The sequence below is a fragment of the Natator depressus genome, chromosome 13, assembly GCF_965152275.1.
Source record: "Natator depressus isolate rNatDep1 chromosome 13, rNatDep2.hap1, whole genome shotgun sequence".
Lineage (NCBI taxonomy): Eukaryota > Metazoa > Chordata > Testudines > Cheloniidae > Natator > Natator depressus.
In genome coordinates, this window is record NC_134246.1 from 23,135,381 (window position 1) to 24,288,813 (window position 1,153,433).

The window sequence follows — 1,153,433 nt, forward strand, 5'->3', positions numbered from 1 at the left end:
GGCAGGGCAGGGCAGCAAGCAATAAGCCTTAGAAAGGGTGAGCACCCATACACTCCAGGAGCTCACGTCGGGGTGAGCCCCAGCAGAATCCAGGGGCTCAGGTAGGATACCACAGGCCTCCTGGCCTAAGATGGGGGGTGCTGCCAGCCCAAGGGTGGGGTGGCAGGGAGTAGGGGGACACAGGCCCACCCAACTTCACTGCATCTCAGCCCAGGGCCCTAACAGTGGCGGAGTGGCCCGCTACTGCATTAGCAGGGATCTGCCAGCAACATGCTGACCCAGAATCAGGCCAGCTCTTAACCAGACAGTTGTTTATTTAGTCTGGGCTGCTTCCTACATCCCTGGGTTTCGGTACCTCTATAACATGGGGATTCTGTCTTCTTGGGGAGATCTGACCAGTCCTCAGCATGGTGGGGTTCCTCTGCAAGTTCCAGCAGCCAGTAGGATGCATCTGACTCCCTTGGCGGTTCTAGCCCAACTGAGCTGCAGGGCCCGCCTTTTGTACTTCTGATTCCTGTCCCGCCCTTCCACTTCTTGCTGGGCAGGCATGATTTTCCTGGTTCTACTCACCAAGGAGTGTGTTGTGGTTCCTTCCTGTCAACCTCTGAGGGAGGCCACACCTCCTCGCTACACTGCCCCTTCCTCAATTCATGCATAAAATATACCTTGGTAGTAACCTTACAATTCTCATTGTTGTTTGCATATGCAAAAACTTGCCCTTCAGCTGATCAAGTAGCAGAAAAAAGTTGTGTTTGAATAGCTTTTGTTTAACATATTGTTTGATTAATACTAGTGAAATTTACCAAATAGTATAGTCACTGAGTCGTATTCAATCAGTTGTAGAGCTGGAGACATAAAATATAATTAGCTTTCAAATAATGATTCAACAAAGACCTATGAAATTCAGCTGATAGTGTTCACCAGCTGTGACTCAAGTAGCTCCAATATGCACATGTGACTCCAGTGGTTAGTTGTTCAGCCACTACTTTAAATTTTGTCCCCCTGCGTCCTCAAGACTCAAAGCTGCCCAATCCCCAGGTCGGAAGATGCATAGTTTGGAGATCCAGGCATAGTTTTGCTCACTGCGTCACATTCATTTTTTTAATATGTTCTACAAGTATGATGGTCATACCTCAAAGTTCCAAAACTCAATTTACAACTTATATAGTTTTCTATCTCTATGCTCCCCTGTAACCCCATCATAACTCTTAAGCGCATCACATTCAGGGACATAGACTCATTTTAGTCCCACAGTTACCTACATGCTACGCAAATTGGATGTCCCTTCACTTAGTGCTGAAAACTATTTACATCAGAAACCATCCTGAAGCTGAGTTTATAGAAAATTCATACTAATTCCACAGAATTACAAGTTTCCTGCATGACTATTTTTGACTCACAAAAGTGACTCTGCCCCCTTGTTCCTCCTCCAAGATTCTCCAGCTCTGTTACAGGAGAGATTGTGGGCAATTGTATTAGGTGCACTGAAAGACTGTGCAGGAACCTAGCACCCATAATATATTCGTTCCTCAAATGGATGATTTCACGAGGGAGACAAAAAGACTCAAGGAGAAAAGCAGAAAATGTTTGGTTCAGCTCTGCCTGCAGATCAGCCACCTGGACTCTGCGATAAAACCATTACAGGAATCACTGATGGCTGTGGAACAGGGATGTGATCTAATATTGTGCATCCCAACTTCTCCTTGACCTCGACAATAAAGTCATGGGAGAGCTATTCTACATGCTGCAGGATCTGGGATTTGCCCTGCAGCCAGCACAATAATCCTGAATGTTTTGTCTGTCTCGTCTTCTTGGGAGAGAGCCGGAATGAAGCTCAAGTTCTGACCCACTCACTCACCTCTAACAGTCACTAGTATAACTTCCAGATTGCTATGCATATAAAAATACACTTGGCTTTGTGTTACATTTCCACTACACAGTCTATATCCTGCCATATAGGTCCCAACAGAACACTACTGCTTCCTCAGGTGTTCTTTAAGTCCCTATACTGCAAACTCCTTGATGTGCATTTACTCTACAGTACATTTTGTTCCTATTTTCTTTGTCCTGTTTTTTTTGCATTTGCATACAGACAACTTTGAAACTTCTCAACTGACCTATTTTCTACTCAGTTTTTTCCGAGCCTTATTTCCTGAGTTATTTCCCTGATCATTTTTTCCCTCCTTAGGCCTTTTGTTCTCAGTTTATTCTTTCCTCTCTGTCCATCCATATGCTTATTTCATGCACTGTTTCCTTCCCCTCTTGTTGCTTCTAGAAAGACTCCCCCCTAATCTGTTTGCTCTTCCTTCCCATCCATTTATTTTTAAACTCTCCCTGTCAGCTCTGTTTGACAGCCACTGCATGGCATGTCTTCTGGTTATAGGCAGGCCCTACCAACAATTCCAAAGAGACATCCTTTGACGAACATACCTTTCCTCATTCCCAGCCCTTATAAAGCAGCATCCTATGATGCTCAGGATATACAGCTAATCCAAATCTATCTATTTGCAAAGCTTGGAAACATACAGACCCTAACTTTCATCAGAGCAAGTGCAAAATGTGAGCTCAAGTATGCATCCAATTTGCTCATGCAATTACAAAAATTGTGCATACAAAATGTGGACTATTTTTTTGTATACCATTAACCCACAGAAAGATGTCCAAGTGTTCAGACAAACATTGTAAGGTGGAGGGCTCAAAATCCCATTACTGCTGAGCAAGACTGAGGCTGCCTCTTACTAAAAGCTGAGTCCTTAAGGAGTGAGGTTTTGTTGCAGCAGATCATCTAGATTGAGGCATTCCACTGTGGTCCACACTATCCACTGGATCAGAGATGAGCCAAATACCAGGTTCATATCAGGGATGAAGAAGCAGAGCTATAAAGCAAAGAAGTGAAGAATGGCACCAGGAATCTTGCCCCTCTATGTACTGACATCACTGTACATGTAAGACTCATAATATATATTTTAGTGATAAGATATTTTCAATGCATTTGGCTTCAATACGCACCTAAATGTCCAGATATTTCTCTGAACCTCTTCAGCCAGATGGAAGGTTTGTTTTGAGCATGAGGTGATGATCTAGGTCTGGCCTTACAATTTTATCTGTTACTGTTTGTCCATCCCCCATTGTCTTCCAAATCCGATGACTAAAGATATACTTGGACATTTATTCTTCACTGAGCATCCAGAGAACAATTAACAGTTACGGATCAGACCACAATGACTATGAATCTCAGGACCTTCAGGAAAGAGTATAAAAGATATCTCACTTATCTTGTCTCTCTAATATCCTGGGACCAACGCGACGACAATAACACTGCATAGAAGGAGACAGTGGCAGAGATACTGATAAATAAATCTAATGCAATTTGTAAAGCCTAGATAATATGATGATGGGAATCATAGAAGAACACGAAATGATTATGATTATTGTAGTAGCACCCAGGTGTCCCAGTCAATCACAGACCAGGGCCCCACTGTACAAATACATAACAAAAAACCTGTTCTTCCCTTCCTGGGGAGCCAATCTAATCAAGTGGAAAGAAATGAAGGAACATAAGAACATAAGAATGGCCACACTGGGTCAGACCAAAGGTCCATCCAGCCCAGTATCCTGTCTGCTGACAGTGGCCAATGCCAGGTGCCCCAGAGGGAGTGAACCTAACAGGTAATGATCAAGTGATCTCTCTCCTGACATCCATCTCCACCCTCTGACAAACAGAGGCTAGGGACACCATTCCTTACCCAGCCTGGCTAATAGCCATTAATGGACTTAACCTCCATGAATTTATCTAGTTCTCTTTTAAACCCTGTTATAGTCCTAGCCTTCACAACCTCCTCACGCAAGGAGTTCCACAGGTTGACTCTGTGCTGTGTGAAGAAGAACTTCCTTTTATTTGTTTTAAACCTGCTGCCCATTAATTTCATTTGGTGGCCTCTAGTTCTTATATTATGGGAACAAGTAAATAACTTTTCCTTATTCACTTTCTCCACACCACTCATGATTTTATATACCTCTATCATATCCCCCCCTTAGTCTCCTCTTTTCCAAGCTGAAAAGTCCTAGCCTCTTTAATCTCTCCTCATATGGGACCCATTCCAAACCCCTAATCATTTTAGTTGCCCTTCTCTGAACCTTTTCTAATGCCAGTATATCTTTTTTGAGATGAGGAGACCACATCTGTACACAGTATTCAAGATATGGGCGTACCATGGATTTATATAAGGGCAATAAGATATTCTCTGTCTTATTCTCTATCTCTTTTTTAATGATTCCTAACATCCTGTTTGCTTTTTTGACTGCAGCTGCACACTGCATGGATGTCTTTAGAGAACTATCCACGATGACTCCAAGAGCTCTTTCCTGATTAGTTGTAGCTAAATTAGCCCCCATCATATTGTATGTATAGTTGGGGTTATTTTTTCCAATGTGCATTACTTTACATTTATCTACATTAAATTTCATTTGCCATTTTGTTGCCCAATCACTTAGTTTTGTGAGATCTTTTCGAAGTTCTTCACAGTCTGCTTTGGTTTTAACTATCTTGAGCAGTTTAGTATCATCTGCAAACTTTGCCACCTCACTGTTTACCCCTTTTTCCAGATCATTTATGAAAAAGTTGAATAGGATTGGTCCTAGGACTGATCCTTGGGGAACACCTCTACTTATTCATTCTGAAAATTTACCATTTATTCCTACACTTTGTTCCCAGTTTTTTAACCAGTTCTCAGTTGCTGAAAGGATCTTCCCTCTTATCCCATGACAACTTCATTTACATCAGAGCCTTTGGTGAGGGACCTTGTCAAAGGCTTTCTGGAAATCTAAGTACACTATGTCTACTGGATCCCCCCTGTCCACATGTTTGTTGACCCCTTCAGAGAACTCTAATAGATTAGTAAGACATGATTTCCCTTTACAGAAACCATGTTGACTTTTGCCCAACAATTTGTTCTTCTATGTGTCTGACAATTTTATTCTTTACTATTGTTTCAACTAATTTGCCCAGTACTGACGTTAGACTTACTGGTCTGTAATTGCCGGGATCACCTCTAGAGCCCTTTTTAAATATTGGTGTTACATTAGCTATCTTCCAATCATTGGGTACAGAAGCTGAATTAAAGGACAGGTTACAAACCGTAGTTAATAGTTCCGCAATTTCACATTTGAGTTCTTTCAGAACTCTTGGGTGAATGCCATCTGATCCTGGTGATTTGTTACTGTTAAGTTTATCAATTAATTCCAAAACCTCCTCTATTGGAGGAAGGAAAGATAGAGGAAAGACATAAGGAAGAGAAGGAGAAAGAAAAAGGTAGTAAAATAGCAAGCAGCATGGCTACAACTCCTAGATTTCATGGGATGTGACATAGAGGCCTATTGGTGGTTCACTGCTCTGTGTCAGCAACTCTTGCCAGACCTGACATACTCACTACACCTAACACACTGTTGTCATGACATATACCCAAAAGGTGTCCTGTAATATTGTCATTGGAAAACTAATAACTCACTGATCATTAATATTCTTGTGTGACATATGTACAGGATGCATGCAAAGGGCTAGAATGTTCTATGCTGATAAAGTATGTTCTTAAAAATGTGTTTGCCAAGCAATCCATAAGCCCAGTCTGCCCTAGACAAAGGAACATGTATTTGCTTGTTTGACCAGCCTGGTCATCAGGCAGAGACAATGAAGGCACATTTACGCGCCAGATAAACAATGCCATCAGGAGAGCTAGTGGGGAAAGATGACCACCTAACAATTTCAATGGGGGATGGAGACTGCACCCTCAGGAAGCCTTCCTGCCTCTTGAAGCAGGGTCAATGAACTTTGGGAAGACATAAGTGAGAGGAAAAAGCCATTTTGGCATCCATCACTTGAGAAATTCAAAGAGTCAGAACTCGTGATATAACAGAACACTGGTTCCTTCACCCAAGGGGGCTGAAGTCTCTGGGAACTGGGTTTAGGTGAGAAACCTGCTTAGGCAAAGATTGTAATTAGAGTAAACTATTTTTTCATTTTAGAAGCATATTTTTACTTTTGTTTGCTTGTAACCCTTTTTATCTTTATTCCTTATTACTTAGTATCACTTAATCCTATGTCCTTTTGTTAAATAAACTTGTTTTACTTTTACTATAAACCATTTCAATGCTGTGATTGAAATAGGAGTAGTTGTCAAACTCCAGTTAAATTATTAAGCTGTGGTGTATTGTCTCTTTAAAGGAGCAACAAACTTCTGTGAGTGTGACATCTCTGGGGAACTCAGGTTCGCTGTTTGATCCCTGCAAGGCAAGGTTTGGACTGGCAGAGTCTTGAGGAGTTTGCTGGCAGGGCAGACAAGCTGGTGTGTCAGGTTTTTGTCACATGGCTTAGCAATAGCAAAACTCTCAATTGCTGAGGCTGAGGGGGTAACACAGTAACACACAATTCTGGGGCCTCCAGCAGATTGTCACAGAGGGCCACTAAAAATAAATATAGAAGTGAATAGGCAATGCAGTGGGGGAAGAGATATGAATCCCACATGTGCGTCACATCTGTATCCCTTTAAGAGATGCACTTCTCTGGTGGATGATTACCTCCAGCACAGTTTATTTTTAAACTGAACCACCCTTTTTAATTGCCTTAGTCTTTATTTACTTGGCGCACAAATCTGAATCCTTATTGTGCATCAGACATCATTAGGGCATAAACAAGGCCTCGCTAGCTCATGGCTAGTCTGCCCTAGTATGTTGCTCAGAGCTCACCCATGTTGGCTATATTAATGTGCACTAGGGAACTTTCAGTGGTACTAGTAGGGGTCCACACATGCCAGTTAGTGTGCAACATGCTAGTGAGGACTAAAATTTACACCCCTGTGATGCAGATTAAAGTATCATGTAGACAAGCTCTTAGTCTAGGCAAGGCTGCTCTTTGCATGTCCTCTATGCTGTTAAACTCCATAAGATTTCCCTCTCTGAGTTCCATTTGGAGGGACTTCTTGGACTGGCTCCTTTTGCATGTTCCTTCAACTGCCCAGTGGCACCCCTGCTACAGCAGACAGACATTTTGCCTTCATTTTTAATAGAAATATTTGGGACTTACATCTTCTTTTCTGGATAACTTTGGAGGTAAGGGATTGCTGTTGAATCTTGGCATTTGTTACAGATTCTTTCCACTTAATATCTAATATTTGTCTAAGGAATTTGCTTTCTAAGGCATTTAGATGTTAGTCTGTAAATCTGGTGGACTTCCAGCTTTCACATCAGTATGTCAAGGTGGAAATAATATCTGAGTTGAAGATTTGTAGTTTTGTCTTTGAGTTGGAGACTTTCAGTTACACAGTCGCATTTAAGCTAGTAAATGCAGCTACTGCCTTGCAAATTCATGACATTATTTCTTGCTAGATATCCCCATTGGCTTGCACGTTACTGCCAAAGTATGTATTTGGCTCACTTCCTGTATTCCTTTGCCTTCCAGAGTTATGACTTGCTGGGGTTTCCATTAGATTTGTTTTTTCATTACTGATTATTAACCCCATCTTTCTGAATCTTTAACCTTTTTATAGCCTCCTTCACTTCTTTGTTTGTGATGTGAGGTGTTATGATGGTTAGTTCTGGGTGTTTAGTTTCTTTGCCAAAATCAATAGTTCCTTGTGGTGTTGCTCTGCTTAGCACCTCTTGGAAGTGTTCAACCCATCACTCTTTGTTCTTTCTGTTAGTCTTTCCTTGTTTATCCTTGACAGACCTCTGGCTGGTATAAATGTGCAAAGACCTTCTTGAGCCGATTAAGTGTTTTACTATCACCACTTTCAGCAGCCACTTAGGCTTCATTGGTGATCTTATCCCATATTTCTTCATCACTTCACATGCTGCTTGTTTACTGTTTTGTTCTTTGTTTTATACAGATTGTTTGCTGCTTTTTTGTTTGTTTGTTTCTGAGGAGTTAATGTATGCTTTGTTGTTTGCTGTCTTTCACACAGTTCTATATATCCTTTAGATATATAGACTTTAAGTTTGCTTTTCTGGAAACCAGCTACAGTTGTTCTGGTGCCTATGATACTGTCATGCAGCTAATACCATGATGTATCAATGTTGACTTCTTGAGGTGTATCTAAGTCTTGCAGTACCTGAAATCTGTTCTTCAGTTCCTTTTGAAATTGCCTCTGTAATGTCTTATCTTTTGGCCTTTTGCTTCAATTTTCTTGGTGCTTTTGGCAGTTTTGCTTTTCTTGAGTTTAATTTGCCACACAAATTATGGTTGCTTCCAATATCTGCTCCACTTTATGCTCTGACTTCCTGAGAAGCTGATATAAATTTCCATCCAAGTGGTCAATCTGGTTCCTGGTGAGTCCATTGGGAGAAGCTGTAACTTCATGAATATCTTCGTGTGGGAATAGTGTTCCACCAATTATGAGCCCTGACACCAGCCACAGTTCTACCAGCCTTTCACTGTTCTGAGCTTGGAAACCAAGGTGGTGCTTACCCGTTGTTTTCTTTACTCCATTCCCAGTCTTGGCACTGAAATTCCTCATCACTCAGCAGGATTTGTGCTTGGGAATAGCCTCAGAGTTTGTAGGCAGCTGTGGAATTTATCTATGATCTCATCATCGTAGTGTCTCTTGGTGTGTAACTTGGTATAATTGTCATTATTGTCGTGTATCATCTTTGAAACCTAGCTCAGAGCTATGGCTGTTAATTGGGTCCTAGTCTGTGAGCTATTTTTCTGAAATATTGAAGAGTTATCATACTAGAATATTGAGGTTTTAGCAAATTAATCCATACAACAACAAAACGGATTTCAGACTCAGTACAAACTTTGGGGTAAATATTTGTCCTATGAGTGGAGTCTCTCTGGCAAGGAGAGAGGTAAGTGCACCCCCGGAGCAGCAGTATCAGGAGACATCATGCCTTTGTATGTCTCCTGTGTACCAGGGGAGTAACATAAGCAGTAGATCTTGTGATACTTGTGAAAAGGCATAGCCAGTGCTGTGACATTGGGGTAGCAGGGCCATTGCCTCCACCTAAACACATCCCTTCTGAGCTCAAAGCAGAGCTAGCTGACATCCTTCCTGATTGTGCTCCCCTGTCCCTGGTGATGCACTGTGGCCAGTCCAAATCTAGCACAATGGTGTAGGCATAATTTGGCCCTTCAATGTTTACCCAGCCTTAGCAGTTGAATGATTGATACACAGCCCAGTTTCATAAGCCTGTGAAAGTGTTTGCAATAAAATACTTTGTTATAATTTACAGATTGTTGGTGACCTGTTTACTGCCTAAAATAATCTAGTCCCATCCAATCACAATCAAACACTCTGAATCAAATCCCATTGGCTCAAAGTCTTTGTAGTAAAAAGAAACACTTGCATGGAGAAGCAGTGTGCTAAATTCATTGTAAAACACGTTAATAAGAAACTGGGCAGGGTAAATGTATTGGTAACAACATATGAGCCTTTTCAACTTTAAGGATAAAATTCAGCCTTGGAGAGAGGGACAGTACAAGGGTTTAAATGGGCCTTGTGCTGGCCCTATGACTAGGATGAATCTCACTCTACATCACTAGTTCAAATCAAACTCACAGTAGTAGTCAAAGAAAGTGGGTACTCAGCTAACAATTGTTTGTTGGCCTATGTGTAGCAAGTTGTTTGCCTCCATCCAGTTCCAAAGCAGAGAACCTCACTGCATAGCACACTAGTTTGCAGTCTTAGGAGAAGGCCAGATAGCGAACCCTCCACTGACCCTTCAAGATAGCTGCTCCAAATTATAAATTGGTACATTTGGTTGGGCAGCAGGGAAAGGATGTGCATAGTAGGTTCCTGTGCTGCACCTATTCTGCTGATAGAGGATTTCCATTTCTAGTATGGTGAATCTAGCACTTTTCCCCATCACTGAATTATCATTAAAGGAATACACATCAGCTGAAGCTGCTTATGCAGAGTCTACCCTTACTTGGATATTTCCATCCGCATCACATCCACAAAACCTATTTCTAGTGTACAAGGGATAAATTTTATTCCTGTGCATCAGACAGCACAGTGCAAAGCAGAACAGAACAAGAAGCCATCCCACAAGAAGTGCTGATTTAATTCAATTTTTCTGCACAGAGGAGTGGCCGGGGGGAACCACAGAGATGTACTCCAAGAACACAACGTTGATTTGAACAATGCATATTAACGGTTGTCCAATGCTGAAGCACTTTGTGGAAGCCACCACACCATGGTAATGAGCTCCTCTGAATTTAGCCAAGTGTATTTAGTTTTTAGAAGAGTAGCATAAGTCATCTTTATTGAACATAATTTAGTTTTAACATATTGCTCTGTGCTTGAGTTATTATCTTCAGTGTGCTTGGAGAAATAAATTACACGAAAGCCTTTATATTTGACCTGTGACATCAATAACGCACCATGAACAGATTCCAAAATCTTATCTTTGTCAGGGCTATTAAATTATAATAGTGAACAAACCTCTTGAGAAATGAAAAATGCTTTTGGAGCTTTGACCTTTACATTTCAATTCACAAAGAGTCCAGTGAAAATGGGAAATGCTGATCAAAATCCAGTTACTTTTAATCTGTCGGGGTGTCCTTTCTGCAAAAGAAAAGAACAAAATGTATCTTCTTGCCTATGAGCCCTTTGAATCTCAACAGGAGGTTTTCCCTGGGACGTTGAGATTTGGGGTTGGAAAGGGTCTGCTGCTTTCTTTAAAGGGAGGCCATGTGAAATGAGCAAGAATTACAGAATTTGTAAAAAAATCTTGGAAATAAGTGCATAACTTAAAATTGGACAAATCCAAATATCTGTTGTTGTTTTTTGCAAGTGTTCTGTGTTAACAGATATGTAGAGACACATGCACAAGTGTTAAAATGCTGCAGAAAAACATCTATCCCAGCTCTTTCTTCAAAATGAATTGAGGCACTTTCTGTGTGAGCTGGATTTAGCTGAAATTCGCATTTCATACATGTTTAAGCCAGTTCAGCTGCGTGTGATCTGGATTGTTTTCTCACTTCTCCCACCACAGCTTCTGTCTTCACATAATCATTTTTCCTTTTCAAAAAATTGCACATCATCCTCTGTGCAACATGTTGCGATGTTCTGAAGCCTGTGAAGTCACAATGGGAATTAGATGAGGAACAGAGGACAGAGTGTGGAAACTAGATCTCGAGGTTATATATCAGCTGGAGTGGAGGGCATAACGAAAGAGCTATCTAGGAAAATACGCCAGCGTACTGAAAATGGTTTTTGGCACCCAATGATTCTGCATCTATTTTTCTACCCCCCTCCAAACAGGTGTTAAAATGTTTAGCTGCTTGTGCACTAGTAGAAGGGACAAAGCCATTTTCACTCCTTTACAGAAAGCATAACAGACATCACACTCCATGCTGTCTCTATAACACTTTCTGGAATAGGGCTGGAAATGATTTTATCTCTTCAACACTACCAGCTAAGCTTGTTGTCAACATCATTTTCTAACAAAGCAAGACTCTATTGCTGACAATTATGTTCAGCATTAGACAATTTTCCTAGTGTAGATAGACCTAAAAAGCGGAAGTTAAACTTAAGTTCATAAGTGCAACTGGGCGGAGTCACACTCTAACTTCTTCACCCCCTCTTAAGTCTTAGTTATATAGAAACTCGTACAGCAGAGTTTCCCAAACTTTATACTGTGCCTCCTCTGCCCCTTCAGGGATTCATGTTCCATGCATGCCCCCTTTTTTTCTAAGAAACAGTATCTCTGCAGATGCCTGGGAGCCCACCCTGGCCATACCCCACTGCTCTCCGGCTCACAAGTGTGCCCTGCCCGGGACATGTTCTGGTTGGGCAGCCCCAGCAGACTTCTCAGTGCCAGGTTGTGCCCCTCTCCTTGGGCTCCTGCCCCAGGACTCCCCAGAATCACTCACAGGCTGCAGGCTCCTCAGGTCCTGGCACGATCCCCAGCATGCATCTCCTGGAGCCTGTGCAGGCAGTGAGGTACTACCTCTCCAAAGGTTTCAGAGTAACAGCCGTGTTAGTCTGTATTCGCAAAAAGAAAAGGAGTACTTGTGACACCTTAGAGACTAACCAATTTATTTGAGCATGAGCTTTCGTGAGCTTAAGCTCACTTCATTGGATGCATCCGATGAAGTGAGCTTAAGCTCACGAAAGCTCATGCTCAAATAAATTGGTTAGTCTCTAAGGTGCCACAAGTACTCCTTTTCTTTTTACCTCTCCAAAGGGGCACACGCACATCAGCCTCTGGAGAGGCAAGTAAGCTAGACCGGGGCCATCTGCACCTCCTTTGGAGGAAGAGGTCACACTCCCTAGTTCTTTGGCTCTCCCTGCTCATTCTTTCAGCCTAGCTACAGTGGCAGGAGCTGGAGCCAGCGCCTCAGCTAGTGAGAGGAATTTTTATTTTATCAACACTATTTTGAAGAAACAAAAAATTCTTAACCAGTCTGGTCATTGCACCTCTTAATAACCTTGTCACTCCTGCCCCCAGGATGAACGCCACAGTGTGAAAACCAATGACCTGGAGAATGCAGAGGAGTTTCTGGGTAGTGTAAGATGCTTTGGGAGAGTAATGGGAGTGGGGGACACTGAACAACAATGTCCTCCTGTAGCCTAACCTAATCCCATGTTACTTTTTAGTCAGAGGAAGTCCTGACATTTAAAGAAAGGAAATACAATTTAGGTGTTTGCCATTAAAGGCCAAGTTTTCAGCAATCTTCCCTCACTGCAGCACAAAAACTTGGGGTCACAAATATTTTGGATGTGCAAGAGCCCCCATATTTGCATGTGCAGAACAAGTATTGCATGCATTGATGCTTTGACTGGAACTCAGTAGGTATAATAGGTAAGCATGGGCATACATACTGACGTAAGAGCTTGTGTTTATACATTAATGTGTCCTCATATACCACAGATACAACTGAGGAGGCTTCGTATAAATATTTGCCCATAAAATATGGGCAGAAAATGGTTAACAGGTGTACAAGCCTTGTCTGTGAGCCAGACAGACAAAATAAAGCATCCCTGCTGCATGAAAAGTCTAATGTATGTTAATTGAATGCCAATTGATTAAATATATTCATTGAGGTTTCACGGCTAGGTCATAAGTAATATATCTATCACATACTTGTTAAACCTCATTAAATAATTGCCAAGTAGTATTTAACATGCAACAAGTATCCCCTGAAATCCAACTAAAATGTATTCTTACATCCATTTTGGACAGTTCATGTTCTTCAGTTGATTCACTTAGCCTAAGAAATAAAAAGTCAATGAAAATATTAAATGTGAATTTTTTAACAGCTGCTGCATGGACCAGAATACTTCTGTTGCACTGAGTACGAGATACTCCACTAAGTCTGCTCACCAATATATATATACTATCTTCACATTTATCCACCTGACACTATGCTGAGAAAAGGGATTAATCATTAAGAAGCCATGCTCAGAAACATGGGGTCAGAGTTCTAGAGGACTGGAGGGAGAAAATTAGTGCTTGGCCAGAGGGAATAACTAGAAGAGTTTTAGAAGAGGCAGGTTACTGGAGTCTGAAACTTTCCATTTATTTTCAGAGGTGCAAAATGTTTGCTAACCATCTGATCTTGTGCCAACAGGTAGAGAACTCCTTCCCTCTGCTTGTCCATTTTGAATAATTAATAATACTTTGCACTCACAGGGTCTTGAGTGAAAAATGGCAAGGCATCCTATCAACATTAAATAAAGACTGACAGCACCCCTGGGAGGTAGCTACTTGACGATATATATATTTTTCCCATATAAGGAGGAGTGAGTAAAACTGAGGCACAAATAGTTTAAGGGTATGGCTACATGGAAAAAACCCAAAAACCCATACACACACCCTGTGGTGAGTTTCAGAGCCTGGCTCAACTGATTTCGGAGTAGCAGCCATGTTAGTCCATATTTGCAAAAAGAAAAGGAGTACTTGTGGCACCTTAGAGACTAACAAATTTATTTGAGCATAAGCTTTCGTGAGCTACATTTCACTTCATCGGATGACTCAGTCTTGCACTATGGGGCTAAAAATAGTAATGTAGACATTCCCAATCAGGTAGGATCCCAGGGTCTGAGACCCCTCCTCCCCGGGTTTCTCTGCTGAGGAGACTGGGGAGTGCTCAGCAGTGAGTGAACTATACTAATTGACTTTAAGGACATTGTGGGGCTAGACCTCTCCACCCCAGCCCAGAGGAACCTGAGGCCACTGCAAAAAGTCCACAAGTGGGCAGTACTGCAGGTGAGCCACTGCAGACTGTTTGGCCTGTAGGGGTCATGCTGCAAACTGAAGGGTCATAGATAGGAAGTAGCCCAGGGCAGTAGACTTAAACTTTCTGCTGGGAGGACCCTTCCGCTGCTAATTCCCACAGGGCCCTGGGCTGGGACCTGGTGGAGAGGGAGGGCCTGGGTCTCCCTATCCCCTTTAGATGCAGGTGGAGGCCAGAAGATTCCTGGTCTGATGTAAGGAACCAAGCACCTCTGCCACCCGGTCAGGTGGCTGGAAGTCAGGTGTGCTAACCTCTAGGTAGCTGGCTCTTGGAGCACCCTCTCACAGGCTCATTACAACAGCCATTAACTCTGCTTTGTCCTACGACTGTAGATGTGTTAACTGACCACTCCCCCTTGTATGGTCTTTTACAATATGTGTTAACTCCTTATGCTAAACCATCTGTTCCACCTTGCAGCTAGCTGTGAGACTGAATACCTTTCCCAGGTCTGGTCTACACTACAGAGTTAAGTTGAGGTAAGGTAGCTTACATTCACCTCCATGAGTGGCATAGAGTCAAGGTCAATAGAGTTAGGTCGATGCAGTGTCAGCATAGACACTGCATTGCTTATGTCAACTGTTACTGCCCCACACTGACAGTACAATCGATACAAGCACTCCTGGTGAGGACACATTCTGTTGACACAAGGAGCAAAGCCTAGGCACGCACAAGCCATGTAATTGCTGCGGTGGCTGTATACCAATGTAAGTTAGGTTGACCTAATTTGGTAGTGTAGACATGGCCCCAGACCTGCAGAAGAGCTTTGTGTAAGCTCGAAAGCTACTCAGAAGTTGGTCGATAAAATATATTACCTTACACACCTGGTCTCTCTAATATCCTGGACCAACTCAGCAAAAAAACACTGCAAGGAATAATTATTGTATGTCTACAATAGTAATTATTATATGTCCACTCTCCATAAAAAGAGCTGCAGTGAATCCTTAATTCACAGACGTTAGGAACCATCAATTCAGGGATAATGTATCTATTCCTCTGTTAATCCAAGTCACATTTTTACCTGCTGCTTTCAGCATTTCTCTTTTGGTAGTCATTTGCCGTATACCACACAGCTGAGTTTGGGCAGCAAATGCCTTTGCTACAAAGACAGGGGGAGCAGCTCTCTCGTTCTCTTCAGACTTGTCCACAGAAGTTATTGCAGTTTCTCTGCCTCATTTAATAAAGCCCGAGAGGGAGGGTGAAAAAAAAATACAACTTCTTATGAAATAGTAAATAAAACAGGATGGAAATTTGTCTCTGCCACTTTACTGGCACAAGAAATCAGAGATAAATGAAGTTACAGGGATGGGAAGAGGGAGCATGGGTGAGGGAAGGCAAGAATTTCTCTTCTAGACTGAAGAGTGAGTATGGGGCATTTTAAAAAATATGTTAAAATGGTAGCTTCAGTAACACTCCAGAGACGGGCTAAACAGGTACAGCCTAGGTCAAGCAATTTCAGACACCTGGAGCTTTTTGGTGCTCCCTTGTCTTCCCAAGCATTAAGCACTATGGCTCCTAGCCTGCAAGCTGCAACCCATGGGCAGAACCCTGCAATGACACAGAGCCCCACTGACCTCAGGGTGGGGACCTATTTCCTGGTGGAGGTGGTACGAAGGCAAAGGAAGCACCCGTTCTTAGCACTCAAATGGTGAGGAGTCTATTTAGAGGAATAATGATTGTTATCAAAATGATCAGCTGTCATCCTATTGGCAGGCTAAAATGAATGGGTGGCTAGTGCTAGAGCTGGGCAAATATGACAAAAGAAGATTTTACAAACATTCCTTCAGAAGAGGGAGGAGTGGAAATTGTCCGTGAGCTATTCACCATGGCTACCAATAGGCTGAACTATGTTCACCTAAGCCATTACCTAGTGTTGAACAATAGACCCCATTCTCCTCTCACCTCAGAGGGACTCCACTGTAGTCATAGCTCAGAGAGTGGTTAAGTGACAAAACAAAGTGTAGGGAAAAGGTCAATAGTGGGATGCCCACAGGATCGATACTAGAACCAGTGCATTGCTAACCCACTTTTCTAGATTATTAATACATTTTCAAGTGGCCAAAGTAACAGTTATTTAGATTGTTACTGGTAGATTAACACAGTAAAGAACTTAAGTAGCTGTAGAAAATGCTTTTGAAAGGGACAGTATAATGACAGAACAAATCCAATGTAGATAAAGTCAAGGTGATGCACAATGAGAGGAACAAACAAATGATTTGAGAAACTCATACAGATTGTTAGTTTCTAAATTAACTGTAACCACTCAGGAAAAAATCTAGGCATCATTGCCAGCGTGTGTATTCAGTGTGCACTGGTGGTCAAGAAAAAGAGCAAACAAGATGTTAAGTTTTATTAAGAAAGGGTTAGACGTAATTCAGAAAATATTACATCTTATCATGTACATTGTGTTCAGTTCTGATCACCCCCATTTTAAAAACGGATATAGCAGAAATTAAAAAAAGGTCTAGGGAAGGTCAATGAAAATTATTAGAGGCATGAAAAACTGCTGTATAAGGAGAGATTGAAAAGATTAGAACTAGATATCACTGAATGAGAGGAATAAGAGGTGACAGTAGAGAGGTATATAAAATAAGGAACAGTTTAAAGATCATAAATCAACAGCTGCTATTACTAGATCAAGGGACATAACATGAAATTAAAAAGCAACTAGTTTGGAACTGATCTATGGAAATTCTTCTACAACACAACTAACCTGTGGAACTCACTGCACCTCCCTGTCATGAGGTCACCAGCATAGCAATATTCAACAAAAGACTGTACTTTTAGATAGTTGCTGCTAACTCTCAGGATTTTATCCCAAGCGTGGCAATTTTTGGTGCATTTCTTAAAGCCCAGCTCCTGGAATCAAGATATTACATCACAATCTCAGCCTTCATTTAAAAAAAAAAAGTTCATAACCTTCCTTGTTGCAGTTAAAATCTTGAAAATGTGAAGCAAATGCAACCTAAAGGCTCGTAGACCAGAAGGCAAATAAAAAACCCCAAAATTATTTTTAAAAAACACCATTTTTTTGCAAAAAGAAAAGGAGTACTTGTGGCACCTTAGAGACTAACCAATTTATTTGAGCATAAGCTTTCCTGAGCTATAGCTTACTTCATCGGATGCATAAAGTGGAAAATATAGTGAGGATGTTTTTATACACACAGATCATGAAAAAAAGTAACCTATTTCCCCTTGTTTATTCCTTCCCCCCCTCCCCCCCACTGTTCCTCAGACGTTCTTGTTAAACCCTGGATTTGTGCTGGAAATGGCCCACCTTGATTATCATACACATTGTAAGGAGAGTGATCACTTTAGATAAGCTATTACCAGCAGGAGAGTGGGGTGGGGGGAGAGAAAACCTTTTGTAGTGATAAACACCCATTTTTTCATGGTCTGCATGTATAAAAACATCCTCACTTTTTTCATGGTCTGTGTGTATAAAAACATCCTCACTGTATTTTCCACTTTATGCATCTGATGAAGTGAGCTGTAGCTCACAAAAGCTTATGCTCAAATAAATTGGTTAGTCTCTAAGGTGCCACAAGTACTCCTTTTCTTTTTGCGAATACAGACTAACACGGCTGTTACTCTGAAACCTAACATTGTTTTGGAGTCTGCCTCGGGATCTTTGAATACTAGAGGGTGACAATACTGTTTTTATATAAATAACATCCAGAGTTACATTGGGTGTGGTAAAAAAAAAATGGAGACAGGATATAAATCCTCAGTGCTTCATGGCCTGAGCCAATCACTAACTGGCCAAGGTTAGGAAGAGGCTTCCCATAAGGGCACATGAGTATTAGTAGGTTTATTGTCATTTCTTTTGAAGCTGTGGGTACTGGGTACTTTCAGAGACAAGATGACACAAAATGGACTCCAGGTCTGACAACGTGTTTGTTTCTAAGGTGAGGTTGCATTTTCCTCTTTTTCCTTTTCTTTCTTCCAACCAAAGGACCAGTGTAGGCTGCTGGCTGCCCCCTCAGCCCAGGAAGGAGAGCAGGCTGTGGTGAGTAACACCACATTCCAAGTCTGCTTCATGACCCTTTTTCTCAGAGCTTCAGTTTTTATTTCTTCCAAATAATACAAATTTAGCACACCAGTCAACCTGTCCTCAGCGTCCCCTGCAGCTCTTTCCCCAGTCTTTCTACAGGTTATCTCCCTGGGACTCACCCTGCTCCAGAGCCAGTCAGTTTTTTGTAGTTCTGCAGCCTAGCTGAGCTACTTGATAGCTTTCATAAGGACTTGATCCATCAGTGATCCGTCTCAGCTGAGAAGTAGCTAATCCATCACAGGTGAGGCTGGGTCCACCTCCCCTTAAAGGGCCAGCCACCCTGTGACAGCCAGAGCCTTTTCCCAAGAAATGAACAGGAACAGGATCTGGTTCTATTTTTATTTCAAAATACTAGTATTGGATATAACTGCAGTTCTTGCCCTTCTGAGTTTGACTTAAAAAAACCCCAGTGCCATTTTCATCTGTGCTTGGCTTGTTGCCCAAATTCCCCTAAGCCATCCATCCATCGTTGCGCACAAAGGAAAGGATCACTGTCTGGAAGTTACAGCACATGGGCCAAATTCAGAGGGAACATAAGCATGGTTTAAGTTATGTATCTGTAAACCTTTTCTATTCAGTTTCTTATATTGTGCCAAGCAGGTGGAAGAGCAAGAGCTGAGGCAGGAAAAAAAATCAAGAGGAGGGTGAAGGATATGATAGGCCGGTCTTCCATCTGTTTGACCCGTTCTTTGCCTGCACTTTGCAGGTGCAAACATCTGTGAGCACATTGACCCCTAACATTTGCATATACATAGAATTGATACATGCAAAGCCAAAGGAGCCAATATACTCTGAGGCTACAAGTTCTAACTCCTGAATACACTAGGGAGACCAGATGTCCTGATTTTAGAGGGACAGTCCCGATATTTGGGTTTTGTCTTAGATAGGCACCTATTATCACCCAGCTGTCCCCATTTTTCACACTTGCTATCATAGCATGCACACAGTATAGCAATTTCTACAGCAGACTGCAACGTTCATGAGACAGCATAGGTCTCTCAAATTGTGCGTGCTCGCTTAGGGAGAGCAGGTAGAAATACACAGGTCAGCTTTCTGCTGGATCTTAGTCCTCACCCCACAGTGACTTTTTCTGTTCCACTCAGTCATTTCTTCTTCTTAACATGCAAATTACACTCACCAGGACTTATTGATGCATAAACTTTGGTGCTGATACCACAACCAGTGTGGGATAAACAGAACGATGGTGACCTTATAGAAAGCTAAATATATAGATTACATCTGAGTTTGTCTTCATGTTCCCATTATTCCCAGTATTATAGATATACAGACCTGTCCCTGTCCCTATATTTATAAAGTAACTTCTATTGCATTTCAGATTAACAGCCGTGTTAGTCTGTATTAGCAAAAAGAAAAGGAGTACTTGTGGCACCTTAGAGACTAACCAATTTATTTGAGCATAAGCTTTCGTGAGCTACATCCGTGAGCTGTAGCTCACGAAAGCTCATGCTCAAATAAATTGGTTAGTCTCTAAGGTGCCACAAGTACTCCTTTTCTTTTTTCTATTGCATTGTAGCAGCAACACTCCAGGCTGTGCATTTCCAGGGAATTGTTGTGCTTGGATGGGTAATCACTTGGCCTTTGGCCTCCTGCCTTACAACTCCATTTGACATGTCTTATAATTACTACTTGGAGCACTTTATTACTTAACTATGCTACCAGGGACTGTAATTTAACATGCCAGCAGTCTCTCCTGACCACACCCACCCCATACACTCACAACCAAATTCTTCCTTTCAATCAAGTTCTTCAGCAAGTTTACACAGTAAAGCAAAGAACTGCAGAACTTTGTGTTTTGATCAATGTTATAACTGTTGACTGTTTTCAAAAATCATTCCCCTCCCCTCCATCCCATAGTCTTCTCCAATATTCCACTATCAGAGAGTGTAATTTCAGACTTTTCTAAACTACACAGTCACATTTCCCAGTGCTGGCACAAAGCATCCTGCTCGCCTCATCCTTTTTAATGTGTCACCTAAAAACAAATTAGGAGGCAACCAGATAAGCTGTTGGCTTGTTTGAACATCTGCCTGATACTTCTCGGGCTGCTTACAGAACAGTCTGAGCGGCTGAACTGTTTCCTCTGATCGACCAGCCACCAGCCCTCTTTAACCAATGAACATTTGCTCGACCCTTGGAAAGCAATGGGAACATCCCAAAGCTCTTTAAAGAGCAAGGTTTTATGTCACTTTGTCACACAATCTGGATGAAGAAAACATTACAGTGGCATTTGGCAGACTCTGTGCTTGGGGTAGCCTCTCAGCTGTCCCCTATTACTTACAGTATGTCTCTTGGTCTAGGCAAAGTGCAAGGTTCAGACTGAGGGCAAAGCACCAGAGGCACAGCCTAACGGGAAGAGGCAGGCTAAAGGAACTTTAAACCATGTTGGCGCACTCAGGATCCTGAGCTACTCCAGGGGCTGTAACAGCCTCTCGTGTAAGTGAGAGCAGCCCCGAGGGTGCACTGATTTATGGCACCTTCCCAAGAGCTCCATAATGCAGAGAAACCCAGAATCTCAGCCATATGAAGCCCCTGTCTACCTCCAACATGGGGATTGAAAAGATCAACATAAGGCAACTATGCTTCCCCCAATGGAATTGTCCCCCTGACCCTTTGCAGTATTAGGGGCTGAGGCAGGAGACAGAATTAGTTCCCTGATGTTCAGTATTGAGCTCTGTTTGCTGTGTACTCTTTAGGTCTGATTTCCTCCACAGTTTCATTGGTGTAAATCAGAAGTGACACCACCGACATCAGCGATGTTGCATGAATGTAAAACTAGCATAAGAGGGAATCAGACCTTCTATCCTTTATCTCAGCAGCTATCTAAAGGTTTCTATAGTGCTGTAAGACCTAGCATCCATATTGAGGATCAGCTCTTTCAAGAGCAGGATTAAAAGTGACCAGACTCTTTGGTCTGCTAACTTTAGCTGCCTCGTCCAACTGTCGCCTTGAATTTTGGCAGGACATCCTGTCTTTGAATTCTGGCCTTTCCCCTTGAACTATCCAGTAGCAAGTAATCTTTCTCTCCCCGAGTGTCATCTGGTGTTTTAATTAAGTTTTCCTTGTAGACCATTGAAGGGATTTTACTTGTGGGGAGGCGGAAGAGTCCTCTAGAAATTTGGTTATGCAGAGTGTTTCTGAGGAGTGACCGTTTTGCACAGAGCCATGCTGACAAGGACATAAAAGCACGAGATCTGAGTTTTCATGCCCCATTCACCTTGAAATTTTCTTCCCACTGACTTCATTGGCATTGTATATCGGTACTGTAGGGACTGATTTATCCTCAAGATGCTTCCAAGGAACATCAGGGCATCTCTCTTAGTTAGATAGCTCCTTGGGTTCCCCAAAATATCCCTTCATTTCTCCTAAAACCCCTCACTTATGTACTGAACAAATGCTGACTAATGAAAAAAGTAGGAGAAGTGGTCTGTGTGCATTATTTCTCTTCATCAGGGCATCTACACTGAAAGTTTGTTGGTCTGGAGGGATCAAGTTCTATTCTTACAGGGTGGAAGTCCACTCAACTTAATAGAACCAGTGTGAAAAATTTATAAAGGAGAAAGCTTCTGTGCAGTCTCATGGTGATTCTCTGCAGCAATCCATAGATACTCATGTGACTGCTGGAAAAAGTAAATGTGTCTGAACAAAGGCCATGAGTTGAAAAAGTGCTTTGTAGACAAAGTGGGGACCCTTTAATTACTTCTTGTGAATTTTAGCATCTCCGAGAGGCAAGACTGAATGGTAGCCAGATCCAGGGAGAATGCACGCAGACGGCACACCACTTCTCTTCCCCCGTCTGTTCCTAACCCGCACTTCTCTGAGCACTATTCAACAGGATGTGGAAATAGTTTTCAGTGAGACCAGTAGGGGGAAAGAAATCTAATGTCTTTAAAAATCAGCTTCAGGTAATTGTGAAACCAGAAACACAAATATGCATTAACCCTAATTATATGGTTATCCCATTGGTCTCACTATAGCGTAGAGTTAAGGCTGTTTGGGTGCTTAACTGTGCATTTCTGTACCTTAATGTGTTTGTGTTTCTTTGAAGTTTTATTTTAACTCTAAATTACCTAGGGTTGTAATGCTTATTTTGGGAATAACTACATCCCTGTAATGTCTTTTACCTTAAATTACTGATATGTACTCAACCTTAACATTGCATAGACTCCCAGATAACTAAGGAATACAGTGGAAGACATGTATTTGCATGACAGTATATGAGAGAAATATGCCTACCAGTTAGATTATTTTGAAGTTTTGGCTTATTTCATTTGTTTAAAATAAGATACGAGACAGCTGTGTTGTGGGATAGAAACACAGCTTGGGTGAAGGCTCACAAATCACAAGACTGACTCAGGGAAGCTGGCAACACATCAGGAATGGTGTACATGAGCTACACAAGATGGTTTTACAACAAAATATTTTAATCATCCTCGCTCTGTCTAGCAAAAGGTTAGCAGTTAAATCAATGCCTATCCAATTATTCCTGGACACATCACCAGCTCTTTTCTATATCACTATAATCAGTTAATGACAAAAAACCCCCACGAGAGATTAGCTTCTCTCATATGTGTACTGATGCACTTTGTGTGAGCAGCGCATTATGCACACTGCATTGTGCATCTTACTTGAAAGCGCAGGAATGTGTAGTTCCTAACTGTGTTCCATTTCTTAGGGTAAATAACAAGCATGTTTGGTGGAAATCCAAAGAGCTTCTTCAAATTAGTTATAGTCTCTGCTGAGAAACCAATTACTCCAAGGTTTGGAATGCTCTGTTAGATTCCGACACTTGCTAGATTGGGATCATAGTGCACTGCCTGGACAAAAAGGTGTATGTTTTTATTATTCTGTAGTGGAGCAATAGAGTGTATTCAAACAAAAAAGGAAGGATCAAACGGAACAGAAAGAAATACAAGAAAAGGAGACTTGAAGATGAGGTTTGCTCATCACCACAGGATATAGGATAGAACCAGGAATGGCTTTCACTTTGATTTAATGTATTCCCAAGGTCACAAATGCAATGGTAACAGTCAATACCAATCAGAACAGTGTAATGCAGTGGTGAGCTGGAGCCGGTTCGCACTGGTTCGCGTAAACCGGTTGTTAAATTTTGAAGCACTTTTAGAACCGGTTGTTAACCCGCTTCCCTGCAGGGGGCGCTGAGGCTTTGATGGGCTCCGGCCGGGAAGTGATGTAATTCCTCCTCCGGCTGCCGGGGGCGCTGTGCTGTGGGAGCCACGTGGGCTGCCGCCTGGCCCTGGGCACAAGTCCTGTTGCTGCTGCTGCTCCCCTGGCACTGGCCCTGGGGCTCCTGCTGCTGCCTGGTGGGTCCCCGGCTGCTCTGCTGGGCCTGGGCTGTGTCCTGCTGCTCTCCCCAGTACCCACCACCCTGCCCGCAGCCAGCCCCTGCCTCCAGCCACCCCCTGCCATGCCCGCACCAGCCCCTGCCACACGCCCTGCCCTGCCCACAGCCAGCCCCTGCCTCCAGCCACCCCCTGCCCTGCCCGCACCAGCCCCTGCCACACGCCCTGCCCTGCCCGCTGCCAGCCCCTGCCTCACCCCCTGCCCTGCCTGCAGCCAGCCCCTGTCTCCAGCCACCCCCGCACCCGCTGCCTGCAGCCAGCCCCTGCCTCACTCCCTGCCCTGCCTGCAGCCAGCCCCTGCCTCCAGCCACCCCCTGCCCTGCCCGCACCAGCCCCTGCCGCATGCCCTGCCCTGCCCACAGCCAGCCCCTGCCTCCAGCCACCCCCGCACCCCCTGCCTGAAGCCACCCCCGCACCTCCTGCCTGCCGCCAGCCCCTGCCCTGTCTCCAGCCACCCCCTGCCCTGCTCGCCGCCAGCCCCTGCCTCACCCCCTGCCCTACCTGCAGCCAGCCCCTGTCTCCAGCCACCCCCGCACCCCCTGCCTGCAGCCACCCCCGCACCCGCTGCCTGCAGCCAGCACCTGCCTCACTCCCTGCCCTGCCTGCAGCCAGCCCCCATCTCCAGCCACACCCTGCCCTGCCTGCAGCCACCCATGCACCCCCTGCCCGCAGCCAGTCCCTGCCGCACCCCCTGCCCTGCCCGCAGCCAGCCCCCGTCTCCAGCCACCCCCGCACCCCCTGCCTGCAGCCACCCCTGCACCCCCTGCCTGCAGCCAGTCCCTGCCACACCCCCGCCCTGCCCGCAGCCAGCCCCTGTCTCCAGCCACCCCCTGCCCTGCCTGAAGCCAGCCCCTGTCGCACCCCCTTCCCTGCCCGCACCAGCCCCTGCCGCACGCCCTGCCCTGCCCACAGCCAGCCCCTGTATCCAGCCAGTCCTGCACCCCCCTGCCCTGCCTGCAGCCAGCCCCTACCTCCAGTCAGCCCCTGCCCTGTCTCCAGCCAGCCCCACACCCCCCTTGCCTCCAGCCAACCCCGCATCCTCCTGTCTCCAGCCAGCTCCACACCCCCTGCCCTGTCTCCAGCCAGCCCCGCACCCCCTTGCCTCCAGCCAACCCACACCCTCCTGTCTCCAGCCAGCTCCGCACCCCCTGCCCTGCCCGCAGCCAGCCCTGCACCCCCTGCCTCCAGCTAGCCCTGCCCCACGTCCCTGTCTGCAGCTGGCCCCACGTCCACTGGTGCCCTGCAGTTCCCAGGGCAGTAACCCTGCACACCTGCTTCAATGAGGGGGGCAGGGAGCAGCTGGGACTCACACATGTGCACACCCTAGGGTGACCAGACAGCAAGTGTGAAAAATCAGGACAGGGGGTGGGGGGTAATGGGAGCCTATATAAGAAAAAGACCCCAAAATAACCCCCCCTATAAAATCGGGACATCTGGTCACCCTAGCACACCCCCAGGGAGTGGCAGGGACCCACATGTGAAACGGAGCTCATTTCTCTTTCAGACCCATCTTTTTAAAAAAGAACTTTAGGCAGGGTTAACATACATCCGTATTTTCCCGGACAGGTCAAGCTTTTTGGTTCTTATATTGCCGTCCGGGAGGAATTTTAAATACGGATGTATGGTAACCCTGTTGGTACAAAAAATACATACTGGGGCACATCCCTTAAATCAGAACTTTTTATAGGGAACCGGTTGTTAAGATTTTGGCAGCTCATCACTGGTGTAATGTATTATTCAGTGATTATGATGGTGAATTTGTATATCAACTCTGAAACAGCTGTGATCCTCCTGAAATATTCAAACTGCTACTTGGGGTTGACACGCAGCTGAGGCAGTTGTACAAAAGCTCTAGCTAACACTTCCCATGTCACCTATGTATAATTACAGCTTTTTATTCTGTGTACATGGACCCATACTTGAATATAATTTTTCTGCAACTGAATAATCATTCTGGTCGTTTATGCCAAAGCATTTTAAATGGTGATAATAAAAGGTAATGCTTTTTATTTGATGATCCCAAATGCTTTCCAATACTACCTAATTTGGTCTCACTGCAGAATAGCTCATGCCAACGTATAGGTATCACTTTGCCCACTGATGGAAATGGAGCTGTCTGCAGGATGCAACATAGCAGCTGTGTAATGGGTAAAAAAATGCAGAGTTAATATTTTCTTCAATTAACAGCCTTCCCTCTCCTTCAGATAGGGTCCATGACTCCCTTCCATTTCCCCCCCTCACATTTTTTTCATTTTTCAGCGTTATTCAAGAAATTATTGGGTATTCCGTATTTTTTCCCTTGGGCTTTTAGGAAATAAATGGAGGGCTGTATATATTTAAGTATATATGGACAGTCCTTTTAAATAAGCAGTACAATATAGCAGAATGTCTATGGAATAGAAGCCTAGAGATGGGTGCCTGTCAGTAGGGTTGCCAACCTTCCCGGTTTTGCTGGGAGTCTCCTGAAATCGGGCTCTATCTCCTGGAGGCTACCGAACCCAAACCGGGAGATTTTAGCCTGCTAAAAGTCCGGCGGTGCAGCGGAGCTAAGGCAGGCTGCCTACCTGCCCTGGCACCATGCCACTCCCGGAAGAGGCCAGCATGTCCCTGCGGCCCCTGGGGGGGGACGACACAGGGGTCTCTGCGCGCTGCCCCTGCCCCAAGTGCCGTCTCCGCAGCTCCCATGGGCTGGGAACTGTGGCTAATGAGAGCTGTGGGCGTGACGCCTGCAGGCAGGGGGAGTGCGCGGAGCCTCCTGTCCCCCCCACCACCTCCGGGGCCACACGGATGTGTTGCCTGCTTCCAGGAGCGGTGCACAGAGGGGGCAGCGCACGGAGCACCTGGGCCCGGTTTACATCGGGTGGGCCCCAGTCGGAAGTCCCAGTGGGGCTAAGGCAGGCTCCGCCCCCGCAGCTTCAATTGGCCAAAGTTCCCGGCCAATGGGAGCTGCAGAGTTGGTTCTCGGGGAATGGGCAGTGAGCGGAGATCCCTTGACCGACAGGGGTTGCAGAGAGCAGCGTGGAGCCAGGACAAGCAGGCAGCCCGCACCCACACTTGCTTCCAGAGCCCACACCCCTTCCTGCCCCAGCCTGGAGCCCCCTCCCAGAGCCTGCACTCTGCACCCCCTCCCACACCCCAATCCCCTGCCCCAGTCCTGAGCCCTCTCCAGCACCCAAACTCCCTCCCCGAACTTGAACCCCACACCCCCTCCTTTACCCCTGCCCCAGGCTCAGCCTGGAGCCTCCACCAACAAGCTGAACACCTCGGCCACAGTCCAGAGCCCACACCCCCTCCTGCACTCCAACCCCCTGCTCCAGCCCGGTAAAAGTGAGTGAGGGTGGGGGAGAGTGAGCAATGGAGGGAGCGGGGATGGTGTGAGCAGGGCCTCGGGGCAGGGCAGGGAAAGGGTGTCTGGATTTCTGTGATTAGACAGTTGGCAACCCTCGCACCTGTACAAGGTCTAGCCAACTCCTGAGTGCCCCCTTGTGGCCAGAATTCACTCCATAGTGACCTGCTACCAATTTCCCCCCTTTTCTGGGCTCCTTAAGAAATCACAGTCCACAGGTAAAGATATTCTCCTCATGGGGTCCCACTGATTGAGTCATTATATATTGGCCCTTCAGCCCCAAAGCACAGTTCAGTCATCCTTTCCCATTAGTGATGGAATCCCCAGTCCTCTTTCCCTGAGATAGGTCCCAATCCAGAGTTTCTCTGGCTTTACTGGATGGGAACTCAGCCCTCTGGCTTCCAGGCCCCCAAATCCTTTTCCCAGTCAGGGTCTCTAACAGGAGCTGGGCCTGATACTCCCAGGCTTTAGCTGGCTGAAGCTCAGCGTTCTTCAGCTCTCTGGTTCTGGCTTCCAAGCCCAAACCCTTCTGTCAGTCAGGGGTACTTGAAGGAACCGCCTGCTCTCTGCAAGTCTTCTCTGTCACAGCTTCCTTGGTCTCAGAGTCTTCCTACTAGAACCAACCTCCCCTAATTCCTGTACGTCCACCCACTTTCTGGCAGCTTCTTGCGGCTCTTTATAAGGCAATCACCCTAATCTCTCCCAAGTGTAGCTCATTCTGTAATCAGGGTTGGCTAGTCCCAGTCCTCCCATCCTTAAGGGGTAAGCCACCCTGTTACAGTGCCTATCAATATATTTTTTAATGAAATACATACATTGTTAATGGGCAGCTACTGAGTATTCCACATCCAAGCTTCAACCTGTGTGTTTTAGTTTTTATTGGACATATAGGTCACATGGTATTGTTTCCATTTCCTGATTGGATGTCTATGAGCTCAAAATTAACTTTTCATGAATATTGCTGCCAGTAAAATTTGCTAGATTATTCAGAGAAAGTGGATACATGAGGGGTGTGACGATGGCAAAGCAAATTCAATACCTTTTGGTGGACTTTTGTCTTAATTATTTACCCATACTATAGTTTGAGGCCAATGTATAATAGCCTAATCGTAATGCCCTGCAATACCACTTTGGAGGCCTGTATTTAATTATTGATTCTCCAGTTTGTCCGAGGGCTAATGGGACATTAGAATGTTGTAAAAGGAGCAACATGCATTCTGGAGCAGGAGGTAATGCTTTGAATCCCTCAGTGACCTATTCCTGAACATTAAAGAACAGCATTGATTGGCTCTGAAGGGGAGTTCCATCCATCCCTGTTCAGACAAAAGCATGGTGGCTTCAACACAGGACTTGGGGAAGAGAGGGAATGTGATAAGAGGATCCACAGGGCTCTAAAAAGACACAAAGTACTTGAAGATTCTAAGGTGGAATTTAATGTACAACTGACTAACACGTGACATGTATGAATAGATGAGCTGATCTATACAATCTGATGTGGAAGGGTATTATGGTAATGCACATAGAGTGGATGAGAGTTGGGAGGGGGATTAGTATTATTAAAAGGAACTTGCTAGGTTATTGGTTTTATTACATTGAAAAGAGCAGACACATCAAATCTTTATAGCTTCTGGTCCGAGTTTTCTCCATAGTAAATCATTTTATACAGTGACTCACAAAACCTTTCTTGAAACTAACTCAGTTTAACTGGCTTGGATAAAAGCTGTCTCTTATGGATTGAAAAGTGCCAGAAAGACCATAAATATTGGACCATAACAGACATCAATGTACCATATCTTGTTAAGGGAAGCTGTCCACAGGGGTGTTTCTGGGCCTTTTCGGGTCCAGTCTTATTTAACAGCATCATTAATGATCTGGAAAAGAAGGTAAACTGCACATTAGTATCATCTGTGAATGTAATTAAATTGGAAGGTGTTGCAAACATCAATGAGGACAAAGAAATAACTGAGGGGAACTTGAGTGGTTAGAAGTATGGCAAAAATAGCTAAATGAGATTCACCTAGAAAAATATGCATGATGATATATATAAAATCCAGGACAGATACTCAGTGGGAACAGCTGATGTTGAAAGAGCAATCTGATTGATATTGAAAACTCAATCATTTTGCAAGGCAGCATGGCATCAAGCCAATGTGCTTTAGTTTGGAATGTGCAGACAGATTGTCATGGACAGAAGAAGCAAGTCTAGTCCAGAAGATACTGGTGGGGTTCTGCCTAGAATACGGCATTCAGCTCTGAGCATCTCAATACCAGGAATATATAGACAAATTGAAGGGAATTCAGAGAGCAGCAACAGAAATTAAGAGCTTTTCTCATAAACACGGCTAGAAACTACATTGGAATAATTTTGCTATGTCGCAAATGAAATGGGGGAGTGAAAAATATGGTAACTGTCAACTAGTAATTGGACAGTGTAAACATGAAGGCGGGACAGGAATTGTTTGGGGGGAAATCTACAGAATGCTAACTAGCAGTAATGGGAAAACACTGGTTGAACATCAGGATCAGTTTTCCAACAATCAGATCCATTAGTTCTGTGGAATGGGCTCTCAGGAAAAGTGGTGAGTACTTTTAAAAGTGCAAAGACAAAGAACTGGAGAATATATTACACTGTAGAGAACACTGCAGAGGATAAAATTCCTCTAGCTACACTGTTTGTAAGGGCATAGTTTTCCCCAGGAATTTAAATGGGGGGGGGGGGGAGGAGACCAATGAGGGGTGAGACTGTTAGGGTGAAGGTGGGCTGTGTGGCACCATAGTAAAAACTGAAAAAATGTTTCACAACCATTTTATTAGATTTAACTCATGTTTTTAAATCATCACACAAATTAAAGTTGGCTACACAAGCCTAATATGAAGCACTATAGCTACATCCTTCTTGGTTTCTTGTTGTAATTTTGCACAACTCTGTTAATGAACATTCGTTTTTGGTGGCTTCTCATGTGTCCGGTACTTCCAGTCCTTCATGATATGCTCATGGTCAAGCAGAAGGTGACTTCTTTCAGAACACAAAATTCTATTCAATGAGGAAAAAGAATGCTCAACTGTAGCAGTTGTGACTGGGAGTAGAAAGAGATGAATTCCTACTTCTTTCATCCCAGGAAACGGCACAAAAATTGAATCAAACCACTAGTGATGATAAAGAAGTTGAAGTCAAATCTTCTTTCGTTCATCACATGATATTCCACTCTGTGTTCAAATTCTCTATTCTGTCCTGATCACATGGCAGCCCCATTGCTGGTAGTGCCTCACTCCACTCAACGATCAGTGTTTTATAAGACAGGCATCTGTAAAAGCTACGTAGAGGTGGAGTAGAATCCAAAAGTTGCTGTTGTAGAGATGGAGGAATCAAGTTTGTCTACTTTACTTTTTCAGCTGGCTTAACAAACACTTCTTGTCCTCTTCATTTAAGGAGTTAATAAAGTACCCTAATTAGTCAACTTCTGAACTGAAGTGTTTGCTTCTTCCAGTATGTTTTCAATGGATATCTCTCCGATTGATCCAAGTGTAGCTTCCATTGCTGGACAGAGATCTACTGCTCTTGCAGCAGATGCCAGGATGGCATTGTGTAATGACCCAAGTGGTTTCAACGGTAGACTTACAAGAGAGATTGGCGATTGTCTTCTCTGAACTTAGTTGCAAAATTATTCCACCAGTCTCACTACTTTGATCTGTCCCATCTCGGTAGATACTTTCTAAAGCCAATAATAATGCTTGCAGTAATTTTAACACAACAGTCAAGGATCGCTCATGAGAAAGCCAGCGGGTTTTCCCAGGTTGGACTAATCTGAACTTCAGTCCCAGCGTATCTTCTATATTTTTCAAGACGTTCAGTCCTTTTGGACACTTTCTGAAAAAAAAAAAAGAGTATAATGAAGACATTAAATCTATAGCTTTTCAAATGCTTTCTGAAGATTCTGCAGCTTGTACTAGTGCTAGTTGGAGTAGATAGCCCCTGCAGTGTGTATTGGAGAGATTAGAGTTACACTTTCTCTGAGTGAAGCTTGTACTCCACTATGTCTTCCAGAGTGGTTTGCAGCTCCATCAAATGCACAAGCAGCCATCTCTTTGGGGTTCAGTTTACAAGCATTTAACTCTTCTAAGATGTGGGTTGTTAGAGATGCAGCCGATGTGTCTTCTATAACCTGACCATCTAGAAATTCATCTACTGGCCTACCACCGATATCAAGATAATGTATGCAATGACTTAATACTTGACACCCAGTTGCATCGTAGCATTCATCAGCCACGTATACACATTTTCTGAATGTGGTGAGAGAGGTCTTTACTTTTTCAGCTGCTGAGTCTTTCACTGTTGCACTGTATGCTTCTAACCAGTCAGTTGAGTTTCTTGCAGAAAGACAGTGAGCATTTGCTGGTCTTGGTCGGAAAAAATGTCCAACTTCAGGATCAACAAATGACAATGCACTTAACATTGGCCTCCAGTCTGTAGTGTATGGTATCTCTTTCTTAAAGAGAAAGTATGATGTGAGAGCCATGTTTATTTGAATCAACTGTGTTGTGTCTCCAGCATTTTTAACAGCCTCATTAAGTACTTCTAAAATTGGCTTTGACAATGATTGGCTTATAAGGCTTTCTGCACGTCGATGCAGTCCAGAGGATTGGTGTGTTGCAGTCTTTTCACATAGTTTGTCAGCACTGGCTTTGCTGATCTGTCTGGCAAACCAAGCTCTTCCACATTTACTATATAAATCCATGGTATGCGCAAATCTTAAATATTGCATGCAATTCTAGTCACTCCATCTCAAAAAAAGATATATTGGAGTTGGAAAAGGTACAGAGAAGGGCAACTAAAATGATTAGGGGTATGGAACAGCTTCCATATGAGGAGAGATTAAAAAGACTGGGACTTTTCAGCTTGGAAAAGAGATAGCTAAGAGGGGATATGATAGAGCTCTATAAAATCTTGACTGGTGTGGAGAAAGTGAATACACTCCTTCACATAAAACAAGGACTAGGGGTCACCCAATGAAATTAATAGGCAGCACTTTTAAAACAAACAAAAGGAAGTACTTCTTCACACAAAACACAGTCAACCTCTGGAGCTTTTTGCCAGGGGATGTTGTGAAGGCCAAAACCAGAACAGGCTTCAAAAAAGAACTACATAAGTTCATGGAGGATATATCCAACAATGGGTATTGGCCAGGATGGGCAGGGATGCAACACTATGCTCTTTGAGCCTCTGTTTGCCAGAATCTGGGAGTGGACGACAGGGGATGGATCACTCAATAATTGCCATGTTTTGTTAATTCCTTTTGAAGCACCTGGCATTGGCCACTGTTGGAAGACAGAGTACTGGGTTAGATGGCCCATTGGTCTGATCCAATATGGCTGTTCTTACGTAAAAATTAATTATAATAAAAATGTTTTGTACAGAAACTCCCAACACCAGCCAAAACTGATCACTTGGGTAACACAGCTCTGTCTGCTGGATACCTAGGCTAAGTTCATGTAAATACAGTCTGGTCCTCACCCTCTGGCTCATTACTAGCTGTAAGGGGAGAGCTCATTCAGACCTTGCTTACAAATCATAATTTGAAATTAGCAGGTTGGCCAACATTGCCAAAACAATGCGCCAACATTTTCAGAAAAAACAACAGCTGTGTGAAGAAGTTAGTCTTTGTTCATACTTTTTAAACCTATTATACTTTTTCAGTACAAGTATTTTATCATACACGGTAAATGCTTTTAAACTGTGTATTAATGTTTCCATTTCAATTCAAATTGCCAACCAATGACTAAATTGTCAACACTGCATGTAACTAGTTGACCACTGGGGGATACTGGGGAAATTCAAGGGGGTTGGGGGTGTAGGGAATCCTTATGCAGGGGTGACAGTGAAATTGTCCTGGAATAAAATGCCTTGACTGTGTGATGGAGTGTGCTCCCCACACTCATTTGAAGGGATTAATGTAGGCCAGATGGACCAATTAACCTATTAGGCTGCAAGCTGGGGGATATTTAGGCTGAGAGAAGAGCCCTAGTTAAGGGGAGCTCAGGAACAGGTGGGGCTTCTATAAAATCTGGGAGCTGATAGCAGAAAGGCCACTGCAGTGAGTTTTCTGGGGATAAGGGAGAGAATGGGAGTAAGATCCAAGAGGAAGGGTTTGTCTAGCAGACCTGGGAGATAAGGGTTTAACTGGAAGGGTGGAGAATGTGCATTGGTAGGAAGCACTCCAGGGGAGTGACAGGAAGGTTTGTGCTAGTACATACCTTGACTGCTAGAGGTAAGTCCCCTGGATTGTATCCCAGAGTAGAGGATGGGCCTATGTTCCCAGCCAGCCACTGTGTGAGAGCTGCTATCTGAGCAGTGAACTTGGAGGCTGGCCAGGGCTAGGTGTTCTAGTCACTGAGGGAGTGGCCCAGCCAGGGTAGTGGACTAAAGGACTGCCTGGGACAGTGAGGAAGACACGGATAGTACCCCGGAAGGGGAGGACTCTTGTGACTTGGCCAGAGAGCTAAGCCACGAAGATGAGGCAAAGCAATTCCTGTGGAGCAAATGAGGGCTGCAGACTGAGAGAGTGAGATGATGGGCTGAGGAACTCCATGAAGAAGGTGTCTGTGTGAAAGAGCTAATCCCTAGAACGTCCAGGAGGAGACCCCCTCTAGCAGTGAGTAGAGGTCCGTGTGATAGACTGTAAGAAAGCTTCACTATATACTGTTTTTTTACTTCGTACAAATCAGGGCAGCATCTAATCTTCTAGCCCTGCTCCCCTTCCCTCCCCATCCCACCTATGCCTCACCCCATTAGAGGTGAGCTCTGTGCGATGCAGGGTGTGCACTGTCCCCAGATATCAATCCCTGTTTGCTTGTCCAGAGAGACTGCACTGGTTCCCCTGACTGTAGGCTGGACTTGCAGTTCTATCATACAGAAGTGGGCTGGCAGCAGGTAAAATTGCACACACACACACAATGATATGGCTTACACAATTCTTGCATTATGCTGGAGGAGCCTAATAAAAAGGTTCATTAATATCATGTACAGGAGCCAGATTCAATCCCTATTGTATCTCCCCATTCACTTTATTAAGTTTACTTTATTCCTGCTCTGTTGCTGTACCTTTGTGCCCTCTGCTGTGTGTACCAAATCTTATTGACATTTTAATATTAAATTATTATGACAAGAAGATATTCCATTTGCTAAGTAATTTGTTTTATTTGGAGGAAAACTGGAAGCTGCAGAAAAACCATTATAAAAGATTAAGATAGTGGAGTAATACTGACTGATACAATATAAATTATTTTGTCGGCAGCACACCCAGCTCTGCTACTGAAATTTTAAGTGATAAAGCCAACAAGTTAGAAAATTAAATCTTTGCGACTGAAAAGACTATTAACCACAAAAAATAAGACTCGGGCACAGTTAGAATTTGTGGGAAAACTTGTCCCTGGGAAAACATGTGCCAGAGAAACCTGAACAAAGCTCATGTGGGGAATGGCAAAAAATTACAGTGGCCAAATTGTGGTTTCAATTAAACTAGTTTAAAGTTCAGAATGATTCCAGTCAAGACAAGTCACTGGAGTTATTTCTGATTCCCACCTATGTAACTAACAGCTACAGTTGACCTATAGAATCTATAATTTCATGGGCAGAAATTTTGCTGGATTGGTACTGACCAGCAGTTACTGTCCTATAGTGACCTATGATATTACTATTTAATATTTGTAGTGCCGAGGAGCCCTAGTCATAAAATTGTTTTATTGGTTCAACAGAACAAATGTCCACAGAGCAGCACCACAGGATCACACCAGTGGTCCATTTAGTACCAAATCTGGACTAACAGTAGCTAGTACTAGAAGTACTTACCAGGAATGGGTAAGTAACCCTTCAATTAATAGTCTGTAACACTGAACCCAATAGAACAATTTATTCTCCTTAGTCCCCATTAGAAGTTGGCTTATGCCCTGAGACATTGTCTATCAGTGCCACAACTGATATTGACTTGCCCACCTTAGTTATCAGTCTAAGTAGTGAGACCAACAACAGACTAGATCATGCAGATGAACCCACGCTCCCTTTCTCCCCAGTGGTCGCTTAAAAAAAAAAAGTTCAGGCCCCCTAGCAATGTAGCGTGGAGAAACCGATGCTGTCATTAGAGTGTAAGCTCTTTGGGCAAGGGGCCATCTTTTCATGCACTGTTTGTACAGCACATAAGCACAATGAGATCCTGATCCGTGACTGAGGCTGCTAGGTGCTACTGCAATACAAATAATAAATTGCCCATGATGTTCATCAGCACGGACTTCTCATTAGTAAGGATAAACTGGCTATTGCATTTGTTTTCCATTTAATATTGTGAGTAGCAGGCTTGGTAACCCTCACTGAGTCTAAAGACCCACATTGTCTTTATGAGGGTCTGGAGCTTTTTCTATTTAAGATGAGCCTATGCCAGGATAAAAGCTATCCCTTAGTTATCACACATTCCACTAATTAAAGGGGAATAGAAATGACAGACATGAATAACTCTGCAAATGGCTGGTCATAAATACATTTAACTATGAATTCAGGGCCAAATTTTGAGGTCCTTACTCAAAATTCCCACTGGCTTGGGCACTTTACCCAGATTAAAGTGTAAAATTTGACTTCATTTCAAGTTTCAATTTTGATCTCTTGCAACTAGTGACTCAAGTAAGGGCAAACATAACTTTTTAACAAAAAATGACCTGAAATCATATATTTTGCAGGACAGATGTTGCAAAAGATGTTGTGTAATGAACAATTCATAACATAAACGGGTTTTATCCAAAAGTTACCCTTCATTATACCAAAATGGAATTGCCTTAGTCTAGTGATACTGTATAGTTAATCACGCTTAAATACGGTCCTTCCCTACACACACACACACCCTCAGTTATTTAATCCCCTTCACGCTGATTGGTTCTGAGGATCTGCAGTGTATGCAATTATGAAAATGGGATCCCTCTCCAGCGTACTTCAAGTGATCACTTCAATGTAGAGGTTTTCGACCACCTTATATCTTTTGCAGTCACACACAGTTGAAAAAATTCCATTCTGCTTTGAACACCTGTCCATCTGGTGGTGATTCCAACCACTCTGCATCTGTGTAGAGACAGCTGCCATTTTTGTACTCCATTGCTGCAGCTGGGAAGACATTCACACTGTGCACAGTCTGATAAGGACTTGACTTTTGCTCTTGTGTGGGGTTTTTTTCTTACATGTAATCTGAATGATTTGTTTCTGAGGACTCCTAATCTTCAGTAACTTCAAGGGAAGTTTGAGGGAGCTCAGCACTAGAGCTGGTTGGGAATTTTTGTCTCCCCCCCTCCCCAACAGAAAATGTTAGATGTTTCTTCAAAATTCTGGTTTTGATGACTCTTTCCTTGGGAAGGTTGCTCAGGCTCAGGATGGAATTTTGGGAGAGAAGGAGACACCAGAATAGTCAAGATGCAGAGATGGGACTTGAATCTATCTTCCCCACCTGAGCATTCTAACCACTGGGCTATTGGCTATTTTGGGGGAAGATAAGCTCTCTGCATTTCGTGGGTTTTTTTTTCCCCCACACTTTTTTAGAAATCTCTTGTTGTTCATGCCAGTGTGAGGCTTGAAAGTTTGTTTTAATTCCAATTTTTAATGGAACAGAATTCTTGTTTTCTGGCTAGCCCTATTCTAAGAAAAACAGCTTTGCTTTTAGGTACACGAATACGAGTTTAGTTGCTTAACTCTTGATAGTCAAGTTTAAAAATATTGGCCCATATTTTTGTTTTGGTAAAAGATTCAAAGTGTTGATTTGTTTGTAGCCACTACACCCTGCTTATGGGGTGGACATGTAGATGGTTTTGAAGTTCCACTCAAACATGTTGAAGGCAGTAAAAATAATCATTTGTGTATAGTACTTGCATCTGAGGGTCCCAAAACATTTCACAAACATACACTAAGTCTCTGTGCCACCCTGTAAGATGGGTGTTATGATCCCCATTTCACAACTAGGGAAACTAGGTGCAAACCAGAGAAGTGACTTACCCATGCAGTCAGCAAAAGCAGAACCAGGGAAACAACCCAACATCCCTGCCATTGACCCACATTCCGTCCTCCAGCAAAGAAGCATCTGTTAAAGATTATGCTCTAGCAGTAAGTAAAGCTCTTGCTTTTGGTAATGTTTTGCCTGTTTCTAGAGCAAATACAAGCTCATAGCTATTTGAGGAATAAAGAGCTAGTGAACATGGTTGTTAGAGAATGGATTACTTTACATTAAGCTTATGATCCTGCAGTAACTCTGCCAATACCTGGAGCTACAGTTTCCTTTAAAATATACTAACTTTTGTACAAAGAACAATTAGCAAAATATTTCCTTCTGGCACATTAACCTAAAAAAGCTATAAGAATTGCAATTTAAACACATGTAACTCTTTTGCCACAGTGTCTCTTAAGAGACAGGTTTGCTATTGGCTTTCTGGAGTGATGCAAGCAGCAGAATCACTCTTGATTTTACAGCACATTTGTAAGCTTATCTTAGACACAGAATTCTTTGTTCAAATGGACTTGAGGGTGCAGAAGAGAAGGGGCTATTTTATGCTGCTTCTTTTTTTAAACTGGCAGAGGGGTTGCCTTTACAGAGGTCTGATTGGCATGCAAGGCTGGAAATGGAATACTGGAAGTTTTCCATCTCTATCAATGGTGTGAATCCAGGAGAAATTGGCAGAGGCTGAGGGCCAGGTTCTCAGCTGGTGTAATCATCATGGAAATCAATGCTACAACAGCTGAGGATATGGCTCTGAGGTTAGCCATCATTTGATGATTGTTAGCTGGCTCCAATACAGTGAGTTGGTGGTCTGAGCTCAGCTTCTATTCCCATTTTCTTTTTTTTTTTTTTTTTTTTTTTTAAAAAGGCACCCTCGTGACTGATACTCTTATTAGCCGTCTCAGTAAAGTGGCCAAGGACTGAATGAGTCATAGAGGCAAACTAACCTTTCATCTCTGAAGGTAGTTCTACATGGCAGGATTGATGAAGGCAAGGCAGCAAGAGGAAAGCTTGCACTCTGCTGCTTGTCTCCTGGGCTAGCTGGCCATCATAAGCACTAAAAATGTGTAAATATAAAAGCAGATGTTAACTCTCCAGTGTTCGTCTGCTACACCTCTTGGCATCAGGAATTGGTGCACTAATTCACATGAACGGGATACCATTCACAGAGCTGCATACAAAAAGCTTTCTGAAGTGCACACGTGAGAATACATTGGCTTTGCTTCTAGATGTATGTAACTGTACTATTAAACAGCTTACATCTTGTCCTAGTAAATAACTATTTTAAAGCATGCAACTTAACACTTACATTGCAGTAGCATCTAGACCTGAGCCAGGTAAAGGTTTGATAATGCTGGGCATCTATAAACCTATGGTGGATAAGTATCTTAGCTCCAAAGAGCCTACAGTCTAGAAGATAAGACATAGTAAGTGGATGAAACAAACAGGTGGGTGGAGGGTAAGGCTATTTTTGTCATAGAGTGTGCACAACTCATAGCTAATCAGTGGCAGTAATCACAACTTGTCACCTGCTTAGCAGTTATCATATGGCAGTTTTATGTATGCATCATGGTAGGAGAGCTTTAAGGGAGGACGTGGTGGTAGCTTTGCAGGTCTTGTGGAGGTCTTTGCAGGTCTTTGTAGAGCTTTTCACCACCTGTAGGCTGATATATTTTTCTTCTAGTCCTTTTAATACACACTTGCAGAAGCCACCACCATCTTTCTTCCTGAACATGTGGTATAAAGTATGAGACTATTGCATTGTTGCTGCTTGTACTCTGAGCAGTTTGGTTATATGTGATATGTTGCTTTGTGCAAAACCTTTTTTGCAATGTCTACATTTGAACTGGCAGATCCGATTCCCAGCTCATGTAGATGTCTATGTGCTAGCTCTATTCAAGCTAGCATGCTAAAAATAGCAATGTAGCCAGAGTAGCCTGGGTAAGCCACCCATGTACATATTCAAGGGGTCTGGGCGGCAGCTGCCACCTGTCCTATCCTGGCTACACTCCTATTTTTAGTGCACTAGCTTGAGCAGAGCTAGCATGGGTATGTCTATGCGAGCTGGGAATCACACCTCCCAGCTAAAATGTAGACATACCCTTTGTTGCTTTGTCATGAGATTGTAAAGCTTATGTAGCCAATCCATGACGAAGTGAATGTTTTAGCTGATCTGACCCACGTGAAAGATAGATTTCATACTAGAAATTAGCATGAGCTGCAAAGTTCAGAGCCTGATCTGGCCATGAACTTTTCTAACATGAGATGGCGTTCAGGATCTGGAGGCTTGTTAACGATGAGCGCTGTTCTGGATCCGAAAGAATAGGAGTCACTGGGTTGGGCCTAGCTCAGCTAAAACCTTAAAGGAAGTGCTTAATACAAAGCACAAGCTCCACAAGTACAGGAAACAGACTAGCTCAATAACCTACAATGATGAGATGGGTATATTTCCTACAAGGAGTGAGATCTTGCATGGGCCCCAGGAACCTGGTCTTCATCCCACTGAAATCATTCGCAAAGCTTCCATTACTTTAATAAGCACGAGTGGCTAATTATGTGCTTCTTAGTTATCACTTCTGTGTGGCTCTTGATTAGTGACCCTTAATGTATGGCTGTAACAAAACTCATTTCAGAGACTCATGGTGGGTTAGAAATGAGTGCTCATCTGTGGCAGTGTGTGTCTGCTAAGGATATTTTGTTCAAGACTTGGGTGAAATGTTTCTACCACAGTCAACATGAGTCATGCTTGGCTATCTCCAGAATTTATTCTCTCAGGGCTATGAATGGGGTCAGAATGTCCGAACGGCTGAAGTCAGGTTCCAGGCATATGTTAATGTGCTGAAGAATTTTCCGTTTTCTGATTTGTCAGCAAGTAAAAAGTGGCTTCTGTTAAGAGAGTAACTAAATGTTTATCTAGGAAATATGACGTGGTGATAATGACCATTTTGGTAGGTTGCCCTTCCTTCTAGGGTGCCACTTGATGTACTGGGATACCACTGAGCCCACCTGTTTCACCAGCCTGGGCTCCCTTACACTGTCCTGCTGAGCCAGGCCATCAAGCCTCTTCCAGCACACACACACGTAGGGACACACCCAGCTGCAGAAAGACACAGACGTTGACATCAGCTCTCCATGGGAAGACTCAGCTAGGGAATTGCCTAACGCTCAAGTACACATCTCTTCTGGGGTGTAAACCCAAAATTGTATTATCTTATACTATACAGAAAACTGTACATTAAGCTTATGATACTGCTCATGACATTCGCTCCCTCCCTCAATGTTGAGGAAAATATGCACAGCTTTTGCTCCCCTGCCCCCAGTTATAAATTCCACAAACTGGGTTTAGAGAAAACAAAACAAGTTAGATTTTAAGTGATTGATTATAAGGGGTAGCAAACAGATCAAAGCAGATTACTCAACGAATAAAACAAACACGCAAACTAAGCTTAATACATGAAAGAAACTGGTAGTAATTTCTCACCCTAAATGTTGTTGTTTTTAGGCATTTCTTTCACAGGCCAGACAACTTTTCCAGCCTGGCCTCATTCCTTCTCCCGCCCTTTCTCTTTGTTTCTTAGATGTTTCCAGCAGTCATCCTCGGTGGGGATTCAGTGAAGAATGAACCCTGATTAACTCACTTCCCTGCTTTAAATAGGATTTACATAGGGCGGGAATCCCCAGTTTGATCCCCACCTCCTATTAGTGGAAAAATACTAGTAGGCCAAGATGAAGTCCAGTACCAGGTGACATATCACATGACCCTGCAATGTCAAAGCAGCTAGGAATCAAAGGTTGTTTGCAGCATCCGAGGAAGCTTCTCAGGAAGGTGGGAGATTAGCATCTTCAAAGTCCCATTGTTCTCCCTAATGGCCCATCCAGGCTGATTGCATTCTGTCTGGTGAGCATTCCCCAGGTGTACACCCATTTGTAATTGTTATATAGTTAATATTCCTGCCTTTAGATACCAAAATGATACATATTCAGTAAATCATAACCTTTCCAATGATACCTCAGATGACCCATTTTATATAAAACACATCTTAGTTATGCCATATTCATATAACACTATTCATATGAAGAATATGGGGCATGGTGTCACAACCATAAATCCATTTTTTAAGTGGCCTATGGGCAGTGCTTCATGCTACACTTTGAGAGACCTTAGATTTTGGAGAGAAAAAGGAGCACTGCAGAAGTGATGCACTAGGCCCCAGATCCTCAAAGATATTGAGGAAGTTAGAGCCTAAATACTTTTGAGGATCTGGACTTATGCTTAGAGCACTTGTCACTCTTGTTACTCACCAACGGTCCCATCCCTCATGGCCAGACTGAGGACTAGATTCCAGAAGTTATACCCTTAGATGTTAGCTTTTGATCATGGCAGAGGTGCCAGATTCAAACAGATGACCTAGAAAGGCTTTTTTTCCCTTAACAGTAGCCTAAGCCATCATACCCTTTCTACTACACTAAGGTTCCTACTCCTCCCACATCCAATTGCCTAATCAAATGCAACCAAATTACAGTGGAAAAACATAGGGAACATAAACATATGAAAGCTGGGACGTGTAAATACTGAAGGATTCTCATTAAAGGGCCAGATTCTGAATGGTCCTTGCATGATCACAGGAATGCTGCACAAGAATCATACCCATCACTTTCCTGGCGACACAAGAGTCACCCACAATAGCAGTCCTTTGGCTCAGGTATGCAAGGCTGGCTTGCTCCTTTTACACTCAGAGACCAAGGTACCAGAAAGGGGATGGGGTCCTGGCCCTGGACACCTTTGTAGTGGATGGAACAACCAAGTTGGTGGCAGGAGCAGATTGTGCATCCCTGCTTGTACTGTGGGAAGCCCTGTGAGGTATTGTGCCTCAGTCAGGCACAATCTCCACACGCTCTTTTAGGGGTCATGGGGCTGCACCTCATCCCTTACAGAGGGCTGGCACACACCTGTCTGACCCTAACTGAGTCAGCAAGAATGGTGTTCATGTGGAATAAACAAATCTTTACATCTGACAAGTTAATGAGAAGTTACATAGGGTGAAAGGGATTCAACAGGTGACCCAGTTTGGCTGGCAGCAGTGGGGCCCAAGTGCTGAGCGATGGACACATTTAATATGATTGTGAGGTTTGGGACATTATGTGCTGTATTGATAGTTGCTTCATTTCTGTTGATATCTAAAGCCTCATCCCTGGCAAAAAAAAAAAAAAAAGTCTACGGCAGAGTGAACAATATCCTACCAGCCTTATCTTAATTGAACATTAGGGGATGTTCATGCAGCCAGCTCAGGGCTTTGGCTAGTTCAGCATTTTGGATAGTGTAAATCTGCACATTATTGTGATTAGCACTATCCTTAGGGTGGACTTCTTATAATTCGCTCTTTATTTCTTTAACTGTATTTCTCTCTGTATAATTGAGACGCATCAATGCTATTTTCATCTTCTGGACAGATGAGCTAAACTGCCTCAGATTTCTACCTCACCTTCAACAACTACCACCCTGAAACTCTCTTTAGAATACTTCCATACAAGTATCAACTTCATGGGCATCAGCATTAGCAAAGGAACCCTACTGCCAGATATATTCAAAAATGCCTTGGATCCCCACACCTACACAGATCCAGTAACTACCCCAAACACACCAAGAAAGCTGCTATCTACAGCCAGGATCTCATACCACAGAATATGCTGCAAGGAGAAAGTTGGGAACATACACCTTAAATCACTTCAAACTGCCTTCATCAAACAAGAATGCTACATCAGAGAAGTAGATTGCGTCATGGAACAGGCCACCCAAATACCCTACAAAATTGCACTACTAATAATATTTTCATAAGCAACCTTCTGTAGCATTACAGTCACACAGTATATTTATAATTTGGTTTGTATGACAGAACCTGCTTCAAGACAGAAATAACACACCCTACTTTTCACCTACCTCCCCACCCACACTGGAACCCATATACAGTATCCTTAAACAATTGCAACTCACACTGAAAGAAATCTTTTCTGAGCTCCCTCTTGTGGCCTTCAAAGAACATCGCCCCCAACCCCAAAACTCATCATCCAAAGCAAGCGCCTCACACACAGGGACCCACCATCTCAAAGTGGCACCGGCCCCTGCCAGGACAATAGTTATAAAACCTGTAGACGTATCTCCACTCCTATGATGTTCAACACACCTTTCAAGATCCATGGGTCCCACACATGCCTATCACAGCATATATAGTGTACCTCATCCAGTGAACTAAATGCCCCAATAACAAGACAATCTCTACACTCTCTTAAATGAACTCACACAGAAAAATGATTAAAGACAACAACACCCTATCACCTGTGGGTGAACACTTTTCACAAAGCGATCACTCTGTATCTGATCTCTCTAGGGAAACCTGTATAACACCTTCAAAAGCTGAGCCTGGGAGCTTAAATTAATACCTGTTAGACACTAAAAATCATGGACTGAACAAAGACCCTGGATTTATGGCTTATTACAACAATCTGTAACCCACTTAATTGCTTAATACATGAAAGAAACTGGTAGTAATTTCTCACCCTAAATGTTGTTGTTGTTGTTTTTTAGGCATTTCTTTCACAGGCCAGACAACTTTCCCAGCCTGGCCTCATTCCTTCCCCAGCTTTTTTTCTCCTTTCCCCCTATGGCTAGAGAGAGAGTGTAACTGGCCGTTTCACTTTGAATGGTGTCTTGAAATATGTGCTAACTACTTATGCTAAACAAGCTGTTTCATCTTATATTTAGCTGTGACACCAAGTACATGTCCCAGACCTGAAGAAGAGTTGTGTGCAGCTCGAAAGCTTTTCTCTGTCACCAGGAGAAGTTGGTCCAATGGAAGATATTGCCTCACTCACCTTCCTTATAAACATACTCTTATGTGGGTTCTAAAAACTTGAAACTGTCATGGACACTAAGTTACAGCACTATGTACACCCGCACCACATTCTAGTACACTCCCATGTTGCTGCCGCGGTGACTTTCTGTCAGCCATTTCTCGATGCCAGTTACTTAGGCGTAGCAGCTTCCTGGTTTATTAATCTTCCCCTTTCCTCTTGCCAGATCCATTCAGACACCAGAAATCCAGTTTGTCATGTTATAGGTGTCTCTATGGCAGTGATTTGTGACTTGAGCTTCACACAAATATATACTGACAGCAGCATTACTGGAAAAGTCTTTTCTTTTCGTGCTGCATGTTTGCCCAAGGGCAATTTATAGAGCTGTTTTTTGTCCACTTCCTCCCTCCCACACTTGGTGGAAATAGTCTGTCACCTTAGATTGTGCCATTTATAGGTCCAGACCCAAAGACAACAAAGGAATCTTGGAAGTTACATTCCCTTCTGGTTCTTTGGGCCATTCTACAGAGGAGCTACACCAGGAATCTTTTCAGGATGTACGTTGACCAGGATGAAGTTAAAGCCCAATATAATACTCTCCCTGTTGCCATAGATGTTGACTAGCCTCATACTTTTTTAGTGTTTTATCAAAGCACTGGAGGTCATATTTTTCCCAACTTTGTGCTGAAACTGTGCACAATAAATCTTGTATGTTCTTGCACAGGCAAATATATATACAAAATGCATGCGTGCACACAGAGCAGGAAGTAACACAATACTCAGGGTTGCAGAATTGGACTCTAATTATGCAGATGTGGATTTGACATACACTGTTGCCTGTGTGCATGTGAATGGGCATAAGTTGTGGGCACAACTTAGATTGCAAAGGGGGTATTGTGCTCCCAGGATCTGTGCATGAAGAACACCCGCTGCTGCAAAAGGGGGTCGGCAGGGCCAGCTACCCCTTCCTGTAGACCGCATGGAGGCCTCCGCTAGTCTGCGGAGCCATATAAGTATGTGGACTTGTGGGGACTGGGAGTGCACTGACTAGGAAAAGGGAGGGAGCTATGGAGGATGAAAATAGTTTCTCCTGCTATGCCCAGCAAAGGCTATTCATTCTGATGCCTATCATCGTAGATATCTCTGCCTCTACTCCAGGGGTGGGGATTCCTCTTTCAGGGACTTCCAGAGACACCTGGAGCCAGAAGAGGCTTTGGTCTCATGGCTCCATCCAAGCTGCACTGCACAGAGCCTCTGTGTGGATGGCTCTGGCCTTCCAGGGATCCTCCAGATGTGAGGGCAGGCTCATTCATTCTGCATAAGGCAAACTCTACCCCATATCTACTTACCCAATCCACATCCATTACACTCCCGTACTCTTCTTGCATTTCCTTTCCTGTCATTATTGCTAAACACAATAATCTTTCTTTTATCTCATGTCTTTTAAAGCACTTTACATACTATTACACAGAGGAATTGCTGGCAGCTTCCCTCTCCAGCAGTGTAGGAAGTTCTGTCTAAGAACACAGTGAGAAAGCCCTTTTCTTTTTATATCCAGGTAGAGCAGGTGAGTTTTTTTTTTTTAAAGTGAAATTTAGCATTGGTGACTGTCATAATGCCAAAAGGTACAAACCCTTTGAAGCAGGTTATAAATAGAGAGAACTGGTATAACTGCAGGCAGCAATGCCCCAAGCGTCCTCATACTGTTCCAACCCACCCAGTTCTGAAGGGACCATCCTTAGACTACAAAGGCTAGCTCATTATCGATGTCCATTTAATCCTTCTCTACCAACTGTGGACGCCAATGCATGCAGAATTTTAACAGTGGGTTGTGCATTCACAAGAGGTCATTGCACATTAGTAAGATGTCCTTGCACACACACATCACACAAGAGTTTATTCTTCACCTTGGGTGAGCACTGAGTACTCCCACATGGCAGAGCAGAGCTTTATTAGGATGCCCCATGCCATGATTTGTCATTGTATTTTCATTTGGAAAGATGGGGTGGATGAGGGAGGATTGTTTAATTTTTCCTGCATTAAAGCCAGTAAAGGGGAAAAAAGCAGTGGAAACCTCTGAGAAAATTACACTACTAATCATATTTTCATAAGCCACCTTCTGTAGCATTACAGTCACACAGTATATTTATAATTTGGTTTATATGAGCAACAGTTTAAGTTGAAGAAAATTGGTTTCCTTTTCAAAATGTCATGTTTCTCATTTCCTCTCAAATCTCAGGCTGTTTCAAGCTCCTATCAGCCTTTAAATCACTGGAAAACATACTCCATAATTAAAATGCTGTAAATCCTCATGAATCAATTTAAGTTTTTTGATTTGTTCTAAGATGCATTTAAATAAAGCTGAATGCTTGCTAAAATATGAGACGATAAACACAAGTGCAGAGCAAGGAGAAGATGGGGAGGTGGTGCAGATACTGCAGATCTGAGAACCAGGAATCCCTCTAAGTGACATTGTTCTATGCACCCCCACATATGAAGGGTTATTTTCCCTTCTGGTTGGGGATCCTCTGAATTTGAAGGCTTCACTATTATCCTACTGCTTTTAGATCCTTCCTTCTGGGAATCATGCATGGCAGCTTTCTGATTAGAGAAAATTAGATGAGGACTGTTTAGGTATGTCCTCAGAACCAGTTCATGCTTCTTCTCACTTGGCTAAAAGTCATCTGATGACATTATGGCACAGGGGCATGTGGAGTTGTCCATCTACAAGAGGGCTGTGCCTTAGAAAGAGTGTCCATCCTGGAGCTACATGTCCTGGGATGAGGTGGACATAGTGCTCAACCTTCTTGCCTCTCCTCTTGATCCCTTCGGAACAGCTAGGGTTCCAGGGGCTTCCTTCCTGGCATTCAGTGGCGTTCATTTGTTCCTGGTATCTTGCACCCTTCCTCTTCTGCACTCACATGAAGGACAGATACTAACCTCAAGGGTCCCAATTGAGGGGAAAGGCCTGTTTTAGAAAATTGTAAAGCTCCTATTCAGAGGCACAATGTTGTAACCATTACACATTTCTACAGCAGAGGGCTAGGACTTTATGCAATAACCAGTGCACTACTGAGAGGTACCATATAATTTCTTCAGTGACAATCTGATCAGGAAGATAATAGGACTAATGAAATTTTTCAGACACTGAACTGGGAGAAATTGCCAACACCACTGAGTCCAGGAAATTACAAAGTTTGAGAGAGCAGCCGCGTTGCCCAGAAAATACTTGCCAGATCTACAGCATTTTTCATCCATACACCCGAAAATCCTTTAAAAAGGTGGTGGTGCATCATTTTGCCTATTACATTTATGGGATAGCTTCTGTGTATGACAAGAAGTCAGCAGCAGTGCCACAAGTACAATTAATTTCTCTTTGGCTCCCAGTCTGGCGTCCTATCCACTGGGCCATGCTGCTTCAAAAGAAATCTATTTAGAAAATCACCCTCTCAAAACTGGGCAGATTGCAGAAAAGTTAGGGCAGGGCGGCAAAAGTTTCCAACGTGCAACATGGCAGCTAAGTGAGTTTCTACAGTGAGTGAAGGTAGTGGTGGGTTCTGCAAGGATCCCTGCAGCAAAAGAAAACGGGTCACCACTTTAGAGGGGGAACCGAAATGGAGAATACTGAGCGCTAGGCTCTAAGGATCTTCTACCATCAATCCTGAGTGACCTGATTGGAACTTGACAGGTTGGTCCAGAGAGCCAAGCACTGATCAGGAGGCTCATTGCAAAGACACGTTTGCAGTAGTCAGTGAGCCTTCTCATGGCCACATGGGGAGCAAGCGGAAGGCATAATGGAGGTACCCCTTTCCCACAGAAATAAGAGGGAGAGATAGGAAAGACTGCCATTTGGAGGGGAGAGAGGGCCCCTATAAAACAAGAATGAGATAGAATGGATAGATTCACCCTCTTGGTAACCTGGGCAGAATAGGACATGAGGGTGGTATCCCCTGCCATCCCCCAGGGCATAGTATTCACACCCTCCTCCCACAAGCCAGGAAAAGCAATGGGCAGTACATCAGCATCTGAGTAGCTGGGCAAGGATTAGTATCCTACACCACTCTTCCCAGCAGTCAGGAAGGTGGCAGTCAGAATCCCCTGGGAGGGAGGTAATCACATGACTACTCCTTCACACGCTACCCATTATTTTAGGCTGATGACAGCTGAGGCCCATGCAGTACACCTCTTCCCCACCCCCGCCCCCCAGGCTGACACATGGCAGCACCTATGAGAAGGCCTTGGGGACAGAGCTGTAGCAAACTTTCGTAAGATTTGGGTAGTGCTAGAGAAACTCATCTGAGGAGACGAGAGATGAGTCAGTGTTAGTCTGAGCACTCAGAGGTTGAGGTAGTGTGACCAGATGTCCCAATTTTATAGGGACAATCCCGATATTCAGGGCTTTGTCTTATATAGGTGCCTATTACCTCCCACCCCCTGTCCTGATTTTTCACACTTGCTATCTGGTCACTCTAGGTTGAGGGGTTCTTTAAAATCTGACGGAGCTGGGGTCCCTATTCAATCTTAATCCACCCTTGATATTTGTGGGAGGTGTTACAGGTCTCTTGACTAAGGAAGGTACATGCTGTACAAGCAAAAGTTTCATGCAATTTTGCTGCTGTAATGGGGTGGAGGATGATCCAGTGGTTAGGGCCATGGATTGAGGAGAGCTGGGTTCAGGTCCAAGCTCTGCCACAGTTTACTGGTGTGACGTTGGGCAAATCACTTAACCTCTCTGTGCCCAGGTTTCCTGACTTTAAAACGGAGGTAAAAGAACTTCTGAACCTCCATAGGCTGTAGGGAAAATAAATACACTAGGAATTGTGAGGTGCTCAGACCCAGATACTCAAAGGTATTAAGTTAGGACTCTAAATACCTTTGAGGATCTGGGCCCCAGAGACTAATGTGCTAATGGGTGCCATAAGTACCTAACAATTCTCAGATTAAAAAGCTGTGTATTTATAAACATTTATCACCCTGAGAGATGGACCCATGGTGTGCAGGTTCTAAACTTCTCCTAAGCTCGGTGGTATTTGGTCTGGGGTCTGGGTTTGGTCCCATCCATAAATTATAAGGATAGGATGATGATTTCATAGCTTTTGAAAACCATTGCAGACAAATACTGATACTAAGGAGCTCCTCTATGCTGTATTGGTCTACAATCTACCTCCCTTAATCTACAATATGTAACATGAAACAAAGATGATTTTAGAGGTGTTATAGAAGTCCATCACACTGCTTATCCAATTATTGGCAATGATATTTAGATTTATTCATCCTGCGTAACTGCTTTCAGACCTACACATGATGGAATAAGCGAAAATAAATTAAAATTAAGCCAAAGAAAAATAAAATCGAAAGCAACTCAGCCCTCATCCCCAGAAAAAGATTTATTCCATATAATCATAGATGTAGAGAGCTGCCTACGAGGCAGGTATAGTAACAGGAAGGATATGAGGGTCATGCAAGATGCAACAAAAATATAAAGACGCTACCCTAGAGAGAAATGAAACAATATTTCAAAAAGGGTCTCTCCATGAAAAGCCACAGGGCTTTTCACTTATCCCTAGCTCAGCTCTCTCAAATTTTCTGGGTTGGCAGAACCAGAGCCCAGAATAAAACCCCATGGAGATTTTAGTCCTTCTTGGAGGTAGATTTCCTAAAAAACCCAAAACAAAACCAAAAAGCCCACACCTGTAAAAGGGAAATGCAGGATAATGAGGATAAGGGAATATGAAAGCTAAACTTCATATGAGAGAAATGGAACTTTCCTGGAAAGGAATGGAGACCAGGATCCTTTAATGTTTCTATTAAACAGCAATAAAGTCCTGTCCTCCCAGGTTACAGGAAGTTGACAGACTCTCTGCATATGAATTTCTCTTCTCCTGCCAGCACTAGATTGGATGAAAGCCCAACAGTGCATTCCGTTAAGGAGCTTATTCGTACAATTAGGTTTAATTGTCAGCAGTTTGGATACTTCAAATGAAAACAAAACCCGGCTCCATTTCAGACCCTTAGATACACCTGCAGCCCAGGAAGTTTCGGATGGGTTTTAAAATTAGAATCTTGGTGGTGTTAAAATGCCACAATAGCTTGCAAAGACACAACTGCTACAGAAGCACTGAGCACTTTACAAGTAGGTCTAGCAGCCACTCTGTATAGCCTGTTGACTCTCTTAGATAGTAGAAAGGTTCCCAGATATGAGAGTTCAGGAAATGCACCTAATTCCATCTCCCCAGCTGAGAGTAGCAAGATGGTCCTTTTCCAGCTTACCTGAAAATATGCATCTTTGATACTGCATATTGATTGTAGGCTTCATAAAACTTCCTTGGGATAAATACATGTACAATATATATATATGGATAAACATTTTAGACTGAAATATATTAAATTTTGCAAAGATCACCAGATTGTTATATAGATAAGGTGCAATGCAATGCTCATTTCAGTGGTAGTACAGAGAATACTAGAAGTACTGAGCTCCGTAGCAGTTAGCGAAGAGAAAACTAAAAGGTATTTAAAGGGAAATATGTACATGTGTCTATATTACATATACATAGGTTTGGACGGATTAGATTTTCATCAGTAAAAGTTGATAAACGTCAATTTCACCGTACACACACAAACCAAGAAACAAACATTTCCAGTGGTGATGATTGGCATTTACAGATAGCCAGAGTAAGAAAAAAGCTGCTTGAGAACTCATTATAGTATAGAATCCAGCGATTAAGGGTTTTGAATTAGGTTTATTACAAGTGGACTAGTGAATGAATAGAAAAACAAGTAAGATCTGTTGATTTAAGGCTATTTACTTTGTATATTTTGAAATGTGATGTTGACAATTTTTATATATTATATATAACATTATATGTTAATGATTTATAAAGCTTTAGATTTTTTTAATCTCAACCTCTAGTGTCATTAAATAATTGTCTGGTCCCCGTATAATTTCCCTCAACTGTGAAAATTTAAATTGATACACACTGGAAAAATGCCTTAAATAAACATTGATGTTATCTGTCAAAGCTGTTTTTTAAAAATTGAATTCTGCTACACCTAAATAGACAAGAGAAAGTGTGCCCTGGCTGAGATGTGATATAAAGGTGTTTTTGAAATACATTTGGGATGACTGCATTACTCAAGTGGTTTCTCCATTAGTAATTTAATACACATTTCAGACAATCCTGAGTTTTACTGTTGCTTCCTCTGGCACACGTAGTTCTCACACTGAAGTGACTGAACACTTTAGAATTTCAATCCAACATCCCTCAATTCACCTTAGAAAGGCACCAAAACAATTCAATGTTTTCAGTTCTTTTGAAACCATTTTCTCCCCAGGATTTCTAGTGCCTTTGGAAGGTGTTTGACTGACAGCACTGATTACTTAAATCTTTTATCAATAGAGGAGGAAAAGCATGGACAATAACAGTGTCAGCTTCCACCACACACGAACAGCCTTACTTCAAGGTGTCTCAACTCTGATGATAGCATCTCTATAAAAGGAAAGGCAAGTTCAATCTCCACGTTGAGCTATTTGTTTAGGGCTAGATTGTGACCCCCCTTGCTCAGAATTGGTGAGCGTTTACTCACAATCAGTACCACTCACGTCAGTGAAACTACTCATGTAAGCAAGAACCTCAGAGCCTGAGCCTTACCCTTCTATCCTGGGTGCCAAATCGTGGTTTTATAATGTGGACACCTGTGGGACTGAGACTGCTAAATTCATTGCATCTAATAGGAAATGTAGTGTTTAAACATGTGCTGTAACAATCCTTGAATAGGCTTCAGAGTAGCAGCTGTGTTAGTCTGTATCTGTAAAAAGAAAAGGAGTACTTGTGGCACCTTAGAGACTAACAAATTTATTAACACATAAGCTCACTTCATTGGACGAAGTGAGCTATAGCTCACGAAAGCTTATGCTCTAATAAATTTGTTAGTCTCTAAGGTGCCACAAGTACTCCTTTTCTAATCACTGAATAGATTCAGCCCCCTTTTAGAAACAAAATTTCAAGAAAAGGAAAAAATTTCATCTGAGCTTTACCTGCCCATGACTGTACTGCCAGCTCATCGGTAGAGTAATTACTATCCAGCAGAAGTAATTATAATAATTATGGGACATTTGAGATTCCTCTTCATTTGCCTTCATGAAATATGGGTTACATAAATAAATTCCTTTTGCAAGGAAGAGGGCACAGAGTAGTTAGAAAATAGGAAATTCTAGCCATGTTTCTATGAACAGTAATTTTAGTCTGATCACAGAAGTAGTCAGCATAGGGAAATACTGCCGTATTTCCGATGCCACTGTGTGATAAGGTTACTGCTGGAAAAAGGTTGTATTCTGATGGCAACCACTCTTAATTGTAGTGGCATGATACCTAGGTATAAATGGATTTTGGTTTCTTGTTTCCTTCCTCACCATATTCTGACAGCTCAGCAACCTTCCTATTCCTCTAAGACTGTCAGTTCTTCCTCCAGAATAGCCTCCCTGTTTCTTTGTAGGTGCCATGTGTTCTCTGATACATTCCAGAATCTTTGCCGTGGCTTCAGTGGTGCTTGTAAAGAAACATTGTCTAAGCAGATACAAATCCAAACAGCTGTGTGCAGACCACTTACAAATCTGCACTGAGGGCATGATCCTACTCCCACTGAAGTCACTGGGGGTTGCAGAAAGGCTTACATCTAAATATATGGAAAATAACAAGAGGTACTGATGATTCTCTGTACTAGTATACTTCTCTGCTGATAATTATAAGATTGCTTTTTTATCACATGCATTAGAAACATCTAGAAGCTGTCTAGAGGATTTATTAAGCTTAATATGCAAATTCAGTCTTACCCCATACCTGTAGAATTAGAAAAGATGAAAAATGTGCACTACATGGTAGTCTTGGTCACAGACGCTTGCAGTGGAATACTGCTATGAAAGCAGAAGGGGTTATGGGTTGCTTTCAGAAGCTTCGTGAGTTAGTGTAAGGGAGGAGTGTGTGTGTGGGGGGGGTGGGGGAGAGGCAGGGGGAAGGAGATTAACAAATCCTGTAAACAGCAATGACAAGAGCAAACAACATTATTATGTTCATTAGTGAACTCCTCCAGACCAGGAAGATGTCAAACCAGAGGGGATTCAAAGAAAAGCAGTAGAAGTAATTGAGACTGGCGGGACTGATTTATGTGAAAAGTTTTAAAATAAGTAAATTCAATCATGATGAAAGCCCCAAATTCAGCAGTTCGCTTAAGCATTTATGTAAATCCCATTGGCTTCAATGGGACCCCGTGTGCTTGAAGTTAAGCATGCATGTAAGCGCTTGCAGGATTGGAGTTTTAGAAAAGAAATACAACTTTCTGTGAATATTTGGAGAAGGTGAGGTGGATGAGGAAAACAGGCCTTTGACTGTGCTTCAAAGATATTGCCAGGAGTTGTAATGGAAAGAAGCAAAAAGTATAATATAAAGGTATAATGGAACAAAGGAAAAGTTTTTTGATCAGGAAGAGCTTCTTGATGTTGAAATCTACTAGATGGTAGAACAGTGCTCCAAGAGTTAAAAATGAAAACTTATTCATGTGAGTCAGAGCCAAGCACTGGAACAATTCTGAGCTGGGTGGGTGAGTATAGAGAGGAGAGCTAAGGTTACCCCACAGGTAACCTTTTTCTCTTGATCCATGATTCTGTATCATATATGATATATTTTGCTGTGACATAAGCCGACCTGAATCTTCCCTTTCTGGCCATCCCCAGTCACTGCTCAGATTGGCCACGCTACTGAGCAGCTTCAGCTATGACTTGCACCAAGTGCCCTTTCCACTGGAAAGAAGCGAGTATCTCATGCTTCTTGGAGGATTGCATCCTCAAAGCAGAAAACGTGGGCACAGAAGTCTAAACAAGTTGCAAGTCAAGTTGAAACATTGTTAGCCGATGGCCAGGGATGTTTGGTGAGGTGCCAGCTATGCCCGTTTATACCATCCGTGACTTTAACCGCTAGGACGCACTGTCCCTTCGCGGCGGGCAGCCCAGGCTAGGCTGACGGATGCCCCAAGGTCCTAACCACCCGTGACTTTAACTGCTAGAGCTCAGAGCTCCTCCGCAGCGGGCAGTCAACACTGACTGACAGGTGCCCCAATGGCAGCACTAAGAGCCTCTCCACACCCGTGACTTTAACTGCTAGAGCTCAGAGCTCCTTCGCAGCGGGCAGTCAGGATTGACTGACAGGTGCCCCAAGAATTTGCCCCGTGGAGGCGGCACAACTCAACGCTAGGCTCTTAGTACTCTCACCTAATGGCCAGGCTTTATAGCCAAAACGGCTGAGGTTCTTTAATTGTGTTGGCTGCTTCACAGTAAACCAGAGAAACAAGTCAGGCTTATGCACAAATGGTTACCAAAATTTATTAAACTAGATTCTAATCATGTGGTTACAAAATTGCTAGTGCCTACTTATTTAAATGTAGAGATGTTACACACACAAACAAGTTACAAAACTGAAGCTACAATCCCAAAGAAAGAAAACAAAGTATAGAGCTCTATTTCAAAATATGTGTACACTAAAGATAGGAGATCAGGTGTGGGTGCTTCTTACCCTCCTTGCATCTCTCGATTCCAGCGGTGCCAAGCCAGGATCGGTCACTCAATTCCGCGGAAAGACGAATAAGGGACAAGGCTTAGGGACCCTCTTAGCTGCAGAAGCCTTGGGAGGCTGTCACTTATCTGACCAGCAGATAGATAGTGAAAAGCACTCAAAAATCATGGTGCTGTAGGTCCCCTACTTATACCTCTGTACTCCTTTATTCTCTTTCTCCTTTCTATGCCAAATTGGGGCTGGTCTATCTGGGTGACGCCAGCTCTCGCAAGAGTAGTTTACACTTGCAAGGGAGAGAAACAATAAGTGTCAACTACTGGACATTCCTTTTATTAGGGTAAATATTTTCCCACCTAGGATGTTGGTGTGTGTGCATCATGCTGTTTTAGTAGGGGCTAAGAGCCATGTCTGTCACAGCGCCTCTGCCTGCTGTGAGCCCAATTGTTGTATACGTTCCCAGTGGCACATTGTAGCAGCACACCTGTGCTTCTCTCAGCTTCAAAGGCTGTGCTGGAATTCATGTTAAGTGCCCTGTGGTTTTTGGCTCCCGTGTGTTTCCAGCAATGCTGGTCTGGGGGGGGGGGGGGGGGGCTGGCTGGCTGTCTGGCTACAAACATAGAATCCTAGAATATCAGGGTTGGAAGGGACCTCAGGCGGTCATCTAGTCTAACCCCCTGCTCAAAGCAGGACCAAGCCCCAGCTAAATCATCCCAGCCAGGGCTTTGTCCAGCCTGACCTTAAAAACCTCTAAGGAAGGAGATTCCACCACCTCCCTAGGTAACGCATTCCAGTGTTTCACCACCCTCCTAATGAAAAAGTTTTTCCTAACATCCAACCTAAACCTCCCCCACTGCAACTTGAGACCATTACTCCTTGTTCTGTCATCTGCTACCACTGACAACAGTCTAGAGCCATCCTCTTTGGAACCCCCTTTCAGGTAGCTGAAAGCAGCTATCAAATCCCCTCTCATTCTTCTGTTCTGCAGACTAAACAATCCCAGTTCCCTCAGCCTCTCCTCATAAGTCATGTGTTCCAGTCCCCTAATCATTTTTGTTGCCCTCTGCTGGTCATTTTCCAATTTTTCCACATCCTTCTTGTAGTGTGGGCCCCCAAACTGGACACAGTACTCCAGATGAGGCCTCACCAACGTCGAATAGAGGGGAACGATCACGTCCCTCGATCTGCTGGCAATGCCCCTACTTATACATCCCAAAATGCCATTGGCCTTCTTGGCAACAGCGACACACTGTTGACTCATATCCAGCTTCTCGTCCACTGTAACCCCTAGGTCCTTTTCTGCAGAACTGCTGCCTAGCCATTCGGTCCCTAGTCTGTAGTGGTGCATGGGATTCTTCCGTCCTAAGTGCAGGACTCTGCACTTGTCCTTGTTGAACCTCATCAGATTTCTTTTGGCCCAATCCTCTAATTTGTCTAGGTCCCTCTGTATCCTATCCCTACCCTCCAGCATATCTACCTCTCCTCCCAGTTTAGTGTCATCTGCAAACTTGCTGAGGGTGCAATCCACACCATCCTCCAGATCATTAATGAAGATATTGAACGAAACCGGGCCGAGGACTGACCCTTGGGGCACTCCACTTGATACCGGCTGCCAACTAGACATGGAGCCATTGAGCCCAATTCCAAGAGAACAACCTAATAAAGAAAGTGAATAATACCTACCAAGAGGCCAGGACTTGTGTTAATTCACTGACTTGTTTACTTTGCTCCAAGAGAAGCTCCTGGATCCATTATTATGCAAGGGAGGCTCAGGTGGCCTTTTATTTGTTTATTCCCAATAGCCGCCATTATACTGAGGCCTGGTGGTTTTCTGCATATGTCAGGCTAACAGCGCTGCCATTATTCCCTTGAATGTCTGAGTTTATTGAATCCTCCATGGGATTCAGGCAGTGGAGGAGATAACAAAAAGATCCATCTCCTAAAGGTAGAATAATAAATGCATTAAAAATGGGTCTAGCATCACCACAAAAGTATTAACTCTGACAGAATTTATCCCTGCACCAAACGGAATGAAAAAGGAATTAGAAAGCATCAATGAGAAAGCAAATTAAAGCAACCAGCTACAGTTAATATACAAGCTCAGCTGCCCTATTTTTAATGCTTTTTCTCCTATTCAATTTCAAATGCACATAATTAATTATTGCATTTAATCTGTGTTTTCCCTCCAGTCTGCTGCAAGCAGACCAGCATTTAATGGTGCCAGAACTCATGCCAGGAGAAGGGGAAAAAGTATATGGGTTCCTGTCACACAGAATCTCTAGGTGCATGTGCCATAACATAGTTAGTAATTAAGATGTAATTGGAAAGAAATTAATTGCTATAAGTATGTAATTAGCACTGCCATTGATTAGGTATAGTCAAAATCACTGTCTATACATGAGATATTGATTGCTACTCTTTTTTTTTTTGTAAATGTAATTGTAATTATAACTTTTTATTGCCTGTGCATTGCGAGGTATTTTATTTGCTGTAAATTTCCAGTTGAAGCACGAGATTAAACCCTTGTACAAATTTTAAAATGCCTGAAATAAGGAGAAGTGTGACACTGATGCTTTCATTTGTTGCTGTGAAGGTTTTAAATAGAATACTAAGTAATGTCACACTGTTTCCTTGATCAGATCACAACTGCTGTGCTGTAATCCCCAAATCACAATCATAGGAGTATAGCACTTACTGGACTTGAGGAAAATTTTTCCAAAGGACCTCCAGAAACAAGTGTGTATATTAATACAGTGCAGCCCCAATATTGAGACAGCTGTGCTACTGCAAAACAAAAATCCTGCTAGTGAACGATTGTGCCCATTCAAACAAGTGCACATGCAGGTACATTTTTAAAAATCCTTTTGAAAATCTGGCCACGTACGGCTGTAATTTCAGCAGGGGTGCTTGTGGCGTCAGAAAGGGTGACTTACTCCATTTAAGGAAATACTAAAAATTATAGTGTGCGTACAACACACGCGCGCACACCCACCCACGGGTTGCATCATGCTTAATTAAAACAATTTCCCTGTCTGACTCTTCCTCCCCTCTTTTTCCCCCTCGGCCCTTTCCTATTTAGTGCGCACAGTTTTGGTCCTCCTATGACCTTCCCACCCTTTATAACAAACTTAAACACTAAACAATAAGAGCAGTTGGGAATTCGGTGGCTTGGTAATGCGCTATGGAGTCTTACAAGAGGTAACGTGACTTGTCCAAGGTCACATCAAGTCAGTGGTAGGGCTGAGAATAAAATCAAAGGGCCCCATTCTCCAACTGCAGGATAAACCGCAATGGGAGTTACATGGACCCTGCAGTATGAGGAGCAGTCCCTGTGAGTCCTGGGTCCAGTGGTGAGCTGGAGCCGGTTCGCACCGGTTTGCTAGAACCGGTTGTTAAATTTAGAAGCCCTTTTAGAACCAGTTGTCCCGTGAGGTTCTAAAAGGACTTCTAAATTTAACAACCGGCCAAAAGTGGTGCCTTCGGCACCGACTCTGTGGGTGCTCTGGGGCTGGAGCACCCATGGGGAAAATCTGATGGGTGCAGAGCACCCACTGGTAGCTCCTCGCCCGGCCCCGCCCTGCCCCAAGCCCGGCCCCAGCTCACCTCCGCTCCGCCTCCTCCCCTGAATGCGCCGCCCTGCTCTGCTTCTCCCCCCACCCACCCGGCTTCCCGCGAATCAGCTGTTCGCGCGGGAAGCCGGGGGGGCTGAGAAGCAAGGGGCGGCTTCGTGCTCAGGCCCACGGAGGTGGAGGCGAGCTGGGGTGGGGGTGCTCAGGCCCAGGGCTGCTCGCGCCGCAGCAGGTAACCCGGGGGGGGCACGCAGGGGAACTGCTCCCCGCCCCAGCTCACCTCCGCTGCCCTGGTCCTGAGCACGAAGCTGCCGCTTGCTTCACAGCCCTCCCCGGCTTCCCATGCAAACAACTGATTTGCGGGAAGCCGGGGGGCAGGGGGAGAAGCAGAGCAGGGCGTCGTGTTCGGGGAGGAGGCGGAGGCGGAGTGGAGGTGAGCTGGGGCCGGGCTTGGGGCAGGGCAGGGCTGGGCGGGGAGCTGCCAGTGGGTGCGGGGGCGTGGGGGCATGGAGAAGCAGAGCGGGGCAGTGCATTCAGGAGCGGAGGCGGAGGCGGAGGTGAGGTGAGCTGGGGCCGGGCTTGGGGCGGGGAGCTGCCGGTGGGTGCTCTGCACCCGCCAAATTTTCCCCATGGGTGCTCCAGCCCCGGAGCATCCACGGAGTCAGCGCCTAAGGCGCCACTTTTGATGTGATCAGTGGGGGGAGCGGCTGCTCCCCCTGCTCCCCCACAGCTACGCTCTCCCGCCCCTAGGAGCCAGAGGGACCTGCCGGATGCTTCCTGGGAGCTGCCCCAGGTAAGCACCGCTGGGTCTCCCCAGCTCGCCCCCCAGCAGGTCCCTCTGGCTCTTAGGGGTGGGGTGGGCACCCACTACGGTGGCCCACGAGACCCTCCTGCCCAGTTCTGGGGGCAGTCAGGGGACAGGGGAGGGGGGTGGATGGGACAGGAGTCTGGGGGGGCATCAAGGAATGCGGGGGGTTGGATGGGGCAGGAGTCCCTGGGGGCGGGGATGGGCCACGACCCCCTCGTGGGGTGAGGAGGGAACCGGTTGTTAAGATTTTGGCAGCTCATCACTGCCTGGTCACAGACCCTTGCTCTGAACATTAGCTTGGACTTTCTCTCTTGTCACCAGTTATAGCACGAAGGATGAACTTCAAGAACCCTCTTGTCCCTACAGGCCATCTCTCCAGGTCAGAGATGAAGCATATCAGTGGGGCTAGGTGGGGAAGTTTGCACTGACGCTATGTGTGCTGTATCTATTCTGTGGAAAAACAGATTTCAGTCTCCAGGGCTGCTAATCCACAGCTCAATTCCATTTTACCAAAAACTGAAACAGAAAGAATGTCAAAACTTATTTTCTATAAGCATGTTGCAGCTGCCCAGGCATTATAATGGACATCAGTAATTAAACTGGGTAGGTGCTTCTTTCCATCTCCTCCCGCGTAGGACCATGTTTCCATCAACCCAAGCTGGACTGAACTCCAGATACAAATAGGAAGGGAGTTAGAGAGATAAGGTGGGTGGCATAATATATTTTATTGGCCCAGCTTTTGCTGGTGAGAGAGCTGAGCTTTCAAGCTTACACTGAGGCTCCCCTTCAGGTCATCAGTGAGCTCTCCTGCAGGCTACAACAGCGCTGCATAGAACGAATAGGAAGGATGGAGAGTTTCTGGAGCTGTTTCTTCACCCCTCATCAGCAAATTTAGAACAAAGTTTGAACTCATCGCCTTCAGCTCTGTGAGTTGCCATGGTTGCAGCAAAGACATTCTAAATGTGGGCGATTATATAATCAGTCAGAATGACTATTTATACAAAAAGTTTAATTTAAACAAAAAAAAAAATCTGCTGTACAGTACTGTACATGATACTTTGTCACTTTCCATTCCAGCACAGGGAAGCTGCTGTACCACAGCTGGTGTTATATCACAGCACCAGCATATCTGCTCTTCAGATCATATTTACAATACATCCAAAGCCTTAAAAAGCCTTAACAAAGGTAACTGACCTATGCATGCCAATAAGATAGAGGTGTAATACTTTTTTAATTGATGACAATTTTATTTTACCTGGATGAGCAATGTATATGCTAGAACATCGGTATCTCTCTTATGAGCAGCCATGAGACCTTTTCTATACCTTCACCATGCTTTAGACTTTAAAAACTCTACAAAAATGGGTCTCATTCTCTGTATAGATTATCCTATGAATTATATAGAAGGTACTAATTTATCTTCTATACAGTTTAGGAGGAATTAAATTATTTATAGGTGGTGATGCTGTAGTATCTAGTAGATGAGATTATCTATAGGTGATAACTTAATTTCTTCTATAGGATTTCATAGGAGAGTTGAAAAACCCTACAGAAAAGCTCTCATTCTCTGTCAGAGTATAGATCAGAGTCTGTGTTGTGCCTGCAGGAGAACAGCACAGGGCTGGAGTGTAGAGGAAAAGTGGCTTTAAGCCATCTTTGCACCTTCCTGCTTCTGGGCTGCTCGAAGGTGTTCCCAGAACTGCCTATGGCTAGCAATACAAGCCAGAATGTCTCTAGCAGCATGTGCCACAGGCCTGCCTCTCAGGGTATGTCTATCCTGCAGTTAAACACCTGCGGCTGGCCTGTGCCAGCTGACCTGGGCTAACAGGCTCAGGCTAAGGGGCTGTTTAACTGCAGTGTAGCCGTTTGCTGCAGCCCAAGCCCGAGTGGCAACACTTCAATTAAATAGCCCCTTAGCCTGAGCCCTGTGAGCCCCTGTCAGCTAGCAGAGGACAGCCACGGGTGTCCAGTTGCAGTGCAGACATACCTTATGACACCCTGTTCTCACTATGGTACTGCCCCAGCCACAACCCCTCCTCCTATGCCAGGTCTTGAAGGTAACATAGGGCTGACAATGGCAGTTTAATACAGTGAATGCCTTGGTAGAATTCTCTGCTACCCCTTATACTCATCACAGCAACATCGGGGCTGGTGTGAGAAGCCCTCCCTGTAGGTTTTCCCTAGTAATTTGTACAAAATCCTTTTGCTTTCATCCTTATTCCAAGTTCTATAGGGTTTTCCTCCATAAGGGTTAGCTGTTAACCAGTTCCTTGCCAGGGAGCCATAAAAAGTTTTACCTTTGAGCAGTGCAGAGTGCCTAGGTCTTTGCACAAGTGTAATGGGGCTTGTTTTCCTGTAGCTTGTTCCCTCACATGGCCTTATCAGTAACCATCACAGGCGAGAGAGCCCCAAACAAATTGCTTTCATGCTTTTACAGTATAGAACTGGAGTTCCCACATTAACCCCTTAATGCCTATAGTTTGGAGAGCGGGGAGAGTATTCTTCTTGTAAGCATTAGTACGGAATCTTGGGACTTTCTGCCCGGTGGCAACAAGCATTTGGAGCAACTCAACCAAGTTGACATTAATTCTTGGCATCAATCAATGGAATCATTAGTTTGAACAGTGGGGTGTTTTCCTCTCCCCTGCCTTCCAGTTTCTGTAATGATAAACCTTCAGCAGAGCTACAGTTCTGCACTAAGTGACAAAGAGAAATGGGCTGCATAACTGCAGGTAGCAAGGACAGAGGAAAATGTCTATTGCAGGCACAAAAACTATATTAAAAAATGTTAAGGTTGTGCAAGGAAATTCAGTTAGAGGAGAGAGATGTGCAGCACAATACCTCTCTACCCAACAGGCCATGGAGGAGAGAGTGCCTCGTTTCACCCTTTACTGAATTGCCAGTCTTTTATTACCTCATATCACATCCTGACTGCTCGGAGATTGAAGTTAGAGTGTGAATGTTTTTTTCTTTTTGTGGAGTTGGACTAAACAGCTGGCATTTGGACTCTGGTTCCAGTATTGAGAGCAAACGGCGCTGAGATTCAGATGAAGCATTAATGGCAGCACACTGTGATTTCTGCTATCTTGTACAGCTTTTGAAATTTATCTGGGGAACAGACCCTGAGGCTCTTGGATGGTGGAAGGACGGTCAGATTTCCAATTCCAGTTCAGGCCCATTTCTGTTAGGCCCATTCAGGCCCAAACCCGTAACCTCTAGGTTAGTTTTGTAAACAGCAAGCAGCCAGGACAAAATTCTCTGAAGAGAATTAGTACAGCCAATCCTGGATGCTTAAAAATGGAAATTTTGGGTGTGATCAAGATTCAGGTGCATGTCATGACTTTCTTTAGCAAGATTGTGATGGGGTGCATAGGCCCCTTAATTGGTTGGCAGGGAGAGGGTTAACTTTCTCCCAGGGCATGGAAAACATCACAGCTGCCTGGCATTACTGCAGGGATTGCTGGGGCCCCGAGCTACAGGGAATTACTGAATCTCAAGGGAAAAGAGGAGTGAGCGTTGGATGTGGGCTGTTCTAAGGGTTAGGTCCTCCTCATAGACACGGGATACCTGGGGCACAAGGAAACTCCACATAAACAACTCCAAGGACTGTGAAAGCCTGTTGAATTTCATGTTAGAGTTTTGTCCATGGAATGCCCTGTTCCCTTATTTGCACTCAAATCCTGGCATGTTTGTCCCTTAGCTGGGCATAGCTCACCTTATCTGCCATGTGAATCGAAAGAGGCCTGCAATTTTTTTTTCTTTTTTAAATGAAGTCCGTTTTGCCTTTTGTGAACACAAAGGGGAGAAGAGGGTTATATTTAGAATTCCCAAGCCAACTGGGCAGATTCTGTACCAGTTTTCTAAAATAAAAATCCCTTCTGAGCAGAAGCCTTGTTTCTTCCCAAAGCAAGTTTCCACAGCTCTGTTATAAATCTCAGAAAATAGGGAGGATGGCCCCACAGCTATAGTTTCATGTAGGCTATTGGCACTATAATGCAAAAGGTTTTTTTAAAGGTGATTAATGATATGTTTTCCCATATACAGAGCAGCCACATGCTTACTGTCTGAAACAGTGGTTCTCAAACTAGGGGCGCTGCTTGTTCAGGGAAAGCCCCTGGCGGGCTGAGCCGGTTTGTTTACCTGCCGCGTCGCAGCTCCTACTAGCCGTGGTTCAGCACTCCAGACCAATGGGGGCTGCGGGAAGCGGCGCGGGCCGAGGAATGTGCTGGTCGCCCTTCCTGCAGCCCCCATTGGCCTGGAGTGGAGATCCGCGGCCAGTAGGAGCTGCGATCGGCCGAACCTGAACCTCCCTAAAACCAGCAGCCTCTGCTCCCCACATCCAGGAGTTTGTAGCGGGGGTTCCACCCCTGCACCTCCCAAACAACTCCTGTTCCCCTACCATCCTGATTTATGTATTGGGAATGTATTCGCTGCACAACAGATGCATTCCTAACTCAGGTTAGCTAACTTGGGTTAAAATAGCAGTGAAGACACAGCAATTTGGCTTTTAACTCAGGTTAGCATCAACCCCCGGCTCCCCATAGGCTTTAACTCAAGCTGCTGAACTGAGTTAAAGGCCAAGTTGCCGTGTCTTCCCAGCTATTTTAACCCAAGTTGGCTAACCTGAGTTCATTAAGAACACACTTTGTCTTCCAGTGGAGACATACCCATAGAGAGATTTCTCGTCATTTGCCCTGCCCCAGGCATAGTTTCCATTGCTGCCCCTCTAAGCCATCATCCACTATTTAAAATAGCAGCTGCAGACCTAGGAAGGGGAAACAACTTTAAAAACCTAGGTTTAAAAAACAAGGAGGGGAGGGAACTGCCTGCTTTCTAAGAAGCATTACACACATTATCTAACCCTCTCCCAACTGTACTCCGTCCTCCAGCACAGAGAGGCAGAAAAACTAGTTGCCAGATGACTGACAGGTCCACTGCAAATGAGAGCTGGTAGCTGGGTCATACCATGATTTTAGTTAGTTCCTTATTGTGTTATGAACTGGTGCTGTACATGTTAAATTAATCTAGTCTAGATCATTCCTTCCCATGCAGAAGCTCTTGTGTATTCACTTTTGTGCCTAGGTGTTAATTACTCTCTGCAAACCATCATAATTTAAGCATGTTCCCTTTCTGCGGCTCTGCCTGTTTGAGGTATGATGCTTTGGCTCTTTCACATGGCACTCTAAAGCTTACAGTTGTGCTTGGTGGAGCTGCAGCCTCACTCTCCCTCTGTGAAAAGCACAGCCAGAGCAAGCTCAGTCCAGGATCAAAGTAAGATTTTTTTTTTCCTGACTGACAAGGGCTTGCAAATGTCCCAGCATCTGAAAAATCAAGCTGTGCTTGTTCTGCTTAATACATCATCATTAACCTTCACCAACAATAAAACAGAGGCTCCATTTTTGGCTGACATGGTGTCAATTTAGTTGCTGTAATGGATGTGAGCGTCTATGTCCATCCACCAAAAGGTGCCTTCTGTCAACTGAAAAAAAAAATGAAATTCGGGGAGTAGAACCCAGCTGACAGCTAAGTCAGTGATGTATGAGAGAGAAGAGAATGCAGCTTGCTCCTGCGCAGCTCTGTTGATTCTACAGCTTTGACTCCGCGGGCAGTAAAACCAACCAGAAAGGACTTAGAGGAGCTCAGGGGTTCAGTTGTGATTTAAAGCCACAGTCCATACCTAGGGAGTCCTCTAGGGCAGCTAGCAGCAGAGCTCGTGTAGATCAGTCCTTGAGCTCAGAGGACTGCAATACTCCTACAGTGCTCCTCCATGGCACCAGGGTTCAAGGTGGGGAGGGCTCCTTGCACTTTGTCTCCCATGCATAACCATGTAGGGCCAGGCCTGAGCAAATCCCTAGGGAATCAGTAGCTGCAGTTGCTATTGTTATAGCCTCCCTTCACTGGGCATATGAAAGACTTGATCTGGCTCTAGGAACGTGTTGTCCATTATCCTCCCCGGACCGTTTAATTCAGACTCTTCTCTAACTGAGGAATCAGGTTTCAGGAATAAAGTTAGCTATCAGGAGTGCTCTCCGAAGTACTGGCCCCATGCTCAGGAATATAATATGCATCCTATAGTTGTTTCCTTTTGCTTTACAGTACTTATACAATGATGTACAATTAAATCAGTATAAAAACAGTAATTTAGAATGCCAGATTCTAGCTGGCACCTGGAGTAGTCAATGCTATCAGTCCTCCAACAAGCACATGACATGCTGCAGCCTGAATCTGTCCATACTGTCTCAGAGATTAAGATACTACATAGTCTAGCCCAATAATGTCCCTTTCATAGTCTATTTCTGCGTGGAGCAGGGATGGTTGTCAAGGTGAGTACATAAAGGCCATTGACTGGTCAAAGCAACCCTCTATATCAGTGATATTCAGACTCAGGCTCACGAGCCAAAAGTGGCTCTTTAATGTGTCTCCTGCAGCACTTTACAGCACATATTAAAACACTGTGTTATTTAATTATTAAAATGTAATTATAATAATAATTAAATTAATTATTAACTAATCAGGATGCTTTTCCTATGTTATTAACCAATTGTAGTTGATAAAATAACAATAATTGGTTAATCATTTTGCTGTGAGAATAATATATAATATATATAAATAGTAAATGAATCCGTGAATTCACACTACTGTGGCTCTTTTGGGTAATGTTGATCACTAATTTGGCTGCTGACCCACGGAGGTCTGAGTATCACTGTTCTATATAATATTTAGCTTTAGTATAGCACGCTCAGCCAGAGATCTTAGTGTTTTTTAAAATAGGGAAAGGGTTTTTATCCTCTAAGAGTGGGGAAATGAAGGCATGGGACTTACTCAAGATCGCATAGCAGATCAAAGCAAGTGTTGGAGACTGCACCTGCATCCTGGTCTGTTGGCCCTATCTGCCAGTCCATGTTGGCAAACAGTTTGAAATAGGCTGAAATGTGTTGTTATAGACTAGCTATTGAAAGGTGAAGAAATGCTGTCTCTTTGGGAACAAATTGCAAAGAGAAAAAGTGAGATTAATGTAATAGACGGTTTGCTACAAATTCTACACCACGTTCTAGTATTTAATGTGTTCACACTACAGTGGTCATTACCGCAGTCTTAACTGACTAGAAAGCAAATACTTCCAAGAGTAACATTTCAGACCTGTACGAGCACATTTTGTTTTTCGCAGAATAATGATTCATTTAATAACTGTTTCCATAGCGGTCTTCTCCAGAATGATGTTACAAGAAGATATTGGATTCTTGGGTAGATGAGAAACACTTGATGTATCCGCACCCCGCCACCAAAGACATACACGTTTTGGGGGAAAAGGAAAAACTAATTAGTGAAAAGATTTTTGTTTCAAATCTGTCTTGTTGTTTGGGGCCAAGTTTTCAGACCTTAACTCTGGTTTTGCATGATGTTCTTTGCCAGTGCAATCAGCTGCATTTGCAAAAAATGTGGGCATTTGGTTTTGGATATGGTATTCATCAGCCGTGGCCAACTATCTGATCTGTGAGAACAGAACGGATGTAGCACCTGCACGTGCCAGTCACAAAGGTGATCCACAAAAAGTGGGGCCTGGCTTTAAATGTGGCCAATGGTATCATGGAAGATTTCTTGACCACATGCATCCCTTTTGTTGCTTTTTAGTCTCAGGCAGAGTGCCTTCCTCTCTCACACAGTGGGAACTACGGAGCTAAGGGAAAGAGATGCCTGTATTACATACTTCAGACAGGAAGCTGTTTGCAGTGCATAACAACAACTTTATTGAAGTTACTAACAGACAATGCTACATATTCTTACATGCCAGTAGATGGCACTCTTATCTATACAGTAGAATCTCAGAGTTACGAACACCTCAGGAATGGAGGTTGGGAGGAACTCTGAAACGTTTGTAACTGAACAAAACGTTATGGTTGTTCTTTCAAAAGTTTACAATTGAACATTGACTTAATACAGCTTTCAAACTTTACTATGCAGAGGACAAATGCTGCTTTTAACCATCTTAATCTAAATGAAACAAGCACAGAAACAGTTTCCTTACTTTGACGTTTTTTCAAAACTTTCCTGCTATTTTTTAGTAGTTTACATTTAACATGATACTGTACTGTATTTGCTTTTTGTGTGGATGTCTCTGCTGCTGTCTGATGTGTACTTCCGGTTCTAAATGGGGTGTGCGGTGGACCGGTCAGTTCGTAACTCTGGTGTTCGTAACTCTGAGGTTCTACTATATATATAATATATAGGTTTCAGAGTAACAGCCGTGTTAGTCTGTATTCACAAAAAGAAAAGGAGTACTTGTGGCACCTAGTCTCTAAGGTGCCACAAGTACTCCTTTTCTTTTTATATATATACAGACATCTTTCACAGAGCACTTTTTAACACCCTGAACTGTTTACACAGACGGACTCACATTTTATTTTCTTCACCTTTTCTACTGTTCTTTGGTAGCCAAATTTCCTCTTCCATCCCCCTCAGGTTCTTCTTTCTGGTGCAAAAAGCACTTCTGTTGCCTGGAACTCCAGTATCTGACTGCTGTGTTAAAGTCCTAACCTGGCCCGAGTTGCAGGGATTTCACAACATGAAGTAACTGGGGCAAAGATCCTTTTGCAGCCTTGAGGGATTTGGGTGTTTTTTTAAAACCTTTGTTTGTCCACTTTAACATAGATTTCAGGCCGCTTCCTTTAAAAGCCCTCTCAGAAGCTTAAAAGAATTGGATCATATAATAGAAATAATCTTCATTTATTTATAGACCCATTGCTCCTGGGGAAAAAAAGCTCAAAGAAAGTCCAGTTCACATGAGTCTCATAGACTCATAGATATTAAGGTCAGAAGGGACTATTATGATCATCTAGTCTGACCTCCTGCACAATGCAGGCCACCGGATCTCACCCACCCACTCCTGCAATAAACCTCTCACCTATGTCTGAGCTATTGAAGTCCTCAGATCATGGTTTAAAGACTTCAAGGTGCAGAGAATCCTCCAGCAAGTGACCCGTGCCCCATGCTACAGAGGAAGGTGAAAAACCTCCAGGGCCTCTTCCAATCTGCCCTGGAGGAAAATTCCTTCCCAACCCCAAATATGGCAATCAGCTGAACCCTGAGCATGTGGGCAAGATTCACCAGCCAGATACCCAGGAAAGAATTCTCTGTAGTAACTCAGATCCCACCCCATCTAACATCCCATCACAGGCCATTGGGCCTATTTACCATGAATAGTTAAAGATCAATTAATTGCCAAAGTCATGGGGTTACAATTCAAGGAATGCAGAGCTAAAAAGGCAAAATGCACTGGATTAGATAGATATAGATGAGGCATTAACCTTAAAGCAAGGGATCTCTTCCTGTCTCTGGTACAGAAGTGTGAGGGTGGCCCTTAGTCCCTACACTGTCTTGTGTTTTGCTGTGTTTCTCAATTATTTATAAGCTTTCGTGAGCTACAGCTCATTTCATCGGATGCCTGAAGTGAGCTGTAGCTCACGAAAGCTTATGCTCAAATAAATTGGTTAGTCTCTAAGGTGCCACAAGTACTCCTTTTCTTTTTGCGAATACAGACTAACATGGCTGCTACTCTGAAACCTGTCAATTATTTATGTGGATCTAGGCAATAAACTACAACCAAGTCAGGAAATTAACCTGATCACCACTGGTTCTCTAAGCCTTTGTGTGGCTTCGGAATGCCATATTTCAAGTACAAATTCCTAGAGAGACAAGGTGGGTGAGGTATCATCTTTTATTGGACCAACTTCAGTTGGTGAGAGAGACCAGCTTTTGAGCTTGCACAGAGCTCTTCTTCAGGTCTCGAAAGCTGCAAGCTTAAAAGCTGGTCTCTCTTACCCTCAGAAGCTGGTCCAATAAAAGATATTACCTCACCCACCTTGTCTCTCTAATATCCCGGGACTAGCACGGCTACATCAACACTGCATATAAGGACAGGTACTGACATCCTACTGGAATGTCAGACTCTCAAAGGTGAAGTCCCAGGTTTCTGGGGCAGCCTTTTCCCACATACGTGCCAGGTACAATGAGCAGCACAGAAGCTGTTCAGTTGTGTTTCTCAAAGACTATAAGCTAATTTCCAACCCAGAATTGCATCCACTTCCCCACTGCTTGAATTTGGATCCATATTTATTTTGACTTCCCACCACAGACCCTAGATGAACAAAGAGACAACAAAATCACTCACTCCTTTTGGGCACCACCCCTTGTTCAATAGCTGACCCTGATGTCTATTCACATCTAAAGAACCACATTTTCTAAGGGTATGTCTCCACTGTCAAAGTTACATCACCGACAGCTACAGCACCGCTCAGAGAGCGCTGAAGGGAAACCGCTGTTGTGTGTTCACACTGTCAGCTGCCTGCGCAATCGCGTGTTCACACTTGCGGCACCTGCAGCGCTATTCGGAGCGGTGCACTCTGGGCAGCTATCCCACCGAGCACCTCTTCCGCCACTAAGAGTTATGGGAAGGCGGTGGGGATCGCGGGGCATCCTGGGTCCTGTCCCAATGCCCCGTGATGCATTGCTTCGCATCCCAGCAATCCCTGTGCTTCCGTCCGCATTTGGCGCCATCTTTCAACAGTTTGTGTACTCTGCAGTCTGCCTCTTCGGGCTGCAGGAATGCATCCCGCACTGTTGACCAATATGCTGCTTGCTCTGACCAACACGTCATGATTGGCAGTGGAGTTATTCCTTAAGCTACAAAGGCAAGAGGAGTTCGACATTGATCTCGCCATGCGTAGTAGCTATGATATGAGATTGTTTGTGGCATTCACGGAGGTGCTGACCACAGTGGAACGCTGCTTTTGGGCTTGGGAAACAAGCACTGAGTGGTGGGATCACATCGTCATGCACGTCTGGGATGATGAGCAGTGGCTGAACTTTCGGATGTGGAAAGCCACTTTCATGGGACTGTGTGATGAGCTCGCCTCAGCCCTGCGGCGCAAGGACACAAAAATGAGAGCTGCTCTGTCGTTGGAGAAGCGCGGTGATTGCACTGTGGAAGCTGGCTACTCCAGACTGCTACCAATTGGTCACTAACCAGTTTGGAGTGGGAAAGTCGACCATTGGATGCATGTTGACAGAAGTGTGCAGGGCCATTAATCACATCCTGCTCCGAAAGACTGTGATTCTGGGCAACATGCGTGACATTGTGGATGGCTTTGCACAAATGGGCTTCCCGAACTGCGGAGGGACAATAGATGGCATGCATATTCCAATTCTGGCACCAGACCGCCTAGCACATTAATCGGAAGGGGTATTTCTCTATGGTTCTCCAGGCGCTTGTGGATCACCGTGGGCATTTCACGGACATTAACGCAGGCTGGTCCGGAAAGGTGCATGACTCACGCATGTTTTGAAACACTGGCCTGTTCAGGAACTTGCAAGCAGGGACTTCTTCCTGGACCAGACGATCACCATAAGGGGAAGTCAAAATGCCCATTGTGGTCCTGGGAGACCCTATCTACCCCTTAATGTTATCATTTATGAAGCCATACGCGGTGAACCTTGACAGCAGCAAGGAGCAGTTCAACAACAGGTTGAGCAAGTACAGAATGACTGTTGAGTGTGCTTTTGGCCATTTACAGACCTGCTGGCGCTGCCTATATGGGAGGCTGGACCTGGCCGATGACAATTTTCCTATGCTTATAGCCGCATGCTGTGCACTCCATCATAGTTGTGAAGGGAAGGGTGAAAGCTTCACTCAGGGCTGGACCACTGAGGCTCAGCACCTGGAGGCTGAATTTAAACAGCCGGAGACCAGGGGTATTAGAGGGTTGCAGCGTGGGGCCATAAGGATCAGACATGCCTTGAGGCAGCAATTTGCAGCTGAAATCCACTAATATTTGTTGCTATGCTCGGGAGGACAGTGCTTGTAATGCTAGGAGGTGACTGTGATTGGGGCAGACGGTGCACTATGAAGGTTTAAGAAAATTGCCTGTTGCTTTGCAGGGCTCTGTTTGTTTTCACAATTAATGGAATAAAGATCGCTTTCAAACCAAAACAATTCTTTTATTAAAAAAACAACAACTGGAGAAGAGAGACCATCAAAAAAACACATCAGCACTGTGGGGGATGGGGAAAAGGAGGGTCCCTGGAGGAGGTGGGGTCCCAGGACCGTTAAAGATTTGTATATGTCCAGGTATCATATTTCAGAGTAGCAGCCATGTTAGTCTGTATCCGCAAAAAGAACAGGAGTACTTGTGGCACCTGAGAGACTAACAAATTTATTAGAGCATAAGCTTTTATGGGCTACAGCCCACTTCATCGGATGCATAGAATGGAACATATAGTAAGAAGATATATATATCTATATATCTTACTCCACCTTTTATATACATACACACATACAGAGAACATGAAAAGGTGGAGTAAGAGGCTAATTAATTAAGATGAGCTATTATCAGCAGGAGAAAAAAACTGGAGAAAAAAAAACTTTTGTAGCGATAATCAAGATGGCCCATTTAGACAGTTGACAAGAAGGTGTGAGGATACTTAACATGGGGAAATAGATTCAATATGTGTAATGACCCAGCCACTCCCAGTCTCTATTCAAACCCAAGTTAATGGTATCTAGTTTGCATATTAATTCAAGCTCAGCAGTTTCCCGTTGGAGTCTGTTTTTGAAACTTTTCTGTTGCAAAATTGCCACCTTTAAATCTGTTACTGAGTGACCAGAGAGGTTGAAATGTTCTCCTACCGGTTTTTAAATGTTATGATTCCTGATGTCAGATTTGTGTCCATTTATTCTTTTACATAGAGACTGTCCAGTTTGCCCAATGTACATGGCAGAGGGGCATTGCTGGCACATGAGGGCATCTATCACATTGGTAGATGTGCAGGTGAATGAGCCCCTGATGGCGTGGCTGATGTGATTAGGTCCTATGATGGTGTCACTTGAATAAATACATGGACAGAGTTGGCATCGGGCTTTGTTGCAAGGATAGGTTCCTGGGTTAGTGTTTTTGTTGTGTGGTGTGTGGTTGCTGGAGAGTATTTGCTTCAGGTTGGGGGGCTGTCTGTAAGCGAGGACTGGTCTGTCTCCCAAGATCTGTGAGAGTGAGGGATCATTTTTCAGGATAGGTTGTAGATCTTTGATGATGTGCTGGAGAGGTTTTAGTTGGGGGCTGAAGGTGACAGATAGTGGCATTCTGTTATTACCTTTTCCTTTGGAGTACAGTGCAGCAGGTACTGTACTTCAGCAGGGCTAAACTGCAGAGGGATGGGTGTTGAGTGCAGTGGGTACTGGGAGTCCGTAGGGCTGGACTGTGATAGGGCAGGAGTGGAATGCAGCGGGTACAGACTGGAGCCGGAGGTTGATAAGAGTGTGTTGGCGGTGTCTGGGGGGGGGGGGTGCATGGGAAAGAGTTTTGCAACAGTGGCTGCGGAGCAAGGCGGGTGCGGAGCTGCTCGGTTTGCAGTGCTATTAGTGCCTGGAGCGTGTCCACTTGGCGCACCATAACATTTAAGAGCCGCTCAGTGGCTTCGTTCTGGCATGCCACGTTCTCCTTTCGATCCCTCTTCTCACTGTCCCACCACTCCATCAATTCTTGTTTTTCAGCCATGGAGTGCATCATGACATCATGCAGAAAGTTCTCTCTGGTTCTCTGTGGCGGCTTTCTAATTCTGCGGAGCGGTTCAGCTGGCGATAACAAAGAGGGAGGCTGGGCTCCCAAGGTCATATCTGTGAAGCCAAAATGCAGCATTTTACAGAAGTAGTATTGTTGCAACACACAGACCACTGATTCAGTGATTTAAAACACAGCCACTATTCACATACCTGTCACTAACTGGCTGACCCCAGGCAAGCACACATGAGCCACAAGACCCCCGAAATGGTGAGTAGCTGCAGGGGAAATCAGTGTTCCAGGACCATACTGTACACTGGGCATGTGGCTCTTGGGGAGAGCCAGCACTGTAGGGGGGGCCTTATAATCATTACTGTCCCCACATTTTCCACAGGCTGTATTCATTATGGAAGATATCGCGCTGCTGAGAGTGAGCAGGGGATCAAGGGAGGGTCTTCTCCAAGACTGTGGCTTCCACCCTGGCCCTTATGCGGCTCCTCTGTTTGCAGCAATGGTCCCCCCGCCAGTGTCGGCAGAGTGGCGCGGGAAAGTTACCCTTAATGGGGAAAGAAACAAAGCAGCTCTGCCAAAGAGCCTGCAGCAGTGGATTGCCCAATATCTCCATGAGAGTTTCAAGGAGATCTCTGAGGCAGGTTCTTGTGAAGTGAGGGAGTCAATCAATATCCTGTTCCACTGCTCAGACTAGGCATATGGTGGTACGCGCATCATACAGACACAAGCCTGCTTTCTGCAACCCTCCTGCCCCCAACAACTCACTTCAGTGATTCCCAAAATCAAAGCCACTTACCAGGAGCCTTCTCTCCTGTTTGTGCTTAGCCAGGCTCTGACAGCTGTGATTGGCTAGCCTCCTCCAGCTAGAGAAGAGCTCCTAGCTGCATGCATCTCTGACCTCCGAGTCATCCTCTGCCTCTAGGTCTCCCTCCCGCTCCACATCCACATCCAAGATTTCCTCCTCCTGGCTTGGTCCACTCTTGACTGGCACGCAAGCCACCGAAGTATCCACAGTGACCTTCACAGTGGAGGTGGGGTTGCCACCGAATATCGCGTCCAGCTCTTTTTAGAACTGGCAGCTCATGGGCGCAGCACCGGAGCAGTGGTTTGCCTCCCACGCCTTGTGGTAGACATTCCACAGCTCCTTCACTTTGACCCTGCATTGCAGTGTGTCCTGGTCTTGGCCCCTTTCTGTCATGCATCGTGAAATCTGTCCATAGGTATCATAATTCCTATGTCTGCAGCGCAGCTGGGACTGCACAGCCTCCTCTCCCCAAATGCTGATGAGGTCCAGCTGCTCGGCATTGCTCCAATCAGGGAATCGCCTGGTGCATGGAGCAGGTATGGTCACCTGGAAAGATGCGCTGAGACCACTGCATGCATCACTGAGCAAACAGGAAGAGGACTTTCAAAATTCCCAAAGAATTTACGGGGTGGGGCTCACGGTTGGTCACCCGAGGGCAGGGCAGTAGAGTTCAAACCGCTGGCCACAGAGGCGAGAACAGGCATTGTGGGACACCTCCCGGAGGCCAGTCGCAGCGCTGTAATTTACCAGGGTGTCTATACTGGCACCGTGGCGCTGTAGCCCCAGCGCAGAAAGCTGTACGCCTCTCGGGGTGGATTTTTTTTCAGCGCTGCAACGGCGCAGTTTCTGTGTACTAAGTGGCTTGGCAGAGTGTACACCTTGGGAGTTACACTGTGGAAAGATGCTTTACTGCGCAGAATCTTGCCAGTGTAGACAAGGCCTAAGTGTATAAAGAGGCCCCTGCACTCTGTATTTGTGCATAAGTAGTAGGTGTTGCCGTCTCTTGTGATCATGTAACAGGACTTCCAATGTTTTTTAAAGCTCCAACTCTTGGAGTCACTGGATTAGGTGAGAATCTTGACTTTCATTTTAAAAAGTTTCTAGTCTGCAGAGTTGCAGGGAAAGGCTTGTAAATATGACACTTAAAGGCTCAAAAGCCAGGAACAAGGAACCCCCTCCCCCGCCGCAACAGTGTAGTAGTTTTAAAAGTTATGATTTTTAGGACAATCTCATTGCTTTTGGAGCCTGACATGATTTTGGAAGCTGGGGGTTGGCTATACTGCCATGGCACTGTATGTATGCAACCAGGTTATGTTCGCAACTGCGAAATTTTACTTGCAGATTCCTTGCATCCACACATATTGAACACATGAAAAAGGGCCTCTCAGTTGTTTACTCTGCACAAAACCCATTGACAGTTTGCAATGGTACATTCTTGGGCTCAGGGTGCTTAAGTTATGGGAGGGAAAGGAAATCAATAGACCAATTCTCAGCCTCTGAGAACTTGCTAACAAAGTTATCACCTGATGACAACAGATGTAATTAGGCCGTATAACTACATGACCCTATTGACCCACCTGCAGGTTGGACTAATTAAATGAAGGGGAAGTGGGGAAAAAAGGGTAGAAGGCAAGTGATCATTTCAGGCATGTGCAGTATCTCGAATGTAATATTTAATACCTGGTGCTTCTATAGCGCCTTTCATTCGAGGGAAACAATGTACTTGCAAACATTGCTGAAAAACTCCTCTCAACACCCTGTGAGGTATTTAAATTGTGACAAAATGTCCCCCTGCTGGCTTAACTATGCATCAGAGGCTCGATGCTGCCAACAGATAATGCGGCATCTCCTCTAGCTCCAGTAGAACCGGAGGATCCACATTCTGGTCCCACTGGTACTTTTGAATTCCCACAGCATGCAGCTTTAACCTCACATCCATGTGGCCAGAAGTAGCCATGTCATACTTCAAGGGTTAACTGCACCTTTATCCACCCCTCTGTGGTCGGCTCCAAGAATGCCCAGTCAGGTCTTGAGATGCCTGTTGTCACCTGTCTCTGTGTAGGGACCCTTTTCCCACTCTCTTCTGACTGGGGGTTTTATGGCTGCCTAGCTCCCTGCCTTACACTGTGATATCTCCAGCAAGCCAGTCTGCTGTAAGGCGAGCAGCTGTGCTTTGCCTTCTCTCCAAGGGCTTTGAACAGTGTATTGCTAGCAGTTACAAGCTCTTTCTAAGCAAGTACATTTATTCTTAAGGTAAAAGCATTCCAGAGGAAACATATAAAAACAATAAACAGATTTAAACACACTGTAAATGTACCAGGAGTCACCCATTAATCTTACAGGTTGCTAGTAGGCCAAAGTCTTTCCAACCCTTCCATAAGAGTAATGCCCCCCACCACCACCACCACCTTGGACAGAAGGTCCTGTTGAGGTGCTGGATCAGAAAGAAGGCCCTGATTCAGTTTAAAACAAGCTTTTTTTATACCAAATCTCCTTCCATTATCTGCTGGTCTTTGGAAAATCTGATTTGAACCAATACATGCAAGCTTCTTCAGGGGGTGGTACCTCTCTGGAGGTGTTTACAAATTGTACACCATGTTCTATTATTTACTGTGTTCACACACACACAGTTTTTGTTTTCTGGAGGAGTTGTGATAATTCTCCCCTCTAGAGGTGCATACAATCCCTGATACATAAACTTAATACAATATGGTCCTCAAAGCTGTTGAATGGGTTTGCAGTAGCTGTTATAAACCACAGATTTGTTGTAATATTACCCCCGGTTTTATAGCTGTGTTAACTAGCAAAAGATATGCCAGTACTTAAAATTTGAACCCCTAATTCTTAGTACTCTAATGTAACCACTGTTCTCTTACTGTAGGTTATTAAATATTTTGAAGTCCTCAGTACTCCATTTGCAAAGGGTTAAGCCAATATCAGCCCTGTTGTGATAACTGAGCCTATAAATTTATCCTAATTTTCAGCTCAGTTGTAGAAAGTATACAAAAGTTCATAAAATGTTACTTTCCATTAACATTTGCTGCTATTGGATATTGTAAGTCAAGCTGCTTTCAATAATGAATGTTATAAGCAAGTGAAAAAAAACTAGACAAAGATACTAAATTACTCCAAACAAAGAGACTACGATTATATGCTTCAAGGACTACGTTGAAATCATGCTTGGTAAAAACAGATATAGAACTGGAAATTAATGAACCAAAATTGATGTGTCGGTGTGTCGTTATCTGATTAAAATATGACCATGTAGATTGTTGTTGGTACCACAGTGATATAATTGCAACAAATCTTGTACAAAGTATGTGAAGTAAGGTGTCGCTGGAAAGGTTATGATTTGCTGAAGATGATTATCCTATTTTTATGCAAGCATCATTTTAGTATTTGAAGTTGTGAGTATTGGCTCTATACCCGTATTTCAAATGTGTTTGCTTCTGGGTAACACCCACAAGTTATTTAGCCTGCACATCTTGAAGAAACTATTCAGGTTGAATGGCCCATCAAGGAACACTTAACTCACAATGGACAATGGAAGACACCCATCCACACCTGATGGACTTTCATGTGAATGTTCTAACTAGGGTATGAGTGATGGCCCCTGCTATGACTCAACTGAGCATGTAAGGGCATGTGACAAGACCATGTGACACTAAACTGCATTTTTTCCACAAGCCGTGTGGAGGGTTTTGTTTGAAACCCTGAGTTTCCCTTCACTTGATAGAAGCTATAAAAGGCCCTGGAATCATCTCCATTTTGCCTCTTTCCTGCTCAAACCTCTGGACTATGAACTTATACCAATGGGAGGATTCTAACCAAGTGAGCTGTAGCTCACGAAAGCTTATGCTAAAATAAATTGGTTAGTCTCTAAGGTGCCACAAGTACTCCTTTTCTTTTTGCGAATACAGACTAACACGGCTGTTACTCTGAAACCAACCAAGGGACTGAGGACCTCCGAATGATTTGAGAGCAACCAGATACTTAACAAGCCAGCAGTTTATTCCATCACGGCTACAAGCCTGATCCAAGAAGCTTGCAATTACTGTATGTATTTGATTCCTTTCACACGTTTTAACTCTCACCTTTCTTTCTTTTTATAAATAAAAATTTAGAGTTTAGATATGAAAGGACTGGCAACAGCGTGATTAATGGGTAAGATCTGAGTTGCATATTGACCTGGGTATGTGGCTGGTCCTTTGGGATCAGAAGAACCCTTTGGTTGATTAAATTGGTTTTAAATAACCACTTATCATTAAGTTTAGTGTTTTTGGTGGTGATACAAGGACTGGAATACTTAAGGAGGCTGCATTTCTGACTTCTTTTTAGCCAGTGTGGTGAGACAGAAGTTTACTTTTGTTGCTGGATTGGTATATCTTATGGGAGAATAGCCACCAGCTTTGTGGTGTGTCTGCCCTATTTCTCAGCAGTTTGTCCTGAATTTGGTATTCTCAGTTGTGACCCATTGAGGCACGGTGACAGTCAGCTATTAGGTCTGATTGTAGGACAAAATAATGGGGGATGGGCTACTCTACTCATCACTCCCTTTTTGGATCCTTAAAGACACTTGGTGGTGGGAAATATAGAAAGAACAGATAGAGGCTACTGAAGCAAGCTTCACCATCATGGCTGCATCCCCACTATTTCTTGGGAGTCCAGACTTTTGTCACCCTGATCACAAGAGATGTCCTAACCAGATGGGGCCAGAAAGAGGGACCCAAATGGTATCACCATCTCTGCTGGCTCCATCTAAATCCCAAACACCAGCTGGGATGAAATGGGATTGGACTGTAACAACAGCAGCAAAAGTGACAGCTCCAGCCCATTTCAACCAACTTTTTTCTTTTCCCCCCAAAGGACAGTTTTTACCATTTTTGATACCATCTAAAAGACTGTCAAACAAAGGGTGCTCCTTCTCATAGTCTCTCCCTCCCCAGGAAAGGGAACAAGAAATGTTGTTAAAATGATAGCCTTACTTAGCACTTTACATTTCAAAAGCTTTGACAGCTTTTCCTTCTGTTCTTTATCTTTAATAAAAGATTTAAAGGATTTTTAATGGTGTGTTCGCCATGGTACTAGGGAGACTGGGGTCTCCATATACCAAACCTTGGACTTCATTTAACACTGTTTAATACTGGACAGTGACTAGGTTATGTTAACAAATTTGGCCCGTATATTCCATGTAAATTAATACGACAGCCCCCTCCTATGATGCATTGGTTCCATTTTCTTATGCCCCATCTATTACTGAAGCACCAAGTCTGTTACCTTTCTGTTGTCAGCTTCATAAATGACGTATTCCAGAGAAGCACCTTTTTCTTCATCACTGTCAACTGCTGTCCATTCATGTCTCGACGACCGAGTTTCATAATTCTTAACTCCTTTCTCTCATGCCTAGAGCGCTTTCCCTCAAACTTATCTTACGCATTTTGCTGCAGTGTTTTGATTTATTAACATTTCGTGCTTCTAGTGTTTTACCAATTAAAAGCATTTTACAGACACGAGCTAACTGATCCTCACACCACAGTTGTGACTGGCATGACCATCCCCATCTTACAAAGAAGGGGAATGAGGCTAAAATTTGCAGTAGTAGGCTGGAATTTTGGGTGTTTCAATTTCTGGGTTTATAACTTGGAACACCTATAGTCTGATTTTCAGAGGTGCTAAGTACAGACAACTCTATTCAGATCTAGGGGTATTTTGTACCTTCTGGAAAAAAGAGATTTCAAGTTGGGCACCTAGAACTGAGGCACCCAAAATTAATGTATTCTTAGGACTTGACCAAGGCCATAGTTTGTGCCAGAGCCAGGATTTGAACTCCGGTACTCCTGGTTATCAAGCCAAAACACTACCCTCTTTTAATATAACAGTTATTTTGCCATTATAGAATAACTTTATGCAAAAATCTCATTAATTATCACACTTTACTATCTGACTTTCATTTATATTTTCTTCTTACTGTCATGAGTTCTCCATAGAAACTCACTAACATTTCAGCTGAGGTATTCTCATGTGCCCTGAAAAGTTAGATTTTGTTTCTTGGTATTGTCTGTATTGGATTATGGGATCCGGTAGTTCAATTTATAACATCTCATATTTTCCTTCACTACTTTTTCCCAGAAACTCTAAGATAAATTCTACTTCTGATTCATTTTATTAGTAGGTTTATTTCAGTGCAAAATAAGGCTCAGTGTCCCCAGTGAAAAAAAAAATCCTTTGCTTGTAGAGGAACAAGATAGTCCAGATACCTATTAGCCAGGAGATATTAGAAAGGTTGTAAAAGTTTCTTTTTCAGGAGGAAAAATCCTCAAACTTGTTTGTAAAAAACCCAAACAAAATCTCAGCCATTGTACAGCTCACAATGACACTAGTATTTTGGGCTATTATCGTAGAATGTTATTTTAATGAGGCAATAGTTGCGAGGAGAATCAGGGAGTTCTGGGTGAAGGGGTAGTGAGCAGTAGTGGATTGAGAATTTGAGGAAAAGGGAAATATTAGTGAAAGCAGAGAAGCAATGGTAATATTGTGGCATTATCCTGTCAGAAAGGAATTCTGCACCAAATGGAGCCTTGCCCTTCACAATGCCCTCTGCCTTAACTTGGGGCTGCTTTCCCTATTGATTTCTTCCACTTGCCTTTCAAGTGTCTGGTGTGACTGACCATCTTAGATACAACCTCTGCAGCTGTCTGTATTTTTCCTAAGACAGCTGAGCTCTTTTGCACAACTGCGGAGCACGCTCTTCATGTAGCACATTCTCATTCTTACTTCCTGTTCTCACCATTGAGCCCCGCTAGCTCCTCTTCTGAGTCCTGTGTGTTGTCTCTCCACATCAGCTGTGGTTTGACAACTATATTTTGCTTAAATTCAATGCACTTCTTTACAAGCCCACATCTTTGTAAAGCATTCATTGAGCAAACCATGGAAGTTCGAAAGCAACGTGCCCAATCGCTCTCTTCATTTGAGTTAAAGTTGTGATGTTATAGAGTAGATCTCCTTTACAGAGAACTGAATGTAACTTTTGTCTCTGCCTTGGCTCCCAAGAGCTCTTAATACAGTGCAATTTCCTTTCATTCAAAAGCTTTCTCTGAGATGGTGCATGCTTTACCCAGAGTGAGCTTCTGTGCATTCTTCTTCCTCAATACTTCATTAATCACATGGGGGCGGTCTGTTGTGGAAAATCCTGATTGAAAGACTCTGCCTGTTTCTATTCTCATGTTTGATTCAAAATGGGAGTTAATGGCTCAGTACCTTTTTTTTTTTTTGGGGGGGGGGGGGGATCTACTAAATGGAGTAGAGTTTCAGCTCAGATTGCAATTGTTGACTGCAGATTCAGTAGACTAAGAGCTTTAGCCTCTATTTTTCAACTGTTTTATTAATAGTTTTTCATTATCTGCTTCTGGCATCCTTTGCTCTAACTTAAAGAAGTGGCTTAGAGATTTTAAACTCTGACACTTGAACAGTCACTTATTTTATAAACTTCAGGCCCAGATGTTCAAAGTTACAGGTGAGCAACTGCACATACACAGGCCCTGATCCTGCTGACAGCTACATATGCTTAACTTTATTCTTGTGAATAGTTCTACATGAGCAAAATTAAGCATATGCATAACTGTTTGAAGGATTAGGGCCATACTTATAATTAAATGCACAACTGCTGTGATGAGGAAATGGCTAAATAGCTACTTGGCACATCTAATTATCCATATTTTTTAATTGCAGGTACAAATGGTGTACACACAATTGTGTGCATTAGGTTATGTACTTCTGAGGGTTTTTTTTTTGTATTTTTCTGCACTGACAAAGATTGACCTTCTGTACACACAAAAATATTAGAAAGCCAACCAAGGGCTCAAATTCAGACCAGATTTGCTTTGTGTGAAACGTAGGGACCATATATAAAGATTTACACCTTTCATTTCCAAGTATCCAAAAGCAAATTACAAGCCAGATACATCACCTATGAGATGTTTACATTTTCATCCTTGCTTTGGTAGTTTCCTTTTCATGCCACTGAAGATGTTACATCCCAAAGTGAGTAGCACTTTACCATATGTAAGATTTGAATGGAGTAGCACTGTAGCATTTAGTTGTCAGAGATATGGGCCTTCTCCCATTGATGGAAGTGTCATATGTCAGGACAGCGAGAAAGAGAGAATCTGAAGACTCAGGGTGAGGGGAGTTGCATTAAACAGAATAGGGAACAATGTGGAGAGGCAGCCATAGATTAAGAAAGGAATGGGGGCATCAGCTGGAAGAAGGGGACTGGGAGTAAGCCTGAGTGTAGGCCTTGACCCCAAAGCAAGAGATTGTGAACATGCCTACTAGTTAGTCCTGTGCCTACTAGTTATCCCTGTGCCTTCGCCTAATTGATGAGGTAGAGAAACATTAATGCCAAACCCAAGTGTTCAAAAAATCTTGAGTAAGGCCTCAAAAAATAATGAGCTTGATTTAGTCAGGAGACATTTAAAAATACATTTTGTTTTCTTTTTGGTTTTTGAGTTCATAGAGTTCATGTTTTCAAGTTTTTCTCCACAACCTGAGGGCTACAAATTTTACATGAGACCTGAGATTCTCATGTAATCGCATGATTCCAAGAGCTTGGCAATAAAAAACAAACAACCCCTTTCCACCTCCCCCCAACCAAATATTATGACATGGGATCAGATAATAAAAATTACCAATTCGAGAAAGGTGGCCATGGGGTGGGTGTATCACCAATTCTAACGGGGATAACCTACTAGGATTACCATGTTAGTTGGGTACATTTCCTCTATCGATCTGTTTTTATAGTGTATCCATAATATCTGCAGCAGAAGAAGGGCCCTCCCTCCTGAAATCTTATTCACAGATCTGACACCTTTACTTCCAGTGGAGTTGAGTGTTTTTCACATTCTCAGGAGAAGATAAGTTTTGGATACACAGATAGAAGATCTCACACTGGGACCTGGCAGAAAGTCTTAAATACTGCAATAGAACATATGTACACTTTCATTCCTGCTGAGAGAGAAAGAAAAACTGGTTTCTGAACCCAGTCCTCAGAACAACTTAATTTTCTAGCAGTATCCAGTGGTCATAAGCAAAACTGGGGCCACACTGCACTAGGTCCTGTGCAAATGCCTAATAAAACAGTCCCTGTTCTGAACAGGTTACAGTCTAATTTCTTGCAAGCAAACAAAAAAGCACACAACCTACCAAGCAAGAAAGAGCTGTGCACTGGTTGGGGATGCTAACAGAAAGATTGGTTAGTTCTGTACAGATCTTGTACAACATGGAGCAAATCATAATCCGTGTACCAAAGCTCCCCATCTATGACATGGGGATAATATTTTCCCTGCCGCACAGGGCTGTTGGTTAGAGCTGGGTGGGAAACACTTTTCCCACCCTGCGAATGTTTTCAGGAGTTTGGACAGTTTTCCTGTTCTGTAGCTAGAGGAAGCTAGAGGAATTCAGACTGGAAATGAGGTGTACATTTTGAACAGTGAGGGTAATTAACCATTGAAACAATTTACCAAGGGTCATGGTGGATTCTCCATCACTGGAAATTTTTAAATCAAGTTTGAATGTTTTTCTAAAAGATCTTCTCTAAGAATTGTTTTGGGGAAGTTCTCTGGTCTGTGTTGTACAGGAAGTCAGACTAGATGATCACAATGGTCCCCTTCTGGCTTTGGAATCTATCAGGAAATGTGGAGACCTTTTGAAGTAAATTCAGAGCCCGCACGTGTAAAAATAGCCAACTAACTGGTGGTTAGGGCTCTCCTGTAGGATGTAACTGGCTTGGGTTCAAGTCTCTCCTCTGTCTGATTCAATGCAGGAACTACAGCCTGCATGCCTATAACCTTGACCTACAGAATCAGTCTCTCTAGCTCAATGACCATTTAATTATTTATACAAAGTGAAACCCCTCCAACAGGAGCTCTTTCTTCCCCAATCCTGGACCTAAGAAGTCTTGACAAAACTTGGGGTGAACAAGGAACGTTCCCACACAGTTTCAGGTTTGATGCATCAGCATTTTCTGACAAAAAGTTCATTGAAAAAATTCCCTACCAGCTCTAGTGTTGGGGAGAATTAGTATTTGAGAATGAGTATTTGCTCATATTAAGGAGATAAGGGTCACAGAGGCATATATAATGACCAGTCTCATGTCAATTATAGAATGCTCCCATCCAGTGCTTGCTATTTTATCTTGCCACCTTATAACCACAAGTGACTAAAGCAGTCTCATTTGGAAATTATCTACTCATTTTATAAGGCACTGGCAGCAACAATAAGGTGGAGAACACTGCACCATAAAGGCTTTCCCTCAAATTATAGAGACAAACTATGCACAGCCACTTAGTATCCGCATCTATGAAGCAATTGCCAGTGAGCACCCTTCGAACTTGATACATATGGTCACTGTGGTGCCATTGATCCTGATGTAGGGTGGCCAGGTGCCCACTTTTCGACTGGAAAGTCCGGTCAAAAACGGGACCTGACAGTGTCTGGTCAGATCTACTGACCGGACACCTAAAGTCTGGTTACTGTGGGCAGGGAAGGCGAGGAGGTGCTGTGTCATCACCCGCACCTGCGCCTACTCAGCCAGGGCTGCCTCCAATTGGGCGGCTGCAGCTCCTAACGCTGGCAAAGCAGGTGAGTCCCATCTAACCTGGGGAGAGTGGCGTGGGGGAGAGGGGAAGAGCAGTGAGTGATGGGGAGATGGAAGGAAGAGAAGTGAACAGTGGGCGGAGCCTTGGGGGGAAGAGAGAGGGTGTGGGAGATAATGGCATTCCTGCTGGAGTGTCCAGTTTTTAAAATATTACAAAGTGGTCAACCCTAGCCTGAAGTCTGATTCAACACAACTTACTTGACCTTGACTGGTGCATAGTTACCTCACTCTTCAAAATGCTCATTGTCAGACCAAAATTTCCAAAACAAAAGTATCTTTGTCTGAAACCCTGTGCTGAGTGGTTTATAAGTGCAACAGTACTCAGCTCGCACCTGCTATTCCCAGGGCTGTGCACACACACCAGTCAAGGATAAGGATGCACAAACAAAGACGTTTTGGAATGATAGGGCATTTGTACACATTGTGACTTGTTTAAGCAAAAAGAACCTTGCCATTTTGTCTTTGTTCAAAAGGGCAGGGAGAGAACAACTGTTTGCCAAGAGGCAAAAGACAGAATTAGCATAGTGGGAGAAAATATTCTTGCGTCTGAGTGTTAAACACAATGGCAATTACATCCTTGCTTTCATCAGTGGATATAGAGAGAACAATGAAGTGCCACTGAAACGATTAAAGGGCTGAGAAATTTATGAGGAAAGATTGAAAGAGTCAAATATGTACAGTATAGCTGGCTGAAGTGATAACTAAGGGCCTGATCCAATGCCCTTTCAAGACAATGGAAATCTTCCCTTTGAGTGAGGCACAGGGTCAAACCTTAAGGGGGGGAAAATGTGATAGCACTGTCCAAGCTTTTCAAGGAAGTATGCCATGGAGAGGAGTTGTTTAGCATAGTACAAAGGGATATATCTAGGAATAGTAATATTACATTAAAATAGGATTTTCCCCTTACATAAGCCATAAGAGGGTATCAGACAGATAAGAGGCTGCAGCAGACACAGTATAAGTATACACGTTACAAATAAAAGAATTGTATTTTGTTAAATAATTTGTAAAGATTGTCAGTGTACTAGTAACAATTCTGTTTACATATATGCTGGGTTTTTTTAAACTAAAGCAGCACAAATTGTCTCTGAACTAGAAGAGAAGGGGTTGAAGTATGTAGGGAATTTAAAAAGTGCTGAAGTCAATCGTGTCTGGAAGTTTTCAGCTGCATATCAAATTTCAACACCAGCATGTTTTTCCTCTTGGGCTGCAGATTAGCCTCCAGGGAAGCCTCATCACTTGGAATATTTAAGATTGGACAGGTCAAAGAATTAGATGGTAGTGTGGAGAATAACTGTACACAAGGGTATGGATTATTAGATGACTTAATAGAGTTTTCATTGAGGTTGGGGGATTAACTCAGGACCTGTGACAACTTCTGGCAAAGGGTTCCTTGTGGCAGAAAGCCAGAGATACAGAGACGTTTGTGATTTGTCCAGTGTCACAGGCCCTCAGCACTAGGGTGAATTTAACCCTCTGCAACAAGGCATATACGCCACATAAACCCAGTGAAGAAGTGGCAGAACTGGAAAATAACCCCTCTCTTCTTACCACAGTCCAGTGCTCTAGCTACGAAAGATCTCTGGGTGGCAGGGACTGTCTAAATATTTAATATCCTTTTAACTGTTAGCAACATGTAATTTGAATAGCCTGACAATCAGTTTTGGAAGCAGTTATTTGCAAGATCGGAGATAAACTAGTGCCACTCCTGTCTACTCAGCAGGAACTGTTTACGATGTTCCATCCCAGGTCATCAGTTTAGTATCCTGCACTTAGCTACCCTGCAGATAAAGAGACATGCAAATTTGATTTAGCTTCTGGGTGTGGGATACATGTAAGTGTCAAGCTTTCTAATAAAATTCAAAGGTGGTTTGTTTATTTTTGGTAAATGCATTCAACCTCCAGCCTTTGAGATCATGGAATAAGGAAGATGAAGTGGTAAAGCCAGTGAGATGCATATTGGTAAATGCACGAGAAATTTGAAAACTCCATCAATATAGGTTATTTGTGCCAAATCAGGTTTGATACATCAGAAGAGATATTAGAAAAACAGAACTGCAGAGCTTACTGATTTTAAACTCTGCACAGAACTATTTAACCCAAACATCCATCTCAACATGCAAGATAGAGACTGAAGAACTGTCACTATTTCAGCTTTCATTTCTCAATGACACATGTCACTAAATTAGTTAATAAACATAAGCCAAATTCACCCCTGACTCCAATGGCATTATGCTAGAGATTAACCCATGGCTCATACTAAAGAAATTCTGCTGTGGAGGTAGAATACCCCTCTCACTAGCCTCACCCAAGCAAAGTGTATTACAGGTACAGTTAAAAACACGAGGTATGCAAAAGCACCATTATTATGACTCTCTGTTTTTAGCCTCCTGCACAGCTCTCTGTATCCCCACTAAGATTATTTTGGCTGAAGGAGGAAGTGTGACTTTGTGCCTGGTTGTGATGTATAATATATTAACTGGCAAGAACTTTCAGACAGTCATACAGATGACAACAAAGGGGGACCCTACAAGCCCAGTCCTTCATTTCCAGGAACACAGGCCTCTACCACAGAGGGTTAAAGGGAAATTCTTGTGGCTCCTAGTAGATCGTATTTTGTCCGTGCACTCACCATTAAGGGCAACATCTTAGCCATTCATGCACAAGTTAGTAACACCCTTACCAACCTTCCTCCCTCTGCTCCAGCTCTGTCCTGCAATGATCCCCCTACAGAATAGCTTCTTCTATGCATTTGGAGCAATCAGAATCAAGGATGAACACTTATTTCCTGTGTTCTCTTTTTTTGGCTACAGCTGCTGGAGTGCACACTTGCGCTCTGAATTTACTCTGAGCTTTATTAGTATTTGTGTAGGGATTGCTGTGTTAATTTAGATGGAATAAATGGCCCAAAGGTATTAGCATAAACCAGTCACTGTCCAACACTGAACAGTGTTATACATGGTTTGAGGTTTGATATACAGGGACCTCCACCTGCTTGGTACACTATGGCAAACACACCTTTAAAAATCCTTTTTATTAAAGATACAGAAAAGAAGGAAAAACAGTTGAAGTATTTGCAGTGTAACATACTTAATAGGGCATTTATTTTAACTTTCCTTGTTCGCTTTCTTTTTAGCTAGGGAATGTTTTAGAAGGAAAAACCCCTTGTGTGATGGGGTCTTATATGGTATCAAAGACAGTAATAACTGTCCTGTTGTGGGGGGGAGGGGGGGGAGAAGAAGTGAGTTGAGGTGGATAGGAGCAGTTGTTGCTGATGTTAAAGTCTGATCCTGTTTCATGTCAGGTGGTAGTAGGGATTTAGCTGGAGCTGGTACGGTGGTGATGTCATCTGGATCCTCTCTGGTCTGGTCTGATCATCTCTCAGGATTAGGATGATGAAGGCTCAGGGACCAGGAGGCTAGGGGTAGTAGCCATAATGGTGAAGCTTGCTCCAGTACTTTCCATCTGTTCTTTGTTCTGTTTTTCTGTCTGTTCTTTAAGAACCCACAAAGGGAATGATGTGTGGAATAGCCCATTCCCACCTACTTTCCATCAGCAGTTGTTGTTCTAGGTTATTGTAGTGTCTTATGAACCTTCATACACTTTGCACAATTGATCTTAAAATTAGGGTAAATTTGTAGGCCCCGTTATCACAACAGTGTACAGACACTGTGCTCTCACTACAGAAATATCAATGTATGTCCAACACAATATATCACGAAAGGACTTTGGCACAGGGAACTTAGCCAGCATGTTAAGAAACTTGTTCAGCACACGCCTTGTTTATTGTATATAAGACATTACATAGATACACACGTGTTTATTCTACTTTGCAGGGAAGGAGAGCTAATAACTGATGACATCATGAAAGCTGAAGATATTTAATGCCTATTTTGCTTTAGTCTTCATTAAAGAGGTTAAGGGTGGCCAGAAGACTTGACCTATGAGGAAAAGTTAAAAAAATAGGCATATTTAGTCTTGAGAAAAGGAGACTGAGGGGGCATCTGATAACTGTCTTCAAATATGTTAAAGGCAATTACAAAGAGGATGGGGTCCACAGGGATTAATTGTTCTCCATGTCCACTGAAGGTATGACAAGAAGTAATGGGCTTCATCTGCAGCAAGGGAGAGTTAGGTCAGATATTAGGAAAAACTTTCTAACTATAAAGGTAGTTAACAGGCTTCCGATGGAGGTTATGGAATCCCAATAACTGGAGGTTTTTAAGAACAGGTTGGAGTGACATCTCTCAGGAATGGTCTAGGAGTAATTGGTCCCGTTTGAGTGCTGGGAGCTGGACTAGATGACCTCTTGAGTTCCCTTCCAGCCCTATATTTCTATGACTCTATATAGAGCCTCGAGGTTTCCCTTGTGTTTGGCATGCTGTGGTCAGACCTCAGAGCAGTGGGGAATGGATCTTTGTCTCTGTCTTTTGTAAGAGTTCATTAAAATAAGATGCTTTCCATAAATCAGTCTTTACTTTCTGTAAGCCCAGCACCTTTACCACTGTGTAGGGAGAAAGCAGGCATTTTAGAATTTAGAGCCTGGCTAAGGAAAAATTAAAATCCATTTTCTGGGGTGTCATTCTACTAATTCCTACCTTTTTAATTCCCCGTGAACTAGGGTAATACCTAAAGGTGTCCTTCAGCAATTCATCTGCCTAGGAATAACTAAAATGGGATTGTGGAGTGCAATAGATCACAGTACCCAACCACAATTATTAATCAGGCTGCAGCACTGGGGGAGCAGTAGCGCCCTGCAGTACTGAGCTCCATTCGGGACATGTCTGACAGGCCACCAGCCGAAATCATGCCATGGAACACTCTAGACACTTTGAGTCGGTTGGATATCACTATGACAATGGAAGTGAGGGTCTCCAGAGATGTCAAGTTATTTTCTTCCTTGGGTAGTGATTCCACCACAGAGGTGATATTCCTCTTGTCAACAGAAAGGACCATGTTTATTCCAAGAAACAAAACAAGAATTCTCACCTGCAGAATTTCTGATGACATACAAGAGTTGTTTGTTAAGTCCGGCTACGATCCACGCCTTGACACTTGCAAACAGTCATTTTTGCAGACTATTGAGATAGTTTTCACACTAATCAGAAGCCCACAGCCTGTTAGCTTTAGCTCAGTTCCCTCGCATATATATTAATAACATTACTATGTAACAAGATGCACTATCTGGTGCCTGAAGAAGAAAAGGATCATTTCAGATCCACTTCCTCTTCCCCATATATCAGAGAAGGGCTGTTAAAGCATCTGCTGGAGAAAGAGGAGTGGAGAATGACTTTGGGAAGGACAGCCTTCACTAAGGGTCATCGGCCTGGGTAGAATGCCAAGCTGGAAAAATGTGTCTGTTTGCTCCTCATGATCATTTTTCATTTTTGTTATGAACACGATTTCTTTAGGAAGGGGCTTTCCTGATGGCAGCTCTTCTCTGCTGACACTTCATCACCTTAGTCCCATATGATACCGCAGGTGCCTAATTTTTGCGTGCAAATATTATGATTACTGGCAGCGGTTGTATGCAAATGAGGTTTGTGCACTTGTAAAGACACTAATTATGCAGTTTTGAAAGTTAGCACATGAACAGAAAAAGGTTTGTATTATCATAGACCGATATACTTGTGTAGTACTGGATATAATTGGGCAGTAGGGCTGAAAGGGCATGCCAAAGGATTCTAAATAGAACTTGGGAAAGGGAAAAGGGAACTTTGTGTGATTGGAAATGCATCCATGGTTTTGAAAACTAGGACCTAGGCATGTAGCAATATGTAACTGTGATGAGCCCATTTAAATGAAAACTAATCATAAATATCACCAATCCACCTTTTTGCAAATGAAATTATTGCACTCCCTGATCCATAGATCTGACATTTATACATATTTATACTATTGCTTAATGAATACCTGATTAAGGAATACAGCTGCCAAGTGAATGCATTTGTTGTTAATCAAATGGTACTATTAAGACAGATAATCAGACCTATTAGAATTTATTCATTCAGCAGATAAACTTTATACCACAGTCTGTTAATACAATGTATAGTACAAATAAAATTAATCTGAAAAAGCCAAGTCCTGAGTTTGTCAGAGCTTTGCCAGGGTAAATACTTTGCCCAGGGGTAGATTTCACCTCTGGGCAAAATCCTACAGTTCTTACTGAAGATCAGTAAACACTGTCCACTACTTAAGCCCTAGCTTAAAGGTGAATTTCACTCTAAAAGAATGCTCAAGAAAAGAATGTATAAGGCTTTGCAGTGGAGATTTCACTGGGGTATATAATAATTGCCTATATCATTTGCTAGTGTACTTAATTCAGTGTTATATATTACAATGTTAAGTAGGTTTGGGGGGGAGGGGTTGTACATTTTGTGATGTATTAATTCTAGAACTTCTAGTTGGAAGAATTAACAACAGGAATTTACTGTTTATAGGTCACTTTGCCAAAAGAAAATCTAACAGCAAAATTGGTATAATTGCTTTATTAAAGGATTACAGCAGGCTGGAAATGAAAAGGTAGCCTTCTGAGTAACTGCAAAATTGTGGCAGGGTTTTCGAGAGACTGACAAAATACTCACAATAACATTGAAGAGCCTTGAAATGTTATGAGGCTCACTTTGATTTTAATGTTGCAAAAATTTACTTTTTTTCTCTCAAGAACAGGACCATTTGCATGCAAGCCTTAATGTGTAGCATTTTGAAATTCACAGTTGAAATATTGGTCTGATGAAGATTCATTTTCACATCAAGACATGAAGCATTTATGACTTTTGCGTGTCTCAGGCTGCAAACCATCTTTTATGAAAGTTTTACACAGAGCAAATATGGGGGCCATTAAATGGTCTATAATGAAATGGGAAGAATTTTTCTCCAAAAGGCTCTGATTCAGTAAAGTCCATAAGCATGTGCGTAACTAATTGCTTCAGTTGGATTATTCCCATGCTTAAATACCTTGCTGAATCAGGGTAATTTGGTGAAAAATTCAGCATTTGCACACAGCCAAGTGTTAAGAGTTTAAAACTCAACATGTCTCTCTTTATGCAACAATCCCTGTTCCCTTGCATAAACTATTGAATAAGGCAGAGGGGCCACTTTGCCTCCTACTCATCTGTACTCTCTTTCACCTGATACGTATTTGCTGATGGGAATAAAGGGAAATATTTTTGCTTCAGAGTGTATTCACTGAACATGTCAGAGTAAAGCAGCCCCCTGCTGGGTTTATTTGCATCAGTCAAGCAGGACGAAAAACAGAAGGAGAGCAAAAAAAAAAAAAGGGGGGGGGGAAGATATCTGCTTTTGAGAGTTTCAAGTTTGTGACTGATCAGTGATTTGAGTGGCTCTGCTCTTTGCTTTGCGTCCACTTAGCCAGTACTCATTCCACCAACCGAGTGGGTGCCTAGGGGGTGGAGAAGGGCTAGAGTCGATGGAGCCTTGACTTCTCTGTCCTCCACCCGCGAGCCTGTGGAGCTCAGCTGGTGAAAGGGAGGGCAGGAAAATTAAGATGCATCCAGTGAATGCTGCAGTGAATTGCTTACCCCCGGTGTAAATAAGGGAAGGAACCATGACTATCAGTTCTTTCCCATGGCTGCTCCAGGCACTCAACAGCAGGGCCCCACCTGTTCCACACAACAGAATATGAAGGCTTAATCAAGCCCAACCTGAACTGCATTTTATCATGCACTTTGACCCCCTCACCTGCAGTCTGCCTGTTAATCCATCTCTGCTGGATTACTTCTAAGAAACCTCAGAGCAGCTTCACAGACCATTTTTTTAAACAAACCAACCTGTGTGGGAAATTTCTTCTCCCTGTGCCCTCCCCCGGTCGGAATATTTCCCTGAAATTATACTGAGTCTGAAGTGTAGGATGAACTGGTTTTAGACCTAGAACAATGATAGGTTTAATGTCCAACACCACACATCCCAGAAGGGGTGGAAGTGGGAGCTTTATCCCACTGGCAAGTTGAGATTCCAAGGTTCCCAATGGGCCACACTAGTAATTGCCCTGGTATGTCATGATGTATCAGACCTTAAAAATCACAACATGATTCTGTAATGAAAAACTATGTGGGAGGGTTTTTAAAGTGGGATCAAGTTATTTTCCCTCCCCCCAACTGATCTGTGCTATTGGACTCTCAGTAACTAAAGGAATCTGGCTTTTCAGGTAGAGGGATAGGAAATATACTATAACCCCCAGCTGAATATCCAGCCAGCAGAAGGCTCCATAATGCTGAGAGAACAGGAAAAAGGAAGTAATGTCCTGCAGTCATACAGGACCACGCTCAGGAGAGAGCCAGAGGCTGTCTGAGCAACAGGCCAGAAACAGCCACCTGGGAGCTAGTTGCAGAGGGAGGGCTGGAGAGCAGGCAGCCGGGACTGAAAGCCAAGTGGGGAAGCAGCCTTTTTCTGGCAGAAAACAAAGCAGTAGGACACAGAGTAGCAGACCAAGGAGGCCCCGCAGGATGCTCTTACCCTTATACTTTGTACTGGGCTGTCCTTAGGGCTGGATTGGTTATGAATCCTTGGCTTGCTCTTAGCTGTAATTATTGAAGCAACTGTGCCTAGGGCATTTGCACCTTTTATCTCCTGGCCACCCTACTACAGCAATCATGTGTTACTGTAATGTAATGGAATTGTTATCATGAGATTGCCCCTCCTGGCCTTCTGTGGGATTGAATCAGAACTGCTCACTTGTGTGTCATAAGTGCTACCGGGGCCAAGCTAATATGTGGCGTGGTCCTGAATCTCTTGCCTCACTTAGCTGACAGCCTCGAAAGGAAGAAAATGCAAGTTGTTGCCTGGAGAATGTTCAGATTACGCTGTGTTGGCTCCAGCTCCAAGTACAGATGCTCATGTGCTCAGCAGGGGGCTGTGCAGACTGTATGCAGTATTGGTGCCTTGCACACACCGGGAGCCCTATGGCAGCAACACTGAGGGCAGGTCAGCCATCTCTCCTGCGCTCTGGATGTTCTCCGTCCTAGCACCCACCAATGTGAAGCTGCCAAGGAGAGGAGGAGGTGATTGCAGCCAGTGACTTCAGGGCCTTGCCAACTGAGAGGAGAAACAGAATGGGACTCATTGGGGCAGGAGTACAGGCCGGGGGTAGGTTGGCTGGCCTTGATCTTTTACCCCTCAGCCTTCTCACTCTTGGGTGCACATGTGCTCCATACACACACACATTCACTCTCTGATCCCCCTGGAGCTGCTGGGGATATTCAGTGATCACTCCCCTGTTGCAGTTTAGCTCAGTCATTCTATTCCTGGGTAAGCTCTGTGCACAGAAACAAGACACTTTGCAATAAGACAAATGGACAAGATAAGCCTTTAACGTTCTAGCTGTTCATTAATCCCTGTGCCTGTTTCCTGTAGCACACATGAAGGAGGTGCCTACAGCAGGTCAGGACACTCTTCCCCATTAGCAGTAGAAGGCTTATGACACACAAGTGAGCAGTTCGGATTCAATCCTGTAGAAGGCAGGGGTGGGCACTATCATGAGAACAATTCCATTACATAACGGTAACACGTTATTGCTTCCCCCCGATTCTCCCCGGTGAAATATTTCATTTTTCAGGTTTCCACTGAAAACCAAAATGTTGTATCCAGTTGCTGAAAACCAGAGTGTCTGTCCTGACAAACTCCCAGAAGTTTAACAAATATGGATTCCTCTGCCCCCACATTTCATTTTTTTGTCAAAAAGCCATTTTTCATTTTAAAAAAAATGGACCAGCTCTGTTTGGTTTGAGCACAGTGTGGCCTAGTGGGAAGAAGTTTGGGAACCAATGCTTTAGCTCAAGTGTCAGTTGTGAAGCAGGAGGACCTGCCTTCTGAAGGTGTAGGAGTAGGGAGAGGGGCAGAGGTTTTGTTGTTGTTTTTTTAAGAGAAGCTGGCAGAGGTTGAAAGAGAAAACACACAGGAACCAGGAGTGAAAAACAGCACTAAAGAGGTTACAAACAGTTTTTAAATGTCTGAGCAAGCAAGCTGTACTTATACTGTTAGCTTATGTAACACCAAGGTATCATTACCCTCAGCCTCTCTCCTTCCCTTTGGTTATGGCCAGGTGTGCTGTCTTAAACTAAATGCAAGGTCTTTGGGTCAGAGACTGCCTCTTGCCCTGGGTTTGTACAATATGTACTATGATGAAGTTCAGATCCCAAATAGAGTCTCTGGCTGCTACTGTAATACAATTTCAGGCTCCACGTTCCAGTATGCTAGAGTCAATTTTCATATAGATTAGTGTTCTAGTTTTTCACAAGAGTATATGCAATTAGAGAAGGTTAATAGTTTCAGTTCAATTTTCAGTTTCATTTTAACTCAATCATTTGTTATCAGCAGGTCCCATTGTGCAGGATCATTACAACTGTCAGGTTACTAGATGAGCACAGATTTGTAATAACTCTCACACTGCTGGTCTGAGCAAATAGGTGCAGTTTTGCCTCCCTGGAGGCTACAGAGTGTATTTCGATTGGCTGTCTCCCATGGAGGAGAAACATGCAAGACAGGACCTACAAAACTGCATCAGTAGCAACTTTGTGGAAGTTATGATGATCAGCACAGCTTTAGCAAAGTGACTGAAATGAATGCACCATCTAAACAGTCCTCTCTGCTCTGCATTGATGCCCCTAATTTGAAACGAATCTCTCTAGACCTGAAGGCTATTTAGAAACAGCTGATGGTGCCTATAACGAGGCTTCCAATCTTAAAAGTCTCCAAACTGAAATTAGAGATATGTTTTGACATGTTGGCATTAATTTGAACGGTTGTAGCTGCTAAAAGGGTTTATTTTTCAAGCATTTTGAATAGACTTTCATGGGAGATGGTTGAGGAGAGCTAAAGAGGGGCTGCTGAGCAGCCATAATTGCAAAGGTTAATTTGAAATTGCTTGTCTTGTCAGAACTTTTCCTGAATTGCATTGCTACTTGCAGACCAGATACTGCAATAGCTGATAGCACACTTAGAGGTCAGGGGCTGGCTAATGCACTAGCTTTTCATTTTTGGAGACTTGTTCAGCTCAAAAGCAAATGAATGTAATGCTTTCATCCTAGTCCCCACATTACACATTTAGGTTTGTTACAAAAGCCATTGCATAAAGTGCAGTTTCTGCTACAGACATCTTTAAACTCAAGCTAGAATAAAAGTGTTTGGAGTATTAATACAACTGCCCACATTTGTAGTGATTTGTTCTAGCCAGTCCCTGACATAAATGATGGCAAAATTCATCAATATAAAGTAACTAGAATACAGTGCTGGATGCAGCCGCAAGCTCAATACAGTAGCTGCAAACTAAGTCTCTAACTTGCTAACAGCACTACTTACTTGGTTCTACAGTATGCTAGTGGGGAAGATCCTGGATCCAGGGGAACTGAGTAGTAGTAAATGCTCCCGTGTTATCTGAAATTCCACTTTGTGGAATATTTTCCAACCCAATCTCTGCCAGAGTGTTATGACTAGGGGATGGGCACCCCTTCACAGAGCAGACGCCTGCCTCACAGAGGATCCCTGTTTGGCAGCATGAAGAGGGTGGGTGCAGCTAGGTCACGAGACGGGGTCAGCAGATGCTCTGCTGCATAGGTCCTCTGGATCCTCCTCCTGCAGCAGGGCTGCCAAGGGTTACTTCAATCAGGGGGCTAGAGTAACCTCAGTGAAGTGGCTCCACAGCCACTCCATACTCTGGGGAGTTTGCCTCCGCACCCTCAAAAGATGCCCAGCCCACTGCTTGGGATGGAAGAACTAACCAGCACTGTTAGTTAAGCAGTTGCTTGAGAAAGATATGTTTGTCTTATAACCTTTCTTAGGGTTCCTTTAATTTTGATTGCTTAATGAAAGAAATGGGCTCAAGATTTGAAATTAGTTTTATATCAAGCAGCAGAGACCAAAAAAAAAAAGGGGGGGGCAAATACAGTAGAGTACTGTGTTAAATGTAAATTACTTTAAAAAAAAGCAGCATTTTTCTTCAGCACAGTGACGTTTAAAAGATGTTCAAAGTCAATGTTCAGTTGTAAAAACTTTTGAAAGAACAACCATAACATTTTGTTCAGAGTTACAAGCATTTCAGAGTTATGAACAACCTCCATTCCTGAGATCTTTTACCCTGCTCTTACCCTTGGTCCTGACAGCCTGTTTTGGGATCCTGACACTTGTTGAGTTTTAAAGCTACTTTTCAACCATCTTGATTGGAGCCTGTTCCAAAACAGACACTCACAGTAACTCTGTGACAAACTTTATAGTCCATACACAAGAACGTACACTTCCCAATTAGGTACTCAGTTTCAGGAAGTGGTCAGTGTGAGCTTGCACTCCATATGTTTTATGGAAATACACTTATGAGTGTGAATATGATGTACCTGGAATATGCTTTATGCAAAAGGTCTCTTGTAAGGTATCATAACAAAGGTTATAAACTACTGAATATATTCCTCCTGTTTGTATGCATGTATCATTCTTGTATCTGAAGCTAGAAATATGAAGTATAACTCTGAGGTCCTATTGTAATTATGTAAAGTGTGGACCATTAATTGTGGTTTAGAATCTTGATGGCTCCCGTTGACTAGGACAATTGGTTGTAAATAGTTTATTTACCTGCAAGCCTTCCTGTGTACATGTGGGCCAACCCAGGAATAATGGAGACTAGGGGTCTTACAGTGACATGTGACCATGTCACATGATACTGGAATCCATCTTAATCCGTGTACTTTTCCACTGATGAGGTGGGGGTGTGGACAAGCACAGACAAAAGATTCCCACCTCGTGCAAAAGCTAAAAAAGGGGGTCGAGCAGGACAAAAGGCGCGGCCAGTCATGAGAAAACCCCTGCTTATCACCTGAGATATCTGCTGGATCTAACAAAGACTGTACCGGGGAAAGGATTGGGCCCAGAGTAGGAAGGAGTCTAGTCTGTGAAAGAAGTTTATTGGAACATCTTTGAGGGTGAGATAATACCTGTAATCAGTTTCTCAATGTATTAGGCATATACTTGCGCGTTTTGTTTTATTTTGCTTTGTTTCTTACTTCGTCCTGGCTGTTATTACTTGAAACTACTTAAATCCTACTTTTTATGCCTAATAAAATCACTTTTATTTATTAATAAACCCAGAGTAAGTGATTAATACCTAGGGGAGCAAACAGCTGTGCATATCTCTCTATCAGTGATATAGAGGGCAAACAATTTACGAATTTACCCTGTATAAGCTTTATACAGAGTAAAAGGGATTTATTTGGGGTTTGGATCCCACTGGGAGCTGGGTGTCTGGGTGCTGGAGTCAGGTAACCTGCTTTGCTGGTTTTCAGTTAAGTCTGCAGCTTTGGGGGCATGACCCAGACCCTAGGTCTGGGTTGCAGAAGACTAGCATGTCTGGCTCAACAAGGCAGGATTCTGGAGTCCCAAGCTGGCAGAGAAAACAGTCTCAGAGGTAATTTCAGCACATCAGGTGACAGTCCCAAGGGGATCTCTGTGACTGAACCCATCACAGTCAGTTGATTCATTTGGGTCCTCACTGAAGAAAAAGTCTGTAGGCCACTTGTCACCAGATGTTTGCTCAGCTATTGTTCACAGCAGGAGCTGATATTGCAAACACAGGTGGAGCCAATGACAGGTATGACTATAGTCTTTTCTTGGTGCATTATTGGGAACCCAACTTGCTGGTAAATAGAAAGAGACAGTTATCTCAGGCAGACACCTTTAAGTACTTGATGTCACCAGGAGGACTCTCAAGGGGCCAGCCCAGAACCTTAGTCTTCTACCTTCCAGATCTCTTTGTTTCCGGAAGTGATGTGTTGAGGAAGACAGGCTGCTTCATCCTATTCTTGCTGCGTGGTCCAACTTGGTTCCTCTTCTTGGAGGTGCTGTCATGGACCAATCAAATGGTGACTCATACCTTTGAAGTATCCAATCAAAATGGATGGTGAGAGAGGCTAACTCTCAGTCATGGAACAAGACATCAACTTTTGAGTTCTTACAACCGGGACTGGAATTTTCCAGTCTCTGCAAAACATACCTTGTCACACCAGTTTGTGTAAAACAAGTTAGGCCATAACTGTTGGGATAACCATCTTAGGACATACCCTGAACACCATCTGGGTTGGTCTAGTTAGTGACTTACCTCTGCAAGGTGCTTCCATTGGTTCCTTTGTGGCACATACCTTAGCCATCTTTGAAGTGATGCCTGCTTAAGTTGAAGTTTCTCCATCAACACTTTGTCAGTTGCTGAAATTTTCATATAATTTATACAAAGTGTCTCTGTGAGTGAGTAGCCTAAGGTTAACTCACCACTCTGTGCACTTGGCAAGTGTCCCCACATGGGCCAGATTGAGGAGATAATTGCTTAAGGACTGGATGATTAACCAGGTAAAAAGGTGATTCAGCTAATCAGCTGAGGACAGTTAAAAGAGAAAGGAAGAGGAAAAAGAGGGAGGGGGAAGCCAGAGAAGACCAGGATCTTAGGGAAGTAAGATCTTGCATCCTATGCCTATGGAGAAGGTAAAAGCTTTATATGGTGGGACAGATGAGGTGTTTTCTAGCACACAGTATATAGAGCACTTGGTGTATGTGTGGACTGTTTGCAAAGAGGAATGCAGGATGAGGGAGGCTGCTCTGTGCACCCTCCATATTCTTTGATGCTCTTGAAGCTTATTTTAACAGTCCATTAACAAAATGCAAAGTTGCTTCAAGAACTGTTTTCTCCAGCAGGCCAGAACAGCTGTAAAAATCTTCAATTTCTGTTCTTCTTGCTTTAACAACAATCGTGCAACCTTGGTGTGTATGGCTGAGTTGAGTCTGTGTGTTACCCAACACTGACCCTCTTTCCACTCTGTTGTCAAGTGTTCTTAGAAACATGTATTTGGTTTCAGTTCCTTTTATTTACGGCTGCTTTCAGACCAAGCGCATTTCGCTAACTTGATATGATAAGCCTGTTTGACTTTACTACTTCACTTTAGCACTTAGAATAAAAGAAATCAATATGAACAGACCACCTTTCTTTCCTAACAGGATTTCCCATGAGGTGATTAAAGCTGGCGATATTTTGCCCAATGCTGTATCACTGATAGTTTAGTTCCCTTTTATACACATTTTAATTATAATATTGGATTCCATCAATTTATCCATACTACTGAATCTGGAGCATCATATAATACCAATATTTGACATGAAATTAATGATTTTTAATTTGTTTACTTATTCACAGACGGGGTTGGGGGGAGAGAAGTCTCTTTAGGTGAACCAGCAGTACATTCTTGCGAAAGGCTGCAACAGCTGAGTTTCCTCAGACTATTGAAAAAATCTAGTCATTATGGTTTGGGGTTTTTAGTCTCTTAGACCTCTGTTTTATCTCTTCTAAAAGGCCTTGATGACTGGGCAATTCTCAAACACTAACAGTTCACAATTATAGGGCGTTAGTTATTACAATTACGTGAACTCCAAATACCATAGTAAAATCTGCAGTTCAGCTTTGCTTCCAGCAATCAAGCATTTGCAGTTAAAACTCACTTTTCATGAGTATTTGTGCCAGTACATGTCAGTGGGAAGCAAAAATGGTTGCATATGTGGCTGAATTAAATTTCTGTTTTAAACTCTGAATATTTGTGGAACGTTGGTTCAACTATTCTCATGGGTCTAATTATGTCAGATTATTGGGGTGTCTTTTTTTTATTAGCAGTGCGTAGCACCAAAGTTAAAGGGGAAAAGGGACTGAAAAGGAAGAGCACGACCCTAGACCTGCCATCTTACACCCACACAGAGCGCCATTGATTTCAGTCTGAATCTACCCGTGTGCAGGCATCTGTTTATGCAGATCAGATTGCAGATTTGGGGCAAATACTATTTGCCGGGTGAAAACACATGGATTGAAATTTCAGACATGTGGCTCAAAATTCTCCAGCTAGTGTAGCAGCAGATTAGAGACTGCTTAGACCAACGATCTTTTTGCTCAGAGTCATGCAGGATGCTGCTCTGACAGCTCTTAACACAATATAAGAATGGATTTATGTGAATGGGATTTGGCCCTTATTTCTGAAGTGTAAACTTCATCAGGTGAGGATTTTTGATCATATACAGTTCAGCACATGTTCAATAGCTTAACTATTCAGTTCTTTTGATTTTTTTTTTTATAGGTTAGATCACTAGGCATTCTGCACAGGCTAAGCAATATCCCATGCATCAAGTAAAACCAATCACTTATTTATAGGAGTCCCAATACTCCCACAAAACAAGCACGCCAGGTGAAAATAAAACCCTGCATCAAATCCCCTGTGTCTCCATCCCATCAACCTAGCTGATACACCATAATCTGATCATTCTGAAAAAGAAAAACATTTGTCTTGACCAAAGCATAGATGGATGAGCTTTGATCCGCTCCATAGTTGGATGTGATTCACGCCTATACATAAAAATGTAAAACCTAATCCTGATGAACAAGGTTCCCCAAGAAACCATCTCTCTTCATGAGGGAGGGACAGGTCAAACAGACAGCATTTAAGTAATCTGCTGATGCTCCAAAGGACCAATTCTGTAGCAAGGTAAGAAGTATGTCAGGAGATCAAAGCCCACGTAGCATTTTTCCTTGACGCTTTCACTAGACCCATCCCCATTAAGGCTGCTAGGGTTTTCTGGGAGTACTTGTAGCCAGTAGTCCTGTTCCCTTCTGTATAGAGGCAAATGCTTGGGAGGGACTGTTCCTACATAGGCAGGTTGGGTGCTATCTTGTGGGGGAAGGGGTGCCTGGGGCTCCAATCATTCCCTGTAAAGTATCCTTGAGAGAAGAGGGTACCAAGTCTGTATACTTAATACAGAATCTCTGGGATGGGGTGCCTGTCCCCCAGTCTGGCAGTAGGGATCCTCCTGTTCTTCTCTCCTTTGCCCCATAGTTTCCACATAGCTGTAGCCTCCTCCCCATACCATTATTGACTTTGCTTACCTCCTCTTAACAGCAATGCTAGTGCAATTTAGCTCTGTTGGTGCACCATGTTCCTTTTGGGATTGAAGGCTTTCAGATGGCAGATCAATGTGGAGTTCTGTAGCTAGGTGCCAGGTCTGATACTAGCTCTGTTGAAGGGAGACTGCCTCAAACCCCTTCCCTTCTAACCATTGCCTTTCCCTCTCCATCAGCCCCAAGATACCCTCAGAGTTTAACTTCGGGCTAGTAATACAAAGAATGATTTAGATAATATCCTGCATTTCTAGCAGTACTCATTATCCCCAAACACTTTACAAACATCACATACTCCTCTACAGCTATATGCCGGGATCACTTAACCAACTAGTGATATACAGCCACCTCCACATGGAACGGAACAGCTGGTCATTAGTGCACGACAATACTATAAAAGGCCAGAAGGGACCATTATGATCCTCTCATCTGGCCTCCTGCATAACAGGCCATAGGTTTCACCAAGTGAGAGGATGCCAAGAATGCTCTGTCCAATTATCCCTAAACAGGAATTTGTGGAGAGGGAACATGGTTGGCCAAGAGATAATTTAGGCAGGATTTCAGGGTTTATGCCTCTGCTTTGGCAACAAAAACGGTGCCAGCGTCGCTGCTCTTTCATTAAATGCCGCAAGCAACTGAATTGTTTAGCTGTGCTCAGGACAACAGGTCATGCAGCCGCTACCACTTCCTCGGTACTGCTTGGCTCCGGGCTCAGAGCAGCAGCACCTACTGAAACACGTGCACCGCTTGTGATTTTTATGCCAAGTCTCTCAAACTTTAATGTTTTACTAAGTACCGAGCCTGGTGCTGAGGTTCTGATTCCCCTCAGTTTTCATGAGACCGGCTGGGATGGTCCCGGGCAACTAGACTGTGAATTGTTCTGCCCCACCTTACTGCCACACAAGCTGGGTTGTGGCCTTTTCACATGGCATATGTTTCTCTGCCCTTCCCTTTGTTCCCTGCATAACGTTAATACGCTGGGCAGAGTAGACTGCATTACTGCTCGGTGTCCAGCGGTTAGGTCAAACCTGCAACACTACCAGCAGCGAGGTGGGGGAGAAATAACCACTCTTCTCCTGGTTAGGAAATTGAATAAACATGCCTGGGAAGTGATAGGGGGAGAAATTGTCATTTTGCAAAATGACTTTTCACCAGGGGACTGCTCTGAATACATCATGACACTGCAGATGATTCTTGGCCTGTTAAATAACAGTTTTCTTTATATTTATTGCTCTTGAGTTGAGCATGACAGTTTTATTGCATGCAAACTGGCACATTATGAAAAGTAAGTAAATAGGTCTGTGGAATTATGGCCGTTGTCCTCCTCCTTGGGGGGGAAAACAGCCTTTCGGTCTTGCCACGTGTCTGAAAAGAAAAGACAGTTCCCCCTCCCCTCTCCTCCTTAAACAGTCTGGGTTTGTTCTGCTTGTACAATTAGGCAATAGCAGCTGATCAGGTTTGCATCAACTGCATTATATCTTCTAAAAGCTAGCTCAATTGATGGACAAGGGAGGGAACAGCCTGTTTATTTGTAGAAGCTGTAAAATATTTTCCCTATGCCATACACACTGAAAAAGGACAGTAGCTTCAGCTTTTTCTTATAATTTTTTGGGAGTAGATATATGGCTAAGGCACTTGAACTCGATTATGATGTCAAGCTTCTGCTAGTTTCTATTATCCTTGGGACAAAAGCAAACCAAATCCCTTATGGCCTCATGAAAGAATGTATTCCTCTGAAGTAATTGTATGCATTTCTTTTATGTACCCCTCCCGCCCCCGAACCTATACAAATTAGAAGAACAATTGCCAAGGTTTGTACGACCTTTTTTAGACCAAGCCATTTCTTTCTTGACAAATACAGCTAAATGCAATTATGGTCACAGCAGCATTGCAGAGGACCCATGTTGTTTACTTCTTATTTACTTTGTTACAAATCCCTCAAGAATAGATAACACTATCTCCTTTTGTGGTTTGTTGTGATTTGGATTTAATGAGTTGGTTTCCCCCCACTTCCTGTTGGTCAGTTAAGAGCAGAAGCGATTTCCCCCCCCCCCCCCCCCCGATATATATTTGCCCTCAATTTTTTCTTTAATCTCCAGCTGTGAACTTCTTACAGCCAGTATTTCTTGGTAGGCCAATGAGTGCAAACAATATCCCTGTGATGGGAGTAGCCAGTAATGCTGCAAATCCAAAGAAGTGGAATCCCACAAAGCCAATACTTATCCATCATTTTACCAGTGGCTGAGTGGCACAGCTAGTTTGTGGATTAAAAAGCCATTTCTAGTTCTAACGTGCCCTTTTCAACAACATAGTACTTTGAGTCAGTCCTCTGAAAGTCCTATAGAACTAAGATGGAATTACCTGCATGAAATACAGCAACCAAGAGTACGGGGGACTTGCTAAGTAATAATAACAAGACTGTTTTTCCATCTGTGCTACTAATATTCAACAAATTTAACTGATGAAAATCCTATCCTAGCTTTTAAAGCTAGGTGATAGTCTGTAAGAGGTGAGGGCTTTCTCAGTAGCTATCCAGTTATGCAGATATTTGAACATATCCCCTATTCTACACATCTGTATGTTTAAAAACAATTTCTCCTTTTTTCACAGATCATTGCACATGTATACACAGACCACATAACTAGAACTGGTGGGCAGAATGAAGCATGTCTTTGAAAGCAAGCTTCTGTGGGCCAGGTGGCACCATGGGTCGTCATTCTTCTTGTTTTATCTCTGGAGTCCTAGGTTCAAATGCTGCTCCGGTTTCAATTAAAAATGAGTTTGTGGATCTTATCCTCTTCTCTAGTTAGATACATGCTCATGTCCCTGAATAAGCTGGTACAACTGGCAAGCCCTGCAGACCTCTTCCAAGTGCAGGTGTGTGTCTCAGATCACTGACAAAGTGCACTAGGTGAGAGAGAAATGCAGGAAGGCTACATTTCTACAGGTTACATTACCAGCTACACACTGCCCAGTTTGAATGGGGCTCTTTGGACTAGATGACCTCCTGAGGTCCCTTCCAACCCTGATATTCTATGATTCTTGGTCTCATTTTTGTAGATACCAGATCTATTGTGACACTACAGCAAGCATTCGTCTTGCCTCAGAAGAGGAAAAACCAAGCCAAATAGGAAAAACCAAGCAGTCAGCTCAGGGGTCTCTTTCCAGTAGCTTGTGAAAAGGCCATGTTGCCACACTTGTAAATATGAGTGAGAATATTATTTATTTGTATTATGGAAGCCCCTGTCCTGGACCTGGATCCCATTGTTCTAGGTGCTGTACAAACACAGAACAAAAAGACAGTCCCTGCTGCAAATAGCCTATGATCTAAGTATAAAAGACAGGAGGCGACAGGTGGATACGGAGAGTGCAATGAGACAGTTGTGATAAAATGAAGGGGGGGGGGTATCTCCCTTTTATGGACACCCAGCCAGCCAATACCATAAAATCCCTCTTAGTAGCTGCTCTCTAATTGCTCTACCTGTAAAGGATTAAAAAGTCTCACTGCCATGCATAAGTAAAAGGAAGTGAGTGGGCACCTGGCCAAAAGAGCCAATGGGAAGGCTAGAACCTTTTAAAATTGAAAGACTCCCTTTTTGTTTGCCTGTCTGTTGCTCTCCCGGGGAGAGGTGGACAGGGCAGCAGCTATACTGTAAGAAGCTTGGGCCAGGTATGAAAAAATCATCCATATCATACCTAGAAACTACTCATTTAAACCCCCAGATATGTAAGTAGATCAGGGAATGTCTACGAAAGTGCAGTTAGCTTCATCCCTTTTATTTCGTTATGGCTTGTGGATTCCTCTGTGCTAACCCCAGGTGCTTTTGTTTTGCTTGTAACCTTTAAGCTGCATCTCAAGAAAGCTATTCATGGTGCTTACTCCTTGTAGTTGCTCTTTTAAAATCTAGCAATAGCCTGAGTTCCCAGATGTATTTCTTTTTTTTAATCAATATTTACCTTTTTTTAAGAACAGTATTGGATTTTTTGTGTCTTAAGAGGCTTGCGCACATATGGCTTAATTAGCAGGTGGCAACAGCTGACTTTTTTTCCTCTCCGCTCTTTCCTGAAAGGTGGGTAGGTGGGTGGAAGGGGAGAGATGAAAGGGTTTAATGGTACCCCACAGGAAGGAATTCCCAAGTGCCCCTTCCTGGGCTCTCCAAGAGGTTCTGCACGTGGATGCTGCCAGCATCCACCCATCCAAGGTCAGAGAAAAGCTGTAACCTTAGGAGTTTAATACAAGCCTGGAGAGGCCAGTATTTAATTTTTAGAATCCTTGCGGGCCCCCACCTTCTACACTCGAAGTGCCAGCGTGGGGAATTAGCCTTGACGACAATATTGATCAGTAATGGTCTCAGCACACCAGCAGCCCAACCAGGGTCAAATTTTCTGTAGACATCATGGGAGAGGAGAGTTTTAAGGAGGACAATAATTTAGTTTTGAGGCAAGGGGCAGTATATGGTGCTCACCAGCCTGTATCAAAGTGTTGGTGCCTCTCAGTTTGCTGTCTTTCAATAACATTTTAGTTTATTTTCAGTCAAGAAGGAAAGGGAGCTCATTTTCCTTCTCTCCTGACACATTACTTTCAATTATTTAAAACACTGGGCTTGCTTAAAGGATGATGCTGTAGCCAAAGGTATTACCGGTACTTGAATAAGGATTTCTTCCTCTGTTTCACTGCATTAGTTGATTTTAAGGAGTACAGGAAATTTCACCTTGATCTTTGCAGGGGCTAATGCAGGCTCATTTTGTTGCTTTTATGCTATGACTTTTCTAACCTCTATTGCTATTTCTTGGCTTTTAAAAAAATTACAGTATTACCAACCTCAAACACTCAAAAGTCAAGAAACGCCCCCCCAAATAATGAGATTGATGAGATATTTTAGGAAACTTTTTTGGCTTTTATATGCCTCCTCGCTTGAGCCTTTTGAATGCACTTGGGATACATTTCCAAGTGCTCCTCAGCAATCATGAGGGTTAGAATCTTTTAAAATGAAAACTAAGATTCTCATGTAGCCTGTCTCCAGGAACTGGGGATTTAAATCAAATACCCATTATCATGGAGCTCAATAAAATCGAGATGGTTGTACCACAAAATTATTTCCAGCTAGGGGTGAGATTCAGCATAGGTTTACACCAGTGTAGGGCTCCATGAAGAATAGACCATCCATAAAGGGGAGAAGTAAAGCAATTGCAATTCCTTTCTGATGGTGGGGAGATCTTAAGAGTCCAGGGATGCCCAAAGAGTAGGGGGCCTAACCAGTAAGGGCAAGGCCATGCCAGTTGGGGATGTGCCAATTCAGAACATCCTTTCATCAGCCTCTGCTGTGGGCTTCTATGGAGCGGCAGGTGAAAACTAAAGTTTGTACCACATCTGGCAGTAATAGCTTACAGTGACTCTTCTCTAGGTCATTATGGACCTTGCTGCTGCAGAGAGGTGCAATTTACATCTCCCTGAGCGATGACTAGAGAATCTGTTCCCAGATCTGAAGCTGTGTGGTATCAAAATTAGTTAGTCTGTTCCCTTTTATTGTTATCTGTGCAAGCACTTATTGGGGAAAGCACTTCTGTCCCCAGAGAAGGGATCGTCCTGCTCTGCATAGGTAAGGCTGGGCAGGAGCAATTTAGAATTTCAGTCACATTGAAGGAATCACAAGAGATCAAATCCAACAGCTTGCTGAGGGGATGCATGGAAAATGCAAAAGTAACAGAAGAAGGCCTGCTTCAGAATCCTAATCTATTTTCAGACCTACTAGACAGGAAACATTCCAGGATAGAATTCTTCTCCCCTACATACTAGAGCTGCCATGGATTCATGGAGAGAAATTGCAGATGTTAGAAGAAGCCCAAAGAACAGAGCCCTAAAAACCCATCATACTTTCCTGCTGCTAGCTAGTGAATATGTTCTACAGTCTTCTAGATGCTAGCTATCCCTGTTTCAGCATGAGACTCCTTTTTCAGATCTTTTTCAACCACCTGTATTGCTGGATCTTTTTTGTTGTTGATTCAGTGCAATAGTAAGGGTGATATTCTATAAATATTACTTATGGGTAGAGTTGGACCCTGAGCATTCTGACATTTATTTGGAATATTTTACAAAAAAGAAAAGCTGATTAAAGCTATTGGGTGGGAATTTTGCAGGCCTGTACCTCCGCAAAGAGGTAATCTGAAGGGCAGGAAAAGGGAGTGTTGCAATTATACCCTTTGTCCTCCTTACCCATTGCACATCCTGGTTTTGATACAAATGCCCACAGTGTTGCCAACTTACAACTTTCAAAAAAGACACCATGTTATTGTGAGACTTGCCATAAAGAGCCAATCCCCAGAGTTTTGTGACAGTGAGAATTTCAGCTTGTATTTGAAGAAATAAGTTTCTACCCTCTTAGTAATGGAGGAAAAACGGGAAAACATGACTTATGTACCTCCTAAAGGTTCAAAAACCTGAAGGTAAATAAACTCAGTGTTGGTTTTGTGTGTGTGAGTGGGTTTTTTGGTTTTTTTTTTTTTTTTTTTTTTTAAAGTTCTCACGATTTTTGTGAAATCTGACTCCTGATTTTTTTTTTAATGCTTGCAGTTGGCAGAACAGTTGATCTAATCTATGCCAGTAAAAACAAATAACACAATTTGTATCAATTTTATCATTACACTTATTCCAAAACAAGTGTGTAACCCACATGTTTGTATTGCAGCAATTGTCTTGAGGTTTTTAGTCGCACAAGGGGAGAGAAACAGTGGGGAGGAGATGTGGATTTTTGTTGAATCCTGTGCCTCTCCAGGTGTGCAGAGAGCGGGGCAGGACACTTAAAAAGGTCCTGAGACATAGAATGGAGTGGCGGGAAGGAGGAGGGTGATAACTACTGGGCATGCTCAGTTGCTGTTTCTGAAACTGTGTGCAGAGGGTTTCCAGTAAGGGTAAGCAGTCTAGCAGGGATATAAATATAGGAGAAGTTGGAGATCGACCTGTGGATTCAGCTGAACAATTCAAGATGAATGTGTGTCTGCGGTGAGAGCTGTGTCCCAGAGCCTGTGCTAATTTGGATACAGATCACACGCTCCTTATTTTACAGGATGCTGAGGAGATGGCCAAGTATTGACTCTGGGACCAGCACTGATGCTGTCTGTAAGGATCTTCAAACTGCTTTTGCTGAGGAGATTTTAAGGAGTTTGGAGGGGAAACTGTTAAACTGCCATTCTCTTCTGCATCTGAGCAGTCCAGCTGACACACACACACTTTTGATGCCATGCGGCAGAGACTGAAGTCCTATCTGTGAAGATCAGAGAGGGGTGTGAATGTATGGGTGCTAAGATGTACCTTGCATTGAAACCTACGTAACAGCAACCAAATGAGAGAAGCTGTATGGGAAAACGCACAGTATTACCACATGAGAGTTTACAAGAGCTTTTCCCAAGTATTCCAACTTCTGGCTGCAGATGTTTGTGTAATTATAAGATGTTGTTCCATAAAAAATTACATGGTACCTCTCTTGGTGGCTTAACTTTGCGTAATACTATTTTTCAAGTCTGGAAAGGAATGAGCCCTGGGCTTCTCCAATTCAAGCCTGTGCTTCGACAGAGAATAGGCTGAGGTGCATTAAAAAGGGAAGTGTATTAGTTGTACATCATTTACATTACTTTTTCACCCTGCAAACTCATTGTGTGCCAGCTCAGACTTGCCTCAAATTACAATTACAGCCAATTTAGTTACTTGTCTACATGGAAACTGGAAGCAAAGGCCATACTGAAGTGAGAAGTATATTGCTGAGATGTGTAGTATTGGAGCCTATAGCAGTTCTACACCAGCATAACTAAACTGATGTTACTGCTGATTTATGCCAGTGTAAAAGGAAGGAGAATCAGGCTTCCAGTTTACCCAGTAGGATCTGGACAATAAGTTTTCTGTCTGAGCATTGAGTATAGGAATTTATATCCTGACCCTACGAGGAGATGGACTTAGTGATGCAGTAGATGTTCTCCATGTCTGCTATAATTTTATATTCCAAGCTAAGAGCCAAATGCTCCTCCCATGTAGGTAATTGGTATTCCTCTCTAAGACCATGATGTTGCTGTAATTGTATGATTTCAGTACTGCATATAGTGGAGTCTAGAGTGAAAGCTTGGAGAATCACCGGCTAATAGCTATTGCAGATCTGCTACAGATATTGACTTACACCTGCCTGAGAGTGGATTTGCCTTCTGCAGGGCAGTAGATCTGTGGTAAGAATACTGAACCTAAAGGAGGTAAAATTCTCTTGGAACTCACTTTCTGCAAGCGGAGTGTTTCTTCATGGCCAGCTCTGTGATCCAGGAAAGAGGGAAGATATCTCCACAACCCCTATCCCTTGCAATACCCTATGGGATATCTGTGCCCTAGGGAGCACAGTAAAACACAGACCTAGTTGTGCCCTGCTGTTGTGCAGCAGGAAGAGGGAGTCTCCTTACACATGCTCTCTTATGCATCTGTGAAGCAGCTTGATACTGTCAAATCTTAAATGAAGAGTTTCAGAATGGACAGTGCAGTGCCATTTCCAACTATAAAGGTGGCTAGAGGGAAATGTGGGCAACTGTTTGAGAGATTTTAACTTTAACAGCTATTAAGACTGCAGCAACGACTCAGCCAGTCCGTGGCAGGTGCTCAGCACTTCTGAAAATCAGGCCATTTAAAGCTCTTGAAGCTCAGAGGACCTGATCCAAAGCTCACTGAAGTCTGAGTGTTTCCACTGATTTCAATGAGCTTTCGCTCAGACCCAGAATCCTGTAGCAAGAAAGGTACAGAACTTTACAGAAAAGAAGCGCCAATCAGATAACTGTGAGCAAATAAAGATGCAAAGGAAAAAGGTAAACAAAAACCCAATAGACTTGAGGATGCAGCAAATGCCCAGGAGTGTCAGAAACAGACTAAGAAGCTTTTGACGGGTTTTGGATGTGCTTGCTAGTGAGAGACCTAAAAACAAGTCATATTATTGCTACAGTGTGGGTGAAGTGGTAAGTGACATTGAGGATTCATTGACCAACCAAATTCTGGCAGACGTGGTCCCTTTGAGAAAGTCCTTAGTGTTTTGGCTGACCGCTTCTCTCTCAAAAGCAATATATGGAATTTGGATCATTTATCTTCATGCAAGCAAGACAGGCCCCAGATGAGACACTAAATGATTTTTATGCCAAATTAGGCCAAGTAGCACTAGTGTGCAATTTTTCTGACTTGGATCTTGAGAGCAAAACACAAGTTGTGCAGTATTAATCAAATTAGCTCTGCAGAAGAGCTTTTAACAAGCCACATTGGGCAGACTTTTCAGTATTAGGTGGGCGTTGGAGTCTCTGGTTTGCTACGGCCACCCTATTTCAGTGGCAGAAGTTAGAGCAGCAGAAGGCCTATTTTGACATCCAATGGGGAGGGGCTGCCAAAGATCACCAAGACACAGCCAGCTCCTTGCAGCCATCATGAGCCACTATGTCTGAGTGAAGAAGCATGTCCTGAAAGTGACAGAGCCACAGGCCCTATGAGTGGAGAGCCTTATACAGTCTGTGTACTCTAATTGGCACACGACTCTCTCCTAAAATTGCCTCTGACTGGAAGTTTAAGTGTTCTGAGGAAAACCACAACATGGCACAATGCCTAATCTAGAGGACAGAATTCAAACCAAGACAGGAAAACTAACATCCATTCATTGGGAATTAACCAGATGCACAGACAAGGTGCTTGAACTCCAGGTTGGTTAGCTGTAACAGATGGTGATACTCACTCTGAGGAAGCTTTTTGCACCTACAGATTTGGAGGAGCTAGCCTGCAATCAGAACAGTACAGGCAGCAGAAGAGACTTCTATTTCTCTAAGATTACCAGCAGCATTTTTAAAAAAATGTTCATGTCAAAGAATGAATGAGTAGGGCTGGCTGGGAAACAAGATTTCTGTTTCAGATTTTTTTTTTTGGAGATCTTTTGGAAGGTGTGTGTGTGTGTGTGTGTGTGTGTGTGTGTGTGTGTGTGTGTGGTGTTTTTTTTTTTTTTAAGAGAGTGAATTCTTCCCCCCCGCCCCCCCCCCAAAAATCCAATAACCCAAGGATTATGGCACTCTGTTGGGATGTGGGAGACCCAGGTTCAAGTTCTTTACCCTAAATCAAGCAGAATAGGGAGTTGGACCTGGATTTCCCACATCCATGTGAGTGCTCTCTTCAAAAACAGATACATTTCTGCTAAAAGCTTTGATTTTGATGGATCAACATTTTCTGACAATTTTGTCCAAAAAATTCACAGGCTGTCTAGTAGTAAGAAATTGCTGGGGTTGGGGAGAAAGCATACGCAAAACTTTAAGCAGCTGCAAAGAACTGAAAAAAATATAAGGATGCACAAAAGAGCAGAGTAAGAAGATGTTAAAATGTTCACGTATGCAGTGTTGTTTGTAGCCATGTCAGTCGCAGGATATTAGACAGTGAGTTTCCCAGGGTTAACGAAGAGCTCTGTGTAAGCTCAAAAGCTTGCCTCTCTCACCAACAGAAATTGGTCCAATAGAAGACCTTTTCTCACCCACCTTCTCTCTTTAAAACATTTAGACACGCAAGATCTTATCCTGGTGCTAATGAGTATTCACTCTGAGGTCCATGGAATTACACAGGGATAAGTGAGAAGAGATCAGATCCTCAGAATCAAGCAAAGATCTTGTGGCAAACAAAAATGAGGCATCTGCAGGAAGAACTCCGGATGTGCATTATCAAGCACAGCAGAGAAGAAAGAAAGAGGACCAGAAAGATAATATCTGGTCACAAACATTGAAGGACAGAGGTAAACAAAACCAAGTTGTTTTTTTTTTTAAATAAGAAAAGGTTGCGTAAAATGACTGAAAGCCCTGCACATCTGCTGATATTAGAACATAGCAAATGATAGCAGTCCACAGGAAACCTTTTTAAGCGATCTTCTTCATAAGCTGATGAGAATTTTTGAACTCTTTTTTTTTTTTTTTTTTTTTTAAAGCAGAAAACTTAGATTTTTGCTGCTGGTGGTGGTCAATTTCTTGGGGGGTGGGAGGAAAGGAAAGATTTTTTCCAACCAGCTCTATTAAGGTTTTCAGCTAAAAATTCAGTTTGTCATCCAAAACAAAGTATGAGGGAAAGCAGACACTTCCCATGAAAACTTTTGTTTAATCAAAACCTCGGTTTTGGAGGTATTGAATGTTCTAACATTGCCTTTCAGAAAGAAATCAGTCTCTTGATTGTGACAAGCAGTAAGGCAAATAAAACCGCTGAAAGAAAATCTACAGGACTGACATGGTGACAGTGTTTATGGTAAAACTAGCATAAATTAGCCCTTGGTGGGTGTGTGGAGTACTGGCAGAGGGATGCAATGGTTGAGCCTTTTTAAGACCAGTAAATTATTTTAACCTAGAATCCCACCACAGCTGATAGTGGAGTCTTGTGAGAAGACAAAAGAAGACATGGTTGAAAGCCCACCATGTGACCATAAGTTTTGTTACAAGATCAAAATAAAACATGAAAATCTTGATGTCTTCTTGCCTTTCCACACTTTACAAAAAGTTTTGTTTTTGAGTTTCAAGAATAGGTTCATACAGGACACTGGAAGTTTTTCTCAAAACTTGACTGGTGGTTTTGTTTTCATATTCAAATCCAAAACTAAGGTCAGCATGGCTTGGGCTCCCTTGCCCAGAGCTTGTGCAGCACTAGTTGCTTTGAGGAATAGCAAAATATCATGGCGGGATGGCTGTCTATTGTGCAATTGTATGAACCTCATTATTTTATAAGAGTTTTGGATCTCCCTTGATAACTTAGTAAAGCTGGGTTTGTACACAATGGTCTGAAGCTCTCTGTTCTTGGAAATCTCCCACAAACTATCAGTTATTTCTTGGTCCTGGTTAGACTGGAGATGCCAAGAACAAATATCCTTTAAGTATTTGCTCTTCTAGTCATGGCTGAAAAAACATGGAGATTTATGAAGAAAAGATCCAAGGATTGGAGATGCAGGTGGAAAGTCTAATTGAGTTTAGAAGGGGGTTCGAGCGGATTATGGAGCAAAGACATGAGCTGGCTGAAAGGAAAAGTTCAGACTTGCAGATGGAAGCAGGACCGAAGAACTCTGAGGGGAGACTGCTGGGTGCAGAAAATGGACCGTGGAAGCATGTGACTAAGAGAACCAGTCAGAGGAAAAGACGCACTAGTGAAGGAGAAATACAGCTCAAGAACAGGTTTGCAGAGCTGGAAAATGAAGAAGGGGCTCAGCAGGTGGTCACTGAAGTTGGAAGGGCAAGAAGAAAAGAGTGGCTAGTCCTATGGAGACTACACCAAATAGGAGCCCCAGGAGGATACAGGATGGATTGAAGAGGATTACAAGGAAGAATAGGAATGGAAAGAACTTGCAGCCAGAGGGAACAGGGTATAGACCGGAGAATCACACCGTCACCAGGAAAAGGAAGGTCTATGTGATCGGGGACTCCTTACTGAGAAGAATGGACAGGCCTGTAACCAGAGCTGATCCAGAGAATAGAAGGGTGTGCTGTCTTCCAGGTGCTAAGATACGGGATGTGGACCTGAGGTTGAAGAGGATCCTGAAGGGAGCGGGAAAGAATCCACTGATTGCCCTTCATGTGGGAACAAATGATACCGGTAGATTCTCGCTGGAACGTATCAAGGGAGACTATGCCAGGCTGGGAAAGACACTTAAGGAAATCAAGACTGAGGTGATCTTCAGTGGGATTCTGCCTGTTCCTAGAGAAGGGCAACAAAAGTGTGACAAGATTATGACTATCAACAGATGGCTCAGGCAGTGGTGCTATAAGGTGGTCTTTGGGATGTATGGCCACTGGGAGGCATTCATGGACTGAGGACAGTTCTCTCGGGATGGACTTCATCTGAGTAGGGAAGGAAATAGACTTCTAGGATGGAGGCTGGCACAACTGATTAAGAGAGCTTTAAACTAGGAATCTGGGGGAGATGGTTGGGAGATGTCCAGGTAATCTCCATGCTGGATTTTAACATTGAGAGGGAAGAAAACAAAGTAAGAAAGGATACAGCCATGGGTAGGAGGAAGGGCAGTGTGGATACCAGCCTAATAGGTCATACTGACTGTAGAATGTCCATGCCTAATTGGGTAAAGAATGTGAGGGAGGCCAAACAGCAAAAATTAAGATGTTTGTACACCAATGCGAGGAGCCTAGGTAACAAAATGGAGGAACTAGAGCTCTGGTGCAGGAAGTGAAACCAGATATTATAGGGATAACAGAAACCTGGTGGAATAGTAGTGATGACTGGACTACAGGTATTGAAGGGTATGTGCTGTTTAGGAAAGACCGAAATAAAGGTAAAGGTGGTGAAGTAGCACTGTATATCAATGATGAGGTACACTGTAAAGAAATAAGCGATGGAATGGATAAGACAGAGTGCGTCTGGGCACATTGGGGAAGAAAACTACTAGAGCCTCCTCTGTGATAGTGCTTGGGGTGTGCTATAGACCGCCGGGATCTAATTTGGATATGGATAGAGCCCTCTTTAATGTTTTTAATGAAGTAAATACTAATGGAAACTGCGTGATCATGGGAGACTTTAACTTTCCAGATCTAGACTGGAGGACAAGTGCTGGTAATAATAAAAGGGCTCAGATTTTCCTAGATGCGATAGCTGATGGATTCCTTCATCAAGTAGTTGCTGAATCAACAAGAGGGGATGCCATTTTAGGTTTGGTTTTGGTGAGTAGTGAGGACCTCATAGAAGAGATGGTTGTAGGGGATCATGAGCTAATTCAGTTTGAACTGAACGGAAGGATAAACAAAAATAAATCTGCGACTAGGGCTTTTGACTTCAAAAGGGCTGACTTTCAAAAATTAAGGAAATTAGTTAGGGAAGTGGATTGGACTGAAGAACTTATGGATCTAAAGGCAGAGGAGGCCTGGGATTACTTCAAGTCAAAGCTGCAGAAGCTATCGGAAGCCTGCATCACAAGAAAGGGGAAACAATTCATAGGCAGGAGTTGTAGACCAAGCTGGATGAGCAAGCATCTCAGAGAGTTGATTAAGAAAAAGCAGAAAGCATACAGGGAGTGGAAGATGGGAGGGATCAGCAAGGAAAGCTACTGTATTGAGGTCAGAACATGTAGGGATAAAGTGAGACAAGCTAAAAGTCAAGTAGAGTTGGACCTTGCAAAGGGAATTAAAACCAATAGTAAAAGGTTCTATAGCCATATAAATAAGAAGAAAACCAAGAAAGAAGTGGGACCTCTAAACACTGAGGATGGAGTGGAGGTCAAGGATAATCTAGGCATGGCCCAATATCTAAACAAATACTTTGCCTCAGTCTTTTAATAAGGCTAATGAGGATCTTAGGGATAATGGTAGCATGACAAATGAGGATATGGAGGCAGATATGATAATATCTGAGGTAGAAGCAAAACTCAAACAGCTTAATGGGACTAAATCGGGGGGGCCCAGATAACCTTATCCAAGAATATTAAAGGAATTGGCACATGAAATTGCAAGAATTTTTAATGAATCTGTAAACTCAGGGGTTGTACCATATGACTGGAGAATTGCTAACATAGTTTCTATTTTTAAGAAAGGAAGGAAAGGGGGGGAAAAGTGATCTGGGTAACTACAGGCCTGTTAGACATCTGTAGTATGCAAGGTCTTGGAAAAAATTTTGAAGGAGAAAGTAGTTAAGGACATTGAGGTCAATGGTAAATGGGACAAAATACAACATGGTTTTACAAAAGGTAGATCATGCCAAACCAACCTGATCTCCTTCTTTGAGAAAGTAACAGATTTTTTTTTTTTTTTTTTTAAGACAAAGGAAACACAGTGGATCTAATTTACCTAGATTTCAGTAAGGCGTTTGATACCGTGCCACATGGGGAATTATTAGTTAAATTGAAAAAGATGGGGATCAATATGATAATTGAAAGGTGGATAAGGAATTGGTTAAAGGGGAGACAACAGCGGGTCATTCTGAAAGGTGAACTGTCAGGCTGGAGGGAGGTTACCAGTGGAGTTCCTCAGGGATTGGTTTTGGGACCAATCTTATTTAATCTTTTTATTACTGACCTCAGCACAAAAAGTGGGAGTGTGCTAATAAAGTTTGCGGATGATACAAACCTGGGAGGTATTGCCAATTTAGAGAAGGACTGGGATATCATACAGGAGGATCTGGATGACTTTGTAAACTGGAGTAATAGTAATAGGATGAAATTTAATAGTGAGAAGTGTAAGGTCATGCATTTAGGGATTAATAACAAGAATTTTAGTTATAAGCTGGGGATGCATCAATTAGAAGTAACGGAGGAGGAGAAGGACCTTGGAGTATTGGTTGACCACAGGATGACTATGAGCCACTAATGTGATATGGACGTGAAAAAAGCTAATGTGGTCTTGGGATGCATCAGGCGAGGTATTTTCAGTAGAGATAAGGAGGTGTTAGTACCTTTTTTCAAGGCACTGGTGAGACCTCCTCTGGAATACTGTGTGCAGTTCTGGTCTCCCATGTTTAAGAAGGATGAATTCAAACTGGAACAGGTACAGAGAAGGGTTACTAGGATGATCCGAGGAATGGAAAACCTGTCTTATGAAAGGAGACTCAAGGAGCTTGGCTTGTTTAGCCTAACCAAAAGAAGGTTGAGGGGAGATATGATTGCTCACTATAAATATATCAGAGGGATAAATGCCAGAGAGGGAGAGGAATTATTTAAGCTCAGTACCAATGTGGATACAAGAACAAATGGATATAAACTGGCCATCGGGAAGTTCAGACTTGAAATTAGACGAAGGTTTCTAACCATCAGAGGAGTGAAGTTCTGGAACAGCCTTCCAAGGGAAGCGCTAGGGGCAAAAGACTTATCTGGCTTCAAGATTAAACTCGATAAGTTTATGGAGGAGATGATATGATGGGATAACATGATTTTGGCAATTAATTGATCTTTAACTATTCATGGTAAATAGGCCCAATGGCCTGTGATGGAATGTTAGACGGGATAGGATCTGAGTTACTACAGAGAATTCTTTCCTGGATATCTGGCTGGTGAATCTTGTCCACATGCTCAGGGTTCAGCTGATCGTCATATTTAGGGTTGGGAAGGGATTTTCCTCCAGGGCAGATTGGCAGAGGCTCTGGGGGTTTTTCGCCTTCCTTTGCAGCATGGGGCACGGGTCACATGCTGGAGGATTCTCTGCACCTTGAAGTCTTTAAACCATGATTTTGAGGACTTCAATAGCTCAGACATAGGTGAGAGGTTTATTGCAGGAGTGGGTGAGTGAGATTTGGTGACCTGCATTGTGCAGGAGGTCAGACTAGATGATGATAATGGTCCCTTCTGACTTTAATATCTATGAAAATAATGTGCCAAAAAAAAGAGCTCATTATACTTTTTCAAGTTTCAAAAAACCCTAGTGCCTCCCTCTGCTTTATGGGCAAAGTTTGGGCCAGTTCCTAGTGGGATTTGAACCTGAATGTATCTGAGATTAGAGTTTAGCACATAAGGAGCAAAATTGTTAGAAAGAAATTTTAGAGGGGACTCATTGAGTCAAATTCAATCAAGTTGTACTGGAATAATTGAGAGGAAAAAATAGCCTAAGGAGTAAAACAAGGACCCATAGGCCTAAAGTGAAGATATGTTATCTTCCATAAAAATAGCACCATATTGCTGACCTGATTTGCTTCCTAAATTCAAATCTCCTCCCATTCTGTGATGTAAGCAACTCCTGTTGATTTGAGTAAATGTTATTTGCAGCCTGTCTAGCTGTGAGGGTAAGGAAGAGAGAATTGGGTACCTGGTGTGCTCTCCAGATGACACCTACTCACTACAGTGACAAAACTAAGCTGTTCCTCAGTAAAGCTAATACAGTTAGCATGTGGGAACCTTTCAAATAATGGATGCTTATTACCTCACTCTGTTTACTTTTGCAGTATTAGGCATAGATTAATAAAACCTACGAATACAGAGACAAATGCAACTATTAAAAGTGGTAAACGGCTGTTCATTCAAGTCCTCCAAATAGGGTGCCCTTAACAAATAAATGGAGACATTCAGTCAGAGATCATGAAATGTATAGAAACTTCCCTACTTTCTACAGAGTTGATGCTCTGACTCATGAGGCCACTTCCAAGACCAGCTCAACAAATAATTTTCAGTGCATTTCATTCTCCCCTTCTCCCTCCCCACAAGTTGTCTCACAGAATGCAAGTTATTTATTATTATGGTCTCACAGTAGCAAGATCATAAATTGTTAGAATTTTCTGTTTTTACAGAGTCGGTGCCCTTTTTTTCAGAACCCTGTTTTGTAAACGTGATGAATTTGAATGAAATTTCAGCTGCTAATTATTGCATGGAGAGAGAACCCCAGTGTGGTTTTATGTGAAGAAATTTAGGAAAATTAAAATGCTGGAAAAGCCCAATATTTTTTTCCCCAGTGCAATGCACATTTAGTGCTACCTGAGCAGTCGGGTTGGAACATCCCAGACAATCATCCACTCATCATTCACTCCCTCCAGCTCACTTGCATATTTGAGGAGAGTCCCTATTGCCTGGTTGTCATGGCGCTGCCTCCTTTTGATAACCGATTTCCCTCAGACTACCATAACATTAAAACAAAGATTGGGTCATGGGAGGCAATGCAATGAAAACAGACAGAGTTTGGATAAGCTCCTGCTGTACTCCTTTGGGTTTGTCCTGTGGTAAATTACACTGTTTTCCCCCCAAGGATAATTGTTTTACTTTCCTCAAAACAAGATTACATTAAATTAAGATACAAAATTCCAGCTCCTTTTCATGTATAGTTTATATGCTATGGACGGATCAAGGATTATGGCTTTCTGATTATTTACCTTTATAATAGTTTTAATTTCCTGCTTTTATATTAAGTCCCTACTCAGTTTTCTGTTTCACAATTTTTAAAAAAGTCATTTAGAACTTGCAGTAAAAGTGAAGTTACATTTTGAAATGTTTTTGTTTTGAATACAGTTTACTTTAGTACTTGCAATATATTGTTCAACATGACACAGAGTGGTGAAATATGGAGATTCTGCTTCACAAAGATGATAATGGCACTAAAATATACTTTGAAGATAACAATAGCCCATATATAAAATTTTATATATTTAAAAAATCCAAAGGAAATTCACAATAAACTTGGTTTAACGTTAGCTAAGTTTGCTCTCATCTATAAACTAAACAATAAGAAACTAGGAAATACAAAATTAGGGATTTAAAATGTTGCAAAGTCAAGCACTCTCAAGTTAGAAAATGCCAGGATGAACTGAGCCCATTCCATCTGAAGCATCTGGCACTGGCAAGTCAGGAGACAGGATATAGGGCTAGATGTACCATTGGTCTGACCTAATATGGCCATTGTTATGTTAAATTTAAGTAAGACCCCTTCTGTATTATGATACAGTCTTTGATTATATGATCCCATATTCTTTTTTTACTGCAAGACCCTTACCTCATTCAGTGCACAGGGCTGATCTGCTCTTGGGATGAATCAGAGTTGTATACTGAAGGAATTGGTTTGTATGCCTCGTTTATTGCACAAGTTGGATGGCTTGTAGTGGACGAGGCAGGGGATAGTAGGAAGAGAAAGGATGGGTCTTGTAGTCAGGGCATTTGAATGCTGCCCTGGAGCCTTGGATTCAGTCCCTCCCTCTATCATCAAGTTGCTGCTGGGCAAGTCATTTTCACCAAACTTTTCACAGGTAGTCCCTCCATCATAATACATGCACACAAGGGGGCTGAATTAGGTCTGTGAATGGGCAACATTTATTCTGGTATTTCCTAACTTGCGAGTGCTTGGTTGGTTTGTTTTTTTTGCAACTTTTTAATTCTTCAGAATCACTGAATTTGTATTTTCTAATTTATATATAAAGGGTTTCAAGTAGTGTTTTTAGTAGAGCTGTGAGTTATCAGACACGTGGTGGTAGGTAGCTTATTTATTCTTGTGGATTGGGAGTGCTGCTTTTTGGGGCTAGTTTATTGAAGTAGTTTAAATGTAACAATAAATCAGCTGTTTGGCGGGGTTATCAAATTATTCATTTCTTGATCTGATATTTGCTAAATATTGATCTTTGTTGATGTGATGGTGGCAGTAGTTTACATTATCTGCTGTGGAAACAGAAACGATATCAAGTAATTTTATGTAATAGAATACAACAATATGAATAGTGACTTTTAAAATCCAATTCACTTTTTGGTGAATAGCTCAGTAGACTTATGTCTTCTCTCATTCATGCATACTGAAAGTAATCAAAGTTGCCTTTGCACTCACTTTCTTTTTATGTTGAAGTTTAAAAGAGTTTTGGAATGTAATTTACAGCACAGCTCCTATTCTCTATTCCAGTCTGAAATAATTAAGAGATTATTATGGTCAATATGACTGTACTATGATTGAATGCATTTCACTGGCCAGTTGCATTAGTGATTCTTTAAGGATTAGAAGCCTAATGAAATACATAGATCAGGGCTATGATTTAATCTTTTTCTTATAAAAAAAAATTTTAACAAGGTAATAAACCTCAGAAACAAAATCATTTTGACAATCCTGTCTAGCTCTCCATATTGTGTGTAGTTTGAGACAATTATCTATGGGCCACTGCTGTGATACTGGGGATAGTTGAAACGGCACCTTTATAGCTGAAAATTTAAGACTTGGAACTGAGAGAGAAACTTTCCCTCTTTGAGTGCATCACATATGTACTAATTTCATTAAATCTAGTGACACCATCAGAGGACCCAACCATATCAGCCACACCATCAGGGCTCATCCACCTGCACTAATGTTATATATGCCATCCATGTGCCAGCAATGCCCCTCTGCCATGTACATTGGCCAGACCGGACAGTACCTACGTAAAAGAATAAATGGACACAAATCGGACATCAGGAATGGTAACATGCAAAAGCCAGGAGGAGAACACTTCAATCTTCCTGGACATTCTATAACAGATTTTAAAGTAGCTATACTTGAACAAAAACTTCAGAAACAGACTTCAAAGAGAAACCACAGAATTAAAATTCATTTGCAAATTTAACACCATTAATTTGGGCTTGAATAGAGACTGGAGTGGCTGGCTCATTACAAAAGCAGCTTTGCCTCTCCCGAAATTGACACCTCCTCATCAATTATTGGGAGTGGACTACATCCACCCTGATCAAATTGGCCCTGTCAACACTAGTTCTCCACTTGTCAGGAAACACCCTTCTCTTCATGTGTCAGTATATAATGCCTGAATCTGTAATTTTCACTCCATGCATCTGAAGAAGAGGTTTTTTTACCCACAGAAGCTTATGCCCAAATAAATCTGTTAGTCTTTAAGGTGCCATTGGGCTTCTTGTTGTTTTAGTAAATCTATTTGTTAACAAGTCAATTGAATCGTCTGAGAACCTCTTTTATGGAGTCAAGGTACATCTGTCTCAGCCACTGTGCCAAAATGGATTACGTTTGTGACTGTCTTCCAGCTCTCACATGGAATTACAGTATGCATTGGCACTTTTTTTTTTTTCAAAAGAAACCAAAAAGTGGTATTAGCAATAAAACTGAATTTGGGGTAAGGTGTGGGCAGTAGAATCTTATGTCAGTGACTGAGAAAGATCTTTGAAGCCAGTCGTTAACTAGGTCAGAAAAAAAAAAGCCTTATCATTTCCAGGTCTCCGTCTTGAATCTGTCCAAGACTGGTAGCAATTGAAAGTTCTTATCTGATTAGCTTTTTTGGTGGCCCGTGTGAATGAGTTGATGATGTCAGTCCAGTTCCTAATGGATAGGTAGCAGCTACCTACTGATAAAGTCTTATGACCTCCCCTGGTGGCTTGGGAGATAATCAACTCCTAACAGAGTTACCCTTCTAGCTCAGGAGTTAGGGGGTCTGAGCCATGGTGCTGCAAATACAGGTTATCTACCTTGATAATGAGCCATGTGAGCAGTCATTAAATCAGTGTTACAATCTTGCTGTAATGTTTGTTACTAATTCACACTCTTATTGGTAGCCTCTTCGGAGGCTAAGGTAAGGAAACGAAACTGACTTTTCCTACCCAAGAGGATTCCTCTGAGGCATGATGAGGACGCTGGTAATGAGTGGTAGGGAACCTCTTGTAACTCTGCCTATGGTGTCTGCCCACTGGATACTGGGGTTCATTTTCAAGAGCTGTCTGGCAACTTTCATCAGTATTTAACTCGCCAACACTATTAGTCAGGGGAAACTTGCTACCAAAAGAAAAAGTAAGTAGTATCTGTCCCAAAGAACTGAATTTCTAAAAACTCCAAGACCACTTTCTCATGATGGCTTTGATGGTTTGTCTGGGGCTGGAGCCAGACTTACACTTGATTGAGGAAGCTCCTGCCCTCTTGGGAGTTGCAGATGTACCTGTGGGGGAACCCCCCCCTGAATGGCTCCCTTCCTCACTGCCCTGGCTTCTGGGGAAGAGAGCCCATCAGAGCTGCTGCAGGAAACAGGAAGAGATCTCTCCCCATTCCTCACCCCTCAGGAACTGTCAAGGTTCCTCCCCCACTCTGAACTCTAGGGTACAGATGTGGGGACCTGCATGAAAAACCTCCTAAGCTTATCTTTACCAGCTTAGGTCAAAACTTCCCCAAGGTACAAAATATTCCACCCTTTTGTCCTTGGATTGGCCGCTACCACCACCAAACAAATACTGGTTACTGGGGAAGAGCTGTTTGGACACGTCTTTCCCCCCAAAATACTTCCCAAAAACCTTGCACCCCACTTCCTGGACAAGGTTTGGTAAAAAGCCTCACCAATTTGCCTAGGTGACTACAGACCCAGACCCTTGGATCTTAAGAACAATCCTCCCAACACTTGCACCCCCCCCTTTCCAGGGAAATGTTGGATAAAAAGCCTCACCAATTTGCATAGGTGACCACAGACCCAAACCCTTGGATCTGAGAACAATGAAACAGCATTCAGTTTTCTTACAAAAAGACTTTTAATAGAAATAGAAGTAAATAGAAATAAAAAAAAAATCCCCCCTGTAAAGTCAGGATGGTAGATACCTTACAGGGTAATTAGATTCAAAACATAGAGAACCCCTCTAGGCAAAAACCTTAAGTTACAAAAAAGATACACAGACAGAAATAGTTATTCTATTCAGCACAATTCTTTTCTCAGCCATTTAAAGAAATCATAATCTAACACATACCTAGCTAGATTACTTACTAAAAGTTCTAAGGCTTCATTCCTGGTCTATCTCCAGCAAAGACAAAATATAGACAGACCCACATACCCTTTGTTTCTCTCCCTCCTCCCAGCTTTTGAAAGTATCTTGTCTCCTCATTGGTCATTTTGGTCAGGTGCCAGCGAGGTTACCTTTTAGCTTCTTAACCCTTTACAGGTGAGAGGAGATTTCCTCTGGCCAGGAGGGATTTTAAAGGGGTTTACCCTTCCCTTTATATTTATGACAGGAACAGATACCATTGTCACAGGAGGACAGGAAGTAGCAGAAGGAGGCCTGGGAAGGGGCAGAGAGAGGTGAAGAGGCCCTGGAGATGCGCCCCCCCCCCCCCCGCCCCAACCATATCACCAACTGAAAGGGGAAGAAGGTAACCCTCCTGTAGCCCTCTCCTCCTGCTTACTAGGTCTGGGAGAGGAGGGTGAAGAAACCTAGGAGAAACGGAGTGAATCTAGGGGCACAAAATTGATGTGCAGTCAGAATTAATTGCTGGGCAGGGGGACAGTCAGCTGTGGGAATGAGAGTGTCTGCAGCAAGGGCCAAAATCACTTGAATACATTTGGGAGCGCTGGAAAAATGAATTGTCCCACGTACTGGGGGTGGGCCAAAAATCAAGACAAACCAAATATACAGTTTTTAAAATCATGATCAGTATGGGGGTCAATCATGATTTTTGAGGTCCATTTCCTGATATTTGAACCTTTGAGATTGGCAATGCTGCAGACATGTCATTGTACTTATCCATATTGCTAAAGATAGAGTAGGGTTTCAATGAGGAGCTACCTCAAGCCTTGAATATGGAATAGTGCATGGCAGGCCTGCCCCAGAGCAAAGCAAGAGCATTGTGTCTCAGTCACCATTTGTTCCCTGGTTCCCCTCTTGCTCGAAAGAAAAAAATAATCTTCACATGCCCTTTACCTGGCACAGTTTACTTTTCCTTTGTGTTGGTAGTCACAGCTCTGCCCACTCCATATCTTTGCTCCTCCACCTGTGTATGTGTGGTGAGTGAGCATAGCAGCCCCACAGGCCTGCCTCTTTCCCAGGTTGTAACCCATGCTATGGGCACATACAGTAAGCCATGATCTTACCTCATAATAAGGAACACTTATGGAAAAGAAAATAGACATTAGACCCTAATCCAGGGATCGGCAACCTTTGGCACGCAGCCCATCAGGGAAATCCACTGGCAGGCTGGGATGGTTTGTTTACCTGCAGCGTTCGCAGGTTCAGCCGATTGCACCTCCCACTGGCCGCGGTTTGCCGTTCCAGGTCAATGGGGGCTGTAGGAAGTAGCGCAGGCCAAGGGATGTGCTGGCCACCACTTCCTGCAGCCCCCATAGGCCTAGAATGGTGAACTGTGGCTAGTGGGAGCTGCGATCAGCTGAACCTGCGAACGCTGCAGGTAAACAAACCATCCCAGCCTGCCAGTGGATTTCCCTGATGGGCTGCGTGCCAAAGCCTGGGGAAAAAATTGTTTGGGGCTGAATGAACCATTCCATTCAGCCTGAAACAAAATGTTACTTTCAGAATGTCATTTCTAACAGAAAAAGCAATTTTTTTCCCCAAAATATCACACTACAAAGCTTATTTAAAAAAAAAAAACCCATAGGGGTGGATGTGGGGTGGCTTTTTCTTTTCTTTTTTTTTTTCTTTCTTTCTTTTCTTATCTGGAACTAGTCAACAAAAGACACACATTCCTGACATGTTCTGGTGTAAGCCAAATCTGCATTCATTTATTCATTTATTTATTTGCTTGCTTGCTTGCTTGCCAAAAAGTATTCTATGAAAACTTTTTGCCCAGCTCTAGCCAGAATTCATAAATAAAAAATTGTCCAGTCTGCAGAACCTCTATTGAGCCAAAACACAATCAAACATTTAAAACATACACTCACACCAGAGAGAGCACACCAAGCAATTGCTGGATGGTATGATATATCCATGCAGGAAAGCAAATATTGTACTGTGCACAACATAGTGCAACATTAGGAGCTTGCGAGTCTTCTATTTCCAAGAAGCAGAGAGACAGTTAAATTTTACAAACAGAAGTAAAAGAAAAATAAGAGGTGGAATTAGTTTCTCATCAAATCTTCTTCTGAGCCATGCACAGCGTTCTTCTTTCGTCTCTGCCTTTGACTCTCTCCTATTGGCACCAATCCGTTGCTTTGAATGGTTGTAAAAAGAGAAGACAGATTGCCAAAGATAATATGGACACAGCATTTAAGGGGAACATAATTAGTTTTTACAGTTAAGTCTCTTCCTCCGAGTTTTTGTAGCTCTAGAAATATCGGGAAAGACCGGTAGCAGGAGTGTAGGGGAAGGGAGGGAACCTACTCTTTCACTACCTCATTTTCTCATAGTGGCTACTTTTAAAGGGATCTGGACTCTTAGGAGGTAGGTGAGAAGATTGAATAAATCTTCAAGGCAGCTGAAATTTATTTCCTAATGGCAGTAATAAGACTTTTCAGACTTTCCTATGGTGAGACCTGGAAGCTGGTAGCTGTTCTCACGTTTCTGTCTTCACCTTTTATCACTTCACATTTTAAGACTGTGGAGCTACCAAACATAGTCTGTAACATTTGAGTGTCCCTGGGGAATTTCAAATGGTCTTATTCACTATGCATGTCAGAAGTGTGCTTTAAATAAGGCATACAAGGAGCATATGAATCAATTTTTACCACCAGCATCTGGATGGCTTGTAGAACAGACCCCACTTAGATATCCGTGTCCTCAGGGAGCTCTGAAGTTGACTACCCCTTCCAGGGAACTGTGGGAGTATTTGACTATGCCACCATATTATTAACTTGCTGTTGCTACTTTGGCTCTACAGGAGGCTGCTAATGCAGTCTCATCGTATGTTTCTCCTAAGGGTTCAGGCTAATGTGGATATTATGGTAATGAAGTCCATTGAAGTACCTGGACCAGTAGATGACGGGATCAGCTTCTAACAGCTGGCTTTCATAGAGGTACTCCTTTGGAAAGAATAGCACCAGGTGTCAGAAATCCGCCTCAGCAACTCAGAGCTTTATTAATAAATGAAGACAAATCCATTGTTAAGAAAGCACATAGAAGGGGCAACACACAAGAGTGGTAAGCAAACACCAGGTGAGTTGATATAGATAGAGAGAGATTTAAATAGCATCAACCTAAGCAAAAGGAAAAAGAAGCTTGTTTACACAGAGTGGGAGCCTAGCAGTAAAATCAAACAAAAAGGCCAGCTTCCACTAAGCACTGAGGGGCAGATCCTTGGCTCCTCATAAGTCCCCTCTGTGCCATTGCAGTGGTGCAAAGGGGATATGAAACTGCTTTACAACAGATTCCCCAAGCAGGGCACAGGGCTGATGCTAACTGCGCTCAGGCTGCCCCGACTAGCCGCCCTTGTCCCTGATGTAGGGGCATTCCTGTGTGGACTGGAGGGTGGGGGAAATTGTGTTGAGGTGAGAGAGTGCGTGGCCAGAGTGCAAGGGTGGGTAGCAGGGCAGCTCGTCCAAGTCAGGCCAGTATTCCAGCTAAGCTGCTTGATGCACTGATCCCAGAAAAAATACTTCCAGGGAAGTAATTCCTATTTTGTTGCCATCCACTATGGCACCACCTGCTGGTTTGAAATGCAGATTGGTAGTAAGTCACATCATAACTGTGGAAAGTGGAGATGTCATGGGGTGGCCCCACCTAGAGCATCCTCCTACAGCAGGCTGCAGCATGACCGCTACATCTGCCTCAGTTTCCCCTTGAAGAGTCCCCAATAATTCTACCACACGCTTTCTTCCCTCTATAATACCCCTCCTTGGGGTTCATTTATTACCAAAACTTAATGTAAAGGGCTCAAAACATCATCCCCATCGTAAAGTCTATTTATCACCCCTCTGCATATAGTTCTTTAAAATCCCAAGATATCAAGTTACTCAGTGCCCCATGCTCCATTGTTTTCCACTAGCCCTGGCTTTTCACTGGTCCTCTGCCAGGACAGCCTCCCCAGCTCTACCAGCTGGATTACAATCCTGGCGGGAAACCCCTGGTCTCTCTGTTGAGAGATCATCCTCACCAAGGGAGCATCCACCCCTCTATGTGCCCTCTAACTGTTCTCCTGGGTGCAGCTCTCTAGTGTGGAGATGACAGCAGATAAATCCCTCTGCTGTTCCTCTGCCTTCAGCCCTTTCCAGTCCTTGGCTATACCTTAGAAGTCAGACAACCCCCTTTGCTGCTCTCCTGCCTTCCCCAGGAACTTCCTACAGCTTCCTTCAGGAAATTCTCCAGTCTCCTGGCCTCTGGCAGCTCTGACCTGCCAATCTCCTGACTTTCTCCCCTGCCTCTCCTGACTGACCAGACAGCTCTCACCTCCCTTTTTCCTGACCGATTCTGGCAACCCAGAACTGGGTCTCCCTTCCCTCTGGAGCCCAGCCGGAGTGAGCAACTGGCCCTGCTCCCTCTTAAAGGGCCAGTGTCACTTTGTGACAGGAGGGTTATCTTTGCCAGCTGTTTTGAGTCTGTTGTAAGTGTGGTGCATAGTGGCTTCAGTGCACAGTTCAGAGCGGAAAATTGAAGGCATGCTCTGGTGGTATTTTTTTTTTCCTTCTCCAGTGATTGAAAAAGTTTTCTGCATTGATTGATGTCTTTTCTGAAATATTGATTGGATGTGTTTAAAACAGTCAAATAAAATGAAGTAGCATTGGGTTTGGTGAAGATTGAAAAATTTGTCTCTGTGATTGGATCACACTGCATTTTCTTTACTGTTTTGGTTCGACCTGGCATTAAAAACCCCTTAAATTTCTTGGCTAATAGGCCAGCTGTGTTCCTGAAAGTCTTTAAACAAACTGTCACACATGGCAGGAAATAGACACCACAGATACCCTTCCATGATCAGAGGTGAAGCTGTCAGTGGGGAAAGGGATGCTACTTCAAGAAAGTTGGGATCAAATGTTCCTGGAGAATAAAAATGACCGTTTCCTGTTTACAGAGCTCTTAATCTTTACTTTCACCCACACTCCTGAAATAATTTGTATAACTTAAAGAAGGTGCCATTCCTAATGAAAGGGTCCTGGGGAGTTGGGAAAACAATAGTAACACTCCACCATATACCAGGGCTGTGATGTAAAAGCATTTTATAAATATGAGACAAGTAGGCTTCATAACACCCCTGAGATAGGTATTATTCTTGCTCTACAGATGGGCAAATGGAAGCATAAGAAGGTTAAATGACTTGTCCAAGCTGGACTGTTAATGAACAGGTGCCTCATAAATCAGGTTACCACCTTTGAAATGCAACCTGCCTCCAAAAAAACCCAACACCCATCCCTGCACAAGGCAAGCCCACTGTAATCCAACCACAAAGCAACTCCACAACTGCCCCACCCCACCCCTTCAACAGCCATTTATAGTATGTGGCGAGAGAACTCCTATAGATAAGATTGATAACAAATGGGCATTTGTTTTATCAGCACATTTTGCCAGCAAGTCTTTGTAGCCTGTTTCATTTAGCCTGTTGTCATCGAATGTGCAGTTTCTGAGCTGAGGTTTTTGGGGGGGTTTTCCGTAGTGTAGTAGGGCACTTGCACCATCGCCCTGGTCTTCCATTATTTAATATGCTTCACACATCTCCTCACTCTTGAATGACTCAAACCCTCTCTCACACACGCGTGATGCACTTGCATGTTGGTGGGCAGACAGCTGCTGTATTTTCAACAGTTTTGATCTGTTATTGGTTAAAGTGCAGAAGTGGGAACCCTGCAGCCTCTTTAGCGGTACACAGAAACTTTTAATATTAGATATCACAGTGTATTGTGATAATAATGCAAATCTTTTGACCCACATAAAAAAACCCTGTCAGATTAAATTATTTGTCTGGCAACTGGCAAATCCATAAAAAAAACCCAGCCAGGTGGTAACCTTACTCAAAGTCCTGGCCCATGAAGGCAAGGAATTTCTGGGAGATGTGGTCTACAGGTGGGACCGGATGTGGTTTAGATTACATGACCAGGAAGGAACCATGTGACTGGAGTTCAGGACTACATTTATGGCTAGTAAGAATTATGTGCAAGGAATAGGAGGTGAAGCCTAAGGAAGAGAAGTACTGCAGGAAAGGCTTGGGTGGAGGAGAGAGGTTGTAGAATGACCCAAGAGAGGAGTGAAGCAGGAAAAAGAACCTGGGGCAATACCCCCTGGGTGTAGGCTGGAGGTGTACTGTTTGTTTAGTGGCTTCAAGATGGGGCTTGCAGCAAGGTATCCTCCCTTTAGTCCCCATATCAACAAGACTGGGGCAGACCCATATGCTGGTGGGCACCAAAGGACTATCAGCTGACCCTGCTTGGCCCATTGAAAAAACTCTCTAGCTTAGGGAGAGCAAATTGTTTCCCCAGTTGACATGGGGCTGCTCAAACTGTTGCGCTGGGGTACAGCAGATGAGTGCTGCTGAGAGAGGTAGTGTGTGGACACTTCTGCTTCAAGAGGTTCAGAGAGACTTCTGAAATCCAAAGAGAGGAAAGACTGTTAAGCTTCAGACCTCACTGGCCAGCTTTGTTTTTTGTCAAAGGTTTGGATCTGTGCTTGCATTCTGTTGTCCTTGAAAAGGAAGGACACTTACTGAGGTTTGGCTGCAGGGCTAAACCCCAATCACCAAGTCATTGAAAGATACTTCAGACCACTAACCAAAGAAGGGGAAAGTGAGGCAGCAATGCCCGAAAGGTAAGAATCTGATGCAGTCAATCACTGGTATAGAACAATGGAGAACTGATTCCCACTTCATGGCTGTTAATATTTAACTAATGGAAACCTTCTGTGCTAGTGAGGCACTAGATACAGAAATAAGGATCATATAGCAAATTGTCCTCAAGGGACCCTACTTTCTTGATTCAGCTGCTGTTACTTAGTGGGTTGGAATGCATGTTTCTCTTTCTTTTATTCTGGCACACCAGACCACACCCTCTGCAGAAGGCTCACCCTCAGAAGCCCATGTTGATACCCTTTGGTCCTGTGCTAGAAAGAAACAGAAATAAAAATGTGCTTCTTTTTTTTTTTTTTTTTAAATCATGGTGCCTGAACTCTCTGCTTCAATAGCCTCTCTAGTTTAATCAGGCTTGAAACATATAGGCATGGTGGAAAGGCAGGAGCCTGCACTGCTCCTATTCCTCTGCTGTAGCTCAGAGGACTTCTCCAGGGCTGCCAGTCTGGCACCATCTACCATTATTACTAACTCCACTCTGAAAACTCAATGAAATCTTTTTGACAAACATTTCATGTGAACACCAACAGTTGCTAACAGTTACGAATTTTGATAAGGGAGGAATCCAGGGCAGAGGAGTGGGGTGCAGGAATCTGTCTATGCATACATGTAACAAACGGAAAGGTAAAAACTTGTTGATGGAGCACTGCAAATCATGATTCATGCCCAGTGTTTTTTATACTAGATGGGATAGGTACTAGACAGCTAGGTGGCTGGACTGCTGACCTCCATACCCCTCATTTGAGAAATGAGCACAATAGCAGAAATGGTCCAAGGACGCTGAGCTTCTCCTGCTGCATAAATGCTGAGGCAAAGCCATGATTTACTTACAAAAGGAGTAACTGATCCTGTGCCAGTGCAAAATGATTGTGTTGTGTTCAGATTTAACTATAGTGGGGAATTGCAGGTAGGTGAAAAATATGTCAGCTAATCATGGTTAACACTGCTACTCTTGCAAATAGTCCCCTGGAATCTCTTATGGCCAGTGACGTGATCTCTCATTTGAAAGACCGCCAGTGGCACATTGCCTCTTCATGGAATGCTTGTTGACCTGAATTTGATGGGTTAGTTGTTATGGCTCGCCACTGATTGCATCTGACCAGAAGATTTATAGGTTCTTATCCAATTCAGACTACAGAGCTCAAGAACTCAGAGCTCTATATCGGGAGAGGACTCTCAGGGTGCTTGGCAAGAACAGGTACACTGAGGACAATACCAAACAGATAAAAACTTTGAAATTAACATAAGAATAATAAATGCTATGAAATGTGTAACTGCAAAACAGTAGAAGAATTCCAAAACTTCTAGTGGTAACATTCCTATTATAAGTACCTTAACCTAACATACTCACACCCTTCCTTGAGGACCCGATAATAGGAGGTGAAGGACAAGCCTGACTCCTGGCATACCCGACAACATAATGGTGCTGGCTTCCCCAATAGTTAGGAATGTTGAGTAGTTATACTATACTGCACAAGCTGAGCTGATAGCGTGATAGAAGATAGTCTCTAGAATATAGGAAAACTGGAAAAAGCACTCCAAGAAACCGAAGCTTCAGGAGCTAGCAGAGCCTCCTGACTCTTCCTTACAAAGTAATTTATAGGATCTTGAGACTATGTAATTCAGGCCCAACTTACTATACCCAAATCTTATTTCCATACCCTAAGAAATTCATGGGTACCCTTCTCCTATAGGTTAGTGGATTATGACACTTCTATTTTCTAAATATATTAATAAGGATTATCTCACTCCAAAACTGCCAACCTAGGCTCTCTTGGTGACCTCCAAATTGTGGTGTATCCTGCGGTTACCAACTGGTTGTAGATGCCGGATAAACCTGTTGAGTGATGTGGATAGTTCCTCCCTTTGGTTCCCCAAAGTTCAGGGACCATTCTTATCTGTGCCAAAGGTTGCCAGTTTTTATGCTGACATATTCTTAACTGATTATACTTTTTGCTATATAGCAGATCTTACCGGATCTTACAGACCAGTAGGTTTCTTCCATTTCAGCAAAACTTATTATTAGGAAACACATGCCTCAACACATCCTAAATTCCAAGGAATTAATACTGATAAAATATAAGAATGAAATAGATTAATTTCAGGAAAAGAAACATGTTGTTTGATTCAGCTGGCTGGATTAGTAGGATATAATAGCCAGCAAAATAATCCTATGGGTTACACGCTAGGCTATCACTTCACTACTGACTCAATGGGAAGAATATCCAACGCTATGGTAATTCTGATAGCACCTAGGAGTTCCTTTGAGATCTCATCCTAGCCTTGACCTGCCTACCTGTCATTAACCTGTAAATTGAGGGATCACAACATGTGGTGGCATGGCTGCAATTTATGTTAAAGAACAGAATTACTCTTCTCTAGTTACCTAGCGTGTCCTGTAGCTTGACTAATCTTTCTATGGCAGCCAATTCAGTAAATACAGAATTCCATTCTTCAGTGTGTGAAATAAATGAAGATTTGCCTTTAAGATTAGTTTCTTTGCTACAACAACATGTAACGTTTTTCTTTCTGATGGCCAAGATCCTTGGAATGGATCTTCTAGAATAAACAAGGATCTGAAATTAATCAGATGAAAAAAGTAAGATCTCCTTCAAACCTTTTAAAAGGAGCAGTCCATCAGTCCTTGGATTGGGGTGGATTTGTAAGGACAGCAGAGGTTACTATCTGCATCAAGGACATTCATATGTGCAACAGTCCATTATATTCAAAGATAACTTGAAATATGTCTGATGAATGTTGGCACAATAGTGACGATTCCTGATGATAGCTGAATCTATCCCATTGCAGAGCGTGCACTAGGGTCTAAGCTCTCCTTGAGCCCAACCTAAGGGCTTTGAATAGGACAATGATCTCAGGCTTAACACAGCTGTATTTACAGAATGTTCCTGGAAACCATCAGTGGTCAGAACCTTGATTTTATACCACCCGCTCGTTACAGATAAAAAAATAAATTATCAAATACAGCTTCATTTAATCAGCAACTTGGTTGTTCCTAATAGGTAAGTATAGTCAGCAGGCAGCAATGAGTGACTGTCCCTCTTCTGCATTGACAGTCGAATGACTGGCTCTACACTGCTTGTTTGCTCTAACATATTGTCACTGTAATAGGATGTTGTCACTAAAAACTCCTTTAACATAAATAGTTTGCCTTCACTGCAGCATTAACTTCTGATAACTTTGCACTTAAATAGTTGCAATTTTTTATCCAAGGCCCTCAATGCAATTTATAGATACTAAAAATAGTCCTTCAGCATCTGATGGGAGAGTAGTATAAGCATTTGATAGGAGGGTAAACTGAGGCAGGTATTAGCTTCTATTACTTGTCCTGTCTCTGGCTCCCTGTGACTTTAAACAAGTTAAGCATCCTGGCCGACACCTTGACCTCTGTTCACTCCATTTTCCCAGGCTAAATAACAAGGTGGCCCTGTTCTTGACAGTGGGTTGGATTTAATAAAAAAAATATCCATGGGAGTGAGAAGCACCTGAATGGGCTGCGTGCCTTGAAACTTCCCCCAAAGCCCTTGTGACAATGTTTCATGGATATGATCCCTTAAATATGGCGCGTTTAATACACCTACATGAAGAAATTAATAAATATGGATGAGGACTAAAGACTCATAGAAAATTTGCAGAAGTGACTGATCCAGGGACAATGGATTTTCTCAATCCAGTACACACAATACTTTTTCAGTGGTAAGACCAAAGTTCACTGTCTCGGAGTTAACGTTAAACAATGCAGCTACCACTCTATTATTAAGGAGCCTATTTTTATTCAGCAGTATTGTGTAAATACTTGAGCTCCCATGGGCAAAGGGGTGGGGTGGGGAAAGCAGCATAATCCAGATCAAGAGCTTTCTTGTTAAGTGCATTCCTTTACTTTTGTCATAATGAGAGGCAAACTGGCACATGCAGGTATCTTGAGTCCTTTCAGTTACTCTTCAGATTCAAGTTGCCTGGAAAGAAAGAAGTTATTATGGCAGACAGAAATGTTCATCATCAATAACTTTCTGTAGTGTGCAAATCCCCTGTTGGACAATTTGGTTGCGTGGAGTGAAAAGTGTTTAGTTTTCCCCTCAGTCATGCTGCATCAAGTCACACAGGGGCATATAGCTCTATGCTCAGATCAGATGGATGTTATTCCTACTTCTATAGAGTTAGGCTTTGTCTACGCAAGAAAGTCAAGATGACCCAGCTCCATCACTCAGGAGTGTGAAAAATCTGATTTACCCATACCAAAACGTTGGAGGGGAGCACCCGCAAACACCAGGGAAAATGAGTTATGGGTCCACAGTATAGAACAGGCTGCTACCTCTGCAATAGGCTAAACTGACGCTTTGATCAACCCCCACCCCAAAAATTTGGTGTACTTGGTTCTGGATCTAAGTTTTACAGCTTGGTTCCATTTAAAAAAAGTCCTTTTTACTTCCTTTGGGGGTTTATGTATGTTCTGTGTGTTGCAATCATTGAGATTGCACATTTGGTAGCAATTCCCGATAGCGGTAGATAGAGCTGTGCAAAATGGTCACAATGACATTTAAAATCAGGTGAAATTGACCCCACTTCCTCCTTACAGTTAGACCAGGGTCCCACTGTTGAAAACAATAAGCACGTGCTTAACTTTATTTACATTAGTGGTTCTGATCTCAGGGGCACTACTTGGCTCACGTATACAGGAGCAGGAATTAGGTGATAAACTTGTGTCAGAGACTGGAACATGGGTAGTCATGCCTAGTGGTAGTGGTTGGAGCAGGAGTCAGCCAGAATTAGGAGCCCAGGGTCAGAAATGGAGTCAGACCAGAGGTCAAAGTCAGAAATCTGAGCTAAGAATCAGAAGCAGGTAATCTGGAGTGAGGCAAGGCAGGAGCAGAGCAAGAAACAAGCAAACCTAGAAACTAATACAACCATGGGCAAATACTTTGAGCAGCCAGCCCCCTGCTGCTGGTCTTAAGAGCAGGTCTGCGGATCCCCCTCAGCCAGTTGGGTGGTCTGACCAATCAGGTGATACTGCGGGAAGCCAGCTGTGATTCAGGTGCAAGTCTTCAGTTGTGCACTAGGGAGGTGGAAGTAGCTGGTGCCAGGCTTAGCTATAAACCCTAATTCCTGACCCATGGATGTTCTCAATCTTGTGTGCAGTTTAACTTTGTTTACTATTGATGTAATAATCAATTAGATGATTTAGGTTGAAGCACCCATAGTGTGCTATGCCAGACAGACATTGTTCCCTGCCTCAAGGAACACACACAGTCTGAATAAGATCCTACAGGATTTGAAAGAACTCCTCTTGTCCTGGTTGTCAGCTAGCAGCACTGTGTCACACCTCAGACAGACTAGATACACATTCTTCATATGTAGTAATAATGATCTTGTAGTAAGGAGCCTTGTGACAAATTGTATTTATCATGCACTGTTGACTGCCTCACTAGTATTCCACTGCCCAATAATCCATTTCCACCCAAGCCATCTGTAACATTCCGGAATATGTAGTTAGGTATGTATCGTTAGACACCTACAAATTCTGTCAGTGCAAAAATTGCCTATGTCAATTGCTCCCATGAAACAGAGCTTGGTTTCTGAAAATGTAAGCCTGGGAGCATAAAATAAATAATCTGAACACCCCCAGAACTTTTTGAGGGTGGGTTGAAATTCAAATGTACCGAGAGTCCAGGTCTTCTCATTCTAGGGTTCATCTAGGTGGCACTACAGTTACACCACGGGTTTGCATATACTGTAAGTTCCTAAATTTAAAACTAGAGCAATAGTCAGTGCCACGTCTCAGAGATACCCTGTAATTACATTGTGAGTACTTAAGATGGGAATTTTGTTTGCTGGTCGGCAACTTGTCACTAAAAGACTTTTGAAGTTAACACATAGTTAGGATGAATGGAGGAAAGTTATAGCTGTGGTGGTGCTATTGGTTCAGCCTGTCTACCGCCTTACCTCAGGGCAAAGACTTACAGAGAACTATTCTGTGCATCCAGAAGGGGAAACACTATTTAAAAATCAATTGGTAAACAAAAGTGTTGAATCTTGCGCACGAAGACAGCTGGCTGTTGGAAGCTGAAGCACGTCATTGGGCCATGTTCTCGTGTAATGATCTCCTTGCCTTTATTTCCCTGTGGTTATTAGTTTAATTGCAGAGCCTGATCCTATACTCTAGCTTGTGTGTATCTACTACAGCTGGCTGAAACCTGGATTTCTTGTTCACTGGTGATTTCAATATTTCACTGAATTTGGCTTCATTCCAATTGAAACTAAATCAAATGTTTTGAAATTTCCCACAAACCAGAAATTCCTAAAATATTTTGTTTCAGAAACACAGACACAGGGTGTTTCTGAAACAAACTATGCTCCTTGGGGCTCCTAGTAGCTGACCAAAATTGACATGAGTCTTGTCCACTTCATTACTGCAGCTGTGAAATGGACAAGAATCATGTCAATTTCATTCAGCAGCTCCTAAGGGCCTGTGGCTCCAGAGCAGCCCTGTCAGTGGATTACCCTGGAGCTAGGGCTTTCAGGCTCCCGGCTCCATAGCAAGGAGCCTAGACACGTTGGCATGGCACAGCTGCCCCAGAACCATGTAGTCTGGAAGCCTTGGGGTTCCAGGCTCCCCAGCAGCCTGCCAGAAAACCAGACAGGTTTCCAAAGGAACCCTGCCTGCGATCTGACAGCAGTTCAAATCTGAGATGTTGCTGGGAAACATTTTGGGTTAGATGAATCTGCATTTTCCAACAAAACAGGGTTTCAGCAGAAAGTCCCTGACCACCTCTAGGATCTACAGCCTTAGTGTGCTCTGCTTACCCTCCCCTCATCTATGGGCCTCCTCTTTTGTACTGAGCTGTTGCTCTTTCTCAGACATTCCCAAGCTTTAAGTTATGGACTACTGGTGGTCCACGAAATGTTTGCTGATGGGATGTGGAGAGTTGGGTGACCACATGATACTGATTTCTTTCTTCCAGGGGTGATCGGTACCATTGGGAGTGGGAGGGAATGTGACCCCATGAATCTCTATGTTAAATGTCCTCCACTCTATCCAAAGTTTGGGAACCTCAATCGAGCTGTCTTTTGTACAGTAATTGGAACTAAATAACTGAGAGGGTTGTGGGAACTGTGCGTGAGTCTTGTGGGGAATTCTCCAGAATGAAAAATACTTTGACCTGTTGGTGCTTTCTAAAAGGCAAAAAATCTTTTCAGGAGTACATTTATAAGTCAGATACTAATTCTTCTTGGAGGGGAAGTTTCAATTGTACGAAAAAGGGACACATGCTCTAAATTTTGCAGAGATAAATGCATTACAAATGGGGCTAAATGGTTGGTAAGATTATTCTCCCATCCCCCTTCAGTTTGAACTCTGTTAAGTACAAGTCTACTTTTTCACACCAGTTTGTTAGTATGCTGCCTCCTTCTGACTGCTCAGAGTGCAAGGGAACCTGCCATGATTTCTAATGATATCTTGCATGATTAGAAAAAAATTACTTAATTGGGGTACATATGTTAAACGGGAAAATAACACATTAGTGTTTCTAAAGATGTGAAATCACCAGGAAAGATCCAGTGATCAGTCTATCCCTCTCAATCTTTTGTATAGTATATTTTTACATAAAGGGCACTGTAAAGAAATATTAGTACCTCAGTCAGGTTTCACACTGGAGCAAGCAATTGGAAACTCTTATACATTCCATTGCCATTTTCAATGAAAGGTAAGTTTCTTTCTGACTACCTCTGTTCATGGGGGAAAAGAGATTTACTATAACAAGATACTAGGAATCTTGTTTAATCTAATTATACTCCCTTTAAAAAAAAACCCAGCAAGAAAAGGTCTTTCAGTAGCATTAAAAATGAAACTAGAACTATAGACCAAATTCAGCGTTGGTGTAATGACATGTCACTTCACTGATGTCAAAGGAATTTCACCAAGACTAAATTAGTCCCCCTGTCTTGTATACAGCAGTACCTCCAATTAATTATTGAGGAAGCAGTCGCAATTTCCCTACACTACATGAGGCTGCTAAATGTCTAGATCACCAGGCTACCAAAGCTGAGATGAAAGTAGAGGGATTAGAATTGGATTGTCTGGAGTAGGACTGAGTGCCTCCATTAGGGCTGTATTATGGCAGTGTCTAATTCAGGCCCTAATCAGGAGTGGGGTCCTGTAATCCTGGGCACTGTACAAGCAAAGACACTCCTTGATAAGCAGATGTATCTAAGTTTGATTTATTTCTGCATAGGTGTATGGTGTTTGGATCTATATTGAATGACTTTATACAATGTTATGTCTCTTTCTGCTAAGTCTCATCAATAGTGTAATAGAATGCTAAACTGTATTATACTGTTCAGCCACTAGGTTATGCTGTGCATAACATACCTTATTTAATCTAACCTTAGCCTTGCCTGGCAGTACGTTAAAAGATCTTATACTGAACATACATGGTGTATACTTCCCAGGGAATGTAGCTCTGTAATCAGTCCATATCTAGTACAGAAGCCTGACGTGCCAGTAACAGTCCTTCAATTTATCACGTACAAGGTGTACATGGCATGGTGTCAGGAGTAAACTAGTGCCAGAGAAGAACAGAAACTGAAGGAACAAAGCAATAAAGGTTGCAGGGTCTCATCAATATGCCACTCTTCAATGCCCCTATGAAAGTCAGCTTTGACAAACCTTCATAAGCAACAGATTGGAAGCAGTACTTTGCAAGATTTCAAATGGCCACAAAGCTCCATAAGGAAATTGAGATGTTAGATGGGGTGGGATCTGAGTTACTTCAGAGAATTCTTTCCTGTGTATCTGGCTGGTGAATCTTGCCCACATGCTCAGGGTTCAGCTGATTGCCATATTTGGGGTCAGGAAGGAATTTTCCTCCAGGGCAGATTGGAAGAGGCCCTGGGGTTTTTTCACCTTCCTCTGCAGCATGGGACACGGGTCACTTGCTGGAGGATTATCTGCACCTTGAAGTCTTTAAACCATGATTTTGAGGACTTCAATAGCTCAGACATAGGTGAGAGGTTTATTGCAGGAGTGGGTGGGTGAGATTCTGTGACCTGCATTGTGCAGAAGGTCAGACTAGATGATCATAATGGTCCCTTCTGACCTTAATATCTATGAGTCTATATATAGGTATGCACCTTAATTTATGCTATGGGGAACCAGACAGAGCATATCTTTAAATCCTTTGACTTTACTGAAGTCAGTCCCAAAGATGACCATGAAGAGGTTCTGGCTACTTTATATCTCCGAGTAATGTTGTTTTTGAAAATGTGTGTTTTCACCGGAGAATTCCAATGTGAAATATTTCTAAGAGGGAAATGGGAAATATTTCTAAGAGCACTGCATGCATTGCTTAAAACAGATGATTTTTTTTTGAACTGCAAAGCATGAAGATATTAGAGACAGGTTGGTTATTGGGTAATCACATAAAAATCTTTGACAGCAGCTACAATTAAAAACCGATTTACTCCTATACCCAGCTATTCAAGTAGCACCGCAGTCTGATCAGGTGAGACAGCAAAACCAGGAGCAACTTGCCAAACTTGAAAAACAAGCAACTAACTTAGAAGCTGTTAACAGACACAGCATGAATGCTACTAGCCATTACCATAAAACCCCTGAAGCCAAAAGAGAGAACTCCCAGGCTAAAAGGGACAAATTCCAATCAAATACCAAAGTCTTTCAGTCTAAATTCACAAGGTGTGGAAAAACTCATACTGCAAGACATGTGTGTCCAGTCAAAGGTACAAGGTGTAATAAATGCACAAAATATGCACATTGTTTGCATCTGTTTGCCACACCAAAGCAGTCATGGAGTTGACTCATATTACAGATAATCAAGAGCCATTGATTCTGAGATCATCACGTGTGATGAGGCAGAGCCTGCCTGGAGAGAGAAACTGACTATTTATGGAAAGATACATAAACAACTGAGAAAAACAGAAGCTATGTATTTCAGGTGACTGAATCAAAGACCAACAACCTTCTCAGCTGCAGCGTGCTGCACAGTATGCTGAATCATACAGTGTACAAACATCTCTACCAGACAGAACTTGGATGTGATTAGTTGCAGATTTATGCAAACTCAGAAGACATCATTACCTGATCATAATGGACTATTTTTCCAGGAAAATTTTCTAGGAACTTGAAAGACATAACATCTCTGACGAAGTGGGAATATTTTGTAATTTTATTTAGTCCCGGTGGCTCTTGGGGTAGACTAAGAGACAGAGGCGTGGGTGTCACCTAGCTGTCTGGACCTTAATCCCCATGTCAATGGAGCATCTGAGAAGGCAATGGCAAAGCGAATTTCCCAGATGTTGACACCTAGAAACCAACCACCCAGAGAGATATGGAATTCACCACCTCTCCTTAGGGAGACTGAACAGCATTTCCCCAGCTTGAGAACAAAGGACTGGAAAGGTATGGGGTGGGGGAAATAAGAGTTGGCTGCTGCAAGGAGTCGGGGCTCTCACCTGAAGTCAGATGGAGGGATAGACAGAACTTGAACCAAAGGGTTCGCTACAGCTTGGCTGGGCTCTTGGCTAACCAGAATGGACTCTCTTAAATCAGTGGTTTTCAAACGGAGGTATGTGTACCCCTAGGGGGTATGCAAGAAAAATTCTGTAATGGCGAACACGCTTTATTTAGTAAGACTTGGCAATCTAATTATAGCTATATTAGATGGGGGTATGTGGTAGACTACATTATTTGGAAAGGGGTACGCAGCCTAAAAAGTTTGAAAACCACTGCTCTATACTACCCTAAGAAATTCCTATGCTGTGTTCCAGTTAACTAATAAACCTACTGTTTTGACATCGCTGTCGGAGTGTCACTGCAAATGCTTGGAAAGATACATTAATCCCAGAAGGGTAGACAAGTCTCCATTAGGAGTCTGTCTCAGATGGACTTACTGAACAGAGCTCAAGGTGTGAAGCAGGAGTGCTGCAGGCCTAGGGGTCCAGCCTAAGGAGGCGATGAAGCCCTGGAGGCAGAGTGAGACCCTTAGGGCATCCGGCACACTGATGAGGTTTCTCCTAGGGACTGTTTCAAAGCTAGGGCCATAGCACTGATCCTGTGGATCTGTGTTAACATGCTGCAGTGTTATCAAGAAACTGAAGCTCACTTCGGTATTCCAAAACAACTAGTGTTGGACAATGGACCACAATTCATTGCAGCAGAATTTGGCATTCTGAATGAAAAATGATTTTGATCATATTACTAGCATCCCATGTTACGAACAGGTGAATGGAGAGGGTCAGAGAGCTGTGCAGGCAGCTAAGAAAATCTTACAGCAGGAAGATCCATTCCTTTCTCTTCTGAGTTACAGATCCACACCAATAGTAGCTACTGGATATGTCCAGCACAACTCCTGATGGGAAGACCATTAAAAATTACTGTTCTGACTCAGGTTCTTTTCCCATCTCCAAGCGGTCAGACATGAAGAAAGTAGCCAAATTGGCACAAATAAGGCACAAAGAGCTTATGAGCACTTTTACAATAGATGACACTCGGAGAACGGCTGTGTCTAGAACCTGGTAACAGTGTTTGTGTCAAAATGGATCGAGAAAAAGGATGAACAACTCCATCTGTTATAAAGAAGAATTAACCACCCAGATCATATGTGAGCAAGTCATACAGTGGAGAGTTCAACATAAACCATCTACATCTACAGTTTTTTCCTCAGAAAGAACAATCAACAGAGCAAACTCTACAGACGGCAGATGAGGAACAGGAAGAAGACTCAAGGATTCCAGCCACAGCCAGTTGTTGCAACTAATAGTACAATTCAGAGACACTTAAGAGACTGAACTGTACTGAACTTCAAAAATAGCATGATTAGTGTACATTTGTAAATGGTAGGAATGTAGAACTTAAGGGGGGAAATGTAATGAAGTGCTAAATTGTATTATGCTATTTTGCCATTAGGTGGCACTGTGGGTATCAGATTTCAGAGTAACAGCCGTGTTAGTCTGTATTCGTAAAAAGAAAAAAGAAAAGGAGTACTTGTGGCACCTTAGAGACTAACCAGTTTATTTGAGCATGAGCTTTCGTGAGCTACAGCTCACTTCATCGGATGCATAGCATATTGTGGAAACTGCAGAAGACATTATATACACACAGAGACCATGAAACAAAACTTCCTCCCACCCCACTGTCCCGCTCGTAACAGCTTATCTAAAGTGATCATCAAGGAGGGCCATTTCCAGCACAAATCCAGGTTTTCTCATCCTTCCCCCCCCCCCCCCCACAGACACACATACAAACTCACTCTCCTGCTGGTAATAGCCCATCCCTCTTTGAAACCTCTCTTTATAATGCACATGATAATCAAGGTGGGTCATTTCCAGCACTAATCCAGGTTTTCTCACCACCACCACCACCCCCACACACACACACACACACACCCCTCCAAAAACCACACACACAAACTCACTCTCCTGCTGGCAATAGCTCATCTTACAATGTGCACAGCAATAATCCAAGTTTAACCAGAACGTCTTGGGGGGGGGGGTTTGTAGGAAAAAAACAAGGGGAGATAGGCTACCTTGCATAATGACTTAGCCACTCCCAGTCTCTATTCAAGCCCAAATTAATAGTATCCAATTTGCAAATGAATTCCAATTCAGCAGTTTCTCGCTGGAGTCTGGATTTGAAGTTTTTTTGCTTTAAGATAGCGACCCTCATGTCTGTGATTGTGTGACCAGAGAGATTGAAGTGTTCTCCGACTGGTTTATGAATGTTATAATTCTTAACATCTGATTTGTGTCATTTATTCTTTTACGTAGAGACTGTCCAGTTTGACCAATGTACATGGCAGAGGGGCATTGCTGGCACATGATGGCATATATCACATTGGTGGATGTGCAGGTGAACGAGCCTCTGATAGTGTGGCTGATGTTGTTAGGCCCTGGATTAGTGCTGGAAATGACCCACCTTGATTATCATGTGCATTATAAAGAGAGGTTTCAAAGAGGGATGGGCTATTACCAGCAGGAGAGTGAGTTTGTATGTGTGTCTGTGGGGGGGGGGGGGGAAGGGTGAGAAAACCTGGATTTGTGCTGGAAATGGCCCTCCTTGATGATCACTTTAGATAAGCTGTTACGAGCGGGACAATGGGGTGGGAGGAAGTTTTGTTTCATGGTCTCTGTGTGTATATAATGTCTTCTGCAGTTTCCACAATATGCTATGCATCCGATGAAGTGAGCTGTAGCTCACGAAAGCTCATGCTCAAATAAACTGGTTAGTCTCTAAGGTGCCACAAGTACTCCTTTTCTTTTTTCTTTTTACTGTGGGTATCATAACTTATTTAAGCTAACCTCAGCCATACCTGTCAGTACATTAAAGGATCTTATACTGACCACATCGGGTGTGTGTGCGTATATCTCTCTGAGAAAGAAAGTCTGTATTGAGTCTGTGACTACTAGTAGCCGTCCTCCACCTACCATGTACAAGGTGCACATGAGTGTGTGTGGGGAAAATAGTTTTAGTATATTGACAGGTTTCAGAGTAACAGCCATGTTAGTCTGTATTTGCAAAAAGAAAAGGAGTACTTGTGGCACCTTAGAGACTAACCAATTTATTTGAGCATAAGCTTTCGTGAGCTACATCCAATGAAGTGAGCTGTAGCTCACGAAAGCTTATGCTCAAATAAATTGGTTAGTCTCTAAGGTGCCACAAGTACTCCTTTTCTTTTTAGTATATTAACACTGTAAAGATTAAAAAAAAGTAATGATCACTTACCTGGGGCTGACCTAAAGCTCTTTTGAAGTCAAGGAGACTTTCAGCTGACTTTAATGGGATCAGCATCTAGCCCAATATCACAAACTTGGCTGTGAGCTAAAAACTGAGTGACTACCCACATTGCGTTTCCAATGTTAATACACTAAAATAGTAGGAGGCTCTCCTATTTCCGTGTTTGGTCTCTAGAGGGATAACGCTCATGTGATCATCAACGTTTTAATCATAAATGATAAAGTATCGTGTTTCTCTAGTCACGGAATCAGGCTATAATGCCAGTGGTGGCATACATACTCTGAATTATATGGATTGTATTTCAGCATCTCTTGTTTGCAATTATTAGGGCAGCTCAGTGGTGGAGTACACCAATCCCCTAAGATATCAGTAGTGTGTCAGCTGTGCCACAATATGGAGACAAGAACTGTAGCTGCTTCAGCAGCTAGGCCTTTTAGGTGCTAATCCTGCTGGATCCCCTCAGACACATGGCTAAGTGAAAGGGTATTTTATTAGGACTGGCAGGAAAGGGAAAGATTGGGGTTGGTAAGGAATTTTCCCCCAAGTCAGGCTGGCAGTGACCTGGGGCAGGGACGGGAGTCGCCTTTCTCTGCACCATGTGAGTGCGGGTCACTTGCCAGGTTTATCTGCGTATATCTCACTTAATCATTTCCCTGCCATAGCAGAGGCCTTAGGTGCTGGTGTACTGCATCCCCTCCTACTCGCTCTTCCTCTGGCACATGACGAGTTTCCTGTGGGCTGTAATACTTCGGTCTAATTTTGGTTGTTGGATTTAGTGTGCAGGTGCTGGGTAGTGTTGGTGGCCTGTGATACAGGAGGACAGACTGGATGATCTGGTGAGTCCTTCTGGCCTTCAACTCTCTGATAAATACCATAAGTTCAGAGGTTTAAACTATTACAGTGAGAAATAGCGGTTCTTGGACCCCTGGATCAGTCAAGTCGAGGTTTAGGGCTCTTCAGGCCTTGAGCATGAGGTCCCTTCTCCAGTTCAGTCTCTATTCAAGCTAATAGGAGCGTGTGAGTTTCCAGGCTAGGCTCAGTTTGGCTTTCTGTATGTGACTTCTTAGGCTACATCTACACTTGGAGTGTGGTTCCCAGCTTGCACAGACATACTTACACTAGGTCTCATCGAGCTAGCTCTCTAACAATAGCAGTGTAGCTATGATAGCATGGGCAGTGGCGACATGGGCAAGCTGCCCTGAGTATGTACCCACAAGACCAGGCAGGTTTGTACTCAGGGTGGCTAGCTCGTGTCACCATTAGCCACTACTCATGCTACTGTAGCTCACGAAAACTTATGCTCAAATAAATTGGTTAGTCTCTAAGGTGCCACAAGTCCTCCTTATCTTTTTGCGGATACAGACTAACACGGCTGCTACTCTGAAACTACTCTGTTTAGCATTCAAGCTCAATGAGAGCTAGCATGAGTGTGTCTGCTGATGCTCTAAGTGCAGACCTAGCCTTAGTTCATGGCAAGGTGGAGTGTAAATCTACCCCACACTAGAATCATAGAATATCAGGGTTGGAGGGGACCTCAGGAGATCATCTAGTCCAACCCCCTGCTCAAAGCAGGACCAATCCCCAATTAAATCATCCAAGAGATTTTTTCCCCTTATCCCTAAATGGCCCCCTCAAGGATTGAGCTCACAACCATGGGTTTAGCAGGTCACTGCTCAAACCACTGAGCTATCCCTCCCCCCTGCACCAACACACTTTGAAACTGGAATAGATAAAAGTGCACTAGGGAACTTCTAGTGCGTGGCAGCAGGGTCCACACAGACACTTAGTGTAAGGCAGGCTACTGTGGAGAAGACTTATACCTCAGCTTGCGACAAACTAAGTGTTTGTATAGATAAGTACTTATTGCCTCTCATTGATGCGCCTCTGCACTGGCTCCTGGCCCTGTTGCTGCTGGTACCCCATAAACCACACACAAAGCTGCACCCAGCTGTAACATCCATCAGTCGCAGCCAGTTCCACATGTGGCTGTGTATGCCGTTTCTTGGGGTTCCTCTCTGCATCTGGCTTCTCTGCAGTTCCTGGCTAGCTATGTGGCTGCTGCTTTTCCAGAAGTGCTCTAGTCATGCCCTGGTTCAGGACCCTTTTTCCTACTTGGCCAGGGGCAAAGGGAAGAGCAGTGGGGCCTGGCTGACAGGAAAGTTAGTCCCTGCTTAGCAGGCCCATCCCACTCTGATGGACACAAAAGCTCACTCATGGGCAGCAGCAAAGGCTCTTCCAATTTTAACTGCTCAGAGTGGTGGACTGTTTGGGGAATCTGACCTCATTAACTGCTCCAGAGCTGTGTCTTTCTCTGTGGCATTGTCTGTCTTTTCAATTAGAATTCAGGCTGATATGCCCAGTGGAGTTTTTGCATGGTTTCCTGCTAGTTAAGATGGTATAGTTACCTACACTTGAGGATTAATTCCTGGTGATGGACATAAGGAAAATGCTCTTATGGCTAGACTATTTTCAGAAGGCTTTATTGCTCTTGCCTATTATTTTGATGTGTGTGTTTCTTACTCTTAGAATTCCAAGAGGTGTGACTGGCTCTTAGCTATTTACTTGAGCACAATGACATTCTGCTTGGCACCATACAGTAGACAGACAGTTTTTGTGCTGAAGATTTTAAGGTCCAAAGCAGACCCAGAAGATGGAACACCCTGGGAAACTGAAGAGGGAGGGATGATGGGCACTGTGGCTGATCTGTCTTTGAATTAACAATAGACTTTTTTGTGGGCATTGCAAAAGAGATGAGATTTTAAGGACTTAATCAGAGGTTGCTAGTAGAGCTGGGGTAGTTTAAATAGCCTATTCTCTCAAAAATCGTGTTTCAGCTCAACCAAAACTAGTCACAAATGCTGGTCAAATTCAGCAAAAATATGAACAAATATGATTTTTTTTTTAAATCTACAAGCTTAATTTTGACATTTTCATAACAAAATGTTTTGACTGTTCATCTTGAAATAATGTTTCATTTTGAAACTTGGCTAGGTTTATTTAAAAACACCAAAAAGCTACAAAAACACCTGGAAACTAAACAGACGGTTATGTGTGCGTTCAAGCTGGAGGTGTAATTTCCAACTCTGGTAGATGTCCATGTGTTAGCTTTATTCAAGTTAGTGTGCTAAAAATAGAAGTGTAGCTGCCCCAAGTACAATCCACTTGGGAGTCTAGGAACTTACTTGGGCAGATAGCCTATCCTGCCATCTGCACTGCTGCAGCTACCATGCAAAGGTAGTGCACGTATACCTACCCAAGTTGGAAAGTATACTCGCAGCTTGAATGTAGATGGACCCTAACCCAAAAATTCTCTCAGGATTAACCAAAACATTTTGTTTGCCCCTAAATGAAAATTGGGAGGTTTTTGTTTCAGCCACCGAAATGTTGAGTAAACTGTTCACTCAGTTCTAATTGGTAGCTTAATTCATCTGGATGGGGAGTAAATTTTTACTCTTCCATGCTTACAAAGGGGTTTTAATGTTGTTTTAACCTGCTCCTGTCTGTGGCTGAAGCAGGTAGTTAGATGCTCAAGACTTCAGTGTCAGTATGGTAGTGACATGTTGTTCCTTTTACGGAACTTGGGTCACAGATAGTTAGAGGAGGGTGGATTCATTTAGACTCTACACATATCAGACAGAAGTGATGCTGATGGATAGGAATAAAAATCTAAAGCAACAAATGAGGGTTGTGTGCTGCCTCTGTTGTGGCGTCTTAGCCTTGATCTTCCTTCCTAATTTTGCATTTGTGAATTTGTGTGAGTGTTGGGGGGTTGCTGATATCCTGGGGCAGCTTGTGTATGGGTGCTAGGTAGGCAGCTGAGTGGTGTGGGTAGGCAGGTCAGGTGTGCATGTGTTTTTGTGTGACTGAGAAGAAGAGTAAGATATTGAAGACTCAGACAGAAAGAAAGAGAATTTGAGGGAGGAAAGAGAGTTTAAGAGAACATAAGGGAAGAGACAAATGGGCAAACGGAGGTGTGATGCTGTAGGGATTCACCCAGCCCAGTAAGGGGCCGTCTCTCCACCTGCCCTGTAATCCTGGGTGCTTCTGTGCTGTGCAGCTTTGGCTCTCTGGTCCACTTCCCATATTTGGCGTTCACACTCTATCTCACTTTTTGGCTTCCTATTTTTGGTGTTCCTGTGCTGCTTTTGCATCTTCCCATTCTTTATCTTTCTGATCACCCTCCAGTCTGGCCAGTTCTAACTTTGAAGTTGCTTTGCTGTTGCCCATTTTAAAATTCCTTCTGTTCAATTTCCTTGTCCGAAATAAACAAATAGAAAATAATAATACTGTGGCCTTGCTTTGACTGTTCTCAGCCTTCTCCCTTAAAAAGCACTTTAAAAGCTAGTATATCAATGGTTGGAGTCCAAACCCTGGTTAACTAAAAGTGGTGTGTAAATCTTGCCGACTATGCAAATGTGACACTTTGGAGGTTCATCCAGACCAGTGAGGGGTTCTGTCACTGCCTGTCCTGTAATCCTGAGTGCTTGTGTGCTGTGCACCTTTGGCTCAGAGCCCCAAGACCAGCTGCCTGCTCATAGCACAATGGCCTCACCCTGGCTTTCACCAGCCTGGTTACACCTTGCCGGGTGACAACAGCCCCTCCAGTACAAAGTCTCCCAAAACCATCTCCCTTGCAGTGTCCTGTCCTCTTACTGAATACTCACAGAAGTTATTAAATTCACTGCCTCCAAAAAGACAGAGCACACACCAACCTGGTAGCTTAGCTGAGGACTCACGCTTCAGTTTAAAATACAACACTGAGACAGTTTTGTGGTAAAACAAGAATAAGTTGTGTTTACGATAATATTTAAGACTAGAAGCATAGATATGATTACAAGTAAAAAAAAAAAAAAGTACGCTTTCTAGTGACTAAACTTTGACTTCAGCAGGTTACAGTCCTTATATAAGCCAGTTTCTCTTCTATAGTCAGTTACAGCTATTCTTGGTTTTCAGATCAAGTGGATCCACTTTTCATGAGCTTGTAGGGTGCTGCTCAGTCTTTGTCCTCTAGGTGATGGACCCCAAAATGACTTTCTGTTTTTGCTTGTATTTCCCAAAGTCAATTGTTTCTGTTTCAAGAGTAAGGAAGGCTTCCTGGGGGAGAGGGGGCAGCCTGCATCTCCCATCATGATCATTAAGTTGTCTTCTCCCTTGTTCGTCTAGCTTGATGGCTTTGCTTGCCTTCTATGTAGATGTACTTTTCATTGTCCTCTGACATGTTACCTGGCTCAATTTACATTGGAAACACAGGTAAACAAGTGAAACAACATTCCTTTGTCTAGGACAGGCTGAGCATATGCCAAGCAAAAATAATGCAATAGTTTTTTTTAGTTTGTTATAGAATTTAATCACACCTGTAATACTTCCATTAGAGAGTTAAGAATATGAGCGGTCCCAATTGGATGCTTTTTCTGAGGGACCCTAAATTCCAACCCTCAGAAATATGCATTCTTCTAAATATATTGGTTCCAATTCTCTCCTGTGTTAAGGCTGCTGCGTGCCACCCTGTCAGGGTAAATACAGCCCTAAAGCTGGGGAAGCCAGCCACAGTGGAGGGGATCCTTTGATATTGATTGTGGAAAGTCTCCCTCCCTGAAGCTAGAGAAGGTGGTGTGGCTGTGGCCAGACTGAGCCCAGGCTAAACTTGGCTGTCATGATGGTCGTTTGGATCTTAGGGTCTAATTTAAAAAGGCCTTCAGGCTGTGCTAAATTATGCCAGGGGACTAGATCATTTTGCAGCTGGCCTACGATAAAGGTCATGCAGTAGTGGAATCCTTACACCTTTTTGCTGAGTTGAGCAGTGTGTGTCTCTGTGATAGCTGAAGATCTGGGCCATTGCTTGGTTGGCTTACTCCCATTACCCCAGCCCTGTTTCCTGTATCCATTGATGTGAGTACTGAATGCTTCTTTAAAGTGACTCCAGCAACCTTTGTTGTACACTGAAGACAGAAGCCGGGTGTTATCTGAATGGATCTCTATACTTGGTTTGCACTTGGCCTAGCGCTGTTCCTACATCCTGCCGGAGGGCAGTACATGGCCACTGAGATCTTTCTAGTACCCTTGAAACCAGACATGAATGAGATCTCCATTGCTAATATTTATTAGTGTGCTCTATTCCAGAGTACTTTATAGCCTTTCCATCAGATATGTTTCAAATGATTCTGCTTCAGCCAAACAAATTGTCCTGGCTTAATTTCCGAGAAATCATTGTCAAAATTGCTGAACCAGTTTAATTCTAAAGCATATATTTATACTGAGCTGCACAAATCACATCACCAAGAAAGATTACAAATGGGAGGGAGAAAAAATTTAATCAGAAATGAGATTAGATTTGAAAATGTAGTGTTAGTGATTGCTGCCGAGGCTCAGAGAGGCTGTAAAGTCATATATTTTGTTAGCAGGTCTCTGAATAGTTAGCTTGAGGAAGCTCCAAAGAGCACATATGCCCTTGTGCCGAGGGCGGGAGAATGAGGAGGTGGCTGAATACTGAGAAGTTGTTATTTCTAGCAAGATGCTGATAAAATTGTGTCGCGGAGTGAAGCAGAGGCAAGAGTAAGGGAATGACTCAAGGTGTGTGCTGGGGACAAGTGGGAACGTAGGATGGGATGGAGGGGGAGGAGTTGATTCATTTTAAGTTATGTGCCTGCGTCTGGTGCTTTGGGGTGAAGATGGACTCTCCCCTCTTTTTACTCGTGAGTAGACTTCTGGTAAACGTGCCTCCAGGGTGACCAGCAGCAGGCCCTGCTTTCTGCACTGATGACTCTCCTCTGAGGGACAGGCGGCCTGCAGTAATAGAAGGAAAAGGGAGGTCTTAGCAAAAGGGTGTTTCACCCTGCCTTTTTCAAGAAGAGCAGGGATACGTTAGTCCTGGCTAAATTCCAATAATAAATCTGATCTAACTACCTAAAAGTCCCCAGGCAGTTTCAGTTGGACAGAGACTTCTCCTTGACTTCCTGCTCTCAGCTGTTAATAACTTACATTGTGACAGCAGCCTCAGTTGTGCTTTGGAACCCTGCGTGGCTGGGTGTTGTACAAATGCATAGGATCCCAAGGTCTCCTGCACACTGACCAGCCTGTATGGAGGAGGATTGTCAGCCTGATGCAGGAAGTGGGAGGGGACCTGCCCCTACTCTGATGTCAGGTGCTGTGGAGCAGCTAGGAATTAAGGAATTCATATAAATGTGCTGCCCACTCTCACATCCTCCAAGCTTTATGATGCATCATGGAAAGATACAGAAACAGCTCATAATGGACAACCGAGCAGACTCTTTTCCTATATACTTTAAAGCCAATGTCTAATCGATTTAAGCAGCACAGGGGGAAGCAAGGCAGAGTAGCATGTCCTCTTACTATAGACAATTTGTGTGTGCTTGAAATGCACCCAGCCCCAGATCTGGCAGCCCTCTTTTAGAATTACAGGATGGCTAAAAGCACAATCCAGGTGCAGAACTGCCATCACCTCAACGTCTAACAGAGGTTTCACCAGCCATTACCAAACCAGTACTGTAGACTGTAGTCCAGATTGCGATGTGGATCAGGAGGTCAACTCTGAAGCCCTGAGTCTCCTCTTCTTCTACACCAACTTGATTCCACTTAAGCGAATAGAATCATTCCTGCTTTAGCTCTCTCGCATATTCCTGGGTGCCCTAGTGTATTAGCCCTGTTGGGCTTACTTTCTCCTCCTTCTCTTCTATTTTGACGCTCTTTGTTTTTACCTCTCCTCTTGTCCTGAGTCCTTCAAGCTGCTCTGTCATTCTCTCCAATGACTGTTTCCCCCTACAAAATGGACTGTGCAGAGAGAGAGAGGTCTGCACTAAAAAGTCTATGGGCCTAATTTAAGGGGAATCCCATGGTGGCATAGAGCTGCTACAGAGCCAATGTATGAAGCATTCTTTGGAGAAAGGTCCCCGGGTAGGGCATCTTTATTGCTTGTTGATCCCTGCCTGCTGCAATGCCTTTGGGGCAGCTGGGTGCTAGTTAGGAACATGAGAATATGAGTAAGACCTGTGGTCCAACTAGTCAGTATCTTTTTTAAGGTTGTGGCCAGCAGCAGATGACTGGTGGAAAGAGCCAAGAACCTTGTGTAGGTAAGATGTGGGATAATCTGACCCCATGAACTTCTCATCCTAATACTTAATAGTTATTTTATCTTAAATCCTGAAGCATGAGGCTTTAATCCTCCAAAGAGCAGCCCTGAGATAGCCCACACTGTGGGACTGGACTCGCTCCGGGATCAGGGAAATGCAAAAGTGGAGACACCTTTGCCTTATCTTCTCAGTTGAAGCTTGATGATTTAGCACAAGCCTAGATTTCAGCTCCCCCAAAATGTAGGGGTTCATCTTGGGCTAATCTCTAGATAGCATAGCGCTTGATTTAAAAAAAAAAAGTGTTAGCCATGCCAAATGTCTGCAATTGAGCACACAACCTGCTGATGCAGTTGCTGTGATTGTGCATTAAAATAGGTAGTCTGCCACGCAGATGATCAGAGTGCATACCAAGGTAACTGCATGCACAAATGAAGCATGCAATGGCATACTTAATATCTCTGAAAAATCAGGGTCATACTGTACATGATATGACTGTGACAATTTGAGGACTCTGTCTGTGTACGGCTTATGAATTCTATTTAATCCACTGAGTCTCTGTGTCAGACTCTAAACTCCATTTTGAATGTGGGGCTTGTTTGCCTTGTCTGCCACGGGCCTCAAAGCTCCCTCTTATGGACACATGTCATCAGGCTGCTGTATCTGGGCCAATGTGTCCTTTAAGCTTCTTTGCGCTGAGTAGGCTGAAGCACTGTCTCTTTCCCTGGCTTTTCTGGCACATTTCATGGGAACAAGCTCTCTGTTACCAGTTCACAGAAATGGGTTCTTCGGGTCCAGTGACCTCCTTCACCAGTGTTGACTACCCCAGACTTCCCAGTAGCTTAAGCATGCCCTTTCCCAGAACTCCAACCTTGTAAGTGCTCCTCTTCAGGGACATGTGATGATGCAAGCAAACAGACACACAGGCTTTGCAAGGGGTCCAAAAACCAATCATTCATTACTGTAGTTAGCATGAGAAATATACTTATTTGGAGAAAACAATAAAACACCAGCATGCATTTCCCTGCCTCAGTTTCCTCATCGCTCTTAAGTATTCTTTGGGCTTAGGTCAAAGCCCTGTAAGGAGGCCAGGATTCCCCCATCCTGCTTCTCCTGTCAATCATGGAGTGCCTCTTTCTCTGTCCTCTGCAACCAGCTTCCTTCTTCCTCAGCTGGACCTGCAGTTAAACATGACCCCTCTGCTACAAAAATGTGTCCTCCTTTCCCCCTTTTCTGCCCTCCTGCACATGACCTCTCGTTTGGAAGGTGGAGCCTCACTGGTCTCTTCTCCCTGTCTTTCTACCTAAAATAGCTGGGGAGAGATAGTTTCCTTTATAACAGGGGTGACCAAACTTACTGACCCTCTGAAGTTTGAGAACTGGGGAATGTCTGCTGAGGCTCAGGCCTTCAACCCTGTGGGAAGTGCCTGCCGGGGCTCAGGGCTTCAGCCCCACTCTTGCTGAAGCCCTGAGACTCCCACTCCCTGCTGGGCAAAAACCCCTACCCCACCACTCCACTGCAAGGCAGAGATCCCAAGATACCCACTCCCCCCAAGTCTGGTACGTGGAGAATGGGTGAGATGCGGAGGCAAGGGGCCTCCGGGAGCCACACTTTAATGGTAAAAGAGCCGCATGTGGCTTGAGTCACAGTTTGGCCCCCCTGCTTTATAATCTCCAGACCCTTTTGCAGACAACCCTCTGATCAATCTCCTGAGACGATCAGTACTGCACAAAGTGATCTGTTGCTTAGTTACCACCCTCCCCCACCTACAGAGTTCAGATTTGGAAAAACTGGTTTGGCCTGGTCAGTAGCTAGGGTTGCCAGGTGTCTGGTTTTCGACTGGGATGCCCAGGCAAAAAGGGACCCTGGCAGCTCTGGTCGGCACTGTCGACCAGGCCATTAAAAGTTTAGTCACAGCATAGCAGGGGCCCAGGGCTAAGACAGGCTCCCTGCCTGCCCTAGCTCCATGCAGCTCCCAGAAGTGGCTGCCAGGTCCCTGTGTCCCCTAGGTGCATGAGTGGCCAGGGAGGCTCCGTGCACTGCCCCCGCCATGAGGGCTGGCTCCACAGCTCCCATTGGCAGGAACCGCGACCAATGGGAGCTGCGAGAGCGGTGCCTGCAGGCGCAAGGGCTGTGCGCGGAGCTGCCGTGGGCACCCATGTGCCTAGGAGCCACAGGAACCTGGTGGCGAGCTTCCTGGGAGCCACAGTAAGCACCGCCAAGACCCCGAACCCCAACCTGGAGTCCCCTCCCACACCCAAACTCCCTCCCGGAGCCCACATGCCGCATCCCCCAAAACCCCAACCCCCTGCCCCAGCCCTGAGCCCCCTCCTACACCCCAAACCCGCATCCCTGGCCCCACTCTAGAGCCCTCATCCCCAGCTGGAGCCCTCAGCCCCCCTGCACCCCAACTCCCTGCCCCAGCTCAGAGCTCTCTCCTGCCCTGAACCCCTCATTTTTGGCCCCACCCAGAGCCCACACACCCAGCTGGAGCCCATACCCTCTCCCACGCCTCAGCCCCCTGCCCCAGCCTGGTGAAAGTGAGTGAGGGTCGGGAAGAGTGAGCGACGGGGGAAGGGGGGGTGGAACAACCGGGGGGACAGGGCCTCTGAGAAAAGGTGGGGTCTCGGAAGGGGTGGGCGGTTTGTACGATTAGAAAGTTGGCAATCTTAGCAGTAGCCATCATTAGAATAGACAATCATCAAAGTTTAACAACTCTCCTTTGTGAGCACTCTGCCTGGTACAAGAATTTCTCCCATTACCTCCTGTGAGTCTTAGGTCAATATGGAGATGAGACTGCAGAGAAGGCAAACAAGCCCCATATTCAAAGTGGAGTTTGCAGGCTGACACGGATATGGAGCCCCCAATATCAAACAGAATTCAGCTGTACACAAACAAATTCCCCAGATCGTCACAACAATAAATTCAGTTCTTCCTTTGCATCTAACTAACCCTTGCCCTTTTTAAGAAGGCTTTCCCTCTGCTGTAAGCATTTAGTGGGGTGGTATTCCCATTAAAAATGTTCCCCTATTTGCAAACACTTGTGTCTATGTTTTGGTAGGAGGTAGATAAACCAGCTAGTTTGCTGAGCTGCCATTAGGAATAAGCATGTTGCAGTGGGTCTTAGAAAATCCAAACAGGTTTTTAAAAATTATATTTACTGACTTTCAACGTAATAAAGTTAAAATCAATCCAAGGATTATATTGTCACTTGTACTTAACATGGAGTTATTTAGGCATTTAAGGACCAATACATCATGCAATAGACTTTGTGTTCGGCCACCAAAAGAGCGATGCACATGAAGGTCTGGGTAGATTGGTTACAAGTAAACAAACCCAACTCTCAGCTGCAAAAATCAACACTAACAATGAACGATAGCTTCCAATTAACGAGGGCTACAGCTCTTTTTTGAAGCAGAAGGAAACCGGCCAGCAGTAGCAGAGCACAAGCTGTGGGAGGCAAGGAGTATGGTCCAGCAGATAGGAACTTGGAGATGGGGGTAGAACTACATTCATCCCAAAGAGACCTATTAGGCTATAAACACTATTATACAGATGTCTTGCATTGGAAAAGTTGTGTGAGAGAAAATATGGGTTACTCCTCTCCTTGACAGTGCAACTTTAAAGGCAATTATTGCTAAAGTTTTAAGGTAGGGTGCATAACACTGGTTCTGATGTACCGTATATACTTTCTCTGCAGCCGTAAAGAAGCTGTACTGTCCACACACACAGAGGAAGAATTAAAATGTTAAGGAAAATCTGAAGAGCTATTGCTTCTTAGTAAAGTGATGAGCTGTGTGTTGATTGAAAGGGGAGATTTCTTCCATTGCATGAGAATGGAACCTTTCCCAGCTGTTGCCTTTGGCTCCCAAAAATAACACCACAGAAAGGTAGAACCAAATTCATCCCTATTTTCCATAGAGTTATAGCAGGTAGGAATTTGATTTCTAAGTATGCAATATTGTGATGGGGTGTCCACCCCACACAGGACTGAGCAGGGTTAAGGTGCAAGGTAGGCCAGTTAACACCACAGACTGCATCTGGAGCAGGAGCCAGGGAGCAGGAGATTGATTAGGAACAGGTTCACCTGTGCAGAAACTGGCAGGGCCTATAAAGCCAGGTAGCAAGCTAGAGACTGGGCTGCTGGTGAGAAAAGGGCAGTCACTCCTTGGGAAGATGGAGGAGCTTTGGGGGGCTGCTGGGGAAGGCTGAAGGAAGGAAGGAAGGCAGCAGTTGCTCCCTGGGAGGAGGGTTTTGGAGCTAGTGTACCCAGAGAGAGAAGGGGAACCAGGTGTGGTAAGGTGGGGTGAGGGCTAAGAGAGAAAAGCCCAGAACTGCTGAGTTGAGGGTCCCTAGACTGGAACCTGGAATAGAAGGTAGGTCTGGGTTCCCCTGCTAGCCATTGAGAGAGTGGTACGAAGGGGCAGTGGAAGGAAGATTGCCTAGGACTGCAAGGGTGAGGGACTTTTGCTACTTTGGAAGGAGGAACACTGAGTGACCTGGATGGAGGGCTGAGTCACAAAGAGGACACTGTGGTTCCTGGGATGAGGGAGGAGCTGCAGATGAGTCAGAGTGATGGTGTGCAAACCATGGGTGGAGTTGTTGGCTGCGAGAGCTAATCCCCACAGCGACTAGGAGGAGGTACCAGACTGGTGGGGAGTGGAGCACCCCATGACAAATACAATTAAAAATCAGGCAGGAGTGAAATACCTGGCCTACCGGCATTGGACGTGTATACTAACTGGTCATCCAAGCCATTAAAAACTATGGCTTTGTGTCATGCTGCTAATGACTTAATATGAAGGACATTTATCCAGCTGCCTTCTTCCATTCCTCTGTCCCCAGGAATATAGTGATGAAAAGAGGAGGAGTGAGACCAATCTTGTTAAGATGTGCTGGGGCTCTCGCTTTCCTGGATCCTCTGCCTGTTCTGTCTAAACATTTTACCTTTAACAACTACTTTTACCCCAGATCACTTTTTCAATTACGAACAAACAGCACCACTGAGGTGCATCCACCTCTGGAGTAGAGCATGGTAACCCACCAACCAGTACACAGCTGGCTCTGCAGAGGGAAAGGAAATTTTGGCCAAGGATACCAAGATAAACCCTTACTTTTACAAAAATAAAACTAATACTTGGACCTCAAAGAGTTCTACCAAGCAGGGTAAGGATAGTTATCCCTATATTACAGGTAGTCAAACTAAGGCACAGGGAGATGGAAGTGACTTGCCAAAGGTCACACCAAAAATCACTGGTAGTCTGGTCAGGGCTCTTGATTTCCAGATCAGTTCACTGGATCAAGTATCAGGGATCTTCAAAATGCACACAGAACAGATAAGCACTCTTTTAAAACCTCATTAGGCAGACTCCAGCATGTGAAATTATATGGAGCTCTGCTAATCTACTTTACAAGGAAGAAGTGCTGAATTGACCCTGATGGGAATTGAATTTGTGGTTCCCCAGAGACTAGCTATTTGAAAGCTAGATGGCGAGGCCACGCAGCTAACATGACATAGTCTGTTCTGCAGATGAGTCACCACCAGCATCCTGCAAAGAGATGTGCTCTTGTGGCACAGAGTTCCCACTTGTTTTTGTCAGGCAGCCAGAATGAGATTATTTTAAAGGACCAAGAGACTGGGCTCTGGGTTTTGTCATCAGTATCGCTGTTTTTCTGTTTGGCAGCCAGGCACTAGCACTGAAACTACTCTGTTCCTCAGCTGGTGTTCTTCAGATGAATTAAACAGCAGGTGAGGATAGAAAAAGTAGAAGCAGCAATATCAGGTAGGTACCCCTACCGAGCCGTATGACAGTGGAAGTAGCTATGACCAGCTCTGTTGAGACACTGTTTCTCTGCCCCTCCTTCCCCCCTACAACACCGCTGCCCATTATGTTTGAGATGGGAACTGGGCTGTGTTCCAGACCTCTAGCCTGTGGCAATGGGCTGAGGAGATAAGAATTCAGTGAAATATAAACACAACAAAGTGTGTAGGAAAAATTGAAATGACAAACTTCTTAAAGTGGAACTTTCATAATTGGAAACACTTCACAGTGCATCGTCTTTTCAGATAAATCCAGTTACTTTCCACGCTCCTTTCCTATCTTCTCTTGGCATGTCTGCACTTATCAAAGATGTTTGTTTGAAAGCAAAGGTTTTCTTCCTCTGCAGCTCGTCCTCTCATTTTACTTGATTTTTTTCAGGAAAGTCTTAGAGTCAAACTTACAAACACAGTCCCTAAGTATCCAGACTTCTGCATGCTGATGGCACCTGAGTTAGTTACTTAGAGCTCCCTTCTAAAACATTTGCACGTCATATAAGCTGTTTCCATTCCTATTGCACCATACATCTGCATGATGTTTTACAGACAAATGCCTTACTGTCCGTATGTATGGTAACTGTATATGCATACATTAAATATGCAATTGTTCTCATTTAACAAATTGTTTGCAGTGTGGTAGCCATGTTGGTCCCAGCCTGTTAGAGAGACAAGGTGGATGAGGTAATATTTTATTGGACCAACGTCTGCTGGTGAAAAAGACAAGCTTTCAAGCTCCACAGATGTCCCCAAAGTAGAGCTCTGTTTAAGCTTGACAGTTTGTTTCTTTCATCAACAGAAGTTGGTCGAATAAAAGATACTACCTCACCAATCTTGCATTAAAAATTTGGCATTTAGATACCTCACTTGCACATGCAAATACTATTTGCGACTGCAGATTTGGGATTTTGCACATGCCAATTATTTTGCATCTACAACAATATGTTTAAGGTTCAATTGGTTGACCTTCGAAAATTTCAGTGCTGAAAATGTGGTGTCACAACTATTAGGCCAACACTTTCAGATCTATGATGAACAGAGAATGGGCTCGGTAAATGGTGAGCTGAGATCTCTGCTTATTTTATAATGACTTGCTTGCTTTGTGTCTCCCTCCTTCCCCATCCCTCCAATTTGTTTTTCTTCCAGCTGTTTTGTCATAACCTAGATTGTGGGCTCTATGGGACAGAGATTGTCTGCTGCATTGCGTGCAGCATCTTGCACAATGAGGCTCTGATTTTTGACGAGTACTTCCAGCCATGTAATAGCAACAGCAATGGTGACTTCATTGCTAGGTACTGTACTTTGTATTATAGGTATTCCTATGGTGTTCTATAGTGCTAATCAACACAATGAGAGAGGGAATATTATGCCCATTTTACAGATGGGGAAACTGTGTTAAAGGTAAGACTATACCTGAACACGTGCTTGAAACTAGAACCCCATGTGTTAGAGATTTTAAAAGACTCTTCTCCTTCCAGCTGGGACCAGAACTATATGAGTTGACACGACACGAGGCACTGGCCATGGGATAGATCTGGCCAGAACAGAACTGTCTAAAAATCTCACAGGTTCTTCTCCTGAGACTTCCAGCCCAAGTTATATAATTTAAATAAGCTTCAGGTAACACGCCCTACTCTTACAGGCCATGTTGTCCAGTGACTTATGTAGGGGAACTGGAATTCAAGATCTGTGTTCTTCTACTGACCCTGACATTCACTTGTCATGTGGCTATGAGCAAGCCACTTAGGACTAGATTCACAAAGAAACTTCAGTATGGTGACACTTGGCCTAAGTTTTGGGTGCCTAGGAAATGAGTGTGATACACAAAGCCTGAGTCTGGTGTCTAGGCTTCCTATACAATGAATGGGGAGAGAAAGGCGCTGCAGAATGGGAATCACAACCACCAGCACGCTAGGTGGTTCACTGCCTAAGCTAGCCAATGGAAGGTGCCAACTTGCAGAGATAAGTGCTAAGTCCCACCCCTCTCTTGGAGATAGATTCCTAAGTTTGGGCTACATGGAAGGAGATGAGAAGAGCAGATCCCTGTTCAAATCCCTTCTCCCCTCAGATGGCGGGGAGGACTTGAGCTGGAGGTCTCCCACATCCACTACACTAAAAGTTATGAGGGAGGTGGTCCTCTCCCTCTTGCAGCCTTTTATTTAAGATCATCTATAAGGGCCCGAACTGGTAGGCGAGTCTGAACATGCTTACTGGATCCGGTGAGTTAGGCAGAGGAACACCTATCTTTCCCCAGTTCATGAATCAATCTGGGGCTTAGAGGTCTGGGCGTAGGGTTGCAGCACACACGTAGAGGCAGAAACATCAATACCTTGGGAACTTTTACTGCAAATATGGAAGTGCAAAGTGAGTTTTGGCACTTACAGCGTTCAGTGGCACCTGAGCAGGGCTTTTGTGAATCCCAGAGGGGCTTGATTCAGGTGCCTAAAGTGGCAGTGAGGCACCCTAAGCTCTTTTGTGAATCTAGCCCTTAACCTCTCCACGCCTCAAATTTGCAATTATCAAATGGGGTGGGTGGGTGATAATTTATCCACCTTTAACTGGTGGTCTGGTCAGGGCTCTTGATTTCCAGATCAGTTCACTGGATCAAGTATCAGGGATCAATTGAATTCCAAATGCTTTGCAGCTTATCTATACCTACTAAATGCACCTTTTATCCAGGTGGCCTGTACTGGAGAGAGCAAACTTATTCATACCACAGTACCTCTTAAATATATTTTTAAAGTCTGGGAGTAGTTCATGTAGAATCATAGAATATTAAGGTTGGAAGAGACCTCAGGAGGCCATCTAGTCCGATCCCCTGTTCAAAGCAGGACCAACACGAACTAAATCATCCTAGCCAGGGCTTTGTCAAGCTGGGCCTTAAAAAGCTCTAAGGATGGAGATTCCACAACCTCCCTAGGTAACCCATTCCAGTGCTTCACCACCCTCCTAGTGAAATAGTGTTTCCTAATATCCAACCTAGACCTCCCCCGCTGCAACTTGAGACCATTACTTCGTGTTCTGTCATCTGCCACTACTGAGAACAGCCTAGTTCCATCCTCTTTGGAACCCCCCTTCAGGTAGTTGAAGGCTGCTATCAAATCCCCTCTCACACTTCTCTTCTGCAGACTAAATAACCCCAGTTCCCTCAGCCTTTCCTCGTAAATCATGTGCCCCACCCCCTAATCATTTTTGTTGCCCTCCGCTGGACTCTCTCCAATTTGTCCACATCTCTTCTGTAGTGGGGGACCAAAACTGGATGCAATACTCCAGGTGTGGCCTCACCAGTGCCGAATAGAGAGGAATAATCACTTCCCTCGATCTGCTGGCAATGCTCCTACTAATACAGCCCAATATGCCGTTGGCCTTCTTGGCAACAAGGGCACACTGCTGACTCATATCCAGCTTCTCGTCCACTGTAATCCCTAGGTCTTTTTTTGCAGAACTGCCGCTTAGCCAGTCGGTCCCCAGCCTGTAGCGGTGCATTGGATTCTTCCTTCCTAAGTGCAGGAATAATAAATATTCTTTTGTCCCCTCATATGCTTCTCCTTCAGGACTGGTTCAGGTGAGCATCTCTGAAAACTACAGAACTCCATTAGGGTGGTGGGTGCAGCAGGACACAGATAACGGAGTACTTGCCCTAGTCAAACATTGGAGATCCCTACCCCTTAACTGGGATGTAGTCACACTTCAGTAATCTCATTGTTATTCCCTTGCATACCAGCACATAGTGTTCAGTGGGATCAGAGATGGCTGAGGTGATTCACTTGTTCAAGAACATGTATAATACACACCAGCCAATGTTCTATTGCTCGTGGGGGTGAGAAGGGAAGAGGTGTGTGTGTGTGTGTTTGCTTGATTATGATGATTTGATGGAACACCATCAGCCTGACTGAGTTCTTTATGACAAGTCAATAGCTGGAATAGATTCAGCACATGTTCCAAGCCCTGTTGCTGAGAACGGATTGTATACTCATCTATTGTTAGACTCCCAGGGTTGTAAGTATTGCCAATTGTGTAAAGCAGGTGGCCCTGTGTAGTTCTATAATGTCATTCCATGCTGCTGCAATTTACATATACCAGGTGTAAGTTGTAATATCTGTTAGAGATCAAATGCAATTTTTGCTTTTATATCAGAAGAAGAATAAATCTGACATCCATTAAAGGCTCTGTTACATATATACCTTGCCACTGTAGAGCAGGAAGACACCTTATTTAAATTGTACAGAAATCGTACAGCCTAGGTTCAGTAGACATGGCCACACTTTTGCTGGGAGAGAAACGAGAGGGTGAAATAACATTGACATTTTATGAGCAAATAGATGGTTATAAATGTATGTTATAACAAGAGCACACTGATACTCTTCTCCTCTTGCTGACATTCAGTGATGCTTTGAAGACAACAGAAAGCTTTGCTTTGAATCCCAAGCATATCAAAATTAGATAATTTTTTTTTAAAAAGCCTCCAAATATACCTTATCCTCAAGCAGTTTTTATTAAGGATGCTAATTGCCCAGACCTTGACTAATTTGGACTGTGCTTTGCTGCTAGATTATTCTCCTTTGCATCTTCTGAAATCAGGCAAAGCAAAAATTAAAGCAGAAGATGTAAGTACTCCTTTAGTGCTTTATATTGCAAATGCCATTGGAAATCTGATATAGCCCCAAGTCACGGCATAGATGGACATTTACATGTAATAGTGTTTGTAACTGTATGCTCATATTTGTACCTATGTATGTTTGAGTCCATAGACACAATACAAATATTTTATATAAAACATAGATGCATACTGTGATGTTGCACTCCATATGATTCTATGAAAATATGCTAATGAGCGTGAATATAATGTAACTGGAATATGCTTCATGCAAAAGGTCTCTTGTAAGGTATCATTACAAAGCTTATAATCTACGGAGTGTGGTCATCCAATTTGTATAAATGTATCATTCTTGGATCTGAAACTAAAAATATGAAATATAACTCTGAGGTCCTATTGTAATTATGTAAAGTGTGGGCCATTAATGGTGGTTTAGAATCTTGATGGCTCCCATCAACTAGGACAATTGACTGTAAATGGCTCTGTTTACTTGCAAGCCTTCTTGTGAGTCAGGCTGGGAAGAATGAAGGCTTGGGGTCTCACAGGACATGTGACCATGTCACCTGGTACTGGAATCAATCTTAAACCTAGGACTCCTCCATTTAGAAGAAGAGGTGCAGACCCAGAGAGATAAAAGATTCCCACCTTATGCCAAAGCTATATAAGGAGGTGGAACAGAACAAAGGGGGCTGCAGTCATGAGAAATCCCCTAGCTACTGCCTGAGCTGTAACAAGGACTATACCAGGAGAAAGGATTGGGCCCAGACTAGAAAGGAATCTAGTCTGTGAAAGAAGCTTATTGGAACATCTCTGAGGGTGTATTCAGTTTCCTATTGTATTAGGCTTAGACTTGCGTGTTTTATTTTATTTTCCTTGGTAATTTACTTTGTTCTGTCTGTTATTACTTGGAACCACTTAAATCCTACTTTTTATATTTAATAAAATCATGTTTTGCTTATTAATTAACCCAGAACAAGTAATTAATTCCTGGAGGAGCAAACAGCTATGCATATCTCTCTATCAGTGTTATAGAGGGCAGACAATTTGAGTTTACCATGTATAAGCTTTATACAGAGTAAAACTGATTTATTTGGGGTTTAGACCCCATTAGGAACTGAGTATCTCGGTGCTCGAGACAGGAGCACTTGTTAAGCTATTTTCAGTTAAGCCTGCAGCTTTTGGGGGACGTGGTTCAGACCTGGGTCTGTGTTTGCAGCAGGCTAATGTGTCTGGCTCAACAAGACAGGGCACTGAAGTCCCAAGCTGCCAGGGGAAATGGGCTCCGAGGTAGACTCAGCACATCAGATGGCAGTCCCAAGCGGGCCTCTGTGACCCAACCCGTCACATATACAATTTTCCTTTATGCCATATTGCAGTTTTGTATATCTCTCACATACAGATATCCATTATTCATACGTTTATATAAAGTACATAGTTAACATAGGCATCACTGTACCTATCAGTCTTACTACACTATGTACATCTATGTGTATAAGTAAACCAACATAACCATTCTCTGATATATGAATATGCAACATCATCAATATGTACATGATATGTATATACTGGCAATTCTAGAGTACACAAACTGCTTACTTGTGTGTAAAGTATATGTTTGTGAACCTCAGATAAAAGGCACTCTTTGTATATGACTCTTTGCCAGATGTTTTTCTTGCTTTATATCCTTACGGTAGCCTTCAGCCTCTACTTTTAACATCTTTGATTAGTGTCTTGCATTTCTATATCTAATATTTTAATATAGAAGATTCATTTTCAGTTGATATTTCTCAGCCGCAAACCAAACCTAGTCACCATATAACCTTTCATGGAATCCTACATCTTCAATTTTGGATAATTTATTAAATGTTTCTTTGGAGAATAACCCTGACTACCAGACCCTTTTCAATTGCATTAGCCTTTAATGGAGGAGGAAATAGCCTAGAAATCTTCAGCTGAAAACAGTCTCTGATTACCTCATGCAAACAATCCAAACCTGGATTCTGGAAAACCTTACAATCACTGTAATTATAGAGATTATAGGCACTACTAACATATTGCTGTCCATGAGTTTTACCCAGGTTTAGCTCTTCCTTGTTTTTAAATGCTTATTTAAGTAGATGACACGATTCCAGAGAATGTACTATATATTTTAAAGTTTTGTAATTTATATTTCAATTTTAATTCTGCTCTAAGCTCTATCAATTTAACTGGTGGCATATCTTGCTACGTTTTTTTTTTTTAAATGGAGAAGAAACTAATTAAAGATACAGCACAAATTCAATTCATTGTCCACTGATCTGCGCTAACTCTGCTGGGCACCCACAGCATCTAATCTGGATTCCACAGGCAATTTTGTCTCCTCACTGCTTGGATCGATGCCAGCCGTGGCACCTTTTATTTTCTGCAATCCTCAAAGGCATGTTTCTCTTCTCTGACGCTAAGGTATCTCACCCAATTTAGGATCCTGGTGGCTTTGGGGAAGGATCTGCAGGGGAGGAAATTCTACTGTGCGATACGTAATGCTGGGTATAACAGAGGGTAGAGCTGATCTGAAGGTGAAGATGTGAAAGGTCCTTCATATCCTTCCCTTGCAGGAGGATGGATTTGTAGCCCCCTCTTAAGATGAAACTATATATGTCCTCTAATCTAAAAGCTCAGGCATCCACACAAGTTAGGACGCAGGTGAATTATCGAAGAATAATTATCCTTATCCTCCTCCAATTCAGCAGCATCCAGGAGAGTGTCTTACAAGCTTCAGGACATGAAAGGCTGTTTAAAGGAAATATGAGCTCCTTATATTGCTTACTCAGACATAGTGAGAGCACAATAGGTTGATTTATTTTGAAGGGAGTTTGAGGAAGATAAAAACATTAATGTCATGCTTATTTGTACTGTCTCTGTGCATGTGTGCAGAGTGAGTGACTCACGAGAAAGGAGAGATGTCAATCTGACATACTATATTAAGTCCAATGGGACACATTTTCAGCCCAGCCCTAACAGATCACCCATTTATGCAGGTGCAAATTTGCTCCTGCAGCTTGTGTCACTTTAGTCCCTGATTTGCTGATAGACATAAATGATTGAGAGGATATAGAGTATAGAGGAGTCTCAAAGCCATGATGCACCCTGCCTCTAGGGTGCCTATAGAAGGAGGCTCTGGCAAGCCAGAATGGTGACGTTTTGGGGGGAGCTTTTGAGTGAGTTCAGGATCACCACCTCTGCTGGGATGGACTTTTGTGTATAGTTGAGCTCGGTTAGGTTCATATCCATAAGAGGCTGAGTTACTGTGAGGAGACTTCTGCTCTGTATATACTCAGTAATTATACTGTAGTTGGTTCTGTTTGGTATTGCTAGACAATCTCCATGGAGGAATTGTGCTTCAGGACTTTGGTATTTTTGTTTTATGGCTGCAGAAGAACCCTACAGAAATAAACTTGGAATCAAAGCGGCCTCCCTAACTGTTTGTTTCTGCAGCTGTGCATACCCTGGTTCTATCACAGTGACCTAGAGGGTATGAAAATACAGACCGGTATCATTTTTTAGTCAAATAATTTATTTTTATGCGTGCAAATGGTACAGTGTCACCTAGTTCATCTTCAGCTGGAGAGGAAGGTCATGGCTTGTAATATGTATGTGTCATAAATATAAAAGGAAGGGTAAACCCCTTTAAAATCCTCCTGGCCAGAGGAAAAATCCTCTCACCTGTAAAGGGTTAAGAAGCTAAAGGTAACCTCGCTGGCACCTGACCAAAATGACCAATGAGGAGACAAGATACTTTCAAAAGCTGGGAGGAGGGAGAGAAACAAAGGGTCTGTGTCTGTCGATATGCTGCTTTTGCTGGGGATAGACCAGGAATGGAGTCTTAGAACTTTTAGTAAGTAATCTAGCTAGGTATGTGTTAGATTATGATTTCTTTAAATGGCTGAGAAAAGAATTGTGCTGAATAGAATGACTATTTCTGTCTGTGTGTCTTTTTTGTAACTTAAGGTTTTGCCTAGAGGGATTCTCTATGTTTTGAATCTAATTAACCTGTAAGGTATCTACCATCCTGATTTTACAGGGGTGATTCCTTTATTCCTATTTACTTCTATTTCTATTAAAAGTCTTCTTGTAAGAAAACGGAATGCTTTTTCATTGTTCTCAGAGCCAAGCGTTTGGGTCTGTGGTCTCCTATGCAAATTGGTGAGGATTTTTACCAAACCTTTCCCAGGAAGAGGGGTGCAAGGGTTGGGAGGATTTTGGGGGGGAAGGACGTGTCCAAACTACGTTTCCCAGTAAACCCAGTTAGAGTTTGGTGGTGGCAGTGGATATTCCAAGGACAAAGGATAAAATTAATTTGTACCTTGGGGAAGTTTTAACCTAAGCTGGTAAAAGTAAGCTTAGGAGGTTTTGATGCAGGTCCCCACATCTGTACCCTAGAGTTCAGAGTGGGGGAGGAACCTTGACAGTATGTAACCAAAACCATTTTTTCAAGGAATAGCCACCTGCTTTAATTGCCAAAACACACCTCTAAAAAATACCAATCTTAGATCAAACTTACTTCTGCCGCTAAAGAACCATGCATGAAAAGGCCCCATCTTGGAAAAGGCCTCACAGTTCTTGAGCTTGAACACGTATGCGCAAGCGACAGCTTTCTCATCTGCAAACACCATTCATTCATGTAAGCTGACCAGCACACAAAGGACAAAATCCATACGTGTGAACACCCAATGTCATAGGTGCACAAAGGCCACATTTTTATCAACGCGTGTATTTTATCAGCTTCACAAAAAAGATGAGAAGTGATCATTTATCAGCAGCACTGTCTTTTGATGGCAAAAGATTGAAACAACTGCTTGTGTACAAGCTGAGAACATACCTTGTGTAGTATCACAGCTGAGGGATGAAGGGTGAGAGGAGAAGTTGTAGATCTGAGGCAAAATTCCATTAGGAGCACTTTTTTACCTACTGAAATCTACTCCTGTTATAATGATCCTCTTCCTTGATCCTGCTTGGAAAGGGTAAGTGTTGAGGGAACATGAATGGCCATCTCTGAAATAATCCTTTGAGAAATTAATTAGTCAGTGTTTGTAATTCACTTGAGCCACTCTCAGATGAAAGGTGCCATGGAAGAGTAAAATATTATTTTAGGAAATACCCTGCATGGAAAGTATTGTGCATATAAATGACTGATTTACATTCATTTACATATGATTTGTTCCTTGTTTGTTTAGTTTTAAAGGCTGTTTAAACCAAGATTTAAAAATCACTTTACATAATGTGTAAATTAGAGCTGACCAAACTATACACTGAGAATAATTTATCCAATTAATTGAGTCCTTCCACCCTCCCCCATTCATGGGTTATCTGTGAACAGACGTTGACCTTTACAAATTTATCCATTCTTCATAATTAGTTGAACACTTTGGGATAGATCCTCAGTCGGTATAAATGTGTGTGTGATACCAACAGAGCAACACAATTAATACCAGCTCAGGATCAGTCCCTTTGTGCAAATAAATTTCAGCCTCTTGGTTTGAAAACTCTTACCTTCATTTCTTTGCCACTGGTTATTTACAAAGTATGATTAGTTATCTAAGTCACTTGGTATTCTTCTGCCTCATCGAGATTAGCCAATAACTAGAGCTGTTTTCTGGAATGGCTGAGGGTGTCAGATGAGAAGGCCCGTGGACAGGCAGAGGTCCAGAGTCAGGTGCTTCCTGGATTGATCCTCAAGATGGGGAGTGAGCTTTTGAGTTTGGATCCCTGATTACTGCCCTTTTACTTCTGAGAGTCACCCCCCCAGTTTACCCAGGATTAGTTATCTACTTGTGGTAGGTTTCAGAGTAGCAGCCGTGTTAGTCTGTATCCGCAAAAAGAAAAGGAGGACTTGTGGCACCTTAGAGACTAACAAATTTATTTGAGCATAAGCTTTCGTGAGCTACAGCTCACTTCATCGGATGCATTCAGTGGAAAATACAGTGGGGAGGTTTATATACACAGAGAACATGAAACAATGGGTGTTACCATACACACTGTAACGAGAGTGATCAGGTAAGGTGAGCTATTACCAGCAGGAGAGTGGGGGGGGACCTTTTGTAGTGATAATCAAGGTGGGCCATTTCCAGCAGTTGACAAGAACATCTGAGGAACAGCTTGGGGGGGGGGAATAAACATGGGGGAAATAGTTTTACTTTGTGTAATGACCCATCCACTCCCAGTATTTATTCAAGCCTAAGTTAATTGTATCCAGTTTGCAAATTAACTCCGATTCAGCAGTCTCTCCTTGGAGTCTATTTTTGAAGTTTTTTTGTTGAAGAATTGCCACTTTTAGGTCTGTAATCAAGTGACCAAAGAGACTGAAGTGTTCTCCGACTGGTTTTTGAATGTTATAATTCTTGACATCTGATTTGTGTCCATTTACTCTTTAACATAGAGACTGTCCAGTTTGGCCAATGTACATGGCAGAGGGGCATTGCTGGCACATGATGGCATATATCACATTGGTAGATGTGCAGGTAAACGAGCCTCTGATAGCGTGGCTGATGTGATTAGGCCCTATGATGGTGTCCCCTGAATAGATATGTGGACACAGTTGGCAACGGGCTTTGTTGCAAGGATAGGTTCCTGGGTTAGTGGTTCTGTTGTGTGGTGTGTGGTTGCTGGTGAGTATTTGTTTCAGATTGGGGGGCTGTCTTTAAGCAAGGACTGGCCTGTCTCCCAAGATCCGTGAGAGTGATGGGTTGTCCTTCAGGATAGGTTGTAAATCCTTGATGATGCGTTGGAGAGGTTTTACTTGGGGGCTGAAGGTGATGGCTAGTGGCGTTCTGTTATTTTCTTTGTTGGGCCTGTCCTGTAGTAGGTAACTTCTGGGTACTCTTCTGGCTCTGTCAATCTGTTTCTTCACTTCAGCAGGTGGGTATTGTAGTTGTAAGAACGCTTGATAGAGATCTTGTAGGTCTTTGTCTCTGTCTGAGGGGTTGGAGCAAATGCGGTTGTATCATAGAGCTTGGCTGTAGACAATGGATCATGTGGTGTGGTCTGGATGAAAGCTGGAGGCATGTAGGTAGGCACAGCGGTCAGCAGGTTTCCAGTATAGGGTGGTGTTTATGTGACCATTGCTTATTAGCACCGTAGTGTCCAGGAAGTGGATCTCTTGTGTGGACTGGTCCAGGCTGAGGTTGATGGCGGGATGGAAATTGTTGAAATCATGGTAGAATTCCTCAAGGGCTTCTTTTCCATGGGTCCAGATGATGAAGATGTCATCAATGTAGCGCAAGTAGAGTAGGGACATTAGGGGATGACAGCTGAGGAAGCGTTGTTCTAAGTCAGCCATAAAAATGTTGGCGTACCGTGGGGCCATGCGGGTACCCATAGCAGTGCTGCTGATTTGAAGGTATACATTGTCCCCAAATGTGAAATAGTTATGGGTGAGGACAAAGTCACAAAGTTCAGGCACCAGGTTTGCCGTGACATTATCGTGGATAGTGTTCCTGACGGCTTGTAGTCCATCTTTGTGTGGAATGTTGGGGTGTAGAGGGCTTCTACATCCATAGTGGCCAGGATGGTGTTTTCAGGAAGATCACCGATGGACTTTAGTTTCCTCAGGAAGTCAGTGGTGTCTCGAAGATAGCTGGGAGTGCTGGTAGCGTAGGGCCTGAGGAAGGAGTCTACATAGCCATTGTAGTCTTGGTAGGAAGGTCTCTGTGGGTTAGTATGTTGTTCAGAGGTCTGTTGGAAATATTCCTTGAGTCAGAGATGTTGAAAATAGGATTCTAGGTCACCACAGAACTGTATCATGTTCGTGGGGGTGGAGGGGCAGAAGGATAGGCCCCGAGATAGGACAGATTCTTCTGCTGGGCTAAGAGTATAGTTGGATAGATTAACAATATGCTCGAATAAATTTGTTGGTCTCTAAGGTGCCACAAGTCCTCCTTTTCTTTCTACTTGTGGTAGAGGAGCAAGTTTCATTAGAGATAGGAATGAAACAAAAATGACTGTCACTGTGGAGCAGCAGCAATCGTACGTAGTCAAGATTGACGTTACATAAGCCTAACTTTCAAACCCCACTTTCAGCTTTCCTTAATACACATTGCATATCTCATCCCAGGGCATGATACTAAGTTTGAAAAATGTCTAGAAAGCAGTTTTATGACCTCCTTTGGACCGTTCCCCCTCTGCACTGAAAACTGGGTTCCATGTTTCCATATGACAGGTTTCAAAGTAGCAGCCATGTTAGTCTGTATTCGCAAAAAGAAAAGGAGGACTTGTGGCACCTTAGAGACTAACAAATTTATTTGAGCATAAGCTTTCGTGAGCTACAGCTCACTTCATCGGATGCATTCAGTTTCCATATGTTGCTTAAGACTGTTATTAGTATAGTTCAAAATAACAAATTAACAAAACTATTTATACTTAAATAAGCCTACAGCACAATGTAATCAGCACTTTCCATAATACCAAACATATCAATCATTCCAATTCTGTTCATGAAAATACTCACCACCAACACAAGCACACTGAGAAATATGTGCAACTGACACCGACCTCAGTATTCCCAGAGACTATGTTCCTTTCAAAATCTTTAGTACACATTTAACAAGAAATATACAAAATCAACAGTGTACATCCAAAACTATATTTATATTACAGGAGACAATGAAGTGTGAAAGGTGGGTGGATGGTGCAAGTGTGGTGTGGTGATAGTTGGGGATAAAGAATATGCTTACTCCTTAGGGCTTCTCCAATGGGAGAGGAAGGGGAGAAAATACAGAGCCATCCCTTTACTCATTCCTCATCTCTGCAAGATGGCTATTGTCCTTTCAATCTGGTTGTCCCTTTCTGTGCATTAAGACTCCCCTCTTTGGAATTATGCACTTAATCTATGGGGCCATTGCCCACATTTTCTCACACTGTGCTAGTATAAACCCAAGTGCCTTTGAGACAAACATTCGCCCTCCCTAGATGCTAGTAAAACTCAATTGCTTTGGGGTTTTGTAACTTTTCCTTTAAGTGATGGTAGGAGAATTTGGTGAAATACTTTTCACGTGAAGAAAAATGTGAGTAAAATGGCAACATATTAAATGCAATATACAGTTTAGACCTGCAAGATTTTAAAGGGGAAAGTGATCTTTCATAAGAGGTCTGCAAAAAGAAAAGGAGTACTTGTAGCACCTTAGAGACTAACAGATTTATTGGTTAGTCTCTAAGGTGCCACAAGTACTCCTTTTCTTTTTGCGGATACAGACTAACACTGCTGCTACTCTGAAACCTTTCATAAGAGCTCTGTATCACTTTAAAAACTAAAAGTGAACCTGGGTTATGCCAAGAAGAATATAGTGGGGTTTGATCTTCCTTTATACCTGTGTAAATAAGGAGTAGATCCATTGACACTATCCAGGTAAACTTGCATAAGTGAGAAGAAACTGAAGCAGAGTAAGAGGTTGATATATGTGGTGCCAAACAGTAGTCACAATGTTCAGAACCTGATCCAGGAGCAGAACTTTTTCAAAGTTTGGAGCTGTTCTGAGCTAAACCAAAATCAGATCCCCACAGATAGACTCAGCTGTGAATTCTGGATCTGAATCTCCCTAGTGTTTTGAAGCATATTTAGATCCAGGGTTCTGTTCCACTGCTACTAAACCATGTTTCTCTCTAATCAATAGAATCATAGTGTTTAAGGACAGAAGGGACCCTTAGATTCTCTAATTTGATCTCCTTTATATCACAGACCATTACATTTCACTCAGTTGCCCCTATTTTGAGCCCCATAACTTGGATATGGCTAGAGCATATCTTCCAGAAAGGCATCCAATATTGATGAGCTCATTCCAGAGGTTAATCATTCTCACTGTTAAAAATTTGTGCCTTTATTTCTAACTTGAATCAGCTTTCAGTTTCCAGGCATTGGTTTGTGTTATGCTTTTCTGCACTACGAGCCCTTTAGTACTGGTATTTTTCTCCCTGTGTAGGTACTTATACCACATAATAAAGTAACCACTCAATCTTCTTTTTATAAGGTAAACAGATTGAGCTATTTAAGTCTCCCGCTATATAAGGCATTTTCTCCATCCCTCAAATCATATTTGTTGCTCCTTTCCTGCACTCCCTCCATTTTTTTTCAACATCCTTTTTTAAATGTGCAGACCAGACATGGATGCAGTATTCCAGTCTCTGTCTCACCAACGCTGTATACAGAGATGAAATCCTCTCCCTGCTTTACTCACTCCTCCCCTGTCTATGTCCAACAATTCCATTAGTTCTTTTTGGCACGGCATTGGTGTGTATTCACATTCAGTTGCTTGTCCACTATGACCCCTAGATCCTTTGCCATAATTGCTTTCCAGGACACAGTCCCCCATTTTGGAGGTATGGCCTGCATTTCTTCTACCTCATTGTATAACTTTGCATTTGATGGCATTTGGTTGCATTTAGTTGGAGTGCGCCCAGCTTACCAAGTGATCCCTCTGATGACTGCCCTGTCCTCATCATGATTTATCACTCCACCAGTCTTTGTGCCACCCATGAATTTTCTCAGCAGTGTATTTAAATTTACTTCCAAATCACTAATGAAAATGTTGAATAGCATTGGACCTAATATCCATCCCTGCAGAACCCCACCAAGAAAAAAAACCCTTTGATGATGATTCCCAATTAATGATTACTTTTTTATGATCTGTCAGTTAGTCACTTCTTAATCCACTTAATGTCTGATTTACTGATACTGTGTAGTGCCATTTTTTAAATCAATGTTGTTCAATACTAAGTCAAATGCCTTACAAAATTCTAAGTATATTACATCTACCCAATTACCTTTATCAACCAAACTTGTAATCTCCTCAAAGAATGAAATCAGGTTTGTTTCACAAGACGTATTTTTCATAAAGCCACATTAACTGACATTAATTATATTCTTATCCTTTAATTCTGTTTTCAATTGAATCCCATATCAGCTTTTCCATTATCTTGCTTAGGATTGACGTCAGTCTGACCAGCCTGTAGTTACCCGGATCATCTTGCTTTCCCTTTTTGAATATTGGCACAACATTAACACTGTTTCAGTCTTCTGGAATTTCCCTTTGTCGTGGCTACAGGGAAACCTGCACCATAGACACCTTATAATCCCTCTTGAGTGCACCCCTTAGATGATCAGACTGGCTTCCTGCACCTCATTCTGTGTGGAATCATGTAATCTTAGACTGGATCTCTGACCTCATTCTGGGTGGAATCATGTGGTCCAACCACTCTTAGACTGGATCTCCGAGCACCCGCCACACCGTTTCCCAACAATGTTATCACAACAGGTCCAAATTTGTTGCATACCTGCAAGCCCTTTCGCTCCAGGGTTCTGTGACCAAAGTGACTCCAAAAACCAGCATTTTCAAAACAACACATTATTTATTTGTAAGCAGAGTCAGGATGGGACTAGTGAGGAGCCAATACATTTAGCACACAGGATTGTGGAAGCCAAAGTGGGCTTTCTGAGGCCCTTTGGAGGAAACCAATGAGTTGGTATAAAGGGAGTATGATTTGTCGGGACGCCAAATTCTCGGCTGGGGGGAGGATGTAAGCAGAGTCAGGATGGGCTCCACCCTGACATCTGGTGGTGAGGTGTGGCAAGTAGTGGAAAAGAACTTCAGGGGCTGATCTCAATTTGCATAGGCACACCCACCCCCCCTAGAATGAGGCCATAACTGCCCAAATGGTCACTTTGGCTGTTGTGGGATCCCCAGTGTCTTTGTTATTGGGGCGGGAAGAGTAAATTGTTATTACCCTGATTATGGGAACTGTGCTTGGAACTGTACTTGGCCTTTTGTTACGATGGAGGGACTCACCATCAACTGAGTAGCACTCGCTAGGCAAGGGACATGGGTTCCAAAACTCTGTGAAGGGAGAGAGACTTGAGACAGGTATTAGTACCTGGTGGTGTGGGCCCCTTTGTGAGGGCCTGAAGCACCAATTGCACCTCTGTCTCTCTCCACTGTGGAATGTCAGAGCTAATTTTGGGTCTATTAAGAGTCTTGCTCCAGGTACTATGCTGCATTCACTTCGGCCTTATGGTGCACCAGCACTAAGGCCCCTACTACTATGAGCTGAAATCACTGAGAGCTGAAATCACTGAGCACTGTGTCAAGTAGTGGGGAGCCGGAAGATCTAGAGTGCAGTGGTGCTGTTCGTGGATAGGCTGGCAGAGCGGAGCTGTTCGTGAGACAGCGGTGTGTTCGTGAGACGGCGAGCTGTGCAGAGCGGAGCCGTTCGTGAGACGGCGAGCTGAGCAGAGCTGTTCGTGGGACGGCGAGCTGTGCAGAGTGGAGCCGGTCGTGGTGGAGCGGAGCCGTTCGTGAGACAGTGGCGTGTTCGTGAGACGGCGAGTTGAGCAGAGCGGAGCCGTTCGTGAGACGGCGAGCTGAGCAGAGCGGAGCCGTTCGTGAGACGGCGAGCTGAGACGGCGAGCTGAGCAGAGCGGAGCCGTTCGTGAGACGGCGAGCTGAGCAGAGCGGAGCCGTTTTTGTGAGACAGCGGTGTGTTCGTGAGACGGCGAGCTGAGCAGAGCGGAGCCGTTCGAGAGACGGCGAGCTGAGCAGAGCGGAGCCGGTCGTGGTGGAGCAGAGCCGTTCGTGAGACAGCGTAGCAGAGCAGAGCCCTATTGCGCAGTCAGCTTCAGGACATGTAAGCTACCCCTTACCTCTTTCCCCCACACACAGGCACATTTTAGCCAGACTGGGGAGTAACACTATGCAGATGAACTTTTGAACTCTGGGGCTGGACTTTTTGGATTTTGGGTGATTTGAGGATTGCTGGACTCAAGAGACGTTTGGGTTCTGGGACTCAAGAACCCGAGGGAAAGGATGTGGCCCAATTTTCTGGGGTGGGTCTTTGCTCATGGTTTGGTTAATGAACACTAGTTGTGATGTTTCCCCAATTTAATGCTGATGTCGTTTACCTCATGTCATTAAAGATTCTCTACTACACCGAGACTCTGTGCTTGCGAGAGGGGAAGTATTGCCTCTTTGAGGCGCCCAGGGGGTGTGTAAGATTTTCCCAGGTCACTGGGTGGGGGCTCGAGCCAGTTTTGTATTTGCTTTGATGAGAGGGAACCCCTGTGTACTGAACCCGGCCCTTGCTGCTATCAACTTGGCCTGGCAGAAGGGTTACATATTCATTTCCCCAAAGATGCAAAGCCCATATAGCAAAGGGTAAAAACAATAAAAGGCCTAGATGCATAGATCTAACTCTTTCTTGCCAGCTCTTGTAAGTTCCCCTTAGCAGGCCAACCCCCATCTCTGTCTGGGATAAGTAGAGTGTCATGCTCAGAGCATGCTGTGTCTGTCTCTGTGTATCGCTGCATGCCCCATGTTCATAAAAATAAGACAGATATTTCCCAGTTTGTCACATCCTGGTATTATAAGGTTTATTGATTCAGATCAGCAGACCAGATATCTCCTCTGCCAACTGATTATCTCTAGTCGATGTTTAGCATTCTGGCAGGGTGATAAAGTCTGGAAGCCCCCTGCTGGAGGCCTCATGGCCCTGCATCACCCTGCCCAGAATAGAGTAGAGAGAAGTCCTCCAGGCAGCCTAGAGTGGCTGCAGAGAGGCAGCCAATCAGAGGGGCTGCTGGAACGATCCATAAGGAGCCAGAAGTGCCAAATAAAAGGCAAGCAGCAGAGCAGAGCCTTCAGTCGATGTGTGGAGCTCAAGACGCGAAGACTGGGTGACTGACTGGCTGGAAGAGCAGCAATACCACAGGCAGCTCGTTGCAGGCAGGACTGAAGCCCAGGGAAGGCTGCTGAAGACCCACGGAAGGGGAGGCAGAGGCCAAAGGAGGGCCAGAGCCAGCAGTTGGGGGTGGAGAGGCGCTCACAACAGGTGGGGCTGACCCCATTACAAGCATCCTATTCGGGTATTAATGGACTGGAAAGGACTTCATCATCCTCCTGTGATAAGAGTACATCATCCTGCTTCTTTCCAAATACAAAAAACAAATATTCATTGAACACTGCTGCCTCTTTTACATCATCATTAAAAATTTTACCATTTTCATCTCATAATGGGCCTGTACCACTGCTAGGATTTATTTTGTTCCTAATATACTTTTTAAAAAGTCCTTATTCCTGCCAGCCATGTCTTTTTTGCTTCCCTTACCAATTTTTTATACCTAAGGAATATAAAGTAGATGTTATCAGTTTTTTATAATTTTTTTCACTTCTTCCTTTGCTTTTTTAGTTCTAATTTCTGTCTCCTCTGAAGAAAGGTGGACTTGTATGCAAAGTTCTCCTCTTTCTTGATTAATTTATGGTATAACCATGTGAAGGAAGCTAATGAAGTCACTCGTATGGGAGGGCAAGCAGGATATGACCCAGTATCTATTAAGTATCTCGTACACTTAGGATCTAAATATTGATAGGCACCATTGAAAATTTTACCCAAGGGTAATTTAAGTGACTTAGTATCAGAGGGGTAGCCGTCTTAGTCTGGATCTGTAAAAGCGGCAAAGAGTCCTGTGGCACCTTATAGACTAAAAGGCATATTGGAGCATAAGCTTTGGTGGGTGAAGTGGCTTATGCTCCAATATGTCTGTTCGTCTGTAAGGTGCCACAGGACTCTTTGTCCCTTTAAGTGACTTAGGAACTTAAGGCTGGGATTTTGAAAGGAGACTAAGGGAGTTAGATGCTCAACTCCCACTGGAATTCTTAACTCCTTTGAAAATCTTGTCCTAAGTCCTATTTCTCAAAAAGCCTTGGCTACTTGAGCCAAAGTCCTATCGTCTTTCAGTGAGACTTTGGCTCATAAGTCACTTTGGTAGTTTTGAAAATTGCATCTCTCTACTTTTGCAAGTAGACATGACATTGCAAGTGTATGACAGGCATGCTGCCCTGAAGTTTAGAGAGAGGGTTGCCTAGTGGTCAGGGTGGACTAGGAGTCAGGAGTTCTGGGTTCTATTTTCAGTTCTGCCACTGACTCCTAGTGTGATCTGGGACAAGAAACTTAATCTCTGACTGTCTCAGTTGTAGAGGAAGTACAATATACCTGCCCTACAAGGAGGTTGTGCAGCTTATTTCATTAATATTCCTAAAGTGCTTTGAGATCTTTGAATTTGGGGTGCTACACAAATACAAAATATTGCCCTAGATAACTGGGATTTTTGCCCTCCATAGGAAGCAGCTCTATAAATGGACTAGCAGGAAGGAATCTCTCCCACTGGTGAGGTAGTGGGAACTGTGTGAAATATTCCTCAGCTGGAAGCCACTCTTTACACCTATTACTGTAAGTTTGCAATGTTCCCAGCTGGGAGAGCCCTGATTATTCAGCTTTTGGATGTTGTGCTTTTACAACTTCACTTGCCGAGCTATCGATTTTTACCACAGAGACATAAGAACAAGTTTATTTTTGGCTTTAACTAAAAACAATTACTGCAGCTACCAAAACACTGTGCACTGAATTCAAACATTCTGCTTCAGCATTTGTGGGCCAAAGTCATCCCTGGTGTAGCTGAAGTCAGTAGAGTTACACCACGGGTGAGTTTGACTATGTACAGTGGATGCCCAGCACCTACGTGTTTGAGAGAAGGGATGGAATCTTCTGCCTCAGGTGTGCACTGTAGCTCATGCTTATTGCTTAGGAAATTCCAGTGACTGCAGGTTTCTCTCATCCAGGGTGTCACAGTTACAGGGCTAGCTGCTTCTTTGTCCCCTTCCTGCTCTCTTCGAATGTACCTACTCAGATGCTGGTCTTTGTACCTTTACCTATCCTGAGATGGAATTCTGCCGATCTCCCACTCTTGAACCAGGCCCCGGGTTACAGAACCTTGCGTACCAACGCTGCTTACCCAGCAGGTCCAGCTGCGTTCTGGCACTTGTGGTTCTTCCCTTTGGGAGTCTGTGAGCAGTGGCACACAGTGACAAAGCAGTCTTCCTAACCAGTGTATCGTTTCCTTTAACAGTAGGAACAAAACATTTAGAAAGAGAAGGATTTTAAAACAGTCCCCATGCACGTTTATCTTGCCTAAAGGGTTATCGTCACCTGATGGTCATTTAGGTAGGCCTAACTTCTTCAGAGCCCTCCAGTGGGGTGTGATGTGTATAAGTGTGTTTCCTGAACAACAAGAGAGAGAAACACCTTTTTTACCCCTGATGGAGTGCTTTTGATCTTGCGTTCCCAGGCCTTTTCCTGTCCTTTCTCTGTCTCTTAACAACTTATCTCTTTACGGAGAAATAACTTATCTGGAGCCATTCTCTTTCCGTCCTGCTTGTTTTTCCTTACAGCCCCCTCTTAAACTATCCCAATATATTCATACAGCAAACTATCTCAATAATGAGGTCAATGTCCACTATTAATAAATGATAACTGAGCAGCTCCAATTCCCAAGGATTCTTAAACGTCTTCATAATGTGGGCCACCTCTTAAAAGAGAAATTGGACACTTATGGACACTTCTCCTCCCATTAGCAATCACATGGACAAATTATTCATAGTACTCTATGATTTCTGTGGCAACTACAGCAGTCACTTACATGGAAAACTGTTGCTACATATTTTTATCTGTCTTAATTAAATTTAGCTGTTTTGGAAGCAAGGATGAGAGCCAGCACCCTGTGACCAGCTGGCCCTCCGTGGAAAGCCAACAAGTGCTGTGGGCCTCAGGTACTAAAATTATCTTCTGTAGGTCTCACACTGCACCTGTCACTATAGCATCTGCATTCTTCTCTGGTGCACTACGGACAGTTTGCTCATGAAGTAAACGCATGAGAAGATAAGCATACCCAACATGCATTTGTGCCCCTTCCTTTTTCCTTCGGCATCCAGTATGCAAGCATGAGCTTGCTCTGCTAGCACTGTGTAGGCAGATCCATGTATTTTCCACAGGGAGTTTTACTTCTCAAATGACCACCCAGGATATTCATGGTATAAACTTCCTTTAATTGCAGGGTTCCCCACGCACACACACTTTGTTTAATCCCATCCTTTCTTATCCTAAAGCAGCTGTGGGTGCTGCACTTACCCTGTAGCCTTGAAGGAGGCTATTCCAGATTCATCTAAGCGAGCAGTCTTCTGCACAAGTTATGGTCTCTTCTGGTATCTCTGTAACACTAGCTACTGTCTCCAACTTTCCCAGCCCTCTCGAATCCAAAACGTAAGAACTCGGAGATCTCCCTTATCAAGATGGCATCATGTGAGGAAGACCCTGATTCTTTCCCCCCTCCCCATCTCACTGTTGGTATATCTGAGGTGGGAGTGCTTCTAGAAAATACAGCAAGTAAAAGGAATTACCCCTATTCCCCACCTTCTGTTGCTGCTCTTATGCTTGCCTGGATGTTCACAGGCAATACTTGCATCGTTTTGTAAAGGAGATGAAACTGTGACCTAGGTAGTTCTCGGTTTTTTTGATGATGGCACTGGTTTATGGTACCCCATTGGCAACTCTCATGACTTTATTGTGACTCTTTGCACTGTTTGGTATCTTGGTTAAAGCTCCAGCTCCTGGAATCATATCATGACACCCGGATCTGAGCTTGTGTGCTTGCTTTCTGTACACTTCTAGCTCAATCCAGAAGAAATCAAATTGATCTTAAAATCATTTTAATAATAATCTCATGATTTGGAGGCCTGCCATGATTTCTGAAGCCTTGGAATTGGAAATACTGAGGTATGTGTTTTTTGGCGTGTGTGTGTGTGTGTGTAAATGTCTGATACACTAATAGAAAAGGAGTACTTGTGGCACCTTAGAGACTAACAAATTTATTTGAGCATAAGCTTTTGTGAGCTACAGCTCACTTCATCAGATGCATTCAGTGGAAAATACAGTGGGGAGATTTATATACATAGAGAACATGAAACAATGGATGTTACCATGCACACTGTAACCAGAGTGATCACTTAGGTGAGCTATTACCAGCAGGAGAATGGGGGTGGGGGGGACCTTTTGTAGTGATAATCAAGGTGGGCCATTTCCAGCAGTTGACAAGAACGTGTGAGAAACAGTGGGGGGGGGAAACATGTATGGTAACACCCATTGTTTCATGTTCTCTATGTATATAAATCTCCCCACTGTATTTTCCACTGAATGCATCCGATGAAGTGAGCTGTAGTTCACGAAAGCTTATGCTCAAATAAATTTGTTAGTCTCTAAGGTGCCACAAGTACTCCTTTTCTTTTTGCGAATACAGACTGCTGTAACACGGCTGCTACTCTGAAACCTGATACACTAATGTGTAGTGTTCTTGCCCACTATGGCAGGAAGCCTGAAAGGATCTATCATTTTTTCTATTTCTGATGGCTACTTCTGGAGTTTCAATGGTAGCACATCACTTTTTGGATCAAAGTATCAGTGGTCAAATCCAAGGTGGGGACACATTCTGTATCCTGGAGTCCCATTAGGACTCCATTCCATACTCATTGGTATCAATGGCAACACTCCCATTAACTTGTCTAGTGCAGGCTCAAGCCCTTTGTGGTTTGAAGAGCAGAGTAGCCTGAGGCTACACACAGGAATATACATATTGCTAACGTTTATTGGAAGTCTTGAGAATTCATCCAACTTTATTTGCTGACATTTTTAAACAAACTGATAAAGACTGCAATTGTGGTGTGACTGTTCTATCTTATTGTTTCATTAAATATTCTAGGTTGCTGGCAGTTGTCTGAGAAATAGCAAATTTTAAGCAACTGTTTATTTGCAGGAACCAAATTTTGAACTTGGCAGCAAGTATTCATACCTGTTGTGTGATTCAAATTATGTCCATCCGATCCAGGAACAAACACACTCTGTGACCTATATGCAATTAAAACTAACCAACGGAGTTGAACTTCAGATATCCAAGACTCACGACAAGCTGCTCTCAAACAACCTGCAGAACTGTTATTGACAGGAATCACTCACTGAATAATTTAAAAGAACAAAATCCTGAAAATGGTCAGTTGCTTGTGGACAATTCAAACCGAGGCAGAATATTTCAAATTAGCTTGGATCTGCTGGTCTTTATGTCTTTAGAAAAAGGGAGAACTATAAGTGTGGTCAGTGGTTTGTGTGGGATTGGGGAAGAATTAATAGCACTGTAATAACTGCAGTTGTCATGCTTTCATTATAACCACAATCTCATGGAATGGGACACTGAGAGATCTTGGGAATATTTTCAGCCCCGCCACATACTTCATTGGTGACCATGGACAAGTCACTTAACCTCTTTCTCTCTGTTTCCCCATCTTTGAGAAGGAGATAACAGTACTTATAGTCTCCCAGGTAGGGTTATTGTGAGCATAAGGGCATTAATGTATGTCAATGGCTTTAAGTTCAGAGGGAAGGTGCTATATTAGTGCAAAGGACAGGTAGGTGGGTATGCAAGGTAGAGTGCTGAAAGAGAATGTGAGTGCTTCGTTTAAAAAGGGGAAAGTATGATGGTCACACCGTCAAGTGGCTGGAGGCCTGAGAGACTTCCAACTGCTTAATTTCATTTTTTAAAAATGACCCTATGCAAATGATACAGAAATTTCACCAGTAGCTGTGATTCACATCAAATTCCTGTGGCTAATTACATAGGCTTTTTGCTAAAAGTACTGATTAGGAATCATTCATATGTCCTTAGAGGTCTCAGAAACATTTAGTATTCATGGTAAATATATCAGTGTGCATCATGAAAGAATCATTTTAAAACAAAGCCTGATCAGCTGTTTAATAATTTACTGATAGTGATAGCAAGGAGAATAGCTAATAACAAGCGAGTCTGGCTTTCAAATAGAAAATGAATTCAGGTAAGAGGAGTTTGGGTTTTTTAAATGAATCACAATTAAAATTAGAGAAACATTTGGTTATTACGGCAGTTCTGGATTGCTTTACAAGTAGTTCCAAAGCCAAAAACCTGTTGTGTGATTATTTAGGAAACTGTATTGCCCAACTCACTTATTACACAGCTCAGACCTAATATGAGCAATTCTCTATCAATATTTTTATGGAATCAGCCCTAAACCAAGTATATTTTATAACCATTTCTTGGCCAAGTGAAGTGAGGTCTAACATGAAACGCTGTGGCATTTATCTGTGTGTCTCTAATGAAATAACTTTTGAAAACTGTCTGATCAATTCCAAATTTCAGGGCATGTTCCATGCATTGGTGGGAAGAACCCAATTGATTATGGTAATAATCGGGAAAACTGAAGAGGCTGGATTTCCACACAGTGACTATTTGATGCTGCAGGAACATTGTGACGTCAGAGGTAATTCAGCCAGTCATCACTCCCTCCCTCTGCTTTATTTGCATACTTCAATTCCATTGGTTGAAATGAGTCAGCAAATGAAACTGCAGGTCAGGATTGAGGTGCTTTGACAGAATTGGTGGAGAGGCCCTCAGGCGTTCAGTGCTGGAATAGCAGTGGTTGCCTTAGATCAGGCGCTATATTGGCTGAGTGGGGGTGAGGAGCAAGAAGATTTGCTCTGTGGTTCCCTCCTTACTATGTCTGGTTGAGGCAATATCACTTTACCTTTGCCCAGTCAAAACCATCAACTCATCTAAACAGCGCCTCTCTGGCGCTGCAGGTAGAAAGATTCATCTGCAGCACAAATGGATACTATTGGTCTGGGAGATGACCAAGTGTAAGAGGGCGACTGCCCCTTTAAGGGGTGTAGAGGTCTGTCAACCCCGTTCCATGGTGTGTCTCTTTAAGGTTCCCAGGACTTTTAGAGCGGACAAAGGTCTAGGGAAGGTATTTGCCCTTTTGATCCAAGCAGCTAACCAAAAATTCCAATCTAGTAAGTTGTTCCCATTAAGAAGAGAAATTGGTGACAGGCATTTCTTTGTTTTGTTTATTTACAAAGAATATACAAAGTTCTGTGTCTCTGAACACAGAAGTACTCAAATAGTGGGAAACAGCTTCTTTTGCTGACAGGCCCAAGCTGCTTGTCAGCCAGCATCCTTAACCCAAAAACCTCTCCCTGGGTTCTTCCCGGATCATACACTGTGCTTTCAGCTGCTCCTTCAAGCTGTCTGTGTGGCTTTCTTGCTGTGCCCCTGAGTGTCTGTCTGTCTGTCTCTCTCTGTTTCTGTGTGTTTTCCCTACATGCACACCCCTCAGCAAACCCTTCCCCCCACCCACTCAGTCCAAAACTCCTGGGTGGGTTCACAACCCCTTTTGTCTTAGCTGGGGGTCTTAGAATGAACTTAGCCTGACAGTTGTTATGGTAATTGAAGGGTGTGTTCACATCCAGTGTCAGAAGTTTGTGGACCCATGCAGTCACCAGTTCCTCTTGGCATAACACAAGGGTAGAGTCAGGGGTTAGAGCGGCTCAGGAGCGTGAGTATCAACGACTGGGCAGACTGCTACAAACCAGGGCAAAAAACCCAAACTGTTTGTGAGTTCTGTACTGAGACTTCACCAACCAAGTAGCAAGTGTGAACTCCTCAAGCTCTATTGCAGCCTTTACATGGAGTCACAGATAGTCCTCTTGGGCATTCTGGACTATCTTGCCACCCAGGCTAGCCTGTCTTTGTGATAGACGGTCCCTGACCCCCAAAATCACAATATTCAGGTTACTTCCTGACCCAAAGGGCCAATCACTTACCCAAAGTCAATTGCACCTTAGATCCTATACCAAAGACAATGCTTGTAAACAATCCTATAATAAATTAACTAAGATTTATTAAGATTAATTAAGCTTTATTAACTAAGAAAAAGAAATATGAGGTGTTTACAAGATTAAGCAGGTAAACACACACTCATCTTTATAACATGAGTTATAATCTTAGGTTCCAAAAGGCAATAGAGGCTGATATATTGAGCTTGTTTATTACATCCTGTAGGGATAAGCCAGTTTAAGCAGCTGGGGATCCCTTGCTTATGCTTAGAAATTCTGCCCTCCTAAAGTCCAAGCAGGACAGAGATACAGTTTCTTCCGGTCCTGGATTTTTATTCCCTTCCTCCAGAGTTCAGGCTGATGGGACGAATCCACATGCACTCCTCTTCATGGGTATGGGGGAAACAATTAACAAAATCTTTGTTCTTTGATGTTTCACAATGGTTCGTTTGGTTTCAGTGGGCCTTCTTGGTGGGCAGGACCTAATCCCTTCTGTAGGAGGCCAGCATTTTACATCAATTAATACTCCTTTCTTGTTTGTTTGACTTAAACATTTACAGAGGTTTATGATGCAAACACTCAATATAACCTTATATCATGGGTTACAGATGTTATAAGTGAGATTACTACATGCAGCATCCTACATGCATTTCATAAAGTCTGAATATATTCTTATAAACCTAACGTCTATTTTAACAATGCTTACGCACAGGTGAGCCAGGCTGGTTTCCAGCTATGAATTTTTCAGTGTTCAGTTGAGGTCTAGGGGCCTTGGCATGAGCTGGCACCTGGTCTGCTAGCATCACACCCACAAAACGGGGAATTTTGTCTTTAGTATTCTGGTATGAGAGTAAGCCATTGCAACAAAGTCAGAAGGAACAGAGAGCAAGCTGCCTGCAGAGCTACCTCAAGCCACAGGGAAGCAGCCAGAGTTGCTCTGGGACAGCACCCATTGACACTAAGGCAGGCAGAAGGCTTAGGGCTTAAGGTTAGGGTTGTTGGAGGGAGTAAATGATGACTGGCTGAGGGGCCTCTGATGTCAAAATGCTACTACTCAAGCTCCTCTGTCTGTAGCACCAAATGAGCACTGTTGAGGGGAAGTTTTTGATAAGAAACTGATAAAACAACAAAGAGAAGAAGAAAAGTGGGTTAGATGACTTGACAGTAATGTAGTAGGAAGAGGGCCTGAAACACAAGCACACAAATCAGAGGCCTGGTATGAGGCCTGGCTAAACTAGTCAAAAATTTGCTGATATAAAGCAAAGTTAAGTTGTGAGGAAGAGGCAGGCCCTGCTCACAGAATTTGGCAAGCATAGGGCTGATACTGCAAAAACACATATTCCTAAGAGGTGCTAGGCATAAAGCACTCACGCAAGCACATTTCGGAAGGGTGGTACCAGAACACCCCGATAAACACATTCCCCAAAGATAGCAGGAACATTCTGACCCATCTTAAGGATAAGGTCAGGATGACCGCATGATGAGTAAAGATGTTTTGATTGAACCTATAGGTACAAGGCAATGGGTGGCGCCCTAATACGTTTGAGGGTGGCACCCTGATACGTCGAGGGTGATACGTAACTTGTTTGTATCGGTGTATAAAGATGTATCTGAGAGGGAGTGTCTTTGTCCAGCTGAGGGGGCAGTGGAAAGTCCCACCACTGACTGAGCTGCATCCATTGTCACGGGCATACATGTGTTAGTGTATCTGTAACCATTGAGCCAGGGCATTAGCACTGTGCTTCGTCAGCAATAAACCTGTGTGGGTGCCTTCGCGACTAAACCAAGTCTGGTGGTCTTATTGGGCAGTTTGATCAGAGCCTGCTCTACAGGCTGTCTGACCAGAGCCAGTGCAGCACGTAGAGACAACACACGCCCGCAGCCGACCACCTAACCACAAGTAACAATGCCAGTATCCTGCAAAATTGCTGCAGGTTTTGCTACAGGGGACTGAGTTACTGCCCCTCCCACCACCTGCCAACTCTGCCTGCATAAGCAATAAAATGTCTGATTCTCTAGCCTTCATAGGAAAATATGTCCCTGTTGGAATTTCAGAACGCTGCTGTATCTTGTGAGCATATCGCTAAATCTTAAAAGGGCTGGGGAAGAGGGTGCATATGGTACTCTACAATTGCAAAGTGCTATATAAGTACCAGGCTCACCTGAGGTCCTGTACTAATATATAATAAGAAAAACAAATATTTCATACCATGATGTCCACTTACAATAGAGTCTATAGAGAAATTTACATCAGCTTCAGGAGTCTTCCATGAAAAATGGATCTCCTGGGATCCGGCAAGTCCCTTACAAGCATTCCCATATGCTCCTGCACTTTCTTGAATGTGTATATAATGTATATGATACATTAGTCATAATTAAGTGGCAAACCATCATTCTGGGGTTGGTATTTAGCATGCTGTATAGTGGAGAAGTCTTGAATCTCCTGTGAAGAGTCAACTATGCCTGCCTTATGTAAATCCAAAAAGACAAGTATAAGGGCTGTTTTAGAAATAGGTGAATCACCTAGAATAAAATAAAAGCTGACATGGGCCTTCAAAATAAATTTGAACAAGAATGTTTTAGGTTTAAAAGGGGTTTTTTTTTCCCATTTCACTAAAGTCCTGGGGCTTGCACTTTCCCACTGCATTTCTTTTTTCCAGGCAAACCTAAAAAGCAGTAACACAAAAATATTGAGAATCTTGTTTACCTGGTATTTTCAGATTGTCTGGAAACTGGAAGAGAGCCTGCTCTTGTGTCTGAAAAATTGATTTCAAAAACTTGCAAGAGGATTGGACACTTTAAGGTACGATTCAGGAGAGCATCCAAAATCTGTCTGGTGCTTCTCTGAAACATTCCAGTAAACCTTGATTTTGTGAATTTGGTAACTTATGAATGTTAACACAATTTTTTGTGACCTGCAATGTGCAGATATTACAATTTATCTTGAATACCATCTACTGGTAGTTTTAATTCTTATCAGAACTGGAAATGTGTGAACTATGCCACACAGATGCCTTATCTGGAAGTTAGATATGTGTGCTCACAGAATGAAAAATAAACCGTTGATCATAGTTAGCTGAAAACCTCAAGGCTTTTGTCTTTCTTGTCCTTATATGAATGAAAATATCATCTTCAACTACACTAGCTAGGACTAAAATTACCAGGATTCTTAATTCTCTTGCCTCAAAGCATAAAAAGGGGGGTAAGGTGGAAAATCCCCAATGACATAGAGTTGACAATGAGATTCCCTACAGGGGTCTGGTTGACAATCCCTAGGTCCTTGTGATCCTATATTTCTCCTGCTTCCTAGTAAACATCTGCCATACACAAATATGTTCTGATGTTGTCCTCCTAGTGCTTGGCTTGTAGGAATGAGGACTTTGAGGAAATTTTGCTGGTGCAATGGAGTGCAAGTTGTAAGCACTGCACTAATGTGCAGCTGGCACCAGGTAGGAAGGATTCATCTTAGAAAAGTCTGGTGCTCCTGCTTCTACTGTCTTACAGTGTTCTGCCAGATCCTGCAGGTTTGAGCAGCTCTTTCCTATTTTGGATCCTTATTGCCCCCTTCACCATAGTATCTGAGTGCATCACATTGTTTAATGTACTTGTCCTCACAGCCAGTCTTTGTGATAGGGGAACACCATTCCCATTTTACAGATGGGGAAACCGAGGCAGAGAGATTAATGTGATGCTACACCCCATATTTTCCATAGAAATATTGTTATGATATGAATATGGCATAATTAAGATGTATTTTATGCAAGATGGGTCATGTAAGGTATCATTGGAAAGGTTATGATTTGCTGAATGTGATTATCCAATTTGTATACACATATCATTTCTGTATCTGCAGTTGGGAATATTGACTATGTAACAATTACAATTATGTGTGTACTTGCGGGAACGCCCACCAGACAGTAGGCAACCAGCCTAAATGAGCCATTTAAGAAGGACAAGAGAACTTTGAAGATGCTAATCTCCCACCTTCCTGAGAAGCTTCCTGGGTTGTTGCTTTGACAATGTAGGGTCATCTGATGATGTCACCTGTTATGGAGTACCACCTTGGACACTGCTGGTATTTTTCCACTGGAAACAAAGGATTCCTGTTTTATGTAAATCCTACTTAAGGCTGGGAAATGAGTCAATCAGGGCTCTTCTCCATTGCCTCCCTGCCCAAGAATGAAGACTGCTGAAAGCACCTGAAGAGACAAAGGAACTAATCTGGGGAAAGGCAAGGGCTGAGTCCAGGCTGAGACAGAGGTCTAGTCTGTAAAGAGAAATAACTGGAACTCTAAACTGCAGAAACTCTGCAACCTGCCTAAAACAACATTTAGGGTGAGAAATTACATGTTGTAACCTGTTTCTTTAGTAAATTAAGCTTAAATTGCATGTTTTGTTTTATTTTCTCAAATCTGCTTTGTTCTGTTTGCTATCCTTTATAATCACTTAAAATTTACCTTTTGTAGTTAATAAACTTATTTCTTATTTATATCAAAACTCAGTTTGTGCAATTCATATGGGGGGGGCAAAAAGCTGTGTATATCTCTCTCCACATTGAGGGATTGAGGGGCAATTTTTATGAGCTTACACTGTACATATATCTCTGTATTCATTGTGAGACCATATAATTTGGGGTTTACACCCCAAAGGAGGTGTGCACATGAGTGCTGGCTAAAGTCCCAAGATGAATCCTCCCACACAGAATTGATTTCAGTCTGTTTCTGCAGCTGGGTGTGGCCCTACCTCTGTGTGCGCTAGAGAAGAAGGCTTGAGGGCTGGCACAGCAAGGACAGGGTGAGGAAGCCCAGGCTGATGGAACGGATGGGCTCAGTGGAACCCCAGACCATCTGGTGGCACCCCAAAAGGCCAACCCATCACAACTAAGACCCAGATCAGAAAGTTAGGAGCCTAAATACCTTTGAGGAGATGGGCCTCAATGACTTGCTAAAGGTCAGTCTGTGGTACAGCAGACAACCTAAACTTGGTCTTTCAAGTCCCTGGTTAGCATCCTAAATGCTGTATCATCCTTATGTGGATGACCTCTGCCTATGGGCGTGTCCTCTGGCTGCACACCTGGGGTCACCACAAACCCTGTGTCGAAGGTGGCATAACCCTGTACTAAACCAACCCATTCTGAGTTCTTGATGTTTGCTTGACATTGCTATGGCGTAGATTGATATCAGTTCAGTCTGTGCTCTACATAAAGCATTCAGATCAATAATTTGGGGCAGACAGAATTACTCTGAACTTTTTGGGCTCACAAAATTATTTTGAGCGGCTGCAGTCTAGTACAATTTTGAGAATTTCTCCCAATTATTCCACTGCCTGCAGAATGTTGTGATGGTTCATGTCCAGAAATTTCAAGGATGGCTTACAAGGAAATGCATCTTTCTAAGAGTTTTTGTGACTGATAGAGAAGCTGCTAAAAGCCCATGCTGTCTTGGGATTGTGTCTTGGCTGTACTAAGCCTTTGGCAGCAGTTGATCAGGCTGAAGCATGGAGATGTATTTCTCCTTAGGATTCCTGATGCAACAATTGACTGAGGAGGAACCAGATCCTATCATGTTTGCTGAGCATTCCCCTGAGCAAATAGCATTGTGCTGCCCATCTATTGCCTCACAGGTGCAATGGCAGGAAGACCAGAGAGGGGACAGCATGAATTATTCCTATATGAAGAACACAGGCACAAAGGAGTGCTTGGGCTGATGAGGAAGATAAAATATTCAAGAGAGAGTCTCATCTACAGATATGAAAACTGTTCTACTCCTAAACAGGTGACTTCAGCGTCCTGAGCTGCCACTGAATGTAAAAGTCCATCACCTGTTTTAGTGAAAGCCATTTGACGATGAGTTGAAACGAAAAAATGAATGGCTGACATATTCAGTACCATATGGTGTGATAAAGCTGGATAATTTTATCACTGCCAATAACATTTGTAGTTACATGAGGTGAGATAAGGATAATCAAATCACGTGTAAGGGCATAAACTGATCACCTGAGAGGCTTGGAGAATTTATTCCATTTACCCATCTACAGCATAGCACATTAGATGTTGTAGGTGCATTATGGAGAGTTTCTACCTTCCTCTAAAGCAGTTAGCGGTTGCCAAGGGTAGATACTGAACTAGATGGGACAAATGGTCTGACCCAGTCATGCTAATCCTATTGCCCTAGTATGGGCCTAAGCTTTCTAATAGTAGAGTAAGCCTGGGCCTTAGATGGAACACAGGTGCCAAGACACAAATGTTGAATCTGAACAATAGACCCTTTTAATGATGGAAAAATGAGACTAAGGTATCTCATCCATATACATCTAGAAGTGTGCATTAACCGATATATCTACCAATAGGGACCCACACAGGAATTCTGCTTTAGCTCCTAGGTAGCTAGGTCAGAATTCCCAGGTTTAGGATTGCCATTCATACATGTGATGAAATCCATGTATGAAGGATTAGAAACATGCCTTATAGTGACAGACTCAAGGAGCTCAGTCTAGATAGTTTAACAAAGAGAAGGTTGAGTGACTTGGTTACAGTCTATATGTATCTACATAGGGAAAAAATATTTAATAATGGGCTCTTCAATCTATCAGAGAAAGGTATAACACAATCCAGTGACTGGAAGTTGAAGTAGACAAATTCAGACTGGAAATAAGGCATAAAATTTTAACAGTGAGAATAATTAACCAGGGTGGATTTTCCATCACTGATCATTTTAAAATCAAGAGTGGATGTTCTTCTAAAAGATCTGGTCTAGGAATTATGTTGGAGAAGTTCTATGGCCTGTGTTATACAGGTCAGCCTAGTTGATAACCATTGGTCTTCCGGCCTTGGAACCCATGAATATTTCCTTAGCTACCTGTTCTATTACACTAATATCAATACAGGTAAAGTTATTGTCAAACGTCTCTCTGTGGTCTCAGTGATTCAATTTTGGGGGCAGTAGTGGTGTGAGGCAGACAATGAGCAAACCAGCTGCATTACCTACGGCTCCCCATGCCTTTTGGTTAAGGTCAAAGTTACCAAACATCCCAGTTTAACCCAGATAGTCCCTATTTTACATATGGTGACCCAGAAGCTTCTTTCAGAACATCTGAAATGTCCTGAACTTACATTCTATTAATCTACATTTTTTTATAACTACAAAATATGTTCAGAAACTGCTATATTGAGCAGAACTTGCTCGGCAGTCACCATAAACCTAGAGTCCAGTGGGATGAAGTTCAGTGATGAACAGTGCTTGGAGTAAAACATCAGACGAGAAGAAGTTGCTGACTTTCTCAACTCTTGCTCGGTGTTTTGTAAGGAATGCAATCTGAACTGTAAGAATGTCTCCATGGCAAATGAAGGTGAGATTGTAGCATGGATAGGCATACCCACATTAGTTTACTCTAGCTAGCATGGGTAACAATAGTAATGAAGAGGTGGTGATATGGATTTTAGTGCAGGCTAGCAACTTGAGTACATACCTGGGGTCCCCAGCAGGCTTGAATTGAACCAGCTAGCTCATGCTGTCATGAGTAGTCTTCACTACTATTTTTACCTGCCCAACTAAATTAAATCTAGCGTGGGTGTGCCTATCACACTATGATCTCACCTTTACCCTAAGTTCCTGGGAAAAAATCCTCCATGCAAAGAAATATGCACGCGGTGGTGGTGGTGAGTCAGAAGATGGTAGCAATGATACCAACACGCATTTTTTAGAAGTGTTTTTAAATGAATACTTTATGTCATGGCTTTTAGTTTGAAAATATGCTCTTCTGAGTTAATTTTCTGATCTTAGCTTAAGTGGAACACTTATGGAGTGGTGCATTTTTTCCCTTTGCTTTTGCTAGTGTCACAGAAGCACAAAGCTATGCAAGAGTAGATTGTTTTGTGCATCATCAAAAACATTAACCAAATTCCAGATGCAGAATCTTTATTATTTGTTAAGATGCAGGTACAATAATGAACCTAATGTAACATTCTGATCCCAGGATAAGTTTGTATGTGTCTGTGTATGGGATACCTGAACAATATTTCTCTACTTAGATCAAATTTTATCTGGAAATACTTGAGGGGCAATCATAGAACCCCACAATGCTGTATTCACAGAACCAGTATGCAAGACCCTCTTTAAAGTCTTGAATTCACCACTAGAAGAGAAGTTAGATTCTGACACTTTGATTACTGCCACTGAATATTTTGCAACTAGCTACCTTAATTCTGGCTTGCCATACATTCCTATTTATCTGTCCCTGCATACAGTATTAATCTATTGCTATTTCTGCTACACAGCATTGTCCAAGACTAATTACTAGTTCTGAGATATTTGGCATTCCAGGTAAAGAGACACTGTGTTACTCTAAAGGTGAACTTGTATTTCTGAATTATTGATGGTTGATTATTAACTCCACCCTCCCCAAAAAGAAGGAACTTATTAATGAAAATGATACATAAAAGACCAATGCAATACGTCTGACATCTATTAATGATTTCATCTCAGATTAAAAGAGACAGCTGGTATCTGTATTTATGCATATAGCTGCAAATATGCTGACAACTGTGTGGGAGTGGAAGACAGAGAAGCAACGACTAGAAGGGTGGTGGGTGCAGGCAGCTGGTCAGAGGTCTTCTCCCTGTTGATAGTCACACTGTTGGCTTCCTATCAACTGTGTAATAGTTAAGATGCCAAGCAGCTCTGAGCTTTTCCTTTATATGGTGTGCGTATGCGTGCATATGAACAGCTTAGCCTTTGAGATGCCTTAGAAAGTCTGAAGCCAATACTACATAGGGACCAGGATTTTCTGAATTTTTAAGTTTTTTTTTTTTTAAAAAATGGGAAAATAACTGTAAGGAAAGCAAGTAGGAGTTTGGAATGTTACAACTGATGCAGGGAATATGGTGCCAGGTTTAAACTCCCCAAAGAATCTGCACAGGTAACATGCTAAACATAAGTGTGAACAGAATCAACTTACAATTTATAGGAGGGGCCCATGTCAGAAATTTTAGAGTGCTCTGACCTCTTGTAGTGTGAGGGGAAGTCTGCCTACAACTCCTCCCCCCCCCCCAAAAAAAAAATAATCTAGTGATCTAGTTAAAAAGGAGACGTTGGATGCAATACAGTGCAAAAATGAAAAATAAAAGCTGTATATATGTAAATAGGATGATACAGAGAATTTGACATCCTGAATCAGACAATGGTTAGAGGTCCAGTATACTGCCTTTGAATGAATGCCAACTACATCAGTAGAAAATGAAAACCTCTCTTCAAATGCCTGATCCGTTTTGCATTGTAAAGGTGGGACAGGATTCCTTTTTGGCATCTGGAGTTTTGCCATGAGATCTGATTATCCTCTTACTAGGCAAAACCCAACCCTGTGATGTACTAGTTAAGGAACAGATAGGGAAGTCTTTCCCCCTTCTCTAAGCTATATAAAGTAATCAGCAGTGTGTCTCTCTAATGCTGAAAATTTATTAGGAAAAGGAACCATGTCCTGTTGTGGGTGGGCAACAAGTGTCCAGTCCCCTCCGCCAGCCAGTTTGCACACATGTTGGTGCTGCATATCTGTTTGTAACAAACAATATTTTGGATGAGATGAATCTAATAACGTTTGAACAGACTTAGATTTTTGCAGACTCTTTAAAAAAATATTAAATGTTTCATGCAAACACGTTTCAGGTCCTCGTACCTGCCATGGATATTTTCTGTTACTGCCACTGTGTAATAGTCCCTTCAATCACCTGGCATTGTTTCTGTTCCCTAAGTATGTGCATAGTGTGAGTGAGTAAGTTTTAAAAAGAAGAGTGCCATCACATCACAGGGACATAGCTTCACATGGAAAAGGCAGGAGCCATTTGTGGACTCAAGGGGGGTTAAGTCAACAGGATCAGGAATATTTTAAGGACTTATTTTTAATCTTTTCCTTTCGGAGCTACTTGAGTAATCTCTTGCCTGAGCCATTGCTGCTAGAAAAGTTAGGCCAATGTAATACATTATGGCACGATAGGGTCAGATTTAAAACTACTATTTTGGGGGTCATAGTCACAAAATAATTGCATTTGGCATGTGTGATCTCAGCTGTGAAGGGTGAAGCCAGAGCATCGCCTGGCTTATTTAATTTCCTGTATGGTAAGTCATGACCCTAACTGCAAAGGATACCCTTGTCTGTCTCAATGTTTTAGTCAGCATTAGGGGCAGGACTCTGCCCTGGGGCTTGGTAATGTGACCTTTCACCTTGCGCTTTAGTGGTAAGCACTGAGGTAGATCATCAGCTGGTGTAAACTGCTGCGGCTCCATTAACTCTAATGGAGCTATGCCACTTTGCACTAGCTTTTGATCAGCCCTTATGTTCCATTACATGGTAGATGTCGGTATGCAAATACATTTACTTACCTCCAATTTCCTTTCACATGTTACTGTGGAACGTAACTTCCAGAATATTTGCCCCCCGAAAAGAGGGAAGTGAAAGCGGAGGATAACATGGAAGGGCTCCTTGAATTAATATATAAACCCTATAACATGCCCTCTGTGTGGTTTTCCCAGTGCGACAGCTATCCTGAATCAGTGAGGAGGCTACTTCTGCTGCTGTCGGAGTTCATAAATATTAATTTATGGACCTTAATTTGTGTATGAAGACTTGGTCGTATAAAATTCAATCATTGCCCAGGTGCAGGGCAGATGTCAATCAATTGTACTTTGTATTGCTATAGAACAGACACAAAGGGGCCCTGTGGAGCAGATTGGAGAAAGGATGGGGAATGTGTCCTCACCATTTCAGTGTGGGGAGAGGAAATAAAGACATTTCGAGTGACTTCTTCTCATTCATCTCTTTACAAGTTTCATGGATCAAGACACTCAAAGGAAAAGCGAATGAGAGGAAGAAAGGTCTTCTACCGACCTGGAACTTGTGAAAGTTGAGTTCCAATCCTCATTCTCCTCCAAACTTCCTCTGTGACTTGGAACAAACTATTTATGCACCATTCAAGGACTTCAATGGCACTAACCACATGGTTAGTTAAACACTTGTTCATGGAATTGCGGCCTTAATCTCTCTCTGGGTCTCAGTGCCCCATCTGGAAAATGGAAATAATGCTTCCTTTGTTTTGTCATGTTAGACTGTAAGATCTCTGGGACAGGAATGCTCTCTTACTGGGCATATCTACAGCACCTACGACAATAGGAACCTGATCTTGGTTTCAGCCTTTGGCTGCTACTACAATACAAACAATTTGGATCTGTCAATAAACTGCCTATTTCTTCAGCCTATGAGCCTTCTTTAACTTTTAAAACAATTCTCTGAAAAGGTGGCATTACTGAAATGTAGTAAATACTGTTTTTAACCATAAAGTCTGGATGTCTTTAATGAAACACTGTCAAGTTTAGCAAAATGAAGGGTTTTTTTTCTTTTTCAATTCTAAAACATAAGACCAATAAAAATGTAACCTATTAAAAAATTCCAATGAGCATAATGAACAAATGTTCCCTTGCAGCACTAATGAACCTAACAGTTAAACTGACATCATGGAGTGGTTTCTTCAAAATGAGGAAAATGCAGAAAGTACACAGCCTAAGCAATAACAAGAAAATTGGCGTTTTAAAATTTTCCTACTTAATCTAAAGCTGCATTAGTGCTGGACAAATATGCCTGACAATATCTGACATGGTCTCTGTAAAAACATTTTCTAAATGATGTGGACGTTTTGCATTTATTCAGCTATAACTGTACATAGACATTCACTACAACTATTTCAGCATCAACTTTACTTGCTTCATGTAGGGGTTTTGCAGCCTCAGAATAGTGGCATGTAGAATCACAGTGCTTCTTTAGCAGGTCTTTACTAAGGAAAATAGCTGTAGCTATAGGCAAACAGGTTTCCACACAACTTGACTTCCAGCTTTGTCTTCCTTGCTTACTAAGCACCACACTCTGTTTTGAGCTCTGTGCAGCTGATAGTGGCCGAATAATATATGGCAAGTAAACAATCATTACAAGGAGGAAGAGTTGGAGGTGAAGTTTGAGCTAGAGGGGGCTGGCTGCATCTCTTATTATGCAAAGAGGTATAGTAATAGGAGACGAGATGGCCTGGGAGAGGAAGAAAATTACTGTCTATGTCCCAGGGAACTCCCCATGTCTCTTCCTCATTTAAAGCCAGGCTCTGGGCCAAGAAGCAGTGTTTACGTGACTGGTTCCTCTTCACCTGATGCTGCTGCTCTGGCTCTTCTTGATGCTTTCCATCCTCCCATTACTGCTCTTAGGGCAGATGCTGCTTCCTCTCAGACTGGGAGGCTTTCCCCATCAGCCTCTCCAGTTTGTGTGGTGCTGAGGTGTCCACTCTATCCTCATCAGGAAGGTGGCTCACCTGCCTCTCACAGTAGTTCTGGCCCCTACCCTTCAGCATCTATCTGTCTGTTAAAGCCATGAGTTTGGAAACTAAATGATGGGGTGTCTTAGTTAGCACATACATATGCATGCACTTCACTTACATAAAGCATGCTAGCAAATCCTTTAGTCCCTTGCTCCTCCTCCTTCCCAAAACCCCACTACTCCTCCCCTTGAATCTAGCCCCCCTTCTGCTCCCAGTACTCTTTGAACTGGCTCCCCCAGGGACCTTCCCCTTCAACCACCTCCCCTATCTCTGTTCCCCATGTTCTCCGTTCAGATTCTCCCCTTTGCTTTATGTACACCTTTGAGTTCCAAGTCAAGGGCAGCGTACCATTCTCCTGGATCCAGGGAAGGGATAATCATAGCCTGGTGTGCCATGCAGAACTTCATCTCCTTGAGCTATTTGTTGAGGGTCTGAAGGTGGAGGATGGTTCTGAGACTTGTCCTGGCTTTGGTATCTGAAAGTATCAGGAATAAAACGTGCACCAACTAGTGGAGGGGGAATAGGGGAGGATTCTGCCAATAAGTTTACATTTGCAAATGTTCCCTGCCTGCCATCTTGCTTTGCAGCAGTGGAGGGCTCCCTACTTCACTCCCACTGCGAAGCCTTCTTCAATGAGGGCAGGATTTTCCCCTTCCTGTGCACACAGCTTCCGGTATGAGTCCTCATGTAATTGTGCAGAAGCCGTTTAAACCCCAGAGCCAGTATGTGACTCTCTCAGCCACCTGCCCTGAGTTCCTTGCTATACCCTGTGGTAGGTATGTCCTTTGAGTTGTTTAAAAGTTTACTGGTATCAATTTAATTATGTGCTCTCTTTGTTCTCTTTTGGGATGGGACAAAAAAGGACCGCTCAGTGCTAGCTGTGCTCACCTGGGAAGATCCTAAAGCTATTGTGCCCTCTGTGCGTTAATGTTTGCTGTTAATCCAGGTCCCTGGCTAAATGTCTGCAACCCACCCAGAGAGGTGGCATGCAAGTGAATGGGGGTGAGGAGGGAGGCTATATAGAAATGTCACTCCTGATGCAATTCTACCCCCTACTGGTTATCCATGGAGTGGTACAGCCTCTTGGCTGCTTGCCTGGGTATTTGATGAAAAGAGCTGTGTAAGAATAAAGAGAAAACAGGTTGTTCAGTAGGGGGGAAAAAACGGAGAGGGGGATAAAGGACCTGGGGAGGGGGTAAGGCTGAGCAGTTAACAGCATTATTAGAATCAGCTTGGAAGCGGAGCTCTATTGAACCTGGAGCGTCTTGACAAAACGCGCACACACAGGCCCCCGCAAAGCAAAACACTTTGGAGTTTCTTTTGAAAGTTCAGTGACCGTCAAAAAGAATCGCCTGTCACGTTCGTGATAAAACAGTCACTTCATTGCCGGGGAGGGACGGACGGTCGGTCACCGCTTTCCTTTGCTTTGCCAATCCGGCATCAGATGGAGGATCTATAGCCCCATGTCTTTTCGGTCCCCCCTCCCGCCGATGCAGGGTATCGAGAAGGGGGGGACGGGGACCTCCTACTTATTTCATTTAACAAAATGAAAGCAGACGCGGGTGGGGGGGGGGTGTAATTTGCAGAGTCATGTGGAAGCAGAGTCACCGTTTTAATTGCGTGCGTGTGTGTTTGTGTAAAGCTCGTGTGTGCAGCAGTACGTGGTGTGATTAGGGATTTAGCAGCCAAGTCTACCCCAAGTTAAGTGAATAACGATGAAAATTACTGTTTTCAGCTGAAAATGCCTGTGAGCCATTCATAAGAGCTGATCGAATAATGGACCCCCTGAAACCTGCAGTTTTGCTCACTCTTCTCGTCCTAGCAGGGGGTCTCTTCTTCACTTCCCATCTCAGTGCTGGCTTCACGGTGAACCACAGTCCCAGTTCTTTTGCTCATGGGAGATATTTTGCATTGACGCCCCCGCCCCCCGAAACAATGCACGAGCAGGAAACGTAATTTGCTTGCAACATGTTGTCCCCAAGTCCCTGCAGATAGGACACAGCTGAGCAGTAAAATGGATCAAACGGTTGGATTCAAGAAAATACCCTCCGATGTCTCCTGCTCTGTATTTATTTTTGTAAATCCCCAACCCCGGTTTGGTGCAGGAGTTTTGCTGCTCCTTCAGTGCAGAAGGGTCTTAATTACACTGATTCCCCTGTGGGCAACCCTCTGTCAGAACAAAAGCCAGGAGTGCAGAATGGGGTCGGTAGCCGAGGTCGGCTGAAGTCTGGTTAGTGACGGTGTGGAGCTGTCTGAGAAAAGGAGAGGAAAAGGCAGGCGTTAGGACTCAGGGGAAATCTCTCGTCTCTGTCTCTCTCCCCCTCCCCCTGCTTTCCCTCCCCCTTCTTCAATCAGTTTGTGCTACTCATCAGATCAGGATAGCAGCTCCAGCTCGGAGATACATCTCCAACTCTCTGATGTACCAATGCAGGGGATATTTGCCAGGCACACAGAGAGACAGCTGCACTGCTATAGCGGGGAGGGAATGTGAACTCCAATAAAGAATGAATCGGATTGCCACAATTGTCTTTCTGGTGCAGCTGTTGCAAAAAGCAGAGGGGCAGGTCTTCCCAGGTGAGTTCATCCATTCTTCACTTGTTCTGTAGGCAGCCCTCGCGAAGGCTTTCAACTTAACCGGGGGCAGAGAGTGAGCCAGCGATAAGGGGGTGGCAATACACCGCAACGTGTCTGTTTGGGGCTGGATTGTGTGGACGTTCTGTGTGGGGTTAAGTTTGCCTTTTTGCAGTGATTTGCTTGCTTTGCTCTTCGCGTGCATCTCTTCGGCGTGGTGGGTTAAATACAAAAGCCAGGGGAGAGCTGGATGCAATGTATTGAATTATGTGGGATCTGCCCTACTCTTTCTTCTACCCTTTTCCACCTCGAGCTTTTTCTGAAGGATCATGGGCTGGAAAGAATAGATTTGTCTCATCAAAGCCCAGCGGATGGCAAGGAAAAGAGCAATCCTATTAAAAGTCCTTTAGAATGATGTTTGTCTTCAAAGTCGTAATAGTGCCTCAACACTAACTCCCTTTTTAATGGGTTTGTTTTGTTTGCTTGCCTCCACAAGAGATATGGGTTTTATAAACATACATATTTTCTCTCTCTGAGGAGGGGTATGTCTCTTTAAAAGTTGTGGCTTGTGTGAAATGAAAGCGTCCCTTTCATTCTTGGGGTCAAGACAGTTGGGTCCTTTTTATAGTAAACAGTTGTTCTGAATCAAAGGCAGGGGTGAGCCTTGGGGAAAACGTGCCACCGCGCTGCAAGTCACTAGACGGTACCTTTAAACCAAAGTTAGGCAACACTTTTTAGAAGTTCACTGGCAGCTTTTGCTCCCTGCCCTCCGGGGATCCCAGAGTTTGATTAACTTTCTCTGGATGGCTGAGATACTTGGACTTCTCAGGATCTCGGTTATTTTAATCTGTAAGGAGACTGTTTTAGAGCAGAGAGAGACTGTATGTAACCTAATAGTAGCCGTCTCTCTCTCTTCCCCCCTCCCCCCCCCCCAAGTTCCTTAAGTATAGCTGGAATTCCTTCAAGATGATAGGTGTCCATTGAGCTAGTTTTCTGCCTCTTTCCCCATTTTGCAGGTGGATCAAAAGTGGGGGAGTGATTTCTGCTTTCCCTGGTGGTGTGGAATCAATTTTCTTGTGCTTCAGTTAGCAAATCTTTAAAACACACACACACACACACTGCCCCTCACCCTGTATTTACCCCTTTCCCAGCTTTCTTTTGCCTGAATGTTTAAGATGAGTAAAGGCGACTTCCCTGCTCCTAACTGCGTTTGTGGACTGGAGATGATAAATCTCACCCACTGAGGCTCGGCCATTTACATTCCATACCTTCAGCGGGGGTGCCCAGCACGCCGGGGTTTAGTGCTCCTGACATGGTGAGGAATGAAGATGCTAAGAGAGATCAAATGACTTTTATCCGGCTTCTTTAAGATATAGATGTTGGGCAGCTCAGCAAATGGGGACCAGGCAATCAGACCCATGTGTAAAGCTGAAAGACATTTTTTTCCATTGCGAAATCGTTTTAAAGAAAGTTTGGCGTGAGGCTGGCTGAGTCGGTAGGAGAGCTCCCATTCAGCTCTGTGAGGTACAGGCGCAAATCACTCCAATGCTGTTTAATAACAAATTTATATTTAGATTGCTAAGCAACGGCACATGTTATCAGATTTATTAAAAACCACTGGGAAATGTAACCTTGCTAAATAGCTCCTTTCATGAGTAAAACTATCTATGGAGCTTATGGTATTTTTTTAAAAAAAAATACCCCTTTTTAATGACTGTTCTGAATGTGATTTCAGGATATATAGGACTGAGGTTGACCTAAACTGGGGCTAGACCCTAGGCTCGTGTTCCCCTTTGATGAATCACTTAGCTCGCATGCTTAGAAAAAAAATCCATTTTTAAGTAAAATTGAAAACTTTTTCGTGGAAGGGGGACGTAGGTGTGGGAGAGAATAAACGGTACCATAAAAGGCGCAGAGCAAATGCAGGTGCACTGGAAGCAAATGGCTAATCCTTTCCAAACCAGGATGGAAATATTCCATTATCATCGTTAGCTAAGTGGGAAAGCTAGTGTTTGATCTGCCTGATTGTGAATGTCAACTTTCACCTCCCACTCTAATGCCTGCCTTGTTGTTCAGAATGATGAAATGATCTTATTTATACATATAAATATGACTGCTGAGCCACTTCCACGGATGAGGTTATATGGAAAGTGTTGCCTCTTTTTAGATTACATTTAAAGGCTGAGTTCTTAATGCCCTGTAACCAATTCGCCCAGCTAAGATTCTGACAATAAAAGCAAATGGGCAGAATGTCCCCGCACCCTGCCCCTCGGTTGGATTTCAATTAAGGATCAAGTTGTGGGATCGATTCCGTCCGTTGTATCCCATGCACGTTTGCTGTCTTCCATCAGATGGTGCTGTCTTCATAACTATTCGGATGCAAATACCTCTTGACTACATGCGGATGGAACGATTTTTTTAATGCTTAATGTGTTTATTCAGCAGCCTTTTGTTAAACATTCTGAAAAGTCACTGTGCAAGAAATGGGTTGCTTTTGTTTGTTTGTTCTGTATGGTAACGCATGTAAAAAGGGGGAAGCCAAGAGTTCAGTGTTCAAGGCAGAACAACACTGAATCCCTTCCTGTCGTGCCCACTTACTTTCCAATGCTGCACCATAAAACTTAGTATCAGAAATACTGGTGGAAATGTAACAAATGGATACTGGTTTCCTGCTTGTACTACTTGTTTAATACCCGGGGACCTTTTAAATCCCTTTGTTGGCCGTTCTCCTTAATACAACTGTTGCCTTGCGCTATTTGTAACATTTTTCCTCCTCTTCTCTCACCAATTACTTTTAGTTGCACACAATTTCGAACACCTCTTTTTATTTATAACACTGCAGATCTGCTCTTGAGGTTTTAAACTCTTCTTGCTGTAGGTTCCAAATCTAATTAATTCTAACTACTTTTCACTAGAATACACAGCAGTAAAATCTCAAGTGCATCTAGCAACTGATGATTCTCATTTCAGAAGATAAGGGACTTTCCTTATGGGGAAATACTTTCTCTTAAAATACCTGTGTGTGTACGGCAATTTTCTTCTTCCTTTTGACATATGGAGTTATCCCTACAACTGTCTTGTGCTCTTTGATATGCTCTTCTTATTGCTTGTGGAAATCCTGCAGATTTACAACCTTGACATAACATTCAGGGGAAAACTGGGACAGTAGGTTGCACGGGGATTGTTCCCCTGAACACAGTGGCCACATTACTTTGACACTATTGTTTCTCTTGATGGCAGTGTTGATTATATCACAGATGCCCTTCTTTTTACCTTGCTTTGCTGTAGTGGAGCTCTTGAGCATTTGGGCATGTATGTTTTCAAAGATTGATGTCTGACCATAAAACCAAAACCACAAATGATGTGTTAGAACATGGTGTATGTGGGAAAGTGAAAAGCGGGGAGGCTGGAGAGAGATTTAGGGGTGATTAATTCATTTACTAGCAGATATGTAAACAGATTAGCAAATTGGCAGCGAAAAATGGATTTTACAGCATAAGCTACTCTATGTGGCAATTGTTAACAATGTAGCCATTTAACTCACTAATCACTTCCCACTCCCTCTGGGGAACTGTTAGCAGCACAGTTCAACTTTATTTTTCTTCCTGGCTGGCTTGATTCCCTTCCCCCCCCCCAAATAAATGAACAATTAATATTAAACAAGGTGCTTTTTCCACAGCCACAATAAAAAGTCTTTGTGTGGTAAAGCCCAGCTAGTTCTCAACCTCCAGGTCAGAACCCATTGTTTCTTTTGCAAAATGCCCAACCTCATGTATGCCCCACTCCAGCCTGTTTCTTTCATTTTAAATTTTAATTGTGGAATCCTGCAGTGTCCTCCCTGTATAGTCCCAAATCCCTACACTTTACAGTAATGTTATGGGAATGGTTTTGGATGATTACTATAGAATACTGTGGTATCTTCTTTAAATAAGGCATCGTGATCTGCTACTCTCGAAACAATGGTGGTGCCAGAGATGTAGATATGAGGCTTTGTGGAATTTATAGAATGGGGTTAGGACAAGAATTGTTTCTTATGGGAACAAGTATTCATGTTGTGTATAAAACCTATTAACCAAAGAGAAGAAAATAAAATAAATTGATATGTTCAGTCTACTGAGCTTTGAAGGATTAATCCCTACATCAATGTCTCTTCATAATTTCCCCTGTATTGTCTTTCAATGCTCATCATTATTATTTTGATTATTTATGATAATTATTAGGAGTGTAATGAGCTGATCTGACTGGTATCTGCTTTGCTGCTGTGGTTATTTTATTATCTCATTAACAAAGAGATAATAGAACAATTGGTAAGTGTTGCTTTTGGGCTGAATGGGATGCACCGAATATAGGGAAGAATGTTGTCTTATATGGCTTTGGATACTGATGTTTGAACATTTTAAGTCTATGGGCTAAGTAAACACCTTTAACTCCATTTGAAGTCAACATAACTTGGCATTTCTGAATATCAGGCGAGAGGCATCTAAAATCAAGCACCCAACATTTGAGGTGATTTGAATTAATTATCTCTGGGCTTATTCACTCATCTGAAAGAATAAGAATAATACTTGCCTACGGTACTTGTTCTGAGATCTGATCAATATTTGCAATGCTTTCTGTGATCTGTGGCTGAAAGGAGACTGGGAGTGTGTATGCTTATGCAAAGTATTTGTATTATCTATAACAGGAAGCAAGGTGATGGATTTCCTTGTAATTCTTTGGATGCAAGCGGCTCCAAACCTGCTGCCTCCATTTTCTGTAATCAGGTGGTTTGAAATCTTGCATCTCAGTGTAACTGAAGATGAGGACTTTTTTACTGAAACTCCAAAGAAGAGGTTCTCAGCCCTTGGAAATCAGCACCCAACTGAAGGTTTGGTCTGGATTGCCCAATGTGAGATTCCCTTCATACTTTTCATGCTGGCTTGGAAGTTGTGAATTTCACTTCCGTGATGTGTGCAGCTCTTATATTGAATATGTTTGGCATTAGCCAGCCTTAGGTTGTAATTCCGGAGTTGACTGCAGTGTGTCCTGATTTTACTGTACACCATAACATTGATGCTGGACAGCACAGATTGGCTCATTTCATAGAATATCAGGGTTGGAAGGGACCTCAGGAGGTCATCTAGTCCAACCCCCTGCTCAAAGCAGGACCATCCCCAACTAAATCACCCCAGCCAGGGCTTTGTCAAGCCTGACCTTAAAAACCTCAAAGGAAGGAGATTCCACCAGCTCCCTAGGTAATGCATTCCAGTGCTTCACCACCCTCCTAGTGAAAAAGTTTTTCCTAACATCCAACCTAAACCTCCGCCAATGCAACTTGAGACCATTACTCCTTGTTCTGTCATCAGCTACCACTGAGAACAGTCTAGATCCATCTTCTTTGGAACCCCCTTTCAGGTAGTTGAAAGCAGCTATCAAATGCCCCCTCATTCTTTTCTTCTGCAGACTAAACAGTCCCAGTTCCATCAGCCTCTTCTCATAAGTCATGTGTTCCAGTCCCCTAATCATTTTTGTTGCCCTCTGCTGGACATTTTCCAATTTTTCCACATCCTTCTTGTAGTGTAGGGCCCCAAACTGGACACAGTACTCCAGATGAGGCCTCACCAGTGTCGAATAGATGGGAACAATGACGTCCCTCAATCTGCTGGCAATGCCCCTACTTATACAGCCCAAAATGCCATTGGCCTTCTTGGCAACAAGGGCTCACTGTTGACTCATATCCAGCTTCTCATCCACTGTAACCCCTACGTCCTTTCCTGCAGAACTGCTGCCTGGCCATTCGGTCCCTAGTCTGTAGTGGTGCATGTCCTTGTTGAACCTCATCAGATTTCTTTTGGCCCAATCCTCTAATCTGTCTAGGTCCCTCTGTATCCTAGCCCTACCCTCCAGCGTATCTACCACTCCTCCCAGTTTAGTGTCATCTGCAAACTTGCTGAGGGTGCAGTCCACGCCATCCTCCAGATCATTAATGAAGATATTGAAGAAAACCAGCCCCAGGACCAACCTTAGGGGCACTCCGCTTGATACCGGCTGCCAACTAGACATGGAGCCATTGATCACTACCCATGGAGCCCGACGATTTAGCCAGCTTTCTATCCACCTTATAGTCCATTCACCCAGCCCATACTACTTTAACTTGCTGGCAAGAATGCTGTGGGAGACTGTATCAAAAGCTTTGCTAAAGTCAAGGAATAGCACGTACACTGCTTTCCCCTCATCCACAGAGCCAGTTATCTCATCATAAAAGGCAATTAGGTTAGTCAGGCATGACTTGCCCTTGATGAATCCATGCTGACTGTTTCTGGTCACTTTCCTCTCCTCTAAGTGCTTCAGAATTGATTCCCTGAGGACCTGCTCCATGATTTTTCCAGGGACTGAGGTGAGGCTGACTGGCCTGTAGTTCCCCAGATCTTACTCCTTCCCTTTTTAAAAGATGGGCACTACATTAGCCTTTTTCCAGTCTTCCAGGACCTCCCCTGATCGCCATGAGTTTTCAAAGATAATGGCCAATGGCTCTGCAATCACATCAGCCAACTCCTTTAGCACTCTCGGATGCAGCGCATCCAGCCCCAGGGACTTGTGCTTGTCCAACTTTTCTAAATAGTCCTGAACTACTACTTTCTCCACAGAGGACTGGTCACCTCCTCCCCATGCTGTGCTGCCCAGTGCAGTAGTCTGGGAGCTGACCTTGTTCGTGAAGACAGAGGCAAAAAAAGCATTGAGTACATTAGCTTTTTCCACATCCTCTGTCCCTAGATTGTGGGCCCCTTACTGAATGAGGGAAGCACTTTCCTTGACTTTCTTCTTGTCGCTAACATACCTGAAGAAACCCTTCTTGTTACTCTTAACATCTCTTGCTAGCTGCAACTCCAAGTATGATTTGGCCTTCCTGATTTCACTCCTGCATGCCTGAGCAATATTTTTATACTCATCCCTGGTCATTTGTCCAGTCTTCCACTTCTTGTAAGCTTCTTTTTTGTGTTTAAGATCAGCAAGGATTTCACTGTTAAGCCAAGCTGGTCGCCTGCCATATTTACTATTCTTTCTACACATCAGGATGGTTTGTCCCTGTAACCTCAATAAGGATTCTTTAAAATACAGCCATTTAAACTGGAGGACTTGAACCACAGAATTGTTTTTCCCATTGAAGCATTCTTCTCCTCCAGTTCTATAGCTTTTGCTAAACTTTTCGTGTGGTAGCTTCTGACAGCACATCCCATCACCATGTAAATGCTACTTGGGTAGAATTTCACCTGGTTGGCACCTGCTCCTTTCAATAAGGCATTACTTTTCTGTTTATGCATCCTCAGCCTTTCTGGATATAGGCCTTGCATCGCCATGACTAGCCTCCATTTTCTAAATGCCATTCACCCTCCACCTTCTTGGTCGCTCCTTTGAAACATTGTAGAGCCCATACTCTCACTGGTGAAGACTTACCTAAGTGGTGAATGGGTCTGTGCCCATGAGTAAGGGCATCACAATCTGTCCGTGTGTCATGGTGTAATTCTATCATAAGCTGCTGCTGCTTATTATTGCAAAATCTCAAGATTGTTTCTTCATGGTAGTGAGACAATTCCTCTGTCTTAATCAGACCCTACATCTTTTAATCAGGCCCGCTTGTTTTTTAATGTCTGATCAAATGCATGCCATCTATCATATTGTCATTCTGAAATATTGGATAGACTGCGGTCTGGCTCTCGGGGCATTTATACATTTTAGAAGAGAGATTATGATGAATCAGTTAAGGTATTTAAAGTCCTTTTGAAGATCTGAGGCACTAAATAAGTAAAGTGTTATTTATTATCTAGCATAGCACTGGGGAAACGGAAAAGGGAGGGCAGCATGGACCTTATGCACCTGTGAGGAAGGTTTAGCAAGCAGAGAGGAAGAAAACCCCAATAAGAACGAGCCTATTTGACACTCAGTCTCCTCTGCGTTTCTCTTTTTTTTTAATTAGTCCCTATAAATTAATTCAGGGCCAGCCACTTGATTTCTTGTTTCCTGCTGGGACTGTGGGCTTGGGACTTCAAGCAGAATCCAAATGAATTCCGTCTCACAGTTCAGAGTGGTGCAGTGGTTATAAAATGACTGAGCTTCTGAAGCAGTGCATGGATTTTAAGGAGGTGGAGCCTGGCTCTATCCCTTGGTATTTTGAGTCCCATCTTCCAGAAAGGCTGTGGAATTTGATGGCTGATGATGTGTGTGGTATACGCTGTCCAATGAGGCTGCTTGAACAGCCTACAGCTCCTGGCTGAAAAAAGATGTTAGCAGAAGTTACTTTGAGCCTTCTCTTTACGAAAAGTATCCCATGCTTTGTACTTTGCTGTCAGATGAAATTTCTTCATATCTGACCTCTCAAAGGAAAGGGTGAGTTTACCATGGCTGCTTCTCATTCACAGCCTTGTCATGATCCTGAATTCAAGCCAAGATAGTGACAGTATGTAAAACCTCAGGGAAGAGCTCCTGGCTGCAAGTGAGTTGGTGGCTGCAAGTGAGTTGGCTGCAACCTAGGCTTTTAAAGGTGTACATGGAACAAAGACGAATTGCTAGCCTGCCTGCTCTCCATAACGTTGTAAAGCAACACTTACTGTAGTGTTATCTTGGGCTCTGATCCTTCTCTCTCCTCTCCTTGAAGTCAGTGGCGGGAGAAAAAATTCCATTGATTTCAAGGGGAGCAGGCTTCTGCCTGGTACTTTGGATATCTTTGCTGGGATTTCATGCTTTTGACTCTTGCAATCCCACAGGGTTAGGCTTTGTTGTTATTTAATAGCCCCATGTCCCAATCCACTAGAATTAAAGCCAGGCGCTCTGGTAATGCCGGCAGAAGACCCACAGATGAAAAGAGGCCCACAGATGTGCAAACAGGGCGACTATATTTTGCACATTCATGTTCAGGGTTTTCCCTTATTAGTCAAAGCGGTGGGGCTGGGAGTGGCAGTACTAACATTTTTTTTTCTTAATTAAAGGGAAAGATGAAAGGGGTGAATTCTCACAGGGAGCGTGTGAATGGTAAGAACCAACTAGGGGAGGCAGGAGGAGAGGGGATGGAAGAAACTGACATCCCGTAGACATATGTTAGATTGGAATCACAGCAGCACTCAGTATGTGAGCAAAGAGAACATTCCCATCAGCCAGATGGGAAACTGTTCTCCATGACACTTCATTTCTTCAGGACACGGATTTTCTGTCAACATTCACCCACTTACATGGTAACAGCATAGAGTTTATTTTGTGTTTCCAATATAATTTGAGGTGAGTTAAATGCTTTGATGGGAGTAATTATTACTTTCAAAGTTGTTTTGGAGGCCCTGTGACAGAGAGTCTTGTACACCTGACACATCTTGATTTAAAAAAAAAAATCACTTCTTACTTTGAATTAAGGTATACAACCATCACTAAAGCCTAAAATATGTTCTGTAGTTAATCCATTCACATACCATCTAATCTAGCAAGTGGAGTTGCTACCCTCCTCTCAACACAGCATGTGTACATGCATATCCCCATGCCATCCACAATAAGTTAGTGTCCAAAAGTTTCCTTGCTGTGGATTTTATTTTGTTCCTTAAGAACAATGGAGCACAAACATTACCTTCAACTGGCTATTTTTAGGTTTTGTATGAAAGACTTCCTGTCTTGTACCCTGTACCCAGTATCCTGTCTTCTGACAGTGGCCAATGCCAGGTGCCCCAGAGAGAATGAACAGAACAGGTCGTCATCATCAAGTGATCCATCCCCTATCACCCATTCCCAGCTTCTGGCAAACAGAGGCTACACTTCAGAGCAGGGTTTTGCATCCCTGCCCATCTTGGCTAATAGCCATTGATGGACCTATCCTCCATGAACTTATCAAGTTCTTTTTTGAACCCTGCTATAGTCTTGGCCTTCAAGGGGAGTCAGAACAGACAGAAAATAATGTCCAGGGTTCAAACTGCAAAACACAACTGGGATACTGTTCCTGGGGCCCAAGGATTTTGAGACTGACTTCTGCCTCTGCCCCAGCTTCTGATTTCTTCCAGCTTATCTGCTATCCAAAATTACTTGAAAAATGACATCTTTGAATAATTTTTTGACCTTTAGGCTGAAAGCCAAGATGTGGTGATAACTTTGAACATACCAGTCACATCGTAGAATTTCTGTTCTCTAATTGGATGAGTTTATCTCCTGGAATCAGGTCTTCACTATAAATATTCATGTTTACAGATTCATAATTCACTTTGCATGAACGGCCTTCATTATTTGCTGAATAAAGGCTGCCAGCGAACTTGTTTGCTAGAATATCCATGACAAGCAAAGAAAAGAGCATCTCGAGCACAACCAGAGTGAATTCACTTCCTGTTTTTGTTTTGGTGTTTACTCAGCTCTGTTGATACTCCTATATTTACTCTGTAGTTGCGTGATATTTATTTTCCAGTAATGATTAAGCGTGAACATGTAAACAGCAAGGAGTTGATTCAGTATTTTCACTCTTTTGAAATTCGGTATTATCCAGTGCATTTCTGTACCCTAGTAGGTCATTGTAATAGTAGCAGAATTGAAAACCTCAGTGGATCCTTCTGCTCTATTCTCTGAGGTCAATGCCAGGCAGCCCAGGTGTGAGCATATAGCATCAGATGGCAGCCCAATAAAATTAAGCATCTAGAAGGCAATCTGTCTGTCAGCGAGCTGAAGGGGACTGCTTTTTTCCTCCTCCCTAACCCCAGCCCCCACAAAAAAGCAAAATATTAAGTTTGAGAGAGAGACTTTTGTTCCCTCCAGGCCTTGGCTAAACAAGGCATAACATTCTGATCAGAAACACCCCTTGGTCAGTGGTTTCTAGTTTTCTGCCCTCTGCCTCTGTGTCCTGACTGCTTGTTGCCAGCACTGACTCATTCCCTTTAGGGGAAATGGATGTTGCTGAAGCAGTGCTAAGCCCATTGCTTGGGTCCAGCTTGTGAAAGCATGGAAGGTAAACAGGCAGCCATGGTTGTTTTGCTTGCCAGAAATCCAGACATATTGCATATGACACACACAGAGTTATTGCCAGAGACGCTGCCTACTTGGACGCTTCCTAGTTAAAATGGACCCAACGTTAAACTTTTGTGAAAACAAGCTTTTATAAAACCTAAGACGAATAGAAATGTTTCCAGAAATGAAATAGTTTTCTTTTCACTGACATTTTCCCTGCAATGACTAAAATCAAAACATTACAGCACTAAGAATCTGACCCTTATGGAAAACCCCCCTGTAGAATCTAGTAGGAAAACCCCCTGTAGAATCCTATAGGTTTTATTTTAAGCTAGCCTATAGCGAGTCTTGGAAGAATTTGATTTTGTATTTTTTATAATTCTGATGGATAATATCAATGTTTATTGTTAAGTATTTTTTTATTTTTATCTATTTACATTTTCACAGTTGTGGGAAATTATGGGGGTCAGATAATTATTTAATGACAGTATATGTTGAGATTAAAAAAGTGAAGCCTTCATAATTGTTAAGACACAAATTGTCAATATCACATGTCAAAGTCTACAAGGTAAATATCCTTAAATCAAACTCTAATAAATTCTCAAGCAGCATTTTTTCTTACTTTGCCTAGCTGTAAATTTTGATGATGATCACAAAAAATATTTTTCTTGAGGTTGTGTGTGAATGGTGAAATCATCATTTACCAACAAAAATCTAATCCTTCCAAGCCTACTTATAGAACTTATTAAGCAATTTCATCCTGCTATGAAACTCTGTGTTGGCTCAAAACTTACACAAATGACATTTCTCTTCATGTTGTTTCTACAACAGAAACGTATTAATTTTCTATAGAACCTTCTTGGGGTCACCACTACTAAACTCTGCAGGATTTAGTCCCATAAAAGGAACTTGAAACTGATTATAAATTGTGCCATTACTATTTAACATTTTTATATGCAACTATGTTGAAGCCCTATTGGATTGTCATTTTCTAGGACAGTGCCTAGCCCAAGTCTTAGAGTCCAAGCTGAAAGAGATGCTAAGAGTAATCAAAGTGTATAAATGTTGACAATTAGATTGGATTTTAGATTATTTAGAAAATAAGGTCTTACAAATAACATAAGCTTTGTGTTTTACAACACCTGATTTTAAGCTGAAAATGTCTCTTTAAAGCAAATGTACCATTTTATTAATTTATTTTTTTTTCCTGGTCAGTACGATTCCTTAACGCAACTCTGTCAGCTCGTTGACAGGATTTTTCCTTGTTACTGGTTCAGGTTTTGAACACTCTGGTTTGGATTCTGTGATTGCTGTGTCTATTAACAACTGTCTCTCCTAAACTCCTTGCAAGGGCTCAGATGGCATTTGTATCTGGGGGTCACTGTGCATATTAGCAGAGGTCAGCACATGGTAGAAATCAGCAAAGGGGTGGCAAGCTCACAAATAAGGAAACATGCTGTCCCTACTGGCACAGATTAACCCTAGAGCCTGAGAAAATCAGACATTATGGAGAGGAGAGGGAAATAGACTCTGCATAATTAATTGCCCCTAAATGAACTTACAAAGCAAAAAATATCCCTCCTAGAAGAATGTGTTGGGTTTTTTTAATATAACATATCTACATATGTTGTTTTATGTGTGAAGTAATATACCTAGTCTGGAATTACATGCACATTTAGTAGAACTACAAGTGTGAACAATGGGTACTGGGCTAGATGGACAATTGGTCTGACCCAGCATGGCCGTTGTTATGTTCCTGTTCGTTGATGCAGTTCTAGTAAATATACAAAATGTTTAGATGCATGCTTACAAACAATACTATGGGACACAGTATTGATGCTGTTCCGAGGTTTGTCCGCATCTAAACAAGATCTCCCACATTTTTTTGAGGTCTACATAACTCAGAGGCTGTCTGTGCTGATGAGTCACTGAAAGACTAGAGAAAAGCAAACATGGTGCCAATTTTCAAAAATGAAAGAAGATAGCTTTATGGGATGTTAATTCCCAGCATCAAACTTCTATCTCTAGCAGAATAAGTACTGAAGGAAAAAAACATTTCAGTGCTTTATTGTGCAAGGTACCAAGTTCTGCTGTGAAACGCTGACTGTATCCTCAGCTCTCACTGACTTCAATATACGTCTGGGGTACCTGACACTTTGCAAGATTGAGCCCCTTGAGAGTATTAGCAATAAGTAGTGTGGGTTTTGAATAAATCTTGCAAGGCAAGCCTGATTGTACAAAAAAAAAAAAAAGAAGTGGACAAAGGGAGCGCAGTAGGTGTATTTAGATTTTAGTGAAGAATTTGATTCTTTTCCCCGTAACAATATTTTCAGTTGAGTGAAGCTGTCTGTTTGGATGCTGCAAGCAATACACATAGATCCCGGTCCTATTTATCATCTTCCTTAATGTTCTGGAGAAGTAAACAGCATATTTCATAAATTTTGCCAGATACCTAATTGGGAGGATTGCAAATACTGATGAGGATGGAGAAATAATAACAAGGTGCCTAGAGAGGTTACAATCATAGGCAGAAAAAACTAAATTAGCTGCAGCTGGGGAAAATGAAAGCTACTGTAATATATCCATGGGAAATAAACACACACTTATATTCGGTGGGTGGGTGGGAACCTGAAAGGTGTTAATGCTGGGACTTAGATGTGAGAGTGCACAGCAATTTAGATATGACTATGGAATTAAATCTAGAGGCAAAAAGCAGCCTATACAGTGTTAAGCTGCATACCCAAGAGGGAAAAATAGCCCTTCTCTACATGGTGGTTGTATCACTGCACCTGAAAACATTGCCTTCAGCACTGGGAACTATATTACCATAATTGACAGATTAGAAGCTCAGAGTATGTCAAAATGATCAGGGGGCTAGACTTGTGAGGAGAGATTAAAAGAGCTAACTATGTTTAGCCTGGCTAAGTAATGGCTGAGGGTGGGATGGACGGGGGATAACTTGACAAATATTTGAAAGATCTGAACACTAAAGAGAGAGAGGAATTATTTAGTAGGCATGTAGAGTGATGGGATAACGTTAAACAAGGGAAATTTTAGGTGAAGCATCAGGAAAATCTTGACACTGAGGTGGGTAAGGCTGTGGAATAGTCTCCCAGGGATGTGGTGGAAACCCCATTGCTTGGGCCATTTAACTTTAGACTGCTTGAAAGAGTAGAATATGTAATACAGGGAACAATTCTGCACTTACTGGGGAATTGGACTGAAATATCTAATGAGTCTTTGTTTCTAACCTTATGCCTCTCTAATAATACTAGCAGGCCCCAATGCTAACATGTCTTTTAGTCATATGTTTGCATGATCTATCGATGTTATTTTGGGGGGCCAGCATTTGAAGAATGACAACCACTCACCCTTCTTATTAAAAAAGCAAAACAAAATATAAATATGAAGGCACTCCTGCCTTCTTAATAATAACCGTGCAATAACAAACTAGCATGGTTGAATCATGAATAGAGAAGACAAATTTAGCGAAGAACTCTTCAGTGTCATTCTTATGATTAAGGGGGATTAGGAGCAGCAATAAAACAAAATTGTCATATAACAAATATGACGATGAACAATACCTTACTGCTGTCATTTCAGCTGTTTTAATTCATCTGAACTGAAGTCCACAGAGGACAGTGGGAGTATGTCCTTTGACATCAATAGACTTTGCATCAGACCAACAATTTCCTCTGTTTATCCACTCATGCAATATGTGTCCTACATACACAGACTATGTTAAGAGAACATGTACACCCTTAAATCAGCCCCCTTCTGCATATGCATTATTACGATATCCTCTTAATTATATGAGTACATAGTATTTTTTCCCCACTAGCTCCCTGCCTCATTCAGTGCATTGAATGGACCTGCTGTAGAGATGAATCAGGGTTGTATATTGAAGGAGGCTATTGTCTGTAAGACCCCCTATTTCATTTGTTGCAAAACTTGGAAGCTGTGTAGTGAATGCAGCAATGATGGCAGGAAGAGAATGGAGAGTTCTTGTGTGATGACTGGCAAGTCACTTAAACTAAACTTTCCATGGGTGGTCACTAATTGTGTGTTCCTCATTTTCTGGGTGCTTGGTTTGATACCTTGGGAGCTGATTTGCAGAAGTGATGAGCGATCACAGCTGAAACTGAAGTCAATGGGAGCTGGGCTTTGTACACTCAAATGCTGTATAATGCAAAGTACTCTGAGGAAACCTAGGTGCCTCAAATTGGGGATCCAAAATTAGTGGACAGTTTTGACTTCCATCTCTTTGTGCCTCAGTTCCCAGTCTGTAAAATGGGGATGGTAATGCCCCTCTCCTCAGAGGAGTGTCATGCAAATGTATTAGTTAATGCTTGTGAAGCAAGCACCCAAGATAAACCCAGGAGGAAACTAATTATTCTATCCTCAGAGCAGGGTTTGAAATGGTTTGCGGCATATAAGGCATAGAACCACATGTTAAATGATGAGGATAAAACAGGATATTGAATAGCTGCTCTTTCAATGAGAACAGTCCATCCTGTATAGTGAATGAGCAGGGCTTCTGTGGAAAAAGTAGCAAGTGAGCATGTAATTAAGTACTGTATTAAGCACCTGGTGGGGGTGTGGCTGGTGGTTTAATTAAGATTACATAGGTAATCTTAATTCTGGCATTTCCTAATTTTTGAGTGCTCAGCTCTGCAGCCTTAGCTTTCTTTTAACATAGTGTTTTTATTTATTTATACATATAATTATTTATAATATGATACAGAAAGATCCTGTTTGTTCTTTAACTAAGAATTTTCTACATGACACCTCATGGTGTGACCGTTTTATACCCTTTGCCAACATCTTGCATGCAATTAATGTCATCCTGTGTTTTGTTCACCTTCGCTGCAATTGTAGAAAGCTGTAGGGAGAAACCAGGGCTATTGCAATTAAATTGAGTAATTGATTATTCAAATCCCATTTAAAGAACAAAAAAGAGGCAAGAAAACGGATTGTGTTGTTTCATCAACTAATTCAAGGGGACTCAGGTCTTCAGAAAATTAACTCGAATTCCATTCCTTATCTGTTATTGTTTTGAGCATTTAAATTATTGCCACAGTAAGAAGTACAAATAATGAGCTCTTTCCAAACTTGTTCGTTTTTTTAAAATTATTATTTATATCCTCAGGCTTCCAATCTATTTCCTTTGTTGTCTTATTCCCTTTTATGACCAATATGTAATATCCATCCCTTCCTCCCGCGTCCAGTGTGTTTCATGTAATGCCCGTTGATTGCTACCATGTTATATTCTAGAAATGAGCTGTGTTTATAGCAGCAGTGGGGTGTGCCTGGTACTCTTATAAAATGTACCTACTAACTATGCAAATCAGTCCATGTCCTAGGGCCATAAAGGTGGTTGAATTTATTTAGTATCCCTTCAAATTCTCCTATTTGCTGCAACAATAGTATGTGGGGGAGGAGGGTGCGTTGGGGGAGGGAAGAGGAGAACGGATCTGAATTCAACATTTAAAGCATTTGTCTGTAACTTTTTTTTTTTTTTCAAGCAAGATCTACTGCTCATAGGAAAGAGAATTTCTAGTGACTCCTTCACTAAAATCATATTTGTTCGGATGCTGGGCTGTGCTGTACCTCCTTTGTGCCACGCTGTCAGTTCAAAGTTGCATTAAAGCTGGCATGACTAGCCATGGGAGGATCATTCCAGTGTAGGGGGAACCTCTGATGTCGTAGAATTGCTGTAGCAGCTCTTACACTGCTTCACTCCTCCTGGCTGGACCTTAGCTGCCACAGTTGCTTCTTGGGATTTTGGGAAGTTTTTGTTACAAGTTAGAGAACTCTTGTGAAGATGTGGGTCAGTCATTTTGGTAGCTTGTCTGATGCTTGCAATAGAGTAGATCACTAAGGGTATGTCTACACTGCACTAAAACACCTGTAGTTGGCCTGTGTCAGCTGACTCAGGCTGTGATGCTTTAAAATTGCAGTGTAGATGTTCAGGTGTGGGCAGAAGCCTGGGCTCTGGGACCCTGACAGGCAGTGGTGCAAGTAGATTTTAACTCTTACCTGTATGGTACCACTTGTGCCCCCCCCGCCCCCCCCCCAACCTCCCCTCACAAAAAAATGTTCCCTGTCCTCTGACAGGGCCATACAGACTCCAGACACAGGGCCGGCTGCAGTCACCAGCGAAGGAAGCAGGTGCCTGGGGCGGCCAATGGAAAGGGGCGGCACGTCCAGGTCTTCGGCAGAAATTCAGCGGCGAGGCCTTTATTCCCTCCCTTCCACTTTGGCGGCAGCTCAATCGTTTTTTTTTTTCTTTTCTTTTTCGCCGCTTGGGGCACCAAAAAAGCTGGAGCCAGCCCTGTCCGGAGATGCAGCTGCGTGGAAGGGCTGGGGGCGGTGCAGCTGTGTCAGAGGAGCTGCCGGCACGGGGCGCTGGTTCCTGGGAGCAGCGGCCCAATGCTCTGCTCCTTTCGCCACTGTGGTTCCCGGGAGAGCCCTGCGGTTCAGTGGATACCGATTTCTTTCCGTGGATATCTGCATCCGCATGTATAAATTTGTATCTGTGCAGGGCTCTACAATTAATTCTTGAAAATGTGTCTTTCCAGTATGGTGTACTGGTAATAAATGTCTTAATGGTGCAGAGTACCTGACAGGACCAGCTTACTTGCACCACTACTGCCAGGTGGGAGTGTCCCAGAGCCCAGGCTCCAGCTTGAGTCTGAATGTCTATGCTGCAACTGTATAGCCTTGTCGACTGACTGCCCATGAGCCTGGGTCAGCTAGCACAGGCCAGCTGCCAGGTCTGTTGTGATGCAGACATCCTAAGGGACTGAAGGAATTGCAGTGGGTTAATGCAGTCTCACCTCTGCAGATCTGGATTCAACTGAGATTTAGGTTACAACAGAAATAAAGGTTGTGGTGTTCTGGAGAACTGTCCACGTCAGAAAAATGACAATGCAACAACACCCATTCCTCTGTGCTTGATTGTCTTTCCCTTCTGGAGGCCCACGATTGGAACAGAGATGGTGGTGACTGAGAGGTACTGGTAGTCTGTGCCCTTGAGAGACGAAGGAATGGAATAGCATGGGGAAATGCAAGTTAGGATAGGTGAAATTTGAGGCATTTATATGGTGCTTGACCCTGACACTCCCCCCCCCCCCTTTAGTCTCATTATGAATACCTTTACTTTAAATTTTAACAGAGAATAAATATTGAATTGCTTCTGCTGTATTAAAATATTGTGCACCATGAATGCATCCCTCTTTTAGACAAATTGCCTTAATTCCAAAGAGATCCTGGGGGAAGAAGGTAGTGTTTACACCAATATTATATATCGCAACTAATCAAGTTCAAGCACATTATCTATAATACATGTAATTACATGGGGGACAACGATTTAAGAGTAATACATTCCGGATGAACATGAATCAAGATTTTCCGCCCCCCCCCCCCCCCTTGCTTTTCCCAAGTCTCACTTTATCGTACTTCACCATTTATTAGTCTTTCAGAATTAAGTCCATTACATCCCTCTCTGTGTTCCCAGTTTACCTAGGAGGATCAAAGATTTCTCTGATTTATAGTGCTTCGGTTTTGCAATCTCACGGGTACAAATGAAACCTTGTGTTTTTTAGCTGACCTTTTTAGGTTTTGAAAAAGCAGCCTATTGAACATAGCATATACAAACTGGGTGAGAAGCATGCTTCTTCATAAGACTTCCTGTTTACAAGAATTTACACAGTGTGAAGCAAACCCCAGTTGCATATAGGTAAGCAATGTTTAGATCAGGGCACTGGGAATTGGAAGCCCAGGTTTCTGACAGTCTCACTACCTTCAGCAAGTAAATCTTATGGCACCTTGGTTTAGCCTTTTGTAAATAGTCTATACATTGCTTTTCTATCTCGCAGCGCTATTGGGAGGCTTAATTAGCTAGCATTGATAAAGCACTTCGAGATCTCCTGATGGAAGGCACTACAGGAGTGTGAAGTATTTTCAGAGTCTGCGACTTGTTTTTATTCTCCAACAGTGGTAAATGCTGGTTCTTCAGAAGGAGGGTCTCTGCTGATGTCAGTGGGCACAGATCCAGTGAAATCAACGGCGCTGAATCCATTGATACTAGAAAATAATTTGGCTCATGAAGCCCAAGTAATGCACCTAATTGTGCCATATTTTGAGGTGATGTGGATTTTTTTGCCTCATCTCAGGTGGTGATCCACTTATACGTTGAAGCATGAAGGCCGTGTAATTCTGTCTTGGTACTAGCATGGGCTGGAAGTTGTCTGCCCCAAATATGGTACCTGTAAACCTACAGAGAACTGGGAGGGATGTTTGGGGCTGGTCCTGGAATTTGAGGGTGGTCTGTGTGTTTACAGAGCTTACTTTAGGAACATACCAATAGTGCACGCACACATGGATCTTCCTTGTCTCTGTGGCCCTCAGAAGGCCAAAGCATCTGAGGTCAGAGAGGCAATGATGTCTGTCGGCTCTTGCCTTTCAGACAAGTGGAACATGGAAGGGAGGAGAACCGCAATAGCCACAGTGGGAGCCACTGGGGGAGTAGTGGCAACTTCACAAAGACCCTCATGGAGTGGAGCACAGTGGAAACCTGTTAAAGAGGGGGTAAGCACAGGAGGTTCACTGAGGAAACTTTATGGGATGGGGGAGTTGAGCACAAGAGTGTTTTGGTTGGGAAAGTGGAGGAGGGGGACTGAAGGAAATGAAGCTCTCCCATCCCCAAGAGAGGATTCTTGCACTTCCTCTAACAATGTTAGACTGAGCGGTCTTATGCGTAGGACCTTGAACTGAATGTTTTGCCTAGATGCATTCCCTCCCTCCCTTGGTGCAGAACTGTAATTCGCTCTGTAGGTCTGGGCTGTGTATGTATGTGTATGCAGGAACAGATTGAGTACAGGCTCATGCTGCTTTTGCAACATAGATATATGCCCATGCTGGGGACACAGTTCCAGTGAGCCAGAATGTGTTTGGGTAGGTGCTGGAGCCCACCTCATCCCAAGGATGATGTATAGCAGGCAGCAGATGTGTGTAGGCAGGGCAGATTTTGACTTTCAATAGGTTGGCAAGATGTCCTTTTAAGAAGGACGCTGTGACTGAAAGCACACAAATGCTGGTAAATGGAAGTTTTGAAAGGCTGTTGAGAATGGATTGTGAGGTGAGACCATGCTTTTAATTTCTGCCTAACATACTTCTACACTGCAGCCGAGAAAAAGGTTAATGCATTTCTTCCAGACATTGGGGGCACTTACAATGGACCAAGGTTATTCTTCTCTATTTTGTCACAAAATAAACAGAAATTTATTTGCTTCACCGTCTACCACTTTATTCAGAGACACTCCCCTTCAACTTGATGTATAAATGAAGTGTTAGTCTATCTGAGCTGCCTCCTTTCCCCTCCTCCTGCAAAGGACTAGGTGGCTCCTGTTATCTCTATATTTCCATCATCTATATTTTATGTGGAGCGATAGAGATGCCTATAATTAAAGTTGGCTAGTACTTTCCACTTTCTATAAGTACGGATAGCTATTTCTCTCAGGGTTATTGGTAATAGAATATTTATATTTTATCTACACACACATACACACAGAGCACATTTTTTTTCCTGTAGATCGATTGATCATGTATATTTAGTCGATATAAAATACAGTTTTTTTTCTCCTGGATTGTAGTTGGAGACAGTCGATGTGTAGGCCACTAATTCCCAGATGTTTCTTGTCTTGCTAGATTTCAGTGTGTTTTGTCAAATATTTGGCTTTGCTGAGCAAGTTGGCATATTCTATTAGCTCAAACTGATTTACTGTTCCAGTGCCGTCCGCTTGGCACGGAAAGGTAATATTCAGTGTGTCTGTGGGGATTATGTTAAAATCTTAGGAAAAACATGTTCAGTTTTTTGGTGGTGGTGGAAATAAAGAGGAGGGGAAAAAACATTTTTACTGAAATTTCTAGTCAATGTTAGTTCAGAGACCACAGGACAGATTTTCAAGAGAGCTCGGCACCCCCAGTCTGGGTGAGATTTTCAAAAGAGTTGAGTTATGGATCATCAGTTATGGATGTGCAACTCTTTTACCAGTCTAGAGCTTAGTGTCCAGGTGGCTTTCGTTGGTGGAATCACATTGCAGATATGTATGTGGAAATTCTTCAAACAGAAAAATGTAATCAGTGATCTCTGCTGGTTTATGGAATGGTGAATTACTGAGTGCTGGCTGCCGTTCAGTTTCTTCGCCACACTCTTTTATTGCAAGTGCTACTACGAGGCAGGGGAGGTTATTTGCTACATACAAGGGGAAAATTGTAGAGAGAAAGTTTTTTGCTACAATATTGCTGGGTTTGCCTTTTTTATTTTTTATTTTATTTGCTCATGACCTAGAAACAGTGGAGGATCTTTTAAAGGGGAAGAGGAGCATGTTCTTTCAGTCCCAGATTTAGAACTAATGAGGGGAAAACTTAGAAAGTGTAAATTACTCCATATTACCTATTGGCTGTCAATCCAGAACCATCTCTCCTCATCCCAGATCCAGCTTCCATATAGCTGCATTTGACTGCACCTCTTTCTATACATGCGTGGCTTTGTTTGTACTTTTGGTTCCCAGTACTTTGTTTCTATGACATATTGTCTTTAATTGAAACCAGCTTTATTCTCTAAAACATCTATGGTATCTTCTGTCTCTTGGCTGCTTCCCCTGCTTGATGATACTATTTTATTAAATTGTGATTTGCTAAACTACAATCCTGTGACTGCTTGCGAGCAGTGGTCTGCACAGGACACATTTCGTAATACTTTTGCTATGCACATTGAACAATGGGAAGGGAATCTATTTGAAGACTGGCAGGCATCGGGCTAACTTCGCTGCTGCTACTGTGGCAAGCATTTGGATCTGTACCGGTGATTCTTCTCTTTTGTTGAAGAGTGGGTTTGGGTGCCTCTGTGCAGGTCTGAATTTATAGGCGCTGTCATATAATATAACATCAGCGGTCCATCCAGTCCAGAATCCTGCCTGTGAGAGTGGCTAGTATCAGATGCTTCAGAGCAGTGTTTCTCAACCTTTTTTGATACCCGGGATCGGCTTGCTGCCTTCCTAAACTGTGTCAGGGAAATCTCAGGGACACGGACCAGTCATTGAGAAACACTGCTTTAGAGGAAGGTGCAAGAATACTGGAGTCTACAGAATATTCTAGCTACGGTGCTACTCCTTCACCTCTGTAGCCTACCACACATTTTATGAGTGTTCTTGAGCGGTTTGCATTGCCACTTTTCCCTATATGTGATCAAGGACACTGGCTAACCTCCTTCCAGTACTCTGTGTATTTAGCACAATATCACAAGCTTTGTTCCTCACCCAAGTCTGAAGCATTGTCAAACCAGAGCTAAGCAAACTAGTCACTGTCAATAATTTATGCAATGAGCTTTGCCCTTTTTTCTGTTCCCTATTCATCCCCAAACAGACTTTTAATATTTTTTACAAAATAATTTCTATTTGTAATTGTTCGCCAAAGAGTTTATGCAAACAAATTTCCATCTGTGGGTTGCTTCCAAGCAGTTAACTCTGATCCTTTGGGGTACTGTAGTCACCTTAGCCACATGCTATTTTTTCTGTTCTCTAATAGGATGACTAAGAACTATTAAACAAAGCTCTTACTTGTGGCAAATACCCTTGTTCATCTGTGAATATGGATACTTGTAGAAGTAATAGCCATTCTGAAAAACTTGCTGTAGGCCAGCAAGTGGAAGTAGGTCTGGACATGGACAAAACCAACTGCAGTTTGAAATCTGAATGAATGTTTGTGATCACCATGTCACAGCTTGCACCCAGCTCTAGCCCAGACGTTGGATACTATCCATTTGTAATGCTCTCCCCTTTTTACCACTCACAGAAAAGGAAAACCTTATCTGTGTTTCCCAAACTTGGGGAGCTCCAGATTAGTCTAGGGGAAGCGCAAAGCAGAAGAGAACATTGCATGGCCCTGGGTCTGCCCTCTTCAGTGCAAGTATATGATCTTGGACCGGGGTAAAGCAGGAGGTGGCTCTCTAAACACCATCCACCTGATGTCCCTGATTGCATTGGAGCCCCTAATGAAGCTGGCCACAGGAGTATTTCATGTGTTCAAGGCCGCAGGATCAGGTAGCAACCCTCAGGCCCAAGCTGCTTTAGTTTTCTTTCACTGCTCTCTGCTCACCTGGAAGAGCATTTGTTTGCTTCTCCAGGCAGCCACCAGTGGTGAGTGGCTTGTAGCTTCTTCCTGCATCGGCAAAATGGACAGGGCAATCACAAAACAATGGAATAAATATTAGGAAGAGACAGGAAATTGAGAAAAGAAGGGCAAAAATGAGCAGAGGTAGAAAAGCACAGGAGAGAGTAAATGGACAGGAAAATAATGATGGCAGCAGCTGAGGTGGGGCATAAGACGGGGAGATACTGACCCACTAGTCCGTCTCAAAGGTTGGAAACCACTGCCTTACACTCTGGGCTGTGTGTTTTCATAAAGGGCCATGTTCCAATCAATAAGGGTTTAGGAAAGGAAGGGACTTTATATCCCTAGGAAATTGGAAGAGGGCTGGGACCAGCATTACTTAACTGTGCTGCTTGGTGACTTGCTGCTCCATAGCTAATTTAAGACCTCCTCTTTCAAAGATTTAGTGCTGCAAGCAGCGCTTGTACAGACTTTAAAGGAAATGCTTTTCCTCAGTTGAAGACTGCTCTGCTGAGCATCTCACTTTTCCCTAAATGAGCTTTGAAAGCTTCCCCGGTTTTGCACCTCTTGTCCAAGCGGCGTGTCTGGGTGGGAGGCAGACATCTTCCTTGTTGATGAATGGACTGAGACTGAATTTATCTGTAAAGCCACTGCAGCGAATCCTTAAATCTGGTGATTGGTGGAGAGGGAGGAGGTAGCAGGGAAACAGGAAAGGTTGCAAAAATGGGAGAGAGAGAAGGGAAAGAGCCAGAGGGAAACTAAATGTATCAGATGCCATGGATTGGATAACTGAGAACTGGAGAGCTACTAATTTGTGGTCTTCCCATTTTACTATGTGGTTCTGGTTGTTACTAGGAAGGGACATGAGTTGTGATTACCATTATATTACGAGGAGGATAGTGCATGTCTTGCATCCAATCCAAACATAAATTTGAGGTGTCTCCAGATTTTAAGAAAATAGAGGTAGAGCGTCAGCGCAAAGAATACACCTGGGGTGAAATTTTGACCCCATTGTGGTCAATAGGAGTTTTGGCATAGACTTCAATAGGGACAGGATTTCACCCCAATGCGGGTTGGTGCTGTATAAAGCACTCAGAGAGAGAACCACCTCCAAGGGATATCTTTCCAAAGTGTGGTGGTAGCTAATTCACCAGCTTTTTAAAAGAGAGCTGTACCACAGATTTTTGTCTTTTCCTCTTTCTGTTAGGTTTATTTCCTGTGGGTGTTGCATAAGGTACAGGAAAGTCTGTCTTGTGTTTTATCCACACAAGGTGTTGCAGTCTTAATATGGCAGCGTTCTTGAAAGCCAAATTCTGTAAGAATTATGTAGCAGTGTGATACCAGGTGATTATAATGGGCTATAACTTATTTGCTTATAGGTCAGTGTGTCTGAGATTCCAGTTGCAAAGTCCCTTTTAAATTCTTTTTGTCATTTTTTAATAAGAAGCCCAGAGATGCAGAACTTTGTTTAATGACCCCTGCTCTCTGGTAATGCCCCTTTCCTGATGTTAATTAGGGGCTCGTGTATGTTCCCTGCAGTTCAGACTATGGGAATATGAACAGAAATGCGCATCAACGTACTGTGCTGTAACTCCTCCCTCTGGATGCTGCGGGTGCAAACTAAAAGATTCCTAGTTTGCATTAGCATAGTCCTTTTCTAACAGGGTAGTCCTGTTCAGACAGTAGCCTGAACTCAGGGGCAGTGTAGACATACAGCAACTCCCACTTAACGTCCTGTCGCTTAACGTTGTTTCGATCTTACGTCCCTGCTCCATTACAGAACATGCTCGTTTAAAGTTGTGCAATGCTCTCCTATAATGTCATTTGGCTGCCTGCTTTGTCCAAATTTCCCTGGAACCTAACTCCCCCTATTTACATTAATTCTTATGGGGAAATTGAATTCGCTTAACATCGTTTCGCTTAAAGTCGCATTTTTTAGGAACATAACTACAACATTAAGTGAGGAGTTACTGTACCCTAAATTGATATAAATTGCTGCAACAACCTTGTGTGCACATGATTATTTTAGTTGGAGTGACTTATATCTAGGGCCAGTTGAAGAAATGTTGTCTGAACCATATTCTTTCAACTGCAAAGCTTAGTGAAATCAAATTGACTTAGCTGGAATTTCATTTTGGAAGAAAACAAGAGGAGGGAGGAAGGAAGGAGGGGCGTTCCAGTGATGTTGAAGCATCTCATTGAAATGTCTTCATTAAAAAAAAAATGAGCTTTTTAACTTTGAAATGGCTTTTGTCTTATTTTGTCAAAATGAAATGACTTGATTGACCCAAAACAATTTTTCTTTTCCAGAATTTTCCTTTGCACAGAGTTTTGAAATTTTGGTGTATTATTCTGATTTGGAACAAAGCCAGATTTTGAAATATCAAAATCCTTTGCAAAGGGGAACTTCTGTCCTCTGCACAGCTGTACTTATCTCGGGTTACTGTAACTTGATAAGGAATTCAAAACAGAATGCCCACAGAAGGGCTTGCACTGTTTTAATTATATCAGTGTCTACACCAATTGAGTTAAATTGGTACAATTTTCACATGCAGCTAAGGCATTAGATTTCTAGGGCTAAATTTTCAAAAGGACTGCTTAATTTTGTCCCCGATATTTTCAAGTGCATCTACTGCATGCCCAAAGCCTGAGAATGGGTAACTGGGCATCCAGATCGTTAAGCTGGGTGGTGTCACAGGTAACCGCTTTATGCATGCGAAATAGCTGTATTTGCATAAGCAAACAGACATGTTAAGTATGGCAGGTGCAGATAAAAGGACCCTTTGAAAGTGCACCCTTGGAAGGGGGGAGGTAGCCCCACAACAATAATAACAATAAAGAGCAGCACCTGATTTTGCAGATTCCTTAGTGGGTTTGGGGGCAGGGAGATTGAACTGGACACAAACTGGGCTTTAAAAGCAATCTGGTTGGTAATTTTGGGTTGTTCCCTGAGACCTCTCTCATCCCCCTCATGCATTCTCATCTCTTACCCAAAAAGGAAAAATTTTCACATTCTGTGTAGAAAATCAAAAGTAGCAACTTTTAGTTTCTTTTCGTTGCTTGAGAATAGTAGTCCACGCTAATGAGCTCCTACATAAAAATGATCAATCCCCTTGTTCAGAAAACAAGGCCACAATTTAAAAGAAACACCCTGTAGCCAGTTCTGCACTTCGTCTCTCTCATTCCCCTCCTTTCCCAAAAGCCAGAAGTGATTTGAACCAAATTTTCATTTTATTTTAATGTAATGAAATTTAAAATGCTTGAGCTGTTCAGGATCCCCAGAATCATCTGTATTTACTTTCTTTGGCTTTTTAATTTAAAAAAAATCCCCTTTGTCTTTGTTAATTTAGGAAAGAGAAAGCAAAGCTGTGATTTTTGTGTGTACATAGTATAATGCAGAACTGATTGTTGTGTTGAATGGGGGTGAAAGGGAGGGAAGGAGTTGAAGCCCCTGGGAGGCTCTTAAGAGGTCATTTTAATTCTAATGGAGTTTTTTAATTGATTAAAGACCTCTTAAGTAAGCTCAATGACTGCATTTTGAATTCCTTTATTATTAATTATTAAAGGTAAATTACAGTGCTTAAAAGAGAGGCTGTGGAGAGATGGTAATTTAATGAAATAGACCAGAGAGTCATTTTGGGCAAGGTAATTATTTAAGGAGGCTGGGATGCTTGGTCAGAGTATTCATTTAAAGTGGATTAATTAGACTGAAATCTGCCTTGGCCTATCTTGCCCTTTTGGTATTGCTTGAAAATAAAACAGAAGTGGAATTTTGGGTAGGGTCAGCTAGTCGCATAGTCGGTGCTGGCCTGTCTTAGTCTGACTCATTTAAAGGTCTTACCTTTTTAGTGGCTGGGATGTTCAAGGGTTTGATCCAAAGCTCCTTTTGACTTGCATGAGCACAATCCGTGAGGATGCTACAACACCATTTGCAGCTTCGGTTAACATAGTTGAGTCCTAGCAGATTTTTTTTACCAATCACTCTTTCAGGGGCTTCTATCATGAGCCTGATGTCTTTGTTTACAGACAGCGGCTGGAATTGTTATTAACAGCTCAACAGGTAGCCCACCTGCTTCTCAATGTAAAGGTCCCCAGTTCAACTCCCAGCCAAGGATGCCTTGTAGTGTGTTGATTGTGATTCCTCATGCTCTGTCAATATTTGGTTTTTGTTTTATATTTGTTGGATTATCGGCTTTCTAAAAAAAATAAAGATTTGTTCTTCCACATGTGTGTTTTGAGAGAGGCTGTGATTGTTTTTTCAACCAAGCACCCTAAATGCATCCAACTGTGCTTTTCAATTCAATTTATAGAACTTTTTGTATATTAAATACCAACTTATTACTAAGTGTTTTGATTTTGACAAGAGGGTATGGATTAAAGTGTGGGTGTTTCTGCAATGTGTCTGTAATATATACTGATTTAGGCCCTGATTCTGCAAAGATTTAAGCACATGCTTAACTCTAACCATAAGAGCAGTTTCATGGGTGTCAGTGTGTCTTCTGCTGGTTGTAAAGTTGTGCATGTGCTTAAGTATTTGAAGGCCCTGAGGTTTATTTGGCACCCACGATAGTCCTATTTAGGCTATATTGGTATTCATTGCAAAAATGAAAAACTGTCAATATCTCTTTCTAACTACTATGGCAAAGAACTGATTATCCTGCACTGCTTCCATCTCCACATGTGCGCAACAACAAACACCCACTTAGCTATGACCCTATTCAACTCAAACCTAGATGAAACAGATGTGTCCTAAAGACTGCCAGACTTGGACTGTAGTGGGCCTCATGATGACTTTGTTTATTTGGCTCTGTTAAAGTGCCTATCCAAGGCTATAGGCATTTTACCACATTTAAAATATATAATACACTGCATGAGTTATTGTGAATTGTTCTGACTGCCCAAACCTTAACATGTTGTTTACTCACTTCATAAATAAGCCCTAAATTGACCACTGTAATAATCCTTAATCCTTTCTCTCCCCAAATTGCTGGGTGTTGGTGGTGATGACAGAGACTGAATTCCAGAGCTGTGAGGCGCATGTATGTGCATATCCAACCTCTGCTACATGAAGCTCCGTATCCAAAACAGTGTCAGCCCTTCAGGACCAGTATTAGGTTTCCCGGCTGTGTGGTGGTCCAGCAGTGTGTGTGTGGAGGGAGACAAAAGGAGCCCTCGTTTCCATTTGTAACCCCTATAATACTCAGGATCTGGCAAAATCACAGACCCCATGGGCTGCTGAGCACATGGACTACTCTATTCTAGTTGCCTCCTTGAGTGTCAGTCACCACAAAGCAGTTGTGGACATGGAGAAGAGAGCCAATACTACCAAAGGGATGGCGGTGCATGAACACGCCTCTTGTCTGCCTGGGAGCTCCATGATGGATTCTTGCCCCTCTGAGGCACAACCCTTCTCATGGCTTCCCTAGGGGTATTCTATTTTTGCTCAGCTCCAAATACAGGCCACTGTCTGTCTCCAAGGCCCAGTCAGGCTCTCAGTGTCTATTAACTGATGAAGTTTTCAATAGAATTATCAGAACATGTCCCCTGTGTCATTTGAATACCCTAGGCCATGCTGTATAGAATATTGCTGTATATTGGCTGTTGGGGCTTGTCTTCACTACTGCGCTACATATAGTGTGTCTGATGAAGACGTGCTATGTCGACAGGAGACCGCTTTCCCGTCAACATAATCGCTCCACCCTGAACGAGAGGCGAAAGCTATGTCAGGGACAGAGCGCAGTGTAAACAGCACTTTAAGTCGATGTAACTTGAATCGCTCAGGGGTGGGGGTTTTTTCACAGCCCTGAGCATCGTAAGTTACATCGACCTAGGCGGTAGTGTAGACAAGCTCTTAGGGACACAGATTCAGCAGTTGGTTAGTGTGGGTATGTTTGTGTGGGCGTTTGTATATATCACATTTAAATAAAGAATTAATGTCGGGTAATAACTTATCTTACTGATTCTGAGGATGCTAGATCTACTTTATGTGGAGCCCATCATCATGTCTCTGGGCACTTTACAAATGACAATGATGTCAATTATGCCGGGCCCAAAGGCCCAAAAGGGAGCAGCTGCTCCAGTAACAGAAAGGAAAAGAGAGAATCCAACATGGATGATTTGTCAGGACAAGCGTAGTGACAATGAACTAACACAGACTGAGAGGCCATATCTTGGCAGCTACAAACAGTCTTCTCCCAACGTTAAGCAGAATTTCCCTGGAATGAATATGAGAAATTGGGGGTTGCTCTGGGGCTTTGGGTCATGTGTGTCCTGAGGAATGCTAGGTGATCTTAATATAAATATCACAAAAGGGAATGGGAACTAAGCAGCCAGGACCCAAGCAGGCATTGCCTCCCTCAACAGGTTGCCCCTTACCTGCAGTTGTCTTCTTTTGAGTTTAGGGGGCAGTGGAGGTATACATAGGTACACTTCATGTTTTGGAAGGGCATGCTGTGTCATAAGTCATTGAGAGTTTGAATCAATTGTGCAGCTGTACAAAATCAGAACTTGAATCAAGTAACTCTTTTTCTCCTATTTGCTAGAGGGTATATTACCAATACTTCTGCTTGCAGATTACCAGTCTTCCCCCTTAGAAAATAGGGCCAAGATTAAAAGAAGCATGCAGTAGCCAGCGGAAAATATCTTTTAGTAGTCAATGGATACAAGTGAGCTCCAGGACTACTTGTTTTTTAAATGGTGCAAGTGCTCAAGATGCTTCTACTATCCCACAGCTATTTTGCCCACAGCGGACTTCTCAGTTTGTACCTCTGGAGTAGCCACTACCGTGTAGTTCTTGAGGATGATGTTCACCAAGTGGAGAGTTGCTTTTCAGTCCAGGACAAGACCATGGCCTGGAGGGACACAATTGTTCTCCAGAATTGGGATGAACAGTTGTGGCTACATAACTTCAGAATGGAGAAAGCATTTCTGTATGTCTGCCTTGGAGTACAGCACAAGAATAGATGCAGTGAAAATTACAGCCCAAACACCGTGGCATAGTGGGAGACACAGCACCGTTGGTACTTTCACTGCTGCTAATCCTAGCGTTTCCATTCTCTAGTGTAAACATAGCTTTAAATCCAGTAGTATGAGGGTACCACACGTCATCCCCTTCTGGGCATCGGTTATTTGCTCCATGCCTCCGTGGATCACAACTGAGAATACCAAATTCAGGACAAATTGCTAAGAAATAGGGCAGGCACACCTCACAGCTGGTGGTTATTCTTCCATGAGATATACCAATCCAGCAAAAGTAAACTTCTGTCTCACCACCCTGGCCAACAAGAAGTCAGAAATGCAGCCTCCTTAAGTATTCCAGTCCTGGATTCCACACCCAGAACTAGACTTAATGATAAGTGGTTATTTAAAACCAATTTCATCAAACAAAAGGTTCTTCTGATCCCAAAGGACCAGCCACATACCCAGGTCAATATATAACTCGGATCTTACGCAATAATCACACTGTTGCCAATCCTTTAGTATCTAAAATCCAACAGTTTATTCAAAAAAGAAAAAAAGATGAGAGTTAAAATTGGTTAGGGAATCAAATACATACAATAAATGCAAAGTTCTTGGATCAGGCTTGTAGCAGTGATGGAATACACTGCTGGCTTGTTAAGTCTCTGGGTACTTCCAAATCACTGGAAGGTCCTCAGTCCTTTGGTTAGAATGTTTCTGTTAATATAAATTCATAGTCCAGAGATTTGAGCAGGAAAGAGGCAAAACGGAGATGTTTCCAGGATCTTTTATAGTTTTTGCGAAGTGAAGGAAAACCCATTGTTCTCACTGTGGAAAATTACAGGTAACAAGACCCATCCCCCGTACTCTAGGTAGAACATTCACAGGAAAGTCCATTAAGTGTAGATGGCCATCTTCTACTGTAAATTAAGTGTCTGTTGATGGGCCATTCAACTTAAATAGTTCCTTTACAATATGCTGGCTAAACACCTTGATGGTGTTACCACGAGAACAAACATTTGAAAGACAGGTACAGGGTTAATATTCATAACTTCAGATACAAAACTGTTGTATGCATACAAATAGCATAATCCTATTCAGCAAATCATAACCTCTCCATAGACCCCTTACCTGACATACTTTGCACAAGATTTGTTGCACAGTGGTAGCAACAATGATGTACATGGTCATATTTTAATCCGATAACATCACAGCAGTCAAGAACAGGCATGCCCTTGTTTTGTATTTAGCATGTATAGATGTTAAAGGGAGTGGTGCAGGAGTCTCTGCTGGAATAGGAAAGTGAGGCCTTGGAAGCAGAAAAGGCAGCTTCCCAGAGGCAAAGTTGGAGATGTTAATACAGATGATGGTCTCCAGTTTTACCCATGTGAATTTGGGCTGCTGCTGAGATGGAGGGGTTTTAATTCACTCCCCAATACAGAGAATCCATTGCTACAGAAAACAGAATTTGTTTAGAGAACATAGCAAATCTTGTTAGACACATTTTGCTTCAAGTAGCAGATGAGAGAACTTTCTTTTTGTAGTTTTGGATGAAACTTTAGTGCTTCTAAAAGACTGAGAGCTCTCAATAGAGCCAAGGAGAAGGTGAAAAAGGGCAGTACAGTGCTGTTGCTGGCACCCAGTGCCAGAGGCGAACAGCAGGGGTTCGTTATCCGGTGTGTGTCACTCCATAATCACAACGGGGTGGAGAAGCAGAAAAGTTTATTTGCAGCTGCAAACAAGGTACAGGGAGAATAGAATCTCAAATCCTGCACACCAGAGCAGGTCATTACACACACTTTTATATTCCTTAATGCTACTGCACTACACATCAGCCAATTAAAACTTTCCACAAATACTCTGCCTTCCTTATATGGGTTACAACAATGTTTATTTCCTGCAACCTCTAACAAGCATTCCTAGCAACTTAAACAACCAGCACATTCTGTCTGGCCTTGTAGCTGTCTCTCCTATTATCTTTAACTTGGCGTCAGCAAACCTTACACTATGAGGCATTATCTGCGGCTGCAACATTGTTTTAAGAGCAAAAGAGCTTACTCAAACCAGCCAGGCCTGAATTCTGTTAAGGGGGGTTGAGAAGAAGCCCTTAGGCCTTCAGCAGGGAGACTTCTTTGACCCTTATGGCCTTCCATCCCCTCAACTTAACTAGTGGCCATGCCCTGGGGTCTCTAACAGTGCTCTATTTATTCACCCTAATGCAGCCCTGTGTTTCATGAAGAGCTGGATTCAAATCTATGTCTCTTGGCCTGCATTAGTTAGCTAATGAATATGTAAAAACTCCACAGGCTAACCTAAGGCTGGCGATCCTCCTCCAAACAATATCACCAGCCTTATTTTGGCATGTGGGGTAGTTTTTACACATCCATTAGGCAAGTGGTGCAGGGCAAGAGAAGCATTACACTTAAAAATTAATGTAGATTTTAACCTCAGCTCTCCACAGAAGAAAAAAATAGTGGTTTAACAATCTGACTCCAGTAGGCACCTATATCTTTGGCATCCCAGCCGAAATCTAGTTTGTATAACCACATTCTGCCTGCATGCATTCTGGTTCTTGATCAGGTATGGTATTCTTCCTCAATCACAGCCCTACATTGTTGTTGTGCACTGTTAACTGCTGCTTTCCTCCCTAGATGTAGCTGCATTTTAGTAGAGGCTGAAGTGACTCTATCGTGGTATAAGTTTTGTAAAATGCTTTGAGAGATTTTGAGATGAAGGGCAATTTTAAAAATAGGTATCACCTTTGCGTTTAATAACATCACAGGGCTATTCAACCGCATAACTGCAGCGCCAAAACTCCAAAACCTTGGATCAATTTGACACGTTTGTTTCAAGACATGTAGTGAAGGCCCAACATTTTTATTTATATATCTATTTAAGGTTTTGTAAAAACCCAAAACTGATAAAAATGGGTTTCCATGATTTTAAAAATACAGTCGATGGTAATATTTCTCTCCACCCCCCAATTTAAGCGTTAGCCCAAACACTGCACCTTTTTTGTGAGCATTTGAAAGATGACTTGCTTCAGGTTTGTAGTAAGGGCTTATATTTGACTTAATATCTTGACTTCATGATGATTTGGCTGTTGTGGGATTAGCCTGCTCTTGCTTCCATTGGACTCAATAAGCCTTTTGCCACTGACTTTAATGGGAACTAGGCCAGTGCATAAATACAGAATACCTGTTCCCTGATGAGTATCTAGACTTATGAGAATATCGGTTTCTTAAGGACTGCCTTCCTTTTGCTCCCCACTCTCCTCATTATCGTGAACAGAAGGCACAGTAATAACTAAAATTAGCAAGATTTAGTGAAAGGATTTTATCCTTTCACGAAAAGATTTGCAGCCCCCTGGTCATACCCAGCAATCTCACAAAGATCTGTCTTATTAGGGAAAAAGCAAAATGTTCTCTCTGTCCCAGCTGGACTCTTACAAAACAATGAAAGAGGTGAGGATATGCCCCCAACTCTCTCTGCTTCTCAAATCTACTGCTTTTAAAGGTTCACTCTGTCTTGTATTGTACCTTCTGGGACACTGTAGGTATATTTCACAACTTCGATTGTAAGGTCCTTGGGCTGGGGCAAAGTCTGGCTCTGTGCTTATCTTCAGTGTGCCATGCTCGCCAGAGTGCAGAAATATCAGGAAGTATTGTAAGTGTTGATTGCTTCCTTTAAGTTTTCAGAGCAACAGTGTGACGAGTGCTCTTGGTTTGTGATGTGGTTACCTAATTTCATTTCAGTTTGGTAGGAAGTAGTGGCCACCTCCTTTTGTATAAAATGTTACTGGGTTTATTTCTTTATCAGGTGGCCTTTTTAAAAAAGCTTTTAAATTGTACTACTTCCCTGAAGGCCCCATTCTTCAGGGTGCCATGTACCCTCAACTTCTACTGACTTCTACCCTTGAATTGACTTCCATGAGAGTTTTGGAAGTACCCAAGATTTCCCAGGGGTTGCTCAGCACCTAATAGAATCAGGCTGCAGTTAAATCTAGTAAAAACAAATTGCTTTAAAAGGGAAGATTTTCTCAGGCTGCAGTGTGAAAATTGACAGGGCTGAGAGTACTTGTCACTATTTTTTTTTTTTTTTTAAGTGAGATCTTGATATAGTCAGAGAAGTCAGTCTGTCCTCAAGAACCTTGGTACCTAGAGATCGGTGTTCCAATCTCACTTGCTGTCTTGGTTCTTGAAGGAGCAGGACAGCATTTCTTGGTAAAGCTTATCTGTGCAGGGATGAAGATTTCTCATGGGTAGATAGGGGAGGGGTGGTGCTGGCCAGAGGACTGGGGAACAAACTCCCACAGGAACTGAGGAACATCACAAACCTCACTATCTTCTGCGACAAGTGGAAGGCTGGCTTCTTCAATCTACCTTCTCTAATATAAACATCCTTAAAAAAATCCCCCCAAATGAAACCCTACCAAAACAGAGCACTCTGCTGCACGCACAATTCTCTCCCTGGGGAGAAGCTGAGCGAGAACAAATCTTGCAGAAGCCATTAGTCACATCACTTAATGCACTACTGGAGGGTACTCAGACACTACACTGTTGCAGGCAGGGCGTTATAAGAACCTATATAGAATAGAATTGCTCGGGGGGGGGGACGTACAGTGATTAAATATTTATATTTATAAACCTGTTGAAAGATCTCTTCTAGCCTGTGGGGAATGGCCTTATTTGGGCTCCGAAAGGACCTTTGCTCAAGTGTCCCGGCTTTGCGAGGTTTGTGGATGAAGATGGTTCGTAAGACATTGGGAGGTGGACAGAGGTATATGAAAGAAGGGGGGAAGCATCCCTCCTCCCTACATGTGCTGCTTAGGATCCTGGATTTTACAGTCTAACTAGTCTTGCGGGGTATAGGATAGAGCTGCAAGGAAACTATACAAAGTCTGGTGACATCTTTTAACCTTCAGTACACTGACCAAAAATAAGGCAGGGATGGCTGCGCTAGGAGTGGTTCAGCTATATGCATGTATGTATACAGCTGAGCACGAAAGGGATTCAGATAGGTGAGCTCTGATTGTTCTGACTGTTTATATTGTAGTCTCTTTCTTAAACACTGTAAACTAATGTAATCTGCACATCTTTTGCACTGAGGGACACTTTATGGCACCACAGACACCTTGGTCAACAGAACAAGAAATGTGAACAGATCAATAACTGTAGATGATTCTTCTGATCCAGGCAGAGGCAAAGCATCGATTGTTTGTTTAAGAAGAAAAATATGGACACAGCAGTCGAGAGATGCTCTGCTTATGCACATTACTTTATTATCTAATGGGAAATGTCCTCGGCCTCAATCAAAGGCAAACAGTAAATCAACAAACTGTAGCATGAATCCCCTCTGAAAGAGGAGGCTGTGAAGCATACAAATGAATACCGGAGACATGCAACATAAGCTGTCTGCACAGGACAGAATAAAACCAGTGATCTTAATCAATCAAAAAAAAATGTCCCCTCAATCTCCATTGTGTACTTGGTTTGCAAGAGATCACATAGGAACCAGGAATGCCAGAGTATGACAGTGAGATAGGGAAAAAAAATGTCTCAGCTAGTGCTGGGGCCATCTCAGAAGCATTGGCAGTTGAATGCAGATAAGCACCTTAAATTTTGGATGTTTATCAGGGCTATTTGGGCCTCTGATGTCTGCAAAATTCCATAAGAAGAGGCTTTCTCCTGATGTTTGTGGTACATGGTGCTTCTTGTCAGGCTAGAGATACAAGAGGCTATATTCATAGGCTATCACCCTGCCACTAAGTCTGAGAATTTTGTAGTTGACTTAAGCGGAAGCAAGATCAAGTCCAATATTGTGACATTTCCATTTCCATTTCCAGCCGGAAGTGGAGCAGGATGGAAGAGGACAGGAAGTTGACAGGGCAAATGCAGCTAACTGAAATAGTATGTGCACATCTTAAAAATGTTGGTGTTTTGGTTTAGTTTTGCAGTTTGTTCTAGTCATCTTATATCAAAATTAGTTTGCCGGTCGCTGGTCTCAGTTCTCAGAAAGGTGGCAGTGGGTACAGGAGTGGTAACCACACAGAGCACAAATGCTTTGCCCCAGCCAAACCAACATGTCAAAGTCTACTCTCACTGGGGATGTGAAGGAGAGGGACTCTCAAAACAGACAGATATTACAGGATCCAAACACCTGCCTTTAAAAATAAAGCAGGCAAGGACAATATGGATGAAGTTGATGCTTATGAAAGAAGTAACACTGAGTAAAAGTAGGTGATGCGAAGGCACCACCTATGCCAGAGCGGCCAGTCCTGTGCTCTCATGCCCGTGCAACTAAATTCTGACCTGCTGCATCCTCTGGGCCTCTACTCAGTTAAACCTGCATGGCACATTTTGTGCTGTGGACTGACATCCAGGAGGGGTTAGAATAAGCCCAACCTACTTATTTCCCTTTTTCGGGAAACAGAATTTGAACCCAGGTCTCTGGGCATCCGTATTGATCACTGTTGGATCTTGGCCATAACTTTATCCGACTGCACCCATTCTAGTTAGATGTTGATGGTTAACAGTCAAGTTCCATGTATAAATTTGTGACTTTTAATGCTAATATTCTGGTTTAGTTTAATTTGGAGGGCGTTTTGGAGGCGGGGTCTGGTAATCCCATCATGCCTACCTAAATTCCCCCTGCAGCTTGAGTTGAATATGGTATTTTTACTTCCATATCTGTATAGTCATCGGTAGCGTTGCCGGGCACTAAAACCAGCAGGTTTCCACTCCAGAGGCAGCTGTGCTTCTGTGATGGGCAAAGTGATTCTTATGTATGTGGCATATTTCTAGAGCTCTTCATTATCCTCTGAAATGAAAAACACTATTCAAATATATTACTGTACTGTTATGTAGGTATGTTACACAGGCACTGTGTGTGTCTAATAGTATGACGGTATGACCCACCCAACCATGTACCGCAGATCTGGGGGGAAAGATTCTAATTGCCCATTTGCCCATAGGCTAATGCGTTATTTTAAATAAATCAAGAAAATCGGTATTTTCATTATCATTAACACCTATGGAAAAGACATAGATTTTGTTTTGTGTTGACAATTTTTTTGACATTTTTGCATGGCTGATAGATGGCCCACTCCTGAAATCTTTACTCAACAAAACTTGAATAAGTAGAAGGCTTGTCTGAGTAGAAGTCTGTACAGACTTGAGTATTTGGTCCACAATATATAAGCATGTGCAGTTTTGTGTATTTACGGACATGAATGTGCATACTAGTGTGCAGAAAAAAACAGTTCCCAGATAGGGAAGTTTTAGAACTATATGATCTCACTCTGCATCTAAATGATTAGCTGTCAAAATTGATGATGTAGGGACAGGCTGCAGTGTAATAAAAATGTTGTTGAATTAAAACACAAGCAGGATTCAGCATGAGTCATTCTATAAATAACTTATTATGAAAGGTGCAAAGATGTTTCTCTTAGCAAATTTAAAATAATCATTAGAATCCTCCAACAGATTGCTGTTAATTGGATTGAGAATTAAACAGCTTTGTATGAGTGCAAAGTTAATTAATAGCTCATTACTTTTTTAATAAGGCAAATTCATTTGGAAATAAAGGAGATGCCATGGTGTTTATCACAGATTAGATGTTAGATTGGGAATATTACTCGTTTTGTCATGGGGTGAAAGTAGCATTTAATTAAAAGTCATAAGGAGCGGTCAGTGTCAAGGGAAACTAAAATAACCCCATCCCATCCAAACCCTCAAGGACACAGAAATCCTAACTCCCTTCACTGGCCTTGCTTGGTGATGGGGGAGCTCAAGCTCCTTAACGCCATCTTTTGTTGGTGGTGAATTTAGCATTTATGAAAGTGAGACGCTGAAGAAGGCTGTGTGCATCTCAGAAAGCCGGAAGTTTTGTGGCAGGTAAACTCCTGAAAAAACAGATGCTTTCTCAAAACCCTCTCCTGTTTGTTCAGTGCAAGTTCTTCTTCTTTTTCCTTCCTTGACCAGTTGTTGTGCTCCTTCCCTATATTTCAAATACAGAAAATTCATTGTTGTCCCAACTATCCTACCAAACAGGTCCTCTTATTGCCTACTTCCTCTCCCCATTCCCAGGCAGACACTTTGCACTTAATTCCTCCTTGGACCTAAATTGCTGGTTCCTTTAGCAGTATGTCTTCTGGTAGTTAGAGGTGCTGGGTATTAAGCCTGGGCTTGTCTCTCTGTTGATCTACTTATGGTTGGTTTGCTTGTGTTTGTGAGATGCACCCAAGAATGTATTGCATCCCCAGAACCTGAAGACAGCTCAAAGCTTGCTAGGTCTGAAAACAGTAGGCATCTCAGCACGCATTTTCAAATTTGTTGAGACTCTGAGATGGACATAAGCAAAGGTTGGGGGTGCCTGATGGGAGATTTGGGAAGAGAGAAATGGGGATGTAGTTTGGTTTGAGATTTGGACTAAGCTTCAGATCTTGATTGGCATTTTTGCTCAGTTGACCCACTCCTAAAGCTTCTGGCATTAGTTGATGTCAAGCAGGCTGCAAGGGGAGGCTCTGTGCAAGCATATCCAATGCAACTTTGTAAATGAACTTCTGTCCTAACCTGTGCAGTTCCTACTAATCCAGTTCTGGATTTCTCTAGAGAGGAATTGATCAAATTGTGAAGTGGGAAGCAGTCTTGTGACATAGAGAGAAGCCATCAATGGCCTAGGTATCCAAAAGTGAATGATTGTTGTGTTAACCGATTGCACTTCCTACCTACTATAGATCAGACTTACGCTCAGTATTATATGGACTATGAGTCTTATTCAAGACACACAACCAACCCATACTCCCTAAAAGATGGGCATTTGCTTTGTGATGCAGAGATCTTAGTTTGCATGTAATGTCTATTAACTGGAGATGAGTGTCACAGTTACAGGGAACTTCACGTTTTCCCCCTCTCCATGGTCCACTCCAGGACGGTTCAGTGAGCTCTCCCCGTCTCTGGGTAAGGACCATTGTTCCTCTCCCTTCTGACCAGGGTTTAAGGCTGCATGGCTCCCTGCCTTACACTGGGATATCCCCAGCAAGGCCGTCTATCGAAAGGCGAGCACCTGTCCTTTGCTTTCTCTCCAAGAAAAAGTGTATTGCCAGCAGTTACATGTTACCACACAGCTCTTAGTATCGTCGGTGATCCCTCGAGGTTCAGGGTGATCTCTTTCACAGGTTTTATTTTTCATGGGTCCTTTGACTGAGGAGTGCGATCCTTGACACAGGCTGGTTGATCGACATTGCAGGTGGTATTGGAAGACAGGGTTGGGTCACAATTGCTGCATGACCATTATCTTTCCTGTCTTTTCTGGCATTTTTTTGCGACCAAGGCAAGGTGATTTTCCTCAAAAGTGGATGTTCCCTCTCTGACAAGTCTTTGCCAGTTACCCCTATCCTGGGCTGCTGTCTCCCTGTGTGTGTTGTCAATGCCACATCTCTTGATGTTTATCTTGAGCGTGTCTTTAAAGCGTTTCTTTTGGCCTCCCCGTTTCCTTTCTCCTTTGGTGAGTTGGGCATACAGCAATTGTTTTGGTAAGTGTACATCAGGCATGCGCATACAGCGTCTGCCCCCCTCAGCTGATGCTGGATAATCAGGGCCTCAACACTGAAGATGTTGGGCTCTGTGAGGACACTGATATAGTGCGATGCTCCTCCCTCTTTATGTTGAGGCTATTCCGAAGAAAGTGCTGGTGCTGGTGTTCCAGGTTTTTGAGGTGTTTTCTATAGGTCCCCCAAGTCTCACAGGTATAGAGGAGAGTTGGGATTACCACTGCTTTATAAACGAAAAGTCTAGTATGTGTTCTGATGTTGTGATTGTTGAACTCCCCGTGAGACAGTCTGCCAAAGGCTCAGTTTAGACTCAGCCTTTTCATACCAAAAGACTTTTCTTTGTTTGAGCCTTTGGAAAACCCAGTTTGGGAATATTGTATGCAAATACCTGCAGGGGGTGGTACCTCTCTAGAATTTAGTCTGTTACCTTAATTTTCCCCGCCATCCTACTCCATCACACTTTGTTTTCAGTTCCTGGAGAAGCTGTAGTAACCCTTCCCCATGGAGTACAAAACAGTTGTACCTAAACCGTTCATAAATGTAGTACAATGGCCCCCAAAGATACTACATGGGGTTACAATATTTTTTCAATGACTCCATCCCAGAATCCTGGATCTGACCAACTCCAAACTGTGGGTTGTTTTGCACCATCTAGTTTTTAAGGCAACTAATAATAACTAGTGCATTTTAACTACTTTTTTAATTCTGCCATAGCAGAGATGAGTATATACTATCTAGCCTGGTGCCAAATGTCTTTCCATATGGGCAAAGTATTTGGGGGTGGGGGAGAAGGTTTTAGATATACACCAGATCCAGAAACATTGCACCTGGATATTTCATTTCATGAGTTTCTTTGTTTTCTTCTCTGGTTGTAGTTAGCAAAGCCTTTTTCCAGTCATGTTGAAAGATGAGTAGTGCTTTGTATAATTTATTAATATTGTTTGTTTTTAAAATCCATTTTAAATCTCTTTTTTCCCTAGTGAGGTCACCAGATACAATTACCATCTGCTTTCTTCTTCCTATTTTTTGCAGATTCTAAGAAATACAATAAACACAAAACCTGACCAAGTCAAAACTCCATTATGATGGTCATAAAGAAACTTCTATTACCTCATGTCATCCTTGAGAGAAAGGAAATCCCCTTACGTCATCTTAACATAGACTGCCCTACTGTCTCTTACTTCATGGGTTCCATCTACATAGCAGGAGCAACCAGTCAGTTATAAAATTGCTCTTCGCAAATAATAAGTAGAAGTGGGCCAAGAGAGAGTGGCTATGGGTGCCCTGTTGGAGGATAGCACATATTTGGGTTCCAGGTTGATTGGGGTGGGAGAAGGGTTCTTGATTGTTGCATTTTGAGCATTCCTCTTGATGGCCAGTATACAGAATGGCACTGGAATCTGCCTTTGAGAGCACCATCCCCGGCTTTCCAGGATAAAGCAAGGCCACGGGCTATGGTTTTTGGAAGGAGTGAGGAGATTCAGTGGTGGTGAATTAGAAATGTTGGTGAAGGGTTGCAGGCCTGACATCTTTAAAAAGCACTAGGAGTTTAGGTGATGAATAAGAAGCATTGGCCAAAGAAACAAATATCCTATTTTCATGCAAAAGTCACTAATAAAAACAAGAAAAGACACGCACAAACAGAAAGAGATGCAGCTTTGTCCCGTATCGAATCACGCCTCATTGAAATCTCTAGAAAGGCCATGGACCGTTCATTCTTGGAGTCCTATCAGGTGATAAACATGACACACTATATGTTTAAAATGCTTCTGTCATCTGTACCGCCATGGATTTACTGCCTCACAGAGTGAACAAATTTGTCCAGTGACTTCATAGCTCCCTAGTGACCAGGAGTTTGAAATTCAAACCTTGGCACTCAAAAACCCCTCAGACAGAACATTTTCAAAAGAAACATACAAATAAGACTTTATTTCCCTCAGTGTTGATAATTTTTAGAGGATCTTTTAAAGAATAGTTTGGTTACTGTTCAAATAGAAATACCACCTGAAATCTGGAGTTTTGTAGGTTAAAAATGCTTAAAACTCCCCAAGACCTTTTCTTATAAAAAAAAGTGCCTGAAGCAAGGGTCAGCCACATGGAATATAGTTTTAAGTACTTTTCTTTCCCAAGGAGAATGTCCATGCCTTTGGACTTTCCTACACTGGTCTGAAGCCTGTAGCACAAACCAGTCAGTATTAGAGGTAACCCTGACTGGGACTCTGAGTGTAGCCCTGCGTCAGAACTCTTAGCTGGATTTGCATCCCAGTTTGATCCAGTATCATCACAGGCTACTAACCAACATCGATTTCAATGGCAGAAGGGTCAGGGTTCTAGGGAGGGTGATATGGCTTGAAGATCCAGATCCCTCCAGACTGGTGTTCAATCCCTCATAGTTTAAACCACCCCTGCAAGCACGGATTGTCCTTAACATCTTTCACTCTCTATGGAACCCTGTGTGACTCATCACCCGCCACACAGTGGCCTGAGGAGCTGTGTTCTATCCTGATATGATAATCCACAGGACTAATTTACACTCTAATATGGCCCCATTTTTACCCATTAATTTGTTGTTTTACTCCACGGGTAGAGAAAGAAAATAGTTCAAAGATTTGAGACGCACCTTCAGGTATGACTGTCCAATTAGAGCAGGAAAGAGCAGAGAGGACTGCAGCTTGGAATTAAAAGTGAATGTATCCCTGATTGGTGCTGGAGGCAATGGCAAAGCGAGCACCAAGGAGCTGGGTAGTGCATTTCTTACTGCTTTAAGAGAGACAGTAAGGGGATTGAGATCATTTGCAGGTTCTCTGAAGATTCAGCTCTGGGCTTCAGTTAAACAATTTGCTTATTTCCATGAGACTTACAAACAAAACAGAATAAATCCTTTTGATTGGATGGTCCCATTCCAAGGTGCAGGGGTGGGATTTAAAGGAGTTTAAGCTGAAAGTATTGGTTTGTGTTAAAGATGTGAATGAAATCATTTGGGGGTGGAATCTTTGGTCTGGGAAAAAGGTGGCCTTAAAATGGCTGGGGATAGCCACTGGAGAATTTGCCTTGTGTGGGGAAACTCTACTGGTAGAAAGCTGGTGAAGGAAGGTCTACCGTTTCCTATGCCAGCTGTACTCCCTGCCCTAGTGCCAAGAGTGGGTAGGGATTTGTCAGGTGTTCTGGAGGTGGGCCATACATGGTGGTATGGAGTTCTACTATGCCTGAGCCTCCTTTGGCATAAGATCAATGGACTGTACACCAGTGATGGACGTTAGATTAGGCCTCTGCTGCTGTGATGTCTGCCAGGGCCAGGTGGCTAAGGAAATGCAACAGGAAATTTCTGGTCCATTGGCTCCCAGCTGGCATAGCACTCAAGAGCATGCAGCATCCTCTCAGGGCATGCTTGGCGTGCCATGGGAACCACCCTTTTCCTCCTAGGAAACCACTGGCTGCTTTAAGCAGAAATGAAAGTGACCTTTGTCCTGTTTCACTTTCTGATCTGAGGCCTTGAAGGGAAGAAGGAAGCTAGACTCTGCCTAGGCAAGCTAAAGGGTAAAGTAACTCTCATTGGCAGGAAAGTTGGAAAATACCTATACAGGGGTGAGCAGTCTGCTTCTGTGAAGTCTCTCATTACTGACTCATCATTGGAGAAGCAGCCTGAAATGAAAATCTGAGTTGCAATCCAAGTAGCCTGTCAATTTAGGGTCCAAGAGAGAGATTCCCTCATGGCATCTTAAAGGGCAAGATGATTACCTAAATAAGCAAAATATCATGACATCAACCCTCATGAATGAAATATTTGCAGTAAGAATAGCACATTTTAGTGAGGGTTTTTTTGTTTCTCTTGCATTTTGTAATTAAGAGGTAAAACTGTGTTCTAAGAGCAATATATTGGGTTCAATCCATCAATCCCTACATATGCAAAACTCCCATGGGTTTCAATAGGGCTAGCGACTGAAAAAATTAATGTGTGAAAATGTCATCCTGTAAGTGTAAATCACTTTAGTTGCACGTGCTGTTTTTAAATGGGAAAATTGATGTATCCTATTTGAAAGTAGCATCTAGTGTTTCCATTCTATGCCAGCTGTACCCCAAGTAACCTGTTGGAAGGGAGAAGATCTAAGCTGGGAGCATGTGTGTGTGTTTTTTGAAAAGCCGCTATAATTTATTTATTTATTGCACACCAACTATATGACGTGTGTGCAGGCTCATGCTCATAATACACATTTTGTGTTGGTGGAGATATTGCAATATCTATTTCATTCCTTTTTATTTGAGAGAATTTCATTTTCCAAATGTTGTTGCAACTTTTCAAGAGAAATTGGTAAAGAATTTGTAAGATGTCTCTCTGTGCCCAAAGCAAGCATCTTTTAAGATGATGAATAACTGGGAAGATGAAATTTGCACCCTCTACAGACTCTTCCGCCCACGTATCTCCAACTGCACATAAATCTAAGCATATCTTCTCCCCCTCCAGCCTTGCTTCAAGACTTGGTCGTTTAGCTGGCATCTTTACCCTTTTGTAGAAATGCTTTAAAGCAATCCTATTTTATATCCATGAAAGTAGACAAAACATGGTTTGGTCATTAGGTAAAAGTTTTGCCCTCTCTGTCTCTCTGAATAGTTTTTTCACACACCGTCAAGGTTCATTCACAACTCCAGGGATTTATAATCTACCATTGAGAAAGAAAATTGTTCTTTTTTGAGCTGCACAGACCTAAAACTGTTGCTACAGTTGTCACATACACAGACAAAAACTCAGTGAATTTAAACTAGGACACTGTCCTTACTTCAGATCACAGGGAGAGGTACAGGGGATGGGATCAAGTGTCGCTTTAACTTTGATTTCTCTAGTTTGTTATTTTGTGTCACAAAGTGAATGCTATTTAAATGTACATTTTATTTATGGCAATTTTCTTTCTTTTTTTTAAAAAAGCAATAGTTTACAAAGAAAGTAAATAATAATAATTAGTGACGGATAATAATAGTGATCAGAGTTTCAATTGGATAAGCAACCAAAAGTTCAAAGTTTAGATGCTTTTCTGAAGGTTACCCCAATCTCTCAGGACTGCAAAATAGGTCTGAATCAGTAGGAGTAAGTAACATTGGAAGTTGCCCCATGGCCCTCTTACAGACAGTATTACAAATTCTAGCGAATGGACTATATAGGCCATTAAATGTTGGAAATGTTTATCATCGGTTATGATATTGTTTTAGAAGAGGAATATATTGCCAGTAAAGATGCCCTCTGTCTGAGCTGCCATCTTCTTCAGGTTATCACTGTGCAAGCAAACTAAAATGATACATAGTATCCAAACATTCCAGGGTAGACATGATAGTCAGCAGAATGTCTGTGAGTGCTTGCAGGATTGAGCCATAAGGTGACAATGGAGGGTGAAGGTTGTAGAATGGCACGCAAGCAAAAGTAAACTGTCCAATTCCATAATATGTATTTTAAGATCTATTTTGGTCACGCTTGGTTGTGAGGAGGGTGAGGGTTGATAGGCCTCATGGAAGATTAAAAAAGTAGTATTTTCAAAGGGAATTAAAATGGCTTAGAAGAGGGAGAGAGGCACTTTGCCTCAAGTAAATTTTTTAGGTTTGGTTAGATATCGGCGTAAATATTTTTAAAAGATAAATGATTCAGCTGCTTAGCATACATACTTTGGTATGTTTCAGATGCACATTTTAGTCTATATATTATTTACCGGATAAGTTGCAACAATTTAATAAGCATTTCAAAACCATGTGCTATGGCTCCTTGTCCTGCACACACGAGACTGTTTATGCTCCTTGAAAACCCTTCCATTTTTGTCTAATGCATATTTATTAGTTAGGCTCTTTTTTTAAAGTGTGGATTTTTTTAAAAAGGGAAAACATTCCATTGGTACCATGCACACAGTCTGGACAGCGAAGTCTTTGATTGACATGTATGGCCTGGGCACTTCTCGCTGCCTTGCAAATATTTCTCCGACATGAACTGGAGAAACCATTTACATGGCTGAATGGGGAGTTAAGTCTGTCATATCCTTGGCCTCCCTTCTGAGGCCTACCAGCAAGAGTGGTGGATTTTCTGCTGTGGACCCTTGTCCACTAGAAACTCAGTTGAGACCATCAACATTTCTCATGTAGGTCACCCATGAGCCCTTGGATGGCAGTAACTAATGACCTGAGTTGGATTTGAGCCGGAGATGAAAGGCTACAAAACCATTGCTAATCTTCGGACCATATCTACCTATTTATGGTACTTACATGGCACCATCCCTGTAGTAGTTGAGCAACTCACAATCTTTTCAATGTATTTATCCTCACAGCACCCTGTGACATGAGAATTATTATCCCTAACCACAGAGAAACTAAGTGACTTGCCCAGGCTCTCACAGGAAGCCTGATGCAGAGCAGGGACTTGAACCCAGGTCTCTCAAGCCCGAGGCTAATGCCCTAACCACTGGACCATCCTTCCTCAAGCTGTCTAAATCATGCATCTTTGATCTGAGAAACCACTGTATAAAGACTTCCTTGTTTATGGAGTATTCGCCATTGTCAGGTTTCTACTTTCTGTCCGCATAGAACAGCAGACGTGCATGTGTGAGAGCCCTCACAGTTCTTGTGGGGGAAGCAGAGGGGCCTTCTATTTGTACTTTTTGTAAGTCACATTTTACAATGAAATACTCCAGTCATTTTCACTTCTATTTTGCGGGGGAAGGAGGAATATGGCAGTTCAGCTGTTTCTCCTCCTAAACACCTGCAAGCAAATTTCTAGTTTGTGTTTCCATTCTTTTAGCTGAAAGGTAAATGTCTGTTTCCACCTCCTAGGTGTATTGTCACTTGATCTGTTTCTCAGCTATAACCATCTACTGGAAAGTCAGCTTCGAAATGAGGCTTCTTCCAGGAAGATTTCCCTGTGCCCAAGGCACAGAATGAATACAGGCACAAATGATGACACAAATTAGTCCCTGTGCAGAGGGCTAGCGCAAAGCGTTTGCACCACCCAAGACTGCAAGCCATGGCGTAAGTAGGACAGTAGTGATGCACAGGTTGGGAGCTGGTCCTTTGCATAGGGTGAATTTCATGCAACTAGAAGAATTGTTCATGATATTATTCATGTTTGGCATTAGCACATCTTCAGTATCAAAAAGGCATTATGGTTTCCATTATGGACAGTGGCAGCTCTTGGTGAAAACGGTAGGTGGACACTGTAACTTTGCAAATGCTCGTTACCTTGTGCACTTTCAGAAGTGCCCCTCGGTGCTTGCAGTTGCTGTCAGGCCTTTCAATTAAGTCCTGCTGCTGTTGCTACTTCAGAGTTGCTTATTGAACGTGAACCTTTTAACACTGTGCAATGAGGGCCACTGGACTAGCTGCTGTACATGGATGCTTAATAAGGAAGAGCTATTGTGTTCAGTTCTTATTTTTCTGAATGGGGCAGTGCCCAAGTGATGACAGAGCCTTAATGATTGTGGGCCAAACCCTGGAAACATTGGAATTTAATATAATGGATAAGAGAATTGCTTGATACATGTTTTATTTTGCTCCCTTAGTAGGGGGAAAAATGCTTCTCCTCCTTAAGAAAGTCACTCTGGAGGAAAACCGAGCCAAGCTCTTGCATGATAGGGTACAGCAAATTTGCATAACTGAGTTATAAAACTTCTGTAAAATAGGGGGCTTTATTGGAAAACCTGGCACAAAGTTGGCCATAGCAAAGCAAGTGGTCTTGTCCAGGCATTGAGGGTGCTTGTAAAGAATTACTAATCCTTTCACAGGCTTTCCCTTTTCAATTTATTCTCAAAAATGTTTGCCATTTGGTGTATCAGGCCCTTATGCCTTCAGTCGTACAACCCTTCTCCTGTGTGATTTTTTTTTTTAAATGCATTTGGGCGTTCAAAGCTGAGAACAAAACAGATGCTAATTTATCCCGTCTGGAAGGGGAACTGCCTGCCTCCCTCCCTCTTCTTCCACATTGAATTCCCTACACTGCTGTCTGTGCCTGAGTGAACGTGTGCATTTATACCTATTTAGTGCCACTGACAAGATGGCTATCCTGTGTTTGATGAATCTTTGACATTCTTTCTGCCCTCCGCAGGCATCTGTTTCCTTCTGGAGCATCGGATGATTTAGGGATTTGAGCTACCTTGTCTCTGCATCTGGAGTAGCTCCATTGCAATTCAGGGCAGGTGCAGCCAAGGCTCCCTGCATTTTTACAAATGGGAACTATATAGCTGAGTGGCACAAACAGGCCAATTGATATAAGGCAGCACACAGCAGGGCGGTGGTGGTGAGGAGTGCTTAATGGTGTCGTCTTATGGAAACACCATTTATTTCTGCACAGAGCAGGTGTGATCACTTCGTTATAGGAGGGCTGATTTATTTATTTATTTTTCACATGGACTTTCTCAGGGTGGCTGCTGCAAACCTTGTTTCAGCTTTGTGTCTAGTTTCCGAAGGTAATCTCTTGCAGCAACTTGACCACCCGCTGTGATCTTGTTCTGGAAAACACCAGCTCGCTTTATATGTTACTGAACAGTGATGGTATCCTAAGAAAGCTTGCAGCCCTCGCTGTTCCAATAATTGGAGCAGTAAAAGGGAAATGTGTGTGTGCAGAGTCAGGGTTCCTGGGGGAGGTTCAGTTCTATGGAGTGTGTGTCTGAGGCAGGCATACAGGCGCTAAGTGGATCCTGAATCCAGAGCTGCATTTCTGAGAAAACCCAGCTCCCCTCTGACGAGGCCCAGACCCCTTGGTTCTCTCCTGTAACCTTTGAGAAGGCAGGAACTAACTAACTAACTAACTACAGAAGCAAATGCTGTGCTCAGCAGTGAAACAAAACTTTGATGCGATCAGAGACAAACCTTTCAATCAGTAACCGGGGTGATTTCAGGGGGGCCCTATGGGGAGTCACTCCTACCTAGTACAATGCACCCAGCGCCAGACATATAAACATATAGGTGAATATTCTCTAAACCAGTCGGAGTCCCAAACAAGGCAGCTTCTGCCCCTTGTACCAGATGCCTGGCGCTTGAGTGTGGTGCAAGCTCAGTGGGGGAATCAGTTTCTGCTGTATTATTTGGCAACTGTCACTGGGCTCGTGAGGGCTCCTCTGCTCCATCAAGGATGCTCCTGTAGCCTGGCTGAGGCTGTGCCCCTGGGTTGCTCCACGAACCCCAGATTCCTGCTGCCCTTGGGCCTGCTCCTTCCAGCCATAGCAATATTCAGGCTTCACCATGTGTGTCCTTTGCCTCGCCTTGCCCCAGTCAGTGAGGGCCAGCTTTCATTTCTGCACCATTCCCTCATTGGTCATGGCTCCTGTGGGGTGAGCTGATCCTTCCACACTGTGGCTACTCCACATATGTAAGGAGGATATTTTTTCAGGCAAATGCTAGACCCTTTTAAACAGAAGTCTCATCAAGATGGACTGGTGTGCTTTGGCCATCTTGATCAGCTTGGCTCACGTTTCGTTGTGCAGGGGAGGAAGGGATGGTTTTGTAATTAAGGCTCAGGGCAGAGAGACAGAAGGTTTAGATTCTACAACTGGTTCTGACACTGACTTGCCATGTGCCTTTTGGGTAAGTCACGCATGCCCTAATTTTCAGCTGTGGCCTCTAATGTTAGTGTGTCTCTTCTCAATGCTCAGCTTAAGTCACAGGTAGCCTGATTCAGAGGCTTATCTAGAACTAATGTAAGAAAACAACTGGCTTTTTTTTTTTTTTGTTCTATCTGCTGTTAAAATTCAGAGGTTTTTATACATTTTCAGACAGGCTTTAGGGTTTTCTGCTGACTTAACCTGACGCTGTAGGGGCTCAGCACCTCTGAAGCTCAGGCTCTAAGGCCAACATTTTCGGATTTGCTTTTGCTTCTGCATTTGGATGCCCAAGTGGAAACTCCCTATTTTAATAGGGAAAAGAAGAAACATTCCTGAAGCCAAACGTTACACACTGGGGGGCAGTGACCAAACATGGACAATTTCAGCCCAAAGTATGAATATTTAGGACAGTTCAAGCACATGGAAATGGGTTTCCAACTAAATTCTTTTGCAACCTGAACTATAGCAGATGTTCAGAAGCCTACTCAGTAGAAGATCAATCTGTAGTGTGATGTTTGCTGTAGTAGTAATAAGAAATATTAGTAATGCCATCTTCTACAATTATGGAGTGAATACACATTCTCAATCTGATGAAAAATCTCTACTAAAAAAGGCCTCAGTAAAGTGCAATTCTCTTCTATATAGATTTATTTCACATAGGCCCCAATCCTGCAAATACTTGTGTACTTTAGTACTGAGAGTGGTCCCATGAAATTAACGGGGCTGCTTATGATAGCAAAATTAAGTGTCATAAGTGTTTATAGGACATTGGACATCCCCAGGTCCTAAGACCAATCAACCACAGCTTTTGTCCTTCAGCAGAATTTGTAGCGTAGTAAATAGACTAAAGTCTGGGACGTTAGAGAGACTAATTGAGTCAGTTGCTGGGGATGCTGTGTCTTCTCTCTTGCACGGGAGTGTGCTCCTGCTTTCTTTTGTTTGCCTTTTTTTTTGGCTTCCAAAATGTAAATAAATTAAAGATTATACTTGTTTTAACAATGCTACGTATCTTTTCCCATCTATTGCTGTCTTAGAGTTAACTAAATTTATGAGGTTTATGGCCTTGCAGTTATAAAGCATCAATAATATTTCCTTTGCCAGACAAAAGTAGGGCAGAGCTTACCATGTGTGTGGGGGTGTGTGTGTGTGTGCGTGCGCGTGCATGTGCCTCATGGATAGAGGGAAATGTAATCTTCACATTTTCAAACTGTTCTGTTGTGTTCTTCTGAACTGAGAAAAATCCAAGGGAATATTTATGCCCCTCCAACACCTTATTACTGCAAAATTATATGTATATTTTGTAGCTGAGGAAATAAGTTGTACTTTCTGTGTAATAAACAAAATAGAAATGTGACAACTTATAATGACTTTTGGGCTTGCTTCATCTGTATAGTTCTTTGACGTGCTTTCCCCTCTTTTGCCATGTTCCTGACACTGGTACTGCTTAAACGTTTCTTTAGGTCAATCTCTTTGTTTTTCTTCAGCGGCAGCATTGTGTAATTTGGATGCACCTGTTCAGTTCCTTTGTGACCTCCTCAGAGCTGTTGCTACAGCTGTGGAAGTGTGTGAAAATAGATAGACCCTTAAAGGAAATATGTGTGTTAAGACAGAAAGAGAGCCAAGTGCACTTTAATTTAATTAACAAATTTGGGGCCTGATTCGACAAAGTACCGATCTCCTTCAAATCCCATAGACTTCACTGGGAATTGAAAGTGCTTACCATATCCTAGAGTCAAGCCCGTAAACATCCAATGCCTTGGATTCTTTTTTGCCAGGCTTTTCCTTCCTAAATCTCTATATTTTCTCTTTGTGTGTGGGTTTGTGTCTATCTGTCTGTATATGGAAGGATGACCTAATAAGTAGGTTGCTAGCCTTGGACTTATGGGAGCTGAGATCAGTTCCCTGTTCTGTCATAGATTCCTTGTGTGATCTTGGGCAAGTCACTTAGTGTTTCTGTGCCTCAGTTTCCCCACCTAAAAATCACTTCCCTACCTTAGCAGGAGTGTGGTGACGATAAGTATAGTAAAGATTATGAAGCACTCCGACACTACAGTAATGCAGGACCATACAAGTTCCTTAGATAGATGCTTTATTCCATATGCAGGGCACTGGCTAGCACCATGAGGGACAGGACTCGGAGGGACTGAGTATGTTATCTTTCACTTGTGATGTACACCAGAGTAAGTGAGATCAGGACCATGCTCTCTGAGACTGGGATGTTGCCAGCCTAGAAGCTTCAGCTCAGCGTCAGCTCCACAAGTCTGTGCCTGAAATGGGCAACTCTATGCCAGTGGAAAGAGACATGAGCAGCTGATAGAGGTGTATAAATACACAGGCTCCCCTCTTCTTATTGGAGTGTCACTGTTTTGAAGTTAAGTGTGTTATAAAATGAGAGAGTGCAATGGCAGGGAAAAGCTATTTATTTATTAAGGCAGACCCCAGTGTTCACTTTCCCAGGTTTTATAAAATATTCCTGCACCCAAAGGCACAGTCATGGTTAATTGCATTTTTGTACTTGTGCAGGCGAGAGAAAATAAACACACTCTACACTACAAAGTGAATGCAAGAGCCCTTCCCTTTGTGAGAAGCCATCAGCCATACTGACAGCCAGATCCTAGTGGTGTTCCGCTGGGAAGTGCCTTTTTCCAGGGTCCTGGAAAACTGATACAATAGGAGTCTCTAGCACTTCGGACTATTTCTTCCTTCATTGAGAAAACAGCAAGACACGGAACTGAGGCTGACTGTAAGTTTCACAGGGCCTCATGCAAAATAACAGAAGGTATTTATTCCCCACCTATGACTGGGTTCCCCCAACTTGTGTGAATGCATCGCATTGCCGCTTACCAACAACACTCTTACTTGCCTCTGCCTCTGCTCAGGCTGTTGTGATTGCCCAGCAATGCCTGTCCGAGGTGAGGGGCAAGTGGCAGAACTGAATTATAACTTCCCAAATTGGGGAAGTCACTTTCTGCACTGGCCGGCTGGCGCTGGAGTCTAGACACTATGCCTGGATATTACAGTGACTGGTACTGTGGAAACATTTGGTAGGTCCTCAGCTGTGGCCCAGATGAGCACCTGAGAGAGTGGGCAAGGTGGTTTTAAATTACCTTTGTGAGCTCTTGATCTAGGGGGCTTGTAAGCCAACTGCCTAGCAACTGGTGTAAAGTAGAGCAGCTCTAAATTATGCCCAGCTCTCTATGGCCCTCATGAGTTGCTCTAGCAGTGAGAGATTACCTCCATTTTCCCCCAGGAACACGCACCACCCACTAGCTAAGACTCTCTACAAACCTTATTTTAAGCACCTTTTATCCAAAAGAATCCCGAATCACTTTATAAACTGCTGCATATATTTGTGAAGCTCACTTCTCTGAGCATCACTGAGCCATCTCTGGGTGAAACATAGCTCCTGTTTTGACTGCCTAGAGTAGCACCACCCAACTAACTAGGACAAGCAGATATGAACAAGATAGCATAACTGAAACCACGGGGGAAAGGAGGAGGAGGAGAGGCAGGGGGATTTGAGGGGGTTGCATGTAGCGTTGTCACTGTCTGGGTTTAACCCGGACAGGCCGACTTTTGGCTTTTGTGTCAGGGTGCTATTTAGGGTGGCCAGGGGCCCAGTTTTCAACTGGAAAGCCCAGTAAAAAAGGGGATCTGGCAACCCTAATGAACCAAAAATCTAGTTACCTCAGGGCAGGAGGAGGCATCAGGTCATTAACTTGTGCCAACGCCTGCTCAGTCAAGGCCACTTCCTACCTGCAGGCAGGCTCCTTGAGATGATCCAGCGAGTGACAGGGGAGAGAAGAAGAGAAGCGATTAACAGGGGTGGGGCCTTCGGGGCAGGGGAAGGTGAGGCGGGGCCTTGGGGCAAAGATGCAGGGCAAGGGGCGGGGCCTCAAGAGTCTGGTTACTAGCAGTTAGAAAGGTGGCAACCCTAGCTGTATGTAACTATTCAAACTGGAATTCAGCAAGGACTGACGCTGTGGCTAACATCATTACTTTCCTAAAAAGTGAAATAGAGGATCTTTTAATGTCATCAAGTGATTAGGACCCCTGCCTTGCCTCTCATCCGAAGCATGATGGTTTGGTCGTTTTAATTATGTGTTCCCTTCCGATTGCCTTTTGCAATCTGCTTTCAAACTGCCTGCCCCAGCCATTGTCTTGGCTAAACGTATCCTTCCATATTCCCTTCTGTCCCGGGGCCTTCATTCCCACAGGCTGCATGTCTATGCAGTTGTGTTAGCTGGGTAGCCTACACTTACTGCGTAGTGTGGAGGATGGTGGATGCGAGTTCCAGAATTAAGTACTAATTAAGTTCCTGGACACGAATCACTTCACAAACTCCACGTAGAGGATTTGTCTAATTGACTGAGGAAATAGTTTGAAACGGAAGAACATTTCTTTTCATTAGTGTTCAAATGAAGTGCAAATTATAGAACTTTGAAGAGTCCATATTTGCTAATGATAAAAGCTTTTTTTAAAAAAAATTGGGAGCTGAACTTTGTTTTAAATCGGAAACAAATGCATTTTTATGTGGGGAAAAAAGTTTGGGTAATTTTCTGCATGGCTAATTTGAAAGCGGCCGACAACTGGTTTAGTGAAGCCGGGCTTTCACAATTCAAAGTCTCAGCCTGGGAGTTTTTCTTTTTTCTTATTTTCTTTATAGAGATGGGCCTGACTGGGGAATGGGGAAAAGAAATTCCCTGGACTCAGTAGATGTCTTGGGAACTGAGCTGAGACTTGCAGCCCTCGGACTCTGCCAGCTCTGCTCTCCTCTCCATGGTTGTGGGAGGGCCCCTTTGCAGGGGATCTGTTTTGATACCAGTGTGTGGTGGTGGGTTTACTGTGCAGGGCCACTAGTGATGGGCCAGTATAAGAACTAAAGAGAATAGATGATGGGTGTGTACCCCGTGCGTGGCAACACGTCATACATGCTGAAGAGTGGCAGGATACGGGTGGCTGCAGAAAGGGTGTTCCTGCCCCCCCCCATTATCTTTCCCTCTCAGACATTGGAGAAGCATAGAAGACCCTCCAAAAGCTACTCATGTCATGGGGTTAAAGTAGTCTCCTTAGAGTTGCCTTGTAGCCACTCTGCTACCTGGAATATGGGTGGTTTTTTTTCCCCCTTTCATGCGTCTTACATGTCTTCCCAGTCCCCATCCTAGTTATGTGGGTTGGGGTACTGGGTTCTGGACTTGAACCCTTATATAAATTCAGGGTTGCCCTGGGCAGCTCTGTTGTGTAGTGCTATCTGCCCTGTGCTTTGTGGCAAGTGTGTGCACACTTTTCCTTCCATGTGGGCAACTTGCCAAGAATCAGAGAACCATATCTAAATTTCATATACGTTCCCTTAGAATTCTAGTCAGAGGGAGAGTATTTATCTGTGTGCTTTTATATTATTCGAGCACCATCAGTGTGCTCTACAAGTATCTTGCCTCATATATCTTGCAATGTACACGTTCCATAATGCAGTGGACATCAGGTAAGAAAAAGACACCACACGCAATGGGTTGTCTTGTTAAGTTGTGTAATGTACTGTCTTGTACACTATTCAAATGGTAATTGACCTTGTGCTAATATATTCAGTACTATACCTGTTAATAATAAAGCACTTTCGATTAAAGGTGCTGTACAAACAAATGGAACGCGTCATAAAGCACTACAGAACCACCATACTGAGGTTTATAAATGAATCCTATTTGTATGAAACGAATGAGCAAACGGGTGCATTTTTAAGCTTCCTACAGTATTTACCTTTTGTCTCACATTTTGGCCATTGGACATTGAAGGATCTCATGAAACTGTTCGACCACAAAAGTATAATCGAGATATGCTGTGTGCAGGACTGAGCCTTTTTCCATGATGCTGTTTCTTAGCCCCAGGGATGAGATTAACGGTCCTGATCACAGCAGTAAAACCATAAAACCTTTAAATGAAAACCTGAGACCGAGGAGTGTGGTGAGGGAAGATACAGAGACCTCCTCTTGGAAGAATGAACTTTGAAGAGGAGTGAGTACCCTAAAAACTATTAATCCTTCTGATGAAAGATATCCAATAATCTATATTAAGACATTTTGGGTCAAAGTATCAGTCGGTGTAACTCGGCTGATTTTAGTGGAGTGACTTCAGGGCTTAATTTGGCCTTATACCTCCATCTCCCCACCATGTGCACTGTAATAGGGTGGCTTGCCTGTGAGCTGGAGAGGCTGGGGCTAAGCCAGCCCTGATCACAGGATGACCCCCCACCTGAATGGGATCAGGTGATGCCTATATGAAAAGAGCAGGAAGTTCCAGTGCAAGGGGGAAGCCCAGGAGAGTACAGCTATTTCTGTAGATACTTCAGGGAGCAAGAAGGCTCCTGAGTCAGCAGGGAAAAGGCTGAAGAAGCAGGGGAGATTGGAAGAAAGCTCCCAAAGCAGGGAGACCTGGGAGAGACTGTAAAGGCTGGCTGGGACAAAGATTGTGTGAGTTTGTGTTTTATGCTTTGGGTTAATCAGGAGAGACACTGATCTGGGCTTGAGGCACAGAGTGCCTGAGTGTACCAGAGGATTCAATAAAGTAGACCCCAAGAAGGGATTTGTTTGAACTACCTGTGGAAAATGAGTTCTTAAAGGGTCCAGGGGGGAGGGAAACGGAGCCAGGGTACCATAGAGTGACCTCTGGCTATGAGGGGGCACTGAGGTGGATGGCCAGCTGTATTACGTGCACACACAGCTCTAGTACATACCTTAATAACAGGTTTCAGAGTAACAGCCGTGTTAGTCTGTATTTGCAAAAAGAAAAGGAGTACTTGTGGCACCTTAGAGACTAACCAATTTATTTGAGTATAAGCTTTCGTGAGCTACAGCTCACTTCATTGGATGCATTCAGTGGAAAATACAGTGAGGAGATTTATATACACACAGAACATGAAAAAATGGGTGTTTACCACTACAAAAGGTTTTCTCTCCCCCCACCCCAGCAGCATTTTTTTATGGTTTGTGTGTATAAAAAGATCTTCTGTACTTTCCACTCTATGCATCCGATGAAGTGAGCTGTAGCTCATGAAAGCTTATGCTCAAATAAATTGGTTAGTCTCTAAGGTGCCACAAGTCCTCCTTTTCTTTTTGCAAATACCTTAATAATTTATTTTGAAAATACCATTCTTTGTGGTAACCTCTCTTTCCCCCCGTGCCCTCCCCCTTGTGGTATGCTCACAAAGAGGGAACTCAAACAAGAGAAGTCTAACATATAAGCTTTGATCCATACAACAGGAGATGATCTGTGCTGGTGGGCGGGGGTATTTGCTTTCCCTTTCCAAGACCTTACTGCACAAGTGACTGAGTGAAGCTTGGAGAGCACTGTGAAAATAACAAGTATTTCGCCACCTTCTGACTATCCCATTCCTTTTAAGCCAGGCTTGAGATGCCATGTGCAAAGCATCCCAGGTACAAACATTGTTTTTTCACCTAAAGTGGGTATGTTACTTGGAAAAAAAGAACGAGGTGTACTTGTGGCACCTTAGAGACTAACACATTTATTTGGGCATAAGCTTTTGTGGGCTAAAACCCACTTCATCAGATGCGTGCAGTGGAAAATACAGTAGGAAGATTTTATATATATATATATATATATATATATATATATATATATATATATATAGTGTTACTCACACTTTCTTGTCAACTAACAGTAGGGGGAAAATAGAAGGTGTGAGTACGAGTAGGGGAAAAATTATTTTCCCCCTACTGTTACTCACACTTTCTTGTCAACTGTTTGAAATGGGCCATCCTGATTATCACTATAAAAGTTTTTTTCCTCCTGCTAACAGCCCACCTTAATTGATTAGTCTGATTAGCATTGGTATGGCAACCCCCATTTTTCATGTTCTCTGTGTATGTGTGTATATATATCCCTACTGTATTTTCCACTGCATGCATCTGATGAAGTGGGTTTTAGCCCACGAAAGCATATGCTCAAATACATTTGTTAGTCTCTAAGGTGCTACAAGTACTCCTCATTCTTTTTGCTGATACAGACTAACATTGCTACCTCTCTGAAGTATGCTATTTGTGTAACTGTAAAGATAATGATTTTTTGCACTTTTAAATTTCCACAAGGAACAGTATGTTTGTTTGATTAAATCCCCCAGACTCTGGAAAATCTGGATCCACCTTGGTAAAAGCCAGAATAGTTATGTATTTATGCATCCATTCCACACAAGTTATATTTATGTCCAGTGCCATAGTATGGTGCTGCATATGGAGTAGTTTTGTAACCTATAGCTAAACCTCTTGGGGGGTGGAGGGCACTGTTCCCTCTAAGCTGGTGCGTGTGTGCATGTGCACACAGACCCTAAACCCCGTGCACATGGCAAAACACCGTGTGCACAAAAATTTGCACAGAAGTATAATTAGCACAGAAGAAATTTTCTGCGCACATGGCCTGTCAAAAATTAGAGGGAACATTGGTGGAGGGGTGGGAGAAGGGGGCGGGGGAGAGGAGGGAATATAAGTCCTGTGGGTTTTTCTCCAGAAAATATCAATTGGCACACTAATCATCTTTAACTTGCTACTTTCAGCAGCTGGAAACCTCAGCTGGTCTGCCTTCAGTGAACAATGCCAATATGACAAGCACAGGTGACGGGGGAAGCCTTCTGAGTGTCACTGGTATTTTATGGAGGGAGGATCCCTTTGAAGTAGACTTGAACTTGGGGCTGGGAGGTGAGTCTGGTAATGGGCTTACGGAACCCCCCAGGGCCTCCTAACAAGTAAGTGCAGAAGCTGAAGGTGGAGTATCATACTGCTCTTTCCAGCAACATTTGTTATCCTCTAAAGAGTGTAGAGCCCTCCTCCTGACTCTGGGCCCCATAATGTAAAATGTTCGTGGGCACCCAGCATTGCACCAGCTCTCATGTATTGCCTTAAACCAGAGATGAAAGGTACGTCCCATGGAGAACAGGGTTGCAATATTTGACTTGGCACAGATAAAAGGGAACACTTTTTGTTCTTTCCCCACACTGTATGGTGCTGCTTTTTCTTGAAGAAATGGTCAAGGAACCTAGCTGTTCAAACAAGATCTTGGTAAAGGAAAAGCAATGGGGACTGACTCACACTGCTTTTATATTGGTTTCACACCATTGCTACTCCTTTGATTTCAATGGAGTTGCTGCTTCTGATTTACACTAGTAGCAATGGAGATCAGAATTAGGCCAATAGGTTGTAAATCTAAAGTACATACTCAGTATGCGTATCGGGATTTATTGTAAATTCAGTTGAGACCAAACATGATTTCAGTACTTTGATTCTAGGACTTCTCTTTTGTGATCATGACTTGCATTTATTTACTGCCTTGTATCCAAAAACTGGGTATGCCCATTCACAACCTGTGGGTGAACTTCATTTCTGGTGTCGGCTGGTGCAACTCTTTCGGTTCAGTGGAGTTAATCTGTTTGCATCAGCGCTGATTTAGTGCATGTGTGAGTATAAAAATATACACATCTATAATATAAAAATATACACCATATCTATGCAGGTGATATCCATTTGATACATTTAACACATGCCTGTGCAATGTGGCACATAGCTTGTGATGAATTGCGCTACTATGTGACCTACTCCCTGGGACATATTCTAATATTCCAAATCCCTGAGCAGCTCTAGGCAGCTGCCATTTAACAGCAACAAAATTCCTCCTTCTTCAGTCCCCCCACAGAATGGAATCTCCCTCGAATTACACCTAGCCCAGGACAGGTAAGATTCAGTCCTGGGCCAATAACAGCTTTGGTAGAGATAATGTTACCCAGATTTGATATCCACATTTTAGGATGCTGTAGAAGTAGAAACAGGACAAGGGAGAGTCCTAGCTTCCTAACAGAAGACAGCACTACATTCTAGCTCTGAAAGGGTCTGAGACACTGGATTTGAAAGTTTGGTCACCACTTCACCCGTCAGTGAAATGAAGTCACCCTGGGATGTAACATGGCAGCTATTCACCGATGTCTAGTAATACTAGTGCTAGAAGCTTTGTCATATGTTTTACAAGTCCCTTTGAACCCATTCCAAAATGGGAAAGAGGACCTCCAACTTTTCACTTCTAGAGACTTTAGATTATGATCTGGTCTGGGTCACAAGTGAGGCCTTGGATTAATGTTGCCACATTTCTCTAGCTGCATTGCTGGGTTACTCCTCAGACTAGGTGTGACATAGCTGCTATAGGAGATTGTGGGTGCTCTGTAGGGAGAGGCAAGCGAGTAGCCTTTTGGTGTGCACATCTCAAATTGCAAGTAACATGTCTTGTCTGGAGCAGGTTGCATATTGCATGTTGAGATGAAGGTCTGTGGGCAGTTTTGTGCTTATAACAAGAAAATATGATAGGCTAACAATCTAAAAACCAACAGGGGAAAAAGTCCATAGCTTGGGGATCAGCTTAATGCTATGACCCTGCGCATTATCCTTCCTCTGTCTCCTATCCAGCTACTCATGTAATCCTTCCCCATAGCAGCTGAGGACAAAGCTGTGTTGGACTTGACTTAACTCATTCACCAGGAACCAGATAGTGTCCCTGCATCCTGTCCTAGGGGTTTAATTAGGTATAGTGAAATAAAATGGAGAAAAGGAACATTAAGGCTGAATATCAAGGGAAGATCTGTCTGTGTTGAGACCTAGAGATGGTGGACTAGTCTTCCAAGGGAAGTCTTATAGCCTGAGTCATTTAACACTGAAGAAGTCAAAACACTGCAATATATTTTGTAGGGGAAACCCTGAGTGTGTACAGAGATTGATTCTCAATCTCCTGCATGTATAATGTCTTTGGTTCATCCATCTCTCAAAGTGAAATGGATACCCCAGATCCAGATATGTTTGAGAGTCTTTGCTTAGTCCCTGCACAAGTACAAAACCCCCTGCTGTTACAGCAGGGCTGTGGAAGAGAAGCCCAAATTATAAACCTGTGAAGAAACTGTGAAGAGAGACTGATTGTCTTTTGGAGCTGTAACTTTTTATTTAAACAGTTGATGTTCAGATTGAATTTTTATTTATTTTTTTACGTGAATTTAACTGGCTCCAAACTCTTCTGTGTTTCTGAGAAGTAACAGATGATATGAAATGCCTGGGTCTTTCAATTCTATCCAATAAATATGCTATGGGTGTCTTAGGGCCTGTTCCAGCCTTGTGAGAGCAGCTGTTAGTCCTCTCTAGTGCCATGAAAATGTAACATGGTATATGAGTGCTAAGTGTTTGTTTATTTTATTCACAATTGGGCAAAAATTAGGAAGTTTTCATTCTGTGGTGATGCTATTCAGAGAGGGGAAACTACTCTCAGAGGAACTCTTAAAGAAATAACTACTCCATGCATTTTTGTTTCTCCTCTCATCTTGCAGTCTTTAAAATATATGATCATATAACTCTGCGTAATGTGACATTTCACTGAACCACTAACATACTGTAATAAGGGAAAGTAAGTACCATTTTTAAATCCTTGGATGCCTATATGCAATATTGTATACGTATGTTGTGAGACTTTGAATGAAAAATCTTAACAGAGTGTGAATGCAGAGGAGGGACAGAGTGAAGTTGGGGCATCTGGAGAATTTCTTCTTGATCCAAAGTGTATATTTCAGCATTGTGACATTACCCAGGGTACAGTCTTGACTGATGAACAGCTGTGTCCCCTCAATTCTCCAACCTAGGGTGCCTCTAACACTGCTTCCTTGTCAGAGCTGCCACTCTGGTCTGCTTACACTCAGCCTCCATCATGCAAGTTACTCCTAGTTATATTGTGTGAGTACTATAGCCAGCCACCCTTGAATTACACTGCAGAGCAACACCAACAAAATCTCAGTTCCTGACTTTCCCCCAGAAATATACATCTTATACTGCACAGCTCTCTCCTGGACAATACAAGCTCATACAAAGACTGTCATTTTTATTAATAGAAAATGATATGCACAAATCCTGTGATCCCAAATGGAGTTTCCCAAACACTTCAATCCAAACACACTGATATAGATAAAACAATAAAACAAGTTTATTAATGTCAAAAGATAGATTTTAAGTGACTACAAGTAATGAGGCATAAAAGTCAGAACTGGTTACAAGAAAAAAAAATAAAATGCAACTAATACCTAACTTAACAAGATAAGTGAAGTCAAAGCAAAGGTCTCTCTCACCACATGTTTCAGCAATCTTACTGACTGAACTTCTTTCAGTCAGGATCCCTCCCCGCATCCAATGCTGGGTTTTTGTTTTGTTTTGTTTTGTTTTTTGGTTCTTCTGGTGTTGTGGATGCCCTGGGTAGAGAGAAGGGAGGAATAATTTGGGGTATCTCCCCTCTCCTCTTCTCTTCTTTGAGAATCCTCTCCAGCTGAACTTCAGGAGACTAAAAGTTATGTGCATGGGAACCCTCAGATGTTTTTGTCAAGATGTAGATTTTCACCCACATCCTCCCTCCTGCCGAAGAATGGCCACCATGACCAGGTGATGGTCCATTTGATTTTGTTGACAGCTGGCTGAGGCAATGGCTAGCCTTTTGTCTCTGGGGAAATAGTTTGTGGCTGCTCCCCCACACCCCCCAGAGTTGGAACACATCTTAGTAATGACATATACAGAGGAATCTCGTAACTGTACATGCAGTGTTGGCACGCACATTTTACCAGGAAATTAAGGATCAGCAAATTATGAGTTTTCAAATGAAACCTCACAAGGCATACTTTGAACAAATTGATCATAGTCCTGTAAGAAGAGATGAATATAGGAGTACAGACTGTCACAAGCATACAAAAGGCCCACAGTGGTGCCAGCTCATGTGACTTTATTGTAAGTTGCATGATATTTCATAGTTTTTTCTTTGTCATATGACTCCAAGAGCCATGGTTTTATTTGAGAATATCAGCTTTCATAGTGGTTTTTTTTAATATGCAAGTTTCTATACCCCATGGTTGTGGAGAACAAAGCTTGAAAACATTACTCCCAAAGGTTTTCAAAACAGAAGACATATAGACATTTAAAAATAAAATACAGTCTAAAAGATTTTTTTATTTTAAGTTCTTTGGGGGCAGGAATTATGCTCTCTGGACAGTGCTCAGCCCCATGGGGCCTGACCAGGTGGATTCCTCTGGGTTCTACCATGGTATAACTGTTAAGCATTAAATTTTAAAATGTGTTGTTGTTTAAGAGAATCTCATTATTTGGAGTGGGCTGGCTCATGCTGTTTGAACACCTGAGGTTGGGAATACAGGGGTCTGTCTCAGCATAATAGATAATAGGTGCCTTAAATTCAGTGACCTTTGCTCATTCAGTTGTAGGCAATGTGGAAAAATTAGGCCTTTAGACTGACTGTGATAGGAGTTCTGGAATCCTCTAGTGCCCATTTCTCCCTCACTCTCCTTGCATCTAGGGTTGCCAACTGTCTAATTGCACAAACCCAAACTCCCTTGCCCTGTCCCCTCTCCTGCTCTGCCCCTTCTTCAAGGCCCTGTCCCTGCTTACTCCAGCCCCCCTCCCTCCATTGCTCACTCTCCCCCACCCTCACTCACTTTCACTGGGCAGGGGGTTAGAGAGCAGGCTCTGGGAGGGAGTTTTGGTGCAGGAGGGGGCTCTGGGATGAGCCTGGGGCAGGGGATTGGGGTGTGGGGGTGTGTGATGGTTACGGGCTCCAGGAGGGAGTTTGGATGCGGGAGGGGGCTCAGGGCTGGGGCAATGGGTTGGGGTGCAGGAGGGGATGCAGGCTCTGTGAGGGAGTTTGGGTGCATGAGGGGGCTCAGGGATGGGGCAGGGAGTTAGGGTGTGGGGTGCAGGCTCTGGGAGGGAGTTTGGGTGCAGGAGGGGGCTGGGGCAAGGGGTTGGGGTGCAGGAGGGGGTTTGGGGTGCAGGCTCCAGCTATGTGGCACTTACCTTGGGTGGCTCCCGGAAGTGGCAGCATGTCTGGCAACAGCTCCTAGACTCGGGGCAGCCAGGTGCCTCTGCAGGGTAGGCGCTGCCCCCGCCTGCAGGCGCTGCCCCCGCAGCTCCCATTGGCCACGGTTCCCCGTTCCCGGCTGTCAAGGTTCCTTCCCCACTCTGAACTCTAGGGTACAGATGTGGGGATCTGCATGAAAACCCCCTAAGCTTATTTTTACCAGCTTAGGTAAAACTTCCCCAAAGTACAAACTATTTTACCTTTTGCCCTTGGACTTTATTGCTGCCACAAATATATAACAGGGAAAGAGCCCACTTGGAAATGTATTTCACCTCAAAATCCTCCCCAAACCCTACACCCCCTTTCCTGGGGAAGGCTTGATAAAAATCGTCACCAATTTGCATAGGTGAATAGAGACCCAAACCTTTGGATCTTAAGAACAATATGAAAGCAATCAGGTTCTTAAAAGAAGAATTTTAATTAAAGAAAAGGTAAAAGAATCACCTCTGTAAAAGCAGGATGGTAAATACCTTGCAGGGTAATCAGATTCAAAACATAGAGAATCCCTCTAGGCAAAACCTTAAGTCACAAAAAAGACACACAGACAGGCATAGTCATTGTATTCAGCACAGCTTATTTTCTCAGCCATTTAAACAAAACAGAATCTAACACATATCGAGCTTGATTACTTACTAAGTTCTAAGACTCCATTCCTTTTCTGTTCCCGGCAAAAGCATCACACACACAGAGAGAGCCTTCGTTTCTCCCCCCCCTCCAGCTTTGAACGTATCTTGTCTCCTCATTGGTCATTTTGGTCAGGTGCCAGCGAGGTTATCCTAGCTTCTTAACCCTTTACAGCTGAAAGGGTTTTTCCTCTGGCCAGGGATTTTTAAAGGTGTTTACCCTTCCCTTTATATTTACGACACCGGCCAATAGGTGCTACGGGGGCAGTGCGCAGAGATCCCACGTGGTCACGCCTCTGCCTAGGAGCCACTGCTGTGGGAGCAGCTTGTGGGAGCAGCGCAGAGCCAGGGAAGGTAGGGAGCCTGCCTTAGTCCTGCTGCACTGCCGGACTTTTAGCATCCTAAAATATCCCAGATTGGCTTCAGTAGTCACCAGGAGATTGAGCCCGATTCTGGGAGACTCCTGGCCAAAACAGGAGGGTTGGCAAACCTACTTGTGTCGGCTTCAATGGGAGTTAATGTATTTTGTAAGTGGGAAGAATCAGGCACCAGAAGTGCAAATAATCATAAAAATTAGATTGTAGGGGTGTGTGTGTGTGTGTGTGTGTGCGTGCACCTATAATTATATAATAGTCAAAGACAAAATGCATAAAGATGGAGTTCAGGTTGAATGCATGTATCAGTAACTTAGGGGTAAAAACCCCATAAGGATATAATTACCCTGACAGCATGTATTATAAACCCAGGAAATTTAGAGATAAGGTTGCACTTGAAAGAAATCCAGAAACGTTAAGGTGAAGAAATGCACAATTGCTGCAGTGTAATGTTAAGTTCCTGTTGCAGTGTGTCTCATCAGTACAAGGCGAGATGAGAGAGACACCCGTGTTCCTTTACTGAAATGCTCAACAGTTACTGTGTTCCAGCTTCTTCCCACTGAATGGCTAGATGGTTGCAAACAAACACTGTTTGTCTCCAAGCCATATTTTAAAGGGTAGCGCTGGAAGCTCTCCTGACTTCTTGTAGCTGTGAGGAAATTGCAGTGAATTGCCTTTACTTCCATTCGGACAGAAGTAGGTTCCATCGGTGGTGCTTCACGCTCTGCCCTGAGGGCTCTGTGTATGCAATTGCAGCAGGGTATGAATGGCCTTTGTTGATGTTAAAATCTGCTTACATGGAGTCTGTCCTGTTAACAAGACATAATTACACACTTTGTTCTTGTATGGCTTTGTGGCAGAAACTCCGTCCTTATTCAACACATTTCCTTTTTGTTTCCTTGGAAGCTCAAATCTTGTTTTTTCTTATTTCTTGTAATACAGAGCATCTCTCCCTTTCTTTGGATCTACAACCAGAATGAAGGAACTATAATGCAAAAGCTATTGTGGGGTTGGAAATGGGTATGTTGATGCAAGGATTGGGTTAATTACAAATATTTTTAAAGGATTTTTTTTTCTTGTACTTACAGTATGCACTACAGCACTTACATTTTGCAGTAGCATAAAAATGTGACCATAATCATTCCCACAGAGAAGCTGTGATGTTTACTGTACATACAGTCAGAACATACAATGTATGTGGCCGTATACCTACACAGACGCAATCGTTAATCAGCTAACCCACATACAGGAACATTAACATGACACCTTCTGCTTTAGAAACACAGGCCTCTGCAATGTGGACTAAAGGAGACTCTCCATTAGTTGCTAATAGTTTTAAAGTTTATGATGTTGTCTTTGTATGTCTGTAGCCACTGACAATCTCATTGATCAGACCTGATTCAGTGTGTGGAGTTAACACCATAAAGTTTGTGGCCCTCTGTAGGAATTGGAGGACCAATAAGTGTAGCAAGATGCACTTAATTAAAGTTTCAAGTTTAGAGGCTCTTTCTAGAAGTCTGGAGCCTGTCTATTGTTCTCTGCCTCCCAGCATAACATCAGAAGTGCTTCAGATCCCTTTCTGCAACATGTGAGTACAGAAAAAAAAATAAAAACAAACAAAACCCACTCCACCATACTGTTAAGAGAGGTAAGTTAGTGGGAGCTTTGAAAATAAAGAGAGATTTCACTGATGGTAAAAACAAACAAAATATGAGAGGTGAATCCAAGAAGCTTCCCAGGATTCGGAAGTTTATAGGGGAGTTACAAAATAAGACTGTTGACATCAACAACTCCTTTTGCACTCCTAGCTCCATGAAGTCAAAGAAGAATAGAAGATGAGGGGATTATTTCTGACTGGTGTGCAGTAATGATTGTGATACCCAAGCCCAGTAGCAAAATCCTCATTGGTATGAACTACACACAACTTAATTAAAAAAAACGTGGCGAAAGACACATGCTTCCTGTAGTCGATAAGATGTTAGTTTTACGATTTGGAGGCCAGAATATTCTCAAAGTTGGATGCCAAAGCAGGTTTCCAGCTGACTTCACCCTGAATGAGAGGAAAAAAATTGCGAAGGAACTGATAATAGTTGTAAGGAATAGACTTAGCAACAGCGAATTCAGGCTGATCCAGATGAACTGAAGGGGCTGCTTGCTGTACTTGGGCACCAGAACATTTCCAGTTGAACACCATTCATTTAACAAAGTTAAAAGCATTGGGAGATCTTTTAAATGGTCATAATAAGTGCATCCCGTGGAGTCCACAACAGAAAATCTTTAAGAAGAAAGAACTGGTGTCTCCACCTGTTTTGACTCAGCATTCAGTACGCTTTCCAACAACAGTGGCAACTGTTGGATCTTCGTTTTGGCTTAGGAGCATTGTTTGTTTGTTTGTTTGTACAGAAGCAACCAGTAGGAAACCAGACGCCTGTTGCTTTTATATCAAGACTTACAGAACAGAGTGTTGTAGCAATCAGGCAAGGTACTAACAAACTTCAACAGGACTTTATTTTTAAAGTGGAAACCTCTTTACTAAGCTGCTGCTGCACCCTCGGTAGCTCTCGCTCAGTCTCCTCAACTCCCCCCCCCTTCCTGTTTCCTGTCCTTTCAGACCCCCAACAGCCAGTGCTCCCAGTTCTAATAATTACAAGCAGCATCTAAACACCACATGCTCTTAAGAAACTCTCCAAATTAAAATAAACAGTGTTGTTCTAACCACAGGAACAAATATGAAACAAGACACTATACTGTTGGCAGAAATATTACACTGAAAACACTGTAGATACTACATAATAGTGTCTAGTCCAGACAGGTGGCCGTCTGGGTCTGACAGTCCGTCTCTCAAGGCCCGGTTCCACTGCAATGTCTTGTTGTGTTGATACTATGGTGAAGTCATCCAATGCAGCCTGAGTGTTGGCAAAATCTCCTCTTGGTGCATAGGCAGGTGCAAGATAAGAAGCATTCCATATCCACCCATCAGAAAGTCGATAGGTGTAAGGTCCCTTCTTCTTTATGATTTTAAGAGGAGCTGTGAATTTATGGTCCCTTTTGTGTAAAATTCCAGGTTTTCATATCCTAACGAAGGAACCACACTCAGATTCTGGTTCCTTAGCTCCCCACCACTTGTCTGTGAAAGCCTTATACTTCGCTTGGTTCTGTTCAACTGTTTTTCTCACATCCTTGGTTGGGGCATCAGGTCGTGCCTTTAACAATCCAGCAATGTTCAGTTTAGTATTCATCTGTTTCCCATGCAGTAACTCTGCGGGTGATCTTTGCGTTGTGGCATGTCGTGTAGCCTGGTATGCTTGCAAGAAATCAGTAGTGAAGATTATCCACAATCGCCCTTCCAGTTTAGCCATTTGCAAACTCTCTTTCAAACTGCTGTTAAACAGTTCGATTTCCCCATTGGCTTGAGGGTAATATAGGGATGACCTTCTGTGTAAAATGTTCCTCTCTGCTAGAAAAGTTTCAACTCCAGGGAAGTAAACTGACTACCATTATCTGAAACCAGTTCTTTTGGGTTACCTTCCCTGCTAAAAACTGAAGAGAGGAACTTAATTACTGTAGCAGAAGAGATTTGCGATGTAAACGCTACCTCAGGGCATTTACTGAAATAGTCTATTAAAGTGATGGCATAACGGCAGTCACTTGGAGCAGTATCAAAGGGTCCTACAATGTCAGTTGCCACTTTTTCCCATGCAGATTCAGGAAGAGGAACAGGCTGTAATGGAGGGGTACATGTCACTGCTGTCTTACGCATTTGGCAAGTGACACAGGATTTTATGAGTGCTTCAGTTTGAGAGTCCATCCCTGGCCACCAATACAGATCTCTTAGTCGTTGTTTGGTTCTGACAATTCCTTGATGAGTATCGTGTGTCAGGTGTATGAGTTTGAACTGTAATTCTTCTGGCACAAGTACCCAGTGTGTAACAAACAGCCATTAAGCAAAGAAAGTTCATCCCAAACTCTAAAATAAGGCAGCAAAACTGGGTCAAGGTTTTTAGGGTTAGTGGCCCATCTCTTTGTCAGAAATTCCCATAGTTTTTGTTGAATTGGACACACTGAACAAGCAGCTTGAAATAGTTCTTTTGTAACTGCAGTAAGAGTGATTTGTAATAAGCACAACTACTACACCCTCATCCTCCGGTGGGCCATCTGGTGCAGGCAAAGGCAGGCGAGAAAGGCAATCAGCTACCACATTTTGGTTTCCAGGCTTATATTCCAGTTCATAATCAAAAGAGAGTAGTCTTGCAGACCATCTAGCAATACGATATCCTGCTCTTCCCAGTCCTTTCGTGGTGAGCAACATCGTCAAAGGGCTGTGGTCTGTGCGCAACTTGAACATGAGGTCCCACAGGTAAGTTCTCCATTTTTCAGTAGCCCAGACACAAGCAAGTGCTTCTTTTTCAACTGTAGAATATTTTCTCTCAGCATTACTTAGTGTCCTTGAAGCAAATGCAACAGTCCTCTCTTTGTTGTGCTCATGAAGTTGTGTGAGGACAGCCCCAAGTCCATAATCAGTAGTTACAATTAGTAGTAATTAATAGTTACAATTGTGGGAAATGCAGGACTGAATAGTGCAAGTAGTGGACTATGTACAATCAAGCCTTTCACCGTTTCAAAACTAGCTTGTGCATCCGTTGTCCACACTAAGGTTGAACTTCTCCGTAGTAATTCTCGTAACGGTTCAATGACAGAAGCATAATTGGGAATGAATTTTGCATACCAGGAGGTAAGACCCAAGAAGGAACGTAATGTTTGCAAATCTGTTGGAGGAGCAGCATTTGAAATTGTCAGGTTATGATCTGGATCAGGTTTCAGTCCAGCCTGTGAAATTGTATGCCCCAGAAAGGAGAGTTCAGTTTGTCTAAAATTGCATTTGGACCTATTGAGCTTGAGGCCTGCTTTGCTGATGCAGTTTAGTACAGACCTCAGGTTATTGTCATGCTCCTCAGAAGTATTTCCAAACATGATAATATCATCCAGATAGCACTGAACTCCATGTTGATTCTTCATAATCAATGACATCATTTTTTGAAAGACACTTGGGGCAGATGTGAGACGGTATGGAACACGTTTAAAACGAAATAGTCCCTCATGTAATAAATGCTGTGAGGTCTCTGCTATCTTCATGCAATATAACCTGGTAGTATGCGCTCTGCAAATCAAGAGTAGAAAAGATCTTTGTTCCACGGAGTTCTGCAAATACTACTTCTATGTGAGAAAGAGGATGGCTGTCAATCACAATAGCTTTATTTGGCTCCCTTAAATCCACACAAAGGCGAATGCCTCCACCCTTCTTCTACGTCACTACTATAGGTGAAACCCATTCCGAGGAGTCAGTCTCTTCAATAATGTCCTTTTGAACAAGTTTTCTAAAACAAGCCTCTGAAACAGCTTCCCTGACTGAAAATGGCAAGTGCCATAACTTCTGTCATACATGCATCACATTATTCCACATTTTAACTTTATGCAGAAACCCATAAGCACAGCCGAGTTTCTCCTCAACCTGGTGTTGGTTCCCAGCTGAAACTGGTGTGTATAGCGCACGAGTGCTTTGCTGAGGAAGGTCAATTCATCCATTGACTATCCTGAGATTTAAAGCAGCCAATAAATCTCTGCCAAGGATAGGAGTGCCTTTGTGGACAATGTAGAACTCTGCAACTACACAGCAATCACCAAAAGTAACTATTGCTGGCAGGCAGCCATGTACTGGAATATGGTGTTTCAAATAGCACACCAAGTGAAGTTTGGGTTCAGTAAGAGGCACATCTTTAAAGTAATGCAAATAGATGGAATCAGGTAGTATAGCTGCTGCTGAGCCAGCGTCCAACATCAGCTGAATAGAGTGTGATTTGCCTGAGGGTATGGCGGAAACGTTTACAGTGCACTTTATTTGGTCTGGAATATGTGCAGTAGTGATTTTGTCCACGCTCGGCACAGTAACATCTGGTATTGTAACTGCATGCACCTGTTGATTGAACTGGCTACTGCCACATACTTTAGCAAAATGCCCAATCTTTTTGCAATGATTGCACTGACCTAATTTTGCCAGACATCCTGTGTAGCTTGCAAGGTGTTGTGGGGATCCACAGCGAAAGCATGCTTTTACTGTATTTTGAATTTGCTGATTTGGTGTTTTTTCATTAGTTTTCCTCTTGTAATTGTTTGTCTGCAGCGATAGTGAACTTTTCTGCAAAGGAGTCACAGCCTGGACTGTGCCTCCTGTATCCATGCTCATTATTTTGGCTTCAGCTGTAGCTGACTCAATCTGAGTAGCAAAGGTTATTGCTTTTTCTAGTGTAAGTTGTGGTTCTAGAAGTAAGCATTCTCTTACATGAAGCATGGTTGTTTTCTCAATGAGCTGGTCTCTAATCATCTCATCTGCCATATTCCCAAAGTCACAAGTTACAATCAGACTCTCAGGGAAGCAATATACTGCATTATAGTCTCCCCTGTTTTCTGCTCACGCTGGTGAAATCTGTAGCGATTAGTGACTACATTCACTTTTGGCACAAAAAAGTTCTTTAATGCAGTTAGTGCAGTCTCATATTTATCATCTGCAAGGGGAAAAGTGTAAAATATACACTGCTCTTCTGCTCCAAGGCAGTGGATTAGCAGAGCACGCTTTCTTACTTCAGAAACCTCTGTAGCACTGATTGCAAGCAGATAAGTCTCAAACATATGGATCCAGGCAGTAAAAGCAATTGGAGGCTCACCTGGGCTTTGCAGAAAGGGTGCAGGTGGTTTCAGAGGCAGAAGATCCATCCTTGTCACCAAAATGTTGTAGCAACCAGGCAAGGTACTAAGAAAATTCAACAGGACTTTATTTTTAAAGTGGAAACCTCTTTACCAAGCTGCTGCTGCACTCTCGGTAGCTCTCACTCATCCTCCTCAACTCCCCCCCCCTTCCTGTTTCCTGTCCTTTCAGACTCCCAACAGCCAGTGCTCCCAGTTCTAATAATTGCAAGCAGCATCTAAACACCACACAGAGCTATGGCAAAGAAGAAGTTATAGCAATGAGTTGGGCCTGTGAATGGCTTAGGGCTTTTAGTTTAGGCTTCTTTAAAATAGAAACAGACCATAAACATATAGTGAATGGCCCTCTTGGGTTCATATCCAGCAAATGGTGGCCTTTCCCCCTGCCACTCCCTCCTGAGAGACAAAGGTTCTAATTGTCTGTTGCAATTTTCTTTCAAAGTCAAACACATCCCAGGAAAGGCACTTATAGCAACAGCAGGCATTGGATACAGAGCCCTGAATAAACTTTTCATTATCCTATCTCTATCTCTATATCGAGCGAGAGAGAGAGAGTGTGTATCAAGGTTTACAATGACTTTGTGTAGACAGCAATTTCAGTATCAGCCAGACAACTTCAGCAAATTAGAGATGCACAGCTAAAGAGCCTTGCCTGAAATCTGCCTGACTCTGCCAAACTGGATAGAGTCAAAAGAAGAAACCTCCAATGTGTCTGCTACGTGGTGACAAGACCACAGTGACCTTCCTATGGCTGATGGCCTGCTTATGAAAGTACAGCAGATTGTTATGCCTATGTTACTTTGGAAAGAGATGCTTTCCAGAACTCTCAGAGGACATGTGGCTAGGACCGAACAGATAAATTCATGCCATAGGAGAAGATTGAGCTTGTATGCAACATGGAAAAAAACAACCACTGGAACCATTGCTCTCTGCAGAGTTACCTGACCGACATTGGTAATGAGTAGCAACAGATTTGTTTCTCTGGAATGGAGACACAGGCATTATCGTAGAGGACTTTCTTCAGATGTAGTGAGTTAGCAAAGCTTGCAGAGATGTCCTCTGCACAAGTCATACAGAAACTAAAATCCATTTTTGCAAGATATTGCATTCCTGAAATCCTGATGTGCATTCCTGAAATCCTGAAGTCCTCAGTTTATACCATCAAGATTTCATAGCATTTGCACAGGATTTTTGATTTTGGATATCACCCTAGTAGCCCACTTTAAAAAGGCAGCAAGGGGCTCATGCAAAACACACCTTTTTGGAGGTGGAAGGGTGTTCATTTTGATATTTCCTCTGGCAGAATTTCTGCTGAGATGATGAGTTAGGACACCTCTCTTCCTGGTACTGATTCAGCTTTAATCTAAGAGGTCCAATGTGGAGGGACTCCAAAGGAAAAGTGCTGCAATAAAGACTTAGCCGTCTTCAGTGTTCACACAGTACAAAATATCACCAGAGCTCAGCTCAGGATGGAAGATATGGCTCAAGATGTAGGAAACACTTCTGAAATCAAAGGCAATTCCCATGTCTCATAGAGTAGTGATTTCAAAAGGATTTCTCCTCCATAATCAGATATATTCCCACACAGCAAAGGGGCTCTTGAGCCTTGCAAGTACCATGGTGGTAGAAAGTGAGGCTGTTGTGCAGGAAACTCTCTGCAAGGAAGCTCTTCAGAAGTGAAGGTAACCCACAGATCTGTGTGTGTTCCGTATCCCCCTCTCTGCCTGATCCATAGAGGACGTGAATCTGTTACAGCTCTTGGCTGTAGTATTTAGTTTTCATATACAGCTGAAATTGCTGTTCAAACCTTTTCCAGGCATATTCAGCATGTCAGCTAATTCTTGGGGTGCGGTTGTACAGACTCTGTAGCAGCCATTGCAATATGACCACCCACTGGGTTTTCTTGCATGCTATGCCTTCTGCTCCTGGTACCATATAGTATTCTGGTGGTGATCAGATCAGTGTCATGACAAACACTCCTCTTATGAACTGGAACTATGTTCAGAAATATAGTAACAACACTTCCTACTGCTCCATGTAGCTGCAGCCTGTGACTGCTCTGTCCTGGGCTTCCTTGTTTTTTTTTCCCCCCAGCAGTAAGTGTGTCCCAGGAAACCGAAGATTGCATCTAGAGTGCACAGGAAGTGTCATCTCTACACATCCTAACTTATTCTGTAGAATGGCAACTACAGAGCCTGTCAGTTGAGCTCAAGCTGTAGAGACTTATGCTTCTATCAGTTCGATCACTTTGTCAGCCAAGATACAGCCGTCACAAGAATGCCGCATGGAAGACTGGTAATTCCAATTAAAATACTTGATATTTAGAAAAGGGCTATCTATATTCAAGCATCGAAGATATATCAGTTTAAATAGTTTTGAGAGTAAGACTTCACTGAAGCTGAAAATATCCATAAAGCCTTCGATCCTCCACCTGCTAGAGAAATTCAAGAAGCATTGTAATGACGACTTGAACAAAGTCTAGAGGGGAATGCCGGATTCAGGAGGGTTCTTTCCTAGGAGCCTGGTGCTGAGCCCACCAAGGGAAGGGATAGCAATAGTACACAGGCCAGCAGAGCTGGGCTGCACTGTATGAGATGAGGACTTGGATGTGTGCAGTCTCATCTCTCTTACTACCAGGATGAAGCAGCTTGCCAAGCTGATCCTTGTGACTTTCATAAGACAGGACATTAACCCTGAGGCCTCACATTATTGTTAACAAAGACAAGGAGCCAATGTAATTGAAATACATTCCCAAGAGCAGTGTGTTCAAATAAATGGCATCTAATAACGTGTAATGCACTTCAGCATAGCATGACCTTTATCTTCACTCCAAGCAAGCTTGCCTGCCCTATTGTTGTTCACTGTATTCGTTATTAGCCTCTCTTTCAGTCTCTCTTCCTATTGGCTTTCTTTTTGATATCCTGTCTAATTAGCATACAGAATAACATTCTCATTATAGTGCTGTAGCTGTGCATAGCACCTTATACACAGAAAAAGACATGCTGCTACCCAGAGCAGCTTACAATCCAAGTGACCATTAACAATGAACACTTGGACACATTTTTGCACAAGATGACCTACAGATCAGCAGTCAATGGAAAAATGACATTGCTCAGAATAGATTAACGGAGAGAGCACGGTAGGATCAGCCTTTACATGGGGCTAAGTTGAGCAAAAGAGCCCATATAGTATACCCACATCAGGTAGATTGCTAATTATGGTACTAAAGTAGGTGTGTGTGTGTCACATACCCACCCATACAATCAAATCTGCCAAAATGAATCCATTCTTCCAAAGTGATCTCTTGTATTGCCTTGATTAGGGCTGTGAGATTTCGTAGTTGACTGGGAGCTCATTGGTTTTTTAAAAGGGAACTGAAAAAATATTTTACCCAAGCAGACATGACAGCCAGGCAGTGCGTTATTGAAGCATTTAGACAGCCACAGCAAAAAAGATGTGATCTCCCTGTCTGACACAGAGAAATGGCACAGCATGGTTTGAAAGCAACTTGGCAACGTATAAAGACTTAAAACCCTTGGTGTCAATGATCTCAGTTTAGAGAACTAGTGCTGGCTTTTCCAGATCTTAGAAATCACTAGTAGAAGCAGTTTTTCAGAAGGCCTTTGTCAGGGGACTATAAAGCAGTAATCTGTTTTAAATAAGCAGTTTTTGGATGGTCTCATAACGACTGCACACCTGGGAAATGTTCTCTTTCTGCATATTGGAAGCTGGTCTGCCAATGCTTTTTACAGCAAATGATTCAACAATGTTAGGAACTATCAGGAAAGGGATAGAAAATAAGACGTTTAATGCTACTCTCTAAATCCCTGGTGCACCCACATCTTGAATACTGTGTCCAGTTCTGGTTGCCCCTCTCAAAAAGGATATATTGGCATTGGAAAAGGTTCAGAGAAGGGCAACAAAGATGATCAAGTGTATGGAATGAGGAGAGACTCTACGACGAGAGACTAAAATGACTAGGGCTGATCAGCTTAGAAAAGAGACGACTAAGGGGTGGATGAGAGAGTCTATAAAATCGTGAATGGTGTGGAAAAGATGAATAGAGCACTGTTACTTAGCTTTCCCCACAATACAAAAACCATGGATCTCCCAATGAAATTAATTGGCAGCAGGTTTAATACAAACAAGAGCAAGTACTTTTTCCTCACAGTTGCACAATTAACTGATGTAACTTATTTACATGGGATTTGGTGATGGCCAAAAGTGTAACTGCGTTCAAAAAAGAACTGGATAAATTCATGGAGGATAGGTCCATCAATGGTTATTAGCCAGGATGGTCGGGGATATAACACCGTGCTTGAGGTGATCCTAAATGCCGGGCTACCAGAAGCTGTGTGCGAAGACCAAGGTGGATCACTCCAAGTGCCCTGTTGTGTACCCTCTCCCTGAAGCTCTAGTATTGGCCACTGTAGGAGACAGGTTGCTGGGCTAGATGGACTATTGGTCTGGTTTAGTATGGCAGTTCGTATGCTCTCTCTTTGGAGGTGATTGTGGAAAAGGGGGAAATCTCATTTTAAGAATAGCTTTATGATCTTTTAGTGTTCTGGGCCAAGGGGCTGTAGGCCTGGCAAACGGGACTTTAATGTCTATCAGCTCTAGAACAGTATCTACAGAAATAAAGGTATATTAGGTTTCCTTTCCTATAACTGTGTATGTATCATGGGAAATAATCCTTCGTGGTCAGGTGAATGGATTAAATCACCTAATAATACTTTCCCATCTCTAATAGTTATCATCCCACAATGTTTTGTAAACACTTTTTGTTTACAGTGGTTACCATTTTAAAAAAAATCAACAATTAGCACATTATATTGTAAGCTCTTCAGGACAAAGACAGTTTCTTAATATGTTTTTGTACATTCTAGCATAATGTGCTCCAATCTTGGTTGGGGTTTTAGATACTACCGTAATGCAAATAAATAATAATGATAGTCACACACTTGTCTACACTCAAGTGGGTAATAATTAGGGGTATCTCATGAACTTTGTTGCAGAGATTATCAGTTAATTTATTTCTTCTTCCTGCTTAAATATGCAAAGCTGCTAAAGACTATCTTTGCCTTAAATATCCCTGGGCTTCTTTTGTCCTAATTTATTCCATATTTCCAATTAGGCTGCAGGTTGTCAGAAGAGAAAGTTACATCTCTCTTTCTGCTCTGTTTAGGAGTAAAACAGACTCCTTCCCCAGATCAGATACAATCCTCTATGGTGGCATGGCAAATCCCTTGGAAGCCACACACACTTCTTATAGGTTCTCATCTCACAGCTCTTACTGAGGCAAAACTTCCACTGACTTTAGCAGGATCAGCCTCTCAGTAATGGGATGCATGATGGGGCCCAGAGGGGTTAGCCGCAGATGATCATGGGTATTTGGAATCCTGGGTTGCGTTTTAGATTTTTCAAGCAACAGAAAATACAATACCGAATCTGAAGGGGCAAAATGAAAGAAGGAAGAGAAGAATAGAATACTGGGGCTTGATTCCACTTGCTCATGCCAGTAACTCCACTGGAATCGATGCAGTTAAATTGAGATAAGTAAGCACAGAATCAGGCCCTTGCTATTGAGAGATCCCTTCAGCTCCCAGAAAGCCTGCTAAGAAACTCCAGTACAAGGAAACTGTTTTACATTTTGGGAACTGAAGGAAGGATCAGTTTAAGGCAATAAGCCTGTCTTGGCCTTCAGATGTAACCCTACTGTGCATTATTTCAGGTTAACAACTCATTCGTTATTGCTTAGTCTTCTGTTTGTGTTGTAACTCTGGGAGATGAGGATTCATTCGGATTCTTGAAAAATCCTCATGGCTGATTCACTGTCACCCACACCAGCTATTGATGAATTAATTATAAGCTGAGATAATGGATAAGAACAGTGTGACATGCAGGGATAGAGTCCCTAAGGGGAGGGGAGGAGGAAAGGGAAGAAAGGGGACAGGAAGTAAATGAAGAATGATGTAAGATCTAGTCAGAACTACAGGCCTATGTTCATTCCTGGATAGATATATTATTTCTTAAATTGAGTAGACCCCTAGTTCCTGATCCTACATGGTGCTAAGTGCTCCCTTCAAGGCATGGAGTGTCCTCAGTTCTCAGTGACTTCCAGGTGATGCTCAGCCCTTAGCTGTTGATAAATGTCCAGTCAAATGTCCATTGGAGAGCCAAGAAACTGCCTCTTCATAAGAGGCTGAATTTTTTTTTCACTCTGCAGACTGACTCTCCTGATGTCTCTCCTGATCTCTCTGTGCAGTTGCAGATATTCCCCTAATTTATATAGGTAAAGCATTCCTTTGAGATGGTAAGCCACCTGAACTCTCAATGAGATGAGCAGGATTTGAGGGTACTCAGCACTGCACAGATGTACTCGGCATCTTGCAGAAGCAGGCCTGTAGGGAGCACAGAACAGACGCTAAGGCCAACATTTTCCAGCGGGGCCACTGATTCCAAATGCCTCCCTTTTCGGGCACCCAACTTGAGACTTTTTAGATTTTTAGAAAGGCTGAGTGCTTTCTACTCCAGCTGAAGTCAGAGGGAGTATCAGGTCCTTGGAAAATCAGGCATGCAGTCTAAAAACTGGGCACTTGAAATTAGCTGCTGTTTTTGGAAAATTTGTTCACAAGAGATCTGTGGAGAGGAGAATTTAGCCTTAAATTTAGTAGGCTTAACGTTTTTGTACTTTTTGTGTTTTTTTGTTTTTTGTTTCGTCTTGTTCAAGAGTGACTGTGAATGTCTTTTGTTTATATAGGCAGTGAGTGGGGTTTCAGATCCTGGTGGTTCATGTGTTATAACAAACTACCAAACATCTATATTCAGCCTTTAAAAATTAATTACCGCACATAGTATTTGCCATGTGAAGGAAGGGTACTTGCATGGTAATCACAATATCATTGCAGAGAAATAGATCGGTCTTCGGTGTGCAGTAAATTAATAACACCTGTTGAGCTGGCTGCCTTCTGTACTGAGTTATTGTTGCAGAGACTGGTGTATTTAGAGGTGCTAGCAGCAGGATATCCCGTGACTGCAGCTGGAGTTGTGGGGACTCAACACCTCTGAAAATTAGGCCTGCAGTATCTAGAATTTAATACACTATATATATTTTCCCTCCTCACTGAGGTGGTGTTGAATTCAGGAAGTTGGGATTGGAGCAAACTCCCTTTTGCAACCGCCTGCTCCATCAGACGAGGAAAGAAGCAGAGAACACAAATCTCCAGCTTGGGCTTTTGGTGCCAGGTTTTTTGACAGTTTAGTCATGACTCATAAATTCAATCATTCTGATAAATAATTTAACTTTGAGGACTCAGAGTCTAGCCTTGCTGCTCTGAAAGGGCGTGCTGCTTGGATTAAATTCTGAACATGTCAGCGGAGGAACAAATAATCTCTCCCCTCTCTTCCTCCCTCCTGCCATCCTATTTTGAATGCTGCAGACATCCGGTTTTCCAGATATCAGAGCATGAACCTTTACCATCTCTCTGTCCAGTCAGTGGTCACACTACATCTTTGTCTGTCAAAGTGGCAGCAAGAGGCAGCTAGTGTGAGGAGCTTGCTGATTGCTACTGTTCTTAGATCTTGAGAAGAGGAGGAAAAAACCTTGCTTCTGTCTTTTCAGCGGTTTATATTTCTCTGTGCTGTTGTCTTCACTGACAGGGCCTGCAAGAGGATTGGACAAACTACTATGGTCCACAAACAAGGACCTGTATTTCCTTTATTTTGCAATTTCTTTTTCCCCTCCAACCATTTCCTCCCCCTTCCCCCGTCCCACACTTCTGCTCCTAAATATCGACAGTGGTGCTGTTGAGAATGCCTTTAATGCTTTGCTGGCCAGGCTTGCATGGGACTGTGAAACTTTAATGGTATTAATTAATATCATTAAGATGATATTGCCTCATTACTTTTAATGTTAAGCCTAAGGTAATAGTTAATGGTGCTGCACTGTATTTTCATAAAATTACTTGTAGTAATTAAGGAAGAAATGTGGGGTATGTGGGGAGTTCAGATGTGGAAAGCTACAAAGAAATCCAAACCTAGCTTGAGTGCAATGACTTTGGGTTTTTGGGGTTTTTTTTTGATCATCCTCGGTCATGTGGTTTGATAAGTCTGTGCGTTAGTGTTCTCTAGCTCTTACACCTTAGCCCAAGAGACCAATTCTGCACTTTAAGTACACAGGTGTCGCTCTCATCAACTCTGAGGCAGTAGCATTGATGTAACTGAGCACAGAATGGGTCTGTAGGTGTTAAAGAAGAACAGAATGAGTCTGATTCCCCCTTCTCAAAGGAGAATTAATCTAACTTGTTTGCAGTATTTTGTTGTGGTGGTGAACAACATAAAGATCTGAGGATTGGTTTTCCATTCCCATCCCTCTTTTCCAGGAACTTTATTTGCCTACAGATGCTAATACAAGTGTGTGTGTGTGTGTGTGTGTGGGGGATGTCCCTCAGACTTGCCAGAGATATTCCTTTTTGGATCCATAATGAGAATAGAAACTCGCATATGAGCTGTGGCATGGGATGGGAAGGAGCGGGCAAATGTTTGGTCTTAAGCATATTTGAAATTATTTATGGAGCTATTTGGTTCCGGTCTTCCTCTCGCTATTCCTGTGATTCAAAATCGGGTCATTAGGGTTTCTGCTGACCTTGTAAAGATTGGATCATCCCTTACTCTTTGTCACACTGATCCCCATTCCTTCTAGCAGGCATTTGCTGAGATTTTGCAGACTCCTAGACTGATCAGAGGGTGAATGGCTTTGTGACACTCTACACATTGGCCAGCAGGCAGCATATTTTCCTTTCCATATCCTTTTCCTTCCAACAAGGCCAAGGCATCCATGTTAGCAGCCATGCACACATCACTGCCTTATCTATCTAGGTCGGATGTTACTATGCCCATGATTTCTTGTGCCACCTGCTCTGCGTGGTGAATATTGGCTTCACTTTGGGCAGCATTGTACTAGAAAACCAGAAAGCATTTTTCTGAAGCCCTTGTTTATCCTGGGTCTGATCCTTCTCTTGCTTAAGATGGATAAATCAGGAATAACTCAAGTCAATGGCATTAAACTGGTATACGTGCATATCTGACTCATGTATTTCTCTGCTGTGAAGCCTCTTTTTCTGCACTGGAAAGATCTCTATGAAGTGGAGGAAGATGGGTAGAAAAAAGAAGATTCTCCAGTTTGAATCAGGATAGTTAACACCAAGCAACAAGGTCAGTGGAGACGGAAAGAGTCATATTCCCCTTCATTTCTGTCCACACCCCAAATATTAATGCAAGTACCACCACCTACTCCTTATCGCAAAGCTGGAGCGCTAACCCTCCTGCTTCATTTCAGTGCTGGTGTCTCATTACAGAAGATGCACCTCTGTCTGTTCATTTGTGGGCACGTAAGTTTAGAAAAGGAACATAAGGTCTCCCATGCCAGATCAAACCATTGCTTTCTCCAGTCCAATATCTTGACAGAGTGTGGCTAATATTTGAGGACATGAAGACAGGCAAACAAACCTTAGTAAAAATTAATCAGTTGTATAATATTGTATGTGCTTGGTATATGTTGTCCTGACTCCTCTTATAATCACTGTGCCCTAAATGATGTCTCTGTTAGTATTTAATTGGAGGATATGGCACAGTCTCCATTGGTAGACACCACTCAGAGTTGCTCAGGCGTTTAGCTTAATTTGGGAAGGGTGAGATACTACTGGGTAAGGAAGGGGTAGTTGAGCCTTTGGATCTCTCCTCTTTTTAAAGTAGGATGTCTGCTTCAGAAAAACAAACCCTGAGAGCTAGTAGATAAGGTCCTTGGGAAGAAAAATCTAAGGGAAAAATATTTTCAGGAGAACTTGCAGTGTCTCAAGGACACAATATTAAAGGTGCAACTGCAAACTATTCTGATGCAAAGGAAAGATAAGAATAGTAAGAGGCTAATATGGTTCCATAAAGAGGTCTTTAATGACCTGAAAATCAAAAATTAATCCTACAAAAGCATAAATGTGGACGAATTGCTAAAGATGAGTACAAACAAATAGTACATGCATGTGTGGGGACAAAATCAGAAAGGCTAAGGCACAAAATGAGTTACGCATAGCAAGGGACATGAAAGGTAATAAGACAAGGGTCTATAAGTATAATAAAAGCTTTTATTAGTTGGCATGTTGGGGGAATGGAGGCTGCCGGTAAGTGAAAAATTCTGGTTAACTAAGAGGGAGGACGTTTGGATGTGGGAGGGGTGCAGGGTTGGGGCACAGGAGGAGATGTGGGGAGCAGGCTCTGGGAGGGAGTTTGCGGGTGGGAGGGGGCTTGAGGCAGGGGCTTGGGGTGTGGGAGGGGTTTTGGAGTGCCGGATCCCGGGGGCACTCACCTCATGGGGTTCCCCGCAAGTGGTGACCTGTCCCTGCTGCTCCTATGCGGAGGCGCAGCAGGCAGCTCTGCGTGCTGCCTCCACCTGCAGACGCTGCCCCCGCAGCTCCCATTGGACATGGTTCCCGGCCAATGGGAGCTGTGGAGCCAGCGGTCGGGGTGGGGGCAGTGCGCGGAGTTGCTTGCTGCATGTCCACCTAGGAGCAGCGGGGACAGGTTGCCACTTGTGGGGGAGCTGCCTGAGATGAGTGCCCCCTAGGTCTGGCACCCCGAACCCACTCCTGCACCCAAACTCCCTCCCAGAGACTGCGCCCTGCAGCCCCTCCCGTCCCTCAGCTGCCAGCCCCGTGTTCCCTCCTGCTCCCCGAACCCCTCATGGCTGTTCCTCCGCCTAGGAGCAGCAGGGACATGTTGCCACCTAGGGAGCCATGCGGAGCCACGTAGGGAACCTGCCGGCCCCACACCAACCAGACTATAAACTGGACTCCTATGAAGATTAGAAATGCTGGTTTATAGAGCTTTCTGGTTGGTACAGGGCTGGATAACACAGCTTTTACTGTACATTAGGACTAACAGGAAGATGAAGGAAAGTGTAGAGGTTCTTTATTTAGTGAGGAAGAAGAGACCATAACAGATATCTAGAAGGCTGACATGCATAATGCCTATTTTGCTTCAGTCTTCACTAAAAAAGGTAAATTGTGACCACATACTTACCCCAGTTAAGGTTAACAACAAGGAAGAAGGCCAAAGGCAAGCCAAAATAGGGAAAACAGGTAAAAGAATATTTTGATAAGTTAAATGTATTCAAGTTGGCAAGGTCTGATAAAATTCATTGAAAGGTGTGGGCGCAATCTTGAAAGCATTATCAATTATCTTTGAGAATTTATGAAGGATTTGTGAGGTTCCAGAAGACTGGAAAAGGGCCAACATAGTTCCTATCTTTAAAAAAGGGGAACGAAGAGGACCCGGGGAGTTGTAAACTAGTCTGTTTAACTTCAATCCTGGAAAGATAGTGGAGCAAATGATTAAACAATCAGTTTTTAAGCACCTCGAGGATAATAGAGTGGTAAGTAATAGCCAACATGGATTTGTCAAGAGCAAGTCATGTCACATCAACTTAAGTTCCTTCTTTGACAGGGTTACTGGCCTAAGGGATTGGGGGAAGCTGTAGAAGTAATATATATCTTGATTTTTATAAGGCTAGTGACATTCTCATAAGCAACCATGGGAAATGTGATCTGGGTGGAATTACTGTAAGGTAGGTGCAAAACTACACTTAAGAAGGAAAAATCAAATGCACAAGTACAAAATGGGGAATAACTGGCGAGGCAGTCATACTGCTGGGAAGGAGTTGAAGGTTAAAGTGGATCACAACTTGAAAGTGTCAACAATGTGATGTTGTTCTATGAGTGTTGTGTGTAAGACACAGGAGGTAATTGTCCCACTCTACTCGGCACGAGTGAGGCCTCAGCTGGAGTATTGTGTCCAGTTTGGGGCACCAGACATTAAGAAACATGTGGACAAATTTGAGAGAGTCCAGAGGAGAGTAACAAAAATGATAAACGGTTTGGGAAACCTGACCTATGGGGAAAGGTTAAAAAAACAAAACCCAACACTGGGCAAGTTTAGTCATGAGAAGAGATGATTGAAGAGGGACCTGATGATATTAAAATATGCTAAGAGCTGTTATAAAGAGGATGGTGATCAATTGTTCTCCATATCCACTGAAGGTAGGACAAGAAATAATAGGTTTAATCTTTAGCAAAAGAGATTCATATTAGAGATTAGGCAAAAATTGTCTAATTATAAGGATAGTTGAGCACTGAAATAGACTTCCAAGGGATGTTGTGGAATCCATCTCTTTGGAAGTTTTAAGAACAGGTTACACAAACACCTGTCAGGAATGATCTAAATATATTTGGTCCTGCCTTAGTGGAGGAGGCTAGACTAGCTCTCTTATAGCCGTAAATTTTTATGATCCTGTGCCCTGGATTCAATGGGAATTATAAGCCTGCAATGTTGTATATCTCCTGTCCTCATTTTCCTTTCAGCTTCCATTGTTCTCCATAATACATCACTGTGTACAGTAATAACTTTGAAAACTGCAACTGTTAAACAATATATTTTACTCCTGGAAGTTTCTGGGTCAAGAATTTTCAGTGCTCTGGAATGAGATTGATCTTTATCCTTCTGTAACAGGAAGGAGAAACAGGATGCCCCTGCCCAACCTTGAGAGAAACCGCACTTGCTGAATATTCAAACCTTGTCTCTTTGTTTTGGAATCACTTATTGGTATTTACAGATTCATCAGATGTTCTCACTGGCTGCTTCAGCACTGACAGTTTTTTGGAAGAGATGGTAAAGAAGACAATGAAAGGCTTCATGTTGTCCTGTTTGGTACACATCAACCAAAACATGAACCAATATAATCACTAGAAAGGACATGGTCATTCAAAAGCAGCTTCCAAAATACAAGTTGTGACTGAGTGCCTGGGATAGACCACACTGATAATGCCACACTCAGGGCAGACCACAAGAACTTGAGCAGACAATCCCCAGATCTGGTGTTTTACTCTATAATTAGATTCACCAAACCAGTAACAAAAGAGCCTCTACTGTACCACACTGGGTGAACCACAAGCCAGACACAGTCCCCTTTAAGTATTCCAGCCCTTGGCTCCCATCCAGGCAACCCAATCTAATATAGCAAGAGGCTATTGAAAATCCATTTAACCATATAGGAGGTTTTTTCTAATCCTAAAGGATCAGACACATATCCCCAGGTCACTATGAATCTCAGATATTACCCAAATATTACGCTGTCAGCCAATCCTTAATAACTGACTAAAGATTTCTTAATGAAAGAAAAGAAGAGTTATAAATGGTTAATAGATCATATACCTACAAATGATTGTAAAGTCATTGTATCAGGTTTGTAGCAGTGATGGAATAGACTGCTGGCTTGTAATAGACTCTCTGGTAATGTCCAAAAGATTGGAAGGTCTTCAGTCCATAGTTCAAGATGCTCCTTTTAGCTGTAAATCCACAGTCCAGAGCAGGAAAAGAGGCAAAATGGAGATGTTTCAGGTGTCACTTTACATCCTCTGCCACGTGCATAGAAATTTATGGTCCCAAACAAAGCCCGCAGCTCCTGTCTGTGGAAAGTTACTGGCCAAGAGAGAGTCCAGAGTCACATGAGTATATCACATGCCCCAACATGTTTTGCTGAATCACAGGGGATGGCCATTGGTTCCTTGCTGGCTGAGGCATCTGCAGGAAGACATACTGGGTGGGATGAGTTTCTTCAATCGTCCATTGATAGGCCGTCAGCACATAGCTGTCTAGCCCTAATGTAAATTCTCTCTGGTGGGTGTCACTCAGGGATACAACACAGGTTTAAGATACAAGTACATAGCTAATATTCATAACTTCAGATACAAAGATGATCCATAGATTTAACCAGGATAATGATATTTGATAGATTGTAACTTTTCCATTGACACCTTATATGATATACTTTGCACAAGATTTACAGTAATTGTATAACAGTGGTGTCATTTTTAATCAAATAGCATCACACAAGTTACTTTACAATTGTTATAATTAGAGCTGGTCAGGGATTTTCTGTTAGAATGTTTTCTGGTGGAAAATGCAGTTTTTTGGTAAATCAAATTGTTGGGGAAAATCTTAATTTTGCTAAAATCTTAAAATTAAATTTAGGTTTGTTAAACTCATATTGGAATATTTCATTGTGTTGAACTGACATGAAACATTTAGTTTTCAATCAGTTAAATAAGGCAATTAAATTGTATTTATCTAACAGCTTGCTGCATTATGGGAGTTGTAATTCAGGCCCTCATTACATCTTCCATAATGCAATGCATATTTCCCTGTGATCAAGCTCTTCATAGTGCATCATAGAAGTCACACGAGTGTCGGTCATTATGGGAGATGTCCGACCAGGGAGCCTAACCAATAGAGGAGAATGGGGCATCAAGCTCCAAAACTACCAGTCCCATGGGGTCATGTGCCACAATGGGAAAATGCAGTTTTAATGTTGAATTGATGTGAAACAAAGCATTCTGAGTCAGTTTAACAAACCAAAATCAAGCATTTTGATTTTGGGAATGTTGAAATGTTTCCTTTTCAAAATGTCAAATGTCAAAACATTTTGATTTTTGGAAATTCAGTTTTTCATCCTGGCTTGGGATGAAAACAAAATTTGAAATATTTTAATTTCCCATGGGATGGAAATTTCAAATTTTGTTCAGTCCTAGTTATAACCTGGCAGAAAATGCCCTCATCTGTGTCTGTTATAAATAAACCCACATGGTTAGTGAGAAAAGTAAACTAGAGCTGAAAGTGGCCCCTTATCAAATGTTGGTCCCAAATAAATAATTAGGTGACAAACTCCAGCTTTGAATTTTTTTTTTAAAGAGCCTCTTCCTTTTCAAATAGAAACCAAGTCTGAACATTTATCTGCATTTTTTTCAGAGCTCACTAACTTCCCCTTTATTATCAGGAGTAATATGAGGAGCATTGTGGTCCAACAGAGAAGGCACCAGATTGAGAGGCACAAGAAGTGGGTTCTGTTACTAGCTCTGCTAGTGTGTGCTGTTTGACTTTGGTCAGACTACTACTTCATTTCCCTCTTCTATGAAATAGGATGATAGTACTTACCTCAGAGGAGTGCTAATTTGTTAATCTTTCTAAAGTGCTTTGAAATCTTGAAAAGGAGATGCCGTTGAAGTAGAAGTAGAATGCTAGTGCAGTGTATCAGTTTAGGGTGGGATTTTCAGAAAGATTTAGCAGTGGCTTATTTCTGTTTCATTTTAAGAAGATAGAAAAACTCCCATTGACTTTAATGGGACTGAAATTGGATGTATTTTGAGCATTAAAAAAGAAATCCAACCCCTAATGTCTATTAGATACACAATAAAATGTAATCTTTAACAAATAAGACAAGTGGAAGGGAAAAGCATTTTCATCTCAAGTTTCTAAGAGTATTTCACACAGTAGAGGGTAAGGAATAATTGACAGTGTCCCTTTAGTTATTGAGTTGGCATAGACATCAACAACACAGATGGGTCAGACTGGGTCAGGAAAATGCTCTCTAGGCATATTGGGAACGGTTTTAACATTCCTTGCACTGATCGCAAAGTCACATCTCCTGAAATTAACATAAAGGGGGAACGCTGTCCCAGACAGCCTCTCCTCACAGTCGGTGAGTCAATAGCAATGTGTCTGACACACAACCTCTGGCAGGTTTAAGCGTGGCGATGGGATCTGTGAAGAGACAGATATGGCTAATAATGCCATACTCCCTGCTCCACATCTTGTCACACCCCCAGTTGCCTGGCATAATAAGGGAATGGCCAAAGCCTTTGCCACGAGGTCAGGAAAAGTTCTGATTAGATTTCCCCCCCCCCCCCCCAGAAATGAATGATGCAGATGGCATAGGATGTAAATTAAGAGAACATTGCTATCTTCCTGATTATTGCAGTTGGGAATGAGATATGGAGACTTGTGTCTTTAAATTCAAAGTCTCTGTCTTGAATCTAGACTAGTTTGGTAACATCTGAAAGTCATTACAATCTGACAGCTCTCTGGTGGCCCATGCAAGGATTATTTATCGACTCATTTATTTTGATTTTAAAAAATGCATCTGTTCAATGCTCTGTTCTTCTGGCCTGCATTCTGTTCATAGTGACCTGTGGTGCGTTTAGCCATGTAACTGTGAATTCTTTGCTTGTGCGCATATTGTGTGCTAAGAACTCTGCTGTTTGTGGAAACAGGCAACTGTTTTGAGAGGCAGAGTATCTGCCTCGTATTACAGGGGGAAAGAGGAGTACTGGTGCTCTTGTAACCCGCTGGACAATGTGCATTGCAGGTCTCCTGCTGGGCCCAATCAGCAGAGGATGCGAGTCTGTTACAGCCCTAACTAGGGAGCTGTGGTTCTTCAGCTCCAGTTGTAGCAGTCCATGCTCTTAGCTCTGGAGGTCTCCAATTCAAATCCTGGTGTTTCATCCACGATGGTGACCCTTTTATGGAGAATTTACTTCATTTATTTGTGTTGCTTCTCCTTTCATCTGAAATGTGTTATTTTATATTGAAAGTAAGCTTTGTTCCTTGCGTGTGTTAACCTAACACAGACAAGTGGCCATATCATATCAGCTGGCACTAATTGGCAGTGTCAAGCGAGATGTCATAGACTGAATACGCCAGGGAGACTGAACGACAATGTACATTTAGCCCTAGCTGCAGGTCACAGTTGAGACACATTGGTGAAGCACCATAGGACAGCTTGTACGGCCTTTACAGTCTGTGCCTTTTCAGCACGTAAGTAGAGGACGTTAGTGTTTAGATTTGTCAGTGTCACCACAGCACCTTCCATCAGCACTAATTCACCTTGAGCAAAAATAACCTGATATAGTTTTGTGTGTTTGCCTGTTGGAAACATCATAAGTATGGGTCATGTATAGTGAATAAGTTTGGACAGGCCTGGATGATACTTACGCTAAACTGGCTGGCTTTGCTCATCATGGGTGTTGCCTTGCTGACTTCTCCTTATGTGAACGCGCTTAATATCATTTACAGCTGTTGTGTAAGACCCAGGAGAAGAATTATTCATGGAATGTACTGAGTTGAAGGCTATTACATAGATAACTTCCTTTTATCATTACAGTGGACACACACAAGATATTGCCAAAAAGTCTCTCCGGGGGAAAAACAGGAAAGCCCCTGCATTGAGTAAGGGATGAAAGGCCTGCTCAATCATTATAAACAATTTATGAAAAAGATGGGATGTGCAAATAGAGTGGGCAGCAAAAGTTAAGTAAACTGAAGCATGTGCATGCATACTGTATGGATTAGGGACAACTTAATGTTTAATGTTGATTGGATGGTTATATAATGTGGAAAGTGTGTGTATGTCAGAGTGTAAGGGGATAGTTGGACCCTTGTACGAGAAATCTGTTGTGACCTGCCTATGCATCAGAAGAAGGTAACTGATCACTATGTCTGCATATATCATTCATTCATTGCTTTTATAGTAATATTAACTGCAAGGCCATGTTTTTAGTTCAAATAAAGGTTTAAATTAATAACCTAAATATCTCACCCCCGAGCGTATGGTAAATCTCACCCAACATGCTTGAGAGGCCTGAAGTACACAATGCTCATTTCATTGGTAGCACATCACAGAATGCCATGATGAATTCCTTAATACAAAATAAAGATGATGGGCCAAATCCTGGGGTGATTGTATAAGATGGCTTTAAAAGTAATACAATGGTAAGTGGGGGCAAGGGAATCTAAACAGCTGCAATGGACACACTAAGTTGTTAAATGAATGTGTCTCAAGGTCATGGTCATGTTAAAAGTTAGCATGGATATCCGTTCCATAGACACCTAGCTCATGATTTTCATCTAATACTATAAGAGATCAGTGTCATTCATTTATTCCACATTTTTGTTTTTGGAAGGAGGGTAGGGGGAGGAGCTCTACAGAACTAGTGAAAAACCGTCTTCCAAGTTCAGGAAAATCTTCCCCAGAAGCTTTGTAAGGAATTCTATAAATAGATTAAATATGTTTAAAATATTCAAATCAAAAGTAAAAGCTCTTTCTCTTCTCTAAAAGTACTGTATAAATAAACCCAGAGTGTTGCAGAGCTGTGACATTGCTAAGAGATTTTAATGTATTATCTTCGTAACCTTTACGAGCTGTCATCAACTGAGGAGCACATATTCCCAAGACATTATCTGTACAGTTCTTGAGGGCAGAAAAAGAAAATGAGGGGAAAAATACAAAAAAAGAAAAAAAGAAAAAAAAAGCCTAATCAGAATGAAGAGGAATACGTTTAGATGAGTTATTGAATAACAGTGCTAGAGCTGCCAGAAGTTTACTATTAAGGGGAAAAAACCCAAATGTAATTCATGTTTATTTTTAAGGAACCTGCAACCTGTTTTCTTCTACAGTGCTGTACATACGGTACAGTACATATGCAGCATCTTGCTCTTCATCAAAAGTAGTCCATAACGGAACCTCCTTTTAAAACTTTGACTTTTTTCACATTAATTTCTGATATGGTCCTAAAGTTGAAATTTCCCCTCTGCTGAGTTGTCAGTTTTTCAAATGAATTCAGTGCTCATTAAATGTGGTAGACTGAAGCCCTGGAGACAGAAAGACTGAAGGCTCTGTTTGTCTGCATAACAGGGACAGAAGCAGTGTTCTTCCCCACCAGACCTGTGAGACATCCACCCTCACCTGGGTCACGCAATGCTGACCTGCTGCAATTGTGTTTAGTTGATTGTGCTATCTAGTGATTCGCATGATGGCACAGAACAGGCGAAGTGTTCGTAACCTTCAGAACTGAACGAGGAACATTCTAAGAGCTTCTCTTTTTGTTTGCATGTACAGCTTGCAGGCTCAAAGCTAGCATTTGGGTGTGGAAATGGACAGTTGCATGTGCAGTTAGGTAACACCAGAGTATCCAGTTTACTCGAACAAATGCTGCTTGTCATGCACAAATGTCAGTTATTCCCACTGGATAAATGCAGCCATATTTGGTGCTTGGAAAAAAGAGAGGCCCTTTAAACTATGTCCATGTATGTTATGTCACTTCACGGATCAACAGGTTACTGTTTTATTTATATCTCAGTGTCTTGTCAATTGTATCTTAACCCAAGGGTTCCCAAACTGTGGGCCACAGCCCAAAGGTGGGCTGTGACACAGTCCCGGGTGGTCCGCCAGCACAGTCATGGGTGGAGTTTTGGGGGGAAGATAAGGGGAGACATTGCAAAGCATACAGCAATGGAGTGTCAGCTGGCAGTGGCCCTGCCCAGGGCTGGAGGAGCCCAGCACCCCTGGCAGGTGCCAGAGGGTGAAGCAGAGCCACTGGGTGGGTGGAGGGCGAGGGGAAGGTGGTGGCTCCCAGGGTGGCTGGAAGGTTCGCAACTGTTCCTGCTACAAGCTGCTGCACCCCACAATCCATGGCTGTCGGGCTCTGTGACACTCCCCCGCCCCACTCCCCCAGGTGCTGCTCTGTTTCCGCCTGGACAATGCCATGATCAGCACCATCATAAGTAACGGCCGGGCCCAGACCAAGCGCCTGCCTCTGCCCAGCATTGGGTGGCCCCTGAGCTCTTCCCTTATTACTGGGCAGTGTGTGCTTGGGTGATTGGGACAGGGCTGCCGGGTGATGAGCTCAAGGCACTCAGTGGGCTGCTGAGGTGGAGAGGGTCAGCAGGGACTGGCTGTAGCACCTGCCTGGTCCCTTCACCCTCTTGCTGTCCCTGATCCCTGCTGAGGTGAGGGGCCATGCATGCCCGAATACCCTGACAGATGTATTGCAGCTTGCAGAGGCCAGGCTGCATGCTTGGTAGCAACTTGCCTGATTTCCCATTTGATCAGCCTGAGGGGACAATAGCTCACCTGCCTGGTGGGCAAGGTGGGAGGGGACATTATGAAACTGTATATATTTTAGGGGTTTGGCTGCCCCCCAAACAACTCAAGTGATGCCCCCCTTCACCCCCCCCCCAGGCAGACCCCTCTCTCTTACCCTCAGTCTCCCCTCCCGGAAAGTAGTGGAAAGTGTTAATAGTGGGCTGGAGTGCCTAGTGCAGCTGCACAGGTGGGCCTCAGGGGAAAAAATTTGGGAACCCTTGTATTAACCTCTAAGTTCCAGGAGCCAAGAACAGCAACATCAGTAGCATCTAGCTGTGGGAAAAATAGACCCAAAGCAGAAACACAGTATTTGCCACAATGGGTCATAGCATTGCTTTGTCATCTCTTCCATCCGGTTTCCAACAGAGTCCGACACCTGATTCTTCAGAGAAAGATGAAAATACTTCTAATATACTAGAGGTCAGTTGTGCAAAATAAGTCTCCCCTAACCCTTCAGTGATCACTTTCTTCCCAAAATCATGAATATACTTTTCTGAGTATATAGAACTATAAAATTTGATGGCCATAAAATTATCCAACCCAGCCAAGGTATTAGACACAACCAATTATTTCACTTGATGGATTCACTTATTCTCTAGAAGGTACAGCTACTACTTTGATATCTTATAAAAGTACTTAGCACTTACAGCACTTTACATCTTCAAAGCACTGTATAAACGTTAATATGAAAGCCACTAAGGATGGAAAATAAATGAAGTACATACAAACTTTTACTTACAAGGGTAAAAAGCCTTTCATGGGCTGATGGAAAGTTAGGCTTATTTACTCAGTGCATCTTTTATGACAGCACAAGTTTGTCCCACACAGACAATTTGTAAGAAAGTCTTTTCGAATAAGCAGAGATCCATGGATCAAACCTCTTCTCTCTCCCCCCTCCCCCCCCCCGGGCAGTATTTACAGGCTCTCTTTTCTGATTGATCATGCTATACATGCTAACTCATTGTCCGTACCACCAAAATTTAATCTGAAGGGGCAGGTGCCTATTTTGGAGAGAGCCAGCTGTAACTAACAGAAACCAGAACTCAAGTCTCATCAAAGGCCTTTGTTACTGAAGAAGAAAGGATAAGAATTGTGAGGCTGCTTGCTTTTCTAGCGTTGAATGTCAAAGGAGGAGGCAGATGATGTTTCTCAATTACTCACAGATTATCCATCACAGTGGCCTGGCAGAGAGTTACAAAATCTCCTTCTGGAGCACTCTGTCATGCATCAGTTACTTCAGAGACCTTTGCCTTGGCATCATGCCAGAAAGTGAAAGAGACTGAGCTAGAGACCTCAGAATAAGTCTGGAACTTCACTTCATTCCAGTGAACTACAAGTGCTGAGCCAGTATCCTCACAAAGGTCCTCCTTGAAGAGGAAAACACCTCACAGAAGTCTTGGACTTTGCAAGCACCTAACAGGTCATAAATGCTGATCCAATGAAGTCCTGGTGGCCTGTACCTTGACATATGACAAGAAAGCTAAGGAGTTGAGCTAGTCCTCTCACAAAGACACATGCCATGACATAAGCCCAGTCAGCAAGCTAGAGGTGCTGATCCAGTGAATTCACAAAGGACTGCCCATTGACATTGGCCAAGCAAGCTAGAGATGCTGATGTCATTCCCTTAAATGACCTCTTAGGTGCATTGCACTAGGTGTGATTTGTGAAGTAAGCAATTTTGAACTGAGAGAAAGCTAAGCTCATATTGGCTCTGCCAAAAAGAGGCTACCCTTTGCCACCATTGAGAGATCTGCTTACTGCACATTATCAAGGCTCTTGTTTGAGTCTTGATGAGTGTGGCATTTAGCAGGTTGTGTGAACTGTGCATACAGCTGCAGGATCCAAGAAGACATCACTAGCCAGCTAAATCTAGGGGTGCTACTTATAGCAGTCTCCATGACCAGTAGTCTCCATCAGCTAGTTTATTTGCTTCTTGCCTGTTTGCAGGTCTCCCCATTGTCTTATGGAATGGCAGTTCTATGAATTCTTCACAGCACTAAAGGCTAATCTACCCATGTAGGTGTTTTTTTACCTTGGACACCAGATAGATCATAAGTTCTCTGCCTTGACCATGAATCGTACGTGGGCCAGTTTTCTAATTCTTGCGGGTACAGGGTTTAGTTTGGAGGATGGAGGCTAAGTTCATGTGTGGTACTAGGTTCCATTTGTATTGCAGCTTAACCAGCACTATAGGCAGATAGTCCCTGCCCCATCAACCTTCTCTACCTATCTTCCATGGAGTTTTGAGCCATACCAAGTGTGACTTGGTTGCCTTGTGTGGGATACATCTGAGAATGCCAGACTCAGAATAGACTGATAAAGACAGGGCAGATACACCCCAAACCGGTGATTATTTTGACATTAGATTCACCAAAGCAGTAGCAAAAGTGAGCTCTTGTGTCACCACACTGGTAAAAAAGCAGTCACAACATAGTCCCCCTTCGGCAATCTAGCCCTTCTCACCACCCAGACACCTGGTCTTTATGATGAGAGGTTACTGAAAATCAGAGTAGTCGTATGTAAAGTTCTTCCAATCCCAAAGGATCAGCCACTTCCCTAAGTCAATGTATAACTCGGATCTTACCCCAAAATCATGCTTGTAACTAAAAACTAAAGGTCTAATTATATATGTGTGTGTGTGTATGAATATATAAAAGAAGATAGTTATTAAATGGTTAAGGAATCCTATACATTGCAACTGATTTTTAGAGTTTTCAGGTCAGGAGCATAGCAGTGATGTTAAATCTGCTAGCTTTCAAAAAGTCTCTCTGGAAACTTCCCAAGATTGGAAGGTCCACAGTCCATTGTTCAAAATACTCCGTTTAGTTAGAAATCCACAGTCCAGAGAATTGAAGCAGTAATGAGGCAAAGCAGTGATATCGCAGCTTGCAATTTATAGCTCAACTCGTGTGTGTGGAAAGTTACTGGCCAAGATGGAATTTTAGGTTGCATGTCATCATCATATATCCTTACATGTTTTGCTGAATTACAGGGGTAGCCATTGGCTGCATGTTGTCTGAGGCATCTGTAGGAAGAGCTCACTGTGTGTGTGTGTGTGTGTGTAGGACAGTGTTTGAGGTACAAATACATAGCTAATATTCATAACTTTAGATTCAAAGGTGATATATGCATGTAAACAGGATTATCATACTTAGCAGGGTACAACTTTTCCATTGATATCTTACAAGACATACTTTTGTATCTGATTTAGTAAAACTTTGTAACATTGGTGATACATTAATATATATCTGGTTATGATTCCTTCTATACAGGGTCACACCAAGTGCACTGTCAACACTTTAACTAATAGACCTTATTTAGTAAGAAACATAAGCTTTTCCCTAACAGCACTCATAAGTTAATCATCGCAGACTAAATCTGGTTGTTCCTTCATCCTCCCACACACACTCTCGTTCACAGAAATAGCTTCCGACACTGTCTTGGGAATTCTAGAATGGCCAGAGCTATCCAATGCAGTGCTAAGTAAAAAGACAAAAGGGGGTAGAGAGGATGTGGAGAGAGACCCAGGCTGTGCAAAGCCTATAACGTGGGGCTCTGTAAACTCTGTCCATCTCTGGCCACACCGCTTTTGTTAACAGCAAGTCACAGAGAATGAAAGTGTTACACCAACGAGATTAATTTAACTTACATCAATGGGATCTCGCCACCTGTGCAAACTTTTAAGGGGAGGAACCCTGTATTTTTAGCCAATTCCTTATCACTTTTTACCTTGTGTCCATCCAAAGATGTTACCTAATCCAAAGCATTTTGCAGGAGTTAAAGGAATGCCAACAAATCCTCCTGTGGATGACCCCTGTTCATGAATGCTGTCAGTCATTTTGTTTCACACCAACTGATTTCCTGAGCCATTTTACACTGCTAAAGGTCATGGTGTTCAAAAGTGAATCAAGGAGGTCGAGACATGCAGCTTTGAATCCATGGCCTGTGAACCTGATGGCACCAACACTTCACACTTTTACCACCAATACACCCTGCTTTGCCGCCATTCTTCCTATCCTACTTAAGGTGTTCAGATGCTCTTGGCCCAGAAAGGAATGGAAATGTCTCTCTTCCCTTTCCAAATGCTACATATGCTGAATTCCTCAGAGGTTTGTTAGTAAAAAACAAACAAACAAACAAAAAAACAAAATACAAATTAATTTATTAATCTTTCTTTAGTAAATACCACTGTAAAAGAAGCAAATTTCATATTCACACATAGTTTCATTATTATGGTAATGACTTTCAATGTATAACTAATTAATGCTGCTCAGTACCTAACATACCCTTTATTAGCAGTAGCAAGAGGGGAATTGCTGAGTGTATGAATGGTGGTTGCTGGGCATGGTATTGACAGATGAACTACTTGGCAGCAGCTGCTTTGGTGGTGGGGGAAATGGGGGGTATTGTCACATTTAGGGCTCTTCTAAGCTGTGATGGATATAGCAAGTCTCATGTTGCTGTGATTTGTAGGGATGAATGTGGGTAGCACTAATGTCTGGTAGTAATTAAGAGTAACAATATCTAACAGAGTGATCTGAAATGGAAACGGGGATTGTGGAATGAAGAGGTTGAAAGGAAGGTGGGTGGGAGGGAGGAGGAAATATGATAATACCATGCATAGACGCTCTTTGATCTTGGGTATAATTCAAAGCAGCCTAGTCCCACTGCAGGTGGCATTAGATAAGAGCATTATATTCCCAGGGTGGATTTTACTGGCACTACAAAGTAATTAGCTTTTGCCTGTTTGTAATGTGAACATAAACAGGTACCCATAAATTAATTAATTAATTAAATGATCCCTGTCTTCCTCCTGGATTAATTAGGGATTCATCTCCCTCCTGGATCAATTACAGACTCATCTGCCACTGGATTAGCTGTGGGGGAGGGGTTCTTTTCTTCTTCTTTTTCCATCATTGAGATGTACTTGAACTGAAATGTCTGGCATTGGGTGTAGCTCAAAAGGCTTTGAGGCCCACTTTCATTTAAATGAGAATCAGATATTTGGAAGATTATTGTTTAAGGGCCGAATGGTTCCTTTGAGGCACCAGCTGGTGTTGAAGGGCCTTCACGCTGCCCTACGGAGAGATGTAGGAGACATTTGCATCAGGGACATGCAGTCGCTCCCCGGAGAGCAGAAAGTGGACATGCTTTGTCAACACTTGGAGGGTGAATGCCCATCTCTACTGGCTGGTGTAGAATGGGAATCCAGACTATAGCCACATTGGCATGGCTTGTGTCTCTGCAAGGCCCCAAGCAGGGAGCAATCAGTGCTCTCAGGAGAGCACAGGGACTGTAATTGTACCTGTGTGCTGGGTGACAGGACAGGAAGACTTCATAAACTCGTTTTTCCACCCTGCACACCTGGACAAAGGTTGGGCAAACTTGGCTCTAAAGGTCCCTGGGCCCCACTAAACTGGGTCAGAAATCTCCCATGAACAGACTTGTTCCTGAGATATTTTTCACTACTTGCTAATCATTTTTCAGCTGGGCAATCAAGGCTGTACATGCTTCTGCAGATATGGCTTGTCGAGAAGCGTCATGATTTCATTTGATTTGACGCACTTTGCTTTACTTACTTGCCAGCACCTTGTTGGCTGTCTTTGCTGTAGCCAATTGCTGCACTTCTAATATTCTTTACTGATACATTTTGTTAGAGTTCCTAACTGTGACTGTCCCTGAACAGTTTTGTGGCTGGAAAAACAACTTTAATCTTACACTAGTGGTTCGTGTCATCTTGAATGTTTTCAAATCTCAGTTGTTGTTACTAATTTGGGGAGGTGGCTGGGAGGGGATTTGTCCCAGACAACGAGGGGGAATAAAAAAGATGAGGGAAGGGGAGGGGAGGTGGATTAAATGATCTACTAAAGGCCTTTCTGGATAGAACATAGGTCTTAACCCCCTGTGACTACTTTTGATAAGTGGAGACAAAGGAGGAAACATTGAGGGCAAAGCAGAGGGGAGAGAGAGGTAGAAAATGCATCAAATCGTTGTTCTGCAGCAAAATGGCTATTTGTGCACATGGTGTGTTGAGAACCACTTGCTGTTGGCCACCTCTTGGGGTAAATGGAAATTCATCAGGGGGAACCGATTGCTGTATTGATGTGCCTTGGCCATTTGTTTGCTGGTGGCTGCTCTTGCTCTGTTATTTCAAGGGCTGTAATAATAGGCTAGTGGCCATTAAAACACTCAGTGGACTACACGCTATCTTGGTAATAATTCACTAGAAGGAGCAAGCATGGCTTGGAGAGAATTGATGGATAGGTGAGGTGCTTAGTGTGATTTCCTGGCATGTACCTTGTTTTGAACTGTCAAAGCCTGACAGTAAGACTACAGAATGGGGCTCCCCTAACGGCTTTCTGAAATGCTTCTCTCTCGCATGCACACTTTCCCAACCAGTCACAAGCTGGGGGATTATGGAATTACAGGGAAGTGGTGTGATTAGAGAATCTGGCTGGAAGGACGGCTAGTGAACTGATATAATCCCTGGTGTTTGATGTGGGGGATGCATGGATTAGAGGCCTTTGGAGAAAACAGAAAGGGAATCAGAGTGGATGGCTCATTGGCCCTCTTAATTCCCCCCACTCTTGACCTCAAATGCACAGTCCTTGATTTTTAGTTGCTCCTTCAATCAAAATGATGATGCTTGATAGTGATGTATGTTACTCTTAAATTTACAGTTTGTGTCATGTAACACTCATGTGAAGTATATGTTGTGTTCCCCTCTAGAGGCTGGTCTACACAGAGAATTATAGCTTATTAATAGATTTACTCTTTTAGCACAAATAGTAGAAGTCTGTGCTGTGATGCTGAAGGTCCTGTATTCAAATTAGAGCTGTCAATGAATCGCAGTTAACTTAAGTGATTTAACACAAAATGAATTAACTAGATTAAAAAAATAGTCACAATTAATCACAGTTTTAATCCCACTGTTAATAATAGAATACCAATTTAAATTTATTATAAACATTTTGGGATTTTTTTTCTATGTTTTCAAATATACTGATTTTAATTACAACACAGCATATGAAGTGAACAATGCTCCCTTTACATTACATGCCATGCGAACACCTGTTCTCACTTTCAAGTGACATTGTAAGTAAGAAGCGGGCAGCATTATCTCCCGCAAATGTAAACAAACGTATTTGTTTGTCCTACCGATTTTGGCTGAAATGGAAGTAGGACTGAGTGGACTTTTTGACTCTAAAGTTTTCCATTGTTTTGTTTTTGAGTGCAGTTCTGTAAAAGTAAATAAATAAATTCTACATTTGTAAGTTTCACTTTCACAATAAAAACATTTCACTACAGTACTTGTATGAGGTGAATTGAAAAATACTATTTCTTTTCTTTTTCAGAGTGCAAATATTTATAATAAAAATAATATAAAGTAAGCACTGTACACTTTGTATTCTGTGTTGTAATTGAAATCAATATATTTGAAAAAATAGAAAAACATCCAAAAATTAATAATACGTTTAATCTATTATTGTTTTACAGTTTCAATTGCACTGTTATCCCAACTATTTTTTATTTCACAATTTATTGTGATTATTTTTTTTTAATCATCAGACACGCCTAATTCAAATCCTACTGATGACCTCTAGCGGGGGGAGATTTAAATTTGAACTGAAAAAGGTACATCCATGCAACACTTCCTAAACTCCCATAGTGCTGTCCCAGCAAGCCCCTAGGCTGACGGCAAAACATGGTGAATCAGAGAAATATGGGACTGGAAGGGACCTTGAGAAGTCAGCAACTCCAGCCCCCTGTGCTGAGGCAGGACCAAATAAACCTAGACTATCCTTGACATGTGTTGGTCCAACCGGTTTTTAAAAAAACAAAAAAATTTCAAGTGACTGGGATTTCAGAATCTTCCTTGGAAGCCTATTCCAGAGCTTAACTATCTTTATAACTCAGTTTTTCCTAATATGTAACCTAAATCTATCTTGTTGCAGATTAAGCTCATTACTACTTGTTCTACCTTCAGTGGACATGGAGAACAATCAATCACCATCCTCTTTTGTAATAGCCCTTATCATAGGCTCAAAGAAGTGTAGGACTGGAAGAGACCTCAGTAGGTCATCTAGTCCAGTTCCCTGCACTGAGGCAAGACTAAGTAGTAACTAGACCATTCCTCAGGTGTTTGTCTAATCTGTTATTAAAAACCTCCAATGACTGAGATTCCACAGCCTCCCTAGGCAATTTGTTCCAGAGCTTAACTACGCTGACAGGAAGTTTTTCCTAATGTCCAGCCTAAACCTCCCTTGCTGCAATTTAAGCCCATTGCTTCTCGTCCTGTTCTCAGAGGTTAACGAGAACAATTTTTCACCTTCCTCCTTGTAACAACCTTTTACATACTTGAAAACTGTTATCAGGTCCACCCCTTAGTCAATTTTTCTCAAGAATAAATATGCCCGGTTTATAACCTTTCTTCCTAGCTCAGGGTTCTGGCAGCCAGGAAGCCAGAGTTGTAATCTCAGATCTGACAGGTGACTCTGGGCAAGTCTTTTTACCCTCTCTGCCTGAACTTCGAGAGTCTGACTTTGATTTGATTCAAGATGGGGTGCATCCATCAGATTGCTCCCCCTCTTTCGTCTTTGGGTTTGATTTGGGCTTGATCATTTTGGGCTGATTCACAAAAGATCTGATGCCTGGTGACGCTCAGTATCACTGTGCCTCACTTTTAGGCATCTAGAAAATCACAGTGGTTCACAAAGCCTGAGTTTGGTGCTTAGGCTTCCTATCCAACGAAGGGGGAGAGAGACAGGTGCCCCAGAATGGGAATCCCAAAAGCCAGCATGTGACCCAGCTCTTTGCCTAAGCTGGACAATGGGATGCCAAGATGCAATGTCTGCCCAAGGTGCCTATCCTAAGTAGAGGCTCCAGGGAGGTACCTCCCTTTGCTTGGGATACCCAGCTCTAAATCCTCTCTTGGGGTTAGGCACTATGCTATTCTAGCAGCAGCAGCTCTTGTTCCCTCACAGCTTTTAGCCCAGTGGCTAGAGTGCACACGTGGGATGTAGGAACCCCCTGGTTCAAGTCCTTTCTGCACCTCAGTGGGAGAAGGCATTTGGACAGGGATCTGCTCCATGTCAGTTGAATGTCCTAACCACTGGGCTATGGCATATTCTGACCTGGGGTTCCCTTGGCCTCTCCTTTCAAAGCAAATCCACTGAGAAATAATCACAACAACAAGGAGTCCGGTGGCACCTTTAAAGACTAAAAGATTTATTTGGGCCTAAGCTTTCATGGGTAAAAAACCCACTTCTTCAGATGGATTTTTTTACCCATGAAAGCTTATGCCCAAATAAATCTTAGTCTTTAAGGTGTCACCGGACTCCTTGTTGTTTTTGTGGATACAGACTAACACGGCTACCCCGTGATAAGTAATGAAAGAATCAATGGGCCGGAGCAAATGAGTTGGAGAATCTCTCTGTAGCCTGGTGGTTGGAGCACTCACCTGGGAGGCGGGAGACCCAGGAGCCAGCCCCCCTCCTCCCATGATTTTTGAAAAATGTTTATCCACAGGGCAACAGCTTCAACAGGAGAGACTGCAGAAACCCACATTGGAATAGCCCAGTGGTTAGAGCACTCCCCTGAGAGGTGGCAAATCCCTGTTCCAATCCCTTCTCCCCCTCAGGTGGAGGGGGGACAGGAATCAGGCACCTCCCACATCCCAGGGGCATACCCTATCTTCCTGGCTAAATGCTGAGGGAGATCCTCTCCCCACCCCGACACAGCCATTTTGTGTTAGTTTGTCTATAGGGGATTGATCTGATAGGCAATTTCTGAGCATGCTTAATTGGATCAGATCCTGTGGGTGAGTTAGATGGAGGGACATCTACCTTTCCTGGTTTGTGCAACACTCTGGGGCTTGGGTATTTGGACCCTGGCCTGGGTCTGCAGTGAGCATGCATGGAGACACAAACATAGGCACCAAGGGCACTCTTCCTGCCAAAATTTAGGCACCAAGTGAGTTTTGGCTCCTACACATTTCGGTGCCAGCTGAAGCCGAGTGGGGCCTGATTTGGGGATTTAGGCATTTAAAGTGAGAGTGAACATAGCCCATTGTCACTGTTTTTCACTTGCTATTGAGGAGGGGGGGAAGGGGGAATGACTCTAAGCTGCAGGCTGAAAACTTTTGACTGTCCTAAAGGAAGGCCAGATTCCAGGACTACTGACCTTGGATGTGGTGTGTGTCTTTAAGGCACTGTGTTTCAACTGAAAGAGGTTTCTTTTTCACACAATAAGATACAGAATTGGATGCCTTGAAGTGGACACAATTAACATGGCTCCCCAGACGAAAGGGCTGCCTCCTGATCCAATCTGAGAAATCTGTTCTTACTGCAGTGTGTAGATCCAACTATCTGCTCCTTTATGCTCTCTTCTGATGGAAAATCACAACGCCTGCACTTGTGCACGTCAGAGATTCTGGAACAAGTTCAGTTGTTGAAATGAAAGTGCTAATTGAGTGAACTTACTGGAAGCCATCTCTGAAGAGTCTGCAATTATACTCAGCAAAGGAATCCTACTTAGAAGGGACACGGCCAGCCTTGGGTAGGCCAGAAATTTGACTTATTTTACAGGGAGAGTGGTCCCATTATAATCTTTTTTTTTTTTCCTTAACCTTGAAGAGAGTTTCACTAGTTACATCTTAAAAATAGATTTCTTAATGAAAGTTGTATATTAGGATAAATGTCAGTGCAGCTGAAGTGCTAGTGTAGTCTGAGTGCTGGTGTTCTTATCAAGGTGTCATTTAACCCAGCTTAGAGGCAGTCTTGACTGCATTGTGGTAGAAATGAATGTGCCCTCTCTCTCTGTGGGACTGCTACCACTAGTATAATAGCGAGAATGGGAGAATTTCACAAAAGCTGGGTGTGAGCCAGGCTCGAGATTGTGGGGCCAGGCACAACCTTGCAGTAAGGAAATGAGAAGTCAATGAGGTGGCTGCTGCTTCTCTTTTGTTGAGAAACCCCAAATGTTCATTTTTTGCTTGTGACCTGCTGTAATGAAGACGTGAACCTAGGTATCCCAAGGTATAATGGCTACTGGGTTTAGGCCACTGTGTCACCCAGTCCCACTGTGACTGTATCTTGCAACATTTTTATCTTCTTTGTCACAAGGTATGTGAACAGGACCTTCTAGATCCCTGCGCACGTACGAAGTGGTACTGTCCTGGATTGACCTCTGGGAGTCTGAGTTCACATTTGGAGTCACATTTGGAGCCTGGCCAAGTTCTTATCTCCACGAATTAGTCTAACAAATCAGTTTTTGCAGGCTCCTTAGCCATTTGCTGCCTCACAGTGTAATTGTGCATGACTCTCCCTCATTAGACAGCAATATTTACCTCTGGGAAATGGGGCTTTGAAGCACAAGATGAATTAAATTGAAACTTTGGCAAATGTCACTGCGTTTAGCAGCTCTGAAATAAGAGCTCTTTTCTCCGCAACTAGGAGTGCATGTAAGTAATGGGCAACATCTGGGCTTTGTGTCATAGGCTTGATGCTGTGAATTACATCAGGAGGAAATGGCAGATTTGGTTGCAAGGATTTGAGGAAGGAAAGAGTTTGTTTCAATAAGAATTAAATAGCGTTTAATAATTGAGTTGCAGTGTACCATGCAGGAGCTGCATAGCCCTGGCTGAGTGCTTTTGAGATGAAAAGAAGGTACTTTGGTAGGAAGATATAATAATGCCTGTTTGCAGGTCCAGGCAGGCACCTGAGGTTGTGTTTTAGGGTGTACACATCTGTGATTCTGACTCGTACGTGACCAATTTGCTCATCTATGCATGAACCCAGGAAGAAATCTTCAATTTTAAACCTTCAGGACGTGGTTATAGTCCTTTTCTCTACCCCAGCATTGGAATAATAAAACCTTAGTATTTGGAGGGGAAGGAAGGGAATTCCCTCTCCTCTAAAGTTTTGGAAAAGTCCTTGCTCTGCTCACCTCATGGCCTATACATTTTTTTTGCTGTCTCTGTATATTTCTCCTGCTCGACATGCTGGGTTCCCATCTCCAGAATCCAAGCCTGACAAGTTAATGAACCGTTTGAGCTCCAGTAACCAACTATCTCCGTTTAAGCTGAATAATGCAGGCCACAGCTGTCTGTGTTCCTATAATCAGCACAGATTGGGTGGGGGACTAGAGAAGTTAAATTTATAGAAATGAACGGGCCTAGCTTGTCAGCAGAAGGCTTGTAAGACTGATGGGTTTATGTACAAGAGTGTGACTGATAGTTCTTATATTCCAATCTCTTAATACCTCTCTTCACCCTGAGCTGTTGCTTGTAACAGTGATGGGGTTGGGGGCACCAGGTGCAGGAGGGAGAATGGGACATGGAAAGAAGAAGAAATTTCTTCTGCAAGTCTAACAGCTGCTCTATGTCAGCGCTTCTTATGCAGCTCTTGGGATATTGGTTTTTATTTTATTTTTCCAACCCTGATATTTTTTTCTTGTCATCACATTTATCTAGGTGGGGAGAAATAAAAGCAGATGGGCCATGGGTGTGCTCCTTCACAACTTGCAAAAGAACTTACTGCTATAGGGGTGGGTGGATGTGGGGGGAAATATACTTTAAAAAAAGCAAGGATACATGGAGAAAGGAGGTTTGAAGTGCAGCCTCAAAATTGGGGAGGTGCGAATATTCCATTTTGACTATCAGCAGCGTGGTGTCTGTTCTCTGCCTCACAACTGTGTGTTGTGGGACAGGTGCATGGGGATGTCCTGTCTAGTGGAAGCTGAACTTCACTACAAGCTTAATACTGTTTATTAGCAGAGTTAGAGTATCAAATATGGGCATCCAGCGTACCATACTGTACTCTCATTGCTGGGAATCTCAGCATGGTTGTGGTCATAGAGTGGCACCCCATTACAGAGGACTGGCCTTAAGGACTTATGAATAACGCCTAACCGGTGCAAAAGTCTTCCTGATGGACGATGCATTCATTGATATGCAAGTCTTCTGTCCGCTTGGAGTGCTCTTTTTTTTTTTTTTTTTTAAGCCACTGGTACTAAATCTTTCAGTTTGATCAAGGCAAAGATTTAGCTTCTGATTCCTATGGCTGGATGTTTAATCACATGTCTACTTCCCAGTTGGAGAACTGCAACAGGATGTACAGGCCACTGTCTCTGATGACCCTATCCCCAAAGGTGGGGAGGGGGAAAGAAGCCACCAGCAGAGGTTAACTGGACTCAGCTGCTTCCCTCCCTCTGCTCTGATTATGTGAGAAGGGAAGGCAATTGGGCTTGTGGCTTTCTTGAGAAGGAGTATTGGGGAGAGAGACTGAGGAAGAAGACAGGTTTGTGTAACTAGGTAACTTACTACTGGGGCAAATAATTCTGGTTCCTTGTGTCTTATTCTTTATTTAGAGTAGAGGAAAACTGGGAATAGATTCTGAGCCTTGCTCCAGTATCTGTGGGACCTTATTATTGTTTTGTTTGCAAAGTTGAGGTTGCTGTAAAGTATCTAAATAAAACCCAACCATGGAAAGGGATGTTTTACCTCTTATTCATGGTAACATTCATCTCATTGATCCATTCTCTATCTTTACTCTGATCAGAACACTTCTAATTTGGGCAGTCAAAGAACTGAAAGCTGCACTAACGAAACTTTCAGCTTTAGGTGCAATAGCTCGTCTGTCGGCCTAGAGATAAGTTATCTCAAGTCTTGTCATCTCACCTTTGCTTTCAAGTATAGTACATAAAATTAATCAGGCAAATACTGTATTATAATGACAGCATTAGTCACTGAACTGCCCTTGTGGGTCAACAGACATCTCCTTTTTATTTTCAGTCTCTCCAAAACTCACTCTATCGGTATCAGCCACTCTCACTACCCTGCTAAGTTGAAGCCTAAGTGTGGTGCAAGGAGGTACTGTATAGTGGAAGAGGTTGGATTTTGGATGGATATAAAACCAAGGCTCTGACGACAACGTCTACCAATTGACATGGTTTCATTGACTTCAATGAAACCATGTTGGTTTATAACAGCTGGTCTTTAAAGAACAATGACAGTTTTCCTGGTGACTGAGTTGATGGATCCAATGCTTTGGCCAAATTTCAGTGTGGGTAAATAGATTTTGATACCGTAGGGTCCTGATCCCTGAGATGCCTGATCCTAAATGCCCTCAATTCTCATTGAAGTCATTGGGATTCAAAGCACTCACCTTTTTGCAGGGACTGCTCAGCACTTCACAGGATCAAGCTTGAAATCCCCACTGTGGATATGACAGTCTTCTTCACTTCTTATTCTAATTTGCTGCGGACTGTTAACAGATCGTGTTATAAAGCACTCTGGGATCCTTTCAGGTTGTCAGGGTTCCCTCGCAACTCTGAACGCTGGGGTACAGATGTGGAGACCCACATGAAAGACCCCCTCAGCTTAGTTCTACGAGCTTAGGTTAAAAACTTCCCCAAGGCACAAATTCTTCCTTGTCCTTGAACAGTATGCAACCACCAAGTGAGTTAGACAAAGATTCAGGAAAAGGACCACTTGGAGTTCCTGTTTCCCCAAAATATCCCCCCAAACCCCTTCACTCCCTTTCCTGGGAAGGCTTGAGAATAATATACCAACCAAACAGATAAACAAGGTGAGCACAGACCAGACCCTTGGTTTTTAGTGTCCTAAAAACCCAATCAGGTTCTTAAAAGCAGAACTTTATCATAAAGAAAAAAGTAAAAGAAGCACCTCTGCAAAATCAGGATGGAAGGTAATTTTACAGGGTAGTAAGATTTAAAGCGCAGAGGATTCCCCTCTAGGCAAAACTTTAAGGTTACAAAAACAGGACTAAACCTCCCTCTAGCATAGGGAAAATTCACAAGCTAATACAAAAGATAATCTAACACATTTCCTTGTTTTACTTACATTTTTTATAATCTTAGATGCTTATTTCAGGTATGGTTTTAGGAGAGGGTTTTTTCCTGCCTGGTCCCTCTCTCTGTCTCAAGAGCACAAACAAAGAGAGCACAAGCAAAACTTCCCCCCACAGATATGAAAGTATCTTCTTCCCTTATTGGTCCTTTTGGTCAGGTGCCAACCAGGTTATTTGAGCTTCTTAACCCCTTACAGGTAAAGGAGGGATTTTATGCTACCCTTAGCTGTATGTTTATGACACAGGTGAAAAGCATTATCAGTGTGTACCACAATTGTAATGTAATATTTTACTGACGCAAGAAGGAAGCATGACTTTAAATTGAGATTTGAAATGAGCCAGTGTCCATGAGGGATCCAGAATGCTTCAGTAAATCAGCTTAAATATCTGAATATACTCACAAATTTCTGAAGCTCTCACTTTGTTTGTTATACTCATTTTAATGCTCTTCCAGGGCAATGTGTATTATTCTGTTTCTTGCATTTCAGATGCAGAGCATCCTGTTTAAATACAAATTTATTGTATTTAAATACAAACACAATCCTCTTTTACCCTTTTTAAAATTTTTAAGGCCCGGATTTGGAATTTAGGCTCATTAATATTCACAAACACTGCTTAGTTAAGCCTGCTTTAATTTCTCTGTGTGCTTTGTAAACAGGGATTACAGTGATGTTTGAATTTGCATGCCAGATTTTTGAGTATTGTGTAAATTTTGGTCATTATCATGGAAAAATAAATAACTAAAAAATGCTTAATACCTATCTCACTCCCCCCACCCCCCCAGCCTTTCCCCAAGCTCCTAGGCTTGGTTATGGCATTGTGGGAATGTTTAATCCCATTTTAGCAGGTGGGATTTCTGATTTCACTGTGCAGATATATTTATTGATCTTGGAATCCCAAAGGAGGAGGAGGCCTTTTGGTCTCCAGGTATGCCTCTGGCTGGTTTTAATGATGGAGGAATGAAACCTTTTCAATTTTGAAAGTGAAGCCAGCCTTGGAAAAGTCCCACAGTTGTTGAATCTTCCACTAAACTGTGACACTTCTAGGTGTTCGTTACCAACCTCAGTTACCCTGGCCAAAAGCGTAGCAGCCTTTTTGAATTACATTCTGGTACCAGAAGTAGTCTTTCAGCAAAACACCTTTAGTCACCGCCAGTATCTGGATGCAGACTCAGGTAAGCGTTACAGATGGATAATCTGTAGTTCTTTTTCTGTTTAATTTTCAGTGAGTTGAGCGTTCCTGACAAGTGGCAGATTAAACAGTCCTGGAGACTGCAGTCCACTATTCATCCTTGGAAAATGAACAGCGTGGGCAGCTGAAACACTAAGTCTGGGAGCTGCCCTGATGATGTGCCTCAGACCAGGCCTGCTAAGCAAATCACCATGAAATAACTCTTCGGTCTTTGATTTCTCTCTTATGCTGCCAGCTGTGAAGTTGGGCACTTGCCTGCTAGGAGAGGGACTGAGACTGCTGGCTCATTTCAGATAGGCACCACCTCCAGATAGTGACCAAAAGCCATTACTATTGATAAGGAGACCATACATCCCGTTTTGGCTGGGAGAGTCCCTTTTTTTTAAAGCCTTGTCCTGGCCATAATAACTTTTGGCAAAGGTGGTCATTTGTCCTGTTTGCTGTTGCCCACATGATCAGTAGGGAAGCACAAATGGGACAAATGCCCACTTTTATTTAAAAAAAAAAAAGAGGGGGTGAGGAGGAACATGTGGGGGATGAGCAGAGATGCCAGCCCTAAACAGGGAGGGAGACAGAGCTCTGGGGTGGGGGGCCTCAGGCCAGCCCCGCACGGTGTGCAGTTTTCCCTTTGGGAAATATGGTCACCCTAACTATTGATCTAGGCTGATTTGAACTCCTGATTGAAAGGTGTGAGGCTCTGAATCCATTTTTTACTCCATATAACCATCTGGGCTCCCAAGCCATAGCTTCAAGGAAGAACCATTTGTTTTTGACACTGACTCACACATTGACCTGCAGAATTTCTCCCAAGTCAGATGTGTATATGGCTTTAGTAATTCTGGCTTTTAGGCTTATGTTTAGTTTCCCATGCTCTGTCTCCTCTTCGCTAAAGATGTGGAGGCCCTAATATTGTGCTTTTATTCTTGGCCGGAAAGACAGTCCATGCCATTGGTAGTTTCTACAGGACTGGTCAGGAGACAGCTCTGTAAGGTTGAGCCACTCAATAAACAGCCTTGCATCCTCTGGGATAGCAAATATTTGTGATATACTCCCAAGATATAGAAGTCTAGCATCTAGGAGACTCCCTTAACCTGGTCAGCTGATAATGTTGAATAAACAGCAGAATTGGAACAGTTAATTTGGCTGGGACCAGTCCAGATTGGTACCTTCTTGAGTCCTTCATCCCTATGCATGTCTTCCAGCATGATGATTGTTCCATTCAATAGTTCCCCAGCTGCATCGCCACCCATGACCTACTAATAGACTCTCTACCCTCTCTGTGACCTTCTAACAAACTTGTAGCACTCTCTGCTGCTGACTCTTCAGTAGGTACCATCTCCCTCTCTTGCCTCTTCATGACCTACCTGACTGTAAAAGTCAAATCATGGGGTATATCCAAAGAACATCGTAAATGTTAGTCCCTCTCTTGGGTACTACCACTGTAGAATTATCGGCACTGCTTGCCCTTGAAATGAGATCTTCATGGAGAATTTGGGAGGACAGTGACAGGAGAGCCATGGCATCATGAAGAGTGAGCAGCAGGGAACTACTTATACTCCAGCTCGAGAGAGGTTTGGATAAGCCCTTAGGGCCACATCCTGGCATGGCATAAGCTGATGTACCTCCATTAATGTCATTGGAGCTGTGTGGATTTGCAGCAGAGGAGAAATCTGGCTTTGAAATTTCTGGATGCTTATGTAAACCTCTGTGCCCTTTAGAATTCACTTCTGTGAGTCGTCAAAAACACTAAGCCAGCTACTGGACAGAATGCTGTACATTAAAAAATAACTTTCAGCCAGTCCTAGGAGAGGATTCTTGGTCCTTCTGACTGGATGTCTCAGATGTATAAAATTGCACATTCCCCTACAGCTTTGACAAGGCAGCTCCTGTATCCCATAATTTCATCAGGAATCATTTCCTGATTTATCTCTCAGCTGCATTTCAATTTAGCTAGCAGGGGTAAGGAACAAACCTATAAAACAAGCCTACCATCTTCACTGACAATATTATTATGCCAGCATAATATGAAGCATCCATGTTTGTTTTGTAATATGCTGTCAGAAAATAGTTGTCCATAGATATCTATATATAGATATATGTGCACAGGTAATGTGTAATTTTTCTAGCAATCAAGTATGGCAGTTGGTGCATTTAGACAATAGAAAATGATTCATAAGAACATATGAATTGCGGACCAGTAGTTCTAGTGCAGTATCCTGTCACTGAGATTGACCAGTCTTTGTCTCTTTGTTGCCACTAGGCAGCACCGGAAAGTCGTTTTTGTTTTTGTCCTGGCATTTTAGGCCTCTAACCACTGGCACCGATGCGACACTGAAATTACAGTACACACAAGTAATCGTGATTCCTTATTTAATTAATCAATAATCGTTAACGTTTACACATTTACGCACGTTCACATTGAGTGACCGTGTCATGATGTGACACAATATTTTTCACGTCACGCTCCTATTGCACTACTGGAGATTTTTTTGATCTTCATGGGTTTTTTTGGTTTTTTTGGTACATTGGTGGATTTTTCTGAAAAAAAAAAAAAAAAAAAGGGATGTCCGGAACGCTGCCCCTGGAAATGTGCCACCCCAAGCACATGCTTGCTTTGCTGGTGCCTAGAGCCAGTCCTGGGGGTGAACCATTGTGTGTTGATCACCCATTACATGAGGTCAAGACCAATGACTCAAGGTGTATAAAGGAAAGACTGAACTATTCATGGTGGTTCTGGTTCTTCATCTTAGTCAGTTATGAACTTATAACCATGGGGAAAACCCAGTAATGGGTTTTGTAGGGTTGACACCTACCAGAGCCTGAGGGTAGAGTTGGGGTGACCTTGGGCCAGCTTTTTAGTATGTGTGCAGGTTCTTTTATTGGTTTTTAATTAGATTTTCCCTGTAATGCTTTCACTGAAATATAAATGTGCTTGCTCATAAAAAGCTATGTGGTAACTTGTAACTGCAGGCCATTATGGGTTTGTAACCTCCGGAGTGAAAGCAAAGGGCAGGTGCAGTCTGGCTTGCTGGCGATATCACAGTGTAGGCAGAGCTGTGCAGCCTGAAAAATCCCTGATCAGGAGGGAGAGATCTGTGGGTCTCTGCCTAAGAAAGGTGATGGCTGGGGAGCCAGGACTGTAGAGTGGATGTCCTTGTGGGACCACAGAAGGAGAATTCAGGTGCAGTTTCAATGAACTGCAACAGTTACAATCTAAGGTCCCAGTCCTACAAACATGTAAGCATATGCTTAACTTTAAACGTGTGAGTAACCCCATTGCCTTTGTGATGGGTTGGATCACAGAAACCCCCTTGGGAGCTGCCACCCGATGTGTCAAGACTACTTCTGCCCCTGCTTTCCTGCCCTGGCAGCTTAGGACTTCAGCGCCCTGCCTGGTTTGAGCCAGATCTGCTAGTCTGCTGCAAACCCAGACCCAGGTCTGAACCACGTCCCCTAACAGCTGTAGGCTTAACTGAAAGCAGCTTACAAAAGCGTGCCTATCTTTAACACTCAGATGCCCAACTCCCAGTGGGGTCCAAACCCTAAATAAATCCGTTTTACCCTTTATAAAGCTTATACAAGGTAAACTCATAAATTGTTCACCCTCTATAACACTGATAGAGAGAGATACATAGCTGTTTGCCCCCCCCCATCAAGTATTAATACATACTCTGGGTCGATTAATAAGTAAAAAGTGATTTTTATTAAATACAGAAAGTAGGATTTAAGTGGTTCCAAGTAATAACAGACAGAACAAAGTGAATTACCAAGCAAAATAAAATAAAACAAGCAAGTCTATGTCTAATCAAACTGAATACAAATAAAAACCTCACCAGTTCCAGTGAGCTCTCTTTTACAGACTAGCCTCCTTCTAGTCTGGGTCCAGCAAGCACTCACACCCCCTGTAGTTACTGTCCTTTGTTCCAGTTTCTTTTAGGTATCCAAGAGGATGGAGAGGCTATCGCCTTAGCTAGCTGAAGACAAAATGGAGGGGTCTCCCACAGGCTTAAATAGACTTTCTCTTGTGGGTGGAGACCTCCCTCCTCTCTCCTATGCAAAGTCCAGCTCCAAGACGGAGTTCTGGAGTCTCCTGGGCCAGTCACATGTCCATGCATGACTCACAGTTTTTACAGGCAGCAGCCATTGCCCACGTGGTATCTTGAATGTCTGCAGGAAGACTTCTTGTGTGGATTGGAGCATTCCAAGATGCATTGTTCCTTAAGTGCTTCTTGATTGGGCACTTAACTTTGCGAATTCCTTTCTCCAGGAACTGACCAAATGCTCGACTAAGGTTATTTAGAAATCAAGCCAGTACATGGGCAATATTCATAACCTCGAACAGAAAAATGATACATGCATACAGATAGGATTAATAGATTCAGTAGATCATAACCTTTACATAGACATGTTACATGGCATATGTAGCATAGAACATATTCCAGTTGTCATATATATTCATAAGCATATTTCCATAAAGCATTATGGGGGGCACCGTCACAGCCTTCAATAAGCTTACTTACATGCTTAAACTTGAGTGTCAATAAGTGTTTGCAGGCCAGGGGTGCACTCCTGCCCCTGCTTGTTGAACTCTTCGGCTTTGAGGCTTTAATGCTGCATTCTCACGTGAGTGATTTCTGACGATATATTAATTGAATATTGTGAAAGAGAAAATAAAGTTCAAGGAAAATGATTCCTATGGTTCTTATGGGATCATTGGCCATTCAGTTGCTCAGATGAGTAGGCTTTAATGCTGAATGCAGTTTGCTTTTGAAACAACAATAGATCCTCCATATCCTCCCTCAGCTAAAGAAGATAAGAACTGCTCCATGAAGAAACGCTTTTAACAGCGTTCTGCCAGGGCTTTTCTGGCAAAGTAGGACAGTAATTTCAGAACCAGCCATTTGAAAGAACCCATTTTATTGATGACAAACCCTCCTGTGAGCTTAAGAACCTCTCTTTGCCTTGGACCTACTCATATGTATGTATGCAAACCTCTTACTCTGAAAGTTTTAGTCTCCAGCCATCCTGATCCAGTCTGCTTGATTCACATCTTGCAGCTTTAAACTAATGATGTCCCTTAAGGTGGTCAGACTTCCTAAATGCTGTCATCGGAGCAGTATTTCTGCTCATGAATTAGCCTTATCGAGGACTATCAAACCCTGACCAGGCCTCATTGGAGATGAGAATGTTGCCTGGATGGAAGGGAAGCTGGGAGGTGGGAGACTGAAGTGATTAATTTTTTAACGAACCAGTCACAGAATCGAAGACTGGAAGGGCCCTTGAGAGGTAATCTAGTCCAGGCCCCTGCACTCAGGGCAGGACTAAGTATTATCTAAACCATCCCTGACAGGTGTTTGTCTAACCTGCTCTTAAAAATCTTCAATAATGGAGATTCCACAATCTCCCTAGGCAATTTATTCCAGTGCTTAACCACCCTGACAAGAAGTTTTTCCTAATGTCCAACCTTAACTGCCCTGCTGCAATTTAAGCCCATTGCTTCTTATCCTATCCTCAGAAATTAACAAGAATAATTTTCCTCCTTCCTCTTTGTACCAACCTTTTATGTACTTGAAAACTGTTATGTCCCCTCTCAATCTTCTTGTCTCCAGACTAAACAAACCCCGCTTTTTCAATCTTCCCTTATAGGTCACATTTTCTAGACCTTTAATCATTTTTGTTGATCTCCTCTGGACTTTCTCCAATTTGTCCACATCTTTCCTGAAATGTGGCACCCAGAACTGGACACAATACTCCAACTGCGACCATATGAGTGCAGAGTAAAGTGGACGAATTACTTCTCGTGTCTTGCTTACAATTGCTTCTCGTGTCTGCGAATACATCCCAGAATGATGTTTTTGTTTTGTTTTTGTTTTGGGTTTTTTTTGGCAACAGTGTTACACTGTTGACTCATATTTATCTTGTGATCCACTATGACCCCCAGATCCCTTTCTGCAGTACTCCTTCCTAGGCAGTCATTTCCCATTTTGTAAGTGTGCAACTGATTGTTCCTTCCTAAGTGGAGTATTTTGCATTTATCCTTATTGAATTTTATCCTATTTACTTCAGACCATTTCTCCAACTTCAACAGAAGTTGGTCCAATAAAAGATATTACCTCACTCACCATGTCTCTCTAATATCCTGTTACCAACATGTATACAACAATATTAGTAGAGTTATTCCTAGTCAATATTTTCCTAGTTATCAGTGTCATTCTAGTCAGTCAGTTGAGCCCAGTTATTTCTTCATTAACGTTCCCTTTTCAAATGACAGTCTTTCTCCTCCCAAGTTTTCTCACTAATACTCAACTCCCAAGGAATCACTTATTTCTTTTTCTTTTCCTCTTCCCTCTACCCTTCTACTTACCCATCATTTCTGTTAGCTATGAACCTTTTTCTCAGGCTTTTAAAACTCCCCCTGCCCTTCTCTCTACCTGTTCAAGACTCCAAGAAATTTCTTATTTTCTAGGTTTTACCATACTCTGAGTATTTGCACTGGTGGTCATTGAAACAGTCTTTCCAAGTCCCTATGGCTTTCCTAATATTTCTATCAAGATAACTGATTTATGACTTTCCCCCAGCTTGTTGTTTTTAAACCTCAATATTTTGTTTTACGATTTCATGTTGATTCACACAAGGCATTGTGCTCAGCGGATTGTCCCTTTTTTTTCTTTTTAATGCACAGAAAGTTCATAAACTGACAAATGGATTTGGGCACCAGAATAGTCACTATGAATTCACAGTTTAAGGCCAGAAGGGATGATTAGATCTATCCAGACCTCCTGCATATCACAGGCCTTGGTCCTACTTACATGTACTTCACAGACATCTTGTTTTCACCCAGTTTACCCCTCCGTTGAGCCCAATAACTTGTTTGACTAAAACATAATCTGTGTTGGGCTAAAGCCTATCTTTCAGAAAGGCATCCAGTTTTGATCTGAAGTTATCGAAAAATGGAGAATCCGACGCTTCCCCTGGTAGTTTGTTCCAGTAATCACTCTCACGGTTTAAAAAAAAAAATTGTGTTTTATTTCTAATTTGAAATTGTCTTTCATTCCAGTGAGCAGCAGCTGTGGACTTGACAGAATAGTGTTTCATGAGGTTTCCCTGAGGTGTTGTAATAGCATTTAACATCTGTGGACCACTCCAGGTTGCCAAGATCTTACATGCACACAATGAGAGAGTGTGCATGTAACGCATTCGCCATTTTTGTACCAGAGTTGCATGATGATGGGTTTTTTTAATAACATGGAAGTTTTGGTGTCCCAGTAGTCTTAGAAAATAAGAATGAACACTTGTTATGGTCCCCCGTCTCTGATCCTTCTTTGCCCAGGCATCCAGTTGTGTATGCGTGTAACCATACTGATGTTGTTTGTTGCACCTTTTGCCACCTTTTCCATTCTGACTGACTGAAGCAGCATCAGGCCACCATTCTGTGCTATGACCTGGAAAAAGCAACTCGGAGAAGTAGGCACTAGCCTCAGGCAAATGCTATGTGCACCTGTGGGTCCGAGAATGGAGGGACGTAATTGAGCACTGATGGAATGTTAATTTAAAAGCTTGTTACAGAATTATTGACTTAATAAATGCAAAATCTGCAGTCGAGTGGCTTTGGGGGATCCTTTGGATTGTGCGTTCATTGTGTTGGAAACTAAAGCTGGTAAAATACTGGAAAAACTTCTGTGATAACAAAGCTGTTCATTTCAAACATGTTTGTGCTACTTTTTAAAGTCATGCACAGTTTGTTTTTTCTTGTGCCGTTTGAGGGAAGGGTTGCTATTCCTACAACTGCCAAAATTTGGAGGCAGTCAAGGGGATTTTTTCAAGATTATTCACCTATCCTTTTTCCATATGGTGGGGCTGGGAAATGCCCTGCAGAGCTACTGAGGAAAGTCTGTTAGTGCTGAAGGAAGGCAGCGAAGTGTTCACAACTCCTGAATTCTTTTTTGTAAGTGGCATCAGAAGTTGCAGGGGACCCAGCAAGCTGGAGAAAAGAGCACCCTGAGCCGAGTCCTGGGGGAGATGAGTCAGCAGGCCAGATGAGTGAAAAATGGTGCAAAAAAAAAATTAATCCAAAAATGTTTTTTAATTGAAATATTAGGGAAAATATTTCAATTAGTTCAGACAGCAGTGCCGGGGAGAAAGACAGGTCTGAACAGAGTGAGGGGGAGTATGTATAATTATATGTCACAGAGTGATGTTTTGTTTTTACTTTCACAAAGTACAATAAGCACCTTATTCGTGGGTGGCAGAACAGATTGATTCATAACATCATGATTATTGAAGAGCATGTCTACACTGCAGTCAGGAGGTGTGATTGCAGCAGGTATGGCCAGACCCAAGCTAGATTTGATCAGGCTAGCTTGGGTACCATAGTAGGGAAGCTGCAGCAACATGGATATCAGCACAAACTAGCCACCTGAGTAAATTCCCAAGGTCCTGGGTGCGGCCGTACAGCCCGATCTGAGGCCTGTGCTGCCGTGGATTCAATGCTGTTAGTACTCATGCTTGTTTGTTTAACACTAGCTCAGGTATGCTGTCCCATGCTACCCATACATGCCTTTGCAGCGTAGATCTACCCTAAGAGGAAAAGGCAAGTCCTATGCCTACCTGTGTGGTTGAACACTGACTAAGGTATTGGGGCCACAGCCCTGGTTGGGGCATTTGCATGCTGCTGCAATACAAATAATATCCAGAGATAGGAGAGGGTAATGTTTCCCAAAACCTTTGACAGCTGAGCCCACACTTCACAGTGAGCGTTTGCTCGAGTTACCTACGTCCTTCTAGAGAGAGCCTACCTCAAGTGAGAGCGGCCACACTGCACAACAGTATTTGAGCTGCAGAGCATTTGTATTAGCAGCCCAGAGTAGGTGCGCCTCCCTTGCATTACCAGCTTCCGTTTCAGCAGCATTCAAGCTTCACCTTCTACCCCCTGACATGCCAGGAAACTTGAGTTTAAAGCATTACTTAATTTGACTTGTGTGTGAATGGAGGTCAGGTTAGAGGCAACACACGTTCTACCTTGAGCAAACACTGCAGTGAAGACAAACCTGATGGTGCCCCCCCACAAATCTGCCATGTTCTACTAGGGTATACCGACAATGCATTGTAAACCTGGGTCTGCAGGGCATGGGCTTGTGGACTGTCCACATTGCATTGTAATCCTGGGCTCACCGTTGCGTGACCCAGGTCTCACAGCTGTGTTAACGAGTCCCATACTGCACTACATAGATCTTCTGACTCAGATCTATGGCTTGACGTGCATCTACACTGCAAAATGACAGCACTTTGGTTCAGGATCACAGCGGAATTCAGGCTTTGACCCACTCCCCTAGCAGGGTTGTAGGATCTGGACCCTGAGTGCTTGCTGACTTGAGTCAGACTCATTTGTATGTGAATGGAAGAGGGGCTTTGGCTCAAACCTGATTTAGAGCCCAGGATTTATGTGCAGTGTAGACGTACCCTGAAAGGCTAAACTGAAGTGAGTAGTCTCTCAGATTTCAGAGTGGTAGCCGTGTTAGTCTGAATCAGCAAAAAGAATGAGGAGTATTTGTGGCACCTTAGGGACTAACAAATTTATCTGAGCATAAGCTTTCATGGGCTAAAACCCACTTCATCAGATGCATGCAGTGGAAAATACAGTAGTAGATCGAATAGAGGTTCACAGAATTTAAGGCCAGAAGGGGCCACTGATTTCAATGAGAGTTAGGCACCTAGGTTCTTTTGAAAATCCCACTAGGTGCCTATCTGTATTTTTAGACAACTAGTTCCCTGTAAAAATCTGACCCTTAAGCCTTTCTGTGCTTCAGTTCCTCATTTGTAAATAGGGATAATGGCACTTCCTTACCTCACAGAGGTGTTGGTAGGATAAATAAATTGTGAGATGGTCAAATACTACTGTAATGGGGGGGTGGGACACTTGTTGATGTTGATGGAGAAGTTTACAATTCAGAGCTATTGTTTCAGGCTCTCTGCAGACTTAAGCAGTCATCACTTCATTGGTCATACTTGGGCCATATTTTCAAGATTTTTTTCTGCAACCCTCACAGCTAGAATCTTATTCATTTTTTAAAATGAGAGTTGAGATTCTGGAGAGAAATTGAGAGGTCTGTTTTCACCACTCCTGGGGGGGTGGGCATGCCTCCCATTTTGTGAAACACTGATGTAGAGAATGTTTTTGAGGGATGAAGTTGGCATAGGAAAATACCCACAGGGCATAGAACAGTTGGTCTTATTTTGTCTCACGGGAATATATCTGTCACCATACCCTGCCCCACTTAAGTCACTGAGGGTCACAGACCAATCCTGTCCCCAGTAAAGTCATAGACTTTACTGGGGACAGGATTGGAGGAATAGTAAGTAAAATCACCCTGTCCATTGAATAGTTGCACGTCTGTATATGTCAACATTGTATTGTGCTAGTATCTGGCTGTATCTGTATCCTGAGATGGGCTTCTTACTGTCCCACTAAAATAACTGGGAGCCACAGGGAGGTTCCCTCAATATCACAGACAAACTCAGTAATGGTCATTAGCTGCCTCTGTCTGTCATTTTGTTTGTGCAGGAGACAGAATCTCTCTGTATTTTGTGTATGGGTGACCGCTGTATTTCTTATGCTATTGGCCTTCTCAGGAAATATTCTGGTCCATTCCTACTTTATATCCTTCTTGGTATTACCTGAAGCAGAAGTATATTTTTCAGACATTTGAAAGCACTTCTTTTTGTTGGATATCAGCCCATAATGTGTTTAAGCTGAAGTTATGTTGAAGCTATCATCTCTATTTATATTTCACCTGTCAGTCAAATCAACATCCTTAATCTACTTGCCCATAGGAGGCAAAAAAAGAATCAAATTGCTTGTGCGTAGGTGTTACTGACTTGATTGGCACGTATAATGGAAACAGACAGGTGGAGTTCTTTTTCTGATAAAGAACTTTGCCAGTATGATCCCAGGTAGTTCACAGAACGATGTAATTTCCTCTTTCAGAGGCACACACCCCATCAGATTGTATTTATTTTGTCGTTGTTGTTGTCAGAAACCAGAAGAAGGTTGGATCTTTTTAAAATACTTCAGGAGCAGATGCTGCTGTTGCTATTTCAGTTGTCAGTCTTCCCAGTACTATCATTGTAATGACACGGTTGACTTCTCTGGGAACTAAAATGACGAGGTCTTTTCCGGAAAAGAAAATGTTTGTGTGGCCTAGTGGTTAGATCATATTACAGATATGAAAGAACGAATGCTTGTTTGTTAGTAATCTTAAGAAACAAAATTAAACTTCTTTTTTAAATCTTTATCTCCCTGTTGACTCAGTTTAAGACTTAAATGTGACAGTGATGTGTGCTATTGAAAACACTAAAATAGAGTGGAAACTAGGAAAAGACAACAGAGTGAAAATTGAAAGTCTGGAGAATACAGTTATGGTATGCCTTTCAACAGCCCTTCTTGCGCACCGAATGGAAACAGTAACCAGGGGTAGGATTTTCAAAGGCACCTAACACTGCTCCTACTGAAATCAGGGTGTCACAGGGTGGGACTCACCCCTGCGGCGGCGCCTCCTGCTCCTCTCAAGGAATTAGCTCTTCCAGCCTCTGGAGCATTCCCTGCAGGCCGGTGTCCCGCTTGCTGCTGGCCCCGTGTCCCTCTCTGACCCCGGTGCCCCTTTTACCCAGGGTGCTGCCCCCTGGCAGCACCCCCACAGTCTCTGGGTCTCCCCTCCCCGGGGAACCCCCACCCACTATCCCCACCTCGCCTCAGTCTTTGGCTACTTCCCAGTCACCATCTAGCTCCCATTCACTAGGGCGGACTGCAGTGTATAAGCCACTCATCACAGGCAAGGGGGGTTTGGACCTGCTGCCTCTGCCTACCCGTGGGCTGCCCCCTGCAACCCCAGTACCCTTTTTGGCCTTACACTAGGCCTGCAGCCTGGGGGGGTTTCCAGGCTGGAGCGCCCCAGCTCCTCCTGCCTTCCCCCAGCCCTGTTCCACCTTAGGTACCCAGGTACACTCCCCAGCAGCCAGGCCCTTCTCCCTCTAAAGGCAGAGAGAAAGTCTCTGCTCCTGGCCCACTGCCCTCTTATAAGGGCCAGCTGAGCCCTGAGTGGGGTGTGGCCACAGCTGAGGCTGCTTCCCCCAGTCAGCCTGGGAGCTGCTTGCCCCCAGCCACAGCCCTCTCCTGGGCTGTTTTAAGTCCTTTAAGGCTGGAGCGGGTGACCACCCCGCTACACAGGGATAAAACTCCCACTGAGAGTAGAGTCAGGCCAGTGATGAGCACTTGGAAAATCCCAGCCTAAAGGTCCTTGGGTATGTGGAGAAAGGAGACTTAAGCCCCTCATTTTTATAGTGGTTCACTTTATTTAAAGGCATAGCATCCGTTTCTCAATCCATCATATAGGCAACCAATTCTACAGCGTTCTTCCTCTCTCTGAAATCAATACCTGGCACAGATTCCTTATGCAAAAGGTTCATTCTGAACTTCATTATTCTTATTATTACATTTTTAAAAGGTCACTGTTATTCCTTATGTATCCAATATTATACCATAGGATAGACACACAAATACAGAGAGTTGATCAGAAAACAGAACATTTTTGAGTAGTGAAACCTAGGCTGCCAGTTCTCAAAGTGTGGTCAATGGAGAGCAGTCTGTTCACATGGCATGATCTCTCTTCTTGTTTTCATCTGCTAAACTACATTAACCAATAGGTGAGTATTCAGTGGATTTTTCACTAACACTGCCTTTCTGGTCCAGTGGTTAAGGCACTAGCATTGGACTGGCTGACTGGGGTTCAGTTCCTGGTTTCCTGTGTAGTCTTGGGGGAGTCAGGCCCAGATTTTGAAAGGTATGTAAGCTTTGCTGCACTCAGTGTTGCAATGCCTAGCAGATTTAGGAGCCTAAATCTAATTTTCAAAAGGGATTTAAGCACTTGAGTCTAAATTCTATCCACAGCTGAAGTGCTGTCTTAGGGGAGTTAGGTGCCTAGGTGCTTCTGAAAATCCCACTAGATGCTTATCTGCATCTTTAGACACCTAAATACCTTTAAAATCTGGCCCTTATTCTCTCTTTGCCCCAGTCCCCCATCTGTAAAATGAGGATAATAGCACTTCCTCTGCCCCTCAAGGGGCGTTGTGATGATAAATATATAGTGTAAGGCACCCAGGTACTAAGGCGAGGGGGGCCATATAAATACCTACATATTATCGATCGATTCTGTGTATGCGATTGCTGCAAGCTGCCGGAAAATGTGACTGGGTCATGAATGAGAAGAGGTGGTCTTCACAATCAGGAATGGGAGGGGAAGTGTCCATGAGACAAGCTGTCATTAGAATATGGTCCATGCGGTGGAAAAAATTGATGATCCTCTGCTCTAGGCAATCTTGTGTTTGTCCAGCTTCTGCTGCCTCCACTGTCTTGAGTAGAAAGACTTAAGGCCCTGATCCTGCACTGAGAACTGCATGTGGCTAGTGTGCTTGTGTGGATCCAATTAGAGGATCTGTCCTTATAGTAACAGAGGTAGAGGTAGATATGACTCCGATCATATCCTTTATGAAGCTGCAATCCTTTCAGTGATGTCCAGTGGTGTAAACTGACCTGTTAAGATGCAGTTTCTAACTTTACATTCCCCCCAAAAAATCCTTTACAAAATTGTTGTTTCTATGATGAAGTTGCAGAATGTTAAAAATATCAGCAACACAATAAACATGAATGTCCTCTTCCACAGGCCTCCAGTCAGTCAATCTCCATGAGTGCTTTGAAAGTAGGAAGAGGTTGACTTATTCAGACTGTGAAAATGGAGAACAAGAATTAGGAGACAGAAGCTGGGGAACCCAGCTGCAAATGCGCAGGAGAATGAAGATTGTGTAGTTGGGGCCCAATCCAATTCCCATTGAAGTCGGTGGGAATCTTCATGCTGACTTGAGTGGAATTTTTGAATCAAGTCTTTACACAAGCGGTTATTTTCAACAAGATCCTATAAAATTCCAGTTAACATAGGGTCAGATTTATTGTTCAGATTGCTCCAAGCGAGTAGTTCCATGCGCATTCCTGGGGCTACTTGCGTAGGTGAGATGAGCAGAATGAGTCTTCTAATCTTTTGAGTGTATTCCCACTCCTAGGCTGTTTTACTACACTAGGATGATTCCCGTAAATGTGAAGCTGGAAAAAAGATATCCGTCTTTGATGTCTTGGGCTGTTTGTGGACCCCACCTGATTATACTTCTCCATCTGCTTATTTTAAGTTTTTAATGGCTTGGTTTTGTTTCCGCAAATTTTACATGAATGTCTTAGAAGGTAAACCACAAAATTGTTTCATAATTTTATGGAATTTTTTACAAGTTAGAGGATGTGTATCAGAAATCAAAGATGATCATGAGCACAATTATTGCAGGGATAATTCCCAAGAGACTATTTAAACGTTGGGTTGAGAGGATTTATATATGTACTCAACGTATATCCGTTCAATCAGATATGACTAACTTTGATAACTGTTTCCTAGCAATGAGTGATTTTTGAATGAAAACTTCCTAATGATTTTCTTCCTTCTCCACATTTGAAACACACCAGTATTTGTTAGCAGTTTATTAGTATGGGTATGTACAGTGCCTAGAACAATAGGGCCATGATCTCAGTTTGGCCATCTAGGTGCTCCGTGATACACAATGTATTTGACAAAAGTGAAAATCTAGTAAAAACTGGAGTAACTAGACTATCATCAGCCCTTTTACAATCTTTCTATGTTGGTAAATTTCTTCTATCAATCCATAATGCCTTTACTATAGTGTGTCCTCTAGTATGTTCTTAATATAAACCCACACTTTAGATTTCTTCCATTATTCCTGCATTTTCATTTTTACAGGCTTCCTGATCATCACAAATCCCTCTTATCCTAGTGAATTGTGAATATAGAAAACTTTTTTTCATGCTTCTGGATCAGTATGAACATAAATGTGTTTATCTATTTCAAGCAAAACCAGCTTTAACACCCCATTAAATAGGAGAAATCAAACATTTAGAAAATGCAATATTAAGGCGGAACAGTTAATCCAAACTCTGCCCTTAGTGATACTCCAGTAGTCACCTACTGCTGACAGTCCCTCCCCCACCCTCCCTTGTTATCTGATCAGCTCAGCCCAAGTGACTTTTCTTTGAACACTGCTACAAGCAGTCCTACTTTATTTCCTTCCCATATTACTGTTCTGACTATGAGTCTGACCCTGTAGTGAACTCTGCATCAGCAGATCCCTGCACCTCGGTGGGGTCTCATTGGTGTGAACAGGGATTCATTCATTGTGGGATCATGGCCTCTGCTGGGAACTTTCTTTGCTGGGACACTCTCTCATACTCCAGGTTCGAGGAGACTTTGGAAATACAAGCAATCTATCGGCACAGATTGGATTCACCTACCATATCCAATCAGAAATGGAAAAAATTAACCTTACACAACACTTTCCCTTCTTTTTGAATAAACTCTCAGATAAAACCAGACACACCAGCTGCTGCTCAGCAATGAACTTTTCAGTGGATTTTTTTAAGAGAAACTGACTTAAGATGACTGTTGCCATCCCATAAATTTTAATCTAGACCAGCATTTCTCAAACTGGGGTCTGCGAAGGTACTTCAGGGGGTCCATGGGCACTGCTGATCAACTCCTCCCCCTCCCAACTCCTCCCGCTCCCTCCCAGCGTCTGGCACTGGGAGGGAAAGGGAGGAGCGGGGATGGGGTGCGCTCAGGGGAGGGGGCAGAATCATGTCTGGAGCTGCCAGCCTCGCTGATCAACTCTTCCCCCACCCTCCCAGTTCCTCCTGCCTGCCAGAAAACAGTTGTTCAGTGGCATGCAGGAAGCGCTGGGAGGGAGAGGAGAGCAGGGATGGGGCAGACTTGGGGGAGAGGGTAGGAAGAGGAAGGGTAGGGGTGGAGCGGGGGCGGGAAGAGGTGGAGTGGGGTTGGGGCCTTGGGGGAAGTGGTGGAGTCGGGGTGGGGCCTGGGGTTGAGCGGGGGGGCTTTGAGGTGTGAAAACATTTAAATCAAAATGGGGCTCCTCAGCTTGCTCAAATTTGAGAATGGCTGATCTAGATCGTTAAGTGGATCATTTTATACTCTGAAAAGCCAAATAGAATCTCAATACTTAACAGGGTTGAACTGAATATATAGCTCTCATATTGGCTTTAGAAAGTTGGTGAATACCCAAACAGAGTTAAAAAATAATTGCAAAAATAATAGACAGATATTTTGCAGACAGACTCACAAAATCCTAACCAGCCACTGCTGATTCATAAATGCATGTGCTCTCAAGCGTTGAGTTGAATGCTTGGTACAGCTGTGTATATGTATATAGTCTAAAATATGTGTCAAGGATCAGAGAGGTCTTACGATATGTTACTGGGAACTTGTGTTCCAGATTTTGGTCATAAAATTTCCTCAGCTATTCTGGGAATGGGAAAAGGGAGACTGCCAGGAAGAAGACTATTGTCCAACCCCAGGGCTGCGCATATGGGTGAGAAACTCTGCATGGTAGAATATTTTGGTGGTGGTGGTGAGTTTGTGTTGCAGTACTGCCCAGGACTCCATTATGCAAGGCGCTGTACGAAGACAAAACAAAAAGAGGGCCATTGCCCCAAGGAGCTTACAACCTAAGTAGAAGACAACAGGTAGATGCAGACAAATGGATGACACAAGGAAACAATAAGAACTATTCGTCAATATTACATCTTAGTGTTTTTTTTCTTTGACTGAGATAACAAGTTCTCCCTATCCCAGAGGATCTTGCAGGAGTCTGTCCTTATCCTTTTTCTGCTGAACTGCTTAAGCAATTTATAATACATATGTGTGAATGAGTTTAAGATGCAGTGAGTGATGGGAAAAGTGCATGAAATTCTGTAGATGTTCCCTGTGAAATTCCTATTTCATTTATCTGACTTCTCTCTGTGTGTGTGTCTCTCTCTCTCTCGCTCTCTCGACCATGAATTTTATCTTTCCCGAAAACCATGTGTTTCTGTACAGGTTTCAGGAAAACTATAGGCTGTACCTGACCCATAATGTTTGTCTGGAAAGCTGTCCCTTTAACTGCAGATGCTTGTCTCTTCAGGCTTACAGTCAAGGTTAAGCAGCCACTGAAAATTCCAGGGCTTCCCTGGCCATGAATGAATGTGTCCATACTTTCTGCATGGGGTATATATTTTCCCTTGCTGTCACAGGCATGTCATTTCCTGCTTGACATATAGCAAAGCTGCGGGTGCTTATAGTGGGAGAAGGAGAGCATAGGGAGGACAGAAAACCAAAAGCAGCTAGCGTTCTCCTATTTCACAGACCAGTTCTTTTTCTTTGGGGAGACCAGCACATTTTAAAATGTGCAATGTGATCTTCTTCTTCTAACCATGTGAGCAGAATGCCATGCCACTGGGTCAGCTGCCATTTGACTGGTCTCACCCCATCCTCAAAATGGAATTCTATTTTGTTGTCATAATTAACAAGGTATTAGTTAGAGATGGATGAAGTGGCTTTGAGGGGTAAAATAACCCTGTTCCCTCTACATATATAGTCACTCTACCCTGGATCTGTTCTGCATTGTTTAAACAAACCTTTATGAAGTCAATAAGCTGTTTTGGTATCTGCTGTGACCTATTTCCCTCCTGCAATTATTTAAATTTTCTTGGCTCTGCCTTTGCCCACTTCTGTGCCCCAAGGCCAAAATGCTTCAAGGCAAATTCACAAATAATACAAAAATGTCTGTGGTGAAACTGTTTTCTGGATGTGGGAGAACCTATTTCATAAAATTACCAGCTAAACTTTTGACTCAATAAATAGGTTTGCCAGATTCAGACACTTAACGAATGACAGTCCCCTCAGGGATGCTGGACTCAATTGTGTTTATTTCCAGAAGGTCACCTCAGTTTGACATGCTACCCTCTTGTTTTTGTTTCAGTAGCTTTACAAGGTGGGGGTACTTCTGTCTTGTGGGTCTTGTGAAGACAAATGCATTAGACATCGTGAGGCACTTAAATACTATGGGAACAGGGGCCAGATAAGTACTTCAGATGAAGAATGACACAAAGGGGCGTCTCCAGCTTGTGGAGCAGTTGTCTCAGCAGAAAATCCTCCTTTCCATATATTACAGGTGATGGACGATTGCTCTTAACAGTGTCTTGGAGCCAAATTCTGCTCTTTAGGTACACTGAGTGCAAGATCCAGAGTTACTCTAGAAAAATGGATGGTTTCAGAGTAACAGCCGTGTTAGTCTGTATCCGCAAAAAGAAAAGGAGTACTTGTGGCACCTTAGAAACTAACCAGTTTATTTGAGCATAAGCTTTCGTGAGCTACAGCTCACTTCATCGGATGCATACTGTGGAAACTGCAGAAGACATTATATACACAGAGACCATGAAACAATACCTCCTCCCACCCCACTCTCCTGCTGGTAATAGCTTATCTAAAGTGATCAGCAGGAGAGTGAGTTTGTGTGTGGGAGGGCGGAGGGTGAGAAAACCTGGATTTGTGCTGGAAATGGCCCAACTTGATTATCAGACACATTGTAAGGAGAGTGATCACTTTAGATAAGCTATTACCAGCAGGAGAGTGGGGTGGGAGGAGGTATTGTTTCATGGTCTCTGTGTATATAATGTCTTCTGCAGTTTCCACAGTATGCATCCGATGAAGTGAGCTGTAGCTCACGAAAGCTTATGCTCAAATAAACTGGTTAGTCTCTAAGGTGCCACAAGTACTCCTTTTCTTTTTAGAAAAATGGAGTTATTCTGGAGTTATTCTGCTGTAACAAAGAGCAGGGTTGATCCCTCCCCATGCAACTTCCACGTGTACAAGAAACTTACACATTTTAGACTTATTGTTGAAGTTTTATGATTTTGTTTTAAAGCATCCATTTAACATAAGCCAACCATGAGGAAATGAGAGAGTGGCTGCTGTTTTGTTTTGTTCCTAGGGAAAGAGTCCATTGACATGCAGGGATAGCACTCAATATCTCACCTAGAGACTTAGGAGCTCTCTAGCGCAGCATGTCTATAAAACCCCGAACGACTATCGCACAGCTATCAAAAACGACTTTCCCTCTTCTGGCTGCATTTTTGTCACTCATACTCTTTGAATCAAAGGCCTAAGGACTGAGAGCTGTCTGTGCTGCTGCGATCTCACTCTACATTTCGGTTTGATCTGATGCACTTACGCGGATTTCACGTCTGTTAGGGACATATGGATAAGTGGAATAGAGTTTGCACAATATTGTGTTCTGATTCTTTGTGGTAAAGTTTGGATGTATTAGTGTTTAGAATAATAAATTGTGTATTAAAATAACAATGATAAACGTTGATACAGCAGCTCCCCTTTTAATTTCTTGTGCTTTTCTAGCAACCGTCGTGTCAAAGAATGCTTTTCCCCTTTGCCACACTGGTTCTTGACCTGAAGACAATTCTCAATTACATTCTCTGCACCCTGGATGTTAATTATTTTCCCCTTGGTATTCCACACACACTGACAATGTTTCTTTCCAGTATTCAACCTCGTTGCATTCTCCCACCTTGGCTAGGGTATGTACTGATGTACTCCCAGGAGCACGATCCCAGGCTTGCTTTGAGATTCAGCTAGCAAGAGGCTCTAACAAAGTGAATGCCTTCCATTTGCACACTCAGTGTAGATGTCCATAGATCCTATGCAAAGCAGGCTGAATTAAAATATTCCTCTGCAATATGAGAAGAGCCTTCCTTTTTCTAATCCCCTGGCTCATTTATTCTCTTCTGTGGAGGTGTCCTAGTTCTCAGTGAGACTCTCTCTAGAACTCCTGTACATTGTGCCTCAAGGGTCAGGGACAGCTAGGATTATGTTAGAACTGAAGTTGGCAAGTTCTGTTGCTTTGGAGAGCACGGTCCCTTCCCTTACCTCTTCAGAACTCGTGTCTTCTATATGTCCAGAATGCTCTGTTGCTCTGAGGAAGTCTTGAGGAGCAACCAGTCCTGGGATTTTCTTTATTTCATCTCATATAAACAAAAAAGTACAGCAGAAGACCACTGGAGACACAGGTAGCTAATGAAACTGTGACAATTCTCCACCAACATCACTCTGTGTCTCTGGGACTCAAACCCACTGCCAAATGGATCATGTGTGCTGTTCGTGCCTGGAATCCAGGCCACAAATAATTAATAAACAAAAATGCATGACCTTTCTGAAATTTTGGAACTGCCAATTCTTTTTATATTGTAACTCCATAGCTGTGGGCTAGAGTGGAGACTAATGTTGCTGAGGACTAGTTACTTTAAACAGCTGCTCAGCAGATTGTTCAAAACTAACTTTCCTCATGACCGGAATCACTTTTTTTTACATCAGAATGACCAGACACACCTCCTGTCCCCAGTGTATTATCTCATAATGTCAAACAGCAGGTGAGACAGTAACTTCATGCATTTAATTATGTGCCTTTGACATGTGATGGTATCTTTGACACTTTCCAAGCTCTAAGTATCCCTCAAGTGATGTAACTAGTGTTGCTATTGTCCTTAACCATGTCCTTCCATTTAATTCTGAATGCCCAGAAATACTGGTTTGCTTTTTATTTTCCCTCTACCCATCCTTTTTTCGGGTGTGGTATAGGGTCTTGAGAAAATGAGGGCTCGATAATAGCAGACTAGAGCAAAGTATAATACAGGCTGAGGGGCCACATACGCAGATCTGTCAGTACATCTCGGTCACCACCTGCAACACACCAGTTTCTACTCTCATTCTGGGCTTGATTTTCAAAAATGCTAAGCTCTGATTAAAGTCAATAAGAGCTTCAGGAGCTGATTTCCTTAGGAAATGAAGCTACCTGTGGCTGTTGACTGTCCATGGTGCTGAATTGTCTTGGAGTTTTAGACTGCAGACACACACACACATCCAGCAAAACTGGGAACATCCAACTTGTTCTACTTGTGACTTATCTCAGACCTGTAGGTGAGAGATTAATCCGTTAATAATTTTCTTAGCCTTTTAGCCCTCAGTAAATATGGTTATTTATGCGACTTATGTAAACTGACTGGAGAAATTTTGCTTAAAGAAGATGCAGCAGGCTTTTTGATTTCTGCTATTTTAAATCCTCCTTTGAGATGAAGCAGCTCAATGTATTGTGCCCTGGAACATAGCAAATATTATGAAGTAGCCATTGGGACATATTTGGGTGAAGACTTTCTGGCTTCAGTAACTGTGTAAGTTTTTTTCTTTTCTATTTTCGTCTATTTCAAGGCTTACTGAGTTTTTTCAGTCAGTTTTGCCTAAAGCAGAAAATCTATTAATTTAAATTACTCAGTTTGGAAATAGAAGCTTGAATAATAATGTTACCATTTGGAATTGCTTTGATTAACTACATCACCATTTTGCAGTCTGGGATATAAAAAAAAGTAACTTCTTTTGTGATGAGAATTTTAATTATTTTCTATCTCCTTTGGGGAAAATCCCATAAGTATTGGAGATTTCCAGTTACATGTACCTGGAAATACCCTGACAAAAGGCATAAGTGGGAGTTAAATATGTTTTTTGGGGGAACGTTTGTTTACACATAACCCATAAACAACTTTTCAACCCTGAAAAAAAATCCAGTTTGAGGTTTCTTTTGGACTGTAGGACAGTAGGGTTTAAAATTTTTGTTCTTTAGATTGTTGTATATTTTATATCAAACCGTCCTTCCCAAAGTGTCCTACAAAAATGTATTACATATAAAAGTTCTTTCACCCCCTACTGTGCTGCAGGCACACCTAGTGTGGAAAGCCGTATCCGAACAACAACTAGCAAGTGAGCTCGGGTTAAAGTTGGCCAGGGACACTGGAACAAAGCTGTACTCTTTCGAGATATACAATGCCGACATGCAAGGACAAACTTGAGTCCTTGGCTCAGATTTTCTTTATGCCCATCTTTTTGTATTGGTTATGAAAAAGTTTATGTGCAGTTGAATGCATGTGCATCTTTTTATTTGGAAATCAGGTGGTAGGATGCCCGATTCCCTGATGGCCGCACAGATGAAGATATCACATGTAAAAATGGGCACATGGCCATTTCTACATGCATAGAATCTAATGCAGGCTAAAAACAATATGTTAATATCAATGTAGAACAAGCAGGATGGCTTTAAGGTCTGAACTGGAAGTCGCCCATGTAGTGAACGTGGGGACTCTCTTTATCTATTTCAGAAGGTTCAGCACTTAAGCTGAATTAGACAAAACTTAAACTTCCAGTTTCTGGAATCTTAGTCATTTCTTATTTGATGCTTAGACTCTAAAGCCATTCCCTCCAGTTTAATGAGATCTTTGATAATTAAAAGTAAAGAACTCATTCACTAAGTGGATTTAATTTTCTTGTATGAATTGGTGGCATTACACTAAGCTAAGACAGAAATTTTGCTACGTGCATCTGATGCCCAGTGTGTTACATTTTGGTCCTCATTTCCATGAGGTCACTTCCTGTCATTTATATGCAGTTTCTGAAGTCGGGGACCAGACTATTCTTTTTTGCCAAGTTTTTTTCTTTTCAATTTTTCTTTTGCTCCCTCTATTGACATTTACAAACTGATGTCACTATCATGATTTTTTTTTCAATTTGTCAGTATATGTGACTCTGGTAGCAATTCAACAAAGCTGTAAATTTTCAATATCTTTAAACATTTGGAGCAGACTTTTTCTCTGTCTTTCTGTGTTGTCCATTTCCTCTATTTACGTGTGTCAATGTGTTTGATCTTTTTCCTTACCTCTCAGTTCCCATGTGTTACGCCTTTTTATTTAGGTAACTACATTGGCTACCTGTTTTCATCTGAAGATGATATTTAAACTCTAATCATATGTTGAAATATTCCTTATTCTTCACCTCCCTCTTACCCATGCAGTTTGAGCTCACTCATACCTGACTTTGGATCAGACTCTCTTCAGTCTATGCCATCTGTGTTCTGTGCTATTTCCAGAAGAGGGCCTTTTTGCATCTGGCACCAAGCTGGTTGAATTGGATCTTCATATATTCTTGGTATTTTTAGGGTCAGATCTCTAACTTTTCAGGAATCCATGTTAGGTTGTTGTCGAACAAGCCGAACAGCAAATCTGTTACATGTATAAGTCCCTGGTCTTGCAAGGACTTGAGCATGTGCATAACTTAACTTCAGTGGGAATATACACATGAATAAAGTCACATAAAAGATTGTGTTTGCAGGATCAGGCCTACTGCCAATGAATAATTTCCATTGGTAATAGTTTTTGTGTGTGATGGGTCAGGTTATTTTTATTTGGATTACTGCAGCACCTGTAATGCCCCAACCAAGATCAAGGCCCCAATGTGCTCCCTCTCAACAAACATATAATGAGAAACAGTCCGTCTCCTGAAGAGCTTCCAGTTTAAGTAGACAAAACAGATAAAGGGTCAGAGGGGAAACAGAGGTAAAATGTCTTGCCAAAGGACACAGAGAAGGTCTGGAATAGAACCCAAGTCTCCTTTGACCCAGTTGAGTCCCCTATCCCCTGGACCACACTGCCTTCTGTGAGAGTTCCAGGTGAAACTAGAACAGGATTGGTTATGTTTCTCTCAAACAGTTCAGGTAATGGTCCTGGACTCCTGTGGGGACACTGGCAGGAATAACCATTTGTGACATGCCGTTGTTCTGAGGCGACCAACATAATGAAAGGTAGAAAGGATTTCCTCATTTCTGTGGATTGTGGAGCCTGGAGTAAGGCAGCAGGATTGGAAAAGGGGAATCATTTTGGACTAAGTGTTACTTCTGGAGTCTACCTAGCACTTAGAGAAAATCTAAAAGAAATCTTAAGTGGCAGTCATAGCATCTGCCAGAAAATAACACTTTTCATGAGGCACTTGAGGAAATGAAAATATACTCCATGCTGCATTGTATTGGTGTGGAGTGAAAAGAACGGCAGGAGACTTGTGGATGTATCTTTCTGTAGAGTGAATAAGGATCTTTGATAAAAGGAAGGGGTGTGTGTGTGTGTATAGAAATGTTACAGAATAAAATATCACTTCTGGAAGAGAACTTCTCCATTCTTTTTACAAAGGATTGCAACTTGGGAGATGGATAGCAGCTCAGGCACTGAGGCATGGTTTGGAAGGCTTCAGATACAGCCTTATTTGCCTCCAGCTGTATAACAGCCTGCTGACCAAAGAAGAGTTCAGGGTTACCTTCCACTGAGGGTAGCATACGTGCCGGTTATACAAGTCAGCTGGCTCTTACTATAATGAGCATTCTTCTCTTTAGACTCATAATGATCTCCAGCTTACACAAACCTTGATTTTATCCTACTTTCATTGCCATAACTTATTTACGAGAGAAATGCTGAGACATTAAATTAAATTCTTGGAAAGTGCTATATATTCCAAAGAGAAATTCATCCCACCTTTGTTTTTAGTGTCGAGCACTGTTATTGCTTTTCCTCGTTTTGGGTCATAGGTAGTAAAGAGAGAGTGCCCCTATTGCTGTGGGTGATCATCTCCATCCTATGGCCAATACAGGATTGCTCTTTATGTATTCTTCAGTGCTTTATCCAGTCTAGTTTTGAACAACTTGAGCAATGGGGCTTCTACTACTTTCCTTTGGCAATCATCTGCAAGGTGCTGAGTCATCTCTTAACTAAAGCCTGATTAAGCCACGTGTGTTGATGAGCTACTCTTGTGCTAGACTCCAGCCAATCCACAAGCCAGGATCTGGTCTGGTGACTCTGAGAGCAGGTATGTAAGCCTCACAGGAGTCTCAGCAGCTCAGTCTGCTCAATGTCACTTTGTGGCTTGGAACTCTCCCCTGCTTGATAGTGGTATCAGATGCCACAAGCCTTAGCCTGCTCCAGCCATGTTCCTAGTTCTTGTTCCAACTCCACTCTGAACTCTTGATTCTGGCTCTAGCAGCTGGCTCCGACCACTACACCTGACCATCCCCATCACGGTTTCTGACACTATTCCACAATCTAACAGAACACTCCTCTCCCTCCATAGGGTTCACACCTTTCCACACTTGTGTTGCAAACCAAAACTGTGCTGTGGGAGAGGATGACAGAAAGAGCAAAGCTCACGTGGCAGATGTCAGTCACATCACTTAAGACACTACTGGGAGGTGCTCACGTACTATGGTGACGAGAACAGTATAAGGACCTGTATAGAACAGAACATACTCTCCTCTGTGGACATCAGTGTGATTCATTGATCTCAGTGGGGTGATTCCTGATTTACACTGATGTAACCAAGTAGAAAATCACACCCATTGTCACATTTAAAGCTTGGTAGGTTGAAAACCCCAATGTGACTATAACAGGGTTCAAAAAAGACCTAGATAGGTTCATGGAGGATAGGTCCATCAATGCCTATTAGCTAGGATGGGCAAGGATAGTGTCCCAAGCCTCTGTTTGCCAGAAGCTGAGAATGGGTGACAAGGAATGGATCACTGGATGATGACCTGTTCTGTTCATTCCCTCTGGGGCACCTGGCATAGGCCACTGTCAGAAGACAGGATACTGGGCTAGATGGACCTTTGGTCTGACCCTCTATGGCCGTTCTTATGTCTCACTGTAATCAGCAGCTACAGCACCAAAGGGGAATCCTGAAGCTTCATTGCCACTTCTTTGTCTCCTCCCCCTCCCTTTTGAATGCACAGGAGTCTGTGAGGGGCCCTTTTGTCCTCTAATTGAAGCAAGAAAGCACTTTTTTGTTCTGAATTATCTATCTTTGCTGTCTTCGTCTTCTGCTCCGGGCAAAAGTCTGTGTTATGCTCCATTAACGACAAGCAACATTTCCTTCCTCCCTCCTTTCCCCCTCCCCCCACCCACATTCAGGAGAAATCAGCAAAAAACTTAAACTAGCCTGTTTTGCAAAGCTCTACAAGTGGCGCCCAAACTCCGTTAGGTTCTGTAGAAAATCTCCCCCTTTGGTTGTTGAAATTTAGCTACGTGACAGGAGGATACAGACTGTACTCTATGGCCTCGCCAGGATAAATTGTCTTCTGCTATAAGCTTGTCTGCCTTGTAAAATGTTACCGTATCTGAAATGTCTGTTAGCTGATATGATGCTGACCACAACTTACTGATCAGTGCAGATCAGGACAAATTGTGTTTAGCATCGTCTCGGTCAATAAGGGTTAGACCCAGTTTAAACATGGAAATGTTTTGTAATGTAGACCAGGCCTAAAGCATCACAAATTTTCTCCATGGTTTTTGCATTGGGGGGGTGGGAAGGGAGGGAGAAATAAATTATTTAAAGGACCAGTGGAGGTTGGTGTCCACCCCCATGGATAGCAACAGACTCAAAGTGATCTCATCATGCTCACACTGATAGGGTTGGGCTGGTTGCATCAGACCCTTCTTTAAGGGAAATTTCATCACTCTCAGCCATCAGAGCTGTGAAGTTCTGCCAGATCTAAAAACCACCACTCGCATGTAATTCAGCTGGGAGGAAAGCAGTCCTGTTTTGGCTGACTGCTGAGAAGGCTTAATTAGTGCAATTTCTTTGTCAAGGCCGTTACTGCTGTCTGCATAACACATGCTCTATGCTCTCACAAATCAGATTTGCAACAGCAGCATTTGCAGAGCTGGAATTCTACTTCTGATGTCACATAGCAGAAAATTCTCCCAAGACGGGTTTCTTCTGCCAAACCTGTAAATAACCACAGTACAGGAGGACCAGATTTTCAGGCCCTGCTCCTTCCTTTCACTGAGGTCCAGGAGGCGGTGATGGGCAATCACTAGTCCTTCCCAAGAGTCATCATGTGCAGTATCCTGCATGGTTCTTTCTGGGAGGAGAGTGGGAGTAGTAAGCAGAAAATACCAGTAGAACTGTGTCTACACCAGGGGAATATACCACTTTAATCATATGGTATAGCTAAAGTGGTACAACTTGTATATTTAGACAAAGCCTAATTATAGCACTCTGTTCAAGCAAACATGGCTTTAAGAGCCTACCTTTAGGGATCCTAGCCAGGTTTGAAAATGTTTTGCTATGATTTGTGTGCCATATATAGCCCAGTGTCTAGTTCCAGTGATCGTTTCATTTGCGGGCATGTATGTGATGTTTTTGGCACCCTCATACTATGCATCCATCTCAATCTCTAGGCACATATGCAATTTGAAAACCACAACCAGTCCTGAAATATGAACCCTAATTAAAGGCTCCCTCCTCACCTGTCCACACACGTAAGCTTCACAAAAGCAAACCCTCCCTCCTCAGTTCTGCCCACCCAGGAAAAGGTGCAGCAAATGGATAGGCCTTGCAGTCTTGAAGGCAAGCCACTTCAGGGGCAGCTGAACCACAGGTGATGTGAGATTCTCGGGAGAATGCTCGGCCCTGTGCCCCGATGTATGCATCCATGGATTGTCAGTTTGATCGCCTAAGGAAAAAGGCACCCCAGGCGAACTTGTATTTTGTCGCCTCTGGTCCCCATGGGTACAGCACCTCCCCCGCCCATTGCCCCTGGCACTTGTGGGTGCCCCTCGTTGCCCCTGGCCCCTGTGAGGTCATAGAATCTCAGGGTTGGAAGGGACCTCAGGGGGTCATCTAGTCCAACCCACTACTCAAAGCAGGACCAATCCCCAATTTTTGCCCCAGATCCCTAAATGGCCCCCTCAAGGATTGAACTCACAACCCTGGGTTTAGGAGGCCAATGATCAAATCACTGAGCTATCCCTCCCCCGGCTCCCCACCCCTTTTGCCCCAGTTCTGCACTGTGCCCCCTTTGCCCCTAACCCCTGCACCACCCCTTCTGTGCCCTTGTGGGGAAACTGACCTGGATGCATGGAGCAGCTGGCATTGTTGCTTGCCCCCTCCTTGAAAGCTGCTCCTTTGTTCACGCATAGTGGGCTGTGGGATGGGGAGCAAGGAGTGATGTCAGGGCTCCCTACATCTAGGTCACTTTCCCCTCCTGGGCTGCATGAGGGGAGGACAGGAGAGCAGCAGCCCAGGTAGGGAAAGTGACCTGAATGCATGGAGTGCTTCATATAGCTCCTCGCTCTCCCCACTCACAGCCTTCCTTGTAACAACCTTTTATGTACTTTAAAACTGTTATCATGTCCCCCCTCAGTCATCAGTGGGCTTCAAATCAGGCCTCAGTTGCCATGTGTGGTATCAAGTTGAGTTTTTGTTGTTTATTTTTCTGTTTGTTTTACCCCCCTTTAATTCTTAAGAATCACTGGAATGGTGCAGTATACGTATGGCTTTGAAAGGTTCAAAAATGACTCGGTTGCCTGGCTTTCTGTAAGCATTGAGAGAGGTTTTCTTTGTCCTGACTGGTGGTTGTGAGGAGCGGAGACTTGTTTTGCTTAGCTGGTTTGTGAGAACCTCCGGTGTTTCAGCTAGCAGTTATAAACTCCCTGCAGACACAGAAACACTATTTATAAAGGACGGAAACAGACATAAAATAAGACAATAGTATCATACTCCAGGATTGGGGGAAGCAAGGAATGAAAAATGTATGTAGTTAAGCCAAGTGCCATCATTCACCTGTTCCATGATATCTGCCTTTGCCTATGAAATACTAATGAGTGACCTTTTCTAATTTATAAACTTTTACTATTTTAATAATAATAAACCCATAAATGGAGAGCTATCTATCCCATGAGTGTACTGAATTGTTCTGTACTATCTCAATAGATGGGTGCCTGTCTACCAGTAGATCCTGGTAGACAGGCACCCCATCTCTGCCTTACAGAAGAGGAACATGGTATTATTGAGAAATGAAGTGAGTTTTTATTAGTGTGAGGAATTCAGAGTACTCCATAAGGATTCTCCAGTAGTGGAGTTGGCCCTTTGTCTTTGCTAGCAGGACACTTTCCTGAAGGTGATGGTTCTAGTCCTGTCCCAAATGTATCCCTGTAAATTAGATGGATACTGTCAGGGCTTTTATTTATAGCTTTAATTTTCAATAAAATCCCTCTCTCCTGACCAATTTAGCCCATTTCCATTTGGATGGTATTAATTTACCTCCCCCCCCCTTCCCGCTCTTATTATGTGACTTACAGAGCACAAGAAAATGTGTCTGAGTTGTTTACTTTATCTTTGTGTACCAGCTTCCTCAAGGAGAGAGCCTTACCCAGGAATGAGTGTACCAGTACCCCTCTAACAGTATTTTTGAAAGATATTTATAATGTATAGAATTGAGAGGATAGCAGCTCTATGATGAGCAGTGTGTGTCTTTTTCGGACTCCTGTAGTCATGCCCCTTCTCCATTGTGCTGATATAATGAAATAGCATCAAATTAAACAGTGGGACAGAAGGGGCACCAGGGTCCAAGAAAATTGAGAGAAGGTAGAAGGATCCCACTGGAACTTGATTTGCTGATGGGAACTGCACTTAGTAGCTAATGAAAGAGTCCATAGAAAGATGGCAGCCTGTGAGAGGAGAGGGTGCTGGGGAAACTGTTCTCCCTTTCTCCTGAAATTTGTGGTGGGAGGGGAGTTCTCCTTGAGCAGTCTGTGGAAATCAGATCTCAGACATTGTTGTCTGTTTGGCTACTGTTTGGTTTACATTGGGTAGCCAGCACTGGGTTTGAATTCTGATAACTGGGTTTTAGTTTGCTTTGTGGATTTCCTGCACAATAAAAGGGGATTTTCATTTTGGCTCATTGGAACCTCTGCTGACCTGTGGGAGGGAACTGGATCCAGGAACTGGAACCTCCGGCATGTCTTCCCGATAACCTCTTCCTCTATGGCGTTCCTGGCTCTCACCTCAGTCCCCATCCAGTCTATTCAGATTGCTACCACAAACGATGACATCATCTCCCACTATTCTGACCAGATCAGACCTCTCTTCAAAATCCTTCTTATATATCTCAATTGCCTCCTGCTTCAAACACAAATTGCCAGGCCTATACCCCAGCTGATATCTTTGCATTCATTTCTCTTCCTTTCTTGTTACCTATACTATTCTCAAGCTTCCTGCCAACCCCTTAGCCCTTTTCCTGCTTCCAGCATCACACTTTTTCTGTATTATCCCATTTGCTTACAACTCTCTCCCTAACCCTGTTAACCACGCATCGTCCCTTGCCTCATCCATGTCCCTTCTTCAAACTCCTTTCTTCTGTGCGCTCTCGTTACTGATTACACATTGATAAACCAATCCAGTACGAAAAAGCAAGCAACTGATCTTCTATTCTTTGTTCTACATATCTGAGTTGGAATACACAATGCAACATTGCAAATGGAACGCACCATCTGTGCACTGTTTAGTTCTTCATGAGCTGCTATTTACCACTACTCACTACAAGAACAAAGAGACAGCCACAAAAATTAGAAGGCAATGCATTTAGCACTGATGAAAGAAACAGAGCATACAATTAGCTTGTGTAGTGTCACAAGATATATTTGGGAAAGAGTTTACTAGGACTGAATGGATTTGACATTTATATGAATATACACAGTTAAAATATCTAGGATGAAATTCTATATGGAATATAAACCCTTTGTTCTTTAGGACATCAGCCAATCATTTTCTACTTAGGGTTAGGAACAGACTTCTTCCCCATGGACCTGTTATTGCATAATATTCATTTGTAAGGTTTCCTACACTCTCCTCTGAAGCTGATTCCTGCTGGAGGCAGGACAGTGGACTAACTGGTTCACTGGTCTGACACCCTCATTTTAGTTTACTTAAGTACATTACATTAATTGGTCATAAAATTACCCTTTCATCAGTAGGGAAACATGAGTGATTTATAACCCATTGGAATAATACATCAGATGTACTATGGAATTTGATCTAGTTTCTCGCTTTCTGAATGACTCTCTCTGTGGTTACGTCACTTGCATAGCAAAGAGCCCCCAGGGTAGCCTTTGCTATTCAGGGAGCACTATCCAAAGGGAATTTTTTAAACTAATTATGACATGTTTTCCTCTTTGGTCAGCAGCTGGGCCTCTTCCTGATTTTGATGAGGACACATGCCTATATATATATATATAATAAAAACCCATTCTCACCTCACTCTCGCTTATTGTCATGGCAGCAAAGGGAGGCTGCTGCTAAGAAGGGGTGAAGGTTACTAGATCACAGTGCTTATAAATATCAGATGAGACCAGAAGGGTAGGAATTGAAGCCGAGACTAAATAACACAAGGCCCTGCGTATGTGCTACGTGCACACAAACCCCAAACATCAATCTTTGTACGCTGACAGAATTTAATTTTTTTTTTCCGCTTTTTACTACAGTATTTCTGTTTCTATAGAAACCAGGGATTATGCAGGCCAATAAACTACTCTGGAGGGAATTGGAGACAGAACGAAGCTGGCACTGACGGCACCATACAACAAATTTGCATATGATTCTCTAGGTCTGCACTCTAAACTAGGATATTAGGCCTCAGTTCTACAGGTTACTCCATGCGGGTGGTTCCCTGCGATTGAGTAGGATGTTTTTAAGGTGTGGTTATTTCACTGTCTGGCTAACAAGTTCCATTGACTGATAACTCTGTGGCTTGGGATCTAAAGTAAGGTAATTGGTGCTTCTGCCTCAGAGTAAGCTGAGTACATGGAGGGGGCCAAGAAGAAATGTCCTGTTAACCCATACAATATTGCACAAATGGTTAGATCACTGGGGGGAAAGAGAGTGGGTGATATCTGCTGAAGCATTAGCTATTACATACTATGGATGCAGACTTGGTCACAATTGTCTGATCACTTATAGTAAATCTTATGTTCTTCAGACTGATCCTTTGATCAAAATCTAACAAATTATGTAAGGGCTTCCGTTCCCTGCTAATGTTGCATCTTAACATTGTCCTCCGGCCTTAACAAGAGTAGAAACAGGCTAAACCTAAAAATTTGTGGTCCCCGTTCCACCACTACAGTCAGCAGGATCCATGCCATGGACGTCAGAGCTTCACCCTCCCAGACCAATGGATTCTTGTGTTTTCTGTTGAGCTGGGGAAGGGAAATGGCCACACGTTTTTCCTTCTGATGGTCACTGTAGACAGCCAATGAGGTGCTTTGCTGCTGATGTTGTTGAGGGGAAAACTTTCCATGGGAATGACTTTCAGCATTCAGACTGGGTATCACAACTGCCCCAGCAGATCTGGGCTGTCAGCATTGAGATATATTTTCAGATTGTTTCTCTCTCTCTCTTTTTTTTTTTTTTTTTTGTTCTTCATTGCATGTCTCCCTAGCGGTCTTAGCATTTCTTTCCAGAATCTCCTCATCTTCCTGACAGCTCCTCTCAACAAGAGACTGGAAGAAAGGGAGAGGAATTTTAGAATATGAAATCTACAAATTTTACTCTTGGCTCTCAAATATTATCCTGGAAAGAACGTACAGCTCTGCTGTTTGTTTATAGAGTGAAGGAGTGGCTGGGATTTTGCAAGTGGTGTGTTTGTTTACAGATTGTAGTTTCCCCATGCGATTGGACATGGCATCAAAAGTGGGATTTTCTTGTTTGGCTTGTGTTTTTATTGTCTGTGCATTGTGAATGCAGTACCTGGCAGATTAGTCTGTCTGTAGAAAGGAGATTGTGGTTGTGGTAGAAAATGAAAAACATGTCACGTGGCCAGGCTTTCCTGCTGGGGAAAGGAGGAAAAGAACCCCATTAGAGAGTGAGATGCAAAGATATGCTCCCAGAAGCAAGATTCAGTACTAGGTCTGAGTAGATGAGCTCACAGCTTCACTAGAACACAGCTGGCTACATAGCAGCACAGTCTCGCCATGCCTCTGTATGTTATGTAGCCCTAATCTTTCATTTTTAGTGATCGGTGAACCTTATAAAGTTTTATTCTTGCTAAGCACCTGAAGCATCAGTGTAGTACCTGAACTTCTTCGAAGCTGGGGTACAAATTTCATGAGATCAGACTTCCTGGCTCTGGTGGAGCTGCAGATATCTTGAGAACCAAATTCAGCAGGTAGAATCAGTTTGTCCATTTCCAGTGCCAGACAGATTTTGAAGGCACAGAGACCAGTATGAAATGTCTCTAAGTAACACTACCAAATGAATAGAGGTGGAGTGGTCGTGGGCAGTGGGGACCAGGGCAAACATCTCCTTACCCAACACTTGTGCAGACTTCATGTGTGAACATTTCTCTACTACTGTTTCATTGTCCTGGCCCGGACTAGATTTTTGGGTTCCTTCCAAAACCAGCTAGAGCAGTAGCCTCTAGCCTTCTGCTCATTTCTCCCTCACAGGTGTGGGGGGCGGGGAAACCTTATTAGACTCCATATTCTGGCCTAGGAACATGTTCTTCTAAGGCTACATCTGCACTACAAGCTATGGGTAAGATTCCCAGCTTGCATATGTGTATTATCACTAGCTCCGTGAGAACTAGCGCAAGTATAAATAATAGCGTAGCCGCGGTAGCACGGGCAGCAAAGGTGCGGCTTACCTGTGCTGAGTACAAACCCTCCTGAACACCGGGGGGACACACGCAGCATGGGTAAGCCCTGCTGCTGCCCACGCTGTTGTGGCTGCCCTGCTGTCAATACTTGCACTAGCTCTTATCGAGGTAGTGCATATCTGTGCATGCAAGCAGGGAATCACACCTTCAGTTTATGCTGCTTCCTTACATAAGGTTAGTATAACGTGGTGATTGACTTGAGCAAATGGCGTCAAACTTTGTGGTGAAGAAAAGAAATGGGAACCTGATACTTTTCTAATTAGTGCAGGATCAGTTGATCAGATAACCCAGATGTGGGCAAACTACGGCCCGTGGGCCACATCTGGCCCGCGGGACCCTCCTGCCTGACCCCTGAGCTCCTGGCCTGGGAGGCGAGCCCCCGGCCCCTCCGCCGCTGCCCCCTCGCCCGCAGCCTCAGCTCACTGCACTGCCAGTGCAATGCTCTGGGCGGCGCGGCCACGAACTCTTGCCAGGCAGCGCAGCTGCAGAGCTGTGGCGTGACCCAGTGCTCTGAGCTGCGCTGGAGGGGGCTGGCTCCAGCCGGGCGACATGGCTGCCTGTCCTGTCCTGGTGCAGCCACGCCGCCAGCCACCAGTGCTCCAGGCAGCGCGGTAAGGGGCCAGGGAGCTGGGGGGGGGGGGGCGGGGGAGGGTTGATGGATAGAGGGCAGGGGAGTTCGGGTGATGGTCAAGGTGTGCGGGTGTGGATGGGGTCAGGGTGGTCAGAGGGCGGGGAACAGGGGGGTTGAATGGGGGCAGGGGTCCCAGGGGGGCAATCAGGAAGGAGGGGGAGGTTGGGGGGTAGTGGGGGGCAGTTAGGGGTGGGGGATCTGGGGCTTGTCAGGGGACAGAGAGCGGGGGGGGTGGATGGGGCAGGGGTCCCGGGGGGAGGCGTCAGGGGGTGAGAAGCGGGGGGGGTCAGATAGGGGTCAGGGGCCATGCCACGCCTGGCTGTTTGGGGAGGCACAGCCTCCCCTAACCGGCCCTCCATATGATTTTGGAAACTCGATGCGGCTCTCAGGCCAAAAAATTTGCCCACCCCTGAAATAACCCCTTTCACTGCCCCCAATGCATGCCAAAGATGCTGTTCAGGCCTTGTGTATGGGTAAAGCTGACTATCATTGCTCTCAAGAGCCAGAGGTCACTGATCCAACAGAAGAGAGACATGCAGAGAAGTTACAGTTAAGTGAGTAAAAGGTGAAACAGTGTCTTAAATATTCACCTACATCTCCACTCTGACTTTACTTGACAGTTCTCATGTGCTCTTTGACCCGTACTCAACCAGGAAGCCCCCTTTGCTGCCGGTTGAAAGTGACATGGTGTTGAAATGACTGGAATGCCTTTGCGAGCATTAGCTGTCCATGTGAATTATGAACAGCAAGTTTGGGAAAACTTGTCTAATAAAAGGTCTTAAACTGTGCAGATTTTTTCAAGGTGCGGTATGTACCTTCAATCTCTTGCAAATTACACGGTGACAGTGACAGGCTAGGAGTGGACCAGATTGCTAAAATAGTGTGCCGAGATGAAATCCTAAATGCCTTCTTTATCACTAGCCTCTCGAAAAGCCTTCTCTTTAAGCTGCTGGGAGATAAGTGCAGGTTGTACCTGGGAAGCTATGATAAACGCTAATTAGGCTTTTTTAAAATTTGCTGCTCTATTTCTAATGAAAGAAGAGGAAAGCAGATTTGTGCTTGTTTTATAGAGGAGACTACTTTGCATGGCAATGGAGCCAGTCAGCAAAATGCAATATTAGTCTGCCTACAAGAGGGGGAGAAGTCTTTCCTTGCTCCTTAAAGGAACCGTCTAAAATGTGCATCTCTCATTAACACAAAAAAGCTCTGTGTAGCCCCAGTTAAGGTTGCATCAGGATGCACTTTGCTCACCCACCTTCTGTAAGGCATGGAAATAACATGGAAAAGTCTCTGGCATTTTTTGCCACCTCCATGTTGCCTCCAACACTAAATTAACTCACCCTAGGAGGTGCATTCACCTCTGTCTCCAGCACATACCAAAAAGCAGCGACTGACACCAACTTCATCCAATTCACTTCTCTATGTAAATCCTTGGTGACCTCTGGCACAGTTCAGGATGGGCTGTGCCAATGCCCTCTGTCTGGGTCTCTGCATTCCCACAGTGGACAAGTACCCAAGCGTTTGACTTCTTTTGGAGCAAAATCCTGTGATTCTCTGACTCTTAGACCAGGCCTTGGATTACAGACCCCTTTGTACCTCAGCCAGCCCAATTTAGGTTCAGTGCAGGTTTGCCCTCTGAGAGCTGTGACCAGCGGCATATACAGAGTGACCAAGCATCCTGTTCAAAACACGGTATTCTTTGCTCATAACAGTAGAAACACTGTATAGTTAGGGAATAAGGATTTTAAAATAAATCCACATGCAGGGCTATCTACCTAGAGCTTCCAGCCCAGCTTCTTCAGACTCCTCCTGCAGTTTTTCCTCTCTCTCTCTGTATTCACCTGTTCCGCTGAATTATCCTTGACAACTGATCCCTCTTTCTCTCCAAAGAGAGACTTTAACTGTTATGTCCTTTGATTTTAGACTCCCAGCCCTGGCAGAATAAGCCTTTCAGTGTTGACATGGCAGGTGGGCCCAACCCACCTGCCGTGGGTTGGGCCCAACCCAATTAACAGTGCTGACATCTTGGGCGGTTCTCCTCCCCTTCCTCCCCCCCCCCCTTGTCCCAGGGAAGCATCTTATCTCCCGTCATTGTTTCATTTCCTGCTGGTTTTTCTTAACAGTCCCTTTTGGCTTAATGCCATAGTCAGGAAATATCCCTTACAGCAATCAATCATATAGGAATCCTAAATTAATACAGAGCAGGCCCACATCCTCCACATCTCCACCCTTCCGGATGTAATTAATCCTTTTTTGTGGTCTAGTGGCTTCAGTGGGGCAAACAGCATCACTGTTTTAACGTTGATTACAATTGTGTCTTCTGAAATCCTGTCTTGCAGCCTTAAGTAGTGTCTGATACATTGTCAAGATAATTCCGTCACTACCCTTAGTTTGTCTTCAGCAACATTGTGTTGACCTAACTCTTAGGCAACATTATACTTTGTGATCAGTAACAATATCAACCTTCTCAGGAACAGTGCAACAATATTATTCAAAACTAACATCTTAAATCTCAAATAACTGTTTTTGTAAGCAGAGTTGCAACTTTTAACAAAAAATCTTTGCAAGGAGTAGACTGGAAGAATCACATATTTAATTTCATGCCTCAGACTGTCACGATGCTTTATGAAGAGATCCAAAGAAAAAGCATGAGACAATAGAAAAATTCTAGTCAAAAGGCATGTTGAAATAGTCAAAACTGACTCATTTTATCATCACAAACTGCCACAGAAAACCACAGTAGGCATTTGCAGTTGATCTTCTAAATCTAATTCAAAATACCTTTTATAGACCTTTTATACCCCATTAAATGGAAATCCTGCTCAGCATCAATTATGGCAGTGCTACCACCCACTATCATAAGGGAAGATTTTGTACAAACTATCCCATCAAATGGTTTACGTTATTGGAAAGTTTGCCCTTGACGGCAAGAGAACTGGATCGGGGCACAAGCTAACAGAGGAGTATTTGGAAAATCTTCACTGTGTTGTAATTGACAAGATTGAAACTTTGGAATCTCCCTCGCACACACCCCAACTAAAAATGGGAACAGGAATGACTCATAAGAATTTTATATTGCCCTAGAATTCTAGGATGGTGCACATGTTCTGTTGCTCAGAAAACAAACTGAGATGGTTTTAAAAGCAGCCCCAGGAGCTGACACGTAACATCAACTATTGTTTATTATTATTATAGCAGATGCTGAATACTTTTAATTTTTTTTCACACAAAATTGAGATATGAACATAGTTCTATAGCTTGGTTCCCAAAATCCAAATTACCCACTAATTTCACACTTTTCAATTCTATACACTCAAAATCTCATGCAAAAAGACAAGGAGCCATCTTTATATATTATGCTTTTAGAGAACCTATTGGTACTCCAACATGCATTTATAAGGTAGTCTATGCACCTCAGGTTAGGCATCGAGAAGCCAGGGATAATATGCACTCTGAGTCCACCTAGTGAAAGTTAATGGAGAACTACACCAGCTCCTGCGCTCAAATCTACCTCCATGTGGTGCAATCAGGGTACATGGCCAGCTAAAGGTGTCAAAGCAGTGACAACTGCAGTTGTTTTGCATCCAGGAAGAACTGCCATATCTTTATTAGAGCAGTAGTTGCTCTCCTTAAGCATAAGTGGATATCGGGAGGAGGGAAGCGTGAGCTGGCCCATGATGACTGGGCTCTGGCTGCTCATTGGGAGACAGGTTCATCTAGCTGATGTCCTGCATATGGTTGGGCTGCCTGTAGGCACAGAGGAAGCTAATGTTGGAATTTCTGCTGCTCCATAACAAGTGAGCACCCACTCTGGCTTTACTGTTGATCTTCCCACTGTGAGCTCATCTTGCCATGTTCTAGCATAACATTTCTGTGCAATTTCACATGTAAACTAGCTTAGATATCGCAAACTACAACAGGCTCTGTAGCCGGATATTTAGGTGACCTACTAGAGATTAGAGACCGCCTCTATTCCATGCAGCCTTCAGGCCCCATACACTCAGCCACCCAACAATCACCTCATAGAGGTACCTCATGTTGTCTACTTATGGACAAGAGACTGTTAGATTGCTCCCTCCCTACAGTAAATGGTAGTGCTCGGTCTATGCTGGCATTTCCGTCATTGCTACTGCTGATGGAGCATGACTGGTGTGATGCTGTGGAGGTTCACCCAGACCAGTAAGGGTTTGTCACCATCTGCCCTGTAACACTGGGTGCTTCTGTGCTGATCTTTGTCTCAGAGGCCTGATACCAGTTGCACACTTTCACAGCACAACAGCTTCTCCCTGGCTTTCACCAGCCTAGTCACTCCTAGCAGGGTGTCACCAACAGTCTCTTGTAGTGCCTAGCCCCACTCACTGGACCCTCACAGAAGTTATCTAGTTTGCTGCTTCCAAGGAGACAATACACACCAGCCTGCTAGATTAGGTGAGGATTTTACCCTTTAATATACAGCACTGAGCTGGTTTTATAAAAGTAAAACATATTTAATAACAATAGAACCTCAGTTTACGTGATAGGGAGGAGAAGGAACAGGGATAAAAATAGTTACAAACACAAAGAAGTAAAAATATCCTTCTAAGACTAAAATCAAATTTAGCAAACTAGAGTCTTTTATTCAAAGTAGTTTTCTCAACACAGTCATTACTCCAGCGTGGCTGGTCAGGCTTTAGCTAGGATCCAACTCAGAGCCCAGAGTTTGGTTTCTTTGTCTCCTCAGGTAAAGGATGACAAAATTGGCTTTTTCCTCCCCTCCACTTATATTTTCCCAAAGTTCATTGGCCCCATTTCAAGAGGCAGGAAGGCTTCCTGGGGGTGCAGTTTCCATCCCCCCCCCCCCATGGAGATTAAGTGGTCATCTTCCCCCACTTGCTTGCCGGATGACTTTGTTTACCTTGAATGTAAATGTGCTTGTTATTGTCTTAGATCCACCATACTTAATTTACACTGGAGAGATAGTCAAGCCTGCAAAACAATAGTCCTTTGTCTAGGACAGACTGTGCTTAGACACTGGCTGCCAAACACATTTGAGGAACATATTTCCAGCACAAAGCTATACTTCTTTATACACCACCTGTACATACCCCACACTGGTCATGAGGAGTATTGCATGTTACCAGTTTGCATGAGAGACACCTTACACAACACCTGTTGGATACAGATTATGACGGCAGCAAGTTGTGGCAAATGAATGTGTCAGGCCTGATGAGAGTTATGGTGTGGTGCGCCCTCTGCCCGTTGGCATTCAGGGGCTCCCTGGGTCACAACTAGTAATGTAGGGAATCTTTTGCTAGTGACTGCTGGCCTAAAGGTGCTGTAAATTTGTTAGGCTGGAGCTAAGTGCTCTGCTGTCCGTAAGCTACAGCACCCTTTTCATTTCACTTGTGCTCCTTGAGTTTGAGAAACCACCTCCTGCTTCAACAGCTGAGATTGTTGCTTCTTGCAATCCTTTTTAGCTGCATGGTTGTCCCTCTACACAGGTGCAATGTATCCTAATGTTTTCCAATGTACATGCTCCCTCTCACATTTTTATATGGTTGTGAGTTTGCTTTTAAAACCATTTTTTTCTCTCAAGTTTAACTGCATATTTACATGCTGAGATTGTTTCAAAATTCAGCTGTTTGGGGGAGGAAGAAAAGGCTTTTAAGAACACCCTCCAACTGGATGGATTTTTGTACAAACTTTCCAACAGAGTTCACCTTTTGCTAGAACACAACTAGTAATAAGTTTAGGCTAAAAAGTGACTGTTCTGAGTGCATGAAACTGTCATTTCAGAACTGAAAATGTTTTGAAATCTTAGTATTTAAAAACCAATGTGACCTCCAGTATACTTGTGTTACTGGTAAAGCACTTCTCTTTAAGGGCCTGATCCAAAATGCACTGAAGGCAATGGCAAATCAATGGAATTTAAATCAGATTCTTGAATAAGATGTCTAACCTCTAGTACATCATTGTTTTTTCCCCTTGAATTACATGATCCACAACCCACTGAAATCAGTGGCAGTCCGACAGATGCTGTCTTTCCACTGACATCAACATCAATAGATTTGTTGTTTAGTCCTTAAAACTGATTGAGGAGGGTTTCTGTAGCTCTGCTTTTCCTCTGCTGCATCTGCTGTTCCCTGGTGCTTCTGCTTTTCTGTTCTCCTTTCTTAGCGTGCTGGGCAGCTGCTGCTTTTGTTTTTGGTATATGGCTAAGACAATCTCTTGCATTCGTGCTATGATCTATATCTAGGCTTTGTGCATACAATAGTACCATGGATATGAATAATTTTCTGTAAAACTCAACAAATTCAAACAATAAATATGCAGAGAATATCCGCTTTGTCAGAATGTTATTGTTTGCAAGAGAGTGACCTTGATAGTCTTCACTCATACAACTCCTGAATGATGCCAGTGATTGGGGGGAGAGAGAGAGACTTTTAAAATTACAAGAAAAGTACTCGACTGACAACCTTGGAATAGGTCTGAGCATATGCTTTTTTGCAACAAAAGTAGTTGGTGAATTTTGACTTTTTCTCTGAGTTGTCTGCAAAGAGATCACAACATTCTCAGTGTTTTTGCTTGAGAATTGGCGTCTTTGTTCAGCTAAAAATGGTTGCCTGGCCTATATTTCACAAAAGAAGTTTGTATTTGCAATCTTAAATTTTCACCAAGTTGATTAGTGACATGGTGGTATTTCCCTGACTGAATGAAAACCAATACTGCCAGTATTGTAAATTGAATTCTTATTTCAACTGAAAATACATTCCGAAAAATCCTTTCAGCAAATATTTGTGAATTAGAACTTCACATTTTCTTTTAATGAACAAAGTATGCCAGTGATAAAGTATGAGGAAAGTATGCCATTGCATGCATCTGATGAAGTGAACTGTAGCTCACGAAAGCTTATGCTCAAATAAATTTGTTAGTCTCTAAGGTGCCACAAGTCCTTCTTTTCTTTTTTCAGTGATAATAGGGTTAGACAATACCATGCCTGGTATCAGTGAAATTAGAATCAATATTGCTGCCAAGATTTTACATGGTATATGACGCTGTTTGCTTACTCGTTATAGTGGAGAACTCAGAAATATTTTATTTATTTTAAATAACATATGCCCCTCATTATATCTGTGGGATATTACCGTGCCTGAATGCATAGAGCTAGACCAAAATGGGTTGTTAAAGGAGCCAGGAAAGGCAAAACTATGGCCTAGATAAGGAAGTCAAACAAGAGCCAGGTTTATAACCATGAAAAGGGATTGCTCAGCCCTGACTCTGGGGACAAAGCTGTTTGCAAAAGCTGAGACTCTGGAGATCAAAAAGACATTGATCTGTTAAAGGTGCCCCTGGTGGAACAGGAGGGGGGAAGTTGTCAGCTCAGGTGGAAGCTGACATAGACATATGCACAGAGAGTAGGCTTCAGTCTGACCCAGAGACTGAGAAACATGGTCTGCAGGAATCAGTTTACGACTTGGTCCAAGAGAGAACAGGGGCAGACATCAAGGCTAAGCCATGTCTACTTTGCGTTTGAGAGGAATGCCAGGCATAGGCAAGACAATATGTGTGTAGGACTGTTACTTTTAATTGGAGGTGGACTGTGGGGCCCTGTGCCAAAGAGAAGTGGGGACACAGGTCTGCCACTTGAAAGGGGTACACTTGGGGTTCTGGAAAAGGGATGTCAGAAGGGGCAGCCTACCCAGGGACCATGACAGTTACCATGGTGGTAACAGTTTTGCTTTATTAAATTTAAGTTTTAGTCTTAGTCCCTACCAGTCCTGATGAGCTGCTCTGGGAGGGTGCAGATTTGCCTGGGTTCTCATTTCTCAATCGGGCAAGTCTAAATGTGCTGTTGAAATAATTAGCAGACAAATATAGAACATGCTGGTTTAACAACAAAAATTGTTCAAACAGTCCTCAGAGAATCCCGGCAATGAAGTCCACAACCATAACATAAGCTCATAGTCAGCCCTGGTCCTTCTGCCACACACGGAGCTCTCCTTCTGTCCCCGTCTGTCCATCCAAAGCCACCAGACCCAGCCCTTTCTGGCTGGAGCTCGGAACCGGTCTTTTTTCTCCTATCACTGACAACAGTTCCCTGCAGCTCTTTAAAAGGAATCTCCTGATCCAACACAGGTTCCAGAATTTGGGGCAGCTTTCCTTACCTTGATTATTCTTTACCTTGATTATTGGCTCCAAGTCCTGTACTCCTTTCCATCTCCCCAGTCCCTGTAGAGATGAAGGTAGATGGTTGCAACTGCAGATTCTCATCCTCTCCTAGCAGAGGGGATGTGGAGAGTTGGTTGGTGTATGCTCTCTTTTCACTCCCAAAGATGTAGTATGCATTAAAGCCTTTATTCCCATCCATCCTCATGCCATCAGGAGCTGGCCCATTGGACTGAGTGATAGCATCCGTTTGCAGATAGTAACTCTGCTAGTTTTTGCTACTCAGAACTGATGTCGGGCACCTCTCCGAACACATTATGGTGGAGCATTCAGAAAGTATATTTTGGAGGGAATAAAGCAGAACTGAGTCATGGTAGCACTGACCAAACCTACCAGTGTCACTAGAAATATTTCAAGGGTTGCCATTAGCAGTGAAACCCATCTCAGTGGCTTTATGCAAACACTTAAAAAAAATGTGTTGATTTAACTTCATTTGGGATGCATCAACCATAGTAATGCATGTCAATTTTTACCTCAGTGAGGTACCAAGTTGTGATACTTACTACTAGGATTTGCTCCAGATTTCTGTGGATAATAGTAAAGTGGGACCAAAGATCATTTTGGGTTGCTTATATTTCCTGCACTACTGGAAGAGACTTCCCCTGTAAGCTACCCACAGACCATGCTCAGCCTTGCCTCTGGTTCTGTTTATGCTTAATGAGCTTGAAGCTTTTGCAAAACAGATGAGAGAAAAGTTGTTTTCAAAACAGATGAGAGCAAAGCTGCTGATGTGTTCAGTTTTTCTTTCTTTTATGCAGACTGGGAAGGTTTCTAGTAGCATTTGGGTATTTGTAAAGAGCCCTCTGCTGCAGTGGAGGATTGCCAGAAACAATGCAATTCAGCTGAAAAACAAATTGGAGAATTTCCCCTTAACTTGTGTTTTTCTTTTGCATACAGGCAGAATACACCTGTGCAAACTGCTAAATCCTGAGCAGCACTTTACGATTCTCACAAAGCCAGAAATGAGTGTACTTGGTGCTTTCAGAGATCCTCAGAGCATTTTTCAAACTCTCATGTATTAAGTCTCAAAGTACCCCTTTTACAGGTGGGAAACAGAGGCAGAGAGGTCTTAAGTGATTTAACTGCAAGATTATCCTTCTTCTCAATAACTTGCAATTTAATCTCTGGTATTAGCAAGTCTATGTGGGTAGTCCTGAGATCTAAAGCCAAACCAAACCATGCTAGAGATGTTGGGTTGCTAGTTGAGGTGGTCTTTAGAATGCACAGAATATTTTAGTGAGAGTCTTCCCATACCAAGTGTTGTAGGAATCGTCAATTCTCTTTCAAGACTTACTCGTAGTCACTCTGCACTCAGCAACGGACCCAGTCGTGCAAACCTTTGCTGACTTGAGCATTTGCTACTCATGTGCATAAAGATTTGTGGATTGGGAAAACGCCGTCTACAGCCACACTGCAGCTTGGGACACTTTTTCCGTTGCAACTTTTTGCAAAAAGATTGTGTGAAGAAAAAAAAACGTTGGGGCATGCAGTGGTGCTTGTTTTCTATTTGGCAGTAGCTTGTTGACTTTTTTATTCCTTGCATAACATAGCAGATGAAACCCCACGTGTTCTACCTTTCACAAACAAATAAGCTTCTCAACCATCCCCTGGGGTAGGTAAGTATCCTATTTTACACATGATAACCTAAAGGCCCAGAAAGGTTAAGTGACTTGACCAGCGTTGTACAGCAAGTTAGTGGCAGAACCACTCTCTCCATTCTGGAGGCAGACCATGGCATGGTATTGTTTGCACATGCAGTGTTGTGACATTTTGTTTTCTGGGGGAGGAGGGGAAGAAATGTGTACTTTTTACTCTTTGCATTAACCCTGCATCGTACTTCCTGTGCCTTGGGCCTGAGAGACATTGGCTGTACAATAATTCTCTGTAACACTCTGGATCAATTTCTTTCAGCTCACTGGGGAAAACTGATGCTATTTAATTTGGAAGACGGTTGTTTAAGGTCACTTGTTTTCCTTCAGAACAATAAAGTTCCTCCTCAGAGAAATTAATGAATTACAGGATCAACTCCTCGCTCGAGTGCCTCAAGCGTAAGGGAAGATTTCTATAGATGCAAAGCCTTCATGTAGCCCAGGAATATAGGGAGGAGGAGTACTAACTTGTTTCCATATTGCAGCGGGAGTAATTGGGGGGAGATGATATGATATTCCTGAGAACTGCAGCTTTCTTAATTTCATGCTGGGGCTGGGAACGGTGCACCGGGTGTGAATGGATGGTGATTATTTCCCAGCATCTCTCTCTCCCCCCTCTTTTTTTTCCAACTGACGCTAAGAATTGTAGATGCCAGTGGCATGAAGTGAGCTCCCCTAGTAACTGCAACAATCCAGATCAATGTTTTACACTCATTCTGTGTCTTCCCATCCCAGTTCCACATGATGGATGTCTCCAGTGGGGTACTCACTGACAGCAGCTGTTGGTTGAAATTTTTATTGGGCCTTTGGTAATTAAAACTCAAGGATCTTCAGATATTTAAGATCCATTAAAATGAAGTAACAGATGTTTAGGTTGGCGCAAGACAGGGATGAGGGAGTGTGAGAACTGTAAGTGAGCCAGTGTTGCAATAGGAGCAGAGGATGGTTCTGTTTGAGACAGTGGTATGAATTACCTTCATGAAATTCACACTTGCATAGGGTCTTCTCATTAGAGCCTCAAATCTGGCCACAGTCAGTCCTCCTCAGATGCACTACAAGAACCCTTTGTGCTGGTTCCCACAGCACTTCCAAAGAGGTGCCAGTGGAATTGGTACAGTGGTATTCTGGGCACTCTTGCAACCAGCTCCTCTGCATATGCCAAGTCACTGGGCAAATCCACTTCAGAAGAACAGAGTTCATTCTCCAGCAGCTATCTTCTAAGGGCGGCTCTACATTTCAAGTTTTACTGGCATAACTACATGTATTGGGGTGTGAGTTTTTGCCAACAAGTTATGCCCCTAAAAGCTGAATGTAGTCACAGTTAGCAGTATAGCTTATTTCAGTTTCTGAAGTCAATTAAGCTACGCTGGTATAATTGCCTACACAAGAGGATGTTGCTATTTTAACTGAAGTAGCAAAATGTCCAAGTGTTTATAAGACCTAGGTGTTTTTAGTGTATGTAACACGGTGAGGACCAGATTCAGACTGGTGCTTCTGGACTCTAAGTTACTAAGATAAACTAAGTTACCGTAGAAGCTAGCACTGCATTGTCCTAGCGACCAAGTGTTGGAAACTCCCTTAATACTTTGCTAGCATTTATCTGATGTGCCTAAAGTACTTTACCAATATCTTTAAGCATCATTAGCCCCATTTTATGGGCAGGATACTAAGGATATGCAGGAAGTCTTAAGCAGAGCTGGAATAGAACCCAAGTCACCTGAGTCTCAGTTCAGTGCCCTGTATCCTCTGTACTGTGCTTGAAGCTGGAACACTTCCTCTACAACTTTGTGTAGAAATAGTTGATATTTCTGATTATTTTGCACCCCTCGAATAGGAATATCCAAAAGTCTTGCTGTTCAGCACTGAAATACAGTGGGGGAATGGGGGGGAGAAGGGGTGGCATACAGACAGCATGTGCGGTTGAAGGTTAGGATTCATGTCCATTGACTAAGCTGTTTGGTCCAGGACTGGAATAGGGGGTTGGTGCTGCAGTTGAAGCTCTGAGGTGCTTAGACAGCTCTGTGTGGGAAACTCACAACACAGTGTGTGCCTGGCTTTCTACTACTAAACCACACTTTCCCAGGCATTGAAAAATCAAATTGAAACACCCCACCCCTGATTTTAAAGCAATAGCTCACAGAGTAGAAAAAATGCAATTAAACACCAATTTTTAGTAGGGCATGTGCACAACGGGAACATTTGTTCATTTACAGCAGTGACAAAGCCACTGGCCTCAAACTCACTGCAATCTAATTTCTTCCACTATTAACTGTTTCTACAGTTGACTCTTTAGCCAGGGGTGAAAGTAAGTTAGAGGACTTTCCGGTACGCCGGAGTCCTGAGCAGGGGGCATGGCCTCAATCGGAAGAGGCAGGGCCTTAAACCCCCAGGCCCTTTAAATCTTGATTTAAAGGGCCAGGGCTCCAGCTGCGGTAGTGGTGGCTGGGAGCCCGGGGCCCTTTAAATCACCTCCGAGCTACCAGCTGCAGAGGCGGCTGGGATCCCCTGGGCTCGGGGGTGATTTAAAGGGCCCAGGGCTCCAGCTGCTGCTACCGCAGCGGAGCCCTGGGCCCTTTAAATCACTGAAGAGCCCTGGGGGCTCCTGGCTGCCACCGCTACCCCAGGGCTCTGGCAGAGCTTTAAAGGGCCTGGGGCTCCGCTGTGGTAGCAGCTGCCGGAGCCCCGAGCCCTTTAAATCCCCGCCTGAGCGCTGCTGCCCTAGCCCTGGGGTAGCGGTGGCCGGGCTCCATTGGGATTTAAAGGGCCCCGGGGCTCCAGCCGCCGCTACCGCCCCGGCCCTTTAAATGCCCGCCGGAGCCCCACCACTGCTACCCCAGGGCTTTGGCAGCAGGGCTCCGGCAGGGATTTAAAGGGCCGGGGCAGTAGGGGTGGCTGGAGCTCTGGGGCTCTTTAAATCCCCGCCAGAGGGCCCCCCCCCAGACCCTTACCCCAGGGCTCGGGCAGCAGGGCTCTGACAGGGATTTAAAGGGCTTGGGGCTCCAGCCGCCGCTACCGCCCCAGCCCTTTAAATCCCCTCCGGAGCCCCGCCGCCGCTACCCTGGGGCTTCGGCAGCAGAGCTCAGGCGGGGATTTAAAGGGCCCCAGGGTGGGGGGGGGGTAGCAGCAGCTGGAGCTCTGGGACCCTTTAAATCCCCGCCGCCACTACCCCAGGGCTTTAAATTGCCCTCTCTGAAAGCTGGTCCTGGTACGGCGCACCGGCTCTTACCGGTACACCGTACCAGGGCATCCCGACTTACTTTCACCTCTGTCTTTAGCTGAACTTTTCAGCTCCTTTCAATTAAATTAAATTCATGGTTGTGATTTTGCAGCTGAGAAATGCCCGTTAGAAAATTGCAGCACACCCAAATGTGGCAGTTCACTGAAGCCCCACAGCTTGGCTTCTGCACTGCATAGGGGTATTTGAGACAGACCAGATGGCGCATGGAAAGCCAGGCCTTGGAGAGTGAGGAGTGGTGCACTGCCCCAAGAGCTCCCTGTCAGTGTAGATGTAGCAGGGGAGATAGTGGTTGTATGCTCTTGGGACTAACAAAGAGAATAAAGGATGATGAAATCATTGTCACTTTAAATTTCAGCTGCAAGGGATCCCATCAAAAGTACATTAATTTAACTCAAAGTTCCAATAAGTCATGTTAGTCACCCCTTCAGAAAATCCACCTAAAGAGTAAAAAGTCATCTGGCTGAAACCCTGGGGTTGAGATCTAAACAAACCACTCAGTTATGAATGGGACTGACCACTATAGCTGTCCTTCAGTTCTATGATCATTGCGTTACCCCTCTTCCTGCCAGATTTAAACAAAGGGAGGAAGACTACTCTTTCCACTTCACTTCCTCTGGCCAGTAGCAAGTGAGAAGCCACCAAAAAACCCCATATTAAAAACCAACCAGTATTTTGTGGTTTCCCACGCGTTAATGGAAAGCTCCCTTGCTACCTGTGTTGCAGTAATATGTTCCTGATGCCAGATAATGCTATACGAATGTATAAAAAAACCCACACTTTTATATAAGCTCCTTTCATGTGACCTAAAATGGAGCCTGATAACTGCCAGGGTCCTGGGACACTTCTGATTTCAGAGAAAGTTCTTCCAGAAAACCTGACCTGAGTTTAGAATAACCAACCTTCCACTCTGAAACCAGGGAAACTGAAAGGGGGGAAGTAAGAAGTTAATTCTTCAGTGTGCAGCGTCTGGCTGGGTGTTTGTTTCTTTTGAGGTTTTGTATTAAAATACCGTATTCATTTACATGTAAGTTTGCCTTCAAACACGTCTATGTAACATTACATACAAACATACTTCTTGGGTTCTCACATTGTGGTAGCTTGCCCCATTCTTCCTGTCTCTACCCCCTTCCTTTGAGGAATTTAATGTAAGACACTAATCAGAGTTTTGTAGGTGCAAGCTCTAAAAGCTTGCTCACCTAGACAGACATTGGACTTTGAAGTGCGTGCATTTGTTTGCATCTGTATAATGCAGGTGCATGTATGTACATCTGAAACTTTGTTTGCGGCCAGGCTGGATGCTGCACATGTACTCCTGTACACATTAGATGTGTGCAAATAGCTGCACGTTATGTAGAAGCAAAGTTAGACCCTATGTCTCACTCAGGTGAGAATGACAGAAGCAGTAAGACAGCTTTACTATTTTGGCACCTATTGGTGGGATGCTTTGGAGTAGTCTGAAGAAACCAGTGGTATATTCATAAAAATGCACAGTTGAGCCTCATGAAGACAGAAAGTGATACATCTTTCTATAAGACAGGTGATGTTTCCTAAGAAAGAGTTGGGAAGCCAACCAATGTTGTATGTATGAACATGGGGTTAGAGTTCCTTTGACAGAAGGTGGATGTTTGCTACTTGGAAGAGGGGAAACAACATCTATGACCTCTGAGGTGTCCCCATTCCCGCCCCCGCTCCTCCTGGAATGTCTGTTCAGTGCAGCACATTAAACATTTGGGACATAAAGGGAAGGCAGTTTATCCATTAGCTCCTGATTTTTCGTCAATAAAACAAGACCCCCCCTATTACTGTTGTTTTAGCTCACGTTTAGTGGCATTATGGACCTTATGGCCAGCCTACTATTCAACAAGCCTTTTTAAAATCAAGTTTGGGTTGTAACAATTATTTGCTTAGTTATTAGGGGGCACAATGTCATTCTGACATCTGGATGTCTATTTTGAAGAGGTATTAAAATTCTTAGAGGCTTAAATGACATGTATTTTACCCAGTTCTCTGTTCGGGGAAAAGAGACGCCAGTCCGAAGGCCCTGTAGCAAAGCTGCCACTCCAGCACGCCCTCTTGTGTCCAGATGTAGTGCTGCAACAACTTTTCCTTCAGTTTTCCCCACTGTCCTTTGGCCTTCTCTGGTCATAGTAGTGACTTGGGCTCTCTGGCTGGGCCACTTCAGAAAGTCCAGCCTCTTTCCAGGGCCATAGAGCCATTCACCAAAGTCTAACAAACGTATAAAAAAAGATCCCCAATCTTCAACCTGGGTAGGCTCAGCTGACAGCCACTTTGTGGCAAGCCTGCCTCCACTGCTCTCGGCTGCCCTCCTGTCTAACCCCAGACTGCCATGCCTCGATCAATCCCACAGTGCAGGACTAGCACACTCCTTGCCTCGCTCAGCGGTCCAGGCAGGCTCCCGCACATCAGGACTCCTGTCTCTGATCAGGCTTCCAACTCACCACTGGAGAAGCAGCTCTCCTCTGCTTTGTTCTCCTTCCTCCTTCTCAGCCTTCTTTCAAGCTTCTTCTCAGAGAGAGGGAATTCCCCGGCTCCTCTCTTCTGGTGTGCCCCCTCCAAGTGGGTTCGCCCTCCTCTTTATGGAACACCCAGCTCCTCCCCAGCAGGGGTTTGTCTATAATAAGGCCTGGCCCAGATTCCAGGTGCCATCAGGCAGGTTAATTGACCTCTCAACCTCATATTAACCCTTTCATGAAGTGTGTAGGATAAGCACCCCATCTCAGGTCCCTTAGTAGCTTATTTATCTAGGAAGGGTGATACTGCCCTTTATTGCATCCATGTGCTATGCAATGGACAGAGTGCAAGGAACTGGGGACAGCAGTTAGATCCATGCATTCAAGATTGCTGTGACATTATTGGGTAACTGGGTGTGACACAGCTGATGGACAGTAAGTTAAGAATGGGTGCACACTTGACAGCAATTTTCTATGTATTTAGGAAACTGGCTTGGTTTGCAGCTAATTCTAACTTGGTTGTTCAACATTCTAAAATGATGGAGCTAATGTACCCGTCATGGACTTCACTGTAAAAATTACATTTCATGTTAGATTTTCTTTTAAGTGGATTCCATCAACGTGCTACATAACTTTAATAAGGCAGCCACAGGGGGCCATTGTTGGGAATGTAATTGCAGAGCAGCTTTCAGAGTGGCAGCCGTGTTAGTCTGTATTCGCAAAAAGAAAAGGAGTACTTGTGGCACCTTAGAGACTAGCCAATTTATTTGAGCATAAGCTCAGGAAAGCTCATGCTCAAATAAATTGGTTAGTCTCTAAGGTGCCACAAGTCCTCCTTTTCTTTTTGCAGAGCAGAGGCACTCTCGTATTTGTGCATAACCTCTGGCGGTTATCAGTGATCTCATGCCCCGTGGTGTACTATTGCTTTGCATAGAGCTGGCACAGAAACCTAACACATTGACATGGGTAGATTTGCTTCTCTGTATTTTGGCCTGTATAAGTCATTCAAGTATAGTTTCAAACACTTAGGCATATGAAGCCATTTGATGCACGAAGACAGATATTTTGCCTTTCTTTGCTCCTTTTGAAAGGGGGTTTATTTCCATTTCACAGGGAGTGCCATGAGTAATGTTCCAAAATGTGTGGGGCAAGGGTGGTTGTTCTGAAAAGTTGATAAATCCATAGCAATTCTCATAATTTCTCCTCTCCTTTTTGTCTAGCTGGTCTAAAGACGTCTATGTGAAATGCTAAGAAAATATGTGCTATAAGGAACAATCCTAGATAAATCCTAATAAACAAGAAGGGGGCTAGATTAGATGATCTTCCAGGGCTAATTTCCAAGGTCCAGATTTTCAAAAGGGCAGAAGGCCAGAGTCACGTATTGAAACTGAAGTTTTTGCACAAGACGTGTCTAGGTGTCTATCTGGCCATTTGTGCTTATAAATATCCCATTTGCAAATGGTTTCAGTATTTATGCAGGTGCTCCCAGGGAGACCTAGGATAAGATTGCTCTGACCTAGGATAAGATTTCCCACAGATGTAGGTGCAAACTTGGGGGAAGGCAAAGGTGGCTTTAAGTAACTTGTGTGCTCTCTCTCCTGGATGGGTGCAGATCCAAGGATAATTTACAACTGATACTGATCTGTAGCCCTGAAGGCTTTCCCCATCCCACTCTCAGCACTTCCCCACACCAGGGCTTGCGAGCATGGGCATCTGGACAGCATATGTGCAATTCTTCCTCTGCTGACTCCAAGGGCTTGTATAATTTCCATATGCTGCACCTGGTTACCTTTATATAGTGCTCTTTATCTCAGTCAGTCTATAGCTCTCAGCCCTAGCAATAGCTTTTCATTTGTGCAGAGTATATGTAGTTGTGTAAATATGGGAGGAATTTGGAGATACTCCTCTGAAAATCATAAAGTCAGCCTTTGAGGGAGTTCCATGGGGAATTGCCCGTCCTAGGGTTCCCTTAAGAAACCAATTATCTTAAGTACACTTCAGAGAACTTTTCCTGAGAAGTGAAGTGTGCCTTTGTTTATTTAGGGATAAATTTTACAGCCACACCTTCTCACACACTTAACTCCAGAGGATTCCTTCTGTCTCAGAAGGATGAAGGGCTAAGTCAACATTGTTGGCATGCAAAGGTGTAGGTCCAAGGAGCATAGTCTGGGAGAGAAAAGAGAGTTTTCAGTGCAAAGTGGATTTTATCCTGAAAATTTCTAAACACATTTGGGAAAATACAGAAGGTCTTAACCCTTTTGTAAAAAGAGAAATCAATCTTAGATTAGCAACAAAATTCAGTTTAAAGGCTCTTTAAACTGGGATGCAGTCAATCTGCTGACAAGTTACTAAGATTGAAGGAACATAGTCTAATCCTCAGTATAGTCACTAATGCTGCACTGGTATCTTTCATTATGAATTTTGCATTTCAAGGAAATGCATGTTTTAAGCACAACAACGTAAACTGTTTAAGGAATGCTCCCTATTTTGGGGCTTCCATTGCAGGTGTCTGTGCTACTCTCAGTTTCTCTGTCTGTTACCATAGCTCTGGGCTTCTCTCAGCCAGAGAGACCTGTCTCCTCTGCTGTCTCTCCACAACTGAGTTCCTTCATTCCACTTATTGTGGCTAAGCTTTGACCCCTCTCACCAGGTGCCAGTTAGCTACTCACCTCACAACGTGCAGCGCATGACTAACTAGGTGCATTTGCTACCCTTGCATGTGATAGGGCTTAAGCCTCATTGCAATCAGACATAGGATTTTTGCTAAAGGTTTGTAAATCCTGTTCAGTCTATCATAGATACCTCTGTCCATTTCTACATGGGTTATGTGACTCTAGCTAGTTTCTAGGAAATTCACTAACTATGTAATGATTGATTCTAAAAAGGTCCAAGCAAGCTTATTTTCTCTGCGAAGATCTCTGCTTTCAGATAAAGCCATAATTAAATTAAAGGTAGTAGTAGAAATCTTTCAAATTTACTAATGGAAAATATGTAATAGTTAGAAACAAGATAGGTTACTTATACAGAAATGTAGTCCTGGAATGCCAGAGTATCACAGTTGGGAAGGTGTTATCTAAAGCACCAACATTGTTAAACATTGTGCCTGTCAAAAGAGATTTCCTACAAATTTAAATAGCTTTCCCTTTTTTGAAAACAGCAAGCCCAAGCATGTGAGCCAGCATGATCTTGAGCTTAACGTACATGAACAGGATTGTAAAAATCTCTCAAGATGCAGTGGAGGTAAAGACAAGCTTGTAATAACCCATCATTAATTAGTTTTATTAGTAACTCATGTCTTCATCACCGAGGTTTCATGTCCACAATAAGTTATTTTAAATCTGATCAAGTCAGTAGGAAACTTGCCTAAGGAAAGACTTTAGAGCCAGTCAGGTTATCCTGACTATATTTTTCTCATCCTTTCTTCTCTCTCTGTAAACACCATTTCTGTCTGCAAACACATTGGAGATCAAATCCAGTTTAATGATTGCTTGGTTTAATTAAACGGTCCTGATCTTATACATTATCAGTGTCATACTGCAGTGATTGGTGCCCTTGTTTGGAAATTAATATCAAAGTGCACTTTCTAGGAGATAGATGTGTTTAAAAAAAAAAAACACACCAGGAAGAGAAAATTGATGCCTATTTCAAATACACCCCCTTTTTAATTACCCTAACCTTGAAGTCCAGGACCAAGAGCTATAGCTGGCTTTCAGAAGAGTCCCTGCTATGTGGCACTGTGTGCTAGATAGGAGGGGATGAGCTCTAGACCCAAGTTACTGTAGAATATTTGCATCCACACTATGGAGTAATGTAGGATTAGTAGTTGGGGCTATAGAAGGGCTATAGAAGGGATTAGATACAGATGGTTTTAATACATACAGAAGTGGGCCCTGAGGGGAAGGGCCTCCGAGAGAACAATGAATTTAGATGTGTTGTCAAATACATGTAAATTACTGGAAAACAAGTTGAGTGATTAAGGGATAGAAGACTCGGAATATGTTTTCACCTGGGCCAAAGCCCAAACTCTTAATTTGGCCAACAGATTCCTGATAATCAGCCTCACCTAACATGAGCTGTGTAGAATCCTAGAGTTAGAAGGTACCGCAAGGGTCATCTAGTCTAACCCTCTGCCCACTTTCAGATTCTTATAGCTTTTGGTGTAGAGCTAGGGAATAGTAGGGAGGGGAAGAACCGGAGCAGTGAGGAGAAGTTGCAGCAGGGCAGGAGTTGGCAGAGTACTCTGCACCCTATGCCAACCTTTGCCCCTTAGGGCTGTATTCCCGGTGGGGAGGGTCTGGGCAGGGACGACTAGGCTGTGCTGGACAGACTGGGAGAGGATGCAGCGGTAGGGAAGGGACTAACATGCAGCCAGCGCTGCCTCTGGCTGGTTAAATGATTGTCAAGGAGCCAGAGGCGGTGGAAGGGGGTGGGGGAGAGCTGGGCTGTAGAACCTGGCTGCTGTGAGAAATTATTTTAAGAGAGGAAATAAACTGCATCAAAACCACAGAGTTCAGGTTGCTCAGTGGTGTCTCGTGCCTTTCCAGAATGTAGAGTTCAGCTACACTCAAACCTCTGAAAACCAGGAAATGAAGAATTAAGGTACACACTAGCCCTGCAATGCCACCTTAACATTGTCCTCTTGGAGCAATGGTCCAACTTGGCAATAACACGCCTGCTACCGCTGTACCCTTACAGATGCTACAAACCAGTCTGGGAACAGATCACATGAGCATGGTAGGACGAAGTCTGTCCTCCTCTTAGCTATGGCTAAACTAAGGTTTAGGTCCAGGTATAGAAAACAGAAGATGCCCTACACCCCAACCCTGAGTGTGCTCCACACAAATCACCTAAGACTTGTAAAATGCTACCACCCCTATTAGCCTTGCCCGGAGGCTTCTTCCTGAGACATTGCCTTCTCTACCTCACTGACTCCAGACACCTCGCTGACAATTCCATGACAAGATGATCCCTGTATGCTGCTACTGACACAACTCACTTGCCACTGACACAACCTACTTGCCACTGAAGCGAAGCCTTGATGGTACGAGTGTATCCTTTGTCATATGAGGGTCCCAGGTCTGCCAAGCTGCTCCAACTGATCCCTCCCCCATTCAGTACAGCTACACTAACACAGCAAATACAGCTGGAGTTCATGCAGATAAATGCTGCAGCTCAGATCTGTGGGGCAACACAAACAATGGCATCTTCTCATAGTCCATCGTGTCTATTTATGAAAGCAGCAGAACTGGTTTCCCAGTGGCTATTGCCAACTCCAGGGGAAGAGTTGAGGTTGTGTTACTGGGGTGGCATATACCTTTATTTTCATTTTCTAGCGTTCAGAGGTTTCAGTGTAGCAGAAGTAAATGGGCTTCTAACCTCAGAACTAAATGGGCTTTAATGACTTTGTTAACCTAGAAAGGGGACCATTCCAAAAGAATGATTACTGAGATATATTTGGCCTGGTTTTTGTTCTAGAGGTTAGAATAACTAATGTATTCACTAAATCAATGTGCATACTTTTCCTGCATTTGAGTACAGATGAGTTGCTGTCTGCATATATTTTCTTCTTTCTCCTCCCTATCCTGAGAACAACTGAAATGGAAAGGAAAAATGTACCACTGAAGCAAAACCCGGGCTGCACAGCCATCTCCGGGCTAAACATAACAAAGTACAACTCCCTTACAGTTTTCCAGGTCTCTGTGTTTATTCTCTTTACTCCTTATGCTAACAGGATCAGAATTCCCAGTTAAGTATAGCTTTTCCTTAGTCCATATTAGTCTTATTCACAATTCTGAGAAATATGAATTCTTGTCAGAGAGGAGTGTTTCCACAGGCAATTAAATTAAAATTGTAACCCAACTGGGACCTGATCTTCAGGTTTCTGTTCAATTATCCTACTTATCTAATCTTAATATAATCCTAAATGACTCTATTATCATCATGTGTACCACACTCATCTCTTTGGTATCAGATAAAAGAATGCTCATGTCTCCCACCCCCCTCAAATGAAATCCTAAAGAGCGTGGGGTTTCCTCACTAACATTAGGCCATTCAGCATTCTTGGATGTGGTATTTCAGTCATTTAGCTTTTAGATTCTTCCCCCATTTCCCTTCAAACCTACCACAGACACTAATGCCTTGCTACACTAGAGGGCTAAGCAAATGTAAGTTACGCAATTTACATAACTAAAGTCAAAGTAGTTTACATCGACTTAATGCCGTGTCTACACGGCGCTATGTCAGCGGGAGTTGCTGTCCCGTCAACATAGCTTCTGCCTCTCATTGAGGTGGAGTACTGAAGTCAATGGGAGAGCGTTCTCCCATTGACTTATCGCATCTTCACAAGACCCACTAAATCGATGCTGCTGTGTCGATCGCAGCAGCGCCGATGTAGCCCGTAGTGAGGACAAACCCTGAGGCCCAGCTCCTCAAAGGTATTGAGGCTCCTAACTTCCATGAATTTCAGTTAGGCCTGCAGATTTCAGTGAAAGTTAGGAGCCTCAATACCTTTGAGGAGCTGGACCTAATTCTACCAGTATGGATAATTTACATGCAAAGTTTCAAAGCTGACATTTTAAATTAGGATTAAAAATGGTGATTGGAAGATGTATTAAAAATTGTAGCATCCTAAAATCTTCCTTCAAAAGTCACTTTATGGACTGAAATTTAGCACTGGAAGTTTGAGGCCCAAAGGAAAAAAATGCCCTAAATTTAGGAAGCATCTAAAACTAGGGAACTTCAAAATGGGAAACTTTTTGCAAGCTCAGCTATAGGTTTCCCTGTCTAGTGTGTGTTGTAATACACATGCAGCATGGACAGAAGAATCATGATCAGCTTCTAAGTGAGGTCTGTGCTGAACATGAATTGTAAACAAACAAATATGTTTAAAAATTTGAATGACTTACTGTAAATTAAAAACCTGAGCAAATAGTGTCAAGTTGTGCAAAACACGCCCATTGATGGTTGCTTCTTGTCTGCATAAATGGATGCAGGCAAACAGCCTCAAACGTCTTAATGAACTGAATGAACAGCAGGATTGCAGCTGTGAAACAGCTGGAATTAGCCTGATGGTCATGGTTGTACATTACCTGTGATTTGTCACTGGCCAGAGCCAGCTGAGGGCATTTCAAATAGATGGATGGAAGGGTTAGGGGAACAGAGGAAGCATTATCAAGACTATCTGGGTTTAAGCATGTTTCAGCAAACTGGGCAGAGGTGTAAATTGTTGCATCTTGCTCTGTCCATTGACAATACAAATGTTCCCTCTTCGGTTATTGGATTTTTTTTTCTCCCCATTGTAAATTTTGAGGTGTCTCTATAGAGGTAATTGAATTTTTCTTAATGTTATGGTATGTTTTTTTTCTTTTTTCCTCCCAGCTGCTGCCATGCTTTAATATAAAATTTAGGGGAAAATAGCAGCCGGGTCTCTTCTGAACATGTGCCATGGATCAATCATACCTTTCAGTGGGAGCTCCGTGGTTGGTTGTACTTAAACACACTCTGTTGCCTATGTGAGCTCACTTGCATACTGCAGCCAGGGAAGTTTGTTCAACAGGAAAGAAGCTCTCTCTATTTTGAAGAGTTCATATCTACTGTTAGACAAGGATCTTTTTGTTTGCTCTTGGCATATACTGTAGTTTTTGCTTGTTTGTTTTGCTACTTTGCCCCAAGAATTTACAAACACTCACAACATACAAGTCTGGAGGCCAAAAGTGAGCAGAGCTTTCTATTATTCCCATGTTCATGCCATGCTGTGGAAGAGACCTGGGCTCTCAGCTCACCCTTCTTCTGCTGGGATTCCCAAAAAGCATTCTAGGTAGTGCTATGCAACTGTATGTTATGGGTGGGGGAGGCACAAATAATGCAAATCTGATGGAACAAATGAGGTAAAAAAATCAGAATTCCAAGATAGCAGAGCTTGTCTCTGGCATCTTTTTGGCTCCTCACTGTCTGACCTGCTGTAACCAGGTGGCATTCTATCTCCCGTAAGCTTTGCAACGTTTGCTGCAGAGCCTAGCCCTTGACCTACTGCCAGTCCAAATTAGCCAGTGCGTGCCCAGAGTCCCTGAAAACAAAACAGCTGGTAAACCATAATCATTTCAGAGTCAACTTGTTCTTTGCACATTGAATAAGGATCCTAGCTTACTTGAAAACACTTAAAAATGTGTCTTTAAATACCCTTCAGGGTGAACTTAATGTAAATTCAATAGTAAATGTTAGATAAGTACCAGCAATGAGTACAGGAATATTTACAGAGGTTTAACAGCCCTGTAATAAATAAATGTACAAACCTGTAGCTATAACAGTTGTTAAACGTCAATAAATACATTTTATACAGCCACCCACTAGGATTAGCTTGCAATAACCACTATATTAAATCGAACAAGATGCAATAAACATCACAACTCAGTGTGTATTATTAAAAACTAATTGACTAATAAAATCATATTGTTGATATTCAACAATGGATGCTGGTTATATTTTTAAACAGACTTCAGACATTCGACTGGTACGTAGCTAATATTTGATATTTGCATTACAGCTAAAACTCAGTCTGTTGAGACTCATACAGTGCTGGAGCCCTAATCACACCTGCTCTTCTGAATTCAATTATTTATTTTTTAAACCGTCAATATTATTCAGTGGAGTTCAATTTGCGGCATGGAAGTCTTCATCAGGAAGAATTTAAGGCATTAGGATCTCAGGTTAAGTGTGGCCGAGTTGTTGGCTGTGTTGCAAGCTGCCATTCACCCAGAGCAATTCAGTCAAGTTCGAGAGAGACTAGGTGGATTTTAACCTTTCATTGAAAACTACAAGAGAATCCAAACATGAGCTACAGTACAGCAAAGTAAATAAACTCAGTCCCTTCTCACTCCATGCTGGGTGGTCCAGCAAGACATACCAGTTGCAGGCAGACAAACCTTTCTTCCTGTTCAGAGTCTGTCTGCACTCCACCACACAGAGAAGCTCTTAACACCCTCTTATATATGCTAGGCTATTCATGCACCCTGTGACATGCATGTACACAGCATGTCCAGACAGACCGAAACAATGGCTCCACCTATTGCCAGAAAATATGAAACACAAGCTAAAAAGATAAAGAATGAAAACAAGATGCCTCACCCTGGGGACACAGGAACATCTAAGGCTGTTGGCCTCTATCGGGGCTCTCCAGTAGGAGCAGGTGACAAGGATCATCTACCATCTTACGTTTTTACTTCCCTTCTGCAAACCTCTGGATCTTTTTGTGAGCAAAAGTACAGAATTGTGTCGCTAGCATGGGGAACAGCCATGTTAGTATGGATTTAACTATGCTAATACCATTGTTTAATCTTCAGGGAATGCCCAGTCTAAGCTAGAGGTTTCCAAAAACCTGAGCAGACAAAGGTTGAGTGGAAACCTGAAATAAATGGGTGGCTTTTTCTAAAAGCCTCATCGTGTTGGACTAACTCTGCTCATATTGACATTACTGGGAGCAGAGTTAAGCCCACACTGCGCACTGCTGCTACTCTGAAACAAAGCACTGTGCTTCTGTGCAAAGAAACCTAACTAGATCCCTTGTGACGCTTGCATGTCAAAAGATAAGACCTCAAAAGAGGAGAATTTGTTTCCACCATGTCTACTGGATTTCCGGAAATGCCCCTATTTTAAGCAACCATCTACATACTCTTCTCTGAAGCCCCCATGGTAAAGCACCACTAATACAAGAAAGACTGTTTTCCATGTGGCAGCCCTGGCTGCATTGCAAGAATATTGCTTTTAAAGGTGAGGAGAAAGAAGCTAGAGATGTGACAGGTTTATGCATATGTTTTGGAATCACTGAAAGTGTTCCTTATGGGAGAATTTATTTTATTCATAATCAAGGGTAATATGAATAAATCAACACCAGCGTGGCTTGCTTAAAGTTGAACCAGGTAACTCCTGTGTTGCTCCTAACTAAAAAAAGATATTATGTATAGAAGCTTCAGAGAGGTACATATAGCTATGGGAAGTTGGTTTAACAGCAACCCAACTCAAGGAAATTAGCAAGATTTGGAGTTGGGATTTAAATGACAGTGCAGAATGGGCAGCTAGTTCATGTAGCATCATTACAAAAAGGAAAAATGAAGAATTACGATAGGAAACATTGGCAAAGATCCCGGATGCTGTCAAAAAGTCCTTCTGCATTTGGTCGAAAACACAAGTGTAATGTGGCAAAATAATCCTTTCTAGAATATGTTGCACAGTTAAACCCAAGAGTTTCCACATGTTTAGAGAAGAGCAAAGCTCGGATGCAGACCTTGTAGTTACAGTGACTGTGCAGCAAACTGCTTTGCCAGTACAGTCAAATATTAATTGGCAACTATATCTAAACATGAATACTATAAACTGGATACTGGAGCACAATAAGCAAGAAAAATATGTAATATTATAACTAAGGAAAGGATACAGAAATATAAGGAAAGCAAGAACTCTTCTCAGAGTTAGGCCATAAGAATAGTAGTAAGCAACTGGTGTAAAGTTTTTAAAAACCACCATCATTTGACTATCCAGTTAGTAAATGCAGAAGTACCACCTCTTTTAGAGAACAAGTTTGTTAGCTGTAAAATGTTACAGAATCAAATGGAGACTGTTAGGAGACTTCTTGGATGTTTTCCAAGACCCAAGGGGGCTGGATGGAGGCCACCAGATTGGGATAGACAAGCCTGTAACTTTAGTTGTCCATCTACCAACAAAATTCCATTTGCTTTAACAGTTAAAGTGAAAACTGAACTTAATATGAAAACATAGGATTACTGAAAAGGTAGAACCTACACACTGGGTTATATTGAAAAAGCAATGCAATCGTGGATGTGATTTAAATAAAGTAATAAGATGTTATCATTGAACTACTAAGGTAGTGACAGCTAAGCTGTCAGAAGCAAAGACATTCTTAGTATTAGAAGCAGGACGTGCATTCTGGCAAGTGAAGTTAGATGAGTCGTGCTTTAAGTTTGTCACTTGGACATTATACATTTAAACAAATGACATTTAGCATTATGCTCCTGAGGTATTTGAAAGTAATTTGATAGATTCTTGATGGATTACTAGGTACTGAAGTTGTAATGGATGATGATTCAATTTGAACTAGGACATGATTTCTTCAGAATGGCAGTTTAGGCAAGGATATACATACAGCTGTGTTGGTGGTTGCATGTTGTGTGTGTGTGTGGGGATGTGTGTGTGAATGAAGAAGCATGTAGACAAGCTACTTCAAAGCCTGTATGGAAATGGATGTATAGTGCAAAAGCTGAAAGACACACATTTCATGTTGAATATGAATCTGAAATGAAAATAATACAGATGTGTATGAAGTTCATCTAACGAATCATGTGCCTATTTCTACTTCATGACTTCCAGAGTTTTATATTGAAATAGATACCATTTTACATAAGCTGAAATGATCAGTTTTGCAAGGATGAGCCAGATAAAAGAGCAAATTTATGTCCCCAGCTGAAGCCATTGTTGTCATTTTCAGTTTAAAAAAAAAAAAAAAAAGTGAACAACATTTTGCCAGAAGGAGAGACTGTTCCCCACCTCCCACCCCCTAGTTTTGCTTAAATATAAGCACCTTCTATGGATTTAGGTACTGAAAACAAAAGGGAGGCCACAATAACTTGTTCTTGATGGCATAAATTCCTCTAATATGGAAGCTCAGTGGATGGAAAGTCCAAACAGAAGAGCTGATTCAGGGTCATGAAATCCTATAGATAGAGGATGTGTCTCAAACTAGGAGGGATTTGTTTGAATTTGACTAGGGGACATGAATATTAGAAACTTCACCCAAAACTGAGGCTTTCAAAGGGGCTTAAGGGAGATGGGTGCTTAAGTCCCCTAGTTCCCTTCTGAAAATTTCAGCCTAAATTTATGGATGGCTTCTGTCATAAATATAAAGGGAAGGCTAACCATCTTTAAATCTCTCCTGGCCAGAGGAAAAACCTTTTCACCTGTAAAGGGTTAAGAAGCTAAAGATAACCTCGCTGGCACCTGACCAAAATGACCAATTAGGAGACAAGATACTTTCAAAGCTGGAGGGGGGAGAAACAAAGGGTTCTCTCAGTCTGTGTGTGTCTTTTGCTGGGACCAGAGCAGGAATGCAGGTCCGAACTCCTGTAAAGGGTTAATAAGCAATCTAGTTAGATATGCATTAGATTCTGTTTTGTTTAAATGGCTGATAAAATAAGTTGTGCTGAATGGAATGTATATTCCTGTTTTTGTGTCTTTTTGTAACTTAAGGTTTTGCCTAGAGGGATTCTCTCTATGTTTTGAATCTGATTACCCTGTAAGGTATTTACCATCCTGATTTTACAGAGGTGATTCTTTTACTTTTTCTTCAATTAAAATTCTTCTTTTAAGAACCTGATTGCTTTTCATTGTTCTTAAGATCCAAGGGTTTGGGTCTGTGTTCACCTATGCAAATTGGTGAGGATTTTTATCAAGCCTTCCCTAGGAAAGGGAGTGTAGGGCTTGGGGGGATTTTGCGGGGAAAGACGTTTCCAAGTGGGCTCTTTCCCGGTTATATTTGTTAGATGCTTGGTGGTGGCAGCAATAAAGTCCAGGGACAAAAGGTAAAATAGTTTGTACCTTGGGGAAGTTTTAACCTAAGCTGGTAAAAATAAGCTTAGGAGGTTTTTCATGCAGGTCCCCTCATCTGTACCCTAGAGTTCAGAGTGGGGAAGGAACCTTGACAGCTTCCTATTAATAAACCATGCAATAAATGGGTGATTATGACCAATATCAAATTGCTGGGCGTGGAAGACCAGATTTCTGATTGTTGACATTAAACCCTTGTTTGTAAGTGTGGAATGTCATGAATATGCCAATACCTGCGGTATGAGTTTGAGCACATCATTTCCTCATCAAAATAGTCTGAGCAATGTAATGGCCAAAAGAGCTCTTCAGACAGAAAAAAAACCCAAACCTATTAAATTAAGCTAACTATGAAAATAAAATACATATCTAGCCTGGTGGTAGTTCTAGAAACACACCAGGAGGACTGCCTTATCACTGACTCTGGACAGTTGAAGAGTTTTACTTCTTACACTCCCTCAGTCACACAAATCTACACTAAATGTCTGGCTTAAAAAAACAAATGAAAGAGAGGTAAACAAAACAAAGTTTACTAAGGCAGAAAGGCAAACCCTGACTAGACTGACAGCTGGGCAACCAGTCCCCCTGAGAACTGGTGATCACAGCCAGGAGCCAGCAAGAGTCATCACTGCCAAAGAAGAGCCATGATCAGACTTTATCATAAGTGGATGGTCAGAGGTCAAGTAGTGAGGGAGGCAACAGATATCTGTTTCATTGAGACGATTGCAGACTCCAGGATTGTTGAGATCAACAAGTGCAGAGAGATTGGAGACTCCAGCAATACTTAATTTGACAAGCTCAAATAACCCAGCCAAAGCTTCAGTATAATTAGCCTAAAATGAGCCATGAATGTGGCCAGAAAACCAGCTAGATACCTACAGCACTTAAATAGACTGATCTTGAAACAGAGTTCAAAGTACATCAGAGGATGTAAGAATACATTTCTGATTACTACAAGGGAATTGATTGCTGATATCTGTGTTAAGCCTGTGAGCATGCATCTGAACAGACTCTCATCTGAGTGCTTTTTGCAGCCCACCTGCAGCCCATGTGCTTTCTGAATAGCTTTGCCTGGAATTTTCAGAACAGATTAAGAGCGGTTAGGTGCCCGGCTCTCATTACGTCTCAATGGGAATTGGATATCTAACTGCTTTAGGCCCCCTTGAAAATCCCAACCCCTGGTGTCAAGCTGAAGAGGGCTGGATAGAACACATCAATTCTGTATTTAGAGCCCTATTTGAGAATGATAAGCCCTGTCTCCCCCTACCTAGGTGCTCAGTGTATTCACTGTAGTACCATGATCATCAAGAGCTGAGCCTAAACCTATATGAACTGGTCCAGCAACAACAACAACAAAAACAAGTTAGAACCATTTTGAACCAACCTTTGGAAATTTGCATTGCTTTTGAAATTCTTTTTGCAGAAATTACTGTATAAAATACATGGTTTCCTGAAGCTGCTTTGATACCATACAAAAACACGAAGTGCTCCTACTTAGGGTATCTTTCTAGTGCCAATTTAAAATAAATTTAAAAACAAAACTGCCATTATTAATGGCCTTAATATTAACCTATTGCTACCTGGATTGTTCTCCCATTTGATAGCTCTTGAGTTGAATTCCCCTTATAAAACTTTCGATTTTTGGGAAATCACTGCTACTACAAATGGCTGCTGCTTCTCTAGCTTGTCTAGCTACCTTTTTATCCTCTCCCGGAAGTTGGCAGACCTTGTCCCTACCTTGTCCCTGCCTCTACTGAAACCTATATTGATGTCTCAGTAACTTCTATTCTTGATTATGGTTCCCATTTTAAAATGAAGAGTAGAGACGATGGAACTAGAAAGAAAAGAATAAAATGTAGTCAGATTATTATGTTGCTTTGAGAACTGGGACCACTTAAGACCCATCCTCTTATAACTGCTGGCTTCTATAGCTAGTCAAACTTTTACAACCAAAAATATTGTCAACAATGCTGGTTTGATGAAATTGCAATGTTTTTGCAAAGCATTTTTGAAGTTGTCCTTCGAAATGTTTACACAAAATTGGGAAAAAGTGATACCAGAATTTTTGTTTTTGAGGGAAAATTCCCACACACTCCTCCTTATGCCCTTCAAAATAGGAGGCAAGAGAAAATGTTTCACTAAAACAAAATGTTCCTGTTCCATCTCTACAGAACTCCTCATGCCCCATTCTCAGATAGTTGCTCATTCATTTCTTTAAACTTCTTCCCTTAAAAGCCTTGCTGTTTGTTTTAAGCTATGACTTTGAATCCAACTCCCCCACTATTGCCAACTTTCGTTCTCCTTTGAAGACTTCCTTTCGGCATCAGCTCAGTACATGTTTGGCAATCGGTGCATGAAGATAAACTTACTAACAATACTTTATTTACCTGCCCCAAAAAAGTCCCTCAGCTGTGATTAAGTAAACAAGTAGAATTAGGCAAGAATGAGTTGCCAGCCTATTTTAAAATCTTAGCACTGTTTGCAGGAACAAAGTCCTCTCTGACTTTGGTCACTGGTCCATCAAATCTCATATTTTGTCCTTGCAGTGGCCATGATGTGACCTTTTAGAATGAGATGAATGCCTGCTCCTGCCCTATAACACACTTGAGGCCTGAACCAAACCCTTTTAAATTCAGTGGAAATCTTTCTATTGACTTCAATGGGCTTTGCATCTAGCACTTAGCCTATCAGTCTGACTCTGTACATCAAAGGGAGAAAAAACATTCATCCGCGCCAGCAGTCATAGGTACACTCTGGTTTTCTTTTTCTCCCTGAATGGCAGGAGAGGATAATAAGGTCAATTTTCCCATCCTTGGTGGAATCCATCCCCCTTTCTGGATATGGTAAGTCATCTGTGCTCAAGAAAGATATTACCAGAAAGAATACTTTGTTTGGGAACTGGAGATGCAAGTCAGATCTACATTCTGAACATGCCCAAACTTTAGGTATGTTTAGATGTAGGTTTCTGGTTCAGGTCCATCTCTTTGTGGAGTGCCCTAGAATGCATATGCAGTATTCATTACTCTTCCTAGGGGAGGATACGCTGGGCTCCCCTCCAGGGATTAGTCCTGTGTACACTCTAAGTGAGTTAGGTCAACACTGCATGCATAGTTCCAAATTCAGCTCTTCAAAGCCTCTTCTTTATTCTACAGCCCTATGGCTGTCTATTTTGCATGAAGGATGCTGTATCAAATATAAGTTGTCTAAAGCCTCTGAAGTGAGTCATGGAATAAATTTGTATATATTAAAAACAACAAAAATCTCTTCCAATAGACGTTATTGCTCTAATAGCCCAAGTGCATCTCTTCTGGCTCTGTGAACATGAGCATGCTGAGAGGAGAAAAGAATTCATGGTCAAAGAGAACAGTCCTGTTCTTGTTCTAAGAGTCCTACGGGACATCCCTGCTGCAGGATTCGCCCCTTCCTCTAGCCTCATCCTCTACGCTCTTGCAAAGCTGTGGAGAGCCAAAATCCCATTTTCCTCTAGAGAAAGCTTAACAACTTGTGCTCCAGGTAAATTTTTCCCTTCTAGATCTGCTCTATGCATTCATATACTCTTAATATTTTTTTAAAAGGGGGAAAAAATAAAGTAAATAAGTGTTTATCCCCAAGAGGAAAGACCTGAAGCAGGAAGAATGAGACTGCTGATGCTCTTTCTTTCTCTTCTGGGGATGCTACAAGCCCTTGATGAAGAGATGCCTGAGTCCATGTTGTTCCTGTGGGCGTTAAGATACTCTGTAAATCCAATGAGCCTTCCCATCAATTTTTAAAATCTCTTTTATAGGTATTGTTTCTATCTGGTGAGTCCATGACTGACATTAGATGACTTTATAAAACATTCCACTAATTGGATTTGTTAAAATAAATAAATCAAACACTAATTGGAATGTGCCCTGCCATTATTTTTGCTTACTGAATTAGATATAATGGCGTGAAGTCCTTTTTTATCGTATTTGTGCACTTATTTAAACACCCCCCTGGCACACACTTCTGCAAATTCAATTATATATTCAAAGAAAGCATTCAATTTGTGCAAGGCTGGTTTACATTTAATCTGGGGGAAAGACTCAGTAACTGATGATAGGTCTGCTCAAAATTAATTAGCATCACTCAGATGAGCAGTGGCATTGTTACACGCCTGCAGTGTAAAACAAGGGGTTATTTTATCCTTCCTGTATGTGCCATTATTTGCTTCAGTATGACCCCTTTTGAATCAAGGAAGGCTGTTTCGTTGCTTGTTTGGGTTTCTATTTATTCTAGCAAGAGGTCACTCATTGCGCATGTTGCATCTGGCCAAGTTGAAATCATCTCAGTTTCCTTTTCCCCGATCCCACTTTTCAGCCACAACCTCCAGAGTTTCTTTTTAGCTGATTGGAAGAAGGGACAGGTAGAACCAAAAGCTGCTTTTGCTCTTCCTGAAAGCCTCACCTTTTTTAACACTTGACATGAGCTTTCTGGCCGCATGTGGATATTTTCACCTTGCATGAAATTGCTTTGTGGGGTTTAGCCCTGTATCATAGTTAAATTCTAACTTGGGTAAGTCTGACTTTCTAAATTCCTCTTTCAGTGTGGTGAATCTAATATTCTTCACTTCTGCTCTTCACTTGTGTGATTAATTTCACTGTGACTGTTAGGGAGATGCTATGTTTCACCTCTGAGCTAATTACACTTCAGTGAAGGGTGAACAGTGTGTCTATAGAGGCATTATGCCTGTATGTGGTCTTATAGACCAATGTATTTAGACGTGGCCAGGGCCGGTGGAAGGATATTTTGCGCCCTAGGCGAAACTTCCACCTTGCGCCCTCCTCCCCCCGGAGCATCGCTTATTATAAACTTTCAAAAATGAATACTGCATGATGTGGCATTGTTCATTAGAATTATGAACTTGAAAATTCGGCTTGAAAATTTATTAATTTCATTATTTAGTCTACATATTTAATGAAACTAAATGGCCTTGGGTCTCCTGCACGTGGTTAGAGTCCCTCCCCACCCTCCCCCCAATGGATCTGGAAAGGGCTGTTTTGGGGATCACAGAGTTGGGAGTCGGACTCTTGACTTCTATTCTCCACCCTGGCACCAACTCACTAGATGACTTTAGGCAAGTTACTTCCCTGTTCAAGGCTTCAGCTCTCCCCAGCGCTAAGGTGTGAAATGATTCCTTGCTCCTGGGCTGGAAAGTGCAATGCAGGCGGAAGGGGGTGTCTGAAGGCCTGTCTTCCCACAGGTGTGAGGCGAGGACAGAGTTCCAGCCTCCGTCATGACCATCCTGGTTGCTTTACTCTGCCCCCCACCAATCGCTGCTGAAGCCCCTTACTCAGAGAGCTCTGGCCCAGGGCAGTGTCATTCTGGGCCTGATTTTCAGAGATGCTGAGCACCTGCGGTTCCCCCGATGTCTGTGGGAACTCCAGGGTTCTCAGTATTTCTGAAACTCAGGGCAATTTATTTCGAATACTGGGCCAGGACTGAGCCTGCAAAGGCAGGTCCATATACACCCCTCAATCCACAGCAGATCTCCCATCAATAACAATACAAGGAATCAGGAGAATGATGAGGGGTGGTTGGCCCAATTTTGGGAGTGGGGAGGATATGGCCCTAATGTGGTCACTAAACTTCTACCTAGTAAAGTTACTGGTGCATCTGCTGTCATTCAGTGGGAGAACAAAGATCTCTTGGGTGCTGCAGCCTGCCCAGAGTTCAGTTGCACTTAACCTGAGTTGCTCGCACATTTGCAGTGGTTGTGCACCACGCAACTGGTCACCCATGTTACATGAAAATCTGGCTCTGACGGTGTCGTAATTAGACTTAACCGTTACTGCCGCATTTCCTAGAGCTGTTGTCCCAGACTGGCTGCAGACTCAGGCAGACAGAACTGTGTCAGCTAGATGCCCATCACCTTTGGAAGATTTTCCTTGTAGCCATAAGGGCTCGAGACAGCCATGTTTCTTCACTGAAAACTTGCAGTGTGCTGCCCCTGAATCCCAGATTAATACCTTGTGTGGGCAGGTGCAGAGCTCAGGGCTTGAAGGCCTCTGGTCTAATGGTCCGAGCCAGCACAGAACTAGGAGCCCCGATCTCCTGTGTTCAAAGCAGGACTCCGACAACGACTCCCCGGGTGACCTTGGGCAAGTCACGTCCCTGTTCTCTGCGTCAGTTTCCCCCTAATAGGGGCTCTATTTACCTGATCCACAGGACTGCAGGGATGGATGGGGATGAAGCCTTGGAAGGTGGCATGTGCTGAGGACAGTTACACTTTTGCAGCTCTTTAACCCTGTATCCTCTGGCAGGGCCATGATCTACACCCGCAGGTCTCCTCTTCCTTTTCCCCCACCCCCCTCCCGCTGCTGCACTGCTGTCAATAGGGCCAGCTGCAGGCGGGCTGATGTCACCCGCTCCAATCTGCAGCCAGCAGTCCTTGAGCAGCAGCCACTGCTGTGGCAGGGGGTCCGGGACTGCCAGAGCCAGAGGGAGCAGGCTAGGGAGCAATGCGGTGGCTCGGGGAGGCGGCGGCTCTGGGCTGGCGGGGGGGTGCGGGTGGGCAGTGATGTGGGGTGAGGCGGAGGGGCCCGCAGTTGCAGAGGATGCCAGCAGAGGTAGGCGCTAACATGGCTGCAAGCGGCCCGTCCCTCCGCGGGGAGCAATAGTGTAAAAAAAAAAATTGGGGGACACTGCTTTTTGGCACCCCCAAATCTTGGCGCCCTAGGCAGCTGCCTAGTTTGTCTAGTGGTTACACCGGCCCTGGACGTGGCTAGCTTGGTGCTTACACAAATGGCCTGGTTTTCAGAAGTGCTGAGTGTTCAGAACTCCCACTGACACCTGTATGAATCAGGGCTGAATTTGGTCTGCAGCCTGCATTTCCATGGAAGAGTCCTAATCTGTTACTTTCTCTCCCCTCCTTCCCCCTGCACCACCCCTATTGTCTGGGATACCCGAACATATTATTTCTTCTGTGGTATAATGCTGAAACCCACCAGGAGGCGGGTTTGTCTGTTGCCAAGTGATTTAACCTGCAGATAGTGGGTTGGCGTATGCTGTGGCAACTCCATGAACCACTCATGTCAGCACCATGTTTGTCATGCTCATCTACCAGGACTTTTAAAAAAATTGTCTTATTCTCAATTATTTTAAATAATGGAAACGTACTGTATAACAGGTTTATTTCCTTTGCTTACACACACATATTCACGACCACTTGCATCTATTGGGGAAGTAAACAAAACTTCACAACATAATAATAAGAATAAAATGCTTTTATATAGCACTTTTCACCAGTAAACTTAGTGTTTTAACAATGGAAGTAAGCATCATTATCCCCGTTTTACAGGTGTGTTAACTGAGGCAAAGAAACAGGAAGTGACTCACCCAAAGTCACCCAGCAGGCCAACGGCTAAGCCAGGAATAGATCCCAGTCAACTGTTCTTTCCACTAGGCCACCTGCCTCCACTCTCCCAGTGCATTATTCCAAGCCTCCCTCCTTCCCCACGACCCAAGAGGTCTTTTCCCTTTAGGACGGGTATTTTGAGGGTCTGATTCTATTCTGAGGATTGACCACATGAAAATTCTTACTCAGAGCTGCTTCCTGCCTGTAATATCCACCACTGTAGTTACAAAAGTTAATTTACTGATTGTTGGGACTATAAAGCCAACACCAGTAGGAGAGTGTGAGCTGGACTGTTTTGTCAAATGCAATGCAGTTACAGAGCTGTCACTGGGGGCATAAATTGAATGCTCTGAGGTTGTATTGGCATAATTGAGGATATCATTCAGCGTGTGGAATTTTTATTTCAAGTGATTGCATGGGAAATGAAAGCCAGTTAGATTCCAATCCCAGGTTGAATGTGCAGGGCTGGCAGTTAGAAAAAGACATTTGTACTTGTAAAGAACATATTGAATCTGGAATTACTGAGCTGCAATAAACATCATACCACTTTCCAGTCATGGATCAGAGACCTGAGTTGCACGTAGTGCCACATCTCTCTTTCAAAGAAGTAAGCCCAACCTCCCCTCCACCCCCACCCCGCCCACCTCTAACTTGCAGATCTAAACTAGGCCGGCTGCAACTATTAAATACTGCAGTATTCTATGGTGACTGGCCATTCTAGCACCCATCTCCTCATTCTCTGGCTGTTGGATTTCTCCCTCACCCTTTCATTCAATGGAGTCTCCTTTCCTCCCTTTGTTTCAGTGGGGGTACCAGAAGGCTCTGTTCTTGCTTTCCTCCTCTTCTCCCTTTACAAGCCATATCTGCGTAGTTTAGTCACAGAAACAGTTCTATCAACTTTGTGCTGATCACTCAAAGCTTCTTTTTTTTTTTTTACCTGAAATCTGCCTTCCTCCTTCCAAACCAAAACCACAACTTGTTTTTCTGACTTCTTTTGGATGTTTAACTGAAATTTAAACTTAAACGGCCAAAGTGGAACCTTGTGATCTCTTGCCCGACAGTCCTCTACTCTCTCTTCTCTAACATACTGGACGCCACCAACCTCCGTCACTCAGATCCATAGTCTTTGCTCTATCTTTGACCTTGCCCTGTTTTGACGGACACATTCAGGCTGTCTCTGTCTTGCCGTTTCTTCCTGTGGAAGTTCTCCAAGATCCAATCTATCTTCTCTACCCATACTGCCAATCTCTTGTCCAAGCCCTGATCTTGTACATTGATTACCGTAATATCTCCTCTGGCTTCATTGCCTGGAAATTCACCCTGTGAAGTCCATTCAAGATGCTGCTACTGCTAAATTAATCTTCCTAGCTCATTGCTTTAACTATGTTATCCCATCTTTTCGAATCCTTGCAGGAGCATCCACCTCTTCAAACACAAATGTCTTATCACCCTTACCTATTCAACAAGCACTTTCAAGCTTCGTCTCACACTGCTGTTTGAGTGGAAAAGTTCCCAGGTAATTTCTGAGAAGTCATCACCTTATCCTCCTTGGAGTTCCTCCTCAAAATTCACCTCTTCCACAATGCATACAGTCAGATACAACCTGGTCATGACAAGGCAGGTAGGCAAGTTGGAACTATTGCTTCTATTGAGTAAAACTTGCACGCCTCCTGTTTTGCACCTTCTCCCATCCTCCTTCCCTCACCTCTCTCATTTGTCTCATCTCCATGCCGTCTTTTTGGATTTTGGGAGAGGAACTGTCTTTTTTTTTGGTATATATTTGTACAGCACCTGATGAAATAGGGTCTATGCTGATTGAGGGATCTACGCAAAATTGAAATAATAGTCTAGCAACACCACTGCTCTTTTAACATTTCACTCAGCTTGGACAGTGAAATGAGACTGGTAAGTTTCTCCTTGTGCTCCTCTTTCGCTAGCCCGGTGCTGCTGTGTTTGAGGTGTCCTATGTTATAGAAGAATTTTAATTACTCCCCCTCCCCCATAAAAAAAGTAATTGGTTCATGTTAGATTTTGTAGATTGTTTTTTTTTATTTACAAAACATTTTGCCCCTTAAAACACTTTTGTCCTTAAACAGGATAATGAAATAATAAAAAATAATGGATTGATGCTTGTTTTAGTCTGTCATCAAGATCAACAAATATGAAAATCAACAAGATGAAATGCAGGAAAGACAAGTGCAAAGTACTATGCTTAGGAAGGAAAAATCAAGGAAGGAAGGAGTCAGGGAACATCTCTATGCAACTAATTCTCCCAGATGAGGTAGGGTACAACTGGCAGGTTGTCTTGCAGAACAAGTGAATATGGTTCTGAATAGCACTGGGTTGCTCTACACATCCTCTGAAATACAGAGGTGTCAGAGGAGCACAGCTGACTGGAAGACCAAAGTGAGCATAGCAACAGAGCTAGCCTGGCTTGCCTGTGTGATAGAGAGAGCCAAACAGTGCAGAGTCAATGTTACCATGAGTAAGGCCTAGAATCCATGGGGTGTTCTAATGGATTCATTGCTAATGCATATTTGGCAGGCCAAGTAGGGCGTGGGTTCCGAGAAGGGGATGTATGTGGGGGCAATGTAACTGAGACAAGTTAAGTATCCTCACACCTTCTTGTCAACTGTCTAAGTGGGCCATCTTGATTATCACTACAAAAGTTTTTTTTCTCCTGCTGATAATAGCTCATCTTAACTAATTAGCCTCTCACAATTTGTATGGCAACTTCCAACTTATCTGTATGTGTGTGTGTATATATATGAGCATAAGCTTTCATGGGCTACAGCCCACTTCATCGGATACATAGAATGGAACATATAGTAAGAAGATTTATATATATAAAAATCCTCTTACTGTATGTTCCATTCTGTGCATCCGATGAAGTGGGCTGTAGCCCACGAAAGCTTATGCTCTAATAAATTTGTTAGTCTCTAAGGTGCCACAGGTACTCCTGTTCTTCTTGAGACAAAATAGTGATTCTCTAATAAAGTGGGAATTCTCCATCAGGACCTCATCAGGGCTGGCCTCTGCTTGACCCTTCTGCAGCTGACAGCTGTCAGGTAGATGCTGCACCACTGTAGCCTTTCCTAAAATTCAAATCTGTTCCTCTTGCATACCTATATGCAGATGGGAAATATGGCTCTTTGTTTACTCATCATTAAATAGTTAATTTTGCAGCTACATCTAAGTTATTTTTTCCATTATTCTTTCTTGTTGAAGGGTTCACATGTTTTCCTATTTTCATGTTACCTTTTCAGTGGGAGAATGGTTGGTTTCTAAAATGCCTGCCCACCTCTTCTGGTATATAGAAAGAGAAGAAGTTCAATTGAGGGAGATCTGGGAATTGCTGTAGTGAACCAGAACAGATGTAGCATTCCCAGAGAGAGAACCTTGATGAGTAGAAAGATAATATTCTGTTGAATGTGGAGTCCTTGTATGAACAAATTGCCTATTTGTTCATAGAAATCTAAGGAATGAATACACTTTTTGCCTAAATAGAATATAATATATATAAAAATAGAATATATGCTTTATTGTGAGTCATGATCTGTAGGCCAGCTAGAAGCCTCCTCTTCATAAATTCATTCCCAGCGTTTCATTTTGCAATGCTGGCTAGTGCTGGTCAAATACCACACACGTTATTTGTGTTCAGGCATGGCAAGGTCATTCCCTTATTCCTGGGGGTCTCTTTATTCACAAGTGTTCAGACAGTTGCCCATTTATTTATGGCAGTTAGCCAATTCCAAGAATTTTATAGATTGCATTATAAATGATCATTCAGCCAAATGTTTGCACTGGATCATCTGCTATTTGCTTTTTGTTTTTGTTTACTATTTCCTGTTTGTTGTTCCCTCATTTTTAAAAAGTTTCAGTCCATCAGGAAGCAGAAATACTTGTGACTTAAATGATGAGTAACAACATGCCACAAACAACAGAATGCAAATAATCCAAGTGAACAGTTTGGAACTGTTCAAAGAGGAAGGCTGGACTTGCGTACGTGGCACCAGACTGAGGTTTTGGAGATCTGGGTTCTGTTCCTGGCACTGCCACCTAGGGGTGAGCATTAAGAGAAGCCAGTTTGCTGAAGCTGTGAGCATGCCATGTGCCAACAGCTTCATAAGTGAATGGAGAGATCAAGGATGGCATAAAGACACAATATGATAAGAAAACTATATTTTCTATAAAAGGTAGAGAAACCGGAAATCTATAACTTACATTATTTTTTATTGACAGGTTTCAGAGTAGCAGCCATGTTAGTCTGTATCCATAAAAAGAAAAGGAGTAATTGTGGCACCTTAGAGACTAACAAATGTATTAGAGCATAAGCTTTCGTGAGCTACAGCTCACTTCATCGGATGCATACAGTGGAAAATGTAGTGGGGAGATTTTATAAACACAGAGAACATGAAACAATGGGTGTTAACATACAGACTGTTACAAGAGTGATCAGGAAAGGTGAGCTATTACCAGCAGGAGAGCGGGGGTGAGGGGGAACCTTTTGTAGTGATAATCAAGGTGGGCCATTTCCAGCACTTTACAAGAACAATAGGAGGGGAAATAAACAAGGGGAAATAGTTTTACTTTGTGTAATGACACATCCACTCCCAGTCTTTATTCAAGCCTACATTAATTGTATCCAGTTTGCAAATGAATTCCAATTCAGCAGTCTCTCATTGGAGTCTGTTTCTGAAGTTTTTTTGTTGAAGAATTGCCACTTGTAGGTCTGTAATCGAGTGACCAAAGAGAGAAGTGTTCTCCAACTGGTTTTTGAATGTTATAATTCTTGACGTCTGATTCGTGTCCATGTATTCTTTTACGTAGAGACTGTCCAGTTTGGCCAATGTACATGGCAGAAGGGCATTGCTGGCACATGATGGCATATATCACATTGGTAGATGTGCAGGTGAATGAGCCTCTGATAGTGTGGCTGATGTGATTAGGCCCTATGATGGTGTCCCCAAATAGATACGTGGACACAGTTGGCATTGGGCTTTGTTGCAAGGATAGGTTCCTGGGTTAGTGTTTTTGTTGTGTGGTGTATGGCTGCTGGTGAGTATTTGCTTCAGGTTGGGAAGCTGTCTGTAGGCAAGGACTGGCCTGTCTCCCAAGATCTGTGAGAGTGATGGGTCGTCCTTCAGCATAGGTTGTAGATCCTTAATGATGCGCTGGAGAGGTTTTAGTTGGGGCTGAAGGTGATGGCTAGTGGCATTCTGTTATTTTCTTTGTTGGGCCTGTGCTGTAGTAGGTAACTTCTGGGAACTCTTCTGGCTCTGTCAATCTGTTTCTTCACTTCAGCAGGTGGGTATTGTAGTTGTAAGAACGCTTGATAGAGATCTTGTAGGTGTTTGCCTCTGTCTGAGGGGTTGGAGCAAATGCGGTTGTATCGTAGAGCTTGGCTGTAGACAATGGATCGTGTGGTGTGGTCTGGATGAAAGCTGGAGGCATGTAGGTAAGTATAGCGGTCAGTAGGTTTCCGGTATATGGTGGTGTTATGTGACCATCGCTTATTAGCACTGTAGTGTCCCAGAAGTGGATCTCTTGTGCTCTAATAAATTTGTTAGTCTCTAAGGTGCCACAAGTACTCCTTTTATTATTTTTATTCAAATGCAAAATTTGAAATGGATTCTTCTGAAGGTTACCCCCCAAAGAAAAGTTAATTCATGCTGTGAGGATGGTGTCATGAAGTTTTCTGGTGAAGGAAGATTCATGCTGGTTTATTCCCCTGCTGGTGTTTGTTTAAATGCAAATTGATCTGTTTCCTGTAATGTCTTCCCCTTGCCATGATGCTGAGTAATTATCTCCTCCCCTTGTTGGCCTTATACTCCTATTTACCTTCTGTATAAATTGCATTCCCATTGTCTCTTAATGTACCTCCAAAATACCTTCCAGAAACCACATTCCTTTGTCTTGGGTGGGGTAACTTTAGCCCTGCGTGGCAGACACACTTTGATAACATAATGTCGAATATGTTTGTAATTTTGAATTTGTCCTCCATACGTGATGCAATAATTAAGGCTGCGACTTTATCACAGAAGTCATGGATTCTGGATTCCTGCGCCAGGCACACAGGCCGCTGCTGGGGCAGTCTTGGGCTCCCGCACCACCACTACATGACCCCACTGAGCAGCAGAGTTTGGTGTGGGAGGGGGTTGGGGCACGGGATGGGGTGAGGCGGGCTTTGGGCAGCGCTTACCTGGGGGGCTCCCCAGAAGCAACAACATCCCCCTTGCTCAGCTGCTAGGTAGAGGGTTGGCCAGGCACCTCTGTGTGCTGCCTCGACCCAGAGCACTTGTTTTGCAGCTCCCATTGGCCAGGAACCATGGAGCCTACAGGCTGAGGCAGCATGCAGAGCTGCCTGGCCATGCCTCCGCCTAGCAGCTGAGCGAGGGGGATGTTGCCGCTTCTGAGGAGCGTCCCCCCCCCCCAGGTAAGTGCCATCCAGAGCCCGCCTCACCCCGTCCTGTGCCCTAACCCCCTGCCCCTCCCACACCCAAACTCTGCTGCTGCTGTGGGGGGAGGCGCGGAGCCAGGTAGGGAGCCTGCTGGTCACTGCCCACCCCTCCCCCAGCACCAGCGGGGGTCCTGGGCCACCCGCTGCTGTCCTCCTCGAGCAGCTGAGACATCCTCCCCCAGCACCCACAGGGCCCCCGGGCAGCCTCCGCCCCACCCCCAAGTTTTATTCACTGGTATTTTAGTAAAAGTCATGGACAGGTCACAGGCCGTGAATTTTTGTTTACTGCCTGTGACCTGTCCATGACTTTTACTAAAAATATCCATGACTAAAATGTAGCCTTAACAATAATATCAATGATCAGTATGTTGTTCGCTTTCTGCTGATGTCTTACATGACACCTTCTAGATACAGCTTATGACAGTAGTGAGCTGGGATAAATTGAATGGGTCGGACCAGCTGAAACTCACTACCAGATAACAGTGAGTCCCTTGCTCTCTTGCACTGGGATGCTGTTAAGGTCACAGTATGCTGCAACAACTGTCCCCTCTATGCTGCAGCAAGGTATTATACTGTGCCATGGTAAGGGTTGACTTTAATGGGCCCCACTATACGAGTTGTCACTTCTGGTATTGGATTAAACAATTGGCTCATCACATCCTTACCTATGGTACTAGAAAGTTAAAAGGTAAGTAAATGTGAGAGATGTGGTCTTGAAATCATCTATTAACCTTGCACTACTGAATGTTTAAAATTGTAAATGAAGGGAGGGCATGACAGTTTGCACAATGAAGCGATGGTTAACATTTGCTATATGAATTTCTACTCTTCCCTCCCATCTGAACATCTGGTTTTCAAGCTCTGTAGCTAGGAAACAGTTACTGTGGTTCAGACCTGAATCCTCATGCTCATGCCTGAAATGCCAGTCTGCTGTTTAAATTCTTAAGTCATGAGGCTGAATCTAAGGTAACAGGCCTAACTAACAGCAGCACAATCAGAGAGAGAGAAAATAAGATTTACCACCCCCCCACACCAAAAAAAAAAAAAAGAGTGGGTGTTTGATATCCAGAAGTCATTCCTGGATACCCTAAAGCAAATACAGAAATCTAATGTGCCAGACATTCATTTTGTTTTTTGTTTTTCTTTCCAGAGTTTATATAAAAAGCACTGATGTAAATGAAATAACATAATAAGACAGAAGTATTTATTCGGCTCTCTTGCCCTCAGGTGGTTGTTCCTTTGATGAACACTACAGTAACTGTGGTTATAGCGTGGCACTGGGGACCAATGGATTTACCTGGGAGCAGCTCAACACATGGGAAAAGCCAACTATGGATCCAGCTGTCCCGACTGGTAAGTATGGAGCAGGCAGGACAGGAAAGGCCATTGACTGAATGTTTGTATTTGGATGGGATTCCCTGTGAGAATTTTTCTACATGTGAGCTCTGTGCTGACTTGTATGGGTTGGAATTCATCGATTTATATGCAACTGGCTTTTGTGTTAAAAATAACCAAGTAGAGGAATGCATAACAATTAGAAATGGGAAAAAAACTGGGGCAATTTGGCACAACAGAGACATTTGGCATTTTTTTGTCAGACCATGAATAAAGTGTGTTGGATCCATTTTATTTCAACCCTCAGTTGTGGAGAGAGGTGAGTTTCAGAAAAAAATGGTCCAGGGTTTGGTCAGTCTTTGGACCTGATCCGGAGAGAAGCAAAGTGCTTTTTTCCCCAATTGAAGCCAGGGGAGATGAAAGTGCTGAGCATGTCACTGGAGGTGCTCAACACCTTGTAGGATCAGTCTCTTTGGGAAGTTCAGGGATGTCAGACTTTCTAACAGCTCATTACACTTTAACTTCAGTGCTGTGAATTAGCAATCCGTGGTGTTTGGGTATACAGTATAAAGGTGACAAATGCTGGGTCCCTGTGAAGGATGAGAGTATTCTAATGGGATAAACTGGACCTGGACCCACCTGACTAGTCTTGGGTTCCAGGAGACAAATTATGTTCCAGTATTTGAGAATGTCAGCAGAGATAGAGACTAATAACATAAGTTAATGATTTATCAATGGGTACAGGCATCCAAGTCCTCTGTTTTCGAGGACATCTAAACTGGAAGTTCTTCTCTGGAAAGTGGTCTGATGCTTCAGCATCACTCCCAGAAGTACTGCTTCCTCTTGGCAGTTAGAATTTGGTAAGCTGGACTGTCAAATAAATTATTTCCCAGGGAATAGTGATTTTTGGGTGTTCAAGTTGACACTTTAAAGGTACCTGATTTTCAGGGAGTGTTCTGCAGCCACCTTCTGAAAATCAGCCATGTTAGATGTGTAACATTTGTCAACCAAAATCACTGATCACTTTTGATGATTTTGGTCTCTGATCCATTTTGCCGACACAAGAAGTCATTGTTTCCACTTACTGCATTGTATTTTGACAAGGTAAGCATGAGAAAAATGGGAAAACTAATCCAGAATGTTGTCCAATTGAGGGATTTTTATCCCTGCAGTGATTAGAATGAGGGGGACCACAGCTCCCAGTCCTCTGCTAGAGGAAGAATAAGGTCCCCAACAGCTCCTTCTTTGGCTGGTACAGTCATAGCTCCTCATCGTGTTTTAGTCTACCTCAGTCACTGGTGTTGAGGCCAATTCTCATCTCTGTACACAGTTGTTGCCATTAGAAAGTAAACATGCCACAGCAACCACAATGACGGAGCAACTCCTCCATTGCTTCCAGTTTTCAGTTATGCCCTGGTTGTGCCTTGTTTTCAGTTTAGATTGGAAGCTGTCTTTTAGTGTCTGTACAGCACTCACCACACCTGATCTTGGCATGCTACTGTAGTACAAATAAATTGTGATACCAGATACAGCAGTTTTCCCATTCCAAATGCAAGGAAATATTGCTTTATTTTGGATATGACTGTGCATAATTGTTAGTAAAAGTAGTTAGTAACTTTCTCCTGGTAAGCGTGCTATGCAATCATGCAAGACCTATTTTCAATCTCAGACACTTAGGCTTTGGCACCCTAAGTGGGACATCTTGCTCTGTACTCATGCTGAAAAAGTGGGGCCAAGTATCTCTCTACGTATAGACTTACACACATTGGGGACCTATATCAGTCCATTTATAGATAACATAACCCTGAATGGTGCGTGCATGTCCATGTACACAAACAAACTAACCTGTACTACACCATGGTATTTTGAATAGCAGAAGAAAAATTAGTATTATACCATTGTATTTTTTGTTACCATGATGGTATCTTGGGCCATGTCCTAGCTTTACAGCAGGAGGTACCACATTGTGTAATCTTTGGAGGCATCCAGAATCCATGGAAAGAGTGACTTTTACCAGATGGGTACAAGATTTGTTCGTCAATAGTACTTTTTATGTCTGCTCTCATGCGGTGGCAAGGTGTAGCGCCACTCTAGTTGAGCCTGCAGCAACATTGCCGTGATTAATACTGTTTTTATGTACATTCTGTGTCTGGTTTCCCGACCACCAGCAGGCCTCACTGATTTCAGCTGGAGCTGTGAGTGCTCTTCTGAAACAGATGCTTAATCTATTGTGCTTTTTATTTCCATGCTGACACTCTGCTACAAGGGTCTCCATCCAAAGACAACTTTCTGCTCTTTATTCTTTGAATCAAAATGCCCCAAAAGATTCAAATGCTCCATCATCAACGTTAAAGATTTTTGACATTTTATTTTTGATCATTACTAGCAAATAATATTGTTTGCCATGAATTCTGTAAATTGCCCAAGACTGGAAACAAAGGGCTAAGTTAATTTGAGAATTAAGACCCCAGATGTTGGTTGTTTTATTAAGTAAATAAATATTATCTTTTAAAAATCTGACTGAGATAAGTCATGGGCTACCCATCCTCAGATTTAGGTAGGACTTCTAGTCCACCTCCTTGTATTGTAGCAGGAGAGATTATAACAAAATCTTCCTTAACTGATGGATGTCTAATAAAGCCTTAATATCCCCAGTGAGGGGGATTTTGCTGCCTTTTTGCAACTTGTTCCACTGACTATCTGCGTTATAAAATTTTTCCGACTACTTACCCTGAATTTTCAATTTTGTGGCTCCATCACATTATTTCTTGTTCTGTTCTTGTTGACTAGTGCGAACAATCCGTTTACAACCTTCCTTTATGTTCTATAGACAGTTAAGCCTCCATTTCTCAGGACTCAATGTGACCCAGTCCTTTTAATCTTTCCTCACACAGTATGTCTTATTTCCCTCCCTATGCCCCCAAGCCTGTTTCCATTGCTCTTGCTTTCCTCTCCGCTCTCTCCAGTGTATGCAATGTCTTTTTGGAATTGTTGCCCAAAACTGAACCTTGTTTACCGTGCATTGATTCAATACTTCATAGGGGAGCACTGGCAGGACAATGGTTTCAACTCTATTCTACATGCACTGGCCACAGAAAACAAGCCTATTCTATCGCTTCTCCTTCTCTTCCAGTGCAGGGTGACATGCAGTCTCTGCCCCCTCCAACCTCCCTCTCCCTCTTAAGCACTAGTATTAGATGGTGCAGGAGGAATACAGTCCTTGAGCTTATGAGATGCATGCGTACACCTCTCTGTGTGTGTTTCTTAGAGGCAAACATTTCTGTAAAAAAAAAAAAGTGTCCTGCATTATGGTCAGCCAGGCAAAAATAAAAGCCTTTTACCAGACTGCGACACTTGCAGCATTCCCAGCACCTTGGACATGTCTGGCCCAGTAGCTGCTGAATCATAATAATAATGAAAGTATTTAACATTTTGTGGGTTCAAAGCGCTTTACAAGCATTAACTAATTAACTCCAGTGAAAACCTAACCAGGGCTTATTAGAGTGTGGTAATTACTTTAATTGTATTACGTATGATTCCACCAAGAATACAAAATCAATATGGCATGCACTTCTTGCAGCAGTGTCACATTGTTGACACTGATTAAGTGTTAGATTTGCTATTACCCCCGGTTCATTCTGTGGAGCTATTACGTTCTCCTTTGAGTGATTATGCACATATACATTCCAGTACTGGTGTGTGTGCATCCAATGCCCATGAGTCAGAGACTTTTGCCAGCAGTACCACTAGGCGGCAAGTGCCCCATATCTCTTTGTGTGCCCATCTGAGGGCATAAATGGGACAAGTCTGTCACCTTCCTCTCAGTTCCTTCTCACTGTCTGTTACAAAAGCTGGAGTTCCGCATGGTGTTTCCTTCAATTAGCCAGCGTTTCAGAATTTCCCCACCAGGACTAAAAATCAGAGGGATTTATGCCTGAAAGTTCGCCTTCTGAAAGAGGCGTTGCATCCCATGTCAGAACTGAGTCCCGACCATGATGTAGCGGATTCTGAATCCATGACAAGCACTCCTCCAGCTCCCCACAATTCAAAGTGAAGGTTTGATGCTGACAAGCACTTAAAGCCTTGGTCTTCTCCTAAAAGGACTTTCAGTAAGTCCTCTGGTACCTTTTCAAGGCACCACAGACAGCATTCACCGGGCCCATCTGAGGTTTCACTGTAGACTCAGGCTCCTTCGGGGCTATCGAGACCAGTGTCTTCACCTTTACCAGATCCTCCTCCTTCATTCCAGTCAATCCAGTCTATTTCAGCACCGCCAGATGAACACTTACCTTTTTTGGTGTTCTCCACTCTGTGGGCTTTCTTGCTTGCAAAAGATCTTTTTTGTCTCCTCCTACCAGACTCTCCATTGCTACAATCAACTCTGGTTAAGGGAACTTGAGTGTCCGCAGCACCGCCTGCATGAGCAGCACCTTTGGTGCACTTGCGTTGCTGGCACCTTTGGCATCATCAGCAGACAGCAGCATGCCTCTGCACCAGCATGCCAGCAGCGCTCACCTCATTGGCATGCTGACTGCTTCGACCTTTGCTTTTTTTGGATCCCTGGGTGTCTCCCCTACTCAGATCACCTCAAAACAATAAGGGACCTCTCCTCCCTTTTCTGAAGAAACTTATATTTCTTCTTTGGACTCTGAAATGGAGGAATCTGCATCACCTTCAAGATCTTTTAAATCCTTTTATAGATCTTGTACCAAGGTTACAGGTCCTAAGGATGAGGAGTGGTTTTCTAATAAAGACGCACCAGTATGGTGTCCCTCACTATGGGTGTCTCAGACATTGCAGTATCTCCCATGGCCTTATTGGTCTTGGGTTGCTCTGAGGCTATCTAGAACACCATCACAATCACAGTCTAGGAGGTGGTCTCCCCCTCAGGTTCAGGATTCTGTCATCATTCCTCCACCCACTGAATTGGACCCTGTGGAGGAAGGAGAAATAATGGAGGAACCCCTAGATGTTGCCCCCTGTAATTTCATCATCTTGTCCAAGTGAAGCCATCACCCCAGAATTGACATCTGCCCTCCAGGGGACTTCAGTGTCTTTCAGGACCTGATTAGGAGAATGGCCACTTCTCAGCCTGCGCTCTTAGGGCTTGTGCAAGAAACCCTGCACAGCTTCTGTGTTGTTGTACAGATCCCTGGCCTGGGAAGGGTTGTCCACCCCATTAATGAAGCTTTGCTAGAGCTGGTGAAAAGTCTTTGACCTACCCCGACCTCTGTACCACCTATGGCCAAGTTATCAAGTCCCTCAGCAGCACTTTGATTTTTAACCAACAGTTTCTGATATCTTGGTGGTTACGGTCACTAATGAGCAATCTGAACAGTTCTATCCTAAAGCTGCTCCCAAAGACCAGGCTTACAACAGACTGGATTTACATGGCCAAAAGGCGTATTCCACCACTGCTTTTCAAAGAAGAGTGGCCAACATCAAGTAGTCCTGTTGAAATATACCTTTATTAATTTTTTTGCAATTTCTCAACATGCTGAGACATTGCCAGAAGAATGAAGGGAACAATTCCTGGCTCTGGTTTCGGAAGGGCACCTGACAGCCTGAACATCCCTTCAGGCAGCTGTTGACACCACTGATACGGCTTTGCATTCAAAGGCCACCACCATCTCCATGAGTTGCTCTTCCTGGCTGCAGGCTTCTAGCATTCTGAAGGAGCTGCAAAAATGATTAAAGATATTTGCCCTTCGCAGGGTCTGAACTATTTTTTTTCAAAAAAAGACGATGTATTCACCCTGAAAGATTATGCCATCACTCAAACCTCTCATGATGATACCAACTGCAGCATGTTGGCATTACAGTTTCTCTTCAGATGATCCAAAGTCCCTCCACCTTTCAAGGGAACTGCTAAGTCATCACCTGCAGTGGAATGTATGTGAACACAGTCAGTCAAGGGAGAAAACATCGTTACTTACTTGTACAGTAACTGTTCTGATTTTTCTACCTTCCCTGCTACTTTAGACCTAAGCTACACAGCAGTGCGAAGGAATGAAGAGAGGAGAGGCTCATGCTCCGCCTAGTGGTTCTGCTGGCAAAAGTCTCTGACTCGAGTGCATTGGGCACAAACAAACCTGCAGTTGAATGTGTATGTGCCCAACACACCTCGAAAAACTAGTGTTACAGTACAAGTAAATAACTCAAACAGATTCCCCCATGGGTGTCAATCAGCATCACTCCATTAAGTCCAGTGGACACTATCTCAGGATCTGCTCCTGTGTTCCTATTTATCCACTTCCTGTAGGTAAGTTGGCACAGAAGAATGGATCTCCTTTTGTCTCTACACGCATGCTAATTTCCTATAAATATAAATATTTGCCCATTATCACAACTATTCCTGGTTGATCTGCTTTTGGATTTTAAGAAGTAGGAATCCTATTTATCTAGGAAATAGAAGTCTAGTTTTATTTTCTAAAGAAGTTAGGAGAAATATTTGCACCAAAATTTAAGTGCTCAGAGTTGAAGCATTTTCACGTTTTGTTGCAATGTCAAAATTGGTCTGAGTATTTTTTCACAATAAATAGCCTATTGTCTCTGAAAATGGGACTCACTGTTGAGCAACATTGTCTTCATAGTGAAAATGGGCATTCTGTTTTCTTTCTTTAAGCCCAATTTCCGCTTGTAATTTGACCAAAAAAAAAAAAACAACAAATTTTGGGATGTGCAGAAAAGAAGGAAGCAAAATTGCAGGAACCAGTACTGTTCTGCATTTTTCTATAGTTTTTGTTGTTGTTTGGCAAAACCTTAATATTGGGCCATATTTTAAAAGTTTGGGTTTGGAGCTGCACCTGCAAAAACGTTTTCATTTCTTTTTGTCACACTGCAAAAATAGCGAGCTGTTTTGTTGTCTGTTGCTTCTCCTCCAAACTGGGCTTCATTCATCACACTAGTGCAGTTTGTGTCCCCCTACAGCAGTGGCAGCTGCTTCACCCAAGGGGCAGATTCATCCCCATAGAAAGGCACACAGTGTTTGCTGTACCACCTTCCCCTTTGGATCCTGATGCAAAAGGTAGCTTTAACGTGAGACTAGGTCTCTGTAGAAATACTATTATTGGGAGCTGCCTGGAGGATACTCTGATTCGCTGCAGGGCTAGCTTAAAGCAAGCTAGGGTATGGCTACACTGCAATAAAAAACCTGCCGCACTGAGTCTCAGAGCCCAGGTCAGCTGTCTCAAGTTTATGGAGTTTGGGCAACAGGGCTAAAACTTGCAGTGAAGATGTTGCAAGGTGTCAGAGCCAGGGCTTCAGCCCAAGCCCGAACGTCTACACTGCCATTTTAGAGCCCTGCAGCCTGAGCCCTGAGAGCCAGAGTCAGCTGACTTGGGCCAGCTACAGCCGTGCCGCAAGTCTTTTATTGCCATGTAGATGTATCTCTCGGTACATCCTCACATGAGTCCCCTGTGCCTCACCCCTCATTGGAGTCGCAGAGGCCTCCCAAACAAGCTGCTATGTGGCACAGCCTGCCACTGCTCCTCTTTGTTCTGATTGGGCCTCTCTTCTTCTGTGAGAGGAAGAGACCGGAGAAAAAGCTTCCTCCCCTCAGGTGTGGCAAAGGTAGGGCAGGGGTACCTCTCTCCTCCCAGAAGGGCAGTTCTCCTGTTTGAGTGACAGTACATGACTTTCTGGGCTTCCACAGGGAAAGCACACATCAAGGCGATTGTCCATCAAGGCTGCTCGAGTAATCACCCAGTCGGAACACTCAAATGTGCAATTCACACATGTGATTACATACCATCACATGCACGATTTAGAGCCAGCAGAGAAAATTTTCCTTTTGATTTAAACCCCACTGGCTTCATTAGCATTGAGTGAGGTTTAATTTAGGAGAGCGTTTGGCCCATTAAGTCATCTTGCCTATCCCCATATAGAGAGTCCATTCCATTGAATTCTAGTGGGATATACCATATCTTTTGAAAGCTCCCACCAGCCCTTCCTGCTGGGGTTATCACTTCTCACTGGTGTCCACTGGCAGATGAGGAGGAGGTTCTTCACTGGATGGGAAACTGGTGCTAGGCAAACTACATACATTGTACATCTAAGCACAGTTCATTCATTTGTTTTTGCCTTTTTTCTTCATGCTGGATTGGATGCCAACAGGAGTTCAACACAACATTTGTACTTTTCAAAAGTAATGCAATATAAATTAACATTTTCTCATGTCTGAGTATTAATTCTTGCTTACAAGGAATTCCACAAACAAACTTGTTAAAAGAAAAAAGTTAGAATCCTACTGTATATATGATGAATCATGATGCAATTTCTCATCTGCGATGGGGAAAGAAATCTACCTCAGCTGTCTGTATGTGGTGTGGTTTTTATTATTATTTATCTTTTTCAAGGGAAATTACTCAGGATGAATCAATTTTTCCCCTACCAAGTAAATACATTAGTTCACAATTTTGATATTGAAATAAAAATTCTCAGCCTTGAATTCCAAGCTGAATGGGATTTCTCTGGAAGCACACAGCATTCACTAATACAGGGACAAATTCTCTGCTGAAGTAATTTGGCACAGCTCCAGCTAAATGGATGGAATTGTGGCAATTTACTCCAACAGATAATTTGCATTTTACTCTCTGTTACTAGAGTCCCATCGCTCTCCCTGTAAACCTTGTTTGTTTTCTCTTAGTGCCCCACCTCCCTTTACTTCCAGCTGGGAATAAAGACAAGTGGCATTTAATTCACAGACATCTTCATTAGCTAACATTAATGGGCTGACTTAAAATTTCAGAAGAAAAATCCTCTTGTCTCTTCATCCTGTTGTGTTTAAGTATTACAGGCATTCCCAATGAATGTTTGCTGAGCCCTTTGCCTTTCATACTGTGTGCTGCAGTCGGTACAAAGGGCCAAATTCACAGCTGGCATTTAAGTCATTGGCAGTGTGCATGTTCTTGCCAGCAGTGAGTTTAGTTCAGTGGGTGTCTGAGAGAATGAGCAAACATGATTGTGTGCGGTGTTAAAGGCTTTACTGGCATGGATTTCAGACGACCAAAGGAGTTTCAATAAAAATTTGTGTGCCAGTTTACCATGTATTCTACAGAAAAGATATCTTTATGGTGTTTTTAGGTCTCTCCCCCTAAATACTGGTACTTTATGTATTCTTCACTCTCTAAAGCCAGGTTCTTCTAATACATAGAGTTCAGAAGTGCAGATCCTAGAGGAAAGGGGGGAAAAAAGTACAATATATTGTAGAAACAATATTGTTTGATTAACCCTCAACCACATTAATGGGATAATATTATACCCAGTGAGCATTTATATGTTACCATAACTCATGAATGAGTGGCCTTCCAACTATGCTGTTTTAGGACATTGTCACTGAAGCATGTGTACACAATTCAGAGAAAAAAATTTGCACGAAAGACATTTCTGTATCAAAAAAACGTATGTGGGGTACATTTGTACAAATGTGTTGTACTGTTATCTAATATATTTAGTAGTTCTGTATACACATTTGCTTCTAGTGAGAGTATCTTGTACAAGAATTGTGGTAACTATGTCTCCTTCCCTAAGCAAAAGCTGTTTTTTTACATAAATGTAATTTGCATATGCTAATGCATTTGTGGGGGTAATCCTCAGGAGCATATATGTTACAATAAATCATGGATTAATGGCCATCCAACTCGCTGTCTTAGGACATTGCATATACTAATTGATAATGCATTGCAGTGACAGCGGTTGCTGCATACAGTCACCCTAAGATACAAGGTATTCAGAGAGCTTGGTACCTTAAAATCCAGGCTTTTTAGGTCTCCTCAACACAGAGTGGACAAATGCTGCATCTCTTGCCTAATATCCTTGAAGGGATTTTCTGTCTAGACATTGTGCTCCAAACACTGCAGATGCAGGAGACTCTTGAGGGGATTTGCAGTGTTGCACAATTCAAGATGACGAACAAACAGACACAATATTCTGCTTCTGACCTTATAAAAATGATTTGAAGTTCTGAAAGTGAGTCATGCTGTAATGACAACATATTGGATGATCGTGACTTTGTGCTAGATCATGTTGAGAGTTGCTCTGAGAGGTAAGACCACGTTTCCATTGATTGTTCATCAAGTTCATCCCCAATAATGAGGAGCTCCATGTTACCAACACAGCAGCTACGTGCAGTAAATGTATCCTGCAGCCTTCATAGAGTAGGGAGGACATGTGTGGGCAGGAAGTGCAGCACTGTGGTATTGGGTGAACCAAGCCAACTTGCCACTGTCCCCAGCATGGACTGTGTTTCCATGAGAGGCAAGAATGGTAGAATGTGGTGTTTGTCTCTGCGAGTGGTTCATTGCAGACCATGCCAGGACGTTATCCATGAACAGTCAGGAGCAAGAGGTGATGCTCAAAAAGATACATTGGTAAAAAACATTGGCGCTTTTCCTCACAGAAGACATTTTCCACATTGTGATAAGAGATACATTTAAAGAGGCAGATTGCATATGCTGAGAATGGAATGACAGCAATTCAGACAAAAACAAGGAATGGAAACTGCTCGACCAAACCAAGGTGAAAGCATACTCTGACCTCCTAATTCTGGCTGATGTGTATCAGGGAATCATAAAGGCCTGGAGGGATTATGGAATCCACACTCAGGACATCACTTTTTTCTGGGCAACAATGAGCCTGTAGCGATTCAGACTATCGCTTGGCACCTGCGATTTGACAACAAAAACTTGAGAGAAGAATGGAGAGCATCAGACAATCTGGCTACATTTTGTGATGTATAGAGAGTGTCTGTACAGCAATTGTTAAAAGTTTTATTCTCCTGGAGCAGACATAACTGTTGATGAGCACCTGGTGCCAAAAAGGGACATTGATGTCTAACACACAGTATATTCCAAAATACCACAAAATATGATATCAAAATCTGGTGGTGGTGTGATACTGTGACATCATATCCTCTGAATGGAGAGGTATTCCTTGGATCCACAAACCTGGAAATCCTGGATGCCCCATCATCTCGGGCATTGGCACTCTCACTGAAGGACTGTCCGGATATGTGGACTCTCTACTCAGACCCTATGCCACCAGCACTCCCAGCTATCTCCATGACACCACTGATTTCCTGAGAAAACTACAATGCATTGGTGATCTTTCAGAAAACACCATCCTAGCCACCGTGGATGTAGAGGCTCTCTACACAAACATCCCACACACAGATGGAATACAAGCGGTCAGGAACAGTATCCCTGATGATGCCACAGCACAACTGGTCGCTGAGCTCTGTGACTTTATCCTCACGCACAATTATTTCAAATTTGGTGACTATATATACCTGCAGACCAGTGGCACCACTATGGACACCCACATGGCCCCACAATATGTCAACAACGCTTCCTCAGCTCTCGTCCACTCACGCCCCTTCTCTACCTACGCTAGATTGATGACATCTTCATCATCTGGACCCATGGGAAGGAAACCCTAGAAGAATTCCACCATGATTTCAATAGCTGCCACCCCACCATCAACCTCCGCCTGGACCAATCTACATGGGAGGTCTGCTTCCTAGACACCATGGTGCAAATAAGTGATGGTCACAACACCACCCTATACCGAAAACCCACCGACTGCTATGCCTACCTTCATGCCTCCAGCGTCCCTCCCGGACATGCCACACGATCCATTGTCTACAGCCAAGCGCTGAGGTACAACCGCATTTGCTCCAACCACTCAGACAGAGACCAACACCTACAAGATCTTCACCAAGCATTCTCAAAACTACGATACCCACACAAGGAAATAAGGAAACGGATCAAGAGAGCCAGATGTGTGCCCAGAAGCCTCCTGCTGCAAGACAAGCCCAAGAAAGAAACCAACAGAACTCCACTGGCCATCACATACAGTCCTCAGCTAAAATCTCTCCAACGCATCATCAGTGATCTACAACCCATCCTGGATAATGATCCCTCACGTTCACAGGCCTTGGGAAGCAGGCCAGTCCTCGCCCACAGACAACCCACCAACCTGAAGCATATTCTTACTAGCAACTACACACCGCACCATAGTAACTCTAACTCAGGAACCAATCCATGCAACAAACCTCGATGCCAGCTCTGCCCACCTATCTACACCAGCAACACCATCACAGGACCTAACCAGATCAACCACACCATCACCGGTTCATTCACCTGCACGTCCACCAATGTAATCTACGCCATCATGTGCCAGCAATGCCCCTCTGCTATGTACATCGGCCAAACTGGACAGTCCCTACGTAAAAGGATAAATGGACACAAATCAGATATTAGGAATGGCAATATACAAAAACCTGTAGGAGAACACTTCAACCTCCCTGGACACACAATAGCAGATTTAAAGGTAGCCATCCTGCGGCAAAAAAAACTTCAGGACCAGACTTCAAAGAGAAACTGCTGAGCTTCAGTTCATTTGCAAATTTCACACCATCAGCTCAGGATTAAACAAAGACTGTGAATGGCTAGCCAACTACAAAAGCACTTTCTCCTCCCTTGGTGTTCACACCTCAACTGCTAGAAGAGGGCCTCATATTACCTGATTGAACTAATCTCGTTATCCCTAGCCTGATTCTTGCTTGCATATTAATACCTGCCTCTGGAAATTTCCACTACATGTATCCGACGAAGTGGGTATTCACCCATGAAGGCTTATGCTCCAATACGTCTGTTAGTCTATAAGGTGCCACAGGACTCTTTGCCACTTGGAAACAACCTACATCACAAAGAGAAATGACCAAGGTGACTGCATTGTGAAGGAGATTGTTTAGCCCTGGTTTACGACTGGAAGAAACATGGTTGGGGATACCTTCTTCACCACTATTTAGCTTGCTAAAGATCTACTCAGCAAAAAATGTGACCAATGTTGGAATACTGTGATGGAAGAAGCCAGTATACTCAGTGAGATGCAGCCACATGGAAGCTGAGAAGAAATGTCATCAGTGTTTGGGTATGGTAGGCCATTCACCTGGTTTCCTATGTTCCAAAGAAGGGGAAGTCAGCGGTAATGCTATTGATGATGCATCATGACAAGATTGTAGAAGGATATAAAAAGAAAACCCACGTAATCCTCCACTATAGTTACACTAAAAGTGGTGTCAATAATATGTACCATCTTGCAAGAATGTACTCCTGCAGGGCAAAATGAGTAGATGCCCAATGGCTTTTTCCTTCAACATATTTAATGTTGCTGGCATTGCAAGTTGTATTGTTTGAGTCAGCAACAATCCTGCTTGGCACCATGTTGACCAAGACAAACAAGGCTCTTGTTCCTTGTCAATCTAGGAGAAAGACTTATAGATGCACATAATACGAGAAGAATCCTTGATACCCATCATCTCACCAAGCCATCAAAGCAGCACTCAAATCCTTCGGCTACCATCGAAAACCAGCTACCATGGGACCATGATGCCAATTTGACAGTGGATATTGCTACATTTGCCCAAGGTCAGCTGACTGGAAGGAGCCACAAACAATGTGGAGAATGTAATGAATCAGCATGTAGTGACCATTTCACACTGATACTGGTGTACAAAAATTGAATATAGGCTCTCATTGAATGATACTTCTGCTAGTTCTTTCAATTTGCTAGTCAATGCTTTTTTTTCCATCTAAAAACATGAAATAATTTTTCTTGGTTTCTTAATGAATTTGGGATACAAACTTCCCCCACAACACAGTTAATGCAATTTTTTTCTTGACACTGGATGAAGGTTAAGGTATTTTATCTCCTATATGTGTTAAAAAGCCTTATACCAATGGAAGAGGCAATTCCTCATTTTGTTTCTAGAGTGATAGTTTGAGAAATTAGATCCTATATTTTTTACTGGCCAGGATTGAATATTTTTTCTGGGACTTGGGCCAGTGTAACTTTAGAGTGAAATTCCACAGTTTGGGAAAGGTGAGAAGTAGTAAATAATTCACTGGTAGTTTGCAGCTGCCAGGCACTTTCTTATCTGTATTACCTTCACTCTGCTCAGTGAGCAGTCTCATTAGGACTGTTCCAAAACTCTGTGCAGATCTCAGCAACCTGTTTTTTTTTTTAAATGTCACCTAGGACATGGACATCCCCCTCTACTTATGTGATGTGATCTGGTCTTTCTGTAGAGAGTCCAGTGTCCTCTACCCCACACAAGTGAAGGTCTTTTCTGCTCTAGTCATAACCCTCCCCTTTGCTTTTTGTGTATAATTAAAAATGTTTCAGTTTAGTGTTTGTTTTTAACTTTACAGATTCATGAGTGAGTGTAGTGCTACACAGGGAACATGAGAGGTTTTTTAGTGTTATGTCAGGCATTACCAGGTGGCACTCTTACACACACACTTCCAAGCTTTTTGTAATGTGTGAGCAAGTTTTGACTGTTGGGAAGACAAGCTGTGTTAGTTTTGGATTATGCAGTGTTGTGTGTCAAAGCAGCTTTGGGAGAGAGGCTGCTTTGTGAGCCACAAGAGAGTTTGCTGTCTTCCGTAGGCTCTGATTGCCTCAGCTGACTCGAGTTGCTCATGGGAAACCCAGCTTTAGTGTTAGGCTGATATTCTTTGAAGAATAGATTGTCCTGTATGCTGTTCGAACATCTCTTGTCAGAACTGGTGTATCCATCAATAAAACAAATTACATGCTGAGCATTCCCAGACTCTGTCACTGATTTCCCTTGAACTAAAAAGCCAACATGCAAATCCCCAAACATCTACTACTGCCCTGAAGAGCAACACTGGTGTCAGAACTGAACAGTGGTGTTAGAGGAAGGGAAACATCTTCATATGGACCACTCTTAGATTTATATAGGAGCTAACTTTGCCAAGCCCCCTCACTCCCACCAAGTAATACCTTATTCTGCAAATAAGCCAGTTGATATTAAAGGAACTACCCACAAAGTAATATAAGACTTGACATGAGTGACTCAGACCCTTTAGGGTACATCTACACTGCAATATAAACCTGCAACATTGAGTCACAGAGCTTGGGTCAGCTGACTCAGGCTCACGGGACTCTGGCTGTGGGGCTAAAAGTTGCAGTGTAGACATTTTGGGCTCGGACTGGCGCCTAGGCTCTGAGACCCTCCTCCCTCAAGGGTCTTACAGCCTGGGCTCCAGCCGAGCCCAGACATCTACACTACAACTTTTAGCCCCATGTGCCCACTCAGCTTTCCCAGGCCAGCCACAGGTCTTCTATTGTAGTGTAGACATATCCTTAGATTTTTTTTGAGAGTGTCTCATAGGAGCTTCCAGTATTAAAGGCAACCATTCCTTACAGAAGATGAGGTATCAGAAGAGCTGGCCATTAATATTTCAGTGCATTTAAGATGCGTTCTGGTGAAGAAGGGGAACTACATTTGAATTTTCACTAATTTGCAGTTCTCACACTGACTGTAAAATTAAAATGTCCTCTTACGGTCCCTGAAGAGAGGTCAAGGTCAATACATGTCCTGTGTATACTTCAATGGCACTTTTGTAATTAAGTCACACTTCACCCACAGCACTGTGCAGACTCTCAATCAGTCTGCCCACTGATAATCTCCCAGAATGTGTGGGAGATAGAGATGTATTGTCAAAGGAGTCTGAAAGAGAGATTTCTGGGGAGGTTTTAATGGCCCAGAATGAATTGCTGTCCTCAGAGGTCCATACAAGCACCATACCCTAGCTGTGCTAAATGGTGCATTTGAACTATTGCCAGTCTGTTTCTTCCCTCTTCCTCTGTGAATGCTATCAGGAACCCAGCACCCCTGGCTGTGAACATTAGCACCTTACCTTTATCACTATTAGCCAGACTCTAGCACTCTCAGGGGCACTGCTGTACTGACATGACAGGGCTGGGAAAGAAGACATGAAAGCCACCCCTCTCCCCCTGTATATTCTTCCTTATGGGCCCAGTCCTGTAAGGTGCCAGTTTCCCTCAGTGTCCATTGTCTCCAGTGGGAGCTGAGGGCTTTCAGCACCTCACAGGCTACCCTCTGTACCTCTCTGAAGCAAGCTCCATGAATCTAATAGCAGCTATTTCACTGTCCCCATCCCAATGGTCCTTTGAAACTGCTTGAGTTTGGTGTATATATACAGCCAAGAAATGGTATCATTCAGCCATATAGAGATGTGTGAACACTCTGGGTTTCTAATTAAATTCTCCATAAATGATTTGGGGGTAGGGTGGGGCTGGAATGGGAGAAGCCAGGAAGCAAGGAAGGCCAGGGAGAGGAGATGGTTACAGTAGTTCATGCAAGTAATGACTAAGAGAAGGATAAGGTTTTAGCAATGAGGAACAGGCCGATTCTGGTGATATTGAAGAGGAGGAGTCAACAAGAAGAAAGAGAGAGGGTCAAAGGTAACCAGAGGCTGTAGCCTCAGAAAATAGAGAAGAAGTGGATTTGGATAGAGCATACAAGTAGGAGGAGAGAGCAGCTGAATTTTGGAGTAGATGTCAGCATTGGAGATACATACCTGACAGAAGGCATGGCTGAAAATAGGGGTCTGGGGGATATCTGTACAGTGGTGGTTGCTAAAAGAAAAGCAGCAGATCAGGTTTTTGATAAAGTAAAGTGAAGAGAGAATCCTGGGGGACACTACCAGATAAAGGGGGAGAGGAGGAGGAGGAGCTGTTAAAGGAGATGCTGAAGAAACAGTCAGCGGGGTGAGAACCACCAGGAACAGTTGTGGAATGCCAGGGAAGAGAGCATCTGAGAAGGATAGAGTATTGAACAGCATTGAAAGCAGTGGTTGGACAGAAGTGCAAGGTCAGCAAAGTGCCCCTTGGCTATAGCTAGGCACCCCATTAATTTCATTAGCTAATGACAACACTTGAAGTATCAACATTAGCCACTTCATTACTTATCATTTTAGCAGTTAGGCTGTGGAACGGAATGAGTATGGAAACAACAGGGATGAGTTGGGAGTTGCTGTGGGGAATGAAATGTAAAAGGGGGAAAGAGGAGAGAAAAAAGTCAACAGTACAGGGAGAGTAACAGGCCAGGAACGACATTTTTTAAAAAAGAGGAGCACATTTTGCCCACTGAGAGATGCTGAATGTGACAATAGGTACGTGCATAGCTACGTTTAGTTACTGCATTATTCTATCCTGGGCCTCATAAAAGGTTCACATTGACATGTGGGAGATGAGTTTTGGATTACATAATCTTCAGTCAGAATTATTTGCTGTAGACCACATGCAAAAGTGGAATTTAGGCCTCTCAAAAAAGAGTTTGACACCCCTGTACAAGTGTCTGACATTGTGGACCAGAAGACAATGCAAGTATCTGTTTCGTATCATACATGATCTTGAGAAGTTACTAAGTATGCTTTAACGCATCACATGAAGCTATAAATGGCACTTTACTATAAAGGAAGGTAATGTTTTCATGTAGTCTGTATGAGATCTTCTCTGCTTTGAATCTCCGGTCCATTGGAGAAAAACTTAGCTGCATGAGAGAGCCCTATGCTCAGGATATGCTGTGTTATTTTTACTTTTCCACCGATGCCTTGTGGTTGTCGGTAGTCTCTGCAACACAAGCTTCATGATGTGAGGCTTACATGGCATCTTAATGGGGTTTCATGAGAGCTATCCAGGAGCAGGGCTTATAGGAAGGAGCAAGGAAGACCACTGCTTTGCAAATTGCCACCCATGTGACTTTGGGGCCAGTGTGCTGTGGTTTAGATTCACATTTCTCTTGGCATTGGAGAAAGTGGTGGTGCTGCTTGACTGGCCGTGACAGGATTATTGCCTTCCCAAAGACCCAGGGATTCTGGGATAACAGTGCAGGCTGAACAGCACCAGGGAACAGGAATCCGCATCCCAGGTCTTGTGGGAGAAACTGGGATTCTTTCAGTGTCCACAATACTAAATTCATTGCAGTACCTCAAGTCTGTTTATATCTGTAGTGTTTACAGCATAACTTGCACCGATTAAGTAATACACCTCACCAGATAAGAGTGAAATCTTTCTAGTATGTTGGGGCAAATTTCAACACCCTTAACAGATAGCGTTTATATTTAGGAAGTCCATGAAAGTCACTGGAAGCCGACAGAAACCCTTTGACTTCAGTGGGAGCTGGATCTGGCCTCCAACACAAACTCTTTCCTGCAGTGGATTGGTTTGGTTAATACTGTAGATCTTTTCCCCTCCGGAGATGAGAGATCATCCTGTGACCTGCATCAAAACCACCACTCAATTTGGCAGCATGATGCCAATTAGGACTGGTGTAGTGGCAAGTGCTGTGGGGTACCTAACTGAGATGCAAGCTTTACACAATATTTATCCTGGCACTGTAACTTCCTCACTGTAGAATTGATTCAACGACAACTGAAGTCAATGGGAGTCTTCGTTGACTTCAAAATGCATTGGATTGGGGTCTGTAACAAGCACTAGATGCAGTCCAAACTTTTCAAACACTCCATTATTTATATAAAAGGATTCATTTTGGCCTGATTTCAGTGGTACTGAGCACTCTCAGCTCTTTGATTCCACCAGGAAACTTCTCAGAACCTCTAAAAAATCAGGTCAGTTGCGAATAGCAAACTAAAATATTTCTTATGCTAGATACTTAGTTTACAAGTCTTCGTTGTATTTGTGCACGTTTCTTTTGGGCATATGGAAGATGCATTGTTTTAACAAGACTGTTTTCCAGGAGTTATTGGTATGTGTAGAAAAAAGAGCTGATAGTAACAATGCTCCTATTTCCTCAAGGGAAAAAAATTGTATGAGTTTCCTGAAGTAGGCAACCCACCCATTCCTTAGCTGTGCACCCCTTTCATGAGTGTACTGGAACTATTGTGGCTATAATTCTTGGAGATGGAGGTTGTAATATAGTAAATTATCACTTATTTTGCAGTCTTGACTAGAAAAATAAATGCAGTTATGTTTATGAATGTTGAAAAATGAAGCCAAGTAAAGCAATTCTGTATATTTGAGGGGAGCTTTCAAATGAAAAGCTGTATTCAATGAATTCTAATGGACTCTTTCTCTAGCATATGTTTCATTATGTGATCTTTCTGAATTAAGTGAACAGCTGTAGCAAATGGCACTAGCCAAATGAGAGATGGAATTTAAAGGCAAGGCACATTTTCAGGCTGTGCGCATAGTCCCATGCGGAGCTGCTGGCTGTGTTTAATTTTCACTGGTTGAGTGTTCTGGAGTCTTGTAGCAGTTTGTGTAGAATGTGACTCAGGCAGAGGGGTGATGTCACAGACCACCGTTATTAATTATTTATTTGTATTAGCGAAGCACCTAGATGCCCTAATTATGGCCTCTGACCCCATTGTGCTAGGCACTGTACAAACACAGAACAAAAAGACTGTCCCTTCCCCAGAGCGGTTACAGTTTAAATCCATGGAAGCAGCATTTTCTCCAGGTCACTTCAACATTACTTGCAGCTTTGGTATAGATCTGGTGTAGTCTCTCATATATTCCTTTTGCAAGGGATGCTGTGATTAAATGCTTTACATCCTGCCTGAGTTAGACTAAACAAAACAAACTATTCAACATCTTTTAAAAGCCAACTTTATATTTTTGTGAAGTTTGCTCAGAAAAATTATGAACTTCTACTCCTGAAACAACACCTGGTGACAGTTTATTAGTATTTTCCTTGCCTTTTGCATGCAGGGGATTAAATCATTTTAGCAGAACCAACTTTAAATATGAGCCTGGTAAGCAGTGTTTTATCCCTGTCTGAACCATTTGAAAGTAGCATAGGTTTAACACTTTATGCAATGTAATCTTAAAACTGTTTGATTCAGTTTCTGTTAACACAGTTTAATCCCCAATGTAGACAATTCAGGATTCTGGGTAATACATGTAAAAGTTTCATATAAAGTTTTGTCTCATATTTCTTATGTGCTATTACTATTTGTTCACTCTATGCATTTTTGTAATTATGATAGAGAATGTTTTTTAATTAATTATAGCTGATAGGGCTGCTTTGAAATGTTTGTACATATGCAGTATGGAGAAAGCTTGGTGTGAACATGAGAGTTCTGGTAAAAGCTTACTTGCAGCTTTGTATTTTTTATGTTTCCTCGTCCTCTACTTCACAGCTGTGACTGTGGGAAAACTCATCCTCCACTCTGTGCCTGAGATTACCCTTCATCCTCCACAACACGTGGTGTACCTGTTTTGGGAGTCAGTGGTTTCTGCACTCAGAGCTGCTGGAAATACCCCTCCACCCCCCACCCCCCCCCGGGCCCTCAGGAATCCCCACACACTCTTCCTCACTTTTCAAAATGTGCAGGTCACTCTGAGTGTAACAGGTCTGTGCCAGCACAATCAGAAGGTTATCATGGAGCTACTGGAGTAAATGCCAGCATTGTCCTTAATCTGCAGCATATACCATGAAGAATATACAATGGAGAGAAAGGACCTCCTGGTTCATCCAGGTCTTGTTGCTGTAATGCAGGATTATCCTTGCACTGACAGCCTAACTCTTGGATCACTGAAATTCCCCTTGGATCACTGAAAAGACTCTCATTGACTTCTATTGGTGTAGGTTTGGGCCCTGAGCCCATTTGGTGTTTTATCTAGTCAGCTCTTAAACACCTGTAGTATGGACACAGCAATGAAAAAAACATTCTGGCAGAGCCTATCGAGGGGAACAAAATGAAAGGCAGCTTGAGCAGGTGCCCCTCCTGGAAAGTCTGGATTTAACAGATGTAATTCTTGCACTTCAGTGTATTTTAAGATGTATCAGAACAAGTGCTTTATACACTGAACATTAGCGTGTTTGGAATTCTTCTACACTGTCCTATATGTGTTCTTTTACCACGTTTCAGAGTGGTAGCTGGGTTAATCTGTATCAGCAAAAACAACTAGGAGTCCTTATGGCACCTTAGAGACTAACAACTTTATTTGGGCATAAGCTTTCGTGGGCTAAGACCCACTTCATCAGATGCATGGAACATACAGTAGGGAGGTATAAATACACAGCATATGAAAAGATGGGAGTTGCCTTACCAAGTGGGGGGGTCAGTGCTAACAAGCCAATTCAATTAAGGTGGAAGTGGGCTATTCTCAACAGTTGACAAGAACGGGTGGAAATCACTTTTGTAGTGCTAATAAGGCCAATATAAACAAGGTGGCCCATTTCAAACAGTTGACAAGAAGATGTGAGTATCAGCAGGGGGAAATTAGTTTTTGTAGTGACCCATCCACTCCCAGTCTTTATTCAGGCCTAATTTAATGGTGTCCAGTTTGCAAATTAATTCCAGTTCTGCAGTTTCTCATTGGAGTCTTTTTTTGAAGTTTTTTTGTTGAAGAATTGTCACTTTTAAGTCTGTTACTGAGTGTCCAGGGAGATTGAAGTGTTCTCCTACTGGTTTTTGAATGTTATAATTCCTGATGTCAGATTTGTATCCTTTTATTCTTTTACGTAGAGACTGTCCGGTTTGGCCAATGTACATGGCAGAGGGGCATTGCTGGCACATGATGGCATATATCACATTGGTAGATGTGCAGGTGAACAAGCCTCTGATGGTGTGGCTGATGTGGTTAGGTCCTATGATGGTGTCCCTTGAATAGATATGTGGACAGAGCTGGCACCGGGAATTGTTCCAGGGTTTGGTTCCTGGGTGAATGTTTTTGTTGTGTGGAGTGTAGGTGCTGGTAAGTATTTGCTTCAGGTTGAGGGGCTGTCTGTAAGCGAGGACTGGCCTGTCTCCCAAGGTCTGTGAGAGTGAGGGATCATCCTTCAGGATAGGTTGTAGATCCTTGATGATGTGCTGGAGAGGTTTTAGTTGGGGGCTGTAGGTGACGTCTAGTGGCATTCTGTTACTTTCTTTGTTGGGCCTGTCTTGTAGTAGCTGACTTCTGGGTACCCTTCTGCCTCTGTCAGTCTGTTTCTTCACTTCACCAGGTGGGTATTGTAGTTTTAAGAATGCTTGATACCACGTTCATCACCATGGTATCTGAGGCCCAGATCCTCAAAGGTAGAGTCACACAACTCTCTGATTTCCATGGGATTTAGGTGCCTAAATACTGTTTAGGGTGTGGGCCTGAGTGCCTTCCAGAGTTGCATTAAGCAAAGTGACTAACATTTCCACTGAGATAGTTGCCAAAGGCAAGTTGCCTTCCCTTTAAAGTAAACAAGTGTCCCCCATAACCCAAAGGACTTGCACGTGTTTGTAGATTCCCTCTTCCGTCACATGAGAAAACTGTGACATTGTTTTTATTTTTCTGTTTCCAATGTCCTGCTCACCCTTTTCTCCTTTCTTTCTAAAGTATATCTTGATATCTTTCATTCTTGTGTTTTCCATTCCTCTAGTTTTTGTCTCTTAATCTGTGCCAGTGATCTGTGCCAGTAACCAGGCCTCAGACTATAAGCATTGAGAGTCTACACCTAAAACTTAAATCAACTTACCTACACTGTTCAGAGGTGTGAAAAATTCATGCACACCCCCACCAAGAGACATAGTTAAGCCAACCTAAGTCCTAGTGTAGACACCGCTGGGTCCACAGAAGAACCCATTCCTTTGCAGTAATAGAGTGTCTGTACTACAGCAACTCAGCTGCACCTGTGCCTCTATAATGTTTCTAGTGTAGACATAACCTGATAAATGAAACTTGATTGCCCCACTAGCCAGATTGGAGTGTGGGCAGCAGACGTTAGTTTACAATAGTTTTAAAAAGCGACTGTTTCCACTAAATCCCTTTGTGGATTCTAGGATTGTTGAAGACACCTCAGAATTCAGATCATAGAATCATAGGACAGGAAGGGACCTCAAGAGGTCATCTAGTCCAGTGCCCAGCAGTCATGGCAGGACTAAGTATTATCTATACCATCCCTGACAGGTGTTTGTCTAACCTGCTCTTAAAATTCTTCAATGATGGAGACTCCACAACCTCCCTGGGCAATTTATCTCAGTGCTTAACCATCCTGACAGTTAGGAAGTTTTTCCTAATGTCCAATCTAAACCGCCCTGGGTGCAATTTAAACCCATTGCTTCTTGTACTATCCTCAGAGGTTAATGATAACGCTTTTTCTCCCTCCTCCTTGTAATAACTTTTTATGTACTTGTAAACTGTTATCATGTCCCCTCTGTCTTTTCTTCTTCAGACTAAACAAACCCAATTTTTTCAATCTTCCCTCATAGGTCATGTTTTCTAGATCTTTAATCATTTTTGTTGCTCTTTTCTAGACTTTTTCTCCAATTTTTCCACATCTGAAATGTGGCACCCAGAACTGGACACAATACTCAAGTTGAGGCCTAAGCAGTGCAGAGTAAAGCAGAAAAATTCTCATGTCTTGCTTACAACATTCCTCCTATACATCCCACAATTATGTTTGCTTTTTTTGTAACAGTGTCACACTGTTCATTCATATTTAGCTTGTGATCCACTATAACTCCCAGATCTCTTTCTGCAGTACTCCTTCCCAGGCAGTTATTTCCTATTTGTATGTGTGAAACTGATCGCTCCTTCCTAAAAGTGGAGTACTCTGTATTTGTCCTTATTGAATTTCATCTTATTTTCTTCAGACCATTTCTCCAGTTTGTTCAGATCATTTTGAATTTTAATCCTATCCTCCAAAACAGTTGCAACCCCTCCCAGCTTGGTATTATCCACAAACTTTATAAGCATACCCTCTATGCCATTATCTAAATCATTGATGAAGACATTGAACAGAACTGGACCAGAACCGATCCCTGTGGGACCCCACTCAATATGCCCTTCCAGCTTGACTCTGAACCACTGATAATTACTCTCTGGGAACAGTTTTCCAACTAGTTATGCACCCACCTTATAGTAACTCCGACTAGGTTGTATTTCCCTAGTTTGTTTATAAGAAGCTCATGTGAGGCAGTATCAAAAGCCTTACTAAAGACAAGATATACCACATCTACTGCTTCCCCCCATCCACAAGGCTTGTTATCCTGTCAGTGATTTGTTCTGGACAAATCCATGCTGGTGGTTACTTATCGTCTTGTTATCTTCCAGGTGTTTACAAATTGTTTGTTTAATTATTTGCTCCATTATCTTTCCAGGTACTGAAGTTAAGCTGACTGGTCTGTAATTCCCCATGTTGTCCTTATTTCCCTTTATATAGGTGGGCACTATATTTGCCCTTTTCCAATCCTGTGGAATCTCTCCCGTCTTCCATGACTTTTTGAAGATAATTGCTAATGGCTCAAATATCTCCTCAGTCTGCTCCTTGAGTATTCTAGGATGTATTTCATCAGGCCCTGGTGACTTGAAGATATTTAACTTGTCTAAGTAATTTTTAACTAGTTAGATGTCTACCTGCAATATTGAAATCCATATCAGACATTCCTGACTTCCCCCACTGCCACGTCTATTTTGTTGGTTTAAATTTGTTCTTGTTTAAATGTATAACCTTATGGGATATTTGAAAAAGGCACCACCATCAGAAAAAGTGTTCTATGTAAGCCCTTATGAATCAGAATGCCTCATTTTGGAGAACATATAGTTACCCCAGCAAGGAGACTGATGGGGGACAGATTTTTTTATAAGGGTGTTTAAATTAATCTGTGCTGACTGGCTACACAGCCTGGTGAGTGGGGCTTGAGCTCTTATGCCCGCAGTCCTCAGTTTCTAAGGGTATGGCTACACTTGCAGATGTAGAGCGCTTTGAGTTAAACCAGCCTTTGGAGAGCGCAGTAGGGAAAGCGCTGCAGTCTGTCTACACTGACAGCTTCAAGCGCACTGGCGTGGCCACATTTGCGGCACTTGCAGTGGCATTGGGAGCAGTGCATTATGGGCAGCTATCCCAGCATGCAAGTCACTGCAACGTGCTTTTCAAATGGCGGGGGTGGAGTGTGACAGGGAGTGTGTTGTGTGTATGTGGGGGGAGAGAGAGTGGGTTTTTGGGGGGCTGAAAGCATGTCAGTGTGCTGTCTTGTAAGTTCACACAACAGCAGACCTCCCCCTCATCCCCACCTCTCTCTCTCACACACAGCATTCCACAGTAATGGCTTGCTTTGTCTCGGAGCCGGCTGTCAGAAGCGGAGCTTTCAAAGGGCATATCCTCATTCCTAGGCAAGTTCAAAACAATGACAAGAGTGGCCACTTGACTTAAGGGGATTATAGGATGTTTCCGGAGGCAGATCAGAGCACAGTAATGCAACACCTCATTCACACTGACACCTGGGCATTTCAGCCAAGGCACAACAAGCGTTAATCTTCTCGCCGAGGTGGAGTACACCAGGAGCGCTCTAGCCCTGGAGTCAGAGCACTCTACATGCCTTGCCAGTGTGGACGGGCAGTGAGCTAGGGTGCCCGGGGCTGCTTTAATGCACTGTAACTTTCAAGTGTAGCCAAGCCCTAAGTCACCTTTTAAGTGTCTCGTGCTGCTCTTAGTCCATTTTATGATTTTATATGGCAGCTGCTATCATCGTGGTATCTAAGCCTAGCACCCTTCCCACTCTCCCGTTCATGTCTGTGTGTTCTCCTTCAGTCAGCTTTTCCTTTCCTATTCAGCCCTGTTCGCTCCCTCCTGCCCTTTTCCCTATGCCCTCTCCTTCTCATTCCACTCTCCCTGTCACCTTTTGCCTCAGCTGCTGCCTCTTATTTACTGTGCACATCTTTTTTCCTACTTCTTCTGTACATCAGGAACGCAGTTTCTTCCCCTAGTCCACAGGAACCAACAGCTAGCAACCAATGGCCAGATTTTCAAGAGAGCTCAGGACCTGTAAGCCCCATCAGCTCCCATTGGGAAGCCCCATCTCTCTCCTTCCTTCCTCAGACCTCAAGATCCTTTCTGCCTCCATTTCCTCTAACCCCTCACTCCCCTCACCTTCACTAGTTCCATCCCTCATGAATCTCTTTCCCACTCATTGCCAAGTCTTTGCTCCCCAGTCTCAGGAGGGACATTAAGAGGCGGGTAATCATATTTATCTCAAGTTTCCAAGAAATCATAATCATTCCATTATAGAGCAGCTGCATTGGTGCAGAAGGCATCCTTTACATAAATAATAGAACCAGGATTTCAAAAGTCAGTTTGCTTGTTTTCATAACACGATCTTAATTCTACAAGGGGGAAGAAAAGATGATTTAATCTAATTTAATTTTGCTCTTTGAGAGAAAAAAAGAGAGATCACTTGGCCAGCTGCTGCTCTGAGCAAACATTGGAACGTGCAGGCTACAAGATAAGCTTTGAACTTTATCAAATCTCTTGGCGGTGTATGCTAATGAGTGCTGCTGGGAGACTTCTGAAACTTTTGCCTCTGATTGTATTAATTAGTATGCGGCTTCCCAACTAGCAAAGCCATTTGACTGAGCTGTACCTACAAAATTAAATAGGTATAATTACACAGAGGGCCTCCTGCAACCTCACTGCTATTGTTTTATTATAGAGCAATGTGGACTCCTAGGTTATGAGTCTGGTGTAGCTGAGGCTTTGTGCAAATGGAAGTAGTTCCAAGGTTTTCTAAAAATCTTGTAGCAGTGGGTAATCTCTTCTGTTCAGTCTGCTTATTTGTAATAGGAGGAGAAAGCTCACACTCCAGTATGTTCTGCCTTTGAAAAGAGGGCTTCTACTCAGTATACTGAAGTCTCTCTCATGAAAGAGAGGTCGCCAGTCTTGGGGATTCCCTGAGAGCATCAGTCTTCATGAGACTTCCTCTTGTTGCAATTTATTTTTGTTTTACAGAGGTTCTGCCAAAACCTGGCCCAATGCCCCTCTTGGGGAAAAAGAGAGCAGTATGTTGTAATTGAATCCCACTGGATGCCAGGGGCTCTTAAGCCAACCACATCTAGGCCGAGGTAGGTCACTTGGGCATACTCCCAGGCCCAGGTACAGGCCCTCCCTACATCTGACCCCCTTTGGGGGCAGTGGAATCCTGCAGTCTGGCCATGTCTACCCTGGTATCAGTGCCTCAGCCCTCCTGAGCCCCAGTTTTTTAGTCATCAGAGTCCACCTGCCTGTGGGAGCTCTGGTTTCTAGTTAACTCCTTCAGGGACAATGGCAGGAAAGCAATGAGCACAGGCTTAGCAAAATAATTTATTAATAAGGCACACTGAAGTGTCTGATTCAGAGTAGCATTACAAATCTATGGAAAACAACAAACTCTTGAATGCACCCCTCTGAGTCTGATCTCACCCCCTCTGGGAGTCCTGGGTTTGGTCAGCATCCTTAGACTAGGCCCTTCCTGCCTTCTCTCTCCTTAGCCTGGAGTTCTGGCACGTGAAGGTGATCGAGCCCATTTCTCAGACAAGCACCCACCTTTTAAACCAGTGTGTTCCTTTTGTGCCTATTTGCTTCAGCTGGGAATTCCAGACTCTAGCCCATGTGACAGGCTTCAAGAGGGTCATTCAGAGTCAATGATCCTATCAGTAGAAAAACCATTGGTCAGCAGGGAAGAGTCATTCTACCTTGATGCCTTTCATTGTTTGCCCTCTTCAAGCTGTCTCATACCGCAGCATGAGCAGGACAGTGTCCAGAATAGATTGCCCTTGTCATGGCCAGCCTAGTTTACACACAAACTCATTGTCTTAATCCAATTTGGAGGTTACAATACATAGTCAAGGTTGCGATGAAAGTTACAACCAAAATGGCATTCACAATTTGGCATGGACGTACCCTCAATATGTTACACTTCCCAGACTTACTCTATTCAGTCTTTACAGCCAGTTTCCCAGCTTTCTATTTGATATTTGCTGGGGCAACAGCCCTGCAAGGATCAATACAATCACAAAGGGCATGTGACACACAAGATTTAGACTAAACGTTTTATCTTTTCTACTGCGGTCTTTGGGCTTATGGTATATTTGTCCAGTTACAATCCAGTTTGGTCTCAGTAATACTAATATTTAAAAAACTGACTTGTAAGTGTTTTATGACAAAGTAAAAGTACATATAGGGCCAAACTAGAATCTCAAATCTGACCTGTCTCATACTTGAACTTGAGATAGGTGAAGTTATGGAGAGAGATCACTTTTTTGGAAGCATATCAGATTTGATTTAAAAAAAATATCCAGTTGCTTTGGATTAAAAAGTCAAGCTTGTTGTTATGGGTTAAATGGAAATCAATAGAGAGAGAAGTTTAAACTCTGCTTTTTTTTTTTTTTTTTGGCTTTGGGAACTAAAGAGAGAAAACTACCTACTTTCATGTAACTTGGGAAAACCCAGATCTTGTGTTCTTTGAACAAAATATCAGATTGTTAGTGTTGGTATTTAAAATTCCACTTTTAATCATTTGGAAAAGACCTTCCCAATAAGGTTCCCTAACAGTTGCCTTCTGGACATTGGGAATAGACTCTTTTTTATTCTGATACAGAATTTGAACCAGAGAAAAGGAGAAAAACCTTCCTATCAAGGTGAAAAAATACCATCTTTGTTGGACATTTTGTGCAAATTCATTCATAGATTCCAGGGCTAGAAGGGGCCATTGTGATCATCTAGTCTGGCCTCCTGTATAACACAGGCCATAGAACTTTCCCCAAATAATTCCTAGAACAGATCTTGAATAAAAATCAGTCTTGATATAAAACTTGCCAGTGATGGGGAACCACCATGATCCTTGGTAAATTGTTGTAATAATTAATTACTCTCACTGTTAAAAATATACACCTTATTTCCAGTCTGAATTTGTCTAGCTTCTGCTTCTAGCCACTGGATCATGTTATACCATTTTCTATTACATTGAAGAGCCAATTATTAAATATTTGTTCTGCATGTAGGAGATACTTAAACTGTAATCATGTCACCCCTTAAACTTTTCTTAAGCTAAATAGATTGAGTCTATCACTATAAGGAATGGGTTTTTTTCGAATCCTTTAATCATTCTCATGCCTTTTCTCTGAACCCTCTCTAATTTATCAACATCCTTCTTGAATTGTGGACACCAGAACTGGACACACTAGTCCAGTAGTGGTTGCACCAGTGCCAAATATAGGTAAAATAACCTCTCTACTCCTACTTGAGATTCCCCATTTTATGCATCCAAGGGCATTAGCCCTTTTGGCCATAGCATCACACTGGGAACCTGTGTTCAGCTGATTATTCAACACAACCCCCAAATCTTTTTTCAACATCACAGCTTCACAGGAGAGAGTCCTCCATCATGTAAGTATGCTCTACATTCTTTGTTCCTAGAGGTATACATTTACATTTAGCCATGTTAAAATGCATATTGATTGGTTGCACTGAGTTTGAGCGCAGTCTAGATTGCTTGGTAATCCGTGACCTGTGCTCTCCCTTATTTACCAATCCCTGGATTTTGTGTCATTTGCAAACTTCAGTGATTATTTTATGATTTCTTCCAAGTCATTAATAAAAGTGTTCTATAGCAAAGGGCCAAGAACCGATCATTGCTGGACCGCACTACAAATACACCCAGTCAGTGATGATTCCTCATTTACAGTTGCATTTAAACCTGTCAGTTAGTCATCTTTTAATCCATTTAATGTGTGTCATGCTAATTTTATATCTTTCTAGGTTTTTTAATCAAAATGACATGTGGTAATAAGTCAAATGACTTACAGAAGTCTAAGTATATTACATCAATATTATTACCTTGCTCAACCAAACTTGTAATTTCAGCAAAAGAAATACTGTTAATTTGACAGGATCTATTTTGCATAAACTCAGGTTGACTGGCATTAATTATATTACCCTCCTTTTAATTCTTTATTAATTGAGTCCCACATCAGCTGCTGCATTATCTCACCTGAGACTGATGTCAAACTGACAGGCCTATAATTGTCCAAGTCACCCTGCTTGTCCTTTTAAATATTGGCACAACATTAGCTTTCTTCCAGTCTTCTGGAACTTCCCCAGGGTTCCAAGACTTCTTGAAAATCAAAAGTAATGGTCCCACAAGTTCCTCTGCCAACTTTTAAAACTCTTGGATGCAAGTTATCTGGACCTGCTGGTTTTAAAATGTCTAACTTTGCTGTTTCTTCTACGAGTGTGTGCTCATGTGTATTCCATTCTAGGTGTGTGCACGCCCATGTGCGTGGCCGTCAGAGATTTTTGCCTGAGCAGTATCCGTGGGGTCGGCTGTGGTGCCCTCTTGAGTGCCGCGCTCATGCGACGGTATATTAGGCTCCGCCAGCTTTACACCCTATCAATTCCTTCATACCACCTGTCATAAATATAAAGGGAAGGGTAACCACCTTTCTGTATACAGAACTATAAAATCCCTCCTGGCCAGAGGCAAAACCTTTTCACCTGTAAAGGGTTAAGAAGCTAAGATAACCGCGCTGGCACCTGACCAAAATGACCAATGAGGAGACAAGTTACTTTCAAAGCTGGATAGGGGGGAACAAAGGTTCTGTCTGTGTGTGTGATGCTTTTTCCGGGACCAGAGCAGGAATGCAGGTCAGAACCCCTGTAAAGAGTTAGTAAGCAATCTAGTTAGATATGTGTTAGATTCTGTTTTGTTTAAATGGCTGATAAAATAAGTTGTGCTGAATGGGATGTATATTCCTGTTTTTGTGTCTTTTTGTAACTTAAGGTTTTGCCTAGAGGGATTCTCTATGTTTTGAATCTGATTACCCTGTAAGGTAGTTACCATCCTGATTTTACAGAGGTTTTTCTTTTACTTTTTCTTTAATTAAAATTCTCTTTTAAGAACCTGATTGCTTTTTCATTGTTCTTAAGATCCAAGGGTTTGGGTCTGTGTTCACCTATGCAAATTGGTGAGGATTTTTATCAAGCCTTCCCCAGGAAAGGGGGTGTAGGGGTTGGGGGGATATTTTGGGGGGAAGAAGTCTCCAAGTGGGCTCTTTCCCTGTTCTTTGTTTAACACGCTTGGTGGTAGCAGCATAATGTCCAAGGACAAAAGGTATAAGTTTGTACCTTGGGGAAGTTTTAACCTCAGCTGGTAAGAATAAGCTTAGGGGGTCTTTCATGCAGGTCCCCACATCTGTACTCTAGAGTTCAGAGTTGGGAAGGAACCTTGACACCACCCATGGTGGTTAGTCGGAGTGCCTTTCCCTTGCGTTGTAAGGGATAGCAGCTCTTCTACTTTGGTCTTCGTTTGAGAGCCCTGCTCATGGAGGCTGCTTGCCGCCTGGCGTCCAAGCCTTCCCAGCCAGACTCTGCCCCTAGAACCTCAGTGGTCAGTGCACCCCCGGCACCAGGCTCCACCCGGCACCCTTTGCTGGTGCCTAAGAAGAGGTCAAAGAAGAGTGACTCCCCGGCGCCGAGCAAGAAAGGCAAAGGACCCAGTTTGGGCTGACCGCCCACACCAGAGCCACATGGGAACGCCCCCCACCATGGGGCCCTGTTGCCCCCCAAGGTCTGCCACCAATTCCGGGAAGTGGTAGGGGTCCCAGACTGGTGGCAGTGCTTATGCCTTCCCAGGCTCTCCTGGTGCCCAGAGAGCAGAGGCCTCTGCTGGCACCATTTGTGTTGCAGGTCACAGCAAAGGTTCCCGGTGAGGGCAAGCCAGCCATGAAGTCATCATTACTATAGTATGATCCTACTGTACTTCTGTCAGGAACATGGATGAGAATAAAACACCTTTTTCCTTTTAAAAGTTCCAGCTCATTTAATTCATTGAATTAATCTTCAAGGTACTGTCTTGATCCATTTCAGGAATAAGCAATGGGAGAGGAAAAAAATAAAATCTGTAAATTGCATCAGCAGTCACAAGAGATAGTGGCTTACTAATTGCCCTTTGCTGCTTCCTGACAGTTTGCATCACTTATTAGCAACACAATCTGTCTCAAGACACTAGCGCTGTTTGTATGTAGAGAGGTTGGAATAAGAAGGCAATGACAGCAAATAAATTGTCAATAATAAAGTTGTTTCCTATGACACCTGGAACTTCTGAATATCTTTTTGTCATCAAGCAGACCTTGTGTTCCTGCCTCCCTTCCTCACCACATTTTGGGTTAAAATGTATACTGAGAAAGGAGATTTTAAGTACTAATCCATTAGAATAAAATGCAATGTGGAAAAAAGTCTGTCGTGCTGCTGGATGGAACAGAATACAATAGTGCCACAGGGTAGCTAGTGCCTGAAGATACACTGGGCCCAGTGCCCCTGGGCCTGAGCAGGTGAGTCCAGTCCAGGCATTTGAAAAGGGCTTGGCTACATCTGGAACTACAAAGGTCTGCTGGGGTTAGTTGGAAGGTGTGATTGATTGAGACAGGGCGTGCTTGGGGAAATAAAGCAACAGTGGAGTGGAGGTTACTCATGTGGCGTCTCCCTTGTAGCCAGGTGATAGCCCTGAGGCTGCTACAGAGCTGGCCAGAACTGGGAACCTGGCAGAAGCCCCTGTTGTGGGGTGGAGATGAAACCTGAAAGTAAGGACTGAGTTAAAAGACTGGGGCTCTTTGTTTGTTTTCTGGCTTCTGTCAAGAAAATAAATCTCCTTGAAAGACTGGCTATGGTAGCTTCTATTTTGGAGCTGCAGAGAAGCTAGGCCCGGTGACCAGTAGTGTTGGGTTTTCTTTCTGTCACGTTTCTAGCTCCAGAATATTGTTTTTACACGCACGCAGGCAGGCAGGCGTAAAGGCCAGTCATGCCGTGAGTTTGTAGGCAGCAGCTGCAGGCTCAGTATTTATTTATACAGTTTAAGATATTAGAACCTGTGTGGTTGCCTTTAGTTAGGGTTTCTGCTCCTAGCATAGCCTGTGTAAAGGTTGATTGTAATTGCTGCAGCCCTTGTGCTTGGGGGAGAACAAGGGTTGCTTCTAACTTGCAGCCCATAGGATATATCCGCTCCAAACAGGAAGGGAAGAGCGTATGATACCTGGAAAGATACTGGAACAGATTATTAAATAATCAGTTTGTAAGCATCTAGAGGATAATAAGGTTAAACAGAATAGCTAGCATGGATTTCTCAAAAATAAATCATGCTAAACCAGCGGTTTTCAAACTGTGGGTCAGCAACCCCAAAGTGGGTCGTGACTCTGTTTTAATGGACTCACCAGGGCTGGTGTTAGACTTGCTGGGGCCCAGTGTCCAAGCTGAAGCCCAAGTCCCACCATCCAGGGCCGAAGCTGGTGGTATGATACAATCATGATTCCCTGGTGTTCCAGGGTGGCGAGGCTCAGGCGGGGTCAGGCTTCGGTCCCCCCTCCTGGCATCATGTAGTAATTTTTGTTGTCAGAAAAGGGTCGTGATGCAATGAAATTTGAGAACACTTTTGCTAAACCAACCTAATGAGAGGGTTACTGGCTAGTGGGTTGGGGAAAAGAGTAGATATGATAAGAGATTTCAGTAAGACTATTGACAGTCCCACATGACATTCTCATAAGCAAATGAGGGAAATGAGGTCTAGATGAAATTACTGGAAGGTGGGTGCACAACTGGGTGAAAGATGGTATTCAAAGAGTAGTTATCAATGGTTTGCTGTCAAACTAGGAGGCCAAACCTAGTGGGGTGCTGCAGAGGTCAGTCCTGGCACTGGTATTGTTCCATATTTCCATTAATGATTTGGATAATGGAGTGGAGAGTATGCTTATAAAAATTGTGGATGACACCAACCTGGGAGGGGTTGCACGGACTTTGGAGGGTGGGATTAGAATTCAAAACTATCTTGACAAATTGGAAAATTGCTCTGAATTCAACAAGATGAAATTCAATAAAGACAAGTGCAAAATACCACAGTTATGAAGGAAAAATCGAATTCACAACTACAAAATGGGGAATGGCAGGCTAGGTGACAGTATTGCTGAAGATGGTCTGGGAGTTATAAGGGCTCACAAACTGAATGTGAGTCAACCACGTGAAGCAGCTGCAAAAAGGGCAAGTATCATTCTGAGGCGTGCTAACAGGAGTGTTGTATATAAGACGTGGGAGGTAATTGTCCTGCTCTATTTGTTACTGGTGAGGCCTCAGCTGGAATGCTCTGACCAATTCTGGGCGTCATACTTTAGGAAAGTGTGTGTAAATTGGGGGGAGTCCAGAGGAGAGCAACAAAAATGATAGGTTTAGAAAATTTGACCTATGAGGAAAGGGTAAGAAAACTGGGAATGGTTAGGCTGGAGAAAAGAAGACTGAGGTGGAACCTGGTAAGTATTCAAATATGTTTAAGGGCTGTTATAAAGAGGATGGTGGTCAATTATTCTTCATATCCACGGAAGGTAGGACAAGAAATCACAGGCTTAATCGGCAGCAAGGGAGATTTAGGGTTAGGTATTAGGAAAACCCTTCTAAATATAAGGGCAGTTTAAACTCTGGAATAGGCTTCCAAGGGAGTTTTTGGAATCCGCATAGGTTGGACAAACACCTGTCAGGGATGGTCTAGGTTTACTGAGTCCTGCCACAATGCACAGGGCTGGACTTGATGGTTTCTCAAGATCGTGTCCAGTCTGACATTTCTTTGACTATGCACCACTCCTGCATTGACTAATGGAGAGGAAACAACACTCAGGGTAGCACCTATCTCCTTTGTGGATGCAGCAGAGTGCTCTGTGTGCAAGCTGGGAAGCGCCAGCACAATTTCTGGATTCTTGACGTAGAATTCTTCCCAATCCTCATCCCCCTCAGGACAGCCATGTCACCCATACTCTGAGCTGTGGTGTGACTAGAACACTAGTTTAAACACACAATACTGTGGGATTTATAACTTCCACTCTGTCACCCCTCTTCTTTCCAGAGACAAATGGACAAGATCTTAGCTAAGAATATAACATGTAGTGCTTGATTTTCTCATACTGTGTAGGAGGAGGAGCACTGGGCTCCCATCCTGCAATGGAATTTAACTCCCAGAGGCTGTAGTGTCGGAATCAAATGACTGTACTGCTGGCAGAGGCACCCTGATGTAGCCAAGATTTTTTAGACATAGGTGCCTAAAGGTCAGCTTCTCAATGAGTTGCTTGATTTTCAAGAATGCTGAGCACCCAACAATGTCAGAGTCAATGGGAGCCTCTGGGTGCTCAGCATTTTGTAAAACAGGCCACTTATGTAAATCGTAAATGTGGCTTGAGGCTTCTGTTTTTGCCAGTCTTTGCCTAAAGCTCAGGCTTCAGGGGGGCAAGCAAGATTGACAGAGAGGAGAGAGAAGATGAAGCTAACTATCACAGAACGCTGAGAATATTTGCAGCTGGAGTTCTAAGAACAGTCTCTGGATTTTGGACACCATGCCACTTTTGGTGCCCAGAGCCAGTAAGGCAAATATGGTATATTTCTTTGTCTCTGCACAGAGCCATAGTAGAATGAAATAAATGAAGAAAAAATGTTATCTCTTTATGGCTACGTGGTAAGCCACAATATGAGTCAGGATGCCAGCCCTACCCAGTACCTAACTGAGAAGAGCGGAGCAAATTTGTTCTTTGTTATGCAGGTGTGCTTATTACACAAGTAGACACTGTTACTCTATCTCCAAGTGCTTAGCAGTAAAATCATTATTGGTTTTCCTCCCTTTTTTTGTCCCTTAAGAGTCTATGCACATTTTCAAACAGAGAAGCTTTTACCTGAAATTCTCCAATACACTACCTTATTCAAGGCTCTAAGGACAGCACCCCCTGTTCTGTAGCTATTTTCTCCACTACTAGCGGAGAGGCAGAAGAGCCTGTATTTTGTAGCTCCCCACCCCCCAGACTCCAACCATTCCCAGCATGGCCTGCTAAAAGGTAATTAAGAGCCCTGCTTTCCTTCATTTAATTTTTTCAGTGGGACAGGTTTGCTTTACCCCATGTAATAGCCCCTGTTTTTCTTTGAAGTAAAGACGAACTTTCTAAAGTCTCTTTTTGTTTTTCTTCTGGTTTTAGTTTTCTTGAAAGAAATTTTATGTGAAATTAAAGATGACAGGAGTTGTGATTTTTCCTGATGGTTGGTTGGCTGGTGTGTGTGGGTTTTTTGTTTTGGTTGTTTGGGGCATTCTAGCCTTGCAACCTTAACAATTAGGGTGAATAAATCCAGCTCTTCAAAGTATGTGAGCTTTCTTTCCCTAAGGCTCTTTCCTTTCCCCCCCCCCCCGCCCCCGTGACTACTTACTCTCTCACAAAGTAGTCGGGAAGGTGCATACAACTGGCCCATTTAGCCTAATAGTCATCATGGTGGCCATAATTCACTTGTGGGTATAGAAAACTGCACCAGACACCTTTGTGTGTGTGTGTACGCGCACGCGCCTCTTGTAAGAGCTTTTCATTTTAAAGAGATTCTGTTCGGTGCATTGGAACCTAGCATTTTATCAGTTTATTTTCCATTAAAAACCACTGAACGAATTGATTGCAAGCAAGTGCAGAGAGTTCTGGCTGTCCTGGTTGTTAATGGCTGAAAGGTGTTACCATAGGGTTGTTTGACTATGTGTCGGTTGTCGTACTCTAATTCCTAGGAGGTAAGTGTTGTCCTTGTATTTTCGCATGTAAGCAGTTGTAACTTGATCCAGAGTTGAGATGTATCTCTGGGATAATGAGGGAGAAACTTTGCTCTACGGCTGACTGTGCTATGATTAAGCAGAGAACTTTAGTATTCCAGGCTCTCAGTTCAGCAGCTTTCACTAGTTCATAAGAGACCACTAAAATATAGATGGCAAAGGGATGCCATCTAGTTTTCCAGGTTTCTTTACCATGATCTCCATTTGTTGTTGCCTGTGATTGCCCACTATCAGTTGTTTTTTACAGAAGGATTGGGTTATTCATTTTATTTTTTTACAGGCTAAAAAAGTTTTTAGATCTTCCACTGAAACAGCAAGTAGAAGTGACCTTTTCTTTTCTTTTCTTTTCTTTTCTTTTCTTTTCTTTTCTTTTCTTTTCTTTTCTTTTTAAAACTGGTCGCAGCTGTAAATAACCTTAGCTGCCAACCAACATTCAATAAATGCTGGAGGAGGCGATACCCTACACGGAGACTTTAATCCAATCTAAGCTTTTACAGTCTGTGTGGATGCCTTATTTAAGCGACACTCACTGCCTGAACTTAAGGTCATAAAAACAAGTTATAAAAATCCAAATCTGCAGAGACTGATTTTATTACGGCTAACCTTGTATTTTTGAAAAGTTCCACCTCTGAGTTTATAAGGTTTTCAAAAGCACCTTTAGCAACCAGAGAAATTCTGAGAGCTCATCTTATAGCAAGATTTTTGACGTGTTCGCTTTTCTGTATCTTAATACAACCAGGCTGGCCCAGCTACGAAAGGGGACCTGGAACATAACTGACAGTTCCCCACTTCCTTGCACCTTTCTGTATCCACTTGCACTTGTGCAAAGTCAGTGTAAAACACCAGCATCGTAGTCCTGTGAATACATTTTGCACAGGGATAAATGACAACACAAAATGCGAAGGCGGGGGGAATTTGGGTCTATACGTACAACACGAGATCCTCCTTTTGGGAATGATCCTGAGCTATTACAGGCAATAGGAGTTTTGTTATCAATTCCATTGAGCATAGGATCAGGCACCTAAAGAGTAGCCATTGTGATTAAGCTGCATGAGGTGTAAGGACATAATGCTCAGATCCTCAAAAGTAGTTAGGTTCCTAACTTTCATTGATTTCAGTGGAAGTTAGGAGCCTATATACCTATGAGGATCGGGGTCTATAGTCTCTTGCCAGTAAAGTTCTATTCTGTGGCCATTTCAATTTTAACATAGTTTAAATATATATATATATTTGATGTTTAACCTTTGCAAAGAAACACGTTGAGAATTAGTAATAGTGCTTTGCAATTCTATGTTTCCCATCAAAGGAGTACAAAGGAATTTACATACAAGAATTTTGCAACAGAAGAATTTCATTTTACATAGTCCCCTTCCATCAAAGCACTCAGGTGGCCATGCAAGAAAATAACAGGAAATCCATTACAATAAAATACATCCCTGTTCAGTAGAAATACACAAACCAGGGAGGGCATCGAGTTAAAAAGGTAAAGGAACTGAATAGAAAGAGAAGCTAGTAAACATAGGGTCAGCAATGGCTGAGAAAGGAATAAATGGTGAATAAAGGAGTTTAAAAAATAATTAAACGATTTGGATTTTAAGGGGCAGGCGTAGTTCCACGCTTAAAAATCACAAACAAAATACTTATAGTTCCTGTTAGTATGCAAGCTTTTTGGGACAGGGCCAGTCTTTTTGTTCTGTGCTTGTTCAGTGCCTAGCACAATATGGTCCTGGTCTGTGACTAGGGCTCCTAGCTGCTACAATAATACAAATAATAAATAACTGGTTTCACATATGCAAGTAATAACAGTATTGTTCCTATTACAGATGAAGAGACTGAGGAAGGAGAGGTTAAATAACTTGCCTAAGACCCTCACATCTCCTAACTCCTATTACTGTGGCTAAACATGAAGACCATCCTTCCTAGCATTTATTTTACTGAAAATAAAAGATTAAAATCTTTCTCATTATTTATTGATGGGAAATTAATAAGGTCATAGAGAGACTGACCATAGCATCAGAGTGCCAATCGGGGAACTCAAATGATACAAAAATTAAAGACAGGAAAAAGCTATGCGGTGAGGATAATTTTACTTAGCACGTGTATTTCGGGTTAAGGATTAGCCGACCGTGTGTGTCTAATTTTCCAGGTTAAGCTGTTGGAGTAACAGCAGGTTTTAGTTTGGGGAAGAACTAAATTTGAGTTTGGAATGAGATGAGCTGAGTAACTAAGGGACAGCTGAGATGTACGAGTGAGTCTCCAACTTCAATGCCCTCTGGCGACTCTAAGTTTCACACGCACATGGAAAATGTGTGGTTGGCCTAGCGACCTGAATGCATTGGCAGCTTTGGATCTGTGATCTGATGGAGTCACTGAGGCAGAGACACCCTGCTAGTGTCAGCAGCAACCCAATTCCAGGGCGCTTGACAAAGCACAACAGGTGCATCTAGGAAACATCCGTAGATAAACAGAATATATCAAATACTGAATTGAGAACGAGGGGACGGACAGTGTGAGGGAAAAGATCACAAGCTGCACTAGTCGGCCTACTGAGGCTTAAATCATTCCCTCAATCTGACCCCGCTCCGGGCTCTCGGAGACAATACTGCGTACTGCAGGACTGGTTATTTCTGCAGTAAAAAACCCATTCTCTCTGTTTGTTCCTTAACGATTTTTTAAACTAAGATCAATACAAACAGGCAAACAAGCATAGCAGTAACAGCCATTAAATGAGGGAGCATTGGGTAACAGTAAAAAGATCTGTGCAGATGTCAAATCTGCCTCTGTATACCTAGAATAATGGTAATAACACTACATTTCTATAGTGACTTTCATCTCAAGTTATCCCACAATGCTTTGGAAATGGTACAGTAATAAATACTGAGGATTTCTAAACATCAGAGTGTTTTCACAACAATCCTTATAGCAACCTTGTAGCTTACCTAAGTATTTTCATTCCCATTTAGAGAAGGGAAACTGAGGCAGGAGAGGCTAAAGGATTTGCCCAAGGATATAGTGTGAGATGGGTGGTAATATACTTAGATAAGTTTGGTTTCAGAGTAGCAGCCATGTTAGTCTGTATTCCTAAAAAGAAAAGGAGTACTTGTGGCACCTTAGAGACTAACCAATTTATTTGAGCATAAGCTTTTGTGAGCTCACGAAAGCTTATGCTCAAATAAATTGGTTAGTCTCTAAGGTGCCACAAGTCCTCCTTTTCTTTTTAGATAAGTTTGACTCCTCCACTTGCTCTTCATGTGCCAGTGATTGCTCCTAGCATTCCAATCTTCTAAATGCAGTGGCTATTAAACTAAGACACCAAACAACCAAGAAGCAGCCTCCAAAATAAAGTATATCCCCTGAAATTAACACTAATCTGAGCTGTAGGATGCGCAGGACTCAAATGTTAAAATAGGTGGCCATTATCCTGAATTAGTCCCTTCTTTGCTTCTATCCTTTATATTTTCAGAAATGTGTGGCTAGACATGTAGTCTCATTTAGTTGTAACTGGTACCATGAGTCACATATTTCTTCTACCCGACAGAGGGGGAAAATCAGGTCGTCCTTTTTAGTGTATTTGAGTGACTTGGGGGTCAATGGGATGTATGTATAGAGTGGACATGGTTCGTTTCTGGTCTGTATGTGGGGCATGGAGGGGTCTCTTACCAAGGGTGAATGGGAGTATTCAGCTCATAGTGGGCATGGCCATTGTGCTGCCTTCCGCCACCCCTCCTCCCCACCCCCCCCGTTGAAACAACAATCCACATTGGCATTTCAGCTCAAGTGCACATTGGTTATATACCATACCCCTTTGCTTTTCAAACTCTTTTCTGTTTGAATTTTAGTTTCCAGAGCCATAAAACAGAGTGTTTATGTGAGGGGCAGGGAAGTTCTCTGTTAGCCTTTTTAATTCCAAATTGACGGGGCCTAGAGATGGAGTGTGAAGCCTGCGGGCTCTGAAGTTGTCTTCTTTGGAGTCTTTGACCCTCCTCCTCCTCCCCACACCTTCAAACAGGAGAGAGAATGTCCCCCTAGTAAATCTGAAGATACTGAGTTTGTTTTATTTTCATGTTTACAGTCAGTGCACCTCAAACTAGAGAAATTGGAGGAAAAAATGGATTATTTTGATGGGAATATAAATTCCAGGAAGCAGAGGATAGGGGACCTGAATATTAAAATCCAAGGGACTGTATAGCCACCTTCCTCTGTGGGCAAAAGGGAAAGGAATCTAGTGGATCTGGATTAGGAGATCAGGGAAAGAAGTGAGACCCAGAGCCTCAAAAGTATTTAGGCACCTCACTCCCGTTGGGAATTACTTCCTGCCTCTGCAATATCGTTTCCCCACTTACCAGCTCCTTCATGTTGACTCTGTGGGATTTGAAATGCACAAAGAGGGTGGGGAGGAGAGTAGTTACACTCTGACATCTATCAGAGTTTCTCCAGCTTGTGGGACTTTGGTAGGTAAATTAATGATGACGCCTGTAGTATTAACTTACCCATTTCACCACCCATTCCCTGGACTCCCCCCTGGGTGGCTGTCCCAAGGGCAGCATTTCCTAGGGGATCTTTTCTGTAAAGGGGTAAGGCAAGCTAGGAGCTATTGCAGAGGTCTGGGGCCTCTGTACAGATGACTCTGCTTTCACAGATACCTAGGGAAAGCTCCTTGCTCTCAGAGCTGATAACCCTATTAATTCTTCATGTGGTCAAACTTGCGGTGCTTCCTGTCCTCTCCATGTGAATGGCCTGTGCCAGTGCTGGGACACATGGCACACAATTGGGACGCATGCGCTCAATTAATTCAAGCAAATATGAGACCTTATTCTGTAAGGTTCTGAACACCTTCCAGTTCCATTCAAGTCAATAGCAGCAAAGGGCCCTCTACATCCCCGAAGAGAGGTAGTCCCGTATTAAGCACTAGTACTGTGCACTCTAAATGGGAGTTTCTGAGAAATGAGTATAGCAGCAGTGTGAGTGCTCTGGACTATCAAGCTACAGCTGAAGGGGTTATTTTGCCACTGACTTGTTGAGAGAAACCCTGGGAAAGAGCTCTGCAATAACCGTGCTTTGCATTCACTACTAAAAGGGAGACTGGCAAGCAAGGGAAAAGGTATAGATGCTAAAGCATGAAAATTGGCTGCATTCATGGGGTTGTTTCTGCTCCCTTGAAAGACTAAGGCAAAACTTTCATTGACTTAAGTGGGTGAAAGATTAAGCCCATAATCTCTCCAGCTATCAGTTCATAGAGATTTTGCTAACTCCGAGGTAGAGCAGATTTTGAAAAAAAAGTGATTTATCAAGGGTATAGAAGACATTAATTCCTTGATCTAGTTCAGATCACTCAATTGTGTCAAAGATTTATGCATTTGAAAAGGGAATTCAAAGGATGAAAGTGGTGTTGCTTCTACTCTTCACCCTGCTTAATTGTGGCTTCAGATTTTTCTTGTCGTGATTGTGATGAGGCAGAGGTCAGGGAGCTATCTGCTCCAGTTCACAGAGAATGAGACTGATCATGAATCCCTTTCAGTTGATATGGATGCAATAAAGTCTGTCTAATCCTCTGGTAGTTGTTTAGACTCTGGGTTAGAATTTTTTTCTCCCCAGTCTTGTTCTCAACATAGAACTCAAGGATTTCACAAGAAGTCTGTTTATAATCTGATATCAATTGAGTCTTCATTTTTGAATGGCTGTATTGTAACATTGAATTTGTCAGTAGCTTTGCTTTAGCACCTTTGAGGAAGTTTCGAAGGAGGTCAAAATTAGACTTGCCTGTTAAAATTTCCAACAGTGCTTAAGTGATGTGGGCTCTTAAATCCCATTTTCAAAGGTCACTTAGGTCCTTAAGAATTTAAGGCTCTTTGACTATCAGTCTGCCTTAGGAGCCAAAATCATTTAGGTACTCTTGAAAAATCTTACCCATAAAGTGGAGATTTACAACCCTATGGAATCTGTGTTGAGGGGCTGAGCACATCCAGCGAGGTGTGGGCATTACAGCAAGAGGACACTAAAGGTGTTCACCACGTCACAGGACTAGGCTAACAGACAGCAACCCTGGGACTGAGCTCTGCAAGTTGATTTCAGTAGTTTGATGTAGAAGAGAACAGTAGATACAAAAGCAAAATATTTGTGTGTAACAATAATGAGTAGATATTTTCTCCGTCATTAAGTGGATGAGTAAATCAAGCATAAAGTTTGGCTTTAAATCTAGATGGATTCGTTAGGTAACAGAAAATAGAGAAGGAAAATAGCATGATTGAGTAACAGAGCATGTGATGGAACACGTAGACGTTAGCGAGCAACTAAGCTATTGCATAGCGGTGACCACAATCTAACTAGGTGCAGCCTTTTTATTTAAATTGAATTTAGTGATTTTGTATTAAACTACAATGGGTTTAGCTCCTGTTGCTACAGTTTCAAGCTCGATAGAGTGAAAATCACATTTATTGCTTTTCTCAAATTTGGAGACTCCAGGAACACAGGAAGACCAAGGATAGAGACCACAGACACAATCGCAAGTACAAAGTCTTATCTGTACTACATAGTTTATTGTAAGTAAAATAAGTAAAGTTACAATCACCCATACATATATAAATCCTACAATAAATGATGCAATGACTAATACTGTAGTCATAGTCACATCCTCAAAGATATTTTAGGATAGATCTCTCAACAGTTGATCGTTGATAGAAGGGTGGTTCCTGCTGGGGTTTCCTGTGGGTCTTCCTTTGGGGCAATGGTCCCCAAACTTTTCAAGGTTGCATCCTCCCTTACCCTTGGGGCTAGGAGTGGGGCCATGGCTGGGGGTGGGTTTGGAGCCAGGAATGGGGCCATGGCCGGGGGTTGAGGCTGGGACCAGGGCCGGGAGTGTAGCTGCAGCCAGGCTGTGGTCAGGGGCCGGGGCTGAGGGCAGGGACAGAGCAGACTTGGGAGTGGAGCAGGGCTAGTTGGTGCTCTCTCCCTGCCCCCTGTGGGGACTGGCCCAGGCCTTGCTGTGCCTCCCACAATGTTCCTCTGTGCCCCGCTAGGGAGGCGCACCCCACAGTTTGGAGATCTCTGCCTTGGGGTCTTCTCACTTTATCCAAACAGGGAACCTCTTTTATATTGTTGTTCTGACCACACCTAATGCCTTGTGCAAATACATGAGGGATTCAACCCTCTTTTCCTTATCTGTACTTCCGTGCCCCATGGGGTGCCCCATTTTTTTCATAAGTTGTTTTCTTAGTTCCCCTTCTCATTAGCATGAGTGCACAACACGTGTCCATGGTAACTTGTGGTCAAAGCAGAACTTTCCATGATGTTACAATCAGGTGCTTTATGGTCCATTGCAGTCCATTTTTCCGTAACATCACCTACTGGCACATTCTTTCCAGTAGTATTCCAACCTTAATGGCATAGAGTTATTCCTAGGTCACCCATTCATGTCACACATTTTTAAGCCTATGGCCTAACATGGCTAAAAGCTAAAATCTTATAGGCCTCAGACGGTAGGCCTTGTATTACATTCTGTGCTTTACTTATATGCCTAATAAACACTCATCAGTCCTACATATTTGTCAGCCTTATGCTGCTATATATGAAATAGCATGTGAGTTGACCATAACACTAAATAACACAATGATAAATGGATGATAAAATGAACTAATTGGCTACATAGGAGAACCAAGGATACTACCCCCTGAGAACAGAGGTGGTATCTGCATTGCTATGAAGAGCTATTTTAACATCTACATTTATGAAGGGATCCATATGAAGTCTTTAAAATACAGACCTGTAAAACAAATCTGCAGGGTACAGAGATGATTGTTAGGTGAACTAGTAAAGAACTGACTTTAATATCGAAGATAGTGTCTAAATATACATAGAAGCAGTTTGGGATGAAAGGAGGTGATTACTGTGGTGCCACAAGAAACATTCTGAGGACTGATTGTCCAATTTTTTGTAAAGCAGTGACTCAGATGAGAAAAAATCTGTAACTAGATGATGCAAATACAGAATTCAGATTTCAGAGGAGAGGCAGTAAAATCAGAGGAGGAAAAACAAATAAAATAACTTGTGTAGATGAGCAAATGACTTGGACAATTCTAGAGAAAGAAATGTAAGAGAGTAAGGCTCTAACAAACAAAAAAGCAAACAAGAGGATACAATCTTAGCTGTACAGTTAAAAAAAAAATTAATGGAAGGGAGTTTATGGAACACAAAGCTGAGGCCTTCAGTGAATTGCTTGGCACCATTAAAACACAATACAAAGCAAACCTTCTGGAATGAATAAGCAGATGTAGTGAAAATAAGCTGAAGGATATTATTCTAGGTCTGTCTACAGGGCTGTTGAGGTCACTGTGCTCAGTTGTGCTCACTCAAATGCAGAAGTGGGGAGAGAATGGAATCATTTAGGGCCTTGAGGATCTAAGGTTAGAGAACTTCTTCATAGTGGCTTAGGTGGAAGCCTAGAGGACAACCAAAAACATAGGGAAAGTATTCTAAAGAGAGAGTAGAAGTGGTAGCATTTGCACCAGAAAACCAGAACTTGCAATGGAAGAATCCCAGTGACCAAGGACTAATTGTGAGCCCCTGCTCCAAGGTGTGAAGATTTGTTTGGGAGACAGGTGAGATTCTCTCTCAGCTCCACCACTTCTGTGCAGGGTAAGAGGGCAACAGGCTCTAAAATCCTTGGATCCAGCGGGGGGAGGGAGGAGGGGGGGAGATTCCTCCCAGCTCAGGCATTAAGGAAGACTTGAGGACCCCTTGCAAGCCCTGGTGTGGTGGTGCTGCTACCCACAGGTGGGTGGGGAGAGACTGCTGTGATTTACACAGCCCTGAGGGGTTATCCAAGGCTGTGTCTGCACTTTGAACTGAGATTGCAATTCCCAGATTGAGGAAACATACTCATGGAGTCAGCGCTTGGGGTGGGGGTAGCATGCAAAGACCCCCTGGCCGCACCTCCTCCTGGGAGCCGCTGCCGGACATGTTGGCGCTTCCGGGAGCGGCATGGGGCCAGGACAGGTAGGGAGCCTGCCTTTGCCCCGCTGTGCTGCTGGACTTTTAGTGGCCCAAAATCTTCTGTAGCCTCCGGGAGATAGAGCCTGATTCTGGGAGACTCACAGCCAAACCGGGAGGGTTGGCAACCCTACCCTGCAGCCAAAGGGGTGGACTTAATCCAGGGTGGGGTATGAACTGGTAGCAACCCCTGTGGTACTGGGAAACTTGGGGAGGGTTGAAGATTCTTGTTTGAGACTCTTTTACCCTAGAAGGCCCAGGGGAGACCGTCTTTTAGGGTAACAAAGGCAGTGACTACATCCTGGTTGCGGATCAGTTAAATGTCGTTTAGACCATGCAGACTTATTTCTTGTTATAAGTGGTAGGCCAGATCCTCAGCTGGTGTTAATTGGTATAGCTCCACTGACTCTTTTAGATCCATGGCAGCTTACATAAACTGAGGATTCGTTCTGTTGTTCTTTAAGGGCATGATTTTGCTGACTGCAACTGTATTTTAAACCCCAGGGAAGCTGTTTCCCCAGCTTTGCACCCCTTTGTCCATCTTGCTGTTCAGAGGCCATCACTTTCTAAAATACAAGCAAATAACTTAAATAATGATACCACTTCAACATATAGTACATAACAAACAAGTGTTCTAAACATATAAACAACTGTAAACCAACTGTGTGACATGATCATGCCAAAAAGTAAATAAGGAAAAATAGTTTATTTAAAAAGTGGAGTTAGTGAAATAGTAAGATGAGGAAAGCAAATGCAGTTTAAATATTTGTATCAAGTGATTTGACTGTTTCCATTGCCCAAGAGAAATTAATGACTTTAGTGGTCAGCATATGTCCCAGATTTATTTAGCTTTGTGTAATCTGCTGGTTTGTTATGTATGTTCATGTTTAATATCTACATATACTATATGTAACATACAGTGATATGTAACATACAGTGATCTTTCTATAATTAATTAAAATGAAATTGGTAGCACCATGTGAGCATTCGGAAGACAACCCATGACTCAGTTGTTTGTGGTCAAAGAACCTTTCTAGACAGAGGGGGAAAGAGAGTTTCCTTTCCTTTACCCAGAATACTTTTACTCTAAACAGAAGGGATTATTCATTAAGCACTCAAACATAAGAGTGAATTACTTGGGGTTAGTTTGTGCAACTCATTCTCTTCAGTGGGGCTATTTTTGTTAGAATGTCTAATCCTTACTCAGTTTGGTAAGCAGTATTTAGCCCTTACATTGTTGTCATTTATTAAATAAATGAAAAAAAATCTTTACAATTTCTACTTTTATTATGATTTGAGGGGCCAATATTTCAAATTACCTTCCTGAACTGTGCCCTGAGAATTTGACTGCAAAAATCCACATGGCACAAATGCTCCCTGGAATGTGCCACAGAGACCTGGGATTTGTGAGCACAACTGAGGTCTCTTGCACATTTGCCATGGATAGTTTAAGAGGTTGCTATGGAAATTTGTCCCAGGTGTGAAAAAGTCTCAAAGGAGTACTGGGATTGTGTTTAAGCAACCTGTGGAGATGAAGGAGTATGTTATAGGGTGAGACCACCACATTCCCTTTTGCTTGCAATTCACTGCAGGTGTGTGGAGTTAAATAAGCCACTGACTTTATATTTTCAGTGGAAAATATTTCATTATTTGGAGCTTTTTGTCCTCCAAATCTGTGTTGCACCAGAAAGTGCACAATAATATGTCCAAGATAATGGCTTGGATGTGTGCTGTACTGGATTTGTATATTCAGCTGAATGTACTTTTACTTAACTTGTGACTTTTTATTGCTCCAATCAGAGCAGTATTCACTTGCTTGCAATTCTGCACAAAAGGTAGAAATGCGGTGTGTAGTTCCTCTTAATCATCTCATCCGTTCAGCCTGTTGAAGCAAGCTATCAAAGGCTGAATTCCATTTCCAACAGCAGGAATTAAGTCTCTTTAGGGGTTACGATTTACCGCACACAAGTATGCTATATTGCTTCATTCAGATTAGATTTACATAGATTTAATTGAACTATGTTTCTCTTGGGGTTTTCCTGTGCTGCTTGGTATCACATGTTATTGGGAACCCAAGCTACAATAAAAAATACCCTCCAAACTTTGAGGGGAAAAACAGTTCCATCAGAAAAACAAAATGTTACTTATGAGATGATACATTCTATGAGTTTTTCCAAAAGAGGGATTGGAATTTACTAATTAACCCTTTAGAGCCAGGCATGGAGGCATTGGTTGTATCTCTACCAATGGAAATAAGGTGGAAACTTAACAGTGATTACAATTTACCATTGGAACAACTTACCAAGGGTTGTGGTGAATTCTCCACCACTGGCAATTTTTAAATTAAGGTTGGATGTTTTTCTAAAACATATTCTCTAGGAATTGTTTTTGGGATGTCCTGTGTTATCCAGGAGATCAGACTAGATGATCATAGTAGTCCCTTCTGACCTTGGAATCTCTGATCTATAGCTAAAGTTGAATTCAGTTTTTCACTTAAAATAGACATGAAATCAAAATTCTACCATTGTCTCTAAGGGTAGAGATTTAGGCCTGGAGTGAGCCATTTGGCTTAGAATTTAAGTAGCATGTACAGTACCTGTGCTACCCTAGGAAAGAATTGTCACCAAGAGGTAAAGCCCTGCTGTAGCAGATAGTGTTCAAAGTTAACAGAAAATAATCTCCCCTTCAGCATATATCCTAAAATGAGCAGGAGAGGAGCTAATGCAGGATCAAAGAGACATTGAACGGTTACTCACCCTAGGCTGGAGAGGAAGAGGGTGAGCAGACAGCAGTGACTGGACACCGTGAATGCTTCAAGGGCTGTCTGTTTCTTCGAGGCCAGGAGCAGGGGTGTCTGGGTTGAGTACAATTTACAAGGTCTTGCAAGGAAATAACAAAGTTTAGGTAAGACCTAGGTGAACAGGTCTGTAGTGGGGTGCTGCCCCAAAGCATGTCCTCTTGTGTCCCAGCAGGTGCATTTTGCTCAGCATCCACTCAGGTTCTTTCAATCAATTACCCATACCAGATTAGTTCAAAACACAGATGTCCTTTGTTGGGGGCCTGGTTCATAAACTCTTTCCACAGAGTGTAAACTAACCTCTTTAGCTGCTCAAGTTTATGCCCAGTGTGGGTCAGTATTAAGACTCTTGGTAGGCTTTCCTTGCACCAGCCCTCCTCCCAGAGCTGAGTTTTACTTCAGAGAATCCCTGTCTCTTAAAACAAGAATCTTCAGTTTTCTTCCTTGGAGCTAGAGTTGTAACTTAGGCTAGCTGTAGAGCCTCAGCCAGCTCTTCCTACAGCTGTCTCTCTTCCTCAGTAAGGGCTTTTGCCCTCCATCTAGGAGAATGCAGCAAACAGACCTTCTGCAGCCAGTTCTCCCTGGTATGAATGAGGAAGCAACATATATGCTAGTCCCCTTCTCAAAGCTCATTCCAGTTGGCTGGGAGAGAGAGGAACATTGTCCCATCCATTCTGTAAGGATCCTGATCATGAGCCTTTAAAGAAACCATACTGGGTTTTCCTTCCAAGCACTACATATTCCTGGGACCGCTTCCGCTCTACCAATGCCTCCTATTTCCTAGGTCCTTCCTTACTCCCAAACTCTTGAAAGGGCCACATTAAGGACAGTAAAGGACTGACCCATGGGCTGCAGTATCCTAAAGGGAACAGACTACACTGTAACTAGGCCTTCTGTTGTTTCATACCTCTACTCTGCTTGCTTTGGGTGAAAAAATAACTTGTGTTTTGAAGAGGCTGTTTGTGAATCACTTTAATCAGCTACTGGTCATAGGCTCCTGGAGGGAAAATTGTTTACAGGTGCCAGGCAGAGTTGGGCCTATCATGTTATTGAGGTTGGTAAATGGGGGGACTGCAGCCCAAAGATCCGGTCAGAGTGGTAGGACCACCTGGTTCCATGCAGAGAGGGGTGAGGTAGCAAAACTGGTCACCAGAGGGGTGTACTGAGAGAGATTAAAAGGAGTCTAAAGCTTTTGAGCTTACACAGAGCTCTTCTACAGGTGCCCTGAAGCTTGTCTCTCTCACCAGCAGAAGTTGATCAGAAGAATAAAAGAAATGACCTCACCCACCTTGTCTCTCTAAGTCATGTTAGTGGCAGACAGTACGATTTCAACATGCTATGGGCCAAACTCTCAAAAGGGACCCAACGTGCTCTCCAGTTTTACAGGTACAGTGACTTGCAGGTATGAATGTTAGTTTTCAAAACGTTAGCTGCCTGCTTCAGTGACTTGCAAATGCACTTGTAGTCGGTCATGTTTTGAATTTAAGCTGTTAAACATAGTTTCAGTGATACCAAGTAATATTTTTATTTACTTCTGCAGGCACCATTGCCATATACTATCAGCTTCCAGGCATTCTAGTGAGTAATATGAACAGGTCTTCTGCCAAGAAGACCTTAGCAGCTCATTGGGTGCACCAGTGCAAAGAGGACAGTATGGAAAGGTTTAAAGGGGTTCCGCAAAGTAGGTTTTAGACTCAACATGTTAACCTATGTTAAGGTAGTGGGGAATATTCTCCAGATATGACATTTTTAAAAAGTCAGTCAAAGCACCAGTCTGATCCAGAATTTTTAGTTTAAAAAAAAAAATCCTTAAAGGCAACTTTGTATGTGATGTCCAGGAGATATATTTGATGCACCTTTCTTTTCTGTGCAGCACCAGTTAACTACCTGTACATATTAGTTCTAGAGCAGGGCCAGTATCTATGGTGGTGCAGATATACAGTCCAAGAAAGAAAGCAAGCCATGCCTGCTTCACACATGGATGCATACTCCTAACTCCTGTGAGCATCTGTTGCAGTTATGGTACACATGTATAGAAAGAAAAAAATATCTAGAGTGTCCACTGTCCAAATATTTCTGTGGTCACTCTTGTGTCAGTAACCCTGCATTTGACCTGTCTACAGTTTCTGTAATGTTAATCACTTTTCGTGTATTTGGGACATCATCAAATTGGGGTGCTGTCAAATTATAAATATCAGAACCAGAGATGGGTAGATAGTGGGAATTTATTCACAGCCATTTTTCTGGAGTACGAATAGCTTTTTTTTATTTGGGCCTGATCAAGCAAATAAGGTGCATATCCGTGGATATTTGCAACCATGAGTTTATCTTTGCCTGAAGGCTGTATAATGGCTTTTTTTTTTTTAAAGAATGTCTATACTTGTATGTGAATATCAGTATTTGCTATTCATCCTGGAAGTAATGGTCCCTTGCTCGTAAAGGTTGCATCATCCAATCAGAGCAGGAACTCTATTTTGTTACTTAGGTAACCAGACCCTCACCACCATGACTAGCAGAAACAAAGAGTTAGCAAGCAACCCCTGGGCTGAAACACGTACACATACAGGATTCAAACTACTACAAACGCCAAATAAATTCACAAACGTCAGTCTGTCATAGCGGATAATTCACAAATGGGGAAAGCCTGCATTTGTTGGATAAATGGTTGGCTATGAGGAGCTTGACCAGTTCTAGTCACAACACTGACTCACAATCTTGTATTATTATTTCTTTTTAAAATTTTAAAACAAATGACCTTTTTTGTTTTCATTTAATTGAACAGACAAGTCAGGAATTCAGCTGGCAGTGGCATTTCTCTGCCAGTATTTCACAAGGAATTGAAACATTGACCCCTGCTCTGTTTTGTTCAACAGATGGTGTAACATCAACAACAAAAAAGGAGATAGTTAATGTCACTGTAGCCATTTACATTGGTTCACCAAGATCCTGCCTCCATATGTGCAGATGAAAAGGAATGCAAAGCATTTGCAAACCAATTCATTACAAGAGCCTGTGGAGCAATATGGCATGGAAAGCCAATCTGGCATGGATAACCGGGGGAGACTGCAGACTTTTTAATGCTTAAATGCTTTTCTGTGCAAGTTGTTTCTCTCAGGAGAGATCAATACAGACTGTTCCGACCAGGAAAGATACACATAATTTATTCATCTTTCCAGGTGTGGGCGCCTTCTAGCCAAGGACATCAATGCCTCTCTAAAATCTGAAGTGGCTAAGAGCATGTTTGTTCTTTGCACTCATTGTGATAAGCAGAAGGATGGAAGCCTGGAGGAAGAAGAAAAGCAGCTGTCAGCAGAGAGCATAGAACTACCAGGAGTATTCAGGTGGCTGAAGCATTTCTAAGGCCTTACCACCTGCTTTATGTTACTATATCAGAGTGTTCATCAAGATAGGAGGGCCCAGTTTCTTTTATCTAAGTCCCCTTTGAGCTGCATCTGTGGTGCACACCAGACTTGCATTCCATACCAGCAGAGGGGGCATGAAGGCACAGGGCTGGAGGACAGTGTGTTCAGAAGTCTCTGGGGTATGGCTCCAGCCGGTGTAAATTAGAGCAGCCACACAGCTGTTCTAATTTACAACAGGGGCCAGTTTGAGCCCAGGATCGAGCATGGTGGAAAAGCTGTTTTTGGAAATGTCTTTACCTCTCCACATTCACCAAGGCTGAACACAGTGCAAGTGAAGATGTAGCCCTATTGGGATCCAGGAAGCGGGAGGGCGAAGCCCATCCACTGCTAAAGGATCCCCCCCTCCCCCCAGCCTAAGAGGGGGATCCTCAGGACCTGGATACCAAATAAATCTGGGGCACAACTAATGAAATAACAGGGACAGGAGTGCGGTCAAAGGGTCAAACGAAGGGAACCGGATGGGGACATGGAGCAGAGAACCCCGGATAGCGCCCACTGCTCCTCAAAGGCGTCAAGGGAGTCAGTGGATGCCGCCCAGAGGAACTCTGCCCGGATACGTGAACGGACCAAGGATCGGAAATAGGCCCCACAGTCACAGGAGACTCCATCGGCCAACCTCCTCACTCTGGTTTTATAGATGGCCACTTTAGCTAGGGCCGGGAGGAGGTTGACCAGGAGATCCCGTGACTTTGTGGGGCCACGGATAGGGAGTGCATAAATAAGAAGGTGAGGGGAGAAGTGCAACCAAAAACATAATAAAATATTGGCAAGGAGCCGGAATAGGGGCTGCAGCCTGGCACACTCCAGATATTCATGTGCCAGGGTTTCCCTCATGCTGCAAAAGGGGCAGGTGTCTGGGATAGAGGTGAACCGCGCCAAGAACTCCGTGAAGGAGCCTCCAACTGATATCCCTGGCGGGCCTCGGGACCAAGGTGGAATATAGGCTGGCCCACCGGGGCTCCTCACCCTCCAAAGGTGGCAGGAGGTCCTGCCATTTTGTATTGGGGCGGGACACGAGGGTGAGGGCGTGAAGAGTGTGGAGCATGAGCGTGTATAGATGTTTCCTTGGCGTGGTTTGGAAGCAGATCAGCTGCATCTCGTGCAGCCTGCTCACGATGAAGGGCTGAGGGGGGCGGTTGGGTCCACGGGGCAGGGGCCCAATTAAAAGGTCCGGTGGGCCTGGGGTAGAGGGTGGGCAGGGCGCGCCCTCGTGCAGGACCGGTCGAGATAAACCCGAGCAGCGGGCGGCAAAGCGGCCTTCACCTCCTGAAGTACGCGCCGGGGAGTACAAGGTCTGGAGAGCCCCATGCGCTGAGCGAGCATCAGGGGATCCAGCCAGTCTCCCCAGTCGTAGTTCAGGAGGTCTCCGACTCTTGTGACTTCTGCCAGGACCAATCTCTGGCGCACCAAGGGGGACTCCGCCACCTGCATGCGAAGCTGGGGGTTGTGTATCAGGGGCTCCATGAGGAGATCTGCCCGCTCAGTGGCCGCCACAGACCTGGTCATTGAAAACAGTTTCCAGGTCCGGAGGAGGTCCTGGTAGAAGACTGGCAGCCCAGAGAGGTCTTGCGGAAGACCCCTCGGATGGAGATAAAGGAGCTGCCAGTCATATCGGAGCCCTCGGAAACGGCGCAGGAAGGCGTGTGCCAGTATGCTCCATGTCAGGCTACCTGCACCACAAAGGAGCCTCTGCAGGGCCTGGAGGCAGAAGACATGGACCTGAGTACGCAGACATTTCAGGCCCTGCCCTCCCTCCTCCAGGGGTAGATGGAGAACCCCTGCAGGGACCCAGTGCAGTCCTGACCAAAAGAACTCCAGAATTGATGTCCGGAGGGTGGCCAGGAAACCTGGGGCTGGGACCAGGGTGTTGAGCCGGTACCAGAACATGGACAGGACTAGTTGATTAAGCACCAACGCTCTCCCTCAAAGGGAGAGGCACTGGAGTAGTCCTGTCCATTTCCGGAGCCGCTCTATCACCCCGCCCTCTAAATTTTGCCAGTTCTCTGGCGGAGAGGGACGCATGGCAGAAAGGTAAACGCCAAGATAGAGCAACGGACCCGCACTCCACCGGATGGCCTGAAGCACAGGTGGGAGGGAGCTCGCCTGTGAGCCGTCCCCAACCACCAGGCCAGAGCTCTTGACCCAGTTGACCCGGGCAGAGGAGGCTGCCTAATAGAGGGCCTGGCAAGCCTCCACCTGCGCCAAGTCGCCCGGGTCCTGGACCAGGAGGAGCACGTCATCAGCGTACGCCGACAGGACCAGCCGTAGCTCTGGCTCCCGCAGCACCAATCCTGTCAACCTCCTAAGGAGGAGACAGAGGAAGGGCTCGATCGCCAGAGCGTACAGCTGGCCCGAGAGGGAGCACCCCTGCCGTACTCCTCGCCCGAAGCTGAGCGGTTCGGTCAGGGTCCAGTTGAGCCTGACCAGACACTCTGCGGAGGCGTACGGCACCCGGAGAAAAACCACAAACTGGGGTCAGAAGCCAAACGCCTGCAGAGTGTTCAGGAGATACCCGTGATCCACCCTGTCGAACGCCTTCTCCTGGTCCAAGGACAGGAGGGCGAACGACAGACCATCCCTACACCCGAGTTCCAAAAGGTCCCAGACCAGATATATGTTGTCAAAAATACTGCACCCCGGGACGGTGTAGGTCTGGTCTGGGTGGACCACGTCCGCCAGCACGGACCCTAGCCGCAGTGAGATTGCTTTTGCCACGATTTTGTAGTCCGTGCTGAGGAGCGAGACGGGATGCCAATTTTGTAAATCGCGGAGGTCCCCCTTCTTCGGCAATAAGGCAAGCACAGCTAGTCTGCATGAAAGAGGGAGGACCCCGCTCTGCAGAGACTCGGCTCAGACGGTGACTAGGTCTGGGCCGAGGAGTCCCAGAACACGCGGTAGAACTCCACAGTCAGCCTGTCCATGCCCGGAGATTAATTGGTGGGCCTGCGACGGAGGGCTTCCGAGAACTCAGCCAGAGTGAGAGGCAGCTCTAGCCGGTCCCGGTTGCCTGCGCTGACCATAGGGAGCTCCTCCCAGAGCACTCTGCAAGCGTTAGGATCAGTCAGATCTGGGGAGAAAAGGCTTGCGTAGAAGGCTCTCTCCCTCCCACATATCGCCACCGGATCCGTGAGGGGGGTGCCGTCTTCTGCCAGAAGGCAGGTGACGTGTTTCTTGGCCCCCCTCCTTTTCTCCAGGGCATAGAAGAAGCGGGAGCCGCGATCCATCTCCCGAAGGAGGCAAATGCGGGATCGAACAAAGGCACCCCGGGCCCGGTGGTCCTCGAGTGACCGGAGCTTCTCCCGCTTCTCCCGGCACGCTCCACAGAGGGGCGGATTCTCGGGGCTGGCAGCCAGACATCTCTCCAGCTCTAAGACCTCCCGTTCCAACTGCTCTATCGCCGCATCCCTCTGTCAGCTGGCGCCCTGGGTGTAGTCACGGCAGAAGAGCCGAGCGCACACCTTCCCCGGGTCCCACCACCGTCGCGCCGAGGGAAAGGCACGCTGCTGCCCTCACCAGGCCAGCCAGAACTCCCGGAAGGACGTCACGAAGCCCACATCCTCCAACAGGCTGTTGTTAAAATGCCAATAGGCCGGCCCCGGCCTCTCCACGCAGAGGGAGTGAAGATGTAGCCCTAGGTATTGGAGAGGGACCACATTAACTTATCACTTTTGTGTGGGGCAAAATGCTGAGGAACAATTTGGTGTATTAATGTGGTTGGAATAAATGGGCCCATAGAGCAAAAGGTGTTAACATGACCCTATCACTGTACAGGACTACACAGTTCAACATGGTTGGGATTTTGAGTACAGAGACCTTGACCGGCTTAGCCCCATAACAATTGCCATTAATTTTTTTTATTAAAGATACCTTTTAATAAAGATACACCAAAGAAGAAAACCTGTTAGAGCATTTAAAAAGTAAAGTATTAAGTAAGTTTTTTCTTTTAACAATATTCCTTATCCCTTTAGCTGTAGAATTATGAGAAGGGGAAATCCTCCGTTTGACAGTCTTTTAGATGGTATTAACTGAGATTTTTGGTAAAAAAAAAGAAAGTAAGTTGAGATGGTCAGGAGCTATTATAGATTTGCCTTCAAGAAAATGGGATTGGACTTTAACAACAAGAAGACAAACACACACAAGGGGACAAAAAAGTTAGCAAAGAGAGAAAATGTAGATTCTGTGTTTGGTGCTGACCCTTACTTGTAGCTTGCTGCTGGAGAAACTTTGCAACCTGGCAAACTTGTACCAGCATCAGGTAGTTTAGGGCATTGCTTTTAGTAGCCTTTTTGATCAAGGACTCATAGCAGTGTTGCAAAATATGCAGTCTTGGATGGCTAGCCAGACCGTTTATTGAACAAGGGAAAAAAGAGAGAGCAGGTGAAGTGGGGGAGGGGGTGACCGCATGAACCCAAGTCTCGCATTCTGGGTGCTGTGTGAGACCTAGCCTGAGCCAGTGAAGGTGGTGGTTTCACTGGTTTCCTCTTTCTGATCCAGTGTGGTCAGGATGCCTTTCAATATCAGGATGGATGAAGGATGGATGGTGTTATGGTGGATCCTGAAGTCTCAGAAGATGGTGGCAGACATGATGGTGAAGCTCACTCCTCCCACTCAACTCATCTCTACCGTTTTGACCCCCCCGTCCCCAGCAACTTTTTTAAAGACCCCAGAAGGGGCCGTCCCTTCATTGCTCACTCTAATTTCTGACACATCAATTTTGATCCTTTAATTTTTGTTTCTGTTCTCCTTTTAATTTACTAGACATGATTTTAGTACAGTCCTTGGGATGTACTAATTAACCTTTTACTTTGGACTAATTCCGGTTTTTTGTCTTTAACTTTTGCTGATTTTTATAAACAATTCTACATAACTGCTAAATTGGACTTTTGTTACTTTGGACAACTTGGAGCCCAGGCCCCTGTGTAACAAATCCCACATATGATGTTGGAATTGGTGTATTGATATTACAGTGGCATCCTTGACCAGGATATTCTATTGCTAATCTAAAGCAGCTTTGTTACCACTATTCCTAACAGCCCTGTTCCCCAAATATGTAAAACTCCACATAAACACAGCAAGACCAGCATCTCTTCCTTCACAAACCTTCACTGCAGCACATACTTGAAAAAAACCCAATACCAATACTTATACTAATTATACCTGTAAATTCAATCCTGGGGTAATATGCTTGGGCAATTCTGTTTCTTGAACACTGGTCCTGCCACACAGTCTCCGTTATTTAGGACACCAGAAATGTACACTGGGTGTAAATGTACGTTTAGGGTGAGTGTACACTCCGTCACCTAGCTTACAGTCAGTGAAGTTCCTGTGTAATTGTTGGATGATTTTAGGTGGAAGAGACAGTGTTTTGTGGTGAACGTGTTCTCTGTTTGCTTGTTGTTTTTAGGGCACGTACTGATAGGGGAAAGGGTATCCCCCTAAATGATGTACCAGCACAATAAACCACCAGGGAAACATCTCTAACTGCATATCAGAGGAAAGGAAATGCTGAAGTTTATGGGGATCCAGGTGGCCTTCAGACTCTCAGCTCATTTAAAACATGTTGCAGCAACAAATTGTCCAGTGCTGCATCTTCAAAAAGGTGGCAAATCTATGCTGAATACTCAGTAACTACTCAGTTTCTCTCTCTTAGGAATACCACTCTCTAATTACACATAAGGGATATAAATCCTCATGTTTCAGATAGTACCATTAACCACCTGGCTTCAGGAAGAAACATCTTCCTAAGAGCAGTTTATTCTATGTTTGTTATGAAGTTTCTTGTACTTTCTTTGGAAGTCTCGGGGATTGGTCATTTCCATTGGTCTAATCTGGTATGCCAATTCCTGTGTTACCGCATTAATGTAGGTAGAATGTGACTTTAGCAGCTTTAAATGGAGTAAAAATAATTTCACCTAGTCTTAATACTCACCCAGTCTTTCTCTCAGATACATTGCATTTAAACCTTTGCAGCTTACAGAAGAATAAAGTTATCAGACGACTTCCATGAATGGACACCAATGGTGTGTCCTTCAGCTTTGTAATTTATACATTGTAATCTGTGGGACTTGCACTGCTAAAATGACAAGCTTTGTTCCTAATGCAGAAAATAGGTTGAGCATTTCAGGTAGCTAAAAGCTCTGTATCTCAGCTTTCCATGTTGGGATAAGCCCACATCCCCCCAGATGGGGGTACACACTATTACCACGTTTAGGAGGTAAGAGTGGAGATTAGGAAGAGAACAGTAGGCTCTGTTTTTTTCTGCATGAAAACCTGAACACACTTCAGTTTCCCCCTAGAAACAGACAGACGTTTAGTTCACTAGAATGCATTGAATCAGAAATATACATTGCGGAATGCACTCTTTCAGAGTGTCTTTGTGCAATTTATGTCATACATAGTGTCTATCTTTCAACGTCTTTATTACTTTCTTTTTTGAATATTTTGTGGTCCAATTCTGTTTTGATACCAGATAGTTAAGTTAAGAAACTGGATATTTTTAGGTGTGTGAGCCCTGTAGCTAGAATTTTATAAATCCTTTTTGATTCCCTCTACATTGTATCCTTACTTGCCTATAGAGCACCAGGAATATCAGTGGTATTAAATATTAATAACAGCACAGTTGGGTGTAGATTTAGGATTTGATTTTGAAAAATACCCTCTGATTTTCCAAGTGCAAATATGCACTTACAAATAATTGTGCCGTTTTTGCACATATTTTGAGCACAATTGGTGGGATTTTTGGCCATCTAATTATCTGATTCTGTGTACTAATTGGGCACATGGCTGAACCCTATCCTGCTCTATGTGTCCCCCGATTAGCTGAAGGAGCAGAAATGTGGAGACAACTGACCACAGCCTCTTTTTTTTGTGCTTCCAAAACGAGAGATGGGTTGAAGACCTCTACATAATTTCAATAGAATAGAAGCCATATTTAAAGATCATTCTTATCCTGCTCTAAATAGCATTTATCAAAGCCTTTAGGTCAATGTTGCTAGTATCACAGGAAGTACACCCCTGCAATCAGTTCTGAGTTCCTTCCCAGCATCAGTGCATGTGCGTTGTCTGTCTGGCACAGCAGCATCGTTATCCAGGAAAATAACTACCAGGGCTATTATATTGATAGCCTACCTGACTGCCTCAATATTTATTCTACCTCTTTGTGAAATGTGGTGGAGCTTTCCAATTAGTGGTACCTGTGTTTTTCAGGCTTCCTGAATGTTTGATCTCTAACACTGATATATTTATGAAGCGGACCTGTCATCTTTTTGGGTTCCTAAAGCAGATAAACAGCAGTTGGGTTGAGGAAATGCATTTTACATGGAACAAATACTAAGTGGAAGTATGTAGGAGAAACTAATTACTCTAATGACCCAGATAATTCAGATAAGATTGAGGATATACCACTTGGTAGAAACCTGGGTCTTGCATAGTAATTTGATGGGCAAACTGCTGCATTCTGCAAACAATATATCTGAACTCTGCTGTTCCTCCAAATTAGTCCCCCCTGATATTAGCTGTGAGACTGGAGAATAAAAACAGTTTAAAAGGGGGGAAATTCCTCCGTCTTTGTTCAGTTCCTGTACATTGTGCTGAATGTTCCCAGCTAAAAAATCGGCATGGCTGCTTAAAATAAAATTGTTCGAATGCTGGATCTGAAATTCGTAAGAAGAGATTAGAATATCATAGAAAGTCTGGAGAGATCTGGGGAAATCTTTTTTGGTGTTGTATTTAGAGTGTACAACACTGAAGACCAAGTCTAATAAGGAAGTCCATGTTGAAAATACAACCCCAGTAAATGTTACCAGCTCTTTTAGTGGAATGGTCTGAGCCTTTGCCATACCAAGAAGAAGTCGCAATATTACAACAAAAAGACTTTAAAAACAGACTCCAACGAGAGACTGCTGAATTGGAATTAATTTGCAAACTGGATACAATTAACTTAGGCTTGAATAGAGACTGGGAGTGGATGGGTCATTACACAAAATAAAACTATTTCCCCATGTTTATTCCCTCCCACCCCCACTGTTCCTCAGACATTCCTGTTAACTGCTGGAAATGGCCCACCTTGATTATCACTACGAAAGGTTTTCTCCCCCCCCCCCCGGTTCTCCTGCTGGTAATAGCTCATCTTAAGTGATCACTCTCCTTACAGTGTGTACGATAACACCCATTTTTTCATGTTCTGTGTGTATGTAAATCTCCTCACTGTATTTTCCACTGAATGCATCCGATGAAGTGAGCTGTAGCTCACGAAAGCTTATGCTCAAATAAATTGGTTAGTCTCTAAGGTGCCACAAGTCCTCCTTTTCTTTTTGCAAATACAGACTAACACGGCTGCTACTCTGAAACCCATAACTGGATGTGCTCTAAGCACAAGCCGCAAGCAGCGAGTGTTTAAAATGGAACGATGCATTTTAAATGGACTGCCTGTAGGTTTGGAAATTGGATTCTTCCTCACAGTAAAAGGAGGCAAATTTACAAAGTAAATTGTGAAAAGAAGCCTGCTCAAATTCCATCCCTCCAGTGGTTTGTATCATGATGCCCCATATGGCAAAAGTAATAAACGAAATGAAGGGAGAAAAGCTTTGGTATTTTAGATGTAAAAATTACATTTATATCTACAACCAACAGTGATCCACCCTGGGTAAATCCCCTACCCAACCACTGATAATGTTGTGTTTTTATAGAGCCATTCAGAGGTTATGTTTTAGAACATTAATGTTTCAATTATACTGGACAAAGCGTCTCTCAACATGTTGTGTATAATATTTCTGAGTGTATTCTGAACAATGTAGCTGATTGCTCACAGGAAGGGAATTGTTCATTCATATACAGAACATCATTGCATGCTTAGCTATGGGCATTATATTTGGTTTATTTTATCCACCTTCCTGTGAAGCACCAAGGATCAATGACCTGGTTCAGGGTGCAGGTTTCTTGTTCCTATGTACGGCAGTGCAGCCTCCCACTTCATAAAATAACTCTATTAATTGAAGATAGCATATGTTGTCTTTGTAGGAAGCATTTGAAACATCCCAAACGCTGGATTGTGTCACCACTGAATCTGACAGGCTGATTGTTAAGGTGGATGTGATACAGCATCCTATTATTATTATCCACTGACATTCATTTAGGGACTGTGTGATGGCTGAGGTGGAATAAAGGCATTCTCACAATCAGTCTGGAATGATTGCATTCCTCAAGGGCCATAGCCATGAATGAGCTATGCAGGATAGCCCAAACCAGTGCCTATAAAGCTTCTAAGGGCATGGCTACACTTGCAGATGTAGAGCGCTTTGAGTTAAACCGGCCCTCGGAGAGCACAGTAGGGAAAGTGCTGCAGTCTGTCCACACTGACAGCTTCAAGCGCACTGGTGTGGCCACATTTGCGGCACTTGCAGTGGCATTGGGAGCTGTGCATAATGGGCAGCTATCCCAGCATGCAAGTGACTGCAACATGCTTTTCAAATGGTGGGGGTGGAGTGTGACAGGGAGTGTGTTGTGTGTATGTGGGGGGAGAGAGAGTGGGTTTTTGGGGGGCTGAAAGCATGTCAGCGTGCTGTCTTGTAAGTTCAGACAGCAACAGACCCCCCCCTCCTCCCCACCTCTCTCTCTCTCTCACACACACATAGCATTCCACACTAATGGCTTGATTTGTCTCGGAGCAGCTAAGCAGCTGGCTGTCAGAAACAGAGCTTTCAAAGGGCATATCCGCATTCCTGCAGCGACTCAAAAACAATGACAAGAGTGGCCACTTGACTTAAGGGGATTATGGGACGTTTCTGGAGGCTGATCAGAGTGCAGTAATGCAACACCTCGTTCACACTGGCGCCACGGTGCTCCAGCGGGGGCGCAGCAAACATTATTCCACTCATCGAGATGCAGTACCAGCAGAGCCGTAGCCACAGAGTGAGAGCGCTCTATGTGCCTTGCGAGTGTGGACGCGTAGTGAGCTCATGTGCCTGGGGCTCCTTTATTGCGCTGTAACTCGCAAGGGTAGCCAAGCCCTAAGAAACAACACTTTTCCATATTCTCAATGTGCCATAGATGCTGCAAGGAGGTGGGGGGAACAATAAAACAAAACAAATCACCACCTTTAGGAATTGTTTCAGTTTAAATTTTCTAATTTGGGGTTTATTATACATTCCTCCACCTGTTAGACCAGGTTCCTTATTCCCACCAGAGATTCTGGTGCTGACAGCAAGGATCTTGGCCCTAATGTGATGATGTAGCTGGAGTTCTGTTATTAGCAATTAACAAACATGATAAACTGGCCATCATTTAAAAGGTCAACACCAGTCTTTTTAGAGTCCTCAGTTCTCTAAATTGTGTGGATAACAGGAAACACTTGGGTGGACAATCTATGGTTATACAATGGCTAACTCTTTACTGGTGACCAGTCTATATGTATCTCTAACCAATTGCTGGTCAATAAAATGATTTGAAATGAATGTATTTAATTGACAGACACTAGCTACATCATGAAATCTAATTGTCTCAAATATGCATTCAGTTGTCATCATTTCCTCTGACTTCTTGTCTCCAAGGCTGCCTTGTTGCATGTGATCAGAAAATGAAAGCAGTGCTCAGTCTGGCTTATGATATGGATGTGGGACATTCTGAGCTCCTTTCCCCCGGCAAAGGTGGTTCAGGTTAGGTAACACTAGCATCAGCAGGTTACTTTATCTTCTGTGGAGAGCAGGAAATATTGCTGAACAGAGATATTTGACAAATGCTTTAAAGATTTTGGGTTTTTTTAATCTGAATTTTGCTGGATTGCTTTTGCATGAAGTCTCAAGGCTATAATTACTCTGGGGAAATACCAGCAAATCCATCTGTATGATTTACATTTTTTAATAAAAAAGCTCTATTTGTGCTACATTATACTTGCAAGTTGGGTATCTTTTTGTTTAATATTTGGTGTGAAATGGAGAGGACAACTTCGAAATGGTAAAGGAACTAATGTCAGCAATTTATAGAGTCCATCAGCAACAGTAGAGGTAGGATATTAAAGAAACCCAGCCTCCCTTCACATGTAGAGAGAATGTGATCTCAGTGTAAATCTGGAGTAACTCCACTGAGGTCCAGTGATTCCAGAACTCTTGCATCTCCAGAACTGGACTGGAAATCTTGTAAACAGAATACCCAATTTTCTTCTTCCACTTCTAGCTGGGACCCAAAATGAAAAGCCAAACAAAATCTTTCCCAACTTGTCAGAGCCCCGATCAGTTGTTTGAATAGGGTTCCAGAAGTGGACACATATTCAAGATTGGGGAGGTGGGACTTAATTGGGACTAATGATAGATCATTTGTTCCCCTGATGTCAGATTTACAATAATATGTTACACGAGGGCCTAACTCCAAAATCTGGGTGAGAATATCTCTGACCATGGGAGCTGTCTACAATGCAGATGTGGATTTCACAGGTAGCTTCTGCTTTTTTTATAACAGGATAACAAAGCCCTAGATTTGAAAACTTTAAGGGGAGTTGAAATCTGAATCCCAGCCTAGACTTTACCAGTAAGGCTTATCTGTAACACACGTGTATGCGTAAATGGGAAGATTGCTGCCAGAGATTCAGAAAGTTAGTCATGGTCTACATTAATTATTAATGTTTTCTAATTAATCAGAAACAAAACACATGTACCAGGAACACTAGTTTATATGAAGAATGTAAAGGATGTGTGTTACTCAAATATAGTTAATCCTGGTGGGGAGCACTTGCATTTCTCTCATTTGGTACCGTCCTGATCACGCTGGAACTAATGGGAGCTTTATCAGTTGATTTCAATAAGAGCAGGAGCAGGGTCCAAGAAAGCCATTCCCTGTAAGTATTTTAGTTTGAGCTCATTCTACTCAAACTGTTTATGAACTTGTCTCAAATGCAGCATCTCATAAAATAGTAGGGAGAAGTCTGACTAAATGATTGCTTCCCTTGGGAAACCCCCCTGCCCATTCCTTTTTGAATCTATAGTCATTCTGATTCGAAAAACACGACTGAAGTTCTTGAGTTTACCCATTAGACATCTTTCATTCTTATCTTTAATTATCTCAAAACCCCACTCAAGTATTCTGTATTTAAATTGTTACTAAACATCATAGTTGGGATTACAATGTTTATGCCTGAGCATACAATAAATATGCATCATTAAATATTCCTTATCTGATTGTGATTAAAATGTATAACCTCCAAAAGATGTCTAATAACTTTGTTTGTTAAACTACCATGGATTTTAATGCAGATAATGAGTGGATTAAAAATGAGGTAAGGGTTCAGACAGGGCGTTTCTTATCACTGGCTTCAGTGGAAGTGGAATTAGGCCTGTACAATAACTGTGACGAGAGTTCCAGGGGGTCCACACTGAGATTGTTCAATTAGGACAAACTGCAAAGAATGGGGCAGACAATCCCCAGAGCTGGTGGTTATTCTAATCGTTAGATCCACCAAGTTAGTGACAAAACAGCTTCTACAATACCTTACTGGTTACACAGAAGCCAAAACACAGTTCCCTTAAAGCAACCCAGCCTATGGGCTCCCACTCAGACAGCCAAGTCAAATATAATGAGGATTATTGAAAATCTTGTTTATCATATAAAAGGTTCTACCAACCCCAGAAGATTGGACACATTACCCACCAAGTTAATGAATATTCCAGATTTTACCCAAATACACGCTTACAGCCAATCCTTTAGTATCTAATATCTAAAGGTTTATTTATAAAAAGGAAGAGGTGAGAGTTAAAATTGGTTAAAGGAATCAAATACATACAATAATTGCAAAGTTCTTGGATCTGGTTTGAAGCAGTGACGGCATAAATTGCTAACTGGTTACATGTCTGGTTGCTCCCAATTAGTTGGAAGGTCCTAAGTCCCTTGGTTAGAATGCGCCCATTAGTATAAGTCCATAGTACAGAGATCAGAGCAGGAAAGAGACAAAATAGAGATGTTTCCAGGGCCATTTATAGCTTCTGCCATGTGGAGGGAAACTTATTGTCCCAAACAAAGCCCTTAGCATAGTTTATGGACAAGTACAGGCACATAAGATGGAGTTTAGTGTCACATGGTCTAATTACATGCCCTTACATGCTTTGAGGAGTCAGGGCAGCCATTACCCATACTCTGGCTAGAACATCATCAGGAAAGTCCATCAGGTGTGGATAGGCTTCTTTCATGTTCCATTGTGAGTTAGGTGTTCTTTGATGGGCCATTCAACTTGAACAGTCCCTTCACAATGTGCTGGCTAGACTAGAAGCAAGCTGCCTTGTGGGTGTGACCACGAGCAAACACATTTGAAATACAGGTACGTAGCCAATATTCATAACTCCAAATACAAAAATGATACATGCATACAAATAGGATAATCATATTCAGCAAATCATAACTTTTCCAAAGACACCTTACATGACATACTTTGTACAAGATTTGTTGCAATTATATAACCGTGGTAGCAACAGTGACTTACATGGTCCTATTTTAACTAGGTAATGTGATGGCAATAACAAGGGAATCTACTCTATGATATGAGATTGAGGCCAGGATTAGATGCCTTGTGTGGCTGATCTAGGCAGCACAAGCTTTTTATCCATCTGTGCGCTGGAGAGCCAGAGCTGCATTAGCTGCTTATGTCCTGAAGCTTCATTGAAGGCTGTAGAGAGATCTGCCCCGGAAGAGGGACCTCTTGGGAAAGATTTCATGGCCCATAAAGGGTGACTAATGGGAGTACATTTTGGGGAGAGAGAACTCTATTCTAGCCAAATAAGTGTCATTTGAAATATGGAAATTCAGTCCAAGTGAAGTGGATACAAGGGGATGTAAGGTGAGCTTGAAACTGGGGCTAAGAGGTAATATGAGACCCAAACATAAGGCACTCCTAAGTATATCGGAAACATAAAACCCTCAAGAGAATTGGTGGGTGTGACGATCTGAACCTTGGAGGAACATCCTACACCCCCATGTTCATCTTTGTAAAATGATTGTGTGGTATCCAATGCAAAGTTTGTCATGTTGGGTGTCTTTGGAAGGCTCACAATGCACTGAGCGTGGTTGTTATAGTAATGTTATAGTAATTGTTACAGTAACGTTATAGTAAGGTTATAGGTTATAATTTCATGTATACAGTTATGAGGCTGAAAATGTATCCTCGTGGCTTAAAGCAAGCCCATGCAAAAACTCTCCAAGAACAGAGAGGCAATTCACACCTTGTCAGGACATGGGTGGGACAAGTCCAGCCCAGCCTCACAAGAACAATGGATACTGGCTTAGGCAGTAACAAAAGAATCTGTTAGACCCTTGAGGGAGTCGCCCCCTTCCTTTGGGCAGTTTGGGACTGCAATGAGGTAATGCTCACCTGACTCTGAAGGTAGGGGAGGGCAAAGCCAAGAGGAAAGAAAGGACATGATAAAAGGGAGAGACATTTTGCCATGCTCTCTCTTCCGCCTACATCTACAGACACCACCATCACCAAACAACTGAACCACTGATCAAAGGGGAGAGCCTGGCTGAAGAGCCAGCCTGTGGTGAGAAGCATCTAAGTTTGTAAGGACATTGCAAGTGTTAAGATCAGCTTAGAATGCATTTTGCTTTTGTTTCATTTGACCAAATCTGACTTGTTATTCTTTGACTTATAATCACGTAAATCTACCTTTATAATTAATAAATCTGTTTATTCTGCCTGAAGCAGTGCATTTGGTTTGCAGTGTGTCAGAGACTCCCCTTGGGAGAACAAGCCTGGTACACATCAATTTCTTTGTTAAATTGATGAACTTATATAGGCTTGCAGCATCTAGCGGGCATAACTGAACACTGCAAGATGGAGGTTCCCAGAGTTGTGTCTGGGACCAGAGATATTGGCTAGTGTCATTTGCTTGCAAGTAGCTGGGAACAGCTTACGTGCCAGAAGCTGTGCATGATCAGCCCAGGAGTGGGGGTTCTCATAGCAGAGTTGGGGGGAGGGATAGCTCAGTGGTTTGAGCATTGGCCTGCTAAACCCAGGGTTGTGAGTTCAATCCTTGAGGGGTCCATTTAGGGATCCGGGGCAAAAATTGGGATTGGTTCTGCTTTGAGCAGGGGGTTGGACTAGATGAGCTCCTGAGGTCCCTTCCAACCCTCATATTCTGTGAAGGCTGGCTCCCAGAGTCAAGGACTGGGGTGACCTAGCAGATCACTGGTCCAGATAACATCAGAAGGGAACGTCACAGTGGGTCAACAGGACCATTAGGGAGTAAGGATCCGTGGACGAGAATATGGATACTAAAGGAAAGTGAAATGATTTATTTACATGGTTATTCATCCTCGAGAGTGTTAGTCCTACCCTGGACCTACTCTTTTAAGGCTGTCAGGGGGAGGCACTGTCAGTCTGAGGTCTCAGGATGTTCTTTAATACAATGGTAAAGAACAGCAAGTCACTGGAACCAGATGTTGCATATGCATGAGTTCTGAAAGAACTTTAAAAGAAGTGGCTGAGCTGCTAACTGAGATAAATCATTAATCTGCTGCTGATGAGAGGATTTGTTGGTAGTAAATGTTGGCCCTAACTTAAAAAAAAGAAAAAAAAAAGTGTGGTCCTGGGAGTTGTAAATCTTACTTCAGGAGCAGGTAAATTGGGTGAAACACTGTAGTGCCATACAATGATATGAAAGACTAACCAGCACAGCTTCTGTAAAAGGAAAATCATGCTTCACTAATCTACTAAAACTACTTGTATGTCAGTAACATAGTGGATAGAGAACTGCTAGATTTATTTGGACTTCTAGAAAGGCTTAGAAGTCCTTCGCAAGAAGCTATTAAACAAAGTAGTCATGGGGTGATAGGTAAAACTCTGTTCAGGATGAGAAACTGGTTAAGAGACAGCAAACAGTAAGACGGCAAATAGTCTAATTTTAACCTGGCAAAAGATTAACAATTGGTGCCAGGAAACACCAGCTCCGTACTAGAGCTGATGTTTCATATGTTAAACAATGATGTGGAAAAGATAATGAGTGGTGAGGTGGCAAATTTTGCAGCTGATGCCAAATTACTTAAGAGTTTCTCTCAAGTTCCTTAAAGACTAACATCTAGTGCAATAAACAGCATAAAGGTGTTGATATTGGAAGGAATATGTTGAGCTGCTCATACACACTGCTAGATTCTAAATTAACTGCAGCCATTCAGGAAAAAAGATTTATGTGGACAGCTGAGTGAACACCTCTGTTCAGTGCCCAGTGATTTTCAAAAAACAAACAAAATATTAGGATTTCTTATAGAGATTGAAAAAATTGGAGCTACTTAATTTGAAAAAGTCTGAGGGAACATGATAAAAATAGGCAAAATTAACAGTATAGAGAAGGCAAATTGGGTACACCTGTTTAGGTATCATACCAAAACAAGGGGATAGACTATGGATCTGAAAGGCTACAAATTTAAAACTAGCTAAAGAAAATACTTTTTCATGGCACATACATAACTTTTGGATTTTATTGCTCCCAGTTTTCACTGACTAAATGTAGGTAGCAGGATTCAAGACAGTAATAGACATATATGTAGATAGCAATTGGATATATGAATGATGATGGATTCATATGATCACTTACAACTGAATAGATTTTAAAAAATGATTAAAAAATTAAGGGATATAAATCTGTATTTTTAAGGGCTTAAGCCTATTGCTAAATGACTGTGGTTAACGGGGAAAAAACAAACACGATGGCAACATTGGCTTAGTTTCTTATTTTTAAAAAAGTGATTTTCCTTATCGGGATGAGGAATTGTTAGCACTGATCAGGGCTGGTACATATGTGAGCAGGTACAATGGAAGCTTATTCCTCTCATGATTTTTCAATGCAAGTAGCCGTGGCCTGCTTCAGCCTCTGCTTTTGCAACCCTGGGTTGCTCCTCTGAAGAAATTGCTAGTCATGTCATGTTGTGAGGTGGCTTGTTCCGCAGATGACTAAAGGTGATGGATGAGAGCTCTATCTTCCTGGAGCCAAATGCTGTTCTCTGTTATGCTGTTGTAAATCCAGAAAACACCATTGACTTCAAGGGTGACTGAAATAATGCTTTGGCCCATTTTCACTTTAACGAAGCTCGGCAGAGTTGAGACCCTGGTTCGGACACTTTGACATACAACCCTCTCTTCATTTTGAATTTTGGGCTTTTGTGCTGTTCTGTTAAATGTGGTAAAATATCAGTGACCCACAACTGCAAAATCTGAATCAGATTTAAGAGGTAAAACCTGTTTCCTTTTATGAGACTTGGCCTGCTATAGTTTCCTTTTGCCATGTTTAATATGCTTTCCTGTCACAAACATAAAAGGTAAGAATCCATTGAGTATTTTGTATAAAGCATATAAAGTGCTCCAGTATAAGACAGATTTGAGCATTTTGCAAGGGTAAGTGGACTCATAAAGGTAACTTCTCAAAATAGCATTGTGCCAACAAGTGTGTAAAAATACCTGAGAAGTGTGCAATTTTATCATTGAATTACTCATTCCATTGTAGTTTGACTTTCTAAAGTCAAGCAAACCAAGGAGGTCCAATATATTGACAAAAAAATATAAGGTAAAATTTGCACCACTATCCACCACTGGTAGGCATCCCCCTATTGCTAATGACTACTTCTGAGGTATTCCTGTACTTCAGAGTACAAATTAGTTCAACCTTTAGGGACAATGTCAGGTTTAATCTAGCTGCACAACTTCAGTTTTGAATTTGTTTTTATTAAATGTAAGGGCAGTAATAAGGCAACCATGTTTTCCTGGAACTTTGGGAGGAGTGAGAAATTCCAAGAAACACAGTTTGCTCAACAGCTAAACATTCCAGTGCACTATTTGACCCAAGCATAATAGAATTCTACCAGTGAACAAGAACCTAAAACTGAATTTGAGTACGAATTGCCTATAAACAGTGAATTTTAATAGCCTTATTTTTATTGTTTAAGTTGGGGAAAACGAGAAAGGGAAGCTCAACAAAACAGTGAACGTAGATTTTTAAAATCGACTTTAACGTCAAGAGGTATTAAAATAGGTCAAGTAATTTGTTTCTGAAACAAAATTAACAGTGCCTTTAAAGGCCACTTCTGATAAACTAATTTTTTATAGTTAATGACTGGTCATATAAACTGGATGTTACTATAGCATCTTGTCTTTTATATTGCGCTCACCACAGCGCTATTTGAGTATTTTGATCCCAAATGTCCTAAAATGTTCACAATCTGTATTCTGCTGGGTATATACAAAAAGCAATCACTTCACCAACCACTGAAATGCTGCCACTTCTGCTGTCAGCTGGTGTTTTACACCATGGCACTACACAACAGGTTAGGGCAGGTAATACAGATAACCAAAGGAAGTAAGAAAAGGAGTACTTGTGGCACCTTAGAGACTAACCAATTTATTTGAGCATGAGCTTTCGTGAGCTACAGCTCACTTCATCGGTATGCATCCGATGAAGTGAGCTGTAGCTCACGAAAGCTCATGCTCAAATAAATTGGTTAGTCTCTAAGGTGCCACAAGTATTCCTTTTCTTTTTGCGAATACAGACTAACACGGCTGTTACTCTGAAACCTGTCAAAGGAAATAAGTCAATCTTTTGAATCATCTTTCCAATTAAACATCAAAAAATTACACACAATTATTGTGTAGCTATGGATTGTCAGAAACTGTGAAAGGAGACTAAGGGCTTGGCTGCACTTGCAAGTTAGAGCGCATTAAAGCAGCCCCGGCACCCTAACTCCCGATGTGTCCACGCTGGCAAGGCATGTAGAAACAGCTGTTTTGCGCAGCAAGTGCTGGGAGGAAGCTGGGAGGAGGGGGAATGCGGCATTCTCAGGGGAGGAGGCGGAGTCGGGGCGGGGATTTGGGGAGGGGTCCAATAGGGGCAGGGAGGGGGCGGAGTTGGGGCGGGGACTTTGGAGGAAGGGGTTGGAATGGGGGTGGGGCCAGGGGGCGCAAGCTCCCACCAGGGCCATGAGAAGTTGGCGCCTATGCTCCACCCACCCCCAATTTGAAAAGCATGTTGCAGCCACTTGCACACTGGAATAGCTACCACAATGCACTGCTCTTTGTGGCGTTGCAACAGCTGCTAATGCGGCCACGCCAGTGCGCTTGCAGCTGACAGTGTAAACACACGGCAGCATTTTCCCTGCTACGGTCTCCGAAGGCTGGTTTAAGTCCCAGCTCTCTACATCTGCAGGTGTAACCATGCCCTGAGTCAATACTTATCCATCTCACTTGTGTCAGCCTTCCCTTTATGGCCCAAGTTCAACAAAGCACTTTAATGTGCTAAGCATGTGAGTAGCCCATTGACTTTAATGGGACTTGTAATGTCTCTAAAGTTAAGTGTGTGTTTATACGTGTAAGCTCTTCCCAGGATGAGGGCCACAGTTCCAATATTTTGTTTGCTTGATGGTTTCATCACCTGAACAATACTTAAATGTAGTTTTTGTTGTGTGAATTAAAATAAAACCCTATTTAGGCAGCATAAAATATTAAGAAAGTGATTGATAGGGCAAATAACTGTTTATCTACTGGAATCAAATAGCAACAGAACTGTTCAGGACTTTCATGGTTCAGTGTGCACTTTATCCTTTTTTAAAGCACCAGTAAGCTATAATTAAAGCTACAGAGCCTTTCTGGTCTATTGGGTAGAAATAAACTATGTTGTTTTATAATAAGGATACTTTACCTGATAGATTGGAATAGGTCCTTGGGTAATGAAGACATTAGTCTATTATGCAAGCCTCTCTTTAGCACTGTATTAATCAGTCTGAAGTAAGGACAGTCAAAGTACAGTTCCTTCGTGATCAGGGTGTCATTAACTGCACTTAGTGAGCACAGTACAGCTTTATTTAAAAGTTCTTTGTTGCTGAGATTGGTAGAATTATTGGTCACTACAGCGAGTCATTAGAGCTCTTTCAGTGAAACCCATTCTTATTGCTGTGGTATAGAGGAGAGACCTGCAGTGAAGAGAGAGGGAGAGAGTAAGGTCTAGCTGTGGAAACCTTAGCATATGCTGAGTGGTAGCCAGCACTATTAGCTATTTGAATATTGGAAGCTATTCAGAGAATCAGAGAATCGTAGGACTGGAAGGGGCCTCGAGAGGTCTTCTGATTCAGGCCCCTGCACTCAAGGCAGGACTAAAGTATTATTGAGCCCTCTTCTGAGACTTGTTGGGCTGTAAACTTTGTTTTGCAAATCAAGGAATGCGTGTGAGGTGGTTAGTGGGAGGAAGTGGAGGGGGGACTGGCCATTAGTATTGTCCGAACAAATATTATTCTCAGACATGCTCAGATGCATTAGATCATTTATATGGACAAAGAGGGCAATACTGTACATGGGCATGCATTCCTATCATGGGACAGGGTGGTATGTGTTGATCAGTGACTCACATTGGGTCTGAACTTGCACTGCTGAAGTCAGGGTGGAATTTTTTCATTGACTTTGAATCAGATATTGCTCAGATTGAAGTCTGGCATTCTTGCAGAAACTGAGCACCCGTCAGAATTTTGTGTGGTGTGAGTGACATTCACCCCTCGAGAAAGGGCCATCACAAGCCATTTTGGGGCTTTAAGTGAGTTATGGATAGTTGTGGGCTGGCCCTGTCTTCAGCGATGAACTAAACCTTATATGAAGAGATCATCTGCACAAACCCTAATGGAAGCTACACCTGTACATTGAGATGAGGCCATTGGTGACATCCTAGGGTATTCACTGAATGGTAGCACACATCTGAGGGCAAGCTCTTCCTGTAGTGAACATCCTAGCTACTTTGCTTCTCTCATCTTTAACTGGACACCAGAGCTTGCCCTACTGCTTCCTGTTGATATTTCTGTAGGGGATCTGCCTTTAAACTTCACTTTTATTTTCATTAGACCTATCCTTCAATGTCATTGATAAAATTATTACTAAGTTAGACCTTGATACTACACATTTGCCTTACACTGCGAATGTCAACCAATAGTGCTGTCTATCCTAGGTGAACACTACTGGAAACACAACCTCTAGCATTGCCTGGATGTTGTAACAATAAAAGATAAATACTTTTCACTTGAGGATTTCAACACAACTTACATTTTATTTTAGTAAGGCTCAGAGCTCTCTCCGTGTGAGGTAGAGCCACACCTCCATTGTATAGATAAGAAAACTAGGCTATAGAAATGCAGGGGCTGATCAGACAGACCCATGTGTGTGCCTGTTTTGCAGGCCCTCACGTTGTCATGTGTTAAATCTGTGTGTGTGTGTGTGTGTGAGAGAGAGAGAGAGAGAGAGAGCAAGCAGGGAAATGTTTTGGGTCACACATCGCAAAAAATCTGTCAATCAAAAACTGAGCCCAAGTCTCCAGGCTGCAAGTCCTGTGCCACAACCAGACCATTCTGTCATTAAGAATGCCCATGATTTTGCTCTTTTGGAATGGATAATATCTACCTTGTACTGTCACTAACAATGCTTGGCATTCCCTTTGGTCACAGTAAGTCATTCCCATCTGTGGAAAGCCTCTGAGAACAGCCACATGCTGGATCACAGGAAATCTGTCAAACTGACTCATCTGAATACACATCCTCTTTTGTGTCCCATTGTACACTTCTAGCCAGTGACTGTAATGCTTGTTCTTTCTGTTTGGTTATTCTTGCCCATGGTGCAGATAGACCCCCTGCACTAGACATTATTTAGTTCAAGACTTAGTGAAGGGAAACTATCAGTTGCGTGGAAACCATTGAAAGATGCTGATAATCTAACAGTATCTGTGGGCCACCATTATCCAAACCTCGGAAACCATTTAAAAAAGGAGTATAGCTTAATAATACCTGCGATTTACCACTGTCTAGTCCGGGGATGCCATTGAAAATTTCTGCAGTCAGCTATTGCACAAGCAGCAGAATCTACTGAAAAAGTCTATGGCTCACAATTAGGAAACTGTGGGGAAATCTTCATTCCCAGTTCTGGGTATTACATCCCATAATTCTTTGGGTTTATATAACGCAAGAGAGCTGCAGACATTTTTTTCCCCCAAAGGGCACTGCCAAGTGTACTAACTGGAACTGGTACAAATAGTTGTTACAAATTTTGTCTTTTTTTATTTTTTGGCTAACAAATTAATGAAATAATCCTTACTTTTTTCAAACACTTAATTCAGATATCTGGTATTTGTATCATGGGGTTGGTAACTTAAGTAATATGGTATCAATTCCTGCTTCCTGATAGAATTTCTGGACCAGGAGAAAAATGAATAACACTCTTCATGGTATAAATTTACACAAGAATAATTGTTTTCTAAAATTATGATACTCCTTAAATTTCTCGTGTGAATACCTGGCAGTCATCCAAATGAATGAATATGACCCTATGAATCCAAATGAACTGAAGTTGCTGTTTATATGCATGGAAATGTTAATGACTCTAGCTTTTTTACAGTTTGACTAGTTCCATAAAATGCATGCTTGTCAAATAAAACACATTGGCCTGTTTTTGCCCTAACAATTGACAAGGGAATAGTAACTGTAAGAAATGTCTCAAATAACTGATGGGTCATTACACAAAGTAAAACTATTTCCCTATGTTTATTCCCCCCTCCCGCCCCCAACTGTTCCTCAGACGTTCTTGTCAGCTGCTGGAAATGGCCAACTTGATTATTACTACAAAAGGTTTCCCCCGCCCCCGCTCTCCTGCTGGTAATAGCTTACCTTACCTGATCACTCTCCTTACAGTGTGTATGGTAACACCCATTGTTTCATGTTTTCTGTGTATATAAATCTCCCCGTTGTGTTTTCCACTGAATGCATCCGATGAAGTGAGCTGTAGCTGTAGCTCACGAAAGCTTATGCTCAAATAAATTGGTTAGTCTCTAAGGTGCCACAAGTCCTCCTTTTCTTTTTGTGGATACAGACTAACACGGCTGCTACTCTGAAACCTGTCAAATAACTTTGAATTTCTATATGCACACCTGTCTTCAGTCCCCTCAGCCAGAGGTACGCAAGTTCTAAGCTGCTTTTTTACTACACCGTATGGATTATTTTCATTATCCAATGCCATGTGTCATCATGCTCACCATAGACTGTTTCTTAAATGATGATATTGTAACTGTGTGCCCTACTAAGATATGTGCAAACAATATGGCATTTGGGGCACATACCTAAAAAGGTACGAGTATTTGCCTCAATAACCAGGGCAGGTTAAAATACCTGTTTGGTTTGCTCTACTTTGGTGTAGAAGAAATTTACTGCAGTTCCATACTTTCCATCACTAGTGTTGACCTCCAGCTCATGTCACAAGGTCAATTTGTTCTTCCTGTCTTTTGTTAGAGGGAAAGAGTGGCTTGGTTTGGATGGTGGGAGAATTTTGATGGGAGGAGGCACAGGTGAAATTTGAGTCCATACTGTTTTTCAGGTGTATTGAGAGAAATTCGGGGCCCTACTCCTCCTATTTCACTTTATTTACACAGATGTGACAGCTGTTTTGAGCTCAGGGCCCCAGTACAATTGTTCCCCTTTCTCCTCCCCTCTCGTCGTGGATGTTGGCCCAAGTTGTTGCTGTTCAATATTTTTGCATATGCCCACACGTTGGGACTAATGTTTTTTCAAATAACAACCTATAACCCTATTCCCCTTAATCTTACTCTATTGTTCACATTACCCTCAGCCCCTACACTACAAGCCTGCCCCACTTTCTTGTGCAAAATTACCATCAAACTTTAGAACACCTTTTCTCCTATACATATTCCCTTGAAAACCCCACATATGCATATTCATTCTCATCTGTTGATTGTGTTGTAATTCCCTATTAGAATATTTAAAATAACGATCTTTCCAAAAATATTTAACTTCCTTATCCAGTTGGACAAACAGAGCTTTCCCACCATACTTTCTGATCAGATTTGAAATTAGCATAGCTCTTTTTATACCCTACTTGCACATCATTGATGCTAGTGCTGCGGACCTGTTGGCTACTGATGCAGGACAAAACTTTGTACATGTGTAGGTTCTATTTCAAGTGTTTTGTCTTTTAATTTCACATTGTGATGTGCTTTTTATTTTCTCTTTGAAATGGTTTGGGGCAAAATTCTGCCCAGGAACGTGTGCATAGAGCTTCTGCTGGTGCTACTGGAAGGTACATTCATGTGTTCTGGGTCTGAACCTGGTCTTAAGAAGAACATTACGCATTGGATTAAAACAACTTTAAGGTCAGACTTTGCAGTCAAGCAGTTTGACAGTGTTCTGTTTATTTTGCACTCATATTTTAATGACGGCAATATTTTTCACTTCTAAACAGCGTGATTGTACAAAGCCAGCAGTGAAATGGCATCAATGGAGGTCTTACTCTGGTGATCACGAGGGGCTGTCAGTGGTTCATTTCTTCAGCTGTCATTTGTCAGAACACACTCATGTAATCTTAATGAACAGTGTGCAAAGCCATTAAAAACTCAATTACTGCTTTCTTTTTACTGCAGACGTGAGAAAATGCAATCATAAAGTGCTGATGTATAAACACAATAGCCACCATCTGCTACATAGTAGCATTTCAGCTTTGCAAAGAGGATATACGTTGCAGATGCATCGATAATAGGAGTCTTATCAAGGCATCATTATGCACCAAGGGGGGAATTTTTTTTAAATTTTATGGCCAGCTAGAGAGCACTTCATTGTTTAATTCACCAATTTTCAGTGGTATAGTTAATAACTATGAAATAGTGTTCAGTGTTTATGTTCACTGTCACTCTAGTGGATTTTTTAAAAATCATTTCATTTACCACCTTCCCTTCCTACTTGTTCCTGACTGATCTGAACATAACAGGTTCATTTTGTGATTTTTCAGGACATTAGCAATAATAAGATATTGTGTAAACTAACCTGTTGATCAAAGCATACTAAATTAAGTTCAAGCTGGTTTAACAAACACTCTTGTGTCCGATAAGTATGAAGACGTTCTTTTGCACCACACAGAAAACTTTTTCTTGATCTCTTGGTGTATAGTTCACTACATGTTTTTTTCAGAGTAGCAGCCATGTTAGTCTGTATTCGCAAAAAGAAAAGGAGTACTAGTGGCACTGTAGAGACTAACCAATTTATTTGAGCATAAGCTTTCGTGCGCTACAGTTCACTTCATTGGATGCATTCAGTGGAAAATACAGTGAGGAGATTTATATACACACAGAACATGAAAAAATGGGTGTTATCATACACACTGTAAGGAGAGTGATCACTTAAGATGAGCTATTACCAGCAGGAAAGTGGTGGGGGGGAAGAAAACCTTTTGTAGTAATAATCAAGGTGGGCCATTTCCAGCAGTTAACAGGAACGTCCGAGGAGCAGTGGGGCGTGGGGGAAATAAACATGGGGAAATCAGATGTCAAGAATTATAACATTCATAAACCAGTCGGAGAACACTTCAATCTCTCTGGTCACTCAATTTCAGACCTAAAGGTCGCAATATTACAACAGAAAACTTCAAAAACAGACTCCAACGAGAGACTGCTGAATTGGAATTAATTTGCAAACTGGATACAATTAACTTAGGCTTGAATAGAGACTGGAAGTGGATGGGTCATTACACAAAGTAAAACTATTTCCCCATGTTTATTTCCCCCACCCCTCACTGCTCCTCGGACGTTTCTGTTAACTGCTGGAAATGGCCCACCTTGATGATCACTAGAAAAGGTTTTCTCCCTCCCTCCTCCCCCCCCCCCCCCGCTGGTAATAACTCATCTTAAGTGATCACTCTCCCTACAGTGTGTATGATAACACTCATTTTTTCATGTTCTGTGTGTATATAAATCTCCTCACTGTATTTTCCACGGTATGCATCCGATGAAGTGAGCTGTAGCTCACGAAAGCTTATGCTCAAATAAATTGGTTAGTCTCTACGGTGCCACTAGTACTCCTTTTCTTTTTACATATTTTTTGTTGCTGTCTTAAGATGTTTAATTTCCCACAAGAAAGTAGCAAATTGTAAGTGTGGGTGGGTATGATTTTTATTTTTCACAACCAAAGATACAGTGGTCTAGTTAAAAAACAAAACAAACACTTGCCCGTTTTACCTAATATTAATACTGTTTTTAGTTATGGTTTTTATACCACTGTAACTGTATGTCTTTCAATGATGTGTTGAACAATGTGGCTTGTATGTCCTACATGTTAGTTCCTTCTATGTTTCTCTGACCAAGGGGAAAGATGAAGGGTTTGTGATACAGGGCCAGATTGTAACTCCATTAGCTTGGTGAACAGTTACTTACACAAGTAATCCAATTCAGAAAAAATCCCATTAATTTCAATGTGCCATTCAGTGTGAATAAAGATACTGGAATTTGGCCCACAATTATTAGGAAAGACCAGGTCATAATGCACTTTCCACTTGAAATGGAAATTGATAACTTTTGAAATGCTACTTAATTCTGGTGGCAGTGAGTTGCATGGTTTTGGACCAGCATCTGAGTGCTGCACCCTGCACAAACAAGCTTCATCCTTGCAGTGGGTAATTCCCTTGTGGCAGAGAACACAACTGATGATTTTGTGGTCCTGATTCCAGAGTGCAGGGTAAACTTCCAGAGATATTGGGGGTCCAAATGATTAAAATAAGAAAGAATGGCTTGAGTCTGATGTGAGTTACTGGAAATGAGCGCAGTGAGTCGAAGACAGGGTTTGACGTGTTTTGTGATAACCCATGTTGCTGAGCAGACATGCTGCTGTATTCTATTCCAAATGTGATCTCTTTGGAGCTACAGCCGTCATGCCCAGATAGGTGGCATTATTATATTCCAAGCAGGATGTAATGAAGACATGAATTATTGAGGACAGCTCATGTCCCTCAAGAATGGGACACAGTCCCCTAGCCAGTCAGAATGTGTGTGTGTTTTGGAAGCTACTACATGAGAGTTCAGTAGCAATGAGGAGGCCAGCAAAGCTCCTAAACTGTGGAGTGACTTAACTGACTGTGGGTGTGTCAATTTGCCATGGAGATGGTACTGTGGTACTGTGCAAGCTCTTCTATGTTTTCATCAGTTAACAAGCATAAACTGTCTTGCTAGGGTTTAACTTCAGCCAGGTAATCTTAATTTCTACAGTATTCCCTTGTACATCCCTGTGTTTACTGTAGGGCATACCTTGTATATGGCAAATAAGAGATTATCTAGCTGCAAATTGTCCCATAAAACCTGCCTGTTGTCTTCAGTAACTAAATATCTAAGACTGTAACTGTGTAGTTTGGGATGGATAAAAGGTTTTGCTTTTCCACTGACATTATGGCACTCCCTGTACATATACTTGTGAATTAGTTCTAGAATTCTCAGCACTAGCTGCACAACAGTCCATTGCCATTCTGTTGAATAACAATGTTTTGTGTGTGTGGTGAAATGGATTTGAACTTTGTTTAAAAAACAACCACCAAGCAAAACAATCAAACCAACCCCCGAAAGGCATTCATGTTCAGCAGAAAACTCTTATTTTAACATGGGAATCTGTAATATTGAAATAAATCTTAATTAGTATTATAGGAGCACCTAGACATCCCCGTATAGATCACAGCCTCTGGGGCAGGGATCATCTTACCATCTAAGCAGACATGTCAGATAAAGGGTGGGAGGGGCATAGAGAAGTGAAGTGAATTTCTCAAGGTCACAAAAGGTCAGTGGTTGAGCAGAAGTAGAACCCAGGAGTCCAGAGTCCCAACCCAGTGCCCTAACTGCTAGACCACACAGCCTGGCCTTCTCCAGAAGCTCTGTTTTGTCTCTATTGAAGTATTTTTATTGGCTGTTTGCTCGATCATACCCAAGTCTGACACCTGGCAAATGAAGTCATTCGGATGTGAACTATCTCCAATTCAACAGGTTAATCATTAATATTTGGAGGATTTTCTTGCCATGCTGTATTTGGAGGAGAACATCACCAGACAGACATTTAAATTGTTTTATTTAACTAAAACAACAATGTTAGGTATTCTGGATTTTTTTTCTTCAACAGCAAACATATAGTATTTGAACAAAACAAGCATATTAATTTTTGAATTTAGTTAAACATTCAAGTTTTTAAAATCAGATTTGTCTTTGTTAAAATTGTTTTTAACTAAAATAGTTAAATGAAATATTAAAAAAATAAATCAACTATGTCAGCCAGGTTAACATGGGAAACTTAAAATATTGGCTTCTGCAGCTGAGTCATCTTCACCTTCATTTTCCTGTTTGTTCATAATCTGGAAAAGAAAAACAAGCTTTCCTGCTTTTTCAGGTCCCAAACGATTTCTCAATTTGGAATGAATTAGTCCAAAGGAAGAAAATATTCTTTCTACACCGGCAGAAGAAGCTACTGCTGTTAAAAGTGAGATTATCACTTCAACAGTCTCTGAATCCAAGTGCTTAAGTGACTTCCACCAGTTCACTGGTGTGACTTTCTTTGAAACATCATCAGCAAACATATATTTCTTGAATGGTTCACCCTTAGCTCTGAAGTTTATTATAGTTGGCATTATGGAGGGATGATTGCTGGATGTCCGTGTCAGAGCCAACTCCTCTTCTTCGGCAGTTAAGGTTTGACCCTGGTACTGAGTATTGAGAATATTTGCAAGAAAATGAGCTTGAGATAGTGCTTGTCCCATTCATTTTTTTTAATGCTTGTAATTTAACTCTGTCATTGCATATTTCTCTTTTTAAGATCTCCCTCAGTTCCTTCCAAATTTCAACAGTGTCAGCAATAAAACAGCGATTTCCCTGCATTTTGTTCAAGGCTACAGAAATAGGCTTCAGGGTACTCCGCATTGTTCAACGTTTCTCTTAAGCCCAATGTTGAGAGCTTTGGCTGTGACAGTGCCATCTATTTTTTCATGATTTTGTTCACAAACTGTCATCCGATTAGGCCAGTTCTTGATACAGTGCTCAAAACAGTCCACTGCTGAGTTCCATCGCACCTCTTGTGGGAGGGTTAGCTTGGTTTCTCCCACTTTTTTCAGAGCAGCTGCTGTAAAGCGGTTGTTATGGAAGTATTTTGCAATTTCAACAACATTAGCCTTTATTTCTGGAACACTGAAGTCTTTGGCTAGGAGGTGCATCAAATGAGCACTGCAACTGTATGTTATTAGCTTGGGACCCTTTGCACTCTCTTCTAAATTTCCTCTCACCTTGGATACATTTGCAGCATTGTCTGTGACCAAGCTGTGTACTAGACATTTGAATTCTTTTTCAGTTTGTTATAGCTTTTACTGCTACTTCTTGTAAGTATTCCGCTGTGCATGCATTTCCTGATTTATCAATAGTTTCTGTAAGGAAGACATTCCCTTCTTCGGCTGTCACACAAGCACATACAACGGGATCATTGTGAATATTGCTCCACCCATCAAGACTCAGGTTAACAATTTTACCCTCTAGACCTTTTGCACACTGTTAAATTTCTCTTTCATACACTTCATCCAGGAATTTGCCTGCGACATCTGCTCTGTTGGGTGGACTGTATCCTGGTCTTGATGACTGAACCATATTAATGAAGCATGAGTTCTCAATCATACGGAAAGGAGAGTTTGTTGCATAAACAAACCAGGCAATTTTTTCATCAATTACCTCTTTTTATAATCTGATGATTCTTATCACAAACTTATCTATGGTTGTTTCTGGATGATGGAGATTTTTTTTTCTTTTTGCTACTGTGGCTATGTGACATACATGATGTGACTGAAACATTATAATTGGCAGGTAACTCTGAAACTATAGAAAATAATGGTGATCTTGATGGTGGAAAGTCTTCAGAATCCTGTATGTTGAGGATGGATTCTCCTAAACAAAATAAGTCAATGCAGTTATTTAATTATTATTTCCATACTGTTCATTTAGTATTACTCATTGCATTCACTGACACTCAGTACTACTTTAAAGGTGAAATTGTAAAAGGAAGATCTGCCTATTTCAGCTATTTATTTTTTATCACAACTGCATCTAAAATGATAGTACCATAGAGTAACAACTATGTTTTTTGCTCAAACATGAGAATTCAAGAATAGTCCAGAAGAAAGACGGGCAGTCCTTAAGAAAGAAGTATGAAATAAAAAAGTTTACCATCCTGAAGATCATAGAATCATAGAGTATCAGGGTTGGAAGCGACCTCAGGAGGTCATCTAGTCCAACCCCCTGCTCAAAGCAGGACCATTCCCCAATTAAATCATCCCAGCCAGGGCTTTGTCAAGCCTGACCTTAAAAACTTCTAAGGAAGGAGATTCTACCACCTCCCTAGGTAACGCATTCCAGTGTTTCACCACCTGCATGTTCAGACATGTTCCTTTCATCATCTTCAACGCAGCTTCCTCCTGAGAAGGAACACTTCTCATGATGTTGTTTCATTTGGGCAACCAGGCCTTGCATTTCTTTGTTGCACTGTTTGCATTTTGCATGCATGCCTCTCTTACCCACAGGTAGAGAAACTTCATTAAAATATTCCCAAAATAGGTCTCTTTTACGGCTTCCTGCCATTATAGGTTTTCCCTTCTAGTGAGAGAATGGTATGGTAGATCTCAAATCAATGAAGGCTACACGCAGAAAGACCTCAAGACTTCCAGAATGTGCTGCTCAAACAGTTTCACTTTTGTTTCTACTGCCTGTCCCTCCCATCTCACATTTATCTCCAGACTTCTTTTTCTTGTTCAGATCTACTCCATCCCCAACAATCTTCTATCCTTTGAACTTTTTGAAACTTTGCACTTTTAGAGAGAGGTAAGGGATTCACTCTGTATACACAAATTTGCAGAGGGACAATAGGGTTGAGGTCTGTTATTTCTCACCTCTCTATATTTATTTATTTATTTTATTTTAGAACATTTTTTGCTGTTAACAAGCATGTTATCTCTGGAGACACAAATCCACAGTTTGAGAACTGCAAAACTAAGCATCTCTGATGGTATCTTCTAGACCAGTGGTTCCCAAACTAGGGGCGCAGCTTGTTCAGGGAAAGCCCCTGGCGTGCCGGGCTGGTTTGTTTACCTGCTGCATCCGCAGGTTCGGCCGATCGCTCCCACTGGCAGCTCCAGGCCAATGGGGGCTGCGGGAAGGGCGGCCAGCATGTCCCTCAGCCCGCGCCGCTTTCTGCAGCCTCCATTGGCCTGAGCTACAATGTATCTTAATTAAAACTATCTTTAGCATTTTATCAAAAAAATCTGATTTAAATTGAAAAAATCTGATTTTTTGAATTTTTTTTTTAAATCATTGATTTCTATCCAGTCTGTTTGTTATTATATTTGGTGGGAGCAGAACTGGATCAACAATGAACGCTTTTTAAAATCCCAGCATTTGACCTTGTGCTGTGCTTTGGCATGGTCTTCCTATTACAGAGAGGAATCAACTGCAAAGTTTGGATTCAGATCTAAGGTTTCTGAAAGTCCAAGGGTGCTTGAATTTCAGGTTTCTTGGGTAACATCCATGCCTATTTCTACCACCTTGAGATGTAGGTTAGAATGGCCCAGAAAGGCTCTGCCTGTCACTTTTCTTGTTGCTCAGTGCAATCGTTTTCTCATCTTTACTTACATTGTGGTTGAATTTCATAAAGTCCCAAGAGATGTTTTTTCCCCTTTAGTATAAAAGACTTACTTCCTTCTGCATCCTTGCCTCTCTTGATTCTTTATTGAGAGAGAGAGACATTGAGTATGAACATGGCGGTAGGAAAGGATTTCGTGGGGGAAAGCTGCCGGTGTCCGTTGATATAAATTTATAGCATATGGCTGTTCACTGAGCAGACTTGATCAAAATGTTTATCTGGCTCTTCTGGGTGTCTGTCACACTGCTGCAGCGTGGATTAGAAAGGAAAAGGGAACTTCTATAGGTTAGAACTGAAGTGAGCCTTTCCAAACTCAATCTTCTGTGAACTGCAAGAGGCCAGCAGAGAAATACATTTGTGGCATGACTTGGCAGCAGTATCGGAACTGAGAATGTCAAGAGGGTTGCGTTTGATTAAAAATGATCATGCCTGGCTGCTGAAACACAGAGATTTTTTCCCCTCCTCTCAATACTTTTTTTCCCAGTTTTCCTGCATGTGCCCACACCAAAAGCCGATTCTTTAAATAGAATCAAACCAAATAACTCCCTTAACGGCTTTCTCATTGCTAATGTGTTTTGTCACCTTGATGCGTCTGTGAAGAGACAAGTTTAAAACCAACGTGTCTCAAAATAAAATGCTTGGTGTAGCAAGCTGTGTGTTCCTCAACACCCACTGCTGTGGTTTATATAAGGTAAGCTCCAGGGTAAACAAACTCATGAATCCCTTCTAATCTTATACCACCTCCCACTCCAGCGTTTTCACTCTGAATGCCACTTGTGTCCAGTTCTTCCTACCAGTGGTTTAACTGTCCTTGTTGCATTGTTTCTAGCTGGCATGTCACTGTGACCCTCATGCGTTTAATTCTTCTGGACTTTGGCAGCTAGGGGTGCTGTTAATGCAGGGCAGTGTTCGGAGGTTTACTATGCAGCGATGTTGGCTTGGATCTTGTGCTGACGTAAGCTGGCACAGCTCTGCAATGGTGCTACGCTGACTTATGGCAACTGGGGGCCTCACCCACTGCATCCTTTTATGTTGGGTATTCCATAGGGGGAGCCAGGTATGCAAGGGTGTACACACATTGTGGAGGGCTGGTTACTACATGAATATGGTATTACCAAATTCATGGTCCATTTCATGTTCATAGGATTTAAAAAAATCTTAAATTTCACAGTTTCAAATATTTAAATCTGAAATTTCACAGTTATGTAACAGTGGGGGTCCCGACCCAAAAGGAGGTTGTGGGGGGTTCTCAGGGCTATTGTAGGAGGGTTGCAGGATTGTTACCCTTATTTCTGCACTGCTGCTGGTGGTGGCGCTGCTTTCAGAGCTGGGTGCCCAGCCTGCAGCGGCCGCTCTCCAGCTCTGAAGACAGCACAGAAGTAAAGTTGGCAATACCATGACCTGCCCAGATTTCCTGGGGGAGTCCATATTTCCCCGTCCATGATGAGTTTTTCATGGCCATGAATTTGGTAAGTCCCTATATATGAAACCTGGACCAAAAAGATGTATGTTAATTTTAATTCAGAAGAAATATTTTCCTGCCCCATTATATAAAATGAGATTGACAGAAGAAAATTCAAAACTAAGAACTCTTATAATACTCTGGTGGGTTAGCAGGCCCTGCATCTGCTTGTATCTCTACCTGGTAAGTTTTATATCCATAAAATAGGAGGCTTCCGCTCCGTGAAATGAAAATTCTTTGTTTTCTGACTGCTGCAGATGAGGTAGAATCATTTACTTTTCTGATACAATTGCTCTGAAAAACCAAAATCAAACCCCCTCTTCTCTTCCCTTCCCCTTTTCCCTTCTTTCTCTCTAGGTTCCTTCATGATGGTGAATAGCTCTGGACGGGCATCTGGGCAGAAGGCTCACTTGCTGTTGCCCACCTTGAAGGAAAATGACACTCACTGCATCGACTTCCATTACTACCTATCTAGCAGAGACCGCTCCAGCCCTGGCTCGTTGAATGTCTACGTGAAGGTTAACGGTGGACCACAGGGAAACCCCATCTGGAATGTGTCAGGGATTGTTACTGAAGGTTGGGTGAAGGCCGAGCTTGCCATCAGTACATTCTGGCCACACTTTTATCAGGTATGCGTTTGTAATATTTCCTCCACCAAAGATTTGCTCTGAGTTCGGGGCTGGGCTATTGTTAGCCAAGGAGGTCATGAATGTTAGTTCTGAAATAACAATACTTACGTTTTTTTTTCCCTGTACAATATTGGAGCAATTGTTACAATATGTCATGAGCTCTCACCCCATCACAGGCAAGAAAGGGTTAAAGTTCCAGTTAGTCATTCGCTTCACCTGGGTGGTAGTAATGAGGTAGTTCCTTGTCAGCCAGGGGAGGTGGGACTAAGGAAGGATCAGGTAATAACAGGCAGCTGGGCCTTACAAATAGATTGAGAGTCAAGCTGCTGGCTGACTGTCTTGCTCGCTCCCATGAAGGGGTAAGATGCTAGAGGCCTCAGGAAGACTTGAGCTGAGCAGAACAATACTCAGTAGCAGAGCTGGAGAAAGGCAAGGGGATGATCACAGGAGCCAGAGGATAGTTACTGTGTCTTTGGGACTACAACTGGACATTTTGTCACCTTGGAAAGGGAGCTGAAATAACCACATTTCAGCCAGAGAGCTGACTGGCATGTAAAGGCAGATGGCCTAAAGGGGGCACTAGGGGAGAAGAAACTCTGCAACATTGCATGCAGACATGAGGGGAGGGATTGATGGACCTGCTGACAAGAGGCAGTTTATTCTAGCTGTCTGACTGAGCAGCAGGATTCCAGGTTTCTGGTCCTGCCTCTGCTCCTTGGTCTCTTTGTGAATCTCTTCGGGGCAACCTCCCTGCCTCAGTTTCCCCATCTGTAAAATGGGGTAAACGCTTACCTACCCAATTAGTGCTGTGAGGCTTCCTTTGCTGATGGCTGACATGCTTTGATATCCTCTTACGAGTGATGTTTATACAAGTAAAGAGTCTTAGTTTTAGAACTGGACTTGTGTATGGTGATTCTGTATGGTGGGAGCCTCCAGGCATCTTGAAGCATGCTGCTTTCTTAAGAACATAAGAATGGTCCTACTGGGTCAGACCAAAGGTCCATCTAGCCCAGTATCCTGTCTGCTGACAGTGGCCAGTGCCAGGTGCCCCAGAGGGAATGAACAGAACAGGTCATCATCAAGTGATCCATCCCCTGTTGCTCATTCCCAGCTTCTGGCAAACAGAGGCTAGAGACACCATCCCTGCCCATCCTAGCTAATAGCTATTGATGGACCTATCCTCCATGAATTTCAACACACTTGCTTCTGGAAGGCTTTCAGCTCCTGGAGAGAGGGCTTTATTGAGCCAGTTATTGGTCAGCACTGATGTGTTCTGAGAATAAGGATGTGTAAACCCTTCCACCTGCATTTACCATGGCTCTGCATAAAATTGGATAAATATATATGCAAATTTAACTAGACATTTAACTATCTGCACATACTTAACCCAGTTTGCGCATGCACCCCAACTGATTGCATGAGCAAGAGTGCTTGACATTTGTTCACTCACCTTTGCATTTGGGCGGTTGCTATTTTTGAAAGCTTGGCCCAGATTCCGAATCTGAGTGGGCTCTTCGTCTGTTTCCTTTTTCTCCTGAGTCCTCCCTTCCCCTCTTGGAGTTTCTGAGTTGAACTTAACACCAGCAGCCTGGCATCTAATAGGGCATCTTTGGATCAATTTTTGCCATCTTGTAAACTTGCTGAATAAAGTGGAATACGTTTAGAGTAAGGGCTGCTTGTGGCAGTTTTGCCTCTGCTGCTTAGCTGACTCCTTCCCTGAGTCTTAGAGTAACTTCCTCTCTGGTGTCTCAAGCTCTTCTTCCTTTCCCCAAGAGCAGGAGGTAGGTCAGAACTACATCTGCTGGAACTGTGCCAGCTCCCACCAAGATTGATAGTCCTGCTAGTTTAAAAACCCAGGCCCCTTTCAGATTGGAGGGCATGCTGAATGAAAGTTAGCCCATCTGAAATCCAGTGAGTGCCGATGACGGTGATTTCTGTGGTATGGACACAGAACTGTGGTATGTCCGCTGGGAACAGGACTAAGAGCAGCAAACCCGTTGCATCCTATCCCAGTCCTGGTTTCTGAAAAGAGTAAGAACAGACCCTTCCCAGAAGTCAGCCTCAAATGGGCAGGGAATTAGAGTTAGAGAAGAATAGACAAGTTTTGTAAACCTTAGCCTGTGAGGTGCTTTATATACCAATCCTGAACTGAAACTACATGCTTTGACCTTCCAGCATTCCATGCAGACTGTGGACAGTGTGGACATAACAGTGGGCACCCCTAGCACAAGGAGCAAGTGGACAGTCTCATTCTGCTGCTGCGCAAGTTCCTGCATCAATTTCAGTCAAGCAGGAGCACATGACAGTAGTCTAATCTGGGCTATGGCCCTTTCATATAGGGCTGAGCACTCATTCTAGAGTATCCCCACCTGAGTGTATCCAGGGCTACTGGGGGATTTAATGCAGTCCGCCATGATTTTTTGTTTGCTGCCAGCAAGACATCATCAGTTGTTAATCAGGGGTTTTTCAGTGGCATCAGAGAGTTGCCTGGGTGAAAGATGTTAGAAATGCTGATCAAGTCCAGATGTGGCTGGAATTTCATAGTTGCTGTCTCATTATTAGTCTTCCCCAAACAGAGACGGGGCTTCAGTTAGCTAAGCCGGTTTTCACACCAACAGCACTATTTGTAAGCAGCAGATAAATTCTATATACTTAAGTGCAGGTAGCACTCTACTCTTCTGGAATGGTTCCCTAGAGGAAGAAGGGAGGTGGGTGGTTCAGGACTATTTAGCCCAAAGAAACCGTTCGCCCAAAGAAGGGAGGCAGATGTAGAGAGCAGCTGCAGTGCTGTCTGGTGGGGATTTGGGAGTCAGCTGGCTTTGTGAGATCAGGGACTAGCTGTGCTGTGCAAAGGGACCACTGCAATTTTATTTACACAGAAGCACTAATATGCCATTTTATGGGCTAAGTGAAGTGAAACTTTATTAGGAATGTGCAAGCCACGCTTTGGGCTCTTGCTGACTTTTCCAGGAGAAACTCATTATAGTGGAAGGTTTCAATTATATTTTACTACATTAATTTTGCAGCCACCTGTTTACTGCACCATCATGTGGCCTGTTCCAAACTCCTTTCTATGCACGTTCTTGGTCTTAAATCAGCACTTTCTTTTCATGCAGGATACTTTTACTGTTCTATCAGAGACAAAAAGGAATGGCAAGGAACTGCCCACCTATGCATTGTAGGAGAGGTACATAAATTGCTGATCAGAGGTACAAATGGGTAGGAATTACTGTAGATGAGATTATGCAAAAGGCAGATAACATTCCACAGCTGAGTGGACTGACAACAGCAGATGGTACTTTCTTTTCCCCCTTGCTTTTAGTAATTGGATGCGATGTTGTTGTTTTTTAAATCTGAGCCATGGTGGCTTCTTCCCTTCCAGCCAAAAAGCACTTTGGTTCTTGTCCTTTTTTTTTTTTTTTTTTTTTTTTTGTGGTTGGTCCTTCCAGTCATTCCCACTCCGCTCAAACTTCCAGTCTTCTCAGGGTGGCTGTTAAACCTCACAGATTCACCAGTCTCTAACTGTACAAACTGTCTCCATCTGATGGCCTATAAACCAATGGTCATCCCAGGTCTTGCTACATTCAACCAAGACAATGGAGAATAGACTGAGGGAAATTTGTTTACTTAAAAGGAGGAAGCGAGAAACTTTGTCCCCATTCACTCTTGTTGGTGACCTCATGCAATACCTGAGGCTATGGGCAGACTGAGCTCAAAGATGGCTGTAATCTGGGTACCTAGCTGCCTGGTGGGCTCCTCATCTCCCAGTTGTCAGGAAGTGGCACATCTTGATCCTGAGCCTTAGAAATATTCCTTGTTTTAAAAGCCTTTCCACCCTACTGTCAGTTTTAATCTAGTAGTGCATGCCCGGGAAATGCAGATTGATTCACTGAGGCTTGAAAGCATGTCCAGTGTTTCACAATGAACTCTTAAGATAGTGTTTCAAAAGTAACGGACAACCAGGAAAATTTGTCTCCATATTAAAACACGGAATTTGTGTCAGACAAAATGTGGAGGATGCTCTTGATGCACAGATGCGCCTCTGGAGTCATCAGAAGGAACAGTGGTGTGTTAGTAGGCTGAGAATTAGGCATCTAACTCCTCTAGGTGCTTTTCAAAATCCCACCATTAAGAAATAAATTTCCAAAAACATCTGCCTTGTGCCTGACCCTCCCAGGAAGCTTCAGCTACTACTCAAAGCTATAGAGTCTGGCTATCTGAATACTGGTAACCAAGCCAATTTCCTGAGGTCACGTTTTCAGTGCTGGCAATCCTGCACAAGATTTACACGAGTTATCCAGTTATAAAGGCATTCTGTTGAGACATATATATGAGGATGGTGGAGATTTATAATGGCTACCCCAGATTTTGTCACACTTGGATTCCCAGCCTGAACAGGTGTTTAGCATAGTGAGGAAAAGCCATAAAAGGACTGGGAGAGAGTTTATACGTGTAATCACTGAATTATTGTGTGCCATAAAGATGAGCTAAGCTCCAGAATGCACCAAGTGCAGTACTGGAGTCTGCCAGTAAAAGCTAGTGAGATGTACAGCAAAGAACATTATTGATCTGTGCCTTAAGAAAACAGTTGTTGTACAACAGATGAACCAGGCTACTTTGCTAACACAGGCACTGTTTGTATAAAGTAGCAGTGACATGTAAGGGTTGTTTATTGGGAAAGAAACACGAAGTGGCTTGGATTTTACTATCCTCAAAGGCATTTAAGAAGGTTCCAAAAGTGTAAAGCTTTGCATTTTGTCTGTTTCTATGTTAAGCTTTGAGAGGTTTGTTAAAATACAAAATACTGTTAAGGGCCGAAATCTGCAACTGTTAGAATGAGTAAGGAATCCCATTGGAGTAAGAAATAAAAGTGTCACATATAGCATTGGGCCTTTAAATTACCATGCATCTCAGCTTCCTCCAGGCCCCCTGGGCCCCAATTCTCTGCCTCCCATAAAATCTGGTCTGCTGTCATGGTGCTGGGGTCTAGGTTGGTGTAATGCAAAGGGAGAAGGAAGTTCTTTGAGCTTGGATTGATGGAAGAAATTAGAGCATGAAGAGTTCAGGGTGGCAGGCAGGCAGAGAGTGAGACATCTTCTGAAGCAGGCTTGCCTACTATTGTTCTGCAGATTCAGATCATTGAGAGGGGTGGAAAACATGGGGCTGAGGACAGAATGTGTGGGGCTGATTCTCATCTACTAACTCAGTAAGCAGTGGTTGCCCTGAGCCATCTGTCTCAGTCCAGTGTCAGTCCAGTATGCCATAAAGGACATTACACACTGGATAGTCAACAGTAGTGAACAGAAGCTTCTGTGGTCTAGCATTTGCTTTTGCCAGCTACTGATAGCGAAGGGCAATGCCTAACCCTTCTCAGAAGAGTTCTCTTGAAGGTGAGCTGTCTGGGCTCTGAAGAAATTTCCTTGTGTGGAAGGTAGGGAAGCTGATAACATGGTTTAAGGTGCTTTTTGGGCAGACTATTTTCCAGATGAACCTTCCTTTCTCATGTATTCAAAAATTAAAACAATATTAAGGTTACAGTTTGCAACCTAAGTTTGAAAGGAGCTGCAGCAGTAATTTCTCGAGTCATCTTCCTGATCACTGTAATATGTTTCTTGAACAACGCGCTCATTTTAAAGAGCTTAAGCAAGAGGTCCCATATTGTGGGTTTACATGACACCATAGCACTAGAATGCAAGTAGGTGGCTCATCAAGAACCCTTTCCTTTTTCAAAGCTGCATGTGTAACCCCAACATGTGGTTTTCTCTCTCAGGTATTTGCCTAACTCTTCAGTAACTGGTGTTACCAATTTATCCTGTTGCTGCTGTACCTTGGGTAATGTGTTCCTTAACTACTCTCCTATGTATTTAAATTCCATTCCTGACTTTATTCAGTACTTGACCTTTCCTTATCTTAAATCCTTTGCCCCCTTTGTTCTTATATTTCATACAATTTCTAATGCTTTTGCTGAATCTGTCTTTTCAGGACTTTTATTTCAAAAGGTCTAATTTTTGTGTGTTCTTGGTATACTAGGAGTAGTACAATCTTAGTGTTTTCTTCCATAAAAAAAGGGAGATAGGCAAACTTGAGAAGAAATAAAGTTTTGGAAGCCCAGATGCAAAACAAACCAACCCTATTTGATTACAGAAAGCCCATTGACTATTTGCTTTCATTGACTATCTTGGGTGTTGCCAGTGCAAAGAGACCAAGTATTGACCAAATGGGGCAGTTTATCTTTCTATCAATAAAAATGTTCTCTGTGGGTGAAATTTAGCTCTGTGCAGAGAGCCAGCTGAATGGCCACTGATATTCAGCCTGCAATTTCCTTTATCTTTATTTCAGTCATACCATGCTAAATTTCTCCTTACCTTTGTTGTTTACACCATCCAAATATTTGCAAGCAGTTCTGTTCTGCCCACCCCCATCCTTTAGCTTTTTATTACACGAATTGCACATATTCAGTTCTTCTTCCTAAAACATTGCATTGGCTTGTTTTTCTTTTCTTGAGCTTTTCTCTGAGCTTCTAGGCTGTCTATCCTTGTCTGATAATGAGGTGCCCCAAACTGAGAACAATATTGCAGGAGCATTCTCCGGGTTACAGCAAAAGACCATTTTGCTCTGCTGTGTGACTTGATGTCTTTGTGTGTGCAGCCCCAAAGTTTGGGCATGTTCACTGCCATATGGTATGGTACTCTTAAACAGCTCTTCTGAATACATTCTCTCCTCCATGAGGATAGATTTTTTTTTAAAAATTAACATACAGCATGTGTAGAGATACTACATATCATATTTTTAGAACAATATTTCATTCTCCATTTCTGTTGGTTTGATTCAGGAAGGGTAGAAACTACCCTGTATAGAAGACTCTTCTTGCAATCCAGCTACTGGAGACCCCAGTTAACATTGCTGTGATTTTACAGCTGTTTTGCTTGCACAGGGATTGTATGTAAGCCAAACCAATTTCTTCCTCCAAAACAATCCATGCAGGGCTTGTGGTTACATGGGGATCTGGCTCCTGAGAAACCCCTGAATTCCCCAGCTATGGGGCATCTGAAAGACAAGGTGTTAACTGTGTCCTGTGTCTTAACTGGGACTCTGTACAATTTATGAATTCTGGTTGAAATGGTGATATTGTATTTTGAAAAAAAATGCTGTATCATGAATGCCTCTGTGTTGGTGGCTCTACCATTGCAGACGGGTCCCATAGCAGGTAGATATCAGACAGAGACAGGGAAACTTGCCAGGACAAAAGAGGCCCAGTGACCAGGAAGGGTTTAAATTGAGAAACACACAGGACCAGGGAAGTCAGACAGGAAGAGGAAGCATGGGGCAGGAGAGAGCAAGGTCCTGCAAGCTGGGTGATGGAATCCATGAGGGAGAGAGGCCAGTCAGAATGGAACAGCCTGAATAAGGCATGGGATGCTCTGTCTATCTGCCTTCCTGGACCCAGATGGTCCCCCAAGGGCTTACAAGGGAAGGGTAAGCTAGTGAGGGACCATGTGGTTTAAGAGGCTTGTTGTTGTGTATGATCTGTGCTCTTGTGCTTTACAGGATGAAGTATAAAAGAGCAAATGTGTTAGACTCTGTACAAGGAATAAGAGTGTTGACTGCTTCAGAGCTGCTGCATACCCACATAATCCAGAAGTTTCACAGCTTTGGGGTGGAGTTCTGGGAGAGGGTGTGTTTTAAGTATGGGGGAGCCTGAGAGGTCACTTCTGTTCCCAGGTGAGCTAGGCAGCTGGACAGCAGGTTCCAGTTCTCAGGGTGGGCTTCTAGACAGCAGATCTGTGCCCTGAGAGAATGTCTAGGGACCCCGAGATTGGGGAAGTGGCTGGACTCTGTTCAGGATCCAGGGGCTTAAAACACCCCTGGGAATCCAGACCACAGAGGGCTGGATTCCCCTCACATCAGTCCTAGTGAGTAGTCACGAGGGGCCACTTGCTAGGATCTATAACCTTCCACTTCTATTGACTTCCCAGAGTGGGCCTCAGATTGGCACAGAATCTCAGCTCAGGTGGGTCTTTATTCCAAATAAAAGACTGGCCAAAGGGTTCTCTGTTCCTGGTAATGAGATAAATTAGGTTATCATAAATCTCTAGAAATTTCTGTATACCAAATGGAGTTGAAATTCAATGCAAAACCTCGTTGAGAGTACATCTTGATATGCGTGCACACACTGAACAGGTCTTTATTCCCCACCAAGAATGACAGAATCGGAGAATCCTAGATGATTCAGGCACTTGGGTTGGGTGGGAGGGGGCAAAAGTTAAAATGACTACTGCAGCTAGTGTTTATAAGAAAGGCTTTTCTCACTGTGTTTCAGGTGATATTTGAATCCGTGTCTTTGAAGGGACATCCGGGGTACATAGCTGTGGATGAAGTCAGAGTCCTTGCCCATCCATGCAGTAAGCTCTCTTTCTTTCTCTAGCCATGTTAATGTGTTCTACCAGGCTTTGCAGCCTGAAGGAGCAATTCACCCAATTCAATCAGCTCTAAAACATCATCTTTTATCCTTCCAAAATGCTTAGAGAGTGAAGGCAATCAGCCTGGAATAAATACCTAATTTTGCAAGTTGTGCAACAGGTAGCAAAGCTCTGGATCTACAGCCAGTGCCAAAATGTCTGTTTAAATCTTTCTCTATTATTAAAACAATATAAAGCTCTGATTGTTTATTAGCTCGTATTTAGACCATTCAAGGAGGAAGAATGAAAGGTTTTTTGATAGTACAGTTAACTTTAAAAAGTGCATTTGCACACATCAGTGCAACATTCCCAAATACCCCAAAGCTATCTTTTTTAATGGAGTGTAAACCCACTCAGCAGTTCCATTGAGGTATTTAAATAATATGTATCATTTTTCAAAGCGTTCAACTTACTGTGGACTGGAGACAAGGTGGGTGAGGTAATATCTTTTATTGGACCAGCTTCTGTTGGTGAGAGAGACCAGCTTACGCAGAGAGCTTAATACAAGTCCATTTTGTTGTGCAAGCTGGTTAGTGCTGTATTTGCCCCCCTAATTTTATCTATATGTGATGTGTCCTATTTGGGTTTTTTGACTGGATCTGAACTTTTGCCATGTTTGTTTAGGTCTGGGGTTTTGGTTTGGCCATTTAAGTGAAATACAATTTTTAAAAATCCCTTTTTTAAACATTGTAAGAGACTTCATGCCCTTTAATGAGTCTAGCCATGCCTCATGTGCTCTTCCCCTTCAAACAACTTAGTTAACTGAGCTGAGACTCATGCTCTCCTGAGCAATCCTCAACTGCTCCCAGGCCCTTTAGAGTTTCAATAAATGCAGAGTATGGGGTTGAATTGCACCATTGGGTGACACCTCAGTTCTGTTAGTCATGATCTAATGTTGCATATACAGCTCCTACAATAGTGTCTTCTATCTGCCTGGTGATACTTGGAAAGGCAGCAAACCATCCATTCCATTTACTGTGCTTTACATCTCTCCTCTCACCAATTCACAGCTCTAGATATATTAGTACAGCTGCTACACTTCCTGAAATCACATTGATCATGTATCTATTTACTGTAACCTCAGTGAGCTGCATACAACAGGGATTAATTACAATTTACAAACAGTAGCTTCCTACAGTTAACATTTAATGTGATAGATGTCAGGGGACATGATCCAGTTTAATATAATAGGGCAGTTCTGATAACTGAGGTATGGATAATCGCCATTATTACTTTATTATATGTATATTTATGACATGTGCCCATTGTCTATGCCTTTGGGTGCATTTACCTCATTAAGATATAATTACAATCAATATTAACCACATGCTGCAGCTGATTGGCAGCATCCAAACAAATCCCCCAAATGGTGTGCTTACATGGAGTGACATGTTGGCTGGTACCTTTCAGTAGCAAGGAATGTGCTTACTCAGTCATGAGCCAGCGACTGGGCAAGAAAGTTATTGGCCATAAAAAGGAAAAAAGAGGACACCGGCTCTGGCCCAAATTCAGGAAAGCATTTAAAGTGGTGCCTAATCCCATTTATTGAGTATGTGTGCAAGTCCCAATTTGAAGTTCAGCACATGCCTAAGTATTTTACTGAATAGGGATGATTTCCTGATTTGACACCATTGTGTATGAAATCTATGTAGAGAAACAGCAATGCTGCTAATATCACACTTCACTGATCTGACTTGTGTATTAAGCATCAGATCTTTGAAAACGCACAGCTCCTATTCTCCGTGGAATTGCTGCCTGCTGAGCAGCTTGGAGAATCTGGCCCTAAAAGCGTAATCACTATTCTGAGCCTTCTGTTTCCCTCATATTCTGGAAGCTTATTTATTGTCCACAACTGACTGCTAAAGCATTTTATGATTTGAGAAATGCCGAAGGAAAAAAAAATTCCTTGTAAATATTCAGAAAGAATTGGACTTGAGCTGCCCCCTTAATTTTAACTTTAAACAGAGCAGTATAGTTAACAAGCATCACAACTTGGCCGGTATCAGTTGACAAATCCTGGGTTCTTAACTGGAGAGCTCCCATTCCTTTCAGTGACCGTAGGCTCTGACTGCTAGAATTGTATTGATGGAGTTGAGCTTGTGTGGCAACCCCGTTCTCTGGGTTTCCCTAAACCTCTAACTGTAAAAAGCTGGGACTAGATGATGTGGGATGGATCACTCGAAATTGCCCTGTTCTGTTCATTCTCACTGAAACATCTTGCATTGTCGAAGGTCAGAAGACAGGGTACTGGACTAGATGGACCATTGGTCTGACCCAATATGGCTGTCCTTGTGTTTTTAAGTTTTCCACACACCTCAAGCTTAAAAAGGAGACTGATAACAGTATAAAGTGGCCCAAACCATGCACATCATACCCTGTTTTGGGGGACTTTTTCAACCTGTGTGGTATAGTGTTCCATATAAACCATAAATCCCCTGCAATCTTTCCTAATGCTTCACCCCTCTACTGATCAGGGTCACATGCAGAGGTCCAGGAATGAAAGCCACCTTGGAATATGAGTGACACGTTCTGTGAACGTTTATGGCTTTTGCCCCTCACATTCATTTTACAATAGTTATTACTCAGAACACTGCTGGGAAACTTGTGCTGAGGAGGAGTTTGACATTATTAGCCCTTATTTTCACCCAATTTTTGCTTTTTTCATAGTTTGTGTGGCAGACACAAGCTTAAAAATCAGCAGACATGCAAAGAAGTGGCCCCTACTGATGCACTAAAGGGGAAAACTAGATGTCTCAGTTCTCCAGCCACTTCAGCTGTTATAACTTCTGCTGCAGCACATTGTTCACTTGTGCTAAGGCCTCTGTGTCAGGTAACAGGGCTGCATAACCCACCTTCAGCCAAAGGCTGGTCTCTCAATAGACTTTGCTACAACTACTGACCAGCTATAAAGATCATAGTATAGGGATACTTTAGGTCAGCTGGTTGGGCTATTTGCAATCCAAGTGAATGGCAAACGCTATACTATATGGTACAGACATGTATATACAATGCATCAACTTTTCAGCTGGCCTCTGTTAATGTCTGCCAAACTTGTTTGCACCAGCATATGTGCTTGTAAATAGGTGTCTAGATGCTGTTACCTGGTCTGCATATATAAAGGCTTGTAGACGCCCACACCCTTTTCCAGGCACTTAATGGAGGTTGTCTGGGAATATAGTTGGATATGGTCTCTGAAATGACATAGCCCATTGAAGGTCTAGTCATAATAATGTGCACTGATGTATCAGGTTTTTTTAAATGATCCTAAATCTAGTAATAAACTCAGAATAAAATTCAGAACAGCACAAGGCCTAGGTATAGAAGTAGTATATACACCTTGTGCTGGTGACATGCACAGGTGAATTTCATTTAAAAATGGTCAGCTGGAATATTATAAAGTTCATAGCCTTGTATGCTCATCTTGTAATGCTTTATTTTCCTCTCAGTTAATTCTTGGACATGAAACCGCCTGGCTTTGTTGCTTAGTTCTAAAAGTCAACGGTCTGTTGTGGTATGTGTGTGCATGGTGTGTTTTTGTTTTGTTTTTGGTGAATGAGGGAATGGACATTTAAAATCTAACAGCGAAATGATATAGATCTGAAACTCCCGGGTTTTGCTTCACAATCAGTGAACCTGAAAAAGCCTTAGGAAAACTTGCTTGTGTCTATCACTCACTGCAAATTCACTATTTGAATGTTTGACCCTTTAAATTGTGACATTTTCCCATTTCACAGAAGAAATTGTTCTTTGCTTATAGCAAACAGTAATGAAACTGGCTGGTTAGAAATAATTGTGAACTTCTATTGTAGAGCTGATACTTAGTGCACTTTCTTATTGTGCCAAAGGGGTACATGAGCCATCTGGCCTTACCGCATAAGATCAATCTCCCCACGTTAAATAATTAAACAGTACTGCTCGGCTTTGCTTTTTGAAGACACTGTGCCAATGGGGAAACCCGGCATTCCCCTCTGATCTGCTGAGCCTGGATTTTCCCGTGGCTGCATGACACCGTCAATTACTGTCATGCTCTACTGGGTAATACTTTGAATTTTTTTTGTTAGGAAAAGCGCCTCACTTCTTGCGGCTGCAGAATGTGGAAGTTAACGTGGGACAGAATGCAACATTCCAGTGCATCGCCGGGGGGAAGTGGTCTCAGCATGACAAACTCTGGCTCCAGGTAAAGTGCCATGAAGCTTGGGCTGGTGGTCTTTCCTTCTAACCATCCATAGTCAAAATGAGTAGAGGCGGGGAAGAACTGAGGGGTAGGGGCAAAATTCCAAACTACTTTGTTGAAGAAGCTGTTTAAAGTTGCAATTCAGAGTTCAAGGTAATGCTGTGTGGGGCCACCACAGAAAATGTAACAAATCTGAGTCATGCATAGAAAACCTATAGCCTGATCCTGCAACCTTTATTCGTATAGGTAGTACTTATTCACATTAGTCAAAGATTGCATGACTGAGCCCTAATACTAACCTTATTGCTGCCTCTAGGCATTGCCACAAGGCTAAGACTAAATAATAATCATGCACCTCTGATCATCTCACTCACCCTTTGCCCCCTACCAGGCTCCCCTGAGAGTTATCCTACCAGATCAAATGCCCAAGCAGCTTCAAACACCTGCCATTGTAATAAATCAATTTTAAAAATCAAGACTGTGTCCACCTTGTGTGGAATCATCTCTTCCCTCCCAATCCCCCAAAGCACATTGATCCCAGGCTCAGGACCAGCAGACAAAGCAGTTGGAAAAATGCCCTAAAGGGGCAGCTAGGGATTTCCCTTAGGTTGAATACCCAGGTGGTACAAAGCTGGCTATTCCTTTTGCTCCAACCCCTCCCCCAACCTGGATTGCTCTGTGTTACTTTGGGGTTGAGCCAGCCCACAACTGGCTCCAGAATCGATCAGGGGAGCAAAAGGTCTTATCCCTCCATATGTCCTGTACCATAGCACAGCTTGGCTGCACCAGAAGTCTGGGTACAGTAACAGACTTAAGATCTGAGCTTCACAGTCTTATAGGGTTAGAAATGGAAGCTTTAGCGAACTGGAAAAGGGAGACTCCCAGCTTCTCAGTGGAGGACACTAATTATTTCTAGCTCTCAAAGTGCTCCAGATATTAAAATTACAACTTTTTTGTACGTAGAGGCTGTAAATACTATAATTCTTCTCTTCCTCTAAAGTTTGTATTGTTAAACTAGGAAGATCCCAGTGAAGTCAATAAGACTTTCTTTTGCTCTATGTACTTCAAATGCAGACAAGGTCAAAATCTGCTCTTGTACTTATGTTAAGTCTGAGCAAGGCAACGGTACTTAAAAATAAGTTGTACACTGGTGCAACTGAGGTCTGGATTCAGCAAAGCACATGTGTAAGGTCCATCAATTGCTATTAGACAGAATGGGCAGGGATGGTGTCCCTAGCCTCTGTTTGTCGGAAGCTGGGAAAGGGTGAGGGGATGGATCACTTGATCATTACCTGTTCTGTTCATTCCCTCTGAAGCATCTGGCATTGTCCACTGTTGGAAGACAGGGTACTGGGCTAGACGGGCCTTTGGTCTGACCCAGTATGTCCGTTTTTGTGTTCTTATGCAAGGCTCATTTAAGACAATTGAACATACGCTTTCCTGAATTAGGGTTTTAAGAGCAAAATTTAGTCCCTATTCTTTATTATGATGATGATTATTATAGAGCCTACAGAGAACAATATTTCTAGAACCTTCTGCTTCTGCAGACATATACGCACCATTGCCAGAACTGCTGTGATATTCCTGATTTATTAACAAAGGGGTTTTGGTAGCCTAAGGAATTAAGTTAAAACTTTTAAAACAAATTTAAGTACTAATTTCATTCTAAACATGAGAAAGAGATGGGGTAGAAATTAGTTTGTCTAGTGCTGAAAAGATGAAAATCAGTATGGGAGAAACATTTGAGTCCGTAAGAAATGTAATCTGTTTTATACAAAATAACGTACGTCTCTTTAACTGTGCTGCCGTCACACACCTTCATATCCTAGCAGTTCCATTTTATCTGAATTTTTGTTATGTTGTAATCTTGCCACCCTCTGAGATGTGTAATTGCTTAAGCATTAGCTTGCTTGGATTCTTGCTGCCCAATGCATCTGCCATTATGATTAGAGGTGTAGAAAAATGTTTCTAACCTAAAGTAATGTGAAAACATGTCTACTCACCCCAGATTCAGGGGTTTGGGGGGCGGGGGATGCATTTTTGTTGCTAGCAAGAAATTGTTTACCACTCTTCAAACTTGGAGCATTTCATGAAAGTGACATCACCCAGAATGACTGATTGCTGGAAATTGGCAAAATGACACTACATTTTCACAGCCTTACTCACATATCTGCCTAGTTCTTTCCCCTACCTCAGTTCCAATTGTTGTGGAGAATAGGTAATCCAGATTAGCCAAAATGAATGTGAACCAAAATCCTGGAAGGTCTGAACATCTTCAAAAATTGGGAATGTTCGAAAGCTAAACGTGGATCTCAATCCAAATTCTGCAAATGGTCTGTCTTCAAATTAGTCTGAAACCAATTGCCACATCTGAACATCCACAAAGAAAAAGCGGTGCAAAATCTTTTCGGTTGTGGTAGTTGCACATGCTAGTTAAGCGTGCACATGCATTGCATATGAGCATCTCTGGAAGTCTGAATCATCTTCCTACCTAGACATTGCTGTATGTATGATGAGTCAAACTTAAATGCAATCCAAAAATACACCCGCAAAACTTGAAAGCATATGCAAACTCCCACATCAGTATGCAAGGGTTCTAGTTCATGTGAGTGCATACAAACAGGTATCCAGTACATTTTGTGGGTGCACATTTGGAGGTCTTTTGGAAACTTGCACCCATGTAAATTCTAACATGGTAGATTCAGGTAAATAAAAAAGTGTAACTGAGCTACTATAAAATATAATAGCAAAAATGGGTCAGTAGGTTTAAAAAACCCCATGTGTTACAGCCACATCCTCATCACTTGTTTTATTCTTGGTTTCCCTGGCAGCAGTGGAACGGAAGGGACACCGCGTTAATGGTCACCAGGGTGGTCAACCACAGACGGTTTTCTGCTACAGTCAGCGTAGCAGACACGTCTCAGCGCAGCATCAGCAAATATCGGTGTGTCATTCGCTCGGATGGTGGCTCTGGCGTTTCAAACTATGCAGAATTAATTGTGAAAGGTAGGTGACAAGAACCCAACACACATATATCATGCCTATTGTGTGTGGGTGTGTATAACACTTTTTTTCTCCCAAATGGCAGCTGTTCTGTGTGTAATATTTACAGCCCTAAAGATCTGCCTCCTTCATTAGTTTATAGCACTTGAAGCAAAATATAGGGTGTAAGCTACAGAAGAGTTTCAGTCCTCTTTTTAAAAACTGAATGAAGAAGGGGAACTTTCTCTGGCTACCACCCCATTTATCATCCCTTTAATTATGTCTGTTATACACATTTATAAGCATTTTTAACAATACTTTATTTTTTTCCACGAAACAGTTTGACCACCTCTAGATTTCAGCTTTGTTCCCTCACAGTATTTTATAAGGCACAAATAATCCTGTAAAGATGCCATAGTGTGTCCTACGCTGCTATGTAAATGGTGTCAGGGTGGGCTCATCTGCTGCCCTGAAGTGCACAGCGACGATACTAATGGAGGAGGACTGCAGCCATGTCTTTGTTCCAGTGCTATCTAGTATCACTCCTGTGCCCGTGTGCCTGAAACTGCCCAAGAATTTTTTTTGCAGCTACCAAAAAAATACAGTCAGACGTTGCTCAAAGAGCTAGGAAAAGGGCAGGTTCAGAGCGCACAGGATGCACTGGGTGAACTGTCATTTATCATGCAGACTTATTTTTTTAACAAAATCCCAAAACATTAATTGTATATTTGATTTTAATGTACCTCGATGAGGGAAAGGGGGTTTCTACTTGGGCGCAGATCTTGAGCTGCACCTGAGGGGAGATCAGGTGGGGGGAGTTCAAAGGTGTCTTTAAGTCACCTTTATTGTCCCCTGAATCTGGGTTGATTGTACTGTTCTGGCCACAGCTACAATATACTACAGTCTTGGAATCCCTTAAAAGGGCGGTGCTCAAGAATGATTCACAACCACAGTTATTCCTGAAAGAAATTTGGGTAACTGCCAGGAGGCTGGGAGCCAAAAGTGAATGTTTTAAGACTACTTGATTTTACATTTTTAATAAAAAGAGGGAATATTTAAATACATTCAATAAAGGTAGCTGTTGTCTGAACAAAAAGTATTCTAGTTGTTAGGGTTGGACTTCGAGATGCAGCCCTTTGTGGAAAACTGTCGTGGCTAATATATATCAAAGGGTATTGGGACTGAATTTGCTTACCATGAGACTTGCCCATATGTTGATACACGTCCTTTGTACCATGGAGTATTTGTGGGGAAGCATCCCAGAGATCGACACGTGTCTTCAGTCTTTGGCAGTGTGATGTGTAGGAATGAGCACAAGGCTGGGAGTCTGGAGGGCCCGAGTTCCAGTCTTGGTTCTGCTGCTGGATTCTCAAACTACAAGTGACGAAGGGACTGATCCCGCAAAGTGCTGAGTTTTTACAATTCCCACTGAGGTCAATGGGAGTGGGTGCTTGACACATTGCAGGATCAAACTTGTAAAATAAGAAGTCATTCTTGTCTGAAATGGACATAGAAAGCAGTAGGCAGGTGTATCTAGAAGCGCACTGTATTCACAAAGGAGTAAGGCAAGCCTCCAGAGGAGAAAAAAAATATTAGGTGCAACCTTAGTTAGGGAGGTGCCTGACAGTCTCCTGATCAAAAACCATTGAAGGCAAGATGATTGGAAAAGCAAGTTGTAAATACCGGTGGATGAAGTATCCAGCAGTAGAACTGTTGATAAATTTGTTGCTGGGGTTACACCGGTACCAGACACCTAGATCAAGAGGTGGTAGAAGAACTGAAAAGGAGAGATAATTAAGGGTTGATAAAGTATTATTTTGCCAAGTCTTGCTCCTTTTTTCTAAGCAGGTATATTTTTCCGTGGTTGATTTGAGGTTAGTCCCATGCACCAGTGGTGTCACTTTGGGATTGCATGGATCAGTGCTTCTGAAAGAATCTGACTAATTTTGGTGTGGATAATAACAAATTCTAAATGCGTGCACACAGCTGAAATGAAAGCAAATTGGAATCGCTTAATTCTAAAGAGATGTTTATTGAATTGCAATAATGTACTTGGGTCTACATTAAATTAGTCTGTAATTGAAGTTTTGCTCAATTGACCGTCATGTCCCTAAACTCGCTAGATTTGGGCTAATGCTCTGTCTCTTGTTCTTTCTCTTTCACACACAATCATGTGGTGTTGCTTGAACAAAGAGCAAGATTTAAAAGTTGTTTTTTCTTCTGGCAGGACTCAATTTACTTCCCTATGAATAAGATTTGTTAGAGTGTTTTGGAAAGGAAAAGAAGAACTCACGTTTCTCTGCACCATATTCATGTAGTCTGATAAATACAGAAGGACAGATTCTGTTTTTGAATACATTTACTAATCACATTGATTTAAATGGAAATGGCAGGCTTTCATCTAAGGAAGTAAGTTGGCCAATGACATTAAATAAAATACAGTCTGTGTGATATAAGAACTCCTGCAATCCCAGGTGTCTAACAAAATTAAAGCAACAGTAAAACAGTGGCAATCCTTAGTGATAATCTTATGAAACAAATGTCTGAGTTTAAGATTATGGTAATAATTTTATACACAGATGATACCTTGCTTTTACTCATAAAAAACCCTTTCTGCAATCCCATCGATGATTATGCTAATACTTGTAGAGATATCCTAGGCTTCTGTATCAGTTGTCATAAGTCTTGGGTAATTGATAAAACACATACTTGCTCTCTTCACACATTCCAGAAACAAAACAATTGAAGAAGGCTAACATATATCATTCCATTATACACCTTTTATGGAGTTTTGGCATTTCCATGGGATTAGGGTGCTCTTCTCGTTCTTAACTCTCATTACACATGTAATAAACTGCTAGAGTTTAATTGCCTTGTATATTTACTTTGAATGAAATAGAAGCAAAACTACAGAAAGGAGAATGACTGGTGACACTGTTTCAGAGTAGCAGCTGTGTTAGTCTGTATCCGCAAAAAGAAAAGGAGTACTTGTTGACAGTAGGTGAAATCCTGAAGTCAGTGGGAGTTTTGCTTGAGTAAGGCAAATTTGGTGGTGATGTGATTATTTTTCCTTGGGTCTTGTACATCATGATATGAATAATTTTATAACACACAAAACACACATGACAGAACAGTTAGATACAGATTTATCCTAAAATCTAAGAATCTACAAAATTTTGCATAAACTGGTAGCTATGTTCAAAAGACGCTTAAACTACATTGTTAGCACTTACCTTAAATACTGTTTCAGAGTGATAGCCGTGTTAGTCTGTATTAGCAAAAACAACGAGGAGTCCTTGTGGCACCTTAGAGACTAACAAATTTATTTGGACATAAGCTTTCGAGGGCTAAAACCCACTTCATCAGATGCATGGAGTGAAAAATTCAGTAAGCAGAATATATATTATAGCACATGAAAAGACGGGGTCAATGCTAATGGGCCAATTCAATCAAGGTGGAAGTGACCTATTCTCAACAGTTGACAAGAAGGGGTGAATATCAACAGAGGGAAAATTACTTTTTGTAGTGACTCATCCACTCCCAGTCTTTATTCAGGCCTAATTTGATTGTGTCCAGTTTGCAAATTAATTCCAGTTCTGCAGTTTCTCATTGGAGTCTGCTTTTGAATATTTTTTGTTTAAGAATTGCCACTTTTAAGTCTGTTATTGAGTGTCCAAGGAGATTGAAGTGTTCTCCTACTGGTTTTTGAAAGTTACAATTCTTAATGTCTGATTTGTGTCTATTTATTCTTTTGCGTAGAGACTGTCCAGTTTGGCCAATGTACATGGCAGAGGGGCATTGCTGACATATGATGGAATATATCATGTTGGTAGATGTGCAGGTGAACGAGCCCCTAATGGTGTGGCTGATGTGGTTAGGTCCTATGATGGTGTCCCTTGAATAGATTCATAGGTCAGAAGGGACCATTATGATCATGTAGTGTGACCTCCTGCACAACGCCCACCCACCCACTCCTGTGAAAAACCTCTCACCATGTCTGAGCTATTGAAGTTCTCAAATCGTGGTTTAAAGACTTCAAGAAGCAGAGAATCCTCCAGCAAGTGACCCGTGCCCCATGCTACAGAGGAAGGCGAAAAACCTCCAGGGACTCTTCCAATCTGCCCTGGAGGAAAATTCCTTCCCAACCCCAAATATAGCAATCAGCTAAACCCTGAGCATATGGACAAGATTCACCAGCCAGATATGAACACAAAGTTGGCAACAGGGTTTGTTGCAGGGATTGGTTCCTGGGTTAGTGTTTTTGTTGTGTGGTGTGTAGTTGCTGGTGAGTATTTGCTTCAGGGGATGAGAGAACAACTCTTCCTCAGCTCTTGTCCCCAAGCACGCCTACTCTACTTGTGCTACATTGATGACATCTGTGATGGGTTGCATTACAGAAACCCCCTGGGAGCTGCCACCTGATGTGCCAAGACTACTTTTGCTTTTGCTTTTTTGCTGAGTCAGCTGAGGACTTTAGTGCCCTGCCTGGTTTGAGCCAGACCCGCTAACCTGCTGCAAACCCAGATCCAGGTTTGAACCATGTCCCCTAACAGCTGTAGGCTTAACTGAAAGCAGCTTACAGAAGTGTTCCTGTCCTTGACACTCAGATGCCCAACTCCCAATTGGGCCCAAACCCCAAATACATTTGTTTTACCCTGTATAAAGTTTATACAGTATAAACTCATAAATTGTTTGCCCTCTATAACACTGATAGAGATGCACAGCTGTTTTGCTCCCCCCCCCGCCCCGCAAGCATTAATACATACTTTGGGTTAATTAATAAGTAAAAAATGATTTTATTAAATACAGAAAGTAGGATTTCAGTGGTTCCAAGTAGTAACAGACAGAACAAAATGAATTACCAAGCAAAACAAAATAAAACCCACAAATCTATGCTAATACAATAAGAAGCTGAATACAGATAAAATCTCACCCTTAGAGATGTTTCAATAAGTTTCTTTTACAGACTGGATGCCTTCCTAGTCTGGGCACAATCCTTTCCCCTGGTAAAGCTCTTGTTCCAGCTTAGGTGGTAGTTAGGGAATTTCTCGTGATGGTGGTAGCTAGGGAATTCCTTGTTCTGTTCCACCTTGTTCTGTTCCACCCACTTATATTTCTTTTGCATAAGGTGGAAATCCTTTGTCCCTCTGGGTTCCTACCCCTCCTTCTCAGTAAAAAAGCACCAGGTTAAATATAAATTTTGATTTAGGTAACATAATCAATATCCTGTGAAACCCCAAGCCATCATTCTTCCCAGCCTAACTCACAGAAAGGCCTGCCTGCAAACAGAGCCATCCACAGTCAATTGTCCTGGTTAATGGAAGCCATCAAAATTTTAAACCACCGTTAATGGCCCACACTTTGTATAACTACAATAGTCCCTCAAAGTTATATTTTATATTTTTAGTTTTAGATACAAAAGTAATACATTTATACAAATAAAATAACCACACTCAGTAAATTATAAGCTTTGTAATGATATCTTACAAGAAACCTTTTGCATACAGCATATTTTAGTTACATTATTTTTACACTCTATATATAGAGTGCATCACAACATCTTCATCATCTGGACCCATGGGAAGGAGGCCCTTGAATAATTCCACCAGGATTTCAACAATTTCCACCTCACCATCAACCTCAGCCTGGATCAGTCCACACACGAGATCCACTTCCTGGACACTACAATGCAAATAAGCAATGGTCACATAAACACCACCCTATACTGGAAACCTACTGACCGCTATACTTACCTACATGCCTCCAGCTTTCATCCAGACCACACCACACGATCCATTGTCTACAGCCAAGCTCTACGATACAACCACATTTTCTCCAACCTCTCAGACAGAGACAAACACCTACAGGATCTCTATCAAGCATTTTTAAAACTACAGTACCCACCTGGTGAAGTGAAGAAACATGTTGACAGAGCCAGAAGGGTACCCAGAAGTCGTCTACTGTAGGACAGGCCCAACAAAGAAAGTAACAGAATGCCACTTGCCATCACCTACAGTCCCCAACTAAAACCTCTCCAGTGCATCATCAAGGATCTACAATCTATCCTGAAGGACGACCCCTCACTCTCACAGACCTTGGGAGACAGGCCAGTCCTCGCTTACAGACAGCCCCCTAACCTGAAGCAAACACTCACCAGCAACTACACACCACACAACAAAAACACTAACCCAGGAACCAAGCCCTGTCCAGCACCAGGAAGACAACCTTCAGTCTTTGAACTTGATCCTGTTTTAAGCACTAAGCAGACGCATGGAGCACTAAGCAGAGGTATCACACATGTTCTTAAAGTTAGGCATGTGCTTAGGTGTTTTGCTGAGCTGGGCACTTTAGTTCCACAGATCTATACTTAAGGAGCTAAAGAAGCAGCTCTTTTGATAAAGGGAGCCTCTGCACGTGAACAAACCAAGACTATTCCATCCAGTAGAGGATGTTAATACATAACATAATGCATTTTATAAACAGCTGTCACCACTATATGGAAAATACATTGCTTTTTTCTTTGGTTGACTGATTGCTATCTGAATGCTATTGAGTGTGTGCAGTCTAGAAATGACTTGAGAGGTTCAGGATAAGTATCTTGTTGTTTTGGTTTTTCTTCAGATTGGTAATGTTTGTTAGAACAAGGAATGAGAAATCAGCACTTGTGGTTCTATTTTCAGCTCTGTCTGACAAGCGGCGTGGCCTTGTTAACCACCCCATTAATTTTACTTAGCCTCTCTGTGCCTCAGCTTTAGAGCTGTGTGAAAGCTGGAAGTTTTGCTTTCCGTGGATTTAGACAAGCATATTTTTCAGGTTTGCTCTGACTTTACCTGGGTTTGCAGACTTGCTATTTACCTGGGTTTGCAGACTTGCTATTAATTGTGTCAGTACCACATTTTAAGTAATTCTGCTGCAAAACCAGAGATCACTATAGGTTTGCTCAAGTCACAAACTACATGGAAGATTATTGTGAAAAAACATGACAAACCTACAGTCAAACCTCTCCAAAAAGTCAGATTAGGGGTTATTGGTTACTGTATAAAGCACCTTTCAGATCCATTCCAGACTCCTGTATGCAGCTGCAAGTCACTGTACCAAAAGATAGCTTTTACTGCTTTGGTTAGGGTACAGTGTAGAGTAAATAAGAGTCCCTGGGGAGAAATCTCTAGGCTTTGAGGAAAAGTTGATGGAGTAGGGCTTATTCTCAGTTCAAAAATGAGTGTTTCTGAATTGTAACACCCTCCCCTCCTGCACTCCCACAAAGTCTCATGACTACTTCTCTGGCTATGGTTCATCTGCTTATCCCATTTGTGAAACAGCCTGTCTAAGAAGAGGACTGGAATAACTTGGTATGAGGGGCTCAGAAATCTGATAACGGATAATCAGGAAATACTGCAGTGAATATAGATTAGCTTGCTCTAGCCAATTCTCCTTTCAGTGTTGCTCTCCATAAAGTTCCCTCATTATATTGCCTATGTTTGATGTTAATTGCTCAATTCACAGGGCGTTAATTTCTCCTAAGATCTCTATTCCACATCTACTAGAACACGTGTAGAGAGGTTTGACAAAGCCCTTTACATACATGCGTAGAGAGGTTTGACAAAGCCCTTTACATACATTTCTGGTTCTCTTCCTACTTCCTTTAGTTGCTTTTCCAAGGGTTTGGTTAGTCAACACAGATATAAAGTCTGTAATCTCTGATGTGATATTTGGGACAGCTCTACATTTATCATTCAGTTATATTTTGAATTCTTCAGGCACTCAAGGCTGATGTCTTCAGTATAGCAAGAAGCTGAGGTGGTTTCTTTTAAGGAGATTTGCTTGCTGTTTCCTCTCATGCCCTCGTCAGTGGTGCTGCTTGTTGGAGTCTTTAATTCATCCCATCTTTATTAACTCATCGTCAACCTGTCAGAGAAGACTGTACTGGTGACCAGAACCAGTAAGTCTTCTCCGTACAGTACGTGCAGGGGAAAAAAAATAGAGGCAGAATCAAGAGCTTCTATTGTGAAAAGCATGGCACTTATTTAAACACTTTAAAAGAAACCTGTTCTTTTATGAAGAGCTGGTTATAGACCTGAAATGCACACACAGGGCCACATGACAGAGGAAACTGTCACTGGGGAAAAAAGCAAGGGAAAACCCAAAATAGTTAAGAAGCTAGATTTACCAAGAAGTAGCTGTACAAAGTTTGATTACTCCAGGAAATAGAACTAGGGTGTGTCCAGATGGCTCCAATTAACTACTGATCCTTAGCTAAGCCTGCCTGGGGGTGGGAGGGGTCTAGGGTGCTGATATAATACAGGCCCAGCTTATTCCAGATGCGGCAGGAGGAGAGGGAACTCCAAAGTAGGGTGCACTCCTGGAGGAAGAGAAACTGCTCCAGAGAACAGACCCAGTTTCAGAATATGGGCAGAGAGGAAAAGCAGGTGCTGAATTTGGGAGAGTTTGGGCATAGGCTGGGTCTGTCTCCTATAAGTACTTTGATCACACTTGGGGGACATTGAGAACTTTTAGGAAAGTGGGACTTTTACTCATAAAGTAAATCTGTGTAGATGCTGGTAAAATAATGATGCACTTTTTTAAAAAACTGACCAGTCTCTGGGCTTCCTTCCCACCTCCCATTTCTGTGGTGGTCGAGTCATCCTGGCCATCAGGGAGTAACTGGTAACATGCCAGATCCTCAGGTGTGGTTGAGCTGTATTTGGAATAGGAACTGAATTGAGGCGGTAGTGGGAGATGGCTGTACATCACCTTTGCACTGCCCTGATTCATGGAGCTGTCCAGTTAGAGCATTCTAAGCATCCAGGAGCTTGGAATTGGTGTAGCACAAGGATGCTGTCCATTCTCCATACCTAACCCTGCCCTGCTAAGCCTCTGATACTGGGGCAGAGAGGGTGGTAGTCATTTGTCAGCTGTATGCCAGCCAGGGAATTCCTAGGAAGGTGGATTAAGCTGCCTTTTTATGATCCCCTTGCACTGCCACAGCTGTTCAAAGTCACCATACCGGGAGCCATAAGTATGATTTCTTTTTAAAGAATATCACTCCTCTCTATTATAGAGATCTTATTTGTCCTATACCTGAACCTACAAACGTATCATATATAATCTTCCTCAAAGATCTTCTTGAGATATGCAGACAAACTCTAAGCACAACATGCAAGGGTATATGGTCTAGAACAATGCACACACATGACAGCAGGGCATGCATGTCCTGGAGGCCAACATGGGTAAATTGTGTAGCACAAAGAAGAAGGCTTAGTGTCCTTGATAAATACAGCAAGTGCCATCATCTAAGTTGCCCACAAATTTCCAATCATTTTATATGTAATAAAAGGCTTAGGTGGAGATAATGGAATTGAAAATAACTCTTCCAAGCACCTATGTTTTCATTTCTTTGGTGAAAAGATAGTTCTGCACCCTGGATATTCAGGTTTAAGATATTCATTACAACGGGCTTCCTATCGCCATGTTTGCACAATAGTACAACAGATTAAGAGCTGCAAGTGCACCAAGAAAATGAGATTGGAATCCTTGTATCTCAACGATGACTACGGGAGTGAATTGATGTATTGAAACATTTTATAGCAATGTATTGCACCACTTCTATAGTCCGGAAAACCCAAACCAGTCACTTATAAACCATTCAGGTGATGAGGTCAGCCCTGCTCAGGAATACATGCATTTTAAGTTTTAATATTATTCCTCAAATATTTTTTTCTATGAGGCATAATAAAGTTCAGTTAAGTAAGGGAAATACAAGAAAATTCCTATCTGAGCCACCCAGACTGCAAAAGCTGCTGGATAGATTTGGATTCATCTGCCTGAGTAAAACATATTAATCAAGATCTTAAAAATTACCACCTTGGGAAAAGGAAAAAGTCTCTTGCGCCAGCACTACCTGCAGTATCAGTTGAGCTGTGATAATGAGGGTTCCCCCTAGGGTTGGCTGCTATCTCGCTGTGTATATTTTCCTGTATGTGAAATTAGATTCAGTCTTAGAATTTGCATGCTCGGCACCATGAGAAGTGTAGATTTGATACAGTTTGTAATGAGATTGCTTCATCTAACTTCCTCGCGCAGACACAGGTAACGTGTTTTGTGTGAACGGTCTGTAAAGGTTTTGCTGTGTCAGATTTTACTCTCACAAGTGAGAAGAGCTCTGCTTCTGCTGACTGGCTGAAGAAAGCCACTTCAGCCCATTTATCAGCTTCCTCAACGGATTTGGGGAAATACAGCACTCACTTCCTTGAGGTCTGGGTCTGACTGCTAATTGCTTAGATTCCTCATTTCCCAGACTGTTTTAATGGCCTAGTTAATGGAGTGCACAATTTTACTCATTAGGTGGGTGTGCGATGGTGTGAAGGGGGAGAAGAGATTTCAGCCTCTCACCAGTCTGCCACACCTGAACTTTCTTATACATGGTTTTTCCTTTCTTTCATTCCAGCTAATGATTCTACAAACGGGCCTGGGAGGAGAGAATCCACCATTCAAAATACCTTAGCAGTTAGTGTGATGTGAAGGAATGGGGAGAATGATGTAGATTAGTTCAAGGAGACCCTTTTTTTTTTTACTTCCTTCCATTTAGCCCTCCAGATGCTTGGACAAGAAATCATTTTCTTTAAGGTGTGGCTGAGGCATCCTTTACACACACAGCCAAATTGTCAAGTGTACATGCAACACTAAGTGGACTTGTGCTCACATATCCGTGTGTGTGCTTATTAGGTATTGTGGGTGTCTGAGTTGTGCATGTGCAAATTTGAACTGCAATATGCAAGATTAGTATATGCGGTTTGCAAAGGGGGCTCATAGCCGGCAGTGTACTGACAGCTTCTCTTTCAATATTGCCCAACCTCTCTTTCTTTTTTTTTATGCTTTCTTAATGCGACCTCTATCTTCTATGCAGAAGCAGCAGGGAATATTTTCTAGTGACTGGTGCTCAGTTTAGCTGCCTGTGAAACGAGTTTACTACTACTACTTTCTGTAGCACGCGTAAGTGTTGAGTGTTAATCTTTACTGTGAATTCCTCAGTTGAAAAGTGCTACGTAAATGCAAAGTGGCGTTCTCCATTCCTGAGGCAAGCCTGAGTCAAGAAGTTTGGATCTGGATTCAAATGTCATCATCTAAATTCAGGGTGGGGTGATTTGGGCTCCTCTTTAAGGTATATATTACTATTGCCTATTACTGTGTCTAAAATATTGGACCAAGTGGGAGGAATAAATGTCAGTTAATTTAATACAATAGGGCAGGAAGATCTGAAACTATGGAGAATGGGGTCATGGAAACTCCAGGAGATCCCCAACAGCTTCTTCGTGCCCAGGTGAAGAGATTCATCCCCTTATCCCCAGGCAACCCCTTGCTAAGCCTGGCTACTCAGGCTTGGGGCAAAGCAGGAATCATGGTATTTCTGATCTGATGCGAAGTAGAAATGTCATGAGCCTGTTCTTGGGAGATCTTTGTGCCCAACTCCATTGTTCCAAATAGTGCATGTTGCTCAAAGAAAGCTCAGATGAGTGCCTGCAATTCAGGGTGCTTTACCATACAGAACCACAACTTTTTCTATCTACCTTTTACAGCCCTCGTCATCATAGGATGAGCTGCCTTTAAGTATTTAAAATTAACAATCTGTGTCTTCCTTCACAGCCTTTAGTAGAAATAACATGATTACTTTATATGGCTGTTTGTGCATGTGTAATCTGAGGGAAAGCTAAATCAAATGAGTTTTGTGTTTAGTTATGAATGCAGCGACGTCTCTGGTCGGTGTCTCTTGCAGGAATGAGTTCCATAGTTTAGTTCCAGCTCTTGAGAGCTATTTCCCACACATCTGAGCTATCCCTTATTGGGTGAGTTTTGTTATTTGTGTGGAAATCATGGCAGCTGTTTGGGAAATCATGGTCATGGAGGGAGGGGTGTTTTCATGTAGCTCGGCCATCCTTGTGCAGGGTTTTGAATATCAGCGTGTCCCTGGTGTGATGTATTCACAATGTCCTGTGCCACTAAGAAAACAAGTGGTGTGTTTTGTACCCACTGGCACTCTTTCAAGGTGTGGCTTCATTCCTAGGTAGGAGTTGCAATAAAGCCTAGAGGTGATGGATTTGTGGGATTATTGTGGCAAGGTCTGTCGAATGGGGTGGGGCTCAATCTTTTGCCAAGTCAGACATGGAAGTGAGATTCTTGGCCACTGTGGCTATTTGGACATCTGATAGCACTGAGTGCAAAAGGGCTCCAAAGATACAGACAGACTTAATAAACCTCTTTATGCCTCCAATAGCAGGGGATGTTATAGAGAGGCAAGTTCTTCCATGCATTTCCTTTGTCCTATCAGCATCACCTTCATCTTGTCCGTACTGAGCTAGGCAGCTGATTTCGATTAGACATTGAGAAAGCTGGGAGAGGATGCAGGTCATATGATATAAATCCCTAGTTTATGCATTCATGGAAATAGCTGCTAAACTTTGAGCAAAATAAACGGTAAAAAGTCATAAACCTTTTGCTCTGACTAAACTGAGCAAAGATGCCGGTAGGCATGGCAGGACAAGAGAACTTCTGTCAGTCTGGCAAGGCAATTGGTATTTCCAGTCCTCACCCCTGGTTTTTGTTTTTTTGTTTTTTCAATTAAAGCTTTGCATTTTAAGGATATCTTGAGCAGAGCTCAAACAAGATCAGTGGAAACCAGACTTTGTCATGTGGAAGATTTCATATTTCCAGATTTTTTCTGTTACAAAATGTGACTTTATCTGTAGAATGGAACTGTTTGGAAAATACTCTGCTTGGTTTCCATTGAAACTTTGCTCGGACACTGACATATTCCTATGAAAATTTAGGTTCTGTTGAATCAGCATTTTTCGCAGAAAATTGTTCCTTTGGAAAAGTTTTGATCAACTTTAAAGTAGAGTCTCTCTGCCAACTGAAAACCTTCCTGGAGTGTGTTGCTCAGAAATGAATTTCAGCAGTATTGTCATTCTTTAAAATAAGTCAGGCAGCTTGTTTTAATTGCACCTTTCTAATTATTTTGCATTATTTCATGTGGTGGCTTGTTTGCTTCTGATACTGGCAGGGGTGTTGAAAAGACACCAATTGTGGTGTTTTTGTCTTTGGGCTTTAACTAAAAGGAAGAAGACACAGCATGAAAATTAAAATTGCATACATTATTAAATCATTTAGTCTCATTCTTGTCTGCCTCACTAGTGCTTTTCTAGTCTTGTGAGAATATACCAAAGTATATGACAGCATCTTCCAGGCAGGTATAGAATAGGTGGCAGGTATAGAACAGACCCTGTTCTCAAGATTGCCAGCACAGGGCTGCAGTCCTGTGAAGTTTAGATAATTAGGGACAGATTCTTTGAGTTTTGTCTGTCACTAATATTGGTATCATTGAAGGTTCTGCTCTGATGTTAAGACTCTGAGACTTAAAAGATCCCTGCTCTCTGAATGCTGCATTCTGTAGCTGCCTGCTCGCAAAAACAGATCAAGCAGACAAAGCAGGGCAAAAGCGCTAGAACTGGTGTGTGTGTGTGTGTGTGTGTGTGTGTGTGTGTGTGTGTGTGTGTGTGTGTGTGTGTGTGTGTGTGTGTGTGTGTGTGTGTGTGTGTGTGTGTGTGACAGCTCAGAATTTTTGGGCAGCCCTCCGTGCTGCTGTTCCTCCCACGTCAGCACAACTTCTTGCTCTTGAATATCTTGGTTCGATCCCTGGTTTATCCTGAATTACAGAGGGGGAGCAGCAGGTTTCTAAAGTGTACATAAGAAAAATCAATAATAAGAGAGACTGGCATAAGAATAAACCAGCTAAGCTAAGAATGAATTGACTGTGTAGTGAGCTCTGCGGATTTCATCCGTATGGAGAAAACAAATGACATTCCAATCAAATGAATACATTTGTTTTTATGAATACAAATCCCACAGACCTATATGATTATTGGGGCTTTTAAGAATCCTGCCGCGCTAGACAAAGTGGGTAAAGAGACAATTACTTATACCTCTCAGAAGTACACAAGCCACTTCAGCTAGTGGACTTTCTCCAAAGGCATGTAATTGATTTCAGGAGAACTGAAGTAAGGAGTTTAAAAATAGCTCCTGAAAGGTGGACAGCCTGTTGACTTGAGGAAGGTGCTAATGAGTTCCCTAGATATCTTAGATCTGACCTAAGTGTTTTGAGCTAAAAGACCTAAGCTTCCCTCTCTGCTGGCAGTGTGTGTGTGTGGAATGGAGCTGATGAATGCACATTTGCAGTTCTTTAGGGGAATAAGCTATTTACCCAACTCTATTTTCCCTTAGGTGTGTAAACCACAATACAGGATGGCCAAGAGCCATGTGCTCGTTCTTGGAAAGCAATGGGTCCATGCTCATTCAGTTGTTGCCTTTTCTAATGCATCTTGGCCCACCTAGGATACTCTGGTAGCCTTCTGTTTAAATGCTGTTTTAGGCAACCCTCCCTCCTTTGTATGCCCAGCCTTGCATAGTGAATTTTGCATCTATCAAGGCGACTAACTGGATTCAGCTGGATTTGTGCAGATAACTTTGATTTTTTTTTAAAGATAACCCTAGCGATGACAACTTCATAGTTGCTGTAATTCCATTGCAATAGGTGTCTATCTGCCAGATATTCAGATAATGTAAAACATATATCAATCCATTGACTTCAGTAGAGCTATGTTGATGCACACAGCTGAGAATATAGCTCATAGAATTGCACCTTTTAAAATGAGCTTAAAAAGACAATGGGAGGGACTGATCCATCTCTGACCCTTTGATAAATCCAGGCCTTGTCAGGAGAAATTCTACAGCGATACAAAGATTTGAAAAGATGTTTTGCTTCCTGGCACCTTTGAAAGAGGTTGTCTTATGTTCTCCTTCTCTTCCCATCCTGCAGCATTGTGGTTTGAAAGATGACATCCGTTTAGTGATGGCTGGAACTCAAGACATTTAGTTTAAAAAATGCTCAGAAGTTTGGATGTTTCTCTGTTATCCAACCTATTTTATACTGCAAAACTGAACTGGCAATTGGATGAGAACAGACATCTGTAAGATGTAAGATTTTCTGTTCTTGTTCCAGATGGATTCAAAATATCACAGGGTGAGCCTTTCCCTTGATACTTGAGCCTGTCTTTGGAACAGATTTTTTTTTAAAGACTTTGCAGTTTAACAAGAGGCTGTCAAAGACTTTCAGAAACGACGGTTTTCTAGAAATGTGGAGATGCTGCTTACGTGACTCAGAATTAGACCTGGGAAAAGATGGAGTTGTGTGACCATTTCTTGTAATAAAATAAACTGCATTCTATAGTACCTTTCAGCCAACCATCTCGAAGGGCTTTCAGATAGGTAAGCATTACAGAGGTTAAGGCCAACATTTTTTAAAATGGACTCTGATTTTGATGCTTCAATTTCTAAATGCCCAATTTGAGACAACTTTGGCCTGATTTTCTGAGGTACAGAGTATGTACAGCTTTCATTGGCTTAACTGAAGGTAGTGTTCTGAGTGTGAGACACCCACACGAGAGCTAGTTGGAGAAATTTTGGGGGGAAATTCTCTCCTGTTTTTTTTTTTTACTCAGTTTTTTTAAAACCCCTTTTTGATGCACTGCGACCTAAAATTGGGGGCCACGCTTGCCAAAGTCATACAGGTAGGGTGACCAGATAGAAAGTGTGAAAGTCGGGACGGGGATGGGGGGTAATAGGTGCCTATATAAGAAAAAAGCCCTGGATATCGGGACTTTCCCTATAAAATCGGGACATCTGGTCACCCTACATAAAATTTAGGTATCTGGGGCAAAAATTGGGGATTGGTCCTGCTTTGAGCAAGGGAGTTGGACTAGATGACCTGCTAAGGTCCCTTCCAACCCTGATATTCTATGATTCTAAATTAGTGACAGAATTTGGGATTAGCACCCAGATGTCCCCTCTGCTAGGTCCCTTGTTCTAACTTCTAGAAAATGTGTATCCCTTCATACCACCTGGGACTCTGTGTGTGTTTAATAGTAATAATATTACTATGGTTAATGTGGCTATAGTTTGTTTTGACGGAAGAGAGTGACTTCCACTTGTTGAACACAGAGTTATGACACTTGAACAAGTTGTGGTAAGGTGGCTGTTCATTAGTCCTTATGAACTCTGCTACAGTATATTTGGTAACATGTAGTGAGTCTCAAAAGAAACTTAGTTTGCAGCTGCTTGGCATGAGAAATTCCCAGTGTCTTCAATTAACACTTTCTTATGCACTGACTGCAGTAACCTGCCTAAATGCATAGTGCGTACTCTGCTGACTCCTTTTTCTTCTGGCATCCTACAATTCAGTTTCCCTGTTGCTTTGTGTTTAAGAGTTTGCACACAGCCCATAAAAGAAGAACTTTCACGACAAGTAGATCTCTCCATAACCTCTACTTAGCTGAATGATGTGCTGTAGAAGGCTCAAATAAAATTAGGCACAATTAAACTCCATTGAAAAGAATGGTGGTAGGGCCTGATTGTGACATATCAGGCCTACTTGCCGTTATGCGCTCTGTGAAATGGAGATTTGAAGTGAAACGCAGTGTATGTGAACACTTTCCAAAAGTGCCAGTAGGAGGCATTTGCTTTTTCTTTACTGGTTAGAAACAACATATGGCCATTTGAAAGTAAATTTTGGCCACCAAAAGATTTAATTTTTGATAGGAATTGGAAATGAGAGTTGTTTGAGTTTTGGGGTGTGTATGAACAGACATCTTACATTGACCCACTGATATATGAGAAGTTATTAAACTGAACTGCTGTTTGGTTACAGGAACCTAAATGCTGAGGCTGCACTCCTAAGCTCAAGAGCTGGCAAGCTTTGGTCAAACGATGGTGTAGCTTGTTAACTTCACAAACTAGTCACTATGCTCAAAACTAAGGAGATTAGCACTGGAAGCTCCAGAATCCCATTAGTTTCAAAGTAAGGAATTGAGAAGATCTGTTGGAGCCTGTCAGATGCGCCACCTAATAGCTGTACAAGAAGCTATTGTTAGATGCAGATCAAAGTCAGAAGACAGGAATTGGAGCTGAGGATCAGAGATGGATTACGTGGAGTGAGGGAAGGAAGGAGCAGGGCTGGGTTCAAGGCTGGAAACCAGGTGGGGGCCAGGCTGGGAACAAGCAGGTGCAGGAGCTATCACACTCATGGACAAACGCTTTGAGCAACTGCCAAACTGGTGGTGGTGCTGCAGCTGGGCTTAAGAGCTGGTCTGCTGACTCTTCACGCTAGTCAGGTGGTATAGCCAGCCAGGTAGCTTACTACAAGTCAACTGTGCTCATAAGGTTTCCCGGAGACTGGCTCTGTTGCAAGCCCTGACTCCTGGCAGAATTTACTTTTAATTTTTAAATAATTTCTATGGATATTATCCTGGTTTATTTTTAAGCTTTTGTTCTCTTTATCAATTTACATGTTCATAATTGCAGGAAATTGGTGATGGTGGTGGTGGGGTATCAGACAATAACTATTTCATGATTCCAAAAAGTTAGAGCTTTTTAACCATTAAAACACAAATTGTCAACATCGCATGTCAAAATATGCAAAATAAATATCCTTAAATCAATCTCTAAGTTCTCAAGCAATGTTTTTCTTATTTTGCCAAGCTGTAAATTTATATTATTAATGGCAATTTTATTTTTGCTGGTGTGTGTATGTACAATGAATTTGATTTTTACTGATAAAAATCTAATACTGCCAAGTCTGAGTATAGAATCATACAAATGTTGGGGCTGGAAAGGACGCTGAGAGGTCATCAAGCCCAGACCCCTCATTCTGAGGCAAGACCAAGTAAACCTAGACCATCTGTGATAGGTGTTTGTCCAACCTGCTCTTAACAACCTCCAATGACTGGGGATTCCGCAGCCTCCCTTGGTAACCTGTTCCATTGCTTAACTGTACTTATAGTTAGAAAGATTTTCCAAATATCTAAACTAATTCTTCCTTGCTGCAGGTTAAGCCCATTGATCACCATCTTCTTTGAAACAGCTCTTAGCATATTTGAAGACTCTCCCTATGTTCATTTGTTCATTGATTTCCCTCCCTTTATTATGACTCTGTGGTTTTCCACCTGTGGTCCGTGCATCCCTGGGGCTCTGCAGACTATGTCTAAGATTTCCAAAGAGGTCCGCACCTCCGTTCGCAATTTTGTAGGGGTCCATAAATGAAAAAAGGATGAAAACTGCTGTTATGAATAATGACTATAGCATAGCACCCGGGGACCCCAATCCTAGTCCAGTACCCCACTGTGCTAGGCAACAAACACAGCAGTCCCTGCCTCAAGGAGCTGTACCAATCCACCCACTCCTCTTTCTCTCCTCTCCTTTTTACCTTTTCTCAAGACTTCCTCCCACCCAGCTCTTACCTCTCTTTTCTGTTTCCCTTGCACAGCAAGTTCACAGCAGGAACCTTTCCATCAGATGGGATTGTGTATGTGAGGGAGATGCAAATTGCTGCAGGATCTTAGGTATTCTCTTTTTGGATCCCATAACTCAGTGTTAGCATGTGCTTTACCATCCTATTTGCTGGCCTGTAGCTAATATTGAGTCCCATGACAGAACACAATTTGCGAATTGTTTGTTGCTCAGTAAGAAGGTCCACAAGCTCAACCCACCCTCCATGAAATGGTTTTAAACAGGATCTGAATTTTCACTAGACTTCAGCAGAGATACACTTATAAGCAAGATAGCACATTGCTTTACATATGACTACTCCGATTAAAAGATTTTTTTAAGGCCAGAAATGACAGTTGTGATCAGCTAATGTGACCATCTGCATAATACAGACCACAGAATTTCAACCAGTCTTTCCTGCACTAAGATCAATAACTTGTGAATGCAATGGTGGAGAACCCACTGCACCCTGAGGCAACTTGTTCCAATGGTTAATTACCCTCAATTAAATATATGTACCTTATTTCCAGTCCAAATGTTTCTAACTTCTACATCCAACTATTGGATCTTGTTATATCTCTGACTGCTAGATTAAACTACCTTCTAGTACTTGATGTCTTCTCCTTGTGTATGGACTTATATAGACCATGATCTTAATTTTCTCTTTTTTCTTAGATTGTGAACTCTTTGGGGCAGATGTATAGAGATTGATTGTGGAGTACAAAGAAACAGTGAGACAACATTGTTTATATAAATGAGACAGACAGGTGGGTGAAGGAGTAGGATGCATAAGCAGAGCAAACAATGTAATGGCAGGAAATGTCATGTTAGTACAATAAGGTGGTTTTTTTGTTTGTTTTTGTTTTTGTTTTTGAGGGGATCTGCTAAATGGAAAGGGAAAGAAAAGGGATGGGGGAGGACAGGGTAGATGAGCCAGGTGTGGAGAGACTGTGCGGGAGACGGAGGGCTGGAGCAGAGCCAAGCATCACAGGTCTCTTAGCAAACATTCTGCAGTTTTGACGGAATTGCCAGAGGTCCCTGTTTAGGCTGCTTCTGCTCCAACCTGCCAGAGTCTGGCTGGCTGCTCTCTGCCGTTCTCCCCCAAGGCCACATGGCAGGAGGGAGGGGAGGCACCACCTAGGTGCCCCAAAATGTAGATAGGGGGTCTGCCCTACACAGTTCTGGGTCTGGGGGTAAGCTGGGGGATGGGTAGACTTGGCGGGGCCCCATTTTACCTCCTCCCCCAGTGCAGGAATCCTTGCCTTGGCTACTTCTGATCCTACTGGCTGGTTTGACTAACTAGGGAGCTCCTTTTAAGATTCTGATGTTGAAACACTGTTGTCTCTCCTGTGGAAAGTATCTCAGACTGAACTCTCCAGGGCTCTGTGACACTCTTCTGTCTATGATTGCCAGGTCTGGTTTTGCCATCCAAGTTATAAGGAGGCTGAAGATACTTTGTTAGGTTCTGTTCCTTTTCCTATTAGAAGAAAGGAATTTTGTAGGCAAGCATGGATACATTTTCCAGGTTTCAGAGTAACAGCCGTGTTAGTCTGTATTCGCAAAAAGAAAAGGAGTACTTGTGGCACCTTAGAGACTAACCAATTTATTTGAGCATAAGCTTTCGTGAGCTACAGCTCACTTCATCGGATGCATTTTCCAGGTTTCACCTTTCAGCAGTGACTAATGCACAAAGGAAGGAAAGAAAGGGCATGCAGCATATATCCAAAAGAAACAGCTTTGTTGCCAAACAGAACCTTTCCAACTTTTCCGTGCAGCACTAACTCCATCTTACTTTATGGCACTTTTCTGCAGAGAGACTTTCTTTGCCTGTGTGACAGCTTATCTGGAGTCAATACAGTGTCAGCACACATGACTTAAAAGTTTTTACTGTTCAATAAAAAAGTGTTTAGGCTGCAAGTTGAGGAGCCTTTCTCTGTTAGCTTGCCTAAGGTTTACATTCAGCCACAGCGGTAGTAAGTGAATGTGTATGTCAGATAGCTGTTCGGGGTCCCTTGCAAAATTAGCTGGTCTCTCTAGTCCATAAAAGGAGAACCTCATCACAATTCACATGAGACATCAGGAATTAATTGGCCATGGAGACTGAACCCTCTTTACATTGCTAGAGGGTGGTCCCCCACCAGGTCAGATTGGAAACATCTTTACAATGCGTGGAAGCTTGTGCAACTGCTGCCCCTGCTAAACCTGAGAATAAATGGGAGTCTGCTTCTGGAGCCATCTAACGCCTTTCACCAGCAGTAAGCTCTCTAACGAATGTAAATGAAACAACATGAATGGAGTGCTGCAGCTTGGGTCTAGCTAAATTCCCAACAAAGTCAGAACTTCTGCCACTCTCATAGTTCCCTAGAACTGCAGCTTGTAGCTCAGCATCTCATCCAATAGCCTCCGCAGTACCTGTATGCCAGGGAAGAAAATTAGTAGTGGCATACAGGTTTAACTTATTGCTCAGAATGTCTTGAGTTTACATAGGTTTAAAATTAGGCCTGGAGGTGGCGGGGAGGGGGTGTTGCTTCATTTGAAGTTCTGTGTGCTGGGATTTAGCTGCAGCAGTTCAAAATTCCTTGAAATATTATTCCCTCCAGACCTGCACACATCAAACTCTGGAGAAATACAGGCACTGAGGGGATTTTATTTTATTTTTTAACATTGGCAACAGCTTAGTCACCAGCAACCAGCAGAATTGATAGGTTGGGCTTAACGTAAAGCAAAGAAATACTGTATGCTTTCAGAATAAATATAACCAGGATGTAACTTGGTGCCAGCTCTCCCCACTCCTTTCTTGTTTTTGGCCATAGTGTGTGTGGTAAATTCAACTTCCCCTTCTTGCCTCCAAGTCTCTAGAATCCCATTTGTGAAATACCAAGACCTATCACTTACCATTACAGCTATCATTACACACACGCACACCATAAAGGATATTTGACTTTCGAGCATTTATGACTGCTTCAGTATGCATTCCAAGAGGAAACTCAAAAAAAATTGATCTTTTGCTGTAGTGCTTTGGATTCTCTTGTGGCTGGGGCACAGTGTAAATTAAGAAGCATGTTTTAAGGCTTAGTTTTAAACTGAAAATAAGCACTTGTACAACCCAGCCAAGGAGGGAGATGGAGAAAGGGCTTTGTGCTCTGAAACGATCTGCAGCACATTCTGAAATACTGTGTATGTATTTAAAAAAAATCCACCTAGGTTTCAGATACTTCAAGTAGGTTAGAAACCCTTTTGGTAACAATTTCACCATGCTGAGCTCATTGTTACATTAGTTTAACTGCTATTTTATCAGCAGGCTGTTGAGTCTAAGAAAATAGCAGTATCTTTTGGGGCATTTTGCAGAGCTGCAACCTGCAGTATGCTCCTCAGCCATCATTTATCAGTGGCAGACTGACAGAAATTAGGAGTTCCCTAGACATCACAGGTTTCAGAGTAGCAGCTATGTTAGTCTGTATCTGCAAAAAGAACAGGAGCATAAGCTTTCGTGGGCTACAGCCCACTTCATCAGGTGCATAGAATGGAACATATGGTTATCACTACAAACTTTTTTTTCCTCCTGCTGGTAATAGCTCATCTTAATTAATTAGCCTCTTAGAGTTGGTATGGCAACTTCCACCTTTTCATGTTCTCTGTATGTACATATATCGTCTTACTATCTGTTCCATTCTGTACATCTGATGAAGTGGACTGTAGCCCACGAAAGCTTATGCTCAAATAAATTTGTTAGTCTCTAAGGTGCCACAAGTACTCCTGTTCTTCTAGACATCACAGAGGACCTTAGTGTCTGCTTCAGTTTATAAAAAGCTGTTTGCTTACAGCCAGGCAAGCTTTAAAAGATATGGTTTACCCAAATTCCACTGCTGTCAGACTCTTACTGCATTCCTTGTCCTACTACTAATCACCAAAGCATCAATGTGTGCTGTTAACTGAAACATTTGGCTTTATGATTAATATGTTTATGATGTTGTTGTCCAGTATTTCATAGAGTCATAGAAATGAAGGACTGGAAAAGGCCTTGAGAGGTCATATAGATCAGTGTTTCTCAATCTTTTTGATGCCTGGGACCGGCTTGCTACCTTCCTAAACAGCGTCAGGGAAATCTCAGGGACCAGTGCCAGTCCACAGATGGGTCGTTGGGAAACACTGATACAAACCAGCCCCCTGCGCTGAGGCAGGACGAAGCATACTTAGACCATCTGTGATCAGTGCTGTCTAACCTGTTATTTTAAACCTCCCTTGGAAGCTCACTCCAGTACTTAACTTCCTTATAGTTAGAAAGATTTTCCTAATACCTAACCTAAATCTCCCTTCTTGCAGATTAAGCTGATTACTTCTTATCCTACCTTCATTGGACATGAAGAACAATTGATCACCATCCTCTTTGTGACAGCCCTTAACGTATTTGAAGATTGTTTTCAGGGCCTCTGGCAGAATCAGGTGCTGAGTATTTCTAAACCACTTTAAAGAGGTTAGCAGAATATTTAAGAGACTCCTTACCATCTAAATGGTGGTTATTGGTTGAGGTTTTGGTATCTAATGTTTGTCAGGGCATAGCAGGCATTCTGATTTTAATGTTTGCCTCATGGAAGCAAACTTCAATAGGTTAGCCAACCTTTCAGTTACTTCAACTGTCTCCCCTCCTTCCCCCCCAAACTTTGTTTGCAAATTTCAGATAACTCAGATTTGAAAAATTGGCCTGAAATCTTGAGAGAACAGGCTCTCTCACAGGATTTATAGTATTTACTAATGTTAGTTGAGTTAGAAATACTGCCGTTCATAGCGGTTCTCCCCACACACCTCATCCAGAGAAAGTGCTCAAATGAGAAAGTGAGAAAGTGCTCAAAACTGAACAAAATGGGGAAAAGGCATTAGCCAGTATTTATCCTCACTTCTGAAACTGGGCTAAAGAATAAAAGTTTTGTTTTGGTGCATACTGTCTGAACTGGTTTGCCTAGCAAATGCCTTGAATTTCCTATGGAAACTACACATGCAAAACACTGTGGTGGAATGGTGTTTTGCATGACCTTTGAAATGTGGACATACAAAGTATTATCCAGAGCATGGTTTCCCACTATATACTACTTGCTCAGATCTACAATGCGCGAAGGACCCTCAGCACCCATTGAGCTCAATCAGAATTCAGTCCTTTGTTTTCTGTAGGATCCTAGTCCTTTATGAGCACTCCCTGGAAGGGAGGAGGGAGGGGCCCTTCTGAGGTATAGTATGTGGGGAATATCAGTGTCACTGAACAAATGTTTTCAGTTCATGAAAATGCATTAACATCTTCAGCACTGGGTCATGGCTTCAAAAGCAGTTTAGCAATAAGATGTGGTTATGATGGCGCGGATGTCTCTAAGGTACCAGCATGACAAATAACAGATATTATTGAGGCAAGTAGCTTAGCAATGGATTAGGCACTTGTATGCATAAGAATAGCTTCTGCAGTAACACTACCAGCAGCTAACAAAAAAAGAGAATGGCTTACAATCCTCCCACTTCTGGGCATAAACTGAATATCACCTGAGACCATGAAAAATATCCCTCTAAGGTATAACATTACACAGTTGGTGAGGTACATTATAATTAAATTCTTTTTGGCCTACTTCTAGAGTATCATGTGTAGGCTGCTCTTTACTGGTCTTATTCCTCAACCATGGTCTTAAACACTATAGAATACACTAGTGTGATGTTGGTTGGATCAATGTTGCCCATTTTAATAAGGGAGGTATGACCATTCTGGGGTACAACCCAGACTAGTGAGGGGTTGGGTCACCACCTGCCCTGAGCCTGGGGTGCCTCTCAATGCTTTGCTGCTGTAGCTCTCAACTTGGGCCCCTCACAAACAGCATGCAAGTACACCCTGAGTGTCTGTGTATAGCTGCGGTCTGCCAGCACGCTCCAGACACACTCTGGTTTCCACCAGCCTTGGTTACCACTTGCAGGGGGACCCCAACACACTCCCAGTCCCAAATTTTCCTCCAAAACATGTGTTTGGCACTGCCCAGTCCTCTCTTGGACAGTTCAGATATTTTAGGCCCATTGCTCTTCTAAAGGGACAAATATTCAACAGTTTTGTTACTTTAAATGGAATTATCCACACAATTCCGTTTAAGCACAACACTGGATAAGTTTTGATTCAAGAATAAAACAAGTTTATTTAAATACAAAGAGAGACGTTTAAGTGAGTACAAGTATAAGGCATTTAAGTCAGAAATGATTACAAGGGAAATAAAGATAAAACACTTTCTAGTAACTAAAACTTAACAAACTAGACTTGGTTCAAGGTAAAATCCTTTACCATATGTTCCCAGTAACATTGACGACCAAATTCTCAGGCCAGGATCTGTTCCCAAAGGCTGTTTCTTGTGTCTTCTTAGATGAAAGACAGAGAGATTGATAGGGAGGGAGAACTTGGAGTGATTTTGCCCCTGACTTTTTATAGTCCATTCTCTCTTTAAAATGCATTTTCTTGAGGGTTACTTCTAGGTAAATGTATTCTCGCAGTGAGGATGATGACAAGGAGTCTTGTGGTAAAAGAAGCTTCATACTGTTTGCCAAGGTTCCTTCCCCACTCTGAATTCTTGGGTATAGATGTGGGGACCTGCATGAAAGACCCCCTAAGCTTATTCCACCAGCTTAGGTTAAACGCTGCCACCACCAAAGTGTCTAATAATAACAACAGGGGAAGTGCCCACTTGGAAACGTCCCCCCCCTCCAAAATCCCCCCAAGTACTACACCCCCTTTCCTAGGGAAGGCTTGATAAAAATCCTCACCAATTTGCATAGGTGAACACAGACCCAAACCCTTGGATCTTAAGAACAATGAAAAGCAATCAGGTTCTTAAAAGAAGAATTTTAATTAAAGAAAAAGTAAAAGAATCACCTCTGTAAAATCAGGATGGTAAATACCTTACAGGGTAATCAGATTCAAAACATAGAGAATCCCTCTTGGCAAAACGTTAAGTTACAAAGACACAAAAACAGGAATATACATTCCATCAGCACAACTTATTTTATCAGCCATTTAAACAAAACAGAATCTAACGCATATCTAACTAGATTGCTTACTGACTTTTTACAGGAGTTTTGACCTGCATTCCTGCTCTGTTCCCGGCAAAAGCATCACACAGACAGAGAGAACCTTTGTTTCTCCTCCCCCCCACCCCCCAGCTTTGAAAGTATCTTGTCTCCTCATTGGTCATTTTGGTCAGGTGCCAGCGAGGTTATCTTAGCTACTTAACCCTTTACAGGTGAAAGGGTTTTTCCTCTGGCCAGGAGGGATTTAAAGGTGTTTACCCTTCCCTTTATATTTATGACGCTGTTGTTTGCTATGATGCAGATCTGTTTGTTCCTGCCCCTCTTTCTTGACAAAGAATGGCCTCCTGATGGGTGATGGCCCATCAACTTTGATTACACCTGACTAGAGGCATCAGCTTGTCCTTTGTCTTTGAGAAACTGGTTTATTCAGACTTGTCTGGTAAACACATTTCAGACCTAGTTTCAGCTTAAGTTTATAACTTTACAAATAATATTGCTACACACCTTTTATCATGATATTAGTGAGTTGTTATTTTTCAGATCATACCTCACAAGGCACATTTTGTACAAAAATTATTACAACAATATGTGGGGTGTGAATATAGAGGTGCATTTAGGCACAAGTGGACTCTGCTTTAGTTGAATCCCTGATACATCTCTGTTGTATAGAAATTTAGGAACTGCTACATGTCTGCTCATTCTCTTCTCCATCAGCTGCTCTTTAGAGCAGCCACTTGAGTGACAGGCCATAATGTTATCCACTCCTCAGCAGGTCTGTCCACATCTAAGTGTTTTGCCACAGATAAGGTGATAATTTTCCTTGCTTCTCTTAAGACATTGTGGCTCTTTGGTTTCTGCAAGGCACACTTGATCTTCTTTCCAGTTTAAACAAACAAAAATGCTGTGCACCTTCCTTGTAGAGCTGGAAAATAACCCTAGTTGGATAAAGGAAAGATTGAGAGGCTAGTATGACTCAGAATAGCAGTAGTTTATTTTCAAATATGACCATGCTGGTGCTTCCATGGGACTGCATTGCTGACAGCTGTTGCTTTTGGTTTGTGTATGCGTATGTGAACACCTTTCAAAGAGGTAAAGCAGGAGAGCCAATTTATTTAAAGGGACTAAAGGAGGCTATAAAAACTAAATTCTGCTCTTACACCCTGTGCACTTCTATGGAGGTGCAGTTGCATAGGTATAAGAGAGAAGAATTTGACATTAACTCTGTACCAAATCTATTTCTTTGGTATGATCTACCCTGAAGTTAGGTCAACATAGCTGTAGCACGTACGGATGTGAAATATCCATGCCTCATGGGTACCGTAGCTATACTGACCTAACCCATAGTGTAAATAGAGCTAGGTTGACAGAGGAATGTTTTTGTTGACTTAGTTATCAATGCTCAGGGAGGTGGAGTTTCTAAAGTGACAGGAAAACGCCTTCCGTCATTGTAGGAAGCATCCACCACTCTGGCACTACAAGGCCGTAGTTGTGCTGCTGCAGTGGCTGTATTGTAAGCACGGTCGTATCTCTTCCTCCTCTGGCCTCCTGTCTGCTGAACATGTGAGTATCCTGGGCAGCTCTTTCTGTTATGAAGTTAGGATGAAAGTCTGACTTGTTACTGTATGTGTGTTGTTGGGGGTAGGGGGAAGGCTGGATGTACATTTGTGCCCAAAGGAGCTTTGCATCAGTGCTACTTTTGAGAAGATACAAAAGAACCCAGGAAGCAATGAGTGAATTAGTCTCTCTGATGTAATAATCACCCATACTGGATGCATTTCCCTCACCCTCTTCCACCTTTATGGACCTAAATGAATCAGTGGCCACTCAGCCTGGAAATTGCTCCAGTAAATTTTCTTATCACATGATGTACATGTAGACAGTCTGGTCTTATACAGCTTCTGTCCGAAGGCAGAGTTCAACTTGTCCCCTTTCCTACCATCACCTGTAGCTACTGGGCAGTGGGTACCAGATTTGTATATCTTTTGTCCTTGTTTGTAGATGTCTCTGGCCTAACTATTCCTTTTTTTAAAATGGGATCTGTCCATAGTATTTCACATGAGTTAAGTCCAGAGGCAAATTGGAAAGTTATTAAACCTTGTAATGAATACAATTAATTCAACTCAGTTGATGCTGCATGGGGAGATAAGAATTCCAGGTTTGAGTCCACAGAAATCTCACTTCTAATGTATTAAAACTTTCAACAACTTGTCAAGATGTAGGCATGGTGTCATTAGAACTAACTTCCACTGACCCTATTTTAATGAAAACATGACACAGTTACTATCTGTTTGATTAGTGTCCCATTAGGTCACATCCAGTCACTACTCTGAGCCAAATCTAGCAGTCTTTAATCAGCAGTCAGCCCTTAGTCTTGTAGATCTCCCACAGTAGAGTGATCATGCATCCCGTTTATAAGCTCTGTCCCAGCCATCCCAACTCCCCCCCGCCACACACACACAAAATGGGCATTTGTCCCATTTGCTCTTTCCAACTGATCAGTTGACAAGAACAAACAAACAGATGTTCAGTTTATGAAAAAAGCCGGGTGCACCCCCCCCCAGGGAGGGCACAGAGGAATGTTGGGGGGGGCGGCAGCATGAGGCGCCAGGCAGCAGGGTTCAGGGACAGCCCCAGCCCTAGGTGGCACAGATCTTGGGGGGTGAGCCCCAGCCATGGGGGTGGGGGGTGGATCAGCCCCAGCTTTGGGTGGCATTGAGGTTGGGGTGGGGGGGTCAGCCAGAGGTGGCATGGGGCATGGAGCTCGAGGAGCCACCCCCAGCCGCGGGAGGCACAGGGCTCGGGTGGTCAGCTCCAGCTTCAGGCAGCACAGGGTTCAGGTGCTCAGCCCCAGCCATGGTTGGTGGGGGAGGGGAGTGGTTCTGGTGAGCCCTGCAGGCAGGGGGCAGGGTGAGGCTCAGGCGAGCCCCAGCCATCCTGTTTTTACTTTAGGAAATATGGTCACCCTATCCCACAGAAAGGTGGAACTGTCTCTGAAATACTTGAGAAATGTTGAGTTGTGTCTGAGGAAGGACTACAGATGAACTACATAAGGGCTTCAGATCATGGCCTTACATATTTTGAAAAATAAAACTAGCATGGACAAAATCCATTTGATTTATGCTGGTGTTTTGATTACTCAGTCCAAAAATTGAGGCTGTTCTTTGTATTCAGGTCCCAATCTGGATTAGTAATGGTTTGGAATTTTGGATTGGTTCAGCTAGGCGTACAGAAGTTTGCATGCTGATATGAACATCTTGTATTTGCAGATTGGAAATGGGGTGTGTGTGTTGGGGGTGGGAGGGGGAGCGGCATGGGAGTTCTTATAGTAGTTTGGCAATTCTGCTTTCAATCCTGGCTGGACCAAGGAAATGTAGACATGTAAAAATGAGGAGGGGGCTTAATGACAGTTGGTATTTTCAGCACACCTTTGAAGTGATTGTTCTTTTGCAACGGTTTCACAGAGCCCTAATGTGACCACACACAAACATTTCCAGCAGGGATTTCTAAAATAGCTGTTGGGCCTGATCCACATCCATATCCAGCTGAGATTCAAATTAGACTGTAGAAATGGAAGATTTGTTGTTGTGAAAGAATTTCTTTTTGCCTGACCAAAAAAAGTACCCACGCCTGGTAAATCTAGGAAGAGGCAGGCATGTGAAACTTCCTTAGGAGCAGTGTGCCCTTTTGCACACCTTGCTTAGTCTAGTGATAGATGTTCATCTGCTAATGGCTACTTAGGAAGGAGCTCAGAACAGTGCCCAGGCAGCCATGTTATTTTAAGAAATAAAGACTGAGTTTTTTTCCCTCTAATCCCTTGAGATTATTTTTTTTAAGGTTCTCGTCATCAAAGGAGAAACGAACTATACATGGGAAATGACGACATTGACTGCAGTAGGCATTTGACAGTCCTGTGTATAAACAGACTGGGAGAAGGAGGGAATTTGGTGGGATTAATCCTGGATTACTTGTAACTATACCAGGCCTGCAATTTTCATACAAAAGATAACCAGTTGATAACGTCTTTTTCAAGAGCCTACACAGCATTACGCTCAGGGGGCTAGAATACTTCACACCGTACCACCATAGTACTAGTAAATCCTGCCATCCAAGGGTTAAAGCATAGACCATATAATTGCATTTGTATGTATTCCATGTGTAAAACAAAACATTTATTCCGTTACGCCACCCTCTAAGCTGATATTTGTTAATTTTCATGAAAAAGTGAACCCAGGGGCCTTTTATACATTGTCTAATGAAATGATTGTATTTGGGACCCTGAGGCTCATGGTATAAAAGGCTGAGTTGCATTAGGAATGCTCACCTGACATAGATTTCAAACAACTGATATGTAAAATGAATTTTTGTGTATTTAGCTCATTTCTGCAGAAATGAAGCCTGGTTTTCATTATATAAATTATTAGACTCCTGTTTGAAATCATCAGTAAACTAAACAGCAGCAAAAACCCTGCAGGGTTCAATTTTCAGGAAAATTAACAAATGCAAACTTAATTAGAGTACTAAAATTGGGGAGGGGCTGGGGGAGTTAATATTGCAGGAAATATTCATCCAAGAAGGAAAGCAAAAATATTTTTTAGATAGGGGTCTGATAATGTATTGCAAAGTTATGTCAGGTATGTTTTCTGGTCCTTAGACTGCCGGGATGTATTGTAGAGCAGTTGCAATCTAGTCTTCCTTGTCTAACTCTTTCCTTTCTTTGTGTGACTCTGACTGCTGATGTAAGTCCCCATATTAATGAACCATACTAATATGAGCTGGGATAGTGCAAACACTCTATTCAGATTTTACCCTTGTGCTGTCCTACCAGTGCACTACAGTCCATTTGATCTGGGTGTCTGAAGGAGAAGATGCTAATTTTATGAATTAAAGCTGCTTTTGGGTAAGATCTGGACAAATGTCAAAGGACTAAGACAACCTGCCTGACTTTCACATGTGATCTGGGTGAGGATCTGAACCACCACCCTTCAATCCTTAGAGGTGAAAGGCAAGCAAATCATTAACACACTGCTACTGAGATCTGTTGTGTGTGCATCACTTTTGACCAATTAGCATTTCATTTCCTGACTGCAGAAGGAGTTGCAGATTCAATTAGTCAACAAACGCCTCTTCTGTTCTTTCAAGGGAGCCTTAGTGGGGAGCTGTTTTCACTTCAGTTAAAATTAGATTAAATTCTTTAATAAGGTCAGCTTGATTGTTGAAGCAAGGTTTATTTTAATGGAAGACATTATTCTGAATGGTTTAAAAAAGGTAACTCATTGAAATTATAGCTTTTCATTGCTAGATTTTGGGGGGGGCGGGGGCAGGGGCAGGGGCAGGGAGATTTAAAAGTTACAGTAAACACCATCACCATCTGTTCTCTATTTTGGAAACTTTGGGTTGAGAGTATCTTTAGGAAAACTCAAATACCCATCAAGGGTTTTTTAGTAATTAAAAATCATGAAACGTGTGGAGTTTTTGTCTAATTTTTGGACGATTTGATTGCAGTTAACCAGACGTTTAAAAAACAATAACAATAAATCACAAAGCCTGTAACAAATTATATTATGCATATAACATACAGTTTGACAAAATATTGGGCTAGAGCTGGTGAATATACATGAGCTGGAGGCATGACAGCACAGAAAGACAGATCTTAGCACTTTGAAGACATGCAGACTTTCTATAGTACCTAAAATGAATGAACGTGTTCATCAGACAGGTTTTATGTTGACATTTCAGGCAATTTGTGCATCCATCCCCTATCTTACTCAACGTATTCATTGTGTATGTACACATAGCAACAGCCTTGATCCCACAAGTCCTTGCACACTGTGCACTAGCGTGTTCAGGATTTTTGTGCTCCAGCATGAGTGGGATTGAAGCATAGTCCTCAGTGCTGAATGGAAGTTGCAGATCTAATCACAAATGATTTTACACAGGTGGAAATTGGGTGGCCTCTAAAAGCTTGCTAACATTACCTTAAGTAGGTAACTTGAGCATCAGAGGTATTCTCTGCACTTCTCCTGCACCTCTGTAGGAAACACTGCCTTTTCAGTAATCAAGGCATCCAACTGCAAATACTTACTTGGTTATCTAAAGCAATTGCTATACCGGTAAGGAGCACCACTGTCTGCTGAACGGCACTCCAAGGCATATTAGTGTGGGAATACACCAATAATCATCTGTCATGGAGTCTTTACACCCCATGCTGGTTCAGCAGCCAAAGGGTTAAAGAAGCAACTGCCTGTCTGCTCAGCCAGAGCTGATGGGCAGGCCCCACAGCAGCTGTGAGGATAAAAAGACTACAAGACTGGAGGCAGAGGGACTGCAGAGAGAGGACCTCACCAGCAGACTAGTGAGAAGCTTCTGGACAAACCAAAGTTGCAAAGAGGGAGAAGCAGGATGGGAAAGCGCATAGTGGCAGAGAGGTGGGAAGTAGCTCAGGGACTGAATGAGAAGGATGGGATCTGACTTTTCCAAACAAGGGCCTCGAGCTGGACCCCAGTGGTGTGGGCAGCCCTGGTTTTCCTTAGCTACTCTGTCATGGGCTTTTGGAGAAGAAAGTCTTAAACCTAGGAGACCTAGATCTGATTAGCTCACACTAGAGCCACAGAATGTCTCACTCCACACCATCCTGAAGGGAACAGAGACTACTGAGGACCAGCCAGGAGGGCTCAGGTCATCATAATGCAGAATTGGGTGTGGCAACGTAAGAGAATGGAGCCAGGTTGGTAAAGCTCCCCATCTCGCTAATGGGGTGCTAACAGCCAAAGGGTTCCCATATTACCACATGTTTTATGTATTTTATTGTAGGCTGATGCAGTCATCCACTATGACTCTATAATCTGCCAAGTTCACAGGCAAAGCACATCATCTTTCGTGATTCCATTACAAAATATAAATGGAAAATAATAATAAAATTAAGGTTTTGAAAAAAAAATTAAAATTGTACCTAAGCACTAGCCTAACTCTTGGGGGGAGGAAATAAAATACATGCTGACAGCTCTTTTCTTAATGAGGTGCGTGCTTCTATCAAAACATCATCACCAGACACCCCATCATTTCCATTGGCATTGGCAAATCTCTCTGAAGGGATGCAAGGACAGGTAGAAATTTTTTTTTTTTAAGTCAGCCTCCCTCTAGTTATCCACTGTTCCACTTGAAAAGAGTCAGTTCAGCAATCCCTGCTAGGAGCAGCCAGTGAGTCAGGCCTGGCCTACGTTGAAAACGTAGGTTGGCCTAGCTATGTCATGCAGGGTATGAAAAATTTAAACTGATGAAGGCGTGGTGTAGACACCACTAGATCAACAGGAGAATTCTTCCATTGACCTAGCTACCACATCATGGGACATGGGGGTGGGGAGAGGAAGGTGTGAATTTACTACAGTGGCAGAAAACCCCCTTCCATTGCTGTAGCAAATATCTACACTATGGTACTATGGCAGCATATCTGCTTTACCACAGCTATGCCACTGTAGCATGTAGTGTAGCTGTATCCTTAGTAAGAAGAGAAATATGGGAGCAAGAGGGTATGAAAGGTAACAGATATAAAATGCATAAAAGGAAACATTTAAATGTAGCATAATTAACATGGAAATCACTGCTGCAGGATATTATCGAAGCACACAGCTATGTAGCAGTAAACATTACATTTTTAAAAACAGAGGCGGACTGGTCCAGGGGACCTGGGATGATACATGCATCTCAGACAATCACATAAATGACTTGCAGTTTTGCTTGCCATTTAGTACTTACTCATTACCAAGCAATGCCCTTCAGCTCCATTGAAGAATAGGTGTCTACTTGGTGTCAGCATAGAGGCAAAGTAGTGGGAAGAGGGTATATGGGACCATTTTTCATTAAACTGTCTCCTCCTTCCCAGCCTCTGGGCCAGTCCTAGCTCCTCCAATCCTAGCACTCCTTGCAAGCACCACCATCCCCACTTTAGCATGGGCACTGTCTCCTTCCAGTACCCATAACCACCATACCCATCTCCCTCAACAGACCAGAAACAGCATCTCCCCTCTGCTCACGTCATGAAACCATTACCACCAGCACATAGCACCATCCAGGGCCAGTGCTTATGATTTATTAACTGTGATTCCACAGCACCCAAAGTGTGCATGACATTTACAAGCAAACGGAAGACTAGGTTCTTGCCCTCAAAGAACTTAGATCTAAATTCCAACCATGTGCAAACAAAGGCATGACCATAAGAGCACCTCAAGGCCAGAGGGCAAGGGGCTTCCCAGTACCTAGCAGTGAGCCTCAGCTGGCCTGACCAGCTGAGCATACCCCAACTCACTGTTGTCGTAATCTGTATCTAAAATATATCATGTGAGGTAATGTATGTGAACTGGTAACATGCTGGCCATTAATATAATTGCACGGTGTCTGTGTGACTGATATATGAAGAAATATAAATATGTGCTGGAAATGTATCTTTAAAATATATTGGGCAAGTAAGTTTGCCTTAGACCAAAAAATGTGGTTCCCCCACCTTGAATGTGTCTCCAGGGTAAACTGAGCAAGGAGAGACAATGAAAGTACATTTACACAAAAGGTCAAGGTAAACAAAGCCATCAGATTAGCAAATGGGGGAGATAGTTGAGGCCACCTCCACGGCGGGAGGAGGCTGCAAAAATTCATATGACGTCAGCTCCCCTGGGGGACGCAGCAAGCTGAGCCCCCAGGAGGGCTTCCTGAGTTTGAAAACAAAGATAAAATTCTGAGGACCTAAGCACAGAGAGAGAGCCATTTTGTCATCCTTCACCAGAGGAGTCAAAGAAACCAAGCGCTTTGAGCACCGTATGTTGGGTCCTGGCTAAAGAACAGACCAGACGAGCTGGAAGAATGACTGTGGTGAGAAAAACTTCTTTGAACAAAAATTCTAGTTTGTTACATTGAGTTTTAGCCTTAGAAGCATATTTTTACTTTTCTTTCCTTGTAACCATTTCTATCCTTATTCCCTCTACTTGGTATCACTTAATGTCCTTTAATAAATTAGACTGCTTTACGTTTACCATAAACCAGTTCAGTGCTTTGACTAAAGCAGAGGGTTTGTCAACACCAGTTAAGTATATAAACTGCAGTATGCTGTCTCTTGAAAGGAGCAGTAAACTTGATAAGGTTTTGTGGGTGCAGAGAAAGATGTTTTGCGGGGAGAGCTCAGGGCTGGAATGGGTGTTGAGGTTCCCCTGCAAAGAGTAACAGGGCAGTGGAAGCCAGGGTGTGAGAGCTGCAAGATTGTATGTTGGCTGTTGGTGTCCTGGCTGTGAGCCACAGCAGCATAGCATTTAAGGCACCCAGAGTTGCAAGGCAGGTGTTGAACGAACCCTTCACTGGCCTAGGTGAACCCCAAAGCATCACACAAGGAGACTGAGATTGATTAATAAGGTGGGGGCAGTAAGAGAAGTATCCACCTGCACAGTGGCAAAAGGAGGAGGAGGTTGACTGTCTGCTCTGGGGGAGTAGATGGGGGGCCAGAGGGCTGAGAAAGAAGGTGGTTGGGGATCAGGGACCTGATCTCATATCCACTGAAGTCAATGGAAAGGTTGTCATTGACTTAAATAGGTTTGGATTCAGTGTTGCCAGTTCTCATGATTTTATTGTGAGTCTCACAGTATTTGGTGTTTGTGATGCTTCCCTGGAATACACAGGGCTTTGAGGCACCTCACTACCACCTGCCCTTTGCATGAGGAAGCCTGGTCTGTGTCTGCCATGGATCAGCTCCCCAGCTTGAAAGCCACAGACAGCACAAGCCATCCCCTGTAGGCCTTGCAGGGCCCGCTATCACTCTGCAGGTTAGTGATTGGCACACCCCAACTCTCCAGCCCTCCAAGCATTCCCTGGTCCATCCTCTCTGGTTCACTGGTCACTCGCAGCATTCACTCATTTCCTACTTCCAAAGAAACATCCCAGCTTATCAGCTACACCTCAGTTCACCACTCCGCTTAACACAACAGAAATATGTTTATAGTGAAGTCAGGTATAAGTGTATTTAACAAAGCAAAGAGATTCAAGTAGTAGCAAATAGAAGGATTGCAAACAAGTGGTTATTTTACATGTATTCTATAGCCTAGACTTCATTAACAAGATACTCTCATGTCTTTTACACAAAGTCTTGCTCACAAAAAATCTGTGCAGTACTTTTCAGGCAGGCTGTCTGTGACTCTCCTTTCATGAGAAAAGCACACTGTCAATTTGCCTTTTAGGGGAAGTATTCAGTGTGTCTCTTTGCATTCCCAGGTATGCCAGACTAATCCCCTGTAATTCATAAACAAGACACTCCCCTGACTATTTCTTCTTGTAGATTTCCTCTTTTGTAGATTTTGCAGTCTCTTAATTTGCATCTGACTCAGTATGAAACTAGGCCTGTGTTTTGAGACATATAGTACACAATGGCCCAAACAGGGAGGTAGGTGTCAGTTACCTCCTGATGACCTGCCTTGAGAAAATACGTTTCAGTATAGATATGTAACTCCTTATGTATTATCCATACATACATTTCACAATGATTATGATAACCAGTGGGCTGCTGGCTCTCTGTAGAGACCTCAGATGCCACCCTCTGATTGACTTTTCTGCTGATATCCAGCCCAGGAGATCCCAGTGAACCCCTGTGCCCTCTGTCAATTGGCACCATAGGATTCCTGGGTTACAGTGTTTTCTTTTTTAAAGTTCCAGCTGCTGGAAACAAGAGATTACATGAGAATCTCAGCTTTCATTTTGTAAAAAGGTAGATTTCTGTCTCTCATAGTTTGAGATTAGTGTTCACTCACTTCACTTTTTCAAGCTTAAGACTCAACCCAGAAGGGTAAAGAAACCCCCAAATGTATTTTAAACCAATTGCCTGTATGTTGGGGAGTCTGACTTATGATTTTTGAACACTTAGGAAGTTGGCAATACTGTGGCTCAGAGCCCTGGAGGGGGATATCTGCAACTGGGAGGAGGCTTTTCTGCTGGGGCATATCCTTGTCATGTCCTAGCCAAGGCACCACTTTTGAAGCCTTCTCTAGAGCCCACCTCCAATAGGAAAAAACATCCCCTGCAGTTACCAGCATGTTTCGTGCAATGTTTATTTTAAATGCTCCTCTCCTAGGCTTCTATACTTGCTTGGTAGAGGGGTTAACTTGATGGGCTCCATTGTGTACGAACAGCAACAATATCTGCAGTTACAAGAACATGATATCAAATAAAATAAAAAAGGCCATCTATCCTCCTGCTGAAGGAGTGAGCTGCTCAAATAGGGTCAGGTAAAATCCCCTCTCCTGCTCACCCCATATCACACTGTGGTCGCACAACTAGGAAGGGGACTATGTTGTCTTCTTATGCATCTAGCCACCTGCCAAAGTTGGAGGCAGGATCCCAGAATGGATATGCAGCTGGACAATTCCTATTTTACTATATGCTGAGTATTGGCTGAAAGAAAAGTAGAGTATGTATGAAGAGCAATGTGTTTCACTTCATACACACTGTCAGTAGCGAGTTCCGAGGATACCGGTCCTTTTTGTCCATGTCTACTTACAAAGGAGACAGAGATGCAAACAGAGAGAAATAGACATCATCAGAACCTCAGCAATGAAGATAGGAAAGTGATTCCCTGTCCAATTACCCTTTATCCAGACAGTTATATTTGTTTCCTACCTCTCCACCTGGCAGTGACATGCCGACTGGCAGGGAGATGCAGACAATATAAAAATGAAATTGTCAGTAATGCACATCATTTTCTCTCGTAGTGTCCACTGAACAGTGAAGATCTTTGCTTCTTCCAAAGCCCAGTCAACCTGTTGTCTGTTCCCACCTGCTCTTTCCTTCAACAACCACTGACCTGAGCTGGTATTTACTTTTGTAGAGTTTACCTCTCTGCCTGTAACTGTCCCTTCCTAATCCCCTGAAGAATGCTTCAGCTACCTGAATCTTTTTGAACAGATGCATAGGCAGGAACACATATGAGATTTTTATCCTACAGAGAAGGGGAATTCTGATTTTTCTGAATGCCCTCCACTGTTTGTGCTGCCCTCCTACATGTAGTGCCCCTGAAGCTCATTCTTGAGTTTTTTCTCCCTTAAGGCACTCTGGACCTTGCCCTGTGAAATGCTAAGCCCTTACAAAGCTAAGAAGTCAATGGGACTGAAAGGAGCTCAGTTCCTGGGAGGATTGGGCCATGGCTGTAGGAATAGTAACTTCCCTAGCTGCCAGGTATCTAGTCATAAGTTACAGATCACAAGATTAGTACAGATAAGCAGAAAATGGTGTTGATATTTAAAGTAGTTTGTGCTCTCATCATATATGACATACGGTATGATATAAGGGGCAGTAACTTTGGTTCATTGTATTATTATTTTTTTTAAATGAGATCTTAAAAGGGGGCATTTCTGATGCTTTAGCTCTTTGGTCTTTTCTCCCACTTCATTCCTTTAGCCTATTTTCCTGATAGATTGCACAGGAGGTGAGCTCCTGCAGGGAGCTTAGAGGGAGTATTACCTCATGGGAAGTTTGTGGCTGTAATCTGCACTGCCCAGCTCAGACTTGGAAATGCATTGTTATAAAGGTTGTGTGGTTTGCTCTGTGTTCTCCTTCCCCAGAAGCTTTGTTCCCCATTTCACAACTCCACAGGGCAGTAATCATCTCTCCTTCCATCATTCTACTTGAAGAATTGATATGGTGGGGGGGTTAAAAATTCACAGGTTTGTGAAATGAGCCCTCCATGTCACTTTGTCTGCTCATAGACAAAAATGTCTAAAACAAATTTTGAATAAAGTCAGGGGTGAAAGTAGGCCGGCATGGGCCGGTATGGCATACTGATAAGAAGTGGCTGCTGGGACCGGCCTGTACGCTGACCTCCCAGCCCCACCTCCTTCTGCCCAAGGCCCTGCCCCTTCCAGGGGCCCAGAGCTGGGCGCCCATACTGGTAAGTCTTCTATGTTACTTTCACCCCTGAATAAAGGGGAAACAAAAAGGTTTCTAACCCTCAGAGGATGGAGGTTATGGAACAGCTTCCCAATAGCAGTAGTAGGAGCAAACAACCTAACTGATTTTAAGTTGGAGCTTGATAAATTTGTGAACAGGATTATATGATGGGGTTGCCTGCTATAGCAGGGGAATGGACTCAATGATCCAGAAAGACCCTTCCAGTCCTATATCAGTATATAATTTTACAGAATTTCTCACCATCCCAAAGTATTTCAGACAGTTACCCCACTTAGGCAAAAGCTCAAGAGAATAACAGGACCTCATACTGAGTCTTGAAGGTTAATGGGCAAGGGCGCCTCAGGCTACTCTTTGTATAAATATCTGTATAGTGCATTTCTATGGTGTCCATCGCTATAGAGTCTGGGTCCTTCATATTAAATTGAACAGAGCAGCTATTTCCAGTACCTGTTGTTTTGTTGTCCAATGGCTATATCTAATGGGTGCTTGCATTCACTGCCATTCTGGGAATTCAACTGAAAGCCTTCCTAAACCATGTTTTTTCCACTGTGGTATGAAGATCATAAAACTCTGGATAACTACCACAAGAAGTAACTTTATTGAATAATGACAGGTTTCAGAGTAGCAGCCGTGTTAGTCTGTATCCGCAAAAAGAAAAGGAGTACTTGTGGCACCTTCGAGACTAACAAATTTATTTGAGCATAAGCTTTCTTGAGCTACAGCTCACTTCATCGGATGCATCCAATGAAGTGAACTGTAGCTCATGAAAGCTTATGCTCAAATAAATTTGTTAGTCTCTAAGGTGCCACAAGTCCTCCTTTTCTTTTTAATGAATAAGGATCTTCTAACAATCCCGCTGTATTGCTGGTCCTAGGAAATACTATCCAAGGCACAGACAGCAGAGTGCCCCAACCAGTCTTAACTTCCACATAAGGACAGAAAGGGAGAAGGACACAGATCATTCAGGATGGCCTTAAATATATCACAGTGGGTAGCATTCTATTCTGAAGTAGAATATGGAGGTATTGTTAATGAGACATGTCCAGTCTGCAGCTCTCTGCTGATCCATGCCTGCCTCTTGAGCCATCATATATGGAGAAAGCAACTATGGACATTTCCCAGGGTCACTACCCTGATATCAGCAGATCTTTGATTGCGTTGGCTACTTGCATCACAGCAGCCCCCACAGTAGATTTGCCCACTCCAAATTGATTCCCGACTGACCGGTAGCTGTCTGGCATTGCAAGCTTCCGCAGGGCTATTGCCACTCGCTTCTCAACTGTGAGGGCTGCTCTCATCTTGGTATTCTTGTGCCTCAGGGCAGGGGAAAGCAAGTCACAAAGTTCCATGAAAGTGCCCTTACGCATGCGAAAGTTTTGCAGCCACTGGGAATCGTTGCAGACCTGCAACACTATGCGGTCCCACCAGTCTGTGCTTGTTTCCCGAGCCCAGAATTGGCATTCCACTGCATGAACCTTCCCCATTAGCACCATGATGCCCTCATTGCCAGGGCCCGTGCTTTGAGAGAAGTCTGTGTCCATGTCCTCATCACTCTCGTCACCGCGCTGTCTTCGCCTACTCTCCCGGTATCGCTTTGCCAGGTTCTGGTGCTGCATATACTGCTGGGTAATGCGCGTTGTGTTTAATGTGCTCCTAATTGCCAAAGTGATCTGAGCGGGCTCCATGCTTGCCATGGTATGGCATCTGCACAGAAAAAAGGTGTGGAACGATTGTCTGCCGTTGCTCTGACGGAGGGAGGAGCGACTGACGACATGGCTTTCAGGGAATTAAAATCAACAAAGGGGGTGGCTTTACATCAAGGAGAAACAAAAACAACTATCACACAGAATGGCCCCCTCAAGGATTGAACTCAAAACCCTGGGTTTAGCAGGCCAATGCTCAACCCACTAAGCTATCCCTCCCTCTGCTATTTCAGGCAGGACTGAATCTCCATTAAAGTTTTCAAGGTGCCCCTGACAGACCTCACCAAAATGATTGTCGGCCATTGATTTCATGGAGAGAGGGAGGGAGGGGGGAGCAAATGAATACAAAACAAATCTGGTCTATTTCTTGTTTTTATCCACTTCATCTATCTTTTACATCTTTGGCTGGCAGCAGATGGTGCAGTAGGACTGCAAGCCATCCACATCTCCTGGCTGCTCGGCAGAAGATGGTGCAATAGGACTGCTAGCCATCCTCATCTCCTGCCTGCTCACCATAAGATGGTACAATAGGACTGCCTGCAGGACTAAAGAGAATGACCTGGTTGAGTCACTCCTAATTTAGTCCCTGCGCCCATGTCTGCTCAGGCTCTCCTGACCGACTTTACCGAGGCGGCCAGGAGCACCTTGGACACGATGAGGAAGGTTTTCAGGCCTATTGCACTGTCTGCTGCCACAAGGCAATGGGTTGCTGCTGCTGTGTCGCAATGCAGTACCACGTCTGCCAGCACCCAGGAGACATACGGTGACACTGAGCTGAGGGGGCTCCATGCTTGCTGTGGTATGGTGTCTGCACAGGTAACTCAGGAAAAAAGGCGCGAAACGATTGTCTGCCGTTGCTTTCACAGAGGGAGGGAGGGCGGGCCTGATGACATGTACCCAGAACCACCCGCGACAATGTTTTTTGCCCCATTAGGCATTGGGATCTCAACTCAGAATTCCAATGGGCAGCGGAGACTGCAGGAACTGTGGGATAGCTACCCACAGTGCAACACTCCAGAAGTCGACGCTAGCCTTGGTACTGTGGAAGCGCTCCGCCGAGTTAATGCACTTAGAGCATTTTGTGTGGGGCACACACAATCGACTATATAAAGGCAATTTCTAAAAAAGCGACTTCTATAAATTCGACCTAATTTCGTAGTGTAGACATACCCATAGGAACGTTCTGAAAGGTAGTTAATGTAACAGAGCGCATAGGGATGTCAGTGGGCACAGGATCACCAACTGATTTCCACCCTGTACACGGCTACTAAATACCCCAGTTCATATTTTAATCAAAGTAACAGTGCAAATGGAAATCATTCACTATTGCATGCAGGATGCACATACTGTTACTGTCTGTATAAATCACTGGCTAACTGATCAGTCTCGAAATGTAACTGTAAATGGGGGATTGTCATTGAGCCAGTCCTGCATGGATCAGTTCTTGTCCTGATGCTATTTAACATCTTTATCAGAGACCTGGAAGAAAATACTATAATATCACTGAAAAAGTTTGAAGATGATAGAAAGATTGGGGGTGTGATAAATAATGAAGTGGATGGGTCAACTGCGTGCAAGCAAATAATGCATTTTAATACAGCTAAGTATACACCTGGAAAGAAAGAATGTTGGCCATACTTACTGTATGTGGGACTCTATCCTGGGAAGCAGTGACTCTGAAAAAACATTTAGGGGTCATGATGGATTATCAACTGAACATGAGCTCCCAGTGTGATGCTTTGGCCAAAAGAGCTAATATGATTCTGGGATCCATAAAAGGGGGATTCTTGAATAGGAGTAGAGAGATTATTTTACCTCTGTATTTGGCACTGGTACAATCACTACTGGAATACCCTGTCCAGTTCTGGTGCCCACAGTTCAAGAAAAATGTTGATACATTGGAGAAGATTCAGAGAAGAGCCATGGGTATGATTAAAGGATTAGAAAACATGCCTTCTAATGATAGACTCAGTCTAGCTCAGGCGGGGCAAACTTTTTGGCCTGAGGGCCACATCTGGGTATGGAAACTGTATGGCGGGCCATGAATGCTCACAAAATTAACAATTCAGAGCTATTCAGAGGGGGGCTCTATAAGGGATGTTACTGAGGTAGGTGGAGAGGGACTCATGGGGTGTGGCGTGTTTAGGGGAGGCTCTACAGCGGCAGTACTAGGGTCTCCTAAGAGTCCTGCCAGCAGTGAGACCCAGGCAGCCATACCAGGCACTGCCATGGGCGGAGGCACCCTCGCTGCGTCAGCTGCGCCCCCTGGGTGGTTTCAAGAGTCTCGAGGGTGGTATCCTGCGTTGCTGCTGGCCTTGCTCATTGGCTAGTGTGGGCGGAGGCTGGCGTGAGGAAGCTGATGCTTCGGGGATTGGGCGCACTGCTGCTTAGGGGCGGGGTTCCGATCCCGGAAACAGTGTGTTGAAGTCTGGGGAAGCTGTGCCGGTCACGCCTGCGCAGTGTGGCTCTGCCTGTGGGAAGATGGTGCTCATCAAGGAATTGTGAGTCGTGGGCTAGGGAGCGTCAGACCGGCAAAGCGGGACAAACCCCCGACCCTGCTCCCCGGCGGGAGTTTGAGGGCCAAATTAAAAGGTCTGACAGGCTGGATGTTGCCCACAGGCCGTAGTTTTCCCACCACTGATTTAGCTCAAGAAAGAGAAGGTTAATGGGTGACTCAGTTATAGTTTGTAAGTATATACATGGGGAATAAATATTCTGTTTGATCTAGCAGATAAAGGTATAACATGATCCAATGGTTCAAAGTTGAAGATAGACAAATTGAAATTGGAAGTAATGCATAATTTTTTTACTGTGAGAGTAATTAATCATTGAAAAAAATTACCAAGTGTTGTGGTGGATTCTCAATCACTGACCATTTTTAAATCAAGATTGTAAGTTTCCCTAAAAGATCTGCTCTTAGGAATTATTTTGGGGAAGTTCTCTGGCCAGTGCTACACAGGAGGAGAGACTAGGTGATCACAGTGGTCATAAGAACATAAGAATGGCCATACTGGGTCAGACCAAAGGTCCATCCAGCCCAGTATTCTGTCTACCGACAGTGGCCAATGCCACGTGCCCCAGAGGGAGTGAACCTAACAAGTAATGATCTAGTGATCTCTCTCCTGCCATCCATCTCCACCCTCTGACAAACAGAGGCTAGGGACACCATTTCTTACCCATCCTGGCTAATAGCCATTAATGGACTTAACCTCTATGAATTTATCCAGTTCTCTTTTAGACACTATTATAGTCCTAGCCTTCACAACCTCCTCAGGCAAGGAGTTCCACAGGTTGACTGTGCGCTGAGTGAAGAAGAACTTCCTTTTATTTGTTTTAAACCTTCTGCCCATTAATTTCAATTGGTGGCCCCTAGTTCTTATATTATGGGAACAAGTAAATAACTTTTCCTTATTCACTGTCTCCACACCACTCATGATTTTATAATGACTCATGGTCCCTTCTGGCCTTAGAATCTATGAACAACTGAGTCTCAGTTCACAGGCACCTTAAGCTGGACTATGAAAGCTGATAAATTTGCTTGGAGATAATGCCTCACTGAGACCACTCTCAGTCCTGATGAATTTGAAAGCAATATATGCTTCCCAGAGACAAGTGAAACTTGCTCTGAGCAGATAGAGCTGCTGCTGTTTTACCTTAGCCCAATTAGAGGAGTTCTTTTTTTTAATAAGGTATTAGGTGTATAGATTTTTATTACTCTATGCCTTTGATGTCCAGTTAATACTTTTCATCTGGATGATGCTGATGCACCAGCTTAGCATCATAGCTCTGTGCGCTATGATTTCAGAGGGAAAGAACTGTTTGCAATTCAGTGATGAATTAATCTAGCCAAGTAATTAACTTTCTCAGATGGAATTTCATAAAACTGATGTTTTCATGAAGCTATTTCCCTTTCATGTGGCTACTGTAGGTCTCTTGAGGTTGTGTTGATTGAAGAGCTAGATGCTGCTGCTGTTAAATGTCTAGAGGTGGCATTGAACTTCACAAATCAAACAGAAGTGTATAGGTTCATAACTTGGAATTCAAGTAAAAACACTTCAAAGGCCATTTGGGTCAAGTTGGCTACTATAAATGTTAGCTGATGGAGTGTGTTCTGACCAATGAACAAAGGTATTGACTTGGATATCTGTGGGGGTGTGCCACACCGATCTTCTGCTCTCTTCATTCCATGGTGTATTCTGTCAGCAGTCGGATTGTCCCTTTGTTTCAAGGCTGGCAAAAACCTTTCTGCGGACTAGAGTGGGAAAATGAACTTTGTGTGCCGAGACATGTTAAATTCCATCAGAACACTTGTTGCTTGGATTTCAAGAGGTTGAACTAGGAAACCTAATCGGTCTTTTTGTCCTGATTGTTCAGGCAACCTGAGGCCCAAATTTACTTTTTTTGTCAAGTTCAGACTTCTTCCATAGAGTGAATTGCAGGCACAAATCCAAGTCCTGACAACTCAAGCTTCCTGGTTTGTGCCTCTGATTAAAATAGAGGAAGTTGTAAAATTTGGAGGTACGCATTACACTTGCAAAAACAAGGCTATCCTTCTGAAAAGTGTAGCCTTTGAGTCCAAATCTCAGTGATCCTTTTCCTGTGAGCAAACTGAAAGCAGAGAACTGTGTTTTGTGCTGGAACTAAAGATGAATAGTTACAATTAAATTGACTCCATTGAGACCACTTTTAGACATGCTCGAATTGTATTTTGCCTACCTAATTCCCTGACGTTTCAACGGGCCGTATTCTTCACTTGTCATGTAATACAGTATACTGTTGGGGTATATTCTGTCATTGACCTAGTACGTATATTGCACATATGACTGGGGTATCTAAGCATGCACTAATAGTATTATAATATACAGTAGCCTGAGGACTGTAATCCCCCCCTTTGCCTACTGGTGTGTCAAAACTGTTCTGCCATTTTCAGAAGGTATTGGGGGAAGGCTAATGTTAGAAGAAGAATCTTGCTTCTGACAGTAAGATCCATGGTTATTCTAATATCTAGTGGAAGGCAGGTCCATAGCTATGAGCCTGCTGTTCAGAAAATGGAATCTGCGTTCACTTTATAACTCACGTGTCCACAGTGGGTGAATTGAATTGTGTATATTGATCTCCGTATTATGCCCTCAGAAGAAAGTGTGCAAAAATCCAAGACCATGATGAAGTCTTCAGTTTGGAAACCATTGTGGAAGTTTTGGGGAGGCAAGATTGAAAGTGGTGCATGAATGTGAGAGCATTAAACACATTTCACACAGCTAATACTTTGGCCTGACTCAACTGCTGTCCCCAGAATATGTTGAAAAATAGAGACCCTCTAATTGCTTTACCACCCAGACTGCAAGTGAGAGTCTAGGTAGGGCAGAAACCCTCCTTTGTGATGGAATAGTGCCTATTTGCTACTGTTTGTGTGTTCTCTGTGTCATCCATCATGCTGACATTATAAAATACCAGGCATTCTTCCATTGTAAATACACATTTACTTACAAGATAGTGTGAAGAATTAATGCTGTGTTTGCTACATGGTCACCAAATGGCCTTAGTACGTGTTATCTTGGACTATAAGGACTGTGAACGAAAATGATGCACTGGTGCCACAGGCAGTCGTGAGTGATAAGCTAACCTTGCAAATGATAGTATAATGTGTCTTTAGTTAAAATTCTACATGCAGTTTCTTGGAGTTTACATGCACAATAAATTTCAAAGCAGTTCGTACGCACCCCTTAAAAAAAAGGGAAAATGTGTGTGCACCTGTTGTTGCTACGTCTGTCCTTTCTAGTCATGTGTATAACCTCTATTTATATTAATAGGGGATATTTTAATGCGCATAAAGAGGTGAGACTCCAGGGTGAATTACAGGCATTTTAGTCAGGACATCAGATTAGATGGACCACTGGTCTGTTCTGGTATTGTAGCTTCTAAGTTCCTATGTACAGTATATGCACCTGTTGCTGATTTGTACTGGATGGAAGGCAACCCATGTCATTTACTCATTTACATGGAAATATAGTGATACTTTGTGTTAAAAATAAAGCAAGAGCATGATAATTCCATGGCAGATCATGTTCCAACTAGTAGTTTATCACAAATGTGTATGTAATGGTTTTAAATCATGTGGGTTCACCGTACTTTGTGTTTTACTCAAACAACTTTCAATAAAAGTTATACAGCGGTCAGAGGCCAAAATGATCACAGGAGGAAATTCCGATACAGAAACATGACATGTTAAACAGCTGCTGATGCCTCTTGGAAAACTTTGATTTTTAAATGGAATGAATATATTTCAGTCTGCTGCTTTCTTCAGTGTTATGTATTTCTCTTCACTTGTTAATTATCAAGAACACTTGTAATCAAGCTGACTCTTGGCTTCTGAAGAGTTCTGTTATAGTTACAGGGCTAGCTTTCACCTCTATTCCCTTTCTGGTCTCTCTGAGGGTACCCCTTCAGGTGTCGAGTCTCATGACTTTGTCTCAGGGGGGTGGGGTGGAGAGGGGACATGGAATCACGCAATTCTTCCACTCTTAGACCAGCCCTAGGCTATAGTATGTTGTGGATCAACCATGCTTACCCAACAAGTTTGGCACCCGCAGTTCAGCCCTTCAGCAGTCTTTGACCAGTGGTGAATAAAGTGACCAGACACCCTTTGTAAAACCAAAGTATTGTTTAGTCTTAATGGTAGAAATAAAACAATTAGAGAAAAGAATTTTAAAACAGTCTGCTGGCATGTCTGTCTTGCCTAAAGCCCTATCGTCGTGGGCTCGTGATCCAGGCAGGCCTACCTTCTTCAGACATCCCCAGGGGTGCCTGTGTCAATCTGACCAACTCCACAGCAACCCATCCCCTCCTAGAGACAGTGATTTTCTATCCAGCTCTTTGGTGTCTGATCTCAGCCGTTGGACCTGCTTACCCAAACCAGTTTGGTGGGCTCAGCGAGTAGTCATGCCAGATCTCTTTGAGACATGGCTTTCCCATTGTCCTGTCACAACACTCAAGTATTTGCTAAGGGGTGTCTTATTTTGAGCCATTATTTTGTCTTCCTGTTTGTTTCTCAGGATTTGCCCAAATATAGTCACATTATTCATAAATGTATTACATAGAAGCTCCATGTCCCTCATCAGTTCATCTGTTCATGCCCCACCTGCACTCCTGGTCATTGCAGTATTGCCACAGCAACAATTTACAGTAACGCTCATGACTGGGGTGCATGGAATCTGTTCACACTAGAGTCCAGAGAACCATGCTTTCTGCAGAAGTTTAAACATGGCTTTTGCTAGCAGGTTTCTAGCACAACTACCTGGTAGACAGGGAATGATTTTCCTCTTGAGAACACTGATAGCTAAGTTATTCTGTAGCCTAAATTCTTCAAGTTTCTTTTTAATCCTGTCTGGTAGACTGGTAGACTGGGGAGCTCTGCTAGGGTCTTACTCAGCAGGAAATGCTTTCAAAGCAAGCATAATTCACTGTCTGTGAATTATTTCTCTCTCGAGTTGGTTCCTATCAATTAGTTCATGTGGGAAAAGAAGTTATTGCTATTTCAGGTTACTCAAGAATTGAGGAACAGACTCATTTGCCTTAGTATTATCTTCATTTACTCTGCTGGAATTGATCTGGATTTTGAGCAGTATTTGGTAGAGCAGAAGAAGGCACAGAGTTAACTGTTCTTTGGGTGTTCATGAATAAACAAATCACCAGGACCACAATGAATCAGTCAGCATTGTCTGAAATGTCGAGATCCATTTGAAATCTGAGTGCTTCAGTAGGAATATATCAAGGTTAGAGGTGAGTTTTGACCTCCATGTCTGATACATTATGTGGCAATGAAGCAACTAACTCATTTTTTGCATAAAGTGTATGTGAGTGTAAAATAGGAAAAAAAAATGTTTTGTGGACTCTGTTTTCAAATCTCTACCAGTCTGTAGCGGCGGGAGTTCCACATATACACAACAGTGGGAAAATAGACCCTTATGTGTTTTAATATCTCCAGAGTATGTGCTAAATGTAAAGCTAATACATGTTGCTTTTGGTATTTGTTTTAGTGGATTCAAAAGGCACAAATGTTCAGGGTTCCAAGCCAGATCTTCAGTTTAGTAACCCAGCCGCTGCTGGTTCTGTCACTACTGACCTTCTTCACCCAGAGGCTCCCCAGACACAAGCACAGGAAAATGGAATCTAAGGGAATAGCTGGTACATTGAGTTGGGAAGCTGAATCCTCACACATCGTGATAATCCTTCTTGCAGGGCATGATTCGAAACTTCTCTGCAACCTGATTCAGGGAGACAGTTTGTTCATCTTGTCATTTTTGACGTGTCCCTAACCACCAATACGAACAGCATGTGCTGGATCTCCGGTAGATGCTCAACATATAACACAAAGGGACCCAAACTATTTAGGGAACTTTCAGTCCATTAAGTCAGCACATTAACTGCAATCTGAACATGCATTAAAAAGCCATGGGCAAGAGTCACACCTCTAGATGGAGTAATAACACGCTCAACATTAACCTGTAGGGTGGGCAGAGAAGAATGCTTTGGCAGAGAAACTGCAGGTACCAGATCAAAAGTATGCATGTTGACTGGGCATCTGCACATTCATCTTTCAAAATAAGAGTGTTCAAAGCTGTAGTTCCTTTTCCCCTTCCCAATAGTCTACTTTTCTCTTTCCACTCAGCTCATATCTCTGCATTTCCCTCCCAAACTGGTCTCCCTGTGGGCTGTTTCCATGTGTAAGGGTCAATAGACAAGTTCCCTTTAAAGATAAAGGAGAGGAAAAGCTTCCTCTAAGGCAAGCTTGTCCACCAGTCAAACTTCCTGTGATTCCTTACCCCACTTCTGTGGTGGAGAAATGATCATATATCAAAACTAGTTTCTCCAAGTTTGGGATGGTGTATTCCCTCTGCACACTTTCTTAAAATTGCACATTTGTTCTTTGCTTTTACAATATTATTGTTTAATCTTAAAATGCTGTTAGTGAATGGGTTCCAGATCCAGGGCTATCACCTCACTGAAAGCTCTACGGGTGTTTATTAAAGGGGATCTGACTTGTATAGGGATGAAGGAGATGACCATCTATCAAGCTCTGTTCTCACAAATAATTCTCCCTCCTGCAGAATCCTCTTCGGAATAAGAAACAGTTCACAAAGCAGTGACATGATTTGGTCTTAACTACTTTGAGCCACTTTCATATTTGATGTAATGCCATGGAAGTAGTTATATCAAAGTGCAATCTGGGCCCCTGGTGTTGAATTTGGACCCCAAGTTAGGCTAAGGTTTGGGAACATGTTTGGCAAAGTGTGCCATCCATTGGCTGCTCTGCTAGAAGAGACTAGTCTACTATTGTTACCAGTTGATGTAATTACTCTTTCAGCTCCGGTGGTAGCTGTCTGTTCTGTGGTACTGAAGATTCTGGGTTCTAATCCTGTGGCTGACTATGCAGGAGGCTTATTACCCATGATAGTTGTTAGTAAGCATTAACTGACCAAACCAGTCTATCTCATGCACTATTGTAACCAGTCTGTCTCACACACTATCTTATCTACCCAATTGCATGATTTCAGTGTGATTGTGTGGAACTGGATGTAGTTCCATGGCTAGACTAAAACATGATGGAAGAAATGGGCTGTTGTTTTTATATGAATGTGCTTAGCGTGAACAGAGAAAAAGGAGTGGGACGTTACAGAAAACAGCTGATACATAAGATGAGTTGTTAAAGCAAGCAGACTTTTGCAGCTATCTGGGCAGTGTCAGATGTTTTTAAAGCAATGCGTTAGTGTGAGGAAATTCAGGGACTGCAGGCCTATTCAAGGTATGTCTACATAAACCAAAATGGACAGAAAAAGCATTTTTTGAAAAATGCTTCCTGGACCTGGAGCATGGTGAGAGCTAACAGGGCTGATGCTCAGATATTCTCCAAATGGCACTTGGAAGCAGAAGTTGTGGAAAGTTTTTGTTTTTCATCAGGGGGTGGGGGTAAGTTGGGGAATTCATGACCATCAGTGTAAAAATGCAAGTTAAAGAATAGTCTGGTGTCCTGGCACATTATGGAGCATATTCTCCTATTTTTTTCCATACACAGAGCTCTCATTTACATTATATTGGAAGAGCATGCATGTCATGAGGGGAAACTAGACCCCTGTATATTGGTAAAGTCACCATGTAATTTCAAGTATCAGAGGGGTAGCCAAGTTAGTCTGGATCTGTAAAAGCCGTGTAATTTCAAGACACTCAGCTAGAAAATGTAATTCCATTTGCAGAAGTAACAATCCTAACATTCACTATGCTCTGCTCTTATCAGCTTGCTGATTGTTTACACTGACGTATAAATTATTGGCTAAAGAATAGGCATCTGGAATGATTCAGCTACATTTCTGGCTGTGCCGCTTATTTGCTGTCTGCATAATGGGGAAACATAATTAACTGCTGTAAAGTGCTTTGAGATTCCTGGATGAAAGGCACTCCATAGATGTAAATTATAATGCAAGTAATGTCATTCTGAGAGAAAATGGGGATGTTCTGGTACATAAGGAATATTAAATGGCCTGGATATTGTACTACTCAGAAACTTTCTTGAGAACTGCTAGCATTTGGGTCCATCTCCACATCCAAGCTTGCTGCAAACTTCAGAGGTTTTCCCCAGGGCTCTGTCATTTCCCCCTCCCATAATATCCTACCTCTAAGAGAAGTTCATTAAGAAGGTCCTTCCGTTTCTCAGGGTCTGGAAGTGGTCAGCCTCTCTTACGTATGTCTGCTCCTGGAGCTTCCCACTTGGTGTGCAGTGCCCTTTGGTGACGCACCAAATAAAACATGATAGGAATAGCTTTGATGAATAGTAAGTGCTTGAAAGGAGCTTTGGAGCCCCTTGGTTTAAGCATGGGTTTGGGGTGAGTGGAAGAGCAATGGTAGATAAAACTGGACTGCAAATCTGCTGGAGACCCAGGTTAGCAAAGGTTTATTGGGTTTTCAGTTTTTGTTTTATCCATTCTAATTTAAACGGAAGAAGAATAAGACAGGCAGGGACCTGGCCATACTCTCAATGCTTTAAATTCCAGTGTCATTTAAGAATGGCTTTTGGAAGGCATTCTCCAGGCTTCTAGGCAGGCAGCCTTGTCTCTTGCTTTTTGTTTCCCTCCACCCCACCACTTCAAGGTTTTGAGCCTAATTAGACTCAGCTGCACTTGATTAAGGAATAAATATGGTAGGATTCCAAGGTCTCTCACCCCACCCGCCAGTTACCCTCAATTAAGGGAAGTACTCCCAGGCAGGAATAGGAAATCTCAGGAGTCCTTGCTGAAGCTTAACATCCCAACCCCCCGTACTACTGTCTGTTTTGGTGGAGCTCATCGTAAGGACACAGGTGTGGAGTGTATTGTTTGTGCCACCACCCGAAGGGCCTATGTGCCCCCTTATGAGTCTGAGGACCACTTCTGAGGTCATGGAGAGAAGACCAAGACAAAGGAACCTTCAATTCCAACCTCCCCCCTCCCCCTGCATCAAGCAAATCTTAATTGTAAACACTGTGAATCATAGAAGGTGAATGAAATGGAGCTGTGATAAGTATCAAAGCCTGTTCTTGCCTTCTGCATTGAGCACATTCCTCAGCCTCCCCTCCCCCCCCCCGTAAATATTAGTGTAAGATCTGCAGAGTGACTTCCAGCAGAGACAAGCTCAGCCCAACTCCTGCCAGAAAGGCTCCCTTCTGACTCAGCTGGCAGAGCTGCTTCGTACAAATGGAGCGATCCCAACTGGATTCTTGCCCATGACAATGTGAGGGATGCATATGCATGGGGTATCCTGTCACAGCAAAGTTCTGCTAAGTGGTTACAACTTTGCTGCTGCCTCTTGCAGTGTAGATATATCAGTTAAATCCCTTTGGTGCTGACCCGATGTTCTAGGTACATCATGCTGTCATGTTGTTACTTCAGTGGGCAACCAGAACATCAAAAGATGTTTGCTATGCATCACTATGGCATTAGCACCAAACACCATTACTACTGCTCTTCTCTGTCCTTCAGTGGCTAAATGTGACAAAAAGGGTCTTCTGCAAAAGGCGTTTCCCTCCTTGCTGGGGAAAAGTCCCATTGGCTGAAACTTGAGTTTCATCCTTTTACAAACTAAAAAATCCCTAAACCTGTAACACCATCCCCATGACCCCCTTTTGCTAAGGTGGCGGTACAGTCTAGTAGGGGAGGCTGGATTCTACTCCCAGCTCTGCCACTGGCCTGGCTGGGTGACCTTGTGCAAGTCACATCACTGCTCTGTGCTTCAGTTTCCCCATCTGTAAAATGGGGATAATGATACCAACCCCCTTTGTAAAGCGTTTTGCGATTTAATTTTGAAAAGTGCCATATAAGAGTTAAGTGGTGGCATTATAATTTATTATTACTTTATTAGTGATGAGAGCAGGGGGCCAGAGTCCTCCTTTATGACCCTAAGGCCATCCCTTAATCTCTACCTGTTTTCACATCTCTCAGATGGGATTATAATACTTGCCTCACCAGGGTGTTGGGAGCATGGGCGGCAGGTATAATAGCACAGAAAAGGCTAAGCCTTCCCGGGCAGAGCCACTGCTGGGGGACACCCCGGTTGTGGGTTTTTGCTTATTATTATGCGCTATGCAGGTTCCGGGGTGGCTGAGGAGGCAGTATCTGCTATTCAGCTTTCTGGGTTCATCAGTCATCTCCCTGGACTCCAGAGAGATGACTGATGAACCTGGAAAGCTGAGCAGCAGATCATGCCTCCTCAGCCACCCCCGGAACCTGCATGGCGCATATCAAAAGCACAGCGTTCTTCTGCTGGGCATCTGTGGGTCTTGGGAGGTGAGGTGCATTGCCTTTCCCATTCTCTGGCCTGGGGCTAGGACCGGCCCGGGGCTTGGGTCGGCCAGCCCCAGGCTCAGGTTGGTAGACCAGCCAGGTGGAGCTCCTGGGGTGGCTAGGGCTGGCCTGGGGCTGGGGTCACTCAGCCAGCACAGCTGGGGCCAGCCCAGGGCTCCTCCAGTGGCGGGGTGGGGGCAGCTTGGGGTTCAGCCAGCCCGGGACTTCTCCAGCCATGGGAGTGGGTGGGGGGGGCTCAGGGCTCCTGCTGTGGGGGAGCGAGGCCTCGTCTGGAAGGGGTGGGGCTGTGGGGCTAGCCTCCCCGAAGGGGGGGGTCCTCCCGCCGCCCATGGTTGTGAGGATTAACTAGTTAGTGCATACAGAGTGCATTGAAAACACTGCACGTGTGTATGGTAGTCCTGTGTACTGGTACTGTGATACCAGGATGATGGGTATGTTAGAAAATACTGAGGTTAGAGGTGAGAGCAGAACCAGCAGTGAAATGGTAGGCCTGACACCGTTGTGTCTGGAATTTCTTCTGCATTGTTGGCCTTTCATTTTCAAACCCCGTTCTAATCGTTATGTCTGTCCCACTGATTTCTCTGCATCTGTTCCCTGTACCTTAGATGGCTGGTTGTGGGGAGGCGGATGGTAGTGGATGTTTAATTCTGCATTTTTCCTTAAAATGAAATGAAGAATCCTGCCTTAGGCTCTCACTGCAAACCTAGCAGGTTGCTATGGATTAAGTTACTTAATCAATCCAGACAAACCATTCCACACTGCTCATAGTAGCTGGTACCTCCAGTCGCTTGCCATTTCAGCAGTTTACAGACTAGCAATCCTTTTTTCTGCAGATAGGGATGTGCCACAAAGCAAAAGTTGCTAAATAGCCTCTATAGGCGAAGCTATAAAACCTCGTTGCCTTCATCCTTTCCCAATTCATAAACTGGTAGCATAGCAACTGATGAAGCTGCTTGAACTTGAGTTGACCCAAAATTACATGTTTCACAGCTTCTGCGTTTCCTTTCCTTTTTTTTTCTTTTTTACCCCCCTTTTCTTTTTTCCGATGCTTGTTGAGTTTAAGTCATCCATCCCTGTGGGAGATTAGCAGCTTGCTCATGCAGAAAGCTGAAATGGATTTAATAACACATGATAGATGAGCCCGAGCAGTTCTTGGAGTTAAGAACATGAGCCATAACTAAAGCTGGGGCAGACTACTTTTAGGAGGACCTGCCTTTTTGATGGACAACAAGTGTAGTTGGCATTATAAATGTGCACTATTATGTACCAGGTACAGCCTCACAGAGTAACAGGCTTCCCTAGCCTTAGGCTGACGTAAAGTCTTAGTTGGATATTGCAGACTGATATAATAGATCATTAAAGGAGAAAAAATGTATAGTGTAGAAGATCATAAACTACAATAATCTCCAGTATTCTGAAAGAACCAATTTAGAATTCCAAGGGACCAGTTCTAAAGCAGGCAACTTAGAGTAAAGGGGAAACTTCTGGTTTGTGTACACTGTTGCAATAGTTTCCAGTGAAAAGACAGCATTTGCTCACTGTGGCATACAGGACACTGCCATTATGTGTATGTTCTTAGATGAAGAAAAAACTGGGCTTTCTATGTTTTCTCCCAGTTGGGCTTTTGTAGCAATTATCTCAAGTCTAATAAGGAGTTTAAACTGACAATATGCCTTGTTTGACATATCAGAAAGCATCAGTGTCATCACTAAGGATGAAACACAAAATAATGAAAAATGACCGTCCAGTTCAGGGAAGAAAAGGAAGGAAAAAAAGCATAAGGATTTAGGTTGCCCTGCAGAAGGGCGAATCTTTTGCCAAGTGCAGTGGGCCTGGTTGGTTGAGCCAGCTTTGCTGAATGTAGCCGAGTGTTGTGAAATTTTAAGATCCCATAAGGCATGGGGCTCACAAGTAGTTTGATCAGTGAGACAGCAGATGGCACATTCATGACCCCATTATTTGACGGATGAAAACTTCTTTCCTGCCACTATGCTCCTTTGAAAAGGCCAGGTTCAATTACATTAAGTTAGGCAGCGTGGGCTCAATTCACAAAGGTACTTAGGCAGCTCAGGTCCAAGTTTTAGCCTTCATAGACATCCACAAAGCTCCTACTTAACTCTGTAGGTGCCCAAACTCATTCTGGGCTTAAACTTTCAGGGTAAAAGTACCCCAAGCCTCTATATTTCTGCCTCTAGTCATGTGCATTGCTGCCTCACTCTAGGTATCCAGACACCTCTTTGTCCCTTAGGCCCCAGACTAATGAACTGGGGAAGGTAGGTGGTCGCCCGTTTATTTTGTGCAGGGCCCAATCCAATAGGCAAGCTCAAAGGCCACCTATTGGATTGGGTTGCATTCAAAAACCATGACGAGATGGCGGTGGTGCCCATCGTAGAACTTTTCACCCAGTGGTTAGAGCACTCACCTGGGACGTGGAGATCCACGTTCAACTCCCCCTTCTGTTGGAGCGGGTGAAGGGACCTCTGTTCAAATCCTACCCTGCAGATGTGTGCTCAGACTACAGAACTATGGGATACTCTGTTGTGGAGCTCTATTTCTCCAGTTGAAGCTATTCCATTGTTGATAAATACTTAGTCATTGGGCCAGAGACAGAATGGCTCTGTAGCCTGGTGCTTAGGGCATCCACATGGGAGGTGGGATACCCAAGGTTCAATCTCCCGGTCCCATGACTCTTTAATATTTATATACAGTGGAACAGCTTCAAGAGGAGAGATTGAGGGAGACCCACATCAGAATATCCCATAACCCAGTGGTTAGGTCTTGTTCAAGTCTTTTCTCTCCCTATAGCAGAGGAGGAAATTGAATCTGGGTCCGTGCATCCCGGCTGAGTTTTCTAACCACTTGGCTAAAAGTTGTATAAGGTAGACACCATCACCTCTCTTCTCCTTCCCGACTCTCCCCCACGTTTTGTGTGTTGTTAGGTGCCTGCCTAAGTCATTCTTACAAAAAGCGTCTTAGTTGCGTAAGCGGCCTGACTCCAGAAGAGGGGTTCCTGTCTGTGGATCGCTAAACAGAGGTAGACTGCTCCCTGCTGCCTGGATTTAGGCACCCATCTCCATGAGAGTGGTGGGGATCAGAACACCCACCTCCTGTCAGCATCTCCCATTGACTAGCTTAGGCATCTCCTCCCCTAGTTTGTTGGCTTTTGTGAATTGCATTCTTAGAATCATAGAATCATAGAATATCAGGGTTGGAAGGGACCCCAGAAGGTCATCTAGTCCAACCCCCTGCTCAAAGCAGGACCAATTCCCAGTTAAATCATCCCAGCCAGGGCTTTGTCAAGCCTGACCTTAAAAACCTCTAAGGAAGGAGATTCTACCACCTCCCTAGGTAACGCATTCCAGTGTTTCACCACCCTCTTAGTGAAAAAGTTTTTCCTAATATCCAATCTAAACCTCCCCCATTGCAACTTGAGACCATTACTCCTCGTTCTGTCATCTGCTACCATTGAGAACAGTCTAGAGCCATCCTCTTTGGAACCCCCTTTCAGGTAGTTGAAAGCAGCTATCAAATCCCCCCTCATTCTTCTCTTCTGCAGACTAAACAATCCCAGCTCCCTCAGCCTCTCTTCATAAGTCATGTGCTCTAGACCCCTAATCATTTTTGTTGCCCTCCGCTGGACGTTTTCCAATTTTTCCACATCCTTCTTGTAGTGTGGGGCCCAAAACTGGACGCAGTACTCCAGATGAGGCCTCACCAGTGTCGAATAGAGGGGAACGATCACATCCCTCGATCTGCTCGCTATGCCCCTACTTATACATCCCAAAATGCCATTGGCATTCTTGGGCATGTATCTCTTCCTGCGTGTTGTACAGGGATCCTCGGGGTCTAACCCGGACTTTGTGACTCATTGTTGTTCCTGCGCTTTTTGAAGGCACCTAAAAGTTAGGCACTGCAAGACTGAGGCTATGGCTACACAACAGCACTTACAGTGGTGCACCGATGCAGCTGCGCTGCTGTAGCACTTCTGGTGAAAATGCTCTTAGCTGGCGGGAGAGAGCTCTCCCATTGGCTGAATAACTTCTACATCTGTGAGAAGCTCTCCCGCCGACATAGTGCTGTCCACACCAGCACTTAGGTCGGTGTAACTTATGTCACTCCGGGGGGTGGATTATTCACACCCTGAGTAACATAAATTATACCAAAGTAATTTGTTGTGTAGACACAGCCTCAGTGTCACAGCAAATGAGGTTATGTTGCTCCCATTTGCAGTGTGTTTTGCAGTCAAAGGTGTTTGTGTCTGCATTTTTGTGCATATATATTAATGTGTCTGCTTTTACCCAATATGTACATCTGGTTATCATTTGCACTCACGGATTGTACATGCATTGCATAGGCCAGCCCTCCCTCACAGGCAAAGAATGGTCATTGTGCAGTGCGTCCAGCCTCAGAGTCCAAGGAATGAGATTTCTTCAGGATTAGAGGCTCCTGTGTGGTAACATTTCACGCCAACAGTGAGCAATTGGGAGACTCTGCAATTTTCTTCTTTTAAAGTACAAATCAAGACTCAAAGAAGAGCATTCAGTTCTAATCTGTGTGAGCTCTTGTAATAAGCTTCACAATTAGAGCACAGAATCTTCCATCTAATTCACTTAATTTACACTGGGAAATGAGATACAATTCTACTAATCCAATTCTATTTCATTTTTATTAAAGAATGAAAGCATCCTCTGACGCTCTGGTGGGATTCATACTAAAGCTTCTGAGCACAAATAGTATGAAAAGCTAATGAAATAGAATGCCACGGTAATTCCCTCTTTTGCTGTTTGATGCCCTTAGATTTTAACCTATAAGACAATTAAAGCAAGAGTTGGCAGGAGCTAATGGGTCTGTATTGACTCTTTTTGGTGTCAGGGTGGCTTTGTCAATTTTTGTTTGATAAAATGTTATGAATATAGATGAACTTTCTGCACTTGGTAGTTGTTTCTTCTATATAACATGGGGACTGCATGTGCTTCCAGAACTGGGTCAATAAGTTTTCTGCTTTGTTGCAGCTTTTGTAAGCATTGCTGTATTGTCTACTTTCAGCATGACCTGACTGGTGCCTAAATGAAACCATGCTCCTTGGTGATTTGGAATAGGCATTCCATCTCAGAGGGGAAATACTGAGTGGAATGAATGTATTGTTCGTTTTACTCCAATAGTGGAAATACACAAATTTCTCATAGGGCCATGCTGAGAGTTTGACCTCTTCAGCGTTGACATTCAATAGATTTACAGTTAGGGCTAAAGTTTCAAACTACTCTACATGCTGGAGGTGTAATTCCCAGATCGAGGAGACAAATCCGCACTAGCTCTGATCCAATAAGTATGTTTAATAGAGTGTAGCAGCTGTGGTAGAAGCGGAGGGAGGGGCTAGCTGTCCCTAATATGTACCCATCGGAGATGGTAGGCACATGCTTGGGGAGGCTAGCTCCTCCCACCAATGTTGCCACTGCTCATACCACTGCGGCTGCATGCTATTTTTAGGGTGCTAACGCGATCAGAGCTCGTGCAGGTGCTTCTCCTCGAGCCGTGAATTACTACACCAGCTTGAAGGATAGTCATATTCTCGGGGTAAGGTGGGTCAACACAATTCCTTTGTGCTCTCAATCCCTTGTTTGTAAGCACAGAAGGTAACTGCAAGTGAGATCAACTGGTATGTATGTATGTACATGACACACAAGTACAGGATTCTGGAGTGCAAAGGGGATGCCCAGATTCAACATGCACAGTGGACCCTGAATTTTTGAAATTTGAGGCTTTAGGCATGAATAGCTGAACAAAGGTTACCTGTTATATATAGGGGCCTTGCTCCATCCTTACTGATCTCTGGACTTCCTATGACAAAGATGATCAGTCTTCCTTGAAATCTTCTCCTTCTTTGCTTTTCACAACTGTCTTCTACTGGCTCTTGTCCTACCTCCCTAATTGTTCCTTATGCATCTATTTGGCTGGGTCATCTTCTCTGTCCCTGTGGGAGTTCCACTGGGCTTTCGTTGAACCATTCTTCCCCCTCTGTCCCTTTTCTCTAGGTGATCTCATTTGCTAGTGCCACCTCAGCCACCCTTTCTATCCCAGTGACTCACAAATCTACCTCTCCTCAGCTGTCTCCCTGCATTCAATTCTGCATCTCGATCTAACAAATCCTCTTTGGAGGTCTTGCAACAAACTAAAACTGAACATGACCAAAACTCAAACCACTTGTCTTTCCTCTCTCTCCCCCACTTTTCCATCATTAGAGACCCCAACACTCCCTGCCATGCCTGGGGTCATCTTGACTGTATCCTCTCAAGACCCCTCTCATCCAGCCCATGTTCAGTTACTGATTTTTTTTTACTCTATAACATCTCTAAGTCCAGCCTTTTTTCTGGAAGTACTGCTAAAACTCTCATCTAGAGCCTCGTTATTTCCTATCTTACCTCCTTCAGCTCCTTCATTTGTCACATACCCTAATGCAAGGACCTTCATCCTGGTCAGTCGTTTAGCCTGCTCCCCCGTTTTCCCTCTGCATCAAATACAGTCTTCTACTCCTTAAATTTTAAAGGCCTTTCTCAACTTAGCCTACAATCTGCTCTTTTGTCTTATCACCTTTCCCGCTGTCTTCTCCATTCCACCAGTACAAGTTTCCATTGCCTGTACTTTAAACCATTATTGCACAGCTGAATCAACTAAAACTTCTATTTTCAAAACCATTGGGTAGAAAATGCTATCCCTATAAAGCATCAGAACTAGCGATATTATGCAATTTCTTTTTGTTTTGCTTTTAAAATGTTAAGGGAGGGTTGGTAAAATTAGACATCTGGCAAGCTTCTAGTAGAGGCAGGTGTAAGCTATGAAGGAAAGATTGAGAAGAAAAAGCAAACAAGACAGGATGGCAGATTTTGGATCTTGTATATCAGCAAGTCACCTGCGCTTCAGAGAACTGTGCTAGTCAGTTTAGTGCGGGTGAAGAATGTCAGACTCAGAATGTTGGAGGGTCACATTGTTCATTCATAGAGCAGGCACAGCGTGGGGCCCTTTAGCACAAGCTTCTCACACTGCTCATATGTCACAGCTCTGATCTGTTGCAACCATGTCTAAGGGCAGAAAAGGCATTTTAGTCTCCTTGCCCTTTGAATCTTTGGCCCCTCTGCTGAGACTGCTATTGAGGCTCAGCGGGGCAATTCTGGTGGCTTGTGAAGTGGTGATACTTCTCCAGTAAGACCAGCGCATTTCACGTAGGTCACTAAAACCATCCTATGTTGCTGGCTTTGTAGCCCTACCTATGAACAGGCATCTTCCCTATCTGTTCTCCAAATGCAGTCCATTCGCTAGGTAAAGTCCAGCCCTTCCTCATTGTCCCTTCCTGGGGGTTGGCTTTAACCAAGAAATCAACAATAAAAAAGCTTAGTTCAAAATTTCTTCCTCAGCAGAGCTGTTCCCCAGGTTCCTTCCTTGGGATTGTTCAGCAGACACCCTAGATTTTCTCCCAGAGGCATTCCCCATTACTTGCATGGCCAGATGGGTTGAGGAGGCACTTGCAGTAGTGAGTTGGCAGAACCTTCTTAAATTTTTCCCAGAACAATCAACGCTCTCCTTCTGGGTAGGACATTTCAGGCAAATGCTGTCAGATTTACAAATATACTCTTAGGCCAGATTTGAACTCCTGATTTTGAGGCAAAAGATCCTATAGCACTCTATTGCTACCTTAGTGACCCAGCCCTTTACTGGATGTTGTAAAATTCTTATACCATTTTTTGGGAGACTAAAAGAATTGTAGGCTTAGGCAATCATCCACTAACAAACCACCTCATATTTATAATGCACACTGCAGAATAGTCTTGTAAGCAACGTCAGTACAGTATAAATACTATGATTCAGAATTCAGGCTGCTCTTTACTGAGGTGTAAAACCAGGAGCAATAACTTACGTGAATACAGTTCAGACAGCAGTGTGAAACATTAACAGCAGGTTATAGTCATAAACAGAATGAATAAAATAGTAAGTGAAATGGTGACAAACTGTTTAAATGGGGGGAAAAATCAGAACACAGGAGCTTTAACACATTCTCATTCTTCTTTGAAAAGCAGTTGGCTTCTAAAATCCAAATTAAAGTACATGTGTTCATTGCAGTTCTTAATTTGTAATACACCCTGCAGCTATTGGGCAGGAGGCCATGCAAACATGCTTTGTTCTTTATTATTTATAATACCCTCTGAGAAGCCTGAAATTAAGTTTCCTTACCTCCCAACTCCATCCTTATCCATTTGGCAAACACTGATCAATTCTACGGTCTTAAACTAGATGTCACAAGCAGAGACTTGCGATTCCCATTAGCTGGGGAATGCGCACCAGTGGGTGACGTCTTTGGAAACACAGATCTTGTTTTTCATGTAAATACCATTGATTGTAAAGAAAACAGGGAACTTTATTGGTGGAACTTTATCTGACTTTATTGGTGGAAACTATGCTGTATACTGTGTGCATGAGGCAGAGCAGTGTTGGCTGTGTGCTTGTTGTAGGTGTAGAATTTGCTGACTGGCCATGCATGGGGCATGCAGAGCGGATGCTTTTATAAGTGTAGAGCCTCGAAGCTAGTTCAGGGATATGAGCTAGATAACTTAGCTGGGAGCGATCTGGTGTTCTCAAGTGCTAGGTTGCTTTCTTGTCTTGCTGCTGCAAAGAGGGATGTTGAGAAGCTTCTCTTGCTTGCATGATTGCACAGCACAGAATGAGGGCGTGATCCCACTCTTTGGTGGCAGATTTGTATAATCTGGAGTAGTTTCCAAAGTTTTCCATTCGGCATCGGTGGCTCTTTATGGGTGGACATCTTCAACTAAAAAATTTAAAGGCAGCAAGAGTTCATCTTTTTGTGCATTATCTGAGATGGACCCGTTACGAACTAGTAATGAACACTGAAAAGATTCAGAAGCTTAATTCAGATAAGCACCTGTCATTCAGAATGCTTATCCAGAGATCTTGGGCTAGAAATCTCATGAGTAGCTTTTTCTCCTGGACTCTCTGGCAGGATATTTCCTCCTGGTGATCAGGCAAGAAACACACCGAGAACAGATTTTTTTTAATATTCCGGGGCTTCTGGTCATAGATGAAAATGTAGAAGCAAAAAAACTCCTGAAAAATGCTGGTGGTGGCAGGATGTGGGGGAAGTTATGTGAGCTTCTGGTCTCAGATGTTCGAGTTCATGTTGTTTTTGAAGGTTCAAGTGGATTCTTTTATCTGCACCAGTCCATCCATCTCAAAGGATGGGGCAAGCTGAGAAATTGCCGTGCATATTAGTTGTCCCCAGAAGACTGAACAAGCGTCTCTTTTCTTTTGGAGGGGACATTTTCTCTCCCCACTGATAGTAGAATTTCATTTTTCATATTTTCTGATCTTGTTGCTTTAATCTTTTTTTTTTTTTTTTTTTTTTTATAAAAGACAGTCACACAAACCACAGACCAGCTGTTCTTCCCCTGCCTTTTGCCACCCTTGGGGCATTTCATGAAAGCTTAAAAAACAAACAAAAAACCTCTATAAAAACGGTTTGACAGGTATCATTTTTCACCATATTGTGAGAGTGTCAGAAGTATCGAGAGCAGGAAGCTATTGCTGCCAAGACTAATTTTCAAGACCTGAGTAGTGCACTGACCATTAAAGTCACTTCCCTCCATTCCCATGCAGCCGTCTTAACCAGTTAGTGCTCACGAGAGTTTGACGGGTTGAGTGCCAGAATATTGATTACTGAACTGGGACAAAGGCGCTCTTGGATGGTAGCATGGTGCAATACTCTCAGGGCCCTGTACTGAAAGTCAAGAGATCTGGATTATCTTCTCAGCTCTGCCTTCGTGACCTTGGGAAAGTCATTTAACCTATTTACGCCTTAGTTTCTCGATCTATAGAATGATAATGGATCTACTCAACTTTGTAAAGCACTTTGAGATCTATCAGTGAGGGGGAAGTTGGAGCGAAGGGCCTGTTCTGATGATTCACCTTCCCAAAGGAAACCAGAGTGCCTCCAGAAACATCTCAAGGACAAACTTGTGTTCTGACAGACCACTCTGACCCATCCACTCTGTGGATGGATTGTCGGACTTCACAATCTTTTTCACAATTGATATGGTGACCTCCCAGTTGTCTCCTTCCACCGCTTTGTCCTCACATGTCACCTTGGTTTACTGATGATGAGCAACAGATAAAGTGAGAGGGGAGATAGCTGGAGTGCCAGGTTTGGGGCTCCAGGTTGCAGATGGTTGACAAAGGTTTCTTTAGATCCGACACCATGGGGCTACCAAAGGTATTTGAAGCAGGTGAGATCAACATACTCCTTTAGTATGTAAGAGAATGAAGCTGGCAGAGTTCTCCATGGGGGTGCCTTAGTTTTGGAATTCAGTGCCCAACATCTCCTGCTGCTCTGTGTAAATGGGCCAGCCACCTTCTGATCATCCACTTGTGGCCTGAGGTCATTCTGCAGGTACCCTGCCACAGTTTCCCTCTTCTTCAGCTCAGGGCCCCTTAAATCAAACTATCAAAACAACTCTGTTTTGGTGCAGCATGCCCCTCCTTTGGGGCTGGATTTATTAATATTAAAGTCAGTTCCAAAATAAAGTCTCAAAAAGCCTTATCAAGTCCATATTCCCAGTTTCTTTCTCACTTGGGGTCTCTCAGGCCTTCCTTGCATTCCCTGAAGACTCAGGGTTCACTGCTGGAGCCTATTCACTCCTAGTGGACTTGTCTGTCCCTCCCCCTAAGCATCCCCCCTTTCCTGGAGCTTCCTGCTGCTTTTTGTAGAAGAATCGGATCCTCTATCCCATACCCAGCTGGGCTAATTGTATGGGACTGACTGCTCCAGGCCACTGACCCTTAATGGTGCAGGTCATCCCATTACAGTTTGCAATAGTCCATTTTTTGTTTGTTTACTTATAGGTCATGCTGCAAACCCCATCTATTTGAGACACACCTTTGGGGAAAATATAGTGGTGTGGATTTTCAGGAATCTATAATGGGGAAAGTTCCAGTTTTCTGCCTTGATTCTTTTGAGAAGAAAAATTGTTTGCATTTTTAATTTTGTCATATGTGCCCAGTCTCTTGAATTAGGTGTTCTTTCATGTTTCATACTTTGAAATAAATATAAACATCAGAGCAATCACTGTTGCATCTAATTGGGCATGTTAGTCTCTGTCGGTGTAGACATGTGGTAGCTACTGCAAAAAATGATATTGTCTAATGCAAAAAATGCATGGGAGAGAGAATGGTGGATCATTGAACACTTTATGGTGAGCATAACAAAAACCGAGGTAAGAACTGTTAACCAGATCTAACATATAATGCTTTCCTGTAGTAACTGATTGCTGCATCTTATCATTGTACAAAGATGAAGGGAAACAACTGACATTACTTTCGGTGTCACAGTAGTACTTCAAGACCTCATTGTGACGGGCATTGTTCATAGATAGAGTATCTGCAGCAAAGAGCTTAATGTAAATTGGCAAGACAGAGAGAGGGAAGTATTATCCCCATTCCACAGACGAGGAACCAGGGACACAGAGTGAGTTATCCAAGGTCATATAAGAAGACTATAGTAGAGCTGGGGCTTCAAACCAGATCTGAGTTACAGTCAATACTTCAACCATAATGCCATCCTTCATCATCCATTGGAAAGAAATGGTCTCTAATGTGTGAACATTATGTACAAATGTTCATTAAAACTGAAGGGCCTTTTCTCACTTGGCTCCCCTTCTGTCCTAGGTTTCCCCAGCCATTTTCAACTTCAGATGAAAGCTGCTAATATAGTGGCTGCTCTTAAAAATTCACTGGCTTGGAAGATTCAACCATTTCTATTAAATTACCTATTTTAAAGCTTTGAGATGTTTCTGAAACTGATAGTCTTTTAATCCGGTGAAATTTTAAAGTAGGCATGCTCAAAAAGTTAATCTAGGGTCAAATTAATGCAAGTGATATCATCTGAGGCATTTCAGTACCAAGTTAGTTCTTCCAGTGAAAAGAGTTTTGATGTCCTAGTCTCTCAAACAGCTACTGATCTCAAGCAACGGACTCTGTTTGTATAGTCGATAATCTAAGAATAAAAATTCACAGCTAACTTTCCAGTTAAATTAGGGTTGAAATAGATTTGATGTCTACCACCAGGCTGTGTCCATAGCCCATTATATGACTGTAGACACTAACATGCAAGTATTTTTCACCCTGGTTGATCCTTCACTGTATTACCGGCTGCCTACAGGGAAATTCATCGCAGTCCCATGACTCTGTAATTTTTTGAGCAATCATAGTCCATTGTAATCACATTTTAGTGTTCGCAGCACTGACAGGAGCTCCAGATATGGGCAGATATGTTGGATTAAAGCTGCAAAAACATAAGGTCCCTGTAGAGAATTGGTACCTGCTAGGATGATATTGTTATAGCTATGTATTTCTAGTATGAAGCCTATTGCTCATGGGACTAGTATTAGGGGAAAATGTACCATACAGATTATCTCAGTTTGGGAAGTAGTTTAGTCTAATCCATTTTTGCAATTTTATAAATGCTTAGGGTTTACTGATCTATTCACAGGATTACCCAGAACTTCTTTAAAAGACAATCGCATTTGCTATTTTCCAGCCTTCCCACAGAGTTTTAAAGTGAAATTGTGTGTTTATCAGGAGCTTGGCTATTTGATTTTAAAATTCCTTTGGAACTCTGGTGTGAATACCATCTGGTCGTAGGGACTTAAACTGACTAGTTAAACAGAATAATCCCAAACTACCTCTCTCTCTCTCTCTTCTTTTTTTTTTTGACACCTCAATTTCTGAAAGTGCATCATCCTTACCTACCCTGAACCTGTTCTCTTCCAAATATCTCCCCAGCAATGTTGTAATGAAGACTGATGCAAAGAAAAAATTTAGCCTCTACAATGCACTTATCCTCTTCAGAACTTCTTTACTCTGGGAGTCAGCAGATCTACTGATTTCTCACAAGCTTCCTGCTTTTGATATATGTAATATCTTGTTTTGTTTGTCTCTTTGGCTACTTCTCTTCAGAAGCTCTCAATTCCATTCTTCTCTTGGCTTCACTTAGGTGGGGTTTCCATTTTCTTAATACATTTTTGGGTCCCTCCTTCACGTTTCTTCCTTCTTTGCCTGCCTTTCTCAATCAGTTGGTTAGATTTTGGCTGATTCCCTTACTGGCAGGTTTGATGGTCCTCAAGGGTTTGTCACTGCGCTTCCCCTGTGCTGTATTGCCCCATACATGAATGCTTTTTCAGGCTATGTGGTTTTGTTTGGTTTCTATTTGAAAGTATTTGGTTTTAAAAAATCCTGTATAGAGAGCTGGGTCTGAATCCCTCACTGTGGGAGAGTTGAGATTCTGATACAAATTAGGTTTAATTCTAGAATAGATTTAGATCTAATGGGTCTGGGCCCATTAAAATAGATGGATGGACAAAGGGTTAAAGTACCAGACTGAGAATTAAGAGATCTGGATGGTACTCACAGCTTGGCCATAAGAATCCTCTGATTTTGGATGAGTCAGTTAAATGTTCTGTGCCTCAGTTTCCCCATCGGTGTAAAATGGGCATACTGATATCTGTTTGTATAAAATATATTGACATCTTTGTTTGAAAAGCTCTCTGGAAGTGCAGCGTTATCCTCAAGCCTGCACTTTTGAATTGTACAACCCTTAGATGCTTTGTGATAGTCTCCCTACACAAAGGTTAAATGTTCCTTTTATTTTCTATGCCCTTTGTTTAGTGTCCTTCCACTTCTCTTTTTAAAGTCTATTAGTCGCTATGGAAACGATGTCACTGGTATAGGTGGGGCCTAAATTGCATTCTCCAGAGCAGTATACAGGCAGTTAACATAATAGCATGAAATTCATACAATGCTGTGTGAGTTAAAGGAGTTGGATGGATTTTTTTTTGATGACCTGGTCAAATTAGTTGTCACATTGCTGGGGGGTAACATCTGTCGCAACTTGGCCCAGTCCCCATCTCCAAACAGGTGCCCATCTGTTGTGAATGGACCCAACCTTTGGATCCCACTTGCTTCTAAGTAATCTGGGCCTGGGTGTAACTGGACACTGTTCCTAGCTCTGGGGGGGTCTCATGCACATTCCCAGGTGCAGACCTCATGTCTGACACTCTTCTTGAGCAGAAGGATCTTGCAGTCTGGCTGACTTACATTCTAGAGCCACAAGCCTTTCTGAACCCCTGGTTGCTTCTGCATGTTCGCTCAGTTCCACCTTTCTGTAAACATGCTGAGCTTCTGATTAACCCATTGAAGGACAACATGGCAGGCAAATAAGGAACACAGGCTTAGCAAAGTAATTTTGTAGACATAGATTCTATGGCCCAGATTTTGAAGGTACAGTAACTCCTCGCTTAACATTGTAGTTATGTTCCTGAAAAATGTGACTCTAAGTGAAACAATGTTGAGCAAATCCAATTTCCCCATAAGAATTAATGGAAATGGGGGGGTTAGGTTCCAGGGAAATGTTTTTCACCAGACGAAAGAATATATACACACACACACACACACACACACACACACACACACACACACACACAGTATAAGTTTTAAACAAACAATTTAATACTGGTACACAGCAATGATGATTGTGAAGCTTGGTTGAGGTGGTGAAGTCAGAGGTTGGGATATTTCCCAGAGAATGCCTTACTGGTAAATGATGAAGTAGCAATCAGCTGAGCCCTCAAGGATTAACCCATTGTTGTTAATGTAGCCTCGCACACCACAAGGCAGCACGAATGGAGGGAGGGGAGACAGCATGGCAGTCAGAGACAGAGACACATGCCGTGTGTGTGAGAGAGAGAGATGTGCATTGCCCCTTTAAGTACATTGACCCCACTCTAAATACACTGCCTTTTTAAGTAGATCAGCAAGTTGAGTCAGAAGCTGCTGCCAGGAAGCTCCCTCCATCCTGAGCCCTGTCGTGTGTCCCCCTGCTCTATGGAAATGGGGTAAGCGGGGTTCAGGAGCAGGGGGAGGGGGACACCATGACATTAGCCCCTGTCAGGGTTCCTTCCCCACTCTGAACTCTAGGGTACAGATTCCACCCCCCCCCCCAAGATTTGAAAGTATCTTCCCCTTTTATTGGTCCTTTGGGTCAGGTGCCAGCCAGGTTAGCTGAGCTTCTTAACCCTTTACAGGTAACAGGATGTTGCCTCTGGCCAGGAGGGATTTTATAGCACTGTATATAGAAAGGTGGTTACCCTTCCCTTTATATTTATGACAGCCCCCCTCTTCTCTCCACCCCCCCCCCCCCCGCGAAGCAGCAGCTCTAAGGCAGAGGGCAGGAGCAGCACACGGCAGCGGGGGGAGGGACAGCTGAACTGTCCAGCAATTGATAGCCTGCTGGGCGGCTGCCGCACAGGGAACTTAGGGGAGCAGGGAGCTGATGGGGGCTGCCCGTCCACCCCGGCTCCAAACCCCAACCAGCTCACTCCAACGGGCTGCTCTTCCTGCAAGCAGTGGACAAAGCAGGCAGCTGCCAAAAGATGTTTAAGGGAGCATTGCGCAACTTTAAATGAGCATGTTCTCTAATTGATCAGCACCGTAACAACGAAACAATGTTAACCGTGATCACTTTAAGTGAGGAGTTACTGTATGCAGGCGTTGCAGCACTCAGCATCTCAACACCCAACTTATTTGGGAGCTTAAATCTAATTTTTTACAGAGATTTAGGAGTTTGGGGCTTAATATTTCATTTGTCTCCTAACTTGAGATGTAACTTAACTTGTAAGATGCCGTCTTCTTTCTTTTTTCTTTTTTCTTTTTTTTTTGGCATGAAAAAATAAATCTGTAAGATCTTCTTTTAATTATAGTGCAGAGGGGAAAAATCAATTTTAAGCAGTTTGTGATGCTCATATTTTTAATGAAGTTCTAGCTACCCATGCTTGAATTTTTTGAAAATAGATTTGTTGGGGACATCCCTAATGTAAACCACTAGCTTTTTGACACTAAAAAGTTTCTGCCTGGAGTTTGGAGAAAGGGGCAAAAACTAAGTTTGCAAACATTTGTTTGAATTTTAAACAAACTGTATTTCTCACACTGTTTTGTTTGCTTATGGGAGATATCTATTACTCCAATTATAATTGTGATGATAAGAGTTGCTCATTCTTCCAGGGAACTAACAGCATAATTTCTGTGGTTGATCCCAATGAAGCAACTCAGCTCAGATTTTGAATAGCAAGCCACCGAGTAAATAACATTCACCATAAATTTTGAGTAACTTTGAATAATAGATTAATCAGAGAAAATTATCCTACACTAATAAACCACAAATAGGGCTGGAATTTACTGAATTACTTATTCATTAGATTATTTGTTCAGCTCTTTATTACTTATTTATGTATCACCATGCTAGTTCTATTTGCTTTACAGACAAGGGCCTGGATGCACAAAAGGAGTTCAATACCTAGAAAATCACTGTGCTTCACAAAGCCAAAGTTAGGTGCCTAGGTTCCTCTCCAATGAATGGAGAGAGACAGGTGCCTTAGTCTGCAAATCACAAAAGCCAGTATGCTTCTAGGGGGCTTATTCCTTCACCCGCTTACTTCCCTGGTCCTTCTCGCATGAACAGAGAGCAACAATACCCGAAGTCCAAAGGTGCAAACAATTCGATGTTTATTGGGGTGAACTTCCAGCAACCATGATTCCAGTTTCCTTCCTTAGTGTCCCCCTTCCCAGCTCTGACCCCACAGAGACTTACCTGTGTCCCTGTTCCCATTCCCCCTCTTAGCAAAACATGATTCCAATTCCCCACCCCCATTCCCTGTTCCCATTCCCCCCTCACTTCCTGACTGACTGCAGACTACATAGTAAAACTTGAGTTCTGCTTAGCTATACCTTAACCAATCATTTTACTGAAATTTAACTAACCAATCCTAACATATTGTAACATGATTATGTAACCAATTATATCCCACCACCTTAATTAGTTTACACCCAGCAAAATTAATTATACAGCAGACAGAAACAATCACAGAACCAGACAGAGATTATACAGACAAACAATAGGGAAATCGGGGGACTACAGTGATAGAACAACAAAAAAACGAGGAGTTCACGTCCCAGCTATTGATAAGTGAGTTCTTGTCAGACAGGATGCTATCAAACTAAGTTTCCTTTTACATCTTCTAGGCACTTCCCTTTCTCTGGAGGCGTTAGGCATTATCAGGACAGGATTGTATTCCTAACAGCCCAATAGCACCTTATTTCAATGTGTCTAGTTTGGAATGTAAAGATGTGACCGGTCGCTTCCCAGCTTATGGCTGCCTCTGCTGCTTAGCCAAAGGCCTTAGCCTTAGAACAGGGCCTCAGACTGTCACAGTAAGAGAAGGCCCTTACACCGGCAGACAGTGATTTTGATTCTTTCTTTTATACCTCTATAACTAGCTAAATGATAAGAATACACCTAAATTAGAGTATAGGCCTTTACAGACAGGCCTGAATATCTATATCCTAACACACGCTAGGCAGGGAGCCTGCCTAGGTTAGCTAACGGGAGCTGCTGACCAGAAGGGGAGAATGCTAAGTCTATCTCTGCAATGCTGTTAGCGATTCTCAGCTGTGACTGCTCTCCTGCTGTCAGGTGCTTACACCAGTGGTTTTCAATCTGGGACCACAGACTACATCTCAGGGGTCTGTGAAAGGTTGTTGTTACCATAGAACAGTTGTTTTCTACCTGTGGTCCACGGACCCCTGGGGGGTCCACAGACTATGTCTAAGATTTTCAAAGGGTCTGCCCCTCCATTTGAAATTTTTAGCGGTCCCCAAATGAAAAAAGGTTAAAAACCACTGATCTACACCATTTTAACAAGAAGCCAGGAGGAAGGAGAGGGACCTCCCTCATAACTTTCAGCCCAGTGGTCAGGGTGCCCATATGTGCTAAACGTTTCGAGGGATGTCCTCCTTCTCCCTTCCCTCAGCTGTTTTGTGTGAACTCACCTGAAGGGCCCTACCCGGTAGCCGTGCCCAGAGGGCACCTACAGGATTGGGCCCTGCACATGACTTAGGTGGTCAAATGCCTGTCTTCTCCTGATTTGTGAATCACTTTGTGGCTTAAGTGGGAGATAAGTGTCTGGGTGCCTAGAGGGAGGCAGCAGCGTGCATGTCCAGAGGCAGAAACATAGGCGCCGAGGGAACTTATACCCTGAAAAGCTAGGTGTTGAGTGAGTCTAGGTGCCAGCAGAATTCACCAGGAGTTTTGTGCAGTACAGTGGTCCCCAAACTGGGATTTAGGGTATGTCTACGCTGCAATAAAACACCCATGGCTGGCCCGTGTCAGCTCACTCAGGCTTGCGGGGCTATAGAAAATTACAGTGTTGATGTTTGGGCTCGGGCTGGAGCCCAGAATCTGGGCCCTTCCTCCTTCATGATGTAGACATACCCTTAGGTGCCTAAAACAGAGACTTAAGCACCTAACTCCTCTTGTGCATCCAGGCCCTGGTGTCTTGCTAGAGGGCTTTTAATCTAAGGCCCTGATTTTCTACAGAATTTAAGCTCAGAGTAAAACCTCCTTGGCTGGGAAGGCTTGTCAATGGAGTTGGGTTTTTTTCTCTGTCAAAATTTGCAAGTTGCGAACTGCGGGATCTGCTGTGACTTTGGGTAACCTCCATGCCCCTACAATGAACCGTGTAAGTTATGGAATGGGGGACTAAGGCGCTTCCTAAGGTTCAGTGGGGCATTTCCACACTTTCAGGAATGTTCTGCACATATAAATGCATATCTCTTGAGCTCCTCTGTGGTTTGCAGCCAAGGCATTCATTCCTTTAACTAATCACAGGAGGAAAGCTTATCATTCTATTCAATTCAAAAGGGTTTTTAGAGTAACTCTTGCAGAAATCTATTTCTAAAACTTAAAAGGCTCTGTGTCATTAACTTCTGTAGGACTTCTTTCCTTAAGAAAAAGGGTGTCTGCTGTGTCTGTCTCCTTAGTTTCACAAGCAAAGAGAATTTCTGTGTCCTCTGGGCTGAGGGCAAACCAAATTAGAGGTGTGGAAAACAGACCAGATGTGATTAAAGAAATCGCTCAGAATCTTGCACATTTCAGTTCAGGTTTTCAAAACCACAAGGCATATGGTATTCATGTGGCTTCCAATATGCCAGTGTTATGTGTACAGGGATAATACCAAAAAATGAGGCAGGATGCCAGGCCCCTGTAGACTTTTTGAGGATTTCATCAGAGGGTGCTGGAGAGCCATCTTGCTGACTTGCTCTCCTTTTTATCACAGAGGTATCTTCACCCGTCTGGTTCCTGCCTCCTGATAATGCTTCTCAAACTTCTTCGAGGCAGTCTTCAAGTCTGACGCAGACTTGGCTTTAGTGCCATCACTCATGAAGTTAAACATATTTTGCTCTTGAACACCATGGAGTGTGTTAATTCACTGTCTTAGTTTCTCTTTTAGCCCCACCATAGCAGTAATGTAGTTACATTGAACTTCATCAGCATTCTGTTTGTGTTACTATTAAACAAGCAAAGACCCTTCAGGCATTTAAATACATTTTCAATTGTATTTTTAGAGACACTGTCAACTAATTTGGTCTAAAAATGTATCCTATTTTAAAACTACAGCCTCTTATTAAAATGGCATTTTGAATTCCCTAAATACAGTGGTCACCAATAAAAACATGGTCTTTGCTCACAGCTAGACAGTGCCCTTTGCTACACTGCATTTCCTCCTCTTAAAGTAGGAAGTAACTGTGGGAACAGCGTTGACCTTTTCAAGTTACTGTATTTTATTTTAATAATCACTTTATGGTAAATTACTCAGGAGATGGGTGAGGATAAAGTTATCTATTTTGTGATGAGTACGTGGGATGGGCTAAGGTGAGGAGCTTATTTCGTGACGGTATTTCTAAATAGATAAAACTTATTTTTCTTTCATATTATGTGGCTCCTCATTTTCCATAAAGAGTCGGACTTTCTACCTCCTGGAGTCTGTTATAGCACCCAGTTAGAAATAAATATATTAAGCCAAATTATCCTCAATTCCATGGAATTCAGTCTCATGTAAGGTACTGTCCGGTACATATCCATGAGAAGTGCACCTGTGTAACAGAGCAGAGTTTGGACCAGCCTTTCTGCTGAACATGCTGTTAAGTTACCAATGCAAGTTAAATGTGCTATTAACACATTTCACAAGCATCTTCTAACTTTTTGTTGCTTGCAGAACCTCCGACGCCCATTGCGCCCCCTGAACTGCTGGCTGTCGGCGCCACCTATCTGTGGATCAAACCCAACGCCAATTCTATCATTGGAGATGGGCCTATAATACTGAAGGAGGTGGAGTACCGGACAACCACTGGGAACTGGGCAGAAACACACATCGTAGACTCCCCAAATTACAAGCTGTGGCACCTGGACCCCGATGTGGAGTATGAGATCAGAGTGCTCCTCACCCGCCCTGGTGAAGGGGGCACAGGGCCACCTGGGCCTCCACTCACAACAAGAACAAAATGTGCAGGTAGGGTATATTCTGCTTTATAAACAGCACCGTGGTTTTGGTTTAAATGTTTTGTGATTGGAAGCTGAACAAGGCTGCATTACAGTGCAAGCAGTATCTAGCTCTATTCTTATTTCTATGCACCAATGAGTTACTGACCCAATAACAGCCAGTACTCCCACCCCTCTTTTGATGTAGCTGTATTGTATGGAGCGCTCTTTGAATTCAGGATATGGATTGTGGCATGTTTGTTTTCTTACATTCATTCTTCTGTTCAGGTGGCATGCTTTTAAAAGGCATAGGCAGCTGTTTAGACATCTACAGTGCATTCCCACTCACTACAGAAGTGGGAAACCCAAGAAGATAAGAACACGACAAGCCAATGATAATCTTTCAAACTAGTTCTCTGATGGTCACATTGACCCTAACACAAGCCCTTTATCAATATTTCCTTCTCTTACGCGCATAGTAAATACATACTTTTCCTCTTAGGTAACTTTTGCAGTCAGCCACAAAACAGAAAGCTTTGTACAAACTTCAGAAATATTTTTGCAATATATAATTCTGTGATTGTTTCAAAATGTCTTGTTTTGTTTTGTTTCAATTTCCTCCCCAGACTTATTTTTTCTTCAAAACAGTGCAAATATTCACCCACTGATACCCATATGGCTAGTTTTGCTCTGCCTGAAATTTTATGCACAGCTGAATTTATCAACCAGGGCTTTTGACTTACAGAATGAAATCAGACCTTAAATTCATGGGGACTCCACCGTAAAACTTCCTGATGTGCACAGATCTGAATGAATATACAACTAATTTCTTTGTTTATAGTTAGCAGCTAGACTTTATATTGCACATTATTGGAAAAATCTGACCTTTCCTCGTATGGAATTGTGCTATCAGAAAATATGGACTGTCCATGTAATTGAAAAGCTTTCTCACCAACTACCCAGCCAGCAAGTCAGAATCTTTAGCCAGGTTCTTTGACTATTAACCTGATCCTGAATAAACAGTGTACGATGAAGTATGTTATAATGTTTTGTTGTAACTTTGCCTTAATAAAAAGTTCCAACAAATCAATAGCATGAATGGCAAGTGTTAGAAAGTGTGGGACAGGTATGTTTTTGTCCTCCATTCAAGGAGGCTGAATAACTCTCCTCTTTACCTGCTGCAGCATTTATTGCTCACTGAATGTTGCAGGATATCTTGTTTTGTTCCTTCATATTTGCATGGAGGAATTTTGAAGAAAGGGGTGGAGGAGACCAGTTCTGCAATCACTTTTAACTTTCCTGGTGAAAGATGAACCCGTTCTTGGTATTCTGAATATGTTGTGTATTTGTCACATGCCAAGGGAAATCAGGCTTCTTGCCCGACAATGGAGTGGGTTAGGCATCCCACTGTAAGATCCTTCCTTCCATACTGCTTTCTTCTCAAGGTATGGATCACATTTCATCTGCAGATTTCTAGATGTCACTTGCCACAGTTAAAACAAAGGAAATAAGTTGATTAGAGGATGTATCTCTCTTCCTTCCACTAGGGTAATATAGCAAGTGGACTTTAGTGAGTTCGTGCACAATATCTGATTCCAAATATCCATGTTTATGAATTAAACCAACCAACCTGATGTCTGCAAGGGGTTTTAAAGTATTTTCAGCAGTAACTACGTTTGGCCAAATGTTTTCCTATGGTTGGATTAAGTCTTGATGCATTAGTATTCACCACACACTGCCACAGCATGAGAACCCACATCAACCCTCCTTCCCTCTCCAAATGGGGAAGAGTAGGGAGTTGCGTGCAGCATGAAGAAAAAGGAAGCTTCCTAACTACATTCTGTTCTCTTTGAAATGGGCAAGGAAAGCACTTGGCATGCAGTGTTTTCTTGAGACAAATCAGCAGTGACATTCATACAAACTGTGCGGATCTGGCATACAGGTGTTTGATGTTGCATGATATCTGTCAGATAGGCAGGAGCTGGCAGATGGTTGGAGGGTTTTCCACATTTGTTGCACACAGAGGGAAAGAACAAGGATACTGATGCCAGCATGCCAACACACTCAGTATTTCAGCAAGTGCCACTGTGCTCATCCTCTTGCCTTCCTGTAACTCTCCGAACACTAGAATCACTGTCAGATTCTCTAGCCTTCAGCACAAATCACTGTCTGATTGATTGTCTTAAGGGGCTAAGATGGGAACTAGTGTTAAACCTGTAATGCTGAAGGTCAAAGTTTGAGATTTGGAGCCTGATTGGGACCTGGTGAACCCAGATTTCTGCATACAGATAACTGTACGCTTAGGGCTCAGTTCTTGTTTTCAGTCACAGCCCTGAAAATTACTGTGGAACTGCAACACTCCCAAGGAGGCATAATTCCTCAAGCTCCTGAGCCTCACAGAGGGAGTGCACATACTACACCAGTCCTTACAAGGTACAGCATGAGCCCCTGTGTCCAGCCAACTCCACATGATGGTGGAGAGAGGGAAATGGACAACTCAGTCCTGCTTCCTCACTGCTCCCTTTTGCAGTAGTTTATGCCTTCCAGGGGCTACTGAAGGAAACATTCTCTATAACTCTCCAATGCAGGACCTGCAATTGTGCCATGGCAGGGCTTGGTTTGCCCTGTAATTTCCTGATTTGCATTTGCAAATAAAACTTGCACAAATTAGGTGTCTTAAACAATGGGTGCAATCACACTTTTGCAGGAGCAACAAAAACCAGAATCTGCAAACTTGTGCATGTCATCTCTGTAAAGAACACTTGCTTTAAATTAAAGCTTACTTCACTGGAGGAGGAGGAAGGGGCACTAGTGCTGCTCCTAATGATCTCTTGTACTGTGCCCCAGATAACTTGGTTTTCCTTTACTTCATATGGCATTGACTAAAATCATGAATGATGATGTAGATAATCATTTGGCTAACCAATGTTGCTCTATTTTTTTTTCAGTTGTAATTTACTAATGAAATCTACCGGTGGAGAAGGTCACTGGTTAATGTTAATTGTCATACAGAGGTTGTTGAGATTGATAGTGATGACATTTATACTTTGTTGAAAGCACCAGGTTGGAGAGATTCTAATGAACTAAATGTTGCCTCTAAGGAGGGAGGAAAGATGCTTAGCCAATATCTGAAGATTTTATATAATATCCTCATAATGGTAATTTAGATAATAGACTGGAAAATTTAAATCGTTATCCCGATTTTCATACAGGGTGGTGCAGCCTCTTTAAATATCTTATGACGAGGATAATCACATCCGACTTACACAGTAACAATCCTTCAAGACTGTTCTGAACAAAGAAGAAAGTGACGCCATTAATCTGATTTCTTTTTTTAAACTGGCTAATGAAAGATGGTGCATCTTTTTAGTCGATACTGATTTGTGTGAGTGTGTGTTCTGCTCCCCTGTTTGCAAGGCTATTTCAACAACGGAAAAACAGCACACGTTTACATATGTATGTGGCTTTGTTCCTGTAAATAGCTCTTTTGTGGTCCGGTCCTAAATGGCTATACAGCACAAACAGCAAAACTGACGACAGAACTGGTTTCCAAGCGCACCATGCAAACCAAAAAACGATCACTAATATATTTGTTGCAGAAACCACAGGTGGTGGTTGTAAGTATAGTCGATCCACAATTTTCAGAAAGGTGCCTTGGTTCGATGGTATCCTGTGAAATAATCTCCAGTACCCCTTTGATATAGGCATTCTTCTACAAAGATAGGGAAACTGAGACACAAGATTTTTCAGAGTTACCCAGAAGTCCTGCCGAAGCCAACAGGAGCTGCGGGTGCTTATTGCCTCTGGTTTGGGCAATATCTTATAGCCTGATTTTCAGTGTCCTGCTCAGAGCCAGCTTTAGAACTCAGGCTCCCAGTCTTGTATCTAGACCACTGAATCACTCTTCCCTCCCTCTTCATGTGCAGCTATGGAAAATAACTTTCAAAGTTACAATTATCTAACTTTCTTTACCGCAGGCCTTGCATCCAACTGAAGCGTGACTGAGACTATCTTAGCACGAGTTTAGAAAGTTACTGCACCATAAAACAATTCTTATCAAAATCATCCATGGTTTGTCACATTATTGATCAGAATGAGGGAAAGCTGTTTTCATGGACTTCAGAAAGGTTTTTGATTAAATAAATCCCCTATCAAAAACTGATTATGAAATGTCCTGCTTTAAATAACCATAAAGGGATTTTATTAAAGTGGATAATATCTTATCTAAACTTTCCCAATCAGTATGTACCCGTACAAAAAGGTTTCTTATACCACTGATATGATGGCTGGTTTTCTGCAGGGCACCATTTTTAGGCCTGCAGCTGCATTTGATCAGTCTAAATTATATTCAAAATAAATTAAGTCCCTGCATGGTTTTTTACTGACTCTTTACAGGCTGGAAAAAGCCATATGCCTCAAACTCATGGCAAGCACTATCTTGGCAAGTGAGTGATGGTGGTTTTTGGCCTTTATGGCGGTGACAACAGGTGAAGTGGGGACAGCTGAGTAGGGAGCTCAGGCTTAGCAGGAGAAAGCTGTCAGCCAGAGGGAAGGGTTACTTGAGAGTGGAGAGAAGGGAGCTGAGCTGCCCCTGTGTAGGAGCAGAGCCATAGCCCAGAGCTGCAATTAGAGGAGAACAGGATGGGTGTCATTGATGTCAGCCCCAGAAGCAATGGTTTAGGAGAGAAGTATGGGATCAGGGATAGGTCTGTCAGATCATGTACGTGTTAGTGCTCTGATCAAAGACCTCTGGGCACTAGGGTGCGCTTTTCAGCAATCCTTGGGGAGCTAGAAGTGGAGCCAGGTAAATATTTCAAAGTTTTTGTTCCATGGGTTTCAAAAGAATGTTTTTTGTTTGAATTTTTTCACCCAAATTTTGCAAACTGAGAATGTGTGGTTTTAATTTTCCCTGTTTAGCCACTGAAAAGGGGGTAATAGAGAAGAGACGCTTCTTTTAAATTTTACTGGGGGGTGGGGTGGGGGAATGGAAACTTATGCCTTTTTAGTTTTCCAGCCAAGAGAGCTATTACAGATGGAGTGGATTTTAAATTCAGTTTAATATGAAGACAATGCTAAATTTATAAGACCAAGTGAGATTCAGATGCTAAAATCAAGAGAGGGAAGAAGAAAAAGCCCCAAGCCCCAAAATGAGTAGGGCCCTAGCAAATTCACGGTCCATTTTGGTCAATTTCACGGTCGTAGGATTTAAAAAATCATAAATTTCATGATTTCAGCTTTTTAAATCTGAAATTTCATGGTGTTGTAATTGTAGGGGTCTTGACCCAAAAAGGAGTCATGGGGATGGGGAGATTGCAAGATTATTATAGAGGTGGGTGTGGTACTGCTACCCTTACTTCTGCGCTGCTGCCGGCGACGGCGCTGCCTCCAGAGCTGGGCAGGTAGAGAGCAGTGGCTGCTGGCCGGGATCCCAGCTCTGAAGGCAGAGCGGCTGCCAGCAGCTGTGCAGAAGTAAAGATAGCATGGTACGGTATTGCCACCCTTACTTCTGTGCGCTGCTACCTGCAGAGCTGGGCCCTCAGTCAGTAGCCGCCACACTCCAGCTGCCCATCTCTGAAGGCAGACGCACAGAAGTAAGGGTGGCATGGTATGGTATTGCCACTCTTACTTCTGCACTGCTGCTGGCAAGGCGCTGCCTTCAGAGCTGGGCACCTGGCCAACAGCTGTCGCCCTCTGGCCACCCAGCTCTGAAGGCAGCACAGAAGTAAGGGTGGCAATACTGCAACCCCTCCTGAAACTCCTTGTGGGGACAGGACCCCCAGTTTGAAAAAATTCTGGTCTCTCCTGTGAAATCTGTATAGTATAGGGTAAAAGTACACAAAAAACAGATTTCATGGGGGGAGACGAGATTTCACAGTCCATGATGCATTTTTCATGGCCATTAATGTGGTAGGGCCCTCAAAATGAGACACTCTGCTGTTGTGATCCTTCACAGGGTCAGTCTGTGAAACAGGATATAGGGGCTTTCAATTCTTTTGATAAGATAAATTAATAAAAGAAATGTTAAAGGGGTCACATCCAAATTCCTCTGTATTCAGCAGATATGGAGACTGGGTATATCCAGCTGGAGGATGTGAGGGGTTAGCTCCTGGAGACTGGAACAATGGCATAGATCAAGAGTCTAAGGAAATGGCAGTTAGTCTTGACCTATTACTGTTGAAATATTACTTCAAAAAAAGTGGTCAAGTTTGGTATGTGTGTGTATTGTACACAGAGGGAAGGGGCGGGGGGATACTTCACCTGTGTGTATGGGCAGGTGGAATTTAAAGGCAAACTATTGCCACGAAATAGTGATGTTCAAAAGTTAGAAGTAGTGTCAGATACTGCTCATGCCTCTGAATCTCAGAAATTAAAGCCAGAAGGGACCATCACATCACCTAGTCTGATCTCTTGTGTATCCCAGGCCACCAACACCACCCAACACCTGCAAACTAAACCCAGCAACTTATATTAGACCAACATGTTACAGCCTTCAGGAGACTAAACTATTGTGGTTCCACAGGCAGAGAATAAGAGGGACTGAGGTGCACCAGTGCCTGAGGCCACTGTAATGGCAGTGACATGATTAAGTGAGATAGACCCAGATGATTCTGGAAAGTGACCCTGCACCCCTTGCCCCAGAGGAAGGTGAAACCTGCCCCCCAAGGTCACTGTCAATCTGATATGGGGTAAAATTCCTTCCTGACTCCACATGTGGTGATAAAGTGGAGCCTGAGCATGTGAGCATATACCAGCCAGCCAGCACTGGGAGACAGAATGCTCGGGAACACCTCAGAGCCCTGGCCCTCCCCATCCAGTGTCCCATCTCCAGCTATGGACATCTCTGATGCTTCAGAAGGAGGGAGGGAAAAAAACCACCAGAATACACTGGGGTGGGGGGTCCCTTGCTGACTCCTGCAGAGTCACTTTGCCAACTTTTGAGAGTTTGGAACTACATTTTCATATTTTATAAAAATATTTTTCTTTTCCATGGTTGCTGTCACACACAAGTAAAAATGACTGTAATGAATTCATGGAACTGGCTGTAGAGAGAACTAGCAAGTGCACAAAAAAGGAACAAACTGGGAAAACAGAATTATTTTTCTCTAAACTCTGTAACTCATTAGGCATGAATTGTAACAATAATGGGTTTAAAAAGAGCTTCGGATAGGAGAATTATCTTTGAAGTGGATGGTGTCTCTTTAAAATTTAATGGAAAAAACATTTGATATGTAGAGTTGGTGCTAAAATATAAGATTTAGGATCCCTATATTGATATAATTAATATTTGATTTTTCACACATGCACATAAAAGCCTGAAGTATTTGCTGTAAATAACCACTAGTCAAAAGAGATTATAAGTATCATATTAAATGATTTTAGATGGAACTCTCTGCAGCTGAGACATAAGTGTATTAGCCTAAAATCTCCTTTTGAACATTATACTGTAATCAGAATTAATGGGGCTACTTACTGCAGTTACCTGTTCCCCATCTTGCTTGCTCGCTCTCTCACTATATACACACCCTTAAGAGTAGATAATTGTAAAATAGGCTCCTATTCAACAGAATCTGATTTTTTTTCAAACCTCATTTTTTTTAATGCATGCTAGTGAGTGGAACTTATTATCTGGGTTTCTTTTTCTTTCCGATTTGTTGATAAATGTTGGGGTAAGGGAGCGTTATTTCTTTAATTTACATAAGATTAGGGGCCTCAGAACATCTTTTGTTTGTGCTTAGGCTTGCCCTCTTGCTGAAACACTTGAAGTAGAAGACTGCGCAGTATAATGACACAAAACTGTTCTTTGCAGGTATTCTTTTGACAGCAAGAGGCCCCCAGAGAGAGCGGGCATAGCAGGTGACCTGTTATGTATGGCAGGATGTTGTCTGAGCATTATCTGATGCCTTGGATTGTGCTAAGCCTGTGGGGATGGCAACCACTCTAGTGACTGTCCATTAACTTCTGCATTTTGTTGGTGCTTGAGACTCTGCTTTTGTTCCAGCCCAGTAGCTTCTGGCAAGTGAACTGGAGAGATAAGGCTAAGTTACAGAAATGCTATGCTCCTCATTTTGGTCTTTTATCCTTGAATTCTGTCTGGGAATTGACAGCTACACTTACCAAAGCAAGGGGCTTCAACCATAACATATCCGTGGGGCTTAGTCCCTTTAAATATCAGAGGATGCTTTTCCCCATCAGTGACAAAATTGACCAAACAGGTAATAAACTTTTCCTGATCCTCATATCTTCTCTTTGCCTTGTTACAAGTGGGAAGCAGCGTGCATTCTATTACCAAGCAGGTGACACATCCTCTGGAAGTAAAGTGGCAGCTTTGATGATCAGATATGCTATGTGCCCTGGAGCATGTTCTGATGGAATCTTGACAATTGTGCATTTGATCTGGTGTTCTCTTCTTCTCTCTTTCCCTCTATCTTTTCACCTCTCTCAGCTCATAAAATTCACATATCCAAACTACTACGAAAAAATACAAGAGCCTGCTGCAATTTATGGCCAGTTAAACTTTTCAGTTTAATAGTTCGATTCTGATTTTTAAAAGGACACTGCCAAATATCTGTCCAGTTTCTCTGCAAGGGAACAAGTGGTAGTCAGTTGTCACATCTAGCTGCATTTCAGGGGAAAAACTACCTCTTTCAGTAACTATTTATTGTGAATTAGATAGTGCTGTAAGTGTTTGCTACAGAAGTCTGCTTGGTGCCAAGTGGAGAGATCTAGCAGAGAGAACAAATGGTGTATTATGTGCAACTGTGAACTCCAAGGAGAATGAAAAGGGAATGAACAAAGAAGTTAATTTGCCAGTGGGCTGGTTCAGTCACAAGAAGTGGTGATATATGGAACAGAATGAGTTTAGGAGCAGAGAGGGACACAAGTGAAAGATGGAAATGCAAGCTGAAAGTTCTGTGTAGGATCTGTCTGAGACCAGAACATGTTAAAGAGCCATCCAATCCTGCAAATTGTGACTCCCTTCAACTCAAGGGAAGTTGAAAGAGCACAGCACATCCTAGGATCAGTCCCTAATTGTGGTGCCATGGAAAGGCCTTCACTCTTTTGTGTATAGAATAAAACCATAGAATTTGCTATACTGAAGCAGATCATTGCTCCATAAAGTCTGATATTTGTTTCCAACAGTGGTCAGTACCAGCTAACTCCAGAGTAAGGCATAGCATGAGCAGAATGCCTCTAACCAATTGAGCAGTGAGATGCATATGGCAAGAAAATTCCTTTATCCTGACCCTAGCAGGAGATCAGCTCATGCCCTGAAGCATGAGATTTGATCTCTTATCTTAGCCTGCATAAATACAGTTATTTTTAATGTTAGAGTGAGGCTGTCATGATAGCTTTTTGGTCTGGTTGTTTTCTCGAGGAATTTTGTTAACATTGAATTTAAGTCCTAGGAATTTTTCTACCAGGATAAGCAGTTTCTAGTTTTCCTCACACACAGGGTTTGATTTTTATTTATTAGCATGAGATCTATTTATTCATTTCCACATCAAGCTGTTTCTATTTATTTTGTTAAAATGTTTAATTATATGGCTTTCTGTAGCATGGTTCGAATTTAGCATTATGTGCTGAGCAGCAAGCTGGTAAGTAATTAGCAGGACACCTTTCATGAAGGCACTGGGGGCTCTCACTGTGGAAATAAACAATGTGTTCCTAACTATTGGCTTTTGTGAACTCCTTTGGGAGAGGAGAACCTGCCTAGTCTCTGCTTTTATACTGTCTGGACAGAAAATGATTGTCCTTTTTGATCTTTCTTTACATTCATTGGCTATTAGCTCCCGAGTGCTGTCTTCAATTTGCATTCCAGAAAGCTGAACATATGGGTGACCTTTTCTGTGCCTATTCAAGGCTGTTAGCCCTGTATTCTTATGGCTTGTCTACACTACCCGCCGGATCAGCGGGCAGCGATCGATCCAGCGGGGGTCAATCTATCGCGTCTAGTATAGACGTGATAAATTGATCGCTGAGCGCTCTCCCGTCAACTCTGGTACTCCACCAGAGCGAGGAGTGCAAGAGGAGTCGACAGGAGAGCGTCAACTGTCGACTTACCATAGTGAAGACACCGCGGTAAGTAGATCTAAGTACGTCGACTTCAGCTAGGCTGTTCACGTAGCTGAAGTTGCGCATCTTAGATCAACCCTGTGCAGTAGTGTAGACAAGCCCTCAGTGTGAGGAAAACTAGCTGGAACGTAGTATCTGAGGATGCGCGCCTTCCTTCCACACCTCCCCCAACACTCCTTTGTGGTATTTCATAAACTAGTAAAAGAAAATCCTGCAGTCTGGCTCTAGTTCCTCATCTTGTGCAAATTAGCATCGTTCCATTCACTTCCGTGACGTTACGCAGATTTACACCAGCTGAGAATTGGGCCAATGAACTGTAATTCTTAAATTAGGAAGGGGTTTGTACCAAAGCCACAGATACAAATACTGCAAAAAATTTGAATTCATGTCTGGATCTAAGGGCTTGTCTACACTGGTACTTTACAGTGCTGCAACTTTCTTGCTCAGGGGTGTGAAAAAACACCCCCTGCGCGCAGCAAGTTTCAGCGCTGTAAAGCACCAGTGTAGACAGTGCCCCAGCGCTGGGAGCCGTGCTCCTCATGGAGGTGGGTTTTTTAGAGCGCTGGACGAGCTCTCTCCCAGCACTGTGCCGCGACTACATAAGCCACGTTAAAGTTGCCAGTGTAGACTAGCCCTAAAAAGGGCCTGATTCTCCTCTTCCTTCCACTAGCTGTCATGCCCTTGACTCCAAGGGAGTGTGTTTACTCCTTGTTTACATGGATGCCAGTGATAAGAGAATCAGGCCCAAGTTTCTGCAATGGGCTCAATTCTAACTTGAATCTGTGACTTAATGGGGAAATTTTGCATATGTGGCACTTTAAATTATATAGGTTGTTCCATGTGTAAACAGACAGGAATTCTAATTAGGGATCTGATTTCCCTTTCTCGTTAAGTAGTGAAATATGCATCATGATTGTTATCTGGAGTTTCTTGCACACATCCAGGTGGTAATCAGACAAACTCTTTGTGTTTTGTGGCTCTCATGCAAAACCCTTTTTTATTTTTTTTGGGTGGGGGGGAGAAGGGGGCATTGAACAGGCAATGGCACCAGTTTGAAGGCAGAATTTCTCACTTTGTATATGCAGCACTCTTTTGTAGTTCTCAACCTAGTATATGTTCTCATTAATGTGGCCCTGAAAATAAAATGTATATAGGACCGGATCCTCAGCTGTTGAAAATTGGCACAACTGAAGTCAACAGTTTATGCTGGCTGAAGATATGGCTCATAATTTATATAATAGTCTTTTTATTTATCTATTTTTAAACAGAAGGAGTCCAGATGCTTCTTCTCAATTGTCACGCAGTCCCCTGCTAAAAACAATTTACTCAAATTGCATGGTGTCTGTTTAGTCTTCAGTTAAGTGGCATCTTTCGTAAAACTTCATCCTTTATTACCATATTATTATTATTGCTTCTGTTCTTTTTTTGGGAGTGTCAGATGAGATGATCTTCCAAGATGATGTTGCTTTATGCTACCATGAAAAGCTTAACTAGCAGTAGGAGACTGGAGAGGATAATGCTAGGTATGTGTTTTGCTAAGCATGAGTTAAGCATTGAACTTTCACCCGGGAGCAACTCAAGGAAGAGTTTCTTTCTCTATTTTCTATAAATTACAAGGCACAAACATACTTATGGACCCAATCCTTTAGGATTTACACAGGAAAAGCTCTCACTGAGCTCAATGGAGCTGCATAAACAGGATCTTGTCTCTCCCAGGCCCATCACTTCATTCCCCTGCCCCTAATGCCCTCTCCCTTTGTTCCCTATGTTCTGCCTCCTTCCCCAGTGTAATAGAACTACACAGGCTAAGGAAACAGTATCTCTTGTTTGCCGACCAATCATAAATACCTAACTCAGTAGTTCTTAAAATGGGAGTTCTACCTAAGGAGTTGACATGGAAATAATTACTACAGATTATTTGAAAATTACACTTCAATCCAAGTATGCCTAAAATACTATACACTTCGGCTTGAATGATAGAGACAATCAAGTTTTTTCCTCCTTTACTTACAGTGGTCCTGCCCTTATGGAAAAGCCCTATAGAATTTAATATAGCAAAATAGCCTGATGGGCTTTATATTAGGAGACTCAGGTGTATTGTGAGGCACATGGCTTGGGGGGATTTATTCCACACATCCTTCCAGTACAAGAGGTAGTTTTTACTAAGAGGATAAAAGAAAATGTAGAGAAGTTAATAAAAAAAAAAGGCATATTCTGTGGCTTCTGACTTTGAATGTCCAATGGATCTTTACTAACTGTCTAGGTTTTCTGTTGTGTTTTGGTGCTTTTAGGATTACTTTCTTTCAGGTACTACTTTAAAAGGACTTTGTATTGTAGATGTCTTGGTTTTGTTCATGGGCAAAAATAATTCCAAGTGGTCTGCTCTGCTAGCTGTCTCTATGGTATAACCTGTTTCAAAGAGTAAGTATGAAAGGGCTTTCCTGTGTTTAGTTCTCCTTGGCCCAACCTCAGCTGGTGTAAATCGATGTAGTTCTATTGTCGGAATGAGAACTACACCAGTTTACACCAGCTGAGACTCTCCCCCTGTGTGTGCTCAGCATTAACGATAAATACGTTACTATGAATAAATCGGAAGGATAAATAAATTTGAAATGAGACATGTGCTCCTAGGAGTACTTGAGAACCTCTGAACATATGTTGCCCCTGATCCATAAGCATGGGGAGAGAACATCCCTATCATGGCAAGAAAAAGCGGTGTGGCTAACTTAATGTTTGACTTGTGCTTTGAGATCCTTGGATGGAAGGCACAATGCAAAGTATTATTTAGGAAGTGATATTTCAGAAGTGACATTTACTTCAGTGACAGGTAAGTTGATTTGTTGCTGATGAAAGACTTTCCTGAATGCCTCTGTTTGGAGGTAATGAGTGATGCATCCAAGTCCTTTGTATCAGTGCAGATGATGGATAGGAGGTTAGGGTTTGAAAGGAGAGGGCCACGTAGAAGTTTCTAGCTCTGCTTTTTCATGGATACATTTGTCATTTATAATTAAAGAAAAAATGAGTAAGAAAGTCAACTTTTACTGGTTATCACACTACACTGGAAAGCAAATCCACTAATATTAGACATCACAGTCTCCTTTACACACTGTGCTGACCACGTCTGTCTTATCAGAATTTTCACTTTGGTCACCTTTATTTAAAAACAAAAACAAACAAACCAAGAACCCCAGGACCCAACCCCCCCTCAAAAAAAAAAACCAAAAACCCTGTAGGATTGTCCAACAAATGTCAGAATTTTTAAGCAAAATCATTAACTTCTTTTCAAAGTGTCACTGCTGAGTTGATAAAGAATATGCCAGTGCTACCACTGCCTCAAAGTTTTGTTAAAGATCAATTGATCTAATCCAGAGGTGGGCAAACTACGGCCCATGGGCCACATCCGGCCCACGGAATCGTTCTGCCTGGCCCCTGAGCTCCTGGTCCGGGAGGCTAGCCCCTGACCCCTCCCCTGCTGTTTCCCCTCCCCCACAGCCTCCTCTCACTGTGCCACCAGCACAATGCTGTGGGCGGCAGGGCTATGAGCTCCTGGGGCAGCGCAGCCGCAGAGCCCGGCCTGACCCGGTGCTCTGCGCTGTGCGGTGCGTGGCTGCTCCAGCTGGGCGGCATGGCTGCCTGTCCTGGTGCAGCCGTGCCGCCAGTCACCAGTGCTCCAGGCAGCGCGGTAAGGGGGCAGGGAGCAGGAGAAGGGGGTTGGATAGAGGGCAGAGGAGTTTGGGGGGTGGTCAGGGGCCAGGGGTGTGGATAGAGGTTGGGGCGGTCAGAGGGCGGGAAACAGGGGGATTGAATGGGGCAGGGGTTCCTGGGGCGGTCAGGGAGAAGGGGTGGTTGGATGGGGCAGGGGTCCCGGGGGGGGGCAATCAGGAAGGAGAGGAGGGGTTGGATGGGGCGGCAGGGGGCAGTTAGGGGCGGGGGTTCTGGGAGTGGTCAGGGACCGGGGGGCGTGGATGGGGCAGGGGTCCTGGGGGGGGCAGTTGGGAAGCAGAGGGGGGTTGGATGGGACGATGGGGGGCAATTAGGGGCGGGGGGGCAGTTAGGGGCAGGAGGTCCGGGCGCGGTCAGGGAGAAGGGGTGGTTGGATGGGGCAGGGGTCCCCAGGGGGGCAGTCAGGAAGGAGGGGGGGTTGGATGGGGCGGTGAGGGGCAGTTAGGGGCGGGAGGTCCGGGGGCGGTCAGGGGACAGAGAGTAGGGGGTGGGGGCCAGGCCACTGGCTGTTTGGGGTGACACAGCCTCCCCTAACCGGCCCTCCATACAATTTCTGAAACCCGATGCAGCCCTCAGGCCAAAAAGTATGCCCGCCCCTGATCTAATCTAACTGGGTAGGCACCATTATAATGTTAAAACCTGAGATACTGTTTGAATTGGTTTGTCACCACTTTCTCAGTAACATTTCCCAGGAATGGAAGTCAGGTGGATAAATAGCAAGAAATACTTCAAGTCCCTGCCTTGTCTGATAGATGAGTTGACCTGGCCATCAGGAGTGTATCTTCAACACAAGGGGATGCAGTCTGACTCGCATGCGGCAGTAGGTTTTCGTGTCCTTTTCCTGCATGACAGCTGCAGTGTTGGGCGTAGGTGCTTATGTCTCTTCTGTTACACTGCCGCTGAAGTGAGACCATTCCAAATTGAGTTTTTGGGGGAGGAGGGGCCATGAAGTATGATGATGATTATTCAGAGTGAGTGGTGTCTGAGTTTGGTCATCGATTATCTGGACTCACTACCCAAGGCAGTTTAATGGTGGATTTGCTGTGGATGAAGGGGAAGAAGTTTTTCATGGCAGCTTTCTCCTGCTGCCCCTCCCCACTCCACACTGTTGTAGGTTTTTATGAACTCAAAGGAATACACAGGATAATTCCTGTTGCCCTGCTCTTCATGTGTCCGTATATTTATGCCTGCATCTGTAATTTTCACTCCATGCATCTGAAGAAGTGGAGTTTTTTACCCACGAAAGCTTATACCCGAATAAATCTGCTAGTCTTTAAGGTGCCACCGGACTCCTCATTGCTTTTGTGGTTACAGATTAACACGGCAATCCCTCTGATACTTGGCCCCTACTTTAGTCACCTGCCCTCATGTTTTATCTGGCAAAGAACCCAGTGAGCCCTGAGTATCTCTTTACATGGTGTTCTGGAAGGAGTGTTTCTGAACTACTGGCTGTGTTTATACTAGGTGAAGGATGTAACCCTGGTGAACAAATTACCACTTTAGGGGTGAAATTAATCCCAGGGGTGCAGTCGAGGAGCCGTGACTTCAGAGGTGGGGGAGTAGAGAGGGGAGTGATGTGATGTGAAAGAGACATTCTGTAGACACCCTCCCCTCACCCCCACATCCTGAAGAGTTGGAATTGGAGGAGGTGGAGTGTGCCAGGAAAGTCGTGGTGGTAGTAGCGATGGGGTCCATGAACTGTATGGATCATTGATGCTAATCTCTGCATACAGAAGATACTATGCACTTTGGTTTCCTCTGCTTACAGGCTGCAGTAGAGGAGTGGAATGGCTGCACAGATGATCCGCACTACAGTGTGTTCCAGTTTTCTCAGGCAATGTATGGTGGGCTAGGAATTCAGGTGTAGCCTTTGGGAAGCTTCTGAATTTTTTTAAACTAATTTATCTGCAAGATGGTTCAAAATAAAACCACCTTTAATGATGAATTTGAGGATGAATTAAAGGGATTCTGTCTGGTCATTAAAAACACAAATTTAAATTTACTTTAAAATTGTTATATACTGATTACACTTTGGTTTTTTTTCTGTGTGTAAAAATACCTCCTGTTAATAATGAATAAATAAGTTAGAATGAAATAGAAGTTTAATAAAATAAGTTAGAAATTAAAGATTGCTCTTAAAGTCCTACTTCTAGGAATTTTTGCAACTAATTAAAAAAAAAGGGTGAAGGGGAAAATCACATGATTTTTAAAATGCGGATTTTGTGAATTTGTTTTTCAGGCAACACACTTACCTGGAGGAAAGTGACAAACACCGCTGTCCAATTTCCTGCTTATGTGTTTGTTTCTTTCATTTTTCCAAAGACAGCTGAAATCTAAATGCCTCTTTCATTTTCAAATGTATTTTTAATGCGCACAACTCTGCATTAAAAAGCACTCAAATAATAAGAGGCATTTAGGTTTACACACTTAAAGTGCCCAATTTTAAACATTACAAAGAATAAAGTACACTTTAATTAGCTTTTTGGAAGCTCTAACATGTAATACAGAAGGCAAGGCATGAGCCAAATTTAAAGGGACACTGTTAAATGCATTTTTTATCGCTTTATGTTTTAACCCTCCAATGTTCATAAGACATTTAGGACCAATTTCTTCTCTTAAGACTTGCGTTGTTTTACATTTTGTCAAATGAATACTTCCGCCCATCCTCCCTTTAGATACTGAAATGAACATGGCCTTTTGTTTAATGCCTTTCCCCCAAACCCCGAGACACTCACTGCTTGGGGAACACTATGGTGTTGATTTTAAAATGCTGCCACAGAAACAGCAGATGGAGCATGAGAGCACAAAACACCAAATACTATTTTTTGTGGAGGCCTTAAATAAATAGTGTCTGTTTCTTTCATTTTACAGCAACAGGGAGAGCTTTTTTCTCTTTTGTAATATCGTCCCTATTTCGTCTCCAGCCAGTTAGCAGTCCACCAGAGTCCATAAGTTCCTGACGCACTTGGATATTTTGAGTACCATCTTGCAAAGCTCTCCATATACTGTAGTGGCTTTTCTGTGTGCATGGTGTTGCCCTCCAGTGGCTGGGCCATAGAGAAGACTAGAAACCTAGCAGCGCTAGTTCTCCTTTAATGTGAGTGTTGTACTTCTTAGGCCTGGTCAATGCTTAAAATTTGGATTGACCTAGCTACAGCATTTAGGGTGTGAAAAAATTACACCCCTGAGTGCTATAGTTAAGTCATTAGTCATTTAACCCTCAGTGTAGATGCAGCTAGGTCAGTGCTTGGGCAGTGGATTACCTACAGGACAGAAAACCCCCTTCTGTTTATATGGGAAGTGTCTACGCTATGGTCTACAGCAACATGGCTGCAGAGTTGCAGATTCCCCTCGTCCCTCTTCAATGAGCTAACGAGCTAATAACATCTTGCTCTTCATTATTACGGAAAGAGTTTTGCATCCCTGTGTGAGTTCTGCCTTCTTGTCTGTACAGCTCTTTATTCAAAAAAATCTTATTTGTAGAAAGGAGTTTTTCACAATGGGGTAATTTGAAAATGGAGAAAGTTTTACGAAAGGCAATCTACTAGTTCTTTCTGTATTCCTCAAGCTGGTTGTAAGCATCTCTGTGGCCCACATCTCTGTCATATCCAAAAACTTCATAATATTGATGAATTAAGCCTCATAATCCCTCTTTGAGGAATCCCAACTCCCATTTCATAGATGGAGAAATTGAGGCACAGAGATTAAGGGCTTGAGCTACCACGGTCGATTGGCTTCAATGGGCCTTCAATCAGGCCCCAAGTAGCTCAGAGTGATCACAAAGTTGATGCCAGAGCTGGGAAAATAAACTTGATCACACTCTTTCTTACACTGGTGTAAATCAGTAGTTATCCCACTGAAGACAATGGAGTTCCATTGATATAAATGAGAGGAGAGTCACACTCCAGGAATCTTTGACTTTCCTTCCCTATGCGCTACTATTGAAGGGATTTGCCTCTGGATGATTTCTCCCTTGCACTCTGCAGTTGTCCCTTCCTGCGTCATTTGAAGCCCCAAGCTGGTGTTTGTGGCCTCCCCAGCCTGTTGCCACAGAACGGATTACAATGTCACTGACAAATCATCCTGATGTCCCTGAAGGATCAAGGTGGAAGAAAAGATGAGATCTAGATGACAATCATTCATCTAAATGTAGTTGCCTGAGAGAGAGTGTTGGTGGAATAGTTATTTAATAATGTATCTGCAAACAATGTTTCAAACGTGTCTAGAGATGGTCAAAAATGAAATTTATTATTCACAAATTATTGTTATCATTATTCACAAGGAAATATACCTGATTTCGATAGAAGAGCTATTTATGAAGTATTTCCACATCTATTAGGAAGTGTGCTGAGCAGACTTGTTTATAAACAAGGTTTTTAGCGTTTTCTGAAATTCGTTGTTATTCCAGTGGTAAGATGTATATTTCATTGTTTTATTATCTAATAAAACAATAATAATTTCTAAAACCTTTTAGTCTAAATTTTAGTTCTTGCCAGAATAACACAGAAAAAGCTATGCAATACAAGACTGCATTTTCAGCTCGTTGGATCTGTAGATGTACAGTATTATTTAACATTCTGAGCAGATGAAGATGCACTTGGCTCATGTGAATAGCTCCACTGACATAAGGTTAGGTACATAGGCAAGTCTTTGCAGAATCAGGGCCTAACTTCTCATAACTGTTTTGGTGATGTCCAACAGAAGTTGTAAAAACAACAAATGAAATTTCAAGATAGCTAAATACTCCTCATTTTTAAAAGAAGGAAACAGTGAAAATGATAGTGTGTATTTTTTTAACGTGTTACAATCTTAAAGTGGAAATCCTAATTAAACCAGCTTTTCGCATTGTGAAATCTCCTGTAACTATTTCTGCATGCTAAGGCATATTTAGGTTTCATTAGTCAGTATATTATTGGAAAGGGCAGCACAAGTCATTTATGGTGGACCTTTTCAAGATGGGAGGAGAGTTATGGTATGCCTTATGGAACTAACATAGCAGTCAACTAGACTCCGGCTCTTATCATATTAAAGTACTTTAAATATTATTAAAGGCACACAGACTTGAACTGCAGAAACTGACAGATGTTTTACTAATACAAAGGATTTCACTTCAGATCCATAAATCCTCAATTTAGCTGCCAATAATCCTTGAAATTATTAGACTAGTCATCATGGTATACAGAGCACTGGGGAGAGGTTTACAGTAAGCCCATCCCCCCAAGTTAATGAAAGCCTCTGAAAGTCCTGACTTCCCTGTTTTCTGTCTGTGGCTCCCACAAAGATTTCCCCGGTTTTAATGGAGAACAAGGTGGAGGCAAGAGCGCAGAAGTGTGTCTCAACTATATCCCCATCTAATTAAAAATCAGTGAGCATCATTAAAATGTTCCACTTGTTTGAAAGATTTTATCATTGTCCAAGCGAGTACCTCGTTTGAAAAATTAAAAAGTTTGAAATTGGTAGAATTTTCTATTTGGAATTTTTAAAATGCACGCACTCTGGTTACCTTTAAAAATGAAGATAGCTTAACTAATTTTATCTTCTTACATAACTGGGGGAAAGATGTCAAATTCAAGAGAAGGAAATTCAGCAGAACTGTCATTTATGGGCTGGAATGTATGTATAAGGTTATATCAGTTTATTTTTAACCAGTTCATCCGACTAGTAATTTAGGAAGATGTTAAACAGTGATTATTAAAGTTAGACATTTTTAAGTCAGTGGGTCCAAATACCTTGCATCCAAGAATTTAAAAGAGCTGGACAAGGAGCTTTCTAGACTCTTAGTGTTTTGATTTTTAATAACTCTTGGAACATTAGGGAAGTTTGAGAAGACTGGAAGATAGTGAATGTTGTGCTAGTATTTTAAAAGCGTAAACGAGATGATCGGGTTAGTAATAGGCCTGCCAGCCTGACGTTGATTCCGGGCTAAATAATGGAACACACGATAAAGAACTTGATAAATGAAGAATTAAACGAGGGTAATGTAATTAATGCCAGTAAATGTGATTTATGAAAAATAGATCCTATCAAACTAACTTGATATCTTTTTTTTTAATGAGATTACAAGTTTGGCTGATAAAGGTAATAGTGTTGATGCAATATACTTAGACTTCTGTAAGGCATTTGATATGGTACCACATGACATTTTGATTAAAAAGAACTGGACCAATATAAAGTTAACATGACACACATTAAATGGATTAAAAACTGGCTAACTGACTGGCCTTAAAATGTAATTGTAAATGGAGGATCATCATCGAGATGGTGTTTTTTCTAGTAGGGTTACACCGAGATCCGTTCGTGGTCTGCGCTATTTAACATTTTTATCAACCACCTGGCAGAAAATATAAAATCGTCGCTGATAAATTTTTCAGTTGACACAAAGGTTGAAGGAGTGGTAAATGATGAAGAGGACAAGTCACTGTTACAGAGCGATCGGGGTCTCTGGGTAAACTGGGTGGAAGCAAACAGTATGTGTTTCAGTATAGTCAAACATACTGTTTGCTTCCACCCAGTTTACCCAGAGACCCTGATCGCTCTGTAACAGTGACTTGTCCTCTTCATTATTTACCACTCCTCTAGCATGGAATGCAGGGACTCTGGAAAATGATTTGGGTTTCATGTGGGATAATCAGCTGAACATGAGCTTCCGGTTCAATGCTGTGACCAAGAGGGCTAATGTGATCCTGGGGTGTATAAACAGGGAAATCGTGAGGAGGTTCTATTACCTCTGTATTTGGCACTTGTGTGACCAGTACTGGAATACAGTGTCCAATTCTGGTGTCCACAATTGAAGAAAGATGTTGATAAATTGGAGAGGATTCAGAGAAGAACCACGAGAATGATTAAAGGACTGGAAAACTTGCCCTTACAATGTCAGACTCAAGGAGCACAATCTGTTTAGTTTAACAAAGAGAAAGTGAAGGGGAAACTTGATCACAGTTTATAAGTATCTACTTGAGTAATGAAAAATTCATAATTGAGGACTCTTTAATCTACCAGAAAAAGATATACCAAGATCCAGTGGCTGGAAGTTGAAGCTAGACAAATTCAAACTGGAAATAAGGTGCAAATTCTTAACAGGCAGGGTAATTAACCATTGGAACAATTTACCGAGGATTGTGGTGGATTCTCCTTCAATGGCAATGTTTAAATCAAGATTGGATGTTTTTAGAACAGATATGCTGTAGTTCAAAAAGAAATTATTTCAGGGAAGTCCTATGTGCTGCGTTATACAGGTCAGACTAGGTGATCAGAGTGGTCCCTTCTGGTTTTATAATCTATGAAACATTTGGTTCAGTCTTCTTCAGACTGATCATTTGTTAACCTAGTACATGCAGTAGGTCTTTCCAGTTCTGTTATGTTGTTCTTACTGGTCTCATTTCTATAGTGCATGTTGATTTTTGCACTTATAACATGCTCTCCTGCAAAAGAATCCACAAGCATGGATTCTTGTTCCTGGGCAAAATCCATCCCACGGCAGCTAACAGAACTCTGCCTGGGAGTCAGAGTCTAGGTTTATGGATTTTTTTTTTTTTGGTGGGATTGAAGCCATAGTATGGCAGTTCAGATAATACTGCTGACCCTCTGTCATATGGGACCCCAATGTCATTAGGGCCCTACCCAATGTGGGATATATTGAAATGCTGGTATATATTTCTTAAACATACTCCAGAGTTGCATGTAGTGATGTATGATTTACTTTGTGTTGATTGAGAGTTTCACACATACACACATGAGATTCCATCCATTATTCTAATTCACTCCACAAACATTCTCTCACATTATGTCTGCATGCAAGACCTTTTCCTTCCTTCACGTTTCCCCCTACCCCTGTACACTCACTCATTTTCTCTCCCCTGCTACTGAACAAACAGTGGTTCCCTTTCCCCACCTCCAAATAAATCAGGAATGGGGGAGTTAAATATGTGAACTTCGCAACACCTGGTGCAAATCACATATGGTAAAAGATGGTTTTGCATCTAGTGTATGCTGTATTCTTATTTCTCTCCTGATGCTGTTTCCAAGTAGGTGTTGGTTCTAATTAGTGCTGTGCATTTGAACCGCTGATATGCACCTTCTGCCAGTCTTCTCAGTTGTTGTCTATGTAAGGCTCAGCCAGGCAATTTGTAGCTTTCTCCTGATCCAGCTGGCAATACGGAGCAAATATTTACTTATTCTCACAGAGGAGCAAATTTCTTACTGTAAAAGAGTTGGAATGACATTGTATGCAAACAGGTGTTTCCTATATTATCAGTACTTTAAGCTGTAGTTAGTCAGGAACTCATCCGAACCCTCTATACTCATTACACTCATTAGTCCCAGGTTTACAATTCCAGCATGGCAGCCTGTCCTATGTGACTAGAGATGGTTCTTTAGTATAAACAACTGTCCATCTTTGTTCATCTGTGTGTGTGTATGTGTCTAAACTCAACAGATATGTTCAATCGTACCAAAATAGTCTCCAAATCAGATCATGGAGACCCATGCTGAAAGGAATATCATCTTGGTAAATTACACTTTAGCTTGTGCACATACGCCTGCATGCTGAAGACATAATCAATAGCTTTTTTTTTTCTGCTTTCCTTCCACAGCAACGATGTCCCCTTGCCACTAAAACACTTCAGAATCTTGCTGTAAATTCTGCTGATAAGAAGGAAATAGAGCATTGCCTGTTTAATAAAGCTGACAGTGCATGCTAAAAGCAGAGTCTGACACGAGAATTTAGTCTCAATGGCCCAGATTCACAAAGGTACTTAAGAGCCTAAACCTCAGATTTAGGCACTTCAATCCCAGTTTTAGGCTACACTGCAGTTTACAAAACTCCCGCCAAATCCTGTAGGTGCCTAAACCTGTTTAGTACCTAAATTTTCAGGATAAAAGTTCCCTCATTGCTTATGTTTCTGCCTCTGGGTATGCGCACTGCTGCCTTACTCTTGGGGTCCAGATGGTTAGCTCCAATCTAAGCCCCAGAGCTATTCATGAACCAGAGGAGGATATGTGTTCCTCTGCGTAAGTCACACCAAGACCTGATGTGGTAGGTGTGCTCAGAGGTTGCCTCCCAGATAGGTCCCATTCAAAATCTGGCTGTCAGAGGAGGCAGTCACCTTAAAACCTGGATGGTGCTGCCCAGTCTCTAGCTTTTAGCCAAGTGGTTGGAGCACTTGTAGGATGTGGGTGACTCAAGTTCAATTCTCCCCTCAGGAAGAGTGGGGGAGAGGATTGATCAGGGGTCTCCCACCTCTCAGGAGAGGGCTCTGACCACAGAGCTATAGGATGTTCTGATGTAGGCTTCCTTTTGTCTCTCCTATTGAAGCTGGGCCACTTTGGGTACACAGGGCCCTAACCACCTGGCAGAGAGCGGGGGAATGGAACCAGGGTCTCATGTATCTCAGTTAAGTGCTGTAACCACTACAAATTATGACATGGGCATCATCACTAACATCTCCTACTCCTATTTTGTGGTGTTAGGAGCTTGCCTAACTCTCTCTCAAAAGAGCCACCTGATCTCTGGAGGAGGGGTCCTGGTCTTGAATCATTAGCAGAGATAGAATCATAGAAGTGTAGGACTGGATGGGACCTCAAGAAGTCTTCTAGTCTAGTCCCCTGCACTCAAGGCACTAGACCATCCCTTACAAGTGTTTGTCTAACCTGATCTTAAAAATCTCCAATGACAGAGATGCCACAACCTCCCTGGGGCAATTTATTCCAGTGCTTAATCACCCTGGCAGTTAGGAAGTTTTCCCTACTTTAAGCCATTGCTTCTTGTCCTATCCTCAGAGTTAACATGAACAATTTTTCTCCCTCCTCCTTGTAACAACCTGTTATGTACTTGAAAACTGTTATCATGTCCCACCTCAGTCTTCTCTTCTCCAGACTAAACAAACACAGTTGTTTCAGTCTTTCCTCACAGGTTATGTTTTTTAGACCTTTAATAATTTTTGTTGCTCTCTTCTGGACATTCTCCAATTTGTCCACATCTTTCCTGAAATGTGGCACACAAAAGTGGAAACAATACTCCAGTTGAGGCCATATCAGCACGAAGTAGAGCAAAAGAATTACGTCTTGTGTCTTGCTTACCACACTCCTGCTAATACATCCCAGAATGATGTTTGGGTTTTTTGCAACAGTGTTACACTATTGACTCATATTTAGGTTGTGATCCACTATGACCCCCAGATCCCTTTCTGCAGTACTCCTCTTTAGGCAGTCATTTCCCATTTTGTATGTGTACAACTGATTGTTCCTTCCTAAACGGAGTACTTGGCATTTGTCCATATTGAATTTCATTCTGTTTATTTCAGACCATTTCTCCAGTTTATCCAGATCAGTTTGAATTTTAATCCTATCCTCCAAAGCAGTTGTAACCTCTCCCAGCTTGGTATCGTCCACAAACTTTATAAGTGTACTCTCTATGCCATTATCTAAATATCTGATGAAGATATTGAACAGAACTGGACCCAGAACCAATCCCTGCGGGACCCCACTTGATACGCCCTTCCAGCTTGACTGTGAACCACTGATAACTACTCTCTGGGAATGATTTCCCAACTAGTTATGCACCCTCCTTATAGTAGCTCCATCTAGGTTGTATTTCCTTAGTTTGTTTATGAGACAGTCAGGTGAGACAGTATCAAAAGCCTTACTAAAGTCAAGATATACCACATCTACTGCTTTCCCCCATCCACAACGCTTGTTACCCTGTCAAAGAAAGCTATTAAGTTGGTTTGACATGATTTGCTCCTGAGAAATCCATGCTGACTGTTACTTATCACCTTAATATCTTCTAGGTGTTTGCAAATTATTTGGTCCATTCTTTCCAGATACTGAAGTTAAGATGACTGGTCTGTAATTCCTCAGGTTGTCTTTTCCCCCCTTTTTATAGCTTGATACTATATTTGCCTTTTTCCAGTCCTTTGGAATCTCTCCCGTCTTCCATGAGAGGGGATATGAAGATAACTGCTAATGGCTCAGATATCTCTTCAGATAGGTGCCTATTCCTGTGACAGGGATGGTGTAGTGCAGTGGTTCTCAAACTAGGGGCACCACTTGTTCAGGGAAAGCGGCGCGGGCCGAGGGACGTGCTGGCTGCCCTTCCCGCAGCCCCCATTGGCCTGGAGCAGCGAACCGCTGCCAGTGGGAGCCACGATTGGCCAAACCTGTGGACGCGGCAGGTAAACAAACTGGCCCGGCCCACCAGGGGCTTTCCCTGAACAAGCAGCACCCCTAGTTTGAGAACCACTGGTGTAGCACATATTTCTCTGGTCTACATCTCCCATTGGCTAGCTTAGGTGGCTCCCTGCCTAGTATGCTGGTTTTTGTGAATCCCATTCTGAGGCTTCTGTGCCTTCCCATTCACTATATAGGGAGCTTAGGCTACTAACTTAGGGTTTGGAATGACTGTGTGTTCCTGTGATTTTTCTACGTGTCTAAAAGTCAGGCATTGCGATGCTCAGCATCATGATGCTCAAGTATCTTTGTGAATCCAGGCCAATGAACCTACCTTACCCCAAAATTCTCTCAAGGTCTTCTAAATAAAATCGTGTTTTATTTGGGGAATGTTTTTCCCACTCTGAAGTGGTTTGGAGCTGTGTACTTTCTTTGCACGTGAGAAAGCTGTGTTTCCTAAGATAATTTCTTATGCAAAAAGAGTCATTGACTTAAAGCTAAGGCCATTCCAGTACATTTACCTTTTGTAGTCATGTAAAATGAAGGAAAGTCTGATAACATGCTCACTAATATCAGTTCACGTGTTGTAATATTCCTGTGTGCTCAGACTCCACTCCGTCATTTCCAACAGACAGCTATACAGAAAGAGGTTTATAAGTCACAACTCTCTCTCCCTTTGTCTCTGCATATTGCCTAGTCAAATTGGTCCCTGATTTTCATTTCGGACATTTAGGTGCTACCGTAATATAAATAACCAACCACAGAGTTCCTGAGAGTTGCCCTCAAAAACACAGCCTGAATTTTGAGCTTATGCTTTTTTAATCTACAAATAGGCAAACATTTTCAGTGGATGGTGCCTAGAGTTCGGCATCTAAATCCATATTCTGGCATCCATTTCCCTCCTTGATGCTGATCCAGGAAGATACCGGGCACCCCTTTCAGGACACCAAGTGTATCCTCCCACGTGCAGAATGCCCTCAAATCCCTTTGAAATCAGTGGGGGTTGAGTGCACTCAGCACGTGTCTGGATCTGACCCCTATTACTCTCTAAAGGTGATGACATAATCCATTAACAGAGAAATGATTGGTTTCAGAGAGGTAGCTGTGTTAGTCTGTATCAGCAAAAAGAACGAGGAGTACTTGTGGCACCTTAGAGAAACGATTGTGATGCATGCTGTAAAATGTCATGTTCGTTTCAAAGTTAGCTCTGCACAATATCTGATCTTGTGCACAATAACCAGTTTGCAAGCTCATAAAATAGGTGCACACAGCTGCATGTGCCAGCCTGAAAATCTGTCCAGGAGTCTTTTGCATTTAAAAGGATCAACAACTAATAGACTGAATAAAGAATAATCTTAATTGTAAATATCATACAGAACTACGTAGCTATTTTCATCATTGAAATCTACTCAAATCTGCAAATATTTTACAAAGTCACTAGTGATTTTGCGTGTGCAAGGTTTTTTCCTGCATGCCATAGTTGTGGCCCCTTGAAGGACCTTGATTGTAAGAAAAGATTGAGTACTTGCTCTCTGAAATTTAGGCCTCTTAAAGGTGTCTTAAGCTGGGCAACCCAAGACTGAGTTGCACAAAATCACTAATCAGTTCTGAAAATCTTGTCCATTAGCTAATTCATCTTCACAGCACCCCTCTCAGGCAGATTCAGCCCCATTTTACAAAGATGGGGAACCTCTGGCTTGATATTGCTGTCGTCCTTGGCAGAGCAGAAATTGGCAACTTGTCCTACACTAAAACGATTTTACTATGCCTGATTTTCAGTAGCACTGTAACTGTGCCTGACTCATTAATTAGAACTATAAGACTGGTTCATTAACTTCTCGTTTGACTTTTGAAAGAGTCCTTTCCTCATCCTTACTTTAAAAGCCATATTTTACCCAAAGTCCATGGACTCTGCCGTCTAAGTCTGTATCTTCTTTCCTTTAATTGCCACTGTTTGTTGAAAGCAAAAGACACCTCCATCATTAGCTGACTCCAACTCTGACCCAACTGCTTCATTGCCATTCCAAGCAAGTGCATGTGAAGCCGCAGTCCAAAGCACCAGCATGGGAAGTATCAGGTCCCATGCTCTGAGTTATATGGAAGGAAACTATTACTTACTTGCAGATGTGTTGGTCAAGAACAGCGACGGAGAAGGAAGGACAAAACTTCACGTTGTATATGATGCTTAAATAGGAGTAGTCAAATATGATCGCTTCAGACAATGGCTTTGAATGTGCTGAAAGGAGAAAGGGATGCTTTTTAAATACCAAATACAAGCAGCTTCTAAGAGTTTATGAAACAAATCTTACTTTGTCAGAGCCATGTGATACTCTCCCAGGGTAAGGACACAGGTTACTGGTGGCATATCACTGGCTTTATCCCCTTTAAATGTCTTCCTGAAAGGAATCAGAACTGAAATAGCAACATGTTGCCTGCAGCACTCCATCTGTTCCCATCTGAGAGTGTGAGGACAAGTGTGAGATGTGCAGTATGCCCCTTCCAACACTCCCCTTCGGGTTGCCTAATTAATTGTGTATTCAGAGCACCCGGGCTCTGTCCCTGAAGAATGCATGGGGCAAACCCTGTCCTGCAGGCAGCTGCTACAGTTGCTGCCTGCTGAACAAGTGACGCTGTAGCATCTCGTGGGCAAAATAGGTAACTGCAGGTGGCTCAGACAAAACTGCTGAGCTGCTGGTTGTTTTTGCAAGGGATCTCCAAAAAAAATTGCAGCACTTCCAGTAAGGTCCTTAGTGTGGGCAGCACTGCAAATAGCACAGACTACCTAGAGAGCCTGCCTTTGTAATTGACTGTGTGCGGGAGGTGGGGAGGGGGGGAGAAGGAATGGGCATTTGGATAGATTTGTTACCTTAGTTCTGAAACATTTAGTTTTCCTTCATTAATATGTCCATAAAACATTCAAGAGTATCTATTTGCATGATCAAAAATCTGTTTCCCCGTGTGCCAACAGACAGTTGCAGACATCTGGGTATTTGCAAACTCACCTACCTGTTAGGTATGCACAAATACAGATGTTTGGGTACTGCAAATTGATCTTTAGATCAATAGCCATATTTAATGGTTTCCTTTCTATTTTGATCTTTTCCAGCACATAACTTGGTTTCAAAGTTGTGATATCTTAAGATGCATTGAAATGTGGCAAGGTTTTATGTGACATTTTGTGGCATCCCAGAAGCAAAGCCACATGAATCATGCCAGTCAATGTGGTTTGAAAAGCGGTATATTTCACGGATAGTTGACACAGTATATAGGTGCCAAGATGTACCATACTAAGGAAACATTTATAAGTGGAGATTTGACATCATGTTTCAGAAAAGCACAGCTCTTTGGCAGCCTTCATGCTATAGTGTATCATCCGTCTTGTACGAAGGCATTATGATATTAATATGCAGCACTAAATGTAGGAGTTAAAAAAGAGGAATCTTCTGTAATGCTATTGAGCTCATTGTGGATATGGTGAAGTTGGAACGAGTGCTGTTGAGAACATGTGGGTCACACCTTCAAATTGATTGCTCTCATTCCTGTTTTCTTTCATAATGTATATTTTTAAACTTGTATTATTTATTTTTGTTGTCCTATTTTATTTCTTGTTCAAGTGAAAAAGAAACCTTTGAATTCCAGAGCCATGCTGTTACTTAATTCCTGCTGGAATAATATGTGCTCAGCTCCTGCTCCATCTAAGCGTAGTTTCAAATCTCAGATCCCTTTAAGTTCTGTTCCCGAATTCTGCTATGGAGTGTCAGGTCAGTTTGACTGGTATAAGATGGGTGTTTAAGCCTTAAAATTCTCCCCATCATTCTAGCAGTGTTAGTACCTGTTAGTAAATAGTAATACCTTTAGTTCTTTCTTTCAGTATATTTCATTTATATATATTAACTATTCTTTAGAATCCTTATCTTCAACAAAGAGTATGTCTGAATTCTAAGGCCTAGAACACTGGTCTTGACCAAGAATAAATTCCTAAATAGGGTTTGTTAATTATGTTGTATTTAATAACCCTAGGGTGTCTACTTGTCTATAAAACTCTAGATATTCTTGGAAACTATCTCCTTGTCATATATATAAAATGCTGACGTAAGCGTATCTAGACTTGGGAAATTAATAAGAGATTATTGTTATAGCAGATATTTTCTGTTGGGGAAATCAACATGGAAGAATGATTGTGGGGTAAGAAAGACACACTGAGAGATATTAACTTAAAGAATTGTTAGTCCTCTCAGCTGTAAATAATCATGCCTTCTCACATGAGTCAGGTATACTGAGACTGTATAGAAATGATACCACAACATACGTTTCTGGGATAATATTCTTGGCAACTAGGTTTCCTTTGTCTGAAACCCTATATAATGATAGTGATATGAAAACTTAGGTTGGGGGAATGAAAACTATACACGTTCCTTCCAGATGCAGGAAAGACACATATCCAGCTCTTAGCCCTGGTCTACATTGGGGGGCGGCGGATCGATCTAAGTTACGCAACTTCAGCTACGTGAATAACGTAGCTGAAGTCGACGTACTTAGATCGACTTACCGTGGTGAGGTGACTGCTGCCGCTCTCCCATCGACTCTGCCTGTGCCTATCACGGCGCAGGAGTACAGGAGTCAATGGGAAAGCGCTCAGGGGTCAATTTATCACATCTAGACTAGACGCAATAAATCGATCCCTGCTGGATTGATCGCTGCCCGCTGATCCGGCGGGTAGTGAAGATATACCCTTCGTCTGACAACAAAGGATGGTAATGTATCTATTTATTTCTGTATTCTATATAGTGCTGTACTAATCTCTGATTAATAATCTTAGTTTAAATAATTTCAGTTGAGCCTGTTATTTTGACAATCTTGAGTCATTAACTCAGACACGCAACAGCAGGGTGTGTCATCATTAAATGTTATTCAGTGTCCATCATCCGCTAAGGTGGGATTGTGGGGCTCCTGGGTTGTAATTACATTTCCTTTTAAAAACCTGTATGATGTGGTGTTTGCAACTGTCTTCAAATATTAATTGAGAAACTTCAGAGGAGGGGGAGAAATGCTACCTGGGATTTAATTCCAAAAGGAAAAAATGTCTGCAAAACTTGAACTTTAAACAAATGTAACATCCTCTTAGTTAAAAGTTTCTGAGCTAAATGTCTGATTAGTGTCACCTGCTTAGAAGCAGGCGGGGAGAAAATCCCCTCCAGCATCTAGACACTCTGATACCACAATAGTGGTTGCAGTATAAAAGCCTAAATTGGAGACAAGTCGTACCTCCAGTTTATCACTTGGAAATCCCCTCCACATGGGGTGGGGATGGGGATAGGGATAGGGTGTGTATACAGTGTAAGCACTTTGGGCCAGGAACAGTCTTTTTATATATATTTATACAGTGCCTAGCACAATGGGGAGCTGATTCCTGATTGAGGCCCATAGGCACTATCTGTGATGAAGTGGGAATTTGTTTGTAACTGTGTTATGAATATTTTGTGTGCCTCAGTTTCCCCCTGTACTTTGGACTGCTACCCTGAGGGGGAAACAGGATTAAGTCTGCTCTCATGGCAGACCAAGAGACATAGGTGTGTTTTTGTCACCTGGCTCTCAGCGGACTGAATGGGTCTTTAAAAGGATTGGCTGAGGTCCACCTATATCAGTGGAAAACCTGAGAAAACAGTGGAAAGCCTGGATCACCAGAACATTGACAGCTAGCAATCAACAACCCAGAGGTAGGAGCTTTTCCTGCCTTTCAGCAGGGGTTGTGAATTCAGCATGGTACTGCCTAGAGAACAAAGGACTGGGAGGTGATCAGCGGAAAGTAAACAATTGGTTTCTAGCAGAGGCAAGCTGCTCTCTACTGGGATGAACTAAGGAAGTCAGAAACAGAACCTGAAAATAGAGTTCACTGCGGCTTGGCTGGTGAATTGCTCTGGCTTGACGGGAATGGACAATGTTTTAACCTTTAACCAATGTGTTCCTGTTGACTAATAGATCCTACTCTGGTTTGAAAACACTGTTCGGGCGTCACTGCAAATACTTGCTGAGGTACATTAGTCCCTAAAGAACGTACATGTCTCCACTAGGAGTCTCTCTCAGGTGGAGTCACTGGGCAGAGCTCACAGGGTGAAGCAGGAGTGCTGGAGACCAGACACTCAGTCTAGGAGGCAATGAGGCTGTGTGGGTTACCCTAAAGCACAAGTGGGACCCTATAGGGGTCTGCCACACTAGAGGGGCCCTGCAGGAGACTGTTTAAAAATTGGGGTGTAGCACAGATTCTGTGGATCTGTGACACTATCACAATGCAAATAATAAATACACAAACACAGGGGAATAAACACCAAGAATTAAGGGCCTGATCATGCCCCTACACAGTAACACCAGCATAGTGGCCAGGACAGTTATTGAGCCTCCCTTCCTGGAGTTTGCTTAAATCCTTTCTTCCACTGGGGTTAGCACACCCAGACCCAAGGAAGAAAGCAAGGGTCTGCCCCCCAAATGTCATGGCTCTCCAAAGCTGCTGGCATCTCTCCATTGCCCACTGCCTATTATCAAGGCAAAAGTAGTCTTATCCACCACAAAGTTAGTATTCACTTACACTAAATGAGAAGGCAGGGTGAGATTTTCAAAGGTCTTGGTGCTGGCTTAACTCTGCTCAGGGCCGGCTCCAGGCACCAGCGTTCCAAGCAGGTGCTTGGGGTGGCGGTTAGAAAGGGGTGGCCGTGTTTCCGCTCTGGCGGCAATTTGGCGGCAGCTTCTCTCTTTTGCCATCCGCGGCAGCAGGTTTTTTCACTGAAGCCAGTAGTATCACTCCGATTCAGCCTAAACATTGGTCCTTTGTAGTATTGTTAAACAAAAATGTTGTTGGAGGTATGATTATGACTACAGTTGGTGACATTTTATAGACTAGAGATGCAGAACGAAATTAAATAGTGGGGAAATCTGTTACTGGCATATTGATGATGTTACCCAGGGAGCTGTTGGTGGAATGGTTGAAACAGAAAATAGCTTGTGAAGAACGGAAGTTGCCGTTAAACTCTGTAGAAATGTTGTTTAAATTTGTAGATGCATTATGGGGAAAAATGAATAAAGACAGTACGGATTGTTTGTGCAGCATGTTTTAGTGGACTGTAATATCGGGAATCAATATTGAGCTGCAAACTTCTATTTGGACTATACTTACCAACTTCTTTGTGATATTGATATGCATATTGCTTTGAATCAAATTACAGGGGAAAGCTAAAATTAGGCTGAGTGGGGTGAGGACTAATGGTGAATGAAGAAGGATATTGTAGCAGTGAGGAATATGATGGATACGTGACTTTTCATTGCCACGCTGCTTGAAGTGTAGTTCAGATTTTTGGTTTTGTTTTTTTTTTTAAATGTGGGTTTTGGTTTTTGTGTGTGGGTGCATGTTTTTTTATATAAGTGGCTGTGGCAAAGGTTTAAAACTACTTGTCTCTGGTATTAGCAACATTGACACTGTCTATTTTTTCCACCTTAGGTTTCCTAGCACAGGGTTTTATGTGAGTTAGGTAGCTAGTAGTTTCATTTTAAAAGCAGAAGAACCAATTATTACAGAGCTAATATAAAAAGAAAAGGAGGACTTGTGGCACCTTAGAGACAAACAAATTAGTTAGTCTCTAAGTTGGAATGCATTAGATGCATCCGATGAAGTGAGCTGTAGCTCATGAAAGCTTATGCTCAAATAAATTTGTTTGTCTCTAAGGTGCCACAAGTCCTCCTTTTCTTTTTGCGGATACAGACTAACACGGCTGCTACTCCAGAGCTAATATATTTAACAGTTGTCCCTTAGCTGAGGCTTCTTGTGCAATTTTATGCTGCAGGTAATGTTTGTGTCTGGGTAATATCCTTCTGTTCATTAAGATAACATGGAAATGTGACTGGTGTATTGTCTGTAGTGTTCACACTATAACCAGTGCTCTGCATTCTGGGTCATTCTAGTCACTGTGGTGGTTCAGATCTATTGCTGTGGGGGCTAAAGCAATGTTGGCAGCAGCAGGCTGCAGTGGCTTGTCCCCAAAGTGGATGAGCTAAGAATGGATAGGTCAGGTTCTTCTGTCTCATTAGGTGGGGACATGGGTTTAGAGCAATGATTTGCAACCTATTTTCATTTGCGGACCCCTAACAAAATTCTGAACGGAGGTGTGGACCCGTTTGGGAATTTTAGATGTAGTTTGCAGCCCCACAGTGGTCTGCATATCACAGGTTAAAAACCACTCTTCTATGGTCACAACAACCTTTTGTTGACTCCTTAGACATAGTCTGCAGACCCCCGGGGGTCCCTGGACCACAGGTTGAAAAGCACTGGTTTAGAGAGATGGTAATGACAGAAAGGGTGGGAAGGGAATCCCTTTCATCTAATCTAATCCACTTCAGCCAGGTAAATCCTTCTCCTGAGATGTATCGATTTTCATAGCACCCCAGTGAGGCAGGTACAATGAGGTCTGGCGTTTACAGATATTTGTTGTGGATTTACACTAGTGTAAATGAGCTCAGAATCTGGCCCCATAGCTGAAAAACAGAGTCTTCCTGGTTAGAGATCAAATGTAGTCCTGAAAACATTGGTGGTGCTTCTGGGCCAGGCTTGGGCTCAGCAAGGGTGTCTTGAACACTTAGCCAGAGTGAGCAACAGCTTGTTGAAACTGCCCATAGTACACACAGATAGCAGTAGGTGGCACCAGAGAGTGACATGCTTGCATCCTTGCCAGATGGCTTGTGTGTCTCCTTCCCTAGGCTCCTTTCCTCTTGCCAGCACATGGAGGTCTACTGACTGTATGTAGCCTAAGATAGAGGCTGAAGCTGCCATCCAGTTCCTGTCTCTTGAGCTGAGATGTGAACCCCAGGCTCCAGTGTCTGACTAGTAGTAAAAGGGTTTATTACCTTGTCGCACTGAAATGTCAACAGTCATCCTGGAAGGAAGATCCATTTGTACAGAATGTCTGTGCCCCAGCTGGAGGAGAATATCATGGAGTGGTGGTAGCTACAGCACTGCCATGCTCCCTGAGGAGGAGGAGGGTGCACGTGAAGAGAGACTGAAAGAGGAGGAGGGAAGGGGAGGAGAGAAAGGGAGCAGGAGGCAGTGTAGATGGAAATAGAAAGAGGTTGTCTATGATATGGTTGTAGGGGGGAGATGTGTGAAAGAAGAGGAGTGGGGACAGGTGTGAGGGGAAACCCACTTTAACACTCTCGCAGGCCCCTTAATTCCAGAGTCTGTCCCTGGGGTGGATGGATTATCTCTTCCAGATCCTTTGGCCTCTCTAATCCATGCAATGGACCTTACTAGTTGTATAGTACTGAGCTACTGGCCACTGGAATCACTCTGGATTTCAGACGCTTTCCTCCTCTTTTGGACAGAGAAGGAAGTTCTGGGACGTGCTGAGCACAAGCACCCAGTGCCAGGGCAGGGTTCAGCCCAGAGAGGACAGGGGAAAGTACCATGCAGCCCCACTCCTTGCTGCTGCCCTACCCAGGGAAGGGGGTTCAGGCGAGTACCGCTGACTACAGCTCACTCAGTGTTAAATGGAGGGAATGCAGAATGGAGGGTTATTAAGTGCACTGTATTTCATTTGTGTTTAAAGCCGGATGCTAATAGAGAAGGTTAAATGAATTGAAGGAACCTCTTTTTTTATTTCCTCCTCGATTGTGCCTATAATTGTATATTGCTTATTAAGTAGCCAAAGGCCTTTGAAAACTCTCTTCATTTGAGAAAGATGTTAGGCAGCGCTCTTCCTGAAATAATTATAGAAAATGAGTGTTGTTGCATGTTTTGACTTTGCTGCAAAAGTAATTCTGTCTCTTTTAGTTGAAGTAATTACATTTGTTTCTAAATAGAGCAAAAGAAACGGTAATTGTAAAAAAATAAAAAACCCCGCATAGATCTGACTTGTACATTTACATAGTGGCAGATAGATGGGAAGCGAAAACTAATTATTATATTAGTATAGTCATTATGGCATGTTGTACATTCATTCAAGGGAAATCAGACTGTTAAACACATTATGAATCATGAAAGATTTGCAGAGTTTACAGAACAGTTTGCCTGCTATGTACTTTCTTAAGCATTGTGATGAACGTGGATATTGCAGCATGTCTTGTTTATATTGGGTTTGATGAAGGAGGTTAATGTGTGAATTCACCAGCCTTTTGTTACTTTTACTTTTTTAATTCAGTGTTTATAGAAGGAGACATTTTTACCAGTGGAAACTAACCTCATCTCACTTTTTTTTTCTTTTTTAGTCCTTATTTGAGATGACCAAGAAGGGTAAACCTGTGCTGACAGTAATTTGGTGGTATAGGTACTGGTTGACTGTGAAGAGGACTGAAACCACTATGTTGTTTGACCTGGGTTCATTGGGTAGCCTTCACATAGCAATAACTTTCAACCACCACCATCCAGGGCTGAATTTGGGAAGGCAAGCTAGAGCTGACAGACCTCAGAACCCCGTCCACTCAGCCATTAATTTCCCCAAGTGACAATGATTTTATTGAAACAACGAGGAATCTGGTGGCACCTTAAAGACTAACAGATTTATTCGGGCATAAGCTTTCATGGGTAAAAAAACCCACTTCTTCAGATGCATTGAGTGAAAATTAGAGATGCAGGCATTATTATGCCATCAGACCCCTCATTGTTTTGGGGGATACAGACTAACACAGCTACCCCCGATAAATGATTTTATTGGTCTGCCTAATCTCCCACAGGTTTAGTTGCGCCGTGTCACATATTTGGGCACAATTTGATTCTAGTGGCCACCTTACAAGACCAGGATACTATGTTGTTGACAGTGCTCTGTGTGGGAAAATTTACTATGTGCCTTACTGCTCAAACTTGCTCTTGTCAGTATTATTAGTTCCTCTGTATCATGATATTCACATGGTCATACGAGATGATCTGGAGGTCCCTTCTGGCCTTAAACTTTGGCTGTGAGCATTGAAAATCCACAGATTCACCTGTATTCTAGTCTTTAAAATATGCTGAGACTCCATATGTTCCCTGGGAATGTATGTGAAGCTACAGTGAACTTGCCAGCTATATTCTTCTCCAGCTAGCAGGGTTGCTATCTGTTCACTAAGGCAGAAAAACATGTCTATCAAAATGCAGTGGTCACATAAATTATTTTGTGCAGTCATGCATGCCTGAATTAGTAGATCACAGCACTTTAGGAGATCCATGTGTCCTCCCAACAATCTGCTGGAACTACCTGTAAAGCAATGATGGCTAACGTCATGTGTTCAGCACTGGCTCCCTCATTCCAAAATACTTCTGCCAACCATGGTGTTTAGCAAAGCCTTGATGAGCACAGTGCTGATGGCTCTCTGATGTGCTGGCTACTGAATTTTCCCTTCCTTGCTTCACTGTAATACCTATTCTTTCTGATTTTACCTAGTATCTTGCAATAATGTAGAGACATAGGATAGAAGTCTGCCCTCTGCTACATTCCATGCAATTCCAGTGACTTCACTGTGGTTGCATTAGGATGTGAGTGAGGGCAAAATTTGGGCTCTAGCATTTTTGATTCCCCTGTGACTAATTAACAATTATCTGGTCTTGCATTATCTAGGGCCAGTCTCCGGAGAAGAAAAGATATCTTGAACCCTATGTAAGCTTGTGGCAAGTATTGTCCAGCTCAAAGAAGAAGTAAACAAATAAATGGGCAGTTCCCTTGACACTAAAGCAATGATTCTACCATCTTCCGGTTCATCTTTTCCTTTTGGAAAGTCTTCGAGGCCTATATTTAATAGTTTTGAAGTCTTTCCCAAAGCATAGGCTTTTAGGGCCAAATTTTTGAAGAGTGGAAAAATGGTTACACTCACAAAAATGTGGATGTACCTGTGAGATCCAAAGCTGGCCCTCAAACAGGGGAAGCAAAAGGTGGGGTGAAGCCATATTTGCCCCATCTTATTGGGTGACCTGTCAAGTGGTGCTTAAATACAGAAATTGGACCCATGAAATCTGCACATGTAGATTGTTCACCTGCTATTGTGTGTGCAGTTATTGCAAATGTGTGTACAAACTGGGTAACTTTAGGGGTATGTACCTGATTTGTGCACATAACTGTAGTAACTATGGGTGTGCTTCTGCAGGAGGATGTTCCTTTGGAAATGTGGTGGTTATTGTTTAGCGCATCCTCCTGACCTTATAAAATTCGGTGATTCCTGCTAGAGAGCTTTGAGAAACATTCTTGATAGAAACAATCGTGCTGATGCATCATGTTGTCTTGCCTTACTTTCTGTTGCCTCTGCTATGTGAATGACAACAGAAGCTTTGTATGATCAAAGTTAATCCTCTCCTGTTCTTTAGTCCCTCCATGAAGTGATCCACTGTTAATGGGTATGTCAACACAGCAAAGAAAAACCCGCAGCTGGCCTGTGCCAACTGATTCGAGCTTGGGGTGCAGGGCTGTTTCATTTCTGTGTGGACTTCTGGACTCTGGCTGCTGCCCAGGCTCTAGGACCCTAATTTGCTGCGTAGACATACCCAGGGACTCCAAACATCAGTCATTTCCATATCAACCAGCTGTGGTGCTACAAATGGAGAGTTAAACTTGGCTGCTGGTGGGAATAAACAATGGGATTAGTTAGTTTCTTTGGGCCAAACTCTACCTTGGGATAAACATATACAGCTCACATCAATACATGACAGATAGCAGAGTTGCCGTCTAAAACACAGATTTTGTGTTCCTGAAAATGTTGTTACAAATGTAGACATTAGAGGGAAAGAAAAATACACAACAGAATATCGTCCTAAATTCATCATGATACAGCTCGGCTTTTTTTCTAATCTTAGCTAACTTTCCAATTTTCTACAAAGGTCACTTAATCTCCTTGTCTTTCTACTGTGTTTTATTCAATCACCAGGAACTGAGGGGTGACATTAGGAAAAACTTCCTAACTGTCAGGGTGGTTAAGCACTGGAACAAATTGCCAAGGGAGTTTGTGGAATCTCCATTATTGGAGATTTTTAAGAGCAGGTTAGACAAACATCTGTCAGGAATGGTCTAGATAATACTTAGTCCTGCCGTGAGTGCAGGGGAGTGGATTAGATGACCTCTCAAGGTCCCTTCCAGTCCTATGATTCTATGATTCTTAACTGGTGTAAACCAATGTGACTCCATTGACTTCAATAGATCTATCCAGTGATGAGCTGCCAAAATCTTAACAACGGGTTCCCTCCTCACCCCACAAGGGGGTCGTTGCCCAACCCGGTTCCCGGGACTCCTGCCCCATCCACCCCCCTCCCCTGTCCCCTGACTGCCCCCAGAATGGGGCAGGAGGGTCTCGTGGGCCACTGTAGTGGGTGCCCACACCACCCCTAAGAGCCAGAGGGACCTGCGGGGGGGCGAGGTGGGGAGTCCCGGTGGTGCTTACCTGGGGCAGCTCCCAGGAAGCATCCGGCAGGTCCCTCTGGCTCCTAGGGGCAGGGGAGTGTAGCTAGGGAGGGAGCAGGGGGAGCGGCTGCTCCCCTCCACTGATCACATCAAAAGTGGTGCATTAGGCGCCGACTCCGTGGGTGCTCTGCCTCCGCCCGTGAACGCACCGCCCCGCTCTGCTTCTCTGTGCCCCCACCCCCAGCTTCCCACAAATCAGCTGTTCGGTGGGAAGCCTGGGAGGGCTGACAAGCGGGCGGCAGCTTCCTGCTCAGGCCGAGGGTGGCGGAGGTGAGCTGCGGTGGGGAGCAGTTCCTCTGCGTGCCCACCCCCCCGGGTTACCTGCTGCGGCGCGGGCCGCCCTCCTCGCACCCCCTCCGCCCCAGCTCACCTCCTCCTCCGTGGGCCTGAGTGTGAAGCCGCTGCCTGCTTCTCAGCCCGCCCTGGCTTCCCGTGCGAACAGCTGATTCACGGGAAGACTGTGGGGGGCGGAGAAGCAGAGCGGGGCAGCGCGTTCAGGGGAGGAGGCGGAGCGGAGGTGAGCTGGGGCTGGGGGTGGGGCGGGGAGCTGCCGGTGGGTGCTCTGCACCCACCAAATTTTCCCCCTTGGGTGCTCCAGGGCTGGAGCACCCATGGAGTCGGCGCCTAAGGTGCCACTTTTGGCCAGTTAAATTTAGAAGCCCTTTTAGAACCGGTTATCCCTCATGGAACAATTGGTTCTAAAAGGGCTTCTAAATTTAACAACCGGTTCTAGCGAACCAGTGCGAACCGGCTCCAGCTCACCACTGGATCTATCCAGACTTATGGCTGTTGTGCATCTGGGTCTTTCACCCTCTAGTTTCTGACAGAATTGTGATGTTTGGAGGCCACTGCAGCAGCCAGGCCCTCTCAGAGGTCCAGAGAGGCCCAAGCCACTTCCAGCTTTTGAGGCCCCTAGACATAATAAAAATAAAAAATAAAACAACACATGAAAACAAAATAAGGCACCAAAAAAAGAGTGAGACATGATCTGAATATTTTATTATTTAACAAATGCTTTTCTAGCCTTTTTCTGTGCAAATGAACTAATTATTGAGGAAAAATCTAGCTTTCATGCAATGTCACAGTTGATATTAAGTATGGCGAGCCCATTCAAATGCTGTCGTCCCATCGCTGAACGGTGATAGTTCTTTACCTGCTTCAACACACTGAAGGTGCATTCACCTGAAACCACTGATGCAGGCAAACTGACAAAAATATGCAATGCAATTGTGATATTAGGAAACACCCCAGAGAGTCCAAGTTCGAATATTTCTTGAAGCAGATTCCTTTGGCTTGCAATCCAATTTAAAGTTCGTGGAATATATTCGTTTGAGGAAGATGACCTCATCACTGAGAACTTTTGAGATTTCTATGTTGTACTGTTGCCGAAATTGTTCAGCTGCAGAAAGTAGATCTTCATTACTCAGTCTGTTGAACTGCCAAAGAAACTCCAAAAGGGTACAAATTGGTTGCGGTGACTCAAATCGACGTGTAAGACCTGATTGAATAGAGTCAATGATGACAAGGAAGTCATTGACCCTATAATGCTGCTTCGCCTCAGATTCAGTAGGTAAGTTGCAATTGGTGGAGAACTCAGATGAAATGCCAATATTCTGTGCTACTAATTTGGACTCAGTCAGGATCGCGTCCCATTGTTCACAAATCTGTTGAATGTCATTGATAAGACTGTCAATGTTATCTCTCTCAACGTCAAGTGTAGCATTGCATGCTTCAATTACCAGATTAGTTTGGTGGATCATTGTAAGTAGCTTCATCCACAAAGATGACATTAGAATGCATTCAAATTTGGACATGTGCTTCTGAATAGACTGAAATTCAGTTCAAGCTTGTGCAGTGAGATTGAGAGATTCAAGCTCATTTAAAGCTTTTCTCACTGAATTCAAAAGCTGTGCAACCAGTTGAACACCATCAATCCATGCAGACCATCTAGTTTTGGGTATCCCATGCAGTGAAACAGGAAGATATTGCTTCAGAATTTCCCACCTTTGTGGACTGCTACTGAAGAGATTGTACATTTGCTGAACAGTTCCAAAGTAAATAATTGCCTCCTTGCATGATTTAGTGCAGTCAACACCTACAAGGTTTAGTGTGTGGTTTCCACAGCTGGAGAAAATATAGTTTGAATTATGCTCAAGCAGAACTGCTTGTACGCCTTTGTACTTCCCAGCCATATTAGATCCATTTTCGTAGGCTTGGCCAATGCAGACTTGAAAATCTAACTTAAAATCTTCTAGAATTGCTAGTACTCGAGCAGCAATTTGTTTTACAGTTTTTCTCATCAAATTATCAAACAAAATAAACCTTTCTTTAATTGAAAATTTTGAGCTGTCTACAATCTTAACATATCGAATAACCATAGTAGTCTGTTCCTTGTGAGAACAATCTGGAGTGGCATCAACAATGATTGAAAAATACTTGGCATTTCGAATCTCATCAAGAATTGTTGTTTGTACAAATGACCCACATAACTCAATAAACGAGTTTTGTATGCATGTGGAGAGATAATGGACTTGCATGCACTTTTGATTCTCTTGCAATTCTCGAAAATGTTTAACATGCTCTGATAAAAGTGGGTATTATTTGCTGAGGAGCTCAACTATGCCTAGAAAGTTTCCATTTGCATGATCACCAATACATTGACTGGAACCAAGGAAAGCCAATCCCCGCTCAGAAAGAAAAAGGATGACATTCAGGATGCGCTCAAGAAGTTTTTTCTAGTGATCAGTTTCTGTAGAAAGTTCAGTCAAGAGTAAATTCTCAACTGAACTTTCAGCTGATGCTGCCCTACTGGCTGATTTCTATGCAACATAGTTTTCTTTGTGTGACATTGAACTCTCATGCGATGGTATTCGGTCTTTCAACTTCCTGCAACCTCTATTGATGCTCCATCCTGATTGATCAGAGAGAACTGCTGCATTTGCAGCACTTTTATTCAAAATGAAGCAGGGTTCACAGTACAGAGATTGTTTTTCCGTACTCCAGCATAACCAGTCTCTTGTGCAGGTTTCACCATTTGGAAGAGTTTTTTTTCAGCAGATGAGTAGGGAAAGCATGATTATCAGCATCTCATGGAATGTTACTTGGAATTTCAAAACAACTAATTTGAAGAAAAGATTGCATTTGGGCAGCATTGCTCTTGTCAATAATTCCAATGGCAGTCGCAGTCAAACCTGTAGTACTTATGAATTGCTCTTGCTGCGTAAGATCTACATCTTCCTGTTGCTGTTGAATTTCTTGATCGTACACAGGATCTTTGGCTACATCTGTTACTGTTGGTACATCTCCTTCTTGACTACTGTCATGTTCAGATATTGGCATTGAAATATCACCTGTTGCAGTTGTGGAGTTTTCATTATCTGTAGCATTGTTTGTTGGGTAAGGTGTGTTTTCCAGTGGTTTGAGAAATGAAGTTATTGACTTTGAGCTCTTAGCTGCTGCTTCACTCAGTTGTTTTTGCCGTCTCTTGCTTGCACCACTTTCAAATCTCCTCTACGTAGTGATCTATCTGGTCAATATGTAGCCTATCCACACTTGAAATATTCTGTTGTAAATAAGTAGCTTATCTACACTTGAAATCTTCTACTGTAAACATGTACACAAATGCTGAATGGTACACAAATGCTGAAAAGACTTAAAACAAAGAAATACTAATTAAGAACACAAAATGAAACGGTCAGACAGGTTATTATCCTTATCACTGAATCAAAACTCAAGGTACAATATAACGGGCTGAGCTTTGAAGACAAAGGGATGACATATATATAGTAAACACAGACATGGATACAGACAGAGGGATAATGTCCAAAAATTTCAAATGTGTGTCCTCACGAAATTCACTGTACAAGATTGTCCTCACACATTGTCACCTTGAATCTGGGCCTATAGACTATGAAAGCCTATGATGATGGCCAAGCTACCAAGCTTGGGCTCAACCAACCAACCAGTCACCTCTTTTAGCCACCATATGAAGATGATAATGAGGAATTCTCACACACAAATAATTCCTTAGTCAACTAGATGTAAAACTATAAAGACAGTAAATCGTAACGATTCTCTACCTTTCAACACGCACTTGATCCAGCACCAGCCACTAGTAGTGGTTTGTTTATATAAGCAACTGATCTGAGAGCACACGTTCATCACAGTCTAATCTTGTGCCATCAGAACTGATATATTTTTATTAATATTTATGAATATTTTAAACTCTTTAATATGACAAAATCTACATCAGTTAACCAAAAAATTCTGTCTTTTACCAAATCACATCTCTTATTTGCTTAAATTTTCAGCTCAAAGCTGAGAGATTGTGTCACATTTTGGTCCGATAGGGATGCGCATAAAAACAAGTTGTGAAACTTATCAAATGCTAAAAAATTAACAAGTGTCTAAATTTGAGCCCCCCTTTGAGCTTGAGGCCCAGGCCAAATGGCCCTCCTGGGCCCCCCTCTGATTGGCCCTGGCACCAGCCTCTTGTCACAGATCATATAACCACCAGCGTGGTCATATAAAATTACTCAGATTAGTCCCAGGATCAATGTTGTGAGGTAGCTTTGTGATTTAATATGCTCTCCAAAGGGCACCATGTTTGTTTCCTGGCTGTTCTTCACATGAACTGAGCATCCAAGTAGCCAACAAATCTCTCTACTCCAGAATACCTGCCACCCTTGGGTGGGCTTTTAAACAGACGTCTTTGTTCATTTCCAGTGGCATTTTATCCCTCTCAAAGGATTGATCTGTTTTATAAGGAGGACACTGTGGAGTTTTCCTCCCTTTGTTTTTTGAGAGGTAGAACTATGCTTAAAAAGACACAAGCAACCTTCCTACTGTGGGAGAGAGCAAAAGGACAGAGGGGAATTAGTCATTATGGTTTTGGTTCAGCATCACTTTTTCATGAATTAACCAAACATTGTGCAGATTTGCACACAGATTGTCCCTCAGTGATTCATGAGGATATTCAATTTCCTTTTTCTTCTTGCTTGTGCTGAGGGCTTAAGAAGCCACTTCATGTTGTAGTTGGCTCCAAGTCATGGTGACCCCACTTAGCTAGGGCCTGGCTGAAATCCCAGTGAGAAATGTACTAGTAATGCTTCAATGGGGTGTCATACTGGCTTAGAGCGATAACTTTAGCCCCCTGGAAAAATAGGTTGTTTCATCCTCCCTTGTCATTACCGACACTGGGGCATGTCACAGATTCCCCCCACCTCCCACCTTTCTCATTTTAACAGTACATCCTGGCTCTGGACAGTTGTCTTCTCCCCTAACTCCTTGGGACTGTTACCCTCATTCATCCATGCCAGCTGAGATGGTGGAGGTGAGAAGTTGTTGTGCGAAGAGAAAGTTGTAATCTGATTCTAGCCTTTACAGACAATATGGCTCAATCAAATGGCTTGAGGGGGGACCTCAAATATACTCCGCCTAGAGCTATTGGCCCCTTTGCCTCTCCTCCACCCCTGAGCTCCAGACACACCGATCGCTCACTCCCCTGTGGGTGCTAGAAAAGGGAAGGGGCTTTGTGATGCCAATACACTGTTGCAAAGGTGACCATTAAATAATTTCTCCATGCTGTTCTTCTTTAATATTTCTCCATAAAGCTTTGTGTTGTGCTTTTAACTCTGAGAGAGTGGCGCTTCATCTTAATGCCATAAACTCCATTAAGGCACCTTTATAAATCACCTGAGCCATTGCATGGGTCCTGTAATGCAGGGTTGTTGCCCAAAAGCAGCCGTATGAGCAGGAGTGCAGTGATTTTGCTCAGAGGGTAGTTGCTTACACCAGACTTTCTAAAAAAAAAAAAACTCCATTTAGGTGAAAAAGGGATCTTCAAAGCTGGCATTTTTCAAGTAAATAACTCTTTAGCTTTGATATGCCTGTTTCATGTTGCCTTGTCAGGCTTGAGGGAAGACGAATCTTAAATCAAAGTGGACAACTGAGAATAAAAGCACATAAAAGATTACAGTAAAAGAAAGGAATCATTGTCATAAAAAACCCGCAAGACATGGTTTTATATCCGTCACAGCAAGCACCCTTAGGAGTGAATTTCTAACGTACAGTCTAGACTCAGACGCTTTTGTGAACTTTTATCATTGTTTATTTAAAACTCTGCAGGGCAACATGAAAAAATCCCCAACCACAGGGTTTCTGTCCCCCTGAGTATCAGGCTTTAGAACGTGGCCATTATGAAAGGAGGAATCTAATTGGTTGCTGATAGTTCTGCCGACTGGGCAGGTGCCATCCTGCATAAACACATGGGACAGGATTCCTTAGCCAAATGCTTTAACCGTGAAATCGACGAGATTAATGTTGAAGCAGCACAATAGGTCATTTGAACTAATTCAGTTCTGGAGGCAGCATGAAGGGGTCGATCATGCAAGGGGCTGGTCAAGTTCAATTTCCAGTGACTTAATTGGGAGTTGAGGGCATTCAGCACTTTGCAGAAGAGGAGCTTAGATCAGCCCCTTAGGCACTTGGCTTCCAGACCACAACTAGAAATAAGTAAAACCAGGACTGTCTTTGTAGATCATCTGTTTATCAAAACCCATAGCAAATGTGGTTTGGAGCCTGGTCCCATTTAATATTCAGAGTCGATAGGTGTGTTTGGATAAATGTTTCTAGAATTGGCCCATCTCTAGGATAGTCACTGTCTCAGTGGTGTGTTTGAGGCAATTGTTTTGACCTGTTATATGCAGATGCTGCTGCATTGGGCAGCAATGGTGCGAAACAATGTTTGATCAGCCCCAAAACCATCATTGCTTAGTAGTTGTTCTCTGCTGGAGTCTCTGCGCGGGGAGAATCTCAGAGGCTTCTCCGAGGCAGCTTTCCGTGCACCCAAGGCAGCAGAGGAGTTGTGTGTTTTGCCTAACATGCCTGGGTATAGTGAGAACAACTGTGTGTCAATTTCATAACTGAAGAATGTGTGTGTGGCAAGGGGGGTGATGGGAGCTAACAGAGCTGGGTGAGCGCAGAGATCTGTAAACTAAATAGAGAAACCTTGGAATGACGTCCCCATGCACCAGTCTTTCTAGCGCATGTGCTGGAACTACTAGGGTATGCTGTTTCTCCCTCATGAATAGAACAAGGGGCAGTATATATGTCCCTTCCCATGTTTTTTGGCTTTGTTTCTTTTGCTACTGAGTTATTCTGAAAACGGCAGGTCTGCACCAAACCATAATGCCCATTGCCTGGTTCAGGGCAATTTGCACTCTAGTGCAGTAGTAACTGTGTGTGTATGAGAGAGAGTGTGGGGTTGGAGGGAGGGCTGCTAGCTATTGCAGAGGAAGGATGGTCTGGTCTGGTCTGGTGGTTAGGGACTAACCTATAACTTGGGAGACCATGGTTCAATTCCCACCTCCATGACAGAGTTCCTGTGTGACCTTGGCCCCTCTGTGCCTTAGTTCCCTGCCTGTTTGTAATGTGGGGAGAATACCATTGCCCTGCTGTGGAGTGGTATTGCACTAAAGACTGTGAGGTGCCAGATTCTGTAGTGATGGGGGAGAAAGGGCTGTATAAGTACCTGGGATGAGTAATTAGCTTTTACCCTGTGCTCTTTATCCAGGGGTCTAGAGCAATTTCCAAAGGTGGGCAAGTATCCTCATCCCCATTTTACAGCTAGGGCAACAGTGACAGAGGGAATAAGTGACACACAGAGATCACACTGAGTCTGTGGCAGACCTGTGGATAGACCCTCAGGGATCTCTGTCAGCTGCTTCCCCAGGCTGGCCCAGGGGCGAGGGATAGACATCGCTGAGGCTTTTTCTTCCCCACTCATCCAAGTCCCTGGGGCTAGGACTGGAGCTCTAGATCATAACCCTTCACAGCAGACACCGAACAATAATAATGTGGTACATGCAATATGCCCTAATGTCTCATACCATGTTACCCCGTTCCATGTGCTGATTCTGGCAGTGACCAATACCTTATGCTTCAGAAGAAGTAGAACTCCCATGCTCTACCCTACGCACTTGTGTATGGTTGGTTGTTAGAAGGGGAGGGGAGGAGGAATTCATTACTGACACCTTTTCTGTTACAGGAATCCCTGTTAATCTGATATCCAGGTACAGTGGTAACAGCGGTTAGATATGTCCTCATCAGGAAATAGTGGCAAAATCCCCTGCATTATCTTTTGGGAGCAATTGTTTGCGGTAATGCAGCCTATTGCAAGGTCTCATAGAAATCACGTGGGATAACTTGTCACTGACATTGTCTCCAGCATACACTAACAATTGAACCTGGGTTTGCAATGCATGAAATGTTTCTTCTGAGACTTGGGATAATTTTAGTGGCATTTTAGATGTGTAGCATGTATTTAAAATATAATTTTCTCGGCCTGTAACAATCTTTAAATTGAAATATATACACTGTCCTGCAGCATACAGTGCACTAAAGATTGCCTGGGCTAGGGAGCCTTTAAACAGTTGGTCAATTTTAGAAGTAACATTAAGAACCAAAACAGACACATGGGAGAGGTAGACTAACAATACAATAACTTTAAATAAAAAGTTTGCATTTTTTAATGTCTTGGCAATAGCACTTATTAATTCCTGATGCTCAGCTAGTGCTTTTTTACTGGAAGGATCCTGAAATGTTTTACATACTGTAAATACAGTATACGGTTAAACCGGGTATCACTGAAATGCAGCCACCACTGAAGTTGGCACAGCAGCCACATTACACCATTATGAGATATGCCAACATCATACAAGAAAAACAAAAAACCTCCAGCTGAAACTACAGATGGAAATTAGTTTTAGGTAATTTAGTCCTGACTTTAGTACCCTCACTCACGTGAAAGATACTACAGCTTCTTTAATATCTTCAGGTGGTTAGGAATTTGGTTTTAAGTCTCTTCCAGAAGGCTGATATGTGTATATATCAATTATATATTGAATGTGCAATTGAATTTTATGAATCACAATATATTTTGCCAAATGAGAACTATTCAGAACTTTAGTCAGGTAGCCTGGATGATATATTTTAATCCTGGAAAAACCAGTGGCTCATGTGATGCTGGGGCATCTCACTTGACCTCTTTGTACCATAGCCAACGTGCCAAAAAACTACATACAGTATGCCTCCGCCCCACCCAAACGGTAGCTGCTGTGTTGTAACTGAATTTTCCTGGATAGATAGATTACAAAGGAATATAAATGCTTCACTGCCCAGGGCCCTATGGCATGTGCTCAGAGTAGGAGAGTTTGTCAGCAAACAATGCAGCATATTCCAAGAGAGCAGTAAAAGCAATTATCTTCCTTGGCACCCTCACCTTGAAAAACAGCAGTGTTGTGGGGCAGGGAGCTAATTGCTCCATCTGTTGCTTTGGGTCTCGCTGAGGAAGAAAAGTGCTTTCTGCCACATTGTGTAACACACGACATGCCCAACATGGAGGGATCTATTTAGGCAGGCTTTGGCTTTGAAGCAGGCAAGACTGGATGCAAAGTATAAGGTTGGGGAAAGCTAGCTGGATTCTCTAGGTGCATTTACTATTATTTCATTGGAACTTTAATATTCTTAATGGTTTTTGGAAATTGTGCCTGTAATCAAAATTGCATCTACAAGTAAAGAGTGTCTGTTACATTGAAGGCAGTGATGGCTAGTGGTACCTCAAGTATGTGTCCTTAAGAGTGCTCCACCGTAGGAGGTACATGCATGCCTGTGTGCGCTCGGTCAGAGATTTTAACTAGCGGTGTCCACTGGTCCGTGCGTGCACACTATACAACTTTGTGTTTTAGTGTGAGGGTACTTAGAGAGACAACAACTGACTGCCACCCCAGTTCCTTCTCAACTGATCTCAGCTCAAGACCATTCAGAGTAGTGCCTGTTGCTTTCATAGCTCTGTTGTTGTTTTTCTTACTTATTTCTATTTTTTTTCATATTCTCTGTTTCATTTGCTTATTTTTTTCTTTTTAAGCACATTTGCGGTTCTGGGGGGTTTCCCCCATTGAATTTCTCCTTTTTCTGCAGCCAGGGACTCCAGCCCTCTACCATTTTCTCTGGAGTTTTCCTACTCAGGGTATACAAGGACTCTGGACTTCAAGGCTTGTCAGACCTGCTGCAGGACTTTCCCCTGCAGTGACAGGCATTCCAGCTGCCTCTGCTGCCTTCAAGAGTCCCACTTCCCATCTAAGTGCAAGGGCTGCACCAGCTTTAAAAGCTGATCTTGCAAGCTGAAGAAGGAAAGGCTGAAGCGTCTTCTCATAGAGCACTTTTGGAATCAAAGCTGTCCTAGAGAAAGAGACCTCATACTCTGGAGAAAGAATCCAAGAAGAATGGGAAGTCACCTTCAAGGTCAGGACTTAGGGAGAGCTCGCCTGCCTGGCACAGGTGCTCTTGAGGCTTCTGTGGGCCTTGGTACCGATGCACTGGCTTCCAATTAAGAAAACTCCCAGATCATGCACCGAAGGGTCATCTAGCAAGCACTGACTGGCTCTGAAGTTGGTACTGGAATATGAGCCCTCCACAGGTAAAAGGACGCTAGAGCTTGGGACTCCTCTAAAATGTCCACATCAACCTCAGTATCACATCAACCTCTTCAGGTTGCAGCCGCAAGGATCACGTTGATCATACACTGGAACTGTCGTCCTCAGCCTGCATCCCCAGGGGCCACATGGACTGCACCTCTGTACTGTGCCAAGGCTATGATGGAGCATCCCCCAAAGCTCTCTGGTACCAACTATGTTCTTCTCCCTTGAGGACCTTTTCATCTCTTCTAAGGGGCACTGAGAGGACTCCTTCCCTGGTACCATCCCACTGGTCAGAGCTGAAGCCTCCAGCTGTTGTGTTACACCCCAGCACAAAATCTTGTCCATCATCATGCCTCTCCTCAGGCTCCAGGACCATATATGAGTTCCAATACTGATGCCAGGGACGACTCCTCTGGATATGGGGGAGGATACATCCTTGGATTTGGATATCTCTGTCCAGGGCTCTGCCTCTTTGACCCTCCCTACATTCTCTGTATGTATCTGGATGACAAGACCTGATCTATAACCAGCAAATGTTCTGACTGTCCCTGGCCAGGAACAACTGTGGAGTCCTGTGCCTTTCCCTTGTGCACCACCACAGTGGTCAAGTAGAGTTGGACCTGGCAAAGAGAATTAAAACCAATAATAAAAGGTTCTATAGCCATATAAATAAGAAGAAAACAAAGAAAGAAAAAGTGGGACCGCTAAACACTGAGGATGGAGTGGAGGTCAAGGATAATCTAGGCATGGCCCAATATCTAAACAAATACTTTGCCTCAGTCTTTAATAAGGCTAAAGAGGATCTTAGGGATAATGGTAGCATGACAAATGGGAATGAGGATATGGAGGTAGATATTACCATATCTGAGGTAGAAGCGAAACTCGAACAGCTTAATGGGACTAAATCGGGGGGCCCAGATAATCTTCATCCAAGAATATTAAAGGAATTGGCACATGAAATTGCAAGCCCATTAGCAAGAATGTTTAATGAATCTGTAAACTCAGGTGTTGTACCGTATGATTCGAGAATTGCTAACATAGTTCCTATTTTTAAGAAAGGAAAAAAAAGTGATCTGGGTAACTACAGGCCTGTTAGTTTGACATCTGTAGTATGCAAGGTCTTGGAAAAAATTTTGAAGGAGAAAGTAGTTAAGGACATTGAGGTCAACGGTAAATGTGACAAAATACAACATGGTTTTACAAAAGGTAGATCGTGCCAACCCAACCTGATCTCCTTCTTTGAGAAAGTAACAGATTTTTTTTAGACAAAGGAAATGCAGTGGATCTAATTTACCTAGATTTCAGTAAGGCGTTTGATACCGTACCACATGGGGAATTATTAGTTAAATTGGAAAAGATGGGGATCAATATGAAAATTGAAAGGTGGATAAGGAATTGGTTAACAGGAAGACTACAGCAGGTCCTACTGAAAGGTGAACTGTCAGGCTGGAGGGAGGTTACCAGTGGAGTTCCTCAGGGATCAGTTTTGGGACCAATCTTATTTAATCTTTTTCTTACTGACCTCGGCACAAAAAGTGGGAGTGTGCTAATAAAGTTTGCGGATGATTCAAAGCTGGGAGGTATTGCCAATTTAGAGAAGGACTGGGAAATCATACAGGAAGATTTGGATGACCTTGTAAACTGGAGTAATAGTAATAGGATGACAGGTTTCAGAGTAGCAGCCGTGTTAGTCTGTATTCGCAAAAAGAAAAGGAGTACTTGTGGCACCTTAGAGACTAACAAATTTATTTGAGCATAAGCTTTCGTGAGCTACAGCTCACTTCATCGGATGCATTCAGTGGAAAATACAGTGGGGAGATTTATATACATAGAGAACATGAAACAATGGGTGTTACCATACACACTGTAACCAGAGTGATCACTTAAGGTGAGCTATTACCAGCAGGAGAGCGGGGAGGGGCGGGGGAGACCCTTTTGTAGTGATAATCAAGGTGGGCCAATTCCAGCAGTTGATAAGAACGTCTGAGGAACAGTGAGGGGTGGGTGGGGGGATAAACATGGGGAAATAGAAACAACTCTGACAGCATAATCAAAAAGGCTGACAAAGGAGGTGCTGTCGTCATCATGAATAGGTCGGAATATGAACAAGAGGCTGCTCGGCAGCTCTCCAACACCACTTTCTACAAGCCATTACCCTCTGATCCCACTGAGGGTTACCAAAAGAAACTACAGAATTTGCTCAAGAAACTCCCTGAAAAAGCACAAGAACAAATCCGCAGAGACACACCCCTGGAACCCCGACCTGGGGTATTCTATCTGCTACCCAAGATCCATAAACTTGGAAATCCTGGACGCCCCATCATCTCGGGCTTTGGCACCCTGACAGCAGGATTGTCTGGCTATGTAGACTCCCTCCTCAGGCCCTACGCTACCAGCACTCCCAGCTATCTTCGAGACACCACTGACTTCCTGAGGAAACTACAATCCATCGGTCATCTTCCTGAAAACACCCTCCTGGCCACTATGGATGTAGAAGCCCTCTACACCAACATTCTACACAAAGATGGACTACAAGCCATCAGGAACAGTATCGCCGATAATGTCACGGCAAACCTGGTGGCTGAACTTTGTGACTTTGTCCTCACCCATAACTATTTCACATTTGGGGACAATGCATACCTTCAAATCAGCGGCATTGCTATGGGTACCCGCATGGCCCCACAGTACGCCAACATTTTTATGGCTGACTTAGAACAATGCTTCCTCAGCTCTCATCCCCTAATGCCCCTACTCTACTTGCGCTACATTGATGACATCTTCATCATCTGGACCCATGGAAAAGAAGCCCTTGAGGAATTCCACCATGATTTCAACAATTTCCATCCCAGCATCAACCTCAGCCTGGACCAGTCCACACAAGAGATCCACTTCCTGGACACTACGGTGCTAATAGGTGATGGTCACATAAACAACACCCTATACCGGAAACCTGCTGACCACTATGCCTACCTACATGCCTCCAGCTTTCATCCAGACCACACCACATGATCCATTGTCTACAGTCAAGCTCTGCGATACAACCGCATTTGCTCCAACCCCTCAGACAGAGACAAACACCTACAAGATCTCTATCAAGAATTTTAAAACTACAATGCCCACCTGCTGAAGTGAAGGAACAGATTGACAGAGCCAGAAGAGTACCCAGAAGTCACCTACTACAGGACAGGCCCAACAAAGAAAATAACAGAACTCCACTAGCCGTCACCTTCAGCCCCCAACTAAAACCTGTCCAACGCATCATCAAGGATCTACAACCTATCCTGAAGGACGACCCATCACTCTCACAGATCTTGGGAGACAGGCCAGTCCTTGCTTACAGACAGCCCCCCAACCTTACTCACCAGCAACAACACAACAGAACCACTAACCCAGGAACCTATCCTTGCAACAAAGCCCGTTGCCAACTGTGTCCACATATCTATTCAGGGGACACCATCATAGGGCCTAATCACATCAATCACACCATCAGAGGCTCGTTCACCTGCACATCTACCAATGTGATATATGCCATCGTGTGCCAGCAATGCCCCTCTGCCATGTACATTGGTGAAACTGGACAGTCTCTACATAAAAGAATAAATGGACACAAATCAGACGTCAAGAATTATAACATTCAAAAACTAGTTGGAGAACACTTCAGTCTCTCTGGTCGCTCGATTACAGACCTAAAAGTGGCAATACTTCAACAAAAAAACTTCAAAAACAGACTCCAATGAGAGACTGCTGAATTGGAATTAATTTGCAAACTGGTTACAATTAACTTAGGCTTGAATAGAGACTGGGAGTGGATGGGTCATTACACAAAGTAAAACTATTTCCCCATGTTTATCCCCCCACCCACCCTCCACTGTTCCTCAGACATTCTTGTCAACTGCTGGAAATGGCCCACCTTGATTATCACTACAAAAGGTTCTCCCCCCCGCCGGCTCTCCTGCTGGTAATAGCTCACCTTAAGTGATCACTCTGGTTACAGCGTGTATGGTAACACCCATTGTTTCATGTTCTCTATGTATATAAATCTCCCCACTGTATTTTCCACTGAATGCATCCGATGAAGTGAGCTGTAGCTCACGAAAGCTTATGCTCAAATAAATTTGTTAGTCTCTAAGGTGCCACAGGTACTCCTAGTAATAGGATGAAATTTAATAGTGAGAAGTGTAAGGTTATGCATTTAGGGATTAATAACAAGAATTTTAGTTATAAGCTGGGGACGCATCAATTAGAAGTAACGGAGGAGGAGAAGGACCTTGGAGTATTGGTTGATCATAGGATGACTATGAGCCGCCAATGTGATATGGCCGTGAAAAAAGCTGATGCGGTCTTGGGATGCATCAGGCGAGGTATTTCCAGTAGAGATAAGGAGGTTTTAGTGCCGTTATACAAGGCACTGGTGAGACCTCACCTGGAATACTGTGTGCAGTTCTGGTCTCCTATGTTTAAGAAGGATGAATTCAAACTGGAACAGGTACAGAGAAGGGTTACTAGGATGATCCGAGGAATGGAAAACCTGTCTTATGAAAGGAGACTCAAGCAGCTTGGCTTGTTTAGCTTAACTAAAAGAAGGTTTAGGGGAGATATGATTGCTCTCTATAAATATATCAGAGGGATAAATACCGGAGAGGGAGAGGAATTATTTAAGCTCAGTACCAATGTGGATACAAGATCAAATGGATATAAACTGGTCATTGGGAAGTTTAGACTTGAAATTAGACGAAGGTTTCTAACCATCAGAGGAGTGAAGTTTTGGAATAGCCTTCCAAGGGAAGCAGTGGGGGCAAAAGACCTATCTGGCTTTAAGATTAAACTCGGTAAGTTTATGAAGGAGATGGTATGATGGGATAACATGATTTTGGTAATTAATTGATCTTTAACTATTCATGGTAAATAGGCCGATGGCCTGTGATGGGATGTTAGATGGGATGGGATCTGAGTTACTACAGAAAATTCTTTCCTGGCTATCTGGCTGGTGAATCTTGCCCATATGCTCAGGGTTTAGCTGATCGCCATATTTGGGGGTTGGGAAGGAATTTTCCTGCAGGGCAGATTCAAGTAGGCCTTGGAGGTTTTTCGCCTTCCTCTGTAGCATGGGGCACGGGTCACTTGCTGGAGGATTCTCTACTCCTTGAAGTCTTTAAACCACAATTTGAGGACTTCAATAGCTCAGACATCAGTGAGAGGCTTTTCGCAGGAGTGGGTGGGTGAGATTCCGTGGCCTGCGTTGTGCAGGAGGTCGGACTAGATGATCGTAATGGTCCCTTCTGACCTTAGTATCTATGAAAAATCACAGTGGGCTTATTGGAACCCTTGGGCCCTAGAAAATGATTACTACAGACTGCCGCCCACAAAAAACGTGTACCAAAAATCACCTCCAGTACTGCAGTAGCTGTCAGTATGTCAATAACTTCTGATACAGCAGGACCCACCACCTCAGGCGGAGACTCCTGGGGACCAAGAGCAGGTCGCTGAGGAGAAGATGCTGCCATCTTCCTCCTCTCCCAAGGAGGCCATCCTATCTCCCCTGCCAACTTATGCCAACAACTTCTGATCCTTTCAGGACCTGATAAAGAGAATTACAGAGTCACCCCAGATTTCCATATAATAAAACCAGGAAATTCAGCATTCTGTAGCCGACACTTTACACTTTCCCCCGGGTAAAATTGCTCTGTGTATCAGTGAGACACTGCTGTCTCCATACTGTATGGTAGATGCCTGCCTCCATCTTGCCAACCTGCAACAGGGCAGACAAACCTAGTATATACCAGCTAAGGGCCTAGAGTACTTTTTTTCCCTCCCTCATTTCCTTAACTCTTTGGTGGGCGATGCCCTCAATGAAAGATTGTGACAAGTCCATGGTAAATTGACCTCTCCCCCTGACCAGGGAGAAAGAGCTACTTTTCCATTGCTCTACGGTTTAGGCTTGCTAACTCTCAAGCCCTGACGGCTAAATACGGGTTTAAAAATTATGCCGAATTCACATGCTTTATTGTCCCGTCCCCCATTCCCGTTCCCCCCCGCCCTCCAGGACCAAAGGAAACAATTTCAGGCCCTCATTTTACAAGGGCAGATCGTTGCCAAGGTTTCTCTGCCAGCTCAGTGTAGCTGATACAGCCTCTTGCTCAGTGGCAACTACAGTCTTTATGTACAGAACCTCCTGGCTCCGAACATTCAGTCTTCCGAGGGAGGTTCAGAACACTGTTGAGGATCTCCATTTTGAAGGGCCAAAGCTCTTTGGTAGTGACGCTGACACTTCTCTCTGCAGCCTGGAGGACTCTAGGGCGACTCTGTGATCCCTCAGGATACGCATGCCTGCAATGAAAAGGCAGTTTAGTAAATTTTTGATAGCTCCGCGTTCCAGGCCTAGTCAGTGTCATGCTTACACAAGGCCTTCAGAACCCCCTTAAAGAGGACCAGACCTCACAAGAAAGGGCCCTCCTTGGCTGTCACATCGCAGTTAGCAAATTCAAGCAGACGGCAGTTTTGATGTCCTAGTTGAGGGTCAAGAACCAATCCCCTCCCTGCTCAGGAAAGGATGCAGGTCTGGGATGGGTTGTGTACCCCACACCAGCCCTGACAGGCTTAATGTGGGCCTGAAATGCCAGTTAGGTTACCTGGTATCACCTGTGAGAGGGAAGACCAGGGTTAATTGAGAGTCAAGTCCAGCTGGGCCAGCTCTACAAAGCCAGGAAACTGAGAATTGTGGGGTGCTGCAGGGGAAGGAGACTGCAGTTACCCCCTGAAATGAGGGAGGTCAGCAGGGACTTGGAGCACATCCAGGGGGAAAGTAAGCCCTGAGAACCTTCGAGGAGTAAGGCGCCTGGCAAGGGTCTAGGAAGGGTGAAGTAGATATGGGGAGCAGAATAAGTTCAAGTGGTAAATGCAGAAAATAGAGGGGCTGGGTAGAAAGGAGCCCAAGGAACAACAGGGGCTGGGGCTGAGCAAACCTGGATTGTTGGTTGTAGGGTCTGTGGGCTGGAGTCTGGTATAATGAGCAGCCACTCTGCCAGCCACTAGTGCTAGTGGTGAGTGGGAACCCTGTGACAAGGTCATATTCCCATTCAGACCCCTTTCCATCAGCTTCCATATGTGTGTTATTGCAGGCATTAAGTGACTGCTTTAGCTGTCTGTTGTGGAGAATAAACAGTGCCGAGAGTGCATGGGGAATAAGTGTTAAATTGTGAGTTTTGTCATCAATCAAAGAACAATAGAGGAAGTGTTAAACTGATAACCAATTTTCATATGGCATTTATCTTTAGTTATCTTGTGAGATGGGACAACTCAGAAAGATAAATGACATAACAGAGATCTGTCCCAATATACTTTATTTATCAACAAAAGAATAAGCAAACATCTAATAAAACAAGGCTGCTCTGTATGCCAAAGGAAGGAAAGAAATACTTGTTAATTTTATTAGACTTTCTATAAATAACCTTTTTTAGAAAAAAGATGTCATATAGCTATCTGAGGTTTGTTCTATGTAAAATCATTTAAAATATTTCAGCTGTGCATATCAATTTTAAAACTACAGAGCCATCTAGAAATCAGCCCAAGTCCCCAGGACGCAAATATCTGTAAAAGTTGGGTAAGTGAAACACAAACGTTACTCATGGCCCTTATCATTGTGCTAGACTGACAAATCAAAGTCTGTATTGGAATATTCCTGGTCTTCACAAAGTTCAGATTTGGACTTAGAGTTTGCATCTCTCACCCTTCTCTAACACCATTTACCTGAAAACATTATATATGGAGTTTATAACCAGAATCTGGAGATAATTTTATCCTCTATCTGTTGGTGTAAACTTGTGCAGCTTCGTTGACTTTAGTGGAGTGGCGCCAATTTACACCAGCAGAAAATTGGGCCCATCATCGTCACATGTTTTATTACTGAAGTTAATTGTAACTCCAGTGAAATTCACCTGGTTTGGATTTCAAGTTTGGATAGAATGCCAAATCCTGGGCCGGTTCTGTGGATTAGCTCATCAAATGTATATATTTGTCAGGAATTCTGGACCAATTTTCAAGTGACCCTTGCTGACTTACCCAGACAAGACTTCACTCAGATTCATATAGAGATTCTGAGGAACCTGAAACTCTGATTAAAACCTAAGTGGACATCTTCCCCCCACCCCAAAAGGTTCCCATGAGCCCCAGGTTCTATTTATGATTATATTTACTTTTAATGTGCTGTAGGGTTGAATATTTCCATTTGAAACATTGCCTGTTTATATTATTTATTCCAACCAAACTTACATTAATATCAAATGGAACTGAAGTAGGGGTGGGGGGTGGTTTGATTGGGAATCTATGCCCAAACCTTAACCCATCACACTTGCACTAAAGGGACCTTTGTGAGGTTCAAAATGTTTGTATTAAAGACATTCCCAATATAGTTTCTGTGGCTCTCTTCTGTCTCTCCCATATGATGGGATGTCTGCTCCTGGGTGGAGAATTCATTGGTTTGCTGTTCTCCTCCAGCATCAGGATCTCATCTCACTGGGGACAGTTTGGTCCCTGTGTCAGTCTCTACAGAGAAAAATCCAGATCCTGTTATTACTCATGCAACTACTGCTATTGAAGTCAATGGGAATGCTTGGCCGAGTAGGGTAACCTCTAATGAAAAATACTATGTGATTGTACTTTGAGGATGAAAGCAACAGGGCTTTACAGAAATTTGTTCTCTTATATTCTGTAGATTTTAAGAACAGAGTTTCCATCGGTTGTGTTTTTAATTGTCCTATAAAGTTTAAATGCAAGGATATAGTTTTCTTTTCAATTCCGTAGCACATAATGGGATATACCCTAACGTGTCAACTGTTAACAAGTGTTAAATAAGTGTTCTTTGTTGATTTGGTCTATGAGAATTGCCTGACATGACAAGCTGGTGGCATTGTGCATGTCTGTGAACTGAACATGCACATAGAGAGAAATCAAAACCCAATGTAGGTAAACCCCAGTTATCTGGAATTCTACATTTTATCCAAGTTTCATATAGAAACTGAAATTTATTTTTATGAAACTTTCTTTATCCCTAGGATGTCCCCTGAGACATTTGGACCACCAGGGTTTATCTGTACTGCCAAATGGACTGCATCCCAAAAGCTTTCAGTATCATCATTTTAAACAAATTTCTAAAAACAAAAAATCAACTCACAATATTTGCTGTAAAATCAGACTTGCTGCATGTAATCACTATCTGAATAGATGTAAAATGTACACTTAGAAATTCTAATGCATGTGAATACCCACACAAGCCTATGTGATCTTTGTGAACGTTTGTCTCCCTATCTTAGATCATTGCTTAGCCATATCTTACATAACCTAACTTATCCAATCTCACAAACTGCCTTAAAGAGTAAAAACAAAAAGAACAACAAGAAAACCCCCATCATAATTACAAACTCCTAGGCTTCCAAGAGAAGGAGAGGGCTACCTCAGATCTGTGCTTCTCAAGTGCATGTTTGTGGAAAATCAAAGATTGTATTTTTATTGTATTTGATGGTTGTCTCCTACTTTTTTGTGGGGTGACATAGGTATGTCTGAAGGAATATAATGCCCATACCAGATTGTCAGCCCCATAAACCAATGTCCTTAATTTAGCCACAGAATAAGAACCTCATGAGCAATGGTAGGGCAAGTTCTTCCCCCTCCCCCGCCCCCTTGTTAATGTTCTTTGGCTTTGCTCTGGGAGGCATCTTTGCTTGAGGTTACAGGGGAGTTTGGTCTCCAGGATCTATTCCTCTTTGGCCTCCCTGTGATATTGTCAGTAAGAATGCCAAAATAGGCATGGTGGTAGTGTGGGATTTTAATTGTTGTTGTTCTATGTTTGTTTTGTTTTGTTTTTGTTTGTTTCTAGCAGGACCTAGTGGAAACCACCAAATTCACATTATGTAGGGAAAAACCATTAGATGGTAACAACTTTCAGTCCCTACTGACTTGGACTAGACTTGAAATGGAGACCTCCAGGTAAAAGGTACTTTATCCAAACCCTTGAGCCATCAAATACCAATATTGACTGGCTTCGAGAGGAGGGACAGCAAAGTATTGCGCAAGAGTTAAATCCACTCCTGATATTGAAAGGCAATTATTTTGTGGATGAGAGAACACCCTGGCATTGCACTCTGTGTGGTTTGGCTGTGCAAAGCAGTGGGTACACTAGATCCACAGTTCTTTTCATCCTGTGGAGGTGGCAAATTGGGACTGGTGGGGAGACCAGGGATGGGGTTATTACATCCTCAGGACTTTTCTGCCGGGGGAAGGGGATTCTTTCCTTCTTCGCCAGTCCCCATGAAAGTACCCAGCATGCAACCAGATATTTGGGCTTTGTATTGGGGAAGAGAATTTGCACCCAACTGCACGAAGCTTGAAGGATTAGGCCATTCTTGTACCACTGAGGTCATTGTATGCAAGCCAAGGGGAACACGTTACCATTTTACAGGCAAACCTACGGCACAGTAATACGAATACAGTGCAGTGATGGAGCCGTCAATAACTAGAATGCACAGGGGAACATGACTAGGAAACAGAAAAGTATTTTTCCCTATTACACCTATAAACCTTTAAACTATTGCATTTTAAGGTTAGAATATAAAACATTCTCAGATATTGCATTTTGTGGCAGTGATAATGGCAATATAGTGAAACTGTGGGCTGAGTTTTATAGGGACATATGCAAGTGTGTAAAATACGCTGGTAAAGGTTGAAAATTCTAGGGCTTACCCTCAGACCACCAGTTAATGCTGGGGCTAACTGTTCCCCCCCCCCCCCCCCCGCAATCCCCCTTACCTTTCTTTTTCCTGTGTACTTGGTCTCATGGCAGTCCTCCCTCCAAATCTCCAATGTAGAGAACCAAAGTGTCAGCTGTGGAGGGTTTGTTGCAATGTGGATATATGTTCACTAGGAACTGGATGGTGACCATCACACTTTTCACTAACTGAAGGGCACTACTAATGTGTGATACAGAAACATATTTTGGTAACTACTGATTGTGGGTAATGTTCAACATACTAGTTTGGTGGCAAAAAGCCCATTACCAATCATCTTCAGCCATCCTGTTTCCCAGAAAAGGGAACAAAAAACAATAATTCATTTTTGGTGTTGTTGAAATAGCCAGTATACCAACTGTCCCTGCAGGTTAGCATTAGAGGCTGATTTACTTTCCCATCCATTCCTTACAGATCTGCAGTTTTAAGCAAAGGTTGTTGCTTTTTTCCAGTATTACACAGTAAATTACCAATTACAGTTAGGTTAGAGATTTTTTTCTGTAAAGCTTCTCCTAGCAGTCACATTTCAAACTGAATTCTGATGAGAAAAGGCACATCTCTCAATTTCAGAAGAATTACTGACAGGTGGGAAGAGGAAATGAGAATTGGAGAAGGCTGAATTATTCGAAGTGACTAAATTGTCTAATGAATTTAGCCCTTTTTTTCTGTTGGTAAACTGTCTGCCAACAAACCCTGACTCCTGAAAATCCTGTTGTTTATAAATATTCACTGAAAAGTTTGGATGGACTATTTTCAGTTCATGTGTATCTCAATTCCTAAGCAAATATCAAGCCCCTGCTATGTTTGTCGTTTTGATAATCCTATGACAAAGGCACTAGGAAGAAATAGAAATCATGTTTCTTTGAAGGATGGTGCCTGCAGTTCAATCCATGCAAATTACCACACACTTTTCTTGAGTGGTAGTGATTGTTTTAATCTGTCTTTCACCATGATGGATAACTCATTTTAACCAAATCTTAGTACATCAAAAAGCGCAACACATAAAACAGAAATAGCTGTTCTTAATGCAATAAAAATAAATAACATTCAGTATGCTATACATCAAAATAATGTGAAATGAAAGCATTACTGAAATGCTTGTGAACTCCCATCCTTAGAAACATTTTCTGGTTGGTGCAGGGGACACTCAGCCTCTCATTTGAGTCCTTAGATTGTATTCAGTGCACATCAGCTGTGAGTGAATGATTTAACCATGTGATTTCTGTTCAGTTTCCAGCGTGGCATAAGTTAGTGGTTTCGCTGCTTTTCCTGGTGGATGGGAAGTCACTTCAGAGATAACACTAATTGGGTTCTTTTGATAGCCTCAGCAGACAGGCCAGGAAATGAATGAGCATGGATATATAAAGTGGACACCTGTAAAGGCTGCCCTTCTACTTCAGAGTTGTGGCACACTGGAGAGCTCCTCCCTGTGCTGTAACTAGTCTGTGGATCTTTGTGGAATAGGCCTATATAATTCAATAGGGATACAACCAGTAATGCTATACAGGAATTAATGTAAAAATCTGTAGAATTTAAGAAAGATTTATGCCCATCATAAAGGATTTTTAAGACCATCCAAAAATGTTCTACAGCAGGAATAAAAATTCTCCATTAAATTCTATAGGATAATATAAAAATCCTACAGAAAGCATTTAATTTTCAATAGGACTTTTCCCATAAAGGAATAAGTGGAGAAATTTCTGATTATCTGGACCTTTAATCAATACTAAACTTGGTTTTAGAGAGAATAGCCGTTAACAGATGTTCTGCAGAGAGAAAATGGCAATATACAAAGCGTACATCACCGTCCAGGAAGCATTCACAGTTTGAAAGTATAGAAGAAAATAAATGTGTCAGTAGCAGAAAACTGTAGGGAAAAACACTCACTAAAATTGCGTTTGGGCACAAGAAAAAAACTGTAGGCAGTGTACTGAAGTTTTTGACGGAGATGGTGAAGACATCAAGCATTTGGAATGTGAAATGAAGGAAGGCCAGCCTCTATTATTTCTAGCATCAAATAATATGTGACTTCATTTTTTTTCTAAATGGCCTCAATAAGTTTTACTGGTGTTCCTTATTCAGTAGTAATACAATGACTAGCATTCCACATGGCTGCACTCAGACAGATCTAGAATGGGGAATAATTCAAAGCATCAGTAACACAATCAGAGACTGCAAAGAGGTAAAGGACAGTTTAAATGCCATCATTGTTCTTTTATGGAAGAGAAAATCTTCTCATTATATTCCAAAGACTGCTGATCACATTCCCTACTTATTAGGGGGTGAGGGGGGGGGAGGTCTGAGATCTGAGCTATTTTTATCTTTTTCTCCCCCACCGTGAAAGATCTCACCTTAAAAATAAAAACCTGAAACTGCAATATAAGCTATACTCAAATATGAGCCCTATATATGTGTATGTGGTTAGGTGAAAATGTCACTGTTGGGGAAACACCAACCCTGTGTCTAATTATATCCCAGTGATCTCTATATTGTGACAGTGCAGTACCTTGCACGCTAAGAATTTAAACAATGATAGCAGATAATTTCAGTTTGTTATATTTTAGTTGTTCAGTGTATGCCATCAAAACATTTCTACTGTCTGAAAGTTTTACTGATTGTAGCAGTATTCCCCACTAATGTAAAAAAAAAATTGTCAAACAATGAAAACTCTTTCAATTGTGCTCAATGAAAATGCAATTAAAAATAGTCAAGATTCCTTCCAGCTTCAAAATGAAGACATCTTCACTTATGACCTGCAACAAGTTTTTCTGATTGATAAAGTGTGACCCTAAAAGGCCCATATGTGGATGGAAGATACATGGGTAAACAGTAGGTGGAGCTGTAGAAAACCGATGTCTAGATGTCTGAAGACTGAACAGATGGACCTCCAAAAAATGCACTTATGCCCGTAGCAACATGTCTTTGCATGTCTAAAAGAACATTTATGCCACACAACAGGTAATCATATGAGCAAGTGGGTACTTTCCACACAATTATCCCTTTGTAGTATAGACATGACATTTTAGCATACTTGAACATGGGGTTTTGGATGTGCTATGGTGTGCATGTACGCTATTGCAGATGCAGTGGATGAGCATGTATTTTGGCCTAGAAGTTATACTTATTTGAAAACTAGGTTCTAAAGTTTGCCTGCTCCTGCTAAAATTCATAACCAGGGATGGATTAACACAGGGTTCTCAGATTTTTTTTCATAGTGAGGACCACATCATAATAATATTGTATAGAAACCTCACGTCCCATTCATGATCACATAGACCATTTCTGCCCCCTGCTCCTCCTCTGTATTCACAGTCTGACATTCCTGTGGCAACTGCTGTAATTGCTTCCATGGCGATACAACAGGACAGCATTCAATAGCCAAGATTTTCAGAAGGGACAAATGATTTTGTTGGCCCCTCACTTTTAAGCTACCCAGCTTGAGACGTCTTCAAATGGGGTCTGATTTTCCTCTCAAGGGCCCAGGGATCTGATTTTCAGCTCAAGTTGGGCACCCAGAATGGCTGAACGCTTTTGAAAATCTTGACCGTATAGTTTTTTAGCTGCTTCTTTCAGTTTGAGCTTAGCAAAGCTGTTTTTGAGCAAAACTCGGACTTTGATTTTAGCTGTAAACCTTTCAATATTTCCTGTAAATATTTCACACAACCGTCGTTAGCCCATCAGATACTCATGCTGTCCATTGCTGCTGCTTAGCAGATAGCTGAGCTTTATACAGACATGCTAAGGCCATAGCTATCTTCAAACGTAGATGGCCAGCAAAGTAGTAATGAAGTACTCCTTATTGTCACACAATGTTTATATCTCTGCATTTGTGCTGCACTGTAAAAGGACTATGTAGGTTGGCTGTTTTCTCAAGCAGAAATCTAATTGAAGTTTCGGATCCAATGCAGTGTTCCAACTATATAGAATAGATGGACTGACATTGTAAAAGTTTTTCTTCATCCTAATATAAGTTTAAAAAAAAATTAACCAAACAATACTGAAGAAACAGAGGGGGAAAATCTATCTATTTTATAGCTGTAGCCTTTGGCAAGAACATGTCTGCTTCTATAAATTATGTTTGAAACTGTGGAACCTTTCATGTGGTAGCAGTGTTTTAAATTAAACAGTATTATGCCAGAGAATCCAAGCACAAATATCATGTTCAACATCCCAGAGCAGTGGGGTGCAATGGGAAGGAGATAGGAAGGTAGCCAGAAAATGGGAAAGCAAGCTTCCTACATCCTCCCCACGCCTGCACTCCACTCCCTACTAGCATCCTGGGAGAGATAAATTAGCAGGCTGCCCAGGATCACCATGTAATTTGGACATTTGTGTAGCCTTCATTGTGTTTTTGTCTTCTTTGGTTTCTTTTTTTTCCCTCCAAACTGCAAGGGGAAAACCAGGCAGGAGAAGCTGTGTTTTTAGATATCTTTGAAGAAATAACAATAGACAATGGAACCTGTAGTGGTATAAACATCAGAAAACAAGCCAAGAAAATCAAAAGATTTTTTTGCTAAGCATATCATACAAGTATTGTAGACTCTCACTATAACTTTGATGTTATCCAAACATTAAAGACTCTGCAGTACAAAACTAATGTTTTCCAGTAGAGTTCTATGCCCCAATCCCACAATACAGTCCTGGCAATCCCGGTCATTTTTTTTCTTTTTTTTCTTTTTTTAGTCCCCATTTTGTGAGATTTAGTGCTGCAGCCAGCAAACTCTCTGGCTCCAAAGGACTGAAACAAGTTGAGGGAGTCATTGCTGTACCTGAATTGCGCAATAGATGTGGTTCCCAAGCAATGAGTCTCTACTGGCAGGTTAACTGGATAGTTCTGTAGGTCTCCCAGGTCCAGCTAGACTGGACAGTGGGGGGCGAAGGGGGAAGTATGAAGATTCAGGCCTTGTCTACACTAAAGGGAAAAGTTGATCTAAGCTATGCAATTTGAGTTACGTGTCTAGCGTAACTCAAATCGACGTAGCTTAGATCTACTTACCGTGGGGTCCACACTACGGGATGTTGATGGGATGTTGTCTCATTGACTCCCCTTACTCTTCTCGATCAGGTGGAGTACAGGAGTCGACGGAAGAGCGATCAGCAGTCGATTTAGCGGGTCTAGAAGTCCCGCTAAATCGACTGCTGATGCATTGATTGCCACCTTTTTGATTCTCCGGTAAGTGTAGACAAACCCTCAGTGCTGGAATAGCAGCAGCTGCTTCAGATCAGGAGCTGTATTGGTTGAGGAGAAGTCAGGCTGGAGATTTACACTGCAGTTCCCTTCATACTACGACTGGCTCAGGGAAGATAACTTACCTTTGCCCAGTCAAAATAGTTTCAGTTTATCTAAAAAATGCCTATTTAGTGCTGCAGGTAGAGAAGTTCTTCTCTCCATGGCACTAAATTGGCACTTTTAAGAGGAAGTTGTGGTTGATACAAAACAGCAAAGGGAAGAAGGGCAGCTTAGAAGGTGTAACAATAACAGGTTTAACGTCTACAAGTTCAGTGATGGAGACTGTTTCTGCCCCTCCTATAACCGCAGACTGCTTAAGCAATGAATGGTGGGAGCAGCTATTTCTAATTCTTTTATAAATTAGACAGTTCTCATTTTTTTCCCCTTCACCTCACCCTGAAGTCACTCAATCCACTGAACACCTCTGAAATGGCATTAATGGAGTCAGGAAGGCGTGATAAACGGAAAGCATAAATTTGTTAATTCCTTTCTACTCTTGCTGTCACCCAGGAATGGCCTGTTACTGTGGTTCCTTTTGTCTAGCAGCAGCCATGTGAGTGCTAGCAGATTTGTTAGGCCCTTAATCTAGCTATGTTTCTCATTGTCTGAACTGGAAAAATCCCATTTCCTCATTCTCCCCAGAAGCTTTTCTCTGTTCCTCGAAAGATTTCATCACTTCCAGCCAAGGCAGAGAAGTAATAGCCTTTTCCGTGGGGTCAGAAGTAGTGGAGAGTATTTAAAAGTGGTTGATTTGGGGAAAGAGAATAGATTGCTCAAGACTGGCTGCCTCTGGCCAGGCAGAATAATTGGAAATATCTTTCCAAATGAGTTGGTGCAGGCTGTAGGATTACCTCACTGGGCTCCCACTGCACCTTGCGGTGCTTGTGCTGTTTTACAAGTTTTTTGATGCTTTTCCTTGCCTGTCTTAAGAGAGTTAGTGAGGAGTAGCCTCATACCAACAGATGGTAGGGCAGGTATGTCATTTAAGATAGTGCCGTCCACAGATGAGAATGGCCAACAAACCAACCTGCACTGAATCTTAATAAGAAGTGCTCATATTACCCATGGAGCAAACTAGGACAGTGGCTCTCAACCTTTCCAGACTGCTATACTCCTTTCCGGAGTCTGATTTGTCTTGTGTACCCCAAGTTTCACTTCACTTAAAAACAACTTGCTTACAAAACCAGACATAAAAATATAAAAGTTTCACCGCACACCGTTACAGAGAAGTGGCTGACTTTCTCATTTGTACCAAATTATTATAAAATAAATCAAGTGGAATATAAATATTGTACTTACATTTCAGTGTGTAGTCTATAGAATAGTACAAACAAGTCATTACATGAAATTTTAGTTTGTACTGACTTCACTAGTGCTGTTTATGTAGCCAGTTGTACAACTATGCAAATATCTGGATGAGTTGATGTACCCCCTGGAAGAGTGCTGTGTACCAACAGGGGTACATGTACCCCTCATTGAGAACCACTGGATAAGGGCACCAAGGTGTGAGAGGTGTAAAATGTTGAAGTTCCGTGCTCTCAAGTACTCTATTCAGTCCTGTGTAGTCTTGTCAGGAGGCTGCCTCCACAATCCTTTAGTCTAAGAATCCCCAGTCTCGCTTCATGCTGCCCAGTATCCCCACCCCTGAAGTTCCTTTCAGCCATCCCAGTGAAGATCTTAAACTCCTCCAATGAACCTCCATGAGATTCCTTTCTCCCAGAACTCAATTCACTTTCTATGGTAATAACCCCACATGGGTATATCTTCCCACAGTGCTGAAACTCGCTATAGCTAGCTCTGCTGTAACCTACTCTTGCCCCTCTGACCATCTGTGTGTCAAATCAGGGGTGGCCATTTGTAAAGCTGGAGGTGAGGAATAAGACACTTAATGTTTCTAAGTTGAAATGTGAATCTGCCATTGATCAAAGGTGCCATATAAAGAAGCACCTGGCTGAGGAATCACTTTGGCTTTTCAGAGTATGTCAGTCATGTCCTTTCCTTGATAAGACCAGTGGGTATATTTAAAAGAAAATAGCTATTAAAGGTGTGTGACAAATGTAAGGAACTCCTTGGTGTGATGTGTGACATAGGAGGCAGTTGCCTCGTGATCTCAATAAACGTACACTTAGATGGAAGTTTGCCTACCATTCCATTTCCAGAGTCTTTGCAGTAGGTCATTGTTTGCTGATGTCACCCACCTTGCTGAAAACACTCATTCCACGATACTAAAACCTGCGCTGTGACTCTGAAGAGCCCCTTACTAACATGCTGACCTATTATGTAGTTAAAACGATATTTGATTATGATGATTACATTGTGTATAGCAGCATAAACATGCTTGGTGCTAAAAGGTGTGTAGAGAAAAGGGCATACTCTGAATGAAGGCATGATATGAAGATCATGGTAAAATCTGAGATCATGCAAATCTAAGGCAAATTGCTTTGCTTTTCTTTTTTATGGTATGAGACATGAACTGAAACACCTAATAATTGAGTTCACATCCATCTGTATGCACTCACTGAGAATCTCCAAATTTATAGCTGTATTAGTCTGTAACACACTCTTCTTTCTAAACATACACACCGATGGGGTGTGTGTGTGTGTGTATGTATGTATGTATATAAAGGGAGGAGCAGGCAGGATATATGAATGTTGAACTAAAACCAAATCTTTCCAAACTTATAATTTACACACTATTACTTGGTGAGTTTGGGGGATGTGTATTCATTTTACAAACAAAACAATTTTTGCTGACTGTCATTCATGATATATGCAGTGTTCGTGATATAGTCAGCAATCACCCCTCTGGAGAGAATTCAGTGATGGATAGCAGCGGGGCTGCTTTTGAGATGGAAAAAAGTCACAGGACCCAGAAGAAACTTATTTCTTTTGGAATATTTGTGTGTTTTATCTCTGCCCTGGAGGAGATTCTATTTACTTTTTCTATTGCCAAGTCCCTGTGAGCGTTCTTCTTTCAGCAAGCAGGCAGAAAGGACAATTTTGCAAGTTAAATTGTGCTGCACAAAATTAGAAGAGCAAATTCCCACTAACAGTCATGAACATGATGCATCTATTTCAGGCACTTCTTGTTAAAAATATACAGTGCATCCATGAGAGCATCCGAGGAGTGCTTTAACGGATGCCTGCTGGGTCATAAACAATGGAGCATGCATCCTAAAGCAATCCAAGAATTACATGTGTAATTGTTGAAAGATCAAACTCTGTGTTGTTCATGTCTAACTGCAATAATTTGAGCCATTCCAAGAATGAAGTTTTCTTTACACTTACTGCAGTTCATTTAATGAAAACCTTTTAAAAATTCCTTGGCCAAAATCTTATAATACCTTTTCATTGCTTGAGATAAAATTAAAAATATATAAGTTAAAAAGACATTTCAAATTTTTGACTCCTAGGTCTTAATTTACTCCAGTTTGAATACAGTAATTTTCTGCACTCTCTTAAGCAGTGCATCTAAAGGTGCTTTATAGCCCATAAAGCAAACCCCTTTGGACCAAACAAGGCAGAGTTGCAAATTCAAGAGTTTCTACAGCTAAAACTCATGACCCAGAGATCTTGAGCTTATCTCTGACACTCTGCACGGCTAGTCTTTGGAGACCTGACTGATGTATAAAAATGTCAAGAGGTCACTGAGATTCACAGGGCCAGAATGATGAAGAGCTGTAAATATCAACAATGCCCTTTTGTTAAGAGATGACATATTTATGGGGTGAGTGCAAAAAACTGCAATTCTAGAAAACTCTGAGTAATCCAAGTGTGTAAAAGAATCTTGATGATAGAATGTGCTAAAAATTAGCGTGTTGCATCTCCTGTTGCATGAAACAGTCCGCAGTAATCAATCTTTGCCATTAGTTTGCATTACAGGAAGTTAAGAAATACACAAAATAGCAACTCTACTTAAGGCAGAGATAACATGAGCTAAAGACTACTCCTGTGAAAACTCCCTTCTGGTAGAAGTTGTGGCCTATTCGAATTAAAGTAGCACATTATGTTTATTTTTAGTAGGTAAGGATCTACTTAACAAAAAATAACCCCTGTTTTTTCCCTATATATATTTGATACCATGTTGTGCAATTGTTATGGGTAAAAGACACAAAGCGACAAACTTCAAACATACTCCACAATTCCACAGCCCAAATACGATCATTCAAGATGAGAGCTGTTGCCTCCAAAATAAAATAACAGCATCCCCATACTGAACACTGCAATTCAATGTATCAAAAGCCTTGAGGGGCAAATAGCTTTGCCTCATGGATAATCAGTTTGGGCTATGGCACACCGGGCATGAGGGGCAGGGGTAAATGAGTTCAGCTGAGGACGCTTCAAGCAGCCCACCCCTCTTAAAACTGGAAGCGTGAAAGGGGAGTTTAGAGCATGTGTTTTTACTAATTGCAACCAACTGCAGCACCATGGCATGGGCAGAGCCTTAATTGGCACCTGTGACGATTTGGGGAACCTGTTTATGTAGAGGTTATGAATTCTGTTGCGAATTGTTGGGAGTCCTTTACGTGTATCTGTATCGGATTGCATGGTCTTTTTTAATATGGGGTTTGGTTGCCTTCATGGTTGTCCCTTTACCTCCAGGTTGGATTGGAATTCCAAGGGGTGGTTGTACAGGGCTAACAAAGGGTCTTTAATGTCAGTGCCCTTCCATTAAAATGGAACCACCCTAGACAACTGGCTTGCTCCTATCTAGAAGAAGAGGCTTATCAGGGGAGAGATCTCCTGGCAATGAAGCCACCTGGTGGCAGGTGTGTGTTCATTTGTTGAGGCTGATCAAGAGGCCCCATGACAGGACACTGGTAGGTTATAAAAGAGCAAGGGCTACTCTACTCTCTCCCCCACTGTTTTCACCAGCTCAAGCTGAATGCAGCTGGTGCAGGAGACTGATAAGGCAGGGAGGAAACTCTTCCTACCTGAACACACCAAACCCTCTCCCCCAGCCCCGCTTCCCCCCACCCAAAAAAAAAGGTGAGCTAGAGCAAAGGGCATTGTTCTCATGGACTGTGTTGTTTCCTAAATGATCTATGCTCTTGTGTGCTTATTTCCTGAGTAATTGAGTTAAAGCATTTGCTACGCCTGTGGTTGTTTGCTTTTGCTGCCTGTCCTGGACAGGGATGTGGGCAGTCAGGTCTACTGGTCAGAGCTGGAGTCAGCGACTGAGCAGGGCTGGAGCAAGGCTGGGAACAAGGCAGGCACAGCAGTGATCGCAGTTGCAGCTAAGGGTTGAGCAGCTCTTGCCTTGATGATGCTGCTGGGCTTAAGAGCGTGTCTGCTGATTCCTCCAGACAACTGGGTGGTCTGGCCAATTAGGTGATTCTGTTGCAAGCCACCAGTGATTCATCTGTGAGTCCTCTGTAGCTCACCAGGGAGGTGGAACAAGCTGGTCCCAGGTGCAGTTTAACTCTTGTTGCTGCCATGTGCCCCTGAAGTGGTAAATGGTAAAACTAGAAGGCTCACAACTTTGGTGGGATTCTGGGCAATGTGCCAGAGCTTCTAATGAGGCTTAGCGGAAACAGCACGTGTGTCAGGGCCTAGGTCATTGGACTACTGGACCCCCACTGTCAAGGGGGAGTGTCAGGCATGAGGTGTACACATGGAGTCATGCCTGGAATCCCAAAGCCAAAGATAGTGGCTCAACTCTGCCCAGCCCCAGCAAGCTAAGGCCACATGGGATGCAGTGATTGGATCCCTCACAGCAGCCTGAGTGTCTGGTAGGGGGAGCTCTGCCAGATCTGTGGCAGCAACCTTGTTAGGAGTTTCAGTAGATAAGTGAAGGATAGAACAGCATGGAGACAGAACTTCCTTTTCTCCTCTAGAGGTTCACATTGGCAAAGATCCATTCACTTCAGTGGGCATTTCAGTGCTCCTCTGATGTGTACATTGGCCAAACTGGACAGTCTCTACGCAAAAGAATAAATGGACACAAATCTGACATCAGGAGTCATAACATTCAAAACTTCAACCTCTCTGGCCACTAAGTAAAAGATTTAAGGGTGGCAATTTTGCAACAGAAAAGCTTCAGAAACAGACTCCAATGAGAAACTGCTGAGCTTGAATTAACATGCAAACTAGATACCATTAGCTTGGGTTTGAATAGAGACTGGGAGTGGCTGGGTCATTACACATATTGAATCTATTTGCCTAAGTTAAGTATCCTCACACCTTCTTGTCAATTGTCTAAATGGGCCATCTTGATTATCACTGCAAAAGTTTTTTTCTCCTGCTGATAATAGTGCATCTTAACTAATTAGCCTCTCACAGGTTGTATGGCAACTTCCAAATATATGTTCCATTCTATGCATCTGATGAAGTGAGCTGTAGCTGATGAAAGCTTATGCTCAAATAAATTGGTTAGTCTCTAAGGTGCCACAAGTCCTCCTGTTCTTTTTGCGGATTCAGACTAACACGGCTGCTACCCTGAAACCTGATCTCAGAATTTGGCATAGTAGAAACAGGTGGAAACATAACATGACTTTTTTTTTCTCCTCTATGAGATCCATGAAGCAAGGTTAACTACAGTACACTGAAGTATAATTTAATAGCATGAAGAACAAAGTAATAAAAAAGACAAAGGATATTATTTAGTTAAGTAAACTTTTTTGTAGTAATGCTTAGAGAAGTGTGTGTTTATGATTAAACACCTAATTAAATATGAGCATCTCACCTTGATAATTAAGCAATAAAGACACATCAGGCAATGAATTTCTGGGTGATTATAGCCTGCCTTAGGTGTTACTATAAGGCATGGGGCCAAAGATTAAATGGTTTAAACCATGTGAGAAATTCATAATTGCCCTGAAATTTGCTTCCTGGAGGGTTTAAGAAATAGAACTCATACATAAAGAAACAAGAAAAACAGTCAGACCCTGTTAATAGGCATTTTGGTAAGATCGCTAGAACAGCACTGGAAGCTCCAGCTGTGCTCCAACTTGTAAAGGCTTGTATATACCTGACACTGTCAGAAGATTATGCCAAGCTCTGGGCTCCTCGTATCATATCACTCGGCTGGGGAGACATCCCAAGGGAACTGTGCTGTTTCTAAGGGTGATTAAGGAAGGTGACTGGCTCAGCAGATGGCACAAGACAGAGTAGCGCAAAGCCCGGTGGTCTTAAATTGCAAGCTGTGAGGGTCTGGGGGGTTTTTAACCCTTTTCCTGTGGATTCACGCTCCGTGGATTTCCTTTGGAGATTTTTGGAAACTCAGCTGAAACCAATGAGTTATGTAGGGGATCCACCAAAAGTATCGCTCTCCTTGTATAGACTATGAAAATGTATGTACAAATTATATATGTGTTTATTGCATCCCTGTCTCTAACTCTTCCTATTGCTCTCATCTTCATATATTGTAAGCTTTTGGGCAGGCACCATATCTTCCAATGGGTTTAATCCCTATTGAGGTCTCTGGATGCTACCACAACATAAATATTAAACAACAATAAAATACTGCAGTTGCTGTTAAATAGTGGGAAAAAATGTGTTTTTAATAGCTCCCTCTGTAATTTTATGCATTTCCATCTCAGAAAACATCTTATGCCTGATTCTCTTCTGTCTCACTCCAATGCACTGGTATGAAACTGGATGCCCATGGAGTTACTTTGGATATATAGCCATACAAGTGACAGGAGAATTTGGGCCATTTAATATAATTCGCTTTTGAGTTTTTCCTTGTGGTCACGTTTCAAGGTGTTTGCTTTCCTGATTCTTTTTCATATGGAATGAGCTACTTTAGAAGTCTGAATTCTGATTATTCCTCCGTAACACCTTTCTTTTCCTCTCTCAAGTACAGATGCCCATGCACAATCCCACCTCAATGGGGACTTAATGAGAACTGATGTATCAACACAGAAGATAGTTTTGCCTGTCATCTAAGATATGATGCCTGTCATCTGTTTCTTTTTGGTTGGATGAAATATAATTGCTCCTGTAGTTGACATTGATGAATGGTGTTGACTGGAGTGTGCTACTCTGATTGCTTTGATGAATGACATGCATCCCATGTTGATTTCTGTCTGATGTTAAAAAAATTCATTCCTTAGAAGCAAGCAGACGATTAACCTCTAAACAATGGTGTAACGATGCTGGTTCTGGCAGGACCCAACTGATAGTGCCAATTCAGGACAAATTGCTTAAAGCAGGGCAGTTACAGCCCAAGGCTGGGGTTTCTATGCACACCAAGGCAAACCAAACCAGCCAGACAGAGAGGACTTTGGTTTTACCCCACTGGCTAGCCACAAGTCACACAGGCAATTCCCTTAGACACTCCAGTTTCCTAGTATCACCACCAGTGCCACTCGTTATGGGGACAAATGGTTATGAAAACCAATATCCCCGTAAAAGAAAAAAGGTTCTCTTGATCCCAAAGGACCAAGCCCCAGACCCAGGTCAATATACAAATCAGATCTTACCCACAAATACGCTGTTGCCAATCCTTTAGAATCTAAAATCTAAAGCTTTATTCATAATAGGAAAAAGATATAGATGAGAGCTAGAATTGGTTAAATGGAATCAATTACATACAGTAATGGCAAAGTTCTTGGTTCAGGCTTATAGCAGTGATGGAATAAACTGCAGTTTCAAATCATGACTCTGGAGTACATCCACAGCTGGGATGGATCATCAGTCCTTTGTTCAAAGCTTCAGTGTAGCAAAGTTCCTCCAGAGGTAAGAAGCAGGATTGAAGACAAGATGGAGATGAGACATCAGCCTTTTATAGTCTTTTCCATGTGTAAGAACACCTCTTTGTTCTAACTGTGGAAAATTACAGAAAAGTGGAGTTTGGAGTCACAAAGGGGAAGTCCCTCCATACTTTGCTGAGTCACAAGGCATATCTGCCTTCTCTCAATGGGTCAGTTGTATAGCTGATGGCCCTTAATGGGCCATCAAGCAGGCTAGGCAGTGCTGACACCAACTTGTCTGGGGTGTCACCCAGAAGCATAGCATAAGTTTGAAATACAGACAGTATAGAGCCAATATTCATAACTTTAACTACAAAAAATTATACATATAGATAGCATAATCATAATCAGCAAACCATAACCTTGTCTTAGACACCTCATTTGACCCCCTTTATATAAGATTTGATGCCACTACAGGACCTTGGTTGCAACAATGATCTATACGGTCCCAGCTTATGTCAATAACATCACAAATGGTAATTAGGCTATTGAAAGTATAGGGGTTCTCTGGTGTGTACCTGTGTCCACAGTTCTGATGTCCCTTGGTTTAGCAGGGGTAAAGCTTCATGAATTCTTAGGTTCTTATTAGCTGGGTATGGGCACAATACAGACCCATCACGCTGGATGATACTTACGAAAACTTTATGGGACAAAGAACAGTGGGCAAAGATATTAGAGATGAGCCAAAACTAGACTCTTTTATGCAAAACTGGCTGAACTTTGGTGGGTCAGATAAAATGGAACCTGAATCCACCCAGAGTTTTGATTTTGTAAAAACAAAACTTGAACAATGAAGTTTTGCAAAACCAAAGCCGTGCTACCTCAGCCCACATGTACTTCTTAGAATCATAGAAATTTAGGGCTGGAAGGGAACTTAAGGTGTCATCTAGTCCATCATCCTGAGCTATTGCAGGATTAAGTATATGTAGACCGTCCCTGGCAGGTATTTGTCTAACCTTCTTGATGTAACTTGTTTTGGTGCTTAAGTATCCTTATAGTTAGAAAGTTTTCCCAACTATCTAACCTGAACTTCCTTTCTACAAATTAGGCTGATTACTCCTTGTCCTACCCTCAGTGGACATGAAGAACAACTGATCACTGATAACTGCCTTTTATATATTTGAAGCCTGCTATTATGTCCCCCATCAGCCTTCTCTTCTGTAGATTAAACATGCCCAATTTTTTCAACCTTTCTGCATAGGGTGTATTTTCTAACTCTTATAATTTTTGTTGCTCTGCTCTGGACTTTGTCCACAACCTTCTCACAGTGTGGTACTCAGACATCTACACTACAATTAAACAGCCCCGCAGCTCGAGCCTCACGAGCCTGAGTCAGCAGGCATGGGCCAGCTGCAAGTGTCTAATTGCAGTGTAGACATACCCTAAGTGTCCTTTGCGTCTTTGAAAAAGCTCCCTCTCACGGATGCACCCTCACCCATATGTGCCTACTCCATAGGTGTTCGGGGGCTGGAGCACATAGGGACAAAAAATAGCAGGTGCTCAGCACCCACCAGCAGCCCTGCTATCAGCTCCTTCCCCTCGCTGTCCCGCCCACTGGCTGGCCCTGCTAAACAGCTCCTCCCCCTCCCTCCCAGCGCCTCCCACCTGCCGCGATCAGCTGTTCAGCAGCATTCAGGTGGTGCTGGAAGGGGAGGGGGAAGAGCAGGGGGGTGGGAAGGGGTGAGGGTAGGAAGGGGCAGGGTGGGAACTTGGGGGAAGAGGTGGAGTAGGGGCAGGGTCTGGGGCGTAGTCTGGGTTGAGCACCCCCTAAGAACCTGGGAAGAAGCAAGTCTTCTACTGTGAATCCCATTTAAATAGCTTTCCAGTTTTGCTTCAATGGCATTGCTTCATTTGGAATGTTCTCTTTACTAGCATGGAAGGTACCCTGGGGATACTGACATAGCATGTTACTTATGTGTTGGTGCTCAACAAATGATCATTTATTTTTTAGGATTGTATTTGTTGCTCATTTTCACATTCCACTCTTGGTATGTTTCTTTCATTTTGAATTTTTCTTCATGTCTGCTCATGAGTCACTCGAGGTACAATTTCTGGCCCTCTCAAAGCCCCGGTGTGAGAGGCTGAGTCTGTAGAAATGTCTAAGATTCTGGTTCAAGGTTGATTCAGGAAATAGATATATGTTCTCCACCTCACTATGTTGAATCAGTATCTCTCTTTCTTCAAGATACTGACAAACTGGAGGGAATTTGGAGGCAAAAAATAGATTGAGTCTAAATGACCTCACTTCCAGGATGTTTGTCTGCCACATTTCCTGGGACACTTAAATCTAGATAGTTTGCTACTATGTATTTTTCAGTCTTTCAAAGACAGAAAGGATGGTCTTCATGCCTTAATACTGTAGATTATTTGATATCAAACTTCTAGGAACATATGATTAACAGGGCCTTTTTATATCTCAATAAAGGCATATTCTGCAATACTACTTACTTGATGCCCAGCAGTAAATTTTGAAATCAGGTTTTGTGCTTGCAGATGAGGTGGTTGATAGACCAAATCCTGCAGCTACCAATTTAGTGGCAAAGCTCCTATTGACATCAGTGGTTGCAGGATTGAACCCAGGATGCACTAGCATACTAAGTAAGGAGGACAATCTGAGGAGCATGGTCGTAGGTGACTAAGTTTATTGTCAGGTTTCAGAGTAGCAGCCGTGTTAGTCTGTATTTGCAAAAAGAAAAGGAGTACTAGTGGCACCTTAGAGACTAACCAATTTATTTGAGCATAAGCTTTCGTGAGCTACAGCTCACTTCATCAGATGCATTCGATGAAGTGAGCTGTAGCTCACGAAAGCTTATGCTCAAATAAATTGGTTAGTCTCTAAGGTGCCACTAGTACTCCTTTTCTTTTTAAGTTTATTGTGTAGGAGACCCTGCAGGTTCACCAGTACGGTTCTGTGTGGTTGTTGTTGGATTAAAAGGTTAAGGGAAATGGGTGGCCAAAAAGGGAAAGAAAAGCAAGCTTTAAAGAGATGGAAGTTTTACAGCAGACTGAGGTTTGGGGGCTACTGATCATGATGTGTGATTGATTTCATTGGTAACTTCAGTGGCATTCAGAACATTTCTGCTTGAACTATTTGACAGTGCCTGGAAAGACTTTTGAAATTTCCCTTTATCTCTCCTGCCAAGAATTTACCATCTTAATTCTCTGGTACTATCTACTCTGTCATTGATCACTAAGTGAAGGCCAATCACAGGTCAGCAGTTACTAATTTACAAATCCCATTTCTGTCGCTAGAACTGTTCAAATTCTTTTGGATGAATTAGACAATGATCAAAGATCAATGCCTATACTTGGATTAAAATAGGGAGATCACCAGAATGTGTGCACCAGGATCATCTAAATGGACACATCCACATGCTGTAAGGGAAGAGGCTATGTGAGAGATCATGCTTTACATTAACCACTTTTCTTATATTACAATGGTGAGCTGCTTGTATAGGAGGTGTTTTTAAATTTCAGGCCCGTTCAGAGAATAAATAGACTGAATGTCTTATTTCCCAATACATAGTTTTCTGGTATGTCTGTTTAGTCTTACACTCATTTCCAGTGCAACCATCTCAGCACTATCTGTGTAGTATATATCTGGCCGTGGAACTTTTTATACACCTAAAGAGAGAGAGAGCTGTCGCAAACCTATTTCTTGATTTAGACATCATATGATATATTCAAGCATACACTTCATTTGCATTGTTTAGTCTTTAGCATAATATGTTTACAAGTTTCTGTTATTTGAATACAAAATAACTCATGAAAGTAGATGGACATAATTGTATTCAGTTTGTATTCAAGTACAAAAAAAAAAACCTATTCAAAGACAAACTCTGTACCACAAATTTCATACAAACAAACCAAACATATTCTTGTCTGGTTAGGAAGATTTCAGTGTTTGTGTAACTCTGCCTACCATAGCACGGCAATTACACAGCAGCTAACAACCCAGCCTTGAGTTTTTGTTCTGATCCTAAGCATGTAATTGAAAAAGCCACAAGTATACCTAAGAGCCAGCTGTTTCCTCTTGGGCTTATGTAAGGATGTAAATATCTCATCACTAGCAATCATAAGGACACAGGTAAGTGTTTGCTTATTCAAGAACGGTTCATCTCCAAGGTTACCTACCCCAGAAAAAATGTAGCACTAACACTAAAATACAGTTTGAAATATTGTGTAGGCAGACTGGATACCTCAGAAAATTGATCATGGCAAATGCTCCCATTTCTGCCTCCTGTGCCCCCTTCAGTCCCCTGCACTCACTTGTGTGCATGTGTACTCTCCATCCATCCCCTGACCCCCCCCTTTACCCCCCCCCAAAAAAACCCCTTCCTTCTCATCCTCCCTGCTCCCATGCAGTGAATCTTTCTGTCTCCTGTTTCCATATGGGCAGCCATCTTCCCTGCGGGTAGCTTGGTTTCACTCCAGCTGGGAAAAATGGGAGAGGCTGGCCATTGTTGCTAAGGTCATCCTAAACTTCCTCTTGCACAAGCCAAAGGAAAATGACAGCCATCTTAACTGGGGACGGCCAGTGTCCTCATTCCTACTGAGAAAAGTGGAAGAGTGCAGACGTTTTGAAAGAAGGCAATTTTCCTGGAGTTTCTCTGAAAAAACTTTTATAAGAATAAATTTGTTTATGAAGAATGGGGTAAAAATGGCCCTTATTGTCTTTCAGAATGACCCACTGAACTAGAGCTACTCTAGATTATTCACCTCTCTGCCAATTTTTATATAGACAGACAATGCTGTTTTAAAGTTATCAAGTTGACAGAAATCTGCCCCGGACAAACTCCAGCCACAGCCTAATTTCAGATTCTTCCTATTAAAAATTATAAAGAGAAACCATAGAAAAAGTGTGTAGAAAATTCAGAGGCCATAAAAATGATGTGAAATGTCACACTAAAAGGCCACCTCCATGGCCCCAGGAATTTATGCTCTATTTAAAGCCTGTTTCAGAGCACAGCAGTAACTATGGAGCACCTCCATATTGAGGGAAAATTTGACTAATTAAGAATAAAATACCTTCTCAGCTTTAGAGTTAGTACCTTCCAGGATGTGGTTGAGGCAAAACACTGCCTTTCTCTTTACGGTACATGCCTTTGTGTGAGTAGAGGTGTTCACTTACCTGCTCAGTAATTCAGTCGCTTTCCATCAGCCTGATATTCACATAAAAGGAAACCTCTTTTATTCCCATTTGATTAATAATCGAATTCTGCACTTCCAGTTTCAGAAGAAAAGAATATTGCTGATGGATGAGTTTTCATCCCTTCATTTTGGTTGACTGTCAGTGATGATCTCCTTGAGCCCTGGTGCTTTAGTGGCTGACTTTACTTGTTTACTGGACCTCTTCTGCCTCGTGCCCCTAGATGGGCTCCCAGAGTACAGGTTATTTTATAGTAGCTTCTTCCCAGTGCCAGCCACAACTTTCCTGTCATCAGTTTTAATGACCTCTTGCTTTTGCTCATCTTTGTGACCTGAAGCCAGAACCTTCATTGATACAACCGTGAGTTACTACTCCATCAGCTGGTAGCTGAGGCAGAATCTTTGCCTGTCATGTGGACCAGCCACTAGAAGGGGGAAATACCCACAACTGGTCACTGTAGATTATATAGGATTCTGGATGGGCTCTAAGAGAACAGGTCTCTGTGTAGTAGCTGCTTTCCCATACTGGCCAACCATTACTGTCATCCGTACTTCTACTTGGGCCCATGCACTCTAGGTTGTTCTGAGTTGCCATAAGATAATTTTGGTCACAGTGTCATTAACTTGAAACAGATGTCATCAAATTGCAACACTGCTCATGGCCAGGTTGAGTTAGGGGCTTAACTGTGACTAGAATGATTATCATCTCTAGAAGGTATTTGGATTCTCTCAACCCTACATTTATCATACTGAGAGAGTACAACCTGTTCCCATTACTTTTTAAAAATACTTTTTTTTTTTACTGTTCTTCTCTTGGGTGACATTTTAAACCATTTGTATTTTCCTTCTTTGCATTCCATGCTCACACTGTTTTGTTATCTTAGGTCCACTAGTAAATGGTGGGCTTCTGTTATTTGTTATTGTACTTCAATGTATTACATTTTAAAACTGATTTTAAAAAGATAACTTCTGGGAAAAAATATCAAATTTCATGCATCAGAGCATCACACACTGGCCCAATGAGACCTGGTATCTACCTCCCCCATATACGATATCTCACAACTAGCCCAAGATACTGAATTTTTCACCTTCCTTTCAAACATTAAACAAATGCCACTCCCAGAAAGAAGTTATTGGAAAAATCCAATCTAGTGTGTTGGATGTTACATCCTGTTGTTCAAATTCCAAGCCTACGAAATTTGATAGTCCCTTTTATTATAGGTGCTTGATTTTAAGCAGAGTCTTAATGAATTCAAGGCACACACATGTGGGTAGTGTTTTTCAGGGCATAATTATTATTTCACCCCAAATTTCTTCCCTGGGAAACTCTATTTGTCTACTAATGTATTATATAGTATGCATCACTGTAGTACTTAGATCCTGATCGTGCAGCCACTTATACACATGTAAAAGTTTAGTCATATGAGTAGTTCCATTGAAAGCATGTTCATGGGATCAGGCCCTAAGTGCTAAGCAGGTAAATCAGCTCTGCCTTGGGATTGTCCATAGCTGACTTCCTATAGGATGGGGCTCTTTATCTTTCCTGGGTTCTGGGACAGGGACAAATATACACATACATTTAAAGTAGAACTCTTTCCCAAAGTGTTGTTTCTAAAATGTGAACAGTTGGATGCAAGCCCCCACTTCTCGAATTCCCATCTATCCCCAATTAGCAAACCTGGATTAGCTGGCAGGGCTGGCTTTATATCATAACAAAGTATAAGCTTGGAAATGCCAAAAATGTGTTCTATAAAGGCTGGTATTTCAGCTGATGGGCTAAGTAAGACTGACTTGTGGTTATTTCTATGTTGGTATTAATTTCCATTTATAATATAAGCACCAGACGTGTTCTGTCCACTGCTGCCAAATGCAGCTTTATTTCACTTCTCAAAGCCATTTCCTAGGAAGCTGGCTTTGTCACATCTTGGGTAGGAGGATTAGCTTCAGGAGAATATTAACCCTGTAGCTAATGATTTCTCATGCTGCTCTGTTACTTAGGATTTTTTCCTTCCCTGTGTACTGAAAAAGTACTGCTTACAATACAATATTCACATTGTTGGACTCTGTCCATATAAGACATGCATACTGCTTCATCCCCTTACTGCTGAAGATCAAAAGCTTTTCCCTTTGAGAGAGGAGGGGAAGACTCAGTCCTCTTCATTAGCGTGCCATCAGATTTGCATATTTTGATAATATCTTTGTACTGACAATGTGGCCACTGTACAAGAGGAGGGTCTTCCCTGCTTTGTAGTTTTTCCCAGGGATTCTGACAGGAGGCTGTTGCAGTGTAGCAATACTTCCCTTTTATGCCACATTGGTTTTGGTATAAATTAAACGATAACATGAATTGAAATGTTCTACTCAGAGAATGTTATGCAGTCAGAGAAATATTTGTGAATCTCTGGTAGCATAATTACCCCTTGTGCCTGTGATGCAGTAGGTTTGACTCTTGGACAAACTTGCTCTGGTACTGGTAACAGACTGGTTTATTTAAGGTGAAGGAGGAGTGTCTGCAGACCGTACCATTTTTAAGGAGTCCAGCTAGCGAGAATACTCTTCTAAGTAAAGAGGTTATGTTTCCACTGCAGTTTCCATCTGGAAGGAGTACTAGATGGATGGGTTCCCACTGTAATGTGCTATTATTGAGACTGACTCTTAAGAATATACTTCTAACAACCATAGCCTTGTAGGTGGAGCTAGCAGGGCTGGCAGTTGGCCAAAAACAAATGTTTGTTTTGACTTGTAAGCAATGTGCAGAAGGCTTTTAGTGGAGACTAAATACTGAACAAGAAAATGTCATTTCCATAGTCTCTTTCCTGACCACAACCACACTTTAGCCCTGGTCTACACTTGGAGTTGAGGTTGAATTTAGCAGTGTTAAATCGATTTAACCCTGCACCCGTCCACATGATGAAGCCCTTTTTTTTTTTACTTAAAAGGCTCTTAAAATCGATTTCCTTACTCCACCCCCGACAAGGGGATTAGCGCTGAAATCGGCCTTGCTGGGTCGAATTTGGGGTACTGTGGATGCAATTGGACGGTATTGGCCTCCGGGAGCTATCCCAGAGTACTCCATTGTGACCACTCTGGACAGCACTCTCAAGTCAGATGCACTGGCCAGGTAGACAGGAAAAGGCCCGCAAACTTTTGAATTTCAATTTCCTGTTTGGCCAGCGTGGCAAGCTGCAGGTGACCATGCAGAGTTCATCAGCAAAGGTGACCATGCAGAGCTCATCAGCAGAGGTGACCATGATGGAGTCCCAGAATTGCAAAAGAGCTCCAGCATGGACCGAACGGGAGGTAGGGGATCTGATCGCTGTATGGGGAGCGGAATCCGTGCTATCAGAACTCCGTTCCAGTTTTCGAAATGCCAAAACATTTGTCAAAATCTCCCAGGGCATGAAGGACAGAGGCCATAACAGGGACCCGAAGCAGTGCCCTGTGAAACTTAAGGAGCTGAGGCAAGCCTACCAGAAAACCAGAGAGGCGAACGGCCACTCCGGGTCAGAGCCCCAAACATGCCGCTTCTATGATGAGCTGCATGCCATTTTAGGGGGTTCAGCCACCACTACCCCACCTGTGTTGTTTGACTCCTTCAATGGAGATGGAGGGAACACGGAAGCAGGTTTTGGGGACGAGGAAGATGATGATGATGAGGTTGTAGATAGTTCACAGCAAGCAAGCAGAGAAACCGGTTTTCCCGACAGCCAGGAACTGTTTCTCACCCTGGACCTGGAGCCAGTACCCCCCGAACCCACCCAAGGCTGCCTCCCGGACCCGCCAGGTGGAGAAGGGACCTCCGGTGAGTGTACCTTTTAAAATACTATACATGGTTTAAAAGCAAGCATATTTAATGATTAATTTGCCCTGGCATTCATGGCTCTCCTGTATATACTCCCAAAGCCTTTGCAAAAGGTTTCTGGGGAGGGCAGCCTTATTGCGTCCTTCATGGTAGGACACTTTACCACTCCAGGCCAGTAGCGCGTACTCGGGAATCATTGTAAAACAAAGCATTGCAGTGTATGTTTGCTGGCGTTCAAACAACATCCGTTCTTTATCTCTCTGTGTTATCCTCAGGAGAGTGATATCATTCATGGTCACCTGGTTGAAATAGGGTGCTCTTCTTAAGGGGACATTCAGAGGTGCCCGTTCCTGCTGGGCTGTTTGTCTGTGGCTGAACAGAAATGTTCCCCGCTTTTAGCTATGGGGAGGGGGGAGGGGCTAACCACATGCTGGGGGGAGGCAAAATGCGACCTTGGAACGAAAGCACGTGTGCTATGTATGTAACGTTAACAGCAAGGTTTACCATGAAAGAGTGTACCCATTGTTCTATAAAATGTGTCTTTTTAAATACCACTGTCCCTTTTTTTTTCTCCACCAGCTGCATGTGTCTCAAGGATCACAGGATCTTCTCCTTCCCAGAGGCTAGCGAAGATTAGAAGATGAAAAAAACGCACTCGCAATGAAATGTTCTCTGAGCTCATGCTGTCCTCCCACACTGACAGAGTACAGACGAATGCGTGGAGGCAGACAATGTCAGAGTGCAGGAAAGCACAAAATGACTGGGAGGAGAGGTGGCGGGCTGAAGAGAGGGCTGAAGCTGAAAGGTGGTGGCAGCATGATGAGAGGAGGCAGGATACAATGCTGAGGCTGCATTACTGCAAACTAATATGCTCCAGCATATGGTTGAGCTGCAGGAAAGGCAGCAGGAGCACAGACAGCCGCTACAGCCCCTGTGTAACCAACCACCCTCCTCCCCAAGTTCCATAGCCTCCTCACTCAGACGCCCAAGAACGCGGTGGGGGGGCCTCTGGCCACCCAGCCACTCCACCCCAGAGGATTGCCCAAGCAACAGAAGGCTGGCATTCAATAAGTTTTAAAGTTTTAAACTTTTAAAGTGCTCTGTGGCCTTGTCCTTCCCTCCTCCACTACTCCTCCTGGAGCTTTTCTCCTACACCATTCCTCCTGGGCTACCTTGGTAGTTATCCCCCTATTTGTGTGATAAATTAATAAAGAATGCATGAATGTAAAGCAACAATGACTTTATTGCCTCTGCAAGCAGTGATCAAAGGGAGGAGAAGAGGGTAGTTAGCTTACAGGGAAGTAGAGTGAACCAAGGGGCGGGGGGTTTCATCAAGGAGAAACAAACAGAACTTTCACACCGTAGCCTGTCCAGTCATGAAACTGGTTTTCATAGCTTCTCTGATGCGTACCGTGCCCTCCTGTGCTCTTCTAACCGCCCTGGTGTCTGGCTGTGCGTAACCAGCAGCCAGGCGATTTGCCTCCACCTCCCACCCCACCATAAACATCTCCCCCTTACTCTCACAGATATTGTGGAGCGCACAGCAAGCAGTAATAACAGTGGGAATATTGGTTTCGCTGAGGTCTAAGCGAGTCAGTAAACTGCACCAGCGTGCTTTTAAACGTCCAAATGCACATTCGACCACCATTCTGCACTTGGTCAGCCTGTAGTTGAACAGCTCCTGACTACTGTCCAGGCTGCCTGTGCATGGCTTCATAAGCCAGGGCATTAAGGGGTAGGCTGGGTCCCCAAGGATAACTATAGGCATTTCAACATCCCCAACGGTTATTTTCTGGTCTGGGAATAAAGTCCCTTCCTGCAGCTTTTGAAACAGACCAGAGTTCCTGAAGATGCGAGCGTCATGTACCTTTCCCGGCCATCCCATGTTGATATTGGTGAAACGTCCCTTGTGATCCACCAGTGCTTGTAGCACTATTGAAAAGTACCCCTTGCGGTTTATGTACTCGCCGGCTTGGTGCTCCGGTGCCAAGATAGGGATATGGGTTCCATCTATGGCCCCCCCACAGTTAGGGAATCCCATTGCAGCAAAGCCATCCACTATGACCTGCACATTTCCCAGGGTCACTACCCTTGATATCAGCAGATCTTTGATTGCATTGGTACTTGCATCACAGCAGCCCCCACAGTAGATTTGCCCACTCCAAATTGATTCGCGACTGACCAGTAGCTGTCTGGCATTGCAAGCTTCCACAGGGCTATTGCCACTCACTTCTCAACTGTGAGGGCTGCTCTCATCTTGGTATTCTTGCGCCTCAGGGCAGGGGAAAGCAAGTCACAAAGTTCCATGAAAGTGCCCTTACGCATGCAAAAGTTTTGCAGCCACTGGGAATCGTCCCAGACCTGCAACACTATGCAGTCCCACCAGTCTGTGCTTGTTTCCCGGGCTCAGAATCAGGTTTCCACCGCATGAGCCTGCCCCATTAGCACCCTGATGCCCACATTGCCAGGGCCCGTGCTTTGAGAGAAGTCTGTGTCCATGTCCTCATCACTCTCGTCACCGCGCTGACGTCGCCTACTCTCCCGGTATCGCTTTGCCAGGTTCTGGTGCTGCATATACTGCTGGATAATGCGTGTGGTGTTTAATGTGCTCCTAATTGCCAAAGTGATCTGAGCGGGCTCCATGCTTGCCGTGGTATGGCGTCTGCACAGAAAAAAGGCGCGGAACGATTGTCTGCCGTTGCCCTGATGGAGGGAGGGGTGACTGACGACATGGCTTTCAGGGTTGGCTTACAGGGAATTAAAATCAACAAAGGGGGTGACTTTGTGAGAAACTGAATGGCCCCCTCAAGGATAGAACTCAAAACCTCAAGGATAGAACTCAAAACTGGGTTTAGCAGGCCGTTGATTTCACAGAGGGAGGGAGGGAGGAGAAAATGAATACAAAACAAATCTGGTCTATTTCTTGTTTTGAGCCACTTTATCTATCTTTATACATCTTGCTGGCAGCAGACTGTGCAGTACGACCGCTAGCCATCATTATCTCCTGGGTGCTCGGCAGAAGACGGTGCAGTCTGACTACTGGCCATCGTCTTCTGCTAGCTGCAGATTAAAAGACAGTGCAGTGCCGGGGGGACTCAATTGCCATGAGACGAAACAAGGGAAATGACCTGGCTGAGTCACTCCCATGTTTGCCCAGGCGCCCGGTTAAAAGAGCACCCAGGACTACGTCGATGATGGCGATACCAGTGACGATACCAGTCATACTGCACTGTCTGCTGCCAAAAGGCAATAAACTGCTGCTGTGTAGCAATGCAGTACCACGTCTGCCAGCACCCAGGAGACATACGGTGACGGTTAGCTGAGCAGGCTCCATGGCATGGCATGGCTCCATGGTGCATGGCATGGCGTCTGCACAGGTAACTCAAGAAAAAAGGCGCAAAACGATTGTTTGCCCTTGCTTTCACGGAGGGAGGGAGGGAACGGGGGCCTGACGACATGTACCCAGAATCACCCGCGACAATGTTTTAGCCCCATCAGGCACTGGGATTTCTACCCAGAATTCAAATGGGCGGCAGAGACTGCGGGAACTGTGGGATAGCCACCCACAGTGCAAGGCTCTGGAAGTCGACGGTTGCCTCGGTACTGTGGACACACTCCGCCGACTACATGCACTTAGAGCATTTGTGTGGGGACACACACAATCGACTGTATAAGAACACTTTCTACAAAACCGACTTCTATAAATTCGACCTAATTTCGTAGTGTAGACATACCCTTATAGACTCTCTAATGGGGCTGTAGGCTAGTACTGTGAATGATACACTGTGTAAAATGTTATCAAGTGGTATATTAATTGACTAATTGAATCAACAATTAGCAAGTGCTCACCTGATTAAAGAGGCTGTGGTCGAGTGGTTCTTGCACATTGTCATTTGCTCAGGAATAAATCTATGCTTTGTTGAGAAGATGTTAATTTGAGCCAGAGGAGTAGGAGAGAGGTAGATTAGCAATGTGGCTGATGAAGTTTACCCTCTGCTGTTGCTCTCATGCTGCTCTCTTGAAAATCGGATCTGTAAAGGATATTACGCAGATTTGAAAGAAAAATTGAAACATGCAACTGTTTATCTGCTTGTGATGTCACATTCAGCTACTTTCATCTCAGAGGATAAAAGTAATTGAACAATAATCCCAAAGAGAGTGAAATATACAAATCAATAAACTGCTCTCACAGGAGAATTTTATTTTGCTATGACTACTGGTACCTAACTCTTCCCAAAGCTTTTGGGATTTTCTTAGATGCTCTTGTGCTATTTCACATGGCTGGTGACGTCTAGGTGAGAGAAAAGGCTATTATACCCTCTGAATGTCTCAAAACAAGAACAGCTCTTTCCCACTTTGATCGACATCCTACACTCTGGTTGGGTACTGAAAGCCAGTCAGTGGTGTGGTGTGTGGGTTTGTATAATATATATATATTAGTTCCTGTACGTGTGAATGTGACGTATATAAAAATGAAGGGTTAGTACTCCCATTGGAACTAGGGATAATGTAATCCATTATTATGCAAGCTTTGCCATATAGCTTCATTATACCACAGTTCTGACATGCAGTGGCACTTGTGTCTTACAATGCTGGGCAAGGGGGCTGGGGTGAGACGCCGGGGTGGGGAAGAGATAGGACTGGAACAGGGACAGCTTGGAGTGGATGTGGTAGACTTTGGCACCCTTGGGTAGGGAATGGGCAGAAAAGTCTGTGGCCACTAGAGCACACTACCCTTCACAGCCTAGAATGGACCGTAAGGTTCATGAGTCTCTCTCTTTCTCTGCTGTCAGCAAATGTCTATGAAACCACTAGCAGTATCTGATCTCCCTCTCGTGCTGCTCTGCATAGAGGATGACAACCTACTACCGCTATCTTGTATTCCATTAATTTAAGTGGCAATCTCCTTCACTATACATATCTTATTCTATCCAAGAGCAGGTCCATCTTGTACATTGTATGAGAAAGAGGACCTGTTGAAACAGTGACATTTGATCACTCTGCCAGCATTTGAAACTTCCAGCTGCAGAGAGTCCCCACATTTCAAACCTTATTCTACTGCTTGAGAGAAATTGCAGCCATCTATGGAACAAACGCTGAAGCACCTCTTGTGGGATATTGTTATTTTAATCCGCTAAGCCTTTTCTCTGCCCTCCTTCTCCATCACAGTCTGCTCTGAACACAATGAAATCACAAGCAGCTGGAGGACAACCAGCCTTCAAATTGACCCTTTGCTCTTTTTCCAAGTGAATAATTGGGAGGAAAAAGAAGTAACTAGGGCCAGATTATTCTTTGTATTAATTAATTGATATTTGGAATCATAACAAAAAAAGGAAGAAGTATAAGTCTCTCGGCGCAGGCTGCTTGGACTGCAAGTGAAGGAAGTAAGCTGTGGGGGTAGTCGCTGAAACATTGGGTCATCATGTCATTTCTCAGAGACCATAAGCTTTCCTCACACCTTTTGACCAAAGGGGTTCCTAATCAGAATCTGCTCCTTCCTTCTCTCCCTACAACTTTCAAGACATAGTCATCCATTGGTGCATCTGTGTGAAAATGGCCTTCTTGAGAAATGTAAAGGCAATATTTGGATCAGTTCCCTGCACAAGTTTTGCAATATCCCTGGAAATTGTCACAATCTGGACTTGGAGCCCAGAGCATCGCTTAAGCCACTAAGGGGAAAACTAATTTCTTATGTTTTCATTGGTAGGCCTGTCTCATTGACTGATCCTAATGAGGTGGAAATGAGCTCAGCTGCCTAATTCTATTAAAAACATTTGCTGTTTTTGTACATGGATGCTCATCTGCTTCCTTGTAGCCTCATTGCTAAAGTCATGGTAGAACAGAAGCAGGCCACAGTTGCCCAAAACAAACCATGCTACTTTTCTCCAGATTTAATTTCTTTTTATCCAGTAAGAAATGGCCCAGCACCAGAGGCAGTGTTCATCCAGAAAAGCTACACAGACTATAAAGCCCTTGATGTGGAGGAATGGAATCTCCATAGCTTACAACTCACAAGTAACTGTCTTACTGCTCTCTGGTCGCATGATAATATGCTAGCTACTGCACTCAAATGTAATGGGTCAGGCTCTCTTCTATGGTTAAGATCAATTCAGTGCTGGGTTGTGTGTGTGTGCGCGCACGTAGCAGCTATGGCTCCCTAATTCTCTGCCCAGCTTTGTCCCAATTTCAACCAGTGGTTCCAAAGAGACCTTCTGCCAGCTGGAGATAGCCAGTGTGCAGTCCATTTAAGCTATGTCTTTCCTGCTTCTCCCTGGCCCCTGGGCAAGGTCACTGGGTGGTTAGTAGCTTAGGAACTGGCTCTCTGGCTGCTGGGGAATGAATCCCTAGATGGGGAGGTAAGCGCATTTTCCAGTTCTTTTGCGCCGCTCGTATAGGTTGCAGGGAGTGGAGCAGGGCTGCAAATCTGCCTCTGTAATGGCATGTGTCTGCGAATAAGGACAGCTCTATTTCCCGATGGCTCAGTTGGTTAAGCATTAGGTTGGAAACCCCAAGAACCATTAGAACCACAGGCTAAAATCCTAGCAGTTAGTTCCAAGATACATAAAATATCTTGTGATTTTCTCTCTGTCACATTGGCTGCCCCTTTAAGGGCTGTCAGGGACCAGCCTACCTGTGACAACCTGCTGGTTGGTAGAAGGAGCCAACTCAGGCCCACCTAGAAGTAATTAAATCTCTAGGTGACTGGTTGGCAGCCAATTAGCTAATGAGCCTGATAAAGGGCTACCAGGACTCAGCTGGAGGCCTTCCTAGAGACAGGAATTTCCAGAGGAGAGGAGTTTCTGGGGGAAGCTGAGCAGGGAACACTTGAGAGCACGGGGCCTGGAAGATGTGCTCCACGGGATGGGAAACTCCCAAACAGTGGCAGGAAGCCCAGCCTGTGAGGACCTACTGCTGCCCTGGAGAAGAGCTGCAGCTGAGACAGCTCCATAGACCCCTGGCTCCATGGAAAGATTCTTCCCAGTGGCAACAGGCTTTTGGCTCCAGGGAAGGGACCCAAGCCGAGAGAGCACTGCTGAAGGGGAGCGTTGAACCCAGGTGGGAATAAACTGAGACTAACTCTGTCTCCCAGCTACGATGCTAGGGTGATGGCTTGCTTGTATTTTCATTGGGTCTTTGGTTAATAAACTAGACCCCTCAGAAGGGTCATTGTTCCCTATATAAAGCCTCATTAAACTGATTGATGATATTAGGGGAAACTAAGGCAGGGTGTACCACACTTGGCCAGAAGAGGGTGCTGTAGTTGAGGTACACAACCTGTGATGCTCTCTGTAGGACTTGTGTATAAGAACATAAAAACTGAGCTCCAGTCTACTTTTTACGGACAATAAACCTCCTATGACTCTTCCCTCATCCTCCTCCCCAAAAAAATCTATAGAGATTTTCCTTATGGTTGTCTCAATTTCCTTTCTCGGCAACATGCTGACAACTGACTGGTTGCTATACTCCTCCACAAAAGTGGTTGCATTTCAGTTGTGTGCAAGTAAGTGTGTGTGTGTGTGTGTGTGTGTACAGGTGTGTAAATGTCTCCCATTTGGTGTCCTTCGCTTGTCATCACTGCTTTTGTGGCCACCAGGTAAAATGTTACATGCCTTTAGTAAGTCAAAAAGAAAAGGAGTACTTGTGGCACCTTAGAGACTAACCAATTTATTTGAGCATACGCTTTCGTGAGCTACAGCTCACTTCATCAGAGGATGCTGCTGGTGTCTGCTTTGCCAACCAAATGAGCAGCATAACACATCTGGAGGATGGCCACAGGCATGACACAGCAGACAGAGGTTAAGAAATGATAAACAGTTACAGCTCCGTATTGTAACAGAGAAGCAGTTGAAATCAGGCAAAAGAAAACAGTTTGATGGAATAATCCTGTTTAAAAACAAACAAAAAAAACCCACCTCTGAGTTTGTGAAGCAGGCAATGCAGAATTCATCTGCTCGCTCGCCTGAGATGAAATCAACTCAACAGTGAGCCTGGTGGAGACTTCATCAGTTTTTCAGCCTTCCTTTAGGAGCAGCACCTGATGCATTCAGCATGAGTCATGCACAGATTTGTGCCTCCTACGATGCTGAGTGTTACAATGTGAACGAACCCAGAGCATGCCCTGATAATAGAAACCTTCAATAATACATGTGGTGCCACGTGACTGTGGAAAGATTACAGGTATTAAAGGCAATTTAGAATAATTTAGAATCAAGCCATTTTCTGAGCAGGCAATTAATCCAGTTGTATTTTTTTAAAAAAGCTGCTGCGTTTGAACAAAATATACTTGGGTTAAAAGAAAGACTTGGAATTAAGTGAGACTTTTAAAAAAAATAAAGGATTTTAGCAAGGCTGTTGTAATCCTGCCACTCTTGCCTGCATATTCAGATTATATTATGAATATTATGTGCTGGAAGCTGTGCTTTTTTCCCCACTCAGGGGGCTCAATATACTTGAAGGAAGACAAATTAAAAATCTGTATTCTTTCTCTTACAAAATCACTGTAAATTGTGTTTAATACCCGATAAGTGAGTATTTTTTGAGGGGGGAGGATTAATGGGGTAAAAGAAGGATGGTTAGACACAAGGTGCTGTCTGGTGGTACCTGTTACAGCAGGATGACTGGGGTGTCAGAACTCCTGGGTTTATTCCCATTTCTGCTGGTGATTTGTTTTGAAACTTTGTCCAATTCACTTAATCTTCTCGTTTCTCAATTTACCCATTTGTAAAATGGGTAGAAACAAGGCTTACCTATTTCCAAGGGATTTTGTTCATCTTAACTGCTGAACATTCATTGATTTGTTTTAAAGTACTTTGAGACCCTTGGATAAAAGGAGCTGCTTAAGTAGTATGTTTGGACATGAAGTAAGGTATATCAGCAAGCTGCTTGCTCAGATATACCAAGAGAGAAATCTGTTCCAAGTAGCTAAGAATTTATACACCAATGTTAGCCAAGTAGGAGACTTTTAAGTTGGTTGGAATACAATCTTTGGCTCTGATTTTGACAATAGTCTGGCAAAAATTGGCTCTTTCCGAGGTACAAGAACATGTATACAATGCATATCGTAGCCACATGTTCCAAAGGCTGTACAGGTATCTGAGCTGTGCACACAGATGCCGTGATTTGGGTAAGTGCAGTGGGTGATTTTTATGCTCACATCTGGGTCTACAGACACACATTGGCTTTGCTTGTATGCAGGGTGAGCTGGCTCAAAAGTATGTATTTAGTTCTGTGCTCAGTTTTCTGCAGACTGCCTACTCAAATAAATGCAGCACTAGGAGCACAGTACGATGTAAATGGTCTCAAAGAAGTGCCAAGTCTGGCATTACAACACTCTCCCAGCATTTTCATTCTCTGTCATTCTTTTACATTTTCTTTCCTTTCCAATCACTGATCTATTGTTCCCCCTCCCTGATATTAGAGACAGGACTGACTGCTGCGCTCACTGTATTGAGTAACAGTCATGGCACATTCAGCAACAGTTATGACCTCCACCAATTACTGGCCTAGCTATGAGGTCTTAAGAGTGAGTGTGCGTGCGCACATGCTTGGCCTGGTCTAAGGCACAGTGCCAACTGTCCTGTTCTAAGTTTATACTCTATCAGGTGCATCCAGCTGCACAATCAGATCTGCTATGCTGTCAGCAATTAGATAGTGAAGATACATATTGATGTTCGAGACTGACGATATTTCAAAGCAAGTAGGCAAAGCTGACCGATGAAGGTGCTTACAGCCAATCTACAGTAACGGGGAAATGTCACAATAGCTTCTGACTCAACACTGGCTAAACAGCATCTACAGTAACAGGTTAGCAGGGCTCTTCTGTTGTCCCACCCTGTTAGCAAGTGTTGAAAGGCTGCAGGGGAGATGATGCTGGATTCTTGCTGACTTTCTGTAGCAAATGTGGTTCATTAACTCAGCCAGAGAAAAAGGGGGGTGGCAGTGGCTCTTTAGTCATGGACAGACAGGTCTCTGCGGGGAAACCCGAGGAGCAGCCAAGCTTAGGGAGAAAACTTAATCTGAGGTTTACGTTTTTGTTTGTTACCCACTTCCTGGGACTTTGCTGTATTGGTAAGTAGGGGACTTACTGCACTGTGTGTAGACTCTGTACAGAGTAGAAACTCCACTTGCCTTATACATATCCTGAGGAGTGTCCATGGCATATTGAAATTCATACTCATTGAAATATATATATGCACACTCATTAAATAATATATTCCTTTCCAATGAAGTATTATGTTTCAGTGTTCTGTTACACAATAAGCTTTTCTTTAAAATGATGCATTATTTTCTATCACTGCTAACTGAAAATAACTGACAATAACTGACTTCATTTTTTCCTTTAGAAGTGTTTATATTTGTGATGAAGGAGCCACATAAGTAATTCATGCAAGAATCTTTGTATATTTGTAAAGAGTTGAAATGAAAATCATTTAAAAACAATTCCATATCCTATTACTAATAACACTGCTATGAAAATTGAAATGATGTAATATAAAACCAGAAATTCCAAACAGCCTGTGAAAATGTGCATTCCGATTTGCACAACTAATTTATGAACATAATTGTGACCATGTGCAATTGCAGCAATTCTGAATGCAAATGTCCTTTTCTGTGTCCAACTGGTCACTTATGTGCGCATTTATAATTTGTGCAAGTAATTGTGTCTATGACATTAAGAAAAATCTGGGCTATACTTTTGGTTACTGTGTCTGCTTTCTTTATATTCTTTTCATTGCTTTTTGTTTACATGATGAAACGAGATTGGCAGTAACACTTCAAATCTAATCTTACTCATCTCTGTTAGCCTGAACTCAAGATAAAATCATTGGTCTTTAGGACTCTGTATGTCCACCTCGGTAGCAAAACCAAATATAAATTTATCATCCACTTGCCATCCTTCCCAGCTCACTTCTTCGAAGGGTAATAAGATGGAAATGATAAACATTTAAGTAAATTGAATGGTCACACAATAGAGCTGATTCTCCCTTCACATTACACCAATGTAAATATGGAATAAATCTACTGAACATGGTGACATAAAACTTGTGTAAGTGAGATCAGAATCCAGTCCAATAAGTGCATGCCTTACTAAGGCTGATTTTAATCTAAACAAAGAAATAGCAGTGGGTTTTTTCCTAGGGATTTGAGGAAAAAATCCTTTATTTTCTAAAATATGTTCTTATTGAGTTTCAGAGTAACAGCCGTGTTAGTCTGTATTCGCAAAAAGAAAAGGAGTACTTGTGGCACCTTAGAGACTAACCAAATGGCCCACCTTGATTATCATACACATTGTAAGGAGAGTGATCACTTTAGATAAGCTATTACCAACAGGAGAGTTGGTTTGTGGGGGGGGTGGGGAGAAAACCTGGATTTGTGCTGGAAATGGCCCAATTTGATTATCATACACATTGTAAGGAGAGTGATCACTTTAGATAAGCTATTACCAGCAGGAGAGTGGGGTGGGGGGAGAGAAAACCTTTTGTAGTGGTAAACACCCATTTTTTCATGGTTTGTATGTATAAGAACATCTGTATTTTCCACAGTATGCATCCGATGAAGTGAGCTGTAGCTCACGAAAGCTTATGCTCAAATAAATTGGTTAGTCTCTAAGGTGCCACAAGTACTCCTTTTCTTCTTATTGAGTGTTAGACTTATAGAAGAACAAGTGTTTTCTCCTTGCAGATTTCACGACTTCAAAGAACAAAGCCATAGCAATAACAGAGAGAGCCTACCTTAAAAAAAAAGCTTTTCTTTGTTTTTTCCAGAGTAATTAAACAGAACAATGATTATGGGGAAGAAATTCCACCACTTACACTGTTTCCACAGCTACCATTTTGATACCTCATTTATTTTTATACATGTAGAATGTCTTTAACAAAATCTGCAGGTTTTTTATGTCTGAATCCAATCTTGTCCACCCAGTCCATTAGAAGGAGATGGACTAACCTGTCCCCAAACAATGATACATCCAGGGAGAGATTGTAAAGATAAAATGTGTTGTAAACAAACACATTCTGCCTTTGCTTGCTAGAAATCTACAGGTTTACCTGCAATGTAGTTCCACTTTCATTAACCTCTTTAATCATGTACTTGTATTTAATCATCAAAATGCTTAATAATGTACATTCTGTTCTCAGCCCTGGAATAACACCCAGTTATACGAATCCATGATAGATTATTTTAATAAAATCAGTAATTACCTTTTATTGTTTTAAATTATGATCTTGACATTTGTTGAGTAACAATAGTGTCTTAGGTATAGCAGGACTAAAGCTCTTTTTATTATTACATAATATAACATAAAGTGGATTTAGCAAATGCTAATGCATATGCTTTTTTTTTTTAATATAGTGCTTAATTATCTTGAAGCTTGTTTATGAGCTAAGATTCAGCAGCTTGGCTAAAAATATAAGTGAGAGTAGGGATGGTCTTGTGTGCAAGCCCAGGCCTGGCAGTCTGTACACACTGGATTCTTCTCCTGCCTCACCTGTAGGCTTTGCTTGCTGTGTGAGTTTGGTAGGGCGAGCACTTACATGTGGCTTTTCAGCCAGTGCTTGTGGTAGATGGCGGCAGATGCCCACTGCCTCAGTGGGAGATCTCTGCTGCTGGGAGCTGACTCAAGCACAATGGCTTCAGGAACACTGTCCCTGCTACTCCCTATGAAAGGGGCTGAGGGAGCTCTCCCTGTGCAAGTGCTGTTCTACTTGTTGGTCATGACCCTGCCTTCATCCTCCTCACCTATTAAAGGTTAGCCCAGCTGTCAGATCTGGCTTCATCCAGCATTTGTACTTGGGCAGGGTGAGGGCTGGGGTTGAGACTACCTGGGGAGGGATGCTGAAAGTGGATGTTCATTGCACACCCTCTCCATCCTGCAGAGGAGTCAAAATTCAGGTCTTAATCAGTCTGTCCATCTCCCTGTGATGTATTTTTGTTGACAGGCTTAAACCATTGTAAAGCTTTTGAGATCCCAGGATGGAAGACACCACAGTATTGATAGCAGGGTACATGTGGGCTCCCTTTCAGTTGAACACTGAAATCCATTTGAGGTGTTAACTAGCCTAAAAGGGAAGGAAATGTGTAGAGCTTCTTAAAATGTTTGACAGAGCCTAAATCCACAGAAAGTTCACCTGGTTCCAGGGTTTGTTATAAATTCATTTAATTAAAACACTTGCTGAGGTTCACAAAAGTCTAACAAATCTGGGCCAGGTTTCAAACGAATTTGCATTGATTTTTGGTTTTGCTTCCAGATCGTGCAAGAGTTGGGGTTTAACATGCTTTTGGCAAGGAATCAGGGGATGTTTGATGGCTTCCACAGAATTTTGGTTTGGGTTGTGTTTTGAATGCAGAAATCAAAGTAAAACTTGAGGAATGGGAATAAACCCAGAGAAACCAAAATTTAAGGAATGTATTTATGAACTGTCAAGTTAACAATCCAAGGAGCTCAATCCCATGCTGACCCAAATGCACACTTGTTAACTCATGTATTTCAGCTGTAGGTATTCATAGTGGAAATCACATGGCAGGATTCTTCCCTAAAAATACCCTAATAAAGGTCCCATTTTAGTTTTGAGACCTATTCAGACATTATCATAATACAGAGGTGGGCAAACTACGGCCTGCAGGCCACCTCTGGCCCGCGGGACCATCTTGCCCAGCCCCTGAGCTCCGGGCCCAGGAGGCTAGCCCCCGGCCCCTCTCCTACTGTCCCCTCTCCCCCACAGCCACGCCACCATGCAGGCAGCGCTCTGGGCAGTGGGGCTGCGTGCTCATGCAGGGTAGTGCGGCAGCATGTTTGGCTCTGGCTGGGTGGCGCGGCAGCCAGACATGCTGCTCTGAGCGCCATGATAAGGGGGCCCGGGCCGGGCAGTTGGACGGGGCAGAGGTTCTGGGGGGGGGAGTCAGGGGACGGGAGGTGGGAGGTTAGATAGGAGGTGGAGTCCTGGGGGGCGGTTAGCGGTGGGGGTCCTGGGAGGGGGTGATCAGGGAACAAGGAGCAGGGGGGGGTTGGATGGGTGGGAGGTTCTGAGGGGGGCAGTCAGGGGGTGGATGGGGGCAGGAGCCAGGCTGTTTTGGGAGGCACAGCCTTCCCGGGCCTCCATACAGTTTTGCACCCCAGTGTGGCCCTCGGGCCAAAAAGTTTGCCCACCCCTGTCATAATAGCTAACTTCTTTTGTGTTTGGTGAGAGGTCTAGCTAAGTATAGGGGGCTCATTCTCAGTAACAAATTGTTTGATCAGTAATCAGTTGCCTATCTTTTGGTCTTCTTTATAAAACCTGCTTTCCACTCTACTCTCCTTCCTTCAGCCTTTTCCATGATCTAGGTTAAGAGCAGCGACAGCCAAACTGGCTTAAAATACTTTTTAAACACAAAATAGTACAGTGATATATTGTATCTTGGGGGAGTACCCTGGAACCGCCATATCCTCATCTGTATATAATTGTGATATTGCACAAAAAGCATGCCATGTGAGGTATCAGGGAAAAGATTGATTGGCTGAAAGTCACTGTTTTATCTAAATATGTATATCTTTAGTGCATAGGAAGTTATGAGATGGTGTTGTATGGTTGTCACTAAAACATGCTGTAAGTTGAAGAATCAGCCAGATATTAGCTCCCCAGAGACAACATCAAGGAAAGTAACCAATGCCCGGGCAGGGTGTCAAACAACCCATCAACACCCATTGTCCAGCAAGGAAGCTACAATTTGATGACTCACCTTCATAAGGCCACACCAGGGGAATTGTTCAACCTTGCCTGGGGACTCAGCAATGCCCACCAGACATGTCTGGACTTGTGTTCTCTGAGCACATGGGACTGAGAGTATAAAATAGAACATAAGGGCCCCATGCTTGGCCTTTCTCCTGCCCCACTTATGCTGCAGGCAACAAGGACACTTAGGACTCCCAACGGAGGAGACTGGCCCAGGTTTCAAGGGTGAAATCTGTGTACTATGAACTGCAATATCCAGTGGAGTGAGAAAAACTGCTTAATCTAGATGTTGCGCAGTATAATAGTCTAACATTCCCAGGCTGCAGTCTCATAAGGTTGAGAGTTTAGACTGCCAGCTTATATTTTATATTGGTAACTAACTGTGACTTTTTTGCCTATCACTTATAATCACTTAAAATCTATCTTTTATAGTCAATACATTTGTTTAACTGTTTCTCTTTACCAGTGAGTTTGCCAGATGTGTTTGTTAAAGCTGCTTGCTCTGGTTTGCAAAGGCTGGCATATATCCACTTTCCATTAATGGAGTGATGAAACAATAAATTTGCACTTCTTCTTCGAGTGTTCTCCCTGTGGGTGCTCCACTTTAGGTGTTCGTGCACCTCTGCGCTCGTTGTTGGACACTTTTAGTAGCAGAGCCTGGTTGGGTCACGCATGCGTGGTCCCTGCCTCGCACTGCAGCAGGCCATTAACAGATGCTGTGAGACCAACCCCCCCTCCGTTCCTTCTCTACAGCCCTTGGCTAGGAGTCGGAGCAATCAGCAGTGCCTCTCTACTGTGTAGTTAATTAGTTACAGTCAGTTACTTAGTTTTCTTTTTAGCAGCTACTTAGCTTGTTTCCCTTTTCTTTTCTCCTTGGTTTAAAAAACAAAAACAAACAAAAAACCCTGTCACGGCCAGGAACTGCGGAAAAACAGCCGTTTTGAGGGCAAAAGCCTCCCCCCCACTCCCCCCGCAATGGGAATGTCTGGTTTCCCGGGCTCTCAGCGCCTTGCCTCCAGGCTCGGACTGCCTGTCCCTGACAGCCACGCTCAGTGTGTTTGCTGCCTGTGTGTTAGTGCCTCCAACGCAGGCACTAACAAAGTGCTGCCTTGCCTCAGGCTCACAGAAAGGCAGGGAGTGGAGAGGTCTCTCGGACCTGCCTCGGGGCATGAGGCTTGGGACCCCCCCACACACTTTGCCAGCCACAGCTTCAGACAGGAGTGCTTTCTCCAAACACACATCGGAGTGCCCGGCCGGGCATCACTCAAGGAAGCACCTGGGTCCCCACTGCAGGAATAAAACAAAAACAAACCACAGCCGTCCCGCGGATAATAATAGCACCGGCTGCGCTGTCAGCGCCGGGAGCTAAGGTGGCTGAGAGCTCTGGCACCGCTGCAGACAGAGACTTCGGGGAACGGCTCCGGTGCAGGCACTGAGGGGAGACTGGAGCCCTGTGCCTCTACAGCCGCTCCGTGGGCAGGCATCCAGTGCCGGCACCACCTGTGCTCTCAGCGCCGGGAGCCAAAGTGGTGGAAAACCCCAGTACTGCTAGAGCCAGAGACTCTACAGGAGCAGGCTCTGATGCAGGCACTATGGGGAAATCAAAACCCTGTGCCTCCGCACTGCATTTTATATTCATTCCGCTGGCAGGCATCCAGTACCGGCACCGGCTGCGCTGTCAGCACCGGGAGCCAAAGTAGTGGAAAATCCCGGCACCGCCGGCACCACTAGAGCCAGAGACTCTACAAGAGCCGGCTCCGACCCAGGCAGTAAGGGGAAACCAAAACCTCCATGCCTCCGCACCGCGATCTACAAACGGCGCAGCTACAAAAGGCGGCTTCTTCAGAGGCGCACCCAACACGCACAGAGGCGCAGCCAGCAGCGCCACCTTCCCCTCTGCAGCCCTGGCACTGACCAGGAGGTAGCCCCAGGGGCCAATCAAACCAGCACATCAGCAGTTCCTCAGAGAGAGGGTTCTGGTATTCGGCTCTGCCCTGATCCCCCTAGCTGTGGTACCGATATGAGAGTGATACCCTCGGCACCAAGTCTCCCTGCGTCCCCAACATCACTCACTGTCTCACTCCTTATTTGAAGGAGGAAGATGAGGAAGAACAGGGAGCTATTCCCCCATCGGCTCCTATCCATCAGGAATCAGTCAACCCAGGAGTCTCTCCTGGGGCATATTATGCTGTCCCCAGGTACTTACAGTGGTATGGGAGACCCTCTATGCTGCTCCCATCCCAATGGGCATACTGGACTCCATGGGTCATATGTCCCACACGAGGGGGCACTGCCCGCCAAGGCCAGACCCAGCACACAGTAATTCCCCACAGCTTCAGTACCAGCTCCCTCTGTGGTACCAGGGGAAGAGGAGGAAGAACCTCTGCCCCTGCAGGGGACATCACCTACCCACTTGCCATCATTGTCCACAGAGGACACCTTTATACCTCCTCCCCCTAATATAGGGGATGATTTCAAACTATTCCATTGCTTATTTGAGAGGGTGGCCCTCTCTGGACATCTCCCTTGAGGAGGTCCCTGTGATACAGCGTGGGCTAGTGGATTTTATGCATACATCCGCTTCGTTTATAAAAATAAATAAATAAATAAATTTGCCCTTCACGTGAATGAGGCACTGATAGACCCTGTAAGGGTCATTCTGTGGACCCGTGAGACTGCGCCTCCAGCCGGCGGAAGGTCCAACAGGAGGAGTGTACTAACAAAGGCTTGGACTTTGCATCCAGAGCCTAATTTCTTAGTGATAGATGCAGTCCAGTGACGTGGCATGCAACAATAGCCCTGAAACACGACTCATGATAAGGACTGGAAAAGACTTGATCAGTGTTGGCAATAAGGCTTACTTCTTGGCTACCCCTCACCTCCGCATGGCCAACTATGCAACATTACTAACAAAATACAACTATAGAAACTACACAAAAATGTCCGAATTGATTAATTTTATTGCCAAGGACAAGGGAGAACAATTCACAGCACTTGATTCTGAGGACAGGGCTGCAGCATGTGTGTCGATGGTGGTTGTAATGAGAAGGGCCTCATGGCTCTATCTTTCTGGCTTCCCCGAAGAGGTGTAATTCATGGTGGAAGATTTGCCAGCCCAAATTATTCGCCAAAAAGTCAGACGACTCACTCCACTCACTCACGGACTCACGAGCGACTTTCTGGTCCTTGGGAACCTATAACCCCAAACCAAAGAGGAAACAGAGAAATTACTTTACATCCCAATGATACCACTGGCCAGTGTATTCACAACAACAGCGGTGACTTGATTCACAGGGTCACAGACACAGGCCCTGAGGGGACAACAATCTACTTCTCAAGTTGCTGCATCCCAACCATCAACTTCCCCTGAGAAGAACTCTGGTGGATGGAGACCAATGCTCGACCTCTGATAATTCAACGAGTTCGTCAGAAACACAACGATTCAAGATGGTCACACTATACACTATAAGCGACTGCCCGCTAAAAGCGTCAACCCAGCAGACAGCATTGTAAGCCACCGAAGAGGTGCTAACTCTCTTCACGAATCTGGGCTTCCTAATAAATACTGACCAGCCCACTCTCACAACGGTGCAAGAGCTGGACTTCATTGGGACCCACCTCAACTCTATTGAGGCTATAGCCTCACTACCGAGACAACATTCTTTCACTCTCACCATCCTCATACCCATTGTGTGAAATAGCCCACAGGTATCTGCCAGGACTTGCCCCCAACTCCTTGACCACATGGCAGCCACAGCATTTGCTATCAGACACACCAGATTAAACATCCGTTGCCTACAAGGAAGGCTATGTACAACTTTGTTCCACATAGGCACAGCATAAACAAGCACCCCACAATATTGGGCAAAATAAAGGACCCCCTTCTCTGGTGGGCAAAACCGACCATCGTATGCACGGGGGCATCCTTCATTCAGACCACAAATGCCTCATTCCTGGGATGCAGCGCACACCTGCACGCACATTCTATCTAGGGCCGCTGGTCCCCTGCAGAATCTCTTTCACATATAAACCTATTGGGACTTCAAGCTGTCTGCAATGCTTGCTCCCAATTCCTACCACTCATCAAGGACAAGGCTATTAGAAGCCTTAGCTTGTATGTATTATGTATATAGACAAGAGGGAGCACACTCACAGTACCTCTGTGTGCAAGCCATAAAACCAGGACGATGGTGCATCAGACAGAATATCCACACCACAACAGCAGATACCCTCAGCAGACAAGTTTCTCAGGAACATGAAGGGAGCTTGACAACACAGTACTCCTGCATGTATTTCAACACTGGGGGTTCCCCACAGTAGACCTTTTATTAATTGCACCAAATACCAAACACCCTCGTTTTTGTTCCAGTGCAGGTCTCGGTGTGCAGTTGTTAGGCAATGCATTCCTCCTTGAGTGGATGCCTTCTATATGCCTTCCCTCCTATTCCTCTCTTGAACCGAGTGATCTACAAGATCAGGCTGGATGGGCCACAGTAATTCTACTATCATGGTTTCGCCAAACCATGGTATCCTTACCCCCTCAGCATGTCGGTGCATCCATGAATCGCACTCCCACTTCTGTCTCACCTGCTGTCCCAGGAGTCAGGCCGTGATCTGCATCCACAGACACTCCATCTCAGAGCATGGCTCCTCCATGGCTCACGGAACCTGAGCTGACCTGTTCAGAGAAGGTACAAAATATAGTTACACAGTTGAACAGAAATGAACTGTTGCCCATACACCCTGAAGGGGAGATGAGTTAAGGCCTGGTGCCAACTAAAACGGATGACTTCCATCCCAGGGACATTACCCTCTATACTGCTATACTATTAGAACTCAAATGGTCAGACCTATCCATGAGCTCAATAAAAGTCCACCTACCTACCATCACAACATTCCACCCCAAGGTGGATTGCCATTCCATCTTTACCCATCTACTGACCCAGTGTTTCCTCAGGGGACTCAGTAATGCCTACCCTGAACTATGTGAGCGTACTACACCATGGGACTTGAACCTGGTCCTTCGGATCATCACCTCTTCCCCATGTGAACCCAGGATGACATAATCACTGCTACACTGTACTATGAAAGTAGCATTTCTTGTGGCAATAACATCTGTCAGACGTGTGGGAGCAATGTGGGCTTTCATGGTGTTACCCCCATACATGATCTTCTTTGAGGATAAAGCCTCCCTCAGACCACACCCCTAAACCCCACACAGATAGAACACATTACACACTTCATAATTTTGATGTTCGGAGGGCATTGGCTTCTTACATAGACAGGACTAAACCATCCTATAAATCACCCAGACTGTTTCTATCCATCACCGAATGCTTCAAAAGGAGCACCATCTCTAAGCAAAGACTTTCCACGTAGATCCATAATCGCACAAAACTCTGCAATCATCAGTGCGACTGCCAGTCCCTCATGGGGATTCGCTCACATCCCACTCGAGCCTTATCAGCCTCCACGGCTTCCCTGCATAATGTACCTATCACGGACGTTTGTAGAGTTGCTGCCTGGGCCTCGGCCCATACCTTTAGACAGCACTATGCCTTAGAGCAACAGGCAACATCTGATACCTCCTTCGGATGGTCTCTACTATCAGAGGTCACGACTTCAACTCCGAAGCCCCTCCTCCCATAGGAGGGCACTGCTCTGAAGTCACCTAAAGTGGAGCACCCACAGGGGCAGCACTCAAAGAAGAAGAGAAGATTACTCACCTTGTGCAGTAAGTGAGGTTCTTTGAGATGTGTGTCCCTGTGGGTGTTCCACTACCCTCCCTCCTCCCCTCTACTTTGGAGTCTCCTTATTAGCCTCTGCACTAGAGAAGGAAGTGAGTGGGGGTTGGTCACACAGCGTCAGTTAACTGCCTGCAGCAGCGCGAGGCAGGGACCACGCATGTGCGACCCAACCAGGCTCTGCTACTAAAAGTCTCCAACTATGAGCGCAGGGGTGCACAAACACCTAAAGTGGAGCACCCACAGGGACACACATCTCGAAGAACCTCAGTTACTGCACAAGGTGAGTAACCTTCTCTTCTCATCTTGAGCAGTGCATACAGTATATTCCTGAGGTATAGTGCTGGGAGCTGGGGGGGATTCGGCTGGTACCTTTCTCTGTGTGATTCATGAGTGGCTCTGGGAGCATTCGTGCAATCTAGCTTGCTGTGGGGCTCCACGTGCGGTTGTGCTGAGTGATAACAGCACCTGGAGCGGTTTGCTGCTTGTCACTAGCAAAGCATAGTCCCACAGTCCCAGGCTGCACCCCGAGGATCCCGTCACAAGGGCTAAATCCTATTCCAGTCAAATTCTCTTCCTATGCCTTCGTACTCTCAGAAAAGGACAGAGCCAAGAGACTACAGTACTATTTAAATGTTATCTATCTCCTTCTGTTTAATATCAGTTTTGTCCATCTAATTTATCAAGGCATTTATACTTCATTTTTGCTGTCTAGGCATTAAAATGTGATGGGCATCACGGTGTTTCTTGGGTGAGTCAGCAATGGTGCTTTGTCACAGACAGACATACTGAGCTTCAGGGATGAACACAGTTGTCTGTAAGACTGACACGTCCACATTGTCAGAGAGAGAGAGACCGCTGTCAGTTAGAACAAGCTGTCTATGATGATTTGTCTTATTGGCTAAAAGATGAAATGTGGAGTTGAGTGAACAACCCCCCACCAAATTGTACATATAGGCCATGTTACTTAAATGCTCTTGGTCTTTGTTTCTTCAGTAGTTTTCTGAGTAGTGGTTGGGGTCCCTCTTCCATCAGCCCAGGAATGTGCCAAAGGGGGTTTTCACTGTCTTAAGGATGTTTGATCTGTTGGAATAGGAATAACTGAAGACAGTGTGGTCTAGTGCATAGGCATGACGTCCAGGAGACCTTTCCTCAGGCACTAACTCACTGTGACCTTGGGCAAATCACTTTACCTCTGTCAGTTTTCCCATCTGTAAAACAAGAATAATGATACCTTCCTTTGTAAAACATTTTGAGATCTATAAATGAACAGCTTTTTACAAGTTAACTCTTCCATTGTTCACTTTGAAATGTTGTACTATCTCTATTTGGTAACAGAGATATATATTTCATGCAGTTCTGTGTATCAGGTTTTGCAAAGCGTTCTATGTTTAGGGATGAATGAGACTGGTCACGGTATAGTGCCACCAAATCAGTGTTTGGAAGGTGGGAAAACAAAACCAGATATCTGTAGTATAGTGGAAGTGGATCTCCTGACTTCCAACTTGAGTTCTTCTCTTACCACTGACTGCTATTTTATGTCTGTGCACCTCCTAGTTCTTATTACTGATCAAGCCCTCATACAGAATCATAGAAGGCAGTTAATTATTAGGGCCGCCAGTCAAGGAGCTGCTTAGCTTATGTATGGGACCACTGCAGTCCCCACTTGCTTCCAGAATCTGAGTGATGCAAACCGCCCAACATTCATTTCTGTTGACCTCTGGTAAGGGGCTATAGAGCCCTACTGATTTCATCCTTTTCACATTTTGTAGGACATCTCTGTAAGGGATATCCATCAAGAAGGTAAAACTACACTGTTCATTAGATTGCTTAATATAAGTTGATGACTCTCAAGTTCAGACTTGCAGTGTGTCTGCAAGTGAAATCCAGGAAACTTAACAGCTAGCACTAAATTTTGCAGCGAGAACTCATTGTTCCTAATAGAAAACAGACTCTGAGGTTAACTGACTCACGCAAGGCCACATTTAAGTTTATGTCAGTATCCAAGATACTGGATGTAAAATCAGCTCTGCCATATAGACTGAAGAGTCGAGCTGCTTATGACCGCAAAAATGTTTTCTGATCATCAACCTTGGGGTTACCGCCAGGCTGGGAAGGGCAGACGTTTTCCAATTTGCTAAGTCAGCAACAGTATTTAGACTGGCATCATTCTGATGCTTATCTGAAGCTACTTAAATTTCCAGCCTCTAAAGGTTTGGAGGTGAGGTTTGCTTTGGGTTGGCTAAACACAGTAAAGCCTCCTTGATGCTTACACAAAGCTCATCTGAACTCTCTTAACTGGACAATGAAAAATATACTGCTCTTGAACGCCTGGGGCTCAACAATGCCAATACAGCTTCTCTCTTGCTTTGGTTTCAATCTAGCTGACTAACAAGCTATTTTTCATGCGCCCTATGTAATACTACCCATTCACCTCTGGAGAGCTGTATTAAGTTACTGACTACACAGGTGAATTTAGTGGCCTACCTGTGGAATTGTAACAGGGTGCTGGTCCTGGGCCCCGTGTTCTTGAGTCATTCCTGCATCCTACTCCCATGCTTGCCCCTTTAAGATTGAGAAACATGAGTGAAGGAGCAAGTTGACAAGCATCCTGTGATTGCAAGCTGCAAGTAGTGTCTCATACATGGAAACTGCTTGCTCTAAAGGAAACTGCCTACCCTTAATAGGAAGAGATCTGGCCTCCAAGGGGCTCTCTATAGTAGCAAGGAAGGGCTACCTAGTGGGGGAAGGAGGTGACCTCTCAATTTCCCAGCTGACAGGAGACGGGCATTTTGTATTATTTTACACCATTTATACCATCTATTATTTATTATAAACTACCCAGAAGACAGGGATATGGAATCTGATTTAAGTGCTTTGATGTTCTCTGGGCTTCTTTGGCTTACATGAATCTATCCAGAGCAGAAAGCCAGTGACATGCTGTGGGCACAAGTCAGTGTGCTTGGGCTGTTCAGCCTAGTCTGGAATAACAGGGAATGTGAAAGAAGCAAGGGCATTAATCTCCATCCCTCTCTAACACACGTACACATAAGTTTTCCTTACTCTTTTTGTTTTTTGGAGAACTTAAACAAAACTCTTGGAAAGCTGCTGCACCTCTCACACTAATTTTTCTTCCCTTTGTTCTCTGTGTCTATGTAACCTTCCGCTGGGAAACAGAATTTAATCAGTGGACATCTGCACTGTTAATAAACTCTGCTTCACGTCCTTTGTCGGGTCAGGAGACATAGGCAACGGTGCCTCAGAGCAATACGGACACCTTCTGCTTGATGCCGCTTCATTACTGACAGCACCAATTTCTTGCAATTAGGCTCCTGTAGCAGGTAGTTAACCTGAAGGGCAACAACTGATTGTCTCAATTTAGCTTTGCTGCTCAGCTCTAGCTTCATATTCAGAACATAGTGTTTTATTTTAAGCTTCCCCTCCCCCTCTTCTTCCTGGGGAGGGGAATAAAGCAGACATCTGCTATTAACAACCTACATCAACCTTCCTATTCCTATGGCTCACCTTGAGCCACTGAAGAGTGAAAGAAATCATATCATCTGCACCACTCAAGAAGGAATGAAAACCAGCCACCAAAATGGACCATCTATTCATGGTGGCAGCATGAGATACATACTGTGAACATGTCAGATGACACTTACGAGTAGAGAGTAGCTTGCTGTCTGTTCCTGGGACCAAGACCACATCTGAAGATTTGTGGACAAAGCTGTTTTCTTTTCTGGCCACTTGTCCAGCACTAGTTCTTAGAAAAGGTTACTAGTCTGGAAAGCATTCACAGCAGTCTACCAAAGCATAGGTGACACCTAACTTATTAAAATATTTTTTCAATCCTTTGTTATTGAATGAATCATTCATTAGCATTTAATAGTTCCACAGAAAGTAAATAAAAGTTAGCATTCATAACTCTGCTGTGGTTCCCCCTCCTAGTGAATCCCAAAGACTGGATTCCTTTGTTTGGGTTTAAGAGCAGTTACAATAGCCCGATTGTACTTGTTTCTTTGGTATTTTCTTCCTTAAATTTCACAGAGCCATTTGAAGTCCATGTGAGCATGAAAGCTTCAGTTCATGGAGGTTGTATAAATATATTAATAAATTAGGTAACACCCAGATAGTCAAATTAGATTATTCTGATTACTATCTTTCTGTATTTGTTTTTTTTCCCCCTCTGCTCCAATTCAAACATACGGTTAGCAGCCTCTCTTTCAAACACCAAGTGCTAGGTTAATGCTTTATAGGCTTGACATGCTTCATTTGAAAGCTAAAATTTAGGCTTTTACATGGCATGAATCATTTTGCTTTGAGCTGTGGTGATTTTTGTGATAGCGGCCACTCAACCAATGTTGAAAAATTAAAGCAAGATATAATCAGTGTGGCATCATTTTAAGGACTGATATCTTGCAAACACTATGCTAGAAACAAGTGCCCTATGCCAATGAAATGCAAAGGTTACTCAAAGGAATTAAAGAGAAGCAAGGAGAGAAATCTCAGCCTCCCAGTAGTTCAAAGCACATGTACAAGCTCAGGTGGCTTGCGAGATCAGACATTAAAACCGTCTCTAGTCCCTAGGATCAGGAGGGATTTTTAGCACTGGCCCAGAACACAATATATAGCAGGTCTCAGACCTTGAACTACTGTACTTCTCTATGCCATGAAAGGGCTCACAAAACATTTGGCATTCCTTTCAGTAGCAAGACAGAGAAGTACAACAGTATGGAGCCATCTCATTTCAAATTTTGCATTAACATCACTTTGTTCTTCTATGGCCCTTTTCATCTGAGGATTAAGTCACCTCACATACAAACATTAACTAATTAAAACTTGAACATCCCTGTGAGGTAGGTACTTTGTCTTGAAAAGGGCCAGCTTTTTAAAAAGTGACACTGCACCTCATGTTCTTCACAGTGATATTATGATAGGATTATGGCACAATTATGATGCATTTTGCACAAGGTAAGTCATGTGAGATGTTTTGGAAAAGTCATGATTTGCTGAATCTGATTATTCTATCTGTATGCAGATATAATTTTTGTATCTGAAGTTATGAATATTGACAATGTATCTGTATTTCAAATGCAGTTACACCTAGGTAACGCCCATTAGACAAGGCACTTTCAGTCTAGATAGCTGGTTGGAAAGGGCCTATTCAGGATAATGGGCCATTAGGAAAAACAATAGTCCTTAGGAGAAACTTATCTCCCAGCTGGTGAGCCTTCCTGAGAACACTACAGGCAGCCTGTGAGTGATGGCTGTTATGACTCTGCAAGGACATGTGACCAGGCCACATGATGCTGGACTCCATCTTGGGATGTCAGTATTTTTCCACAAACTGGTCTGGGAACAAGCTTTGAAACAAAGTGTTCCTGCTGTGATACTACGCCTCATAGTCTTCATAGAGATAGTGTTATGATATGAATATGGCATAACTAAGATATGTTTTATGCAAGATGGGTCATGTGAGACATCATTGGAAAGGTTATGCTTTACTGAATGTGATTATCCTGTTTGTATGCATATATCATTTCTGTATCTGAAGTTAGGAATATTGACTATGTATCAATTGCAAAAGCGTTTGCACCTGGGGAACGCCCACCAGCCAAAACCAGCAACCAGTCCAGCTGGTTAGTCAATAAACCACTAGGGAGAACAATAGGTCTTTGAAGGTGCTAATCTCCCACCAACCTGAGAAGCTTCCTGGGGTGCTGTTTTGACACTGCAGGGTCATGTGATCATGTCACCTGGTACTGGACACCATCTTGGACTGCTGGTATTTTTCCACTTGTAGGGGGTGGGGATCAAACTGGGAAACAAAGGATTCCCGCTGTATGTAAATCCTATTTAAGGCTGGGGAGTGAGTTAATCAGGGTTGGTTCTTCACTGAATCCCTGCCCAAGATGATGGCTAAAAACACCTAAGACTGAACTGGGTAAGAACTGGACCTAGGATAGAAGGTGTCTGGCCTGTGAAAAATATATCTGGAATTCTAAGCTGCGGGCAAAATAATTTTGTCTCTGCAACCTGCTTAAAACAACATTTAGGTTAAGAAATTACTACTTGTAGCCAGTTTCTTTAGTGTATTAAGTTTAGTTTACGTGTTTGCTTTATTTGCTCAGTAATCTACCTTGATCTGTTTGCTATCCCTTATAATCACTTAAATATATCCTTTGTAGTTAATAAACTTGTTTTGTTTTCTAAAACCCAGTTTGTGCAATTCATAACTGGGGTGGGGTGGGAGGGCGGGGAGCTGTGCATATCTTCCTCCACATTGAGGGCGATTTTATGAGCTTAACACTGTACAGATTTCTGTGCAGTGCAAGACAATACAATTTTGGGTTTATGCTCCAGAGGGAGTGTGCACTTGAGCACTGGGCAATCCCCAAATGGAGTCTTCCCACAAAGGGCTGATTTCAGTGTCTGTCTTTTTGTGGAGCTGGGTGTGGCCGTGTGTGTGTGTGTGTGTGTGTGGGCTGGAGGAGACTTGAGGACAGGGTGAGGAGGACAGGACAGGGTGAGGGAGCCCAGGCTGGTGGAACCAGCGGGCTCAGTGGGACTCCAGTATATCCGTTGGCATCCCAGAGTGGGGGGTAACCCATCACATCCGCCATATGCAACAGCTATATAAGGCAGGGAGTGACATCATCTGTGGTTCTTCATTCCCCACACAAGAGGACTCCTGGAAACACCTGAGGAACAAAGCCTGAACTGGGGGAAGTGCTGGACCCAGGCCCAAGGGATTTCTATCCTGTGTATGAAACACCTGGGGTTCCAAGCTATAAAGCAAGTGCAGCTTGCTCCTTAAGGATCTGCAGCCTGCTTGTATCATTTCTCAGGGTGAGAATCTAATTCATATCCAATCTATCTAGTATATTAAGCTTAGTTTGCATTTTTGTTTATTTGCTAGGTAATCTGCTTTGATCTGTTTGCTGTCCTTTATAATCACTTAAAATCTATCTTTTGTAGTTAATAAACTTGTTTTGTTTTTAATCTAAATCAGTGAGCCTTGATTGGAGTGGTTGGGGAAAATCTGCTTGGTTATCCACAAGTGTGCATTGTTCTCTTCACATTGAGGGAGAGGCAGACCAGGTATTAAACCCATATACTGGCCAGAATTGACCAGGGCAGGACTGTCCTGCTCTGGGGTCCCAGGCTGGGAAGCTGGTGGTTAGAGAGCCTCTGTGTAACTGCAGCTGGATGTGTCCCTACCTGTGTGAATGCTGGTGAAAGTGAAGGCTGGAGGGGTTTGCAGCTTGTCATAGCAGTACAGTGTGAGAGGGAGCCCAGGCCATTACAATGGGTCAGGGGGCTCAGTGGTACCCCAGTTCCAGGTGGCATACTGGGGGGAATCCATCACCAGTACTTTGTTTTAAAAAGGATCAGCTTTTTAAAACTGAGCAGAAGCTCAGGGCTGTACACAAAAATGCTTGTGTAGTCAAACGCTTAATTTGTGTGCAATAACCATGCGCTGATCCAGGTTGTGGCCATCTGCCCTTTTGGAAATCAGGACTTAATAGAGTCGACTAAGGTCATACAGGAAATTCCCAGGTGAGCTTGGAATGAACTCAGATTTCCCAACTTCTAGTCACATGACTTCACTGCCAGACCACCCTTCCGCTATGTTACAAACCGCCCCCAGATCAAGTCGGTGAGGGAAGTCTATCAGTGGTAGCCCTGCAAGAGACCTGGTGATGTCCTTCGCTCCAAGCCTTCCAGAATTGATGGGCAGGGAACATTTGAGAGGCTACTCACTGTCGTGAAGGGGGACAAAGACGAAGCAGGTGCTTGCTGTCAGCTAGTAGGGACCATGTCAACTAAATATGTAGCAGAATTATTGGGTCAGAGCCTAAATCCACCACCTCTGCTTCCTCCCCTCTTCTTTCTTCCTTAAATGCTGGGAGGGTGAACAGCATGAATATGAAGCCACCCAGAACACGCCAATATCGTTGATGGCTTATGGGCAATTGTATCATGCATTATCTAATAGACTGTGGGTCACGGGATGTATTAGGATTTGATATCTCCATTCCAATACTCTAGAAATTAAACTGATTGACTTATCCTCAGAAGTTTACTGGCGGTAAATCGACTACCGATGGATTAGAAACACTATCATTTTTCTTGTTTGTTCTCAGCTTGTTCTTGGGGGGGAAATAATTCATTACCACATTACAAAAAGTGAATGGAGGTGATGCAATAGATTCCGCTGTGCATGGATACCACTGAACATCTGGTAATAAGACTGCAGAATCGAGAAGTATATTTAAGAAACCAAAACTGCTGAAGGAATAAATAGACAAGAGAGTGGGATCGCTGTCCTTTAAGAACAACTAACCATTCCTGGCTTTAAAATGTGTAAAAAAATGGTTTGTGCTGCAGAGGAAATGAGACTGGAAACAGAGGAGCATTTTCTAAATTATATGGTTTTGGTTCTCAGAGAAATTGAGATTGAGAGTGAGAGAAGAGGGTGAGAGAGAGAGAATATAAAACCTTCAGTGTTTACTTCAATTCACTGAGTTAATTCCAGGCAGGTTTCCTGTTCTCCAAACCTAGAGCTTGAATAGTTGTATTTGTTTTCCCTTCCCCCAGAAACTAAAAGGCCATTTGATGGCCATTACCTGCCCCCTAGCCAGGCTGCAGATAAATCTGAAAGCTGCAGCCTATTCCCAAGTTTTCACCGTCACTACAGTATCCTCATTTCCTCTTGCTGGACTCAGAAAGTAGTAGACAGATCAACTGGAGATGGGTACCCTAAAAATAGTTGTTAGAAGGACACTGTATCACGTAGTGCAGATTGTTAGTAGAGAGGTCTTTAAATTTGGGTTACAGATTTAGCCTAAACACTTTATTTTGTGACTCGGACTCGCATCTGTAGTTAATAGGCAGATTACACTCATGAAAGATTAAGGAAAGACCTCAAGGCTGCATCTCAGACAATCTACAGAAAATTGTTAAGTATCCGTTGGAAACTGGGATGGAGATCTCACAGAAGTGGGTTTCTGACATTTCTGGTCCTGGTAGAACTACAAAGTGCAGAGGTGAGCAAGGAAATTAGGGGAAAGTTAAAGTCAAACTTCAGAATATTTTGTTTAACTCAGGTTTGGGGTGAAAGTCTGGATGAGGTTACATTAAAATCAGAACCAGTCCTTACCCATGGCACCGATGCATTGGCCAAGTCTGACACCGATATACCAGGCACCCCCAAGTTAATTATTCATTCCATAACCTGAATAATGTAAAGACAATAACTATAATTAAATGACCATTTTAAATTTTATTGTGTTTTTAATTGCCATCTGCAGCTTCCTGGGTGTCTCCTAGCATGAATGTTTTTGCTTTCGCCTTGCTATGTTCTGAGGCCTCGAGTCTCCTGGTGATTATGTGGGGTTTGACTAAAGGGGGGCACTGAAGGAAGAACCTTCTTTATCTTTTGTTATTTCAATATCCTTTCCCTTTGATGCAACCTGAAAGACGTGTGCCTGTCTTTGCACTTCTAGAGGCTGATGGTTTTCACAGGTGCATTCTTTTGGTTCCTTTAATTGCCTACAGTGGTGGTCCGCTGTAGAAAAGTTCATTGTTCATATTCTGTAAACCCCTGTTGACAAAACATCTGTGATAAAAGTAGGGGTAGGGAGCGATCACTAATGCTGACTAGGAAGGAAGATAGATTTTTTTTTCTCCTCACATCTGTTCTATTCCAGAAATTTCAGATTAATTCTTGTGTCCCAAATACAGTTTGATTGTTTTATATGCTGCATCCATTTCTGCCTGTGGCAACGTATCCCATCTGAAAATCAGGATTACGATGTTGGAAGTAAAAAAAGTTTGGTTAACATCATACCAATATCAACTAGGAATAGAATTAATTGGCTGTGTTCCCATCTCTAAACACTGGAGCACCCTTCCTCACATCGAAAGGGGAAGGCAATTGCCTGCCCTGATTTTTTTTTAACTTGTGTCTTAAATATTCCCAATGTTTCGCCATTACAAAGCCACACAGTAGTGAGATATTCCAGTGATGGAGGTTCTGTATATAGATATCCTAGCCTGTTAGGAGCTCATCATTATCGTCAGAACCCCATAACATTTGAACTGTATAGTTATGGCAGGACCATACACACACAGTCCATTCTCCGCTGCCTGCCCCTGTGTCAAAACACTAATATCACTGATGTAAAGGGAAACAACATTTTCTCACGAACAAAAATAACCCAGAAACTTGAGCGAGGATGCTGTTTTTAGACATAACTCCTTCTAAAATCCTGGCTGCTAGACAATATCCTTCAGTTAATGAGGTAGCATATCCTAAATGATTATGCATGGAATCTGGAGTTGGGAACATTTGATTCTAATCTTGTCGCTAACGCTTGCCGTATGTCCTTAGGCAGGTCAAGAATATCTACATTTTCCCAAGTTTTCTCTGACTTTTAGGGTGCTTCAGTTTTTTGGTGCTCCACTGGTGTCCCTAACAGCCTGGTTTTTCAGAGGTACTAAAGGAGAAAAGGGGCACATAGAAAGAGATGAATTACTACAGGGTGGCAAGTGGCAAAGACCCGCAGAAAGTCTGGTAATAAGGAGGCTAAGCTGTGAAGAGCTGGAACTAGAAATAAGTCTCTCTAAATGTAGAAGCATAGATGCTGGAACTAAAGGTGCTGGGGGTGCTGCTACACCCCCTGGTTTGAAGTGGTTTCCATTATATACAGGATTTACAGTTTGGTTCAATGACTCTCAGCACCCCCACTATACAAATTGTTCCAGCACCCCTCCATAGAAGCCTTCATTTAAAACTAACTGCAGTGGCAGGGGCAGCAAATGTATTCATTCACTTTTCTTATGCAAATCAGTGATTGGCTACTAGTAGGCACAAAGCGTGAACGTTCAGGTGAGATTTCTCCACACAGTGCTCAGCTAGTATGCCCAAACCCTTCCTGCCCCTTCTGAGAGTAAAAATAGTCTCTCTTCCTGCACATGCTCACTTTTTCTACCTCTCTCTCCACCCCGCCCCCGCCCTTTAAATGTAAAAGAAAGGAGGTATGGTTGTATCCCATGTGGCTCTTCAGAAGTAAAGATGCTCCATTTACCAATATCATTTGGAGTAATCTCAGCTTTTCAGGGATCCATCTCAGGGGAAATGTGTGGCGTTCTCAGCTCACTACTAATGGCTTTCAAGCTCCTGTGGTTTCATATCCAGTTTAGTAAAGCACTTGGGTGAGTGGTGAGACTTCCATCTCCCATGTCTCAACATCCTCTTCACTTTCCTGACAGGTCTCCATGAACATGAGACTGCTTGGTTACACAGCAGAATTGTCTACCTTCCCATTTCCCAGTCTATCCACCTGGAGAGGCCAGCAGCACTTGTCAACTTAAAAAATAGGAATTGTACCAAATACCTTGGTAAATAGTAACTGAATAGAATAGAGATCACAGATTGGAGGGAAGGGTGGAGGAGATTGGTGCAAAGACAGTTCAGGATGAGACCACACTGAACCTAAACCCCATCAGTGTGATAGGTGGTGCTGTGCTGGGAAAGGCATCATCTTTTGAGTGAGAAATTCTGTTGAGGGCCTGGCAATTTGTCATTTTAAAATTTTGTACTCCCTTCTGCGTAGTGGCTTTTAGATCCCAGTGGCCTCACTACATTCCAATCTAGGTAATTGTTTTGCCTGCCTGTATCTCCCATGGTAGTTTCAGCTGGGTATAAGATTTTTTCACACACACCCCCCCCACATCGCACTCTCTGTTGTGTTGCCGTATCCTGGTGACTAGTTACCAGCTTTCACCTCAGAAATAGCTGTTGTTATTCAACGTAAAGTGTTAAATGTGTATTTCTCGGGAAAGTGTTATCTAATGGCTGGAGCAGGAAACTAGGTGTTAGTTCTAAAGTTCTGCGGTGGACTGTGTGTGTTCCTGCACAAGCCACCTCTCTGTGCCTCCATTTATCCCTCTTTAAAATGAGGATAAAGCCTTCCTCACAATGTGGGGATTGAGGCTTCAATGTTTGTAAAGAGCTCTGCAAGCAGTCATTGAATATGCTATGGAAGTGCCAAGAATGATTATAAAAAACGGAATACAATAGCAATTACTGTATGAGAGATTTGAAATTCTAAACCATAGTTTTCAGAGCAGCAACCATGTTAGTCTGTATCCGCAAAAAGAAAAGGAGTACTTGTGGCACAAGTACTCCTTTTCTTTAAACCATACTTGCATGCTTTAAATCACCTAGTTTTAGTGTCCTATTTTTAAAGTGCACATGTGTGTTTTAATATATATGAAATGTTCATTTCTGAAGTAGTTATTAATTGCCCCATTGTTAATTGTTACAGATTTTGCAGAGAGACGTGTCTCACCGACCATTAGTATGTTCTCTGCTCATACATTAGCAGAAGAGGAGATGCTTTGTTTGTTGTTCTTCACTTCATAACAAATTCTAGAGGGCATTTCCCCCCTTTTATTTCTCTCTCTCTTTCTAAAACTATTTTGTTTTCCTTATGACTGTTTTTGTTTGTTTGTTTTTTAAAAGAAGTAGTAGTCTTTCTGTGGTTTGAAAATGAGAGAGGGCAGAATTTGTGGGTAAAACATTTTAAATAGTGCTCTAATATTAAGAAGCTGCAGATGAAAATTATATGTATTTCACTAATTTCCTCTCCCGCACTCGTACATGTGCACTCTTGAAGCACTGATTGAGGGATGATTAATTAAAACTTTAAAATACCATACAATTTTGAGAAATACCCGCTCAAAAATGTGTGTGTGTGTATATACCTATTATACTTACCACCTAATGCATCTCAATCATTCACTCAATCATCCCTCAATCTTTGTGTAAAATACAACTTTACACTCTCACACTCACTTTTTAAAGAGCAGGTTTAGTGGTCAAAGCTATGCTGTAAACATAAATAGGCAACACCTGGTGAAAATTATTCTTACACCTGCATCTTTACCTCAAGCTGAGTGTGTAAAAAGAATAATGAACTTCATTAGGACTTTAGATTACTTCTGTCTTGTGGTATTCGTCTCATAAGTGGTACTTATATGACCACTTCTCCTGCCCTTCAACCAATAATTAACCTCTGCTGCAGCTTCTATTAATGTTTCAGGTCCATGGGTCCTTTCAAATAGCCACCATTTAAAAAGAAAAAAATTGCCAGAGGAATGTTTCCTATATTCACACCAAACTTGCACTGGCCTAAGGTACAGAAATATACAGTTCTATACCCATGACATGTTTAAGGTGTGATAACATGTGACCCATTAGGGCTAGAAATGTCTGAAAGGGAGATTCCTAACTGTTACACAGCAGTTCCTAACTGATGCACAGCAGTTCATTTATTGTATGGTATCTATTATAATTTTATCGCATGTATCCTTAGCATTAGGTGCTAGTACTGGTTCTGGAAGGTCCTGTTATATTGGACATTAAAATAATGATATTAATGTGTATTTGAAAAAAAAAAGTACGAGATTCTAAAACATTACTTTCAATATTTATCCTCTTTCTCTGAGAAATTTCCCAGTAGTGTGGGATTTAGGAATTAAAGTAGCCTGGTTTTACAGATGGAGGAACACAAAAAAATAGTCTCACCCAGTCAAGCTGTATTTCTAAAATAGCTGTTCTTATAAACATGTAGTGCATGAAGAATGTGTGGTGGTATGGTGAGATGTTACCCTAATAACTCATTCAAGGCTTTGGCAATAGGGCATAGGAGTAGACTAGACCAAGGGTCTAAGTGCCTCCCAAGCATTTAAAAAGAGAGAACAGTAGCACTGGTGAAGTGCAGTGGTGTTTCCAAACTCATTTTCATAAACCTCCATACTGTACCCTCATGTTCTCATTCCCTGTGCAGGGAGGATGTGCACTGGTTAGGGCATTAGCTTAGGACGTGAGAGAACTGGGTTCAGTTACTGCCCCACCTCAGATCTCTTGGGCAGGACATTTAGTCTCTCTGTGCCTCAGTTCCCCGTCTGCAGAACAGCAAGAATAGCACTTTTTCCTACCTCACGGGGGTGTTGTGAGGACAAATTCATTAAAGATAGCCAGGTGCTCAGCTACTATAGCAAGTTGGGCCATAAGTACTATAGATAATGCACACTGAGAAATCCACAGTTGCCTGCCTCCTTTAAAGCCCTTTCATTTCTTTCATTTGTTGCACAGATCCAGTCCATGGACCGCAGAGTGTGGAAGTTGTTGACATTCGCTCCCGGCAGCTGACCTTGCAATGGGAGCCCTTTGGTTACGTGGTGACCCGTTGCCACAGCTACAACCTAACAGTCCAGTACCAGTATGTGTTTAACCAGCAGAAGTACGAGGCAGAGGAACTCATCCAGACATCCTCACATTATACCTTGCGAGGCCTTCGGCCCTTCATGACCATCCGGTTGAGGCTAGCACTTTCTAATCCAGAGGGCAAAATGGAAAGCGAGGAGCTGGTGGTACAGACTGAAGAGGATGGTAAGAAAAAAAAAATTCCCCCCATGGTTCAAAGTTCTAAGTAACTGTTCGGGGGTGTGGGGGGGAAATGACTTCGTAAAAATGGCATTGTGGGCTTGGAGGTGGTGTCTCACGAACTCCGTATCGTATTTCCTTGGGCTGCAATTAAAATAGGGATTATATATACTTACCTATTTTTCGCAGCATGGATAATGTCTGTAAAGCACTGTGAAGCCACAAGTAACATTCATGTCTGTCAGTCCACAGCAAAGGACCCAGTTCTGGGGAGTGTTGGGTGCTAAACTCCCAGTGCTGCACCCCCCCTGTTCCCCCTCAACCCCCTGAGACAAACTTCTCCAGTCCCATAGCTTATTTTATTTATTGTAGGGGAAGCTGGTTAATCTAATAGCTCCAATTAGAAATGTGTGCTGCAGTGCCAAAGACTCAGTGTTCAAACCCTGCTGATACCTGTTCTTGTTATGAGTTTACATAACAGAATTTTACTGTCTTCCCTTAAAAAAACAAACAAACAAACAAACAAAAAAACACCCTAGGAAATTACATACCAAATGTGATAAAGAACGTTATTTAGGTTGTAGAGTCAGGCACTCAAGGTAGCAAATTTGAGATTTATGGTTGCATGTCCAACCTTAATTCTGCCACATGGTGGATATGCATTATAATGCAGCCGTTAATTAGAGGAGCACATGCTGTCTTTTCGACAGGGGTCTGCCCTCATTCAGTGCACAGGCTGGCGGCGTAGGGGACCAGAATGAAGTTTGCATAGGCAACTGCAATTCTGACACTTGCAAACTTTTGAGTGTTTAACTTTCCAACCTAAATAACATTTTAATATGGCTTTTTGTACATAAATTAATTTCCAGAATGAACCTTTTTCCATAATTCTGGACATTCCAGGTCACAGAGTGTCCTAACATATCATGTACACATATTATGCTAAATTAATGAGGCCAGATTCTGCCACTCTTGTTCCATAAGAAGTGCTTTGAGGATGTATTATTATTTATTAATATTTGTATTATCGTGTCGCTTAGGTAGAATGACCAGATGTCCCCATTTTATAGAGACAGTCCAGATATTCACGACTTTTACTTATATAGGTGCCTATTACCCCTCCCCCCATCCCGATTTTTCACACTTGCTATCTGGTCACCCTACGCTTAGGTGTCCCAGGACCCTAATGTGTGAGGCTCTCTACAAACACAGAACAAAAAAGGCAAGAAGCAAGATACAAGAAAACAATGAGACAGTATTGGTCAGCATGGGAAGCAGTGTTCTCAGCACACCAGCAACCAGTCATTGTCTAGCCTTTTTGTAGGCCTCAGAGCAAAAGAGAATTTGAAAGTGGATAATGTTGTAGTGTTGTGGTTGTTTACAGGGAGCTTCTTCCAAGCATGAGGGGCAGCATGGGAGAAAACACAAAGGTGCTTGTTTTGAACATTTAATGTGGGCAACGGAGACTGACATCATGGGCCAATCAGAGGCAGGAGTAGGGTTGCCAGGTGACCAGTTTTTGACTGGAACACCTGATTGAAAAAGGACCCTCGTGACTCCGGTCAGCACCGCTGACCGGGCCATTAAAAGTCCAGTCGATGGCACAGCAGGGCTAAGGCAGGTTTCCTACCTCTCATGGCTCCACGCAGCTCCTGGAAGCAGCAGCGTGCCCCCCTTCTGCTCGTAAACATAGGGGAAGCCAGGGGGCTCTGCATGCTGCCCTCACCCCAAGCGCCAGCTCCGCTGCTCCCAATGGCCAGGAACCACAGCCAATGGGAGTTGCGGGGGTGATACATGCAGACGGGGAAGTGTGCAGAGCCACTTGGCCATGCCTCCACGTAGAGCCAGAGTGGGGACATGCTGCTGCTTCCAGGAGCTGCTTGAGGTAAGCGCCACCCAGAGCCTGCACTGCTGACCCCCTCCTGTGCCCCGACCCCCTGGCACAGCCCTGATCCCCCTCCTACCCTCTAAACCCTTCGATCCCAGTCCGGAGCACCCTCCTACACCCCAAATCCCTCATCCCAGGCCCCACGCCACAGCTCAATCCCATGCCGGGGCACTCACTCCCCTGCACTCTAAGCCCCTGCCCCCAGCCCAGAGCCCCCTCCTGCGCCCTGAACCCCTCATTTCTGGCCCCACCCCGGAACCTGTATCCCCAGCCCAGAGCCCATACTCTCTGCCTCAGCCCGGAACCCTCTCCCATACTTCGAACTCCTTGGCTCCACCCCACAGCCCACAGACCCCTCCTGTACCTCAGACCCATCATTTACTCTTAGGTTAAAAGCGTCACAGAGAAAACAATAAAATAACCTACCCACATGCTAATAAGCTTATCAGGGATCATCCTCAAATCTACTATGGGGTCTGGCAGGTGATTAGTCCTTTCAAACCCTACACAGGGGTCTCCGTTGTGGTACAACTTCAGAAGAGCCTGAGTTCAGAACTTGCATACTCATGAAAAGTTTAGTCTCTCCTTTGTACAGTGGTAGATGTTCTTTGATCTGGAGTTTCCAGGAACAAGTGATCAGTAGGCAATGGGTTTTCCGGGCATTGCTTCAAAAGGCCTCCCAAGGACCTCCTAGGAAACCCACTTAACACATTGTCCCAAACAGTTCTTTAAAGTTCCTAGCATTTCCCCAAGCTTTCCATTAATCAGTCTCCTTGAAAAGTTATACACAATTCTACAGTGCCATGTAAACAACTGTATTTTTACTGCAGTGGATCCCAAAGATATTAAACAATTCAATAAGGTTTAACTTAATTCAGTAAGATTTGTCCAGGATATTGCAGAAAATTGCTCTCTGTCACAAAGCCACCTTAGCTGAGACTCAAACTAAGAGTCCTTATGGGCTGCAGGCATCCACTCTGTCTAATGGGATATAAGGAAGCATCTTTCCCTTGCCTGAGCCATTAGGTACCGCTGAGCTAAATTTCTCTGTGATGAAAGTGGCTCTGGCATTACAGTATATCACAAAGGGAAGTCCAGGAGATGGCGGATCTTTCTATTCATTCAGGGAAATGATCAGAGTTTTTATCAGACAGGGCTGGGAGTGCATTTGGTTAGTTATCTTTCACAGCATTAGAGTTTTGCTTGAGTAGGTGGATTTTTAGTGGCTTTGTAATCGTAATGAAAGATAAATCTTAAATTGTTACTCTGCTGGGGAAATCAGCCTTTCATATTGATAAAGGTGAACAGCCCTGGAGCAGTTCTATGCCAGGGTGCAGTATAGCTATCTGTGTAGATAGAGTTTTACTGTTGTGTGGGGGAAAAAGGAGGGTACATTAAATTCTCCACTGGATTTTATTATTCGTTGATGTTATAACCAGAATGTTAGAGCACTGGTGCTATTTAACTCATTCCTCTCCTCCTTTTCCTTGTAGGGTTCTATATAGGGTACATTTCCCTGCACAGACTTGTTAATTCACCATATTTGATGGCACAGTGGTAAATGCACAAGACCTACACTAAAGGAAAATATAAACACCCTGTACTGCAGGGTAACCTTAGGGAGAGAATATAGCGGGCCCCTAAAAATGAGGGTCTGGTGCCTCTGCCATTGTTTTCTGCAGTGTCTGTGCTAGCCATTTCATGTAGCACCCTAAGATATTGTTCATTCCATCTCTATTGCTCCTGGACAGAGGTTATGGGCTGTGGGGTTGGTCAGTAGGTCTGGGAGATCAGTGGATCTTTGAAAAGGTATTGGGAGAAGGGGAGGTTACATGTTGAAAACAATTTCTGATGAAGACCATGCAAGACTATCTTCTCTAATTCTTCCAGGCCCCCCTTCCCCGGGTGAAATAGTCTTTTTTTCCAAAAAGGGAAAACCCTGCTCCCTCCTCTGAATGTGGCACTCATCAAATGCATTGGAACCAGCATTGTTCTGCTGCACAGGCAGGAAGAGTTACTGAAACCAGACAGGGCTATATACCTCCTGGATGGAGCACAATTCTGTGAGTCTGATCTCTGTCCTGTCCTACAAGGATTTTGAGGTATGGGGCAGAAGCAGGGGAAGCATTGGAGCAGGTGTGATAGATCCATCACTGTGCAATTGCACTAGTCATTGCCTCGTACGATAAAGAGGTATAGCTACTGTGGAAGCTATCACAACCTCAGAGCTTCAGTGGGAACTGTGGAGTGGTTTGGCATAGCTGGTCTATGATACCAAAGAGTGTTTCTTGGGCTGTGCGCTGATCTCCAGGAATTTAACGAAAGTGCACAAATGAAGAATCCAAGGGGCTACGCTTGTGTCTTATTGGTGTCTGAGCCATAATCCTATCTAATATGTGGTAAACTCTGGACATAATATGTAGTCTCACGCTGCATACTCTTACAGCTGTATGTCAGAACAGAACTTGGCCCTAAATGTCTTCAGTTTACCACCTCATTTCTGGAGACCAACTCTCCTCAATCTCCTGACCATTTGTGCCCACTGAACACTTTGTAATCTTGAGGAGACAATCCTTTCTCCTATAAGTCCTGTATTTTTGCCTATCTACTGTTTATGCAAGATACTAACACTGTTTTGTGTCTGTTAGCCTCAAGCATGCTGAACCAACTTGTCCAGAGATGGCACACTTATTTCAAAGTTCCTTGTTCGAGGTTTTCAGGAGAACTTGCAATATTCCTTCATACTTTCTTCCATTTAGTAAAATGGAGCTCTTGTGAGGTTCTTTCCATCAGTCAATGTTGACTCAGATAGTACTTTTTTAAAAAATGTTCATGTCCCCTGCTCTCCCTTCCACTGAGTGTTAGTAAAATATCTGGTCTAGGGGAGTCTAATCTCTCAAACACATGCCAACCCCCCTCCACCAATATGCCCACTTAAATGAGCCAAAATGTGATAAAACTAAACTGGAGGTGTCATAGCCTTTCATGTGATACTGCCTAGAGAGAAGTGTGGTGTGAGCAACCTTGAGGCCAGATACTAGAGTGGATTTCCTCAGTTGTACGTCTCCCACCAGTTGGTTGGACAAACTGTACAGCTTTTCAACCTGAGCAGCTTAATAGAAAGTTACTTCTCACATTTGGATGCTGTTATTGCTACTTCGGTGTGTAATGCAGGAACTCATGTGCTTGCATACCTAGTTGAGTCGCCAGGTTTGGGATCTGGACATACTACTGAAGTGGCCATGGCTGCCAATTGGCCTTACTTTGTTTACCCTCTTTAGCAGGGTCATGATTTAAGTATAAGATGTCATAATCAATAGGCTGCAGCTTTGCAATGTGAGCCAAATGGGAATCTCTCTCCTGGCAAATCTTACTCTTGAATACGGCAAATCTTAATCTTCCTTCTGGGGAATCTTCACCACAGAAGAAAAGAGTGACTCTTGAATGTGTTCTGCATTGCGTGGCTGTCATTGGTAGATGCATTACTTATGCATCAAGCTGAAGACAGTTTAATTTTTCTGAAGCCAGAGCTGATCCTTAAATACTGACTGTAGCAAAAAATAAAACAAAATGAAAACACTTCCTGTTGCTGATTCGCAAACAAAGATGTCCATCAGTTAAAGAAGAGAAAGATACAGCTGTGCAATACCAGTCCTTCATACTGGGCATTTCCTTCCATCATAGCTTCACTCAGTGATTGGAAAGTGCCTAGTTTAATTATACGTCAATGTCCAAAAGACAAGGAAGATTGTAATAGTTAGCAGTCTGCCTGTAAATACATTTTAAGAATAAAATTATGAAGCGAATAACTTTATTCCTAGAACTCAACCAGAAAGTGCACACAGAGCAAAAGGGGAAGAAAAGGAACCCATTAAAGAATTGTTTGTGACAATGATGGAAGATTACCTAAGACAGGAAACAGGAGATAAGATAGGGAATAAAATTATCCAAAAGGCTGGGAAGAAAAGAAAAATATTTGGCTTAGCTTATTTACATACATCTTAAAGGAGGTCTTCATGGCTCAATCTCTAGTTCTTTTATGTTGGTTTTGCTTGTACACAAAACAGAACTCTTATGCTATTTTAAACTCAGTGTCATACCAAAACAAAGCATGAATCCTGTTATACCTGATGCTTTAAACACAAATCCATTACACTTTTGAGACAAATAACTTAGGCAAATCTTACATAAAAAATATTTTCTGACACTGTCATCTAAGGTTTAAGACAATGCGCTGTTGAAGTAAAGCTTACAAGGTTAGATCAGTATGTGTTGACCCAGCAACAACAGTAGACGTGTTTATTGGTGTGCTTCCTGAATTATGGGTCACCTAGTCCAGTAAGTAGAGTACCAGACTGTGTTTTCTTCTCAGCTCCATCACTGATTTTCCGTGTGACTCAAAGCAAGTCATTCAGCTTCCAATTCTGCAATGGACCCATGTGAGCAGTATTGAGATCTAAGCATATTTGTTTCTCAGTTACCACTTCTGTGAAGTGGGGATAATACTTTTTAATCACTTCTGTAGAGAGGGGTTTGGTGAAAGTACTTTGTAAGAGCAAAATATTACTACAATAGAACCTCAGAGTTACAAACACCAGTTACAAACTGACAAGTCAACCACATACCTCATTGGAACCAGAAGTACTACACAATCAGGAAGCAGCAGAGACAAACAAAAAAACAAACAAACAAAAAAACAAACACAGTACAGTACTGTGTTAAAAGTAAACTACTACAAAAATAAAGGGAAAGCAGCATTTTTATTCCACATAGTAAAGTTTCAAAGCTATATTAAATCAATGTTCAGTTGTAAACTTTTGAAAGAACCATAACATTTTGTTGAGAGTTATGAACATTTCAGAGTTTCGAACAACCTCTGAGGTGTTTGTAACTCCGAGGTTCTATGTATTTTGACTGTATGACACAAGTTGCTATATTTGAGGCTATGTTAAATCATGCACACTTGTTCACTTTCTTTTTATTTAAGGAATGTATTTTTATTATCTTAATATGTAAAAGGAATGTGATAAGTTGGAAAATAAAAAATACACATTTTATAACAAAATGAAATATCTATAGATACCTGAATATGTGATAAATGGTAAAATTATAAATGCATAATTGCTTGGTAATAGAAGTAGGCAATTTCTTGCATGATCATGTTGGGGATGGGGAAATCTGGGGTGTGTGCAGATATACAAACAGAGCACTAGCTGGTAATACATTAAGTAGCTTTTTGTATCTTCTATAATCTCTGATTCTGTAATAAATACTCTCAATAAATTGCCTTTGTCATGTGGGTGGAGCTAGGTATGGTGGATCACTGAAACATTGGAAGATAGCAGTGTCTTTACATGAGTGTGTGTTTGTTGTTAATATTCAGTACTTGAGTTTTCATGTGTGGATCCCCAGGTCAAGAATGGACCAATAGTAATGGGTACTAATACTTTTTAAATGTTCCCGTTTGGCCCAGAGTGTATGTTTTCTCAGCTCTAGAGCACCAGCCATTGCTGGAAGACTTCAGCCTCTCTGGCGGTACACATGTGACTGTTGTGGAGAGTTACTGACTTTCCACTCTTTTCCTTTACAGTTCCTGGGCCTGTTCCCCTAGAATCTATCCAAGGAGGACCCTTCGAAGAAAAAATCTATGTTCAGTGGAAGCCTCCAAATGAGACCAATGGTATCATTACACTCTATGAGGTAAGGAGAACAGATTGCTGTGAAAGAGTATCTATCAGAGGACCTGTTCCATATGTGTGCAAGTGTAATGGTCAGCATAGCCATGATGTTTAAGAGATTTCAGTAGGTGTTTAAAGGAGGCCTAAATAAAATAGGTGAGAATCTTCATGGTACCTTGATGCTGCCACTGAAATCTCGTAAATACTCCACTTTAAATCACATCCAAATGTGACCCTTAACTATCTCCATTGCCCCACATCCAGGTCATCACAAATTCTGCCATTTGTTGCTCTACACCATTTCCAAGATATACTTTCCTTCCTTTCTGTCCCTAGAGCTATAATGCTTTCAGGCTTTCCTTATCTCCCATCTTGAATACTGCAGCCACTTCTTTTCTCTGCCATATAGTTTCCTTCCGGTTTTCACAAAAGGCAGCCAATAAGCACCTTCCTTATTAAGTACTCACCCTGTCAGCCCCCTCATGGAATTTGGTTTAATCCATATGTCTAAAAAAATGTGTTATCCAAAGCTTTAGCTTTGTCTTCATAAGACAATCTTCACCCTGATAGCTTCACTTGTGTGCTATACCTCTATCCTTTGTCTTCAGGAGGTAAACCTGTTGGGGGAGGGGATATGCGTCTTTTGTTTGTGCTGTGCCTAGCATAATGGGTGGGAACAAATAATCTGAGGACAGAACCTATTGAAGGATGTATGCCATTAGTCTGAAATATGGTGCCTCATCTGTTAAGTAGTGGGACAACCTATGACAGAAATAACAATATTCTTCAATATCTTGGACAAACCTTACTGAAATCTTACTGAATTGATTTAGACCTTACTGAAATGAGTTTCATGCCTTTGGGACTCATTTTATTAAAAATTCAATTGTTTATTATGGTGAGATTGTATGTAACTTCTCTAGGAGGAGTAGGTATGCTAATGTAATTCCTCTGGTTATCAGCCTTTTGAAACCACCTCTGGAGAGTTTTGCATATACTAGTTCAAACTGGATTCTCCAAGGACCAACAGACAAAGAGAGGATTTTTTGATAAACAGCCTGGTTTTCAACAGGCTCAGGGCTTTTTTTTTTTTTCCTGATCCAGCAAATCATCAGGAGGTCCACAGAGGACCCCAATCCTTAAGGAAGGGTTAGAAGGACCTATACTGACCTTGTGGAGATTGGGTAGCAGGTGGGGATTACTCTCTGGTAAGATTATTAGCATAATTGTAGGTTCCTTTTATTGTTTTAAATATGTTTTTTTTTCCTGTAGTTTGTTTACCTTAAGAATAAAATATGCTTCCTGAGAGAGAACTGTGCGCTAAGTTATAACTGAGGGAAGTTATACTATTATTAGAGTCTTTTGCTGGGAATAACATGATGAAGGCAGGGAACTGTTCAACCTGGAAATATCTCAGTCAGAAGGGGGAGAGACATGATTTTCCACCCAAGAGAGATGATGACGTGGGGTGGGGTGGATCCTGAGAATGGGTGCCCTTGGTGACGTGAAGGGGAAATCTAGGTGCAGTTTTCTTGGACAGTGACATATCTTTTCTGGAAGTTCTGTGAAAGATGCACTTAGAGTATGGATTTTAAAAGTTAGGCACACAGATGGAGTAAATGTGCAAATGATCAGAATTGTCCATTTGTACATGCAATTGCTCAGTTTGTGCATTCATTCCTATTAATCACATGTGCAAATTAAGGGACAAATTCCTGAATCTTGTTGAGCTTCAGTAGGCCATCTTTCCATTTTACCAGACCTGGAACCAGCCAGGGACTGTTGCAGCCTTTAGCATTATTTAGAGCTGCATATAAACTGCTCTGTGTTATAAAGGCTGGACTGAACCCTTAGTGACTATACTGCACTGTTGCTATACCACTTCCTATCCAGGAATGCCCTGTTAGAGCAGATCTCTATGACCTTTGCACTGCCTGAGAGAGCAGGCTTTGATCTTCTTTGGCATGAGGTTGTGCACCTAACCTATTTGAAAGGAGGCAACTGTGTAACAGACTCTGAACTGACAATCTCATGACTTAAAAGGCTAACCTGTGAGCAGACGCTGCACTGGAATGTATGAATGTACTGACTGTCACCTTTTGGAGCCCACAAGGCAAGAGACAGAAACAATTTCCAAAATAGTCTCAGTAAATCAATTCAGTACTCAGTAAAAAGGAGGTACTAATAGCATTTGGCTTGTTAAGGCACAATCCAGAGCTCACTTGCAAGCCCTGTGACATCCCCTGCTGCAATCCCACCTGCTTTTGGGAAACTAGAAGTGTAGGGTGGGATCCTAGCTCTCACTTTAAAAAAGAGCGTAAAGCCTCTTTCCTTGCAAAGGTAGCTTTTGAAGGCCTAAACGGATGTAAAACCATTGGTAGGATTGCAAAGAACAACGGTGGTCTCCATTTCTGAGGCAGGATGCTGAGTGAGCTAAAGGTTGAGCACATAGTTTATATAAATAAATCTGTTATGTCGGGGTGTATCACAAAGAACTGTCCTGCTTATTACTCTAAAATCTTGCTGGCTCTCTTCAGAGTGGAGTGAGATGGAGGGACGGGAACCATTTACAGTTTGGTTTCTTTTTTTGCAGTGGAAGAGCGCACACAATTATTTTGGGGGCAAGCATGCAGGTGGTAAACTGTGACACAGCCCAATGGAGTCTGTGCAGATTTCCCTTCCATAACATTCCCACTTCCCCTCAGTTCTGACCAGCAGACCACCTGCTCTCTCGTCCTAATGGACCCCTTGGGAGGCAGTGCCAGTGATGTCAAACAGGATGTTTTCAGAGTGAACAAATGAAGACTAGTTTGAGACCACCGAACTCTTATACATTGCAGCCAAAGCAAGTTCTGTAGTCTGCTGTCCAGAGGTTAAATGTGATTTCATAAACTATTATGTCATCTTGCCTCGCATCTATTAAAAATGTAGGTTGAGTTGATACGGTAAAAAGACTGCATATGAAAGAAGTTCCTCTTGATAAATGTGTGCCATTTCAGCCAGGTCCACAACTATAGCAATGCTACATATATATATACATATAATCTGCTCTATAATAAAAGCAGATTTCAGACGTCTGGGTGTTACAGTGAGGTTAATGCACTAAGCCTTTCACATCTGGAAACCTGATTTTTAGAAGTAACTTGGGTCAAAAAAATAAATTGAGTTTGGTGGCTTTAGCCTAATCTCTGGCGGGGGTTGTGTATATTGCCAAACTCCTTCACAATTCTCTATGACTAACAATCTCCATTCAGGGAAAGTTATGGACTAAAATAAGCAATAGGGTTGTAGATCACAACTGAGACACATTGGCCAAACTGTGGGGGCTGGGCAAGATTTCACCTCACCTGTCTAGACTGTAGCTCTATGCACCTTACCTGTGTAGACTCTAGCCAGTACTATTGTCCCCTTTTTATGAGCTCCAAGTGCACATGTTTTGAAAGGTCTTACATGCACACAGGTCTTTACAAGGTCTTACATGCACACAGATAACATATTATATAACAGCCCTTGTTTATGCTGCTTAGTAACTGGCCTGGATGGTATAAATTGCAAATTAATTGTTTTCTGAGAACACAAATGACCTATAGGAAAGTGAATATAAAAATAAATTGGGGAGTGTAAATGATTTAAAAAAACCCCTCCTTTTAATTCTTAAAGAGACTTGCTGCTAAACATTACCTGTGGGCACAGCTCATTGAAAGGACCTTATTAATCTGAGTTGCTTTTCTGACTGAGCGACTGCGTAGAGAGCAGTGATGCATCATAACAGTGACTTTGCATCTTAAGTCAGATCATTTCTTGAATCTCATTGGAGGTGTGCATACACAAATTTCCCTTCCTGATTGTGACTCAATGCACATTTGATGGCTGCACCAGTAGGGGGGTCAAGGTGAATTCCAACTGTTCCCCTTCCTCTATACACTTCAATAAAGAGGAAACTTCAGCACTAAAACATCCAGAGAATTAAAATGGAACACACAAACATCTCTCTCAGCAGAGATGCTTCCTACTGGGTATGGGGGAATTTCCAAACTGACATGGAGGTATTACCTCAGATAGCCTCATCCTACACAGCCCTCCAAGACAAGTAATCTCAGCATGAATGATGCAGTTGGAGCCAGCGTGGTATAGATATTTGTTTAGTGAGGCGGTCAGAGTATTCTCAATGGTAGATTTCAAGTCGTGGAATTCCATAACACAAGAGATCAATCTAAACCCAGGGCTCTCTGTGTTTAGAGTGAAAGTGGAGATACATCCTTTTGATAATGCCCATTTAAATAAAGCACAGTTCTTTGCACATATAGATATATGCCTCGCCTTGCTGCCTGAGGAAATTGGATAGCAATTGAACTCTATGTTCCCTAATTGTTTAGTGCCTTTGTGCAAAGGTACCTCCCACCTATGCATTATCTAAAATGGATAGATCTGCTTAATCTCAAATTCAGCTATATGGGTAGTTATTACCCATCAGTTTTGTCTATGCTGGTATTTATCTTTCAAATTTCACATGACTGTAGCACTCGTGTAGTTCCATCAATAGTAGCAACAGATGAAGTTTTATTGTAGGCAGAGTTCAGGCATCTTTACCAAAACGTTGTCTTGACCTGTTCTCAGTGGATTCTGCTGACGCCTTGGTTAAAATGTCAGTGGCTGGTCTGTGATGCCACTTCTATTGTTTCCTGTCACCAGTGGCTTGCACTAGCAGTATTGCAGTGGTGGGAGGTTTTAAAGAAATACTGCCAATAAAGAAAATATGAATAATCTATGAACCAGAGTGGTAGTGTTTTTAAGAACAAGAAGCACCTTTCCTAAAAATTGCATCTTCGGAAGTGATGTTACTGTATCAGCTGATGTGGATTTGAGATTCAATAACGATCTAACCTATTTGCAGGAGTCTAGCAACTTCACATTTGTTACTTGGTTTGTCAATGGGGATACAACTACTCCTAAAGCAGAGGCATCTACCAGTTTTGTTAAAAGAAAACTCCTGCAGAGTTAGGGTCCAGGAAATGCATTTTATGAATGAGTCAATGAAGTCAAAGTCAGCTTCACTTCTGGAAATAACGGACCAAATACACAGGTATTGTGTAAGGTATTGTAACTTAGATTCTCTTATGCTTAGTTAGAGCCTGCCTTACACACCATTAAAGTTACTTTTGCCTACTCTACTTACCCATTATCTGTGGTTTTGGCCTATTGTGTTTACATCTTTCATTAAATTTGCTGTTCCTAGGTGCCCAAACTACCTCTACATAAATAAGCTGGGTAGCCCACTAACATTCCATTTACTTTACCTCCAGGCAGATTTTCACATTAAGCCTCTCTATTATTCTCACAATTGTCTGGCAGACAGGAGTCCACATCTCACAAATTGCCATCGCAATTTGCACATGCAGATTTCACATAAAGAATTGGGTTAAAATTCAGCAGCAAAATCTTCAGTAAGCAATTTGTTTAGCAGTCAAAAATCACAAAGTTTGTAATGACTATGTATAACTCGAAAGAGCTTAAACAGAATGAAAGGACCATAATGAGCCTCTTTGACTATTCAAGTCGCAACTGATTGACATTTATCCTTCATATTGCTCTTGGGGTCTGGCATTGAATGTTAAATAACACACAGCTACAGCCTTGCTTTTAAGACTGACTTTAGAAAAAAATACAATAGGTTTGAGAATTGTTTCACTGGATACAGGCACAGCCGGATTTTAAAGAAAGAACCCTACAGATCTACAAATCAGAATGCAACTAGATTCTATTCTCAGGAAGCAGAAAGCTCCTGTCCAAGACAGTAGGGATAGCTCAGGATTGAAATTATGATCAACAGGATGCTGAAAATATTAAGACACCAGTTATGTGGAGAGAGAGGCAGAGACATTATAGTATATCTTACACAAGTTAGTGAAGGGTGGTAATGGGTGAATGGGTGAGCAAGTAGGCAATTAATATAATGAGCATATGAATAATGGTAGGTGCTGATATATGATAAACCATAGGGGAAATGCACAGATTGATATAAAAGTAAGTAACAGAATGGAGATTAAGATCAACAGCTCTATAGCTGGGTTAACGGGTAGCTAGGTATGCAGGTGCACATAACAAACAGGCAGATGGATAGGTTTTCAAGCAAGTGTTCAGGCAAACAAGAAGAATCATGGATTCTGCTGGTATATTGGTTAGGTAAGAACAACTTTATAGAGAGGTGTGTGAATGTGACATTAATAAAAGAGGTCACATTACAGCTGTCTCTCTTAACTTCTTGTGATGGGCAAGATCTAATACAACTGCTTTAAGGACTCCTTCCCTCCCTCCCTCCCCCTGTTTAAAAGCAGCACAGCTGTTCAGTAATTTTACCAGTCCCATGAAAGCTGCTATACTATATATTGGAAGCTTAAAATGCATGTTAAGAATCAAACTCATTGTGATTAAGCCAATAATATAATAGTTTCTGTACAGCGTGGAAACATCACTGCAAAGATTGTGTAGGAATTTGTATATAAACATCACTGTTGCCCTAAATAAGTGACAACATCCATCCAGCATTACACAATACAAAGGCTTATGCTGTTGTGGATCACAGAGACATAAGATCTGAATCAAGTTCACTGATCAGTTTTGCGCTAGAGTTTTTTTTTTTTTAGGCACCTTTATCTCAGCCACTTGTTAGACAGTCCAAGTTGTAATAAATAGTGCACACACACGGACCCAAGTGTTTTTTACAGGCTTGAGTCCAATTTCTGAACTTTGGTACCCTAAAATCAAGCACCTATGCATCCAGTTATTCTTTTTAGGCTATCTAAATGCCTATTGAAACTTCCAAGTACAGCAATTTTGGCACCCAACTTTGAAAAGTGTTCCCTTTGTGTATAATGGTCTTCTGGGAATTGTTGATTTTAGAGGTTCACAGTACTTCCTAGGTGGTCAAGGAGGGAAAGAAGAAGAAACACCCAGCAATCCTCTGTGTGAAATACTCCTCGTGTTACTTGACTGAAGATGGAAGGCATTTTTATGAGGCATTTAAATCCTAGAAGCATTTAAACAGTATCTACAGTATATTCATCTGCTCAGCTCTCATATTGGAAAGGTCCATCCACTGAGCCATACCTAGACACATTGTCTAAGTAACAAACTGTCTCTTAAAACACTACAAGGTGTATTCTTTTCATGACATATGTTCTTAATTTATTATCAAGTCCTCTAGAGATAGTGTATCTTAGGGAAAAAATGAATGTGTAGCTTCTAACTATTCAGCTTTCTTAGTCACAGTTTTCAAATGCATCAAATCTTTTGTATTAGGATGCCTGGAATAAAAGTGTAAGGGGCTTTCAGACTATTTGAAACGCTTTAATGGGATGTGTGGAGTCTAGTTTCTCTAATCCCAGTGGATTTGAGTTCAAATTGCACTTCAGAGGTTACAGATCTTTTTGTTTGTCTTGTAAAATTGTGATCTGCCTTCCATCATCTCTTAAATTGTCAATGCTCCATTTCTCCTCAGTCACTTTGCTCAGTTTTTCTCTGCAGGAGAGGTAGTTACATGAAAAAAGCCACTGAATTATAAGGTCATATATCAGGCCAATGGTTGTGGGATGTATTTCCTGGATTTAAAATAGGGTAGGACTAAATTCCTCCCAAGTTGAGCCCTTGAAACCACAACGCATTATAATACAAAGCATGAGAGCAGTAGAATAAGAACAATGGGATTTTAAAAAGCAGACTTTACCTACCCATTCTTTGAGTTTGTTAAAGTCCCATAGAAAGAAAATTTAGGGGAAAAGGGAATGCAGGAGATCTGGCAATTTCTCAAGGAGACAATATTAAAGGCACAACTGGAAACTATCCCGATGTGAAGGAAAGATAGGAAGAATAGTAAGAGGTCAATATGGCTCTGTCAGGAGCTCTTTAATGACCTGAAAATCAAAAAGGAATCCTACAAAAAGGGGGAAACATGGATGAATTGCTAATGAGGAATACAAAAGAATAACCTAAGCTTGTAGGGACAAAAAGGCTAAGGCACAAAATGAGTTCCACCTTACAAGGTACATAAAAGGCAATAAGAAAGAGGTTCTTTAATTACATTATGAGCAAGAGAAAGATGAAGGAAAGTATAGGTTCTCTACTTAACAGGGAAGGAGAGCTAATAACAGACAATATCAAGAAGATTGGGGCAATTAATGCCTATTTTTGAAGGTTAATGGTGTCCAGATACTCAACACAATTAATATTAACAAGGGGGAAAGAACTCAAACTAAAACAAGGAAGCAACAGGTTAAAGACTATTTAGATAAGTTAGATGTATTCAAGTTGGCAGGGCCTAATGAAATTCATCCTTAAGAAACTAGCTGAAGCAATCTTGGAACTATTAGCAATTATCTTCAACAGCTCATGGAGGATCGATGAGGTCCCAGAGGATTGGAGAAGGGCAAACATAGTATCTGTCTTTAAAAAGGGGAAGAAAGAGGACCCAGAGTATTATACACAGGTCAGCCTAATTTCAAGACCTGGAAAGATAATGGAACAAATTTATTAAACAATCAGTTTGTAAGCATCTATAGGATACTTGGGCTATAAGAAATAGCCAGCAGGGATTTGTCAAGAACAAATCATGCCAAACCAACCTAATTTCCTTTTTTGACAGGGTTATTGGCCTAGTGGATGCAGGGAAGCAGTAGACATATATCTTGATTTTTTGGTAAGGCTTTTGACACAGTCCCATGTGATATTCTCATAAGCAAATGAGGGAAATGTGATCTAGATAAAATTACTATAGGGTCAGTGCACAACTGGTTGAAAGACCATTCTCAAAGATTAGTTCTCACACATTGTCAAATTGGGAGAAAGTACCTAGTGAGGTCCAGCAGGGGTCAGTCCTGGGTCCAACACTCTTCAATATTTTCATTAATTACTTGGGTAATGGAGTAGAGAGTATGTTTATAAAATTTGTGGATGAAACCAAGCTGGGTGGGGAGGTGCAAGCAGTTTGGAGGACAGGATTCTAATTGAAAATGACCTTGACAAATTGGAGAATTGGTCTGAATTCAACAAGATGAAATTCAATAAAGATAAATGTAAAATACTTCACTTAGGAAGGAAAAATCAAATGCACAATCTAAATTGGAGAATAACTGGCTAGGTGGTAGTACTGTAGAAAAAGATCTGGGGGTTATAGTGAATCACAAATTGAATAAGAGTCAGCAATGTGATGCAGTTGCAAAATAGGCTAATGTCATCCTGGGGTGTATTAACAGAAGTGTTGTATATAAGATGGGGGAACTAATTTTCTCGCTCTACTTGGCACTGGTGAGACCTCAGTAGGTGTACTGTATCCAGTTCTGGGGGCCATACTTTAGGACACACAGACAAATTGGAGTCCAGAGGACAGCAACAAAAATGATGAGAGGTTTAGAAAACCTGATCTGTGAAGAAAGGTTAAAAAATACTCTGGGTATGTTTAATCTTGAGAAAAGAAGACTGAGGGGGTACCTGATAGCAGTCTTCAAATAAGTTGATGTCTGTTAATAAAAGAGGACCGTGGTAAACTGTTCTCCATGTCTACTAAAGGTAGGGCAGCAAATCCTGGAATACTTGTTTTTCCCTGGAAAACTTGGGGGGGGGGGGGAAATAGTTTCATCATTTTTGGTTGAGGAAAGCAATTATTTCTCATTCCCCCCATAAAATAAAATCAAATAATAAATTGCAATCATTTTGTGTGCTGCTCTATAGTTGAAATTGTAGAAAGATTAAAGGTGTCAGAAATAGAACCTCAGTGGGGAAGTGTTTTTGGATGTTCCCATGAAAATCTGCAGCAAGAGAGATTTAGGTTAAATATTAGGAAAAACTTTCTAACTATAATGGTAGTTAAGCACTTCGGATTCGAAGATGACCATGACATTACTTGATGTCATGACTAGTGCATGAATTGTATTGAAGTGAGGGAAAGTTATGCAGAGTCACCTTCAGTCAGTCGTCCAGGCCTGTCTAAATCCAGTGGCATGACAATGTTGAGATGCCTGGAGACAAGTCTGGATGCAGTGGATGGGCCATCAGGTCCTACTGGACCCAAACTGATTTCCTAGGCTATTCACACAGCTCTTACCATCCATCTTCACAGCCGGGGAGATGAGCATATCTGCTTGGTCACCTGGTCTGCCACAGAGGACTTTCCGGTGGGAGCCAGGTGTAGCTATCCACTCTTGCAAGAGTCGCAGGTAGCGTCGTCTACTGTTACTTATGATAGCCTGTCTTGTAAAATTTGGACCGTGCTTCGTCTGGAACCTCACCTCAGACCTGTTCGCCAAAGGTGGTCCTACCAAGAGTACAAGACTCCAGACGACATGGTTCTGAGTGTCAGTGGGACACACAATCCTCTCCACCACAAGGTAAATGGTCCAAGGAGAGGAAGCACTGGAATAGACTGTCAAGGGGGGTTGTGGAATCCCCATCTTTAGAGGTTTTTAAAAACAGGTTGGACAAACACCTACCAGGGATGGTCTAGGTTTACTTGATCCTGCCTCAGTGCAGGAGGGCTTGACTTGATGACTTCTCAAGATCCCTTCCAGCCCTACATTTCTGTTATTAGCTGGTATTTTAGCCACAACCAGGGGATCAAATTCATGATTATGCATGCATTTCTGTTTCCTGATTTTCAACCATTCATCACTTTTTGGAACGTCATCATTTCAGGCTGACATTTTTCCAGGCCAAGTTTTGTAAGACGTTTTTTCCCTGGAAAATTTGAGGGGGAAATTAGTTTCATCATTTTTGGTTGAGGAAAGCAATTAATGTTCATTCCCCTCATAAAATAAAATAAAACTTTGCAACTATTTTGTGTGCTGCTCTACAGTCGAAATTGTAGAAAGATAAAAATGGTCAGAAATAAAACCTCAGTAGGGAAGTGGTTTTGGATGTTCCCGTGAAAATCTCTTTTAATTTGATCAAGTTATGGTCTCTGTTATATTCTGTGCATGTGAGATACACTTTGTATAAAACTTTCTCACTGAACATACTGAGTGTTCATTGAAGGAAGTTTATGCTGTACGTACCTGGGTGGCTAACTTAGCTTAGCAGCAAGAGCATGAAGGATACATGGTTCAGCATTGGAAATCCACAGGAAATCAGTTAAAGATAGTATGTACAACCTTAAATCTAACCACTTGTATTTATGTATTACAATGCAGTCTTCGTATGCCAACATACTATTCCTCTAATACATACAATGGTTTTGCTTTGACATTAGATATGTATGTGTCGCATCTTGGACTGCGATATATTATTCTGTTTGAGTCCATGAAATTCAGTTATATGAAGAGTATGTTATACTTAATCTTGCTATGAAGGCCTTAATAATACAGACTAGCTGTGAAAATTTGCAGACGTGTAGTCTACTTACATTTGCAGCTATGTCAGCTCCAAAGGTGACTGCTTTATCCTCTGAATTGCACTTAAGGTAAGCTTTGTGAATATGTGCATGTAAATTTGCCTTGTAGTTAACTGTTTCACCTGCAGAATTGCATCAAGGAAGGGCTGGGCTGTTGAAAATAAATTATTTACTGTCTGGCTGCTGAATGTAATGGTTAGTGAGCTCTCAGGAATCAGATTGGTTAGACACTGCCAATATCCTAGACCCCTCCTAGTCAGGCTTCAGGCCAGAACTTGGAAAATAGATGGTGCTGGTGGCACTGATGAATTATCTTTTCTTGGCAATCGACAAGGGCAATAAATCCACACAAATTTCTGGACCTCTCTACAGCATGTGTTGCTATTGGCCATAGAATCCTACTGTCCTGTCCCCAAGATATGGCAGGGGTTAATGAGATTGCTTTCTGGGTGCAGCCTGAGAGCAACACTTAGACATGATAAACACCTGCTCTTGCAATTTAATGTCCCTTGCCAGCAGAATCCCACAGGGGTCCCAACTCTCGCCCATTATGTTCATTATGTTATCTCGATGAAGCTCATATAATTCCTAGAAACGCCAGTGCCTAAATGAAAAAGACTCTTTTGTCACACAGTGGGGACCTTGATCAGTTTCTCTGCTGCTGCAAAAAGAAGGCTAATGAGTGTGGGCTTGTGTTTTGTTATTTCTTTCCTCTGAAGCAGGGACACAGGGCTCTGAGGCGACACCAAGCAGTCTCTCTCTCAGGTGCTTGGGCTGGCTCGTTCTTGCTCAAATCTTTTGGGTCTAACTGATTGCCATATGTGGGATTGGAAGGAACTTTCCCCTGGGCAAGATTGGCAGTAGGGGGTGGGGGGGAGTTTGCCATCCTCTGAAGCATGGGGTGCAGGTCACCTGCTAGGCTTACCTTAATCATTACCCTGCCATTGCCTGGTTCAGGAAAGCGTTTAAGCACATACTTAATGCTGAGGGTGTACTTCTTTCCTGAGAGGGGGTGTAGACCTTTAGGGACTCAGGGCATGTGTGTAAATCCAACTGACTTCAGTGGGGTTTAGCACATGCTTAAAATTAAGCCAGTGTTTAATGATGCCCTAATTAGGGGGTGGTTTCCTGAATAGGAGCTTTAAAAAACTTCTGAGCAAACTTCACTGCAGTGTATAGAATTCTTAATCACGCTCCCCTCATTGCTACTTGAAGATGTTCATAACTCGGAAGCAAAGAAATGCAGTTTTGCTCACCTCATCAATCATTTGTTAATTATGCTCTTTTAAATCTGAAATGCCCAACTGATTGATTTGAAAAACTAACTTAAATCAGTGCAATTGTTTAAAATATGACAACCCGGTAAACTGCACAGACTGGCTATAAATGGCGTGTAGTGTTTAAAAACAAAATTAAAAATTTTAAAATTATTAAACTTAAAAAAAAAAAGTTCAACATGAGCCACTGAGCCCAAGCATCTTTCTGAATTTCTCTTGCTATTATTCTGTAGAAGCCAGTGGATTTACAGTGATGTACATTCAGTGTAAGAGAAAAGATTTAGCCCAGGGTCTGCAACGGAAAAGAATATTTTTAGTGAAATGATTTTGGGTGCTTAATTTTATATTGTGCTCATATGTTTCTTTCTGAGCCAAAGAGAATTTTAAGACGATGTTTGAAAGCTCTATATTCTTCATTTATGTGCTAGTGTGCAGTTTTAAAAATATCTTTGGCAGCATCTAATATGTTCATTCATAAACTGATGTACTTCTACCTGCCAGTGATTTATTCCCTATGGTGGATAGAATATGGTTTTGGTCAGTTCTTGTTCCTCTTTTGTGTATCTGTTTCTCTCTTCCTGGTTCCTAATTCCATTTCTTCTATCTAATCTTTTTTAAGCACCAGTCTGCTCGTGCAGCTGTGGTAATATTGATAAACCTGCTGAGCAGCTTCATATTTGGGCCTTGCTCTATGACATCATCATCAAAAATAAAGCAGTTGAGTAACTTGAAAATAAGCTACACACACACACACACACACATATATATATATATATATATATATATATCCTTTCCAGATCGTTATTTTCACTCCATGTAGACTTCAAGGGAAAGCAAAGGAATGATTAAAAAGTGAAAGAAAGGTAGCTACTCCGAGCCAAGTATAAAAATGGTAAGCATCTACTTTTGAGGACCATGTTCTACAGCTGTGTCAGGGTCAGTGGAAGTGCAGTCAGAGGGCCCATGTTCTGGAGCGGTGGTTATTAACAAGACATCAAAGGAACAGGGTGGAGCTGGGCTGGAAGGAACTCAGCCAGATGGCCAGAGCAGTGCATAGGGTTTAATGAAGTTCCACTTGTTCACCTCAGCCGGCATTCAGTTTCACTCAGAGGTGTGAGTTCTCTGAATGACAGCAGCTAGCAGAGGGAGCCATAGAACTCTGTGTGAAGCCTCTCCCCCACCAAGCCCTGGATTTTACAGTCACATACCTAGCTCCTCAGTGGACTCAGTGGAAGGAGGAGTTTGAGCTGTTCACGGACCTGTCCATGCAGGAGGAGAAGGAAAATGACAACTAGCGGAAAAGTAAAACTGTTCTTTTACCTGAGAGCTCTATAGTACTCTGAATCTCACCACTGCCTCACACCTCACAGAAGTCCTAGGAGCCCTGGGAACCTATTGCTTCACAAAGCAAATGAAACTGTGGAGTGACACTGGCTTTTCACTAGAGACCAATCCAAAGGGAAGGGGATTGATCCATATATTACAGCAATGGGCAGTGGGTGAACCATCCCCTTCGGGGAGGCTAGCCCACCGGCCCCGCCCCTTCCACCTGAGGCACTCGCCCTCTGCAACCAGAGGAGCCCCAAGATCCTCATTCCCCGTGGCTGGAGGAGCCCCAGCCTGCCCACCGCAGCTGTGCTGGCTGGTTCCCTCAAGTGCTGGGCTGGCCCCAGCACTGGGCCAAGCCGCTGGCTCCCACTTGTGGCCAGAGTAGCCCCAGCCGGCTTCAGGATAGAGGGAAAGGGAGGGAGAGGCCACCTGGGGGAACGTAGGTGCGACCACGGCCTTGGTCAGGGGAGGCTTAGCCTGCCCTGGCTTTTAGTACCTGCCCCCCATGGGTTTTGCCTTCTACGCACAGGTAGTACATGCAGTCTGGGGACTACATGCAGCAGAAGCTCAAGAGGGAGGATGAAAGCCTTAGGAAGCACAGCACCCGAGAAGTATGTGCTGTGAGACAACAGGAAAGAAGAGCGGGTGGCCATGGTTCCATACCCACAGTGAGATGGATTTACTGCAAAGATAGCATGAGTGGGTAAGGGAGTGGTGCCCCTCACTAGCAGAGCATTGCAAGGAAAGTGGAAAGGTTCACTATTTTAGAAAAGTGTGCAAGAGCAGAGGAAGTTTCCAGAAAGAGTCATCCAGACTTTTACAAGAGGGGGATGACACATCAGACAGCAGCGATGACATCATAACTCTCACCTTGAGCCTGAGAACAATCAGGTTCAGGCTGTTGGAACAGAAAATTAATGAAGGACAATACCAACCTTCAGCCATGCAACAATATAAATAAGGAAACATCCTCTGCAATTTTAGCTGGATAGTGGGGTCTCCTGCAGTGTGATTCCTTGGGGTGAATTGGGCTTGTGCATACCCATTACAAAAAGCAGGCACACACTAATAATGTACAATAAGAGCATAATGTAGCCCATAGGAAAAAGTGACTTCATAGTAATGAACCCCAAAATTAACAAGACAGTACCAGCTAAAGTTGGTGGTGATGGATGGTAGCTCCACAGATCCCGTTTGGGGAATACAGCCATACAAGCCAGGGATCTGTGAAAGATGCAGCATCAGGATGTTATAGCTGCAGTGCAAGAAGCATAAGAGGGAGTTTCATGGACAATGAAGACAATCTTAAAAGCATATGGGAGTGTTTTCAAAGGCGATGGGTGACTCAAAAGAAAGTTGTGGCTGCGAGTAGACCCTACCATGGATCCTGTGTGCTTACCAGGAAGGAAAATTCCAGTTGCACTATACAATCAGCACACAAGGAGCCTGAAAGTTTGCAGAACTGGGATATCATAGCACTTGTAGAGGCCAGTACATTCTGGGTAAGTAGCATAGTGGCGGTACAGAAGTCATCCAGCATATTATACATCTGCATAGACCCAAAGCCACTGAACTGGGCGTTGATAAGATGTCATCAAATGCAGGCAGTACATAGTGGAACCTTGCCAGAAGTTTTCAGATCAAGAATTGGGAGGAATGGGTTTTGGCACACAAACTTGGATAAGGAGTCCAGCATACTGACAATTTTTGCAACACCGTTTGGTTGCTACCGGTGGCCGCACATGCCAATGGACATAAACCCAGCACCAGAGGTGTTCCAGAGAAGACTAAAAGTGCTGCCTGGGATGACAATAACTATAGATGATATCCTCATTGTAGGGAAAGGGAGCAATGATACAGAAGCTGAAGGAGACCACGAAGCTTTTCTGACAGAAAGCTACAAGGTTTTCTACAGCAATGCTGGGACCAGAACATAAAGCCGAATCAAGGAAAAATGCAACTCAAACAGCAGTGAAATACATTGGACATCTACTCTCAGTAGAGGGAATGAAAGCAGATCCCAACAGATCAAGGCAGTCAGAGGCATGCCAGCTCCCATGGATTGATACATTTTCTGTCAACTTCTGTCCACACCTGCCTGCAGTAGTGGAATCCATACATCAGCTCACAAGGCAAGATGTTGAGTGGGACTGGGCAGGTCCCCAACGGCAAACATTTGACATGCTGAAATAAATGATAATGAATGTCCCTGTCCTGAAGTACTACCAGCCAGGAGAACCACTGACACTCCAGTGTGAGGCATCAGAGAAGTATTGGGTGCTGCTTTTCTGCAGGAACAGCTGGTTGCTTATGCCAGCAGAGCCCTGTCAGAGACTGAACAAGGGTATACCCAAATAGAAAAAGAGTTTCTGTCTGTGGTATTTGGAATGGAGTGACTCCATCAAGTACACCTATGGCCACTCAATAACAGATCAAGCAGCCCACAAACCCCTAGAAACAATCACGGCTACCAGGAAGAGATCAGATATTGTCCAAGATTATTACTGGTGTTAGCTGACACCATGAGCAGGGCATATAGACCCATCATCACTGAGTTCGTGGAAGGGGATCAGGACAAAGTGCAGCATGTTAATAGATTCAATCTCCCAGTTTCAATAGCAAAGCTAATGGAAATCAGAAAGGCTACAAAAAAGGACACTCAACTGCAGGGTGGTCAGAAGACAAAACCGGTAGGAGCAGAATGATGTTTTCAAATTAAAGATGAGCTAAGTGTGCAGGATGGAATAACATTTCAAGGACAGAGAGCTGTGGTCCTTGCCTTATTAGGTAAGAATGTCATGCAAAAAATACATGCCTCATTGACAGCTGTCTTAGGCTCAAGAGTGTGTTTACTGGCTGGGAATAAATACACAACTCCACTCCCTGATAGAAGGGTGTGACATCTGCTAGTTGTGTGAAACCACCAGCAGAAGGAGACTCAGCTACCAAACAAACTGCTCACCCAATCATAGGAAAAGGTGGGAATAGGCTTATTTACCTTCAAGGAAAAGTAGTACTTGATTACAGTGGACTACTGTTCAAACTTTTGGGAGGTCACTGCCCTGCCTAATACAAGAAGCAAGTCACTGCAAACTCACTTTGTGAGATAAGGCATTCCAGGCACAGTATTTACACACAATGAACCCCAGTTTGTCTTGGAAGAATTCAAAGAATGTGTATGCAAATGGCAGTTTGACCACTATACCTCCTCCCCAGCATGCCCACAAAGTAATAGTCAGGTGGAGTCAGCTGTGAAAACAGCCAAGAGAGTGTTACACAAGGCTGTTTCTTCTGCTTTCAGAACTCTTGTTAGCATAGCTCATCACAGTGGTGCCAAAACCTTCCACTGTAGGCACTGATGGGACAAAGGACCAAAACTCTACTACCAGTGAGGGGAAGGCCTGTTGCATCCAGATGGATGGGGACACTGGGAAGAGGAGAGAGAGGCAGCAATCAGAAAAAGCAGGCAGGTCCACCAAGGAACTACCAGCTCTGAAGGCAGACATCCCTGTGAGGGTTCAGCCATTAAAGAAACACTAGAAAGAATGGACTAATGGAGTCTTGTCATACAACACTACTGCATTAAAAGAACATTATTATGGTTGCAAAGTAAAAACTCAGTTCAGGAACTGCCAGAATTGAGTTTCCTTAATTTTATTGATCCTCTTATATGTGTATATTATGGTACATGCAGTGTATCCGTGTCAGTCCCAAGATATTAGACACACGGGGTGGGTGAAGTAATATCTTTTATTGGACCAATTTCACTGGTGAGAGAGACAAGCTTTCAAGCACACAGAGCTCTTCTTCAGGTCTGTGTGGCTCGAAAGCTTGTCTCTCTCACCAACAGAAGTTCGTCCTATAAAGATATTGCCTCAGCCACCGTGTGTCTCCACATTGTGGCACAGTCTTTAATTACATAACATACTATTTTTTCCCATGGGACTCCTGCCTCATTCAGTGCATGAGACTGACATGCTTGAAGTCCCAGTTTCCTCCACCCCCGCCTTCCATTTCCAGTCTCTTTGCCCAGCCGTTCCCAGTCTGCACCCCCCATCTCCCTTAGGGTATGTCTACACTACGAAATTAGGTCAAATTTATAGAAGTCGTTTTTTTAGAAATCGTTTTTATATATTCGAGTGTGTGTGTCCCCACAGAAAATGCTCTAAGTGCATTAAGTGCATTAACTCAGCGGAGTGCTTCCACAGTACCAAGGCAAGCATCGACTTCCGGAGTGTTGCACAGTGGGTAGCTATCCCACAGTTCCCGCAGTCTCCGCTGCCCATTGGAATTCTGGGTTGAGATCCCAATGCCTAATGGGGCAAAAACATTGTCGCGGGTGGTTCTGGGTACATGTCATCAGGCCCCCGTTCCCTCCCTCCCTCCGTGAAAGCAGCAGCAGACAAGCGTTTCGCGCCTTTTTTCTTGAGTTACCTATGCAGACGCCATACCACGGCAAGCATGGAGCCCTCTCAGGTAACCGTCACCGTATGTCTCCTGGGTGCTGGCAGACGTGGTACTGCATTGCTACACAGCAGCAGCAACCCATTGCCTTGTGGCAGCAAACAGTACAGTAGGACTGGTAGCCATCATCATCATGTCCGAGGTGCTCCTGGCCAGACATGGGTGCAGGGACTACATTAGAAGTGACTTGACCAGGTCATTCTCTTTAGTCCTGCAGTCAGTCCTATTGAACCATCTTACGGTGAGCAGGCAGGCGATACGGATTGCTAGCAGTCCTATTGTACCATCTTCTGCCAGGCAGGCAAGAGATGAGGATGGCTAGCAGTCCTATTGTACCATCTTCTGACGAGCAGCCACTGCAGTCACTCACAGAGAAGGTGCAGCGGATTGCTAGCAGTCCTATTGTACCATCTTCTGCTGGGCAGGCAAGAGATGAGGATGGCTAGCAGTCCTATTGTACCATCTTCTGCCGAGCAGCCACTGCAGTCACTCACAGAGAAGGTGCAGCGAGGTAAATCTAGCCATGTATCAATCAGAGGCCAGACCAACCTGCTTGTTCCAATAAGAACAATTACTTAGGTGCACCATTTCTTATTGGAACCCTCCGTGAAGTCCTGCCTGAAATACTCCTTGATGTAAAGCCACCCCCTTTGTTGATTTCAATTCCCTGTAAGCCAACCCTGTAAGCCATGTCGTCAGTCGCCCCTCCCTCCGTCAGAGCAATGGCAGACAATCGTTCTGCGCCTTTTTTCTGTGCGGATGCCATACCAAGGCAAGCACGGAGGCCGCTCAGCTCACTTTGGCAATTAGGAGCACATTAAACACCACACGCATTATCCAGCAGTATATGCAGCACCAGAACCTGACAGAGCAATACCGGGTGAGGAGGCGACGTCAGCGTGGTCACGTGAGTGATCAGGACATGGACACAGATTTCTCTGAAAGCATGGGCCCTGCCAATGCATGCATCATGGTGCTAATGGGGCAGGTTCATGCGGTGGAATGCTGATTCTGGGCTCAGGAAACAAGCACAGACTGGTGGGACCGCATAGTGTTGCGGGTCTGGGACGATTCCCAGTGGCTGCGAAACTTTCGCATGCGTAAGGGCACTTTCATGGAACTTTGTGACTTGCTTTCCCCTGCCCTGAAGTGCATGAATACCGAGATGAGAGCAGCCCTCACAGTTGAGAAGCAAGTGGCGATAGCCCTCTGGAAGCTTGCAATGCCAGACAGCTACCGGTCAGTCGGGAATCAATTTGGAGTGGGCAACTCTACCGTGGGGGCTGCTGTGATGCAAGTAGCCCACACAATCAAAGATCTGCTGATATCAAGGGTAGTGACCCTGGGAAATGTGCAGGTCATAGTGGATGGCTTTGCTGCAATGGGATTCCCTAACTGTGGTGGGGCCATAGACGGAACCCATATCCCTATCTTGGCACCGAAGCACCAAGCCGGCGAGTACATAAACCTCAAGGGGTACTTTTCAATAGTGCTGCAAGCTCTGGTGGATCACAAGGGACGTTTCACCAACATCAACGTGGGATGGCCGGGCAAGGTACATGACACTCGCATCTTCAGGAACTCTGGTCTGTTTCAAAAGCTGCAGGAAGGGACTTTATTCCCAGACCAGAAAATAACCGTTGGGGATGTTGAAATGCCTATAGTTATCCTTGGGGACCCAGCCTACCCCTTAATGCCATGGCTCATGAAGCCATACACAGGCAGCCTGGACAGTAGTCAGGAGCTGTTCAACTACAGACTGAGCAAGTGCAGAATGGTGGTAGAATGTGCATTTGGACATTTAAAGGCGCGCTGGCGCAGTTTACTGACTTGCTTAGACCTCAGCGAAACCAATATTCCCACTGTTATTACTGCTTGCTGTGCACTCCACAATATCTGTGAAAGTAAGGGGGAGGCGTTTATGGTGGGGTGGGAGGTTGAGGCAAATCGCCTGGCTGCTGGTTACGCACAGCCAGACACCTGGGCGGTTAGAAGAGCACAGGAGGGCACGGTACGCATCAGAGAAGCTTTGAAAACCAGTTTCATGACTGGCCAGGCTACGGTGTGAAAATTCTGTTTGTTTCTCCTTGATGAAACCCCCCACCCCTTGGTTCACTCTACTTCCCTGTAAGCTAACCACCCTCCTCTCCTCCCTTCAATCACCGCTTGCAGAGGCAATAAAGTCATTGTTGCTTCACATTCATGCATTCTTTATTCATTCATCACACAAATAGGGGGATGACTACCAAGGTAGCCCAGGGGGGGTGGTGGAGGAGGGAAGGAAAATGCCACACAGCACTTAAAAAGTTTACCACTTTAAAATTTATTGAATGCCAGCCTTCTGTTTTTTGGGCAATCCTCTGTGGTGGAGTGGCTGGTTGGCCGGAGGCCCCCCCACCGCGTTCTTGGGCATCTGGGTGAGGAGGCTATGGAACTTGGGGAGGAGAGTGGTTGGTTACACAGGGGCTGTAGTGGCAGTCTGTGCTCCAGCTGCCTTTGCTGCAGCTCAACCATACACTGGAGCATATTGATTTGATCCTCCAGCAGCCTCAGCATTGAATCCTGCCTCCTCTCATCACACTGCCGCCACATATGAGCTTCAGCCCTGTGTTCAGCCCACCACTTACTCTCTTCAGCCCGCCACCTCTCCTCCCAGTCATTTTGTGCTTTCCTGCACTCTGACATTATTTGCCTCCACTCATTCGTTTGTGCTCTGTCAGTGTGGGAGGATAGCATGAGCTCAGAGAACATTTCATCACGAGTGTGTTTTTTTTTCTTTCTAATCTTCACTAGCCTCTGGGAAGGAGAAGATCCTGTGATCATTGAAACACATGGAGCTGGTGGAGAAAAAAAAAGAGACAGCGGTATTTAAAAAGACACATTTTATAAAACAATGGCTACACTCTTTCAGGGTAAACCTTGCTGTTAACATTACATACATAGCACATGTGCTTTCGTTCTAAGGTCGCATTTTGCCTCCCCCCAGCACGTGGCTAGCCCCTCCCCCCTCCCCATAGCTAACAGCGGGGAACATTTCTGTTCAGCCACAGGCAAACAGCCCAGCAGGAACAGGCACCTCTGAATGTCCCCTTAAGAAAAGCACCCTATTTCAACCAGGTGACCATGAATGATATCACTCTCCTGAGGATAACACAGAGAGATAAAGAACGGATGTTGTTTGAACGCCAGCAAACATACACTGCAATGCTTTGTTTTACAATGATTCCCGAGTACGCGCTACTGGCCTGGTGTGGTAAAGTGTCCTACCATGGTGGATGGAATAAGGCTGCCCTCCCCAGAAACCTTTTGCAAAGGCTTTGGGAGTATATACAGGAGAGCCACGAATGCCAGGGCAAATTAATTATGAAATATGCTTGCTTTTAAACCATGTATAGTATTTTAAAAGGTACACGCACCAGAGGTCCCTTCTCCGTCTGGCTGGTCTGGGAGGCAGCCTTGGGTGGGTTCGGGGGGTACTGGCTCCAGGTCCAGGGTGAGAAACAGTTCCTGGCTGTCGGGAAAACCGGTTTCTCCGCTTGCTTGCTGTGAACTATCTACAACCTCATCATCATCATCATCTTCCTCGTCCCCAAAACCTGCTTCCGTGTTCCCTCCATCTCCATTGAAGCAGTCAAACAACACGGCTGGGGTAGTGGTGGCTGAACCCCCTAAAATGGCATGCAGCTCATCATAGAAGCGGCATGTTTGGGGCTCTGACCCGGAGCGTCCGTTCGCCTCTCTGGTTTTCTGGTAGGCTTGCCTCAGCTCCTTAAGTTTCACGCGGCACTGCTTTGGGTCCCTGTTATGGCCTCTGTCCTTCATGCCCTGGGAGATTTTGACAAAGGTTTTGGCATTTCGAAAACTGGAACGGAGTTCTGATAGCACGGATTCCTCTCCCCATACAGCGATCAGATCCCGTACCTCCCGCTCAGTCCATGCTGGAGCTCTTTTGCGATTCTGGGACTCCATCATGGTCACCTCTGCTGATGAGCTCTGCGTGGTCACCTGCAGCTTGCCACGCTGGCCAAACAGGAAATGAGATTCAAAAGTTCACGGTTCTTTTCCTGTCTACCTGGCCAGTGCATCTGAGTTGAGAGTGCTGTCCAGAGCAGTCACAATGGAGCACTCTGGGATAGCTCCCAGAGGCCAATACTGTCGAATTGTGTCCACAGTACCCCAAATTCGACCCGGCAAGGCCGATTTAAGCGCTAATCCACTTGTCAGGGTGGAGTAAGGAAATCGATGTTAAGAGCCCTTTTAGATGAAAAAAAGGGCTTCATCGTGTGGACAGGTGCAGGTTTACATTGATCTAACGCTGCTAAATTCAACCTAAAGTCCTAGTGTAGACCAGGGCTTAGACTCTTTGTTCAATTCTAATGTCCATGTCCTTCCTGCCTCAACCCCAGGTCTGGCATTTGTCTCCTCTGTATTCAATTTAGGCAGCTTCCTCCACCACACTGCCTGCCCCAGCAAGGGGACTCATTGTGAGCACAGGAGAGAGAGGTTCCCTGCTCTTAGTTCTGATGCCCATCCCTGGCACAGCCTGGAGAAGCTGGGAATTGCAGTTTTAGGGAACGTCCTGTTCAGCACCAGGCTTGAGCATACTCCATGTGGAAGGACTCTTCAGAGAATTAAGCTGAGAAGCTCTAGCAAGTCTCTAATCACGTGTGAACTGCATTTTCTTTTTAGGGTTGATAATTTGGCCAAATTTGCATAGATGTTTATATAGACAGCAAAAGGCACATCCCTGACACAAAGCCTAAAAGGCCACCCCTTCCAAAATTTCCTGATCCAAAACTTAGGGGCACTAGAGCTTCTGAAAACAGAGTCATAAAATGGGACGTGTCAAACTACCTTAATACGTGTGGATGAAACTATACCTATAAATGTGACACATACATATTATATATACTCATAAGCCATATTTCTCCATTTGTTTTGTGGATCATAGCAGAGAGCAGTTTACATTCTTAGGGTACAACTACTCTGCAGCTGGGAGCGTGGTTCCCAGCTCAGGTAGACAGACACTCACTAGCTTTGCTTGAGTTAGCAGTGTAGTCAGAGGTAGCCGAGTACATATTCAGAGGGTCCAGGCAGGTTTGTACTCAGCCAGTTAGTCAGAGCTGCACCCCCTTGTTCTCCTGACTACATTGCTATTTTTAACATGCTAGCTTGAGCAGTGCTAGTTCATCTGACTACCTGAGATGAGAAGCACTCTCCCAGCTGCAGTGAGTGTAGTCCCTTATGTGGACACAGCTAGTGCCCCTTTGGTTTTGTTTTTTTAATCCTAACAACCATTGCTACTTCCAAGGATGAAATGACAAGGCAGCTACCCTGTATACTGAGGAGTATTCTCAGCATCAAGGACTGACTAGGGTACAGTACTGGAGACTGAGTAACCCACTCAGTGCTTGTGTCTTATCAAAGCAATTTCTATAGTTGTCATTTTATGTGCTATTAAACTGAACAATGCTGCTCTCCAATAAAATCATTTGAAATAACAGCTCATTAAAAGCACTCTTTAATATATGGCATGCTATTTAATGTCAATGTAGGTGCAGAGCTTGCTTAGCAGAATTGACTATAATATTTGGAAAGTAGATAAAATGAAAAAAGAATATTTTATCATTAACAACCTATTAGTAAACCTAATGAAATCCTTAATGGCCTGAATGCATTACAGAGGAACTCTCAATTGTTTTACCTGCTTTATTTCCCTTCCCCCGCTTCTCTTACATGTTACATTTAGTGTCATGTACAGGAAATGAAAAGAGTAAAATTCCCAGGGAAGCATCAATGGGAAAATTATGACCAAGAATTGAGAAAAAAGAGACTGCTGGTGGTTCTTTTTGGTCTAGGGTCCCTATTCCTGAGCATAGGAAATACTGGGCATAGGACCATGTAGTACTTTCAGTCTCTAGGGGTACATCTCCACAGCAAAAATAAAACCTATGGCAAAAGTCTCAGAGCATGAGTCAGCTGACTTGAAATTGCTGGGCTTGTGCTGTGGGGCTAAAAATAACTGTGTTAACGTGCAGGCTTGGGCTGGAGCCCAGGCTCTGAGACCCTGCCCACCCCCACCAGTTTCAGAGCCCGGGCTGCAGCCCGAGTCCAAATGTCTACACTGCTGTTTCTAACCCTGCAGCATGAGCCAGAGTAGGTTGACCCAGGCTCTGAGACTTGCTGCCACTGGCCCCCTCTCCTACCCCCCGTGTTATGTCAGGTATTAAGTGTTAATGAGTTCTGTATTTATTATTCTCAGTAGATAGGTCAGGAAGTGAATGGAGCTCCCTAGTCTTGAAGTGGTTTCAGAAGGTTAATCTTGAGATGCATTTTTGGGGGGGCAGGGGAGAGAGCATGAAGGCAGGTTGCGGTTACCCATGCTGTACCAGTTCTGTAGCTTAAATAAAGGAATTCACTCTGCAGCGCTGTCAATCTGGCACCTGTTCTTAGCATTAAATGTACTTGCAACAAATTCAGTTAAGAAAAGAATATGATGGTGAGAACACCAGATAAAAATCTCTTGTCTCCCTGCCCTCTGGATATCAGTTATTGGCCGGAGAAAATGTAGGAATAGCCATAACTCTAGCCCCGACTGATCTCCCAGGCCACAAATGCTCTCACTTTTCAGACCATAAAACATTCTTTTTAGCTCTGAACTCAGGTCCAGTGCTGGTGGGAGGGGATTCACTGTCCCGCCATGTCCTGTTCATTAGAAGATAACTCTTTCAAACAACTCTCTTTGTGTAACACTTGGTGCAATTAACTTCTGTCTTGTACCCGAAAATGTCTGAAACTCTCTGATAAGATTGAAAGTTACATCCATCCCAGCTCCACTTTGAATTCACCTATAGTAGCAATTGTTCCTGGGAAACTCAGGCAGCCAGCAAGCCTTAGAAAAAAGATCCCTTGGCTTGCTGTGTAATCATGTTTCAATCAGCTTTATAGAATTGTGAAATTGATTGTCCCCCTGACATTCTGTACACTTTGGAGCAGATACAGTGCTAGACTGGTTAATTCCCTATTTGGCTCCAAGCACACACAATAAAAGAGCTTTCTGCTTTCCCTCCCACTGTCAAGAACCAAGGAGGAAGGGAGCTCAAATCACCTTGAAATCACAATTTGGGAGCCTAGCAGCATCAACCGGCTGTATGCTGTCTTCCTAATCATCCAGCGAAAGTCAGAATGATTGAGAAGAGGATGCCCAGTCAGCTGGCTGTGCTCTAGGGAGTGTAGATGAATGACAAAATCACTGGAGATGATGACCAGCTAATCAAGGGCCATAGAAAATTGTAAGGTCTGACAAGAGGGAGAGGCAGCCCAAATGTCTTGGTGATAGTGACCTGTCCTTTGAAACCACCTGTTTGATTCCCATGTTTTTTCTCCTAAGCTGGAAACAGTTGGCAGTTCTGTGGAAACAGTGTATGTAGACAGAGGGATATTGCTCAACGGGGACATCTGAAGAGGAGCTTATCTTGTCCGCATGGAACTGCCTAAGTTCCCTTAATTTTCTAAGTAGTTTAGCCTTCCAGCAAACCAAAAACTCCACCCCCATGTGAGATAAACAAAAGTCGAAAATAAATTTGCCAACAGTCATTCCAACAGCTGTTTGTTTTCGCCGTCTGCTCAGGTCTTGTATCAAACTCGTCCACCCACTGCATCCAAATGCTTCTGTTCTGGGTCACAGTTTAATCTGAAGCCTTTCTTCTTTGCTACAAGTTCCATCCACCTTTCTACTGTTTCTTAGGACCACAACCTTCTTTCATGGGTTAGTTCTTGTCCCTTTTTCAAAGTCTGACATCAGTGCCCCTCAATGGTCCCCTAAAGCCATTGGTGAGTTCAGTTGTCCCGTCTTTCATGAGTTCTAGCCCAGGGACCCTAAACATGACAACTGTCTGTTCCAACCACTGATGATCCTTGCTTCACTTCCCCTGGGATATTTCCTGCCTTCTGCCTTCTCTTTGAAAAGGTCCAGGAAGCCCTCCTCTTAGCAGCCATTCAGGTATCTCTTTGAGGATTTGTCAACAGGGAAAATCACCACAGTTCTTGCCATCTGTCTGGTCAACACAGATTAATGGGCTCAAGGTTTGGACAGTTGCCTTTAGAGGTTGTCTATACCCTCAGGTTTTCATGAAGCCCAGATTCTCCTCAGATTAAGGTGTACCACAGAATTAGTTGGATTCTGTAGAACACTTACGATGACCCCTGCCTTATTTTCCTATCATTAATAAGCAGGTAAAGCCCTGACCAGAACCACGCATGGTGTTCTCCAAGGCATATAGGGAATGCACGCTTTGGCAGGGTATTAACTCCCCATTTTTTGATTGTGTAGGAGTGTGTGCATTATATCACCTCATACGTTTCAAGCTACCTGCTTTTTTCCTCCCTCCGTAGTTCTGGATGGCATCAAGTACAATGAATGCCCATAAAATATGAATGTTCTCTAATTTTCATTACTGCCCAAATGGCATGTTCTTTAGACCTTGGAGAAAAAAATTTCACAAGTGGTGGTCATTTTCCAGCGGGAGGTTATGGTCTGCCAGCCACTGACCAGACAGTCTGAGCAGGGTTAGTGAATTCCCTTCTTCCATAGATATCACACAAGCTGTGAGCCATAAACACCGCTCATTATGGCTCAGATGATACTGGACACAGGCAGCAGAGCATTTTAATATAGTTCTTCCTTTGGGGAAATCCCACAGAATTATGTGGTTCCAGAATGAGTTAGATTTTAGGGGAAGAGAGTGATATGAATACAGCTAATGTTTCGTGCCTTTCTCCCTAATTTTACCTTCTATGCTCAGGTGGTTAATTCTCTACTAGTTTAATTAAAAAGGAAACCTTTCTTTGTCCAGGCAGTTTAACCTAGATGCTACTCTAAATCTGGCGTCCATTTTAGGAGACTCCCACTTTTCAAATTGTCACAGTCTCGTACAAAGTCCTTCACATTTCTGAAAATATATGGCTACCATTATTAACCCAATAAACTTTTACAAAAGCCACCATGATGATGTGTAGGTACCGTACAAATTACCCAAGCAGCATTTTGCATCCTAGCCCATCTCATTCATGCTTTGCATGACCTTGCTGAGGCTCACTGTGCCCTAACTAAGCAAATAGTGTTGCTTGCTACATCCAAGATGATCATTTTCCTTGATAATGTGATCAACAGATATATGTCTGCTTTTTACCACTTCACTTTGCTCTTTCCCAATCTCCATGGACAGTAAACCAGATTTTCAGCTAAATAAAACTTCTGGCTACTGCACCAGAGCAACAGAGGCAAGAGGCAAGTCCGTCACCCAGCTAATGTGCAATGTTCTATCAGCCTTGGCTTGGTCAGGAATAATAAGACATAGCCCTGGGCTATAAATCACACTGACTTGGGAACTATGGGAACTCATTCTGCTTCGCCTGAGGCAAAGGTCTGCTCTGCTGTCAGCCAAGTTTCTTAGACTCCTGGCTTCCTCTGTGATGGTAATCAAGCACCAAGAAAGCTGCTTATGAAAGAGTTTTGAGGAAGTCCCTGGTTGCCTGCTACTAGTTTAACTCCTATAATTCCAGCAGCAACACGCTTGCAGCAGCAGGGAAGGTGAATCTATTCTTAGCTGTTTTATTGAGAGATTTATACCAAGAAAGGAAGGCATTATAAACCTTTGCAAAAGCCTGCCTCAACTAAGAGAAGTCCCCTACAGGTAGAGTGGGTTGCTAATAGTCTTCAAATGAAGAAGTTGTATTGATGAACTGCAGTCTCTCCTTGTAAATGGATAGCTCAGTGTTTGCTTTGGTTACTCTGCATTCTTTGGTGGAATAGGAGGGATAATGAGATAATGATGTAAAGACATTTGAAACATCTAATAGGGAAAGCATGGTATTGATACTTTCTTAAAATATAAAGTCTGAGATAAAAGGAATCCTCGGAGAAGTCTCTTTCCCTAAGAAGCAGGAGAGAGATATGCAATTGTCGCCACTACTCTTCTATGTCGTTCACATTTGTGTATTAGAAGCTGTGCTCCACACTGAAGGGACCTCTGCAGGTCTCCAAGACCAGACTATTTGCTGAGGCTTAATCTGCAATTCTGTCAAAATCAAGTATCCGTGAATGCATTCCTTGATAACATACTTGGGGTACCTAGTCCTCTGCCTGTGATCAGCCATCTGCCTGTGTGATAAGGACAAAAGTATTTTTCATTTCAGTGGGTGATTCACACTATATTTTCCACTCTATGTATCCGATGAAGTGAGCTGTAGCTCACGAAAGCTTATGCTCTAATAAATTTGTTAGTCTCTAAGGTGCCACAAGTACGCCTTTTCTTTTTACGGATACAGACTAACACGGCTGCTACTCTGAAACCAAACATATATGTGTAGTTGCATGTGTCACAGTCCCTGGAAAACCATTCTTTTCCCCTCACCTCGGGAATTTTGCATTTCAGCCAATGTAATAGATGGCTGCTTTTTTTCCTCTATATTTAACAATGTACCATCCTCTGAATTTACTGCTTATAAATATTTCTGCTTATAAATAGTACTGCTTATAAATATTGCTAACAGCTAAACACATTGCAATCTGCTGCAGCCCATTCTGCCTCTGATGCCCCTCAAAGAGCTGTCATTTTGTTGCGGAAGGTAACAGCTGATGTAGCAGAGCTCTTCTCTAAGGTGGCAATTGTTTTCTCCACCCCTTGCCACCAAAGCAGACATGCCCCCAGACTGATGTGTAGATGAAGACATGTTGCCTTCTGTTCAATAGCATTTCCTCTCCACACTCAAGTCCCTGGAGTGCACTGTGCTTTTACTATGTGAGATGGCATTAATATGTAATAACAATCTTCTGCTTTGAAATGGAGCTTAGCATTTCTGCCGAGAAGACTTAATGTTAACAAACCATTCTCCTAGTGGAGAGAGAAAGAGAAGACCCGTGAGATGACTAGCTAACCCCAAAAGATTTGGAGGGTCAGTTGGATTCAGATTTTTATGCAAACGTCTTGAATCTCTGTGGATTTTAAATTATGCTCTTTCTGAGATTTCTGGGTTTGTCAGGCTCCATTCAGATTAGATGTACGGTAGGAACACTCTTTGCCATGGTAGTTTTGTTACATCCTGGTTTTGAGCTAAAGAGAAATATATGGGGCATTGGCAAAAACAGCAGTTTACCCAAATGTTTTCAGTCATGGTGCAGAGGGGAAGGATGGTCTAGTAGTTAGGGTGCTAACCTGGAATTCGGGTTCCATTCCATGCTCTGCCGCAAACGTCCTGTGTGACTCTGAGCAACTCCATTAATCTTTCTGCGCTTCGCTTCCCTATCTGTAAAATGGGGCTAAAAGCACTTTTCTACCTCACAGGGATGTTGTGAGGATAAATTCATTAAAGACTGTGAGGCACTCAGATACTATGGTAATAGGGCTATGTAAGTACCCAAGAGAGACTTGGTCATAGGTTTTGATTGGCTTTTAATTTAAATGAGAAACCTCTGTTTTCCTCACTTAACTCCTTCATTACTAATTTCCTACTATGGCCACTGTACAGTACTTATCCCTTTTGAGCATTAACACTCCATTACAGAGACAAGGTGGGCGAGGTGGGCAATATCTTTTATTGGACCAACTTCTGCTGGTGACAGAGCTTATACAGAGCTGCTCTTTAGGTGTAGGAAATGTACTGAGAGAGAGAGAAAGAGGAGAAAGTCTGGGATATGCACATTAACACACTTAAAACCACCTTCACCACACAAGGACATGTTACCAGCGAAAGAAATCACATCATGGAGTGAGCCACCCAAATACCCCAAGAGGACCTGCTTCAATACAGAAATAAAACCCCCTCTGACTGCACACCCTTAGTTTTCACTATCACCCCATGCTGGAACCCATACTCAATGGGGATCACCTACTGAAAAAAATAAACTTTCCTGAACCCCCTCTTCTGGCCTTCAAACAATCCCCCAGCTGTCCAAGCTCTTCATCAGAAACAAAGTCCCCCACAGACCAGGACGCACCAACTCAAAGCGACACCAGACCGTGCCAGAACAATATGTGCAAAACCTGTAGACATAACTCTGCTGCTACAAACACCTCACCCGCAACAAAACACCTTTCAAGATCCATGGATCCTGCACAGGCCTATCACAGCATGTGGCGTACCACACCAGAACATTTTTTAAGAAAATACCCCGATAACAACTATGTGGGTGAAACTCACACAGAAAAATGATAAAAGATGACATCACCTTATCACCTGTGGGTGAACACTTTTCACAAAGTGATAATGCTGTATCTGAACTCTCCATCCTCATCCTCAAGAAAACCTGTACAACACCTTCAAAAGATGAGCCTAGGGGCTTAAATTCATAACTTTCCTTGACAGTAAAATTATAGACAGAATAGAGACATTGGATTTATGGCTTATTACAGCAATCTATAACCCACTAACCCACCCCAGCTTTTTTTATATGCTCTTTCCCTCTATGACGGGTGAGGTGTTAACTGGCCACTTCAAGTTGAATGATTCCTTGAAATATGTGTATTCTAAACAATCTGTTCCACCTTTAGCTGTCAGAGGGGTAGCCGTGTGAGTCTGTATCAGTAAAAATAACGAGGAGTCCTTGTGGCACCTTAGATAAATTTGTTAGTCTCTAAGGTGCCACAAGGACTCCTCGTTATTTTTACCTTTAGCTGTGACACTCTGAGTGCATGCTCCAGACCTAAAGAAGAGCCCTGTGTATGCTCAAAAGTTTTTTTCTCTCTCCAACAGAATTTGGCTCGATAAAAGATTTTACCTTACCCATTTTGTCTTTCTAGTATCCTGGCACCAGCATGGCTACAACAACACTGCATATAACATTCCCCTGGAACTTTTTAGTGCTGTAGTAAATACAGAAGGCAGCATCTGCGGTGCATCTTATCTCAAGCTCCAAGTACAGTCAACAGCTGTCAGGTCATTGATCTGTGTTGATATTTGTAGCACAGTCAATAAATGATTGGGAATGGGGAAAAAAGGATAAAAGCAAAACAGAGACAAAGCAAAGCAGGCTAGAGAGACCTAAACTAAGCAGTAGAGATGAGTGATTTTTTTTTAATGAATAATAATTTGCCCAAAGATTGCATTTTTCAGGACACCAAAACTATTTGTGAATTCAGGTCAAATTTAATAAACAGTTTTGGCAAATAAATAAATAAATAAATAAATTCAGAAATATCTGAATGGATTGTTTAGAAAATGTTGAAATGAACCAATCTGGCATTTCATTTCAAATCAACTTTTTGTTTCAGAAATGTCATTTCGATGTGACCGCACCAAAGAATCAATTATTCACTCCGCTATACTAAGCAATTTATTGTTGTAAGAGCACTCTCTCTCCAGACTTCTCTGCTCCCCCCCCTTTTCTTTTTTGAGTAGCCAAAAAATAATGATTTCATGGCAGATTGTTGTTTTATGCTTTGGCACTCAGATTCCCCTCCTACTCTTCCCCCTCCTTCAACATACAGAGTACTCTTTGTACCATACTCCTAATAACGAAATGAACATCCTCATAATGGGAACATTTAGCTACATGTTATGTTAGCCTAATTACAGGTACTCAGTCTCTTATTTTGGGAAGCTTGAGGATATGATGACACAGTAAATTAATGTAAAAATCCTTTACCTTTAAAGCGTTGGGTTAAAATTCTAATGTAGGTCATAATCGTCAATGATTTGGTTTCATTCTAGTTCCATCATGGGCACTTTTCCACATCACGCTAACCATCATGTAACCTGGTACACCTGGCTCAGGGCAGGAAATAGCACAGGAATGTAGCCCATCAGGATTCAGGTCCATAGGCAGGGTTGTGAAACAATGTGAATAGCTCCTACCTGCCCAATGTCTGACTTTGTTGAGTGCATTCTTTCTCCTACTTCCAAAAGCATAGGGAAATCTCCAGATTTGGAAAGGAGGAGAAGAAAAAAACTTACTCTGATTGTGAGGGCTTGGTACAACTTGGTTTCAAAAAAGAATTAGATACGTTCCTGGAGATATCCATCAACAGTTATTAGCCAAGATGGTCAGTGCCGAAACTCCATATTTTGGGGGTCCCTAAACTTCCAACTGCCAGAAGCTAGGACTGGACAACAGAGGATGGATCACTTGATAATTGCTATGTTCTGTTCATTCGCTCTGAAGCATCTGGCACCAGCCACTGTTGCAAGAATGGATACTGGTTTAGATGGACTATTTGTCTGACCCAGTATGGCCATTTCTATGTTCTTATATTTTTACTAATGAAAAATGAGAGTGAAGCTTAAAATATCAGGTATCCAAATACTCCTGTGGATATCATTTATCAAGCTTTATGTTCTCATGACTTGAAACCTTGAAAAGCAAGTTAACAAGCTTTTGCTCTATTGGCTGCTCTTCCTTTTGCTCTAAACTGCATATACTTCTGTCCTAGATGTGACTATTTGTTCTGCTTCATTCATATCCTACACTAAGGAAAGTGGACTGATTATGAATTTGTGCCATAGCCAGAATGATGATATAGGAAGCTGGGAATAAGATTCCAGTTGTGTGCGACTCCCGGGCAAGTGTTTACACAAGGATTTTATAGCAACCCAAGTGTGTTGCAGTTGAAAGTCATTTCAAAGCAGATTGTGGTTGAGATCAGGAGAATAGAGAATTGACTCCACTTTCTGACTCTAAAAGGCTCTGAATACCTAGTTCTGCAAAGCACTGGGCATAGATGATAGATGGCTTCAGGTAGGCCACACTTGGCAGCATTGTGTGACTAAACCCATGTATAATGAATGGACATGAACTGAAAAGTCTGGTGTGACTCTGGAAAAATGACTGTGTAAAAATAGCACCTTCACAGAGAGCAGATCAACTCCCAAAGCAGAAGTGTCTCATCTACTTCCTATAGATATAAGGAGCAAAAACTTATCTTCTTAGCCCTGCAGAGTTAACAAAAATAGAATTCAGCTCATTTTCTCCTTGATATCTTGTGCTTCCTCAACTATTTGCTATGTATCAATCACTTCTGTCTGGGAAACGTAATTGAAAGCAATGGTACCTGCACAGGAGCACTTGGGCAGAATTTAGCCTGCAGAACAATTATTGATATATGAGAAGAAAGATACCCATCTTGGACCCAGATGAGTTTGTAAGGCTGGCAGTTTGGTGGGAAAAACAAAACAAAACACAAACATTTAGCAGATAATCATCTGGAATAAATGGCATCGCTCCTCTGACTTCCATGGTGCTGTGTCCATTTACATCAACTCAGTGGCTGGCCCATCTTGTATTTATCAGCTGTAAAATGATATTATGGAAATTTCATATGGAAATTCTCAAGCCACTAAATATGGAACCACACAATGCCATTTTTTTTTTTACAATTGCTTATTGGAGTAGAACCATGCTCCAATCAGCAGGAGGCAAAAGTGCTTTGAATTTGTTAAAAATAGTAAGAATGAATAGAAAGTTGGTGCAGTAATTGAACTGCACAGCAGGTCTGTTTAGCCATGCCACTCCTCATGAGAAACGTCCTCCTGGTTGACATTTCCTTCTGGTTGCTTACATTATTCCCCTAGAGCTTGCAGTTTAAAACGTTGCAGCTACAATACAACACAATGTTGGGGCTGGGGGAGCAATATAAATGTTTATTCCAATTCTGGGTTGTTTGTACAGTGAATTGTATCCTTCATCAAGACCAAGGGAATACATTTTCTTCCTGCCTTTTGATCCAGGGGATTATCATTTACTAACAAAAATTTTGGATTTTGTTCTCTATTCTGGAGCCTGTTGCCCCATATTATTAAATTGACTCCCCCCACACACATTTCAGTTCTTCATTATATTTTACATCTTCTCTATCCCTATTGATCACAGTTTCCTTGCAAATTGGGAATACAAATTACTACCTGGTTTTATGTAACCTGTTGTACTATTTTGCTATATGTGAGATTCTTAATCTCTGGCATTTCAGGCTATTTTCCTAATCTTCTCAGAGCAGTTGTATTATAGGTTTATTTAATTAATTATAAATTATATGCGGTCATGCATTCTCATAAGGTATCCATAAAAGGAATTTCTTTTTTAAAAAAAATACAGCAATTTTTCAAAAAGTGGCCTCACATTTGTGGTTACTCTTCTAGCATTAACAGTAGTGCACGCAGATGATAGATGATGTATACATGCAAGCCCCTTGAATTGCCTTTTTTTTTTTTTAGTAGGAGACAGAATTTTATGAACCACATGAATGTTCAAAACGTGTGTGGGCAATGAAGTCCAGCTTGAGGCTCCGTTTAAAAGTTTGGCCCATGGAGAGTAATAATTTATTTGGAGATGCTTTTCCCATGTTACATGAGAAGCAACTGGTGTCTGAATGCTAATAGAAGTTCAATCTCAGATGTAATTTTGCTGGATGAGGAGAGCTACAAAAATACCTCATTGCCATTCACTTTATCATTATTACTTAGTTACTCATTCTGTTTGGATCAAATCTTCTGATAAGCCAAAAACCCACATAGATCTCCCGGTGATAAGTAATTGAAGAAATTGTATCAGTCGGAAGGCTAAGGGAATGCCAACCTCTGCAATAGGTTGGTCAGCAGAACAATAGTGCCAGATTTGAATGAATGAGAGTAGGAACAAATTGTGAAGCTCCTCTCTTGGAATGGCTGAATGCCAGAGCAGAATGGAGGCAGTACTCTTGTTCTCCATACCTAGGGTTGGCTTGCATTACTTGTACAGGAAGTGACTCTTAGTAGCTGCAGCCTGATGCCATATTCCAAAGACTACAGCTGTAGTAGACACAGAATGGAAAGGAGGACAGGGAATTTTAGGCTAGAAAACGTTGGCATCCCAGAATGATGGAGTATATGGGTGCCTTAAAACCTTTCTGAAGGTAATCTGTCTCTGGGGTAGTGAGAATTGTCTAGTTCTATTGCCTGGGTCCATGTGTAGTAGTCAGCGAGAGAACACCCAGCCTGAAAGACCTATAACAGTACAGAAAAGGCTCTTATCAATCCATGCCTATATCAGTCATTGGTAGTGTTTTATATGGGGAAATACCATTTTAGGGCTCAGATGCATACCAGAACCCTTTCAGTGGTAGCCATGACACTTCAGTCATTCCATTAACCAGTGCTAAGAATTCTGAGACAAGGACCCACTAACTAGTTCATGGAACTTCCCATTAGGCACGGGGGCAGCTGACCAGGAAAATTCCATGACACAATGAATCCCCAAATGCACTTGCTTTCATTGCCCAAGAAGTGTGCAATAGCTGAGAAGTAGGGTCAGCTTTTGCCACTAATTTTAAAATGCTAGAAGAGAATGACACTTCTTGGGTTATGTTTATACTACAAGTGAGCAGCGTGATTCCCGTGCTCGTGGGCATATCCTCATGCTAGCTCTCATCAAGCTAGTGTGAGTACAAATAGCAGTGTAGCTGCTGTAGCACGGTGAGTGGCAATGGAGACACAGCTGAGCTGTGCCAGGTACAAATGAGCTAGCGGAAGCATGTGCACGTGAGCAGGGGAATCACAGCCCAGCTCGTACTGTAGACATAGCCGGAGCGAGTAACAGTTCAGCTGCCTGCAAGTGAGGTCCTGTGACTCTGTTTAGATTATTGTGCCGGTCAGTAATCATATAAAGAAACGATTGCAGGGCAATAACGCTAAATTATTTAAAGTCAATCAACTGGATTGCATCTGACAGCATAAGAGTGTATGTATATATAAAAAAATATATCAAAGCTTGTTTCTACTGCTATGTCTTTAGGCAATGTCTTTCATGCAACTCATGATTTTTTCAATAAATTACCCTTAATTTGAATCAATAAAATTCTGCCTTTTCCATTACTGTGTGATTACTCTTTTCAGTTCCTCTGTGAATTCATAAATCTGTTTCGCTTTCAAAGCCTCCAAATTATTTTAATAAGAGATAAGGAGAAGATGTACAAATCAAGTTCCCAGCATGACTTTTCAGCACCTGGGCAAGTGATTTATTATTACCATCTGGCCACCCCTGAATGGTTTGCTATGGACCAATAGCAATTTGGCATGTGAAAATCCTGGGGCCATTGTCATGCATGGTGTGAGACCCTGGAAAAGGAAATGTTGCACTGGGTGATAAAGCTTGCTAATGTTCAGAAGGTTATTGTGAATTTGCATGCATGGGATTTCCAAATTGTATTGGGCCCCATGTGCCTGTGATTCACACCCTCCCCAGAAGGGCTCAGAATTTATAAACAAAACGGGGTATTTCTCCATTGTGCTCCAAGGGCTTGTTGACCACTGGGATACAGATTTACAGACATAAATGCAAGACTGTTCTGGGAGGGTCTACAATGCTAGGATCTTTCAGAACTCAGCTCTATTTAATTTAGTGGAAAATGAACTGTTTTCCCAGAAGCACTGTGAACAGCAATGGTGCGGACATTGCTTTGGTTATCCTGGGACACTCATCTTACTCTCTGCTTTTCTAGCTAAAGAAGCCATTCACAGCTGTTGGACAGAAGGAAGGAACCGTTTAACTACCCTGTAGTGGTTGCAGAGTGACAGTGGAGTGTGTGTGGCCATTCAAAAGGAAGGTGGAGCTGTTTGTGAATTAAGTTGGAAGCAGAGGGAAAAAAGTCCTGAACATTATAGCAATATGTTGTGTTCTGCACAATATTTGTGAGAGTTAAGGGATAAAACCTTTGTGATGGGTGGGAGGCTGAGTCATTTGAGCAGGCAGAAAGGCATCCAATACAAAATACAAATAACCAGGGCAAAATTGTTAGAGATGCCTTGTGACACTGGCAGACCAGGTGCCAGCTCATGCCAAGGTCGCTGTGCCTCAAAGGAGCCCTGACAAATGCATAGCTGGAATCAGTCTGGCTCACTTGTGCTAGAATTGTTAAAATTGGTATTTGATTATAAGAATTTAAATGGGTTTAGTGTTTAGATGTTGTTAAATGCTTGTGAGTTACTGCATGCATTAATCTCACTTATAATATCTGCATGGGGGGGAGGGATAGCTCAGTGGTTTGAGCTTTGGCCTGCTAAACCCAGGGTTGCGAGTTCAATCCTTGAGGGGGCCATTTAGGGATATGGGGCAAAAATTGGGAATTGGTCCTGCTTTGAGCAGGGGGTTGGACTAGATGATCTCCTGAGGTCCCTTCCAACCCTGATATTCTATGATTCTATGATCCCATATTGTAAGGTAATAGCTGAGCGGTTGTATTGTAAGCCTCTCTGAGTGTGTAAGTCACCAGAAAGAAAAGAGACATTAACTAGTGTGAAGTTTTGTCTCCAACAAAAGGTGTTACGTCCCGCCCAACAGGAAAAGGTCCATCAATACCAAACGGACTATTGTGGAATCATAAAGAGGACAAAAGATGTTTGTTGTCTACCCCCCACCCTGTGAAGCTAAGTCATACAAATGGATTCTTCCCAACCACTGAGTCTGCAGCTCTGAGCACAAGGGAGGAGGGGGATAAAATCCCCTAACGAGAAGGATCTGTATCCCTGTGCTGCTTAGACTCTGGGAGGCAAGGTTTCCTGGCATAAGCAAGAGGTCCCCAGCCGCTTAGCCTTGGTTAACCCTAAAGGACATATAAAGCTTGCTTATTAGAGAAGCTTTGATTACCTTTTGAAACTTAAGATTGCAACTCGTTTGTGTATCTATGTTTTCTTGCTTTAATCTCGTGAATAACTCATTTCCTTTTCCTGTTTAATACATCTTTGTATAGTTTATTATGGTATTAGCTATAAGCATTGCCTTTGGTGTGAGATTTAAGGTGCAATTGACCTAGGGTAAGTGACTGGTCCTTTGGGACTGGGAGCAACCTGAATATTGCTGTGATTCTTGATGTAAGAGACCATCTATCTCAAAGGTATGCTCGCCTGGGTGGCGAGATAGATCGGAGTACCCAAGGGGACGCTCTGTGACTCCATGTTTAGGCTGTTATAGTTAATGAGGAGTTTACATTTGATAATTGGTTGGTGAAATCTAAGTCTAGAACTCAGCCAATTTGAGGGTTTTGCCCTGTTTCCTAACAATCTGCCCGGAGGTTGGTACTCTCACTTTTGAGTCACTGTAGGCAGCTTTACCATGCCAACCCTCTAATTTTGAGTCTCAGGCATGAAATTGTGCAGCTGTACATCCAGCTGCTAGCCTGTGGGTGGGGAGGGGGTGTGGAATTATTTTTGCAGTTGGGTGTTGTTTGTGGGCAGTAGAAGTGGAATGTTATGGCAAGCCCCTTGACACTGTGTGTCTTTGCCTGCATGTATTTGTAAAACCTCATCAATTAGTGCAAACACAATTATTTTCTGTGTAAAGTGCACCTTTGACTCCTCATGAATGATGTTTTAAAAGTTTTTGTTATTAAATAATCTATTGTGTAACAAACAGAAGTGAACGTTCAACTAAAATGAAACAATGGCTTTTAATTATGACACAGTATATTTTAAAAATCAATCTGTTCTCTAATTACAAAGAACTTTTTCATTGAACCAGCAGAGAAGTGCACCAGTGTAGCTCAGGGCACAACACAAGGGGTGGGGGGCTTAAAGTCATAGGTGAGTGTACCTCTGCCTCTTCTGATTTGTGGGTCTTCTGTTGTGGAGTGCCAAAGCTTGAAGTTACCAGAGACAATAGAGGGCTCAAAAGAGCTGGGTTTCCAGGTGCTGCAATTCTCTGACCTGGGGTCTGGGAAGGGTGCAGCCTCTGGGATCAGTACTTCATTTCATGATGCCCTAGTAGTAATATGCTCTGCAGCAGGGCATTTTGGCTTTGTATTTCTTCCAAAAGTTGCTTCTGCATCACCCTGCCTCTTTGCATATTCTGGCCATGGCAATGCTTTCCCTGGCAACTGCCACACTGTCCTTTGCCACTGAAATGATCCCCCTGGAAAATTCTTTGTCGGCTTCCCTCTAAGTGCTCAGATGCTGCTGCCAGCTCTCTGCATTTTTCAGATGGTTTGGGGGGCACTTTGTGATGATGTCCACCAACATTTCTTCAGGAGTTTTCTAGGTTCTCCCCCTCAGGTTTGTCATCCATTCTGCCGTTGCTAAGAGCCCCGTCCTTGAGGGTCTGTCCAGTGCAGGTGCCATAGCTGTTGGGTTATTTAAAAAAAATTACAAGTGGTTATTGTTCATATTCTAGGGAGGCTGTGATAGTTTTTTTTTTAACATACATTTCTGCTTTTACCTCCCCAAGTGTCTTCCCAGTCTTGGGGAACCTGGGAGATGGAAAGTGGTGTGTGCATTTGGATTTTTGTCTGCTGTGCAACTTTGCCGTGGTGCCTTGGAGGTTAGGAGTGGGGATGTGGTTGTGAATTATGTTCTGGGTCTGGCTTTGTAGTTTTTCTGTGGCTTGGAGGTGCTTATGTGGTGTCAGAGGGGTTAGCAGGGTGAATATGGGGAGTGAGCTGGAAGGTAAATCACCTTTACATCCCACTTAGTTGTCCTGACTTTGAATGACGTTACACTGAGGTGGGTGATAGGAAGCAGAAAATGGCCTTATTCAAAAAAACAAAGGGCAGATAAGTGAGATACCCTGTGAAGTTATTCACGAAGATGGTGACCCCCTTTCCCTCCCCCCCCCCCAAAAAAAAAGTTTTGCAGGAGTGGAAGGGAGCTGTGAGCTGGGTGTATGTGTGTGGCAGAAAAGAATATTTTCCTTATTTGACTGGCACATGAGGGGGTGTGGTACAGGTGGATGTGCCACACTGCTGGCCATCATCTTGTGGTGGCGAGCAATGTTTTGATGGGTGGGGGGAGGCAGTGACAGTGTTCACCAGGCAGGACAGCTGAGGAAAGGGGAAAGGAAAGTAGGTAGATGGGCACATGCTTTCCTTGGTGTGGGCCTAAAAATGGGGTCAGTATTCATGGCTTTAGCATGAGACACAGGCTGATTTCCCAGCCAAAGTAGCTGCCATGTTGGAAAGGTGTACAGGGCAGGAGGGCAAACAGGCAGGGTGCATTCTAGGGTGCAATCCAGACCAGTGAGGGGTTGTTTCATGCCAGCTCTGTAACCCTGGGTGCCTCACAATGCTTCGGTGTTGTAGCTCACAATCTGGGCTGCTCGCAACGAGCCCACCAACATACGGGCGACACCATGAGTATCTGTGTGCTAGACAGCCTTGGTTGAGCAGCTCTGACTCCGGCAGACTGTCTGCAGCCCCATTCTGGCTTCCACCAACCTTAGTTACTATTTGTAGGGTGACCCTAACATGCTCCCTGTCCAAAATTCTCCCCAAACTGTGTGCTCTGCAATGTCCAGCCCTCTCCTGTACAATTCCCAGAAATAATATGGGTCGTTTGTTCCTCTAAAGACGCAAAAACAGATCACAGCTTATTAACTTAACTGTGGGTAAATACACCCTTCCCTTTAAATACAGAACTAAGTTGGTTTATGGTAAAAAAATAAATAAATTTATCAACAAAAATATATGTAGCATTAAGTGAGTTCAAGTGTAAGGAATGAAGATAAAAAGAATTACAAGTAAAATACAACAAAATACATTTCTGAAAGTCTAAAACTTAATCTAGCAAGTTTTGGTTCAAGACTTTTGTGCAAGATAGCTTTACTCACCCATTGTCTTCTAGCAACATAGTGACTGACCCTTTCCTCGGTCAGGATCTCTCCCTTGGGCCCAAAGGTGCTGGTGCCTTTGTCTTCATAAGTGCAAGAGATCTTTGCCTAAGCAGGCTTCTCACCTGTATTCAGTCCAGAGACTGCAATCCCCACACCCCCACCCTTCTTGGTTGAAGGACCCATCTTTCTCAGCTTCCCAGATGTCTGGCTTCTTGTCGTCTAGTGATAGATGCCAAAGATAGCTTCTGTTCTTGCTTATATCTCCCAAAGTTCAGTGACCTTGCTTCAGGAGGCAGGAAGCCCTCCTGTGTGCTCACCTTGCTGTGCCCACCAGGAAGCTAAGCTAATGCTGTTCTTCCCTTCCTGTGGACTTCCCATCCCCCTGTATGTAAATTGGACTTCCATTGTTTGATTCTGCCATGCTTAATTTACATAGGAAACAGGTAAATAGCTGACCCCCTCCTCTCTGAGTGGGAATTATTCCTTCCTTTGTTTGCTCACGCACTTTAAAACACAATATCAACAAGTATTCATAATTCCTCCTATAACATTAATACAGACATTTCACAGTGAAATTAACCACCAGTGTGTCATTTAGCTTTCAGAAACAACCTCACTCTGTACACTTTTATAATACAGTAATATTGTATACAAGCAGTTGATTCAGTTTCTTATCACTTGAGGTTCAGCCTCCCTGTCTGTATAGATGAGGAAGCCTTTGAAATGCATTCTTCTGAAAAGTAAAACCCAGCCTAAGCCTCTCTCTCCTGCTGGGTGTAGATGTCATGCGGTTTTCTCCCCCAGTTCTTAGAGCGAGGTTTGCCTCCACCCCTTGTTAACTTGATGGGTCTGTTTACTGCTTATATGTAAATTGAGGTAAATACACATTCGTTTGTTTAGGATAGACCCGTTAAACAAGTCTCCCTGACACAGCTGGTTTACAGACCCTTTAGTTACAAGTCCAGCATATATTCACAACGCTTAATACCCACTGTGTACATACGTCACACAAGAATGCTAATGGTCAGTGAGTTATTAGCTTTCAAATGATACCTCTCAAGGCATATTTTGTACAAAGATTATTACAATAGTGTGTAGAGTGTGAATACAGCTTTGCTTAGTGTCACAGTGGGTCAATGGAGGGAGGCAGGGACCCCAGCCTTGGAAAGGCTTCTAGCTTACATCTGCCCACAATGGCTGCAGCCATGGGGCACCCGGAACAGTAGCTAGCACGGCAACATAGCATAATAACAACACAATGCATGTTAAAGGGTAAACTATTTTTAAAAGTACTTACTGAGGTGCCCTCCATAGGATAAGCCTCAGATCCAGTCTGGGTTTTTGCTGGAGATTTGGGGTTGGTTGCTGTAGGGCAGGAAATAGGCTTGCCTTCTACCTGTCTGGCTTCAGAATCCTGAGTCCTGAACAGATCCTGGCTTTCTGGGGAGATGTCTTCATCAGCCTTCTTGAACTCATCCCCAATGAATCTTGCAGGTCATCCTTGGTGAATAGAGGGGAGAAGGCGTCCAGCCAGCTCCACAAGTGTCTTGGACTGGGTGGTTGTATAGTTATGTGCAATGCTGTCCAGCTCCTCAAAAAAAAGGAACAGGTGACATGTGCCCTGCTGGATTTCTTTCCTGTTGTCCCTCCTTTTAATGTAGGTACTCCTGAGCTGTTTGCTCTTTATCCAGCACTGTGCGGCATCCCAGTCATAGCCCTTCACATACATCTGCCTAGATTTGTCTATAAAAAGATCTTTATTAAGGGGGCTGGCCACAAGAGTGTCCTGAACAGATGCTTCTCCTCAGATGATGATGAGAGCTCAGGTCTTGTTGCGGCTCCAAGTGGCTGTTCGAAGTAGTGAACATAACTATAGGACTTCTGGGACATCATCACAGGTATTTGCCGTAAAGTTAATTCGCTTTGAAACAGGACTCCAGAGTTTGCGATAAACGTGGAGTCAGTGTGCTACAATGAATTGTGTTGTGTGTATGCAAGCATTTTCAAAGTGGATTAACTCAAAAGCTGTGGCTTAGTACCCACAACCCATGATAGACAAGTGCTTAGAAGAATCCAAAAATGTCTACCATTTATTAGCTATTGAATGGTCAATTTGAATGGAGTCGTTCATATCACAAAAGCTAACACAAAAGTTGGGGCTAATTGGAAACCTCTGAGCAGGGGGTAACTGGGTCCTGGAAACTGAACTACCTTATTTCCAGTAGAGTTTGGTCTCTTCAGGTTGTGGCTGATGCACGTTGTTGGGGCAGAGAGAGGGAGTGTTTGCACTACTGCTGCCTTAATTCTATCAGAAATGTGGATAAATAAGAGGACTCTACTCTACAGACCTGTGTAATTCAATAGGACAAAAGGCATGACACCATCCCAGAGTAGATTCCAGGTTTGAACACAATCCTAATTTGAACTGTGAGAAATTTTGGTTTCCAGAGGTACCTGTGTATCTTATTTATTTAAGGTCAAATGGATTTGTATCCCCTGAGTTTCACATTGAATGAAACCAAAAATTTAAAGCAAAACTCAAATGAAACTCCCATTTTTGATCTAGTTTAGGGTTGAGCCTCCATATGCTTTCAGGTTTAAGATATAATCAAGGCAGGTTTGCTGAAGATTCAGCTTATGCTGGCTGAAAGTTTTCCAAAATCTTAGAGAACTTTGCAGCGAAGCCACTATAGCTCAAGTTCTGGGTCTGAATGTGACATTGAACATATTTTAGGCCTGATGAGACTGGGTCCTTGACACCGAGGACATAAGAACAGCAGTACTGGATCAGACCAATAGTCCATGTAGCCCAATAGCCTGTCTTACCATAGTGGCCAGTGCCACGTGCTTCGGAGAGAATGAATACGACAGGCAATCACTGAGTGATCAATCCTCTGTCGTCCACTCCCAGCTTCTGGAAATCAGAAGCTAGGGACACCCTGCGCCCCGACCATCTTGGATAATAGCCATTGTCATAAGACCTTTGTCATTACTCCCAGAAGCACCTTCCATTGGACCATGGCAGCCATTCTGCACCAGCGTGGGGTAGTTTAGAATTGGGATCAAGCTTTTGGAAGACACGCTTTAGTATGGGGGACAAAAAGAACCAGAAACAAATCCTGACCCAGCAAGAGAGGGAGAGAACAAATTCATCAAAGAAAGAGAAAATATTTTTACCTTTAGGGAAGGAAACACACCAGTGCTTCCTTCTCTTGGCGCTCCTATTTTGCTTTGCCATTGAATCCTAATGAGGTAGAACTTTCAAAGAACTGCCTAAGCCTTTCAAAATGAGTATAATTCTGCGATTCCCAGCACGGAAAGCTTAAGCCTACATCCTCAGCAATTAACTTTGTTCACCTCTTTGCCACTCGAAGTTCAAAACAGGTTCCTCTGGGTTACTCATCATGGTGGTTCTGCTGCTGCTATGACTCTGCCACCCACTTCAGACTGTGTCCAGGCCTCTGTTGCTGTGAACAGCATCATATAAGTGCCCCTGAGAAGCCAATTTGTTTTCTCCCCCTTTATTTCTTCTCCTCCCTCTTCCCCACTTCCCACCCCCCACCAAAAAAGGTACAGGATATGGTGGAGAAGAGTTAATTTCAGATATCAGTTTAGTGGAACTTCTCTCTGGTGTTAATGGAGGCCAGGAAATATGCTTGACAGCGTGGGTAGCTGCTACATGATGTGAGACTGAACCATCAAAGGGCAATTTATTAAGATTTTGCTTTTCGTTTGTAGGGAAAGAGAGAGCCAATTTGGCATTCGATTTTCCTGCCGATTAAAGAAGGGGCTGAGGGAAAGATTCACAATGGGGAGTTAAAAGCATAAAGATTAAGATTATTTTTAACTTTGTTTACGTTTGTGCATCCCAATCAGTGTGATGTCTTTTTAATACATTTAAACCAACCTGAAGATCCATAGGAGGAGCATATCAGGAGAACTCAGCTAAAAGGAGGAGGGATAAGGGTCCTCCACTGAAGATTCCCTGCAATATTCTGAGTTACATGGAGAAAGATAAAGCAAGGGAAATCTGCAGTATGTGTTGGTGCGTATTGAACTCACTGAATGTGAGTTAAGGATCTTGGCTGGTGGGAAGTCTTACCACTAGAGATGAGATTAAATAAACCAGTAATTAATTAAAAATGGAATAGAAAACTTATCTTTTCCTTTTCTTTCTTTTTGATTTGAAGTACCAAGGTTAACAGGTGGAATGGGAGTGCAGTAGTCATACTATACCTGGAATTTAGCAAAACTTTTGAAGTAGTTGGGAAAATTAATTTTAATTGATCTGGTTGTAAGCACTCTTATGTGGGCTAAAAATTGTCTGTAGAATCATAAAGATAAAATGTGAATTGAGAGAGGTGTCTTGTGAGGCACTACACAGAATAGTTATAGGTCTGTGCTAGGAAGACAAGATGATACAGCCTCAAAAAGCATACTGTGTAAGATATACAACATATGTTGGGTAGGCGAGAGGCATACAATCAAAATGTCATTTTTTAATGTATGTGACATATGCTCTAGATCTTTTCAGTAAAAAGAAAATAAAAAAAAATACGAAGACTGTACCCAGTTGCTTCTCTCCATGTAGCATCCTTGCTTAATATTTTGATTGAAAGAGAGGGTAAAAAGCAAATGAACTGAATTTTGTAAATGATCTTCAGGCCAGATTCCTCCACTGATACTGCTGTTTAATAGTCTCTTGCTCCATGACTAGTCCCAGTGGCTTCAGCGGGGCTATTGCTAAAGTGAAGTACTGCTCAGTATTGGTAAGGGTGACAGAACTCATCCCTCAGCTGGGAGATAGTATAGAATGTAGTGAAGGCAAAGACTGTTAATACAAAGATCAGAAGTGTTAGGAAGTGAAATTAAAGCTTGCAAAATAGACCTGGCTTCCATGGCACACTGCATTGTCTAGTGTGTGTATATGTGTATAGAATGAAGACAACTTGCTCTTCATGTGTGGGTAAACAAATCAAGAAAGACTTTATATGCAAAACTCAGGAAATATTGCAGACGAAATGTATAGATAATCTTTTCTGCATGACTCAATAATGCTTACAACATAATACAGTCATCTCTATTCAAATTACAGACAAACTCTTGTATATTCATACCTTGGGATAGTAAATAGAGCACATTATGGGAAAAATATCCCAGCCTGGCTTCAGAGTTTGTTCACCCATTGTGACACATGCAGCTGCTTGCATGAGCAAAAGTAAGCAAACATCCATTTTGAGTGTTTCGCACCGGGCTGTTGGTCACCCAGCTGCCTGACTTCCCTACCCAAATGTTGGTTGTACACCTGAAAAATGGTGACCTTCCACTGTGGGAGGATACAGGCTGTTGTACTTGAAGAAAACAGGACAGGACCATTGAACCATAGGTGAAAATGACATTGATTGTGTTCCCACCTCCTGCAGGCTCATTAGAACCATGTGTCTGTACAACAGCCAATCCATTGCATGAGGCCCCTCTTGATTCAAAATTGTCATGGTCCTAAATCTGATAACTGAGCAATCTTCCCAGTAGGAAGAAGAATGGTTCAGACTTCCTGTATGACCCTGGGCAAATCACTTCATGTCTCTGTGCCTCAGTTCCCTATCTGTAAAATGGAAATAATAGCACTACCCTGCCTCACAGGGGTGTTGAGGATAAATACATTAAAGGTTGTGAGGTGCTTAGTTACTATGGTGATGGGGTAGCATACGAATACCCAAAATAGATAGAAAGTGGGCAGCTCTCTAAAATAAACAATGTAGGAGACTACCAGGGAATCCAAAACCAAAACAAGGCTGCAAGACAGAATCTAGGTATTTCTTAGTTTAGAATACTACCAGCCAGCAAAGGCCGCTGTTAGATGTGCAGGGTACAATCCTTGTATTAGGATATGATTGTCGGGGGCGGGGGGGGGGGGGTAAAGTTGTTTCAATCAGCTTCAGACCAGCTTTGATGTATGTTTTCTTTACTGACATTACTGCAAGATTTTCCCCTCTACATGAAGTATTTAGCTCTCTGAAGGAATATATCTCATTTTCAGACAATAAATATCTAGACAATTTCTCAGTGCAGGAAGTCTTGAAAAAAAATGTTTGAAACATTGATTTTTCCAGGAAAGAAGGAATTTAAAATTCACTTTATACTCAGTACATTTTTCAGCCTGGAGTCTGAATGAAAATGAAGTTTGGGGAAGTAATCCAGAAGTTTTTTTTTTTTTACTGCAGCTACTCAGATTGGGGCAGACCACCTCTGTAATAGTAATAGGATTTTATGTATATATCACCTACTATAGCTATAGAAATAGCCTACTATTTACACTAAAACAATTAATGTGCAACAGAGCCTGATCTTCACAGGTGTTGAGCATCTCCAGCTGCCTTTGATGTCAAATGGAGTTTGGGGTTCTCAGCAACTTTGAAAATTAGGCCCAAAATACATTCAAGAGGAAACCAGTCACAGTAACTTTCAATCTTCTTCTTTGCCTTCACCTTGTCCTGTTAGTCATGGTCGGTGGCTCTTGTTTTGAGTCTCCAAGAATGCCTGTCAAGTGTGCCTTCGAAGCTGACTCTGACTCTCTTTATGTCTTCCTTCAGCATCTTGAATCACAGTTTTTCTGGGTCTTCCTCATAGTCTTTGTCCCATGACTACTAGGTCTTTTACTCTCTGGCCAACGTATCCCACATCACATCATCTCAAATGATCCAACCATCTCAATTGATACTCCCTCATCTTTTCCATGATGGGGGCTACCTGCATCATGGCTTATACAGTTTCATTGGCTAGCCTATAAACTCTTGTCTTACCCAGCGTTCACCTGAGCATTCTGATTTTGGCAGCGTGAAGTATTAATTGTTCTCTCTTCCTCATTGGCTTGCATTCTAAACTGTATATCATGGCTGACCTAATCATGGTCTTACACACTTTATTCTTTAGTTTACTTGGAATATTCTTATTGCAAAGAATTCCATCAATTCCATCCATTTGCACCAAGTTTTCTTCATGCAATTCCTAACATCTGCATGCACATTCATGGCCTAGCACCAAACTGAGGTGTTTGAATTGTTGCACAGACTTTAACTCTAACCATCTAGTTTTACTGGCTTCTCATTGTCCTGGTCAACAAAGCATTGCATGTATTCCATTTGTTATTGGCTCATTCATAAACGAATTTCTTCTAATGCAGCCTTCTGTCATTCTAGATCCCTTTCCAGTTCATATTTGTCTTCACAGCACAGCATAATATTGTTGGTAGGAAAATGTTCCATGGAGACTCTCCCCTAATTCCCTTTGTCAAAGGATCCATTACAACCACAAATAGGAATGGGTTTACGACTGAAGTAGACCTACCCTCACAGTCAATGGCTCACTGAAGTTGCAGCTGCTTCTTAGTACTGTTGTACTAGCCTCCATGTGTGTCCATGATAGTTGAAACATGTGTCTCTGGCTGGTTGCATGACTGAAGACAGCATCATATCAGTTCTCTAGGTATTCTGTCATGAGCCTTCTCTAAGTCCACAAATACTAAATGTAATAACTGATGTTTCTCCCTTTACTTCTTCAATATTCAGGCTGCAAACGCTGCATGCATTGTTGACCTTCCTGGCATAAAACCAAACTGGTCGTTGCCTACTTGGCACTTAAGTTCCTCAGAAAGTCTTTCCCTGATAATTCTTTCCCGCTGTTTCATCATGTGACTCATTAACTTGATGGGTCAGTAATGATTATGTTCTTGCACTTCTCCTTTATCCTAGAAGATCATTCAAGTCAGTCATTTTTCCAATTCAGAGGATTAATTCGAAGAAATTTGTCATCATCATCGGTCCCTCAGTTGGAACACCATAGGGTTCTACTGCCTTCCCATTTTTCATCATCTCTAATGCTGTCTGAGTCTCCACCATGGGGATAGGTCTTTTGGTGTTGTTGCTTGAACATACTTCTCTCAGTGGTTTCCCAGGATTTTCTTCATTGAGCAGTTTTTTATAAGAACACTGGCATCTCTTAATGATTTATCCACCTGCCACAAATACTCTCCGTTTTCATTTCTGACCCAAGTCCTCAGTGCTTCTTTGCCTGATCTTGGCTAATCTGCGTATTTCTTTTTTCCTCTTCCTTCATAAATAATTCTGCACATAAGACTTCAAGTGCCTAACACTTGGCTTCCACAACTGTTCTTTTTGCCTTTTTCTTTACCAGCTTGTACTCCTCATAACTTTCCAACATTCTGACTTTCTGCCATTGTTTAAGCATTTCCTCCTCATTCTCTTTTATTGTTGGACCACCACCATGACTTCTTGCCATGGAATTTTCCTCCTTTCATTTCGCCAAAGGCAGCTCTTGTGCTTTCTGTAACATGTTTGGCTATTTTCCCCCAAGCCTCATTGGTGGTGTCATCATGGTTGGTTTTGTCATTGTCCGACCTCCACAGAATCTCACCCTTAAATCTCAGAATAACGTCCCTGTCTGCAAACCTCCTTCACTTTATCCTTTGTTCCTCTACTAATCTTTTCACACAAGTCCATTACTAGCAATCTGAGTTGCTCTGCAGTCTGCTCTCCCGGAATCACTTTACTGTCTCTTATGTTTTTTTAGATTTCGTCATGTCGGGTAGTAGTCAGTCTGGGACCTGTTGGCACTGCTGTTGTATGTAATTAAATGCTCCCCCTCTTTCCAAAGTATGAACCATCAACAATCAGGGCACAGGCTCTGTCTAACTCGAAGGTATCCTCACCAGCTTCATTTCTGGTTCCAAAGCTTCATCCTCCATGACAATTGTCAAAGCCCTTACTATTTTATCCAACATGTCTAGTGAGATCTGCTCCGATAATCAGTACTTAGCTTGTGATACTTCACGTATCACTTTGTCTATGGCTAGCTGAAATTCCTCTTTCTTCTCTGTCTTACAGCCAGCCTTTGGTGTCTATCCACATATAATAGTAAATATTTAGTCTCTGCTCAGTACTATTCTAACTTTCATCAGCCAGTCACATTTCCGATTGATAACCACTATCTTATCAAGTAATATTTCTGCTATGATTATTTCTATCTAGTTCATCTTTACTACTGAGCCATGGCACATCATCTTATAGACCTCCCCAAAGTTCATAGATTTCGACCCCTTCCAATTTGTCTCTTGTATTCAGGCAGAGTGCTCTCTCCTTCTCTTCAGCGTCTCAGCTATGCTATTGTTCTTTGTTTCCCATTGTCCCCACCCTAAAGGAAGCCAGACATAGTTCTTGCACTTGCTGCTTTAGCTGCATGTGCCCAGAATGCGGTAGTCTTTGTCCATTTTCTGCAGCTGTGCGGTGGAGCAGTTACACGTTGCTTCTGGGAGACGCCCCAGTATTGTGCTGATACACTCCCTGAAGACAAAGACCCATACAGTGTGTGTGACTGGCGTAACTTTTACAAGCCAGCTGGCCAGGCCTGACATTCTTGGTCAGTTGTTGGCCTTTCTGTAACAATCATAAATAGTCTAAGAGTTGGGATGAAAGCCTTCTGGAGAAAAACACCACTTTTAAAAGAGGGTCTCTGAAATATGATGCACAAAAATCATTTCTTTCTGCTGAAATATTTCTATTATATTAGTGTAGAAGGGGGAAGACTAAGTGGAAAAAGTATGTCCTTGACTGAGGAGAAAACAGCAGCCTCGTAGCAGAGGGTGAGAGGTTGTCCTGGGGTTAGGGTCTGAGGGGTGTAGGTTGAACAGATTTTCAACTGAAAAACCAGACCACACATCTCAGGGCTTGGAGGATGTGAGAGTATGTGGAGGAGGTTTAGACAGAGAGTCAGGGACAGTTTGGGTTGGGTAAAGAGTTGTTGGCACATCCCCTTCCACAGCAGCACAGCTCCGAACCAGGTTTGTGGGGGAAAAGTTTTGTTTAATAAGAAACATGACTAGGAAGCTGGAATGGCTCTCAGAGTGGGATTCCTGTTTTTCCAGAGTATCTAGTAAACCTGCTAATGGGGAAATTGGAAGTGTGTTACTGGCCTGCCTAGGGATTGTCCCTGTGGTACACCTACACCCAGTTTACTATGTTTCCTTTGCTCAGTTGATTGGCAGCTCCTGTAGGTATCCACTCTGACAGTTACAAATTGTTTCTTAAACATCCTTAAAAGGGGTGTCACGTCCGGATTTCCGGAGCACCCCAGCAGGGACTCCTGGCTCCACTGTTGTGGATTTCAGATAATCCACACAGACTATCCTTTTCTCAAGCTTCTAGGAGTTCCCCTTTCCAATCAGCATAACCAACTGACTGGTTGTGGTGCCATGGGTGCCCTGACCTATGCATTGGTCTCCAGTTTCTGCTGAGTTCTCCACTAGTTTCTGAGGGAGCACAGACTGCCTGGATGAGCCGGGGCCTATATATTTTCATGACGGTTTTGCATGGCTGATATAAAGTGTTTTTCCCCCCTCCTAGTTTCTCCTACAGTGAAGCTGTTGTACCAAGACGGGGCCAGCAGGAGTATTCTTATTCGAATTAAAACCATGTGAACAGCTAAATAATATTCATGGCTACAGCCTTGTCTCCCTTCATGTAACTACTCAGGAAAATGTGTTCCATCTTGCTATAAATACCAATATGTGAGACAGCTCTTAACCACTAAATCCCAAAAATTTACATATAAAGATTTATTTTCTTCACTCCACATTATCTAGTTGCCAAGGCTGACCATTTCTCTGCTAGAGTTGAGCAGAAACAAACCTGGCTTGCTTGCTGGGAGAGGCAGGTTGGGAGGATTTATTTGCTATTCATAGAACAATAAAATAGGGATTTTTACTGTGGCATGAGAAGGAAGTTCTTGTCCTCCTATTTATGACAAGGGTGCATTTGTGGGTTTTGTTTTGTTTTCTTTGTCTTCCCTTCTGTTACTTAAAGCTGAATTTGAATGGATTGGCTTGCAGCAGTTTTCAAACCCTTTACAACCAGCAAGCCTATACTTCAGGGAATTACCCTTAGATGGGAAGTATGTGGGTATACATTTTTTTAAAATTGAAAAATGGGGTTGGGAAATTACATAGTCTATTTCAATCCTTCACTTGCTCTGAACAGCTTCTTCTCAATCTTTTTTATGGCAAGGAGAACCCAAATATGGAACAGCTTGATGGTATAACTTGAGAGACGGCTGTACAAACAGCAAACAGAGTTATTGTTTTGAGCAGACAGTGCCAGGAAATGATCACTTTTATGCACTTGACCACTCCATCATCCGGGACAAACTCAGTCAGCATCAGAACATAATTGTACATGAAGCATGTGTATATGTTCAACCAGTCAGATTACTTGACGATTAGCAAAATATGCCTAATCTTGCATATTTCAGTCATGGATGCTAGAGATGCCAGTGTTTCATTTTCAGCCTGTGCATCTGGAAAGGGAAATCTCATTGATCTGAAAGAAATTAGAGCAAGACAAAAGGTTAATGTGAAAATGAGGTTTGGGATAACAGACATCAGCATGGCAGGCAGTATATGGTCCAAAGGATGGAGTTCCAGACTGAGTCAGGAAAACTGGGCTCTATTTCTAGCTCTACCATGGACTTGCTGTGTGAATTTTGGATGAAGGTTGGCTTTTTACATCAGTTTCCACACGTGCAAAATGGGGATAGTGGTGTTTATCAACCTCAGCAAAGTCCTTTGTCTACTGATGAAAGATGCTATATGGCCCTGATTCAGTCATCTGTCCCTGTTGAGCAAAGTACTTAATCATGAGCTTAAAATCTCTTGGCTTCAATGAGGCTTAAATAGATATGTTTAAATGCTTTTCTGGATAACAATGGACTTATGCTTAAATGCTTTGTTTAGTTGGGGTCTCCTGCAGATTATATTTATTGCTAGCAGGGGGAGTTGTGATACATTTAATCAGATGAGGTATGACCAAACTCCACACAATTTGTGTTCATTAAAGATCTCCATAGCACTTTTTGGGGAAAAATAAGGGATTAACCTGTGACCTGGCCAAATTCTAATGAGGGATAGTTGTGTTCTTCCTTTTGAAAAATCCATTGTAGTTGTAACTTGTATGTGATATACCGCTTCTGAACAAATCTGTTGTGTGGTCTTGCTGTACTGTGCTGGGCTTGATTCTGTGAGGTACTGAGTGGTGATGAAGGTGCTCTGTACCTTGCAGAGTTGTGCTGTTAAACAAATTCCACTTTCTGCCTCATGAGGGGTCTGCATTTCAGTGATGGGTAGAGGAATTCCTATGTCATTTTTAAACCAGTTTGTAAAGTTCACTGGGATCCCTCTAGGAATGAGATGTTCTTTTTCTGACTCAACATTTGTCACTCTCGGGGATCCTCTCTTAGAGGCCATGAGTGGGACATGGGGATTGCCTCACCTGACCATTTTGTATGACAGCCTGTTTCAGTACAAGTAAGGGGAACTCTGGCAACATGGGCTGATATTTTAATCCATTTTATAAACTATGCACTACGGGCTGGACGGACTGTGGTTTTACCAGCCACTGCTGTATCATGGGACGTCTAGAGGGACACCTGCCTAGGGGCAATAGCTGGAGTGAGGCTGCCTACTGTGATCGGCTCTAAGCAGAATGTGTCCAGGGACTATGGGGGAATGGAGGCAGGAGGCCTCTGCCCACTTAAAAGAGGCACAGTCTATGTGTCAGCCCCCTGCTTTTGCAGGGAAAGGGGGGGTGCCTCTGCTTCAGCCCTTTTGGAGTGACTAGCATTTCTTACAGAGCACAAGAGGAGGGGGGAGGGCTCCCTTCCACTTCTTCCCATGCTGTGAACCCATGTAAAAGAGGTCAGAATATAATTCTATGAATGGAGGTAAAGGAAATAAGGGCTTGTCTACATGAACATTGAGTGCATGGCAAGTTGGGGTGTTAGTCTACCCTGCTCTAGCCTTCCAGGGACTAACTGTCCAAGTTCACCCTGCTGACACTCGTTAACAGTTTGTTAATGCGCTTTGAGCCAGTCCTTTTTGAAATGGCACTAGATCAGTGGTTCTGAACCCACGGCCCAATCAGCAAACAGCAGCGGCCCATGTGACATCCATGGACTAGATCAAAGACCACAAATAACTGTTGGTGCATGTCAGCAGGGTGCACATGAACAGTTAGGGCATGGCAGGCTAGAGTGGGGTAGATTCACACCCCACCTTGCTGTGGACTAATTGTTCATGTAGACAAGCACTCGATATTTGTCTGCCTTAGAAGAAAATAGGGCTGAGCCCTACCACTACAATTCCAGGAATGGAACCTGTGGTGACAGGAACTTGATGTTTGTTAAATCTGATGTGTCGTCCACACCCAGACCCTTTTGATAACTTATTGGTTATTTATAATCACCTCCCTCCCTCAGTGGGTACACTTCACTCATTATGATACTAGCCATGAGGACCTGAGTGTTAAATGTTAGGAGGTGGTGTTATGGTGAAGAGAGTGATGCTACGGGGAGCACAGGGGCAGAAGTTATATATAGGAAGAGGTGAGAGCCCAACAAAGAAAATGACACTTATAGCAAAGTGGTGTTAAAATACAATATGTATGAAGTGTGTTTGCATGAGTGTGTGCTCGATAGAAAGTGAGGAGGAGAGCTATAATTATCTGCTGATACTATTACTTTGCCAAGACGAGATGTGGAATTTATAGCCAAAAGATGTAAAATTCATACAACAAATCAGTATAATAAAAGTTGTGGATCTGTCTCATTAGTTTGTAATCGTTCTTTACCGTTGAGTTGCAGATGGCAATTACATTACTTTGTATGCCTAAATCTACTTGATTTTCCTCTCTGTATTACTTTAATCTCCTCCAAAGAGTTTAATCGTCTGTGCCGTGGTGTTTCACCAAGAAAGTGAAGTTTGGAGAAGAGCCATGAGTGAGAATCTGTCTAGTAGATGTGGGTGGGTTTTCATTTCTTAATTAAATGTCAGACTGATGGAGGGTGTTGGAAACAGAAGCTTTCTCTTTTAATCTGGAGAATAGGTAGTGCACAGGCATTGCTGGGTAAATTTTCCTCATTCTACTGTGTTAATGTGCTTCAATCCCTGCCTTTAGGGGGGTGTCACTAGGGAAGGAAGGGTAAGTCAGACTCCAGGGCCTAGTCCAGTCTCCTGAGATCAGCTAGGGACCAGCTAGTGTTAATTGTGGTGGTGGTCTTTGGGGTGTGGATACCTGTGGATTTGGAACTGATCTAAATCTCCTGGGGTGTGTTCAGTTTTATCTAGCATCTTGTGATTGCACCCCTGCCAAGCCTACTGCTACCCACTGTGCTGAGGGTCCAGCCTGTAAGAGGAAAGGGAAGGCAGTCCTTTGGGAAATACCTAGTGCTTTTGCGTGGTTTGCCATGAAACCTGAAGTTCATTTTGTTCTTAGGAATGCTTTTCACTGTTGCAAACTCATCTCAGGTTCTCCAAAAGTGTTCCTAAGGTTCTTGAGTCTTGTGAAGGGACCCAGCCTGGTTCATATGTCAGTGTTAACTCTATGGCAAAACATATGGATTCATCTGGTTTCACTGGGAAACTAGCTGAAGCTCTGAAGTTTTGCCCGCCTCCCACACTTGAGTTTATGGGTTCATTGGAACCTGAAGCTTAGGTTGAGGGGGGATGTTCAGACAAACTGAATTCACAGGAAATTCCCCACAAAAGTGATGCCACAGAGTTTCACTCAGCTGCAGAAGAGTCACTTACGTTAGAGCCACACATTAGAGTTCGCCCAGGAAACGCTGCATTCCCAATGCAGTGACACATCCAACTTCATGCAAAACAAAGGAACTATATTTTGTCACCTTCAAGTTCCAGGATTTTTCTCTGAGGCTTCCAAAACTCAATTTATTTTTATTAATTTATATTTGGGGGGATGTCACGTAGGGATTGGTTTATAGGATTTATTACAGCATGGAGTGGAATATGTGAAGCAAGAATAAAAATTAGTCGCCTTATTGTTGCCTAAGGTCTTCTCAGTTAAGAGGTTCTGCAGAACTTAGGTGAGTTGGCAAGGTACAGGTTGTCCTATGTAGAGGGCTGGGTTAGTTTTTGCAGTTCCTGTGCAACATAGCACATGAGGATCCATGCAGTTTTCCACCACTGATACCCAGGTCCCCAAATCTACATGCCTATGACATATGTACCCTAAAGAGTCTCCTACCTACATGAACCCAGGCTTAGGCTGTGAAAACCTTCCTGCTCACCTGCTTCTAAAACTTTGTGGACTCTGACCCCATTGCATGGAGTGAGAAGCCATGGAGAGGCACTGAGGCATGTAGCGTAGGAAAGGGCTTGGGGAAATTATTGATGGTTGTAGTCTGTGGACAGGAGTCAGGTGGGACCACAAGCTTGGAAGTGAGGGGAGTGCTCTGCCTGGCAGAGTATAGCTGTGTTGGTGCTGGGCCCCTGGAGGGCCCTGCACCTTCATAGTTCACATAGCTAAGGTCGCCAGTTATCCTTCTGGCTAGATAGAGTTGATTCCAATAGGGAAAGAATTGCACCTGCAGTTGGAAGCAGCAGCAACATGCAGTTCTCTGGTCAGCAGGGTCTCATACTGAGAGACACCTTTATTTAAAAAAAAGAGAACGAGAGAGAGAAAAGCTATCACTGATGTGCAGTTCACTTTGGGCTTGTCTACACTGTGGTTTTAAACTGGATCAGAATTTGAAAACACTTGCATACACACGACGCAATCCATCACTGTCTGCCAACTCCATGTTAATTATGAACTCTGGAATCCTCTTCCAAAGTGGACTACATATGCTCGGAATTGAATTAGTTTGATCTATTGTTTATGTGGACACAATTGCTGCGCACCCCTTTTTTGCATGCTTCCAATTGCTATCCCACAGTCCTTGCAGCTTGACCTGTTGCTGGCCTGTCTGTTTACCTGTGGGCCCTCTCAGCTCTGGTGTTGAGTTCCCAGGATGACCCTTCTCCCGCTTTAAAAGCTGGCACAGAGCCAGATTTTGTCTGTTTGCTTCTGGATCCCAGTGTATTGGCATTCTTGAAATACAAGCACAACCCCATAACATGATTTGCATAGATGCTTGGAGCAGTGCTGAAACCCTGGATCTCATCGCTATATAGAGAGAAGCATTGGTTCAGGAAGCTTCTGTGGCCAGCCACTGAAATAAAGACCTCTTTGTGGACATTGCAAAGCAGATGCCTGCAAGGTATCATGACTGGGACGCTGACCAATGCCCAATAAAGAGCAAGCAGCTCAGGGGAAAGTACATTGAAATAAGGGACAAAAGAAGACAATCTGGCTGAGGACGTGTGACCTGTCTATTTTTTGATAAACTGGACAAGATTCTACACAATTATAGCACTCTCCAGCCGAGACACGAGTCAGAGCCTGCACACAACAAAGCAAAGTATTCTGGGATACCCCCCGAGAATTCTGTGCCCGCAGTTCTCAGCAAACTGCTGCCATGTGTTCACACAATGCAAACTGAAAATAGAGCAGGTGTTCCGTGCACATCCTTTTGGGGTGAGTTGTGTACGGCAAGTTACCCAGCGCATATCAAAAAGCTTTGGATTACGTGCCCCCCTCATGAAGATTGTACTCTTCATATGATGTCATTAGTGATTTCCTTCGTCTCATCTTCATGTTTCAATGTTTCTGCTTCCATCAGCTAATGGCAGGCTACCTGCAGGTGTGTCAGTTTCTATGTGTGTTGGAGGTATCCGATTTCCGGGCGGGGGGGACTGTGGAGGTGAGTCCAGTATGTGAATGTGTGAGCTAACAAACTGTTCCATCTGAATTAAAAGGTTGCCTTCTTCCTGTCTGATGCTAGCAGTGTATGAGAGTGAAAGAACTGACACCGATGACAGTCATCAGGGGATCCTTATACCCTATGCCCCTTTTATAGGGAGTCCATCACCACAACTATTCCACCAGTGACTCTGCACGTACAATGTTATGAAAAAAAAATGTATAAACTAGTCCTGTTTCCAGTGTCTTGACTCTAGGTACACATGAGAGGAGTGTTTTCAAAAACAGCTACAAGTCAGGAATTGGTTTATTTTCCCCGCAACGCAGTAAAGTGAAAGGCAGTCCCTGGAGATTTGAGTTCGGATCCTGGCAAGGTCATGAATAGTAGTTTCCCTAGTCCCAACCCCTCAATTGTCCATATCACAAGATGATGTCAGTCTTGGGGCATTAATAAAAATTTGCTCCTTACTTTCAGCTCAAAGGTGTTCTCAGAAGTCAAGGAGTCTGTTGTTTTAGTGGGGAACAGGATGGTTGGCTGGGCTGTATTTAAAAAAAAGATGCACATAAAACTTTCAGGAGACATGGGGCATAGTCAATGGATTTACATGGTTCAGATGTGCTACAGCTTCTCAGAATTTGTTACACTGGGTGACAGTTAAACAGCAAAACGATTTTAAAATTGTACTATGGATTTACAAAGCAATGTTTCATTTAAAGCAACGATATTTAACAGCTCTGCTATCTGGTTTGCATTTCTGTGTTCAGAAACCGCACTTTGGGGGCGGGAGTTTAAGATCCTAATATTTGATATTTAATATGTTTTGAGAGAATATGTGCCTTGTAAAATTCTGTTTTCTGGGTTTGTTTAATGTTGTTTAACAAAGGAGTTGAAATATAGCACTGGTAATTTTTAGTAAAGGATAGGTGAGTAGAATTTGTGACTGGGCAGGTAAATTTTCATGATAGTTTTTGTAGAGCTTGTTTGAAAGAGTTTGCTGTGTTTTGGTTTTCAGGTAGACTACTCTCATTTTTACATACAGGTTAGAAATGCATTTTGTTTAAGTTTACCTTAGTATGTTATGGTCAAATATATTAATCAACGCTGTTGATTTGAACCAGATTATTTATTAGATATATTATTGTTATTTATTTATACAGTACAAACAAGCACAAGTCCAAGGCTCTCAAATTGTTTTGATGACTAGATTTTAAGGGCAAAAGGCACCACTATGATCATCTAGATATTGCAACAGCCACTTCGTGTATATTGCATGTTGATACCAACCATTATTTCCAATGCAAGTAATTTGTGCCACCCATGATCTGCTGTGATATATCTTGCTGAGTATGTGAAACTCATTTCACAACTACCATTGTGAAAGAGTTAATGTTAACCCCTTGCATGGTATGTCTCAGTTGGTATGTCTGCACTGCAATGTAAGCACAGGGTTAGCAGATCCTTGGTTTGTTAACCTAGGGTTTGAGTATCTACACTCATTTGCAACCCCAGGTTAAGAATTGTTGAACCCTGGGCCCCAACCTGGGGCTCCAGCATCTATGCTGCATGATGTGGGCCCAAGTCCAACCACCCATATTAAAGACTTCCTGGTGCCCTTCCAAAATGTGGCCACTCTATCCCTTTGTTTGTGGTTCAGCGTGGGGGGAAGTTAACTGTTCACCAATCCTGACTGTACAGAGGACAAAGAAAGCTGGCTTGTGAAATTCTTTTGGCATACAACCAGAGCACGAATCTAGTGGGGCTGTGTCTGCGCTTCAGACCAATAGGGCTTGAACCTTGTGTGACGGGTTCTGTCACAGAGACCCCCTTGGGACTGTCACCTGATGTGCTGAAATTACCTCTAAGCCCATTTTCCTTGCCAGCCTGGAATTCAGAACCCTGCCATGTTGGGCCAGACACGCTAGCCTGCTGCAACACAGACCCAGGTCTGGTCCACGCCCCCAAAGCTGCAGATTTAAACCAAAAACTGCTCAGCAGGTCACCTATCTCCAGCACCCAGACACCCAGTTCCCAGTGGGATCCAAACCCCAAATAAATCCATTTTACTCTGTATAAAGCTTATACAGGGTAAACTCATAAATTTTCCGCCCTCTATAACACTGATAGAGAGATATGCACAACTGTTTGCTCCCCCAGTTGTTAATCACTTACTCTGGGTTTACTAATAAACAAAAGTGATTTTATTAAGTACAAAAAGTAGAATTTAAGTGGTTTCATGTAATAACAGACAGAACAAAGTAAGTTACCAAGCAAAATAGAACAAAACACGCAAGTCTAAGCTTAATACATTTAAGAAACTGAATACAGGTAAATCTCACCCTCAGAGATGTTCCAATAAGCTTCTTTCACAGACTAGATTTCTTCCTAGTCTCGGCCCAATCCTTTCCCTGGTACAGTCCTTGTTAGTTCCAGCAGACATCTTAGGTGGAAAGCAGGGGTGTTCTCATGACTGGCAGCCCCTTTGTCTGTTCCACCCCCTTGTATAGCTTTGGCACAAGATGGGAATCTTTTGTCTCTCTGGGTCCCCACCCCTCCTTCTAAATGGAAAAGCATCATGTTTCAGATGGATTCCAGTATCAGGTGACATGTTCACATGTCCTTTGAGACCCCAGCCTCCATTCTTCCAGGACTGGCCTGCATGTACCCAGGAAGGTTTGCAAGTAAACAGAGCCATTTTACAGGTCACTGATTCTGAAGCACCGTTAATGGCTTCCACTTAATATGTTTACATCAGTAATACAAGTTTGTACCTTATTCTCCTGTCTCCGGACATAGACATAATGCATGCAAACAAATGGGATGAACACACTCAGTAGGTCATAAGCTTTGTAATGATACGTTACAAGAGACCTTTTGCATAAAGCATATTCCAGTTACATCATATTCACACTCATAAGCATATTTCCATAAAACATTATGGAGTGCAGTGGCACACTTGGGTCATGGCTTAACTCTGGCTTGTACCTTCCATCCGTGGGGGTTCCTGGGTCTGAGCCCCAGGTTACTAAGATTTGTGTTTGAACCCTGGGCTTGCATTGCAGTGTAGACATACACAGTGTGTGTTCTAAGATTTGTATGTGATAAAATGGATTTGTTTGTTTAGATAAATAGAAGTGTACATGTACAGGGAGCTACTTCCTGGTTCAAAGGGACAGCACTAAGGTTCTAAGGCAATGGGGAGATGGATTATAAGGAATAACGCACAATAGTATCGAATTTGATTGTACTATACAGAGGAAAACCTTGAACTTTAATTGAAAGCCTACAGATATATAAAGAAAGCACACCACTCATGGGGTCACTGATGGTGAAGTCGGATTGCAAGAAAGCATCAAATGTTCCATCATAAGTCAGCATGTTATGTTTTAAAGCTAGGAATAATAATACTTGCTGGTTTTGTAGCACTTAGTGTTAGAAGGATGGTGCAGACTTTAACTAATCTTCACAAAAGTTGTGTGTGCTAAGTGGAATAAAAGCGCAAATGCCTTGTAATGCTAAGACTTTAATAAGCTATTGTCTAGGTGTTGGGTAAGATTCTTACCACACACTTCTTCCAGCAAGATGGCTGACCACCCCTCTTGTTAAAGTCTCTCCCCAAAGACAAAGGCTCGGTTTCTTTGTCATCTTAAGTGGGGTTCTTTGCCCCTCTCTTTATAGTGCAGTGAGCCTTTGAAATAGATTCCTCCAAACATTCCCACCCCCTCCTTCCCCGAATAAAATAAAGTTCATTCAAATGTGAAGAACGGGACGTGGAGTCTGGTGGTGAAGGATGTTCCATGGTGGTTTCTTCCCTGCTGGTGTTTGCTATACTGTAAATTGATCTGTTTCTGTTGTCTCTGATGGGAATGAATGGCCACTTGACATGAGATGGCCAATTGAATGATTACACCTGGCTGGAGGTGTCAACTTACCCACTCCCCAGACTTGTCTGGTAAACACATTTTAGCCCAATATTTCCTTCATATTTGTATGGTCCCTTGGGTGTTTATTAAACATGTGTCCTGCAAGAATATTAATGATCAGTGTGGTGTTATTTTTCCAAGGCTACCTTACATGACACATATCAAATATAGTTTATCTGAAACTCTCTACCAGATATCATGGAGCCACTTGCCCTCTGGCATTGGGATGCTCTTTGGTCGCATACATTGTGCACAGTGTAGCCCTACGCTAAATTCAACAGAACCTTGACACTCCTCAGCACACACCCAGAATAAATAATTTTTGGCCAGTCAGTTGAGTACCTGATTCAGTATTCCATTCCTCATATTGTGGTGGGAACATGACTGTTACTTATCTGTGTGTCTTCTCTTATTCCATCTGATTTATTACTTCTCATTGATACACTTCTAAACTATTAGGGTTGGTTCAACGTATAAAACATATTTATTAGCTCAGTGAAAGGGAACCCAAGAATTACTTAGGTTTCCTTTGTATGTTGCCCTTGGCTATACTGTGTTTCAGCTGAATTGATGATAACTGTGGTTAGAACCACAGCAGTCAGGGCCATGGAATTCTTCACCCAAGACCACAAGTGGCAGCAGAGTCACTCCACAGCCTAGGGCTGCCACCACAACCCCAAATGTTCTCTTGTTGAGGTGAGGAAAGAACTTCTCGGAATCACAGCTTTCGGGTGTGCGGAGGGTGTGGAGCCCCTGCAAAGATTCCCTATGTAGTAGCCTCTCCCCACATGTGCTGTAGGTAGAGTAAGATGACACTTGTTCTGCTGCTTCTGATCCTTTCCTTGTTTGCAGAGGAATGAGAGGAGATGGATTTGACCCCACAGTTATTAGAGATTGGACAGAGCTATCCAGTCCATCCCTGGACCAGCGCAGGGTTGTTACCTATAGTGTGATCTCCATGTGTCAGTTTGTCTGTAAATGATTCATGGGCGGAGCAACCCCCACTTCCCTTAAGAAACTACTCCATAGTCTAACTCAATGGTGCCCAAACTTTTCCTGTTGCATTCTCCCCTCTCCCTCCCCCCCCATCCCCATTACTGCACAGTTGGCTCAGCAGAGTAGCTTGGGCAGAAGGTAGATCTGGGGGCTGAACTGGGGATGGAGGAGGAGCTGGGGTTAGAGGTGGAGCTGACTTGTGAGTGGAGAGTGAATGAGGGCAGAGCTGGGCTTGGGGTGAAGGAGGGGCTGGACAGGAGCTGTGGCTGGGGCCAGAGCTTGGCTGGGGCCAGAGCTGGGCTGGGTTGGGCTCCCTCTCCACTCCTCCCCACACCCTGCCCCCCATGGGGGCTGACCTGGGCCCTGCCATATGCTCTCCCAAACATTCCTCTGCAACCCCCACCCACCCCTGGGGGGCATGCTCCACAGTTTAGGGACCACTGGTCTAACTGGTCACACTGTTAGGCAGTTTTCTTATTCAGACTACATTTTTCCATTTCTTGATTCCATGTGATTATTCCCAGTTCGGCACTTCCAGATTGCACACAAGTGCTGTCTCTTTTGTCAACCTGACTTGGCATGGTCTAAAATCCAGTAACCCAGCTTCTGGTACATCAGTGGCATTGCAAACAGTCTAGATTCAGCACGGAAATAAACATGTGTTGTTCCCTTCCTACCTGTGAAGGGGAATGCTAAGGGGAAAGGGATGGGAGGATGTAGTCAGTCACTGCAGGAGCCTTTCACATTATGAAGCTTTGCCCAGAAATGAAGTCATTTTGGTGGTCTGCATTCAGTAATGGGTTCATGTAGATTCTAAGCGGCTTGTACAGTTTGTAAAGAGATTTGGGGTTGTTTGCATGAAACGCTCTATAGAAAAGTAAGATGACATTATAGACTATCTTCTGTTTGCAACACGAACCCATTTGAAGTCACACACTTTGAAGTCTCCGATCAGGAAACACTCATGACTGCAATCGCAGGAAGCTGCATGTCATCAATGAGGTATGCTTCTGAGTTGTATGTGGATAGCCTAGTACTGGAGTAGAAGGGTAGGCTGCTGGTCAGGACTGAGGTATGCTGGCAGAGCAGTGTAGACCAGGACTGGAACAGAAACTACAAGCAAGATGGAAGCTGCTTTGGCATAGCAGTGTAGACAGCTGAGACTCCAGTTGCAGATTTGAGGTGCAGTAGGAGAGCCATGTGGGAAGGTGTTGTGCAGTGCCTTCCAGCATTATGTCGGGCTCTGCCTTAGTGCTAGCATTCTGTCGCTTACTTTAAAAGGCAGAAGTCGCATTTCCGAGGAATGAAAACGTTGCTGATCTGCCTGAGCTGGGAGAGGAGTTGTGTCTCATTCAAATCAAACAGAGCCTTGTTTTCAGTGTTACATTTGCCTCACTGCTCACCGTTGAGTTTGCTGATTAAATATCAATATTTAGCCATGAAATAATCCTATTCATCCATCTATCTCAAACATTTTAAAAGGTGTGGATATCATAACTCCCATTTTACGGATGACAAAATTGAAGTCTAGAGAGAAGTGACTTGCCCAGGGTCCCACAATAAGTCTGTGGCAGAACTGTGAGTAGAAACTGGGCCCTCTGGTTCTCAGTTTGGTGCCCTATATGCATTCCTAACCCACTCCCATAGTTCAAGGTTTTTAGTGTAGACAGCAGAGAAGGGTTTAAACCTAAACCAACTGACAATAGGTAGGCAGATGTCGAGCCATATCTACTGATGCTATTATATTTACTTAACATTAAAATAATGCTACCTATAAACTGTGCCCACAGCTCACCTGTGCAGAAACATATATGTATTACTATTACCCTGTACTCCCTCTCTGTCTTCAATTTGTTGGGGCAGGGATTGGTTCCTCTTTATGTTTCTACAGTGCTTTGTAGAGTGTGACCTTTATCCTTTAGGTCCTGTGGGTCCTACAGTAATACCAAAAATAATCCCCTTTCCCCACCCCACCCCAGAAAGCCCACGCCTCTGGGAAACAACAGATTCTGATCTGGATCAAAACTTTTGTTGGTAGGGCTTCTCTTTCTAATTTGCCTAAACTGCAACCCTGAATCTGAAACAGGCCCTCCCTCTTGAATGCTGCTTACTCCCTACCAAAACTGTGGTGAATCTTGGATTCAACTCTGAATCAGGTTCTAGGCTTCACAAGTTGAGTTCCTCTGTAGTTTGTGTGCCCCCCATGGAAGTCTTCTGTGCAGACTCTAATGAGCAGAATCTGACTTGTAAAGCTCCATCACTTATGTTTTATTGAAAATATTGCTGGAGTTTCATTTGCCTTAAGTATCTGATTTCTTTTTTGTTTTCTTTGTTTGTTAATTGTAAAAAATGAAGATCGATGGATTATTGATGAGTAGCCTCTTCTATTTATCCACAGATGAAGGACAGGTGTAGTGCAAGATTCCTCCACTTCTCCTCTGTGGTCTCCCTGCTAATGTTATCAAAAGTCAATACCATCTGATGGAAATGTGATGGTCTGTGTGAATTGAATTGTTGCACTCAGGCAGTCTGTTAAGACCTGTACTGAGCCCACTAACTGAATTCACAAAGGATACTGGCTGGCCATCATATGGGCATGATTTTCAGTGACCTAGAGCTGGAAATTTCCTTATCCTATTCCCAATTTCCTGATCCCCGAACTCCTACTCAGCCCTTGAAGACCATTCTAAAAATGCTGTTTCTACATTTTATTAGTGTAAACACAGCATGCAGGTTCCAAGAGGTTAACAGTCTCTCCTGCTTGTGACTCAAAACTAAACACTGAATGAATACATTTTATTTTTTAAATTTGCCACTTCTGTAGCAGAGCCAGGGCTATGATCTTTTCCTCAGAACCTAACAGTGTTTTACTTAACGTTCTCTTCCTCTCCCTCTTTGAAAATGTTTTGTTAAGGCAGCTGCAATTGTTCCCTCTGCACCACCCCCAAAGGTGAATAAAGTGTTCTGCTTCCAGTGTTTGTTTTCTTTTAAATGACCTTTGTCCTGAGACCTGACTCTGTATAGCCAACTGCTGGTAAGTAGCCAGAAATTAAATGGCAATGTATAGCTCCTTGGGAAAATAGTGACTTTAAATTGAAAATACTGACAAGCTGATTTAATAATGCTGCTTTTGAGGGTGCCACTCTCCTCAGTTCTTGCTGCTCTGTATCATTATGGACCCTGGTGGAATTCACTCTTCTTCCCTGTAATCCAACCTAGTCTTTGGGTGTCAGCTCTCCCTTTTGTGATCTGCCTCTGTCTAAATAACAGTGTTATTTGCTGCTTCTGCATGGTGCTGATAAGAATCAGCCTGTCTGCTTTCCAGCCCGTTATGAGATACTCCTTTTTTTAACATTATATATTTGTTTTTTCTTCAGAATACAACATTTTGCTCCTGCCATAGTACAAGGGACTTAGAATTTTCAAAACCTAATTTCTAATTCTGGCAAAGACAGGAATTAGATTCTCATGAAGACCTTTATAAAAATTTGAAGACTTGCTATATTAACATACATTGATTTATTCATAGTGTTTCATTACAAATAAGCAAGGATCTTGTAATATCAGGAAAGGTTAGGGGAGCACTAGAGTACAGTATATTATATTGACAGCTCAGTTGAAACTGAGCCACTGTTGGATTGAATTTGAAACATAAGGAAGGAATTGGCTGGTAAATAAGTCATGAGTTTTACCTCGAATGTCTGTATATCCACAGAGTTGCCACTGGTAGGCATAATGGAACTCAGACAGAATTTCAAAGGTGTGCTTTGGGCCTGTATTTCTCTAAAAATGCGTTATCACTAGCAATATATGTACCCATGAATATCTGTCTGGATCCATACCTTGCTGCCAACACTCTGAGGTGGAAATCAGGGACAGCACTCATACACAAACCATGAAAACCAAGGATAAAGCCAGTAAAAAAATCAGCCTGAAACAGTCTCAAAAACACAGGCAAGGAGAGGGGGAATTTGTGTAATGCCTTCACAGTATTTCATGTTCTTAAAAGAATGTTCTCTCTGGATCAGGAATTCTTTCTGTTTTAGAACCGGATCCAAAGCCAACTGAAGTCAATAGAAGGACTCCCATTACCTTCAACTGGCTTTCGATCAGGCCACCAGCTGGCAGGAAAAATACTTGATGGGAAATTTGCCCACGAGTCCTTTCACATCACAGGGGGAAGGGGGAGGGGAGGGAATTACACTAGAAATATTAGTAAAATTCCTGAGGTTGACTAATTTGGCTGAAGAAATTAAGAGATTTCTTTTAAAAAAAATTGTTCTTAAATCAGTTTATGCTGCACTCTGAGCCTCTTGGTAATGGAAGTGAAAAATCAGGCCCTCTATTAAGTGAGCTTTGATGAAACATCATGCTTGGATCTCCAGCTTCCAAGTAAAAACCGATTCACAGAAGATAATGAAACTGCGTCTGTTTTTTTGCCTGACAATCCTGATATCAACACAATCACCATGACTCTATCTGTTCTTTATTTGCAGATTACATACAAGGCTGTTGGGTCCTTGGATCCCAGTGCTGACTTGTCCAGCCAGAGGGGAAAGATCTTCAAACTAAGGAATGAAACTCACCACCTCTTTGTAGGATTATATCCAGGGACTACCTATTCGTTCACCATCAAAGCCAGCACAGTGAAGGGCTTCGGACCTCCCATCACAACACGGATCGCAACTAAGATTTCAGGTATGGCACTGGGGGAGAAGGGAAGAGGCCTGGCCTTGGTTCGTCCTTTGTAGATCCAAAGTGAGCAAACTAATAAAGCAAGAAAAAATGACTTGGCGTAGTATCTCTGTCTGCAAGATAAGATAGGTCCATAAAGGGTTAAGTTAGCTTGGCTGAAGAATATATATGATCTGAAGTCTGTGTAAATACAGGATGGAAATCTTTGAAGAAAAGCCCCAGTGATCAAAGGTGGTTCTAACGAGTTTCAGCAAAGACAGGAATTCGAGAAGCAGTGACTATAGTCACACAGGTTCCGATAGATAAGTTATAAAAGGGTGGACTCTTTAAGGGTTCATTGCTGCTTACTTGCCTATCCAGCTGCACCCGGGCAACATGGCTTTGGGCATTCCAGGGCTAGTCCTGTTGTAAGTGCCTGATCAATGCCTATAACTGCATATTACTGTACGGGTGTGTTGAGTGCTTAGGCATTTTAAAGCAAGTTTGGAGCAACTGTGTAAATACCATTTGTCTTTTGGATTTAATAAGGGAATTTATAGTTGTATCCCATATTAATAATGACGATGATAATTTCAACACCATACAAACTCTGTGGGGCAAATTTTAAAAGTGGGCTCCCCCCAGCATCCACATTTGATGGGGGTGTGAAAATAGTACCTAATAATAAATATCTGATTTGTGGATGCAGACAATATGTTAGATGACATCATTCATTTTTCCAGCAACTGGCTATGAGTGTACATTTACACTGGGTGCCTAGTTTTAGAGAATCCTTTGAAAATGTGGTCTTATATCTTCAAAACACTTCACAGAGAGTGATAATAGAGCTAGTTAAGTAATATCAGAAGGAGAGGGTAATGGAGAGGTATGAACAAGGAGAAAGGTAATTTTTTTTCTAAATGGGACTGGAGAAAAGATGGAGAGTCCAAGGCAGGTGTACCCAGGAAGGCTGTTAAAGACAGCAGGAGCTTCAGAGGAGAAGGCTCTTGGTAACTATTAAGGGCCCAATTCTGCTCCTGCTGAAGTCAGTGACAAAACTCCTGTTGACTTCAATGGTCCCTAAAGTAGTCAACACCAAGCAGTTGTGTAGTAATTATGTTACTATTCAGTGGTTGCCAAAAAGCCAACATTTGCTGAGCTATTTCATATTTTACGTGTAAGGGAAAACTGGTATGTCCCATACACATGCATGGTAACTAATGCAAATACTGATCACTGAATTACACTCCCTGTTATTGTTACCCAGTCCTTCCACAGTGTGTGTTTTTTTCACCAATTTTTTCTTGTCTTAAAATATGATTGTAAACTCTCTGAGGCCAGCACAGGTTTTTTCTATGCCTGTAAAGCATCTGGCACAATAGGCTGTGCATCTCTAGAAAATATTGAAATACAAATAATACTTCATAGTTAAGGCAATTGTTCTATAACAAGCTTTTTATTTAAATGCTTCCTTAATATAGAGTTTCTTATATAAAAATTTCGGAGATTCATTTCCCCCATAAAATCATCATCATTTTATAGATGGGAGAAAGTCAAAGGAATAGGGAAGTTAGTGACTTGCACAAGGCCTCAAAATAAGTCAGTGGCAGAACTACTAATAGAAACCAGGATCTTGACAGTTTTCAGTTTCTGAGACATCATCACCTTGTAAGCACACTGATCTGACCTGGAGGTCACCGTAGAGAAATATAGGACCTCCCACAATGCAGTTTTACCAAGTCACTTTTCTGAGTTATAGCAGCACTAAGTGGAACTAGGCTATTCATAGAACATACTTTCTGCATTTAATCCCTCCATGTTCTTTTTAGCTAGAGGCACTTGCATGAACCCTGGATCTTTGCGCCTTATGGGATTCATCTGCTGCTGCTGCTGGTTCCCCACCCGAAATCCTAATGCTGTTTGTGGTATCTACACCTCTTCCACAGCAAAAAATGGTGTTGTCCCAAACAGGAGTCTGATTTCAAGTGGGGAAGTAAGAAGGAGAGATAAGTAGCAGAAAAAGTAACTCATAAGAAAGCCAATATCTTGTTTTCCTGAAAATGTCCCCAGTGCGAATTAATGGGGTAGACTTAATACCACAAATACAGACTATGTAGTTTTGTGTGTGTGTGTGTGTGTGTGTGTGTGTGTGTGTGTGTGTGTGTGTGTGTGTGTGAGAGAGAGAGAGTGAGTACTATGGAGCTGAGTGTGAGAGAACCTGGCTAATTCCCTCACCTCCCTAAGCATCTTCTCCTGGTCCAAAATTTATCTCACAATTTTACAGCTCAAAAAGGCTCATCTTAGCTCAACCCTAAACAGTGAAAGTTGCATCTCAGGTGTAGGAGGTGTAATCAAGTGATAAATGCTGGAGAACAGGAGTTGGGACTCCTGGCTTCTATCTCAGCTCTGGTGTTGACACACTGTGTGACCTTAAGCCAAGTCACTTAACCTCTGTGTGGCTCTCCATGTGAAAATGTATAAAACTATGCCATTTTCACAGGAGTGCTGAGGCTTAACTAATTAGAGAGAGATTTTCAAAGCCATCTAGGAGATTTTGAGTCCAATTCCCATTGTTTTTTTAAAGGGAAGTGGGTGTCCAAATCTTTTAAATAGCTGTGAAAATGCCATCCTTAATGCTTGTAAAGTATTTCAGCATCTCAGATGAAAAATGCTACCCAGGCTCCGAGAGTGATTTGTGTTTTTTGCCATAGCTCTCGAAAACAAAAACTAGTGGATAATTTACACTTTGGTCTCTGTTCCGCCACAGCACCATCTATGCCTGAATACGACACAGACTCCCCCTTGAATGAAACTGACACAACCATCACAGTCATGTTGAAGCCTGCTCAGTCCCGTGGAGCACCTGTCAGGTAAAAGGTTCCCTCTTTTCATTTCTCTCTGCTTTTTCTTTCCATGTCCCAAGCCACATGCATAGCTGTCATTCATGTCTGATAATGTGGCTGCTCTGGATGTATACTCAATAAAAGGCAGCTGTGCTGTAGATTCTACCTCTTAGAATGCTTTACAAATACCCTCACCTATTTGCATTCTGAAGTTAACCTTAGGAAGAGATTGATGATACAGTGGCACTGGTTATTGACCTTACCGTATCCCCTCCAGGTGTATTTGCAGAGTTGGAGTAACCATACGTAGAATCATGTACTGGGAAGCTGGGTCTTTAGCATTGCCTTGCCAAGGTTAGCAGGGCTTCAGGCCTTCCATAACTAGTAAAAGTGTAGTTGTAGAAAAGGTCTTTCTATATATTATGATTTGTAAATAATGCTAGAAATACCGCAAGGACCCTGTGACAAAGCTCTGTCTTTGCCTCCATGGGTCCCGCGTTTCCTGGTGGATTTTGATAGCCTCAGAGGTTCACTGTGACCCTCCACATAACCCTTCTCTCTCTAGAGACAAGGGTCACAGTCTACTGAGCCATTTTCATCATAAGCCAGCAAGGGAGGTGAGGAGAAGTTATCCTTCTGCACAGTCTCTGTTGTCTCCCAGTCTCAGTGATTAATTAGGGGGCAAAGGTGGGGGGGAGCCCGGGCCCACCCTCTACTCAAGGCTCCAGCTCAGGGACCCTAATAGTATCAGCTATGGTAGCTGACCTTTTAGAAACATGACATGTACAATTCCCTTGGCTACTTCCCCCACAGCAGCCCTCACTTCCTCAAGCTCCACTTCACCCTTACCTCAGGCCTCCTTCCTTGTGCCCGATATGGTGTGTACTACTCAGTCTCTCCAACAGCACAACTTCCTCCCACAGGTCCTGAAATTCACACACACCTGACTAACTGGGAGGCTTTTAACTAGTTTCAGCCAGCCCCTGATTGGCTTCAGGTGTCCCAATCAACCTAGCATTCTCCCTGCCTTCTGGAAAGTTCTTAATTGGCCCCAGATGTCTTAATTGACCTGGAGCAGCTGCCATTTCACTTATCCTGGTACCAGGGATTTGTTTAGCCTGGAGCTAATATATCTATCTCCCACTACTTTTCTATAGCCATCTGGCCTTGCCCCGTCACAACCCTTAAAACTCGTCTATGTCCTTGTTCAGCATCTGGACCCAACTAGATTCCTCATGCCTTTATGTTATAATCTCAGCCACTGCTCCCAATCCACCAGCTGAGGTGAGCACAGATTCTGACCCCAACAGCAGAGTGAGGTCAGACTGCAGTGAGGCTCGGCTTATACTCCTGGTCTGCTGTTTTAGGCAAACTGGGATTCTGCTCACAAAGGTATTTGTAGGCAGGAAACCACACTCATGCCCTTGTACTGGAGCTGTGGCTTTGCAGACCATGTTTCCAGGAGTCCCTGAGAAGGAGGAAATGTGCATTGGTGAGATGGGCAATGTTGGAATTGGGTGTGAGTGTGTGTGCGTGCGTGAGTGCGTGCATGCAGATGGCATATTGCCTTTTAAAAAGTGTGTTCTTTAAATGAATTTCATGCTGATGAAAGGTGTCAGCACAGAAGTCTAAAGTTTTCTATTTAGCCTTAACTGATGGCAGTAAGATAAGCTTCTCTAATTCCCCCACTGCATCATATTCTGGAGAAATTTCATTTAGTTCATTCTCCATGTCTACTTAGTCCTTGCCACGGTTGCCTAAGATGTGAGTTAGTGCTGCGTGTGATGGTGGCTTTTGTGATATTTGTCCACAAAGAACTGAGATAAACCTACCAAAACACTTATCTAAGCCACCCTACATCCATTAGCTTCCCCTCTCCTCTTGTAACTGCCTTTGATCTGGAGCTCTCATATGCCTGTCATTATACTACTGAAAATAGACTCTGGGATTAAAATTTCAAAAATGCCAAAGTCCCACTTTCTCAAGTGAAAAAGATTTGAGTTATGACAGCGAGTCCTTCCCAGGGGTGAAAGTAAATTAAAGGACTTACCGGTACGCTGGAGTCCTGAGCAGGGGCGTGGCCTCAACCGGAAGAGGCAGGGCCTTAAATCCCCGAGTCCTTTAAATCCCCGCCTGAGCCCTGCTGCCCGAGCCCTGGGGTAGCAGCGACCGGGCTCCGTCGAGAATTTAAAGGGACCCGGGGCTCCAGCTGCCGCTACTGCCCTGGCCCTTTAAATCCCCTCCGGAGCCCCGCCACCACTACCCTCGGGCTTCGGCAGCAGGGCTCCGGCAGGGATTTAAAGGGCCGGGGCGGTAGCGGCGGCTGGAGCTCCGGGGCCCTTTAAATCCCCGCCGGAGCCCCACCGCCGCTACCCCAGGGCTTTAAATTGCCGTCTGGGAAAGCCAATCCAGGTACGGTGCACCGGCTCTTGCCGGTACACCGTAACGGGGCGTACTGGCTTACTTTCACCTCTGGTCCTTCCTGAGCTGGGAAACAGGCCAGCAGCCTACACTACCCCTAGGAGTTGGAGGGTCCTTCCACCTTTATTCTTATTTGAACCTCTGCTGAGTAAAGCTGAGTCAATAACTCTTACTGAATTATCTAGCTTACATATTTAGAATTTCTACTGGTGAATTTTCCAGGAGCAGCCTATGAATATCTGGATTTCATTCTCTCCTTGCAATTATTCCTAGGATCAATTCTATGTCTTTGAAATGTCCAAAAGAAGTTTCTTACGAGAGTTGGATGTTTGAAAGTCAAGTGGGGTTGTTAACTTTTGGCTGGAGGCATAGATCACTTAATGGTATTTCCCTTCCGTGACTGGGGAACTTGAAATCCTCTCTCAGGCCATATTCCTCTTTCCCTCCATTCACCTCTGTCTTTTCTTTGATTCTTGGAGGACCATAACTCCCCATCACTACTTTTCTAATACTTTCTCTTTCCAACCATTATTTTCTCTCCTTTTCTCAATCCACTCTCTTCTCTCTATCTCACAGGCTCTTGAGAACAGAGGTCTTCAGGTGCTGGTTGGCAAGTGTTGGTGTTATGATCTTGTTCTGGTAGCTGCTCCCTTTCTCTGTTGTTTTTGTCACTGGCGTTCTTTTTCATATACCTGTGTTTCTAACGCACCGTATGTATTTCTGTTTTCATGGAACACTGTTTGCAAGCCTGATCAGCTTGATTCTGGCATGGAGGAAGAATGAAATGAATAAACAAAGAGGTATAAAGCTATGAGCTTTACTGGGGTTTTTTTTTTTTGTCCCAGTTGGTGGTTTTGGTGCATACAACATGGCAGCTGCACAGCGAACTGTGCTATTCAGCTCACTGCCTTGAGACTTCTTAATGGATTTTATTGGCTACACGTGAACTTGTCTGTCCTTTATGTTGATAATGAATTCATTATTTCATGCAAAAGGTTACAATTTATTGTTCTTAAAATGACAGAGCCCTTGCATGGCATAAACACATTACACCGCTTGTAAATGCTTGAAAATAAATAAGAGAATCAAAGATAATTGACACAGCAAAAAGGATCTGATGTTTAAATCATGCTCCTAGTAGTCGTGATGGCTCAGTTGTGGTACAGCAATAGGCACTGTATAAATGCCTTGTCTTATCAATTTTGTCTGTATTAATTAACATCTTCCATAATACACCTTAGGGCATGTATTCTGAACTCATCTGAGCTGGGTTTCTCCTACATGGTGTTCTGCTTAATTTAGGAAGCGTTTGAGGGTAAACTAACAGGAGGTGTTTTCTGCTAAACACAGGCAAGATTTGTTTGTTTGCTTTTTCTTTAATGTTTTTGTGAAGTTGAGCACTGGTGAAAAGTGTCAGCTGCAGAGACTGATGTCATCTTTGTAACACCAGAAAAGATACCGCACAGGCAGAAGCATTGCAAGCTTCCCTGAGCCATCCCATTAATGTGCCTTAACCCTGACGAGTAGAGCTGCAAGCCTTGGTCATATGCTCCTATCTCTGCTATTGTCATAATGGGGCTGTTTTTTAAAATAATACCGGATGATTTTATCACCAGTAATAAGATATGTAATTATCAGAATAATGAAATGCCATGCTTCAGGGCACAAGGTGATCACTGTAAGGGTCAGGAAGAAATATTTAATCCTTTGTGTATATATAGGCTTGGCAGAACTTGATTTTTATTTTATATCAGTTGGATGGATAATATTGATGTTTATTTTTAATCAGTTTAATTATTTTTCTATTCAATTTTTCACAGTTGTGCAAAATTATGGATTGTAACCATTTTTTCCAATTTTTCTTGAGTCAAATGTTCACAATGGTGGGGAATTATGGGGGACAGACAATGATTTATTTAATGACAATAGACATGATTCAAAAAGGTAAGGATAGATAATAATGAAAACACAAATTGTCAACATCACATGTCAAAATATACAAAGTAAATATCCTTAAATCAAATTCTGATAAGTTCACAAGCAGCATTTTTCTTAATTTGCCTATCTGTAAATTGTGATTGTTATCAATAGAAATATTTCTCATTGGCTTGTGTGAGAATGGTGAAATCAACATTTACCAAATAAATCTAATGCTCCCAAGTCTACACGTACAGTATTGCATAATTTAGTAGGTTCATTGTGGGGTTTTTAACTTCCTCGGAAGCATTACATTTTGGCAACAGAAAGGCTAGATACTGGGTGTGATGGATCAAAACTCTGATCTGGTACAACAAATCATTTTTTTCTTACAGCATTTGCATACTCTTCATCTGAGTACATTGTCCCTTAACAAGTCATATAACTGCCTTACCTTATTTACTAGTCTTCATAAATATAGCTGCTTTGACACTGCATGACCTGCTGTACCATACCATCTCTTCCATAGGGAGCTTTGAATGTGGTTAGAAAATCAGAGGGGGAAGTCAAGAATTTTTACATATGTATATGTAGAAAGATAGATAGGTATTACAATATTTTAACAATTAAATCAGTGGTTCTCAACCAGGAGTACATGTACCCCTGAGGCTATGCAGAGGTCTTCCAGGGGGTACATCAACTCCTCTGGATATTTGTCTAGTTTTACAACAGGCTACATAAAAACAACAAATGAAGTCAGTATAAATTAAAATTTCATACAGACAATGCTGTATATACTGCTGTATATACTGTACGCTGAAATGTAAGTACAATATTTATATTCCAATTGTAAGCTAGTAGTTTTTGAGTGAGGTGTAACTTGGGGGTACGCAAGACAAATCACTCCCAGTATTCTGGGAAGGTTGAGAGCCACTGAATTAAATCACACAGAAGTGATCTTATATGTCAAAATCTGTTTTATTCACTGCACACTGAAGCTTTGTTAGCCTAGGGTTTTGTAGTATCTTTTATAAAGGCTGGAGAATGATATGAGGTGAGTTTTTGGCATAAATCTTTCATGTTGCCCAGGTGAGCTGTCAGGTTAAATTCCAGCAATCAAAAGGTTAATGGAATCTGAACTTTAAGATGAGAATCACAGATTGGTTGTCATTTTCTCATGTTCAGTTGTCAATTGGTTAAAACAAGGAGGGTATAGTGAAAAGAACTACAACTGCCAATTTGAGAAGCTTCTCTTTAAAAGCAGTTTCTACAGTTGTTTCATGATTCCTAGCTCAAATAAACTCTCCATTATCCCAAACGGGGCTAATTGTGAGCTGCACAACCTGAGTTAAAATTTCACATCAATGACAAGTGAAATAATTGTGATGCTCTCAAGCCTGGAGGCAAAGCTCATTGCAAACAATGGAAGGATCCCATTGTCTATTGTGGTCCTTTAGCCCTTGACAGATGTTTCCATCTCAGAAATGGTGCATAGGTTTGGTGCAGCTGGCAGATTCTGCTTTGAATCAAGAGACAGGGCTACAACTAGGGATGGGGTGTGGGCTTTATTCTGAGCTACCTTGAGTTCCTCTGACCCTAGGCAGGTGGGAGTAGACACTGTGATAACAGCAGGTGCCCCCTCGATATTTGTTAGTAGCACACAAATGCAAATGAAAGGGAAGATGAGTAAGCTCTGCTCTGCTCTGCTCTGCTCCGTTGTAGATTTTAAAATTTCAGGACTTAATTATGCCACAGGTCTATAAATTACAGAAACACGTTAATGCTCCCGTGATTAAAATTATAGAGGGCCTAATTGAAAAAGCATAAACACAATTGAAGAATTCCTAATTCTAGATTGCTTTGAGATGTTAATTTCCTCCACAATGAATGTGTAATTTTTTGGAACCAGAAGAAGGGGGCTGTTCTACCGGCACATGGCTGGAGGTAGAATGAGGGGATTATCATAAACACACTCAAACAATACAAAAGGAAGCCTCGGCAGCCATGACACCATTTCAGATGCCTGTCCTCCCACTGCCGCACGTCTTGAGAGCAAAGGGGAGGGTTGGCAGAAAGATGACGAAGGAGAAAGGGCTGATTTAATTAAAAGGAGATATGGTACCAGTGAGAAAGGAAGGAGGGGAGAAGAGAGGGCAATGCGCAGAGGGTGCAAGCACAGAAGGCAATATCATGAGTGCTGAAGAAAGAGAACAAAAGGCAATGGATGGGTGGGGAGGGCCACTGGATCAGCCAGGAATGAAGCTGGGTGTGACTTCCCGCAGTGCCAGCCAGCACACATTGCTGAGCAGCTGGAAAAGTTGATATTGGTGCAAGAGGCTGTTTCCTTCAAAAGGGTGAATATTATGTCCTGAGTCCTCTCCCTTGTTCCAAAATACGCTGGGCATGGAGGAGCCACGATCAAGCACTGGGAGCCAAGTACGGCTTCCTGATTTTGAAGTTCCCCTAGCCTTGGTGCATGTTAGACCAGACCACAAATGCCTACATGCCAGTTAAGAATTGACAGAGTGCAGGCATGCACTCTCCTGCCTCCAGCACTCCTTCTCTGACCCCTGACACACCCACTCCTGCCAGACTGGGGAATAGTTGTTGTGTAGGAGCCAACTACACCAATTGAGAGCTCCCCTACTGCAGGAGAATTCATAGCTGGCCAGCTGGAGCGAGACGGCGTGGTAATTTTGCACTGTCTGGACAGTGCAAAGTGGCTCGATCGGGGTAGGTAATCTATAGCTTGTTGTTCTCAACACTCCTAGCCCCCGCACATCCTGGGAGAAAGTGACTGGGATCAGGAAGCCTATAGGATATTTTACCATGGCCTGCCAGGGGATTATGCAATTACAGGGCTTTGACGTCATCTGCCTGCTCCTGGTCCGGTTACCAAATGGTGAGAGTCCATATCTCCTTTATACCTCTGTCCTTTTCAGTAACGTGGCTTATGCTGAGCGGTGTCGATAGAGGGGCCTGGAATTCAGTGGGCTGTGGAGACAGAACTCCTGCCCCTCCCACAGGTGGTCCCTGCAGTTCAGTTTTGAAGCATGTTGATGGGACAATTGTGGACAGTAGCTTACAATATATCTGGCCATGATGTACCTGTTCTGTGGGTAGAAACCTTCATTGTATTATGTTATCAATCTCATGCTCTTCTCGAGCATTAAGTTAATTAAACGCTTGTAAAGTAGTAAATGCTTTTTCATGCAGCTCCAACTCTGTACAGTGAAGAGGGGAAGGAGGAGTGGGAGTTCTTAAATACAGACTAGATTCTCTGCTGGTATAAACCTGCATAGCTTAACTGAAGCCAACAGAGCTACTCCAGTTTACGCTGGCTGAGGATACGGCCGTATGTATCCATACCCCTGCCTACCCACTGCTTTTATGAAGAGGATTGAAGAGCTTAGGTGGAGCAGCCCCAGAATGGTGCCCCCTCTCTCAGAATACAACCAGAGCCCCTTCTTCTCCTGTGCCTTGCTTAAAGAACAACATGGCTCCTCTTGTCCTTGAAACTTACTTCTTGTCTTGAAAGAAACCACTGAGCATGCCAACGAGACCACAGTCAGTGACACCTGCCTAATGCTAAGTGACATTAACAATTTTTCTTTGCTTTGTTTTTTATTTGTTTTTGCAGATTAAACAGATGGCAGGTGGTTCAGGAGGGAAAACACACCTCTGAAGCCACTAACATTAGCTCCTGTCACAGTGAAAGCCATATCTGTCTGCAGTCATTATCTTTAATCTGCCATCTTAGAACAACATTGAACTGGAGAGAGAGGGACCAAACTATTCCACTGGGAAATATCAGCTATTATATCTAATTTGTGTTGCAAGCCAGGTCAGGCTTATGAATATGGCTAAGACAAGGGAGTGTACAATTTTGAAATGCCCTCTGTTGGTTTCTTTCCAGGCAGATTAGAGACAGACGAGTAAGCAATTTAAATAACGATGCATATATAATCCAAGTAACATAAATATGTTCATAGCTTCCTGCTCAGTCTTCCACCCAGGTTCCTTTCTGGAACAGCTGATGTTTTCTGGATTTAGATTTTTCTTTGCAGTCCACAGATATTACCCTAGTTACAAGGTCTTCCAAATGCTATTTGGAAATGTTGCAGTTGTAAAGTTCTGGCTATAACTATCCACCCTGGTGAGAGCTCAATCACCAGCTATTGTAAAAATTAGTGATGAGTAAAACACAAGAGATTTGGAGGATTGGTTTAAGAACCCAAATACATGAATGTTTGTTCAGACCCTCAGAGTCTGCCAAACGACACGGGGAATGCCATGAAGAGGGGGATGCTTTCCTTGTGAGGTTTCCCATGCTTTTTGCTTCCGTTTGGGATGGGGATGCAGCCTTTCCCACGTTGGGTCACTAGCTCCACTGCCTGTCCTCACTGGAACCTGAGGGTGCCAATTTGTTGTAGCTCTCACAAGAGAAAGAAAAAAAGGAGAATCTGAACTTCCTTAAATCACAAAAAATGTTCAGGGTTTGGGATTTAGCTTTAGCTTCGTGCCCTTCTTTTTTTTTTTTTTAATCCGAACTCATCTCTGAAAACAGTGGAACAATAAAATAGCCCTTAAAAGCAACAAACCATGTCAGGAAGTGAAGCTCGATCAAATGCACACACTTCATGGAACAATTTTGAAGGTCATTGACCCTGCTGCTCATGATGCACATGAGGCATCTATCTGCTACATTTATGTATGATTACTCACATAATGCAGTTAATGGAGTTTGGAGGAAAATACCAGTCGGCTGTTGCTTGTGTAGAGAGACAATTTAAGAAAGAGACCAAGCCCTGGATTGTTTTAACTGTGATATTGGGCAAATTCTGCCATAAGTAGCTACTGCTAGTTATTTTGCCAGGGTTCTAAGGAGAGTTGTCTTCATAGTGGTGTGGTGGATGAGCAACACGTAGGAAGATGGTTCCAGGTGGATTTTGTGGAAGTCACCGTTGTGCTCTGGAACGTCTCCAGAACGCTTGTCTCCCCCTACCTGTGAAAGACTATGCAGTCATCATCTGCCCTCCCTTCATCTCCTTGTGGAATATACCATTGGATAATGTCCAGAAGAAGTTGCACAGTCCCACTATATCCCAGCATTTACTTGCTGGTTTTATTGTTAGTGAGTATTGCTCGGTGTACTCAGTCTAGAAGACTCCCAGCTGCATTAGATAGGCAGTGTTCTCTGGTAGTTGGGGCCGAGGATACTGGGTTCCTTTTCAAGTTCCATCAGTGATATACTGTATGATCTTAGGTAAATCACTCGTTGTAATTTTCCTGTGCCTGACTTTACCCATCCATAAAATGGGGATAATATCTACTGTGCCTGACAGGGGTGTGAGGATTAATTAATGTGTGTTCTCTTTTATTTTGGGTTCTCATACTGTACTCATGACCCTGGTATGCGAACACCTTGAGATCACTGATGAAGGGTAAATTATCATTTTTATTGTAAACAAAGAACAGCTAGTTTTTAACAACTTGGGCATTTTAGAGAGACAAGGTGGGTGAGATAATATCTTTTATTGGAGCAACTTGTGTTGGTGAAAGAGACAAGGTTTCAAGCTTACACAGCGCTCTTCTTCAGGTCTGGGAAAGGTACTCTGAGTGTCACTGCTAAATACAAGGGTGGAACAGATAAGGAGTTAACACAATGATACTCAGACCTCAGTGGTTCAGGAGCCAAATTAGTGATCAACATTATCCAAAAATGCCACAGTCATGTGAATTCATTGTTTCATTTACTCTAATCTAATCTAAATTATTCTTACAGCAGAATGACTGACCAAATATTCTGCAATTGGTTAATATACTAAATGCATCCCAACTGGTTAATAATTTAGATTGATTAATAATTAAATCACACAGTGTTTTAATATAATGTGCTGCAAAGAGCTGCAAGAGACACAATGAAGAGTTACTTGGGGCTCCGAGTATCACTGAGTTTATATGTTGGAAGAGACCATTCAAGATGAAGTGGACAGTTAATACCTAGTTGTAGGAAAAAGGTGGGTCAGTGGCTTACAAATTGTAGTAATGAGCCATAAATCCAGTGTCTTTATTAAGTCAGTGGTTTTTGATGTCTAGCAAAGTTATGAATTTAAGTTCCCAAACTCGTCTTTTCAAAGTGTTGTGGAGGTTTCCATTAAGGATGGGGACTGAAAGGTCAGATATCTAAGTCTTCTGTTTGGGCAAAATGTTTCCTTTTACACCCCCTGGCCCTACACCACCCCCTGTAATGACCTGCTGCCACAGTCTGTACTTTGGTGCCAAAGGCAAATTAATGCTGCTGTATTTTTCACATGGAAATGTTTTCTGAGGGTAAACTTTACTAGAACACAATATATACTCTATGGCTTTATCCAAAACCCATCATGTAATCTATAGGAGTCTTTCCATTGATTTTAATGGCCTGAAGATCAGGTCTTAAATCACCAAAGATATCATCAGGGCAGGATGCTAGCACCCAGCATCCATCTCCCAGGAGGGTTGTGAAGTTTAATTTATTAATATATGTACATCTATCTGAGATCCTTGCATTAAAGGTACTGTAGAAGGGCAACATATTATGGGTCAAATTTTAAAATATATGAAACTACTACCCTTTAGAAAAAAGAAAAGGAGTACTTGTGGCACCTTAGAGACTAACAAGGTGCCACAAGTACTCCTTTTCTTTTTGCGGATACAGACTAACACGGCTGCTACTCTGAATATTACCCTTTAGAGACATAAATGACACCTCCACAATGTGCAGGCATATTATGTATCCACAAACTGACTGCAAGTGGAAATCTGAATGCTTGAGCCTCTAGCTATCGGATTATAGATATAGCTAGAGAAGCAAGTACTTGGGAGTTGCACCCACAGTTTCATTGTAGGTTTACATTTTGCAGATGCGATTTATGCTCAGAAAATTGAGTTCTTGCTTCCAGCTTTTTGACTCTTATGCATTTAATTCATGTAGGTTTTTAACTGAAAAATGCTAACCTTTCTATAGGTTTATTAGCCCTCCTATAAAATGTATTATTATTCTGTGAAGTTGGATGGGATGGTTAAAAAGCACACTGTAGGATGGATTTAATTTGTTATTGAAATCTGTAGGATTTTAGAATAATTTTTATAAACCCCTGCCACATTCTTACAGAATCCAGTTGGTTTCATCACTATTACATTCCATCAGACTTTCCATAAGGGGAAAATTAACACCTATGTATTAAGTTGTTAATGGCTATGCGATGAAATTTCCATTGCCTGGATTCCATTGCATGTCCCTAACCTTTGTTTTAGTACAAGGCTGCCACAAGGTTTGCTTTTTGCGGGCTCAGTTATTTATTTTCCCCCCTCCCCTGTGCCAGAACCCAGGATTTTGGGTGTGCTTTAGAAAACCAAAATAAACATAAAGGGCAGAATTTTCAAATGCTGGGGCCTTAATCTCCTGTTCAAATCAATACTTAATCAGAAAATAGGCATGTATATGTTCAAATGCCAGGCTAAGTATTTACATGCGAGTTTGGACATCACATAAAAGCCACCCTATTTTGAAAGTTGGGCCACAGTGTCAGAGTAAAAAAGGCTCAACCAAATTTAATGTCAGGAGTTAAATGGAAAACAAAGCATCAGTAATAAGATTGGTGCAAGCTAATACACAAATAGCTGCTGCCTAGACACCTTGATTTCTCTGTCAGACTGCAGCAGGGGCGCTTTTTTTTTTTTTTTTTTTTGGCTACTGTAGCTACTGCAGAGTTTGGAATCTGAGCTGATATATTTAAGCAGTAGCAGGGCAAAATGATCTGAAGGTACGGTTATCTGGTGGGCAGGCTTGTTATTGATGATCTATGTTCCATGTCTTTCTATGGCCACTTTAACTACACTTTACCATGTGAAACCAACAGTAGATGTTGAATCATTTCACCATGCTTCCTGTAGATACCTATGAGTAAAGCATAAGTTCTAAGCATACCACAAAACAAAATGCCTTTTCAGTTCCCTTAACCTTAAGAAGAAAAGGAGGACTTGTGGCACCTGAGAGACTAACCAATTTATTTGAGCATAAGCTTTCGTGAGCTACAGCTCACTTCATCGGATGCATTCAGTCATCCGATGAAGTGAGCTGTAGCTCACGAAAGCTTATACTCAAATAAATTGGTTAGTCTCTCAGGTTCCACAAGTCCTCCTTTTCTTTTTGGAAATACAGACTAACATGGCTGCTACTCTGAAACTTAACCTTAAGGAAACCTTAAGAGTAAGGTTCACAAAAAGTTTGTATATTTCAAACAAAAGGACAGAGTTTAGTTCCTGGCCCTTTGTGTGCAATCTCATGAATATTTGATGCCTTCCCCACAAAAGCAGCTCTTCTGTGAGTGCTACTGCTGTTTCAGTGCTACCAGCTGGATGAGTCTTTCATTTCTGATAGCATTCCCAGGAGTACCATACTTGTGATGTCCACAGAATGGATACAGCAAGGATGAAGGCAATGCAAGTTTCCCGCATGGGCATTTCAGTTGGCCCTAATGATGCCACTGTCCATTAGTACCTGATGAAATTTGGGGATGGGGAGAAGGAGTGTAGTGACGTGGGGATCTGTCTACTGTGAGATGACTGACACTATCATCCTCTTTCTCCTAGCCCACTAAACAGCTGTTTGGATGGTAATGACTTCTGCATACTGGTAATTTGGACCACAGCTAAAGGTGAAAGTTTCCAGATTCTCTTGCCAATCCTGGGTTCATTCTATCCATCCCAGAATAATAATAATAATAATTAATAATAAAAAACCCAAGTGAAGTCAGGACTGCAGAATCAGCTATGTCTACGGCAAGCTTTCTTGTCCCCTATGGGGAAAAATGTTGTTAGGGATAGAATAGAATAGAATACCAGGGTTGGAAGGGACCTCAGGAGGTCATCTAGTCCAACCCCCTGCTCAAAGCAGGTAATAAACACATTTGTATTATTTAAGGAAAAGTAGATACTAAAATGTTGCTTGTTCTAAACATTAGTAAGTCAGGCAAGGGCATCAGTGTAGGGTCAGGAAGGAATAACTCTCTGTGATGGGTATACAAACCCTAAGCTGGAGAGCAAGGTGTTCAGGAGCAGCCCTGGGCCCAGGTGGCCCCATCCTGTTGCATCTGCAAAGCTTGCACATGCTGGAGATGGAGTTTAAAAAGAGAAGCAGACATGCTCATAGGAGGCAGTCAGTGGAAGGGAGCAACCTCGGCTCTGAGCTCTGGGGAAGTGCTGCCTAGGAGTTCTCGCTACCTGAGGCCTGACAGCACAGACCTGATGAAGCCTGCGAAGGAGAGACTGGTGACTGATTGTGAAGGTCAGAAACTTTATTTGTGATTCTTTAATTTATCCCGTGGGGGAAAAGGCAACTTAGGTAGGAAGTGATCCAGAGAAGCAGCTGCTTAGCGCCCTAAGGTGCAGAATTTAGCTGCCCAGCATCAGGCCCTGGATAGAAGCCTGCTGGAGAGGATGGCCTGGGCTCCCCTATTAGCTCCAAAAGACGTGACAGCAATATGCGGCTTTACCTTGGTGGAGAGTCCAGTTGGGGAAAACCATGATTGTTAAGGGGCCCAGACCTGAAACTTGCTGCCCCCTGACGTTGGCCACTTGATGGTTACCAGGTGCATTCTGGGGATTTTTACCTTTCAGGGAAGCAGTAAGAGCCAGGACATCAGAGTGGATGGCCGAATGGTCTGATGCAGTATGGCAGGTGTTCTGTGACAGCCATTTCCCTTCACCCGTTGCCCATCAAAATCTATCAAAGCCAGACTCAAGCCCATGCAAATGGCTATCTTTCTGGACAGCTGCTTCCCCAGCTCATCTCCCCAGTTGTTCTGCATACAGTGTGAAAGGAAAGCTAGAGCAGGGAAAGAAGCTTGCCAGAGTCCAGAGATCTCACTGTAGTGGGGAAACAAGGCTGTGACTTGGAATGATGATCATCCATTCTCATGCTTGCACATCGACTGGAGAACACATTGTTTAAAAGATTACCTTGTAGATGATGATAAGAGCACATTTTCTCCCTCTGCACACAGTGTTTATATTGTGGCGATCATAATGGCTGGTGCTTTTATCGGTGATTTAGAACAGAGCTGTCAAAAACTTTAAATCGCTTCTATTAAAGTAAAGTAATGTGATTTTATCTGTATAAAACCTGTAAAATTTATCAAGGAATCCAATTTTGCCCCCCCCCCCTTTTTTTTAAATGAAAGACCTTGCAGTGACACAGCAGAGCAGTTTCTCCGCTGAAAAAGTCAGACCCTTGACTAATGTGCCATATCTGACAAGCCTCAGAGAGCTCGTTTTGGAGAGCAGAGCTTTTTCGGTATTTGGAAGACCATGTTTTCTCATTGCTTGTTGGGCTCATGAAGCTGCCTGGTGGGTGAGAATTGGTTGCTATATGGACAGTGTTGGTTGACACTGATGGAGAGCAAAAACTATGGTGTGTGTTACTGTCCACCTGGTAACCTGACTAAGAGCCAGTAAATTACCTGGGAGAGATTTCCTTATGGACTCCTCACCTTCCTTCCCTGTAGTCTGCTTTCTAAGAGAAACACTCCTTCCTTCCTTATCCTGTAGTCTTCATACAGTATGTGAACTTGTGAGATCTGACAGGCTGCAAACGTTTGGCCCTGCTCAGTCCTTGGACGGGGGGACCTCCAAGGAATAATCTGATGCTGCAATGTTTTTTGTGAGTCAGCAGGGGCAGCTCTTTCCATGAGTCAGTTCTGCAATAGTGCCATTACTTAGGGCATGGCTACACTAGAAACTTCAAAGCGCTGTCACGGGAGTGCTCCCATGGCAGCGCTTTGAAGTGCGAGTGTGGTCGCGCACGAGCGCTGGGAGAGAGCTCTCCCAGTGCTCCTGGTCATCCACCTCCATGAGGGGATTAGCTCCGAGCACTGGGAGCCTGGCTCCCTGCGCGTGGAGCCTGTTTACACTAGCGCTTTAAAGCGCTCAGACTTGCTGCACTCAGGGGGGGTGATTTTTCACACCCCAGCCAGCAAGTTAGAGCGCTATAAAAAGTAAGTGTAGCCAAGCCCTTAGTGTTTGTACAACACTTTCTATCAGTAGACCTCCAAGCACTTCACAAAGCAAGTCAGGTTTATCACCTGCATTTTACAGGTGGGTAAACTGAGGCAAGAGAGAAGCAATGTTACTTTCCCAAGGTCACCCAGGAGGCCAGTGGCAGAGCCAGGAATAGAATCCAAGAAATAAGTCTCCCAAGTGCCAGTCCTTTGCTTTCTCGGCTAGGCCACACTACTTGCTGTGGACCAGTGCCTCGCCACAGAGCTGGCAGGGCACTGTGCAGCTTGGAGGTGTCATCTACATCTCCTGAGTGAAGCGAAGTGGCATAACTGTGTGCTTGAATTGTGGTATAAATCTGGATGTGCTGACCAGATTCCAGTGTGGGTGGTTACATAGTCAACCTAAAATTCTTACAGCAGTTTCATTTGGATAGAGGATACCTATTTACGTCCTCTCATTCTGTACCAGCAGTGATTGCATTTGAGTGGTAGTTGAAGTGATTTGCAAAGAGCCTTTGAATCATTGGGGATTAAAGGTGCTGCGGTGAACCTACTGGCTCATTACCTTCCACTCACTCCAAAAGGTAGGGAGAGGACTGAGCCAGTAGACAGAGCTAGCTAGTGCTCTAGAAATAGCTGTGTAGACAGCTCTTTGAAGTGGCAGCTCAGGCTCTGAAGTCTAGGGTGGGGGGTTGGCTTCAGAGCCTGAGCCGCTACTTCAATACACTTTCTACACAACTATTTTTAGATAGGTAGCACAAGCCCTGCTGGCCTGGGTGTCTCGAGATGGGCTAAGAGGCTTGCTGCCGTGGGCTGTGTAGATGCATTCTCAGAGGCTAGAGGGAATCGAGCTCTGTGGGAAGCCAGAGGCTATGTATGAGCAGGAGCAGCAGGCTCGGAGCTGGCTGTGGAAGGAAGACCAGGCAACATGCAGTCTGATAGCGAGGCAAGGCAGGAGCCTGCTTCTGACAGGGGATCAGCAGGCATGAGGCACAGGACAATGGCACGGGGCATAAGGACAACGCAGAGGAACTCCACCATGGTCTTGGATAAAATAAATAGGGGATGGCTGAGACAGAAGTTTGGTCTGCAGGCTGGGACATGCTTTGCCTCCAGGATGGGGTGGACTGAAGGGAGTTTAAGACACTAACCCGTGGAGCCCCGTAACACACAGGTACCTTTATATCCCACTACTGGACTCTGCCACCATGGTCTGGTTAGGAACTATTGAGTTGATCTCTTATTGTAAACGTTCAAGCTATTGTGCACCCTTTATGTGTCACCCTTTATTTCTGCTCTTTGTAGGGGAATTATCCTGTATTGCTCATTCAGAATGGGAATGTGTTGACGGGTTCTTGGAGTATGTCTGGCATGTGGCTCTGAGCAGAGACGACAGCACCTGCCAATACTGGGGGAGGGAGGCAGAGTGAGGGCAGCGGCTTCAGCAGATGTTACTGAGCATGCTCAGTTGTTTGACCATGCTCAGTACAAGCCAAGCAGCAAAGCTGACCCTTTGTGCCCCCGCCCCCCCCCCGGCCCCCCCCCGGCCCCCACAGGTTGCCTCTGAGTTGTTGTGCACCTGGAGTGCTACTGAACACTGGGTTGGTGTACCACAGCATTCACACTGATAACTGCGGTGCTATATACATGTGTCATTCATATTGTCTGTGATCATCTCCTACCAAGTCCATCATTCTGAGCCTTTTCCATAGCTTGTCAGCATTTATCTGACTGCTTTCTTTCCTGTGGGAGTGTGCTAGGTAGCCCCAGAAATTAGTTGGTGATTAATCCAAATGTGCAGGTTAGCTGTTTGGTCTCTCTGGCCTGCTTTAGTTGTCCCGCCCATGTGTCCTGTGGAAGTGCTGATGAGATGTTGGTGCGTTAAAAGTTTTTCAGACCAATCTTTCTGCAACAATAAGCCTCTGAAAGCCACTAGAATGATGCACTGCTGGCTGTTTCCAATCTTTGCATCGATTTCTCCTAACTAGACAAAGAACTAGCCTCATGTAGACAGGTGAGGGCAGCATATGTGAATACTCTGAAAAAAAGTGAAATGACTGCAGTGGTATCTCTTTCTTTGTCAAATGGGTGAGCAGTGTTAAGCAGTCAGGATGCCTGTCACAATTGTAGCAGTGCTGAACTTAAGGCTTTGTTAACTGTTTGTGACAGAAAACAAAGCCAAGCGTATCTGGATGCTGTGCAACCCTACTTGGGTCTACAAAATTGTGCTAGAAGCATCAGGAATTGCTACAAGGTATCACTGAGATCAAGAGCTTAATGGGATACAAATTGGGATTAAACTTTTATATAGATAGAAAGAATATCCAGAATTGCTTTAATTTTCAAACAAAGTGTTGGAAAGGACAGAAACCCACGTGCTTCAATGCAGATGCCAATTTTAGCTATAGGGATGGTTAGGACGAGACTCTTCATGGAGGAATTAACGTGAGAGCCTTTCTCCTATTGTTTCAGTAGTTCTGCTCCAGGAGAGAACCCAAAAGAGCAGAGGTAGCAGCAAGTATATAATACGCACAAGTACATATTATGCCAAACTATGAATCTGTTATTTTATTCAAACTAGTTCATACAGCCTTAGCATAAATTGTTTCAAAAGCCATTCATCATCACCACTTTCAACCACCATTTCATTTGGTGCATGGTGGGATGAAAGCCATGGGTACCTCCTTACAGTACAATTCTATCTTGTGAATTCCCCTAATGCATCTCTCTACCTTTGTTACTGGAGCCTGTTTCTGTAATTACTGCAATTCATTGTTCATAGTAATTTCGCCATATACATGTAACATTTCGTGAGATAATGTTACACACTTGTGGCACTTTTTGTCCTAAAAGAATCCCAGAATGCTTTACGAACAGCATACGCAAAACTGAAATCTGTTCTCATTTTCACCAGGCCATATCTGGAGTAAATCCACTGAATTCAGTGGAATTACTGCAGACTAAATGATCAGAATCTGGTCCACAGAGCACCAGTGGAATGCAGCCATTAGTGAGGAGAAGGGCCTATATACTGCATAACTGTGAAGGGGGCCCCAGTGAACGGCATTTGTTTTCAGTGCTAAATTTTCCTGTCTCACTATTACTTTAGCTTTGCCTTTTTTCTTTCCTTGTTGGTGAGCTTCTTGTTATTCTAACCTTGTCTTATCTCTCTCTTTCTCCCTCCCCACCTTCGTCTCCCTCCTAGTGTCTATCAGCTTGTTGTCAAGGAAGAGAGGCTGCAGAAAGCACGGAGGGCTGCAGACATCATTGAGTGCTTCTCTGTTCCAGTGAGCTACAAGAATGCTTCCAGCCTTGACTCACCCCATTACTTTGCGGCCGAGCTGAAGCCCGTCAATCTGCCCGTCACGCAGCCGTTTACGGTGGGCGACAACAAGACCTACAATGGCTATTGGAATGCTCCACTCTCACCACTGAAAAGCTACAGCATCTACTTCCAGGCTCTCAGCAAAGCGAACGGAGTAAGTGCAGTAAGAACTGAGACTGGATTTGTGCACATATGGCCACCTCCATCCCTCCACCTCCTAAAAATGCACACTTTTTTTCCTTAGAAAGCCAGAGGAAAATTAAACAGTTCACTACTAGTCCTCTGCTTTGGCCTCTGGTGCATTGTTCCTTTGAAAACTGCAGGAGAACATTATGTTGTACATGGTGCGTCTGGCGTTACCAGAGATGTGTTTTACTGAAATACCCCGAACAAAGGGGGCTGGTTATATTTTACTGCAATTTGCTTCTTTCCCTGGTTCATTCTTTTCCTTTTAGTTGCACTAACGCCAGGGAAGGGGCTTATAGGACAGACCTACTACTTCCAGATAATCTTCACTTTCAAATTTGTCATTACTGGGGAAGAAATTATGAAACAAGAGAAATGCAAAAAGCTATGAAGGAGGATTAGCCTCTAGTCCTGAATCTGGCTATATCCTAGTTCAGCAGTTAAAGCTGGGATTTTCAGCTGAAGCGAAATTTAAGAGGTACCTCTCTCTTTCAATGGGAAATGTGTGTCTTACTCCCCTGCAGCCTTTTGAAAAGCCCATCCTATATGGCTAGAACTATTTATCCTGTGTTGGGGAAAGAGGTTGAGAATGGAGACAACACAGGTACAAAACATTCCTTGCTATTTCCAGCTGCCAAGTACTACCCTTGCCATGCTGAAATATCATTCATATCACAGGAACACGAGATGGAAAAGGCCATCTAGTTTATCTTCCAGCTTATTAGCATTTTTACTGCATTCAGCCATTGTCCAGTACTTTTACCAGTGCTCTCTATTCAGTCCTCTTTTCCATTAATAAATTCATGCAAGTTTTTCCTATGAAAGAGCAAGACAATACTGTATCCCAAACCGTATTGCAAAGGTAAACTACCTACTTAGGCTTTAGAAGCCACTTTAAGTATCCATACAGTGTCTTCCCCATGACACGGAAAACACACCCACAGCCACACAAAGTGTTGGGCTTGATTTAATAGACTAGCAAGGCTAATGAGCATTTATAACGTTCCAGTTTTACTGCCAGCATTTATCACCATTCCTGTTGCAAGGTATCTGCAGCATCACTTATGAGCAGCAAAACTCTTTAATGTGATGTTTCCTCGCCTTGGCTTTCTCACCAGCTGATATCTTCTCCTTCCAGCATTATTCATGTAATTCAGCATTAGATTTGCCTTTATAAAGAAAAGAGTAAAATATATGTACATGTTTGTCTGTGTCTAGTTAGTTACCCCTTGCATGATAGTTGATTGCTTGTGAATGGGTCCCCAGGGAAGGAAAAGCTTTATTTGCTCAAGTGCAAACTAATATGCCATAAATAGATAATATGAATGTAAATGTAGGCTTCACCTGGCGTGCTGGATTAATACAGCAGTGTATGGTTTGTGTTTTTTTCTGAAACCCTGCAGCTGGAAGGCTTCATATGCTCGGTGCACTGTACAAGCTAGTGCAGGGACGTGAGGGGTCTGACTTGACTGTACAGTATTAATGCATATCACTGTATCACCAGTATTATTCTGCACCTTTTAGTTACAGGCAGAAATATATGGGCTGCAGATGGTGCTTACTCACTTAATGAATCTGGACTTTTAGGTCCAAATATTCAAAAGGTCTTTCTTCAAATACATGTAGGACCATTCTGCATGTGTAAAATACATTTGCACGCACAGCAAGTAATTTTGATGCAAATTCCCCTTGGAGCATGCAGTTAGTTGCCTCTTGCATGCATACATTTTATTGGCACAGCAGGTGTGTGTGTGTGTTTTCAGGGTGCAACTTAAGGGCTGAGCGTAGAAAAAAGTGCCCAATAAGTATAAAGTGTAATAGGCTGCCCTCTGCTGTGTGCAGCTCCAAAAGCAGAATTTGGATTTTCAGGTGAATATGCATATTCTTCCTTGTTTCAGGACAAAGTAATTTGGGCCAGTTTTTCAAACATTTGGCCTGTGTTTTGCAGACACCATTTTTCAAACACCAGTAATTACAGGTTCACTGTTGTTCCCAGAACTGTTTGCAGGCATGATTTGTTGTTTACAGTTTTTAGTGCCCAAATGCATCCACAAATCAAGCAGTTCTTTGACTAAGATGTTAACAGAGCCTGCAAATAATTGTGGGTGAAAAATTACAGCCTCAGTTATTTAGGCCTGCAAAATTTCAGATGCAATAACAAAAATGTCCCATTTAAGGCAGGGCAAAAATTTGGCCATATGTCACACCAGGATGTGTAAATCTCCCAGTGGGGTATTTGCCATTCATGTTAAACCAAGGTGTTCTATAACCCCATTAATCACTCACAATTTTGAAATGACAAAACATCTTTCCGTACCTGGAACCTTGAATGAGAAATCACCTTTGCTTACTGAACCATACCATCTCCCTCTGGAAACTCAGTAGGAGTTTAATTTGAAGAAACTTTCTGAATAGAGTCAAAAAGCAGCTTTAGCACAGGGGGGTGGCAATAGAATGGCATTGTTTCAGCTTCTCACTCCGTGGCGAGCTGTGCTCAGTCGAAGTTCTTGTCTGCTCTGTTACTATTAGCCATGATTGTTATGTTGAAAAGAACATAATTAACAGCTGGATACAAAACAAGTGTGGCAAATTGCAGCAAAATCAGATCATGAGTTTTCCTGCCTTCTGTTGTGTAATGCTGTATTTGTTTTTACAGAGTTTGAATAAGATCGCCGTTGTTCATTGAATTCCTTTCTCTGGACTGTCACAGGAGATTTGGTCTATGTGATGCTGCTGCCAGACAAGGGTGTCAATAGAACACGTGTGAAACAGAATAGACTTTGGCTTTGTTGTACCAAACACCTGCTTCCAAACTGTGTGAATTTCCCTCCAAGTGATTGTCAAAAGCAAGATGTTGAACTGAAATGTGTTGAAGAGCTTTAAGTTTAAAAAAAAAAAAACAAGCTAGGCTTTTGTGTTCATGGGAGTGTGAGCGCGAGAAGTACAATTAACAACTCTTTGTTCCACGGAAATGGTAGCATACATGATATGACACAAGGAGCTGTGGGCAATAAAAAGGAAACTCCCGTGGTTGGATCAAGCAGAGCAGCTTCTTTAACACATCGTGTAGCGCCTTCCTCTGAAGATCAGAGTTTTATTTTCACCTCTGGCTTCAGTGTGTCATTCATGTAGTTAATTGTTACGTACTGCGTAACATTGTGCCACTGGCTCCGAAGCATGTTCCTTTTTCTCTATGAAGCATGAGGGAATTTGCCATATGAAGCCGTTCTTTATCTAGCCAGATCATCTGTTCTCACCCTTGAGAAGACACAGGACCTTTCAGTGTTACCTCTGTCAAAAGGTGAGGCCAGTGCAAGTGGGCAATATTGTGCTATTGTGACTCTGGTCTGTCTCCCCACTAACTCCTTCACAGAAGGGAACTGCTTTGTCAGAGTTGTCGCTGACTGTCTCCAGCATCTGAGACAGCTAATGCATCCAAAGGTGGAGACTTTCCTGGCTGCAATCAATCCTGCCTGACAAGTTTTTATCCAGCATAGAAACTAGGGCTTCTTAGAATGATTTCATGCAGTCGCTGGTTTCACATAGAGTTCAATATTCTGGGCCATTCTTCCTGTGAATAGGAGGCTTCATAACTCAATCACAGATAATACAGGAGACAGTGTTGGCTTGTTACTGCAACCTGGTGGTCCAACAAGTGAATGATGTTTTTAGGTCATGAGTGTGAAAAGTAGCACCTCAGCAATCAATGGGAATATTATTTTTGAAGGAATGATGGACTCCGCAGAGTTTCTTATTGATTTTTTTTTTTTTGCCTCTAATGATTTGTACTACATGCATGTTCATGCAATTCTTAATGCTGGATTTCCAGCTACTGACAGTTCTGATCACAGTATAACATGTTTTTTACTCCTCTTGGAAGATTTTGGGGGTGCAGGCAGAGCTGCCAGCGCTTAATGTGAGAGTAAATCCATAAAAGGCTAATGAACTACTTAAGTCCGATTTTGAGAACTGAAGTGGTATCTAGGCCGGAAGTGACTCCTCTTCTCAGGGGTTAATTTCAATTTTAAAAAGCTCTACATGCCGTAAATAAATAATTCCGTTGGCAATATTACTGTATAAAAGGCTTTTCACAACTTGGAATAATTGTGTGAAAAACGACACGACCCTACTCCAACATATGCCTGTGGGATTTTCAGTACATATTTGTGTCTAATCATGTTTGCTGCTTGCAAATGTTGTGCCAACCTTGCCTTGGAATATTAGGGTGAGTGCTGGTCAGCCCTGCAGTACAGAGACTGTTTTGCAGCCTTGGTAGTCCCTTGTTTTCACACATGGATAACTTTCTGAAATATTTGGGGCTGAATCTTTCCTTGGTAGCTTTTTGCCTGAGGATTTTTTTTATTTATTTATTTAGGTTGAGCAAGATGCCTTAATCTGTGTTCGAGTTATGGGAGAGTGGGAGAAAATACATTTTTCCAATTGTAAATAACAATAATAAAATAAAATTCCAAGTACTGTTTTATTTACGTTACACCAAAATAGCTGAAGTTGGAAAGCTGCAATCTGGGGTGGACCTAATCCTCCTTGAGGACTAGAACTTTGTCTGGGTTGGTGAGGGGAATTAAAAATCAATGCCCTGACCTTCCAAAGACTTGTGCACATGGTTAATTTTACACACAAGTGGTTCAGTTGGCTTCAATTGCAGGTTAAAGTTAAGCACATGTGTAAATCTTTCCAAGATCAGGGCATAAACTGTAAGGATTTGAAAGTCAATTCTCAACCTGCTCAGTTTGTACCTACTAGTGTTTTAGTAGTCTAAGGAAGCTCCACCCATTTCCCCCCTCTACCTTACTTGACAGGCCCAAGGGCAGCTGCTCTCAGGCTGCTGATAGGGCATTCTACATGAGAGAGATGGTAAATGCCTTATAGATCCAGAGCAAAAACTCATAATATTAAAAGGATGGAAAATATGAGGTTGTCGGGGGGGGGGACGACCCTAGTCAAAGCTGTTTGAAGAGGTCTCCTTATTTTTTACTGCATCTGTAGTCTGTCAATTCTCAGGTGTTAGTTTTTCCTTTTTAAATAAATTTTTGTCTCTTACTGTTGCAGATAAAACTGCCAAATTAAATATATATGTTGTGTCCTGGTGCCCTTTTCTGCAGAATTGTCCCCATCCAAACAGGAGCAGCCAACGGAGGCAGAAGTTGCCTCTTCATCACCCAGTGCACTTCAGAGAGATGTGAACTTGAAAACCTAAATGGAATCATTTAAAAGTGCATAGTATTAAGCCAGGCCAATTCTCTTTATCTTTAAAGGGGCGGTGGGGGGAGGAGAGAGAGAAAAAGAAAATGATAAAGCCAAGAAATTCAGAACAATGTAAACTTAATCCAGTTGCTATGTGCTATAGTATTTTCTTCTTCTTGGTTTTCTGGTTAAAATATGTGTACCTTAATACATCACTGCTTGCATTATAAAATGTCTAAAGTAAAATAAACAGCCAAATTAATCCTGCTGTTGGAACCTCAGTTTTGGCACCTCCTGAGTTCGTGACTAATTTTCCAATCATAATCTTTTCACATTTAAAATAATAAAACTGTACTCTACATATAATATATAGGATCTTGCATGTGGAGATCACTAAGATCTTTACAAGCATTGATTAAGTTTCACAGCACTTCTGTGAGTCTGGAAAGTAGAACTTAACTCCAGTTATCTCTGCAGCTCAAAGAATTGTATCCAGAATTCAGAAAACTGAAATTTTAGAAGATGGTTGTCATTTTTCTGAAACACTTAAATTTTTTCTGATGTTTCTATTTTGTGATTTTGTGTGTGTGTGCATGCGTATGTCCCTTGAGCTTTCTGGATAACTGGGGTTTACCTCTATCTATTCCCATTTTACTGGTGTGTAAACTGAGGGACAGAGTTCTACAACTATCTGTGGTCACATACATAATTTGGCTGACTACGTTATAGAGCTGATCAGAATTTCTTTTATTAAACAAGGAAAAAATAACTTTTTGTTGGAAAAAACATTTTGGGGGTTTTGGCAGGAAAGTTTTTGACAAACTCTCAATTATTGATGGGTAACAGACACTTTTCAGAAAGAAATAGTTTTCTTGAAAATCCAATTTTCTGTCAGAAAGCAACCTCGATGGAAATTTTTTGACCAGTCCTAATCAGGAATACGACCAGACCTTCCACTTCAACCATTAAATCCCTGAGACTGTCTGTGGGTTGTCCTCCCTGGCTGAGGATGCACTTGGTTCCTTGAATGAAGTATTTTGGAGTGTAGTTCCAAAGTCCAGATGTCTTGTTTCTGGAGTGATTGCCCTTGCTTTTGGCAGTACCAAAGCGTTGTCTTTTAATAAGTGCAATTTGTCTGTGTTAAATATAGCAATTAGCAGATGTAAACGCAAACAGAATACACTGTTTCTTAAATTCCTGTCTTCTTAAATTACGCTGTGCAAGGGATATGCACATGCTCAGATGAGATCAGTTTCGGCATCATTAACAAGCTTTCCTTTTTGGTTTCTCACCTATTCTTTCTCTTAACGTTGATTAATTTTTCCAGCTGGCTGTTGTACTTGATAGCAAACAAGGAGCTACAGAAACATACGAAAACATTTTCCAAGACCAAATTTGGGACTTTGTATATTAAAGTGTCTTGCTAATTGTGGACTGCCACAATGCTACTTTGATATTCCATGTCTACCCTCCGTCAATGACTTTTCCAGTCCCATTTGCTCAACTTATAAGTCACAACAAGATTTCATTTTTTATTGTGCCCATTGTTGCAGGCTGAGGCTAGTCTCTGAAAATAAAGCTGTGTTCATTCTACTTCATATTTCATCGCTGACCATAAAGATTCTGGAATTGCTCAGTAGTTTGCCATTCTAGGTGATGATGAATGAGGCATAAATGAATACCACTCTCCTTTCTGCAGCTATATTGGTTCTGCAGTGCTGACAGTTGTACTGTTTTTTGTGGGGTCAGTGAACCAAGCAGATATGACTCAGGGATAAACTCGGGCACAAGCTTGCATGGCGGGGTGGAGGTAGGGGTAGGCGCAGTGTGTATCCACAATGGGAGTTTTGGTGAGGGTTATCCCTCAGAAAGCACAAGTGTTTCCCGCGCAGGTCAACAAGCTGCACCACCCCACAAGACTGTTTCATGGGGAGGTGCTATGGCTACGGGTGAATCACCACCTTCCTTGCTCTTTGCAGAGCACAAGAACTGTGGTGGTCCCTTGTCTTTGTGCAAAGTATGTACGGAGGCAAAGGCACTTTGTCCCCTTCCCACTCTATGGCCATGCACCTATGCTAGGGCCAAGGATGGTCTGTCCCATGCTTTTCTGTAAGAAAGTTCCATTTGAACAAAGTTACTCTTTGCAAATGTATGTATTGTTGCTGTAGGAAGGAGCAAGATACATACTGGCACTTCCAGAACACACATGGCATACATATTAATGCAGCATTGTTGCATACGATAATTTATGCAATATTCATTACACTTGAGACATGCACAAGATTGTTTAAAGACATAGGTGCTAAGAAAACCCAGCAGCAGATTACTGCCTCACAAAATCACTCTTCTGACCAGAGCAACATGTTAGGATATGAAAGGCAGTCGTGGGTACAAGCATAATTTGCCAGTAATGACTGTAGCGTAGAGTGAGGTATTTGGAATGCTGGTGATGGTATGTTTTCAGTGGACATGGGTTAAAAAGGTGGCTTGGTTTGGGTTTTAGAAAAAACAAACACAGAACTAGGGTTAGTTCAGATCTGGACTCCCCCTCCCCTATCCCCCCACCAACCAACCTTTAGAATCCAAGAGGAATCAGATAAAAGGTGTGGGTTTTGTCCCAGCTCTGTACTGAGTGACCTTGGATGGTTTGGATTGTGGGTCAACCTGGTTAGTAGAGCTGATCATTTAGCATGCCATTTGTTTCACACACACATCGGATATTTGCATGTGCAACTAGCTAGTTAGGTGTCTCTGTAGCCATGTGTGTATGTAAATGCCCAATTTATGGGAACTGTAGCAATTATTATTATTACATCTTTTTCATGCCAATGTTGATGCATTAGCCCTATCATTTCATTAGCTGCTTCTTCCATCTGCTCTGTGGTGTTGAGTTTGGCTGTTCCACCCTCCCTTCCAAAGGTTCTTCAGGTTTTCCTTGGGCTCCCTCATTTCCTCACTCCTGTTGGTTTTCACTTGACAGCTCTACATGTGAGAGTGAGTCTGTGTGTTGGCATCCAGAGCCCATGTCTCATACGTCAAGCACTTCCTTCTGATTCTAGTGGAAATAAGCTGCTGGTTGATGTTTTTTCAGATCTCTTTTTTTGGTGATAAAGTCTCTGTCCAATGCCCAGAATCTTTCATAGGCATTTATTTTCAAAGGCATCTAGTTTTCTATCTATGTTTAAATAACTCTCCAGTTCTTGTGGCCACTGCTACCACTGAGGTTACATTGGAGTTGAAAATTCTCAGTTTTGTTTTGTTACTGTATATCTTTGATTTCCATGATGGAGTTTAGTGAATGCTAGGATGCCTTTCCTATCCTTGAGGTCTCTGTTGACTAATACGGTGCTGCCCGGGTAAATGAACAGTTCTACTTTTTTGATATCTTTACCTTCTAATATTATGCTATTCTTGATGTATAGGTTTCAGGGATGTTTGTTTTGGCGTAACTGATTTGGGGCTCTTTTTGGCCTGCTGTTTTTGCCAAGGTGTCTGTTTTGTTTGTAGTTTTTTGCTCAACAGCACGATATCATAGCAAAGACTAGGTCTTCTAGGCATTTGCCAACTACCCATACTGTGCCAGTATTTGTGTTGCTAATACACTTCTTCATTATCCGGTCGATGGCAGTGTCAAACAACTGTAGAGATAGAATGCAGCCTTGATTCATTCCAGTGTTCACATTGAATCACCTCAATGTCTTGTTCACTCTTACAGCTCACATTACATTGCTATATATAGGCTTGATGATGAAGACTTCAGCTGGAATTCCATGAGATGGAGTATTCCACAATGTATGCTTATGCAGGCTGTCAAATGGGTTTGAAAATCCATGGAATTGATAATAAGGGAAGCCTGGCATGCTACACATTCTTCTATGATGATCCTTAGTGTGAATATCTGATCAACACAGGAACTCTTGGGCCTGAATCCAGCCTGTTTTTCCCTGGGCGTTGCATCCCCTGCCTCTCTCATCCTGTGTAGTATCACACTACAGGTGACTTTCACTGCAACCAAGAATAGTGTGACACCTATCCAGTTGCTGCAGTTAGTAAGATCACCCTTTTGGGGTATTCTGACATTTATTCCAGGTGTCCAGGGGTTACAATAGGTTCTCTCTTTCCCAGACTTCATTGAACAGCTCTTCCAGTTTCATTAGGATGGTAGTGTCAAGAGCTTTTAGCATTTCTGCTCTGATTTGATCATCTCTTGCCATTTTGTTTTTTTCAGCTTCTTGACTGCAGCCTGTACTTCTGACATCTCTGTTCGAGCGATGTTGATATCAAGTTGGTCAGGTTCGCGTATTTCATCAAACTCTGGTGCTGAGGTAGGGCTGGGTCTGTTGAGGACTTCTTTCAAATGCTCTGCCCATCTATTGTTCTGTTCTACCTCAGTTGTAAGCATTTTTCCATCTTTACTTTTTATTGGCCCATTTCCTGTTTTGAAGTTTCCACACGGGATTTTAGTCACATGGTAAACAGCTCTGTGATTTCCTATCATAGCAGCAGCTTCAGCCGCTGGGTCTTCAACATATCTCTGTATATCTTTCCTTGCTTTTCACGGCTTTGTCTGTTTTCTTGTACTCTTCCTTTGCATTTTTCAAAATTTCATTGGTCTTAGCATTCAGGAGTTTTCCGTTCAACGCTTGTCTTTTCTCAATAAGACACCACATCTCTTGGCTTATCCAATTCTTGCTCTGTTTACGTTAATATCCAACTATGACTGCTGCAGCTTGAATCTCATTGTCTCTGAGCACTGCCTATTTTTCTTCAGGTCCAGTCAGTGTCACACGTTCTTCTGCCTCTGGCAGTACCTCAGCTCTGTCCTTAGTTCAAGGTGGAATTTCTCATGGTACTCTTTTGTTTTCAGCTCTGTGCTGTTGATTTTCTTGGCTGCTTTCTGTTTAAAGTTGATCTGTCTCCCTTTGAATTTCATTTTCGCAATGCAAAGATTCTAGTTGCTGCTGACATCTGCTTCTCGATAAGCCTTTGCCTCTTGGACAGATGACCTGTCTCTTGAGCTGATGCGGATGTGATCAGTCGGTTTTTTGTTTTGCTATCTGGTGAATTCCATGTTTCTTTATGTATGTCTTTATGAGAGAACAGGGCGCTTGCAAGAGCTAGGTCGGACACCAAATACAATTCAATGAGACTCTTGCCATTTTGGTTAATGATCTCTAACGAGGGCTTCCGCACTGCTCTTTCCCTTTTGTGGTTATCGCATTCTACATTAGCATGAAAATCACCTATCACAAGGAGTAAATCCTGTTTTGGTATTCTGTCAATCATACTTTGTAGGCAGGTGTAGAACCTACCTTTATCCTCAACACTGTGTTCCTCTGTCAGCACATATCACTGTATGATTCACATCATTACGACTCTGGTTTGGAATGTGGCGCATATAGTGGTTAGCTGATCGGTGTTTTTTCCACAGAATACGTCATGGTGAGCATTACTCCCTTTGAGTGTGTGTTGTCACTGAGACTTGAATAAAATGAGATCTTTGAAGTGCTTCTTATTCTCGTCTGTCAGTCTGCTGTCACTGATCCCCAGGATTTCAAGTCCATAGTTGTCTATCTGCCTCATGACCTGCAAGATCTTTGCTGTTTGAAACATTGTTCTCACATTCCTGTACCAACTTTGAAATGTTTTCTTGCTCCTGACATTAAATTTTTTGGGGTCTTGGCTTCCAGAGACTGATTTTTGCTAGGAACCTTCATGTGACATGTGGAGTTGGCAGTACTCTGCTGAGCAGCCATTTTTACCAGAATGGTAGCCTGGTTCCATTTTTATAATGAAAATGAGAGAGGGTTTTTGTGTTTTATAAGGTTACATAGTTAGCCTTGTGCTCCATCCTCCCCACTTTACCTGGCTTGGGACCAGCAGCCACATCAAAGTGCAGCAGGTGGGGTTAATTGTAGCAATGGTGCATGAAAATTAGGTATATAATTGCATACGTTTTTGTGTGTGACTGTAGGGCTTCTCTGCCTGTTATCGAATTAGGTTGTTACACCGGTAAATGCCATTAGTCAATCAACCTGCTATGTTCCCTCACACATGCAGCAGAAGAAAAATTGCAAATGTGTTGTCCCTGTAACTTCCTAACAGTTACTTAGTGGAGCAACTGTCCACAAGTTGATTAGTAAGAAGTGTTTAATAGAAAAGGAAGAAGGTGCAAAATTTTCAGAGGTGACATGTAAGGAAAAAGTGACTTTATTTTATTATTTTATTCTAAAAATTTGTTCTAAATGGACAAATAACAAAACACCCTGACGATCTTCTGTATTTTATTATTTTCAGGAGACCAAAATCAACTGTGTCCGACTGGCGACAAAAGGTATGTGAGACTCTTCCTCCCGGTTGCACGCTTATGCCGATATGGTGAAAGCTACAATGGTGACACCACTTAATTACTGTCATCACTCAAACGGTGGGCCTCATTTAAAGCAGGTGTGGATTGCCCAGGCCAAAAGCCAGTTTCCAAACCCACTCTCCTGTCGGATCGAGTTAGCCTCCTCAAGTAGGAGTGTAGCTGCAGCAGCACAGGCAGTGGCTTGGGCTAGCTGCCTGAGTGCGAAGGTCCTTTGGTAGGTACTGAGGTGGTTCGCCCCAGCTGCCCCTGTGATGCTGCGACCACACTGCTATTTTTAGTGCGCTAACTCGATCAGAGCTAGCACGTGTAGGTCTACCCAAGCTGGGATTTACTCCTCCCGCCTGTTTGTTAGACGTACCCACAGAGTCACTTTGGGGTGGGGGGGGGGTGTTCTCTGCCAACATCTGATGTGGTAAACAGCTTGTGTCACCATTGTACACCCAAAGAGGATGAGCCATTTCCCCCTCCTTTGCTTGTGGCTCTGCTGTTGTGTAATGTCCCCTACCCCTTCCTGTTGCTTTCCTCTGTAGAGCTTCCTCATCAAACCATCATCTTAATTCCTATCTCTGGGTTCCAAACATTCTGTGTGTCTCAAAATCTCCCTCCTCCCTACCCCGTCACTTTATCTAAACCTTGACTTAGACGTCCATTTCAGATCATTCTCTTGGCTTTCTGGTGGTAGAAGGAGGTTCGGATGAGAGAGGGAGATAGGGACAGGTGAAAGAAGTTTGGGTAGAACAAGAAACTACACGTACGTTTTGCCCAAAAAGTGACTGGGGTGTCTTCTGAGGTTTAGAAAAGTCTAGATAACTTCATTTTCAAAAGCCATAATTACATTCTTTCATCTCTATAGTTCCTAGTGCTGGACTGGATGTGGAAGTGCTGCATTACTGTGTTTATGGTCCAGCCAAAAGCAGGGAGTAGCACATACCTGGCAAGGAAGCAAGAATTCCTGTTCTTATAACTTCTCCTGGTTAGGATGGTCTGATTAGGTTTGGATAGTTTGCAGTAGGTTTAAATAAGCATTTGAACGTTGAGATAATTTTCCAAATGGATCGTGTTTTATTAGCCAGCGGGCTATCGAAAGAACCACCAGCTTATTTATTCTTGAGTGTTCATACCCTTTTTGGTCGAGAACTCTCGGATCAGCTACATTAGTGATCGATATAATAGGGATGGGTAGAGCCTAAGACTCTAAGAGTCATTGTCTCATGGTAATCACTGTCCTCAGCACTGTTCTTGGTTAGCATGAATGGAAAAGAGTAGGAATTTATGAAAGTAATGTAAAAGGCAAGTGCGCATTTTCTCACTCGTGTGCGCGCATGCTCATTCACTCTCAGGGGGCATTACTTTTGATTTACAGGAAAGTGTCTTGTGTTGTCATATCTTGAGGGTTGGGTTTTTGGGGGGGGAGGGTTGGTGTTTTTCTTGTTTTTCTTTTTTGTTACATGTACTTTTCCATATGTGCTTCTTTCTTTCCTTTTTTTTTTTTCTTTTTCTTTTGGCATGAAATGCAACTGTACATGTTTGAATGTCTGATCATGAGCTAGGGCACTGGAATAAATGTACCTAAGGGGTAACTGTATGCCATACTACTTTGGCATATCCAAAGATACGACGGTGACTAGAACACTCGGGGATTATGTTGCAGCATGATGAGTATTCCCAATGATACAACATTTGTTCATGTCTAGAAATGGCACCTCTGCAAATAGCAGGAGAAAAGGGGGATGCTCAGTGCGGGGGAGTTGAGCATACAGCAAAATATTCCCTGTCTGTGATTTTGAATCTCTCTAGTTTTAAGGTACCCAAATGTCATGAGGCTGTTTCTCCTCCTGGTAGTAACTTTTTACAAGTCAATAGAACCATGCCACTGTACAGCCAGGTGTAAAAAAGGAGTCACGCCCCATGTCTATAAACATATTGCACGTCTCTACTGTTAGAGCTATAGCCAGGTGTATTTCCATAACTATAATTACATTGTGATTATGGTCCAAAAATTATGCTCTTAGAATGGCATCATCTTACCCAACGTATCCCATCTTATCTTGAGCATCATCAGCAAAGCTATCTGCTAATGTGTGACTACAGTGTCTTTATAAGAAGTGCTGTCAGAGGCAGAAAGAGTAAAACTTTCAGATTCCTGCCTGGTCTGGCAGCATTGGCAATTAGAAAGTCCACTTTTGACTTGTGCAATAGAATGACCACGCTTTGTTTGGGACAATAAATGTGGGACTCTTTAATGTCCTTTTATAGACTCCCTTTTTAGTTTACGGGCCTGATCTTATTTACATATGTTTTACCTCAGAGTAATCCCATTGGCTTCAGTTCAGTTACTCCTGATTTACACTGGTGAAAGTGAGGTTAGAATCAAGACCATTAACTGTGCTTAAGTCTGGCAGATATTCTCTTAAACTGTCATTAACATGGGCAGTAAACTTGAATGTCAAAATAATTAAGCAATATGACTTGACAGGTAGTGTGTTACTGGGAGATTATAGCATATTATAGCTGTGAGGCACCAGACAAAAAGCCGAGTAACTTTAATTACTTGAGAAGTTCGACAAACCGTTCCATTGTCACTGTTCCAGCCGGATGGGAAGGGCATTTGCCTTTAAATTCAATTCTCTCAGAAAATTAGACAACCCCTATTAAATGGTTTTAGTTTAATAAATAAATAAATAAATAGAGGCAGTCAAGATGCTTCACAGCAGACTAGTTTTGCCTAATTCTATTATGGTGTCATTGGAATCTCTTGTTTAGCATAAAGGTGTTCAGATTGACCCTTCATTTTCATTTCAGCTAAGCTCTGTTCATGGATTCTTTACTCGGAAAGAAGGAATTCTCTAGAGCACTAGCTACTAAAGGGCAAAGGCAGCTTGCAAATGGGGGGGTCCACCCCCTCAACGTCTCACTCACATGCTGTGTTCTGCAGTATGCTCTTCCTGAGTGTGCACAGTGCTCCTTGTTGGGTGAAATTGACCGCAAACAGAGGTCCAATACAAGGCCTGTGCACCCATAATGTCCCAAATGGCTTAAGTGGGACTTAAGTGGTACAAAGGTTTCATGCAAACGCACTGCATAGGGATCAGTTTCACCAGTTAGTGCAATCAGCAGCACATTCTCCAAGATACAACCAGTGGAATTCTACTGTGGAAGGCACAATTTCTAGAGTGCATCTGCCACCATCCCGTCTCTTACTTACAGCACCATCCGGGGCAAGATTTGGCCCATCAGAATAAGTAGTGGAACAGGGGAGGTTAGACTCTCACTGGGCATTACTGTCAGCTTTTGCCATGATATTGATGATCCATCAGAAAGCTTGGTGCATCTGTCTCATCTCCTGTAGCCATTTCATAATTCACTAATATGTTTTAGCTCACTAATTAACACCATTACCCTTATATATGCATTTATTTGCTTTCAGTGGCGTTGGCCTCAAATCTCTTACCTCAACCATCCATAAATGTCTCTCCACAGACAGGCTACTCCTCTTTTTTAATTGCTGTGCAAAAAAAAAAAAAAGGAGAGAGAGAGAGAGAGAGAAAATTATAAAAGTGTTAGTCACCTTGGATGATTATTATTAGCATTTAAAAATAAGCTTGAAATTAACCCCCAATTTACCAGCTCTCTGCCAAACAGTTTTAATTCACAGTTTATTTATTTACTTTGCCAGTTAGTTTCCTTGATGGCATTCATTTTATTTTATTTATTTTAATTTGATCCATTCTTTTGGAATTAACTGATCTCCCTCCTCCCCAGCACCCAGTGCATATTTATATTGACACTTTCTTTGAGAAAACGGCCACCTCTTCCTGAGAGGAAATGATTACCTCTTTTACTCTCAGAATGCAATAAATACATTTCAACACCTAATTGAAACCAAGGCAAAGGGCTTGTTAATGGCTCCTTATCTCTTGATATTAATTTCTTATTTCTTTTAAATGTGAGTTCTTGCAAATTAAAAAAAAATGCAATTTTAATCATTAAGTGGTACATTTTTATTTTTATTTTCCTTTTTTTTTTCTTGTGCATGCTGCCTGGGAACTGTTTTCCTTGTTCTTAGCAGTACTAGATAGGCAACAGGTGACCACACGAAACCCGTCCAGCCTCTTGAGCACAGGTGATTATCAGTTCAGGACAAGGAAGGTCATTAAAAACTTCAAGGAGTTGAGCAGTTTCTTGATCTGTTGTTTTGTATTTTCCATGCATGGGGAGCCAATTTTGAAGTTACTCTGTCATTTAAAGGAGGGTTTTCTCTTACATGCCACTCTTTTACACAGAGGGTGAAATTCACCACTGTGCAGAGGGCCAGCAGAAGGCCAAAGCAACACTTGTCCTCAAAATAACACTCAAGTAGCATGTAAGTGGCGCATTGACTTCATGTTGGCCCTCTCCAGCTGGTGAATGTCACCCTGAGTGCACCTGGAGATGTTCTCACACTGCTGCCTGCAATACACTCAAAGTGACCGTGGCACTTCCTGGTGCTGGGTTAATGCACTCACTTTTTACTTCGGTGACCTGAGTTCCATTACTAGGTAGTGGGCAAGAAAAAATCAAAGACCAGATCCTACAAGCGGTGTGCCAAACTTCCATTGAAATCAGTGGGAGTTTCAGAGCATAGAGCTTTGCAGAATCAAACCCTCAATCTGGTGGTCTTAAACTAGTTCATGTCACAAAAATCACCACAGACAGCCACAGGAGAAGCTCAGAACTTGTCATGTGTTTGGCAGCCTGATTCTGAATGCATTTTCAGAGCTGCATGTAATAAACTTGTACCCTCATGCCAGTGCTGTGTCCAGTGCTATCAGTGGTTTTTTTTTTTTGCACCCAGCAACATTTAATTTTATCCAGAAAGTTTAAATGTGTGTGTGGGGGGGGAGTTTCCTTCAACTTAACTTAAAAGATGTGGGATGCAATATACTGGGGTGTGACTCGGAGTTGTTTGAGTTGAATGAAATCATTGTAGGGATGTGTCCCACTTTCAGTGCTGTAAGGTCATTCCTAAATTGGCTTCATTCCCTTTCCCAAATTAATATTGACTGCAAGATGGCAGCTCTGAAAAGATTGAACAGGCAGGGTACCAGATTTGGTACCTGAATGCCACCCAGGCTCAGAAGCATCAAGTCCAGAGTGAGTCTCTTCAGTCCTTTTCTAGTGTATCATCAAGCAAAAGGTATTTTGTCATTCAACAGAAGGAGCTGCCTGGGAGAGTTGAGTGCGTATCAGTCATGAGAGCTCAGAAATGAACCCAAGTCTAAAACGTGACCAATGGAATATTGCAGAAGAAAAATATTTATGTTACAAAAATAATGCCAGTAAAAATGGCAATAGAAAGTCAGGGGAAATAAATCCTTCTACCCACATAATCTTGTTTCATGAGAAAACTGTTCCTCTAATAGGTCTTGTTCCTTCAACTTCATTTCAGAGAGTCCCATTGTTTTCTTAAATATATTCTGGTTTGGTAGACAGATAATGTATTCTTTAAACAAATCTAATCCCACATCAAGTCTGTTTGTTATTGCATTTTATCTTTTGATGCACTTGAATGTTATTCTTTTGACAGGTTTATTCCATTCTGTGCTATTTATTTGAAAAAGCTTCATTGCATTGCTTAGGTTAGATACACGAAAATGTTTTTCCTTAACATGTCTCTCCCTTCCAAAAGTTATTTTAAGTATAGGTTCCTGTAGCACCATAATTAAATGTTAATAACAGCAACACTTAAGTCACTCTTTATGAAAAGTATTCCCCACTGGGAAAACAAATCAAGCCTTCTAATATTCAGAGGTCCATCTGGCTGGTGAGCATCCTTATTTTCCTCAAATTTGGTAGCTTGATATAACTAAATGGATTCAAAATGTGTATTGTGGAGGGTTCCTGACTCAGTGAGATAATGCACTAACCTTTATTTGTTGGAGAACTCAGTTCAAATGTGGATCAGGCTAGAAATGAAATGAATTAGTGACCTCAGCCCAGTTCTTAGAGGACATCGGTCTGCCCCCTGGCACTCCTACACTGCTTGGTGTTATTGTTGGTCTCTAATCAATAAAGGCCCCAAGCTGAAACTGTAGGAACGATGTTGAAGGTCAGGACTGAGATGAATTGGTAGAGTTCTGTTAAGGAACCTAACTTCCAGCAACATGACAGAATCCCGCTCACAGCCAGTGCTGTGACTCTGTGGCAGGCATTTCTTGCACCACTGGCTAAAGGCCACCACTTGGCCCCAAGTATGGGAGTCACTCCACAGAAGAACAGAGAAGGAAGCTGAGAGGCAGCAGGGTATGACTGATTATCATCATGGAAGCTGAAGTCTCCTAAAAGGAAAGTTAGCAGGATGAGTAAGGAAAAAGGTGTGACAGTCAGGCATCAAAGCCAGAGAGGAAGATGCAAGCAGAACCAGGGAAGAGTATGCAGGAGGAAGTGGATGCCAGCTACCTGGAGAAAACCAGATTGCTGGTTTTTCAAAGGTAGGATAGGAAGAAAGGGATTGGAAGAGAGACGAGCAGTCTAATGCCACTCAGCAGCCTCCTGGTTTTGGCAGAGGAGATGTAATGCAAGCCAAAGGCAGAGCAGCTGCAGATGAAGAGCAGCAGGAAGATAATTTGTGAATAGAGGTCATAGTGATGTCCCGTGTTCATAATTTACATATTGTGCCATCAATACATGGGGTTATCAATATTCCTTGGCCTTTTCACTATAGATGAAGATTCTTCAGTGGATGTTCATGAATTACCATTGCTCCTCTACCGTGGATTGCTTAAAAAGGTTATCATGAATATATTATCATTGTCAATGTCCTGAAATAGAGCTTCCAAAGGCATGACAAACCCAAAGCTGCTATTAATACATTATGCCTCTGTTTCCTTAAATAGGTTTCTCAACTAGCCCACAGAGAGAAACAGATTATTATTAATGCATTAAGGTTCTCAGTTTCCCTCAGGGACACTGTCTTAAAAAAACCAATAATGGCAGTAGAATGTTTAAGACAGTTACAAGAGAGCCAGATGTGGAGTGGGCCATTACGTAATACCACAGCACATGTGAATTAAAAGCCTTCAGTTCAGTAGTGTCTGAAAGTGTGACTTGAAAGGCCTGGAAATCTTTCACACTATCATGAACCCCATTCTGCCCGAGTAATACAGCCTGTACAGTGTGAGTAGATAGACTCCCTAAAGCAGTTTGTACTGTGGACTCTATGTGTCCCCCTCATGTTGCCCATGCTGTAGGGTGGTCTGCATCCTGCCTTCTGATGCTCCTCTTTCAGTGGGTTATGACGAAGAAGAATTCTTATTGGTTCATTGTGTCTCTACTCTCACATGTAACCTGTAAACCCTTTGAATGGTCAGATTGAAAGTTAGCCTTGTTTCACTGTTGTACCAGCCTCTGGCCTTTGCTGAATATTTTGTAGTTTCCTCTGCTAAGCCAGTCAATGGGAGTTTTGACAGTAATTGCAATGAGAGTAAAAGCAAGTGCTTAAAAAGGACTAATCTTCATTAAGACATCAATCCTTCAGCTCTGAAACCACAACTCCTGCACATAGGGTATCAGATCTGAAAAAGGAAGAAAAGAGAACTGTTGCTGAATCAAAGGCTCCATTGAGCCTAATATGATGGTTAGTGTACCCCAAAAGCTGTGATTTTAGGGTTAGACTTAAATGTCCAGTGATGAATGCAATGAGTATACTAACAAAAGCCCACGTTAGTGCAATATAGCATTTTGCTGCATGCACAAATATGGACTTTTACAGACTTAAGGTATGTATGGACATTTTTAGGAACGCAGGCATTGAGTCTCGTATATATATCAAATGTGAGTGCTACTCAATAGTGTACATTCCCGGCTCCAGCTGTCGTAGCTTTATACTTAAACATACAAAATGTATTTTTTCAGAAAATTCCATGTAGGTCTAGGTTGTGTGCGGTGAAGGCGAGCTGCAGTAACAACTGGGAGAGCCACGGTGAATTTTGTGAATTAGCAAATACGTGCTGGATTCTGATGCCTTACTCATGTTCAGCACCAGCTTAGGGGAAATTGATGGGAATGCTCAAAGCATAAGGCATTGCTGAGTGGCTGAAATTCAACTCTGTACAGTGGGCCAACACAAGGCCTGTGTTAAGTCCCACTTAAGAACTATTTTGAAGGTTTCATTGGACTTAAACAGTGCTTAGGATTGTGCTACCCTCTTTACAGGGGTGAATTCCATGCAGTATGTATAAGGATATCAAAATCTGTCCCTTACAGGTGAACAAAGAAAGAGCAGAAAGCCAAGTATGAGACATCCCAAATAGGCTGGCTGTTAGACAGTCCTAATTAGCGCTTGAGCAGGTGAGTTTTGGTGGATTGTTCCACTTTAAAAAAGCCTCCCTGAAAAGTGTGCTCCATTTTCTCCAATAATACAGAGAGAGGGGATGGGGAAATAAAACACACATATCTTACCTTTTACTTTGGTTATATACTCCCAGCTTCTGCCATTACCTTGAACACAGCTGCTCTTCTTCAGTTCTCATTTGCAAAATAAGGATATTATTTACTTGCCTCATGGGTTGTCATGAAGGTTAATTAGTTGCTATTTGTATAACATATGATGTGTTTATTTTATTATGATAAGTGTATAATGTTTTCTCATTCATGCTACAAGTACGAGTGGTTCTCACATCCACACCACTCGAAAGCTTGACGCTCTTTATAATATACAAAGAGGAATATAGAAAAGGTTAGTATAAGTTTCTACATAAGAGCCCTGATCTGGGCTGTGCTATTTTGGATCCAGGATATCAAAGGCATAGATAAAAATCCTTGAGAGAGATGGAGCTCAAGCAAGCTTGGACACTTGAAAATTCACCTTCTTGTATTTACCTGCATGCTCACACAAATTAAGACCTCTTTGTAAATTTGGCCTTGTGACTGTGTGGCCTCCTTCTTATAATTTACAAGTAACCTATTAATCCCTCCACATAAGCAAGGAATTATAATGGGGAAATGCTGTCACCATCTTAACTGCAGCATCGCTTGCACTCATCCCCATAGGACCCTTTAATAATATCACTATTACCTGTGATTCGTCTGTCCAAGTGAACACAATAACCTTTCCGATCCTTGGGCCAAAAGATCTGCTGCTAGCAGAAATTAAATGTTTCTGTTTTGATGGAAGGGGTGAGAACAAAGTGAAGAGAAGAAAAGCTTCCATGGTAGATTTGGCTGGAATCTCAAGAATCATTGATTCTCTTATTGCTTTTTTTCATTATTCTTGCTCAGTTTAGTAACACTAATCATACTTCCTCACTGTGTGTTTATCTCATCCACCCACTGATTCCATATGCATCCCTGATCATTCTTTTTACAGAGGCCCGTCTTTCTCCCCTGCCTCCCCCTCCAGACACTACCACACCTACAATGTGCTGCTACTTTCTCTGCATTTATCGTTTGGCTGAAAGTTGTTGGCTCCTGGCAACTGGTTGCTCTCTTTTTCCCTTTTAAACCTTTTGTTTAGATGAAATTGTACCATTGAGTCCCCATTTATGAGGCATTAGGCCTCTGGTATTTACGTTCTTCAATAACTGTGGACAGAAAAGACACTATATTTTTACCTCAAGGAAAGGGTGGGTTTTTTTGTTTGTTTTTTTAATGAGTAGTTCCAGTTCTGGAAATGACCTCTGTGAAATCTCTCTTTCTGGTTTTAATATATTGTTTTATTTGGTTTCTACTGTAGATAAATCTCTGCATTAAGCATCTTCACATAACTTTCATATGACTTTGTATTATGCCTCTATTTTCATACAACTTTGTATCAGATCCTTATATAGCAAACTTTGTACTGAGCCTTGGTATAATGTTAAAAAAATGTATTTTTGCTCGGAGTAGAATAATCAATTGCCCTGTTGAATGAATGAAAGGTCTGAATGAGTAAGGCGTGGAAGGCAAGCACCTCCAGACAGCTGCAACAGTTGGAGAGGGAATGGAAGCCACACCCAAGAACAATAAAACTTATCAAGTGGGCTCACTAAAGAAGAGCAGACATACTGACGGCCTTGGGGATTAGAAGCAAGCACCTTCTTTTGGGAACACCCTCTTTGCAGCATTGGGACAACACCCAGAGGGAAACAGCACAAAGGACCAACAGACACAGATTTTGAATCTGGTATAGATTTGCATGAGAGGGAAGCTGCTATAAAAGTGAGGTGTCTTGCAGAGGACCCCGGGTCTCGTCTTGTCAACATCGGAGCATCGATCCAGATTGGCAGAAGCCCGGCTCCACCCCTCCCCAATCTAACTCACCTGGCCAGTGAAGTTAAGGGGAGCAACTAGTTGGTAACAACAACAAGACGGAGTGTGCTTGTATGTGTGAGTGCATGAGTGTAATATATATCATATGCATATGATACAGTGTTGGTTGATACATGTATTACCAATAAATGTGGTGCTTTGCATTATTCCCCCGATAAGATCCTGTGCAGTACTTTACGTACAACACTACTTCGTGGAAGGAAAGATCAGCATTTTATGTGCCTTGCTGAAGTCCTCATACTCTGGTACATTGTTGAGGGTTATATTTTTATATTTGCAATCCAGTCTTCTCTAACACAACCAGTAAATTCAAACCTACTAAAACAATGCTTGTGTGTGCTTTCTTATTGATAAACAAATAGGTCTTTAGTCTAACATGGTTGTTGATAGTCTGTTTCAAGGTAGCCAGAGAAGCTATTCTTTGCAGGATCTTACTGTTATCATCTTCATTTATAACTAACTATAGATACCTTCTGAGTAAATTGCATGGCCAAATTTTCAGAGGTGCTAAGCAGGTGCACCTCCATTAGAGCTTTAAACTTCAGGATATTAATCCATAGGATAACTTTGGAAACTCTCTTCCTAAAACTCAGAGGCCTTACTCACTTGTTGGCCAGTAGCATAACAAACAGTACATAAACTTATTAAGTTAAGGGTAAAATGTTCAAGTGATTCGGGAGCCTATGTCTCTTTTGAAAGTGGGTCTTATGTACTTTTGGAAGTGTCATACTCTGTGTATGGTCTATCCATTACTTGCAGCAAATAAAAATATAGCTCTACTTAACAGACTAAGGGCTTGTCTACACTGGCAAGTTTTGTCTCCCAAAACTGCCTTTTGGCAACAAAACAGTGATAGCATACACACTGCAACGGAACTTTCGTCGGAAAAAACACCCAGTTTTGGCGACAAAAAACTTCCACCCCTGCGAGAGACGTTTGTCTTTTCTCCTCCCTTTATTGTCGACAAACAGCCAGGGTAGACACCACGCCTTATTTTTTCAATTTTATTGGCCTCCAGAAAGTGTCCCACAATTCCCATGCTGCTGCTCTGGTCAGTGGTTTGAACTCCGCTGCCCTGCAACTCCCCCCGCCCCACAAGCCCCAGGAATTTTAAATTCCATTTCCTGCTTGCTGGCTTCCCAGGTGAGCCTGGAGAGCTATCGCACCAAACGTGCTACTGCTTGGACCACCGCTGAGCTCTTGGATTTGATCAGTATATGGGGAGAGGAGTCTGTTCAGTCGCAGCTGCAGTTGACCCTAGGAATCGGGACACATATGGGCAGGTTTCTCAAGGCTTGTGCGAAAAGGGCTATGATCAAGATACGCAGCAGTGCAGAGTGAAGGTAAAGGAGCTGAGGCAGGTGTACCATAAGGCACGGGAGGCAAACCATCACTCCGGGGGTGCACCTAAGACCTGCCACTTCTATAAGGAGCTGAATGCTATCCTCAGTGGTGACCCCACCTCGTCGCCGATAGCCCCGTGGATACTTCAGAGGCAGCAGAAAGAGGGGGTAACCTGGAGGCTGAAATTCTGGATGAAGAAGTGGAGCTGGAAGAGGATGTGGAGCTCCCAGTGGGACAGGCAGCCAGGAACTTTTCTCCACTCAAGAAGTGCTCTATGGGGAGCAGGAGGCAGATGAGATGCCGGGTAAGCTGCTGTGGCATGTGTAGGGAATTGAAAAGTGGGAGGCAGGTAGTATTTTATGTGAGCGGGACATTGCCCTGTGTAGCTAATCTGCATGGCCAAGCAGGGTGTCGATGGACATCAAGACCTGTAGGGAATCCTCCAGAGAGAGGCTCTGGAAACTTTCAAAGAGGTACTTGTTAATCTGCAGCCTTGTTAGTTCCCCCATTGTAAGAAACTGTACCATGTCATTTAGCAATCACTGGAGCTGGGACCAAAGCGTCACATAGCTGAGCTGCATATACACCGGGGTGAAAGCTGCAAGCATTCAGTAGTTGTGCTCTGGTTTCCCTGCTTACCCGCAGCAGTGAGATGTCAGCGAGCAGGTTGGTTGCCTGTGAAAAAGTGTGTGATAATTTTAGAATGAGTTCCCTGCAGATCTGCCCTGCAAGCCATGAACGTTTTGTCCGTATGCACAACCACCTTCTTCCCACTCTCGACACTCACCATGATTGGGGTGCTCGCAGAGCTGCATGCCTGCCTAGAGTCAGTGAGAAAGTGATTGCTGCTAGTTGCAAAAGGCCCTTGTTACTGAAATATTTCAATCGTTTTCTGGAATGTACCAATCCCTCTTCTGTGCATTGTCCACAGCAGCCTAGTCCTTGAGGAACACGGAGTGATGATGACAGATCCTCCATATGCTATATTCCATGAGGATAAAATTTCTTTATGTGTACTCTGCAAATTCACCCTTAAAGAAGTTTTGGAATTTCACCTTAACCAATGAATTTGCTTACCTGTGTTGTTCCCAAAACTGCACGCTTCTGCAGAGGAACAAAGACTCCACTCCCTCGATGTTCAGCTGTCCATGGCTTTCTACCTACAGAGAACAAAACCAATCAGGAAACCCCTGATCTCTGGCTGCATTCTACTCTGCTGTCAGCTTTCAAACCTCTCCCTGTTCCATGGGGTAAGAGCTTATTCCACCAGAGTGCAAATAGCAACTATGGCATCACTTCAGGCAGTACCCCTTCTGGACATCTGTAAAGCGGACATGTGGGGCTCCTTTCACACATTTACAAGACATTATGCCCTGGTGCAGTACTCTTCTGCTGATTCCTTCTTTGGAATGGCGGTACTCTGCTCAGTCATACCATCTACATCCTCACACCCTCCTCCTGCTTAGGTACTGCTTGTCAGTCACCCACAGTGGAATACAATAGGGACCATCACTTGAAGAAGAAAAGGAGGATACTTATCTGTAGCTGGAGGTTCTTTGAGATGTACGGTCCCTATCAATTCCACTACTCACCCTCCTTCACCTTTGCTTCAGATCTTATCTGATTCACAGTAGGGAAGGAACTGGAGAGACGGTCAGTCTACCCCAACCTTTATCCCCTCAGTCAGAGGCAAGAGACGAGCCAGGGAGCATGCATGAACCAGTGGATGCTGATTTCAAATTCTCCACCTCTGGGTGCATGATTCGCGTGCATAACCCACAGTGGAATACAGAAATGCTGGAATGGCCCACCTTGATTATCACTACAAAAGGTTTTTCCCCCCCGCTCTCCTGCTGGTAATAGCTCACCTTACCTGATCACTCTTGTTACAGTGTGTATGATAAAACCCATTGTTTCATGTTCATTGTGTATATAAATCTCCCCACTGTATTTTCCACTGAATGCATCCGATGAAGTGAGCTGTAGCTCACGAAAGCTTATGCTCAAATAAATTTGTTAGTCTCTAAGGTGCCACAAGTCCTCCTTTTCTTTTTGAAGAACTTTCAGTTACAGGTAAGTAAACCTCCTCTTCTCTTTTGTCTATGGCTCTTCATATCTTTCCCTCCAATTTCACTTTGTAGTTCAACTTCGTAACCAGTATTTTAAATATGGAGCATTTAAATGTGGAGCACGGTTTTTGTGACAGGCCCTACAAAGAGCAAACTTGTAGTTTAAATTATATCAACACGCCTTTTCAGGTCCATCCCTTCAATCACCTATCTTTTAAGAGTGTTTTTCTTGTCAACCTCACTTTTTTTTACTGGCTGGCTTCTCATTCTCAGTTTTTATTGCTGCCCTTAAATTTTCCAAGTGAAAATTTTACTTAGTGTTGTCTTGTCATGTGACCAGGACGTGGGTGGTAGTTCTTAGAGATCAGGAGTCAGGCCTAGTGGTCTGATCAGGAATCAAGCATAGTGGTTGCAACAGGAGTCAGTAGCCAGGAATCTGAGCCCAGTGTCATAGCTAGAGGGGTCAGAGCCCAGGATTAGAAGTGAAGTCAAAGGTCAGAAATGGGAGCAGAGGGTCAGAACCAGGTTACCTGGAGTGGGGCAAGGCTGGGTCCAAAACAGTAGCAAGACTGCGAACAAGCAAGATGCTACTTTCAATTCAGGTCTTTCAGCCTCTAGCAAGTTGGTGACCCATCTGCAGTTCCTCTACCTAGCTTACAACTCCTTCCTTTCTGCGAACTGCTCAAGTTTTTACTAGCATTCCTTGACAGGACTCAGGAAATCTGGAGTTTAGGTCCTCGTGTCAAATAGTTGTGTGGTCCTGGGCAAGTCTCTGAATGCCTGTGAACCCTGTTTTCTGATCTGTAAAATGAGGATAAGAATAATTAACTATCTATCTTGCATGGGAGTTATGATGATTTAATCAATGTATGAACTGTACTTTGAACTGATAAAGTACTAAGTATTAATGATTAGAAGGATTTGGGGTATCTCAGGGGTACCATTTAAGTTCATACTATTCTGATTCAGTAGCATAGATAAAAATCAGTGTTTTAAGACAGCAGTTCAGATTGGAGCCATCTGCATTGTATAACAAGAGGTCCATTAAATCTTTTCTGATGCAACTTCCTGTTCTATGAATCCAAGCAGTCCAATTACTGTTCCTTGTGGACAGAAACCTCTTCAACTCAGAGGCCCAAGAGAAATCTTCTGAAAGATTTAGTTTATTGGAATAAACAATGCAGCTCATATACAGTAAAACTCATTTTGGATTTTAAAGTTCCTTTTCCCAAAGAATGGATTGTTAATTTACCAGTCGCCACAGTGCCAGCTTTGTTCATGTTATGAAGCAGGGGAGGATTGAATTAGAAAGGTCGGATGCTCCCGTGAGCCTTAGGAAACTAACATTCTGTCACAATTTAGGACCAGTTTTCCAATAGTTGCACATTACAGAAAAGCAGAGTCTGATGGGACATAGCTCTTCATGAATTGCAGTCACAATCAAGGATAGATGGATTAGAACCTTCGGCACCTGTGGGTACATTAATAAAGACAGCACTGATTGATGACTCACAAACCTGACTTTTGTGGGTTGGTCAGGTTCGTGGCTTTGGAGAAGAACTCATTCCCCCACTCTGCGTTCTTTACATCTCTGCAGTGTGACGTAAGTTGTATCTTCTCCTGTTAATGAGCTCCTGGGACCATGCATTTTCTGCACTGCAGATTGCCTATATGCACACCAGTGAGAGGTGGGGTCATCTCATGGGGATAATGAATGAGACTGGGAGTCAGGAGACCTGGTTTCTATTTTTGACTCTGCCACTGATCTATAAGAGCTTGGGAAAGGCCCTTCACTTTGTGCCTCTGTTTCCTCCTCTCCTTTGTCTTGTCTATTTAGAAAATAAACTCAGGGCAGACAACTATCTTACCAATATTTGTACACTGCCCTTCAAGATGGGTACTTGATCTCAGCTGTGGCCTTTCAAGACTATTGTAATATAAAAAATAAAATGGTAACCCCCTTGTGCTCCCCAAACACATACCTTACTATTCCAAGTATCAGGTTTTATTTAAGGGAAATAAATTTCTTCTACCAAACATGGTGGAAATCTCCACTAGGAGCTAGAAGGATAGTAACTACTAAACTCATTCTTTCTTGTGATCACCACACAATGCAGCTCTCCAGAAGGGAAAGTGTGGTCATTAAATAGAGTTGTACAAAGTCTTTCAGCTGTGTTTGGTGATATTTCTGTGAAACATCCCATTTGAACTATTTTACAAGCTTCCAAACCCATTGATCTTGAAAGGAGAGAAACAAAACCTAACTCAGAAAAGGGGTGGAGTAGAATGCTGAAGTCAAGGAGATGCATGCACCCATGGCTGAAAGGCACATGTGACAGCAGCAACAGTTGTCTTATGCATATACAATATTATTTGCCTTATGGACCACATGCTGCTAGAATAAAGATGTCGCCAGGCACTAAGAGGTGGTTGAATTCCAGCTGGCAGTACTAGTGATCATGAGGAATGCCGCCAATAGGAAAACACACACGACTTCTGATGCATTAAGAGAACTCTGGTCTGTTTCAAGTGACTGTTCCCTTGCAACGTTATAACAATGTGAGGCTTAGGAATTATTAATACTGTAAAATTATCAATTCCAAGACAGTTAGCTGAGGCAGATTACGCTCTTAAGATGGCTTGGAGAATTTGCGAAATGCAGCCTCTTCTTCTGAAAACCCAAGTGAAAAACAGCTTTTGCTGTATCTCCTGAGAGCTTGGAGTGAACTCAACCAATCAGGTAACTAAAATAAATAGTATGAGACTCAAACTGTGTAATCTCCATCATGCGACCTGTCTCAGCCAAGCGCTGAAATTTGATGAGTGAAATTTGTAATACCAGTGTCAGAAACTGTCTCAAAATATTTGAGGACATCGGATGGGGCAAAAACTGTTGTGTCCAATTTCAAACATGTGGCAGATGTTCTAACACCGTTTTTGAACACGACTATGTGTTCATGGATACAGTTTGCACTTAAATTAAAACAGATTAGGAGGACTTTTGAGTTTCAAGTCAAACACTTTGGACAGCTCAAGTATTAACCCGCCACAGCAAGAAAGCTGCACTATTAGCATACATTCTGCTCTGTCAGGGAGTCAGGATTGTCCAGCTGGGATGTTCTGTGACTCTTAAACAACCTCACTCCAAGTCCTGAAGAGACAAAATGCAAATGGATATTATGTAAACCCTACTATGCACGTTTTATTTTCAATTCCTTGTATTTCTAGGTTACTTTTCATACTGAAGGATCCCAAAATGTTTTTCAGCTGTATGTACACAGGAATTATTTCTTACACACTAATCAACTCTGCTGGAAAGCGCTATAGGGTGGTGAGGCCCTTAGATTTAATTCTCATCTGAAATATGGACACTTCTAAGCACAATATTCCCTGACAACATGCCAGACTGAAAGTGAAGAATGCCATCTCCTGAGTATGCTTCACGGCTTCCTGTAATGGCATAGGTTTTCCTTTAGATAACTGCTGTTAAGCCTGTTAGAGAAGATGTGGTTACAGCCTCAAAGGTGTATTATAGCATATAACTGATTGATTGATTTATACAGATATATAGGTGGGTCTATGATGACTGCAAAGACTGTCAAAAGACTTCAAAGCAGCCTCATAATCTCACCTTGAATCTTCAGCACTTCTCTTGCAGAGGGCACTATATTTGGCAATTTGATATGGCAATACATAAGCTATGTTCAAAATATTAACAGGTTTCAGAGTAACAGCCGTGTTAGTCTGTATTCGCAAAAAGAAAAGGAGTACTTGTGGCACCTTAGAGACTAACCAATTTATTTGAGCATGAGCTTTCGTGAGCTACAGCTCACTTCATCGGATGCTTCCACAGTATGCATCCGATGAAGCGAGCTGTAGCTCACGAAAGCTCATGCTCAAATAAATTGGTTAGTCTCTAAGGTGCCACAAGTACTCCTTTTCTTTTTGTTCAAAATATTACTACTGTAAATGGATAGCTATTATAAATGTTTGTTTTCAGACATCAAAGGATTTTGAACTCCTGACATAATATAAGGTATTTTAAATAAAAAGGAATAGTATGAGACTCCAACTTTGTAACATCCATCATGCAACTAGTCTCAGCCAAGTGCTGAAATTTGATTAATGAAATTTGAAATACCAGCATCCAAAACTGTCTCATAATATTTGAGGACACCCAAATGAGGCAAAAAGAGGAGAAGTAATTCTTCCACTCTACTCCGCACTGGCAAGGCCTCAGCTGAACTATTGTGTCCAGTTCTGGGTGCCACGTTTCAGGAAGGATGTTGACAAACTGGAGAAAGTCCGGAGGAGAACAACAAAAATTATTAAAGATCTGGAAAATATGACTTATGAGGAAAGATTGAAAAAAAAATGGGTTTGTTGAGTATGGAGAAGAGAAGACTGAGGGGGGACATGATGACCGTTTTCAAGTACATAAAAGGTTGTTACAAGAAGGAGGGTGAAAAATTGTTCTCGTTAACCTCTGAGGATAGGACAAAAAGCAACGGGCTTAAATTGCAGCAAGGAAGGTTTAGGTTGGACAGTAGGAAAACCTTCCTAACTGTCAGGGTAGTTAAGCATTGGAACAAATTGCCGAGAGAGCTTGTGTACTCTCCACCATTGGAGGTTTTTAAGTACAGGTTAAACAAACACCTGTCAGGAATGCTCTAGTTAGTACACAGTCCTGCCTTGAATACAGGGGACTGGACTAGACCAGGTCCCTTCCAGTCCTATGCATCTATCATTCTATGAAAAGTCAACATCACCCATTGTAATTAGGAAGAGCCTGTAGGGGAAAAGACACCTGTTTCTATAAGTGATTCACAGAAACATTCTCAACCTTACCTGGTAGGATGTGTGTGATGGGGTGTATCAATGTGACACTACAACTAAAAGGGTTAATTAAGGAGCAACTCTGGGACAAGGTGACCCCACCCAGCTGCACCTGCTTAATAGTGAGCCAGACAGCTCTGAATGGGCCTGACAAGCCAGGGAGAAGGACCTACCCTGAGAGCTCCAGAGAAAGGGCAATGCAGAAACCTCTTCCTGGAGAGGAAGAACCTGTTGGTTGAGCCCAGTCGGTCTGAAGGTTCAACTAGTATCTCGTCTCTCACTACTGTGAGACAGACTGCAAGACTTTGACAAGAGAGCGGGTGGTAGGAAGGAGCCCAGGGAGGCAACCGTAAGGCACTCCTGTGTACTGGACATTTGGTAACCCTTACAGGGTCCTTCGAGGAGATAAGACTGAGTAATAACCTGACCAGAGAGTCAAGTTAATCCCCAATAAAAGACAGACCTCCACCAGGTGTGAAAGTGTCCCGGTGGAAAGACTAGAGGCATGGCAAACAGAGGTCTAAGCCCCTAACCACCAGGCAGTACCACCAGCAAACTCCATCCATCACAATGTGTCACTTGTCATGTGGACTGTCTCTAGTGAGTGGCCAGTTCACATTATAAAGGCAGTGTGGGGATGAATTTTAAAGGAGAACTTTCAAACTTAAAAGAAAAAAAGCCCCTCCAGTCTACCACGGTGTGGAGTAAAGAGAGTTTCACATCAGAACTCTGGTTCTAAGCACCCTTGATCTTTGAGGACCAGTCTGGCTCTCTCTAGCCTCTCATCAAATTTTAGACTATTCGCCCATTTGTGTGGAATTTCCATGTGTGTCTGAAAACAAAATGTCTGGAAATTAGTTTTTTCCTTTATTTACTTGTCATTGGTCCATGTTTGTCCTTCAACAGCTAACGAGAACAAAATACCCTCTTGAAACAGCATGTCCTGTTTGTTTTAGGGACAGATCCTCGTCCCATTGAAGTTCATCAGTTTGGACAGGTTTGAGCAGTAGGAACTTATCTACATCCTGTGTATTCTTTACTTGTTTTGTTTATGCAGATGTATTGTGATTCATATTGGCCAGTACAATCTTTTAAATCACATGACAAAATAATGACAAAAATGAATCAATGAGACTCCTGACTGTGTCTCAGAAAGTTGACTCAACACTAACTAGTCTTGGTGAACAGAGAATCCATACAACTTTCCTTAAAGATCAGCACACTTGGGCTTTGTCAGACTAATCAGAGAAGCAAGCTTCAGAGCCTTCTAATGAGAACAGTTTGCTTTCCACCCTTGGTCCCACTTCCCAACCTATAAGTGTTCAACTTTGAGGGCTGCAAGTAAGAGGACCCAGCTAACTTCAACAGACAAGGTGGCTCATGCAGTCAGGTTCTGATCTTGGTTGTAAATTCAAGTAATCACAAGGAAGTCAGATATTGTATCAGTAGCTAAATAAATAATAGCAACAATGCAATTGACATCAGCATTTGTCCCATAGTCTCTAAGGCAACCACAATTCAAAATGTGACATTACCCAGGATACAATCTGGACTGCTGAACAGCAATGTCCTTAATTCTCTAGCCTGGGGTGTCTTTTATGCTGCTATGCTGTCAGAACACCCACTCCTGGCCTGTTCACACAGCCATCAGCATGCAAATTCACTCCCAGAGCACTCTGCCCAGTCACTCATTAATTATGTACAGGGCAATACTTGCAAGCTCTTAGTCCCAACCTTGTTCCCCCGGTAATATGTGTCTTGTACTGTCCAGCAAACCATTGAGCAATGCAAGCTCATAGAAAGTCCATCATTTCATCAAAGGAAAATGATATATGCACCAGCATTGTTATCCCAAATGGAGTTTCCTACACACTGATTAATCCAAACACACTGGTTAAGATAAAACAATAAGATATGTTTATTAACTGCAGAAAGATAGATTTTAAATTATTACAAGTGTTGATCCATAAAAGTCAGGATTGGTTACAAAAGAAAATAAAAGAGTAATATGCAAGCTAATATCTAACTTAACAAGCTAAGTGAATGTAAAAGCAAAGGTTTTGTCTCACCATACGCTGTTGTAAATTTTGCAGGCTGGATCTCATTTCAGCCTGGGACCACTCTGTCTTAGTTTAGTTCTTTGAGAGTTGATGCCATGAGCAGAGAGATGGGAGTAGGACAGGTGAAGTCAAATGTTTCCTCCCTCTTTATAATTCAGTCTCATGTGCTAGAAACATCTGTGCTGTGTCATGGTGACATGCCGTCCATTGTGGATGTGAGGTTTGAATAGTTCCTGTGATGAAGTATAAATTTCTTGTTTACACCTCCCATCAGCTGAAGGATGGCTGCTTAAGTAGGTGATGGCCGTTTAACACGTGTCTGGGGTGCTAGCGTATCTTTGTCTCTGAAAAATTGGTTTGTAGGACCCAGAATTACTATGTATTTCAGTTACAATCATACAGTAGAATCTTATACCCTCACATATAGTGTTGCTACACATATTTTAACAGAATAATGATATTCAGCAAATTATGACTTTTCAAATGATACCTCACAAGGCATACTTTGTACAAAATGAATCATAGTCTTGTAAAAGTGGTAACCATAATAGTATAGACTGTCACACAAAACCTTTAGGCTTTCTGAATCAAACTCAACCCATTTAAATTGTATCTGGAAGGAAATCAATGCAGGAGCTAGTGAAGTCTACATGGCATAGGTGTAGTAGGCTTCCCATGAGTAGCACCGCTAAATAATTGGGCAGCCACATTCTACAAAGTGATCAACTATTGAAGGGGAAACAGAACCTTGAAGTCAGACCTTGGCAAGTAAGTGAAAGAGGAAATGCTTTTCAAAGAGTAAGTTTATAAATATATTTGATATTTAAATGCACATGGTGTACATTTTCTGTTGAGGTGAAAATTGCGTTGCCTTGCCAAAGACAGAAGAACTCATACGTGGAACAAAGGAAATGATTTGAGGGGCAAGAGGGTTGTTTTGTGTGTTTGGATTAATGTTTGTTGATGTGTAATCAGTGTAGTGGCAAATACATATTTTTTCCTACTGCAGAAGAAAAAATGTTGCTACAAAACTATTATGGGGCTGCTTCACTGTAAACTTTCTGCTGTTTGCTATTTCTGTCCGTAAGATTAGCACCTGCAGCTAAACTTAAATTAAATTCGTAACTGCTATTAATTCTCCTGTTTCTGGGTATAAGCTGATTACTATCTGAAGAAGACATTTTCCCCGATAGTATAATATTGTAAAATTAATCATGTGTATTATATTGGGGCTTTACACCTCCCTCTGAAATATCTGGTACTAGCCACTGCTGAAAGCAGTAGATCAGGCTAGATGGACAATTTGTTTGTTGCAATTTGTTGATATGTGTATCATTAGGTTTTAACTATTCAAATCTGATCACTATGGGATATTTTCTACAGGTTCTAATTTTTATTTCCTTCCTCCCTTCACCTTTTAAGGAGCTTCCACCCAGAATTCCAATGCAGTGGAGCCCGAAAAGCAAGCTGACAACACAGTGAAAATGGCTGGGGTTATAGCTGGCCTTCTGATGTTTGTTATTATCCTCTTAGGAGCAATGCTCACCATCAAAAGGAGGTAAGTCTCTGCTTTGCTTCTATTGTAGAGCTACTGACTGGGATTCCTTGTATTTTATTGAAGCTGTTACCTCAGTAGAGATAAAATGTTTCACTTGTGTTCATGTGGTGGAAAGGATTTGGGTGGTGGTGGTGGTTGTTATTTATTTGTATCAACGTAGCACCTACAAGCCAGGGCCCCGTTGTGCTGGGCACTATACAAACCCAGAACAAAAAGACAGTCCATGTCCCAAAAAGCTTACAATCAAAGACAAGGGACAACAGATGGAGACAGACATTTGGAAGAATACAAAGAAACAATGATACAGTATTGGCCGGCCTGACGGACAGTGATTTCAGCCCATCAGCAGCTTAAACATTGTCAAGTGTTTTGGAGGCATCATGGGGAAAGAGTTTTGAGGAGGGTGTTGAAGGAGGATAGTGTGTCAGTTTTGTGGATATTTACTGGGAGCTCCTCCCAAATGAGGAGCAGCATGGGAGAAAGCACAAAGGGCCTTGTTTGAAAAATTAACAACTGGGCAATGGAAGCTGGCATCATGAGGCAGGAATCAAGATCTCCAAAGTGACTGAGAGATGATAGGTAGGGCAGGAGTAGGCCATGAAAGGCCTTGAAAGTGAATACAAGTAGCTTATGTTTGATGTGGTAGAAAATGGGAAGCCAGTGGAAGGATATAAAAAGAGGAGTGACGTGGTCAAAGTGACAAGCTAGGAAAATCTTTGCAGCACCATACTGAATGGATACCAGTGGAGCAAGGTTGCATTTTCAAAGCCACAGAGAAGGATGCTGCAATAATCAAAAGGCAAGATGATGAGAGCATGGACAAAGAGTTTTAGCTGTGTGTGTGGATAGGAAAGGCCCTATCATAGAGATGTTATGCAGAAAGAATGAGCAAGATGTAGACATAGTCTAGATGTGTGGACCTAGAGAGAGGGCCAAGCTGAAGAAGGCAGGTAGAATGGGGATACTGTCCACAGGGATTGAGAAAGGAGGTAGCAGGGAGGAGCAGCAGGGAGATTAGAAGGAAACAGGTCTGGAGGGGGAGATCTGTGAGTTGTCAAAATGGATGTGGTAGTTGAATTTGCATTTGTGGATGACATTATCCAGAGATAAGGCATGGAGAAAAAAGAGAAGGGGACCAAGGACAAAGTCCTGTGGAATCCCCCACAGAAAACTGGTGGGAGGATGAGGACTCTCCAGAGGACACACTGGAGCGATTATAGAGGTAGGGGAGACGACTGAGTCCTGGAAACCAGTGGAGGACAGGATTTCAAGAAGAGGAGCATGGGCAAGTGTGTTGAAGATGGCTGACAGGTAAAGGAGTATGGGGACTCTAAGTTTTGGCAAAGAAGATATCATTAGAAACTGGTGAGAGTGGTTTCAGTGGAGTGCTAGGGGTGGAGGCTGGATTGGGAAGGTCTGGGACAGAACTGAAGGTGACTATCGACAGCACGTTCAATGATCTTAGAGATGAAAAGAGAGATGGGGCAAGTGGGGGTCAATGGTGGGTTTTTGTAAGATGGGAGAGAGTAAAGCATGTTTGTAGTGTGAGCTAGAGAGAGTGAGAAGTTAAAAAGAAGAGTAAGAGCTGAAACGAGAATGGGCCCGGGGCAGTGGGACAAGTAGAGAAGTTAGAGGAGGAAAGCAGAGAAGAAATGTTCTAGCTTTGAGATTTTGTCCAGGGGAATTAGAGGACTATGTGAACCAGACTACAATAGTAAATCTGGTTGAATTATCTGGTTTTGACTTGTATGTATGAAGGAGGCACTTGTGGTTAGAGCATGGACCTAAAATCTGGAGTGCTGAGTTCTAGACTAGATTCTGCAAGTCACTGCATAACCTTGGGAAAGTCACTTTGCCTGTCTGAAAAAAGGGTAACAATACCTCAAAGATGTGTTGAGAACTTATTTTGTAAAGCATTTTCATATCCTCAGATGAATGATGCTATATATGTGCAAAGTAGTGTTGTTAAAATGAAATTTGAGCTGTTTTGCAGTTTGGAATTTTACTCTGTTTTGCACATTTCTTAAACTTGTCATTATTTTACAATTATCCTTCATTGTGCCTTTGGAGAGAGAGAGAAGATGCAATTTTGCAGATGCATGCAGCATTCCCATGTGATTTCTAAATGACTGGCTGTGAAATATGGCAGAGATTTCAGCAGAAAATTGCTTTATTTTATTATTATTTTTTTAATTTATTTTTTTTATGTGAGAGGGTGAGGATGCTGGAGTGGCTTATTCTAGGGTGATTATTACCCTGCCAAGCATGGTGTGTTTGTGCTTGCTTAGAAACAGCCATTTCCTTTGGAATATGAGTTCAGCTGGACAGAGCATTAAAATCTTTCAGTGGGGATAAGTGATTTCTGAGAATTTGGTTTTGTTCATGTTTGGTTGAAACTGTCTGAAATTGTTGCTGCTGTGGATAGAAGCAAAGTTTTCAAGCAGTTCGTCTTTGTGTGACGGTGTGCTACTCTGAAATCTGTGCTTTCTTTGTGAACCATTGGTTCTCAAACTTTGAAATAGAGCATAACTTGTAGCTGGCTTTTCTGTTATCATTGTAAGAGCTGTTACCATGTAACATACAGATATGGACACAGATATGTTTCGTACCAAGGACGGATTTTCTGTGTGTTGGGGGTTTTTTGTGAGTTACTTTTCTAATGATCTCTCTACTTTTCAACATGATTGTTGTGGTCAGTTGTTGGCTGCGTATGTGTTTATTCAGTGTGTGCTGTCCCAGCTCTGCGCAGATGGCGGAGATATCAGACCTTAATTAAACTGCCCAATAAATTTACAGACTTGGTTTTTAGCAAAGGCACCCAGCTAGGTTTATTGTTAATGAAGCATGGTAACAGCACCTGGCAGACTCTACGAGGATACGAAGACATGTATGCTTGTGACAATGGACGCAGCTTAGTTAGTAGTGGGACTTTCCACTGCTCCCTAGGCTGGCCAAAGATACTCCCTTTGAGATACATTTTTGTACCCCAATACAAACAAGTTAGTACTGCCCATTTGACATAGTTAGTTACTGCCCCCTGATGTCACTAGTTATTACCCAGTATTTTGTACATGTTGGTTTAGTTCAGGGGTCGGCAACCTTTCAGAAGTGGCATCCCGAGTCTTCATTTATTCACTCTAATTTAAGGTTTTGCATGCCAATAATACATTTTAAAGTCTTTAGAAGTTCTCTTTTTCTAAGTCTATAATATATAACTCAACTCTTGTTGTATTTAAAGTAAACAAGGTTTTTAAAATGTTTAAGAAGCTTCATTTAAAATTAAATTAAAATGCAGAGTCCCCCAGACCGGTGGCCAGGACCCGGGCAGTGTGAGTGCCACTGAAAATCAGCACGCATGCCATAGGTTGCCTACCCTTGGTTTAGTTAAAACATCTTTATTACGTACTGTCATCCTAACCTTATCTTTAAAAGGGGTCAGTGTGTTCCTGTTATCCTTAGGAAATATTTTTGTACCCTCCTTAATATCAAAATGTTCTGGTACCTTAATATTGGGATGTGTTTGCGTAAGCGCTCTGTAACTAGCACTTCTTAGGAATGTGTATTTCTGTAATATCAGCCCTGTTCTTGCCAAATTCTGTAAGCAGGCCCTGTCTCATACCAGGTCTCTAATACAAGGGCTTATGTCTCAGGCTCTCTTCCTACTACATTTCTGATCCTAGATGAAATCTGAGCTGCCTGATCGCACGCCGCCTTAGTTAGACAGCTACTACTGTTTACACATGTGAGTAGCCCCATTGACTTTGGTGGGTCTACTAGCATAAGTACGAACTACTCATGTGACTGAGGGGTTGCAGGGTAAGACACTCGTTCCTAGACAGTATTAAAACTTTCCTTCAGCTTATTTGCCCCTGCTCGTAGTGCACGCTGCTGACATTTCAAAGAAGGGCACACAAGATATGCCCTCAAAAATGCATGTTCATTCATTGCGCCCATTGACACATGCAAATAAAATAATACTTGAGGATGTAAATTGTCCGTTAATTACATCGCTACTGAGTGCCTTAAAAACCAATTAGAGAGACAAAGTGGATGAGGTAATATTTTTATTGGACCAACTTCTGTTGGGGAGAGAGACAAGCTTTTGAGCCACACAGAGCTCTTTTTCAGGTCTGGGAAAGATGCTCCCAGCATCACAGCAAAATGCAAGGTGGGGCATATTGCTTAGCATAAGTAATTAGCACATATTCGAAGGGACCATTTAAGGTAAAGTGGCCCGTTAACTCCTCTGTACTCATAGGACAAAAAGAGGGAGTCGGTGGGTTATAGATTATTGTAAGAAGCCATAAATCCAGTGTGTCTGTTCAGTCCATGCTTTTTAGTGTCCAGCAGAGTAATGAATTTAAGCTCCCAGGCTCATCTTTAAGCTCCCAGGCTCATCTTTTGAAAGTGTTGTGCCGGTTTCCTTTGAAGATGAGGACTGATAAGTCAGATATAGCGTGATCGCTTTATGAACAGCATTCGCCCACCGGTGATAGGGTTGAGGGGGAGAAGGGATTTGAACAGGGATCTGCCACAACTCAAGTGAGTGCCCTAACCACTGGGCTATGGGATATTCTGATGTGAGGCTCCCTCAATCTCTTCTATTGAAGCTGTTGCGCTTTGGATAAATAATTAGAGTCACTGGAACAGGGGGACTGGATCCCGGGCCTCCCCATCTTGGGTGAGTGCTCTAACCACCAGGCTACAGAGTCATGCTCATGCTTGTGTGCGCACATGTGCTCTCTCTCACACTGAGTCATTCACCCCACCCCATACCTTCTTGCTAAAACAGGATAAGGCACGTAAGTATAAAGAGGATTCCTAGCTCTGAATCACAACAGGACATAGACACCTTGCTGCAGCCCACGCTTAGGTGTCAATATTTGTGAGAGGGGTGGGTCTTAGCGCATACCCCTCTAGATGGCATCTTCCACTGGTTAGCTTAGACAACTCCCCGCCTAGCACACTAGCTTATGTTAATTGTGGTATAAGGTGCTTATCTCTCCCCATTCGTTGTACAGGAGGTTAGGTGCCTAACTCAGACTTTGTGTATCACCATGATTTTACCAAACGCGTAAAAGTTAGGCAGTATGACATAGTAGCGTCACAATGCCTAATTCTTTTTGTGCATCCCGGCCCTGGTTCCTTTCAGCATTGATAGCCTCTCTCATAATTCTGTTGGCCTGTGGTGTCTTGTTATAAATCATATATATTGCTGTGAAGAAAACAAACAGCACCTTTCTGATGGTGATCAGAAATCCAGTATCAAGGGATACAGTTTTTCTTTAGCTTAGCTTAGTCCAGTCAGAGACTTAAGGATACTCTTATGAAGTAATATACTGTAAATACTTGGGAGATACTCATTTTCTGTAAGTATCTTTTCTTAATTTGGGGTTAAAAGCACAAATGAGCAAAGTTTGCATAAGCAGACATGTTTTGCTTGGACCTGTATAGTAGTACTGTAAATGTTTCAGTGACAGTACCTGGAGATGTTAAAATGCATCGAGTTCGTCTTAGTATGTGGGGTGTTTGTAATAAATTCTGATCAGAAAAGGAGTTTGAGTTCCAAATTTTGCCATAGACCATGTGCTAATTTTCAGGATTTGCAGTACATGGAAGTGAACTCCTGCACAGAATCATAGAAATGTAGGACTGAAAGGGACCTCAATGGTCATTTAGTCCAGTACCTTGCATTAAGGAAGGACTAAGTACCTGAGAGGTGTTAACCTCTTCTTAAACACCTCCAGTGATGGGGATTCCACAACCTCCCTTGATAATTTGTTCCAGTCCTTAACTACCCTTACAGATAGGAATTTTTTCCTAATGTCTAACCTAAATCTCGGGTGCCTCAGTTTAAGCCCATTACTTTTTGTTCTGTCCTCAGTGGTTAAGGAGAACAATTTATCATCTTCCTTTTTATAACAGCCTGTTACATACTTGAATACTTTTATCATGTCCCCCTTTAGTCTTTTCCAGACTAAACAAACTCAGTTTTTTCAATCTTTCCTTGTAGGTCATATTTTCTAGAGTAGACCTTTTGCTGCTCTCCTTAGGACTTTCTCCAATTTGTCCACATCTTTCCCAAAGTGTGGTGCCCAGAACTGGACATGATACTCCAAATGAGGTCTCATCCGTGCTAAGTAGAGTGGAAGAATTAATTCTTGTGTTTTGCTTACCATGTTTGTGCTAATACATCCCAGAATGACGTTTGCTTTTTTAGCAACAGTATTCCATTATTAACTCTTATTTAGTTTGTGATTCACTATAAACCCCAGATTCTTTTCTGCAGTATTCCATCCTAGGCAATCATTTCCCATTTTGAATACTTGCAATTGATTATTCCTTCCTAAGAGTAGTACTTTGCATTTGTCCTTATTGAATTTCATCCTATTTATGTCAGATCATTTCTCCAGTTTGTCAAGATCATATTGAATTCTAATACTTTCCTTCAAAGTGCTTGCCATCCCCCTCAGCTTGATATTGTCCACAAACTTTGTAAGTGTACTCCCTATGCCATTATCCAAATAATTTATGAAGATATTGAATAGAACTGGACCCAGGTCTGATCCTTCCAGGACCCCATCCAATATGCCCTTCCAGCTTGACTGTGAACCACTGATAACTACTCTCTGAGTATGGTTTTCCAACCAGTTGTGCACCCACCTTGTCATAGGTTCATCTAGGCCAGTGGTTCTTAACCTTTACTGCAGCCTGCACCCCTTTGGTTCTCAAAATATAGTATATTCTTGCACCCCTTATCAAAAATCGTTGAAGTAGGTCAGTTCTTTAAACCTAGATATATCATAACTATAGAACGAAGGAGAGAGAATTATATATTTATTTTAATTTTGCAGTAAAATTAAGAATACATGAAAAATTACACACTTTTTTTTAAGTTTACCGGCTCAGTGACTCTTCTGCTGTTGCTTTTGTTCAATGATGTTTGAGAAACGAGGAACTTTTTTTGAAATAGCCACACACATGTCATCACTCGCATTTAGGCGGTTTCTGGCCTTCGTTTTGATGTGTAAGAGTGATGAAAATCCTCTCTCACACCAGTATTTAGTCACAAATGGCACAAGGATCTCCAGCGCTGTCTTCGCCAGTTGGGGAAACAGTGCTAGTTGAGCACACCAGAAATTCTCAAGCTTCATTGTCTCAACCTCCATTTGTCCAAAGTAGTCGTACTTACGTGCCTGTGCTTAATTTGTTTTTCGATGATTTACCTTGTAAAAAAATTTGGCGCATCTCGCACCCCCAGAAAGGGCATCTCGCACCCTCAGAGGGCACATCCACCCCAAGTTAGGCTATATTTCCCTAGTTTACTTATGAGAAGGTCATGTGATACAGTCTCAGAAGCCTTACTAAAGTCAAGATATATCACATCTATTGCTCCCCCCATCCACAAGACTTGTTACCTTGTCAAAGAAGGATATTAGGTTGGCGTGACATGATTTGTTCTTGACAAATCCATGTTGACTGTTCCTATTATCACCTTATTATCTTCTAGGTGCTTACAAATTGACTGTTTATTTGTTCCATGTTAGATGGGGTGGGATCTGAGTTACTACAGAGAATTCTTTCCTGGGTATCTGGCTGGTGAATCTTGCCCACATGCTCAGGGTTCAGCTGATCACCATATTTGGGGTCAGGAAGGAATTTCCCTCCAGGGCAGATTGGAAGAGGCCCTGGGGGGTTTTTGCCTTCCTCTGCAGCATGGGGCATGGGTCACTTGCTGGAGGATTCTCTGCTCGTTGAACCCTTTAAACCACGATTTGAGGACTTCAATAGCTCAGACATAGGTGAGAGGTTTTTCGCAGGAGTGGGTGTGTGAGATTCTGTGGCCTGCGTTGTGCAGGAGGTCAGACTAGATGATGGTCCCTTCTGATCTTAATATCTATGAATCTTCCCAAGGACTGAAGTTAAGATGACTGATCTATAATTCCCTGGGTTGTCTTTGTTCCCTTTGTTATAGATAGGTGCTATATCTGACCTTTTCCAGTCCTCTGGGATCTCGTCCATCCTCCACGAGTTCTCAAAGATAATCGTTAATGGCTCAGAGATTTCTTCAGTCTGTTCCTTAAGGATTCTAGGATTTATTTCATCAGGCCTGCAAGCATGCTCACAAATAGGTTCCACAGATTAGGATCTCTCCATCATTAATCCTTCAGTCTTTTCCCTGGTTCCTTTCTTGGTCCCAACTTTGTGCCATTTCTTATGCTGTTCCCTGTAATTGGTAGAGACTCACGTATCTTTGTTTTCCAACCCCCCCCCTCTCTTCTGTCAACTTCCTCTATAAAATCCACTCGTTCCATGAAGATTTCCTGCGCTGGTCCACTCCTTGGTCTGCATATCTTTAAAAATATCTGCTGGATTCTTACTCACTGCTGATCTGGCCCGTCACTGCTTCTCCAGCTCCCAACACAAGAGTTTGAAAATATCATCATAGAGGAGTCTCGGAAGTGGAATTGCAGGCAGGTAATTTTATTTCTTCAAAGATGGTGAGCCAGATCCTCAGCTGGTGTAAATCAGATTGCGTCCATTGACATCACTGATCGCAGTGGAGCTGTGCTGATCTACGCCATCTCAGGATTTGGTCCATCATCACTGCGTAATCCTCACTCTTGCATTGTAAGCTGGAGAGCCAGCAAAAGGCTAGGTGACCAATGAGTAAGAATCCTAAGAAGCAGAGGTAAATAACTGGTTGTGTCCAAGTTGGATTTTAAGCTTTTTCGAAGCAGAAATTGTCATCAACTTTGTTTGGTAAAGTGCTTATGCGTGGTTACTGCACCATATAAATAGTCATTCTTTAGTGACCAGGAGGAAACTCAGAGGCTACTTTATAGAGTTAACAGGTTGTTTATGTTGTATGTATATACAGTCACTAGATTTATTGTACTTTTTCACATCCTTTTGGTTGAGGTGGGAAGAGTAGACAATGTTCGGACCCATACCTGTGTGACAGGTTGGACCCTTTGGGAAGCCACCTGAGGCGCTGAAGATACCACTGAGTCTACCTGTTTTGCCAGCATGGGCCCCCTTTACTCTCTTGCTGAGCCAGGCTCTTAAAACCTCCTCTAACACACACACACAGATAGGGCCACACCCAGCTGCAGATCAGCTCTGGGAAGATTCAGCTTAAGGGACTTGCTCCATCACTCAGAAGTCCACCTCCCTTGGAGTACAGACCCAAAGATATATTATGAAATTTGCCTCTTCCCTCAATGTGGAAGAGAGATGTGCACACTTCTTGCCCCCACCCCCCAGTTAGAAATTGTATAAACTAGGTTATATTGTAAACCAGAAATAAATTTATTAACTATAATAGGTGTATTTTAAGTGGTTACGGAGGAAGCGGACAGAACAAGGCAGGTTCCTAAGAAAATGAAACAGAGCATGCAAACTAAGCTTAAAACACTAAAGAAACTGGTTACATGCAAGTTCTCATCCTAAATTTGGTTCTAATAATATTCTTCACAGGCCTGACGCTCTTCCAGCCTGGGCCCAGTTCTTTCCCTCAGTTCAGTCTTAGTTGTTTCCAGCAGTCATCTTTGGTGGGGTAGCAAGGGGGAACTAACAAACAAGATTACCTCACTTTCCACCCTTAAATAGGATTTGCATAAGGCAGGAGTCCCTTGTTTCCTAGTTTGACCTCCCCCACTCCGCCTGCCAGCTTCTCCTGGAAAAGTACAGAATTCATGATGGGGTCCAGTATCAGGTGACATGGTTACATGCCTCTGTAGGGCCCTTGTAGCCATTCTTCACAGGATGACCCACACGTTCACAGGAAGACTAAGCTCTTTTACAGTCCATTGTCCTTGCTGATGGGCCATCCGCCCTGTCTGGCTTTTCCATTGTTGTACCTGAAGTGTTAGCAGTGGGCGTCACCCAAAGTAGCATGGTTGAAATACAAATAAATAGTTAATATTCCTAATTTCAGATACAGAAATGGCACAGGCATACAAATAGGATAATCACATTCAGTAAATCATAACCTTTCTAATGATATCTCACATGAGCCATCTTGCATAAAGGATATCTCAGTTATGTCATATTCCTATCATAAGCATATTTTCATAAGGAATATGGAATGACATATCACAACCTGGTCCATACCTAGAGCCCAGTGCAGATACAAAATTTGTATCTGAATCCAATCTGCAAAAATGGTCTGAGGATGCAGATAGCCACGGATATAAAGAGGATAGCCACAGATTTTCAGGGCTCTATCTATACCCTGCTGAGATCCGATTTGGTGATATTTCAGCTATCATGAATGGTGAAATTCTTGCAAGGTGAGCTGTTCTTGTGAGATTTCCACCATTTCATGCTGAAACTTTGCAAGAACAGTGACCACAGTCAAATTAGATGCAGAGCCAAAAAACTACCCACGGTATAGGAACAGACGGGATTAGAATCTGGAGCTTCTGGAAACTTAAAGGGAGTTGCAATTGAAGTTTCACTTTCGGGTCAGCTCTACTTCCTAGAGCTTGGAAATGAAACTTCTTTCTCTACTCATTTCCCCCTTTTTGTCTGCATGCAAGTGAAATCATTGTGTTCTGTTTTCCTCTGTGTACCTCTTTGGCTGTGCACCATCAACAATGTTGTGAGCCAGCCAGGGTGGGCATAATTCTCTGAGAACAATTGGCTAGTTTATAGGTGACTCTTTTTCCCCCTTTAGAGGCAAGAAGAGTGTACAAACGTGTTTTGATGCTTGCTTTACCTCAATCTGCTAGTGTACTTTGATCTTCATTCAAACACACCTATTGTATTAGTTCTGGACTTCTTTTGAATGGACACAGCCAGTCATGTCAAATTGAGGTTGAGGGTGGCAGTTCATGTGGACAAGTGTCCATTAGAGATGGGATTGAGCCTACCAAACAAATTTCACTTGTAAACTAAGGCAGATTGGGACCAGATCTTGTTATGGGAAACACCATCCAGGGCCACAGATTGATATGAATATCCTGTGATGTGTGGCTTAAAAAAACAACAGCAGCATACCACACACACACACCACTGGCTGCATAAATCATTTCGCATAAGCATAAGTTTTCGTGAGCTATGCTCAAATAAATTGGTTAGTCTCTAAGGTGCCACAAGTACTCCTTTTCTTTTTGCGAATACAGACTAACACGGCTGCTACTCTGAAATAAATCATTTTGTAACAGATTTGTTCTCTCGTTGTACAAACAAAAACACAAGCAGCTTAACCTCTTTGAATTCAAACCTACTTAAAGCAATCATCTCTCAGCCTGCAGAGGCACTTGTGCAAGATAGTCTTGTCTTTCTAGGCAATGATGCAGAAAATATGTTATTTAATTAGACAAACTTGAGGCACTGCCTTCATGTGGAGCTGGAAGATACGACAGTGACATCTGTTCATGGCTTAGGGCATTATAGCTAATCAGTAATAGACACAATCGATTTGATTTTTTCTCAGTGCAGTTTTTTGTTAACCAGTGTACAGAATTGAAGGATGGAGAGAGATTGAGAACCCTGTACTGCCAAAACAAGGACCGATGAGTGAGATTAGGAAAGGCTGAATTGTCAAAAGTTACTCCTGGTTCTTATAAACACCCCCAAATGAGGATGCTTCTCTGAACCTTATCTACATAGACTTAGACAAACACCCTAGCCTTCAGTTTGGTTTGGATGTGTTCAAACCCTTTTAGTTCAGCAAATGTGTGAAGCTACCAGACTTGTCTGTATGACTCAGTCATATATCCGTAACCCTACCAGACCAGCTTGAGTTTTTTTCTGTCGGGGAAAAGTGAATGGTGGGCTTACGTGGGTCAATTCTGCAGTCACCCAGGACCAGCTAACATGTTTTTAAATAGGACTGTCTTTGCCTACACTAGATACTAAGGGCTTGTCTATACAGACATTTAATTTGCAGCAAGTTGGGGTGTGAATATACCGCACAGTTGCCTTCTGCATACACACTGTCCATGTGGATCCTGCTCACGCACATAAACAGTTAGTTAATACGCTTTTATCTCATCCTCCTTGAAACCAGAGTAGATCTTTGTGTTTGTCTCCACAAGTACTTAAAAACATACTCATTTAAGCCCATTCATTTTCCCAATTTTGACAAATATCTAGTGGGGGCGGGGGGCGAACTTCAAAATACGGAATGCCAACATCTGATGCTTCCCCAATATTCTATAGAAGATGGTTTGTTCACTTGTAATATTAGTTGAATATTGCCTAACATAAAAAGTATAATAAAATAATATGGTTAGTTACTAAATGCTTCTTGAAGCCAAAAGACATTTGTGTAACTTTTTATTGTGCAAATACTTTTTGACTGTTTGGACCCCTTAAGAGTTTGGATGTTGGTCAGTTCTTTATTTTATATTAATAGTTTTAACTCCTCCAAAATTGTGACTTATGTTTCCCTAGAGGGTCAAAGAATGTGATGCTCTTCAGTGTTACATGTTTGACAAGACAGAGCCTCTAGTGACCCCTGGAAGTGTGAGACTGAATAAACAGGATCAGACAGCCTGTCACGGTCTACTGTAAATAAGTTCCTCAAAGACCTCTTGTGGCAAAATGAAGGTGGGGTGGGGGGCAGGGCTGATATAAGTCAAGAAAACCAAGTCCTTTTAAGAAAACTAGCTCTTTATTCTGGATTAAGGTTGAAATCTGAACCTAATTAATTAAAACCCAACTGCCTGTTACAATGTGACAAAGACTTGGGTCATGGGAAGGGGCTGCTTAATGGGTACTTGTACATTCAGTGGTGAAACACCCACCTCCCCTTCTGTATCGGTGTTTAAGAAAGACATTCTGTGTATATTATAGGCGAGGCTGGTAAGATTGCCTGAAACTTCCCATTATAAGACCCTGTTACCAGTTGCTTATAACTTTGCCAAACTTTAACCATGTGGCTGAAATTTTCCATGTCTGCTATCTGGCTCAGGCTGAATTTTTTGGGACAATTTAAGACAAAACAATACAGCCATTTCCGAGGATTATAGGGGGGAAATATGTTGTTTTGCCAATGTTAAATTCTGGTGACCCTTTCTTTGTAAATGTCTAGCACCCCTATGCTTGACATCCCCGTGAAAATCCACACAAATTTGGCCAAGTTAGAATTCCTTGGAAAATCATTTTACCCATGCCCAGCAGAGATTTTCTAGGGCAGGCGTTCCCAAACTTGTTCCGCCGCTTGTGCAGGGAAAGCCCCTGGCGGGCCGGGCCGGGCCGGGCTGGTTTGTTTACCTGCCGCGTCTGCAGGTTCGGCCAATCGCGGCTCCCAGTGGCTGCAGTTCGCTGCTCCAGGCCAATGGGAGCTGCTGGAAGCAGCGCGGGCCGAGGGATGTACTGGCGCTGCTTCCAGCAGCTCCCATTGGCCTGGAGCAGTGAACTGCAGCCACTGGGAGCCGCGATTGGCCGAACCTGCAGACGCGGCAGGTAAACAAACTGGCCGGCCCGCCAGGGGCTTTCCCTGCATAAGCGGCGGAACAAGTTTGGGAACCATTTTCGAGGGCTTTTCAGTTTAAAAATTCCATCCACACTGAGCATACTCCAGTCTGGATGAGCATAACTGGCCTTGCAATTACTGCTGTGAGCTACTGAATGCCTTGCTGGGTCTGGGTTCAGGCACCAGAACTGAAAGCAGAGCTACTATCTCTCCTGAGCTCTAAATGACCCCCCCACTGCACCCCCCCTTCCCCCCTCCCCCCCACACTTATCTCAGGCAGCATGGAGGAGAAATTTCTCTGATTTGGATGCAGATGGGACAGGAAATGGACCACTCAGGGTGGGGAGTAGATTGAAACAAGAAGCCCGGGTAGTGGGTTGCGGGGAAGGAGACTGGGAATGCTAGCTGCCACTAGGAGGAAAACGGACTGGGAATTGTGGTGGGGGAGATTGGAAGTGTCTGGCCAAGAAGACTGAGACTAGGAGACAGAGACAGGAGGCACCATTCACTCTATGAATATATATCTCTTTCTCTGTGATACTACTTATATAGAGATGGTAGATATGGCTATATCTAGTCCCAAAGAAACACAGAGAAAGGTATATGCTCAGTTTCAGCTGTCTGATTTTCACTATCAAATGGTTAGGCCAGTCAAACAGCATAACTAGACGTCTGACCTGACTCCTACCACTTCCATCTCTGGAGCCAGATGTTCTGCAGTAGGAAGCAGGGATTTAGTATTGCAAAGAGCCCCGAAACCCCGTTCAAGTTAGTCACCATTATTTCAATGACTGGATTTATGTAGTTAACAGATCAGCTATATTGGATGTTTAAAAGGAAATCCTTGACTGCATTAGATTGGGCTTTACAGAAAATTATTCTGGTTACATCGTCGGTAGGTAAGAAGAAGAGACTGAGCAAATTACAAATGGAGAATCTTCTGCACATGAATAAAAATGAAAGGCACCTCCTTGGATTCCAGCGCTTTTTTTTTTTTGGTAATCTTTGGGAACTTTAAGTTATTCTCCACCTTTCCTAGACCCTGGCTTTTCGAGATTCACTATGGTGATATTAAAAGAAAAGAGAGTTTGGGAGTCCTAGAGCTGTGTGTGTAACGTAGCCAGCCCCAGGCATGCAAAAATAATGAATCAGGCCCTCAAAAAATATTAGGTTGACTTAAAACTAATGGGCCTTTTAAAAAAAAAATTTTGCCTTCTGGTTTTCCCTGCAACCTTGAGGGCTGGAAACTTTTTTTTTTTTAATGAAAGATGAAATTCTCATGAAATCACACAACTTCAGAAGCTGGGACTTAAAGAAAAACATAAAATATGGTGAGAGTCACAATTAAAATCACTAGAGTTAGCAACACTGTGAGAACCCAAAGAGGATGGATCTATACTGTCCTCAATGGTAGCAGATGACAGAACAAGGAGTAATGGTCTCAAGTTGCAGTGGGGGAGGTTTAGGTTGGATTTTAGGAAAAACCTTTTCACTAGGAGGGTGGTGAAGCACTGGAACGGGTTACCGAGGGATGTGGTGGAATCTCCTTCCGTAGCGGTTTTTAAGGTCAGGCTTGACAAAGCCCTGGCTGGGATGATTTAGTTGGGGATTGGTCCTGCTTTGAGCAGGGGGTTGGACTTGATGACCTCCTGAGGTCCCTTCCAACACTGATATTCTATGATTCTAATTGTAGTACTTGCACTTCACTTTTTGTAATATTGCTTTTGGCTTTCGTCTACATGGGCTCTCACTTCCCAAATCCCTCCTCATAAGGACATAATGTCCATACTGGGTCAGACTCTAATGATCCATCTTGCCCAGTATCCTGTCTCTGACAGTAGCCCAGAGCTTCAAGGGGAGTTTACAGAACAGGGAAATTATGGAGTGATCCATCCCTGTCTTCCCTCCTGGCTTCTGGCAGTCAGAGGTTTGGAGTTGCCCTGAGCAGGGGTTGCATCCCTGACCATCTTGGTGAACCTATCCTCCATGAACTTATCTAGTTCTTTCTTGAACCCAGTTATACTTTTAGCCATTACAACATCTCATGGCAATGAGTTCCACAGGTTAGTTGTGCATTATGTGAAAAAGTATTTCCTCTTGTTTGTATTAAACCTGTTGCCTATTCATTTCATTGGGTAACACCTGGGTTTTGCATTGTGGTAAAGGGTAAATAAACCTTCTTTATTCACTTTTTCCACATTATTCATGATTTTATAGACTTCTAACATATCACCTTTTGTCATCTCTCTTCTAAACTGAACAACCCTAATCTTTTTACTCCTTTTTTTAGCCGTTCCATACCCTTGATTATCTTTGTTGCCCTCCTCTGAACTTTTTCCAGTTCACTATATCCTTTCAGAGATGGGTAGGGCCCTACCAAATTAATGGTGCATTTTGGTCAATTTCACAGGCAGAGGGTTTTAAAATTGGCCAGTTTCACATTTTCAGCTGTTTACATCTGAAATTTTACAGTCTTCTAACCATGGGGGTCCCAACCCAAAATGTACCCGGAAGTGGGTCTGATCTCACCACCCCCGACCAGCTGCCATCGAAGGGAAGGACAAGTCCTGTCCTTTCCCAGCCCAGCAGGGGCCTCCCTAGCTGGGACACTCCCAGGAGCAGGGGGATATCAGACCCACCTCCACAAATCTCCTCCAGCTGCAGAAACCTTGGGGGCTGGAGTTTTCTGCAGCCGAAGGAGGCACTGTGAGTGGGTCTGATCTCCCCCTAAGAGTGAGAGCGAGGGTGCAGCGGAAGGACAAGTCCTCTCCCTCCCCGGCTCAGCTGGGACTTTCAGCTAGGAGCCCCCTGACTGGGGCACTCCTAGCCCATGGGGGAGATCAGATTTCATAGGGAAGGGCTTATTTCATGGTCCGTGACACATTTTTCACAGCCGTGAAATTGGTACGGTCCTAGAGACGGGGCAACCAGAACAGGACACAGTATTCAAGGTGAGGGCACACCATGGATTAATGTAGTGGTATTGTGATATTTTCAGTCCTATTTTCTTCCCTTTCCGAATAGTTCCTAACATTCTGGTAGCATTTTTGACTTCTGCTTCCCACGGAGCTGAAGTTTTCAGAGAACTATCCACAGTGACTCCAAGAACTCTTTCTTGTGTGGTAACAACTAATTTAGATCCCTTCATTATATATGTGTAGTTGGGATTATTTTTTCCAGTGTGCATTATTTTGCACTTATCAATCTTGAATTTCATCTGACATTTTGTTGTCCAGTCATCCACTTTTGTGAGATCTCCCGTAACTCTCCTTAGTCAGCTTTGGATTTAACTATCTTGAATAATTTTGTATCATCTGCAAACTTTCCTACTTCACTGTATCTTTTAAACAGGACCTTCCCTGTTATCCCATGTCTTCTTAGTTTCTTCCAGAGCCCTTGCTAAGGGATCTTCTCAAAGGCTTTCTAAAAATCCAAGTACACTATATCACCTAGTCGACAACCTCAAAGAATTCTAATAGCTTGGTGAGGCATGACTTCCCTTTACAAAAGCCATGCTGACTTTTCCCCAACAAATCATGTTTGTGTCTCTCAAGTTTCTCTCTGATGTTAGGTTCAAGTAAACTCAGAATCTCATAATGAAACTCAGTGAAAATGGCTACATTTAATTTGATTTATTGTCAAAATCATGTGGAACCCTGAATTTCATGTGATCTCATTATGAAACCATAAATGAGGCCAGATGCGCTTAGCTATGCATTCCAGAGTCACTCAAAAGGTTTGGAAAACGTTGGGATTTTGGCCTGCATTTGAAGTTTTTAATGAGACCTGTTATGAGGCAAAACATGTAGTTTCAATGTAATCATTTTGCACCTCTGTAATCAGCTGTACTTCCCCTGAGGAAATCTCTTTGTAGGCAGCAAATTGTACATGAGTGAGAAAATGAAGCAGGTCATATTTGCAACAAGAAAAGGAATACCAAATGCATGTGTGGTGGTATGCCCAATCTCTGAGCACCAATTACTGTGACTGCATACGCAAAATGGGTAATTGTGTATGCAAATGTGACTAATTAACCATGTATATGCCCAGCTACTAGGTTTCCATGTGAAGTCATGGCAATTGTATGTGCAGATTAAACATACAATTGTACTTTAATGTCACGTGTCTACATTTGGAAACCTGTCCCAGTATTTGTAGTGGCCGAAACAGCAAAGGTAAAGTTGTATAGTAAGTTGAAGTTTGTGTTCTTTCATCATTCCTTTTCTGTCGTGACTCAGCTTGTCACCTGTGATGATCAACGTTTCATGTTTGTCAAGATGCAGTACAGTACTTTGTGTTGCAGCACATTGTGCCATATCTTGTGGCGTAACCTATGATAAGAAGCTCTCTGCTTCTTCAGTGGGGAAATCCCCTTGTGCTATGCTATACATGTTTGCCATAACATATTTCCTTGTGATACAATGTATCAAAATCTTCTGAAGCCTGTCACAGAGAATTTGTAATAGGAAATCCTTAACAATTATCCATGGTTAATTAGTGACATAGAACATGAATGAGCAACCATCTACCCACCGTCCTTTTGTGCTACCTGAATTAAACAATTTAGAGTTTCATGAGACTTGATTATTCAGTGCTTTGTTTATTCAGACATGTAGATATTCAAAAGATGCACAATCATCATCATCATTTACTCATCATCCCATTCTGTTTCATATAATAATATTTAGCTTTTATAAAATGGCTTTCATCCAAAGATCTAAAAGTACTTTACAGAGAAAGGTAAGTATCTTCATCCACATTTTTCAGATGGGGAAATTGAGTTACAGAAAGGTGAACTGAGTTGTCCAAGGGGACATAGCAAGTTAGGGGCAGAACTGGGAACAGAGTCCAAATCTCCTAACCCCAAATCCAACATGCTATCCAGTGGGCCATGCTGTTTCTCAGGAAAAACTTGGGAAAAGAAGCAAGTAACTCAGTATGAGTGATGGCACTGAAATACTGTGTACATTTCAAATAAAGAAGATCTCATATAAGTCTAATTATGGTTTTTTTTTCTTCTTCCCCTCTTTTGGACATTTTCTTCATCTGACTGCCCATCAATGTTTAGAAGAAATGCATATTCCTACTCCTATTACTTGTAAGTACCTAGCTGGAGATGACTTTTCTTGAGCATGCTCATTATAGTGGTACTGAGGGGGTGGGGTGTTGTATGTGGTTTTCTCCTTTATCAGTTGCTTTTTTTTTTTTTACCATTTCACTGATCTTTATTCTGCAAACAGCCTGCATTTTTATTTCTTCATTTTCATACTATTTTTTTCATTGTTTCACGCATTGTACCCACACATGTCTCTTCAGAACAAGTAAGTATTCACAGAAGTGTCAGTGTACAATTACAACTCTCCAAATGCAGGAGTGCAAGTGGAGAAGATCTACATTGTCTCCTTTTTGATAGTTCAGTCCTCTGTATCCAGATTCTTGGAAATTCACATCTAAGAACTATTGGTTGGATTTGCTTTGTCTTGGGCACAAACTACTTTAAAATATAATCAATTTCCCACCTGGCCTACCCTGGTCTTTGTATACATTTCTGATTTAGGGTACCAGGGCCAGACTTTAACTCAGAAAATATTCCAATCTTAAGCCAGACCTGTAACATGCTGGGTTTCAGTCGAGATCATTTGATGTTTACATGGTTCAGAGTTTTAATCCAAACTTGCTGCCCAGCCCCAGCAACTACAGTACACATTGAAGTCAGTTTTTAATGCTAGTGAAAATGGTTCATGCACAGGTGCCATACATCCAGGGCATGCCTGTGTGGCAGTTATTGCGTATGCCAAAGGAGTCTCACTTACACAAACTATTTGCCTTCTTTGACTTCAGGGAGAGTTAGTTTCTTTGATAGATGAGCTGAATTTGACCCCCCAGGAGCTATATTCTGCTCTTGGATATTTAGGTGTAAATCCAGAGTAACGACATAGATTTTAGAGCTAATTCAGATGCACACAGGTGTAACTGAGAATAGAATTTGATCCAAAGCACTGAGAATTATGGACATAAATTAAAGTGGGATGGAGGCTGCTTTATCTTACAACTTCCAGCTAGTTTTAGTCCTTGCTACAGCCCCTCCTCCTCACCAGGTAAGTTACTCACTTAGCACACCTTTGGAATGTCAGAAAAGCTCAGGTTGCCTTATTTTGCTGCTTTCACCTATTTATACCCAATTTATGATCAACAGTCTATGAATTTGGCCCATGGTCTTCTTTGAAAACTGTACCCTCTTACTCCAGACTACATATGACAGAAATTTGTCCATTTCATAAACTGAGTTTTACATATTCAGAAATCTGTGGGCCTAACTCTAGGCTCTCCTATGACTTTTTTCATGGCTGGTCCATAATGTTGGTTTAAACAGCCAATTGAAGATTACTTCACCACAGGAACAGTGTGGGGGTGACAACACAATCTCTTTGCCATCCTTTCACAACCTCTGAAAAAGGGACATGTCAGGGGTGTTTTCAGAAACGGGACGTTTCAAGAACAGCTTCTGGAACAGCCCCTTGGGCCCATGGTAGCTGGCACAATTTAGAGCAACTTCAAGGTTGCCCTAACTTGCAGCAAAGGCAGAAACAGGCATCAGGAAGCCGCAAAGGTGGCTTAGTCCTTGCACCTCCGCTCCCAATTTTCAGCTCCACTAAACAGAGCTTGATGACATCTGAGGATTAAACCTCACATATTAATGTATGGTTGACAGTGTGGCACACAGGAAGTGGGGAGAGAAGTTAGGCTTCTCTCATCCACAACTCAAATCTGAGAACAGTAGGAATGTCTTGAAGCATCATAGACTATCAAGTCAGCATAGACAGCTGTGTATAGCCTTCTTTTGGGGGGCTTCAACCCCCCTGAATTTCACTTTTGGTTCAAAATGAAACTTGGTCAAAACAAGGTCTTGTTGTTGTTAGTCACCATCATTATTTGAACAGTGCAAAGGGCATGGAAGATACTTTATAGAAAAAGGAAAAAGGTGAGCCTTTCTGTGCCTCAAGGCTCATACAGTTAAGTTTTACCTGGTTTCAGATTTCAAGTTAAAGCCACATGAAAGGGTGAGCTTTGCATGGGTACAGAATAGGATCAAAAATCAACCAAGTTTTGCTCAATACTGAGCTCAGCCTCATACAAATCACAACACGTTTTCACAAATTTAGTATGAATTTTGTATCTGGATCCCAAACTGACCAAGTTTCACCTGTTGTGGGGTTTCATTGCCAATATCCTGCACAGCTCTAGTGAGTTGTGCGGGTTCCAAATAATGGCCTTGTTTTGTGAATTTGAAAAAAAGGGTAGCCCCGCTACTGGATAATCCCTAAACTCACTTCCCCGGATATAGAAGCTGTTGTACTGATAGCACTTTCCAGACTCCAGTAAACCAGAGTTAAGCCCTGGGGATCTTCTTTCTTCCAGTAAAATTCTGCAGAATATCTTGGTGCCACAAACATGCACATTTCTCATGGAAATCCATAGCTCCTTTTTAAAGTGAATACAGTTGTTACGGTACATTTTAATTTTTCTTTTTGGCAAAGTATCCAGAAGCATGAAAGCAAGTCTTTGGAGGAATAGGTATGGGCTCCAGGTGGACAAGGACTGCCTGAAAGGACTGCATTTAATTTGACTGACTATTTTACCTCTTGGACAGCTTACAAAGAAAATAGTTTATTTTCAAGTTTAGAGAAAACAAACAATCAACAGCCATAATTTTTTAAAAATGAAACTGGTTCCTAGTCAAGACCTTGTGTGCCAAGTTTTAAACCTGAAGCAAATGTGAACTGGATGAAAACAGGTTTTCAAATAAATCTGCTGACAGATCCTTAAATACAACTGCATTGACTGGGCTTCTGAAACATACATTATTTGTGGTTTCCATTTCTCAAATTCACCTCTGTACTTCTTGGAATAATTCTTTTCTTTTTCTTTTAAATCATTGTTTTAACCCTTCCTCAGCTACTTGCCTGAAGTTTCTTTTCGTTAAGGGCCCAAATCCACAGCCCACCTCATGCTGGGTAGTACTTCCTCACCAGTGTAGTCTCATTGAAGTCACTGAATAACTGCAACTTACTGTGAACTTTTGCAGAATTGGGCCATAAGTGTTGCAATAGCTCTTAAAGTCCAGTCTCTGGCCTTGGATTCTAACAGATCTTATTGCAAACAGCTAAAGCACCTGATTCTGCAAGATGGCCAAATACCTTCTCAATTCCCATTGAAGCCAATGATAGTTGCAGGTACTCATTCCTTTGCAGGAGGAGCTTTACATGTCATGGAATAGGGTCGTAGTGAGCTGGGGGGAAAGAGTAACAATAAGGAGAATCAGAAACGACACATTTTTTAGGTGTCCTCTTTATGCATCTGAACATTATTACTCGTTATCTGTTGAGTGCTGACTCTGTGCTCAAATGGGCACCCTGTGGTAAATTGGGATTTTTGTATGGCAACACCTCATTGAAAGATCAGACAGAAAAAGTTGAGTGGGATACTGTATTGTTCTGAAGGGGAGGCCACCTGAGCTAGTGCTTAAACAGAGGTCTCAAAGCAGGAGACCGGGGTCTGTTCTACATTCCGCTACTCTGGGTGATCTTGGAAGATTCACTTAATTTCTCTGTATCTCAATTTTCCCTTCTGTCAAATAGTTAGTTATTGCAGATGCTTTGAGGTCATTGGACACATTGTGCTCTACGAATGGAAAGCAGTATTAATATGATCTCACCTTTTCGTTAGGGGAAGGGAAAGATAAAGGGTTGTGAACCCCTGCCTCCTGATGATTGAACCACTGAATACATCATTGCTACCCACATGATCCATGCAATATTTCAAAGGAGTTACTCTGGATTTATATTCATATAAATTAGAAGAATTTGTCTCAAGTTTCTTATACCATTGCTAGCTCTGTCACACTGCATATATGTAGTATTTTTTCTGGTCTTGTTAAATATATAATGTACTGTTGTGCTGTTTGTTTTTGAATATATACCATAACATACTGAAGGGTGTCATGTGGCTTAGTTAACATTGCAGTAGAAGCCCTACATTTTTCATTTCTTTACTTTCTACCGTTTTAGCTAAACAGTCTTAATATTGCATTAATATCGGTTTTGCATTTAATACCAGGCACCTGCTTTAATCATTTATTCATCATTCAGTAGTTTTCATTTCACAAACATTCATAAAGGTTTTATTTATACCCAAACTAGTGAAAAGAATAAAGGTGTTGATTTTGTTGTGTCTCCTTTCCAGTGATTGTATGTAGTGTGTTACCTAGGTAAGAGCTGCAGGGTGAAATTTGATTGGCAGTGATGTCAGACTTAATGGGAAGTATTTCTTGTGATAGATGCATGCATGTGATAATATCATCCAGATAGCGTACTTTGTTGTTTTCTGCAGTTAAAGAGAAACTCAGCAGCAGATAAGTAGCTTTCATTTACTCCTGGTTCAGAAAAAGCGCTGAGCACCTTCTGCTGGGGGCTGAGCCCTTTAAACTCCCATTGTAATTTGATATGTAGGGTAATAGTTGCAGTAATTGAGCTAGGAGTGTGGGGGTTTATTTAAAGTCATGATTCCACTGAAGGTGTTAGGATAAATTTTTACCAACAATTTTGAAAATAGCAGTGTTTATGTGCTGAATTTATTTCCAACTTCTGTGGGGCATGTGGAAAGAATTAAAACAGCAATTGCATTTTTGCATGTATTTGTCTATAACACATGCTCCCACACACATGTATCTCCATGGATTCAGGGATCTGCCTGCACAGGCCAAACTGCAGGATCAGAGTCTTCAGAGAGTAAACCGATTTCCCATTAGTTGCAGGAAGACTGAGGTCATGATTATGCCATCCTAATGAGGGTAAATAAAATGTTTTCCCAGTCAACAGGTGCCCTATTTTATTCATTGCATGTTTGTGGGATGTTGGTTTTACACCAGCATTTTGTTCTTTCCAATATTGCTCATGCACTTGACTGTTTTATAAAGTGGATGCCGTTCTGTTTGTAAATACTTTCAGGGAGCCCAGTGACTAAAGAAGTCACTAGGAAATTTGGGCAAGAATCTGATGCAGCATTTGCAAATGACTAATGAATATATTTTTAAAAAAGAGCTAAACCCTGAGATTGTTCTGACTTAGGGCTACATTCTGCCGCCCTTCCTCATGTTGAGTAGTTGAGTAACACTTTATTGTAAGAGTAAAGGTGGCAGAATTGGGCCTGCAGTTTTTATGCAGTCTTTACTCAGGAAAATTCCCAGTCGTATTATTTCACATTTATATTGTGGTAGCACCTAAAGCCAGCATTGGGGTTGAGGCCCACTGTGGTAAGCACTATGCTGTGTGGACTCTGTGCAAACACATAATAATGACAGTCCCTTCTCTGGGGAACTTATGAGCAAGTGGGAGTTTTGCCTGAGTAAAGACTAAGTGAGCTTTGAGTAATGTAGGACCCCCAAAAGTGCATAATAGAAGAATACTGCATATACAAGAACAACTTCTATATATGCTCTAGGGCAGGTATTATCTCTATTCTGTTTGTACAGCACCTTATACAATAGAGTTCTAGACTCGATTTAGGCCCTGGGTCAATACTGTAATATTATTTTTTGTAAATATTTATAATTTAATAACTGCATTTGTGTAAGTACTGCAATAAATGATGTATGTCCTGCTTATAGTGTAGTGCACACACATATCTATGTTTAATTCACATTATGTGACCTGTTGATGTGTTATCTATTAGACATCAGGACTTTTACATTTCTAATATCCAATGTTTTGCACTTAGGCATTTGGGAGGCAATTTGTTTTTTAGAACGTGTTTTTTTTTTCCCGGTGGCGAGAGGGTTGAGTGTCCTGGATTTACGTGCATAGATTGAGTAGTTAGATGTTGAGTGCAAATCATGTAAACGAGGCATCTATCTACATGTGAAAGTTCTGTTCTTATATGAAGACTCCACCTTTAAGGTGCATAAATAATCCTCCATGCAAAATTGCAGCAAAAACTTAGAGAAGAGTTTGAGGCTTGTAGTAGGTGGTGACCCCTTGAGACCACCTTTTGGGTTGCTTCCCTTCTCTGGTTCTTGCAAAGTCCTACCCCTCCTCAGGGTATGTCTGAGTCTCTCCAAACAAAACAAAAAAAATTCTTTCGCCTCCTCGAGGTCAGGGAGGATCAAAGGAAAAAGAAGGCACTCAGACTCCTGGGCATTCTCTTGGTCACCCTTTTGGGGCCTGTCTTGTCTGTAGGCCTTTTAGGGTCCTGATCAGGGTTGGAGTCCATCTTTAGACCTCCACCACCCCTTTTTTTTAACCTCCATTCTGTGCCTGGTTCGGCAGTCTCTGGGACAGCAGAGTCCATGACTGACTCTCTCTTCATTGATCCCACCTTGCAAACAGTTGTCTTGTGGCAGGCTCTCTTTTTTAAAGCTTCTTTCCTCCAGGCAGAGCAAGCCCTGCAGTTCTGTCTGGTGTGTGTTAGCTGAGCCCAAAAGAGCTCATTCGCTTCCTCCTTAAGAGGGTGAGGGCATGCCTCCTCACAAAGCTCTGCAAAATTGGGATTTGATCCCACAAACATTGATCACTGGGCATGGTGCTTGACTTCAGTGGGGTTACTCATGGTAATAAGCAGAGCGTACCCCTACTTCCATGATCTGGCTTTTAAGCTGGAAATCCTGTGACAAAAATTTTCCTGTGGTATTTCAGCATTTACACTTCTAATCTCCACTAGAAGCTCAAAACGATGGTGAAACCAAACTAACCCCACTTTTCAAATTTCAAAGTTCAGTTTGAGTCTGGATCAAGACTAACAGGGAAGTTCTCGGTTTACTATAACCATGTTATACCGTTATATATAACCATGTTATATATACTATAACCGTTATACCAAGTTAGACCGTCCCCAGTGTCCATCCATTTTGTTCAGGGCAGATAATTTCATTCTGCCTGGTTGTTCCACCTTTGAGCGTTATTCCTGTCTTGCCTCCCCACCATGTAGAGTGCCCACGCACAAGTTTTGTCCCATATTTTTTAAACAAATCCTCTCTCCTGAACCTGAAAGAGCAGCCTAATAAACTGCCTCTGTGGTTTCTTGTTTTCTTCTTGGCACATTTTCCTTGCACTTAAAAGTAAAGCAGCCATTAATTCCTCCTTATTGACACTTTGACATTTCAATCACTTCATCACATGTTGATTGTATCAGTCTTTTCCTCCAAGTATCTGTCCAGTTATTTTTTTTTCCTTTTTCAGCTGCATAATGCATGAGACAAAAAGCTTCTTCTCAATGCCTAGTGACAGACTGTGCAGTTTGATGCTGGTTACACATTCTCGACAGCCCGCGGTCCAACCGTGATTGACACTAATGCGCTGATAGAATTTCATCTGGATGTTCCAGCGGTTGCGCGGATGGGAAGCTGGTCAGTGAGGAGAGCAGGCGCTCTGTCACTGATAGGACCTGTCAGTGGTTCAGGGAGATCATTTCAAGAGCTCTGTATTTGGAATCAGAGCATTTTCAGATAAACACTTTTACAGTTGCAAAGACATCTCGACATGTTGGCAGATAAATCACTACCCAGCTGTTGGTTAAGTTACATCCCTCACACTTTAGCGTGTGCTAAAATCATTTGATGTTTTGTAATTCTTGTATTCATTGACTTTGGAGGTTAGAGCTAACACTCAAAAGGAGCTTGAGAAATTGGAGAACTGGGCTATAGACAACAAAATGAAATCCAACAGAGACAAATGTAAGGTACTACGCTTCGGGAAGACAAACCAAATGAACAAATACAGAATGGGAGATAACTGGCTTGGCAGCAGCACTCCTGAGAAGGATCTTGGAGTTGTGGTGGATCACATCCTCCACATGAGTCGACAACGCGATGCTGTTGCAAAAAAAGCAAATGCATTAATAGAGGCATAGCGTGTAAGTCACAGGAGGCTCTGGGTAGTCCTCAGCCAGAGAACTGTGTCCAATTTTGGTCACCAACATATAAAAAGAATGTAGAAAAACTGGAAAGGATCCAGAGGTGAGTGACAAAGATGATCAGAGGGATGCAATGCCAGGCCTATGAGCAAAGGCTGAAGGAACAGGGTATCTTTAGTTTGGAAAAGAGGAGATTAATGGGGGACATGACAGCAGTCCTCAAATACTTGAAAGGCTGCCATAAAAAATGGAGAAAAATTGTTTTCTCTTGCCACAGAGGGCAGGACAAGAGGCAATGGGTTCATGCTACAGCAGAGCAAATTTAGATTAAATCTCAGGAAAAACTTCCTAACTGTAAGAACAGTAGGACAATGGAACAAATTGCCTCAGGAAGTCATGGAAGCTCTTTCACTGGAGGTTTTCAAAAGGAGGTTGGGTAGCCATCTGTCTTGGATGCTTTAGACACAACAAATCCTGCATCTTGGCAGAGGGTTAGACTAGATGACCCTTGTGGGCCCCTCTAACCCTATATGATTCTCTTGTTCTAATTGCAGTGATAGTGAGGACTGACTAGGTCTATTCCCGAGCTGCTATTCTGTCCAGACACACAACTGAGAAAGAAGGGGAGGTGGCAACAAGGAGCCCCTCGAAAGCTTAGCTCCAAAATCCTCAAAAGAGAACATCTCTCTCTCCTTCCCCTCTCTTCATTTGTTCTGTGAATTTTGTGCTCTTGATTGGGGGGGGAGGCTATGATCCCCTTGTAAGAGCAATACCCCGCAATACGATGGTAATATGCAATGGGCTTCCTACGAGGAGAGGCTGCCATTTCCTTGTTCTGCTTCTGTGACTTAAGCTAGGTTGGGAACACTAAATATATACCATCCTTTTCTTTCAACTGCTCAAGCCATTGTTTTAGGGCCTTCTGTGTCTCCTACACGACAGTGTAGAATTGCTTTACATAGGGCTTCCATCAGCGTTCCTTGGGGACCCTAGTTTCCTTTCTGCACAGACCATTCAGAAACACTATTGTTCATTCACTGAAAAGGAAAACAAGTTTGCCAGTTCCAACTCTTTGTAGCTTATTGGTCTGTCTCAAAAGACATCTAGCACTGGGACTTCTAGGCAATTATTGCCAGGAATAATTTAATCTGGAATTAATAAGGAATTCTTGCCCTTGTTGACTCACCATTTTTAAGCTTCAATAATGGGAATTGGTAATGGTTCGCCCCAGTAGTCCAGAGTGCTTGTTATTAAAGACTTATGTATTTGGGATTAGTGTTTCCCACTGAGAAATCATCGTTCCTGTTGCCAAACAACTCTCATAGCCACACACTATAATTAGCAAATCCAAAGGATTAACATAACTCCATACTAGGGTTAATAAATCATAAGGTTAATGTTGCTACAGATAGGGTATAGCAGAGTATAGGGTAACATGGTAAATAAAAACAGAGGGTTCACATGCCCACATACTACAATTAGTAAATCCAGCTGTGTGTTAGCATTGACCTATATCACAATAGGCACAGCTTTTAATTTCATTAATTATCAAGATATGAGCTTCCTCATAACAGAGCACTGTATTACTATTTTTCAAGTTACTGTAGAGTGCTTACTGTAAGTGAGAGACTTTACTGAAAGAGCTTGATAGAGCTGGGAAGATAGGCAACCTGGGTTGTTCTGGTTCTGCCACAGGCTTGTTGAGTGACGTTGGGCAAGTCATGCAACCTCTGTGCCTCAGTTTCTCACTTCTATAAAATGAAGATCTATGCATCACACAGGTGCTGTGAGGCTTTATTTTAGTAAGTGCTTTGCCACTGTGCAGATGACCCAACCAGGCATATCATTAAAGTTTGAACCCAGGACCTCTAAATGGAAAAGGCTTGATTCTCTACTGCCTGAGCTAAAGGAGGAAGTATTAGCTTGTAGCCATAGTAGCAAAGTCTTTGATGTGGTCCAACCACTGGAGGAAGACAAACACAGTTTTCCCTTGTGTAATCTAAGAACATACTAAATTGCATTATTCTATGATTGAGCAAAAGTGAAACAAATGATTATGTGATGTACACATTTAAAGAAAGAAAAATATATTTTTTTCTCGCTAAGAGGGAGCGATGCTCTTTGTCTAAAACTAGACCTCAACTGGGGAAAAAATCTGTAAATAAAACCCCCCACATCTTGATTATTTTATTGTATTGAAAGAGTTACAGGGGTCAGATTGAAGTTTTTCACTACAACCAACATTGCCAATGGTTTGTTGTTTTGATTGTACACCACGTGAATAATTACAAAAAAAATCCAAGGAGCTGGCTTGAATTTCACAATCCAAAATTTATTCAAAAGTTTGCATTGACCTTTTTCACATAAATGCAGCTATCCTGGATTGGGCTGCACATATGTCATGAGGGTTATAGTTTCACAGATCTAGGTTTTAATGTCACTCCCATCCTCTCCCTGCACATGAGTTTATTAACTGGTCTACACAGCATAGACTCATGTGAGAGTCTTGAGCATTTGTGATCTCTTAGTGCAGTAAATGCCACTCAAACTTTATTCCCTGTGAAGTAAACACGGCTAATTGAAACATGTAGCAGAAGATATGGTTCTAGGAGTCAAATGAATGCCCACATCTTGAATATTGTGTGCAGATGTGGTTGCCCCATCTCAAAAAAGATATATTGGAATTGGAAAAGGTTCAGAAAAGGGCACCAAAAATTATTAGGGATATGGAACGGCTTCCGTATGAGGAGAGATTAATAAGACTGGGACTTTTCAGCTTGGAAAATAGATGGCTAAGGGGAGATATGATTGAGGTCTATAAAATCATGACTGGTGTGGAGAAAGTAGATAAGGAAGTGTTGTTTACTCCTTCTCATATCACAAGAACTAGGGGTCACCAAATGAAATTAATAGGCAGCAGGTTTAAAAACAAATAAAAGGAAGTATTTCTTCACACAACGCACAGTCAACCTGTGGAACTCCTTGCCAGAGGATGTTGTGAAGGCCAAGATCATAACAGGGTTCAAAAAAGAGCTAGATAAATTCATGGAGGATAGGTCCATCAGTGGCTATTAGCCAGGATGGGCAGGAATGGTGTCCCTAGCCTCTGTTTGCCAGAAGCTGGGAATGAGCGACAGGGGATGGATCACTAGATGATTACCTGTTCTGTTCATTGCCTCTGGGGCACCTGGCACTGGCCACTGTCGGAAGACAGGATACTGGGCTAGATGGACCTTTGGTCTGATCCAGTAGGGCCATTCTTATATTCTTATGGGTTTGTCACTGAGTGTTCAGAGCTGGCGCTAGTTCACTTTATGCCAGTGGCTTGGTCATCTCCTTGGACTTAGAAAAGATACAGACACTATGGTACGATAGACATAGCTGGAGACAGTGATTTTTAAAATGTCTTCTACCTCTCACAGGTCACATTATTTAATGTCTGTCTTGTCCCGAGCCCATTTCAGGTGGGTACTTAAGTCCAGTTCAGGTTCCTTTCCTCACTATTCTACCTGCACAAAGAAACTCCTCCTCTGCCTATTGGACACTAATGTGGACTTCATGTTAAGTCCCACTTTTCAGTGGGGACAGTCAAAGGGAAATTCCAGACTGGATTTAGGTGCCCACCTAATATGGATTCTGGCAACCCCCTGTCCCCATATGGAACTGCACAAACCCCCATTGCCCCATTTTGATGCCTTCTGTTCTTCCTTGAATGACTGACATCAGTTCCAGAGGTGGTATTAGATTGCCCTTGTAACTATATTGTTGGTTTGAGTAAGATCAGTCTCTCCTTTGCTAATGTTTACTATGGGATGTATAGTATGTAGTTTCAAAGGCTTAGGTCTCTGCATTTATCACACTCCCTTCAGCTATTTTAAAGCTGAATCTTTCACTTTCTTGCCCTTTGCAATGAGTCCTGTATGTCAGCCCAAGAAGAAAAGGTAAAAAGGATATTTTTTCTCTTTTGCTTTTATGTTAATGAAAGAAACTGACCATGATTTCTCCCCTCTTCAAAACACCTTAAAGGAAACTAGCGAAGAAGCAGAAGGAGACTCAAAGCAGCACTCAGAGAGAGATGGGTCCCGTTGCTACTTCAGACAAGAACACCACCAAACTCAGTGCAGTTCACAACGAAGAAGCTTTTTCTTCCAGCTGTCAAGATGTTAATGGATTCAGTAAGTTTAACTTGCTTGCAATGGATACCTCCCTTTTTGAGAGCTGTAGATACTTAAAAGGATCTATTTCCATGGACACAAGATGTAAGTATTAGAAATGAAAAGGGTACAGTTAATGGCAGGAGTGCTGCTAGAAAGAGGTCTGACACTCCAATCTGAGATTTCTCTGTGACTGCCCCAAGTTAAATGTCAGACAGGTGGAGAGGACTCCTTCCAACTCTAAATCTACTTGGAAGAATTTACAAGAGATGTTTAAATAATTATATCGCATGATGGATAAGGGGAATGGCTGTTTGGTCTAGTGGAATAATTCTTGCTCATGTTGGGATATTGAGATCAAATCCCCAAATAGACCTCTGAAAGTGAAACAGTTTTTGCTGCACTAAATTGTTATTGGAGAAAGGCTGATCTTGAAGTTAAGGAAAAGAGTTGGGACTAAGGAGGTCTGGGTTTTGCTCTCTTTTCCTCATTCCATTCCTCATAAGTGTGCAGTAAACTTTAGTTAGTTGATGTTAGTAAACCATGCTGAGCCATTTAGATGGAAAGCTCTATATAGATGCAAAGCATGATAAGCGAACACTTTTCAGAAGCAATGGTTGCAGGTGAAACCATAGCATGTCCAAAAACTCTTATTCTTAAATTGGTTTTCAAGTTTTGTGTTAGGAATGTCATTTAAAATCTTTGACCTTTGGCCTATTAGTTTGAATAGGGTCCAATTTGGGTACCAACCAGCCACTGAAACTGTCTGATAATTTTTCAGTAACCTTAGTGCAATGTTTTAGTGGTCTCCCTCTAGTTCTTACAGAACAAGTGACCACATTACCAACAACAACAAAAAGTCTATGTTTGACACTCTTTTTTGCAGTCTCAGACTGAACAGGCCGGAGAGACAATTACTCTTTCACCCACAACTGTGGTCTCTCCAGGTCAGGTCATATTTGCCTGCACTACCACTGTTTGCAATATACCTGCAATAAATAGAGGACTTCAGACTCCAAAGCTGGCAATGCAGTGCTTCTCCAATATTAATATTCACTTGAGTATATGACCTGATTTCTCAAAGAAGATGACTACCTCTATCTTACACTGAAGTCAAAGGGTCCTGATGGAGCTGAGCATCTTTGTAAATCAGGCAAGGAGAGGATATCTTGGTGATAGCCATCTTAGTAAGATGGATAGTAGGGTTGTCAATTGCAGTTAACTGACATGATTAACTCAAAAATTAATCGTGATTTAAAAAATTAATTGTAATTAATTGCAGTTTTAATCACACTGTTAAACAATAGACTACCAATTGAAATTTATTAAATATTATGGATGTTTTTCTACGTTAAATATATATTGTATTCTATGTTGTAGTTGAAATAAAAGTGTATATTTTTATGACAAATATTTGCACTGTAAAAATGATAAACAAAAGAAATAGCATTTTTCAATTCACCTCATACAAGTACCGTAGTGCATTCTCTTTGTTGTGAAAGTGAAACTTACAAATGTAGATTTTTTTTTTAACATAACTGCACTAAAAAACAAAACAATGTAAAATTTCAGAATCTACAAGTCCACCCAGTTCTAATTCTTGTTCGGCCAATCGCTAAGACAAACAAGTTTGTTTACATTTACAGGAGATAATGCTACCCTCTTCTTATTTACAATGTCACCAGAAAGTGAGAACAGGCATTTGCATGGCACTTTTGTAGCTGGCATTGAAAGGTATTCAAGTGCCAGATATGCTAAACATTTGTATGCCCCTTCATGCTTCAGCCATCATTCCAGAGGACATGCTTCCATGCTGATGACGCTCGTGAAAAAATAATGTGTTATTTAAGTTTGTGACTGGACTCCTTGGGGGAGAATTGTATGTCCCCTACTCTGTTTTACCGGCATTCTGCCATACAGTTCATGTTATAGCAGTCTCGGATGATGACCCAGCACATGTTCATTTTAAGAACACATTCACTGTATGTCTGACAAAATGTAAAGAAGGCACCAATGTGAGATTTCTAAAGATAGCTACAGCACTCGACCCAAGGTTTAAGAATCTGAAGTGCCTTCCAAAATCTGAGAGGGATGAGGGGTGGAGCACGCTTTCAGAAGTCTTAAAAGAGCAACACTCCAATGCGGAAACTAGAGAACCCGAACCACCAAAAAAGAAAATCAACTTTGTGCTGGTGGCATCTGACTCAGATGATGAAAATGAACATCCATTGGTCCGCATTTGCTTTGGATTGTTATTGAGCAGAACCCGTCATCAGCATGGACGCATGTCCCCTGGAATGATGGTTGAAGCATGAAGGCTACAACATTGCCATGAGAACGCCTGTTCTCACATTCAGGTGACATTGTAAATAAGAAGCGGGCAGCATTATCTCCTGTAAATGTAAATAAATTTGTTTGAGTGATTGGCTGAACAAGAAATAGGACTGAGTGCACTTGCAGTCTCTAAATTTTACATTGTTTTATTTTTGAATGCAGTTTTTTTGGTACATAATTCTACATTTGTAAGTTAAACGTTCATGGTAAAGAGATTGCACTACAGGACATGTATTAGGTGAATTGGAAAATACAGTTTCTTTTGTTTTTTTACAGTGCAAAACTTGTAATAAAAAACACTGTAAACTATAAAGTATACTTTATTATAATTGAAATCAATTATATTTGAAAATATAGAAAACATCCACAAATATTTAAATAAATGGTCTTCTGTTATTATTTAATCGTGCAATTAATCATGATCAGTTTTTTAAATCGTGTGATTAATCACGATTAATTTTTTAATTGCTAGACAACCCTAATGGATAGTATACAAATATTGGAAATTTACCAGTTTTTAGTGCTCTCCCCTCCGTTGTGAATCGTAAAACCTATTTCTGGCCAGCAAATGAAATATGGTAAGAATTGAGTCTGTAATATGGTCTCATCACTTTTGGGTATTTTGAAAAAAACAATTAAAACTGCAGAATCATTCATCTGTAGAAGTGGCTATAGAGAATGCACTGTGACTAATTTTGCAAAGAGCGTTCTTAAAGATTTTTATCACTTACAATCACTGAATCCTCGACTTGTCTGACATCATTGCAAGTTTAGCCAATACCTATTCTTTGGCACAGTTCCATGTAAATATTGAGCTGGATTTTTTCAGAACCATCAGAAATAATTATCAGTAAGGGTTCATAATCTCTCAACACTCTTTTTCGCCAAGTTCAGAATGCTGAGGCATCCTGGCTGGTTGATACAGACGTAATTTGTGTCCTGTGTAGTTGAGTACCCATGTTAAAATAGGTAATTTATGGTTCTGGCTCGGATAACATGGATGAGAAAAAAAATCCTCCTTTCAAAAATTGACGTAGTAGAAGTTAATACTTAAAGACACCTGTAGAGGCCTGTACTAAATCATGCTATTTTGAAGCAGCACAAATAGGATTATGTTGCCACCCTTCCAATAACTAATAGGTTTCAAAACATTGCATGTCTGAAATTTGAGAGCTTCAGTCTTTTGTACCCACTCTCTCATGCCCCCAAAGACATTTTCCCCCTCTTTTGCCTAACACAAAAAGGAGTGGCTACTAATACTCTATGGTAGGTAGCCACCCAGCTTGTTTGGGTCAGCCCTGCCCAACAGTGTACGTTCAAAATGAAAGGTAGGGGACTTGATTTGCTGAAGAGGAAACAAAAGCTTCCACCCCATAGACTGTGAAGCCGGGGGGCCCCCCAGGGCCCTGGCCCAACATTTTATGGCCTGCCACAGCCCAGATGGAGGCAGGTGATCTGGCAGCAACAGGAAGGGGTGGGACAGGGCAAGGCATTGTTGGGGAAGGGCCTCACCTGCACACTGAAGCAACAGCTGACAGGCCAGAGAGAGAAGACAGGCTAGCTCCACAGGACAGGAGCTGCTGTAGGGTGAGTACAGGCTTGCTGTACAGGCTTGCTATCCAACCCCCTGTGAGCCAAGTACAGGCTTGCTATCCAACCCCCTGTGAGGCAACACCTGACCCCTTCTTGGGGATGGGGCCTCCCAACCCATGGAGACAGCACCCAACCAACCCCGAGGGCAAGAGCTGGCACCCCCCCATATCAGAGCCTTGGGGGGCAGGACCCTTCCCCATGTGGCCCTCCCACTTTAAATGGCACTCCCTTGGTTCACCCACCAATATGTTCCTTCACCTTTTGCCTCTGGGAGGAAGAACATTTCTATGCACAGTTCCACTAATTAAGCATGTAAATGGGTAGTTAGCTTTGCAATTGTCCCATCTGTGCCTGCAAATGTAGGGTTTTGTAGATTTGGGGAATGGTGGAGACAGCTGGGCGAGTGTTTCTGCTCTTTTCTCCTCCTACCTTTAGCCCCAAGTGTCCACCTGAACTTTGCTTTTGCTTTTGTCAGTTTAAACCTGGTCCTTAATATTCTTTTGATGATCATAGAGAAAAAAAAGTCTTAGATTAAATCCATCCCTACCCAACAGCAGGATAGCAACCCACTGGACGTGTCCAATATTAAACTGATACAATACTGTAACTTAGCCAGCTGCGCCTCCACTCCAGCATCTGTGCCGCCACACTCTTTTGCCATTACATAGACGTCACAGTGGATTGTCACAACATATCCTGATGCATTTTCCTTAGCAACCCTGGCATTTCACACAGCAGCAAAGCAGCTACTTGCTTTTTGAATGCAAATTTGTATTCGAGGTGGTGCCACCTGATTCAGCCGAACATAGCCGTGCTCCTCAGCAAAGGTACATTTGGCGTAACTTCATTTCTTGGGCTCATCTTCCATCATTCTGTAGAAATGCACATCTCCCAACACCAAGTCTCAGTGCTCTAGATACAAGTGTTTTTAAAGCTCCCAGATGATACGTAGGAAAGTGGGTTCTACCTTTAAAGTATCAGCTTCATACATGAGCGAGAAAGTGGATTTCCTTAAGTTTATATCTTCTTGGGGTGAAACTTAGCCCTGTGCAGGAGGCCAACATAAGCCCTATGCACTGGTTAGTAGCACATGGTCCCCAAGCGAGGAGACAGGTCAGCTCCACAGGACAGGTGCTGGCCGTCTGGACAGGGCTGAATTTTGCCTTGGACAGGGATGTTTTATGTACCCTTGTTATCAAGAATATTTATGTTTCAGTAAGGTGGACTGGACTGGTGGACTGGAAGAGACAGTGCAGGATCTGATGAAAGAGCAGCAGAAGATGGGCTATTATTAGATTGCTTACTCCTTTTAGTGTTGTTGTTTAACCATACAACCCTTATGTGGGTGTAACCCCTGTTGAAATTAATGGGATGTTTAACTAGGTAAGGGCTTAGAGAATTGACCTGTTTACTCAGCCCCATAGGAGAGCATTAATAAACCTTTGTTGAAAGAAAAAACACAACAGGCTGGGCTGACTGTAGTATTATTCCAGCTGTTCCAGGTTTATATTGGAATAATACAGAGTTGATTCAGGCCATTCATCTTCTATTTATTGTCCAAATGTGTAAAGGAAAGTTTTATGCTAATCCCAGGGAAAGTAACTGATTGAGTCTGTTTATTTTGAGACTGCTCCTTAGTATGAAAGATCATCTTGAAAGTGCCATTTCCCCCTGTGAGACACAGCACAAGGTATCAGCTCAGTGCAAGAGTCCTGCTGAAAAGAAGTGACAAGGAAGAACAGACATGGTGGGAGCTAAAATTATCCCCTAGCATCTGTGAAGTGTCCAACAAGGTGCACGCTGGGTTATTACTGAGGGGGTATCTCATATAGTCTGGCAGTCCCATCAACGTGACAGGGCAGGCAGCACATCATCTGAACAATGAGACACTAATAATATGTCCTTCACAAAGGCACCACTTTTCTGACACCACAATGAAGGAATGTCACAGTAGCATAGATAATGCAGGGCTGGTCCAGAGGTGAATGCTACATCACCAGGGCAACCAGCTGGGCCTAGACATAGAAGGATTAGATGACTAAAAAATGAGGTATTTGTGTAAAGGCTAACAGTTTGTTAAGGTTTGTTTAACTATTCAAGCATCTAATTTAGGGAGCAAAGTGGCATTCAGTTGAATATCCAGGTTTTGAAACCTATACATCACCCACAAGGAGCATGTAGAAGTACAAAGTGAGAAGCAGTGAGCAGGATGGGAAGCACAGTGGAACCCTGTCTTGCGTTAATGAGCTCTGGTGCGGTCATAAAATTATCCTAATAGCAAGAGCAAGGCCATGAAAGGAGCATATAGGTAAGTGCCCCAGAGGATGTTAAGGGTTATCTTTCATCCCATGTCTAGTCAGACATGCTTATTCTCTGCTCACACCCCACTTATGTTTTTCCTTTGTGCACTTATAAGGAAGCACACCCAAGGGGACTTGAGACTTACTGGCACTTGAAGTAGATTACAACATCAAGATCTAATTCTTATTTGTGCCCATGTGCAACTTCTACTTCCGGTTGGGTGCATCCTGCTGCACATAACACAGTGACTTATAGGATAATGGAAATTATTTAAAATAAATAAATAAAGCTATGTGTCATCAAAACCATCAAGTAAACAGAGAAGAATATCCAGAATGAAGGGGTGCTGGCAAGTTTGATTAAGCCACAATATCAGCTGCCTTTGAATTATTCCTAAACAGTCTCTGCAAAATTCATGTCATATTTTGGGACAAGATTAACAAAGATCTCTAAAGTGGATGTGAAACTGACCCCTGTGTAATGACCCAGTACAAGGTACATGCACCACCTTAGAGGGCTTAAACAGGATGTAGGTGGTGCATATGCTTTGTGCTGACCCTCTGCATTGGGTTGAAATTCATCTGGATGAGCGTCATGCAATACATACATATCAGTTGTGCCTGTAAAACCCTGTTTCACTGAACATAAATGAGTAAAAGTATTTGTTAAATTTACTTAAAATATTTATACGGCTTCTATCTGTAGGTATCTAAGTACCTTATGCTGAACTAATGCAAAGGCAGTGTGATCCAGTGATTTCATGTAGGCTCCTGGATCTTAGAAAACTTGCATTCCACTCCCCAGTTTGCTACTGACTTGCTGTGTGGTCTTAAGAAAATCACATAACCTTTCTACACCTCAGTTTCCCTTCTGTAGAAGTGAATGCTTCCCAGTTAACACAACACATGAGGATGAATAGGGGTAGCAAAATACAACAGCCAGACAGCAGGGAAGGAGTCCCAAAAAAGAGGCATGCATTATATCCTAAAGGCGGCTGGTGAAGAACTTCAGGAGACCAATCTGTGAGACAGTTCACTTACTCCCCATTATGTCAGCTGGTATGTTATAAGCTGCAGATGTTGATGAACAACACAGCAACAGAAAAGTGTTATATTGAGAGAACTGCAGATGCTTTCACGGGTGATGTAATCTGTTTAGTAGGCAATTCTGCAGACTTCATGAAATTCCACTTGAAATTCTCTAGACTAGTGAATACTTATATTCACCCCATGGAAAAATTTTGATCAGTGTTCATAAATTTGTCAGTAATGTTTACTCTAGAGATGTAGAAATTGCATCTGAAATTTACTTTGATGCATATTGAATTATATCTACTTTTATTGTATTATGGAATAGTTATTTCTGTTTAATCTATTGGCATCTTTTTGATGTACTGAGATTTTGTATTTGTTTGTTTCCCTTCACAGCAAAAATGAGGTCATTATTTGTCACTATAGGAATAAATGACAAAGGATTACAAAAAAATGCCCTTAGAAATGATTTGTTGCCATAAATATTCACATTAAAGATGACCCATTTATAAGCCAGCACCATAAATTGACTATCTAAAAAGTGAGTGCCCCACATGAATGCTGATCCCTGCCCCCTTCCTTGATCTGTTTTGATTAGCCAAGAAATGATTTGTTGATTCTTGCCCAGAGAAACTCGTCCCTTGAGTGGGAGAAGATAGGCGCCCCTTGTCGTATCCAAGGAGCCCATCCTCCAGCTGCAGCTAACACCATTTGTGTGCTATTAGATCTACAGCAGGCATGTGTGACACAGTTACCATGCTTGCTGGGCTTGTTAGTCTCAAAAGCACATACTCTGGAAGATGCACGCTTAGGATAGCTGCCTCTTTTGTCACCAATCTGAGGTGCCACTTTAGGGATCTGATGCCATACCAGCAGCCCCTAGCTTTCCTGTCCTGTTCTACTCCTGGAGAGAGTTCATCTCCTTCCAAAATGTCTCATGTAAAAACTACCCATCCCTCCATTCTTCTACAGAAAGATTGCCTTCAAATTGTGTCTTCCTGTCTTAGTTGATAAGTGAATGTACATATCACATTTAGTGAGCAGGCTTATTTTACTACTGGTAGTCCACTCAACTTTGAGTGGCTTATATTTCTGGGAGTTGTTTTTAGGAATCCATCTCTTTGAGACAAAAACACAAATTTAGTTCTTGTGTAACAACAAATACAACTCCTATTCAAAAAATAGAATAGTAGTCTACAGTGTTCCCAAATATTATATGTTACAATAGCAGTACTTCAATGTTTGGGGCCTGTAGTAGTATAGTAGTGAAATAAAGTTAATATGCATGCGCAGATGAACAATTTATTTAATTTTGATAAGCCCTATGTATTCAATATTGCCATGTTCTTTGAGGAACTTTCTCCCTGTTCTCTCGCTCTAAATATATATGTTTCTAAAGTCTTTTCCTTGTGTCTTTCCTACCTAGCATCATCCTCTCCTTGTTCATTTTCTGTCCAAAGCAAAACCCTTCAGAGCAAATCTTTGTTGAATTCCTACTACTCAGGTACTAGTGCCAGATTTTTTTTTTTTTTTTTTTTTTAGTTTTCTTTGTTTTGTTTTGTTTTACATTTCCTGATATGACATATAGACTGAGCCTTCTGAATGTTGGATACGGCTAACCTTGTTTTCATTTTTTTTAATTTGTTTTCCTCGTTGATCTTCTGTTGATTTCCATTGATCCGTGTCGTGTGGGTGACCGGAATTCCATCTCAAAGTATCATCAGACACTGTTCCATCGACTGCCCTGCTAGGTAAGAAGACAGGTATAGTGCACTGTATTCCAGTGGAGGGAAAACATTTATTGCATCTGAAAATGACTCTAAGGGACACAGTCAAATGGTTTAGGCTTCAATATTACAACCCTCCTTTGGATTGACCACCACTTTGTTATTGAGGAAACTGAAGCAACTCTAAGGTTAAGTGTAGTCCTACAACCAAATCAGAAATGTGACTTCCCCTTAGAGCTGCTGTTTGCTGTTATGCTGGAATAACGTGTTATGGATTCTTAAATAAAAAGTAGGCCAAAATAATTGTGTATTTCAGTTCCATTCAAAATGCACACAAAAATAAAAATTAGTGAAATCTTGGAAAGTGGACAAAATAGATCAGGAAAAAAAATTACACTATCTTCCTTATTAAAAGGAAAATAAGACAAAATTTGAGAACCTGAGGGGTGTGAGGTACCTCTTTCATGTGTACTGTGTGACGTGCTGGGCCAAATTTCCATCCATTCTCCAATTTTGGAAACCATTTTCACTCATGTAAGTGATTGTGCCTACAAAGCTGACACACACACTTTGTATGTGAAGATCAGATCTGAGATCCCCAGCTCATGTGCATAAATGAGTGTTTGCATATTCAGAATTGGTCGGAGCCTGCTTCTTTGGATGCAATCAGTTATGAGAGCAACAAGTTCCATGCAGAAATCAGAGGCTGAGCTTGGGAAAGGGAGACTTTCATACTGAGTACATTGAGAACTGTAAAAGCAAAGAAAAAAATGTCTCCACTTGTAGTACATAGCCCTACTCTATCTGTCATGCACAAAACTCCCATTGATCAGCACTTGGATACCATGGTGCTAGGTGCTATGCATAAACCTGAAGAAAACAGAGATTAATGTCAATGGGAATTTGGTACAGAATGAGTACTGAATATGCAGTAGAAAGTACAGATCACAGAGGAGAATTTTGCCTGAGTTAAGAGAGTTTGCACTGAGTTAAAGCCAAGGGAAAATGCATAATGGTAACTTTATTTTATGAAAGGAGACTCTCTAGGCCAACGTTTTCAAAATTGGATGTTAGATATTACCCTTCAAATCCCTGTTTCAGCACCTGAATGAAAGTGACCTTGTAAATGTCAGAGTAGTTAAGTGTGCCATGACTCCCTTTGACTTTAATAGAAATCATCAGTGCTCAGCGCCTGTGAAAATCAAGCCACTTTTATTTGGGTACCTAAATACCAATCTAAGTAGTCTAGCTTCAGGTATCCAACTGTGAAACTTTTATTCTTTGGAGTTTTAAAAAGAATATGCTGCCCCATCAAATTAACAAAGAGACAGCAGAATGGGCAGAAGAAACTTTTAAGCTGGAGAAAGGAGAAAGAGCTATTCAGAAACGTATTACAGGTGTACCCTTGAATACAAGAGTAATAATAGCTTACCAGTTTTGGATCTCCCTTGAGGACGTCTGTGCTTACTGTCTGTGGAATTTGAAAAAGGCAATTCCCCTGCTATGAATCAGAAAACAGATATGGGGAAGATCAAATCTACCCAGTGGTATTTATCAGACCTGTCATTTTGGATTATCTGCAGTAACTTTTCTCTTCCAGACACAGTAATCTACTTCAGCTGCCTTAAACATTACCCTGAGCAGGTAGCAGCCCAGTAATTAGACCAGGAAAAAATTACATGCAAGCACGAGTGCACTGTATTACAAAGTACAGCAAAGGAACAGAGTGAGGCTGGAAGAGACTGTCGCAGAACGTAAATTTATCATGCTATCTGTTGCAATACTGACTTTGGGAAGAGAGGATTCTTTTTTCAGGGGGAGAATGTGTCCATTTTCCAGTTGGGTTGTATTTCATAGTTTCCCAAAGACGAAATGTTGTCTAAGAGAAATCTAAATGTAGATTCATATTACAGACGTGGTCCCTACACAATGCAATTACTGCAGTATATTGGGCAGGTGCTGTCCACCCTCAGCTCTGCACTTAGTATCTGTCAAAACAAAGGCCCCTATTTTGCTGGAGCTTTTTTCACACCTGTATTCTGGGTAGTGAGCACAGTGGTCTTGTTAGGACAGCTAAATCGTTGTGCAAACTGCACACTTCTTAATTTGAGGCTAAAGGGAAGATTATGTATGACTTGATCCAAGCTTCCTCCAGGGGAAAAAAAAAGGCTTTAAAAATCCCAATGTTTAGAGAAAAGCAGTAATAATTACTAAGAATCAAATTGTTCTTGTATTTTACTTTAAAACTTTAAACTCTTTAAACTACTTTAAACCACTTTAAAACTCTTAACTAGCTAATGTTTATAGCCCACCGACATGGTGGATATGGATTACCATTTCCGTTTTACAGATGGGAAACTGAGGCACAAAGGTTAAAGCCATGATTTTCAGAGATGCTGTGGACCCACAGTTCCATCTGAAATTAAGAGTCACAGGTACTTAACCCCTCTGAAAAGAAGGTCTTTAGCAACTTGCTCAAGGCTGCCTGGTGAGTTGCGGACAAAACCAGAATCACAACCCAGTAGTTCTTCAAGTATGTGTCAGTGTATATGTGCCCCAGCCACATGAGACCAGATATTTTTGAATAGCAGTGTCAGGTCTATGCATGCACCCAGTGCTTCCTCATGCTCCTCTATGAGGGCACAAAGGGTGGGGTGACCATGACCCACTCACAGTTCCCTTTTACTGCCCATGGCAGCAAGAAGGAAGCTAGTGAGTATCCAGTTTGCTGTATGATTGCTTTGGCTAAATTTCCCAAAAGCTTATTCCACTCCTCTGAGATACCTCTGAACTACCTTCATTCATTTATTCTTCCTACCCAGGTCTGTTCTAATGTTTGTCAAACTAAAAACTGCTTGCAAACCGCCCTGTATAGCTCCCCCTGTACAGGTTGTTAGAATGGTACACTCAAACCCTACAAATTTTAAGCCTTCGCCATCCTGTGATGAGCTAATTGCACTGAAAGAGAGGCACAGCAGATGCGTATTCTTCTTGGGAGAATCTCACATTCCAAGCAGTTGTTCGATCTGCCTCTTCTTCTCTGCAAGAACCTGCAACTTGAGGGATGCGAGGCTGTACCTCCATCTTCTGAAGTAGTGTGTGCGAATGGCTTTGGAGCCAGGAGATTTGAGCTCAAAGACGTGTCTAACAATCAAGCCCACACGTTGCAGCATTCCGTCTAGCAGGCAGGTGACTCCGAAGACATCTGTAGAGAAAGAGGCACAGAAGCCATCATCACCCCCCAATTTGACATCTCACATGTTGGATGCAGTAGACTGAAAAGGGCTGCCCTGAGGAGTCGGGGAGGGGCTTGAGAAGGAACTTGGTCTCCTCTCATAAAGAAAGACTCTGGGAGACAAGCCAAATAAGTCTCACCGCATCAAAGATGAGCAGAAGGGAGCAGACTGCACCACAGAAGACTTCACCGGTGACAGCATCAATGCCAGCATCATCTCTTGGCACTGACATATGCATTAGAAACACTCAGTCCTTGGCACTGATAGCACCTTACCAGACCACACCACCTATGGAAGAGGTGTATTCCTTATACCCATCCCCAGGAGAAAACCATTGCTACTGAGGTCTACGAGTCGTGCCACTGAGAGACCAGGGGATCTCTACAAACCTCAACAGCCAGCGCACCAAGATTGGCTCTGGTTCAGCCAGCAACCCACCAGCCCTACATATGCATACAGAATGCCACCATGCCCCTAGTGATAGGGCTCACTCTCTCAGAGATAATCCCTGCCTTCACAAAAGAGGAGTAGGGGTCCCCCTCTCCTAAGGTTTCTGTAGTTGTCAGAGGCCACAGAGGAACAAGATCCGGACACTGAATGACTCCACTCGCTGCCTAAACACCTCTCATTATCATCACTGCAGGATGAAGCAATAGCCTTGGTAATGATAGTGGCACTGGACAATTTCAAGGCTTTTCAGAAGTTTCTGGTGCAGATCATGGACACGTTGGAGACAGAGATTTTTATCATCTCTGAGAAGTCTCATAAAGTATTTGACATTTTGTTGGCTGCTGGTCCTGCCAGAATTGCCCTCCTTATAAATGAGTCATCCTAGACCCAGCAAGAACCTCTTGACAAACGCCAGATGCTATTCCAGCAATAGCTAAATGTGCCAGAATCTGGTACCAGGAACCCCCCCCCCCCCCGTTGTGATTACTTTGACTCCCACCCCAACCCTGACACCCTGGTGGTCTCAGCTGCTCAGCAGAAGTCAAGATCCACCAAAAACATGCTGAAGGACAAAGATCCCAAATGCTACAATCCATCTGGAAGAAAGGCCTACTCATCAGCCTAGCTCCAATTGAGAGTGGCCAGGTGTCAGTCATTGCTGGCCAAATATGACTTTTTGACATGGGATAGGGTGACACCCTTCTTGGCCAAACGCCTTCACAAAAACAGAGAAGCTGAAACACAATATAAAAGAAGACCAGCTCAGAGCCATCTACAGGAAGTGATGGAGGCCTCTGACACTGAGACCAAGTCTGTGACCACTGTAGTAGCCATTTGTAGAGTGTCATGGTGCCAAGCTTCAGGTATCTCTCATAAGGTACGAGCCAGGATTAAAGACTTGCCCTTTGAGGGGTCAGAGCAGTTAAATGAATGCACTGGTAGGGCCCTACATGCATGGAAATATTCCAAAGCAGCCCAGTGCATTCCTACATTCCTCCACCCTATCAAAGGGCATACCATCCTCAGACATTGTGTTATCAGAGAGCACACACCACAGGGTACCATGGACAAATGGAGGTACATGGCCAGGAAATGCCCTGGGTAAAATAAAGGGCATCAAGCCTCCTCCACCTTCTGGGATGACCCATCAGCAAATTTGATGGGATAGTGGAAAGCTGTATAGAAACCTTTCCACAGAGCATGACCTTGGGAAGCCGTCTCATGCCATACCACTGGGCATTGTCTGTTATAACATCAGAATGATGGCTTCCCAATGAATGTAATGAAAGAGGTCTCAGTCTCTTCCCCAACAATGACACTGGTCACATCAGGGGCAGGGTGGAGCCACTTCCAAATGCAAGGTTTGTGATCTCAGGACAATCTATAATTGCATATGAGCATCTCAGTACTGAGAGCCATCAAACTGGCTTGCATGGCATTCCTACCCATCTTTTAAAATGCCACAATGCAGATCCTGATGGTCAACGCATCAGCAAAACACTGTGTAGGCAAGCAGGGAGGCACTCAATCATCTCTCTGCCTGGAGGCAATCAATTTCTGGGAATGGCGCCATCAGCATGGAGTCATTCCAATAACTCTGCACCTACCAGGGGCCAGCAATTACCCGATAGACTTCCTAAGCAGGAATGTGATAACCAGCCACAAGTGGTCACTGTGGAAATCCATTCTAGAACTGATATTCTGCTGGAGGGGAACTCCCACCGTAGATCTGTTCTCCAGGCTGGACAATGCCAGTGCAAGGACTTCTGTTCCAGGGAAGGTGTGAACCCCACCTCCCTTCTGGACACCTTTGTGCTTTGTTGGTCTTGAGGACTACTCTGTGCCTTCTAAGCAATCCCCCTGAGCCCCAGGATCATATCCAACATTAGACAGGACAAAGCTATAGTCAGTACGATAGCCTCTTAATAGCAGAGGCAATTTTGGCTGTTGGATCTCCTACAGGTATCCAGCCTGTTCTTGATATACCTTCCCACCTGTCCAGGCATGCTCTCACAAAACCAGGGTCAAATATTGCACCAGGACCCTCAGTTGTTGCATCTAACAGCCTGGATATTTACTATGCACAAGCCCAACAGAGATTGATCCCTACAAGTCTATTAGATCCTTCAATAGGATTGGAAACCCTCCACCAGGAAGACTTACTCCTTGAAGTGGAAAAAAAAATCCATATGGGAAATAAAAAACATTGTGAACCCAGTTGAGATCGCAATACCAAAGATTCTGGATTACATGCTGCTCCTGAAGCAGGAGGGTTAGCCTTAAGGTCCATCTGGCAGTAATATCTGCATGCCATGCTCCAATGTGGTCACATACGGCCTTTTTACACCTCGCAGTATCAAGATTATTCAAGGGCTTTCTGCGTACTTCCCCTTCAGCCAGAGACCCTACTCCCATATGGGACCTTAATGTCGTTCTCCTGTTGCTTAAGGAGCCTTCATTGAAAGCGTTGGTGGAATGCTTGTGTTTTAATCTCACCCTCAAGATGGTCTTTCCCATAGCCATCATGAAGAGTCAAGAAAACTACAAGCTCGCATGGTTGGATCATCAGATACATCCTTCCACAGGGACAAAGTGGTGATGAAACCACACGCTAAATTCATCACTAAAGTGGTCTCAGAATTCCACCTGAACCAGTCTGTCACCTTACTAGTCTTCTTTCTGAAGCCCCATATGTTACCAAAAGAAACAAAACTTTGTACTATGAATGTTGTCCAGGGCCCTGGTTTATTACATCACCAGGACCAAACCTTTCAGATTTTCTCCCTACCTCTTCATGGCCATTTCTGACATCAAAAGGCCAATCTGTCTCATCCCAGAGAATCTCAGTGGGTTACACAATTCACTGCTATAAATTGGCTGGCAAACCTCCAAATATTAAGGCACGCTCTAATAGGCTTCAGGAAATGTCTTTGGACTGCTTCGGATTTATAGCCATCTCTAAGATTGGTAAGGCAGCCACATGGAGCAATCCACTGAGCTTTGTGAAATCTGTGCACTTGACATGGATGCCAGGTTTGGAAGAGCAGTACTTCAATCTCCATTTGACTGATATAGCTGAATCTCCTCACTCCCACCTTCTGGGGACGATACTGTTTGCCAGTCACCTAGAGTGGGATCCATACTCAAAGTATGGTTACTTATCCTACAGTAACTTTGGTTCTTTGAGAAGTTATAGTCAGTGAGGATCCCACAACCTGCCCTCCATCCCCACTGTTTGGGCTTTGAGTTTCAAGGGAACTGAAGGAGAGTCATGCCTATCCTACCCTTCATGCCCTTGTCTGGGAGCTGAAAGAGGACAGGACACATGTGTGGCCCGAATGGACACTGTTACTCAAAAAAATAAAAACCCAACAACAACAGTGATGCATGCCTACCTGGAGTGAGATCCACACTGATGACACCATCTCAAAGAACTACACTTACTGTAGGGTAAGTAACCGTATTTTCCTGACTTCCCAATCCCATTCTCCAGACACTGAACAAAGCTGCATCTGCAAAATAGTTTGATGGTAAAACTGGTTTATGTAAAAATATGGGAGAAAGAGCATCAGCCACCCCAGAAACCAATATCCATCACACGGTGCTACCTGCAGCTTGGCATATTTGTTCCCATCTGTTATGCCTTCTGCTAATAAAAGTGCAGTGTTTGTAATACTAGATGACTCACCAGACTCAGCTGTGACATGATCTGTTGATAGAAAGACACAGGGGATGCTTCTTTTTTTTTTTTTTGGCTTCCATCCCACCCTTTGCTTGATTAATACTTTTGTAATGCATTTCTTTAGCTGCTTAACTTTCTGGTATGAAACATCCCTGGATTCAGGCACTATGCTTGCAAGTGTCTGTGCTGGGAAAATTAATACTTAGTTGAAAGCAAGAGAGGCGGGAGAGGTTTGCGTCCTCGCAGTTTCATTATGGCCCAGCTTGGACCATGAAGGTGCAGCCCTGATCAGGGCTGGTTTAGAACTGTATTGCTTCAGGGACTATTTTGAGAGGCATTATGCATTGCTGCTATCTTCCAGCCGTCCGCAGTGGATGGAGGTGGAGGGGACTCGTCAAAGGGTGCAGCATGTTGTTCCCGTTGCACCTAGCTAGCTGCCATTCCTACTGTGTAGAATGAACACTGGCCATGGCTCCAATTCCCCCCACTCTTGTCCACACTGCACCCACCCAAGAGGGTGCTAGCCCGAAGCAAGCGCAGCCCTCAGGGGAACACAGGAACTTTAACTCTGTCTCAGCCCTAACAGGAGGAACAAGACAGTGAAAGGTTCCTTGCACCCTTCCTTTCTTCTGTGCACTTATGCAGAAACCACACACAATCTGTCCTGTATTTACACACGTAGAGAAATTTGCCTTAGATTTATCCATTTCTTGGTTGGTGCTGTGCAATTACACACATGCAGTGCATCTGCCCTGGGTTTATCTACAGTATATCTCTAGTTTCAGAGTAACAGCCGTGTTAGTCTGTATTCGCAAAAAGAAAAGGAGTACTTGTGGCACCTTAGAGACTAACCAATTTATTTGAGCATGAGCTTTCGTGAGCTACAGCTCACTTCATGCATCCGATGAAGTGAGCTGTAGCTCACGAAAGCTCATGCTCAAATAAATTGGTTAGTCTCTAAGGTGCCACAAGTACTCCTTTTCTTTTTGAGTATATCTCTGAGCATTTTAAAGGTGAAGATTATGATATTGTTTCATTAGTGAGCTGCATCGTCATTGACTTCTTAATCTGAAGCAGTTAGAGGTTTAAAAATTGGTGGCTCACATACTCTTTGTGGCCTCCCAGGGCATGCCAGCCCCAAGGCAATGGTGGGTGCTGCCTCTGCAGCTGCCCAATTTGCTCAATGTCACTTGCCATGGAATAAGCAGCTGTGAAATAACCTGAATTAGGCAGATGAAGGTTGTTGCTTGATGAATCTCTCTGATGACATTCCTGTGAGACTGACTGACTCGATGGCCGCATGCAGTCAATGCAGAAGATTTCCTGCTTCAGTCTTCCGTGGCTGATGAGGCATTTCAAGGCGGGGGCAAAGTTGTCCTTGGAAATATCGGACAGTTGGGCATGGGGAGATGCAGGTGTGTATGGTATTCTGAGGTTCTCAGTGCAATCTACTAACTAGCTGAACTAATTAATTAAACTGCTTAACACCCTAAGCTAGGTGTGTTTAGCCTCGTTTTACACATGAGGCACAGAAAGACTGACTTGGTCAGGGCCATGCAGTTAATCAGTGGCAGAGCTGGGGCGTGAACTGAAGAGTGCCAGGTCCAAGTCCACTGTAGCAGTGCATCCTCCCTCCTTATTTAAGCATGTATCCCATTTGTTAGTGAAGCTGGGAAAGGAAATGCACACAAACTTCTGTCAAGGTTAGTATATGCAGTATTAAATGTTTGCCAGAATGTGGCAGTGGTGTTTTTAAGACCAAGGAGAATTGATTTTCTCCAGCCTTGTTTTTTACCCATCATGGCTAACACATGAGCTGCTGCTTATTGTCTTTCCCACAAAAGAAAGATGAATGAAGGATGCACTCTCCAGACTGCCTCTAACATGGCTAGGAAATCAAACCATGCTTCCAGTTGGCTCGTCTCTAATTAATGTGCCCAGTTTGGCTAAATCAATATCATCAGTCAAATGATAATTTTTACTCATGTTTGTCATAGCACCATGCATATAGCATACCACCTTTGAGTTGAGTATTTGTCATATAATAAACCCTATGCACATAAAAAAGTGAGCTAATTTTACTAAGTGCCACTGTGTCACTAGCATAATGGAGAGAGATATTAGCCATGTCACACCCGTCCTTAAGAGATGTCAAGTAATTGACAACCCTAACTGTAGTAGACAGAGATTGGATATGTGTGTAATTAAATCCATCACAAACACCACTCAGAATATAATTTATTTTGTGCAAAGGAAGTCTTATCATGTTACACACTTGCCAACATTAAGAGAAAAAAATATAAACAGAGATGATTACATTTATGTAGCCTGTCATTTCAGAAGCAGAAAGAGCTGGTGGATATTAAAGGAAAAGATTCTAAACAAACTTCTCTGTGTATTCAGGACACACATCAGTGCAGTAGGGCTGGAGTCATTTGAAGCTTAGTTAGGTTTTCTTGTCTGCAGACACCATCAGTGTATTTGTTCTTCCTGTATGTGTTATCTCACAGTAACAAAACTAAGTTTGTGAACCAAGATAACATTAAAAAAAGAGGAATCTGAGGTTTCTATGGTATAAACTGTTCTGGGTGGACAGGGCTTCTGCCTGTAGCCCTACTGGAATACTTGTCCAGGGATTTGCTCATGGTGAGCAGCTTGTAGGATTGGGGAGCTAATTTTTCAGGTGCTTCCTATAATGTACGTGACATCTGCCAAAGAATTTACCAGTTGTCATGAGGATGACAATTATTTATGTATTTTATTTGTTTAGTTATATAGCAACAAAAGTATGCTACAGTAAGTGTTTTAGTAGCAATCAGGCAATTATTTCCTGCCTTTGGGATTACTCATCAGACACTGGAAGATACTTTTATCTTGCGTTTCATTGGTAGAGGGATTTTCGTCACATAATATCCTGTTGCAATAACTTGGTTTGAACCACATAGAGCTGGAACTCACTAATACTCCAGCTCACATAGGGAAGTTATACTATGTTACTCCCAGTGCAGTACGTTTTATTTCTGCAACCTGCAGGAAAAGGAAAGCCTGTCTATAGTGCGCTTCAAAGACCCTTTTGGTTGATTGCCCTCGTTAGAGATGAGAGTTTGCTGCTACCTCTCCTCCATTCCAGGGCATATTGAATTGTTCATAAAATTGCTGCAAGCAGCACATCTTGAGAGATGGTGTAGTGCCTTGCTTGAGTGCTTCATTAACCGTGCTTAGGCTCAGATTGAAGGGGCGATGAGACAGAGTGGGAACAATATGTTTCATAAGGCATTATTAGCAGAACATCTGAACATTCGGCTCACCTCATACACAGCAATTCACGTACGTGAAGAAGATTCAAGTGTTTTTTTTTCCCCCTTGGTACAAAACAAAATGTCTGTGGATACAGCCATGGACCATTCTGAGTTCACACAAATAACCAGGTCAGCTTCTCCTCCCAGTGGTGGACACGGAATCCACTCAAAGTACTGCAGACACAGAAAACCCAAGTTAGGCCGTCGTCACCTCAGTTAGTTCCCACAGCTTGTTCTGAGTGAGCATGGAAAGCTCATCATTGCCTGATGCTAGGAGTATATTGAAGTGCACTAGGGAACTTTCTGTGTCCAGTAGCAGGATCCCCATGGCTAGTTAGTGCACGGTGCTCTGGTATGCTGTAGATTTACAGCCCTACTTGTTGCCCACTAACTCTCCAGCTAGACAAGCCCTTAGGAAATGCATTTCAGTTGGGACAAACACATAAAAACCTTGTAATGTAGTTGTCCACATCACAGAAACCTCTAGTTTAAGATTTCAGCACATTGGTGGCCCAGTGTGGAGGAGGTGATTTAAAAGAGAAGTGGGTAAAAATTATTAATAGAACTGCACATTAGTTTTAAGACTGCCTCTCAAAGAGGGACATAATAATGTTTTCTAATTGGGGCTGATAAAAATGTAGCATTACTTGTTGGTTCCTCAGAGAAGCCAGTTGTGAAATTGGGTTTGTATTATACCTCATAATGGAAAATTAAGCATAGTATGTCTGTAGGAAATGGCCTGTCATAAAAATAGTCTCCTCTCCATTATGGGAGGTTAATAGGGAATAGGTAAGGAAAGATGCATTGAGGAAACAAAGCCAACTAGGAGAATTAATAAGCCTTGAAATTCCCTCTGTTCAGAGTTCTCACACTGTAATTAGTAACAGTATTAGAATTATTATACAAATGCTTAGATGTTACTCTTCCTTAAATTCCACATTTATTAATGTTATATGTGTTGGTGGTTTTGCTAAAGCCAAATTCATATTTATTTTTGTGTGTCGCATGCATGTTGCTTTATTGAAGAGCCCGAGGAGATCCCTAATGAAGTGCCAAGACAAAGACTCACTTGAGCAAATGCCTGAATTCAGTTGGCTCATTGGGAAAGATACAAGACCTAGCAACTAAATGTTGCATCTAAGCAGAGCTTCCGTGGTTAAATAGAAGAATTCTGGTTGGTGACCATGTGTTGATAGAAGTGCTTTCTGTTGTATTGTCTATTAGGAGTATTGTGCCATACAGTTAGGGTTCTGCCTGAATATATGAAGCTACAGTCTTCATTCGCCTAGTACTGGAGATGTTTTCTCAATCCATTTCTTTTGAAAAGGTACATTTTTTCTGATATTTAGTTTTCTGAAATATAAGTGCGAGGTAGCCATATTTCTGTGCAGTTTTGTTGTTCCTTCAGATGACATTACATTTCTTAAACTGAAATATATACGTTAGGCCTAAACTTTACGTCATAAGTGACTAACAATTTGGGGTTCCCAAATTTCTGGGTGCCCCACTTGAGATGCTGAGTACTCAGTCTCTGAAAATCAGGCCTCTTTAAGCTATCTAAGATTGAGCACCCAAAAATCACTAGTCACTTTTGAAAACCTTGTTCTTTCCTATGTGCAGGGCAGTCATGCTTTGTGAACAGAAGTATATCATTCCAGTGGAGTTGCCATGCAGATTTCATGATTTTGTAAGAGGGATTATTTCTTGAGATATGCCATTTACTTCTGTCACTCTTGTGCCTGTTTGGCTATCCACCTCTGTTCCTGTCTCCTTCTGATTGCCTCACTGACTGATTATACTACAAATATTTGAGTGTGCCTTAGTCTTTCTGGATGGCTTTGGGCATGTGTGGTTTTCCACTTGCTTCTGTTCTTTATTTCACCTGTGCTGATCTATGTGGGGTCGGGGGGAACAAACAGCACAGGAATGAGACCGGAAATAATGGCTAGGTAAAAGCTTGTTTTGCCTCCCTGTCTTTAAAACAGAGAGCAGCCATGTGGAGATGACCCAGCCAACTCTGACCATCCAGACCCATCCGTACAGGAGCTGTGAGCCAGTGGAAATGTCCTATCCCAGGGGGCAGTTCCAGCCAGCCATCCGAGTGGCCGACTTGCTACAGCATATCACCCAGATGAAACGAGGACAGGGCTATGGATTTAAAGAGGAGTATGAGGTGAGAGGAACATTTGTTCACATAAGTAAATAGAGAAGTTGCAGCAACTCTCAAGTCAGGATGGAGGCTCAGGAGTAGAGAATTATCATTTTAAGAGGCTTTTTTTGTTTGTTGAATTAACTGTAATCATTTTCCCCTTTTTGTGTTTCTGTGGCTAGGATTATAACCATATCCCTTTACTTTCTATAGTGGCTCCAAGCCCACTTCTTCTGTAGTGACAGTGATTATTGGGGGCTATCTGCTTCCTAGGTCCATATAACAGGATTATAGCATTGTAAGAGGAGATGGAGACCATTTACAAGACCATTGGGTCCATTCCTTTGCGAGTGTGGATTATAATTTAGAGTCCAAGGCTACTCTTTCCCCAAAAAAGCGTGTATAGCAGAGACTGAACAGGTGAAACAGTGAAAGAATCAGAGCTCCCTTCTCCTGTTATCATTGGTGTAGTATAACTAAAGTAATGCAAGCCGAGACTGGATAAGCAAAGTAAGCTTTTTCTTTTGATTTCTACTCCGTTGCAGTCCCAAATGCTTTGTAGCAATTGATCAAATTAAAGTACAAATTCACGAGCTGCATGTGGAACAGTAAACTCAAAGCAAGAGATATCCTTAAAGAATTACTGACTTTTCCATTGTGCTAGAACCTCTGGCTCAGAATATGTCATGGCTGATCTACTGTACCTACATATCTACTGTATGTGAAGTGAGAGATAAGAAGCTAGTTATTAAAAAAGAGGGCAAAAAAACCCAAGGGGTAGTGAGAATTAGAGAACATCAGAGAAAAGGATGGTAGAAAGAAAGATAACAAGAGACCAAGGAGGATATGAAAGAGAACGATGCAGTACCTATATGGTGAGGGGTAGGAATGAGGAAGAGAAGGAACCAGCACAATCAATCAATGAAATTCAGTTCTGGCAAGCTGTAATGGTAATGAGTGAAATAAACTTTGTGGGGTGGCCATAAGGTGATATGTTACAGCTTCTTTAAAATGATTCATAAATAGCAGCAGCTGTGAGAAATGTGCAACTTAATGAAAGCAGTTTATTTTTAAATACTGTGAGTTAGAGTCCATTGGGCATGTAGCACTTGTGCTGGCTTATATTGTTATAAAAAGAGTATGGGAATTACCTTTCTGGGCAAGCCAAGTAGCTCTGTTTTGATCTGATGACATTATAGACTCATAAGGGTGAACAGAACAGGAGTACTTGTGGCACCTTAGAAACTAGCAAATTTATCTGAGCATAAACTCCTGTTCTTTTTGCAGATACAGACTAACGCAGCTGCTACTCTGAAACCTGTCATAAGGGTGAATGTTTCTAGTTACTATAGGACAGCAGAGAGAAAATAGGGCCCAATAACTAGCATCTCCACTATCCTGCATGCTAGGTTGACCGTTAATTGATGGGCTTTGCTTAATATTGAAACAATGGGGTCCATTTTCTTATAGGTCCAAAGGGGATTTACTCAAGTAACCCCTTGCCCCCAGGAACAGTAATAAACAGTTTCTAGAGTGCACGTGACTCTTCGCACCAGGGTTGGTAATTCTCAAAATAACCTATTAGCATAAAATACATTAATGCAACTCCAGCTCCATGAGATAGGCCTCTCCCCAGAAAGTGCCAGCCCTGTGTATATGTAATGATAATGATATCCTGTAGATTTATATAACCCATTTCACTCCAAGAGATACCACTAGGTTTTCTGCAGGTTCACAAATCACATGCAGAATCCTGCCCTTGATTGAAGGGCCACAACTGCTCTGAAGTCATTTAGATTTGCTTGATCGGATGTGAGAGAATAGAATTTGGCTTTCAGTACACAGCATGTAGGAAACGCTTCACCCACTGCCAAAATGCAGCCACAGCCACCACCACCACCACTACAAAGTTAGGGAGGGTGACCATATCCTGTTGAAACTACTAAGGGTAATTTCAAATTGACAGAATATATTGTCCTGAATTGGCATTTGGCTGAACAGAAGACTAACAACTTTATTTTGAAAAAAGCACTACAGGATCTTTCATCACAAATGGGCTAGACCTCTGTTTTATGCCTCTTCCACAATATGTTGTGTTTTTATATATTGTATAGTTTAGTACCTGTGTCACCTACATATACATTTGTCCTTTAAAGAGCTGATTTTCTACCTTACTTTGCCAGCGGGTCTCATAAATTACAATCTATTTAGTGATGTGATATCAAATAATTTTACGCTAATGAAACACCTATTTGAGCCAGGATCATCCCTCATCCATGGCAGTCTCTTATCTCTGCAAATTTTCTCCCCATGCTACTGCTGGGAAATTGATTTATCTCAAAAGTACCTCTCTCCCCCATAAGTTTATAATAATGGCAAAGTTTTAAGCCAAGTGCGCAAGCTAAAACATACATGCCTGTTAGGTGTGCAGAACTCTGCATTGGTGTGTACAAAGCAGGATCTGTGTGTGCCTTTGGTGTTGTGTGAGCACTCGGTTTACACTTTGAATGCAGGGATTTGTCAGCAAACAAGGAGCAGGTGCATTTTTTTGCGCATCTGATATACCTATGGCTCAGTGTTTGACCTGGTCCTTCACGAGTGCTGTTGTTGTTTAATAAATCTGTATACATATGAATAAAATGTGACACTAACAACAGGGATTGATAACATTGGTAAAAAAAGACATAATGTGGGCATGGCTTCTTTAAATGTTACTCTTTCAACCTTCAGTACACTTTAGTTCTGACTGCAGCACCCCGATCGTAGTCTAAGCTTCCTATGAGCAAAGACTGCCAGTGTGGAAGGTGAGGTAGACAGATGCCCAAATTCATTTTCACTTCTGATTGAGGACAGGATTGGTACAGCCCCCCAGAAATGAAGAGCTTACTGTATACCCATGCTGCACTACTGGGGTATTTTATTTATTTTGGACTTTGTGGCTGGTACCTAAGGCATTTCAGGATGGACTTCTTGCTGCCTATTATTGAGTGTGAAGTCTGGCTTTTATCCCATTCATAAAATCATAGAAGATTAGGGTTGGAAGAGACTTCAGGAGGTCATCTAGTCCAACCCCCTGCGCAAAGCAGGACCAACCCCAACTAAATCATCCCAGCCAGGGCTTTGTCAAGCCATACCTCAACAACCTCTAAGGATGGAGATTCCACCACCTCCCTAGGTAACCCATTCCAGTGCTTCACCACCCACCTAGTGAAATAGTTTTTCCTAATATCCAACCTAGACCTCCCCCACTGCAACTTGAGACCATTGCTCCTTGTTCTGTCATCTGCAACCACTGAGAACAGCCTAGCGCCATCCTCTTTGGAAGCCTCTCCCATTCAGGAAGATGAAGACTGCTATCAAATCCCCCCTCACTCTTCTCTTCTGCAGACTAAATAAGCCCAGTTCCCTCAGCCTCTCCTCATAAGTCATGTGCCCCAGCCCCCTAATCATTTTCATTGCCCTCTGCTGGACTCTCTCCAATTTGTTCACAGCCTTTCTGTAGTGGGGGCCCAAAACTGGACGCAGTACTCCAGATGAGGCCTCACCTGTGCCAAATAGAGGGGAATAATCACTTCCCTCGATCTGCTGGCAATGCTCCTACTAATACAGCCCAATATGCCATTAGCCTTCTTGGCAACCAGGGCACACTGTTGACTCATATCCAATTTCTCGTCCACTGTAATCCCCAGGTCCTTTTCTGCAGAACTGCCGCTTAGCCAGTCAGCCCCCAGCCTGTAGCAGTGCAAGGAATTCTTCCATCCTAAGTGCAGGACTCTTCACTTGTCCTTGTTGAACCTCATCAGATTTCTTTTGGCCCAATCCTCCAATTTGTCTAGGTCACTCTGCACCCTATCCCTACCCTCCAGCATATCTACCACTCCCCCCAGTTTAGTGTCATCCATGAACTTGCTGATGGTGCAATTAATCCCATCATCCAGATCACTGATAAAGATGTTGAACAAAACCGGCCCCAGGACCGACCTCTGGGGCACTCCACTTGATACCAGATGCCAACTAGACATCGAGCCATTGATCACTACCTGTTGAGCCTGACAATCTAGCCAGCTTTCTATCCACCTTATAGTCCATTCATCCAATCCATACTTTAACTTGCTGGCAAAAATACTGTGGGAGACCTTATCAAAAGCTCTGCTAAAGTCAAGGTATATCACGTCCACCACTTTCCCCATATCCACAGAACCAGTTATCTCATCATAGAAAGCAATCAGGTGAATCCATGTTGACTGTTTCTGATCACCTTCCTCTCCTCCAAGTGCTTCAAAATGGATTCCTTTAGGACCTGCTCCATGATTTTTCCAGGGACTGAGGTGATGCTGACTGGTCTGTAGTTCCCCAGATTCTCCTTCTTCCCTTTTTAAAAGATGGGCACTATATTTGCCTTTTTCCAGTAGTCTGGGACCTCCCCCAATCACCACGAGTTTTCAAAGATAATGGCTCTGCAATCACATTAGCCAACTGCCTCAGCACCCTCGGATGCATTGCATCTGGCCTCTTGGACTTGTGTATGTCCAGCTTTTCTAAATAGTCCTTAACCTGGTCTTTCACCACTGAGAGCTGCTCACCTCCTCCCCATACTGATCATACAAATCTGATGAGGTTCAATAAGGATAAGTGCAGGGTCCTGCACTTAGGATGGAAGAATCCAATGCACCGCTACAGACTAGGGACCGAATGGCTAGGCAGCAGTTCTGCGGAAAAGGACCTAGGGGTGACAGTGGACGAGAAGCTGGATATGAGTCAACAGTGTGCCCTTGTTGCCAAGAAGGCCAATGGCATTTTGGGATGTATAAGTAGGGGCATAGCGAGCAGATCGAGGGATGTGATCGTTCCCCTCTATTCGACACTGGTGAGGCCTCATCTGGAGTACTGTGTCCAGTTTTGGGCCCCACACTACAAGAAGGATGTGGATAAATTGGAGAGAGTCCAGCGAAGGGCAACAAAAATGATTAGGGGTCTAGAACACATGACTTATGAAGAGAGGCTGAGGGAGCTGGGATTGTTTAGTCTGCAGAAGAGAAGAATGAGGGGGGATTTGATAGCTGCTTTCAACTACCTGAAAGGGGGTTCCAAAGAGGATGGCTCTAGACTGTTCTCAATGGTAGCAGATGACAGAACGAGGAGTAATGGTCTCAAGTTGCAATGGGGGAGGTTTAGATTGGATATTAGGAAAAACTTTTTCACTAAGAGGGTGGTGAAACACTGGAATGCGTTACCTAGGGAGGTGGTAGAATCTCCTTCCTTAGAGGTTTTTAAGGTCAGGCTTGACAAAGCCCTGGCTGGGATGATTTAACTGGGAATTGGTCCTGCTTCGAGCAGGGGGTTGGACTAGATGACCTTCTGGGGTCCCTTCCAACCCTGATATTCTATGATTCTATGATTCTATACTGTGCTGCCCAGTGCAGCAGTCTGGGACCTGACCTTCTCTGTGAAGACCGAGGAAAAAAGTCATTGAGTACTTCAGCTTTTTCCACATCATCTGTCACTAGGTTGCTTCCCCCATTCAGTGAAGGTCCCACATTTTCCCTGACCTTCTTTTTGTTGCTAACATACCTGTAGAAACCCTTTTTATTACCCTTCACATGCCTTGCTAGCCACAGCTCCAATTGTGCTTTGGCCTTCCTGATTACACCCCTGCATGCTCTAGAAATATTTTTATATGCCTCCCTACTCATCTGTCCAAGTTTCCACTTCTTGGAAGCTTCCTTTTTGTGTTTAAGCTCACTGAAGATTTCTCTGTTAAGCCAAGCTGGTTGCCTGCCATATTTGCTATTCTTTTTGCACATCAGGATAGTTTGTTCCTGCTCCTTCAATAAGGCTTCTTTAAAATACAGCCAGCTCTCTTGGAGTCCTTTCCCCCTCATATTAGCCTCCCAGTGGATTCTGCCCATCAGTTCCCTGAGGGAGTCAAAGTCTGCTTTTCTGAAGTCCAGAATCCATATTCTGCTGCTCTCCTTTCTTCCTTTTGTCAGGATCCTGAACTCAACCATTTCATGGTCACTGCTGCCCAGGTTGCCATCCCCTACCAATTCTTCCCTGCTTGTGAGCAGCAGGTCAAAAGGAGCATGGCCCCTAGTTGGTTCCTCCAGCACTTGCACCAGGAAGTTGTCCCCAACACTCTCCAAAAACTTCCTGGATTGTCTGTGCACTGCTGTATTGCTGTCCCAGCAGATGTCAGGGTGATTGAAGTCCCCCATTAGAATCAGGGCGTGTGATATGGAAACTTCAGTTAGGTGTCCGAAGAATGCCTTGTCTACCTCATCCTCCTGGTCTGGTGATCTATAACAGACGCCCACTACGACATCACCCTTGTTGCTCTCACCTGTAAACTTAACCCAAAGACACTCAACAGGGTTTTCTACAGTTTCATACTGGAACTCTGAGCAATCATACTGCTCTCTTACATATGGTGTAACTCCTCCACCTTTTCTCCCCCGCCTGTCCTTCCTGAACAGTTTATACCCATCCATGACAGTGCTCCAGTCATGTAAGTTACCCAAACAAGTCTCTGTTATTCCAATCACATCATAGTTCCTTGACTGTTCCAATTCTTCCTGCTTGTTTCCCAGGCTTCTTGCATTTGTGTACAGGCACCTAAGATAACTAGCCAATGGCCCTACTTTCTCAGTATAAATCAGGAGGCGTCCCCTGTTGCACCCTTCTCCTTGTGTTTCCTACCGGTATCCCACTTCCCCACTTACCTCCAGGCTTAGGTCTCCATCCCCTGGAGAACCTAGTTTAAAGCCCTCCTCACTAGGTTAGCAAGCCTGCCTGCGAAGATGCTTTTCCCTCTCTTTGTTAGGTGGATCCCATCTCTTCCTAGCAATCCTTCTTCCCAGAACAGCATCCCATGGTCGAAGAATCCAAAGCCTTCTTTCCGACACCACCTGCGCATCCACGCATTTTCCTCCACAATCTGATGGTCCCTACCTGGGCCTTTTCCTTCAACAGGGAGGATGGATGAGAACATGACTTGCACCTCAAACTCCTTTATCCTTCTTCCCAGAGCCACGTAGTCTGCAGTGACCCACTCAAGTTCATTCTTGGCACTCACATGAAGTATCACTGGTGCCCACATGGAGAAGTAAGAAGGGGTAGCCGTCCAAGGGCTTGATCAGTCTCAGCAGACACTCCATCACATCCTGAATTCTAGCTCCAGGCAAGCAGCACACTTCATGAGTTTCCAGGTCTGGATGGCAGATGGATGACTCTGTCCCCCTTACGAGGGAGTCCCCGACCACCACCACCCATCTGCTCCTCTTGGGAGTGGTGGTCATGGAACCCCCATCCCTAGGACAATGCATCCCGTGCCTTCTGGTCGATGGGGTCTCCTTCTTATCCCTTCCCTCAGATGACTCTTCCAAACTATTCTCCACCCTAGTACTTGTGCAGAGAGCCTGATAACTGTTTCTTACCTCTATCTGCATTGGGGTACATGAGTTCTCCTCTTTCTTCTTCTGGAGGTCACATGCCGCAAATTTTCTTCCCCGTTCTGCACTGCCCTCTCTGATTCTTCAGCATGCTGTGCCTGCAGTACCAAACACTGACTTCTATCCAGAAAGTCTTCATTCTCTCTGATGCAGTGCAGGGTTGATACTTGGGTCTCTAGCCCTTAAACTTCTCTTCCAATATGGAGACCAGCTTGCACTTCATACAGACGAAGTCGCTTCTATCCTCTGGGAGAAAAACAAACATGGCACATCCTGTGCAGCTCACAACAGCTGATCGCTCACTGTCCATATTGTCTTCCTTCTAAGAGCCAAGGCAAACTCTTAGGCAAACTACCTCTGTTGGCTTCTCTTCTGTTTGCCGCTCACTCAGTTTGCATTCCTTACTTCCAGCTACAAATTCCAGGTACATCTGAGGCAATAGAATCCTTTTGTTATCTATAAATTATATAATAAATTATAAATACTGTTTGTCTTCTTACTGGTAGGGATCTTATTTACATTTTACAAAAACTGCTGTATAAAAAGAGCATAGAAAATTAAAGTCCAGATCTTCTGAACACTGAAATTCTACAAATGACTAGAAAGAGCTTACTAAATAAACAAGTGCAGAATATTCACTGTTGAGCATAAAATGAGAAAAAAGTAAAGAACTAGCAACACATAAATAAAACATCTGATTTAAATTTGAACAATTGTTTTGATTTTTTTTTAAATCATGACTTTTATCCACCCTGCTTTAAATAGTAATAAAATTATTTTGATTTTCAAACTAGCAGAATGAAAACTAGTTACAAGTTTTTTATAATGATCGGTAACAGAAATCCTGTCCCATCTCAGTGGTGCAGAAATGCTTGTTATATAAAGAAAACTTCCAGGGTAGAATTTCAGATGTGGTCTCCCTTTTGTGGATGCAGTTTAACTTGTGCCCAGTGTTTTTCAACTTCCATTTCAGCTGTCCACACCTCTATCTACCTTATTGCTGAACACAAATCCGGTGGTTAGTGATGCAGTTACTCCAATTAGTTCATCTTGCTAATGGAAAAGCATTTGCACAAATGGTACCCTCAAACATGGAATCTGTTCCCCAGGAAAGCTGGAAATATACCCCTTCCATTCAAAGGGAGATTGATATCTTAGTATAGTGTAAAATGTCTCAGTGTTCAGTGAGAAGAACAATCATTAGCTTCCTCCTGAATCTTCTGAGGTCATATCAGTCCTGTGGTTTGTTTCAGTAGAAATCCTCATCAGTTTCAATGGGAAGTTTCATGGTCAAATCAATGGCAGGATAGGGTTATTTTAACATAAGAACAGCCATGACGGGCCAGACCAATGGTCCATCTAGCCCAGTATCCTATCTTCCGACAGTGGCCACTGTCGGTGCTTCAGAGGGAATGAACAGAACAGGTAATCATCAAGTGATCCATCCCCCGTCACCCATTCCCACCTTCTGGCAAACAGAAGCTAGGGACACTTCAGAGCATGGTTTTCAATCCTTGCCCATCATGGCCACTGGTGGACCTATCCTCCATGAACTTATCCAATTCTTTTTTGAACCCTGTTATAGTCTTGGCCTTCACAACATCTTCTAGCAAAGAGTTCCACAGGTTGACTATGCATTGTATGAAGAAATACTTCCTTCTGTTTGTTTTAAACCTGCTGCCTATTAATTTCATTTGGTGACTCATAGTCCTTGTGTGATATGAATAAGTAAATAACACTTCCTTATTTACTTTTTCCACACTCGTCATGATTTTATAGACCTCTATCATATCCTCCCTTAGTTGTCTCTTTTCCAAGCTGAAAAGTTCCAATCTTATTAATCTCTCCTCATATGGAAGCTGTTCCATACCCCTAATCATTTGTGTTGCCTTTTTCTGTACCTTTTCCAATTCCAATATATCTTTTTTGAGATGGGGCAACTAGAACTGCACACAGTATTCAAGATGTGGGAGTACCATGAATTTATATAAAAGCAATATGATATTTTCTTTCTTATTATCAATCCCTTTCCAATGATATGGTATATATTGGATCTGACTGCATCCCCTTTTGTTGGACAAGACAGCATCCCTTGGTATAAATATGATGAGGTGGGATTTTTTTTTCTTCTCAAAAGCTTATGATTAGATTGCTAATGACTGTTGCCATGCTCTGGTCAATCTACTGTAACTAGATCGTAATGTAAAAATAAGGCACCTTTCCCCCTTCTCTTTGAAGATGAAAATGAGCCTCCCACACCCTCTTAGTTATGCTTATTTTTTTGCCCAGGAAATTAGCTGCTATTATGTAGCAGCTGTCCATAAAAGGAAATAGAAGTGTGATCAAAGCCCTCACCAGTTACTGTTATCACCTCTTGCTCCTGGGCATTCAAATTGGGTCTTGCGTTCCCTGTTCTCAACAGCACTCACAGATGTGCCTGACATTATCTGTCCTGGAACTCTGTGAGAGGAAATTCAAGATCTGCCAGGGAGTCGTTCATATCACGGTTTATTGCAATGTCAGGTTTGTCGAGCCTAGTTATTATGTCTCTCTTCCATCCCAGATCAGACACAATAATAGACCTGGATGGCTTGTGAAGATGCATGTGAGTTCATTTTCAAATCTGGGCTATTGCAAACCACCTGCTGCTAGTGAAGGCAAAATAAAGTCTCCAAGGATTAAATTAAAAGAACCATTATTTCCTAAGAATCCTAAATAATAGTTTGTAACACTGCTATTATTCTCTTGGAACACTGCATTTGCTTACAAGTAGTGCTTGGGAATGGCAAAGTGACAGAAAATCTCAGGAGAAGATACGTAGGAGCTGCCATTTACATTCTCAACACTGAGCACGGCCAGGATGGAGCTACAGTTGAGAATTCACAATTGTGGTTTTCTGTCTCAGCGGCAAGAAGCTATGTGCAAGTGGCACTAACAGAAGGTTAGTGCCATCTGTGGCCCAAAAGAGAACGCTGCTCCTGCTTCTCTGAACTGCCCATGCTGAAGTTTCCCTGGCTATGTCCTGAGTGATCATCCCAATTTACAGACACTTCAAGCCCTGTTGCAAAGAGGGGAAAGTCTGCCTCCCTGGCTATGTCCCATGAGATGTGCCTTTTTCCTGGCTATTTCCATAAAAACCTTCATTTTGGAAAATGGTCCATATTATCATATCTAAAGGGAGTCATGTGACCAAGTCAGAGGGTGGTTGAAATGCTAGCAGTGGGACGTGGAACCTCCCGCTCCAAGAAACAAATCCCAGGTTTATAACTGTGGCCATGTCCTTTAGCTGTGTGTCTGTGTGTACATTTTATGCAGCATCTGATGCTCAGTTCCTGTGTAATACAAAGGCAATGGCTATAATATCCTTCTGTGTGGGTGATGTGGTAAAGCCTTGCAGGAATTCCTTTAAGAAAACCACGAGAAGGTTTGTATGGTGTAGTTACTGAAGACTGGCATCACACTGTTATTAATCCAGCAATAGGAGAAACCACCCTATATACTTTCCATTTAAATATCCTACAAGACTGAGTTCTGCATTTCAACCATCTGGTCTTTCTCAGGGGCGTGTCTGTGTGAAATCCTCACAGACCCTGCACTGCAGGGGAACATTGCTTTCCCTATAAATATGCCGCCAGAAGCAAATGCACTTCCCCATCCCTTTTACGTCCATACTTGCACGAGGAAAATGATTCTTAGCCAGCATAAACCAAAGAGTGCTAATGGTCTCTGCAGAGCTGTGCCTTTTGCATAATCCGATGTGCCTTTTCCTCCTTGAGAACAGCTGTTTGGTTGGTTGAGTACTGAATTATGCATCGCCTTTATTTTTGCCCAGCTTTGTCATGTTAAACCACCTGAAGGCATTGGCCACTCTTTTTATAAACACTCTACCACTGTTTATTTTTCAGGCTCTACCCGAGGGGCAGACGGCATCTTGGGATACGGCCAAGGAAGATGAAAACCGCAATAAGAATAGATATGGGAACATCATTTCCTGTAGGTCCAAATTCAAATTAAACTGAGCATACTGTGTGTGTTTGTAAGCATCTGGGTGGATGTTTGAGAGCCTAAATAAAGAAAAATGGCTGAAAATGCCCAGCCTTTGAACAGTTTGATTAGTTAGTTGCAGGCTAAGCTTCTTGTTGTGATATCTCTCCGTCCCCACCCCCCGCAGCATGTTTCAGATTTTGTACTTAAGGGCAAAATCCTGCTGTCAGATTTTCACAATGGACTGTGATGCCAATAGCCTGTTCTATCTCTACATACACAGAGCTTTCAATACCACGAATGGGAGTTCAATGGGAGACCAGGAACATTAGAGCCGAGATGTGGATCAGAGAACAGAATTTTCCCCTTAGAACAGAGGTTGATAGACTGTAGTCTGTAGAGCACTCACTGGTGGTCTCCAGAGACCTGGTTGCTCACATGAGGTGAGCTCTATTCCTGTTTCCTCCTGAATCACATTGACAGCTAAAATGATGTTAAACACTTCCCGATCTTACCTGCTCAAGTAAGCAATTGGTGTAGTTGCTACAGGGATGTTATGGGATTGTAAATGAGATGGGAGGTGTCTGAGACTCTCTCTCTCTCTCTCTCTCTTAAGATTTGTTCAGCAGCATGGAAGCTATTTTAGAACCCTGTATTCGATTATTGATATAATAAACCGATCCAGGAACAGAAACGGACACTTTTTGACTGTCCCATTGAAGTCAGTTGAGTCATGCTAGCATAAATAAGGGCAAAATTAGGCCCCATGCATTCATACATTCTGCATTGACCAGGGAAAAAATATCTTTCTTGCAAATATAAATAATGGCCTTATAGTTAAGCCACTTGACTCTGACTCATCAGATTTAGAATTCGTTCTTGATCTGGCACAGATTTCTGGGTGACCTGGGAGAAGTCACTGTCTGTCTGTCTGTCTGCCTTAGATCCCCGTTCATAAAATGGGGCTAATAATACTGCTTATTTCACATCTTTTCTCTGTTTTGACAGTTTAGATTGAGTTCCTACTCTGGAGAATTTACAGTATTTTACTGTGTGTTCATAGGGTGCCTAGCACAATGTGATGTATATAATAATAATAATAATTAATTAATTAGTCAGGATGGGCAAACTGTGCTGGATAAAATAAGCTCTTCCTCTGCCCCAGACACTTGGTCAATACCCAAACCAAATCTTTTAATTTATTTTTAGTTTCAAAAACTTTGACACATTTTGGTTGGTTTGGTTGGAATTTTTTGCTTTTGTATTTTTGTTTGGTTTGTCTGTGTTTCAGCTGGACATGGTTTAACCTGCATAATTTGATGCAGCAACAGAATTAAACAATGGGTCTGAGCCAAAACCCTGGAACTAGATAGTTTCCATCTGCCTGTAGGGAAGATCTAGATTTGGATCCTAAGTTTATGGCTGAGGCTCATGTCTCAACAGAATGAAATCACTATAACAAACAGAAGAAATGAAAACAGAAACTGAACTAATACTGTAGCATTAGGAGCCTACCTAATTGTGAACTGAGATTCACTAATACATTTTGAATATACAGAAACTCCTTGGTTAATGTTTTAGTTATGTTCCTGAAAAATGTGATGTTAAATGAATCCAATTTTCCCATAAGAATTAATGTAAATGGGGTGGGGGGGGGTTAGGTTCCAGGGAAATTTTTTTCACCAGACAAAAAGCTATATTATATATATATATATATATATATATACACACACACACACACACACACACAGAGTATAAGTTTTAAACAAACAATTTAATACTGTACACAGCAATGAAGATTGTGAAGCTTGGTTGAGGTGGTGGAGTCAGAGGGTGGGATATTTCCCAGGGAATGCCTTACTGCTAAATGATGAACTGGCATTCGTCTGAGCCCTCAAGGGTTAACACACTGTTGTTAATGTAGCCTCAGACTCTACAAGACAGCACGAATGGAGGGAGGGGAGACAGCATGGCAGACAGAGACACACACCCTGTGTGTGGGAGGGAGAGAGAGAGATGTGCATTGCCCCTTTAAGTACACTGACCCCATTCTAGTGCATTGCCTTTAAAAAAATCAGGAAGGTGAGACAGCAGTTGTGCCCGCAAGCTCTCTCCATCCTGAGCCTTGTCGTGTCCCCCCCTTGCTCTATGGAGAAGGGGTAAGCCAGGTGCAGGAGCAGGGGGGACAGCCCCTTCTTCTCCCCCCTTCTCCCCCGCACAGCAAGCAGGAGGCTCCCAGGAGCAGCCCCAAGGCAGAGGGCAGGAGCAGCACATGGCAGTGGGGGGAGGGACAGCTGAACTGCCAGCAATTGGTAGCCTGCTGGGTGGCTGCCGCAGAGGGAACTTAGGGGAGCGGGGAGCTGATGGGGGGCTGCCCGTCCACCCTGGTTCCAAGCCCACGCCCCCCCAGCTCACTCCAACAGGCTGCTCTTCCTGCAAGCAGTGGACAAAGCAGGCGGCTGCCAAACGACGTTCTAAGGGAGCATTGCGCAAATTGAAACGAGCGTGTTCCCTAATTGATCAGCACCGTAACAATGAAACAACGTTAACTGGGACGACTTTAAGTGAGGGGTTACTGTAATTTATTTTCCAGCTTCCATATCTGTGGCACCAATGATATAAAAACAACAACTCAAGCCACAGGCTGTTGGGCATGGTGTAGAATGGTTTAGAAACTTCTTGATGTAGAGGAATAATTATGGGATTGAAAGTAAATCAGGAATTCCTTATTTTAAATCCCAGTTTTGCAACTGATTTACTCTGTGGCATTGGGCAGGTCACTTAACCTCCTTGCTTCTGTTTCTCCATGTGTAAAATGGAGATGGTAGTACTAGAGTAAATATTTGTCCAGTGTTTTTGAAGAAGAAAGTGCCACTGTATTTATGAGTGGTGTATGTAATGAGGAAAATATGTAAGGCAATTTTCTCAGGTAGTTTTGAGTAAGCAGAGGACATGCCTGAAGATGGAAGACAGAGGCTGTAGTTACTGTCCAATTTAGGACTCGAGAGATCAGCAACAAGTGCAGCACATGGGAAAAATACACATAGTGAAATCAAACAAGGTGAATGGGAAATGACACAGTGGGGAACTGTTCATAATGCTGCATGCTTGAAGTTAATTACTTGAGATTGTTAAATAGATTCAAATGGAATTAGTTAATCAAAGATTAACTATCCGAGATTAGTAGAGCACTATACAGAATACAGAAATAATAGATACATTCTGACCCTTTGATATACGGTAAAAACCTGGCCTCTGTGTCTCTCTCCTCTGTAAATGGTGAGACTCAAGCAGTTAGCACTCGCCGATCTAACTTTCAAATCCCTTGTCTTTTATAGAGCGTGAGACAGAGAAACTCCTTTTTGTAAGGGAAAATTGCTTTCCCGCAATTAATTTCACTGTGTGTCTTGTTTTGACATTTTTGTTTTACCTAATTACTTATGAAATTTCTTTTATGGAATTTTTAGGTTAGATTATCAATAAACTAAATGGAATTCTAATCTGATCATTATTACTGACAGCTGTTACAACCAGAAGTTTTACTGAGCTAAAAACATTTTTCAATAGGTCATTGTTTCATCCATTACAGAACCCATCTGTAATAACAATTATTCCTTATCAATCACACAGTCCATTACAGAAAACATCTGCCATAAGATGAATCCCTTATCAGACACACTGTTTTGTTTATAACTTACTTCTGTAGATACTTTTTTAACAGTTTGATGGGTCCTGTCCCTAGACATGTATAATCCCACACATTTGGAGGCACCAACCATAATGAAGTACAGCTCAATACTTGATAACATGAAGTTCCTGAATCCAGGTCTTTTACAGGTCAAGAACCATCACTCTGGCCTTAGAATTCAAACACACACTTTTCTAATATCATAAAGAGTCTGGAAGAATAGTTAACATGTGAAAGAGTTTAATCTGCAATAAAAAGAGGATTTAAGGGGTTAATATTTATTAACAGGTACTAACAACTAGGATGAATTTTTGTCTGACAAAGTGTTATGCTGCCTTTTGGCTACCAATATAAATAGAGTAGGAATCAAGAGAGAGGAGCTGATGTTCTTGAATATGGAAATGCAAAATGTAATCAAAGCTAAGAAAGAGGTGTTTGCAAGGTCTAAAACACCGTAATACAAGTTCAGGTCCAGAGGCAGATAGGAAAGATGAGGCAGAGAGGGTGAAAAGGTATAGATAAGAAAAGTGGAGGTAGAGAAGGAGAGGAAGGATGCACACGAGCTTAAGATAAATAACAAGATTGAGTTTTTTCCCCTCAAATACATATTGAATCAAGAGTGCAGAGGAGGAGACAATAGACCTTCTAAGAGACAGAAAGGAGAGTTTAGTAACAGAAGAGATAGGAACAGATAAATGGAATGAAATTCTTTGCCTCACAATTTCCTAGGTGTCTCAGGATGGATAGCATTAAAGGGAAAGAAAGTGCCCAGGGAAGAAAGGAGATATCTGAAGAGCCTATGGGCCTGTTCCAACATCCATTGAAATCAGTGGAAGTCTTTGCAGTGACTTGAAGGACTGAACATTGGATCAGGCCTTATACTTGTCCCTCCTTTGCAAAAATGCCTGGAGAGGAACCAAAAAAAAATCAAAATTTTGACTCCAGTGGTGTCTACATAATTTCCCATCAGGGACATGGGACCAGGAGAGTATGCACTAGCCAGGAGGCCATACCAGAAATAAAGCAGAATTCAGGTATCAAAAGGTATCTTTTCTCCCAGACTCAGGGGTCCTGGGCAGCAGTGTAGCATCCCCTTCCTTACTCTTCTTGAGCCCACACCAGGAGTCATGGTGCTATTAGCTGGACTCTGTGATCTCTCTCAGTGGGACTCTCAAAGCACATAGCAAGAGTTAATGATGCTTCCAACAGTTCCAACTCCAGTATCTGCTGGGGCTTTATTCTCCAGCCACAGAAAATGAGTAGTTCTCATTGATGTCAGTGGGAGTTATCCATATGCTGGTTTGGGAGAATCAGGCCCCTGGGAGAGAAGGAAAGGGATGTTCACCACATAGTGTGGCTTCTCTGTTGGTCTTGTCAGCCTGACTGATTATTGATTTCATTGGGAATTATGCCTAAGTGAAGGCAAGAGGATCAGGCTCAGAGAAATGACAGCAGACCTGGAAATAGAACCCAGGAGTCCAAGGGTCAGTCCTAGGACCAATTCTATTCAACTTATTCATAAATGATCTGGAGAAAGGGGTAAACAGCGAGGTGGCAAAGTTTGCAGATGATACTAAACTCCTCAAGATAGTTAAGACCAAAGCAGACTGTGAAGAACTTCAAAAAGATCTCACAAAACTAAGTGATTGGGGGACAAAATGGCAAATGAAATGTAATGTGGATAAATGTAAAGTAATGCACATTGGAAAAAATAACCCTAACTATACATACAATATGATGGGGGCTAATTTAGCTACAACTAATCAGGAGAAAGATCTTGGAGTCATCATGGATAGTTCTCTGAAGACGTTCATGCAGTGTGCAGCGGCAGTCAAAAAAGCAAACGGGATGTTAGGGATAAAAAAGGGATAAAGAATAAGACGGAGAATATCTTATTGCCCTTATATAAATCCATGGTACACCCACATCTTGAATACTGTGTACAGATGTGGTCCCCTCATCTCAAAAAAGATATACTGGCATTAGAAAAGGTTCAGAAAAGGGCAACTAAAATGATTAGGGGTTTGGAACAGGTCCCATATGAGGAGAGATTAAAGAGGCTAGGACTTTTCAGCTTGGAAAAGAGGAGACTAAGGGGGGATAGGATAGAGGTATATAAAATCATGAGTGGTGTGTAGAAAGTAATAAGGAAAAGTTATTTACTTGTTCCCATAATATAAGAACTAGGGGCCACCAAATGAAAATAATGGGCAGCAGGTTTAAAACAAATAAAAGGAAGCTCTTCTTCACTCAGTGCACAGTCAACCTGTGGAACTCCTTGCCTGAGGAAGTTGTGAAGACTAGGACTATAACAGGGTTTAACAGAGAACTGGATAAATTCATGGAGGTTAAGTCCATTAATGGCTATTAGCAAGGATGGGTAAGGAATGGTGTCCCTAGCCTCTGTTTGTCAGAGGGTGGAGATGGATGGCAGGAGAGAGATCACTAGATCATTACCTGTTCGGTTCACTGCCACTGGGGCACCTGGCATTGGCCACTGTCGGTAGACAGGATACGGGGCTGGATGGTCCTTTGGTCTGACCCAGTATTGTCATTCTTATGGTCTTATGACTCCCTAAAGGCCAATCATGAGAAGGAGATATGTCCTTATTGGGTACATGCCACAAAATTCTGAGCAGGCAAGATATCTTGGGAAATGGTGAATAAAACCACTGCACCTTTAACAAACTGCGTAATTGTGGTTCAAATGCAATTGCTGGCAAGAGCCAGAGTCTGCACTGATTAGTTTTACCATTTTATTTATTAAAAGGCTACAGCTGCCAATTAACATGCTTTGCTAAATATTTCTATTACTGTTTCACCACTCCTGAAACAGGAACCACAAGTCCCCATGAGAAGGGCATTGAAGGGCTTTCTGATTTTGCTGTAATTTCTGTAAGTGCCTCTCTTGTAACCTCTCACAGTAGCACCACTCCATGAATCACAGAACATCTTATCCTTGTGCCCCTTTGGGTAACGATACAGTACAAGGACTATCTTTCCCGGCTCACTCCTCCTTCTCAGCATTGTGTTAAAACAGGGCACTAACCTCTCTGTGCAGATACCAGTAGGTCTTTCTCCCAATCCCAACTCTTGCAGCTGCAAACAGCCCAAACTGCAGTGGAAGAGGTCAAGTTTCACTGCACATGGGGGAAGGATACAGGGATTCAGCACAGTGGGTCCTAATTCCCTTGAGTGTTGTGAAGCTCTGCTTTGTGGGGCTCCCTGCAACCCAGTACACAGAGGTGTTTTGTGGGGAGCTGCGGGCGTTGAGTGGAGTTGGGGTCATGTCTTCAAAACCACACAGATCCTTCAGTTTTCCTGCTGGGGAGGTGGTATGTGTCGTCTGTGTGGGAATTACTTCAGCCTTGAGGTTTCCCCAGTGCTGGGGGAGGTATCCTAGCAGAACTCAGGACAGTGCCAAGATACGTGGGCTGTGTGTCTGGGTTTAGGATTTAGGCTTTAATGTAAAGATCTGAAAAATAAAGCAAGGATTGGGGGACAAATGAAGAGTCCTCTTTGTAGACCAGGGACCAGTGAGGAAGGAGGAATCTGTTTGCCTGAATATGGACAAATAAAAATGTGCTTTGGGTGAAACTATTTGGAATCATTTTGAGGCCTGGATTTTTAGTCCTCCAAAATGTTTGGGGGTGTCTGGTGTTGAGGTTTTGGTTTATCCCATTATATAGATAAGAAATCACAGCAACTGTTATTGGACTTTTGGTCCAGATTTTCACTGCATCTCCCCCCAGCCATTCAAAGTCAGGGATGCTGAGATCTGAGACCACCCCTGGGTGGTGGGGATAGTCTGACGAGACTGCCTACAATGGCATGTAGCCAATCTGCCACTGCTAGCAGCAAATATCTCCAACGCTTGGTGATGGGATCCGAGATGGGGAGGGCTCTGAATTACTACAGCAAATTTTCTCCAATGTTTCTGTCTGGTGTGTCTTGCCCACATGCTCAGGGTCAACTGATTGCCATATTTGGGGTTGTGAAGGAATTTCCCCCTGGGTCAGATTGGCAGAGAGACTGGGGCTTTTTTTTTTTTTGCCTTTCTGTGCAGCCTGGGGCATAGGTCACTTGCAGGTTTAAACTACTGTACAGGTGGATTCTCTGTAACTTGAAATCTTTAAATCATGATCTGAGGACTTCGGTAACTCAGCCAGAGATTAGGAGTCTATTACAGGAGTGGGAGGGTGAGGTTCTGTGGCCTGCAAGTGCAGGAGGTCAGACTAGATGATCATGATGGTGCCTTCTGGCCTGATAGTCTACGACAGCACAACAAGTCTTTCTCTCTCCTTTTCCCCTGGGCTGAACACTGTCCCCACTTGATATAACCCAGCATGGAGTGGGATGCCTTCTGTCAAAGGGAAGTGCTATTCCTGGTACCCAGGGAGTAATTACAGCTGAGTCAGCCAGAATTCTCCCAGGGCTCCTGCTGCAGTGCAGTCCCTCCAGCCTCCAAAACAGACCAGGACTTCAAAGTCACAATTTGGTCCATAGAAATAGAAAATACAGAACAGAAGGCAAAGAGAATCCTACAGGGAAACTAATTTAAAAAAAAAGAGATGTCTTGAAAAAGCCTTTGGGACGGAGAAGATTGTGAGGGAACATCATTGAAATATATAAAATTATGGAAAGTGCAGAAAGGACAGCTTCTGCAAAGGCATTTGAGCTACTGTCAAAGAGCACAAATGAAGCATAAATAATTCAGTCAGAATTTTCTTACGTGGAGAAAAATATAGACTTGAGTCGGTACCATGGACAGCAACACAGCTCATAAAAATAAAAAGTATGTGTCAGGGATGGGTACAGAATAAAAACCCTTCTAAATCCAAGAAGGGGTGAGCTTAGTTTATGTTCCTGACTTCCTCATTGAACAATATCCTGTTCCTAGCTGCTGTCTTCACCTCATTGAAAATATTGCCCCATGCCTCTGTACAGCTTCCACTTCAGCGGGATAACTCTAGTGTCAAAACAAGATGTGGAAATAATCACACTGACAGTCACAATTATTCAAAAATGGGAATTTTGACACGAGTTTGAAATGATGAATTTGGTGTTCCAGAATGGAACTATTTTCTGTGAAATCCTTCTCAGTTTGGACTTGGTAGTAAAACTGGTTTACAGCCAATTTTTTGTAATTTTTTCTAGTTATGTTAATTCACAAGGGTAGAAGATGATATGGCAAAATCAAATGATAAAAAATGTCATTACAATGTTTCAGCAGTTTCTCACAGCCCTGGATTTTGTAGGCATGAGCTTGCTCTTAAGCAGATGCTCCCACTCATGCTAAAATGTGTGGTGATTTTGTGATGTGAAATGAATTCACCCACACTCTTTAACTTCTGATTTGAACTTGAGCTTAGCTTGCCAGAGATTAGAGGCTTCTGAGATAGTGTGGTCCAGTAATGGAAAGTTCTAAGAATCAGGAGACCCAGGTTCTAATACTCATCTCTAGTACAGACCTGTTGTGTGACCTTGGGCAGGTTACCTCATCTCTGTGTGTCTGAGTTTCCCCATTTAAAAGAAAGGATATTTGCTTTCCTTTGTAAAGCATTTTAAAATCTATAGATGCTTTATGAGAACACTAGTATTACTCTTAGTGCATTAATGTACTGTGTACCTTCCCCCATAAGGTACATTCCTAACAGCTTTGCAAAGCATTGGGAAAATGTGATTTAAAAGATAAGTTATTTCATTAACTTTTTATCTAGCCAGTTCCCCTAAAAATATGAACTAGGTTAAAGGCCCCACTCCCTCCTGAAAGGTAAGACATCATTAATACCATTCACCCTATGAGCAAAATATTTCTCCCATGAGAAATAAAATCTCATTTCTATAAAAAGTGCAATGAGATATTACGCCTCCGATCCCACAGAAGAAAAATTGAGCTGCCAGCATGTTTCAGTTGGTCCAAAAACAGAATTGGACCTCAGCCTAAATGCCTCCTCTGTTTTTAAGTTTTCTTTATTTCATTTCAAATGATTGTTTCTTCATAGCTTATTTTGCATTACAGATAAAGCAGCAATTTTTTCCTTTAAAGATAAAATTTTATTCTTTATGTCAACAAAAGTGCTGCCTTCCTCAGTCCTTCCCCATGTATAAATGTCTACAAGTGATATTCTTCTCCTGCTGCCACCTTCTTAGACATATTTTTAGGATAGTCCCTTAGAGATTCAAATTGTGATTCTTTATAGCTGTGGCAGGAACGTTTGTTGTTTCTTTTCAATTACATTGTTGCGATAAACTAGACATTCTTAAGGTTCTGATCTCCTTGTGACATCACTATAGAGGAATGTTATCTTTTCCCCCGTTACGTCTAAGATCGTTTTAATTTCTGTTCTGTATGATTGTCACTAGCTTGGCTCCATGCCTTGTGAGCAATTGTCTGCAGTACATTTTGTGTGTTGCTTCCATACATACAATCTAATCAGCTCTCTAGCTGTCTTTGTAAATTACTCTTAGCATAAATTCTTTTGTCTATCTAACCATGTGGTTAAGTAAAATTCAAAATGTACTGGTTTAAGTACAGCTAACTTTCTAAAAGTGGGAGCAATGTGTGCATCTGCAGAAATACACATGTACTCACTACATCCACAAAACCCATATTTGTGAACCCAAATCATATAACAGAACTCCAGTCTGCCTGACCTGCATAACCATTTTTAGCACAATTATGGGGTTTTGCAGCCATGACAGTGTGTCTGTATTTGCAGGTTTATCCATTGCATTTGTGTTAAAACACCTGACCCATAAAGTCAAGACACTATTGTGCCTCTCCCATAAGAAAATTAATTGCAATACATGTCCATATGCATCTGGGCCCTGGTTTCCAGAACTGATGCACATAAATCTGCCCACTTATAACCTGATCCCTTTTCCATTAAATTCAGTGGCAAAGCATCTCTTGACTTCAGTGGTATGGGATCAGGCCTCTAGTTTGCATGTGCAATTACTATGATTGTGTGTTTAATCATGATGATAGTGTTTAAATGACCGGTTAGATGTTTGGGGCCAAATTTTCATAAGTGCCTCTAAATTCTCAGTGCCTTACTCCTTGGGTGCTGATTTCTAGATAGTTAGTTCATAGGAATTAAAGTCAATGGAAACTCTGGATCCTCAGCACCTCTTCAAAAAATCAGACCCAAGGTGTCTAGTGTTGAGCACCCAAAATAGAAGCTATTTTTCAGCAGTTGATCCTTACCGAGGCATTTCTGTACATAAACATTGGAGATGCCAGACCAGATCAGATCAGTGGTCCAGGTAGCCCAGTATCTTGTCTCTGACAGTGGCCAGCACCAGTTGCTCCAGAGAAAGGTGGAAGAATCCTCAAGTGCAAAATTTGGGAATAATCTGCCCATGGAGAAGTTTGTTTGTAACTTCAGGCAGAGATTGGTTTATGCAGTTTTTTACCCTATCTAAAGTAACTGAATACTGCTAAACTCTTGGCCTCAGTGTGGTCTTGTTGCAATGAGTTATATAGGTTCATTGTGCTGTGTACATTCCCATGTAAACAGAATGTTCCTTGGTATCAGTTTTAAATTTTGTATTCTTCAGTTCTATTGAAAACTGAAAAAATTGTTTCTTGAGAGAGACAAGGTGGGTGAGGTAAAAAAATTGGTTTCTTGAGAGAGACAAGGTGGGTGAAGTAAGATCAACTTCTCCTGGTGGAAGGGACAAGCTTTCAAGCTTCACAGAGCTCTTCTCCATGTGATGAATGAGGTAAATAGGAGTGACTGTTTTACCATCTTTATATTCAGTATTTTGAATACCTCTGTTGTGACCTCATTTATTTTTCTCTTCTGTAACAATCCTAATCTCAACTCTCACCTCAGTTTCCCTAGTCCTGTCAATCCTTGGCCCCTCTTCTGAGCAGACCAGGAAAGCTACCACTTAGTTCTAAGCGTGGTGTTGGCTTTTGTGATCTGGACACTTCCCTATGGCCTGGGCTACGCTGGTGGGGGGGGGGAAGAGTGTTCGAACAAAGATACGCAACTTCCGCTATGCTATTCGCATAGCTGAAGTCAAAGTATCTTAGTTCAAGTTACCCGGCCATCCTCACGGCAGTGAGTTGACTGCGGCGGCTCCCCCATCAACTCCACTTACTCCTTCTGCCAAGATGGAGTACAGGCGTTGATTCGGGGATCGATTTATCACGTCTAGATGAGACACAATAAATTGATCCCCGATAGATCGATCACTACCCGGTAAGTAGTGAAGACATACCCTAAGAGGATGAAGGTTGAGATCCAGAAAATGAAGAATGTTCATGTTATGTGTAAATCTCATAACAGATTATATTAACTTCAGTGAATAATAAATGCCTACTATAGATAAAAGGTAACCGCAGGATGTAGAGGTAACACCTTAAATACCAAAAGGAAATCACGGACAAATTTATGGATAGCACCATGATGGTCTTTGATACAGCTGTATGTGTTCAATTAACCAAAAAGCAGCAAATGGAAAGCTCAGTTATAGTACATCTGCCCACTTGTGTTTTCCACTGCCTTAGGACAGCCATATTCTTCTCCACTTAACCACACATGAAACACTTAGTACTTTTATTCATCTTTAACTTTACTCTTTTTCTTTTCATCTTTCAGATGATCATTCAAGAGTGAGACTGCAGCTGTTGGATGGAGACCCTCACTCAGACTACATAAACGCCAACTACATAGATGTAAGGGCTGGGTCCATACCTTGTGTGACAGAGAACCATATCAGCATATCTGCTTGTGGGTGTGGTACCTCTTTAGGCTATCGCTACACTAGGAGCTGGGGGGAGATTCACATCTTGAGGAGACATACTGACATTAGCTCTCATTGAGCTAGTGTGCTAAAAAGTCAATGAAGCCATGCCAGTGCGAGCAGCGGGATGGGCTAACTGCCCTGAGCACACGTCTGGGGTCTCTGGCGGGCACGTACTTGGGGCAGCTAGCGCCTCCCATCACTCACACTGCCATGACTATGTTCTGTTTTTAGTGCACCAACTTGATGAGAGCTAGTGGGGGTACGTCTCCTTGGGCTGGGGGTCACACCTCTCAGCTCCAAGTGTAGAGATACCCTTAGAGAGAGATTAACTGCCTCATTCTTGTTTTCTCTCTGGTACCATCAAATCCATGCTATGAAAACTCCAAACATTTCATGGTAGTTGAATTATTAAAGAGGACTAAAGCAGTTCCTGCCATTTGTAATTCCTCAAGGGGACCGTGTGACTCATGTAGGGTTTCTATGTACCCATTAGTGCTCGTGCCTCATTCACAGCACAACAGCTGATTCTACCCGGAAGAAGTAAAATTCATGCCAGTTTGCTCACTCCGACGTGTGATTTTTATGGACCTTCCTGATTTGTTTTCCCTTCTCTTATATTTTCCCAGGGATACCACCGGCCTCGTCACTACGTTGCAACTCAAGGCAAGTGACAGTCTCCTGCATCTAACTATTTCTCTAAAGACAATGATGTGCTAAGCTAATCCAAGAGCCATTCCCAGAGTAAATCTCCTGTGTTTTAATATCTGTAAGCTTAGAGTGGTATTCAAGCACAGAAAATAAAATCAGACACATTCCAGTACACTGCTTGTGAGGATATTTGAAACATACTCAAATGCACAACCAGAGCTAGATTAACATAAAGAACATCTAAACCTATGGGTAGTAGTCAAGCCAATAATGAGTCATTTGTCCAGGAAGAATGAGGTCAGAGTAAGTTGTGCACTGGAATGTGATTGAGGAATTGGCTGTGTATTAAGGTGGGTCAGAATTGAAAGGGAGTTTGTTATGGAGCTGAAGAACCTGAGAGGGTGTTTGTTTGCATGGTCAGGCCTGTGGGAGGAGGTTGGTGTGTTTATGACTACATCCATAACTGGTGTCTTCCTGGATTTGCAGTGGACTAAGTAGATAGAAAATGTAATTGAGCAGCCTCACCTGTAAGTTGGTGAAGATTTTGTGAGGGACTTTCCCACCACTTAAAAATACCAGCAACGTGAAGATTCACGTTGCTAGCTATGAACATTGATATCTATTTCTCCATGCTTCCCCTCTACACAGCCCTCCATGCTCCCCTACTGCCTTCCCATTCCCTCCTACACCATTACCAGCCATACCCCTTTGCCAGGACCCCTTCCCTCACCACCAGTTATGCCCACTCCCTCCTACCTTGCACCTATGCCACCCCTTGAACTAGCCTGCTCCCAGGCCCCTTCCATGTCTATGCAATGGTAGATTTTAATACGTACAAGCAGACTAGAGATGAGGACTGAGGTCACACGGGTACAGGGAGTACAGCAGTTCAGGGAATCTGGAGGGTGGAGCATAGAGACAGTGATAGTAGACACAGGTTTGGGGTAGGAAACAGGCTTTCATCTGCAATGTACGGGAGGAGGGAGAAGCAAGCTCAGAGAAGCTCTGCCCTAATAAACCTCCTGTGGTGACTTAACCCCAGAGCCATGGGGGCACATCCATAATGTATTGGATTGATCATATGTATCTATTTGCATACTGTATCTCTCTCTAGTACTTATAATGCATCCATCACCACAGTTTCTGCAGTCCTGGAGCCTTAAAATCGCACCTGTCCTGCTGGAGAGAGTATCTGTTTTATTAAACAAGTCAGTATTGTTCAGTGGATGTCACCTTGAAGATCAAGGAAATACCCTGTAAGAAGGGCATGAGCTTTCGTGAGCTACAGCTCACTTCATTGAGCTGTAGCTCACGAAAGCTCATGCTCAAATAAACTGGTTAGTCTCTAAGGTGCCACAAGTACTCCTTTTCTTTTTTCTTTTTACGAATACAGACTAACACGGCTGTTACTCTGAAACCTGTAAGAAGGGTGAGATTTAAGGTGAACAGGGCTGTAGGCAGAGAAAAGCTGAAAAGGATTGCTGGCATTAAACCTACCCTTTTAAGATGTCCTTTTTTCTCCCTTCTCCTGCCCCAGGTCCCATGCAAGAGACGGTTAAGGATTTCTGGAGAATGATTTGGCAGGAGAATTCTGCAAGTGTTGTCATGGTCACCAACCTGGTGGAAGTTGGCAGGGTAAGGAGGCTGTATTCCCAGTGCTCTCCATCACTTCCTCACCAGATGCAGCCAAAATAGTAGCAGACGTAGTAACTTTCTACTGTTCTGAGTATCTTGTAAATGCCTTTCAGTGACTGCACTTTGAAGAACAAGATAATAGAATAAACCACTCAGGTTTCTTCTTTAAAACTGCACTCTAACTTTCTTATTTCCTAGCTGCTTCCCCTCATCTCTGTTAAGCACCTTTCCCCATTGTGTTTTTATTTCCTCTAGATGGAAATATATTGGGCCAGATCCTCAGCTGGTATAAATCAGTTTAACTCTTGAATTCAGTGGAGTTACACCAATTTGTACCAGCTGAGAAACTGACCCTTTTACTACAGAAACAAAGTAGAGTTCTGTGTAATTTATGTGACTTATTCTTTATCCGCAAAGTTCACATGAGCAAGAATATGGGATATTTCTTTAATCTGGTCTCAGTGACTGTTGAAGGATCACTGTATCAATGGTGAATAGCAGAGGTGCTAGGTTTTGAAGGTTTGGATCTGCTCCCCCACCCCTGCCAATTAGGCGCCATGTATAAAGAGAATGGTGGAAACAAGGGCCAGGGGTATAAAGAGTCAGGATAGGACAACTTATAATGGCAAATCTATGCTTTTAAAGATAACCAAGATGCTTGTGGCTCCAGGGAATGGGTTTGGAAGGGGCCAAGTAGCTATGCCAGTCAGGTAGGCCTAATTGTTTTTGAGGATCCTAGCAAGCCTAACTAAGGCTAGGGTTTGCTCTTCCCCAGCAATTCAAAGGGAATAATCCCTATTCAAATTGCATGGCCTTGAAATGGCCTTTACTTCCTCATTTTCTTAACCCATTACAATGTCTTCTATCCCATATTTCCCCATCTCTTTTATCCCACCCTTGTTTCCTACCCTGCTCCCCTATGTTCCCCACTTCCTAGCTCCTCTCGCCTCAATGTCCAGTTCTCTCTCCCCACCCCCCTTTTTAAATAATTTTACTTGTTTGAGGTTTCAGAAATCCTTCCTTCAAAAATTTATTTGGGCCACAATGTTTAGAGAATTATCCCCATATCCCACTTACTCTGGATACTGGTTCCTTGCATGCTGAAGTAATCTCTTCAGAAATGCCAATTACTACATGGGGAGCTCCTTTCTAGAAACTGCTCATTTACTGACACTGAGGGGCAGACGGCTGACACAGGAGGGGTTGACCAGATTGAGGTTACCACTGGCATGAGGGTGGTATTTGAGCTGTTAGTTTCTCCGCTGTACTATAGATGCTTTGTGATTAGGACACACAACAGATGTAGCCATGTGAGTCAGAGCAGCTGCTGTCAGACTTGTTCAGTGTTTCTGTTTCAAGTAGCCACCAAGCTACTGAAATGTGTTGGTACCGATGGGCAAAACTGAAAAGGTTGGGTCCTTTTTCTGATGAGTACTCAGAAATGTGGATGCTGCTCTGAATTGGTCAAAACAATTACGTCTGCAAAACTGGGCTGAGAAATTTGTGAGAACAGACTCACTTACAGTATGTCAGGGCTCCAGATTTCAGTCCCAGTCACAATGTTAGAAATAATTACAAATGTAAAAACATTTTTATGCAGTTAAGTGAACTTCTTTGAACATTAACTAAAGATCCAGTTTTTGGATTGGACTTGAATTACACAATCCATTACCCCACCCATCCCTACAGTCTATTTTTTCTTCTTGTAGGTGAAATGTGTTAGATACTGGCCAGATGACACAGAGGTCTATGGAGATATTAAAGTCACATTAATTGAGACAGAGCCATTGGCAGAGTACGTCATACGCACATTTACTGTACAAAAGGTAAGGAAGTCCCCAGTCAATTTTACTTCAGACATAAAACCTCACTTAGGATCTGAAGCATGGTTCCACACAGACATAACCAGGAAGCTTGTGGATATGGGAGTGTTAAATTTTGACTTGTTTTCTACCTTAGTAATCCGATTTTTATGAAGCATCTTCCAAGTTCATATCAGCAATTAGATGGAAGCATAAATAACTGTGTGTACAATTCATAGCACTCAAATGTCTAAATGCATCTATGAATCCAGTAGGTAGATGTCTACATGCCATGAATAGTGATTATAGTTATTCACACTGGCAAATTGCGGGTGGGGGGCGGGAAAGCACCAGTAAAATTAGATCCGAGCCAGAGGCCCTTTTAAAAACAAATAAAAAATAACATTCAGGGTCTAAATATGGATATTCTTCCAAAATCTGCAGTTTAGTGGAAGGTTTTTGTGAAGCATCGGTGGAAATTGGAAGCCTAAATAACAGACCATTGCAGGTCTGCCCAAATCACACCTCACACCCTTGATAAGCAATTTTAAAGCTTTCTAAGACAACTCACACCATTCATTAAACCTCATCACAGCTACACTGGAATATGTTCCAGTTTCTAGTGCCCTGATTTCATATTTTGTTGAACCACTGAACTGTTAGGCAAGAAATAACCAAAGACAGATCTGGCAGATCAAAGGGCTTGGTAATGGAATATGGAACCCTGTAATCTCTGTGCCACAGCCCAAAATGTCAGCGACAAAATGGTGTAATTAAGTGGAAGCTCTTTGGCAGCATGTGTGTGGAGTAAACTGGTGGTGATGGTCCAGTTCCTAGAGAACAGGTACCTGTATCAGAACAGACAGTGACTGATGTCCTTGTCTGTAGCCTCACCAGAGGCCAAGTATGGAAACAACATACCTACCCTCTCAGCACTAGATGCAATCCCTCCTTCTCAGGGTTGAAATGCATTGATGGGTGATTTTTGGGAAGCTTTCTCTTTTGCAGCCTGTGCCTTAACTGCTCTATGGCCTTCAGTCTCCAGGCCTGTCCGTCATTAGCACCACATTCACTTCATCGGGAAAAAAATTAATGGAACAGACGGGATACTAGAGTGGAAATGAGCTGGGAATTTGTACCACTAGTAGTTTCTCTTTGCAGGTGTGGTTGAGCAAAGGTGCCCTGGCACTGAAGTTACCCCATAATGTTACTGATTAGCTAATTTTAAATTGCATTTAAGACAATGCACTGTGAATGGGTAGCGGGTAACCACTTTCATAATCCTCAGGCTTATGTGATACACTTCAGTTGTAGTGGAAGGTGAAATCTCTTGATCTTTCACCTTGAAATCTCCAGAAGTGAGAAGTGGTATATGAAATGTGGCTTTATATAATTATGTTTAAATGGTAGTTCAGCCCTCTGAATGAGTAAAGAATGCAGTGAAATATGGTGATTGTGACATGAAGGAAGAAAAATAGAGGTTGCATTGTCTCCTCAGAAAGGCTACCATGAGATCCGAGAGATTCGGCAGTTCCACTTTACCAGCTGGCCAGACCACGGGGTTCCTTGCTATGCCACAGGCCTCTTGGGCTTTGTTCGGCAGGTGAAGTTCCTCAATCCGCCTGAGGCGGGGCCTATAGTTGTGCACTGCAGGTATGCAATCTGTCTGTCTATTTGTCTGTCATTGCTCATTTCTGTCCCAGTCCCCTTAAGTTTTTCCTGTTTCTTTCAACCTAGTGATCACCTCGCTACTTTTTGCTGTTAATGGTACAGCTTGCTGGCCTTACAGGTGAACTTGTGCACAGTGGAACAGGTTCTCCATTGTGCAGTGGCTGCTTTATGCTTCATTGCTGGTGTAAACTGGCCATGGAACTGGCATCATTGGCCCAGGGAGGATCACTCCAATGAAGAGGATCCTCTGGTGCCATAGGGGCTCTTTGCCCAGTGCCCTCCATGCTGCTGGTTTAGCAGGGGAAATGGTGCATGGCTGGGATACCCATCCTTGGCTGCAATTTCACCCTTCTGTGACAATTGGCATAACTTAGAGCAGCATCAAGTGAAGGAACTTTCAACCACCTTTGCATGTACACACTCGCACCCCAGCTTCTACTTTTGCTCTTCAGCCACTGGCAAGATCGAGTCCAGGATATCGGTCTTCCTGCTCCCCTGCCTAGTGGGAGATGCCAACTATTGTATATAGTTTTTAGCCTTCACTTAGCCCAGAGCCTGGGAGTTTAATTTCATTCCGGAAATCTGCCATGTAGCTTCCTAAGAGCAACTTAGACCAAAGTGTACCAGGAAGACCTGCTTGTTTAAGAAGAGGGAAGACTCAAAATATTGGACTACATGCTCACTAACTCTGAGCATTATACAGGTTATTGTTATAATTATGATTTACAGTAGCCACTAGAGTCCCCAGCTGAGACTGGAGCACCCTAGAGCTAGGCGCTGTACAAACATTTGAGAAAACAGTCCCTGACTGGAAGAGTGAACAAGCTAAAATGTGTGAGACAGACAAAGGGCAGGGGTAACAGAGAGGTAATGCGAGTTGGGCAAGGTCATACAGCCGGTCAGTGGCAAAGCCAGATCCCAGATTTCCTGACTGACTCCAGTGCCCTATCCACTCACCCATGCTGCCTTTCAGGTACAGCCTCCTGCTGACAGACTTGACAGTCCTTACCCTTGCCAATGTTAGAAAATGACTCCAGGTAAGTATTTGTATTGGGGAACATAGTGAAGTCCTTGCAGCATAGGAACGCTGTTTTTGTTAGTTTGGATCAGACTAGTGGGCCATCAAATCCAGTATGAGGCCAGTGCCAAATGCATTAAAGAGAGTCACCAGACCTCCAAAATTCACATAACCAGTTATGTAATGTCTGATGGGGTGAAAAGTCCCTTCTTCAACAGTGTGACGATGAGCTGATGTCTTGGTAACCCCGCATAGTGAGGACAGATACAAGTGGTAGTCACAAAATTATCCATTCTTTTTTTTTAAAAATTGAGCTGCATTTGATTTTGTATTTGCATTAATATATGCATATAATAGCACTGTGGCCTCCAACCACTGAACAAGAGTTGCCAATATCCCATTGCAAGAAAGACATTACCAGAACAGAGAAATAGTATATAGCAGCTGTTTCCCCAATGCTTCCACCCGAACAAAACACGCAAACATATCTGTTTATGGAAGAGGAATAGATGGAACTTCAAGCTAGCAAGGTCTGAGGACACAATTGCTGTTCCATGCTTTCCCCTCCAAACCAAATCAATCATAAGCCAGTTACAACTGTTGTCCCATACCTCCTAGGGAGTGCGTGTATGAGGCGAGGGGGAAGAGAGAATGAATTCCAAGACCACCCCAAAAAGGGAAATAAATGAATCCCTCTGTTTTTAGCAGGCAGACAGATTTATAATAAAATACAACTGAAACCCCAGGAGCTGGCAGGTGGTAGCTCTGGGTTTCTATCTGCTCTTTCAGAGCGGTGACCCATGCCTGGCCTTTGAAAGAGACTGGTCCTGATTCAGCAATGCTGAGAAAGAGGGGAGAGATTTTTCATCCTTCACATTTTAATGAATAAATGCCATTCGCTCTCTGTTATTTATCTGCTTTTGAATTTTAATGACTAGCTCTAAGTGATAATTACCAAATTCTCCCTACCAATGCCTTGCTGGATAATGTCACCGCTCGATATTTATGGACTGCCAGTGACCTCTAAATATAGAAATGTTATAACTATTTGTTAAAATTTTGAAAAGTAGAGAGATAAAGAGAGAGGAAATGCCACTTATTCATTAAAATTCTGCAAATGAAAAATATCTTCCCCCGTTCAGCTCTTGATTAATCTGGCACATTAATTCATGTTCATTCATATCTCCCTGCTTTACAGCACTGTTTGGAGTTTCATACATCAAAAATTTTCTTGGCTTTAGCTGAGTTTGCCCCTTTCCTCTAGGATAATGGGGAGAAACTTCCTCCTCTCTTTATCCGACACACCTAGACAACTCAGATGACTTCCCCAGTGGGAGAGGGGGCTCATTGACAACACCATTCATGTGAGATGTTTCAAGTCTCACAAGCAGTGGGGGTTCTAAATTTAAGCACTTGAGTAACCCCAAAGCTCCCTTCTCTACAGTCTCACAACTCCCACCCTGGACTCTCCCCACCCCAGGTCCAGTTCTCCATGTACCGAATGTAACTCCTACCAACTAAAATGGGAGAAGGATCTTGCAGGTAGAGAACTGGCCCCTCCTTTCCAACATGTGCACCTGAGTATGACAGAGTGCTTTTAAAAGTCACATGGGAGAACCCCTTCCAAAATATATTTTCTGAAGCTGCCTCTAATTACAAGAGCATGAGTTTCCTCTCTGTCTCAGTTTACAACAGAGTCAGATGTTCTGTAGCTCGGGTGCTTATGGAAGTATTGCTGGACAGGGCTAGAATATTGTTTTTCATTGATCTTCCTATTAGTATCCGAGAAACAATTTTTCTTCTTACCCCTCTCTCTTTTCCCCTTCCCAAGAAAACCACCTAGCCTTGCTCTCCCTATGTCTCATGCTATTTCAGCAACACAGAAGACCAGTCTTTCAGTACAGAGGGGCAGCTAATGAAGGAAGACAACTGTGCCTCTAACACACAGATTTTTTTTCTCCTCTTGACAGCCCTGCCTCTTCATGGTCTATTGATCAGGGCTTCATTCTTTTTTGCAGCGCTGGTGCTGGAAGGACAGGGTGCTTTATTGCCATTGACATCATGCTTGACATGGCAGAGAATGAAGGTGTCGTAGACATATTTAACTGCGTGCGAGAGCTACGATCCCAGAGGGTCAATTTGGTACAGACAGAGGTAGGTGCCAGCAGCTATTTTCTCTTGTTTTACAGCCCTCCTGTCAGCCTCTGCTCAAGAGGAGCCCATCAGTGAGTTAAATCAATGCCTGTTTCCACCACCAGGTTGTTACATGGAATTCTTTGTAGCTAAACTTGAGTAGGCATGTATTAAATGTTCCCATGTACAGGCACATATTGAGTGTACCCAAGGCATGAGGATAAATCGTGCACCTTGTTACCCATCTGTTGGTGCCTTGTTCAGTTTTTGTCTTGCATTGTATCAAATTATCTCATGAGTCCTGCTGAGTGTCATTGTACCAGGTTTCCACATGTTGCAGCATGCATTGACCCATCAGAATCCCCATGCCTTATGCTCTTCTATTATACTGCACTTATCATGGTAATATCTGAACCCTTACCCCTGGTCTACACTACAAGTTTAGGTCGAATTTAGCAGTGTTAGGTCGATTTAACCCTGCACCTCTAGACACGACGAAGCCATTTTGGTCAACTTAAAGGGCTCTTAAAATTTATTTTTGTACTCCTCCCCGACGAGGGGATTAGCGCTAAAATCTACATTGCTGGGTCGAATTTGGGGTAGTGTGGACGCAATTCGATGGTATTGGCCTCCGGGAGCTATCCCAGAATGCTCCACTGTGACCGCTCTGGACAGCACTTTCAACTCAGATGTACTAGTCAGGTACACAGGAAAAGCCACGGGAGCTTTTGAATTTCATTTCCTGCTTGGCCAATGTGGCAAGCTCATCAGCGCAGGGGACCATGCAGTCCCAGAATCGCAAAAGAGCTCCAGCATGGACCGAAAGGGAGGAACTGGATCTGATCGCTGTATGGGGAGATGAATTCGTGCTATCAGAATTCCATTCCAAAAGATGTAATGCCAATATATATGCCAAAATCTCCAAGCATAAATGCGAGGTGTTTACAATGCTCACAGCTGCAGCGATGATCAGGGTGGGCTCCCGCTTGCAGTGCTATGGCATATGAGCAGGCAATCCAGGCAAAAGGGCAAGAAATGATTGTCTGTCGTTGCTTTCATGGAGGGAGGGAGGGGTCACTGACGACAAGTACCCAAAACCACCAGCGGCTACCTTGTCCATTATCTCAATTTTTTTAAATTAATAAAAAAAAAGAATGCATGGTTTCAAAACAATAGTTACTTTATTTCAAAGGGGGGAGGGTGGTTGGCTTACAGGGAATTAAAATCAACAAAGTGGGCGGGTTTGCATCAAATAGAAACACACAACTGTCACTCCGTAGTCTGGCCAGTCATGAAACTGGTTTTCAGAGTCTCTGTGATGTGCAGTGCGCCTTGCTGTGCTCTTCTAATTGCCCTGGTGTCTGGCTGCTCAAAATCGGACGCCAGGCGATTTGCCTCAACCTCCCACCCCACCATAAACGTCTCCCCGTTACTCTCACAGATATTGTGGAGCACACAGCAAGCAGCAATAACAATGACCAACTGCGCCAGCGAGCTTTTAAACATCCAAAGGCACATTATACCACCATTTTGCACTTGCTCAGCCTATAGTTGAATGGCTCCTTACTACTGTCCAGGCTTCATGAACCATGGGAGCAAGGGGTAGGTGCGACCACGCAGTGCTGCCAGCTGGGAGAGCAGCCTGAGGCAGAAGCCTCCAGCTTGCAGGGTTACAGCAGAAGCGGTAGAGCGAGCAAAACACCATTGATGAGGACGGCTAGCAGTGCTATGGCATTTGCATGGTTAACCCAGGAAAAAAGCCACAAAACAATTATCTGCCATTTCACGGAGGGATGGAGGGGTGACTGACGATATGTACCCAAAACCACCGGCAACAATGTTTTTGCCCCATCAGATATTGGGAGCTCAACCCAGAATTCCAATGGGCAGCGAAGACTGCGGGAACTAGCTACCCACAGTCCACCGCTCCGAAAGTCAACGCTAGCCACTGTACTGTGGACACACTCTGCCGACTTAATGTGCTTAGTGGGGATACGCACAATCGACTGTATAAAATAGCTTCTGAAAAATCGACTTCTATAAAATTGACCTAATTTTGTAGTGTAGACATACCCTTACATTATGCTCATTTGGTATCAATTAATTACATGTAGCTAAACAAATAAGTGAAATATGCCACAAAATACATTTCCCTAATCAATCCAAAGTATTAAAGAGTCTGATTCAGCCAGCTTCCTAAGTACATGCACATACTTGAAGCACGTACATGGACCTATTGACTTCAGTGGAACTAGTCACTTGATTGAAGCTGGATATGTACTTAATTACCTTGCTGAATCAGGACGATAGAGCATAGAAAAGAGGGGAACAATTATAATTCTGCTGGACTCCATTCCCAGGATATAGTCTCTGTAAAGAACACTCTGTTTACCATGTGGAAAACCATGCATCTTTCAAATGACCAGTAATCCGAAGTCCATTACAGAAGAGAGAGATGGAATAGAGCCGTTAGTGCATCTATTGTTGTTTTTACTGCAATAGTACCACCAGGGTATAATTGCTCCTAACCTATTTGTGGGATCCTTGTCCTAGACTAAGTGTTTACACTGATTTTTTCCCTCCATTATGTCTCTGGGGTCCAGAGGCTTCGCATTTTATGTTTAAATTTGAAAGGGGTTGTACAAGCCACATTTTTAATGGTGGGCAAAACAGGTTGCCTCCCAAAATGCTGTTGTGCTTGCAAAAACCTGTAACTGCGCATCTTGTGACCCATCTGCAAGCAGAATTTCCCCGTTTGAATCAGCGAACTGCCCATTTACATGCACAAATGTAGAATTTTCTGGGCATAATGAGTGCACTTGAATTTTGTCCTGCTTGAACATTTGTGCTGATGAGACACATTCTGCACAAATCTATGGCACAGGGAGTGTATATATGGATCTCGGGCTTTTGTTGCTCACTGGAAACATTGCTGGAGTAGTGTCATCTACTCCTGTGTTGCAGGTTATTATAACTGAATTAAGGGATGCAGTCACCCCTAAGGAGTAGAGAACTGGTTCCAACTATAAGATCCAAGTTTTCTTTTTTAAATTATCTGGTAAAATTATTTTGTAAAAAGAACAATACTAACCAGGCCATCTTGGCAGAAGGAATTCAGGGCTAAGACCAGCCTCTCATCAGCAGTAACTATGCACTCAGCAACTGGTGGAGGGAGCTCATCAAGTTGTATCTTCCACAACATGCATGCATGTGCGTGCACACACACGCTCACATTTAAAAATCTGTAGTGAGCACAATTTAAACAGAATCAGCATTTACAATTCCCTGGTATTTAAGTTTACTGTGAAATTTTGTGATATTTATTTAGAATGGGGTTAATTTGCAACATCTTGTCCCTGTGCTCTGTGCAGGAGCAGTACGTCTTTGTACATGATGCCATTCTAGAGGCATGTCTTTGTGGCAACACAGCAATTCCGGTTTGTGAGTTCCGATCTATATATTACAATATCAGCCGACTGGATCCACAGACAAATTCCAGCCAGATAAAAGATGAATTTCAGGTAAGAGCACCTGGCCCTTTTCATGTCTGCACCAATAGCAGTTGGTGTTTTGCGTATGTGTTTTATCAGTTGTTTTATCTTATTTCATGATTGCCAGTAGTCCAAAAGTGGGTATAATATTCACTGCTAATATTGCACTTTGCTCCATTCGTGGCCCAATCCTAATTTCAACAAATATTTTTGTTCTTACTTTCACTACATAGTTTATGTGAAAAAATGTCAGTTTGTGGGTCATTTATTAACGGTTGACTTTGACTGTGCTGTTGATGACTGATTGTCCAAGTTGCATGGGATTCTTTCTCCACCCTGATTGGATGACTGAAATTTTGTATAAAGGAGAATCACAAGCCAGGAGTAATGCACTTTCCAGTGCAGATTTTCAGGTGCAGAATCATTTGTGCTAAAATGGAATAAACTTTGAGGCTGCACAAACATTTTCACAAATACCTGGTGGCTGCTCAGCAACAATGAACAATGACCCCACAAATAATGGTGGGCTGAACACACTGCACTTATTCCCTGGAATATTTCTGAATCACTTTTTGTGTTTTCAGCCAACTCTAGTTCATGGGAAAGGCAAGTCTTTGAAAAGCGTTTTTGAAAGAAAAGAGGGAGGGAGGGACTTTGGCATTCATTAATTCAGAAGTTATCCAGACTAGCCATTAACAGCAAAGTGCAGAACTCTCTACCTGCAGCAAATCTCCACTGCAATGTAGTGTCTCGACCAGCACCAACCTACAGTAATAATATTCTGCAGTTTTAAGTGATGGCTACTCTGGTGCCAGATTGGAATTAGATGGTTTTCTCCCTTCCCATCTCTCAACCCTCCATACACAAAGTGAGATCGTATCCTTTCTGTTAATACATGGCATATATTTACCAAGATTTGGGTACAGCAAAACTGTAATTTGAATCCCAATGACTGGCAATGCCATTAATGCATCTGCTTTTCACAAGTGGCCCGTGTTTTGTACAGGATTTCTGGTTCTGGACACCTTACCTGTCAAATGAACCAAAGCCCAGTTTCCTGAAATGTAGTGCTTTTAAACAATGACACCGCTGTTTATGCTTATTTTGCCAGGATCTGAGTGAGACAAATTTGTGTCCTGCTCACTTGCTTTACAAGCTGTGGGAGACTGGCAGCTCTTGTGGGAAGGGAATTCTTTAGTTTGCTTAAGAGCGTCCTTCTCCATCTATTTGTAGAAAGCTGTTTACAGGACATCACTTACACACAGCATTCTTCTCACCCCTAATCATGTGTACTTAGTAAGAACAGGGAGGGATGCAAAAAAATATAAGTAGCTGCCATCTTTATGAACCAGTTGAGATAGCTATAGATTTATTATTAATTATTATTATTATTAGATCATAATAATTGTTGTTTCAATAGCACCAAGAGTTTTCTGGATGGGTGGAACCTCATTGTCTGAGCATTGCATAAACATATCAGAAACATCAGGCCGTGCCTCAAGTAGCTTTTATTATCTGAATGGGAGTAAGATGTAATGGGCGGGGGGAGAGGGCTCGAACACAACGGTGGGGGGACAGCAGGGGAAGACCATACTATTAACAGGAATACAGGGTTGCAGATATCCTTAGCTGAGTGTACAGTTTGGAGGCTTAAACATGTATATTTGTTTATTGGACAAGTGGAAAAGATACTGATGAATTGCTAAGCGGGCTCCTGCGTTGGCATTTTCATTACTCAGCTTACCATGGGCATCCTGGCAGAGGTGTGTTTTCATAAGGGATTTGAGATACATTGTTCTTTCTGCCAGACCGTCTAGAAATGGAACTCCATCGTGGACAGGCCTGAGTGAACTTTTGAATTTAGGGACAAACAGTAATGTTTTATCTAAGGTACTGATGGAATCACAGATTCAGACATCTCTGCATTTTCAGATGGTTTGAAGTTCATGGTCTAGATCCTAAGTTTGCTGCAGTAATGTCCCACTGTGGCATTCGTGCAGCTCCTCTGCAATAATTTATCAATTCTATGTCTTCTGGAAGTTTGTTTGATAGTCAGAAGGGAGTTTAACTGTGTGAATCAGGCTAATTCAAGAAAAGGTTGTCTGCATGCAAGCAGGAAAAAGAACTATAGCTTCACATAGCCATCCACCTACCAACACTTAAGAAAATAGTGCAAGAGGCATCCACTTTGGTGTTCTCCCTTCAACCCCCTACTGAGCTCACGGGACTAGTTTGACAGCAGAGGGGAAGGTTGTGAACACCGGAGAATAAAGACCTTGTCTAGGTTTAAAAGGAGATACTCCCTCCAGCAGGGTGAGAGACAGCTAAGAGGAAAAGACTGACCCCCAGACCCAGACATTAGGGGTGCCTAGGAAAGAGAGACCTGCTTCGGGTCTGTACCAGAGGATGGCCAGACCCTAGCTAATATCAACATGCATGTAGACTTTTTGTTGCTTTATAATCCTTGTTCACTTATGTTACACTTTATTGCTACTGTTAAGATAAAACAATATTCTGATTTAAGAAGGCTGTCTACTCACTATATTCACCACTGGTCATTGACTGCCCAGGCAAAGAACCACGGTTCCAAACCCATTTGGACCTGCAGGGAAGACTTGCAGGTTCTGAACCTAGCTGGACCTGTTGGGTAAGCACTAACAGAATACCATAGTCCAGGATGACAGATAGGTGTGAGAATCACGGTTCCAGCCCCAGGGATGGTAAAGGCACAAGGCCTGACACCAGTGGGGGTACACTCAGGCAGTGGGTCAGAAGTGTGTCCAGCCCTGTAACCGTGACAGCAACTGTAATCTAAATGAGAGAACAGAAAAGTGCCATTAAACCTGATCTGGTGTCTTAGAATTGGATGGTTAATTGTGAAGATGAACATCAGAAGCAGGAAACCTGCCAAACACACAGTGGAGCCACTAGATGACAAAGGCGTTAAAAGGACACTCAAGGAAGACAAAGCCATTGCAGAGAATTCTTTGTATCAGTCCTCACTGCAGGGGATGTTGGGGAGATACCCATGTCAGAACTAGTCTTTTTTTGCCAGGGGGACGGGGGAGCGGGGAATCTGAAGTACTGCCCCAAATTGATGTGTCTGTGGAGGAGATTTTAGAACAAATTGATCAATTAAAAAGTAATAAGTCACCAGGACCAGATGGTATTCACCCAAGGGTGAATCTAAAGTCCTGCATCCAAACAGCTCCATACTTGGGAAAGCTTCACATCCGAATCTCAGCTTTGTGAGTCTTTTCAAAATTGAAAGTAAAGGCTACAGAGCATGTTGAGTATCTTTACTCGATGTTTAAGGGCGTCCCTTTTGGAACTCTAAGAGGCTTTGCCTGTACCTCTCTGTCCTCCAATTACAGACCCTCAACATTGTGACGCCGCGTGTTCGGCCAGAAGACTGCAGCATTGGCCTCTTGCCAAGAAACCATGACAAAAATCGCTGCATGGATGTGCTGCCCTTGGACCGGTGCCTCCCTTTCCTTATCTCTGTGGATGGCGAATCAAGCAACTACATCAACGCTGCACTCATGGATGTAAGCACAACCTACAGGCACTGTTAGCAATGGCACCAGTCTCAATTTGTGTCAGGTTTGTTAGGCATCAGTTCGTTTCCATGCTTGTGAGAAATCGGTCATACACAAGCTATGCTTGTTTTTCGGGGTTCCTTTTGCTGATATCTTGCAACTAGAGCAGCACCATGCTGATTGTCCCATGGAAAAAAAATTATTGGGTGCTGAGCACCCACCGGCAGCCTGCTCCTCCCCTCCCACCCAGTGCCTCCTGTATGCTGCCGGCCTTACCGATCAATTCCTCCCCCACCCTCCCAGTGCCTCCCGCCCACTCCAGTGCCTCCCGGCATGCAGGAGGTGCTGGGAGGAAGGCACTGAAGAGGGGATGGGACGCGCTTGGGGAAGGGGGCCGAACTGGGTGGGAAGAGGTGGGGCAGTAAAAGGCTGGGCAAGGGTGGGGGCTTGGGAGAAGGAGTGGGATGGGATGGGGGGAAGAGGCAGGGAGGGGGTGGAGGCTTGAGGGAAGGCATTGGGTGGGGTCGGGGCCTGGGGCGGAGCAGGGGATTGAGCACCCCCGGGGCCCGGAGGAAGCCAGCGCCTCTGCACGTTCATACATGTGCAGGAATGCATCAGTGGTGTTCTGAGGAAATTTTTGATGCCTTCACGTTTCCTTTATTGGCAGAGATCTTTCTTGACCGATGGGCTCAGGGGAGAAAAGCCTGGGGTGCTCTCACGAAGGGGTAGGCAGGCGGGTGGAGAAGCTGCATAGGCAACAGTATTTAAAAAAAAAAAGTTGCAATACACTGGGAACCCAACAACCCTTTGATCTGAGCTTATAGAGGGAAGAGTGTTGGCAGAGGAATCAGATGTGCCCCATGTGTCAGAGCCTAAGGGCCTGCGTGAGGTTGTTGTAAACCTGTGTCTGGGGCTGTTTTCCCTCTCCCCCTCACTTTCTTTGCCCGGTAGAATCTAGTTGGGCAGGTCACTTCTTTATTGTAAATAATAGTGATGGTTTCCATTTGCTAAGTTACCCAGAGACCTTTGGGCAGGGGTGCCTGGAAAGGACATTGCTATCGGAGTATTTGTATATCTGACACAAGGTGAGGACTTACCATTTCTTCCAACCAACATAGGGAGTTGGTTTGGGGGGTTGTTTTTGTTTTGGATAGTGATGTTCCTGTCTTTTAAGGGGTTAAGTTGAGAATTTGGCAAATCTGCAGAACCACAATGGGTTTTTCTCTGGTTTCGCAGTTGTCTGATGTCAAGGACCCCCCATGCCAACACCTAAAACATAACAACATCTTGCATTTCTGTGCCACCTTTTGTGCCAATGCACTGTTTCATGTAAACAAAGTGTTTCATCTGCCATTGAAATCAATCCATTCAGCTGATGTTTTTTCCCTTTCTTTATTTACCACTTTACAGAGAGAGCAAGTCAGTGCTCTTGGGATAAACGCAGCCTGAAACATCCAGAATCCCTTATCACTAACGTTTTTCCTGGGGGAGATGGACCCTTGGGGTGGAATTCCTTCCTTTCTCCACTAGACTATTGTATGCAGTCTTAAACACATCATGGATCCTAGTGTCACTGTCTGGAGTGGTTCTGTCAGAATCCAAACAGCAAAAAAGAAATGAAAAATGTTCTTGTTCTCCAGCCTTTATTTCCTTCTTCTAGAATTCAGGCTGATGGGATGAGCCTTTTTGCATGTAACCTCTTCATCGATGTCAAGGGGCAATTAACAGTCTTTGTGATGTCTCACAATGGCCCATTTAGTTGATAGCCTTCTTAATGAGCAGGAGATGATCCCTTCTGAAAGTTGACAGTTTCAGGGCAAACATTTTTTTGATAGTTGTAAGGCAAAAAACTTAAATATTACCTTATAGCATGTGATAAAGATATTATAGGTGAGATTAACACATGCAGCAATTTACAAGCATTTCATAAAGTCTAAACACATTATTATAAATCCAATCCCCATCTTAACCATACCAACACACAGGGGAAACAGACTGGTTTCCAGCAATGAATTTGTCAGTGCTCAGCTGAGGCCTAAAGCCTTGGCAGAAGCTGGCTCCTGGTTTGCCAATGTCGCACCTAGAATAGCCAGTCCATCCCATCTTGCCTTTATATGAGTCACTAGTTCTTTCCATGTGTTGTGAAGCCTGGCAGGCTGCCTGCCTTGCTCTAAGAGAGGTCACATGATCTCAGTGCTGCTCATTTTTACTTCTCCCATCAGTCATTTCCCATGGGTATCTGTTGCAAGTGCCTCCATTATTATTTTCCCTCTCATCTGAGTTTCAGCATGCTCTGTGTATTATCACAAGGTGGCAGCAACTTTCCTCCAATTGGGGGAGAAAAAAAATCCAATCGCTGGGGTAATGTTGAATGTTTATCTTGGTAGAAGGGGTGACGTTATCCTTGGAATGGATTGCTGATTGAGTTCTGGAGGCACGAACCTCCAACTTCTTTGAAAATAAGGATCTATCAGACATGCCACTGTGTTAGAGAATGGGCCCAAATCTGGCCTAGTACAGAAGCAAGGGACCATGCCCAAGTCTCAAACTCAGACCTCTAAGAAGTTGTCACAGTCTTGTGGTTCAGGCAGAGGACTTGGAATCAATAGACCTTCGTCCTACTCCCTGCTCTGCCCCAGGCTTCCTGAATAACTACTTAATGTCTCTGTGCTTTGGCTTCCTCAACTGTGAAATGGGGCTAACACTGACTCCCCATCTCTACCCAGGATGGGTGGGGGGGTGCAATTTATTAATTTGCCCCACCAGCACCACAGTTTCCCATCTTCAAACCTCCATCAAATGGACCTGTCTTCTAACAGCTGTTAAATTGAATGGATTGTACAACCGGTGGTACAATCTATGGGCTTGCTCTGGCACAAAACAAGCCTAGAAATGGGATCAGACACAATATCCAGTTTTGTCCAAGTGAATTGGAGACACTGTCATCGAAAGCACATCTCCATTATCTAATAGCAGAGAGTGAGAGAATGAGGGGCTTGCTTCTTCACTAAGCAGAAGCTGTTTTGTGTCCAGCATGCAGTTCTAGCAGCAGCCTCCACAAAAGAGAGAATGGAAGGGATCTGTGCTATTTAGGATAGCAGAATGTGAAACTGTTGCATCATTTTTAGACTTAGTTAGCATACAAATAAATTCCCACACTCTATCCCCTGCTTTTTTGACTGCTCTCGCCTCTGGTGGTCTGGTCTCTCCAATACCATAAGCTGCAAACTGGCTTTACAACCCCTACCCAAATCAACAAGGCATAGGCTTGCCCCGGCCCATGTTCCTGGGTCATGAAATGTAGACACTGAGAAAGAAGAGGATCCATTCCATGTCTGTAACTTCAGGAAAGCTCTCTCTTCTTTTACTCTTCTCTCTACCTCCTCCCCTGCCCTCCCCCCCACCCCCACACTTGGTGGAACTATGGCTCATCCAGCCCCCACAAGAGACTGAGGGCTTGTCTACACTTACACCGCAGCTGTGCCACTATAGCACTTAGTGAAGACGCTGCCTACTCCAAGGGGAGACCATCTCTCCATCTCCCTGAGAGGCAGTAGGCAAAATCCTATAGTTTATGGATTCACCTAAGCACTGTCTGCTGCGCCCAAAGAGGAATAGTAGTTTGCATTTGTAATCGCCTTTCATCCTGTGATCTCAAAGTACTTAACGAACATCCATTAAGCCTCTCAACACTCTTCAGAGGGAGGGAAGTATCATTCTAACCATTTTACACATGCTGAGGTCAAGTGACTTGCACAAAAGTCCCAGAACAGAGTCAGGAAGAGCGCTCCAGAGCCTAGTGCTCAGAACAGTCCCCACATTCCGTCCCTGAGTGGATGCTCTCAAATCTGAATGTGCCAACTCTAGTTTTCTGCTCCCAGGAAACAAAATCCATGAGGGAGAGTGCCCGGACTGGTCCTTAGAGTCTACTGCCGCAAAAAGAAGAAACGTTCTGCTTCCAGCAGTTATCTTTCTTCATTTTAATTAATATTATTGTTACTTGCTGACTCCCAAAACATAAATAATTTATTTGCACAATTCCTGTTCTTGTGCCACTTCTCTAATGAAATGTCTTTGTTGGGAGCAAAAGGATCCCATTATCAGGGCTTCATTCATGGCACAGTGTTAACAAGGAGAGGGTGTCTGATTTGTATAATCTAGTTAAATAGCTCAGATTGCATAGCCTTAGCCTCCCAGGTTTAATAATCAGCTGAATAAAAGTGGATTGATTTTTTTAACTAATCTTCTTCTTTTGTTAGAGCCACAAGCAACCTGCTGCCTTTATTGTTACCCAGCACCCTTTACCCAACACTGTACCAGATTTCTGGAGGCTGGTGTTTGATTACAACTGCTCCTCCATAGTGATGCTGAACGAGATGGATGCGGCACAGGTAGGTGGATTTCTAATAGCTCAGTCAAGCAGCCTTATTCACAGATCAAAGGAGCTTCGGGTATCCCCAGTTGCTATTCAAAACAGGCAGAAAAGTTGTGAGGCAAAAGGGAAACTGCATAGGAATGGGTGAACAACTGTAAGTACAATCCAGAGTGAATCTTCACCCAAAACCAGGAGTGCCAGAAGAGGAGGGTGAGGGTGAGAGGGAGGCCATGCCCCCCTCACCCCACACACACTTTTTAAAGTGGGAGGGCACGTTTTACCAGCCAGAAGGACGAACAACAGGGAGAGGGGGTAGAGAGGAGCAAACGGGGGCAGGGTCTTTGGGGGAAGAGGCAACATGGGAGCAGGGCCTCAGGGGCAGAGGGGGCAGGGGCTCGGGGAGATGGGGCAGTGAGAAGGGAGCCTCAGGGGGCAGCACAGCACTGGGGGGCGGGGCCACGGTTCGGGCACCTGTGGGCCCCCCCACACACACACACTTTTAAGGTGCTTCCGCCACTCCTGCCAAAACTCAAGCTAAACTTTGTGGTTCAGAAGAGCCTAGTTCAATACTTGTACACATTGTTCTTCATCTTTGCCCATTGCTTTCCACCCGCGACCAGACCTGTAAATGCTAAAACACTCTCAACAAGCCTGTTCTTGTGGTGTTGCGAGGTGACTGGCAGTAGGACATTTGGGAAATCATATGACAGATCCTTGTTTCTTGAGATCTCCAGTCCAGTTTTGCAGAGTTGGGAAGTTTGGATAATTTGCATGAGATTGTGGAGAAGCACCTGATGTTTTGGGTGCTTTAATCAAAGTAAAACACCAAAGCTTTTGAACGATGACTCATTATGAGAAACTGATTTACGGTCAGCAAAAAGGGAGGAGGGAAGTGGATACTTACTGCACAATTTTTTTTTTTTTCCTTTTTGTATACATTGTTTAGTTGGTTGGCAGGCCGAAAATAATTTTCAGTACTAGAGCTTGCAAGGTGAAGAGTGGTTACTCTTGCTACTGCACTGGCATTTGCAGTCAGTCTCATGATGGGTAGCATCAGAAAGGGATGAGAGATCACACATTGTGCAGGAAATTTGCTGTATGACATTGCTACTTCACCCATTGTAGTTCTTGTTAAACAGCAGAAGTGGCCTCGGGCACTTTGCACTTTATAACTTAATTCTTCATCTGCTCCTCACTCTTTGCAAAATATTTCCCCCTTGAAGGCAGCAGTTATGATGCTGCCTTTATTAGTGCTAATGGAAAAACCAATCACATGCTCATCGGGGGATTCTCCAGGCAGAATGAATGATGTGGGATCTGATTCACTTCTGCTCCTCTCTACATTAAAGTGCCCCCAGTTCAGCCTTTCTAAAGACCAAGCTGTTGGTTTGACCAGTTTTCCGAGTCCTAAATGTCTGAAATCTCAAATACGATTTTTCTAGGATCCCTGGTCCCTCAGGACTCATTATGTTCTATCTGACTCATCAAACATGCTTTTATGTCCTGGGAATGAATCCATAGTAGTTTTTAATCTTGTTGGTTGCCCAACAAACTGGAAAGAAACAGTCCTGCACATTCTCTGGAAATACGAAACCTCTTTTCATGGTTATTTTACATTTAGAGTCTGAAAAAATGAAATCCTCCAGCATTAGAACTCCAGTATTTTTGCTGACCACCTTTCACCAGCAATGCTATATCATGCTTTGCTTTTCCTTGAAGTACTTTAAGGGAAAGGGGGGGAGATTTGGTGATTAATTATAAACTGAAAATTACACTGTCCTGAGGTCTGGTGTCTGCCAAACTAAGTCCTGGACCAGTGCCAAAAGAACACTGCTAGACCAAGGAAACAATGATGGTTTTAAAGTTACATATCTTGTAAGCCATCAGCACAAGGAATTAGTTTTATATCACTTAAGAGAGTGAAATTTCTGCAAGGAAAAATCAATTGTATCAGGATGTTGCGCTCACCACACTATCTTTGTAAATCATTGTACTTATCTATCTGTCCATAGTTATCTAATCTAAGCATTTATGCTACAATCATCACCATTTTATCAGAGAGACTAGTACTTTTAAAATGTAATTATGAAGACCAGCATGTGGTGTGATGATGACATTACAACATCCCAGAACCATTCTGCAGAAGCTTCAACAATTCTATGGCCATCCTGGCAAGACAGAAACGCTCTTCGCTGGTTGGGTTGATAATGCAGGATCCCAGATGGGTGGCAACTCTCACAGCTCCTATATGTTGAAATGAGGACGTCCAATAGTCAATCATTATATATTAATAATTTATATATTGACATAGTGCAAAACTATACAGGTGTGATCTTCAAAAAGTGAAAGCTGTAATTCCATCCATAGTTTTGTCCATGCATTTGTATGCCTACCTTTGCTTGTGCAGTTGCACACAGATCCAGTATTGGTGTGTATGAATGGGGTATCATACTCAATGTGGATGTAAATGGCTAGTCTGAGAACACAAATGGAAAAAGTGCACAAATGTGAATGTATTGACTTCTGAGGCCTTGCTTTATGGAAACCAAGTTTGTAACATGGCAGTAGGGGAGTACTTTTTCACTTCATCTTCTGTTGAGCCCTGAGTTTTGCTCCCTGAACCATTTGTTCAGCCCAGATCTGACTGTCTTACTAGAACAAATGCTTTGGGAGAAGAACTCAGAACCCATTTGAAAGTATGGAGGTGGAGTAAAGCCAGCCTTCAGATGATGAATGGCTTATCAAAATCCTGGCTTGCTTTTTCCTCTCACAGAAAACAGCAAGACATGTAAAGGTGGCCCCATCAGTTTCAGGTCCCTATGCATGAAGATACAGAGAGAGCTCAACTCTGATGCAACAGGCATGCACTCATGCCAGGGTGGCTGGTAGTGATGACTGATCCTGAAGAGGTTGAGTTCCAATTCAGATGAGCCTCCAGAAGTTCTAAGACTTATCACAGATTTTCAAACTTTCCTAGTTTAAACCCGTAGCTAAATATCTTCACAATAAAGGCTTTCTAATGAGATTTCTAACAAGATTTTTGGAACTACCTAGTTCCAGCCAGGTTGCAGATATCCTGATCGTAGTCTGTCTTGCAGTATTTTGGGACTTCTGAATTCAGCCAAAACCATCAAGTACAAAGGTGTGTGATTTTTTAAAGGTATCCTAGCTTTAAAAAGAAAACAAAAACACAACACATAAAAGGTTCAGCTGTGATTTAATTTGAGGTGTGAGATGTGTGAGTTTTTAAACCAATCTGGCTTGCCCCCTCCCTAATTGCTAGTAAACTCAGAATATAAAAAAGTTGGCTGCACAGAGACATAAAAGTTCCACTTGGGTTGAGGTGGTGGAATCTCCTTCTTTTGAGGTTTTTAAGGTCAGGCTTGACAAAGCCCTGGCTGGGATGATTTAGTTGTGGATTGGTCCTGCTTTGAGCAGGGGGTTGGACGAGATGACCTCCTGAGGTCCCTTCCAACTCTGATATTCTATGATTCTATGAACTAAGATTAATCTTCTTGGTATTGAGTGTTTTCTCATTAACTCACAATACAAAACCTCTGTGCTTCATATTAAATTCACTCACAGACACTACTCTCTTAACACTCCTTTTAAATCTATACTCCTGTAGAAACTTTATCTGCCAGCCACTTTAAAGGCCAGGGCTTCCATACCTTCTGAAATGCTGTGTCTAGAGTACAGTTCCTGAACTGGGTGTGGGGTTAGAAGAAGAGAGGATTGATAGTTTCCTAGCCTGTACGTGATCTGCTTTCTATTTCTCTTGCACCTTGACTAGCTCTGCATGCAGTACTGGCCAGAGAAAACGTCCTGTTGTTATGGTCCAATCCAGGTGGAGTTTGTTTCAGCAGACATTGATGAGGATATTATCAATAGGATATTCCGTATCTGCAACATGGCCAGGGTAAGATCAGTGACATTCCGGATGATCCATTTATTCATTCATTGGTCATGTTCTGTCAAATACTTGCTCAAAGAGACAAGGGGCAGGGATGCCACCAAATCCCAAGGCCAGGTAGAAATTCCGTTGCAGGATTTTCTTGCTGCTGCCACAGGTGGAATATTATAGCTGCACCCCTTTCCAGGAGGTAGAAGACTTCTCAGTAAAATCACAAGGTGAATAATGTGAACTGGATTTCTGTCCTTAACTGGAAAGTGTTCTCTGTATGTCCTGAAGGGCATGTTACCTGCACGTTACCTTAATCAACTAGCAGTCAATGTAAAATCATCATTAATTCTGTTAGCTAAACTAGGATATTGTTATCTCCACTCCTCTGCCAGCCATTTATGCTGAAGGGTATAGTTGCTCCTATCTCTGAAGTTAGATGCAGTGCCTCTTGGCTAAACTTTTGGGGTTCCCAGTTGCCACTGTGCCCCTATTAATAAGGAACTGTCATCTTTGTAAAATCTTTTCACTCAGCGTCCATTAGCCCCAACCCTACAGGTGGGGGAAAACATCCCCAACAGTGCTCACAAACCAGGGTTATTTGTACAATGGACTGAAGCACGGTTATTTCACTGCTACAGTGGATGACCTTGGTATTTGTTTTGTTGTTTCAGAACAGATTTCCCACTCAGTTAGGTGCTATCCCCATATTTCCTGTTCCTCTCGCTGTTAGAAATGGAGATGCCAACTGGCCTTTGTAAATGATCCCTGTGCCCCATGTATCCGCCTCTGAGTCTGAGCTTACGGAACAACTTGGTTATGCCATTAAAGAGGCAGTTGTGGGCTGGTCTGTGCTACTGGTAAAATCACCATGAGGATGTTATACCAGCTCTTTTCCCCCATTGGTTTTTTTGAATGACTGCTTTGTCTCCTCTCCGTATGGTATCACCAACCTCCGAAACAGGCGGGAGGGAAAGAGACTAGATATGTTATTCATTCTTCCACCATGAGATGACTGTGTTCCCAAATAAAAACAGTTATTTTCAGAGCCTCATTCCCTCCTTGGCCTTTTAGTAGTCTCAACTAAAGCCTCTCCACAAAAATCTTCCTTTTCCTCAAAACCTGAAACCACCCTAATTCTCTGGATATATTTTTCTTTCTTTGGAAAGAGATGAAGGCCTTGCACCTAGCTGCAATGTGCTTCCTTCTGGCCTGTAGCTTAGTTGTACTCATGTTGTTGTTATTAACTTATATGCTGATTAGTAGGAATAATTATATATTTTGGTGATGTTAAACAATGCATATGTAACCTGTGACCACTACCCCCTCGCATACCCCTGCTCTTCCTCATGACCTTTCTGATTGTATCATGGAAGTGGATAATGATTTGTTTTAGCCCCAGGATGGATATCGTATAGTACAGCATTTGCAGTACATTGGCTGGCCAGCATATCGGGACACCCCTCCGTCCAAACGCTCGCTCCTGAAGGTGGTCAGACGGCTAGAGAAATGGCAGGAGCAGTACGATGGGAGAGATGGACGCACTGTTGTCCACTGCCTGTAAGTATGGCTGGGAATACTTCCTATCCTATGATGCAGGGCAAAAAGAATTACTTACAGATGTGGAAATCAGATGGCCAGCCCATACCTGAGCTGGGAAAATTAGGTTAAATTGCAATCAAGACACAAGTGAAGTTAAGTACTGTGATGAATTGTGGTCCCATGTGCCACTATTTCCACCATAAACAGGGAGTGGTCACAAAACCACTGCTGCTTGTAGCACTGGGATCTCCACTTGAAGCCCTCTATTGATCCTTTGAACAGGGATTTGTACTTTTGTCTGTTCGGGGCCCCAATCCTGATTGGGGTCTCAATGCACTATTGTAATACAAATAATGATTGGTTACAATTAATTGATTAGATACTGAATAGTTTTGAGCATACATCATAAAGGTGGCAAGACTGGTCCATGATGGTCAGTGCAATGTTTATTAGTTAATTCTTGTATAACCCTTTCCATTCGAGTGTCTAAAAAACCCATGTAGAGACTTTAATGAATAAAGCCTCACAAGATTACAAGTGACTTCTGTATTATTATGGTTTTATACATGAGAAAACTGAGGCACAGGGAGGTGAAGTGACTTGCCCACGGTCACTAAGTTTGACAGTGTCTTTCAAGTCACATTCCTATATTCTAATCTCTAGACTGTTGTCTTGCTCATCTTAAAACCCTCTGAAGCTTCCTGCCTGCAGGGGGCCTGCACGTGGTACCTCCAGCGATGCATGCTTTTGCATCTGGGAAAGCACTGCCCTTTGCAGGGTGCTTGCCTCCATGCGCCAGTCCCCTGCATCCCTTTATAAACTGCCTCTTTTCTTCCATGCCTAGGAATGGCGGTGGCCGCAGTGGCACCTTCTGTGCCATCTGCAGCGTGTGCGAAATGATTCAGCAGCAAAATATCATTGACGTGTTCCACATAGTGAAGACATTACGAAATAACAAATCCAATATGGTGGAGTCACTGGTAAGTGTCCCTCCCTTACACACCTCTGTAGGGTGCAGTGAGTAAAGAATTAGGTTTTTTTTTAAAAAAGTACTTTTGGGTACTGCCCAATATGAATTAAATTAGATCAGTCAATTAGAGTGAATGATTTCCCTCAGGTGTGTGTGAGTTGCAGTAAGGACAAGCATGAAATGATGAATATTCAGTGTCGTGACTGTATGGGTGTGTCTTTTTCTTCCAGTGACTTTGCACCCTTTTTCTGCTCTTGCCAGTGCTAGAGACGTGCAATTGGGTCTACAAGTTATTAAACGTTCTACTCTTGGAGCCCGATCGTGCCAAGTGGAGTGGAAAAGGGAACAAAAGATTCTTGGCACCTTGCAGAATCAGGCTGTTAAGAGCTCATTGCTACCATTTTACCACTGGCTTTTTCTTTCTCTTTCAGGAACAATATAAATTTGTATACGAGGTTGCACTGGAATACTTGTGTTCGTTTTAGCCTAGCAGAGAGGGGGGCCTACTGGATTCCAGACCCCCAAGGCTGAAGAACACTTTTTTTCCCTCACTAAAAGGCAGTAATGGGTGTGGGGAGGGCCAGACTCTCCACATTGAAGCAAGGGACAGAGTGTACTGACCTCAATGCCATTGGGAGGACGAGGTGATCCCTGTGTTTGCTGCTGCCTGCTTTCTATCGGAGCATCTACCGCTTCTTAAATAACCTAGCATACAAATTGGCTAAACAGGAGACGGGCTGGAAGACTCTGCTTTCTAATCCGCTCCAACCTCTTCTCTACCACTTTGGATGTGTATTTTTGCTCTCCTTGATACAAAGGAAAAAAATACTGGATGTTCTGTCTTTTAAACAGCTCCTTTTTCTGTTCTCAAATCCCACCCTTTAATTTTTGAATTTCATTAATCAGCCATTTGGAAAAATGAGAGAACCACAGGGAACATGTGAGACTTTGGGTTACAATTAATCCACCTGACCTATTTTTTGCCAGCGAAAATGCTATCAACAAGAAGTTGACATTCTCTTCCCCTGCCTCCTGTTCTCCCGAGACATAAGACTAGGTGGTGGAACTGGGAAGCTGTTCATGGATTCGCTGCACCAACTACTGCTACACAAGCTTTTCCTTCCAGATCCTGCTTGACGTCCAAGACTGTGCGTGAACTGGTTCCATCTCTCTGATTTATGTTAGTGTCCCGGCTGGTGAAGAAAATCATTTTAAAAAAAAACAGGGTTTCACAGCCATTTGATCAAACAAACCCTCCACCAAACCAATTGCATTTGGTTTGTAAGTCCGGTGATTTTTTACCACATTTTTCAAGCATTTGCTGGGGTGAAGTGTCTCTTTACAAAGAAGAGCATAGAGTAGATATGTTGATGATGATGATATACTCTAGATAATTATTATTTATATTTCTGTAGGACCTAGGAGACCTAGTCATGGACCAGGCTCTCATTGTGCCAGGTACAGACACAGAACAGAAAGATAATCCCTTCCTCCGAGTTTACAGTCTAAGCGTATGTCTCCAATGCAGCGTTATTCTGCGTTTTTACCTGAGTTTTAGCCCAGCCCCTCTCCCCACCATCCACACAGGAAAACCTCTGATCTGATTATGGAAAGGCTTTAAATCCAGGCTAGCTGACCCAGCTGGGGATGTGGATTAGAGTGCAGGGTCCTCTCTAACTCTATCCAGAACCTGATCACTTTGCAGTGAGGATGAAGGTTAAATCACTTACGTGCTGATAGCCCTCCAATGCCCTGCCCACAGTTCCTCCCTAAGGACAGGAAGATCTTCCGCAGTTGACTGGGAAAGAATCTTAGAGCATCTCAAAACAAATAACATGGGATATGCCTCCAGGCACACCTGGGCGAGTGCAGAAGCAGCGAGGACACACTAGCATGGGTAGATCTTTGTAGTGGGGATGCTCGCACCTGGGTTCACTGTGCATTGTAGACATAGCCACCGTATGATTTTAATTTGGGGATTGACTAAGCTCTCTATGCTGTCTGTTCCCAAACTGTTGTACAATCAGACCTAATTGCGTGATTATCCAACTCTCCAGGCCATGAGATTTCTAAATGGTAACCCATTCAGGCTGTATGAAAGGTTATGCACATTAAACACAAAACTAGTTTGTTGTTTGCTGGGTTTGTGAAAAGGTAAGAAAAATGTTTCAGCAGCGCAGGAAACTTTACATCACAAGCAAAAAGGTATTTGCTTTGCTCTGCAAAAATTTCTGCATTAAAATTTCCATTAATTCTTTGAAACAAGCCCTGGGAATGTGTTGCCTTAGCCTGAAGCCCAGTCTTATCTCTTTGTAGCTAAAGAAAAGTGTGTTAACTGGTTAATCAGAAAAAGGTTGGATTTTAATCTCAGAGTGTAAATTGATTTTGATGAACCAGATCTTTCAGTATTCAGGATTTTTATTTATTTAGCTATCTATCTTAAGACAGCAGAGATAAGGTGGCTGTCTGCATTTGGCTAGATTCTGGGAAATGCAGGCTTTTTAAAATCTAGACTTTCCATCAAAGCTTGACTGAAGAAAAGAGTTTAACAAAACTGTAACTCCTCATCCTTCCACATAGTTTTCCCACCCTTTTGTCAGTACCCAGATCCTTCAGCCCCAGAGCCTGTGGTTTGACCCTCTGTCGCATTGATTTTCCACATGTGGAAAGCAGTGTAACTATGTCTAGCTTCAGCTTTCAGTCACTGGATTGCATTATACCTTTGTCAATCAAGCAGACAAAGGTATAATACAGTCCAATGGCTGGAAGGTGATGTTAGACAAATTCAGACTGGAAATAAAGTGTAAATTTTTAAGAGTGAAGGTAATTAACCATTAGAACGATTTACCCAAGGTATGGTGGGTTTTCCATCGCTGGCCATTTTTAAATCATGGTTGGATTTGCTGTAGTTCAAAGAGAATTATTTTGGGGGAAGTTCTGTGTCCAGACTCGATGATCACCAGGGCTCTTTCTGGCCTCAGAATCTATGAATCAGTATTAGTTTTCTTTAAAAATATATTACCATGTATCTTAGTTCAGAAGGCACCCTTACGTAGTTGCCACTCTTTAGATCTCCCACGTTATCAAGAGACTTTGGATTTTAGGCTTGTCTTTACAAGTGAGTGTCCTGAAATAAGGTAGCAAGTAAGTCCAATTTTGTCCCTGATGTATCCTGCATGCTGTACAATACCTGTGTCCACCCACACCCATTCCCTTGTGCCCTTTTTGGGCTGGTTCCATCTATTGTTTGCAACAAAAACCCAAGATGATGTTGTGTAACTGTAGAGGAGTGTTTCGTGCGTGTGTGCCATTTGATGAAAACAGAACTTCTCTTTTTGCCACCCTCCATGCACAGAATCCTGAAAGACACTAAGAAGAGTGGAGAAACTGCTGTGCAGGGACTGAAAAGGCAGGTATAAAAATGAGTGGTTAGATGACAGGTAGCATGTTGTAACTATGTGGTGCAACAAGTGTGCTGCTAACTTCTACGTGCACGGAGGAGGAAAGGAAGCACCACACAGCAGGCCAGGATTTTTCTCCAATTGCCAAAATTAAGTTAGGCTTTGTCTAAATTGGCACCTTCACCGCTAAAACTTTTGTCGCTCAGGGGCGTGAAAAAACACCCCTCTGAACGACCAAAGTTTTAGCGACGAAAAGCGCCAGTGTGGCCAGCGCTTCGTCAGTGGGAGACGTGCTCCTGTTGACGAAGTACTGCCCCTCATTGGGGGTGGTTTTATTTTGTCTCCAGGAGAGCTCTCTCCTGGCAATAAAGAGCTGCAAAACAGCACACCTTATGGTGGCATGACTGCAGCGGCACAGCCGCACCATTGTAAGAGTCGCAGCGTAGACGTTGCCTTAGTGTCGGTTCATTCAGTCCGGAAAGTTAAAGGGAATCAAATCCCTTGCAAAGAAAAAGTGCTGTGTGTTTGAACACAGTTCACTCATCTTCAGCCAGGCTATTTAAAAAGAATTGCTTTCTCTTCCTTGAATTATTCCTGTTCGGGGGCCTTGGTTGTGTGTTTGTTGGTTTGGTTTTATTATTATTATTATTTTGTTAATCCTTTCGTAACGTAAGTTTTCTTAAGACCCCATCACTGCTTACAATGAAGTTATGATCTTGAAAATGTCACCTAGTATTCAGTGTGTGTGCGCTATAGTTGTACGTGGAAATTCACAAGAACATACTAGCAATTAAGGTCTCTGTCTGAATCAGAAATAGGACACACTGGATAATAGTTCAAACAAAAAGGGGCAGAAAGGTGGGCAATGAGATCTGTCAGTGGCAGAAAGGAAGATAAACTGGAATGTGAGAAGCGGGGGCAGCTCCAGGCGTAGGGGTAGCATGAAAGAAAGTGGATAAATAGACAAAAGTAGCAGCTACAAAGGAGGCTTGGGTGGAGAGAAGTAGGTGTCAGACTTGAGAACAGAGCATAGGTGGGAGTAGAGTTGTGTAAGGCCTCAAAGGTACAGGTTGGAGTTCATTGACTTGGTACTCAACACATGACTCAATCTAAATAGATAAAAGAGGTGACGGGAATTGTGTAGAGGGACAGGGGGAGGAAACAGTACCAGCCAAGGTACAGCATAAAGTTGCTTATTAAATCCTATTTGAAATAGTGTATGCAGTCCTGGTCACCATACCATAGGAAGCTATTGCTGCCTTAGAGAGTGCAGCACACAGCAAAAAAAAGATACCACCAGGTTAGAAGAATGTAAATATGAGTTAAGGTTATCGGAGTTGGGTTTATTCTTCTTGGAGAAAAATAGAAGCTTTGAACTGAGCTCACAGAGGCTTTATCAATCCTGAAAAGGATTGCCTTTAGTAAGGCTTTTGATATAGTCCCCAATGACATTCTCATAAGCAAGCAAGGGAAACATGGACTAAATATAACTACTATAGGATGGGTGCATAACTGGTTGAAAGACCGTTCTCAAGGAGTAGTCCTCAGTGGTTCGCTGTGAAACTCTAGTGGGGTGCTGCAAGGATCTGTCCTGGGTACAGTACTATTCAGTACTTTCACTGATGACTTGGATGATGGAGTGGAGGGTATCCTTATAAAATTTGCAGATGTCACCAACCTTGGAGGGGTTACTAGCACTTTGGAGACAAGGATAAGAATTCAAAATTATTTTGACAAATTGGAGAATTGGGCTGAAATCAGCAAGATAAAATTCAATAAAGACAAGTGTAAAGTACTGTAATTAGCAAGGAAAAATCAAATGCACACATACAAAACTGGGGAATAACTAGCAAGGCAACAGTAGCGCAGAACAGGATCTGGGGGGTGTAGTGGACTGTGTGACAATAGTGTGATGCTGTTGTGAAAAAGGCAAATCCTATTCTGGGATGTATTGGTGTAATATATAAGATACAGGTGGTAATTCTGCTCTGTGTGGCACTGGTGAAGCCCCAGCAGGAGTACTGTTCACGTTTTGGGCACCATATTCAAGAAAAATGTGGAGAAAGGGGAGATAGTCCAAAGTAAAGCAACAAACTGATAGGACATTTAGAAAGCATGACTTAAAAGGTTGAAAGAATTGGGCATGTTCACTTTAGAGAACAGAAGGTTGCGGGGGGGCTTCATAAGTCTTCAAATGTGTAAAAGAGGGATGGTGATCGATTGGTTTCCATGTTCACTGAGGGTAGGACAAGAAGTAATTGGCTTTGCAGCAAGGGAGATTCAGGTTAGAGATCAGGAAAATCTTTTTAACTCTAGGGACAGTTAAGCACTGGAACACATTACTAGGGAGGCTGTGGAATCTCCATCACTGGAGATTTTAAGAACCGGTTAGACACATACCTGTCAAGGATGGTGTAGGCATACTTAATCCTGCCTCCATGCAGGGGTATGGACCAGATGGCCTCCTGAGGTCCATTCCAGTCCTACATTTCTATGATTCTTTGAAAAACACTAGAGGAATTTATTTGAGGAATCCATTTTTTCATTTGAAAAATAGGAAAATTTAGTATTGACAATATCTGACCAATTCTAATGATGAGTCTTTATCCTAGTTTACAACCGCTCCTCAATGTCCATAGCGTGCTGCTTATGGATGGCACAATACTGCCCTGGTGATAATCTAAACTTCTAGAAACTAGGAACAATTAAGGATACAGGAAGAACTCATGCAAAGGCTAATTAATATGTGGGATAAATTGCTCAGAAGATAACTGAAGCAAAGAATCCAAGGGATAACTAGATGAGTTGCTGTAGATGAAAGAGACTAAGGGTTTATTTAGATGAACAGTTAGTGCACAGCAAGCTGGGGTTTGAATCTACTGTGTAATAGCATGCTGTGTGCTAGGTGTGTGTGGCGACCCTGCTACCACACACTAAAAGTTCCCTAGTGCACTTTGATCTACCCTGCTTTGAAACAGGAGGAGATGAAAGTACAGTAGGGAACATTTAGTGTGAGGTAGCAGGGTCCACATGGACAGTTAATGCATGACACGCTCGTAAGCTGTAGCTTTAGGTCTTAGCTTGCCATGCATTAACTGTTAGTATAGACAAACCCAGAGCGGTTCGATCTAATTGCCTTCTATGACGAGATAACGTGTTGTTCCTTGACTTTAGCAAAGCTTTTGACATGGTCTCCCACAGTATTCTTGCCAGCAAGTTAAAGAAGTATGGGCTGGATGAATGGACTATAAGGTGGATAGAAAGCTGGCTAGATTGTCGAGCTCAACGGGTAGTGATCAATTGCTCCATGTCTAGTTGGCAGCCGGTATCAAGTGGAGTGCCCCAAGGGTCAGTCCTGGGGCCGGTTTTGTTCAATATCTTCATAAATGATCTGGAGGATGGTGTGGATTGCACCCTCAGCAAGTTTGCAGATGACACTGAACTGGGAGGAGAGGTAGATACGCTGGAGGGTAGGGCTAGGATACAGAGGGACCTAGACAAATTGGAGGATTGGGCCAAAAGAAATCTGATGAGGTTCAAGGACAAGTGCAGAGTCCTGCACTTAGGATGGAAGAATCCAATGCACCGCTACAGACTAGGGACCGAATGGCTAGGCAGCAGTTCTGCAGAAAAGGACCTAGGGGTTACAGTGGACAAGAAGTTGGATATGAGTCAACAGTGTGCCCTTGTTGCCAAGAAGGCCAGTGGCATTTTGGGATGTATAAGTAGGGGCATTGCCAGCAGATCAAGGGACATGATTGTTCCTCTCTATTCGACACTGGTGAGGCCTCATCTGGAGTACTGTGTCCAGTTTTGGGCCCCACACTACCAGAAGGATGTGGAAAAATTGGAAAGAGTCCAGCGGAGGGCAACAAAAATGATTAGGGGACTGGAACACATGAGTTATGAGGAGAGGCTGAGGGAACTGGGGATGTTTAGTCTGCGGAAGAGAAGAATGAGGGGGGATTTGATAGCTGCTTTCAACTACCTGAAAGGGGGTTCCAAAGAGGATGGCTCTAGACTGTTCTCAGTGGTAGCAGATGACAGAACAAGGAGTAATGGTCTCAAGTTGCAGTGAGGGAGATTTAGGTTGGATATTAGGAAAAACTTTTTCACTAGGAGGGTGGTGAAACACTGGAATGCGTTACCTAGGGAGGTGGTGGAATCTCCTTCCTTAGAAGTTTTTAAGGTCAGGCTTGACAAAGCCCTGGCTGGGATGATTTAATTGGGGATCGGTCCTGCTTTGAGCAGGGGGTTGGACTAGATGACCTCCTGAGGTCCCTTCCAACCCTGATATTCTATGATTCTATGGGGATTGGGGCGGGGGGGGCCTTAAAAAAAAGAAGCAGGTATATTAGAGCAGCAGGTCTTCTCATAATTCTTTTTTACCTTCACATAATATCTTCAAAATTAGATCATGGGCCAATTATTTATTATTTTCAAATTTCTTTTGGTGTGGAACAGCGCACGTTATATAGTGTATATGGACCTGCAGTGCTAAATGCATGGCAAATCATGAACAGTTTCTCCATTCGTGGGTGCATTGTCACATCCATGTCATTTGTGGGATTCAGCCAAATAACGAGTGTCATCAGGCTGCCACCGCAATGAGTAGACACAAGTAGTCCCATTGAACTCACTTTGGAGACCCCTGGACAAATTCTGCCTTCAGGTACACTAGTGCAAGCCCAGTGGAGTGTAAATGAGGCCAAAATATGGCCCTTGGCGTCTAATTCTAACTTAAGGCCCAACTCCTCCACCTTCACTCACATTCAATGCTACCGCTCACAGGTGAGTAGTCCTGTTGAAGTCTGCAGGACTACTTACAGGAGTAACATATGTAAATAAGCATGACAGAACTGAGTCTTGGGTAGTAAATAAAGGTGATTTTGGTGATCTCGTTCTTGTCCACAATTTGACATGACCAGTTGTCCCTGCTCAAGAGAAACTTTGGACTGGAATAACAAGAAGTGCTTTAGTTCATGACTGAAGTGCTTTGACAGAGTTGTATAGAACAACTATATGGAACATAGTGTCTCCTTGCACCATGCCTTGTTCCAGCCAGTTTTCAGTGCTCTGCTGGGTATCACTCTAATCAAGTTTTAAGCATTTAAGTTTGTAATATTTACCCCTTGTTCTGTGTGCATGAGCCATTCGGCCAAATAAAAGATTTTCGCATCTATAGAAAAGCTGTAGTCTCTGGCTGTTCCCAGTACTCTAAGCCATTCTTACATATCCCATAACATCAGCACTCAACGTATCTTAGTTCTTTGAGCCATGTATTGTGTGTACATTTGTACGCACACAAATGTACACCCGTATTGATACAGGGAGATGTGATTTACAAACCAACATCTAATATCTAATGACAACTAGAAGTGATCATTTATATCTTCAGAGATATAACTGAACCGAAAATAGCAAATGCTGTCACTGTTCCTCACACACAAATACTCAAAGAGAATGACCAAATGAAACACAAAATGTTACATAGAAATTTTGGGGACCACCCAGGCCCCTATAAATCTGGTATTTTGAACCCTTCCCAAACATTGATGTTTCATGCTTTTGGAACAGAAGGGGTGGCCTATTATTATTTCTATTCCAGGAGATTGGGTGGGAGAAACAGACAACACTGGAAAGAGATGTTTAACTGGAAACTCTCACTGTGTTCTTTCTCTGTGTTATTCTCCTACACAACCCTTTACATTATGTGCTGCTGTGTTCATGCTAAAATCAGAAGAATGCAGGTAATACCAAATCCCAATGTTTGAAGCCCCACCCCCACCCCAGGGCCCAAATGGAGAGGTCATGGCATAGCAGAAGGAAGAGAAGGTTTGGGAGATAGTACACCGCAAAACAAATAAAAGAAGGGGTGCTCAAGCTGAGGTCTTTGAAATTTGAAGTATCCTTGTTTGTAAAACTGAGAACATGATCAAGGGCTCTTCCAGGCATGCATGTTACCACTGTATTCATATATGGGATACGGGTATGGGAGGGTGGAGACAAGTGAGTTGTTTCCCAGGAAAATTTAATTGCCTTGCAATTAATTTAAAGAGGTCAGCATTATCCGGTGGTAAAATTCCTGTGGTACAATTACTATTGATATGTCCCTGTGCTGTATCCACAGACAGTAGTTCAAACACTGCCAGGGTCATCTCAGAAGCCTGCTGGGGGCCTGCTGTACTTCCAAGGGTTCTTTCAGTCTCTTTAGTTTGGAACAGATGTGCTGTGTGTGAGGGTGTGTGGATGGGAATGACAAGGCGGCAGATGGGCCATCTGATGAATGGTACTTTGCATAGATGCAAATCTCAGAATGGCTATTGGCTGTGCATTAGCCCACTAATGGCTGCCAGAGGGCTTTGGATATTGTGTCTCCTAGAAGATCCTGGAGCATGTGGTAGAATAAAATGCTGTCAGCCTCTCTTCTCCTCCCCCTCGCCCCCGCAATTCATTAGCCAAGATTGCGTGCTCAGCTCATCAAAAGGTAAACTTTAGGCATTCAATACATCAGTGACAGTGATCCTGTTAATTCCCATGTGTGTTATTTATTTAGATGTTGGTCTTCTACAAATTCCTGACATACATTTAACAAGACAAAAGTATCACCTCTTCCTTGAAGTTTTATCTCCAAAAGAACCTGGTACTTCTTTCTCCAGGTACAGGGCCAGGTTTATAAGCCAGCAGCATCAATGGTGGGCTGCTTCAGTTATTGGGGGTGCCACTGGAAACAACCACCATGCTCTATTTATTAACCTAGCATATCAAAATTTGCCCTGCTGTTCCAGGGTTTTACCAGTTTATACATATATACTAGAAGAATGTAACATTTTCCATGATTTAAAACAGGAATGTGGGGTAGGTCTATGTTAGATCACAGCACGTTTCAACAGAGGAGCTGCTCTTATATGTCAGAATTTGGACCTCTCAGATGTGAAAACCCATTGAGGCCAGAAAGCAAGTTAAGCAAAATAATGTTCTTACCATAAGGCCAAATGTTGCTGCCATTGAAGTTAATGACAAAACCCTTGCTGACATCAAAGGGCCCCTAGTCTTGAGACTTTCTTTGCTGAGTTAGAAGATTTGCCTCTCTCTGTAAAAAACCTCCATTGTACTGTGTAAACTACAAAGATTAACCCACAATTTCACATCAAGCTGAAACTTTTGGCAGCACCTTCAGTTTGTAAAAGCCTTGCAATTCTCAGTACCCCCTCCTCTGCACCATCTCAAAGCATCTAGCAGATTCTCTGATTCACATTACCCTTAATGATCCTCTGGAAACAGAAAACTATGCACTAGAATGAAAGACCTGGATTTACCATTAGGCACAGGGAATTCCAGATGGCTGCATTTGTAATGTAAACTATTAATGTGCGAGGGAATAGGAAGATTCTGCACTAAAATGAATGATAAATGTTTGTGATTGTAGGGGCTTTCCTGACAGAACAAATGGTTGATATGGAGAAAAGAATCAAATGCACCAAAATGGGAACCACATGGCCTCTATAAATCTGGTATTTATAACCATTACCCAACCCCAGCTGTATCATGCTTTTGGAACAGAAGGGGAGGTCCAAATAGAAGTGTGTACTCGCTAGGACCAATTCTGATCTCATGTACACTGGATTTCCATCAGCGTAGTGGTTAATGGAAGTTACCAGTGTGAGATCAGAATCAGGGCCTAAGACTATACCAAATATTTGTTTATATTATAGCAGATATACCTCTAATGTGTAGCACTATGGAGGACTATTTGCTGGTTATATCCATCAGCCAGTGTTTTCTGACTGGAGGTCTCATGTTTTTCATGTGGAGTTGCTGAAGGGGCTGTGTTTGCAGAATGGAGAGTTAAGCATATGGGAGCCCTGCCATCACTCAGCATACTTTTATGAGTTTAGCTACTCTAAAAATCATCCCAAGGCAAATGGTGACGTTAAAAGCTTTGAACAATATCAAGTGATATCTATAGTGTATGCAAAACAGAACTGGCATTACCCTCTCATCTTTCTCAGCCATTCTTACTTCTCCAGCACTGCTGCTCTCCTTTATGCCAAATGATTTAGCTGCAATCTCACTGTGTTCAACTCATGCAAACTATATCCACCTCCCCATTGACCTGTTCACCGTCCTGCTGAAACTGAAATGTATGGGCCTCACTCAAAGGTTCTTTACCAGAGTTGTTGCCACTTGACCCAGTTTCAGTGCCCCCGATGCAACTATTTTGCTGGCTGGGAGTAGTGTTGCATGAGAGCTAAAATCTCTTTGCTGTTGCGGTTTCCCCCAGTCCTCATGATTACCAGTAAAGCTCACTTGTACAGTTTGGATGTTTGATAGATAAAGCACGGTACAATAAAAATGAAAAAAAAAACACTAAAAAACTCAGCACTGTGCATTCAGTGTTTTTTTCCTTTCTGGCTTAAAAGAAGGAAGGTAAATAATGTCAAGTCAATGAATATCAGATATATTTTTTGACTGTACATTATAGTGAAGTGTAATTTTTTTTTATGACTGCGAGTCCATCTTATTTATTCTTGTAAATGTTCCCAGACAATGTTTGTAATATGGGCTGTGTTGCAAATCCATACAATAAATCTGTGATCCAAGATGAATGGTTTACTAAGAGACTCTTGCCTTGGTGCCTTTTTTGGGGGGAGTGTGGGAGGGGGGAAGGCCTGGAGTTCCTCCAGAGTATGTGGTAGAAAGATTGTGAAGAAAAGCTAGGAAGGATGTTGAGAGACCTGCTTGTTGTAGTGCGGATGGGCACATGACTTTACATGATTGTTAAGGCTCACAACAGAAGCAAAGAGAAGGGTTAACATACCAGCCACCCTATTCTGGTTAAGATGTTTACGGCTGCTGTTTGTTTTGGATCTTGCTTTATAGAAGAACTAAGTATTTATGAAAGTTAGGGACTTGATAAACACCTCCTGAAGCCAATCAAAGTTTTCCAAAGCTTTCCCATCATTAGCTTACTATTTGCTATACCTCCCTGCTACTCAAGTTTTGGATCTCTCCTGAATAGCAATTGCTAATACTGTGGTGGATTTTTTTTTCTGGCATCTGCTATGGAATAGCAAGACACCACAAGAGAACTTTTGAAATAAATAAGACAATGCTTTCAACCATTCACCAACCAGGTGCAGGCTTATTGTTTTCCCCGCCTGTAAACCAACAAAACTTAGGGGCTTGCACCTCACTGTATGATTCAGTTAGTCAAAATGGAGGGCGCAGACTATCACTCCCAGACTAGGAAGGACCCACTGTTCTCCAGAATACAAACAGAACAGTTCATCATGCATAGAGTTTTTGTATTTCATGCTGCAACACTATAGATTGTCAATATCTTGACCTATATAAACTTGCTACAATTATACAGGGAGGGTTCATGTTAAAATGACTATCACAATAGACTGGAAGAAGGAAGCCAAAGAAATCCATTTGCCACAACTCTGGCTTGAGTTTGTGGGAGGAAGCCTTGCTGAAACAGGCCACTCTGTGCTTGGTGAAGACATCTATATGATCATAATGACTGACATTTCATTTAACTCATCCTGTATCTAAGGATCTCAAAATATTTTACAAGAACTGATTATTAACAAATCTTTGTATTTACATTTAATTAGCCAATAAGGCTATTGAAGGTTCTAGGCGTTCTAACATGCTGTTAGTAATAGAACAAATATCCCATGAGTATTAAAGGAAATCATTCAGACACTCAGCCAGTCATCTCCCAAGAAAACACACCTCCTTTCCACCCCTGCATTGTCCACCTACCACCTTTCACCTGGAGTTATTGGTGCTTTTAAATGATGATCTCATTGTACAGATGCGGAAACCGACACACACAAAGGTGAAGCAATTTCCCCCGTATACTGGAGGTATTCCTGAGATTAGAACCCACGAATCCTAGCTCCCAGTCAAATGCTCTAAACATTAAGCATGCTGCTGCTTGACATCTGTGTCTGTAGCAGGTGGTGAGATGTCTAACACAAGAGCTAAAAGGTTACAATGACTTTCCAGATTGCTCATTGTCTTCCCATTCAGCCATCAGCTGTAGACCTTCCCCCCAGTAGTAGTGCGTATGATAACCTATATGTTTATATGGTAACATTTAAAGGTCTGTTACATATGGCAGGTACTTGATTCTGAGTTGGGGCTATCATCTTCACAAGAGAAAACAAAGCCTTGAATCTTTTATATAGCTGGAGGAGTGCTGTTTGAGTTTTTTTCTAATACTAGACAACTTGACATTGTGTGTGTACGTACAAGGTCAACGGTCTCAGTATTCTACTTACCAATTGTTACATGCAGCAGCTGCTGCTCATGAATTCTTGGGAGTTCCCCATTTGAAGAATCTAATTCTGACAGTTTCAAATGATAAATGCCAAACTCTAGATTGCAATACATTTTTCATGCACACCAACTTTCTATAGGACATATTAGGTAAAAGGTATGTTATGAGGTATTGGGTAATATGGTGTTAACACCCAGGTGGCTTGTACCCAACTCTTTTGGGAAAGCCCATTGTGCACTTTTTCAGCCCTCAGGGTATTGATAGCTTCCTGTGTGTTTGGGCATTGTGGGTGTTGCAATTCATATGAAAAGTATATTTATAAATAGCTTACATATTTAATTATTAATAGGTGCTTTAATATATGGTGAATTAATTGTTGTAAATCATTTGTGCCACAGTTCAATAGGTTGCTGACCAGTCTCAAACACCTACTGATGTGCTTATAAGCATCTATAACATGTTCCATGTCTGAAACATGCTTAACACCTAGTAATCCTTTATTAACCTGTTGTAAATGTACCTTTAATATAACATGTAACATTGTGGTGCTTTCCTTCAAGTAGTGAAAGAGCCTCTCCAATATAGATCTCAGGGTTCTCTAAAATGGTGGTGAGAGAAGGCCCAGGGTGTAAAGAAGACTGACTAACCACACAGAATATTGGTTTGAAACCGGACCAACATAGGAGCTTCTGTTGCCCCAAGAGAAACTCGTTGACTTCAGTGTGCTCACACCAGGGATGGATTCGGTCCATGGTATTTTATGTGGAGTCAGAATAGCGTCAGAGTTTGCACTAAATGGCCCCTCTGTTTTGACTCTCAAGTTTACATGAGTAGTTCTTCAATCCAGATTCAGGCTCCGATCAAGTCTCTATATGCCCTCTCAAAGAAATCTCAGCTCGGGTCTCCATTCCCCCACTAGACCCACAGCTGGCTCACATAGAATCACCACCTGTGAAATTAATGAGGATAGTCCTGGGGTAAGGTAGCACTCAACATGAGTAAAAATGGAAGAATCCTAGAAAATGGAACAATTAACCATAGCACTCTTCAGAAGCTGGCAACTAGACTTTCAGTAGCATTATGGTTTTAATTACATCACAAGCCACAGGGACCATAACCTAGCACTGTTGAACAATAAGGGTAAGTACGATAATGATCTACCCGCATCTCTGTATAATGAGACAGCATAATTTCTCTCGTTCAGCTAAAGTATTAACAGCCTTATGTTGAGGAGGATACATCCATTGCACATGACTGCACCAACCAAGTTTGTTTTCTTTTGCCAAATCCTCCTCCTAACAACTGCAGACATGACAAAATGTCCTTTAAAGACCCAAGCTACTGGATGGTTTTGTGTGTCAAGGTTTATACAACCCACGGCACTGACAATGAAAAAAAGGGGCTGTCTAGCAAAACGCTGCTGACATGCAAAGAACTGAAATTATTGTTTATTTTGGTGCTATGGAGCTATCTAGTGAGAAAAATAGGCTTTGACAGAGGAGGTAATGAACCACCCATAGGTTTGTGTGCGTGTGTCATAAATATCAAGGGAAGGGTAACCACCTTTCTGTATACAGTGCTATAAAATCCCTCCTGGCCAGAGGCAAAACTCTTTCACCTGTAAAGGGTTCAGAAGCTAAGGTAACCCCCTGGCACCTGACCCAAAATGGCCAATGAGGGGACAAGATTCTTTAAAATCTGGAGGGCAGGGAACAAAGGATTTGGTCTGTCTGTGTGATGCTTTTGTCAGGAACAGATCAGAAATGCAAGCCTTCCAACTCCTGTTAAGTTAGTAAGTAATCTAGCTAGAAAATGCGTTAGATTTTCTTTTGTTTAATGGCTGGTAAAATAAGCTGTGCTGGAGGGAATGTATATTCCTGTTTTTGTGTCTTTTTGTAACTAAAGGTTTTGCCTAGAGGGATTCTCTATGTTTTGAATCTGATTACCCTGTAAGGTATTTACCATCCTGATTTTACAGAGGTGATTCTTTTACTTTTTCTTCTATTAAAATTCTTCTTTTAAGAACCTGATTGATTTTCCATTGTTCTTAAGATCCAAGGGTTTGGGTTTGTGTTCACCTGTACCAACTGGTGAGGATTATTAACAAGCCTTCCCCAGGAAAGGGGGTGTAGGGCTTGGGGGGATATTTTGGGGGAAGATGTCTCCAAGTGGGCTCTTTCCCTGTTCTTTGTTTAAAACACTTGGTGGTGGCAGCATACTGTTCAAGGACAAGGCAAAGTTTGTACCTTGGGGAAGTTTTTAACCTAACCTGGTAAGAATAAGCTTAGGGGGTCTACCCTAGAGTTCAGAGTGGGGAAGTAACCTTGTCAGTGTGCGTCCCTGTATATAATTATCCTGCTCTGATAAAAATGCTAATATACCTATTATAATACATAAACAGCCTAGTTTACACATGTTTGTACGACATATGTACTATCATAATAAGCAGCACAAATTCCTATCTTCCTCGTGGTATAAATTTCAGACTAGAGATAGGCCCCCATCAAAACTAATAACACAAAAAACCCAAACAGCTTTGGTTCCAGATCTAACTGATGTGGCTCATTCTCACTTGCTTTTATCCTTTCCAGACATGACTAAGCTTGTTCCAAACCAATGGTGATAATATTTGCATAGTAATTAATACATTTCAAAGCAGAGACAAATTGTTTTAAACTCATATACTTAAAAAAAAATTCTTCCATGGTTTATTTTTGACCCCAGCTCTCTGTGGGTCTCTCCCTACACACCTCCCACTGCAATCTGCTGTCTATGAAAAGAAGCTATGGGCCTGATTCACCACTGCCTCATGCTACTTGTAGTCATTTGTACCAGAGCAAAAATCAGTATAAACTGCATCCTTCCTGGTTTGATAGCACTTTGCACCAAGGCTCTGCACCTGTAAGCATTTGCACACTTGCTTGGCTTTGAGCACGTGAGTAGTCTTAGTCATGTCGATGGGACCTGCTCATGCTTAAAGTTAAGTATTTGCTTCAGAATTTGCAGGACTAGGACCTAACTTTGCACATGTGCAAATGACTAAGCAAGGTGCAACAGAGTGGACAATCAGGCTGTGTGTGACTATGCTAGTACATGCAAGCTACTAATTGAATACCTACAAATGACACACTGATCATACCAGACAGAACAACTTTTGGACAGAATGTTTCACACAGAAGTGTGTTTAGTAATAGGTCAGAATTTTACTCTCTCAGGTCCGGGGAAGGCAGTGTTAACTTTTTTTTCCCAGTGTTATGTTTATTTTGTTGCTTTGGCTGCTGCTAATTCTTGCTTTTAAAATAACAATCCCATTGTGGAGCCAAACTGGGACCCTGAATGCAACTTGGTGAGTAGTGGCTTGGGATGTAATTTTCTCTACTAACTGGGGAGCACAACTTCATCTGAGAGCAGCATGTATTCCTAGGAATCTAATCATATTTTCATGGTGATAACTCCATCACCGCAGGATGCAATTATTTTCAATTTGCTTCTCCTTCCCTCTCTCACATAGCCCGTAGTAAGAGGAGGCCCTGAAACATAAATTCTTGTATCAGAAGCCCGGCCTGAAGCCTGAACCAAAGTAAAGCCTGAAGCAAAGTACTTCCAGGCAGAGTTAAGCAAAGCTGGGCTGTGAGCCAGAGGCAGGTCCCACTCACAGAAGTTGGCAAGAAAAGGTTAGAAGCACATGCACACACGCACATAAGTGCTAATGAGAGGAACCTGCGCCAAGACAGCATCAGAACACTCCACAGACATAACAAGGAACAGGCAGGTGCATCTTAAAGACAGGGTCAAAAAGACAACATGATGGATAGATTTGTTTAAACTATGATAAGTAATCTGTCCTGCAACTGTATAAAAGCAGGTCCAGGAGCGCACATCTTTGTCCAGCCTAGGGGGCAGTGAATTGTCCCGCCACTGACTGAACTGTGTCCATTGCCAGGGAGCACAAATTCGTAGTATGCCCAGTAGAGTCTATAGGGAACTGTCAAGGTTCCTTCCCCACTCTGAACTCTAGGGTACAGATGTGGGGACCTGCATGAAAACCCCCTAAGCTTATTTTTACCAGCTTAGGTTAAAACTTCCCCAAGGTACAAACTATTTTTCTTTTTCCCTTGGACTTCATTGCTGCCACCACCAAGCGTCTAACAGATATATAACCGGGAAAGAGCCCACTTGGAAACGTCTTCCCCCCCCAAATCCTCCCCAAACCCTACACCCCCTTTCCTGGGGAAGGCTTGATAAAAATCCTCACCAATTTGCATAGGTGAACACAGACCCAAACCCTTGGATCTTAAAAACAATATGAAAGCAATCAGGTTCTTAAAAGAAGAATTTTAATAGAAGAAAAAGTAAAAGAATCACCTCTGTAAAATCAGGATGGTAAATACCTTACAGGGTAATCAGATTCAAAACATAGAGAATCCCTTTAGGCAAAACCTTAAGTTACAAAAAGACACAAAAAGAGGAATCTACATTCCGTTCAGCACAGCTTATTTTCTCAGCCATTTAAAGAAATCAGAATCTAACGCATATCTAGTTAGATTACTTACTAAGTTCTAAGACTCCATTCCTGTTCTGTTCCCGGCAAAAGCATCACACAGACAGAGAGAACCTTTGTTTCTCCCCCCCACACACTCCAGCTTTGAAAGTATCTTGTCTCCTCATTGGTCATTTTGGTCAGGTGCCAGCGAGGTTATCCTAGCTTCTTAACCCTTTACAGGTGAAAGGGTTTTTCCTCTGGCCAGGAGGGATTTTAAAGGTGTTTACGCTTCCCTTTCTATTTATGACAGGAACTATCACTGTGCTTCGTTTGACAATAAACCTGGCTTGGGTTCCTTCGTACCTTACTAGAGTCTGTGGTCTTTGGGGGTTCTCTCGGGGTCTGCTGTGTTAGCGATCTGCGCAGAGCTGAGGCAGCACACAGAGGGAACACGCGCGCAGCCAACTGTTATCATCATCGAACAAGAGCAGAGCACCATACCGGTGGCTACCGACAACACTGGTGACCCCAACTGCTGATCTGGTGAGTAAGCGAGCTGTCCGTTGTAGGAATCATGATCTAACATGGTGCACACAGAGGGAACACACACGCAGCCGACTGTTATCATCGTCGAACAAGGGCAGAGCAGCACACCGGTACCTACCGACAACATAGCCCTGTGAAACAGGGTAGCTTGAAGAGTTATCAGTCCCAGAACTCTGAGGGACTGAGAAGAGCATGCTCTGCCATCTGAACTAAGAGAGAACATTAAACATTTTTTTAAATGAAGACACACAGCATGGAGAGATCATAATTAAGCATTTGGGTAAAACATTCCATCCAGTCGTAAAAAACATGCACTAAAACAACTTTTTTCAGCAGTTTTGCTGTAATATTGAGTGATCTTTGTTTAAAGGTTTCCTCTTTTGGTCACCTATACCAGGGCACTCCTAGCCTACACAGCCCGCTCCCTGATTCCTTAACTTACAGTCTCTGCATATTGGTATCCACCAATCTGTTGTTCTGGCAAAGGGGCCTATGTCACTCAACTGGATTACAGTCTTCTTCAGTCTTGCTAGCAGTTGTGCTCTCCCCTTTGTGGACGGCAAATTTAAATATTTCTTAGGAAATTTGCTTTGATTTGTGTGTCTATGACGGGACGCACATTTGTGTAGCATGTCTAGTTTGTTCTGTGGTATCAGCGATGTTGGAGGAGCTCAGGAGCATGTATGTTGGTGCCAGGGAAGGAGCATTTATGATGGGTTTAGGAACATTGAAATGGGTACGGGGGTGGGATCTGAACAGGGGTGTGTGTGGTATTACACAGTTAGTAAAGTATGAACAGCTTTAATTTCTCAGGAATAACTTTATTCTTTGTAACTCAACCGAAAACTTGCTCTTTATTTTAACACAATTATGGGCGAATGCGATGTGTCTCCTCCCCAGGCTCTGTTAGGACACAGCAGCTCCAGCTGCCAACCCCTCCCCTTCATTTTCTCACTTCATTTACTCACAGTTTAACTCAGTTTCTTTTGTGCTCAACACAGGAAGTTACAGAGACCTAAAACCATTTCTTAATCCTATTAGATTAATCCATTTGAAGAAGAGAAGTTCTGAAATCAGCTAATGCATCAGCCAAACCCGCACCATTTCCCTGGTTAACACCCTTCTCCTTAATTTAGCTGGCTGAGGTCAACCTTAGAGTCTATCTCAGCCAGCTAAATTGCAGTAGACAGCGTGGACCTGAAGCTACACTAGGAAAAGGTCATGTTAATCCCAACCTCATCTCAACCTCTCTTCCTAATCTAGACAAACCCTCAGTGACATTTCATCATGTCTAATAGGCAAAAGAGATTACCCTTGGCTTTGTTTGCACTGGTTGACCGCAGCCATGTCCAGCTGGACACATTTTATCAATACATGTGCAAGTGCAAAGAAGACATCCACTATGGAATGATTATCGGGGAACTCAGCTCCCTGCAGCAAAGCACTCCCTGCTCACCACAGCTGTACTTACCAGGTTGGAACAAGAGTGTTTTACCCACTGTTCTATATATAGGGTTGTAAGGATTTGATTTTTATTGGTAAAAGTTGATAAATGTCAGTTTCATCGTACATACTCAAACCTATGAAAAAATATTTCCATTGATGCTCACTGAAATTTACATGTAGACAAAGTTAGAAAAATACTGCTTGAGAACTTATTAAAGTTTGCTTGAAGGCTAAAATGTTGATGATATGTTGACAGTTTGTGTTTTAACAGTTATAAAGCTTTAACTTTTTGAATCTCAGCATCTACTGTCATCTACTGTCTGACTCTCCATAATTTCCCACAACTGTGAAAATTTAAATTGATAATAATCTAAATAAGTGCTTAAATCCCATAATTTTGCACAACTGTGAAAATTTAAATCAATAAAAATAAAAAAATGCTTACACATAAAAATTGACATCCATTGAAACTTTAAAAAATAAAATAAAAATTGAATTCTGCCAAGCCTGTCTATCTCTAACAAATATCTATCAAAAGGCTGCATGGAAGCTGAAATATTGCAGTGCTATAGTGCTATACTTTCACTCCAATTCTTCTTTCTCCTAACTCTGAATTGCTTATTTTTTTTCCTTTGCTTTAAATATCCTGCCTTCATTTATAATTTCAATTTAAAGAGACAGTCCCATCTCTGGAGTAAACCAGGTTACATTTACATCCAGTTAATGAAACTCATTAAGTTCAATCATTTCAAATGTTTGTATTTTGTAGTAGTTTGTATTTTCCCAGAGCAATCCACTGGGTTGTGAAAGAGGAGCATTAGAGTAGGAGTGTGATGGGAGTGAGGTGTGTTTGTGAATGTTGAGGGGAGTCTGTGTGTGGTGAGGAGAGGGTGTGCGTTGGGGGAACATGTATGTCAGATTACATAGAACATGTCGGGAAAGGATGTTAAATAAAGAAGTCCACTTTTGAATTTCTGTAAGCCTTTTTAAACCCCTTCAAATCTCTGTGCTGTGTAGATAAGGCAGTGCTGTTGTATGAGCTGCCATTCTAGGAGCAAACTTTTGGCATGCACACAGCGGTGGAGCATTAGAATTGTAAAGCTCTGTTTCTTCATCAAGGTGGGATGAAAACTGAAAGGACGAGTTGTGTTGTGTGAGTTTTTAGTTACTTATGGAAAAAGTCAAGAGGCCGTAGAGAGCAAGCAAAGAGACTAAGCTAACAGGGCCAGCCCTCTCTAAGCAACCTGGCTAGGCTACCTAAGATGCCATCATTAGTTTCCCTCAAATACCCCTCCATTTCAGGACATTGCAATTTTTTAGTGCCCTTAAGATGTGTAAGACTACTCTTTGACAGAATGCTTTCTTCTAGGAAGTGTTAACCTAAACTCTGGGCCTAAAATGACCTTTTCCAACCAACTTGGGGATAAGAATTTACAATAAGCACAAGTTTGGTGGATTTGTCTTTCTGTTTGGAGGGTTTTTCCCCCCCCTTATTGGCTTGAGCAAGTGACAAGAAGTAATTGGCTTAATCTGTAGCAAGGAAGATTTTGGTTAGGTATTAGGAAAACTTTCTAACTTTGGGGCAGTTAAGCATTGGACTAGGCTTCCAAGGGAAGTTGTGGAATCCCCATGATACAGGTTTTTAAGAACAGGTTGGACAAACACCTGTCAGGGATGATCTTAGTCCTGCTTCAGCATAGATGGCTGGACTTGGTGACTTCTCAATGTTCCTTCCAATCCTACATGTCAATGACCTTCTGATAGAATACTGGGAAATAAATAGGTAGCAAGAATGACTTTCCAACTAAATTCTTTGTTTTTACTGCAAGTTTCCAATGCATTTGAAATGACTGTTTTGTTTTGAAATTACATTTCCCCTGGAAAAATACTAGCCTAATCTATAGGGGACGAGGAGAGGGGAATGGGAATGTTTTTGCAGAATTCAGTTTTGACTATCAAGCAAAAAAAAAGTCCTAGGTGTGTCACAAAACCCCAAACAAAGGACATTTGCCTTCCATTGACTCCACTTGGAGCACATAGCAAGCTCTCATTCTGGATGCATGGAACTGGTGCACTTCTACAAACCTTTGTCCTTGCCAAATTCACATCCCTACAGTCTGTGCATTTTGCAAAATATTCTCACACTGCTCCTCTCAAAAAGCTTACTTCTGCTCTGAATACGCAAGGAAAACTGGTGCTCACAAAGAAATAATTAGTAACAATAAGCAAGACTCCTCAATTGTTCTTCCTCCACATCTTCCCTGACCTGATGGAAGGTGGGAGCGACCACAAATAGGTTATAAAATAATTGTGCTCCATGTCCCTCTGGGCAGTACTTAGTCCCATTTTCAATAGCCCTCCCTCTTTGAGCTTTCAGCTGCTGAGCAAGAGCCTTGAGCGAAAACTACAAACCATTTGGCACCGGGACACAGTTGGCAGGAGTGTTCGCAGAAGCAGTTCACGCACATGGCATGGTCTGCAGCCTGCAGGAATGAAAAATCCCAGATGGCAAGTAGCAAACCTGGATCTCTTCTTTGTGCTCAGGTGGACTGGAGCCATTCTCTGCTGTAGCCAAAAGATTTTGTTTGTTTTAAATCCCTTTTGTGTAATCTTCTCAAGAGTGGCACATGCATCCAGGCACCAGGGAGTTCTGTATCATGGTATAAACCAGAAATGATGAGACAGAAAATAGGCTGTAAACTTTATCCATAAACAAAGCACCATGCAGGAATAAATTAGGGATCTGGTTTAAACCAAAACACAAGCAAACTTAGAGCAGTAAGTGAAAGTCCATCACTAAGTAGGCCAAATTCAAGGATGAGACGGTGTAAGTTAGACTCCCTTATGTTCACTTATTGCCCATGCTTCCACCGCTCAGTTTACACTGAGGAGCTCAAAGAAGTGAGAATCTGTAAATAAAGTAGGGTAAGGTCTGCTCTAACTTGCACATTCTTGCACCCCTTCCTGCTGCTGTTCCTGCTTTTCTCTTCCAGCCCTGCAGCAAGCAAGTTTCCCAGTAAACAGACAAATGAGAGAGCATAAGTAGATCTATAGGAAACTAAAGGTTTGGCTACACAATGACTTAGAGTGTGGCAAGCCAAAGTGTGAATATACAGCACCTTAGCCTGCTGTGCACTAAGTCACCTTGTGGACCGCGCTGTCACCCACTAGAGGTTCTGCAGAGTGCTTTGATGTACTCTCACTTTTAGTGCACAGTAGCAGAGTCCCCTTGACACTCTGGGAAGTGGCAAGTGAGGGCGCTGTGGATTAACACCCTGGCTTGCCGCATGCTAAATCACCATGTAGACAAGCCCTAAATGAATGTAAGGGAATCTAACTTATGTTACCTTCCACATCACCACTGAATTTGGTTTGTTTTCTCTCTTCCACACCCTTGCCCAAACCAGAAGCAGTAATGTCCAGGGCACCCTCAGCTGCCCTAACACTAGTAGGCAGTCTCTTCTCCATCCCACCCCAAAGATGCCAGGGTTTGTCCAGATTTACTTTGAGGGGGCCCAAGTCTTTGTCTGTCTCGCTGCTTGATGCAGGCAATCTGCTCCTTGTGGGAATCCAAGATCCCAGTGATAGCAACAGTGATGCCATCCTATGACTCTGGAGCTTGGAGCCCTAGGTGTGAGCTCATGGATTGCAGCGGAGCCACAACTGGAACTTAGGTGCCTAAGCTTGACTCTTCGGTGTCTAAGCACTTTTATGAATCTGGGCATAAGCTCTTAGGAGCTGGGATCCTGTCATCTTGCTGTTCTGAAGGTGTTTAGCACACCTTTGGATGCTGATTGAAATAATAAATGACTATTATTCAGGTGTTCAGAGTGATATATATTCATATGGTAGGAACATAGTCCTGTTTACAATCTTATCTTTTATTGGCAATGGTGCTATCTTGTTTTTAATTGCAGTCATTAAGATGTTTGTCTCTTAAGCATCAATGTGTCAATACTATGTTGGCTTTGTCTTTTCTGAGCAATGTTTTGTGTCATACTTTGCTCAGTTGTGTTTAGCTGCAGGGCATTGATTTCATCCCTTTGTTAAAAAAAGTCCTTTTTCTTTGCACTTATTTTGGAATGCTTTTACCTTAATTACAGTAGAACCTCAGAGTTACAAACACCTCTGGAATTGAGGTTGTTCGTAACTCTGAAATGTTCGTAACTCTAAACAAAATGCTATTGTGGGTGTTTCAAAAATTTACAACTTAACACTGGCTTAATATAGCTTTGAAACTTTACTATGCAGAAGAAAAACGCTGCTTTTACCCATCTTAATTTAAGCGAAACATCAGAGAAACAGTTTCCTTACCTTGCCAAATCCTTTTTTAAACTTTTTTTAGTAGTTTAACACAGAACTGTACTGTATTTGCCTTTTTTTTAAATTTGTATTTATTTTTTGTCTCTGCTGCTGCCTGATTGCATACGTCCAGTTCCAAGTGAAGCGTGTGGTTTACCGGGTCAGTTCATAACTCTGGTGCTCGTAACTCTGATGTTCGACTGTATGTTTGTCTCCTACTCATTTTAAATAGATGCTACTTTTGCTTGTGGCAGAAAACAATTAAGGTGATCTTGATTCCAAAAGTAGCCTCACCTGCATCCAGACGGTTTTGCAAAAAGATGATTTGCTAATAGCTAGTTTCACTCACTATATCAATTATGTTGATTTAATTTATTACTTCCTCATTCTTCAAGAGCAGTCTGCTGAGCACTGTATTAGATGATACTTATTCGATCTATTTAAACTAATAAAAAAGGGTGACTGATGTATGATCTGTTATAGTAACATGTCCTATGCCACACTTAATATTTTCCACCTGACACTTATTATTTGCCTTGATCCTACAATAGGATTTACATGATAGAATCTTGTTTCTGCACAGAGAGCACTTGTCGTCAACAAGGCTTTGCAAAGGAAGAAGGCTTTGCTCATATAGATCTAATTGCAAGATCGGAGCATAGATCTATCCTGGAACGTGTCCAGTGATAGAATGAAAAAAGAAACATATTGTCCATTGGTGAGTTTTCTTACATTTCCAGACATCTACCAGAGTCACAATGACTGTCTTTTTGTTCTCTGTTTGTATAGAGCCTAGCACAATGGGATTCTGGTCTATGATTGCATGTACAGCAGTATAAATAATACATAAGAGATTTTTGAACATTTATAAAATTATACTAGGGGCTCCAAACGATCTCCAAGAGCACTAATACCATTAAGATCCCCTGCTACTATACAATTTTGTCTTTAGGCATTTAAAGTATCTCCACAAATATTTTCTTTACATGTACAAGCCCTGACTAGACTGAAATAACCCTCTTTATCTTTTTAGTTTTTACATATTTAACTCTGCTCTTATGGTGATAACGACTCATTTCTTTGAATTACAGAAGGAATAGACAATATTATAATGAGCTTTCCTCCCCACCCCTGAACTGAACTGCACGTGGATGTGGTTTGAGATAGGATGGAGGAGGGGAAAATGAGGTGTTTCGGTTGTAGGAGAAACAGACACAACTGTGTGAGGGCTTGAGCTGCATTAAAAAATTGTCAGATTTTATGACAATGAGGTCTTGCAATTGCAGCCTACGTTTAGATACACCTGATGTTATAATATCATCGATCCAGCCTCTTTTTTATGTCTGCCTTCACCTTTGTCAAATATGACTAGCTCCTTTCCCCTTTATTGCATGATTCGTTCAGCACTTTTATCTTTAATTTGATCATTTTAAGTATTTCATAGTCATGTTCAAACATTATTTTGTACAGCACAATCCAGATTAACATAAAAGCCCATAATTTGAGATTTAATATTCACTGTAATAGCATATTATGTAACTTGTGACAATAATGGTCCTAGACATGATATTAGAGGAGACAGAGCTGGTGTCTAACTTTAGTAAAAAGAAAAGATCCCCATAAATTAGATAAATTCACATCCAGTTGGGGGATTACTCAGTATCATTACTGGAAAAATTAACCCAATGAAAAGACATTTAACCTTTGCTGAAAAGTCTTAGGAAATCAAGTAAAAATAAAAAATACAAATTAAGAGAATGTAAACACAAGTTTTGTGCAAATCACATTCAACTTTTAGGCTCCAAAATTGTTTGTCCAATGAAGTAGGACCCCAATCTTGATTGGGGTCTCTGGACAATACTGTAATAAAAATACACATTTTTTTAGAAAGTGACAATATATATTTTAATAATGGCCAATTAAACTCAACTATTATTATTTTAAAATATTCCTGCTTAAAATTTTAATGTGACAATATGACAACCTCAAAGTTTTCTCAAGCATGTTCTAAAAGCAGAAGCACTTGAGAGCCAGGGATAAAGCTTTTCAGTTGAGGGGCTCTGTCAAGGAAAAAAAGTCCAGAGCAGATTGGAAAAATCCAGAGTTGTACCACTTTTTAAAATCACTGCAAGATCTTCCTCTCTAATAAAGCTCATCCACCATAACAAGAATGAACTTCACAACATCCGCTACGTCTGCTTTTGCACCTTCACCAAACCCTCTCTTTCCCAAAAAAGGTTCCCCAAGCAGAACTTTCTATAAACCAAAAATGGAGAAGAGCCTGAAATTCCATAGGGACTTTGCTTTTGTCAATCTATTTTACATGGAAGGTGGTCAGATTGATACCATGGTGGTGGGCAGCAGTATAAAACCCTAATAGTACAAGGGGTTTCAACCGTTTTCTCTCTCATCAAGGGCACTTCATAATAATATTAGAAACTCCTTGATTTGTCTCTCTCTCCCACACCCCTTCAAATATAAATTGTCTAGTACCTAAAAGGTCAGTTTGGAGAACTTTGTCTGTAAATTACTGGATCTTGTGAAAACACTCAATATAAGTGACAAGTTCTTGTCTGCCTATATTTAGCTCTTTATTTTTAGTCTCCTAAAAGAAAGCCTTTCTCCAGTTTCTAAAATGATGGGATGGGGAAACATGCTACTGTAGAAAATAATTTTCCCCTTTTTATATTTTTCATATTGAAGAAGAAAAGAATTATTTAAAATTATCTATATAAGACAATAAAGGAGACTGAGAAAAGATTTATCTGCTGGGGAAAAAATCCCAAAGTTTTCTCCCTGGAATCTCAAGATGGTGACACAAGCTGATTCGAATCTATTGTGAATCATAGAATCATAGAATATCAGGGTTGGAAGGGACCTCAGGAGGTCATCTAGAATGATGTTTTTCAATAGACATTTTCAGATTTTCTGGAGCTATGAACAAATCTTTTATTGCTCCATAGACAGAGGTGAATTTTGTCTGGGTTTTGCTCAGTGGCATCAAGTAAGTTATATGAGGGGAAGGCAAATTCCAGTCCTCACTCCCCACCAGCAGGGACTCAATTCTGGTACCCACTCATGCCCCCACGCACAGAGACCCTGGGTCTCCCTCAGCCAGAAAGTCTCCCCTCTTTCTTACAAACACAGTGCACGTGCACAGGCCACCAGCAGTTGAGTTCTGGGTGCCTCCCGTGCATTCTTCCATACAGTAACAAACCCCCTGTGCACAGGTCACAATACCATTTGGTCCAGCTGTCCCCGCATCTGGATGGAAGGGCAGCCTGGCCAAATTTGAGTGGTGTAACGATTCCATGCACCAGCCACCCTTCCATCTGAATGGGGGAATGGCTTGGTCAAATTTCAATGGTGTTGAGAATATATGGGTATAGCAACTCTCCGGACCACTCCAGCAGTAGCTGTCCTGATTTAGTATGGGACTACTGCTTAAAAGCGTAACTGTAAGTAAGTGCCAAAACCCTGATCCTGCAAAGTCTCACACATGTTTAACTTCAGGCACATGAGCAGTCTCTTTAAAGTCAAAGGGATTATTCCTATGTATAAAGTTAAGGATGTGGGTAAATCTTTGCAGGATTAGGTTTTATGGAAGTATTTTACAGATTTTTAACCCCTCACAGCACAGCATTTCCTGTTTGGTTAAACACATAGACAACAATTCTACATTATTTGACCTATTAACATAAACTAAGTTATAAGGGGAACATTTCACAAATAGCATCTAAATGTCTTCATCATTATTCAAATTACTATTTATAGCAGATAATACTTAGACAAGATCAGAGTATATGGCCTTGAGATTTAGTCTAAAACTGCTACACTCTAAAGCTTCATTTCTAAATAAATATGCCTCTTCACATTTGCTTTGTACACTAATTACTTTTCAAGGGGTGCTAAATCCATCAGAACTTTTCCCTCTTTGCAACCATCTCTTTCCTTCGTCTCAACTGGCTTCGACCCTTGGTACCTGTTCTCAGCCACCACGCCTGACTGTCTAGAACCCAGAGCTGACACCTGTCTCCTAAACAGATTTTTCCTACACAGGGAACAATGTGACCCCTTGTCTGTCTTCCTCTCTGACACACACAGCAGACACATGGATGAAACATTTTTTTAAAAAACAGTGATGACAAACACTTGCAAACAAACATTCCCAGTTCCCAAAACAATATTTTATGAGCATTACCCAGTGGTTGCCATTTAAACTTTGTAATGCTAGGAGCTGGGTGAAACCTTATACTGGGTCAAGTAAAACTTTATTCAAACTGATGTATGAACAAGTTCTTCATTTAGGATAGTTAGAATAGACAGTTAAGTGACCACACCTAAAGCAAAGTTTCACTGAACCTGACCAGAAACTGACACGATGCAGGTGGAGGTGGGTATTGTGATCGGGAATGAGGGGGAGACACTGAAACTGAGGACAGACAAGAACAGAAAGAGAAGCAGAGACAAAAAGCAAGAAAACCTAGCACTAGCATGCGAGTTGGAACAAACAAGAGATGGGATCTGCTGACCAAAGAGGCACTGACTCCGTGAGTGCTCCGGGGCTGGAGCACCCACGGGGGAAAAATGGTGGGTGCGGCAGGTCCCCCCTCTCTCCCCCAGCGCCTCCCACTCGCCACTGGGCCTCGCTGATCAGCTCCTGGGATATCTGGGATGATTCTGCCTGTCCACCACATGGCTCCTCCCTCTTTGCTGTGCTCTATATCTCCTCCCCCTTGTGTCCCCCTGCCCTCCTCTGGGAGGGGAGCAGAATTTGCTGCCCCCATCAGCACTGCTCCTTCATGTCCCAGCTGAGTTCCTGAACACTCTGAGACCTGGCAAAGGAAGGGGCCAGGCAAGGCACGAGCAGTGCCAGCTGCTCGTTGGTACCACAGGTACATGCTCCTTGACCACTTTGCAAGGGTCATAGCAGACCCTGCTATCAGGAGATTACAGCTGCAGTTTCTACTGCCTATTGAGCCTACAAGTGAAACAGTTGACTGAGGAGTAGCAGTTAGTTGGAGGAGTGGGGAGAACCTGATCAGTGCTTGTCATAAATATAAAGGGAAGGGTAAACACCTTTAAATCCCTCCTGGCCAGAGGACAAACCTTTTCACCTGTAAAGGGTTAAGAAGCTAAGATAACCTCGCTGGCACCTGACCAAAATGACCAATGAGGAGACAAGATACTTTCAAAGCTGGGGCGGGGAGGGGAGAAACAAAGGTTCTCTCAGTCTGTATGATGCTTTTGCCGGGAACAGAGCAGGAATGCAGGTCAGAACTCCTGTAAAAAGTCAGTAAGCAATCTAGTTAGATATGCATTAGATTCTGTTTTCTTTAAATGGCTGATAAAATAAGTTGTGCTGAATGGGATGTATATTCCTGTTTTTGTGTCTTTTTGTAACTTAAGGTTTTGCCTAGAGGGATTCTCTATGTTTTGAATCTGATTACCCTGTAAGGTAGTTACCATCCTGATTTTACAGAGGTGATTCTTTTACTTTTTCTTTAATTAAAATTCTTCTTTTAAGAAACTGGTTGCTTTTCATTGTTCTTAAGATCCAAGTGTTTGGGTCTGTGTTCACCTATGCAAATTGGTGAGGATTTTTATCAAGCCTTTCCCAGGAAAGGGGGTGTAGGGCTTGGGGGGATCTTTTAGGGGGGAGACATTTCCACGTGGGCACTTCCCCTATTCTTTGTGTAACACTTTGGTGATGGCAGCGTTTAACCTAAGCTGGTAAGAATAAGCTTGGGGGTCTTTCGTGCAGGTCCCCACATCTGTACTCTAGAGTTCAGAGTGGGGAAGGAACCTTGACAGTGCTGTTGCCAAACTCATGTGTTCAAAAAACGTGAGTCGGCCCCTCTTCCCCTGCCCAAAATAGAGATTTTAAAAAATATTTGGGTTATTTTTATTTGTCTCCTTTATTTCTCTGATCTTGTGGGGTGCACTTGGGTCACATTTGGCCAGGGGCAGGGGGGTGTTCCTACAATCATGGGGGCTAAAAATTTCCCTTTTTTTCTTTCTTTTCTTGACGTGCATGTTTCCCTCCAGCCCCCACTTAAACAGTTGCTTCCAGCAGCTGGGTTTAAGAAAAATGCCAAATGTTGTGAGACTTGCCATCCAATTGTGAGAGTGGAAAAGGCTGGATTCTCCTTGTCTTCCCTTCTCTGCTGCCTTCCCTGCCAGCCAGTTTACGTGTCATTCCCCGTTCCTAAACTAATCCCCACCATCTCTCCCTGTCCCTCTGTAATTATGCCTGTGCATTGAACATTCTTTTAAAGGCAGTATTTAAACTCAAAGCATGTTGGTGTCATTGCGTGCAAAAGCAACATTCTGCAGTCCACTGGTGGACTCAGCCTCTTGCAGGATCAGGTCTTTAACCTACAAATCATAACGCTTTTACTCTCAGTATTCTAGATGCTTCACCTTATTTTGATCCTGCTTTAATGCCCAGTGAGCCTACTCTCTGGCAATATTTAGGTGCCTCCTGGTCATAGTTTAAAGTTGATTTAATATTTTCTGTACAAAAGTGGTTTTCCGCTATTCCAGTAATTCTAACGGTCCCTCTTCATTTTCTGGTCTTGAGCTCTTCCGTTTTGTCAGTAAAAATCCCATCATTGTACCAAAAACTGAGACTTCATTGGGCAGATCCACTTCTCAGCATTATTGATTCTTCTGCAGAAAATGTTTTTTTGCATAACTCAGTGGTTCTCAAACTGTGGCCCCCTTTCAGTCTTCAGCAGACTTGCTGGCAATCTTCAGAGAGCCAGCTGGTGGCATGGGGCTGGTTCCTTCTCCTCGTTCTTCCAGCTGCTAAATTCCAATAGATGACAGATAAAACGACACTGAATACTTTTCTATGAAAGTTGCCAAAGGGATTTTATGAGATCACAAATTGGTGGGGAGGAGAGCAAAAGGAAGAGGAGGTGTCCATGGAACAAATCCTTTATTAAGATCTAGTCCATACTGGGGGGGAAATGAAGAGTTGCTGGATTCATTTATATTTAACTTCTGCCAAATCAGGCTTTGTTTTTCAGTTCTCCCACTGAAGACAGGGACAGCATTATGGGAGCACATAATGTCTTGGGGTATCATTGCTGCGCTGCTTTGAGATTCCTTCATTTCTGATGTTGCTGAGGATGAGGGTAAGTTGTCTTCAGAGGAACTCAGACTCACTCAACGTGCTGAAAGAATATTTTCCACCTCATAATAGTCTTTGATTGTCCTCCAGGGTTTTCATGACTCTCATCTACAGCTCATCCTTCATCATAATGCGACAGAAAAAATAGTGGGGCTTCAAGGGCCTCAACCAAAGCCCACTGGACTCTTCCTACTGCTTTGACTGGACTTTGAATCAGGCCCTACTGTGGTGCAGTTTGTGGGTTTGGGACAGACTCTCTAGGGGCAGAGATTTTCATGTGGTTCTCGCCCATTCATTCTCGCCTCTCAAATATAAAAAAGCTTTATTTTAACAGTTAAAAGAACAAAATAAACCTTGTTTTAATGGACCCTGAAATAAAATGAAGTAGAAAAATAGGAAGAAAACTAGCATGTAAAGTTAAGGCTAAATCCAGCAGATCTTAAAGGAGTTTGAGCTGAGTGATGACTGAGTAATTACTGAGGCACTTAATATATTCTCACTCCTGCTTTGGCTAGATTAAGCCAGAAAGCACCATATAAGGGCTGGACTCTGCAATCCCCATTTATGTGGGGAAGAGAACCACCTTACTCCTTGAATCATCCCATTGATTTTAGTAAGATTGTTTGCAGATTCAGTTGCTGTTTGCTGTGAATAAGGGTAGCGCAACCTCACTCCAAGCTGTGGTTGCTGTCCATCCCTCCATCAGTTTACTCCTTTCAGCTCAGGCAGCATTAAATATGAGCATCAGTAGTCTGAAATCACTGATTGCTGCATTGCAAAGGAAGAGGACTCTCCTCCTTCCTTCTAGTTCTCTGATGTTGCTTGCAGCTAGCATTGAGACACAGCAGAAAGAAGAAAAGCAATGCAGCAGGCTAGTATTCGGCCACAGAAGAAAGAAAAAAAACAATTGAACACACAATTCCCCCTCCCCCCTCCTTTCCTGCTCCTTCTTCCTCAGGGCTGGAAATCTTTCTGGCAGTATATTTCACAAGATGACATTTGTAATCGATTAATTCTGCACTGGAAGCACACCCATCATTCCTGGCAACATATGGCAATTAATCTGTCCTTAAGCGGTTAATTAGGCACCAATTGTACGCACACATCAGATTTTACTCACCGAATCAGATGCAATTTCTGTAGGAAGCTGTTTGTGTTGGTTCTTATCTCCCTTTCCTTTGTTTGGAAAAGTAAATGATCTCTTACAAAGTCTACATATTTATTTATTTAGTTAGTTCCCTTTAAAGAATAATTATTCTTAAAATAGCAAGGTGAAGAGCTTGTCTGTTGATGGCATGAGAACAAAGCCGGTGAGGAAGGATGCTTCTGTGGCTAAGGCATTAGACTGGGGTTCAGAAGATTTAGGTTCAGTTCTTGACTCTGCTACATACTGAGTATGTAACCTTGGGCAAGTCACTTAATCTCTCTGTGCCGTAGTTCCTTTTCTGTTGATTGATGTTAATGATACTTCCCTATCTCATGGGGTTTTGTATGGATAAATCCATTAATGTTTGTACGGTGCTCATTTGCCAACCATGGTTATGGGGGACACATAAGTACTTAGGTAGATGTATATATGTGTGACAAAGTAATGTATATAGTGTAACTCAGATGGTTTTCTATAGTCAGTACCATGGAGCAAAGATCTAAAGGATGACATTGTTGCTAAAAGGTCTAAAGTCCACTATGAGAGAGACAAAGTGGGTGAGGTAATATCTTTTATTGGACCAACTTCTGTTGGTGTAAGGTACATAGAACTTTTCTTTGGGTCTTCATAAATCTAATTATGAAATGCATGAAGTAAAAATAACCTTGTCTGCTTGTGGGGATAGAGGTAGACCCCACTAACCAAACCCCTGAATCCAAACACTGGGGATTTTCAAATGTGAAACCCACATCCAGATCCAAATTTTACAATGACCCTTATTTTTATAATGGGCCAAAATCCTGAATTCCAACATGCCTTCACTTTGGGTTATTCAAAACCTAGATCTAGACTCTGGCTTTTGTCCATGTGTCTTTAAATGAAAATCACTTCTGTGATCTTAATGAATAATCTCATAAATATTTATCTATAGCATTCAATTTAACTTGAATGGCCATTTCTGCTCTGGGCATTAAAGTATAGTAGGGATCTTGCAGAGTGAGGAATGAAGTGTGCTTTGACAGAGCTGAGCAGGGACATTTGGTGAACAACAGCTTACATCATAAATACAGCTGCCAGTGCTATTGATTTCTAACTTTCATCAGCACCAATTCACTCAACTTATGATTTAAAAGATTTCAGTGACTAGGAATTGGAAAAAAATGCACTATACTAGCCACATGTATTCTACTCTCCCTTGGAGCCCTCACTTATCCGCTCACAGATCACAGAGCTGATCCTGGATCCAATGCACTGTGTGAGTCCATTTCAGAGAGAGAGAAGCACATGCAGTTATTGTCACAGATGAAAAGTGCCTCAAACGTTTTTTTAAGAACTACAGATCCTGCTGAGACAGGGAGGTGGACTGGATGACACAGAAATTGCCACACCAGCAGTTCATCTATGATCATTTGTCTTAGAGTTGTGCCTAAAGGCCTCAATTGAGATCAAGGCTCTCTTATGTCAAGCACTTTACTAACATTACACCGACATGGGCCCTGTCATGGAGAGCTTGAAATCTAAATAGATAAGGCGGACAGGGTGTGGGAGGTAGGAAGTATTATCCTCATTTTGTGCATGGGGAGCTGAAACACAGTGAGGTTTAAGTGGTGTGAACAATGTCTACCAGATAGTTTGTGCTACAGCTGGAAACTGGACCCGTATCTCTGGTCTCAGTCCAATGCCTTAACCATAAGACTACGCTTCCTCCTTCACTGGCGTTTAGTAACCTATCTCTCATAGTGGCCAGTACCTAATGCTTCAGAATGCCCCATAATGGACAATCAGTAAATAGGTTTCAGAGTGGCAGCCGTGTTAGTCTGTATCCACAAAAAGAACAGAAGTACTTGTGGCACCTTAAGCTTTTATGGGCTACAGCCCACTTCACTGGATGCATAGAATGGAACATATAGTAAGAAGATAGATATATACATACAGATAAGTTGGAAGTTGCCATACAAACTGTGAGAGGCTAATTAGTTAAGATGAGCTATTATCAGCAGGAGAAAAACACTTTTGTAGTGATAATCAAGATGGCCCATTTAGACAGTTAACAAGAAGGTGTGAAGATACTTAACTTTGGGAAATAGATTCAATATGTGTAATGACCCAGCTACGCCCAGTCTCTATTCAAACCCAAGTTAAGGGTATCTAGTTTGCATATTAATTCAAGCTCAGCAGTTTCTCTTTAGAGTCTGTTTTTGAAGCTTTTCTGTTGCAAAATTGCCACCTTTAAATCTGTTACTGAGTGGCCAGAGAGGTTGAAGTGTTCTCCTACCGGTTTTTGAATGTTATGATTCCTGATGTCAGATTTGCAACAGAAAAGCTTCAAAAACAGACTCCAAGGAGAAACTGCTGAGCTTGAATTAACATGCAAACGAGATACCATTAACTTGGGTTTGAATAGAGACTGGAAGTGGCTGGGTCATTACACATATTGAATCTATTTCCCTAAGTTAAGTATCCTCACACCTTCTTGTCAACTGTCTAAATGGGCCATCTTGATTATCACTGCAAAAGTTTTTTTCTCCTGCTGATAATAGCTCATCTTAACTCTCATAGTTTGTATGGCAACTTCCAACTTAACTGTATGTATATATCTATCTTCTTACTATATGTTCCATTCTATGCATCCGATGAAGTGGGCTGTAGCCCATGAAAGCTCATGCTCTAATAAATTTGTTAGTCTCTAAGGTACCACAAGTACTCCTGTTCTTTAACCCTACTGCAGAAGCTTCCTCCTAACAGAATTCTGGAGATCAGAGACAGACAAGACCTGTGAAGAGATTTCACTGTGTTTAGTCTCCCCCCAGTGGAAATGGAGAATCCCGTTGATCCGACTGCCGCAGTGCTTGCTGTCTGGGTTGGTTCGAAGAGTCAAGACTCAAAAGTGCATGTTATTCTATCACCTCCAACTTTGGTAAACTACTTGTAAGCCTGTGATAAATGACTAAGCACGCTGCAATTTTTCACACCTGTCTTGTCTCTGTTTTGTTGTGCTCTGGTAGGATTACTGCAAATTCCATCTCTCAGCATCTTGTAAATGATATATCAAGCTTATTGCACACAGTGTTACCTCATGTATTTTAAGAGCTAAATCCAGTGTCAGATAGTCATATGCAACTCTCAGTGGAGTCAATGGGAGTTGCATGCGTGTATTTGAGGGCTGAATTCATCCCATTAACTGTACAGCTAGAGACAAAAAGCTGAGCTTTCTCTTATAGCTGCTGGCACCAGCTGTGCTGCCTTACACATTGTTTCAGGCATTTTTCAGCTCTTACCTTTTGACTGTGTCCTGTTAGATTTAATACCTTTCCTTCGAGGTCAGTAATGTATTAACTGGGATAGGGTTGGTTTGCTTAATATGTCTTCTGAATGCCAATGGAAGGAACAATTCCTCTCTCTTCCCTGCCCCTCTGAATCCCATTAACCCACCTAAACTTGGTCTCCCTCCCACCAGGATCCTCTCATTGTGGTGTAAAACTGTTTGCTTTCAGCGTACTGCACCTTTTACACTTCTGAGAATTCTACCAGTGTAAAAAATATTCCTCAGCCTACACTGAGGAAACGGCCTGTGCCAGTGATGCTCCCCGGGCAAGGATGTCCCAGCCGAGAGGCTGTGGGGTGTTCCTGCTGGGAAGAGCAGAGTGGCACACCGGTTAGAAGGGCTGGGGTGGCTGGCCTAGGCCAGAGGAACAAAAGAGGATTGGCAGAGGGTCCAGGCCTGGCTGAAGGTGCTCATCTGCGGTATGTGGGGCATCAAGGGGAGATGTCTTGAGTTTGCCCTGGGTTTGGGACATGGACTATGTTTGGGACTTTTGTTGGGGACTATTTTAAACCAAGGTGATGGACAAAAGGATAAGGTTGCATAGAGTTACTAGGGACTCTGATGGGGGGGGGGGGACTCATGCAGGTGTGTCTGTTATGCCACGGTCTGCTGCAGGAGGGTGGTCTGGGTGGGCCCACCCCACCCCATGACATCCCCAAAGTGGATAATTGTAAATGCTTGTGGTTTGTAAGATGATCTCACGAACGGGGGAAACCTCATTCACGATTTCTGAACGTTTGGCGTTTACAATACGGCACGTCCTCTGCCCAGACTGAGTGTTGCACAGGAATGGTCTGTGATCGCACCTTACGCCCCCGGAAGCCATTGTGCTGTCTGCCTAGCAGGCAGCCAAATGACCTCTGTCTTGCTGTTCCCCCTGCTGGGTCTGAGGTGGGGAAAAGCTGCTGGGAGGGGGGAGGGGGCAGGCAACCAGTGGCAAAAGATGAGAGGGGGCCAGGCTCCCGCATCTAGCAACCAGCTAGCTCCCTTTCCCCAGCTACTCCTTTCCACCCAGCCCTTGGTCACCCTTCCAGCTCCTCCACCTACTCCTGGTACCCCCACCTTCCTCCAGTCACCCTTCACAAACTCAGGTGCAATACTGCCAACTCCAAAGGTTTCAAAATCATGTCAAACCCCCCCAGCAATCATGCGATTGGCCCCCAGAATGGTCTGGGTTTTTTTGGTCTCGTTTGCCTTTAGCACACCCCCACCCCCAGCCCCGAGTGTGTGTGTGACACTTACCCAGATTTATTGAGTGAGGTGATTTTGGGCCTGGCAGCAGGAGCGCTTATCCCCACTTCTGTCCTCCCGCCCAGCCTTCAAATCAGTCCTGCCCCGCATCAGTTCTGCCCTCACAACAGTTCTATCCACCCCCCACCCTGGATCTGTTCTACTCCCCACTAAATTCCGCTCCCCCCCGCAGGCCTGGGAACAGAGGCCTTCTCCCTCGTCCCCTTCCCAGGCCTTGTGTTGCAGGGATGGAGAGGGTTGGGGCAGGTGGGAGCAGAGGGGTCCTGAGCTTGCTGGGTTCTCATGCTCTGTCTCCCTCCCCCTTGGTAAGGATGGAGTCGGGTTGCTGAGGGGCAGGGGAGAGAGAGCTCTGCCTGCTTTCTGCTGCAGCCCTGATTGGCTGCTCTATCCCAGGAGGTGAGGCAGTGGGCCAGCAGATATTCTAGGGGTGGGTTTCCCTTGGCGGGGCTGAAATTCGCTAAAGGGCTGGAGCTTCTCGCAACGTGGCCAGCCCCAGTCAAAATCCCGTTGTTCCTGGAGAAATCATGGGAGTTGGCAACAGTGCAGTTGTCTCAAGCTACCCACCTGGATGCCCCCGTGGGCCTTGCTACTCTCCAGCTTCACCCTGCCTTTGAGCTTGCTCCCATCGTCCACTTCCCTCCCATCTACACACCCCACAAACCCAGCTCTCTTAGTTACTGCCCAGCCACCTCCACCAACCACCATCTTCTGCCCTGACACACCAACAAATCCAGCTGCCGTGGCCTCACCCACCTGGGAGTCACCTATTCCCCAGATACCCTCCAGCAACACTCAGCTGCCAGGTTTCATTCAGCTCCACTGCTTGGGGCATGATCTATTTATTGTTTCTCCGCTGAAGTTCAGGGTCACATACAACGATTTGCAAACAGACATGTTACTAAATCAGCTAACTTGGGGATTTGCAAATAAATGTCACAGATGGAGCTGCACAAAAATTTGCAGCTACATTTCTTAATGTTCTACACGTTAATCTAAAATAAGTATTTTACCGATCTAAGGCTCCCGTTAAAGGTCCTTGTAAAGGGCTACCATCCCCACCCTGTAGCACCCCAGTGTGGCCCTGCCTCCATTTCCCCTTCTAGAGTCTCTTTAAATGAACTCCACACAGGCTTTTTTGGGTTCAGGAATACCCCTTCGCCTCGGGTGTAATTTATTGGCAACAATGCTCAAGCCTGGAGCTTCTCTTCTCCCCGAGTCCACTATCCCTGCTCCTCAGCATTCTCCAGCCCTCTCCAGCTGGAGTTGTTTCTGCTCTGATGCAGTCTGTGCTCCCTGATCCCAGCCTCCCGATACTGAGGCCCAAGCCCTTCCCTCTGGTCAAAGGACTTGCAGGAGACATGTATAACTCCTGCTCACAGCAGCTCTTGCAAAGTCTCTGCCACCGCTTCCTTTGGTTGTTTTCCCCTGAACACCCCAACCTTTCTCTGTAGCTTCCTGCTGATCTCACGAGGAACTCACCCGATCCCTACTTAGGTGTGCCTACACAATAATTAGGGTTGGCTGGCCCCAGGTCTCTAGTGCTTAAAGGTACAAGCCACCCTATTACAGCCCTCGTTTGCCATAGCATCTGAGCACCTCCCCATCTTTAATGTGTTTATCCTCACACCCTCCCTGGTGAGGGCAGGGCTATTATCACCATTGAACAGTAGGGGAATTGAGGCAAAGAGAGACTAAGTGACTTGCCTAAGGTCACAAAGGAAGGCTGTGGCAAAGAAAGGAATTGAACCTAGGTCTCCCAGGGGCCCATACTAGTAAGAACTTCCCCATCCCTTCCTCGCTGCTCAGAGCATGAGTATATGGTTACTTGTCATGTATGGCAAAACTTAACATTAAGTGATGGACCAATTTGAAAAGGTTTGTGGATTATATGTGGACAAACACCCAAAAACATCTGATCCTTTGTGTAGGCAAAATTTAGTGGGAAATCTCACAAGAATGAGAATTTTTTAAATTGAAATTTCCAGTGCTAATTGCTCCTGGTCCAGCCACAGAGATTGTCACTTCCTTATGGTGATTCAGCAATGCCGCTTCTGGGCCTGGGTAATAAAACTAAAAATAAGGAGAAAAACAATTTCCACCCCTGCAAAGAAGTTGGAACTTTACTAAAGGTTCGGTCTATGTTTCTGTAGGTTTCTCGACTAGAAAACCACACCCTGGTTCTTCAGCTACCCTACAATCATTCCTTGATCACTTTCATAAAGATGTTTTTCTTCTATTGTCTCTTCAGTTGACCTAGACTCCAGTTCAGATTTTCATACTGTCTAAATTTTATTCATTTATTTATTTTTCCTAAATAATTCTGAGTTTCTCCTTTTACCTCAGTCCTTAGCTATGGCCACCGATAATCCCACTTTATAGTTAAGTATGTATTTAACTACTGTGGAAGGAGAGATGGGGACAAGTTGCCTCCATACATATGCAGATGATCATGAGCTAATAAAGTTACCTGATTCGAGATCCAGCAGGATGAGATGGGGAGGAATCTCAACCCCCGTCCCATTGAAGCTAGTATGTAGATGTCACCATTCCCTTCTAGTGCATAGAATATTAGACTCTCTCAAGTATATGTGATTCCAATGTGCTCTGTAGCCTGGCCCGCAGCAGATGTAATCTTTAATAACAATAGAGCTAACAGAGATTCTCTTTAAGCTCAATGACTTGGAGCTGCCATTCTGGAAAAAGTCCTAAATTCTGTCGCCATTTACAACCTAATGACTGTGAAGTTCCATGTACCCACGGAATTGTTACAACTTCCTGCCCATCCCTCACGAGCAAAGACAGACTTTCTTTATATACTCCAATTTGCCTTCACCCCACACAGACTTGTTAATTATTTACAATCAGAAATGCTCAATCATGGAGAACTGAGATTATATTAGGAAATGCTGTTTATGTAAAAAAAAATTGATCTTACATAATTTAAAGCCCTTCTACACTACTATTCATCTCACATCTCTTATTTCAGGTCTTTGTCGCAAATATGGGCCTTGGCAGGTTGAGAGCCGTGTATCTGTCAGAACATTAAAGCTACCTCATTCCTCATTTTTGGCTTCCTTGACCTTGCTTGCTGCACGTCTTATTTTGTTAGAACAGCTCTTCAAAACTTCTGACAAAGTGATGTATGCCCCCTCCTCGCTGCCCTTCTTCACTTAATCTACTAGTACTTCAAATGTCTCTTTCAAGTTGTAGCAACCCCTTCACTCTTCTCTGGGTTTTTTTCTGTTTGTTTCCCCACCCCCACCACACCTCTCTTTGGCTGACACTCAAACTCTCTGCCTTGCTTAAGCTTCTGGTCTGTCAGTTTCATCCCAGTGTCACTTTAGTTTCTCAGGTAAAGCATTGTTATGTTAATCCTGTCTGACTCTTTCTTCAGCTTGGCGCTGGTACGCTTCCAAAATCCTCCCTCTGACTCTTCATCCTTGCAATACTGTGGCAAGTTAGAGTTATTTCAATGCTCTGACTGCAGGTGCTGTTGCACAGTATCCATAGCTGAGGACTTCATTTTTTACCAGTGCTCCTTTCTGGAACTTGCATTACCCTCATTTTGCCCATTTGTCCTATTTTGGAGTAGGGGAGTATTTTGGATGCCCATTCTCGGGTACAATAAGCTACTGCTCAGCCTGTGGCCTTTTTTTGCCAAGTGAAATTGTTTCACACTTTTATGTTCTGTGTCTCTGCTTTCAGTGGTATTGTCTCTTCACAGACAACCCTGGAAGGAAGTCACCAAAGCTATGCTGTTTTTGGCTGGTTGGTTTTTTGCACTTCCTGGTCATTGTACATCACTTAGCATTAGGTGCGTGGCTTATATGGGACTTCTTTGGCTCCAGAATGGCATATCAGCACCCAGCATGGAAAGTCCTTAAAGGAGGACAGCCTTGGAATGTATCACTGAAATGCACCAAATCTGTCCCATTCTCTGGAGCTTTGCTAGTTGGTATAGCAAACCAGAAACTCCCCCCACAGCAAGGAGATGCTCCAAAGGTGAGATGTACAAAATGATTTCTACCTCGTTTATCTGTCTCTAGTGCATGAAGGAGCCTTGTAAAAGTGGTTTGTAGCTAGCTGTTTTTTTCTCTTTTCCATCATTTGTAACTCTCTACCTTAGAAACTTCAAAATAATTGGCCCTGACAAGTAACCCTTTCCATTTGTTTCTTTCCCGCTCTTTGTCTGGCTTGTCAATTCCAACTGTAAGTACTTTGCAGAAATGGCCAGGCCTCCCTATAGGTGTATAGTGCCTAATGAAATGGGGCCCTGATCCAGACTGGGTTCTGTGAGTGCTTCTGCAGCAAGATAAAAATGGAAAGCTCTATTACTTCACCACCACCTTCATCACAGCTTATGTATCTGATGGAGCAGAAGCTAATAAATGCACCCCTGTGTTTATTTTTCTGCCCGTGCATCAACATCACTGATGATGTCTTCTTGAACATGTCCAGCTCCGGCAGTATTGTTTACTAATTAATGGCATGCTGCCGATCAGTGGGAAGGAGCATATGTAGAGGGGTGAATGGGCCATGCAGGTCTTGGTTGGGTGGGCTAGACAAACCATGTGTGGTCTGTTTGAATGCCAAGCGGGCTGGCAGCTGCAGAGCTCAAACCCTCCCCTTGTGCTCCCTCACCCTAGCTGTGCTTTTCCTGAGATCCTCTCCTCCCCAACAATAGCTTTATCTTCCACATGTGAAGTGGTGGTCTGAACCCACTCCTTCCCCACATGCTTTCCTCCCCTTGGTTGTCAGTGGGTATAGGGCCAGATTAAGATTATGAAGGGCCTAAGTATGAATTACATATTGCAAAAAAAATTATGAAATCATCAAACATTTCTCTACATACATATTTAGTGATGTAAAATTAACAAGTTTATTCTACTCTCACTACACTCCATTCTTCAAACAGATACTTCTGAGTAAGAGGGACCAGGAGGGATGCTACGCTGTCCTTCCTCCTAGGTAGTGGGGGGTTCATCTGTATGAGGATGAACTCTGCAACATCCCCCATCCTGCTCACCTCTTTCAACCTTGTGCTTCTACCCTCAGCTCTCCACATGGCACCGTTCAAAACCAAGCCCTGTAGGTGTTTCCCCCAAGGTATGGACTCTACCCACATACCGACAGGTTTCAGAGTAACAGCCGTGTTAGTCTGTATTAGCAAAAAGAAAAGGAGTACTTGTGGCACCTTAGAGACTAACCAATTTATTTGAGCATAAGCATCCGATGAAGTGAGCTGTAGCTCACGAAAGCTCATGCTCAAATAAATTGGTTAGTCTCTAAGGTGCCACAAGTACTCCTTTTCTTTTTACCCACATACCCTATCTCACTCTGATTGCAGTCTGGGAGGCAGCCAGCTTTTATTATGGAAAAGAAAACCACTCAGGTGTGAAATCCACTGAAGCAGAGGAAGTAGTAGTGGGAAAATTACATAGGGTGGCATTGTATTTTAGGCTGTTTTGCTCTGAAAGCTGCCTCCCAGCGTTGCACTGGCTGAGGACAATGAATTTCTGTTTTCACACTGAACCCAAATATTATTTGTGGGATGATACCCAGTTTGTGAAGTTAATCTCCAGTGATTCACCACATCAGGCCATTCTGTCACCACGCTCTTCCACAATTAGAATAATAAAATGGAATCATAGGACTGGAAGGGACCTTGAGAGGTCATCTAGTCCAGTCCCTTGCACTCATGGCAGGACTAAGTATTATCTATTCTAGAATGTGTGATCAGCAGCTCTGACCTGAGGTTTTTTAAGCATGAGTTCTATGTGCACCAGCCCACTATGGTTTGCATGTGTTTGTTTTAAGCTTTCTATAAGAAAAAGGTAACAGCTAGAAGTGACGCAGATCTTTAGATGGTTGCCCAGCCCAGTCATAATATTTAGCACTTCTGTACTATGTTAGCTCTTCACTGTACAAACTTAATCTAACACCTTTTAGCTTTTGAATGAATAGGAGTTGACAAAACAGAGCTATTCCCTGTTGTGTTCTCTGCCCCCCTAAACAAAAAGACTTCATTGAAAATCAGCATCTTAGAAGAACTGTTAAGGATCTTTTTTTCCTTAAAGTGCGCAGAGTTTAGGGGAGGAAAGTGAATGAGGTTCTGCTTATACCAGGTGTGAAAAAGCAGAAGGGACCAAAATCTATTCTTGTGCAAAAATCTGTTCTCCCTGAAGTCAATAATGCTACTCAGGTGTAACTGTCAGCAGGAATTGGCCTGTGTTCTTTTTCCCTTCTTGAATCGCATTATATGCTTACCCAATATTTTCCACTTCGGAAAGAAGTTAGTTTGACAGGTTTCAGAGTAGCAGCCGTGTTAGTCTGTATCCGCAAAAAGAAAAGGAGTACTTGTGACATCTTAGAGACTAACAAATTTATTTGTTTGAGTTGGGGCAGAAAAATGAGGACTAACTTCAGGTTTATTTAGCTTTAAGTTTTGGGAATGAAACTCAAAAGAAATCAAATGTGAGGTACTTTTATGATGGATTGAACTGTTAGAGAACCAGCAAATGGACAGAACCTGCCTTTAGCCTATTCAGCCAGTCTTTCTATCATAGCCTGCTAAGAAGTGGATTTAAAATCCTTGAGGGAGAGGGGAGGGAGAAACCTACAACGTTGTGTGTTGAGCTTCCTCCAGTGCTTTTTCAACCCCTTAAAAGTACGAAGATGCGTTGGCCTGTGGAACTAGGCTGAGCATAAGGAAAGAACTTGATTGCCTGTGCATCCCAGTACAGAAAATATATCAAAGAAAAAAATTGGATTGCTGTGATTTTTAGTACAGTTCAATACAGTATTGAACACAGTGCATCATAAATCTGAAGCCCCTCGATGGAAGGTACTGTAAAACTTAAAGTACTGGTATCTGGAATGGGATGTTTTGTTTTGTTTTTCCTACAAATGTGTGGGAATTCATTCCTTATACATGGGAGGGGCAATAGTTCTGGCTGGAGCTGGATAGAGTGTGTGCAGGTTCTGTGCAAGCTTCCCACCCTACCTCTCTGGTATTGCTTCTTCCCCCACGCCCCCCCAGGCACTCACCAGTTGTCCAGAAATGGGACCCATCACACATAGAAGATGACGGTGATGAGCACTAGGACCCAGGAGGCAGCATCATGGAGCTGCCTGCCAGCCTCACCCCAGGAGACGGACAGAGGGAGCTTCTTCCCTCCCTGACAGCTAAGCAGAGCTCCGGAGAAATTGGGGTGAGGGGAGCTGGGGGGACAGACGGACAATAATGCCTGCTCAAACTACACCCACAGCTGGCACGGGTTGGTTACCAGATTTTTAGTGCCCGGTCACCAGTGTTAACCAGATCTCTGGCAGTGTGTTCCTGCAGCGCGGGGAGATGCAGCAGGCTGCCGGCTGAGCTCCTTCCAAGCCACGGGGGGCTGCTTTGCCTTTACTGCTGGCAGGAGTGCTCCAGCAGGGCTGCGTGAGCAAGCTCGCTCCCCCTCACCCGGCCCTGGCTGCACCCCCTGCCTGACCAGTAGGGCCTGAAAAATAGGAGGGCCTAAGGCTATAGCCTTATCGGCCTATGGGTTAATCCTGGCCTGAGTGGGCATCAGGCAGCCACACTATCTTATAGCTCTGTTGGGTTACCAAGTAAAGAACATGAAGGCCCTCATGGATTCTGGAGCTCCAGGGAAGCAGGGAGCATTTGGTGCTCCCCTTTCCCTACAGGGACCCCAATATTCAAAGGAGGAACTTGGAAATAGTCTCACTACAGGCCTGTTGCTCTGCTGGCTACCAGGGCATAAACACTGCACAATTCTGAGCATAGTTGCGTGGAACCTTCAGTATTTATTGTATCTAATCAAGACCTTGCTGAGGTTTGGATCTGAGCAAGGTTGTGTGAGGTATGAACTGGTGATTATTTGCACCCTGGCCCTTTCCAGAATGGAATCCGCTTCCCTCAGTTCTGCTACTGAATTCAATGGATAGCACATTCAAGGGAATTGTGACGGGGTGTACTCCCCACCCCAGCCCTGAAAGAATTGGCCTCAATTGGCCAATTAAGCTGCAGAGGGGGGAGATATAGGCTGAGTACAGGGCACTAATTAGAAGGAAGCTTACTTGTGAGGGTACAGGTGGGGCTTCTATAAAGCCAGGAGGCCAGCAACAGTGTGGGAGGTGGCAGGGAAGAAGGCTTCAGTCTCTCTACCTGAGATAATGGAGAAAGAACCCTTGAGAAAAGGGATAGGAACCCATGAGGAAGGGTTTACCTAGTAGTCCTAAGAGATAGGGGTTTGACTGGGAAGGCTGAAGGAGAAGCTTAAAGAAGCATGGTAGGAAGTAGTCCAGGGAAGAGACCAATTAAGGTTGGTGAAGACCCAGACCTTAACTGCTTACTCTACGGCTCTGGACTGGAACCCAGAGTAGTGGGCTGGCCTGGGTTTCCCTGCCATCCACCGCAGAGTGGTATTGCTTGAGACAGTGAAAGGGAAGACTGCATGAGTCACTGTGAGAATGATGTAGTCAGGGCAGCAAGTGTGAGCCTGCCTGACACTGTTGGTGGGAGAGACTTGGAAAGACACACACCACCATCCTCCTTACCCGCCCCACCCCACCCCACCCCAGAAGGGGAAATCATAGAGTGACCTGGCCTGAGGGCTCAATCATTAAGCAGCTGTACTGCAACTCCGTGCGTGGGAGAAGAGCCGCAATGATGGAAGAGAAGAACTGAACCCGACAAAGCTAATCCCCAGAACTGCCAGTAGGAGGCACCAGCCAGCAGTGAGTAGAGTGCACCATGACAGGGATACTTGCTGAAACACATACAGTCGCTGACATGTGAGCCTCCAGTTACATCTCTGTTCAGAAGCCTCCAGCCTTGCTCAAAGTGCCTTAGACTCACCTTAGCAGTCCCAAAGTGTGTCCCTGCAACAATTAATACTATTTACACTGATCCAGAAAGGCAACACATTATTGTTTACACTGCTTCAAAGAGAGAGAGAGAGAGAGATTTAGAAGCCTTGAGAAACCTAATCTCTCTACCTGCCTGAAAAGCCCAGGAAGGTTGGCTGATTCAGAGAAATATATTCAAGTTGCTCCTATACCCCAATGTTGTTTTGATCGGGAGCACCATAGGGTCAGGAAACCACACAAGAGCTGATGCGGCTCACGGGGACGGCCACGCACATAGCACCCAGGGGTGTGTCTGAGGTCGGAAGTCACAGCTGCTTTCCCACAAGTTGGGTTCAGAATGCTGGCGTGTCCGAGGCACTGCTTGTAGGCAGATGACCCCCTCGGAGGAGGTGAGGGAAGGATGAGAACTAGAAAGGATAAGATTTTTCTGTCATGGCTTATCATGTACAGCCACAAAAAACAAAGGGGAAAACAATCACCCACTGCTCTTTAATGCTGCAATGAGACCCAAATAATTTTATTTTTTTCATTTTACAGCATTAGCTCTAAGTTTCTTTAATGAGTCTTTTTTATGAAACCTTATTTCAGCATGGGGGGAAGTTGTTAATTCTCCTACAAAGGGATTTTATTATTTTAATTATAAACAGGTAATGGAGTCTATGTAAAAAGTACATTTTTGCTTTTCAGTAAAAGCCCATTTCCCCTCCAGGTAAGAACTCCATAAAAAGAAAGAGAGGAGTGTGGCAAAGTGATGGCGAAGGCAGCTGTGAAATCAAAGGAAGACCTACATATTAACAGTACCAGGTTTACAATGGTGCAACTGGTGCCATGGCGCTGGGCCCAGGCTCCAAAGGGGTCTTGGCCTGGCCCCCTCTGCTTGGACTGCAGTCCAAGGCCCCACCAGCTCTTCTCTGCCCACCGCCTCTGTCCCACAGCCAAGCTCCCCCTCCCCGCCTCTTCTCCACTTTCTCCCCCAGCGTGCCACATTCCCACTCCTCCCCCTTCCTCCCTCCCAGAGCTTCCCCCACCGCCAAACAGCTGTTTGCCAGTGCTCTGGGAGGGAGGGTGAGGAGGCAGAGAAGGGGCAGGGGATGGAATTGGGGCAGGGTGGAGCAAAGGCGGGGCCCCTGCACTCCCCCTACACATACCCCCCCGGCAGTGAGCCACTCTGCCCTGATTCCTGCACCGCGTCACACACTCCCAGTCCTGACTCCTGCAACCCCCCCACACCTCCAGCCCCCTCCCCTCCCTGACTCCTGCACCCCCCACATTCCTACCTGCACCCCTCGCACCAAATGAGAGCTGTCCCAGGTAAGCGCTCCAAACCCCAAGCTCCTGCCCCAACCCTGAGCCCCCTCCCTCACCCTAACTCCCAGCCAGACCCCACACCCCAAAGTTTTTTAATATTTTTTTTATAAAGTGCTCTTATCCAAAGCGCTTTACAATAGTTAGCTAATGGTACAAACAATATTTGGAAAGATCGATTAAGTGGTCTGCCGAGACCCTCAGCGATTTTCAAGTGGTCTGTGGAAAAATAAGTTAAGACTACAAAAACAATCAAAGTACGTCACTTTATTTTCATTTACTTCCTATTACTTGTAGGACGAGGATGAAGAAAAAAAGAATGAAAAACAGGGGCAGGGGAGGGATAAGAGAGAATGTTCTTTTTCTTGGCTGGGACCCAAGGAGAGCCCCAAAAATGAAGCTGAGCTCAGGGCCCCACTAACTCTAAATCTGCCATGGGGGCTGACCCCTCCACCACAGCTCCCCATGCCGCAGCCAGGGGCTGACCCCCCACTCCCCGAGCTCCGCATGCCACTGCCAGGACAGGGGCTGACCCCTCCCTTGCCCCAGCTCCCCACACCACTGCCAGGAGCTGGAGCTGGCCCCTAACCCGCCCATCCCAAGCTCCATTCTGCCTGGGGCTGACCCCCCAAGCCCTGCTGCCTGACACCTCGCGTCAGCCCCCCGCACACACACACATTCCTCCACGCCCCGCTAGGGGGGCGCACCGGACTTTTTTGGTAAACTGGGCATTTGTTCATTTGCTCTTGCCAACTGATCGGACAGGATAAATGCTCATTTTTGTCAAAAAAAGTCAGGATGGCCGGGACAGAGCTTAAAAAGGGAACTGTCCTGGCCAAACAGGGACGTATGGTCATCCTATTGCCAGGCAAGTGGGTCCTGAGGGAGTCCAGCCAGGGCTGGGGCAGACCCTGACCTGGCTAATCACGCCACTCCCGAGAGGCCAGAGTGATTCCCCACCCTGGCACTGGACAGGCCCCGGCCACGCTGCCAGCTCAGCCTGGCAGATGCTGTCACTTTCCAGCAGGGCCACTGAGCATGGCCAGGGGGCAGGGTGTGAGGGAGCAGGTCTCTGGAGGTGTCAGGGGGGATCTGCTGGCCAGTGGGGAGTCTCTTGGGGAGCGGTGGGGGAGGCCTATGTGTTGGGATGCTGGGCAGTGGGGGGGTCTGAGTGGGGTGCTGTGTAGTTGTGGTGGTGGGCTGTGGGGAAGTGCATTGGGCAGTAGTGGTGTGGCTGTGTGTGGGGGTGCTGGGCGCAGGGGTGGTGTTGTGCAGGCCCCTGTGCATTTGTTGTGTAGGGTCTGTGTGGGGGGCTGCTGGGCCCAGGGAGTCGGGGGCTGTGTGGCACGGCATGGGCCCACCCCGCAGGGGAAGGGACATGGTGGCAGCACAGGGCTGGGCGGGCCAGTGTGCGTCTAGCAACTGCCAGTTTGTATACAGTGCCCTTGCACTGGGCTGGGTGGAGCGGGGCCGGCCCTACCATACTATGCCCCATTGCCCCTGGCTGGCCCCTTGCTTTAGGGACCGACCTCCCCACACCATGCTCCTTTGCCCTCATGGGGGCCCACAGATATGTTTGGCACTGGGCCCACAAAAGGTTAATCCGGCCCTGCATATCAGCATTTTCTGAGGAGCATTGGAAAAGCACTAGGCTGGGCTCATGGTATCAGTCTGTCTCAGTGTTTTGATTTTTGTTGAATCAGGCAGAACTGCTCACGTTACAGGCCTGACTTGCTGCAGAGGTGGTATAAAACTCTCAGGTTATGTAGGCTGCAGAACCAATCATTATGTGTTAAGTTAGAGCAGTATCAGGAGAGAAATTCCCACATCAGGCTATGGAGCCAGATCTAGATTCAAGTCCCTGCTCTGCCTAATTCAAAGCAGGGATTTGAACTTGGGTCTTCTGCATACCAGAAGAGTAGCCAGGGTATGGCTCTCTTTCCCTTTTGACCAGCAATTCCATCCTGGACCCCTGAGCAACCATGCCAATTTAAGGTTCGATGAGACTGATACACTTCTATGTAAAGTTTTGTTTTTGATCTATTGAGATTTTTTGGTTCAAAAAACATTTAAAAAAATCCGCTAGTTCTAATTGCTACAGCATGGCCCTTTGCACTGCACTGATCTTCCCAAGGCTGCGTATGCTGGGTGTAGAGGAGAATTGGGACTATCACCGCTTTATAAATATGACCCTACCAAATTCACTGCCATGAAAAACACATCACAGACCATGAAATCTAGTCTTTTGTGTGCTTTTTTCCTATACTATACAGATTTCACAGGGAAGACTAGCACATCTCAAATTGGGGGTCCTGACCCAAAATGGGAGTTGCAGGGGGTGGGGTCACAGTATTGCCACCCTTACTTTTGCGCTGACTTCAGAGCTGGGTGGCTGGGAGAGCAGCGGCTGTTGGCTAGGCACCCAGCTCTGAAGGCAGCAGGGCAGAAGTAAGGGTGGCAATCCCATACCAGGCCATCCTTCCTTCTGTCCTGCTGCTGGCAGCAGCTCTGCCTTCAGAGCTGGGCTCCCAGCCCGCAGCTGCTGCTCTCCAGCCACCCAGCTCTGAAGGCAGCACCGCCACCAGCAGCAGCGTAGAAGTAAGGGTAGCAGTACCACAGCCCCCCTACAATAACTTGCGACTCCCCCACAACTCCTTTTGGGGTCAGGACCCCTACAATTACAACTCTGTGAAATTTCAGATTTAAATAGCAGAAATCATGAAATTTTTTATTTTTAAAATCCTATGACCATGAAATTGACCAAAATGGACCGTGAATTTGGTAGGCCCCCTATTTATAAACTAAAAGGCTAGTGTGTGTTCTGATGTGATCGTTGAACACCCAGCAAGACACTCGGCCAAGGCAAGGCTGGCACAGCAGATTCTGTGCTAAATCTCGACATCTATGTCTGCCCTCTGTGAGAGATGGCTGCCAAGATAGGCAAAGTATTCTACATTTTCCAGACAAAGGGCTCAGAGGTAGAGCCACTGCACAGAATGGAGGCAGTCATTTGGTTATGGCGGAGTCTTACAATGGTGATAAATTTGCTTGGGCAGCCAAATTTTGACATGATTTTCCACAGAGCCTCATGGTTGACAGATTCGAAGGCTTTGGTCAGATCGATAAAGGCCATATACAGCTCCTGGTGTTGATATTAACATTTTTCCTGGGTCTGGCTGGCTGTGAAAATCATGTCGGTGGTGTCTCATGATGGTCTGAAGCTGCACTGGGACTCTGGGAGTACTTCCTCTGCAAGAGGGAGCAGGCAATTCAGTAAGATTCTAGCAAGAATCTTCCCAGTGATCGAGAGAAGGGCAATGCCTTGATAGTTGCCTGTCTCCCTTTTTGAAAATGGTGCCGATGTTAGCATTACGTAAGTCACCAGGGATTTCTTTGGTGTGCCAGATTTTGAGGAGCAACAAATGAAGCTTGTTATCAGACTCCTCAGTCATCAAAGGACCCATAAAAAATAAACACCTGTGAAAGAGATCATCCTCGACCTTGAGCGATCGCCGACACACACACATGCTGGGTGTACAGCCAGATTCCATCCACTCTGCAGCTCAGAGTTGCTGCCCCTCAGCCATGAATTGGAACCGCTGTGTTGAAAATCTGTCTTCTCACGGCCCTTGTCTACACTAACGGGAAAAGTCAATCTAAGCTATGCAATTTGAGTTACGTGAATAGCAAAACTCATGTCTAAGTACCTTAGATCTACTTACTGCGGGGTTCACACTACGCGATGTCAACTGCCGATTGCTCTCCCATCGACTCCCCTTACTCTTCTCGATGAGGTGGAGTACAGCAGTCGATGGGAGAGCGACTGGCGGTTGATTTAGTAGATCTTCACTAGACCCGCTAAATTGACTGCCGATGTATCGATCACAACAGCATCGATTCTCTAATAAGTGTAGACAAGCCCTGTCTATTTTTCTCTTTAGAGGAGCTGTAGGCTACATACCAAGCCATCCTTCTCAGCACCACAACTGTGAAACCCCTGCATGAGCTGACAAAGAACAGCTAATGCATTTTTCACACCTCATGATGTCTTCTGTCTTCTTGTCACCACTCTGCTGTGTGCTGGCCTGGCACTATGCATCTCCCATGTGCCGGAAGAATAATTTACATCTGATGCTCTGCATGTGTGCCTGTGTGCTAAGAATGAATTATATCAGAGGCTAGAGGAAGGGTTCACACTTGAGAACCTCAGTTTTCAAATAAAGTGGGAAAGGAGGAAGAACAAAGACACTGCAATGCAGAATTATCTTTACAGCATAGAAATCTCTCCTGCAACAGCAGAGTCCATTTTAGGAAGCGTAGGAGTCCAATTCATGCCCCATTCCCCCTTTAAGCTAAGTGCAGTGGTAGAGTGATTGAATCCTCTGACTGTCTTGCACTTAGGCTCCTGTTTCAATCTCAGATAAATCCTACACTGGATTTTTATAACCAGCTGTCCACCTTGAAATTAAATGTTTCCTGTCTTATGCCCCCTATTGCCACCTCCCTATAACTCGCCCTCCCCAACAAGCTTCAGATTTGCATGATCCTAAGCAAGAACTGACCATGTGAGGAACTGGTCTCCCCCTATAGTCTCCCCCTTCTCCAGTCCTATTGCTGAAGGCCAATGTCACTGTCAGAGAGCAACTATCCTCTTTCCATTGTACCACTGCTGGAGAAAAAGATTAGGCTTTGAGCTGCCAGGTAAGTGCAAGGCCAGGAGCCTGCTCACCCTTCAAAACATGACCCTGTCCGTTTCCATTGTGCTCATTTGTGTGGCTTGTGTGAAGAAGGCTAGCCTTGTCTCCTCATGTGAAATTAGTCCCTTTGATTTTTAGAGAGGAAGGATCTTCTTGTGGTTAAGGCTCTGACTTGGGACTCGGATCTGAATTTGACTTCTGGTTCTGCCACAGACTTCCTATGTGACCTTGAGCACTTCACTTAATTGCTCCTTTTCTCTATTCCCTCTCTTGTCTCATGGGGTGATAATAATTCCTTTGTCTGTCTTGTCCATTTAGGGTGTAAGCTCTTTGGGGCATGGTCTCTGTCTTAGCACATGTATGTACAGCACCTAGCTCAATGAGGCCCTGATTTCAGGGAGTGCCTCCAGACAACACCACAATACACATGATGATAATTTGATCCAAGACAGGAATCCACTCAGGCTACAAAGTGGCTGAATCTAGTTTTTGTTAAGATAGAAGAAGCCTTTCTTGATGTAGCAAAGTTAATTTATAGGTGGTCAATATGCATTCTAATTACATGCTTTTTGCTGGAGGATTGATAACAAGAGATGAACTGGGTGAAAGGAGTTTGCAGTGGGAGAGTATAATTAGTTTCCACTTGGTTCCCACTGTAAATCATTTATAAACATATACCAACTGCTATAGCTTGTCAATATAACTTCTAATAGCTAATGAGATGTCTTTTCATGCCCTGGAGTTAATGTGATAAGAGCAAGTGTGTTTTCTACTCTATGTGGGTCTTTTTTCATTCTTTGTACAAACGCTCTGCCCCCATATTCTTTTGTAATGCATTTGCTATAAATCTCGACAGTATTATTTTGTTTCTTGACCCTAATGCAGCACTGAGTGAGAATGGCCATTTCCCGACATTGGATGTTATCTATCTCTATTTTTAAAGGTTTCAGGGTAGCAGCCGTGTTAGTCTGTATCCGCAAAAAGAAAAGGAGTATTTGTGGCACCTTAGAGACTAACAAATTTATTTGAGCATAAGCTTTCGTGAGCTACAGCTCACTTCATCGGATAAATGCATCCGATGAAGTGCGCTGTAGCTCACGAAAGCTTATGCTCAAATAAATTTGTTAGTCTCTAAGGTGCCACAAGTACTCCTTTTCTATTTTTAAAGTGACTCTATTGTCTGAGCGTGGTGCTGGATTGACAGCCCTAGAGATGGAATCCTTTTTGCCCACAGCAGGGGCTGCAGCAAGCCAAACTTCCTCTTCCATTGCTCCAACAGTGTGCGCTTGAACTGAATGGAGAGAACTAGCCCTTAAGTAGGGATAGAAGGTCAGTACGCCCATTCAGACCTTGGGCTGCCCACTGATAATGTCAACATGGGCACCAAGTGCAATGGCAGTTCTTGTGATTATGGAGAAGTGGTTGGAGACCACAGACGTATTTTATATAGACCATTTACCTGCTAGAATCACGTTCCTGTGATACATTTCTTGGTTTCCTCTCATTTGTCTTTCCTGAATGTATTTTTTGTGAGCTGAATCTTTTTTTGGTTTCTTTTTCTATTTGAACAGAACCAGCTAGGTAAAGTGCTACTCAGAATTTGTTTGAAGACTTATTCCAAACATTATTGGTTTAACTAGATGCATCTAGTTTTTGTTAAGATAGAAGCATGTGTATCCAATAGGATGATTTCAGATGTCACCGCATATTTCTGTTTACACTCAAAGGGTGTTTACACACCCAAGGATCTGAAAGTAATTTACAGTGTTAAAAGGGGATTGTGCAAGTATTCCTTGAGAGCTGCAGGTCTTAGGGTCCTTGGAGGGGGAAAATGAAGCCAAAAAAGGCTAGCTCATCAGTTCTGGGTTGAAGTTCTGTTGTTCTAACTACTTTGCTTTGCTTTGAAAAGGGCATGGGTGGCGGGAGCGCCCCCCACCTTTGGGGAGGCTAGCCCACAACCCCACCCCTTCTGCCCGAGGCCCCGCCCCCACGGCCAGAGGAGCCCCGGCTCGCCTGCCCAAGCCACAATGGCTCAATCCCTGGGCCGGCCTGGCTGCCAGCCCGTCCCTGCACTGGGCAGAGCACTGGACCGCTGGCTGGAGTAGAGCCCACACTGGCTTCAGGGGAGAGAGGGAGCAAGGGCGGGATCATGGCTTCAGTTAGGGGAGACTTAGCCTCCCCTGGCCTTTAATACCCGCCACCCAGGGACATAGCAGGGCCATAGCCTCAGTCAGGAGATGTAGGGTAGTGCCATTGTCCTAGTAATTTCTTCCCTCGAGTACTTGAAAACAAAACAAAGCAGTGCTGAATGCAGAGCTGTTACCTCCCTCAAAAAATTTCCTTCCTTTTTGAGAAGGCTTCCCTTGACCTGTCAGCCTTGGTTAGACTGAAAAAAGTCCACAGAGTGATGCTGCCTTGTACCCTTGCAGCTGTTACAGATAATGGAGTGGGATAGTTGGTAGCTTAGTGGGCTACCATAGTGGGAAGTTCATTGAGAAAACCCAGGAGGTTGTATAGGGAGTGTCTGAGCTACGTGAAATGCAGTTGCTCTTTATAACTGATATTTTTTCACCACAGCCTTTATTTTCTGCTGAAAAATGGAATCAGCTACCCAAATACATACATAAATCACCTGTGGCAGAGAGGGGGAAATCAACTAAAAGAAAATGGATCTTAGAGAGTGCTTTTTGAATTAATGTTTTTCTCCCCTTCTAAAAGCTGTGACTCTCAAAGACAGGAATGTTTAGCTCAGCCCTACCCCATCTTTATGGAAATATAAGGATCTCTTTAAACCCTGACTTTCCAGGATGCCTTTTCCAAACAGTTTCTGGTTGTCTATTTAGATGGAGTTGATATGTAATCTCTCTCACTGGCACACAACTTCTTCCTTCATGATGCTTTTTTATTTTTAAGCAAAGATCTATCATAAAGACTTTTAGGGTCTGATCCAAAATCCATTGAAGTCAATGGGAGTCTTTCCATTGGGGCCAATGAGCTTTGGATCTGACTCTTATTCCTTATTTTAGAGCAGATTGATTTCCTCCTTAAGGATTTCATCTGAAGATCTCAAAGCACGTTTACAAACATAAATGGATCAAGCCTCACAACACTGCCTGTGAAGTAAGATGCTATTATTAGTATTAGCCCCATATTACAGAGGGGTAAACTGAGTCAGAGAGCGGTGAAGTGACTTAACAGGTCTTGTAACAAAGTCTCTGAGTCAACAAAGCACTTAAGCACCTGCACAAGTCCTGTGACTTCAATAGAAATTATGGACATGCTTATTAAGCATATTGATGAATCAGGGCCAAAATGGAGATCTCAGTACTCCCATTTAAACCACTAGCAAAGAATTTCTCTGCTTTCAATACAGTCTCCTAAAGTTTTTAAAAGTTGGTCACTGAGTTGTATGTATGTAAATTCCTGTGTATTGGTGTAAGGGACTCACATAGTTGGAACCCTATTTTGGAAAGTACTTATGTATAATATTAAACATAAATGGATACAGTATATGCCTTATACCCACCTACCCTCCTCCTTCTTTTACTTTTTCTTTGCTTCCCAAGTCTGCAAAAGCATTAGGTTGCTGATCCTCTTTGCAGCTACTTCTCTGGTTCAAAGAAATGTAGATTGGATTGTTCCTTTACTTCAAAGGCTCCAGCAGGCATACAGGAGGAAAGGTACTTCAAGTTATTCCCGGGGAATTGTGTTACCAGGAAAATGCTTCAGTGTTTCAGAAAACATTTTGTACTACAAATCTTTCTACCTGCAAAATGTATTTATCCATTTTGATCTTGGCAATTAAGCACCACAAAGGATTTTTATGTTTGAACCAAGTTAAAAATACAACAGCAAAATGTCTTTTGTAGAATAAAGCATTCAAAGATAGATGCTTTTCCTCATTTCCCCCTCCCTCCAATGACAACCACAAAAGCTATTCAAGAACTGCACCTCTTACAGAACATGAGACCCCCAGAAACCCTATCCATATATTCTATTCAGAAGCAAATCTGCTTATCCAGCATCCACATTCTCTTTTCCTTTTGCCCTCTTCATTATGAAGGGACTTAAGTACATGCATAGAAACAAAATTATTGGTTCTCTTGAATTCATCTGTTTCTGCCGCTTCCCACCCACCACCAAAAGTATTTCTAAAACCCCATAATTTCATAAATATAGAATCTTGCTAGTAACAGTGTGCAAGTTTCTATTCATGTGTAAACTCTGTCATTTTCTTAGCGATGTAACAATGCTGTGCAGGGGACAAAATCATCTCTGGGGGTGGTGTGAGACTATCGTGTGAACTCCCGCAGGAACTGAAGGCCATCCCAGAGCTCGTGCCTTTCCACTCCAAGTGCATGATACACATCTTTGACCTCGCCTTCTCTATCACCAACACATAACAGGCACACTGTACATTAAAAACAAAAGACACACCCTACTAAAAGAGGATGCTCCACTGCACAAGCTTCTCCTGCTGGGGAGAGGGAGAGAGAACAATCAATGTGTGGCAGTACTGTAGTCACATTACATAATGCACCACTGGAAGGCACTCAGATACAACGGTGATGAGTGTGGTATAAGAACCTATATAAAAATAAAACAGAATTTTCACAGGAGCTGCTCAAAATGTTGCCACTTTATCAGCATGCAGCAGTCAGTAATGTCACTCATTAATATTTTAAAATATAAAGACAGTCTAAATCTGTGATCTATGGGATGAATCTGGTGTGATGCTCTGGCACTGGAGTGGTGATAACAATTTTACATTTATATATTCTTTACATTCTTTGGATTTATAAAACAGCATTTAGACACAACAAATCCTGAATCTTGGCACGGGGGTTAGACTAGATGACCCTTGCGGTCCTTTCTAAGCCTATGATTAACAAGAGGCACCTTTCTAAATGACCTAGATGCCTCTGAAAAAGACTTAAAAATATAATAAATCATCATTGTATATATATCTTGCATCTAAGTGGATCCCAAAGCATGTTACAAACCCTAACTGACTACACTCTTTGAAGATGGGTCACTACAAAAACTAATTCCCCCCTGCTGATACTCACACCTTCTTAAAAAGAAAAGGAGTACTTGTGGCACCTTAGAGACTAATAAATGTATTTGAGCATGAGCTTTCGTGAGCTACAGCGCACTTCATCGGATGCATGCAGTGGAAAATACAGTGGGGAGATTTATATACACAGAGAACATGAAACAATGGGTGTTACCATACACACTGTAACAAGAGTGATCAGGTAAGGTGAGCTATTACCAGCAGGAGAGCGGGGGGGAGGGGGAACCTTTTGTAGTGATAATCAAGGTGGGCCATTTCCAGCAGCTGACAAGAACCTGTGAGGAACAGTAGCAGGGGGAGGGGTGGGGGAAATAGTTTTACTTTGTGTAATGACACATCCACTCCCAGTGTCTATTCAAGCCTAAGTTAATTGTATCCAGTTTGCAAATTAATTCCAATTCAGCAGTCTCTCCTTGGAGTCTGTTTTTGAATTTTTTTTGTTGAAGAATTGCCACTTTTAGGTCTGTAATCGAGTGACCAAAGAGATTGAAGTGTTCTCCGACTGGTTTTTGAATGTTATAATTCTTGATGTCTGATTTGTGTCCATGTATTCTTTTACGTAGAGACTGTCCAGTTTGGCCAATGTACATGACAGAGGGGCATTGCTGGCACATAATGGCATATATCACATTGGTAGATGTGCAGGTGAACGAGCCTCTGATAGTGTGGCTGATGTGATTAGGCCCTACGATGGTGTCCCCTGAATAGATATGTGGACACAGCTGGCAACAGGCTTTGTTGCAAGGATAGGTTCCTGGGTTAGTGTTTTTGTTGTGTGGTGTGTGGTTGCTGGTGAGTATTTGCTTCAGTTTGGGGGGCTGTCTGTAAGCAAGGACTGGCCTGTCTCCCAAGATCTGTGAGAGTGATGGGTCGTCCTTCAGGATAGGTTACCTACTGTCCTGTAGTACCTACTGTACCTACTGTCCTGTAGTAGGTAACTTCTGGGTACTCTTCTGGCTCTGTCAATCTGTTTCTTCACTTCAGCAGGTGAGTACTGTAGTTGTAAGAATGCTTAATAGAGATCTTGTAGGTGTTTGTCTCTGTCTGAGGGGTTGGAGAAAATGTGGTTGTATCGTAGAGCTTGGCTGTAGACAATGGATTGTGTGGTGTGGTCTGGATGAAAGCTGGTAGGTAAGTATAGCGGTAAGTAGGTTTCCGGTATAGGGTGGTGTTTATGCGACCATAGTTAGCACCGTAGTGTCCAGGAAGTGGATCTCTTGTGTGGACTGGTCCAGGCTGAGGTTGATGGTGGGATGGAAATTGTTGAAATCATGGTGGAATTCCTCAAGGGCCTCTTTTCCATGGGTCCAGATGATGAAGATGTCATCAGTGTAGCGCAAGTAGAGTAGGGGCATTAGGGGACAAGAGCTGAGGAAGCATTGTTCTAAGTCAGCCATAAAAATGTTGTTGTTCTAAGTCAGTTGGCATACTGTGGGGCCATGCGGGTACCCATAGCAGTGCCGCTGATACATTGTCCCCAAATGTGAAATAGTTACGGGTGAGGACAAAGTCACAAAGTTCAGCCACCAAGTTTGCCGTGACATTATCGGGGATACTGTTCCTGACAGCTTGTAGTCCATCTTTGTGTGGAATGTTGGTGTAGAGGGCTTCTACATCCATAGTGGCTAGGATGATGTTTTCAGACTGGACTTCTAAATAGAGTGCTTCCGGCAATATGCACGGGCTGAAATTGTGGAAAAGCAGCATCACTTGCCCCATAACCTCAGCCATGCAGAACACAATGACATCCACAGCCTCAGCAACAACTCTGACATCATAATAAAAAAGGCTGACAAAGGAGGTGCTGTTGTCATCATGAATAGGTCAGAATATGAACAAGAGGCTGCTAGGCAGCTCTCCAACACCACTTTCTACAAGCCATTACCCTCTGATCCCAACTAGACATGGAGCCATTGATCACTACCCGTTGAGCCCGACAATCTAGCCAGCTTTCTATCCACCTTATTGTCCATTCATCCAGCCCATGCTTCTTTAACTTGCTGGCAAGAATACTGTGGGCCCCCTTTGGCCCCCCTGCCTCTGGTTGCTACAGCTCTGCTCCCAGGACAGGTCTGCTCTCCAGGCTCCTTCTGTCACTCTGCTCCCAGCACTTACCTGCTTCGTGGGCTGCTTTTCTGGCCCCTCTGGCTCTGGTTGCTGAAGATCTCCTCCCAGGGCAAGTCTGCTCTCTCTGGGCTGTGCCTCTGGCTTTGAGGCTGCAGCTCTGCTCCCCAGCTCAGCTCAGGCCCCTGCTTTCTCCTTAGCTTGGCCCCACTCTGTCTGACCCAGGCAAATCCAGCTCACACAGAGGATGGGACCGCCCTTGCCTCCTGACTCCCTGATTAGCCTGCCCGCCCTGTCATTCAGGCTGACCTGGAGCATTGGCCTCTCCCCATTGTTCCTGGGGGCTGTCAGTCTCAGGGTCCTGATTCCCCATCGACCCTTCCCCCTTTTTAGTACTGGGAGCTAGCAACTAAAACACCCCCACTGAATGTTAGTAAGGGGGCAACAGTCCCCTTACACTAAGGTACTTAAGGTACAAGCTGAAGCAATCTTGGAACAGTCAGCAATTATCTTCAAGAACTCATGGAGGACGGGTGAGATCCCACAAGACTGGAGAAGGGCAAACATAGTACCTATCTTTAAAAAGGGGAATACAATCACCCAGAGAAGCAGTCAACTTAACTTTGGTACCTGGAAAGATTAATCAAATGAATCAATACCTAGGGGATAATAGGGTTATACGGAATAGCCAGTATGGATTTATCAAGTACAAGTCATGCCAAACCAACCTAATTTCCTTCTTTGACAGGGTTACTGGCCTACTGCATAGGGAGAAAGCAGCAGACATGATATATCTTGATTTTAGTAAGGCTTTTGGCACAGTCCCCCATGGTATCCTCACAAGCAAACTAGGGAAATGTGGTCTAGATTACATCACTATAAAGTGAGGGCCCTACTATTTGAAAGACCGTACTCTAAGAGTAGTTATCAATGGCTTGCTGCCAAACTGGGTGGCCTTAGTTGTGAGGCCCCACAGGGGTCAGTCATGGGTTTGGTACTCATCAATATTTTCCTTAATGACTTTTAAAATGGAATGGAGCATGTGCTTAGGGTGTCCACATGACATCAGCCTGGGAGGGGTTGCAAGCACTGTGGAGGATAGGATTAGAATTCAGAATGACCAGACAAATTGGAAAATTGGTCTTGCCAACAAGAGGAAATGCAATAAAGATAAGTGAAAAGTACTGTAATTAGGAAGAAAAAATCAAATGCACAACCACAAAATGCAGAGTAACTGCCTTTGGGTAGTATTATTGAAAAGGCTCTAGGCGTTATAGTGGATCACAAATTGAATATGAGTCAACAATGTGATGTGGTTGCAAAAAAGGCTAATATAAGTCCAGAGAATATTAACAGGAGTGTTGTATGTAAGACACAGGATGTAACTGTCCTGCTGTACTCATCACTGGTGAGGTCTCAGCTGAAGCACTGTGTCCAACTGGGCACCACACTTCAAGACATATGTGGACAAAATGGGGAGAGTCCAGAGGAGAGCAACAAAAATGATACAAGGTTTAGAAAAGCTGACCCATGAGGAAAGGGTAAAAAATCTGGGCACATTTAGTCTTGAAAAAAGAAGACTGAGGGGAGACCTGGTAAGTCTTCAAATATGTGAAGGGCTGTTACACAGAGGAGAGTGATCAACTGTTCTCCATGTCCACTGAAGGTAGGGCAAGAAATCATGGGCTTAATCTTCAGCAAAGGAGATGTAGGTTAGATATTAGGAAAATCTTTGTAACTCTAATGGCACTTAAGCTCCGGAACAGGCTTTCAAGAGAGGTTGTGGACTCCCCATCATTGGAGGCTTTTAAGAACAGGTTGGATCAACACCTGTCAGGGATTATGTAGGTTTATTTTGTCCTGCCTTAGCCTAAGGGGTTTGACTTGATGACTTCTCAAGGTCCCTTCCAGCCCTACATTTTTATGATTCTATGTTATGGTTATTATTACTTATTTGTGTTGTGCTAGTACAGGAGCCTCAGGCATGGACCCAGTACCCTTTTGTGCTAGGTGCTGTACCAACACAGAACAAAAAGATGGTCTCTGAACCCTAAAGCTTAAACTGTCAGTCATTATCAACTTCGGGGGGCCTAGAGGTGGAAGGCTTCATACCTAACACCCTGCTTCCTGTAGTGTCCACCCCAATTTTTTGTTGTTTCTTTTAGTGGGCCCCATAGTCACTGTGTGAAGCAGCTCTTGTGTAAAGGGCATAGGGTCTAGCTATAGAGTCACTCTCTGTATTGGAAAACAGGACTCTGCACTGCAGGGATAGTGAGCTGCCTGCAGTGAATGGCAGAATCTAGTCTCAGCTGTATTTGGAGTTATGTAGTCTTTAAATAAAACAGAATTGAGTTGTTAAATACAAGCTCTCTTTGCTTTAACACAACAAATAACCTTGCTACTGGCACTGAAAGTAAGCCGTGGATAATGGCAATAAGAAAGAATTGCAAAAGAAGAGTGAGACTATGTTATTTCCAGTGAAATTCTATGGGGAAAATCTATTTATGTTAAGATTATGAAATTGCATATTTTTTTCAAAAACTGGCTTTCAGCAGAAGAGGATAAATGGAGATAAGTGGCTGATTCAGATATTGAGAAATTAGCACTGAGGTTTTCCGTTGCACCTTGTCATATCCCTATAGACTTACTGCAACAGGAAAATTTGAAAGCAATTAAGTGAAGTTGTTGCAGTTAAGTTAAGCAATTAAGTGAAGTTGTTGGAATGAAGTGTTCTGTTGTAAGGGCTAAAGAACAGCTTTTGATTTTGTTGGCCCCTTATTTTGCTGTTCACCTCTTGTTATGCATGGCAGGGAAAGAGAAAAACAGGCATACGGAAAACCCACCAACTTGTACCTGCCGCTGATTCTTGCGCTACTATAGTACAAGGATTTAATATACAGTAATAAATGGTATATGAATATCTTGCATTTATATTGCACCTTTTTATTTCCAAAGATTCCCAAACGCTTTGAAAACGATGGGACTTGATTGTTCTCTCACATTAGTTTTACACTCCACTGATTTCACTGGAGTTATTCCTGATTTACACTGATGGAGTGAAATCACAATTAGGCCTTTGATATGTACAAATGACTTATCTTGCCCACTGAAGCACAACTTAGAAGAAGCATGTCAGTGGAACAGCAGTCCGTAGCATTGCAAAACTGTTTAGGACAGGAAGTGAAATGAATTCTATGTCTCATAGAAAATGCCGGGTGCTTTTAGAAAGGTAGAATGCAATAAGCCACAACTATAATTTTACTAGGATACCTGGTTTAAACACCCCCCCCCCCCATCCCAGTTCAATGTGTCCCTTGGAATCTCAGGCATCAGACCCTTGGGTTAACATCTCATATGAAAGAGGACACTTCTATCACAGTGCTGGAACTGACAGCCACTTATAAAAGCACCATCCTGCAGCCACCCGGTCTTCTTTGGAATTCGGCTATGCAAGTAGTGATGACCCTGCATGTTCTTTGTGAGGCTTAGATTCTGAACTCTTATGGTTCCTCTTTGACAAAAGTAGAACCCCCTACAAAACAGAGGCAAGGTAATATTTTCCTTTTATTTATTTATGAAAGATACATTAACTATGAATTATGTCTACTAATAATACTATGATAAGTGGCTTCAGTTAAGCTATGTGGACGTTTTGCTGTTCTAGTTCAATTTCTACTACTCACAGCCAATCAGGAACCAGTTCCTCCTCTTCCTGCTTCAGGTAGACATCACAGGGCTTATTCAGAAGCAGGGAAAGAGGAGGTGTTGGTTCCTGAGGGGCTGTTTTGCTAGAAGCGTCAATCAACTAACCATCTGTGGCTTAACAGCTGCGTCTCTTTCTTGTGAATCATAAACGGTTCTTTAAAGTTAGACTTGTAATGAGGACAGTGAGCGAATGGGGAGGCAATTTTGAACTTGAACGTTGGTCTCAGTGTTGTCTTTCCAGGATCTTCAGTTTTGTTTAGGTTAAAACAGGGACATTCAAACAATACGAAAAGCTTCGTTGAAAATGGCGATGGATGCTAAGGGAAAATGGGGTGACAACTGGCTTATGGGACGATTCTTCATTTCCTCGTCTGTGTGCAATGGGACCTCCATTGCACACCCTGATGCGCCGCCACACGTCCCCCAAAGCTGCAAGAACCTCCTGGTAAACGTTTTGTTTCAAAAATGTCAAATCAAAGCATTTAATTTTGGGGGAGGGGAGGGTGGTTTTAGTATTGTATGGTTATGTGAGCTTTTTTACAAAAATTCACAAATTTTTCAGTTGACCTGAATCAGCATTTTTTGGCACACAAAAAAATTTTTTAATGAAAAATTTTCACCCCTGAGTCCCAGCCCTGCCTCCTTCCTCTCTACAGTGTTTGGGACTATTACTGCAGAATACTACAGTGCTGACAATAAAATTTAGGAAGGCCTGAGAATACTTCACCAGCCCTCCCTCCTAGGAACAGCCTTTTTTGAAGGTCCTTTGGCTATAGCTTCAGGCCAATGTTTTCAATAATGGCTAGTAATTTTTTTATTTTATTTTAATGTTTTGGGTGCTTCAGATTTTGTTAGGCCAACATGAGAAACCCTGGGCCTGATTTTCAGCAAGTGCTGAGCACACCCAGCTCCAACAAAAGATCTCTAATGGCCAAGAGCACCTCTTGCTCCTTTGCCTTCTCCTGCATTGGAGCTGAACAGAATGCCTACCTGTGTTTAATGTTTGAGCCTACAGAGAATTCTTAAATAAATATGATCCATTCCTGTTATTTGACTGTAGTAATAATGTCTTCCTAAAAGAATACTGAAAGCACAGTAAAAACACCCCAAAGAAGGGAGAGTTGCTAGTTTAGATGACTTTTTAAGCCTTGTGCAAACTGGAATCTGAAGTGGCAGGACAGAGAGTTTTAAAGGTTTGATTATTTTGTTCTCCTCTATAATGCTTTATTTTAAAAAGGAATCCTGTTAAATGTTGCCCTTCTACACAGGTACCAAGTAACAATACTTTTTTTTAAGAGTTGTGTTTAGGAGAAGATAAAGGGCAAGGTTGTCCCCAGGGCACAGTCCATGGTAACGGGAGCATGTAGCTATAGTGTCCAAGCAGCATCCTAGGAAAGTAATGATAGCACAGGGAGAAACAACCCTCTCCTTCTTTCTCCCATGCTCCTGTGGAAGGATGGTAGTCATTCGTTGCTGGTCCATACCTACCGCAAATTAATATCCTCACTTCTGTGCTGCCCGTCATGTTGGGGGAGGAGCCAACGCTCAGCCAATTCCCTGCCCCCTCCACATGCTCCAGGGAAGACATACCTGCTTATTCCCGTACCCAATTCATCCATGCAAGGTTGTAAAGAGTGTTCTCTTGTGTCTCAAATGTGGAAACACTTTAAGCATACTGAGTACAAATATGAAGATAGTGGAACTGCTTATATGAATAGCTGCTACTCAACTTGAGTAAGCGTTGCAGATTTGGGCCTTGGCCAAGAAAAAAACTTCTTACTGGCCTTTCATGCTATGTAATTTGAGGACATATTTTCCTTAATAAAAATACTTCAGAAAGGTTTGTAAATGAATTTAAAAGGTGGCAAAAGGTGCCAGATTGAGAGCCTCAAGGGGTACTTCCTCCACAGGCCCTGGAAGCAGCAGGGCAAGCTTCACCACTCTGTGTACAAATCTGTGTCAAGCCTCATATGGAGAGACCATTTCTCGGTTTAAAACAACAGTAGAGGCTCCTACAGCCATTGATTCCTTGGGCCCTCTGCTGAGACTTCCAGCAAAGGTGCCATATGTGATGGTGCTTTTTATTCCTGGGCATTTGGTCTGAGATCTCCAACTGGTTTCATGTAAACCCTCCCACAGCCATCAGCTTGACAAAAGAGGTCGATTTTCAAAGGGGCACATGGGGATTTAACGTTGTGATTCCCACCACTATCACTGCAAACCACTCTGCTCAGTCCTCATTTACCACTGAAGGAATGCAGCGGGAAAGCAATATAGCCTAATAGCTTCGCGCATTTGTGCATCTGAGATCTTGCTGGTGCCCTGCAGTAAATCTGCATTCCCATATCCCATTGTACTATTTTTTTTTCTCCTCAAAGTCCTCATTGCGCACAATTCTCTTTGGGCCATAGGGTACTAATCCTTGATGTCCCGGTTGTTTTCACTGGCAAAGAGCACCATCCATCCCATTTTAAAATCATTTGTGATTTAGCTGTTTCCACCTTTGTGCTCCTTGTCCCATAGTTTTTACTGCTGGGTATTTATTCACTCATCCCACCCATTGATCATGTCAATAATAGCTTCATCTTTGCCATGGCAGAGAGTCTCTAGGCACTCATGGTGCTGTTGCTTTCATGTACCAAACACAGCGGGCATTCCTTCTGCCTCTGACTTTTTGTCCTTTCTGCTTGAACATTTTGTGTGAAAAGCACTGAGCAGCAAAGAAAGACTCCAGGTCACCTATTTGCCATGTAGCAACACTAACATCCTTGAACGGCACAATGAGATGATGGCATTTGTTCCTGAGCAAACTGACTTAGATCAGCTACAGTCCTCCCTCTTTTCCCCCTGTGACTTTCTCAGTGTGGAATTTGGCATGCCCAGGGCATGAAGGAAGACTGATGTATCCTCAAAGACTATTGGGAAGGAATTACAGTGAGAATGGTCTGATAGCGGCTGGTATTAATAGCCAGGGGAGTAAACCAGGGTTTGGTTTAAAATACGTTGTTGTTTTTGTTTGGAAGGGGCTGTTGGTATTTACCATACCTCTTCTGCCATCAGTCGACTGAGAATTCACTGTGGTATTAAAAGTGAAGAAGAACAAGTTCACTCCGTTGCACTCAGTCAAAGTCAGTGGAATTACACCACAGAGGACTTTGGCCCAGCAAGCCTGACTGTCAAACTTTATTTGCTGTTTCTGAATTTAGGAGCCCAAAACAGGTACTTGAGCATAGAAGTGCCACTCTGAGTTCCCATCTCCAGAAATTATGTTGGTGCAGGTGGGCCTCTAGATAGATAAATGCAGCAATGGGGATCCTGAGTTAGGCATCCAACTGTGAAAGCTGGGCCCACAGACTGCTTTGAAACAAGGTCTGGGTATTTTTAGTTTGTGCAAGCTGAGATATGGATAATCAAATCTCCTGGTTCAGGATGCCTTTGTCAGATTTTTACTTTAGTGAATGGAAGCCATGCGATCATCCAGTTTTTCTCATCTGTCCTTTGGTGGTGGGACAGGCCATTTACTGAGATAGACCTGAACTGCTGGAACATAGAGATACTGAATTTAAACAGTAAAGGCCAAGAAAGCTATTTGTTGATTCCACTGAAACCATATTATAAACTACTTATAAACATACTGTAATCATCTCCCAAACACATCCATGGTTTGGGATAGAGATAAGTACATTTTAATGCAAAAATCAGTAATGCTATGTAAATTGCTTTAAGGGCAATGAGTCTGCCTTTTTAAAAGCACTGGCAATGCCAAAAAATACAGACTAACATAATTACCCAGTATGCAGCATCATGATTTTACTTGCAAAACTAGACACAAAGAAAGGCAGGCATACACAATGCATGAAAAGGAAAAGTGCACAACCGAGAGGAAAATAAAATTAAAAAGAAAGGAGAGAGGAAGGCAAAAAGGCAGAAGATACAGTAATCAACAACAGAAAAGGATGGGTACCAAAGGGAGAAGAGAAGATATTATCAGAAACAGGCTGGAGACAATAATATAAAAGAGAGGAGTGGGAGAGAAAATGGTTTTGCATTTGCGATGGCTTAAAACCAAATTCTCAGGGCCTGATCCTGTATTTCTTGCTTATCCAGAGCCTGATCCAATGTCTACTGAAGTCAATGGGAGTCTTTCTTCAGTGCTTAGGGAAGGCAAGATCTGGTGCCAGGGCTGAACATTCTGAACTGTGAGGTCATGTGGATCCTGATCTGAACTTTGCACTTCAGTCTCCATCTTTGGTTTGGGTGCTAATACCAAGTCAGATTAAAATAAATATCTGGTCGCCTCCATCCCCCATGCACACTCAGAAGGATCTGTTAAAACTGATTAAAAATGAACACAGTTAAAACACAAATGAACAAATCCCCATGACCCATCCTAATTTGTTAAGAAAAGAACCAGGATCTTTACATGAGATATAGGATAAGTCTGGCACTGTAGATGCTGATAAACATTTTGAACATGGACACATTGCTCATACAGTCAGATAGGGTTGTGAGGTTTCTTTGCTCGTTGTCAGCTTCTAAGAAAGTGCTTAATAAAGATGTCAGACCCTTTTCAGTTTCTGTATGGAAACAAATAGCTAGACAAGGCTGACCCGTTGTGGGGCTGGAGTGGGACAGGAAGGCTGTATCTTTTATAGACACATGTAGAAAGCTTGAAAATACTTGATTCCTCCAAAATTCCGAGAACCCATTAGCTTCCCAGGAGGTTCTTGCAGCTTTGGGGGATGTGTGGCGGAGCATCAGTGTGTATGATGGAGTTTACAAACCCCATACTGAGTACAGGGAGGGGAGAGGAGAGTCTCCCCCCAGGAAATGAGGCTGACCACACCCCAGCACAGCTGCCAAAGTTGCCAATTATGGAGGCAGGCACCCACAGCTGGTGTCAATAAGGAAAACAAGCCTAGTTATAAAGGCAGTAGAACAGCATGAGATGAGCCCTATGCCAGGCTACTTCTTAGAAGGTGAGAGGGAGTCAGAGGAAGAGTGCAAGCCCTGGAGTTTTAAGGCTGTTTGACTTATTTTGGGTTAAGTTGATAGACTGCGCTGACTTGAGGTGAATAGCGAGACCAATTTAGGAGAAAGCTGGGACCTCTAGAGAGACTTTCCCAGGAGCAACTGACAGGGTGTCTGTAAATTCACTGTGATTCAGTGACACTGTGATTCAGCCACCAGGACAACCCTGCACAAGAGATTCTTGGGTTGCTCAGGTAAATGAGCCACAACAGGGGTTTCTAGTCTATTTGCATCTTGGGACTGCATGTTGTTAACCAAGGTCAGTGCTGTGCACGGAGTCTAACATTTATACTCTGTATTGATGTACAGTGCTGCTGTATCCTGGCTTATTGGGAGTTCCTTATAGCATAGCACTGAAACTTTATGGCAAGGAGCATAAGATAACTATGGGCTTTACAGATCATGTCTACCCTGTGTATGCAAATAGCACTGACATAAAAACCCTGGAGGCCTGACCCAGTACATAGTGTGGCCTCAGTATAAAACTAGGGATGGGCTCTCAGAGGGTGAGGCAGTCCTACTGTTGTTGTTACAAAGTCCTAATGGAGAATTTGGTCTTGCTTTCAGCAAAGTACTTAAGCACATGTGTAGTCCTTTTGACTTAGTGGCACTACTTGCATGCTTAATGTTAAGCACATGTTGAAGTGCCTTGCTAGATCAGGACCCAGTTTCCTAACCCGGCCTAATAAACACATTGAGTTTAATGAAACTATACATACTGGAAGCTAACACACCTGGGTGGAAGAGTGCTCTCCAGGACATTACAGCTGCCACTTAAACATAGTTTATGAAAGATATTAACATTAACATCTATGACTTCTTCCTCCCATCACCCAGCACAAATCTCAGGCTAGTAAGCTTCCAGCTTTAGCTGGGCTCTGGTTGCACCCTCCACACCATGCACACACATATACAAATGTTGTTTATTAGGATGCTTTTCATCATAGGCAAAACAGACCCCAGGCTTGCCTGTGCCTTTGAATTTTAAATGCTACTTGCTGAAAGCAGAGGGGGAAAACAGCTTCAGCATATTGGAAGCAAACAAGCCAGCCACATTTACATGAGAGGTGCTCTTTGACTCCTGCTTAAGCAGGTTTTATTGTTTCCTCCTCCTGTTTGATCTCTGTTCTTTTTAGGCACCAGGAGTTAATCTTTTATACCAAAAGTAAGACAAATGAGTGGTAACTGTTCCCAATATTTTTTGTACAACCCCAGGGAAACAAAGCACCAAGGAGACCTAAACAAAGAGCTCCACTTACATGTGTGCATTGTATCAGTGGTGACATTTTGATTTATTGATACTTGGGTTACATCTCTTTGAGCAAAAGGGCCTGTCTCTGCCAGGTGGGACGGAAAGGCAGAGGCAATTACAAGATGTGCGGGGTGCATTGTGTGGAGTGACATTTTGCTTTATAGCTACATGGCATTGTATCACGGGGAACAAAAGGTTAGAATGCGGCAGGACTGACTCAGGGAACAATTGGACATGACTGAGACGGCAACGAGCTGCCCTTTCACTAAGGAGATGCTAATATGTGGAGATACTGAGATTTCTTTCAATCTCATGCAACATAGGCATTACTTATCCAGTCCCTGTGTAAGCAGAGTCAGTGGAGATTCAGCTTATTCTGATACTGAGGTACTCAGACCATGTCTGTATGAGGACACTCAGAAAAGTTAAGACAAATCAACTGACAGTGTGAAGTTTATTACACATAAATTGAAGTGTGTTAAATCCACTGTGTGGATGGTTTCATTTAAGGAGGAAAGTAGCCTTTATTCACTGTAGCTTACTGATGAGCACAGTACAAATGTTTAGACTCAGAGATTTTTTCAATTCTCTCCTCTTCCTTGATTACTAATTCCCCAAACTCCAAGTTTCCTAGTATTTAACAAGAGGGCTGGATCAGGGCTTTACCAGCCACTGCCATAGAAGATGGGGGCAGAGCAGCCTTGAGAGGAAAGATGGTCTTGTGGCTAACACATTGGGACACAAATTGAACTGGTTTCAGTTCCTTGCTTGGTCATGGACTTCCTGGTGCCCAGAACTGGACATAATACTCCAGCTGAGGCCTGAGTAGAGTAGAAGAATTACTTCTTATGTCTTGCTTACAACACTCTGGCTAATACAGTTGCGTTTGTTTTTTTATTTTTTTGCTTGCAACAGTGTTTCACTGTTGACTCATATTTAGCTTGTGAGCCACTATGACCCGCAGATCCCTTTCAGCAGTACTCCATCCTAGGCAGTCATTTCCCATTTTGTATCTGTGCAACTGATTCTTCCTTCCTAAGAGGAGTACTTTACCCTTATTGAATTTCATCCTATTTACTTCAGACCATTTCTCCAGTTTGTCCAGATCATTTTGAATTTTAATCCTATCCTCCAAAGCACTTGCAACCTCTCCCAGCTTATCATCCACAAACTTTGAGTTTACTCTCTATGCCATTATCTAAATCATTGATGAAGATATTGACCAGAACTGATCCCTGTGGGACCCCATTCAATATGTCCTTCCAGCTTGACTGTGAAACACTGATAACTACTTTCTGGGAATGGTTTTCCAGCAACTTATGCAACCATTTTATAGTACCTCCATCTAGGTTGTATTTCTCTAGGTTTTTTTAATAAGAAGGACATGCTAGACCGTATCAAAAACCTTACTAAAGTCAAGATATACCACATCTACCAGTTTCCCCCATCCACAAGGCTTGTTACCCTGCCAAAGAAAGCTATTAGGTTGGTTTGACATGATTTTGTTTTTTGACAAATCCATGCTGACTATTACTTAACACCTTAATATCTTCTAGGTGTCTGCAAATTGATTGCTTAATTATTTGCTCCATTATCTTTCTGGTTACAGAAGTTAAGCTGACTGGTCAGTAATTCTCTCGGTTGTCCTTATTCCCCCTTTTATAGATTGGCACCATATTTGCCCTTTTTCCAGTCCTCTGGAATCTCAACCATTTTCCATGACTTTTCGAAGACAATCGCTAATAGCTCAGATATCTCCTCAGTCAGCTCCTTGAATATTCTAGAATGTATTCCATCAGGCCCTGGTGACTTGAAAACATCTAACTTATCTAAGCAATTTTTGTCAGACTGGAAGAGGAAATCCTCATCTCCTAGCCTTCACCTACATTTGGAATTGTAGCACAGGCATTGCCATTAGCAGCATGGACTAGCTGTCCTAAGTATCTACCCACTGGGTCTGGGCAGGTTTGTACTCAGGGCAGCTAACCTGTGCCACCGTTGGTGCTGCCTTTGCTACTGCAGCTACACTACTGTCCTCAGTGTGCTGGCTTGATGAGAGCTGGCCACAGTACGTCTAATCAAGCTGGGAATCACACTGCTAGCTCCAAGTGTAGACATATGGCTAATGTGCTTCCTGTGACTTGATTTATGAGCACACCTGTGAAGTGACACTATGGTGGTGATGCTAGACTGGTATTTAAAATTAGGTGGCCTCTTTGACAGGAATGTCCAGCAAGTCCAAACTGAATAGATGCGTGATTCTTTGTACCATGTACTGACTGGACTGGGCTTCCAGGGATTAAAATGGCAGTGTTAATACCAACAGCCTACTTTGGGTTCTCTTTGAACCTTTCAGCTTCCCTGGCAATATATTTTCAAGGACATTTTGCTTTTGTGTCTGTGAACAGCTGTATCTCTGCGCAAATACACAAATGTATGTCTTCCTTTGTTGGCACAGTCTGAGTAGTCGTCTGAAGCAAGAGGAGGAAGATGTGGGGAGGAAAGAACATTCTCAGAAAAGTCCTGTTATATGCTGGTCAAAATTCCAGAGTGCAAATACTTGAGTAACCTGCTGACTAAGCGTGTTGTGTCCTCCTCTAAGGGTTAGACCAGACAGAGGACAAGGACTTGCTACAGCTGCCAGCTGGCAGAGTTATTCCTTTAGTGCATGTGGCAGGGGCTTGTGATAGTTCCAAATTGGCACCCTGCTGACAACCTATGGTGGAGGTCACTACATTGGAATAGAAAGCAATTTAAACAACACATTGTACTAATTAAAACTTAGCTCCTTCCATGAAGCCTTTCCCATAATCCTCTGAAAAGATGTCACTTATACATAAATAAATGAATGCAATACAGCCTGCACTGCAACAGCGTTTACTCCTCTGACCCTGGGTCCTATGCGCCTGATTATAAGATAGACTGCAGCTACCCCTTGCAGCTGCTCAGTGGTGATAGGAGGCAAAAGGAAGCCCTGGTGCCTCCTGGGAGGCTAGATACAGTCTCGGTCCTGGTGCTCTCTGTGCAAGGCTAGTGCTAAAAGTGATGCTAGTATAATATAAAAAGAAAAAAGAAAAGGAGTACTTGTGGCCCCTTAGAGACTAACCAGTTTATTTGAGCATGAGCTTTCGTGAGCTACAGCTCAGGCTATTACCAGCAGGAGAGTGAGTTTGTATGTGTGTCTGGGGGGGGGGGGAAGGGTGAGAAAACCTGGATTTGTGCTGGAAATGGCCCTCCTTGATGATCACTTTAGATAAGCTGTTACGAGCAGGACAGTGGGGTGGGAGGAAGTTTTGTTTCATGGTCTCTGTGTGTATATAATGTCTTCTGCAGTTTCCACAATATGCTATGCATCCGATGAAGTGAGCTGTAGCTCACGAAAGCTCATGCTCAAATAAACTGGTTAGTCTCTAAGGTGCCACAAGTACTCCTTTTCTTTTTTCTTTTTACGAATACAGACTAACACGGCTGTTACTCTGAAACCTAGTATAATATACAGGCTTAAAAAATAGGATCATGTTTCCCTCTAGGGGAGGCCTTGGGTTGCCAACTCTGCAGGATTGTCCTGGAGTCTCCAGGAATTAAAGATAATGTCATGTGATGAAACCTCCAGGAATTCATCCAACCAAAGCTGGCAACCCAAGGCAGGCCCCAGGGAGGATAAGATTTGATTACTGATGTTACTTCTTTAGCTCAAACGATAGCAGCTTTTGCTGCTGGAGGTCATGTGTTTGATCCCTCTTGATGACTCTGTATTTGTAGCAGTGGCTTGTTATCCTGGCTTCCACAAGTGGGGTGGGGAAGGTGCTTTATCAGCCACCAGAGCAGTAGATATCCTGGAAGCAGACACCGTGGCTCCTGGTCCCAGGGACTCCCTGGATCACTCCGCAGGATATCTTCATACCTCAGCTAACATAAGTAGTGGCTAAGTCCACAATGTCATCCTTAGAATGCAAATTCCTTGGAGCAGGGAGTGTGTCTTGTGTAGAACACTGAGCCCATGGGTCAGTAGCACTCAGTGAGCCATGTGTATAGCAGCTTAGTTCAAAGGCCTGATAGAACTTTTGAGAGGGGTGTAATTAGAGTGAATTAGTGGCAGTTTGGGGAATAGAACCCTGATGTCTAGACTCCCAGACTCCTGCTCTAGGACATGCTGCCTCTTCCATGAATGAAGGTGGTAGCCTCCTCTGGAACTACACATAAACTGCTTGAATAAAGTAAATCATTTCCCAGATCTCTTTCCGTTCCCATGGGTTCCAAACTAAAACGCTGACATGTCTGGCAGTAAACTGTGCTTAGATTTTTGCTGGTTTTTTTCCAGGCCATTACCTGCCATTGTATTGCTCTGGCTTCCCCTATGTGTGGGTATGGAGAGCACAGATGGAATACTTAGGGATTTGGAACAAGGTCTCCAAATGGTAACATGGACTAATATCTGCAGAGAATCAATCCAGGTGAACACAGAGGCTCCAGCACCAAGCTCCGCTCTGTTGTAACAGATCATACTGTACTGTCTGATCCTGCTAACAGCAGTAGGATTCTTGGGCTTACAGATAAAGCTGTCTCAATCCTTAAAGCCGAGTTCACAATTTTCATTTGAAAATCACCTTGAGTAGGTTCAGAGGGTCTGGAGTATAAAACGGTTCAGGTTAATCTGATTTTCCTCATGGTTGATTCTCATTGTGAATCCATTAGCAAGGACTCAGGTTGGTGGTTTCCTAGATGAGGCTTGCCTTGAAGCAGAGTCCCTCACATGCACTGAGTTACTCCAGTCCTATTATCGGAGGAGGGGGGCTTTATTTCTGAGAGTCTCTTACCCTTCCCACTCTCTGGATGTCCCAAAGACCCTATGAAAGGAGAAAAAAATGATTTCTTTCCCCTCTTCCATTTCGTTGCTGTCAATTAAATTGAATTTATGGCATTTTCTCTGTTCTGTAATTATCCCCTGAGATTTATTTCAGATTGTTCAAGAAGCCAATTTGCCTCCAGAAGTTGCTGGCTGCTCAGTGGAGTTATTGCTGCAGATTCTGATTTGCTAGGAAAAACAACACATTTCATTTTCTTTTTTTGTTTATATTTATTGAGCCAGGTGAGGGATCCAGGGAAATTACAACCTCTCTTTCAAAGATATATGTGACCAAATTTGTCCTGGACCTGCCAAGTGCAGTGGTCCATTAGGACAAACTTCATCATAGATCACTTACAGCCTTAATTAGCCCATGTGCATGTCACATTTTGAGAGCTCTCCTATGGGACTAGACTGTATAACAACTAGTTTGCATCAAACTGAAACCAGCAATGGTCAATAGGTGTCTGCTGTTATGAATATGCATGAGGAGTTCAAGTACCTTATCTGAGTGCTGTTTTCAAATAAGTCAGACCAGAGAAAGATCAAAGAGAATACACTGAAGTTCAGCATTGATATATTAGGTGGTGAGAGTGGGGGAAGTGGGGTTACAAACTAAACGAGATCCTGGTTCTAAACCTGGACTTAGTAACATGCTCAAAGGGGATGATATTGTCCCATAAAAGGACTCAAGCATATTTTCACTCTATTATTTTTAATGACCTTGTTAAGGTGAGGGACTAATAGAACCAGCCAGTAGTAGGAAAAATGAACCATATCCATATCGCTTTGAAATCACAGGCGTCTTCAAAGGGAGTGGGAGTAGGAGTAGGCTCAATGTCAACAGACTTCTGAAAGCTCCCACATACAGCTTGGCAAATACACTGCATTGTGGATTTGCAGTGAGCTCTATTGTTCCAGTGTGCCCCCCTCTCCCACTCCTTACAGCTCTGCCAGTGCACCTTCTTCCTGCCTTCGTATAGAGATCTGTGCAGGCTGCAAAATTTGGATCAGGATCCAATGTTTGTACTACCCCCAAATTTGCTGATCCAGGAATGTGGGGTTTTGGCCACTGTAAAGACCAGGACCACTTGCAAGATTTAGATTCAATTTTGGGTTGGGATTTTGAACAATCCAATAGTTTGTCTCTTGGGATTTTTGTTTAGACTCATATGTAATTTCCAGAGCTGAGACCAATTTAACTCCTTCCCTTATTTCTATGTGTTTTTCTTATGTGGAACTAGCGTAAAGCCCAGGACCCTTAACATTCCACTAGTCCTGTGAAAAATGAGTGTCTTGGAATGGGAGATCATTGTTGTTCCATCCACTAAACGGGGATCGTCTATTCCACAGTCTGTCTGATTTTGCTCATCATTGCAGAAGTTCCCATGGTCTCTGTGGAGACTGCAGGCTGGAGCTCTGATTCAGATGTCTCTGTTGAGCAACGAGGACAGATAGTCCTGCAGCCTTGCCGTTCCATGGTTGCAGCGGTAATGGGAGGTTTGTTTGTTTGTTTATACAGAACACAGTGTTACTCAATGAAGTTCATGCTGCAAATCAGAACATCCCATATGCAATACATTGTGTTCACTATAAGAGACCCATTTAGTTTCTCTCATCATCATTTGCACTTTTTCTTTGCAGAATGAGGCTTGTGTATTTTTCGTCACATTGGGAAAAACCTAGACTTTTTGATTTACAGAGATCAGGTGCCAGTGCTTGCCAAGGCCCTTAGGCCTCACTGAAAACTGACAAATGCATAGCCAGAAACCAGTTTGGCTCACCTGTGTGTTCACATTGTTAAAATAGATGTTAGGTTTATAAGAATGTGTTCAGTGTTTGGACTTTATGAAATGCTTGTGAGTGGCTGCATTGCATTAATCTCACTTATACCATCATATCCCATGTTACAAGGTACAATTTAAGAGTTTGCTTTGTAACTATAAAAGTGTTTGCTATGAAACTGGAAACCTCCACAGTCAGGAGAGAAGCATTACCAAGTGTGAAATACTAGTTTACTATGAGAGGTGTCATCTCCTGCCCAACAAAAGAAGTCCTGTAGATGCCAGACAAACCATTGTGGAACACTGGTAGACAAAAGACTTTGTTCATTGCTCCCTCAACACCCATGAAGAACGGACATGCACAAACCCTCACCGCATCACAGAGTTTGAACTCTGGGGAAAGGGAATAAAAATACTTGACCAGAAGGCACTGTATCCCTATGCTGGTTGGACTTCAGGGAGAGGGCAAGACTTCGAAGCATAAGCAAGGGATCCCCAGATGTTTAGCTTGGGTTAGCCCTACAGGACATGAGGCTCTTGCATGTTATTTCTATTATTTTTTGGAATCTAAGACTATAACTAATTTGTGTCTGTGTTTACCTGCTTTAACTTTGTAAATAACTCTTGTTTATTTTTCTTAGTTAATAAATCTTTAGTTTATTACAGGACTGGCTATAAGTGTTGTCTTTGGGATGTGATCTGAGGTGCAATTCACCTGGAGTAAGTGACTGGTCCTTTGGGACTTGGAGTAAACTGAATATTATTGAGAATTTGGTGTAAGAGGCCATCTGTCACAAAGGCAGTCTTTCCTGGGTAGCAAGATAGACCGGAGTGCCCAAGGGGACTGTTTATGACTCTCTGTTAAGACTATTACAGTGCTTGAGGAGTTCACACTTGAGACTTTGTTGGTGAAATCTAATTATAGAACACAAAACCAGTTCGGGGTTTGTGCCCTGGTTTGTAACTGTCTGCTCTGAGGTTGGCACCACGTTCATGAGCCACTCTAGACAGCTTGATGGGGTTTTGCAAATAGTTCTGCCACTTTTACTCTGAACTTCAGATTTGATGGAACTACAAACTCAAAATGAAACATGTCTGAAACCATAATGCTTAAGTGGCTTTGGTGTGAAACCATGGACTGGCCTAATTCTGCTCAAAATGTGGCCCTGTCTCATGCAGAACTCAGCCCTGGTTTATGATCCACTAAGAAGCTCTCAGCAAATCTAACTGGATTTTTAGACTTGTTAGAAGTTATGAAAGTTTAACACCCGTTTAATGTTAGTGGTTTATATACTGTGGGTGTGTTAATTCTCCCCACCTTCAAGTCAGCAAATGGGAGTTCCAGTCCCATAAACAAAACTGGGACACCTTTAATTGGCATTGACACTGCAGTACAACACTCATGGATACTATGCTGTTAGGCACACCAATGAAAGAAGTGGCAAACCAAAGTCCCTTGTACTTGTTTCTGATGGCGATAACCTCATTATCCCAGCCAAAGTACTTGTGTTTGGTAAAACAGGTTGTGTTGTCCAAGGCAGAGTGTGAAGTATTACGGAACACATAATGGCTTCTCTGTTTGCCTGCAGTTAACTGCAGTCATAAGTTATAATATATATCTTATTTCTCAAGGCACTTTCTATACCTTGGGTATGAAAGGCACTAAATAAAACCAAACAGTCTTTTTTATATAAGTAATTACAATACAGTGGTCAGTTAATATGCAGAGACTAAACTCTAGGCTCAAATATTCAAGAGGTTCATCTATCGGCACTTATTTTAGATTAAGCGTGAGTTCTTCAAGGTGATGTTGAACAGCCCCATGGTTAACACCGCTCTTCCCATTTTCATGCTTCCTTTCTCTTCTCCTTCTGTATCTGTTGCATGCTCACTTCTTTCTACCTCTCTCCTTTGTTCTTTTCCTCTTCCATGTTTCTGAAAGTCACTACGATTGTCTTTGAAGTGGAGAAGAAAGAAGAATGTGGAGTGGCAGCAGAACAAGGAATCTGACTCTAAGCAGACTACAAAGGAAACAAGGGGCTCTCTTTCTGTCTCAAGGTGCTTCATATGAGCTCTGGGGGGAATTCCTCCCCGTCATTTATGGCCATTTGTTGCCTGCTGCTACCGCTGCTTGCTTCCACTAGACATGTAGCTTCATGAGGAGTTAGCAAGCATACAGGCTCTGTCATCCTCCAGTGCTCCAGAGGTTATTCTCGCCATTCAAAAATGCTATGCTTGGAGACTTAGTCATCAGGCCAGTCTTTGCTTAACTTTCCTATCTGTTAATCACAATTCCACATAAGGAAACAACAAAATGCCCACATCAGTATGAGATCATGGGTGTGGCTCAGACCATAGCCTCTTGCTATCAGAGTACTTTTTATTTATTTAAATAACTTAGTGCTCCCAGTGGCACATGGGCCCATCACAGAGAGAAACAAGAATCAATTTATCGCTTGGAAAGGTTTTTTAAAAGGTATAAATTAGGGCAGCATGTTTTCTTTTAGTTAAAGTCTTCCCCATAACAATGAGCTCTGCATCACAATCCACATTACAGCTGCCTCTACAAGGAGCTCCATCTTTTGTCATAGACACAATGCTTGTACTTAGTGTCTGCTTATGGAAAATGCCTGAGCCTCTTCAGTGAAAGCATCTTACTCCACAGTTATTCCTGACACTGTCAACAAGATAATTAGTTCTTCTTACATTTCATCTTTTTCTATGTACTTGCAAATAACTACCAACCATCCTGGAATAGTACCACCTTTGAAATCAGTCAGCACCATACTGGCAGTCTTCAAGCCATTTTTAAGCTGCTCACTTTTATCTTCATTCATATGTTAGACTATGAGCCCAATTCCTTGGTGTCCTGCACTTTGCACAATCACTTACACCAGTGCAAAGTGGATATAATCAGAACGGTAGTGTCTGATACCCACTTTGCAGTCACTGCAGATATATAGTGAACTGGTCCTCTGAAAAAAGAACAGGTGTACTTGTGGCACCTTAGAGACTAACAAATTTATTTGAGCATAAGCTTTCGTGGGCTACAGCCCACTCCATTGGATGCATAGAATGGAACATATAGTAAGAAGATATAGATAGATACACATACACAGAACATGACAAGGTGGAAGTAGCCATACCAACTGTAAGCGGCTAATTAATTAAGATGAGCTATTATCAACAGGAGAAAAAAACTTTTGTAGTGATAATCAAGATGGCCCGTTTAGACAGTTGACAAGAAGGTGTGAGGATACTTAAATTGGGGAAATAGATTCAATATGTATAATGACCCAGCCACTCCCAGTCTCTATTCAAACCCAAGTTAATGGTATCTAGTTTGCATATTAATTCAAGCTCAGCAGTTTCCCGTTGGAGTCTGTTTTTGAAGCTTTTCTGTTGCAAAATTGCCACCTTTAAGTCTGTTACTGAGTGGCCAGAGAAGTTGAAGTGTTCTCCTACCGGTTTTTGAATGTTATGATTCCTGATGTCAGATTTATGTCCATTTATTCTTTTGCGTAGAGACTGTCTGGTTTGGCCAATGTACATGGCAGCGGGGCATTGCTGGCACATGATGGCATATATCACACTGGTAGATGTGCAGGTGAATGAGCCCCTGATGGCGTGGCTAATGTGATTAGGTCCTATGATGGTGTCACTTGAATAAATTATGTGGACAGAGTTGGCATTGGGCTTTGTTGCAAGGATAGGTTCCTGGGTTAGTGTTTTTGTTGTGTGGTGTGTGGTTGCTGGAGAGTATTTGCTTCAGGTTGAGGGGCTGTCTGTAAGTGAGGACTGGTCTGTCTCCCAAGATCTCTGAGAGTGAGGGATCATTTTTCAGGACAGGTTGTAGATCTTTGATGATGCGCTGGAGAGGTTTTAGTTGGGGGCTGAAGGTGATGGCTAGTGGCGTTCTGTTATTTTCTTTGTCAGGCCTGTCCTGGAGTAGGTGACTTCTGGGTACTCTTCTGGCTCTGTCAATCTGTTTCTTCACTTCAGCAGGTGGGTGTTGTTGTAGTTGTAAGAATGCTTGATAGAGATCTTGTAGGTCTTTGTCTCTGTCTGAGGGATTGGAGCAAATGCGGTTGTATCTTAAAGCTTGGCTGTAGACAATGGATCATGTGGTGTGTCCTGGATGGAAGCTGGAGGCATGTAGGTAAGTACAGCGGTCAGTAGCTTTCTGGTATAGGGTGGTGTTTATGTGACCATTGCTTATTAGCACAGTAGTGTCCAGGAAATGGACCGCTTGTGTGGATTGGTCTAGGCTGAGGTTGATGGTGGGATGGAAATTGTTAAAATCATGGTGGAATTCCTCAAGGGCTTCTTTTCCATGGGTCCAGATGATGAAGATGTCATCAATGGTCCTCTGAGTTAACCACAGGTTTCAGAGTAGCAGCTGTGTTAGTCTGTATCTGTAAAAAGAAAAGGAGTACTTGTGGCACCTTAGAGACTAACAGATTTATCAGAGCATAAGCTTTCGTGAGCTACAGCTCCACTGTATGCACCCGATGAAGTGAGCTGTAGCTCACGAAAGCTTATGCTCTAATAAATTTGTTAGTCTCTAAGGTGCCACAAGTACTCCTTGAGTTAACCACGTGTCTGGTCTACAGAAACATTTTAATGAATTGTGTGATTGTTCTTTTTCCTTAGAAAATTTTAAAACAAATATGGACACAAGACAGCATTGCTTCCTTAAAATAATCAGCAGCAGAGAGTGGCTTCCCATGCTGTGTTGTGCAACATGACACTCGAAAACTCACAGAAACAAGATTGCTTGATGTGTGAACAAACTGTGAAAAGGCACTTGACTGGTTCTGGAACTTCCGCAGCTCTCTTGTCAAATGTTCCTTTTGTTGATCGGAGCAAGGGTTCCTAGGTTATGTTTGAAGTTGACTTTTAACACTGAGTGGTTGGGAATCCAGGCATGCTGAACAAAAAAACACATTTAAGGGTCTACCAGTTGTGGAAGTCTCTTCCACAGCCTTGAGCTTTACCTTTTAAGTAAACAGGAATCAAATATTCATGGGCCAATTCTGGCTTCACTCCAGTAGTATATAGGGGCTCTAAATGAATCCTAAGGGGTAGGAGAGAATTTCCCTGGTGCCAAAGCAGCATGGGGCTGATGTGAGCAGACCTAAACTCTCTCCCTCATATGCCCTGGTGTAGGTGGTATGCTGTTTGTGAGACTGTACATGGAAGGAGACGTATCAGGGACACTCAATACTGTGGAGATTCTGGGCCATAACATACACCAGAGTAAGCCCAGGCAAGGCTGCTGTATGGCCATCTGTGATGGGATATCTACCCCACCCAGGTGGTGAAAAGGTTGTTGCAGTTGGGGAGGGGAAGGCATAATTCAAGATGAAGCCCAGCTGGGGAGGAGCTGTGGGGTGTTATAAAGAGAGGAAGTTTTGGAGCAGAAGGGGCTGCAGAGATAGAGGTAAGAACTCTGCAGTTACTTTCTTGCCACTGAAGAGTGGAGAGACCTGTAGGGAACAGGAAGGATCTTGCAGGGTGAAGAGGAAGCCCAGGGAGAGAAGATACCTAGAAGAGACAGGATTGGAACAAGCTCCTGTGGCTGACCCTGTGTCAGGGTTCCCTCCCCACTCTGAACTCTAGGGTACAGATGTGGGGACCCGCATGAAAGCCCCCTAAGCTTATGTCTACCATCTTAGGTTAAAAACTTCCCCAAGGCACAAATCCTTTGTCCTTGGACGGTGCGCTGCCACCACCAAGTGAGTTAGACAAAGAATCAGGGAAAGGACCGCTTGGAATTCCTATTCCCCCAAAATATCCCCCCAAGCCCTACACCACCTTCCTGGGAAGGCTTGAGAATAATATACCAACCAAATAGGTAAACCAGATTCTTAAAAAACAGAACTTTATTATAAAGAGAAAAAAAAAGTAAAAGAAGCACCTCTGTAAAATCAGGATGGAAGGTAACCTTACAGGGTAATCAGATTCAAAACACAGAGGATTCCCCTCTAGGCAAAACTTTAAAGTTACAAAAAACAGGGATAAACCTCCCTCTTAGCACAGGAAAAATTCACAAGTTGAAAACAAAAGGTAATCTAGCGCGCCCTGCCTTATTTACTTACTCTTTTTGCAATATTGAGACTAACTTTAGGATGGTTTATAGGAGAAGGGGTTTTCTGACCTGGTACTTCTCTGCTTCCCAAGAGAACACCAAAACAAAGAGAACAAACAGAGCCTTCCCCCCCCTCCCCACACCCTGCCATATTTGAAAGTATCTTCTTTCCCCATTAGTCCTTTTGGTCAAGTGCCAACCAGGTTATTTGAGATTCATAACCCATTACAGGTAAGGAGGAATTCTAGGCTACCCTTAACTGTATGGTTATGACACCCTGACACAAGGGTAAGAACCAGATCCCCAGGGGAAAAGCCCTGGGAAATGTTACTTGTTATAAAGAGCCAAGGAAGGGACTGGGGCAAAGGCCTGAAGCAAGAAAGGTAGGAAAGAGTCTGGGGATGCAGCAGCAAAATGTCTGGCAGAACCTTTGGAACAGGTGCAGAGAAGGGCTACCAGCATGAGCAGCAGGTATCATAGGTCAAGGCAGGCTAAACCTCCCCTGACCCAGGCTGTGACCCTGCCTATGTTGCGCCCCAAGGGCCCCCCACACACACCTGAAGCTAGCTGGGGATCAACTCCTGAGCTCAGGCCCACCAGCAGCCAGGGACAGCTTGGGGCAGCGGTGGATCCAGGCATGGGGGTTTGGGCCAGTGGATCAGCTTGGTGCCCAGGGGGGCCGGCACCTTGGCCCGGTGCTGGGGCCAGCCAGGTGATTGTGGGAGGGGTCGGGCAGAGCGGGTCTCTTGCCACAAGGGAGGAGTGCTCGGGGCTCTGGAAGGGGACGGGGCCTCAGGCAGAAGTGCGGGGGGGCTTGCTTCCCCGAAGGGGGGGTTCACCTGCCACCCATAGCTACCAAGATGATCTGAGGAATGGAATACCTACCTTATGAAAGAAGACTCAGAATTTGGTTTGTTTAGCCTAACCAAAAGAAGGCTGAGTGGAGATATGATTGCTTTCTATAAATATATCAGAGAGGGAAATACCAGGGAGGGAGACGAGTTATTTAAGTTATGTACCAATGTGGACACAAGAACAACTGGATATAAGCTGGCCATCAACAAGTTTAGGCTTGAAATTAGACCAAGGTTTGTAACCATCAGAGGAGTGACGTTCTGGAACAGCCTTCCAAGGGGAGCAGTGGGGAAAAAAAAACTGGCTTCAAGACTGAGCTTCATAAGTTTATGGAGGGGAGGGTATGATGAGACTGCCTACAATGGCATGTAGCCAATCTGTGACTGCTAGCAACAAATATCTCCAACAGCTAGTGATGGGACACTAGATGGAGAGGGCTCTGAATTACTACAGAGAATTCTTTTGCAGGTGTCTGGCTGGTGGGTCTTGCCCGCATGCTCAGGATCTAACTGATCACCATATTTGGGGTCAGGAAGGAATTTCCTCTGAGTCAGATTGGTAGAGACCCTGGGAGGTTTTCACCTTCCTCTGAATCATGGAGCACGGGTCACTTGCACATTTAAACTAGTGTAAATGGTGGATTTTCTGTAACTTGAAGTCTTTAAATCATGATTTGAGGACTTCAGTTACTCAGCCAGAGGTTAGGGGTCTATTACTGCAGTGTGTGGGTGAGGTTCTGTGGCCTGCAATGTGCAGGAGGCCAGACTAGATGATCATGATGGTCCCTTCTGATTTTAAGTCTATGAGGCTGCTAATCCTAGGGTCCCTGGACTGGAACCCCATGTCGAGGGTAGGCCTGGGTTCACCTATCAGGTATGGGGGAAGGTGGTGTGAAGCCCTCCTGACATAAGGGGATAAGAATGATTTAAAACCCTGAAACAAAGATGTAAGGGCCTCTGGGCCCAGAGTCAGAGGGTGGAGACCTGACACAAGGTCTTGGAATTATTTGTTGGACTCTTGTTCATTGGACTTTGTTATCCCGGAAGGAGTGGGTCTAAAATGTGTGAACTGGCTGGAAGGCCAAAGAGGCAAGAGCAGGATGACTGTCATCCTGGGGTGCTAGGGTTCTGTCCCCTCTATCGTGTGAACAGCTGGTCATCTTCAGCACTTCATTTAGCTGGGAAGCCCCCTTGGAGTCCAAACAGGGAAAACTAGTTTCCTTCAGCCTGGCCACTCTGTAGCAAACCCATTGTTCTGAGGGTGGACCTCTTTGACTGGGAAGACCATCCTAGTTGATGACTCTTGTGTTAGTCCTGCAGGGAGTTCTCAGGCATTGCAATACTCTGTCCGTGGTCTGTCATTGACATCTCTAGGTAGGTACAATTACATACTCAAAACATAGGTCAGATTCTTCACAATGATGGTTACAACATCAGTGGAAGATCACAGTTTGACAGGTATATACCAATCTGTCACAGCAGGAGAGACCATGTAGAGGGCTTACAGCCAGAGGCTTATAGCAAAGAGGGCCCTAAAGGGTACTCTGGAGGACATAAAGCCAGTGGTTAGCTCAGGCCCTTTCACTGAACAAGAGCTTGAAGAAGACTACCGCAGACAGAGTGCCCTAGACATTAGGAATTTGTCTTTTGTGCTCTGATGAGGTGTTGAACCATTGAGAAGGGACTAATGTCTGCAGAAAGAACAACTATGTACAGCTCAGTTGGGGAAGGCATGGGGCCTTGTAGGCTAGCTAACACAGCCTGCTCCTCCAGACATAATCAGGAGCTGGGCAGGAAGTGCTGCTGCAACAGCAGGATGACACCACAAAGGGCCCTCAGTGAGACTCACCACGGCCTCCAGCTCTCCCACAATCTCCCCATCCCTCTTTCACAGCTCCTCACAATCCCAGTATCCTGTCTGAACCATAGAGTGGCAGCCATTTTGCTTGTTGGCTTAGGTTCAGTCTCATTGAAAACAATGAGAGGTGGCAGCCAACTTTTAAGGAAGCCTCAGTTCCACATGCAGATAGACTGTGAGGAAATTGGGCCATCTTGCTTCCTTTTGACTCAGGGAAAATGGGTGAGTTGATGCCTTTCATTGTTTTTTCATGAGGCAGGTAAAAAAACACCCCAAAATTGCTTGAGAAGCCCTGTGACAGGGCACCATCTGCTCCTGTCCTCTTTGCTTCACATGGAAAACAAGATACATTCCCTTGTGTATATACCACCAGGCAGTTTATTTACAGTGTTTCACTCCACCATCTTCTACATACTAGTGCAGTCACAGTATTTACAATGTCTTCCAGATTTACTACCCCTTCTCCAGTGTTGGGGGGAGAAACGGTGTCTCATCCCAGAGAACTCCCTTTTGTAAAGCCCTACTGGCCTTTCTCTCTCTTCTGCTTCTTCCCCCACCCCCTCTTGCATTTCCTTCCTGTGCTCTTCCATCCAGTCTCCTTGTTACATGGCTAATTAGCTCATTAGCTGCTCAGCCCCAATCCACTGGGTAATCAGGAGTTCCTTTCTTTAATAGACCCTTCCTGGGACGGCCTAGTTGGTTAAACAGTGACCAGAGTGCTGGTTGTATTGCTGATTCTCAGCCCTCTGTCACAAGCTCTAACTCTCCATTGGACTGTGCCCTGGGGCTAAGCGAGGAACTGCTGTTTTACCTTAACTATAGCTGCTTAAGCCACTGTACCTATGGCATTTTCAACCTTTCCTTTTTCTGTCAGCTCCAGTGAAGTGCCCATTCACTTCACTCATGTGTCTGAGTGCTCATGGGAACCCAGCAGAGCAATGGCCTATAGGTCTAATGGCTGGAAAGCCTCCAGTGCTTGCCCCTCTCATGATATACCAGACATGATACTAAAACTGTTACGAGGTTTGATGTACCAAAGTGCTGAGCAGCTGTAATAGTTACAATAGTGAACGATAAGTCAGGGAGTCTGTGGTGGATTGAAGAAAAAAGTGCACAAATAATTCTGAATAATGAAGAAATCTGAGAATTAAGTGATCTGTTCACAGACAATTCATGAACAGGATGAAAGATGAAATTAATCATACAAATTATTCATTGCAAATTACTCATTCAATTCTACACCCCTCTCCTTTGGAAAATTGTGGTCTTTAATCACCACAAGTGGTCAGGACATCAGCTGGAATATTGCCCCTCTGCTGAAGGAAGAGTGCCACCTACTGGATTGCCATCATCATGTACTGACCAGCATCAGCATGGCTCTACTGTTTAGATCTAAGATGATAATGACAGCTCAAGGTGTTATGGCCCAAAGACAGGTGATGGCCTCTCGCAGATTGCAGTACAGATCCATATTGGGGCAGAGACCCTTGCTTTCTAAATTCCTGGTAGAGAAGGTAGTCGTCATGGCAGGAATGTGATGTTAGTTGCTGCTGCTTACATCTCTGGTTTCTCTGCTACTGCTTAATCTGATGGGTGCATGCAGAATCGATTCATATCTCAACCCTGGGACCATTAGGTTAGCCCACCTCTGCAGCAAGGAAAGAAGGGATTAGTTCAAAGACAAGGTCTCTGCCATTTGGGTGAAATATTAACACAATTTGCAGGAGGCAACCTCACTGAATCACTCATGCAGCTGATTCTCTTAGACAGGATGTAGGGCTGTAACTGTGGCAAGATAAATGCAGAGCATCCATCATTCCCATTAATAGATGGCAGTGCTGTGTAGATACATCGTGTGGTCTGGCTTTAATTACTTTTTAAGGAGGTCCCTATATGTTCCCTTTCAGCAAAGGGTGAAACGGAGAATTGAGATTAGAGCTCTAAACTGACACATTGAAACTGCCCATGGCAACTTTTGTTTACAGATTTTTCCAACAAACACTTATAGTCCAAGAAATAATTGGGAAGATTCATTGGAATGGCTTCTACCTACAAAAATCTGAGATCTTGCGTAAACTCTTTTTAGTCTTGGGGACGAGCAGTTTTTTGTCTCCCTAAAGGGGCCTTGAGAATGCCCAATATTCTCTCGAGACCCTAAACCACAGATGCACTCAAGAATGAATGCACAGCCATAACTACCAGCCCTTAAGTGGCCAGAAGTAGTCACTGTTGAGCAATGTAAAAAACAAACAAATGTATAATATTATTCACCCTTATAGAGCTCTTTATATTTTTAAAGTGCTGTACACTAAATGATTTTTTTTAGTACAAAGACCTTGAATCTCTTCTTACTCTGTTTTATGCTGGCATATCCCAAATGACCGTGATGGGTTTAGTTTCTGGTATAACTGAATGGGGAATCAGGCCTTGGATTCTTTTGCCACTGTAAGGCTTCACAGTAATCTTGACTTGCCTGACTGCCCCACACATGACCCGTTTCTGCCTTCATATATCAGTACAATTCCCATTGAGAGGTAATTGTTTGTGGAGGATTGGGCCCAATGTATACAAGTGTTATATGTAATAACAAAACTAATTAGTCAAACGAGAGTGAATTTATGCAGCTACTACCTAGGAAAACGTTCTGGATAGGACAAGGAATGTGAGTAGATGAATAAAAAACTATGCACACATAGGGCAAGGCCCCTGGCATATAAGGAAAAGAATACAGGAATTCCTGCAAGGCCTACTCTGCTCTCAAGTCTAAAGAGAAGATTGGGGTCAAATCTAAGTTTCTATCTGTAGTACTTACACAGTCACTATTAGTACAGTATCTGATGGCCTCAGAGTCTTCAATATATTTATCCTCCTATCCCCCGCATGAAGTAAGGAAGCGCTGTCATCTGCATTTTCAGATAAGGAACTGAGGCACAGAGAGACCAAAGGCCAGGTTCACAAAGAGCATTTTGGCCTTGCACTGCCTAACTCCTCGGTGTCCTGTTGCCCAGTGGAATTAACAGCTCTGAGTTAGGCACCCAGGCTACCCATGTATTGTGTGGAGAGAATTATAGACGTACACACTACAGCTGGAGCCCAGGTTCTGAAACACGGTGAGGGGGATGGGTCTCAAAGCCTGGGCTCCAGCCTGAGCTGGAACATCTACATGTTATTTTTAGCTCCGTAGTATGAGTCCCACAAGTCCAAGTCAGTTGACCTGGGCTCTGAGACTCGCAGTCACTTTTTCTTTATTTTGCAGGGTAGATGTACCCTTTAGCACCTAAGAAGTCGGATTCTCAGAATCTAGAAAGCTGAGTGCCAATGCTAGCCAGGAATGAAATGCAGAGGAAAAGGGTAGGAATTAGGGCCCAGAGCCATAAAGGTGCTTAGGAACCTAACTGCCACTGATCTGGGTGTTAGGTGACAGGCTAGAGGTGGTGCTTACCGCAGATTGGGATTCTCACCCGCAAACCCTTTCCTGGAGTTAGGTGCCAAAGCCAGGTCAGGCCTTTCTTTCAGAGAGAGAGAGAGAGAGAGAGAGAGAGAGTGAGTGGGCGCCCTACCACGCCCCATGACAATCAATTGGTTTGGGCACTCATGTATCCAAAAGAAGACCTGTTTTCAAGTCCCTGCTTTGCCTGACTTGGAGCAGAGACTTGAACCCAGATTGCCAATATTCCAGGTGAGTGCCCTAACTAGAGCTGGCCAAAAATTTAAAATGCACTTTCTGGGACTGAGACTATCCACAAATTCAGGTTGGATTTGGTGAAAAAACACCTGAAAACAAACCTTTTGGAAATTATGAAAAGGTTTGTTCTGAAAACATTGAAACACATAATTTTGTTTCAAATCAACATCTTCTAAATTAAATATCAGCTTCAAATTGACATTCAAAGTGTTTCATTTGAGCTGAACAAAATAGCGTCAGTATTTTATTTTGACAAGGGCAACCAGAAAAAAAACAGCTTTACTTCAAAACTAAGCACATTTTTGTTCTGATGAGGGAGGGGGCGGAGAGGGGTTCAGCCGCTGAACCAAAAACCGATTATTTGCTCAGCTTTAGCCCTAATCACCAGACTATTGTGTATTCTGGGTCACTCCTTCCTCAATCACTCCTGCTTGAAGCTGTTCTACTTCCTATAATAATATTCATTTGGGGGGGAGAGAAAGCGAATGCAATTTTATAACCTGGTGGTTACGGAACTCACCTGGGATATGGCATAGTGAGATTCATTTCCTTGCTCCAATGAACAGTTAATTCTTTATACAAAGTGGAACACACTATTCTGAGCTCCACCCACCCCATAATGTAAAGGGCTTTGTGTTAAAGGTTTCCGTCTTGCCACATCTCTTAGCGTAACACCAAAGGTTATGAAAAGTGAAAAATAAAATTGGAAGTCACCTTTATTGTTTTACTCTTCATGGTGTCTATTTGCTTTTCATTCAGTTTGTTCATTGGAAATAGGTTTCTTCTGGTCAGTTTCACTTTCTGGTTCTTATGCGTTAGCCCAGTATTCTAAAATTGGGTTCCAAATCACAATGGAGAATTTTTACATCCAAACATACACAAATAAATATGAAAACTTTTCTATTGCTCTTAGGGTCTGGAAAATCATTTACAAACTGTATATTTGTGGGCTAAATAAAGTAGCCAATAGCTCATTTATATTTTCTTTTCTCCTTGAATATCTAGGTGTGAGACAGTTGGCACGGTGTGCAGTCACGGGGCTAATTTCTGGTCTCACTTAAATCCATGGGAGTTTTGGCATAGATTTTAGTGGAGCCGGGATTTGGCCTACTTTCGTTCTGTAAACTTCAGGCTTTCTGTGATGTTTGTTCAGTGCAGCTTTGGTGTACGGTCAGGGCTGCTCAGCACTACTGTAATACAAGTAATAACAATAAGAATAATGTCCATAGTATAAATGAACAAGTGGGACCAATTTGTTCCCTGATTTGCACTCTATGGGATACTGTAGGCTTTAGCTGTATTTAAATTTGCACTGGAAAGTGTAAATACTCAGGTTTGTATCTGCAGTTCAATCATGGGCACAAACTGCCTCTGACATTCATTGTAGAGCGATGAGAATATGATGTTTGAGAGTATGTTCCAGACTGTTGCCTCTGTATATCGAGGGTGAAATCCTTGCTCTTTTGGAGCCAATGGCAAAACTCTAGTTGACTTCAGTGAGGCCAGGATTTCAGCAGTCTCCAATCCCAATTAAGTTGCAAATTATACAATTTGTTGAGGTAATATAAGCTGCTGGGAGGCATGTAGCATCAGGCGCTGTGATGCGTATGTGAGTGCATGACACACAAGCTGTGATCTCTGATCTTTAAGAAGGCAGAAAACTATCTAAGTCTTTATGAATGGAAGTGTAGTTTGTTCTGCCATGTTCTGGCCTACTTTAACTGCTGGGCATTGCAAGTTAGGACTATCCTGCCACGTGGAGGAAGCTTGCATGGCACCTGTCAACTTCAGTGCTCTAACCAGCACAACTCATCATGCATTTGCATGAACACTGAAATCCAACCCAAAATGAGCATGATCTTTACAAAGGGGTCATTAAAATTCCTTTCTTCTCCCTATCATTAAACAAATGCTAAGAGAAGCAGACTTCATACCTGGAAAAAGTGGCATGTTAATGGAGATGCACCCAGCATAATTACTGTCATCCATCATCATCTGCCCCTCCGATGTTGACAATGTGCAGCTCAATATTTAAATAAGCCATTTCTCTTCAGAAGCTGAGAGATTAGACGCAGTCAAATTTCTCAGTCTAGCCAACAAATGATACAAATCCACAGATTAAAAAGGATTTGCTGGAGTGAATTAGATCTGCTGCTGCATTGTGCCTTATAAAAAATTCTTTGCTCCCTAGACCATTGCTTGGGGCTATTAGAGAGAGAGAGAATTCTTTCTTAATGGAGGGAAGCAAAATAAAATGAGTTCCCCTTTTACTCAATATTGTTGATTTACTTTAAAGGTGTAGTTGATGGGAAATATGTGGCTTTCCCAAACCCCATTAGATACCTACTGTATGTTCCTCTGCAAACAATAGATTTGAAATGAAGCTGACAAAGTTATAAGGCTGAGCACAGTTACCTCTGTTTTGCTTCAGCATTAGCTTTTCAGAAGACTGGCCAGGTTATGTTAAGTGGAAGGAAAACGTTCACTGAAGTAGTTTTTAATCTGGATTCACATTTGTATACAGCTCTTTCCCCATTTTAGCTTTTTCTGGGTTCTCAGTGAACCATAGGAGGCACTTCCAGAGTAAATAGAAAAGATTGCAGACACATCAAGAAATGGTCACGTCGGTGCTACTTCGGCAGCTGTAGGAAAGTGTTGGTTGGTTTGTTTGTCCTGCACTGTGACCGATGAAAGGTACATGAACGAGAGCACTGGAGGCTGAAGTTCTCTGAACACAGAACAGGTTCAAAATTGGCAATAACAGTGCAAGTGGTGCCCCACCAGTATGGACACAGGGAGGGGTTGGATCCCCTCAGCATTTTTAATGTGTGGGCCTAGTGCTATTAATATGACTAGGCTGGAGCCTGAGCAGAAGTTCTGTTCATGGCCTTTCCCAAGGCATGATTCTGCAAAAGAGCATCCAGAATTAAAGTATGTGATTTGGCCAGAATTATTCAGCTTATCTATATTGTCCACAGAGTCTATTTCCACCAGTGCTCTGCTTTCTTGTGAATATTCATAATGCTTCCTGTAGAACAGGGGTGGGCAAACTTTTTGGGCCGAGGGTCACATCTGGGTGGGGAAATTGCATGCAGGGTCGGGTCAGGGGGTTGAGGTATGGAAGGGAGTGCGGGGTTGTGGGAGGGGGTACAGGAACGGGCTCAGGGCAAGGGATTGGAGCAGAGGAGGGGTGCAGGGTGTATGAGGGAGCTCAGAGAAGGGGGTTGGGGTGCAGGGTGCAGCAGGGGGTGTGGCAGGGGGCTGGGGTGCACGGGGTGTGGGGTGCAGCAGGGGGCTCAGGGCAGGGGGTTGGGGTGCAGGAGGGGTGCGAGGTGCAGGCAGGGAGTTGGGGTGTAGGAGGGGTTCGGGCTCCGACCTGGCGGCACTTACTTACAGCAGCTCCGGGGTGGCAGCGGCATGCACTGGGGCCAGGGCAGGCTCCCTGCATGCCTGCCCTGGCCCCATGCCGCACTGCTCCAGGAAGCGGCTGGAACCATGTCCCTGCGTGGCCCCTGGAGGAGGGGGGCCACAGGGCTCCACATGTTGCCCTTGCCATGCCTCCAGGTACCTCCCCTGAAGCTCCCATTGGCCGCGGTTCCCCATTCCCGGCTAATGGGAGCTGCGGGGGGTGGTGTCTGGAGCCAAGGGCAACGCACGGAGCCCTCTGCCCCCCACAACCCCAGGGCCCCAGGGATGTGGTGCCGGCCGCTTCTGAGAGTGGCGCGGGGCCTGCGGCACCACGGGGGGCAATCCCTGGGGCCAGATCCAGCCCGCGGGCCGTAGTTTGCCCACCCCACTGTAGAATCTGCACTTGGGGACTTCTTAAAAGAACACTGTTCATGGTCACTACGTCCAAAACGTGTCCTGTTTTAGTTCTCTTTAGTACCTTACATGCCTAATTAAATGATTAAGAAATATAAATAATAATGCAATAAGAACTTAGCAAATTTATATTGGGCCCAATTCTGGTCTGAATTATCCTCCATGTACTTCCAATGACTTTAGTGGAGTCGTTTCACCTGCATGCTGGTGTACCTTAGACTCGATTTTGACCCATTATATGCACTGTTTTATATAATAGAATTAGAACTGAAGGAGAGTAAAACTAGGAGATAGGGAATGGAGAAAAGTTAGATTTTCTTTTTCCAGCTGAAGTCTGTAAAAAAGACAGTCAATGAGGCATGCACACACAGAGAGGCTGTTCCAGATGGCAGGTGCTGAAGACGGTTTCTCACGCCAACACTGGCTACAGTACAGAAAGGGAGGAGGCAAATGCTAATTCCAAGGGCTACAGCCTGGAATCTGAGTGCAAAGTCTCTTTTAAATATCCCCTCCTGGAACGTATGCTCCTCTCTGATATGCTGACATATTCCCTTGAGAAGCAGTCGTTGCTTCTTCAAACCAGGACTGCCTATGCAGCCTCACGCAGGAGCCAGATATTCTAATGTTCATTTATTGAAGATTCAACACTGCTTTAAAGCTTTAAATTGAAAGAAAGCCTGCCTGCTTCCCCACATCCCTGTTTGGCTTAGCACAGCCTCCTAAAGCACATCCCACTGTGTATAAACAGCAAACTACAGTTGAGACTAAAGATATTACCCCCTCTGCCCAGTGATGGCAGCCATCTTGCTAAAAAGAGACCTCCAGCAATATAGAAAAAGCTGGTAGTCAGAGGTTGTAAATTACTTCTCCTTGTGATTTGTTCATAAACACAAAGATGTGAACAAGTGAAATCAATCAATGCAACTAAATCCTTTAATCGTTCTGAAAATATCTAATAGAAATTTATCTGTTCTGTAACTGTTTTGCTGTGATTGGTATAAACCCTCATGTTTCGTGGCATGAGGCAACCTCTAATTAATGAGGAATAGGAAAACTTTCCCTGTGGGCAGGTTATACCATAACTGCCTACTATAGTTTCGTGCACCTTTTCCTGCGGCAACTGTCACAGGCGGGATCCTGGACTAAATCACCCACTGGTCTGATAACATTATAGCACGTCTCGTGTTCTTGTATGCAGGTACGCCATTATATTCTACTGGACACTCTGGCAGGCCTGCTTCTATGTATGTATTTGCTTCTCTTGGTAGAACAAGTGGCACTGATCCTTTACCTTGCCAGGTAAATGCCTGCGTGTTTGGAGCTACTGGTCAAGTGTCTTATTCCTGAAGCTACAGGCACATGGTTAGCTACCGGTATTGCCTATGTGACCACTGAAGTATTGCCAAACCCCCGAGCATTCAAAGATCATGAGATTGGCTTGAAAAATGAGGAGATTTTAAAAAAAAATAATTAATGCTGGGTTCTTTGCTTTCTGAGCCTTTGGACTACATTTGCTTCACATTTTTACCCTTTTTTCTGCAACAATGAGAGTTAGTTACTTTTATTTTAACATGAAGGTGAGATTCTTATGCAATCCTTTGATTCCAGGATCTGGGTCTTTAAGAAAAACACCAACTGCTGTAAGATTTGCAACAAAATTGTGAGAGTTGGTAACTCTGTCACTAAATTATCAGTTCTTCAGTGAGTCAGCCACTTTTCCAGTGGAATTAAGCCTAGATCATTTAGGGATGCATTGTAGTTGGCATATGTTTGAGTATGACAAGCTGTGGGGTGAATGCAAGCAACTATTTTTGTGTCCCCCTGCCCTTCCATGGCAGATTGCTCACTGTTGTTGCCGGCACCCAGTGCCGAGAGGCTGAACAACAGCTTGAGTTGGTTCACTACCCAGTGTGCTACACCCAATAATCACAACGGGGTGGAGAAGCAGAAAAGTTTATTTGAAGCTTCAAAAAGGTACAGGGAGATTTGAATCTCAAATCCTGTACACAGAGCAGGAAGTTACACAGGCTTTTATACATCCTTTCTTCAGCATACTTATCCAATAGCAAGCTGCCCTAAGTATCCATATAGCCAGCCAATCCAGTTCCCAGCTAGTTCCCTGGTTCTCTGTATCATTTGCTAACTATACATAAAGCTGCTTTATTCAGCATTGTTCTTCCATATCTGCCCTGTGTGGCCTTGCTTAGTTTCAGGCAGTCTGACTCTGCAACATATTGTTGCAGATTCTCAGCATAACTGCTGTGTGTGCCTCCAGGCGTGGGGGCCAAGGACACTTGGGCCTAGTACGCAGAGCTGCTGCGAGTGCCTCCAGGTGGGAGGGGGGCCAAGGACACCTGGTGCGAGGGGGCTTCATTGACACTCGTGGTCTTCCATCCCCTCGAGTTATCTAGTGGCCATGCCCCAGTGTCCCCAACACTGTTAATGCTTCCACAGTCACCAGCCACCCAAAAGGAGGGGTGAGGAGGAACTGGATAGTGAAATCATAGCTCCACCCAAACCTCCTGTTCCTGGCTAGGAGAACAGGTCAACCACAGAGGAGAGTGCATGGTGCAGCCGGTGGGCACCCTCACGAGGCAGCCCTGGGAACTCTGGGAAGCATTTTGTCTCCTTGAGGCACAGTGCCTTTTGGAGCTCCCTCTAAAGTGAGGCAACTCCATGCCATCCTCAACGCAGGCCGGTGCCTAACAGCCACAAATGAACATTGTTGTCATGCCAGTCAAATGCCAGAAGAGAATGTGATTAGACAGTAAACATTTTGTCACAGCATTAAATGTTAACATTCATCTTCTGCTATTATTAAATCAAGCTGGAGACCAGTTTCCATCCCTGGCACTGTGCTCCCCCACAACTGTTAGGAGTCATGTGTTACTATTATTGTTGTTTTATTTTGCAAGATGGCTGCCACCAGCAGTAGGCTTCAGGAGGCCAATGAGGATGAATTTCCACCTTAAAGCATGTCAGAGAATGTAGGGGCCGCTGGTGCACACTTTGAGGATTCTTTGCTTAGGAAAATGGCAACTTTTTCATTTTCAATAACGGGGAATGGTAACGAATGTGCACACAGAAATAAATAAATCATTTCCATATGCTCTGTGCCCTACAGCCTCAGTCTTTAATATTATTATTTCAAAGCCTCACATGACAAGCTGAACAGGATCATGCTATAAGGTATGCAAAAAGCTGTTTGTTTAAAGGCCATATAATTATTGCTATTGATGAACAGTTCTTTCAGCAGCAGTTCTGGTTCTTGCAGGTTAAAGAAGGCTTTGCAAATAGACCATCAGCCATTCACAATTAACTCAGTTATTGATGGCACTCCATAAATGTTTAAAAACACTGAAGGAGAAGTAATAAGTAGTTGATTTGTTTTCTTGACTGCAGCTGCTGCAGGCTTGTGCTTCTTTGTGTACAATTCTTTATTCCACTTAGAACCAGTGGATATATCTGTTTTTATTTTTTCCTAAACTAGACTAATTAGATATCATCTGTGTTTACTTGGGGTGAAGGGGAACGGATTGCAGCTCGTCACTGATAAAAAGCCAGCAGGTCAGTACTGAACATCGATTCTTAGCTTCTGCATGGACTTCAGTCCCAAGTCAAGTTCCACCCCCGGAAAGTTGGGGTTACTGTTCAACAACAGCATGCCCCAGCATATGATTTTTTAAAAGCACTTTAGCACAGAAGTTTATATCATCTCCTTGAAATCTGTCTGCAGGATCGTTCCTACCCGCTGTGCTTAATTTCAGCATCTAGAATAATAATTAAGAGAAACTGTTTGCTCTTTCATTTGTGGGCTACACAGCACCAATTCTAATTAAATAGCACAGATGTATTATCCTCCCTTAATATAAGATCTCTTGGCCCTTTGTATGTGTCTGTCTTATGTGCGCATTTATCCCTCTCGTCCCTATGGTATCTGAATGCAATAGCTTTCACAAACTGATCCAAGTTTCCAGACCTTAAAGGTGAGTGCACTGACCCACTGCTCACATCTAGCTTTCTTTTTCGGTGCCCATTGCAAATGTTTCACAGGACATACATTACAACTTTGACCATGGATTTGGAAAGATGCAAAAATAACTGCGTGGTCAACAAGAAATATAATTTTGGTGCCGTAGGAGCAGCAGGCAATACCACTACATCACTCACAATTTTAAAAATAGCCGTCCTTGCACCTGGTCCTTTTTCCCTTGCGGCAATAGTTTTCAGACTCTTCTAATCACTCGGTTTTCTTGAGTGTTGGCTGGCAGGGGCGTCAGCTACCATAACAAATAGGCCTTTCAGTGAAATATATCTCCTCCAACAGACAGGATTTGTCAGAAATAATAAGAAAAAATGTTTGCTAGATTTCTCCTCAAAGTTACAGGATGTTGATTGCAGTGGTGTTGTTTTATACCTAGCCTCCCCTTCCCCTGTGCCCCAAGGAATTGAAGACCCTGCACACCTTTTATCAGAAGCAAAGAAAATGAATAAAATGCAGGTAATAAATGCTATATAGTTTTGTAATAAACACATTCACATGCATATATGAAGAACTGTCAGGGTGGTTAAGCACTGGAATAAATTGCCTAGGGAGGTTGTGGAGTCTCCATCACTGAAGATTTTTAAGAGCAGGTTAGACAAACACTTGCCAGGGATGGTCTAGATAATACTTAGTCCTGCCCTGACTGCAGGGGACTGGACTAGGTGACCTCTCAAGGTCCCTTCCAGTCCTATAATTCTATTTGATTAAATTCTCCTTTGACTTACCTGTTGTACAAGCCCACTGAAAACAAGGTGACTGCATGAGATGTGTACCAGCACACAATTTGGCCCATGCATTGTGTACGCCCACAGTCACACACACACACACACACTAGAGATGGGCCTAAAAAAATTCCAAGATCCAAACACCCTAAACTTTGGGAAAGTTTGGACCAGGAACCGAATCCTGAGCAGAATGAGGCCACCGGTGACTGAAGGAGGTTTTGTTGGCAAAGGTTGCTGCAGTGGATAGTAATTTTTTTTTCCATGGAAGAAATCAACAGTTATTTGTATTTGTGGGGAAAAGGGAGATGGTGGAGCATGGAAGGGGGATTGGGGAAGTGGAGACTCTCTTAAAAACTGCTTATTAATTTTTTTTTCTCACAAATACTACGTGTTAGACATTTGTCTATGAAAACCCGTAGTGGGAATCAAGGGCATCTCCACTGAAGTCCACAGAGCTACAATGGTGTAAAACGGGTGTGAGTGAGATGAGAATCATATCGCCTATGTGCCAGTCACTGTGCCCCACATCTTGCCGCAAGACTAGCATGCTACATTCCCATCCTATCTTGGATAGCATTTATCAGAATACCACAATTATCTATTTAATGTAAAAGGATAAAAAAAAACCTTTAGCTTTCCTCTCTGTGAGAAGTAGAGGCATTCCCAAAGAAGGTATGTGATCCTATAAATTACAATAACAAAGCTGATCTCAGATATGAATGTCTGTCATGTGTAAACTGAATCTTGAAGTCAACACCAAGCTTCTATATAATTTTTCTGGTATATATTGACATGTAATTTTCCTGCCCAGGGAGCCTGTTGTCTTTGTTAGTATAAATGTTGAAAATGCTTAATAAAAGGGAGAATTTCAAAAGTGCCCGGCAGGTTTCGAAGCACAAATCCCCACTCATTTTTCAATGGAGTTTTTGTTCCATAGGGCCTTTTGAAAGTCTCTCCCTAAAAACAATTTAAAAACCCTCCATCTATAAAGACATAATTTCAACAATGATAAACAGACAGTGCTTCCCTCAGACAGCTCCTCATTCTGGGTTTCCCGTGGCTGTATCCCATTCCAAGCCCTCTCTCCAAAATTTTTGTTCTTTCCTCAATGGTGCTTGGCACTATTTTGGGGGCAGATAAGTCTAATATGGTTGGGCTTATGCCATGAGGAGTACTATAAGCAATGGAGTTAAGGGCAAAATACTCTCTGAAAGAACTTGGTCTGCTATTGCTACAGGATCTGAGTGCCTCGCAATCATTAGTGGACTTTATCCCCCACGACTGCTGAAAAGTATCATTCCCATATTACAGATGGGGAGCTGAAGCACATGATAAATTAGATGACTTTTCTAAGTCACAGAAGTTTATGGCTGGGCTGGGAATTGAACTTGTGTCCATCCAGTGCCTGGTCTATTTATACAATCCATCCTTTCCCCTAGTGACCAAACAGCAAAGATGGGAATATTCCCAAATGTGCTCCGGGACCTGAGGCTCCAAACAACCTTCTTACCTTCTTTCACGTTGGGGGGGAGGGATAGCTCAGTGGTTTGAGCATTGGCCTGCTAAACCCAGGCTTGTGAGTTCAATCCTTGAGGGGGCCATTTAGGGATCAGGGGCAAAAATTGGGGATTGGTCCTGCTTTGAGCAGGGGTTTGGACTAGATGACCTCCTGAGGTTCCTTCCAATCCTGATATTTTATGATTCTACATCATGTAAACTGTAATTCATGTGTAATCCAAACAACTTTAAGTCATTTCTCTGTGGTAGCACTAAGCCAAGCCAGGTAAAAGAAACTGAGAATAAATAAAGCGTATTGCCTGAATAGCAAAACACCTTGAGCCAAATACTTCAATTTGCCCCTTGCTTGAGCTAGTGGTAATGGGTAGAGGTATAGTAGAGGTATCTCCTATAACTTAAATCATTTCACTTCAAAGCAGAAAAATCTTATACTTCTCCTTTAGGGGGAAAATGCAGCTTCTTTTCTTTTCTTTTCTTTTCTTTTCTTTTCTTTTCTTTTCTTTTCTTTTCTAGTTTTAATCTGTGTTTTCTTTCTTTTCTGCCCCTTCTTGACTTTCCTAGCCACTTAGCTACATTAAATAGTCTGTATCAATGCCTTCAATTCAATTCCCCTGGGATGCATTTGGCCCATTATTTTAAGTACCCTCTTTCTTTCTTGGTATCTGCTGTAGTGTGTGTGCTATTAAAAAAAAAAGCCTTCATTAGAGTAAAAGGTGGCTGATCTAGTCAGCACAGGCCTTTGTATGTGACCGTGGAAAGGAACATGGTGAGAGTTAATGGTGGACTCCAGGGGACTTCACTGTACCAATGATAATTGAAATAAGCAGGCCTCAGTGGCCTGAACTAATTTGGTGGAGCTATATTCCTCCTCCTTTTGTATTATACTTTCGCTAGTTTAGCACTCCCCGCATCCCCACTGTCAGGAAGAGGCACTTACAGCTGCTCTCATCTCCCTAATAACAGCACTTCATAGAGTTAATGTTGGACTCTATGGGACTGAAGAAGTAATGTAGCACTGAGCATGTCAGCCACAGAACTTGCCATCTGCCTGGGGAATTTCACCTCTGTTTAGATTCAGCGGAATCTCCCAAGGTGAAATTCCATTTAGGTTAGTGCAGTTCCACTCTAACAATTATAGTTATGTGTTGAGCACTTTCTTTTATTTCTGTTGGTTCAGTTTCTGTTCTATATAACAAGACACATTCCACTTTTCACCCCTGCCGCGGTGACCGCAATTGCAGAATGAGGAAGGAAATTGAGATTTAAATTGGGAAACTTTGGTTATAGTAAAGTCCTCTAAAACTTTAGCACTGCCTACATCTCTTAAGACTCTGGCTAGAAGTCTCAGAAAATGCTGACGAGACAATTAGAGTGTCATATTCTGCGGGCACTTACATTGGTGTAACTCTAGAATAACCCCATTAATGACAATAGATTTATTCTGTTTTTGTAGCATTGCAACTGACAGCAGAATCTGGTCCAGTCTCGGTAAATTAGTACTGGCGTCAATGGCCAAATAAATAAGAAAGTATCAGCAGAAGGGGAAATAGTGACCTCTAAGTACCAAGTAAAATACAGCTAATCAGAGAATCCATGCATGAAACAGTCCTATTGTCCTCACTGGTTTAACTATTGACTTCTATGGAGCTACTCCTAATTTACATGGATATGAGATCAGAATTGGGCACACTGGGTCTACCAGGAGAACAAGTCGGATTCCGTGGCTGATTCAAACCTCAGCTTGCTGGAGAGGATGATCAAAAAAGGTGCCAATTGTCTTAGAGTTTTTCTGATGCTGACACTTGCTTGTGAGGAACAGGATGGAGACCACTGCTATATTGGGGTGCAGATAGGATCACTGAGAGGCATGTTGGGTTCCCAGATAGGTCACTGCTTTGTTAAAGATAATCGGGAAGAGACATGGAGTCAGCACTGCTTTCACCGGGGGTACGGCAATTTGGAGCCCTACAAAATGAGGCCTCCATGACTCCATCCCCATGCCATGATCCTGCTCCTCACCTGAAGTAGCTATATTGTGAATGCTCCTCACTTCCCAGTGAGGTGAGACAATGGCCTGGGGCCTACTTCTTCCTTCCCCTCAGGAGTGGAAGCTAGACCTCTCTCTCTGCTCAAGGACAGCATAAAAAGCAGGGAGAACTTCCCATATTTATTCCAGGAGCCAGAATGTATCTGGACCCGCTGCACTCTTCTGCTACACACACAGACACCTCTTGGGGTTGTACTGGTGGGGTACCTGGAGCAGTTTGTCTTGGAGTTAACCCCCTGTGGAGATTAATATTGCTCTACACTGAATCTCGTTGCTGTTGATCCTTCATTCCATCTGCAGTGCTGCCACCTCCTTTTACCATTCAGTTGGGATCAGAGGAATAGCAACGGTGATAACTTAAGCAATGGGAGAAAGGAAGGAAGGAAGGTAGGTACAAAAAGCCCTTAGTAATTCACCATACTCTAGATAGTTCCCAGCCATACTTGAGGTGCACTAGGGAAAAAAATAAAACTTGCGGGTGTGCCTGTGAACTTCCCCACCTGCTGTAAAATGTAGTCCACACAATGTGTAGAGTAAAAATTTATCCCTTCCTGGGGTTTCATTTGATTAACAAAGACATTAACAATATACCATTACGTTCAGCTCAAAACCTGTCTCTAGGTTTGGCTTCTCATGAAGTTCCTCCCTCAGGACTGCTCAGTCCATGCTCTAGATCCTGTTTATCTAGCCACTCCTACCTAGGCACAGAAGGATTAGATTTTTATGGATAAATGTTGGGAAACATTGATGTCACCATACACAGACAAACAAAATCAAAACAATTGAAAGTACAGATAAGCAAAGTATGAAAAACACAGCTTGAGAACTTAGAGTGAACTTTTATTTAAGGATAATTACTTTGTATTCTTCTTCTTCACACGGTGCACAGTCAACCTGTGGAACTCCTTGCCTGAGGAGGCTGTGAAGGCTAGGACTATAACAAGGTTTAAAAGAGAACTAGATAAATTCATGGAGGTTAAGTCCATTAATGGCTATTAGCAAGGATGGGTAAGGAATGGTGTCCCTAGCCTCTGTTTGTCAGAGGGTGGAGATGGATGACAGGAGAGAGATCACTTGATCATTACCTGTTAGGTTCACTCCCTCCGGGGCACCTGGCGTTGGCCACTGTCAGCAGACAGGATACTGGGCTGGATGGACCTTTGGTCTGACCCAGTATGGCCATTCTTATGTTCTTATATTGTGACATGTGATGTTGACAATTTATGTTATAAAGCTTCAACTTTTTTAATCTCTACATCTACTGCCATTAAATAATTGTTGTCTTATTCCCCTCCCACCATTATCTGACTCCACATAATTTCCCACAATTGTGAACATTTAAATAGATAAAAATAAAAAAGCTTAAAATAAATATCAATATTATCAATTGAAATTATATTAAACTTCTAATTCTGCCAAGCCTATTTATATTCAGGAGGGCTAATAAATCACTTTACTCAACAAGTCAGCCGCACACATTTAACTCTGGATTTTTTTCAGGCAAACACTGACAGCCTGGTACAGAGTGCAAGAAGTAAACCCATTCGCTTTGGCCCTGCTAAGGGACTGGCACGATCTCAGACCTTGCACTCTTCACTTGCAAGAATCCCAGGTCTCTAGTGCTGAAGATAACATTAGAAACCGCGTATAGAAGCTCAGCTCTCATAAATCTCTGACCCAGTTGTGGGTGCTGAGCATTTGAAAATCTGGCCCTCAGTGCTTGAAAAGCTGAGCCTTTAAGTGTGTAATTTCCATCATTTGAGTCTGAAATTAATTGCTGCTGCATTCATGTGACCCGGTTAATTGTGGCTGCAAAACTGCACTCACAAAATAGAAAAGCCTTTTTAAATAACATGCCCTATAAATCTAAAATGTATCACACAGAGTATTACTTAATGTGAAAGATAAAGGACCAAATTTCCAGCAGACTTTTTAATTGCATTTGAAAAGTTTGCAAGCCTATCTTGCATGTGAAAAACTAGTGGTTGTGTGTGAAAATACTGATGCATCAACATTTATATATGTACATTCCTACTTTGCATGCCCAAATGCACAAAACAGATGGTTTGCAGTTTTTGCAAAAGCAGGTTAGGAAGGGCTGCTGAAAATGTGGTGCAATAGGCGTGTTTATTGCTTCCATCTATATTTCTGTTGCACTGAGGGGGCAGGTATTGATCAAATAGTTGCTGCTGAGATGCTGCACATATGCAATTACCTTCCCCTACAGCTTCAAGTTCAATGTAGGTTTGGACCACGGGTCGCGACTTTTAAATATAATTGCTTTCTTCTGTGGTGTGTTTTGTAAAGGTTCATCCAGAAAGGTGCAGTTCCTAATCTAAGCCAGTTTCTAAATCCCTGGTTCAGCAGTTCATCCTTATTCATCAAAACAAGTTGACTGGAGCAGGGTTTAAGCATCTACCCAACTGCTTTGCTAAACAGACAGGTTCCCCCTGCCGAATGAAACTTTATTTATGGGAACAGAAAAGATTTACTGATTTAAAAATGACGTCCACTATAAATAAAAAAAGAGTACATTCCTCCCTTTCTGAAAGAAAGAACTCTTGAAAGAAAGAGCTCCAGGAAAATGCAGTCATTGTCTAGGGATGCAGAGTGATGTTTTCAATTTCTGTACTTGGTGTTTCCCTGGGGTGTAGTGTAAGTGATACTGTTGCTGTCCATGGCCCCAGCAAAGTGGTGTGAAAGCTGAAAGAAGGCTGAGTTAGAAGGCTGAGTTATACTGAAGATTTCATAGCATAATAATTGTTAAAGAGGGAACATACCAGATATAAAAATGATTCCGCATTTGATCTCAGGTAGCAACTGCTCAGTAATTGATAGACTTAATTTGATGTGTAAATGCTTTGCTACATATAGAAATATGTTGTCTGATTCTTTTTTCACTTTTGCTGGTGTAAATCAGTAGTAAACTCTTGAAACCAATGGAGATGTAAGTGTGAGGAGAATCAGGCCCATGGTGTATTAGCCAGTAGTTGTGAATATTTCCATTGTCTTAACTAATCTATATTTTTAAGTAACTAAAATGATCAGCTGTACTTCTGCTTTAAAAATTCCCCTCTCAGCAGCAACAATATGGCCCGTTAGTCATTCCATTAGCCCATATCGCCTTTCCAAAAAGATGTGATAGAATGTTCACACAATGAAGCTATCATGTTGTCTGAGCATCCTTCAGAGTTAATATACAACAATATGACTATCGCTTTGTGCCTAATGTTTCATAAAAATGCTGTATATAATGCTATCTTCGTGGCTTCCTATTTCCTTTAATGAAAGTTTGCAGGATTTTTGCTTCCAAATGGTTACTCTACCAATCATGAAAAAAATTATCCGGAAAGCTATTGCAAATGCTCAATAATTGTATATAGGGAGGAGGGAAGTGAGCTTTCCTTTGCCTATAGTACTCAAAAGCTCTAACATAATGAATGTGTTATCAACTGCAGTAATCGTCAGGTCTCTTTTTGTAATTACATATTATCTCAGTGTTTATGTTCAGCATTTCTGCCACCCCTGCCTCCAGCGTGTGAATGTGCGGGGGAGGCCAGGCTTTGGGCAGCCATAGTAAACCCATTGAGCCATTGACTTCATTGGAATTGCCCCAGGATGAATTTGCACAGATTTTTTTTTTAATTCAGTGCCTATATTTTCCTAGTGAAATATAGCCACACATGGAAAGTGACATGTACAAATTTCTTGTGCCAACAGACAAAGACTATATGTGTGCATTGAATTACCTCTGTGCACATGCCATTATTTCTTGTACATTCAAATGTTTTGCAGACACGAGCTTTTTGTGTGATGTGTATTGCAAGGGCAAGTTAGGTACTATTTTCTGAAAATTAGGCTCAAGCAGGGCTTGAGTTTTAACTATTTCTAGACCTGGCCTCCCTTTTTGCCTTTGCAATTTTGTGGGCTTGAATAATTGAGGCTTTGCAATTATTTATACCCACCATTTTTCTGATTTGGACATCTAGCCACCTGGCTTTGCCCATAGATAGCAAGTAGGTAGACATATAAGTGGTTGCTCAGAATTTTCTGGGTGCATGAAGGAGGGGTTTGAAAATCCATGCCATTATGTTTAGCCTTTTGTTTTTAGGCAATACAATAATTTTCAAGACTAGCATGGCCCTTTGTTTATATTCCTTTAAGGGGACACATGGATCCTGTGTAATCCCCTCTGTATCTCTCACAGAGCAAAGCAAACTAGAGATTTTTCCTCCCTCTTATATTTCACGTATCATTAGGTATTCTGTTACGATATTATTTAAGGTCTGATGGAAACCTATGCTTAACATGTCACATAAATCATATGACAGGAGGCGGGTTGTGTTCATAGGTACATATGGTGCCCAATTCTTTTCTCTCACGCAGTTTTACATCAATGTAACTCCACTGGGAATATTCCTGTTTTACACCATTGTAATTGGACGCCATTCGGCAAAGCATGGAAGCATGTGCTTAACATGAAGCACGGGCATCAAACTATCGTTATCCAGGAAAGAAAGTAAGCACATGCTTAATTTTAAGTGCATGTGCTTTAATCCTATGCAGAATAAGGATGGAGTTCGGCAGATGCTTAAGTGCTTTTCTGAATCGGGGCCAAAATGAGAGTAGAATCAGGAATAGGGTGTCCTGGAACATTCCCTCTCAGTGACAACAGTGTCATATTTGCACTTCCCCTGGAAATTCTCCAACCACATCTCATTTCAATCAGTGGAGAAAGGAGCATCAGAGTTATGGGTTTGGGGGTGGGGGTTATTAAATCCCCGTCATTGTCTTTTTGAAAACACCCTACCTTTGATCACCTTTCCAAAATGGCTTGGCCTCCAAACTCCAAGTGTATAATGACTTGTCTTTGCTGAAGAGTTCTGTCTTTTCGTGCTTTGTGGGGAGTTGGAGATGGACTTGCAACGATATAAAGACTTCGTGATAAGATGTACATACCCCACATAAGGCTAAGGGCAGGTCTACACTTAAAATTGCAGCGGCGCATTGCTTTAGCGCTTCAGTGAAGATGCTCTGACGCCAGCAGGAGAGCTTGTCCCATCAGCATAGTTAATCCACCTCCACAAGAGGCGGTAGCTATGTCCATGGGAGAAGCGCTCCTGTTGACATAGCCCTGTCTATATTGGGGGTTAGGTCAGTATAACTGCATTGCTCAAAGGTGTGCATTTTTCACACCCCTGTGCGACGTCATTATACCAATGTAAGTTTATAGTGTAGATCTGGCCTAAGAAAGGAAGGGGCTATAAATAGAAGGCTGATTTAAAAAAACAAAAAGGACATTCTCTTTTATTCTGCAAAGAGAAATTGGGAAACTGACTGTCCTAATTACAAAGAGCAGGAAACTCCCTAGTTCTCACATCTGTCAATGCACTTTATTTGAGACCGATAGCATCCCTGGTTTTCCAGTCCCAAGCTTCTATGCAGCTTGGTCAAGTCACCTCAATTCTGCACTGCATCACCTGCAATGATTCTAATCCTGAGTTCTCACTCAGCTCTGTCAAAGCACCTCACTGCTGACAAGCCACACCCATTACTCTTTCAACAGGAGGTGCAGAACTTTTCTCAGCTACAGAAAAGCTTGAGGTCCCGATTCTTCTCTCAGATCTGCAATCAAATACGTATCCCCTAGCAGACATGTCAGCCTCGCCTAATATAATCGGAAGGGTAAGTGCAGCAGCAGATCCTACTGTTGTAATTGATATATGCCAAAGAGAAGACTCCAGTCTGTTTTATGTGCAATTTCTAGTGTGCAAAATTCAGTTGTTCGCGCTGGCTACTATGTGCCGCTTCAGTGAACCAACGCAGCTGGAGGGCACCCGTGAATCTGGCCCTCTGTTTTTAAATGCAACATATCCTCCATGAAATTGAACTTGCTTCTCTGAACCCTCTGCCTCATTTATCTTAAACTGGATGCTTAAACATTGCAGACATTCAGTGGCTCTTTCTTTCTTTCTTTCTTTCTTTCTTTCTTTCTTTCTTTCTTTCTTTCTTTCTTTCTTTCTTTCTTTCTTTCTTTCTTTCTTTCTTTCTTTCAGATGCTAGGGGTTGTGCCCTTGTTTCAGATCATCAGGGTAATCACTTAAGCAAGTTTGTGCTATATTTAAAAATGGGGAACAAAACCTGAGAAGTGCTAAACCCATGCAACTCCTGTTAATTTATGGATTGTTTATAAGAGAAGCAGATGAGAAGGTGTATGGGGGCAGAGAGCAGCACTGTCATTTGGGGAGCCCAGGTACCTTATGAAAAACTGAGTATTCAGTGGGGTGAGGTTCCTGATATCGAATGTAATGAGGAGTGAGGGTGGGGATGCCTTGGCTTGATCATATCTGAGGATAAACATCCTTGCTGATCCTTTCTTAGCCCTGAAAGCAGTCTCTGATATGTCAGATTTATGCTACACATGATTAGGTCTGAAATGGACAGGAAGCTTTATTGCGAAGCACTGGCATGGTCTTGGAAAGTAAATTGATAAAGACGAGTTGTTCATTGTCAAGTCGGGTGTTCTTAATTTATAGAAACATTGAGAGCTCCATTACTCAGGTCCGCCTACCCCTACTCTGCACGGATCCCCCTGCCAATTTATACTTTATTTATGGCAGTACAAAGGATTTACTGGCTCAAAAAATGAGACATCCACTATATATATATATATATATAATTCCTCCACTTCTGAGGTCTGGCAGAGCTTCTCTTTAAAGGGCAATCTCCACGAAAATGCAGACCATTGTCTGGAGACGCAGAGCGATGTTTTCAATTTTGGTATGAGGTGCCTCTCTTGGGTGTACTGAAATTGATGCTCTTGCTGCCAACAGGTGCCATGTGAAAGCTGAAAGAAGGATTCATTACATTTAAGATTTCATAGGCCTCTGGTTCTTAAAATGGGGACATACTGGGTATTAAAATGATTCCAGCCTTGATCCCCTGCTTGCTACTGGATAACATGTTCGATTGAGGGCCTGATTCTAATCTTCCACACTGCACCTTGGTGCAGTTCCCACTTTTGAGTACAAAGAGACTGCCCAGCTCCCCTTGATATGGAGCGCACAAACTTCAGCACAAAGCTGGGTCTTCCAGCTCTGCAAAACCCCCGCAGACTCATAGGCAGTATATTCTGTGGTGGGCTGGAGGTGAGGATGGGTTGGGCTGAAGGAGGGGTCGGTCATAGGGATTGTGTCAGGGCTAGGAGTAGGCTGGGGTGGACCTGTGCCTTGATGATTCTTTGCTACTGCAAGCCCGAGAGTAGCTATGGCAGGATAAGGCACAAGTCAGAGCAGCCTCAGAGCTTGCCTGCACCTAGGACCCCAGCAGCAGGTCAGGAGGAGCGCAAATAGCCTCTTCTCTGTCCTTGTGCTGCTGCAAAGATAAACGTGACCCACTAAATTTAATTAAGTTACTCTAGATTTATAGCAGTGGAGCTGAGAGCAGAATATAGACCATGTGCCTAAGCTGCAGCCACAAAATGTGTGTTACCATGCAGTCAAATAATTGGAGGTGTCAAATACACACGATACAAATGGTTAAGCCAGGTATACTTGCCCATTCTACCGGCACTGCATGTACAGAGCAGCTGTCTTCCAAAGATCTCAGTCTGCCAGAGTCCAGATTTGATGAATGTCAGGACATTCTGCAGAATGCCCTCTTTTCCTGGCTTTTTGGGGAGGGAGTTGAGTGGGGAGTGGGTTCTAAGGGTTGATAGGCTGGGGTGGCGGCTTTATTGGCACTGAACCATCCTGCAACAAGTTTTGTCTAATGGTTGTTTCAAATTTTGTACATGAGCTAACATTCTTGTGATTAACTCATGGTCAAAATCTAAATAACATGCTTAACAAAGGAGGGAGGGCAAGTAGGATTATTCTCATTTTAAACCCATGGGGTAAAATCCTACCCTCTTGGAAGTCAATGGGAGAATTCCAGTTGACCTCCACAGGGCCAGGATTTTACTTAGAAAAACTCAGGCAATGAAGGCCTAAATTCTGATACCCTTATCCTGAGCAGTGCCTTACTCTGTGTGAAGTCCTGTTTGGAATCAGGTGCTAGTCAGCATGAACAAGGGTATTAAAATCTGTCCCTAAAGTTCCCTGGGAGTCAGCTTTACTGTTTGGAACAGAACTCTGGCCTCTCGCTTCCCAGTCCCTTTCTCAAGGAATGGGTAATTCTGCTTCCCAAGTACTCCTTGACACATACACATTCAGTGGGGGAGTTTATTTTAAAAAGGAGCCCCAAATATCTCCCCTCTTCCTCTCCCCAGCCTCGTTCACTCCAGGGTAGACACTTCAGAGGCACTTACAAGAAGAGACTGTCCATGGTTGCTTTGTTTTTCATTATTACGAGTTATGTTTAATTGGTCATGGTAATTTTTCCTGCTCACATGTCAGTTTCCATTAATCCTGGACTGGAACACCCTGCCTGACACCCTGTATCTGCTCCCTTTCTCCTTCATGTCGCAGAGTATGCTTCATCAAAATGCAGTGCAAATGCTTTCTTGGTTAGTTTGTTGTTGCACTAAATTTAATCAAAGATTCTTTTTTTTTAAACTACCCAGAAGTGTTTGCTTATAAGGCATTAAGAGCCAAATTCTGCCTCTTTGGCTCACAAGAGTAGTCCAATTGAAGAAGAGGGGCTTTAGCAGGGTTTAGCACTAGGTGCCTGCATATTAAAACTAGCTGAACAGTTCTAATAACCTTCTGGTTCTGGCAGGATGCTGTGAGATTGCTCGGTGCTGACCAGATGCATTGAAGGAAGATATATGATTGCTGTGCTGTTGAGAAGCAGTGTTATCTAGTGTTTAATACAGAGAAATGAATTCAGCACTCATAGGTTCTGGCCTTGGCTCTGCCCCTCACTTACTATGTGACCTTGGACAAACTACTTAACCTTTCTGTGCCTTGGTTTCTCCTGTATAAATAAATGTATTCGTGTGCTGGGAGGGTTAATTAGCCAGTATGTGCAAAGTGCTTTGAAATGCTCAAGTGAAAAGCATTAGAGCAATGTATCCTATTGTATCACTGGTCATGCCATGTGAGCCATGGAGTTTCTTTAGCTAAAGGGGATGAGCCACTGCTTTTGAATGCTACGGTCCTTGATGCAAGTCCCGGTACAAGGCTGGATTCCTTGAGTGAACATGTCAGGTTCTGGATTACAATGACGGTTCGGATTGAGAACCCTGACCTCTTTGTGCATGGGTGCTCCTCTGTAATTCATTCCCCAGGGCTCCTCTTTAAACAAAGATATTCCTTACACGTCCCCAAAAACCACATCTTCTGGAAAGCACGTGTTGTGTGCCTTCAGATACGATCGTAAGCCTGGGATAACACCATGAGCGTTTGGGAAGATACTGTTGTTTGAACTCCGCTGCCAAGCTCTCTTCACAGCTCCAGGGCTGACTTGTTCTCCTTTGCCGTAGCTTTCATATTTCAAAGGAGGACTCATTCCACTTTCTGTATTGTGGACAAACAAGTGCCATTCTCCTAATGCTCTGATTTCACAGACCACATAGCAAATACCTCAGGCTGCTGACTTTTATTTTCCCTGACAGGTGCTCCACCCCTAGGCCCAACCCCTGTGCCACCCCTTCCCCAAGGTTCCACCCTCAATCCTCCTCTTCCCACCCTTGCTCCGCCCCCTTCACCAAGGCCCCCCCCACCTGCCGCTCGCTGCCCTCTGCCTCCCCCAGTGCCTCCCACCAGTCACTGAACAGTTAAGCTGTGGCTGGTGGGTACTGAGCATCCACTATTTTTTTGCTGCGGGTGCTTGGGCCCCAGAGCACCCATAGAGTCGGCGCCTATGCCCTCATGGACTTTCTCCCTTCCTCCCCAACCTGTAGACTTCTGATAGAGTTCAACCATTGTCTCTACCTGGAAGGCTGTGCAGTGAAATAAGATGAAATCTGACTTCTGGTGGGGGAGCAGGATATGCTGTCTGGTTCCCTGTGATACAGAGACAGAACCAGTCACCCTCTGATGTGCAGAAACAACAGAGAAGAAAAACCATTCCATGCTTTGAAGTGTTTTAGTGGGGGATTTTTGGCAGTGGAACTAAAACATTGATATCTCTGCAATGGGAGCTCAGGCGTAGGACTATTCTAAAGCCCAGCAACTGGAGCGGAAATTTACAGGGGTTTGGAGTGTGGGCTGTACGTGCTTCTAGGTGTTCAAATGAGTGAACTTGGTGGCAGTGGAGTTGGAGATAAGCAGCACCTTGCTTTCACGCTGGCCAGGAAACACGAAATGGAGAGTCAGCAGCTGCTAAACGCACTGACTCTCCATTCCCAGAGCATTTGATGTAAAAATTAAACATCAGCAGCTGTTTGGGAGTGAATAGCTAGCAATTCCTCATCTGACAGAACAGCCCTGGAGGACTAGTAAACCCGAATCTGCTCCATGTGGTGACATTATCAGGCTGACACGGAGCCGAGCGGGGCAGAAGAGGCAGGGACAGGAAACATTATAATTAGGGATTTATTGATTGCATTTTTTTTTTTTTAAAATAAATGAAAGGTTTTGCTAGTGGAAATATGGCCTTCTAGGCAACCATTAGATTAGTCAGCCTGACAGAGGGTTGTGTTCCTCCTCCTGAGTGGAAGAAACCCGACGCTGCATCAGGGGATAGAAAAGCAGGAGGTGGCAGAAGCACAATTATGTGTATGAAGCTCAGAATTACTTAGCACTGCCTGCCTCAATCCTCCCTCCCTTCACTGCTTCAGCCTCTTCCAGTCCCGTTCCCCTCCCCCCAACCTCCGGTACAGTGCAATCAGGTTTGGATCCCAATTTACTTACGTATTTTAATAGCAAATTCAATTTACGTTACTCTGCTCCCAATATTCCATCCGATGATGAGCCCAGGCACTGATAAAAATGCATCCGCATTGCAGACATGGTGGGGGTGGTGTATAGTTGGAGGTTTTTACAGCTGGACAGAATTAGCTACAGTTTTGGACACCCAGGGCGGCCTGGGCGTCAGTTGTGGTTTTTGCAGCTAGGAGACATTCAAAGCTTTTGGTGCCAGAGAAGGGGAATGTACCCATTCTTTCCTTCCCCCTTTTGGCCAGGGACTCAGATGACTTTACATTTCAGAGAGAGGAAGGGAGTTGGTTAAATTCCAAATTCCCCACCCCAGCTAACTTTGACAACAGCTATTTACATCAGTGCATCCCTCCCCCCGTCCCAATATCTGCCACTCTGTCCAATGGTGATGAAGAATCTGGATGTTTTTGTTAAAATGGCTGGCAGAGAACAAATTAAAAATAGAGACATTGAAAGTATCCTCATTGGACTTCACAGCTAACACCCCGCTAAAGAAGAATAAGGCCATTCACACCCCTCGGAGCTCATGTTTCAGGCAGTTTGCAGACTCAGGCTGAGGTCACTGTTACACTCTGTTCACATATTGAAGTTTTTCTTTGTATCCATGACGTAGGCCAAACACTTTCCACCCAGGGTGTCCTGAACCTGTGATTAGGCACCTCAGTAAAAATGGCCTGATTGCCAGAGGTGCAGAATGCCCACAAACCCCATTGAAATCAATGGGAGCTGCAGGATGTTGGTGGTCTGTGTTAACCACTCCAGAACATGATATGTGGTGAAAGAAGAAGCCCTTAGAGCCCATTTTCTCTTCCCTTGTATATGAGGTAGCAGCAGAGTATTTTCTGGCTCAAGCTGTGTATGCCAAAAAGTTCTTTCTGGAGTCTCTGTTCACATCAGTGCATCCATGTTCTCTCCCCTGGGTGGCTGTGCTCATACATTTGATAGGGATCTCCTCAGTCCCCTGGGCAGTTGTGTTGATGTGCTTCAAGCCTGCTCATGAGTGTGCCTGGCTCCTCTCTCATAGGTGGATGAGTTCATAAACCTAGTCTCTCCTGTTTCTGTGTCTTTCCCCTCTCTCTCTCCTCTGTATCTGTATTCAGCAAGTGATCTTCCTCTTCCCCCCTTCCTCCCTCCCTCTTGGTGACAGCGTTCAGGACACAATCTCTCTCCATCAGCGTATCCCCAGGTTGTTGTGTTCATTACTTTATCTCCATCTCCATTATGAGTATCTCTCTCCTACTTCTAGGTGGCTATATTAGGTACCAGATGTCTCTCCAAATCCAGGCTACTGAAACAAAATAACCCCATTAAAGGATAGTATTTTTTTAACCTTTTGGTTCTGTAAGATCTGATTCCCCCTCCCCTCAGATGTTTTGATTAATAGGAGAGTAAATAATTCCTGCCAGATTTTCTGCTTTTCATATATATGTGTGGGACCAGATCCTCAGCTGATGTAAATCAGCCTAACTCCACTGAAGTCAAGTTGAGGCTCTGGACCTTAGTTAAATCTGTCTTGGGACAAGGCCTCTTGGGGGAGGCGGGTTTGGTCTGTAGAGAAATCATACATATCCATGACAGACCTTGGAGGTCCCTCCACTTCCCCTTATTATCCACCTCACCGCTTGCCAATGCACAGCCAAGAAGAGAAGGTGGTACAGAGGTAAGGTAGCTTTTGGCACCTTCCAGGAACAAAGGGTATCTTAGGAAAGCTGTAGAGCAGAAGGCCAGATGAGCAACATGCTGGGAGACAAATTCAGAGGTTATATCAATGGTGACCTAGTGGGGAGGCTGAGGGTGGAACAGGAGGAGCAGCCCAAAGGAGCGGGGAAGCATGTGCAACACAAAGCAAGCCTCTCTACTGCATTTTTCATTCTCCTGTTGGTTGCTTTCCCTGCTATATCCCCACTTCCAATCTGGCACGTCACTTATATCCATTCACAACATGGTGCTATCAGTCTGGAATGGATGTCACCATTTATGGGGATTCTGAGTTGGTCCCAGGTTAAAGTTGTCAAGAATTAATTCAGAGACACTTAGCTGAGATTTTTCTTTTCTCTTGAGTTAGTTGACAGAACTGAGACCAGCAAAAGTTGTGCTGGGTCAGATTTTTCCTTGCACAGGTAAGCAATGGAGAAGAGTATGCAAGTGGCCTACTTGTACCTGTTACATGGTCCCTGTGGCAGAATTGCATTCCTCCACTGACAAAGCACAGTAAAGGCACAAAATCAAAGTCCGATGGGAAAGGAATAGAATGGTGAACTAATGAAAATGTGGGTCATGGAAACTTCTTCAAAAGGACAGTGCAACAGACTAATAATTGCCAGAATGTGAGAGATCCGGTATCTCGTTCATGTGATAACAATTATCAGAAGAATAAGAAATAGCTTGCAATTAATGAACTCCTGTGCAGAAGATTAGAAGGAGGAATGGAAAGGGTAACATGGTAATTTTGGACCTATATTTAAAAGTATAGGACCTAGTAGTATCAGGGTAGAAAGAGGGTCAGAACTTCTGATGTAACACTGCCTTTTGTGGCACTGCCTTACTGGAAAATGTTCAAAGATTTGTACACGTCTCATGAAAGCATCATGCACTGAAAATGTAGGTGTGTCCTTAATGGAGCATGATCCTTGCATTAAACCTTGATTAATTGATCCTTGTATCATCCATTTAAAACCTTTGTACTTGAGTTGGTTTGGGCAGGTATGAACTGTTTCACCACTGGGGAAAAAGAAGACTTGTTCCAGGTGTACTGTTAGTGTGGGAGGCATAGGAATCTCTGTTGTAATTTTTTAAGGGGGAGTGCTGCAGTAAATCCCAAATAGTATTTCAGAAGGCATTTGCAGGCGCTCCAGTGAAGCTAGGCAAATGTTTCAATCCATTTATCAAAGAACATGCAGTTCTCATTTCAAGGCAGGTGAGGCATGATGATAACTTCTGAATGAAGAAACTCAGTTTTTATTGAGAGCATTTTTAAGTGAAGCAGCTATCAAAGGCTGAAATTGGCACAATATTTGTAAATTTGGTGTCGGTTCTTGGATGATTCCAGACTGGCTTTTTCTAAAGTTTATTATTGTTTCTCTCTTGACCCTTCCACTGAACGGTTTTTGTGCAAAATTAATGGATGCAAGTCACTAAACTGACTTGTGACTGATTTTGCTGTTTATATATTCTTTGCAGGGCAGTGGTGCGAAAACATATGCCAGAGATTATGGCCTTCACTTTACTCCCATTTGGGCTGCTTCATTGCCACATCAAGTGCTAAACTTTCTCTCTCATAGCTCAGGGGGCAGTGGTGAGCATGTAATTGCATAATTTACAAGATGGGGGAAAGCGAGAGGGGGAAAAAACGTTAAATGATCTCTTCCTCCCAAGCCTTAATGGAAATGAATCTAGGCTGTTAGCTAGCTCAGGAAGGCAATTACAGGGAAATAATCTAAACTGTTACTGAAGCGTTGATGAGGAGCATGCCAAACGTGATGGATGCTGGCTGCTATTTCCAGTTAATAATAATGCACTTTTTAAAAAGCTTGTGCTGCACATGTTTGTTCTTTTGTGTGTCTGTTACACACAGCCTATGGTGTTTGGCCCTGATTCCTGTTGCTGGAGTAGCTGCAACAGTGCAAGCTCCTTCTTTAGGCAGGCAAAGTCTCCGTAAGACAGAATTTGCATTGGCACATCTTAGTCCTGTTTCAAGCAGAGTTCAGCTGCATGAGCTGCAATAATGGTTTAGAGCAGGTTTGCCTCCTTACACTAGGAATTGCCTTCATGCAGTGACAAGGCCACTTGGCTGGCCACTTACGGCTGAAGTCCCTAGTGTAGACAAGGTCTAAAGATTCAGCTTAAAAAATTCACACACTTGGAAAAATGTAACCACTGTTTGTATCAAGCCTCTCCTTTTCTCAGCTCTCCCACTCCCTTTGCTGACCTCCCTGCTCAAGGGATGCAGGAGCCAGGTGCAATAAAATAAGAACTGACCCTGAGCGTTTAAAAGCAAAAGACACTAACCAAAACAACCCTGTTCCACGTTTGCAGTTTGGAAAGGGTAACACTTTTTTATTTCTTCCCTACTCTGCGCTTCTTGGTTTCAGCTGAAAGCAGAAGACAGGCTGGTGCAGTGTGTGAGTCTAGAGATATACAAGTGCTGAAGAGAAGAGACGCATGGGTTTTCGTAACTAAACAGCCCCTTCACTATTATAGCTCAGTTACAAGGAAAACATAGGGCTTTTATTCTCATTGACCCTATGGTCGATTCACACCACCCTGCCAATATAAAGGAGCTTCACGTTGAGTACATTTTAAGTCCTTTCCCACATCCGATGAAGTGAGCTGTAGCTCACGAAAGCTCATGCTCAAATAAATTGGTTAGTCTCTAAGGTGCCACAAGTCCTCCTTTTCTTTTTCCCACTGACAGAGTGGCACAAAGCAGTGGTTCTCAACCTTTTTGCAACCCAGTAAATAGCTTTAGTGCAAAAACCCACTAGCTTACTAAATATTTCATAACCACAGCATATAATATACACATTACCACACTCAGTAGTAAAGAAGTATACCTTGTGTACCATAGTGGTGGCCTCTGTCCCGGGGGCTGGCTGGGCTCAGTTTCCTGCTAGGGCATTGTGACCCTGGAGTTGCAGCACGGCTCAGGTTTGTCCCAGCCTCCTTTAAGGAGAGGTTGGGGGTGGGGGGGTGTCAGGCCAAATTTGTGTGAGAGGCATTACGTTCTGGTGCATGCAGCCCCAGTACCACTCAAATTTGGTCTGGTCACCCCCCCGCCCCCCGGCACCCATCATGATGACGGGGAGTGGCTGAGTCAAACCTGAGCAGCACGATGACCCTGTGTGTGAGGAACAGCGGGCCCAGCCAAAACAGGCCTATGGGACCAGAACCACAGGAGCCACCGCTGTGGGGGTAAATGTGTGGATGCCTCTGAACCTGCCCCAGACCCTCCTCCAAGGCCTCCCACCCCATCCCCAGAGGCAGGACCTGACTATGTCCCTCCCACTGGGCCTCCCACATGACCCTTTGACACATTCTAGCAACCCAGTTTTGGATAGCAACCTGCAGGTTGAAAACACTGGTGTAAAGGAGCCTTAATGTGAATGAGAATCAGGCCCAATGACTCTGCAGCACACAACTCCTACAAACTCAATCCTCCAGTTTCCTCTTTCCAACCTCATTTCCCTGAGGGCTAGGTCCTGTCTGATTATTTTTCTTAACACCAGGCCTTGTCAAACAATTGATTACAAGTAATATTCATTACTGACTAAGCCTCTGTTTGGTTAGTGAATCCATTACAAAGTGATCCAGACTCTTTGAGAATGTGTGAAGTTATTGGTAAGCATTTGCCAGTTAGTTCAGAAGAATAATTCTCTGCACATGGATTGTTTATGCAGTTTGTTTCAATTTGATAGTCCTCATTTGTACTATGTGGTTGGTCACCTAGGTCACATGGTATTCTATCTGCTCCATGAATGAATGACTTAATGCAGTAGAACAGGCACTGATTTAAAAAAGCACGGAAGTATATGCTTAATGTTAATTATGTGCTATAGTCCCATTCAATTCAATGGGATTTACGCATGTGCTTAGATTAAGTACATGCATAAATGTTTTCCTAAATTAGATCCATAATAAATAGTGAGTGAAGAACTTACTGATATAAATTTGTGGACAAATAATCACTCATGTTAAAAGCCCTGAAATGTCCAGATCTGCAAACAATTTTGTGAATACCACCTGTTTGTCCTAATCCATGTGAATTACAAATGATGTCACAGTGAATCACAACAAACTGAACTCAGTGCTTGTATTTGCAAATTGATTATTTCTTTCTACGCGCACAAATCTAACATACGCAACACTGGTCCTGCTGTCATCGACCAGTGTGCTGATCTTGCGTTATGTCTGATGCAGCAAACCACAGGAAGCATTGTAAATCTTGCAAGAAAGCCTCGCCTTCCAAAATTCAGAGCCAAAGATGTTTTCCAGCCCAAAAATGTTAGAATAATCTCAGACGAGCAATAAGAATAAACATTTTAAAACACGTATCTAAAAATGAACTGAACAAAACTTCCAAACAACACCTGTTGCAAAGGATTTGGTAATAAATCAGTCTGATGCAGGTTGACAAAACATTTTCCCCAACACATGGGTTTAGGCATATGTATTACACTAGTTATTGTATAAATAACTCCTCTCTATCTAATCACTAATAGTTACCTGGAAATTCATTCAGATGGGCGGGGGAATTAAAAGAAGAGGCCACTGAGAGCATTTCCAAAGGACTAATAGAATCGGATAGTGTCAGAAACTATTTTCAGAATGAGCAACACCAGTGGTGCATTAAAGACCATTAGAAATACATACTTTCCAGAGATTATTGCGAGTTACTGCACCAGTGGTCACAGGGGTATTAGATGATTATGAATGGGAGAAGAAGTGTCCATAAAAACCCAATGTGTTAAAATGTGGTCCATGCTAGCCCAATTTACATGCTGGTCAGTGAGTCTATGGGAGTCTACATTGATAAGTGGGTGTGATTCTAAGATGATGTGATACACATATGGGGGCAGAGGCTAGAAGAAATTGTAAATTACACCAAATTAGACTCCATATAGAGTCCCTTTAGACTCCCCTCTGAATTTTCAGTCAGTCCCTGGAGTCACACATCCCCCATCAGCACCTGCTTCTGAAAAAGAGTAATGAGGCCTAGCATCCATGTCTTTCTCAGTGGCTATCATGCATTCTCAGCATAGATAATCATCGACTCCAGTTTTCATTTCCAAGTCATCATTGCTACAAGTGGGGTGGAATAATTGTGCCATTAATGACAGCAATTTTGATTACAGGATGCAATTGTCATTACAATGGGAAGTCAATCAATGTGTTGTGAGAGGAAACCCGCTGGTGCTTTCCAATGGTCCTTGATTAAAAAGGAAGCTCTTGGCTATCTCCAAGCAGCAGGAAAGGAGACAGAGAGGATGGAGGTGAGACAGAATATGCCAGACTTTCAGCCCCAATGGGTTGCACCTCTCTCCTTTACATTAGTTTTATTGCACAACTCCCTCACTTCTTCAGTCAAAGGCCACCTTCCCTTCCTCTTAACCTTCCCCAATTTTTCAATTCCCAGCACAACCTCTTCCTCGAGCTGGGAACAGCTAGGAGGTTAGCAGACTGCTCTGAAGGACAGAGGATTTTTTTTTGCTGTTTATAACCCACAATCCACTTACATGGGCCTTTTGGCCACTTTCTAAGCACCATTATGTGATATCATGGCAAAAAAATTGAAGGTGTCACTGAGACCCAGGGTATAAATAGTTTTAAGCTCAAATTGGATCAGTTTTTAAAACATTGTTTTAGTCCATCAAGTCACCATCTTAAGTGAGGGCTTAACCACAAAATGTTCAGCTGCTCAATTCAGATAGGTACCCCAAATGTGGACACTTATACAAAATATCTGAAAACTGGGCTGAAAATTTCACAGAAACAGGTGATCTCCTGATACATCAGGGCTTTTCCCTCCCATCCCAGGCAGAACCAGGAAGGAAATATTAGATACTTGTAAGTTAACTTAAGTCTTCTGAACAACAAGAGTAGTTTAGCTTGAGTTTAGGATGCTCATGTGGGTGTTTTTTCTTATTGAATTTGAGCCATTTCACTCAGAACTAAAATTGCTGGGGTTGGGGTTGGGTTAGTGGAGGGATTTTTCAAAAGTGCTCAATCTTCCGAAGTTGGGTACCTACAGTGAGTCACCTAAATCTATAATGAGGCATCTAACATGTGGCCTGATTTTTCTGAGGTGCCAAGCTTCCATAATCCTCCTTTCCTTTCAACAGGCAGCACCTCTGGAAATCAGGTCGGGTATTCAGTTACCTAAATATACTTCCCTGTATGCATGTATGATCAGCCACACTGGCCTGCCTCAAGAAACAGAAGAGCCATAAGGAAAAAGTAAAAGACTTAGTTTCTCAACCAGTTTCATATTACATGAAACATGGCTTGATTAATGGTTATAGGTTTCAGGTACTTGCTGCTCTGTGTCCCGTATATCTTACCTCCTTAAATGGGCTCTGAATACTAATGAATTAGGCCTTCTGGGCCTCCTAGATTGAGCTCAAGGCTTTAGATCTCTCAGCTTTATTCAAGAATATAAGGCAGGATTTACTATGTCAAATGAGACCACTGGTGTCATAAATATAAAGGGAAGGGTAAGCACCTTTAAAATCCCTCCTGGCCAGAGGAAAAGCCCTTTCACCTGTAAAGGGTTAAGAAGCTAGGATAACCTCGCTGGCACCTGTGGCCAATGAGGAGACAAAATACTTTCAAAGCTGGAGGGGGGAGAAACAAAGGGTCTGGGTCTGCCTGTGTGATGCTTTTGCCTGGGACAGAACAGGAATGGAGTCTTAGAATTTAGTAAGTAATCTAGCTAGATATGCGTTAAATTATGATTTCTTTAAATGGCTGAGAAAATAAGCTGTGCTGAATGGAATGGATATTCCTGTCTTTTTGTAACTTAAGGTTTTGCCTAGAGGGATTTTCTATGTTTTGAATCTAATTACCCTGTAAGGTATTTACCATCCTGATTTTACAGAGGTGAGTCTTTTTACTTTTTCTTCTATTAAAATTCTTCTTGTAAGAAACTGAATGCTTTTTTCATTGTTCTTAAGATCCAAGGGTTTGGGTCTGTGTTCACCTATGCAAATTGGTGAGGATTTTTATCAAACCTTCCCCAGGAAGGGGGGGTGTAAGGTTTTGGTGAGGATTTTGGGGGGAAAGACGTTTCCAAATGACTCTTTCCCAATAATAAACCTGGTTAGACGTTTGGTGGTGGCAGCGGAAGTCCAAGGGCAAAAGGTAAAATAGTTTGTACCTTGGGGAGGTTTTAACCTAAGCTGGTAAAAGTAAGCTTAGGAGGTTTTCATGCAGGTCCCCACATCTGTACCCTAGAGTTCAGAGTGGGGAAGGAGCCTTGACAACTGGTATATTTTGATGTACCACTAGTGCAGTGGTTCTCAACCTATTTACCATTGTGGCTGCATAGACAGCTCTTTATGTGTTACATGGGCCACATCCATGCAATATATATACTACCTGCATGGCCCTGAGGATGTCACATGGGCCGCAGCAGTATGCTGATTGGGCCGCAGGCTGAGAACCACTTCACTAGTGCATCGAAATAGGTGTCCTGTCTGTGGCAGAGGCTAATATTCCCTGCTTTAGAGATAGAGGACCTCTCTCCAGTCCTGCATCGTGTATCCAAACAATATTGTGGAAAATGGATGCCCTCTAGAATCAGGAAAATTCTTTGTTTGGTGTGAGAGTTAGCTGCTATTTTTATTTTGGTATGGCCGGATTTAGGTGGAGATGTTGTTTGGTTTTGGTGACCGGTGCTATGGAGCAATCACTTTGTTACGTTCTTTATTAATGGGCTGAATTGGATGTGTTGCAGGATAGGTGCTATGTAAGAGAGTGGCCTGGTGCTGTATCATCTTAATTATACATACACCAGAGTCAGGGCAAACAATACAAGGGTGAAAATAAACTTAAAATGGTGAGTCAAAGTAAATGAGCTCTGTTGCATGTTTGCAGGACCCTTCACTGCTATGTGATCCCATCTGTAAACTATTAAACCCTTCTCCCCTTTGGTAGCCCTGCTAATGCATCCACCTTTTTAGCTTGGTAAACATGGGATGAGGCTACAAGGTAAACACTCAGATACAATTGTCATAAGAACAAATAAAAAATCTTTCAGGCTCTCATGATTTCAGAAATAATTACATGCCTCTGGTAACACGTCTCCGGCTGTTTTTCTATACCCTTTCATTAACCAATGTGACAAAGCAACCCACTCATTGCTAAAATACTCTTTGAAAAAGCATTCACTCATGGGTTAGAGTTGATAGCTAGAATGCAAAGAGGTGGCATCTTTCCTTATTAATAATGCACTAGTTATAATTACATGGGGGTGTGGATTGCAGCAGATCACAGACAAATTCATTAAAGTTTGAAAACATGGGCCAGAGGTATTTCAGCTCAGCCGTACTGGGCAGTGTGATGGAGACAATGGATGTCACATGTCTGTGCTGCACCAGAATTGCCACAGGCTAAGATAATAGAGAACAGTTCTGGTACTAGGTGTCCAGGTGGCTGCATAGGATCTGAAACTAGCTGTTGAAAAGGATAGGGTTGGAACGTCTCTTGGGGCTCTCTCCCAATGTCAGGAATAAAATCACATACAGTAACTCAGAGGTCCATATGGATACCAATGCAGAGGTACTTTACTTTGTGAAATGTACATTGGCTTAATCCATCTGGCTAATTCAGAACCATAGTGTTCGAGAGACAGTGTTTGAGAGGTAGCTCCATGTTTGCTCCAATTTCCTTTTTTAAGTTTTTGTTATCTTTGTGGAAAAATGCTTTAAAATTTTATAAGGTTAAAACCAACAGGGTTCTATTGAAATTGTGCTAAGATTCTATAGAATTTGATAGAGGATGAGAATTTATGGTCCTAAAACTATCTAGGCACTTATATGGCCCCCAGTACCATAGTGTCTGAGCACCTCACCATTTTTACAGTATTTATCCTCCAACACCCCTGTGAGATAAGGAAATGTTGTTATTGCCATTTAACAGATAGGGGACTGAGGGGCTGAGAGACAAAGCGTACACCTGCACTGCATATATACACCCACAGCTGGCCCATGCCAGCTGACTCAGGCTTGTGGGGCTTGGACTAAGGGGCTGTTTAATTGCAGTGTAGACATTCAGCCTCGGGACTCTGGGACCCTCCCACTTCTCAGAGTTCTGTAGCTGCAAATGTCTAATTGCAATGTAGACATACCCTAAATGACCTACCCAAGAGGAGAGACACAATTTGTGGCAGAGCAGAGAATGGACGCTGAGTCTTTGGAGTCCCAGGGTAGTGCCTTGCACACTGAGAGGATGTTTTTGGAGAACTATTCACAACTCCAAAATCTCTTTCTTGAGTGGTAACAGCTAATTTAGACCTCATCATTTTGTGTGTCGAGTTAGGAATATATTTTCCAATGTGCATTACTTTGCATGTATCAGCATTGAATTTCATCTGCCAGTTTGTTGTCCAGTCCCCTAGTTTTGTGAGATCCCTTTGTAGATCTTCGCAGTCTGCTTTGGACTTAACTCTCTTGAGTAGTTTTATATCATCTGCAAACTTTGCCACCTCACTGTTTACCCCTTTTTTCCAGACCCCTTATGAATATGTTGAACAGCACTGGTCCAAGTACAGATCCCTGAGGGACACTGCTATTTACCATTTTCCCATTCTGAAAAATAGAGATGGTCCCTTCAAATTAGAGTTGAAATATATTGGTAGGACAATAGAGGGAAATTTGTACTGCCATGCTTAGTGCCAGCTAACCATTATGACTCATCAAATGCATGATCATAGTCTCTCCCTCCTACACCCTTCCCTGCTTAAAAAAATCTCAAATTTTCAATATTGTAGCAGGTTCCAGGTTTCAAGACCCTGTGTAGAGATGCAAGTTTCTTTTTAAGCTGATTCATTCTGATGTCAGGTCAGGTGGACGCCTATTAGGTCTAGTTCTCCCTTGAATCTTGCTAAGAATCATGCTGTCTTACATCAGCAGTGAAATGAGTTTGGCAGTCCTAGTCAAATCCTACCTTTCCACTTCCCTACCCATAGCTCAGGCTTTGTCCAGACTGTCCCATAATGTGACTATGGGGGTGTAAAATGCAGAATACACCAAGGCGTTGTGCTGTAACTGTCCCAACTAGATGCTGCTGCCATGTACCCACTTTGCATTAACGTAATCCTCTTTCAAACTGGACTATGTTAACCCAAACTAGGTACCTTTTAGTTCGCACCAGCAGTGTCCCCACATGGACCATTAGACTAGCCAGAGGTGTAGTAGTTAATGTAAAAAGAGTTCCGGAAGGGATAAAAACCTTAGGCTTCAGGGCTTAAATCAGTTTTGAACTCTTGGGGACTGGGATGAGACCTTCAAGAGCGGCAGATTGTCCCCAATCTGCCTACTATGAGATTCTTGCACCTTCCTCTGAAGCATCCAGCCCTGACCACTGCCTGAGACAGGATACTGGGTGAGCTGGACCTTGGGTGTGATCCAGTCTGGCAATTTCTGTGTTCCTATGAGAGGTTTTGAATCAAAATACATCACCCCATGGACCCAGCAGCCCTCCCTTCCCACAGTGACCTTCCAGCGGTATTCAGAGACGCTGGAATACAAAAGGGTTGAGCTCCACCACCCCATCTTTTTCAGCAGAAAAGAAATCCAGCTCTTTAAAAAGTTTCTGATCTTTCCATTTGAACAGGAAAACTGATGCATAGTCTGAAAGAATAAAGCAGGAGGTTGAATAGAAACATCAAATATCAGTATGAAAAAGAGAAGAAAGGACATGGTGAGTGTTTGATCTGTTCTGTAGTGATGCCCACCCTGCAGTACTAATTCTTTCCTGTGCTCCACTCCCAGGTGCAGAGCAGTGCTACAGCATTTGACAAATTCCCACTCCCTCCTACATTTTCCCACTGCAGTTCAGCACTGTGTCCAAGTCACTGGTTTTTTCTTTGTCATTAATTCTGCACTGATGGTTAGTCCATTGGCTCATACCCAAACCTCTACAGTGAGAGCCTACTTCATTAATTTTATATATATTGTGATATGTCACATTTATCACGTACCTCTGGCCACCTCACCTGAATGCTGCCCACTAACACAACAGTATTACTTCTACTTCTGACAGCCAGATCTCTGAACTCCTTTTAAACAGCTGTCATTTTTTAAAAGGAGTGACCCTCTCACAAACATGCTTCCTTCTTTCCCCTGCCAGATATGGAATTTGGCACCCCCCGCCCAAATTAAACTGATCCAAGAAAGTATTGGCCTGCTGCCAGGCAGTAGCAGGTGTCTGGGCCTTGCAAGTCAGCTCCCCACTAGAGGAGAAATCAGTGATGCAGTGTCTGCTTTTATCCACACTATATACATCAGTTCTTGAACAGAGGTGGTCACTAACAGCATGTAGCCTCCAGTCCCCTCTTTCAGCTCAAGCACCAGTTCCTAAGAAGCAGCTTTGCTCTAAGACTTTACTCTGGTTAGAGAGAATAAGGCAGAGATCAAACTCTCTTGCTCTTTGCCACAGCTTCCTTAAAAAGAAACTATATCCCAAAACTAATAGTGCAGCCTTTCTTCAGAGACTGTACACAGTGTACAGGCTACCATAAACAGACTGTAAGCCTATGGGCTTTTTTTTATATACACGAGGGCACTCAGGAAAGTTCATCTGAATGAACTAAAGCTGTGAATTTAAAGCAGATTAGTTATTACAGTGAGCCCTGGTCAGGAAACTCTTATTCAGAATTAAAGTGTCCTTGGGTCACAGAGTTTAAGGTCAGAAGGGTCCACCAGTCATCCAGTCTGACCACCTCTATAACACAGGCCACCAACAGCACCTGGCAGACACACACTCAACCCAGAATTAGACTGAAGTATTACAGCCCACGGGAGCTTAAACAGTGCTGTGCCATGGGCAGTAAATAAGAGGGACCAAGGTGCACCAACACTTGGGGCCCCTGCAATGGCAGGGAAATGATTAAGTGAGCTTGTAATGGGGTATACTGTCTCTTTAAGAGTAGAGGGGTCCAGAAGACCTCATTCCCAGGAGCTGGACTGAACAAAGGCCCAGGCAATGGCCTTCTAGCAGATGGGGGATCTCAGGGAATTAGGCGTTGAAAGGGGGGGAACATCTTTTGTCTGATAGGAAATCCATTTATCTGCCTTTTCTGTGATACAGAATCTAAGAACATATTTTCAATATACAAGTGCAACTCCTTACACAGTGTCTGTACATACATTTCACAATGATTGTGTGACCCTGGCTTTCATTTATGGCTTCACATGGCTTTCTTTGGTGAACCAGAATGTACATGCCAGAATCAGGATATTCTTGTAATCCCCTTGCCAGTTGACACTGAGGGGGTTTCTGGGTCACAATGACCTGCACCTCCAGGCTGCCAAGAAAGGTGACTGCCCCTGCAAGTCACTGCCAATCTGACCCAGTGGAAAATTCCTTTCCAACTCCAAATATGGTGACCAGTTAGCACGTGAGCAAGTACCAGCAGAGGAGAGAGAATCCTTGGTGCCACCTCAGAGCACTGGCTCTCCCTGTCCAATAACCCATCTCCAGCTGTGGCCATCTGTGATGCTTCAAAGGAAGGAAGGAAACAAACCACAATACACTGGGGGATTGTGGGGGGGAGGAGGGAGCGGGAAGGTGCCTTCCTGACCCCTACAGCTGACCATCTGAATCCCTGAAGCATGAGCTTTAGGAACAGAAGGCATAAACCAGCCTTAATTATGTTTAGTTTAATTCTCTTTGGAAACACACTGGCAAAGGTAGCTCTGGTGTGCCCTGATGAACCAAGTTATCTTTGAAGTGCCAGTGTTTGACTGTGCAGAAGTGGTGGCAGGAATTGTGGTGTGTGGGAAATGATTTTCCTGTCCTAAGAAAAAAACTGAGATTAAAAAAGAATATTCCCATTCAAGATTGGGACAAAACCAAGACCTTTCCATGGTGGCTTTTTTTTTGGGGGGGGGGGGGGAAGAGTAGGGGCAGTGATGGAGAGTGAAAGAGACAGAGAGATCAGATTAGCCAATAGTCTAGCGGTCAGAGTGTTCACCTGACTCTGCCTGAGCTGGAACGAGGATTTAAATAGTGTCTTCCAGGTGAGCGCGCTCACCACAAGACTATTGGCTAATCTGAGGTGTTGGTTCCTCTGTGGTTTTGACCAGAAATGCCATCCTGGACATGAGAAACCTCTTACGATGAACATTTCGTTGAATCTCGTACATACCTATGAAAAGTTTCAGGTGCGATGAATCAGTGTTTTCTAACGAAAAAACACCTTGTCAAAAAATTCCCAACTAGCTCTACCCAGGAACCAACAGTGAAGGGGTTAGTCCAGGGCTAAGTTGCAAGCCCCTCTTCTGTGTTATCCTCTTCTTTGTCCTAAAAGTTAATACTTTCTTTATAAAAAAAAAAAAAAAGAGAGAGAGAGAGGATGGATAGACCCGTGTGAGTGTGTGTTTAACGGATTAAGTTAAAAACAATCTTTATCGCTTCATTTAACTAAAGCATTTTTCCAGACAAGTTCCTCTGCTCGAATGTTCCTTCTAATTACCATTTTCCCTTTACAATATGTTGTGGCATGCTGCTCAGGAGAAAGCTCATAGCGAGAGAGAGCACCGGGGTTTCGAAGGAAATATGTCCTGGCTATTAGAAAGTTCAATGAAGCGCTGACTTTTTATATCCTCAAGTAGGGATGGGTGAAACGGTCCAGAAGAAAATACCCCCAGCGGAGCACCGGTGTGGGGGCTGTGAAAACCTTAGAGTCTCAACGGTTTTTTAAGGTTTCTCCATCAGCTGCAAAATGTGGTGTGCGGGGTTAGGGGGTGAGTTGTTGGTTTGTTTTTATTTTTTCCCACTGTCCAGTTTTTATTCTAACTGGACTGGCCCCAGCGGTGGAGTTTTGTTGGGATGTAAAATTATAGACACTGTCACAGACACATCCAGTCTGATGGCTTCATGCCCTGACCCAGGGTAGCTCTGCTCTGCTGTCTGGGCATACGGGGCCCAACCTCACTCAGGAGAAATGAATTTGGAGTAACCCCGATTTCCTTTCATCCCCAGCCATTCACAGCTGTTAATTTAACAGTTTAGTGCTTCCATCTTCCACAGACAGTGGCGACTGCTCCCATGCCTTGGACGATGCAGCATCGTTTCCAGCATAGCAGCAACAGGACCTCAAGGACTGGGATGCCTGCACGCCAGTGAACAGGAACGGGCTCAGTAGTGGATTGAGAGGCACTTTCTAAAATTACCCTAGTTACTATAAGCTCTAGTGTGACTCCACCAGCCAGAACCCTATGGGGAGGAAGGACTAAGGGGAGAACCATGCAAGCAGGGCCATCTGGATGCCAGTGCAGTGGAGGAGCAGGCATAATGCCGCAGCAGTCCTGGAGGGAGCACATAGGAGAGGCAATTGTAATTAAAGATGCCCTGGAATTGTGGACTGGTCTGTATCTCTGTGTCAAGAAGAACATTACATTTTCCGTACTCGAACATACCAAAGCTGTATGTAGTCCCAGATCCTGTCCCTAATGGTGACAATAACTACATGCTTCAGAGGAAAGAGTAAAACTCCTGTAAGGTATCTAATTGTGCAGTATCATGGGAGGCAATTGATTCCCATGTTATGCCTTCCCAAGGACTGATGATCCTTATAGCCTTGAGGCCACATCCTGAAGTCCTTACCAAACAAAGACCACTCCTGAGCCAACGCCTACTGAAATCAATAAGATTCTTTTTATTGACTTCAGCGGCAGATTTTTTGCCCATAGTTGATAGAAAGATGGCTATTTTTGTCTTCCTGTCTCTATAAACTTGTCAGGTCTATTGTCTATGCCAGTGTGAAGCGCTCTGAAAGCTTATTATTTTTAATTACAGTATTTATTTACTTTTGGGGTCACAAGTCCTTTTATTTCACAAGAAGGAGTTCATTCTTTAACACAGATACTGTTTTCCTAACACACTGCGTTTTCCATTTCAAACACCAACCTACACGTACCACACGCTGCTCTCCCTTTCAGCACATCCATTATACTGCTCTGTCATTTTGCAATATTGTGCACCCCGCCTCCAAAAAAATAAAATGCCCTTTCACTTTATCCGGGTTTCAGTATTAGTCATGACTTTTTTAGTTTCTCCTAATTATAAGCCTTTTTACAGACCTTTGGAAAAAAATTGTGTGTGCAATGAATTGTTACTTGGTTCAGCCATCAGAAACCTATTTCAGTTTGGGGGATTGTGTAAAGGTTGTCTTGAGTATAATTCTAGGTTTTGTACTCATCTAGGATGATTATAGGATAAGTGTACTAATCTTTCTGTTCTGGACATCTGGGTCTTAATATGTGTGTGCATACACACACATGTATACATGCACACTGTACCATATAAGTGAATGCTATAGCGAGTGCTACTGAGAAAAGACCACATCTTTAAATGAAACCCTCAGACATATCTGCTAGCCTCCGCTCTGCTCTAGCTGGCTATGTGAGATTCTGGCACTATCAAAACTGAACCTGTACCAAGCTTGTGTTTGAGAGTTGAATTGTTTGCATGGAAACATTACATGACACAGTAATGAGAACCTGCTGTAAGCCCCGTCTCTGCTGACCTTTGCAGCTCCGAACCCACCTTCCCAAAGTGGAGGATACCATTTGTTCCCTGCACCCTCAGCACCCATCCAGTACTGCTCTCAGAACCTGCTCTCTGATTTGGCCTCCAACTTGGATTCCAAGCCCTGCTCCAACCACACATGCTGCCACCTAGGTGCCACCTCTGCTTCATTTTGAACATGCATTTTGGGTGCTTCATCACCATGCTCTGCCTACCTAATAGACGTGACTATTTTGTGCAGCCTGGGCACAAGTAACGCCCAACGTTCTCCAGAGAGTGCCTAGGGGACATGGGCATGTCCTCTGGTAGGAGGGCTCTGATATCTTTGAATGTTCATGTATCCTCTGCTTTGATTGGTGGGGCACTCAGTGCCTTAGAATGCTGATGTGTTGCCTGTGGTGACTGGTGTGATAGTTATTAGTGCTTTATAATCCCCCGATACGTGAATTTGCTGGTCTCCATCTTAGCCCTTAGACGGGACTTTCATTGCCCACAACACGAAACATAAAAACCCAAACCAACATCAACATACACTTTAGCTCTGCCTTATAGGGAGCCATATCTGGAAAAGCTGGGTCAGGATAGTATGAATTGGTAAGAGCTCGGGCTAGTTCAGTAGGAGGTTCAGCTGCAAAACATTTTCCGTGAATATTGTCTCAGGAAATCCATGTGGACTCTACTGGTGGTTGGGGAGCTGCTGTACTGAGATGAAATAATTTTAGGAACGCGGTATGTGACTTGGTCAGTAAGGTAAAGTTCTTGTGTAACTGTGGTTGGTTATCAGAATTTCCTGTGTGACTAACGCTATGAGAAAATTGTAGAGTTGTTGTTCAAAATTTGTGGCCACGCTTTGTTAAAGTTGCAGTTTTGCTGCCGGCAGTTCAAGGACCATAAAAGATAGCGGGGCGGGGGGCAGATGTTGGACCATGCCTCTTACTTTGTAACTGACTAGATGTCATGTTGGCGGCAGCAGGGTCCTTTACCCTCCAACAGGGGCTGGATAACCCCTTCCCATTTCTCCTCTCTCCAGGGCAGAGTGGGGGCTGGATCCGAGCTCTTGTGCCCTAGAGCCAGACCTAGTTCATGGGCAGCTGGTGGCCTTGTAGGGGAGCTGGCACAGTCGAGGCTCCCCTGTCCCAGCCCTGTGCCCTGTAGCAGGCACAAGTCCCAGCCCCCCTCACCAGGGCCTCTCCATTATTGAGGAATGGTGCTTGGGGGAACCGTGAGCAGTGGTGAGGAAGGGTTTGGGGATGTAGGGCTATGGGGAGTGAAGGGAGAGTTTTGGCAGGATGATGTTTTATGGCGGTTGTGTAATGGGGTGGGGTTATTTGGGGCAATGGGTGTTGGTGTGGTGGGGAGGTGGGATGAGTGGGGGGCTGTGGCAGGAGGAGGTTTTGTGTGGTTAAGGTTTATTTGGCAAGTGGGGGCTTTGGGTTTATTTGGGGGTGCATTTATTTGGGGATCAGGTAGTACGGGCTGGATGGGTTTAAGCAGGTGCAGGGTGGGGCGTATTTGGGGGTTTTGGTGGGGGCTGTGAGTGGGGCTGAGGGGAGCTGTGAGTTTGGAGGGTTGTGGCAGGAGGTTATTTGGGGGTCTGTGGCAGTTGGTGGGGGGGGGGGTCTGGGAAGGCAGGGAGCTGTGTGGCAGTGCCAGTGGCTGCAGTTGGCTATTGCTGTGTCTGGCACCCTCCTCCACAGCCCCCTTCTCCCTCTTCTGTCCTCATGTCTGCTTGCTGGCACCAGCCCCAGCTCTGCTCAAAAGCACCATCACCAGGGACAGGGCTAGGGCTGGTTGTCTGTACCCTGCCTGCACTTGGGACAGACTCTGCCCACAGCACCATGCCAGGGCCCCGTGGACTCCCCTGGCCACCTGCTGCTGGGCTCTGGGGACTCTCCCGACTCATCAGCAGTGAGCCAGCTCAGCACCACGCTGCCCCTGGTGGTGCCAGAGGTGGGGCTTTCCCTGCCAAATTGGGGTGTGCACGTGGATGGGGGACCGATTCAGATGGGGGGGGCTGCACCCCCTTTAGCCCTAGTTACCCACTGCCTGTGGTGAGCCCCCTGGGGAGCCCAATCTTGAGCTGCTGGGTCCTCAACCACATCCTCCTCCTCGCCCATGGCTGCCACTGTGTGTGCCAGGTCACAACACTGCTCACTGAAATTTGGCCGGTCTGATGCTTCATTGTGACAGAGGGGTGGCCAGGCCAGTTCTGAAGGAGTGGCATTTCAACCTCACGCACAGGGTTGTAACACCATTCACTGAATTTTTTTTTTGCAAGAATGACAACACTGCAATAATAATAAAGCAGCACATTTATGTATTTACAGGATCAGGGCTGAATGCAAGAGATTTGAGAGCTTATTGCCCACCAAAACCAGTTTTTCAGTTTAATATGAAATATTTCCCCCCGTAAAGTGACTCGTCCAGGCAGTGGGAGTATTGCTTGTCTATGGAATGCAGTGTTTGGCCCTATATATATCTGGCCAAATGCTGCAGTCCACACACACACACACACAAACAAATAAATCATTTTTAACAATTACTGCCATATGTTGTATGTTTGTACAGGTTTGTATAGTGCCTCGCACAATGGAGCCCTGACTTGGTTGTCTTTTAGTTACTACTTCAATATAAATGTTAAATAATAATTTAACAGTCTCATAGGTTATGTTCATTATATTATCAAATATTTATAGTCATAATATTTTGGCTAAGGCACATAAGGTTGTTGGTCAAAAGAAAACTCCCAGAGTAAATTTTTTTCAGGTCCAGAACAGTGTTCTGATAGGGCATGACATAAATTTGAAATTCGGAGTTAAAAATGTATTGTGGCTTTTAAGTCACTTTATTATATTGCCTTTATCAAGTACATATTTTAGTCTTGTGGAGTGAAAGTAGAATTAAAAAAATGCCAGAGACTCTTCTGTTTACTTAATTTTAAGGTTTTTTTTTCTATGCTTAAAAGTGGTAATGATAACTAAAGAGGTAACACGTCCATTGTGGCAGCAGGGAGATGAGCCTAAATGGATGTTGCTTGATTTTTAATGTTAACATTTAAGCAGACTTTTGTTCTGCCTTTTGGTATCTTTACAAGCGAGCTGTTTTTTGTTTTTTGGTTTGTTACCCCTTTTTCTGCAGGGAAGATGGATTAAAAATACAGCAAAAGATTTCAGTGTTGAGATTTTAGGTTTTAATAAATAGAGTTTCATTTTGTTTGGCTTTTCTTTTATATTCACTTCTCTTCATTGCCAGGAACTGGAGGGTGACAAATGACTATGTGAAGGGATGAGAGAGAGCGCGTTTCCACAGTGACATTTAAATTGGAATCCATGTTTGATGGCATCCAGATGATTTAAATACATGTCATCAATACAAAGTTATAAAGGGAAGATTTTTAAAATACTCTAGCTTCCTTTATTGTTGCCTTAACACATACGTGGAGAACGCTTTGATCCATGGAGTCTTTGTAAATAAGCTGCAGAGGTTGTCATTTGAGGCCTTTACTGTAAATTGTGTTCCTAAGGTGAGATGAACAATGGGTCTGCAAATCATTATTGCAATATTAACAACTGTCTGTGCAAACAGAACTGTCAGTGTTAAAATCACTCCTCATAGTAAGCACTCCTGCCCCCCCTCCCCCACCATGTTCAGGTTTACTTTGAAGTACAGGGTCATGGTGTGTCACCGTCACATAATGCAGAAAGCAAAAACATACTGGCAGCAAAAATGTTTATTCTTTCTCTCACCTTGTACAGGGAGCATAAGAGGATGCTACCACCCATCCAAATGAAGGTGTCCTCAACCTTACTGAAATCAAGGAAATTATCTACTGCAATCAGTTCCAGTCTCACCCTCTATCAGATTTCTCAGGAAGTTCTACTTCACCCTCTGATGTTATTTTCTAGCATCTCCATCAAAATTGAGGAGTGTTCCTTTAATAGCCTCTCTCTTTTCTGGTAGAGGTGAGCTTGAATCAAATCCATGGATATGAGCACACCCTGAAACTTTGGACGCAAATGTCTTGTCTTCAACTTGAATTACTGGAGAAGGAGAAAAAAAAATTAAGTGAGAGAGAGACACACGGTGAGTGTTTTTGCTCCATGATAGTACACCCAAAAAACCAGACCTCCAAATTGAAAATATCCAGTGCTGTTGGCAGAGAAGTGACATGACAAACCTCTGAGCTGCCTTGTGGTACATGATACGCTATGGGATGTGTGACCTTCAGTAGATTCACTGGTTCAGTTCAGAGAAGAATGCAGAAGTGTAGATGTTTCTCTGAACTTTTTTTGAACTGTTCACACCACTTGAATCTGTGAAATTAGCCTGGAAATTTCACGAGAAGAGACTTTCCCATGCAATATCTGGTACAGTCACGCTGGAAATACTGATAGAAGAGCTTTTCTTTTTTGTGGTATTTTAGCATATGTTCTGCTTTTACCCTCTCCCCCACCACAACCAAACAGTGCAGAGGTTTTGGAAAATGTGGGGTTTGGAAAAAATATTTGTGAAAATTTTTTCTAACCTCTATAAATCTTTGGTTTGGATTTGAATTTAGGGTCAAGTTTCTGTATTGGCTGTGACTAGATTACCGTTAGATGTGGCATGTTATATATTTAACACCAGAGCTGTTCCAAAAATGAGCAAACAATTTTACAAAACAAAAAACACACCTTTTCTTTTTGCCAAAAAGTGAGTTGAATTTTCAAAATGTAAAAATATTCAACAGCCAGTTCTGTTTAACATCCTAAATCCATTCTTCCCCTGTATCCCCATTACTGAAATGCTTGTCTGCACCTTGGCCATCTCCCTTCTTCATTACTTTCTGCTTTGCCTATTTCAGACTCTTGATTTTTGCTTCTCCCCTGGCTCCTAGGCAGTCACTGCTAGCCTCATCTTTGTTTACCAACCCTATCTTTGAATCTAGTCATTGGTTTCTTGCCTCTTATTGTATCAGACTTACATTACTCACTATTACCTGCACAATCCAGCCGTCCCTAAATTTGTTGTTGTTCATTACATTTTTGTTCCCCATACTCTTTCCAGCCCTTTTGCCTTTCTAATCCCTCAATGTCTTTGTCCCATTCTCAGCTTCATACCCCCTCATGCTGCCTCACTATCCTTTGAACACACTCCTTTACTTTCCACCAGTAGCCAAAGCATTTTGTCCCCTCTCCTTCCAATTTCTCTTTAAATTCCCCACAATCCTTCCTGCCCCATCCTGCGTCTTCCCATACCTTTACTGTTACCCGGTGTCTTTTGTAGTGGTTTTGTTTGCCTTGTCTAACTTAGATAGAAGGATCTGTGGGACATGAAGCCAATCTTATTGCAGGCTACCGACACGGTGGGGACCCCCAATGGAAATGAGGAATTTCTGGTCTCTAGGACTGTACCTCAGCATCACCACTGGAATTCATTTCTTCTCATGTCTGAGACAGACTTGATATACTCCACCAGTCTTCAGTTTTCCAATTAGTAGCAATGTGTAGCGTGGTTGTGGTTGTGAGATGCCTCCTTGTCTCTGTAGCAGGGTGGTCAGCCCGCTCCAGCTCAGAAAGGGTTAAAAGCCAGCCCTTGGAGAGGGCTGGGGCTGAGAGCCAATAAGAAAAGGCTGATTGGGAAGGCAGCCACAGCTGGGGCCATGCTCAATTAGGAGACAGCTGGCCCTATAAAAGGGCTGTGAATCAGCAGCTGAGTCAGTCTCTCTAGCTCTGGAGAGAGAAGGACCTGGCTGCCTGGGAGAGAAAGGTACCTGAGGTAGAGCAGTGCTGGGGAAAGGCAAGAGGAGCTCCAGCTTGGCAACTCCCCAGGCTGAGGCAGCTGGTCCGGCCCCCTTGCTGATGATGAGTGGTTTACAGATTGCAGTCTGCCCCAGTGAGTGGGGCTAGATGATGACTGGCAGTAGCCACTGAGGCAAGGTGGGGATAGGGGGTTGGGGGTTTCCCTGGGAGGGGAGATCCAGAGTGTGGGGGTACTGCTGGGACAGAACCCCAGGGTAAAGGGGCACCGTGGTCCGGGAGGGACATGGGGGAATGAGGTCAGCAGAAGGCACTCTGGAAGCTGAAGAGCTAATTCCCAAGAGTCCTCACTTCGCTACAGTCTCCTTTCATGGAAGGGTTCTTTTTGATGGAGATGAATTCACTGTTGCATAGCAGAGGCAACTGGAACCAGTGCAGGCCATCTAGATTAAGGTGGAAGCAAAATCTGCCTGAGTGGAATGAGGGAGGATCCTGGAATCTTTGGATCCAAGTTCCATGGATAGAAGGTTCTGGGGTGAGGATTTGATTCTGCCATAAGGCAAGGAGAGCAGTAGATGGTCCGGTCTAGTAGCACACAGGTAATTGGTGGAGTCTGGCAGCTGGCTGGTCTGCCTTACTTTGGAGGAAAGCTGTAATAAGCCAGCAGATAGCACCTAAGTGCAGACAGCCAAATCCTGGATGATCAATGGCCTAGGGAGCAAGAAGCTGGAGAATGTGGGAAGGTGCTGGATGGTAGGGGTGCCATCTTGGCTGCAGTGTGTGTATTGGGTAGGGGGCTTCTGTGAAAGGAAGGAAGACTGTGTTGCTCTAGGTTCAGGCATGTGTGAGCCTGGGGTAAGGACTGTGGTGGACACTGCTAGACTGGAGCTGATTGTGAGCACTGTGGATTCATACTGTCTGGTGTCCCAATGGCAGGTGATGGCAGAGGAGCAATGTACCCCCAAAGGCTAGCATATCTCAGCTCTGTGTGGGATTAGAGGCCTGGGGGGATGGCAAGGTGAAGGTTTGGGGCAACTCTGGAGGTAGGGGAAAGGATTGTGCTATTGTTTCACTGTTGCTGTTGAATTTCAGCCCGTTGGTCACCATCCATTCCCTTGTCTAATAATATTTCATATAAATGGTTGCAAAACTCCTGTGTGTGTAATTAGGTTTTATGTCTGGGGTTTCCAGATAAGCAAAGGGAACAAATGCCTGACCCACAGAGGACTATGTACATCCTCACTGCCTTAGGACATCTACCAGTACCGGTGTTCAGCACGGTGAGAGAGTGGCACGACACGATTTAATCAGGAATGGGAGGAAGACCAGAGTTAGTCTGAGAGGGCGAGTCCAAACTGGGATGAGCTGATAGGAAGAGTCTGTTTAGAGAAGGGGAGAAGCAGAGGAACCCCAAAGAGCCTTAATCTACAGTAGCGGAACATATGTGAGTGCTGCTGGGAGGGAAACATAGGAAATAACTTCAGAGCAGTTGGGTGAGGGATTCATAGATTCCAAGGCCAGAAGGGACCACTGTGATCATCTGGTCTGCCCTCCTGTCTAGCACGTGCCGGCGAACCCACCTGCATCAAGCTTATAACTTCTGTTTGATCTGTAGTTTCTCTTTAGAAAGATACGTAGTCCCGAGTTAGACTCCAAGTGATAGAGAATCTGCCACATCCCTGGGCAAATTGTTTCAAAGGTTAATTACCCTTTCTGTGAAAAATTCATGCCTTATTTCCAGTCTGAAATAATTGTCCATCTTCAGCTTCCAACTGTTGTCTCTCACTATGCCTTTTTCTGCTAGATTAAAGGGTCACCCACTATTGGAAATCTCGTCACCATGTAGGTATTTGTAGACCGTGATCAAGTCACCTCTTATCTTTCTCTTGGATAAACAAATTAACTAACCTATTAGAGTCAATAGGGAGTCATGCAGCTCAAACCCCAAGCAACTCTCTTTAGTAATCAGTCCTTCAGCACAGCAGAATTTGCTTACTGTTCCAAGCTTTCCCCAGCCATGCAGATGTTGTTCTGAATGCAGCAGAGGGGGTGGTTTATGAATACAGTCGTGAGCCTGAAACTATTACCTACTTGTCTCAGAGCTGTGGAGCCCGGTGATGGTTGTGGAACAAAACAATAGGTCACAAGGTGAAATGATTCAGAATAACAGTTCAAATAAGGAAAGATTAAGCCAGATCAGAGAAAATAAGGACCAGTCTGAACACATCTGCCCAGACCTTAGACTGAACTAAAAGACTTAACCTTTGCTAAGGGTCAGGAAATCTTCCTCCCGCTCCTCACTTTCTCATGCCTCTGAGCATCTTGATTCTGGATAATAATAATTATTAATTACTTTGTGGAATCTCCAGTAGCGCCAACCTCAAGCGTTCAAAAATGAGTGGCTTAAAAATCATGAGATTTTTAATAAATAAATATTGGGTTCTCTTTATCTAGTTTCTGACCATTTAGTTTCATGTTTTCCAGCTTTTCTTTGTAGCCATGAAGGCTAGCAATTAACTGAAAGAGAGAATCTCATTCAAATCTCTCGATTACAGGAGCTAGGGCTTTACTTAATATACCAACAATTGGGAGGCTTATGCTCAAATTAAGATTTCCAGACCAGATGTGCTGAGCCAAGGGGTGAAGATAGTCCAGTTAAGCATCCAAACATTGCGGTCTTTACCTGGCCTGAAACCCAGCTTCTATTTTAAATTCATCCATGTGTAGTCCAAAGGCACCAGGAGCCACAGATTCAAGAAATGCAAAGGGGAATGCATGAAAGGTTAATAGATGCTGATGTGGGAGTAACCAGCGCTGTCAGGGAGCGATTAAGCTGCCGAATAATCTTCCACCTAGAGCTGTCAGGGCAGCATCTAATGTTTCATTCAAAGACACCGCGCTACATTCCTGATGAGTAAATGACAGAGAAGATTTCAATTAGAGCTATGCTGGGACTGAAATACTGACACATCCTGATGGTTTACTCTAAGTTCTCCTGCTGTTCCCTCAGGGATGCCGACCCATTAATAACACACTTATAGGTTCAGATTAGGGGTGTGCTACTGCAGTCTATTAGCAGGTAACCATCCACAGGGAGGGAGTGTACACCCTTCTGGAGGTATGAGTTACCTTTACTATATATACCTGAATGGTGCACAGAAGGATTTTAAGGTTGTTGATATGGGGCAAGACCCAGCATTATACTATGTAACCATGGTTACATCCATGCATAGCATGGGCAGGCCCTGACTGATTACCTACACACAGTTCCATTCATCCACCTCCATCCTACCTGTAATATCCACTGCTAATCTAGACCTGAGTCCACCTATTTTGCTGTCAATGCATTGTCATCCCGACCTGCAGTTACCAAAGCAGCCTGCTGTGCCCCTTACCTGAGGTCTTGGCCATATAAAAAAGTGGTATGTAGGCACCTACTGGGTAAATCCCCATGATGCCCTCCTCTCCGTTCTGAGAGACAAGGAGAGAGTGAGGGTGAGCGCACTGAACAGAGTAGGCCAAATTTTGGTGGCTGCTGACTCCACTGACTTGTGGATTTACACCCATGCAAATGGGATCATACTCTAGGCCAGAGGCTTTTCTGTGTAAGAAAAAAAAAATCATTAAACGTGCACTCATGTAGGCACAAATGGAAGATAGATGACTAGTCACATTGGGATGAGCTTCAGAGCTGAATACCTGCATGGATCCCATGAACTTTTGAGTGTTTGAAATGTGGATCCCTGACTTATAAAGGGCTGAGCCAAACAACCCATATGACCCAACCAAGAAGCTTTTTTGTTTTTTGGGGTTTTTTTTTTTGGGGGGGGGGGAAATGTAGGGGAGGTTTAATCTGGAAGCAAAGTTTGCATCTTGTGTCCATCTCTGCTTTCCTTGTATTTTGATTCTTAGACAGTGCCATTTAATTAGTTTCATTAGGATTCCTTTTCTTCAGCCTTAGCATTCATGTCCAGTTCTAGGTCTGGTTCTGTTCAATATTTTCATCAATGATTTAGATAATGGCATAGAGAGTACACTCATAAAGTCTGGGAGGGGTTGCAGCTGCTTTGGAGGATACAATTAAAATTCAAAATGCTCTGGAGAAATGGTCTGAAGTAAATAGGATGAAATTCAATAAGGACAAATGCAAAATACTCCTCTTAGGAAGGAAGAATCAGTTGCACACATACAAAATGGGAAATGACTGACTAGGAAGGAGTACTTTCAGAAAGGGATCTGGGGGTCATAGTGGCTAAATATGCATGAACAGTGTAACACTGAGGGGAAAAATAAAAAAAGCAAACATCATTCTGGGATGTACTAGCAGGATTGTTGTAAGGAAGACATGAGAAGTCATTCTTCCACTCTACACCGCTCTGATTAGGCCTCAGCTGGAGTATTGTGTCAAGTTCTGGGCACCACATTTTAGGAAAGATATGAAGAAATTTGACGCTGCTGGTAATAATCGCCCTGGACTTGCAGAGTTTGAGGTCAACGCTGATCCCTTCCAACCAAACCACCAGCATGTTAGGGAAAGCAAGGTTGAGGGATATGGATCACATGCTCCTTTGTTTGCAATACAAGTACTTGTAATGGAAACTTCCACCGTCTCCCCTAGGTGATATCCGTCTCCTGAGGGTAACAAAGGGAGCAGATGCTGCAAGTGTCTGGGTACAGATCTGGCCCTCATGCTGCTATGCTGTGAACTGCAATGATGCCAGCGGAATTAAGACTGGAGTGGCGTGGGAAAGTGAGTGGAAGAAGTAAGGCAGCCCTCCCCAGAAATCTTGTGCAAAGGATTGCAGAGTACCTCCATGGAAGTTTCCTTGAGATCTCTGTGGAGGATTCCTGGACCATCCCTGTGCACATACACAGTCTTTTCCAGGGGGGCGATTTTTCTTCAGCCTAAACATAAAATATAAGAGCATGTAACCCCTACCATTTGACTGGAATTTCATACTCCCCAAATGTGCCTTCCCCAGCATCACACTCGACCACCACGCTGCCTTATACGTAGGGCCCTACCAAATTCACGGCTGTGAAAAATGTCTCGGACCATGAAATCTGATCTACCCTGTGATACCTGCCTACTGTAGAGGAGGGGCAGGGCTGGGGGGCACCCGGGCAGGGCTCCTACCGTGCACCGGGCTCCAGCTGCTAGTACTGGGGAGGGATGGGGACTGTCTCTTCCCCTGCAGGGGCCGCTCCTGGAGATGGGTCAGACCCACCTCCAAGAATCTCCCCTGGCTGTAGAAAGCTCCGTGGCTGCTGGCTGGGAGCCCAGCTCTGAAGTCAGGGCCAAAGTGAGGGTGTCTGTCAGTTCCCAACCCAGGCGGGAGGCTACAGCTCCGGCTGTCATCCCCCTCCCCACTACTCCACCCCGCATGCACAGAGGCTGTTGCCCCAGCTGTCAAACCCCCCAAGACCCCCGTGCGGAGAGGCTGTTGCCCCATCAGCATCTTCCCCCCCCCCCCAACCCTTGGCATGGAGAGGCTGCAGCTCCAGCTTTCTGTTCCCAACCCTGGCGGGAGGCTGCCGGGAAAACTGGACCTACCATGTCCCCATACCCTGCAACCCTCACTTCTTGTTTATGCTGAAATCACAGATATGGGGAAAGGAACACAAGTCAATTGTGAGCCTCAGGAATTGTTACTGTGGGAGGCATATTTCTTCGGCTGTGCTCTGTTCCACAGGCTGGGACATGGAGTTGTGGCTTTGTTCGTTTTTTTTCTAGACTGGGCTTCACTTTAATGAGTGCTCGGAGGGCAATTCAATGTTATGTTGCTGCCTAAAGGGGCACAACCTCAGTTAAGACTGCAATTCCCCTTCCCCAGGGCTCCCCCCAGCCACAACTTTAAATCTTTATACTTAGTGCCAAAACTAAGTATAAAACTCTATAAAGAAAAATAATGTGTTTTCTAGTCCTAACACTGTACACGTAGGTGCAAAACTATTCCATGGCTCTTAAAAAGCATGCTAGGCTGGATTCATCACTAGGGCTAACGGGGAGCTTTTCCTAAAACGGGAATGAATATAAAATGGAGGTGGGGTTGGATTTGCAAAACCTAATCAATTGCAGTTCTATAACCAGCGATGGTTTGAATCTGGTTTCCATTTGATTCAAGCCTGCAGTGGCTGGAGAGAAGAACTGGATGAGTGGGTTTGGGTTTACACATAGGTTTGGCCTATGTGTAATAACTGCCTTTTGCTTCCACTGGAATTTGAAAGGTGCTGAACTAGTTTTAGAGGTAATTTTTGGGTTTCTGTAGTCCTAGAACGCTAGTCACAGAAGCAGAGACAGAGGTGAGAATTTCTTCCCCACGAGGTCCTCGTGCCTTTATTTTATTGTAACGAGCACATATGCTGCAAGGTTCACCTGCCCATTTCTGCTTATTTTACATCAATGCTGCCCTGAACGCCCTGGGTGGTGGGGGTTTTTTTGTTTGTTTTGGGGGGAGGGGGAGTTGGGGTTTTTTTTGTGTTTACAATCCATGTGATTCTGCCAATGTATCTGTGTCCTGAAATGCAGCATTTCTTGCTATTCCAGTCCTGAGTCAGGCTTGTTTTCCTCCTGTGTCTATGAATGATTCACTCTATTTTACTTAGGAGGGGAGCATCATATCAGACATAATGAAGGTTTGCTGTATCTAGTTATTTCATTCTGTCACCCTGTCTCTCGTGCGCTTTGTGTCAGCAGAGGCAAAGGCAGGATTTATATTTGCTTCCTGTGCAGCGGGAGACAGGGATCTCATACTCTGTTTAACACGCAGCCTACATTTAACAGGGGATCTTACATCAGCTCTGAAAGATGAAGCTTCGCTAAATGGGGCCAATTGTTAATAAACTTGCAAATAAATTGTGAGAGAGAAAGCAAAGGGGGGGGGGGTGGGGTACAGAGACAGTAAGTGATTTCCCAGTGATGATTAACTGGTGGACTCTCTTTGACATGCAGGTCTCAGTGAATGTGCTTGTTGAAAGTTTAGTGGTGGAGATAGCACACCTAATGGGATCTCAGGGGAGGCAACCTCTTGCCCATGGCTAACCGTCTGAAAGACAAAGCTGTCAGATTGTTCTGATTTACTTCTCCTCTCGCAGCCGGGAGATAAAAGTTCAGGTACCTTGTAGCAAAGCTGGCAATGCATCACCTCACAGCAACACTACGTTAACCCCCCTCCCCAAAAGGTACAAGTGACTTGTGCCAGGCAGAGAGAGAGTGAAAAATAAACAAAACAAAATAGCCTGATTTGCTATGCTGAGAATTTCCCAGTGCATTAGATCCATTTGCTTACAGGGCCACCTGTGCTGTTGCTCAACTGACTTCACGCATATATTCCAAAAAGGGATGGTTTACAGATAAAATCTGAATATGAACAAATAGTATAATATATAAATATGTGAGATAGGCTTGTAAACTATGAGTCTATGAAATTCCTTATACTTGGGTTATATAGGGAGACCGTTTGGCCCCTGCTTGGGAAGTGTAGATTCAATTCCCTCCTCCTCCTTCATGGACTTCATGTGTTACCTTGAGCAAGTCACTTAGGCCTTTTTAAAGGTATTTAGGTGTTGCTTTGTCAGCATTGTAAAACCTAAGTCTCATTTTCAAACGGGCATTAGGAACTGAGGAGCCAAAATCGAATTAACTATCAATGGGATTTAGTCTTCTAAGCACCTAAATCCCTTTTTAAAATGAGATGTAGGCTGCTAAATCAGTAAGGCGTTGCAATGTTGAATGCAGCAATGCCTAAATGCCTTTAAAAATTCAGGAACCTAGGCCCAGAGCCTCAGTGGTATTTAGGCACCTGACTCCCATTGAAATTGAGGCCCTTGGCTTTAGTCTCACTGTTCTTCAGTTCCCCCAAAATGGGGACAATAGCATTCCCCTGCCTAACAGGGATGTTGTGAGGATAAATACCTTTAAAAACCTGTGACAGGCTGAGCTACTACGGTAATGGAGCCATAGAAATGAAATGTAAAATGGGATTGCTTGGCAGGGAGAGCACCAGTTTTCCTGAACTGGGCTGTAACGTTTGTGAAGTGTGGACAAATCGTTCAGTCCAGAATAGGATGAGGCCAGTAGGCTCACTTCATTTGTGACCCAAGATGTGACTACTTGGATTTTTTTATAGCTCTCTACAGGCATTAGCCAATCCTCACATAAACCGCAGAGGGGGAGGAGCCCCACATCTTTTCAACGGATGGGGAAATTGAGGTGGGACATTTAAGTGACTTGTCCATGGCAACAGTGGAGCGTCTCAGAGGTGGGATTAGAACTAAGGGGTTCCTGGTTAAAAGTCTTATGCTTGTCTTGCTAGGATACGTCTGGCTGCTCCCAGCTCTCCAGGAGTGAAAGGCTAATTCATTCAGAAAACATACAACAAAGTAATGGCTTAGTACAACTGGTTTGTTTTTATCCCTCCACCCCACCTACTAGTAAACCCACTTTATAGTCAAAACTCACACAGTCTCACTTTGGCGTCCACAGCAGAGGTGAAAATGAGAAGGTTGAAGAGTCACTGAGGGAAAAACCTTGCTAACCCTGAGCCTGGCTGCCCTGTGGAAGAGGTTCTCTAGGCGTTGTATGTGAAATGAAGTCACATGCTGCTGCTTCTCCAGACGGGACAGCGCTCTGGGGAGGCTAGTCTCAGCAACAGCAATGGCTGATACAGCACAGTGTGTGATGTGACAATCCCCCACTCTCCCATCTGCTCACTCATGACGTGATTCAGCTTCTATCAAAGATGATTAAATGATTCCCACTCGCTACAGTGGGAGTTGGATCAGACCCTCAACTTTTGGTGACGGGGCTAGCCGAGCTCCCTCCTTCCCATTCCAAAGCTGTGTCTGTGTGCAGCTTGGAGTAGCAGCATGCAGGCATGCGTGTGTGAAGGCAAAGAAGGGGGCAGAAGCCGGGAATGGAAGCAGGAGAGGTGGACAAATGGAGGGAAGAAAATTGGTACTTGAAGAGGGTGTGTGTGCAGCTGGGCAGTTAGGTCCACATTACCATGCAGAGAGCAGAGTTAACATCTTGGGTTTAGCCCCTGGGTTAAGGATGCTGCATGGACACCATGCTCAGTATCCCCCACCCCAAACTAGGAGCCCCACTCGGCTGGTTTCCAAAGATTTCCCTTCTTGTCAGCAGGCCAAGGAAGGTACCACAACAACATCAGTCGTACAGGGAGGGGTGTTAGTGACAAGAACTCTCCCTCCCCCTATAATTCAGGGCCTAGCCTAATCCAATTCATTCTGGGGATTGGTCCTGCTTTGAGCAGGGGGTTGGACTAGATGACCTCCTGAGGTCCCTTCCAACCCTAATCTTCTATGATTCTAAATCTGTAATAAAATGTGCCAATGTCACCTGGTTGGTTTGTGATGTACAGTAAATTGGTAAGTGTGGGTGACAGTTACCCTCATGCAGAAGGACTAGCTCAAGGCCCGAGTCTGAGGCCATAAGCAATGTCCTAAGGCTACTGCTGGCCCTCTGCACAGAGCTCCCTTTCATCCTATTGGGTACCATTGTTCTAGGCACATGGGCAAGCTGAGACCTAGTGTGTGCTCATGCAGCCACTTACACTAGGTTTGAGCGTGACCCTTTGTCTCTAAATTTACATTTTAATTGTGTATTTCTTGAGAAAGCTCAGTCTGGACTGCAACAAAATTAGAAGGTAGCTGCTAGGAGCAGAAGCGGGAAGGCTGGGGTGGGGGTGCTAAGACACATATGCAGCATGTCTGTTTTCCCCACATATACACACCGCCTCAGGGCAAGTTCGCACTACAGCACTTTACCCAGCTTTTCATGAGGGACTTCCTGTTTCACACGGAACTGTGTATTTCCTTCAGTTTGCAGGAAATCTGAAGAAAGCAGTAAGGAAAAGCTGTGCCTAACCCTGGGAGTAGACAGAAATGGTGCCATGCAGCATGCCTCCAAACAGGAATGGCTGCTGCTGAGATCTAAACATGGTGGATCGAAGCGCAAACCCAATGTGTAGCCCTACCCTGGGTGGATCTTACCCACCCCGACCGATAGACACTTGTGCAAGCGACACTTGCATAGCTTCTCATGCCCATGAATTGTCATTGAACAAAAGTGAATGGAATGCAGAGTCCTTCATGGGTGATTTCTCAGAAGCAGCCACCAGTATGGGGCCCCCTGCAACATGATGCCAATGGAACTGAGGTGCCATGGAGATGGAGGAAGGGTGAGGAAACCCTGTTCCTTATTGGAGGCAAATCCACAAGGGAACCTGGCAGAATTTCCTCCCCATGACTCATCCTGTGAGAGAATGAAAGGACAGGTAATATCTAGCGCTGATGAAGCACTGCAGGAGTTGGCCCATCCTGTGTTGTTAATATTCACTGGGAAAGGTCACTGAAATTATACTCTGTGCAGGAGGCCCCCTCCCTGAGAGGTTGCACGGCTCTTTGCTCAGGATTGCAGTATGCTTGAGCCTGGCATAAACCAAGGCTTCTGTGATTCTTTTTATTTTTGGGGGGCCATTTAATTTTTTAAATGGTGTCAAGAGAGGAATCTATACAAATAGAGCCACAGTGAAATTGGCATGCAAAGACAAACAGGGGGATGGGGGAGAGTTTTTCTCCTTAATATCTTCTTGTGTCATCCTGGAGCTTGCTATTTATCACCAGTTTCTCAGCCCATAAGATGATGGGCTCTGATCAAATGGGGGAGATAAGCTTGCACCAGAAGGAGAGCTATCAACAGACCTATTGATTTATCACCCTTCTGAGCTCAGGTGGGTTCCAGAGGAGGAGAAATCTTCCCCCGCCCCACTCTTTTTTTTTTCTTTTTCTTTTTTTTTTTCTGTTGCTGTTAGGTAACCATCATCTCTCCATGGACCATGACTTTCATTTCCCATAAACACTGAATTATTCAGTCTGGGGCTGAGCTGAAAGGTAATTTTAAAAGGAAAGGGAGGGGGGGAAAAAACCTTTTGATTGGGACAGCTTAAATCCTCCCATTTATCAGGGCTCAAATCAAGAGATGTGTTAGAGAGGAATGCTGCCCTGTGCCAGGGCAGCTCTCAGAGCACCTGCAACATTAATATGGCCCATTATTAATGCTGACTACACACAGGGCTCAGTCCTGCAAGGTGTTGAACAAAGTGCCCTCAGCTGCCAATGGGCAAAGGTACATTTGCGAAGTCTACTGAGTAACTATAGCTCAGTTCTTCAAGGAAGTGAGCAACTCCAGAAGAACAATAGGGCTTGGAATAGGTGAACACAGAGTAACTTGCAAGACTGAAGTTTTTGTATATAAGACCAACACTGTGTGTAACAAACTAACAGAATGTATGGTATTTGCTATGAAATTCTACAGGAATAGTGAAACTTATCAAACTGCTCTTTTTTTCTCAGGTTGTAAGCATCATAAACCCTTATACCAAGACAGCTTTTGTGTGTGTTTTAATTCCCCTCCCATACCCCTTCTACTCCTCTCCAAAAGGATTAAATAATAAATGAAAGAAAGGAAAATAATCATGTAAAGGAAGAAAAGAATCCATATCCATACTATCCTCTAGGGGGCGAGAAACCTCTCTCATTATTCCCATAAACTTGCTATGGGCTGTTTGGTGTTCTGGTGTAATTCCTCATCCCTGACTCTGCGACCTTCTGAGTTCTCGCAGGAAGAGAGTTCAGAAATGGTCCTCAGCCCCCATAAACATAGTCAGTTTCCAGTTTAATTCTTGCCGGGGCTTTTTCTACATTAACAGACACAAAATTCTGTATCACTGTTTGATATCCTCAATGCTCTGTGCAAACTGGCATCTGTTTAATGATGAGAAATAGCCCTTGTATGGTTATCTAGTAATGGAGAGCTCCCCATCTTACAATGGGTCCCCTCTCTGGGCACTTATGAAAGTATTTTCTCAGATACAGAAAATGCCAAAAGTTGAAGACTTGTGCTGATTTAAACATCAATAAAAATAAAATAAGCAAACAAAACAGTCCAAGGGCTATAGACTGCCTGATTGTCTTGTAGCAGGGGTAGATATTCCTGGCTACCAGGGGTGGCTCTAGGTCAAACTTTTAGATGAGGCCTTATAATTTAATGTACCTCAACCTGCGTTCATTAACTAGTGCACTTTGGAAGTGCATTTGCAGTGGCTGATAGATTGTTCAGTGAAATTGTGTAGCTGCTGTTAGTTTGTACACACCCTTGCTTTCTTTTTCTTTTGGTCCTCACCAGTCAAGGACTTTGAGCACCTCAACAACAACTGTTCAAGCCCCCTCAGAGGAAGGCATACTGGCCTCCAAATTATTACCCTGAGATACTCTCTGGTAGTTTATCTGAAGACGCTGAGCCAGACTGTGGTTTGCCAGATGCTTCCTGAAAGAAGAGAGGCCCATAGCATGTTTGGGACTGTTTTGTTTTTCCTTTGCTTTGCGGTTTTCCTTCTGTGGAGCCCTGGAAGGGACATACTCCAGTGGAACCCAGCCAGAGGCCTGAGTTTCCATTCCTGGATCTATACTGCTCGCTGCCTGGACCCGCACAACAAAAAGTTGGGTGAAGATAGGACCTGTCACACCCCCAAGGGGAGCCGTGGCAGAACTAAGCACATGACAGTGGGTCAGTATCCATTAGTAGAGCATCCACCATTGGCATTTTCCTAGCATACCTAGCAAATTGTTAGGAGCGGCGTAAATAAAATTCAGGAGATGCCAGGCAGGCTACAGCCAGTTTAGGTAACAAATCTGCTAAGCAACCTTCTAGGGTACATGTATTCTGAAGCAGAGCACTGTGTGGCTCGACAGCTGGTCTCTCTCACCAACAGAAATTGATCCAATGAAAGATATTACCTCACCCACCTTGCCTACCTAGGGTAAACAACCGTTATGAGGCCCAAGTGGATAAAACAGAACAAACCTGTAAAGAAAGCAGAGATAAATGAAGAGAGCAAATGAAACTTGGGGTGTCAAAGAAAAGAAGATGTTAACTGGTAAAAAATGGAGCTCTCGGATTCAGAAACTTGAGCTTACTAGCTAGTCTGTGAGAGGCTCTTGTTGGCTAGTCTGGGGGGCGGGGGGTTAGCTCCCCAGGAGATGGAAGTGGAAGTCACAATGAAAGTCTGTTGGTGAAATACATCCCTGTGCAGAGGGCCCATGCCACACACAAACCTCACATAATCCCTACTTTGAAGATTTAAGCAGTGCATAGGCCTCTTGCTGGCCCTCTGCACAGAGCTGCATTCTGCCCATTGTGAATAAAAAGAGCACACAAGTCATTTACCAGGCTCTGATTTCTGATTCTTGAGGCAGGTGCCTGACACATGAAAACCTTAAACAAAGGCAAGACCAATTTGCTTTCCTCAAATGTTGAGCCTTTAAAACAGGCACGGGTGCCTATTTGAAAAGAATCTTTCCTCCAAAGAAACATGGATGCTGTGTTACTCCATTCATCTGAACTAAAGATTTGTGATAGTGGAAAGCAATATCTTTTCTGTCATGCAGCAGACTAATAACCCGACTGGATTTTATCACTGGAAATCAGCTCTCATCCACCTCAGAAACTGAGTCAGAATATGATTCAGGAACACCTGGTATAAGAAGGACTTCAGTTTGATACATATTGTGGGTATAACAAAACAAAGCTTCTGTTATCCTGGCACTCCCAGGGTTTTGCATTGTTTGAGATCATGGGCAGGTGTTAGCATGAGGCGACTAGAAGTCAGGGCTCCTCAGTTTCTCCTGAGCCAGCAAAAGGCTTATGTACCACTTAAGTCCTCAAAATAGGGTTGTAAGGGGTGTGTGGGAGCCTTGCTCTGCCATTCTTATGTAACTTTAGACAAGTCACTTTATAGCTTTGATTTCCTCTTTGTATTTTCCTGCCTCATAGTGGGCCAGGGCTTGTAAGAATTAATTACTGTGTGTAAAAATGCTTTGAGAACCTTGCATGCTACTCTAGGTGCTACATAAGTGCCAAACAATATTATTCTGTTTTAAATATTAACTGATATTTTCCCTTGTTTCCTCCCTCCCAGTTTTAAAGGTGGCTTCAGAAATATCCCCAAAGTGTTAGGTGACGGGAATATCAGATGAGGAAGCCACTAGGGGATTTAGGCTTTATCACAACCTGGCATTCCATATGGGACTCTCTCAGGCTGCTATGATCTAATCCTGATGCAATCTGACCATTCATTTTAATTGAAGTATAATCCATCAAACCCCTGATTGCAGAAAACATTAGCGGTTGACAAATGCGGTGTTTACAGTGGTAATAACAGACTGATTGATGGCTAGGGGTGGAGAATTACAGCTGGCAACTCTCCTGCTTGTGAGGAAAAGGATATGAAGGCAACATGTCAGTGTCTGCGGCACAGAGGCTAAAGCTTAGTATCTAATGCTGGCAGCAGGGGGAGCAAACTCATATACAATCACCTTTTACCAAGGGCGGGGTCCTGAGACAGAATCCTCTGGGCCTTTGTTTTCATGAGGCAACTTTATACCAACTTCCTGGTCTTCTAAAGCAGCAGCAGAGCTGGTGAGATGGAGGGTTCCATCTTCTGCTATTCTAGATCAAATACTCGGGCATTTCTCCCCCTTCACAAAATAAGCTAGTTTCTGAAGTTTTTCAGTTATGTAAACCACGTAAGAAAAAAAAAATGGAAGGATGCAGTGGTCCATTCTTTATCCGTGCACAGGGCCAGTTACCATGAGGATGGACACCCTTAAATAAACCTAGATCGATATACAGTAAACTGTCTTTCATTAGGATTTTTCTTTCTCTCTCTCTCTTTCTTTTCCCATATTCACTGGATTGTGCATTTATGGGCATAATGATAATATCCACAGTCACGTTAGCTAGGATTTTAAAAAATGGGGATACACATCTTCATGTTACAGGGCATAAATTAGTGGTCAGGAGTAGGAAGGCATTTTCCCCTTTGGGTATGTTACTCTATAATTGCCATTTATGGAGTTTCTTGCAACTGCCTTTGAAGTATTTGGTCCTGGTCACTGTCAGAGAGATGGCACTGAACTAGGCTGTGTGATCTGCTCTGGCAAGCCCCACATTCCTATGTTACTCCCAGTAACAGTGTGGAACCTTCCAACTGTGATGTTTGAATGGGTTTGAAATTAGACAGTGTCCATACATTTCAGGGGTTGCCTTCAGTAATTGCATTGCTTGTCTTTGTCTATCCCCAGAAGAGGAGGGGAGTCCAGAATACTCTCCTTGTAGCAAAAGTTGATTGGGGGTATGAATTCCTACATTTTAGCATGTTATTAAAGCTGTCCTTCTGGGCCCACATGTAGGTTCTTTCCTTTTAACATTTCTGATGAGCTTGGGAAATAATCTGTCCCAAAGCAGCAGATAAGGAAATGTCTATGTGCGGAAACAGGTAGATTTCCCATATATCTGGTATACTGTGTAGGCCAGCTTGGGTCCAGCCCCTGCATTGGTGTGCAAGGGAGGGAGAGGGCACAAAAAGCCTCTCTCTGTAGCCACTTACACAGACCACAGAGTCAGCTGGGCTGTCACTCTACAGGGAGAGGCCATGGTTCTGACCTCTCCCTTCAGTGCCCTGTAACACGTAAAGGATGGTGCAGCCTTCTCCCTGCACTGGGGCCAGTCCCCTTCACAGGTCAGTGAAGCAGGGGGAAAGCATCCTAAATTATGCTCATCGGGTGGCTCAGGGAGGGACTGTGGCTCCTGAAGCGCTGCAGGGGGCTGTGTGGCTCTGCACTGCCCCTATGCAGGATGCAATGGTGCACTTAATGTTTTAAATACATCCTACATACTGTCACACATGGCCACCAAGCTGAGAGGCATTGAGCGCCTGCAACCCCTAAAGGAGTCAGTGGCAGCCTTCGTTGAGGAAGGACTACAGGGTTTGGCCATTTAGCTTTATAACACATCAGAGGAGATGCTGGGAGGGAAATAATGCTTCAATGACATTAAATAAGCCATCAGTTCCTTAGACCTCCATCTCACGGACCCCCAAAGTGTGCTACAAACACCAGGCCATGCCATCTTTGATACTAGGAACACAGTAGAGGATGTGAACTTAAATACTAGCCAGAAGAGGGGGACAAGGGGGAGAGTGTCTAAGAGGAGCTTAATGGAATCACATTTCCTTCTGAGTGAGCCCCTCAGCATGACCATCCCCGTGCTCAAGAGCTTCCAGGGAACTAGATGCATAAAGAACTGAAGGACTCTACAAGGCATCTTGTATGCATGGGGTTAATGCCCATAAACAATGTCCATGGGTTCCCCCCACCCCACTTTTCCAGCCCTCTGCCCTTGATTAAGAGGCCAGAACATTGGGATTAAAATTTATGAAAAAAATGATATTGGCTCTTTATGGATCCGGGACTCCATTTTTATAGCTCATCCAGAGATGAGATCTCACAGTGGGACTGGTCCAGAGCCCACTGAAGTCTGTTTATTTATCTTGGGCACTTACATGTCCCCATCAACATAGTGTCTGAGCACTTCCCACTCTTTCATGTGTTTATCCTCACAACAATCCTATGAGGGAGGGGAACCATCCCATTTTACAGGTCGGGTGCTGACACATACAAAGACTTGCCCAGTGCTAGGCAGAAAGTCTTTGCAAGGGCAGGGAATTGAATCTCCTGCATCCCAGGCAAGTGCCTTGGTAGGTTGGAGTGAGGGGGTGGGGGTCATTGACTCCAGAGGGTTTTATATCACTCTATTTTATTTATTATAAAAAACATTGTCAAGGACACATGTTAGAATTATTGGCAACTCACAAGCCTGGGCCTAATTCTCTGCCCAGACTAGTGAACGTCCCCAGGGTTTACCAATTTTTCTTGCTTTCCAGTGGTGAGAATAAACCAGATACTGTGAGCACAGTATGAGCTGGAACATAAGCACGAATTAAACCTTGCAACTACAAAGGAACCAAAACATGAAGCTCTTGAAAAACTACCACTAAAAATGTAAATTTAAGCCCTAAAAGAATGGATTGAAAGTAGGTTTAATTGCCTCAGTAAAGGGGTAACATGAGGATTATGTTGGCAGAGAAGATTAAATGCTCCTCAGAAATTTGCCTATATTGTAAACGTGGACTGAAAGAATGGCGAAAGCTAGACAAAACATGATTACAGTAATGCAGTTAAGGAGACAGTGTGGTCTAGTGGTTAATAGGCATCTGGAACTGCTATGAGTGCTGTTCTTGACTGACATTGACTTGCTGTGCGACCTTGGGCAAACCCAGTAAGTAGTTTCAGAGCAGCAGCCGTGTTAGTCTGTATTCACAAAAAGAAAAGGAGGACGTGTGGCACCTTAGAGACTAACCAATTTATTTGAGCATAAGCTTTCGTGAGCTAAAGCTTATGCTGAAATAAATTGGTTAGTCTCTAAGGTGCCACACGTCCTCCTTTTCTTTTTCCAGTAAGTAGTGGTGGTGTTACTGAGAAATGACTAAAGCATGAAAATAAGTCTTGGTGGAAGGTTCCAGCTATATGATTACATATAATACTGAGCAGTTTCCGAGCATTTTTCATCGTCAATGTGCTTTAGGAACATTAATCACAGCATCCCTGTGAGGTAGGTGGTTATTACCATCACCACTATTTCTAATGTGGTAGCATCTTGGAGCCCTAGTCCTGGACCAGGACCCCACCTGTGCTAGGTGCTGTATACAGAGAGACCAAAAGATGGTCTCTGCCCCAAAGACTTTACAATCTATTGTTTTCATTTACAGCTCGGGAAACTGAGAAACAGAAGGCACAAAGCTATTTACTTACAGTTGTTTAAATCCAGAGTAATCCCATGAATTTCAGTGGCGCCACGTCCAATTTACACCAGTGACGTACAGAGCAGAAGTTGGCATCTGGAGTTTAGATGACTTGCCATGGCAGGCTGGTGTCAGTGCTTTGTGACACATTCCTATGGAGACAGGATTACTGAACCATACCTGGTTTGGCTGGTCCTCCTCCCTTCCAGCTCGGTATGGTAGGAGATCCCAGAGCACATCAGCCTATGTTCTTCTGGTGCCTCTCTATATAAATGCCCTCTGGACTCTCCATCAGCTGCTAAGGCACCATAGGAAGCTGTCTGGATTTTCTCAGAATGCACATGAGCAACTACAGACAAGCAGCATGGTGTCTGTGGATGCACTAACACACTTGGGGTATCAGGGCTGTGTGTGTTGTGAAAAGGCAGCTGTATGGGGGAAAAAACCTCAATTGTGGTTGGTGCAGCTGGGTCACATGAGGGTGTCATGCCCTCATTACAAACACACTGTTGTGCTTACAGTGTAACTGAGGCCTTACTGACACAGGAAATGGCCCATTAAGCCCTTTGAAATGCTGAACTCAGAAATAAATGGGCAAACTCTTCTAGTATCACAAAGGAGGCGTACCAGGGTGAAGGCTCCAGGGCCATTATTTGGGAAGGGATGTTAGTCACCAGTGACTCTCTGAAATTAGGAAGGCCTGACAACAGCACTTAGTCAATAGTAAATGACAGAAGTTCCCAGAACTGATTAGGTGTCACTATGCGGGAAGACATAGGCAGATAAATGAATGCCTTTGAAATAAAATACAGTCACCAGATCGTTAGCAATTTTTCTGATAAGGTCACGGCCAGCAGCAGAAGCATCAGAGAAAACCTTTGATGCTCACAGAAAGTTTTTCACATTGTCTGCCAATTTCCAGAAGCTTGTCAGTGCAGCCATCAGCAATGATGCTCTGATTTGCATTGGCCCCAGGAAATCATCAGTTTAAATATCAGTTTCGGACTATGGCTGGGTGACCGTAGAAACACATGGCTATACAGTGGAGCAGGGTCACTGTAATCCATGGAGTGTAACATTCGGTACTGCTAGGCATGGAAACTAGTGGCTAGAAGAATGGGTTCTGTTCCTACCTCTGCCAAAGAGTAGCTCAGTGACCTTAGCCAAGTTACTTAATGCACTCAAATATATATATATTCGCGGATTAATCAATAAGTATTTGTGAAGCATTTGGAGACTGTCAAGATCAAAGAATGATGCCATGTAAATGGAAAAATATTATTTTGAATAGCTTTATTATACAAATTCTCAGTGACATTATAGAACCAAAGGATCCAAAAGAAGTCAGCCTTACTGTCTGTTGGTTTCATAATCCTCACATAAAATTTTTGTCTGCGATGGGCCCATGGATTAGCAAAGGTTTGCAAAAGGGATCTGACACAAGTCAATAAAAAATGCCAGCCAGAGAGTTAAGCTATCTGCTTCGTGATCTGTGCCCAGATAAAGAAGCTCATGCGCCATCTGATACATTGTCAAGTGGACTTGGGCCCCTGAGTAGACAAACGACTCTGTAGCCTTGCCCTCACCTCCCACTTTCTAGACAAGGCTCCACCTTCCTTTGACTACTTTGCTTTCGCTCTGTGGCCAATCCCATGAGGTGATGGTCCCCTCAATTCCCACTAAAGTCAATGGATTCAGGACCTTTTTGACAGAGGGTCCTGACAGATTTCAAACACTCTAAATCATGCTGAATAATACTTACTCCACGGACAGGTCCCCTGAAGCCAATGGGATTACTTGTGGAGCAGCCAGATGCTCAATATAAGGATATCAGAATCTTAACCAAACAACCCACCCAAAAAGTTTCTTCCTTTGTTGTAGTTTCAGGGTAACTGCATCTGTATTCCCCCTCCGTGGTCACTCGGGGGCACACAATAAAAGGTTTCCAAATCCCAGCCAGCACCTCACTTGGTTTACCTGTGGATCTGTCCACAAGCTCTGTTGCAATGGTGCGTTCAGTCTGGATGGAGCAAGGGTGCTACCTTTGTCAGCTTCTTCCCTTCAGGGACTTGGCACGGACATTCCTCCCCTACCCCCAACCTGCTGCGCTCTCTGTCACTGGGATGGATGTTCCCTGCATTTCTGGATGTACCGAGCATCATCCTTTTCTGGGCCTCAAAGTACAACCAGCTGAGTAGCTGTGCCTTTGCTCCAGAGTGCTGAATTGCCTTTCCCTGCATAAATCAAGTAGCTTATCTTTTGTCAACTGTTCACAACTCATTTCCCCCTTTCTCTTTTTGCTATTCCTTTTCAAAAACAACAGTGAAACTTTTTCCTTTGCACTTTTTTCTTCTACAGTGCTTCGTTTCCCTGATATTGGTACTTATGGCAATTCACAGTGTCATAGTTCCCACGATAGGTGTGGACTCTGTGCGTGCTCCAGGGCTGGAGCACCCACAGACAAAAAAATAGCAAGTGCTCGGTGGTGCTGGTGGACCCCACTGATCAGCTCCTCCCCCTCCCCCCCAGCACCTCCCACCCACTGTGTTCAGCGGCATTCTGGAGGTGCTGTGTGGGAGGGAGAAGAGTGGAGGCAGGAAGAGGCGGAGCCAGGGTGTGAAGAGGCTGGACAGGGGTGGGGCTGGGGGAAGGGGCGGAGTGGGGCAGGGCCTGGGGTGGAGCAGGGGTTGAGCACCCCCTGGGAACACAGAAAGTTTACTGGTTCTCACTGCTGCCATCATATGTGTCACAGTTTTAGGGTAACTGCATCTATATTCCTCCCTCCAGGGTCCCTCAAGGACATACACACACACACACAAAGGTTTCCAGCTCCTTGTCCTTTCTTGGGTAGGGACCCATGTCTCACACCCTCCTGACTGGGGGTTTTAATGCGGCATAGCTCCCTGTCTTTGACTCTGATATCCCCAGAAAGCCAGTGTGCCAAAAAAGGCCAGTGGCTATGCTTTGCTTGCTTTCCAAGGGCTATGAACAGCCAGCAGTTACAAGTTACCACACAGCTCTCTCTAAGCAAGCACATTTATTTTTAAGGTAAAAGCATTACAAAGAAAAGATATAAAGAAAAAACCCAATAAACATTCCTATATGCATGCTAACAGCTTACCAGAAATCACCCCACAATGTTATGGGCCCCCCCCCCAGTAAGCCAAAGTTCTTCTGCAGGGATCTGTCCATTTGCTGGATCAGAAAGAAGGCCTGAGTCAGTTTATATGCAGGCTATTTAAGTTAAAAGTTCTTCTTTTGTTTCTTGGTCCTTGGAGAATTCAGTTTGAACCAGGATATGTGAGTGGTACCTCTCTTGGGCAATGGTTTACAATCTGGCTGTATTGCCTTAATCATCACCCACTGTTTTTAGTTCTGGAGGAGCTATGATAACCCTCCCTTGTAGAAAAGACACACACATAAAAAGTTCATTTAAAACAATGGACCCCCCCCCCCAAAGATACTGCCTGGTGTTACAATATCTGTTGCACCTTTAACCACACAAATTGGCATGTAAAAACGGACACCTGTATGCAAACGGTGAGTACATATATCTTGAAGACTGTCTTTTCTCTCATGCATATATCACCTACACACTTTGGGGAAAGTCTCTGATTTTTGCCAACTCGCTTCCCCACTTATTCGTGCCATTTCTGGTTTACATAATGCCAGCATTAAATCCGCAGTTACTATATCTGTGGGTTTCATGTGATCTTCTGCCTTTTAAAGCCAGTTGAAAAAGTTCCCTTATTTAAAAGAAGCGCAGGCAGTTATAATCTAGGAAGTTTTTAGAGCTGCTCAGGTTTTCTGCCCACTGCCATGCCTCACAACTAGAACTGATGGAATTATTCATTACAAGTAAAATATTTGATGAATGTAGTCATAGTAATTATTATTATTAACTTGGATCTGGACCTCATTGTGCTAGGCACTGTACAGGTCACACACACACACACACAGAGTACAGTATAATCTAAAAATAGGACAAGGGGTGGATAGAACAAAAAATGGAGGGAGTACTAGGTAACTGAGATGATTGATTGGAGTAGCAAACAGTTATAACTATGCACACACTGACTAGCAATTGTAAAGTATTTTGTAGGCATCATGGTATATATCAGGGATTGGCAACATTTGGCACCCAGGCATTCTGATGCAGCATTAAAGACATGTTGACAGTTTTGACATCATTTTTCCTTGACATTGGGGATTTATAGCTGAGACATAACCGTTTAGGTTTTTGTTTTGGGTGCACACGTTTTCTAAACTGTAGAGTTTATTAAAGTTCAAATAGTATATATGAAGAGGTGTAACGTACAAGACCTGTGTATATTTACTATGTAGTTAAGGACCAGCGAGAAATAACTCTGACCAAAACTTGTCCTTGAAAATTGAGTGAAAATAGATAGATGAAATATAATTCTGCAGTACCTGATCTCCTGCTGACCAGCAACCACCCTAATTGAAAGTAGAGTAGTGGGCGAGAGGAAAGAGGAAGGCTATTTGGAAAGGTAGCTTACTTCAGTTCATGACTATTCTTATGGCAATCTTACAATCACAATTTCTTAATGGTGGTTGAGACCTTCCGAAATAAAAGATGCTGAACTTGCTGGTAAAAGATGGCTTATTTTTAGGCTTGGAAGGGTTAGTTTTTTTACGGTAAATGTCAATTTCACCGTACACACACAAAGTGACAAAAAATATTTCCATCAATACATTGAAATTTGCAGATAGGCAAAGAAAAATGCTGCCTGAGGACTGAGAGATTTAATTGTATATTTTTGACATGTGGTGTTGACAATTTTTGTTTTAACATTTATAAAGCTTTAACTTTTTGATTTTCAACACCGACTGTCATTAATTATTGTCGACACCTGCATAATTTCCAGCAAATGTGAAAATTTAAATGGATAAAAATAAAAAAGTGAAAAATAAACATTGATAATAGCCATCAAAATTATAAAAAAACTTGAATTCTGTGAAGCCTACTTATTATATTTTGACTCTTGGCAATTTTCTAACATTGTTCCCGGGCGGGGGAGCGTGAGAATACGTAGCAGGGAATAGCTCAAGAATTTCATTCTGAGTGGCGAAAGCCCTTCTGTAGGGGAAGATTGGCGGGGGGAGATTAAAGGGAGGAAGCAAGATATATGAGCTTTTCATTAATGGGAAACTGGGATGATATATTTACAAAAATACTCTAACAGTATCTAGTTACTAAGAAAAAAACAGCATGTTGAAAAGTGGCTTAAATGTAATAGAAAGGAACAATATTAAACCTTCAGGGCATAAGCCAATTGCTAACTATTACAGATCAAGTTGAGACCTACGGTGAGAGCAGATTATCCCACAACTGTCATTGCAAGATTTTACACCTTCCTCTGAAGCGTCAGGTACTGGCCACTGTCAGAGTCAGTGTATTGGACTAGATGGACATTAGGGCTGAGTCTGGCAATTCCTTGTTCCTAATTAACAGTTGTCAAGGTTCCTACCCCACTCTAAACTCTAGGGTACAGATGTGGGGACCTGCATGAAAACCTCCTAAGCTTACTTTCACCAGCTTAGGTTAAAACTTCCCCAAAGTACAAATTAATTTTATCCTTTGACCCTGGATTTCCACCGCCACCACCAAACTTTAACTGGGTTTACTGGGAAACGTAGTGTGGACACGTCTTTCCCGCCAAAATCCTCCCAACCCTTGCACCCCACTTCCTGGGAAAGGTTTGGTAAAAATCCTCACCAATTTGCATAGGTGACCACAGACCCAAACGCTTGGATCTGAGAACAATGAAAAATCGTTCAGTTTTCTTACAAGAAGGCTTTTAATAGAAGTAAAGGAATCACCTCTGTAAAATCAGGATGGTGGATACCTTACAGGGTAATTAGATTCAAAACGTAGAGAAATCCTCTAGGCAAAACCTTAAGTTACAAAAAAGGTACACAGACAGGAATAGTCATTCTATTCAGCACAGTTCTTTTCTCAGCCATTTACAGAAATCATAATCTAACACATACCTAGCTAGATTACTTACTAAAAGTTCTAAGACTCCATTCCTGTTCTATCCCCGGCAAAAGCAGCATACAGACAGACACAGACCCTTTGTTTCTCTCCCTCCTCCCAGCTTTTGAAAGTATCTTGTCTCCTCATTGGTCATTTTGGTCAGGTGCCAGCGAGGTTACCTTTAGCTTCTTAACCCTTTACAGGTGAGAGGATTTTTTCTCTGGCCAGGAGGGATTTTAAAGGGGTTTACCCTTCCCTTTATATTTATGACAACAGTCATATGGGAAGCTGCTATCATGGGAGTCTTTTAATGTAGACTAGACCTTTTGGAATTGGGCTCCCCTTTGAATGCATAAGAATACTATGACACCCTGTATCCCATGTGACACCTTATACCCCATGTTTCAGAGTAACAGCCGTGTTAGTCTGTATTCGCAAAAAGAAAAGGAGTACTTGTGGCACCTTAGAGACTAACCAATTTATTTGAGCATAAGCTTATGCTCAAATAAATTGGTTAGTCTCTAAGGTGCCACAAGTACTCCTTTTCTTTTTGCTTATACCCCATGTTCACCACTTTTATGTGGTTATATTTTGTACAAAGTATACCTTGTGAGGTATCATTTGAAAACTCATAATCTGCTGAATGTTATTATCCTGTTGAAATATGTGTAACAACACTGCAGGTAAAATCATAAGATTTTGCTACATGACTGTTCCTGAAACACGTTGGTAACAGCCACAACCCCATTTTTCAGAGACAAAGACACACTGACAACTGTTATCAACAAAGCCAAGTGGGCTATCACTTACTTACGCAGGCATTCTTCCGTAAACAAGAAATTTACATTTCCCCCCGCTACGGTAGGCCCTCATATACTCAGGGGACTGTTTGTCTACATCCATTTGAGGGGGTAATTCTCAAAGAGAGGAGTGGAGTATAAAAATAAAGGACAGTGACCTCCACAGGCCCCCATCTCTTCTCCTTCCATCTCTCCATTTATGATAACGACTCCCAAAGAACTGAACAAACGAGGAAGTAGTTGTCCCAGGCTGGAAAGGGACGCAGCCTGTGAAATGTATTGCAGCTCATGGTGAGACACACATTTTGCTTTTTAAGCCTATTTAGTTTGGTAAAGTTAGGAATTAGCTTGCAGTTTTATTTTTTAATTTCCTTTGTAACTAATTCTGACATTTATGTCTTACCACTTGTAATCACTAAAAATCTATCTTTCTCTAGTTAATAAACTTGTGTTATTGTTTTATCTAAACCAGTGTGTTTGATCGAAGTGTTTGAGAAATCTCTACTCAGGCCAACACAGCTGGTGCATATTCATTAACCATTGCTAGAATGATGGACTATTTTATGAACTTGTACTGTCCAGTGGGCTACTGAGCAGTACAAGCTGCACATTTCTGGGGGGCAAGTCTGGGACTGATGGATATGTGGGTGTCTCCTTGTATGTAATTCCTGGATGGCTGGGCACAGCATTCATATATTCAGCTTGGAGTAACCTTACATGCTAGGGGTTGTGTGTGAGCAGAGCCTGAGGGGTTGCTGTTCTCTAGCAAAGCAATGTAAAAGGCATCCCAGGCTGGAGAGCTAAGGGGACACAGTAGTTCAAGTTGCACTCTGGGAAATGTCACAAATACAGGAAACTTTCAAAGTTGCTTTAAATTCCTCTAAAATCAATAAATAGTTTAATTGACTCATGGGAGCTATTGATCAAAACGTTGCTAAATATAGAATTCCCTTGTGACAGCTTGGAAAGCCCTTTCTATTTCATGCACTCATATGGGACCGAGTCAAACTCTGCATCATCGAACTGATCAAGTAGACAGAAGCAAACATTCTCCAACATGCCATCTGTTTACTTGATCTTCACCTAGCTCTCAGTCTAACATTTTACCCTGCATAAAACATTTTACCCTGCATTTAAAGTAAGACGGCAGGTGGATAAAGATATATGCTTTGGATTTTGGATGTAGTTGAATGTGTTCACAATGTTTTCTACCGATTTCAGATCTATCTCCTGGCTCCTAACCAGCCTGTTCAGGAGTGAAGCAAAATGCTTGCTGAAGTGCAGCATGATTCTCTGATATCTTGGATCATCAGCTCGATCTGTGCAAACTGCTACCACGCTGATTTGGTAGTCTTCAACATCTGCATATGTGCCAGTGACCACAAAAGCGGTAAAGCAATGGAGAAGCAAACTCTTTGCACCTCATTGTAGCCTCGTTGTAATATTACAAATCATTAGGGCTGATTGAAAATTTTCAATTCAAACTTTTTTCTCACAGCAAATTCTTCAAAAAAAGTATCTACGTTCGTGGAAAAATTATTTTCTTTAAACTGCCCTCTCCAAAGTAATGATGAAAACAAAAAATACTTCGATTTGGATTACGTTGCCGCAGTGTCTCATGGAAGATGTAGTTCAGTTGCCACATGTCCATGTTCTCTTCTATGGGCTGGGTTCACCAGCTGAACGTTGGCTCCGATGATTCCCTGCAGACTTATGACTCCCAGGATGCATTGCCACCCTCACCAAATGGGGTGATAGTAGTGCATCATGGGAGATGTAGTCCAACCAGGAGAGCCCAGCCTAAGAAAAGAATAGGAGTGCAAGACACCTGACACACACATTCTATGCGGTGCCATAGCAGCATTCCAGAATCTAAATATTTTGTCATTTGGCTGAAATATTTCGTTTTTCTATTTTATTTATTTTTGCCCAAAGTCGAAATTTTCAGTGGAAAAAAACCCGCCATTTTCCAGCCAGCCCTTGTTCTTATTCTGGATCAAGATTGCTTATGCATTGGAAGGTTGATTATGCACAGAAAGAGACTACTGTAGAGTGTGTCAGCTATAGACCTAAAGGCATTTCAGATAAGTTCAGGTCAAATGGAGCAATCAGCTTTGCCTAACACTCCAGAACTCTCAAACCAATTCATATCTCCCACACTTGTATGCATCACCCTGCGCATCAAATCCCCTTGCTAAATTAGAAGCAGTAACAGAGCCTTGGAAGTGTTTTTACTAGCTGATCCTCGGTATGTCCTCTTACTTCCTAAATATTAGTTCAACACCTTCCTTTAGACTAAGCTATGCTTAGAAACAAAACCTACTCTAATTAGACATCATCAGGATAATGATTTCATTAAAACTTATTGGATGGATTAAGTCATGTACGAGGCAGGGTGTTATAAGACATAGTCTAACAGTTTATCACGCCAGCATAATTGGAGTTGTAGGGATTACAGTAAAAGAGCACCAAAAGGTAATTTCCAATTTGGCCAAAGCTCTTGCTGATTGCCTCTGGCTTCCAATTACCATATTTCTTCTCTGGATCAGATCTCCGCTACATTCTCAAGCCACTGTAAGCTCAAAGCTATTACAGCAAACTCTAATCCTCACACAGAGCACTGAAGTTCTCATTTGCTCTTTACACAAGCTCATCTGTCAGATATTTACTGCTGAGAACTAGGTTTGTGCTTCAGATGAGGTGATAAATAGCCATGGAAAGACTTTCCGAGCAGAAAGACAAATAAACATTTGAAACTGATTAATCTAAAAGACACTTCAACCAAATAACGTTATGGGGCTGATTCGAATGCACAAAGGTAAGAAACAGAGAAGCTCAGGCACCAACATACGGGGTCTAGGTGTTGCATTAATGGGTGCACTCTTAGCTGGTCTGAAATCAGGCCCACGGTGCATGGTATGGCACAAGGTATTATAGAAGTAGTGTTATGCAGCATTCAGCAATAACAAACCAGGAAAAAGAAAAGGAGTACTTGTGGCACCTTAGAGACTAACCAATTTATTTGAGTATGAGCTTTCGTGAGCTACAGCTCACTTCATCGGAGTATGCATCCGATGAAGTGAGCTGTAGCTCACGAAAGCTCATGCTCAAATAAATTGGTTAGTCTCTAAGGTGCCACAAGTACTCCTTTTCTTTTTGCGAATACAGACTAACACGGCTGTTACTCTGAAACCAGGAAAAGGCATTCATTTAGAACAAGCATTTACTTTTAACTCAGGGCATCTGATTAAATATATTTCAATGAAAGTTAATCATCATTAAGACCCCAATTCAGCAAGGTACTCAAGCATATGACTAACTTTAAACATGTGAGACTTTTCATTGAAATCAGTGAGGCTACTCACATGTTTAAAGTGAGACATGAATTAAAGTATCTGCTGAATGGGGGCCTAATTCACTTAGCTTCTCTTTTCTTCAGTTTACCTATCCGTAAAAGTGGGCTCGTGTTTCCGATATCACAGTGTTAGCCAGTAGTAGTGGCCATACTTAGCAATTCTATGGAAAATGTTATGTGAGCATTTCAAAGTCCATTATAAAAAAGGGCAAGTACTGTTCTAATTTTACATACAGGGAAAATGAAGCACAGAAAGATTAAGTGACCTGATCAAGCCCATGCAGTGAGTCAATGGCAATGCTGGGTTTAGTGCCCAGAGTTTCTGACACTCAGTTCAATTCACTGGGCCCATCCTGCCGCTCATGCATTCTGTCTTAAAGGGTGAAATTCTCTCCATACACAAGGCAAGCACAATGCACAAGTGGTGCGTGGGCCTTACATTGGTCCCATAGCACAGGGGGAAATTTCACCCCAAATGCCTGGCAACAAGGGGTTTTTCCCCTATATTTTTATGGATTGTTCCATTCCAGATTATTAGTGATACATCCAAGTTAGTACATGTGGCTTTTTGTTGCCCCCATTTGGGGAGATAAAAGTCACTCATCCTTTGTTCCCCATTCCTTCAAGTACCCCTAAGGCATACTGTAGTTGCCCAGAAATGCATTCAGTACCAGTCATGTCTGATTATGTACTTTAAAAAAACTATTCTACATTAGTCATTTAACACATCTTCAAGGGCTTCATTGATGACTTTCCAAAAGCAACGTATAAGAAAAAACTACTGAATGTTAAGCTGTTCTGAACTGGGCGGTACTTTAGAACCCAAATCAGATCCAATATCTCACCAGGAAAAGAAGAGCCAATAGATAAAGAACACTTTATCCACAGGAGGATGTGATATGTGTAATAAGAGCCACCTTACAAAAAAGAGCAGTTCAAAAATGCCCCTCTGTGGAAGACATGATTAGAGCTTGGTTGCTCCTCTCTTCAGCTTAAAGCTCCCATGTGTGACTTAATAAACACTAGAGGAGATGCCACGTTAGCCTTAAATATACATTGCTTGTTTTGACAATTCATGCAACTAACCCTTTGCAAGCATATTTTTAGAGCTAGCACATTGTCATGTGGCAGCAGTGTTCTTTTCTGAGTTCGGCTTTTTTTCCAAGCAAACTGTTTTGTATCAGATGTAATTTATTTTCTTTAAAAAAGAGGTCCGAATTAATCTACAATTGCCTTGATACAAAAAGCTAATAGACGCTATATTAGCCACAGGAGGGTTCCTCATTTGTTCTCTGAACAGAACAGAAACATAATGACAATTACAAGAGAAAAATCATTAAAAAGAAATTGGAACTCACAGCCTATAAAGTTCAAACAAGATACATTCTCTACTTTATACCAACATCTGCTTGCATGCAAAATGTCGGGAAAATTACATTGTATACTGTGTGTTATGCTTTGCTGCTGCTTCAAGAACTGACTACACCTTTGTTAAGGTAAAACTAATATGGGGGGAAGGTTCTCAAAGAGTTTAAGAACTTGATTATCCCCTGCCTTACACTTTGTGGGCTTCTTTATGTTTCGTGTCCCATGTGCTCAATAACATCATAAGAGGACTGCCTATCTCTAAAATTAAACCAGCTATTTATGAAGAGAACTATTTATAGAGGTGCTACAGCTGAAGCTAGCATTCCAGCCAGGGGCAAACAGACTGGCTTCCAGGTGCCTTCTCCAAACTCTTTCCTCCTGCAACCTGTGCTCCTCCCTCCAAGTTTCATGCAAGTTGCTACATCTTTCTTTTTAACAATTTTTGTTGTTGATGTGTCTCTAGTGTCAGCATTTGCTGATGTGCTGGGGCCAGAGGTCACTGGTTTGAAGCCTACCATAGGGATACAGCCTTTACTGACAGCTCAGTGTGGCCTGTTAGGCCTCATATTTCTTCAAGGGGGCTGGTCTTTGAACCAGTCTCCTTCTTCTTGTTTGTGATTGTGGTCAGTGGGGGGACTTGGTTACGTGCTGTTGCTGTCTTCGTTCTGTTGGGAGGCATCTTGCTGAACCTCTGTGCTCCTCATTCCCTTGTTCCTTCTGACACTGTGTCAGGCCAGTTGATGGCTGAGGCTCTTTCTAAGTCCGCCTAGTCCTGGTCTTGATTCCATTTATCTGGATGTGCTAGCTGTTGGCTGATACTCTGCAGCTATTTTCTCCTCAGTGTCCTGAGTCCGTAGTTACCTCATACAACCTGTGCCCCTCTGCAGTTTGGATTGTTGCCTTTTGCCATTGCTTTGTGTGGTTATTTGATGCTTAGACCCAGATACACTCATCTGTGCTTAGTGGCCTCAGGCCCTTGGCTCCTTTGTTGTAGCAGGCTGCCTGCCTAGCTTGGTGTTCTCTAACTGCCTCTGTATCCTGTCCGCCATTCCTCTGCTGGGCTGCAGCAGACTATCCCTCACGGGAAGCAAAGTCTTGGGTCTCTGGCCCACCAGTTCCTGCACTAGGCTACTATCTAATCCCTGGGAGGGTGTGTTCCAGTGGTCTGCCATTGCCAGGTAGGGATCCCTTCCTGTCTGTTTTGCCTTTGTCTTCAGTCTCTTGGATGGCTTTATGGCTGCCTCTGCCTTCCCATTGCTGTGTTGTTTAGCTTGACTATTTAAACTGTGAGCCCTTAATGTGGCCGTTTTCATAGATTCTTACCCCGTGAATCCTTGAACTGTTAACATTCTAATTTAGCTTTAGCTCCTCGTCAATGAAACAGCTGTTAGCAGTCGGCTGGTCTGCAGTGGCACCATGTGAGCTGCTGTTCCAACAGCATAAGAAAGTGCAGCAGTTATGCATGGCCACCAATCACCACCCTGTCAAACGTGTGGTTAGAGAATCCAGGAGCCACCCATTCATTCTGCATCTGAACGTCCGATGACACTTTCAGGACCCAGAGTCTTCTCAAGAGCAGTAAAATCAGCTCCCCAAGCCCTCGTATTTGTGGTGAGCAGAAAATCAAAGGAGCCTGCATTGGATTTAGAAGAAAAATCGGAATTCTGCTAAAGCAACAGTGCCTTGACAACACTCAGGGCTGCAAACATCACTTAACTTGACAAACAACCTGTAATACCTACAATGAAAATACAGGGTTAGGCAGGTAGAGAGATAAAGAACCAAACACATGCTGAGCAAATAACTGCCTTTTGAGAATCAACATTAGCATAATTACTAAACATACATAATTGCTGGAATAATGTTTGTTGGCATCATTTTTGTTTCTAAATGGAACATTTTCTCCCTCCCCCCAATAATCTTCCTCTACAACTATGAGGATTGATAACATTCAGCTTTTAGCTAAGAGAAAGATGGCGTGGAAACTGGCATGATCTGAAAGCCGAGGGCACCAAGAGGAACAAACAGGTTTAACACTTTGGAGTCCAACCATCCTTTTGAAACAAGGTTGTCACATTCAGGGCTATGTGCCCTGTTAAAACCCATGCCCTGTACCATCAGCTCAGCATCTGTCCCAGAGTCACAGTCGCTTCTTGATAAGGTTGGACATTTTCAAATCCATTCCTATTGATTTCCTTCTGCTGCAATAGGTTAAGAATGTGACAGATACAATGAGCATTTAGTACAGTGTATCGAGCCATTCCAGCAGTAGGCAGTGAGTTGGCTGTAAAACAACAGTAGCAAATGCAATAACATGCAGTGCATAAGCAGAGGCCCTGGCTACAATCGCCAGCATTTTCCAGCTCTTATTAAAAAGGCATTTGGCTATCGTGCTGATAGAAGGGTGGATGAAATCTAAAAATGAAACAAATGAGGTTACATCTGTGAAGGACATGGGGCTGAGCTGTAATAAATTATGAATACTATATGTGACCTGGTTATTGAGATAGCTACTGCTTAGCTATATTGGGAGTTTGGAAAACTTACTGTATGCATATATTGATTTAGTTTAATAGCAGGTCTGTTAAGAAGCTATCAGGAAAGCAGCACAATCTCTCAAGATAAGTAATCTCCTGATAAACATTGTAAAGTCATTAAGAAAGAGTGCCAGTCTATTAACGGTGAAGATCCCGATTCCTTGGTTCCAGCCCAAAGCTTTGCCAGGAGTGGTAATGGACAGATTATAATGATTTGAAATGACTAAAAAAACACCAAAAACCACTCTCCAGAGAGAGGGGGAGTACTTGCCAGGGGCTGTTTGCAAGAAACAGGGTGACAAAGACACAGGCCCTGCAGAGGTGGTCTGACACAGCTGGGCCTTCCTCATCTTCCAGCAGGATGGTAAGCCTTAGGTGAGATATACATGTGTATAGACTGTTACATTGTTTTAAAATCCTCTCACTCTTATGTTGTGTTCCCACCATTAAGATTAAACAGTTCTTTGTTTTAAGAATGCTGTCTGGTCACTCCATGACCGGTGTGATGAATGCAGGTATATTTTGAGATGATTGTATCCACTTAATAAATGTTATCTGCGTGTTTGAAGTTTCCAGGGTTCTAGGGGCTGGCTCACAAAGACTATAGTGTTGAGATGTGCCAGATGATATGGGCCCATAGAATATTCATAGACTATTTCAATAAGTGTTATCATAGAATCATAGAATCATAGAATATCAGGGTTGGAAGGGACCTCAGGAGGTCATCTAGCCCAACCCCCTGCTCAAAGCAGGACCGATCCCCAATTAAATCATCCCAGCCAGGGCTTTGTCAAGCCTGACCTTAAAAACTTCTAAGGAAGGAGATTATATTATATATTATTATATTATAATATATATATATATATATATATTTTGTGTTCCTGGCTAACTGGGTGGATGTCCTGTGGGATGTGAAACAGCTAGGGTGAATAATGCAAAATCCCAAAGCTGGTTATGCAGATACCCAGCCTTTGAAGCCTCACTCCTTGCTGGGAAGAGGGTCAGTAACTGGTTTTACACATTTCAGGAGGCCTAGGAAACAAAGAAATGCTTTTGGGTATAAAGGTCCATTTAGGCCCACAGCTGGACACTGTGTGCAAAAGCTGAGGGCTTGAATCTCCAAGTAAATGACTGTGAACACAGACTAGAGGCACAAGTAACTTTTACTGACACATGCAATCCATTTTGGGGGTATAAAGAAAGCAACAAGCCACACACAAATTTTGTGGGGTGCAAATTGCCATCCCTCTAAAAACTGTCACCCAAACGTCAAAAGATTATTTCCCCTGAAGACACTCAAATGCACTGAGCAAAACGGGAGATCTCTGGGCAACACAAATAACTAAACACAAATATAAAAATTGTAGAAACATCAAAAAATAAGGAAAAAGCCTTGTCTTTCCTAACTGTGAAAATGACAGCTTTTAGAAAGACATTTTTTTCAGCAAGGAAATCAGTTTTTGCTGTCATTCATTAAGGATTTACCAGTCTTGAATTGATTTTTCTTGTGGCCTTCTATGTACTTTAATTGCTGCACGAGAAAAACAAGTTGCTATACATGACATTTCCTTTCCGAGAAGATGGCAACAGAATTGCAGGAACCACCGGTAGACTCACTGATTTCCCCAGTGTGTCTGTAATAAAATGATGACTGAAACAGCTTGTCCCTTTTGCTATTCCAAAACAGCTATTTTTGCAAGAATTCTCACTTACTGTGGATTCAAAAGTCCCCTAATTATTAAATAATGTGGCCAACATTTCAATAGTTCTTCACTATTACTAGGTAGGCTGTGTGTGCATGTGCCCGCACGCCCTGATTTAGCGGATATTAGGTTATTATAGGGGAAAGAAGAGAGCAGGAGAGAACAGAGAAGAATGCTCCTGAGTTCCTGGAGGGGGTTAACAACCTGAGAATAACAGTGAACTTTTTGTACGACCAGCATGCGACTTTCACATTGACATGGTACCATCTCAAATCCTGCTACTGCATTTGGATCCTCAAATGGATCTGATTCCAGGATCAGGGCCTAAAAGTCTAACTCATGCAGCCCAGTTTACATACATGTTATTTAGGACAATGGCACAGGTTCATAGGCTCTCTCCTCGGAAATTCAGAACGTCTGGTCACCCACGTGATATGAGAGGCAGGGGAAAAGATGTTACATTTAGAAATGGGTGAGTAACTGATTTATTTTTTTCACTTCACTGGATGTTCTGAAAAAAAATTCATTTCAGGTCAAAGAAAATGAAAATGTTTTTCAATTTTTCCCCAAACAAAAAAGTAAAGACAATTTGTTTTGGGTCGAATCAAACATTTTGTTCAACCCAAAACAAAACATTTTTATTTCGTTTTCAAGTTGTTTTAAAATATTTGTAAATAAAATCAAAGTACATTTCAAAATAAAATGCTGTTTAGAAAATGTGGCAACAGCACGTTTGGTTTTGGGGATATTTTGGGCTTTTTTTCCCAACTGAAACAATTAAGCAAACAAAACATACATTTGCAAAAACATTTTGGACAACCTGAATATGCGTTTTTTGGCAAAAAAAAATTCGCTTGAATCACACATTTTGCCCAGCTCGTGTACTAGGATGTGCATAGAACCCTAATCATCAGAGCTGGAAAAGACCTATTAAGCTATGTAGGCCATCTCTTTGCCAGTGCACGATTTTCTCACGCTTTGTCCAGGCTAGTTTTAACTGGCTCAAGCAATGTGGTTTCCACCCTTTCCTTTGGGATTTGCAAGGCTTGGTACAGAGTTCGTCTTGAGGCTGACATATGACAGGTGCTTCCATCTTTCCCAGTGCTTCTCTGTCCCATCTTTTAATACCATTTTCTCTCCTCTTTCCTTATTTACTCATGTCTGTGTATGCCGATCTGGCTGGGATGATCTGAGGAAGCAGTTTTACTGTCATCTTTTATTTGCAAATGCTAAAGCCCTTATTCAGGTTTTGTTCACTTCTGCCTCGGGCAAAGCTCCCATTACTTTCAATGGGAGTTTTTGCCTAAGTAAGAACTGAGAAGGGACATCAAGAACTGACCTGTTGACAGTAGTTTTAAAAAAGGGTGTGCATCCCAAGCAGAATCTCCTTTACCAGGGTAGATTGAGCAGCAGCCTCATGAAGAAGTCCACTAGGGAGCATACCAGACATATCGCATTATCCAATAATGAAGTGCTTTGCTATTATTTATTACAATAGCACCTAAAACCTTCAACATAGTTGGGGCCCCATTGCGTTAGGCACTCTACAAATATATAGTACATGCGAGTCCTTGCCCCAATGAGCTTACAGTCTACAAGCTTAGATACAATAGTGATGGCACAATAGGAATGGAAACCATCGATAAAAGAAAGTATGCACATAATACCTTGCACTTATGTCACTCTTCATCCAAGGGTCATGAAATTCCTGTAGTGGTAGAGCTCTGGTTGGAACGACAATTGTCTAGAAGTATTTTGCCGTGTTGTTGTAGCCATGTTGGTCCCAGGATATGAGAGAGCAAGGTGGGTGAGATAATATCTTTTACTGGACCAGCTTCTGTTGGTGAAAGAGAGAAGCTTTCGAGTTACCCAGAGCTCTTCTTCAGGTATAGGAAAGAAAATCAGAGTATCACAGCTAAATATAAGATGGAACAGATTGTTAAGCATGGAGTTAACATGTTGCAAGAAACCATTCAAAATGAAGTGGACAATTAACACTTCTACAGTCATAAGAAAAAGGAGAGTTAGTGTATTACAGATTGTTGTAATGAGACATAAAAACAGGGTCTCTGTTGAGTCCATGAACTGAAGCAAAAAATGGAGGAAGGGAATTGTTTAGGGCAATTCAAAAGGGGGTAGAACTAGGATTAATTGCATGAAATTAAGCAAAGGAAAATGTCAGAGTGATTATCCTGAGAGAGAGAAAGAGAGAGACCAACCAGCACATAAAGGACTAGATTCTCTAGTGTGACCCAACTGCGCTCAGTTCAAGATCAGGGATGGGATGAGGAACAAATGTAGCTTTAAGCCACACTGCTGATCCTGAGGCTGTCTTGGTGTCAGTCCACTCTCAGGTTCAGATCTAGCTTTCACCACTTGCCCATGGACCTAAGGAGGCTATTCAAGCAGCTAGCGACTAGTTAGTACAGAGATAGTCCAGCCACATCCCCTTTTACTCAGGCACACTCCGAGCACCAGAACCCAGGATGGCAGTAGCATGGAGCTGGAATGATGGCTCTGTGCCCCCCACAGATTCTCCTATACCAGCCTCAAATGCTAGTTAAGCAAGGCTTTCAGCTGTTTTGCACCAACAGGGCCGCACATTCTAGTTAGGACATACCAGTGAATCTGTCCCAAAGTTTGTAGATGGAGAAAATCATGCTCCGAGAAAAACAGAACACAAAAAAGTCTGGGTGTATTTTTCCATCTGTGTCAAGGTACCTCATTAAAAAATGGTTTCAGAGTAACAGCCGTGTTAGTCTGTATTCGCAAAAAGAAAAGGAGTACTTGTGGCACCTTAGAGACTAACCAATTTATTTGAGCATAAGCTTTCGTGAGCTACAGCTCACTTCATCGGATGCATACTGTGGAAAGTATAGAAGATCTTTTTATACACACAAAGCATGAAAAAATGGGTGTTTACCACTACAAAAGGTTTTCTCTCCCCCAACCCCACTCTCCTGCTGGTAATAGCTTATCTAAAGTGATCACTCTCCTTACAACGTGTATGATAATCAATGGCCCAACTTGACCATCACACACATTGCAAGGAGAGGTTTCAGAGTACCAGCAGGAGAGTGTGGAGGATCTTTTTATACACACAAAGCATGAAGGGGTGGGTGTTTGCCACTACAGGGGGTTTTCTCTCCCCCCACCCCACTCTCCTGCTGGTAGTGGCTTGTCTGAGGTGATCACTCTCCTTGCAATGTGTGTGATGGTCAAGTTGGGCCATTGATTATCATACACATTGTAAGGAGAGTGATCACTTTAGATAAGCTATTACCAGCAGGAGAGTGGGGTGGGGGGAGAGAAAACCTTTTGTAGTGGTAAACACCCATTTTTTCATGCTTTGTGTGTATAAAAAGATCTTCTGTACGTTCCACAGTATGCATCCGATGAAGTGAGCTGTAGCTCACGAAAGCTTATGCTCAAATAAATTGGTTAGTCTCTAAGGTGCCACAAGTACTCCTTTTCTTTTTCATTAAAAAATGTAAACAAAACCCACCTGGTGATGAGAAATATGTCAATCAATGTGCTGATGAACTTTCTGGAGTTGGTTATCATTAGATGTTTTGTCTAATTGTCTGAGAGCTCATGCTATCAGGAAATTTCCGAATGGATTTTAAAAATAACCTAAGATAAGCCGACTTCAGCTACACTATTAGGTCGACACCCCCCCACCACCACCAGTGTAGGCTAGGGTTTAGAGTTAATCTCTTAGAATCCTCTTGATATATAATTGATGTAGCACTGGTTACATTGTAACCAGTTCACATCCTTGGTTAGGTCGATTTACCTGGCCATGAGGACGGTGGCGAGTCGACCGCTGCTGCTCCCCCGTCAACTCCGCTTCCACCTCTCACGAGCTGGAGATCCGGAGTCAACAGGGAGCGTGTTCGGGGATCGATTTATTGTTTCTAGATGAGATAAATCGATCCCCAATAGATCGATCACTACCCGCCGATCCAGCAGGTAGTGAAGTCCTGCCCTAGGCCTTCAGGGCATGCTACCAAGAGGAGAGAGAGTTGCAAGGGTGTTCTGGCAGGCTGGCTTACTGTCTATAGTCTTGTTGTGTTGATGGGCTACTGTTAGTTAGGGGCTGATTGTGGAAGCTATTAATGACAATAATTGTACATTTAAAAAATTCTTATGAGCGCCTAGAACTATGTACAGGAGTTTTGTCTTCATTCATTATCTATAATTTATTTTAATTGTTATGAAATAAGAAAACACTGAAGTTTGACTCTCTTAGGCATTCACAGACTAATCCTGTGACTTGCAATTCTAGTCAGTATATGAAAATATTCAATCATTATTAGAAGCAATTAAATGGCAGCCTGTAGGTTATTAGCCAAAACACTGTTGGTGTTTGGGCTTCAGAATTAAATCAGTCACATAACTAGGAGGCTAAATACACTCCTCTGAATCACAGAGCCCAGATTCTAAGTTTTATGTGTTCATAAATGCTAAGGCCATATGTTCAAATCAAATCAAAGCTCTAGCATTTGTGAAATATTTGTTAACACTTTTTTCTAGTAATTATCTGGCTGTGTTAATAAGCACTAAACCTTTGGTAGATTCAGCTGAGTAACACAGAAATGATAAGCTCCACAGTTCTTTACTCGTGCCCTAAGAACACGTCTGAGGAATTACATGAATCCTATAGCAGATATAAAGAACGTCACATTTTAGGCCATATAAATTCAATTGGACAGTGTCCCTTTTTAAAAAAACAGTAAGAAACACAGTTCTGAGGTTCTGAGCAGACTACTTGTCCTGTGACTTCTGACATTAAAACCTCTGGGTGATAATGAGTTAGTGATGAGTTCAGGAATCAAAAGAGAGGGAGTCAGAAGCCATGAAAAGTGTCATCACAGAGATTATTTGTACAGCAATAATAGCTACACATAAGGAGAGAACAGCTTGATACAGGGCGCTAAGTCATTAAAAGGTTCGGATGATGTGGATAAATATTGATGGCTTGACAATTCTGTGCATACTATGTTACCACATGGAAGTAGGAAAGGGGCAAAGCTAATAACCAATGAGTGATACATGTTAAAGCCTGGAGCATAAATCCAATGTGTGCACCTTTAGCTGAATTATACCTTGTTTACACTGAGATTTATGCTGGTGAAGTAGCTTCACCAATGTAGCTATATCAGTGCACCCCACTAGATGCATTGTACCAGTTGAAACTGTCACTTGCTCTGGGGAAGCTTATGCATACCCACACCTCCACACACAATAATTTGAAATGGCAATGAACTAAACGTGTATGTATAGCCATATCCAGACTATTGCATAAATATACATATATGCACACATATTAATTAATATATACACATTTACTTAATTGCCATTTGAAATGGTCATCTCCTAAAATTCTATTGGTAGTTTGAAGAAAATATGGAAAATTAATTTAGTTCTGAAATGCAGCATTCCTTCCTGAGTAACGTAGTTCCGTTTTATGGAGCAGCAGTAAGTGTGTATCTTGGTTATATCATTAATATTACATTAAATTGTTCTGTTTTCCATTCTGCTGAAATATGTTCTGGCATTTTTCTACAATATAAGATGACAGAGATCAATTATGAAACAATTAAATGTCAATTAGCATCTTTGGAAACTGAATCCAAAATGAAATTGCTGAAGCTACTTTGTTATATGTCACTTGTATGTGGAAATGCTGATTAATGTTTAATGAGTAATTAAAAAGTAATTACCTATTTACTACTTACATAATGGTAAGGTCATCCCACCACAGGTAGGTATGTCCCTTAGACAAGTAAGCGAGAATTGGCAAACTTGGGTGTCTAAATTTAGGCTCCTACATACATATTAGACTCCTAAATAAAAATGGCCTGATTTTAGAGGTGTTCTATACCTGCATCTTCAATTAATCCAAACACTTTTATTAAGGACCCTAAATATAAACTTCAGTCTAAAGTCAGAGTCTAACTTTAGACAATTAAATATAAACATTTTGGCCTTATTAAACCTCAACTTTTTTTTTTTGTTCTATAGTGATGCCCATACAGCAACTATGAAGCATTGAGCATTCCTGTAAAGGTCATAATCTCAACAACAACAACAAAAGTCATGTTCAAGCAATAATTTAGGCTGAATTGTACCCAGCACAACAAGGTTAACAGGTCTATTCTTATGACAATTTAGTCATTGCACTTGGGCTGAAACCTCTCCCCCTACAGAATATTTAAAAAGGGATCTTTGCTACAAGTAGTCAAGACTTTGGCATGTCAGCCAAAGGACATCACTGTGACAGGTTCGGTCACAGAGACCCCCTTGGGACTGTCACCTGATGTGCTGAAATTACCTTTGAGCCTGTTTTCCCTGCCAGCTTGGGACTCCAGAACCCTGCCTTGTTGAGCCACACATGCTAGCCTGCTACAACACAGACTCAGGGTCTGGGCCACACTCCCAAAGCTGCAGACTTTACCCAAAAACAGCTCAGCGGGTTACCTCTCCAGCACCCAGACACCCAGTTGCCAATGGGATCCAAACCCCAAATAAATCTGTTTTACTCTGTATAAAGCTTATACAGGGTAAACTCATAAATTGTCTGCCCTCTATAACCCTGATAGAGAGATATGCACAGCTGTTTGCTCCCCCAGGTATTAATCACTTACTCTGGATTTATTAATAAACAGAAGTGATTTTATTAAGTATAAAAAGTAGGATTTAAGTGGTTTCAACTAATAAAGGACAGAACAAACTAAGTTAAAAAGCAAAATAAAATAAAATAAAATACACAAGTCTAAGCCTAATACATTAAGAAATTGATTCTCAGCCTCAGAGATGGTCCAATAAACTTCTTTTACAGACTAGACTCCTAGTCTGGGCCCAATCCTTTCTCCTGGTACAGTCCTTGTTAGTTTCAGCAGACATCGCAGGTGGTAAGCAGAGGTTTTCTCATGATTGACCGCCCCCTTTGTCCTGCTCCATGCCCTTTTATAGCTTTGGCACAAGGCGGGAATCTTTTCTCCCTCTGGGTCCCCACTCCTCCTTCTAAATGTAAAAGTACCAGATTTAAGATGGATTTCATTATCAGGCGACATGGTCACATGTTACTGTATGACCCCTCATCCATTCCCCATGGGCTGGCCCACACGTACACAGAAAGGCTTTCAAGTAACTAAGGCCATTTACAACTGATTTTTTTCTGGAGCACCCTTAATGGCCTCCACTTAATATGTTCACATCAGTGATACAAGTTTATATCTTATTCTCCTAACTCCAGATGTAGAAATAATACATGCAAACAAACAGGATGAACACACTTAGTAGATTACAAGCTTTCTAATGGCACCATACAAGGGGTATTTAGCGTAAAGCATATTCCAGTTATGTCATATTCATAAGCTATTTCCATAAAGCATATCTAGTGCAACGTCACAATCACCTCTAGCAACATAGCTCCTGTAACAACAGCCAGTGTATTAGTTCAGACCTGACTCAAAGGAAAACCACCTGCTGATTGACCAAAACCACGTGCTATAAGCATCTCTATATTCCTTGGAAGTCTCCCATGTCAATACTGGATGTTCCCTTCCTAGACCTTGAGACCTCACAGGCTTACAGCATGAAGCAGAATGGAAGCACAAATTAATACAGCTGATGTGTTGAGATCACTGACCGATATTGTCTTATTGTGTCCTTGTACTCCCTTATCCAACGGGTATCTATTGTTGTTTCTTATCCTATATAGATTGTAGGTGTGATGGGTTTGGGCCCTTTGGGGTGTCACCTGATGTGATGGAATACCACTGAGTCAGCCTATTCTGCCAGCTTGGGTCCCCTTTACCTGGCCTTGCTGGGCTAGGCTCACAAGCCTCTTCCAGTCAAGCACACAGGAAGGGCCACATCTCCTGTCTCAGTCTGGACTCCCCATCCCGCCCACCTTCTCTTCAGGTGGCTTTAGCAGTTTCTCTTCTTGGGCAGACATGCCATGGAGAGGAGGAGTCCCATTTGCCTTCCTCTCCACCCTTAAATAGGAATCCTTTGTTTCCCAAACTTGACACCCCCCCCCCGCCCTCCCTTCCTGTGGAAAGTTACAAGAAGTCCCAGGTACTGTTTAGTATCAGGTGACAAGACCACCTGACTCTGTAGTATACAGCATCCATGAATCAGTGGCAGTATGGCGTGTCCCCAGGAAGGCCAAGCCGTTTCACAGTTCATTGTCCTCACTGATGGGCCATCAGCCCCGTCTGGCTTTTCCATTCTTGTACCTGAAGTGTTAGCAGTGGGCGTCACCCAAAGTAGCCTAGTTGAAATACAGATACATAGTCAATATCCCTAACTTCAGATACAGAAATGATACAGGCATACAAATCGAATAATCACATTCAGTAAATTATAACCTTTCCAATGATATCTTACAAGATCTATCTTGTATAAAGTATATCACAGTTATGTCATATTCATATCATAAGCATATTTTCATAAAGAATATGGAGTGAAACGTCATAATAAGGTTCTTTGTGTCAGAGACTGTCCTTTTCAATCTGTGTTTGTACAGCACCTACCACAATGGGGTCCTGGTCCAGAACTTGGGCTCCTACTTGCTACCACAATACAAGTAATAAATAAATGTGTTTGTTTGCCATCCACATTCTGATAGGTGGGCTCTGCTTTCTTGACCCAGTTCCCTTTTTTTCTGGACCATGTTGGAGATAAACACATGGGGGGAGATTTTTTTGAAAGCCTCCTAGGGGACTTGATCAACTAATTCTCATTACAGTGAATCCACAGTGGACACCCAGCCTCCATGCTGTGGCTTTGAAAATCCCAGTTTCAGTCTCTCCTTTCCTCTTTATACCAGTGACATCCGATGGTGGCCATTAGCATGCAATTACTGCAAAGGGACCATCGCAAGTAACCAAAGCTTGGCCTTGGCTAGCAGATTGCTTCATCTGCAAGAGTGATAAACTCCTGCCACTGAGTAAACTGAAACCAATCTTGTGTATTAGTCTCTAGCAAAATGCAGCAGCAAACACAGGGGTGACTGCTCTTGAAAAATGGGAGAATCTGGGGAGTGAGGTTTTCATGCACTAAGGGCATTGTTAACAAGTGGGCCTCCATTCTCTTCAGTATCCCTATTCTGCATGAGTGCTAAGCCAGAGTCATTGCAGTAGTTAAAAATGACAGCAAATGCCTCAACGTAATTCACAGGGGAAAACACTGGGTGTTTTTCCCCCCAATTAAATGGCAATAGTAGAAAGAGGGGGTTTTGTTTGGTTGGCTGTTTTAGGAACATAATTTGGTAATTCAGTTGGTTCTCTGATAAATGTCTGCCCTCTGAACCCAGCTACAAAAGATGGAATTAAATGTAACTAGCTTTGACAGACAGAATTTGTTTGCGGAGTTTCAAGCACATTTAAGCAGCCCCAGGAAAAAAAATTACAGCAAATTATATTTTCTTATCTCCCCATTCTAGCAATGCTGCAGTAAAGCAGGGCTGTGAATGATCAGGCCCTAAACAGAAGAACCCCCGAGAAGCTTGCATTATGCAAAATAAAGTTTAAAAAATTCTATGGAAAGGCAACATGGTCTAGCAGATAGGACACTGGACTGCAAGCCAGGAGACCTGCATTCGAATAACGTGAGATATCGAGTAAGTCACTTTCCCTGTTTGTGCCCCTGTTTCTCCCACCATTTGTCTGTTGTGTATATAGACTGTAAGCTCTTTGGTAGAAGAAGTGGTAACTTACAATGCGTATGTGCAGTGCCTAGCCCAATGGGACCCTGATCTCAGCTGGGACACTGGGTGCTGCTACAATATAAAGCATTGTCACCACCACCCTCATCACTTTGCTTGTATGTTGTATCCTTTATTCCTACCTGTTTGTTTGTTTAGATTGCAAGCTCCTGAGGCATGAACTAGAATATGCCCAGCACGTTTTGAGTACTATCACAAAGTTATAGATGCACATGAAGGTGGGCCCAATTCTGCAAATGCAATTATTGTATCTTGGACATCTCTTTAGCTGGCTGGGATTGCAAATTGGGTACTTAGACATTCAGGTAGCAATACTTATGCCTGAAAGAAGTGCAGATGCTAAATTCTGCCTCAAGTTTTTTATGCACACAAATTTGCAGGTGCAAAAATGGAGACAAAGTTATGAAAAATCTTACTTGTTGGGACCCTTTAAATCTTGAAAATGCCAGCAAGGATGCTTGTTAGTGCCAGTGTGTTTTTGTGATGCAGACACATCTACTAGGAACTGGTTTGATGCTACTAACTTATTTTGCATCCATCAATGAACATCACTCAAACTGAAATGACTTTCAATCACCACTAGTCTGACACTGCTTTGAACTAGTGATCTAAAGGTTCTAGATCTCATTGCCAGTCCCTGGAACCAACATAATAGCATGCAAGGTCTTTCAGGGACTTAAACTCCCAAATGTGTGGCACAGCCAGCACTAAAAGTATGCAACATACAGAAGAGACCCCCAGATCAACATTATATTAGAGAAGACTTCTGGGAGCCATTTGCTAAAATTCCCTACCAAACTGAAGAGAGGCTCACAGTCATTTCTCTGCCTCTGATGGACTCATTCTCTGGATATTGCTGAATCATGTCTGAGAGAGATGATATATCCCTGGAGCTTATCAAAATACTTCAGATGGGAGGGAGGGCAAACTCAAGCACAGGGAAGTGACAGTCCAAATAGACATGGTGCACAAAGGATGGGTGATCAGAAGATGCCACTGCACAAACCCAATTCACAGGGGCACAAACCAAGAGTCTTGCCCAAAGTCAAACAGGGAGGCTGTGGTGGAGACAGGAATTTGACCCTGGTCTGTTGCATCCCAGTCCACAAAACCATCAGTGCTCTGAGGTCTTTTTTATCAGTGCTGTAACTGCTCTGCCTCTTCAAAGAAGGTAGAGAAAGGGAGCCATTTTTATCCATATCCAGAACCTGGACCACAGGTATGTCATCTGGCCAGACTTCTTCTGTTCCTCCTATTTGCCTGCTCCCCAAACATCTGACTCTAGTGTGGCTCCTCCCTTGGTCCGGAGCTGTCCTCCCTGCCTGCCTCACAGACAATCGTTACATTTTCCGCAGGCTGAGCGATGGAAAGCCGAAAGGATCTAAGTGATCCCTTTTTAAATGTGAAAAGGCAAGAGGGAGAGCAAGAAAGAGAGCGAGTCTGTCTGCCGAGCAAACAGGCTGATTACGTCAAGGAACAGGAAGAGCAGCAGTTGGAAATCAATACGGATGAGGCTTTGAAAAGGTTGACTGACTGCACTGGATTAGCTATTGATTTTTGTCATTTTCACAGCTAGTGCTGTGCTCTCCACCTGCTGAGGCCATTAAGCTTGGAGGCCTTAAACTTCTCATCCCGCACTAATAACAAACAAGACAATGGCCCTTCAAGCGTAGTATCTAACAGAATGTCCAATAGTTTCAGAGCTGTATTGAGTGTCCCAGTGCCTAGAAAGCAATCCAAAGCATCCCCGGGACACTAGTTACAAACAAATACAGACACAAATGGAGACATGGATCATCACACTCAAAGGCCAACTAAAAACTGAAGCTTATTGCTAAGCACCTCCAGTCTGCTTCCCTGCCATGTAGTGCTGACAGAGTGTAACGTACCCATCTCACTGCAGAGACCCTTCTATCCTTGGCTTCATTAAAAGAAGGGTTTGCTTGGTTGGCTTTTTTTGGGGGGGGACGATGGGGGGGTAGCTGAAGTTTCATAAAACAAGGTAGATTTGCCAGGCTAGCTCAGACAATTGGTCTCTCTTTCTTCAGCTAGACGGTCACAGAGTCTAATTTGTGCCAGCTGTGCAGGGACCACCATGTTACTGGGATCCCGAAAACTCATGGCACATAGCTAAACAGCCATGGGTGGCAACTTACCGTCACTATCCCCACGAGGATGCCATCCAGGGCTTCTGCGGGCTATACAGAGCTAGGTGAGCAGGCCTGGAAAAATGCGCAGGTACTGTACACCAAAGGTTGAGTCCCATGGCACAGAGCATGTGACAGTCACAGGACATTTCCCCTGTATTCCATAGTGTGACGTGGCCCCCGTGGCTGGCAAGGTAAGGCTGTTCACTTCCCCTCCTCTTTGGCTGAGTCTGGTCTTATAGGGGTTGATTCACCCTTGGAATCAGTGGGAGTTTTGCCATTGTCTTTATTGGGCGCAGGATTGGGGCGGGGCATAAAAAACCAAAGCAGCCCTCTCGTTACAATTTCTCACTGTCTCAGCTCCATGTACAGTAAGGCCCAGATCTCCAGAAACATTTACATGTGGAATTGCCATGTACAAACTGAGTCACTGGGAGTGCAAATGGCTGATTGTGACCACTTGTGGGTGCAAGTTAGGTAGACTGGTGCATGTGTATTTTGTACACATCCTGAGTGCCCAACGTTTCTGAGTCTGACCCTAAACATTTTATTTCTCTTGTATCTGGTATTTTCTTGAAAGTTCTTTGTAGTGTTAGGCAACTATGGAACTATTGCCAATATACGAAACAAATGGGCTCTTCCCAAATTCATCCCTTTGGCATAAGGGGAAATAATGCCTTGGGAATAGCAATCACCCCCCACCCGCCCAAGTGAATGGCAAACAAAAGCAAGAGGAATGTGGTAAGCAGCAGATATAACTTTGCTGTTCACAAATCACTTGCAAATCAAGCCAATGCCATGCTACCATGTCCCTCAATGTTTTATTCAATCTTTAAGGTGGGCCTAACCCGTGTGACAGAAATACATGCCAAGTTGTGTGGTGATGACATACTCATTCCTACCCATAAAGGCAAACTGCAACGCCTGAGATTTTCTTTCTTGGATCAACGCTCAGTCCTCCCCCTGCCGCCCCTCCCTCCCATACACATGGTTTCTGTCTTCAGTTTAAATGGGGGTGGGGGGAAAGACATTTAACAATTTCATTTTATTTGTTTTAAGTCATGAAAATAATCTTTCCCTGGTTTTGGACCAGCTCCTCAGCCAGTGTAAGTCAATGTAGCCACCAGAGATAGTGGCGGGGGTGGGGGAGGACAAAGTGAGGGCAGTGGCTTCAGCAGATGTTACTGAGCATGCTCAGTCCATGTGAACATGCTCAGTACAAGCCAAGCAGCAGCTCTGGAGGGTGGGTGGGTGGCACGTACTCCTGCATGCCCCTCCACGCATCACCTCTGGTAGCTACAGGTCAGTGGCACTGCACCAGGTTACACCAGTTGAGGAACAGGCCCCTTTTCAATGCAGCGAGGGAAGATGACACACTGAGCTAGCTTTTGTTCTCATTCATGCTGGCATACATCTGTTTACATGAAGGGGTGTCTCTGGGGGGGGTCACCCCAGTAAGACTGAGATCAAAATCTGTCTTGGTGCCTGTGATGGGGTATACAACCCCCACACAGGGTTAATAAGCAATTGTGAGCTCAGCCAGCCCCAGCCTGCCACCCCTGTGAGAAACGTCAGACTTTCAGGAAGGAGCTTAAAAGGGAAGACCACCAAACAGGTGTGGGCAGACTGCAGAGGACAGTAGGCCTTGAGCCCTCAGCACCTGGATATGGGCAGGTGCTTTTTGAACAACTGCTCCCTGATGCTGAACCACTATTGGGGGAGTATTATTATAGACTAATCTGACTGGGGCCGCTCTGAGGGAAGAGTCCGATCCTGTCTGTTTCCTTTTGTGCACTGCCAACACTAGAAGGGGTGGACTAACTTGGACACAACTGGAGGGCTGAGTCTACTGACTGGAGCTGCGTAGTGATCCTCCACACTGATGTTGCAAAACAGGGGCGAGTGAGCACAAAATCCCTCATTTTGGGCCAGATCCTCAGCTGGTGTAAATCACTGGTGCCCCATTGGCCTTGGAAAAAATTTCTTTAGCAGGCTTATGTAAAAGTTGGTAACTGTAAGTGGATGTTGATGATTTCCTTGGGTAGAAAACAGGCCCATAAGTCTCTTGTTTGAACAAGCTGCCTTGCCTCATCACCTACACCTTTGATGCATGTTCTGTCATGTTGCTTTGTTAAATAACTGTGTTAATTTTTAAGTAACAATAATTGTCTGTAACAGACACAGAAACAGGGAGATGCCAGAGGCAAAAGTGACAGGAAATCAGCCAGCTCCTTAGCCGTGGTAGAGACTGCACATGCCTGGCTGAAGGTGCTATATATTCAAGTTAAATCACAGCCAGCATTGGAAATGGGTAACTTTAATAGGCACCTCACTGTTGCTGCTTTGGAGTACATGGTTCAGCGGATAAATACATATATGCTTCATCTCTGAAGACCTGGATTCAGATTCTGTTTGCAGTAGATGGTGCGGGGGGGTGGGAAGAGTTTTACTTAGTCTAGTCCTTTGCGGGCATGATTGTCAAGCTACTACTCTGGGCCCTGATCCAAAGCCCACGGACGTCAAGGGAGAGGCACTCACTGAGCTGAGTGGGCTTTGGCTCAAGGCACTGAATAGACCCACCACCAGAATTACAGGGGATGTTGATGTCAGGAATGAGGTGGACTGGCATAGCTGTGGGGACCCCAGGCTGGAACAAGGGAGGTGGCTGCCAGCCACAACAGAGGTGTAATGGCAGCTGTGTAAGGAGCTAAGCTGTCTATATATGGCTACATCTACACAAGGAGCTGCCTGGGGTACCGTGGCTACACTACTATTTTTAGCACACTAGCTCAATGTGAGGTAGCATGAGGCTGTCTTCACAAGCTGGGAATCTCACACCCCCAGCTCCAAGTGTAGACGTAGCCCACGTCTCCAAACTCTCATCCCTGCTCGTGTGTGTTATCCCATCCCATTACCCTTGGTCTGTCTTGCCTACTTAGACGGTGAACTTTTTGGGACAAGATCTGTGTTTGCACAGCACCTAGCCCTATGGGGTCCTGATCTTGGATGGTCCAACTGTTCTAACCATACCAGACCCTACCATAATAATCATCATGTCTATCTAGATCTAAGTAGCTGGCTTTCATCTCCATAGTATTTGAACTGCTATCTTACCACATGTCAATCTGAGACACCTTGCTGTCTCTCACTTTGGTGAGCAATATATTCACATCTCTTTGGGCAGCGGGATCTCTGCAGAGTTCTATGCTTGGCTAGCTCCAATGTGCCTGTTCCCCTGCCCACCTTTCTGCAGAGCCTGTCCTCTGCCTGTGTTTGTGTGTACAGCCCTGAGAACCACAAGGTAATGGGACTGTGCAGCTCACTCTTTATTTCACGGGAGGCAGAACACATTTTTGTTTTATCTCTTTCCAGACAGTTGGCTTGGTTTAATGGACTGTCTTTCAGCCTTGTGCATAATTCTTCTCCAAATTAAATTCTCTTAGAAGCCCAACATAATGCACACAGGGTTGTCAGTTCATTACTTTTACATCCTTTCTTGTTCTGTTTATGTGAACAGAGGTTTAATTAACTATAATCTACTGTGTAGGCAACAGGAAAAAACTGTACCTGAAGGTATGTATTAATGTCCAGTTATATTTTGGAGCTTTTTTGGGGGGAGGTAATTTTTTTTCTGCAGCCAGGCCAGCGTTCATGTCCAAGCAGATCCAAGGAAGCCTCAGGTGGCTGCTTCCTTCAAAGAGTGTTCAGTGGGTTAATGTGCTAAAGTCTTAACTCTACAGTAGATCTGGGTTTAAATGTCTCCGGAGTGAAAGGAGTGGGTTGGCCTCAGCCTAGGCCTAGTTCGCCTCACCACACTGCCCTGACATTTGTCATAATTGATTGTGTCTGCCCATGGGCCCTAGTTTTAGGATTGTATGCACCAAATAACAATGCTTAGTTAACAAAATGATTTCAGAATAAGCCCTTTGAAGGACTCATTCTTCAAACTATGGAACAAAAATGTTAAAGATGTCTCGCCGATATATGCTTGCAAAATCTATAAGGTCAGCCCTTAAATTGCACAAATGTTGCATTTACCCAAGACAAGTTGCATGAACGAATGGGCACATATATGTACAAAATAGATAACTGAAGGCATAAGTGCTCATTTATGCCAAATGCCAGTTTATATGCATAAATGTGGGGGGCTGCATGTGCAAATTGATGCACTCATAAGTATAGTGAGTGCAAGTTTGGAGGCCATTTGGCCCTAAATGTAATTCACTGAGTTTTTTAAAAGGGACAAAACTAATTGGACTGGGATTCACTCAGATGACAGCTATCTACTTAACGAAAAGGGAACCTGCCAAAACTTGATATGGGCTAACATGATTAACCGATTTACAGTGGTTGCCATTACATCTTCAGTGAGTGTCAATCAGTGCAGCGCCGGGATCTATTCAGTGCTGATTTATACCTGCTGAGGATGTGCCCCCCCCAGCTGCCTTGCACATTCTGCAGTTATTTCCTATTGAATGCTCAGGATAACAACAACCACACTCTTTTCAGACACTGCCATGTGGTAACTGTGGCTAAAGGTTGACTATCTATTGCTTACCACTAGTTTTCCATTTGGTAAATAACAGGGCAGATTCTGAGCTGCAATCTGCCTCCTTTGCACCCCCATGGTAGTGCAAAGGAGCTGGTCAACACTGCTGTCTTCCGAGCTGGGGATTCTGCAGAAGCAGAGCAGGCCCCAGCAGTCACAAACCTGATGCAGAGCCAGAAGAGTTGACTCCATCACCATCCCCCAAGAAGTCCCCAGTGTGGCGGTGTGGCTAGAGCCCTGCTGTATTCTGGCCTCAGCTGCGCCTTTATCGAATATCAACAGCTGGCATTTTTGAAAGTATGCCAGGCTGAGGCCAGTGTAGAACTAGCCTCAGAATCGGGGAGCGGTAACCTAGGCCTAAACGTCCTTTGTGGACATTTCTCTCAGCTGTGCCCCGTGGATCCCGAGTGATTCACTGTCACTTGTGTCTTTTGCTATTAAATCACGATGAGCAAGAAAGTAATGCCAAATATTTAGTGAATTTATCCTTTCTGCTCACCAATAGCCATGAGCAGATCGTGCTTTCCTTGTTTCTCAGATTTATTTAATCACTTTCTTCCCACCTTTGGTCTCATTTTGGTGAATTGATTATGAACCAGCATTCAATATTCAAGCTGTTTTGATTAGTTGTGACTAGCCACATAAGTTACATGGTACCAGTTTCTGTTCCCTGATTAGGAGAGAGTGATTGTGGTGGCAATTTCCAATGCAACTACTCACCTATGGAAGTTTAAAGTTTGCATTCATGTTTGCACAATCCAGTTTGAACTGTGCTTTCTGTGAGTATTCATATGAGTAAAAATAATCACTGTCCAACTCACAGAGCCCATTCCTACTCCCACTGAAGTGCAAAGCTCCACTGATGTCAATGGGTGCATGACTGAAACCAAAAGGAGCGTAAGTGAGTTTGGCTGTCACCAAGTCATTTTTCATAGTCATGCAAATTTGGTTTTGTGGCATTTCCTCTACTCTACTATTAATCAAGTATTCTTACGTTCTCTTTAAATTTGCTTCTGCAGCGAATCAAGATAGTTAGTGACTGAAGAATCAAGCCTATCTTCCATGTAAACTCTGACTTCAGTGGACTTATTCCTCGTAAGCAAGAGGCAAATCAGACCCACTGTGTTTTGTGGTTAAAACCCAAACACGGCAGTGTGATGGGGTCTTCTCATCAGTAGGGGCACCTCCTCCTAGTGGCTGTGGGGATTAGCTCTTTCAAGGCGCTAAGCCCTTCTCTAGTGGTCTCTCTACCCATTGCCCTCTCTCATGCTGCAGCCCCTCTCACGCCAGGGGCTGTGGTTTCCTCTGCATGACGTGGTCTCCCACTCAGGTCACCATGATCCTCCCCTTCTACTATCAAAGTCTTTCAAGGCAAACTGTCCCAGGCAGTCCACTCCCCCAGTAGCTGATAAGGGAACGCAAGCCTGCCCTCTGCTCTGGGACCCTCTGATCAGCATCCAAGGCCTGTTGCCTCCTGGATCGTACTATCTTTCCCCGTAGCCCTTTCTTTACCTTCAGGCTTCACTTCTCCTCCCCTGCTGGGTTTGCCAGCCTCACCACTCCCTTCTCCCAGGAGTAACTGTAGGCTACCCAATTTCTGTGGCCTCAAAACACACCTCCCTTCTCCCAGGGAGTGACTACAGCCCGCTTCCTTGCCATATTCCTTTGCTATCAGCTCCCTGGATTTATAGAAGTCCCACCCATTTGTGCACAGGTGAGCTTCCCCTAATACCAATCCCCTATGGCAGGCAGCCAGAAGCTGAGTTCTATTTCCCACTCTGCAATAGACATCCTGTGTGACCTTGGCTAAGACCTGTTTCAGCTTCTGGTTTCAGCTTCTCCACCTAGAAAAGGTTAGCAGAACAGTCCCCTGCCTCACAAAAGGTTTGTGAGACTTAATGCATTAATGTTGGTAAAGCATCTAGCAGAGATTTCCTGAGGGAGTTAAGGGCCCAAATCCCAACTGGGGATCTAACTTCCGGAGTAGCTTTGAAAATCCCAGTTTTAGAGATTATTAAATGGAAGTGTCTGTAGGATCAGAATCAACCCAAATGCCCTCCACAGTTAACGAGGGCAGCACAGGAAAAATCATAGGCAATGTAAATTGCATTTTGTGAAGGTTTTCAAGTTTCCCCTCAAGAGTCCCTATTAAAGGTTTCCCACATCTGTGCACAGCTAGGATTTAGTTTCTCAGCACTGAACGACAGGATTCAATGCAAAATGCATCCGCATCTGCAGGCAGACCCTGTTCCTGGCTCACCCCTAAGGGCTTAGCCATGTTGCTTCACAGTCAGATTTTCAAGGGCAACATGACTTGCCAGCAATAGACATGCCACAAGTGACAGTGCCAGGCACTGCCCCCTCAGCGTGTCTCTGCCACATCACACAAATGGAAGGGAAAACCTTCATCTGGCTTTACAAATTAACTGAAGGGGAAATACTCATTTGTCCTTTGTGTCCTTTATTTCTCGATTACAATCTATCAATACAGCTGTGACGTTGGCAGACCAGATGCTAGCCTTGCCCAGGCTGCAGGCATTAGCTAGGAACTGACAAACTCATAGCTGAAGACCAGACCACTTCAGCTGTGTGTTAGTTTTGCTCAAAGTAGGTATTAGTCTTATGAAAGTGTATTTAGTGTTTAGACTCTATGAAATGCTTGTAAATTGCTTCAGGCATTAATCTCACTTGTAATGTCAGTATTCCATGCTATAAGAAAATATGTACATTTTGCTTTTTTACTTTGAACATGTTTATTCTGAACTTGTGAACCCAGGCATGGGAATTGCAGGGGTTAACGCCCTATCACATCTTGGAAATGCTACATGCAAGGAAGCTCATCCTGTGGACAGGGAAGCTGAATGAAGGAAATAAAATAAAGTCACAGGATTGCTGTTTGAATCCTCACGGGGCCGGAGAAACCAAATTGAAGCCAGAGATCTCCTGGGTCTGCCCTGAAAGACACTTTGAAATGACAGATCACTACAACTCTGTCACTCTTAGGATCTAGAACTCATTTGTGTGTATATGTTTGCTTGCTTTAACCTGTAAATAATGCTCATTTCTTTTTCCTAGTTAAAAAACCTTTAGATTGTTTGTTTATTACAGGATTGGCTACAGGTCTTGTCTTTGTTGTGAGATCTAGAGTACCAACTGATCTGGGGTAAGTGACTCATCTCTTGGGACTGGAAGCAACCTGAATATTGTGTGATTTTTGGTGTAAGTGACCATTTATCACTAAGCCCTGGTCTACACTAGGACTTTAGGTCGAATTTAGCAGCGTTAAATCGATGTAAACCTGCACCCGTCCACACGATGAAGCCCTTTATTTCGACTTAAAGGGCTCTTAAAATCGATTTCCTTACTCCACCCCTGACAAGTGGATTAGCGCTTAAATCGGCCTTGCCGGGTCGAATTTGGGGTACCGTGGACACAATTCAACGGTATTGGCCTCTGGGAGCTATCCCAGAGTGCTCCATTGTGACCGCTCTGGACAGCACTCTCAACTCACATGCACTGGCCAGGTAGACAGGAAAAGAACTGCGAACTTTTGAATCTCATTTCCTGTTTGGCCAGCGTGGCAAGCTGCAGGTGACCATGCAGAGCTCATCAGCAGAGGTGACCATGCAGAGCTCATCAGCAGAGGTGACCATGATGGAGTCCCAGAATCGCAAAAGACCTCCAGCATGTACTGAACGGGAGGTACGGGATCTGATCGCTGTATGGGAAGAGGAATCCGTGCTATCAGAACTCCGTTCCAGTTTTCGAAATGCCAAAACCTTTGTCAAAATCTCCCAGGGCATGAAGGACAGAGGCCATAACAGGGACCCGAACCAGTGTCGCGTGAAACTTAAGGAGCTGAGGCAAGCCTACCAGAAAACCAGAGAGGCGAACGGCTGCTCCGGGTCAGAGCCCCAAACATGCCGCTTCTATGATGAGCTGCATGCCATTTTAGGGGGTTCAGCCACCACTACCCCAGCCATGTTGTTTGACTGCTTCAACGGAGATGGAGGCAACACGGAAGCAGGTTTTGGGGACGAAGAAGATGATGATGATGATGATGAGGTTGTAGATAGCTCACAGCAAGCAAGCGGAGAAACCGCTTTTCCCGACAGCCAGGAACTGTTTCTCACCCTGCACCTGGAGCCAGTACCCCCCAAACCCACCCAAGGCTGCCTCCTGGACCCAGCAGGCGGAGAAGGGACCTCCGGTGAGTGTACCTTTTAAAATACTATACATGGTTTAAAAGCAAGCATGTGAAAGGATTACTTTGCCCTGGCATTCGCGGCTCTCTTGGATGTACTCCCAAAGCCTTTGCAAAAGGTTTCTGGGGAGGGCAGCCTTATTGCGTCCTCCATGGTAGGACACTTTACCACTCCAGGCCAGTAACACGTACTCGGGAATCATTGTACAACAAAGCATTGCAGTGTATGTTTGCTGGCGTTCTTTATCTCTCTGTGTTATCCTCAGGAGAGTGAGATATCATTCATGGTCACCTGGTTGAAATAGGGTGCTTTTCTTCAGGGGACACTCAGAGGTGCCCGTTCCTGCTGGGCTGTTTGCCTGTGGCTGAACAGAAATGTTCCCCGCTGTTAGCCATGGGGAGGGGGGAGGGTTGAGGGGTAGCCACACGGTGGGGGGAGGCAAAATGCGACCTTGTAACGAAAGCACATGTGCTATGTATGTAATGTTAACAGCAAGGTTTACCCTGAAAGAGTGTAGCCATTGTTTTATAAAATGTGTCTTTTTAAATACCGCTGTCCCTTTTTTTTTCTCCACCAGCTGCATGTGTTTCAATGATCACAGGATCTTCTCCTTCCCAGAGGCTAATGAAGATTAGAAAGAAAAAAAATGCACTCGTGAGGAAATATTCTCTGAGCTCATGCTGTCTTCCCACACTGACAGAGCACAGACGAATGCGTGGAGGCAAATAATGTCAGAGTGCAGGAAAGCACAAAATGACCGGGAGGAGAGGTGGCGGGCTGAAGAGAGTAAGTGGCGGGCTGAAGACAGGGCTGAAGCTCAAATGTGGCGGCAGCGTGATGAGAGGAGGCAGGATTCAATGCTGTGGCTGCTGGAGGATCAAACCAGTATGCTCCAGTGTATGGTTGAGTTGCAGCAAAGGCAGCTGGAGCACAGACTGCCACTACAGTCCCTGTGTAACCGGCGGCCGTGCTCCCCAAGTTCCATAGCCTCCACACCCAGATGCCCAAGAACGCGGTGGGGGGGGGCCTCCGGCCAACCAGCCACTCCACCACAGAGGATTGCCCAAAAAACAGAAGGCTGGCATTCAATAAATTTTAAAGTTGTAAACTTTTAAAGTGCTGTGTGGCATTTTTCTTCCCTCCTCCACCACCCCTCCTGGGCTACCTTGGTAGTCATCCCCCTGTTTGTGTGATGAATGAATAAAGAATGCATGAATGTGAAGCAACAATGACTTTATTGCCTCTGCAAGCGGTGATCGAAGGGAGGAGGGGAGGGTGGTTAGCTTACAGGGAAGTAGAGTGAACCAAGGGGCGGGGGGTTTCATCAAGGAGAAACAAACAGAACTTTCACACCGTAGCCTGGCCAGTCATGAAACTGGTTTTCAAAGCTTCTTTGATGCGTACCGTGCCCTCCTGTGCTCTTCTAACCGCCCTGGTGTCTGGCTGCGCGTAACCAGCAGCCAGGCGATTTGCCTCAACCTCCCACCCCGCCATAAACGTCTCCCCCTTACTCTCACAGATATTGTGGAGCACACAGCAAGCAGTAATAACAGTGGGAATATTGGTTTCGCTGAGGTCTAAGCGAGTCAGTAAACTGCGCCAGCGCGCCTTTAAACGTCCAAATGCACCTTCTACCACCATTCTGCACTTGCTCAGCCTGTAGTTGAACAGCTCCTGACTACTGTCCAGGCTGCCTGTGTACGGCTTCATGAGCCATGGCATTAAGGGGTAGGCTGGGTCCCCAAGGATAACTATAGGCATTTCAACATCCCCAACAGTTATTTTCTGGTCTGGGAATAAAGTCCCTTCTTGCAGCTTTTGAAACAGACCAGAGTTCCTGAAGATGCGAGCGTCATGTACCTTTCCCGGCCATCCCACGTTGATGTTGGTGAAACGTCCCTTGTGATCCGCCAGAGCTTGCAGCACTATTGAAAAGTACCCCTTGCGGTTTATGTACTCGTCGGCTTGGTGCTCCGGTGCCAAGATAGGGATATGGGTTCCGTCTATGGCCCCACCACAGTTAGGGAATCCCATTGCAGCAAAGCCATCCACTATGACCTGCACATTTCCCAGGGTCACTACCCTTGATATCAGCAGATCTTTGATTGCATGAGCTACTTGCATCACAGCAGCCCCCCACAGTAGATTTGCCCACTCCAAATTGATTCCCAACTGACCGGTAGCTGTCTGGCATTGCAAGCTTCCACAGGGCTATCGCCACTCGCTTCTCAGCTGTGAGGGCTGCTCTCATCTTGGTATTCATGCGCTTCAGGGCAGGGGAAAGCAAGTCACAAAGTTCCATGAAAGTGCCCTTACGCATGCGAAAGTTTCGCAGCCACTGAGAATCGTCCCAGACCTGCAACACTATGCGGTCCCACCAGTCTGTGCTTGTTTCCCGAGCCCAGAATCGGCGTTCCACAGCATGAACCTGCCCCATTAACACCATGATGCATGCATTGGCAGGGCCCATGTTTTCAGAGAAATCTGTTTCCATGTCCTGATCACTCACGTGACCGCGCTGACGTCGCCTCTTCGCCCGGTATCGCTCTGCCAGGTTCTGGTGCTGCATATACTACTGGATAATGCGTGTGGTGTTTAATGTGCTCCTAATTGCCAAAGTGAGCTGAGCGGCCTCCATGCTTGCCTTGGTATGGCGTCTGCACAGAAAAAAGGCGCGGAATGATTGTCTGCCGTTGCTCTGACGGAGGGAGGGGCGACTGACGACACAACTTACAGGGTTGGCTTCAGGGAGCTAAAATCAACAAAGGGGGTGGCTTTACATCAAGGACTATTTCAGGTAGGACTTCACGGAGGGTTCCAATAAGAAATGGTGCACCTAAGTAATTGTTCTTATTGGAACAAGGAGGTTGGTCTGGCCTCTGATTGATACATGGCTAGATTTATCTCGCTGCACCTTCTCTGTGAGTGACTGCAGTGTGACCTAGAGAATGAGTCCCCTAGACGGGGGGGGGGGAAGCAAATGAGTACAAAACAAATCTGGTCTATTTCTTGTTTTGATCCACTCCATCTATCTTTTACATCTTTGGCTGGCAGCAGACGGTGCAGAAGGACTGCAAGCCATCCACATCTCATGGCTGCTCGGCAGAAGATGGTGCAGTAGGACTGCTAGCCATCCTCATCTCTTGCCTGCCTGGCAGAAGATGGTACAGTAGGACTGCTAGCAATCCGTATCGCCTGCCTGCTCATCATAAGATGGTTCAATAGGACTGACTGCAGGACTAAAGAGAATGACCTGGTCAAGTCACTCCAGATTTAGTCCCTGCGCCCATGTCAGCCAGTAGCACCTTGGACATGATGATGATGGCTACCAGTCGTACTGTGCCGTCTGCTGCCACAAGGCAATGGGTTGATGCTGCTGTGTAGCAATGCAGTACCACGTCTGCCAGCACCCAGGAGACATACGGTGACGGTTACCTGAGCGGGCTCCATGCTTGCCGTGGTATGGCGTCTGCACAGGTAACTCAAGAAAAAAGGCGCGAAACGATTGTCTGCTGCTGCTTTCACGGAGGGAGGGAGGGAACGGGGGCCTGACGATATGTACCCAGAACCACCCGCGACAATGTTTTAGCCCCTTCAGGCATTGGGATCTCAACTCAGAATTCCAATGGGCAGCGGAGACTGCAGGAACTGTGGGTTAGCTACCCACAGTGCAACACTCCAGAAGTCGACGCTTGCCTCGGTACTGTGGAAGCACTCCGCCGAGTTAATGCACTTAGAGCATTTTCTGTGGGGACACACACACTCGAATATATAAAACCGATTTCTAAAAAACCGACTTCTATAAATTCGACCTAATTTCGTAGTGTAGACATACCCTAAGTCCCATTAGTTTGGGTGGCAAGATAAACTGGAGAGCCTAAGGGGACTGTCTCTGACTCCATGGCAAGACTGTTACAGTGATCCAGGAGTTCACATTTGTTACTGGCTTGGTGAAGTCTAATTACAGACCACACCACTAGTTTGGGGTGTCTGCCCTGAGGCAGCCACTCCAGACAGTGTGACAACAGTTTCTGTAAGTTTGGCAGGGGCATTAATAACGTCTTTTTCCTGATTGATTTTACTGTAGAACATTGGAAATATGAAGTCTCGTCTCATCTTGCTGGAGGACTCACTGTAAAACTGGGGTGGGAAGCTTTCCTGGCCCTTGACTGAAAGAGTAGAAAGTGGGCACTTTCACACAGAGAGAGCTTGTCTCCCACGTGTTTGTCAGGAGTGTGAGTTAAGCAAGAGTCAAGAAAAACTCAGAAAGCAAAGCATTTTAAAACAGCTGATGAACCACTGCTCACACGCTCAACTGTTCAGGTTTTGGTGTCTCATCTCTAATGATGGTAATCCTGCTAGCTCTTGAGCCTTCCAGAGGGTCTTGCCAAAATCTTTCAAGAACAGCTATTTTCATGAGATATCCACCATTTGGGGGGATAACATTTCATGAGACAAGATTGTGACTTTTGGGTTCAATTGAACCCAAACCCCTACCTAAACGTGCTTTACAAAGGTGGTCAGTATCACTTCCCCCATTTTACAGATGGAGAAACTGAGGCACAGAGTGGGGAGGTGACTTGCCCAAAGTCACCCAGCAGGCCAAGGGCAGAACTGGGGTTAGAACCCAGATCTCTCAAGTTCTACTCTCATGCTCTATCCTCTGCACTCCTTTAATGTGGACTCCTTTAATCTGGATTTGAACAGCCCCCTCTTTAACCCATCACTAGTTATACTAGGTACTGACATTCCATATATACTGCGAGTGAATTCAGAACTTAATTCTTGGACTGCTACTGTATGTAACGTCTCCAGTGAGAACGGCTTTGTGTGGAATGGTTCTAACAACGATGGCTTCAAACTGCTGTTCTGATCTGTAAATTGATGGCAAAAATGCACTGGGGGGGCTCCATAATTATTGTCTCTCCATGGCTCCCTATAAAATATATGTCGAGTCCGTTTAGAAGTAACAATTTTTGTTTTTGAATTACCAGCTCTGACAATTCTCTTTGGGACCAGGGAGTCAGACTGGGGGGGTCTTTCCTTTTCAATCACAATCCCTAGGAATAAAGCTTCTGCGGGCCAGCGTATATTACCTGTGACTCCAAACACAACATGCTGCCATCTGTCGGTTTGCATAGGGTGATACTGACTGGAACACAGCAAACAAGGCTGTTGGTGCTACAAAAGAAGGAACAGAATCCCGCTGACTCGCCTCGCTATTTTGGCTCCGCAGGGCTAACAGCGGTCAAAGAAAAACAAACAGGGTTTTTTGTCACCAGAGAATGCAAGCAGAAGCTGAATACACAGAAGGAGGAGAGCTCTCGAGTCAGAAAGTGCTGGTTTTAACATGGCCACTTTTCAAAGCAGCACGTTCAGATATTAAGACTGTCGTGAGCTATATATAGTGTGATGCTGTAGGGCTAGATTCTGACACCTTTACTCCATGAATAGCCCCACTGAAGTCAGGAGTAAGGGTGTCAGATATTAAATATGGATTGTTATTGCTGGGCTAAATACTACAGACAATACTGGTTGGAGTGCAGACTAAGCAAAGAACTGCAGGGCTTGGCTCCGTTTTATTGCCCCTGCAGCACTTCCACTACCTTGGGACGGAAGGCACAAGGCAGAGTATCCTTGACTTCGTCACCTCATGAGCCACAGTCACAGGATTTGCAAACCACCTTGTAATCTTGGACTATTTTTACTCAGACACTACTATTCACAAAGATTAGGATCAGTATTCAGGAAGGCTGAGGTTGGACCCTCAGAATCCTCACTGAAGTCAATGGGAGTTTTGTGCTATCACCTGCTGGCAGAAGATGCTCAGAATCTTGCAGGATCAGGCCATAAATTCCAGGCCAAGGTGAATAGTTTTGATCAGCAAGACCAAATGGGGCACGAATTACCTTCATGACTCATGAGTTATTAAGTGTAAGGCCAAAGACAAAGTACTCTCAACACAACAAGGCTTGAGTTAATAAACCATAATTCAGGCACTGCAGTGTCTGACTGCAAAACCGAAACAGCATTAGGAAGTGCAATTTTTTTTTAAGATAATAGTCATATATGTTAATAAAGTGAGGATGTTCATCAGTTCTGAGCAGTAAATTATCTTGTGTTACATTCACTGCCTCTGGTTCTCATTAGTCAATCCGATCACTTGATTTCTCCTGCCTGCAGACGATGTCAGCGCAGCCTTGAATGGAATGCAGAGCTATGCAATTTATTTATGTATTCCTCCCCCCTCCACACAGAGTATCAGAAAGGCTTTTGTAGAGCAAGTCAATCAAACAGAAGACCGGATTTTCATCCAGCCTCAATAAACCTTGTCTGAGTTTGCTCACCTACTTTTATTCTCCCCTCCCACTTTTACAGCCATATCTTTCTGACTCAAAGGGATAGCTACAGGAAGACACAGGCGGTACCTATGGTTATACAAGCAAACAAGGTATGAAGAATACACATGGAGTTATGCAAGCTAATGATGCAGTGAGCTAGTAACACATATTACTGTCATATTAACTGTCCAAATGGCTGTGCCACAAAATCAGGATTGCATCCATTTTGCATGCAGAGCGGCCCATATTTGTATACTTAAATCTGGCAGCTGTGTATCAAAATGCACAGTTCACCAGCAAAAATGGACCAAAACTCCAAGATCAGAAGAGCAGGCTGGAGAGAAGATGGACATGAAGTCAGAGAAGCAGAGCTCAGCAAGTACAGGAAGGGTGTGTGTCTGTTCTTGCCATAAGCTGTGTGATGACTCTTATTGTCACTAGCTGAAATTACACAGATGTGGCAAGGGGAAAATACACCCCAAAATATTTTCCTTTGCCCTCATTGCAGTGAGACTGCCAAGCTGTCTAATTTAATGCCTCTGACCAGTTGCCTAGAATGGACCACACTGATAATGCCACACTCAGGGCAGACTGCAAGAAACAGGGCATGTACACACCATGGTAGCTTATTCTATAATTAGGTTTACCAAACCAGTAACAAAAAGGCTACTGTAGCACCACACTGGTTAACAAGAAGCCAAATACAGTCCCCTTTATGCATTCCCGCCCTTGGTTCCCAGCCAGCCAAACTGGTCTAATATAGTGAGAGGTTACTGAAAACCCAGTTCATCGTATGTGAGATTCTACCAATCCCAAAGGATCAGACACTTACCCCCAGGTCAACATGTATTTCAGATCTTACCCAGATATCACACTGTCAGCCAGTCCTTCCCAGACTAACTAAAGATTTATTAATAAAAGAAAAAAAATCGAATTATAAATGGTTAAAAGATCAGATACATAAAATGATTGCAGAGTCCTTAGATCAGGTTTGTAGCAGTGATGGAATAGTCTGCTAGCTTGTAAAAAGTCTCTCTGGAATCACCCAAACAGATTGGGGGTCATGAGTCCTTGTTCAAAGCTTCCTTGCTAGAAATCCAGTCCAGAGAAATGAAGCACGAAATGAAGACAGAGAAGTGATGTCACAGTCTCCACTTATATACCTTCAGACCAGGTGTACGCAAAGTTACTGGCCCAAGATGGAGTCTTGGCTCACATGTCCCTACATGCTTTGCTGACTCACAAAGGCAGCCATTGGTTCCATGCTGTCTGAGGGATCCACAGGAAGGTTTATTGTGTAGGATGAGTTTCTACAATGGCCCATTATGAAACTAGAGTGTCCTTATTAGGCCATCAACACATAGCTGTCTAGTCCTGACATAAATCTATCTGGGGTGTCACAAAGGAACACAATACATATTTGAGGTACAAATGTATAGCCAATATTCATAACTTCAGATACAAAGATAATACATGCATATAAATAGGATTAGCATACTTAGCTTTCCCATTGATGTTTTACATGACATCCTTTGTACAAGATTTATTGCAACTTTGTAACAATAGTGACTGTAATAGTGTAACTAGTCACATTTCTTTGTATACAGCATCACAGTGACGATCGTGAACAGGCACGCTAACCGCTTTAGTTTCTGGGCCTCGTGTTTCCTGCATTTAGTGCAGCTGAAATCCCCCAGCCTTTTCCCTCTTAGCTCACAGGATACATGGCCTGAATCCTGGCACTAGAAAGCAGGTGAACGTTTTCCGTGTCTCACCTTCGCGATTAATCCAATATTGCTCGATTGTTTATAACCAGGGTTTTTAGCTACTTCTTCCTGAACCTGCACAAGCATGGTTTTAATGCGCCGTTGATATTCTCAAAGACTTTGAAAAAAGATCCCCCAATATGCTGAAAGTTTTTAAAACATTTCCATTCACTGTCTGTCATAGGGGCTTTGAAGTTTTCATGCTTATGCAGAAATCTAATTTTTGCAATTAGAAATAAATTCAGATTTTCTCCTGCCTGACAGCAACTGTGTTGTACAGCAGTTTTTCAGTGTGCATTACAGGAACCTTACAGTTGTGGGCTGTCTCTAGAAGCAAGTTATACTTTTGAATACAAAACTAGTTTATTAAAGATCTTTAGTGCCGAATCCTATGAGTGACTCAGTGCCTTCAATTTTCATTGACATCAGTGGGAATTTAGAACAACATAGCTGTTGGCCCTAAACTGGAACTAATCAAGCTTATTAGGCCATGTTTTAAAGTGATCACAATTAGCAGATACAGACTACATATTTATTTTCCCTTATGTCCTGACTTACAGTGATCAATTTATATTGTGTAAATCTTTTTTGCCTAGGGGTAACAGTAGTAGACTATGTGTTGCAAGAGCCTAAATGCCTTTGAGAATCTAGGCCTAAATCCCATGCAGCAGGCAATGTCTTTGGGTTGTTTGTGCAGTGCTGAGCCCTGACTGGGCTTCTTTAGGTGCTACTGCATTAGAAATAATAAATAATAATAGATTACGTTCTTCACAGGTAGAAACCATATATTTTCTGCACTGTGTAATATGCCATGCACATTTATGGTATGATGTTATCTACTAATATTAAATATACATAGTTTACATTATTGCAAATTATATATATACACGCTGTGCCCACACATACACATATATAAATAAAATTATATGAGCAAAACTATACCATGAAAAGAGATAGTCTAGCAATTCTCGTGGCATCAATTATAATTCCAGGCAATTCTAAAATGAAATTAGCACAAAATAATGACAGACAAAATATGGTAATTGGTGTGATTTACTCTGGTTGCTATAGAAATATAACCAAAAACAAGCAGAAGTAACAGACAAGTTCAAGGTGAACCAGAAACATAAGTGGTTGTCAGGGTATTATTTCTCTAGCTGATTAGGAGTTTAGCCCTTCTGTCTGGCAACCAGTTATCAATAGGACTTAATCCATTTAATAATCCGGTAATCACTTTAATCCAGTTGGCAGGAAAACACTGCACAACTGATTGCACAGTTGATTAACAACTGTCTTAAAGAAAAACTTAGAAGCTATCTGTTCACTGCATATGCAGCAGCATTTAGGAAGGAATTGGTTTCTGCTGTAGGAAATTGAAGGTGTAACAAATTGAAGTACTTTACAAATGCATAACCTCAATGCACAAAGTAATCCACTCTTTTAAACTCATTTTCTTTCTTCAATAGGTACCAGTATTCCTTTATTGCTGAACACACAGCTGCTATCTGTGTATACCAGGTATGTCACTTTTAGGCACTGATGTGCCCATATGATATCACAACAATATGGGAGAATGTTATTGTTTAATCAGCTAATGTACAGTGTGGCCTATTGGGTAGCACACTGTACTAGATGTCAGAAAACCTGGGTTATACTCCTAGTTCTGCCAATGAGCTGCTGGGTGATCTTAGGAAAGTCACAATTCTGTACCTCAGTTTCCCCATCTGTAGAATGGGAATAATGATACTGAAGTGCTTTGAAATTTAATAAAGAAAAATACTAGGTGATATTAATTATTATGTTGCTGAAGAGAGGGTTGGGTTAAAGCAAAAAGGGTTCTTTTATTGAAATAAGATGTCCACACAGGGAGTTATTTCTTTATAACTAACCATACATGTATAACTGATCAAAACACAGAATTTCCATTTCACAGGAATTTTGACATTTTAAAATTTGTTTTCAAGCCAAACAAACAAAAATAGTTTCAATGTGTAATTTATTTGGTGGTTTTAATGTTATATTTTTATTATTTTCACATTATTTCATGACTTTGGTAGCAGTAGCGCATACACTTTGTGAAATGCTTTGATATCTACTGATGAAAATCACTATGTAAGAGCTAGTATCAAATTGTTTCATTACAGCATAAACAGGAGACACTTTGATCTGGAAAATAATTTAATTTGTTTCAATCAGTACTAAGTAGCAGCTGCCCTTAATTATTTTTTAAATAGAATATAAAATAATGTATAGAATATGAAAAGTCAGTAGTAGTAGTGCATAGAGTAACTGTTAAGTCATAATGACAATTTGATATGATGTGTCATACCATGCACGACTGCCGACACGTCATGAAATAATATAGAATCACAAAATATCAGCGTTGGAAGGGACCTCAGGAGGTCATCTAGTCCAACCCCCTTGCTCAAAGCAGGACCAATCCCCAATTTTTGCCCCAGATCCCAAATGGCCCCCTCGAGGATTGAACTCACAACCCTGGGTTAAGCAGGCCAATGCTCAAACCACTGAGCTATAAAGGCAATATAAAAATGAAAAAACAAATTTTGAAACAGACTTCATTTTGAAATAAAATTTCATTTTTTTCTGAAATAAAACAAAATTTTCAGAAATTCTATTTCATGGGAAATTTCTAAAATCTTTGCTTTCATTCTGTATTGGAACAAAAACAGATTTTGAAATGTCAAAATCTCCTGTAAAGTAGAATCTCTGGGTTTTGGCAAGCTCTATGGATAAAATAAGAACTTGACCAAAATGTTCACCCAGAACCTGAAGTGGACACAAAGCAAACCTTTTTTTATGTTTAAAAAGGTTTTCACAGTTGGGCACCTGTGCTCTTCCTGCCTCCACCTGGAAATTGAATTCATTGGCTACTGCAAGAATGGTGGTTGTTCTGGTATTTCCAAGATTCATTGAAATCCAGAAGCTCTGAAAGTCTTATGTGAGGACCTGTTCTGTCAAGATTTCTAGCCCACTTCTGCAGACTCACAAAGTTCACAAAATTTAGATGTGCTACAGCTATGCATCTGAAGTAATGAATTCTTCTCCATACTGAGCCAAACCTCTGTGCCTTATAAGGTTTACACATCACTATTTTTTCCTTCATTAGCTATGCAGATCCATAAAGCTGATTATACTTTTCCTATATCTGAATCAGCATTTCACTGGCCACATGGTGCTCCAAACTGGATCCAAAGATGCAGTCTTAGTGGGGATTGTCATCTGAATAACATACACCTAATTGTGTTCCCTTCCCAGTCCTGAAAGAACACAGGAGTACAGCAAGAAAAAGAGATCGCTATTGTCTTCCTTAGCTTGGTAGCATAAATCTGTTAGCCTAGTCTTCCACTTCCCGTTTCTTCACCTGCACAGATTAAAGCCCAGGACAGCTATGGGAAACCAAAACTTTTAGAAAGCTTTAAAGCAGGAGCAACTCAAATCTATTTTTTACTCTTCTGTGGTCTCCTTATTAGCCACAATGCCCATATCCAGTCCATCCAAAGAACAATCACTAAGGTTATTTTACTAACCTGGAGTCTGGTGGCACCTTAAAGACTAACAGATTTATTTGGGCATAAGCTTTTGTGGATAAAAAACATGGGTTTTTTACCCACAAAAGCTTATGCCCAAGGGCTTATGCCCAAATAAATCTGTTAGTCTTTAATGTGCCACTGGACTCCTTGTTGTTTTTTTTTGGATATAGACTAACACAGTTACCCCCTGATACTTTACTAACCTGATGATCTGACTACATCCCCCCTCATTTGAATCCCTCCACTGGCTTCCCCATTTGCATCACAGCAAGTACAAATTTCTGTTCCTTCACACTCCTTTTTTATCCAATCTGAACTCTTATCTTGTCAGTCTTTCACCCCTTCAGCTCTGCAAATGATGCTTGGAAGACCACCCTTTGCCCATTTCTCCCATAATAATCTCCATAACTATTATCACACAGCTGGAACTCCCTTCATGGAACACACTTCATGGAACTCCCTATCTACCCTGCTTGATCAAGCCTCCTCCTCCTCTTGATTTAAATCACCACTAAAAACTCACCTCTCCTATGATGCCCATAAGTCAGTCAAGAATATTCACTGTCTTACAATATTATTTTCCTAATCTTGTAGATGTTTAAAATAATAATAAAAAATAACTGAACCACTGTGATGGCACATGATTAAAGAGAGTGACCACATTGCAGTACTGCTATAACCTTCATCTTTCCTCTCTGTCACCCCACATTATGCCATTTCTAAAGTCTTAGAAAGTAAGCTCCTTGAGGCAGAAGCCATGTCTTCTTTATTTTTTGTCTTTGGAGGGCCTATAAAATAAGTAATAAAAGTAAAGTTACAAGTGGCCCCATGACAGGGTCCCTGGGGTGCAACCTGGACTCTGGGACTGCTGAGCCCTCTGTCTCACCAACCTGGGCTGCCTCTCACACTCTGATGCTGTTGGCAAGCTATAAACCTCTAGCAGGTACTGTACTTACACAGACATCCACAGGCAGGGACACACCCAACTGAGTTACATGAATGGTTTCCCCAGCCACTCATGAACCAGCAATAGAGCAGCTCCAGCCAATTCCCCCCAGCTCCCCAGTCTTGCACCCTATAACTGTACCATCCTTCACTAGTCAGAAGCCTGACCAGGGTAAGTTCATTACCCAGTCTGTTCATCCCTCGATGTGGATAGGACACACATTAGCATTTGTAAACTGAGCTGAGATTTGCCAAGTACTTCCACCAAAACACACTGTTTTAGATAAAACATAAAACAGATTTATTAACTACAAAAAGATAGATTTTAAGCCATTATAAGTAGCAAGCATACAGATCAAAGTTGGTTACCTAAGAAATAAAAGTAAATTTTCAGTCTGAGTTCTATAAAATAACAGGATATGAATCTAGCAGCGTTTCACCCTGACAGATGTTACAGTTCCTCAATACACAGGCTGGGACTCTTTTTCAGCCTGGGACCACCCTCCCCAGTTCAAAGTTTTTGTCCTCCAGACGTGTTTCCAGGTGTTGAGTTGTGGGGGTACTGAGGCCAAGTCATGCTGTCACTTCTCCTCTTTTATAGTTTCTTCCAGCTTGCAGGAAAGATGTTTTGATATGGGGATCAGGCAGTCCCCATTGGTCAAGAAGTCTCCATTGTCTATGTGTTCTCTCTGACAAGTCTTCTGGGATGGCCGTCGAGAGTCGATTGCCTTTAATAGGCCATCAGCATGTCTGGCTACTCCATTGTTGTACCTGAAAAGCTGGTTGTGGGTGTTCCCAACCTCACAACACAACACACATATAGCAAAATTTCATAACTGCACATACAATTATAACACATACAATCCAACAGGATATTAATGTTCAACAGATCAAGACTTTTAAAATGATACCTCACAAGGCATACTTTGTAAGAAACAAATCATAATTATATGACAGTGGTGAATATGGGGGTTCCAGGGTGCTGCTTTGAGGTACGGAGTGCCACCGGCTCATTTCAAAAATATACTCAAAGGAAAACAGTCTTTAGTTTACAGTCTTAAAGGCACATTAACTCTGCTACATAGTCCCCCTAGCAGAATCTGAAACTATTCATTCCAACCAGAACAATGAAAAATTAGGCCCTTTTGGTTTACAGGAGTTTTTGCAAACTATAGATGGGCTTGAGACACTGAGTTCAGATCCAGATCTTGATCCAAACTTCTCAAAGTTCATGGAGGCTTAGATCCATCTTGTAGAGATGGACCCAGTCCATGAAACACAGGTCTGGAGCTGAACTTTACCAAAAGCTAAAAGACTTTGGATTCATTTGTTCCACTTCAGGCACATCTCAAGTGTGAATCATTTAAAAAAAATGGTTTGAGTCCATTTTTTAAATTTCAGTGGGTTCAAATGAAGCCACATCATAAAGTCAAGCTTGGCCCAAACTGCCACCTTTTGCAGGGACTGAGGTCAAACCATGTAAAACCTCACCGTTTCCATTTGAAATCATAGTTCAGCTCTGATGTACTCAAAATGTGGGCCAAGGATCACTTGGAACTGATATACAGATTTGAATTTGGATTCCAGGCTCATTTGAAATTTGGACCCAAGCTTGATTCACTCGGATCATTGGCTTGACTCACCCCAAACTCCAGCCCTGTTTACTCAAAACTTAATGAAATATGAAAATTCCCACAGCTCTGAACAAAAACCGGTCATCAATCTGCTTTCTCCTTACTGTTTTTGTTTGTTCCAATCTGCAAGAGCCAACATATGAAGAGGAAGTTTGAGGAGGGCTCTTCTGGCAAATCACAAGAAACGGTCACAAGAGTGAAATGCCTGCAAGCTGCATGAAAGAGCAAGAAAAATGATTAGAGGCATGGAATAGCTTCCATATGTGGAGAGTTTGAAAAGATTGGGACTGTTCATTGTAGAAAAGCGACAACTGGGGGGGATACGATAGAAGTCTATACAATCAAGAATGGTGTGGAGAAAGTGAACGAGGAAATGTTATTTACTCCTTCATATAACACAAGAATCAGAGGCCACCCAACAAAATTAATAGGCATCAGGCAACCTAAGTACTTCTTCACACACCACACAGTCAACCTGTGGAACTCATTGCCAGGGATATTGTGAAGTCCAAAAGTATAACTGGCTTCAAAAAGGAATTAGACAAGTTCATGGAGGATAGGTCCATCAATGGCTATTAGCCAAGATAGAGATAAACCCCATGCTCTGGGTATCCCTAAACCTCTGACTGCCAGAAGCTGAGACTGGAGGACAGTAGGTGGATCACTGGATAAATTGCACTGTTCGGTTCATTCCCTCTGAAGCATCTGGCATTGGCCACTGTCAGAAGCCAGGATAATGGGCTAGATGGACCATTGGTCTGCCCAGCATGGCCGTTCTTATGTGGAAATGTGCCTTACCTTGATTCCTGAGCCAAGGGGCCAGAAACTTAGGGGAAGTCTCTTCTGGCAAATCAAATCAAACAAGACATCTTTCCGTGTTGCCCTTCATGCCAGACATCCCAGGGCAACTCATGCAATTAGAAAAATGTTAACTCCAGCAAATATATTTGGAGCTTTTTATTTAAAACCTTTAAACAATATCAACATCACAAATCACCAGAGGCAAGTGAGTCCAAACTCTAAGGTGCACTGAACCTGATAGATACCAAGCATTTTTCTGATACATAAGAATAATATCAGCTAAACTGATGTCATTGAACCTGAGGACTGCAAACCATAACACGTGGATCCTGGACCTGATGGTCTTCCCTTATTCTCCATGCCCTGGGGATGAACTATCAAGTATTAATAATATAAGTAAAGAAGTTAAGTTCTAAATTTTTTCATGGGAAAAATAATCAATCAACATTGATAAAATTTTTCAATTTTTTTTGGTTTTGTCAGTTTCCAGTGGAAAACTATTTCAATGAAAATTTTCTGACCTGCTCTCTTCATCCATCCCTAGAAATAAGGACATCCCTAAGAAAAAAGGACGGGCATAGCTTTTATCCAGTTTGTGTTTCTAAATTTGCCACATCATGACTTTGTGATATGATTATTCCCCATACCAACTCTCTACTCTGCTTCTGCCATGTACCATTTATGCAAAGATTCAGCAGCAAGTTTTCTAACAGAAGGAGACTTTAGGTCATTCCACATGAAAGAGTGCACACAGTTGCTACATTTGCCCATGCAATTATTGTGACTGCCTACGCAAATCAAGCTGTTGGGTATGCAAATGGTGAGTAATGTCTAACACCGGTGACTTACATTTGCAAATACTTGAATTTAATTTTGCAATCAGTAATAGAATATATAAATGTATATAAAAATGTGTATGAGTATTATTGTCTGACAACCTTAGACCTCCTTTTCAAACATTTTTGGCTCATGTCTATTAAAAACTATGTGGGTACCATATCCAACTGCTTACAAGTGAATAATGGCTCATCTAAAACCAATGAGCACTGTGAACGCCCAATCAGTATAATGCTTCCAGATATGGTAGGAGGCTTAGACCCAATAATTAGTAATTAGCAGTAACTGTTTTATGGAGCAGAAAAGAGTTGATTACAGTTGTTCAATCAGCTGGCATAATAACAGGAAAGTGCTGGTTTCAGAAAGGGGAGACAGAGGGATGATTTTGGAAGATAGGCTCTCACTTGCTAATGGTCCATCAACGGAACAGCAGCTTCAGGGATCAGAAGTGATTGATTTCAAGGGGATTAACTCTCAACTACAAGTAGTTCAGTTCTGGGGAATCATTTTCAATAAGATCTGCAATCATAAGCAGTCCAGCACTGGGGGGCTGATCCAAAACCCACTGAAGTAAATGGAAATCCGTAGATGGAAATTTCAGGGAGTTCCCTTGGTTAATGAGTGTCCAGCACTTGGACAACCGTTTCAGAGTGATTTCAATTTGCAGAGACTCTAGCACAACCAAGATTCTCAGTTACAATCTATCCAAGACACAATAAAAGTGGTTTTAAGAATCAGAAATGGATTTCTCCCAGGAAAGGTAGCTATGGGGATTGCATCTAGTATATACTAATTCCACCATGGCTACTCTCTCCTTTCAAGCTAGCAGAGAAAATACTAATAGGTAAACAACCTCTGCTGACGCCGAACTCCACCTTCTACTACTCATTATGTTAATTAACTTTTGCTCAATTTCATTTGACATTCAGACCTGTGAATTTGTTTATTCTCCTAATGGGCACTTCTCCCTTTTCCTGTGTTCCTTTGAAAGGTTTAGTAAATGACAATGACTTTTTGAAGAGGCCTTTAATTTTGTACTTATTTATTTATTCCTTCATTTAGCTTCAATGCTATCTCAAAAAGCAACCAATTCAAAGGGCATGTCTGTGCAATGAGTCCCTGTTCTTGGTTAAAAAAAAAGAGACGCATATTTATAGCAAGTGTGAGGTCTCAGGTCCATGGGTGTCTCTGCGTAGAACCAGGCCAGGATATCTCAAAGACTACATTGCACTCTGTAACTAAAACCTACATCATCAGCACCTTAATACTCAGAGAAACAGATGAGCCATACAGTTATGGACAACTCCATGGTTCATTCCATCCTTGATCTCGCTGTTAGGACTGCCATCAAGAGTGCCCAACAGGGCTAATTGTGATGGTGATTTTTGTGATGTGGATACTTGTGTGCTAGGAACTGGACTGAACCCCTCCCCATCTCCTCATTTTCAACAGGCCACCACTGTGATGTTATTGACATGAACTGTGATTGTATAGATCATTGTTGCAACCAAGGTCCTATCGTTGCACCAAATCTTGTACAAAGGAGGTCAAGTAAGTCAAATAAGGTGTCTATGGAAAGGTTGTAATTTGCTAGTTATGATTATGCTGTCTGTATGTGTGTATCATTTTTGTATTTGAAGTTATGAATATTGACTATGTACTTGTATCTCAATGTGTTTGATTCTAAGTAGCATCAGTGAAGCATTTGTTCAGCTTCTGGAGAATGGGCACTTACTCAGAATAGTCCTCTCAAGAAACACTTAACTGACAATGGACTTTGGGAGACGCCAATCCACATCTGAACTTTCCTGGGAAAGTTCAAACTAACATGTAAACAATGGCATCAGCCTACACAAAGCTGAATCATTCATGGACATGTGACTTGCCCAGGTGGCTACAAACTCCATCTTGTTGCTGTGATTTTGCACAGAAGAACAAAGGGGTTTCCATCTATGAGAGAGAAAATAAAAGGCCCTGGAAGCCTCTCCATTTTGTCTTCAGCTGGCTCAAGAGATGGCCTTTCCACCCCAAAAAGATGCCTGAAAGAAACTGGAACAAAGGACTATACCCATGGGGGTGTAATTGATTGCTGGACCCATGCCATAAACCACAACGTTGGTCTGAAAAGGATTGGGCCCAGACTAGGAAGGAGTCTAGTCTGTGAAAGAAGCTTATTGAAACATCTCTGAGGGTGAGATTTACCTGTATTCAGTTTCCTACTGTATTAGGCTTAGACTTGTGTGTTTTGATTTATTTTTCTTGGTAACTTACTTTGTTCTGTCTCTTATTACTTGGAACCACTTAAATCCTACTTTTTATATTTAATAAAATCACTTTTGCTTATTTAAGCAAAGTATGTAAGTAATTAATACCTGCAGGAGCAAACAGCTATGCATATCTCTCTATCAGTGTTATAGAGGCGAATAATTTATGAGTTTACCCTGTTGTGACATTGCACTCCATATGCTTTTATGAAAATATGTTAATAAGTGTGAATATAATGTAACTGGAATATGCTTCATGCAAAAGGTCTCTTGTAAGGTATCATTACAAAATTTATAATCTACAGAGTGTGTATAATCCTATTTGTATGAATGTATCATTCTTGTATCTGAAACTAGAAATATGAAATATAACTCTAAGGTCCTACTGTAATTATGCAAAGTGTGGGCCATTAATGGTAGTTTGGAATCTTGATGGCCCCCATTAACCAGGACAATTGACTGTAGATGGCTCTGTTTACTTGCAAGCCTTCCTATAATTCAGGCCAGGAAGAATGAAGGCTTGGGGTCTCACAGGACATGTGACCATGTGACCTGGTGCTGGAATCCATCTTAAACCTGGTGCTTTTCCATTTAGATGGAGGGGTGGGGACCCAGAGAGACAAAAGATTCCCACCTTGTATCAAAGCTATAAAAGGGGGCGGAACAGAACAAGGGGGTTGCAGTCATGAGAAATCCCCTAGCTACCACCTGAGCTTTATTTTGTTTTATTTTGCTTGGTAATTTACTTTGTTCTTTCTGTTATTACTTGGAACCACTTAAATCCTACTTTTTATATTTAATAAAATCACCTTTTACTTATTAATTAACCCAGAGTAAGTAATTAATTCCTGGGGGAGCAAACAGCTGTGCATATCTTTCTATCAGTGTTAAAGAGGGTGGACAATTTATGAGTTTACACTGTATCAGCTTTATACAGAGTAAAATGGATTTATTTGGGGTATGGATCCCATTGGCAACTGGGTATCTGGGTGCTAGAGACAGGAACACTTCTTAAGCTCTTTTCAGTTAAGCCTGCAGCTTGTGGGGGACGTGGTTCAGACCTGGGTCTGTGTTTGCAGCAGGCTAGCATGTCTGGATCAACAAGACAGGGTACTGAAGTCCCAAGCTGGCAGGGAAAACGGGCTCAGGGGTAGTCTCAGCACATCAGGTAGCAGTCCCAAGGGGGTTTCTGAGATCCAACCCATCACGCCTGTATAAGCTTTATACAGAGTAAAACAGATTCATTTGGGGTTTAGGCTCCCAGAAAGACTGAATACTGGGTGCTGGGAAAGTCCCTGTTAACTGAGAAGCCCCTGGGCTAAGTGAATCTTAGTTTCTGTGAACTGCAGGGGCACGTGGCCCAACCTCTTGCTCTGTGCTGTAGCTGACTGGAGTGTCTAACTCAGCAAGACGAGAGTGGAGGGTAGCCTTCTCTGGCAGGGGGGTTTGTTCTCAGTGGTATCCCAGCACATCTAGTGACAGTCTTGAGGGAGTTTCTGTGACCAAACCCATCACAACCACTAACCTGCAAGATGGTACTTTCCATGGCACCTGCCATCCATCACCTGTGCTAGATAGAGGACCTAGAGCTGAAAGGGTCCACATCTTGTTACCCATCCCCATGAACCATCCAGCATTATCAGAGGTACTTTTTTAAATGACTCCTGGCGTATGTTTGATAGTGCTGGACAGAGATATGGAAAGGAGCTGTGAAGTGGAACATGTGAAGAGGGGTATGGCGGTAGAAGGGTGAGTAGGAAAAAGACAATGAGGGAGGAGAAGGACAATTGAACAGGTAGATGAGAAAGCAAACAAGGAGGGGAAAAGAAGACAGTGGAAGGAAATAAGGAAAAAACAGACAAGTACCTATGAAGTGTTTTGTTCTAGCCATGGTTAGAGATGAGCTCCTGGACTAGATGGACCATGGGTCTGATCTGGGCTGGCAATTCCTTTGAAGTTAAGGCAGGGCTCCAACACAATTTTTGCCCAGGTGGAGTTAGCATTTGACTTTGTTTCCCAGAAAGGTGGAGGAGGCATGGATCTTAGCTGGATACTCTGTCTCTGCACACATTCAGGGAGCAAGATAGGGCAACTCAGAAGGATCCAGACACTTCTAGACCAGAGTGTGGCAGTTTCCTCAGAGCTGAGCCAAAGTGTGAAGGGGTAGGGGAGGTTATAAATACAGGAGTTACAGCCCTGTGGATTCAGCAACTGAGCAACACAGGACCAAAAGATGTGTCTTCTGTTAGGACTGGCTCCCAATCCCTGTACCAACCTGGATACAGGGCACTGCTATTCTAGCTTCACTTACTAGGGAAGCATTCCATTAGGATAACATTTGGTCCATTGTGGTGTGTTTTATGGACCTAGAGGGAGAGCTGGGAGGGGAGCATTTGTCACCCATAGCGGCTACAGAGCCTGGGGAATGTACACTGAGCTATCAGCTAACTGCTCTGAACTGGGATTCTGGCTCCGTTAAAGAGAGAGACTGAGGCAGCAATTCATGAGGGGAAGGTTTGTGAATTCTTGCCTGGGTTTATGGGGAGAAGATGGTGCCCTATAGCGTGAGAGCCTCATAGAAACCCAGAGAGTGAATATTTTATAGGCTTCTCCCAGTCCCTAATCCATTTTGGATACAGGCTACAGATTTCTGTCTCACCAGCAGCTGAGAGGACCAGCATTCCAAGGGCTGGAATGCTGCTAGCTGTAATGATTCCCAGACTGTTTGTTTGCTGACAGGGCTCTGAAGTGCTTGAAAGGACTGAGATGCTGCCTTTTCTCGAGCTCTGACGCATGCAGGTGACACACTCCATTCTACGGTCACGCCATAAAGATTGAGAAATCATCTCAGAGAAAATCGGATCGGAGGGGGGATGTGTTTTGATGTGTGTGCTAAAACATAGAAAATGTTATGTTGAAACCTTATAATTGAATGTATATAACAGAAACAAAAGGGGCAAACTCTGTGAAAGGAACACAGTAACTACTGTTTATTCACTTTGTTTAAAATTATTTGTAGTATTGCAAATATTGTTTACAATATTTAATGCTATTTACAGTATGTTTTGTGTGCATTGAACGCTTGTTTTACTAAGAAATTGTATGGTCTTCTCTCTTTAAAAATCGACTAGGAATTATTAATATCCATTTATCTGGGTTTTATATGCGATAGCCCTGAAACTTAAATGCTCTCTGAAAAAATCCTGAAAAGACCAAACTATGGCATGTGCTTCAGCAAAGAGTTAAGCTGAGGTGCTGGAGGAAAGGGACTGTATAATGCAGAACTTTACTTGAGCATTCCCTCCCCTGTCACATTACAAAATACAGACATTCTGCCACAAATAAAAACTAGCCAGGGTTTAATGAGCCAGGGAGAGAGATACATAGACACCTCCGATTAGAGCTAGTTGGGAAATTATTTGTGTCTGTGAGAGAGAGAGAGAGAGAGAGAGAGAGAGAGAATATAAATGTCAATGAAAATACATTTTTGAAATTTTTTAATTTTCAAAAGAAAATGGAATTTGGGGGAGAAAAAATTCCATTTCCACCTATAGCTATGTTTAAAAAATGCAGTTTGGATTTTTTTTTTTTACTAGCTTTAGCCCTAAGCACTGGCTGTATTTCTGCCAGCCCAGCAGCCTAACAAGGCCTGTGCCATGGGCCAGGAGGTCACAAACCTGCATTCCAATCAAACACAAAATCCTCGGTGGTAATCTTTAGAAACCTACTCAGGTAATGCTGCTAAGCAGTTGTGTTCTGACTCCTTCTAAACAACTGGCATCTGGGCACATCCCCGTGGCTTTCTTTTGGCTTTTGGTGGAAGATAGCCTGCACGTGTGTGTGTCTTCAAATAGATGACAAGCATTGCCACCTGAAAACCATGTGCTTTGATGAACAAGCCTGCTGCCATTGGAAATTCCTTTTATCTCCCTCCAGCAGAGATTCAATAAGCATTTTCTGTCTGCAGAACTAAACAATACAATATAAGGGTGCAGCAAAAAAAATGTCATCTGTAAAGAATTTTCTCCCCAAACCATTCCCTTCAATTGACTTAATAGCCTAGCAATAAGTTTTCTGCACAATCACCTAAAGCTGATTCAATGGGACTTTGACTTCCTTAGCCAGTTAGACTCTCTTGAAAAATATTACCCAGAATGCTCAGCTTCTGAAGGGGCAAACAAACCAGCACTACCCTTGTGCCATGCAGCAGTGACCAACAAGCCTGTTATTCCTGTAGATGCTGGGTCCTTCACATCCCTGCTGTCCTGAGGCTTTTACATTGTCATACAGCACTAATGGGTTCTACTTGGCTGTGCCTATATCATTAGAAAGCAGGAAGAAATGACACAGATGAGCCCTAAAACAATAGGGAAAGGTTTGGGAAGATATTAGCATGGGGGCAGGAGGAAGGGCTGGGCTCTGGACAGAATGTAAAAGCACCCTCGGCCAGAAAAGAACAAAAATGTGCAATAAAGAATAATGTCCAGAGTGAAAGAGAAAGCTTGGCTGCCTCAAAAGGCTACACTGGGCTTAGCAAACAGAGAACATCCTTCTCTTCCTGTGTGTTGCGTGTTGGACAGATACGGCTGTATCGCGTGGGCCCGACTGCTCTGATACATTCAGGGGCCAAATACTGATTCTGTAAAGTAAATAGGAGTTTTTATATTCATTAATACCAAAGCAGGATTTTTTTTTGAAGTAATATATTGGAAGGAGGGGCAAGGGGGACATGGGGACTGACAAGGGACCAGATTCTGACTCCTGCAAAATCTGCTTTGCTCCACTCTATCAGCACAAAGCAGACTTAAGTGGCCAGGTGAGGCGCCCACTTTGCCAGGGGAATTTCCTCACCACACCTACTAGGCCCTGGTGTAGGAGGCACACTGGTGTCATGGTTGATTGGAAGACAGTCTGGCTGAAGTGCTACTGCACTTTAGTGATGCAGGGCTGCTGGAATGGCCCTGAGGGCCATTATAACTGGGATAACTTAGAGTCGCTTTATTGCTATTCTAAGTAGCTCCAAGGAATGAAACAAATATCTTTGCCCGCCACGTCAGGAGCTGGGTTGAGCAGATCATGGCCAGAACTGAGGGTCTAGCCCCATATGTTCGGACAGCGTTGAGAAAGAACGTTAGCGGATATGATCTCACACAGCCTGAAGGAATGTTCAACCAAATGGTTCTACACTTTCCTATGAGCTGCACTTGGCCCTGGTCACGTTCTGAGGCAGAATACTAGAAGAGTAATATTAAGATGGTGGGATTTGTGGTTTATGCAGTACCCAGTGTTGTACTAAGGCCTTTTGAGATGTAGTACAAGACAGGCCGCAAGAAGAACCGTACACTTTCTGACAATAAAGGCCCTAGAACAGTCCCTTGGCACTTGAGGCATTAAACTAAATGTCTGTTTGAACATAACCTCACAAAGGGACAACCTGAAGTGAATGTCACGCTGCTCCCTTTGAGAGGTGCCTGCCATCCACCAACAGTTAAAACTAATAACCTCATCATTTTTTCCTGAATGGGCATACTGGCCTTGTTGCCTCATCCATTGACCTTGTGGGTAAAGGTGACCACCCAACTGTACATCCTCTCTCTGACTCTCAGCCAATTCCCTGCCCTGACATCGGGCCTGTGGATGGTAGGAGAGAATTGATCACTCTGTGACTCCATTAGAGAGAGATCTGGGGTGGAGGAGCAGGTGCTTATCCTAATTCTCCAGATGAAGCCCAAGAAGCAGTGTTGGAGCCATATAAGCATGGACCTTCTGCTCCATGCCATGTCTGAGATAGGACTGATGCAGGATCAATAGGTGATTTTATCAAATGCTGTAACCGTCCCATAAGACAAGTATGGATATGTGTTCCTTGTTCATGGCCAGGAGGAGACCAATCATCAGTCAACTCTTTGCTCTGTATCCTGGCCTAAAGCCTGATTGTGAAGCAACTAAGATGTCTGCAGTGCCTAAGCAAAGGTGGAAGTGACTCTCTGTGAGCTTCTCAGAGAGCTTGCACAGGAAATGCAGGTTAGATACTGGAAGGCAGATGGAGAGGATGGTTACACTGAGCGATGGTTTCTTAACTGTCAGGTGGATTGTGGTGTGCATTTCTGGGCTGTTGATGATCTCCCTTAGCAGGGGTCTTCTTTCATTAGCTAAGAAGGGCATTGATCAGAGTGGCAGCTGGTGCCTCATTTTCCCTGCAGTGCTTCCTTGGGTGTGAATTGGCTGAATTCAGAGAGGAAAAGTGTTGCTGTATCCTCTGCCCAAAAGGCCAGCTTGGGTGGCTAGTGTTGTTGTATCCTGGCACCTCAAAAGGTCAGCTTGGATGGGGTTGGGTTTCTCTCAGAAGCAAACAGGCAGTTCTTTGTAGCAGGACATGTTGGGTCCTGGGGGTTGAGTGGAAGCATTCAGGATTAACAAAAGAAATCAGGGACTGCAGTAGTTCACTAAGATGCAAACTAGTGGCTGCTAAGGTGGAGGAGAGTAGGGATTTCTTTGCTTCTCCCATAGGCAGAGGTTGCCTGGCAGGAATCCCTCATACCAGACCCTCTCTGTGTCTACCTTTGTTTTTTGCCACCGACACTAAGCTTATACTACATGAGACAGTGGATGAAGTTCTGTGATTAGCACACACAAGATTGTCCCACCCGTAAGTCTGTTTCAGCCAACAGCTGAACTGAAAGCCATCGGATTGCTCAGGAACAATTCTGAGACTTCAGCAGGGCTCTATTTTAAGACCTGAAATCGGTCCATAATGGTGCTGTATCTTGCTTGAATAGAAAATAAAGATTTTCTGAATTACAGTGTTACAAAGGGCTCAGAGTAGTGGCAGAGAGAGAAAAAGGCTCACCAAAGGTCATTGATACAAGACTGAACACACACACACACACACCCCATCCCACTTTTGGAACTGCAATAATTCCATTAGCCTGAGTGTTATCAAGTAGTACTTGCGAGGTCTGTTCTCCCTGGGGATTGATAACATATGATATGTGCCCTTTGATAGGATGAACTCTGGCAGACAAGAGAACTGGTTCAGATGAGTGTCAGGGCTGGGCTGGTTTTCACTTTGTATTATGATAATTTTGTTAGGCTTGACTCTGGAGGCGTAGTGGGACTTCTCAGGTGTGTCTGAATATGGCTGGCTGGCTGGCTGCTCATTACTGACTCAGAGTGATTCTGAGGGTGGAGCGGTGGCAATAAGGAACATGGGGACTGGAATGAATGAAGCAGATGAGGGACTGAAAAAAATCAAGAGGTGGCTGGAGTGAGGGAAAGGGAGTAAGACAGGGAAGGAATAAGAGTGGGAAAGGTACCTGATAGGCTGGGATTTTCAGAGTCTGGAGGCAAATGGGCACCAAATCCTCTTAAAATTCAATGGGAGTGGGGCACCTAACTCCCTTAGGCATATTTGCAAACTCCAGGAATGTGCTTAAGCTTGAGCTTGGGCAGTCATACGTTGTGCACACAGAAAAGCCAAATGAGAGGGCACCTTATTTGGCTGCACTATTTGCTCCCACTCTGCTCTGCTTCACACCTTCCCTCCCTCTTATTGATTCTCTCATCCTTTCCTATTTTCCTCCCTTTTCAGCCCCTTTTTCCTCCTTTGTTCCCTTGACCCACCTTTACCCATCTTCTTCCCCCTTCTCTTCTTCTATGTCTTGAGAGCAGGGCGCTTCCTGCATAATGCTTTTGAAAGTATTCTTCTTCCAGCACCCCGTATGTATGCAGCGCTACCACCAAAGGGCTGATGTGCCTTCCATTCGGCTCTATCTGAAATACGTACTTTCCTGTTTCACTGCAAAGCACTCAGGGGTATTCAGCTTGTCGACTGATACACGCTCCTGATCCTAACGCTGTAATTTCGTGGAGTGGGTGTCTCAGGCATGGCTGACAGCAACAGGAAGAAACATAATGTTATGATTGCTAATTGTTTCCTGGAATGTTGCATGTTACAGTTAAATCTGGATCTGCCAGTACATTTTTGTGTCTGATTTGTGTTGTCTGCTTATTAGAGCAAAAAATTAACCCACGAATTAAGGCTTTTTGCTGTTCACAAGGCATCTGTGAAGCAAACCTGATTTCTCTGGCTGTATTTGTTATTTGGATGCATCAGATAATTTATGGGACCAGCTCATTTTGAGTCATTTTTCACTATATAGTGTACGAATGGTCACTCAACTGACATGATATTAGTGCATCTTCATGATTGGATGACTCAAACTTTTAAAAACAGGAGGGGGACAAATGACAGATAATGAATAATGAATATGGAATACCCTGGTTTGCAGAGGAATAGCCTGGTTGGCAAGTGGCAATAAAGGTAAAGAATGGCTCGTCCCCAAATATTTGTGCAAACAAAAACCCACTTGGAAAATCTCCATGAAGAGCCAATAATAAAGGGCATGTACACAATGTAACCAATCAAGCCCTTGGGATTTGAATGGCTTCTCACAAACACTGTGGGCTCAGTCCGTGCCCCAGATTACAGCAGTTGTGCTGGGCAAAGGTGAGTTAGAACCTCTCACATCCTGCAGAGTATCCCTGAACTTCAGGTCCAGGTGCAGAGGGTTGAACATAAGAATGGCCCTACTGGGTCAGACCACGGGTCCATCTAGCCCAGTATCCTGTCTTCTGACAGTGACCAGTGCCAGGTGCCTCAGAGGGAATGAACAGAATAGGTAATCATCAAGTGATCCATCCCCTGTCGCTTATTCTCAGCTTCTGGCAAACAGAGGATAGGGACATCATTCCTGCCCATCCTGGCTAATAGCCATTGATGGACCTATCCTCCATGAATTTATCTAGTTTTTTTTTAACCGTTTTATGGTCTTGGCCTTCACAACATCCTCTGGCAAGGACTTCCACAGGTTGACTGTGCATTGTGTGAAGAAATACTTCCTTTTATTTGTTGTAAACATGCTGCCTATTAATTTCATTTGGTGACCACTAGTTCTTGTGTTATGAGGAGGAGTAAACAACACTTCCTTATCTACTTTCTCTACACCAGTCATGATTTTATAGACCTCTATCATATCTCCCCTTAGCCGTCTCTTTTCCAAGCTGAAAAGTCCTAGTCTTATTAATCTCTCCTCATACAGAACCCATTCCATACCCCTAATCATTTTTGTTGCCATTTTCTGAACCTTTTCCAATTCCAGTATATCTTTTTTGGGATGGGGCGACCCCATCTTTACACAGTATTCAAGATGTGGGCATACCATGGATTTATACAGAGGCAACATGATATTTTCTGTCCTATTATCTATCCCTTTTTAAATTATTCCCAGCATTCTGTTCGCTTTTTTGACTGCCGCTGCACATTGAGTGGATGTTTTCAGAGAACCATCCACAATGACTCCAAGATCTCTTTCTTGAGTGATAACAGCTAATTTAGATCCCATCATTTTATATGTATAGTTGGGACTATGCTTTCTAATGTGCATTACTTTGCATTTATCAACATTAAATTTCATCTGCCATTTTGTTGCCCAGTTTTGAGAGATCCTTTTGTAGTTCTTCACAGTCTGCCTGGGTCTTAACTATCTTTAGTAATTTTCTATCATCTGCAAATTTTGCCACCTCACTGTTTACCCCTTTTTCCAGATCATTTATGAATATGTTGAATAGGACTCGTCCCAGAACAGACCCCTGGGGAACACCAGTATTTACCTCTCTCCATTCTGAAAACTGACCATTTATACCTACGCTTTGTTTCCTATCTTTTAACCAGTTACCAATCTATGACAGCACCTTCCCTCTTATCCCGTGGCAGCTTACTTTGTGTAAGAGCCTTTGATGAAGGACCTTGTCAAAGGCTTTTTGAAAATCTAAGTACACTATATCCACTGGATCCCCTTGGTCCACATCCTTGTTGACCCCCTCAACGAATTCTACTAGATTTGTGAGACATGATTTCCCTTTACTAAAACCATGTTGACTCTTCCTCAACAAATTATGTTCATCTATATGTCTGACAATTTTGTTCTTTATTCTAGTTTCAACCAGATTGCCCGGTACTGAAGTCAGGCTTACAGGCCTGTAATTGCCTGGATCACCTCAGGAGCCCTTTTTAAAAATTCAGGTCACATTAGCTATCCTCCAGTCATCTGGTACAGAAGCTGATTTAAATGATAGGTTACAGACTACCGTTAGTAGGTCTGCAATTTCACATTTGAGTTCCTTCAGAACTCTTGGGTGAATACCATCTGGTCCTGGTGACTTATTGCTGTTTAATTTATCAATTTGTTCCAAAACCTCCTCTGATGACTCAGGTTTGGGTATCTCCCTTACATCCTCGGCTGTAAAGATGCAAAGAATTCGTTTAGTTTCTCCGCAATGGCCCTATTGTCCTTGAGTGCTCCTTTTGCAACTTAATCGTCCAGTGGCCCCAGTGGTTGTTTAGCAGGCTTCCTGCTTCTGATGTACTTAAAAAAAAACCCTGCTATTACTTTTTGAGTCTTTGGCTAACTGTTCCTCAAATTCCTTTTTGGCCTTCCTCATTGTATTTTTACACTTCATTTGCCAGTATTTATGTTCCTTTCTATTTTCTTCACTAGGATTTAACTTCCACTACATGCCTGCAGATTCTCCAGGACCAGGGGAGCAAAGAATGTGTAATCTTGATACCATCCCCCATCTCCCCAACCAGCATAACTGAGCCAATGAGGGGGTATACATGTCACGGCTATGGTAGCAGGCTGTGCTTTTAAGGGCTGAGCTTCCCAGACGGAGAGTCTGGGCAGGCGCTGTGATGCTCTGGCCATTCTGCACAGCCAGCTGGAACCAAACACAGAATAAAGCAGAGCTCTAGCAACCACCCTAAGCATTGAGCGATCACTGAACACATCAGGGGCCAACAGCAGATTACTACCTGCTAGAAGCAAGGGAGAAGGCATACTCCAGCCCTGTTTTTGCAGCAGACAACCAGTTCTCATTATTTCCAACCTGATCCTTCCTTCCCCATCAGGAGATGCCTGACTGCATGAGCAATCGAACCCACATCAATTTGTGTGGCTGGATCACAGAATGAGAAGCAGAAACTTCTCCTATGACTCGAGACATCCAGAGGTGAGTCCAAAGAAGTCCAGCGGGGGTCTAAATTGGTGTCTCTTACACTTGCTTCCAGCCCTCTCCATGTGTATGTTACAGCAACTTCTTTATCCCACTTACCAAAGCATAACATGCTGTTGGCCTGGCTTGACGTGAATCACTGGACATGGGTGAAGTCTCATTTCTTGGGATACAGGATTAGAGAAATAAATGGACCAGAAGGCTGGAAACAGAATGCCTGTACTAGCTAAGATAAGGGGGAACATGCTGGGAACCTCTGACAATAGACAAGATAACAATGGCTAAAGTAAGCATGAAACATAGGATGAGATAAAGAGACCATTGTGCCTAGACAATGCATGGTTTCAGGGATTGGTTCCTACGAAGTGACCAAGCCAATCCCAAAATGTGCCGTGCAATGTACAGTAAATGCAATGTAATGTGTGAATGTACAAAAGGAAGAGGTATGCTGTGCAACATTGGCTGTGTGGTATGCCCTATACCCACCCCCTGCACCTGAGTCTGATTAACTCAGTCAAGCTTTGCTTGTGCCAAAAAAACCCAAGGAGCCCAAATGACAAAACTGAAGTCCAACTGACTTCTTGGGGAACCAAATGGAAAAAAATCTCAGGGAAACCCCAACACATACAAGCCCCTCCCCCCATCCCACCATCTCCAAATTCAGCTGACTGGAACTAACTGTGCATTAAGGAAACTAAGTTGGGGTAACACTCACCTCTGAATTTGGCTTCTAGAACCTAGAGATGGAAAACACCGATTAGGCCACCATTCCCCATCCCAGTGATGGTCAGGGGGTGTTTCTCCTGCAAATTTGCGAACTTTTTTTGTCCAGTCTAGACTATGTCATCCCCAGTTTATGTTCAGAGTGATGTTTACAGGTTCTGAGGGGAGGCATGTCAACTGTCTACCTTATAAGGCACTCATCACCATAGTATCTGAGTGCCTCACAATCAGTGTATTTACCCACAAAGTACCTTGAAAGGCAGGGCAGTGCTATTATCCCCATGGTATAGATGGAGAACTAAGGGACAGAGATATGGGGCCAGATTTTCAAAATGTATGTTGGTACCTAAAGGTGTAGATATGCAACCAATGGGATTTTCAAAAGTACCTAAGCCCCTATATGCATCTTTAGTCACCTAAATACCTTTGAAAATCTGGCCCTGCATGATTTGCCCAGAGTCACACAGGAAGTCTGTAGCAGAGCTTGGAATTTAATTGCACTCTTCCAGTTCCCAGATTAGCACTGTAACTACTGAACAATCCTTCCTCTCAATGCTTCCACTGAGTGGGTCTGTTGATAAAAAATATATAAATAGAATGTCACCCTCAGTGGACCCTCCCTTCAAATTCCTCCCAAAAGTCCTGGGCTGGGATTTTCACATCAGTCCATTAGGTGCCCAACTCCTACTGAAATTCAGTAGGATGGGTACTAACTCTCACAGACTCCTTTGGCGATCATAGCCCTACATGATTGGAAGGAGAGGCATTTCTGTAAATGTCAAGCAGCATCATACTGCTATTGCTGGATTACCTCACAAAGTTATAGCTGGGAGGGAGATCTCACTAGTACAGGCCATTTCTACCATTATTAATTTCTTGCCATCTAGAAATACCACAAGTACTAGCTTTCTTATGGGTTCTGATCGCAGACCTGTTTTGAACTTGGATCTGGGGAGTCATGACAAACATCAGGGCTGGGAAATTTCTCCAGACTTATTTTAAGACTTCAGAAAAGACCTGGGGTTCAATCCTGACCCCTTTGAACTCAATGGGAAATTTTATCTTTAACTTCAGGGGGTCCAGGATTTCACCCTTTGTGTCTTTCACTGAGCTCATGGTTCGTCTTTTCTTTCTTTTTTCTTTTTTTTTTTTTTGTATTGTATCCAACCAATTTTCCCATCCTGAGTGCTAGTGAAGACATTCATTTCACCTGAAAGCAGCATAAGTTCTGTTCCCTCTTCACCCAGACCTCAAAGGTCTCACCACACACTAGGGTGACCAACTTTTCAAAAGGCAAAAGCAGGACACATGCAGGAGCCCAACCCCTGCTCCTCCAATCTCCCCCCCACCCCTGCCCCCTGGCTAGGCCAGAAGCTGGAGCTGGGCAGTGGTAAGAACTGCCCAGGGAGATGGGCTGCTGTGGGGAGCTCCAGACACTCCACTTGCACTGGGCGATGGGCCGGGGGCCCCAAGAGCAGCATCTAGCCCGTATCCCTGCCCCCCAGGGCAGGTGGAGGGTCCGGGGATCCTCACAGTGGCTTGGGTCCCTGGGCAGCTCTTATCAATGCCCAGATCCAGCTTCTCGCCTGGCCAGGGCCTCAGGGGGGAGAAGAGGAGCAGGGGATGGGGCCTTGGGGCAAGTGGGGGCTAAGGCCCACTTCATCGTCCTCTCTTGAACCAGGAAGAGGCTGGCGCCACCCCAGAGCCTCAGGCAGGAGTGGAGCAGCTGTCCCGGAGTCATTCAGCCCGGGACTTGAACTCTGCATTTCATGACTGTCCCACCCAATTAGGGACGGGTGGTCACTCTACCCACACACCCCAGAGAAACTGAAGGCAAGGGGAAGAGTGCCAGCTTCTCATGAGATGGTTCCCCCCCAGCTGGTTCCCGACAGGACTTCACTGGAACTTTCCAGCTGTATCAGACGCCCCCCTGCTGACATGACCACAACTCTGTACCGGCTGCCTAAAGAAGCATCAGGAAAGCATATTTGTGTTCACTCAGTGTAGCAGAGAATAATAAAGCAAGAGGGGGGAGGGAGAGATGCAGTCTGAATATTATGCCTGAATTTTCTATTATTATTATATCACTATGTCAAAATTGAAAGCAATGTAAGATTTCTCAAGAGGGGCCATCAATAATGCATGGCAGAGCTGTGTGTAGGTGTTTTATGAAATGCTTTTTATTCAGACCAGTATATACAACACTAACATTATTGAAAGAAATTGAAGGCCCAGTCTGCTCTCCTTAATATATTCATTATTCATGTTATAGTCTTTTAACAAAAACTAAAGCCAAATACCTATTCAATTTAATTTTTTTTTCTTTCAGACTTACCCACTATTCATCTCTGGTGTCCAACTAAGATGAAATGTCCTCTTATTATTCCTGTATTAGTTTCTGACAGTTCAATTTCTCTGAGTGCTGTGCCTGAGACAATCCCTAACGAATAGCCACATAGGTAATTGCTTTGATCCAAATTTTGTGCCAAATCTTTTAGATCTAATGTAGATCGCAAGAGGCAGAATGTTGACACATTCTGATTCAACCCAGGCAGCCGATGCTGTGGGGAATTTTTCTTCTGCTAAATATTATTGGAATAGGTCACAACACAGAAAACATTCCCCAGTCCCCTTGTCCAGTAAGACATTGCAAAGATATTTTGCCATTTACACTTTAAATCTATGCTTCTATCTTCATTCTGCATTTATAGAAATTAAATGGCATAGATCTATTAGACTGGTGGTTCTAAATCTAAACCTTAATTATTCTTCATGCTACTTCACAGGAGAGAGAGCCTGTCATGGATTTGTATCATCTTCCAAGACCTTGAACTCTTATTTGGTGCTCAGAAGGTTCTGTGGATTGCTGATCTGTCATCTTCCTACCAATGAATGATTGTTCCCTGCAGAGGGCTCAGTGTTTTATCCTGACTAGTTTCAAAGGACTTCAAAGGGTTTCCACTGAGAAATCTATTGCACACTAACTGATCTTGCCTTTCAGGAATATTTCAGATTACATTTTCCTCTACTTATTAGTTATTTACACAATGGTAGCACCTAGAGGCATCAGGGGAGATCAGAGCCCCAAAGAGCTAAGTGCTATGTAGAGAGAGATTGCTCATCATGCCAACAGACAGGGAGCAGAATAAGATGACCAAGAAATTCTATTGCACTGGGAACAGTATTTAGAATTAGCCGTTATTTTAGGTCACCAGAGGGAAGAAGCTAATACACTAAACCATAGCACAAATGAAACTCCCTCAAATAACTTTTTTAAAAAGTCAATTTCATCCCTAATCTACACATGCTTATTTGCAATTAAGATCTGTTTGTAAGTATCCTGACAAGATCTACGTATCCATTCCACCTCTTCACCCTGGGGAATTACACTGCCATGCATGCCCGCCAGAATGTGGGCACCAGAAATTTTAGTCTGTAACAAACTGCAATGTAGTTCTGAAAAAATATTAAATGAATATATAAAAAATAGTGCTCGGCGATGGGTGACCCAGTTCAACAAAGTGCGGACGGCTGAGAATTCAGCCCTGTTTTTCAGATCACCCATTGCAGATGAGGGGCCCATTGCCCTTGCAGGTCAAGAGGCTGGTGGTTGTACGAAGGTATCTTTACACTGTCTTTGTGGCCTCCTAATCCTAAAGCTGGTTTCAGGGCTGCTGTACTTTATGCCTGACTGCATAACAACTAACTATGAGTTGCTATGTCATCCAGGGATGGCCAGGTGACCCAGCCATGACCCTTTTCCCCTGGCCACACCCTCTACATTGGGGACTGGAGTGGGATAGTGTGAGAGTTACTATGGCAGCCCTATGATTTCCCTGCAAAAGGGGAATCATCCACTGGCCAATTAGCAGCTTCAAAAGGACCAGAGAATCTGGCCAGGGAATGTTGGTCCCCAGAGTGAGATTGGCGAGTTCCTTCCTTTCTCCGTGGGGGAGCGGGGAGTATTTTCAGGAATGAGAGTACAGCCACCAAGGAGGCCAACTCAGTGACATCATTTCAGTTCATTGCCTTCCAGAAGTGGCTCTTATTGAGTGTGGCACTACAGCACCTGCTACATAGGATTGCCCTCTGGGTGATGATTCAGTACAGTGTCAAGCCTATCAAATCACTGCTCAAGGGAAGGGCATGTATTTTGGGTATACCTGCAAGCAACGGCAGGTAATACAGCTCTCCCTCTGTCAACTCACGTGCCAAATGGATTAGATCAACTTTTCCACCTAATCCCGTTTAAGGGTTAAAGAGAGTAAGCGAGCGAGAGTGTGTGTATATTTATGTATTTCAGGACAGAGCTATCTGCCTAGTTCTGGATTTTGTGCAAGTGATTCTACTGAACATCAAAGGCTCCGATTCTACACTCTACACTTGTGGAGTTACAGCTCATTAATACATTTGTGAGAGCAGACCCAAGCTTAGAAACCCAGGATCTGATCTCACTGAAAGAAAATAACGCAGTGGAGCTTTAAAAAATAATTAGGATTCTCGGCAAATGGCTCATCTACCACAGAATTTCATAACACAATTACATTGCGCATCCGATGAAGTGAGCTGTGGCTCACGAAAGCTTATGCTCAAATAAATTGGTTAGTCTCTAAGGTGCCACAAGTACTCCTTTTCTTTTTGCGAATACAGACTAACACAGCGGCTACTTTGAAACCTCTTGTAGACAGTTTTCTAAATGTGGATTCAGCAGAGACACAGCAACTCCTGCGTTACTCCTGAAGCAAAATGGCACCTGAGCAAGGCTTTTGGGATCCACAGTTCTGATGCCAAGCTCAGCAGGGATGTGATTACATATTTAATGACTTCTATGTGCACTGTACGAGCTGAGTTCCATTAGCAATGCCTCTTGGCAGAGTTAATCCAGTGATTTAACGCTGACACTTTACATACAAACAAAATATGGCGTTGGAAATGCATCTTAAAAAAATGACTAATTCAAATTAATCACTTTGGTTCCCATCCTGCACCACTGGCCCAAACAAAACTGTTGAAGTCATCGGGAATTTAGCCTGTCATCAGATAGGTGGGACTGGGCCCATCCAACTAACTGTAGCGAGTATTATCTGTCTCTGTGTTGCTTACCCTATCATCTATTCTATAGAACAGAAAGCCAACCCTTGACTGCGCAACTAAGGCCACATCGACTAACTGTACAAGCTGAGTCACACCTGGAATAGTGCTAACAATCTTCCCAAATATACAACCCTGCTCTGTATTTAATAACAATATGCTGTTGTTCCATCCAAGGATCTCAAAGCTTTTGTGGCGGGGCACCGTGGTTTTACTAAGTGGATCTCAAACCCCTAGCCACATTCTTGAGGGAATCCTGCTAGCCTCTCAGTAGGCCCAAAGCCCTTGGTTCCCTTCCACCACCTTTGGGGAGGCATGAATTAACCTCAGATCAGATATAAACCAACACTATTATCTGGACAGACAAACCCTTCATACAAGGGGCCCTTCAGGGTGTAGTGCGAGCTGAGACAAGTGAATCCCAGTCTCTTCTGCATTGCCTGGCATCTGTCCCCCTGGTCATTGCACTGGTCAGGACTCCTGTGCTGACCCAAGGCTGCTTTCCCAGCCTGACTGCAGCTCTGCCCCCAGCCTCCTCCCTGGGCCAATACCTAGTTCCCAGGTTTGAGCTGCATCTGGGACTGCTCCCTCCAGCCACCAGCTGTAGCACAAGCTCTCACCTCAGTGTCTCTTCTCTCCAGCCTCACCCTCTGGCCAGGCCAACCATTGGCCAGAGCCAGCGAGGTGGCCTGAAACCAATCGCCTGGCCCCACTTGGACAGGGCTGAACTACTGCTCTGGAGGGCATTCCCTCTTCCAGTGTGGAGGCATGGTATCAGGGGTGGGATTTCCTTCTAGTCTTCTAGCCAACTGGTGGCCAGGCACCAGCTCTCCTCTCTGCCTACCCCCTAATCAGGGCTCATGGGGGTACAGCTAGCCCATTCACACTGTGACGAGGAGTACAGGGGAACCTACTCCTGCATTAATGGGATCACTGTTGTGCGGCCATGCATTTATTTCACACTAATAGCAAGAGTCAGCATGCAGCTAAGTGTCTCTTTAGGGTGCTGATTAAACCCACATCCTGAGACACTACCATGCCCTGCCTGCATCCGGGTCCTCTTGCTCTGGTGCTGTGCTCTTACCAATGAGAGTGAGCACACCAGTGTGCTGTTCACTGGAGAACTATGCCTAGTGCTTTGTAAACAAAGGAGACAAAGCTGGAACTCAAGCTGTATTGCTTTTTAATAAATGCACGCCATTTAGAAAGAGCTGTGATTTCACATATCATGATATCCTTGCCTTTCCTTGTGCCCACACACAGCCTCCACTCACTCTTGAGCTAAAGCCTAATATCTGTGCTCACCTAAAGACTTGCAGGATCTAGGACTGTATCGCTAAAGCACCAACTATCTCTGTGTATACATCACCTAAGCATAAGCAGTTAGAGAAAATCCCCATTCATGCTCTCTTTGCCGTAGCTTTTTTTAACTGCTGCCAACTGAACATTTTAAAAAGCAGCATCAGCCAGGTGTGTCGTGATTTCCTGATAAAAGCCCTGTTCCCAATCTTCTTGCTAACTATAGTGCGGTGTTCACTGTATTTCAACCACCTACTTTAATGTGATCTCTGCATGCAGCATGAGGATCCGAATGCTTTAGCTGTGTCAGCCTAGTGCACACACAAAAGGAAATTCAAATAGACTCGTAATAAATTAAGTATAGGATGACATGGAGGCCATTCTAATCGCTCCCCAGTAAATAAAACTGTAAATAAATGTGTCTGTAGTGTTTTCTCCAGATTTCAAACAAGATGGTACAGGGAAAGGGCACACATCCTTAGTCTTATGAGACTCTACTACTGAGCAGTCATAAAATGAAGATATATCTGTTGCATCTTCCTTAAGCAACAAACAGTATGGAAACATATGTAAGGACCTAAAATCACTTGCCTATTCAGCTTTAAATTAAAACAAAAAATCACAGACATTGTGGCAGCCTACTCACGGGTAATTGATGTGCTTGATTTGGGTGAATCACCAGCAGTAATCATATTATCATTTCTATTAGTTTTCTCCCCCCTCTCTTCCACAGTTTTTATAACTCAAGTGATTCATCCAATAGATAAATAGACAGAAACAGACAAATACTTCAAATTGTTTTCTGCGGGGTGAGGAGCTGTTTATGTTCAATTTGCCACATAAAAAGCTTAACTCACCTAATTTTCCACAAGCTGAGGCTGTTATTAAAAACATAAAAAATGCTACAATCACAGTGGAGTATAAGAGAGAAGAGGGATTTTGAGGGTTGGTCTTGGGGGAGAAGGAGAGGATAATAAGGAATAATGATGTACACAACAGCCATCTAGAGGAAAGGATGCACAACTGCTATCCAGCGTTCTATAATAGAAAGGGAGAATATGATGAAAAAGCAAGTTTATGCATTTCACAGCCATTGACCGAACTGGGAATGATATACCATAGACAAGGTAATAATGACTGATAGCCTCATTGTTTTCAAGATAGGGATTCTGAATGAACAGTGGGACACGAACTCTACCTAGACTATTAGGAGTTGAAGGTCACGCTGTATGTCATCCAAATGGCAATTTCCCCTCCACTGGCAATAAAATCTGGGCTTTTACTTAGGACCTTTATGTCAAAAGCTATTGATGATCTCCAGCACTGAAAAGGGGATATACAGGCAAACAAACAATTCTTTTATTTTTGATAGATTTGCCAGATTATTATTAATTTACAAGGATAAACGGAATCAGTAGAATTCAGTCATTTTTTAAAGTATTGCTTATTTGCAGTGAACCTCAGCTTTCATTAAAAGAAAAGTATGTTTCTAGCCTTCATGGTTGTGGAGAAAAGCCTGAAAACATGACCCAACTGACCCATAAAAGGCTCAAAAGGCAAATAAAAAACGCATCAAATATATAATTTAAAAAAAATCTCATGCTTTTCTAAGTCAAACATATAATTTAGGGGGGGCTGACTCATTATTTTTTAACACATAAAGAATTGGCAATATTATACTTCCCAGCATGGGCATGCAGGAGGGCTCACGACTACACCCTTTGTATGGGATTTAGAACTGTTTACCCTCACCCTTCCTATAGTGTATTTACACTGGTTAATTTCTGCATTTTTGTGTGTGTGTGGTTCACAATAATAAAGAAAATCCTTTATTTTTGAAGGTCATTATTGGCCACTGATAAATTGGCAGTTGCAAGAGGCACTAAATCACTTGAAATTTGCATAATGTCTTCACTAGACAATCAGTGCTGCTCTATATCATATTAAGCTTTAAGTGTAATGTTTTTATTATATATTAAGCTTTAGATATTATGAACCTACTGCCATCATCTGCACACTTTCTAGTTCCTGAAATAAAATTGTGTGCAGGCCTAGGCAGTTCATAAGCAGCAATAGTCATCATAGGGATAGAGAGTCCGTTAAATTGGATCACAGAAGCATTAAATAAAATGGACAAGTCTTAATACCAGTGGGTATCCCTGGAACAAAGTCATGGGGAAGAATTCCAGGTGTTGTCCAAAGAATGGCCCAACCTTAAGAGCAAAGTTTAAAGACCTGACTTGGAGGTCAGTTGTGCCTTATAGGCATTGGTCCACATGGGGAGTGATACAGGTATGCACCACCCCAGAGGGATTTCCTCCCAGAACTTCCCAGTGGTCAGTGGGAGTGAAACACTGCTACACCTTGCAGCATACTACCCCACGCACAGCCAGCCAGCCCAGTGCTGAGGGGGGCACCCAGGACTGCAGTTGTACAGGGGACCAAGTCAGAAGAGGGTTTGTGGGCCCTCCCCTTCTTTTGTGAGCCTCTGAATCTCCCTGGCGACTTAGCTAGTTGGGACGATTGTAGTGCTCTGTAGTCACCTAAGCCCAGATCCTCAATGGGAGCTAGGCGTCTAAATACCATTGATGATTCGGGCTCTAGGGCCTGATTCAATAGTCATTGAAGTCAATGGAAAAAGTGGGCTTTAAATCAAATCCCTAGGTCATTTCTAGCTTAAGTTTACCTGGCAGTGTGATTTTACACTCCTGTAACTAAATGAATTCGGTAACAACTGCTTGACTATCATCTACCAGCTGCACTGCTTAAATTAACTTGCTCAGCTGGACTTCCAAATAAAGCCATTTTAAGAGTGCAATGTACCATAGAAAGCAATTTGTTTCCCTAAGATTTAGTACCAAATGTCTAGATCGATTTTGATTTTAAAGACGGCAGCTTCTGGCAAGGTGAGTAATTTGAAACTTAACATAGTTCTCCTCCCTAAGATCTGAACATATTGAAATTAGGTGTAAAGTGCTTCTAATTTGTCAATCATTACTTGTATACTTCTATTCCTACATTACCAAGAAAATTGCCCAGGAGAATTTTTCTGCTTCCCTTCATCTCCTTTTCACTCCACTGTTCATTTGACTTGATCACAATGATGCAGGCAAACAACTCCCCCACGCCCACCTGCATGCCTTCTCCCGTCATGCCAACTGTTGCTTCCAAACCACATAGTTCCAGTTCCATCTGTAACAGTGATGGGTAAATGAGTCCAGATGAAATGAGAACAAGATTGAACCCCAAACTCAAACCAAACAGCGTCTGAATCAGATCTAAAATTCAAAAATGTTTGGTAGACTAGGAAGTGAAAAAATACAAATATCTGAAGATAAATGACTCCTGTGATATTTTGAGTCAGAAACCTGTGAGTGCTAGAAATGTCAAGAGAGAACCTGTTCTGGCAAGATGCCCAGCTGATCTCTAGATCAAAGAAGGGTTCTTAGCATATTCAGATTTAGAGCTGTGAAAAAAATATGCCATGAAAGCTGAACCATGCAAAACTTTTGGTCTCAGATAGTGTTACAAACTCCAAAGATGCATAACACTTTTTCAGCATAGAAAAAGTTCTTAGAACATTTTCCTAATGTTCATGAAACCTGAGCCCAAGTTTTAGGGCTGAATTTCAAGCAAACCGGGGCAGATTTATGGATCTGCATCAAAATTGTGCTAATATCTGCAAAGTTTCAACCGGAAACCAGGTAAAGATGAGGAGTTTGAGCTATATTTCATTTTCAATTTGGTTTCATGTCAAAATAAAACTAAATCACGTGTGTGTACATATGCCCATATGGCTCAAAAACCACAAAATACATTCACACAAACCCCTGCAAAGTACAATGCGGTGCTTTGCACTGATCTGCATCTGATCAATAAATGTGTGAAGTAATGAGTGCTTAGCTGAACCAATCCTCCTGAACCATTTCAGGCTTGCCCATCATTAATCTGTAGTGTTGGGCAAGAACGTCACTTCTTACTGCTGGAGAGGATGGATGGATTTAGGATCCAGGTCCTCTAATCCAAGTACAAACTGCTTTGATACTTTGAGCTGAGCTGTCTTTTGCAGAATGCAGGAACATTGTCTTTGCTGTAACAGTTCAGACCACTGATCCATCAAGTCCTCTGACTCTGGTCAATACATGATGCTTCAAAAAAAAGGCACAATCCCCCACCCCCCACATTCTGCTACTATTGCATCAATTGTGCAGTGCTGCGAATGGGAGTGGAACAGCAGGACAGATTCCTTCCCAGAGCTCTGCAGTCTGAGATCTGAACACTCTTAGCAGATATAAGTACAGATATTATGCTTGGTAATAATATTAGCCACTGTTTTCTAAAGTCTATTTACGGTGTTTGACTCCTTGACCCCCCTTTAGCAGTGAATATCACAGGCTGATTCCACGCTGTATAAGGAATAATTCCTTTTTAAATTGTCCTAAAAGTACCTGCCACTAATACCATTAAGTGACCTCATGTTTCTTACATTATGGAACAGCAAAAACCCCACCAAAACACAAAAAATGAATCAGTTTGCACTATACCCTTCAGAATCCAAAGTCCCTCGATTAAACCCTTTTAAACACTCCTGAAGCAAGGCAGAAGATACAGGTGAATAAATACAGAGCTACAAAGAGGCTTGTTATGAAGCAACGTGCAAACATTTCATCTATGAGATGTCAAGGCTTTCCTAAGCCTGAATGTGATGTTTGCTGTACCGTATCTGGAACCCATTGTTTTAATCTTCCTCCATTTCCGGGGCTGGTTACTTCCCTCATAAACTGGCAATTTGGAATATCAGTTGCAGCCTTTTGAGTTTGATATGAATGATGCACAATCAGAGTGATTCTTCCCTTCACTGGGTCTGCTGCAGTGTTGCTGCTGTTCCTTGAACATCCCGTTGAAATCAAAGGCCTGCTAGCACCTCTCTGGTGAGTTCAGCAGCACAATCAGGTGCCTTCTGTCAGACAGACCTGGAATTCTTGGCAGAAATCACGATTTATAAAGTTCCTTTTTTAATTTTAAAGAATTTAGAGAGGCCAAAAGCAACCCCCCCGCAATATTCAATTTACAATATATACTTCTTTGTCTGCTCCTTATTTACACTGAGTTAGAGTTGGTTAAACATTTTCAAATCTATAAATATTGAAAAGACTTTGCAATAAGAAAAAATTGGGAAAATGTTTGGCAAAAGTTGTCCATGAATTCCCCCCTCTCCCTCCCCCGCCACTTGTTTTCCAATAACAGCGCTGGCTGACATTTTCAAAAATAGGTGCCTAAGTTGTGGTCACAAAATATTCCCTCATGAGCTCACACAAGTAATTTATTTTGCAAACTAGGCAGTTGTCCAGTTTAAGCAGGTGCCTGCTTGTACAAATATATATCCACATTAATTTTTCACATGCCACAGCCTAGTTTGAATTTATAACTACCTATCTGAACATTCACATGCATACTTGGTTTGTATATAGATGCGTGTTTTTGGAAAGCTGGCTATGTCTCCTGGGTCCTGCTGCTGAAGTCATTAAAGCAAAGGGCTGGGAGACAAAAGGACTGGGGTTATAATCCTAATTATCCCTCAATGTGGGCTTGAACATGCCTGAGTTGCCTATTTCCCCATCTGTAAAGCATGGATAATGATACTTACTCACCTTTGGAAAGCACTGGAGATACTCAGATGAAAGGTGCTATAAACAGTTCAAATTACAATTGTTAATGTCACATGGAACATACCACAATGGGCACTCTAAACAGATTTGTATCTTTTGCCTAAGGGGATGGACTAGAGGTGTTTAGACACAGAAGTGGTGGGTACTATAAGAACCTGACTAGACTAGAACCTCCTAGGTCTCTTCCACCTCTAACTTCTAGAATTCTTCTATGATTCGGCTGAGAAAGGAAGGTCACTCCAGGGAATGTCCAGGCCACAGTCCCTTCCCCCTTGCAATGCACACTTAGCCTATCGACAAAAACAAAATTTAACTACTGCCCACACTGCACAGCTAACAAAACTGCCAAAAAACGAGCTACTTTCTATCATGCCTCATGCACCGTCAGCAAAATCATCAGCTGAATCCAGACTCCAGTCTTTATTGATAGTGACGATTTATGAGGGAGAAAGAAGAATAGAGTTTGGTTTTCACACAGCGGGTTGAGCCTGCAGTCCTGGCACAGAGAGAGGATCTAGTTTTGATTTGTAAACTGAGCAAATTGATATGGAAGTCACAGATGGTGAATAAATACGGGGTAAGGAGATGTCATTTTGCAGTCATTTTTCCTGACCAGTTTAAGAGGAATGTGTTGTATTCTAGTTTGGTTCAGTGAAAATGTATTCTGTGCAGCCATTACTCATTTAAGAGGCCTTCACTGTTTCATGAAATATATTGGGGTTTGGCGCAAACACAACGAATTCAGTCTTCTAATATTGTGTCTTACTTTTCAGTGCTTATTCTCTTATGGCATTTATTCGTTCATCATTCTTCTCTCAGGGCTTCAGTTTAAAAAGCATTGCACAGCAAAGGAAAAACATTTGAGCAATCTTAACTGGTGTAAAACTCTATCCTAGGACACTGCTCTGAGCTCTGCCTCCAAATCATCTGACAAAGGATATATTCTGTACTAAGTCATTTGTTACACGGGCCTTTTTATAGCACTGATCATGGTAGTATCTAAGCACTGCATTGTGTTTGATACATTACTATCTTGTTACATTTTTAGAACCTGATGTCTTCACAAATAAAAGTAAAATAAACTAATGGGCTGGTGGAGCAGAGGCGTCTAGTGGGTAGAGTAAGGGACGGGGAATCATGCCTGGCAAGAATCTTGGGTTCTAACACCAGCTCTGCCAGTTGAATAACTGTAAACTTGAGCAAATCACTTAAAGTCAGCAGTGCCTCAGTTTCCCCATTTATAAAGTATTGCAGCACTTCACCCCCAGGGTGAGGAATCAAGGATGTGATGTAACATAATCCTACCCTAGCCATGACCATTGGCACAGCAGATACCGAATGACCCTTATGAGTACTTGGAAGAAAAGGATCTCCTTGGTCTTCTGACCGCCCTGCAACAGATAAAGAAAAAAAAAAGAATGGAAGCCTGAATTCCATCAGTAGTGGAAAACAAAGGATGGGACTGATAGGCTAAAATAAAATATTTCTCTAAGTCAAAGTTATGTCACAGGTCAAGAGAATTTACCTCGTCTCACTCTCCACAGAACCTTGCCCAAAGGAGCTTCTCAGAGGGTAAACAGCTTCATCGATCCAGACTGCCTGTAGTCAACAGCAGTATTCAGCACCAAACACTGAAGATTGAACATCCTACTTTGCAGAAGAGATCTCTCGTATTTTGGAAAGTGTCTCAGGTTGCAGGGATATAACCGCTGTCCCCCTGCTGGCCAACAAACAACTCACCTTCATTCTATGAATACGGCACATTTACATTACTGGAAGGACAAGGCACCTGACCCAAGATCTGCCAATCTGAGCCCTGCCCTTCCTGACTGGTCAAAGGGAGTCATGAACAACTAGTGCCCAACTTGACCATAATAGTCTCTGTTTGCCAGAGGCTGGGAATGGGGGGCAGGGGATGGATCACTTGATTACTGGTTCCGTTAATTCTCTCTGGGGCACACGGCATTGGCCACTGTCAGAAGACAGGATACTGGGCTAGATGGAGCTTTGGTCTGACCCAGTATGGCCACTCTTATGTTCTTATTAACCAATGCCCTCTTCCTTCAAACATGCCATATCCTGATCAACACTTAAGAAATCCAATTTTAATGCATTAGAGCTAATCAATTACCACCTAGTGTCAAATCTTCCATTCCTGAATAAGCTCAGGCTAGCTCGCTAGCTAGCTAGCAGTTAAATGAGACTGTCTCATTTAACTGAAACCAATATCTTAGACCCAGCACAATATGGACTTAAACCAGGATGTGGGACAGAAACTGTATTAGTGGCTCTGCTGGATGATCTGCTGGTGTTGATGGATGGAGGGCAGATGTCCAGTCCCATTCTCCAGGCTCTCCCTGCAGACAATAAATCATGAGATATTGCTGTCCTACCTAAAGGACATTGCAGAGATCCAAAAGAACACACTGAAATGGTTTGAGTCGTTCGTGGAAGGATGCGACCAAAGAGTTATGATGGGAAACTGCATCTCCACCTCCAGACCCCTCACTTGCAAAATCCTACATGGCTCATTTCTCTATCAAGTCCTATTCAGCATTTCCATGCAACCACAGGATGAACAGCTAAGACAGCAGGTATTCAAGTGCTAACAATATGAAGCTGACACACAGCTCTCCTTATCCTTCACCACGGACAGCTGTCTCATTACCACTAAAATGGTGGTTGGTGATTGGATGGGATTAGTTCATGGATTAAGAACTGAAGCCAAAAGCGAGCAAGACGGCAGTGAGGCTTGTTGGCACAGAACAGCACTTTGAGGACTTTGCAGCCATGGTGCAGTCTCTTTTTGTTGAAGGCACACACCAGTAATTGTTCCATTTAGTCCAGAGTTTAGAAGTCCCAGATTCCTCGCTGACACTCAGTATCCAGGAAAAATGCTTTCTGCTCTCTCACTTGGTTAGGAGACTCTGTCCCAACCTGATGGATGATGGCCTGGACTTGTTTATACACACCATCATCTGCTGGCTGGACCACAGTAATGCAGTATACTTGGGCATGAAGTCACTGGCCCTTAGGAAATTCCAGTAGTACATACACTACAGGGGCAACATGGGCTCCTGCAAGCCCATCAAAGCTTGGACCACTCCACTCCTCAGGACGATGGAGCTCTCAAGTGCCAGAGGAATGCTCATTTGTGAGGGAGGCATATCGTTCTCAGGGGCCTGTCCTAGGCTGTACAAACAACTCCCACAGGCAGAGAGGACCCTCAGAAACCTCATTACCTTCTACTCCAAGTGTAAAGTGCGCTTCTTCACCCTGCCTTCCCCAGTATAAATACGAAGTACAGCACACATCCAGTTAAAATGATTTAAAAATCAATATAATTTCCTCTTTGTGAGAAAAAGGATGAAAAGGAGAAAGACAACCATATGTGATATATGCACTACTAGAAGGTGCTCAGATGCGATGATGATGATGAGGGTTGCAGAAGAACCCGTATAACATAGAACAAGTGTAGTAGTGAGCTGCTGAAAGGTCTCACTGGGCTGTGGAAAGACTTTATTATAGGTTAACTGATCCTCAACTCACTGATTCCCTAAATTCCAATAACTGAAAGCTGAAGCTAAAAAATTCAGACTAGAAATAAGAGACAAATTTTAATGGTGAAGGTAATGAACTGTTGGAACAACTTACATATAGATATGTTGGATTCTCCATCATTTCAAGGCTTTAAATCAAGATTGGATATCTTTCTAACAATTATTCTGTAGTTCAAAACAGAAGTTACAGGATTGATGCAGAAACTGGGTGATTTTGGCCTGTGTTACGCACAGGTTAGATTGGATGATTGTAAAGGTCCCTTAAGCCCTTGCAATCTATGAAGCTGAATAAAATCTCAGTCGCTTCACCCCACTTTTCAGCAAAGGGTTAACAGCTGAGCGCTGTAGTGAAATAATTATTCTTATAACATACAGCACACTAAACTATGCTTGATAGCGCACAGGGGCAGATCTAGGCCAAAATTTCAAGTGGAACAATGGAAAATTGCTTAGCAGCTCCGTAACTGCATATATGTGCTCATTAAAGCCCCTATCCTGCAAAGGTGGAACTCCTGCCCATGCACAGTCCCTTCGAAGTCAACAGAATTCTGCATGGGTGGATATTTTTGCAGGATAGGGACACAATTAAGAGCACTTTTTTTAAAAAAATTAGTCCTTGGTCATCCCTTGTAACAAGTAGGCTGTTATAATGAATTGCAAATGTCCCCTCCCTGCAGCTCTGCTAATATTTTGGAGCAGCCTGTAGAGTTTGGGGCCCTGGAGCAGCTGCCCCCAAATGTATGCTTTATCTGGAGGATGACAGTGCTGTGCTCTTCAATAAACAACTGTAAAAAGCATATGGATTCGGGAACAGTCAGTTCATTTGTCTTTGCTTCCATGTTTCCGAATGGGGCAGTGGCCCAATGGTAGACATAGGATTATCACTAATCACTGAAACAAGAGATAGGTCGGAGCTGAAAAATTCAGATCCAGATCTGGAGTTTGAATCCCCCCTCATACCTTCCAAAATCTGGGGTATTTGGATACTGATGGGCTTTGAGCATTATTTAGATGGAAGTGCCACAAATAATTCAAGTCTGGGGTTCAACCGACTGTAGAGTTTAGGGATATTTGGATTTGGAATCTTTTGTCAGACCCATCTCTACAATAAAACTAAACTAGACTTGTCAAAACAAATGAAGTACAGTTTGCAATACAGTATCCTTGATTTATTTCCAAATCACGACTGTTCACTTAGTGCTAATTAGCAAGGTTCTCCTTGTAATTAATGGTCACACAGCTCTTTGAGATTCTCAGATAAAAAGAGCTATACGAGGTCAGTGCATCATTATTGAACGCTTTGGTTACAGAGTATGAAGAGAATATTCTTTTAACAGCTCTGTTTTCGCTTAACAGGTAGTTCAGCAAATGAACTCCACTGCACATCTGCTCCTACAAACAAGGATGCGCCAGAGGAGTTTGTTTGAAGCTCCTCTACAGTTATTTCCCTGTTATGAGTAATCCTGCTGGGGAGGGGGAAATCTATTGTTAACAAGTTTCAAAATATAAATATGAACTGGAGCGATTAGAGCTTTCAGAGAAGTCATCCAATCAGAATCTTTGCAAAGCCTGAGATACATATCAGCACAGAGGGATTATTAAATAGCTCCCAAAGATGAAAGCAACATGTGATGGTATCTTCTTTAGTCACCGCATTAATCATATCACTGATTAAAAAATGCCAGCCAAATTTTGTGGCTTAGAAACTGATAATACAATAATTAGCATTTGTCCTTTTCTTTCGCTGGTATCTGTATGAAGGAAGGGGAGAGAAGGCAGCTGGAGGGGGGAGGGATTTGGTATTCTGTTATTGTTTAACCGTGATTAAAATTGCGATTAATCGTGATTAATTTTTTAATCAAGTTAATTTGTTTTGAGTTAATTGCTTGAGTTAACTGTGATTAATTGACAGCCCTAGTTTTATACATCATTGAATTCCAATTTCCATCCAAATGCAGTGTGACACAAATCACAAGTAAAAAAAATTAATCTAGTAAATAACAAATGAGGCATTCACCATCTTTTAAACATAACAAATATAAAAGTTAAGAATTTGAATAAATGTACGTAAGATGTGTAACTGCTTAAATTGATATGTATAGCTATAGTGTATCCCCCTGGTTAGCAAAAAATGTACCCAATTGAATGGACAGGCTATATTTAGTAGTTGAAAAATCAGCATGGTTAATGGTTATACCAACCAATGAGAATATACCTTTCTTTAGGAAAATAACAAAGGTCCACATGCAAAAAATCAACAATTTAAATCAAGGCTTCCTGCTTGCTGACTTAAATCTTGATTAAAATTGGTGATTTAAATCACTTCAAATCACCCCACCACACACTGAGTCCACGGAAGAGATAAGATTAGAGCCAACCCTACTGATTTCCACTCCAACTTCTGATCCCACGTGAGTCGGATGACAGTGCGCCCCATGACATAACACCCCAATAGCCAGATCGTGTTTGAACATGCCATAACATGATCCCTTGCATGTGACTGGCATCTTAGGCTGATGAGAAATCTGGAATGGAGTTAGAAGTAGCGTTGATAAAACTGGGGAATCCATGAGAGTGGGAAAAAAGGGCTAAACTGGCTGACTTTTAATGGCCACATGGCACCAGATTTAGGAGAGCACTGGAGTGTAAAGGCTCCCTTGAGAGTCAAATATTCTAAATCAACAATGCTATTATTTGTGTAACAGTAGCAGCCCCTAAGTAAGATCAGGGCCCCACTCTGCTGGACACTGTACAAACCCATAATGAGGAACAGGCCCAGCCCCTAGGATCTTACAATCTAACTAGACATGGCAAACAAAGGATGGAAGAGGGGAAGAATTATTATTCCCATTTTACAGATGGGGAAACCGAGGCACACAGCAGGGAATTGACTTTGCCCAAAGTTGAAATTAAACCAGATCTCCTTGAAATCACGAGAAGAATTCTATTTACTGGTCCACAGTTTTTAACTGATAAAGCTGCAGTAAATTCAGCCTAAGGTAACCAGAAGGCTACACAGAAAAGGCACTGATCCCAGGTTCTGTTTTTTTCAAAAGGGCCAGATGCCAGTATATTTACTCAAGTTGGGTAGTTCCTGTGAAAATGACACACACACCTTACTCCACAAACAGTTCCAATTACTTTGCTGGGACTATTTATGGAGTTAACAAAGGGCATAAGAAGTATTTAGCATGAAGGGCATAAGAAGCTGGCCCAAAATGGAGGTTACGTAACCATACATCTTCCCAGTTTTTAGCAAACTTGCCTAAGAGATCAGCATCAGGAAAGCAGAGGACACAGATGACAGCTGAGCTAGCCCTCTGTAGCGCTGCATTTTGATTGGTACTGCAGAGGAATACGTCTCAGGTTTATAATGAAACAAAGGATGCCACATCACTGTTTGTGCACGATTCTGGCAATGAAAAATAAAATGCTGAGGTCATCAACATTGAGTAAGTGTTAGAAAGGTCCTGATGCAAACATAAGCATCCTCTTTCCATTGAAAAATGTTGTGTCAGCTGCTACCCCTAGAGAAAGCCTGACAAATTTCAGGTGCAATACAGTCCGTGCGGGCTACTCAATAAGGATATGCTTAGTCTGCAAAGATGCTTAAGTGGCACGTCTCACAGGGAACAGATTTGAAACTCTGATTCTCTATAGAAATAACTACTCCTTAACAAGGATTTTAATTCCACTTAGGGGATACTACTGCTTAGGTCTTTTGTGTATCTCCCTCTCTCACTGGTTCTGTTTGTTCCTCTTATGCAGCTTCCTAGCTGTGATATGTAACAAAATTGTTGTTTTTATTATTACACATTTAAAGGCACCCATCGTCATGGCCCCTGACTGCATTTCACATGACCTAAACAGAGGAGCAAGACCGGGCCAGTTGGCTGAGTTCCCAAGATTCCATAGCTCACAATGGGTAGACGGCTTGAGCACAGAGATGCATCTCGCAACTCTTTAAATGTAACCAGGCTTCTGCTTAAAAGTGTTTCCAGTGAGACTGAGTGGCAGAAGAGTCAACCCACTAATAAGAGTGCCTTGCCTCAGCTCCTGTGAGATTCTCCCTTGGACAGTAAGTTCCAGCATTCCAGCTGAGCATAGACCATATGGTGAGCCAGAGATGGACGCAGATCCTTGATGTAAGCTGTCTTTCCATTGGCTTCAACATGCTTTGAAGCAGGCCCTAAATGATAAACTTCAATTGAAGTCAATGGGAAGCACTTATATCCTGATGTGTGGGATGGGTGAACAGGGACTTGGGACCCTAGGAGCAGTGATGGGTCTAGTGAGACCCAAAGATTAGTGACTGTAGAACAGTTATGGATTTTGCAAGTTCTTACAGTGCTTCCTCATGCTGATCAGCATCACCTGTCTTTTCTGGGGTAAGCTTCATCCAGCTGGCTGTCATTTAGGGCCCAATTTTGTGCCAGGCATTCCAAGAGTCCAGCAATACCTTTGGGTGGTCAAGGAAGAACAAAAGTAAAGTCTCCGTGAGAGAGCACACAGTGTATATGTGTGCATCTCCTCTGACAGTCCATACTGGACTGGTAACAAAATGATTTTCAATCTCTGCGGATAGCAGAACCATTCGAGATTTAAAGGTACAGAGTCAGTAAATGGAGAAGATGACAAAGAGCATTTAGGAGAGGATGAAGGGCAGAGTGTGTGTCAGAGGAAACAAGACCTGAGCTACAGAGATAGGACCCCTGAAGGTGGAGACAAGGAGTTTGAAAGAGAGAAGCCAATGGACAGATCTGAGGATAGGGATGATGTGTCTGGAGCTGTGGGATTCTTTAAATGTAATTTCTATATGGTATTACTTTCTATGTATACATTAATTTATATGTGCTCTAGAGCTTCCTGATTTAGTGTTATCAAAAAGGGCTCATATGCTGACTTTGTCAAAGAAATTTTACAAATTAATCCAGATAAGTAATGGAACTAAAGACCTTTAAAACTAATTGGCCATTACACAATCTCCTTAATGTCATTTCTTGTATAATGAAAAATGGGAAGGCAATTAAGGGCAAGTACCAGTAGTCCAGTCAAGGGTAAATGGAGTTTACTTCTCATTTGGGGAATATAGAGTTTGCCTGGAACACCGAAAAGGTTAGTATACCCCTTTATTTTTTACCACTAGCAAGTACCCAAAAAATCAGCAGCCAGCCTGTTGCATGAGTGTATGATTAATATGCCCTGGGCCTTTCTTCTCAAAAGAGCAAAAAGATCACCCATCAGTAGTCCATATGGTTAAGAAAAAACACACCCACTGAATTAGCCTCCAGCTTGTGAATGATAGAGAAGGAACATCTTTAAGAATAATTCTTTCAGAACCCTGTTAGGGAAATGAGGTGTTTTTATGGGTGTCTCCTTACCGACTGGAGAAAGCCTACATTTACTTAAGTTTTGATAAACCAGTACTGAGCTCCTGCTGGGGAAGTTCATAGAATCATAGAAATATAAGACTGGAAGGGACCTTGATAGGTCATCTAGTCCAGTCCCTGCACTGAGGCAGGACCAAGTATTATCCAGACCAGTGGTTCTCGCCCTTTTCTAGACCAGAACCCAATTGTAAACATTGATAGCCAGTCCCAACCTAGTAAATAGCTTACGTAAAAAACACACAAGTATTTTGGTCCCAAAATACTTATTACCCACACAGCACCACCATCCCCTCCTGCCTCGGTCTTGCACACACAGCCTTAACCCTGTCACGGACCCTGCAATCACTGTAGCCTCCCTCACATTTACTTCCTCACTCATCACTTGGTGCTCCGTGCAGCCTCCCCAGGAGCACAGTACCAGCCCGCAGCAGAGCTCAGTCCCAGAGCCTCCGCCTCTGCCCTCGGCACTCTGTGGGCAGAGTGCCTGGCTGTCCCCAAACTGCCCAACTCTGCCAACCCCAGGTGTGCTGGCTGCAAAGGTGCCCCATGGGGACTCTCCCCTTCCCACAGCTCCCTGGGACTCTGGTATCTGCCACTGCTTTGTGAGGCAGGAATAATACCCCCTTCTACTCCCCCAGTGCTTATCAGCTCCTGGGTCAGAAAGGGGCTGCTTGGAGGCATCCTCCCTCTTGGGGCTGCTGCAGCCCAAGCCTGGGTGATGAACCCAAGGCACTGAAAGTCCCCAGAGGCACCCAGGGATGGTACTAGGGCTAGATGGCAGACCCAGACAGCTTCCTCCTGCTGGACTGCACTTGCTTTCCTAGCCTGCAGATCTCCATCTCCTGCCTCCCCCTGGAGCCGTCACATGTCCTCCAAGCGGTGCAGCGGGCCACTTGCAAGGCAGCTGGGCACCAGCAGAGGCCGCCACGCACGTGGCAGAAATAGACAGGTGGGCCAGTATTCCCCCCCATGTCCCTTCCTGAGGCAGTCAGCTGTGGGGGCTGGGACACGAGACCCCTGCTCCCCAACACAGTGTTTCCCAGAACTCTTCACATGTTGCATTTGACTGGCTAATTGATAACACCAGTACATTCAAATAACTTTATTGATATGCACAGTGAAGCACAAGCAACATCTATTTAAAAAAAATTGTATGCAAAATATAATCTATTTTTAAAGTTATGGGCTGAGAAATGCTGATCTAGACCATCCCTGACAGGTGTTTGTCTAACCTGTTCTTAAAAATCTCCAATGATGGGGATTCCACAACCTTCTGAGGTAACCTGTTCCAGTGTTTAACTATCATAATAGTTGGAAAGGATTTCTCATATCCAACCTAAATCTCTCTTGCTGCAAACTAAACTGATTATGTCTTGTCCTACTGTCGAGAGACATGGAGAACAATTGACACTGTCCTCTTTCACCTATTTGAAGACTTATGTCCCTCCACAGTCTTCTTCTCTCTAGACTGCACACCAAATTCTTTCAAGCTTTCCTCATAGGTCACACTTTCTATACCTATAATCATTTTTGTTTCTCTCCTCTGGACATTCTCCAATTTGACAATATCTTTCTTAAAGTGCGGTGCCCAGAACTGGACACGGTACTCCAGCTGAGGCCTCCCTAGTGATGAGGAGGGAGAAACATGGGCTAGGACCAGGGAGAAATCAGTTCCACAAGGCCCTCTGTATTCAGGCTACAATTGCTTAGATGGAGCCATTAGAAGGAGCCAGAAGGGAGAAGTCAGAGGCAAGAGGATAAGAACTTGGAAAAGTTCTCTCAGACCTTTACCAATGCTCTCTTGCCCCTAAAGCAGTGTTCTAGCTACAGCTCAATGATACGAATAAATAATATAATGAGTATTTGTATAATATCACTACATACAACCTTTCACTTGCTCCAAATGCCCTTAACATTGCTTTAAAAAAACACAAACAAAACAAACAACAACAGAGAATAGCCACAACACAGGAGAATCTTTAAGCAGTGCGGAGCTGCCATAGCAGCTGCTACTTGGCCAGAGGAAGGGCTGTGGAGGCTGCTCCTAATTGACTTGAGGTTAGACGTAAAAGGTGCAAAACATGGCTTAGACTCATAGGCTTTAAGGTCAGAAGGGACCATCATGATCACCTAGTCTGAACTTCTGTGCATCCCAGGCCACAGAACCTCACCCCCACTACCGTAATAGACTCCTAACCTCTGGCTGAGTTACTGAAGTCCTCAAATCATGGTTTAAAGACTTCAAGTTACAGAGAATCCACCACTTATACCTGCGAGTGACCCGTGTTCCATGTTGCAGAAGAAGGCTTGAGACTACTCAGCAAAATCTTAGGACCAGCTCCTCAACTTGTGCACACTTTGTAGCTGTATTGAAGTCAATGAATTATTTACACTAGCTGGGAATCTGGCCTCTAGTGCGAAATCCTGCAGTTTTCAGTTTTTACTCAGTCATTTCTCAGGCAAAATTAACAGTCGAGTCACCAGGAATCACTTATGTTTGGGTGGCAGGATATGGCTTCATAAAGTCACCCTAAAATGATAATACTGGCTCTGCCTGTATGATAATACACATTCCTCCTTTGCTTCTGTATCTCTGTCTCATCAGTAATTCTGTGCAGCTCAATTAGGTATGCAGTCACAATAACTTTTACATCATTATAAGGGCAAACAAACACGCCACACATTATGAAACTCTTGCTACTGTTCAGAAGCCCAGGTGGCCATTTACCACTAAAGATGTACTTTTTCATTTATGAGTTATTGCTTTTTATCAGGTTGCACTTTCCGTATGAGAAAGAATCTTCCGCCCCAGGTAAAACGGATCTTGGGAAATCTCATTTAAATTTCAAGGACCTCTTAGGGATAGTCGCTAATGGTTATGCTAATTGGCAGAGGGTCTGAGTGACAGTTATGTCCAGGAATGATTTGCAAATCACATTTTCTTGGAGCTTATTAGCAGACTCATTAACTGTACAACAGTACATTACTTTCAGAAATTCAGATCTAAGCAGAAAATTAAAATTATTTGCTAAATGACCTAATAAAATTGAATGAAATGTGCTGAGAAAATGAAAACTAAAGCAAATCAAGGCTTCAGAATTTGGCCAGAAATGATTTCCATTTACAGTTGATGTTCACCTCCATGTGAGAGAACTTGCACACTATATATAGTACATTAAAGGTCCATTTGGAGATCACATCAACAGTGACAACAAAACAACTAGCACGTCACACCCACAGCCACTGTTAAGATTTAGAGAGAGAGAGAGAGAGAGAGTGTGTGACATGATGTTATTCTTGCAAGGCATCTCTCATTCCCCTCAATCTGCCCCTGCAATTCCGCTACATCCCTCCTCTCCCCTCCCAGCCTCCAAGTCAGCTAATGAATGCATTCAAAGAATAAGCAGCCCCCTGGGTCCCTGTTCTTCAGAGGAATCCACCTGTGGATTCTGTGCAGGTGAAGGGTCCAAGTGGGCATATCTTTTTGCAGGTCAGGGCCTTACATTTTGTACTTCTCAAAATAGTCACTCCCCTCCTTGCTCAGCCATGGATTTTGAAGGTCTTACAAGCCCGCTCTGGTCGCACTCTATTAGCAGATCTCCTTGGAGGAGACAGAATGTGCTTTGGAGTCTCCCACAGATACATCAGATAACATGGTTTCCAAACAGCACTGCAGTAAATTTATCTGCAATCCAGTTTATTTGCCCATATGTTAAAAATGTTACAAAACTGATAGGATGCCATTCAAAACACATGCTGCGACTCAATGTATGTTCCCCATATCTTTAGAATACACTGCATTATACCAAACTACTTGGTGCCAAGTGTTCAAAGGGCGAATCTAAGGGGTGAACCATAAAAACAATGTATGCAAGCATGACTTGTTCAAAGAACATGCTAACAAACATTTCCTAACCCTTGCCAGGTAATTGCACACCTACTGTAGACTCACAGAAGCTCATGCAGATATTTCTGTCCAGAAAGTGCCAATTCTGTTTGGATTTCAGGTTCAAAGTCTCCAACTAAGGGCTAGTTTACACAGCCACATAGTTCAGATTATGGGGATGTGAATTGTTGCATGCACTGGTGTCCTGTGCTGTGCTGTAACTCCTGCAGGAGGATGCTGGGGGTGTGAACTAAACAGTATCTAGTTCATGTCAACTTAGTCCTGTTTAGAGAGGACTATGCTAATACAAACTAGGATCTTTTCATTCATGCCTACAGCATCCACATGGGGAGTTACAGCGTAGCACTTTAGGGTGCACTGCTGTTCACACCTCCATAATCCGAACTGCAGGGCAATGTAGACAAAGCCAAGATTCAGTTGCATTCACCTGATTGTGTCCTAGGCCAGTGTGCAACAATGCATTTCACATGATTTGAATACAAAACCATACAGTGAGCCAAGATCACTCATCCCCCAGGTCCATTTAACACCGAAGGACTTCATTGGGAGTTAGGTCCCTCAATAACTTTAAGTAACTGGGACATTGTGCCTTGCTTTTAATATCATTTAGAGCCAGATCTTCAAGTGTTCCAGTTTTAACGTGTTCTGTGCTCCAAGTTTCCCAGCATGTTAAGTATAATGTTAATCTATTTGGCACCCTTGCAACCTGTTTTATGAAACATAAGAAATACACTGAAGTGATTATTTCCCAGTATGCGCAAACAGCCATGTTGAACATTTAAGGGGGAGAGAGGGAAACCACCTGAGATATTTTGCCTTGAAGACAAAAGAATCCCTTGAGAAATGTTCCGTTTTCCAAACAGTAGCTCTCTGTGCTATTCTACAATTTGCAAGTGTGTTACTTAAACAAATACCCTGATTTCCAGTTCTATTCTGTTCCTGGCTCTGCCTGCTGTATCTTTAACATCACCCAAAAATACTCCCGGAGGACTGAAGAAATACAATGGTGCTCCCGGTGCAGTAGCTGTCAAAAGTTCAAAGCGTCTTGCACTGACACGGCAAGAAAACAGCCAGTGTTCCAAGCTGCCAAGCACTCTCTGTGGAATCAATGTGTCACCAGATGAATCTGCAAGTCATGCTGTTGGGCATGCCTCGCTTTTAAAACAGTCTATATTAATATATATGAATTTAGTGCTAGTGAATGGTGCTGGATCGGCAGCTCTAGAGAACATGATCCTCCCTTTAACTGGAGAATAACAGTGAACAAGCAAAGTGGCAATGCAACCTTCGTCACACCACCCCCACCAACATGCCTCAGTCCAGACCTGGAGTCACCACCCAGAGCGTAAGAGGGTAGCTCACTCAGTCCTTGGCTTCTCTCCTCAGAGCAGGGTAATAATTTTATGCTATGGTTTTCTGTCACCTAGGAACTGGGAAGATGCCATCAAATCTGTTCACAGAGGACACTGAGCCGGCACCAGATGGGAATAGCTTTTGGCCACGGCTAACCTCATCCACACTCAAAATGCAGACCTGCAGGTGATAGGAAACTGAATGACACCCTGGATTGGTGTAGAGCTGTCTTATCCTCACCACAGGTTTGGAGGTTTGACCTTCACTGCTGTCAGAAATCAGACCTCTGCATTGTGAGTTCAGTTCCCCCAGCCTACATACGCAGAAGAGTCCGTTTCCCTGGGAGTTACGCAAACAAGGCGCCACTGAAGTGATTGAACGGGATGCGAGTCTTTTCCTTCTTCAAACATCTTGTGCTGTTTATGATGCTGCCCTTTTCCACCAACCCAGTTCCCAGAAAGTTTGATTCAGCGTGAGGGACGGTAAACCAGATCCTGTAGGAAGCTCAGGGCAGGGAGGGGCATATCTTCTGACACATGGGCTGCAGGCTACAACAAAAGTCCTGGAGTAGTTCTGGTTGGCTGCTGAGCATTTAAAGAGGTAGCTTCAACCACCATGAGCCACACAGCTCAGCTGAACCCAGTCCTCGTTCTAAATTGCCAACTTGTACCTTAAAAATACCCACTGTCTCCCTCTTTCAGCAACTGAAATAGCTCATGTCACTGACTGGACAAGGCAAAAAGGAGGACTATCAGGGCAAATGTGTCCCACTCCTATGGAAAGGATTTATTTTCCCAACTGGAGACAGTGCTTAACAGGCACAATTGAGCTCCCTCTATGGAAGAAGGGATAGATTTGTTATTTTCATCTCAGTAGTTTTGCTGGAAGCTTTTGCCCTCTGAGTATAATGACGTTACTGTAATGTATACATCGCTTTTCACTTTAATATCATCCAAACTTATGCTGCTCATAAGCTGGTAAACAACTCCCCAAGTGAGAGTAAAAGAGACCAGGTTCTGCAACAGCGCGGGTGGCAAGGGGAAGAAAAATCTGTTTCAAGGGAGTTTTACTAGCTAAAAAAGGTGCTGCATGTTCCATACTCTAAGTTTCTCATCCCTGCCTAGGAGTAAAATGTCGGAGGCAGGCACCTGGCGCGCAGGCCCTGGGGAGACTGCTGCCACTGCAATGTAACGTACGGTGCTGCAGCAAACCAGTAGGGTTTGCATCACACTATGTAGTTTCCTAGCAGCATACTGGAAACCATTGCACTGTTATTAATGGTTATTTGATTACAGGAACACCTAGAGTTTTCACCCAAGAGTGGGGGCTCACTGAATTCTGCAGACAGCGTTTACAGACTCGGAAGAAAAAGCCTCAGGATCCAGGAAGTATTATCCTCATTTTACAGACAGGGGACTGGTGAACAAAAAGATGAAATGATTTCATTCAGAGTTTCAGGGTATTTGGCCTATCCAAAATGAAGCCATTTATGAGCCTAAATATGGATTTTGGGGACTAACTTCAGCCTCCATTTTTTGAAAATCTTGGCGCAGGGTTCTCATCTTGGTTCTGACATGGACTTAATTATGCCCTTGGGCAATTCACTAATCTTTCCATAAAATAGGGAGATTGATACCTATTTTATAGGGATTTTTGTGAAGCCTAATTACATAAGGAGTGTACAGTGGTAGGCAAGTGCAAAGTATTAAGGCCAGTGAGTGGAAAGAATGGAACTCAGAAGTTGCCAGCACCCAGCCATGTGCCTGTAACTTAAGATCATGCAGCCGTGGGACCACGTACTCATCTGTTTAAGGAACAATTGCTTTGCTTTCGCAGAAGTTTTGTGAACTTG

General features: G+C 43.0%; 1 protein-coding gene and 1 long non-coding RNA gene across 6 annotated transcripts; one reads left to right on the top strand and one right to left on the bottom strand.

Annotated features, from left to right (window-relative positions):
- The first annotated feature begins 198,129 nt into the window (after nucleotides 1–198,129).
- On the top strand, nucleotides 198,130–918,827 carry PTPRT (protein tyrosine phosphatase receptor type T). Of its 5 annotated transcripts, XM_074970228.1 has the most exons (34): nucleotides 198,130–198,350; nucleotides 382,260–382,385; nucleotides 467,046–467,317; nucleotides 475,638–475,719; nucleotides 479,838–479,953; nucleotides 482,782–482,956; nucleotides 555,971–556,264; nucleotides 673,345–673,641; nucleotides 681,114–681,223; nucleotides 748,293–748,494; nucleotides 751,238–751,340; nucleotides 769,899–770,172; nucleotides 781,707–781,743; nucleotides 785,846–785,902; nucleotides 803,798–803,933; nucleotides 822,431–822,460; nucleotides 834,295–834,443; nucleotides 843,108–843,185; nucleotides 843,397–843,432; nucleotides 856,061–856,248; nucleotides 867,578–867,665; nucleotides 879,957–880,033; nucleotides 880,731–880,767; nucleotides 882,290–882,387; nucleotides 884,097–884,213; nucleotides 885,688–885,842; nucleotides 888,897–889,032; nucleotides 892,383–892,532; nucleotides 895,877–896,050; nucleotides 900,301–900,432; nucleotides 904,210–904,335; nucleotides 905,714–905,877; nucleotides 906,704–906,839; nucleotides 907,261–918,827. In XM_074970228.1, exons 1-34 carry the CDS (start codon nucleotides 198,281–198,283, stop codon nucleotides 907,312–907,314), a joined length of 4,476 nt encoding a protein of 1,491 aa, XP_074826329.1. In that variant the 5' UTR covers nucleotides 198,130–198,280; the 3' UTR covers nucleotides 907,315–918,827. The 5 variants fall into 5 exon arrangements, with proteins under 5 accessions (XP_074826329.1, XP_074826330.1, XP_074826332.1 ...); XM_074970229.1 differs by lacking the exon at nucleotides 785,846–785,902; XM_074970231.1 differs by lacking the exons at nucleotides 785,846–785,902; nucleotides 843,397–843,432 and having other exon boundaries at nucleotides 822,434–822,460.
- On the bottom strand, nucleotides 640,972–646,777 carry LOC141997801 (uncharacterized). The gene is made up of 3 exons (XR_012641767.1): nucleotides 646,639–646,777; nucleotides 642,575–642,756; nucleotides 640,972–641,387 (listed from the first exon to the last, which is right to left on the bottom strand). It is a non-coding gene; the product is annotated as an uncharacterized LOC141997801 (long non-coding RNA).
- Nucleotides 918,828–1,153,433: the final 234,606 nt, after the last annotated feature.

Coding starts and splice junctions, on each gene's coding strand:
- PTPRT (XM_074970228.1), top strand. CDS start 198,281: ATGAATCGGATTGCCACAATTGTCTTTCTGGTGCAGCTGTTGCAAAAA. Junction 781,744..785,845: donor TGTCCGACTGGCGACAAAAG/GTATGTGAGACT, acceptor CCTTGTTCTTAG/CAGTACTAGATAGGCAACAG. Junction 843,186..843,396: donor GTTGAATTCCTACTACTCAG/GTACTAGTGCCA, acceptor TCCATCTCAAAG/TATCATCAGACACTGTTCCA.